At 41.7% G+C, this 837,915-nt stretch overlaps 13 protein-coding genes, 3 long non-coding RNA genes and 1 other non-coding gene across 33 annotated transcripts; 10 read left to right on the forward strand and 7 right to left on the reverse strand.

Annotated features, from left to right (window-relative positions):
• The first annotated feature begins 2,047 nt into the window (after positions 1-2,047).
• retsat (retinol saturase (all-trans-retinol 13,14-reductase)) lies at positions 2,048-9,255 on the forward strand. The gene is made up of 11 exons (XM_034711217.1): positions 2,048-2,290; positions 3,114-3,296; positions 3,443-3,684; positions 4,725-4,926; positions 5,015-5,212; positions 5,784-5,903; positions 6,844-6,982; positions 7,068-7,177; positions 7,274-7,443; positions 8,235-8,394; positions 8,607-9,255. The coding sequence occupies exons 1-11, from the start codon at positions 2,131-2,133 to the stop codon at positions 8,753-8,755; spliced, it is 1,833 nt and encodes a 610-aa protein (XP_034567108.1). The 5' UTR covers positions 2,048-2,130; the 3' UTR covers positions 8,756-9,255.
• A 323-nt stretch (positions 9,256-9,578) lies between these two features.
• cdk21 (cyclin-dependent kinase 21) lies at positions 9,579-15,679 on the forward strand. The gene is made up of 8 exons (XM_034711219.1): positions 9,579-9,760; positions 10,023-10,255; positions 12,788-12,920; positions 13,812-13,979; positions 14,128-14,237; positions 14,352-14,402; positions 14,552-14,684; positions 14,882-15,679. Exons 2-8 carry the CDS (start codon positions 10,026-10,028, stop codon positions 14,957-14,959), a joined length of 903 nt encoding a protein of 300 aa, XP_034567110.1. The 5' UTR covers positions 9,579-9,760; positions 10,023-10,025; the 3' UTR covers positions 14,960-15,679.
• A 1,964-nt stretch (positions 15,680-17,643) lies between these two features.
• svilc (supervillin c) lies at positions 17,644-39,503 on the forward strand. 2 transcript variants are annotated; one of them, XM_034711527.1, is made up of 32 exons: positions 17,644-18,051; positions 20,520-21,023; positions 21,870-22,025; positions 22,138-22,302; positions 22,707-22,741; positions 24,434-24,495; positions 26,334-26,479; positions 27,740-27,977; positions 28,128-28,642; positions 28,763-28,892; positions 30,701-30,748; positions 31,370-31,444; positions 31,549-31,663; positions 31,745-31,777; positions 31,864-32,062; positions 32,307-32,473; positions 32,568-32,684; positions 32,760-32,896; positions 33,195-33,342; positions 33,496-33,641; positions 33,734-33,909; positions 35,304-35,448; positions 35,556-35,862; positions 35,948-36,093; positions 36,213-36,315; positions 36,401-36,605; positions 36,698-36,831; positions 36,923-37,078; positions 37,367-37,510; positions 37,588-37,700; positions 38,638-38,793; positions 38,986-39,503. In XM_034711527.1, the coding sequence occupies exons 2-32, from the start codon at positions 20,746-20,748 to the stop codon at positions 39,073-39,075; spliced, it is 4,785 nt and encodes a 1,594-aa protein (XP_034567418.1). In that variant the 5' UTR covers positions 17,644-18,051; positions 20,520-20,745; the 3' UTR covers positions 39,076-39,503. The 2 variants fall into 2 exon arrangements, with proteins under 2 accessions (XP_034567418.1, XP_034567417.1); XM_034711526.1 differs by lacking the exon at positions 21,870-22,025.
• Positions 37,829-46,507, reverse strand: tmem98 (transmembrane protein 98). Its single transcript, XM_034711537.1, has 7 exons — positions 46,218-46,507; positions 44,101-44,341; positions 43,032-43,163; positions 42,465-42,498; positions 42,269-42,384; positions 42,118-42,177; positions 37,829-41,789 (listed from the first exon to the last, which is right to left on the reverse strand). The coding sequence occupies exons 2-7, from the start codon at positions 44,229-44,231 to the stop codon at positions 41,588-41,590; spliced, it is 675 nt and encodes a 224-aa protein (XP_034567428.1). The 5' UTR covers positions 44,232-44,341; positions 46,218-46,507; the 3' UTR covers positions 37,829-41,587.
• A 91,275-nt stretch (positions 46,508-137,782) lies between these two features.
• kcnj19a (potassium inwardly rectifying channel subfamily J member 19a) lies at positions 137,783-156,405 on the reverse strand. Its single transcript, XM_034711536.1, has 3 exons — positions 155,578-156,405; positions 142,050-142,266; positions 137,783-138,773 (listed from the first exon to the last, which is right to left on the reverse strand). The coding sequence occupies exons 1-3, from the start codon at positions 156,241-156,243 to the stop codon at positions 138,109-138,111; spliced, it is 1,548 nt and encodes a 515-aa protein (XP_034567427.1). The 5' UTR covers positions 156,244-156,405; the 3' UTR covers positions 137,783-138,108.
• A 10,961-nt stretch (positions 156,406-167,366) lies between these two features.
• znf281a (zinc finger protein 281a) lies at positions 167,367-180,758 on the forward strand. Of its 2 annotated transcripts, none has more exons than XM_034711534.1 (7): positions 167,367-167,515; positions 170,232-170,685; positions 173,256-173,357; positions 173,631-173,754; positions 176,400-176,483; positions 176,582-176,700; positions 176,803-180,758. In XM_034711534.1, the coding sequence occupies exons 2-7, from the start codon at positions 170,281-170,283 to the stop codon at positions 178,399-178,401; spliced, it is 2,433 nt and encodes an 810-aa protein (XP_034567425.1). In that variant the 5' UTR covers positions 167,367-167,515; positions 170,232-170,280; the 3' UTR covers positions 178,402-180,758. The 2 variants fall into 2 exon arrangements, with proteins under 2 accessions (XP_034567425.1, XP_034567426.1); XM_034711535.1 differs by lacking the exon at positions 167,367-167,515 and adding an exon at positions 167,651-167,807.
• A 10,203-nt stretch (positions 180,759-190,961) lies between these two features.
• si:ch211-198m17.1 (mucin-13) lies at positions 190,962-212,390 on the forward strand. Of its 5 annotated transcripts, XM_034711530.1 has the most exons (14): positions 190,980-191,185; positions 201,968-202,345; positions 205,479-206,537; positions 207,052-207,150; positions 207,234-207,343; positions 207,449-207,507; positions 207,601-207,737; positions 207,822-207,956; positions 208,631-208,673; positions 208,868-208,905; positions 209,008-209,095; positions 210,338-210,530; positions 211,059-211,091; positions 211,421-212,390. In XM_034711530.1, the coding sequence occupies exons 1-14, from the start codon at positions 191,134-191,136 to the stop codon at positions 211,547-211,549; spliced, it is 2,553 nt and encodes an 850-aa protein (XP_034567421.1). In that variant the 5' UTR covers positions 190,980-191,133; the 3' UTR covers positions 211,550-212,390. The 5 variants fall into 5 exon arrangements, with proteins under 5 accessions (XP_034567423.1, XP_034567422.1, XP_034567421.1 ...); XM_034711531.1 differs by lacking the exon at positions 211,059-211,091 and having other exon boundaries at positions 190,967-191,185; positions 201,968-205,272; XM_034711528.1 differs by lacking the exons at positions 190,980-191,185; positions 201,968-202,345 and adding an exon at positions 203,877-205,272.
• A 4,865-nt stretch (positions 212,391-217,255) lies between these two features.
• On the forward strand, positions 217,256-221,292 carry LOC117832477. Of its 3 annotated transcripts, none has more exons than XR_004635191.1 (3): positions 217,256-217,319; positions 220,068-220,527; positions 221,002-221,292. It is a non-coding gene; the product is annotated as an uncharacterized LOC117832477 (long non-coding RNA). The 3 variants fall into 3 exon arrangements; XR_004635192.1 differs by adding an exon at positions 218,885-218,999 and having other exon boundaries at positions 217,279-217,319; positions 220,068-221,292; XR_004635190.1 differs by having other exon boundaries at positions 220,068-221,292.
• A 1,103-nt stretch (positions 221,293-222,395) lies between these two features.
• Positions 222,396-254,246, forward strand: mpp3a (membrane protein, palmitoylated 3a (MAGUK p55 subfamily member 3)). The gene is made up of 20 exons (XM_034712168.1): positions 222,396-222,546; positions 223,187-223,709; positions 234,602-234,669; positions 234,788-234,906; positions 236,474-236,551; positions 237,033-237,113; positions 237,199-237,336; positions 237,442-237,523; positions 239,370-239,455; positions 239,838-239,912; positions 240,101-240,297; positions 242,677-242,741; positions 243,640-243,660; positions 244,614-244,655; positions 248,899-249,054; positions 249,185-249,265; positions 249,347-249,440; positions 249,526-249,634; positions 249,857-249,985; positions 251,560-254,246. Exons 3-20 carry the CDS (start codon positions 234,633-234,635, stop codon positions 251,737-251,739), a joined length of 1,770 nt encoding a protein of 589 aa, XP_034568059.1. The 5' UTR covers positions 222,396-222,546; positions 223,187-223,709; positions 234,602-234,632; the 3' UTR covers positions 251,740-254,246.
• LOC117832864 lies at positions 252,401-260,747 on the reverse strand. 6 transcript variants are annotated; one of them, XR_004635268.1, is made up of 4 exons: positions 260,639-260,747; positions 254,560-254,627; positions 254,343-254,474; positions 252,401-252,774 (listed from the first exon to the last, which is right to left on the reverse strand). It is a non-coding gene; the product is annotated as an uncharacterized LOC117832864 (long non-coding RNA). The 6 variants fall into 6 exon arrangements; XR_004635269.1 differs by having other exon boundaries at positions 254,560-254,630; XR_004635270.1 differs by lacking the exon at positions 260,639-260,747 and adding an exon at positions 260,251-260,363.
• An 18,060-nt stretch (positions 260,748-278,807) lies between these two features.
• Positions 278,808-793,915, reverse strand: asic2 (acid-sensing (proton-gated) ion channel 2). Its single transcript, XM_034712044.1, has 12 exons — positions 793,638-793,915; positions 791,772-791,826; positions 789,253-789,873; positions 317,178-317,328; positions 301,335-301,462; positions 296,233-296,383; positions 295,933-295,989; positions 287,314-287,467; positions 284,711-284,802; positions 282,815-282,894; positions 282,099-282,167; positions 278,808-280,404 (listed from the first exon to the last, which is right to left on the reverse strand). Exons 3-12 carry the CDS (start codon positions 789,826-789,828, stop codon positions 280,303-280,305), a joined length of 1,560 nt encoding a protein of 519 aa, XP_034567935.1. The 5' UTR covers positions 789,829-789,873; positions 791,772-791,826; positions 793,638-793,915; the 3' UTR covers positions 278,808-280,302.
• trnae-uuc lies at positions 682,065-682,136 on the forward strand. The gene has a single exon. It is a non-coding gene; the product is annotated as a tRNA-Glu (tRNA).
• Positions 748,773-749,878, reverse strand: LOC117832781. Its single transcript, XR_004635254.1, has 2 exons — positions 749,817-749,878; positions 748,773-749,700 (listed from the first exon to the last, which is right to left on the reverse strand). It is a non-coding gene; the product is annotated as an uncharacterized LOC117832781 (long non-coding RNA).
• A 7,433-nt stretch (positions 793,916-801,348) lies between the features above and the next one.
• On the reverse strand, positions 801,349-813,128 carry hrob (homologous recombination factor with OB-fold). The gene is made up of 10 exons (XM_034712275.1): positions 812,891-813,128; positions 812,698-812,748; positions 811,544-812,554; positions 811,247-811,330; positions 808,756-808,890; positions 807,609-807,717; positions 805,087-805,172; positions 804,854-804,976; positions 804,522-804,720; positions 801,349-802,475 (listed from the first exon to the last, which is right to left on the reverse strand). Exons 1-10 carry the CDS (start codon positions 812,891-812,893, stop codon positions 802,420-802,422), a joined length of 1,857 nt encoding a protein of 618 aa, XP_034568166.1. The 5' UTR covers positions 812,894-813,128; the 3' UTR covers positions 801,349-802,419.
• Positions 813,129-813,165: 37 nt separating this feature from the next.
• On the forward strand, positions 813,166-817,880 carry asb16 (ankyrin repeat and SOCS box containing 16). Of its 3 annotated transcripts, none has more exons than XM_034712277.1 (7): positions 813,166-813,316; positions 815,142-815,496; positions 815,570-815,837; positions 816,512-816,920; positions 817,039-817,122; positions 817,426-817,536; positions 817,635-817,820. In XM_034712277.1, the coding sequence occupies exons 2-7, from the start codon at positions 815,154-815,156 to the stop codon at positions 817,818-817,820; spliced, it is 1,401 nt and encodes a 466-aa protein (XP_034568168.1). In that variant the 5' UTR covers positions 813,166-813,316; positions 815,142-815,153. The 3 variants fall into 3 exon arrangements, with proteins under 3 accessions (XP_034568168.1, XP_034568167.1, XP_034568169.1); XM_034712276.1 differs by lacking the exon at positions 813,166-813,316 and adding an exon at positions 814,724-814,984; XM_034712278.1 differs by lacking the exon at positions 813,166-813,316 and having other exon boundaries at positions 815,154-815,496; positions 817,635-817,880.
• Positions 817,881-819,730: 1,850 nt separating this feature from the next.
• On the forward strand, positions 819,731-825,688 carry tmub2 (transmembrane and ubiquitin-like domain containing 2). Its single transcript, XM_034712279.1, has 3 exons — positions 819,731-819,861; positions 822,405-823,058; positions 824,476-825,688. Exons 2-3 carry the CDS (start codon positions 822,421-822,423, stop codon positions 824,855-824,857), a joined length of 1,020 nt encoding a protein of 339 aa, XP_034568170.1. The 5' UTR covers positions 819,731-819,861; positions 822,405-822,420; the 3' UTR covers positions 824,858-825,688.
• A 687-nt stretch (positions 825,689-826,375) lies between these two features.
• atxn7l3 (ataxin 7-like 3) lies at positions 826,376-834,564 on the reverse strand. 2 transcript variants are annotated; one of them, XM_034711940.1, is made up of 13 exons: positions 834,294-834,564; positions 832,558-832,657; positions 832,324-832,456; positions 832,070-832,241; positions 831,873-831,970; positions 831,757-831,779; positions 831,628-831,673; positions 830,338-830,375; positions 830,158-830,226; positions 830,020-830,063; positions 829,424-829,495; positions 828,784-828,920; positions 826,376-828,701 (listed from the first exon to the last, which is right to left on the reverse strand). In XM_034711940.1, exons 1-13 carry the CDS (start codon positions 834,299-834,301, stop codon positions 828,463-828,465), a joined length of 1,179 nt encoding a protein of 392 aa, XP_034567831.1. In that variant the 5' UTR covers positions 834,302-834,564; the 3' UTR covers positions 826,376-828,462. The 2 variants fall into 2 exon arrangements, with proteins under 2 accessions (XP_034567831.1, XP_034567832.1); XM_034711941.1 differs by lacking the exon at positions 829,424-829,495 and having other exon boundaries at positions 828,087-828,701; positions 834,294-834,563.
• Positions 834,565-837,915: the final 3,351 nt, after the last annotated feature.

Raw genomic sequence — 837,915 nt, forward strand, 5'->3', positions numbered from 1 at the left:
TTTAAAGCAGATCTCATTTTTCTTTGAGCCCATTTTTCTAAGGAGAGCTTAGAAAGTTTTTGGACACCCTTAAAATTTTACACAATCTCAAATATTGTTATGAAATATTTGTGGAAAATACTTTTTTTTTTCAAGCTTTCGACAGATAAACAAATAATATATATAAATATATATATATATATATATATATATATATATATTCTTTATTGTTTACAAAAAAACCCAACAAAGATAAATTCTTGACAGTTTCAGTATGTCAGTTCTCAACATTGTTGGTATCAAAGTCAAGAAATAACAGAAAAAAATGTTCAAAACTGAACAAAAAATAAATAAACCTGGCTGTGACTGTACTGAAAGAAATTGCACTTGAAGACCTAGAAGTGATTCTCAATGCAATATTTGGGGTGTACGAAAACTTTTCTCCACCATTTATCTAAATTGCAGTAAAACATTTACATTGAGGAATACTTTCTACGATTTGACAGATATTTAAACCAGCTCTCATACTTTTCCTTGGGTTTTATTATTCTTAGGAGAGCTTTGTGAAAAGTTTGTATGTGGATATTAAGCCAAGATGTGTTGACATGTAAATTAAGGGTTTAATCTTGATGTTAGTTGACAATTGTGCTCCAGTTGTATATCTGTTAGGGCAGACAATGAGCAAACAGGTATTGCAGGATTCCTGGATAGTTACATCTGCTACTATAAACTATATTATACCATGCCACATGCCTGCAGTGATTATATAGAATGTGAACAGACCTTAAGACAAAATAAGACAGACATAAACAAATAAAAATGATATTCTTTTTGTTTATTGTTCACAAGAAAAATCAACAGATTAATTCTTGACAGTTTCAATATGTCAGTTCTCAACATTGTCGGTATCAAAGTCAAGAAATAACAGAGAATGTGTTCAAAGCTGAACAAAAAATAAATAAACTTGGCTGTGACTGTACTAAAAGAAATTGCACTTGAAGACCTAGGAGTGATTCTCAATGCAATATTTGGGGTGTATGAAAACTTTTCTCCACCATTTATCTAAATTGCAGTAAAACATTTACATTGAGGAATACTTTCTACGATTTGACAGATATTTAAACCAGCTCTCATACTTTTCCTTGGGTTTTATTATTCTTAGGAGAGCTTTGTGAAAAGTTTGTATGTGGATATTAAGCCAAGACGTGTTGACATGTAAATTAAGGGTTTAATCTTGATGTTAGTTGACAATTGTGGTGAAAAAAGTTTTCAGACACCCTTAACATTTTACACAATCTCAAATATTGTCATGAAATATTTGTGGAAAAAACTTTTTTTGTGTTTCAAGCATTAGACAGACATAAACAATGTTTATTGTTTACAAGTAAAACTAATAAAGATAAATTCTTAACAGTTTCAATATGTCAGTTCTCAACATTGTCAGTATCAAAGTCAAGAAATAACATGTGTTGACATGTAAATGAGGGGTTTCATCTTCTTTTTGGTTGACAATTGTGCTCCAGTTGTATATCTGTTAGGCCAGACAATGTGCAAACAGGTATTGCAGGATTCCTGGATAGTTACCACTGCTGCTAAAAACTATACTATACCATGCCACGTGCCTGCAGTGAGTATATAAAACGTGGAGAGGCCTTAAGACAAAATAAGCCACTTTTACAAATTCAAGAAAGACAATGAAAATCTATCAAAGATATATTTGTTAGAGGGTTTTAATTCAAAAAGATAAATTCTGAAGGCTGCTGAAAACAAAAGGGGGAAAAATGATTGTATACTTTTTATACTTTTTTTATTTTGAAAGATGTTTTTCAAAGGAATCTTTTAGGTTTTTGTTTTTAAGTCAAAAGAAGACCTAAGGTCAAGCAGACCTCATTGTTTCCAATTATGTAACACAGCTGGGGCTCGACTTTCCACGTTTAGTGCTGGTTTAGTGAGAGGCGTCGCTCTCTCACTAAACTTGACGTTCATTGGTCGACTCAGTATGACGCGCGCTGTAGAGGCTCAGTGATTGGTCAGATTCATCAACTGACAAACCGTTATGCAGTACTAAGGCGAGCCTCTCGCGGAAGTGGACGCACAGTGAGCGGAGTGGTCAGCAGCAGCCTGCACTCACCTGGTCAATCTTCTACCACCATGTTGTTCAGCGTGGGGTTAGTGTGTGTCGCTCTGGTCGTGTTTATTTATAAATATGTCTTCGGCAGCTCCGGGCCCAATCCCTTTGAGACGGACACTCGTGAACCTCTGAAGAAGATGGTTCATGACATGAAGGAAAAAAATAAAGTTCTGAAGCAAGGTGGGTGGATCATGTTTTTGTGTTTATTGTTGTTGTTTTTGCAATAACTGAACTGAAATGTGTAATTTGCTTCGTCTAAAATGGAAATGTCCTTTGAAAACTGCAGTCTAAGAAACAATTGCATCGCCTGTATTCTGCACTGCAGGCCAGGTGTCTCAGAAGAATATGGCTGCAGTGGAATAACCTGTAATACCTTGTAACATTGACATTGATCTTATTCTTATAATAGACTTAAATGTTAAACATTATAAAGTGGTCAAATTCTTATTTCAATTTAAGTTTTTCACATTTTTCCATTTGAACATTGCAAAACCAATTTTATTAATAGTTATATTTAAAAATTAAACATTTATTTTTGCTAGGAAATTGTAAATGTTAAATTAACCTGTGATTTTTTTGCAGTTGTACCCAAATAGGCATACTTTCCTATACTTTAATTCTACTGATAGAAAAAAAAAGCTATTTAAGCTGATTAAGCTCTAAACTGGTTGTTGAATCAAAAAAAGAAGAGCAACTATGAATAGGAGATGTACCTGAGTTTGGGTCCCCCACTAAAATTGCAATTGTCTTGAATCATGATTATTTTCAGTGAAAAACTTGAAGCATTGACTGAATTTTCTTTTATTGTTTAGATTAACTCAGGGGGGCAAAAGCATTAATAATATGACAATTTATTTCAACTGTTTAAATGACTAAAAGTGACACTGAAACAACACAGCTTGAAAAAATATGAATCAAACATTCACAAATCTTCAAATCGGTTATGTAAAGGATATATTTTTGCCATGCTGTCATTTTAATGTTTGTTGTCTCTTTTCTTTAGGTTTCCTGGCCAGTAAAGTACCTTCAGACTTAGATGCTGTTATCATTGGCAGTGGGATTGGCGGGCTTGGACTTGCTGTTTTGCTGGCCAAAGTTGGCAAGAAAGTCCTGGTCCTGGAGCAGCATGACCGGGCTGGAGGCTGCTGCCACACGTTCACTGAGAAGGGCTTTGAGTTTGATGTTGGTGAGGATGATGAATGTGTCAAAGAAGTTGCCTTACATGTTACTGATACTGATTTGATTTAGTCGTATAAGATGGGAACAGATGGGACAAGTCTTGGTCACGTAAAACCCTGCCTTGTCAACATGCTTTTTATTTCTCCCCCTTAGGAATCCACTACATCGGGGAGCTCCTGGACCACAAGCCATTCCGCTGCATGCTAGACAGCATGACTAACGGACAGCTGCAGTGGGAGCCTCTGGCGAATCCGTTTGACCAGGTAGTGATTGGACCTCCGGAAAACCGCCGTCAATACCCGATCTACAGCGGCAGGACTCGCTTCCCTGAGGAGCTGAAGAAGTGCTTCCCTGGGGAGGAGAAGGCCATCGACGAGTACCTGAGGCTGGTCAAGGTGGGATGTTTCTGCATTACAGGGTGTTTAGATAAAGCTGTAGAGGATATGTTAAACAGAAAGAAACATAAAGAGCTGCAGAAATGTAAGTAAAATATATATATCTCAGTGATTATTGCCACTTATTAACTTTCCTGTAGTTACTGAATTTAGCAAAATGACCAAATAGTCTCTTCTCCCAGTGAACTGTTTACAAACTGCACTTTAGCACTTCAGTGTTGTCACTGATTTTCATCAACAGCTCAAGGGTTGGTAAATCAAAGTTCAGTGAAATTGGTGAGACCTCTTTTTAGATATGTTACATAATATTATCCCAGCTGAGTTGCAACAGCGGCTTAGCTCAGACATACAGATAAAGAAATGTTACTTTCTCTATCTTTGAGGAGTCTGTGCCTTTGTTCCTGAGTTATCCAGACCATTCTTGTCAGTGTGATATCTAAGGAACACCTTGAGAGAAAATCTTGACATTCAGCATAAACGTCCAATCAGAGATTAACTGATAAGTTATCAAAAGCCAAGAGTCATGGTCACTGTAACTGAACGTGCATCCTGTTATCAGCAACACCTGAGGGATTTTTTAAACACATGATTTTAATCATCCAAGACAATCACCCCTACTTTTACTGTCTTCTTATTGTGAAGTGAAATATGTATTTTAAGTGCCTAAACAAACCAAAAAAAGCCCAGCTCTGTCATCCACAAACACACATGTATGCAAACTGCAACACAGGAGGGATACAACAGCAGGGTGATCATTTGATGCACACTTTATGTGTAAAATGCTTCATTTAAGGAACTTTTAGCTGAAATAAGCATAAAGGACACAAATGTAAGTAAATAATTGCATATCATTAAAATGTTTGTTCCATGGATCTAAGGGCCTTTTTGATTGGTATAGAAGTATGCCTTAATTTTTTCTTTTTCTTAGTCTTAGCTTTTACCCAACAAAGCCACTTTGATTGTATTCACATCAAGGTGTGCGTGTGTGTGTGTGTGTGTGTCAGTGTGTAACAGCCATCCTCTGTGTGTTTCGTCTCCAGAAAGTCGGCCGGGGCATTTGGTTTGTGGCTGTCCTGAAGCTCTGCCCCGCTCCCTTGGCTAAGTTCCTAGTCTACACCGGCCTGATCAGACGTCTGTCCACCTTCTTTGAAATGGCGCCCCGCAGCCTCACCGAAGTGGTCAACGGACTGACTGAGAACCAAGACCTCAGGGCTGTTTTTGCCTACATCTTCGGCACCTATGGTACACCAAGCAGCTGTTTCCTCCACTCTGATCTGTTCATCTCTGCAGCAGTTCTCTTACAGCTTTTATCTCCTCCTCTGTTCTGCAGGCAACATGCCAAAAGAAGCCAGCTTTGCTATGCACAGCCTGCTGACCACTCACTACCTGAACGGCGCCTGGTACCCAAAAGGCGGAGCCAGTGAAATTGCCTACCACATGATCCCAATTATTGAGAGCGCCGGTGGAGCTGTTCTGGTTCGAGCCCCTGTCAACCGCATCCTGTTCAATGAGGCCAACGAAGCTTATGGTGGGTGTGAGGTCTCTGTTCCTCTGCACTCAAAGTTCAACCTTCTCAGAAAGAGGATGACTGCTTTTAATAATAATAATAATAATAATAATTGATGGGATTTGTATAGCGCTTTTCTTGGTACTCAGTCACTTTACAGAGAAAAAAAATAAAGCAAATAAATAAAACAGATGAAAGACAGAGGTGGGGAGGGAGTAGAGGTTATGTATTGTATGTTTTTTTTAAACTGGAAGGTCTTAAGGTGGTTTTTAAATAAGTGCAGAGAGTCAGAGTAGATGATGTGTAGAGGGAGAGAGTTGAGGCAGGGATGGCAAAGACTCTGTCCCCCAAGGTGCGGTGCTTGGTCTTGGTGATGGGGGACAGGAGATTGGCATCTGATGATCTGAGGCGGCGAGATGGGAAGTGGGGTTTGAGGAGGTCGGTCAGGTTTGAGGGGGCGAGGTTATTGAGGGCTTTGTAGTCGATGAGCAGGATCTTGGAGTGGATTCAGTGCTGTGTGGGGAGCCAGTGAAGGTGCTGAAGGATGGGTGTGATGTGAGCTGTGTTTTTGTTTTTCTTGTGATGGTTTCAGGTGTCAGCGTCATGAAAGGTCAGGAGGAAGTTCACATCCGGGCCCCCATGGTCATCTCTAACGCCGGCATCTTCAACACCTACCAGAAACTGCTGCCCAAAGAGCTGCAGGCCAAGCCAGGTAACAGATTCATGTTTTCACTTTCATCAACATACTTTAATTTGAATTCATCGGGTATAAATAAAAGTGAAAATGCCACAGTGACGTCGCCGTCTTGCTTTTTTTTTTAGACAATGAACATGATTTTGAATTTATGGGCGACACAAAAGTGAGAGAGGCAACTAAAGGGTCTGTCACAAGAGCTATTTTAAAGTTAGTGATAGATTTCACCCTGACTGTGAGCGCAGAGTGTATAAAAATGATGGATGACATGATAGCATGACATGGACAACATGTAGAGCTCCCCCCTACAGACAGGCTGCAGTATAAGCCATAAAACCTGCCTCCTCTATGTTGACAGATGGGACATGGGTCAAACTTAAAACTCAAAATACACAACAAACATATTTTCTCAAACACGGTTCCAGTCATCAGAGTTAGTCCTCCTCATGCTGATGTATGTCCAGATGTTCACATGTTTAAGATATTAAAGGATATGATGTATTATGTCATTACTGATAGCTGTGTTGACAGATGCAGCTCCTGTGGCACTGTGTGCCCAGGATTGGCAGAGTGCAGGAGAGACAGGGAGAGAAGGCGTACAGACACAAGAGTCATTGACATTCAAACCAACAAAAGGAGCCGTTATGTCGTGGACTGTGCTAACTGAAGCTGCCATGTACTGCAGACTCTTTAAATGCCACCATCACAATGTGTCTGTGTCTGCTGCATGAGTTAGTTTGGCATCCCTTTTTGCAAAACAAGAGGGATTTATAAACAGTGGTGCATCCATAAATAAATTAACCCCTTCACTGAACACAGCAGTTTATAAATTGTAATAAATATTGCTCAAGTCTCTTTTACTGTACATGAATTCAAAGATGCTGTGAGGTCCTTGTGTGGCTTTTTGTCTGTGAGATGTTGGTGAAGTTGCTCTGATGATGTTACTGTCACCCTGCAGCCATCCAGAAGCAGCTGAGCATGATGAAGAACGGGGAAGGCGGCCTGAGTGTTTTCGTGGGTCTGAATGGAACCAAAGAAGAGCTGGGCCTGGAAGCAGACAACTACTGGATCTTTACTGAGAACAACTTTGACGAGATGTAGGTCGTCTGGCGTTAAAGGAATATATCTTTATGTGAAAAACAAGAATGCAAATTCACCTGATGTCCGGGTTTTCTTTGACAGAGTGGAGGAATACTTGAAGGGAACGAGAGAAGAATCTGCTAAAAAGATCCCTCTGCTGTTCGTCGCCTCTCCTTCAGCGAAAGACCCAACCTGGGAGGAGAAGTCACCAGGTACAGACTTCTTGAGTGAAGCTAGGTTAACACACACGTCGCAGCGACTTTCTTTATGTTGCTTTTAAAAAACCACAACTTTTTTCTTCACATTAGGAAAGTCCACCCTGAGTCTGGTCAGTTTTGCCAACTATTCGTGGTTTGAAGAATGGAAGGACGCAAAAGTGACAAACAGAGCGGAGGACTACAAAGAGCTGAAACAAACTTTCATCGACACGGCCGTGGATGTTGTCTTGGATATCTTCCCCAAGATAACAAGAGACAAGGTAAAAATTCAATAGATTAAAAAGGTGTAATATCGCTCAATGTGTCAGCCAAAACACAAACATCTATCCTCATGCAGAATATCCTCTACAAACATAATGTGGAGTGATATTTTCACTCTCCCTACCTTAGCTTCTTAGCTGCTTTTCAATACAAGCAAAGAAAGAGACTTGAGCAACAACCTGAGATCAACTCTGGTTTGTCAAGCCAACAGCTATGTAACCGGACACGTCAAATGACAACGCTGCAGGCTTTAGAAAAAATAGCTTTTGCAGCTGTGCTGAGCTGCTCTCTGGCCCCCAGACGCACAAGACTCGAGCAAACACTGCAGGCTGTTTTCATACTTCATACACAGAGGGATAGATATCAGGTGGAAACCAGCTCCCTTGTGATCTCCAGGACTCCCCAGTCTCATAGACAGTCTCAAACTCATTATTTGATCTCTTTAAAAAGAGATGATGTGCTGCTAAAACTGGCTTTGAGGTTCTGCAACAAATCTATGACCATTTGCTCCTTATATTTAATTTTAAAACTCTGCAGCTGCAGAGGTTTGATTTTTATTTTGAAAATCTGATTTTGTGATCCAGTTAATAATGGTTTCAATCTTATGATGGCTCATTTAGACTGTTCGTAGGATGATGTCATAAACATGTGCTAAATCAAATTTTCAAAATCACCATTTTTCTTTCTGATTTTGTAAATAATTTGATTCTGTCTGAGACATTGTGTTGTTTGCATCTCAAATAACTTCTTCATGTTCACACTCCTTTTTTTTTTACGTGTGTTTGTGTAGATCGAGTACATTGACGCTGGAACCCCCATCACTAACACGTACTACATCGGCGCACCCAAAGGTGAAATCTACGGGGCGGATCACGGCATCGGCCGCTTTGACCCTGAACTCTGCATGTCATTAAGACCCCAGACTCCCCTGAAGAACCTCTACCTCACAGGTGAGTCCATTTGTGCAGCAAGTATTATCATGAGATCACCTTTTTATAGGGAGTTATCTTTATTAATGTATTTAATGTTGTGTGTGTTTGTGTGTGTTTGTGTGTGTTTGTGTGTGTGTGTGTGTGTGTGTGTGTGTGTGTGTGTGTGTGTGTGTGTGTGTGTGTGTGTGTGTTTGTGTGTGTTTGTGTGTGTGTGTGTGTGTGTATCGCAGGTCAGGATGTGTTTTTGTGTGGCTTTGCCGGAGCTCTTGCCGGAGCTCTCACCTGCGGCTCTGTCATCCTGAACCGCAACCTTCACCTGGATGCCATCGCCTTGGCAAAGAAAATCAGATTCATCAATGCCAAACTGAAGGAACAGTAAATACCTGACCGCACTTTGCAGAGTGACCATGTACTGTAATTTATCCGTAAACAAGCTTTCATCTAACAAAAAATCCTGTGTGCAAAGACTTCCAGATTTCACTTAACAGAAGTATTGTCGCTAAAAACAAGCAATAATTTGTTTTCTAAACCAACTCATCCGCTGCACTGAAGGGACACTTTGAAAATATGGATATGTACAAACGTTTCTGTTTAAACACTAAGGATTTGAAACAGTTGTTAAAGTAAGACATAGCACTTCACATGACTGAGTCAGAAGCTTTCAGCTTCAGCAGTTCCTCTCATCAAAGCTACTTTACCTCTACTGTTGATGCAGATGGGTTTTTTAAACCATTGATGATGTGGTAGTTTATGCAAACTATTATTTTATTTTATTCTAAGATGCCTTTGGAATTCAGTGCCTGTGGTATACTTGATTTGCAGTTTGTAACGCATTTACAAAGGGAGCTCCCTTTAATATTAAAGGGATATAAACAATGAGCTGGCTACTGTTTTGTGTCCAATGCATAGTTTATTTAATTTATGAATGAGTTATATTATATTTTTCCTCCATTTTTTTTTTTTACTACAACTGATTGCGCTTTGCTGCAACTCAGGCTACATCATGTTATCTTGAGGAGTAATGATCATTTATTTATTCTCAAAATATCCTGTCTTAATGTACTATATATACTTTATATCCTGTCTGTTCTTTGATCTCACAACACTCCTCAAACAACTCACTTTTATGTGCATTTGTTTATTTATATTGTTTATGTTTGCAGACATCACTGAAAATCAGACACTTGAACGCATCATGAGTGCACAGTGTCACTGCTGGCAGCAAGGGAGCACGTGTACGAGGAGTGGGTTAAACCATATGCACATTTTGAGCTTTCTGATTAGTTGCTGAATAAAGGGGGAGTGATTTATGAAGTTTTTTACTGCTGGTTGAAGTGATGCAGCGACATTTTCCTGCAGGGGACAGAGAGCTCAGCAGATTGAGGTAAAGTAAAGTCAACATAAACTGTACTACAATGCATAAAACTCTGCACTTGTTAAAACCAATGTTATAATATTGAGTCAGTGACAGGTGGTAATTACCTGCTAGCTAACATGCACACTTAATTTAATCAGGACCTGTTAGCTCGCTTCATTCTGCTTCTAAAATGTGTCTAAAGATGGATGACGACATATTTAATAATTTGCACCTTTAAAAACATTTGATTGAAAAGTTCTGTTTAATTTATTTCTGATTTTATTGTAAGACCATGGACGTGTGCACCAAGCCTTTGTGCTACGAGCTGCTGGCAGAGGTGGGAGAGGGTACTTATGGTACAGTGTATAAGGCCAGAGAGGTGGGAGGGACACAGCGCCTCCTGGCGGTGAAGAAGTTCAACTTCCATGGAGACACAACAGAGAGCGGGATCCCTGCCTTCATGATCCGAGAGGTGGCGCTGCTGCGCAAAATGAATAAGTTCGACCATCCCAACATTATCAAGTAAGTTCACCAAGTCCTTAAATCCACGTTTCCACTTTCTTTGGTGCCAAAAATCGACGCAGTGTAACAGAGGAGCTGGTATTATGGTGCGTAAATGGAACTGTCCAATGCGTAAATGTTGAATTTATGTTGAAAGTACTTCTACACCAGGGGTGTCCAAACTTTTTTCAAAGAGGGCCACATATGATGTTGTCAGAATACCTCAGGGCCAGTGGCTCCTACTGAGACTTTAGAATCCTAAAAGTTATATATGAAAATTTCCAGGTTTTCCAGTTTTTCCAGGATGCGTGGGAACCCTGACAATAAATATATAAACCTAAAAACTAACCTTAAAAAGTCTAAATAAAAAAAAAAAAACTATCTGTACAAATAAAGGTGTAGAACAGGCATGTCCAAAGTACGGCCCGGGGGCCAATTGCAGCCCAAGGTCAATTTCTTTATGGCCCCAGGCTTCCATCTTAAATTGTGTTATTAATAGCAAAGAAATGAATCACCTTCTGAATTATGTGTACATTTGCAGTTTCTTTCAAGCACAAAAACAAAACTAAAGTCGATCCAGAAACGTCTCAAAAAGCTTCTTATGGACTACTTGTCTAAAGCCAAAGCAATGGGAATTCTGCAAGATGGCAATAAAGAAGAAACACAAGAACTCTTAAAGCTGACAGGTTTTCAAATAAAAGTTTTTATCATGATGTGAAAATGTTCTTGATGAACACAAAAGGTCAGAAGACAAGATCAAAATTATGAAATTGTACAGAAAAGGCAAAATTTGGTGCATAAAAAATGTTCAGAACTCAGGAAAATAATTATTTTGTTCTTAAAATGTTGTCTGCTAGAAGAAGATGACGTTCAATTCAGAAATGTCTCCAAAAGCTTCATATGGACTACCTGTCTAAAAGCCAAAGCAATGGGAATTCTGCAAGATGGCAATAAAGAAGAAACACAAGAACTCTTAAAGCTGACAGGTTTTCAAATTAATGATTTGAATTTTTTTTTATATGAACACGAAAAGTTCAGAAGACACAAGACAAGATCAAAATTATGAAATTTTAAGCATGTAAGAGATTATTTCATCGATACCATAGACTGCATGTCTTCAATGTAGATTTCCACTGAGAGGAACATATTAGACTATTTAGGAACTAAATTAGGAACTAAATTTAGACTGTCATACCAGCTTGATCATCACTGAAAATGTCCCTGAAATGTCCTGGAAAATGATCTCTGGAAAAGAGTGGGAACCCTGTATTGTCCTAACTGTCTTGTTGTGTCCTTACTGTCTTGTTGTTAAGTACCAATGTTCCAGTCACGTCAAATTCCTTGTGTGTGCAGGCTCACTTGGCAATAAAGATTTCCTGATTCTTGATTCTTGTTCTTAAAGTGTTTTCAGTATGTGATTGTAACTCCTTTAAATTACTTCTTTTGTCCAACCACAGTCCCAAAACTAAATCATCCTTATTTACTGTAATTAAAGAGCCTTGGTGTTCATTTTGACAGTGCCTTCAAATTTGGAAAACAAACATCTTCTGTGGTTCAGTCCAGCTTCTTCCAGCTGAGACTCATAGCTAAGTTGAAGGCCTATCTCCCTCCCAAGGATTTAGAGAGAGTGGTACATGCCTTTATTACTTCTAGGCTTGATTATTGTAATTCTTTGTATGTGGGCTTAGACATGTCGTCTATTCGGCGCCTGCAGCTTGTTCAAAATGCGGCTGCTCGCCTCCTGACTGGCAGGAAAAAGAGGGAGCACATCGCACCTGTGCTGCGTGCTCTCCACTGGCTCCCAGTCCGTCACAGGATTGATTTTAAGATTGCGCTTCTAACGTACAAGGCCCTAAATGCATTGGCACCATCCTACTTGGCTGATCTTCTCCATGTTCACACAACCCAGCTCGAGCACTGAGGTCAACAAACCAGCTGCTCCTGGATGTGCCTAAAACAAGGCTTAAAACCTGGGGGGACTGAGCCTTTGCAGCAGCGGTCGCACAGCTCTGGAATGGCTTGCCACTCCAGTTAAAATTGGCCCCCACTGCTGAATGTTTTAAATCTTTGTTGAAGAACCATCTCTTCTCTTTGGCCTTCTCCTCGTGAAGAGGACAGTAATATCCTGTTATGTTGTTGTTTATTGTTGTCTTCATGTATTTTTACTTATTACCTTGTAAAGCACTTTGGCCAACACTGGTTGTTTTAAATGTGCTATATAAATAAAATTGACTTGACTGGACTTAAAAAAAGAAAGGCTTTATAACATAACATATACAAAGCTGGAAATATTGAACATTTTTGCTTGAAAATGAATTGACATAATTAAATATCTATATACTCAGAATCCTTAAATTATATGGATATAGTAGATAGGTAGAGCTTTAATATTTTTAGAGGGGAGGCCTTAAATATATACAAATTCAAAATCAGATAATAAAGACAAGCAGAGTACATGTAATCCCATTTATGCTGCAAATGATAGAACCCTCTAGAATATATGACGACATGTTTTCATGTATGTGTTTCTGGTCTCCTGATCTAAACCTCCAGGCTGCTGGAAGCATCGGCTGTACCCGACGGCAGGAACCTGGACCTCACTCTGGTGCTGGAATACATCGACCAGGACCTGTCCACCTACCTGTCCAAGGTTCCTGCTTCTGGACTGAGCCGTGACTGCATCAAGGTGTGGCATCTCATAGTATACCTGCACGTGTTTAAGTTCCTGTACATATCTCTAGAAATGAAGGACTTTTATTACACCATGTGCATATGTGGCCATTTAAGGCCAATACGACAGGTGATTTCTTTGGTCTGACATAAGACAGATTTGTGTGACCTTTAAGATCCCTGCCAAAGTCTTTTACTGCTTTTAAAATGACAACCTGCAAAGGATCTGTCAATGGGTTTCAATACTTTCACTGGTCTTGTCCCCGTGGTCCCTGAGGCCAGTGGTGTGTTTTAGTGTTTCTTAACTAACTTGTTAAGCTGGATTTTCCTGTTTACCAACATAATGAACTTGAACTAGTAAATAAACGTAAGTACTGTGGTGAGTAAGAATTTGAAATACAGCTGAGAGACTCACTCTCTTTGTCTTTGTCTCAGGTGAAAGTAATGACACCAAAGTGCAAATTAGCAGAAATCATATTAAATGTTTATATTTTTCACATGTACACAGAATTCCCAAGACATGGAAAAGACACAGAAACTTGTTTGCACAAATGTGTTTGAACCTTGTGATTATATCAACCGTTATAACCAATGTTTGTTTTCTTCTACTCATAAGTTCAGACATTATATCGTCCTAGCTGTACCAACATCTTGTGATGTGTTGATGTGTATACTTAATTCAGGCAGAAATGCTTATTTGTTGTTTCAACCCCCAGTTTAATGTGTTAGAGAGAATCCCCTGAATGCACCATGAAATATAAGGAAATAAAAAACACAAATCTAGGCAAATAGAGGCGCCTGTAAACCCCAAACAAATAAAACCCTACATATTTATCTTCCAAACAAAGACTTCAAGGCCCTGTGTTCCAGAGAGAAGTGCTGTCATATCTCTTCTCTGTGTGTGCAGGATGTGATGCAGCAACTACTGCAAGGTTTGGACTACCTGCACACAAACATGATCCTGCACCGAGACCTGAAACCGGACAACATCCTGGTCAGCAGCCGGGGAGAAGTCAAGATTGCAGACTTTGGCCTGGCTCGCATTTACGCCTTTAATATCGCTCTGACTCCAGGTGTAAGCGTGGTCGCGTACTGTCATGTCATAGGATAGAAGAGATATAAAAGACTGTGAAAGAGTTGTATACCAGTTTCCTATTCTCTGCCTTTTGGCGCCTGTTTTGAATCATTCTCTGCTGTGTGTCTTTGTTTCCATCTCCGTCCAGGTGGTGACGCTGTGGTACAGAGCTCCAGAGGTGCTGCTCAACTCTGTTTATATGTCCTCAGTGGACATGTGGAGCGCTGGCTGCATCTTTGCAGAGCTCTTCCTCTTGAGGTAACAGAGAGTCTAGCTGGATGAGACATACAGCTCTTTATTTAAGTTACAGAACAGTCTGTACAGCTCCCAGAATCAAGATATAGTTACATTATGATATTTGTTCTCCCACAGGCCGCTGTTAAAGGGCTACACAGAGGTGCAACAGCTGCAGAAGATCTTTGAGTGAGCTTTTTTGTTCTTTCTTTATATGTGGCATCAAGGAAATCTGCAATAACCTGCAAAGCAATCTCCTTAAATAACATAATAATGGTTATAATGGTGGATGCATCAGCTTTATTCTGTTATAATCCCTTTGCTTTACTGTGTGCCAGGATGATCGGTCTGCCCAGCGAGGAGGACTGGCCCGAGGACAGCCCCATCCCATACTCCATTAGCTGGGCACCAAAAGTCTCCAGGACCATGCTGCTGCACAACCTGGGACCAGACGAGAACAACCTGCTATCTGTGAGCCGATCTGTTTTCACATACACACAATTCACACTTCACACAGTATGGGAGTCTAAGATGTGAGAACCTCAGAGCCTGTACAGTAGCTAAATGTGATGACAAAAAAAGGATCACTGCAGCAGCACTGAGACTTCAGACATAACATATCTTCAAGCTGTTCCACTAAAGTGCAAATCTTCTCTGGGTCCCTGCAGCAATGTTTGGTATTCAGACCAAGCAGTCGCATCTCAGCCGCCAAAGCCCTGGCTCATCCTTTCTTCATGAAGCACTGAGGAGTTAACTCGAATGCTGAGGAGGAAGTAGAAAAGCTTCACCCACTTCTTCCTCCTCAGTCCCTGATGTTCCTGAGCTTACCATTCCAGGAGCTAGGAAATCCATCGAAGTCCAGGAGAGCAGCTTTTAACATCAGCTCACCAGCGTCAGGGGAAAACTGTGGTCAGGTTTGAGGGAACAACTTTTTTAACATAAACCTGCACAAACGGCACTGGTGACATGTTATCTCAAACACAAACATAAAACAGTGTAATACGGTTCAATCAATTACACTTAATTAACTAAACATGAGAAATTTGGTTTTTTTGCCAACTTTATAACCAGTATTTTATCATTTTTTTATTTTTGGTTTAAGATGTGAAAATGTTTACAAATCATAATGCTGCTTTGTTCTTGCTGCATGTTCCTCTTGCTGCATGTTACTCTTTTTTTTAAGTAAGGGATATTTTTGCTCTAAACTACTGACAGCACTATGAAGAGCACTTTTGAGTTGATGAGTTTGTTTATGTTGTTTTGAAAAGATTTTCTGTTCTTGTCCGGTAACCTGTGGAGGATATGATTAATTTTTTTGTTTTTTTTTGTGAAGACATTTATGGTGTAATCATTTGTATAGATTACATCTGTATTTATGTTTGTATTTACAGAGTATACAAAATATTTTTCTAAACAGGTTGAACTGTGATGAATCTGTTCCATAAATAATAAGTCTGTCAAACATGTCTCTGCATTTGATGACTGAAAGGTGTCCCTGCAGTTGCAAAGTATGAACAGTAGATGGCAGTGTTGCACAACACCTATTGTATCAGTGGACATTTTTGCTCCCTTTGCTTGTTTGAAACTCCCAGTTCACCCCAAGCGGCAAACAACGGTCTCAAACGAAGCCAATGCGGAAGTGATATAAACTGCAATACATCGAAAATCCGCTTGAGGCTGGCTGCAGAAACACCGGAAACCACATAGATATGAATGGGAAAAAGACGATCTTTGCAGCATTAATAAACATGTTTACAGCCTGGTTCAAAAAACGGCTTGGCCCTACAACGCTAATCTCTCTAATGGCACACACTGTACAGGGGGTGAATTTTTTTCTAACGTGACGGTTAAGAAGATATTAAGATTATGAGTTTTGCCCAAATAAGGACATGACTGACGTGACTCCCGGTCGGGAACACACAGCCATTAGCTAAGAGACTCACACTACGTCACACTCTGCCTAGTTGAGTTCCGCATTACCAATATGGCTGCTGCCGTCGATTTGCTTCAAAACAGCTCTCAGGAACAGATGGGTGACGTCACGGATACTACGTCCATATTTTATACAGTCTATGGTTCACCCCCTATAGCTCACCCCAATATAAAAGTTTGCTCTCATGTTGAGTAGTTTAAGGTCTAACAGACACCTATTTGTTTTCTTAATCTCTTTATTACATTTAAATGATGTACAAGGAGACAAAAAAGAGAAAGCAACACAGCAGTCACCTAAGTACATAGCCGTGGGAAGTGGCTTTAAGTTGGGGGTTGCTGTAGTAAGAGGTGCAATATTTTTTATTTTTGCATTTAGATTACGTCTGCAACTGATAGGCTATAGCGCACATACATTTTATTTTTATTTATCTGGGTTGAAAGCTTTCAAGAGAACTTTTCATTATAAATTCACATCAATAACAAATATAATACAGGCTACTTTAATATGTATCAAATGCCCAACTTGTAACTTCCATACCCCGTTGTACAGCAAAGAGCATACAAGCCAAACCTGGTAAAACAGACCCATAAGGCAGTGAAGCACATTGAACAGAACTTATCCAAATACGTTCAGTTTTTAAGCAGGCACACACACAGGGCCCAGGCATTGGGTTATTTTAAAGCTCCTGTGAGGAACTTTCTGTTTGCGTTGGCTTTGGCGCCCCCTGTGGACGAAGTGATACCTCTATAGTTGCTGAATTAATTATGTTTCTGACAAGAAATCTCCTCCTGCTCCAATTAGTAGTTGAATATTTCACTCATTAAGAATATTTGCTGCAGAAAAAGTACTAAAAGGGTTTTTCTTTGATGTGCTGTTGATCACCTCGTCTGACACCTACCCCCTCAGAGCTGTGTCAGGCTTTAACAATTATAAAACAGAAACTGTTAAAATATTTTCTAATGGTTTTGATTGATTTTGAGGGTCATGAAGAGGCATGGTTGTTGATTTCAGCCTGTTTCATAACCACTCAAAAACTCCTCACAGGAGCTTTAAAATGAACAATTTTTTAAAATTGCTGTAATAATTTCTCGAATCTTCCTCAGGCATTACATTTTCAGAAAATAATACAATGAAAATGATTTAAAAAAAACTTTTATTGTGTTAATTAATTTATTTATTTCAACTTATTTATGCATTCAGAAAAATTGTGTGATGCCTTTTCCAACAGGGTGTGCTGCAGCACCCTCAGCACCCCTACTTCCCACGGCCATGCCTAAGTATGACGAATGGCAACAGGTAGCATTTAAAAATCTTTTAAAATAATGTTGTTTTTCTCTTTTAAATTATAGTTTATTATTCGCATTTCACATGCATGGTCATATTAGTGTGATACAAATGTCAGATTATCATCTTTTATTCCTCCTCTGGTTTTAGTGCATCTATAAAATGCAAATTTAATGGCTTAATAATTGCTCACAGTAAGGCAGCAGTTCAGCTTTACTAGATGTCCGAGCCCCCAGAAGCAAAACCAAGTATCCCAGTCTAATAAATATCCTTAGGTGTATCTGTTTATTTCCTGTTGACTCAATTTATGACTGTGTTCAGGAGTGAACCCCGTCTGAGCATCAAGCTGCCTCCAAACTTGATTTTGAACCCAGGGCTCTTATTGTGACTCATGGGAGCACAGGTCGGGTACAGCAGCAGCGTCTCTCTGCTGCTTCCTGGACAGAGGAAGGGGCTCCCCACGGTTCGTCCATCTATTTATACTCCCCGCTTAATACGGAGCGCCGTCCACAGCTGCCACTCTGACTACATTTGGAGCGACAGCTCGCGTGGGGAGGGACCGGCGGTCTGAGGCAGGGCTGCGGAAACTTTTATGTCCACTTCACGCGGCGTGCAGTGCATGTAAGTACACATTTGACTTCTTTCTACTCTCTCTGTTTTTAAATGTACTGTAAAATGAGCTACGAAGTCGACTGTCGACTGGCACCAGGTTGTGAATATTTTATCACCGGTCACTTATTACAGGCACTCAAGAGTTGTTGGTGGTTCTGTCTGGCCTGCTGAAGTTCGGGCTTCATAATGGATATAGAGGTCATGGTGTTGGGTTACAATGTAAAGAGTTTTATGTCGTGTTGTCAAAAAAATATCCTGAACCAGTGACGATTCAGTTGTTCTGTTTTTGGATGCAACAACAGGTTTTACGCACAGTTTACGCACGAATTACGCATGGTAGAAACTGAAGAACTACAATGATAGTTGGTTTTGATACTGATTATTACGATTTATTGTATTTCATTAGTACTTTATTTCTGTTTATTATGAATACATGAAATAACTACTTTTGAATTCTACCATTTTTTGTCTTTATACACGACCCTTTCTTGGGAATGGAAGATGATTGTTATGGCTCTTCTGCATCTTTGCCCAATCCTTTGAAATAGTGGGAGTTTTTTTAATCTGTAATGTTAAAAATGTCATTTGAGTAGCTGTTAATGTGCTACATCCCCAATAAAGAGATCCTAGCGGTTGCATTACAGGTAATCTCTGTGGCCACCCACTTTTAATGTAGTTATCAGACATGCATAACTGTGTTTGCAGCTGCTAATGTTAATTCCACACATCCCTGCCTTTTTCCTAGACAGTGCATGGATGCTTAACCAGTATGCATGTGTTATATGCAGTCACATTTGCCATGTATGTCCATACACTTGACATTGAAGGAGAGGCCTCAGATAATTTGTGCAGGAATGATGGGGTTTCAAAGAGGACTACAGTGCAGGTTGGTTGACCAGTACAAGCGTTATTAGACTTACTCCTATCCTGTTTTAGGCTACAGAAATCTACAGTCCCACAGGTCTAAGGTGGTTGTTGACAGTGATATTAGAATTGTTCAGGAATTCATTGTGGAGGATTTCTGTTTATATCCTCAGCTCAGCACTAAAGGCCCCTCTGTTAAACCCTCTGAACATTTTATTTGAATTCATGAGGTTTCCCTTCCTAAGTAGGTAAAGAAAGACTCCTGTGTGCTCATCCAGCAGCTTTATTTCCGAGCAGGCGTTAACTACTTGTTGCTGGATTAGAAGCCCATGATCCACGTTGAGCCTGGATGGCACTCTCCTCCTACAGTCGACAAATCCTCCAGCTTTTCACATGATTTCTTTTGCTCTTTAAACAAGTGCGGCAGCTCTCTGGTCGTCCACGTGTTCTGCCAACAAAAACAGAAAACACTGTGGCGTCAGCGAGACTGTTGATGCTTGCTCTTTCTGGGTTTGCACAAGGAAGTGACTTTTGCTCTGAGTGGCTGAATGTTTGTATTTAAAGAAAATGCAAAAGGGTTTTGGTGTGCAAACACTGAAGCCAGTCGTTGAGCCTGTTGTCTTATGCCAGGGATCATTGAATCTGACCGTTCAGCTCACTAAAGCTCTCAAAGGCTTCAGTATCTTTTATGTACGCTTTACATGTTGCCTTTAAATGATCTAAAAAGACCTATTTACAGCATGCTTGGCTGTTTTTGGCTCACTGTACATCATCTTGTTGCCTGCAGTCTGAAGGAGCAGAAAACTTGATAAAATAAACTTTTGAAAAAGTTGCATCTGTTACTTTGTGACCTCTGTTGCCACCAGCAGCTTTCAGCCCTGCAGCAGATCTCTCTGCTGCACTAAGTCCTCGGCTCATGCCTCTTTGTTCTGCCTCCATTGTGCTTCCTGCTGCAGGAATGCTGACAACCACAGTTTTGGAAGGCACACACAGACACACGTGCAAACGCACATTTATGTTTGTAGTTATTTGTCAGCTCACAGTCGGTCATTTCTGAACGTTGTCAGTGACGGCCACCTGCTGTCCTTAAACGCATATTGTCTCATATCAGTTCTATATTTATGTGTTATTTACAGCCTTGGGTATTGTTTGTGTTGTGTTCACATCCAGGCAACCATGGAGCCAGCTGGGACTAATTTGGTTAATGTATATGAGTGCAGGTTGAAATTAGAGACTGTACTTTTCTCTATTTTTTGTCTCTAATCTGGGAGATAACTGTCATAAAGGCAGTTTGTTGGATAGTGTTTGATCAGAAAGAAAAAAACTGACTGTGGAAAAGAGCAGCAGGTTTGCAAACTGTGCCACCGAGACCTGGACCCAAAGAGGATCTGGGCTGCTGAGGTGTTGTGTTTCAGTGCAAGGGGAGATTCCTGCATGGCACCACAGGCTGGTGAGGGTCATCTTACACAGACTCTAACAGGAGGAGAGAGAGGACCTGAATGAATGATGCACTTTAATAGCAATTAGTTCATATGTACTGAAGGGAGCAGCTCATCGATGATTCTAGGCAGACTGCTGATGCTTCTTACTTGTTTGCTGTCTTCCTCTTCCAGGGCGATGTCTCATCCACCAAGGAACCAATTATTCTGCAACCCCTGAAAGGCAGACTGTCGGCAAACTGAGACTCCTGATCCAATGGATCTGAACTTCACTGAAAGAAAGTTTGGCCCACAAGTTTTGCCTTAGCTGAAAAGTGAGGAAAGAACAACACACCTGCCTTCTGGTCCTGAATGTTCTACATTCATTCGAGGAGAATTGACTGAATTCTTCTGAGGGAGCATGGACGCTACAGAGAATCCCGTTCTGGAGCCCAGATCAGAGCGGATCGCTCGCTACAAAGCCGAGAGGAGACGAGAACTAGCCGAGCGCTTCGGCAACCTGGAGGAGCTTCCTTCCAAGTGGGTGAGGAGGGATGGGAAGGAGCTGTCTGACCCAGGTACCAGAGCCCACAGAGGGACTCTGAACTCGGATGGGCTCAGTGAGAGAGTGAACGGCAGGACACGAGAGGTTACAAATGGACTGGAAGTGGACAACGCAGAGTCCAACCGCACGAGAAGGTGAGTCACGTCTGCAGTGGTGTTAACCTGTGACAGGAGAGTCATGTCAAAATCACAGGCTTCATCTAGAGCCTCATGATCCCATAATTAAGAGTAAACTCATCTCTGGTTTCTGATAGAGATAAACTGTCAGCAAAATTTGAGTGTTCAGCAACGTGAAATCTGTTTCCTATCTGTAAAAAACATTCCATAAGCCCGCTTCCAAAAAACCTGCGTGCACAACATGTCTTTGGAGCTTAATATGTCCAAACACATGTGAATCAACCTGCCCTCCACCTAACCTCCACCACACCTGTCACTTGCTGCTTCAGTCCTTTCCAACTTTATACCGACACACACTGTGGGTGATATTTTGGTAACTACTAATTAAAGAGAAGCTTCAATATCAACATCCTCACTGAGGAGTGATTGTTAAAGGGGAAAAAGTTCCTAAGCAAGATTTGTGTGACTTAATGGATGTACTTTATGTGTTATTATTGTATGGGTTGATCTGGAAAACATTTTCAGTATTTAACTGCAAAAAAATTGCAACTTTCAGTCAAACCCATTTAGGAATCCAAACATGCCAAACTAGACTTTTTGCTGGTGATCTCTCGGCACATCCTGGCATCAAGCCTCTGTGGCTTCCAGCACACTGTGAGTCGGTCTGACTCCCCTCATGCTTTTAGTGCTTTTTCCCCTGATCTGACCACCACCACCTTTACTGTCAGATAAAAACACAACCTCTCCCAGTCCGAGCTGCAAACATACTCAGCTGCTCTTTCTGGAAAGGTTCAACATTGTTTTTTCCGTTCCTCATCCCCTCGCCCCTCCGCCTCCTACATCCTCACCTCCTTCCCCCTCCAGGCAGGGTTCCCATGCCTCTGCTAGCATGCTGAGCGGGGAGGGGTGCCCCGTCCCTCTCGGACCTGATGCCCCGCAGCTCCACACTCGTGTGTCAGTGGGCCAGTTGAGGAGCTCCCTCCTGCAGCAGACAGGGAACGGAGCACAGCCTGAGAAAGTGTATGATCACCTGCATGTGTGTGATCCAGCTGTGTACCTCTCTGATGATATCTGTCCTTGCCTCAATGTCTCCTTCCCTTTCTTCTTCCTCCTCTGTCCATGTGGACACTAGTTGCCCTGATGATGGGCGCACCACCTCATCCCTGGATCTTGCTTCCGAGGGAGGCCGGAGACGCACCCGGCGATACCTCCCTGGTGGGTCGGGTGGCGGCCGCAAGACCAGCGAGCGCTTCAGGACGCAGCCAATCACAGCTAATGAGATGGAGGAGAGCAGCGGGTAAAGGCTGTGTGTTGTGGTCTCTGCACATGAGGCACCCAAAGAACACCCTGTTTGCTGTGTTTTACATTTGATGTGTCATTAACATTTCATCCTTTTGAAGTTTTCCTGCAGTCGATGCTTTCTGCTTTGTGTTTGATGTGTGTTTGAAGATAAAAATCTCACCCTCATGACTGCTGTGGTTTGCATGTGTTTACCCTCCTTCGTGATCTCAACAGTGCTGCTTTGCCCAGCATGCAAATATTCCCCAGTATCTTGATCGTTCCAAGCACAAAGACATGAACTGTGAGCTCGGAGCAGGACATGAAAGACAACACACAGGAGCCGGTGGTTTAATCTGACATCACCTCCCTGTTCGTATGTCACCGGGTGATCTCATGCTTCGCTTCTGTTCTCTTTTCTAGGATGGGGGACGCAGAGGAGGAGGAGAACCAAAAAGGTAAATACACTGAGAATGAGGGCTCAATTCTTCTGTGAGATATTAAAGGGCAGCATTAACAAAAACACTGCTTCCAAAACAAATGATTGGATCTAACTTGTAGAGCTGCGTCCACACACTCATTTAATGGCTCATGGAATTATGCAGGTTAAAATTTGAGTCTCATAATGTTTGATCTCCTCTGTGATGACAGCTTTAGGTGCGCAGTGGAGCAGTGCTAAGTTAGTGCACCTTTTAACCTCACCATAAAAAGATCACAAGCAAGTCATTGCAACGACTTTCTATGAATTTACATCGTAACTGTGCAGAAACTAATATGATAAATAGATTTTATGGCCGTTTGGACATTTCAGGCTATAAAGTTTATTCCCTTCACCCTCTGCTGACCGCTCTGCAGCTCATTAACTCCACAAGTACAGCCTACAGAGTGGTATCAGGCGAAAACTTTCAAAGCAAGCATAAGTTGAAATATGATCCTACATTTTAACAGGTTATGGTGTACCTCCTCTAGATTAAATATATCAGCTTGGTGTAGCATTAAAGGATCACTTTCAAGGCTCCTGTCAGTGCATCATGATAGAGTACTTTCTCTGTTTGTTGGTTGGCTTCAGTTCTGCTTTTATAACCTGGTGGGGTGAAGCTCAAGTGTGAACAAGATTCAAATATCCATATGTAAAGTTAGGCGATGGAAAAGGTTCCTCAGAGATGATGTGTGATGGTGTCATCAGTCTGAAGGCAGCAGTTTATCACCACGTCGTTGAGTTAAAGAAGTGTCCGAGGAAGAGAAAACTGCAACCCCAACTGAACACATGAGATCATTCATAAATGTCTGCACAGGGAGAAATACTTTACCTAGATAAAGTACCAATAATACAGTTTAGATATATCTTATAAAAATAAAATCTCCCTCCTTCATAACCCTATACCTGTGGTACACATAGTTTATTCTGATACTGCAGCGTCACTGTGTTTGCCAGCAGCGGAGAGGCTACATCATAGAAACCTTTGCCTTCAGGAGATACTTTGAACCAGAACAGAGTTAGATGGTTTTTTAAACAGCCGTTCCTTTATTTACCTCATGATTTGTGCTTATATTTTCATGAAAGGCAATAAAATGTATGGTGGCATACAAATGAGGGGGCCGGCACATGCTACTGGCCTCCTTGTGGCGTATCTTTAGCTGCATCCCCCTCCACAGATTGGTCGGTGTGCAGGGTTAAATGCTATGGCCAGTTTTTGATCTGGCTGATACCTGTGTTTGCAGCCTTCTTATCTTTAACTTCTATAAGTTTGAAAAGTAGTTTAATCCCTCTCTGGAAGGTCATAAATTCAATCTGAAGGGCTTTAAGATGATGGACCTTGATATGGGATAAAAAAAGAAGAAGAATCCTAACCTGGCTACACTTTAAACTATAATTTTCCACTCTTTCTAACTGTATTTTCTTATAATGGGATATGCTTTTATCTCTTCAAACACCTCACATCCATCTGAACACCACTAAGGAACACAAACACTGCTTTTGTATTATTGCCTCATCATAATCTCACCATGTGTCCTGTTCTTCACTGCCTTCATGATTCCCTTTCCCGTTAATATTATTGAGTCCTTCTTTCATTCAGTGATAAAGTTTGAAAGCTGTGTTGTCTCTAATCCCACTGACACGATGATTTATTTCTTTTTTTATTTCACAGCTGACGTGAAAACGGACGACCGGGCCAAAATGAGCGTGGCAGCCAAGATGTCTTTGTTTAAAGTGAGTCTATGTCTGTCTCAGCTCTGAAACAGGATCCTTATAGCTTCTCTGCTGTGTGCGGTTTGTCCTAGCGCCTGACACTAAAATCATTGTGTGTGTCGATCTTGTGGGAGTCAGTGTCATAAGGTTATTTCACACATGACGCTGAAATGACGGCCGAATGATCGGTCATGAAGCTTCAGTTATTCAGCTCAGTTTCTCCACTACAAGTTAAAGTATTCTGAAGTTACTTTGGTTGCTGTTCTGCAAAAACTACAAACATCTAAGAAGTCCACATTTCATGAGCTCAGGACAACAGAGTACCCAAAGAAGAAGACTTAAAGTAGAGTCAATCATCCTCACCTCCTTGTGTTTCTGAGTTGTTGATGTTACTGTTGCAAAGACAACAAGATTGCTTTCTGTTTTTCTCGGAGCCAGGCAACTACCAACAACAACAACAATAACAACAACAACATAACACGCTGCGATCAATCCTGATCTCATGCTATAATCAAGGCAGAGTCAAACCGCCTACTTGTATTAATGAGTCAGTGGGTTTTGTTCCTTTTATATCTGCTCCATTTTAACCTGCGGCTTCATTCTCTCTTGTTTTACCTTGTTTATTTCTCATCCTCCATGTCTGCTATCTTTGCACTGAAACTCCAGTGATTCTTCCAGTCACCATTTCTTCTATTTGGGTAAAGCTACCACTGAAATCAAAAGCACTTTCCTCTTCCTTAATTTCTTTTGAAGTTATTCACACACCTGTTAATCCAGGGAGACTGTATCCACTCAAATAAGTAAGCCACATTAATTCTACTGGAGAAAAGATTTAACATAAGAGCAACATGAAAACAGTATGTAAGTTAAAGAGCTTAAACATGGTGTGGGACTAAAATGAATGCTTATAAAATACCAGGCAGCCCATAAAATGCATGTTGAAGTAAAGGCTTTGAAGATTTCAGTCTAAACATCAGCGGTGTCATCGTTCAGTAGACCTCACATCTATCAACTTACTTTATTAAGAGAAGCAAAGTCAAAAGACTAGTCTAGACTAAGCTAGAGAATAATAAGTAATAAAGTAATAATAATAAAGATTAAAATCTGACATTGTGGACTGTTAATTAGTTTTTGGGATGTTATAACACCAAAGAAAAAGCTCTGTCACCTCAGCTGCTCACCTTTCAGTCTGAGTCTCATAATGAACCCGTGCTGAGCCTGCAGAACACAAACCTGCTCATGTTGAGGGATATGACTGGTCAAACAGGTGCTGTCCCTGATCCTTGCTACACTGTGTCTGTTATTAAAAGAGAGACTACATTTATAAAGCTGTGAACACGTTTGAATCAGCCTCATGCTTGTTATTGTGCTTCTATAAAAGAGATAAAAGCACATTGTGGATTTTCTCTTCAACAGTTACGTTCCTGCGTTTCGCCTCATGCTCAGTTTGAGTTCTGGAGCATCAGGTGAAAACGTGGCTGAAACTGTATAACCATTAGCAACCACAGCAGCAGTGTTATAATTAGCCTGCTGCTGCATGGAGGCAGGCGGAGGTAACTGAAGCCTGCAGAGCTCTGGTTTCACTCTGACCTGTTGGGCTGCCATTTCTATCTGCTTTATTCACCAGCCATCTGACCTGCCTCCCCTCCCTCTCCTCCCTCCATCTGTCCATACAAATAGAACAGGAGACATCAGGAGAGGGACTTTTCACTGCCATGTCTGTGGTCCCCTTTATGACTTATTTAGGCCGCTGACTGAGGCTGCTGTGTGACCTGAATGTTGGAGTCTCACCTGTATATAAAAGACCAGCGTCACATGTCCTGTGTTGGTATTAACATGATGTTCGTCTCCTCTGATAGGAGCTGGAAAAGGCTGCTGCCCCCGAGGCCTCGGCCTTTCTGAAGCCCCGGCAGGGAAGTGTGGGTCATGAGCGCAGGGTGCGCCGCGGTAACGACCATCGCTTTCTCACTCAGCCAATCACCTGTGAGGAAATCGTGGCAATCAGGTGGGGAAGCTTTATGCCAAGTGGAGAGCCATTTAGAAAGCCTCAGTGCAAACTTATATTAGCATATTTTGAGGATAAACTTCTCATGTTTTAGGCTACTACTAAAAAGTAATATGATATCACAGCTATGCTATGTGATGTAGGTTCACTTTGTAAAGAGTATTGTTAGGTAATCAAGCTAACCTGCATTGAAATTACTGCTTTTTAAAGTTTGAGAATCCACTTTAATCCAGGGTGCAGTTCTGGGTCCAACACTATTTTCTGTTCTGTTCTTCCTCTTGGAAATATGATATGAACATATAATATTAATTTCCATTTTTAATGCTGACGACACGCAACTTTATCTCCCCATGAGAGCTGGTGACCGGTCAAATATTGCAATCCTTCACAAATGTCTTGAATAAATAAAATCATGGATGGCAGACAACTTCCTTCAACTCAATGACAATAAATCAGAAGTTATTTTAATTGGCCCAGCAGCAAAAAGAACCCTCATCATGCCCAACCTAGATAATTTAGTTATACACGTAAAAACTTCAGCAGGGAATCTTGGAGTCATTTTTGACCAGGACTTGAGTTGCAACATGCAGCAGCCTGGCTTTTAACTAGAACAAAAACATTTTCCCACATCACCCCAACTTTAGCATCCCTACATTGGCTCCCTGTTGTTTTTAGGATCGATTTTAAGATACTTTTAAGCACAACATGGACTCACCCCTCAATACATTTCTGAGCTTTTATCCCCCCATAAACCAGGAGGCAGTCTGAGATCCTCTGGCAGTGCTCTGCTTGCTGTTCCACGGTCTAGACTAAAAACTAAAGGCGACAGGGCCTTTGCTGTCATAGCCCCCCGACTGTGGAACAGCCTGCCAGAGGAAATCAGACTTGCAGAGTCAGTCCCTAATTTCATTTCACTACTCAAGACACACTTTTATTGTAAAGCTTTTATTTTGTGAATCTATTTTAATCTTTAATGTTTTATCTCTCTGCTTTTACTGTCAGTTTGCTTTTATTGCTTCTCTGCTTTTACTGTGTTGTTATTGTTTTTGTGAAGCACTTTGTTACTTGTATTGAAAAGTGCTAGACAAATAAAAGTATTATTATTATTATTATAATACTCTTGATGGAGTCCAATTTTGTTGCTCCTAATGAGTAGCTTTGACAGCAGGTCGGTCTATGTGGCATATGTCTGTCATTCTCTTTCGTCAATAAGTCATAGAATAAACAGAGTAATCTACATGTTCTCATGTTTTCCTGCAGTGCCCCAAAACCAGCTCCACCAGTGGAGCCCCAGTCTGTGCAGGCTGTGGAGGCTGAGCCGGTGGAGGACGATGATGAGAGCTGTAAGATGAGCATGAGTGAAAAGCTCGCCCTCTTCAACAAACTATCCCTGCCAGGGAAGGAAGGGGGTGGCCCTGCTGAGGGACCTCCAGAGAGACGGAGGCAGAAGGGGGCTCGGTACCGCACCCAGCCCATCACTGTGGAGGAGGTCAACCTGGTGAGAAGATGAAGCCAAAACTTAATACTGATTTCACATGTTTCATACACTGAACCTCAGGGTGCTTGATGGAAAGCTGTATCAGACTTGAAGATGATAAGTCTGAGATAACAATATGACATTATAACCTTGTGACTTTTCTTCATCCAGCTCCAGAAAGGCCCCGTTCAGCTTCCCGTCTTCAGTTTGTCCACTCACCTGCACGACAGACAGCAGGCCTCATCTGTCAACCTAAAACCCAGTGAGCTCCGCCTCTCTCAGCCAAGACTGGATGCTGGTCGTATGCCGTCAGAGCTCAGTGGCATCACTCAGCAGGGCCTGCAGCGCTACGACTCGGAGCCCGGTTTGAGAGGCATCTTGAAGAAGAGCTGCAGGACGGAGGGTGGGCGAACAGATGCAGCGCCCAGACATGTGCAGAACGGTGGAGGCTGTGAAGAGCCTGAGACACGAGGGAGGGTGGAGTGTACAGACCTGCAGGAAATCCCGAAACCGCCGCCAAGAGAGAGACGGGCGGCTTCAGGTGTGGAGCCTGCTGCTCCTTGGAGGCAGAGAGCTCGAAACAGGAGGGAAACCATCACCTGCACACCGATCAGAGGGCTGTCAGAGCAGGACGGCCTCCAGGACGAGCAGCTGGGAAACAACTCAGAGATAAACGGCAGGGCTCAGTAAGTATCTAGAACTCAGTTTTTACATCAGTGGTGATATTTTTGAGGATTTAGCTTCTTCTGCTACATTAAGCTTAATACAGTTTATTTATTTGCTGTCTTATTTTAATACTTTAACAGAAGGCATCAAAATGAGGAGGAGAGCACTGAGAAGACAAATGAAGAAACCGCAGCTACTGGACACGTTCAGGTGACCCCAGTGGACAACAGCATGAAACTGCAGGAGACGACAGACAACAGCAGATGTGAGGTAAGAGACGGGTTGATACGTCGCTCTGTAAGGTAACCACAGGTTCAGAATAAGCAGCTGCTCTTGTCTGTAAAGGGACAGCTCTTTGTAACTGCTGCAGCTTTCTGTAATCCAGTTTGGAGTCAGTGAGAATCAAACTCTCAGCAGAGAGCGATAAAGTTGAACTTTCAGTGGAGGGTTGGCGGTGCAGCAGTCGAGAATACAAATGATCTTCTACACACAAGTTGTTATGTTGTGCACACAAGATATTTATTGTATGGAAACCAGTTATCTTGTACACACTCTTATTATCTTGAGTGCACAAGTTAACCTATTCATACAGAATAATGATCTTCTTCACACGTTACTGTCATGTGCACACAAGATAAGGTGATCAGATATAAATTTCATCTCTCTGCGTATAAGTTTGAGGTATATGTTTTTGCATTAACACAGAAATCCTTATTATTTTTCACTTCACTGTGGTCAGAAACTTGAAGTTGACACATACCAATTATCAGGGGCATGTCCAGAACTTTTTGACCGGGGTGACACAACTGAGGCTCTCACATAGGCAGGGGTGGCCAGTGCAGTGGCGGTTCTAGACCAATTTTGCCGGGGGGGCCAGGCTGGGGCCAAGGGTGTTGTCAGAGGGACACATTCGACCCTGACAAAAGAGACTGAGAAGGGCGAGGACCGGCTGAGAACAAACTGGCAAAACATCAGTGCATCCCTTTATACTAGATATATATACTACTGTGTACTAGATCAAAATGCAGACTGACAGCAGCTGTTTGGCTGTTTAACTCAACATGAGTCCCTTAGCGCTCTTAAGGGACTGGAACCAAGTGCCACGAACATGTGTTCCGCCTGTAACATCGCTGCGATACTGAAGCTTTTTTTATTGTATAATATTATTTTGATGTGGAGGGGGCCACAGGGGGGTCCAGGATCAGTTTTACAGGGGCACTGGCCCCTGTTGGCCCCTCCCCAGAACCGCCACTTGGCCAGTGCATTTACAAATAAATAACATTACCCTTTCTGTCCTTACAACCTACTTTCATTAAAGTATTAAACAGTTGTTATTCCTTTTGACTTAAAAAAAACCAAAACATGACAAAGTGGCAGAAATCTTCTAAGCTTAATTCTTTAAGGACAAGATGATTTTTCAAAGTCACATTTGACTTTGAAATTTGGTGGCAAATTGGATTTCAAGGGGTGCCAGTGCCACCCTTGGCCACCCCTCTGGACACGCCACTGCCAATTATTGCTTCTTCTCTGGGTTTATTTAAATTAATATGTCCAATAATTACTTACAAGCAAACTCTCTGTCACTTCATTCATTGTAAAATCATGGACTACAATCATGCCATGTTATAAAGTTAAAGGTAACATATAGTCAGACATGCATATACAGAAAACTTCAGTGTTGTGGTCCAGGAATAAGACTTCATAGACAGTATGAAGGTTTCTGGGTTCACTCTGCTGCCTTCTTTTAATCCAGACGGAGAGGAGTGAGGTTGGGGAGTGATCAGTGTATTTGTTATTCCAGTGAAACCAGAGATCCAGCATCTCTTAGCAACAGAGCTCTGGATTGTTGGGTGCTAAATGTTTTGAGATCAGACTTGAGTTACTGGGGAATACGTTATCAGTTTTTATTTACTGAGATGGCTTTGACTGTGTCAGAACAACATGAGGAATGTAAACAGACATAATATTTAGGGGGTTGAGTGTTTATCTTGTGACCTTTGACCTCAGCTGTTCATACTTTTTCAAGCATTTCAATTTCTCTTTCTTCCTCCCTGTTCCCCTCACACCACCCTCTAAAGGAAGAGACAGATCACACTCATGTGGAGAATGTCAATCCTCAGTGCTGGGTAAGTCTCTCACTCACGCTTTCAAACGCATTCATCTCCATTATTTATCTCCATTACTAATTCTACAACCGCTTTAGCCTTCTTCTCTCTCTCTTCTAACTCCTCTTCTCTCGCAGGAGCCCGTCTTTGCCTCTGTCTTTTCTAGCAGTACGCCCCAATATATCATGTGTTTCAACCAGGTAATAGTCCGATCCACTGCATGGCAGGTTTAACTGCTTCTTTTTGGTTGCAGTGTTGTGTATGCAGTGGAAAGTTTCACAGCTCACATGTGAATATTCACTAACAAGACCTTTTTTTTTAAGAAGTGATCATCACATCGCACAGTCTACATGCTGTTTGTTCAATTTATGTTTCTAAATCTTGCCAGTTGTCGGATTTCACTTTTTGAATGACTGTTTTGAGAGTTTTGAGAGAACTTCATCCTCCCTTTAAAACCTCTGCCTCCCTGAAGATATGCAAACTACAGTGAGGCTGAAATAATCATCTTAAAAGGACGCACACAAACTTTAGTTTTGCATTGTGTTTCTTTCCTTGTTTTGCACGCCTGCTTTCACTCTCCCAAACCGAACTCCTCACCCGTTACCTTATCATCCATGTTACTCTCTTTTCGCTTCGCCTCAGTCGAACCTCTCCTTCGAGGCACAGGAAGTCGCCTCTCCCACCAAGAACCTGACACAGCCACAGTGGAGACAGAAGGTGACGCAGGCTGGTATTACTTTTAAGTCTTTTAATGGTTTTGATATTTAAATCTACAGAAGAGCTCATCTTTATCTCGTGTTAACACATCTGCCTCTGTGCAGGCTAAGGGACCCGAGGATGATCTCCAGATGGACGAGGTCAAAGACGTGAACGAGCAGCAGGCCGGGCAATTTGTCAACATGAACTCCACAGTCACTGCTACGTGCACGGATGAAGGTTAGAGCAGCACTTTCAGCAGCAGGATGAAATGTTTTCTTTACGCTCCTCTCTGAACTGTTTGTTGTGTTTGCTTTGCAGAAATCTCTGTGCAGTCTCTGATGCAGTCTGAAGGTAAAGGCATGAAACGATTCATTGATATAAGGCGTTTAAGTCTGCAGCGTTTTGAGTTTATGACACCTGTTCTGTCTTCTCAGCAGCTCAGGAGACTTCACCAATCTCAGCGTCTCCACCCGGAGTGAAGGAGGAGATGCCTGTTGAGGAATCGAATGCTTTTGATGGAGGTTTTTACAGAGATCAGTCACCTCCATCTGCCTGCACCCTGCCACCAAGTGAAGATGCTGCAACAGCAGAGGGCGAGCAGGACCTGGATGTTCTCTGCCAGAACAACACGCCTATGTGAGCCTGCTTTTAGCACAGATTTTAGCATCAGCAGCTTGTGACATCATGTTATTATAAACATCTCAAGGGAAATCTGTACCCATCTGTTCTCTGGTTTCTTTAAAGATTTTTATACTCTTATTTAAGTTTCATTTTCAGTGCAGGACTTCTCCTTGAATCATACATTTCAAAGTGGGGTTTGAGTACCTTTGCCTAAGTAGAAGAGTCCTCATCACTGCTGTCTGTGTGTGTGTGTTTTCAGGCTGACCTCAGCTGTAGCAGAGCACCGGCGGTCTGTGCGACCGTCACGTCGGACTCAGGGCTCCAGAAACCCTCTAAGGGCTCTGGCAGCAAGGGAGGACGTCAGGCAGGACTACATGGGAGAGAGAGCCAACACAGCACCTGAGGAGAGGATGCAAGCAGAGAACAGTTAGTGGGAATATTTAACAAGTCTTTTATTTATTTCGTTTTTACTTTTACATCTGCGTTCAGCTTCCTCAGCGTATACTCTCTCTCTGCACAGAGTCCAAGAACTCAGATTCACATTGTGTCCCATCAGAAGACGTCACCTCTTCCTCAGACTCTGCGAATACTAAATCCTATCCCCCCTTCAGCACCCTGATGCTCATTCACATCAAAGGTCAGAAAAGATTTGATTTATTTCAGGGTTTTTTTGTGTTCAGGTTTTTGTATTAACTGCTCCCTATGTGGACAGGAAGGCGGCATATCCAGGTGCGTCTGGTGGAGCCCTCAGCACGCTCTCTGAACAGTGGAGACTGCTTCCTGCTGGTCAATCCGGAGCACTGCATCCTGTGGAGCGGAGAGTTTGCCAATGAACAAGAAAAAGCCAAGGTACTGTGGACAACCCAACAAAAATAAGAAGTTGTTAGAAAAAGAATGTGAAGATATCATGCAAAGAAAAGGAAGCAGCAAGGCACAGTCACCATTTATGGTTCAACGACCAAAATGGCATGATGTCATTTTGATCTGCTGTTTGATTTAAGTATGATAGAAATCTAATGTCACAGAATCTAATCCCCATCAGAGTTGCTTTGCTTACAACCAGGGATCATAACGTCCTTTTAAGAACACTGTTTCATTTATTTTGTTGAATCCAATTCCAGATGTCTGTTTGTCTCCTTAACTCCAGGCTTCTGAGCTGGCATCATTCATCCACAGTCACACAGATCTTGGCTGTCAGGCCTCTCAGATCGTCCACCTGGAGGAGGGGCTGAACTGTGACAGCAGTCTGGCCGCAGACTTCTGGAGCCTTCTAGGCGGACGGACACAATACAGAGGTGAGAAGACTTCATGTTTCAGAACCACTTCTATATTCAGTCACATCTTTATACAAAAGAACTGAAGTGGAGACCAGTTTGTACACATTGAAGATTTAGTGTTTTGAAAGTCTTATTCAGGCTGACTGTACAGCATTTCTCTACTCTCCACAGGAGCCGGTGCAGAAGAGGAGGATGAGCTCTTTGAACGAGGCGTTTCTGAGTCAAACTGTGTTTACAGGCTGGTGGAGAACAGACTGGTGCCTCATGAACAAGCCTGGGCCTGCATCCCCAGCGTGTCCCTGCTGGGCTCCGATGAGGTCTGACAACAGCTCTGGTTTTTCCTGTGGGTTATTTATTGTTAATCTTTTGTTTCAGGTCAGTTTTAGTAACGCTCTGTCTGTCTGTCCAGGCCTTGGTGTTTGATTTCGGCAGTGAGGTGTACCTGTGGACCGGGCAGGATGTTTCTCTCAGCAGGTTGCACATTGCTCTCCAGCTGAGTCACCAAGTGTGGGCTGGAGCTTACGACTACAGCAACTGTCGAGTCAATCCACTGGATCCCACACAGAATAACCCTGGCATGCCGCTGTGAGTTCACACAGCAGAGTAAAGCTTTTAGTCCATACTTCACAAAGAAAAATAACAGCACATCGATATCAGAGCTCATTACAGGAAGAACAAACAGAACATTCTGGTGCAGCAAATAAAAGCTAGAGGTTTAATTCCCCTCCAAAGACACAAAAAACAAAGCATTAAACCTACAAAGCATGAATTATCATAGAAATCTGCAGGCATCTCTTTATTGCACATAATAAAACCATTGTGCATTGCAGACAAACCCAGCATACGGCATTGTGCCCACAAGACATGTGGTGAAATTCAATCTCCACAAGCTCTCAGGCTGCAGCTGGTGTTAGACAGCTGTGTGAGCTTTCAAACAAGTGGACCCACACCCCGTGTTTTTGATGCACACAGTCTAATCATAAAGTAGATCATACTGTCTACAGTGTGTCTACTGTGCACTCTGCAAAACCACGGGTATTAATCCACTCTGCTGGGGAAGGCCTTTTCCCAGATGTTTGAACTGTGCTGCAGGAATGTGCTCTCACGCAGGAGCATAACAAATCATGTGTGGTGATAAGGTCTGGCTTGCAGTAAATAACATGCAGAATACATTTTATTTTATTTTTTGTGATCAAATTTTTACTTTATTGATATTTGTATGCAGGTTGTTACTATCAGCGCAAGCAGCAACATCATGCTTGTGCAAAAAGATAACCTTATACAAATGAGGAAGGAGAAAAAACAAAACAAAACATCATAATAATAATAAAACAATATTAATAAACAACAATTATAAAGAAATTAAACCCCAAACTTCACCTACCCCCCATTCCAGGCCACCATATATCAACATAATCAATGTAGAAGGCTTTTGAGTTTTGCAGAAGTCAGTTGCCAAATCTCTATAGTTGCCTCTTTCACCACATGAACTCTGGCTGTTGAGAATTCAAGGTGCATGATATCTAAGTACGTTAAGACCCATCCTCAAAGGGAAAGTGCCTGCTGGGGTTTCCAATGCATTGCACTAAGCTCTTTCACAGCTCCAAGACCAGCTGGTATCACCCTGTTCTTATTAATTGTTAAGCCTGTATTAGCAAGATCATTTAAATAAAAGTGTAGCAGGCGAAAGAGGTAAATTGATCTCAAACATCTCAGATAGATTGGAGGCAAACATCCCCTCAAAAACTGGCCCCCGGAGGGCCAATATTAATGTGCAAAATTAAAGGAGAAAATTAATTGGAGCACAAGTGTGGAATATTGATGGGTTTTCATAAAGAAAGAGGCGCTGAGACACAAAACAGAGATTATTTACACTCTACATCAAACTTTTGAAGACTATATTCTCTGCATTGTACTGTACTATAATTATCTCTAAAGATATTGAATGCACTAAATGATAGGTTTCACTCTGTCCTCAGGAGGGGTGAGGGACGTCCCACCTGGGCGTTGTTCGGCTGCGTCTCAGAGCACAACGAGACGGCTTTGTTCAGGAGAAAGTTCCTGGACTGGACGTTCAAGAGCGCAGGCACAGAGGAGGCGGCTTCTGTGAACAAGGATGTGCAGGTTAATGCCACAGATGAGCTTTAATCTTCTGTTACAGCTCAAAAAACACCGTCAGGTAAAATAATAAAGATTTCTGGTGTGTCATGTTTACAATAATCTCTTCACAGCCCGTCTCAGTTACGCCTCCCCCGTCATCAGACCTCCTGAGCGCCTGCGACGCTAAAGCCCTCGTGTCGGGTGAGTCAGCAAAAGGAGATGGCTTGGTCCACAACGTGTTGGCAGGGGTTGACGTGCAGAGGGGGCACGGAGTCATCACGCTGGAGGAAGGAGGTCAGATGGAGCTGAGCACGGTTGCGGTGGACACCTGGCACGTCCAGGAGTTTGATGACAGTGAAACTCCAGTAGAGAGCACGGGACAGCTTCACGAAGGAGACTCTTACGTCATTCGCTGGACTTACAGCATCAACACTGTCGGTCAGTCAAGTTGACGAGAGCATCAGCTGTAAATATGTCAAAGATGTCAAATTCTTCTTCTTGACTGATGTGTTCTCTGCCTCAGATAAGATGAACGGCTCTGATGAGAGCAGCACAGAACACAAAGAACACACCGCCTTGTTCTTGTGGAGGGGCTGTCACTCAAGTGTCAGCGGGCGGGACACGGCTGCTTTTCTATCCATTGGGATGAATAACCAGGAAGAGTCACAGGTATGACCTTCAAAATAGATCAGCACTTGTTGTAGGGGAGGAAAGTATTCAATCAGTCGGTCAGATATTCAAAAAGTGTTCTTGTTTAAAGCCTTTGTGCTTAATGTTTATTTCTAAAGATGGTGGTGCCTCAGGGGAAGGAGCCCCCCTGTTTCCTGCAGCTTTTCCAGGGAGGCCTGGTCATTCACAAAGGCAAGAGAGAGGAGGCGTCCACTCAAACAGGTAAAGTGTGGCTAGTTCTCTCTGTTTGAATCTGTTTTTGTTTTTCAAAGTGTTAAAAAGTATGTTTTTGTGTCTGCTCAAACAGAGTGGCGTCTGTTCTGCGTGCGAGGAGAGCTCCCAGAGGAGGGCTCTCTGTTAGAAGTGGGCTGCTGCTGTGCTGGTCTGAGGTCCAGAGGCTCTGTTGTGCTGCTCAACAGCCAGGAGGGGGTGCTGTACCTCTGGACTGGATGTAAAGCTCATGTCAGCATCAGAGAAGTTGGCAAGCGTGCAGTGGAGCGCCTCACTCAGATGTAAGCTGCAAACAACAGGAACAGGGAATTGTGTTTTCAATACATAATGATGAAGGATTTCTTAGTTTGTAAATGTTCTGTTTTTTTATCAGGTGTCCACCGGAGCTGGGTCTGAGTAAAAGCAACCAAGTGAAGGTGCAGGTGGTGGAGGAGGGTTCAGAGCCTGCAGACTTCTGGACAGCACTTGGACAGATGGACAGGAAGGCGTATGACTGCATGCTCCAAGGTAGAGAGCAGCTTTGACTTTTGTTCTCTCTGTGCTAGACGTTTCTTTAAAAATCAGAGTTAAACAGGTAGCATCCCTGCTCTTGTTTCAGATCCAGGAAAGTATAACTTCACACCTCGCCTTTTCCACCTGAGCACAACTTCGGGGAGTTTCCAGGCTGAGGAGCTGCAGAGTCCAACACGGCTGCCTGGGCTTGTGATGGCAATGCCCTTCACCCAGGAGAGCCTGTACTCTGTTCCACAGCCAGGTGAGAGCACCAGCAGTAAGGGCACAAAAGCTCCTTCACAATTCATCAAAAGTTTTACTACTAAAGATTGAAGAAAAGATAAGAGAGCAATTTAATTTGAACTCTTAAGGCTGGTTTATATATGACTCCAGTGTCCTTTCGGAGACATGAGGTCATAAACACACTTTAATTAAAGTGTAGATATTTTACTCCAGTGGTTCTAAAGCTCTAACTCTTGCCATAAAAACCCAGACTTATAAAAGCTACCTGCTAATTTTTCCCCATCTGTCTTTCTTATCTGTGCACCAGCCTTGTTCCTTCTGGACAACCGTCTGGAGGTCTACCTCTGGCAGAGGGGTCAGCCTGAGCAGACGGAGAGCTCGGCTTCAGCATGGAGCTGCTGGCACAACGAGAGAAGGTGCGCCATGCAGACGGCCCTGCAGTACTGCAAAGGTAAGAGGACAGTGTTGAAAGGGAATGGGTTCAGTTTTGTTGGTTGTTTGTTTATGATTTTTCTCCTGTTATTCCAGAAATGAACCCAAGACGCCCACCGCAGGCTTACCTCATCTTTGAGGGGTCAGAGCCTCTTACCTTCACTAATGTGTTCCCTCGCTGGGAGAGGAGCAGCGGAGCCCACACGCAGGTACAAACACAACCGGTCTGAGGATCAGTGTCTCATTAAAAATCAGGACCAGATCAAAGGAGTCCTGCAGAGGTGACATGTAGGTCTTTCCTGTGGTAGATTAAATCTGAAACAACAGGCTTCACAGAGATGGTTTGACATTTATTTGTCTTTCATTACACATTTCATAACAAAAGAAGGGCTTAACATAGACATAGGAGAAGAGAAATAGGGTCTCTTAATATCAAGTATTATGGGTAACATGTTTGGCACATACCATACATCTTGCCAGCTCTCTCAGAACTTTACATATTGATCATGTTGTAGTCTGTTTTGTCCTTATTTAAGAGTTTTGCGGCAGCTGTGATTATGTGTTTGCTCTTTTCCCGTCAGCTTAGAGCTTTTTAAAAAGGTATTCATCCTGAATCATAATTTATCTGAGGCTGTGCCCTTTTACAAAGTGAAAAGCAATCATTCGCTATTCTAAAACCTCTCATTCTTTCTTTTGCAATCTCTTGAAAATATCAAAACAGTATCAAAGGGCAAGCACAAAAAAATGCAGAAGTAATGGAACCTTATTTTGGTTCAAAGCCTCCAGTGTTTATTCTGTCCCTGATTGCTCCAATGAATGAGTCTCAAATGTAGTCACAGAAAACTGAATCTTGTTCTCGAACGGAGCTGTCCCTCTTAAGTACCCCATGACTTGGAAGCCTTGACCTGTTCTTTTTAATTATAATCCAGATAAATGGAGGCATGATTGCAGTGTAGTTTTTTTGTTTTCTACCCTTTAAAAGTTTGGAATTGGCTGCCACAGTAGCTGTTCTGTATATAAGTGCAATCAATACATTTTTGGATGCCGTAATTAAAGACTTGTAGAGATACCGTACTCTCCACTCATAAACTCATTCTTATCTATATCTCTGTGTCTGTCCCTGGGTGTGTTTGATTTGTGTTCCAGGGCGACACAGGGCCGGTGAAGCTGACCTTGGTGCAGGACGCCCTGGCCCAGCTTATGAAGACCCAGTACCCTCTGGAGGAGCTGCTGCGGAGCCCCTTACCTGAAGGAGTGGACCCCCAGCACCTTGAAGTCTACCTGTCTGATCAGGACTTCCAGGTAACCAGATTGAGCAGCCTGCAGTGACGGCTTTCAACCAGCAGCCTGCAGTGTTCACCATGTTTTACTAGATATTAAAACACTCATGTTTATAATTAAATCCTGAGATAAGGTTCAGTTTAACTTTAGAACTCATTTTTTTGATTTTTACATCATTCCCTTCATAAATGTATCCCTAAATTTACATTTCAGACTATTTTGGAAATGAAGAGAGATGAATACGCCTCCCTGCCAAGCTGGAAACAAATTGATCTGAAGAAAAGCAAAGGGCTGCTTTGTTAGACAAGCGGAGGCTGACTGACGCTCCTGCAGCAGGGGCTTACTCCTCCTCCTCCTCCACCCAGAAAAGGACGATGGCAGGGGGGTATTAGCACCATGCTGCTGCACAAAGGACTGCTCACGTCATGCAAAGAGGAAAGGAATTCACTTTTTATTTATGTCAATTAGTGTGTGAACTTTTTATCAGACGTGGATTTCTCCGTAGCTATTGTTCAGAGCAAAAACAAAACGCATTTTCCTATGAAACTTCATTTTATCTGTACAAATCAATGAGAGATACAAAGAGAAAGGTGTGTGGGAGTGAGGAAAGGACATCAGTAACAAACTGTGGGGAAAGGATGAGAAAACAAAGCAGTGCTTGCAAAAAAGATCAATGCTATAATAAACAATGTAAACAAAGAAAAAAAAATAAAGGCTTACCACTTTCTAAATGTTTTCTCCTCAATCAATATCCTTCATCAGAGATCTTCAAACTCTCTGTCTTAAAACATGTTTGACTCACTTGTATTTTACACCTATCTGTCTGTCAATGCCTCTATGAGTTAATTTACCAGCCTTGTGTGCACAGAGCTTTGTAGTCTAAGTCCATGTGTTTACTGTGGCTGTGGGTAATGCCTTTCTAAGACCCCTCTGGGATCCACTATTAGCTATGCATGGAAGAGTAGGTAGGCGTGCTTTGATAGCATCCCTCTGGCCCAAAACAACATGCTAATTCTGCATCACCTCAATCAACATGCTGTTCAAGGCATCCTCACAACACAGTGGTACACACCAACACACCGACTCCCCATAGTGTGTAAACGCTCAATTTTCCAGACAGAATAATCAATGTTTTTAACAGTAACGCTTTGACAGTCAGTGGTGACTCACTTTGAATGTCTTCAGTCTCAAGTATTATTACTCGAGTCCTGGTGCAGAGACACAGCTGCTGCACTTGAATATCTCAACACATTTGAGTCTTTTTGTGTCAGGATAAAAGAACAAAAGTTTCTTGCATCACTCTGTTAGAGTGACTTTAAAAAAATGCACACATTTAGGCAAACATTTAAGTGGCTCTGTGTTGATGAATCTGCATGTTCACCAAGACCTCAAGAAGCCAACTTAGCTTACAAGCAAATGGCTACTTTAGGATGTATTACTTCTAAGTGACACACTTAGATAGCTCTTTACATCATTGTTGTCCTTAAATGTGTAATGTTCAGCCACATTCAGAGTTTTTTTCCTGGCAAAGTTAATGTGCAGGTTTTTTAGCCAGTGGCTGTTCTAAAGGAAATGCAATGAGGAAGCTATCTAGAAGATCTGAGTAATTTTATTGTTTTTTTTATTGCTTTATGTGCCACTGAGCAGCTTTCATAGGAACAAATGGAGCAACCCCTTAGAGGCTGTATCATGTTGTCCTTAATATGTATGTTGCTAGCAGTGACGGTTCTAACATGCTGATGTTCAGTAGCAACAAAGTTCAGCATCTTTTTTTGGTATGTTAGCATGCCATCACATGCTATTAGTGAGATTAGCAGAAGGAATTGTTGAACTTGCTGAAATAACTGGAATGATTCAGCCTGTGGTGTTCTTGAGTTTCAGTGGCAAAAGTTCTTGAGACTCTAAAATCACCAACGTGAGCCTGCTTTTAATGCTAATAGAAAGGTCAGGGGATCACTGAAAAGTGCTAAGACTCATCCGTTGGGAACAATGAGTGGACCGACAGAAAGATATTAACTTTCCAAAGGTGGAGATATCAAGCTTAATTAAACATGATAACATGCAGCAATGGCACAACAGGGCTTTACTCAACTGGAAAAAAAAGTTTACAAGGCTGCTGATGTGGCTAAAAACGATTACTATCAGTCCTTGAAAACTCCCAGACTGGTGATATCTAACTGTGAGTATCTGCAGGATGTTTTTGAACCTCCACAGGTCATGCTGATAACACAGATTGTTAATACGTCAGGTTGGTCTTCTATTAGTCCGCTGTGTTGGAGCCCCTTTGGGTTCACTGGCTAACTGGGTGTTATTTTCCTCAGAATGGATTAGCTGACTAAGCCTCCATGTGACGGCGAGATTGGATTTAGGCCCACCGCTGGGCGATGGCGCACTCTGGAAGAAATTTTCAAAAGCCTTTCACTTGCAGGCAGCTTACACCTTCAGCAGACCAACGCTTTAAAGATCTGCTGTATGGTTACACACCAAAATCCCATCTGTTTTTGAATGTGATATTAACTTTGCAGAAATGCGGCTGTGTGAAAGCCAGGAACATTTTCTCCTGAAGATATGATGTAAAAATGAAATTCTCTTTCAAAGTCAGATATCAAAATAAGAGCCTCTGCATCAATCATCACAGCCTATTTGCCTGGTGATGAGTTTTGAAAGCATGCTTTTTGAACACCTTTTGCAGAACATATACCTGTTCACTATCATTTGAGTACAGAGTTGTGACTAGATGCAGCTCAAGGATAAATTGAACATATTTTTGTGCCCTCTTGCTGCTTCTCTGTGTTTGTGATTGTCTGTGTTTGCATTAGATGGCCTGCTCTTTCTGTGCGTCAGCTCCAGGTATGCATCGTTCTGGTTCAGAGGCCAGCGCCGCCTCACGCAAAACCACCATGTGATCCTCTGCCGCATGGAGCGACTGATCAATCCAGTCCATACTGCCGGACATGTGACAGGCGTTGCGGGTGACCAGCACCAGGTGGCTGACTGAAAGGAGGAGAGCAGTGGCCCTGTGGAGGAAGACAAGGACAAGTTGATTTATTTACACAGATTTTTGCAGAATGAAAAGCTCTTAGTTTTAAACAGGAGGCTCTTTTAAACTAAGAAAAACACATCACAGGAATTTGACTTGTTTTTACTTCAATCTCAATTTGATTCATGAGGAAAAACAAACAGTTTTGAGATATGATGTTGTCTTGGAAGCACCATTTCGCTGCCAAATTTAAAACATTTGTTTTTATGTCTTTATACATATAAAGGCCTTTTTAACCAAACTAGTTGGGGCATTAATAAATCATAGTCATGCTAAAAAGACTAATGTAACATAAATGTGATTACCTAGCATCCAGGAGGATTGGATCCAAAGGCGGGTACATGGATCTGACCACATCGTCCACCCTGGGAAACAGTGAGGGTGTGATATAGCACGTTAGCTAGAGTCAGAAATGTGCTAACGTTGAGTTTTGGTGAATCAAACATGCTGTACTACCTCGGGCTGATGCGTTTGGCGACACTGATGATGTCACTTAGGCTGGCTGGTGCTTTGACCTTTGCCCCTGAGCCCATTGTCATTGCAACCAGCTTTTCTGTTAAGGTGTGGCAGATCTGTAGGTGGGAGAAATGGGTTAGCAGCACTAATTGGTGCAAATAAAAGTAGACTTCAAATGATAATCAAATGAACTTACCTTTAAGATAGAAATGCAGTGAGAGACCAACCCACTGTTGGAAGACAAATCAGAGTTAGTTTTGATCTGTGACTTTGACAAGGTGCAGAACTGTTCACTTTCATGTGATGACACATTAACAGGGGTGGATCCAGAAAGGTGGCTTGGGGTGGCAACAGCTCCCTTTGAAATCTGATTGTCCCCCCTGGGTGCCAACCAAAGCGCTAAACTATGATTGGCTATTTGTCTTGTCAGATGTGGGGCTTTAAATTAACTGTCTGGACTCATTGAAGCACATTTAATTTTGTTAGTTCTTCAAATTGTGACTGTATATCTTATTTTTGAGTCCTTCAAGAATCAAAGCCAAAAGATTTATGTTGCCACTCTGTTGTGCTACTTTTTCCAAGTCATAAATATATACACAGGAATATAACATCCGTATGAGACTTTAATGTTAGATGTTAGTTAATGATGTCAAAATGCCTGCATGTCCACATATACTTCATGTCCCCCTTGCATAAGCAGTCGGGCCACCCCTGTCAAAAAAGTCTGGATCCGCCCCTGCACAATTAAGCCAATCAGACATACGAGGCGTCCTCTATCCAGTCCTCATTCTCCAAGATGGCTTCGATGTGGGGGTTGGTGATGACCACATCGTCCAGCTCCAGCTCTGACTGCTCACTCTGAGTTTCCATGGCTCCAATCAGATCCTGCGTGGGCCTGAAAAAAAGACTAAACAGGATTACTAACTAAAACTTACAAGGCCCGTAGACTCAGTTTTATTGCTTTGCTTGTGGTGAAGTGATAATTTAGTTTGAGTTGAGTTTTACTTGATAAAGGGGCCCTTATGTTTCTGAGTACTTAAGTTAAGGTAGACTGGCGATATCGTGTGTACGCTGCTGTACTCAGAGGAGGCAACTGTAGATGTGATAGATCAGCTAGAGTTAGGAGAAAGCATCCCACAGGGTAAACACACAGTGCACAAGTGGATGGGAGGTAGGTGCATCAATCACAGGCCAAAAGCAAATAACTGCAGGAGGGATGAAAGCTAAATGAAGAGTTTTCATGTCTATTTTTAAAGGATAGCTGATGCTAAACATCTCCAGGCCGTGGAGAACAACATTTAAGTAGATTTACAACCTTTTATGTTGCTACCTTTAATTTAATTAAGCACAATGGAGACAGCAGTCTGTTATAGCCAAACATAAAGTGAGTCATCAAAGTGGTCACTGCATCAATAGGGTGGAGATCCACTAAATACAAAAACATCTTAATAGCTGAGGTGAATTAAGTCCACCGAGGTTGAGAGGCACATAAATTGAGTGCCAGTGTGGCTTAGGGATTAAGATGCTAACCATGAAGCGTAACATCCCGGATCTGAGGGCCTTTGTTGCAACTCTTTCTCCCTTGTTTCTCTACTGTAGTTAAAACAAGACACTGAAAACTCCCAGTCTTCTCAAAAAGTGACTGAATAGTTGCAGTTTTCTAAAGCAAGGTGTGTTCATGCAGGATGACACAACCTGTAGCTCATATGACGGGTGATATAACACAATATTTTCTTCACAACAGTCCCTTTAATGTCTTAAATGTTAATAAAAGTTGTAGGATTTAAAAACAGAATCACCCAGATTAACAGGCTGTGTGCTGTTTCACTGACTTGGAGTCGAAGGGGTGCAGCAGGTCGTGAGGGTGGCAGTAGCGGTGTCTGCACACCACCACCAGGGCGACGAAGGAGGCCAGGAAAATGGTGGCCAAAACCCCGATGGCCACAATCACCACCGTCTCCATGGCAACTCCAGCTTCCACAGCGGCTGCAGGCAGCAACTTGTTTGGAAGGGGGGAAACAGTCCAATCAGGGTCGGCCGATTGTCCGAGCTGGATTATGGATGGGTGCTCATCTGTTGAGGGGGAAATAATTGGCAGTTTTAGTCTGATTGAGGGACATCAAACCGGAGAAAAGTGACATTATCGTCACACTCGAGGATAATTCTGCATGAAATTTCCCTGATTTCCCTTTTTCGCTGGACCACAATGCCTCTCTCTGAGCCGTGAAGAGGAGAACACAATCAGCAGTGTTTGGTCTGTTTCTAAATGTGGCACACCTACGACACACACATAAAACTGACCTTTATCTGAGCACATAAAAAGCTGAAGTGCTCTTGCCCTTTGTTTGAGCTTCTTACAGCGTGACGAGAAACGATTTTTCACTGTAAACAGACTTTTTTACTAAACTAGAGACACCACAACAAACAACAGAGCTATATTTAGTCCATTGAAGTTTCACAATGACCTACAAAAGCAACTTCAAGCACAAGAAGTCCTGTTTGGACTGCTACATAGATCTAAACCTTCAGATGAATCCACAACACAACTCAGAACAGAACTCTCATGACCTTTGACCTCCTACCTCCAGGTGTTTTCAGCCCCGGCTGAAGTATTTTTGGATTATCTGCAGTTTGATTTAGGTGCCATGCTCCCACATTTAGCCGCTCTCTGGGAGTGTAAAAGCATACCTGCCCTTCAGCCCGGTCTGGTCACTCATTAACCCGTCCTGCCCCACCTGATCTCTGCTGTGGATGAGTGTAATCACTCTGGGGAAAAGCTGTCATTGGCTCTTTAGCTGCAGTGTGATTGATTTGTAATAAGAATTGACATTTATAAAGTAGAGATACAAGCAGTAACAAGCACAAATGACCTCAGCAGCAGCTGAACTTTCAACATTACAACATTGTAAACCTGCATTTTTGCCTGGATGATTGCGCGAGATTCTGCAGTGGAATGCTGTAATTCTTTAATCTGATTAATTTGTGTTACACTCGCTGTATCATACGGGGCTTTCTCCTGTCCCTCTCTCTCCTGCCACAAAGCTTCTCTGACTCCTTTTTCCTTCACAGGCCGGTGTATCTGTAAGGCATGAAAAGCCTTCAGCTATGATAAAACACAGAAATATTAATTGAGGGATTGCTGACAGTTAATTGAAAGGAAAAATCACTTAAACTTTATTTCCCACATTCCTTAGAGCCATCATGGATTAGCAAGCACACAAACAGAACAATCTTGTCCTTTAAGTCAGTTTTGCTCTTAAGCATTTAAGCTCAGCTTTTACCCCACTTTTTGAAAGTCTGTATCAACAGTATGCATATGTTTTTTCCATAGGAAAACAACCTTTACATTTAGGTTTAACTTACTTAGTTATTTATTGTAAACTGAGAACAAACTTGTTCTTTTATTTGAGTAAAACAAAGGCCTTTACTTACTGACTGTTTGAAACTACAATTTTAAGGTACATATTTCCTGTTAATACTTGTACTCCACAACATCACAAAGGGACATAGTGGATTTTTGCCTCAAACAAGAGTGTGCTTTTTAATTTAAAGTACAACACTTAAACTTTGAGGGGTGTCCCACACACAAAGGCCCCTCAAAGGGAAGTCTGAGTCTCGGTTTCAGGTCCATGGATAACATGTTCAGTCTGAATATTCACACATTTCCCAGGAAGACAACAAAAAATAACAACAATTTAACATTTAACAACAAATCCCCATGTTTATAGTTTTACCTCAGTTATTGGGACATTAAAAGGCGCGCGCTCACAGTTACGCACAAACACTGGAGTTTTTCCATTTTGCTCTTTAACGATAACAGTCATTATTGTGCCTTAGGAGGTTTCAACTCCTCTCATGTTCAAAGAGGAGTTCCAAAATAAAGTTTATATAATCAATTATATGAATTTCAATGAGGCATATCAAATAACTTTCATTTCCAGTGACTTACCTCCACATTTTGTCCGTTTTCCTGGATTCCTTTTAGGACTCAAAAAACTTTTCCCCCCTGCAACAGGCGCGCGGAGACGGCACCGACATCTCCAAATCTGAGGCGTGAACGCGCACCAAAGCAGCCCACGGGTGACGTGAACGTGAGCAGAGGCTGCCGGTGAGTGATTGATGAACTTTCCTGTGCGCGCGCCCTGCAGCTATTACAGGGTAAGTTTGGTCGCGCGCCTCCTCAGGTGTGTTGAAGCGGTGTGTATGCGCACTGTGTGTGTGCGCACTGCCATGGTGAAATGTTTGGAGAGTACAGTGCTGCTTACATCAAATACAAGGCGGTACAGTCAACGCTAGGGGGCGTACACGAACCGCTGGACTGTTTTCATTACACACGAGGAAAGGTAGAGTCAATAAGCTACTTTAGTGTTTCTTTATTTCACCTTACATACTCACGTGCTCAGGTACGTCTGATGTCAAACTAGCAAATGAGTGCTAATTTTAAATATGCAATGTCTAAATCTTTTTTCATTTCCAACGTTTTTAGCTTTAGTGTATTTTTGAGCCCTTAATTTAAAAGTACCAAGCAAAGGGTTGAAGAAGAACACAACCCTTCATGTTTCAGTTTGTATTTATAGATATTTATTTTTAAAGGCACTATGAGGAGTTTTTCACCAGCTGAGAAACAGACTCAAACCAACACTGATGCCTCTTTATGACCTTCAAAAGCAAACAAAACCATGAACAACAACACTGATACCTTCTCTGTTGTCATTTTTAAAGCCTTAAACCACTCAGAGGGGGTAGGTGTCAGACCACATGATTGACATTTGGTTTAAGAAACATCACCTTTCGTCTGTTTTCATGGCAAATAATCACATTGAGAGATACATCTGGCTGTTAAGAGACAGCAGGGTGAGGTTTTTGTTAAAAACACAACTTTTGCATGTAGAGAACAAGAGATAAGAGGTATCACTTTGTCCGCTACGGGGCGCCAAAATTGATATAAATCAAAAGATCCTCACAGCAGCTTTAACCTAACTCACTTTGCAATTTGTTACACTTGTTTCTGTACTTTGCTGAAACAACCTTTTTTTTAGAATATATATGAATTGCTTTTATAAACATAGAATATACAGACTTAACAAAAACAGCTGAATTAAAAATAAAAGCCTCCAAAAAAAAGAAAAGAAAAGAAAAGAAATTAAAATAACAAAACAAAGAGCATGTCTATTGCAATAGCAGCCTTTAAAAAAAAAAATATATATATATATATACATATATATATATTATATATATGTTTTATTTTTTTGTAACAGAATAAAAACAAACAATAAACAGAAATAGAAAACCATAGCCCGCCCCGCCTCCCTCAAACCAGTTCAAGCCCACCACCCTCCCACCCTAATCTCAGTAAATGGAAGACTAAAAAGATATTAAACCGAAGGGAGAGTCAGCCACTCAGCATATCATCCAACATTTGTAAACAAACAGATTTCATCTGCCCGTAAACCAGGAAGGCAAAACCAAGAGTTGTATTAAAATAAACAGATGAGAGACAGAGAGTGACATTTTTCAGACAAAAATCAAGACACTTTCAATTGCAGCCTTGATCACATTAAAACCTTAAATTAAGCAGTTCTTATTAGGAAAAAAACAACAAAAAACATGAAAAAACAAAGGCACATACTCGCAGCAGGATGGTGCAGTTAAGAAACAGGTTACAAATCTTTGCCATCTTTGCCCCCCCCCCCGTCTTTGTTTTGGAATCTCAGTCTCTCAAGTTGCAGAGTGTTTGCCATTTCTCCCAGCCACAGATCAAAAGTGGGCACAGAGTCCATCTTCCACACTCTTAGTATTAGTTTTTTTGAAACCACCTTTCCAAACAAAACAGCTTTCTTTTCATACGTATCTGTCAAAGAGAAGGAGCTTGCAGCTCAAAGGATGGCCACCAGTGGGTCAGGTTTCCAACATTTTCCGAAATGCTGAAACAACTTAACTTGTGTCCAAAATTTCAGATTCTTTTTCAGGATACAAATGTTTTGACATTTTTCCTATAGTTGCATTAATGAATCAATAACGTTTCCATGTTCTCTGGTCTTTGGAAATAGAGCTCTACTTTAAGTCTATTCTGAAGCTGCTGAAAGTTTTGTGACAGTTCTGAAAGCTCTTGAGAAGTTACAAAATTGACCTAGAGATGATGTCACTGTACAATTTTTGAGGCAAGTAAAAGTTATCTTTTACATATCACCAGCGGATTATAGTCCCATACAAACGCTGAGTAAATGCATTGAACAAATCAATGACTGGACGAGCCAGAACTTTCTTCAGTTAAACAAAGAAAAAACTGAAATGATTGTTTTTGGAGCCAAGGAAGAAAGGTTAAAGGTTACTGCTCAGCTACAATCTGCAATGATGAAATGTTCAAACCAAGCCAGAAACCTTGGTGTAGTCATAGACTCAGACCTTAATTTCAGCAGCCACATTAAGACAATTACAAAGTCAGCCTATTATCACCTTAAGAATATATCAAGGATTAAAGGACTCATGTCTCAGCAGGATGCAGAAAAACTCGTCCATGCATTTATCTTTAGCAGACTAGACTACTGTAACGGGGTCTTTACAGGACTCCCTAAAAAGTCCATCAGACGGCTGCAGCTCATACAGAATGCTGCTGCTCGAGTCCTAACAAGGACCAAAATAGTAGACCACATTACTCCAGTTCTTAGATCCCTACACTGGCTTCCTGTCTGTCAGAGAATAGACTTTAAAATCCTGCTGATGGTTTATAAAGCACTGAATGGTTTAGGCCCAAAATACATTGCTGATCTGCTACTACTTTATGAACCACCTCGACCTCTGAGGTCATCAGGTACTGGTCTGCTTTCAGTTCCTAGAGTCAGAAGGAAACATGGTGAAGCAGTGTTTAGTCATTATGCACCATATATCTGGAACACACTCCCTGAAAGTTGTAGGTCTGCTCCAACTCTCACCTCTTTTAAATCAAAGACTAAGACTTTTTTATTTACCTCTGCCTTCCTATCTTAGATTATTTTAACCCACTTTAAATTAAAATTTTAATGTAATTTTTAATATATTTCTAATTTTCCTTTTCTTTTCTGTTTTATCATATTTGTCATTTTAATTGTGTTCTTTTATGCCTGTCTGAATGTCTCCAATGCTTTTAATGTTTTAATGTAAAGCACATTGTGTTGCCCTCGTGTATGAAATGCGCTATACAAATAAAGCTGCCTTGCCTTGCCTTGCCTAAAATGCTTTGAGACAAATCTAGATAATCTTTGAAATTCCACTAGAATAACAAATGTGCTGATAATATGTCTAAAAGCTCCAAAACTTAATGGACCTGAAGGGAAGAGTGTTCAAGCCGAGTATATTCTTCTAAGACAAAGAAAAAATTGAGGGTATTCTTTTAATAATTTAAATGTTGAAAAGGCAATCCCTAACAAACATCGTGTTACAAGCATGTAGAAAGGGATTGATGTGAATGATGAGATGTGGCTGGTGTTTCAACATGTCCTATTAGCCTCCCGCTGACATGATGCGTCCTCCTCTTTACAGAGTCCACAGGAGGATGAGGTGCTCATGGCTGCTTCCCTTCAAAATGTGCAGGAAAAAGGACTTTAAAGAGGTATGACCGTCTTCTTTTTCGTTCCGCAGTACGTCAACTCCTTCAATACTGAACCATTTCAGAGCGTAAAGTTGCAGCATCCCCTTTGTTGTCACACTTAATCCTTCTCTATTGCACCTCAGCTTGGATGCGTTTTCCCCATAAATTAAAGCACTTCATCCACTTTTCCCCACATGTTCCACTTTGCTTCAAGCAGATCCACGCCACCAGCCGAGATAATTATCCCCTCTTCAGCTGAATCCAGAATCCGGCATGAAAGCAGAGTACCTCAGCACAGAGCCGGCAGAAGCTGGTTAATGTTTGAGCCAGCCTTTCAATCACAAAGATGCATCATTAGGTGTGTCTGTGCAGCATTGTGGTACAGGCGCATTTCTTTTAAGTTTTACCCGACTCAAGAAGGGGAAAGCAGATGTTTCTTGATTCAAGAGCACCACCCGGGATTGAGTGCAGAAATATAGACTCTTGTAGTCTGATGTAACAAAAATCATTTACCTTTTCATTCCCTGAGAGCGCTCCAGCATATATTTTATATGTTAAAGGGAGCTTTTTATTGCTTCCCCTGCTGGACCCCTGCTGTAGTTCTTAATGTTCAGTTGTTCATTATTGGCCATAGCTTTGCAGTAGCACCACTTAAAAAGAAGGTGAGAGTTATCCAGTAGGTGTATTGAGCAGAAGCAGAGCTAATCAGCTGGTAACAGTTGATTCCCCCTGAGATTGAACCTGCCAGGCTGTAATTGAACTATAAACTCTCTGATGCTGCTGAGTTGGCTGTCAGGAGTCCGGGGCAAGAGCGGGAAGGTCTTACATTGAGTTTACAGGGGGAAAAAAAATCTTATATTTACAGTGAGCTGATTAAACTGCTGAGAAATTTAATGATTTTAAGCTTTTTTTCTGTCTGTACTTGGAATGTTGTAGATGTAGGAGATAGAAACCTATAATATTTGCTCCATGAGGGCTGGTAGGTTCACATAAAGCGTTAATTGTGGAGGTCACAGATCAGTATCAGGATGGAAATGCAAGGTGGATTTGGCACAAACATTTGAATAATATCTGTGAATCCTGCAGTGAAAACAGCGTGCATGACGGGTGTAATGAAACGATTGTATCACACTCATTTGGCAGAGACAACAAGGCAGTTTTAAAGGAGAGTGTCTTGAGTCCTGCCTGTTGCAATGGCACAAGGATGGGTATGACGGCATGTCAAGCCTCCTTGATTAATCCCAATGGGCAGTGCAGTACCTCAATCAGAAGCTGTTGCAGCTTTTATATTTGAGCATGACATTTCTGCATGGAATCTGTAAAATATGCCACATAGCTTTCTAAGTGTGGAGTTACTTTAGTAAGAAAGTTCCAGTGCTGCAAGAACCATTTATTCATATGAAAGATAGCCAAGAGATAACTGTCCAGGATACGTGAGAAGTTTTCTAAAGGTAAATGTGAAATGTTTTCATATGAAGCGGATGTTCTCTTTTCGTTTACAGAAGCAGTCATTTATTGTGTTGGCAGGTTTGCCCACCATCCATAATTAAAGCCAATAGACTGTATCGTAAGAGAAATCTCCACCCGTTTCCTCTCCAACGTGTAGAAGACAAACTGTTGTGCCAGCTGCAGTCGAAAGGAGGGAGTGAATGATGCTTTTCCTTCAGTTCCCTCTATAGTTCATTTCTCATTAAACCGAGCATGCACACCACAGCACTGATGCTTTCATAAAGGAGACAGACTGACTTGTAAGATGTATCTTTTGGTTTTATGTTTCTCTAAACTGAATGCAAGCGTCCATCACTCAGAATTGATGATTTTACAAGTCAGCAGAGTAGAGGCTCACTGATCACGCCCTGCTTTGGACTGTCAGTCCAAAGTCTGTCTGCGATCTGTCTGATCGCTGTGTCTGTGTTCCCCGTGGTCTTTCATGACATCTGTAGCCCGTGGTAGCTCTGCAGGAACAGGAGGGGCATGGGGTGACTGTCTGTGTGAAGAGGGGGGTCCTCCTTTAACAGATGGCCTTTGAGAAGCTGCAGAACTGGAGCAGCACTTGATGATTTATCTATTGCTTTCACTCTCTTAATCAGAAACAGTGGGTAACAGTCTTCACTGTCAGAGCTTGACAACAGTCTTTGTGTTTGTGGCGTGTTGTTGACAGAGTGGCAGGCGACTCAAATATATTTCCCTCACACTCCCTGGAAGATGCGGGCATTTAAGCGGAAAATTCATCCACTCCAGGGATTCCTAACTGATGCCTAGGATTTCGATTAAACGCAACGCTTTCATAGACAGCTATATATTAAACTTCATATTTTCAGCACGTAGGTGTTATCAAGGTTTTCCCATTTTCTCTACCTGCCCTCACCCACGTATTCCTGCACCAGCTACTCTATCACGGACTGAAAAATCTGTTTGTGCAAGGAAAGATGAAGAAAGTATCTCCATCCGTTTATTCAAAGTGTTACCGGGCAGTCAGTAGGGAGAAGAGTTGTTGAAGCGCATATACCCCCTGTTGTATTCTCAGTGCCCATCCTATGTGTTTTTGTGTTTGGCGGGGGCGGTTATGCTTCCCACATTAAAAAAATAAAATAAAGAGATGTTTTGTTTTCTCTGTTTTACCAGCTCTTTGAAGCTGGAGGCAAATCAGAACAACATCATCTGCACCACAGATGTAGGAGAAGTACAGAGACAGCTCATGAATGTTGGTGGAAAGGCTTTACTCTAAAAGACGTGGTCCAGGGCGAATTTCAGATAAAAGGACAAAACTCAGTATACAGAAATAATGAAACACAACCGATCTACTTTGTGCATGTGACAGAGCGGTTAGCTGGTGGCTTGTAGCATGAGATTGATTATCAGTGCATGAGGAGCATCTCCTGAGCTTTGTCATTCTTATAGTTTTGTACATTGAGGTTGATTTTCTGCAGTTTTAATGAGCACAAATGGAAAAACACTCAGCATGGTCACCACACATGGTTTAACTATATCTGTTTTTCCATCATGAATCTGCTTATTGATAATCTGATAAGACTGAAGCGTAGTGGGAGTTGAGGGATGCACAGCGTCTGTATCAATATCCATGTTGGTATGTTTTGGTCGATTATTTTCTCTGTGAGAAAGGTTGATGAAACAATATTCAAGCGAGTCATATTTGGCTTCAGGAAACATCAAGCAGCATTTAAACAGCATCTGTCAGGCTGCAAAACCGGACTGGCACAAGATTGTTTCAGATGGAGACACGACCAAGTGTTCAGGAAGCTGGCTGAAGTGGTGGAGGGAAGAAGAGTTGAGGCTAACAGAGAGAGCCTTACTAGGGGCCACCAGAGGATGACTTTCCTCAGGCAGGGGGAGCCTGCAACTGCTACCAACAGGACACTGATACCCAAGCTTCTAGCACCAGGGTTGGAGTGGAGGGTTGAGGTGGACCTGGGCAGACAGCTACACTTCCCAGGAGAAATCTGCAGCACCACACTTCCGCCAGACCTGGTCTTATGGTCCTCGGCAGGACGATCTGCCCTCCTTGTGGAGCTCACAGTGCCATGGGAGGAGGGGTTGGAAGCTGCCCAAGAGAGAAAGAGGGCAAAATATGCAGATTTGGTGGCACAGTGAAATGTAGGAATACGGCAATGTGGCTATTCATCTTAATTTCTGATCAGTTCAGTGACATTATTGACTTAATTTAGGTACAAATCTGAGTACAACCCTCAACAATCGTCCAAAAGTTCATTAGGTCTGATGTAGTATTCTTGTAACTAGTCCTTCTTTTTTACCTTGACATGTTTCGGCTACAAACTTCCTGCAGTGTTCCTCAGAAGAGTCATGTGATGACATCGATAGATAAGAAATGGTTACAGCTGCTACCATGAACTTACTAAAAAACAGTGTGGGAGCACTTTTTTATTATGGACATTATCCTGGGAGGAGATATTTCAACTTTGATTCATGTAAGCATCAGATAGCAGATATTGAGTTAAGAGAAGTTCACAATACCTGCTTGTTCTTTGACAAGAAGAATAAACTACTTAAAGTATTTGGCTAGTCCAAACCATTAAAGACCCAGATATGTAAAATCTCCTGTTTTTGAACATGTATTTTTGGAGCAAGCTATTCCAAAACAGAAGTTAGTGTATTGCATACAAATCCACAAATTTGCATCAATGATTCCAACTCTGTCTGATATAATCTCCAGTCCATAGCTGATTTTGCAGGCTCTCCTGGCTTTGGGTTTAAAGACCCAAAACGTCATCCAACATGACATTTGGGAGCCTTTGGTCTTAAGAAAATAACATAACCTTCAAATTCTTTAACCATTTCAGATATGACAGCTTTAGAGAGACTCATGTTCTTGATTGCAGCATAAGGGAGTTGCAGTTTTCAATACAAATCTGACTTTTGACACTAACAGGATTGCCAGTAAAGAGAAACTCTATCATAGAAACACATAATAAAGGAGGAAAGTCTGTTTACAATATGAAGATCCATCCAAGGACTATTCATCTGCTAAAACAATACTTCCTCTGGGTGCAAAGGGTTACGTGTCAAGACGTCACTCATTAGAAAGTCTTTGTATCTGAATACATTATATTTCTGGTGGCCATGGTTGAAAGGGTTTCTTATGTGGAGCACATAAATAGTCGCTTCATTGTTAGTTTCCTGCATGTGGCATCAAGAAAGCGGGCGCAACTGTTCAGTCTGATAATTTTTATACAAAGGTTTTTTTTTCAAAGCTTGTGACGTAAACTGACTCTATAGAATGAATCATATTTATAAATGGATGTGTCTGAATGGATCAGCAGATAGAGCCCCTCTATAAACTCAGAACATTTCCTTTTCAAAGAGCCTCTCATGATATAGTTTACTTTTAAAGACCCTGTTTTATAAAACCTGCTCCGCTCACAAAGTTCTCCGGCCTTTCAACTTTTTGAAAAGACAATTTTCTGTGAAGAGCGACTTAAAAATCTCTTGACTTTCAAAACAGGGCACCGAAAAAAACAGTCCAAAAGCCAAACGAGAGAGTTTCTCTCAATGTTCTCAGCTTTTACCCCAGGGATCTCCAATCCCCGCGGCTCCAGAGGCTTACACAGCTCTCTGTTTTATAAGCAGCTGAGTTGGAGAAGCAGGAAGCTCTCTGCGACTGAGAGGGATACAATGGGGCTGGGTGGGCTGGGCTCTGATAAAGGCAGGGGGACTCAGCAGAGTATAGGACGGAGGAATGTCCTTGAGATTCAAAGAATCCAGCAGGCTTTTAGCCAAACGGCTCCGCTTCTTTATTTTCCTCTTCCTAGTCCCCTCAGTGAAATCTCTTTCTTGGCAGATGAAGAGAGAAAACAGCAAACAGTTTTTCTTTTGTTGCGTTTTCTGTGGATTACAGGCTGTTGAAAGCTACAGCGTCCAAATGTGTGTGCTTGTCCATATGGATTTTAAGCATTTCTAATTTAGAAATGCAATCATCTGAGTTTATCTTGAGACATCCTTAACATTGTCACAATATGGAAAGTCACTTGTCTTTTAAATCTCATATTTAATGAGAGTGATTCTTCATTTGTGCAATTTTATCAACCCCTTCTCTTTCATTCTTATGTTGTCTGAATATGTATTTAAAACAGATTGTGATGTCTATGGGTTGTAGACATCACAATCACATGTAGTTGTAGCTTTTTGAAACATGAGCTGAAACTATTTAAAGCTTATTTTGCTCCCCTTTCCCTTGCTCCACAGCTTGCTTATCATTTTTTATGATTTGATGTACTTGTTGGTCTCTTTTCTGTGTGTGTAAATGCCAACATAACAGAAACTGTCTTAAGTCCTTCTCCAGATTGTCAGGCTGTGTTTTTTGAACACCCTGTTTACATTGTGAAACATGAAAGAAGCCCCATTTCTAAGGCTGGTCCTGCAGCCCTCAAAGGACCCAGCCTTTGTAGCCCATGTAGAGCGGTGAGGTCGAACTGAATTGAGACATTCTGGTCTACGTAGGAATCTTTGTTTACATCCCCAACTGTTCTCACCTTTAAGCTGGCGCCACATAGCTTGCTTGGTCGCCTATAGCAAAGTGTAGCTAGCTGGCTAACTTGCAATCATAGCATCACGTAACTGAACTATCATCACAAACATTTCAAAGATAATTTCAAGTTTCAATGTATTTGTCTTCTATAACATTAGTACAGCTCGCTATGTAGTCCAAACCAAATGTATTACTCAGCCATTTGAGAGTCCGTCATCTTGTTTGAAATGGCTTGCAAAGAATCATGGGATATGTTGGGCTGTGAAGGATGCACCTGATGCAGGATTGATTTGTTGGCTGCATTTGGAGGAGCCTGCAGTGATGCATTTGGTCTACAGATGCGGCCTCTGAAGGCTCCAGCCCCTGAACAAGTCAGTCTAGCGTTAAAAGCAGATTCTGGTGTAGTTAAAATAGTTGCATGATTTACTAACGTCAGCATTGAGTAACCCTCTCATTGTCTTTCAGTAGTTGACAGCCGTACTCATAAAGTCCCATTAATCAAGCTGGAAGCTTTCTGCTTTAGCTGCTTATTTTTCTACAACAGTTAGTTGGATTTTTTTACTTTTTGTCAAACTTGTTTTTTGACCTCTCCTGATGCTCGGATGATAATTACGTAGTTAGAGGCACAGATGCATTTTCGAATCAGTGTGAATGCAGTCCTCTGCTCTCCAGTGGGAAACTGAGCATGTGAAATAAACTATTTTACCTTAATAACTCGACGACCCAAAGACAGCATTAACAAAATAGCACCTTTAGTTTAGCAGCATAATCCTGCACCATGTTCATTATGGTCACGATTGTTTCCAGAAGCCACAGAAGTGACAGCAGACGGTGCAGTAACAGCTGAGAGACACACTTTGTAATAATGAGCTGAAACTCCATCACAATCTGTAGAGCTAAGGAGAGCTGCAGCTTCTCTTAACTGGACTCAGAACAACCTATTCAGATTATGTGATACAACATTTGAAATTAAGATCTAACCACTTTAGGGAAAGTGTGCTTTCAAATCAAATCCCCCATCCTACTTTTACCTCACTGTGTCCAGCCTTCTGACAGCAACTCTGACATCCTCATGGAAAAATAGAGAAACAATAAGAGAGAGAACAGGTGGAATAAAATATTGTAGTCAATCCATGTATTGTTCAGCCCTGAACCACACCTATCATTATGGGCCACATAGTAAATCCCAAATCTCATGACCTCTCATGTTTGGATGGTAAAAGTCTGCCTGTGAGTTACTATCTCAAAACATGCACTTGTTGACTTATCATGATTTAGGAAGGTGTGTCTCAATCACATACAGGGGTAAACCTGGTTTGTTAAAGTCACCTTTTTTTGCTTATATAACCTACTTTGTAATCACTTTAACATTATTGTAACATCTGAGCCACGGGCAGGTCAGTTAAGATCTGTTCTTGACAGCAGCGTCCAGACGAAGAGACCAAAGCACTTTTTATTTTTTTGCTAAAGTCAGACAAATGATGAAGTGAAGTCACCCTGAAAATGATCTTTTGTTCAGTGTCACACAGAGCCGCTGGCAGTGTGGAGCTGTCCATGTGCTCCACCCCTGTACTTTGTTCCTGCTCACTTCACATGAGCATGCTGGCCTGCGGGCAGAAGGGTTTTTTTTTTTTCAAACAGACAGGGCATCCTTCGTATTCTCTCTCTTGTTGGTGTACTCTTTTTATTGGTTCTTTGATCATTTCTGATGTTTCAATTCCTCACAACATGTCCCTTTCTCTTATTTAAACAGTGACTCTCACCTCAAAGCTGACACAGATGACCACTGCACATTCTTCACTTTCTTTAACTCTTCCTGCATTTCCCTTTTGCTTCTATCTGTATTTCTAAATCCAACCATAGCTGATCTTATTGCCTCTATTTTGTATTCCTCCCAACATTTCTAACTCGTTGTAATTGAATCAAATTAGATTCAAGGATTCCGTCCTCTCTTGATTTCTTATCTCTCCAGCATTGACCTGAGAAATTGCTTCCTCCTGAGATTCGGCGTTTAATCTTTAGGCAATTTCTTGCTTCCTAAAAGCCAAATGAAGAGTGAGATGATGAGGAATTTTATCTTCGTCACCTGTAAACTGTTGCTTCACTGCTGCTGTTAAAATATTATACAGGCGGCTGGATCGGATCGACCTTTTACACGGATTGCTGAGTTAAAGTGAGGCTTCATCCACACATCACATCTAAAAATTATGAAACTCTTGACTATGAAAATTGTATTGACACTGTTTCAGTTTTTAAAAACATTGAGGATTGTAATGGTGCAGTTTTTCTCAGTTTGTTCTGCAGGGGACCTAAGACACACTTATCTAAGACACCAGCTCACCCTGAATTCTTGCAAAACCATTTTTATCAGGAGGCTGGCAGGAAAAAGTTTGGGTAAAGTGGTGGTAAATAATTTGGCTATTTGCATTCATACACACATCCAAACCCTGAGACATTTCAAACATTTTCAGAAGTGTAGTGCATACACGAACACAGCTTTAGGATGTTCTGTAAACTTTGTAAAACTGACATTTCTTCTGATGTCTGCTGTTTAACTGCTTCCTTAAAAGTTCTCTTTCAATGACAAACTGAAACAATCAGCCAGCCGCCAAGAAAAGCCGAAATGATTCTGAAAATGTGTCCATCTTCTGGTGGCTTAGTCCTAGTTTGCTATGTGTAACCAGATCTGGCTTGGGGCTTTGTAGCATGGCAACTTCCCCCTCTCTCCCTTCTTTATCTTTGCACCATCACTGTTTGTATAAAGACAGAGATGTGTTTGTGTTTATATATCTTCCCTTGTTCTCCCTTAAAGTACTGGGCATTACAGCACTGTGAGACAGCAGTGGCCTGTGATCCTGATGAGGATTAACCTCAGTGTTGTGGAAAACGATTCAATCATTGATGGACCATGATCACTGCGGTGATGCTCTGATTGACCGGCTATCAGACGTCCTAATCAACCATGCAGGGTCAGTCTGTCCTGTGTAGAGGACATTCTGCCATCATAAACCCTCTCTAATCTCTTTAATCACACTCATTTTCTAACCGGACAGACCTGCCTTGATTGTATTACTCTCTTCCTGGCAGTTTGCTTTAAAACATTGTGGAGCTTTGTAGAAGTGAATAGCTTCTTGACAAGACGTCCGTTTGGCAGCGATGTGTGTACGAAAACCTCGCTCTGGAGCGCTGATGAAATCCACTCTGTGGTCTATTGATCTGGCCTGTGGTTTGATTGATGCCGTCTTTAAAAATTCATTAGATTGAGGCATGGAGGAGCTGCGGGGCTGCAGGCTCTCCTGTAGGGCACATTTGTCGATGTTTACAGAAGCTGGAGCATTCAGTCAGCTACAAGAAAAGAGGCCTGACAGGCCACCCAGGGTTCAGTGAGTCACACTGTCACTACTCACCACGCACACAAACACAGTCCCAAGAGATGACACCAGGAGCTCATGTTTTGCACATTCATATGCGCCTACATCTACTGTATCTGAAGTTATTATTGATCGCCTGGTGTGAGCAACCTCATTCTTTCCCATGTGTTTTATTGCAAACTGTTACAAGGCCTCTTGTACTGAGTCACAAATCCTTCATCTTATCACATCTTTACTCACACTTCATGTAGAGGTTGTGCTTGTTCAATTATCCCCCTGACTCCCAGGTGATAAATCAGCTGTAGGGGGATTTTATGGTATGCTGTTAATAACGCAATGCTGTGAAAATGTTACTTTAGAATATATAATGTTTATGCTCTTAATTATCTGAGGGCGTTTTAGAAAAGGTGCAAATCAAACACATCAGAGCAAAAAAAAAAAAGGAATTTAATTGCTGTCTTTTATTAAACTTTGCTGTAGCAAAACTCCCCCCGGTATGCCCTGGGAATCGACAACAACGCTCACAGGCTGCAAAGCACAAACGCTTTCTTCAGCCTACATCTTTTCAGACATGTTAATGAGGCACAAAAAGCAACAACTAGAAGCAGCCAATAAAGCAGGGTGTATAAAAGCTCTGCCAGCTCATACTGCTCTTCATATGTTCCTGCATAGTTCTTCTGCCTTCACTCTCTAAGATCAGAAAACAATGACACTGCACATCCTCAATTTGCAGAACGAAGAGAAAATCAACATGAACCTGAAAAACGAAAAAGCTTCCCCTGGGTTTAAACACTTTAAAAAAAAACATGGGATAATTTGAGCAATTAAGTGTGTGAAAGCGAGCTGCACGGTGGTGGAGTGGGTATTGCTGTTTCCTCACAGCTAGAAGGTTCCTGGTTCAAATCCCCGTCCGGGGCAGGTGCCTTTCTGTGTGCATGCTTGGGTTCGCTCTGGGTTCTCCGGCTTCCTCCCACAGTCCAAAAACGTGCCTACCAGGTTAATTGGTCACTCTAAATTGCGTGTATGTGTGAGTGTGTGTGCATGAATGGTTGTCTCTCTATCTGTGTTAGCCCTGTGATGGGTTGGCGACCTGTCCAGGGTGTACCCTGCCTTCCGCCAGAAGCCAGCTGGGATCGTCTCCAGCTCCCCTGTGACCCCTAACGGGATAAGCAGTCAAGATAATGGATGAGTGGAAGTGTGTGAAAGCTGATGCATTTGAAAAATAGAGTAAAATATACTGTACTATGTACACATTATTCTCTGACTGTATGTTATTGTATCATGAGAACGCAGGGTATCGATCCTCTGCGTTCTTTCTGACACCACAGCTCATTACAGTGATCATAAATCATGGAGCTCCTACAGGGGACTTACCAGAATCAATGTATACCTAAGTGTGTGTTTGTGTATGTGTGTGTGTGTGTGAGAGAGAAAGAGAGAGAGAGGGTGGGGTTGACAGTGATGGTGAAACAGTAAATAATGAGTTAACTGGAGAACATCTCACGCTGCGGGAAATACCGTGACTTGATAAGCGGGGTCATTAAGACATGTCCATTAAGACTGGATGTTAATTACAGCTGTATTCTTCAATTAGTGCTGATTGGAGGCAGGTCCACGCCTAGCTCCGTGTGAACAGTGGGTCAACAGGGCACGGCTCATGTTGAGATGAAGAGGGAGGTGAGGAAGGAAGAAATTAATGCCAGCAGAGAGGGGGAGAAGAAAGAAAGCCTTTGTTCGCCTAATCATGCTGCTCTAATTGTAATCCTAGAGCGAGTGGTATTACATTGAAACCCTACACCCACTCAGCTCCTGACACAGACAAATGCCCACCTTGCTCACACTTCTACATAAAAGCAGGGCCTCAACAGAAGGCGATCCCTGCAGTCGGTGCTGGCGACTCACCCACAGTGGATTCTGGGTCAGGCCGTGTTCACCAGCAGGTCAGAGGGAAAGCCTCGGCTGCCAGCACATGAAACAAACAGAGCTGCCGGCTTTTTGAAGCAGGGAAATGAGAATTTTGCCTCCGCCTGAGCTTGCATCACCCATGCTCCTCGCCCACTCCGACGATGGAGTGGGGGAGAAAGTTCAGACGCGCTGTTCTGCTCGGGCTTCGTCAGCACAGACCAGAGCCCACGCTTTGTTTTCCATTTGTGTGTGGATGTATCAGCACTAGAAGAAGTCATTACATGGACAATGTGCAGTTTATTTATTTGTATGTTGCTCTGTTGACATACTTTATTATATTATTACACTGCAGTATACATGCTTGTGTAAGTGATGAATAAACCTGCCTGTACATGCATGTGAGAGTGAGAAGCAGCCATAGGCAAATGTCACCATGCACGATCCTCTTTTTATGCAATGACTCAGATGAATAAAATAACACCTCTGGCTTCAACTTGTTACACAAGAGGTGTGTGTGAGAACAGAGGACAGTAATGACTTCTCTCTTCTGCAAATAGAAACATGCACATTGCACTCTCAAAGGTAACAGCTATCCTCAGGGGAGAAAATTGTGATTACTGTACATGAACATCACTGATTAGCGATGTGTGGCGGTGACATCTCACATCCGCCTGTGTGGGAATAATGAGATCTGACCCTTACAGAGGCTCCATTCTTTTCCTTAATGCATGAAACCTTTCCTTCCTCACTCTCTGTGGGCACTCTCTGTTTGGATTCCCTGAAAATTCCTTTAAGTACACTGTTGTTATGGTGTGTGCAAAAAGACAGGACGCTGGTTTCATTTTGCCCTACCTTCACTCATCGATTCGACGATTCCTGCAGAAACTGATGAAAGCTGGAGCATGAGCCTGATAAGAGCAAAAGGAAATCCTGAGATGCTGTGAGCAGAGATGCATGAAAGGACTTTAATCTCTCTGTACTTTATTTGCATATTCATTCTTCCTGCGTTCAAACACCTTCTACTTATTTAGTACACTAGGTAGATATTTGAACACCGCACAGTCTGTCTTTAACTCAACCTTTGTTTACTTTTCAGAGGTTGAACACATAAAGTTAATGATCTCCTCCTGATCCCCTGGTGATCCAGACTGGCTCCTCAGAATTAAATACTCTCTGAAGCGAGCAGTAGAAGTCTTTTGGGGTCAGATTGAAAAGATGATATGTAAACAGTGCATGGTTATTATCTTTAACTTTAACAGATCTTTAACTTTAGTAGCAGCAGGGTTGCCACTGGTAATAATGCTTACATAATGTTTAGAAGTCTGTGTATCAGTTAGAATAATATGATAGATGCATTTAACATCCGACCCCGGATAAGAGGAAGAAAATGGATGGATGGATGGAAATCATATTACTGCAAACCAATGCAGTCTGGAAACAACTGTTTTTGCAATTAAAATAAGTGCAGTGCTTCAGCATGTACCTATCATAGCTGTTCATTTTGCATCCAGACATGCTTTTGTACAGTATGTACACAATCACCCACCTCATACATGTGAAATTACCTCTTACAATAATAAAACAGTATTTATTCCAGCACCTTTAGATGCCTCAAAGGTGCTGTTACTGTTGTTCTGAATTCATGCAGCTTTGTTGTCTTTGTTCAGCATTGATGTTTCTGTTTAATGACATACTTGCTGTGACTCAGTGGGTAGAGTCGGTCGTCTATCAATCAGAAGGTTGGCGGTTCGATCCCAGCTCCATCAGTCACATGCCCAAGTGTCCTTGAGCAAGACACTGAACCCCAAATTGCTCCCTCTGTTGTTCAGAGGTGTGTGAATGTGAATGAATGAGATTAGCTAACACTGATGGTCCCTCACTACATAGCAGTCGCTACCATCAGTGAGTGAATGGGTATGAATGGGTGAATGTGATAAGTAGTGTAAAAGCGCTTTGAGTGGTCAAACAGACTAGAAAAGCGCTATATAAGTACAAGTCCATTTACCATTTACCATACTTGCACATTGACAGCAACTGAAATATAGAGTGAACTTGAAGCAATTGTGATTCTGAGCTTCTAATTTGATCACATTTTTTTTTTACATGTAACCTTACGATAAAATAAATGTAGTGAAGTAATGCTAGGATTAGAAAGCAGCACTCACTCCCTCACCAGTCGGGTAAAAACTCTCTCAGTCATCATTCATTTGTGGTCATGTGATGTAAGTTTATCATCTGTTGTAGGATCCACTTTAGCGGAATAATGTGCATCATTTGTTCTTTTTAATTAATCTTCTCTCTGAGGAAAACATCCAAATTGAGGATGATTGTCTCATTAACATGCGTACTTGAACTCCTCTTGCCCCACCAGGTGTTGGCAAAGTGGACTCAACCAAGTGGCACTTGAGGCGGGGGTGGATGGATGTTTTTCTTTCTTTGTATTTAGTTTCAAACAGCTGTAGAAACATAAACTCAAGCTTGATGATTATGTTGTAGAGTGTTTGTTCATTTAAATAACTGAATGGAAAGATTTATGTAGAATATACTTCATCACTTCAGAACTCTGCTGAACTTTACCCTCGCTTGTAACATCACGACTTAACCAGGAAGTATTTAAAGCTCTTGTTAGAGCCTTGATCCTTTTTGTTTGTCATTGGGTGCCCCCTTTTTTGAGTTTCCTTTGAAAATTATTGGTGTAATATTTTGGGATGTATGATGAATACTCAGCTATGATGAGTAGAGCAGAGTTTTGGAACAACTCCCTAAACTTCTGTGGTAAGTTTGGTCCTCCAAGCCTCCCCAAAACTGCCGGTTTACACATTGAAGTGTTTCAAATCTGTCCCCCAATAAGTAAAAACTACCAAGTTTTCTCTTTGTTGCATTTGAATACAGCACTTGAGTAAATCTACTTGGATATTGCTCTCATGCTTTACGTATAATCGTATCTAATGTGGACAAATGACTGTTACACAATTATTCATGCAGGCTCCATTAGTCACTTGTTTCCACTAAGTGAAATGGAGGGAATGTGAAATTCACACATCTGGAACTAAGAGTTGTTGAATTAGAACTTTATATTTCACTATGTTGCATCAAATCAGCACATTATATCTCACATGAAGATCATTTTTGGTGTCAAAAGTTGTCGTTAATAGTTTTTTAATCTTATAAAATCTTACTGCGTGTTCTTGTTGTCCTGTATATGTCCTACAGGTGCAGCTAGCTCAGACAGAGGTTTACCTGAAGCAGGACAGAGCTTGATGAACTTCTGGGGAGACGTGCTCCGATATATCACACCTGTTCTGGAGACGTGAGCCTGATGCTTGAACCGACGCCTGATGCTTGAACCGACGCCAGACCTAAGGTGAGGGAAAAGAGTGTGAAAGAAGAAGCAGATAACTAGGACTCCCAGCTCCTGTTCCTCTCCCCTCTCTGTCTCTGTGTATTTACAGTTTTCTTTAAAGTTAGGAAGCCACTGAAGCCGCCTCTAAGGTGTCTAAATGCAGGTTATAAGCTGAGGTGCACAGATGGAGGATTATATAACCGCTGTTCTAATGTTGACAATAAGCCAGATGTGAGTGTACAACAAGGAAACCTAAAGGCCCCTCAGAGATCCTGCGTGTGTGTTTTCCTCCTTTTTCAGCCTGTAATCAGCACCTCAGAAACAGACAAGGTGTGAACTCTTTGTGACTCAAATATATGCATTAAACACCTCAACAAGACAGCTAAGACAGGCACACCTTGTGGTTAAATCTCACACCTGTTTAATATCATCTGTGGAGGAGACACAAGGGGGTTTCGAGGCATGTTGTGGTAATCCCATCCTCTCTGTCGCCACCCCGGATGAAGCAGTGTAACAGCCTCATCTTAATTACAATACTGCAGGGCTCCCTGGGCCAGAACGCCTCAATTATACCGGAATAACCCGCCTGTGGTGTCACATTAATTGTGAAGTAAACACTTGTCACTATAAAAGATAATTTAAAGACATAATCTTTGTGAAGAAAGAGATCGGGAGTGGGGGACCGTGGATGCTACAGGGGGATCTGTGTGCCAGAGGTTTGTGCAAACCCATGAGAGTTAAATGTGCCTGAACTGTCTAATGGTGCTGTCGTGCAGAGATTTCGTATCAGGCTGCTGCCTAAGAGCTAGATGGTTTTTACTTACAGGTGAGCCTCTCTGCCTCCAGCTTTGTTTAGTTTCTTTTATTCAGTTGTATGCAGAGACTAATGGATGATTAACATCATTGCTAATGTGCCTGCAGTTTTCAGCTGGCACAGAGAGGCAACTGAAAAACAGGACAGACACACAGCAGTTAAAAACTTAGAGAGGCAAGTACTGTAAGTTGAAGTGTATGAGATGCACTTTTAATACCTTTCTAGAATCTACAAAGTGAGTTGCATCCTTTGCAGCAGTACGACCAATACACCTGTATAAAATGCAGTGAGGTATTCTATTCTGTTTCAGTATTTCATGCTGAAGATGGTGCTCAAAGAAGCGAGCGACCACTTTAATGTGCAAAGCATTCTGGATGCATAGTGAGGCAGACCAGTCTTTGCAGAACTTTTCTCCCTCATGAGGTTACAGTCATGCATTTTAAGAAAACAGTGACTGTTATCTGAGTACATAAACCTTGTGGAGTGCTGGTTTGATTGAAAAGACTCCTCAATTTAAGACCAGTAGAGGGGGAGAGGGGGATGGAGCTAGCAGTGGGTCCAACAGTACTTCATGGCTATTAACGCTGCTAGAAAGAGCTACACATCTTCACATAAATGGTTGCTAAATGCAGTGTAAGTCTTCATGCAGGAACACAGTTTTAACCAAGCGGCCAACTCTGGTCTCAAAGGCTGGCTGCAGAAACACAGGAAACCACATACACACCCATTCAAAGAAGACAATCTTTGCAGCATTAATAAACATGTTTACAGCCTGGTTCAAAAAACAGCTTGGGTCTCCGTAGCTAATTTCTCTATCGGCACACACTGTTTGGGGGGTGAATTTTTTTGTAACACAACGGTTCAGAAGATATTAAGATTACGAGTTTTGCCCAAATAATGACATGACTGACTTGACTGACAGGTGGGAACACGCTCAAACCCCGGCTCTTTACCTCTTTACCTAATGCTAAGTTATATTGTGTTCAGCATTTCCAATATGGCTCCCACCATCGATTGGCTTCAAAACAGCGCTCAGAAACAGATGGGTGTCGTCACGGACACTATGTCCATTATTTATACAGTCTATGCTATTAACGCTGTCATGGGCTGTGCACAAATATTGCATCAGATAGTAGCTGCTATATAGAGCCGCACAGCTTCATAGAAATGACGTGTTGCTAAATGCAGTGGAAGTCTTCATGCAGGAAGTTTTTACACTTTTACCTCTGGGAGCCTGCAGACTGCATCTTTATGTACTGGCCAATCTTATAATTCAGATTTTATGGTAATTAATGCTGCAAAAATGTTTTTCTTAGAATAAAAAAACAAGCTATTTTCTCAAGTAGTCAATAATCAGCTGTTACTGCTACATTAAGAAAGCTTCACGTCGCCAAGGAGGCCAAAAGGTGCAATGTCCACTGTTATCATAAACAGGTTTACGTGTTATGTTGTTTGATGGTTGCTTTGGTTATTGTTGCACAGTAAAGCTGCTTTGTTAGGTTTAGAAGAAATATGCAGTTTTAGTAAAAGTTTGTACTTCAACTCTGATAAAAGAAGGCATTAAAGTCAGATTAAAGCTTTACTGTGAGAACTTTTTAACAAGTCATGCCAAAATTTCAGTTTATTACTCTGACTCTATGCCTAGTTACTTTTTTATTCCTTTGGGTAGTTTTTCTGGTTGCCTGTCTCCACTGTCAGAGGGGAGGAAGGGCCTTTATTAACATTTTACATCCATCCAAACCTCCCTCTGAGGCTGACTCCCACCAACGCTTTGCTTTCATTTAAATTGCCACAGCCACATGCGTCACCTTCATGTTTGGGATGGGTTGTTCCCAATTACCAATGGAGGGTAATGAGTGAGGTAGAGGAGGGCCCTGGTGTCTCATATCTGTGCTCCCAATCAAAAGTGATTACAGCCATTAAATGAAGTGATACCTCCTGAATTGACTGCACTTTTCTAAAGCTCAAAGTAACGTTCTTGAAGCGTCAGTTGTTGTTCAACCAACCGTGTAAAACCTAACTAGTACTCAGTCTGCAAAGCTATAAAGGTTTAAGGGTTAAATTTGTGATATGCTCTCTTTAAATGCTGCATCGCCAAAAAAAAAAAAGGACAGAACATCATATAAGCAGGTTGTCCAGACATTTAGGCAGCTACCATAATGTGTGCAAGGTTGAGTGATGTTTCCTTCTCAGTGACTGTGCAGTGCTGCTGTTTGTGCTGCGCGCTCAGCCATGATAATTAAAAGACTCCCTCCCCTCGTCCCCCAGAGTGTTCAGTGTTTCCTACACAACTGAGAGAAGCAAGTCTCCGCATTACCAAACACCCAGAGTCAGACACAGAGGAGACGAACACTGGAAAGTCCTGTTACAAAGCAGAGAAGTAATGTCTAATTAAAAACTGAATCGCTGTTATTGTCACTGTACACCCACGGCTGCTGCGGCGACGCTCCTCTGGTTGCTGAGTGTCTGATAATTTCACCTCAGTGATTATCTACAGAACTTATAATCAGGAAGAACAGGGCTGACTTTAAGTAGAAGGAACATCAGAACAAAATGTGTTAAACTGCTTCATTCAAAGTGTATCAGTAACAAAGACACATTTATAGCATGGCATGAAGTTTATAAGACTCTCCCCTAAAAGTTATTGCTAAACTGGCTTGAAAAATAATGGTAACAGTGAATACTTGAGTTAAGTTTGTTGGATTTAAATGAAGGATGTTCTCCCTCAGCAGCTCATACTTTCCCTCTGTTTGGTTGCATAATGACTATCTGAAGCTCTGCATTTTTACTTTGCAATTATAACTTTTACAGAGAAAGCATCCTTTTATTCCAGCCAGACAATTATTGGTTTTCACTTTTTTATGTTGAAGTCTAAGTGACTGACTCAATTTGAATAACAGAAGATGATGCAAGTGTCATTTCTTCCTCTCCACGTAAGTCACTCTGCATCACCGATGATGTCTGAACTGACAAAAGAAGAAACTGTACTTTCAGTTTGTTCTGACATTTTGCAGCAGAGCACAGGATGTCATGTTGTTCTCTGGAAATGTGTTTCTCCTGTGTATTCATCTGGACACAAACTGATGTCCTAGTTGTTGTCTGAAACATCTGGGGTCTCGACTGGCTTATTTTGCAAATACAAATTCATATATTCGTCTTTCCTGGAAACACAGCTGACGCTGGACGAAACCTGACCTCTCGCTGAGACTGAATAATGTTAATGACACAGAATAAATGATTATGATTTATACATTGCACTGCGTTAATTTGAGAGATATATGGCTTAAATTCAGTATGTTTATTTCCTGCCAGAAATATGGCCCCTGCTCAGCTAATGTAAACACATAATGCCTTTGGGGGATTCAAACCTTATGCAATTTATATTTCCTGCCCCAGAAGTAAACAGGAAATGCAGGGAGATGTTTGTGAGTGAGTTCAGGACAGACAGTGAAGGTAACAGTGAGTGACAGACACGTCAGGGTGCAGGGTTTCCACTGAGAGAGAGCACTAATTTGTGTGTTTATCTCTGTCTGATATCATTTAGATGTACACACTTTCTCTTGTCAATTATCAGACCTCTGACAGCACTGTGCACATGTCGACTGTAATTTATATCTGCTGCTCAGCCGGAGGTGTTCACTGAAACAATGCTCTGCACATAAAAACAGACACATGGTTATTATATTTAAATGAACCCCAAGTTAGTTTGTTACACCGTCTATTTTTATCTGCCCTTGCAGTTTCCTGTCAGTTTCAAATACTAACCTGTAAGCACACCTCCTTCCACACCTCCTCACTTCTACTAAACAAGCAAGCAAGAAAGTTCCTGGTTTAAATCACCAGTTAAGCCTTCACCAAGTTCCCATGTTCATCTTGTGCATGCATGGGTTGACCCTTATTTACCTGGAGGGTGTGAATGCTCCAGCCCATTACATCCTGAACACTACTTCTACCCTCTGTCTTTCGTGGACCAACCAAATTGACATGCTTCAGTTTCATACCAGCTGACATGCAGTCTTCTTCTTCTCCACTGCCTCTGTTATTTCATTTCTACATCAATATATTTCTTTACTTCCAACAACTATTGAGGACAGGACTGTTAAGTGTGCCACTTTCTTTCTTCTTGCATCCTTGTGTGCAGCAAAATTCAACCATCAGTCATCATTTATTTGTGGTCATGTGATGTGAGTTTATCAGCTGATGTAAGGATCCGCTTAAGCGGAATAACGTGCATCATTTGTTCTTTTTAATTAATCTTCTCTCTGAGGAAAACATCCGAAATGAGGATGATTCTCTCATGAACACGCGTACCTGAACACCTCTTGCCCCTACTCATCTTTTAAAAACATTGCTGGAAAGCAGGACTAGTTTTCAGAAACTCCACACAGCACCTCTCAACTTTGAACTATATATTATTTATCAGTCTTCACAAAGGTCAAGGATCCACCTGAATAAAATATGACCTTTTGTCTGTTGAAGTAAATCTGAAAAAGTGGAATTGTCTCATATTCAGTGTCTAGAAATGCTAATATTTGTTCACAACATTGGACAAGGATGCTTATCTTTGAAGTGAGTGTACCTCTTATAACTGAGGGCAGCGATAACCCTCAACTTTGAGTGCCAGAGGGATAAAAGATGGATAGACACGGTGATTGGCCATGCCTGAAAAGAAGGTTATTCAACAACTGAGGTGCAGCTATGACGCTGATTTTAAGATAACAGTTTAAATGCAGCAGAGAGACACAATATAAAAACAGAACTCTTGAGCAGCCAAGAAAATATGCTGTCACTGAGTTTAATGTCTGAAGATGTCCAAACAGATGAAATATAACCTGTTGTCTGTGTGTTCTGTGTTCTTGCAGGTCTCAGGGTTAGCTGACCTGAAGAAGCAAACACACAAACTGATGCATACTAAAAGATTTTTCTCGTAGCAACATTTCCACTTTATTCCTCCCCGATGAGTCAGGTCTGCAAAAAAATCAATGTACACCATCAGTCTGCTTCTATCCATATTACGTTCATTTACCTTTGCAAAACACATCCACACATACATAATAGACAAACACACGGAGCAGCACTTATTCCCACAGTGATTTGAGCCATTCACGGTGACTCATGCCCGCCGCAGTAATGAGAGGGATGCTACATAAATAGGTAGAGAAATCATGGTGGCTTCTCATTCTGCTCAGCATGGATAGTTTAGACCTCAGATTTAATATATTTGTCGGTAGGAGCTAAGTGGCTGTGACACACACCTAAAGATACAAACTAGCCGTCATAATGTCAGGACATGAGGGGAAAGGTTTTACTGCTGTGCTGCATCGTATCTGTCCTGATCTCATCCCTCTGATCTCTGCTTGTTCAGCTTGTATGTTGCTTGTGTGACTGTAATGCACGGTCAAGAGGAGGCCTGTAGGAGAGCAGCGGGTTTCCTGTCTGCGTCTCGGATGAAAAACGGCATGACAGGGCCTCATGTGTTGTTGTCCATAGGCGGGCAGTGTTATAGAGAGGTAATAAAAAGGAGATCAGACGTACTTCCACCCTTAGAGGGATGAGCGTTTTGATTCTGCTGTGGCCTTTTTCGTGTAAGATCCCTCTCTCCACTGAAGCATCCAGGCGAGAGGCCACAGGCTCAGGTGCACATCAGCGCTCAGTGAAGCAGACAGCAGCTCTCCCTGTGTGTCACTTTGACAGGAGCTTTGCCTCTCTCCCTGTGTGTTTTGAGTGTATCTGTGCCTACATGTGTGTAGTTGGAGCTGGGTTTTCCCCATGCTGTGATGTTTACTGCAAAGTATCAAGTCTGTAACACACGTATCTGAAGCTTTAACTGTCAGTCAGAGGAGTCTTTTTGGTTATGGTGCATTTAAAGGCTCATACATGTTCACCTGGGAGATGCATACTTCACTCAAGAGGAAACAGCAGTGCCTTAGATGTTTCCCAGGGGATTGCTGCTTTAGCAAGCTGGGGCCAGAGACTCATGGGATATGGAGAGAAAGCATCCCAAGGGTCTGACTCAGAGTTGAGGACAGATCATAAAAGATGGAATCATAAAGAAAGGTACTGAGTGTAAAGAATTGGATGACTATATACTCCCCAGTTACTTTGCTTGATTGGCCGTAAGTTTTGAGAAATGTTTTTGTCACTAATGACACAAAGAAATCATTTAAAACAAAAACTACTTGCGTTCATCTTCCTATTTTGCAAAATGCAAACTTTAATTTTGACCTACTACTTCATCTATGTCATCACCTGGATCTTTTTTGCACTTATTTTTCATATTAAACATAATAAAACTCTTAATAAAGTTAGTTTCATGCTCTAACTGTGCTTCTGATAATTTTCTGACCTATATCAATTAGCTATTCTCAGCAAACGTCTGAGTGTCTGGAAATCAGGTGGCATGTGAAGTGACCTGATTTCATGCAAAGGAGGTTATAATGGCACATATTGTCTTTTTGGCTCATACAGGGGAAACATAATCTTGCAGGGCATAAATCACAGCTAAGCAGCCTTTGTACACATTTCCTCCTTGCTGCTGGGTCATGAGCGGTTATCATCGCTTTGTTGGCTCAGTCTTTAAACTGACACACTGACACTCGTCTGTGCAGTCCAGAGTGTCCTAACATTGCTCAAAGCTCTGAGTCAAATCCTCCGATGTGTGATGAATAAATCCTGTGATGATCAGCTGTGCCAGGCCTGTCACTCTGTTTAAACATGGAAGCTGTTTATGAGGGGCAGAACCTCAGCCCACTGCGGGACTAATTAGATTTGGACATGTTTGCCTACTTTGACGCCTGTTGCACTATAAATACTACAATGGGGTTGAATCCAGTTACCACTGTTTGTTGCTTGACTCCTCAAGCCTGAAGGGGAGGAAGAGCGCTATCCGTCCAACTGTGTCACAAATGACTCTCTGTGGGACGCTGCTGCTGCTGCCGTTAGTCGAGATGAGATTCACAAATGTTTCAGAGCAGATTCCTGTCACAATCACAGATCGCTAACTGAGCTGGCAACACAGCTCGCTGTCTCAATTTTCACAGTGATTATCCCATATTTTTCCAAGAGGCTGAGCCAGATTCTTACACCACTGACTCTTCACAGACAGATGATACACTTGTGTCTGTATAAACACACAAACGGCTCAATGATATGCTTACATACGGACGTTTAAGCTGCACACACAAATGACCAGTCAGGTTCTTTTTCCATACATTCATTTTTCTCTCGTGGCTCATGGAGATTTAAAGGTTCAATCATTTTAAAACATGAAGCCTCAAGTGTGCAGATAATATATCACACTTACATGACTCAGTTTTGCTTCATCTCATTAAGAGTCAATGACTGTCTTCCTCCCAAACAACATCGGACAGAATTCATCATCATGTAAAACCAACCACCAAACCTCATCCCCTTGAAGTTCAGACTGCACTACATTTCCATGAAAATTCTTCTTACTCCCCACTTTTGCTCTGAAACCAGCTGATTCACTATCTGTCTTTTCTGTGTTTGTGTAGTTCTATGTTTGGTTTGTCTAAGTGGTGTTGCCATACGTGTGCATTGCATGTGTCCAAGGTTGAATGTAGAACAAAAGGTGGAGCACACATCACTTAGATCAGGCAGTTCATTCAGTGGTGTTAATAATGGCTACGGCACAGAAGGATGACAATTCTCCACCGGAGCATCCATGAACCTATCTTAAGCCCATGTTCACAGTTTTATCAGACTCCCTATTGGCTGGCAGCTATGTTACCAACAGTCCCAGTAACAGCGTCTCACTTCTCTGGGTGCAACCTGGACAGATGTCAGCTAGATATTGAGCTTGTCCTCTTGTCTTCTCCTTGATAGTTATTCTACATATCACACATATTGCCTTGCTTTTGATGTTTCTACTGTATAATCTTCAGAAGCAAAGCTCCCGATTCGTGGCACCTCTTAAGGCGTCCTTGCAGGAATTGTTGCTGAACAAGTCGGCACATGAACGGGCATGCAGGTAAACACGTGCTGGAAACTGAATAAATTATTAGGACCTTAATATTAAAACAAAAACAATAAAACAGTCTTCATCAATCCAATAACTCCACTTGAAGATCAATAAAATCCTTCCTTCACTGGTTCCAATAAACTGATTCACCTTAAATGTGATTATTTCCCCTGCACACTCTCTCCCTTCTAAATTATTATTAATCTTTGCAACAATTTTGCAGCAGAATTGCCCTTCCTCCACCTTATCTCTGTGATTTGAATGGATTTGTTTATCTCGTCACTGATTGATGACAATGGCGCCTCTTGTTGATGTAATATTGGAAAGGCCGTTATATTTTCTTTAGAGTTGTTCTAAAAAGAAAGAGATCTGTCCTCAGAGTTTCCTGCTGCGGCTGCCTGGAGACGGTGCTCTCTCTCAGAGGATGTCACAGTGTGACAGGCCTGAATGTGTCCTCTGAGATGAACTGTGGCTTTGCTTTCTGCTGAGATGGAGAAGAATGGAGGCAGCTGGTTTATGTGGCAGATGCCGCACTGTGCCATAGTCTCACATGGGACTTAACACATTTAGGACCCCGCGGGACTCATCAAACAAACAACACCTTCTCCATAAGCTCATCCCTCAGCTTCCCATTGGGCGGTGATTTTATTCTCAGTGTTTTGTATTTGGGATATTTTAAGACAGATTCCTGTCGTGCCCTTCCTTTGCCTACCCAAGGCTGATTGTTCACCGCCGAGCTCTTCCTGCTGGCTCTCTGGACACAGTAAGCCTGCAGGGGCCTGTGAGCAGTGCCTGTTCCGGTCTTTTCCATCCCCTCTCCACGGTGAAGCTGCCCCGACCAGCTGGTGGAGCTGGCTAGCTTCAGGCTGCCTTGGACCCCGATCAAGTATTGATGTCTAGCTCTCTGTGCTGGCTGAGTCACCAAAGGAAGAGCTCTGTGAGGCAGAGAGAGAGGGAGGATAGTGGATTCAAAGGATGCTTCCTTAAAAATTGAAGAGCTAATTGCACCGTGTTGAGCCAAGATTTCTTACATGCATTTTTAAAGAGACTCTTTCTTAACCTAATTCAAATCCCAGTTTCTGTTCATTGCTTTACGTGTACACTCTGCTTATGTATCTAAAAAACAATCCATTCTGTCTGGTTGTGGGGGATTGACAAAGAGACAGAAACAGCAGGGTGTAATGCTCCTCTGTGCAGACTGTTCATCCTCATCAGCGGCAGGTGCTTCAGCAAGTCGGTGTGAGAAACTAATCATAGTTGCTGACCTTTCCTGGTGCCATCATGCTGTGCATGGATTATCTCCTTGCAGGCTGTCAGTATGCATGGGTCAGATGGAGCACTCAATGGTCCAGAACTCTCTGTGCTGGAGTTTGGTCAGTTCAGCCCAGATCTCAGTCTGCAGGTTTGTCTTCTGCTGTCCACTGAAGTGGAGTAGATCTTCTGGTTTCTGTTCTCAAGTCTACTGCCCGCCCTAACTCAACATGCTTCGCCAGTCCTGCGGAATAATCAGTCAGTGCTCACGGATTTGTACGGTTGGCTGACCACACAATGCACAATCTGCTACCTAATTATGTGAATTCATTGCATGTAGCCATGAAGCAAATGGCCTTTTGCTTGCATATGTGTTGTAATTGACCTTTTCTTTCAAGGCAAGAAACCAACACCAGTGTGGTTCCTTCACATTAGAGCAGCTCATGCCTTGTTTTTTTGTCTTTTGTAAAGAAAACATTTTTGCCTCCAGTTCCTTGCACCTTTAATCTAGTAAATATATCTTAAAATCAGATAAGTAGGGGCTTAACACAGTGCAATAAGAGGGGAGCATATTTATGAAGGGCTTCAAGCTGACACATGAGCTCTACTGATGGATGGCACTGGCCCTTTAAGAGGCTACTGCCATGCTAAATCTGCGTTCATCATCCAAGTTTAAGAATTCAGCTGCTATTATTCTTGTACTTCTGTTATTGTCAAAATCATTATATATGTATATATCAGTATACTTTGCACAGTATAACCAGCTTCTCTGGCTTGTGCATGAGAGATGTTGTCTACACATTCATCCTCCTCCTCACTGTTTTACTTTAATCTTGATTTGTTTTTTATTTACTCCAGAGTCAAACAACTTCCCATACTTCATTTAGACATGTTTTGACACTTTTCCTTATTTTCATCCTGTTTAGCATCTTATACGTTGTATCTTTGCACCTACTGTGTTTTTAAGTTTCATTTCTTCTCATCCCCATTCAGTCAGTTTTTATTTACAACAAATATCCTCTTGTCTGTGATCATCTGCTGCAGCCATGGCTCAGTTTTCTCAAGGGAAATCATTACATTTTCATTTAAGTGTGCCATATAAGAAAATCAATTTCCCCAGAATGTATCTCAAGGCTTTATATGTTCTCATCTAATCTTTGAAATCAAACTGAATCTGCTGATTATTTATGTTTCATTCTTTGCCTTTAATACAAAACCCCCTCAAAATAAACACAGTCCAATTTATCAGACTTGACTACAAATGTTATCTGTTGATGATGGGCGGACATGGCCGGTTATTGATGTGCCTCAGTTCTTTAAGTTCAGTGTTGCCGTCAGATAAGACCCAACCTGTAGTTGTGTCTGATGTTGACTGTCGGTTATTTTGTCCAGCGTCCCTGTCTGTCGTCAAATGCATGCTGGGAAATACTCCCACCTCTATCTTGCATTGATTTCTCAATAACTGACTTCATCAAGTTTCCAATCAAACACTAAAACTGTTTTCTAAGGCCACTCATATGACTTTACCCGGGAATCATATGAGACAAAAATAAAGGGTTGATAATAGTGCTGTTATGAAATTTTCAAATTGAAAGTAAAGAGCAGCCTGTAACAGAGCTGACTCAGAAAGGTGGAAAAATATGAACACCAAAGAGAGCAGAGAGGGAATTAGATAAACAACAAAAAGAGAGGGAGAGAGAGGAGAGAGAGGAATAGAGATGATTCGTGCCAGGAATAAATGATTTGATCATGTTCTCAGCAAAGAGCCGATGTTGACAAATGAAGACATGGCTTAAAAGCTCAACCGCAGCTTCATTGTGCTCAGCTCCATTCAGATCACTGCATAAATTAGATGCTCTTCTTTTCAGTAGCCAGAGTTTGTGTGTGTGTGTGTGTGTGTGTGTGTGTGTGTGTGTGTGTGTGTGTGTGTGTGTGTGTGTGTGTGTGTGTGTGTGTGTGTGTGTGTGTGTGTGTGTGTGTGTGTGTGTGTGTGTGTGTGTGTGTGTGTGTGTGAGTATGTAAATGTGTGTGTATGACTGAGGTGATGAAACACAGCTCTTGAATTCTTGAGGTGATAGGACACTGGCACTAAAAGCCATGATTACCTGGAGTTAATATATGCATAACCACCATTTAGCCTCAGTGCACCCTTCACCTCCTCTGAGGTGCTATATATCTTGAACTAACAACTTGCTGAGTGTCCAATAGCGGTGTTTTTGGCGCTGGTAGCACCAAGCTTTATTACTCACTGTTGAGTCTGTTTTGAGTTGCTCAGTATGCTTTAAATTTGATTTTTATTAAAGTAAACTTCACAAAGAAGACTTAAAAACAACAAGGAGGAGTAGCTCTTGGCTGGAAAATTGTACGCTCCAATTAATTAGTTGATATCAGAAGTCCTGCGTCTCATTTTGGTTCCTGTTAGGTCAACTGTTGGGCCAAATTGAAAGTCATCACTATCCCAAGAAACTAAAAATGATCGATCATAAGGAGAGGGGCAGACATGTACATTAAGAACAAAGGACACCCTAGTATCTACCCTGGCGTCGTGCAACATTTAATTGCAGCAATGACTGAGGGGCAGTTTCCTGATTGGATGGAGAGGGACGAAATTTCACAGTTCTGTTACTTTTTGCATTTTTGATCTGTGGTTGCGGGTGTTTACTTGCAACAAAAACAAAAACTTCCTGCATGTTTTCTCTTCAAATTAAGTCTTTCAGTGGTTAAGAGGCTTTTATTGGGAAAGGTTTTTCTCCAGCAGTTAACTCGCGACTACATCAGTTAGTGAGAATGGAACAAGGCTAGCTTTCCCCCCACCTTTAAACTTGCTAATCTAAGCTAACATGCTACTGGATGAGGTTAAATATGAACCCTACAGGTATGTAAGCAGTATCAGCCCTCTCCTTTGAACTCTATTTACATTGTCCAGTGTTGCTGGACGCACACTATCAGTAGCAGATTCAAAACTGTGTTCTTCCTTTGTGAAAAACCCAGAAATAAGCTATAATTTTCTCTAGATACCTCCTCACTTCACATCCACTGTGAATATCAAACACCCTCAGAGATGCTGGTCGCGTTTTCTCAGATGGGCTGAATACCATCTCATTGAAATCTACAGATGAAACATTTATACCTGGTGATGTTTATGCTAATGGAGGAGTAGCTGTGAATATACCGAGAGCGGAGTGTCTTGAATCTTAAAGTCAATGTTAGTCTCTTTCATGTGGCCAGGTGGCAGAGGGGTGGATGTGCTTTAATGGTTTTCACACGTGGTGTATTCTCTGCTGCTGTAGATTTCACGTGTACGAACCCTGTTTAATGCTTCACATGATAACAGCTGAGTGAGGTAGGCTGATGTTCAACACGCCACAGAGGAAACTTAACTTTCTCTCTATACTCCCGGTGGTGAGTCACACTCTTCACAGTGCTCCGAGAAGTTCCTTAAATCTCCTCCAGCACAGAGACAAACACTTTTACATCAGACTGATTTAGGGAAGCTCTCTGTGAGGGTGTAATCCTCTTTCCCCCTGCTGAGTGTACATTTTTCTGCTAACACACAAATAACTCTCAGGGCTGCAAGATTTAAACCAGCAGGAGAGAGAGAGGGATATCCATTCACTGTGGATGAATGTTACAGGTTCATGGTGACGTCATGGTGAATCGAAAATTGACTGTATTTTTACATGAAGATAATGAATATCAATCATTTTCATGCAATGCGTACTCTTTTGTGTGCAAAGGGCAGCTTGTTATACTGCCACATGCAACTTTCAGATTGCACCTGCACTTGCAATTGCTACCTGTATGTTCTTTGTGTTACTTTTGAACTGAATCACACCACATGTATTAGAAGATTTTATTTTGGTTTCCTCAAAGAACAGAAAACTTTAACAACCACACAATAGCACATTCTGCAAATTAAATGTAAACTTGCTTAAATGCATAAAAAAATAAAAATGAATGGACTCTTGATCACGTGAGAGCAGCACAACAAACTGCACAGTAACATCAGGATCTTAAGTATCAAAAAAATCAATCAATCAATCAATCAATCAATCAATCAATCAATCAATCAATCAATCAATCAATCAATCAATCAATCAATCAATCAATCAATCAATCTTTATTTGTATAGCACCAAATCACAACAAACATTATCTCAAGACGCTTTTACAAACAGAGCAGGTCTAGACCCCTCAGTCAAATTATGAACAGAGACCCAACACCAAGACAGGGTAAGACTCAGTCTTACCCCACCTTAATCCACCATGAGCATTGCACCTTGCAGTATTTAGCTAGTTACAGTGGCGAGGAAAAACTTCCTTTTAACAGGCAGAAACCTTGAGCAGAACCAGACTCATGTTAGACACACATCTGCCTTGACCGAGTTGGGTCTGGAAAGAGGGATAGAGGAGAATAAGAGAGAGAGGGAGCAGTGATAGTGATGAGACGAGTAGTAGTAGCTGTTGCCGTCCGTATCAGCTGGAGTCTGGAACGTCCACAGCAGGAGGATGACTACGGCAGCTCAGAGGAACCTACGAGACAAGGGAGCTAAGGAAAACTTTCTTGTGGTGCAATACCATTAACCTGTTGAAAAAATCTGGAAATACAGAGCATGCATGTTGATTTTAGTTTGTGTTTTTATAACAAGTTTCTTATATTTTGCTCAACATGCTTGTAGTAAAGTCTGCCTTATGATACCTTTGTTTTTGTTTTCAAGCACCCAAAGAACTCAGTCAGATACAGACAGAGACACAGATTATAAACATTCAAATCTTGTCGCTGGAATCACAAAAAAAAAAAAAAAAAAAATCAAACCCCCCTTACTTTTCTTAAAAAGAAAATAACCTGAAGCCCAATAATCTGCAAAATGTATGAAAAGCAGTGCAGTGTCACTACAGGTGCTCTCCATGGTGCTGAATCAGTAACTCCCTGCTCCAATACAATCTGGAAAGTCTCTCTCACACACCTCCTCGTACGTCTGTACTCATGAGGACCTTTGTTGATATTAGGATGTACAGCACTGGGGAATGCATCGACTTAAAGCATTCCCCAGTGTTCTATCCTCACCCTTAACTTCACAACTAGATCCCCAACCAATCTAATGAGACGTTTACAGACTGTTAGACTTTCAGAATGATGGAGATAATGGGCTGTTGGACAAATGGGCTTTTGGTCCACAGGGACAGGCCTTCTTTTTGCACCATTGGGATTTTGAATAATGGGCTGAAAATTGGGCCGCTATTCCACCCATCGCTACTTGCTAGATTGTAGATGAAGGTTATGCTCAATTTACTACAAGAAAACAAGAATATATGGGATCAAATAAGCCAGAATTTTTTATGTAAGATGGATATTTTTGACACTAGACAAAACTAAAAGGAAAAAAACACTTTTATTGAACCCTGTTTTTGTTTCCTACCAGCTACTGAAGGACATGTTTGGCTCTTTAGCTGCTATACTGTGGCTAGCTTTGTTTGCTGATGCTGCTTAGGACACATTAAGTGAATAAATCAGTGGTTTAAAACTAAAAATCAGCTGCATGTATCAGAAACAGTGGTTAAAAAAGCATCGGATGAAATATTGCCTTCAAATAAGTAGTCCTGCTTGAGTTTTCTTCTCTGTCAAATACAAATTAGCCTTCCAGTGCACTGGGACATTATGTAAAGGAATAATACTTGTATCATTTTCCCCTCATTCTTCATTCTTTGCATGGCTTACAAAACACCCAATTTCTCCCATTTCCTCAGAAGTTTTCAAAGCTCTTGAAAAGACGTCCCCTTCCTGTCAAACAGAACACAAAGCACATGTCTTGTGGTTCTTAAGAAGAAGTTGAACTTTGAATGTAACCCGCCACAGCTGAACTCCGCTGATGAGTGCTGCTCTGATATCGCTAAGCTCTGCTCCAGCTTCACTGTGTGAGCGTCTTGTGGGAGTTTTTCTGTTCCCCCTGATTATCAGCCCACAGATGATCCTGCAGGCTTTGTGTGTTTATATGTGTGTGTTCACTTGTGTGTGTATTACTGTTACCATAAATACATGTTTCACGTTCAGGCTTCAATTTGTCACAGGTTGTAGCAGATATAGAAGCTGTTCAGTCTAACACACACTTATGTGCTGAGCTTTCATTGGTTGGTTTTTATTGACATTTTGAGCAAACAGCTGAGTGAATATTTTAAAGGTCTCTTATACTAATTCACTCCTTTTTTTCATTTTCTCCCACTTGTTTTTGATTAGCCTGATAATTGGTTGAATTGCCTTTTTGTTCCACTTTATGCAGTTTGACCTTTAGTTTATGATATTTGGGAAAGGGGGGTTGCTATGCCTATGCATTTTTCAACACTGCTCAAGAAATCTGCTCTTTGCAGAGTCTTTTTTTCAGAGGAATGAGCCACGTCTATGTGGACAACATCTATGCATGCTGTACCACATTAATTTTTATGCTTTTCTTTGTTTGCACCAACCAAAACAATGCATCTGAATTCACTGACAATGCTGTGTTTGGCTTTGGTGTCTCTCAGCACTCATCACTGACCTGTCTGCAGATATGACTTTAATATGCAGCTACTTTGACAACCCTTTGTAAAGGACTGTAAACATGTTTAATGTTGCAGTGAAAGAGGGCATTAGTAGGGATTAGAGTCAGAGAAAGAAGAGAACATGAGGTGCAGCGGTTTTTGCATTACTGCATTGGCTTTGTTTTTTAACACTGCTTGTTGTAGCTTGGTTAGAAGACATACCTGCTTCTCAAGTGAAAGGATGATGTTTAAGAACAATATTCTTTTATTTTTTAATCTTACCTGCCATAAAAGAATAGGTACAACCATTAAGTGGTTAAAAAAAATGAAGTTATGATAAATCAATCTAGCTTTCTTTATATAGCACCTTTTATACAAGTCAAATGCAACCCAAAGTGCTTTACAGCGATTTAAAACAACAAAGAAGCAGAACAAAAATAATGGTAAGACATTAAAAAATAAAAATGGACTTTAAAATAGAAACTAATGCACACCAACAATAAAATATGTTTAATTTAAATAAGTTAAAGCATCAAATTAATATTAAGAATATAAATAGTTAAAATAAATAAATCAAAAAGGGTAAGGATAAGAGTTGAAAATAAAATTAAGCCTAAAAATATCAATAAAACTGAGTAGATAAATTAAAAAAATGAAAATAAACAGTTAAAATTAATAAAATAGTAAAAAAGAACCTTAAAATCAATATAATAGTAAACAGTAAGTAATACAATTGTTAAACCCTACATAAAAGCCAGACTGAATACATACGTTTTTTGTTTACGTTTTGAAGTCTCAATATCAATATATAGTCATATTCTGCTTAAAGTGCCTGTTTATTATTTGATCATCCACATAATATATTTCTTCTGTGGATGTTGTTTTCACCGGCACAGATGGTAGACAAAAAGAAAGATATGTAAAGGCATCTATAACTTGCAGAAATGTTGATTTGTCTTATTGTGTGAGTTCATGAAACAGCCAGAGGTGTGTGTCGCCCTCTCGTCATATCAATGTGAAGAGCTGTACCTGCCCCATCCTGCACAAGGAAACCAAACATGCCCGACATATATCATCTATGGCAGACAGTCACCATAAATAACTTCTGTGTTCCTCTACAGAAAACCCTCTCTACTTCCTCTCTCAAACATGAACTAGCAGCACATTTATAGTCATATCTTGCGTTTTCAGCAGTTTCCCTCAAACCAGGCTTCTCTGGAGTGACTGACAAGACTTCAGATTTCAGGTTGCAACCTTGTAAAACAGAAAAGACAGAAAAGACAGACAGGGTAAAAGGCTTTAATTGCTCAGCCTTAAGTCATAACTCTATAAAGTGCACACACTCAGACATACGCCTGACACACACACACACTGTACTGCAGCTTCTGAGAGTATTCTGATGACAGTGCTGCAGAATCAGCCGCTGACTGCGCTGTAATGACTTTCTGTGATTCGTAGAAGTCAGAGTGGTCCGACGGGGAGGTGACTAAGCTTTCCAGCTAAATCAAGGCCTCCATTAACCTGCTAGCCTGCGTCTTCATGTCTCCTTGTCGTCCCATCATCGGTGGCCTGACGTGCTCTGCGACTCAAGGCCCAGTGGGAAGCCTGGTGAGTACAAATACCCCGACATACAACTCCCTCTTTTTCTTACCCCCCTGGATCCTTATCCAGCTGCAGAATCACGGAGAAGCAGCAGCTGATGGAAGCTGACAGCTCGTCTGACTGACTGCCTGTGGACATGCTAAACGTACTGACTTTCACATAATAATGTCAGGTCAGGGGTCACATGATGGCACGTAACACGTGACAGCTGGAGTGAGCAGAGCAGGGAAAGAGTCGGTGCAAGGGTGCGTGCATATATTCTGCATCTTTATGTCGCTTTCATGACTCAGCCATGCAAACATCAGGAGTGAGCTTCTTTTGGACAACTCTGTGGAGCAAATTTTACATTTGATCCCTACCAATGGAAAGTAACCATCTTTGTCCAGCACGCTGTAAGGGGACATTTCACTCAAATTCATCCAGCTCAGAATACTTCTCACCTTTTATATCAAGAAAAAAATCCACTTTTAAGGACCTTTACTTCCCTGGATCAACTTTTCCTCTTATTTTCTACCTCCTCTTGTGCATTGTGTGCAGCCTCTTGCGTGCTGATCTCTCCTTGAAACGGCCATACACTGAGTGACGCTGGTGTGCTGTCATTTTGAGTCAGATTCAGGCCCACAGCAACCAAATGTCACATTACTCCCAAACCTAAGTCACAAACCAAATTTGAAACACAGATGTTTTTATCCTCCCTTTTGTCAAAGCAGTGAGGAACAGGGAGATGCTCATGAGATGTAATCGAGCAGAAATCTGTAATAAAAACTCTGAAAGCAATAAAAAAAACACCAAACTTTAACACAAAGCTCTCTCTCTGCATGAGGGAGAGTTACGGAGATAACCTCAAAGACGAGGCTTTGACAGTGAGCGAGTGAGTCAGTTGCTGTTTAAATGCCAGCAGCATGTATTTTTCTCTTGTTGGTCACGAACAGGTAATGCTGGTTCAAAAGTTCAAAACAAGGCTTTTGAGATAAGTTGATCACAGTTTCTTATTTCCTTGATTGTTTTCCACCAAGCCAAGGTTGGTTTATGACAAAAATGACTTCTTTTCAAGCCTGAATCCAAAAGTAGGAGCTCAATATTCATTTTCAGAAATGTAGATTAGGATGATTTGTGAGGCTGATGAGTTTGCATCCTGTCTACAGTTTGTTTTTAAAATGAGATTGCTTCTGCATGCACAAGCTTTTAACATTTACAAACACAAACCTGACTTTTAACACAGTTTTGCAGAGTTTTTGCAGGTATTATGTATAACAAACTTGTTATCCCAAACGAGCTGGAGCCTGAGAGAGGAAACACTGCAGGAATGGTCGGGGCAGAAACAGAATCAGGTTTTGTGGTCAAACAGGGAGAGAGCGAGAGGTTTCATGTGGAGAAGAGAATCTGAAACGTGATGCGGAGTGACAAGTATCTTTTATGTGATAGTGTTGCAGTGGCAGTACCCATGGCTGAGCACGGCACCCTGCTAAACATCAGACACCTTTAAGGATGTGAAATGAATCGGGCTGGCGTGGGATGGGCTCGTCAAACAACACTTTTTCCTGTAATGTTCTGTTGTCTTAATTTGTATGTTTATGCCTCTTGCTTTTTTAATACGCTCTTTTCTATCATGTGGTTCATTTAGTTGTATCAAAACGTTAAATAAATCCAAGTTAGGGATTTCACATTTAACTACAAGTTGTCACAGATGCTTTTGTTGTTGAAGCTGAGTATATATAAACCTGTATGAGTTGAAAAAGGAAGGAAAAGGAAAGGTACTTTATTGATCCCCAGGGGGGAAATTCAATTTTTTTCACTCATGCTATTTTGGACATGCTACACATAGTTTTTTTGGTATATACATACAAATGCACACACATGCAGTGAACATGCTTAGGGAGAGATGTCAGAGTGAGGATACTGCCGTCAACCAGCGCACCCAGAGCAGTTGGGGGTTCAGTGCCTTGCTCAAGGACACCTCGGCAGTGCCCAGGCAAGTGAACCAGCACCTCTCCAGCCACCAGTCCATTTGCCCAACTTCGTCTGTCAGGTTCAAGAATCGTCACAGCAGAGTCAAGGAACACACGGACAACTTATTCAGCTTTTAGCTTGCTTTGCAAAGGGAAGACTGATCCAATGTTCACCACAAAGTGTGGTGGATCATCTTCAAAGTCTCCTCTGTTGCTCAGCTTTTTTATTGAAAGCATAGGCGTGATCGTATTACAAAGGGCGTGATAATATTTCATTGGTTTGCACAACAGTCAGTCACAAGTTGCTGGGCAGAATCACCTTGAAGATGTTTCTCTCAATGTGCTGCTACCTCCTATCATATCCTGAAAGAACACAAGCTGCTGGCAGATGATAAGAAGTTTGCACAGTTCTCACATCGTCCATACTGGGACTCGAACCGGCAACCCTTCGGTTCCCAAGCTAATTCCTATGGACTGAGCTACTGCCACCTCAAAAGAGAAGAGTATTTAGAGTACAGAGGCTCTGTTGAACACAGAGTGCCATCCTTGGCTTTATCAGAAGACTATTTGTAGTGAATTAAAGTTATCTTCAGTCAGGCAGTCTGTTTTTCTGCGTCTGATTGCTCTGAGTCAGTTGTGTTTTTTGACCATTTTCTCCACAGTGATATTTATTGGCAGCACACTGTGTGGAAAAGTCTGAATGAGCTCCTCACAAATCCTTTTCATGCTCCGGTTTGTTTTGTTTTGATGACGACATTAAGAGATGATAGCCGGTTTCTGTTGCGATCTAAATTGCATCCAAAAGCTGTTGATCTCTGAATGTCAGCAGAAATTGGCAGCGGCTCCCCTAAATGCTCCTGCTGTCAATGTGACGCGGACGGGAAATGTTAAATGTGAAATCTAAATGTCTCTGGCGGATCGTCTGTCACATGTCAGGAACATGTGCAGCTGAAGGTCAGAGTTTCAGTTTAGTTTGTGATCCGTCTTCAGTGGCTTCTGTCCTTTTTAGTCGAGTGCTCCTCCTGTTTCTTTCTCTTTTCCTTCGCTAAGAGGATCTCCGGCTGTGGCTTCAAAGCAAATCAATGTCACAAACATTTCTGAGTCTAGAGCAGCCAGAGAAACAAAAAGACTAATCCTCTTCCGTCTTTCTGAACAGAAATATTGATGTACAAATTGATGGCATGACTTCTCTTTCTAACCTTTAAAGTCCCTCTCTCCTCTGCACATGTAGAAACATCCAGATATAGACTCATTTGTGTTATCGCATGTATGAGAACAGATGCTCACTTTCTCCAGCGTGTCCACTGACTAGAAAAATCACCTGTCAGACTCACTTATCTCGCTGCCTTGTAGCCCAACGGCTTGCTGTTGTCATGCATGTTTTAAAAATGACACCTGGTGCAGGTTCTACTCATGCCACTGGTCTTGATGGTTGCTCGTCTGCTGTCTGTGGTCGAATACAGAGACGCATTAAAAGCAGGTTGAGATACTCATTTGCATCGACCTTAGTGTCGCTTTCAGTGGCCACAGGATTTCCACATGACTGAAAATCCTATCGAGCCCACTGATTCTTTTTTAAACAGCTAACCAAGAACCAGCTCTATCATTCACTTGTGTCCAAACTTGAGCTGACAGACTGCAAATGGCCCTCAGACATCCAGAAAGGGTTCTGCGCTTAATTATCTGAGGGTGAGTCGGGGAATCGATGAATGAAACGTGTCAGTACTGCCGTGGAGATGAGATCTGACCTCTGCAGTAATGGTATAGGTGACCGCCTGGATCAAAGTATTGCTGATTCTGAAGTGCTGGTGGAGAGCAGATTGATGGCTCAGCTGCAGGATCTGAGTGTAATGAACAAAATGTGGGAACCGTATGAGTGATGGGTTACATGCTTCTGTGTGGGATGTATGAAGCTGAACTGACAGCATGGGAAGGGAAAGCAGGGTCCCAAATGCAGCTCAGCCTTTTACTATTTTTAAAACGGCAAAATCCAGAAATAAATGAGTGAATTTCAAAGTAATTTACTCACTGAGAGTGAATCAATGTGGGCAGATTTGTGCTGAATGATCAGTTGAAATTCCATTCAGTTCAATCAACGCCATTAATCCCTCAAGGGGCTATTAGCTTGGACCAGCTTGTACATAAAAGACATAGATAAATACGGAGAAGAAGACTAAATGATGCACGAGATAAAATGTGAAGTGAAAATTAGAATGATCACTGACATTAAGCATCCTGCATCAGCCTTGGTTAAAATATAAGATGTCTGAAGAAGAGCGTGAAGTATGGACGCTGAGAAGGTTTGGCATGGTGTGTTTGCTCACCAGTACCAGACCTGGATTGTGCACTTCTAGTAAAACTGCATCCCAACAAACTACAAAGACAGGAGTTTATGTAAGCATCCAGATCATGCCATGAATAAAAACACTTTACTCCTCTGCCAATTGGGAACAATCCTGGGTACATTCAATCCCCGGAGTCAGTTTAAAGAGCCTGTTCATCACATTGAGACTGTTTATATTTATATAACTCCACTGTGTCATTTTCTGCCAGCATCCAACCTGCCGCCCCGAGAGGAGCCAGGACACAAAAACTTTGAGAGGCTCTGTAGCTACAGAGAAAAACTGATTGATCTGAACTTACTCCATTTTCCCTTTGACACTTTTTCATTATCCATGAGATTAAAAATTGAAGGATTTTCTGCAAGTTTTTATGAGTTTCGTTGTGACTCTCAGCTTCTTTAATAACACTGTATCTGCTGATGTGAGACAAGCCTACAGTCACATCTCTTCCTGTCTCTGTTTTGAAGAATGATAGTGAAGTATCGATTCGCCAGAAACGTCGTCGACACCGCAGGCAACTCGATAGAGAGTGTTACTTTTTATGAGTTATGGGAAACTTGGTGTTGGTTGCTTGAGTTGTTTTGAATCCTCTGGAGTCTGAAGGTGAATTTAATGGGATTTTGCTGATGTGGCAGTGTGCCCATTACACTTCTCCAGCACGTACCTTTTCCAGCACATTGTTCTGTTTTTGTGTCGCTCTCCGCTGCTCTTACTGGTTGCCAGGAAACAGTATCAGATGAACGCTGGGTCTTATCTTGTCACACTCCTAATTTCCTGTGGACCGGCTCTCCCCTGTGGCTGCTGTTCCCGTGACGATGGAGATGATGAAGAAGAAGGAGGGGGGGGGTTGTTGTAATGACAGTGTGACCCCCAGCTGAGACAACAGTGTAGTCACACAGCGTGGAGAGGCCTGTAATGACTGGGTAAACAAATGTGGAACATATGGAGCTTTCCATTGCCAGGGACAACACCTCCTTGACTAATATAACTCACGTTTCACACGGCGATACGGGCAGGACAAAGGGTTTCTTTTTCTGCAGGACAAAGGATTTGTTTGGATGTTTGCATTTAAAAAGCCTGAGCAGAAAATTCAGGTTTCACAGACGGTGCCTTGCACAGCACTGAATAATCCCACTCCCCTCATCAGTGCAGCTAAACACAGCAGGTGTCTGGTTATTGTCAGGGAGTTTTACAAAGAGCTGGTCGGAGCTGTTTTATTCTGTCTCACTGGAGCTGTGCCGTGAATATTATTTACACCGCAGAATAAGAAAGATAACCCAGGCAATTTTGAATCCAGCTGGAGATGCATGAATGGATAGCAGAGGCTGAAGTGAGCCAGGAGTTTGTGATAAAAGCAGAGTAATGGTGTCCCTGCTGCCGGGCCTCCCCTGAATCAGCAGCAGGGTGTGCAGGATTGAAAGAAATCCATCTGCTCGATTAGATATTCTCCCATTTCCTGATAAAATGAAAATCTCAACACGCTTTAGACACTGGTAGTACATTTATTCAAAGACTCATCATCACAGGATGATGTGACTGTTCTTGCTCAATACCTCAGTATTTTCCTTTTCTGCTTCTCTTTATAAGATAAGATACTCCTTTATTCGTCCCACAATTATGTTCACCAGATAACTTATTGAATGATGCATTTTAAATGCAAGTTATTTTTTGTTGGAGTGAGGTTGTATTGAGATTCTTGTCAATAGTAAGTGTGTTACTCGCAGGGGAGTCCGGTCAGCTGAGCACTGAGAAACCAGCTGGAGTAACGGCACAGAGGCTAGACTATCAACCATTTAAGACGGGGTCAATATTACCACCTGATTTAGCCAGTCTTAGAAACTCTGTCCTAAAAACTAATCAGCATCAGAGTGTGCTATGTGTTGTAGTGCTTTACTTTGCAGTCAAGAAGCCACTTTGTTTCAACCTCAGATGGGGCAGATACACTTGTAATTGTATTTAAAGCTGCTGTTGGTAGGATTGGTGTAAAAAATCTGTATTTTTTTCTGCTGGGTTTGGAGAAAAGGTCATAATGCCAATCGGTACTCATCTGTAAGTAAAGTGATTTGAGATCATGATGAAATATCTGTGTTTTCCAATGCCTTTGTATCAAGCAATGTTATTATTCCCCTTGTTCCCGTTATCACCGACCAATCAGAGCTACTCCCCAACCCTCTGTCCTGATTGGTCGAGTGGCGTCCACACTACGTCGCCCTGATTGGCTGGGAAGCAACTACTTCCTCATAGAACTTGCACAACAATCTTTTGTGGGCTGGGTTAAGGCAGCAGAGAGGGAAGGGGTATTGTTGACATTCGAAATCTCTCTCAGAACTGTATATATCACTACTACCAACAGCAGCTTTAAAGCCTTGTTTTTTTTAAAATACCTTCATATCTTCAGTAAAGAGTTTGCAAACAAAACTTTAATTTCTGGATTGAAGCTCCTGTCAGGAACCCTCAGTTTATGTTGAATTTAGCGCCCCCTGTGGCTAATGACGTACCTCTTATTTCTTTGCTGATCTTGTCTTGTACACGTGCAAGTAGTGTTGTCTGACACCAATCTCATCCTGCTTCATTTCAACCATTGATTGTCTCGCTCATTGGGACTCTCTGCTGTGGAAAATATCAATAAGGGTGGTTTTGGCAGGGTGCTGTTAATTGCCCCATCTGACACCTATCCTTGGCAGGAGTGACACACTCATATTAAAACACTGTGTAGAAACAATGAATCCTCTCTTTGACGGTCTGAAAACTCCTCACAGGTGTTTTAATCTTTTCAGTAATGGAAAATAATGAGTGTGACCATGATTGAAGAAGATTTATGTGATTCTTATCACAAATATTCCCTCCACAGTTCTACATATCATATAATCCTGCAAATCCACATACTTCAATAATCACGAAGCCCTCCCTTTAATGAGATTGCGCATTCATTTAATATGTATATACACGAAATACTCTAACATAGATGCACATACACTCTCAAGTATTAGCCCTTACCATGGCTCTCCTTGAGGCCTGTTAGCATGCTCTTTGGTTGGATGCAAATGATATTCTTCTTTAGCGTTCTGAAGTATCAGACAAACACTTACCTCTTGTTATTTTCCTTCATTATGGAGGACCTGAATAACCACTCCAACACTTATGGGCAGATCGAGATTGCAAATAAGCTGGAAACAAGAAATCTTGAAATCTATAAGGGTGGCATTATTTATTGCATCTCCTTTTACAGACTAAATGGGCGCAGCAGTCCAGTGCATTGGTTGGTAATCTTTCTTCCAGCGATCAGATGTCAGGCCTCGAGATGCATGAGCCTGCAGACTGTGTGCCGACACTCTCACCTGATTAAGATCTGTTACAGCACACAACACAGCAATTCAATTAGTCAAGCCCTATTCCCATGTTAAGCAGCGAACTGTACATGAAAGCGAGCCAGCCCATACACCACAAAGAACAATGAAACTGCAATCAATCTCTCTTTCACAAAGATTAATGAATAGTATTTTCTCTTCCTCTGTCCGCATGCAAATTTATGAAAATTGCAACATGAATGGAAATTAGAAAAATGAGGCTTCATTCCGCGTGTTAATGTCCATGTGCCATTTATTAATTTGTGTTTGCATGTCTCTGTTTGCAGAAGCATGCTAATGTAAACAGCTCCTGAGTTATTTCCCTCATCCTCTTGTATTTTCAGTGCTGATGGAACAACTTCTTAATGAGGGTCCTGTATGATTCACGAAGCAGCAGCTTCCATCACTAAACACGTTTCTTCAATCATGGCAGAGCCTGTTGGAGATCCCACCGTCGTTATGCATTCAGCTCACTGGCCCCAGCTTTCAGTGCATGCTGACATAGCTGCCAGTTTATGAGCGTGTGTTTATGTGTTGCCCCTCTCACAACCCCAATTGGCTTTTCGCCTTATGGCTCCCATTGGGATCTACACACCACGTCTTCATGGTTGTGTGTGTGGAAGGAGAGATCTGCCCTGGGAGTGTTGTGTTAAGTTAAAAGGGCAAGAAAAACAACTCATCTCATAATGAGAAAACTGATCTATATGCAGAGCTTCACTTTACTTCATCTTTGATTTCAGGTGAAGTTCAGACTCTAATGCATTATGTATGGGTTAGGGATGTAATTATGGAGGACTAAGGTTAATTTCCCCTGAATATAATTACACTTTAATAATCTAATCGTCCACCTGGATTAAGACATTTATTGTTTTTCAAATATTACACCCAAAAAGAGTAAACAGGGAAAATGTAGATCAGGGGTGTCCAAACTTTTTTCAAAGAGGGCCACATATGATGTTGTCAGAATACCTCAGGGCCAGTGGCTCCTACTGAGACTTTGGAATCCTAAAAGTTGTATATGACATCTCTATTTAATAACAATTATTTTAATTTTTCTCTCAATAAAACAGTAACTAGGAAGTCCTCTGTTCTCCACAAGCCATGTAAACATTAGCAAACATTATCTTCTTCTAGCAGACATTTTAAGAACAAAATAATTATTTTCCTGAGTTCTGAACATTTTTTATGCACCAAATTTTGCCTTTTCTGAACAATTTCATAATTTTGATCTTGTCTTGTGTTCTCTTTTGTGTGTTCTGAACTTTAAGTGTTCATCAAGAACATTTTCACATCATGATCAAGACATTAATGATTTAGACAAGTAGTCCATAAGAAGCTTTTTGAGACGTTTCTGGATCGACTTTAGTTTTGTTTTTGTGCTTGAAAGAAACTGCAAATGTACACATAATTCAGAAGGTGATTCATTTCTTTGCTATTAATAACACAATTTAAGATGGAAGCTTGGGGCCATAAATAAGTGGACCTTGGGCCACGATTGGCCCCCGGGCCGTACTTTGGACATGCCTGATGTAGATCATATGCACATTATCTCTGCAGTATTAAGTTGCTTTGAAAATCTAAAAATCTGCCTCAGGTCTGATGACATTTTATTTTCCTCTGCATGTAAACATTCGTCACATTAGATCAAGCCATTGGAGCAGTCCACACATGAACAAATTCACACCATATTGCCAGCAAGTTCATGCCCTAGCTAGCTGACAGCTTAGCCTCAGATTAATTGGTGTCAGTTTGGTGAGGCTTGTAATGTAAGCGATCTGGATGACTGAGGAAGAACTGATAGAGCATATTGTCTGTAACGATGTGTGTGAGGAATGTTTGTTCTCTCCCTACTTTCCTGGAAGGCTTAGTGTTTCAAATGTAACCTGTGTTGGGTTTTCTTTCTCATATCACAGCACTTTGTTAACAGGACTGAACTTTGCTGATAGTCGCAGTCACAGTACATCCATTTTTATCCCAGCCTTATATGGAGAAGTGTGATTCCACACACATCCTCTCCCTCCTCTTCCTGCAGTCTTTATGACATGCCTTTCAATCGTCTCATTCCGATAAGATGTCATCGCAGGTCACCGCACACTGACACCTGCTAATCACCAGTCCGGTGTCTGTTCACACATCCGCCTGTCCGGCGTGAGGATCTGATTGCCTCTTGGTGCCCTCTGCCCAGGCCCTGATCCATTCTCACCTACTGTCTGTGTCTGTCTTTCTCATTCTCGCCCCCTTTTCTCACTCATGTTCTTCTCTGGTGGCACTCACACACATGTCCGCCTTTTTCAATTTCAGTCTATCAACATCACTTATTATCTTTGCCCCACATTTGCAGTTTGCTGTGCTTTTGAACACACCTTGCTCTGTCTTCTGTCTGTCTCTGATGTGATCGTTTAGTTTGAGTCTGAGTTGTGTCTCCTTTGGCTCACATTAAAGCTCCATAAAGGACTACTGTGGTTATAAATTGGTATTTATTTCTGTAGTTCTAACCCCCATATTTGTCTGTTATTGCTGAGAGAACAACAAACAGACAGAAAGATTGTATACAAGTCTGCAACTTTGCCAGAATACTAAGCTATTTATTTTAGCTGTAAAAGTCTGTACGGCTGTAATAACCTGTCATTTCAACAGAAGCTTGTGTACAGAATTTATAAAGGTGCTTCTATATCAACTTGTTTATAGCTTTTGTTGGTAGCTGGGAAATTAGTGGTACAATGCACAGTGAGCTGGTGCTTGTGCAACAAGGGTGAGACAAGAACCCTCAACCTCACATCAGGTCCTGGTCACCCTGATGGGGTTCTAATTTGCATAACCACCTCATTACATTATTCCTTATGTGCATATGTATTTTCTACCTTTTAAAGCAACACAACATTTGATTTCTGCAAGGACGCAAAAGTTGTATGTCCTAAAGTCACATTTTAAAGTATTAAGAATAGAAAATATGCCATGTTAAAAATGCAAAGAAAGCTACAAGCCCTGCTTCTGAGAAGGTGAATGGCCAATTGTAGTTTAGGAACTGGGGTGGCCTTTTGGGCTCAAAGGGGACCCTTGCCATCCCCTTTGGATCCGCCCCTGCTCCACATTGTTTTTATTGAAACCAGTCAAATAATTAATAATAATAATAATAATAATAAAAACTGATATTTATATAGCGCCTTTCAAGAAACCCAAGGTCACTTCACAGGGTCAGGTAGGAGGTCTGGGGGGTAGGTGGGGATATCTAATGGGGAAAGGCCTTGAGGAAAAGGTGCGTTTTGATTGCTTTCTTAAAACTGTCCAGGGTTGGGGTGCTGCAGATGTCGGGAGGGAGAGAGTTCCACAGAGTAGGGGCTGCCACACTGACACAGGAGACCCAGGTCCAAAGACCTTAGGTTCCGGGATGGAGTGTGTTGGTGAAGGAGGTCAGCCAGGTATTGGGGGGCGAGGGCATGCAGGGATTTATAGGTGAGGAGGAGAAGCTTACAGGTGATGCAGTACTTTACAGGGAGCCAGTGGAGGTGAATGAGAGTGGGGGTGATGTGCAGCCAGGACTTGGTGTGCGTGAGAACCCTGGCAGCTGAGTTTTTCACATATTGGAGCCTGTCTAGGGCATTGCAGGACTGTTCTGGTCTCTGCCTCTTGAGCTTTCTATTATCACTTATTTTGTACATCAGAATTGTAAAGTAATGGCTTTTATAGGATACATCATCAGCTGTGACGTGTTTAAATTGCGTTTCGTCTGTTTTTTCCCTCTGGACATGACTTTAATGAGGGTGCTTTTGATGGAAACTTCACTGTTCTAACATAATCAAGAGATGAATGAGATACTCTGACTGTTAAAATATGAAGTAACTGTGAGCAGTGATGATTTGTTAAAAAATAAAAGGTAAGAGATGAAATCTTCGGACAGAAATGTTTTTTCTTCTTTGCTCTCTCTCAAATAGTATATCAACACATTTCCCCAAGATTGTCGACCTCATGATCACACTTTGCATCATTTTTTTCTTTGGCTCTTGCAATGAAAACTGGAATTATGACATCCTTCAAACTTCTGATATAAAGAGCAGGTTTGAAGCAGAGCTTTTCTGATATGTTGTGTATCAGAAATCGCCTGTCACTGTTTGACATATTTGTTTGTGTGAGTCCTGAACTCTGCAGAGATTGTACTGATGTTTCCATCCATTTAAACTGCCTTCATTACTTTTTCTGGTACTTTTTTACTCCCACTCAGAGAACTTTTTATCCAAGCTTTGTGTTCATGTGATGGAAGTGTGTAATGTTTTGTGCAAACTGGCTGTGGATGAATAGGATAAGGAAGAAAACAGGATGTGGTGGTGCTTGTTGCATACATACATACACTTTTCATCTCAACAGAGTCTGTATTTATATATGTGCATGCTTTTCAAGAGTGTATGCTTGCATGCTGTGTGCAGTGACACATGTATGTATGAAGTGTAAAGGCGAGTAAATGGATACTATGATAGTCAGGCTGTGGTTAATAGTGCTGAGCCCAGCAGAAAGATAAAAGGAGTGTCTTTACTTCATAGCACTGGTGAGACTCAGTGGTTGGAAAACATCACACTCAAGGCTCATTGGACAGAGAGTTGCACTGCTCTTTCCTCAGAGATGCCCTCCTCTCCTCCTCGCCTCTCCCATATGGCATTACAGCAGAACAGAACAGATTTATTATTTATTTGACTTGTGTGTCTTCCAGTATGTGTGCACGACCCAAATGAGGTCAAACGATTGGATCAGCAAAGCATGAGAGACCACAACTGTGCATTTCATGCTGTAGAAGCAGCTCATAGCTCACATTTTCCCATGAATACAAAGAAGGTGAGTTTGCACTGAGGCGCGGTCAGACTGGTATATTTTCTTCAGGGTCAGGGACGCTGAATGCTTTCTCTCTCTCTTCAGATCGCTAATCTTCACTGAGCTGTTTCCCCTCACCTCTATTTACTGGTGAGGACTATTCTTTTCCATCCACTGACATATCTGGTGATAAATTGCTCCATCCACAAAGGCTTGTTCTGCACAAATCACCTCTACTGTACCCTAATGTGGCTCTGAAAAGACAGGACGGAGCATGCAACAGAGTGGTTTTGGCCCTTCTAGAAATCAAGCTCATGGATCCTTTGTCATAGGTAATGGTTACACTTATAGCTGACATTTTAACCATAAGTTAATTATGCAGTTATGCAGATTTCAATTTTGGCTAGTCCTTTCAGAAACAGAAGTCCAAAATATTTCCCTTTCTTGGTGGTGTCACTGCCTTCTCCTTGGCATTGGTTGTCTTTATCCCCATCATCCACAGGAGCTCAAGTGCCCAGCAGAATGAGTTGTCAGTGAAACCTCTGCATCCACCCTTCATACTGACCCCTTAAACCCCAGCTTTGGTCCTTCCTCTGCTAACCCCTTGTACTTGGATATCTTCCTCCTCCACTTGGTTCCCCCAATAAGCAGTGCTCTGCAACAGGACCACTTTCTAGAATTCAGTGCTAGTGCCCTTCTTCAGCTGCTATCATTCCAATGTGCATGTTTCACAGGTGACTCTTGAGGAAGACAGCTGTAATATACATCCATCCATCCATCCATCCATCCATCCATCCATCCATCCATCCATCCATCCATCCATCCATCCATCCATCCATCCATCCATCCATCCATCCATCCATCCATCCATCCATCCATCCATCCATCCATCCATCCATCCATCCATCCATCCATCCATCCATCCATCCATCCATCCATCCATCCATCCATCCATCCATCCATCCATCCATTTTCTTCCGCTTATCTGGGGTCGGGTCGCGGGGGTAGCAGTCCAAGCAAATTGACCCAGACATCCCTCTCCCCAGCAACACTTTCCAGCTCCTCCTGGGAAATCCTGAGGCAATCCCAGACTAGGAGGGAGATATAATCCCTCCACCGCGTTCTAGGTCTACCCCGGGGCCTTCTCCCAGTTGGACGTGCCCAGAACACCTGTAATAATCCAGAATAAATGACCTGAGCACGCCTGGATCATGGTGTCAGTTTGCTGGTATTGTCCTCAGCTGCTCATGTCTTGCTCTGTTGCTTTAGGTTGTGCTGAGATACTTCTCCACCTTGACTGAGGCACAAGCAAGTTGTCCCCTTTGTTTTTGCTCAAGGATTTTCTTGGTGAATCTGAATGGATGTGACTTCAAGCTGCATACCTCCTTAGCTTTCTCCCTGACCTCTCTTTCTGTGCCACTCATTTTCAACTACAGCTATAAGTAAGCCTTCAGTTCACACATCTCTTGTGACTGCTCTTCCTTTCATACCCGCATAGTTTTCTTAAACTGTGAGCTTTTAGCTTCCTTTCTCTCGTTACTGTTGGTTGACAGCTGATGTTTTATTCATCATTCCCCTGATTAGCTGCTACGCCGCCCAGGCTCTCAACTAATCACAATCATCCCGCTGGAAAGAGTCTTCCCCATTATTAGCTTCACCTGTGTCTGGGCTCTCCTCGGCTCCAGATGCTAATACAGCAGTGATGAGGTGCCGAGCGTGCGTCAGTAAATGTATGTTGAACATAAACACAATATCACGTCAGCTCTTGCTGGAGTGCGGAAGCATCAGGAGTCCCTAATTGCCAATCAGAGATAACTATGGAGTGCTGTGGTGAGAAACAGGTCGATGTAGGGACTAGAAAAACAAAGTGGAACCTGGTCCAGATATATTTCAGAAATCTGGCTTCTGGGAGGAGAATGACGTCACCGAAATGTGTTTTTGTTCTCTGTTTTACTTTGTACGGCTGCACAGTGTCCCTTTGAAGCACACCGTGTACACTGAGATCCTGACAGGGCCGGTGAAGTTTCTCCCTTTAGCCATCACACTACATTAGATTTCTTTATGTGCAGCAGACTCTGAAACATCTTTAACGTGACGCAATCATCCCCAACAGATTGTATTTTTCATGCTTCAATCATGTCTGTATGTTGCATCATAACAGACCTGAGAGGAAACACTTTTTAAAGGTAGAATGAGTCAATTTTTACTCTCAGACAATGTACAGACAAAACTATAACTATTGTTTGGCTGTGTCGCCAGTAGTTGTGCAGCCTCTCTAGAAAACGCACAAAATATTGCTTTGAAAATTATTTTCTTAAATTATAAGTTTGTTTTATTCTATAGAAAAGAACACAGGTCTTATTGTATAGTTCCATCTTTGTTGATAGCATCTGTGAACTCTGAACTTCCATAACTTGCTCCCTTTCTGTCGTAATGCAAGTCAAATTGAAAGTTTTCATTCATAGTGAAGTGAACAAATTGAACTGCCCTGCAGCACCTGATTTTGGTTCCACCCTCACACACATCAGATAGGGTTACTTGTCAGTGATGTTGGATGAGGCCAGCAAAGGGGACATTTTCTTTTCTCTCCAGTCTTTAGACGGGGCCACAGACTCCCTTTCTGTTGGTGTTGCCTTCATGTCTGTGTCCGTCAATATTGTTGATTTCTCTGGCTTGCAGCTCTTTGTGTCTTATAAACTTGTCTTGTTTTTTCAGTGGTCACAGACTGGGCAGACTTCTCTCTGCTGTATGAAATGATTGGACCTGATCCTGAGGTCAGAGTGGATCAAAACTGCTCCTACTGCCAAGTTCTTTTTTTGTTGTGTCAGTTTTTGCATCTTTTGTCCTCTGTTGCTTTTCCTTCTTTAGTCTGCAGGAAACAGGTCCCTCAAAACAGATCTGGCTCCTCTTTGCATATTGGCATGATTGCATTTATTTCTCCAGATTCTGTGAGATCCTTCGCAGTTGTCAGTTTTTTATTGTAAAGGTCTGCTAAAGTAACATACCTTGAAATTGGCCAATGAGAATAAAGTATTTAACACAGCTGTGTGATTTAAACAGAAATGCATGCAATGAATAAATCAACAACCTTCAGAAAACATGGAGCAACCAGCTGCCTTTAACTTTTTCACAAACTGCAACTGACAGATCTTGTCTTGATTTTATTATGGAGACTTGTTTTCATAGTCTTCTTGATTTTTTCTGTTGGTCAGGCTCACACAGATTTAGGGGGACAACAAGCTGAGACCGGCTCTTCTCCTCTGAGTCTTTGTCATAGTTTGTTTTCACGGACGCTCTGAGTGCTCTTATTAGTCTGTGGCGGCCAACATGACCTCCTGACTGCTGGCTGTACATCCACGATTATCACTGGCATCAAGCTTTGTTTGTGTCCTCTTTCCATCAGGTGTCACTCTTGTTTTCTTCTCGACTTGTTTTATTTTGACAAGCAACCATGCTACAAACACGTCTGGTGTGCCAAGCGCCCACAAGAGCCCGGATAATGGCAGGTTGTTAACAAATTCACACTTCGCTCTTATTTTGTAAACCAAATTATTTGGAATTAGGGTTGGCTGTGTTCCTGGAGCTCTTAGTTAAGTTGGCGAGTGAAATATGTAATTAACAGGAATTATGCAAAACCCACTAAAATGACTCATGTGGAATAAAGACTGAATTTGTCTTAATAAAGAAACAACTTCTTTATGTCCTGGTTTTTGCCGCACAGTTAGATCTTATCTGGTTAAATCTTGTGATGTGTTTGACTTTGTTGCACTAAGGTTGAAGGTCCTTTAAAACAGATAAAACTCAATGTATTTATTCTTTTAAAGAAGCTTAGTTCTTCCCTAAAATATATGGCTACTGTTTTGCATCAGTTGCTAAAACTCAAGTAAGAAGCGTTTCCTTTTGTTAAGGGACTATTTTCAGCGGCGGATTGCAACACAAGTTACTCCTCAGAAATTAAGAGATGACAAATTATGGTGTCTATGTATTGATTCATATGTTTAGATTATGTTCATTCAGCATAAGGAAAGAAAACATCTTCCAGTTTGTCTCAATGTTATGTTCCTGATTATTTTTGATGAGAAATTACATATTTAGGTTGTGAATACTCAGACTTTTGTCAAGCATTGATCCTGAGAGTTGTTCATAGATGTAAAAGAAACAACAACAAATAAAACAAGACTCTAGAGATGAGGAAGCAAAAACCAGAATCTACCTCACTAACAACTCCCACTCTAAGCTTACTCCACAGCGCATACTGTTGTCAGCGGGTGTAAAGGAACCGGCTCCAAACACGCTCCACAACAGAAATTAATGAGCTCTTTGCTTCAAACTTCTCCAACTTCAACTTTCTCTGGACACTCACTCGCCCACTCTGTGTGGAGAGTTTGGTGGTTTCAACCTCGTCTCTGTGAGTGTTTGGTATACAGTGAGAGAAACACCCACTGATGAGGTTTCATGTCCCTGGGGAGCTTCTGTAGTTGGAAAACCCTGATGTTTTGGTGTATTTTTATGAACCAGATCATACGAAAATAAAGGTGATAGCAGCTGCAGTGCAATGCATCCTGATTCATATAGATCCTTAAGCTTGAGGAGCAGCTTAATCGTCTATTACAGCACACACTGGGGAATGCTGATATTGAATAATATGAATATTGGTAAAGTATCATATCACCTGGTGAAGGTGTGAAAAGGTATCTTATTCTGAAACAAAGCAAAGGAAGGGGCTTCAGCAGAGTGTATTATTCACTCTGACTCCTCTCTGTTAATCACTTCATGTTCCCCTCCTGACACTCCAGCTGATAAAGCTAATATCAGAGAGGGATTAATATCCAGGTCTCCTATCAAACAGGAAATGATGCTGCTGGTGGCGAGTGGGTGGACGGACATCGTGGAATAGCTGCCATGTTGATGGTTAACTGTGTTTAGTCTTATAGGGCACAGGGGTTGTGGGGATTATGGGTATTCACGTACTGCCTGGAGATCTTATTTAGCACTTATTATCCATTCTATTACGCCGAGAGATGCACAAAGAGCTCATTCCTCTTCATCTTTCACTTAAAAACACAAAAGCACTCAAAAGCATTTTTAATGGTTTTTTAAATGATGCTTTTAGAGATCAATCATTTGTTAAACTACATCAGATAAGTTATTTTTTCTTTTTTTATTATACAAAATGTGTGTTCACTATTTATCTAACAAAGCGGCTGATTTTATCATTCAGAAAAATGATTTTACATTTGATTATTACATTTTTTGAATATCAGAATCATAATAAGAAATACTTAAGTTATCCCAGAGGGGACTTCAGTTAATAATAATAATAATAATAATAATAATAATAATAATAATAATAATAATAATAATAATAATACAAATTAATTATTGTTATGATTATTAAAAATGTATTATTGATGCTAATAATAATAATGATTATTATTATTAATAATAATGATAATAGAAATAATAATAGTAGTAATAATAGTCATAGTAATAATAATAATACAAGTAATAGTAATAGTAATAACAAAAGCCCTAATAATAATAGTAATAGTAATAATATTGTAGCGATAATAATAATAGTGACAATAGTCATTACAATAGTCATAATATTAGTTATTATTGAAATACTATTACTACTGCTACTACTACTTCTACTACTACTTCTACTTCTACTTCAACTTCTACTACTACTACTTCTACTACTACTTCAACTTCTACTACTACTTCTACTACTACTTCTACTTTAACTTCTACTACTACTACTTCTACTACTACTTCTACTTTAACTTCTACTACTACTTCTACTTATACTTCAACTTCTACTACTACTTCTACTTCTACTTCTTCTACTACTTCTACTACTACTACTTCTACTACTACTAAAGTTCTACTACTACTTCTACTTGTACTTCTTCTACTACTTCTACTACTACTACTTCTACTACTACTACTACTACTACTACTTCTACTACTAATACTTCTACTTCTACTTCTTCTACTACTACTACTTCTACTACTACTAAACTTCTACTACTACTTCTACTTCTTCTTCTACTACTACTACTACTACTTCTACTACTACTACTACTACTACTACTTCTACTACTACTACTACTTCTACTACTAATACTTCTACTTCTACTTCTACTTCTTCTACTACTACTACTGCTACTAATACTTCTACTTCTACTTCTTCTTCTACTTCTACTACTTCTACTACTTCTACTTCTACTTCTACTTCCACTTCTACTACTACTAATAATGATAATGCTCCTGTCTGTTTTCCACTATATGATTGTTTTCTGCACTCCTTACGTCATCTGCTCTGACAGCCTCTCACGATGTGTAATGTCATTGTTTTGCATGGTGCGCAGAGCTAGGTTAAAGGCATTGATCAGAGAAGCGTTGATCAGAAAGGCAAATGATGTTGATGGCTAAAACTAGTTGGAACCAATTCTGGATTTTCATCCCTAGTTGGGATTGTGTATAGGCTTCCTTCAGTAGCTTTAAGTTCTTGTTTGTGCTTCTAGTATCTCTCTGTTCTGCTGTGAAACAGTCAAATCTATTCCTCAATAGGGAACAAGGACTGTCTGATATTCAGCTTTCTCTCAAAGAGTAATACTGGACCAATTTGACAACACACTGATCCCTCTTGCTCTACTATTTGTGATCTTTGGATTCATTATTCTTTGTGATTTAACTCTTTGGGATTGATTACTAACTGCGAGCTCTCAAAGTTTATTTCTCTCCCAATTAATTGAATTGATTACACTCAGGAGTGTCCGTATCAACACAAAAATGTAATGGTAATTGAACACAACAGAGCTGCGGTGCTTCACACATCAAAGGCTTTCATAGATTGTCTGTCAGTGTGCTGACAGCCGGCAGCTGAGAGCTACTTCAGCCCGTCTGTGACAGCGTTTATGACACCCAGGAAACGCAGTCTTTGGCAGGATTTCACACAAATCAACCAAAAATAAGCTTTGCTGAAAAGCTGTTGAATTAATGCATGTCCGTGTGTGTTTTTTGAACTATGAATTACAAGCAGAAAGCATGCGGTGACGCCAGCAAACTGAAGTTATACAGCTGTGACATCCATACAACACTCTGCTATTATTTCAAGGACCAATACATTAGGAGGCTCCGGTCAATGTACTGCTGTTAATTAAGGCCTATAACATAACAGGCGGCTGTAATGAAGTTAATTACCGCTGCTAGCTTGACTGTTCACATGCCTCCCACGCAGAGAGGGGTTGAGAGGTCGCACACCTACACGGATGTCATGGAGGTCTCCCTGGAGAGGGCTGCTTAGACGTCAGAGGAGATCAATTCGGCTCAATGTATTGAACACCTTGTTTGGTTTCAGATGAAAGAGTCCTTGAGGATGGGAATAAACCCGCTGGTTTCTTATTTATCACAAGCTGAAGTGTGAACCAGAGCAAATGTCGGACCCTTGTTGAAATAATAGCTAAGAATATTGAATATCTATGCTGAATGTGATTTCTGCATTGTACCATAAACAAACAGAAGCAATAAGAGTTAAACTCTACTTTCTCATTCTTTGCAAATTTTGGCTCAAAGCCTTACTTTCCCTCTTCCTCCCCTCCCTCCATTCCTCCCTTTTTTCTCTCCTGTCCTCACTCGGGACTCACAGAGCTTCAGGATTAGATTAGCTATCATTTATAGCAGGCCTGGGAGGCTGTGAAGAGCAGACTCCATCAGATGGAGAGATAATGGTGCTTTATGATAGATCCTGGCTAATGAAATGCCACTGTCTGTAATGAGATCAGTGAAAAGTGAGCTTTTGACCTCCTGAAAAGGGCAGGCAGCATGTCGAGAATATCCACCGAGGATGTTCTTGACGTCTGAGATCTCTTCCCTCTTGTTCACAACACTTTCGGTCTGGATTTCTGACAGAAAGGGTTATTTTGGGAAAGGATAAAAAAAAAAAAAAAGTCTCACAGTGGGATGATAATGCAGAGCCTCTTTGCAGAACACTCGAGCTGAATCACAACTTGAATCAGAGATGTAAAAAAGCACAAACAGTGCAAATGCCAAAATGCTAATGGCAACATTTACCAGAGGCTGAAAGGTGGGGCTGCTCAAACAGTGCGGACTGTGTAAGGTCAAGAAGGGGATTATATATTCTCAGTGTGCCCCCGAGGTCCACACATGTGCAAAGATACACACTATCATCCCCGACAGCAGCAAGAAGAGCGTGAAAGGTTGAGCTTGTTAGGACTTATAACAAGACAATCCTTAAAATCAAGGCCAAACAGCTGGTTAAAGAGGATTTTCTTTGATTATTAAGGCTGAACACCTCACCCCTAAAAACATGGTGGAATAAAAAACAGCTGCTCGATATTTCTAACACATAATTTGGTCATGTATCACAGTTGGCAGCACTCTGGTCTCTTGTGTAAAGGTGCATCTTTGACTTTTCAGAGACTGCTCTGATCCACATCACACCCTGGACTGTTATTTATCTATTTCTATTTGTACTTATTTTAATTTTACTTATTCTGATTTTACTTATTTAAACCATAGACTGTATAAAATATGGATGTAGTATCCGTGACATCACCCATCTGTTTCTGAAGCGCTGTTTTGAGGCCAATCGTCGGCGGCAGCCATATTGCTGCTGTTGAGCGATTGTGACGTAAAGAGGCGGGGTTTGAGCCTCCTCGCCAACAGCTACAGTGTTCCCACCTGTCAATCAAGTCAGCTGTGCCTCTCATTGGAAGACTCATAATCTCAATATCTTCAAAATTGCCACGTTAGAAAAAAATTCATACAGTGTGTGCCGATCTAGAAATGAGCTATCCAGACTACACTTGTTTCTTGATGCAGGCTGTAAACATGTTTATTTCTGCTGTAAAGATCGGCTTTTTTGAATTGGTGTGTATGTGGTACTTCCATCGCCAGCCTCAAGCAGATCCTCAATGAACTGCAGTTTTTAGCACTTCTGCATTGGACTCATATTTTTAGACAGGAGTTTGCTGCTTGATTTAAACGTATTCTTGATTGTACTTATGTTTGGGTTGCTGCAACAACCTAATTTCCCCACGGGGATCAATAAAGTAATATCTTATCTTATCAAACTCACAACAGATATATTTTTACAAAAAGGCAAGAAAATCCACACCCCAAAACAGAATACATTTGAAAAGTATATATATTGATTTCTGTCAAAATCTTCTACCAACACAAACGGCAACAGATACATTGGAGATTTGATTGTTATGCTAGTGGCTAATGAAGCCTGAGCTGCTAGTCTAGAGCAGAATTAAAATTGTGGATTTTCGTGTGGTCTTCCAACTTCTTTATTCATGTTATACTTGTATTTGTAGGTGTATTAGATTTTTTGTTGGAAGTGGAACTGAATTTGGGACTGCAAGGTGGTGCAGTAGTTAGCACTGTTGCCTCACAACAAGACGGTTACTGGTTCAAATCCCCGGTCAGGCAGGTGCTTTTCTGTGTGGAGTGAGCATGTTCTCCCTGTGCATGTGTGGGTTCTGTCCAGGTACTCCGGCCTCCTCCCATAGTCCAAAAACATGGGCTGTTTTCAAAAGGCCTGCTACATACTATACTGCATTTGAATTTAGTATGTAGTATGACTGCTCTGTTGGATCTGTGTTGCAGTACGCTGAGCCAGACGTCACTGAATTTTCCAGTTTTGGAATATGAAAGTAAACAACGGCCAAGCTGATAGAGAAACTGCTTCTTTACCATCCACTTATGATTTAAAAAAGTTAGGAAGTGGTTTATATGGTATTCAATAATTTTCAGAGCACCTAAAAACTGAGTTCCCCCTGTCAGAAAAGAAAAAGTGTAACGAGCGCTGTGCATTATGGGAAACGGTACAGGATGCAGACTGGTCCGATGCATACTGTGACATTTTCCTGAATCAGTAGACATCCGGGGAGTTTTGGCATACTGCAGATTTTCCTCTTGTTCACTTACTACATACTGAATTTTGACCAAATCAGTACGTACTGCTAGTACAGTAGGCGGTTTTGAAAACAGCTATGCTCTCCAGGTTAATTGGTTACACTTAATTGCCCATAGGTGTGAGTGTGTGCGTGAATGGTTGTCTGTCTTTCAATGTTTGCCCTGTGATTGGTTGGCGACCTGTCCATGGTGTACCCTGCCTTCTGCCCGAAGTCATCTGGGAGAGGCTCCAGCCCCCCGTGACCCCTAATGGGATATGAGGTCAAGTTAATGGATGGATGGAACTGAATTTGTTGCAGCCACGACGTTGTCTTTTCTAGAATGGGGATGTGCACATTATCCAACTTAAAGATCAAACATCTTCACCCTTGCACCAGCATTACTAATCGCTTTAATAAATTATGAATCTACTTTTCTTGGCCTGTTAATTATCAGAGTTACTTTTTAAATGAACTGTTCTTCTTGCATTAAACATTACAAGAATCTCCTTCTTGTATTGGCTCAGTGAGATTTTGTCTCTTTGCATCATGAAGCCATGATTAGAAAACGAGCTCTTAATTAGCTACATTCTTAATTGCCCTCCCCCTCCTCTCATTACTTCATAATACATTCGTCCTCTTCGCTTCTTTTTTTCTGTATACCTCCGGGGTCATCAACCTCTCTTGTCCCCTCCCATTTCTCTCCATCTTCCTGCCCTCTCCTCCTAAGCCCTGGAGTTGTGTGACAGCGAAAACACATCTGCGAGCTGTCATTTCCCCCCCTCTCATCATCCCGCAGAGCTCAGCTTCATGTTTCCTCATGAGTCCCTGAAGAGGGGTCAGGGGTCACGCAAAGTCATCTTTAGCTTGAGGAGGATTCAGAGGGGGGCTTCTACGCGTCTGACAAGTTTTCATTTACACCTTCTGTGCTCGCCTCACTCTGCCTTATTTCTCATCTCTGCTGTCACTCCCGGGGGAACGGCACGCACTCGCCTCCCCTTGAAAGTATGTGTTTTGCATCTCAGAAGGAGAACGGCTCACGAATAATGTGTTCTTTCTATTTTCCCTCCTACATTTTGTCTATTAAAGCGAGAAACTTTTCCATTATATATACTCTGCCTGTAGCTATTTAATTAAACCTTTTACTGCGGTTATGTGGCAGACAGATATTTACATTCCACCTGACTGTTAAGGGAAAATCTCATTAAATAAAATAGCAGGTTGATTCTGTAACCACAGAGTGAATTATTTCAAACATCTTTTCAACTCTACAGACTGTCAGTCAGGAACACAAAGCTCTCCTACAGCAGGGGAATAAAGACCAAAATGTCTTGGGTCGTCCTCCCCGCTCTTCTTTTACATAACATTTCTATTATTGTCAAGACGTTATTTCCAAGGCTAATCTCCTTTCCAAAAGGGTCGAGGGGAGTCACAGAGAGTTATATGCGTTTTCAGACTTTTCTTTAATTGAGGAGTCACTGCAGGATTAAATTTTATTTGGTCCAAGGGAGCAGCCGGTGCCGCTGAGGCGACAAAGGAAATTGATTTTGTGCCCCTCATCCTTCCCTGCAGCTCCTGGCTCGCGTTGTGATGGCGCGGCACTGTGCCATGTTAGGGCGGGCTGAGAGGCAATATAGTTTCATACACTTCTTTATCTCTGAGTGTGGGAGGCGGCCTGACCGTCATGCATTTGAGAGGATTCAAAAATAGAATAAGAGCAGGAGAGAATAGAGGGTGGAAAAAGACATTTCAGTTTTAATGGTTTAATTGAATGTGGGAACAGTCTGTAGGCAAATCCGATGTCTGTGTTAGGTCAGAGCACAGGGGAAGCAAAAAACAATGCATGAAGAAGATAAAAACAGATTCTCACTCAGTCCAAGAAGTGCATTTAAATATCAAAGCAGACAAATTTTATTTTCAGCTGAATTTTTCCCCATCTTAAAGTTCTTGTGATGAGTCTCTGGTTATAAAACAGACTAAAATGTATATTTATGTCTCTATGTTCTGCAGAAGCAAAGACTGATGATTTTAGAACAGTTTTTCATGCTTGAAACTGATGCTGTGGGGTAGAAGTCAGATGAAGTGACATACAGCACACTGCAGAACAAATCTCCCTGTTGTGATTGCTTTGTGTGATATTCTGAGATTTAAATTTAGGCTACATTCATTTCATTAAAGATCAATGTGAAAATGTAAGAATTTGAATGATGAATAGTTGAAAAAGATAGAGAGACAAAGCAGCTTGCAGTTTGCTTTTCATCCCTATAGAGCACATGTAGACAGAGGATGGTATTTAGAAATCTTTGTCACGCTTAATATGCTTTACAACAAAGCTCCATCACCACCTCAGCCAGACGGATTTTCAGATGGCCGTCGGGCTGAATTCTAACCATGCCTGGACCTTTGAGGAAACCCTTTTAGACCCACTGAGCCTGAGGGCACACTGGCCTGTGTGGAAGCCTCTCAGAAACTTGGCATGCTCTTAATATCATGACCAGCGATCACTCGGGCTTTGCTGACAGGCTAAAATGTGCTAAGCTGACCTTGTGCCTCTTATTAATTTGTGTTTTGCGTTGCCAGATGTGGAAAAGCAGACTATTTTCAGTCTTTGGAGATTGGCTGATGTCCTGTAGTTCCTGTTTCTGCGCTTCCTCTCTCTCACTTTTAGCTGTCACCTCCTTCACACCACTACTTTACAAACCTGTGAGTCCTGACACCCCGCTGAGTGCTACATGGACGGCTATCCGGATGGAACGTTAAGAGTCCCAAAGACATTGATCCAACATGTCCTTGAACACTGAGAGGAGTGGAAAACTGTACACACCAAATGCACAAACACACGTACACGATCACATAAGCACATGTTGGCACTTTGGGACCACAGAAGAGATGCCAGGCTTGTTTTTCTATTTGCTTTTCTTCATATCACAAGGAGCTGTGAATTAAAAACATCTCTCGATAGAGGCCCCCTGTGTCTCTTTGGAACGGACTGTGGGCTCACTTTATTCCTCTCTTCTGATGATTTTCTAAGACTCTGCGAAGCAGGTACTAGGGAGAGTACACAATTCAAGCTACTCCAGCAGCTTGTTCCAGTTTCTTTCCTACTATAAGACAGTTAAAAGTCTATTTGGACAGAAGATCGTCTGTCACATGTTTAATGTCTTGTCCTGATGGGCGGACAACAAGCAGCTTGTATTTGGAACACAAAAAACATGTTACCACTTATTGCAGTGGGGATTAACATCTGTTAAGTCTGCAATAAAAATGAGAAAAACACTTAAAAGAATGTTATTTTATGCATCAAAACTGATGTCTAGTACTTTGGATAAGAGTTTGAGAGCAACACAGAATTAAAAAATAATAGTTCTTCTTTTAAACCTGCAAAACTCACCTTCCCACAAGCGCTAGCTAGAAGACATTTTGAGCCACCTCAGGATGGAGCAACTAAGATACATGACCCAGGGCTCACTCAATAAGTTTACAAGGATATGGCAGCCATTTCTGCACTATATAGGAAGAACCCCTGTCAATTGACTTCCACTTATTTATTTCAAATTTGTGTATGATTTCAGTTTAACCCAAATATTACTCTCTCCATTATTATGGTTTCTATTCTTTCTTTTTCCCCCTCTCAGTGATGTATTTCAAGCTACTCAGGTGTATGCAAGTGTGTAAGGCCATTATGTATTGTGTTTAGTATGTTTAATATTGTGTGTCTTATGTGTTGAAAAATGTGATAAGAATATTCAAATATAAACCTGCAAAACTCAATTGGAAAACACACGCTCTCTGATTTGCAAATGAGGGTTGCAATACAATAGTATGGGTATCAGTGTCAAATACTCCCTGAAATTTATTTATTTTTTATTTAACCTTTATTTAACCAGGTGAGTTAATTGAGAACCAATTCTCATTTGCAATAACAACCTGGGCGAGGAGGCAACACAGGTGGCATGACAATAAATAAAAGACAAAACAAGAAACAGAGAGGACACACATAGAAACCTAGAGACAGAACAATACAATACAAAAATATGACAGCAGTGAACGACTTAAAAGCAATTTAAAAGCAAGTGCAGTGATGTTGAGTTATGGGGTGTATTAGTTTTTTGAAAGTGGCGAGTGGAATGAGAGAGGTCAGCTTTAGGGATTGTTGAAGGTGATTCCAGTCATTTGCAGCGGAAAACTGGAAGGAGGTGCGACCAAAGGAGGTCCGGGCTTTGGGTGGGATGAGTTTGATAAAGCTACTTGAGCGCAGGCTACGGTTTGTGCTGTGAAGTTTGATTAGTGACTGTAGATATAACGGGGTTTTACCAGTGAGGGATTTGTAAATGAATAGAAACCAGTGTGTTTGTCTGCGAGAGTGGAGTGAAGGCCAGTTCAGCTGAGAGTACAGGTGACAGTGGTGAGTGGTGAAAGGGGCTCCAGTGACAAAACGGATAGCAGCGTGGTAAATGACATCCAGTTTATGAAGGAGAGTGTTGGAAGCGGACCTGTAGACTATGTCACCGTAATCAAGAATAGGGAGGACTGTCATATGAACCAGAAGCTGTTTAGCAGAGTGTGTGAAGGAGGATTTGTTGCGATAAAGAAAACCAATACGAGATTTGACCTTAGTGAGTAGTGTGTTGATGTGTGCTTCGAAAGAAAGTTTGCAGTCAAACCAGATCCCTAGGTATTTAAATGTGATATGGACTATCAGAAAGTATGCCAATCTCAGGACCCATCAGCTATTGTCTGAAAACCATGTGCCTCTTGGAGCGATGGTCCACTCTCAGGCCTCTCGGTTTAACCAGCAGTGAGCGATACGGTGCTTCCTGCCGCGGCTTCTGTTTCTGTGTGTTACCTTTGTTTACAGTTCTGGAGATTGGAGCTGGTGTTGAGATATCACACCTAGCAGGAGATTATTAACAGCACTTTTTTTTTTCATAATATCTCTGTAAGACACTAATTAAAGCCAAATTGTTTTTTAGCTGACTGCCAACAAGATCTGGGACTGCAGTAGAAAGTGTTCCACACCTGCTCGCCCTCCACACAGTCACTGCCAGTGGAAACCCACTGTTGTGTCAGCAGAGAGTGCGATGCTATCAACATATCAACAATCAGGGTTCCTCCACCTATATGGTGTTTATTATCTTAATTGCATTTGCATGATAGGGGTGTATACTCGCTATCAGAATCTGTTTCTGGAAGGAAAAAATTTAATTGGAGCATCGTTCTAGCAAATAAAATGTTTGCAGCAGAGTCATTGAAGTGATTAAGCCGTGCAGCTGTGTGTGCATGTGCATGCGTGTGTGTAGAGTGATTAATAAAACAGTCTTATCGTCCTTTAATCACGGTTGCAGGACAGAGACAGCACTGACCAGAGCTGTGCTGATAGAGAAACAAGCTCATCCCTCTGAAGGTGGTTGTGCTTATTGTTGGCTGTCGCAGGCGTCAAGGGGGACAGATTGCTCTGAAGAGTCCTCACATGCATCACAAAGCAGTTTGTGGTGGAGGTGTTGACAGCTGTGTGGGAGTGTGATGCTCAGAGAAGCAGAGGATACTAAGATAAGAGCTGTCAGGGAGGTTAAGGGTGGTTGGACTTTTCCACCACACTGGTATACTTATTTGTGTGTCTGTCCTCCTCCAGAGACCTCTGAGAGGGACAATCTGCCAAGACTACACTTGGCAGTAATGTGTTTTTGGATGGACTATACGTCACAAATACCCCTCCCTGCAAAGCATCTCAAATTCAGGCATTAAATCACAAACAAGAGCAAAAGATCATCCGTCATGTCCAGAGGAGTGAAAGACGATATCTGACTGGTTTAATGAACACCTTTGAATGCATGAGGTTGAAACGTCATGTCAACTATATGCATGAAGACATACACAATCATTGTGCCAATCAACTAGAAAACACAAGTTGTCATTTTCCTTGATATCTGCATTCGTTCATCCTGTCTGTTTCCATCCAATCACTCAACATCACCTCCGCTTCACCCGCAGTTTGCAGAGTTTAGAAAGGTGGCAGCATTTCTGTTATTATTAGCAGTCAGGTCAGTCCTTGTCAGTTTGTGGCAGACTGGAAGAGTGTGTTTCAGGTTGTCTGCAGGCTCAAGAGTGTGACAAGGAGAGCCAAGCAGACAGTAAGCAGAGGACTAGGCATCACCGACTCCCACACAGACACATCAAGGATAACTGGCTGCATTTACTCTGTCCATTAGTGTCTGTCCCTCCAAGACAGGAAATGACTGATTGGTGCAGATTTGTGGGATTTATTTATACCCCGGCTTATTGAGCTGCTTTGTTTGCTGCTTGCTTGTCGGGCATTGTTTGAAATACTGTCAAGGGATCTTCTGTATGACAGGCAGGGACAAACAGGAGTTTGTGTGTGTTTATTCTGCATGTGATTAGCATGTGAGTGAGCCGGTTATGGTTTGAGCTCCAGGAAGGTCAGCAGAGAAATGTATTTCCCATTGTTTTTCTGCATTAATTATCGACTAAGAGTAAAGCCATTATGACACAAACGGATAAAATGTAAAGAACAATAAGAAAAAGAGGAAAGCCTGCCAGTGTCAGCTGAAAAAATACCTTCAAAAATACCTCAGTTAGTGCTGAGAAGACAGACCAAAAGCTGTCAAACCAGTCAATTATAGGCTCTTTGTTTAGACTTTAACTGCACCATAGCTCAATAACATCCCATTACAGCTAGAGTTAGTCCTATCGTAACACTGGCAGGGAAAAGATAATATAAAACACAAACCCCAAAAAAACAATTGGAGCCTTCTTTCCTAAAAAATGATGCATGAAGGTGTGTAGATTCTGACAATGAGAGGAGTTTAAATACAACCAGTTGCTAAGGGCTGAGAATTAGAGGGCGTCCTTTTTTAAGGAAGTCAGGAAATGACCCTTTGAGGAACCTTTAATTGGAATCTGAAGCGTCATGAAACTTAAAAAGACGAAGCCCTGCAGCTCGTGCTTTTAGGGGAAAAAATTCAGTATTCAGGACAGAGCCCTGGGGCTTCTTTGAAGATCGGTGGTGGCTCATAAGACATTGGCTGACTCCGTGTGTGTGTGTGTGTGTGTGTGTGTGTGTGTTTGTGTGTGAATGTGTGATGCTTCCCAGTTGCTCTGCTCCAGTTTAGGATTTGGCCATATGAAAGGATTTGGCTTCTCCTGGGTGAGAACAACACCAGCAAACCAGAACCAATCAGGTCAGAGCCAGCTCTGCCTCCCAATGATCCAAATTCTTTGACATCTGTCACCCCTGGAGTTTGCCATGATGAGTTTCTGATTGTTAATATGCAAAGATGAGCTTTGAGCTATAACAGAGAGAAAAATATTGTTTCATCATGAACGCATGACTGAACAGAGGAAGTGTTTATCTGAGGTGAACTGATGCTCACATATCTGATGATATGCTGATGAGTCACTCTTTTCATCACATGGTGACAACTTCAAAATAGATAATATTAATGTCTGATAAGATGGTCACTGATGGCCAGTTTAAAGGTGACATATCATGCTTTTTTCATCAATATATATTGGTCTAAGAGGTCCCCAAAACATGTCTTTAAAGTTTATGCTCAAAAAAACACTTTGAAATCAGATTTTGGCATGCCTGAAAAGCCCTCTTCTTCAGTCCTCCTCAGAACACTCTGTTTTCTCTCTGACCACGCCCCCTCAGGAAGTGGATGTGCCTCGGCTCTCCAGCACGTTGATCTAATGTTTACATGTTGGCTGAATATACACGGCTGCTCAGAGATCACATTACTTCAACCCTCTGAATCTGATCCTGACGGAGAGGCGCCTGTAGCAGGACCTTTCTGAAGGATTGGTCACAGATTTAGTGTTTCTTGTTGTTTTATTTATCAGTATGTCGACTCGTGTCTTGGTACACAGCTACAGCTATGAACATGTAGCTATGTAGCTATGCTAATTTGCGCTAGCACTTATCCATGACAAATAAAAATCATCCACTAGATCTTCAAATCTGCAGACGTGGGGAGTAAAACCGACCTTTGTGTTTATTAAGACAGCCTACAACTAGCATGCCTCCCTCCTAAGCTCCTTGTTACCACACATGTGTGCAGGTAATGAAAAACGGAGGGGGGATTCAGTATTATTTTATACAGTCTATGGGCTGAACAAGCTCCGAGCTCTGACTCCGTGACAGACCGGATATTGTTGTTACGTAACAAAAAAACGGAAGTCTGAAACGGCTCGTTTCACACACATTTACAGAAATGTGGAGAAATCAAAACAGGGGCAGAATGGATTTTTTTCATTCTCGGGGGGTTTGTAGACATGCCAGGGAAACATATTTCAGGTAGAGAACCATTAAAAAGTCCATTTTGCATGATATGTCACCTTTAATGCATTATAGAGTAAAAGATACTCTTTATGACCAGCCTAAGACACAAGACATCCATCCTTATCTGTCATTGATTTCCTTTATTGCAAACCTGAGTCATGAGATGCTGAGGGTTTAACATCTGGGAACAAGAATGCAGACAGAGACTGTATCCAAAGCGATGTGCATGATACTCTTTGAATTCAAAAGACAGTCAATCGACAAGACTATGATGGCTCCATCCAACAGCAACAGGGAGAATACTCTGTTCTCCTATTGGTCAGTGTAATTGCTATAGTTGAACACTGAACACCCTTCATTTAGCATCTTATTGTTGACAAGCCTGTTTAGATTAGATTTTGTATTTCACATGAATTTCCAGCCGGCTGTTCTGCTATTTGATATATAAATCACAATTCACAGTCTGGATCTGTTCCTGATGTCACATTAAAGACTTCATGCCAAGAGGAAGAATCTGTGCAAACATGACAAGTGTTACAAATATATAACAAGTTTCCTCTAGGGGCCTCTCACTCTGTTTCTTTTCCTTCCTCTGTGAAGCCTTCAGTGACAACCAACATGTGATGATCTGACGTCTTGTTTAGTTTTGTGCTCTAACTTGGCACATGAAGAGGAGATGTATGTTTGAGAGATGCCACCTCTTTTCCTGATTTCTTGAGCTCATGCAGCAGACTTTAAGCTCAGTGTGTGTGACTGCACAGTGCACAGCTCTGAATTATCGGTCTTTGCTTTGGTAAATAAGGTCAGCTGTGCTGGTTAGAGATGGTGACCTACTTCTGCTGGCACACCAGAGCAACACTCACACATGGAGAAGTTTGAAAGAAGATAATTTAACATGAGTCGGTATGACTCAGTCTTTGCAGGCTGGATCAAACTTGTGGAACTGTTGTCATAATAAGAAGGTTTATTGACAGTTACATTGACTCATTTTCAGAATCAAATGTCTCTTGAATTAATGATTAAAGAGTTTTGGTCATTGAAGTATTTATGTATAAGATAATGCAGGATATTGTAAAATCACTTTAATCTGTTGCTATGATCACTTTAAGAAGTATAACATGGACTAATGATGAGAGAACAAAGACTAAGTTAACCAAACTAAGGTTTTTGAAGATATTATGAGCAAACCCAGAGGAAACTTTTACTGCTCAACGCTTTCTCTTCTAAGTCTGGGGAGACAAAATTGAGATTCTCACTTCAGCCTCAATCAAGTTTCAAATAGTTCTCATTGGTTTCTCGTTAGTTTCTCCTAAAATTCACTAGGAGAAATAGTTAAGAGCATGACATGAGTCTTATTTGAGACTTAAATGAGAGATCTCATTAATGGCTAATTTTCTTTGCTTTTTTTGAAATATATTTTTTGCCTTTTTGCCTTTATTTGACAGGACAGCTGAAGAGAGACAGGAAATGGGAGGAGTAGTGAGCGGGGGAAGACATGCAGGAAATGCTCGACTGGCTGGGAATCGAACCAGCAACCCCTGCAACGAGGACTGTAGCCTCTGTATGTGGGGCTCTTAGACCGCTAGGCCACCAGTGCTCAACAGAATGCTCCCCTTTAATTGTAATAATCTTGCTAAATCTGGTCAGCCCTTTTGCGGCCCATATTTTAAATAAATGGTCTGTCATACCTGGTATGAAATCTCTATCTTTTGTAATTTCTCTCAAATCCACTAAATCTTTGTGAAGTTATTTTGTTCTAAACAGACTTGTAAAGGAATGACCAGACTGTGAAGTCAAAGAAGAGATCATTTGACATCCAAATAGCTGATCTTGCAAGTGGTTCAAATGTTTTAATGAGAATTGTAAGTTTGTGGACAAGTACATTGAAATCTTAATTTTGCAGGGGACTATAAATGTTCATGAAAAGATGAGCTCAGGCTCTTTCTTTGCTCCATCTGAGCTCAACTTGAGACACAAAAACTGAGTCTGACAAAAACAAATGGATGAGGTTAGATTGAGACAACTGAAAGAGCTCCCTGATTTCTCCACCTGAGCTCAAAAGGAGTCACAACACTTGAGAAATACCTGAGAATTATTTCAGATTTTGATGAGATCTCCTTTTGAACTGAAAGGGAGACTAAGCTGAGACTTTCTGCAACTTTTTTCTGAAGGCAAGAATGAAAAACAGGAGACATAAGCTATAGTCTCATTTTGCTTTCAAACAGATCTCATTGTTGTCTAGGAGACATAAATGAAACACTTTTGAGATCTCCTCTCTAAATTAATTTCCTATGGGAACAGACACAAAGAAGTCAGAATGTTTCATTAAATTGAACAAAAATTGAAGGTTTGAGTTGCTGAGAAATTGCAAATTTCAACAAGTTGAAGAAAAGTTGCTTCCTTGGAGAGATTTTCTCAAACTCCTTCCAGTAATGCACCAATTTCAGCCACAATCTCATCTAACTTGTCATATCTATAATTTAATGGGAAATTGAATAAACACTGTGAAGCACACTGCAGATACAAACTGGTTGTATTCAGAGTATTTAATAATGGTGACAAAATAAACATGCTGCAACAGCTGATAAGATTTGCCATTTGGTTTAGCAGGGCACCGCTTCAGAAACAATGCAAATCAAAGATAAATCCAAAATAAATACAAGAATGGAAACTGTGCTGCAGAAAGCCTTAACAAATGCATAACAGCTCTTTCACGCAGTCTGTCCGAGCAGAGGGTGACGATTGGCTCTCGTTAGTGTAAAATCTCAATCGAAAATCAAATAACAACAACATCCATGATATAAATGGAGTGGATTGAAAAGTAAAACCTTCCATTTTGGATTATTAACAAAATGTCATGTAGTAGAGTTCAGTCTGTTTTGATTTTATAAAAGCAATGGATCCTACAGCTTCAGCTTAGTGGAGTGCATTTTGGACTGCAACAACCCTAACCCTGCACTCTCCCCTAGCAGCTACACCTGTGTCCTAAATCCTGAGATGAAAACACATCCTGCCTTTTCCTCCATCTCCAAAAGTGTGTTGTGATTGGAGCATAGTTAACTTTTATCTTGTTGGAGCGATTCTGTTTTTTGAAAAAAGTGGGGAAGCACAAATATCCTTTGAAAATTGAGTCTGTAATAGTCTTTTATTACTGACAGTTTTTTGCCAATCTGTTTTTCCCTCTCCTTGGATGTAAACAAGGTGTCCAATCACTAGTTCAAGTTTTATGTAGCTATATTTGTTCTTGTAGCCAAATGAGTCAGATAGAAAAAGAGAAACAAATATACTTTAATCTAATAAGAGACAAGCTGTTGGGGATTTTTTTAAAGCTAAAAGCAGCATCTTTATCCCTCTGCCTCCTGCACCACCACCCACACACACAGACTCATGCCTATACTTTAAGCTCTTTACTTCTAACCCAAGTTTAAATTGTGAAAGTTACTTGAATTCTCAAACTCCCTCATTTGTATCCATCAAATTATAATTAATGTTTAGGCCACAAATGTTGAATGTCTCTGAGAATAAGCTCATGCATACTGAACGATGTAAAAGTTGAAAACGAGAGCATCCCTAAGTTCTCTGGTGAGTAGAAGGGTGCAAGACAATTGAATCTACATAACGATGAACTCTGGAGGAAATTAAATTAAATAACTTTTTGAGACAGCTTAAAAAAAACAAAAACATAATTGGTCTTTACATAGTTGTCTCCCAGCAGCTTCCACTTCTAAAGCAATAAACAAATAAGAGCTGAAGCAGTTAGCACCAGGGGAAGGTGTCTGCATGCAGAGCACTAACTGCATTTGACAGGGCTAAACACAGTAGACCTGTGGTTTAGCCTCTCTTCACACAGACCTGACAGGATCATTTGGCAGCCAACTCTGCTCTGCAGCGAGACGCCTTGTCAGCAACTCACACGCTGCATTTGGCTTGCGCTCCCACAGGAAGCCTTCTGCCAAATTACATTCCTCGAAAAGCAGCGATAAATGAAGAGTTTGTTTACTTTAATCAGGCTCCAGCTTGTACAGTGAATAAAGGGACGCAAATGGGGGCAGTGCTTGTTATCTGAGACAAAGTCTGAGTCTCACTTTTGCTAAATAGATTCACTAAAAGTTGCCCTTGTTCTGATAATTAAAGAAATTGGAAGAGTGAATATTTTCCTCCCTTGGGAGACAAATCAATCATTGAAAATATGATGGGAAAAAGGCTATTCACTAATGAGTCTGAGATATTCACAGTGGTGCCTCCCTGTGATAGACCCTTCTGCCTTGAGTCCGAACCCTTAGACCCCTGGAAACATGCTCTCCAATCAGCTCAGACTTTTCCCCAGCGTGTGCTCACCAGACCATGCAAAAAGTAACACACAGAGTGTCTGAAGACCTGCTTCTGGACCTGAAACATTTCTCTCTCTTTCCTTTTTTTTTTCCATCAAGCTGCCCTTAACCATCAGTCTTTAAACTTGGCAGCAATATAAGCATAATATCTTGTTTACAGCTGTCAAAAATACATCAGACAGAGTGGAAAAAACAGAGTATGGAACTGTCTTGGACTTTTTTTTGTCCCACATTTGAAAAATGAAATTATAAGCTGATCATTGATTTTGCAATTCCTGTGTGATCTTGTCTTTATGTATGTTCCTGTGATTCAAACCCAGTTGTGCTTAAGACACTCCTCCTGTGGGTCATGGCAAGCAAAGACCTGGCGTTGTAGGTAGGGATGGGAATTGAAAACCAGATCTGACTTAGAACCGGTTCCAATTGATCAATTGCATCGGAAATGTACACCTCAAATGTTATCGATTCTTCTTAACGATTCATTCCCTAGCACGACGTCACGTCATGTCACGTCTCGTCGCGGTACTTTGCATTACGTCACACACTCTGCGACACAGAACTCCTTCAACCACGAGGAAACATCAAAGTATTTTCCTCCAGGCTCCAGGGGCCACGTCCGGACTTACACGGCCGAAAATGAGGCACCAAGGGCGGGTAAAATACGTCCGCGATGACCCCTGGAGGAAAAGCGTTTTTCCTCTCCAAATTCAAAGTCTTTTCATCCAGGCTCGAGGAACCACGTCCGGACTCACAGGGCCGAGAATGAGGTCAACCTATTGCTCAGTATGATCAAATTGAATATGTTCATGTTCAGTCTTGTGCAGACATAATTTTGGAAAAAATAAAATGGTTCCTTTTGGTGCGGAAGACTGTAGAACAGGGGTGTCCAAACTTTTTTCAAAGAGGGCCACATATGATGTTGAATACCTCAGGGCCAGTGGCTCCTCCTACTGAGACTTTGGAATCCTAAAAGTTATATATGAAATCTCTATTTAATAAAAATTATTTTTATTTTTTTTCTCAATAAAACAGTAACTAGGAAATCCTCAGTTCTCCACAAGCCATGTAAACATTAGCAAACGTTATCTTCTTCTAGCAGACAACATTTTAAGAACAAAATAATTATTTTCCTGAGTTCTGAACATTTTTTCTGCACCAAATTTTGCCTTTTCTGAACAATTTCATAATTTTGATCTTGTCTTTTGTCCTCTTTTGTGTGTTCTGAACTTTAAGTGTCTATCAAGAACATTTTCACATCATGATAAAAACTTAAATTTGAAAACCTGTCAGCTTTAAGTGTTCTTGTGTTTCTTCTGTATTGCCGTCTTGCAGAATTCCCAGTGCTTTGGCTTTAGACAAGTAGTTCATATGAAGCTTTTTGAGACATTTCTGGATTGACTTTTGTTTTGTTTTTGCACTTGAAAGAAACTGCAAATGTACACATAATTCAGAAGGTGATTCATTTCTTTGCTATTAATAACACAATTTAAGATGGAAGCTTGGGGCCACAAATAAGTGGACCTTGGGCCACGATTGGCCCCCGGGCCGTACTTTGGACATACCTGGTGTAGAAGGAGGATTGATAAGGAATTGGATTGAAAAGCAGAATCGAAAATGGCATTGACATTGATAAAATCTTATCAATTCCCACCCCTAATTGTAGGTGATGATGTTCCAAGCATTTGTCCTCGTAGTTACATATTTTACACGGACACACTTTCAGGAGAGATTTTAATTTGATTAATAAAACTCTTGTTTTCATTACCTGGGCCGAGGTGACTTACATCTGTTATAAACAAAGGGAGGACCTTGTCATTCAGCTGACCTGACAGAATCTTTACTGACTTTAAATGCAAAACTGAAACGCTCATGTTTTTTTTCAGTTATACAGTCAGTGTGCCTCTGATGTTCAAGGCCAGTAAGGCTAACTGTTCCCTTTTATTAGTGTCAGTTTGCATTTTCTGCTCAGCGGTGCTAAAACTGCAGCTCACACCAACACCAGCAACAATTAACCTCTGCAAACGCGAGCTGACAGCAGTCATATTTATTCTGTATTAATTACTGATTATGAATTAGTCTGTCAACTCATCCAAGGCAAAGATTAACGCTAATATGCCTAAATTCATTCAGAAGGCTCTCGAGCCTGGACAGAGCAGCACATTAATACTGATGAGACAATCTTTGCCCACAGTGTCCCATGCACAGGATAAACGTGGTTACTCAATGATTTAATGAGCATGGCCGTCAAACACAGCTCATGTCACAACTGTCTTCATCGCTGAGTGGACACAGAGAAACTTAATTAGACGGCTACAACAGAGCGCATCACACATTTAGTGTCACATCACTCTCTGAGGCACGTCCGCTCTTTCAGCAGGAACACTCTGTGGTGAGAGTACATCAAAAAAGTGGAGTATCACATTTCTCACTACATACTGACGCTTCTCATCTGCCACAAATGAAGCAGCTCTCTGACGATATTATCTCTGTAATGCAACAAAAGCGTCAAAGTGAAACTAGCTGTGTTTCGTTTCCAAACACTCGGAATATCTATTCTTCCAGGGGCTCATTAGAAATCAGGAAAGGTGTTTTGTGTGAGTGTGTGCTGCTGGTGTCCCTGCTGATAAACGTCAACCGTGTCTGGCAGAGAAAGATGAGTCGTCTGGAGAGCCATCTGTTTGTCTGTCAGACAGCAAATGTTTTCTTGTCTGTGTCAAACACCAAAAATAATCACAAGACCACTTTTCTTGGGTCCACTGAGCACAAACCCCATCACTATGTTCCTCTGGTTTTCACAGGAAGTAAAGAAACATCTTTTTTACCACTAAAAGTTAAGAAAATGGTTCCAGACAGATAAAAGCTGTTTCACATGGCATTTGTCTTCTTATTTAACTTGATGAAAAGAAACTGTGAATGTCAGAGTGTTTGTTTGATTTAGAGGAACATACTTTAACAACCAAAAGTCTGAAGTGGTGGTGTTTGCAGAGAACAAGAGCTGAGGTGAGCTGCAGCAGAGTCTGCCTGGGGTGATGGCTGGGAATACTAAAGCTGCTTTTCCACCAAGCAGTCCGATTCGACAATTCAGTTCAGTACGGTACGCAATTGCTGAAATTTCTGCTATCAAAAGTTAAGAAAGGTATTAAAATAACCGATCGGGCCTATCCTACTTTTTGGCACCCTTCTGTTGAGCTACCAAGTGTACTGATCCGACCCTGAGAGAGAGAGGAGAGGATAGGAGAGATCGTACTGGATTATATCTTTCCTTTCGATCTGTAAAATAATATGAATTATGACTCTGTTTTATGTGCATATGCTATATTTTTCATGCTTTTAACACAAGTGTAACTGATATAAACTCAATGCAGACTGCAATGTATAATTTTCTGTCTTCTGGCCACATGTGTCTCTTGCAGCATGTGGGAAAAATCACCTTCTACTCTAGATTTTCGGCACGAGACGCACGTGAGGCTGAAGGTGCCGATTGTGAAAGTATCTCTAAGTGGTGTTAATTTCTGATGTCATCCATGACAAACGAGTGAAAGGGTTTATTTCTAAAAGTGTCAAACTTTGTGGTTTTCTAAATGATCACCATGCAGGATGAGGAAGAGATTTTGGATGCAATGAAAAGCGTGTATGTAACAGAGGTTGGTTCCTATAACTGATAAAGCTGGGTCCTTTTTAATGTTTCATTTCATATCATCATATTTCAAGCATTAAGCTACTATTTTTCCTGTTGGAGTCTGTTCTCTGCCCCCAGGGGCACAGATATAAAACATGCACGTGTAGAGAGAACAATAGGAGGTATGATGTGCTGTATTTCTATAGTTTTTTATGATACACTGCAACGTCGGTGACAGAAAGCCACGCTGTGTGAGAGGAGGATAATTAGAGAGTATCTGACATCCTGCAGTGTGTCACCAACCGCGCTGACATATTTCACTGACATGTTTTGTCATGGGTGTCAGACCTGCTGTAACGTGTCTGAGAGTAAAGATTTCAATGCAGAGGAGCAGGTTGTACCTCCGTGTTAGTCGTGTTGTTTTAAAGGTGGAAGAGCATCGGAGGTGTTTGAAGAAATATTAGCATTGTAAACTGAATACTACTCAGTAATTAACGCTTTCGCGACAGTAGAGGTGCTATGATTGTATAAATAAAATTCAAGACACAGTTCCTAGAGAAAAAAAATAAAACAATTGATTTTATTTCAGTGCCTGCTGAACAGTGTTTTAAAAGCATCTTCAGATTCTGCACAGAGCAGCGATGTTGGCAGAACACTTTAGAGTTTGGGTGTTATAGCCTGGAGAGCTCTGTCACCACAAGTCCTGAGGTGTGTACAGAGAACAGATATTAAATGTTAAGTATTTGTCCGAAGGGGACCTTGTTAGAAATTTGGCCACAGCATTCTGTACTGACTTAAAGTTTGTCTTGACTAAAGTCTCTCCAACACAGAAGTTTTCCGACTAGATACAATTTTCTTTAAGATTCTAGAAACAAGAAAGGGACTTTTGATATTGGACTGTAGTTCATGGGTAATGCATGGTTGTTTTATTTTTTTAACAAAGGCTAGATTGCATGTCAATCAATCTTTATTTATGAATCGCCAAATCACAACAAACATTATCTGAAGACTCTTTACCAACAAAGCAGGTCTAGACCGTACTCTATGTTCTATTATTAACAAAGACCCAACATCAAGACAGGATAAGATCCAGTCCCATCTTACAGACAGGACTCAGTCTGATCTCATCTTAATCCACCATGAGCAGAGCACTTTGCAGCATTTAGCAAGTTACAGTGGCAAGGATAAACTTCCTTTAACAGGCAGAAACCTCCAGCAGGACCAGACTCATGTTAGACACACATCTGCTGAGACCGTGTTGGGGTGAGAGAGAGAGAGAGAGAGAGAGAGAGAGAGAGAGAGAGAGAGAGAGAGAGAGAGAGAGAGAGAGAGAGAGAGAGAGAGAGAGAGAGAGAGAGAGAGAGAGAGAGAGAGAGAGAGAGAGAGAGAGAGAGAGAGAGAGAGAGAGAGAGAGAGAGAGAGAGAGAGAGAGAGAGAGAGAGAGAGAGAGAGAGAGAGAGAGATGTGAGACGGATGTTTGAAGTGGGAAGGTTAACATCCTTTAGACAAAGAGGATAAAACTGCAGGGGTGATAGTAGGCCAAACTTTTAAAACCAGAGAGGATGGTGAGACATCCAGGGGCAAGAGGACAGCTTTGTTTTCTTAATCAGATCCTCTACTCTGATAGGACGGAAGGAGTCCAGGATGATAGGAGTTCTAGAGGGGGTTGCATTAGGGGTGGTCAGGGTTATGCTGCAAATTTGACCTAGTGTTTATCACCCTGTTAATAAAGACGTAAAGATTTATTGCAGTCATGGACAATAAAATGTAGAGAGATGTTAGAAATAAGACAGGAAAAGAAGAGTACCCTTACCTCCTCATTAACATGAGGGAAGAAAGGAGGGAGGAGAGAGAGAAAGATGGAGATTATGTCTGTTTTGGCCCCCAAGAGACATTATTCCTCCTCATCCACCGGCTTATTGACCTGTCACCTTTTAAAACCAGGGAATTATAATCATTTTAGATAAAACTAGCCTGGAACCGTTCTCATTAGCTCTGAGACAAGTTCATGATGTTCTTCACATTGTCATGCATCCACATCCTCCTCTGCTATACAGCTGTCAGATTGAGAGGTGACAGCAGTCATTGAACTCATCCTTGCAGGGCAAACAACCAGTGTTCTCCTGGTCTGTCATACAGTTCTGCTTATCATGATATTTTCATCACATAAATCCAGCCCACCACTCTTTTCTTCTCACCCATGGTGCTCCTACATGTTCCTCTACCAAAAATAAAAAGCCAGCGAGGACACAAGGCCGTATTTTTTATTTATTTGTTTATTTATTTCATATTTTTGAAACTCGACTCGGTTTTCCAGTTTTATTTTAGATACTTTGAGGTCCGTATCCAAAGACTGCAGCATATGGCCTGCATCCTGCGAAAGCCTCTCCGAGTCCAAACCACATTGTTTGGTTTGTTGATTCAGAGGAGACTCACACATTTGTAGTTGGCAGGCGCGATGTGCAACACGGAGTCGGGCTGTGAAAAGAAACAGATATTCCTCCAGTGGAAATTATCACCAACCTTATTAGTCTGAGTCAAGTCTGAAGTCAGAGGGAGACGTTGTTATCTGAAGCTAAGTTTGTTTTGTGGCTGTTATGGTTTGTAAAGTTCAGTTCACATCAGTGTACCGGCACACTGAAAGAAATCAGACAGTGTTCAGAAGAAAATAAACAACTCCTTTGCATCTGAATCATCTTCCACAGTGAGGAATGTTAGGGTTGAATTATAACAAGCTGCACCTTATGTTATGAGCTTGTGTTTTGTACACCAAAACACAAATGCTTCATTCACCGGGCTGACAGACTAATAAACTCTCCTCCAGACTAATAAACTCTCCTCCACTCACTCCAAATGAGGCTGGGCACCAACTCGTCAAAACCATGCAGCAGCACTTAGTTTTATAGAGACAATAATTCAAACACATCTGCTGCCATGTTATTATTGATTGCACTATTGTCTTATATTACTGTTTTCATGTGTGTGTATGCCCGGCGTGTGTGTGTGTGTGTTTTACATTGTCATCTCTGTCTTGTTACATTTTTTCTGCTTTGTTGTCTGTTATCTTAAGTCTGGGAAAACGGCATTAGAGTCCTCTTTATGTGGTACATATGGCAGAATTGATGACAAATTTATATAATATTAATCCCAATGAAGTTCATGTACAGTAGAAAAGATATACACATTGTTTAGAGATTTTAATTTGTCTTAAAGGTGACATATGCATAATTGACTTTTTAATGGTTCTCTACCTGAAATATGTTTCCCTGGCATGTCTACAAACCCCCTGAGAATGAAAAAAATCCATTCTGCCCCTGTTCTGATTTCTCCACATTTCTGTAAATGTGTGTGAAACGAGCCGTTTCAGACTTCCGTGTTTTTGTTACGTAACAACAATATCCGGTCTGTCAAGGAGTCAGAGCTCGGAGCTTGTTCAGCCCATAGACTGTATAAAATAATACTGAATCCCCCCTCCGTTTTTCATTACCTGCACAAATGTGTGCTAACAAGGAGCTTAGGAGGGAGGCATGCTAGTTGTAGGCTGTCTTAATAAACACAAAGGTCGGTTTTACTCCCCACGTCTGCAGATTTGAAGATCTAGTGGATGATTTTTATTTATCATGGATAAGTGCTAGCGCTAGTTAGCATAGCTACATAGCTACATGTCGTAGCTGTAGCTGTGTACCAAGACACACGTCGACATACTGACAAATAAAACTACAAGAAACACAGAATCTGTGACCAATGGTACAGAAAGGTCCAGCTGCCTTTCTGGCAGAGGTCGGTTTTACCCCCCACGTCTGCAGATTTGAAGATCTAGTGGATGATTTTTATTTGTCATGGATAAGTGCTAGCGCTAATTAGCATAGCCACATAGCTACATGTTCATAGATGTAGCTGTAGTTGTGTACCAAGACACACGTCGACATACTGACAAATAAAACAACAAGAAACACTAAATCTGTGACCAATCCTTCAGAAAGGTCCCGCTGCCTTTCTGGTAGAGGTCGGTTTTACTCCCCACGTCTGCAAATTTGAAGATCTAGTGGATGATTTTTATTTGTCATGGATAAGTGCTAGCGCTTGTTAGCATAGCCACATAGCTACATGTTCGTAGCTGTGTACCAAGACACACGTCGACATACTGATAAATAAAACAACAAGAAACACTAAATCTGTGACCAATCCTTCAGAAAGGTCCTGCTACAGGCGCCTCTCCGTCAGGATCAGATTCTGGATCAGATTCAGAGGGTTGAAGTTACGTGATCTCTGAGCAGCCATGTATATTCAGCCAACATGTAAGCATTAGATCAACGTGTTGGACAGCCGAGGCACATCTACTTCCTGAGGGGGCGTGGTCAGAGAGAAAACAGAGTGTTCTGAGGAGGACTGAAGAAGAGGGCTTTTCAGGCAGACCAAAATCTGATTTCAAAGTGTTTTTTTGAGCACAAACTTCAAAGACATGTTTTGGGGACCTCTTAGACCAATATATATTGATGAAAAAAACAAAAACAAAGGACATTTTTGATTTAATCAAGAAATGGATGTTGATTTGCAGCTTGGATAAGCATGGTTTTTCAAAAGTTGATGTCCTATCTTAACAGCCCGTGATGTGCAGATGCAGAATGAACCTCGTGTCACTGGCCAGCTTGAATAGTAATTAGATTTATTACAATCAAACAGCATCAGCATCAGTAACAAACATCACGACTGCTTGGAGAACGACCGGGCCAGATGAAGTCGCCTCTCTTCTGTCTCCATGTTCTGACTTAAATACTATGAAGGTGCACTCAAATTAGAATGAGGGTGTCCTCCAAACATACACATATATGGACTCTTCAATATGAGTTTAACGTTAGCTGCTCTTTGACTCCATTTCTGAAAACCTTGTTCTGAATATGTCAGAGATGTCAGCTGTCTCTGTCAATCATATTATTGCCTTGGTCAAAGGTGATCTTTTTTAGGCCCTCCCTAGAGACTTCTGGGGCCATTCTACAATAACTCATTCTTGTGGGCCATATCGAGTAAGCATGAGATACTTCATTGAACTATTTTCAAGTGAGATCAAAGTGAGTGCAGCGACTAAAGGAGTTTTGTGTTTAGGACACTTGGTGCTGAAAATGCTGATCTACACTGAAGTAAAGAAAAAAGGCAGTGCCAGCATGAAAAAAAGTCTTTAATGGACACAGACCCTCAGTTTTAAAGAGCTATAGCTGTTATTTTATTGTCAGACCTTGTCCAAAGTCAGGCCTTAATCTGTTTTCTGAATGGCAAACTCAAGGACTGCTGATTCACTGAATGGTGCAAATAGGGGTAATGATTCTGGCACAATGTGAACCCTAATATTTCTATCACAGAGTGGATTTCAGTCACACACTTTATTTTACTTCCCTTTGTTGTTTTGTTTAAGCAAAAACACAATCATGTGCTTAACATCTTTCTGAATCTGTGTGTTTACCAAATCAGCAAGCGCGCAACCTTTAGCGAGGCTTAAGTGTAATTAATCTGCTGGAATGTCTGAAAATGCGAGCGACTCCTTTAACAGGCGAGCTGGCAGCCTGACAGACGGGCAGATGTTCAAACTGTGTGTGCGTTCTCCTTTTGTGAAGAGGGGGTCGTTTTTAAAGCTGACACGGTGTGATGAGATTAGGGGCAGGCTGTGCGGCCGGTGTTCAGTGGGTCGGTCGGCCCAGCAGACAGGGGACAGATGTTAGATTTCAAAGCCAAAAGACAGAGGAGGAAAAGTGAACATCAGGTGTGGGGATGGAGACTCCATACGCAATGACATCAGGGCATCAGTGAGTGTGTGGAGCAGCGCTTAGAGCAGACTCAGTAAACATGAGAGGAGGGGAATTGTAGGGAAGTTTTGAGGGCAATGGAGGGGAGTTGGAGGGGAAGAAGAGGTTAGCTTTTTGCGAATTAGATGAAAGGTTTCTAACTCTTCTGTGTACATTTTGTTTTCATGTGTTTATCTCCTTCTTTTTTAATACTGAAGGATTGTTTTCTGCTTATTCTCTAATTAAATAAATAGTGTTTACATTTATTTCTAATTTCTTTGTAAGGTTAGGTTTTCTTGAGAATGAATTATTTAACCTGGGTTGCACAACATTTTGGAAGTTAAGACGACCCACAGATTTTAAGTACTTCTATATGGTCCTATCTGTTAAGGTTGAAATCTATCTTGTTTGTAAGCCATGATAGAGAAATATTTTGAATTGGTGTGTATGTGGTTTCTGGTGTTTCTGCAGCCAGCCTCAAGCAGATACTCAATAAATTGCATTTTATAACATTTCAGCATGGGCTTCATATTTTAAGGCCAGAGGTTGCCACTTGTTCCAGGGCTACATTTGCGCATCTGCTCTTTGCACACATGAACCTGGATCACCGAAAGCCTATACCTTTTTGAGTTACCTGGCAGTCTAAGGGTTTAAAATGTTGCTTTTTTGACTCTGACCATTAAATCGGTGTCATGCCCTGAATTTATGTGAATTGTGAGACACTGTTGCCGCCTCTGCTAGCTTAACTAAAGCTATGGCTGTCCTCAGTGACACATCTGTTGTTAGTTTCATCGAGTCCTGTGTGAGGTGTGTTCAGCCCCTGCTGTAACGACCCTGACAGCAGGGTCTTTGCAGGTTTAAAAATACCTGGACCATGAAGACTTCATAATGAGACCGCTCAGGGGCGGATCTACAGGGGTGGCATAGGGTGGCAAGTGCCACCCTAAAACACAGCCTTGCCACCCCTGTTGCCACCCCTGTTGCCACCCCAGTTGGAAGGATCTAATTCAAAGAAAAGTTATGCCTCATTGGACACTTAAGTGAATTACCGACTGCAGTGAATTAGTGATGGGAAGTTCGGCTCTTTTCAGAGAGCCGGCTCTATCGACTCTCGAACGGCTCTTAATTTAGGATCTTTTGTAGCCGTATATTTGACCTTAACTATGCAAGAACTAATGGTTTGTGTTGAAAACCCTTTTATGTACACTGTTTTTGGGTTAGGGTTAGGGTTATGATTAGGGTTAGGTTTCTGGTTAGGGTTAGGGTTACGTTTGGGGTTAGGGTTTGGTTTGGGGTTAGAGTTAGGGTTAGGATTAGGGTTAGGGTTCTGGTTAGGGTTAGGTTTGGGGTTAGGGTTAGGGTTAGGGTTAGGGTTAGGGTTAGGGTTAGGTTTGGGGTTAGGGTTAGGGTTAGGGTTAGGGTTAGGTTTGGGGTTAGGGTTAGGGTTAGGGTTAGGGTTAGGTTTGGGGTTAGGGTTAGGGTTAGGGTTAGGTTTGGGGTTAGGGTTATGATTAGGGTTAGGGTTATGATTAGGGTTAGGGTTATGATTAGGGTTGAGGTTAGGGTTATGATTAGGGTTAGGGTTAGGATTAGGGTTAGGATTAGGATTAGGGTTAGGGTTAGGGTTATGATTAGGGTTAGGGTTAGGATTAGGGTTAGGATTAGGATTAGGGTTAGGGTTAGGGTTAGGATTAGGGTTAGGGTTAGGATTAGGATTAGGGTTAGGGTAAGGATTAGGGTTAGGGTTAGGGTTAGGGTTAGGGTTAGGATTAGGGTTAGGATTAGGGTTAGGGTTAGGGTTAGGGTTAGGATTAGGGTTAGGATTAGGGTTAGGATTAGGGTTAGGGTTAGGGTTAGGTTAAGGGTTAGGGTTAGGGTTACGATTAGGGTTAGGGTTATGATTAGGAATAGGGTTAGGGTTAGGGTTACGATTAGGGTTAGATTTAGGATTAGGGTTAGGGTTAGGATTAGGGTTAGGGTTAGGGTTACGATTAGGGTTAGGGTTACGATTAGGGTTAGATTTAGGATTAGGGTTAGGGTTAGGGTTAGGGTTAGGGTTACGATTAGGGTTAGGGTTAGGGTTAGGGGTTAGGGTTAGGATTAGGGTTAGGGTTAGGGTTAGGGTTAGGTTTAGGATTACGATTAGGGTTAGGGTTAGGGGTTAGGGTTAGGGTTAGGGTTAGGGTTAGGATTAGGGTTAGGTTTAGGATTACGATTAGGGTTAGGGTTAGGGGTTAGGGTTACGATTAGGGTTAGGGTTAGGGGTTAGGATTAGGATTAGGATTAGGGTTAGGATTAGGGTTAGGGTTAGGGTTAGGATTAGGGTTAGGATTAGGGTTAGGTTTAGGATTACGATTAGGGTTAGGGTTAGGATTAGGGCTAGGGTTAGGGTTAGGGTTACGATTAGGGTTAGGGTTACGATAAGGGTTAGGATTAGGATTAGGGTTAGGGTTAGGGTTAGGGTTAGAACCAGAACTAAACTAAACTTAAGCAAACAGAACCAGAACCAAACTCAAGCAAACAGAACCAGAACCAATCTCAAGCAAACCGAACCAGAACCAAACCAAATCCGAACCAGAACCAAACCGAACCAGAACCGAACCAAATCAGAACCAAACCAGAACCAAACCTGAACCAAACCGAACCAGAACCAAACTAAACCAGAACCGAACCGAACCAGAACCAAACTGAACCAGAACCAAACCGAACCAGAACCGAACCAAAACCGGACCAGAACCGAACCCAAGTAAACAGAACCAGAACCAATCTCAAGCAAATAGAACCAGAACCAACTCAAGCAAACAGAACCAGAACCAAACCGAACCAGAACCAAACTGAACCAGAACCAAACCAGAACCAGTACCAAACCAGAACCAAACCGAACCAGAACCAAACTGAACCAGAACCAAACTGAACCAGAACCGAACCGAACCAGAACCAAACCAGAACCAAACTGAACCAGAACCAAACCAGAACTAAACTGAACCAGAACCAAACCAGAACCAAAACAGAACCAAACCAGAACCAAACTGAACCAGAACCAAACCGAACCAGAACCGAACCAAAACCGAACCAAAACCGAACCAGAACCGGACCAGAACTGAACTCAAGTAAACAGAACCAGAACCAAACTCAAGCAAACAGAACCAGAACCAAACAGAACCAGAACCAAACTCAAGCAAACAGAACCAGAACCAAACTCAAGCAAACAGAACCAGAACCAACTCAATCAGACAGAACCAGATCCAAACTCAACCAAACTAGATCCGCCCCTGACAACACTCATTAAGAAGCTGTCCTGTTCTCAAATCTTCCACTGATAATCTAAATATTAGCTCCAAACAGTCAGTGATCATTTCTAAATGACAAAGAACATCAGTTGTGTCTCTATAAACAGATGAGTACATCTATCTCTTCCTTCCTGTCAGATGATTGGTCTGCGATGTTTTAATTTACAGCTGTTCCTCTTCTTCGCACTGTGTTGCACCAACTGTGAGCGAATGACTAATGAGGCCACTTGTGGTGTCTAAAAGGGAAACGTGCTTGACTGAACAACCTTTCTGAGACACACACACACACGCACACACGAACGCACATGCACACACAACAACAGATGCAGCTGTCAATCAAAAACAAGCCACCTCTTACAACCCCTGTCACTATGGCAACAGGGGAACCTCTGTGCCCTGTAGTGGTGAAGACTCGGATACACCTTAAGCGTAAATAGCAGATATTAAACATTTCATCCCCTCCTTTGGGATTTTTTTTCTCCTTATCCACACAGAGGAAGCCCCTGGGTATCAGGAAGAAAGCAAATATCATCAGCGCTCATCTTTCTGTGGAGCATTGTAATACAAACATGTCAGCTATACAGGGGAGACAGCCACTGTTGACATGCTTGGAGAATAATGAATGGCTGACTGCATTGATTTTTTTTCCGAGCATGCATTTCCATAATATTCGCCCGTGGGATGTATGTGAGGAACGCGTAAATATTGGTTCATTAAAGCTAGAGCCCGTGCCGAGGCTGGAGTGCTGGGATGAAAGGTTCATCTCAAAAGAAGAAGAAGAATCGAGCTTCCTCTGGGGACGTCCCTCTTGTTGCTCCGCTAAACTAAGGATCGAAACACAGATCAATACCTGCCACATCGCCATGGCAAGACCTGTGATCTGTAACGCAACCTGATGCTCAGAGGCCAGTTAATCACTGGGTTCTGCGAGGACAGGTGGTGTGGGACATGGAGGTCCATCTACTGCTCAGACAGAAGTTCACAGCAATCTGACCTCATGCACCCTCAACAAAAATCAATATGTGTGAGCTGTGTTCATCACAGAGACACAAACAAGAGACCCTTAGATGCACAGGAATGCAGCGTTTCCTCTCTGCAGATTGGCTGTGGACATATTTTTGTTACTCCAGTGCTTTTTGTGAAGGCTCAGTCTTCCTGTGAGAGATGATCAAAGGAAAGGAAGCAAATGTTGAGGTATCATGGATGAAAATGGGAAACATTCAGCTTGTTTGTATTCAGTTGCACACTTTTGAGCTTCAGAGGCTTTGGTGCCTCTTGTGTTGGCACTGCTCCTTGTTCAAATGTTATGGGACAAAGAGCTGGGACAAAAAGCTGAAATCAATATCATATTATCAGTGGGAATATTTCTGCAATATTCATTTTGATCCAAAAATGGAAAAGTTATGCAAACTATGCATATCCAAAGTCGGCACTATGGATATCACAGTTATGAAGCACAAGTCAAAAGGAGTAGACGTGAATCTTCAGCACAAATTAAAGCTGGGGTTGGTAATCAGATTTAGATTCACTTTTTGTTACACTGGTTAAAATGATCTTTATGTCCCTATGGTAATCAATACATAATGTGTTCTTAAAAAAAGAGTGAAAACAAGCTGCTATCTACAGCCCGAGTAAACCTGGGAAAACACCAACCAACCCCCATTTTTGGGTCCCAAAATTTTAAACCAATGAAATCCCGCCCTGCCTTTCTGCCCGCCTCCTGCCTCTGCTTCCCCTGACTCTATTAACTGCCCTCTCGCTCGACTTTGGGCCTGTCCCCTCTGACCAGATGAGGAGCTTTGCTCAGGACTGTAGTCCGGATCAGAGTCTAAAAAGCTCTCACCACGGGGGCTCTGACAAGCAGAAGAATTAATGACGTTCAGTAAGTCCTACAGAAATGTATATGTGCTGTAGTATCCGTCCAGACGCTGTAGGGATGACGAGCCGATTCGTGAACACGTTGAGTTTTAATAACCGGTCACTGTCGGCCGTGATCACGCAAACCAACAAAGCAACAATCAATGTTTGAATGAATAAAGAACTTCTCTTGTCTCTCCTCTCTCCCGCTCGCACACTCTACACCTCTCCTGATGCCTTCACTGACTGTCAACACTGTAGGAATTAAGAACATCTACACTGAACATGTTTAACAAACAGTAGAGCTGTTACAGTTTTATATGTATAGTAGCTTTTCTCCTGATATCGTGTCACCGGTACAACTGGATAATGCTAACATGATAGTTGTGAGTACTAACAGCAGCCATGTTTGTTTGTGTTTTTAACTTTCACTATGATAATGTTTTGGTGAGGACCGGTTTTGAATCAGTCACCATCATATGGTCATGAATCAGCGGCGCTCATGCATGTGAGCGGGGGGGCGTCGTTTTGGAGGAGCTCCGAGGGGAAGGGGGGAGGGGTTAGACGGACTCCTGAAGACATGCTACATTCAAATTCATGCTAGTTTTCCAAGATTACCAACCCCAGCTTTAAGGCGAAGACACATCAGTGGAAATGTTTTACCTCTTTTTTTTTTTCACTCAATGACAAAGATGAATGATCCCACAGAGTGAAGAAAGGGATGAAGGTCTGGGAGGGAAGTAACTGAATGTTCAGAGTAATTTAACCTTACCTCTCTATGAAATATTCATGCCTTCACATTTAACTTCTGCACCAGTCCTCGGTCTGTGTTAGATTTGGTTCCAAAGCAGACGTCTGTGATTAATAGAAGTCTGTGCCACTAAATGAGAAAAACATGAACTGCTTGACAACAAACACTGAGCATGTTTATTGCTGCAGATCCAGTTTGAGTCCATTTGTTTTAGCATCAAATAGACTCTTTTCTGTGACGCACTGCTGCACCTTCACGCTTCCCTGAACATTTCCTCGTCTCTCTGACACCCATAAATAAAATCCTGGACGCTGCAACCTGTTAACATGAGTAATGGTTTCTCTCTCTGCTCCATTTATCTATTTACTCCCTTTTCCATCCTTATCTATTTATTTCTTTTCGTCCCTTTCTGCTCTTTTACTGCCGCGCTCTCCTCGACACATTGTGCTCGATCAGCATTTTCCATGGGCTGACAAATCGTTTGTCTGAAGCTACTTCTTCTGTGAAATTGTACTTGTCACATATAGGCGCGCATTTTGGCGAAATATGATCGAAGAAATTTCAAACAAGTTTCAGCATCAGACCCCCCCACCACCACCACCACCCCCACCACCACCACTCCCCCATTTGTTTCCTACTTTTCTCTTCTTCACTTTGCAGCCTTGAGAAAAAAAGGGGAACTCTTTCTCAGACATTATTTGAAATCCATCTTCAGCCACTGAGGAGTCTTTTACTTTTTAATCACACTCTTTCAAAAGACTTTTAATCAAACTCTTCCTCCAGTGCACTGCATTGTGCTCTGTGTGTGTGTGTGTGTGTGTGTGTAAGAGAAGAGTAGTGTGACATTGATGTGGACAGTGAGTGAAAGCCAAGCGAATAAAAAGAGACCCCATCATTACACGCAGCTGTCCTGTCGTTCCATTAGGAAGAACAAAATGACCCTTATCACCCTGTCTTCCCTGCAGAGACATAATTAGGTTTTCAGGGGAAAATTTCTCAGGACCTAAATTGCATTTGTTCTGTCTCCTCCCCTCTGCTGCCCTGCTCAGCCTTGCCCCTGCAGCGAGAAGTCCGCCAGGGCTCCACAGGAAATAATAATTCCCCTTGTCACACACTAATGGTCATTGCTGCGTAACTGCATCGCCGCATGGAGAATAATAACATTAATTCAGTGGCGATGGGTGTCAACGACTTATATATGAGGCCAATTTCTGTCTTTGCAAGTGGGATGAGGTTGTGAAATTAATACAAGCATTATTAAAGCACTTGATTGGTCATTTAGAATGTTCTCTGGTAATACTTGACCTACAGGTATGGTTAATCACCTCAGATACAAATTATAAATGGATATTGCGTCCAGCCAGAGAGGTAATTGTTCAAACTGCTGAAGGGCCCTGGGAAAAAACTATATTTTAGACCGCTTTTGTATGAGGTTTGAGGTAAAGATATTGTTTTAGATGTTTGACATTTTCAGTAAATTTGAATTGTACATTATCTGCATGATAAAAGGAAAAATTAGGAATGTCTATTTTAAGTTGATCAAGCAAAAGCCTGTCTGCAGGACAACATCATTTCCTGATCTGCTCTGTTTTAAAGGTTTGGTTCGGTTTAGGCACGTTTCCCCACAAAGGTTCATGGTTTTGTTTAAATACTAACTTCACACTTAATCAAAATGTATGTTAGCTAAATCTCTATTTATAGATTCTCAGTGAAGGTGTAGAGTCTGTATGGGATCTGGATTTACTGCATGGGGACTGTTACGATACGATACGATGTACTTTATTGTCCCTGTAGGGAAATTTGTCTTTGACATCAGTGCTGCACATGTTACCTGCTCCTACAAAAATCACCACAATGACACAAGAACACATAAATGAATAATATAAAATACAATAAATAGTACACATTCATACAACACACAAAATACTCTTAAAGAGAGAGCACCATAACACTGGCCCAACCCTAACAGGCTATTTAATATTTAAAATTCTAATAGAGGTTGGCACAAAGGAGTTTTTAAAACGATTCAATTTACACTTGGGGACTCTGTACCTTCTTCCAGATGGTTCTGGTTTCCATTTGTAGTCTAGGTAGTATTGGCCAATCTCACATCAGCAGGCTTTGCTGTGTTTATTTAACTATTGTACCAGGTAAAAAATGTTTGAGAACCAGTTCTCATTTACAAACATGACCTGGCCAAGAGGCGCCAACAGGAACACGTCCACACACATAGAGATATCTACATAAAATAGAACAAAAGTGAACAAGTAACAAGCAATGTGCAGGAGGTGTAAAAAAGTATGTGTATATGCATGTAAGTAAAGTCTGAAGTGATCAGCAGGAGCAACAGTCAACTACAATCTGTTGAAGTTTAAGCTTGAAGGTTGTGAGTGGAGTCAAAGTTGAAAGTTTGAGGGTGTTTGCAGTAGAGACGGTCTGTATGGAGAGCAAAAGCAGGCAGAACACTATCCCTCCTTGAGACAACCTGACATCCTTCAGCAGTAATCTGACAATAATGTATTTATCTCTGTAAACAGATATCTACATGCAAGATGGATCAAAAATGTCATAATCAGTAGCAACATTTTCTGACTTCTTGGAATGCATCAGAACAGATTGATCAGCCTCCATTCAACAAACATGAATTTCAAAATTTGTTCTCCTCTCCCCTCGAGGATAAACTGAAGAGGACTTTCATTTTTACAGCTAACATTCTGGCAAACTTAAGACCCATTAGTTGCAACAAACACAGACAATAACCGGGTTCTTTTGGGACTCATCATGGTGCTGCAGTAAGCCGGTTTTAAGCCTCTGTGTAATTTACGATCTACCATTGAATTGAGACTTACAGTACCAGAAACAGATGAACGGGCACTACTCCTGGGATGTAATGGACCAAGAAATGACAGCACTTACTTCAGATGTAATCGTAGCATGGAAGAAGAAGTCTTAGCTGGAAGGCGTTTAACGATAACGACTGGCTTTAGTGGGAATACCGGGAATTTAGCATCCTTTCCTGGAGGCAGACAACAATAGACCGTGATTGCTGATTGGTTCTGAGATTAGGAGTTAGCGAATACCCTGTCATTAATTATGCAGCATATCGATCCTCGGCCCACTTTGAAGTGTTAGGGCCAGAGGTTATTTTTATTTTCTAAGACACAACGCAGGTATTGTGTTTGTGGAAAATCCACTCCGTAACTTTCCTGCATGTCATGCTTGCCTGAAATTAAATGCAGTTCTACAATTTCTACAGATTACAAGTAAAGTTTGAAAGAAAAGGACCACCAATTGACTGTAGTGGAAGCAAAAGAATATAACTTCTTCATAGATGCATATTTATATTGTACGGCAGCAGTAGATCTACACAGTACAAACAATTATGCAAAAATGAGCTATCACTGTATCCAGTTTTGGCAAGCACAGTTTGCTGCCATATGTACGCATATATTCAGCTAATAAAGAGGAAACCTTCTCAGATTCATCAACTACATTTCTTAATCTAATGCTCCCTGCTTTTTAATGACCCTATTTCTATAAACGATCGTGTCATTTTGCATGTTGTACTCAATAGTTTAACTATAACTCATGTGTGTGGTGTGTAAGTGTAAAAACACACACACTACACAAAGCTAAATGAGAAGAAAAGAGTTCACAGAACAATCCGGGCTGTGTGTAATCCATACAGTCAGTGGTGTAAACTCAGGGGGTGGTCGAGCTGCAGATTCCTAATGAGAGGGGTTCTTTTCAAGTGTGCAGCTGAAGCAGGAAAACTCTCCTCCTTCCATTGATTCTCCTGCCTCAGTGCTGCTGCAGCGGTGGAATGAGGGCTTAGATGTTGTAAGTACCTCAGATATGCTGACTCCTTGATGGTGAAGAAGCTTCTTCTGGACTTTCATCTATGCAGTTTGGTGGGTGGAGACGGGTACATGGTGCTTTAAGTAAACTCCAATACCTCTGGCTATTGATACTGAAGCTGACTAAATATGGCTTTGTGTAAAATATGATCCACCTGCACCTGCATGTATTGATAAAACTTGTTAATAGCAAAGACTGCAGTTGTGTGCTACTCCATACATGCAGACTCTTTCAGTTATCAGATCTCTCTTCCTCTTTTCCTCCCAATCCCTGGAAACTTTGAATATACTGTCCTTTGTTATTCCTAGGGACCAAATTTGTGCAAAAAGATAAGAGTGTATGTAGTCAGAGCTCATATGAATATTAAAATGACCACCCTGAGGAGATCAGGGTGTAAGACACTGTTTTGTCTTTTAAATCACTTTTAAAATCCACTTTATAAAAACCTTTATTTCTGTTTTTATTCACGTGTTGTGACACTTTAGGTTGTTTTCATCTCTTGTGCTTTATGATGCGTTTACTTTTTATAGTTGTTAGCCTGTTTTATTCATGCTGAGTTTAAAACGTGCCCAGCTTTTACGATGAGGCACTTTGTAGCTGTGTTTTAAGGGTGCTATATACTTACTATTTTGTTTGGATGTTTTTCAGACATGGAGCCTGGGTGACTCCTTTTCAGAAACCATCCTCCAACTGTTTCTTCCGCCTCTGCATATTTCTCTCTGCAACAGACTAGCTCATTAACTTCCTTCTCTTAAATCCACTGAGAAAGAGTTGCTTGCCAAGGGGACAAAATTAGGGCATAAACTACATCCTGGTAAAAATGGATTGCTCTGCTCTGTTGGATTACTTATCGACATCCTGCACAACTGTTGCGCTGATAATGATGAGTCCATAAACTAAACGTTTGCTTCTTTTTGTGCAACAAAAATGAAAACACAAGGAAGAGAAAGATCAAACAGCTTTTATTATCATTATTTAATATAATTTATATTTCAATAAAACTAAGGTTGACTATTAATTTCAGTGGTGCATACATTAAACAATGGATTAAGTGTGTGCGTGCAATCATGAACTCTTGCAGAATGATCAAGTCTTGATGGTTAAGCGTGATGTTCGTGTTTTCTTGTTACATGTGTAACATATTCTGCATGAATGCATGTGCTGTGAAACACAATAATCACAGTAATCCCAGGAAAGATTGTGTCTGGAAATAAAACCAATATCATGTTCTCCCATCTCAAATCCTCCAAAGGCAACGTACATGTTTAAGTCTGTTTCCATGCGAGTCTCCTTCTGTTTGTTTTTGTCAAGAGGTCAGTTAGTTTGTTGTTTTGTGATTCAACGATCAGCGTTCATCTTCCGCAACTTTGCTGGCAAGTTGTCCTCTGGCCTTCCACTTGAAAGAAGCGGGCTGTGCATTGGGACCGGAGCAGGGGACAGTGTTGGCGCTAGACTGTGCTGATACAGATCTCCTGTAGACTGCGTCATGGGTTCGAATCCCACCTTTAGCGACTTGAGCTGCAGCCGGTTCTCCGCCTCAGGTCCTACGGTTGATGAACTGAGACGTTGGAGCTTTAGTGGCAGGTCTCCTGTGCTGCAGGCCTTTTCTGAGTGCTGGGAGCTCAGCAGAAGCACCTTCCTCTGCAGGTCCTCCTTCCCTGATGAACTCATCCTCTGCAGTTTGCTCGGCAGGCGACCCCCGCTCATTCCCTGACGGCCCCTCTCCTCTGATGTGTTGATGCAATCCACAGAAAACACGCGGTCACGCCGGGCGCCATAGCTTTCAGTGAGTGCGGGGGTGGGAGTGGATAAGGGCGAGGGCAATGAGTTCTTCTCTTCGTGTTCCTTGACACTGTACGGTGGTGTCGGTACCTCAAATGTGCTGTGGAATTGAGAGTAATCTACCCTGAAAAAGCCCTCCTCCAGGGACATCACCGGCAGGAAGCGATGACCCCATAAAACCTCATCTTCAGTGTAGGAAGTCCTGGCCTGGCATGTCATACCTGTGAGAGAGGGACAGCACAGTGATAAAACATGAATAAATGGGCTATAGGTCCAAAAAAGGATTACTGGTTGGTGAGCTGGAAAAGAAAGGGCAACATTCTTTCTGATTATCTCTTTTCCTGCTCTCCTTTTTCCTAATGCTTTCAGAATCTCTGCTTCATGCTTCTTCCTGAGTAATCTACCATGTAGCCCCTTTCAGTCACGTACTGCTGAACATAATGCCGTTTCAGCAGTAAATCCACACAGAATACCATTTCTCGATGCTAAACGACCACTACGACAGAGTGTGGTAATTTGTCTTAAGATACTCTAAGCATGTTGGCTCTGGTGTACTGACATAGAATAACAATAATGTGACATTGTGTGTACATACATGAATGCACTATTGGTAGCGTCTTTAAATCTTCCTTCCTGAGGTTACAGCATCGCTCTGAATTTGGTGCAATCAATTTGCACTTGTTGTGTTGTGGTAATTCGGGTGAAAGGTGAGTGGTGCTTGTTATCTGTGTGCCTTGTTTTGTGATAATTGCCAGATTGAATCTGATAAACGTCATTAGCAGTCACCCAGCACCATCCCGACATCAATACATCAATGGCAAAAGCCACGGGTCCTTTCTTGACGTGTCTTCATTGTAGCTTGTGTGTTGTTTGTGAATTCTGCAAGCCTGAATGTCAGCTCATTTCAAGACAATCATTCCACTGACAAACTATTGGCTTGCTGTGTTTGTAGTTGTGCATTTGTATCCATGCAAAGACACAAAGATTTAATATAATGTTGGCTCCTGTTTGTCTGTGGAGTATTGTCCATTTGACCTCCTGTAAACTCCTTTTTTAACATTTGGATGCTTGTCCGGAGGTCTCTTTGAAATCGATAGGCACTCATCCATGTATTTGTTCTGATCCAGAGGCCCAGCTTCAACTTGAGCTTTTCAGTTAAACACTTCACTTAGCAGGAGAGTAGGAGTCTGATCCCGTCCCTCAGAGGGATTATATGTGCAGTGTTATGTCATAGCCTGATGCTATTCCAGGCTCAGTACTCATCTTCATCCAGAGAAAACCTTCAACAGTCTTCCATCTGCACAAAGGTCATTTCTCCTCTTAATGAGCCAGTGGCTTTGCTTTAATTATGTGGGTGAGACCAGGGTAGTTTTCAGGCTTGTTTTTGTGTCATACCTGGGGAGTTAATGTATTTCTGCTGAATACAGATTTATAACTGAAGCCTATGGGTTGAAATTCTGACATGCATGCCGGTTTTGCCTCCCAATGCAGGCATCATGTGGTTATTCAACCAAATGGTTAGCGTTTACTGCATGGAAATGAGTATGAAGGCCCTCAGCAGAGTATGCAAACACTTGTCCCTGAAGAAGACTTTATGTAAAACTCCTGGCAGTAGCTGTCAGTGCTGCTTTTTACTGAGCTCATAATGATGCCTTACTTTTTTGTGAGGCTGTATTTTGAATCTGACCCCTGTACACACACACACACATGCGGAGAGGAGTGTGTCTTCTGCATATAAGTGAAGGTGCCACCTACAAATGAAGCTAATCAGTTCCTTTCCCAGTTCATTAAACAACAACTCTTACATGAATGCAGCATTTTACCAGTTTACTAGTTAACATGTTAGAAACAGGCAGAACATGCACACCAGAGGCTCTTGTTTAGCTCAGTTGGTAGAGCAGGCGCCCCATGTACAGAGGCTAGTACTGGTCTCATTGGTCGTACGATCAAACCCAATCTGGACATGATTTGGTGCATGACCTCCTTTATCTCCCCATACTTCCTGTCTCTCTCAAGCTGTCCTAACAAAGGCAAAAAGCCCCCAAACTACAGCATCTATGACAGTGTCATCTGTTCAGCTGTATTTAGGGGTCGTCTCAGCTGCTGGAAACTGGGTTCAAATGGTTTTCAGTCCAGTTGGGTCCAGATAGGCATCTGTTTCTGAGTGGTAACACATCACATAGTGGATCTGAACAGACTTCCAACCAGTTCTGATAAATTATTATGTCTTAAATAAACAAGAGACTCTTTTTGAAGACAAGACTGAAATATTGAGCTGTGAACTTTTGGCTCCTGCTGCTTGTGATTTAGTGAATCATGCCAGTGTTGGCATTCTCTAACTATGTTTCTCTGTTTGTGTTGATCAAATTTGGAACTAAGAATAATTCAGATCTGTTTTGGACCAAAGCAAACCTTTTCAGATGAAGTTTGCTGTCTGTTTAAATCCAATAAGGTACGTTGGGGTGTGTTATTTTTTACACGGCTCCTTTACTATCAGGTAAGAACCGTCTGTTTTGGGATGAAAGAGCATAAATTTCATGATTTCCTGAATTGCACAGAATATGATGATTGGTGTGACTTGGAGAGACAGTCATCTACCTTAACAGCTGTGCGTACAGCAGCTGGATTTGAGGGATAACGCTTAATGTGTCTCTGGTAATGGGTTCTTTGTTTGTTAGAGGATGACAGGATATAATGGAGTATTTAAGGTGACAGTCCCTGGGCTTCCCTCCTCAACGTCTCGGCTCTGAGAGCCTCAGCACTGCGACACTAAACTTGTGTCTGTGCCCTGATATAATGGTTTTATCAACAGAGCACAGACCGTGTTGCCTGCTTGCTCTTTCCTTCCCTGCTGATCCCTCCCCTCCTGCTCTAAGCCTATTCAGCTTTGTGGTTTCCCTCCACAGCCACGGCAAACTGAGGGTTATGGGGGATGGATAGAGGCAGAGCTAAAAAAGAAAAGAGGAAGATGGATTATTTGTGTTGGACTTTAGGGAGGAATAATCCTTTTAAAATGCAACAGGGGAAACCGTGTTGTATAAAACACTGTCTTGCAGGTTCAGAGCTACCTCCTCTCTCTGCTGTCATCTGAAAAATGGAGTGGAGTTTAAAACGCTAGCTCATTCATCAAAGTGACATACGCATCTATGACCACAAGCTTTTATTATGCAAAGGATGCGCATTAACCAATTCTGTGGTAATAAAATATCCTTCGTAATTCAATCACGTCGCCTTTCTCATGTATGATTCTCCGTCTTGGTTTTTTACAGCTTCCGCATCCTTTAAGTGTGCAAAACTGGGCAGGTTGGGTAATGAGATTTCAGAGTTTAGATTACGAGAATCTATTAGACAGGAATGCATGTGGGTTGATATTAATAAGGGAATTTACATTTAGATTGAGAGCGAGGGGAGGGAAGGAAAGAAGCAGTGAGAGAGGGAGTGGTTACACAAAGGTCAAAAAAGTGATGGGATGTTAAATTCAGCAGGATGTCCCTCACCAGTGGTCTCCACGATGCCCTCCAGGATAACAACAATCTCAAACTGTTCATTCATGAGAGAGCGCTGGGATAGGTCAAAGAAGGGGCTCTTGGGATTGATTTCGTGGCAAATGGTGAGAGGCGACACCAGGAAGAGCTGGTCTGCACCCGTCCCAAAGCCCACATCCAGCTCACACTGGTCCAGAGGCAGGAACTCGCCCTCGGGTGTCTGACGAGACTGAGAGATAGAAGATGAAAGAAAGAGGGAGAGAGAAGGAGAAACAAACAGGACACAGTGGATTAGATGAATGTCACAACAAAACAGAGGAAAAATTGTTCTTTCATCTGGCACCATTTGTCTTCCTCTTATCTCAAGGCAGAGGACACAAATCTTCAGTTTCAGCATGTCAAAAGTTCTGCTTTATAAATTTAATGTTAAGTAAAAAGATTGAAGAAGTCACAACAAAAGATTACTAAACAGTAGCCTGGGGACCTCTAAAAATTTGTAATAACTGAGGATGTCTGTGAAAAAAATCCAGGGCAAATAACCCACCATATCTTGGGACACAGAGGTCCTCTACCTTCAGTCTAAAGGTGAGATGGAGGTGCAGGGCAGGCTAAACAAATATGTAACCATCACTGAAAGAGGATTGAGGGTGTTTTCTCTCTTCATCTATCTCCTCCTTTACAAACACCCATCTGTGCCGTGTTTGCTGTGACCACAGATCTAGCACTCGACATTGATTTGTGGAAGAACCTGCAGGCGGACGTATGAGACAGCCGTGTTTGGACAGGACTTGCCCATAGAGTGTTAACTGGTGCAGAAGCATTTAATTGCACAGATGACTATAGAGCCCAACACCAGAGTCCTGCATGTGTCTGTTCTTTCCTGTCTCATACTGTCGGATCATTCTGCTGCACCTCTGTTTGCTCCCTTCACCTTAGGCTTCAGCTCTTAAAAGCATGTTGTTCTTGATGATGTAAAATATTTGGGTATAGATTCATCAAGGAACCCTGATATAAACAGGCTTATGTTTCCAGAGTTGCTCGAAGGTAATTGCATATTCATGCACATGCAGGTCAACAACAGATTTCTTCCTTTTTTCATGCAAGAAGTAAAGTGTTTCCTATTCTGTTATATTCTAATTTCTAAGAGATTTTCTCTCCCATTCAAGACATTTGACATCGTGAGCAGCAGGTTAGATTCCCTTCATAGTAAAGATGAGACTTCACTTTGTGCTTTCAATTTACAGCATCTTTATTTTTTCACTCATGAAATCACAAAATTAAAAAAAAGACTTTATTTTAAGAGTCAAAATTAAATTCACAATTACCAAAAATCTGTCAAGTTTTCTCTTAAAGAATTTATAGTGGAAGCATATTTTTACACTTCTCTCTTCCTCTTCATTGCTAAACCTCCAGTCAGTAATTGGGATGTGTCAGCCTCCAGCCACCCACCCACAGACACACACACACACACACACACACACACACACACACACACACACACACACACACACACACACACACACACACACACACACACACACACACACACACACACACACACACAGGCAAACACACACACACACACATACATGCACACACGCTATCCCGCCTCCACCACGCAGAGCTTCATAATGATCTCCCACACAGATTCCAACCCCCTTCTCCACAACCCTCTCTGCCATTTCTGGCTCTTTTGTTTGAAATCTTAAAATAATCGACACATTATTCCCACACAGCTAGTTTCCTTATTCAGCCTTTACTGTGTCAGTTTTATCTACTGATAATAAAGGTGAACAAATAACTTCACAGTTTTTGTTTTAATGCATTTCAAGCTTCATTGTGCCCTCGACCTGACATTTAACATTCACAGAATAACAAATATATCATCAGAGTTACCTTTGGAAGTCTTTTTCTTTTTAAACAGTGAAACCATGGGAGGTTGAGATATAAAAGAAAGACAGGAAGACAAAAGCATGCTGCGCATTTGAAGTCACAGACTGCCGTCTTTTGAGGATGACATGTTGACTGTTGCTTGGGGGGAGTCTGTAGCTAGCTAATTAAGCTAATATTAGATGCAGGAGTTGGTCGACAACTCAGTCTCTGCAGAATTTGAATGTTTCAAGCAGGCCCAGTTTGTTAGTGGTCCTCAGTCTAGCCTTGATCAGTGAGTAGCTCTTGAAAAATTACAGGCTTGACATAATTTCATCACTGCACTTTATCATATTATTTTAGCCTGTACATATTAGTCATGCCTATTTGTTGTTCTTTTGTATTTACAGCTGATGTTATTGTTATTACTTTTATTTTTATTTTTTTATTTGTATGTCTTATTCTTATGCCTTGTACAAAGAGAGCACAGTTTACCTAAGTCAAATTCCTTGTGTGTTCAAGCATACCTGGCCAATAAAGCTGATTCTGATTCTGATTCTGATTCTGATCAACACCAAATAGACTCTCATGTTTTGGTGAATTCCATGCACCTTAATAATATTACTATTGTTGACAATGTGCTTTATCACTCAGGGATTTGAACACATAGCAACCTTTAAAAAACTTTGTGAGGAAAGCTACTCAGTTTGCAAAACGCAGTATGCAGCTAACTTGCCTTTTGACTATTAATCCAACATCCTTGGTCCCCTGACCCCTCAGTTTGGATAAGGTGAATATCACATTAAAGGTACTGAAGTGCTGACTATGTACTAACAAGTTTGGATCATAGACTGTATAAATAATGGATGTAGTATCCATCACGTCATCCATCTGTTCCTGAGCGCTGTTTTGAAGTCAATCATTGGCGGGAGCCATATTGGAAATGCTGAACTCAACCAAAAGAGGCGGGGTTTGAGCCTCTCAGCCAACAGCTACAGTGTTCCCGCCTGTCAGTCAAGTCAGTCTTGTCCTTACATGGGCAAAACTCCTAATCTTAATATCTTCAAAACTGCTGGATAGAGAAATTAGCTACTTAGACCCAAGCTGTTTTTTGAACCAGGCTGTAAACATGTTTATTAATGCTGCAAAGATCGTCTTCTTTGAATTGGTATGTATGTGGTTTCCTGTATTTCTGCAGCCAGCCTCAAGCGGATACTTGTGAATTGCAGTTTATAACACTTCCACATAGGCTTCATATTTTGAGACCGGAGGTTGCTGCTTTGTTTGGATTTTGGATCCTACACATGACCAAGCTCCCCGCCCCCCCCCCCCAGATTTTAAGTTATAAGTGTATTCCTAGTGCAGAGGGGCACACTGCAGCTCTTCATCAAACCAGATGTGGCATTTTCTAGGATGCGACTGTATCTATTCACACAACGTCATGCCTCTTTTGTCATGTAACCTTGGATGTAACCTGTATACCTGTTAAATCCTTTAGGTGGAAAGCTGTGAATATAGTTCACATGCTGACATTTTCAGCCTGAGTCCCAGTAGACAAATACACAATTGAATCCATTCAGTATGGTTTACCTGTCATGGTCTGAGGTCTGTAAAGGTCAAATAAATGTACATCCTCATGTATTATTACACAGCTTCAGCATGAGGATTAAACACACTGAAGGTATGGAAGTGAGTGTAAAGAAAGTGACAGAGACAGTTCGTAAGTTTGGTGAGCACTTAATTTTCATTCACAAATAAGTAAGATGTCATTGGGTTTACTCATACGGTCTTTTTTCACCCCTCTCTCTTTCACCCAGCCAGACAACTACCGTACTGCAGCTATACTGTACGCGCAAACCATCCTGACCTCCCACTGACTTTGCCGGTAGATTAATCCCTCCGAAACGCAAACTGTGAATGAAGTGTGAGTAAACAGGCTTTGCATTGCCAGAAAACATGGCAGTCTATTTCTAACTCTTGTGCATATCAATGAAATGTTCTCCTGGGTTTATGCTGGAGAATGAGCTTTCATGTCAGGGGGGGAGGGGGGGGGGCATTGTTAATTTGTAAGGTGCTCACAGGCTGTTTGGCATTGCTTCTCTATGTGGATTATCTAATGCTTCTGAGGGAAACTGTCTTTGTCGCTTAAGATTAAAAGATGGATGACTGTATGTAAAAATTGAAAGGCAAAGCTTCTTACAAGGGCCCTCTGGCACTCTCCTCTCCTACGCTTCTTCTTGCGGTAAGATCCTGAGATAGCCGAGCTTGTCTCCTTTTTTTTCATATTTGACACTCCAAGAAATAAACAGATTTTTCTTCCCTGAGCTCTGCATCTCTACAAGCTCCTTCTTCTGTACTTTACTACTCTGCTCTTTGGTGGAGTAGAAACACTCTGCACATCTTGTCTGCAGACTCTCGAACCGAGCCAGCCTGTTAGGCGCTCATTATCATGAAAGAGGCAGCGTGGTTTTGTTTGACACTCACTAAAAGAGCATTTCAGGGCTGTGAATGATGCTCATGTATGAAGACAGGTGATAAATAGCATTGTTTAGAGCCAGCCAAAGTGGCTTGATCTCTCTACTCAACTGCACTCATTTCTCTGCCAGGCCGTCATCAATCACTAGCCTGAGAAAAAAGGGGTTTGTGGGCAATCAGGTCAACTGACAATCAAGCTGAAACACGCAGCGTTTCTTACTGTCTGAAAGGTTGAGCCAGTAACATTTCACCCAGTCCTGCAGAGACTAACTGGAGAGACTGGTCAGATGAACTGGGCAATGAAACGTGGGATTATCTCCTCAGTCAAACATGCATGTGTCAAGGATTTCATTCTATTGCTATTTTATATCTCACCTCAAAGAAATACAGCAGTCTAATATGACTGACCTGCAAATGATGCTACTGCTATGAAGCTGATATTGTTTGGGCTTTGTTTTAAAGGAGCATTAACACAACTTTCTGAACATTTTGGAGTATGTTTTTTGAATTTAGGGTGAGCTGCATACAAAGAGATGATAATGACAGGGGTGAAAGTGAAATAAAAAGCAATATATATCTAGTGTTACTTTATGATAACAATAAATATGATAGGCTGGAGGATCAACTGGTAGAGCTTGTGTCCAACACTGTTTGACCGAGTCCTTATTGTTCCAAAAATCATTAAAAAGTAATAAGTATGAAGATAAAAGTTGATAATTAACTGGCAACCAGAGTGCATGCAAAGCAGTTTGCAACAAGCAGTGTTTCCATCAGCTGAGAGTAAAGGATAAACAGTTAAAGTGTCAAAATGAAAAGCATTCACTTTCACTTTCTTTCCCGCGTTGATTTGGAAAAAACAAGAAAGACCTTCCTCTGCTTTTGGTGGGAAGAAACCCGTCGTGAGTCTCAGTCAACATCTGGTAACAAATGTGAAATACACAGCTTGTTTACTCCGTCACAGCCCGTTAAACCTCAGCTGTGCTCCTCTGTTTTGCTTCATAATCGCCCACACAGTGTTTAATGCTGCAAATTCATGATTAAGTTGAAGCAATCAAAATGTTTCTTGTTCTGTTGTCATAGATTAGGTATCAGAAAACAGTTCATAAAAGCCGCCTGTTGAACCAGATGTGCATCAATTCATGTGCTGCTACAATTTTTACTATTCATGACGTGATAAAATCAACACCTCTGGCTCCAGATAATTAAAATGAGTGGTCTCAAAGAGGCTGTAAAATGAGTTGCCCCCTTAGATTTATCTGAGCAGACCAATTCCAATGAATGACCAGGGCCAGCATTTACCAATTTGTCTAGTCAGCATATTTTAAGAAGCTTTTTTTTATTGGTTAAAAAATGCCATCAAAGAAAGAGGGGGGTAGAAGTTGAACACTTGCAGCTTGCTTTATTTCAGGCACCAAACTACTTTGTTAGGCCGAGGAAAATGTTGCAGTTTGTATCAAAATTATTAATGTAGGGGCGCTGGTGGCCTAGTGGTCTAAGCGCCCCACATACAGAGGCTACAGTCCTCGTTGCAGGGGTCGCCGGTTCGATTCCCGACCAGTCGACCATTTCCTGCATGTCTTCCCCCACTCTCTACTCCCCATATTTCCTGTCTCTCTTCAGCTGTCCTATGGAATAAAGGCAAAAAGGCCCAAAAATATAACTTAGAATAAAAAAAAAAGACTAATATAGTACATCCAGCTAACTTACATGCATACGTTAAAACTTATCATTGACTTATGGTCTCAAATGGGACACCAAAACCTGTGTCTGCTGTGAAAGTTTGACACCAACAAACATGATCACTGAACCTGGCTCCTCTCTATGCTGACGATACCCTAATCAGCCCCAAAAATGGCTACAGCTCAGTCTAATAACAAGAACTAGCCTGAAAGGTTTCTAAGTACAAGTTTCTGTGCCCTGTTTTCCAAGTAGCTAGAGACCCAGCTCAGTGACCTCCTCTTTGTCTGTTGCTAGATTGACCGAAAGTCAGAATTTCTAATATGGCGACTGTGAGCACTTGACTTCAAAATGCCTCTCCAGGAACTAATGAGTGATGTCTCTGAAACTACATCCATGTTTTATTCAGTGTATTGTTTTTAATGCAAGCAATAGCCTTGAATTTATAATCTGCTTTTTGGTTTGGCTTTATATTATCAAGTATTAAACTCCTGTGGATCAAGGTTGCATAATATTAAGAGTCAAATATGATGCAAGTTAAACCAAACTGTATTGAATTTTCCACTGAAATACCACAAGGCCACATCAGCCACTCTGAGTCTTAAGACGCCTCCATAATGCTCTTTCTTACTGTATTTGTCAGAGGTGTCACAGGTGTATTTCTGGAAGGACGTTTGAATAATACATGCAGCATAACAATATGTGGACGACTGCAGAATTGTAACAAGATGTTTTCATGTTTTTTAGATTCTCATTATCAAAATGCTTTATCACGACTGAAAAGCTGCCACGTCCGTCTTGACTGTGAATTTAATGAAGAGTCCTCCAAAGTCGTACTGATTAGGTGACTCAAGATGCTTAAGCTGCGCTCATATTACAACTTACAGGCTCGTTCAGTTATCAGGTGAGTGAAACCAGGATAAAACTGACGCTAGGCTTCTGCCGGAAATCTTCTTTTATGCGTCTTACGCTCTGTTTCTTCTTGTGTTAATCCTCAGTTTGACACTCAGCAACTTAGGCAGAAATCGTGTCACAGTGTTCTTGGCACAGGACACATTTGACGCCATTGATTTCTGCATGGGTGTGAAAACACTTCAACAAGGCTATACATTAAAACTGTACGGAGCCTGAAGATAAAAGTTTCAAAGCCCTTCACACACCTCAGATGGAAGCTTATAGGAACCCTGGAAGAACATTTGATTCTGTATGTCGTTGCTTGTGTATTTTCCAGCATGCTTTCTATTACAGCCATCCTAAATCATCTGTACAGACTGGAGTGTGTGCAGTCCAGAGTCTTAAGGCTTCTCTCTCTCTGGCTTGCAAATTACTTCAGGGTTTTATGCTCTTCTCCAGCCCTCCACAACCTGATAGTATAATTGCATCACTATTCTTATCAGAAAAGAAATGGAAATCAATTCCAGCTCCAGTGACTGGTATATGCAGCAATCCTCTGAGGGGATATACAGCCCAGGGGATTTCACTCCCTTGTAAGTCTCTGAAATAGAAGAGTAGAAATAGAAGCCACGGCTCATACAATGAAAATATTTTTTCAAAATCTGTTGGTAATTCTTTTTAAGTCCCCCCTCTCCTCTCCTGCAAGTTTCTCTCGCTTTCACCACTTTCCATCACTTTCGATCAATTTCTCCCTTCTCCTGCCATCCATCCGCCCACCCTCCCAGTAAGACCAGAGTCATATTTTCAGCTCGGATGTTCCACCAGGATGCCCTCTGAGGCTGTCATGGACGCCCTGCAAAGCTGCATTTCATCTCCTTCTGGTTTGGACTCTTTCTGACAGCTCCCATTGGTCTGTCTCTCCCTTCTTTCTGCCATCTGCTGTCAACCAGTGATCATCCGTGGCAGTTCTGCTGTGCTCTGGCACACCAGCATACTGGTTCAAACACAGCTGGCCAACAAGTTGTTCCAGTATAACCCGCTCTATTATCTGCTGTTACAGTGCTCTGTACAGTCATGGCCAAAAGTTTTGAGAATGACACAACTATTAATTTTCACAAAGTCTGCTGTTTCAGTTTTTATAATGGCAATTTGCATATACTCCAGAATGTTATGAGGAGTGATCAGCTCAACTGCAATTAATTGCAAAGTCCCTCTTTGCCTTGAAAATGAACTTTATCACCAAAAACACATTTCCACTGCATTTCAGCCCTGCCACAAAAGGATCAGCTAACATAATTTCAATGACACACAGGTGTCACACACATTAACACAGGTGTGAGTGTTGATGAGGACAATGCTGGCGATCAATCTGTCATCATTGAGTGACAGGGAACTTTAAAAGGAAGATGGTGCATGACACCATTGTTCCTCATCTGTTAGCCATGGTTACCTGCAAGGAAACACGTGCAGCCATCATTGCATTGCACAAAAAGGGCCTAACAGGGAAGTTTATAGCAGCGAGTAAGATTGCACCTCAGTCAACCGTCTATCGAATTATCAAGAACTTCAAGGAGAGAGGTTCAATTGTTGCCAAACAGGCTCCAGGGCACCCAAGAAAGTCCAGCAAGCGCCAGGACCGTCTCCTGAAGGTGTTGCAGCTGCGGGATCGGGCCACCACCAGTGCAGAGCTTGCTCAGGAATGGCAGCAGGCAGGTGTGAGTGCATCTGCACGCACAGTGAGGCGAAGACTTTTGGAGGAAGGCCTGTGTCAAGGAGGGCAGCAAAGAAGCCACTTCTCTCCAGTAAAAACATCAGGGACAGACTGATATTCTGCAGAAGGTACAGGGACTGGACTGCTGAGGACTGGGGTAAAGTCATTTTCTCTGATGAATCCCCTTTCCGATTGTTTGGGGCATCTGGAGGAAGGCTTGTTCGGAGAAGACGAGGTGAGCGCTACCATCAGTCCTGTCTCTTGCCAACAGTGAAGCATCCTGAGACCATTCATGTGTGGGGTTGCTTTTCGGTCAAGGGAGTGGGCTCTCTCACAATCGTGCCTAAAAACACAGCCATGAATAAAGAATGGTACCAGAACGTCCTCCGAGAGCAACTCCTCCCAACCATCCAAGGGCAGTTTGGTGATGAAGAATGCCTTTTCCAGCATGATGGAGCACCTTGCCATAAAGCAAAAGTCATAACAAAATGGCTCGAGGAACAAAACATTAAGATTTTGGGCCCTTGGCCAGGAAACTCCCCGGATCTTAATCCCATTGAGAACTTGTGGTCAATCCTCAAAAGGCGGGTGGACAATCAAAAACCCACAAATTCTGACAAACTCCAAGCATTGATTATGCAAGAATGGACTGCCATCAATCAGGATTTGGTCCAGAAGTTGATTGACAGCATGCCAGGGAGAATTGCAGAGGTCTTGAAAAAGAAGGGTCAACACTGCAAATATTGACTTATTGCATGAATTCTGTGTAATTCTCAATAAAAGATTTTGATACTTATGAAATGCTTCTAATTGTATTTCATTATACCATAGAAACATCTGACAAAAACACCTAAAAACCCTGAAGCAGCAGACTTTGTGAAAATGTAATATTTTTGTCATTCTCAAAACTTTTGGCCATGACTGTATATTCAAGCTCCTCGGGCACTATCGTCTGTTTTATCTGAAGTAAACGGGGTGAGTCAACAAAGACTCTGAGTTTTGATTTTGGCTGACACTGTAAAGCATTTGGAAAAGGGCAGCTTGTGTAGTCTCTCTGCCCTCCAGTTGAGGGCAAAACCTGTACGAAACAGTGAGAGGTTACATAATGTAACCTTTGTGCTACAAAAACAGGAGAAGCCAACAATCAATCCTCGCCACCTTTACACAAACTGTAAAGTTAAATCCTGCTGTGCAACTGCTTGACTTGCTGACTTCAGTTCAGTATGCGCTGCGATGTGTTCACTGTCATCAGTGAAGTTTGACAGGGAGCAAAACTGCATGCAAACATGAGTCAGGCCTTAAAACGTTCTTATTAAATGTCTTTCAATTTGAAAGGAAGGATTTTTTTTTATGGTTGTCAGGAGAGCAAGTGGAGTCCCCATCAGACTCTCTAAAGCCCTTTTCTGTGATGATTGCACTAGCCTAACAAACTATCCTAACATCATCTAGATAGGCTGCAGGTGAGAATGCAATTCTCCTGATGGGCTAACTGAACTTGTGAACTTTTTCCTGCAGACCCTTTCATTTCATGATTACATCCTTCCCGTTGAGCAGAGCTTTACAGGTGTTTGCATGGATTTTGTTTTTTATTGTTGTGTTTCTATTGCTGAAACATGATGTAGTGATATTAACACAGACACCATAGTGAAAAATCCTCTCCTGTAAGACAATGAGTCAGATAATCTTCTGCTGTGGGGGACATTTGTTAAAGGGCAAGTCTGGGAAATGTCAGGACCTGAAAGTCTGGAAATTGTCAGGAGTTCATGTGTGAAAGGAGAGAGGTCTTCAGAAAGTCTGGAAATTACAGGTTTGATAGTGAAGTATCTGACATGAAATAAGTAACTGACATAAAACAAGTCAAGGAGAAACCAATGTCGTCTCAGACTCTCAGTGACATTTAGATTGAGACCCCCTTCCTGTTTTGTGACTTGCAGGGATAAGTTTTGTGACCCTTAGGCCAGCAGAGCCAAGGAGAGTACAATAAAAGACTAGATGTTAAGATAAGTTTGGGCTTTGTAGTAGGCTATGTCACTGGCTCACAGACCTATAAGAGGTGCTGGTAAACTACAAACAGCAAGACACAGATTGACACGCTGTCTTCCAGGCATTCCGCGGTGCTTGTCCGATACTGGTATTGTTTTCTTGTAATAAATGCATTGCTAAACAAGCAAGCCAGTGTCATGAAGAGTCACAAATGAGAAACAAATAAGGTCATTTGAGTTTGGGGAGTAGTGACCAATCACCAAATTTGTAGTACTTGTTTTCGTGTTTAACCACAGAGTACTTTAACTGAAGTAGAGTTTAAGAGGAACGCTTCTAAATTCACCATGATATTAATGTAGTGAGTTCATAAAGAACAAAAAGGAACTACATTGAAAAAAATAATCATCCAGTCATAACTGAGTGTGTAAATCAAGTTCTAAATGCTCAGCATGCCCTCAAGATGCAGGCTCTATGAGGCAACAAAGCCTTTTACTTCAACTCCATGAGTGAATGGTGCAAACTGTAGCTCAGTGGATATATGAAGGCTGGTTTAGGCCACACTTCATGAGCACAGACCTCATAAGGTCATTTTAATGTGTCTTTATGTTTACAATTAAAGCACCTGTATTCACATTAGCAGGGCTGAGTGCTCTTCAGAGTCCTTTATCAGGCTTTAGAATGTATTCATAAAACTAGAGATACACTACTCTACTTTACAGAAGATATGAAGTGTTAAAAAACCTGCCACAGTTTTAAGGGGAGACATAAAATAGTGTTTTCTAGAAGGAGGGCCTTAGTGAAGAGTTTTGTTTTGATATGTAAAATAGTTTGAGTGCGTCTGGTTAGATTTGATGTCAGCGCTGTTCATTCGCTCTCCTGCAGATGCAGAAAAACCTTTACACAAACTCTAAATCATCTGCCGGTGCTGTCTGACTATTTTAAATATTGAGGCATGACTCGAAGAGGGTTGCAGTTCAACAGCACCACCAACATTTCTGCGAAGGCACTGCATGAGAACATTTCAGATTAAAATAGGGCTTGTTGAGGGATTGAAGCAATGTGTGTAATATTTCAAGTTTTGTTCATGGCTAAGTGATGGCTTTCTTCATACACAGTAACTTTCTTGTTTTGATTCTTCCTGTGTCTGCTTGTGTTTTGTGCGGTGGCAGAGCTGCTGCAAAAATTCAGTCTCAGTAAGGAGTCTTTGAAGCAAAAGAATAAGGTTAGACCAAAAAGCCCTGAAGCAAAAAGGGAAAAAAAAAACAAGGAGCTCACAGTGGATGCTGCATTTATTGTATTTCACAGAGAGAGGTGGTGTAAAAACGATAGGGGGTTGGCAGAGAGGTCTTGCAGGCTATACTGATTATATTTTCAAGAAGTAAAGGCAGGAGGAGAATGACCCTACAGGGTAAAGATTCTTGGAGCTTCATTTATTTTGCACTGTGATGGAAGTAGCGTAATGCCAGTTTATTTTTTTCCTCTAGTTCTTGGTGCCATTGCTTTGAAAAATCCTGTCTATAAGCTTTAACACATTTCAAATATTTATCACAATGAGATCCAGTCGTGCTTGTAAGCTGAAATTCACACCAGAGAGGTGTGATTGTACTTAATGGTGCTGCTCACTCCCTCCATGCTTGTAGTCGTGGAATAGCTCCCTGCTTCCTCTCCTCTCCTCTTCCACTGGCTGCATGCATCATTAAGCTGACCGACGCTGTGCTGCACAGAGGAGAACACAGACATAAACAAGCTCCCTGCACTAATGCAGTTTGTCTTCTTTATGGGCCATTTTGCACATTGAACATGGATGTGGCTGAACGCAGATCTATTGTGATAATTAAAACAGGAGCCGGTGGGGCGTGCTGCTGTTTGTGGTCATTTTCTGGGGCGTTGGTTGTTTTCAGAGAATGAGGTTCATTAGCTTTTTCCACCAAAATGTGCTCAGTTCTTCATTAGTGGTGAACGGGAATCAAACCCAGGACATAACTGCTACAAATGTGGACTTGTTTTAACATTTTCTCACTGAGTTAAAGTTGTGTCGAACTGTTGTGATGATAAAAAATATCCACTGAGTAGAGAGGGAACAAAATAATGAACTTCTTTATGGAAGCTATTTGTCTCCAGGTCTGTCTCCCTGAATCCACTGATCAGTGGGTGTCTAACTCACTGACACTCTTCTTCAGGGCCCTTTTATCTCTGTCACATCCATTTACTGGCACACACCTGTCCGTCCAGGTGTCTCCAGCTGAAGAGGAATCAACACCAGAAACACTGTTAACCATCCTGGCTGCAGCCTTTATTCTCTTATCTGTGTTTTGAGATGCACCTGGCTTCCCCTCATCCTGCAGCTGCAGGATTATGGTAATGCTACCTTAAGCCGGTTTTGTTTAACAAGGCATATATTGCGTAGTTCAGCCTGCTGTTGCTCAGCTTTCAGGTTGAAAAAAAAAAGGTTAATCAAATGCTGGTGTATAATATGCAGCTGTTAGTTTCCCTTGAAAGTTTAAATGAGAGGAAAGTAAAGACTCTCCTGAGATATCAGCTGTCATACAGTCAGGAGAACAGACACTGTTTAACTTCTTTGAGGTTCCTCTGTTTGTGAAGAACTACAGGTTGATTTTAAAAGAGTTGAAATGAAGATAGTGCTTTGAGCAGGAGTGGAAGCACCACTTTCTTGGCCCATCTGGTCACAGCTGATGGCTGTCCATCAATGAGTCTGGTTCTGCTCCAGGTTCCTGCCTATAGGAAGGTTTTCCTTACCAGTCTTGCATAGCTTGAAAATATGTGGGGCATTTTAAGAACGTACCAAGTATCTTTGGGAAACTTTTTTTGTATTAATGTATGGGTCACTTCATATTTATGTCAAGTAACATGTATTGCCTTAGTTTTAAAAGCAGCTTGTTATTGTTAGTTTTCAGGGAGGTTGAATCTTACCTTTATGAGTTTGCACCGGATCTGAGCTGACACCATGTGGCTGTTCCGCAGGTTCCCCACGCGGAACATGAGGCACAGTTTCCCGTCTCTCTGAGAAATCACTGCGTCCTGACTGAACATGAGCGTCTCTGCACGCTTCTTCGGCTGGGACATTTTAATGAACATGCAGCCGATGAGGAAAGCGTCCACTATGGAGCCCAGCAGAGACTGGAACAAGAAGAGGATGATCCCCTCTGGGCACTTCTCTGTAATGTACCGGTAACCGTAGCCAATCGTGGCCTCAGTCTCGATGAAGAACAGAAAAGCTGAGGGGAAGTTGTAAACATTTGCCACGCAGGGAGTGTAGGACGAATCGTGGCCGTGATTTAGATCTCCTCTTATATACGCGATGATCCACCACATTGATGCCATGACCAGCCACGCGATTGTGTAAGTTAGGATGAAAATAAGCAGGTTCCATCTCCACTTCAGGTCTACCAAAGTGGTGAAGAGGTCAGAGAGGTACCTGCTGGTCTCTCCTCCAAGGTTTCCGTGCTGCACGTTGCATCTACCGTTCTTGTCCACAAAACGCTGGCGCTTCTTCTTCACCGGAGCAGAAAAAGTAGTAGCCCGATTTGTGTTAACCACCTGGTAGTCTTCTCCAAATTTCCTGCGAAGTGCCGCCATTTGAGCTCTTCTGGAGTAGGGGGGAATAAGTTGATATTTTAATCCATGTTTTTGATTGTTTGAGCCTCCAGATTGATGGTTACCTGCAGTGCGTAAAATGAGCCATGGCCACTTTGCGCGCAAAGTAAATCCTCGACAAAACAAAGATATAAATCACATGTGTGTCAGTGATTCTCGATCAGTGTTTTTTTATGATGATGTGAGAAATATAAAGTATAGTTTCAGTTATTTCTCATAGAGGAGCAGGTCTTTTGACTGTAGCTGTGCGCTCTGCTCAGTCCCCACGCTGACTGGCGTGGTGCTCACCAGCGGAGCGAAATACGAGGAGCTGACTACCATTCACAGCTTCTGGAGAAGTGTGTGTGTGTGTATGTGTTGGTGTGGAGAGGGAGGGGAGGCGGCAGGGAAAGAGGAGGGGGAGTTACACAAGACTGGATGTGTGGGTAAAGAGAGAGAGAGAATGAAGGGGATGGACGGTTGGACCTCTGTGCGTAATTTGGTTGATGACATCAGCTGGAGACTTAATTTATATGTGAATTAGTTATTGGATAATTGATTATTTCATTCGTTATAAGTGCTTACATTTTCTTTACATTGTAGATGACTGTCTGTCTGTAGGCTTAACAACTTGAAGAGGCTCTCAGGCACCCAAGTCATGAGGTTGCATGATTCCTGTGCTTTCAAGTTAAACTGCGCCATCTACTGGAAAGACTGCCTGTGTGCAGATTTGATCTGATACTATGAGTAGAATCAGAGACAGAAACTGTTGAATTCTTTATAAACTTAGGCAACAGTGATTGTTTGAGCTCATATAAACCTGTTCCCGGTGGCTAGAGTTATTTGATTCAGATCATTACACCCAGTAGACTGAAAAATGTACAGTGCATAGGTGCAATTTGACTCTTTTCCCTGGCCATTCAAATCTTCTGCACTTCTTGCCTTCAATCAATCCCATTTTAAAACTCACTGTCAAAAGACCTGTCCAAATTTAGCCCTGACGTTAAATCTCATGGTCTCCCCTTTCCTGCAGAGCCGTCGTATTGATTTAGACATTGGATGGTGACTCCATTTGAGGATTTCCTGGACTGCTGTACTCCCAGAGGACGCTCCTAAAAAGGGATGCTTTGCCCTTGCATCCTACTGCCCTTGTTTTAATCAGGCAGACCAATAGATGTCTGCTCTGCATGTAAGTAAGTACTGCTACTATTATTTTATGTGTTATTTCCAGCACACAGGTAGAATAAAAATGCCTCTTAATGACCCTCATTTCAAGTAGGCTTGTTGAGACTTTTAATTAGTGCTAGAACTGAGGAGGATTTTCATATTAAAAGAAGTCCACAGTAAGAAACAACATAAAGAATCAGCTAATCACATCCTTCATTGATGACGGCCTCTCAAGATTCTCTTTCAAAGTATTTTCAACACCTCATTAATATCTGATGTAATGAACTGGTTTTTGATCTGTAGATTCAAGGGTGTTGTTTTTTTGAGCAGCTTTCTTAGTTGCTACATGGATAGGAAACACTAAATAAATGTAATAATAATAAACTCCTGATTATAATTTTGGGCTCAATTCTAAAAATGAGATCTTTGGAGGAATCAAAGGCTGAAACAAACAGCTCCAATAATGCAGATTCTAGGCAGTCTTGAGTCCTGAATTCAGACTTCCATTGAATATTAATGAGAGTTTATACATTTTGTATGAACACCCTCTGAACTAAAAGCACCTTATTGCTTTTAATGAAGCAACAACTATTGCATACCCTGAGCTGCCTGCTAACATGCCCAGTTGACATTAATGCAGTCTAATGCAGCAGTCCTACAAAAAATCCTACATGTACAAAGACGTTACTTTTTTGTGAGATGTTTACGGCCCAATGTTGTTGGTTCCTGTGCCATTGATACAAGATGGTAGAAAATAATTGAAACACCTTTCATGACCTTACACCCTGTAAAAATGAAAAGCTCAAGGGGAGCTGGTGAATTGTAATAACATTAGGGTTGTCTTAAAACCAGTCGTAAAGCAGTTCAAATGCATTGAGTGACTTGAATAAGAATCTCCCTTTGCAGGATTTCTAGGCTGTAAATGAAAGAGGAGATTTCTCCCCAGAGAGACAACAGCTTTACACGGGCAGGATGAGAAAGTGGAGCAGTTATCGATGGACCTCGAGGCATTTCCCTAACATTTGTAAGATAAGATTTATCCAGGGATCGTATGCTGTTTTAGTGCATCACTTTTTTATGTTAAAGGCTTCTGAAAGACTGAGCTGTTATTTCACCATCTAAGCTGCAGGTGAAAAAAACAGATCTAGAAATAGATGTTTTCTTTTTTTTTAATACTTTATTGTGTCAATGTTATATATACATGATATACATTTCTTACAGGTTCGAACACTTTTTTTTTTTTTTTGACATTGTGATCCTCCACCCATACAAAATTGGAAAGTAAATTATATAGAAATGAAAAATAAATAATAAGGGTTATCTAAAGATAATCAAAACACAAAAATTGAAAATACATAAATTCATATATAAATAACCCAGTAGAATAAAATAAATATACATATATATATATACATATACACACATACATACATAGACATACACATACATATGCATATACATACATATATGTACATACACATACAAACGCACATACATACATACATATAAGGGGCATAAGCTTCAACATTTTCTTTTTTACAGGCACATAACTTTATATTCATTGATATCCTGTCCTTGCTTTGAAAGGTAGCCATCTTTTTTCAAGTAACTTTTCATTTTTATTTATTCTATAGGTTACTTTTTCCATTGAGTAAAAGTTCTCTACTGTTCCTAACCACTTGAATGCACTTGGAGATTTCTTTTTTTTCCAGTTTCTTGTGATTTGCTTGAGCGCAGTTTTTCTCAATACACAGAAGAGGTATAACTCGTTTTTTAGTCCTTTAGGACGTGTTCCCAGGAGTATATTTTGTTTTCCAACGCTGCTCTTTTTGCCTAGCATCTGTTCAATTTCGCTTATTACTTCTGACCAATAACTTTGAATTTTTCTGCATGTCAAAAATATATGTGTGTGGTCTGCATTATTTTCCCCACATTCTCTCCAGCAACTGCCACTGTTTTGTGCATATTTTGATATAATGGATGGTGTTGTAAAATACCTTACATTTATTTTCCATGCATATTCCTGCCAATAGGGTGATCTTATATAATGATAAAAGTCCTCAAAACTCTGGTTCCACTCTTCTTCAGGTACAATCCTGTCCAGCTCCTTTTCCCATTTCTCTTTAATATGGTTTAAGTTTTCAAAGCTTCTTTCCTGGAGAATTTTGTAAACTTGTCTGATTACATATTTGTAGTTGTAGCTTTGATGTGTCTTTACCATGCATACCAGAAGGGGATGTAGATCTCCCAGAAATAGATGTTTTCATGTGTAACTAAAATGTAGTGTGAAAGGCAAATAGAAATCTGTATTGAAGCATTAATCTGAGAGTAACACTTGCTTTACAGAGGAATCAGTGTTTGGAAAAATATTCTTCATGCACATTGGTTATTCAACATGAAAACACAAAAACAAGGCACCGTAAAACAATTTATTATTCAAACATTCTTCTAAGAAGGTAAAATTAAAAGACTCCGATTCCAGCTTCATTTGGCTTCTGCTGTTGTTTACGCTGGTGAGATGAGCTGCATGGTGGTGATTACAGGCTCTGAGACAGCCTGCTCCTGATCTACTGTACATCTAGAGTATCTGTGGATGGTAAGTTATTGTTGTGTAATCTTATGTATAGAGTTTTTTGTCTTAATCTTGTTATTGTCTGAGGTAAATGTTGATTTTCGTAGCATGAAGCGTATTGCATTCACTTGAAAAAAAAAAACGTCCTCTGTTTTACTGAGTTAATGACATACTTGGCCCTTGTTACACTATTTGGGTAGCAATGTAGTATCTTAAGCATTTGCCCAATTGTCTCTTAATTCACCATGTAGCCAGCTTGAATAGATTTCAGATGCACCACCATTTATCCTACAAAGCATGCCTTTACAGCTCAGCTGATCTAGGAGAAACACTGCAGCGTTCAGCTGATAAGACTGCAAAAATTGACTGCAAAAATTGACCTACTCATACTAAAGACAAACATACTTAAGTATTTCCCAATGCTCCAAATCCAAACCAAAATAAACATGTGTTAAACTAAACTGCTGTGGATTTTTTTTGCATCCTTTAGTAGAGTCTAGGTAATTCAGATAGGGCAAGTTCTTCTATTAGCTTGTTATTTCAGAAAAACAGAGTACATTTTTTTAAGTTAGTGTAATATGCATCTTTATTTTCCTGTATTTGCATCTACTGCACAATTGAACCTGTTTGCTAGCTTGCTAAATTGTTAACTATACACTAGAGGCAAAGCTAAATTCAGTGTCCTTGTTGTTGTTCTAGCATTATTGTTCTCTGTGTTAAACTTCAAATATATTGTATGCAACACTAACCATATCTTACTGCTTACCACAAGCTATCCAGCTACATTTAAGGGCAGCATTAGCTAGAGCAAGACACTGGTTAGTTAAGTTATATTAAAAAACATGGGAAAAAAAGCTAGCCTGGCTCTGAACAGTTAAAAAAATAAATCCTAACTGGCTCTCATAAAGCGTGTTTGTTAAATATGTGTGAAGACTTGATTGTGGAAAAAATGACGTTGTGGCTTTTACAGGTTATGTGCTACAATGTTATGGATGCAGCTACTTCCTGGAGCTTCCCCTGGTTGCATTTATACAGTCTATGGTTGCATGGCCATCTTGGGCCGACTGTTTCAAGATGTGAAGGTAAGCTGAAAATCTTGAAAAGTAGTAGTTTTTCTTTTCTATTGGAGGGTGTAATGTTGTAACTTTTCATGAATCCAAGTCAGGTTAGGTGTTCATTTTTGATTTATAGCATAAGCAACTAAATATCCTCTCTCAATGCACCCATAATCATCCAGATATGATCTTATTCCCGCCTAAACACAAGTCTCACCCCGCCACAGGTTTTTAATAACTTACAAGGGTCTCTTTTGTCAGAGGAGGCTGTGATCCTCCTTACAATTGAGGATTAGAGTGTCGACGGTCAGGACTGCCATCTGTTGTGTGTAGGTAACGGGCTTTCCCAGCAAGAGAAATGCAAATCAGCGCAACACAGGAAATCAGTGAACCTTGGGCTGTGAAGAATTTTCTTGTGTCCTTTTATTTGCTGACCGATGATATTTAACATTCACATCCAAACGATCTGTGTGTATGGTTGAGATGGACTCATGGGAGGAGGGAGAGAGAACAAAGACATGCTGCACAGGCTGAATTATTGATGAGGAGTTCGGATTGATAACCTTCAGTGTCATATGATACACAGATTGCCACAGATTGCAGACATGAGAATATTAGTGGTTTTTTTTTCGTGTTCATTATTCTTCATAGCTGCAAATTGAGTGCCAGTACCTGCAGATTTGCTTATCTGTCACTGTCACAAGTGTAGGGTGGATTCCACCATTCAAAATGAAGTCAGTGGGGTCGAACTGAAAGTGCAGGAGTTGTAATGTCTCTGACCTTTGCATTCTTAAACAGTCCAATATTAAGGGCTGGTGGAAAGTTGAGACATACACTGACATTTCCTAACCTTTGCTGGGATTGTCGGATAAGACTCAGAACATGACATTGAAATAACACTTACAGGATGTGCTCTCTTTGGGATGGATTTTATTACAGGTCTGATCGGACTAGACACATGCCTAACACTTAGATTGATGAGAGGAAAGCAATGATGATGTACTATTGTGACTTATATTTCTACTGGTCTCACATAAGCCGGACCCATCTCCACATTGTTCAGTACTTGCATCAATTCCATCGTAATTCCACACGAGAGGTAGAAATAGGATTTCTGGAAATCTATTGCAATCCTAGGCAGTGCTTAGCCAATGATGCAGGAAACTCATTGTGTTGGAATATTAGAAGATGTTGAGGAAAGGCCTCAATTAAATAATACTGCTAAACCAACGATAGAAGACATAGTCCTGCCTGAGTAGGATACAATTCTGCAAACTCAGCCTTTTCAGGATGTAGACTGTCAAAGGTGAGGCTAAAATTACAGCATTAAACAAGACACCCATTTATAATTCAAACAGATTTGATAATGCTAACTCCTTTTAAGCATGTGATGTACATCAGTAATGCAAAAATCTCTAGAATGAGCTTCATTGGCCTGACAGGTCCAAGCATAAATCTTGTTTCAAGATATTTGAAGCCAAATTTTGCTTGTTACGTTCCCTGAAACAAGTATTACATCTTGTTTTAATAAACTTATTAAAACAATTTAATAAACTTATTAAAACAATGTGGTTTGCTTCACTGTCAGTTGAACAGAATCTTTTAACACATCACCTCTCTGCTCATAAACCTGCAAAACAACTTCAATTTTTTTCCGCCACTGGAAACCTGCATTTAACTTGTTAATCAAGTGAACATTGTTCTTGTATTATACTCGATGAAAGATGCAATCTAAAAGTATCTTGATTAATATGTCTTTTGGTTGCATTCAAACTGGAATGAACTTTATTAACCTCAAACCATGTTCTCAATTTCTAATTACTGATTTTCATCTCAGTTCATCAGGCACCCATCATCGCACCATCATACATATTTAAGCACTCCCAGATGAGAGCCGTTTCAAAGATCTCTCTGTCCGCAGTCTGGGCTGTCATCTGGGATATATAAAAGGAGCAGGGACATCAAAAATGCACCCAATGACCTTTTTTTGCATTACTCTACTGTCCGCATTACAATTAAGCTCGGCTTTCTGAATTAATTGGTTCATTAGCCGAGGCAATTAGGAGACAGGGTGCGGGTTCTGACTCTGATGTGTCTTTAGATGTATACATAGTCATTCATCCAGCAGATCTGAAAGCCTCAGTGCTAAATACATCTCATCATCATCCGAATGGCTGCTTTGAGACTTTTGTTCTGGTGGTTTTAGCCATCAACCACAGCCTTTTCATTAAGACTCTTAGTCACTACAACCAGTCAGAGTGAGATATTTCCCCCTCTTTTCTTAATGACTGGAACGAAACAATAATATCAGTGAATGAGAAGAAACAATGGCCATGAAGGGAGCTAAGTTAACTTGACAAATAGTGTTAAACTCAACTTGAACCAAACATTAACTCTGACAAAACAACCGAGAGTTGATAAATGTGGCAGTACTTCTCAAGCATGAATTAAAAACATTGTACACTGGACATGACCCTCACAGGAAATGATGCTGAGTTACTGTACTCAAGATACTGAAGATATTTTTGACATTTCAGGGGTAAGTATGGTCCCCCTTTGTGCTTCTCCTTTTTATTATACTTTGAAAAAAACAATCTGTATTTGTTATTATCACACAAACCTTTTAACCACTATGGTTTATAAAGTACTGAGTTAACTTGTCCAAACAATTTCATGCACCAGAATGGTTCTTCTACTTTAATACAGCTCTTAAAAGAATTCAGTGACGCCATGAACCATTTCACTCCTCTGATAGGAGTCATTTTGAGTAAAGATAGGCTACTTTTATGTTTGATAAGTTGACATAATTTTGCTTTTCTCTCTATACTACCACTTTATATCTTTACTTACTTTTACTACTAACATTTAGAATGTTTTCTATAGTATTGAGACAGGAGTAGGCCAAATTAAGTAATCTTTTTGCGTATGATTATTGAATTAATTTTCATTTCAACACTCTTCTTTCTTCTTTGCACTGTATAAATTAGGTGTTTTTGCCCATGCCACTTATTATTTAACGACAGAACCTGTGAACGATGTTAATTAAAATCAGATTTCACTCAGATTTACTTGAATTGCTGCTTGTTGAGAATGAAATGTTTTAGGATTTTGTTTTCATGTTTCTGAGTGAAACATTTAAAGATTGCCTTGTTATAATATAATATAATTACTAGCACAATGTTGCCTAGGTTGTATAAGTGATGTAAAATTGTAGGCAGGATAAGCCTTGGCTTAAGCCTACACCTTTTTTTGTTCAGCATGTGATTGACTAAAATATATGTGGATGTGTACATGAAGTAATCTCTTTGCATATGATTATTTACATCATTTTATTCTCAACACTCATATTTCTTCTTTGCACTGAATACATTTCGATGTTGTGACCCTTGCACAACTTGCAAACCTGTGAACTAAAGCTAATTGGATTACAATGAAATCAACAAATATGTTGACATTTTTTTCTATACTACACTATATATTTACTTACTTTTACTACTAACATTTAGACAGGAGTAGGCCGAATGAAGTCATCTTTATGCACATAATTATTGACTTAATTTTCATTTCAACGCTCTTCTTTCTTCTTTGTACTGTATACATTTCAATGCTGTGGCCCTTGCACAACTTATTATTTCAACATTAAAGACAAAACCTGTGAACGATGGCCAATTGAATTACTATGAAATAAACAAATATGTTAATATTTATAAAGTTCTAAATTATTTTCTATGCTACCACTTTATTTATTTACTTACTTGTACTACTAACATTTAGATTGTAGTTGACTGGTGCTCCTGCTGATCACTTCAGACTTTACTTACATGCATACTTATATATACACACATACATTTTTACACCTCGCACACATTGCTTGTTACTTCTTCACTTTTGTTCCATTTTATGTTTATATGTGGATGTGTTCCTGTTGGCGCCTCTTGGTCAGGTCATATTTGTAAATGAGAACTGGTTCTCAAACATTTTTTACCTGGTAAAATAAGTGTCAAATGAAAAGAAAAGAATGTTTTCTATAGTATCAAGACAGGAGTAGGCCAAATTAAGTAATCTATTTGCATATATCCATCCATTCATCCATTATCTTGACCGCTTATCCCGTTAGGGGTCACGGGGGGCTGGAGCCCATCCCAGCTGGCTTTGGGCGGAAGGCAGGGTGCACCCTGGAGAGGTCGCCAACCTATCACAGGGCTATTTGCATATAATAATTTGCAAAATTTTCATTTCAACACTCTTCTTTCTTCTTTGCACTGTATACTTTTCGATGTTGTGGCCCTTGCACAACTCATTATTTCAACATTAAAGACAAAACCTATGAACAATGGCCAATTGAAATGAAAAAAATATATATTGATATTTATAATAAAGATTATTCCCTATCCTACAACTTTATTTATTGACTTACTTGTACTACTAACATTAAGAATGTGTTATAGTATAAAGACAGGGGTTGACCAAATGGTGTAATCTCTTTGCATTTGGTTATTGACATAATTTTAGTTTCAACACTCTTCTTTCCTCTTTGCACTGTATACATTTCGATGTTGAGGCCCTCGCACAACTTGCAAAACCAGTGAACAAGCACCGTCCAGAGAGCTTTCTGTTTTTACACCCCTATGCTATGGAACTCTCTGCCTCTGGACATTAAATAGGCGAGACAAACCTTTTTAATCTAGCTTTTAATTTGGAGTAAGTTATTTTTAATGATAATCTAGACTGCATTATTATTTTTATTATCTTACTAATCTTTATTATTTGAATCATTGCTTTAACATTCATTTATCTTATTTAATTATTTATTTATCTATTTATTTCTTGTATCCATCTGATCTTGTTAACGCTACCTTATTTTTTAACTTTTCTTTCTGCTATTACTTATTTTATTAATTTTACTGTATTGATTTTATCTTATTTTATCATGTCTTTTATGTATGAAAGGTGCAATATAAATACAGTTGAGTTGAGTTGAGTTGAGTTGAGAACTAAAGCCAATGGGATTACAATGAAATAAACAAATATGTTAATATTTCTAAAGTTCTAAATTATTTCCTATGCTACCGCTTTATTTATTCACTTACTTGTGCTACTAACATTAAGAATGTGTTATAGTATCAAGACATGGGTAGGCCAATTGAAGTAATCTTTATGCATATGATTATTGACTTAAGTTTCATTTCAACACTCTTCTTTCCTCTTTGCACTGTATACATTTCGATGTTGAGGCCCTCGCACAACTTGCAAAACCTGTGAACAAGCACCGGCCAGAGAGCTTTCTGTTTTCATGGACTGCATTATTATTTTTATTATTTTACTAATCTTTATTATTTGAATCATTGCTTTAACATTCATTTCTCTTATTTAATTATTTATTTATCTATTTATTTCTTGTATCCATCTGATCTTGTTAACGCTTCCTTATTTTTTAACTTTTCTTTCTGCTATTACTTATTTTATTAATTTTACTGTATTTATTTTTTTGTCCTATTTTATCATGTTTTTTATGTATGAAAGGTGCTATATAAATACAGATGAGTTGAGTTGAGAACTAAAGCCAATAGGATTACAATGGAATAAACAAATATGTTAATATTTCTAAAGTTCTAAATTATTTCCTATGCTACCACTTTATTTATTCACTTACTTGTGCTACTAACATTAAGAATGTGTTATAGTATCAAGACAGGGGTAGGCCAATTGAAGTAATCTTTATGCATATGATTATTGACTTAAGTTTCATTTCAACACTCTTCTTTCCTCTTTGCACTGTATACATTTCGATGTTGAGGCCCTTGCACAACTTGCAAAACCTGTGAACAAGCACCGGCCAGAGAGCTTTCTGTTTTCATAGACTGCATTATTATTTTTATTATTTTACTAATCTTTATTATTTGAATCATTGCTTTAACATTCATTTCTCTTATTTAATTATTTATTTATCTATTTATTTCTTGTATCTATCTGATCTTGTTAACGTTACCTTATTTTTTAACTTTTCGTTCCACTATTACTTATTTTATTAATTTTACTGTATTGATTTTATCTTATTTTATCATGTTTTTTATGTATGAAAGGTGCAATATAAATACAGACGAGTTGAGTAGAGAACTAAAGCCAATAGGATTACAATGGAATAAACAAATATGTGGATATTTATAAAGTTCAAAATAAAATAAATTTTTTTTTTTAAGAATGCTCATTTTTTAAAATCATGTAAATATAAAAGGAATAACAAATTAGTTTCAAAAGAGCATCCCATCCTGCAGCATTAAAAAAAACCGAGTCTGGTTTTAATTATTGATCCTCTTCTCTGGACGCGTCCGCCTGCGGGACCCAGAATCCCCTGCGCCGAGGCAAGATGGAAGAACCCAGCAGCTGCGGAGGGAGAACAATGTTTTGGCTCTAAATATTGAAACGGTCGGCTGAGGGTGAACTGTGCGAGCCAAAAACAGCAGGTCATGGTCCTACACCGGTAAGGGAAATCCATTCAAATCCACCTTTGTGTCCTGAGCCGATTTGAGGAGCCTTTAAAGTCTCCTTACAGACAACAAAGCGCTGCTCTCTCTAACGTTACTTAGCCGAGGTAAGCTAGCTGTCTGGAGGCTAGCCGGACGAGCATCATTGTTCCCCCGGAGTTGTGTGGGCCGTTTGTTATGGGGGTCATGCTTCTGTTGTCGCTCCATCATTTACAGTCGGTTCTCCATGCAGGAAAAGAAACCAACTACTTGAAGAAAACACTCGAGGATAAGATAAGAACACAGGATGTAAGATGGTTTCTTTGCTTCTTTTATTCACTTCAACTAGCATTCGTCCTTCATTACATCTCCAGCTCGATGATTCCTCTGTCGTGTGTTGCCTTTACGCTCCTGTGCCACGTTATTTACCACTAAATCACCATTCTTTGATTCAACCTGAATCAACTCCAACACTCTCTTTATTCACATATTCTCTAACTGAAAGGCTTTCCTTATGCTTTAGCTGGTTTTCGTCTTTAAACGTGCTCGGTGTGGTTCTTCCATGAGCGCAGATCTGCTGCTGTTATTGCATGGCCCATATTAATTATTGCCCTGATCCTGCATCACAAAGAAGAAGAAGAAGGGCCCTGCAAGAGTAGTTAGCCAAATGCTCAGCTAGGTAGCTAATTGAAGAGCTAACAAGCTTTGTAGTTTTCCTAAATGTGCGTAGACCCATGAGGTTCCCTTCACCCTTTGTTTGTGCGCTTTTACGCATTTTGAGAGAGATGCATCCAGTGCGGAGAGGTTGAAGTTGTTTGGGGGTGTTTTTTTTAACCTTAAAAGTTGGCATTGTGTTCGCAGAGAAGGTTATTGTTGCTAACGCATCACCAGAGCTGAAGGTATTTGGCTGCATTCAGAGAGCACACATTACATACTTGTGCAATCCTTGATTTCCAGTGCAATATATCAGCAACCACGTGCAATACTGTAGTTTATTTATTCTATAACATAATTTATTATTATATTCATCCACTAAAAATGCACTCTGGCTTAGGCCAATTCATTTATTTATACCTTAAAAGTACCTCTACAGCTTTATTTGCACAGATAGTATTTTTATTTAGACTTTTTAAGGTTAGTTTCTACATTTAATGTCCTTACAGTCTTAAGAACCAGTGTTCCAGTGTTTGCAAGCTCACTTGGCAATCTTAAATTATCTTGATTAGGTCGATGGAGTGTTCACTTGTTAGCCAAATATCATCATAGAGGTCTGAAATACACATTAATGCAACTTATATGCAAAATAATATATATTTACCACAGTATCTTTACTTTTTATTCACTGAAATTAGCATTACACCTTAGTTACCATCTCTTTCAAATATCTGCATTAAACGCCACAGCCTTTAAAAACATGCACTGATCTGTTTATGCAAAAAGCCACATAATTACGCCAACAGTCCTTTGCACTCTGGCTTAGGCTAATTCATTTATTTATATCTTAAAAGTACTTCTATACCTTTCTTTGCACAGATAGTGTTTTTATTTAGACTTTTTAAGGTTAGTTTCTATATTTAATGTCCTTACTGTCTTAAGAACCAGTGTTCCAGTGTGTGCAAGCTCACCAGGCAATCTTAATTGATCTTGATTAGGTCAATGGAGTGTTCGCTTGTTAGCCAAATATCATCATAGAGGGCTGAAATACACATTAATGCAACTTATATGCAAAATAATATATATTTACCACAGTATCTTGCACTTCAATTAGTATTACACCTTATTGCAATCACACCTCATCAGTTTCAAATATCTGCATTAAACGCCACAGCCTTTAAAAACATGCACTCGATCTGTTTATGCAAAAGCCACATAATTATTAGACTTTTAAAGGTTAGTTTCTATATTTAATGTCCTTACTGTCTTAAGTACCAGTGTTCCATTCACCACCTCAAATTCCTTGTGTGTGTGCAAGCTCACTTGGCAATCTTGATTAGGTCGATGGAGTGTTCACTTGTTAGCTAAATATCATCATAGAGATATGAAACACACATTAATGCAACTTATATGCAAAACAATATATATTTACCACAGTATCTTGCACTTAAATTAGCATCACACCTTATTGCAATCACACCATCTCTTTCAAATACCTGCATTAAACGTCACAGCCTTTAAAAACATGCACTAGATCTGTTTATGCAAAAAGCCACATAATTACGCCAACAGTCCTCCTAATGCAGTCTATGTGCACTCTCATTGGCAGATAAGCTCATGCAAATAGGATGACTGGGTCAGACAGGCCCATCAAACAGATTAACACACAACTTCAATCCTCTCGTTCCTCATCTCATGTTGTGTCTGGCGTTGCAGCCATTGGGACCTTTTTGCCCTGTAAAATGCTTAACATGCTCGCTGTGATCAAGCAGACAGAATAGGGTACTTTCGTGGTCTCAGTGTTTTTTTTGTTTTGCTTGATTCCTGTTTGTCATTGTGCCAGACTGTAGGCCCTTTGTTGACCCACAAATCGTCAGTTTTAATCCGACTAAGCACACAGTTGTGAGATCAGAGGCCGTGACACTGATTCCTAAAGACTGAGCTGGCGACATGATTGTTTTTCGGTTCGCTGTTATTTATACGTCTATAACTTGTAATCAATAACCAAGGATCACACAGTAATTGCTAGTTATGGTGATTGATAAAGTGTTAACTCAGTCTGATGCTGGTTCTTCACAGGATGACACTGATTGACACCCTATAGTCTTCAATCCTGCCGGGATCCACCATGAGCATCATTCAGGACAAACTAGGCAATGAATACCTGCACTCCAACGGGGCAATGGACTCCAATTTCGGCCCGGGCATGATTATGTTCAGCCACCTCCCCCCGGTGACCAGCTTCACCCGGCTGGCCGCCCACTCCGTCATGCAGGACCTTCCGCCGCATGAAATGATCTTGAAGAAGGAGCGCGACTCGCCCGACTGCAGCATGGGCACCCAGGGTGGCCGCATGGGGTGCGCAGGGGCTGGAGACTATGTTCATGCCATGGGCATCAAGCAGGAGAAGCTGACGGAGCATGATTACCGCCTGCCAGTTTACCCGGGAGGGCTCGGAAAGAGCACAGAGCTGCTGGAGGTGACTGTCAGCAACAACCATAGCCTGCTGGGACACGACCTCAACATGGGCAACGTAAGTACCAGTGATGGGAAATCAAATCAACACCTCAATGGAGGAAAGGTTAACTCAGAACAAATTATATCTCCCCATTAGATTATGCTTAAGGCTAAAGTAGTTTCTCTATGAACTTGCTATTTAATCAACATTATAATGTGATTAGTATTTTTAACAGTTAATACATCATTTCAGCTCATAGTCGTTCAAGAACACCAGATAGCTCAGGACAAAACTCACCCAGTGTGAGAATTAGCTGCTTCCCTTTGTTTAGACTTTTGCTTGGGGACATAAAAAACAAGTTTAACCCTCCTGTTATGTTGTGGGTCAAATTGACCCCTTTTTAAAGTCTATTTTAGGCAATATATGCCTTCCAAACCAGCTACATGCAGCATCAAAATCTATGTCATGTAAAAACAAAAGAGGTGTTGTGTTAATTTATCAACATCACTTCATAAAAACATAAAATAAACAGAAATGTATGTCATGTAAAACTATTGGCTTTCCAATGTACATAAAAAAAGTTTTAACATACATTTGAATGGAAAACGAGTGAGTTATCCTCATTGAACCATGATCTGTGAGAATTAAAGAACACCAATGCACTAAATCTTGATTTAAATGGTTAGTAATGGAGCTAAAAATTAGATTAAAGAAAATGTGTATTGATAATTGAATGTGCACCGGGTCAAATTGACCCAGGAACATTATTGCTGCTCCAGAGAAACGAACATAACAGGAGGGTTAAACACTAATATGTACAGGTTTGTATCCCTAAACACTGTTTTGTTGCTTAAAAAAATAATCAATCACTTGATCCAATCATGCATTTCTATTGACATCCTATTTTGAGGGGGTTTATAATCTCTCATTAGGACATCTGCTTCTAAACTCACAACCACATGAACATTATTTATTTGCAAAATGCCCAGTTTTTATAATTAGGCCTTTTCACCCTGATTACACATTTTAAACATCAATCAAAATTCTTTAACCTAGAATAAAAGTAGTACTTTAACACTGACATTTACCTTTAAAGTGTTAATGAAGCGAAAACTAAGAGTCTCAGCCCGATCAGATATGAGGACCCAGAACTCCTGTGTGAAGTTCCTCCAAAAGCCAGGATTCTGCTGCCTCATGAACTCTGTCTCCCAGGCCTCCAGCACGTCCTGATTTAGCTCATTTATATGAGGCACAGATAACTGCACTGTCAACATATCTATATACGCAGCACAGCATCTCTAGAGTTGCAGATGTATTTTCATCCAAGTTTGTGCTTTATGATGTAATATGTAGAGGAAAATAAGGTGTTTGAAAGCTTTCCCATCACTTTTTATTGTTAAATCAAACAGTTTTAATCCATTTGTTCACATGAAGAATCAAAAGATGAGCAAAAAAAGATCCAAGTCAGTCAAGCACATGTCAGACTGTTTTATTATCTTGTGTGATTCAGGCTAGTTTGCACCCAAAAGCAGCCTCACTGTGTTGTTAAGCAGCTCTTACTTAAAAACCCAGAGTGGGAGGAGCCTGGGAGAGGACGGGTGCAAAGGAGGAGCTTGTGTATTTATGGTGACATAAATCCTCCGACGGCTCGAGATGCAAAATATAAAACAAAGTCCCTCTCCCCTCCCTCCCCTCCCCTTCCCTTCCCTCCCCTCCTTCCCCTTTCTTTCTCTTTCTGTGCTGAATGGTGATGTCATCCAGCCTCAGCATGAATGAAACGTCACAAGGACACAGCTGTCTTGTTTAAGCTTGCACCTCATTTCAGACATCTTTTGTTCATTCAAACAGAAATACACACAACCACACTCTCCTAACAATAGCCAGGAATCCAAGGTCGCCGCGGCTGGAGAATGAATTATTGTTTCCACTGTGCCAGAATATTTCTATATTGTCTACCCAAGGACAGTTTGGAATGGAGGATTTTAATTTACCACAACACAAGAAGCCCTCAGGAAATGCACATTTCTATTTTTGAATAAAGTGTTTTTAAATGACGAAACTCCTTTTGAGGTTTGGAGAACATTTTTATCCAGGGAAGTCAAATGTTGAATTTTAAAGTCATTATTTGGGCTGGATTTTCTCCTGATTTAAATCTAAAAACTCACAGCTTTTAAGAAGAGCAGGTGCACCCTGTCAGCCTCCATATGGCGCTGGAGTCCAATATGATAACTAGGAAAGAAGCTGAGTAACCAGGAACACATCTTGTTTTGTCTTGAAGTACTACAGACAGATTATTTTGCACTAAAGTTATATGCAGAGATAATTTCAGTGATTAGTCCGGTGTGTGTGTGTGTCTTTGTGTAGATGTGCAGCGTATGTAAATGACCCAGAGAGTTACAGCTGCTTGTGCAAAGCAGGCCATAAATTTCAAGCATTGTTTTTTCCCCCCATTAGAACCACATCTTGAACAATGACTTCTCCAGAGACAATCAGCTGACAATGCCCAAGTGTTCTGTTTTGCAGCAAACATGAACTTGTTTGTGTGATAGCTTTTTCGACTGAGGGCTCTCAACCTTCAGTCAAGTGATTTCCTTGTGGTGGCTCGCTCTCACGGCTCACTCCCTCTCCCTTTGTCATCCTCACAGCTGCCGAGTCAGTTAGGAAAAGAGCCCACTGGGAGGAAGGGTCGGAGGTCAAATGGTGATGGACATGAGGGTAAACCAAGGAAAAAGAGAAGCGAGGCAAAGGTTTGTCATATGAATGTTTTGTCATATTATATGTTCTTAACAAAACCGCTTTCATGCTTGTGAGTGAAGACTCATCTTTACAAAGAAAGATGTATCAAAGCAAATCCTAAATAACAATACAAAGCAGTTTATTTAGTCTCAAATGAAAGTGAAAGTAAAGAGCCCTGAGACTGTAAGGAGTAATTCTTGTATTAAAACTATAAAAAAGGGACAAGTATAACATGTATCGTCTTTTGAAATGACACCATGTGTTTCTCTATTGTTGTTCTGCAGCAATCAATGATGATGGAAGATGGGGGCAGCTTGTCACCGGGAACCAAGCCTCACATCTGTGAGTTCTGTGCTGCATCCTTCAGAAGCTCCTATCACCTACGCAGACACGTCCTCATACACACAGGTAATGTAGTGTGCACATTTCCACTTCAAGGCGCTTCTTTTATCCTTCTTTTACAAAATCGGCATCAAAAGAAAATGTTGATGTCATTATAACGCCAGCTGAAGAAGTTTAGCCAGATCTCTGTGCTCTATGAAACGCCTTATTCAAACAGTCTTTATGTAATACGTAGGATGTTTCAAACGACCTGTAAGGCTGTCCTAACATTTCAAATCTAAACAGGTAGGCTTTTCTAAGATCAATAATGATCATTTGTATCAGTTATAGTGGTTTTAGGACTCCCACAAATATTGACTGGAGTCATGATTTCATAGGCCATTGAGTTGACTCACAGCTTTCAGTATCACTTCTGTTGCTGCATCATTGTGCTCTCACAACACTGTGGAAAAAAAGAGAAGTTATCATGTTTGGTGAACATATAACAAAAATATGCACAGATAAATGGAGGAACTGCACTCACTCTTGATTCACGGTCCTAGCCAGGTGCTGATCTTTAGACATACTGTCAGTTTGGGCTACTTAGTTTCAAGAAGGATAAAATACCTGAGTCCTGAATACTAGGGATGGGCATTTCAAGCCAAAATACAAATCGCTAATCATTGGCATCTATTTGACGATCAATCGAACAATCACCCCCCACAGTGGCATAACCAGCAGCATGACCAGGTGCTGCTAGTAACAGACACTGACAGGATCTTTATGTCAGTGTTTCTGTGACGCAGCAGCGTGGCGTGTGTTTACATTTTACAGCCACGCTCAGTCTCTGGAAATACGTGTGTAGTGGTGTCAGATTCAGAAACCGAGGCTGTTTTCGAAACCGCCTGCTACATACTATTTACTAATGTAGCAGGCAGTAGGTATTGCCTACTAGGGCTGTCAAAATTGCTCCAAAATGACATTTGAATATTCGCTCTAAAAAAAAAACCAGAGGTTCGAACCATTCGAATATCTATATTTGCGCATTATGTCAATAACAGGTGGACAAACTAATACAAGGAGACATAACTACTTGTAACGGTATTTTTATTTAAGATATAACATGCCTAAAACATACCTACACATACAAAACAAGTAAATGAGCTAATGGTCTATACGTAACACTTTTAAGACCGGAGACCTCTCGCTCGCCCCCTTCTCTGTGCGTAATGCGCTGAGTGAGTGCTGAACAAGACTTGTGCGAACAATTAAAGGTCCCGACTCTTGTCCCTAAAACAGGCAGGCTTCATTCAGTGATTCAAGCAAATATTATTGACATTAATTGAAGTTAAAAACGAAAAAGTAGTCCACTTACATTCTTGGCGCTTGTATAAAAAAAGAGAGGAGAAACTGCATTTTATCCCAGTGTCACTGATTGTCAGGCTCTTTTAGTCCACTGTCAATGTAGGGTCTTAGGCCTGACAGGTTATTTGCCAAAAACACAAGACAGTCCACATGTGAAGAGGCCAGATCTCTTTTTATTCACTGTATTCCCAGCGGAGGAAAAGACGCGTTCAGAGCGCACTGAGGATCCGGGGATGGAAGGATTTCTCTCTGCAGTCTGCTTCACGCTGTGCATGTGTGACTCCTGTGACCTGTCCCTGACCCGTCATGCAGTGCGCCCACTCGCAAAGCAGCCGCCGATGTGTTTTTTTCCACAGTCGAATAATAATTTTCACAATCGAATCTCCGTTTCTTTTAAATATTCGAATATATATTCAAATTTAGAATATTCGTTGACAGCCCTATCGCCTACTACATACTGCGTTTGAATTTAGTCTGTAGTATGACTGTTCTGTTGGATCTGTGTTGCAGTACGCTGAGCCAGACGTCACTAGATTTCCGGTTTCGGAAAGCGGAAGTAAACAACAGCGAATGTAATTCAATAACCTTCACAGCACCCAAAAACGGATTTCCTCCCGTCAAAAAAGAAAGAGAAAGAAAAAGCGGAATAAGTGCTGTGCATTGTGGGAAACAGTACGTGAGGCAGACTGGTCTGATGCATACTGTGAAATTTTCCCGTATCAATAGTTTTGGCACACCGCAGATATTGCTCTTGTTCACATACTACATACTGAATTCTGGCCAAATCAGTACGTACTGCTAGTGTAGTAGGCGGTTTCGAAGACAGACAGAGAATGCTTGGGTTTTCTTCTTTTGCTATTTAATGCAGTCAGCATTCTTCTTCTGTTTGCTAATGCGGTTAGAAAACAGCTTTAAAACACTCTGTCGCCGCCGTCTGGCGGGAATACCGTATTACAACCAGGTACCTGTGAAAATTGTGAAAATTGTACTTTGTAAAAATCAGTTACTTCCAAAAAGAGTTGCTTCCAATATTTTCTCCTTTTAAAAGTGAACGAATATTCAAAAAACATTGCCCATCCCTACTGAATACCAACACTATGAATATTGCCTCTAATACTCTAATATAAAGCTTTGTTATAATAAATCACAGAGTGCTTTTGATAAAGGTTGAGTTAAATATGTGATTCATTTTAAAGATGTATGTTAGGTTGTGGAACATGAACTACTTACCACAGATCATCTGGGCTTCAGACTGATGAAGCATCTCCTGTTCAATCCATTTCCACCTATGATTTTTTCACATTATGACACTTTATAAAAATCATCTGATTTTAACATAACTTTATGAATCTCTCATTTACTCTCAGGTGAAAGACCCTTCAGATGCAATCAGTGCAACATGAGTTTCATTCAGAAGTATCTCCTCCAGAGACACGAGAAAATCCACAGTGGTGAGTGATCTGCACGAGAACGACAACCTTTCATATACCTCCAACTCCAACCAGCCTGCTGAACTGAGCCTAAACTTCCCTCTGTCTCTGTTTGTCAGGAGAGAAGCCATTCAGCTGCGACCAGTGCAACATGCGTTTCATTCAGAAGTATCACATGGAGAGACACAAGAGGACACACAGCGGAGAGAAGCCGTACAGATGTGAGACCTGCCAACAGGTCAGTGATCTGAGTCCCTCAGTGAGCCTTTAAATGCTGATTTGTTGTGTATGTTAAAAACGTGTTTCTGTAACTTTAAATAATCTGGTGTTTTCTCTTTAGTATTTCTCTCGGACAGACCGTCTGCTTAAGCACAAGCGAACCTGTGGAGAGGCCATAAAGAAGGGGCTGGATCCCGGGATGATGGACATGGGTTGTGTGGACATGGGACATGGCAGCTATGGAATCACTCAGGGAAATGGTGGGAACACTGGGAGGAAGAGAGGGAAGTCCAAAAACTCTGGAGAGGGAGGGGAGCGCAAGAAGAAGAAGCAGCAGCAGCAGGGGGATGGAGAGTGTGTAAGGGTACCACACGTTCAGGGGTTGGTGTCTGTGGGCTACAACATCCATGAATTCTCCGTGGACAACCAAACGGTGTCTTCCTCTAACAAACCAGGGCCCAGCATGCAGCAGCAGGGCCACCACGGCCGAGCCCCAAAGATGGCGTTCAAGAAGGCCAATCATAAAAGCCTGGACAAGGTAGGAATGGATCAGGCCAAAGTAGGCTCAATGGAGCAGAGTGGGGGCATGGACGGTCTAGGTCTCATGCAGGGTAATGGGGTTAAAGTGGGACACACCAGCAGCAACTACGATGACGCCATGCAGTTCATAAAGAAGAGACGCTACCTTCACGCCGCAAATAACGTCAACTCATCTGCACACGTGGGAGTCGGTGGATCCAGCAATGAGTTCGACGTCAACATTGGTCACATGTCTTCCCAGCAGTCGGTCAATCAGGGTGTTGTTTCTGGTGTGATGGACAATGACCCTCCTCTGAGTCTTGATAAATCAGGGATCCCGGATGAGGTGCTCCAGAGCCTCCTTGACCACTACTCCCAGAAACCCGACGGTTCGCACCACGATGTTCACTTTGACATCGGTGACCAGCACGTGGAGTTGAACCCCGTCTCCGCTGATGGCACAGATATCGGCCACCATGCAGACACCCCCAGCCCGTCCGGAGACAAGACCGGCATGATGCACGAGTACTCCCGATTCTTGCTGCAAGCTTTGGAGCGCACCAGCCACAGTGCCAGCTTCCCCATGGGCCCCGTGACCTCCGTCTCAGGTTCTTTCAACAGTTCCCACCAGGGGAATCCTCTGTACGCTGACAAGAACATCTACGCTACGTCCCCGCTGGAGTGTGGGTTCGGCCAGTCAGTGGCCTCGCCTTCGCTGCCCTCCACTGTGCCAAAGTCTCACTTTGCGATGCTGACCAGCTCCTCACCACAGCACGGCTTCCACTTGAGCAGCCTAGAGGCCTCCACACACCAGCAGCTCACCCCCTCTCAGGAGCTCACCGAGCAGATGGAGAAGCAGCACTCCTCCACGCCCCCTTCCTCCTACCAGATCAGCCCATCAGACCTGAGCAGCCAGAAAGAGCAGGTCAAAAACGGCTCGGCGGTGTACCCTCTGGCCCCCTCGGATCTGGCTTCTCTAGACTCCTCTAAGCCTTCCTATCAGATTGAAAACTTTGCTCAGGCCTTTGGCTCCCAGTTCAAGTCAGACAGCCGTGGTTTGTCTTATGGCACTGACTCTGGCAGGGAGGTTGATCACAGGACGCCTGTGTCTGAATTCTCAGGGTATACTAGTTTGTTATCTGATGTCAATGAGCCAGTATGTACAGGTTCCAAAACTACAACAAGCCAAAGCTACAGATGAGAGCCTGAGAGGGAGAGAATACTCAGTGTTTGTAGCTGGTGTTCTTATTTTGATTTTTTTTTAGCGCTCCTATTTTATTACTATTATTATAATTATTATAATTATTGTTATTATTTTTTTAAGTGACATCTTTCTGTTTAGTTTCCTGAAGCTCTGTTGTTGTGCCCACTCCTCTCCCCCACAATGAGCCTGCAAGGCTTTCTGCAAATGCAAAACCTTTTTCAAGTATCTGTTATTTTTTAACTTAAGTATGTATGTACTGTTTCGTTCTCGTCATTATAGGGACTCTAGGTCATTAATCATGAGCTGAAAGTATGTTTTTAACTGAGCATAGAGTAGCACCGGAGGTATTTCTTTTCCAAGGAGCTGAAGTGTTTGAGCAATCAACTTGACAGTTGTGAAATAATACTGACAATAACCACGATGGCAGGGAGTAGCCCAGAATCAAAATAGCAAAAAAAAAAAAAAAAAGTTGTCTGTTACAAGGTTGAAAGAATTACTCAGGAAAAAGTGGAGAAGCCTACAGAGCGAGTTGAGCGCTCTTTTTCAGGAGTTTTGCGACTTCAAAGAGGATTTTTCTTCTGTTTTATTACTTGTTGAATGAGTGTGACATAAACAGACTGCTGCCAGCTCACTTGAGCACTGAAACACTTTCTACTTGGCTATATAGAGATTACGGTACTTTCGTGTCAATGTGAAACTCATGTTTTCTTCAATAAGGGCCATATATATCTATATATATATTTATAAGAATATATATTAATGTAAAGAAACAGATTTAATCAGTTGAAGTAGAGGAAGAACGAGGGCTGGTGGGGGTAAAATGTTGTCCTTGGTATATTTTTGGAGAACAAAAGTGATGTTAGGGCTGTTCATTGGCCAATAGAGGTAGCTGTTGGACAGCGATAGAATGGCCTTCCCCTTCTCCCGCCCTCCTCTTCTTCCTCCGTTCTCTTATTTCTTTAAAAGAATCCAATTAGCACTTTGAGCCGTTTTCTTACATTGAGTCAAAGACCCCGTCTGATCGACAGAGCTCTAGCATCAGCAGTGGAGTGAGTTGTTGTTTGGGCATACGCAGATGGGGTGTCTGGGTGGAAAAATATTCTGGGTGTATGATCGGGGATGCCCTTCGTTTGGGGTCGTACGGGATGGCGGGAGGCGGGTGGGCGGGCGGGGTTGATATGTGAAAATGGGATTTTTAATTAACATTTTCTCTCTCATCTTTAGGAAGGGTTTTTTTCGTGGGTGGGAGGGGGGTCTTTTAAAGTAACATTTAATCGGGTTATTGTAAATGTAATTCAAACCCCTAGTTTTAGTTTGACTTGTTACCCAACTTAGTAGCTTTGCCTTTTTATTAAATTTGATGACAAATGTGTTAGTGATCAAGTATTTCTTCAGCTGTTTCCCAGGCAGCCACACACATTTTGAGGGAAAAAGATGGCTGACCCCAAAATTTGTCTGCAGTCACATCCTTCACTTGTGCTGGCAGTACTAAGCATTATATTTGTCCCCATGGAAATTGGGTGCCTATTTCTGAAAAAGCACGGGTTCAAGATATTGTCTAGTAAATGTGAAGTGTAATTTCTTGCTGGTTTTTAATGTATTTATGCTGTACGTTCTCTTTTTTAGTAAAGACAACAATAATTGCGCTGTCTTCCATAGCTACAGCTGGCCTTGAGCGCTGGATTTGATATCACTCTGCTGAATGAGTCTTTAAACCCCTTTACGCCCCGATGGCCTGTTGTTGTAAGCAATCATTAAACATGGCACAGTGAATGCAATGCTGTTATATCTTAAATAATATGTTGCCATGTTGAACGGTTTGATCGTAAACAAGAATTTGCCTCACATATACCTCATATCACAGTAAAGCAGGGACAAAGGAGTGGAGGTTTGCTGTATGTAGCAGAGATGCTGTTGTGTGTGAAAAACTGTCATGTTTCAGTGGGACTATTTTTACACATTTGTGTTCATGACATTTCTGTGACCCATCGAGACGTCGTTGCTGGAGGGTTTCTGTAAATGTGTCATGCCATCCAGTGTTCATTTTCCTCGGTTTGACCTCTTCTCTCTCTACACGTCTGATTCCCCAGATTGTTTCAAGATGCTTTTTGTTTACAAGAGAAATGTACAAAACACTACATCTTACTTTCATGAATTCTAAGCCCATGTATAAATTTTATTTTAGTATATACCTTTTCCCTTTCTTTATCACCGCCAAATTTTTTTGTAGCAAATGATATCTCCCATTTTTATGTTCTCTCTGGATCTTGTGACATGAGTCACACAAGACTGTGCTTGTCCAATGAATTTAAAACTGATTAGGGAGAAAACAATAAAAAAAATTCTGTTATCAAGGACTGTCGCTGTCATTTTTATCAGTGGAGTTTAAACTTTATGTTCAGACAAATATAAAAAGAGGTTGTTAGAGGCCAAGTATGCTTGAACACACAAGGAATTTGACTTTAGTAAACTAAAAATCACATAAAACAAGTAATTCAGGTGTCTGTCAGCTCATCTCCCATTGGCTAGAGAGTTATGAAGCCTAATGTCTGCAGGGATGAATGATTTTCTGTATATCTCTCAGTCCTGCTGCACAGTTAGATGAGCCGTCCACTGCTGCTGTTTCTCTGGTCCACAAAGAAGTTGTGAAGTGGATGATCTGTGTAATTTAGAATGGCCTCAAGCTTCTGTGTGCATCTCTCCACCACAGCCCCCAGTGAATCCAACCTGGTTCCAATCACACTGCCAGCTCTTTTCACTAGTTTGTCCAGTCGCCTCGCATCCTTGTGTTTTATACTGCTTCCCCAGCAGACTGCAGCATAGAGTAACACACTTTCCACCACAGACTGATAAAACATCTGCAGCATCTTTCTGCAGATGTCTAAGGATCTGAGCCTCCTTAAGAAAAAGAGGCGGCTCTGCCCCTTCCTGTATGATGGCATGCTGTTTATTATTGTTATCCAGTGTCTTTGTGGGCAGTATCAGCTTCAATCAGCAAATTAATGTTACAGGGTTCCCACTCTTTTCCAGAGATCATTTTCCAGGACATTTCAAGGACACTTTCAGTGATGATCAAGCTGGTATGACAGTCTAAATTTAGTTCCTAATTTAGTTCCTAAATAGTCTAATATGTTCCTCTCAGTGGAAGTCTACATTGAAGACATGCAGTCTATGACTATCCATGAAATCATCTCTTACATGCTTAAAAATGATGGCAAATTTATTATAGAATAATGCAACCACAGATGTACAGCACTTCACTTTATTAGTGCAACCAAGCAACAATGATGGGCAACTCTCATCTCAGCTTTCTCTTTTCTCAAAAAATATAAAATGAGCTAAGTAAAAAACAAAAGAGCAAGCAAAGGACTCTGGAAGCTGCCTTACTGAAATAAATAAATGCTAATAATAATCAGAGGATCAGTGCTTAAATTGACCTAAATAGAACTGAATGGCAAAAATGGCCACAAATGTTGAATGGGGATGTTTTTTTTTAACCTTGTTAGATCGCACATAGCCATGTTGGAATAATTTTCCAGGACAATCTGTGATTTTCCAGGACATTTTACTTTTACTCCCATTTTCCAGTTTTTCCAGGACGCGTGGGAACCCTGATGTTAGCTGCACTCAGAGGCTCACTGAAGATAAATGGAGCTGTGTTTATTTCTACCACAGGGTGGCGATGTTCTTTTAAAAGACCTTTTAGTTGAGGCCTCTACCTCACTTCAGATATTCTCAAGAGCATACTTAAGAGTCATGTTTGTGGCCTTTCTTTTGTCTATTAATACAAATGTTCTGATTTTCTCCACAATGCATGAACTTTTTCTCTACTTGACATTGAGAGACTGATTGACTAAGTCTGTCAAATTGCAGATTAATTGGATAGTTCCAAGAAAACCACAACACTCCCCGGTACACAACCCACATTTTTCCTGTAATTATTTCCTCAAAGATTAACAGTTGTGGAAAGAAAAGTTTTATGAGCAAACCACTGGAAGAAATGAGTGAAAGTATTCATCGTCAGCTTGTGGCACATGTAAATTCATTAGTGTGACACAGTATGTTTTCCAGTGATTGCATTGATTGGATATGCAACTCCCGAACCAGACTGGAGGAGACCCCTTCAGTCTCTTCCAGACACTAAAGTTTAGTGTCATACACATTTAAAGTTAAATAAAACATACACACTCTCCTTTTCCCTCTTTTCTTTCGCCTTAGTTGAAAGAGCTGATGTAACTGATATTGAAGCCGACTCATTGACATCTTCACCACATTACCAGAGTGACATTGAATTCACCCAAAACAGACAAAATCAAATATAATAAGATATTCATACTGAGGATGTCGTGCTGTGTTTATACATTCGCTTTATGTTTCGAGGTCAGCAAATTAAGTCGCACCCTCTTACATTTAACCTTTAGCTTCGATTATATTCTGTTCTTTCTTTTCATTATCGGTATGAGGAAATGAATTAGTTCCTTAAATCATAAAGAGAACTATGTTTTTTTCCAGTCACGACATAAGATCTACTTTTGGTGGTACACACCTTAAACCTTTGTGATTCAATGCCAATCCCCTCTTGTTGGGTTAATCACTGACTGATTTTTCTTTGCAATGTTGCAATAAATACATCTCCACCATTGGGTTTTCGTTTGACTCTTCATGCATCATCATGAGTCAGTTTGGATAAGTGCTTTGTACTTACCACTGACCGGAAAAATGAGAAATGCAGTCGTAAAAATTAAAGCTACAATACGTGACAACCGAGGAATTAGACATGACGTTTTGAAGCAATGAAATAGTTGAGTTGATTGATAGTAAAGCTTCAGTCTCAGTATCCATGGTGTGCTAAACCAAGACATCAATATTGAGTTTGTTTTGTAGTCTCCTGTTGACTTCCAGAGGCCACAGGTGACTCTGGTAGAGTATCGTTCATGATGTTCTTATCTTCTAAGCTGAGAAGAGGCGGCATATTGGGTTGTGTACACAGAGAGATAGTGAACGAGGAACAACAGTGATAAAAAAAGGAGGGAGTGTGAATGATGCAGTAATGAGTCATTGATTATATTAAACAAATACAGTATGCAAATGTCTTTTAAGTATTGTTCTTCTGTACCTCTTGAGATGTCACTGCTGTAGTGTTTAGCAGATTGTGTACAGGTGAGACTGAGGAACCGTTGTTCGATGAACTGCCTAAAGTTAGCCTTGGTGCCACCCCCATGGTCACATATGTGGTTCTGAGTGAAATGTTTGAATGTGTGAGTGGAGTGCCAGGAAAGTTAATGTGTCTATGAAGGTTCTCAGTCATCCAGGTCATGGCAATCCAAAGCTTGATCCGTAAGGAAACTGGACTGGTAGAAATTCTTGAAGATGTTTTACCTCTCCTCCGAAAGGCTTCAGTTCTGACCAGAACTGATCCTGGATCAAGCTAACAGCTAAATATGGGCAAAGCTCATTTCCATCAGTGTCAGCAGTGGGCTGCTTGAAATATTGCATCACAATTTAATGAAGTTGGAGTGCCAGCATACCAAACTAAGATTGTGAACATGGTTCTGCCTGCTTAACAATAGCAATTCAAGATTAGCCTTAATAAGTGTGTTAGCTTGCTGCTGCTATACTTTAGCTAGAAGCCCTACAGTGATGTAAACATGGCTCACAATTCGAATTACAATTTTTACTCTTGCAAAACTAAAAGTGTATTCCTGTCATCCTCAGCTTTAGTGTACTTTGTGTCATTAATTATTAGCTAACTTGCCAAAAAACAGGTAATGAGCACTGTGAACTAGCTGACGGAAGCATTTTTGCTATAAGTGTTAATGTTTGAAGTAGAAACAGCCTAATGGATCATTTAGTATAGCTATAAACACTTCACCAGACACCCATGTAATGAATAATATGCTGTACTGCTTTTTATTGCAGCTTTAACCTGATTTTATTTCAGATTAGCAGAAGTTGGCATAACTAAAATGTGATAAACATTGTACCTTTTCATTATTAGTGTGCTAGCATCACCATTTCGAGCATGTTTGCCTGTTTGTGTTAGCATTTGCTGAAAGAACCACTGTGCTTTGGAATAACTTCATGGTTATACACTTTTTTATTTAGGCTAGGCAAGGCAAGGCAGCTTTATTTGTATAGAGCATTTCACACAGGAGGGCAACTCAATGTGCTTTACATTAAAACATTAAAAGCATTGGAGACATTCAGGCAGGCATAAAATAACATAATTAAAATGACAAATATAATAAAAAAGAAAAGAAAAGGAAAATTAGAAATATATTAAAAATTACATTCACATTTTAATATGAAGTGGGTTAAAATAATCTAGGAAGGCAGTGCCAAATAAAAAAGTCTTAATCTTTGATGTAAAAGAGGTGAGAGTTGGAGCGGACCTGCAGCTTTCAGGGAGTGTGTTCCAGATATGTTTAGTCTAATACTTCATTTTATGAATAATATACATACAGTAATAGTTCTGATCCATTTTTATACAGAATTAATTGACTTTCCATCAGCCTCAGGTTGAATCCACTTTGTTAATTCTCAAGCAGAAAAAGTCACTTTTTAGACTTTAAACCATTCGCTTGGAACAATTTTCAAAACTTGAAAAAGCTCTGTAACACTTGTCTTGTCCTTTGGTCCAAAAAAGCATTGTTTCCTTAAACTAATCTTCTAATCCATCATCACCAGAAAATAAAAATTGAGCTGTAAAACGACCTTGCAGGAGAGTCCAGCCCTGATATGAGACAAGTGGAGAGCTATTCTGGAATTAATTCTCCTGCCAAGCAGGAAATCAACGTAAGGTATTGAAATATGTTGCAATGTTCCCTGAATATTTGCATGAGATAACAGTGAGGTCAGAAAGGTGTATTTGTTTATATACATACCGGACATTTGTCATGAGTCTGTTATGAAGGAGTGTCTCAGAGCCATAAAAGCTGTGCTATGGCAACGTGCTGACTATAAAAAAAATATTTGTTTAATTTGCCTTCATGAAAATATGGGTTGATACAGAAGTTTCAGTGAGAAATTAGTTATTAGCGTTAATGTGTTCCAATAAAATCAATACCTTAGTTAAACAGTTACACCATATGTGACTCAAACAGCATAGGGTTGAATAGTTCCTTGATCATTCATCAGTATCTTTAATTAAAATATATGCAACCTAAACACATATGTCAGATTATTTAGGTTTGAATATAAAAGCAAAGTAATCAGCCAATAAAACAAAAGACTTTATTATAATAAAGATAAATAAAGTTTAATTCTAGTGTTGACAAGAAAACTAATCATTTAGGCAGCTCCTGACATTGCTGTTGTTAGTTACATGTATACAGTTGGTGAAAAGTGTGTGGCAATAATTCACGCTCACTGATCCGCTTATTGAAGCAGTAAATCATCCACACATCTGAGCCCCAACAGAGAATAAACAAAAGTCCTTTTTTTTATGTCGGCTGACCTCGTTTACAGATGTCCTTTGGGCCGTGACTGTTATGTTTCAGAAATCTGAATTCCACAGAGTTTCTGCTTTTATTTGAATATTTGATACGTATCTTATCTCTATGTCACCCACAATTAACTGAATGGGTCAATCGCAAACAGTGCAGTTTTCCAGAGAGGAGAGACTTTATGAACAAGGAAGCCGCAAATAGGTGATTATGGGCTGTGGTGAAAAGAAGGAAGAGAACCACACGCATACCGTAAAACAATGTCAATGGTGCCTTTTATGACCTTTGTATTGATGCGTTGATAACCAGTTTTAGTTCTGTTTTTTTTCTGTTATGAGCATGTGAAAAACAGAGAGTGGAAAAGGTATGTTTTAGGGCCAGACTCAAGTCTTTGACCTCTATCTTTAAATTTTACTGTTAGTAAAGATGCAGGTTTGGAATACAGTTGATGATTTTACTGATCCCTCTATCCGGGCAGGTGGATCATCATCATTCAGTCACACTCTGATCCACTTTCTGTGTGACTCCACGCTGAACTTTAATCATTTACAGAGACATGAACTATCCAAAGATGTATCATCTCCTATTGGCCATACTATCTTGATATTGGCGCTACATTCTTCTTTTTAAAGTCTTCCAAGTACCTGGATCAAGTTATTTAGGTTGATCAGCCTCTGTTAAAAGGAATGTTTTCGATACAGCAGCCTCATAATTATTGAAAAATGAAAGCCAATTCCCCTGGTGCAGACTCACGTCAACTTTGTATTGTATTTTTTTGCCCCAAGGACCAGAACATGAGTGCCCAGAGGCGAAGTAGACAATGACTCATGAACTCAAGACTCCTAACTAGTTTTTCATTTTTTATTTTTAGGGCTTTTTGCCTTTTTATTGACAGGACAGCTGAAGAGAGACAGGAAATGTGGGGAGTAGAGAGTGGGGGAAGACATGCAGTAAATGATCGACCAGCGGCTTCTGCGACAAGGACTATAGCCTCTATACCTGGGGCGCTTAGACCGCTAGGCCACCAGCGCCCCTAGACTCCTAAATAGTTGATCATGAAGCTGATACTTGATGAGGCGATGCTCGGAAAAGTTGAAATAATCCTTTAATGCTGCTGATTTTTCATATTTTCTCTATCATAGTCATGGTTTTTACACAGATATACATGACGGATGGGTTATCCTTCTTACTATGGGCATGAGCCAAGGTGTCCATCCAAAAGGGGCACGGCTTTGCGTGGAATTTTAAAAGAATAAGCATGCAAATGTATGTTTCCATTCACTGTTGTTATCAGTATAGCATCATAATAAACACCTGGCTGAGCTAAGAATCCAGCCAGGCGTCATTAAATAATTACAAAGAAGAGGGCGCAACCAGAGGATGTATTTAAAGGTGACATATCATGCAAAATGGACTTTTTAATGGTTCTCTACCTGAAATATGTGTCCCTGGCATGTCTACAAACCCCCCGAGAATGAAAAAAAATCCATTCTGCCCCTGTTCTGATTTCTCCACCTTTCTGTAAATGTGTGTGAAACGAGCTGTTTCAGACTTCCGTGTTTTTGTTACGTAACAACAATATCCGGTCTGTCACGGAGTCAGAGCTCAGAGCTTGTTCAGCCCATAGACTGTATAAAATAATACTGAATCCCTCCTCCGTTTTTCATTACCTGCACAAATGTGTGCTAACAAGGAGCTTAGGAGGGAGGCATGCTAGTTGCAGGCTGTCTTAATAAACACAAAGGTCGGTTTTACTCCCCACGTCTGCAGATTTGAAGATCTAGTGGATGATTTTTATTTATCATGGATAAGTGCTAGCGCTAGTTAGCATAGCTACATAGCTACATGTCGTAGCTGTAGCTGTGTACCAAGACATACGTCTACATACTGACAAATAAAACAACAAGAAACACAGAATCTGTGACCAATCCTTCAGAAAGGTCCTGCTGCCTTTCTGGCAGAGGTCGTTTTTACTCCCCACGTCTGCAGATTTGAAGATCTAGTGGATGATTTTTATTTATCATGGATAAGTGCTAGCGCTAGTTAGCATAGCCACATAGCTACATGTTTGTAGCTGTGTACCAAGACACACATCTACATACTGATAAATAAAACAACAAGAAACACTAAATCTGTTACCAATCGTTCAGAAAGGTCCTGCTACAGGCGCCTCTCCGTCAGGATCAGATTCTGGATCAGATTCAGAGGGTTGAAGTAACGTGATCTCTGAGCAGCCGTGTATATTCAGCCAACATGTAAACATTACATCAACGTGTTGGACAGCTGAGGCACATCCACTTCCTGAGGGGGCGTGGTCAGAGGGAAAACAGAGTGTTCTGAGGAGGACTGAAGAAGAGGGTTTTTCAGGCATGCCAAAATCTGATTTCAAAGTGTTTTTTTGAGCATAAACTTCAAAGACATGTTTTGGGGACCTCTTAGAACAATATATATTGATGAAAAAAGTGTGATATGTCACCTTTAAAGAAGCAAAGGTCAGAGCTCAGTGGTGGAAGAAGAATGTAGAAACCTTTTTCACGTTTTGTCTTTATCGTATTCAGAGCCGGCCCTAACCGTCTTGGTGCCCTAGGCAAGATTTCGAATGGTGCCCCTTGTATTGTAACTAACTCCACCAACAATCACATCACATATACACTTAAGGAAAACTGACATACAGCTTCATGTTTTACACGTTTCCTTTGTTTTAAAATAAAATTACTTCTAAAAGAACATTAATAAAATTGTAAGAACGGTAAAAAACGTATTAGATATATATTATTTTTAAGCCTAGCCTACATTTTCTATCTAATTAAGCTAACAACTACCAAAGTGTAAATAAACAAAACAAAACAAAACAAAGACAGAAAATCATGAACACTTATAACCTTCAAAAACTGCTCCGCCAACCAATTTTTAAAAAATCAATGGTGAATCACACAACTTTAAATGTATACTGGCATCACTCCACAATTTGACCCCAAATTATATGAAATGAAACAAGATTATTTTACATTTTTTCCTGTTGGCTTCAAATTTTCTTCCTCACTCATTTAGGGTGCAAGTGGCGCCCCCTTTGGAAGGACGGCACCCCTAGCATTTGCCTATTCTGCCTATGCCATAGGCCAGCCCTGAATATATTTTTATTAGCTGTGTTGGTTGACCCGCTTGAGGTTAGATGCTGGCCAATTTTAGTTTTCCAACTTCAGTTAAAAAAACAAAACAAAATCAAACTTCTTTTCATTCAGATAAATGGATGCCATTAACAGGAGACATGTCCTTGGGTAGCAGAACTTTCAATAATCCAAACTGAGTGGAGGTAACAACAAGGTCAGCAAGCAATCAGAGGTCACATCACTACTGAAAATACAGCAGCAAGGTTTTAATGAGATGTTCTTTTATTTCCCAACAAAGTCTATTCAACCTGAAATGATTAAGTCCATTTAGAGGTCCACAATAACAACATGAAAAGCAGGATAAGATTGTAAAGGGTTTATTATGCTTTCAGGCTGAATGAGTTTGAATTGTTCTTGTCTCGTACTTGTACAACAAGAGTTTATCACAACATCTGACTCAAGGGTAAACTGACAATGACATACTTTCAAACGGAACTAAAATAAGCTCATTTTGTAGTTTTTATCTAAAACTTTGTCTACATAATAAGTTTATATAAGACAGTGTGTTCACAACTAAACGCATTGGACTTGATAAAATATAATTAGCTTGTTCTGCATCTTGGCATTGTTGAGTAAGTACTTGCATCCTCAAATTAGGAAGTCTAGGTCTAAGGCAGAAAAACTAATGAAATGTACTTATTTACAGGGCTTTGTTTAAAGGTGACATATCATGCAAAATTGACTTTTTAATGGTTCTCTACCTGAAATATGTGTCCCTGGCATGTCTACAAACCCCCCGAAAATGAAAAAAATCCATTCTGCCCCTGTTCTGATTTCTCCACCTTTCTGTAAATGTGTGCTGAAACGAGCCGTTTCAGTTTTCAGTGTTTTTGTTACGTAACAACGACATCCGGTCTGTAACAGGAAGTCAGAGCTGGGAGCTTGTTCAGCCCATAGACTGTATAAAATACAACTCAACCCCTCCTCCGATTTTCATTCCCTGCACAAATGTGTGCTAACAAGGAGCTTAGGAGGGAGGCATGCTAGTTGTAGGCTGTCTTAATAAACACAAAGGTCGGTTTTACTCCCCACGTCTGCAGATTTGAAGATCTAGTGGATGATTTTTATTTTTCATGGAAAAGTGCTAGCGCTAGTTAGCATAGCCACATAGCTACATGTTGGTAGCTGTGTACCAAGACACACGTTCGACATACTGACAAATAAAACAACAAGAAACACTAAATCTGTGACCAATGGTTCAGAAAGGTCCTGCTGCAGGCGCCTCTCCGTCAGGATCAGATTCTGGATCAAATTCAGAGGGTTGAAGTAACACAGGTCTGTGAGCAGCCGTGTCTATTCATGTAACATGTAAACATTAGATGAACGTGCTGGAGAGCCGAGGGCACATCCACTTCCTGAGGGGGCGTGGTCAGAGAGAAAACAGCCTGTTCTGAGCAGGGCTGAAAAAGAGGGGTTTACAGGCAGACCAAAATCTGATTTCAAAGTGTTTTTTTGAGCATAAACTTTAAAGACATGTTTTGGGGACCTCTTAGACCCATATATATTTTAATGAAAAAAGAGCAGAATATGTCACCTTTAAAATGTAACTACTATTGTTGTCAATATTTATACAATAATGGGTAAAATAAGCCCATTTAGATTACTTGAAGACATCACTCGACCCTCCATTGGTGTCCCGCGACTCCTCAGGGGTCCCGACCCACACTTTGGAAACCCCTGCTCTTGAGTTTGTTGCTCATGCACGGTGACTAAGACTTTTCTTACTGTCTCTTACTCACTCTCTGTGTAATCTCCTACATTTAGACTTTTACTGCATGCACCTGTAGTTTCCCACTGCCTCAATGCCAGGTTAAGTGTTAAACACTGGTGAAGTGGTGGAGGCAGGCCAATGCAGCTACAGTACAGTAATGATGAGTGACAGGGCAGCCGGCCAATAGGAGGAGGGACTTAAAGCTTTTAATGTTGTCAGAGTCTGAGCTCAGTCTGAGCCACCTGTAGCCGGCACCGAGAGTACACCCCGGAGGAAACAGCATCTGTTCAGTCCCGTTATACTCCCCCTGTTCACCGTTACACCGGCAGCACACGGGACTCCATCACCGGCTGGTCCTCAGGGGACAAACCTTTAGTATAAAGTCGCACCGGAGAGGGGAAGCATGTTTCTGTGTTATCTGCAGGTCGTGATTCTGCTGGGTGCTGCCGTCCATGGTGAGTGAAGTTTAATGTTGTTAGAGTCAAACTGTGCAACTGTGAGTGAACCTCTAAACCGAGGCTGCTTCATATTTAATTCATCTGAGATTTTAATAGAACTCTGGAAATTAATTATGTTTCTTTTTAGATCTTTCACATTAATTAGGACAGATTTATTTGAATACAGAGCATTAATACACAGTGACCACAGCAATGCTGTTACAACACTTCACATCAATGAGACCTTTCATCAGAAGTTGAAAGTAATGCATTGTTCAATTCAAAAAGGGTCACTATATTTGCACAAATATACACCAGCAATACTAAAGTCATAGTATACTACTTATATATATATATACATATATATATATATATATATATATATATATATATATATATATATATATATATATATATATATACTTATACTACTACAGTCTAAGTCCCATTATTTCATGTTTTACACCCATCCTTCATCCTTCATGTGAATGAAATGCATGAATATGTGGACTTCAATAATTTATATTCTGGCAATGTACTGTAAAAAACATAGGAAAATAACTGATTGAGACATTTGTGGTTCAATTATCTATTTTTAAATCAAACACATTGTCTGAATATAGGAAAACAAATATCAGAACTATTAATAATGCCTTGATTCAACAACCTGTACTGAGATGAAGAGGAGAAGAACCAAGGGTTTAACAGTGAAATGAATCAAACACACAGTTGTTCAGTCTTTATTTATTCAACAGACTGGTTATCCTAACATGTTAGAAAATGCAAATCCTTAAATACTAAAAACAAAATCTTGAATATGTATTTAGAAACCTAGAACATGCATCTTTTATTCTTCTTTCAAAGATTTCAAAGATTCAAGATTCAAAGGTTTTTTATTGTCAATTTTCACTGTATATATGAGACATACAGGAAAAACGAGATGCTGTTTCTCTCTTCCAGCTTTTAAATATGTACAATTTAAATGTAAAATACAATAACATATAATAAAATACAGTTTTATAAAAACAGCCTATGTACACAGTGCAGGTAGTGCAGTGACAGTTTAAAAATGGACAATGGAAAAGAAAATAGATAACAATAGATAACAATAATTTCTCCTTATCCTGCATGTATGGGGGATTCCCCCAAAATACTTTCAAACTGTGACTCTCTCACTCTTCCAGTGTGACTCAACACTCTGAGATGCCACACTCCACACACACCATTGACTCCCTGTGAGCATATGGACCCCCTCCACAGTGCGGTGAAGCTGCACTGAGGAATTTTGATGAGCTCTTCTCTGTACAAGCTTGTGAAGTTTAGTTGCAGCTCCTTCCATCGGTCACTGTTTGCATTATTTGATAACTCTGAGGTTCACATAGTCAGTTTTTGTCTGGTACTGGAGCATCTCTGCAGGCCTGCAGGCTGTTTACCTCTCGGTGTGCCTAATTTATAGAAAAAGAGAGCTGAAGGAAGACTTGACGAGAGAGAGAGAATTGCTGTGTGTGTCAGGAGTAGCAGTAAAGAGGTCCAGATGAAAAGACCTCCTGAGGGTCATGATCCTCCTCCCTCGAGTCTGGCGCCACATTTTCTTACAGGACATCTCAGAGTGAGAGGAGCGTGTTAAAAATGTCTTCCTCCACTCTCCCTGCCACTCCTGCTTTCCTCAGACCTCATGTAGTTTAGCATGTTTCCTTAACATCTGTCATGTTCTGCTGCCTAGTCATTGCTGTGTCATTACTAGAGCATGCAAGCGCTACACGGAGTTCATGCACAGTTGTGGGGTCATAAAATGACTCAGACATAGTGAGGCTGCAAATAATAATCACTTTTATTATCAATGATCTAACTATGATTTTTTAAAGGAATGATTCATTGCTCTTTGAGTTCTACATATAAAAAAGGTCAGTGCTGACTGTGGTGTATTTTCCTGTGAATAATTGTTTTACACGAATGACATCTGGTGATACTAAGTTATGTTTTAACAGAGTTATTTGGTTTATTCATTTAAATCATTGAAGAAGACACAACACTGCCTCAATTTGCCTCTTCTGTCTGACCCACACTCTTAACTCTGACTTTACTGCTTCCCCTTCATTCTCAGACGCAATCAGCTAATGTCAGACAGAAATATAGCTTCTGGGTGTGACGGCAGACTTTTTGGTGCTTCTGATGCTGCCAGCAGTTTGCAATAAGCGACTGCTTGTTGATACTTCTCTTTCATTGTGTGTCTTTGATTACTACCTGACTTGCAACTTAGGAAGACAGAATGGAGTTGAGAGAGACAAAAAGTGTATATTTGAGCCCTACTTGCATAAAAGTATCTATAATAGTTGGGCTGCACCAATCCAATTTTTTTAAGACCATGCATGGCTTTGGGTGTTACTGATACCAATAAATGGCGACACTCACACTCTGCTGTGACATGAAACCTTCTCTGAAGATGAGCTGGTTGTATTTGAAAGCAGCCTGAACTTGAATTTGTGTCTTTAGCATGATGCTTGATTATATACGTTTTGTTATATTTTTAGATGCTACCACCACCTCCCCTCGAAACATTAACTTAGTTTGCACTAGGGATGTTCATTTTAAGTATTTTCCGTGATCGATTTTTGGAAATGTTAACATCAATTATCGATTAATTGATAAAAAAAACCAACTTTATTATTCTTACGTCAAAAACAATGCCAAATAGGTTGTTTTCCCCCTAAATTTTATTTTTTACAGCAACAAAATGCAAATAACTGACAGGATTGAATACGGGCACACGTTTGACACGCAGAATATCAACGATCAGGCTCATTAAAATATTCTCCGCGGACATAATCTTATAAAGTGAAGGCTCATAACACTAACAGAAAAGTACTTCAGACTCACAGTGTCCAGTTTTCTGCTTACTCATTCTTATTGAGAAAAATAAACATGCATATTCGGTCAGGTGTCAGCCGGGAGCACAACCGGGTCATAATCAGTCCAGCTGCAGGAAAGCTCAGACGGCTCTGATGTTGCTGGTCTGTAAACGTAGCGTACCAGAATTTCCCACCTGTCTGTTGCCTTTGTATCCAAAGGTGGAAATACCCTGTTTAAAGCTGTCAACCTTTGTGTCCGTGTCGTTGTTGGCAGCAGTTTTGTATTGATCCTCTTTTAAAAAGCGCACGTGGAGACCTGACGCACAGCCGCAGCCGCCAGCTGAAGGCTGATTTATACTTCTGCGTCTCCCCTGTGCGCAACACCGTTAACAGCTGATTCACATCGAAACATACTTTAAACTTCAAACACCTCCCTGATAGATGAGTGTAATATGAGACCACATGATGTTTGTTCCACGTGACGGAAAATTCGAAACAAAAATGTGTGTTTTGAGTAATTTCTTAACAATCAGTTAATCGATAATCGATTAATTGTGGTCATCCCTAGTTTGCACGTATTGCAAAAAGTTGTTGGTGTAAGAAGTGTGAAATACGTTCAAACTGCTTAGCCTTTGTTGTCATGCTGTTGGCTCCACCTAGCAAAGTGCACAGGCCTACCTAAAGACTAATGACTCATCATAGTGCATGCATGTGATTGCCTTTAACACAGAATAGCACTAGGTTGAATACATAGACTCTATGATTCATTATACTGTTGGCCATACCTGATCTAGCTGTTTGGGTCTGTATCAAACCAGTATCCATTATCAGGATCTGATTGGTGCACACCTATGTTGTTTATAAAGATAATGGATAGCAAATGTGTTCTCAGGTGTATGCTGATAAGATCCAGAATTACATTAAGGTTGATTTGATATTTTCCAATGCTTTCCATATAAATAGTTTCTTGCATACAATAAAGCCTGCTAAACTTTAGGGGAAAATTCTATTTGGCCTACAAACAGAAACCAGACACTAACAATCATGTCACCTGCCTCAGATTCCTTATTTATGATGCAGAATATGTACACTATATTACAATACATGTCATTAAAAACTGAAACTGTGAATATTAAATGCTGCAAAGGCCGAAATATGAAACCAGTTGTTAGAAAAGCTGGTTTATGAAATGTGTTGCTGCAGCAGCTATAGAATTCTGCACTTGCATGTTATCACCTCTTTCCATCCGGTTTATTCTCCTATCAGTGTGAGGACTTCTTAAAGAGCTCAGTTTCAGCTTGTTTGTCTCCGTTTAATGTTGATAATTGATCCGATTCTCCTCATCTGATGCACTCTCACCTGCTGCCACGAATCATTTATTTCATCCACACTTGTTGCTGTTCTCTCAGTTGTCCTTCCTCCCTCTGTTCTTTTCTGTTGGATTAGACCTGCTGCAGGCCACTAAATCTCACTCTGTAATTGGAAAGCATGTGCTGGCGGAGCTTTAATTGGATATGATATGTGCTCAGGCCTACGAGTGAGCCCTGCACCGGGGGGCCATCTGTTACCTCCGACTTACAGAGTAAGAGCTCTCTTTCTGTCTGGCTGCTGAGGATGACTCAACCTGTCCTTGTGCAGAAGTGACTGTGAAATAAGTGCAGGAGATGTGTCTGTGTGTTGGACTGCACATGTGTGTTATGCAGCAAGTCTTTGTCATCTGGAGTGAAGTCCTAGAAAGATGAGGTTTTTGTCTGGACAGGGTTCAAAGTCACCTTTATCATTCATGAGTTAATGAAACACACCATGCATGTTAATAGATCAGGTCATCTCACCCACTGTTGGCTGACAATGTCATGTAATTCATATTATGCAGCGACATATTCAAAATAGTACTGTTATTAGTATCATATTCATTATTATTATTTTTTTTTCTGTTAGAAAATACTCAGCAGTTTAACTACAGACTGTAAAAATCATAGACTAGTCTCAGTTGCATCATTCATTGTTTTCTGGAGAGGCATTTTGAAGACCAACGATTGCGGTCACCATATTGGAAATGCTGACTCACCTAACTTTCATTCAACCCAAGAGCACAGGCCTGTTTGTGAACCTGGCTGTGCCTCTAATTTTGCAAATGTATGCATAACTCCTAACCTTTATTTAATCTTAACTGATGTGTTATAAAAAAAATCATCCCCTGTACTATGCTTGCAAATAAAGAGATGAGTTGCATAAACCAAAACAGTTTTTTTAATCAGGCTGTTTGTGTTTGCTGTAAAGTTGAGCTAGTCTCAAGTGGACCCTGAGGAACTGCAGCTTTTTGCACTTCCACATTGGCCTCTTTTTTCTAAACATCAAAGGTCACCACTAAAGTCCAGCAGGTCTAACACTTTAACTTTCCAATACTGAGAGAAAAATGCATCAATGTTGACAGGAGCATTAATGTAGCTCTGCTGAAAAACTGCCCAACAACTGAGGCTAAGTGTCACAAAATTAACTTACATAACATATTTTTGTCTCTATGGTCTTGAGGAATACAACCAAAAATCTTTTCAAGCAAATCCCAAAAAAACAACAAACATGCAACTGTGCACATAAAAACTCAACAAAGAAAGTTGGAGAATCTCAGAAATCAGTCAAATAAAGTTCAAAGAACAACATCTGGCTTTGGTTAGACCTCCCCTCATTTCTTATCTTTTCTACCCTCTTGCTTCAACTACAATTTCTAATTTATTCATCATTTGAAGTATTCAGAAAATAACATTCATCATGAATGTGTTAAATTTTCTGTCACATAAGACCAACACAAGACAATTATCCTACTAACCCCAACAAGTGATCAATAGTAAATATAACTGGGATATTGACTTTGGTCACATTCACCTTTTAAGTTGACTTTTTGGAGCCTTCAAGCCCTCTAATTATGACTTTTGACACTGAGCTCTCAGCAGGACAGACTCTGGGTCAATAAAAAATGAAAGCTTTCCTCCAGTCATGTGTGGTCGCTCCTGGTGACCCAGCATCTGCTGTGAGCTTTGATGTGGCAGCCCTCAGGCCTGCTTCCTCTGCTGCAGTCATGAGTGCTGAAAGAAACTGGCCTGTGTGTATCTGTGAGTTTATCATTAGGCTCTGTCACACAGAGGGATGGCACCTTTAAACACCCAGAGTCATATACCAGTGTTAGAAATGTTGACTCTTATTATCTGGAGAAAGGACCCACGAGTTATGAGCTCAGAGCTGTGGTCCATGATGCATCCAGGACTTCTTTCAATAATCAGTTTGTTTCAGATGTCATGCAATGTTATTTTTGGAAAACAGACACTACACAAACGCACACACACATATAGGTCAGCTCTCCACATGACTTTGCTGTCTCATAATGAGTTGCTGCCTTAAGGCCTCTGGCTCTTCCTGCCTTCCTCTTCTTCAGGTCATCGGTTTGTACTTCTAGTGCTGCAAGAATTGATTTAGAAAATAATTTTTGCTTATCTGAAAAAATAAAACAGAATATTTCAAGGAAAACAAAGCAAGTGTTTCTCTGCAGCTCTCTGGATCATCAATACAGACAAGGATTTCTTTACATGGAGTGGCACTGGGGACGGGAAGTTGAGGATGTGCGTTGAGGGAACTGGATCTGACAGTCAGTTCATGTGCAAGTTCTTCACAGGACTGCTATTGTGTCTCATGAATAGAAATCCCCTGAAGTGAAACCGAACGCTGAAGTGTGTCTTTGTTTCTGTTACTGTTAGTGATTTGAAGTGATGCAAAGCCTCAACAGCTGGTGGCAGACGTCTCCGCAGCAACACATCGCGCTTGTTTGACTTCCATGTGGAGAAAGAAGGGAAGAGATAGAGGTGCAGAGGTGTGGCAGATTTTAAGTCAATGCTAGTTTTGCTGAACAGGTGTCTGTGCTAGAGTTGGAGCAAAGGCCTCAGTGGGTAAACCAGGACCCTCTGATCCACATCCTCCTGAGCGTGCACTGCAGGCTGACCTTAGACCCACTTGCCACCCTGCCTGACCTGGTCATCCCTTTTGTGTCTGCTGGGGATTATCTGGCTGTAGGTTTAATCCTCAGAGACAAGGCTCTGTGTTGGACATGCAAGGCAGAGTGGGCTCTTAATTACCCCACTGTTTTAAATGTATTACACTAATTAAGTGTCCTGGTTGGGTGTTGGGGTGCTAACATGAAGTCAGAGATGCTGTGGTCTGTGGTGATGTCGGAGAAGTTTAGTCATACATTGTTGTCTCTGGAAAAGTGTCACAAAGTCCTCCAGCTGACGCAATGATGATTTCCATGTTGGTGTAACGCAGCTCACAGTGGAAGAAGAAGCACTGTTTGTTTTTCGTAAGCTATGCACAATGACATTATTGTCTGTTAGTTTCCCTTTAGTCCATCACTTCCCCTTTTTATGGTGAGAGTATCACGTTCCTGTGGTATCTGTGTTTGGTCTATTTACGACTCGTAGGTAGAAACCTGGAATACCTCTGCATGCTGAGAAACATTTTCATCCTCAGCATCTTTCCATAATCAGATTACAATCTCTGACTCTAAAGGACATATGGATGAAAACAAAGCCTAGACAGTGTCGCTTCAGAAACATTTGCATTAGGGAAGTTATGAAACACTGTTTGTTCTGTATAATGCTCTCAGCTGTAATGTGGCAGGATTACTGTACTGTACTTTAAGGATATGGACCTTTGATGTGGTCCCAAAAAATGTCATGGACTTCATAACTCATCACTGATTCCAAGGCATTTATCTCAGACAACATCAAGTTTGATGAATAATATCTCCTCTAAAAAGTTTTTAGGGGGCGCTGGTGGCCTGGCGGTCTGGATGCCCCACATACAGAGGCTTTAGTCCTCGTCGCAGAGGTCGCGGGTTCGATTCCGGCCTCGACCATTTGCTGCATGTCCTCCCCCTCTCTCTGCTCCCCACATTTCCTGTCTCTCTTCAGCTGTCCTATCCATAGAGGCAAAAATGCCCCAAAAATATAACTTTAAAAAAAAAAGTCTTTAGATTTAAAGTCACAGATGTGTTATAAATTGGTAAGGCTGATCACTGTCCTGATTTAACATTAGAGACAAATGTACTTTGTATCCAGCATCATTGAAGTGGCCGCTTGCTTCTTCGAGGAGCATCCTCTGGGTAAAATGTTTTCCCATAATGGACCCCCTCTGCATTTTATAGTGGTACATCGGTTGCACTGATGTAAACGACACAGCTGACTTTGTATATGACATAAAAGATATCTCTACGCCAAATTTCAGGGTAATTAAATCCTTCCTTATAAGCTTTAATGCATGAAAAGTCAAGACACACAATGATTCACTTTCTGCTTGGAAAGGGATTGATAAGAAAGAAGTTTTCACAGAGCACACACAGAACTGATAAGGCTATTTGCCAAAGTTGAATGTATCCACACACTGCTCTTATCACAGTGAATGTTATTCTTTTACATCTTTGCAGCTGGTTGACCGTATTCAGATCACAGTGTGTGTTAAAAAACTGTGCTTTTTAAATTTCTGTCAGTACAAGTTCACAAGTTCTGGCTCTGATTCTGGCATGGCACAAAGCTGCTACAATGCAGATAGTCACACACACCTGACTTATTGTTTCAAGTGAAACTGATTTCCCAGTTTCTGTAAAGCAAAAGGCATTCAAACCATGACTAATATGTGATGGATTTTCATACCAGCAGATAAATCTCTGGCCTTTGAGATTGTAATGTGTAAACTATGCAAGAATGAGGTGCACAATGAAAAGCTTAACCTTCAGCACAGTCACTTCTTGGAAACAAACAATGTCCTTGCAACTGATGGCGTACTGAAAAGTAACTAACAGAGAACGTAAGAAGGCTGATCAAGCCACAGGATCTAATTTAGGAGGTTTTCCATTAATCTCGGTCTCTGGTAATCAAGTCAGATTAATCCATTGCCTCTAAATCTTGGTCTAGATGAGCCAGTAACACATTGATGTGTGTGTTTAACCACAATGACCTCAGTCTTTATTACTGGACATATCCAGCCCTGCCACTCCTTCACTTTATGAGCAGTAAACACACCTCCCGACAGTGTAAATGTCTTTCCCACCTTTTGTCACATCCTTGTTTATAATAATGAATGACTGAATGTTTTCTTTCCCTCTCCTAATACACTCTTAATGTGTGCGTGAACAGCTAGTCCATCATATCTATAAAGTCTGTTGTCACAGGGTGTTTACAGTCAGCTGATTTTCATTTCTAAATGAGTCTTGGTTACCAAGTGATAAAGACATTAGGTGACACAGGGCCTGTTACGCACAAGATAATCAAATTTCATTCAGGATCTGATATTAGTCTTTGTTTTCTTACCGCTTCTTTGGTTTTTTTTAAGCAACTTCCAGGAAAAATCTGATTGAACAAAGTAACCACCCATCTGGCTCTTGGTAGTATGTTTGCTCCCTGGTTGCTGAAAGGTTGCTTTGAATGTAATCATTCAATGCATAAAGATGAGGAGCTGAGGTAAACAGGCTCAGTCATTATCAAAGACCTCCTACTGTTGGTACTGCTCCTCAAGCTGCCCTCTGGCTTTCTCTTCTACCCTGTAAAACACGAAGTGGAGGATAGAAACAGGCTAATAAAAAACAGGCGTCACGACGGCACACCGAACAAACAGAGGGCAGTGCTTCTTTGAAAAGGTCAGATGAAGTTGGCAGCAGTAGTGGCCAACATGTCTTAGTGTTGTGAACAGTTCACACTCACCAGTGTTTCTTGTAGTCACAGCTTTGGTCCATTTTGTTTTACACACTCAAAGATGATGTTTATTTTTATATTAATATCACAGAACCATTTACTCATACTTCAACAGTTAAAATGTTCCTCTAGTCAAATGGTAGTCTTTTTGTTATGTTTGATAACAAGCTGCCTGTTCACAATGTTATTTCAGTCCTGGTCTTGATGATATCATAGTATGGATAATATTTGTCATGATGAATCATTTTACACAGCTGATATGATGAAGTTGCAGCTTTAAATAGGGTATACTGTTGACATATAGCACCACATTTTGACATAATTCTCAAAGTTTTGTGGTTGTATTGATACATATGAAGCGGTCATCTTGCAGAGCTGCACATCAAAGGCTGGATTAATGGACTTGGTGGAGGTCTGCACTAAGTGCCGCTCTTGCTCTGCTTATATTAGTAGAGTAATTTAATCAGCAGGCTCCTTCATTAATTCTCAATAAACCAATGTCTGTAAAGCTGTTTAGAATTAAAATGTAACTGCTGCTAGATCTTTATTTATAGACAAAATAAATGTGGCTTTTTTCTAATTTCCTGTTATTGTGTTGGACATTGTGTACTATCATATTTTTTATGTCTTCATCCATCCTTTCTTGACACATTTAGCTAAATTACACTTAATACAAGTACTTAAACATGGAAATATAATCTAATTCATGTATTATTTTCTGTCTGCAATTAGATTGCATATTAAGCTGATAAACTACGAGGTGAACATAATTGGGAATAATTGAAATGCTGTGATTGAAATGATTGCTGTTGTTGCTGCTTGATGTGCAAATCGGCACACATGCACTACATGTTCTACATATGGTTATATTATACAAATAGAGTATGTTTTAATTACACTGCCCAGAAGGGTCCAAAAAATTTATTTAATTCAGATCTGGAGCAACAGAAATTTAACCATGTAGCCTGATGCTGTTATTTATAGTTGGTTGAAAAAAAGGCACTCTATGAGAATTGTGTAGTGTCATGCTGCTTTCAGCATTTTTAAAATGTGTTCGGTTCACTCGATCTACTTTAGTTTGTAAAACATCTTTCAATCCTACATGAAGCTTCTTTTATTGTGGCTTCATTACCGATTAGAACATTTTTGTTACATTCAGAGACTAGAGGAAAGAATTTGATGAGGTCATTCATTTTTGCGTTTTGTTTTAACATCAGGAATGGCATCAACAGATCCCACCACTCAAAGCGTCACCAGCGGTGGGTCAATGCACAATGAAACATCCACAACTCTTGCAGTTTCTTTCTCCACTGCAAGCTCAGATCCAAGCAGTGATCCCACAACCAGCAGTTTTCCAAGTTTACCAACCACCGCCACCACCCCAGATGATTCAGTTAGAACTACAGAAAAGGTCACAACTGCAAGAGATGCCACTCAGCCAAGCACCGAGTCCGGGACAACCATAGAGGAAGTCCAGAGCCCTGTCACTGAAGCCAGTCACTCCACCAGCAGCTCAACTGAGTCTCCATCGGCTGAAACCAGTGATTCAACACAACCCACAACAAGTCCAGAGACGGACCAACCAACCAACACCAGTGAGACCCAGAGTACAACCACCACACCAACTTTAGATCACACACAAACCAGCAATAACACAACTACAGTGACCACAACCATGCACACCAGCAATGACACGACAACAAATGCACCAACAAACAACAACATGACTACAATGACAACAAACACACCAATAAGCAACAACATGACTACAATGGCACCAACAAGCAACAACATGACTACAATGACAACAAACACACCAACAAGCAACAACATGACTACAATGACAACAAACACACCAACAAGCAACAACATGACTACAATGACAACAATGGCTCCAACAAGTAAAAACATGACAACAATGACAACAATGGCACCAACAAGCAACAACATGACTACAATGACCACAATGGGACCAACAAGCAGCAACATGACTACAATGACAACAATGGCACCAACAAGCAACAACATGACTACAATGACAACAATGGCACCAAAAAGCAACAACATGACTACAATGACAACAATGGCACCAACAAGCAGCAACATGACTACAATGACAACAATGGCACCAACAAGCAGCAACATGACTACAATGACAACAATGGCACCAACAAGCAACAACATGACTACAATGACAACAATGGCACCAACAAGCAGCACATGACTACAATGACAACAATGGCACCAACAAGCAGCAACATGACTACAATGACAACAATGGCACCAACAAGCAACAACATGACTACAATGACAACAATGGCACCAACAAGCAGCAACATGACTACAATGACAACAAGCAACAACATGACTACAATGACAACAATGGCACCAACAAGTAACAACACAACAACAATGACAACAATGGCACCAACAAGCAACAACATGACTACAATGACAACAAACACACCAACAAGCAGCAACATGACTACAATGACAACAATGGCACCAACAAGCAGCAACATGACTACAATGACAACAATGGCACCAACAAGCAACAACATGACTACAATGACAACAATGGCACCAACAAGCAGCAACATGACTACAATGACAACAAGCAACAACATGACTACAATGACAACAAGTAACAACATGACTACAATGACAACAATGGCACCAACAAGTAACAACATGAAAACAATGACAACAATGGCACCAACAAGCAGCAACATGACTACAATGACAACAAGCAACAACATGACTACAATGACAACAATGGCACCAACAAGTAACAACACAACAACAATGACAACAATGGCACCAACAAGCAACAACATGACTACAATGACAACAATGGCACCAACAAGCAACAACATGACTACAATGACAACATTGGCACCAACAAGCAGCAACATGACTACAATGACAACAAACACACCAACAAGCAACAACATGACTACAATGACAACAAACACACCAACAAGCAACAACATGCAGCAACATGACTACAATGACAACAAACACACCAACAAGCAACAACATGACTACAATGACAACAACGGCAACAAGTAACATGACTACAATGACAACAATGGGACAACAAGCAACAACATGACTACAATGACAACAAACACACCAACAAGCACAACATGACTACATGACAACAATGGACCAACAATTAGCAACATGACTGCAATGACAACAAAACCTCCAATAAGCAACAACATGACAACACTGGCACCGACAAGCAACAACATGACTACAATGACAACAATGGGACCAACAAGCAGCAACATGACTACAATTACAACAAACCCACCAATAAGCAACAACATGACTACAATGACAACAAACACACCAACAAGCAGCAACATGACTACAATGACAACAAACCCACCAATAAGCAACAACATGACTACAATGACAACAAACCCACCAATAAGCAACAACATGACTACAATGACAACAAACCCACCAATAAGCAACAACATGACTACAATGACAACAAACACACCAATAAGCAACAACATGACTACAATTGCACCAACAAGCAGCAACATGACTACAATGACAACAAACACACCAATAAGCAACAACATGACTACAATGGCCCCGACAAGCAACAACATGACTACAATGGCACCGACAAGCAACAACATGACTACAATGGCACCAACAAGCAACAACATGACTACAATGGCACCGACAAGCAACAACATGACTACAATGGCACCAACAAGCAACAACATGACTACAATGACAACAAACACACCAACAAGCAACAACATGACTACAATGGCACCGACAAGCAACAACATGACTACAATGGCACCAACAAGCAACAACATGACTACAATGGCACCGACAAGCAACAACATGACTACAATGGCACCAACAATCAACAACATGACTACAATGGCACCGACAAGCAACAACATGACTACAATGGCACCGACAAGCAACAACATGACTACAATGACAACAAACACACCAACAAGCAACAACATGACTACAATGACAACAATGGGACCAACAAGCACACCGACAAGCAACAACATGACTACAATGGCACCAACAAGCAACAACATGACTACAATGGCACCAACAAGCAACAACATGACTACAATGACAACAATCACACACACTGGCAATAGCTCATCTACAATGACACAAACCCCAACTAACACAACTACAATCACATCGACGGCACAGTCCACCACACAGATGACACCAACTCTGATTCCAACCACTACACAAACCAGCAATGGCACAACAATTACAAGTACAGTAACTCCTGATATCTCAACAACAACAACACTAACAAACTCTGTTAACACCTCCCCTGAGACTCCTGCATCTACCACCGTACCCTCATCCTCCACTGTAACTGGACCCTCACCTTCTTCACCTACTTCCATCTCAAACTCCAGCTCTCTCCCTCCAAACACCTCCCCAGGCAGTAGCACCGCTCCCCCCACTGGAAATACCACCACCCTTAGTCCCTCAGCAACCACCCCAGGAGGTAGGATCCAAAGCTTAAATGAGTGGTGGTGTGTGTTTTCTTACAAAATAATGTACTCTAACATACAGGTGAGAAGGAACCTCAATAAGTTAAAGGTGCACTAAGGGATTTTAAATGCTATGCTGTATGCCAGTTGTCTTAGTAAGGCTTTAAGTCCTTTCTTGGTTGTGTCCGTGGATTTATCTAACGTATCATTTCTTTTACAGTGACTGGAAACACTGCAGAAACATCCAGTGCCACTGCACCATTGGAAACAGCCTCCCTTACCCCCACCCCTCTAACTTCCACCACCACTCCAACCCTCACTGCTACTCAAATCACCACAACCACTCCAAACTCCACCACCACAACTCCCATCACAACAACTCCAATCTCCACCCTTCCTCCAACCTCCAACACCACTCCCATTGCTCCCACCACTCCAATCTCCACCATTCCTCCAACCTCCAACACCACTCCCATTTCTCCCACCACTCCAATCGCCACCATTCCTCCAACCTCCAACACCACTCCCATTGCTCCCACCACTCCAATCGCCACCACCCCTCCAGCCTCCACGACTATCACTCCCATCACTACCACCTCTCCAATCCTCACTAACCCTCCAACATCCATGACCACTCCCATTGCCAACACCACTCCAGTGGCCACCACCCCTCCAACCTCCACGACTATCACTCCCATCGCTACCACCTCTCCAATCCTCACTAACCCTCCAACATCCATGACCACTCCCATTGCCAACACCACACCAGTGGCCACCACCCCTCCAACCTCCATTCCCATCACTCCCATTGCTACCACCACTCCAATCCTCACTAACCCTCCAACATCCATGACCACTCCCATTGCCAACACCACTCTAGTGGCCACCACCCCTCCAACTTCCCCTACCACAATCATTGCTACCACGCCTCCAACCTCCACTTCATCCTCCATGACCAATCAAGCCTCTACCACCAATCCAACTGCCACCACAACTCCAACCACCACCACCAATTCAACCTCGAATACCACTCCTGGAACCACTGAAACTCCAACCAACACCACCACCACCACCACCCCTCCAACCTCTACCAACACTCCAGCAGCCACTACCACTCCCATCACCACCACCACTTCAGATGCCACAACCACTCCAGCCGCCACCACCATCAAGAGTACTGGTGTTACCATCCCTATCACCACCCCGAGACCAACAGGAACCACCATTACCAAACCAACTACAGTAACAACACCCGCTCCTACCCTGGCCCCAGTCATAGGTTGGTGCCTTTCTTTAATGAGTTAATTACATTTTTTGTTTTGTGGCAGAATAGAATGATATTTAAGTTGTAATTAAATTGTGCATTTACAAGGACTCACAGTGCTGTAGAGGAAATGTTATGCTAATATGGTTCCTAATGAGAGTAGAGACAGTTTAGTTGCTTTGCAAGTTAAAGCTGAATGTAGGCTTGTTTTGGTTAAACTGTTTTGCTTTGTAGGATGCAAATTTAATGTCTAAGATCAGTAATTGCTATCACACTACCAGTATTGTGCACAGCAGGCAAAAGCTGTAATATCAACTTACAGTCACCAGGACTACACAAACACAAAATGTTTCTCCCTATCTGCTGTTTGTTTATGAGTTTCTTTAATGCAGCTTACCACATGAACTTCACAGATGAGGATATGTCAGAGTTATGTTTTCAACTTATCTCTGCTGCCTTTAATTTGCAAAATTAGTTATTGCAGATTTCACCTGTTCATATATTTATTATTAGCATATTCTCTCCACAGAATGTCCCTTTGTCCCATGTCCTTTTGGCAGCACCTGTCTTAACGGCACTTGCCAGTGTTTCTCTGGTAGCTTCCTGCTGAATGGACGCTGTGAACCCGGTAGGAAAATCACATTATTTCATATCTGAGTAGTGGCAGTGAGTCTCTGGACCTTATTTTATCTTATCCATCTTTTCACCCAGCCCAAGTGTTCCCAGGCCAGCTTCATCTCACCTCCTTACAATTTCAAAATGAAATGAGCAACAGGTCTTCGCTTATATTCCAGAAGACGGCGGCTGAGATCTCAGCAGCGGTATGTTTGGAGCTCCAGAAGGATGTCAAATAGTATATAATATGCACACTTTTAATAGCATTTAATCAATCAATCATGCTACACCCTTTTTATTCCCTTCCACAGCTCAGAGATGCCCTCAAAAATGAACGAGGTTATATACGATCTGACATTGTGCGACTTGAGTGAGTATTTTCTCTCTCTCCAGTTGCAGAAAGACAATATGCAATGTTAGAAAACAGTGTAACAGTTTTCTGTGCTTTTCTATAACCCTCCAGACGAGGAAGTGTGCAAGCAACTGTAAACAACGTTTTTGAAAACACTGACGCCACTGAAGAGACAGTTGATAAGTCCATTAAGAAAGCCATAGCCAGCTCAACAAGCTCGGACATTTTGGCAACAGCTACATTTAGAGGTCAGTATAATTCCTACATCACCCCTATGATTATTTCAAGACAAGGCTTTTTCATGGACTTGTTTCTTATATTGTCTGTTTTAGGAACCAACTTATGTGAGCAGGAGCCATTGCCTTGTGAAGCCACAACTACAACGTGCACGAACACAAGTGGACGGGCTGTTTGTTCCTGTAAAGAGGGCTACATCGCCATCATATACTCAAACAGCAGCTGCAGAGGTAACAGCTACAGAACATACTGAAGTTTCTTTTCTTGTCTTTTAAAATGATCCCATGTTCTCCTACCTCATAGATTATTAAAGCTTCAAATATAGATTATGTAGATGACCCACAGCGCCTGAGACCAGCTCCAGGGAAGTTTTCCCAGCTGACTTACAGTGAAGAGAACTGTAACAAAAAAAGTCCTCTGTGGCATTCTTGTGTGTGAGAATGAAGGGGGAGAAACAACAGGGAGCGAAAGTCAGAAACAAGGTCAAGAGCTGTAGCCTTTTCTCCAAGCCAACCCCTGGCCCTTACCTCATTTATCTCTCAAATATATTTCTTTTTAACAGGGTTGTCTCCACAGAAACGCAGAAGAATCACAGAGGGTTGAGACCAAAGACGTTAGCTATATTAAGACTTTCATACAATTTTTTATCATACAGTTCCTCTCCCTGGAAACATGCACAGAGACACATAATGTACTCTTGTGGGCTTGTTTGTAATGGTCATCATGTGGCCTCTATAAGAAGAGACTCTCATTGCGCTCATGTTTGTATTGCCTGTGCAGCCAGGCGTACTGAACGTCCTCATCTACTGTGACTGAGGCTGAAACTGTAGCTTGTTGTGTTCTTGTTTGAGTCTCTCTGTAAAACATTTTGTGCTTGCTTAAATAATTGTGTGTCTGTCTTTAGCTTGTCCAAGTGGGCAGATGGCAGTGGGAAACAAATGCCAACCGTGAGTACACATTTTAAATTTTGTTGCAAAGGTGAGTTTATATTCTTGTGTGTGCAGCATTTGTGGTGTATCTTGATGTTAAGGTGGCTCCCCCATGTGGATTAATGGTATACAATGAATCTGCACAGGGGTTGCTTGAGTTCAGCCATCTTGACGGACACTGTGTGGTGTAACTGTTTTGTTTTATCTCTAAGGTGTGCTTTCGGATATGCTGGCTTCAACTGCAACGATTGTGAGTAACACTTGCTTTAAAGGGTGAAATGATGCAGCAGTAATAATGTAGGGATGTGCTGAGCTATAAAAACCATCATTTGTCTTTATGTGTTTGTTATAGCTGCTCTGCTGGCGGTGGTCGTCATCTCTTGTGTCCTGGGTGGAATTCTTCTCATCCTGGTGCTGACTTGGCTTGTATTTTTCTGCTGGTGAGAATATTTTTTTAAGAAATCCAATCCTAAAAACACTAAGAGCCCTAGCATTTAATTGAACTTAATTTGAGTTTATTTGATTAGGACAGTGCACATTAATCAACATTTCAACAGTATGCCTCAATGTAAATATGCTGGAGTTAGTACAATAGCTAAATTTCATCTGTAGTCCTAAGGCAGGTACTCACATAAAACATAAAACAACAAGTTTTTCAAACTACAGGATGTCACAAAACAGTTAACAGGACACTACACAAAATGACTTAGAAACAGATTTTACATACAAAAGGTTTGTGGCATTATAAAAACAGGATGGAAGGTGAGGCCAAAGCCCCCAGGAACTGGCATCAAGTAAGGAAACAGATTATTAATGAGTACATGACTAGTTTATTTTTAACCAATGTTTAACTGTTTGTTTAAAGGTACCATAGTTCTCAAGCTCTTGAATGTGCACATTGATTTTGTTTTGCTTATGCAGCTTATAATCCATTAGTAAAGTAGGTAAATGAAAGAAATATATGTACACTGATTTAATAGATATAAACACAGGCTTGGTTATATATTTGTCCAAATTGGTGCAACATTGGTTTAATTGTTGTTGAAGATTTCTCTTTTTACTTGTCTTATGATGCCAATGTTTCAATGTTGAGTTTTGCTCTACTTTTAGTATTTAAAACTTAATGATTGGAGCTTCTCTTCCTTGAATAACAGTGACTAAGCAACATGCATAAACAAAGATGAAGTTTACAGCTTTCAGTTTAACTCTCATTGTCCTAAAATGAGAAAAACTAAAAGCTTTAATTCTACACTTTTAATACTTTCCTACACTGTGAGGGTACTTTGCCCATTTAAGAACACCAATCTTGGAAAAAGCATCAAAATTTCAGCTTGAATTTTGAACAGGATTTGAAAAGGATCAGACGTTTCATTTTATAGCTGGGCATTGTAGTATTTGGCAAACATCACTACAACGGGAGTAAATAATTCCTTTGTTTTGCACTACATAAGCTGGGAATTACAGCTGTATATGTTGTACATTTGGTTCTCTTTTTGAGTATTTAGGGCAGCATTTATTAAAATTAGAGATTTTAGACAGCAATTGAGCAACAGAGGATTAAGATTTGTCTGGCTTTGGATGAACAGGCAACATTTGTTAGTTGGATTGATTCATTGTGAATGGAAAAAAAAAGTTATTATAGAAAAGTATGCACCTTTTCCCCTCTCTGTACTTTATAATAGCAGGGGGTATTCAAAGAGAAAGCCAGGCCACAACAGTCCATATCCATCTGACAACTTAAACCAGCCCTGGCCCACTGGAGTCACCCCCATCCCAAGAGCCTCTTCCAACTGGGATGCAGCTCCTCCCATAGAGCTGGCAGAAGGGGGTGGTGCTCAAATCCTGGGGGGCAAAAAGCATCAAAGTAATGGATTGGTAAGTCATCAAATGTCATTCAGCTGTCTGTGCTGTCGGAGTATTTTAACACTAATCCCTTAGAAGTGTTTTTCCACTAAATCAGCCGTGTGATTGGTCGATGTTTCCCCACCATCTTGCACCCAGATTTCATTTGCTTTATTAACCTCTAACTAACACATGTGGCATGGATTTGGTGACTTGCAGGTGAAATATAAACAAGTCTGTCTAGATTGGAAAGGTGTATCTACCTCAGTGACTGCGGTGTCATTGCCTATGCTTTAATGTATATTTGGTAGTGATAGTCTACCAATTATATCTTAGTTGAAGCCACAACACGTTGACTTTACTTGACCTGCAAATTGCCAAATTCATGCTCACTTGACACAGGATCATTGTTTCATTTAACACGAACACAGGATGCTTTGATTATATATTTTCAGTCCTAAGCACACCATAATATTTAACCCAATGTATATTTATATGATGCTAGCATGTAGCTCCCTCCCATGCTCCCTGCTTTGCCTGACTCCCAGTGTGTTACTTTAGGGGTTTCAGCTGAAGCAGGACAGATGGAGAAAGGTAAGGCCTGGCTTTGCTTTGAGATTCTAATTTACCTTGATGCCTCCTGCTGATGATTGAAACACCACTGTGAGATTCGCAGTGGAAAGGGGTTTCTGGGTGATGGGAAGCTCACCGATAGATCCCTGGTTATAGTGAAAAGCTGTGTGCTATCATCTTCAAGCTAAATCTAGTGATTGATTGTTCAAAGACGCTCGGCTGCTGTTGGTTGGGGGTAGTCGTGAGTAGATTGGTGATTTGTCTGTGTTTGCATGGCTTGAAGTGTGCAAACATGCGAAACCCCTACACTTGAAAGACTAATATTTTCTTTGCTTCCTCAAATATTTCAGACGGGATCATACGATCTCAACCCCGAGGGTATGAAGACCTTCAAAGGTAAAAATCCATCACGATACTCCTATCTGGTTCAAGGCCATGAAAACCCCTACTTCTTACCAGGAGACGAGAACAAAAACTGAAACCATGACGCCATCATGCAATCCATAATTGCTGATTTGAAGCTCTGAGTCCGCAGGCATATATCCTGAGCAGGACCAGTTTTATTTTTTTAATAACATTTTGAACTCACTTGGATTTATGACAAATCACAAAGGACATTTCTTAACTGGGAGAAAGGCACCAAAGAGATTCATTCATTTAAGCAGCAAAGACTGTTTTGACCATTTTCTCATCAGCTCTTTAGAAGGAGCTCAGTGGTGCAGATTCCAACCAGTGGATGTCACTGTTGCTCAGTTTAATTCTTCTGCTGTTTTTTTAAAGGTACATTTCATTTTTTTATTCTTCAAAGAAATCATTCTATATTCTTTTAAGATAAAGCTTCTTATGTTGCTTATTGCACTACACGTGTAAAAGGTTTACCACTAGTTTTCCTCTAAAATCAAAGGAAAATTGAATGTGAGCTTTGTGGGGCTACTAGAACTTTTCTATAGGTATGATTCTTTTTTAAATATGTGATCATAAATGGCTGAAGGGGCTGGATCCCCGTTTCCGGGTATTTTTTTAAAGGGATTATTGATGTAGCAGAGTGCAAACTCTATTTGTTGAAGCTGTACTTCAACCCCTTTGTGCCTGTTTTCATTGTCTGTGTGACAAATAGGAAACATGCAACGCTGGTGATGAAGCCTCTCTCTCAGATGTGCCAATAACTACTTACATACGTTTCTTTTACAAACTGATATATATATATATATTTATCCTTGTGTGTATGAGTCAGTGCACTATTTTATAAGATCTTTGGAGAAAATGAAGATCTCTTGCAGGGAATGTGTGTATGCAATGGAAATAAATTAATACAATAAACTTGTGTGTACCATTATTGGTGAATGTAGTTGGTATAGCTGCCTTGCACAACATCTGAAAATTCATATAAAGCTTCATATCTATTATTCAAATAGTGCTTTTTTGGACTTAAGGCGCATTCAACAGCAGGAACCAACCAATGGGACTAAGTGCACGTTTAACTCATCCATTGGGTCAAAATGAAGTTCTTGATACATGATTTCGCCCCCAGAAGGTTCCTTCTTAGGGTAGTTCTATCGTTTTGTGGTCTGGGCTTAAGGCGCTGGACTCTCATGGCTGGTCCTCAAAGCCTTGCAGACAACATTCTTACAAAACTGCAGCTACAAACCAGTATTTTAGTTTACTGTTCATTGTGCTTCTATTAGTTCCATAAATCAGTGGAGTTTAAAGGAAAGACTTGACAGATGGAGGTATAAGAAAATAAACTATTTCATTTCTGTAATTATTATTATTTTATTTCTTAAGGTGTGACAGGATGTTTGACTTCCTTTGTGTCTGATATATAAAACATGCCAAATTTTCCAGAACTGGAATCCCAGTTTCTGTCAATGCCAGGGATTATCTATTCCAATATCTTGCTACATATTGTGCTTTTATTAGGTCAGAATGAAAAATCAAAATATATGAAATGTTTACAAAACTGGTGAAACAAGCACTTTTAATGGTTTACTTCACACAAACATGAGTGGTTTGTTTTGGACCCCAAACAGCAAAGAAAAAAATATATGTACCATAGCAAATAGTTGTATGCAACCACATGTACAGTCATGGCCAAAAGTTTTGAGAATGACACAACTATTAATTTTCACAAAGTCTGCTGTTTCAGTTTTTATAATGGCAATTTGCATATACTCCAGAATGTTATGAGGAGTGACTAGCTCAACTGCAATTAATTGCAAAGTCCCTCTTTGCCTTGAAAATGAACTTTATCACCAAAAACACATTTCCACTACATTTCAGCCCTGCCACAAAAGGACCAGCTAACATCATTTCAATGACACACAGGTGTCACACACATTAACACAGGTGTGGGTGTTGATGAGGACAAGGCTGGCGATCAATCTGTCATGATTGAGTGACTGGACACTTTAAAAGGAAGATGGTGCATGACACCATTGTTCCTCATCTGTTAGGCATGGTTACCTGCAAGGAAACACGTGCAGCCATCATTGCATTGCACAAAAAGGGCCTGACAGGGAAGTTTATAACAGCGAGTAAGATTGCACCTCAGTCAACCGTCTATCGAATTATCAATAACTTCAAGGAGAGAGGTTCAATTGTTGCCAAACAGAATCCAGGGCGCCCAAGAAAGTCCAGCAAGCGCCAGGACCGTCTCCTGAAGGTGTTACAGCTGCGGGATCGGGCCACCACCAGTGCAGAGCTTGCTCAGGAATGGCAGCAGGCAGGTGTGAGTCCATCCGACGCACAGTGAGGCGAAGACTTTTGGAGGAAGGCCTGGTGTCAAGGAGGGCAGCAAAGAAGCCACTTCTCTCCAGTAAAAACATCAGGGACAGACTTATATTCTGCAGAAGGTACAGGGATTGGACTGCTGAGGACTGGGGTAAAGTCATTTTCTCTGATGAATCCCCTTTCCGATTGTTTGGGGCATCTGGAGGAAGGCTTGTTCGGAGAAGACGAGGTGAGCGCTACCATCAGTCCTGTCTCTTGCCAACAGTGAAGCATCCTGAGACCATTCATGTGTGGGGTTGCTTTTCAGTCAAGGGAGTGGGCTCTCTCACAATCTTGCCTAAAAACACAGCCATGAATAAAGAATGGTACCAGAACGTCCTCCGAGAGCAACTTCTCCCAACCATCCAAGGGCAGTTTGGTGATGAAGAATGCCTTTTCCAGCATGATGGAGCACCTTGCCATAAAGCAAAAGTCATAACAAAATGGCTCAGGGAACAAAACATTAAGATTTTGGGCCCTTGGCCAGGAAACTCCCCAGATCTTAATCCCATTGAGAACTTGTGGTCAATCCTCAAGAGGCGGGTGGACAATCAAAAACCCACAAATTCTGACAAACTCCAAGCATTCATTATGCAAGAATGGACTGCCATCAGTCAGGATTTGGTCCAGAAGTTGATTGACAGCATGCCAGGGAGAATTGCAGAGGTCTTGAAAAGAAGGGTCAACACTGCAAATATTGACTTATTGCATGAATTCTGTGTAATTCTCAATAAAAGCTTTTGATACTTATGAAATGCTTCTAATTGTATTTCATTATACCATAGAAACATCTGACAAAAACCCTGAAGCAGCAGACTTTGTGAAAATGTAATATTTGTGTCATTCTCAAAACTTTTGGCCATGACTGTACTGGTATACAGGATAAAATTAGATAAAATTGGTCAACAAAGGTTTAAAAAAGGTAAAAAAGGGGCAGAAAGTATATCAATTGGAATTTTCTTGTGACATAATTGTGTCTTTATGCATCATTTCTGTAATTTTCCAAAGTATAATACGACCTTGGCTGTTCTCCAGTAGAATATGTTGACAAATCTGCACATGCCGAGTTCAACATTCAATTTTCAGAATTGCTTTTGCAAACATCACTCTCATTTAAATGTCATGATTTATACATATTGCTGCAGCTCATTATGCAGAGGGCTTGTGGGTCTACATGAACAGCCTCATGAATCACGGTGTTAATATGATTATTCTTGAGTAGGGTTGGTGTTGGCTGTGCATTATTTACCCCAAAACATTGTACCTCCCTGGCTGTGTGCAGCACTTCATCACCATAAGTGACAAAATATTTAAAGGCTTTACGTTGGTGTGTGGGTAAACTTGGCCGGTGGTTGCGTTGCTGTGGCATTACAGTCCAGGAGTCCTCACAGCCTCTTAAAATCTGGGATTTGGTTTGTTGGGAGGCTAAATCTGGCTTTGCTGGGCTTTAATCTTGGGCACTGGGTCACTGGAACACACTGTGATTGGCACACGGGGTACAAATCAGATGCACATGTGGTGTGTTGATTTCTATTTGCATGTGTTTACCGTGTAGCATCCTGATCCTCTCGTTTAATGTCAATGCCAGCTGCAGGGATGAATTTTAACACTCATGTGTGTCTTAGCTGAATCATACAACACACACTCACAGATCTTTACATTGATGTATTGAGGAAATCTGGCTAAAGCTGCAGTAGCTGTGAAAAGGGCTGCATCAATCACACAGGTTTAGCTTATAACAGCAGTTTCCTTTAAGTTAGCACTGATGTTATTCACCTGCACATGAAAAATGTAGATGTGTTATTATTTGAAATGATATATACTCACATATAACCCATAAAAATGTTTAATAATTAATAATTCAGATGAAGAATATTTCTTCTGGATCTTTCATGAAAAGTCTTTGAACACCTCGACTCAGTCATTCAGTGGCTGCACGTGTTAGTGATTAAGTAGCTTGATAACCTTTGAGTCGTTTTACTCTGCAGAGGTTTGAAGTGAACTTTTTATTAAGCTCTATGGCTTTGGTAAAATATTGCTTATACGTCTTCTCATAAGAAGATAAGAGCATAATCTGAAGGCTCTTATCTTTTTCAGATACAGGCAAATATAGTCCCAGGATTTCTGGAATTTCTCAGTGGTTAATTCCAACCCTTAACCCAATAGAGACAGGCCTTTAAAATAGAGATGCATAAATTTGAGTGAATAATACTGTACAGTTGATTTTCTGCCTTCCCTGTGATGAAGTTCTCTTTCGTTTTCAGCCAAGGCTCTGTCTCTAATCTGTGCAGGAATGTATTTTGTACCCATTACCACTCTTCCAGCTCTTGGCTCTGCTGCAGCACATCCCATCAGCCCACCGGCTCAGCTGACCTGATCGATAGACCACTTAGCGGCTGTGAGCTACACATCCCACCAGTCATTTGACCTGCTGAAGCTGTGGGAATGGCTATGCAATCCAATAAGCATCGAGCCACTGAGACAAGAGAGCCGGGCCCCCAGCTCGAGGAACTTCCTCCTCTTCGGAGAGGCAGGTACTGTTAATCTGGAGATCAGGCCTGTTTCTATACGATCACGAAGACAGTTAAGATGAGCTACTGACTCTGTGACTGCTGAATTTAAAATGAAAAAGCATGCATCTTCCATCTCCTTTAAAATATCCACAAATATTGGTGTCATCATTAGAATAACATGTTTTACTGGGACACCACAAACTAAGATCAGACAGACTGCAGGGGTCAGGAGTGAAGAGTAGAGCAGCAGATGGAGATGAGTTTGGACTTTTCAAACACTGAAGGTTACAATCCACAACAACCAACAAAACAATCTCATAAATTATCACCAGAAGGCCCACAAAGGAAGCCAAAGCCACCTGCTTCACTCTTTTACTGCTGCTGCTCATTCCCATTCCCCTCCTCAGCTTCCTCCTCCTCCTCCTCCTCCTCCTCTCCTCTGTCTTGATGAAGTCATGCAGACAGCAGTAATTCACTTTCACTAATGCCTCCCTGCAGCAGCCAGTAGAGAAACATAAAATTATGAAACACTTACAAGAAACCTGATAGATCTCAACTAAAACCTGCCAAAAATAAAATCAAAAAAACTCCACAGGCCTCGTTGACTTAGCGCCTCCTTCATGGAGCGACCACATGAGGTGGAGGGTAACTGTCATGCTTTGATCTGTCTCTTTTCCTTTAGTGGTTTTTGGTTATTCTGGTCCCTGTTCAAGTGGATTTCACTTGTTGATTTCACTTGTGGTCTCCTTTTTTGTGTACTCTATGTTTTGTCTTGTGCTTCTTGTTGTAGAATCTCCCATGTGTGTTAAGTTTTACTTCCTGGGTTTTCCCTCCTCTTGATTGTCTTCACCTGTGCCTTGTTGGTCTCACCTGTGTCTCATTACTCGTTACCCAGTGTGTGTATATAGTCTCTGTGTTTGTGATGAGTGTCCTGAGATTCCTGTGTTCCCAGTGGTTTTTGTTCAAAGTAAGTTTTTGTTTTATTTCAATTTTAGTTTATTAAATACTTTTTATTTTATTAAAATCTGAACTTTGGTCCTCCACCTCGTTACTCTGAACTGTGACAGTAACGCCATTAAAACTGAGCTCACTGATCATCTTTATATGCTTCAGCAACTTAACATACTCATCATTCAAATTAATATTTTCACTATAAAAGCAGAAGGACTAAGTGATACTGAAATAACAATATAATTGTGTCATAATTATTTATATATTTTCATATTTCATAGCTCAAGACTGGTGATAGTTTAAACTCAACACCGGACAGGAAAAACAACATGTTACACCGTCTTTGGTTGAAGCATGTTTCATGGAGTCTTCATTGACTGTCTTTTTTTTTTTTTTTTTAATCTTTTTCAAGGATTCAAGGTTTTTTATTGTCATACCAACCAACACAAGCTGTTGCATGATACAGAACGAAATTTTGTTTCTCAGGTCCCGTATAAAGCCACAAAGAACACACAATTAAAGGAAGACAGCATTAATAAATATAAAAATAAAAATATAAATACAAATATAAATACTGTGCATGGACTGATTGAGTTCAGATTTAGATTTTTACCCCAAAATTGTCCACTAGTTACACCCCTCCATACACTTTCTCTTTGCCCTTTCTTTAAAGCCCACTGTGTCAGACTGGAACATATTCATAGAGAAAGTAAAAATGTAATAACAGTAACAATAACAGAAAGCACATAACTTATAACCTCTGTAATAATATGGTGCCAAAAAAACACAACAGACCAAATAATAACAATATGACATGATGTTTTTATGTATGTGTGTCTTCTTAGTAGTTCTTGTGTCTTTGAAACTTTTTTGATTTCTCATTGTTGTTGTTTTGTAAAATTTTAAAAATTCTGTCTTTTTTTGTTTTCGTCTCTTTTTGGATGTCTTTGTTCTTCTCTTTTTGTATTAGGTTTGTCTTTTGCTCTGTAATGTGTGTTTTTGTAGCTGTTTCTCCATCTCTTTGTTGTTGTTTTTTGTTCCTTTCACGATTTTTGTGTCTCTTTGCAATCGCTTATGAAAACCTTTTTGATTTTGTAGTTACAATTCTCGTCTTTTTTGGATCACTTTATTGTTTTTGTTTGTCTTTATGGTTGGTAATGTGGCTCTTTGTAGTTGTTTCATCTCTGGTTGTTATTGGCCTGGTAGTGATTTCTTTCATTTTTTGTATCTTGGATATTTGTGGTTGTTTGTGTTTCAATGTGTTTCTTTTTATGTCTCTTTGGAGTGCCTTTTACTTTTCACTTTTACCTCTTTTACTTCTTGAGATTCTTTTCACCTCTTTCAGTTTAACAACTCTTTGTTTGGTTGGTTTTGCAATAACAAATATTAACAAACACATCACACAGCTGTCAAAGGTCAACACCTGATCACCTTCACATAAGGTAAACAGGAAGATACTGTCATCCAAATGACATCAGAAACCAATGAAACCATTCCAGAAATATGGTCTCAAAGTGGTTCTGTAACTGAATTGGCTTCAACCTGATTTGTTATCCTCCATCTCCCTTGTCATTATCTCAGAGGGTGGAGAGGAGAGAGCAGCCAGAGGCCTTGGAGGAGCCTGAGTGCCAGCAGATAATGCAGCAAGGCCAGACAGACGGTCATATTGTTGGTTCTTGCAGGCAGAGAGAGAATGGTGAGAAAGTTGTGGCGCCAGGCCGACGTTAGACTAAAAGGACATTAGGCTTCCTACTTCCAGACAAAGAGCAGCGATCTGATGAAAGGGAGAACAGTAAATATGATTGCAGTTAAAACGCAGACAGGTGATACCTTCCTCTTCCTTGGCTAATCCCTCCTTCACATACAGGATGAGCTAACCCCAAGAAATGTAAATGGAGGATTCTGCTGGAGAAAATTAGCCGAAGGACCTTAAAAATGAAATGTCTTTTAATATTGTGCCTGCATTTATTTGTCGCTCTTACTTTTAGTTCCTTAAATTTAATTTCCAAGATAAAGATATATCCTTCCTCCACTTGTCAACTACAGGCCCTCAGACTTTAATCACCTGTCCCAGTTGCCTTGCTCACCTGTAAACCATTCTCACAAGCTTCCACATCTTCACAGATTGGTTGCTGCCTGCTTCGTTGTCTGCATTAGGCTCCTTTTCCCTTTACTGTCTTGACTTCATGCACTTTGAGAATACAGGGTGATTCTCATTAGTTATTATTATCCCTGTAGTACAGCACTGTAGCAAGATACCTCCTTCAATGCAGCTTAATTATGAAGCAAATTGAAATGCAGAGAACACAAGAGAGGTCGCGCAGGGATTTTGGTCTTGTAAGATGTGAGGTTGCTGATGCATAAATTGACTGGGATGTTGTTGTTTTTAAGTCCTAATACACTAAAGTGTCTAAAAACACCTGCATCTTTGACCCACCAATTCAGTTTTGTTTTGGCATCTTTTTTTCCTTGTACATTTTGTCCACAGACTAAAGTGCTTCATGCTTTATTTAAAGAGCAGAGAGTTCAGTTTTTACATGAGGACTTGCACACAGAGTCTCAAGCATTGCAGATGGATGATTCATCGCATTTCCCCGGTGTTTAAAGTGTTTTCTGTTATAAGTTTTGTCCATTTTTTGAACAAACATGTTTTTCCACAGACTGATGCAAACATTAAAAAAACAAGTGCCCTGAAAGGAAATGTTTTTTGCTGCACGAATTCACTGCTTTTTATTCAATTTTTGCTTTGTCATTGTGCTTACAGCCAGAACAAGGGAGGAAGATGCAAGATGGACAAAAACAAAGTCAATCTGGCAGACGTCTTTCACCATAGGCTATGTCTGGAATCGTCTGCACCTTTAGCAGTGAGGAAATACTTCATCATATTGTGAAACAAATATTATGTCATCTGCACCCAGCAGAGAGTAACAGCCCAAAGAATGTTTCCCATGATGTGATATTCAGTCTCTCCATGTGGTGCCTATGGAGCTAACCAAACACAGATCCTGCCAGCGTGGGGTCAGAAGACCGCCCGGACCTCCTGCCCCCCACCATTATGGACAACAGACCTCTCGTGCTCCCCAGAGGATGAAGCCAGCAGATGTCTCTGAATCATTTTGGCCAAAGACCCAGAACGAACGCTGGTGTAATTAATGAGGATGTTTGGAATTTGAATCTGGGCTTTGTCCAGCCGACACACAGGGAGCGTCATTGTTTGGGAACAGGTCAGAACTCCAACCCTTTCTAGATGTGTCCTGTTATGAGTTTATTTTGAAAGCATCAATACATTTGCAAGTAAAGTCCAGATGTTGCCTGAAGAACCACAGATACATGAGAAGATGATGAATTAATAATACATAAAATAAGTTAAATTACAGGAGAGAAAACAATATAAATGTTTTCTAACAATGTCTGTATGCAGCTCTGTGTGCACTGCTTTATGTAAGCAGGGTCTAGCCAGTCCAGACACTACAGAGAGAAGGGGCACCTAGGGACAAAGACAGGCTGGAAACACCCTCAATTATCATGAGAAGTAAAGGCTGGGGTGAAGGGGTGTGTGTGTGTGTGTGAGAGGGGGGTCAACCCATCATTAAGATGCTGTGTGTCCACTGCATGAGCTACATGCATGCAGACAAAGAGCCAGCAGCCCCGCTGGAGTTGGAGTTGGACTGCCATAACCTCTGCTTCGTTTCTGCCAGGCTCAGGAAGGAGGGGGAGGGGAACACTCCATCAGAGGCAGCCTATCAGATCCAATTAGACACCACAACATTACAGAGTGGAACCAAGCCAAAGTGAAAGGGGAGAAGATGTGGCTGTCGCTTGGGAACCGTCTTTTCATGCCTCTATTATCGTCACAGTTGAGTTAAAGAGCTGACACTTTTTTGGTAAAAGGTGAATTTCTGCACATCTCTTAAAAAACAACTAATCAGAAGGGATGTTTTAAACTTTAGAATTATAAAAAATCTGCAAAATGAAGACTTTGAACCCTTCTTGATAGTTGCTGCTTTATTCAATAACGCCAAAAAAACAGTAAACCAAAGGTTTCCTGTTCATATTGTTTTTGCAAAAACTTTAAAATAATCATTCTGTCATTTGTAGTTAGCATTTTATTAAAGCAACATTACTGCCCAATGGTAGCCAGGAATAGCTCCAGCCCCCTGTGACCCTGAAATGAATAACAGTGAACACTGTATCAGAAGAGTCTGCAGGTAAACAATGTCAAATTTGCCATTTGTGGCTAACATTAGCAGAGCTAGCACCACCATCTCTCGATCATCCTTGTAGGCTAGGTCCAAATACCTTTGCTGGTTATTCATTGCTCTGGTTGTGTGCCAATTAAAGCAGACACAGCCTACATCTAACTTTATCTCCCTTTTCTAGATGAAAATACTGAAAAACAAGCTGCCGTGTGTCATCTGTGCTTGTTTACACCCAGGTAGTATCATTATCATCATCCCTAATGTTAGCAGCTAAATTCAGATAACACTTGTTTTACTTGCTAACTAACTAGCTAACTTTCTTCTTCATTGTCACTGACTTCATCGTTTGTTAAAGCTGTTGGAACAGTTTCTGCTGAAATATGGAAAGCTAATCAGTTAGCTTAGAGATGCTAATGCCAATTTAAATACTAAGAGAAAGGAAGAAACTCTGAAGTGACCCCATTTGTTCATCACACATGGTTCCATTACTCCTACAAAGCCTTGATGAGAATGTCATATTCCATCAAATTTAGTTGCAAGCTGATCAGGTGCACCTAGCTTAGCATAATACAGTCTAATGTAGGGTTGCCAACTGTCCCGTATTAGCCGGGACATCCCGTATATTGGGCTAAATTGGTTCGTTTCATACGGGACCTCACTTGTCCCGTATATTGACTATTAACTCTTGTAAATACAGCAGACTGCACTCTACAGATCCTACATCAGATAAAACGGCAGTGGTAGATCATGTTCCAATCACACCGCCTGTCATCCAATCACAGACCCCCTCACGCGCATCAGTTGTATACAGCGCAAATGCGCCAAGTCCTGCAAAAAAAGTGTGGAGAGGATTTTCTCTCTGATGGCCATTAAATGGTCAGACTCAAGAAACAGATGCCGCACAGAGCTGATCAAAAATGAACTTCAAATATCTGTAAACTGTGACTTGTCATGTCAGGACTTCTCTCTGGCTGTGCAAAAGGACGAAAGACAGCTTGAGTCAATCGACAGCTGCAAAAAGTATCCATGGAAAAAGTACATTTGGTGAGTCATACTCCTCTTTTGCATAAAATTTTTCTATTGCCTGTTTTTTGATGTAAAGAGTCAAATTTTTTGTGTTTTTTTAAGTTTATTCATATGAGGTTACATAATGATACAGTAAGGATTAAAGGGAATATACACATTTCACCATTCCAGTTGAATCAGAATATTAATATACGTTGAATTCACACATCATGCTCACACCACTATGGCACCGTGCACCTGTCCCTTATTTAGTAGTGAGAAAGTTGGCAACACTAGTTTGATGTGACATAAATACAATAAATAATCTCTTGATGAAGGTTGTTAATGTTGTTAAAGTGTTTTCTTCAAAGATTTAATCCTTTTGAAGAAGATTTATGTGATACTGTTGAACCATTCTTCACATATGTGATATGTAGCCTAGTTAATCCTCAATAATTAAACCCAATACATATCCAGTACGGTCCCATATTTGAATACACCCTTCTTTCAATTCAATTCAAACATACAATGCAAAAAATAACCTTTATAAAGGAGGGATTGGTGGGCAGCTGTAATAGTTTCAGCTAAATGCAGTTTTTTTAAATTCTGTGTACAGTTTATTCTTCTTTGTCTTCTATTTCTTCTTACATAATGATTGTCTCATATTCTCTCGTTTTAGGACATAAAGCCAGAAGAAGACTTTGATCTTAGAATAACTCAGAACTACTGTAAGTAGTGTCATATATCCCTTTAGGTTTCCAATAGATTGCACAAGACTTGCATTGCAGTAAAACAGATGCATAGCTCTGTGACTTGAATTTAAAGATAACATGAGATGCTCAAACTAGGGCAAAATAAAAACCTCAGTATTCCTGTAGCATTCTTCCACCACTGATGCTGAGCCCAGAGAGAGAGAGAGAGAGAGAGAGAGAGAGAGAGAAAGCACCAGAGATGGAGAGGGAAGTGGAGGGTGGTTAGGGGAGGGGCTGTGAGAGGCAGAGAGAGAGAGAGAAAAGGGAAGAAGAGGCGGACACTCGGCGGCAGCAGGTTTGTGAGAGCAGCAGCCCAGAGGAGGAGGAGGAAGAAAGACGAAGGAGGAGGAGGAAGAGGGAGGAATCAGAGCGAGAGAAACCGTGTGGCTGCAGTCAGGAGGGACACAAACACAGAGCGAGAGGAAGAGGAGGAGAAACGGAGAAGAGAAGGTGAGAAAACGCATCATTCTCCCCACATTTCAGCCTCTTTAAGCCCTAAATTGAGGTATCAGGATGCTCTGCTTTCCAGTGTATGTGTGTTTTCTTATTCTGCCCCCGCCTGCCAGCTGCCAGCTCGCTGTATGAAGAGAGAGTGGAGCATCCTAGCACTGCAGAGTGATGCAGAGAGATGGAGGAGGGAGAGAGAAGAAGAAGGAGGGTGGGAGGGGAGGGATGGGGGGCCAGCGTTATGCTGTACAGACATGAGGAAGTAAGAATAGAGAGAGGCAGAGGAGAAGAAACAGAAGAGGAAAAACATCTGCCTGTGTTTTGTTGTGTGGCAGTGACAGCATTTGTGTGGTGCTGTGTGTGTGTGTGTGTATATGCTTGTGTGTGTGTAGCATCTCAGTGACAGTGTGTTGGAGTGTCTCAGCTGTCACCCTCAGTAGTTTCCCTCCATGTTGGACATGATAGAAGTTTCTGTTTGACCACACCCTCTAGATTACACGATGGGCTCTTTGTGGTCCTGTTTGTGTGGAGGGTGTGAGTCTGGGAAATGTGTGTGTGCGTGTGAAAGGCACATTGGATGCTAGCCAAACATGCTTAGCGTTGCCTCCCATTACTGTCACTGGGCACTGGATTAGCTGGTGTGTGTGTGTGTGTGTGTGAGCGCTGTTCATTCTCAGGGAGCCGAGCCAAGATGCTCGATCATGTTCTGACCAAGATGTTGTCAGCCTCAGCTGTGAGTGTGAGGACACTTGCGTAGATAAACCATCCACCAGAGTGTGTTTATTTACCTGTGTTGTGTCAGTACATACACTACACATGATGCTGTCGTACAACAAGCCTGCAGTGCTCGACACTCAACCAGCCATCTGCTTTTTGCGTTGCTCCATGCCTCACATTTCTGACAGAGAAGTGGAACTCTCCACCATATTTGTGGAATCACACAGCTCCGAATGATTCTGTTTCTCTGCTCCAGCCTGTTTACAACAGCTTTCCCCAGCATTTGTTGTTTTATAATCTCCCAGCCAAGGCGTTTTCACAGCATCGTGGACAATACATTTTCATTCACAGCTGTTATGTTTGATGATCTCTTTACCCTCACATGCAACACCATATCTGCTCCAGATGGCAAACATATTTGGAAATATAGAGGACGAGCTCACACACACACACACACAATCAGGACGCCAGGAAAATGACACCATCAGGGATTTTGGCATACATGAACCAAAAACATGTAAGAGATCATGAACAGAGAGCAGGTTGTTATCGCTGATTGGGACCACAGCCGGTCTAGTCTCACTCTGAAGGGGGATCCTCCACTCTAACCACCTGCTCATGATACATTATCATAATTATTACACAGCTGAAAACAAATACTGATTACTAGATGATTTAATTGATTTAAAAACAATAATTTGTCTTCTGTTTAAAACAGTCTGTGACACTCGCAGTGTGAGCTGTAGCCTTCCTGAAATGAGCTAACTGAGATGTTGCAGTGAAACAAGGTGAACAGGACCAGACCTGGTGTGTCTGTGACATTTTCTTTTCCCTTTCCACTTCTTAAACATCTTAAACATCATCATATCCAATACCCTGTTCTGTTTACCTCATCAGTAGATTAGCCAGAGCGTAATCATCACCCTGCCCTCATCACATTTTACTTATTGTAACCATCATCCCTGATCCTGTGTATAAATGCAGAACCTGTAAGTGCTGGACTGGATTTTGGTATTGGAAGTGGTCTGATTTTTGTTTGTAGTCAGAGCAGAATCGTCCACACAGGTAATTGGAAACAGTCCACAAAAGAGGCCGCCATGTGATGACGCTTCGGCTGAGATCACTACCCTCAAACAGACAACTGCGTGAAAGTGCAACTAACAATCTTCTCTGAGACCTTCTGTCTAAAGATGATTCTTTGACTATACTCAAAAGCAGTGGTGAACAGTAACAAAGTAAATGTACTTGAGTTCTGTACTTAAGTACATTTTTTGAGTTTCTGTAATTTACTTAAGTCTTATTTTTGGGGGGAGCTTATCACTTTTACTCCACTACATTTGAAAGACAAATATCACACTTTTGACTCCACTACATTTCTATCAATGCTCTAGTTACTCACTACCTCTGCTTTGAAGTCAGCTGATGAAATTTCTTTTCTGAAATCAGATCCCAAAGGCTGTAAACTGTTGGTGTCCTTGTGTTTGGTTTGTCTCAGTGGTGTAGCCGTACCTCGGTTGAGTGTAGATCAAATGCAGAGCAAACATTACTCTGATCAGTCTATTCATTTAGTCGTGGTGATGATGGCTATGACTGAGAAGGATGATGATTCTCTACCTGAGCACCACGGCCATATTTTAAACCGTGTTGGAGGTTTTGAAATAAAGAATGATACGTATTGTTGTAAATCTTGGATCACAGCCTACAAAACATCAGCATCTAACCTGAGAAAGCATGTGGAGGTCTGTAGCTAACACACTGGTTTAATTCCAGATGAACATTTGAAACTTGTCTGTGCTTGTAGTAACTTAGTTTATATTTTATGGTAGACTTTTTAGATATGAAATTATGTTCTCTAGATAAACATAATGTAGCACAATGTTCACCCATGCATTCCTGACTGCACTCATGCTTAGTAAAAATACATTGAGATATTTTAAAAACTACTTTGAATACTTCAATATTTTTAAAAGCAAGTACTCCAGGACTTTAACTCAAGTCATAATTTGACGGAACAACATTCACTTGTATTGGAGTAATGTTTGACCGGGAGGATCTATACTTTGACTTTAGTAATGAAGCTTGGTACTTTGTCCACCACTGCTCAAAAACAATGCATGGAAAAGAAAGTCTGTACTGGAATTTCTTTGTCAATAACCAGCAGTTTTACTGGAAAACCAGTAAAATTGTTTGGCCCATCCAAATGGCCAAACTGTGGTCAGACACTGTAGCTGATGACTTTGTGACCTCTAAAAGAAAAGAAGTAATTTGAAACCTGACCATGGTTCAACCAAAATATGTCTATTGTGTCCAATCCTAACTAAACCTCATAAGAGCTGTTGTTTTACTGATAAAGGGGTACAACCAGAAAAAACCTTGGTGGTAAAATTTAAATTGCTCACGTTCAAAAAAAGGAAAGAATGCATGATTGATTTATCTTCAGGGCAAAAAGGCTTTAATAACCCTGCTCAGTTCCAGCATGCCGTTCCTCTGTAGTATCTTAACTCATGCATCCCAGCTCTTTCTGCATGAGGCATCAAAATGACTCTTAGACCTGGTGGCACTCTGTGAGTGTGATGATCCCTGTGAGGACCAATCACTGCCTTGCAAAACCTGCTGACGTAACAACACCTCCAGGGCTGGTTTTCTAAAAGCTTGGCAAAGAGAAAGGTAATGTGAAAAAGGAGGGAAACAGAGGGGAGGAAAAAAAGAGAGGTTTTGAAGTTGTTTGTGGAGGTATGGTAGGATGTCTGAGTTTGTTGCTCCATGCTCGTGTGATGGAGTTCTGTGAGCATTAACAAACACATCTGTTTATGAATGAGCATCTTAAGAGTGGATGAGCAGCACTTGGTGTCACATTTAGTGTTATTTTGGTTAGCAGGTCTTTAATTTAACACAGGATTATGTCTTAATGCAGGAACTGCTCCCTAGCAGCAGCTGATCTGTCTGCGTTTTAGATAAATGTGTCTGGATGAATGTTATGTGACGGAGGCTGTTATGTGATCAGCTGACTTCTGACCTCACTGGAGCTCCAGCATGTTTGTGTGATCTGCAGCTAAGCTCTTAACTAGATTTGAGCTGAAATATCATATTTGCCGGGATGAAATGCACAAAGTGTGATGTCTGAGTCTATTTCTGGATCAGTGACGTGTGCTGATGTGATGTTCATACCGTAGTACTGTTTGCAGTGAGGTTCTAAAGTGCTAAGCTGCTGCTTTCTGCTGGCACACAATTGAACTTGGACTTTCTTCTGCAGGTTTTCTCACAGCTGTAGAAGCAGGCGTCATGAGCTGATAAGAGTACTGATAAGAGTACTGATAATGTGGATCAGTAAACTCTCCTCTTATTATATAGATGGCTGCTCTGACTGGGTTGCTAGCTTGTCTGCATCAGCTTTTTAGACCCCAGTCCAAATTTGATCTTTTACTATCTGTCTATATTTGCCTGGATAAAGGAGCTGCACACCATTTTTGTTGTTGTCTACAAAAATAACTAAAGTAAACAAAGAACTACAAGACGTTTTCATCTTATTCCATTAAACTAGCATCGTAAATCTCACATATCATTTTGTTTTACATGCTCTGCTGTATGAGACCCACAAAACTGATGTGCTTGCAACACTGCACGCTTAAACTTGAAAGTGGCTTAATAAATCTGTGTGCAGTGAGGCTCAGCAATGACATGGGACAAACATCAGAGCTACAAATGTCTGTTGTTAAGCTTGCAGCAGTCACATTATGATTTAAATCAACCTGCATGTAAGGCAGTATCTGACATGTAGAGCCAAGGCTCTCTTGAGGGTATTCATCCTTCATTTTAAAGTCCAGAGTTCGTTGCTTTGGCACTGCAGCCTTTCCTCCATTGCTTTTGTGATTGCACCATGTACGGTTACATGTTTAGTTTTAAGATGTGGTATCTAAATGTACAATCTTCTATGCCAACAAATTTTAATGTAACCCCATAGTGCAATCAGCTTTTTAGAGGGAACTAGCTCTTCTCTGCTGTTGCTGTGAGCAGAATCTGACAACTGGCCTGTGTGAGCTCTTCACTGGAACATTAAAATCTGTTGCATTCATTTAGCTAATGCTTCAAAATGATCAATTAGTGCATCAATCACTGGGATACTACTGGAGCCTTGCATTTGATTTACTGTTTTTCTGTGATAATGAGTCATTTTGCTGTAGTGTAAGTGAGATCTCAGCTTATTTATAGTTTTATATCAAGATAATGATGCTGTTTTTCTGAACATAGAGTGCATGTCAGGTGTTTTCTCAAGATCTCAACTTATTTTTCGGGTTATCTGGACATCACAGAGTAAATAAAATGTATTGATGCATATCTGCATCAATGGGGCGGCAGTAGCTCAGTCCAGAGGGGCTTGGCTTGGCAACTGGAGGGTTGCCGGTTCAAGTGGACTGGTGGCTGGAGAGGTGCTGGTTTACTTGCCGAGGTGCCCTTGAGCAAGGCACTGAACCCCCAACTGCTCGGGCTGCGCTGGTTGATGGCAGCATCCTCACTCTGACATCTCTCCCTAAGTGCATGTCCACTGCATGTTTGTGCATAAAATTGTATGTGTATACACCAAACTTCTGCCACCCAATCATTGGCTAAATTCAAGCTGGTTCATCTGGTGGTGACTGTGGTGTTGATATTCAGTGGGATGAGTTGTTTCATTTACTGCGAACAGGAAACAGTTGCTGATGTAGCTTCATCTTCATGTCAGTATTCACCCACTGATGAACGTTTCATCAGAGTCAGTTTGCATATTATCTGTACTTTGAAGTGTGCACATGATCTATGATGACCAATAGCAAACCAACCACTCTAAGGGTGTTAAATATGCTAGTAGCAGCTAATGATGCCTCTGGAAGCTGGCCTCAAACTGAGCAGTGTAGCAGAAGTCTGGTAGGCGTATGTCTTTGTCACTTCTAACTTGTAGTCTTCAGCTCCAACCAGCATTTATCAGCCTTTGCTCTGCTCCCTCCGGAGCCACAAAAGGCTTTGTACAGCTTTTTTAACATATGCAGTATAACTCCCAAGACATGTCAGGGACTTTGATGTGAGAAACGGTCTCTTTCTGCTCTAAAAATAACTTCATTTCAGGAGAAGTAGATTAATCAGCATATTCCCTCATAAAGCTTTGGAGATTTTTTGGAGTTACTCTATCTTTGGAGAGCTTTGGCACATAAATTATTGTTTAATGTATTTTATTTCAACTGTTTTGACAGTGTTGAGTCTTATTTTTGAACAAAGTGTCCAAAATAAAGGAGAATAACAGTCCTTTTGCTTTCCTGGACCACCACAGAGCTTATTCTTATAAAGCTAAATGTCATAATCATAGCTTTATAAAAATGATCACACTCTGCATGTATCCCTTTTTTTCCACCTGAGCCTAATCCCCCATGGTGCCACTTAGAGGAGCTTCCACCACACATCACTTTGATGACCTCACCTAATTGACATTAAACATCAGTTTGCAGGTTAGATAGCTAATTAGCTGCTTAGCTGCAGTTCATAACAGCCTTTAATTGACCTGCAAATGTCACTGTGGTACAGTTATATGCCAGCGTGCTCCTTATTCTTCTATGCTACTAAAACACTGACTTTTAAAGAGTTTTTCATGCGGTTTACAGACTCAAAGTACAGAACGAAGCATTAAATCAAGGAGGCTTTGTATTGATGATCATGATTTTTTACTTTTTGTCTTTAAGTGAAATATATTGAGAGGTTAGAGAGAAGAATCAATTCTGATCCGACACACTGGAGAAAGAAGAGGCCGCCTCTTGTGTTGATTCTCCAGACAGAACAAAGAAAGAAGTGCTTCCTTGCTTCTCCTACTTCCCTCCTCTTCATCCTCCCCTCATCCTTCTCTCTCTCTGTCTTTGTCATATCCGTATTGTTCATTATTATTCATGAGCTCATTGCTCTGTCTGTTTGTCTCTGTCTGTGTCTCTGCCGAGGTCAATCACATTCTGAGTATGCACCATCAAAGTGCAAGGACACCTTTTAAAAAATGCCTTAAGAGGAGTGAAAAATAATTGCAAAATGCCACTGCAGAGACATCAAAGTCAAGTGGCTGATGCACTCTTGGTTTTCTCATAAATAAGTGACTTTAATAAAGTAAATATTGCAGCTAACACACTGTCCTTATGTGTGTAGACATTCCTGCACTGTTAACATAATTCCCCTTTCATTCTGCATGTCCATAAAACAGTTGGACACTTAAGAGCTCAGCATAGAGTGGTCATGTAACAGTCGTGATTGCATGGCTTTGTTAGATACTTGATTGTGATTGGTCAGTTGGAAGTTATTGGTTGGCTATTTGTACAATAAAGACATGCTGCCTGTTCATAATGTGTATAATAGATTCACGTGGTTGGTGTTGTATTAAAGGACTAGAGCGCCAGAAACATTCATACTTTGTTACTACATGCATGTCGAAGTACATGTATATCAAATGCAGTATTATAAAAGTACCAGGATGGACTTTTGGACCAGAGTGCATGCAATATTTTTATGATCTGCATTCAAATTTGAGCTGGGAATTGTAAAGGATGCAGAAGCAAATGAAAATTCAGAACTTACTACTATTTACTGTAAACACTGTCAAGCAAACAAACACATACAATGAATAAAGCATGCTTTACAGCCTCTTGATCAGCTCTATAAGGCATTTGAACATGCTCATATAATAAAAGTAAGCATGTTTATGTCACATGGTATTATTTTACCATGACCACCCAGCTAATTTAGTGTATTAGCATGCTAACTGTTGCTAATCATGACAAGATGTTATTCATTTTGCAGGCAGTCATTAACTCATCAATCACACTAAGACCTTATTCATAAAGCGCTTTTTGTACAATGACATTGTAACACAAAGTGCTGTATATAAAAATAGAATAAAGAAAAGAAAGATATATATGTAAAAATAAAATAAAAAGAACCCCCTATCCTTATCCCAACCCAAGCCCCAAATCCAAACCTACCCCACAATCCTAAGGTTAAGAACACAATATATGCAACAATAATAATAACAATGAAAATAAAATAAATAAATGAATAATAAATAACAAGTTGCTGAACAAACTGAGGAAACTCTCTCATGATATCTTAATGAGGAAACACTGGAGGTAAAATAAGATGTTAAAACTCAACACAGGAAATTAAACTCACCAAAATAAAATACATTTTAAAGTAATAATAAAACACTAAAATAATAAACCATTAAAAGAAAATAAGATGCTATGATTAAAATAAATAAATAAATGAATAAATAAATAGATAAATAAAGTAAGGTGAAATAAAACTGTTATAAGAATAAAACTCATTTAAAAGCTACTAAGCAAACTAAGCTACAGTTTTGACTAGGAGAGGTTTGGGGATCACTTCAGTATCAGTTCATCCAGTTGTTGCAGGAACTCCTCAAATCAAACTCTGCAACTGAGGACAAGGACAACCAGCAGTTTCAACCAACCACACATAGCACCCTCTGGAACACGTGAATGTAATTGCACAGCAGTCTCTCTGCAAGGTAATAAAACAGAATTAGATGCATCACCGAGGCAGGCCTCAATAAGGTGTTAGACACAGTGACATGAACAGCCCTGCACTGAATACAGTGCCAATAAAGCTTATGTTTGCTTACACATATGAAGCAGAAACGCCTAACACTGTGAGGCGGGTTGAGCAAATGTTTGTCTGCTTCTTTTTTTCTATAACTGTCAGATTAGTCAGTGTGGCAGTAGATAACAAAGGAGGTAAATACAGGCTTGTTTTTCATTAGACACATCTTTGTTTGTTCCATATCTTCTGCTCCTCTCCGTCCTCTAAACGTTGATGTTTGACCTGACTGTATCATGACCATTCATCATTTTAGCCTCATGTTTATTGCTTTTGTAGCATTTCCCTCTCTTCTGTATCAGACCATTGTGCGATACGATGCGATCTGGTGGTTTTATGTTATTGACTTGTGTTTCCACAGGGAGGATGCATGGAGGGTATTGAGTGAAGTGACAGAGATATTGATCGGTGGGGGCTGCACTAATCCAGCTGTCTATGCAGCATTTTAGAAGACTGTGACTGTGAATCATTTGTACAGATTTCTGCGTCTCATATGAAGATAAAAAGTAGCAGAAAGTATCAACATGTCTGCTGGTCTGATCGATTGTCCAGTTCCTTTGAACACATGTCTGCTGAACTGATGATGTCCCCATGATGCTCAGCTGTGCTATAATGTTGATGTGTGGACATATTAGGAAGTGTTAGCATGGAAACTTGCTTTGCAGAGACACTGGCTCTGGAGGTATTCTGCCATTGAATGTATGACGCCTCTAGATTTTAAAAGTGGAGCCAATGCAAAAGTTAGTCAATCCTGCATCTTTTGCAATGGAGCCCTTTTGTTTCACACCAGATGTGAAAATAATCATTCAGCTCTTCTGCTATGCTACCAGGAAACATTTCCTGATTAGCTCATGGCGTCATTTGCAATCTTCTTTAATGGAGTGTGATGATAACTTTGTTACTTTTGATCCCATTTAAAGTGAAAGCGACAATCAATCTTGTGATTTTGGAAGTTTGCAACCTGTGGTGGACACGTTGTCATTACTGCAACATATCAAGGGTATAGATGTTACAGTGCATGTCAGTGCTTTCATCCAGGTATGGTTGCTTCTGGTTCCAACAAGAGATAACATTAGCCAAAATGACGCTAGGTTTTGCAGCAGGATTCCTGTTGGTGTCCACCTCTTGTACACAGTCTATATGGTCAGTGTGTAAGATCTTGTACAGGGCAGTGCTCTCATCACTATCACTGCTCCCTCTGTCTCTTATTCTCCTCTATCCCTCTTTCTAGACCCAACTCGGTCAAGGCAGATGTCTGTCTAACATGAGTCTGGTTCTGCTCGAGGTTTCTGCCTGTTAAAAGGAAGTTTTTCCTCGCCGCTGCAACTTGCTAAATACTGTGAGGTGCAATGCTCATGGTGGATTAAGGTGGTGTAAGAGTCTTATCCTGTCTTGGTGTTGGGTCTCTGTTTATAATTTGACATAGAGTGGTCTAGACCTGCTCTGTTTGTAAAAGCCTCTTGAGATAACATTTGTTGTGATTTGGCGCTATACAAATAAAGATTGATTGATTGATAATATCATACAAGGATGTATACACATAACTGTTGATTTGGAAAAAACATCTAATGCATCCCATAGCACACTGTTTATAGTAAACATGTCAGTCAATCGGGAAGCTTGTGCACAATTATCAACATCATACCTGCTTTGTATTGACAATTAGCAATGTCATGATGATGTTAGCATGCTGATCCTCATCTTTAACTTAACTTTGTGTTTTAGTAATCTCACAGTACTGCTAACATCACCTTAGACACTAATGTTCTTAATTTGGATCTCTTTGTCCTGTCATGACACAAAATACTTCCACTAGTGTTGAACTGCTGAACAAGAGAACCCAGAAATCTTTGGAAACACTAAAAATCTTTCAATCTATTTGCTCTTTTTTAGTTCAAAATTAAACTAATACATTAGAAATTTGCTGAAATGTATCTTTACATTTTTTATTTCACTCAAACACAGAGAGTGTATAGATCAAAGTTTATTGGGTAGAACAGGTAAGACAAATGTTAGATTTCATACAGTATAGTTGCAGGGAGGATGATGTTCATGCTGCAGATTAACGATCCATCAGGAACATAAAAATCCTCCCTCACTCAGAGCGGTATGAGACAGTGCCTTAGTCATTACGCACAGGTTTATACCCCGTTATCTCCCTCTCCTGCTCTCTTACACAGCAACACACAGCTCGGTGGGCGTGGTGAGAGTCGGTGTGATTAATACGACCAGCAGTGAATGCTTATCTTACAACTACATCTCCATAAAGCCAGCAGGCGTACGCAGACTCAGCTACACTCTCACAGATGAGGCAACTGCTCTGTAAAATAAGAAATGCAGTCTGGATTTACAGAATGAAGCTTACAGAGAGATGATCTATCACCGTGATTACTGCACATGGGTGTCAGGATGCCTTTACATCAGTGGCATGCACTCACACAAACACAAAAACACTATAACCATTTCTTTTTTTGGAACTGGACATCTTTTCTACCTCTATTCAGAAAGCAACAGCCAGTGTGTGAATGGAATTGCTGATTAAATTCCTCTCCTTCCAGGTTTCCTCCAACCCCCTCACCTGACTGACCCATGAAAGAAGCCATGCCAGTCCTCACAGCAGGCGCAGGTGAGATGACTTTACACAGAAGCTCATCACATACTGTCCATATGCAGCCTGTAGCTCGCTGTGCTCCATCTGTTCGTGTTAAATTCAAACGATAAGTTTTCTTCTACCTCCTGTTCAGGCCTGCACGAGACGCTGGCCCTGCTGACCTCTCAGCTGCGGCCCGATGCCAATCACAAAGAGGACATGGTCTTCCTCAAAGACGTGTTCAGTGAGAGGAGTCTGGGGTACCTCATGAAGGTGAGGTTGTTACTGCAGAGTCTGACATCATTAGGCAAGGCAAGGCGAGGCAAGGCGAGGCAAGGCGAGGCAAGGCGAGGCAAGGCGAGGCAAGGCGAGGCAAGGCGAGGCAAGGCAAGGCAAGGCAAGGCAAGGCAAGGCAAGGCAAGGCAAGGCAAGGCAAGGCAAGGCAAGGCAAGGCAAGGCAAGGCAGCTTTATTTGTATAGCGCATTTCATACACGAGGGCAACTCAATGTGCTTTACATTAAAGATTAAAAGCATTGGAGACATTCAGACAAGCATAAAAGAACATAATTAAAATGACAAATATAATAAAACAGAAAAGAAAAGGAAAATTAGAAATACATTAAAAATTACATTCAAATTTTAATTTATAGGGAGTTAAAATAATCTAAGATAGGAAGGCAGTGGCAAATAAAAAAGTCTTAGTCTTTGATTTAAAAGAGGTGAGAGTTGGAGCAGACCTGCAGCTTTCAGGGAGTGTGTTCCAGATATGTGGTGCATAATGACTAAACGCTGCTTCACCATGTTTCGTTCTGACTCTAGGGACTGAACGCAGACCAGTACCTGAGGACCTCAGAGGTCGAGGTGGTTCATAAAGTAGTAGCAGATCAGCAATGTATTTTGGGCCTAAACCATTCAGTGCTTTATAAACCATAAGCAGGATTTTAAAGTCTATTCTCTGACAGACAGGAAGCCAGTGTAGGGATCTAAGAACTGGAGTGATGTGGACTACTTTGTTGGTCCTTGTTAGGACTCTAGCAGCAGCATTCTGTATGAGCTGCAGCCGTCTGATGGACTTTTTAGGGAGTCCTGCAGAGACCCCATTACAGTAGTCTAGTCTGCTAAAGATAAATGCATGGACCAGTTTTTCTGCATCCTGTGAGACATAAGTCCTTTAATCCTTGATATATTATTATGGTGATATTAGGCTGACTGTGTAATTGTCTTAATGTGGCTGCTGAAATTAAGGTCTGAGTCTATGATTACATCAAGGTTTCTGGCTTGGTTTGAACATTTCATCTGTGCAGATTACATGTGATTCTATTAGCAGAAAAGATTACATGTAGAGAGAGTGAGTGACAGGTGCTGAAAACTATTTGTTGCTGTTATTTGGTCTAGGACTCTCTCTCTTGGACTAACCCGGCTGAATTAAAGTTAAATAAATATATCAAAGTTTATATGTTTCTCTATTTTGCTTGTCACAAAGAGGTGCATGCATTTAGACCCATACAGTGCATACCTCTTCTTGTTGTTTTATGCTTTTCCTAAAATCAATAGATGTTGGTAATGCACCTACACACATCCTAAGGCTCAAACAAAAGCAGGGAAGAAGAAAAGGACAGTCAGTATGAGAGAATGGAAAAACTATGCAGGATTTAAAACAGTTTTCTGAAAATTAAATCTGCAAGTGTTTGATAAGAGGAAGAGAATTTGCAGGTTTGATGTGACCTCAGAGATTTTACACAATGCATTTCAGAGAAGTGTAAACATAAAATTTGTTACCTTCCAAGAAGACCCTGAGGGCAGATTTAACCTCAAACTTTTGTTTTGTTTGTGCTTCAGATCCACGAGAAGTTGAGACAGTATGAAAGACAGAGTCCAACGCCCGTCCTTCACAGTGCCTCTTCTCTGGCAGACGATGTAAGTTCATCACACACACACACACACACACACACACACACACACACACACACACACACACACACACACACACACACACACACACACACACACACACACACACACACACACACACACACGTACACAGTCCTCCCACACACGCAGGTCCTAAATTACTTTTCCACTCGGGCCCAGCAGTCAGTCACGATGAGTTAGCTCCGACAGAGAAGCGATGCAGGTATCAAAAGTGAATTTTAATGTTGTCAAAGTGCTGACTCATCCTGATTCCCATCTAATGAAACTCCATCTCCTCACCAGTAAGCAGCGGTGAGGAGGAAACTGCTGACCTCAGCTGCTTGCCACTTACCTTCCCCCCGTGTTCACGTCTGTGTATCCGTCTGTGTTTATTCTACAGTAAACTACTGTGAGCATTACTGGCATATACATGCACAAGTTCACTTCAGGTCAGAGCTCACGGATCAGGTGTGATTTTGGTCCTCAGGTGGCGGAGGAGCTGCAGAGCGGACCAATGAGCACTGAAGAGAAAGAGCTCCTCCTCCTGCTGACTTCACCACATCTGAAGGTAAACTCACTCCTGCATTAGATTGCATGCAGTAGCACGTCCAATCTCTGTGCATGTCCTGATATTACCTCTTTTCTCCCATCAGGCTGTTCTCTCTGTGCATGACACCGTGGCTCAGAAGAACTTTGACCCCGTTCTGCCGCCGCTGCCGGATGATCTGGAGGACGAGCTGGAGGAGGAATCGGTCAAGATTGTGCGGCTAGTGAAGAACAAGGAGCCTCTGGTGAGCTGTGAAAGGATTAGAGTGGAGAACAGTACAGGCTGCAGGAGACGGAGAAGAGATGAGATAATTGTTCTCCTCTCTTAATGATCTCTTGCTGTTATCCAGGGAGCCACTATTAGACGGGATGAAACCACCGGGGCTGTGACCGTGGCTCGGATCATGAGAGGAGGTGCGGCTGACCGGAGTGGTAAGTTCTTCTAATCTTTTCTCTGTAGACTTAAAAAATCTTCTCACATCACTTCACTGTCGGTACTTGTATTTTTAAATCAGGGGCGAGGTGGAAGAATCAAAGGGTAGGGAGAGCAAGAGTAGGGAATGGGATGAGTCTAAAACTTTGAAATACTCTGCTTTTAAATGCTTGGAAGGAATAGCTATGTCTCTTTATGACCTACAAAAGTAACAGGACTCTTAGCAGCATGGCTGAACATTCTTATATAGTCATTTTAATGCTTGGAGGTGCTGTTAGGGGATAGGTGTCAGATGAGTTGATGTAATATCAACAATGGAGATTTAATTGACTGTTTATCAAAAGCAGGAGGAGATTTTTGTTGTCATGGAACGCTGTTGTGGCTCAGTTAGCTGAGGTACAGAGCAGTGGCGGTTCTGGGGAGGGGCCAACAGGGGCCAACTCCTAAGGGACTCATGTTGAGTGTAAACAGCCAAACAGCTGCTGTCAGTCTGCATTCTGATCTAGTACACAGTAGTATATATGTCTAGTATATAGGGATGCACTGATGTTTTGCCAGTTTGGTCTCAGCCGGTCCTCATCAGGGTTGAATGTGTCCCTCTGACAACACCCTTGGCCCCAGCCTGGCCCCCCCAGTAAAAATTGGTCTAGAACCGCCACTGGTACAGAAGCTAAGTCATTGTCACACTGGTCAAAGGATCGATTCCCAGTCGCAACATGATGTGGAGCATATCTTCCCCCATTCTCCTCCCATGTTTCCTGTCTGTGTAACTTTTTAAAATCACTATTAGAGAATTGTTGCTGTGGAATATGTTTAACAGAAGGTTGTACCTGCAGAAGAGCTGATCCCTTTATCTCAAGCACTGGTTTCTGACATCAAAAAAGACAATATGGAAGTAGTCAATCTTTGTGCTGATGATCTTTACTGCTTTCATACATCATAAATATGCATTGACAGTCATTTCAGTCTGTTTCATCACAGTTCAAGAACTCCTCACTCCTTTAAGTTTTTGCTACATAGTTTTAGACTTTAGGATTACTTGTGAAAAAAAGCTCCCTGCAGTGTATCATAGTTTCGTCTGAGCACCAAGTGTACCTCAGGAAGCTGCTGTGTTTGTCTTACTCAAACTATGCATATAAGTACGTTTGCATAGGATACAAAATAAATCCAGAGATGGATGCTGACAGAGAGATGAAAGCCACAGTGAGAGAGAGAATGAGAGTGAGAGAGATAGATGCAGAAGCAGGAGGAGGAGGAGAAATATGAGAGCAATACTGCGGTTGTTGTTGAAACTCAAAGCATGATTCTCTAGAGAGTCCATCACATGTGATACAAACTGCAGAGACTCCTTCATGAGTGTTACCACATCCATGCACAGGAGTGTATGTGTGTGACTTGGCATTAGGAGCATACATGCTGGGAGAGTAAACCAATCAGTGTCCACTCCCATTAATCATTCATGTCTCCTCTCCCTCCATTTTCTTGCTGCGTCATGTGATGGAAAAATTTGAGATAGAAGCTGCAGAGAGATTACAGTCTCAGCCTCAGGCCCCTCAGTGTGTGTGTGTGTGTGCTAATTGCATGCATTAAACTGTATGTGTTTGATTGCACAATAGTGTATCTACTGTGTGCTTTACTGTCCTGAGGGAGTGTGTATTGATCTGACTTCCTCGCAGGCTTTGATTGCATTGTTGTGGCTGCAGCTAAACAGATCACAGCGGAGGATATCTGCAGATCTGACACGATACTGATGCTACGATAGATAATCCCAAAGAACGCAGGAAATGCTGTCAATACTTCAGTAGCCTCAGTCCGGGCTTCATACTGTCTCTCCTGCTCTTATAGGTTTGGTGCATGTTGGAGATGAACTCAGGGAGGTCAACGGAGTCTCTGTGATCCACAAGAGACCGGATGAGATCAGCCAGCTGCTGGTAAGACAGAGAATGAGTTAACTGAACTCCTTTCTGCTGTAAACTGTAATTAAATGTAAAACTAAAAGAAATTGAAAAGCACAAGAGCATTTCATATCAGCACTTTTCTACCCCAAAGAGAAGTGATTGTATAAAGAGATGGATAAACTCTGAACCTTAAAGGGACTGGTGACCGTTTTCATTGTGATTCTAGCTTTTTCTGTCATTTCCCAGAGTCGATTTATTTAAAAGAGGTCACACTGATAGTCCATTAAAAGTTGAGTCCACCTAAACTGCACAGCAGGGTGCTGTAAAGCTGCAAGTATATTAAGGGTTGGTATTTAATTTGAGCCTGTGCTCACAATCTCCTCTCCTCTTCTTTCCCTGCCTGCATGTGATCTAGTCCCAGTCCCAGGGCTCCATCACTCTAAAGATAATCCCTGCCATTAAAGAAGAGGACCGCCTGAAGGAGAGCAAGGTGAGATGAGGTCTCAGTGTCAGAGCATGCTGAGGTCGCTGAGTGTTTGAGAAGAAGAAATGGATTCATTGTAGGAGAGATTAAAAGTCATTTTTTCTTTTGCATTCGACGTTATCATCTCAAAGATTTAAACCTCAGTTTCTATATTTACAATAACAATAGATGACTCTCTTTGTTGGTCTTTCCAGGTGTATGTGCGAGCCTTGTTCGACTACATTCCATTGGAAGATAAGGCGACACCTTGCCAAGAAGCAGGACTTCCGTTCAAGCGGGGAGACATCCTTCAGGTGGTGACCCAAGATGACGGCACATGGTGGCAGGCAAAGAGAGTCGGAGACAGCAACCTGCGAGCCGGACTCATCCCCTCCAAACAATTCCAGGAGAGGTGAGAGCACGTATCACATCATGTCATCGTTTTACAACCAGGATTTTACGCTTCACACACACACAGCCCTGATATTGATTTTATTCACCCATTTGTAATCTTCTAAATCCGCATTCATGTGTTCCACTTTGAGGGGTCAAATATGATTGGATGGAGCATCAAAGCAGCATGAAAAATAAATCTAAACACAGCCTTGAATCGGCCAGGGCTGATACTGTTAGTGTCATAATCCATCAGTAAGATGATCTCAGCAGGCTGGGGGATCCCTGCCAAACACTGCAGCGTCTGTTGGATTAATAACCACAGCTTAAACACAGAGAGATTCACAGATCAGAGAGCCGACCAAGCTCTGTGATGTCTAAAAGATGTGATTTCTAGGTTAGATGCATGTTAAATATTATATATTGATGACTGCAAAGAGACCTTAAAAATATGAAGTATTTAACCTCAGAGAAGCGGTGTAGGAGACTGAAAGGAAGGGTGCAAAAAAGACATAATAGTGGCAGAACAGGTACAACATGATGACAAAGAAATACAAAGTCACTGCCTATGCTTGCAAAAAATCCATAACTTAAAGGTGACATATCACGCTTTTTTCATTAATATATATTGGTCTAAGAGGTCCCCAAAACATGTCTTTAAAGTTTATGCTCAAAAAAACACTTTGAAATCAGATTTTGACATGCCTGAAAAACCCTCTTCTTCAGTCCTCCTCAGAACACTCTGTTTTCTCTCTGACCACGCCCCCTCAGGAAGTGGATGTGCCTCGGCTGTCCAGCACGTTGATCTAATGTTTACATGTTGGCTGAATATACACGGCTGCTCAGAGATCACGTTACTTCAACCCTCTGAATCTGATCCAGAATCTGATCCTGATGGAGAGGCGCCTGTAGCAGGACCTTTCTCAAGGATTGGTCACAGATTTAGTGTTTCTTGTTGTTTTATTTGTCAGTATGTCGACGTGTGTCTTGGTACACAGCTACCAACATGTAGCTATGTGGCTATGCTAACTAGCGCTAGCACTTTTCCATGAAAAATAAAAATAATTTACTAGATCTTCAAATCTGCAGGCCTGAGGAGTAAAACCGACCTCTGTCAGAAAGGCAGCAGGACCTTTTCTGAAGGATTGGTCACAGATTTAGTGTTTCTTGTTGTTTTATTTATCAGTATGTAGACGTGTGTCTTGGTACACAGCTAGAGCTACAGCTATGAACATGTAGCTATGTGGCTATGCTAATTAGCGCTAGCACTTATCCATGACAAATAAAAATCATCCACTAGATCTTCAAATCTGCAGACTCGGGGAGTAAAACCGACCTTTGTGTTTATTAAGACAGCCTACAACTAGCATGCCTCCCTCCTAAGCTCCTTGTTAGCACACATGTGTGAAGGGAATGAAAAACAGAGAAGGGGTTGAGTTGTATTTTATACAGTCTATGGGCTGAACAAGCTCCGAGCTCTGACTTCCTGTTACAGACCGGATGTTGTTGTTACGTAACAAAAACACGGAAGTCTGAAACGGCTCGTTTCACACACATTTACAGAAAGGTGGAGAAATCAGAACAGGGGCAGAATGGATTTTTTTCATTTTCGGGGGGTTTGGAGACATGCCAGGGACACATATTTCAGGTAGAGAACCATTAAAAAGTCCATTTTGCATGATATGTCACCTTTAAAAAAAGAATTGCATTAAGAGCTGTATAATGATTATGAAGAGACATAAAACAATCAGAGTATGCAAAAATGACATGACTATCAAATAGAAACACTAAAACATCAAATAACAGATAGACTTACAAGAGGAGAAAGATAGATTATACCATCGTTTTAGAGACACGTAGCTGCTGCAAAGAGATGCATAAAAGGCCACATGTAGATGCAGAACAAGCACTACAAGAAACAAAAAATCTATACAGATGTATGCAAAAATATGGTCCAATCAAAAAAGAGAAAAGTGACATTCACACAGAGATGGACCAAACACCCGAAGAGATTAGAAAACAGACAGATGATGGCAACCAAGGGACAGATCAAGATCAAAAAGAGACATAAAGACTCATGGAAGGATGGATACAGACCATAAAGAAATGCATCAGCATTGAAAACGTATGAAAATAAATCAGTTCAAAAGAGACACAAAACCACCACAAAATCCACTGCACGGACACAAAATCTGCACATTGGGAGAGTGCTGCTCTCCTGTTCTCTACAATTCAGATGTGGTATACGTTCTTCTGCTGTCTTCAATGTTTGCATCTGTTATTCCACCTCCTCCTCCTCAACCTTTGGCTTTCTGTGCACTCCTGACCTGATGATTCTGCCCTTCTCCTCCATCATCTTTTGCTCTTCTTCTTCTTCCTCTGCGGCACATTCCTCCAGGCGACTGGCTTACAGGATGAAAATGGGCACGCTCCCGAATCCTAAATCGCCTAAAAAGCCTGTCTGTAAGTTTCTGCTTCCCAGGATTCCTCTGCATCATCAGCATTATCTCATAATTACAACCTGCAGCATCTCTCACAATCAGCTCTCCCTTTTTTTCCCACTCACCCACTCGGTCACTGTCATTAGAAGACAATAATATCTCTGCTGGATAAATGCTGCCATGTTTTTATTGACATTTATTGACCTTTTTTTTTCTCCTGGTAATTGGCATTCTCAGAGGCATTAGTATTCATCCTTCGTCCTCCGCATGCTGCTGTGTAGACATGCTTTTAAAGGGATGAGAGGGAGATGGAGGGGCGTTGAGAGGGAGGGAGGGAGGGTGGAAGGGAGGGAGGGAGGGAGGGATAACAGTTATGAATAAATCTCTTTCATGTTTTGGTCCATCTGGCTAGCTAGCCTGGCTTAAGCAGAACCAGAGAGCACTACCACAAAGCCTCAACAATACATCCTCATGGTCATTTTCTCCCTCCATGCTGTAGAGGCGACAGCGTGTAAACAGACAGGTGAAGCTGGTAATGTGAGTGGCGGCTCTTCTTGGCGCTTAAGCTGCGGGCGATCTGATTAAGCCCTAGCCACGGGGAGACAACAAAAGCTTAGCAATATGGCAGCTAGCCGTGTTATACTAGAAGCCACAGGAGCAGCAGCTAGCCTGCCTGTGGGGGACTCCTCTCTCAGCCTCTCCCAATTTTCCTCCAACTCTCTGATTAATTCCCCTTGAATCCCAGCAGGGGCACTTTGAATGTGGATCGACCACACCCCTTTTAAATGTAAAATCTACAATCTTCCTTCCATTCATTTCCTCACATTATTCTATCATTGTTTTCATTTATAGCATAAAACACCCTGCTATGTTCTCTAATGATTTAACACTCTGTTTTCCCTTGTTGCAAACTATATCAGATGACCAAGGATGTGATAAAGGTGGGTACATGTGCAGCAGCAGACACTATTTGTCTGATACTCACAGATATCTTCTCGCACACACACACATAAAATAAATATGTATAGAGGCCTTAGAGTGTGTGTGATGGTGTGTTTGGGTGTGTATCTTTCAATATTTACTCCCTCCAGCTTAATTCCTCCCCTCCTGCAGTTAGTGAACCAGACCAGAATAGAGATTTCTCTGCCTCTTTGTTCGTCTTTGTGTGTGTATGTGTGTGTGTGTGTGTGTTGCACCAGGTGATGTGCAGGCAGAACAGCATCCCCGGAGACTTAGGCCCAACCAAGCAGGGGTTGTTAAAGATAACAATAGCTCTACGATTCCTCTGCTTTATCCTCACTCCCTGTTATCTTCTGCTCCGTTTCTCTTCCTCATCCTGCTGCAGTTTTGCCGTTGTTATCTTTACTCATTGTGCCCTAAAAGATTTATTCCTCTGTTCTACTTGTCGTTTTTCAAAATCAGAAACCATGGCAGTAGATTAAATGTGATAGAGAGGGCAGAATTATGATGACATGTTCTTTAGAGTTTGCGGGTGTCTGTAAGTGAAGTCTTTAAAGAAGCTGGGTATGCATGTGTGTATGTATGTGTGTGAGTGGATAACAGAGACTTCTCAGAGCTGCCTCCTTCCTCAGATGAACAAAAGCAACCTTTCTCCTCTCTTATTGTCTACTCTCCTCCTCTTACTCTCTGTTAAATCTTTCGTTAGTGGCTGTTGCCTCCGACAGCGCTCTTTCATTATCTCTTGGCTGAACTCTCGCCTCCTGCCGTCTGCTTGCCTGCTGCCTGTTGTCCGCCCCGCCTGCCCTCTCCAGCGCCAGTTGCCCATCCCCTTTACCCCCTTCTTTAACTCTTCCAGCTCCTCGACTCCTCCTTAACTCTTCCAGGTGTCTTACCCTGTGCTTACCCCATCTTTTCCCTGCTTGCCTCCCTACAGAGGACTGTGACTGTGAGGGCTATTTCAATGGACAGTACATAGGTGAGAGCGTGCACATCTTTCTCCACCTCCTTCTCCCTCTCTGCTCTTTGCCTGCTGCAGTCTGCTGGCTGTGCGCTGGTTCCCCCGGCTGCTTCTTAGGGGGCTGGGGGTCAAATCGACCGCTTGCAGGGTCGACCTGTCTGGGGCTCGGGGTTGAGGGATAAAAGAAAGGTTACCAGGGGTCAAGATACAGGGTCAAAGACAATGTCAGAGGAGGCAGATGGATGATGGTTCATTTGTTGCTCTGACAAAAAGGAGGGAGGTGCAGATGTAAAAATCAAAACCAATGTAGGTTTTTTTTATCAAACAAGAAAGGAACATTATGGAAAAATATCCAGGAAGTGTCGTCTCACACCTCTCCAGGAGCTTGTAACAGATCTGCCTCATCTGATTCCACTGCATAATTCAAGTCACATGTTGGATGTTATAGATCAAAACACACTCTCACTTTAAAATATCAAATAAAATCATAATTTATCTGTAAAATGATATTGATAATTTCATAATTAATTCTCTGGATTTCTTTAAGTTCAACTTATAGTGCACAATATGTATTAAAATTGTTAAGCATGAAATTAATAGGTTTGCACAGCAATTTTATATCTGCAAACAATAAAACAGATAAATTCTTAAAGCTGTGCAAACCAAGCAAACTGTAAATTATGTTAATTGAATATTTCAAACAAGATGACAGTTTGTTCATTCGAAAAGTTAAATATCTTATCTTTGCACTATTTTCAATAGAATAAATGTTGAAATGTGACAAGCAAACATCTCATTTGATTGTTTATATAAATAAGAAGCTGTTATTTAAAAGAATGATCCAACTTTAAAACCTTAACAAATTCCTACAGAGCTGCTGAAGTTCTGTAACCAAGCTCTGTTTTTTTTTCTTGTGTGCATGAGATATAATCTCGATCAGGGGTTCCCAAAGTGTGGGTCAGGACCCCCTGGGGGGTCGCAAGACACAAATGGGGGGTCGTGAGATGTCTTCCAGAATGTTTTTTTTTTGTAAGTTATCTAAAAACTGTACATTTTACCCACTATAGGCAAGGCAAGGCAGCTTTAGTTGTATAGCGCATTTCATACACGAGGGCAACTCAATATGCTTTACATTAAACATTAAAAGCATTGGAGACATTCAGACAGGCATAAAAGAACACAATTAAAATGACAAATATGATAAAACAGAAAAGAAAAGGAAAATTAGAAATATATTAAAAATTACATTAAAATTTTAATTTAAAAAGTTAAAATAATCTAAGATAGGAAGGCAGTGGCAAATAAAAAAGTCTTAGTCTCTGATTTAAAAGAGGTGAGAGTTGGAGCAGACCTGCAGCTTTCAGGGAGTGTGTTCCAGATATGTGGTGCATGACTAAACGCTGCTTCTCCATGTTTCGTTCTGACTCTTGGGACTGAAAGCAGACCAGTACCTGATGACCTCAGAGGTCGAGGTGGTTCATAAAGTAGTAGCAGATCAGCAATGTATTTTGGGCCTAAACCATTCAGGTCTTTATAAACCATGAGCAGGATTTTAAAGTCTATTCTCTGACAGACAGGAAGCCAGTGTAGAGATCTAAGAACTGGAGTGATGTGGTCTACTTTGTTGGTCCTTGTTAGGACTCGAGCAGCAGCATTTTGTATGAGCTGCAGCCGTCTGATGGACTTTTTAAGGAGTCCTGTAAAGACCCTGTTACAGTAGTCTAGTCTGCTAAAGATAAATGCATGGACGAGTTTTTCTGCATCCTGCTCAGACATAAGTCCTTTAATCCTTGATATATTATTAAGGTGATAGTAGGCGGACTTTGTAATTGTCTTAATGTGGCTGCTGAAATTAAGGTCCGAGTCTAAGATTACACCAAGGTTTCTGGCTTGGTTTGAACATTTCATCGTTGCAGATTGGAGCTGAGCAGTAACCTTTAACCTTTCTTCCTCCAAAAACAATCATTTCAGTTTTTTCTTTGTTTAACTGAAGAAAGTTCTGGCTCGTCCAGTCATTGATTTGTTCGATGCATTTACTGAGTGTTTGTATGGGACTATAATCCCCTGGTGATATGGTGATGTAAATGTGTGTGTCATCTGCATAGCTATGGTATTTTATTTTGTTGTTTCTTATTATCTGACCTAAGGGGAGCATGTAGATGTTGAATAGCAGAGGCCCCAAAATGGATCCCTGAGGTACTCCATAGTAAAATATATTGTCAAAAATAGTATAAACTTGAAATAAAACCTTGAAAATAAAAAATGTGATGAGTTTTCTGCCTTTCTTTCTGTCAGATGACTCCTAAGTTTAGGGTTAGTGTTAGCAGTTAATTATCAAAAGCATCAGTAGCAGTAGGTGAATTCATAACAGCACAGGAAACAAAGCCTAGTACACAGGTACTAGGCTAAATTTCTGCAGAACAGCTAAATGAAGCCACATTAAATCACTTTGAGGGACAGTGAGGGTCGCGAGTCTTTGGTACCAATATTTTTGGGTCATGGTCTGAAAAGTTTGGGAACCCCTGATCTAGGTCTGCACTGGTTATTATCTTGTTCGCATAATGTAATTATTTTTCAGATAAATCATTTGTACTTACATTTTGTGCACAAGACAATTATTTTGTGCTTACATGTTGATACCTTGGCACAAGATAAAATCTTATCACTGGATTGGACTTCAGAGGCTCCATACACTTCTTTCTTGGCTAATTAAAATAAATAGAAATGTCCAACATGTTACATTAAAGATAACCAAATATTACCTCAGCATTGATCAGTAATAGAAATGTTATATTTTCTGTAGTAAAAATGATGTAGGTTTTCTGCTATGGAGATTCAAATCCTCAAGCCCTTAATCTACAACATAGAAAACCATCAAATGAGAATAAGACACCACATTAAACAGAATTAAAGTCTCTCTAATTTAATCCCAAATAATTATGAACAGCTTTATTTTCAAATGATATTTAAAAGTCTGAATCAGCGAGGTAACCTTCACAGCTGTAGAAGTCATTGCACTCATTATAGGCTGGAGTTTAATGGTGCAGTAACAGGCTTTAATGAATTCTGACCCAGGTGGAGAGAGTATATTAGCCCCCTTTAACCTCAACCCCTCTCCAGCGCTCACCTAACCTCCCCTCCCTCACCCCTCTGCAGCCCAACCTGACCCCGTTTCCCTCCCCCACATCCTGCGAGCTGCTGGAGTGATGCTCGGCACCACCTCACTGCAACACACAGTACAAAAAAATAGAAAGGATTTTTGTGCTTCCTGCCATGCTCTCTGCTTGGAGCTGTGAGCCCTCCACACCCTTCCCTCTGGATCCTCCCTCCCTCCCTTCCTTCCTCCTGCCTTGCATCTAACTAAGTGCCCCTGCTGCTGTGCTGTGGTCAGTGCACTGCTTCCCCTTTTACCCCAAACACCCTCCTCGCTCCCCTCCCACACACCCTGCCCCCTCGATGAGGGCCCTGTTGCGTTGGACGCATTGCACACTCAACCAGGCACGTTTGCTGCTTGTTTCACCCTGTGTGGAGGTGTGAGGCTTGGGTTGTGTGATGCTCTAACGCCAGTTATAGTCTCTCCTAAGTGTAAAGCAGTGGCGCCCTCCTGTGGCCAGGTGTTTTCCTGGGAATTTTACTCAGGTACAGTTTCCCTGCTCATTCCCTCAGGTACACACCACTGACGGGGGACACGGGCAGTCCTGGCCGTGGGATAACCCCGACCTGCAGCGTCTGTGTGCTGCTGATGTGGTGTTTCTCAGGGCCAGGCTGTCCTGTGTGTCCTGCCTCAGCACTGTAGCTTCGTTCAGAGCTGCATGCATTGTGTGGACCATGATGTTGGACAATGATGTCTAGTTTCAGTCACTTTAACCTATTTTAAACGGCTGAAAAAAAAAACAGTAAAAGAAAAAATGTTTTGAAGTCTGTTTCATTCTCAGGCTTTAAGGTTTTGTCGTGCTGCATGTTTAAAAACTTGTCGTTGAAGCATGACGTCTGATTGGCTCACATATCAAGATGTTCACTTCAGATTAGACTCAGTTGTTTTCATTGACATGCACTATTTACAAAGGTTTTTAATGCATGATCATCATCTGAATAACAACTGCACTTCTTGCTTTCCTTAATGCAACATGATTATATCTGCATCTGTGTAGTGAAGTATTTCTATCTTGTTTGAGTATCTTGTTTTAAAAATTGAAGTAACATTGACCCAAAATCTCTCTTTTTCTGTTTCTCTCCCCTCCTGGTTCTGGCCTTGCTGCAGCTGGTTTACGAAGAAGTTTCCGGCTGAGTCGGAAGGACAGACAAGGATCCTCCGGTGAGGGCTCTGATCCTGGAGACCCCGACTTCCTGACGTATGAAGAGGTGACGCGCTACCAGCAGAGACCCAATGAGAGGCCACGTCTGGTGGTTCTGATCGGTGAGACTGAGCCACTCAAAGGCTTACACTTTCTCCTGTGGTGATAGTGACACCTAGTGGATGAAAGCATGCATTGCAACATAAATGTGACCCACTTCATGTTCAATTTATTTTGTTCTGGCTTGCAAAGGTTCTCTTGGAGCACGAATCAATGAGCTCAAACAGCGCGTGATCGCTGAAAACCCACATCGTTTTGCAGTGGCTGTACCGCGTGAGTTTCCCAACATTTACTCACTTTGACATCAACTAATATGAACCTACATTTACGAGTTCCTTTTTTATTTCCCCATAGATACCACAAGGCCCAAGAAGCCTCATGAGAAGGAAGGTGTAGAGTACCATTTTGTTACCAAGCAGCAGTTTGATGCAGATGCTTTAAACAACAAGTATGTTCACTCTGATATCATGTTGCTTTGTTTTAGGAATGTACTTTCCTTAAAAGTTAAAGTTCTGTTTTTTCTCTCTGCCCAGATTCATTGAGCACGGGGAATACAAGGAGAACCAGTACGGCACAAGCATAGAGGCTATCCGGTCGGTGCAGGCCAAGAACAAGATGTGTGTAGTAGACGTGCAGCCTGAGGTACGGCTCGTGTTACATGTGTAATGTTTAATTTGCATTCAAATCCATCACAACATGTCAGGAGTTACAGATCCTGCAGGCAGCAGCAGTTTTGACTGAGTTAATGAGGAATGACAAGTCTCATCAGATCTGCATCACTGTTGGCTTTCTGCCCTATTGTCTATCAGATTTCTGAACTCTGTTTTTTCTCTGCTGTATGTAAATTCTCTGTCATCACTGCAGGCCCTGAAGAGGCTGCGGACAGCAGAATTCAAACCCTACGTCATCTTTGTCAAACCTCGGGTTCCTGAGAGTAGACGTCGGCGCAGTGCAGCCACCTCGCCAGGAGGGGGCGATCATGGCCGCATTACAGTAAGTCCTGGGTTTCTCTGCAATGACAGTGTTTCAATTCAGAGGCTTTGAAAGTCTTTACAAGAGGAAATACCATAATGTGACATTTATCAGTGAGTGTTTTTATCCTTTTTAATCTACATTTATTGCAGATAACAATTATTTGCAGCTTGAATAACCGAGCTACTAACTGAGCTACTTACCCATAAACACACAGGAATGCAGTAGATCTTGCACCTGCATGAATCTTAATTGAATGTAATAGTGTTTTATAAAACATGATTCTATTTTCAACCTCCAGGCCTTTATATCTGAGAGTTTAATAATGCACAGGTTGTTTTAACATGCAGTATTTCTAGTGGCCAGCAGAGGGCGACTACATTGATTACAAATGACTATCATTTTCTAAAAGCCAACAGAAAATGAGTTTATGGTCTTGACTTGCAGCTCACGTGTTCTTCAGTACAGTATGATGTTTATTTGGTATAAAGTGGTGCCATTTAGAAGAAAAACATACATTAAAATAGGGTATGCATTAGGCATGACTACCTTCTAGCTCCACCCTCTTATCCAAATATGGTAACGCCTGGCTCCTTAGGAACAAAATGCAATCGTCCAATGCAGTGATTTCCAACCACTGTGCCATGGAACACTAGTGTGCCATGACAGATTGTCAGGTGTGCCGTGGGACATTTTCCAATTTCACTTAATTAGTCCAACAAATATTAATCTTCATATACTGCAAATAATTTTCCATGTAGTGCGTCTGTGCCTGCAGTGTAGTGACTGGAAGAGTAATTCAGTACTTGTCATACTGACCTGTGTTAGCCACGCACTGGGAGGCAATAAAGCGCACTAATGACCTTGTTAATTTATGAAAATAGAATTAATGATGCCTGTGAGAGGTGTATGTGATAAGACGTCGGCTTACAACAGCGATGGATAAATATTAAAAAAGGAAAAATGAAAACTCCAAACTGGGCCCTGGATAAAATTCTAACCCGGATGAAAAGCGTGATATGGGTGATGGAAAAGGCAACATTTTTCTTTTTTTTTTTTTTAAGTTATATTTTTGGCCTTTTTGCCTTTATTTGATAGGACAGTGAAGAGAGACAGGAAATGTGGGGTATAGAGAGCAGGGGAAGACATGCAGGAAATGGTTGACCAGCCGGGAATCGAGCTGGCGACCCCTGCGATGAGGACTAAAGCCTCTGTATGTGGGGCACTTAGACCGCTAGGCCACCAGCGCGCCCGGAAAAGGCAACTTTTATGAGAAAAACTACAACGGTGTCTGCAAAAGCTTTTAAAGCTACCTACTTAGTATCTGAACTCGTAGCCAAATCAAAAAAGCCACACACTGTGGCAGAAACATTAATACCACTTGCAAACGCCATTGTAAATGAGATGCTTCGCCCTGACACAGTTAAAGAAGTAGCCAAAGCCCCTCTCTCAGAGAGAAAGAAATGTGCCTTGGCTCAAAAAAGGTTGAAAAACACTGGTCAAAATCCCCTCCTAAAACCATGAATCCCACAAAGCCAGGGTAAACAATGCGTCTCCCTTCTGTATACACTCATTCATTTTTCTTCCTGCAACAGGATGAAGATCTGCAGGAGATGCGACAGTCTGCCATTCAGATCGACCAGCAATACGGACACCTGGTAGACCACATCCTGATCAAAGAGGACTCAGCCAGCGCCTGTGCAGAGCTGCGGGGGATCCTGGAGAGGTTGGAGCGAGAGTCCTTCTGGGTGCCTGTCTGCTGGGTGCGGACCTAAACCTACAACCCCCCCCCCCCCCCCTCTTTAAGAACTTCACAGCCAACCCCGACCCGATCCTGCACCAGTTCAGAGTTCCCCTACACCCTCCCCCCCAAAATAATCTGCTGGTGCAGCCTGAGAGTCTGCAGAGCTCCCTGTCTGTGACTCTGTGACTGATGCAGGGCTGCACAGACGGCCATTAAGAGGCACTAAAGGGAGAGAATGATGTCAGAGGAGGACGCCATCGTCTGGGGTGTTGCAGCGGAACGATCACAGCCAAAAGACAGCCAAAAATCACAGCTGTACTGTCACTTCCCTGAGTCCTAACCACTCAGGGTTTGGTTTTAATTTATTTGTTGACTTCAAAGACGAGAGACTGAGTGTGTCAGGTTTTTAGAGGCGAGTCTCAGTCAGTCGGTCAGCTTTATTGTGACTCTTGTTGGAGTACCTTCAGTAGCATGTTTTTAATTTGATTTAACTTAATGCCAATCTCAGAATGCTTCCTGTTCCTGCTCATGCATCCTGTACAGCAACCATCAAACACTCTACAGAACAGGACTACTTCATGTAAACAGTTAAGTGAATGCATTTGAAACTATTCTCTTTTCAGTAAACATCGATATAAGTCCCACACAGACAGAAACAACACAGAATGTGAGAACTTGATTTTCTACAGGACTGTTTGTTTTTAGAGATGCATGTTTATTAACCTCAGATGTAAATATTGTAAATGTTTACTCCTTGTGTGCCAACGAATGATCTCGTAGCACTTCAATGCAACCTGTTTACCGTAAATCCCCGGGAACCCACATCTGTTTGCGCGTATAAAGAAAAAAAAAAACTTTGCACAGAGAGTGTGTGGATGGATGTCACTCTGTATGTTTACATACGCCAACCTGAGAGTCTCCTTTTACAGACAGGAATGGGTTTTGTACAGTGTCCTTGCACATATCTGTATTTTTGACAGCAGAAGAAGAACGAGGGTACCGAGTGTTAGCTCTGTTTGATAATCAGGGTTTGTCTTTGTTGATGTCTTGTCAGACTGGAAACACACTGTGGAGGTGAGACAAGTAATAACAGGTTTCAAACAGAGACTTAGGTTCAGACTTTTTCATTTTATTACTTCATGTTTAACGAAAAGCCAAAAATTATTTGACAATAGCTGCTCATGTGGGATGATCTTTTATCTGTGTTTGTCTGATACGATGTTAAATTGAAAGTTTAAAAACAAAAGAAGAGATTTACAAGATTTTAAATGCAATGCTTTACTTTTTCTGACTTTTTTATAAATAAATAATTTACTGCAACCTTCATTTTAAAGGCCCGACACTGAGATGGTAATATTTGGTGTTATCCTGGTAGTAGCAGAGGTTACACACTTCAGATTTTACCTCCTATAGAGAAAACAATTTCTGAAAACACCACATGTTAACACTGACACATTCATTGGTCACTGTATCTGTCTCTCCTCTATACTGGCTGTAAAATGTTCTCCATAACACAACTGAACTCCAGGTCATTGGGGACAAAGTGCTCATTTCTAACTTTGTGCACAACATGCATTAAAAAAAAGTTAAGCTCCAGCTACAGTTAGCAAAGTGTTCCAAATGCCTCACAGTCTCTCTCTGTGACTCTCCCTCTGTTACATCTCAGTAATGGCCACATTTGTGCAGACTTTACTGAGCTCTTTACATGGTTAATGGTAATGATTATTCCACTTTTAATGCCCATGCAGTCATGCATTCTCTGGTTATTCCAACAAGCACAATGTAAGCCAGTTGGTTTGTTTATAACACACAGAGTGGAGTGTGAACAGGAGGAGGCTGTGGGCTGCAGAGTGTTATTGGATCCCTTGTGAGACATTTCTACATTTGATGAATATAATTTGAAAGCTAATAGCCAACATGTATACGCCTGAGAATGCTACTTTCCCAGCAGTATGCACATTTACATGACCTGTAAATGTAGAATATTTCCCCCCTTTTTTTAAAGATAAATCTGCATGTTAGTGTTTTAAGTGTGTCCTGTCTGATGGAATAAAAGGAGGGACATTTGTTTTAAAAGGACACCTAATTTGGTTGTTTCAGCTAAGCTTATTTATACAAAGAACAGAGAGATTTTGTCCCCTATCCATCAAACTGAAGTCTTGTTAGAAATTGATATTTTTCCAGCCAGTAAGCAGAGGAGACATTTACAGCAACCAAGAGCTCCAAATATCCGTGGATGTCAGAAATCTGATCAGAAAAACAACTAAAGGACAAACAGGCTTGTGTCATGGGTAATTATAAAAACAGTTACCAATATGGCTTAAAAAACCTTTGGATAACCTCTCATCTCTGTTCTAGCATGTTCTAGAGAGAGAGAGAGAGTTAAGCACAGTAAAATAAAGTCCTCTTTTGTTTCTTCTTTGAACATGCAATGTGTTTTTTTGGTCTCTTCATGTGTCGTATGAACCAGGAAACCCTGAATGTTGAGTTTGTAACGTGACTTGTACAAAGTGCCATAATAAAGCTAGCTGAATCGAATGATTGCTGATTCATCAGAATGATTCTCTCCATGTTTATTCCTCCCCCAGTTTGCACTAAAGTCCTAATGTCAAAATGTTGAATGTGTGTGTTTACCTCCCAGCTGTTCCGGGCTTCAATGAATCCATTTAATGCATCTAGAAGTCTGGGGACTCCTCGGTTTGTGTCCACAGCAGCACACATCCTCACGTCTCTGTTCTATCAGCGTTGTTGTGAAGGCGGCGGGCTCTGGGGACGGATTATTGTCAAAGTGATAGATAAGTTAAAAACAAATCGAAGGTCTGGGAAGAATTTAGATGCACTTCAGAGGTACCTGAAAGCCGTGAGTTCAAGCTATTTCATTTCTTCACTAAGGCGACGGTGGAAACCTGTTATCAGCAGCTGCTGGGAAGACAAATGTTTTGAATAAGATATTTCAGACTGGTTAGAAACTTATGTTTGAAAGTGACTGAATTTTAGGGATAACTTTTGTTTACAGACAAACTTTTGAAGACTCATGACGTGGAGAAACAAGAGACGATGTTAGATTTTCATATCAACTATGATATGATACATACATGCATACATACATACATAAATACATACAGATACAAATGCATACATACAGATAAACATGGGTGCATACATGCACACATACAAACAAGCATTCACACATATGGATAAACATGCATACATACAGATATAAATACATACATACATTCATACATACATTCATACATACACCTACACATATACACATAAAAATGCATACACACATACATATAAACATGCATACATACATACATACATACATACATACATACATACATACATACATACACACATACATACATACATACAAACAAACATACACACATACACACACACATAAACAAACATACACATACTCACATACATACATACACACAGATAAACATGCATATATGCATACATACTGTACATACAGAAAAACATGCATACATACATACATACATACATACATACATACATACATACATACATACATATGGATAAACATGCATACATAAATACAAATATATACACAGATATACATACATACTTACATACACACAAACATACATACATACGCACATAAACATGCATACATACATACATACAGATAAACATACATACATACATACATAGAGATAAACATGCATACATACATACATTCATACATACATACAAATGGATAAACATGCATACATAAATACAAATATATACACAGATATACATACATACTTACTTACATACACACAAACATACATACATACATACAGATAAACATACATACATACATGCATACATACAAACAGATAAACATGCATACATACATACACACACATACATACATACACACACACACACACACACACACACACACACACACACACACACAGACACACACATACATATGAACAGACATAGATATATACATATACAAATACAGACATACATACACACACATACTGTAAAAAAACAAATGCAGAAAAGTGCGGTACATTTACCTCATGACTTTCAACCATTATAATTTAGATTAAGAAGGGCTTTCCATAAATCTTTGGAGAAAATGAACTCATATTTTAGACACAATAATAACAGAAGTTTGCCATAAAGATCTATTAAAACCTCTTCTGTGTTTCATTGTTTTGCTGGCGTTTTAGAGAGACATAGATGATAAATTAGTTTTAAATTTAACTTTTTGATCACAGATTGCCTTTGAGATAAATCATGCAAAGAAGATTTAATATCAAAAATGCTAAAAAAAAAAAACCCTGCTCCTTGTAGTCATGATTAAAACTGTTCCCTGTGGAGTCTAAAAACTTAGTTACTTCTTGTAGTAAACACCTTTATGCACTAATTCCTCATTACCGTCCCCATTCAGTATCTGTAATTGAAAAAAGATAGGGAGCCCATTATACTGACTGTGTGGCGCAGCTTTTTCTGTAAGTTTTGTTGGGGTTCATCATCAGCTCTCTGTCTCTCTCGCTCATATGCAATTACCTCTGCGAGAGCTTTCCGACTCCTGAGACTGCCGCTGACAGAGCCAATTAAACTGGCTAACAATCATTGTAATTAGTGAAGCTGCTCCTCTGAGAAAATGAAACTATGTTAGTGTAAAGGTGTGCTGAGGCTGCACACAGTTCCACTGACATTCATTATGGACAAACACAATATGCTTTCATTCTGCAGCTCGGCCACAGACTCCCCAGACCTGCCAAGTAGAAACCATGACATCTGTTTTATCAAGAAGTGTCTGCCAAAATGATGAAAGAAGCTGCGAGAAGCTTGAACCTATTCAAGAAAATATAATAAATTGCATGCTCACTCAAAGATCTTTGGCTTCTTCACTTAATACTACTCTACTGTTTTTGGTTCGAGCATAGAACTGGAGTTGGAAAGCTTAGCTTAGCATCAAGAAACAACACAAGAGTAGACAACAAGCAAACCTCTATTGTAACCGGACAAGTAAAGGCCTCTGGAGTGACTATTAAACATTTTGAAAAAGTCCTGCAAAGTCCTGTAACAACGCTAAGAGTCTGCACTCATGCTAGTTAGCATCTCTGTGTAGCTCTGCTTATTATGCAATACACGGAATGGAGTCAATAAGTCTGCATTTCTGACTTACTCGAGAATCTACTGTGATCTTTTTACAAATAAGCATGAATTTAAAGCCACCTGAGTCAAGTTTGGTACCCATGCAAGCAGCAACTTCATAGCTGTTGCAGCACATTTAGCAACACATAGCCTGCACACCATTAATATAATTGAGAAGGCACTGCTTTGGATTGATTTGACCAGAGTTCATAGATCTGAAATGTGTCTTGGGGTGACGCTCCACTGATCTGCTTTCGGTAGGAGGTTCGGAAATGTTCACGCTTTAGGTCGCCTTGATCACTGCAAGACATTTTAATGCTAACACACTCAGATTAACATGCTAGCATTCTGGTGTTTCGCAGGTGTCAGTGTAGGATGGTGAATTAGCATCCTAACATACACGACACGTAGCAGATATTTCAATGCCAATATGTTAAATGTGATAGTCTAAGCCAAATGGCTGGATTGATGCTGCAGGAGGAGGTTTGGGGTGTTATGCACTGCAACTATGTCTTGATGAACATGCAAGTGCAGAGAATTTATCAAGTTTGAACAATGCCTCCCAGAGTCCAAACTAGCACGATGGATAAGACATGGTTCTTAACTTCCTCATACAGATTCACCTGATGTTACTTAAACGATGGCATTATTTGCCTGTAGTTTTGCAACTAGCTAGCTGTTCTAGCCAAGTGGCAACCTCCGGTCTCAAACGATGAAGCCCATGCAAAAGTGTTATAAACTGTAATTCATCGAGAATCCACTTGAGGCTGGCTGCAGAATTACAGGAAACCACATACACAACCATTCAAAAAAGACGATCTTTGCAGCATTAATAAACATGTTTACAGCCTGGTTCAAAAAACAGCTTAGCCATACGAAGCTAATCTCTCTATGGGCACACACTGTACGGGGGGTGAATTTTTTTCTAACGCGACGGTTCAGAAGATGTTAAGATTACGAGTTTTTGCCCAAATAAGGACATGACTGACTTGGCTCCCGGACGGGAACACATAGCTGTTGGCTAGCAGGCTCAAACTCCGCCCCTTAACGTCACACTATACCTGGTTGTGTTCAGCATTTCCAATATGGCTGCCACCGTCAATTGGCTTCAAAACAGCACTCAGGAGCAGATGGGTGATGTCACCATAGACTGTAAATAAAAATGGACAGCGTTGCTCCGCCTCTTCCCGTTGTACAGTTCTGAAGCCAAAAAATCCCTCTCCTGGGCACAGCCATTGTGCAGCCAGAGCCTGTGAAGCCTTTGTAATAAGCTCCGCCCTACAGCGTAATGTCACAAGACGCTGTGTGCCCTTTGAAGTTTCGTTCTACGGCGGCTGTGAATCAAAGGAAACCTGGAAGTAAAACCCCGTTTTTTAAACTCTAATAACTAATGAAAAAGAAACTTTTCAGAAAAAAGAGGCCTTGGACACAAAACAGTCAAATACTAACTACATATAACCACAGCATACGGATGTGAGAAACATTCATACGACGTGTATTTCTTTTTTAAAGTTTGATTTGAATGGGGGAGACGGATTTTTTGACCTATACTGCAGCCAGCCACCAGGGGGCAGTCACACTGCTGAAAGCCTCACCACCAGGGCCGTATCCGGCACGCTTGGATGTCACGGATACTACATCCATTATTTATACAGTCTATGGTTCTAGCAGAGTCTCCAGTCTTTGCACTAAGCTAACCTAAACATGCAATTACACAACACATCATTAGACCTTCTAATCACACATCACAAAGAAAACAAACAAGCACAACTCTTTAAAATATTGACCTTTATCTTTAAAAATTCAGTAGCCCATGCTCAGGTTGTAAGCATGATTTACTACTTAATCACCTTCCAGTCTGTTTTGCTTGATGTAACTAAAGCAGCAATAAAAAAGATGTTAAGGTTCATTATGTTTTATGTGAGTCCTGATATAAGTCCATATCCACAGTTTTATTTAAGTGTGCTTTAAAAAAAAATCGGGTTCCTGCAGAATGATTATACGTCAACTGAAAACTACTTAACCAAGATATTGGATGATTCATATTGTTAGCTAATCAGTGCTTGCTGTCCTTGTGTGCACTCAGAAAATCTATGAAGTTAAATGAAGCGGTGCAAATAGTTTGATGTACTTTTCTCAAGGACAAAGCAAAACAAGACGAGTGAGGACAAACACAGAGTGGGGAATGGTAGAGAGCAGAATCATGCAGAGAAAGGTAATCAGTGGAGCGTTTTAGTTTCACTTAATGATTTATGATGTTTTTTTAATGGTTAGATAAGGTTTGGATTGCTTATAATAGTTTCTTTTTAGATAGTTTTTTAACATATCCAACCTAATTAACTGAGAGATGAAGATTACTTTTTGGAAATATTTTTAGATTTCAAAAATGTAGCATGAAAAGACTAAAGTAGAAATGAGAGCATTGTTAGGCATGAAGAGAAGTAAAATAATGAAAAAGTGGAACATGAAGCATGTCCAAGGAGAGCCTTTAGCTCATTTGGGCCTCAGTGTCTGCGGTAATGATGATGATATATTGAGACATTATAGAATCTCAATTCAATTACAGGTATACGGTGTTTGGCACAGCAGCACCTCTGTATGAGCCAGGCTGGATGTAATTCAGGTTTAGGGCCCGGCTGAAGGTAAAGTGGAGTCTAGAGAATGGCTCCCATCTCAGGACGTTTTTCTGGAGATGGATGTGATGACCTTCAGATTAAAGCAGGTGAACAGCTCACTTGTTTTCCTGTTTGACATAAGGGGTCTGGATGCAAATCATTCACAAACTGTTTGATGAATTAAACATAAGGTTTCCAGGAGGTTATTAGGAGAGGGGGCACTTTAGGGGAAGCTCGGTTAAATATACGTCAACAGTGACATGCTGTCTGCTGCATTTAAAAGGTTTGAAATTTAAACATTTTAAAAGTCTTCTCTTACGTTTTGTTTCCTTTGAGTTGGAGTTGTGCATAATTTGATATCGATCGAGCCATTATCCATCAACATCTTTTGTGTGTGTGCGACCTGTGTGACCAGATGATGACAGGTGTTAGCAATGAGCTGATTAGTCAGACTCAATATTGTGTAGAAAGATGTGTCATAATATTAACCTATCTCTTTTCCCCCTCAATATTAATTGGAAGTCTTAGTCTTAAAGGGCAAAATGATTAATAACAATACAGCATGTGCATCCTAATTAGCTTTTGAAAGCCTTTATTTTAGCAAATGTGTCAATTTAATATTTTGTGGAGAGAAGTCTCTGCGTATTTGAAGCCCCGTGAACAGCACTGTTTTTTGCATATCAACACTGAGGCCAGAAATATGTCAACAAAAGCGATACTTGTCATGCATTATGCACTGTGCTAACAAAGCTGTCCCAAAAAGTGTTTAAGATTTAATTTCCATATATTACCTTGACATACAAGCCCACTCTTTACCTAGGATTTCCATCCATCCTTCCATTATCTTGACCGCTTATCCCGTTAGGGGTCACGGGGGCACTGGAGGAGCCTATCCCAGCTGACTTTGGGCGGAAGGCAGGGTACACCCTGGACAGGTCGCCAACCTATCACAGGGGTACACAGAGAGACAGACAACCATTCATGCACACACTCACACCTATGAGCAATTTAGAGTGATCAATCAACCTGAGCATGTTTTTAGATTGTGGGAGGAAGCCGGAGTACCCGGAGAGAACCCACGCATGCACGGAGAGAACATGCAAACTCCACACAGAAAGGCACCTGCCTGGCCGGGGATTCAAACCAGGAACCTTCTAGCTGTGAGGCAACAGCACTTACCTAGGATTTCAGATTAGTTAATGCCATTTCTTTAGCTGCTGCAGGATAACCAGAAGTATAACAAAGAATGCACATCTATGAGCGGTTTTGAACTTAAGTCCCACCTCTTGCTGGGTAGATAGCTAATCATAGTTTATGGAGTGGCACCTGGGACTTAAGGGCAGGGCCATACCACCCAAGGCCACCCCCTGCTGAGGGGAGGTGCATGTTGAAACTCAGTCATGTGTGCTGTAATGGTTTTAAAAGGGCTTGAGAGAATGTTATATTTTCACAATACAAAATGTATATATCTAAAAACCATTACTTGAAATCTCTAGGAGCTATACCATAGAATAAAAACAGAAACTAAGTTACTCCAAGCACAGACAGCTTAGTTTGAAATGTTCACCTGGAATCAAACAAATGTTACGTAGCTCAACACGCTTTCTCAGGTTGGACTGTGAATTTGGGCAGAGCTGGAAACAGGGAGAATATTTCCAACAATATGTATCATTCTTCATTTTAAAAACCTCTAACACGGGCTGAAGATATGACCATGGGTGCTTAGGTGGAGAATTATAGCCATCATTACCACCTCTAAATGAACTGCCTGATCTGAGTGAAATTTGCTCTGTGTTTGCTCCACGTTCAACCGTGGAGACGCACGATATACAGATATAACTAAACCCCTGAGACAAACAGAACCACACAAACACATTTTACTGTCTTAGGGAGCACATTTCAGAAAAGAAAAGGAAATTAATGAGCTGACTTTAAAGCAGAAGTAGTGAGTAACTAATGTAGTGGAGTAAAAGTAATATGTTTCCTCAAAAAAGTAATACTCAAGTAAAGTACAGATACTCAATAAATGTACTTAAGTATTGTACTCAAGTAAATTTACTCTGTTATTGTCCAACACTGTCCATTCCTCACAACTGGCAATGCAGCAGTCGTCCATGAGTCCAGAATCAATTACAAACACAACACCAAAGATAACATTATGACATGTTGGGGCAGGGAAGCTACAAAGAGTTGATTTTTTAAGGTGATATTGTCTCTTCATGGCATCACCAGAAGCAAAGAAGAGACAGTAGAGCACCACAGAGGTCATATCAATGATCGATCTACCCACTAGATGGCACAAGCAGAGCACACGGCAGCCCGCAGTGAGACAGATTATATTTTTAGCTTTTTCAAGATGTTTTCCCCTCAAAACTGTTTTGTTGTGATAATGTTAACATCCTCATTCAAGCTGCCTTCAGGCTCTGAGAGCTCTGTCACACTCTACTTTGTTTACTCACCTGCTCTGCGAGATATGAGGAGAAATAAAAAGCTGGTAAATACTTCTTTCTCAGGAGTGCTAGTGATAAAGACCTGTTGTTGTTGATTCAGAGCTGAACATCTCAACATGATAATGCACAGCAGCGGTCTGCTTCTCCTCTATTAGGCTATTTAATCTAATCTGAGCTGCCTCCTAGACACTGTGCTGCACCAAGGCCATACGCTAATCCCCCCCAGATGACTTTGTTCAAAATGTAACTTTTCTTTCAATGGTCTTTTTATTGAACAACAACACTCATGACAAAACACAAAAGCACATGACAATTGACATACAGAAAGAAATAGCCACAGAATAGTTACAAACGATAAGGTAATGATCAGTTAGTCAAATAGACCAACAAAAAAACAAAAAACAAACAAACAAACAAACAAACAAACAAAAAAACAAAAAAACAAAACAAAAAAACAACAGGACACAAACAAACAATCAGTTGTACAGTTCAGTTTTTATAAAAAAGAAAAAAGGCCAGGCTGCGTTTAGCACGCCATCACAATTGAACAGTGATTAATGTATAGTAGTAACACACCCCCCCCTCCCATCAAATAAACAAAGCTGACGAAAAAACAATTAGAAGGCAGAGAATGCACTGATTTAAATAAATAAATAAATACAATTATTAATAATAATAATAATATATTAAATTAAATTAAATACAAACAAAACAAAAACAAAAACAAAAAAACAGTACTGGAGGCTACTCAGAAACAGCTGTTGTGGGTTTCTCAAAGTATATCAGGAAAGGGCGCCAAACTCTGTAAAATTTATTTTCTGTTCCTCGTGTGGTGAAACAGATTTTCTCCAGATTTAAATAACTCATCATATCTCTGATCCAGTGTGAAAGAGAGGGAGGAGTGGAATCTCTCCATCTAAGTAAAATTACCCAGCGAACCAGCAAAGAAGAAAAGGCCAAAACTTCAAGTTTTGTTTTTGGTAAATCATCGTCTGGTGATATACCAAAGATAGCAGTCAAAGGGTTTGGAACCGATTGGTACCCAGAGGAAAACTTTACTGCTCAAGGCTTTCTCTTCTAAGTCTCTGGAGACAAAATTGAGATTCTCACTTCAGCCTCATTCAAGTTTCAAATTGTTCTCATTGGTTTCTCGTTAGTTTCTCCTAAATTCACTAGGAGAAATAGTTGAGACCATGACATGAGTCTTATTTGAGACTTAAATGAGAGATCTCATTAATGGCTAATTTTCTTCTCTTTTTTTAAAAATATATTTTTGCCTTTATTTGACAGGACAGCTGAAGAGAGACAGGAAATGTGGGGAGTAATGAGCAGGGGAAGACATGCAGGAAATGGTCAACCGGCCAGGAATCGAACCGGCGACCCCTGTGACGAGGACTGTATCCTCTGTATGTGGGGCTCTTAGACCGCTAAGCCACCAATATAATGGTGGCCCAAAATAATCCACCCCTTTAATTGTAATAATCTGGCTAAATCTGGTCAGCCCTTTTGCGGCCCATATTTTAAATAAATGGTCTGTCATACCTGGTATGAAATCTCTATCTTTTGCAATTTCTCTCAAATCCACTAAATCTTTGTGAAGTTGTTTTGTTCCAAACAGACTTGTAAAGGAAGGACCATATTGTGAAGTCAAAGAAGAGATCACTTGACATCTAAATAGCTGATCTTTCAAGTGGTTCAAATGTTTTAATGAGAATTGTAAGTTTGTGGACAATTACATTGAAATGTTAATTTTGCAGGGCACTATAAATGTTCATGAAAAGATGAGCTCAGGCTCTTTCTTTGCTCCATCTGAGCTCAACTTGAGACACAAAAACTGAGTCTGACAAAAACAAATGGATGAGGTTAGATTGAGACAGTTGAGAGAGCTCCCTGATTTCTCCAACTGAGCTCAAAAGGAGTCACAACACTTGAGAAATACCTGAGAATCATTTCAGATTTTGATGAGATCTCCTTTTGAACTGAAAGGGAGACTAAGCTGAGACTGTCTGCAACTTTTTTTCTGGAGGCAAGAATGAGAAACAGGAGACATAAGCTATAGTCTCATTCTGCTTTCAAACAGATCTCATTGTTGTCTAGGAGGCATAAATGAAACACTTTTGAGATCTCCTCTCTAAATTTATTTTCATATGGGTAGTTAAGGATTTCTGAGATGGTTTGAAAATAAGAAGTCCAAAATGTAGTCAAGGTGGGACATGACCAGTACATGTGCAAAAGTGAGCCAGGGGCGACTTTACATTTATCACAAGTGGGGTCAACATCAGGGTAAATACGAGCTAATTTGGTTTTAGAAATATGAATTCGATGAACTACTTTAAATTGTAAAAGAGCATGTCTGGCACATATAGAAGAGGAGTGTATGCGTTTCAGAGCTGACTCCCATGTCTTGTCTGTAAAAGTGAAATTTAGATCCTGCTCCCATGCAGCTCTAATAACAGCCACAGGGGGGCAGTTCAACTTAGAAATGAGGTTATAGATCTTGGACATAATACCTTTAGATGTTGGATTGCTAGAGAGAAGTTCATCAATTGGGTAAGTTGGAGGTTCATGAGGAAAGTTTGGAATTAATCTCTGGACATAATGCCTGACCTGTAGAAACCTGAAGAAATGTGTGTTAGGGATACTGAAGGTTTGGCTCAGTTGAGAAAAAGAAGCAAAATTATGGTCCAAAAACAGATTAGCGAAACAATTAAGATTTTTGTTGTGCCAAATTTTGAATGCACTATCGGCTAATGAAGGAGCAAAGAGATGATTAGAGGCAATAGGACTTCTAAGTGAGACATTTTGCAATCCAAAATGCTTTCTGAATTGAGTCCAGATACACAAGGATTGTTTTACCACTGGGTTACTGCTGGGGCTAATAGAGGATAGTGGAAGTGCAGCACCCACCAGAAAAAAATGCAACTTTTACCAGTAGATTCCTCAGTGATGGATGAGCTGCTGAACTCATGATTGCAATAGAAGCTCTACTCTGAAGGCCTTTGTCTCATTGCTTTGGCCCAGAGCTCCCCCTGCAGGCTGTGTTATTTATCACTGCTTGGCACAGTACTGAAGAAAGAGGACACACACACACACACACACACACACACACAAACACACAATAACACACTGACAGACGTGAACAAACCATGCATGCTCACTCCTCTCCTCTCCAATCCACCTTTATATAACTGTGATTGCTTTGGGATTTCAGGTGTCTTTCATTATTCATTTTTCAATTTTCATTTAAATGAAAATTTAAATTTCAGGTGCTGTTTGTTTGTTTGCACAAGCAAGATGGAGATTATGTCCTGGAGAGAGTTGGCAGTTTTATATAATGTGTCAAAGATCTACAACCTGTGGTTATGATTTTAAGCAGCTATGGGGTCACAGAGATCTGGACCTCTGTGATTTTCAAAACAAGACAGCAAAATTGGTACCAAGTGATGTCTGAAGCATGAGATGGCTTTTATTTTGAAAAGACTCAGCAATTGGTAATGGCCTGCACTACACTACCTCATATACTTTAACTCTGCCTGTCCCATTGAAAGTTACTAACCATAGACCTTTCTGGAGTCCCTGAGCTCCATTGTCTCGTAGGTTCCTCTGAGCTGCTGTAGGCATCCTCCTGCTGCAGACGTTCTGGACTCCAGCAGCAACAGCCTCTACTACTCGTCTCATCACTATCATCTCTCTCTCTCTCTCTTACTCCCCTTTATCCCTCTTTCCAGATCCAACTCAGTCGAGGCATGATGGCTGTCTAACATGAGTCTGGTTCTGCTCGAGGTTTCTGCCTGTTAAAAGGAAGTTTTTCCTCGCCACTGTACCTAGCTAAATACTGCGATGTGCAATGCTCATTATGGATTAAGGTGGGGTCAGACTGAATCTTATCCTGTCTTGGTGTTGGGTCTCTGTTCATAATTTGACATAGAGTGGTCTAGACCTCCTATGTTTGTAAAAGCGTCTTGAGATAACGTTTGTTGTGATTTGGCGCTATACAAATAAAGGTTGATTGATTGATTGATATTTGGTTGGGTTTAAGGGGTCAAGACTTGTAAGAAATGATGATTGGTTAGGGCAGGTCATAAGGCGGGACGTTGACAATGGCCACCTCTTTCTGCATCAACCAGCATCAACAGTTGACTCAGGTTATCTTGATCCAGACTTCCAGAGCAGAGAGGCCAACATACCACTGAGGTCTGCCTGGTGAGAATGCCTGTAGAGCAGACACCCCTGCCTGTCTTTTTCACTCTGAACTTGTGCTCTCTTAATAAATTAAGAGTAGCATTGAAAATATCCTCCATGCTGTCTACAGACGCTGTCACACTATCAACAGGAGGAGGTGAAACCATAAAGAGTACATTCAATGTGCTGTAACTCTTTGGCAGATTGATTTGACATGTGTTTTATCAGGTTGCTCCAAGCGTCACCTTTGCTGTTTAGAATTAATAACCAATGTCAAGGGGTTGAATTGAAAGAAAGCTGAGTATTAATCAGAGATAACAGCATGGCGCTGGACTCTTAGTCATGGAAAAAATGAATGTTAATTAACCTCATTCAGACTATTATTTTATGACAGTAGGAGAGAGTGTAACTACTTTTTTTGTTACGTTGCCTGGGTTTAATCACATCTTAAAATAATCTGCAGACTCAGTATGTGTAAGCATAATAACATAATTTGTTCTTCAGAGGTCCAACTTTTTAAATTAGTCATGCCTTTTCTCAACTAGCCTCAATTTGCTGCAGCTGAAGTTGATTGTTAGTCACAAAAATAACACTTCATTCAACTTTGACTTATGTTTACAAAAGTACAAAAAAAGCAATTCCCTTATCTGACTTTCTTAAAATGTAATTGACTTCTATCCTTCATTATTTTTCATACTTTGACTTCAGAACAGTTCAGAGGTTCTTCTAAGTTGATTTCTCAATGCAATCTTCAATTGTAAGCTTAAAAAATGGTCGAATGAAATGTAACAAACACTAGAAATGGTTGTTGCATTTCATTCATCCATTTTTCAGCGGTTCCACCGAGGATATATTCCCCCTTGAAACTTCTCAGGGTTTTTTTTGTACAACTACACAAGGTCCTGAGAAAAAGGAAATGATTAGAGTCCAATGTCCCAAAGAATAAAACCTCATTTGTGTTGCAGACCTTCATACTTATCTATATGGTACCCTCTGAATAATCTCATGACTCCAGACCAGTGGCCTTGACTGCCTGAACTGCATATCAAGTATTCAGAAATCACTCTATTTCAACTGGCTTCAACCACACACTGAACAAAGAAACTATAAAAACTATATTTAGATAACAGAGGCTGAAATGAACGCATTTTAGTTTTTGGCTTTTGGTCAGCGTTTTTGTTTTTGGGAACACTGACAAAAGCCTTGGACTGAAACACATCCTCTTCTATGAGCTTCTATGAGTCTCTGTTATTGAAAGTTATGGACTATGGATCAGCACTGAGTGTTTTTTAGTATTTCTCTGATTACCTTTAAATTCTGAACATAACTATGAACATCAGTTTCATCATCCTTGAATTTATCTGTAGCAAAAGCAACACATTCCGCATTTTTTAACTTCCCATTGACTTGATGGTACAGCCTTGGTTATGTACATTTCACTTCAATGCTGTCCCGGTTGTATTGAATCTCACAAATGAAAAATCATGATGTCTGGAGTTGTGGTTCAGCCTTGGTGGAAAAAAAAATTGGTCCAAGGCTTTGTGCAGGCAGCTGCATGTATGCCTAAAGGCTGATTTATACTTCTGCGTTGAATCAACGGCGTACCCTACGCCGGGGGTCCACGTAGCTCCCGTACCTACGCCGAGGCCTACGCACGTAGCTGATGTGCACCTCCTCCAAAATGTAACTCCCCGTAGAGCCGACGCGGACATCAAGCCCTGTGATTGGTCCGCTCGGCGGCTTTGTATTTCCCGCATTTACAACACTTCCGGGATCCCGGACATCGGCCGCACATCGGCCGTGTATTTCATCTCCTCCTCTCTATTCTTCATGTAATCATGTCTGTATGATAAACAGCAACATGTATCAGCTGTAGATTAACATAACATGCTCTGAATCTCTGTGGAAAAGGAAACAGAGATCGTAGCCGGGCCGGAAGCAGGCGGCCGGCTATCAGAGAGACCACACTGCCCTCAAGCGTTTCGGCGGAGAATTGCTGCGCAACACAGACACACCGACGCACAAGTATGTGGGGCTCATGTCCGCGTCAGCCCCTGCTGCGTAGGGGAGACGCAGAAGTATAAATCAGCCTTAAGGGGGTCAATGCACAGGTGCACCAGGGAACTGTGTTGTAGCGTTGATGCATGTAATAAAAGTAGTCAAAAGACTTAACTAATGCTGTTTAATTCAACATACTTATTTTAACTCCAACATTTAGCTTCAAACTGAACAGCAGCAGTCAACATCTTGAATCCTTTCTCTAATCTGTGCACCATAGGGTTCTTAAAAAGTACAGCTTTACAGAAGAGCCCCCTAGTGGTGTGAAGTAGCAACTACATATAACTGAACACAACATGTGTAGAGCCTGATTTATACTTCTGCGTCAAATTGACGGCGTAGCCAATGCCAGAGGTCTGCGTAGCTCCCGTACATATGCAGAGGCCTACGCACGTAGCCGACGTGCACCTCCTCCAAAATGTAACTACGCCTTGAATAGACGTGGACCACAAGCCCTGTGATTGGTCCGCTCTGCGGCATTGTATTTCCCCCATGTACAGCACTTCTGGGATCCTCTCTCATCAGCCACACATCGGTCGTGTGTTTCATCTCCTCCTATCCATTCTTCCCTGTAATCATGTCTGTATGATAAACAGCAACATGTATCAGCTGTAGATTAACAGAACACGCTCTGAATCGCTGTAAAAAAGTAAACAGAGATCATATGGGGGCCAGAAACAGGTGACCCAACTATCAGAGATACCACACTGCACTCAACCGTTTTGGCGGAGTATTGCTGTGAGATACAGACACGTCAACGCACAAGTATGTAGTGCTTATGTCCAGGTCCGCCTCAGACCCTGCTGAGGGGTGAAGAAGAAGTATTAACCAGCATTAACAGGTAAGTTAAAAATAAAAGCTCATCTTGAAGATGACAATGTGGATCGATATTTGGACAGTCTGTCAATTTGTTCAACGAATCAATGGATTGATCCTGATCTATGGATAGTTACAACCCAGGCATTTTGGCTTCATTTTTTTGGAAAGAGGTGGAGACGTGTTGTCTATTTTTTCAGTTGATTCTTTTATCCTTGGAACTTTGAGTAAAATAAAAAGATAATCAACAGTTTGTATTTCTGATTTAATCCACCAGATTTCCATACATGCAATCCCTTTTAAGTAGATTTTTGAAGGTATACACATCCTTTGTTACTTCAGTTCAAAGTCTTCTATCAATCTCTTTAAGGGATATCAGTCAGAGACTTTAGCTCATCATGCGGTTATGATTTGAGAGACACGTGGGACTCTGCAGCCTTGTTTTAGTCATCATTATGGAGCGCACCAACTGTGAAACAGTCCTGAAGGATCTCAGGATGTTGACACACAACAGATGGGCAGCTGGATGCATGTGGCGTTTCATTAGCCGAACGGATTATTAGCCAAGTTAACTATAGCGAATGCCTCTGATTTCCCATGGGCCTGTTAGGAGCACAACCAAAGAGCCCTGATGAGTCAGAGGGTTGTGATTAAATTAGTAATCAACTAAAGCAATAAACAGTCAACAGGTAATTAAACATGATTTAGCCCCGGGTAATAGCCTGTGAGTCTATATGTAAAATAATGACGCTGCTTTGTTTATTTTAAGAACACTTGTTGTTCGGGAAGAAAATAATAATACTGAAGAGGCTTTTAAGATAAAGCAGGCTCTCAGCATTAACATGGACATACTCAGAGATGAAGTCTAAAGCTCTCTACTTCTGCAGACAATCCCTTCATGTTGCTGTGTTTACTTTTCAGACATCATATTTTCTCTACCATTAATAATAGATCTCAAGGTTAACTGAAGTTTCTAGGAGTCCGTCTGGAAATATCCACCTTGGGACCGTTCTGTACTGGATGGATAATCTGTCGGAGCAAGAACTAACTGTTCCCACTCCGTCATTTGCTGTCAGGCCCCGGCTAAAAAGAGAAAATGAAGCCCCGGTTTCTCTCTTTCCCCCTGATACGCTCTGTACTTTCTCAACCCAGCTCTCTGGAGGGGGTCCGACTGTCAATTCAACGACTGTCTGTTTGTTCAAGCTCTAATTATCTTCAATTTTCTCTCTAATCTCCTCACTGTGCACAAACGGCCTCACTCCCTCTGACATGAATGAAGAGTGTGAGCGTGTGATGCCTGATTAACTGCGAGTGACGAGAAGATTAAATCAAACGGTTTGAATCCACGCTGATGTTTTGTTCTTCAGCTGATGAGCGTCTGCGTCTGTGGTCATGAATCATTCAGATATTCTAACGCTGAAGAGATTTAGGTCAGAGCTTTTCTGGAGGATCTCTGAATGTACAAGCTGTGGGTTTATACCATGAACAAAATGCATTCAAATATGCACAATGCAGATGATGACACGCTTCAGTCCACCTTTTGACCTTTCAGTTCATCGTCTGGTCCAAGAGTGTTGATGTTCCTGGAGTGAAAAATTCCTTCAAAGAACTGGATTCTGATGGGACTACCCAGGAAAGCAGCATGCCTTAAAGACTTGTTTGGATGTGGATGGTAGTCTACGTTCTTGTAGCTAACAGGGCCTACTATATCAAGTCTGAACAGTCAGATCATTCAGATTAAGTCTACAGTGACACCTTTGCTGCCAGCAACTGTTGCATCAGTCTCTCCTCCTTTTTAAAACATTCTCACTGAAAAATCCTAACATCTTGGTCTTTTCTCGCTCTCTCGGTTTCCAGTGCAGCAGTCGGAGCATGAACCTGTGCAAGCTTCACTCCTCTGAACACTGACAGTCTGCTGATTGAAACTAACTGGCTGGCTGCTGGGACATCTGTGCTGTACCTTCAGAGCAAAAGAGTCTTTTGACTTTGCCAAATTCAACAGTAAGCTTCAGGGTTGAGTGTTTTTAATGTGTCACACAAAACTTCCTCAGAAACATCCGAAAAAAACAAAAGAAAAGGAAGGACAAGAGAAGCTTTTAAACATCCCTACTTTCAAAGGCTCTGCTGTAAAATGTGTTGTTTTTCATCCCTCCAGAGGAGCTACTTGACAAACACTTTTAACACAGTCTGTGACGCCAAACAGAGCAGGTATGCTATTTTTAAAGAGGTGTTTGGTAAAGTGCCTCTTTAATGCTGACGGCTACATAAAGACAGATTCTTGAGCTGCGAAAAGTTACACCTCGGGTAGCTTTCAACAACAGCTCTATGAGGGGCACTTGTGGAGCGCAGACCTTGCCCGAGGAAACACAGTGTTCCATAAAATACAGATCTGCAAACCCAACCACTTTACACTTCTGAATCAATTTCCAGAACTATAAAACCAAGCTGAGAACGAGAAATTATGTCAATTTGGAAGTGCCAAAACTGCAGGGCTAATGTCTCCAAACAGAGACAAAGTTAAATCAACATATTTACAACTTTGCACAAAATTATTGTGGTCTTAAAGGCTTGATGAGGAACTTTCATGTTGTGTTGATTCTGCACATAATATGTTGTGTTTCTCTCAGGGGATGAGAGATGTTTCTAGCAAGCGATATTGTAGTATAATATTATTCAAACAAAGCCGCTTGTTTGCAGTCAGCGTTTCATATGCAAATATTTATTTGTGTTGTCCAGTGCAATGTGGTCAGGATTGTTCTTAGCATCTTCAGCCTAGAGGAAGATCTGAAGTGATTAAAGAACTTTTACTTTAAGTTATACACTGTCCCTGTTCTCACATGCCCTTTGCTTTACCCACAGAGATTAGTGCGAGTTGTTTTTCTGTTTCACACATCGCTCGCCCTTTCTTGTTTGAGAGATAATCAACAGTCAGCGACCACCACAAACAGAATCTCACTCTGTGGCAAACAGATCAGTTTACTTACTCATTAGTCAGCTAATGATTCAACCCGCAGACCCGGACTGAACAGCTTTGATAACTTTCTGTTGGCAAAACTTCAGCTGTTCTCTAGCCAGAGGCGGTTCTGGAGAGGGGCTAACAGGGGCCAGGGGTCAGTGTAAAACTGAACCTGGACCCCCTGTGGCCGCCCCTCCACACCAAAATAATATTATACAATAAAAAAAGCTTCGGTATCGTGCTGATGTTACAGGCGGAACACATGCGTGTGGCACTTGGTTCCAGTCCCTTAAAGTGCTAATAATAACAATAATACATTTTATTTATAAAGCGCTTTTCTGAAAACTCAAAGATGCTGCACAAAGGATAAAAACATCATATAAAACAACAGAATAATAAAAACATGAATAAAATACATTTAAAAGCAATCATACGTTAAAAGCAATTCTAAACAGGTGAGTTTTGGTGAGTGATTTGAAGGTGGACAGGTTGGGGCAGTTTCGAATGTTAAGTGGTAAGGCGTTCTAGAGGGTGGGGGCGGCGACAGAGAAAGCTCTGTCCCCCAAGGTTCGGTGCTTGGTGTCAGGCGGTAGGGAGAGGGGGTGGGCGTTGGAGGATCGGAGGAGGGGGTGTGGTGGTGGAGCAGGTCGGTGAGGTAAGAGGGGGCCTGGTTATGGAGGGCTTTGTAGGTGAGAAGGAGGATTTTGAAATGTATGTGCTGTTTGATAGGGAGCCAGTGAAGGTTTTGGAGGACAGTGGGGATATGGTCACGGGAGCGGGTGTGGGTGAGCAGGCGGGCGGCAGAGTTCTGGATGTATTGTAGTTTGTTGAGTTGTTTTGAAGGAAGGCCATAGAAGATGCTGTTACAGTAGTCGAATCTGGAAGTGATAAAGGCGTGGATCAGGGTTTCAGCGGTGGAAAAGGAGAGAGATGGACGGAGACGGGCGATATTTTTAAGGTGGAAGAAGGCGGTTTTGGTGATGTGCTTGATGTGCTGTTCCAGAGTGAGATGGGAGTCCAAAATGATACCGAGGTTGTGAAAATGTGAGGACGGAGTGAGGGAAGCATTGTCGATGGGGAGGTTGAAGTTGTTGGTGGTTGTGGTGAGGGATTTGGGGCCGATGATTATGAGGTCAGATTTTTCACAGTTGAGTTGGAGGTAGTTTTTTTGCATCCAGGATTTAATTTCAGTCAGGCAGTTGGTCAGGGTGGAGAGGGTTGGAGCAGTTATGGAATTGGTGGAGATGTAAAGTTGGATGTCGTCAGCGTAGCAGTGGAAGCGGAGACCGTGACGACAGATGATTTGACCGATTGGGAGGAGGCTAAGGGACTCATGTTGAGTTTAAACAGCCAAACAGATGCTGTCAGTCTGCATTCTAAAATAATACACAGAAGTATATACTGTATGTTTAGTATAAAGGGATGCACTGATGTTTTGCCAGTTTGTTCTCAGCCGGTCCTCGCCCTTCTCAGTCTCTTTTGTCAGGGTTGAATGTGTCCCTCTGACAACACCCTTGGCCCCAGCCAGCCCACCCCAATAAAATTGGTCTAGAACCACCACTGTCTCTAGCGCCGTCCTATTGGCCAAATATGGTTCAAGACACAACAAGACAGCAGCAGCTAAAAAAAACAACTCAAGGCTTCCCAAAGGTTGTTGATGAAATAACAGTTGAGGCCACAGTGGCTGTCCTATATTTATAGAGTATAAAAGGAACTCAATAGCACCACATTTTCATTGTTTGTCTCTGAAATGCTCTGAATAAAATGTGTTTTCTTTGGCCGTGCTACATAACCACAGACTTTTACTGTTTCTGCAACCTTGCTGCAAAACATCAACAACAAAACCTCTTTTGTGGATGTAATAAAAGCAATGCTTATAAAGAGTAACCTTAAAGAACTATTCGAACCGAAGTGAAGAAAAGCCAGAATATTTTAACGTTTTACTGTAGGTTGAAAACAAAAAATGGGAACAAATAAAAGAATAATAAGAAAATAGTGCCCTGAAAGATCGTGCAGCTAAAACTCTTTGATGCGCTCCCTTCTTTCTCCCTTGTTCTCCACATGGTTTTACTCTCCCTGCGTTTGCACATGAAATTGATTCATGAAACACTTACACACCCTGAAGAAGTGGATCCATTGTTTCCACGGTGCTCTTGTAAGTACAGTATTAAGTGCTGGGTGTGAATTCTCAATCCAACAAGCGATCCGGTATGTTTGGAATGAGTTGCTGCTGTACTGTGGCTGACCTGCAGGCAATTTCTGCTCCTAAATGTCTGCCTAATGAACTGAGACTGAACTGAGGCTGAACCCCGGCCGGCAGCAGCTTCTGATAAGAGTCTCAGGCAATGTGTTGAATATTGATACAAGTCAACCAAAACCTGGGATGATTTTCCACAAAAGTGAACTTTAAGATGTTACTGCTGCTGTCCTTTGAGGATAAAGTTAACTAAAAGTCCACAAGACATCCATTAAGTGGTGTAATCAGGCATTATGAGGCTGAATTGAGTTGATAAATGTGTTTACAGAGAGGCGGGACGGATAAAGCACTATGATTTTCTGCTCGCTGCCTCTGCTGCTGGATTGTCTTAGGAGTAAGAATGCTTAATAAAACCTGACCGCCAAACTGAATCAGTTTCGAGCAGATTCTTCCACTGCTGTGCCGTGACTCCTCCGCTGTCCGAGCTGCTGTGTTCCTTCGAGGCTGAACCGCGCAAATACTTCAGCCAATATTAAGAGCATGTATCACGAATGTCAGAGGGGAAATCGCACCTTGCCAAGCTACAGTACATTTGATTCAGCCTGGCTTGCTATCTTCCAGTTCTCTCTGCAGGAGTTGTCAGGCGGTTTGTGCAGACTCATTCTCTGTCTTCTTTCTAACTCCCACATATAAAAGTTGAGATCGCCCCTGAGTCAGTTTGTAGGTTGTTGTCAAAAACCTTCCAAGAAATGACACATTCACTGAAGAAGACTGCAAGGCTTTACAGGGAACAACTTGAGGTCAGCTCCGACTCTGCTCTCATATAGAGGCTAAAAACTACTCTAGGTCTTTCATTACGAAGGGGAACCTTTTCATTTTACCTTTCAATGTCTTCTGAGCCACTTCAGAAGCACAGCTATAGAAAGGGCAGAGATAGTCAACGAGTCTCATCTGTATTTGAATATCTTGACGACGATTGGATGGGTTCTCACAAATACAGACATTCAAGGTCCCTGGAGGATTAGAAGTTCTGAAGAAGACGGTTATCTGAATATTCCTCCGACGCCTCAGATCAAATACTTCAGGTTTTCTATGACTTCAGTTTGGGATCTAACAAAAGTATCCACAAGCATTACAGTTTACCTCATTTGCATTTAAATTCAATGCCAATAAGCAAATATAAGCATGCTCACACAATACACCTAGATGATGAAGTTGGTGAACAAGCCACCTGCTACACATCAGCAATCAGCATGTTAGCATCAAGCTGGAAAAACAAACAAACTAAAAAGCAGTTCCCCATACAGCCACTAGGGGGAGGTTCCAATTAGACTCACTGCGCATAGAGTCCTGTTTTCAAATGCCAAACAACACAGTAGTCTTTAACCCTCCTGTTATGTTGCGAGTCAAATTTACCCATTTTAAAGTTCCAATATCTGAAAAAAAAAAGTTAGAAGTATGTTTTTGCTATGAAACTTCTTCTGCTTGGCTTAATTATCGTAAATAACATATACAATGAAAATTCCTTGCCCAAGGACACTTTGACTGCAGGAGCTGGGATTGAAGAGAGACAAGTTGGCAGCCCTTAGAACAGTGAGGGACAAGTGGGTAAAGCAACTTCAACTGCTCTATAACCCAGGCCCTAATGTCACAGTGGATGAAAGGCTAGTGGCATTCAGAGGTTCCTTCCATTTCAGGAAATGTATGCCTTCCAAACCAGCGAAATACAGCATACAGCATGTGAAAGAAAAGGTGTCTAGTGTTAATTTATCAACATCACTTCCGACCACAAATGACTCAAATTTTAAAATACAATAAACAAAAATCTAAGTTAAAGCTGGGGTTGGTAACCAGATTTAGATACTCTTTTTGTCATACTGGTTAAAATGATCTTTATGTCCTGATGGTAATCAATACATGATGTGTTCCTAAAAAAAGAGTGAAAAAAAGCTGCTATCTACAGCCGGAGTAAACCTGGGAAAACACCAACCAATCAGCGTTTTTTGGCTCCCCAAATTTTAAACCAATCAAATCCGGTCCAGCCGTTCTGCCCGCCTCCTGCGCGTACATTTCCCCGGCGTGCACTCCTCTGAGTCCCCGTCTCCTGCCTCTACTTCCCCTGACTCTATTTACTGCCCCTCTCGCTCGTCCTCGGGCCTGTCCCCTCTGACCTGATGAGGTGCTTTGCTCAGGACTGTAGTCCGGATCAGAGTCTAAAAAGCTCTCACCAACAAGCAGAATAATTAATGACGTTCAGTAAGTCCTACAGAAAATGTAGATGTACTGTAGCGTCCGTCCGGACGCTGTAGTGATGACGAGCCGATTCGTAAACACGTTGAGTTTTAATAACCGGTCACTGTCGGCCGTGATCATGCCAACCAACAAAACAACAATCAATTTTTGAATGAATGAAAAACTTCTCCTTTTGTCTCTCCTCTCTCCCACTCTCACACTCTACACCTCTCCTGATGCCTTCACTGACGGTCAACACTGTAGGAATTAAGAACATCTACACTGAACATGTTTAACAAACAGTAGAGCTGTTACAGTATTATATGTGTTATAACTTTTCTCCTGATATCGTGTCACCGGTACAACTGGATAATGCTAGCATGATAGTTGTGAGTGCTAACAGCAGCCATGTTTGTTTGTGTTTTTAACTTTCACTATGATAATGTTTTGGTGAGGACCGGTTTTGAATCAGTCATGATCATATGGTCGAGAATCAGCGGCGTGTATGTGAGCGGGGGGGCGTCGTTCTGGAGGAGCTCCGAGGGGAGGAGGGGAGGGGTTAGACGGAGTCATGAGGAAAAGCTACATTCAAATTCATGCTGGTTTACAGAGACTGCCAACCCTAGCTTTAAGTAAAACTATTGCATTAAATTTTGGTCTTTCCAATGTACATTAAAAAAAGTTTTAACATGAATTTCCATGAAAAGAGAAAAGAAAAGTTATCCTCATTGAACAATTAAAGAACACCATTGCACTAAATCTTGATTTAAATGGTTAGTAATGAGGTTAAAAATGAGAGTTAAAAAATGTTTATTGTTTTTTTTTTTGGGTTCTGACACTTCTGGATAATTAAACATGCCCCGGGTCAAGTTGACCCAGGAACATTTATGCTGTCAGAAACGAACATAACAGGAGGGTTAGCATGGTTACACACTGATTGAATAACTGTTAGTGTCCCATTAGCTAATTTTTCTATCACTTATGACTTTACTCTATTGGATTAAACTTGTATTCTACTCACCTCAGGACAAATTGAGTACAAATTTACAGAATATTTGGGGCATGGTTGCTTTGAGTGACAGATTGATGCTGCTAGCTGTCTGCAAAGTGCTGCCTCAGTTGATTCAATCAATACATCAATCAATCAATCTTTATTAATATAGAACCAAATCACAACAGATGTTATCATAAGACGCTTTACAGATAGAGAAGGTCCAGACCATGCTCTATGGTGATTTTATGAACCAAGACCCAAAAGTTGATCAATTTGTCAGCCTTCTTTGTATCGGTGATCCCTTTTGGTATTTTTTTTCTTGCAATTATTAGACAAATAACACATTTTAATCTGCAACAAATCATATCAATTGGTCATTTATGAAGTCCATGCTTCACCTTTTTTATTTTGAGTGAAATTATGGTATAAATTAAGTTATGTTTTGGCAAAACTAGCAGGTATTAAGGTCTGTAATCACCATAGTCAGACTTTTTTGCATACAATGATGAATCTGTAGCGGCCCGTGCATGTAGGAGTCAGGGTTTTGCTGGCTGCAGGGAGGACAGGGTGCCACAGTGATATGTGGACTCTAGTTCTTTTATTGTTTGCTTCTCCACCCAACGTGTGTGAGCAACGGTGAAATATCTACATTGGCTACGATCCACAATTTGTCCTAGCATTATTGCTCTGATATCTCTATGGCCCACTCCAGGCTTTAAAACTGCGGCCCACAAACCGATGTGTGATATCACAGTTGCTTCTTCCACTTCATGTAGTCTTTGTTTAAAACGCTGACATCTTTATTTGACTGTAATCTGAAGATTGTGTTTCTTTCATATCATGTCTGATTTAAAACACTCTGAACTCCCTTCTTGTCTTGAAGGCACAGCACAAACAGACACGCTCAGCATTGTCACAACAGAACACCACGACTGCAAAACAACTTTTTAATTTCATTGTTTCACATTAAAAACACACACTGTATGCTGCATCACAAAATGAGAAAAACGCTGTCCTGCGGTATAACAATTGAAGCCAAAGTTGAGAGAGGGTAAACAGCCAGTGTTGTTGCCACCAAGAGAAGCGAGACAGGTCTGTCTCACACCCCGGCAGGCCGGCTGAGGATCTTGTTGGTCTTGAAGCCACAACATGAGATAGTACACAGAGACAGCAGGTAGAGCCACAGATGGGAAATCATAATTCAGACAAAGCACTTGAATTCATTCCTACCTGTGATGTACGTTACCATGTTGACAGAGACCATGCTAGGATGATCATGGACTAGAACCAGAAAACTTTGATGCACATCTCTTCCACGTGGTCTCACACAAGCTTTTGGTGTATAGCCATATATATGTATGTTATATATATGTTACTGCTGCTTCATCGGACACTGAGAGTTCAGCCCAGCCTGTATTGAAGAGGACGCTTGGTGCTACTTCTGTAGTAAAGTGTGTCCTTCATTTTTTTTTTTTTTTAGCATGACATTCATCTAACCTCGATATGCTACTGCATGTTACACAACATTCTCACCTACTGAGAGCTGCAGATTGAGTCATATCACAGAAATGTGATAAATTTGTAGATGCTTCTGGCCCTGGAGTGCTTGTTTCACTGCAGTTCTATTAAATAAGCTCTGCCTCAGGCATGTCTGTGTGGTACCCGTTTTTTTATGAGGAAAAAAAAACACAGATATTTACACCATAACACAGCAGACCCTGTATCCTTGAAATAAACACTGCCTGAACCTTCAGTGGGAGCTTTTGTAATCATCCTAATGATCTTGAAACTTGTTCAAATTGTCAAGGCTGGGGATTTTTTGTTGCAGGACAAAATGATTCCATCCTCGATGGAATGGCTGTCTGAAATATCACCCTGACATTCTTATAATGTAATGAAGCAATGGTTTAACAACACCAGGGGCATATTCATTTGCTGCAGCGCTTTGTACACGGCTTACTGTTTGGCAGGCAAATAAAATGAGCTTCTACCTCGCTGGGTGCTGTGTTTGAGGTGTGGCATCCAGAATCCAGTCATGTATTTACAGTTAGAGTGAGACATCCCTTTTAAAGATGTCTCTGGAGAATAGCTTGGCAAACCCAGGAGACATGTAGCACCACATGCCTTTCAATAAAACGATTCAACTGCATCTGACAGGTGAAAAAATATGCAAAAAGAGGGACTGTAAAATGTTCATATTTGGCTCAATTTTCAGTAAACAAAGCAAAAATGTTCTAGTGTTTTTTTTCCCCCCTCTGTGATGCTCATCCATCACTGACCTCCTCCCTTTGAAGATATGTACTGTAACTATGAAATGATAAATCCCTCACTGGAGGAGTTGTTTAAAAATTGGGCATCGTGAACAATGATTTTAAACAACCATTTGTACAATCTGTACATTCAAAGTTCAATATCTCACCTGGGCCTGTGTCACAGGCCTGTCTTGCAGGTAGACAGACAAATGGCACACATGTACAGTAAAGCAACACTGCAGTTCAGCGTATGCATCGGCAAATAGAGCAAGATAGATTGACACATGCAGTTTGGAGTTCAGAAGCAGTTTTGTACAGTTCATTTGGCAGTGACCGAAATAAGAATGTGTTTGTTACATAGGAATTTTGCGCAAGGGCGAGCCCCACCCAGTCTCTGGTTTTTCTTTCTGCGAGGCAGACCTCACTGCAGGTCTGGCACAGCGGAGGCCACCCTTCCACTACAGTACAGTGCAGGGTGACAGAGAGGGCCGATAAGTCTGGCCGACAGCTCCTTAATCCCCATTAGTGCCTCGAACAGGGCGGTGTGACAGAGCGCAGCGCTGTCTTTAGACCAGCCCTAGTTCTTGTCCTTGTCTCCTCCTCTCCTCTGTTAAGGTCCTGCAGGAGGCCCTAACAGAGGATGTAGCGCCACCCAGTGGAGGACGCCTCTGGACGTTCGTGGCTTTGATGGGAACAGGGGAGGGGCTCAGCAGGCAATCTCCTCCAGGGTGCCCAGTGTTGTCTGCAGGGGGACTGTCACAGTGTGGCTGATGGTCTCCGAGTGGTTTGCCACTGGGTCACAGGAACTCTGAGGGAGAAAAAAAAGTCTTAGCACAAAAAAAACTGCTTATCCATTCTTGTAAGATAAGAATTTCTGGTTGCTAATTGTGGAGCAGAATGCTAAGCTACTTTAGACAGAGTCTTCAAACAGGTTTTGAAGACTCTTGAAGGACAAGAGCTGCAATGCAACCCAGAACCCATGAGCAATCATTAGTGTTGTGGTACTCGAGACCGGTCTTGGTCTCGTCTCGGCCTCGAAAGCATTTTTACTCGGTCTTGTCTCGGTCTCTGACTGGGCGAACTCAGTATTTTATATCAAGACTAGTCGAGACCACCACTGATGCACTCTGTCCCTGTCATCACTGGGATAAGAGAGAGCCTAACCCCCCCCACCCCCAAAAAAACAGAAGTGTTTTATTTTGTTAACTCTCACAATGATTTTTCATAGATATATATTGTCTTGGTCTTGTCTCGGTCTTGGTCTTGACTCGGTCTCGATCCCTAAATGTCTTGGTCTTGACTCGGTCTTGCCCTGCCTTGGTCTTGGTCTTGACTCGGTCTTGATCCCTAAATGTCTTGGTCTTATCTCGGTCTTGCCCTGCCTTAGTCTTGGTCTTGACTCAGTCTCGGTCCCTAAATGTCTTGCCCTGCCTTGGTCTTAGTCTTGACTCGGTCTCGATCCCTAAATGTCTTGGTCTAGTGTCTGTCTTGCCCTGCCATGGTCTTGGTTCGGTCTCGATCCCTAAATGTCTTGGTCTTGACTCGGTCTCGATCCCTTAATGTCTTGGTCTTGCCTTGGTCTTGCCCTGCCTTGGTCTTGGTCTTGACTCAGTCTGGATCCCTAAATGTCTTGGTCTTGTCTCGGTCTTGCCCTGTCTTGGTCTTTGTCTTGACTTGGTCTTGATCCCTAAATGTCTTGGTCTTGACTCGGTCTTGATCCCTAAATGTCTTGGTCTTGTCTTGGTCTTGGTACACTCTGGTCTCGGACATGTCTTGGTCTCGGTTAATGTGGTCTTGACTACAACACTAGCAATCATATAAGGATGATTTAACTTATTATTAAAATCTTATTTTTGTCTCACCCTGAAAAGATTGCAGCTGTTTCCAGAAGCTACGACATCATCAATTGGTTCTGACACTGCTAACATGCTAACTAGCTGGCAACATGCTAGCTCAACTCAGTAGCTCAGTTGTTTACAAGCTACATTCAAGGAATGTGTACGAATCACTGATGTCCTTACACCACCAGGTTGTTTTATTTAGACCAACAGTTAATTTGGCCCTAAAGAAGAAGAAGAAGAAGAAGAAGGAGAGCAAAGTGTGGTGGCTTTTTCTCTGCTGCTTTTCTCAGCTAATAATTAATTCATTCTGTCAGTTGAGAAAAAGTGAAAACACCTCGACCTGATCAGTCTGAGCTTGGTTACTTTGTGATGCTAACAGCGTGTAAAGCTTCAGTTCGGCGCCCTTCTCCCGCTGCCGTAGCTTTTGTGATTACCGATAACTAATATTTGATGTTCATGCACGTGCTCGTTACGCGGGATTAGCTGCTCCCGGCGGAGTTCCTACTCGCTGCTTGGATTCTTTGAGAGCTCCCTCAAAGAGCAGAGCATTCCTTGCCAAATTGGCATGCGGCTGTCAGTCTGAGCACAGTCAAAGATTTGTCGGGTGCTCTTTCTCTCTCTACATGCTCATGTGGAGGGGTAGAGAGAGTGCAGCTCTTACCACGTCCTCTCCATGACTCTCATCCTCATCCTCTCTGCTCAGTAAATCCAGTAGTCTGTCTTTCACCACCTGCAGGTTTGAGAAATAAAACACTGATTCAAACTTCATTCTATCTGTAATAAAAGGTCTCTACGAGCTCTTCATGTAATTACTGAGGGTAGAGAAACATTTGACTGCAGAGCGTGGAGTAATTAGGTGGCAAATGTGGCAACCTGACACAGTACAATTAGTTCAGCATGAAACCTTGGCTTTAGAGCTGCGTATGTCAGAGACATGAAGGGTTCTTATCTGCATTACTCCATGAAGGCTATTGAAATGTAAAAAAAAAGACTTTTCCTGTGTATTCCCATAGCCCTTTGGGAGGTGAAGACTATTATGTGTTTGTCAGACCCTGTGCAGCTGAGAGCAGCATGAGGAGCTCTAAAGAGGGGCACACAGCAGAGCCAAAGGTAATGGAAAAGTACCATCACACAGTCTTTCATCTGAGTCAGCTCTGAAGTATATCTAGCTCTTATCTGCTTTTTGTATCAGTGACATTGCTTCTGCTGCCAGCTTTCATGGTCAGAGCTGTAGCTTTTCACTGAGACACAAAAACAAGGGCTGTTTACGTTTATTTCACCAACAGAAACAGTGGAAGCCTTCAGAGAGGTGATGTGTGGGTGTAATTAAGTACCTCAGCGGGGATAAAAGTGTGGAAATAACATAATGGGACTGACCTCGTAAGCATAGTCAAACAGCTCCAGGATGGTGAGGATGCTGGCTCCAATGAACAGGCCCATCTGACCCCCAATATCACCTGCAGAAGTCACACAAATTGAATTAGACTAAAACAAAGGAGGACAACATTTAGAACATTACGCCAAGACCAAAAATCATACTTCATTGTGATTAGCTGGTGAGAGTCTGTTATAGTTTTATAACAGCATGACTGTCAAGTCAGTGTTCTTTAATAAGGCTTGAGATAGATCAACCCATCTGGTGGTGCAAAAATTGTGACAAACAGCAGCAAAGGTGGTATTTTCTTAAATTTCCTGACAACCATTAACCTGATGGGATTATACATCATCTTGCCATACTCTGACGTCATGTCTTTAAAGCTCCTGTGAGGACTTTTTACCTGGTTATGCAACAGACTGAAATTAAAACTGATGCCTTTGCATGAAGCAAGAAGACTGATTATTTCTATGTATATGGTTATGTTCATGCCTTATCTTGCTGCAGGATAGCTGTCAGAAGAATGATCCATGAGTGATAGATTTGACTGATAACGTTAGCAAGATATTGCTGTTATGTAATAGTTTATTGATATTCATTCAGGGGAGCGTGTACATTACATCTATTATGTGTATTCTTTGAAATTGTTGTGGTATTTTCTGTCTTTTCTGTTTGTCTATTTCATTTTGTAGAATTTCCAGTTTTTCTTTTTATGTTTGTAGCATTTCCAGTTTTTCTTTTTATGTTTGTAGCATTTTTCAGTTTTTTTTTTTTTTTTTTTTTTTTTTTTTTTTTTTTTTTTTTTTTTTATATTTTTTTGGCCTTTTTGCCTTTATTTGATAGGAAAGTGAAGAGAGACAGGAAATGTGGGGAGTAGAGAGCGGGGGAAGACATGCAGGAAATGGTCAACCAGCCGGGAATCGAACCGGCAACCCCTGCGACGAGGACTATAGCCTCTATATGTGGGGCGCTTAGACCGCTAGGCCACCAGCACACCCCATTTTTCAGTTTTTGTATTTCCTGTATATTTTGTATGTTATGTTTGTTTTATGTGGAAGAGTAGCTGCTGCGTTAGTGGCAGCTACTAGGGATCTGAATAAAGGAATAAAGGAATAAAGATATATTTATATTTGTTGTAAGATATCCCTGCTTTAAATCAGAAAAGAGATAAGAAGTCATGCTTTGTCCACTGGGGGGCGCCAATATTCACACAAACCAAAAATTCCTCACAGGAGCTTTAAAGAATAAACCCAGGATCTGTTTCAAGAATAAGCTGTATGATACATGGATGCAACATCAGAAAGGAGGTATATATAAATATATATATGTACCAAAAATAAAAAGTGGAACTCCTCAGCCTCAAGTTGGCAAACTAGATGATGGCTTATAAAAAGTAGAGCAGCTTTTTTAAAGTGGGCCTAAAGCAAAACCTCACCTTGTAGATATTAATAGTTATGTGAGGTGGTGTGTACTGAAGTTCAGAAGTGCTGCATTGAATATATAAGTAAATATATAGATGCTACTGTGCAAAATGTTCAAGTAACTGATTATTAAATATTAACAGGCTATTACTCTGCTCTGCTTTGTTTTTGAACCTCACCTGTTTGACCCAACAGGCTTCAATAATGCATCTCAATTTGTTTTATTCAAGCACAATAAAAACCTTCATTTCATATCTTATTCAGTGTGTTTGGGTTCATTTTTAACTGTTATTTAAAGTTGAAAAAATATACATCATAACATGCCCAGAATATCACAGTTTGTTTAAACAAATTGGTCAAACACAAAAGATATGAGAGTGAAATAAACAGTGCGAAGTGAAATTGTGTTTGCTGCCAGTATTCTCGCACAGAGGAGTGTGGCTGCTGCTAATGAGATTCACACAGAGAAAAACGTACCCAGCAGTCCTGCCACCTCGTACGCTTTCTTCTGCTCGATGGTCTCGTAGTTCAAAGCCTCAAAAAAGACGTCCAGCACTAAGATGTTGTCTCTGCAGACGACAGAAATAAGACACGGTCTTAATGAAGCCCACATCAGTCACAGAACACTTGGCAGGCAACACAATCAGAAGCTGTCCATCCATTTCACACTGAGCTGAGCATTATGGGAAAACAACCACTGTGTGGGAGGAGAACACACTTGTGGCACAGCCAGACAGAGACTCCAGCGCTATAAAAGTGTCATTTAAAGGACTGTGGGAAACAATGTGGGCAGCAAAGAGGCACTGTAGTTACTGTTATTGTGAAGATTACATAGTGATCATACAGAAATCACCCCTCATGTTTTCACCCCTCAACATGTGCTTTCTGTGGGATGCTCAGCTTTTATCTGGAGCAGGTAACTTAAAGAGACTCTAAACTACAGATTAGTGCAAATGCAAATGTTTGTGCATTAATAGAAATATGCAAAAAGTGATAACCTGGTTAGGACATGTGCTCTGATTGGTTGTAAAATCAATAGAACTAATAAAGAAATCACTACAAGAAAAAAAAAAAAATCAAATACATCACCAATTAGGGGAGAAAGGGGTTGGTTGGCACACTCGTTATACCTCGCCACCAGAGGGCGCTGTCTCTCAAAATGGGGTATGGACATTTACAGAATTAGGATCAGAGCTCACCTACATAGTCTTCTCTGGAGTAAGACAGCTGAACTTGAGGTGAGAGGACTTTTTGTGTTTTTCATGTCAATTTGTAAATATTCAGCTCCTCAGTATTTTTCTTCTAGGCTTCTTCTTCTGCATGTAGCCTAGTTGAGTAGACCATTATTGTTAGGCCTATTTGTTTTGTTCTGTATGTTGTTTTATAGGCTGGCCTAAAGATGTGTTTCCTGTTCATGTTCCTTGCTTATTTTATGTTAAAATGCATTAAGTTATGTAGGCCTATCACCTGTCAGTGCAATTAAACTTTCAAATTTAGTTCTGCCTTCTTGCCTTTTTAAAAAGATTTTTCCCATTAAAATAACATTGTGACAACCAACCCCATAGTGTGTGACAACCAACCCCATCGTGTGTGACAACCAACCCCATAGTGTATGACAACCAACCCCATAGTGTGTGACAACCAACCCCATAGTGTGTGACAACCAACCCCATAGTGTGTGACAACCAACCCCATTGTGTGTGACAACCAACCCCATAGTGTGTGATAACCAACCCCATAGTATGTGACAACCAACCCCATAGTGTATGACAACCAACCCCATAGTGTGTGACAACCAACCCCATAGTGTGTGACAACCAACCCCATAGTGTGTGACAACCAACCCCATTGTGTGTGACAACCAACCCCATAGTGTGTGATAACCAACCCCATAGTGTGTGACAGCCAACCCCATAGTGTGTGACAACCAACCCCATAGTGTGTGACAACCAACCCCATAGTGTGTGACAACCAACCCCATAGTGTGTGACAACCAACCCCATAGTGTGTGACATAGTGTGTGGCAACCAACCCCATAGTGTGTGACAACCAACCCCATAGTGTGTGACAACCCCATAGTGTGACAACCAACCCCATAGTGTGTGACAACCAACCCCATCGTGTGTGACAACCAACCCCATAGTGTGTGACAACCAACCCCATCGTGTGTGACAACCAACCCCATAGTGTGTGACAACCAACCCCATAGTGTGTGACAACCAACCCCATAGTGTGTGACAACCAACCCCATAGTGTGACAACCATCCCTGTGATTTGGTTGGTTGTCACAATGTGTCAGAGTGTCTTTGATAGTTAATTGCTTCTTTTTTACAATGAGTTGGAAAATGAGAGGGATACACATTTCAAGCCAACACCTTAAGCTTCAATTTAATATAGGAATGACTATTAAAAAGATGTTTTGATGATGAGCAATCATCCAAACAGTAAAAAGTGTGACAACCAACCCTGTTCTCCCCTACTAGCAGCTTTTCTTGGTATTCTATGACCTTGAACACATCACAGACCACAGTAAGGTGCAGCTAATGAGCTAACTGTTTCCTCAAATGCCTCTAACAGAAAAGTGTCCTTGTGTATCAGGAAGGTGTGAGTGCTTTTTATTGTACAGCTTAACTATCCCAAAGTCCTTCACCTGAGCTGGGATGAAACTGACTTTGTGTTGTTTGTTTGCTTGAGCAGTATAACTTTGACAGTTTATTTTTACAGCACAATATTTATAGTATAATGCCAGAAATGCAGATCTTAGAGATGTCAGGGATGCACATAAACACTCTGCTGTCCTCTGCTAACTCACAGACAATACAGATGTTTACTTGTTGTTCTTGATAGATATTTAAAGGTGCATTCATGGTCCCAAAACATGTTATTGTGGTTCATATCTGTTATGGATACACGTATTAGAAGGTAACACTTCATGGCTCTAAGATGCACCAGAGCAAAATGTTGCTGTCAAGATCTTTGCAATAGAGATAAATGTATCAGATTTATTGTTACTCTTTTTTACTTCCTGCTGCTGATGAAGCAAAGTGAAAACAGCACAGTGTTCAGCTCTGTCCACTTACGTGATGTATTTCTCCGACTTGTTGAACTTCTTCTGCAGGTAGCGGGCCGAGGTCTTGCTCGGGATCTTGACCATGGACAGCTCTTTGTTGTAGCGGGTCATGTTGCACGGCGTCCTGCACATGCAGTTGCTGCTCTCCACAGCAGACAGTTTAGCTTCATGGAGGAGGGGTAATGGAGAGGGCCGTGAGGTGATGTCAGGGGTTAAAATGGAGCGAGATGAGGGAGGATGAAATCGGGGAAAATGACCGAGAGAAAATATTTACATTAGAAGCAAGACTTTTAATAGTTCCTGATGTGGTTTTGAAAACTCGGCGGACAATGTGAAGTTATATTCAACTAGTAAACCAAAGTCTTCCTACATGTTTGGAGAAATTATACCCAGACTTGACTTGGTAATAAGAAAAGCAATAAAAAGTCAGAGACAAGAATCACCTGCACAGAGCAAACAATCCCTTTATTATTATGCATACCAATGAGACACCTTATGAGAAACCTGCAGGTGTGTGTGTGTGTGTGTGTGTGTGTTTAAAAGTAAACTTAAGACTTACCTTTTCAATCTAGCTTTTAATTTGGAGTAGTTTATTTTAGCCCTGGACTGCATTATTATTATTTTTATTTGTATTATTATTTGTATTATTATTATCTAAACCTTTGTTTTAACATGTATTTATTTAACTTATTTATAAAAAATATTTATTTATTTATCTATGTATTTCTTGTGTCCATCTGATCTTGTTAACTCTACCTTATTTTTAACTTTTCTTTCCACTCTTACTTATTTTATTAATTTTACTGTGTTGATTTTCTTTCATTTTTAAGTTTTTTTTTTTTTTTTTTTTTAATCATGCCTTTTATAACTTTACCATTGCTGTTGTTTTCTGACTGTCTGTTATTCTATGAAGCACTTTGGGCTGCATGTTTTTTATGTATGAAAGGTGCTATATAAATAAAGTTGAGTTGAGTTGAGTTGAGTTGAGTTGAGTTGAGTGTGTGTGTGTGTGTGTGTGTGTGTGTGTGTGTGTGTGTGTGTGTGTGTGTGTGTGTGTGTGTGTGTGTGTGTGTGTGTACAAATAGAATAGAATAATTGCACACGTGTTGAAGTTGAGGTCACTCTAAGCCTTTCATTTATAACATATATTAAAGACAATTGGATATGTAAATGATTACTGGTTCCAGCTTTTCAAATATGAAAATGAATGTTATTTTTAGACTCCTATTTTGACAAAACACAAACTGATTATTCCTCTCTGTTTCCTTACAATTTCTCAAGAACACATGGAAGCTGCGTATTTATCTGAGAAACAGAGAGGTCAAAAGGTTTAGCACACAAATGCGTTCAAGATGATTTTTCAAAGTAAACTTTCCTGAGAACTTTTCTCACCTTTTGAAAGTCATGACCAGATAAATCAGACAACAGATCTGGATTTATTTTTGCACTTGTCTCTCCGGGGTTCTGCAACTCATTATTCAAATTATCACATTAATAATAATAAAATCGATCACTTTGACTGAGCTGAAAAAAATATACGCCAGAGCTTCTGATTAAAAGATGCCAGCTGTTCATCTGTCTTCTCTCACTTCAGATAAATTTAGCTTAATGGGTGAGAACTCAACCTCAGGCCTGCAGCTTCTGTGACCTTGTGCTCAAAGCGTCAGTCATATATCTCCTGGGAGCCACATCTAGCCTCAAATACAGTGTACCTATACACACAGGAACACAACTGCACTCTTGGTCCTCTTCCGAGTGCGTCCTAACATAAGTTGGAGAGACTGTCAAAGTCACAGGGGGGAGCGTGTACAGCCCCAAACACAAACATGCCCTGAAGCAGCCTCTGTGAAACAGCCTTTACCCTGACAGACAAAATCCTGATGCAGAACTGCCGGGCTCTGTTCACCGCTCTGCTTTGGCAGTTTGACTCAGAGAGATAAAAAAAAAAAGTTACATGCACTGGATGATTTCGTGTTAAGCCCACAGCCTCCAACATAACACCAACTCTCTCACAGTGACGGTAATGTTAAGCGACACAAGCTTTTCAAATATAGCTCCGTCAAGAGCTTCTCAGGCACCGAGGCTGCTCGCACTCCTCACAGATCACTCTCTCAAGCTGAAGTCTGGATTTAGGAAGTTTAAACACGGCTCTTTTTATTCCTACAAAGATCACCAACTTCCTTTTTTTTTCTAACTTCTGCAAACTTCTACGTGTGGATTCAGAAGTCTTAAAATTCCAAGACCTGCGCGTCTTATTCTCCGAATGGAAGAAGGATACATTTAACAGCATTAGGCTTATTTCACAGTGAGACAGCTCTATGGTGGCAGGCCTGCAGATCACAGAGCACGAGGAAGCTATCCCCCGCGGTGCACTAATAACCGGCGAGGCCACACAGTCACGTAACTGCCGAGGAAAATTCAATATGGCTTCTCAGCGCTCTCTTATTTTTATTCAAATGAGACTTTATTGGATGCACAGGAGCAAGGCCTCGTGCATTCAAATGATTGATTTCTGTCTCTGAACCTCTCACATTTGTCCATCGACCTCACTCTTCACACATTATAATCTAAAAGGCCAAATTAGCATAAGGCACTTTTTCCTGATAACTTGTGTGGATCTCTAAATGTTAAAGCACAAGCAGCAGTTATAACCAAGTGATCAAGGTGTAAACATATATGTTTCTGAAAGGTGGATCGCTAAAAAGCATATTCAGGATGAATAAACAAGATGAATACATCGCTCTCTACTTCAGCCAAATGAATATTTCAAATAATTATTCTCCATCTGGGTGTTTAATTATGAGTTAGCAAGTTGTTCTCAGCCAACAGATACAGCTGCTTCATTTCAATAAATATTTCTACCTCTTGAAAACTTGAATGACACAGTTAAAGAGAGAGAAAAGCCAATCAAAACTTTGCTCTGTGAAATCTTCTCTGGTGGCTAAAGCAAATTGGCAATGGTTTTAAAATGAGAATTCATTTGCATTCAATGATCCAAGCCGTGTGTGTGTGTGTTTGCCAATGTGTGTGTGTTAGATTGTGAAAGCCTTACTGTTCCAAGAATGAAGCCAATTACACCAAAGCGAGAGCTGTCTGGAATAAAAGCCTGGAAATAAAGTCTCACACAACATAGCTCGCGTTTTTTCTGTGAATGTTGATGACATATTGCTGAGTTACACTCGATGCTCTTCAGCATCAGAGAGCCTGTAGTCCTGCTGCTAATTGCCTGAAAGTTTGGTTACCCTTGGCTACCTGTTTCTTTTTTTCTTTTTCTTTTGTACCTGTCAGGCATTTCAGAAATAAATGTGCGCTCCAGGCAAGGGCTGAGCGAAGTGAGAGACGGGTGTGGGAGGAAAAGATGTTTTCTGATGTTGCTCTAACGACCACCAGACAACAGCCGGGGCGGATGAGGTCATACCTGACCTAACATGTGTCTGAATCATCACAGGTTAATTTATTGTTAATGTTTTCACTGTGTTTGGGCTTCATTGTGTTAAAATGTCATTTTGAGAATTAGTGGACAACAGTGACTTAACTCAATTGTAATGAGGATGCCAACGCTTTATAATTCATCATATTCACACAGCAGCCATTTTTTATGCCACCACACTGAGGGTGGGAGGTTTGATTTCAGTCACGATGCTCTACTGTCACCATTTAAAATAAAGGAGATGACAAATTTTTCACTTTGTCACTTCAGCAAGAAAATGGGTCAGAAGTAATCAAAAATTATTAGTAATATAGTAAGTAATATATAAAAAGTCACGAGTGACCAACTGCTGCATCTTTAGGGACATGTGTTGCAGATTAGCATTCACTACAAACACTATTAAACTTGCATGGGGATGGCTGTTCTCAGTATGTCTATGTATATCAGTGGGTAGATCCTAGCTCCTGTAGTCACATGCCAAAGTGACCTTAGGTGAGACCTCAAAGTGCTCCTGCTGTGTGTGAATGAAAATAGCTAATACTGATGGTCCCTTTCTACAGCAGCCTCTACCAAAATAGATATATAAGTACAAATCCATTTACCATTTACTTCACAAATAAACAGAGTGAATAAATAAATAAATAAAGTAAAAATTAATGTACAGCCAACAGTGGCTTTTAACAAATAGCAATACAAATTATATTTATAAAGCACATTTAATTACATGTAAGCTCAATGTGCTTTACATGGAGAATTAAAAACATAAAAACGTATATTAAAAAAACAATAAAAACATAGTAAAACAATAGATACACCCAACATACATCAAACTCAGCATACAGCAATCAAACAAACACAAAGTGTTGCTGCACATGCAGCCAGTCACAACAGCCATTATATCATTCATATGCTTCAGAAAATAAATGTGTTTTGAGTCTTTTTTTAAAAGTGGAGACAGTTGTGATGGACCTGAGGTCAGCAGGCAGTTTGTTCCAAAGAGAAGGACCACAGTAGCTTAAGGCCCCTTCCCCAGACTTTGATTTGACTCTGGGTATGGTTAAAAGTCTTCCTGCTGACCTAAGGATCCGGGTCGGGTTATACACTGTGAGCAAGTCAGATATGTACAGGGGAGCTGAACCATTGAGTGCTTTATGGACCAGTAATGTGATTTTGAAAGTGATTCTGTATTGAATTGAATCAAATAAGTGTTTTGAGAACTGAGGTGATATGATCAAATTTTCTTGTGTGTGTCAACAAAACTGTTCGCCATGAATTTACACCTTTATAAGAGTAACCTGTAACAGGTTTGCATTTGCAAAACCTGGTGCACAAAGATCAACATTATACCAGCATTAGAGCTTCTATATGGACAATGCAAGAGTGTAAGTGAAGGGTAAAGCTCCTAAAGGACCGGAGTAACTTCATGCAATCAGGCCAAACTGATAGTTTTGAACATATGCTCACGTTTTAAGGTGCTCTCTCTTCAGGATTGCTGATATCACCATGGAAACACTAATTGGATGTGTCCAATGGTCAGGCTGGTGGGTGCTTGTACTTTATCTCTGACAGTTACTGCTTTCTCGTTGTGATTGAGGTTGACTGTGTGCTGCACATACTGACAGGACCAGAGTTGAATCCAGGTATCATTAGCTCACCTGGTTCCATTACTGAATATGAGGCTACCGCTGTGCCAGTGCTGTTTTTATGTCCAGTTAATCATGTTTCATAGAAGTCCTGCAGTGTGTAGTGGCTGCATTAGACGTCTAAAGCTGATAAAGAGGAGAGTACTGAGAGTCATTTTTAAACTGCTTTATTGTTTTCTTAACTCCAACCTCGGCTCTAACTCCATGAGTGACCAACGGCTGCATCTTTAGGGACATGTGTTGCAGATTAGCATTCACTACAAACACTATTAAACTTGCATGGGGATGGCTGTTCTCAGTATGTCTATTTATACTGTATCTGAGGCTCAGTGGGTAGATCCTAGCTCCTGTAGTCACATGCCAAAGTGACCTTGGGTTAGACCCCAAAATGCTCCTGCTGTGTGTGAATGAAAATAGCTAATACTGATGGTCCCTTACTACAGCAGCCTCTACCAAAATAGATATATAGGTACAAATCCATTTACCAGATCAACATTATAACAACATTTGAGCTTCTGTATGGACAATGCAAGAGTGTAAGTGAAGGGTAAAGCTCTTAAAGGACCGGAGTAACTTCATGCAATCAGGCCAAACAGACAGTTTTGAACATATGCTCACGTTTTAAGGTGCTCTCTCTTCAGGATTGCTGATATCACCATGGAAACACTAATTGGATGTGTCCAATGGTCAGGCTGGTGGGTGCTTGTACTTTATCTCTGACAGTTACTGCCTTCTCGTTGTGATTGAGGTTGACTGTGTGCTGCACATACTGACAGGACCAGAGTTGATTCCAGGTAACATTAGCTCGCCCGGTTCCATTACTGAATATGAGGCTACCGCTGTGCCAGTGCTGTTTTTATGTCCAGTTAATCGTGTTTCACAGAAGTCCTGCAGTGTGTAGTGGCTGCATTAGACGTCTAAAGCTGATAAAGAGGAGACTACTGAGAGTCATTTTTAAACTGCTTTATCGTTTTCTTAACTTCAACCTCGGCTCTAACTCCGACAAAGAGAACAGACAAGCTGACTAAATCTTTCTCCTTCCTGACATTTCTGAAAAGGAACACCTCAGCTACAGCATCGCCGATGGCATAACCTCAGGGACTCAATACATCAACCACCAACACACTGTTCTAAAGGCAAATGTTTGGAAGAGGCCCAAGAGCGCCAAGTGTGGCTAAGACTGCCACAGAGGAGGTTTGTTTCAGTGGATGTGGAGCACGGTTCATGCTCCACATACTTGCAATATGAAGCTGCAGTGGTCACAACCGATAACCTCTTCCCACAGCCTCCTTCTCCAAGTGTGTGCAGAGATTTTTTAGTTGGTGACTCAGGTTTGAAAGCCCTGAGTCCAACTTTTTAATAGTTCATAAATAACATGTTTTCTAGGAAAGAAGAACTAGAATTTAAAAACATCCAATGAGTGAGTCACTGTTGATTCAGCCGTGCAGAGCTAAGGTTGGCCCATTTCAGTCCATCTGTATCTGTTTTTCACTTCCACCTTTGTCAATCAGAAGATCATCATTTCATCAGTTGGCTATTTGGCACAGTATTTAGCATTGCCAGCTGTTGGACAAAGATGTACATATTTTTTAAAACTTTTTAACAAGTAGAGAGACTTTAAGAGGGTCAAACATATTCAGTAATGTGAATTAAAACATCTTATTTCCCCTGAGGTTACAAGGTGTGTTGTTACCATATTTAATATTCCTTGTCTTAGAGGTCTGACAGAAGAAATGCTCATGTTTGGCTTCTTGCATCAGTTCATTTTTATATTTATCCCTTCTTAGAATAACTTGGTCAAGGCAGATGTGTGTCTAACATGAGTCTGGTCCTGCTTGAGGTTTCTGCCTGTTAAAGGAGGTTTGTCCTTGCCACTGTAACTTGCTAAATGCTGCAAAGTGCTCTGCTCATGGTGGATTAAGATGAGATCAGACTGAGTCTTATCCTGTCTTGATGTTGGGTCTTAAGAAGAAGAAGAACGTACTTTATTAATCCCCAGGAAATTCAATTGTTTCACTCGTGTTATTTTTTGGTCATGCTACATGCACAGTTTTTTGTACAATGCACACACATGCAGTGGACATGCACTTAGGGAGAGATGTCAGAGTGAGGATGCTGCCATCAACCAGCACCCCAAGCAGTTGGGGGTTCAGTGCCTTGCTCAAGGGCACATCGGCAGTGCCCAGGCAAGTGAACGAGCACCTCTCCAGCCACCAATCTTCTTGCCAAACTTCGTCCATGCTGGGACTCGAACCGGCGACCCTTCGGTTCCCAAGTCAAGTCCCTATGGACTGAGCTACTGCCGCCCCCCTTTGTTACTGATATAACATAGAGTACGGTCTAAACCTGCTGCTAGCAAAAGCGTCTTGAGATAACGTTTCTAATGATTTGGTGCTTTATAAATAAAGATTGATTGAATCAAATATCACTAAATAGGAAAAATGAAAGCTACTCTAAAGGACTCAAAAATGGCCCCCTGTGAAGCCGGCTCTTGGCATGTCAGCTCTGCTACTAAAGAAAGAGGCTGGTGCAAAAAGGAGATCACATTGAAGATAAAAAAACACACAGTAGTTTCTGTCAGGTGATAACACACTGATTTAAACATGCAGGTAAATATCATATTCAGTTTCCTTCCTTCGATCTTAGAATATTCCGCACTGGTCCTTTAACAGGATCATAGACAACAGATGAACTAAAAGAATGTCTTTTGGCTCCTCTCCTTCAGGAGGCTAAAGACTTCTCAACACTTTGTTTGGATAAAATCTCCAAGAGGCTTTCCCCTTTGAGGGTTCATCGGATTTTCTTTCTGATTCTGCTTTTGCTGAAACTGAACTATTACACACGGGCACTCAGGCGAATGAAAACCAAAACAAAGAAAATCAGATCAATATCTCACAGCTGGAGGAGCCAACTTTAAAATCAATTCATCTTTTTTTTTTAAAATCATGTCACATTTTGATCTAAAAAAAAGAGAAGTCTCACATTTAAAGTGTGGATAAAACCCACCCCCATCAGCGTTTACCTGTCTGTGTTATTCACCTCAAATCAGGAAATGTGACCCATTATCAACGTGAGCAGCCATTCGTTAAATTGAACTCTATCACTGCAGTCCCTGTCTGCTCTGACGCCGCCACACACATGATGAGTCCTTCACGCACGAGAGGAAATATTAAGATGAATCCTGTTCTCTTGATAAATCAAAAAGTTAAGTAGTGGCACATTCACTTTCCACTTTAAATCAAATACTCCATAAGTGCTGCACCATAATGGAAGACTACTTATCAGCCTACAGAGTGAACATGCTGAGTTCCTCCTTGACTTCCTATAAAATGAGATCAAGTGACAGACAAGAGGATGTACATACGACTGTAGAATCACCAGTTTAGAACGGCAGGATATTTCACTGAGCTGTCTGCAGCTCTAACTCCCTCACGCTCATCATTACAGCTCTGTTTACAGAGAGGAATCCAACCTAATCCGTACACAGGCCGTTAATGAAACATAAACCACAGAATACAACGTGTGTGTGTGTGAGTGTGTGTGTGTGCAGACTTACCAAGGGCAGGCTCAGCACAGTCTTTATACTGCTCAGGTGTGCAGTAAGAAGCATCACCTGGGGAGAGTTTGAGAGGAACACATTCAGTCAATCGATGTTAAAACATCAAGTTCTGTAGTGATAAACAAACAGTTGATTCAACAAAACAATACCTGAGCTGCGCCACCTTTTTCCTGCCAGACATATAGTCTCATGGCCTTTCTATGTGCCAGCTCTGTATCCAGTATTGACTTGTCATATCAATACAAGGCCTTCATTTCTGTGTTCTTGTGCTGAAGTCAGAACAGCAGCATTGCTTACCGGGCATGTGCACCATCCTGCAGTTGCAGTTCTCCACGATGTAACGAGTTTCACAGTCGATCCTGCAGGCGGTTACACTGTAGACCTGGAAAAACCCCGACTCCAGAGCCCTCCACTCACACTCCCCCCACGGAGGAGGCAGGTAGGTCAGCTGCAGGTGAGAGAGGAGGTGTAGGGCTAGGTCAGAGAAGTCAAACATGCTTAGGGGGGTGTTTTAAGTGTGCAAACAGAGAGAAATCTGCGAAAGAAGCACATTATCCTCCACTTTGATACCTTTTTCAGAGTCATACTTGTGAGAAAAGTCACAAAAAAACAACAGACACACAAGGGCTCACATAAATTTATTGACAATATCTTATTCAGCGTTTCCACTCAGTTCAGGCTGTGAATCATAAACATCCTTTTGAAGCCTCTTATTCAGCATTTCGTTCTTTTGGAGGCAGAAGTGATCAGATTTGGACAACAGGGTGGAAACACGTTGTTATGTCTCCAGTGACACAACAAAGTGCATCGTAAGCCTCACCTTGAAGCAAATCCTGCTTTAATCATAATTTTTTCCACGAGACAGGAGCGCATTTTACAAAAGGAAGTGGTTCTGTATCAAAGAAGACTGATTATTGTCCTCTGGTTTCAGACCATAACACTTCTTTTAGAAACCATAGATGCTAGAATAGATGGATGTGGTCTCATTGATGCACCTTGCTGGTTTCCAAAGAGGCCTAAAAGTACAAAAGACGATGGAAATGCTGACCCCAGCTAACTTCTAGTCGGTGTAGAAGCAGGCAAAGAGGTGGATTTGAGGAGGAATCTTGCTTAAGTGTCAGTTCAATCAGCCACAATCATGCACCAAACTAAAAGCCTTCACATACCAAACTCACAGCCTTCACATACTCAAAAGGGGGAGTTATAAAACAAAGTACTGCCTGTGATTATTTCTAAACAAAGAAATATGCCATAAAGGCAGAAACTCCAAATTCAACCCTACCTTGAAAGCTCCAGTGAAAGTATTCCCTTAAAAAGTGTGTTTAAGTTGTAAATATGATTTTAAAAATGTGAAAATATTCTTGAAATCATTTTTAAAAAGGAGTTATGAAACCAGATGCTGGGCTCACCCACACACAGTCCATGGCAGCTGCAAGAAAATCAAGAAAGTGCATTTTTTAAACCCTTTTAAAGGCTTTTCTAGGACGGGTATTCAGAACTTTCATTTTTCACTTGCAGATGTCTTGCCCACACACAAGCAAGCTGAAACCATAGATGCTACAATAGATGGATGTGGTCCCATTGAGGCCTAAAAGTCCAAACACAATGGAAATGCTGACCCCAGCTAACTTCTAGTCGGTCTAGAAACAGGCAAAGAAGGTGAAGTTGAGGATGAAGTCTTGCTTAAGTGTCAGTCCAATCAGCCACACCCTCAATCATGCACCAAACTCAAAGCCTCCACATACTCAAAAAGGGGGAACTATAAAACAAACTACTGCCTGTGTATATTTCTAAACAAAGAAATGAGCCATAAAGACCGAAACACGAAATTCAATACTACCTTAAAAGCCCCAGTGAAAGTATTCCCTTAAAGAGTGTGCTCAAGTTGTAGATATGATTTAAAAGAAATATTCTTGAAATCATTTTTAAAAAGGAGTTATGAAACCAGATGCTAGGCTCACCCACACACAGTCCATGGCAGCTGCAAGAAAATCAAGAAATTGCATTTTTTAAACCCTTTTAAAGGCTTTTCTGGGACGTGTATTCAGAACTTTCATTTTTCACTTGCAGATGTCTTGCCCACACACAAGCAAGCTGAAAAAAATCCATGTACTGAGTCCAAAACGTGGACAGATCCTGACAGCAGCTCTCACGAACGCACTCCTTATTCCCTGACACCCGTCCAATACACCAAAGAGCTTCCCATCAAACCAGGCCGTGCAGAAAACAATTCAACAGATAGCCAGACTCTGTCAGAGAAATCCCACAACGCACGGCAACACGAGCGCAAAAGACTCCAAATGCTCTCCCCCTCATGCTCCTGCCGCTCTGAGGACTGGGACAGCAGATGAGGAACGAGGGACACCGGGCAGAGCTGTGTGGAGGCCCATCTGCTCCACAACACAGGCAGCAAGCTCTGGCTGCACTCGCGTTTTCCATCACCCACCACTCCTCTGTTCCGCTGTCCCCCTCATTGTCATCACAAGGCTGTTTCCTCTGCCAAAAGAGCAGTTTCTTATGGGGGGAGCAAACACAGCAACCTGCCAGGTGCAATGTGGCTACAGTTTGCTTGTTAGTGCTGACAACATTTCCGGCAGAGTTGTTTCTCTGCTTCCAGGGAGATGCTTTGAGTTAGCAGGCACAATCACTCCACTGACACTTAAGACGATGAACTCAAACCTGTTCCAAACAGCAACTCAAACTTCTGCTGTTCTAGTTTGGGATGGCTTTAGGAATGGACTGTGTAAAATAAATGGATGTAGCTTTTGATTCCAAAGTATAACCAATGTGGCTGAGCCTTAAACTTGCATATCTCTAGCGGCCAGCAGGGGGAGGGAGTCCATCAGCTGCAAACACTGTTCCAAAAATAGTCTCACTTCTGGGTCCAGAAAAAACAAGATGATGATGTTCACAAACCAACGGGTGATTCATGGTGGCTCTACATCCCCCTTTCATATAGTTCTGGCTTTGGGCCATTTCTAGACATGCCTGTGATGTCTTCATTGGTAATTAAACACGCCCTCCCTGATGCCGGCAACACACACTTGTAATGAATACCGACATGCAGGCGCTATTCATTTATTTAAGGGTCTTATGAGACAAATCCTTAACCTTTACAATCACCTTCAAACCTCAGCTAATCTTCACTTCGGGCCTAATTAGAGTCAGCCGAGGCTGATTCCAGATCTGATTATTTTCTTTGTAATCAGATAATCCGAGGTGCTCAATATCACTTTCCACTGAGTTGAGACCTGCTGACCTGATTATGGTCTATCTAATAAGAGCTGACGCCTATGCCCCCTCTCAGTGCACTATTAATCAATGTACCATTCCCTTGTCAGACCGGGGCTATGCTTTAATCAAGCTTTACAACTTGGTCAGCAGGAGACATTGTTGAAAAAAAGTTGGATTGAGAACTGGATGGTTTATAATAAGGTCATCGTATTAGTGCTACTTGGGTGAACTAAAGAGGACCTCTTCATCAAATTGCTTCAGAAAAAGAAAGCCACACATTGTCTAAAAGTTCAGCCTGCCATGTTTTTTTTTCTCGTCTTTTTGGCAGCAGAGAGCCTGAGCAAAATGCAAAGACCCTGAGCTTGCAGCACGAAGCAGAAATGAGAAGAATACTTTTTTTTCCCCTCCAAAGAGATGATTCTCTCCAGCACCCTGGGCCACCCTGACCTTTTAGCTTCAGTCAGATTCAAAGAAGGGGAATTTCTTTGTCAGGAGAGCTTCAATTTAAAATTGCCTTTCCCTGTCCCCACTCATTGAGCTCTAAGTACAGATGCTGTCTACTCTGTGCCGTAGCTCCCTCATGTGATCTGTGTCCCATGCTATCAGCCAGATTGAGCTCACCTTTGTTAAATCCACACTCACAGGCAGAATGATTTGGCAACCATTAGGAAGATCGCTAAATCAACAGTTTTTTTTAGCATGTTAAAGATAGGCGCTCTCCTCTGCTCTAGATTCCCTACCCAATCATTCACTGCAGCGAATACTATTGGACACATCTGAAAGTACACTCCGGCTTTGTTCAAAGGAAGAAGAGGCAGGTGGGAACATCTCACAGCAGGAGGGCTCTTCCCTGAAACAAAGTGTAGCATTGCATTCATTTGCTGGATCTAAATCTGCATCCTAGTGAAGAGGGTCAGTGTTTCTGCAGCCGGCCTGTCTTCCCCCAGCCAGTCACCAAAATGGGCTGAGTGATGTGCAGAGACAGAAACCCTGAAGGCTCATTACCCAGGGGGCCTCAGCACCTCTGGATAGATCTCCTCCTCTGCCTCCTGTCTGCTGCTGAGGTGACTCATTGTGTCGCAGCACCACACTCAGCTGAGATGAAGAGAGACAAGCTTTCAAATGAAATGAACTCTTTTCTGTTGACGATATGTTCCTAAAATTTGTATTGCGCTCTTACTTTAGAACCCGTAGTTTCAGTCACTGTCAGTGCATTTGCATGTGCTGCAGAAAATCACTGCAGCTAAAGAAACTGAGGGTGTGCCGAGATAGACGTCACACCTGGTCACAGCTCCTCCTCTCCAAGTGATGTTTTTAAGCATTGCATTGAGCACATTTTTAAAAACTCATGTAGTGTTGGACTTTTTCAGACTTTTAGATGCTTCAGAATTAAGTTATGCAACGTTAGAAGTGTGCAAACAATCCCTGACAGCAGACGGTTGCAAAGGGAAAAAACAGATATGCCAGCAAGTTTATTTCACCAGAAATCCAATGGCTCGACTCCAACTGTTGAGTAAGACGCTACAGTTTGTGTAACTTGAGAGCAGGAATAGAGATAGATGTTACAAGAGGAAAAAATAAAACACAGAAGCTGAGAAAAACACAGTGAAAACTCAACTCATGACCTTGGTTTAACTGACATAAAGACATCCTCACAGAACACTGCTTGGCTGAAGCCAAAGGGAAGGAAAACTGAGAAAAAGGAGAAAATGTAATGAAGCAGGAGTCTCTGAGGACACGGTAAAGGCCATTTACATGAAATGCTTTGGGATGTTAACACCTGTGAGACCTGCAGGCTTTAATATCAGCCTTGATGGAACAAAGCTTCAGTATGATTGAGTGTGAGTAGAGAACCTCTGTGCAGCAAGGTCAGAGCCACCGACAGAGGGGGGGCGTTATCAATTCTGAGTCAACATTCACCAGGAGACAAAAGGAGCCAACCCAAGGCCCAGAGGGGGACGTAGGACACACTCACAACCACATAACTCACACACATGCACACACGTGATCCCATCATGTCTGTCATCGTTATTTATCATGGAGGGTTTTTATCTCTGAGCGATAACTGAGCATGTGGGTAAGAAGTGAAAAAGCAGCAAATGGGAGAGACATGATGAAAAACTATTAACTGTAAATCAGTGGGAGTCAAGGGAAAGGACACTCACCCTCTGCTCTTGTGTGGCCACAAAAGTCTGGAAGCCGGGGGCCACGCCGAAGCCCAGCTCGTGAACAAAGGGGGGTTCCGCCTGGCTGTGAATCTGCACCCGAATGCCTGCCTCGAAGGCCGTGTCCTCTGTAAAAGAAGAGACATGAAAACACCCAGTTAGTTGTGGAAAAAAGACAAACGTGCAAAAAGAGGGGAAGTGTCGATGATCCTGGGGTCAAGTTCAGATGAAGTCCTAAGGTATCGGGAGAGTGGCCAAACTTTCTGTTTCAAACAACCTCAGAGGGAATTAACTTTGGGCTTTTTGCTGAAAGCCACTGACTGATAGTCGTTATTACAGCCATCCCATTTGTCTGGACATCAAACACAGGTAGTGAAGGCGTCTTCGTGCCAACTCCAGGGATGAAAGGACCTTCACGGTTTGCACACACGCACACACTCATGGAGCAAGGGCGAAGAGAGCCATAACATTTACGGGGGAAAGGAGAGAGCCCAGTCTTTGAAGAGATCGATAGAGTTCTCTCTCCATGTCCTCCCATTCAGAGCTTTCCTTCCAGGACATTCAATCAAGGCTTTCACTCTCACAGCCGATCAGCCAGACACCTCGAGGTGCTCTGCAACCAAGACATCGCAGCCTTTGGGGATGGCTGGCCTCACAAATCAGCTTGGGTGCATCCACACGGAGGGATGGATCAAGGGCTGAAACTTGCTATATTTGGCTGAGTGAAAGTGAAGAGTATGAAAGAAACACTGGCTGTCTGAACGAGAGAATCAAAAAACAACAGAGCTTGTGTCTGTGTGTGAGCATAAAAAGCGTGACATATATCTCAGTGTGTGCAGGGAGAGCTGCAGGGAGTTGTATAATTTTTGTGTCCTGGCCTGTCCACGGTGTAAATATAGCATCATGTCCCGTGTAATAAAGGTCTTGTACTTGCATGCAGCTTCATGTCTCATCCTGCCCTGTTTGGCTCTCTGACATGTCTTTTTAATGTGTTTGCTGCAAACAAAGTGACACATGGGGAAAGTCAACCGTCGCACAACATTTGTGATTTCTTAACATGTCACTCCATTAACATGCCACTTTGCTACAACGTCCACTTTGCTGTTTTTTTGGGCATTTCACCAAAATGTGCTCAAATGAAGCACAGAGAACACACAAGCTTTAAACTGATGGTGTCCATAAAAGTACTAACATTTTTTAGGCTGGATATTAGTCTTTAAAAAATGACTGCCAAAATGAACTGTGCACACACTGAACCTATTTGTGTAGTGTATGAATGTCAAGTGTCTGACAGTTTGACAGCTTTGTTTCCTATTTGAAATGTATCAGAACATCATTGAAGCAAGCAGTAAGCCATTTTCACTCCTTAAAAAATTCAATCAACTCTCAGAATCCTTTAGTGTCAATTAAAGGTGACATATTACGCTCTTTTTCATCAAAATGTATTGGTCTAAGAGGTCCCCAAAACATGTCTTTAAAGATTATGCTCAAAAAAACACTTTGAAATCAGATTTTGGTCTGCCTGTAAACCCCTCTTTTTCAGCCCTGCTCAGAACAGGCTGTTTTCTGTGTCTGTGCCTTTAAATGAGAATGAGCTCTCTGACCACGCCCCCTCAGGAAGTGGATGTGCCCTCGGCTGTCCAGCACATTGATCTAATGTTTACATGTTGGCTGAATACAGACCCGCGTTACTTCAACCCTCTGAATTTGATCCAGAATCTGATCCTGACGGAGAGGCGCCTGCAGCAGGACCTTTCTGAACGATTGGTCACAGATTTAGTGTTTCTTGTTGTTTTATTTATCAGTATGTCGACGTGTGTCTTGGTACACAGCTACCAACATGTAGCTATGTGGCTATGCTAACTAGCGCTAGCACTTTTCCATGAAAAATACAAATCATCCACTAGATCTTCCAATCTGCAGACGTGGGGAGTAAAACCGACCTTTGTGTTTATTAAGACAGCCTACAACTAGCATGCCTCCCTCCTAAGCTCCTTGTTAGCACACATGTGTGCAGGGAATGAAAATCGGAGGAGGGGTTGAGTTGTATTTTATACAGTCTATCGGCTGAACAAGCTCCGAGCTCTGACTTCCTGACTTCTGACTTCCTGTTACAGACCGGATGTCGTTGTGACGTATGAAAAACACTGAAAACTGAAACGGCTTGTTTCACACACATTTACAGAAAGGTGGAGAAATCAGAACAGGGGCAGAATGGATTCTTTTCATTTTCGGGGAGTTTGTAGACATGCCAGGGACACATATTTCAGGTAGAGAACCATTAAAAAGTCGATTTTGCATGATATGTCACCTTTAAAGCTACTGTACAGAATTTTATCTTAGAGCAAATCGTAGTGCCCCCTTGTGGACAGAACAGAATGTCTTATTTCTTTGCTGATCTGGTCCTGGACATGCAGAAGTAGGACCAATCTCAATGTCCACAACCTCAAACACTCACTAACTTTGAGGTGTGTTACTGCTAAGGTCATGAGGGTTAGGAGCTATCCCACTGTCAAATCATCATGTGCATGAGGGATCTCTCACAGACTTTTTGAGACCTCTATGCCCCATTTCTGTAAGTGGGGATTTTAGCAGACTTAGCATAAGGGAATTACCCATAGTTCATAGCATTGTGACGTCAAACATGGTATTCCCTGGGGAAGCCCACAAGCATGGAAGAGTAGATGAACGCCAAAAAATGAAATAGAAAAAGAAAGATGGTAAACAAGAAGCATGAATGGTACAACTAATGTTGCGCTTCAAAAAAGTTTGCCTGTAAGTATAAATGTAGAAAACAGCATTAATCAGCCAAAATATATTTATATTCACACTTGTATAAAAAGTAGAATTAATATATTTAAACTTGTATATTTTTATATTTTAAATATTGTGGTTAAGCAGTCGGTGGTAAGAGCCTGGATCACATAGCAATCAGTCAGTCAGTCCCTTAAGCTCCTTGAATAATAGGAAAGTAAATTATGTGCAGTAAAAATTCCTAATGCTGCTATGGTGAGCTACATGATGTCATGCAGGAGAAGATTTAAAGTGCTGTCCCATTCCAGTTCTACAATTTTGAACCCTTACAGCCTCCTGCCCTCAATCACTTTCCAGCTGACGTCAATTAAGTGAAGATGGGTTCAGGGTTCAGGGCTAAGGGAGGACATTGAGATTGGGCTGTAGACTTTTCTGACCAGGTATCTCACCCGGCTTTCTTTCTGAATCTTCAAAAAATGTCAACAAAGGATATTTGTGAGCATGCATTTTATCACCTAACTGACACCTACCCTGCAGCGGTGGTTCCAGGCCCTAAAAATAACTAAACATTTAATAAATAATCCTGTTTCTGATGGTCTCATTTGGTTTTTAAAAGTCTTTCAGAGGCATCAGTGGTCTGTTTCTCCTCACAGGAGCTTTAAGTTTTGTTTAAATAAATATGAACATGTGGTAACTGTTGCCTAGTTACACTCACCACTGAGACTGAGAGGTGTCCATCATTTCTTCTCAACTTTCTGACATCTTGCTGCACTTTGCTGTAATTGTTGCTGTGAATGCACTTACGCACTTAAATAGCAATCTCACTGAAGGAGAGATCCAAATTGATTCACAGCCCAGGTCTTAACAAAGCTAAACTAGACCAATTGGGTTTAATCACACTTAAAGATGAAGTTGTTTCTTTGTGGAGCTTAATGGTGCTTTGTGCACAGGGCTCTCTTTAGACAGGAAAGGAGCTTTCCTTAAACCGTTTCCACCAATCTGAGACCGTATTATCGTCTAAGAGGTCTTCATATAGAAAGCAGCGTTTTATTTTTTCATAATTACAAGAACACATCTTGAAAAGTTTGAAGAAGCGCCCAGAGACCCAACTTTTAAAGATCATAATCTGTGTTAGTTGTTAGTGGTAATGTTGCATGTACAGTGAAAGAGAAAACATAATGTTTTACTCTGTCTTTACAGTACTGGCGATGTTGCACTAATGCTCCTATAGAAGCCATATAGCGGCACTAAATCGTTCATAATTAGCCGCTGTTGCCAACGAAAACAATCAAAAACACATAAAAAAGGCAAAATGCAGCACTGAGTGACATAATCCTTCACACTACATGACAACTGCATCCCCCAACATGCACACTGATGTGATTACAACATGAAAATGCAGACATTAAGTACTTAGCTTTTGATTATAATAAAGGGTTATATTTCTTTTTAGATCTAAGGGCATTGGAAAAAAATAGTCCCTGTAATCACTGTGATTAATGGCTTCATAATTTTCCTCTGTGGTAGAAAAGGATGTAAGAATAGAATACATCCTTTTCTGCAGCCCTGGAGTGTTCAAGCAAAGAGGTCTAAGCCATGTGACTGTCGAAGGTTCTCTTTATTTGATATTTCATTGTGCTGCCATCAGTGGTTCTCTTTTCAGTGATCCTTGTCTCTGTTTGAGACAAAGGACAAGCAAGAATTAACCAAGCTGAAGCCTTTAAATGTCTTTTTTGGTCTGACAAAACGTCCAAGGACGAGACTGATATGTGTTTTTTTACAACAAAAGAAGAGAGCAGAAAATCTTTACAGATACAAAGCTCTAATTATGAATGCTTAAACTTTACGACTCCTTTGTGTCAAATTCTAATTACAGTCTTGTCTAAATTTACTGGATTAGACTGGATAATAATCTCCATGACATGACCAAACAGAAGCAGACACTTTGAGTCTACATAGTTAGCAGTGATGAAACAAACATGGAGGACGATGAAGAAGAGAATCAGAATCAGAATCAGAATCAGCTTTATTCGCCAAGTATGCTTGAACACACAAGGAATTTGACTTTGGTAAACTGTGCTCTCTTTGTACAAGGCATAAGAATAGGAATAAGAATAAGAACTACAATAAAAAATAAAATGAAAATATAATAACAATAACCTTAGCTATAAATACAAAGAAACAACAAATAGCTTGACTAATATGTACAGGCTAAAATAATATGATAAAGTGCAGTGGTGAGTTGCAGAGGTAGTTTTACATTATAAAATAGAAGTTAAATAATACAAAAAATAGAAATATGGAATTCTGCTTGAGAATTGTTGCATTGTATATCTACATGTATATTTACAGAGAGTATTTATCTGACAGGTATGACACTGTTATGGTTTAGTGTTCATCAGAGTGACAGCCTGGGGGAAGAAACTGTTCTTATGGCGGGTTGTTTTGGCGCACAGTGATCTGTAGCGCCTGCTGGAGGGGAGGAGTTTGAAGAATTTGTGTCCAGGGTGTGAGGGGTCAGCGGTAATGCTCCCTGCCCGTTTCCTGGCCCGGGACCGGTACAAGTCCTGGATGGGGGGCAGGTCGACACCGATGATTTTCTCTGCAGTCCTTATAGTCCGCTGCAGTCTGTGTTTGTCTAGTTTGGTTGCAGAGCCAAACCAGACAGTGATGGAGGTACACAGAACAGACTGGATGATGGAGGTGTAGAACATGATCAGTGAAAAGGTGAATCTAGAGTAGGGGAGAACGGGGTTGGTTGTCACACAGGTTGGTTGGCACACTCGTTATATTTCACCACCAGAGGGCGCTGTCTCTCAAATTGGGGTATGGACATTTCCAGAATTAGGATCAGAGCTCACCTACATAGTCTTCTCTGGAGTAAGACAGCTGAACTTGAGGTGAGAAGACTTTTTGTGTTTTTCATGTCAAATTGTAAATATTCAGCTCCTCAGTATTTTTCTTCTAGGCTTTTAAACGATGGGTTTATAACAAAACAAGTGTTAACCTTACAAAGTGTGAGGGGAAAGCTATAGTTTAGATTTGTATTAGCTAGCTAACTACTTGTTACATGGTTGTTAGCCTTGATCCTAGCAAAAAATTCCAGTTGGGGTTGGTCGTCACATTCTCTTTGGGGTTGGTTGTCACATGTAACGCCTAGTTGAGTAGGTCATTATTATTAGTCCTATTTGTTTTGTTCTTTATGTTGTTTTATAGGCTGGCCTAAAGATGTGTATCCTGTTCGTGTTCCTTGCTCATTTTATGTTAAAATGCATTAAGTTATGTAGGCCTATCACTTGTCAGTGCAATTAAACTTTCAAATTTAGTTCTGCCTTCTTGCCTTTTTTAAAAGATTTTTCCCATTGAAATACCATTGACAACCAACCCCATAGTGTGTGACAACCAACCCCATAGTGTGTGACAACCAACCCCATAGTGTGTGACAACCAACCCCATATGCAATGCAATTGCATGCAATGCAATTAAACTTTCAAATTTAGTTCTGCCTTCTTGCCTTTTTTAAAAGATTTTTCCCATTGAAATACCATTGACAACCAACCCCATAGTGTGTGACAACCAACCCCATAGTGTGTGACAACCAACCCCATAGTGTGTGACAACCATCCCCATAGTGTGTGACAACCAACCCCATAGTGTGTGACAACCAACCCCATAGTGTGACAACCAACCCCATAGTGTGTGACAACCATCCCCATAGTGTGTGACAACCAACCCCATAGTGTGTGACAACCATCCCCATAGTATGTGACAACCAACCCCATAGTGTGTGACAACCAACCCCATAGTGTGTGACAACCATCCCCATAGTGTGTGACAACCAACCCCATAGTGTGTGACAACCAACCCCACAGTGTGTGACAACCATCCCCATAGTGTGTGACAACCAACCCCATAGTGTGTGACAACCAACCCCATAGTGTGTGACAACCAACCCCATAGTGTGACAACCAACCCCATAGTGTGTGACAACCATCCCCATAGTGTGTGACAACCAACCCCATAGTGTGTGACAACCATCCCCATAGTATGTGACAACCAACCCCATAGTGTGTGACAACCAACCCCATAGTGTGTGACAACCATCCCCATAGTGTGTGACAACCAACCCCATAGTGTGTGACAACCAACCCCACAGTGTGTGACAACCATCCCCATAGTGTGTGACAACCAACCCCATAGTGTGTGACAACCAACCCCATAGTGTGTGACAACCAACCCCATAGTGTGTGACAACCAACCCAATAGTGTGTGACAACCAACCCCATATTGTGTGACAACCAACCTCATAGTGTGTGACAACCAACCCAATAGTGTGTGACAACCAACAACCAACCCCATAGTGTGTGACAACCAACCCCATATTGTGTGACAACCAACCCCATAGTGTGTGACAACCAACAACCAACCCCATATTGTGTGACAACCAACCCCATAGTGTGTGACAACCAACCCCATAGTGTGTGACAACCAACAACCAACCCCATAGTGTGTGACAACCAACCCCATAGTGTGTGACAACCAACAACCATAGTGTGTGACAACCATCCCCATAGTGTGTGACAACCAACAACCATAGTGTGTGACAACCAACCCCATAGTGTGTGACAACCAACCCCATAGTGTGTGACAACCAACCCCATAGTGTGTGACAACCATCCCCATAGTGTGTGACAACCAACAACCATAGTGTGTGACAACCAACCCCATAGTGTGTGACAACCATCCCCATAGTGTGTGACAACCAACCCCGTAGTGTGTGACAACTCTCCCCAGAGTGTGTGACAACCAACCCAGTGTTGGGGTTGGTTGTCACAATGTGTCAGAGTGTCTTTGATAGTTAATTGCCTCTTTGTTACAATGAGTTGGAAAATGAGAGGGATACACATTTCAAGCCAACACCTTAAGCTTCAATTTAATGTAGGAATGACTATTGAAAGATGTTTTGATGATGAGCAATCATCAAAACAGTAAAAAGTGTGACAACCAACCCGTTCTCCCCTCATCCATTGCTAAGACTGGAGAATACATATTAGTCTTTTTTTCACTGCTTCTGTCTGTTTCAGGATGCAGTGAGAGCATGTGTGCATGTGTGTGTGAGAGTGTTTGAGTGCAGATCAGAGCACAGGCTTACTCTGGTTGCTTTTACCCCAGTCGACTCGGCTCTCCATATCTGATGATGATCAAGTGGATCACGGATAACGATGTTTGCCGTATCTGAATCCCTGATTTAAAGTTACTTTATGTTTCATCATCACTATCACACTCATTTAACTGCGAATGACTCAACAAAGTGAGAGAGGCGGATATATTATGATGTTATCTGCTGCTACAATCATAACTCAGACCTTGCTGCTTTGTATGACAGCAGATAAATTCAGGTGGTGTTTTGATTTCACCTCCCTCTCCGCCTACATTACAAGTGATTCTCTCTGAAAACATGACAGAGGAAGGATCATCTGAGGTAAATCAGGATCCATTCTGGCATGAGTGTAAATCTGAAATGATAAATGCAGCTAGCAATACTTCCTGGTTGTTGCGGGGTGAGTTAATGAACAGGGTTGTTTATGAAGACCTCTCACCACCCTCAACTCTCAATGTCCAGCTCCAATTTTTTCCAATATCCATCAAATTTAGAAGCAGACATGTCAGGTTTGGTCTACACTGGGTGTTCAAAGTGACTGATGTAGCTGATTCTCTGACTTCTCCTCCACTTCCTTCACAAGTTTTATATAGTAGAAGCCAAAAGTATTAGCCCCCTTGTGAAATCTGCTTCAATTCTTGATTTCTCTCTGAAAATGACCATTAACAACAAGTGTTTATAGTTTATTTGTTTCCAAAATAACCAAGTCAAAATGTTCACTATGTCTGATAAGGATATTATATTGATGCACTTAAGTGAAACAAGAAAAGGTAAAAATGACACGTCCAAAATTATTAGCCCCCTGGTCATTAGTAGTCAATGGTGCCCTCTTTCTGAGCCACACCTGACAATAACCTCTTCAAGTAGTTCTTTACAAGGTTGGCACATGCCTCTTGAGGGATTTTGTCCCATTCCGCCAATGCAAATTGTGCACCAGCCACAGATTCTCCATAGGATTTAGATCTGGGGTCTGTGCAGACCACTCAAGGACCTTGGTTTAGGTGTCCTTTAAGAACTGTTGGGCCAATTTTGACATATTATGCTTTTGGTCATTGTCTTGTTGGAAGATTAAGTGCCAACCTAAGCCTAGACTAACGTCCAAATCCAACAAGATCCGTGTCTGGTCTGTCTCCAATCCGTCATGGCACCGGATCTGATAGGGTTCTATTCTAGTCAATCTGTTAACCCCCACTGGATCCACTCCGTTGCATTCAGGCTGCATCTCTGATCCGGCAGGTCGGAACACAACGGATCAGCCTGGAGTCAACAGGTCAGAGGTTTTCAGAGGACCAGAAAGACAACATGGATTAGGAGAGGAGGAGGAGAATCCTTAATTCAGTGATTGCCACGGAAAAACCCTGGTCACATGACTCCAGCTGTCCCGCGGTCCTGCTCCGCACTGCATTCCAAAAACGCAACTGGTGGGTGTTGACGGACGAGAGAGCACGAAGCCGGATCAGAGAAGGACCTGACACGGTTCTGGTGCAAGTCCCGTTTGAGAGCAGAGTTCTTCATATTATCCATCAAAATGTCAACATCATTTTCTTTTTTCATGATGCCATGCACCCAAACATTGGGCAGAATTTAAGGAGCATTTTCCAGAATTCCTGGGGGATAATCATTTTTTTCCTCAACTCTATTTTTTAGATTTAGTGAAACACCCATCAACTCAAAGAGAAGGTTAGAAACCTTTGATGGATAGTGTTTTGGTGCAGATATGCATGGTAGCTAAAGATGAGCAATATAAGCTTTAGTGATGTTTATATCCAACACTATCTATTCATAAACAGGTTAATTTTAACTTGTTTGCATGTTGATGTTAATGATTTGAGCGCAAAGTGTTTGTTAGGAAGGCCGAGAGTCAATCTCAGCCTGCAGTAAATCAACTGATCTTAACGCCCGCCCACATCAGCTGACAGCTCAGCCGATAACCTTCTAAACATTCAATTAGCAAATGTATAAATGGGCGTCCTCTTTTTACTGCTGTAGCCCGCCTGTTTACCAGCAAGACCTTTTCATGAGCGTACTTTTACTTTAAACAGGCAGGCTGTCTCCAACAGAACTGGTAAGATGATGTTCTCAAACATGAATCCGATTTATGTCAGAGTACTTCAACTTAAACTGAGTCCAAACACTGAGACTGCAACAGAGAAACAGTCACATAATTCAAAGCAAAGATGTCGTATTTGCACCCTTTCCACAAAATGTTATCATAGTAAATTTACAATTGAGTGCAAATTTACTTTGTGCAGCCATCGAGTAAAATCTGAATTTATGGCTGAGAATGACACAGAGCCTTCCTCTAAACAGCAGAGGAGAGTTGCATCCAGAGGAAGCTTGTGTCAGTTGTGATGCTACAGCCAGAGTTCACTCACATCAGCATGAATTAAAGATATAACGTCTGGATCCAGCCTACATCTTTACCAGCTAATTCATGCTGCTGTTTGTTTTCAGAGAGCGTGTGGTGCTCTTCAAGCGTTGAGTTTCTATGAAGCGAGAGCATGAGATCGCAGCCCACATAAGCGAACATCAAACCAATAGAAGGATAAAAGGATCAAGGTCTTTCCACTTCCACTTGGCACTCGGTTTAACCTGTTGTCGAACAAACATTCCTTCTGCTCTTTTCAGACTCCTCTCAGAGAGCTTTTAACCATCGCTTTGCTTTGATTTAATAACAGCAGACACAAAGAGCGCAGATGCAAGGCGAGATTTTAGCACTGCACTCAAATGCTTGTCAAGCTTTACTTGCCAGTTTGCCACATAAAATTGAAGCTTAGATCTGACATGATAGATGGCACACTGGTTGAGACACAGAATAAAAAGGAGCCGTAAGATGAGGTACAAGCAAAGTGAGCAAAAGGAAGAGATTAAAAGCTACTGTGTAACATTCTTCTCCCTGCTATTCTGAGAGATTTCTTAGTTCAACAACTCAATAAGTCGTTGCAGAGCTCCTACATTCTGCATCACTCCTTTAGTGGTTCGGTTTAAAATAGACACGGTGGGTGAGCATAATGCTACTGGTTGCCTGGGAACTCTGAATGTCAGGATTCAAAGTTTACTTTCCATGCACGAGTGCCGGCGCGATCTAAAATAAAACTCTTTGATGTGCCTCATTTTAAGAAAAAGGGATGTTTCTGCGTGTGTGATATAAGAATAAATGAAACTGGAATGCCATCACACGTCTACAGGCTATGATGTCTTTGAAGGGGCTCTGCTCCGCACTGCAAACATTTTGTAGCTCTGCTGATGAAGGGGAAACAGGCGGTGGATGCTGACTGTGTGCGCAGACAACTTTGATCAAGACCTCCTGATGAGTGTTACACCACGGAGGCTAAAAAACTTCACATGACTTTTCAAAAGCAGGTCACTGAGTAGCAGGAGCTGAACTGATTTCAAACCCACCAAGAATGGAAGTTGGTTTCACAGATGCAGCATACGTGTCCTTAAAGCTGCAGGCAGGAGAACATTTAAAGAACTGTCTGTGTGATTGATGGGAGGGGGTTTTTCTGGCAGGATTTGGGTCAACTGGTTCTTTCAGTGGTAGAGGGTGCTTAAAACAGGAAAGAGTTGTTGGATTGGTGATTGTTTTAATCAATAACTTACTCATCTTTCACCTGAGATTGGTCTCTCTTGGATAACAATGCCCCAATTCAACAGTCCTGACAGCTCACTGTGTTTTCTAATTTCTATATTTTTTTAAATTATGTTTTGGGGCATTTTTGTTTTTATTGGATATGAAATGTGGGGATCAGAGAGTGGGGGATGACATGCAGCAAATGGTAGAGGCTGGGAATCGAATCTGCGACCGCTGGGACTATAGCCTCTGTATATGGGGCACGCTTAGACCGTGAAGTATCTGATATTTAACCACATAAGATTAAGCTTATGTTGTTAGTCTGTTCTCCTGGTGGAGTCACAAGGTGGACAATGCGTACTGGCTGTGGACGTTCCAGGGCCGTCTTATGCAGAAGAACAAGCTGCTCTGGAGACCCAGACCTACAACCCTGCTCAGCATGGACTAGATCAAGTTGATCAAGAAGGATCTCAAGAAGTACTCAAAGATCTTTGAGCAGAAGGATCGTCTGAGCCAGTCCAAGGCTTCCAAGGAGCTGGTGGACAAGCGCAGGTCCATGATGGAGGACTACCGTCGCTACAGGGAGGCGGTGCAGCAGACCCATCTGGAGCAGAAGAGCCTCCGCCTGGAGCTTAGAGGAGGAGTGGAATCTGATGAACTGGACTGCAACGTGGAAGACTGGGAGGAGGAGACCATTGAGTTTTTTTTATCAACGAAGAAATCATTCCCCTTGGAGATCTAAAATAACTTCAGGAGGTTTCAAGAATTTGTAGAATGGCTCCAGGAGGCTTCAGGAATATCTAAGAAAAGAGCATCTCGCCATAATTGTTATTGACTATGACAGTTGGCATCTTTGACCAATGGTCACTTGACTGTTGTCATTTTAAGGTCTTCAGAGTTGGAGTCCAAAATAACATTGTTGTACTGTTGTTATTGAGATGTCTATATATGGGTGTTTTGTGACAACACCTACACCCTTTATAAGACGGCCTTTGGAGACAGAGGACAGGCGACTTCATCTGGCCCAGTCGTCCTCCAAGCAGCCGCGATGCTTGTTACTGATGCTGATGCTGTTTGTTGTAATTAAACATATTATGATACGAGCAAGCCAGTGTCACGAAGTTCATTCTGCATCTGCACATCACAGACTGTTAAGACACGACAACCAATAGGCCAATGGCGCCCTAACGATCTGGTCTGATGAGAATTGAATTAATCTGCCTACTGCCTTTACATTCACCAGCTCTTCAAGATCTTCATTTGTTACATGACACTCTCACAGACCCATCAAAACCCCGTACCTAGAACCTGGTCTGCAACATAAAGCAGACTGCAGCAGGTCAGGTTAAAACAACAACCAATAACTGACTAAAGGTTAAAAATGAAATAAAAACAGATATCAATTTACTGGTGACCCAGCCTCTCACCCAATGACAGTTGGTATAAGTTCCAGCTCCCCCTGTGACCCAGAGCTGTGGCAACCTCTTGGTCCATCAGGGCTAGGGTTCATTATCTGGACCTGGGAAGACCTCTACTGTCACTACTGTCACAGGAACACTAAATAAGGGAACATCTGTATGTCTTTCTCCAGAGTCCAGTGACTTTTTGAGACAAAGTTAAAGTACACTCTGGATATTCTGGCCTCATGTGGCGTCAAAATCCATATGAAGACTCTTCATATTGTTGTTTCCTTTAACAGAACCCCTCCTCCCTCAGTTTATTTGAATAGATATTAGTTGTTACATCAAGCATGACTACAATTAGTATCATCAAGGAACAGAAGCAGGCATTTGGGTATCGGTTACTACAGTTACTTCTACGACTCAGCAAGCATCCAATAACTGAGTTTGTGTACTGAGCTAGTGGTGCTATTCAGACTCTTTATCACTTGAATAAACTCCCTGCTAGTCTATGTGTACAAACTCAAAGTTAGGCTGAGAAAAGAATGACAGCCAGAATGCCACAGTAAGAATGGAGATGACTGACAGACCCACAAGTCCATCCATTATTCCCATCACTGAGCAGTTCGGTCAGCCACACAGTGAGAGGAGAGCTGTGTATCCAGGCAACCGACAATCTGTTTTTCTCTCACCACTCAAACTTAGATCCGTCTTGTTCATTTCTCACACCATGAAGCATGCTGCTTTTTTAATGTTTGTCCATCATGATAAAGTGAGGAGGAGAATCATGACTGCACTGCCCTGCAGCTGCCTGGACGGAGCACAGTGCTAATGGAACCCCAGAGAGCAATGGCTGGCCTCTGGATGATGCACAATGAGAGGAGAGAAGAGAGAAGAGAATAGAAAAGATAGATGGAAAAAGAAGATAATTGGTGGGAGGAGAAGGGGGAAAAGTCCCTGTGCGGTGTGTACACATCATGTCTGCATGGCATAAGGACCTGGCTCAGTGGAGGAGACACTGGGCGCCCCGCTGAGGCTGACTCAGCTCATCTGGGCTAATTAAACCACACAGGGATAAACAAGGGCAGTGAAAAGCAGAGCCCGCTGGGAGATGAAGCTTCACACGCTGGAGTACAGCCTGTTCAGACGGAAATAAAAACAAGAGTATCTCAGGACTGAACAGCAGCTGAGGGACCTTCTGTCCATAGACCGACATGAGGAGGATTGATAGGACTCGGACGTTTTGATGATGGATCTTCTTTAAGTTTGAGCCGAGAGTAAATAATGCCCATCTGCCGGGCTGCTCCAAGCTTGGCTGGCTTCTTTGAGAGCTCCCCTGTCTGCCTTTCCAAACTGGTTCAGACGTGAGCCGGCCACTCAATGAGCTCCACCGTGGAAGCACTCAGGCAGCAAGCCTTAAAATACTAAATCTGAACGGCTAACAAGGTCTCTAACATGGACATGAGTACGGAGGATAAACTTACGCTGCACTACTTTATAATACAGATTATCAAGGAGGCTCTGGTGCTTGACTTAAAGGGGGTTTTAATTTGCATCTCGATCACTGAGAGCTCTAAGTTTTCTGAAGAAAAATATGATCACAGCTGGTCAGGACGGGACGTGCTGTGACTGACAATCTGCTTTGAGTTTGTCCAACACAGAATGAAGACAAAAGCAGAATCATTTTGACATCCTGAGTTATCAAGGTGCCAGTACTGCTAAATAAAACTTTAGGTAACAAGAGGTCTTATCTTGAGTATGGATTCATTTCCTTTTACCTTTAAATTCAGACTTATAATGAAATGCTGAACGCTATCATGTTGAACTTCTGTGTTCCAGGATACAAGTCTCATGAATTGCAGGCATCTTACAAGGTTACAAGTCAGGCATAGTATGATACATACCCAAGATTTCATACCTATCAAAACGCATCCAATGGTATCGTACCATGATGCATCATATCAGTCAGTTTACTGGTTTTACCTTGATATATGGTCATATCTCACCCCAGATTTACCACAAGCATTTGACCTTGAGGAATGTACTGAATCTGGCTCACACAGTAAACACTGAAAACAGCTTTGAAACAGCTGCATCTCTCTAAGTTTTCACCTCACATACATTCACAAAGTTCAAGAAGATACTCACAGCTGTTTAAAGCTGATAAAAACCATCGCACACACTTCTGGATCTTTATTTGATTTGAATTTAATTGGACTTTCTGGTTGTGAAACTGTCCCCTGGGTGATTCCATCAGGAGGACATTAAATAATTTCTGTATTAATTACAGCTAAATTAAATAAAGTAAGAGAAAAAAATACGTGTGACCTGAAGGCTTACCATGGGACACATTTGGGGAAATAGAGTTTTAAATACTTAATTTGATTTCCATCATCTCGAATTCACTTTGAGGCGATGAAAATCATGCACTGATTAAGCTCGGGTTCATTTCTATCAAATGCTAATCAAGCAAAGATGAAAAAGAATGACAGAAACAAACAGTAACAGCTGTAAAAAAAAAAAAAAAAAAAAAGGTGTTCCAGTCTGTGTGAAAATGTCTCGTATATGACATGAGACAAATATTCAGAATGACAGTGTTTGCTCAGTGGAGGAAAAACACAATGCTAATCTGGATGGAAACAAGTTGTTCATGACAGGAAGGACTGACTCATACATGGAAAACTCTGACACGCAGCTCTGCAAGTGTCCGCTCGATGTACTGGATACAATGTGAGGACATGTGGAGCTCAGGTAAAAGGCACTCAGTCAAACTAAATATTACTGAAGGAGGAATTACGTAGTCAAAAGTCATTTTCAATCCAAAAATTCACCAATTGTTCTTATTCTTGCATTTGTGAAGTATTTTTGAACGGGGTAAGGTAAGCTCCTTTTTAAATGTGAATGATCTCATAATTCAAACCACATGCTAAGATCAAAGTCTCAGTTGTTCCTACCTGTGTCCCCCCACACCGGCAGGTACTCGTCTTGTTGGATATCCAGCATGATCTCCAGACCGTTCCCTGTCCCTCCCTTCATGGTGGTGCGGAGCGTCTTCCCTTCCTCTGCAGCGTTGAACATGTAGCACTTCCCGTACCTGGTGAACACCTGAGAGGAGACACACAGCAATAGAATAGACTTATCAGTGATGACTCATAACACACACACACACACACACACACACACAATGCAGTAGACACAGCTGCTAATAGCACATTGATAGAGCCAGTTTAAGGGATCTTTTGTAGCCGAGTGTTCATTCAGAAATAAATGTGATTGCAGGATGATGAGCTTTAAAAGAGGTTCTCATATTATCAGATGTAAAGAGTTTCATGTTATAATTACACACTTAGCTGCACTCCAACAGACAGATATCAACCAGCTTCTTAATTTCTATTGAGCCTCAGTAACTTGTGGCAGTTTTTACTTCTTCTTCAGTGGTTTTATTTAAATGTGCAGTCATGAACGAGACAAGGACACACACACACACACACTCGCAACCCTGACTGCAACAGGTGGCTGTGGTATTGTTCTTGCTTGAAGACAGAAGAAGCTCTGACACCACATTTCTATGATCGTCCTCAGCTGTATGTGCACAGGGCTCATCAAGGACAGGCCATGTTAGAGCTCACAGGAACAAAACACAGCGCCCACTGAAACATTTAACAGCAGAGCCCCTGACATAACTTCTCTATTCGGTTCAATGTGTGTGCTAAACTGAATGTGGATAACATCTCACGCCCCTGCAGCACCACCACTACCACCACCACCACCACCAAACTGCTATAAGGCATTCATGAATAAAACATGACCTGAAACTGCAGAGTGCAGCTTTTTTTTCTCTTTGTGCAATTATACATACATACATATAGAATGTGTGAAGCACAGGCAAGCATGTAAATGAGATTGTAGTAGTGAGGTCTCCACTCATGAATAGTTATCACAAGAACAACCATGGAAGTTACTGGAAACAGGATAATACACCAGGAACAGCGATGCCCTCTGGACCTCTCTCTGCTGCATTGAAATTTAAACACCGGTTTGATGTTCTGACTTGACTTATGATTCAAATCTGTGACACTGTACGTTCTGAATATCTATCAGTGCTGCTCACTGCGCCTCTGTTCCTCACTTTGAGTTCGCTTCATTCAGTGGTGTGTAGGTAGACCTGGCTAATCTCATGTACACTGTGGGAATCCACTGACTCCCACTGAAGAGGGAAACAAGTCAATGATGGAAGGAGAGGGAGATGATTCAATGAAATAATCAAAGCTTTTTACAAAGTTACGCAATTGTTATATGCAGCGTGTTGGTCTTTTAATGATCTTAATCTTTTCATCAACCATTTATTGTTTTTCCTTCCAGTTTGGCCTTGATTGAATCTTATTTAATCATCAGCACAAATCAAAATATTGTTAAACCTTATTAGTCAAGCTTTAATTAAGTTTTACTTATTTCTCTGTCTTTGTTTAACTAGATTTAACTTTTTATTAAATCCTGTTATTGTTACAGTGTGCATTCAAAACAAAGTCATTCATCCCTCCTGTGTGTGAGGGGAGCAGAGACTGTATGAAACATGTGAAGCCAGAAAGTTTAGAGCTCCCCCTGGTGGCTGTCTGCAGTATAGGTCTTAGAGCCTGTTTCCTTTATTAAAACCATAGACTGTATAAATAATGGACGTAGTATCCATGACTTCACCCATCTGTTCCTGAGCACTGTTTTGAAGTGGATCAACGGCGGGAGCCATATTGGAAATGCTGAACTCATCTAAAATAGTGTGACGTAAAGAGGTGGGGTTTGAGCCTCCTAGCCAACAGCTATGTGTTCCCACCGGTCAATCAAGTCAGTCATGTCCTTATTTGGGCAAAAACTTGTAATCTTATTATCTTCTGAACCATCTCGTTAGAAAAAAATTCATCCTCTGTACAGTGTGTGCCGATAGAGAGATTAGCTACGTAGGCCGAAGCTGTTTTTTGAACCAGGCTGTGTACATGTTTATTAATGCTGCAAAGATCGTCTCCTTTGAATGGGTGTGTATGTGGTTTCCTGTCTTTCTGCAGCCAGCCTCAAGCGGATTCTTGATGAATTGCAGTTTATAACATTTCTGCATGGGCTTCATATTTTGAGACCGAAGGTTGCCGCTTCATTAAAACAGATGGAACGTGGTTCAATCTTTCCAATTAGAATACATAAATATTGCCTCAACATGGCTCCTATGACGGAGGTTAGTTCTTATGCTGTTTGATGTGCTCTGTTGACAAATGCAGGCAAGGAGCAAGGAGGCATAGTGTCCATTTAATATACAGCCTATGGTAGGAAGGGTGTAAATGTGCAGTGTGAAGCACTTTGGGTTACTTGGTTTTTTTTTAACTTATATTTTTTGGCCATTTTGCCTTTATTTTATAGGACAGCTGAAGACAGACAGGACATGTGGGGAGTAGTGAGTGGGGGAAGACATGCAGGAAATGGTCGACTGCCCAGGAATCAAACCTGTGACCCCTGCGACGAGGACTGTAGCCTCTGTACGTGGGGCGCTTAGACCACTAGGCCACCAGCGCCCCTGGGTTACTCGTTTTAAAAGTATCATACAAACTAAGTGTAATTGGTTTATATTTGGGTAATGTTTATCAATAGCTCAACTTCTTTTATTTACCCCATAGCAAGAATTGATCCTAAGTCTAGGATAATCTATCCTAAATCTACACTAACTGAGTATTGTATCCTGAATAAAATCAGTTTCATAAAGTTCAACCTTGCAATATTGGATTTTTTCTACACCTTCTGCAAAAAAAAAACTAACGCTGGAGGTGTAATGTCTTATTTTTTGGTGTGTGAGGGAGAAACTCGCCCTGTGTTGCCTGTTAGGAAGCAGAGTTATAATTTAAGTTGACTCTATTTACCGCTGCTATTTTATGAGGGCATCTTATCAGATTTAGAAAAACTGCAAATGCAAATGTGGAAGTGTAAATGTTTGCAGAATGCATTAAAAAACGGATACGATTCTGTGATTGGACCCGACTCACATTCTAATCAGACATGAGCCCGAGCGTGACAGACTTAAAACTCTGGAGGAAGAAATCTGCCAGTGAGTTATCAGGTCGCCAAACCACGACGGCACAACATGCAAAGGCTTCTCATACTATGTGTATATACTAAATCATTCAGATGACAAAAGTTACTGCCTGGAATGACTTTCAACAACCTCTGAAGACTCGGGCCCCCTTTATGTCATCAGCAGTATAAATGAAGCGTACATTTTTGAGTTCTGTTTGTACCAATAAGACAATACCGAGACACATAAGCTATTTTTCTTAATGCTGTGACATATCCAGCTCAACATTTAAGCAGTGAGTGCAAAGACATGTCTGCATATCAAGGTAATTAAATGCAAATTGAATCAATGGAGTCCCTTCTCTTGTTATTTCCTTGAAAGCTACTCTAGTAGCAAAAAGAGATAAGATAAGATAAGATAAGATATTACTTCATTGATCCCCCGGGGGGAAATTCAGTTGTTACAGCAACCCAGACATAAGTACAATCAAGAAAGAAGTTTCAATAAGTACAAAATAAGTAAAAAATAAAATAAAATAAAATAAAATAAAATAAAATAAAAATAAAATAAAATAAAATAAAATAAAATAAAATAAAATAAAATAAAATAAAATAAAAATAAGTAAAATAAAATAGATAAATAAAGCTAGAATACAATTTAGATATTTACAATGTTACAAATGGAATTTAAATTAAATAGAAGTAATTACAGGCAGTATTAAAAAATGTTTCAGTAGTGACAGGTTGACATGGTGTGATTAAGGTTGGTAATGACAAATTAAGCAATAAATATAAATAATATTTGTATGTAACATGACCATGGGTTGTAGTTAGAATAGTAATGTAATATAACATAATATAATATGGCAACGTTAAGTATAATACAGTATATCATGCATTATAATGCCAGCATTATAATCAAGCAACCCTGTTTGGCCAATAATGAGAAAACCCTAAAGATTGAATCGAAGAGCTGTTTCCCTCCATCCCACATTTCTACCACAGCAGCAGCAGCAGACTGGTGAAGGCAGCTGTTGGTCTGCTGTGTAGATGGAACAAGAAAGGTTGATTGTGATGATTGTAATTATGTGTTAACGTGGATCAAGAGGCACTCAGCCAGCAAGATAGGAATTGTTCCTCCAAAATTACTGTAATTTTTTTCACTGGAGTTTGATCTATCGAGCCTCCCGTCTTCAAATATTCTGTCTCAGAGTAACAACATCTTTCTCTTCAAGTCGTGAAAAGCCAAACTGATTATTACTGATGTTGGTGCTAAAAGGACAAGAAAGTAAGAGGCAAAGAGCTCCAACAATATCTGCTTTTTCCATGATAGATAGGATGGATTTTTCATTTCATGCTCCTCCTCCTTTATCGACGCTTTCCTCTATAGTTGAGACATGATTGATCGACTGGCTAATGCCACGCTACAAGAGGTGGTGCGGATCAGACGAATATGAAGTACCGCATTACAGGTTCATTCACCTATGCTAAACAAGAGGTACTCCCGACTGATATGAATCTGTGCAAAATAAATGACACACCAGAAATTGCCAAAGCGTGTACTGAAGAGGACAGAGGATAAATATTCATGGTGCTATCACTCCTCTTTTGCAGGTGCAGGAAGTGGCCTGATTTTGTTTTTATTCAACACATGCACATAAAAAGATGCTGCTGTGGTCCTATACATGGCTTCCAATTCAACTACAACTACACAGCACAAAGCCCAGTGTCATTAAACAGTGTTGACATGGATCACACAACCCTGACTGCACCCAAATGAAAGCTAATGATGCCGTATATTAAATTCATTTGTGTAATTTTCCGAGCGCTCCAGAGATGAAATGTTCCATGTAACCCTCACTGGTTAATTGGTTAGAAGCTATTTAACCAACATTAATTAACAGATATTTGCCCTTCTGTTCTACAGTGAGGCAAAAAAAATTTAGTCAGCCACTGATTTTGCAAGTTCTCCTACTTAGAAACATGAGAGAGGTCTGTAATTTTCATCAGAGGTACACTTCAACTATGAGAGACAAAATGAGAAAAAAAAATCCAGGAAATCATATTGTAGGATTTTTAAAGAATTTATTTGTAAATTATGGTGGAAAATAAGTATTTGGTCTATAACAAACAAGCAAGATTTCTGGCTCTCACAGACCTGTAACTTCTTCTTTAAGAAGCTCTTCTGTCCTCCACTCGTTATCTGTATTAATGGCACCTGTTTGAACTCGTTATCTGTATTAAAGACACCTGTCCACAGCCTCAAACAGTCACACTCCAAACTCAACCATGGTCAAGACCAAAGAGCTGTCGAAGGACACCAGGAAGAAAATTGTGGACCTGCACCAGACTGGGAAGAGTGAATCTACAATAGGCAAGCAGGTTGGTGTGAATAAATCAACTGTGGGAGCAATTGTAAGAAAATGGAAGACATACAAGACCATTGATAATCTCCCTCGATCTGGGGCCCCACGCAACATCTCATCCCGTGGGGTCAAAATGATCATGAGAACGGTGAGCAAAAATCCCAGATCTACACGGAGAGACCCGATGAATGACCTGCAGAGAGCTGGGACCAAAGTAACAAAGGCTACCATCAGTAACACACAACGTCGAGAGGGACTCAAATCCTGCAGCACCAGGCGTGTCCCCCCTGCTTAAACCAGTACATGTCCAGGCCCGTCTGAGGTTTGCCAGAGAGCATATGGATGATCCAGAAGAGGATTGGGAGAATATCATGGGGTCAGATGAAACCAAAATAGAACTTTTTGGTAAAAACTCAACTTGTCGTGTTTGGAGGAATAAGAATGCTGAGTTGCATCCCAAGAACACCATACCTACTGTGAAGCATGGGGGTGGAAACCTCATGCTTTGGGGCGTTTTTTCTGCAAAGGGGACAGGACGACTGATCCGTGTTAAGGGGAGAATGAACGGGGCCATGTATCATGAGATTTTAAGCCAAAACCTCCTTCCATCAGTGAGAGTATTGAAGATGGAACGTGGCTGGGTCTTCCAGCATGGCAATGATCCCAAACACACCGCTCGGGCAATGAAGGAGTGGCTCTGTAAAAAGCATTTCAAGGTCCTGAAGTGGCTTAGCCAGTCTCCAGACCTCAACCTCAAAGAAAATTTGTGGAGGAAGTTGAAAGTCCGTGTTAGCCAGCGACAGCCCCAAAACATCACTGCTCTAGAGATCTGCATGGAGGAATGGGCCAAAATACCAGCTACAGTGTGTGCAAACCTGGTGAAGACTTACAGGAAACGTTTGACCTCTGTCATTGCCAACAAAGATTATGTTACAAAGTATTGAGTTGAACTTTTGTTATTGATCAAATACTTATTTTCCACCATAATTTACAAATAAATTCTTTAAAAATCCTACAATGTGGTTTCCTGGATTTTTTTTCTCATTTTGTCTCTCATAGTTGAAGTGTACCTCTGATGAAAATTACAGACTTTCTAAGTGGGAGAACTTGCAAAGTCAGTGGCTGACTAAATACTTTTTTGCCCCACTGTATATGTTTTGTGTGTGAAGCTCTGAATGGCCTGAATGTTCCTCCCCTGACAGCATTTTTTCCTGTCTTCTCTAAGAAATTGGCTCCCACGGGTCTACTGTCAACATCTCTCTCGCACTTTGCTTTCTTGTGAGGAAAAATAGCTTTCAGGGGGGACATGCTCACCCTCTCTTTCACTGCCTTTGTCAAGACTGATGATGTTTGACAGACAGGACGGGGTGCTGGGTCAACATCCCATTAGACCTCACCCTGACACAAAGGCCGCACTGCTCCTCGGACAGTGGATGACATAGACGACCTCGACAGCGGGGTTCTGTTATTCTGACTGACCTGGTCTCTGTCTCTCTCTCTCTCTTTCTCACTTCCTGTCCTGATCTGCCACCTCCAGTCGAGCTGTCAGATGGGAGGCGTTAATGAGTTCTCAAACCTGTCCAGACATGTAGAGTAGCTCAGACAGATACTGCTCAGACTGAAAACATATATAGGTAGAAAGACATCAATTCTAATTTAACAGGTAAATTGCTCCAGGTGAAGGCAAATAGATTACATTGACAGTGACTGCCGGTTTCTTAGACTTGTTGCTTTTGTCATTAACGAAGTTGCCTCTTGAGAACGAGGTCATGATTCTGTTTTGATTATTTGGCATCAGCACAACCTTGAACAATATGAACGTTGTGAAGCGACTCGTTTCTGAGTTGTCTAAATGGAAATTTAAGTTCCAACTCCCTGACTAGCCTGAAGGTTAGAGATGCTTTTAGAAAAGAGTCAAAAGTATAAACACTTTTATTACCAGACTCCAAAGAGTGCTGGCTCAGGAAATGTCATGTGACATACTAACAAACGATGTGCTACTATCTGTTTCACCACTTTGTTCATTAGCACTGCTCGCTCTCTCCACCTCTATTTGGACCAACGCGAACCGGGTTGTATTTCAGGGCTGGTGCTCCCGCTGGTTCGGAGCTGGTTGAACAAACACGGCACCCATTTTCCACCCGCTCAAGCCCTCGGCCGACCACTGCTTTGCCTTAGAATCCATTAGTCCTTTTTTGGACGAGTTAACCCAGCACCAGAGGAAATACTGGCAGAGTAGCATCATGCTAACACCGGACACGGACGCCACATTGGAAGGATTTCACCTGCTGTGGTTGGACAGAATACAGGAGAGCAAGACTGAACTACTCTGGGAATCTGTGTTCAGCTCTTGAGTGACCCAGCACTTGGTACTTTGGTCATTATTGTGGTGATGTTAATTGTTGATGATGATAATGGAAGGTCTTAAATTGTTTGGTTGCTTCATTGTAGATGTTCCTTATTTTGAAAAAAACAAACAAAAAACCCTTATTTACTTATGTGCATTGCCTTTACACTGCTTGGCAGTACCTGCACCCAAATTGACTTGAAGCACTTTGTTACTCTTACTGATCTTGTTTACAGGCCCCCGCCTTTGGCCGCCGCCCAATCCACATCGCACCGGACCCCTGTGAGTCCCCCTGCGGGTGGTGAGTCCACGGGAGGACGGATCCATGTAACCCATTCGAGCTGAGCCCGACCAGGCCCCATGGTTGAAGGCCCGGCCACCAGGCGCTAGCCTGCGGGCCCCAACCCCAGGCCTGGCTCCAGGGTGAGGCTCCGGTGGCCCTCTGGACAGGGTACACTTAGTCCTGCTCTTTTTCTTCATCAGGTGTCTTTGGGCCGCACTTTGTCTGTCCCCTCACCTAGGACCTGTTTGCCTTGGGAGACCCTACCAGGGGCAATTGCCCCCGACAACATAGCTCCTAGGATCATTAAGGCACTCAAACCCCTCCACCACGTTAAGGTGGCGACCCACGTTTCCTCTTGTCTAGATCTTTGCTTGTGTTGTTCTTGTTCTCGTATGTACGTCGCTTTGGATAAAAGCATCTGCTAAATGACATTGTAACATTGTAAACTAACTGGTGAAGAAGGCCAGCTCAGTCCTGGACCCTGTGGAGGTGGTGGCTGACAGGAGAATTATGGCCAAGCTGTCGTCTCTGATGAACATTTCTTTTACTATATATATTCTTGATGAAATTCTTGTACTGAACATCTTTTTGTTTGCTGCTGTAAATCCATGAATTTCCCCGTTGTGGGATGAACAAAGGATTATCTTATCTTATCTTATCTTATTTTTTCCCTGGATTGTGTTTTTGATCACGGCTACCCCGCCCCTCACCCCTGACATAAACAGTTCGCGGTTCTAGACCAGCAAAGAGTTGGAGCCGCTCTGGAGTTGGTTTTCTCTGCTGGGAGCCAGTTCACTCACAGTCGAAACAAGAAAAAGGTTCTCAATAGAGCGGCCCTGGAACGGCCTCAGTCGAAAAGGGGTATATGCAACTCTACCACCTCTCTCACAGCAGCTTTGAGCTGAAAATAAGTCTGTAAATCTGTCTCTTACACAAGTTTTGGTACTTTCTGATATTATTTCACTTAAAAATGCTGATTGTATATTTTCAAAGAACATTCAAAAGTAGAGAAGTATTGAAAATCCTGACAACCTTTGTCCTGAGTGTGGTATATGCTGTGAAAAACATCTTACGTTATGCACCTTTCTCAATCTAGTTCCCAGCAGCAGCAGCAGAGGGGCCGTTCTCTGTGACGAATCAATAAAGAGTCTCAGTACATTTCCTGCATGGCAGAAGTAGGAAACTTGCAGCTGAATCAAAGAGTGTGTTTAGAAGGTTAAAGGGAGATTTCATCATTTTTCAAATGTTATTTCTCTGTATCAAAGTTAGTCGTTTACTGTGTAAAACACCTGCAGTCCTTGGTGCAGCTGCAGAGTCTGCAGTTCTTCTGACACCAGGGCTATGATTTGAGGTCATGAAAAACTTTGAGTGTCCTTGTTGTCTGAAATGTGCTATATAGATAAACTTGCATTGCCTTGCCTTACATGCTCATAAGAACTAGGCTGGTTTTGTAGTCTCTGCCTTCACTTGAAATGCAAACCACAGAAAGCTATGCCATGAAAAGCCAAAATGGCATCTCAAGAAATGATTGCAGAGAATGAAATGAATCAGGGTGCATATTGCAGTGCAGACATTTGCCATCACGGTGGACACTAAGCTGAAATTGAGCCTTCTTAGCTTTCTCCAGAAGGATAGCACAAACTGATGGATTTATTGCGAAATCTATCAAAAGAGAGAGGGCATAAACTAAAAGGGCAAAAATTTCAAAAAGTTGTTGCTGGATCCCAAAATGGAGTTATTGGAGAGTGAATTCAGAATTAGCATTTTTATCTCCAAATAAATGCTAATGTGGCTCCATGTTTGTGCACATTCACATCATCTGTAACGCGGTTCATATTCAGTCTTGTGTTTCCAGCCCTTTCATTGCCTACCCAAAATAAAAAAAAGGAAGCTATAAAGCTGCTTTAACATTTCACACCCTAAGAAGCAAAAACGTTCAACACATGTTTAGACCGCTTCGTCCTCTGCTTGTCTCTTCCTGTTGTTGCTCTTAACCGTTGAACGCTGAACTGTGTAAATGTCAGAGAAGGCAAATGCATTCGCTGCAAATATCACATCGGTTTCCCCTCTCCAAACCAGAGGTGGAGAGCCGACCTGCAAGCCAGAGACGGCCGCAGCATCTATACTGCCAATTAAAACATCTTTTGACCAACACATCACGTCTTATTAGCATTCACAGATGCGAGAGTGTAAATGTCTGGAAGCGAGGAGCTGCAAACACAGCATGACCTCGACTGCCCGCCCGTGTAGAGCCTCCCACGGAGTAGAAGTCAGAAATGATATGGCCATTAGCGTATATTCCTGTCATGATGAAAGGTCACTTGTTAGTATCAAGTATATATAACTTGCCTTAGGGTAATGCAAGGAGCCTAAAATATATTGAAAGGAGCAAAACAGCTTAGAAAGTTCAAGAGTTTTAACAGCTTTATCTCAATACATCTGACTTTGTCTGGAGTAGTTATTTGTGTTGCCTCTCAGAAAACCCCCGACCATTCTGAATTCATCTGGCTTTCTTGCAAACAATCCTTTTCTGTTATCACTGCTTTGCAAATGGCTGGCTGACACGACGCCAAAGAAAACTGGCAGCTTATAGCCGCAGAAAGAGGATGCTATCTATCTTTTCTTTACTTTGAGCTGCCATTCCCACTGGCCACTTTATTATCTCCTTCTGCCATTGTAGCATCAAAGCCATCAAAATACCCTGAAGTGCGACATACACCATATTTTTAAAACCCACTGTGAACATTCCTGACACAGCAAAGCGGTATCTATGCTTTCCCATGTTAAAGCTCCACCATAAGAGTCCCCTTTTCAGGAGTGGATTGTTGCTGGTGGAGGTTTTTCTGTTAAAACCAAAAGAGCTGAAGATGAGTACATTGCATTTTAATATAACGTCCTGTCTGGGAATGCAGGTAATGTCTTTGGGGAGGCTGTTTTTAAGCTGCTGCTTGCTGACTTTGCTATTACTTTGTGCATTGGGTTGTCCAGGCACCATTACAAAAATGCATTCGGTTCGCATTCCAACTCCCTTAGATCAGTATTCATATTTCTCTGGCTGACATTTCACCGTCACCCTCTTGTGTTTTTCCATTACAGAATAAGCAGGTAATAAGACACTTCTATTGCTCATCCCATTTACTCTGCTGGCAGGCAGGACGTCAAGTGAAAAGCACCGGAGAGTAAATTGAAATGTTTAACACAACAGTCAGCCAACCAGTTCTATCAGTTGTCATGAAGCACAGCCAAGTCTCAAGGTTACACTTTCACATCAGCTGCCTGTTGTGATCTGCTGTTGTTGTTGTTGTTTGACAAATCAATATCCATTATGGGAGAATTTAGCTGGCCTTTTATAATCAAAATAAAGCAGATAGTGAGCCGGATGGGCCGAGGTGGAAACGGGAAAGGAGAGGACTTTCATCCTGAAGGCTTAGAGTAGTAAAGTTTATGAAAAAGGTCTTTGAGTTGCAAGGTGTGCACTTTCTCCGCTGCCTAGAAGTGGTTGTACTGCTGTGGGGATAAATAATGCAGAGGGCTGCTGCATTAGCGACAGGGTTGGCACTGACTATGGGAAATGAGGCGTTAGAGCATGCACACACACACATATATATACACACACACGCACGCAGCAGACTCACTCATCATTAAGGCTTTAACACACCACTCTACCATCTGCACAGCAAGCGACCACCCCATCCGACCTAAACATCCTCACTTCCTGAACATATTTCACGTCGCATTAAACAAATTCTGCCATTTATGTGACGTGTTGGGAGGTTTATGGAACCTATTTATCATTGCACCCTAATGTAAGTTTACTGTGCCAGTGTAATATTTTATTTTACAAGACAACACACGCAGCAGTAGGACACAAAGGACTGGAGTCAGTGCTGCCAGAATGGTATTTATGCTCTAGGAGAGGAGGGCAAGAGACGAGGATAAAAACTATAAAGAGAGGCAGGGAGATAAAAAATGAGAGGAGGGAAATGGAGAAAGTCAGAAACTTATCTGGAATCAAAAGACAAAACACCCCTTTGAGTGAATTAAATCCCTGCTGAACTCTGACCAAGATTGTTGCCTCCAATTTGGCTAGTGTTTTGAAGAATTCGTGGGCTTAATGAAATATACTAGAAGATGGTCTAAAAGGAGGCAGACACTTTTATCTCTCCTTTGAGGGCCTGATCGATTGCATCGTGCTTTTTCCTCCTCGTCATCCTTTCATCCTTTGCCTTTTGAGTAACCTTTTTAACAAATGCAGCTTATACTGATTATCCTCCAAGGTTCCCTTCTTTTGAGGATCATTTCCTCGTGTTTCAGGCACCATTAGGATGGAGCAGGGGATTCTTTAACCAAGGGAGCACGCAGCAGAAGCCGGGACGATCAGGATCTGACCACAGTTCTGCAGAGTAATCCATCATTATATACAGTGGCTGCTGGCGAGCCATTATGCAAAAGCTGTGCTATCAGGTTCACCTTTTTTTTTTCTTCCTTTTTTACAAAAGTGACGAGAACAGTGATAAAAATCTGAAGTCAATGCAGAGCTGGAGTCAGGAGGATGTTTCTCTGGGTGAGTATAAACACTGAAGGAAAAAAACTTCTGCAAGTTCTGCATGCTGAGTACCAACTCTGTTTCCTGCACATTTAAAATCTGTTTTAATAACTCCCTCATGAGTCATTAGGATCATTGTTATGCCGGTCATCACTAGGCTCAGGGTTTTTGTGCTACAGGCAACTCACTGGGGGGGCAGTTGTGAAGAAATTGATGTTACCAGTAGCAGAGACACTGAACTGAGAGAGAGAGAGAGAGAGTAGCAATTCTGAGTTTCTCCACACTGAAATTACCTCAGATTGGTAAATTGGTGGCCTTTCTTTTTTCTCCAAAAAGCACTGGATGACTCAGACCTCTCCACCCAGACCAGTGACAGTCATGAGGGACAAACTGGAACACCCTACAAGACTTGTTTAACCACCATGCGGTCCAGAGCCTTCAGCCGGTCTGCCCCCCGCCTCTGGAACTCCCTCCCACCAGACACCCGTAACATCGACTCTCTTTCCATTTTCAAATCACGTCAGGACACATCTTTTTAAACGGTCATATTCACTCTGATTACACATCTTCACTGCACTGTATCTGATGCTGTTAATTTTATTTGTATTTTAATTGCACTGTATCATACCTTGTTGATTTTATCAGCTTAATTTTGATATTGTTTTTTAACCTCTGCCCTGTACGGTGACCTTGAGTGATAAGAAAGGCACCTTTATAAATAAAATACATTATTGTTTAGCCAACAAAATACACCAATTTTCTAATTTACAGAAGAGTTAATGCTACATTTATTTCTCTCCAAACAACAACCAAGCATTTCTGAAGATTTTTAAAACCTTATTTATCATTTCTGGAATAATCTTTTGTTTTGATTGTGTTTGCAAGCCAACATCTTGATCGCAAAAGATTTCCCAAGACTCCTTCATATCACCAACGTAGGATAAATCAAGGCTGTGACTCCAGTCGGTCTGTGGGTGTGGCTTTGTCACTCACAGACATCATGAAAAAACCTCCTGAAAAAGGTGCATGGTTTGAATGAATGAATTTGAATCTACAGTGCTCCTGTTACAGATATGTAACAAAATTAACAATTCCCCCTTAGCTAATTCAGCCTGTTAGAGGAAAGCACTGCCGATGTTTTGATGGACAGATTCGACACACAATGGGGGAAAGTTTCAAGGATTTTTAATGTCTGATGGCCCACCACCAACATTTATACTTGTCTCATCTCATAGAAAACAAAACTGAATGTTTGTCAGAGTTTTCATAATCAATGATGTATTTTTAACTCCTCATTATATGGTCTTTGTAGTGGAATGAAAGGTTGTCCCTGAACATTTATCATAAGTGTCATCAACATAATTAACTGAATCCTACCTGCTACCAATTCAGTGAAAGTATGGATCCAGACAATCGGACAACTTGTTTTTATTAAGCCTCAGTTTGATACTTATTTTCTATCCTTCACTCACTCCTGAAATGTATAACCTTTCACTGAACTAGCTCCCTTAGCCTCCCATGCAGTTTATATTCAAACAGAAAAGGTGCATTACACCTATTGATCTCTCACCTCTGCGCCCTGTGCTACTATATGACTTTCTTTATTCCCCGTGTACTCCTCGGTGTCCTCAGGTTCAGACGGCGCCTCAGAGAGACATCAAATTGAAATGAAGTTTCTCGGGGTTGAACATCGTGTACTCCCTGAATAATAATTGCATTCCTCTTTTCCCCTTCACCCGCCATATCTTCTTGCAGTATCTGAAAAATTTAAATATTAAAATGACATGTTCTCTGTCACTCTCCGACTCGCTCTGCATGTCATTCGTGTCAGCGTGCAGACATAGCCGTGCGGTAGGAGCTGTCACCCCAGACTCATCAATCACAGAAGACGCAACCATTAGTATTAATAAGTCACCTCCCGCTGATGGCCGGTGGGGCTCAGGATCACCTGTCACAGTCTGGCTGTCTCTGTCGGCACTGATGCAAAGCTGAATAATGGGTCTGGGGTGGAGGACCTATGGCAGCTCTTAAAACACGCAGGAAACTGACTCATCTGACTCATCTGACTGAATGACAAGTCTCGACACCCTCACAAAGGGATCTCCAGACGATGTCACCTCTGTGTGGCTGCTGAGAAGTCCTAATGCAGTGCTAATTATAGCCAGCGTCAGCACAGGCCCTCCATCCAGCAGTGTCACACCCTTTGACTAGCAGCTACATCCAGAGGAACAATGAAGGAGGAGATCACCTGCTTTATGCAACTTTCCTTCACATCAGCCGTTACCTTCGACCAACAACATCAATATATAAGAGCTGGCAACACAATGGAGCTTCCTCAGATGCTGGTGTGATCGATACCAGCAGCAAAGGCTCATTATTCCTTAATATCCAATGATGCTTGCAGTTTAGTTCCCAAATGGAGACCAGAAGATCGAAAACAACAGACTCATTAACTCGTTAATGTGGAGGGAACAGCAGCTCCGCTCACGTGTGATCTGCAATCCAACGAAGACACTTTGTTCGACCAAAACCTAATTTATGTCAAGTGCCAACACTCAGAGTCAATGCAGGAAGTCTGGAGTGTGTCCTGAAGACAAAACAGGTGTGTTAATCAGAGTGCTGGATGGGTTTGTGGCTTTCATACTAAGTTTGGTTTTCAGTCCAGACCTGCTGTTTGCAAACGAGAGGAGTAGAGAGCAAGGGATGACGTGTAGTGTAAGGGTCATGGCCAGGAGTTGAACCAGCAACCGCTGCAATGAGGACTGTAGCCTCTGTACATGGGGTGCACACTATAACTGTTAGGCCAACTGGTGCCACAGCTGGTTTCTCTGAAGATAACAATAGCTACGTTTACATGAGACTTTTAATTCTTCTTTAATTCAGAATTAAAATTAAATCCTCTTTAAAAAGATTAAAAATGACCATGTAAACACCTAATTCAGAATGAAAGTCAATCCGAATTAAACTTAAATCCAAAGTAAGTGTCTGCTTTATTCTGATTTTAAATCTGAATTGAATAATTCCTCGATCAAATATTTGTTCATTCCACTTTAAATTAATTCTGGTTGTTCTGAGCATGCTCGTTCCCTTGTCCTGTCGCCATGACGCACATATTCCAGGCTGAGGTAGAGCAGCCGTTGCACTAACCGGCTTTGATTCGCCAAAGTACGGTCTTCCGCCTCCCTTCTCCGGTCCTCTATCTCTCTTCTCCTCCTCAGCTGATGAAAGTGAAGCAGTATGTTTGGAAAAAAGGAACAGCTACATAGTGCCTGCCTGTCAGTCAATTCAGCCATGTCCTTATTTATGCAAAATTCATAATAACCCTCCGTACAGTGTGCAGAAAGATCGTCTTCTTTGAATGGCTGTGCATGTGGTTTCCAGTGTTTCTGCAGCCAGCCTCGAGTGGACGCTCAATGAACTGCAGTTTTTAGCACTTCTGCATTGGATTCATATTTTAAAACCGGAGGTTGCTGCTTGGTTCTAAAGTGTGCTTTTAAAAAATCACAAATTGTTGGACTGATATGAAATTGGATGGAGACATTAGTGTGTCTTCAAAGAGAAACTGCAAATAGTTCTCTGATGATCTCCTGAAAGCTGATGAACCGCCTCTCTGCCTCGTTTGTAAATCTGAACGTTATTGATCTGTTAAGTTTCAGTTAATCCATCCAAGCCGCCTGCTGTGTTAGAAAAAGCAGTTTTATATCTTGTTTAAAAACCATTTGGAGAGTCAAAGATTTTTAGAAGAAACCTTATAAAATTTTGTGAGGCTACTTTTTTTCTATCTTGTTGAAGTCATCAACCCTTAAAAACACTCAAGATTGTGAGCTTCCTCTTCCGGAGAATGAGGAAGAGTGACCAAGCGATGTAATAAACTGACCTGACAGCAGCTTGCAGCCAAACTGGAGCTGTTTCCTATCTGCTGTGAACCAGAACCACAGGTCCGTGGAACAAGACAGACTGCAGTGCACCGATTACTGAGGCTGCTAATGACTTTAGAGTTTCAACTTTAAAGATTTGCAAGTCTCTGACGGTAAACAAATGAGAAATTACCAAGTTGGTGTTTGGAACGCACTACGTACGGCAAATAAGGCAAGGAAGGGACGTTGATCAGGGCAGCACTTACTCCAATAAACACAAGCAGGAGGGTAAAATGTTTGTAAGAGTGAGCTGCGTCAGGCGTTGCTCAACTCCTTTTTTCTTATGAATTAAATTACCACAACATGAGCTCAATTAATGATCCCCTGCATTGACAACTTACTCTCTCAGCGAGTAAGTTGTGAAGTTGAAGCTGTCTGGAGTCAGGAGGGACGGTTACACAAACAAAGATGAAATAGGTTTCCACTGTCAGATCACACCCTTTCAGAGTCCTTGGTCATGTTCTGCAGAATCAATCAGAACTCTGTGATAAATACTAACTGTGGGCTCTCTGACAGACACGAAGCAACATGATGGTGCTGCTATAAGGACTTTGGGAGAGGGCTGAGGCAAAGGTTATGTTTTGGTAAAGAAAGTATGAATAATTTCTCAGACGTGGAGAACTGGATTATCAAAGGACTGGTATGAGAAGTTTCCGACAAGCTGACACATCCTGTTTTTTTTTATTATGTTTCCCTATCTTGTTCAGACCTCTGAATGACCCCTCCACCATCGCCCTAAGATATCTGCTGGAATTCTTGGGATTTAACCGACCACACTTAGATAACTCTGTTGCATTTTATCGATTCAATATTGATTTCTACATCATTTATCTTTTATAGGTTTCAGGTATAAGTTTGCAAAACTAACTTTATGCTTCATCTTTTGAAATAAACATGCATGTCTATTAGGATTACTAGGGTGAGCTGGAGGGAAGAATAAAGAATCACCTTCAGTTAACTTTTCCACTTATTGAAAATCACTTTCAGCACTCTCCTTCTTCTCCTGTATAATCTATATGATCTAACCTTGCAGTTTGAAACATGCACACTGTGTCAGGATTGGTCTTGTTTAGCTCAGTTCTGACTCTTGTTGTACTTTGGTGTCAGTGAGAATAAAATCCTGGAACCCGTCAGCTGTTTTCTGACAATGCAACATCCGCTGGGAGTGATGAGCAACCTTTCAGGGCTGGATGTAGCCGGCACCAAGCAATAAAGAACACACCTGTGCATGACCTGCTTTACTGAGCAGTGCCAGGTCTACCAACAGCTTGATTAGGAATTGAATAAGAGAAGCTAGAGTGGAGAGTCAACACCTTAAAGTGGATGTTGTTCTGCTTCTTTGGTTCTCCAAATTGACTATTTTCCTGTGCAGAATCAAACCTGATGAAATGCCCTAAAATCATGTAATTTTCCTGCAGAGTCTGTATGAAATCAGCACCAAAGAGTGGACTGGTGGGCTGATATAAGAATATCAGACCCCAACAACAGTTTCCCATTTGACTGCCCTTGTTAGACTGGCTAATCATGGCGTCCAATGGCTGTGTATGTTCTTTCCATGGCTCATGAGTCACAGAAGCTATATGAAAACCAATCCAACGCAATGTAAAAGGAAGGTAGAGTCTGTGGTTTGTCTCCAACTTTTAAAGGTTCACTTTAAATAAATAAAGGAGGGGGAGTAACTCTCTCCTGGGTAAGCTCTAAATGATGACATGCCATATCCGGCTGTCACTGTCAGCTGCCTGTTATTCATATTCAGTTTAAAGAAGGGCACTCAAAGCTAAAGCATAAGTATCTGGGAGGTTCTTACTCTTAATAATCCCTCATAAAAGTCAGGATTTGTGCATGTGCAGCATAAAGCAGTCAGCGTAGTCAGGGCAAGAGGAGCTTATGATTTGCATAGCAGTGAAACCCAATAACAATATGGCAACGAGTCCGCTCTGCTGCGCAGATACTATTACAGCAGCAGGGAGATGACAAGTGACATGGACAGCTAAATGTAATTGGGAAGCCATCTGCAGAAATGAATATAGCTGATCCTGCATTTCCAATACATCAAAACTGTGCCATGTCCCCCTCTATTATGATCCATCACACAGTGGAAACCTCGGCTCCCTGTGAGATCACGGACAGAGCAGCGGCAAAAATCAGATAATGTCTGCATTGTCTCAGTCGGCTGCATGAAATTGGATAAAATGATGGGAAATAGATGAACAGTAACGTTGGGAGCGACTGGGAACAGATATGCTGGATATATAAAAAGACATTTCCCTCAGTTTGTCATAGTCAAACACAGGGACAGACAGGGGAGCGAGACAGTGATGTGAAATCAGATTAAATTACTAGCAGCTGTCTCAGAGTGCAGTATGTGTAGATGTATGAGTTTCTGGGTTTTTTTGCACTGTGTTGCAGTAAATACATCCTAAAAACATCTCATCGGTCCTGTTGTCCAACACTGTTATAAATGCATTTGTGTGCAGGAACTCTTTTGTGCTCTCTGTGCATGTTTGCCTATTGGCAGCAACTCGGAAAATGCTTTCAAAGGCATCCACTGAGTTGATTAAGATTGATCTTGTTCCAACTTACAAGTGAACAAAAGCGCCTCAAGATCCTTTTAACTGCTGAAGGGATAGAAGCCTGATACTCTGACTCAGACTGCATGGCTACTTCCCTACCACTCTATTATTCAGCCTGACATTGACCTCTTGTTAGCCATTTGGCAGTGGTGTTGTGCTACCTAAAATACATCCATTGTGTAAAGGAACATGTGCCATCACCCACTGCTTTCTTCACAAGTGAACCTACCCGCAGAATCATGACCCGGGTCAGCCGCACAGTACATTCTTCTCTTCTTTAAAGGTAGAAATGTGTCAGAGCTCCTGAAAAGCAGCAATAATATCATGTTCTTGCTTTCCTCTCCTCTGTACTTGTTTTTGTAACTTTGATTCCCTCTGTGTTTCTTGCCTGTGTGATCATCCGCCCAGCCCTGATTGGTTCTACCAGAGCCTCATTAGCCTCAGCTCCCCCAGCTGATTCAATTTGTGTGTGCTTCTTTTGCAAAGAACAAATTAGATATGTGGCTTGTGAATATTTGAATGATGTGTTCTTTTGCAGAATGCTTACAAACACTTGTAAAATATTTATTTCATGAGTAGATAATAATTAAATGCAATTTCATAGAGACATGATGTTCTGCAGACTCAGTTATTGAACCAATTGATTCGTACACTCAGTGAAGAAAGTTATAAAGACTCAAAACCAATTTATACAAACAACTCTGCATCAAAAACATGCATTCTGCTTTGGAACAACTGTACTTCTACTTCTTCTTTGCTGTTTTCTTCGACTTAGTTTGAAACTGATAACAATTACAGACTGCATACATAATGGACGTAGCCACCTTTACATCACCCATTGTTTTGCTGACTCCTTATGTGCAGCCTTTGGTCTATGGACCAACTACCAAAGCCTGAGTCCAGACATTCTGAACACCCAGTGGGCGCCATATCTACACAGAGAGCCTTTGGATATTGCCAATAGCTAAGTAGACTACCCGCAAGATTGATCTGACACTCAAAGCAACCACTTTCTAAAACTTAAGGGCTTTAATTGATTAAAAGTTGTGAGTTATGTACGAATTTAGACCCTGTGCAGTTGTCATGATTACAGAAATGAAACACAGATATCAGAAAAGTAAGGGAATTTAATTGGGGTCTTCCAGGGAATTGTTGGTTTGTGGAGCCAACCTCAAGTGGACACTTGAGGAACTGCAGTTCTTCACCCTTATTTTGCAACACTGGGTATTGCTGCTCTGTAACAACATGTTGAAGCTACCTTGTGTTTTACCAAATGTAGTTTTTTTTTCGATTTATCTCAAAGAATTGCACACATTTCCCAAATGCTTCTCATAAAGATAACTATTTAAGTCTTTAAAGAGTGACCAGACAAATCAAAAGCCCTTCATGCAACCACCTGTTTTTGATTTTTATAACCATCTGCACCAGTCCTCCAAAGATGTTAATCATTAAGTCAACATCTGAAGGACTGACACCAGCCTGAACTCCCCCCCAAAGCAATAGAGAGAAATCCTGCAAGAGAAATCCAGCGCTATAATAAACCACTGCATTGTGAAGCTGTTGCATCTGGCCCAATCTGTTCATGCCAGTATGAAACTCATTGGCTCAGTCCACTCTGCTGTGATTTATGAGTCTCTGCTGCAGCTGTAATGGCTTCAAACATGTTCAAACAACTGTTAAAACCACATAGATTATCATAGCTGTCTGTGTGTTTTCACAGCTTTACCCTTGAATAATGTTTGGTCTGTAAAGCCTTTGGTGACGCTGATCTGTCATGCAGTTTCATCGGGAATACATCAATATATCAACGCCTGTCCCATGACATTATCAACTGTTGGACAGGAAAGGACAAGCTTGTGCATTTCCTGTTTTGTGGAAAAAACATAAAAAATCCTATCAGTCCCAGAAAATGTTAACAACAGGCCAAGTACTCCCTTGGCTTTCACCTCCTACACAGCAAAAACTGACAAATGTCAAGCTTTCAATCATCAGCCCCTGGCCTTTTCCAAAAGTGGTGCAGGCAGAAACACGAGTTTCACCTCCGAAAAGAGAAAGCCAACATGGAAATGGAGAGAATAACACAACATGTGACCTTCACTACATCACCTTGAATAAATGAAGCAGTCATCACGCAACATAACCTCACCCGAATCAAGGACAAACACTGAATTTGAATTAAATCTCCCAATACACACTCCGAAACACAAAGGCATCGATTCTGTTTTCCTTTTTTCCATTAAGGTTGAAGTTGAGTCGGCGGCTGGTTTCATGCCACAGCAGCAGAGTCATAAGGCTTCTCCCTGAAAGACATGTGAGCACTCAGAGGTGGAGAGAAAGTCCATCTGTTCACGTACACGTCCATCTGTTCCACACATTCATCCTTTCCATGCACATTACCGTCTACACCGGCCTCTCCCTGTGACTGGGTATGTGGGTTTTCTAACAGGCACAATAACTGAGGTCTGATTAACAAACTGAAGCAGTCTGCCGGCAAATTTGAATCAGTGTAAACCTCGAAGGATAATTTCTCACTGATTTAAACCTTAAAAAAACACTGTTAGATTCCAAATCCACTCAGCACCTCTGCTTCTTTATACATATATGTTTAAGAGAGTAGATTATTTGAGTCTTGGCATCACACTCCGCATTAGAAAGTAATACTTGGAGTCCTACCAGCAGACACTTTCGGCTGCTGCTGATGCTTCACATTGACCTTCACTGGCAGAGTGAAACCTGGAACACTGAGAGTGTGTGAACTGATAAATGCAAGGTCTGCATGCATCTGGAGATTTAACGAGATAAGAGCTTTTTCATTCTATATGATCCCATTAAATATGATCAAGTTGTTAACGCTGCAGGCAGAGAAAAGTTATACAATGTATACCGCCAAATAAGACTCTAACTAGAGTTTGTGCTGAAAATAATGAGACAACTTGATAGAACTTTTAGGCCTTATAAAGGAAGTATTGCTTTAACAAAAAAACATCAGACTTAAGTTAAATTATCAATAATAATAATATTGATGTTCTTTTTCAAAATTAAGATTCAAAAACTCAAATAGATTCTGTGAATATTGAAATAAAATGAAGAAAAAACTGAAAAGCTCCAGATTCCTAGCAAATATTCGGTCTCTTCTTCTGTTACTTATATATGGAAGAGGATTAGGGCCACTGGGAAAAAGATAAAAAATTAAGGTCAAATCTTTTTTTAATTATTATTATTCTGAGAAAAATGTCAGAAATCTGGGATAGTCTGACTTTTTTCTCAGAGTTCTGACTTTAATCTCATAATAATAATAATAATAATAATAATAATAATAATAATAATAATAATAATAATAATAATAATAATAATAATAATAATAAATGTCCCCTCCATGGGTCGCCACCTTAATGTGGTGGAGGGGTTTGAGTGCCTTAATGATCCTAGGAGCTATGTTGTCGGGGGCAATTGCCCCTGGTAAACAGGTCCTAGTTGAGGGGACAGACAAAGTGCAGCCCGAGACACCTGATGAAGAAAAACATCAAGAATGAATGTACCCTGTCCGGAGGGCCATCGGAGCCTCACCCTGGAGCCAGGCCTGGGGTTGGGGCCCGCAGGCGAGCGCCTGGTGGCTGGGCCTTCAACCATGGGGCCCAGTCGGGCCCAGCTCGAGTGGGTTACATGGATTCGTCCTCCCGTGGACTCACCACCTGCAGGGGGACTCACAAGGGTCCAGTGCAATGTGGATTGGGCGGCAGCCAAAAGCGGCCCTGCTGAGGCTGCTACCCCCGCGGAACCGGATAAGCGGAAGAAGATGGATGGATGGATGGATGGATGGATGGATGGAATAAAAAATGTTGACCTTAATTTTTTTCTATGTCTCTGGTGGCCCTTAATTTATTTAAGTTTGCATTTTTTATTGTTTGGGTTATGAGCACAAACTCTCACTAAGTCTTAACAATGTCCAAATCTATGTTTGGAAAGCTACTCCATGCAGAAACAGACATCCTTTCAGGTTCTGTATACTGTCAGGAGTTCTTATCTCTGCAGCTTTGGCTAAAGGTTTATACCTCACAGAGTAGCTCTCTCTATAGGTTTGGGATTGGCTCTGCTCACATTTTCTTCACATTGCTGAATATTGTTCATGTTTTCCAAACTTTCATTCTGCTGTTTTTTTTGTCTCATATTGAACGTGTGGTAGAAAATCTGGAAATGACAGTTGGAGTTTGAAGGGATTGAAATCCCCTTGGATGAAAATAGCTGCTGATGCACAGAGTCAGTGACTAACAGCTGCTGCTGGACTCTGCACATTACTTTTTGTATTTCTTACTCAAATTGCTCCTCAGTACTTTCTGTTATCTTTTTTTTCTTTATGAACATAATTTGATTTCTGTTCCTTATTTCTTACTTTTCTCTGCCAACACTAAGTCCTCTGTCCTTGTTCTGCTGCAACAATGGATTTCCACCTCAGGGATCAATAAAGTCTTATCTTATCTCATCTTAATTCTGAAAGTAAAAGAATTAATCTACTGAAAGCGGACAATCTAGCGCCTCAGATGAGTGTAGATAAACAACACAAAACCACAGTGTGGTTATCAACAAAAGATAAGACTTTATGAGAAAGGACATCAAGTCCATAAAAAAAAAAATCCCATTATGTCTGTTGGAACTGTGGGCGAGTCATTAGTCCTGGATATCTACAGCAGTGACATCTTTAAAGACCGCATCAGGAGTAAATATTGAGGCTCTGGGTTTCCTCATGTTTCTTATATACTGTAGGTTGTGAATTGTCCAGAGCAGCATTTGTCATTGCATCGGGGGTAACACTCAGTGTATCTGCCCTCCAGTGGGCCTTTATCATCATCAGCAGGTGTTCCAGCGGGATTCCTTGCAGTGAGCATTCATTACGTCTCTGCAAAGGAAGAAAAATGTCTGCCCATAGCCAATAAAAGGATGCTTTCCCACAGGGGGAAATAATGTAAATAAAAAAATAAATAACCTGACAGCTGCTGGATGATATTGACATATATATTGTTGCTCATGCATGTGGGCAGGGCGATGCCTCGCCGTGATGAATACTGATGGTTATTGGATGTGAGAATGATTAATGAGCTTCCCACTACTGACACCATTGTGTTTGTCTGCTTACATTTATTGTGAAATCTAAACGCTACATGCTGCTGTGTGGGTTGGGTATGGTGCATAAATATTTAGCATTTTGTGTCTGTGCATTAGTGTGTATGGATGCAACAAGTCCAGCCAATGTGGCATTAGTCTGAGATTACAAATGGCAAACAAGCGTCCGTGCTGTCTGAGTGAAAAATGAAATGCGGTAGAAAACAAGATTTTGGGGCAGACATTGCAGCCGCTCATTTGTAACAAATAAACTTCCATAAGTCGGAAACAATCGCACAAACAGTCTCATGGGTGAATAGAGTTTAAATTGTTCATTTGGCACAGCGATGTGAGTCACGTCTACCACAGGTTACAGAGATAATGTCAGCTCATTATTCTGCTGTGTCTGTATTGAATTTATTTATGTGTGTTTGTCGCACAGTGATATCATTACTCATTAAAATGGCCCTCATTTAAAGAGCAAAACACACACACACACATGCACACACACATGCACACACACATCCACACACAGCCGTCCAATTGACTAATCATTTGATGTCTTAGATGCCGGCTCATAACCAACACCAATTACCTGATTGTACGAGAGAGGAAGCAGGGGTGGGTGTTGTAGATGTTGTCGGATACGAGATGCTGACAGACAGCCGTGGGGAAAAATGTCAACCCTCCTCTAATTAAATGGCAACTGTTTACTACAATGAAACGCTTCTAGACATTTTAGAGGCCAAATTCTTAAATTTGGAACAAGAATCTTGGAGAGCTGACATAAACCTCCATAAAGATCCCATCGCAAACTTAAAATCTAAGGGTGACTGAGGATTTGCTGTCCAGGATCCACGACTGACCTGCCCGAGGACTCAGGAGAGCTGCATCATATCTTCTTTTAAATCACAGCTGAAAACATTTTTTATTATCAAAAAGCCTTCTTGTAATACTTTTTTATCCATGATGCTATATTTATTTTTAATTGACTTTTATTAATGTTTTTCTTTTATTAGTTTTACTGATTTTAAATGTTGTATTGTTTTAATTGACTTTAGGAGTTATTCTTTTATTCTTTTATTCAGCTGTTCCTCTTAAATTGTCTTGCTAGCTCTATATGTCTCTCCCGCCCCCATGCTTTGTTGATTATTGTGGGTTTTTATGATGTAAAGCACTTTGTCAGGTCTGATTTCATAAGTGCTTTATAAATAAACTGTTTTATTATTATTATTATTATTATTATTATTATTATTATTATTATTATTATTATTATTATTATTATTATTATTGTTATTAACCTTGAGGAAGAGGAACTGGAAGATGTAATACATGAGCCATGGTAAAAATAAATAAATAATAAAAATGGAAAAATGGTACATATATAGCGCTTTTCTAGTCTTTCTGACCACTCAAAGCGCTTTTACACTACTTGTCACATTCACCCATTCATACCCATTCACTCACTGATGGTAGAGACTGCTACAGTAAGGGACCATCAGTATTAGTTGATCTCATTCGTTCACATTCACACATCTCTGAACAACAGAGGGAGCAAGTCGGCTGTCCTTTTGCAGGTTTAAAAAACATGTATTCCTCAGGCACAGTGCAGCACATTGTCATATTTACTCTGACATTTAAAATGAATTTAAATTCAGCAAGATCTGAGCACACACCCTCATTATTCAGGTGTTATGGAAGATTTAAGTGAATGGCCTGAGTATGACCAGTCTTTGTCTCTTGGGGTTCCTCCTGCATTGAGACAAATGTCTGCAGCGCACCTTGCTCAAGGACACTTCGGCACGTGACTGCTGGAGCTGGGATCCAACCGCCAACCTTCCGTTTGATAGACCGACTCTACCCACTGAGCCACAGCCGCCCAATGGATGAAAGGTAGAGCATGATTTGTTATGCAAAAGAAATGACTGAGCGAAAGGCTAGTGGCTAGTAGTGTCACTGAGCATGTTTGTTTTTGCTAATTGTAGTCCTGTTTTATTCCTTGTAGTTCGTATTCACTGGTTTTGAATTATTTATGCAATCTGTGCTTTGTTGCTTTTTTACATATGCGCCAGACTCTTCAATAAATGTCAAGAATAGTTTCTCCTTGTTCTCAATCAGAACCATATTTGCACAGCAAGTTCGTATGTTTTATCATTTTTAAAGCAAATGACTGCTGCACATGTGGGAACACTGTACGGAGCTGTACTCAAGGCAGAGTTTATTTGGGCTGAGGTCTTCAAGAATAGAACTTTGGATCTCTATTATCAACCTGATGACCTAAAGTTTAAAAGATGTTCAAACAGCCACAATAAGATTAATAATACACGTTTTGATAACATCAGCATGATGTCCCTCTCCTCAGGACAGCTTGTTCCAGCAGCCCTCAGCCTCCTGCATTTTGCAGAGAAAAAGTCAGGTGGAGATAATTGCCTCCCTCTATGTCCTCATCCTTGGCTCTCAGTCACTCTCACTCTCCGCTGTAATTGCCCAAAGAACGGGTGCTTGATGAGGCGTTTCAGCAGGAGAACCAGAATGTCCTGCTGTGCAGAGTCAGGATGTGAGGTATACTGGAAGCCTTTTCACATCCCTCACTGAAGGTTTGTTCTGCATAAGGAAAGTACTCCTGGCTGGATGGTCATACTTTCTGATGTTTTTTGAATGCGGAGCTGTGGAGAGTCGTGCCAAAGTGAAATAGTGAAGTGAGAAGAACCTTGGATGCACTTCTCACTTCCCGTGCTTGTAACCTATTAGGAAGAGTCCTTCAATTTGTCCATGGGGAGGTACACTAACAGCCTGCATTCATCCACTGAGAGTGGAAAGAAAGAAGCTCTTAAAGTCAGTTTAGTTGTTTGGTGTTAGTGGAACACAGAGGTCTTTTTAATTTAACCCTTTGGAGACAAACAGAAGGCCAGGACAAGAATGCCTGAAGACTGAAGGAGAGTTACACAATTAATAACAAAATCAGCAGAAAAAGAATAAAAATCGATGTCTTGTATGTGATTTCGTTACCCTAAAATCAGCAAACAAACAAAAGTAGAAGAATCAGACCAAAGGAATGAGCTGTCCCCCAGAAATGTCTCACAGCACTAAGGCACAAAGCAGACTTTAGCGTTGTGCTGCAGCTGCCATCAACATACATTATGAACACAATCACCAATTTCCATCATTTTATGTTGCACATATGGAGCCGCTTCATATTTCCACCCTGTCAAATCTCATGAGACAGTTTTTCAATACGGGATTTGCATAATGCTCATTCTATCATTCATCCTTGGAAAGAAAATTGAAAGTCAGCACAGTGGAAGGCTTTCTTTTTTCACACCCACAGCAATGCACGATGCCGCGGGCACTGAAGCAATCACTGCGCATTAATAACCGCACATCATTTCAGTGATTTCAGGTATTGCAACAAATACAATCAGTCTTGTTTTAGTTCTGCCGTGTTTGTTTGTGCTTGTGTTGGAGGTCAAACTGGGACTTGTGCATGGTTATACAATGAGTGCTGATTGAGGCCAGTCTGTAAAGAAGAAAATGTATTCAAAGACACAGTAAAGAATTTTAAAATGTAGATCTTTTCTCCTTTCAATGGAGGCAAGATTCCTTAATTGACCTTTGTGCATCTTAGTGAAGAGACTCAATTAGCTTCATATTGTTTAGAAAAACTTGAACCACACTGTGCAGACCTCCTAAATTGCCTTCTGAGTGATTTTCTAAAAGATGCGCTCAACACATGTGTATTCAAATCAAATAACAAAATAACTCTCATATTCTTGAGATAATCACAGCAGCATGAAAGTTCATTAATTACTGGATGTCTAAATCACCATCTCTTGGTGAGTGGTGATACTCAGACTCTGCCTCTCTGACACCTGAAATGCTTTGGTGAATGAAAGCAGCAACAGGTGGTACATCCAATAGTTGATTGGGTAATGTGACAGCCTCATTTCAACATAGCAGGCACATAGCTTTTCCTTAATGAAAGCTGGAATAGCTGTGTGAGGCGATGAGAATATTTAACTATCACAGTCTGGCTGCTGAGTACTGAATCACTCCGTCCCAATTACTGGAGGACGGTCACATTAGTTTCCTTTTTCCCCCAAAGATGAGAATTCGGTGACACCACTGCATGGTCACTTTTCTCACACCGAGGTGCCCGAGACAAACTTTAAACTAAAGTCTTAAGACCTTCCCAGAGTGCAAGAATATAAACACACATTGACAAACATTCCAGCATATGGTCTAATGTAAATATGCCATAAATAGCACAACAGTCAACTTTTATATGTAGTCCTAAAGCAGGCAATGAAACAGAAAACATATTTTCCAATAACAAGTTTTATGAGACAACACACAGTAAGGACACATTATTGACCTGATTCACAGAGGGTTTGCACATGCTAAACCTGTGCAAATGAGACAAATATAGACTTTCTATTTTTGCAAGCATGTGCAATGGGTTAAATGCTCCCCTAACTGCATAGTAAACAGCATCACTGTGCAGGGAGGCTGTTTGCACGTATTCAAATGAGCCATAATGAATGAATATGGGGCAGAATCAGCGTCCCTCTTTGCAAAAGAACCTCACTGCAAAAAACATCCTTCTCACAAACACCAGCGCTAACAGCCACATGCAGTTAAAGTGAAATGTTATCATCTGGAGAGAGTTTTGTTCTGTTTTTGAGAGAGATGTCAAACATTTATGTGTGAATGAGACTTTGAGTGCAAATCCTATCAATTATTATTATTATCAAGTCAACAGCCCCACCTCTAGATTGTCTAAAAATGAGATATCTGCACTTAAAAGCTGTTAATTTAACTCTGAAATCACTAACATTCTTTTAATAAGGGGGTGAAATTATAATGGGAACACTGTCCACATGTTTGGAGATGGTTTGGAGCTGTTTCCGCTGACATGTGTTGTCATCTTAAAGAGCTGCTCTTGCTGATTTAAGGGACAAAGCTTCGTTATAAACAGAACAATTTGTACCTTTCTGTCATGAATCCACTTAAGAATAACCTGATAAGAATTGTCCACTCTTCGTTTAGCTTGTTACATGTGTGTGGACAGATGAGAGTGCACAGCGCAGCTCTGAACAGCTTAGAGTGGAGACGCCGACAGCTCATTTCCACAATAAGAAAACAAACAACAGCAAACTTCACCGAGCCACAAAACTTTATGAGCCTTCTTTGGCTTGAACATCATGAGTCCAATATGCTTTGTGAATTGGACCAAGCAGACGGAGCAGATAGCAGGGACAAATGATTTGCAATTCTCAATGCTTGCAGCAGCTGCAGTCCATTCTCAGTGATTTCCCTGGAGTACGTTTACCTGCACATAAGTGTCCCAGTTTGGAGTCTTTTCCTGATTTTCATCTTTTTCAGAGCACAATATTTTCAGAGGAAATTGGAAACTTGTCTTCTCATTTCTGAGGTCTCATGATTGTAACACTGTTAAGGTTTAAAACGTCTGAGGGAGGTTGAGTCTTCATTTAATTCAGCAACACTTAGCTTCTCTGTACAAGTGTTTGGCTGAGATTATTATCTTGATGACAAATTGTCTTTCGCTGAATCATAATTACACCTGAACTCTACTTTGGCATCATATAAGGTCTCCAATAACATCCGGGTAGCTGGCTTCTTTTATGAAATCTTGTCCAGGAACCTGGGCTTTGTTTTTGACAGCCAGGTTTATTTACTGTCGGCTTATTTAACTGGAAGTCTACATTGTGGAACATCGTCTAATTGATAGTCAAGTCAGAACTCCTTCTTAAGTGCGTCTCACATCAAGCTGGAGATCAGTTTTTCTAAGGTTTGTCTTCTGAGTCATGCACACTATTTTGTTTTGTGATACCTTTAACTGTGTTTGTATGTCTCCTGTCTGTATCTCCATGAAGGGCACTTTGAGATAATAGTGTTTCCTGTCTGTGCATGTCCAGGTCTCTTAACCCTCCTGTTGTGTTGCGGGTCAAATTGACCCTTTTTAAACTCTATTTTAGGCAATAAATGCGTTCCAAACCAGCTTAATGCAGCATAACAATCTGGGCAGCATGTAACAGAAAAAGTGTGGTGTTAATTAATCATCATCACTTCATAAAAAAATCAAAAAATATAAATATAAAATAAAACAAACAAAAATCTAAGTCATGTAAAACTATTATATTTATATTTAGGGCTTTTCAATGTTCATTAAAACATATTTTACCTTGAATTTGAAATAAAATATGTATTGGGATTTTTTGGGGGTTTTGACACTTTTGGATAACTGAATATACCCCGGGTCAAATTGACCCAGGTTCATTATTGCTGTTCCAGGGAAACAAACATAACAGGAGTGGACTTTTTAAAATCCTGAGACAAATTGAGGATACTCCAACAAACCCTGATCATCACCGGGATACTAGCGTGTATCTCAATTATATTCTACATTTCAATCTATGTAAACACAAATGAGAAGCCCATTAACTAAAAAGATTAACAATACCCGTGAAATGAGAAAGACATGTCAGCTCTGGCATTTTAGAATTAAATATATGCAGTGAAATATGCAAAGATAAGACTTCCAGTGCTCAACAACCTTTATAATGGACAGCTCGTTCCTCTCAGATTCACCAGCTATTAAGTGACTACTTGTGTTTATCTGGTAACATTTTATATTAACTCATCTGTAAAGCATTGTTCATACATTAATACTCATGTATATATCATGTACAAACACAGTTATAAATGTTTTATTATTCATGAACACGACTCTCTATAATGTGTTAACTAACTCTGTGTTTATACTTTATAAATGATGGATTCACCAAATACAAATGAGCTATTATGGTCATTATAAACCAGTTATAAGCACATTTACAGGATATGATTCTAACATTTAGTAAGGGTTAGTGAACACCTTATTACATAGCAAATTATGATTAATTAAGGTAGTCACAAAGGACTTATAAGCTGCTTGTTCATGGTTTTGTGAGCTGATCTAAAGTGAGGACTTTATATGCTTTGCAAAGAATTCATTAATGAGATTGAAGACCAGCAGCACCTTAAAACACAGAAGTCACAGATATTGATTCAACAGAATAAGGAAACAGACACAACACATGTACTTAAACTTGTATTCATTAAAAGGAAACAACCTCAGTATAAAACCGCGTTTATCAAAATAACTCTTCATATGAACTTAAAATACTCTGCAACTGAAAAAGAAAATCTCTCAAACTTAAAGTGCTCACAGTGGAAAAACTCAAATAAAATATGACATATCAAATATATAAAAAGACACAGTAACATTTAAACTCTGTCTGTATAAAACCATTTGTAAACACAAGTTAAAATGCAGCTGAAAAACTGAACAATAACTTGGATTCTGTGTTTTAAGGTGCTGCTGGTCTTAAATCTCATTAATGAATGAACATGAACAAGCAGCTTATAAGTCCTTTGTGACTACCTTAATTAATCACAATTTGCTATGTAATAAGGTGTTCACTAAAACGTACTAAATGTTAGAATCATATTCATGAATAATAAAACATTTATAACTGTGTTTGTACATGATATATAAATGAGTATTAATGTATGAACAATGCTTTACAGATGATGAGTTAAGTATTAATTAATGCTTAATTAATGCTTAAAAGTGTGTAGTTAATATAAAGTGTTACCTTATTTCTTTCTCACTGACTCTATACAGCATGTGCTCCAAATGGAGCTGCAGCTCTTGTAAATCTGTTGAATCCTCCACTTGTTTTTTTTTATCTTTTTCAGGCAATATTTGCTTTCTGAAGTCTCAATTGTATTTGTATTTTTTCCTAAACTTCTCAAACAAGCTGTTTTATTCCCAGGAGTGTGTTCTTAATGACTCTCTTTTGTGTTGGTTAGCACTAGCCAGAGAGCAGTAACTAATTATAGGGAAGCTTCTTAGCAGACAGGGAATTTTTGGGAGGTTTTTCTGCAGTTCTTTGTTTTATTTTTGTTTGTTTGTTTTGAGAAAACTACCATTATTTTCCCATTCTTGTGACTCTGTAGCTTCTAATCTGATTGCTTTGGGAAGATTAATGTTGGAAGCACATGAACAACCTCATATTTCACTGGCACCAACTCGCAGAGTAAAGAGAAAAAAGGCCGTCAGACTTTTACGTTTCTGACCTGCTGCAGGATTTAACAACTCTCTCTGAATCACGGCCAATAATGACCTACACTGAGAAATAAATGGCGGCATCAAGTAGCATTTAGTGGTAGATGGTGGCAAAAGGTTGTGATGAAGTGATGTATATTTGTCCTGCAATTTCAAAAGCTCCCAAGCCACTAAGCCCAAGCGGGGGGCCATTCAGTCGATCAATCCAACATTGATTTCTTCCTCTATAGAGGAGGTTCTCGTGTTCTTGAAACTGAGGAGAAAAACAGCTTTGGGAGTAATTTACCGATCGCATTTGAAGAAATGAAAGGAAGTCAAATGTATCGCCTTACTTAGAGGACATTACTCACTGAAATGACCATGTGGAGAGCTCCAGATTAGATTTCCTCCCCCGTGTGTTTCAGCTGTTATTATGGTCGGGGTGTTTAACATATAGAGTAATGAGACGCACGTGGACACAGATGCAGACAGGTGGACAGGCAGTAGGAGCAAACAGTAAATGGAGGAAGAAGGACAGTGTCACGGTAAGTAATGGGCTTGGGGAGCTTTTCCTTTCCCTGATCCTTCTCCTGTTTATAGAGGTCGCTCACCCTCTGGGCTGCAGGCTAATTGACTTTTAATTAGCATTTGATCGAAAGTCACATGCCAACACACACACACAAACAAACACAACAAGCTCCATGCTGGCACGGGTTAATGAGAGGTTATCACTAAAGTCCTTCAGCATCACGTACATGTAACGGATTGTGCTGTGTTCTTATTGTAATTAACTCTGTGATACATCTGGTGAGGTTTTCACTCAAGCATTACACTTCAGCTGCACCCACATGATGAGTTCATCCACACTTAATCCACTGTCGGTACTTACATCATAGTGGTGGCGGCCATATTGAGTTTTTGACCTAATGAGACAAGTTATGTGTCATTGATAATCTTGCACACAACACTCATTATGATGCTGTCTGCAGCTCAATTCATTGAGGTGCATTCCAATACAACATGCAAGATTGAATATTCAATATTTGGAGCAACTTTAAAGAACAAACCACAGTATGCATAAACTAAATAAAATAATAACTGTGCACATCACACATTTGAACACGCCTTTATATGAAGCTTAATTTGCATTTCTGCTCCGGCAATCCTCAACCCTCCACAGCAGATACACAGGACATCTATTTTTGCTGGATGCTGGATCTATGTGCATCATTCAGCACAGGGCTGATCGAGAAGGACAGGAAGTCAGGCACCAAAACAACAATAAAACATCAGGTTGATTTTCAGAATAAAACAATCCACGTTGACACCAGATTGTGTTTCAATCAATGACAACAACAAACCATCATTATGAGCTGAGACAGGCCAGGAGTCAACATGTCAGAGGTTTTCAGAGGCCATTGATGACAACATGGATGAGGAGAAGCTCATCATGGAGGTAGAAAACCACTGATTCATCAATCACCAAAGGAAATTCTCAGTCTGTGCTGCGCTCTGAAAATGGAGCTGGTGATGGACGACAAGGCCTGATACAGATCTGGTGGAAGTCCGGTGGAAGTTTTATCTTATAGGAAGATCTCACTTCAGTCTTTTGTAAACCTGAGAGCAGAAGGTCGCAGCCAGCTAGTCTTCTAACAAATAAATCTATTCATCGCCCTCACTAGAGAGCCTGCTAAGACTCTATGGCTGAACAGACTCTCTTTCCTCAGAGAACGAGGTCAAACATAGATATGCTAAGCATCCCCTCACAGTCTGAACTTGTGTGACCTGACGAGACACTATAGTTCCTTGGTCTATAAACAAGTTTCAATAGAATCCAAACACATATTCTGCCTGGGGAAGAATAACCTTATTTGGACTTGTAGCGCAGCTCGCCAAAGGCAGTAACCTTCCAAAATTGGTCTGCAGTACACATGCACATCTGTTCATCTTGATTCTCCTCATACAACCTTTAATGGCTGCTTCTTCACAAGACCTCTGGGTCTCCTGAAACTTCTTCAAAAACAGCCCCAGATTTCCATCTCAAAGTACTTTTCCAAAAGTCTTTCATAAATGTATCAGCACACTTGAGAAATGGGATTGGAGTGGATATTACCTTTAAAAGAGAACTGACCTCTGCAATTATATTTCCTTTTTTAAGCTTTTTCAAAGTGTGCCGGTGAAATACTTACATTTTTGAAAAGTTGTCTACCGGCATTGAATAGCTCTTCGAACACCATTGAAATTCGTCTTTTGGGAGTGCTGGGGGTCAAGGGTACATCTTTTCTCCTTCTCGCAGTCTCATTTTCTGTTTTTGTGGTTTACATGGAAATGCTTTATGCCCAACAGGAAGCCAAAGTGGTCTGTCAATCCAAATATGGTTCTATTCATGTGTTCAACAAACTTGCTGTCTGATAAAGATTGAGGACTGGGATTGTCAGTAGAAGAGCCGTGCAGTCAAACGTCATTATATCAGACTCTGTGCTCAGACAACACAGAGGATCAGAAAGGGAGGATGTTTAATCCAGTTTGTTGCTCACTCATTGTTCCAGAGAACATCTTTTATTCATTATCTTAATAACAAGTCATTATGTTCTTTTGGAGGAAAGAGGTCCCAAATATTAAATAATTATTATTTCCACCTTAAAATGAATGAACCACTACCTCATCTATAGTAACCATGGTGATGCCAAAAAAAAACAAAACAACAACAGCAGTGACTTGAAACAGTTTTGGAAGAAACTAGCAAATGATGCTGCTGATAAGAGTCTCAGATACAATCACAATTATACATTCTGTCCTTTAATCTGGAAGATATTTTGAAATGTCCTTATTATCGTTCCACAAAGAATCCTCTCTGATCAAATCAACTCTCAGCTCTCTGCTCTGGTTTCTTCCTGAGGTAGTGTGAAGTAGTGTGAGGTAGGTCTGAGTCTCTGACAACATGAAATGTAAGGCTTGTCATGGCTCGTCTAATGCAGTGGAAAATCTATCTGTACGTATACGTTCACAAGAGGATAACCAGAACCTGCAGTCTGAGCTCAGTGTCCTCTCACGCCTGACCGGACAGAGGACAGGACTCTCTCTCTCTCTCTCTCTTTTTCTCTCCTGACAGTCAAGAGACAGAGAGATGGAACAGAGAGAAAAAACAGGGGAGTATCTTAGGGATAGCCAGGGGTGGCTTTGGCCCCAGTTATCTGTTCTACCACCCCAGGCATAACCCAATAATCCCACACTTTGATTGGATATCTGCCATTGCAAGTTGTCTGACATTGACGCAACTGGTTGGGAGTAGCATTTTCAGTCCTTAAAGAACCAAGCATGGGAAATGTATATTTTATCCCTCTCTTATGTTTGTTTTCTCTCTAAGATACCCGTCATGGTTCATGCTAACTCTCCACAAGTTCTAAGGTGAGCTCAGGCAGGACAGAAACCTCTGGTGGAGCAGAAGGGGAAAAGCTTGCTTGATCTTCTTAAAGTGATGTTTTTGGGCATTTTCACCTTTAATGGACAGGACAGCTGAAGAGAGACAGGACATGTGGGGAGTAGAGAGTGAGGGAGGACACGCAGTAAATGGTCGAGGCTGGAATCGAGCCTGCGACCTCTGTGGCAAGGGCTATAGCCTCTGCATATGGGGCGTGCGCTTAGACCGCTAGGCCAATGGTGCCCCAGCTTGCTCAATCTTGATTTTCAGAATGAACGCAGACCATGAAAGTGGGGCCTCACGTTCCCTCTGACTTTTTGGGCTTTAAGCAGGAGGTGTCAGAAAAGTTACCACAGGGATAACTGGTTTCTAGTGGCCAAGCATTCATAGTAACATTGCTTTTCTGATCCTTCGATGTCCGCTCTTCCTATCATTGTGAAGCACATTTCACCAAGCGCTGGATTGTTCACCTTCTAGTTCCAACGTTTGGCCACCCCAGTCCAAAATGTCCGGACACGCCCCCGAGAAACAAGACAGTGAAATATAAGAGAAGAGATATCCATCTTTAAAATGAGGGATACAACCCTCCCTGAAGAAGACAGAACACGGGTCGCACTAAAACCAGCCGCGTGTAAAAAGACTCCAATCTCAGAGCAGGACTTTAAAGGCAATAAGAGAGGACTTAAAGCTCCCGTCTGTGACTGCTGCAGAACAGAATGAGGGCTCAGTGGTTTACACAGGGGGGAATGATATCATCAGTTGTCTGTCACTGGCAGGTTTGTGAGTGGGAGGAGAGGAATGGTTTGAGTCTGATCCGGTCTGATTGTGCTCTCCTATGAGCTGAATGTCAATAGGCATAGTGATCTCTCTGCACCTTGGCCCGCGGTGTCATTGACATTTAACTCTGACAGGGATAAAAACCCCCTCAGTGAGCGGATTGATTATGAAGGCCAGCAGGTGATGACTCAGCCGTGCTCTCTGTCTCTGCGCAATAAGTGGGGAGAAATCAGGACTGTGTGCTCCCCGATTGGGCTCATTGTGCAGCGGGCACATTCAGAGACAGGACAGTGAGGAGGAGCACGTCGTGATAACCTTTCCTGATTTAATGTGCAGGAGATAGGCTGCAGATTCACAGACCTGTTGTGTCTATAAGCAGTGTGAATATCCTTTAACATGAAAAAACAACTCCCCTACTAGATGACATCAGGGAAGGTTAACATCAAATACATCCATTTTTCACTCAAGCAGAGGTCATTAAAGGCAGAGTTTCCGCACTAGACATCTGTCCTCATGTTCCGTGTGCTGACAGCAAAAGGGTTCAATATTGGAGTGGTTTGTTTTTGGTGTATACACAGCCAAAGTCCTGTTTCGTGCTCTGCATTAAGTATGTGAGGTGATTGACAGCCGGAGCAATTTCCTTCAATTCTGAATATTTCAGTCAGAAAAACATGAACAACTGAAGTAAAATATCCGGCTGCTTCTTAAATTGTAAAAACTCAAAACAGAATCCACCTGAAAAATGAAGAATGGGGACCTTTAAATGTCCTTGTGTTGATTTGACTTGAAGTTGGTTGCTTTAAGTGGAAGCTCATGACGGCCTAAAGCTTGTAGGAAGCGCATAAAACATCCAGCATTATGTGTCAGTTCACTTTTGAAATCTGGGTAGATTATGTATTCATTTGGTAGCTCTGATGCAATGTTTTGGTGCAAAATGCAACAATGAACTTGATGTATTTACCCAAACTCTACTTTATGCCTCTAACTAAATTCTTCCTACTGCAATGAGATGATGCTAAAACTGGTAAACACTTTTTTTTGTCCCAGAAGCAGAACTGAAATGAGGAGAAATGGGGGTCATATAACATCTACAGAGTCGATTGTTAAATTATCCAGGAGGCTCTTAAGTTTTTAGGATGAGTGGAAAAACTTTCTGAATTGTAGATACTGGAGGGGATCTATTCATATGCTGTATATTTGCCCTGAATGTTGCCTTTGAGGATACATTTTGCCAAAACGTTCCAGGTTTGGAGCTTGATTGAAGGACTTGAAGTCCACTGATCCTCCTCTGTATGTTCTTCTATTAATCCTCTATCCTACTAAATAGTATTGATGATTTATATCTGAAAGGTTACATTATGATTTAAATGTTCATTAAGATTAAAGTCTGGCTTCTTGTGTAACAGATACAGCTTGTTTTTCCCCAAAACGCTTTTTAATTACTTCCAAAAGTTGTACAAAACTTGACTATTATCAGAAAGTGCATACTTTGCAGACCTGCACCGTTACCCCACAGTAATTGCAGAAACAGCAGAGAAACACACACCTTTCCTCAGTTGTACCATGCAGGTGCTAAAGCAATTTTCTGCTACTGGATAACTGGGGATTGAGATGAAGGACGGGGTGAACTCTGAGAGAGGAAGTGAGACAGCTTTTTCTCTCTACGAGGAGGAGAGGTGTCTGATTGTGAGGTCTTTCTGAGGAGGCAGTAAAATCCTCCTGAGAACTTGTCTAAAATGTGCAACAAAAGCTTCTGTTAAGCTACTGGATATATATAGTATTCAACATGCAACATGACAAGGCGTTACGAGGAGCAAATGCAGGGTAAACACAGGTACAACCCAGTGTGAAAAAGCCCCTCTGAATCCCAGCCAGCTCTAAAATGGCAGCCTCATATCTTCCTGATAGCCGCCATGGCTCCCAGCGGAGTGAATCCTTTGAATGGCCCATTAAATCATTAAAACAACCTCCCGTTCAGAGGCCCCTGCTGCATAAGTTATTAACTACACACACTCACACACAACACAAAAGCTCTCTCACAGGACCACTACAAAGCCATAACCAAAAAAAAAGTAAAAGATAAAAGCGGGAGAACTCCAGAGCTACCAAACACAGTGGAAATTTAACATAAAATTCACATGAAATCATATTGCCTCTATCTTGCACAATTCCTTTGAACAACTGATAATGGAGACGGTTTTTGAAGTGGGAGTCAAGGTGCAGACAGCTCTGACAGCCAAGGTAATGGGATAAATTTCATTTTTATAACTGTTGATTTTCAGTTTGAGGTCATATAAACTAAAAAAAAAAAAAACACTAAAATGAAGACTGAAACCTGCTTACATTTCAAGATAAATCTTCATATTGAAAAAACAGTTGGCTTTGGATAGACAACAGCTAACATAAGAATTCAGACACATAGGAGAAAATATTAACCTAATATTTTACTAGGAAGCTGCTGAAAGATCAAACAACATGCTGGGAAATAAATTAGATGAAAGTTAATGGTGGCACTAGTGATGTGTCGGTCGAGAACGATCCGGCTCTAAGAGCCGGCTCTTTGAAGTGAACGACGGGAGCCGGCTCCTGACTGGAGACGGTTTTTTTTCTGTTAAAGCTGGAGTTGGTAATCAGATTTAGATCCACTTTTTGTCATACTGGTTAAAATGATCTTTATGTCCTGATGGCAATCAATACATGATGTGTTCTTAAAAAAGAGTGAAAAAAAGCTGCTATCTACAGCCGGAGTAAACCTGGGAAAACACCAACCAATCACTGTTTTTTGGGTCCCCAAATTTTAAACCAATCAAATCCCGTCCAGCCGTTCTGCCCTCCTCCTACGCGTACATTTCCCCAGCGTGCACTCCTCCGAGTCCCCGTCTCCTGCCTCTACTTCCCCTGACTCTATTTACTGCCCCTCTCGCTCGTCCTTGGGCCTGTCCCCTCTGACCTGATGAGGTGCTTTGCTCAGGACTGTAGTCCGGATCAGAGTCTAAAAAGCTCTCACCAACAAGCAGAATAATTAATGACATCTAGTAAGTCCTACAGAAAATATATATGTACTGTAGCGTCCGTCCGGACGCTGTAGTGATGGCGAGCCGATTGGTGAACACGTTGAGTTTTAATAACGCTGTAGTGATGACGAGCCGATTGGTGAACACGTTGAGTTTTAATAACCGGTCACTGTCGGCCGTGATCACGACAACCAACAAAGCAACAATCAATGTTTGAATGAATGAAAAACTTCTCTTCTCCTCTCTCCCACTCACACACTCTACACCTCTCCTGATGCCTTCACTGACCGTCAACACTGTAGGAATTAAGAACATCTACACTGAACACGTTTAACAAACAGTAGAGCTGTTACAGTTTTATATGTGTTATAACTTTTCTCCTGATATCGTGTCACTGGTACAACTGGATAATGCTAGCATGATAGTTGTGAGTACGAACAGCAGCCATGTTTGTTTGTGTTTTTAACTTTCACTATGATAATGTTTTGGTGAGGACCGGTTTTGAATCAGTCACGATCATATGGTCATGAATCAGCGGCGCTCGTGCATGTGAGCGGGGGGGCGTCGTTTTGGAGGAGCTCCGAGGGAGGAGGGGAGGGGTTAGACGGAGTCATGAGGAAAAGCTACATTCAAATTCATGCTGGTTTTCCGAGACTACCAACCCTAGCTTTAAAGCCTCACGTGTCTACATTGAGCAGAGCGGGGAGCGGAGGGGTTACAGAAACACAGCACAGTGAGAACACCAACAGGAGGGAGATGAGAGGGAGAACGTGCGCGACAGAGAGAACGCACTGGAAAGGTGAGAAAACGAATGACTGCAGGAAACACAGTGAACTGTAGACACATTGAAACAGCATAGACTATTCAAAGGCAGAGTGTAGACTCTGTAAGGTGAAAGTGTCATCAATCAGGGTCCACAAAGAACCTGCAAAGGCACATTAGAAGTGTCTGTGAAGGATCTCAGTCATCCAGGTCATGGACATTAGAGCTGTTTATCCATCAGTGCAATAAGTGAAGAATAAAGACAGTGAAGGGAACCTGCTGTTAATGAAGGTGTTTCAAAGTTTATAAATAATATACATGCAATCAGAGATTGGACCTTTTTGTCTAATTGAGTCTTGTTTTTGTACTTTATAATACATTTTTGTAGCACTGTGCTCCATGTGGAGTATATAAATAAAGCCTCATAAATAATACACATGTGATATAATGTATGTTTTTTTTTTACATTAGTTACTCATTTTACATATAATTTAACATTTTTTAAGGTAATACATTAATTTCAACAAGAAAAAAATCTGAGGAGCCACTTGGGAGCCAAAAGAGCCAGCTCTTTGCAGTGAGCCGATCCAAAAGAACCGGCTCTCTAAAAAGAGCAGGAATTCCCATCACTAGGTGGCACTCAGTATTTAAGTAGAAATTATCACTGTTAGCTAGGAAGTGATCAAAAGATAAGTATATATATTAGGGATGCACGATATTGGATTTTTTGCCAATATGCCGATATTTTACAACTCATTTAGCCGATTATCGATACCGATATTTTTTCTGCACATCTAATTGCAGAGATCATCAATTCTCTTCTGTATTGGAATTAGCGTACAGTATTATGTTGACACTCTTATCACATTTGTTATATAATATTCATTTCTTGTGCAAAATAAGAAAAGTACTTCATACTTAAAACTGCATATTTATGTATGACAATTGCTTTCAAACAAAATTCAAACAAAAAAAATACATCCTACTTAAAACTTGGATGATGCTCTCCCTTAGACAATCATAACAATTCCCCACAACCAGGGCAAATTTGGCCAATTTCACATTCGACATAGTAAGTGAACATAACCTCTGTTCACAGGGAACATGTGAAAAGTGCAACTGTACAGCAATTAAACCTAAATTAAATTAAATGTTTACTCTTTGACAGTAAATGTGCCTAAATTAGTCAGCTACATGTACCTCACAGACTGCTGCTTAAATTAAAATTTAACTTAAAACATGAGCCCAACATGTGTGCAGCAGCCTATTATCTGATCGGTTGATTATATCAGTGGATATCGGCATGTTGGCAAATAATTATGTATAATATTATTAGAATTATAATAATAATCATAATCATAATAACCACAACAATACTAATGAATTGCATCCTCACTAATATGACTTGTGTCCACATATACGAAAAGGAGTGGGAGGAAGTAAAACTTATTTAATCCCACCCCTTCTCCATTATTAATTAATCAATAAGGGTAAATTAAATCAATTATGGTAAATTGAATTGAATATGGTTTAGTAGTTTTACACAAAGCAATAGATGTGGTTTATATTCAAAGCTAACATGATCACAGCTGGAAACAAATGACTGGTAAACATATTGCAAGTGACTGAAATTAAGTGTGATTTAGAAAGTTCTTGAAGTAGCTGTCGAAATGTAACAAAGGGGTTAACACACATGGTTCTTCTTTGATATACGTCCAGATTCCCCTCTCATTTATAAAGAGGGGTTGAGATGTTAACAAGAACCAGGTACCTTTCATTTATATAACTTACAACTTAAGATACAACACCGTAAAACAATGTTAGAAGCCGCTGTGTTTATATATTGAAAGATGGCACTGTTTCCTGGCACCCTGTAAGCTGAGGCTTGTCCCATTCATTCCTTCTCTAAGCAGAGCTGCACTCAACTATCGAGTTCATTTTGTAGTCGTACTTTGTCCTCCAGCCTCACATCTGTTCATTTTATCCCTCAGCTTATTGCATTTCTGTAAAGATTGAGTGCTCACCCTTAACAGTGGCAGTGGGGATGGTATATACTTTTTGTTATCACTACACTTGCCTCAATAAATGCGGTAATTGCCGTATATGGTCCAAGGAGGACTCAGAAACTGCATCGTGTACTTTCAGTAGTGAAGTGCTGCAACACTGTAAACTTGTGGTTTTATGAAGTTTGATCTTTTGCAAGTCATGAGATGTTATTTGTATATTCAGGAACAGAGAAATGTAACTTATTGCCTGATTTGCATCCTCCATGTTGCTTTAATGTGTTTGGCTCGTGCTTCTCCTCTGCATGCGCTCCCCTTTTCACGCTTCTGTCACTTCCCCTGTGTATAACCACATAAAAAATTAAATCTATACAAAACACATCCTTTCTCTCTTTCATTGTCTCTTTGTGTGTGTGTGTGCTTATTTCTCCAGTGTCTGGGTCTATTCTGTACCTACAATTCAGCCTGCCTCATTGCATGGTCATGCAGTCGCAAATTGTTCCACAAATTGTGGGCGACAGCAGACTGTTGGCTGCAGGCAACTGGCAACAGTGTGCAGTAAGCTTGAGTCTAACATCCCCCAAACATTAAGATACATGAGGGCCAAAAATGGACTGGGCACTGAAAGAGAGCTAAATCATTCAGAGGATTTAAATTTGGATATGGGATATATAAAAAAAAATTAAGCTTGCATGGAGTCTTGAAATACTTTTTTTTTTTTAGCCCCACAAAGTCAGAGACAGAAGCTGAAAACAGGATAAAAAGTGTTTGTTTCATTTTTTTTTTTCACACATAAGAACTTGAATTTGACAACCGAGAAGTAATCCAATTAAATCAAAAAACACTCCAAATTAAAAACTTTATTTATTATGTATAAATTCTCATTTGGCTTCCTCTAAAATGGATCAATAAAGTCTGCCATGTTTTTTTAAAGCATGAACATTAAAAGTTAGTGGAATGATAACTCAGGCACATCCGCAGTGATGACTATGCCACACCAAAATGTGATCAAAACTCTGACTTCCATCCTCAAAGTAATCTGTAAAATTTATTATTCCACATGTTCCTGCACTAAACCCTGAGGCTTTGACTGACAACTTGAACCACCGCAGTGAGGACACAGTGTCAGGCAGCTCAGTCCTTCTTGTAACGACAAAACCCTTAGTTTGATACTCCTACTGCTCAGGGCTACTGTCAATGCTGTCATCCAGTCCCCCACTGTCCTCTCACTACCTGCTGCGTCTCTGCTCTCTCTTTCTTTTGAAGGATTTAAATAAGAGGGTTATTTGAGAGGAGGGGGTTTGGAGTTAGAGTCGACATACGAGGAATGAAAATGAGGCTGGATCAGAAAAACCAGGACAGAAAAAAAGCTCTACTCAGCCAATATGCATGCACGGCTGCCACATGCATTCTTAATCCAGTGCTTTATGTATGGAAGTTTGGTGAGGTGGCTGATGGAGTGTAATTCAAAATCGCATAATCGTCAGCATAAAAAAAACACACAAGTGTTTCAAGGAAGTCAACAAAAAGTTTTAGGGCACACTTAAAATGTTGAGCACAGTACAGGAGTTAAGGCTGATTTATACTTCTGCGTCTCCCCTACGCAGCAGGGGCTGACGCTGACATGAGCCCCACATACTTGTGCGTCGATGTGTCCGTGTCGCGCAGCAATTCTCCGCCGAAACGCCTGAGGGCAGTGTGGTCTCTCTGATAGCCGGCCGCCTGCTTCCGGTCCCGCTACGATCTCTGTTTACTTTTCCACAGAGATTCAGAGCGTGTTATGTTAATCAACAGCTGATACATGTTGCTGTTTATCATACAGACATGATTACATGAACAATAGAGAGGAGGAGATGAAATACACGGCCGATGTGCGGCCGATGTCCGGGATCCCGGAAGTGCTGTAAATGCGGGAAAGACAAAGCCGCCGAGCGGGCCAATCACAGAGCTTGCGGTCCGCGTCGGCTCTACGGGGAGTTACATTTTGGAGGAGGTGCACGTCAGCTACGCGGACCCCTGGCGTAGGTACGGGAGCGACGCGGACCCCTGGCGTAGGGTACGCCGTTGATTCAACGCAGAAGTATAAATCAGCCTTTACTCCAGGTCAGAAAAAAAGAGAGTTATATCAGACAAGATGAAATTATGGGATGGAAGTTGAAATGATTGGCCTGTCCAAGGTTTCAGTGCAGCACATAGAGACCATGAAAGAAATTCAATAACTCTGAAGGATTTCTAAAAGCCGGTATGTGCCACAGAAAAATATAAGCACCAATGTCAAAGGGCCATCATGGTTGAAGATGTTACCTAATGTCATTACTGAAACTTCAGTTCCTCTTGGCTCTTTTTCAGCTGGTAGGCTGCAACTTTTTTTGTTTTGCTTCACTCTTAGTTAGAGTAAAGCGTTCTTGTTTTTTCAGCAATAAAAGCTTACCTACAACCTGCTCACAGCACCAAAAAGCAGACAAATGCACTGACAGGATAGCTGAGTTTACTCAGAAGGTGGTGGAGACCAAAACAACGCTAAAAGTGAAAAAGCATACCTCTTGTTTCAGCAATATATGACTGAGCTCCATCAGTTTCATGTGAATTCAAAGCTGTTTTGTAATTTTCATTCCCTTGAGCGGCAGATATATAAGTGGTCCTTTCCACTTCTGAGCTTACTCACCTCTGTGAAAATGCTGAAAGAACTCACTAAGCTTAAGATCCAGGGGAAAAAAATACTCAAAGAATCTTTCAGGAATCTCTGAGGAACGCCCTGTTAGAGTGCATTTCTGTCAGTAGCCATTAGTCATGAAGTTGAATGCACTTCTGTAACAGTTTTTCCTCCTTCAGGTACCCTTAGTGCTTTCTACAATGCTGCTCACAGCTGCCAACAGACTCCTCAAAGCAAATGATGGCTTTTAGCTCTTAGATCAGATAGAGAAAGTGGTTGATTGGCCAGGTTCTCTGCTGGAAAGGACAAACTTCTTTCCAGTGACAAAGTTTGTCAGCGGGGGATTGATTTATTATTTCATTTAGAAGTGTGTTTCATTTGGAATTTGGTGGTTGGTAAGAATTGGCATGAACTTTTCTGAGTTGAGCATTTCTGTTTTTTTGCTTGGCAGTTTCTTGGGGGAAAAAAATTGGGAGAATTCTGAAGTGAGGGACTCTCTTTCAGCCTTCACAGTGACAACATGTCAGTTGGACAAGGTAAGACACGGCATAAAAAATGATTGAATTCTCCCCGTCTTGCTGGTAGCACTGCTGTTGTGTCAAACAATCAGCACAGCAGTCTTGCACCTTGTTCATGTCGAGTAAAACTTCACCTTCCCTCACTTTCATGTTGATTTTGTTCTTTGTGTTATCTGTTTTCACGCTCCATGCTCCCCTCAGACTCCTTTTTGCCTTATCTTATCCTTGTTTCATTCCCCTTATCATCGGTTTGTGCCGACGTCCCTCCGTCTCATCTCAATATTTGCTCTGACAACTGGAAAACACTTTCAGTATGAGGCGTGACATGACATGTAGATACAAGTTGGTGTCACTTAAATGAAAAGGGAAGAAGTGGATGACAAGCGAGTGATGATGTCTCGTGGTAAGGGAATGATGCATGAAGACTGGGATGATGGAAAAGTTCTAGAAAAGTCACATTAATACCTGAGTGAATTCTAAATGAGACACCATGGCAGGAAGATGAAGGGGTGTGGAGCTAAACTAGCCTCAAAGATGAGAGAAATCCTGTCCAATTAAAAGGAAGAGTAAGAAGGAGGACACAGTGAGGGAGATAAAGAAAAAGAAGGGCAAGTGAATAAATAAAAGTGTGAAGCACTACTTAGGCCATTTAATCCAATTCTCATTAAGTACACAATTGATTTTCCTCAAAGCAAAAAGTCATGGGCTGACCCGTCCGTTTACTCCACAGAAGCTCTTTAAACGGAGTAATTTAAGTTGAGCTTTAACGGTAAAGGTGACGGACAGTCAACTGTCTGTTGTCTGAGTACACAGTGAGGCTCCAGATACAGTGACAGCTCCATAACAGCTCTGTTTCCCTCCTCATTCAGCCCCGAGGTGTAGCAGAACAAACTAAAGAAGTGTAGCTGTCACCGCACTCCCAAACGTCTCACGGTCCCCCTCGTCTTCGGGTGACAGCTGATGAAAGTAAAGACACACAGAATTGGAAGAGGAGAGAAGTGAAACTTTTCTTTGGCCACTTGTCTCTGAAAGCTGCTTTGTTTTGTTTTTTCCTTTCATTAAAAATGTTCTTCCATACTTAGTGCAGGCCAACAGAGTGCATAACGTTTCCTGCAACAGCCGTGTTTCTCCTGAAAGTCTGACACTAATCAGCATTAGCAGCTTTACAAGAACTCTGCCAATTAAAATACACTCCAGGGCAAGATTGCACTATAAATTTGGGCATGGATTGCTGGGCATGTGACAACAATCTGGCCATGTTTTCAATTACTTGTTTAGTCTGCGAAAGGCCAGGAATCAGGAAAGTCTCAACGCCCAAGGTGGCATTACTAATTGAAGAAGAGTTTTTTAACTATGACAGAGGAGGATGTAGCTGAGTGGTTTGACAAGTAAGGCCAACACAGAAGTGTTATAAAGCTACATTTGAAAAATGGCTAAGAGTGGGCCACTCCATTTCTGCAAAAACAGGTCTGATAATTCAAAGCATCAACCCCAAAGACTCACCGACAACAGAGGGCTCTAGAAAGAAACTAGGTGAACAGTTTTGATGACTCCAACCACTCACCTATGACAGAGAGTGTAAACAACTCCAAGAGAAACAAGGTCCACAACCCTGGTTGTGACAACCACAACAATTCACCTATGACAGAGGATGTCAACAACTCATTGAGAAAATTGGTCTTCAGGCCTTGTGATGACAACCCCAACATTTCACCTTTGAAAGAGGATGTCAATGACACGGCTAGGAACTTGGTCAGCAGCCCTTCAGACAACTATGTGCATTAGTATACTCATGACACACAGAGGCTAGTATTTCTGCCTCGTTCCACCTGTTACGCACTTTCTAAAGTTATAGTTTTTGGGCATTTTTGCCTTTGTTGGATTGGACAGCTGAAAAGAGACAGGAAGTGTGGGGAGTAGAGGGTGGGGGAAGACATGCAAGACATGGTTGAGGCCTGGAGTCGAATCAGCAACCTCTGCAACAAGGGCTATAGCCTCTCAATCAATCAATCAATCAATCTTTATTTGTATAGCGCCAAATCACAACAAACCTTATCTCATGACGCTTTTACAAACATAGCAGGTCTAGACCACTCTATGTCAAATTATGAACAGAGACCCAACACCAAGGCAGGGTAAGACTTAGCCTTACTCCACCTTAATCCACCATGAGCATTGTACCACACAGTATTTAGCTAGTCACAGCGGCAAGGAAAAACTTCATTTAACAGGCAGAAACCCTCGAGCTGAACCAGACTCATGTTAGACAGTCATCTGCCTCAACCGAGTTGGGTCTGGAAAGAGGGATAGACGAGAATAAGAGATAGAAGGAGCGGTGATAATGATGAGACGAGTAGTAGTAGCTGTTGCCACTGGAGTCCAGCACATCCGTAAGCTCCGAGGAACCTACGAGACAAGGGAGCTCAGGGACTCCAGAAAGGTCTATGGTTAGTAACTTTAATGGGACAGAGAGAGTTAAAATAAGTGATGAGGGGGTTGGGGGGAACGGGGCGAGATAGGATCCCAGTGTGTCAGTGCGCCAGTTCCCCAGGCAGTCTCTGTAGACCACTTGGCCAACAACGCCCCAGTTTAGTCACTTTCAAACTGAACAAGCCTTAAACCCAAGAACAGAAACATCTTTGGCTTCCACAAACTGAAGTCTTGTATGGTGGTTGATGAGAAATTGTCCCACCAGCCGATGTATTATTTCAGTGAACACGTCTAGCTTGGGCGCAGCTTCTTTTGGATCCACATTTCCCTATCACAATGACCTGTCAATCAAGATGAAAGGGTTGGGCGAATGCATGTCCACCCTCTTGTCTGAATCTAAATGTACAATAGGCGCTGTACGTGCTTTTCATCATTGGAGATATTCTGTATAGATTATCTAAGCAGCAGCACTCTCCTCACAGTAACTCTGATTGACAGCACGACGTACTGTAAATAACAAACAGCTTGAGGCTTATTTGGAAACAAAGAAAAGCACAGATTGCTACTTAGTTCATTCAATGGGGGAGTCTGACATCTTATGACTTTACAGTTATGTCTAAATCAACCACTTTAGGATCTGAACATTACACCAGACACCTTTGCTTCTTCAGTTTCATCGGCATACAGCTTTGTCTCATGCTTTTAGTACCAAAGTATTACACCGTTTATGATCATTTGCAAACTGTCTTTCATTCATCATTTACCAGTTGTAGGAATCATTTAGTATTTTAGTTTCAGACAGACAATACTAGGGTTGTATCAAAGAAAAACTGCATTCTTCTCTTCTGTTGAAAAAAACGTGTTGCGCTTTGAAATCACATTTTTTTTCAATTCTAAAAAGGGAAGTAGTTTTAGTCATTTTCAATCAGGCATTTGTCTCTCAAGTGTCCTTCTCTTAGCTTCTCCTCCAATATGAAACAGCAGCCGCATTCAAACAGTCCAACCTGTTTCTCTCCCTGCCTTTAATCTTCCCTTTATCTGTCCATTTTAATTAGAGCCCTGCTGTCTCTCATGCTCCTTCCGGCCTCGCCTCTTTCATCTCGTGTCCAGCACAGATCAATTCTTCATGGCACACATCCCCCTGACCCTGTTGATGCTGTCAGCTTTAAGAAGCACAAAGGGACCAAAGGAGCCCCGCAAAGTTCACAGCAGCACAAGACCATGTAGAGACCCAAGTGATCGATCGCTCGCCTGGGCATTTCATGTATTTTGACTCTCTTGAGTTTGAAGCTTTCACGCTGTTTGAGTCCAGGTACACCTCGGGCGGGGGCGGGGGGAGGAAACAAAACACAAAGTTCTCAGAGTGGCCATGTTGCCTGTGGCATGTTCAGTGATGAATAATTTCTGAATCAGATGGAAACGGTCTCTGCAGAGGGAGTGTAAAGCTCTAATCCTCAGGAAGAGAGGTGGAGGATTAGTTTGAAGGTGAGGGATCAGTATGGCTGGTTTACACTCAAAAAAAAAAGACCTGAAAGAGACATTCAGAGGAAAAATGACAAGCTGGAGATTAATGGAAAGACAGGAAGGCAAACCTGTAATGCGAAATGTGAGAGGATCTTCTCTTATACTGTTCCAACCTTCAAAGCTAATTGAATATTAAGTGAAATTTGGATTGGTATGACGCATGCCTCGTGGAATCCCACAGGTGATTAACAGCTCTTTCAGGTCAGGGTGAGAAGGTGTCTGTTTAAACCATTAGATGCTTAATTAATCAGGGCACATTCATGTTATCTCCTGCAGTCTACATTACAGCTAAGGGTCCAACAACCCAGCCTCCAGGGGAACCATAGTATAATTGCAACTCCTTGCATTGTTTCCCTGCATTGCTGGAATTTAATTCAATGCAAACTGCTGTGTTTCGTCACACTGTATTCCCAGGACATCTACATGCAGAGAAGTAGAAAGCTTTGCACATGCAGTGTTTGCAAGTTAGGGTGCAATTAAAAGCTTCCTTCCCCGTGTGAGAGATACATTATAAACAGCCCGCTCTGTTCTGTCCGGCACCCGCAGTGAGAGAGGAAAGAAAAGTTAAGCAAAGCAAAGCAAAGCAATGTGTGCTTATCTATCCATCCATTGTCTTTGTTTGTGCTGCAGCTGGAGGAGGTGTTGCTAAGGCTTAGCAGCAGAAGGAGCAGAAAGCACAGGCAGCAGGAGTTGCAACCAAAAGGAAAAAAGAGAGCCTGAGAATCATGTGTAAGCAGACCGTATGGATACGTGTGTCTGGCTGCCATTAGTCCTGCTGGATTAAAATCTGACACCCAGCAGCTTCAGATCCTCTGTCAAAAAAAATAGGAGGCCTCAAGCTGAAGCAGAAATGGCCGTGACATAAGGTCCAGCCGTCATCCACATCAACACACACACACACACACACACACACACACACACACACACACACATACACAGAGGAATGGAAAGAGATGACAAGGCAACCCAAGGCCCCAAAGGGCACCACCCTCTACTCTGTGACAGCACTGTGTGTGTCAGTGTGTTTGTGTTTGTGTGTTGCTGTGTGTGTGTGCAGAGTTGAGGTGTGTGCTTTTGTCAGCCACAGAGGAGAGCTCAGCTGCCCAGAATGAAAATCTAATGATGTCTCAAACAGACTATAAGCCCTAATCCCCGATGACATTTCAGAGAGGAATTGTTTTTGTAGTCCAGCTTTAAAAAAGAGTAGAAAGGGAGGATCTTTTTTTTTTTTTTTGTATCAGGCAGGGTCCAATTACAACTGCAAGGATTCAAGAAACCAACCAAACACAAAGGTCAGAGCTTTATCTGAGACAATGTGAAGGTTCACTGTATAATTATGACTTAAGCTAAGGTTCAGTTAGAGACACTTCACAGCTAATCTCCCTTTTCAACCAATCACAGAGCAGCTTCCAGTGAGGAAAAAATGTTTTCAATGGTTCAAACAATAAAAAATATATATACAATCACTACAGCCACGTAATGACTTCAGGGGAGAATCAATACCTCCATGACACATTTGATACAAGCAAACAAACATGATAGGCTGCATTGGTTCCAATAGAGTATGACTGTCTTGTTGTACCAAGACAGTCAAGGGGTAGACATGAACCCATGACTGGGTTTTGTGCTGGTCTTCTGTCTTTACAAAAATAATGCAGTTTAGCGTTTTCAGTGCTCAGCGTCATAAACACAAAAACACAGTGATGTGTTTTGTCACTACACTTACAGCACTGAACACCACTGTGCCAATTAATACCGACCAATCAGAATAATAATAATACATTTTGTTTATAAAGTGCTTTTCTAAAAACTCAAAGACGCTGCACAAAGGTTAAGTGGTAAGGCGTTCCAGAGGGTGGGGGCGGCGACAGAGAAAGCTCTGTCCCCCCCAGGTTTGGTGCTTGGTGTCAGGTGGTAGGGAGAGGAGGTGGGGCATTGGAGGATCGGAGGTTACGGGAGGGGGTGTGGTGGTGGAGCAGTACGGTGAGGTAAGAGGGGTCCTGGTTATGGAGGACTTTGTGAGTGAGAAGGAGGATTTTAAAATGTATGCGCTGTTTGATAGGGAGACAGAATGAAGAAGAGGAGGGACTTCTTATATCATCTTTGTCAACTCCATTGGTAACTACAACACATGCTTTCTTTGTTGGTCGAGAGCAGCTGGAAATGTTAGAACATGACTTCAACCAATTGTTCTTTTGGTTTCTTTGTAAGGAGTTGCTCAATAAAAGTGAGAATGAAGCATACAGAGGGTTTAAAAGAGACATAACAGTCACTACTAAGGGAAACTAAAGTACTGCATGCTGCATGATAACTTTTGCTTGGTAGGAAGTGCCCTGAAATTAAGGTACAACTACGCTGCCAATGGAGACAGGCCCTGAAAGTTGTAATCACCAAATAAACAATGTTCTGAATATTTATTTTGTTAAGCTGCTTTTCAAAACGGTTAAACATGGTGGTGATTCTGTCTGTATCTGCTGTAAGGTGGTGATGAAGGGTATTCTGCTCTCTCTTTATTGGAGCTCTTGTCCATAGCTTCAGGTTCAAACAGTAAAATAACATTAAATGAAACTCGGGTTTGAACATTTCTTCTGTTTAAACTGTTTAAACCAAGAAATGCCCCCCTCACATTTAGGATACTGTGTTTTTTTGGCTCTAGGGTTTAATAAAAAGCTTTAACTGTAGATTGAGTTGAACAAAGTAAAGGTTGATATCTTCACTGAAACCAACGCCTGACTTTTAAAACTTTGGACACCTTTCATACATTGTTATGTTGCCTTTCTCCCGCTGAATGCAGTCAGTGATCACGAATGCAGCAACATCAAGAATGGATCAGACTTCATCTGAAGTACAGAAAGTGAAAGTCTGATATAATCCCTTATTGCTCAAGAAAACGAGTGCAAAAGGTCAAAGATGAACCCGGAGTCAGTCTGCACTCTGCTGGAGGTTAACAGGGGAGATCATTTTTTGATACGTCTTCATTCTTATATTCCAAATAAGTCAGCTAAATCCTGGTGCACACAAGAAGATTCTTAGTTCTTAACTTATTATGAGAGTGGGCGAGGCAGCCGGTTTTGAAACAGCTCAATCGGATTTTTAATAATTCAGATCGCAGAACTGCAAACATCGGATGGCTCAGGGAAGACATGAGATCACACTTGGCATTTCTACTTTCAGAGAGGTCATTAGAGGAATTTGCTATCTAGGTTGCACGTTTGGTATGTGCTGCAAGAAAAGTAAAAGATAAAACACAGTATTAAATTGGGCAGCCTCCTTTGAGAAGAGCAAAGCAGACTAAAAATCAACACAGTGTTATTCTTGTATTAATCAGTCCCTCCAGGATTTCGCAGGATTTTTTTGTGATTGTTGCGGCCCCAAAAAGCCTGAATTTGCGACAGTTTTTGGAAAAAATTGCGGTGAAAGTTGCGGTTTTTTTTTTTTGCTTTTTTCCCCCAATAACATCTCAGGGGCAAGTAAATATGCTAAATTACAGTTGTTTTTAGAAAACATTCTTGATGTGGCCACTGACTATATTTTGATTCTCTTGATTCGAATAAAAAAGCCATTAAAGGGCTGTGTTTCACATTTACGACGGTCCCTGAATGCACCTCGCTGCGACTGATGCACAGTCAGGTCATGGCACTCTGAAATTAATCTGCATCTTTGATGACAAGGAGTTGATCAAAACTTACTGAATGTGTCTGATGTTTCACCAAACTGGATTAAATCAAGCTGTAGATGCAGAGCTTTTTACGGTAACCACGGCAACAACGTCAAACATCAAATAGTAAACAGACGTCCCCCGGGTGTGTCTTTGTCACTAACGCACACTGGGGGTAAAAATCATCAATGAAGATGAGACAGATGCATGGAGGTGAGGAGAGCTGGTTCATAAAGCACACCTGCTGCAGGTAGAGACCAAGCTAACACTGAGCCCCTCAATCTATAAATAATAACGTTGTCACGGTCACTTGTCCCGCCTGCTGTCCCTTCTTTTCACCCGTTCTCCGTGCGTGTTTTATTGTTGAAAAGTGCAGATCAAGTGAGGACTTACGTTTATGTTCCAAGGAAGTCAAATTGATGACAAAACCGATGACGTGCAGGGGCTGAGATTGAGGTAATTGGTCAAATTTGCGGGAAAGTTGCGGTGATTGTAAAAAATTGCAAGCCCGCGAAAAAAATCGCGCTGATTGGTTGAATTTGCGTTGATAGTTGCGATCGCGAAATCGCAACTTCCTGGAGGGACTCATTAATGATAGAAAGGATTGTCAAAGTGTCTCCTTTCACATGTTTGAACCCACAGCAAGCAGCTTTAACGTGACTGAGACGTTTCTGCAGGTAATATATTGCAGTCAATGTCATCACTGACTGACAGCATTAGGTCCGTACAGGGGCAACCTGGAGGAGATAATGTTACATGACACATGATGACAGTCATAAGCTGCAGTACGTTCTCACGGCAGCTCGGTTCTAAATGAACAACTCAAGCGTTTGAAAGAAATAACATCGACTTTGATAAAACAACTGCTGGCATAGAAGTGAGGAACATTTTGGGATGCTAATGAATTCTTCAGACCTTTTCACACCAAACAAAATGCCTCTGAGAAGAAAACCATCTGTGTTTTTAAATATTGATTGGTGAATTTCAAAAGGCCAGATTTTGTTCCCGCCTGCTTATGAGGACATTTGAACTGAGACACGCTGCAGCTTCAAACCAACTAAATCTCCTTTGAACCTCTGAGAGTACACACAGTGGCTTCTAGGCAGGTTTCATTTCTTCTCCCTCAACTTCACTCACATAAAGTTACTACTGGACTTCTTTTCTATGCATGACAACCCCGAGAACCATCAGGCATGAGTACACTTACAGCTCAATCCAACACATGCTGACCCTCATTTCAACCAGGAGACTGACTGCTAATTCAAAACAGAAAATAATAAATGAACTTTTGTGCACGGCAGACAAAAGCAAAAAACCCTGGCAAGGCCAATCATACAAAAAATGTAATGCACTCATTCAACAGTAATGAGAGCGCAGGAGATATAGACAAAAGCATGTCTAAAAGGGTTTAACATCTATTAATGCATAAACTTCTGGCTGTGTTTTTTTTCCACTTCTAGTTGTGAATAAAACAAGAGCATAACAAACTTGAATAGAGAGAAAAATATGTTATTATTAAAGTGCTGTGAGAAATAAGAGAAGGAAGAGGGTCATAAGCACACACACAGTCCAACAATGTGACTCTCACACTGTTTCTCTTGCATGCTAATGATTACTGCCCTTAGACATATTTGGTTTCTGAATTGTTTTTGTCTTTTGTGTCGCTTTTACCACCAAGCGAGCTGAAATATCAAAAAGGAACCAAGTCATTTTCCTCTCTGTTTCTCAGGTTTCCAACTTGAAAGGAAATGAGGGGAAGAGCTGTAAAACCAGAACACTCTGACAGGTGCCTGCTGGTGTCTGGAACAAACAAGACGAAGGTTTTTGTAGATTGAGGAAGGGCTGCACGATGAAGGCTAAAATGAAAATAACAATTACTTTGATCCATATTGAGACCACGGTTATTAAACTAAATTGTTCATTCATTCTGGAGACTTTGTTTTATTGTTTATTGTTTATTTTTTTGTCTTTACTGGATAAGACAGCTGAAGAAAGACAGGAAATAAGGGGAGTAGAGAGTGGGGGTAGACATGTTGCAAATGGTAGAAGCCGGGAGTCGAACCTGTGACCAGGACTATAGCCTCTAGTCAGGAGGTCCACGCTTAAACTGCCAGGCCAACAGCGCATTGTTTGTTTATAAGGGATGGGGGGGAAAAATCGATTCAGCATAGCCTCCATTCACCACATCACACCCATCCTGCAACAGCTCCACTGGCTCCCCATCACAGACCGGATCAACTACAAAATACTTCTCCTCACCTTCAAATCCATACACAACCTCGCCCCCATATCTCTCTGACCTCCTCCATACTGACACACCCGTCCGCACCCTAGGATCCTCCTCCTCCTCCTCCATCCACCTCATTGTCCTCCCTGCTCACCTTGTTACCATTAGCAGAGCCTCCAGCCGCTCTGCTTCCAACTCTGGAAATCTCCCCTACCTGAACTCCGTAATACTGACTCACTCCCACATCTTAAATCCAAACTCAAAACCCATCTGTTTAAAGTGGCTTACTCCATTTGACCACAACTCCTCTGTCCTTTCACTTAAAACTTTTTAAATTGTGTTTTATTTACTGTTTGTTATTTAAACTCTGTTTGTTTTTAATGTTGTAAGGTGACCTTGAGCGCCAAAAAAGGCGCCTATAAATAAAAAACGATATGATATTGATTCAAGGCGGCCAAATATCGATATTATATTAGCCTATATTGCACGTAGTCTATGCTACTTTCGAATAAAAAACAATTCCTCTATTCATCCACTGGGTGGTGCTGCTGCGGATTTTGTCGAGTGTCATTGTGCAGATGAAGTACACTTAAGGTGGCGGCTCAGGAGAGGGAATTATGGAACGCACCATCTGTGTTTAACATAATGACTTACTTTGGATTTTTCAACAAGGAGGGGCAGAAAGAGATGGACTTGACCCAGAGTATTTGCAAGGAATGCCGTATGAAAATAAAATACTGCTGGAATACGACGAACATGCAGGCTCACCTCATCTGCCACCACCCAGAGATAGCAAATGTGGAGGATGGCAAAGGTAATGCTAAGTTATATCCACCAAAAAAACAGCCAACGCCTGCCGCTGTAAGCTTATCTAAGCTGCACCCCAGTTCAGAGTGAGCAACAAAAATAACAGTCTATCAAATACTTCATGTGCAAAGGCTTGAGGCCATACAACGTCGTGGAAAACGAGGGCTTTCGCTACATGCTAAAGACACTGTTTACTCTAGGATCGAATCAAGAGTTGGTCAGTCTTTGATTTCCTTTAATTAAAATAAACTGAAGTGAAGTGAATAAATTGAGAATATTGCGTTATAAAATAAGGCACATATTGATCAAGCCTTCCTTTGGTAACATCATTTCCTGTTGAAAAGTGATAAAGTGATCGTATTGCAATACTGGCATATCACAAAATCGCAATAATATCGTATCGTGGGGTCACTGGTGATTCCAATCCCTATTGTTAATTCTAAAAACACATATCTTGTGTCTCACCTCATGCCAGGACTGGATTGCATGAAATCTGCCCGGGCAATTTTGACCCACACTGTTTAAATAAAGCATCAAGCATCTTCAAGTAGCATCAACAATTTACAAAACCCTGTCTTGATTTTGATGCTAACACAGTGGAACACAGGACTTATGGATGTAACCTACCGTACAGTCTTTTGGCCTCCATCTTTAAAGTGAAGGCTTTTAGGTGAATCACTTTGGATTTGTATTTTATAACGACAGGGAGCGTCAGGTCGCTCTCCGTTAAGCCATGCAGTCATTAGCTCATTAATGCTCGTTAACACGGCTGCTTTGTTCTCCGTGCTCAATCTGTCCCCCTGCTAACACACCTGATCCTCCTGCTCTCTCTCAGACGGCTTATTGTGATACTCTGCACTCTCTATTTACGATCGTCAAGATACAGAAGCCTGAATAACACGCGGATCACCTGGTTTGATGACGGCATCAGGAGTGAAAAATGTGAGTTTTGTTATTTGGCTGACTGCTGATGAATATTGTCAACAGAGGGGGGCGAGGCGGGGGGTCCTTCTGAGTGAGAGGCTCAGGCTGATCTAAAAACATCAAAGTTACTTGACTTGCATTACTACCACACTTTTTTTTATAACCAATCGAAACCCTTTCAACATTTGAAGTAGTTCTCTAGTTGTCTATAAAAGCCACATGTTATCGTTGTGCATGGCTGTCTGCATGTTCGACACACTCATCTGGAAGAAAAGATTTGATTGAATGAAAGCATGCTGCGTGCCACAGGTCAGGGCCATACGAAGGAATCAATACGTTGCACTGGAGAGAAGAACGAATCAACCCCTGTGGGTGTAATTTGTTCAAGGATGTGATTTTGTTGTTTACTCCCCAAGACCTAGGAAGGGAGATTTTGCATTAAATTGGCATTTTGTGTCACTTGAAGTTAAATGTTTGTTAATTTCACACCAATGTATGGTGCTTTTTTTCAGCATTGGTGTCTCCAGACTTTGGGGCAAGTTGCTCATGAAAATTCAAAGTGTGACACATTCGGCTGGGTAACACTTTACAATAAGGGTCCCTTAATAAACGTTAGTTAATGCAATATTAAGCATTAATTAACAGTTTAATAATGTTTTAATAATCATTATAATGCATTGCCTAACATTAATTAACATAATAGTTAATGCATTGATAAGCAGTTAATTAATGTATACTGCTCAGAGTTAATTAATACATTATTAAGCATTAATACAATGTACATAATGGTATTAGTTAACCATTAGTAAATGCTTTTTGGACCCTTATTGTAAAGTGTAACACATGTATCCCTTGAGTAACACATACGCTGAACCACTATTAGATGAAAGGTAGTTGAAGCAACACATATAAAGAATTTTACACGTTTTATTTAAAACAATAAAACAGATAATCACAGATAAAATCTCAACTCACACAGAGGAGAGCTTTGAACAACAATAAGGGTCCAGAAAGCATTTACTAATGCTTAACTAATTACATTATGTAACTTTTATTAATGTTTAAAGGCCCTGTGAGGAGTTTTGAAATGGCTGAGAAACAGACTGAAAATGATACTGATGCCTCTTTATAACCTTCAATAGCAAACAAGTCCATCAGCAGCAACACTGGCACCTTCTCTGTTGTAATTTTTAATGCCTGAAACTGCCCTGGGAGGGTAGGTGTCAGACCAGATGATGGACATGTCGCTTCAGAAACAGCCTTTATTTGACTGTTTTCATGGAAAATAATCACATTGCCTGATAAAGTTGACAGTTGAACACAATAGGATAAGGCTTTTGTTGAAAACACTCCTTTTGCATGTATAGGACAAGAGATAAGAGGTATCACTTTGTCCACAAGGGGGGTGCCAGAATCGATTCAAAACAAAAGTTCCTCACAGCAGCTTTAATAATGTATTAATTAACTCTGAGCAGTAGATATTAATTAACTGCTTATTGATGCATTAACTAATATGTTAATTAATCTTAGGTAAAGCATTATAATGATTATTAAAACATTATTAAACTGTTAATTAATGCTTAATAATGCATTAACTAACGTTTATTAAGGGACCCTTATTGTAAAGTGTTACCCCAGGCGGTAAACAGGACATAAAACCTTGTTGTTTCCTTGCCTTCTCAGCCAACAGAAAATTGAGATATCTGTGTAATCCTTGAATCATTAGGAACTTTTGAAACAGATGAAAGCGTCAGAAAGCTGAATTGACCCTGAGAGTAGTTTCAGTTTAGTCAAATAACTTTCACATTTTCAGATTTTTTGTAGTTCCACCTCAAAGTATTAAAGCCTTTTCAAACCAAGGCTGAAATTTTCACACAACAAAAATGAAAGAAAATAACTGAAAAAAGTGTCATCCTCCAACACTGCATTTCATTTTGTGTTGCAAATTTTGCCCATATTTTCATGTCTCCTGTCTGAGCTGCTGTTTTTTAATATTCAAGCAAAGTAGCTGAATAATAACAGAAAAGCTCTCAAAATGGCATTAAATCACCAACATCAAGGTGATGTGAAAAGAGGTTATGTACATAATATAGGACTACCTTGAAGTACAACCTAGGCCACAAAAATATCACCCCTATCTTTGCAGCGGGGGAGGTTATAAAAGACTGCAGAGAAACCTCTGAGATATACATCAGAAGAAGAAGAAAGCGACATGATTCTCGCTGGCAGGCGGACGGAAAGAGAAGAAGACTGAAGCACATGAAGGCGGAGATGCTGCCTCATTCTCAGCGCGCAGGAGGAGGTCTGTTCACAGGTTTCTCATCTCTCGGCAATAATTCTTCCCTGAATAAATTCACAGTGGACTGGGAAGCATGAGAAAATGCTTAAATTCGATCATTTCCAAACTCATTATTGATTTCAGCCAGAGCAGCAAGGTAATACCGGGCTGAGGCGTGTGAATGCAAGAACACTACCTGCAATAAAATCATATCTTTTAATAGAAAGAACGCCTGTTGAGAAGTTTCTCTATTGTCTCTGTGAAATGAAGTCCTAAGAGAGGCAAACACAAGAGTCTGACCTCCTTCATGCTGAAGTTTGACAGAGCAAGTCTGCACCAACTCAAACTTTGTTGCTGTTTAGTCATGCACTCTTTTTTTATTTGTCTTCCACTTAAGCCTCCAGATTTTAAAGTTGTCAATAGTTTAGTTCTCATCGTGAATCGTTTGTCAAACACCGCGATTACTGAAGGGCGGAGACAAATTAAGAGATGCTCAGACGCCGAGAGACCAAACAAAACAAGCCGATCATTGCTTGGATTCACATATTTCTCTTTCAAACTCCCTTGGGACCATCGTTTAGAAATCTTTCTCTGTTTCCTTCATTCAGTTTACAGTCATCAGCTTGAACTCTGCCAAAACTAATCAGAACTTCCAGGATGGTTGGAGGCTGTTAACTTTCTAAAACAGAAAACTATCTCTGGTATTTTGCAAACACATGGGTTTAAAAGTGGATGGACAACATGCAGCAACCACCTGTCAATAAAATGTGCTACAGTTCTGCAGCACTGCAAACTCCAGCCTCCAAAATGACCTTTGACATCTGGTTGAAACCTCTCTGAAATGAATCAACTACCCCTCATGAAGTGGATTTATTGGACTGTTGAATCTGGCTGCATTAGTTTATAGTTTATCCTGATAAACCAGCAAACAAGTGTGTTCTTATCTTCCCCCTCGTGCTTTCATACATCACTAACTAGGGCTGGGTATCACCAGGTCCCTCGCAATACGATACTATCATGTTATTTTGCCCACGATAACGATACTATTACGATACAGCAATTCTGTGATAATCGACGTATTGCAAGAAATATCATCCACGATACATCACTGTATCTGTGTCACTGAAGAAAATCAGAATTTATTGACTGCACTGAATCCGTTTCACAGGAAATACAAAACATTGTGAATCAATTTCACATGAACGACAGCCAAGTAAAAACAAAGTATCTACTGCACATATGGTCTAAGAAGAGGCGCTCAAGAGGCGCTCAAGAGGCGCTCAAGAGGCGCTCAAGAGGCGCTCAACAGGCGCTCAACAGGCGCTCAAGAGGCACTCAATATGTGCTCAACAGGCGCTCAACAGGCGCTCAAGAGGCGCTCAAGAGGCGCTTAACAGGCGCTCAATAGGCACTCAATATGTGCTCAACAGGCGCTCAACAGGCGCTCAACAGGCGCTCAAGAGGCGCTCAAGAGGTGCTCAATAGGCAACAATAGGCGCTCAATAGGCGCTCAACAGGCGCTCAACAGGCGCTTAACAGGTGCTCAACAGGCGCTCAAGAGGCGCTCAATAGGCACTCAATAGTCGCTCAAGAGGCGCTCAACAGGCGCTCAAGAGGCGCTCAATAGGCGCTCAATAGGCGCTCAACAGGCGCTCAAGAGGCACTCAATAGGCGCCCAATATGCGCTCAACAGGCGCTCAATAGGTGCTCAATAGGCGCTCAATAGGTGCTCAATAGGCGCTCAATAGGCGCTCAACAGGCGCGCAACAGGTGCTCAAGAGGCTCTCAAGAGGCGCTCAATAGGCGCTCAATAGACGCTCAACAGGCGCTCAATAGGCGCTCAACAGGCGCTCAAGAGGCGCTCAATAGGCGCTCAATAGGCACTCAATAGGCGCTCAATAGGCGCTCAATAAGCGCTCAACAGGCGCTCAATAGGCGCTCAACAGGCGCTCAAGAGGCGCGCAACAGGCGCTCAAGAGGCGCTCAAGAGGCGCTCAAGAGGTGCTCAAGAGGCGCTCAACAGGTGCTCAACAGGCGCTCAATAGGCGCTCAGTAGGCGCACCCGGGCCGCCCGCTGGCCGCCTATTTGTGGCCCCCGAACTGTTATTCTTTCACTCTGTGTTTTGGTCGGGTCAGCACATGTATACCACGACTTGTCTCCATACCAACGATACCCAGACAGCATGTTACTATGACTGGGTCACAATTTTTAACTTTCACTTTCGTTTTTGGAGCAGTTTGCAAATTTGCACTTTGCCAACTGTAGGACCCTAGAATGCACGAAAATGGCGTGTTTTAAGTTTGCTGCTGAAAGGATTTGTCTGATTTCTTATACAGCAACATTCAGTCTCTTAACTTAAAAAGACAAAAATCTATACTATTACAATGACTGCACTATAATCCGATCTAACAGAACTACAGTAATAGATCAATCTACAAATCAAGCTCAGATACTGGGCACCAAAGGGACCCTTCAAGCCTTCATCAGCTGTGAAGTAGGATGTCTTAACCCTGAGGTCAGCCTCTCAGACAAGACAGCTTCTTCTTCTAAGAAGAAGAGGAAGAAGAAGAGTCCACCTCAGCTGAACCTTCATGACTTAGAAATTAGGGTTTGTCTGGTGAAGCTGCTGCAGGCAGTGCGAAGCCTCAGAGTAGCAGCCGCCTGAGAGGTTTGGTTCAACTCTCCGACCCGGACCCCGAACCTTCTGCCTTCGTCTTGTGAAATTCATTGTTTCCGTCTGCAGCGAGACGGCCAGATCCATCTTTTGATCTCTTAACAGTTTTTCTTTGTTTGTTGTTCACAAGCCATTCGGGAAATATGCCGGTTAACATTTGCTGCAGCAACTTTCAACTTGACCTTCTTGAGGCTTGACAGAAAAACAAACTCATCTCACAGATTCCCTCGCTGTGCAAAATCAACGGCAGCATCTTTTCCTGCTGCACATATTCATGTTTGTATATTTTTCAAACAGAATCAATATCCTGTAATGTCTTCTTTCCCCTCGTTGAAAACATCACATTTCAAAATCTAATTTCGGTCTGTACCATTTCCTTTATGACCAGTGCAAAATCTCAAATCAATAATATTGTTATGGAGCTCGTTTTCAACATTAAAATGGATTTGAAGCCGTCCTTATATGAGAATCATTTAGCATCGAATATCTGTGTGCTTGTGCTTGGATCTGCAACCAGAGAGACCTTGGATTTAATATTCCTGATACGAGAAGAAGAAATGGCTGACAGGAGCAGTCTGAATATAACTTGCCAGAGGCGTGCCATGGAATTGGGATGTAGAGGTGTGGAGGTGTGGAAAGGAGGAGCTGAGGAGAATCTCCTGAAATGGATGAGACCGTGTGAAATCTGTAAAGCCTTGATTGGGGGGATTGTCTCATCCTCTAAGTAGAGATTAACGTCAGGTGGTTTTCTAAAAATGGCACCAAAAAAAGGCAGGAATACGGTGAGAATAAGGGGAAGTGAAGTACAGTGTGATAAATAGGAGTGTGTGAGGCTCAGGCAGGAATAGGAGAAGAGAAAGTGCTGGGTTGAAGGAATAAGTCGAGCAGCAGGGGATGGATTCTGACTGGAGCTGGAACAGTGCGGCACACTTTAGTAATCTGTACTTTCACAAAATGCTGCACTCCTGCTCACCTCAGCACACTGTGTTCAGGTACAGAAGAGCTGCAGGAGAGGAAATTATAAAGTCTAATAAATTCCAGAGGCTAAATTTAACACTTCTACGAAACATCTCAGAATATATATAGTTTGAGATGAGAACCAAATGAAGTGCTGACCTTTGCACACTCAATTAAATCAAAAGAAAAAAATCAACTGAATCAAAGAAGAAGTTAAAAAAGAATTGTCTAACACCTCAAATGATGATATCATAATTACATAACTTAAAGGCCCAGTATGAAATTCCTGGTACTGAGAGACTCACTATGTTGAAATCATGGGGGTTATTATCCTCATTATTCGAAAACACCACCAGCAATCTGATGTGCCTCGGACACAAATCATATCTATGAACAACATAATGTATAATGTTTTATTCATATCTATACTTCCTCGAAAAGCTAGAACTGATGCTAGCTAACTAGACAGATAGCCAACGCCTTCCCTCACTCTGATGAATTATCTGGTCTTTCTCCTGAAGACAGGCGACAAATCTAAAGATATCTAATACACACAGATTTGTTTTACAGATGATACAAAGATTTCTCTGTATAAAAGATGGACAGCATGACAGCTACAAAAAAGTGAAACCAAAACATTATGAGCCTGCAGTACAGGTCACAAAGCCCGCCCCCTCCATGTTCATAAATGGGACATAGGTCATACAATTAAAGACTTATCAAATACATTTTTGTCAGACATGTCATGTCAGTTGGTTTTTACCATGCTGATTAAAGCTAGGGTTGGTAGTCTCGGAAAACCAGCATGAATTTGAATGCAGCTTTTCCTCATGACTCTGTCTAACCCCTCCCCTCCTCCCTCGGAGCTCCTCTAAAACGACGCCCCCTTGCTCACATGCACGAGCGCCGCTGATTCTCGACCATATGATGGTGAAAACCGGTCCTCGTCCAAAACATTATCATAGTGAAAGTTAAAAACACAAACAAACATGGCTGCTGTTAGTACTTACAACTGTCATGCTAGCATTATCCAGTTGTACCGGTGACACGATAACACATATATAATACTGTAACAGCTCTACTGTTTGTTAAACGTGTTCAGTGTAGATGTTCTTAATTCCTACACTGTTGACGGTCAGTGAAGGCATCAGGAGAGGTGTAGAGTGTGCGAGTGGGAGAGAGGAGAGACAAGAGGAGAAGTTTTTCATTCATTCAAACATTGATTGTTGCTTTGTTGGTTGGCGTGATCACGGCCGACAGTGACCGGTTATTAAAGATCAACGTGTTCACCAATCGGCTCGTCATCACTACAGCGTCCGGACGGACGCTACAATAAATATATATTTTCTGTAGGACTTACTGAACGTCATTAATTATTCTGCTTGTTGGTGAGAGCTTTTTAGACTCTGATCCAGACTACAGTCCTGAGCAAAGCACCTCATCAGGTCAGAGGGGACAGGCCCGAGGACGAGCGAGAGGGGCAGTAAATAGAGTCAGGGGAAGTAGAGGCAGGAGACGGGGACTCGGAGGAGTGCACGCCGGGGAAATGTACGCGCAGGAGGAGGGCAGAACGGCTGGACGGGATTTGATTGGTTTAAAATTTGGGGACCCAAAAAACAGTGATTGGTTGGTGTTTTCCCAGGTTTACTCCGGCTATAGATAGCAGTTTTTTTTCACTCTTTTTTAGGAACACATCATGTAATGATTACCATCAGGACATAAAGATCATTTTAACCAGTATGACAAAAAGTGGATCTAAATCTGATTACCAACCCCAGCTTTAATGTCCAAGTGTTCTATTATTTAGTTACTACATCCTAAAAATTGGCTATAATGCAATGATTGACAGCTCTGTTGACAAATACGGCTCCTGCAGTCAGTTTGGACCAGAGCACTAACACAAGAGCTGACTGGGAGAAGGCCCCAGGGAAGACCCAGAACTCAGTGGAGGGATTATATATCCGACCGGAGGAACTTTACCCCGGGACTAGGGACTTTACCCCTGAACTATGTGCGTTTCGACTGGTGGAACAAGGGTCTAAATTTAGTTCAGGGGTAGATAATCCTGATTTGCAGAGTCTACCCGGGGCTTCGGCTCCGCGGTTGAAACGCAGACAACAATGGTGGGCACAGAACCTTTTAGTTCAGGGTAAAGTAGTTCTGGGGGCTGAAAGACCCCGGAACTCTTGCTCGAAATGCACCTCTGGTCTGGGATCGCCTTTGGAGCTTGGACTCCTACCTCCCCGACCCGACCCAGGATAAGTGGAAGAAAATGGATGGATGGATGGATGGATGGATGGATGGACTAACACGAGAGCTGTTTAACTTAATATAACCTTGGCTGTTAAACTGTTGACTGTGCCTAACTGGTCGCTTTCATTTTCAGTCATCACTGTTCATTTCAGTCTGTTTATAACCTTTAAAAACCTCCTCACTGGAGCTTTAACTTGTTATCACTGTGACTGGAGACACAAGCAGGAGACTAGTAAAGCTGTACATCCACTCTTTTTATTCCCCCTTTGGTGAACTGCTTATCCATCTGAAGACAAATGGTTTGACATGTTTTTATGTGAACTGTAATTATGTTACAATGCATTTCTGTAAAATGATTATGGGGCTGGTAAAGTTCATTGTGCCGCAGATGCACTGCGTGGGCGGACTGTAGGAAGGTGACACGAAGTGAGCCACCGCTGAGCGTTAGCTTGTAGCTCTTAATGAAGACATCGCACTCCGAGAGAAGTTCAGTGACTTGTGACTGATGTGAGAACCACGTCAATCTTTAATGCAATTATCTCATGCAGCTTTTAGCATGTAGGATCTTTCAGGGTGATTGCTTTATTTCTGCCGTCTTCTGCAGACGGTTGAGTTGAGAAGCGAGTTTAACTTTGCATGAGTAAAAAAAAAACAGCAGTGAAAGAAAGAGGGTCTGTTTGTACAGAGTTCACTAAGTTTTTAAATAGAAGATGTTATGTGATGTGTCAGAATTTTATTATACCGAGAACTTTTAGATTTCTTTTAGTTTGTCTTCAGTGTTTTACATCTTTTGTCTACACGAACAAGAGAAGCATGCAAAAACAAAGGCTTGTAGTTTCCCTCATTGAATAGAATTCAGAACAACTGTTCAAAGACAATCGCTGCATTTATTCATCTAAAAAGGTTTTAGTAATAAAGTCAAGGCTTTATCTTGTTATTTTAGTTTTACTGATCCAGCAGCCTCAAGCAAAAGCAAATGTTTCACTGAAAGTCTTTTACATTACATGCTAAAGTTGAGTAATGTTATCATAATTGGGAATTTGATGTCCTACAATAAGCTGAAATATGTCTTTAAATTTTTGCTTCCTTTAAATAAAACAGGCACGTGTTAACTTAACGACTACATAACCTTGATGTTGTATCATTTATATTTGATACAGAATAAAATCCAACCTCTCATATAAAATATAATATTTAATTATATCTTTTCATGGGACAACACTGAAGAAATGACACTTTAATATAATGTAAAGAAGTCAGTGTACAGCTTGTATAGCAGTGTAAATTTACTTTCCCCTCAAAATAACTCAACACACAGCCATTAATGTCTAAACCACCGGCAACAAAAGTGAGTACACCCCTAAGTGAAAATGTCTAAATTGGGCCCAAAGTGTCAATATTTTGTGTGGCCACCATTGTTTTCCAGCGCTGCCTTAACCCTCTTAGGCATGGAGTTCACCAGAGCTTCACAGGTTGCCGCTGGAATCCTCTTCTACTCCTCCATGACGACATCACAGAGCTGGTGGATGTTAGAGACCTTGCGCTCCTCCACCTTCCGTCTGAGGAGGCCCCACAGATGCTCAAGAGGGTTTAGGTCTGGAGACATGCTTGGCCACTCCATCACCTTCACCCTCAGCTTCTTTAGCAAGGCAGGGGCCGTCTTGGAGGTGTGTTTGGGGTCGTTATCATGTTGGAATACTGCCCTGCGGCCCAGTTTCCAAAGGGAGGGGATCATGCTCTGCTTCAGTATGTCACAGTACATGTTGGCATTCATGGTTCCCTCATTTAACGATAGCTCCCTGGGGCAGCACTCATGTAGCCCCAGACCATGACACTCCCACCACCATGCTTGACTGTAGGCAAGACACACTTGTCTTTGTACTCCTCACCTGGTTACTGCCACACACGCTTGACACCATCTGAACCAAATACGTTTATCTTGGTCTCATCAGACCACAAGACATGGTTCCAGTAATCCATGTCCTTAGTCTGCTTGTCTTTAGCAAATTGTTTGCAGACTTTCTTGTGCATCATCTTTAGAAGAAATGTGAGGGGTGTACTCACTTTTGTGAGATACTGTAATTCTTAAATTTACAGGAATAAATACTCAAACATGATCCCACTGTCTGTACAGGAAGCTACATATGTCATAAAAATTCATGATCTCCTTCTCTGGAGAAAGACTCAAATGTTAAGAGGAGAGCATCACCAGGAAAGGCTGAGGCAAAGCTGAGGAGCATGAAGCAGACTTTCTGAAAATGTAGTACTTTTGGGAATGTTGGATATTGTAGTTAGCCTCCACACTGCACACATGCAAATGTCAAATACCATGTGTAGAAATACAGTAAATCCTTAAAAACTCCAGGTCCGTTTGATGCCTCACCTGAGTCTCTACTTTGCATAATCCTCACCTGGAGTGTGAGGGTGATAAGCTTTAAGGTGGAGGTTTGGAGGCTTGGAGGATGGAGGTATAGTCAGCAGTTTTGCCCTGGAGGCATGGCAGTGGTGTTCTGAGGGCAAGCATAAAAGCTCAAACAGGACTGATAATGGCCTGACCAGCCTGCAGGGGGGGGAACGGTCTTTTGCACACAAGCTCTTTTGAACAAGAAATGCAGAAAAACAGCAACGACAATCGGAGTCAAAGTGAATAAAAAGTCAAGATTACCCCGACTGCTGATTCGCCAGTCAGGGAGTGTTCAAGCTTATCAGCCCTGCCTTTCACTCCGCACAAACATCCCCCCTGAAAAAGAGGCAAGCTTTAAACTTTAAGAAGATGAGATTGTAAAGCTAATAGCCTCTAGCAGACGGTTGGACTCAAAAGCGGGCTAGTTTCTTGAGAAAATTTCTCTATCAACTATCAGCACGTCTCTAAATCTCTCTTCTTTCTTTTTCCTCTGGCTGCTGAACTGTGATTGCAGTTTCTCTCCCTCTGGTCCCAGGATGACTTCAGCCAGTTTATCCTCCTCTGGCCCATCCAGCAGCAGCAGCAGCCCCTGACCTCTGCTGTCAACCGAATGTTGCACTGCCAACCGAGGGGGGTGGTAATAAAGTAGACAGAGGGCAGAGGCTCCCACACATGCTGGGACACTGTGGGAATGTTCGATGAACAATCTCAAGCCGGGACAAAAACTTAAGATAACAAACGAGGAGGACATGCAGGATGTTTTTTACTTGCATGATCTGTTTTGCACTTCATGTTGTTTAAAGTCAGAATACCCAAGAAACTAATTTCACCTTCACGTTGAGTAAGCTAATGGACATTAAAAGCATCTCTTTGACAGAACACTGCCAGAAATGTGGACAGAACATCAATTATTATACTGAAGGTCCTCTGTATGGATGGATTTTGATGCTTCACTACATTCAAAAACTAAATGGAAACCCCTGGTAGACGTATCCAAACAGGTACATAGAAGAGCTAGCATTAGAATATATCATACCAAAGAGAACAGTCTCTCTGGATAGTTCATTTCCAAGCTCATTTGTCCAATATCTTCCCCTTTTCACAGATTTTTAACTGCAGGAGTTGTTATTGTGATGTGGAAATACCTGCAAGCATCAACAACTGCTGAGCCACGATGCGGTGGAATGGGATTGCCGAGTCCTGAAGCAAACAGAGTGCAAAAATAATTTGTCCTTGGTTGCAACGCTTGCCACCAAGTTCCAAACAGCCTCAAGTAGCTTCATCAGCACAAAAACTGCTCCTCCCCAGGAGCTTCAAGACACGGGTTTCCATGACCACGCAGCAGCCCGACAGGTCTAACACCACCAGCGGCAATACCAAGTGTTTCAATTGGACTCTGGAGCAGGGAAAAACATGCTCTCAAAATTCTGTGTCTCAATTTCTGATGAACAAATCTGAGTTCAGCAGATGTCAGGAGAACACTAATAAAGAGCTGTGGCTGTTTTTCATGCGTTGGATGTAACCCAAATGCTCAAAAAGAAATGTCCATGAGGAAATGATGTACCCAGTTTGGTGTGGAAGACTTTAATGGCGTCTGCTGAGCTCTGATCTCGATTGTCTGATCTCAACCGCAAGGCCGACTCATGAATGCTCTTGTGGCTGAAAGGGAGAAAAGCCCTGCAGCTCCAGATATCATGTGGAAAGCCTTTTTGAGAAATGTGGATGCTGATATAGCAGGAGAAAAATGCCTCTGGCTTTAGAATGAAATATTCAACAATCACATATAGGGGTGAAATGTACAGGTGTTCTGATACTTTTAGCCACATGTGAGTTTGCTATATTGTGATCAATGCTAGGACGACTATAATGGGAGTATAATGGGATTCAGATGACAAAAATAGGACAAAAATTAAAGCAAATAGGCTGAAAACTGTTGACATGGAAACATTGTGTAATTCTAAGCAGTGAATGGGATTATTGTCAGAAAAGATGGAGGGTGCCTTGATGTGGTTGCAGACAGGGCAGTCTCAGGCTAGTTGTGTATGTGCATTTATTACAAGCTGAATCAAATTTCAACAAGAGAACCAATCAGATAACAATGACAGAGTAAAGCCTACACTGCACAATGGGTGCAACTTGCTGCATTGGCATCTCTTTGTCAGCCTTTGTAACCTGATTATGTTGCAGTGGTAATGTCCAATTGTCCAAACCAATGCGCTCAATGAAGCCAAGAGACAACTTCAGACTGTACAGACTTATGCTAAAAGGAACAATGTGGTTTTGATTTATTTTTCGCTGCTTACTTATTGGTTGTTTGTTTTAGCTGTTCTTTTTTGCACATTATTGCTATTATAGAGGCAGCTGAATGTGGTAAGCAGGTGAGACTGCAACAAAGTGTTTGATATTGCATCCAATCCTATCCTATCTGACATTTTAAAGAAAGAACGGTACTTTATTGATCCCAGGGGGGAAATTCAATTTTTTCCACTCATGCTATTTTTGGACATGCTACACACACAGTTGTTTTGGTATATACATACAAATGCACACACATGCAGTGAACATGCTTAGGGAGAGATGTCAGAGTGAGGATACTGCCGTCAACCAGCGCACCCCAGGCAGTTGTGGGTTCGGTGCCTTGCTCAAGGGCACCTCGGTAGTGCCCAGGCAAGTGAACCAGTGCCTCTCCAGCCACCAGTCCACTTGCCAAGCTTCGTCCATGCTGACCCTTCGGTTCCCAAGCCAAGTCCCTATGGACTGAGCTACTGCCGCCCCCATTTTGGATCATATCGTATCATAATATATCATATCATTAAATAGTATCCTATGGTATCATATTGTTGTAACCAAGTGGCAACCTCCAGTCTCAAAATACGAAGCCCGTGCGGAAGAGTTATAAACTGCAATTCATCAAGCGTCCACTTGAGGCAGGCTGCAGAAGTACTGGAAACCACATAGACACCAATTCAAAAAAGGCGAACTTTGCAGCATTAATAAAAGATTGGTTGATGGTTAAAAAAACGTCTTTGGTCTACATTGCTAATTTCTCTATCAGCACACACTGTACGGGGGGTGATTTTTTTCTTCTGTGATGGTTCAGAAGATATTAGGATTGCAAGTTTTGCCCAATAAGGACATGACTGACTTGATTGACAGGTGGGAACACATAGCTGTTGGCTAGGAGGCTCAAACCCTGCCTCTGCTCCTCACACTAAGTTTGGTTGAGTTCAGCATTTCCAATCCAATCGTCCATTATTTATACAGTCTATGATCCTAGCCTATTATACTGTGTCATATCATTAAATGGTATCCAATGGTATCATATTGTTGTAACACAGCTCTCTGCATGACATTGTAACATGTAAATGGCATCATATTATATCTAAATGATTAGATTGTATCATGTTTAGTCATATGGTATGGTGCCATACTATACTGTATTTTATTGGATGCTCATTCAAACATTATTTTTTTTGGTTTAACTCTATACTAATTACATTTTCCCTCAGTAATTGTAGCAGATGTTGATTTTGTAGAATAATTAACGCCTTTATATGGTCATAGTCTCTCCCCAACATCGATGGAAGCATCAGCAATAACTGAGTATAACTACACAATAGCTCCATCTATGTATTATGTCATTAAGCAGTAAACTACAGCCCTGGAGAGTTTTTCCTTCACAAACATGCTGCACAGGATGGGGGGAAAGAAAAATGAGTTCCTCCTGACATGGAAAAAAAAAAGAGATAAGAAAGGCTTCAGAGAAAATGAATGGTGGGAAGTACACAGAGAGGCAGGTCTATTAATATGAAGGGAGTTATTTTTTTTTCTTTTGATGCCGTGTCCCCACCTAACATGCATTATCTATCTGACACAGCCAGTCGAGTTCAGACACAAACACACACACACATAGACAAAACATGGAAGCCTCCCTGAGAGATAAGCAGTTACCACGCTGCTGTTTGGAGGCGTGTCTGGTCATAAACATGCAGCATGTCATTGTATGAAGCTCGGACAGGCTTTAATGCCGCTGCTGCTGCTGCAGTGGTGCTCAATGTGACCTCAATCTTCATTCTTTATTGTAACTGAGAGGAATACTGGAAGTCTCATTATCCCCCCTGTGTCCTCCTTTCTTTCCGAAAACAACTCACTCAACCTAAGTGCAAAAGTTCAACAATGTATGCACCTTGCTATCGCATGCATACAGATGTAGACTTGAGAAGCACCCGGGGAGTCTTCAAAGTAAGCCATGACTCAGCGTTTAGCCAGGAGATGTTTTTCTTTCATTATATATTTTTTCACATCAAAAGCTTTCAATCGCATGACAAGCAGAGTCGTGGCACTCCCAACTTTGGTGACTATCATCTCTTGTAGTCTTTATCTCAGTCTTTTTTTTTCTTTACTTTGTAATATAGTACCCACTCTGAAACCATGACAGCTGCAAAAAAAAAAAGAGAGTAAAAAATATTCCCTTCCTCTCACAGTTTCACAAAGCTACAGCGCTCATGATAAGGTGAGCCGGCCTGTGATTTATTCCATATTTGCATCTGCCATCGCCGTCATTGTCATGCACATCCTTCTTTCCCCGGCTTTAATACACAGAAAAGTCAAGTCGAACTGAAACAGATGCACACCCCGCACATGCTCAGGCTGCCTGCTGCACCCGCTGAAAGATTGACTGATCTTTTTTCTTCTTTTTCTTTACAAACATCTGCTTCGATCTGCCTGAATAATAAAAGGCTGAACAGAAAAAAAAAAAAAAAAGATGTACCGAGAGGGGGAGGATGAATAAATAAAATGTCATGAAAATGGAGGACGAAGAGAAAAAAAAAGGCAAAGTGAGTGAAGGGGATGGAGGAAGGGGACAGAAGGCGAGGGGGTGGGGGTGGGGGGAGCAGCTTAGAGAGGCAGTGAGGGAGGAGATGATAATGATGAGCCCTGAGAAGGCCGACTATTTTAAGACTCCCTAAAAGTGAAACGACAGCTTCAATAGACCGGAATATGATTGGATTAACATGAGCTCTGACAGAGTTCATTCATTGGTGTGCTGAACAATGGACTACGGCTGCATGTAGGACATTTATGGACTGGAAATTGAAATTAAATCATAATAATAATTTTTAAAAAGTCAGACACTTTAAAAAAACATTACATTATAACAATGAGAACAGGATACGTTAGAATAAACTACACATTAAAACAAAGGTGAGAAGCAGCACACATCAGGGAGTGGAAGTCGGTCTGAAAAGGGGATTCTAAGCAGTGACATGAATCCTGCAGGTCAGTCTCAGATGTGTTAAAGGAGAGGGTTCCAGAGCGACAGGAAGGCTCTATCGACCCATGCTCAGAGCAACCGGAGCTGAAAAGGTGTGTTCAGACAATTATACAATATTTTCATGCGTCACTGTGAGTCAAAAATCGACTGCAATCTGGGTTATGGACCTAGAATAAAACCATTCTTCTGTTTTAGGTTCAAGCATGGGAAAAGGACTTGATCTTGACGGTGTTATAAAATCAAAAATGTCTGATCCATCCACAAGAGGGCAAAGAAACGACTTTTAAAATGCATTGAAACCGACTGAAGGTCAAATCAATGACTTTAGTGGCACCCTCAGTATGTCTGAAGAATCTCAGTGCTTTATTGCATCAGTTTCTACGTTGGGTGAACCATTTTCGACATGATTGTGTGTCTTTTGGCGCATGTTTCTTGTTTCCTTGTGGACACCAAAGCAGCCCACGATTAGCAGCTTTACATCTTTGTGTCATTTGCAAATGTGTTGCACAAATTTTTGATCCATTTGTGGTGTGAAGACAACTGAAGTCATTCAATCTGTGAAGCTGGAAGCTCCATCCTTCGTGGCATTTCATGGCATTTTGATAATTGATAGAATATCAATATTCATTCATCAGATAGACCTGTCAGTCTAATGTGATTCCAGTACAGCAGCACTGGCATACACTCTGCTACCAACAATATAATAATGACACAGCAGGAGAAGAATTCACTTAGTCTTTTTCATTACCAATCTAAGAAAATATTGGTATTTCCAATTTTGCTGTTTCATGAATAAACTAGGTTGGGTTGGATGGTTGTGGTGTTGAATTGGATGCCATCACTGTACTTTGAAAGGTGTTCCAACGTTTGCCCAAGAGAGGGTGGTAACACTGGAACCAATGTTCAACATACTGGACTCCGTACAACACAGCCTCAGTGAAGACATGAATTATTACCTTTCTGATTAGAGCTTGGGATGACAAAGTGCCGCTGCACTGACACTTGTGTGTAGCAGATGATTAATTTTGTTTACCCACTGATTAATAGAAACATTTAATCACCATATAGTGAAGGCGCATCAGTTTATTAGTTGCTTTTTCATCATAGAACTTCAACTCAAACCAAGACATATGCTACATCAAGTAGTTTGAAGACACCCTGATACGTGTACCATCTGAGATTGCATTAATCTGCTGCTTCATCAGTCTCCTCTCTCCCCCTTTTTCCAGATTTTGAGAACATGATGGCACTTAGTTGTGGCTATAAAGAGCGCTAATGAGGTCAGCCTCTGATGAGTGGTGAGGTCTGGCCTTCAGGCCACGGTGCAGTTCCTCCCAAAGGTGTTGAATAGGGTTGAGGTTAGAGTTCTGTGTACGCCGGCCAAGCTTAAAAAAAAATCCTCCATTTTATGCATGCAGCTGTGAAATAAGGAGAGGTCCATCCTAAAATCAATGAGAGCTCCCTTTAAAGAGCTGGACCTTGGAAAATCCTTAAACAGACATTAGGAAACATTTGGTCACATGGTGCTGATATGGATGATTAATAGTTCATTAATTCAATTTGTTCAAGTTGGCTTACTTGTCTCATAAAGGCAAGCTCTACACTTCTAAAATCTTTGGCCTTGTTTCTCCAGTGGACGTCACACTTTATGTAATATGTCCTGACAGGAGCATCACACCCGCTGGACTCACACACTATCCACCACTTTGATGCACACCAAGCTCCCAATATACACATAAACAAACGTGCACACACACACACACTGTTCCACAACCAGCAGCAGATCCGACGACCAGAACATTGCAGCCCCAATTGGGGAGTTCAAGCTGTGAGTGACTACAGACTGAGAATGACAAACAGGCTGGAAAACAGCATCGTCCAAAATGAAATGAAAGGATCTGTGAGAGGAGCTTCTGTGGCAAATTTCACTCAAGCTGTTGAATTGAAAGCTGCTAACGGAGCGCAGGGATTCTGCGGTGATGCTAAATGTTCGGGCGGGATGTGTGGTCGAGAAGCCTCGGTCCACTTCGGTTAAGGCCAGAAACTAACACAATGTGACTTTGCTGTTCGCTTAGTCACAGCTCTCCTAGCAGGAGAAGTGTGCAAATGACAAAGCATGCAATAACTGCGGCACAGACAGAGGAAAGGAGAGGCTTAGGGCCTGCCTGCTCTTTGTCCCTATTTATTTCTAAGTAGTGTTTAGAGGAGGCTGTCTTTGTTACTTGGGGATGCAGAGCAGACTGAGGCCCTGCTTGACCTGCTTCAAAGCCCCACAAAGTGAAACCACTCTTGATGTCTGGAGAAAATAGCGAGCTCATCAGAGCGAAAGCTACTTTTAAGAGACTCCAGGAGAGGTGATGTTTAGAAAGAATTAGCCCTGTGAGTCATGGTTCCATCATCTCATGCGCTGTATGACACAAACAGAATATTAATACCTGTACTTCAAGATGCAGCATGAAAATGCTCTGTAAGTAAAGAAAAAAAAAGAGAGGAGACATTCAATTCAAGGGGCTTAGATTTTGTCAAGGTGCCGTGAAGAGAAAAACTATTATGATTCTACGGCTGTTGTGCAAAGATTTTTAAAGTCTGAAGTAGTCACATTTAACAGTTTTTGGCCTTTAGTGGGAAGTTTTCTTCTGTGGTTTGTTGGAGAAGCAGCATCCTCATGTTCAGCATACCAATGTTCATATTAGTGGATTTTAATAGCCTTCACCGTTTAATCTATAGCTGTTTAAACCACTTGGTCTTTATACATTATTCAGCATTTGGAAAGATCAAACCTGCAATAAGCCTAGCTTGGAGATGTTAGCACCTCCCCTTTTCATATTGGGAGTCTGCAGCAGCCCTGTTTTATACTTTTATACTGATCTTACAACAGCGCAATATTGGTGTCCCAGTGTGATTTCACATTAAGAACTTACTCTAACACATTTTTTGGTTTCGATTTTCTATCACGTGGAACAAACAGCATGTGGTCTCATATTTTGTTCAGCTATCAGGGAGGTGTTTGAAGCTTAAAGCATGTTTGGATGTGAACTGAAGGTGTTGTGCACAGCGGAGACGCTCAGCTGGGGGCTGATGCTGAGTGATAGGTCTCCACGAGCGCTTTTTTTCTCTGCCGCCAGACCGATTATGACCCGGTTGCTCTCCCTGCTGACACCTGACCACGTTCTGTGGCGGAAATCTGGAAATGATAGACTCAAACAACAACGGTTTGTCTTTGTGAGCTTTATTCCGGCCTTCAGTAAGCTTTGCAAAGCGGTCAAATGGCAGAGTGATCTAACAACCGAGACAAGGTCTTCTCAACTGACCCAGAGTGAAGATACAACACGTTACTTATCCTCTTCAGAGAATAATATTAACACATCATTGAGTATCTTCAAAGAACTGTAAGACAAACAAGAGAGTTTCTTATCACCTCTTGCTTCCTGGTCAACTTCCTGACTTCTCACCTTATGGTCTGCTCCTCAACCATGGGAACAGATAACAATATGCAAATCACAGAAGGTTTGGTATGTGTGAATGCTTCTAGCTTCTGATCAAAGCAAGAACAACATACTATCATGTCTGTATTTTTCCCACCACAATTCACATGCTTCTTTTTCTCAATAAGAACGAGTAGACAGAAAACGGGACACTGTGGGCCTGATCTACTAAGATCCCAAATAACGAGCGCTAATTTGCATGTGCAAATAATAATTTAGCACGTGCCATTTCTGGGCGTGTTGCGGGTGATCTACTATGACTGCGTGCGCAAATGATAACAAGAGCAAAAGTGATGCGGACCGCCCTTTAATGAGGATTTTGCGTGTGCTATCGGCTGTCACCATGGAGAGTTTGAGAGAGCAGAGTGGTCTTAGGCAATAAATGAAGTTTGAAGTCATGGAGTTGGAGGTCTTTGTGGAGGAGGGAAATAAACACATCGGTGAACTCCAGCAAAGGTGAATGCTGTGAGAAAAAAACAGAAGATCTGCCGGTGAAATAAACGCATCTACTCTACTCCAAAACGCAATCAGTGTTTTGATGGAGTTTAGAGAGCAATTTGATGAGGCCTGTCCCTGCTTTTATTTTTTACTCTTCCCGTCAACGTTACACCTTCTGAGCGCTCATTCTCCAAGTTAAAACTAACAAAAAAACCCTTGAGGAGCACGGTGGGACAGAGTGGACTGAGTGGACATGTCATGTTATCTATTGAGAATGACCGAGCAAAGAAAGTGGACATACAGTGCATCGTGGACAAGTCCGCGGAGCTTAAGGCTCCTTCAAACAGTGGTGAGTAGGCCGAGTACTTCATGTTGATTTTTTGTTTATATGTGAAGATGTGGGCCGCTGTGCCAATTTTACTAAACTTTATATCTGTTGATACAGCGACCTACTGTGCTCTCATTAGTTGAAAAAGTTAAAGTGGGTGTCAGAATGATGCGGTCGCTATCCGTGGTGCTGAACTGCTTTGAATTTGTGTTGTTCTATTTATTTATTTGTGTTGTTCTCTTGGTTTGTTAGACTTCATGTCCATTTGATTGACTTAAAAATGACATAAACTGTGTGTAAAAACTGTAGTAATGCTTGTAAGCCCCGCTGTTGTGGGCATGTTGTAAAGTTATGATGAGCTTTGCAGTGACCGCAGCCATGTGTGCGTAACGCTGTGCCAGTTTGCACCTGCCATTCAAACGTGCTAAATATAGACGCAAAAATACCGCTCGCTATCTGCTTCAGGGGTTGATAAATCACATTGCGTGTGCTAAATGATTACATTTGCATCTCCTCCTCCCAGTATTTTGCACGTTCTGATGATCTACATGTATTCTGCATATTCATGAAGGCAAACACGCTAAATGATTTGCGAGTGCTATTTTGCTCATTTGACAGTCGCAATCCTCGGTGCTCCCGGTTAGTAAATCTGCTTTGCGCGCGCTGTCAAGTTTGCACGTGTTTTTATGCACGCAAACCTTTAGTAGATTGGGCCCTGTGAGTCTGAAATATGATTCTGTTCAGTTCCCTTGTTGAAGTCTGAGCCTTCACTTTTATGACTGTATGTCAGCAGAGATTATGAGCCTGCTCCACATGTTGATATTCAGCGTGTTTGAACTTTTGAACACCTCAATACGATCCATAGCTATTCAATACTGTCAGTTATATACACTGAGTCGTGAAGGAACATTTGATTCAGGGGACAAAACGCATTTGGCATTATTTTTGACATGGAAAACGTTTCCTTTTTTTTAATGATTAATCTATAATTGATTGTAAACATTTCCAAACATCGATCACGGAAAATACTTGAAATTTACATCCCTAGTAAACACATAACTGAAGCTTCCCATGCACACACACACACACGAACATACACACACATCAGTGTTTCACTCTGCCTGCTCTAGCAGCTCACAATGATCCTGTCTCACCCCTATAATGTCTTTATTACGACCTCTTACGCTGATAACACTGGGATGACTTTGACCCAACATCACACCTGTGTGACATTTATATTGAAGGCGAGACATCACAGGGGTGTTAACATCATGCCTTGAAGAGACAATGTGCAAATGGCTACTGATTCTTACTCAACCATACTCTCTGGCAACCTAGAAGCTCACTTACACTCAGTTTGACGTGTGTGCTGAATTTCACCAATAAGGGAAGCTAGCTTGCAGTAGACATCGTAATATGAAAAAAGCTAAGACTTTGCAGGAACAAGCCGGGCTGCTAATTATCCCATCCAAGCTGGTTTAGCATCCAGCATGTGTTCGAGTTGAAGTTACATGACAAACTTTTGTAGGCCCCCACTGAAGCAGATATTGCACCAATCAGATTATCAGCTCCCAGCGAAGCACTAATAACGTTTGGGTTGGCGCCTCTGCAGAGAAATAGATGACATTTTAGCGTTCTCTGTTTGATAGTAAATATTTTGACCAAATTATAATGTGCTTGAAAAAGAAATGAGACATGATTAACGATATGATATTGCAGAGAAAATTAGTCATTTTGTTTCTTAATGTCAGCGGGCATTAAGATGCACGATGAGTAAGGGAATTAAACCCGTAAACACAAAACCCAATAGGTTAACACAATCCATACAGGAGGGAAATGTGTCTGATTTTAAGGTCACATAAACAAAGTAACCCCCCCCCTCTGTTGGAGCAGCCAGGTGCAGAAAGAAACTCATATGAAACCTGTCTGTGCAGCTTTTTGGGGCTGTTGGGTTAAATATGGATAAATCTCTGATATGGCACCATGAGTAATAAACTCCTCAGCAACTGCTTCCTATTTACAGTGGATGGGGGTCTCATTTCCATCCCATGATTAAAATTTTCAAAGTCTGTGTGAGTGTGTGTGGGGCTCTGGCTGCTCGGTCTCAGTAAACATTTACAGCCTAGTTGAGTGCAAAGGTCTGCTTATGGCAAACAGCATGCTTTTATTCTCAAATTAAGGGTAACGGAGCTGACAGAGGGTAATGCAAGTCCACATGAATCAGCACGACAACATGCAAGAGATTTATGTGGTTCTCTCTTCACCATACAATGTTCATCTTAAAGTCTGACTGTTTGTGGATTGCAGGGAAGGCTCAGTTGGATGTCTCTTCTACTTTGTGATTGTGCCCAAAATAAGAAAGCAGTGGAGATATTTGAGTCACAGGGGGGTTGGTGAGCTTTGGCCCATGCCTTGCACAGCAGCCAGACATCCTGGTTTTGAAACCTTCAGGGACTGGGACTTGCCAGGGTTCTGCACACTGCAAAAAATTTGGCTCTAACACCAGAGCTCGATCCCCTTGGTGGAAGTTAGTGACAGCTGAAGCTTTCCTATGACTCCAAACAAGAATTAACCTTTTTTTTCAGAGCTAGTTTGCTCTTGTGGTTGTTTCCAAAGCGCACAAACTTGCACAAAGAGAAGTAAACATGCCTTGAAGTGGCTGAAATGAATTGTGGGCATGTTAAGAGATGGTAGTGACTGAAAGCTGATTCAAGCATCCAAGGAGGGACTGCAAAGTTGTCCCACCGCGGGGGAAATCATGTCAGAGACGGTTTCTGGAATGGACTTTTCGCTGTGGGCCGTGGACTATAACACAGTCAGGCAATTTCTAAGTTGCAACCAACATTTGGCAGCAGTGCTGGGACCAGAGCTGTGCCATCGTGAGTTCAGCTGACGAGAGCTGCATTCACAAGTCTCTCCCTTGTTTTTGCTCTACTGACTTCACCTCTTCCATAGTTTACCCAGCGACTTGTTTTCTCTCATTCTCTTTCAGGCTCTTTTTTTTTTGCTACATTTTCTTGTTTTTGACGATTTCCTGACCTTTTGTTCCAATTTTTGAAAATGCAGCAGTTGGTACACCATCTTTGATGTCGAGATGTATTCATGAATAATTTATTACAACAAGGACATTAACCTTAAGCGACATTTAAGATGCTACAAGCAGGGCTATTCTTCTTATTAAGTTGTTTTTAAAATGCAAGAGCTATTCAAGATGATTTGAAAAAAAAAGAGCAAGCAAAGGGAACAAGTGAGGAGACGTGCAACATGGTTTTTAGAGGGCTGAAAAATGTAAAGCTACGCCTGGATGGCTCCGTCTTTCCTCTTGGATGGAACAGAACACGACAAGCTGAGCTGTGATGAAGACAAGGGTCAGAGCTCTGCAGGTCAGGACGGGGAGGACGGACAGGAGGAAGGGGTACTGCTTTCTCACCACAACATTTCACCCAGTCACCTGAAGCTACTGCTGCTGCAGGTTTATCACACACCAAAACAACCCAAATATGAAAGAGTATTAGCTTTGACTGACTTCATACAGCACACAAGTGAAAAGGTCTTGGGGGTTTCCAAGATAATCCAGGAAAATCCAAGAATAATCAACAAGTCTGATGACGTAAACAAAACAAAAAACGGCGTGGTTTGAAGCAGTAAAAATAACAGCAGCATTAGAGCGATAAAAATGCTCGGAAGTCTTTTAAATTGGATTTGGATGTATAAAAAGAAAGCTCAGATATGAAGGGGAAAACTTCTGAAGCATTTTTAAATCTCAGAGGCAAAAAGGAAAATCCTTCTTTGTACCTTCCCCCTCGAGAATCTGCCCTCAAGGAAGGAGCCTTACTGTCATTATAATGATCACATCAGCTAAATGTATGACAGATGGTCTGATTAACACCTCGGCAGCTTAGGATGTGTCATAAACTCACAAACAGCTTAATGGGACACAAGGAAAAAATAAATCCAGCTTGATTAGCACCGCTGTACTCGTTTGTTTGAAAATGATTGTGAACGGCGCCCCTTTGTTAATGAGGACTGCTCAGTAGGGTCTACATTAAATACAGCTTAATGAATATTTCCTCATTCAATGAACGTGTTGTTTCATTTCATCACTGCAGTTAGTCAGAGAAGATTTGCTGCAGCCCTGACAGTTCGATCATCGTATACGGATGCAAGTCATGACCATGACTGGGAAACGAGGGAGGTAACTAATCATTGTGACAGTGACTGATGTGAGAAAGAATCAACATGTGACCATGCATGGTAAGAACACATGTGATGCTCCCATGTGTTGCGGCTCAGTGTTAATGCTGTTGTTTATTTGCTCATAAAGCCAGAGACCATACATTCTGCAAATTACCAGACGACCCCCTGATAAATCCTGAAGATAGGATTACTCAGGACACGTTGCATGCATTACAATGACTGCTGCTGTATGGGCAGAGTCTGTTGACTCAACCTTGAAGCAGCTTGAGAGCTTTCTGTGAATAAGGATTGGGGAATGTTTGCCCATGGAATTGCAGCAACAACAAAAAACGGTTTGCATGTTTATCTGCAGACCAATATGAGTTCTCTGCTTGTGCTTCCCTCCCTGGATTGTCAGTGATGATACACAGCTGACATATTAAGGTGATTATGAAAGCAAGAAGAAGCTCTTGTCAACAAACACTGTGTTGTGTAGTTAAGGATGGTTTTAATCTCTGGGAGATTTGTGCATCTTATTTTTAAGCTTTAAAAAGAAGATTTGTGCTCCCTGCTGTGCTAACGTAGGGATAATTAAGATGTGTGTTTGGGGAAAGGCAGGTGTTTGAATAGAAAGTCTGCAGCGGCGTGTCTCTCCACCTCCCAGGACGGCACACCGGGAGTGGATCATGAAGGGGAAACATAATGGCTGCTATTTCCCCAGCTGAACAAAACGAGTTATCTGGGCCATTCAGTTTCATTCGGCGTCCTTAGCACAGCTCTGTTGAACAGATGAGTTAGAGCCCCACATCTGCAGCGAGGGATATAAGTTACAGCAGTAATCAACACTGAGGGGGGTTGTTTACGGTGATGAACGTCTAAAAACATGCCACAGAGTCGGCATGGCTTCCATGTGTCTTGTTAATGAGGGGTGAGAGACAGGGAGGCAGGCCTTCGCTTAGATTCATGAAGATGGATTCCCCAGCTCATCTACATAAATGGTTATAAGGAAAGATGACTCTGCTGCGCATGTCTCTGTGGAGAGCCAACGCTGCTAGAGCGAATTATTTTGAGTTCAATCAACATTTATGTCTTCTCGAACTCTTTACCGATTCATTTTTTTCTAAACTGTTCCTGCCAACAAAAAACATGGGTGCAGCTGTGTGAGAGCAATGACTCACGCTTCACTTTCTGCGCCTGTCTGCTGCTAAAAAAAAGTGCATCATGACTTTAGATTCATCAGTATGTGAAGGGGGCAAATGCATACGAGGTTCCATCAACTGCCTGGTGTGTGACTGGCTGTGACAGACTGACACAGACACAGTGAGTGTATGTGCACACAACAGGGAGTACACACACTCACACTGGGGCAGTGCATTCATCATATTAAAATTACAGGCTTGTTCTTCACACTGATCTTAATTAAGAAAACTTCCCTGATTAATGTGCATTTGCATAAAGTCACCTCCTTGCATAAAGTCAGTTCCTTGTTACTCCCAATCACTTGTTATATTGTGGCATTTAAATGCAGAGCTATGGCAACAAGGAGACAAGATATCAGAAGTGATAATGTGATGTTAGATGACCCAGCATGCAGCAGCTCGGCTTCTTACTGGTTTAACATCTTTTACTGCTTTTAAAATCTGCCGGTTTCATCAGTTTTATTTTATTTTATTTGCACTTTTTCTCTTTGATCTTAATGTTTGCATGTTGATCTTGAATTTTGCAGAATTTTCTAGCCCACTCTTTGATTTGCCTGACTGCTGTTTGTTCTATTATCCTAAGTTCCTGCCTTTTGCTTTGTCTAATGTGGCACTAAGTGAATGTACTGAAAAGGTTGTTATAAAAACTGTCACCAAATGTTGGACTGTTGCCAGAATATGTTTTGCTAGCAACAAAAAACTACAACAATGGCGGATACTGCAACAACATATATGAGTGGTTTCTGATGTAACACTTGTCAGGATGCTTTCTAAAGCTGTTTTCTAACCTTAAACATGGTTATAGGTTAACTGGGGGGCTTTCTTTACCTCTAATGGTGCTATGGAAATGTTCTAATGGAGTTAGCTTCCTGTCTTGTTTATCTATACACAGTCTTACATGGGGTCAAAGCATCCGTAATCAACAGACAGCTATAGAATATAAACCTATGCTGTAATGAATTGAGGGAAAAGAAAGGTTCCAAGCAAGTTAACAAGGATCCTACATTGTAGCATTAAAAATACAGTATCAATCGAAGTGTTCGCCAAGTGACTGCAAATTTCCATCCAATCCATCCAATCTAAGCCAATCCAATCTAAGCCAATCCAATCTAAGCCAATCCAAATCCGTGGTGGTGTGGACATCATGTATTGATTTTTGGTGCACTGTTTGTGTTTTCCCCGATGCTGGTTGTGTGATTCCTCCCCCCCCTGTGTTTTCAGAGGCTTGGCGTGGCTTCCTGGGGGCTCACACCTACTCCTCATATCACCCTCATCAGTAATCACAACCCAATCCAACCCAATCCCTTCTAATCCAATCCAAACCATAAAGAAAATCCTCAAGCTAAGCCAAAACCCAAGAAATATAGAGCATGTGTTTGGTTACAAACAGGCAGTATAGGGGACAGCCAAACATTTGGAGGCAAAGTGTTCCAGAGCAACTGAAATTTCAACCCAGACCTTGGACAGCCTAAAGAAACTAGTCAGTAGATCTGAGTGTCCTTGCTAAAGATGGGGTTTTCAAAGGTCTAAGAAATGGGTAGGATCTAGCTCATTTAACAACTTATATGGGCATAGGGAGCCAGAAAGGTAGCCGTCCAAGCTTTGATGGCATTGAGACATTAGTGGGCTTAAAGCTGTTTTTGGCTGTCTTTTTCAAGGGCAAGTACAGTTCTGTGTCATCATCACATAGTCGAAAGAGAAGTCAAACTTTAAGAATAAACCCAAGGGGAAGTATTTACAGAGAGAATAATAGAGGATCTAGATTGTCGCCTTGAGGGACTCCACATGGGAAATGAATGTGTTCCAATTTAGCAAGAAGCCTAGCAAGGACTTGTTGTTGTAAATACTGCTGACTGTTAACACAATCAATCACAAACAAGAGAAGCCTTGAAGATGCCTCTTGGTGTAGTGCTATTTTGATTTTTAGAGTTTGGAAATAACTTGCAAAAAAAATAAAATGAAGTAACCGTTCACTTCTGAGGTTTCCTCAAATAAAACTACATAAAAGTACGGTGTGGTTTTAAAAGACTTCCTCACTCGGGTTAGACAACCCACTTCATATTGGGTACAATAATAACTACCTGGCTATATATTCTGATGTTCTCTGAGCCCTCCTTCCGACCCAGTTCCCTTTGTCTGCCCACTTTGTGTCTTCATTAAAGAGTCACAGCTCCCTCCTTTGCTCTCATAGGACATGAGTCATAATTCCTCCTGCAGCTGGACGGCTTTGTCACTAAATATCTCACTTACAGTTATTCTTTCTGCGAGAGTCACTCTGGCACTCCAGACGTGTTAACAAGCACTGCGAACAATCAATTCAGTTTTGTCAGCTACATTTCTGAATGAATGGATTTCTGAATTAAGTTTATAATATGAGCGCACATCTGTATGTCTCTTGTTTTGTACGTTTTGCTATAGCTAAAGCTCAGTTTGGATGGGGTGTCATTGGGTGGAATTACAAAGGCAGCTGGGAAATACAACATTTGACCTTGTTCTGTGTAATTAAAATCATCCTTCTGGATGGCATTTTAACTGCAGGCACATTGCAGGAGTTCTGTACACAAGGACGATACAAGGACCAGCATAACCAGTGACCTTATCATAGTTCCATGTACTATATTGTCCCTAATAATAGTATTATTTAATTATGTAAAAATATATATGAGGGTCATGACAAAAAACAGGAACATTAATTACCTTTGGGATTTTGTTCATTATTTTTTTCTTTGTGGCAATAGTTGATGAATAATTGTGCAGCACTAACTCTATGTGCTGTTTTCTTTCTCATGTAGGAAAGTTTCCCTTTCCCATTTGCAGCAGAGTCTGATTCATCCCAATCTGAATTATTTACCACAGCAGTCTTCCAGCCACATCACAAAGCATATCAGATAAATGGGCTAGGTCCTCAGGCATTTATACTCAGCTCAACCACTGTAAGTATTAAAGAGCACAGCACCTTGTCACCACTGACAAATTCATGACGATGACTAAATGAAGAAGAGAAACATATTTAAAAATTCACTTCAAAATTCTCTTTCATAACAATATTCAAAGTACTGAGAAAAAAAAATTGAGATGCCCTTGAGTTTAAAAAACTGGAGTAGAGCAGTATCATTGAGTTTTGACCTAAAAAACATCAGATCCAGTGATATTATGCAGTTCAAGACGAGGGCAGCTGATGATGCCAGGAGAAGAAAAAGGACAAACAACAACAACAAAAAAAAACACTCTGAAGACTAATTTGTCTGCAATGAAGCAAAACGAAGAGTGCAACCATGACTGGAGTTTACAGCCGCCCCATGAGACTGTATTACTCATTCAGAACCAGAAGCACAGATTGCCTGAGAGATGAAATATGGAGAGAAGGCATTATCTTTATATTTATACCAGGAGCAAACATTATCAACATCTGCCTGAGGGTGGAGTCAAAAAGCTGTGCTGTACACTGGACTGAGTTCACAAATAATTCTGTTTGCATGATGGCCAACGTAAGACTCCTGCACTGAGCGGGTTCAGCTTTATCAGTTGTGAAGCACATCTGCCTCTCCTTGATGTCTCTTAATGCCTGTTCTTCTTCAAAGTTCAGCCGTCAGATGAGATTTAACTTTGATCTGCCGGTTGTGAAGATCAATACATGAGATAAAATGTTATTATAATGGGTATGAGGACTATTCAAGTAATTGTACTGAATTACAGACATCCCTTCATGACTCATCTTTACAGGAAGCCTCACCATCCATGTTTGGGGGTGACCAGATTTCAATTTTGTTATGACACATGCTGCGTTGGAGTAGAAATGAAAAAATCTGTAATTAAAACTGTATCATGAGCTGCAGTCAACATTGAATCTCTGGCACTTTGGTAACATGCCATTTAGCATGATATTGTACAATGCTAACATTGCAGCAGTCATTTTAAAACAGCTATGTTGCAGTGCCAATAAGTTAATTCTAGTGTTTGCAGTATTTCTGAATGCATTAGCTGGATATGTGCATGTTTAAAGCACTAATTGAATACCCTTGCTAGTTGGCACCAGAATGACAGTCCGGTTAAACAAATTATTTATATTTTCCTTTTTTGTAGGATCAAAATGCCTGTCATATTCATATGCTGTATAAATAATGGACGTAGTATCCGTGACGTCACCTATCTGTCTCTGAAGCGCTGTTTTGAAACCAATCATCAGCGGGAACCATATTGGATATGCTGAAGTCAACCTGACTTCTGTCGCAGTAAAGAGGTGGGCTTTGAGCCTCCTAGCCAACAGCTGCAGTGTCACCCCTTGTCAATCAAGTCAGCTGTGCCTCTCATTCACCCCCTGTACAGTGTGTGCCTATCCAGAAATGAGCTATCCAGATTAGACTCGTCTTTTGTACCAGGCTGTTGACATGTTTATTTCTGCTCTAAATATCGTCTTTTTGGAATTGGTGTGTATGTGGTTTACGGTACTTCCAGAGCCAGCCTCAAGTGGACACTCGATGAACTGCAGTTTTTAACACTTTTGCATTGGCTTCAATTCTTGCAGCCGGAGGTTGCCGCTTGATTGTGAGCTGCAGAGTCGGCTGTGTCAACTGTGACAGAACATGTCAGCATTGAATCTTGAGCACTTTGGTAACATGCCATCTAGAATGTTATTGTACAATGCAAACATTTTAGCAGTCATTTTAAGTCAGCTATGTTGCAGTGCCAAGGAGTTAATTCTAGTGTTTGCAGTATTTCAGAATGCATTAGCTGGATATGTGCATGTTTAAAGCACTAAATGATTACCCTTGCTAGTTGGCACCAGAATGACAGTCAGGTTAAACAAATCATAAATATTTTCAACCAAAATGCCTGTCATATGTTGAGACTACGTAGAAACATAGCACCTGTTACTGGCTACTGCTATAAAGGTAACTTGCTCTACTACCTGGATGTAAACAAGCACAGATAACAAAAGGTACCTGGCAAAGTTTGGTAGTACTTTGATGTATAGAATTTGAGAATAACTGACAGTCTTTTTTTTTATTGCAATAACTGGAGATATAGCGGATCTCGTTAATTAGCTAGCTTTTTCTCTGTTCACAGTCTTTGTGCTAAGCTTAGCTATGTTGCTGCTGTCTGTAGAACAAAAGACAGATATAAAAGTTGAAAGGTATTCTTGTCTTACTCTATAGATAAAAGCAGTGTGCATGATTCCCAAATCTTCACCCCTTCATTTAAGCCAACTGATCGCAGCTTTGGTGAAACGTTTAATGCAGGTTAGTGTTCGGAGCTGAACTCTTGTCTCCTGCATAAATACCAGACATGCTTCACATCTACCAAGCTGACCTCGACACCTTCACTTTCTATCTCGCTACATAAGGGTGAAATATTTAAAAGCATTGGTGCTGAACATTGGCAAAGGGCGTAAATTACAGGGTGCAGAATCAGTGAGTATGGGCGTATTACTTAGGAATAGCGAGAACTGTCCACAAAAGCAGACAAATACATCCACCCACACACATATACAGTACCTTATCCTCCTCCTTCCCACTCCCACACTAGCTTTATCAGCAGGGAGGGACAGAGGTTTGACAGCAGAGTTTCCTCTCTGATTGCTCTGATGTGGTCCTGAGAGGCTCCGTTGAGGACAATGGCTTACTGCCCGCTATTACAGCATCACACTCCTGCAGGGAGGAGGAGGAGATGGAGGTGGTCTTCCCAACAGCCCCGCAGGCATGATGGGAAGACTGGTGGGGGTGTTTGGACATGACTGGCAAAATACCACATGTCACACTGTTCACAGCGAACAAGAAGAGGAGGAAGAAAGCGTGCAGCTACCTGCCTGTTCATGGAAAAAGTTTTTCTGTTTCCTAAAAGGAGCAACTTTCAAAAAAATATGACAGCGAAGCCATGACACCTTCAATTACAGCTCTTCTTTTGATGGCACCATTATGAGGAGGGAAGTGATTTATAGTTGGCACCGCTTTCTGACACCTCCTTTAATTGTTCTCTTGTTGAAGACATTCTTCATTTGCTCTATTAGCTGGAAACAAGTGTAATTTATTCTCTGCCAATTATCAGGCAGAGAAAGTAATCTTTAACACAACCATGTCGCAATTAGCACAATGAAAACATAAATTAAACCAGTGTATGATTTATGTGCTGCTGATTGATACATGTAACAAAATAAAGCTCAGTGTTGGAGTGTTGTCAGAAGAAATAAACAAGTGGATGGAAAATTCCAGCAGGACTAAATATAATTATGATGCATACTTTTATTCATAAGTACAATTTTGTTCTTGCTGTTCTTTGAGTAATTTCCATCTGATATTTTCACAGAAGATGTGCCAAACTCATCAAATCACCAGCTCTCCCATTCAGAATGAAACTGAGCACACATATTTCTAAAATATGAAAGCCAGGATTAATTTATATATGAGTGGAAAATTATAGAAGACCAAAGACATTTGAAGAAAAACTTGGTAACTTGGTAAGCATTAATTAAGCGTTAATTAATACTTAACTCATCATCTGTAAAGCATTGTTCATACATTAATACTCATTTATATATCATGTACAAACACAGTTATAAATGTTTTTTATTCATGAATATGACTCTCTATAATGTGTTAACTAACTCTTTGTTCATACTTTATAAATGATGGATTCACCAATTACAAATGAGCTATTATGGTCATTATAAACCAGTTATAAACACATTTACAGGCTATTATTATAACATTTAGTAAGGGTTAGTGAACACCTTATTACATAGCAAATTATGATTAATCAAGGTAGTCACAAAGGACTTATAAGCTGCTTGTTCATGGTTTTGTGAGCTAAACTAAAGTGAGGACTTTTTATGCTTTACAAAGCATTCATTAATGAGATTTAAGACCAGCAGCACCTTAAAACACAGAAGTCACAGATATTGATTCAACAGAATAAGGAAACAGACACAACACATGTACTTAAACTTGTATTCATTAAAAGGAAACAACCTCTGTATAAAACCGCGTTTATCAAAATAACTCTTCATATGAACTTAAAATACTCTGCAACTGAAAAAGAAAATCTCTCAAACTTTAAGTGCTCACAGTGGAAAAACTCAAATAAAATATGACATATCAAATATATAAAAAGACACAGTAACATTTAAACGCTGGCTGTATGAAACCATTTGTAAACACAAGTTAAAATGCAGCTGAAAAACTGAACAATAACTTGGATTCTGTGTTTAAAGGTGCTGCTGGTCTTAAATCTCATTAATGAATTCTTTGTAAAGCATAAAAAGTCCTCACTTTAGATCAGCTCACAAAACCATGAACAAGCAGCTTATAAGTCCTTTGTGACTACCTTGATTAATCATAATTTGCTATGTAATAAGGTGTTCACTAACCCTTACTAAATGTTAGAATCATAACCTGTAAATGTGTTTATAACTGGTTTATAAGGACCATAATAGCTCATTCGTATTTGGTGAATCCATCATTTATAAAGTATGAACAAAGAGTTAGTTAACACATTATAGAGAGTCATATTCATGAATAATAAAACATTTATAACTGTGTTTGTACATGATATATAAATGAGTATTAATGTATGAACAATGCTTTACAGATGATAAGTTAAGTATTAATTAATGCTTAATTAATGCTTAAAAGTGTGTAGTTAATATAAAGTGTTACCAAAAACTTTTCTCCATTTTTCAGCAAAGAAACAAGTGAGACAAAAGACAGGACTTCTACTCCTGATACCATTATTGAAACATCATATGCACAGTCTTTTGTTAAATTATCCTCTCTGATAGAGTCAGACTATATCAGCTCTCGCTGCACAAATATAATCAGTGTAAAGTGCAATTGCGACCTCGGCAAATGATGAGACGTCAAAGCCGCTTGCAGCTGTCGTCTGCTAAAGGAGCTGTGAAATCAAGCTAATGTGTAATCAGTCCGTGTTTTATTAGCTCTGGTTTGGAATTTATGCAGATGATGCTTTTAATCCTTTGACCGGGGGGATTTATCGCAAAGTCGGAGGAACAGGATGTGATATTGAATTGGATTCAGCAGCCTTTCATCGCATGTATTAAAGAACATGTCTCATCATTGGGCATTTAGAACATGCTGATTCAAGTAGCCTCAAACCATCAGAAACAACAGGAACCAATAAAGCCTTCACTTTTTGGCATCCTGCAGACGACTTGCAGCTAGAGGTAGGCGATATGACCTAAAATTGATATCACATTGGGCTTTTTTGCTCTTTGTGGGTGATGATAATATATTGTGGTATTATAAATGAAGATGTTCACCCCCCTTCCTCAAACAAGCCTATGTTGAAATACTCAACTCATGTCTGTACCTGAGACAGACAAGGAGAAGGCAGTGACCTTTGGTCTGAGGGAGACTGAAATCCAATCTGCGCTCTGATATCAGTCACAAATCACTCTGTTAAACTTCTTATTTTACCCACCACCAAGGCTGCATCCCTGTTAGGGGGAGTAAATCTGTGTCATGTGTGCTATAAAACCAAAACATGTGTGATCAAAAATCAAACTGCATGATAAAGCTGGTGATTACCGTCGAGCAAAATCCACATCATGTCTGATCTGATTCTGACACCAGTGACAGTGCTGAAACTGGTACACCGCCCACTCCTACCTTCATTTTAAGAGCGTGGCTGTTGTCAGGAGGAAAGCACTCACACATGAGCGACTCTACCAATCATGAGCACGCTGCATGACCAGCCCCACGACGAGCCCCACGACTGTGAGTCTCCACAGGCAATGTCACACAGTACGGCAAAGCGGAGCAGACAAAACAGGAATCCAGGGAGGTTTTAGCGTTCTTATCCGTAGGTTATATGGAGAAGAAGGGGGGGGGGGGATTTTGGTTTTGCATGCATGACTTTGAAAAGTTAAGTCTTCCCCTTGGGTTGTGGATGATAATAGTGTAACTTGTGATGTGTTTGGGTTAAGCCGGTAGAGGCTTCGGTCAGACCTGTACGCTCCCTGCTGGCTCAGCTCAATGCAGTCAATCAGCCTGTCTCACTTCTGCTCCAGGCCTTCCCACTCCTGAGGTCTCCTGGTCAAAGTGTTTAAAAGTTGTCATCAGCAGTGAGGATGACTCCAGCGTGTCCTCTTCTTGTCCTCTATCTAAGGAAATCCCTAAGGACCCCATGCACCTGTCCTTCAGTGAACCGTCAGGTCTCTGCTTAACGCTGCTGTCAGGGACTGCCCTTCTATCTGCAAATCACAGAGTCTCAGGGGAAGCCAGGAGGTGACGAGGACCAAGGATTGAAATGCCAGATGAAGGAAGGAAGGGTGCACACCCTTCTTGTGCTCCAGGAGCTGAGGCGTGCTTGTGATTACTAATAACTGAACCAGGGTTTACACAGATCTCTGAAGAGTGACTCACACCGGAGAAAATAGTCGATTTTTTTTATATCATTTGATACAGCGGGTGAGCATTTGTGATATTTTGTGGTAAATACCAACCCGCAGCAAAAATCCCATCCAGTAATTTATCAGCAAAAACTTGAAGTTCAATATGTTCCTGTTCTGTAGATGCAGTGTTTGTGAGCAGCTCTCAGGGAGAACCTTCTCTCTCTCATGTTGGTAACTTAAATAAACTTGAGCAAAGCCCATTTTTAAGAACACAAAAATGTAGTTTCAAATCTTAAATGTTGCATTTAAAGCTTCTGTATATATTCTTGTAGAAACAATGTAAAAACAAACGAGTCACTGGTTTTGCTGTGGGGTGGATCTCATGGCCTAAAGCTCCAGCTTTCCTCTGTTTTGCAGAGCTTTATGCAGAGTTTAGCTCAATTTTACTGTTTGGTTCACTCGCTGGCTGTAACAGGGCTGCTCCCAGACACAGCAGGTGGCCGGTTTCAGAGCAAAAGCCCTGAAATCCGACTGTACACTCCCTGCTAAGCAGCAGCAGCAGCAGTCACACACAGCATTGTGTAATTAGCTGGTGAACTGAGTGGAGCATTTAGTGGCTTTAGAGTCACATATTTCTCTTATTGAGAGGGTGAGAGGAAAACAGAGCAAAAATGAAGTATTTGACATCTGTGTTGGTTGAGGCGCGGTGGTCGAGTCGGTTGTCGATCTGTAATGGAGTGCCGCCTGCAAGCTAGTTCAGGCAGACAACTCGAGCTGCGCTCAGTCATACTGACATGTCATCATCCTCCCTATCAGCTGATCTCAACATCCTCATTTGGCGGTCTATTTAAGCTGCATGTCTCCCCGTCTCTGTCTCTGCCTCTGCTTTGCAAGTGCTCCTGCTGCTCAGTGCTGTGTACAAACTTTGTACCCACCTCCTCCCCGGCATCCACCTGCGGGCTCCGAGGGGGGTTAGTCCTATCTCATTGCTCCTAAATGTATGCATTTAAATAATGTATGCTGAGTAATGAGGTTCGGAGCCCATACGCCAAACACAATACTGTATGCTGCAATAAACTTTATCTTAAGTGAACGTGAGTTGTCGTACTGAAATAAGGTTATTGGTGTGATCAGCTCCTGAAGGTTGCACGCCGATGTGTTCAAGGGCAAGACACTGAACTCCTGAATTGCTTGCGGTGGTATATCCACTGAGGAGTGTGAATTTGTGTGAGTGGGATTAGTTAGCACTGATGGGCACTTAACATAGCAGCCTCAGCCATTGATGTGTGAACGGGTGAATGTGACAAGTAGTGTAAAAGCACTTTGAGTGGTCTCATAACTAGACAAGCGATATACAAGTGCAAGTCCATTTACTATCTACCAACTTAACCAGAAGCATGGTTATTATTCCAAGGAGCTTTTAGCCATATCAACTCAGACTCTATTTGTGTTTTGGCTTTTACTTGCAGCCAAAATTGTCTAAAAATGCAGGAAGTCTGATGTTAAATTTCATTAATAAATGCAGAACAACCTAAGTAGTATTTGGAGAAATTGTTTTGTATTACTCAGGAAAAACCTGAGTCTGAATCTAAACTAATGTGTGTGGTTTTTGCTCAGCTTTAATTGTCATTGGACTGAACCAGACTGAACTTTGATTCAAGAGTTGCGCCCTCAGCTTGTCTCAACCAACAAACCTCGAAACACATAAAATAGTACAAGACAAATATATTCTGCAACACCACCAAACAGAGGATGTGTTTTTAGGTTCTCAGAGGCAAACCTGACACAACATGCTTTTGTCATCATAGCCTGTTGATTGCTCCCAAGCCCTCAAAGACAGCTTTGTGGTTAAGGGCTTTATAAATAAAGCTCACTTGTCTTGACTTTAGCCTTTGTTGTGGGTATTGGATTTGCCAATCCAGTGAGCATGTTTGACATGATGGATTTTTTTCTATAGCTCCGGTACATGTAAACACCGGGTATCATGACGCATCCATGGCAAACAAACCCATAATGACACGTCAATACACTACAAGGTGATTCAAAGGAAACCATGGGGATGGCTTTAGATATGCCTCACACAAAGCTCTGCTGATCTTTAATCTGCGGTTAATTGAGGGTTGCCATTGGCGCCTTAAACAGAACCTTTGTCCGCCTCTTACATACTTGACCTTTATCCATTCTTTTTAATTGGATGGGCTTAATTGAGTCACTGTGTATAGATTGCACACATTTGAAAACAAAAAATGATATCTATGCAGCTCCACGTAAGAGGAGGAAGAGGAACATTCCAAATTCCAGGCTTTTGTGCTGAAGTGAACGTTTCAACCAGCCCTGGATTTCCAGTAAAGACATGTTGCTCTGTGTAACCAGATGACTCCGGAAGCATGTTTTGATCCTGCTGTTGATGAAGATGAAATGCTTTTCAAAGCTAGAAAAAATACTGCTGAAAATACTAATGATACCAGAACTGTGGCACGTAGCACGGCTTTAAGTGCTGCTTATATAAGGAACGTATAGCATAGAGCAGGGGTTCATGTTTACAGCCTGACAAGATGGAGACCTTGACATGAATGTCACCAAGCCTCTGCCTGAGAATGTGTTACATGCTCTCCCTCTATCTCTGGGTTTAAAATAATGTGCATTCACTGCATGGATTCCACAGTTATATTGTGCTTAGCCTGCGTGAATGCATTCACATGTAACTATGGGCCTGACTGAACACTGTAAGTGTGTGCAGAAGCATGACAGAGAGTGAGAAGTACACAAACACTTCCGTGTCGCCAAGTCTGACACTGATCTCTGCCAGTCTAGCGCTCCCTCTCTCTCTCTCCCTCTCTCTCTCTCCCTCTCTCTCTCTCCCTCTCTCTCTCTCCTTGCCTCATTTCTCTGCAGAGTCTCTGCTGTTCAGCTTCTTTGTGAATCTCGCACACTGTATTCATCAATAGAGACACAGTCTGCATAAATCTCTCTCAGAGTTGTGTGTGAGGCCAGGTTTTATTTATTTAGCCTGAGTTACTGTTATTATTTTTAATGAGAGGAGATATGGATTCATGCATTCTGATGGGAAATCTAAAATTAATTTATTCTCTAAAATAGTCTGGTAATATTTCTGGCTGTTTTTTTCTTCTTTTCGCAGCAGCAGCCTCCCACTCATGTCCTGACCCACACACATACTGCATGGTGCAGCAGAGGGTGTGCTTATATGAGTCCATGTCTCCCCTTGCCTGTGGAAAAGAGACCACAGGGGTTCGGGTAATGAGCCAGTGCCACCTGTGCCCACGATGCCACAGAGACATGGATGATGATGCTGATGAGCTACTGAGGGACAATGTGCCTCCTCACGTCTTCATACATTGAGGGATTGTTCTCCCATTTCACCCGTTTGAATCAGAAGCTTTTTTTTTTTGACATGTGAGAGAAAATCTTGTAAAAGAGAGTCCTATAGTCCTGTAGAGGAGGAACATTTACAGTACTGCAATGCTGAAGTAGGCTTCCTCATAAAGTCTGTATTTCTTCTGCTGTGAAACTATATATTTCAGAGAGGGGAATAAGAAGGCATTCTAATTGCTGAGCCAAAGAAGTGGCAGCTAACTTGCAGAGACTGCAGCACCTGGAAGATTTAACCTTTGTCTACAAACCACTGAATGCAACAAAGTTCTATCCACTCAGATGCATATCTGTGAAGAAAGTACTGCATTCATAGCCATACAAGAATATAACCAAGATTTCTAGCATCAGGTGAAAACATTTTCTACATTATGAGTCTCATTTTTGTCCTTGGCATATAAACTCTGTACTGCAGCAGCCGTGTGTAAACTCTGTTTTTGAACACAAAGCTGAATTGATTGATAATCGTGATGTCATGTCAAAGCCCAATTTCTTAAAGTTACCAAATCCCATAAAAAGCTCAACACCAACAACCAATAATTTTATTTTGCCAACAAGGATAGTTTGTGTCGCCAAAGCCTGGTTCAGCTTATAACCCTGTGCCACAAAGCTCCATTGTTGACCATTAAAAGCACATCAGTGAGCTGCACCATTGCAGTGACTCAATCCCACACACACCGTCTTGTCGCCAGAAAAACCCACTAGAGCACCAAATGAGGATTAATCCACTGCTGAAAATAGTCCTCAACAAGGCTCCATGTTCTCCAGTCAGATGAGGTATGCTGGAAAAGAGGGCTCAGCTGCATCAGAAGCCTTCAAATACCTAGAATTACCATTTTGCAGTGGTGTGACTCCACCATACAGTCAAGTCGGTGTCACATCCATCAGCGTGTCCTGCAGAATGACAGCGTAAGTGTAGCCGCAGTCATTTATAGGAGGGGATATAAAAGCAGAATGTCCACCTATCTCTGTGTGTCTCTGCAGAGTATGTTTTTATAACTCCCTTCTGTGATAACTGCACAGAAAGGTACACTGGAAGTAGAGCAAGGAGAGGTTGTTCACAAATCAAGGTGGACATTGCAATTCTATTGGATGCAAAAATAAAAAAAAAGACTACATATAGTGCAGAATAGATGTGAGGTAATCAGTCCGTCCTTGAATTTCGAATATATATTCCCTCAGGTGTTCCTCAACGGACCAGAAACATTCTGCATGAATTATGAGGGAACATATCGAAACCTTTGATTTTACAGCTGTTTTCAAGGCTTGACATCCTCAGTCGGTGCGAATGGGCTGAAGGTGCCATGGACAGAGTGATAATCAGAGAGTATTCACAAGCAGACAGACATGTTTGGTGTTTTTTTTTAGAGTTTCATTAACAATGACGAACTTTCCAAATCCCTGAGCCTCATTCTGGCTCCGACTACGACTCTTAATGCAATAATGGTAAAAAATATCAAAGATCTAGTGATAACTTGAGCTGATTTTGATTGTTCTAGGTTTCTTTTTTTAGATTGGCTGCAGCGCTGTTATTTTCAAACCCTGTGGACAGAGGCGCACAGCTTGTTTGGCTGGTTGTGGTGCTGGCTTCTCCAAACAGGAGCCATGCTGACCTCCATCTGGTGGACAATAAACTCACCATTCACAAGAACCCCAAATAACCCCACTTCAAACACCACAAAGGCACCACTTTGGGCTTTGTCCCATGATTCCCCTTTTGAATTTTAAGGTTTTACTAATGTTTGTATGACCTGTCTTAATGTGTACTGTTTATGTATGCTGTAAAAGACTCTGATTTTAGAAGTCAAACTATGGAAGTATCCACTGCTTGAGTTTTACTCAGCTCAACATACATTTGTTGCCACCTATACCAGTACTGATTTCCATACACTGACTGCATTAAGATAATACTAAGACACAGTGTGTTATTAATATCCCTCAGAGATGGAGACCAAACAGAATCATAAAGAATACTCTCTCAGAAATTGGACGAGGAGTAAAAGGCAGTTTCTCCATAATTGAGTCTGTTTGACATTTTAAAGAAATCTACTGAATATGCGGCCACCCACTCTAGATGTAAACAATGAGAATTATTCCCATGTTTATATATTTATATACCGCAGCATGTGGCTGAGGAGGTAAAGCTAGATTAAAGTGTGCTGTCAAGTCGAGAGGATGAATTGCTGCGAATTGCTCCTGCCATCTCCATTATTCATAAAGGTATTCACGTCTGAAGGAGAGGCACAAACAAGGCAAGCGAGAGACATTCAGCTTGTTACATTATTGACGGATCCTCAGCTTCTCACAAAGCTCTCTCCCTTTGATACAGCACAGGTTAAATCCGGCGAGCTGCTCTGTTCTTTACCTCTTGATGCCCACTTCCTCTCCTGGTTGTTTACCTTTTTGATTTACAAAACCACCTTCGCCTACTTTCCCCCCAAAACAAGACGGACTCCCTTCAGTCTGCCTGGGGGGGATGAAATATTTAAGGGGTGCTGAAACACTGAGATGCTTTAAGCAAAAAAGGGGTTTGAGTGACTCTTATCTAATGTGTGTTAACGTGATTAAATTCACTCTCACAGCTATCTTCACCTCACAACACCTTATGTATTATATCCTTCATTTCTCAAACTGGCAAGGCTAAGAATCCTATTCTGAGCTACTGACACAAGGAAAAGCTATAAAATATGGATTAAGCCAGCCTTCAACGGCATCCTTTCCAACACAACAGGTCAGGGAGCCTCATCGGGAATTCACCGCGAGCTCTCAAGTCAGAACAAGGTTTAAGGTTTACGTGGGAAATGTGGATGTGAGCAGATGGGTGTATTGGTATCAAGTGAAAGCAGCATGCCCGTAAAACCGACTGTCAGTAGAACATTCAGTCGATTTCACCTTCAGACTGCTGTAAAGGTTCAAGCAAGTACAAACTTACCTTCGGTTTTGTTCTCTTTTAAGTCGTGTTTCTTCACTCCCAATTCATTTGCATGGAAGAAGACATCTGATGTACTATGACAATTGCAGGCAGAAGGGAGCTGCACACACAGTCTCTCTCACAAACCTGAGAACCATCCAACAGCCAACAGGAGTGGGGATTAAGTGCTTGCTGAAAGGCACAGAGGCAACTATAATTGAAGTGGGAAAAGCAGGTTATGGCTTGACTCTCACTTTGAGACTTCTAAACTCCAGATTTGGCGTCGGAAAAGAAAACTAATAGAAGGTAAAGGGAATCTGTTTTCGACAGATAGCACCAGAAGCCGTACAAATTCTGCCAACAGGCATATTTCCTGGGTGACATCGGAGCAGCGTTGCATGCAAGAATCTGATAACAGCAGAAAAAAATGAGATGAAATGGCTGCTCAGTTTTGCAGCACAGAGCTGAGGTAGCTGACACCAGCTCCATTAAGATCCACAAGTCTTTGATCAAATCAGGAGCTGTTGTAATGCGTGTCAGTGATGCATATTAGGGATCAGCTAGGATAAGAGGTTTCGGCTAGGTGAGATTCAAACAGCATGCTTAATGTATATAACACGGCTGAATCTGCAGTTTTTTGCTCAAGGTCTGGGTTCTTGTGCCTCCGGAGGCCCAGCTGTGGTTTGACTTATCACCCTCAGAGCTCCTCAAATCCTGGTGGACTTAAACCCGCGCTCTTCACAGGGTCGGAAAGGAAGAGGACTCGGAAAAGGTTGAAAGCAGACTAAAACGGTCTAACACCATACGAGCTCTGATATCTGCAGGCAGCTGAAATACCTTGACAATCTTGAATCCAGAGAGTGGAAACAGAAGTCTGGAAAGTGTGTGGGATGTAATGAATTGGAAAGATGTTCTTGGCATGTTTCCAATGTGTTAGAAAATGGAATCTAACTCTTGCCAATGCCAAATGAAATTCTGTGTGCGTGACTCTCGCTGCTTTTGCAATTCATCTTTCATAGGAGGGCTCAAAGTCTGATCGCCATCGACGCTCCGGTAAGTAAGAGACAATCTGCTGCAGAGTGTAGCCACACCATTGTCTTTGCAATCTCCTTCCATGTGTGTGTGGGTGTGTGAGTGAGTGTGTGTAAAGCTGTGAGCTGATTGCTTCCTTGTCACATGATAAGGGACACCCATGGGGAAAGTCAGACAGGGCCAGAATCACATGCTGGTAGGACCACATTAGTGTCAGTGCCACGTCTGCTGCTGATTGATCTGCCAAACTAGTCCTGTGGTCACAGTTGGCTCTGTTCAATGTCTCTGCACTTTAGTTCAAGCACTAACAGGTTGTATATGTGGAGGTGCTGGGATTCTCACACACAGGCCATCCAAGTACTATTTCAACCGGGCTTTGCAGAAGCATCACTTCAGGAAAAGGGTTCAACTCCTTTGAGGATGATTCACATCGCCAGGGTAGAGTTCAAGTAGACACCACTGTCAAAGCCTGTCAATGTGAACTGAATGACAGCGCTGATGATGGCTCTTGTCAAGGCTCAAATGAGATGCAGTGCAAGTTATTTTTTATCATTATTGAAACATAGAGGAAGATTCACCAGCATATAAAAGACTTTCTGCCTTTAAGGTAATTTAAAAGTCACCAACTCATTCAGATTTTAATATTAGAATTAGAGATGTGAACAAATCTGGCCAACAGGTTTTAATTAAAGTGAGGGTGCTAGTTTGGCTTACTTTTCTTTGCTTTTATTTTTACCTGCTCATACCACTTTCAAGTTGATTGTCAGGGCATGACATAGCACCATTTTTAATCTTTAAGTAATAGGAGAACTGAAGAGAAACAGGAAATGCGGGGAGCAGAGAGTGGGGGAAGACATGCAGCCACTGCGATAGGGACTATAGCCTCTGTTTATGGGGCACATGCTTAGACCGCTAGGCCAATGGCACCCCAACATAGCACAATTTTAATCACAAGTCACTGACTTGTGAAAAGGCATTCAGGTAATCTCGCTTGTACAACTGGGAAACTTTGATGTAATGCAATGCAGCATTTTCTGCAGCACCCTTCTGAGGTGTTACTAGTCTGCAGTGGTACAATCATGCAGCCAAGGCTCAATGATGATTGTGAGGAGTCAAGACTAGCCGTTCCAACATAAGAGCTACTGGAGGAGCTCAAACTGCTGGAAAAAGTTGGTTCTGGTTCTCATAGAAGAGCGTCAGAACGCGTAGTATGTGGCAGTTTCTTGTGTAGCCACAGGCCGGTCAAGGTGCCCATGCTGACCTCTGTCCTCTGCCAAAAGCGCCTGCAAGCACAACTGAACCGAGGAGTCATGGAGGAAGGAACACAACCTCGAGTTCAAGATGTTAACTTGGCCTCCAAATGCCTCAAGATCTAAATCCAATTGAGCATCTCTGGGATGTGCTGACAAACAAGTCTGATCCAAACAAACAACCGTCAGGACTTGAAGGATCTGCTGCCAACATCTTGTTGCCAGATACCATAGACCGAAGTGGTCTTTTAGCTTTAGCTTAAGAGCAGGGGGGGCTCCACAATATTCAGCAGGTGGTCATAAAGTAAGATGTGTGTGCAACTAGTCTTTAAATGAGAATCTTTCTTTCTTCATAATGCACAGAGAGAGCTGTGCTGATAACATTACATCTTATTCCATGAGCTAAGTAAAGAGTCAGCTGTGTATGTAATAAAGTCACAATTGTAATAAACTCATGACAATATGTTTTAAATTGAATTAGCAGAGTTAATTAAAGGTATGAATTGTTCTATGACACGTCTGACTACCTTTTGTTTCCATGGAGAAAAATGTCGTCTGCACCAGGGTGAACAGTGCTGCAACACACTGCAATCAGATACATCGACTCTGCAATGCATCTTAACTTTTGTGAAGCTTAAGACGTAAAGATAAGGTTGACTTTGTGTCAAAAAGTCCTTGATGCAATTGCAGGGTAACCTTAAAGATTGTTTCCATGGTGTTGTGTGTTTGCTGTACTTTAATAAAAGCAGCTTCTTATACTGTGTATATTAACATTTACATACTTGCCCCCTTCTCACCTACACATACATACAACGCAGAGACAGTGCTGTGGGTGGGTGTTTTCCACCCTTGAGGTCTGAGAGAGAATATAGATTTGAATCGTGGGCGAAAGGAAGATGCATATCTTATGGACAAAAAACATGCGTACGTGTTTGTGTGTGTGTGTGTGTGTGTGTGTGTTTTGATGTGTTTGTGTGTGCATGAGGGAGATGAGGAGAAAGGGAATGCAGTGAATGATGAGGCGTAAGGTCGAGCGAGCCATACGTACTATTTTTTCAAATGCAGCAATCATCGCCCCTGTCATCTGTCATCACGTTTCTCCTCCATAAAGTACACACAACAATTTATTCCTCAGAGTAGGACTCACACACACACACACACGCACACACACACACACAGAGGGAACATATGAAGATTAGAACTGCTTTAATTTATGCATGCGCCTCATGATGTGTGTGGAAACAGCTCCTGCTAATATTATTCACAGAGGAGAATGGCATCTATTAGCTTTCTATTTCAAACACTAACCTTTTACAAGTCTTGTGTTTTATGCAGCCGCGTGACCTTATGAATACTAACCATTTTTAATCTTTCATCTGTATTCAAGGCTTGCATTACACACAGAGATTATGGTGACTCTTCGCTTTGGCCTATGGCTCCTACTCAAATAGCAATTGGATGCTGGCTGCATCCAGAGGCTGTTGCACATCAATGACCAGCACCATGGCCATTTATATTGAGAAACGGCTCTGTTATGGTTTCTAAAACAGGCTGGAAGTTGGAGCTCATGAAAGCACTCGAGCCATTTGTTCTGAGGAGGGAAATTGGATTATGGGTGCAGAGCACGGTACGCACAGGGCCACCTGTGTTAATGAGATTTCTGCAGCTTACACCTGACTCCCACTTTTGTTTATTTCACACCAGATCAATAGCTTATGGTCTTGCTGTACAGAATCCCACTGAAAAGGTCAATGACAAACGAGAGGAGAAGAGACCCGCATTAATACCAGGATGTGCTTAAAACTCACTCAGCTGCCCCTCAAGGCTCAGTGGTGATTGACCAGGCTTTGTAGAGGGGCTTCGCTTTAATAGGCCTCTGTCTTTCTCTTAATTGCATTTATATGGTTGATGTGGAACATAAGAGAGAGGGTGTCAACAGGTGGTGCAGTCTTTTCAGTTTTCCCAAGGCACTGACAATAAAACTGCGAGTAATTAGCCCTGCAGGACAGAAATAAAAGGTATAGCTAAGAAGAAGTTAATGAGATGGGTACCTTTGCTCGCTGAACAATGCAGAAATATATATTTATATATGCTTTGAATATATTCCATAAACACGTCCTATAGAGCCTAGTGTGGCCACTTTTAATCATCCAACCTTTGTAGATTGAATTACAGAGCTCCTCTCTTCTATAGCAGCCTTTTCTGCAAAAGGCCACCTGTCAAGGTAAAATGATGTGAGATAGAGCGACACCACAGAGCAGTTAAAGCCAACATCCAGGCTGATGATAACCCACAGTGTCAACAGAGGGCTGTTTAATTTGCCATGTGCAGGAGAGAAGATAAAACACAAGGAAAAGAGAAATTAAAAAATGAAGCTTAAGCTGCGCTGACACATTTGCACAAAGAATTCAAGATCTCAGAACATTTCTTTTCTAAATTCAACACGTATTAAAGTTTGCATTCATCAAACTTTTTTAGTTAAATGTCAAACTATTAAGAAAACCCAAAACCTGCACAGAATAATATATTTAAACCTGCATAAAGAGATTTTCTGGCAACTTGCAGGCAGCAGAAACAGGCTGCAGACACAGCAGGAATATTTTACCGCCTCATAAGTTGATGTGACAAGCACCTCCAGTTGCATATTTATGCATCCAGTAAGCACAGAGCAGTAAAACGCTTTCATTTGGAGTCATGGCTCTGGCCACTATATGAATATTAGTCCAGTATTTACTCCTGTTTTCAGTCCTGAGGGAAGCATGTGTCTCTTAAGCTACCTTGTTCACAGACACACACTACCTGTATTTGCTTTTACTGCTTTCAGAAGTTCACTGTCGGGGAAGGAGAATCAGAACAGTTGCATAAAAGCAAAACAAGAAGCTGAAAGACTTCAGACAGCTGCTTTTTCACCCTAATTCCACCTCCTTCAAGAGACTTCCCCGTGTGATAAATTGGTGCTATAGAAAGAGATTACAGCAGCTTTAATAAAACTGAAAAAATCATTAATAACACTAAATCTGACAAGAAGGATTGCCCCAAATAATTCATAATTCTGAAACATATATGAGCTGAGTGCAGCGTTACTGTAGCTCTGCTTTTATGAGATTTCTCTTGAGATGAGGTTGATACATTACAGTGGCCAAGCAAAGAGGGTCACCCTTTTTTTTTCGCCCTGCCTGGAGTGTGATTAGGCGATGCTCTCCAACTCCAAGCATGGTTTAATTTGTCATCCGAGGCACAGCTATCTAGTCCTCCATGTGGCTTGGGGATGATAGAGATGTGTATCCACTGAGAGAGGCTTAGCTAGCTGGGGTTTGATAAGGTATCACTTACATTTTATTGTGGCTGGTTGAAACGCTTTGCTTGGCCTTTAGCGCATTACTCCAGCTCTGTAATACCCCGTTGCTAAATTTGGCCTAGCCGTGGGGAAGCTAAGAGTGTATCAGGATCTGAGATGTTGGAGCAAAATAGACCACCATAAACTACAGCAAGAAGCTAATAGATTTATTGATTAGCCCGCCTTCTACTAGTTCCCATTCAACGTGATACATTAGATGCAAGACATGAAATCCTGCTGCTGTGAGAGGTTGGCTGGAGTTATGGGACACATTCGTATTCCCACCCAGAGGCTTTTTTTTCATACCGTCTCTCACTCCTCTCCTCTAGCTATACCGTTCTGCTCCTTCCCTGACAAACCACCTGCTGCTCCACAGTTCAAAGCGTCCTCTGTACTCTTAAGCCTGTAATACCCATCCTCCATCACTATTGGATTTGGCACTCATTCTGCAAGACAATTGTGCGTGCAGGTACACAAATCTGTGCAGGAGCAGCAGAGGGGATACAGTGTTCGTCTACTCGCAAGTTTTAAGTGCATGTGATCCCCATTCCCAGGTTTAATGTGGTTGCTGCATCCTTTTTGGTCTCAGAATGACAGTGCTCTAAATGCAGTGATAATGAATAGGCCTCAGGGAGTCTTTGCTGACTTGCAGCAGCAGGCTAATGAGATTAGCAAACTCACTGAGGGGCCGTTAACGGCATCAGACCCCCTTTGAGGTAGAGCGAGATGAGGAAGGAGCAGGACTGGGGAATGTTTGTGGCTATCTGTAAAGTGAAACAGTGATTATATCCAACACATTGTGCATGGACTTATTTCAGGTAGAGGAATACAATGGAGTCACAGGCTGTGAACTTAATCATCAAATGAATAATGTTTGGAATGGGATCCAAATCAAACACAGAGGTGTAACCCTTCCAAAACAAACTGGATGATAACATTTGTTTAAACAACTAAATTAGACTGTTTTACATTGAAGTCTTTCTTTGACCTCTCCTTTCATTGGATACAGACAGAATACAAAACAGACATGCAGAATAAAGAGTTCTCACAAGGACTGGCTGTCAACTTGACAGATCCAATGTACGTGGATCTTTGAGGAGAAACGTAAGACTCATAACTTTAGGAGTATCTGTGCTGCTGAACTGGAAAAAGTGGGAACAAATGTTGAAGCTTCATATTGAAAGACTAATTCAAAATCACAGTCAGGTCTGGTCGTGCACCGTTGCTGTTCTTAGAGGCATACTTCTTACCACACTTGAATAAATTCCCATTACAAGCTGAACAATGCCACTCCCAACCCCTTAACGCATTACCTTTACAAAGCAGCAAACATGAAGGTAGAAAAACAGGCACATTAACAAACCTACAAAACCCTCGCCACGTTTGTTTTGACATCTAAATTCATCTGAAAATCTCTCAGACTATTCATGCATGCTGTTGCTTCGAAACACTGTTAATGGGTACTGACGTGAGTGACTGGCTCTGATTAAGCTCTTCATTTGCATGGCAGGAGGTTAATGCACCTTGTCTCGTTTCTGACAGAGGGCAAAGACACAAAACAATGAGGACGAAAACATCAGTACCAACTACCACAGCAAGAAAAACTAATGAATATCAACCAATGTGATTAAATCAAGGGGGCACAGAAAGACCTCGGGCCCTGAAAAATAATAAAACCACTTGATACAGTGGATTTGAGTGAGAGGAAGGGACCACTCGTAGGGTGGTTTCAGTTGCTTTTTTGTCAGCATTGTAATCAACTCCAAGTGGCAATCAAGAGATTGTTCTTTCAGCTTTGGAGAAGTCACTTATTAATGTCCCTGACATTTAAGAGCTCGTTAGGAAATTTCCATTTGACTGAAGAAAAAAAACCGAAACTAATGGAATTCATCTTTGCCCTGCCCAACATTATTAAACACTAAATTATTTTTATTTTGTGCACTTTAATGCCATGAGCAGCAGAAAAGAACACTTCAGATAACACAGTATTTTAATGTTTCTAATGACAAATCCTTGAAACTTGACTTTCTTTATTATTAAGAAGAATAACTATGGGTCATTAGAATAGATCGCCTTCTGACTATGCCTCACACCTCCCACCAGAATTATTGAAATCACTGCATTTTATTCAAAAGTATTTTAACTTTTTGGTATACTTGTTTTGCCTTTATTGACAGGACAGCTGAAGATAAACAGGAAATGTGGGGAGCAGAGAGTGGGGGAAGACATGCAGCAAATGGTCAAGGCTGGGAGTCCTCTGTGACGAGGACTATATCCTCTATTCGTGGGGCGCTTAGACCGCTAGGCCACCAGCGCCCCAGATATTTAAAAAAAATAATTCTAATTAAACAAGATCCAAAGTTCTGCTTAAATGTCACAAGGAACATATTCACCACAGGGAGCAGCTAACTAGCCCTGAGCTGCTTTACCATCTGAAGGGCGACAAAAGAAGAACTCAGCTGCAGTTCCTCAACTGTCCACTTGGGGTTGCCTCCAAAAGCCGATTAATCACTATTAACACCCATGTTACAATGCCCATTTTTTACTACAGAGTTAAACATGTCTGAACAACCATTGATAAGGAGAGCTCATTGCTTTATCTATACACTGTTAATTAGGGTGACATTTTTAATAACTCATCTGTTTTATGATATTAAGGCTGAGAGTTTGCATGAACTTCAATAATTAGGAGTGTGGCTGAGTCGGCGACAGGTGGGTGTGTTGTAGGTGTATGCCAGGAGGCTTCAGGCCCACCTCTCTGCCTGGTTCTAGACTAGTTGGAAACTTCAAAGGCTTCAAACACCTCTTAAGGAACCCGTGGGTGAAGTTACTGAGACTATATAGAGGGTTTCATACAGTCTATGATACCACCTCACAGCTAATCCAAAACTGTTTATGAAATTGTGACAAATTGAGAGAGAGAGAAGGATCAGAAGACAGTTTAAAATGTTGTCAAAGCAAACATGTAAAAATGATCAACTCCTGTACCCTGCATGAAAAGGGAGTTGTAGCATTGTAAGCATAGACTGCATAAATAATAGACGTAGTGTCCAGGACGTCACCCATCTGTTCCTGAGCGCTGTTTTGAAGCTAATCAGCGGTGGCAGCCATATTGGAAATGCTGAACTCGACCAAACTTAGTGTGAGGTAAAGAGGCGGGGTTTGAGCCTCCTAGCCAACAGCTATGTGTTCCCGCTTCTCAATCAAGTCAGTCATGTCCTTATTTGGGGAAAAACTCAAAATCTTAAAACATTCTGAACTGTCCTGTACAGTGTGTGCCGATGGAGAAATTAGCTCTTCAAACCGAAGCCATTTTTTTAACCAGGCTGTAAACATGTTTATTTCTAGTGTAAAGATTGTCTTTTTTGAATTGGTGTCTATGTGGTTTTCGGTGGGCTTCATATTTTGAGACCAGAGGTTTCTGCTTGGTTGTAACGAGAGTACCTCATGCAGAACCTGTTGCCTACTTCACCCACAATGCAACTGCACCACAGTGTCTTCTGTCAAAGATTTGGGTGTGTTATGCTAGTAGCGCCAAATGTAGCTTTGACATGTTAGCCTTAAGCAGACATCAAGAGTGGGCCACAGAGGTTGGGTGAGCTCATGTCTTTCTGCTTTCTACTACATGCACTGTCGGTGAATGTTAACTAGATGTGAGCAGTTTCATCCACAGAGCGTTCTTTTTGATGATTGATCACACACCCAGGCAGGTTTACAACTGATGTCTGCATGTGCAGTTTTGTTACCTGTCAACAGCCAACAAAGCTAATTCATCCATCCATCCATCCATTTTCTTCTGCTTATCCGGGGTCGGGTCGCGGGGGTAGCAGTCCAAGCAAATTGACCCAGACATCCCTCTCCCCGGCGACACTTTCCAGCTCCTCCTGGGGAGTCCCGAGGCGTTCCCAGACATGGCGGGAAATATAATCCCTCCACCGCGTTCTGGGTCTACCCCGGGGCCTTCTCCCAGTTGGACGTGCCCGGAACAACTCTTAAGGGAGGCGTCCGGGAGGCATCCTTATCAGATGACCGAACCACCTCAGCTGACTCCTTTTGACGCGGAGGAGCAGCGGCTCTACTCCGAGCTCCCTCCGGATGTCCGAGCTCCTGACCCTATCTCTAAGGCCGAGCCCAGACACCCTTCGCAGAAAACTCATTTCAGCCGCTTGTATCCGCGATCTTATCCTTTCGGTCGTGACCCACAGCTCATGACCATAGGTTAGGGTCATTATATGCAATACATGGGAAAAAAATTTGACTTTGAAAAGTTTCAAAAGCAAATAACTTTCAAGCATGATTAGAGAGGTTGGCAAAATGTACAGTAGCAAATCATCCAGATCAAAGGAGTGAAATACCATCCAACCCACACAACCTTCAGAACACAGGTATTCATCTGCCATTTCTCATTCCTTTTTCAGTCAGTCTCCGACTCTAAGGCCACAGAAGGAACTTCAAAAAGAACAGAAGTGAAATGACAAAAAAAAAAAAAAGATAAAAAAAACAGTTTGAACATTACCGCAGAGAAAACATCTGCCACGGTTCAAGCGAGCCGAGGGAGCGTACAAGAAGAGTGGGCACACAAATCCCCACTCCCGCACCCACCCACACAGAACGGAAGAGACACACATGTGAGTGATCAGACACAGAGGCAGTAAACTTCTCTGAGGGGTGCACAGTGATGTGAAAAGAACTTTTTGATATGGAGCTTTCGTAGCTTTGCCTCGCCACCAGCTCATACATAACCCATTTCAACCACGTTATTGCACGAACGCTGCTGCCACTAATGGAATTCTCCATGTCGTGTTTTCACTCTGCAAACCCCTTAATGCATTTCATTGACCCAGCATTAATTTTTTTGTACAATGCATTTCTTGTAAAAGCATTCAATTAACACAAGCTCTGGCGCCGATTTAATTATCTTGTGCAGCAACCCATTTGTTGTACCAGGCGACCATGTAACAGGAAGTCACAGCAGCTAGTTCACTATGTGTTGGAACATTTTTACAGCTTCTGAACTTACGTAGAAATAAAAGACAACCAATCAAGCAATATGATGTTTGAGCATTGTGCAAGGCAACATTCACAGTGTGGTTGAAGTTAAGATTAGCATAACAGACACGTCCTAAGAAACAGAGCTCAGACAAAGCTTCTAGAAAACATCACAGAAGTTGGACTTACAGAAGAGAAGTTGTGAGCCCCGCATGGTTCTCCTCTGTACTTGCACGAGAGCAGCATGTCATCCAGCTGGTGGCTCAGTCTATCCATAAACTCCAGGCTGGTTCCCTCAAAGTTTCTGGGTGGCAGAAAGAGTCTGAAGTCCGTCAACTTCCTGAACCAGGCCTGACGGTCCTCTTGCAGCAAGTCCAAAACCAGGGGCGTCACTGTCCGGTTGGCCAGCAGCAGGCCCAGCCAGTGGCCAGCAAAATACAGATCGCTCTTAGTGAGCTTGTAAAGGCGGATAGGATTGTTGTTGCAGATTGTGACTGCGGGGAAAGCGAGTTCTTTGGCCCACTCAGTGTGGACTCGTGTGTATGTGGGGAAGGAAAGCCAGTGGAGTAAGCGGTTTGAGGACCAGGATAAAAGCAGCCCCAGGGAGGTGCAGAGGGCCAGTAGCCAGAAGGCCCTGCGGCCCACAGAGCCACCAGGGACGCACACATGCCTCAGGCCATGCAGGCGTGTCCTTGACAGAAGAGTGGAAGTGACCCGAGCCAGAGTTTGCTTAGCAGCACGCCGCTGACGACCCCTTCTGATCATTGCCGGGGATCCCCGCCGGAGACAGCGCCCCTCCAGGGCCATAGCTGCCCACAGCGCTCCTACAGCCGCGGGAAAGGCTTCATTTCCCAGCCAGGCCTCAGGGGCTGGGGCCCACATGTAGCTCCAGGATAAATCCACTACTGTAATCCACACCTGGATATGTGTTGGGCCTTACAAATATTGACTACCCATGCAGTCCTGGCTGTAAGCACGCTGCATGCACAAGTTCAAAATACCCTCAAGCACATCTGTTGTGAAGTTGTCTTTTCCTGTTGGCAGCTCTTCTGATGAACTCAGCAGCAGCAGCTACTTGTTGGTCATCTCTTCCTGGTCTCTTGACCTGAGAGGTGTCCAATCATCCAACTCAGCACGGGGGTTGAAAAAAAGGAAAAATAGAAATCAGCTAGGCAAATGTGCTCCAAGCAAGGTGGCTTCTACATGAGTGACTCCAGCATCGACTGCAGTTAGTGTGACAGTGAACAAGACAGGATGAGACAGAGAGAAGCGAAGGCAAAAGGAGGAGGGAGGGGCAGAGAGAAGGAGAGAGGAGGATGGAATACAAAATACCAAGGGCTAAGCAGAGAGAACAAAAAAAGAACACAAATGAAGGAGGAGAAGGTAATTAAAATAATGAGACGACAGCAGAGGGAATTGGTTGGTGTGGTGCGGTTGGTTGCCTTGTTCCAGCATTGTGGTTTCTCGTCTTCTGAGTTACGTGTGTGTGTGTTTTCTTGGCTTCGCCGGCTTGCAGAGGCATTCGGCAGCCAGAGGCAGCAATCAGTTTCTTGTCACTATTAAGTACAAGCTTTAATTGAATTTACAAAAAGTCCCCCATGCTCATTTGTTTTCTGTCCTACTTTGCGGTTGCACTTTTGATGCTTTTACTTTCTCGTGATGTCACTGCTCTCGTCCGTGTCTCTCTCTCTTTCTCTCTCTCTCTCCACACTTGGCTTTCATCAGTGTTGTCAAGTCCTGCGGGTAACCACGGGGTAGCTTCGTGTTGTAGCGGACCTGCTTCTCAGCGCCACAGCCACAGCGAGAAACATGCTACAGCGCACTTTCACATGGAGAAGGAGGCACTCATGCAAAGTCAGGGACGCACACTCACAGCGGTTTCCTGTGGGGAAACCAAACCACAGATAATCTTTTCTGTCACACTCTGGTCTCAACATCGCTCCCTCCTTACTCCTTCTCCTGTTTTCATCTCTTCGGTGGCTTTTTCCTCCCTAGTTTTTCTCTCCCCCACTCAAAGGAGATGGCATCTCTAATCTCTATATTCCCCTCATGTCCCTGCTCCTCCTTCTAAAAATACTCTCCCCAAATCAAATCCATCAACTTGCCCTCATGCTCCTCCTCCTCCTCTTCGCTCTTGTGTCAGTCAAGCCCCCATAAGCTCGACCTCCTGTCAGGCTGCCTCTCCTCCTCCTTTTCTTCTTCTTTTCCACTTTATGCACGCACTCCCTCACTTCGCTCCCCCGTCAGGGAAGGCTTCTTTTTCGCGCTCTCTTCCCTCTGTGTCCTTGTCAGCTGCATCCAGTTTGCTCCCTCTCTCTCTCTCTCTCTTCTCCGAATGACTTCTCTCCCCTAAGTGATCTCTTGCCGCTTTTCTCCCCCTCCTTCCCACTCTCGCAGTCTCTCGCGTTTGGCTCCTCTGTTTTGCTCCGTTTTTTGTCAAGCGGCTTGTCCTCCCCGTTGCACCTCCTATCCTGCTCCTCCTCCTCCTCCTCCTGCGCCACAGCTCTGTCCGCGCAGCCGGTGAGCCCGTCACTGATGAGAGCGCCTGTCTCTCTCTGTGCTAACTCGTGCTGTCCTTCGCCCCCCTCTGTTCGTCTGCCGCCGCTGCTGAGCCGCGCGGCTTCAGTGCAATGAGAGACTGCTGCGCGCACCAATGTGAGGGGTTTGTGTGGAGCTGAGAACAGGCAGACAAGGCTCACTCTCCTCTTCACTCTCAGCTGTGGACTGTTATATTCTCTGAGTGGCAATTTTGCAACACGTTCTCTGTGCATCTATGTGGATGTTTGATAAACACTCAAACAATATTTATGAGTATGTAGATTTAAGACCATCCCCAAAGCTCCCTTTAAATTCTCTTCTTTGTTTTTAAAGGCAAGCACCATAAATACTGCCTGTTTCAATTCTGGTCTTAGTCCTGTGAAGTAGCACTACTTTCACTCAATATTTAGCTTCTTTTTTTCTTTGTCTTTGTTTCTTACTTCATACATCTGACCTTTTTATTTGCTTTGCATCTCTCTCTCTGTACTTACAGTTATTCATGCCAGTTGTTAAAAAGCACTCAGAGGCTTGTTCTCATCTTCAAAGTATCACTTTTTCATTGGCAAAAGGAAAAGGGACAGAACATTTTATCACTTATCATTCCACTGACTAATGTCACTAATGTTTCAAAGATTTTTCTACTTCTCATTTTGAGCCTAAATTAAAAAGAAACCATTAATATAGCTCGCCAGTTTGAGAGACAGTGCTGCCATCACAAAGTCAGCTGATTGATTGGACTTAAGGCTGAGTGGTGTTCTTAAGTTCTGTCTTTTTAAGTATTTGCTTCATGATTGATCACGATTGATATCCAAAACATCTGGTTTGTTAATAGGACTCTTTAAAAGAGAATCTTGCTGATGAAAGATGTCTGAAGAAGCCAAATGGGGTATTGGTTGATCTTCTTAGTATAGTTTGTCCAACACACAGGTTGTCTCACACATTTTTGAGGCTATATTCAGTTCAATCAGGAGAGGTCTCTATGGGGATAATGTTGTGAGCGTAGGATGCATGAATTTGGCAGCTGAAGATATCCCCCCTAGAGTCCAGACACTGGTGGTAGTGGTTGATGATCCTAGGAATTGAAGACTTGCAGAGACCAGGTGGAGATGGGGAGGTGGAGGGGTGCGCACCATCAATGCAAGAGGAACTAGCTGGAGAGAGAGAGACGCATTTAAAAAGACAGCAGAAAGTTGATAGGCTGACGATAAGGGCGTGCCACTGAGCTATTGGATGACGCAGCTGCTGATTAACCAATGACAGCTCCGGAGCGTGTAGCTGGAAGCGGGTGAGCTACTGAATGAGGGAGAGGAGAGTTAAACAACTGCTGTGATTGCTTTATAGTCTTCCTGTCTGAACTTTCGCTAGAGCTCCATTAATTTTGATGGTTTCTCAAACGCTCTCAAGGCCATAAAGTGGGGCTGCCTAATGAGCTAACCAACTCACTGTATATCACAATGGATGGCGTGCCTCAGTCTCTACCCATTGAAAGAAGTGAAGCCAAAATATCACCTTTATTGGTCTGACATAAATATAGAGCTGATGAAGTAATCTAGAGAAGAAGGGCTGGTGGAGCCGCAGGACGGACATCACAACCCTTCATCCTTTCAACAAAATGAACAAAACTTTTTCACAATCTTAAATAAGCAACATTTAACCCTCAACCTTAATATTGCTAAATTTTTCTAAGTATCTTTAAGAAGCTATAGGGACAGTTCATCAAAGTCAAAAACAAATGGTGCGGCGCCATGCATCATCTCACAATCACCTGACAAATTATCCCCGCCATCAGGTGCTCTAATTAAGCTGCAGGATTATCACACAGGACTTCCACCAGATCCATGTCCGGTCCGTCTCTGATCCTCTGCAGTCCGGCTCTGTGCTCTCTCGTCCGTCAACACCCACCTAGCAGGACCGCTGGACAGCTGGAGTCATGTGACCGAGGCTTTCCCACGGTAATCACTGAATCAAGGATTCTCCTCCTCCTCCTCTCCTCATCCATGTTGTTTTCATGGTCCTCTGAAAACCTCTGACCTGTTGACTCCAGGCCTGGCTCCGCTCATCGTGACGGTTTGTTGTTGTAGTTAAGTGAAATACGATCTGGTGATAACACAGAGTGTTTTATTCTGAAAATGAACCAGATGTTTTCATTTTGTTTTGGTGCCTGACTTCCTGTCCTGCTCGTCGTGCTCCGGCATGCGGCAAAAATAGAAGTCTTGCGTATCTGATCTGGAAGGCTCCCACCTGCCAGATCAGAGACAGAGCTGGAACACAACGGAGCAGATCCAGTGGAAGTTAACACATTGACTAGAATAGAAACCTGTCAGATCTGGTGCTGTGACAGATTGGAAACGGATCTGGTGGAATTTGGCCATCAGTCGCTGCCTCTGCTTTGCCAAAACCACTGCTGCCCAGCACCCTTCACCCCCACCACCTCCCAGCATGCACCTGCAGGCTCCAACTACAGGGGAGTTTCAGATGTTCTCTCATCACTCATTCATTTCTGCATGTAAAGCTAATCTGCAAGGAGTGATGAGGTTTGGAGCCTAAATACAAAAACATAATGCTGCTGCTGAAATAAAGTTTTGATCAATACAACGTGAGCTGACTGACTGTGATAGAAAAAACAGAACAAGTACAGGAAGGACAGAAGACAAATAAATACCAACATCAACCTGAATGCACTTATTTTATCTTCCATTAAACTGAAAGCAGAGCTGTTTTTCAATCTTGCAGCGAGTCCTTAATAGTTCTGTATGACATTGAACACCCACACAGCATCCGCCCTTGAGTGCTCTGAGGATGATATTCTTATTAAGTTTTTTAATGTGAACGTGATGTTTGTATGACTTTATCTCATTGTTGTTTAAACTGTGAATTTTTATGGCATAATTACTGCCCAAAATATATCAACAAACTCACAAAGGTTCAGCACAGTGGAGTTAAATAAGCTCCATCAATACAAGTACAAAGAAGCTTCTGAGTCAACTTTGAGTAATTGCTTTTGATCACTCAATGCATACTTTTCTAAAAATCAAGGTTTCACTCATTAGCATTCACCGGGGCTTTTATTCCAATTACAGGGGAGAGCAGATTTCTCCCTGTGTGAGCGTATTTTTAATTTTACATTTTTTAATTGAACTCCCTCAATGCTGCTCTCGGTTTCTGCAGGTAATGGTGGAGTAAAGCAGGGAATATAATTTAAACTCAGAGTATAGCTCTGAATCATTATCACAACATCTGCTAATTTTTCCGGTTACATAACCAGAGTCACTAAGGCTAACAAACTTATTATAAAACAGTTTTGTAACAACACAGGATGAGGCAAACATCTAATTTGCTGCAAGATCAGCCAAGAGAGAGAGCTTGACGTTTCTTTGACTTAGACACACGTTGTTATTTCTCTTTGCTCTTTGACAGATCTGCTCATCGACTCCCTGTGATCTCATCTCCGAGGCCATGAGAGGAGACATATTTGTACTCAGCAGATCTAAAACCGATACATGAACCTTAAGAAACCTTTCACGCTGTCAAGAGGACTTAGCATAACGGCATACGCACACACACACAGCACCAAATTACACTGCGTGCACAATTATTAGGTAAGTTGCATTTTTGTGAATGTTTTATAAAAACTATGATAATAGTTGGTTTCAAATTTGTTAGGAAGTCAGATAGTGAATATATTTCTTCAACTGTGTGGTTAAAATTATGCTTCCCAGCTGTATTTGTAAATAAATGCAGAATCTGCAGAAATGAGCGTGCCAATTTATTATGCAAGTTGGTGATAAGAGCAAAAACTAGGCACCATTTTAAAAGTTCTGTTGATTGAAAACAATAATATTTACAGCTGTTTTCAAACTTCAACAAAAAAAACAGTTTTCTTAACATTTGTATACAAAATAAAACTGTTAATGTCTTTAAAACATTTCAAATCTAAAGTGTTTCTCAAATGTCCAATATAACCTCCTTCTCTTTCAGTGAGGGTCAGAGATCAAACTGGTAAACTGATTTAGTGAGGTTTCTGATGACTTCTCTGCTGACACTGTGAGCGGTACCTTGTATGGCTTTCCAAAGAGGCTCTTTTGAGCTGTATTTCTTGCCATCACTGTAAATTATCTCCTTTATTATTGACCACAAGTTCTCAGTCGGGTTGAAAACAGGTGAGCAGGCAGGCCAGTTCATGAGGCGATCCTCTTTAAAGCCCTGAGATGCCATCCTGTCCTGGGAATAACGTGAGGCATGTGACGGTGCATTGTGCTCATGCATGAACACTAGCATCTTTTTCACTTTAGCTGAATGTCATTTCCTCCATGGAGGAAAATACAAAAAATGAGGATCGCCTCATGAACTGGCCTACCTGCTCACCTGATCTCAACCCGACTGAGAACTTGTGGTCAATACTGAATAAGATAATTTACAGTAATGGCAAGAAATACAGCTCAAAAGAGCCTCTTTGGAAAGCCATACAATGTGCAGCTCACAGTGTCAGCAGAGAAGTCATCAGAAACCTCACTGAATCAGTTTACCAGTTTGACCTCTGACCCTCACTGAAAGAAAAGGAGGTTATATTGGACATTTGAGAAACACTTCAGATTTGAAATGTTTTAAAGACATTAACAGTTTTATTTTGTATACAAATGTAAAGAAAACTGTTGTTTTTGTTGAAGTTTGAAAACAGTTGTAGGAAATATTATTATTTTCAATCAACAGAACCTTTAAAATGGTGCCTAGTTTTTAATTTTCACAAGTTATATGCTCTTATCACCAACTTGCATAATAATTTGGCACGCTCATTTCTGCAGATTCTGCATTTATTTAAAAATACAGCCAACGTAATTTGAAAAGCATCATTTTAACCACACAGTTGAAGAAATATATTCACTATCTGACTTCTTAACAAATTTGAAAACGACTGTTGATATAGTTTTTAAAATATTCACAAAAATGCAACTTACCTAATAATTGTGCACGCAGTGTACAGGCGCACACACAATAGAAGACGACCTTCACTAAACAGAGGAAACAATCCTGTGAAAATGTTGAAAGAGTAAAACACATGCATGTACAAAGCACAACCAGTCGAACACAAAGAACAGGAAGGCCTTATTAAAATGTCAAAAGCATGCTTGTTCACTTATGTTCCGTTACACCTACTGTATGCTGCATCTGAACACACACACACACACACACAGGAACACAGCCTGCAGCTAGAGTCGGAGGCAGCCTTCCAGAGCCTGAATCCACAAGCTGAATAATTAGCTCGGAGCCATAAAGAGGGCTTCTCAGTCCGGCTATGCAGTCAGTGTAAAGAACAGCTCAAAGGCTCAACATATCCAATTTGCAATTCTAAAACATAAGGGAAATCACTGATTAATTAGGGATACAGCAAACCCTAGCTTCAGATACAATTACACAGCACCTATTAGCTGTGCTGCCTTGGCATGTGTTCCCTGATAAAATATTCCTTGTTCGCTCTCATCCACAGCATTGTCTCCGATCAAAGGACACACAGTATTAAACTGGTTGTGAGAGAGGGGTGTGCAAATACATTCATAGCTTCATATCAATGAGGGCGGGAAGGTTCAAAAACAATAGATCCAGGAGGAAAACGGCTCATTAGCACAACTCTGCAAATTTGGAGTCCGGGCTTGAGGATGAAAGGCGACAGCTGGAGATGATTCATCAGGATACGAGCTTAGTGCCGGCCTTGTCTGTGAGAGCACAGGTGAGGCCACGGCACTCGGTGAAGATGAAAGACGAGGGAGGTGAATGGGAGCGGTGTCGGCCATCTTGTGGCAGGCCGTCATTCTTCAAAACCCCGGCATGATTTAAAGTGACAGTGATGGCAGGCAAAGCAATCAATGGCTTTTCTGTGCTTTACGAGTATTCTATTCGGGTCGCAGTAACTCCTGTCAGTCTTAAATCGGGAGGTTGCAACACCGCCCGCTTCCTCAGCTAACCTATTGAAATTTAAATGGACAGAAAGGATAAATCCAGCGGGGGTAGCCTCATATGAAGTCTAAAGATTGATAGTTTTGTGGAAGCCTCTTATTTAAACATCACTGCATCCAGTCGTAGTTGTCACGGTTCATAGAAAAATGTAGAAAAGGCTTCCTTTGTGAAGACGAAGTGCACGTCTGTGAGATGCTGTCACCAATGATTATATGTTGCACTATGGTTCTTAACTACTGCAGCTGTGGGTTTATCAAAGCTCACTCCATACAGACACAAGAGGCAGAGCTGAATGATGTCGAGATGATCAGTACTGTTTCATTTCTCTGCTAAAGATTTTTACCTCAAACCAACTGCTGGCTCTGCCTCAACATCAAGAACCTCTTTGATGCATTACAAACCTGTCCTGGTCTATTTTCTCCTGGAGAGGAAAGTGTTTGGAGTCTGATTGAAGTGAATAGTTAAAGATGTCCGGGATGTTCTTTCAGACAATTTGCAGACATTTTAACAGACGATGTCAATTTCACTTACCGTCTCATGACTGAAAAAAGCACTCAAGTCCCTTTTACACATAAATCATTGGTTATTTTACCAAGTAGGATAATCACACATCTCCATTTGATTCTCAAATTACCTCACTAACGATCTCAAGTTTCAAACCTGTTGAACAAACTCAAAAACAAAGCTCAAGAGCTATGTCAAACAAACCTCCATTGTAAAGGATGGAGGTGTCATTGGGCGAGAGGCAGGGTTCACCAATTGGTAGGCTTAACATAATAATTAATATCTTAAATTTTACCTTTAATTCATTTGAGTTACACAAAACTTTAGATTGGTAGTTAACGGCTGATGAGTCACCACCAAAGAAAAGGAAAATAGAGGATGAAAACCAAACAGAAACCAGCAAGGGAGGTAAAAACAGACGAGTAGCTGAGGTAAAGAGAGACATCACTCCCATCCTATTCTCCTTACACTGGTTACCAATCAAATTCAGACTACAAGATCCTCACATTAACATACAAAGCAATACATCATCAAGCACCCTCTTATATATCCGACCTGATCCACCCTTACATCCCCAGTAGACCCCTCAGATCTTCAGACCAGGGTCTGTTTGCTGTGCCTCATGTCAGGCGTAAAACTGAGGGTGACCGTGCCTTTGAGCATGTGGCTCCATCTCTCTGGAACAGTCTTCCACCCCAGGTGTGCTTTGCTGATTCAATTGAGACTTTGAAAAAACAGCTTAAAGCTGGGGTTGGTAATCAGATTTCGATACACTTTTTGTCATACTGGTTAAAATGATCTTTATGTCCTGATGGTAATCAATACATGATGTGTTTCTAAAAAAGAGTGAAAAAAAACGCGTTTTGGAGGAGCTCCGAGGGAGGAGGGGAGGGGTTAGACGGAGTCATGAGGAAAAGCTACATTCAAATTCATGCTGGTTTACCGAGACTACCAACCCTAGCTTTAAGACACATTTGTTTGTCATGACTTTCTGTTTCAATATGTTTATTAAGGAAAAACAGGATCTCCACAAAGCATCCACATCGACATTCAATTTTTCATGCAACAGTGTAAATCAAAAGCCTGGCCTTACAGACATTACATCATCACTAATTCGGATTATTCATTCCTTATTATCAGGCAAAGCTGTCTTCCTCATAGAGTAGTAAAACTATAACTATAACTATCCCACCCTCCTCCCTCCCTCAACCCTCCCAATGAGTGCTACCTGACAGTGTACACAAAGTTGATCATTTCAATGTCATGGCTTGTTGACATTTATTCTCTGTAAAGCACTTTGTGAATATGTCTGTGCAAGGTGCTGTACTCAATAAAGTTTACTTCCTTACTACTTACATCAAACTAATTGAAGAAAACAGACAGGAAGTAACCAGCAGAGCCCCTGGCAGAGCTACAGGACTGTTTGGGTGAGGAGAGTTATGGGAAGGACCTTATACAGGAGCTGCTGTTATTTAATGCACTACAGCTTACAAAAGGCAGAAAAAAAACAGCACCTATTCACTCACAAGGAGTTCCAGTGCAAAGCAAGTATCACAGAAGTTGCCCTTTTGTACCAGTCTGAGAACTTGTTTTGATTGTAGTGTGAAGTTTTTAATACTCAAACACAGTGGAGTTCATTCTACCTGTAGACGGCAGCGCTGTCAGCTCTGTCAGGGCAGGAGGTGACAGGACTCAGAGGAAATTACAAAAAGGACTTCTGCGGGTACAACGGAACATTTAACAGTGATGGGGACGCTGGGGTGGACTGTAATTCAGCTTTAGGCAGGAAAGAAACAATATCCCTCTCTGAGGTAAGAAGTAAAAGGGAAGGGAGGCTTGGTTGTGGTTGAAGAAACACTTTGATTCACAATTTACATTCATGATAGCACAATGAATGAAAAGTCTAAAAGTCTAAAAGTCTGCTCTGGAGCTGACCACAGCAGCTTTCCATACACTGCTCCACTTGTAGGGTGTGGAGAAAAATTTAGAGTGAATCACATTAAATTACACTCAGCTTTAATGACCCCCATGGGGAATAAGAAGGGGGGATTTATTTTACAAACAACTTTCACATACATGCAACCCCATAGTTTATTTATATGAAAAAATCTGGTAACACTTTATATTAACTACACACTTTTAAGCATTAGTTAAGCATTAATTAAGCATTGATTAATACTTACCTCATCATCTGTAAAGCATTATTCATACATTAATACTCATTTCTATATCATGTACAAACAGTTATAAATGTTTTATTATTCATGAATATGACTCTCTATAATGTGTTAACTAACTCTCTGTTCCTACTTTATAAATGATGGATTCACCAAATATAAATGAGCTATTATGGTCACTATAAACCAGTTATAAGCACATTTACAGGTTATGATTCTAACATTTAGTAAGGGTTAGTGAACACCTTATTACATAGCAAATTATAATTAATCAAGGTAGTCACAAAGGACTTATAAGCTGCTTGTTCATGGTTTTGTGAGCTGATCTAAAGTGAGGACTTTTTATGCTTTACAAAGCATTCATTAATGAGATTGAAGACCAGCAACACCTTAAAACACAGAAGTCACAGATATTGATTCAACAGAATAAGGAAACAGACACAAAACATGTACTTAAACTTGTATTCATTAAAAGGAAACAACCTCTGTATAAAACCGCGTTTATCAAAATAACTCTTCATATGAACTTTAAATACTCTGCAACTGAAAAAGAAAATCTCTCAAACTTAAAGTGCTCACAGTGGAAAAACTCAAATATCAAATATATAAAAAGACACAGTAACATTTAAAAGCTGGCTGTATGAAACCATTTGTAAACACAAGTTAAAATGCAGCTGAAAAACTGAACAATAACTTGGATTCTGTGTTTTAAGGTGCTGCTGGTCTTAAATCTCATTAATGAATTATTTGTAAAGCATAAAAAGTCCTCACTTTAGATCAGCTCACAAAACCATGAACAAGCAGCTTATAAGTCCTTTGTGACTACCTTGATTAATCATAATTGTGTAATAAGGTGTTCACTAACCCTTACTAAATGTTAGAATCATAACCTGTAAATGTGTTTATAACTGGTTTATAATGACCATAATAGCTCATTTGTATTTGGTGAATCCATCATTTATAAAGTATGAACAAAGAGTTAGTTAACACATTATAGAGAGTCATATTCATGAATAATAAAACATTTATAACTGTGTTTGTACATGATATATAAATGAGTATTAATGTATGAACAATGCTTTACAGATGATGAGTTAAGTATTAATTAATGCTTAATTAATGCTCAAAAGTGTGTAGTTAATATAAAGTGTTACCAAGAATCTCCATAAAACCGCCTTAAAACAAACAAGACATGTCTTTTCTCCTTTAGAAGCCCAACATAATTATCCTTCTCTCCAACAATTAGAGTAAAATAATTGAGGATTAGCAGCTGAATTGCAGGTTCACTTCATTTTCAGCACAATCAATGGAGGTCGAAGTGACTGCGGCTCCACTGGATGGAGGGCTCCTCAAGCTGCACGTTGCTGATACAGCAGTGTTACCACAACATGTCAAATCTGATATTGACATGTTTCTTTTAATTATTATGGAAAGACAAAATCCATATTTTGTGGTTTAAAACAGAGAAAAAAAAAAGCACAGCTAAATTAAAGCTGGCTCACTGATGCTGAGAAATGTGGACAGGCAGATTAAGTATGGAAACAGTCACATCATACATCAGCTGCTGCAGCATCATTTCTTTTTGTTTTAATTAACTCTCCCTGCAGCATTTAGCAGAATGTTTTCATACAGATCACATTGTTTTTTAACCAGGGAAGGGATGTTTGTCACTTTAAATATACTGAACGAAATGAAACTCAAAATTGAATAGTTTAAATCCAATCCACGTACAATAGAGGTTTGAGACGAATCTTTCTTTTTTTCTTGGAGGGAAAACATCTAGATTGATGCAGCAGCAACAGAAATTTCATCTTTCTTATTCTACCCATTCCTCTTGTCTCCTTCCTTCCTGCAACTTGATCCCAGACAGTTTGGTCAGAGACTTCAGCTCTGCTGCTCGCCTCGGGCGGTGATGTGCAGCGGCCTGCAGAGGTCTGCTAAGCTTACTCTCCTCAAATTTCACACCAACATTTTTTTAATGAAAGTTGTAGTCTTCAATCCTGACAGATGTTGAGACAAGTTATGTTTACTTTCCCCTTCTAGGACCTAATATGTTTCCAGTAACAGAATACCTTAGTGACATGGATACACAATCCTAACAGAGGATAGTTGCTTGAGGTTGCAGAGAAATAGATCTGAGTATCATGTGCATAACAAGATAGGCTGAACAAATTATCCATCAGAGATATGTGTGGAGGGAACAGAATGGTTCATGAATCAAACCATGAAGAACTCCACACAGCAGAGAAGCAGAAGAGGATACATGAGTGTTAATGTAGGCATTACTTTGAATACTTATACTACAGCCAGATTTCTGGTGTTTTTACACCCTACGTATGACTAAAGGCTGATTTATACTTCTGTGTTGAATCAACGGCGTACCCTACGCCGGGGGTCCGCGTCGCTCCCGTACCTACGCCGAGGCCTACGCACGTAGCTGACGTGCACCTCCTCCAAAATGTAACTCCACGTAGAGCCAACGCGGACCGCAAGCTCTGTGATTGGTCCGTTCGGCGGCTTTGTCTTTCCCGCATTTACAACACTTCCGGGATCCCGGACATCGGTCGCACATCGGCCGTGTATTTCATCTCCTCCTCTCTATTCTTCATGTAATCATGTCTGTATGATAAACAGCAACATGTATCAGCTGTAGATTAACATAACACGCTCTGAAACTCTGTGGAAAAGTAAACAGAGATCGTAGCGGGACCGGAAGCAGACGGCCGGCTATCAGAGAGACCGCACTGCCCTCAGGCGTTTTGGCGGAGAATTGCTGCGCAACACAGACACACCTACGCACAAGTATGTGGGGCTCATGTCCGCGTCAGCCCCTGCTGCGTAGGGGAGACGCAGAAGTATAAATCAGCCTTAAGGTGGTTTTACAGATTCCAGTTTGACTGGAACAGATTGTCTGCCCACATGACCCTGTAGTTTGAAGATGTTTCAGTCATAAGCTGAATGATAACAGCTGGATTCACTCTCCCCAGTTTTGAAACCCAAATATCAAACACTTCTGATATTAAATGCTTGAAATCCTGTTGTGTGAGGAGAGAAGAGATGGAACAGTGAGCTCAAACGTACAACAGCCAATGAGAGTGAGCTCACAGGGAAGCACCAGCTATTGGATGTTGCATACATATTTCAAGCTCACCTCCAGCTTAAGATGTCATATTTATAAACCATTTTGATGTATGCTTCTGGGCGATGACTTAAACTAAATATTTTCTCTCCTCTCGGTGCTTGATGTACCTCAAACGTGCAACTGCAGACCAAGAGTCTCCCTCCATGTTTGTTTTTCTTTAGTATCAGTTTCTGGACGTTCCCAAGCAACTCAAATCACCATTCTCTTGCACGGATGCCAAATGTGCAATTCTATGTGTTGACTAAAATTTCCTCAGTGTATTTCTCAGATTAAAATGTTAAAATCTGACAGTTTGGCAGCATCCCAGCTGCACTCTGCAGACACCCTCCTGCCCTTTCCATCTCCCCCTGGCCTTTCAGTCATCCTTAAAAACCCAGCTCACGATTCAGTCTGCAGACCAGCCTTTAAAAACCCTGAGTAACTATAAGCTACAGTTTACATGAAAAGCAGGAACACCAGATCTGATACTGTTAAAGCTTTTTATTATAGCAGCAATGAAAAAGCAATGATGCGTTGCGCAAGGAGCAGGGAGCTGTAGCCTATCTGAATTGATCATAAGAATGAGGCAACGGTTGTGGAAGTGTAATGTCTGCTGGCTTAATAAGCAGTAAAACTGTTTTAATGGCACCATTTGTGCAAAATCAATATACATTCAGCTTTATCTTTAATTCAAGTGCAGACGTATTGATCTTAAAGCTCATATTATTCCTGAAAAAGTCATAGTTTGAAGGATTCGTTCTTCGCTGTTATGAATCAACGCGAAAAAAAAGGAAGAATGGAGCAAACCAAGCGGCAAACAGAGATGACAACAGCTCTTTATGTGTACAACTTAACTGGATTAGCAATCACTACTCATTCTGTCATGTTCCAACACGCTCATCCATCAGTCACGCATAAGTGGTTGTCTAACTCATCTGTGTCTTCCATAGAGCTTTAAAGCTTTGGATGGATTCCTCTGCAATTTACAAAAAAACAAATCTGTCATTGCTCTGTTTTAAGCCATCAAGACAAATCCAACCAAGAATAAAATATTGAATCATTTCTGACAGCTGAGGCAAAGGACAAATCAGTGGAACACAGACTTTATAACATCAATTAATCAAGTTGTTAATGATCAGATGTTAGATAATTGAATCTTCATTAGTGTAATTTGGTCAATTCTGGAGTTACTGAATCTTAGATACTGAAATGTAGAAGTGGTTTTACTTCCCTATCTTCCCTAAATGTTTCAGACAACACATTAATAATGTTACCATATTTTAATATTGCTTGGGTCAATGATATTAAGGCAGCTTCTTATACTCTTTTGGGTTGTGGGCCAGCAGGGTTAAGGATCTGATGCCTGGGGAACTATTTTAAACTTTCCTTCAGTTATATTTCTTATCATGCAAAAACTTTCAAAGGACAACTATAAAGAGATCTTATCACTACTATCCCTTTGTCAAAGAACAAAGAATTACCATACAATTTGGTATAGAGGATGCACTTTAAAATAGATATTTTTTTAATCTTAAAAGAGAGCTGTGTCCTGTTCACTGATGCAAACGATATAAAATATTGAGAGGTATTTGTTGTGTGAGCACATTTAACCCTGAATCAGAATCAGAATCAGAAACAGTTTATTTATCCAGGGGGAAAATTCAGTTGTTACAGAATGCTTTTATACACGGTATGAAAAAAGTCAAATATTATTAGAAAGAAGGAATAAAATAAGATAAATTGGATTAATAATAAGTATATACAGAAACGCTCAATAGTTACAGTTCGTTATGTACAAAAGCACTGTGAATGAAGGTATTATATAGGATGTTGTAGCAGGGATATTGCACAGTGTATTGCACGTTATTGCACAGAGTACAGAATATAGTTCAGTCATCAGAGGGAGGAGTTGTACAGTCTGATGGCCACAGGCAGGAATGACTTCCTGTGGCGCTCTGTGTTGCATTTAGGGATGATCAGAAGGTGCTATACTATCTAAGGCTTCATTATGGACATCCACCACCAAAGTCACCCGCTGCACGTGACCTCATGCGACTGAGAATTTGCCCCAACTCTTTGTGTATTGCAAATATTCTCTATGCAAAGCATTTTGGGATAGGTAACAGCTTATCTCTCTTGTTAGTTGTGAATCATGCATTTGAAGAAAACAGTGGTGTACTATTAAAGGTGCAGTGTTTAGGATTTAGCCGCATTTAGCTGAACAGACTTGGTAGAAATGGGATATAATGTTTAAATTAGTGTATAATCACTTGAATAAAAAGATCCTTTTGTTTTTGCTACCTTAGCATGAGTCTTTTAAATCTACATAGGAGCGGGTCCCCTTCCACAGTGGCACAGAACAGACAAACTAGTAGCACACGTTTTTGTATTCCGTGTGTGACCTTGTGAAATGCACTGATGCTTTTGTTCTTTAAAGTGCAGCTGAATGAATCTTTGAGCTCACGGCTGCAGCATGTGGACTGTAAGAAGAATCACAAGTCCAACCATGTGCGCAGCTTCTTGTGAGTGTGTTCGACTGTGACTCGGCACTTATCACTTAATTCTTGTCGTACAACTTTAACAGTTGGTAAGGGGCAGCGTGTCGTGTCTGTCGGCTCGAACGGTTGACTGCTCATGTAGGACATCACTCTGCTGCTGACTACGATGGACAGATTCGGTCCGTCTTGCATCTGGAGACTGTCATGGAGACCTCGAATTTTAAGCGACTTCATCCCTTAGTGGCACAGAGAGTCATGACACGGTTGTGCAGGACTTTTAGTTGATGGATACACAGCTTGCACTACATCGTAATGAGCTGTTGTCACACTGATGCACACCTAATTGCAGTTTTTCTGAAAATAAGCTTTTTATAGTTAAACAATCAGCATCCAGGTGCTAATGTGTCACCGCCTCTCTAATTATGCTTTACAGCTCTTCTGGCAGTTGTGTTTGGCATCTATCTGTTGTCATTTCTCTTAATAAAGCTCTTGTCCCAAGGTTTCCAAGGTAACGGCAGCTCCAGCTGGACTGATATAAACTGGTCTGGCAACACTTGGACTGATGAGAAAGCTTCACTCTTCTATGATTTACTTTGTCTTCAGTGAAAATCAAAAGCAATTAAATTTAAAATGAACCTGTCCCGTCGCACGCTCTAAATTATAAAAGGAAGGCTAAAGAAAATCACAGCGGGGGAATTGAAAGCTTAGAGCCCAGACTGCTACAACAGTTCCAGCTAATGATGCTATTAGTGCTTGGTAGCAGCACAATCAATCAGAGAAGTGATTAGCATGAGCATGTACAGAGAGCTGGGCCATTAGTCAGATGTGCTGTGTATAACCTTCAAGACTCCACTCAAACACCGGGCTCATGCCTGCACACTGAAAAAACTCTGTATATGGAGTAAAAAATACCAATGTCTTTATAAGAAATGCAAAAAAAACATCATTGCACTGTGTGTGGTTTTATATTCATGGCACAAGAGAGGAAATATCTTCATTCAGTCAAACAGAGGACAGAACTGTTGCAAGAACGTGGCCCTGAACTAAATATGTGTTCATTGCACTGGCAGCAGAGGTCCCATTCACTTTTTCCACTTGCCTCTGTCTAACAGACTTAATGAGAGTCTCACATTCACTTTACGCTGCATAATAAGACCACTTAAGAATGGTTGAGTCGGAGGATATCACAAAGACACAGCATTACGCTGAGCTGACACACAGCCAGACCGGACAAAGGTGCTGTGGGCAGTTTGAATCTGTAGCTAAAACACAGTTACTAAAACTCTTCTGCAATTTCCAACACAATATGCAACTCTCGGGCCACAAAAGTAATATGTTTCACGAGGAGCTGTAACCTTCCTGAGAATGTAAAAATGAAAGGCTCCAAAGGGAGCATTGTCCGGCAGATGTTCCCAAAGTGTCTGACATTTTGAAATCTGAGGTTCAATGTCAGTGAGGAGACTTAATTTTGCTCAAATGGGAATATAATACATTTCAGGATATGCAAAGGGATTATTAAACATTGATTTTTCTCATTATTGATGCAGCTTTAATAATGTGGGAATTATGAGACTCAGAGTAATTGAATATGCCAAAGTCATTCTGCCATTTGATGAATTCATTTGGATCCAAAGTTAATCCATTTCCGCAATTCCCTTGTCTAGCTGCAGTCGACAGCTAGAGCCACAGGTGTATCATCTACCTAACTTCAGGCAGAGAATAAGAAACTGGCAAAATATTTATTTCCATTTTAACAGGAGAACATAGAAGACTGGAAGCAAGTGTCAGAATACTCATCCAAGCCTTAATCCTTGGTCCTATCCATGAACACTTTAGGGGGCGCTCATCTACAGGTGTTTCTTAGTTTACGACTGGCCTGTCGTTGTTTGCTATCATTTAAACTTTGATCAATGTATAAGATAAGAAAAGATAAGATAGATTCCATTGATCCCCCAATCAGGAGAATTGTTTATGTTGCAGCAGTTTTCAGCAAGAAAGAAACGTACTTTATTAATTCAATTTTTTCACTCGTGTTGTTTTCAATCATGCACACACACGTGCATGATCCACACATGCAGTGGCCATGCACTTTGGGAGAGGTGTCAGAGTGACGATACTGCCATCAACTAGCACAACCCAAGCAGTTTGGGGTTCGGTGTCTTGCTCAAGGGCACCTCGGCAGTGCCCAGACAAGTGAACCAGGGCCTCTCCAGCCACCAGTCCACTTGCCAAGCTTCGTCCATGCTGGGACTACGAACTGGCAACCCTTCGGTTCCCATGCCAAGTCCCTATGGACTGAGCTACTGCCTCCCCCAGAGGACAAGAGACAATATAGTTACAGAGTTAAAATAAAATAATTAAAGGAAAAAAATAAGAATTAAATTAAATTAAATTAGATTAAATTAAATTAAATTAAATAAATACTTACATATATACACTAGACACTATATGGACACTTTCTACTTGTGCATAGTTTAGTTATTGCAAAGGGAAAATGACACCAGGTTGCTAAACACGCACAGTATGTACCACAAACATGCAAAGTGAATGATGCATTTAGCATAGCCCAAGAAAAAACAACTAACTGTGACTCTTAAATCAACTTGCACTGAGTGTTATGACTGAAATCCCTTGTAATGATTGAATTAGTTCCCTCACCCTTCATCTGACTAAGGAATAGCTTTTAATGTCACTAAGTGAGGATTAGGGATGCACATTTAAAGTGCTTCCTTTAATTGATCTGTGGAAATGTTAAAATGTTGCTTCATTTTCTACAGTAACACATCATCCAGTCGAGTAGTTATATGTCAGTTTAAGCAGACACAGCCTTCATGCAACTTTGTCTCCATTTTCTACATCAGAATACTGACAAACTGCCGGGCTGTGACATGACACAATGCTCTCCCAGTAGTGGAGCATTATAGCATTGTGGCAGTAGCCATTAACTGGAGTGACAGCCTCAGCTGCTGGCAGCAGGCTCCTCCACAGCTACAGCTTGGACACAACATATGCCCAACATTTCAGGCTTTACAATAAAAAAAGTTTGCCTGGCAAACTAGTAAGTCTAGTGCCGACATGCAAGGTGTCTTCAGCATTAGTATTAAGTTTAAATCTGCATTTGTGTAGTTCTCATCCCTACTATAAAAAAAAAAGTTATGAGCTTAGTGCTACAAATACTTCTACACTTATTTCCCTGCAGATTTCTATCCCATTCAGTGACTCAAGGACATATTTCATGATTAGAGGATAACAATAATAATGGCACACTTAAAAAAGAAAAAAAATGCACAAAGCAAGGTTCTTGTGAAATTACAGTTTCTGTTAAAGCGAGGATTATCATGAAACTTTGGCATTTACCACGATTTAGTTTCCTTAATTCAGCACTCTCCCATGGGTGTCTTTCACAAGATTAAAGCAAGTAAAAACGCCTGCAGCTAAAATAAATCACTGAGCGTTTCAAGCTACGGCAACAAAAATATTCTTCCCATGCAATTTGGGGATCTAAGCTCCACATGTTGAGTCTTGTGAATTTTCTGTAAAAGTTTCAATTTTCAGCAAAGAGAAACTTTATTTATTTTTTTTTTTCTTTTGAAGCCCCAACTCTCAAATCAGCAAGAAATTGCCACAGAGTTCGGTTTTTGAGTTTGAGTTAGAAGTAACACTGCAGCTGGAGTTTGGAGTTTGTGCTTTGCGCTGTCAGCACCATCAACCACACTGCCCTCAGCAAGCCTCAGCTTTGATCTGAAACTGGAAATTAATTTTGAAATGTATGAATCAGTCACGATGGCCTGATGGTGAAGCCAGACACACAGGAAAGTCACTCATTTCCTTTCCAGGCTGAGTCATAACTGAAACTGAATGTCTCCTCCAACTTGCCTGGACTTGTCTTTAGAATTTAAATGTACAGTTTAGTATAACTAAAATACCCCGACAGTACATCTCTCTGTTTAACCTCACTTCAAAAGAAGAACAGTAGAGCCTCCTAATCTCTAGACCGAGCATCAGTGAAAGTACACACCATTAAATCTCCTCACACTCCTCATGAGTGGGTGCTTCTGAGGAAAGAGAAGGGGGGGGGGATCATGATGAGACAAAGAGGAGAAACTGTTAAAGTCATTCACTGGGAGGCCTGAGTCCAGCTGTTCCCCTGAGTAAATGTTGACCCTTCTGGGAATCAGCTCTTAGCGGGGTGCAGGCAGAAGATTGCAGAGGAACAGCACTGTAAGTGCTTCTATAAATAAAAGATGAGTTCATGTATTCTTCTGGCTTGAACTCTCTGCAACAGATTATCAATTAGCATTTTATTTGAAAGCCCAGAACATCATGTGTTTTCAATTGTACACACTTGACATGTACAGTATGTAGTCATGTTCAAGAACACTAAAGACTTACATTTCAGAGCAGAGAGTGGACTGGTCCTCTTTCCCAAACAGGTTTACTGCTCCTGTTACGGGCAGGTTTCACTGATGAGATTTTTTAAAGTGCAGGGTGACAATCGTACAAAGTAGATTACAAATCTGATGAAACAAATGGAAGAATGACAATCGGCTTCCCAACCTAGAAAAATAAGGATACTCAGTGAAAGAGGGATGAGCGGTCGCTTGAAGACAGTGATATTTGTTGAAACCACAATTGGTTTTGAGAAAGTGTTTTCTGACCAACAGACAGAGTACCATGACAACCTAAGGCAACCTCACTCTACCACCAGTGTCGTTGCAGAAAAACCCATTATTATGAATCCCCCGAGGATAGAACTTTCCTCCCTACGACTGCTCTGTCTTGTTGAAACTGATTTGTGTGAGAGAGTTGAAAGAAGGTGTTGCTTCTCTCAGTGTCACAAGTGTTGGGAACACTTCCGTTTGAACAGGGGAGCTGTTTGAAGTCAAATGTTCACACTTTTCAAGGCTCCCTTCTTCTTTGCCTCCTGCAGACTTCCCTCTTTAAAAGGAAGATGAGTGTCAGTGTATGTTTTGACTGTAGATACAGTGGAACAGGCACGAGGGCGGTAAATGGAAAGTGAGCTGAAAAGGAAGATGAATGTGAAAATAAAAATTACAGCTGAAATACTGTGAGTGACATGTTTTAATCCTGGTATCGGATATCGGCTAGATCAGACTCAAGGTCGGTGACGAGGGGCTTATATATAGTGCCAATCCATATGGCAGATCTATTCATCTCAGTTCTATGCTTTTCTGTGTTTACAACAGCCATGTGCGTCTCCTATGTCATCAGCGCCGGCCAGTCTGTGCATTTTTTGCCCAGTGGAGCATGATGGAGGAATAACTACAGAGGCGCTGCAGTTTAGCTGCATGTCATGCTTCTTTTGCTAACAACTCCGCTGGAAATTTGCAACATGTGCAGCAGTAATGTTTCGACGGATGGCAGTCACGCTGAAAAATACAATGGAAGCCCAAAGGAAGAAGATTACGTGAGCTGTAGCCCACTGCAATTAGGGTTAGGGTTAGGGTTAGGGGGTTAGGGTTTTAGGGGGTTAGGGTTAGGGTTAGGGTTAGGGGGTTGGGGTTAGGGTTAGGGTTAGGGTTAGGGTTAGGGTTAGGGGGTTAGGGTTAGGGGGTTAGGGTTAGGGTTAGGGTTAGGGTTAGGGGGTTGGGGTTAGGGTTAGGGGTTAGGGTTAGGGTTAGGGTTAGGGTCCATTAATGGATTCAAAGTGTGAAAAAACGGACAGGTTATGTGATTTAATTGTTACGGATCCTTGAAATTAAGGGATTCCAGCCTCTGGTTTAGCACTTGGAACCCAGGTACAGTTCACCATGAAGTCAGAAAAGCCTGAAGTTGCCAAAACATGCATGTCATGCTTCTTTTGCTAACAACTCCGCCGGAAACTTGCAACATGTGCAGCGCTAATATTTTCACCATTGGCAGTCACGCTGAAAAATACAATCGAAGCCCAAAGGAAGAAGATTACGTGAGCTGTAGCCCACTGCAATTAGGGTTAGGGTTAGGGGGTTAGGGTTTTAGGGGGTTAGGGTTAGGGTTAGGGTTAGGGTCAGGGTCAGGGTCAGGGTCAGGGTTAGGGTCAGGGTTAGGGGTTAGGGTTAGGGTTAGGGTTAGGGTCCATTAATGGATTCAAAGTGTGAAAAAACGGACAGGTTATGGGATTTAATTGTTACGGATCCTTGAAATTAAGGGATTCCAGCCTCTGGTTTAGCACTTGGAACCCAGGTACAGTTCACCATGAAGTCAAAAAAGCCTGAAGTTGCCAAAACATGATTTTATCCTCACATTGAGGAATAGAGATTGTTAAATCAATACCAGGATCTGATCGGCTAGTATCGGTATCGGCAGATACCAAAGCCCAGGTATCGATATCGGGACCTAAAAAGTAGGATCGGTGCATCCCTAGTTTTAATCCAAGTCCAGATGATCCATGCTTGTTTCTATCTGAACAAGCAGAAGAAGATCCCCTCACATACCTAAGAGCCAAACCAGCAAACCTCAGTCTAATAAAAAGTAAAAGGTTATCCTGATCCAGATCAAATTAAACCATGGCTTGGTTCAGATCTTGTCAGTGTAGCTGTAATGGACCGATCAACCAGCAGTATGACATTACCATCCCCAGGGGCTTCAACCAGTGGGAGGCACAGAGGATGATAACACAAACACATCAATAGCACAACAGATCTGTGTGCTCACTTCAATAGTTTTCCAGACGGATCAGCTCCGGTGTTTTTTAAAGGATTGTCAGATAACGCTCTCCTGTTTTAGCTTTCAGTGAGTATCCTTGAAACAGCACATTACCCAGGTGCTACCTCGACCCTCACAGTGTGCTCTAAAGAGTGAATGTGAAAAATACTACCCTCACCTAGAACCTGTCTTTTACACCTAAAGAAACATCAAGAGTTCTTTCAGGTTCAGGACTGCCTAGCTGGACACTTTTTTATCTTCACCCAACAAGGGAAAAGGGAGTAAAACCTGAAAGCAAGCAATGGCAGTGCACTGCATGTAGAGCCTCAGCAGCTTCTTTGTTATTCTGACAGCAGAGGCACCTTGCAAACCTATGAGCTGGCGAGCTTTCCACACACTCCATTTGGATCAGGAGTGGTGAGAGTCTTGTTGCCAGAGCTAAGAAAAGCAGCTTGTTCCAGTGTAACCAATTATGAATGCCCACTTAGGATAGGTCTCAGTTTTACCATTAAGTGTAAAAGGCATTAGATCCTACACAGCTGCTGCCAATGAGGTCATTTGGCTTGCTATAATGGTAGTAGCATGCATTGGAATTTCCAAGTTTGGTTGGTCCAAATTCTGCTTACAAGCATTATCGCATTGATCAAGAGATTAAGTCTTTATACACACTTGATTTCACACAGTATTTTCCTCTGCCGCCTTACTAATCAGAGTTATCAAAATCCCTTAAATCTTTTAGCAACAAGGTCATGCTTGGACTCATAATTAGGAATCAGAATTTACACTGAGCAGACACAAGCAGGCAGACAAATATGCAAAGCACCAAAAACCATCTCTAATGTGTGATTTTGGGCTGAGTGGCAGTAAAAAAACACTGGTCATTATCTCCACAGAGCGTAACAAGAGATAGAACAAACAGACGATGGAAACAACAACACCAAAAACTGTCACTGAAGTATCACATCCATGAATCTTCTCAGACTAGGTGCTCAGAGAAGTCTCAGAACATAAAACATGTTCTCTGTGTGTAATTCCCTTTTCTTGTATCGGCCCCACCAGCCTGTTCCTCCTTCGTTTCTTATGTTTCCTGTTATTAGGCATACAGTAGAGGGAGTCAAAATTGTAAAGGTCAGAGTTGTTGGCACAGGGCAAAGCAGTAATGAGATTTGTTGAAGGTTACCTGCATTAAATCTACACCAGCTCATGACCTTTCTAAATTGAAAATAGAAACAGTAAAACTGTTGCAGTAGAAGAACAAATGTGAACTTTCTGTTGTTTACCCTCCCATACCAGAGACATTTTTCTAAAGTGATTTGTGATCTGCAGTATTTCATTACATCAAGCCTTGGAAAAATAAATTGTTAGCATTTTGGAGGAAGATGGATTAATCACAAACATCACTGAGACACTAAAGTAACTCAAAGTCCAGGTGTTGGATGTACATTTGGAAGTAAAAAATAGTATTCTTACCAACTTCTTTGAAACAGTACATTTGACCTTACATTTTTAGTTTTGCTTCTAGCCATGTTCAATCCTGATTCAGTGCTCTAGGATCTGGGATTAGTCAGTGCTCTAAGATATGGGCTTTGTCAGTGCTCTGGGCTCTGGGCTTGGTCAGTGCTCTAGGATCCAGGCTTTGTCAGCGCTCTGGGCTTTCCCCGTGCTTTGGGCTTGTCCATGCTATAGGCTTTGTCAGTGCTCTGGCCTCTAGACTTTCTCAGTGCTCTAGGATCTGGGCTTTGTCCGTGCATTAGGCTCTGGGTTTGTCAGTGCTCTAGGATCTGGGCTTGGTCAGTGCTCTAGGCTCTGGGCCTGGTCAGTGCTCTAGGATCTGGGCTTTGTTCGTGCTCCAGGCTCTAGACTTTCTCAGTGCTCTAGGATCTGGGCTTTGTTCGTGCTCCAGGCTCTAGACTTTCTCAGTGCTCTAGGATCTGGGCTTTGTTCGTGCTCTAGGCTCCAGGCTTTGTCAGTGCTCTGGGCTTTCTCCATGCTCTGGGCTTGTCCATGCTTTAGGCTCTGGGTTCGTCAGTGCTCTAGGATCTGGGCTTCGTCAGTGCTCTAGGCTCTGGGCTTGGTCAGTGCTCTAATCTCTGGGCTTGGTCAGTGCTCTAGGATCTGGGCTTGGTCTGTGCTCTAGGCTCCAGGCTTTCTCATCGCTCTGGGCTTTCCCCATGCTCTAGGCTTGGTCAGTGCTCTGGCCTCTAGACATTCTCGGTGCTCTAGGATCTGGGCTTTGTTCGTGCTCTAGGCTCCAGGCTTTGTCAGCGCTCTCGGGTTTCTCAGTGCTCTGGGCTTGTCTGTGCTTTAGGTTCTGGGTTGGTCAGTGCTCTAGGTTTTGGGCTTAATCAGTGCTCTAGGCCTTGGCCTTTTCACTGCTTTAGGCTCTGGGTCGGTCAGTGCTCTAGGATTTGGGCTTAATCATTGCTCTAGGCCTTGGCCTTTTCACTTCTTTAGGCTCTGGGTCGGTCAGTGCTCTAGGATTTGGGCTTAATCAGTGCTCTAGGCCTTGGCATTTTCACTTCTTTGGGCTCTGGGTCGGTCAGTGCTCTAGGATTTGGGCTTAATCATTGCTCTAGGCCTTGGCCTTTTCACTTCTTTAGGCTCTGGGTCGGTCAGTGCTCTAGGATTTGGGCTTTATCAGTGCTCTAGGCCTTGGCCTTTTCACTGCTTTGGGCTCTGGGCTTTGTTATTGCTCTTTGCTTCAGGCTTTCTCAGTGCCCTAGGCTTAGCTGTTACTTCACTGATTCCTGTAAAGGTTTCATTCCTTTTCCTTGTTTCGACACATATTTTCTGAAGTTTAGCCAGCAACAATCCCAGGCCATGGGCTTTTAAAATATTTACTGAAAACTGAAAACTGAAATATGAAACTTTCAAAAAGTAAAGTCTCCACTAAACTTATTAAACAACACATTGTTTGAAAGGGCTCTAGTCAAAAGCTGGAGCAGCAGTTATTAGTTAGGATGTGTCAGTAGACATCTGAGTCTGACTTTGAAATAAAAACTTGAAAGAAGTTCAGTGTTCATCTCTACCGGTCTGTGAAATGTTTCTGTGGAAACAAACACAAAGAGTTTGTACAAGGAACATAATTTGTTTCACTTTGTTTCACTTTTTAAAAACACAATTTCTTCTCCCTCCTTCAACTCTTTATAGTGGCATCTTACAGGTGAGTTAAATGCTATAATCAGGAAACATCACTGTGACATGATGTGCTCTCATAAAACAAATATATTTAATTAGCTTCCTACAAAAGAAATCAGGCATGTGGTTTAGAGGAAGCTGTTTCCTCTGCTGTTAGTTAATGGCAGGGTGTGAATGAAAGCCTGATTTCTGAACGAGTGAAGTGGTCATGTTGTATTCTTTGCAGCTGAACACTGATGCATTTGTGGTAATTTCTTGTCTTGCGAAGACTTTTCATATTTATATATGTGTTTGTATTATTTGTATGTGCTTCCCTGTTAAGATGTAGATTGATTGTCTTTATTTATTATTATTATTATGGAGGCAGCAACTGTTTGGTATTGTATGGTATTTTATGGTATTGTATTTTGTGACATATCGTATTGTACCGTAAATGATAAGCCATTATGAGCTTACTTTATTGTTCCAAAACTGCTCTTAATGTGAAAAACAGATGCATTTTAAACCATTAGCCTGTTTTAATATACAGTAAATAAACATCCCCAAGTCCATTAGGCTTTGGAAAAATGAATATAATTTGGCAAGTTGTTGTAATTGTCTGCCGTCAGCTAATGTTGTCGATTTGTCATTTTTGTGAGTTGAGTGAATACACAGTACACGAGCCATACCATAATTTGTAATAGAAATGATTAAAATGTGATATTTATATACACAGGCAGACAGCTGAATCAGATATCTGGTGGCGCTTTTAAAACCAAAAAATATAATCAAACTTTCCATTATTTTTTTTTATTGTATTGATTTTTTCCTTCTGGTCTTTACTCTGTTCCTTCCAGGGAATAACTTTATTGTCCATGCCCGCCCTAAAAAGCTTTGCAGATACCTCCAAGATACTACAATGGATGGCTGTAATAATTAAATCGACACTTATTGTTTGCAGTGGAGTGGCTGCCAGGCTTGGCTGCAGTTGATGCTGACTTAACAGTAAGCAACTTCATCAATCAATGACCTTGATGCTGGATCCATTGTAAAAATGTACTCTTTGGACTATAAACTCTAAAGATAGCAATGAGAGGATGAGAAGAGAGGCTGAAGTTAGTGGAAACCCTTTCCTTCTATGAGAGGCATGAAACAAAGTGACGAGAGAATTTGAAGCTCCACTCTGGCACTTTCATCACCGTCCAACAGACCTCCAAAAGAACATCCTTTCCAAGTCAATCTAAGAACATGTGGTGGGATTTGAGGAATTTAAGAATGAAAGCAGACAAAGAAGGATTTTCTTTTTTTTTTGTGCAACTTTAGCCTCAGTGTATTCTTCAGGCTGGTGTTGTAATTACAGACCCAAACATAATTATGAGCCAAAGAGAAAACACAACGCCTGGATGATATAGTGTTTGTGAAACCACACACCGTGTAAATGAACACAGGCTTTAAGTTAATCAGTCTCACTCATGCGCTCTTTGGCAGCATGCTTGCAGAGCTGAAGTGTGGGTGTGTTTGTGTGCACCCTGAAGGGTAGCCACCAAACACATTGACACACTCAGAGGAAAAAAACATTGCTCTAAATCTGCAGCTACAGTGATCAAAGCAAAGCAAGCAAACACAAAAACACTTTCTGCTTTTACTACTTCATAAATTCTTTGTTTTGGTCTTTCTCTGTTCTGTAGATTGGAACGCACTGACCCTAAGATTGGCCGCCCTTTACTGGGTTCACTTTAATAAATTATGTACCAACAAACCAGAAGGACATGGAGTTCAAACCAACACATCAATTTAGAAAGGAAATATTTCTGAAGTCTCATATTTCTGAAAACCCAGTTTTAGGAATTCAGACCAAAAAAAGCTTTTAACATAAGCTTGCCACTTTAATTAACCTAAAAGCTAAAATCCTCAAATTCAAGTGCACCTCTTCTGCTCAGATAAGTGATAAAGATCACAAAATGGGTCAGTTGGACTGTGAGACGAACTGCAAGTGAACCGATGCATCATCTAAAAATCTTGGAATCCTATTCCCTGTGTTTAGGCTGATTGATGTTGCCAGTTTCCACCCACAATGATTTATTATTTATACCAAGGCTCTGCTGCAGCTAAAGCGTTTCACACCTATAACACGCAGCAGAGATGTGCCGAGATGTCGACTTCAATAAATGTCACGCTGTTCTGGAGAGATGGAGGCTAATAATTGCATTTTTCAGATCATATCATCCATCATGTCTATGTTGCTTACATTTTTGAGCCGATGTAAAGTTTCCTATAAATCAAAAGTAGGTTGACTTATACATCCAACAAAAAAAGTTTACACATGTTGCTTTAGAGAGCACTAGATTCCATGTGTTCCTCAGACAGAGACAGACTAGAAGGAACATTGGCAAAGCAAGCCCAGCAATAAAATGGAATCAAATCAACAATGATAAATAAATGCTCTTTCCACTTCAAAAGATCGTACTCCTTTAAAGCACTAACCTCACATGCCCTGATTTTATTTGAAATTTGTGGAGACATGATCATCGTCTTTATGATGATGATAATCAACTCTCGGGCCGACTCTATGCTTTTAAAGAAACGGCAGAGAGTCTGACAAGCAATTGAAAGCCAAATATGACAAAGGTAATTTGCATTTAAAAGAAGTGCAGTCACGGCCAAGCCGCACAAAACTGAAATTCTGAGTTCTACCATTAACTAAATGTGAATAGAGAGGAGAAGCTTGCAGTAATGCAATACTCTTTATTCTTAATCTATTCTCTATTTAAGCAGCACGGACCTGCCAAGACTGAGGTCTCTTTTTCAGGGTGGTCCTCAAGAAATACAAGTAAAAACCTCACAAAACACATATAAACTGTCTAAAACAACATATATCAAATAAGAAAACACATTCATACTTGTATGTGGCGGAACAAACCTGCGATCTCTGTGGAACCATCAATGCCTCCCTCAAGCACATTCTGTCAGGCTGCAAAACTGCACTGGCACAAGGTCGTTTCAGATGGAGACACGACCAAGTGCTCAGGAAGCTGGCTGAAGTAGTGGAGGGAAGACGAGTTGAGGCTAACAGAGAGAACCCTACTATGGGCCACCAGAGGATGACTTTCCTCAGGCAGGGGGAGCCTGCAACTGCTAACAACAGGACACTGATACCCAAGCTTCTAGCACCAGGGTTGGAGTGGAGGATTGAGGTGGACCTGGGCAGACAGCTCCACCCTTCGGCCAGACCTGGTCCTATGGTCCTCGGCAGGAAAATCTGCCCTCCTTGTGGAGCTCACAGTGCCATGGGAGGAGGGGTTGGAGACTGCCCTCGAGAGAAAGAGGGCAAAATATGCAGATTTGGTGGCAGAGTGCAGGGAAGGAGGATGGAGCGTAAAGCTCTACCCAGCAGAGGTGGGGGCTAGAGGCTTTGTGGGAGCTTCAACAACACAGCTACTCAAAGACTTGGGGTGTTGGGGAGCTAGGCTGCACAAGGCAACCAGGGAGTTCTCAGAGGAGGCCGAAAAGGCAAGCTTCTGGCTATGGCTGTGAAGAAGGAACAAAATATGGGGAGCAAGAAGCTCCTGAAGAAGGTTAGCTGCAGGGAGTGTCAGGGAAGCGTCCTTGTTCACTGCCCCGCCACAAAACAATCTCTCTCTCTCTCTCTCTCTCTCTCTCTCTCTCTCTCTCTCTCTCTCTCTCTCTCTCTCTCTCTCTCTCTCTCTCTCTCTCTCTCTCTCTCTCTCTCTCTCTCTCTCTCTCTCTCTCTCTCTCTCTCTCTCTCTCTCTCTCTCTCTCTCTCTCTCTCTCTCTCTCTCTCACACTCTCTCTTTCCCTCTTTCCAACCCCAACTCTCAATACTTCAAGGTGCGATTTTCATGGTGGATTAAGATGAGATAAGACTGAGTCTTATCCTGTCTTGGTGTTGGGTCTCTAAAAATTTAACATATAGTACAGTCTAGACCTGCTATGTTTGTAAAAGTGTCTTGAGATAACATTTGTTGTGATTTGGTGCTATACAAATAAAGATTGATTGATTGATTTATTGATATTTTGAGGGTGCAAAGAGATATAATAGTGTGCAATCTCCATAAAGATGACATAACCATCTGCAGAGCAACGTATACTCTCTTCTTTTCCACTCCACCCACTTACTCCTAATGATCTTTAAAGGCCATGAAATCACACTCAGATGATCTGACTTCCTTGACCTTTTCTAATCGCCACAAAGTATTACAAAACGCTTTAAATATCCCCTCTATTGTGGGTTTTAGAAAATCCCGCCAGGATGGGGAAGGTAATGTTCTGCTGTGATCTTCTGTGAGCCGTTTCCTCCGACAGTCCTGTCGCTGTCTGACTTTCTTTTGAAGAGAACACGTCCACTTTAGACAGCATGTTGTTGCCTCTGAGACTTTCCGTCCTCTGTTTTTTCTCCTCAGATGACGCAGATTGGAATGACTTTGGTGTGCTTCTAACAGAGGGAAACACCTGCTAATGTGCAGCTGACCCGTGGCTAAAGGATCTCCTCATGCGAAAGACACAAGCCCTCATTAACTCTGCTTTTGTTAGCCTCTGCTTCTCATTAGCACCTTTCATTACCATGGAGCGGTCTTGGGGCAAATCCAGTGTTTGATGCAGTGACCTTCTAAGCATACAGCCTTGGATACTTTCATATAAAACAGCTGATTCAGCTGCAATCTGGAGTAAAGTAGAAGACGTGACCGCTGAGTACAGGCTCATTTCATTTTGCTTGTCCTCAGACAGGTCTACATTATGAATGCTAAGCAGTGACAGTTTGAGAGCAGTGAGAGTCGAGTGATCTCCTACAGAGGCTGGACAATGAAAGGACGGCATACCATTTAATTTCAATGCTTACAACAAGATACGATCCACCTGCTGCCATGGTATTCACAAGGGTGTCTGCGTTTCATATGGTAATCCGAGCTCGTTTCTGAGGTTTCAAAAGGACGCTTCTATTCTGATGACATCCGCAGGATAAAAGTAACACAGGATGTTAGACTGGCAGAGGAAAGTTTTGTTCCCACAGAGGTGTAGATCAAGGCCAGCATTGACAATGATATGTGAGGTGCCTGGTTGGGGATTTTTTTTCATATACAAAATTCACCAAACACATTCAGTATAGCTGAAAACTTTGGAAACATGTTGAATGCATCTTCAGTTTTCATTATTACGCAGTTTTCTGAAACCAGTTTGTAAAATGAGGTGATGTGACACTGTTACAGAAGGTGGTTCAAGTGTATGGGGGTCAAAAAGTCACCAAGCTTTAAGGTCCGGTGTGTAAAGAGGGGAACGAATGGCCCAGTTAGTGGCTGAAATAGAGTGTTGGCAACGTCTAGCTGAGTTTCAGGAGAACCAATCACTTGATACGCTCTGCCTATCACACCAACACAATCCTCCTGAAATTTATGATGCAACATATATTACGTCTATTCTGGTCGATGTGATTTATAGCCCCGAGATCATATCAGTGTCCTTCACAGTGCAGAATGAACAGTGTGTCTTATACAGCGTCATCTATTCAAATGTAAATGTGGTGTCACACCTCGTAATGAGCTCTGGGAAGGTGTGCTGCACTGATATCCATTGGTGTCTATGTTACTTAACATATTAAAGGGGCAGGCGTTGGATGTTCAGCTCCCATTATAAAGAGGAGATATGGTCCTCTAATAAAAACACAATGTGGAGGTTCAGACATGCAGTAGCAGTGTCAAAGCTAATCATTGCTCTACTTAAAGCTCCTCAGAGCATTCTAATCCCTTAAGTCCTGGGAGGATTTTCATGTCTGTTTGCAGTATCAGAGCTTCGACGATAACAGAGAACAAAAACAACAAAGAGGTTTTTCTTTCAGAGCCAAAGTTATAACTTCATTTCGTAAAAGCAAAGCCAATGTGGGGAAGGGTTGTTCAAAAAGTACCAGAGCCAACCTGGAATGACTCCAGGTCTGACCTGGCCGTGCAAACCCAAGAGGTTTCTCTTCCACAGCAGGGGCTCCTTAAGAGTTTAGAGTGGAAAGTGATGTAAGGTGAAGAAATACAGATGCCTGTTAAGTGCTCTGAAAAACATATTTTATCAACACGCGTCATAGAGCTGGAAACAAGGTCCTCAGAAGCAGGGAGTCGATCGGTAGGAAAGTGCTGCAGAAGAAAAAAGAATACAGCACGTCCCTGTATTTCTGACAGTACTAACAATGAGCTGAAAGAGCTTATGTTGCCGTTCCTGCATTTCTACTCCCAATACTGAGATTAATAGCAGGAGAGAAATGGTTTAGTCATTTAAGCAAGGTGTCCTCGTTCTCTGAAAGAGCGGTGCACAGAATGCCGATCACTTGCCAGCTGCTTTGATCTCATCGTAACAGGCAGAAGAATGGAGACTCTGCATTTAATCATCTTTTTTTTAATGAAAGTAGAGGGAACCTTGTCAGAGTGTGCCAGTCACCCCCAAGGGGGACTTATAATTGACTGAGAGTGTGTAATCCCTAGTTACCTTTACAAGTGTGAAAGGAGAGCATCACAGCGTTGGTGGCAGGGTGCACGCTCGCTTGTTTTTGATCTACTTTCAGAGAAGGACATATGGCAGAATCATGTCACATTCAAAACATGTTTGAGGTAAGTGTGAGGATATAAAAGATGCCGTTATAGTGCTGTGTTTGCAAAGACGAGTCTCTATGATGGGTTATGTGCGCTGACTTGCTGTATTCCCAACACAAACTCAAAAGAACTAGATTAAAAAGGTTGATTATTTATTTAAGAGGACTAATGTTAGCTCGGAGGGCTCAGCAATTAAACTGGAAATATGCAAAGAGGAACCCAAAAGGCATGTTTAATTGATACTTCATAGAGACTGATTGACTGGAGGTTGAGCAAAGAGCTTCTGTGTGACGTTAATTAACATATTCAAAACAAAAACATTCAAAACTTTTGTACTATTCTATAGCGCAGTGCATCAGTATACGCACCATGTTTACAAAATCAGATCAAACTGTCAAACTATGCTTGCAAATGAAGCAAGGTCCTTCCCCTGCACTGCCTGGTAAACTTATTTTAGTGCTGCAGCCTTGATGGAAAGAGAAAGATTAGCTAAAACAAATAACGTCTCCAACCAATAATCCTGAAATGCCTGACTACCAGGATGTAAACAAGCACAGATGACAAATCAGTATTTTGATCAAGAAAACTGAGATAAAGTTGTACTTACATTGGGTCTGGTTAAACTTGCACATAACTACACGACTGGAGCAACCAGTGTAACCATCATAGGCATGTTGACATTAACCTGCAAGTAGGACCAAAGGCTGTTGGTGCTATCTCTGCTAATGTTAGCCACACACAGCAAAGCAAAGTGATTACTCACAGACTCTTGGATCCTGTGTTTAGCCTTGTTGAATAAATTGTGCTCAACTTTGTCAGGATTTGAATTACTGCTTACAGACTTGAGAATTTGACGCTTTTGGACTTCCCTAAAGCTGCTGTTGGTAGTCACAGAGTATGCATCTGTTCAGAGAGAGGGACTTCAAATGTCAACACTATCCCTCACAACCAGATTTCCTCTTAGCCCCCCAACACAGATCGGCGTGTGCAGTCATGATAGTGCCGGACTCATAACCAATCAGAGGACGTAGTAGGGGCCGCCACTTAACCAATCAGAACAGAGGATTGGAGATTAGCTATGATTGGTCCGTCATAACGGGAACGAGGGGAATAATAACATTGCTTGATACAAAGGCATTGGAAAACGCAGAGATTTTGCAATAGTCTCAAATGACTCCACTTACAGATGAGTACTGATGGGTATTATGACCTTTTTTCCAAACCCAGCAGGAAAAAGAAACGTTTTTTACACCATTCCTACAAACAGCAGCTTTAACTATTAAACATCAATTCTATTTGTTTATTCCATGCCTAATATTCCTCACAGATCCATGGCCATGTCCTAATAGAGCATACATTTTGAAGGCATTGTCTTCGTCTGCAAAGTAATAGGTATAATATATCTGTCAAGTAACTGTGGTGGAGTCCAGTATTATGGTTGCCAATTGGATCAGGTTCAGGTTCAGGTTCAGGTTACCTTATTTGAACCCGTAGGTAAACTTGTTTTGCAGCCAGTGAGATGTTGGGTGATTACAGAATTACAAGACAGAACAAACTACTTCATGTGCTAAACATACTCAAATATCCTGAAACTAATGCAACAATAAAAATGATCAAATCAATAGACATGATAAAATGATAAAAGTGCTAAAGGTTCCATTTAAAAGGCATATCAGAAAACAATAAACAAAAAAAAGCCTATTAAAGCTGGGGTTGGTAGTCTCGGAAAACCAGCATGAATTTGAATGTAGCTTTTCCTCATGACTCCGTCTAACCCCTCCCCTCCTCCCTCAGAGCTCCTCCAAAACGACGCCCCCCGCTCACATGCACGAGCGCCGCTGATTCTCGACCATATGATCGTGACTGATTCAAAACCGGTCCTCACCAAAACATTCTCATAGTGAAAGTTAAAAACACAAACAAACATGGCTGCTGTTAGCACTCACAACTATCATGCTAGCATTATCCAGTTGTACCGGTGACATGATATCAGGAGAAAAGTTATAACACATATATAATACTGTAACAGCTCTACTGTTTGTTAAACATGCTCAGTGTAGATGTTCTTAATTCCTACAGTGTTGACGGTCAGTGAAGGCATCAGGAGAGGTGTAGAGTGTGTGAGCTGGAGAGAGGAGAGGAGAAGTTCTTCATTCATTCAAACATTGATTGTTGCTTTGTTGGTTGGCGTGATCACGGCCGACAGTGACCGGTTATTAAAGCTCAACGTGTTCACGAATCGGCTCGTCATCACTACAGCGTCCGGACGGACGCTACAATAAATATATATTTTCTGTAGGACTTACTGAACGTCATTAATTACTCTGCTTGTTGGTGAGAGCTTTTTAGACTCTGATCCGGACTACAGTCCTGAGCAAAGCACCTCATCAGGTCAGAGGGGACAGGCCCGAGGACGAGCGAGAGGGGCAGTAAATAGAGTCAGGGGAAGTAGAGGCAGGAGACAGGGACTCGGAGGAGTGCACGCCGGGGAAATGTACGCGCAGGAGGCGGGCAGAACGGCAGGACGGGATTTGATTGGTTTAAAATTTGGGGAGCCAAAAAACGTTGATTGGTTGGTGCTTTCCCAGGTTTACTCCGGCTGTAGATAGCAGGTTTTTTTTCACTCTTTTTTAAGAACACATCATGTATTGATTGCCATCAGGACATGAAGATCATTTTAACCAGTATGACAAAAAGTGTATCTAAATCTCATTACCAACCCCAGCTTTAAATCACATGAATAAATAAGAAAATCTGATGAGAAGGGAAATCCTGTGGCTTGTTCAGCTCAGTAATAGCAGCAGAAACACAGCTTTTCTTGTACCGCTGTGTCCCGTGGATTTGCATTAGAAGGAAAGAAGTATACAGAACCACAAAATGGAAATATTCAACTAATATTCAAACATAATCTAAAATATGTATAACTGAGTAAACAATCTTTGATACTTTACCCCGCTGCCTCAGTCAGACCTCCAGATAAAGAGAAGCAAACTGTCCTGTGTATTGGACTCATCTACGTTTGAATCCATCACAGCTTTTCCTCACATTTAAGTGTGAGACATCAATATGTGGAGCTAGTTTAAAAGTTTCAGATTTGCCTTCATGCAGCTTGCACTGTTCAACCAGTGCAGCCTTAACTTAAGCATCAGCACAGCGCTAAACCATATGCTACTGCAATCTGTTATTGGCCTGCAGTAAGCAGCATATCAGGTTCGGTAACACCTGCTACCCTGCAAACTTTTTTTTATGGGAAACCTAATTATAATGTTTAAAGCTGTGAAATACACAAGCAGATACTGTTATTGTTCACAGTTTGATGGAGCTCTCCTCAGTTTTGTGTCCAAGTCCAATTTGAGTGAAGCAATCAGAAGCAAAACAGATGTCATCTTAGGATATGAGTGAACAAAGGTACACAGTTGTCTTGGATTTAAGAAAATGGATCCCAAAAATCGATGAACTGCTGCAATAACAAGTATGAAACATTACCTCGGTTTGGGCCTTGAATACAAGACACTTATTCTGGGCTTACTTGAGAAGTTCCAAGTCTTGTATTCATGTGTAAAAGCTGATGAACGGCTGACAAAGAGAGAGAAACGAGAGCAAGAGAATGAATCGAGCACAAATCCCACTCCTCTTAAATATTTAGACCCTACTCTTCCTGATGTTCTCCTAAACACTAATCAATACAAAGCAAAATCTTCTCCTTTTGTTTGAGATGTGAAGGTTTGCAGGTTCCCACAACAAGACAGTAATTACATAAATAAAACAGTGTAAACCCTGCCCTCCAAATGCATCCAAATGTCAGTTTTCAGCTCCACACTGAACACATAGATTTTCTGGTATGTCAGTGTGTTGCTGTGGGTGTCTCTTCGATTGATTACATAAGAAATGCACTGCGTTCTTGAACTCTCAGACTTTACCCTGAAGTATTTTGGGGGAAAGTATATAAACTTCTGAGGTATTACATTGTTTCATAACCTTTGCAGCGAAGCTTTTTAAAATGTGGAATAAAAAAAAGAGTCAATACACCATCCAAAGAAAAATGGCAGACATCATTTCAAAGAATTCACATTAGATGCTGCTTGAAGGAGATTGCCTGGCTTGAACCCGTTTGCAAATCTGAAGAGCAGCTTGTACAAGACGTATTATGTAGTCCTAGCATTCCGATCACATTAAACATTTCTTTTACACTTCTTCTCCTCAAATGTCTCTCCTCAATGTGAACCACAACTTCACAGATATATCACCAAATACAGCAAGTCACACATAAGTCTTTTGGTTTTAAGAGTTCATTGTGAGCAAAGGGACTTTATATGCTGGAAAAGCACTTTAGTGGGTGTGGAATTCAGAAAGTGTCTCAAGCAGAAATGAACAAGGAAGGTCTCAGAGAGATTGTCTGCGAATAACTGGAAAGTAAAAAGCCAGCTGGCCCACAGCCAGGAGGGGGCTCCTGCTGGGACAGGCAAAGTGCTCACCAAGACTTTATTCCAAATCAATCAATTCAAGGGAAAAAGGCAGAAAAGCAAGGTTCATTTTTCAACTGTGGATGGTGTGATATTTTAATAGGCTGAAAGTTGAATTATCTGGTGTTTCCCTGGAGATACGTTAGCATAGTCATGAGCGCGACAAGGTACTTTTTCAGCTGGACTGATAGATTATCAAGTATTCATGTCCCCTCCGGTACTGCTTGCAGAATTAGGTGTTGTGACCTTGCATGAGTTTGTAAGATAATTGGATGTAGAGTTCCTTTGATGGGACAGGAAAGATGATAAAACAATGCACCCATACAGAAATGTGTTTCATTATACTGTAAACTTTCTGCTTTATTTTTCAGATAAATACTGCAGAGCCTCTGATGCTGAAAATACTCCCAGACAAATATACTAATCCTGTTTGAGCAACCTTTGGAAACCCTACAAGCTGGCTGTTTTTGGAAACAGACGAGGAGTCTTTAAAAAAAAAAAGATTGACACTTCTGTTTTTCTTTTGGCAGATCGGGTCCTACCTGAGAAAATTAAAGGTGACATATCACGCTTTTTTCATCAATATATATTGGTCAGTATGTTGACGTGTGTCTTGGTACACAGCTACAGCTACAGCTATGACATGTAGCTATGTAGCTATGCTCACTAGCGCTAGCACTTATCCATGGTGAATAAAAATCATCTACTAGATCTTCAAATTTGCAGATGTGGGGAGTAAAACCGACCTCTACCAGAAAGGCAGCGGGACCTTTCTGAAGGATTGGTCACAGATTTAGTGTTTCTTGTTGTTTTATTTGTCAGTATGTTGACGTGTGTCTTGGTACACAGCTACAGCTACAGCTACGACATGTAGCTATGTAGCTATGCTAACTAGCGCTAGCACTTATCCATGGTAAATAAAAATCATCCACTAGATCTTCAAATCTGCAGACGTGGGGAGTAAAACCGACCTTTGTGTTTATTAAGACAGCCTACAACTAGCATGCCTCCCTCCTAAGCTCCTTGTTAGCACACATTTGTGCAGGTAATGAAAAACGGAGGAGGGATTCAGTATTATTTTATACAGTCTATGGGCTGAACAAGCTCTGAGCTCTGACTCCGTGACAGACCGGATATTGTTGTTACGTAACAAACACACGGAAGTCTGAAACGGCTCGTTTCACACACATTTACAGAAAGGTGGAGAAATCAAAACAGGGGCAGAATGGATTGTTTTCATTCTCGGGGGGTTTGTAGACATGCCAGGGACACATATTTCAGGTAGAGAACCATTAAAAAGTCCATTTTGCATGATATGTCACCTTTAATATATCCAATGCAAATATGGTCCCCAAATAAGGGCGTAGGTTTTATTTTGACATTGGTGAGGACATAGCTGCCCCCCCAATGAGAAAGAGGAGTCAGTATCCCAAACACCTGAGAAGTGGAGCCGAGAAGGAGTGTTGTGTAATGTACATCTTTGTTAAGCACATGAATAAAAAAGAAAAACCTTCTCCCAGCATCCGCTTGTGTATACCGCTGCAACAGAATACTGGCGAAACCTGCAAGCAAAACAGCCTACAGGGAGCTAAGCCAATCAAAAAACAGACAGGTCTCAAAGACGTATTTGGGAGGCTTTATTTAACCCCTTGTGTGCCGCATGAAGCACATTTCCCCCCCCTACTACCTTAATATTGGTGGGGACATTTCAGCCATCGGTTGAGATTGTTAGGGACACATCCATACAGTCCATACACAATTCTACGCCATTTTCTCCAAATATACTCTAACTGCAATAAACATACCTGGGTGTGATGTTCAGGTAAAGTCTATGTGTGGCAAACACTGGATTTTCAGTACATTAGTAGAATCTCTCACATTGAAACCAGCCTGGAAGCCTCTTGCAACCTCTTGCTCATACATGATGAGGCCCTACGAGCTGTGAATGTTCTGCGTATATGGATATGGATGGGCGGCGCAGCTGATACAGAGGCCGCTATCTGTATCAGTCTGTGTCAGTCTCCCTTAAAGGTTGCATCAGGTGTCCGTGAGTACACTAGTTAATGCACTGCTTGGAAACCTACAGATACAGATGGAGGCTCTGCCAATGCTCTATGCACATTTCGTCTGTACGGACCAACAAGAGTGCCAACAAGAGCCCCTGAGAAATCAGCTTGTTATACATACATGTTGAGTTATTACAAACTAAAATGGTTTGTTACAAACAGGAAGTGTTATGTTTTTTATAACAGTAGAATAAAAGGGGTCATGGGTACCAAAGAATGCTGTAGCGAAGGTAATGCAATAAATATAAGGAAAGGAAAAATAAACTGGAGTTGCCTTATCCTCTAGGATGTTGCCATTCAATAACGTTGGGCTCTATTGTCCACTCATAGTGTAAGTTTAAGGCCTGGAGGGACACCAAGGAGAAAGAAGGGCAAGAAAAGGAATAAGATACAGCGATGAGTCTCTGAGGTCTTAATTTTCCATGGATCGTTATCCACTCTCTTATATTAATGAAGAAAGCAGCAGCCCACAGGGGAGCAGTCCCTCCCACTGCTTGGACTCACCACCAACGCATGAATCTATGAAGTCTGATTACGTTCATGAGCACCGACACCCACGCCCCTCCTTCTCCTCCCAAGACGTTTTCTCCATTAGAGGCCAAGAATTGTATGAGTAACCAACTGAAGCGAGATGAGGATCACGTTACACTCACAGCTCAAGGCTGGCTTGGCCGTGTGGCGAGAGGCACGCTGGGAGGCTTTGGAAGACAAATAACAGCGAGACGCTTGGGTTGCTCTGCTCCCACACGGTCAGCTCTGCATGTGTGTGGCCAGGCTCCTATAGTGGCAACAGATGGCGAGGTCAGAGCAGGCTGGCACATTTCTCCAGATTACAGACTTTCTCTTGCTCATGGAGCTTTAGCATTGCTGTCTTTATTTTCTTTGTTAGGGCTGATCACTTAGAGAGAATACAAGCCTTACGTAATACGAAAAACAGCATAAACAATCATCTGTGCTGCAGAAATAAAATCCATTTATACCTAACCAGAGAGCTCTTTAGAAAGACTTTTAGAAAACATATGGCAGGGGCTAAAGTAACCTGCAAATGGAACACATAACGAAGTGGTGATGTCAGGGTCTTAAATTCAGACAAATGAATCCCATATTGATTCCATCAGCATTACCCTGTTTTCAGGCCATTCGCCCCCATTAAGCTGTTTTACAACCCAACGTGCATGATGCAAACCGTGAGATGCTTTTCTTCCCCCTGGAACTGAAACTCCTCTGCTATAGAAGTGTAATCTTCTGGGTCTGATGTAAGAGCATTACTGCGGATAATTGCTTGTTGCTTGCGTGGTGGTGGTTTGCATTATTTTTCCCTTTTATTACAGACAAATACAAGCCCTTGGTTTCATCATGCATTTTCTGCACCTGAGTGATTTAGAGGCCTGGAGGGGGAGGTCTTAGACAATGCATAGCAGTAAACAGGAGAAGAGCTAAAGAGCTAATTACTGTAACAACTGCTGGGACTGCCAGTCAGAGTGGCACTTTTCTGCTCAGTTGGATCCATTTTCAAGTGAGGAGCTCAGATCGCGAGGCTAAGGAAGCCCACACGAGCAGTGCCTGGGGATTGTACGGCGACATACTGTTTGTGTACATGTAGAAAGTGTTAGAGGAAGCAGCCGGTGAGAGCTACACTACAGCGACAGTGCTGATTTTCAAGACAGGCACAGCAATAATCCCTCCACAATTACGGTAATTTACACTGACTAAGTAGCTGCACAGGTGAGATTTTGCATTTCTCATGCAGTCTGCCATTATCCATGTTGAAATAAGAAAACCTCAGAAGAAGAAAGAAGCCATCAATTTAAGGATATTACAGCATAAATCAGAGTCAACAAGGCACTGCAAAATCTCTACTTTCTACTCTATTTAATTTAATGACTACATTTCAGTGATTTAAAGCGAAGCTGCTTTATTTGAGATTTAATATCATCAGGGCTCAAAGTGACAGGTAGGTCTTTTCCTGCCGGAGCAAGTGAGGTAGTGTACATTTCAAATGTTCCTGAGGCACAAAGGAAAACTGCAGAGGTATCATGAGTGACTGATTTAAATGAGCAGAGCAGGAGAACTAAAGAGACAGGTGGAAACCTGAGGAATAACTGTCATTTGAAGATTTTGGTGTTTTAATTTGCTTCCTGTCAGTCTGGGGAGGGACGTTGATACCACTCCCATGTATGTCTCTTACACATGAAACAGCCCCAGCAGCTGTTTGGTTTGGCTTCAGCTCTAGCTTAGCATGAATGTTGGAAGTGGGGTCTTGCTCTGTTTAGAGGTAACACAATTTCCCTCCCAGTACCAAAGACTGCAGCCATCTGCACTCCGTGTGCAGAGATGAGATCAAGATTGTTCTTGATGCTAGGCTGTAAACATCAGGGGCCCTTAAACACTGGACCTGGTGGGGGTTTGTTGGCTTTAGAAGCCAGCCTCAAGCTGACACTCATGGAACTGAATTTATTGGCACTACAGCTTTGTTAGATTTTTTAACAGCAGAGGATGACAGCCAATATTTCTGCAACATTTGATTGTTGTTTTAAATGGTTTAATGGTAAGAGAAAGAAGGGGAAGAGAGCCTCAACACACATGCTCATACAAACACAAGTGTACAAATGCATTGCACCACTGAGCCCTGCACATTCAGATTAACACTTCCTCTAAAATATGATCCAGCTGGCAGAGATGTCCCTGTTTGCCCCCCAGGAGTGCTTTGTTCCCGCTCTGCAGAGATGTGACGCTGTCTGCGGCTGATGGATGAGTCTCTGTGTTCTCTTCATTAAGAGGCTTGCCTCCTCCAGCGGCTGCTTAAATCACCGGGTTCACCCCGCTTCAGCGTTTCTCTGCTAACAGCTCTGAGGTGGAAATTACACTTTTATCATTTTGATACGTCTGCTGCAGCTTGTTTCTGTCAATGTTGTCTTTTGCTATGTTTGACCGGGACCAGCATGCCTTGAGGCTACATTAGTTTGAGGCTTGTTGGTTCTAAAATGTACATTTCCAGAGTTTATTATTCCAGAGTACTGTTTTGATTATTTCAGTCTTGGGTCTGTAATGTACCCTGAACCAGGATCAAAGCTGTCCTGTGAAACTCTCTCTATCAGATAATGAGATGCCACTTTTCACTTTGTTTTAGGATTAAGATGCAGAGCGTATCCTCTGTCTAGATTAACCTGCTGGTGTTCATTTTGTTGCAGAAGTTCCTAGTCATGCCATATAACCTTTGACCTGCAAGAAGACCCGAGTGCAATGCCTGACCTGTGCTACTTCCAAAGTAAGGGGCCATTTGGGAATCTAAACATTACAATTCCTCCAATGTCTTAAAGTGATTGAAATTCACTGCAACAGCAAATCAGTGGCAATGGTTAATCTCAAGAAGATCTGAACATGTAGGAATTTATTATGAATTGGCACATGTTCAATAATTGCAGTTCCAGAAACCAAATAAAACAATACAAAGTCTTTCATAGAGCTAACACAGCTCTCATGGGACTCACATTGCACTGCCAACACTCTGGCCAAACAACCGATGATTCATTACATCCCCTCCGGCTCTGTAAACTGGTTCAGTGGTCAGGGGTCCTGAGCCGGATATCCACAATCTTTCACCGCTGCATCCATGTGTCCAATCATCAAACTTGTGAACTTCATATCACCCAACAGCATGAGGCCTTTCATGGCTGTGGCTGAGAAGATGTTGAAATGGTAAACAGGATAAAATGATAGAGGCTCCAAATGTAATGTTTGTATCAACAAGTCACCGAGGGGGGGATTTTGGACTAATTTGGACACCTATCTTTACGAAGCCATAAAAACCATGTCCAATCAGCACCATACACATACCATTGGATATAACTACCCATGATCAGGATTCAAATAATGCATGCAAACAATGATCCATTCATTCAAATACAAAGAAACACCGAGCTGATCCACTCAAACCAAACTCAGTGTTTCAAACACCAACACGGTTGAAAACTTGTTTGCTTCCTTCACACGGACAATCACCTGGAGCCGTGGCGTCACGCTCACTAAAGGCCAAAGCTGCACCAGGTGTCCAGTGTCAGAATCGTCAATGAGATGTGGAGTTTGGTGAGTGCAGTATGTGAATGCCAAACTCTTACCATGGTAGGGATAGCAATGCATTTTGTAATTCACAATTCAGGGATGTATAATTTTGGGGTTCTGAATCAGACTACTCAAACATGCTCTTCAGGGCTGCACTAGCAAATGCATATTTGTTGTTTCCAACACATCATGGCAGATGTCGATTAAAACATCTCCCATGCATACACCATCATAAGAAAATGTCTCTACAGCAGAGTGAGCTGTTTTTGATCTACGCTCTCATTTGATGTTTAACTTCACCTCTCTCTTTTTGAATGTTGTCTGACACTTTACCAACATGCATGACATTTTTCTATTTTAAGTCAAATTTCTTGAGGCTTTGACTTCATCTGGAGTGAGGTGTTGTTATGGGAAAGAGACAAACTGTTTTTGACTTTAAACTGGGAGAATTGTGTGGATGAATTGCTTTTAACTTGGTGTTAAAACTTCAATAAGCAGCTAGTAGCTCTCACTAAGGGTTGTAATTAGTCTTCCTCTCTAAATGTCACCTTCTTTTGGTTTTCTCGTTCTTTTAAAACTCACTGGAGACCTTGTAGGCAGATCTTCTGAATGTAAGCTGGTTGTATCCCAAGCATCACTACATGTCGACACAGCTTTCAGCTAAGGTTCAATAATTTAATTCCTGCCTTTGGTAACATATATGACAAAAAAGTGTGCATAGACACCAGGTTGAGGACTAAGTACCAATACGCTGTGTGCTTCTGAGTTGTGATGTGATGTTGTGTGTGCATTATGAACCCTGGGGATCGGGTCTTGCCACAGATAAGCTTATTGACTGTCACTGTGCTGATGTGGAGGACAGATAACACTCGCTAACCCCTGAGATTGCTGCTGCCACTGAGATGAAGGCGGGAGCCCTCTGCCTCCTCGGCTATCAATCTAATCTGCTCTGTCCAACTGCGTGTGTCAGGTGTGTGTCTGAGAGCTCCGACACCCACCCGACTCGTCTGTCTTTGCTCTGGCACCCTGAGAACCCACAGACGGGGAACAACGACATAAATTAACATTTTGGCTCCCAGTGGCCCGGGGGAAGTACTCTGAAACCCAAACACCTGTCAGGAAAGAAAGATTTTCATGTACAAATATGAAATATTTGTCATAGAAAATGTATTTTACCAAAGGGCTTTTAAAAGCCATTTTCTGTACAAGATCAAATACTTTCAAAAATGAAACAACAGCTCAGATCAATTCACAAAAACAAGTGATGAATCATGGAGTTCTTTTTGAAATGGGACTGACATTTAATTTAGACCAAACATTGATTCACACAGTGGCTGAATAAAATGAGAAAATGTTTACACTCTGCTTGTTTCCATGCACCACCCTTAATGTGCAAATCCTCACACAACAAAGACATCCAAGCTGTTACCTGTCACCAAGACACCAGTCAGCCTGACAGGCATCTCCATTGATTCCCTCTGCCTCTCTGGTATTGGAGTTTCATTTCAGACCCCTTTCATCACCAATCCCAATCTAGACATGAGGATCAATACAAAGTGGGTTCCCTATTCTCACCATGTGTTATAAATGCTTAATTTCCATTTGCATTTACAGAGGTATGATAATGATACACGCTACAGAGAGGATATAAAAAATCAACCGCAATCAAGACTCGGCATGATTTTTATGTATTTGTTGGCTGAGCTTCCAGTGTCTGATTCAAAGGAATAAATTGGTGGCATTTTGGTCTTTGATACAGCTTCGTATTAAGCAGTGACCTTGACTACTGATTGATCATTTGCATACCTCAATTTGCAATGTGGAGGCAATTTTGTCCCCAGGGTTTTCCTTTAGGTCAGTCTGATAGCACTCCCATGAATCCACTTGTGTAACCTGCTCTCTTCTTCTTGGTGGACTATGGGGTTGGACTTTTGTGAGCTTTAGTTCCACTTTTGTTATAATTTATGAAGATGTGCTCTGTTATAGTCTCACTGTTTGTCATCAGTGTGTTAATACTTGATCCTCTTGGTCAAAATTACATCAAAGCAGCCATTTTTTTTCTGAATATCAAGAGCGATGCCACGTCAAACCAAATCAGTCCTCAGAAAAAAAAAACGTTCCACCACATTTCATCTCTTCCCGTTGACACTGAAGCAAAAATGCTAGTTTCTGTCAGCGTTGGAAATCAGCAAACATTGTAGTAAAATCAGGAGGAGGAAAGGAGGAAGATGGCACATAAACTAAATTGGTAAAGGAAATGTTGACATCGCTCAATCACTGCTGAGGTACCTCAGAAATATGTTGGTTGGATATGAAGATGATTCGCCATCCAACCCAGGGGCTCCCAAACTTTTCAGCTCGCGACCCAAAAAGTAAAGGTCCCAGAGACTGGCGAACCCCACTGTTCCTTCAGGTGGTTTAAGATCGCATCCAACATCCATAAATGGACATTAGAACAACACGAATGAACACAACAGCCAAAGGACCATAATATTATTTCATAGTATCTACAAAAGGGAATGCAGAGTGCAAACTCTCATGTTTAGACCATAGACTGTATAAAATATGGTTGAGTATCCGTGACGTCACCCATCTGTTTCTGAAGCGCTGTTTTGAGGCCAATCATAGTCGGCAGCCATATTGCTGCTGTCAGGCCAGTGCTACGTAAAGAGGCGGGCTTTGAGCCTCTGAGCCAACAGCTACAGTGTTCCCGCCTGTCAATCAAGTCAGCTGTGCCTCTTATTGGAAGACTTGTAATCTCAATATCTTCAAAATTGCCGCGTTAGAAAAAAATTAACCCCCTCACAGTGAGAGCACATCGTGAAATGGAGCGCCGCCTGCAAGCTAGTTCAGGCAGACAACTCGGGCTGCGCTCAGTCATACTGACACGTCATCATCCTCCCTATCAGCTGATCTCAACATCCTCATTTGGCGGTCTATTTAAGCTGCATGTCTCCCCGTCTGTCTCTGCCTCTGCTTTGCAAGTACTCCTGCTGTCCTGCTCAGTGCTGTGTGCAAACTTTGTACCCACCTCCTCCCCGGCATCCACCTGCGGGCTCCGAGGGGGGTTAGTCCTATCTCATTGCTCCTAAATGTCTGCATTTAAATACTATATGCTGAGGTTCGGAGCCCATACGCCAAACACAATACTGTATGCTGCAATAAACTTTATCTTAAGTAAACGTGAGTTGTTGTACTGAAATGAGCTATCCAGACGACACTCATCTTTTGTACCAGGCTGTAAAGATCCACTTCTTTGAATTGGTGTGTATGTGGTTTCCGGTACTTCCGGAGCCAGCCTCAAGTGGATCTTTGATGAACTGCAGTTTTTAGTACTTCCACATTGGACTCATATTTTTAGACTGGGGATTGCTACTTGGTTTAGACTAGCATTAGCAGTAGCAGTTGCAGTTGCAGTTGCAAACAGGTGGTGTCATTGTGTGTCTGCATGCATCATACTGGGTGAAAGCCTAAGCTTAAACTTAATTTAGCTTGTCTGCAGAAAATTTGCCAACCTATGTGTGCATGGCTCTGCTGCGAATTGACCTGCAGAACCTGGAGGGTCCTGAACCCCCACTTTGGGAACGTTTGGTCTAATTGACTACAGCAGCCTGCACAGAGAAAGTAATGCCGGCAAAAGCCAGATTGGAGGCAATCTGACATGGACCCAGAGACTGAGGCAAACTACCAAAGCATTCAGTGAATGATTTGGTACAGGATGAAAAATGAGTCCTTTGTTTCATCGTACATTTTTCAAAAGAAGTCTGGTTCAGGACTAACTTTTCTGGGGCTGTGATTAGTTTAATAGAAATGGAGGAAATAATTAATACCCCTAGTTACGCTATCATCATTTAAAAGTCTCTCTTTTCTCTCAGACATAAAAATAGTTTTTATCTAAAGCCAAGGTAACTATTAATCGTGCATGCCACTAACTCATTTGGCCTTCCCACATTATTTGCCTGAGTTGAACGATAATCACATCATTTCATTCGACCCTGCAATCTTTGCTGTGTATTCTCAGCCTCACAGAGGACCTGGGTGCTGTGTAATTTAGTTTTTCACACTGTAGATAAAATCTCGGTTTTTAATCACAGACCAAAGTGAGACATTAAGCAGTCAGAGAAAGGCGACGGGCGATAAAACTACACATTCACCGCACGGCAAACGGTCACAGTCAAACCCAATTAATTTCCTGAATGTGCTGTATACTTTTGGTTACTGCTCATTTATTGGTTAGGGAGCAGCCCAGACGACTGAGGCAGACGGTAATATAGTCTTCACAAGTGATTTTGTTAAATGAGGGTGGTGTGATGTCTGTGACACAGAGAGCTCCAGTACACATCAAGGAAGACAGCTAATAAATGTGGAGATAAGAGAGCAATTAATAATCACAAAGTATAAACCTACTTCTAAAACAAACACGTTGAACTTCAACAATAGCAATAAACTGTGAGGTTATCAACAGAGTATACAAACTAAATGAATGCTACACAAGAGGAGAGGACACACTTGGAGTGATTCATCAAATAATTAGTTTTTCTGAAGTTTTTCTGGATAACAAAGCACTTTAAAAACTGTCATTCCAGGAGAACAACACACGGAAAAACTTTCAATAGATATCACACCATAGATAATGTACAATAAGGATCTACAGGATGTGTCTGTATGAGTAAACAGATCAATAACAACACAAAACACTGTCAGACAATGATTCAAGCTCCATATATTCTTCCTCGGTAAATTGTACATGAAAGGTCTTTTTGTGGATCAGACAGGCAAAGCTGTGACAGCTTATAAAAACAGAGGCAGAACAGAATAAAGATCATGGAAGAAACCTAGGAAGAAACAAAGGAAAGAATGCCGTCCAAGGTGTTGAACCATGCATAAAGAAGGTTGTAAAAAGCATCCAGGAGAGTCTTTGGAACTCAGTATGAAATGATCAATATAAAGGTGTTCAGGCAGTCTGTGAGAAGATATTTTGTACAAGTGTAATTCTTGAGGGAAGAAAAGTCTGCTTCTGCTTTCTCTGTCATTGTTTTCACCATCTTTTAAATCATTCTGCCATAAAACTCGGCTTTATTTGAAGCCGTACAAAGCTGGAGCAACAGCCTGCAGGGTGCTGTCCAGGGTACTGATTCTGAAGTCACTTGTTGTAGTACTCACTAGTTGAATCCTTGTACAAATATGGTTGTTGGTCATGGAGCTGTCCATGGTGCTGATCCTTACATAAAAAGCACTGTTGGTGTTGCAGCAGTAGAAAGGAAACAGATTGACTCACTCGTACCTGAAGCTTTGCAACATGAGCAAAGTTTTGAGTTCTTATCAACTTTTCTTATTAATCATAAAATAAAATACAACTTGTTTCATAATTTTCAGGTATTGAAGTAAGGACATTTTTTAATCATTATGAAAAACCTTCCCAGCGGGATCTTCCTATTATTCATAATTATATTTAGAATTAAATTGGCATGACCTTTTCCTGACTAAGTGGCAGACGGCAGAAACTAATTGATTCATTTTTTTGGCTGGAACAGTGACAAGCCTTTTATGAAACAAAGCTGTAGGAGTCATCAGTAGAAACAGTGTGTGCGACAGGTCTGGTATGCTGGCTGAAACTGCAAAAAATGTCTTCTGATAGTCCAAAATCAGAGAGAAATATTCACAACACTACAACTACTGCTTCAAGTCAACAATGGGGATGATAAAAGGACACTTACACTTACTTACTTACACCCTTTTTGATGCCACAACATTCAGTGTTTGTACAAAGACCTGTAGAAAACTTGGTACAAGAATCAACATGAACAAAAGGCCAATTTCTTGTCTTGAAAACAGTGTTGACCATGACAGCACTTCAGAGCATAATCAGGAAGTAAAGTGCTTTTTCAATAATCTCTTAATTATGAGAGTGAGGCATCCTTGAAGCTGTTGTGCAGACTGAGCTGGCTTCAACACGATAAGCCTTGTGCACCTTGGACAAAAAGGCATACAGTGATTTGTTTTACTGATGGTTGTTAGAAATGGATATTGCACATTTTTGACTGAATATCTGGACAGTCCTTTCAAGAATATGTGGAAAATCATCACTCTTCTGTGATATTATCCAAAAGGAGACAGCTTTGGGAACTGATGGAGACCTATTTTCTTGATGCTAAAAATGCCTCTATGTACGCCAAGTACCTGGTTTGACGCAGACAGAGCTGTCAGTCAATAGTTCATTCAAGCCCTGTTGTGTAACTGATAGTTTTTTATCTGCTGTGTTAGTTTTAAAACTCTGGCACAAAGAGAGAAAAAACAAAATTTTAGTTAAGTCTCTCCTCTCTCTTTTCTATGAGTTCAAAACACACTTTTTGCTCCTGGCCTTCACTTTCAGCAGTAGAGTCCTCTATTCCACAGAGAGATAAATAAAGAACAAAAAGTCACTCTGAGTGGGAATTTGTTTCTATCAAAGCTTATTTTCAATCAAACACCAAACCAACTGGCAAGTAGCACCCCTCAGAATTTGAATAAATACAGGCTTAAACTTGTTATGTAATGAGGAGGCTGTAGTATATTTAGGTTTAAGGTTTAATGCTACAGGCAAGACTTCATCAAAAAGCCTAAAAATATCACATTTGAAGTCTTTCAGATGTTGTGGCAGATGAAGCCTGCAGTGAATGTTCAACAGTCTGGAGACTAAAGTGAAGCAGGTCCACTGGGAAAACATGAGCTATAATTACTTAACAGCATTCAGAGAACCAAACTCATTTCTTTGGAACACATTTTGTTGTTTGTTCTGATACAGGTGATGCAACCTTTTGTTAGTCAGTTAAATCATAACACAGGATCAGGTTTTAGAGATGTTTCTGATAAGGAGTGAACTGGTCATGTAGACCCTTTGTGCACGGCCGGTTTGAGCAGGAAATGTTGTTCCCTGAAATGTTGCAGAAATTAAAAGCGTCTTTTTTAAAATGTGTATACACTGAAGGGTCAGATAGAAGATGATTGACACAAATAAGCTAAAATATTCTTTAAAAAAGTATCCAGAAGAAAATAAGACATAGGAGGAGGAGAGAGTGGAGATGCTGACAGCTCAACTCCACAATCAGACACAAAACAAGAGCAGACTGCACAGACCTGTCACACTTTATAGGCGTGTTTGCATTTAATTATAATTAAACCGGTCTGCTTTGTGACTTGGACCTTGACACAGAGCAAATAGCAGGAGCAAATAATGTGCAATTTTGGGATATATTAGTAACCACATGTTATTCTTAGTGATTTACCGCATTAGTGTTTCATGAAAGCCAGCACCAGTCGAGTCCCGGTGTCCTGTATGAATGTCTAAACAAGGCAATCTAAAAAAAGCATTTTTCATGTCATCATTGTTGGTGACAAAGACAGCCTCTTGACTGACGATGGCTCTCCATGACGCGATTAGCTCAAGTGTTTTGATCGAGTGGACATGCCAAAGTTAGCCCCACAGCTGTTAGGAAGCCAGCAGGCTGAGGAGAGAATCGAATGCTGTGTCAGATGCTGTGTTTTGAACCACAATCACACTATGCTGGTGATTAGGAGATGAAGAGAGTAAAGAAATGTGGGACACTGAAAGAGATAGGGAAAGTCTTTGTTATATAGTGTTTTCATTCCAGCCATAGTCCATGAATATTTAACACAAAACTTGAGGTCTTTGAAAACTTGACGGAAAAAGAGAACACTGCTCTGATTTCTATTTTCTCCATCAGAGTCTTTCAGTTGATACGCCTTTCTTTTTCGGGTGAACCGTCTGTGATTTGAGATTTGTCATGATCGCAGCTGTCATCTGTACTTGTCAGGAACTAGATGTTTACATCCCGTCTGGGAGATGTCAAGGTGATGTCAAAACTCATGCTACCGCACTGTCAAAATATGTGTGGATAGAAGAATGAATGGCCCTGGATTTATTTTCCCAGCATCTTGTGTACATTAACTCACCTCTTGACACATTTAAGGCTTGCACCTCAAATCTTCTCCACTGTTGTTTGTTTGGATGCCTTGGGCCGACTCAGAAGCACCTTAACGGTTATTTGAAGCTGTATTAGGAGAGGTTTACACCAAAAGCCAAGGACAGACTGAGCTGAAAGCTTCCCTCACCTTTGCAGTCTGAAGTGCACTGTTAGTAGGGGTGGGAATCACTGGATCACTCATTTGATAAATAACCAGCTTGTGTATGTAAACCTGTTAACATTTAAGTGCAAACTTTAAAACATAAACTTGTTTTTTTGTTAGCCTGTATGACTGGAAACACCATATGGTTTTTATTTATTTAAATTATTTTCAACACTCTAGATTAATACTGAAGACATCAAAACTCTGAAAGAACATATTTGGAATTATTTAATTAACAAAAAGTGTTAATCAAACAAAAATATGTTTTATATTTTAGATTCTGTAAAGTAGCCCCCTTTTTCCTTCATGACAGCTTTGCACACTCTTGGTATTCTCTCAGTCTGCTTCATGAAGTGGTCTCCTGGAATGGTTTCTAATGAACATGAGCCTTGTCAAGAGTTCATTTGTAGAATGACTTGCCTTCTTAATGTGTTTGAGACCATCAGTTGTGTTGTTCAGAGGTAGGGTTAGCACACAATGTATAGCCCTATTTGACTACTGTTGTAATCCAGATTATGCTAAAACCACATTATTTCAGAGTTTTGATGCCTTTATCATGCAATTCTTCCCTGAACTGCCTCCAAGTGGTCCAAAATGCTGTTGCTAAGCTGTTGACCAAATCATCCAGGAGATCTCATGTTACACCGATCCCCATATCTTTGCACTGGCTTCCTGTTAAATGTAGGATCCAGTTTAAAATTCTTGTTATTGTGTGCAGAGCGCTCAACGGCCAGGCTCCAGTCTATATCATGGGGCTGCTGAAGCCTTTTAACTCCAGCAGGACTCTGAGGTCCTCTGATCAGGATTTATTGGTTGTGCCTCGTACCAGGTTAAAACCTAAAGTGGACTGTGCTTTCCAGGTTGTTATCATGCAATTCTTCCCTGAACTGCCTCCAAGTGGCCCAAAATGCTGTTGCTAAGCTGTTGACCAAATCATCCAGGAGATCTCATGTTACACCGATCCCCATATCTTTGCACTGGCTTCCTGTTAAATGTAGGATCCAGTTTAAAATTCTTGTTATTATGTGCAGAGCGCTCAACGGCCAGGCTCCAGTCTATATCAGGGAGCTGCTGAAGCCTTATAACTCCAGCAGGACTCTGAGGTCCTCTGATCAGGATTTAATGGTTGTGCCTCGTACCAGGTTAAAAACTAAAGGGGACTGTGCTTTCCAGGTTGTTGGTCCTAAACCCTGGAACAGTCTCCCTACTGGAACTGAGGACTGTGGACACTGTTGACAGGTTCAAAAAGCAGTTGAAGACATATCTGTTTAGGCTTGCCTTTGTTTAATCTGTCTGTTTTCATGTCATGTTTTTGTGTATTTGCAATCTCTGTTTTGCCTTTTAATGTTTTTTGTTTGTTATTGTTGTAAAGCACCTTGTGACCTCTGTTCTTGAGAGGTGCTCTATCAATAAATCTTGCTTACTTACTTCAGTATTAAACTACAATGTTGAAAATAATTAAAATAAATGAAACCCAACGGATGAGAAGGTGTGTCCAAACTTTTGACTGGTAGTGTATAATAGATACAGTTGTATTCATCATAAAGTCAGTAACTACAGTTGGGTCTTTATCAGTCAGTGTCAGGTCATCCATAGTCTTCAGTAAAACTTCTACCACTTGTGCACCGCTGTACGTCTTGTGCATGTTTATGGCACATATGCATGCATTTATCCCTCTTTTTCTGTGACCAAGCAATACCTATCACATGGGACTCACCAACCTATCGTAGGTGAATGAAACTTACAAGGCAAACTTGAGTACATCCTCCATCTTTCCTCTCGTCTCAGCATCAAGAGCTGCATCAGCTTTGTCTCTTTCTTTTGTTTTAAGAGCAGCTCTTGCATCTCTTAGCTTATTTTCACTGCTACCTTCTTCTGGTATTAAGCCACCATCGACTTCTTTTCCGGTCAATACACTGCAGTTCCCGTTCCCCTCATTCATGTCATTGGTGCCACCGGCTTGAGTCATTAAGTAGTGATGTGGTGAGTCAAGTTACTGGTTAAAGCTATTTACAGCACCTTGTTTATTCAGTTTAAATGTCAATATTGAGCCCAGTGTATCGATAATTGTATCACACAGGTAAGAACGACAATATATTGGCGTACACGTCACGACAGCGATGGCTGCCTCACCTCTCTGCTTCCTGATCCCTGGGGTCGTCTGCATGCGTGCCTCAGTGAGTACACGCGTGCCAAGCAGACTGACAGCCAGTCGATTGGATTTAATTACTTCTTCCTGCCACCATTTTTCAATATCTGCCAACAATCTGCTGCACTTCATGATGCTTTATACATTTTAATTGACTTTTCATCAACACAGGCACCGTGCCTTTTACAAGCCATGCTCCCTGTGTGTATAATCCTCTACTTCTTCACCCCTATAAAGGCATGACGCTCTGACTGCTTGCAGAGCACATCTCATCTTTGCCTTATATTCCCACAGATGTCATTACAGCACAGCAGGCAGCAGCAAGGATCTGGCGGTACAGCTCCAGCCTCTATTGACTTCATTCAGTCCATAAAAGACAGGGCCAAGACAGGGCACGGCAACCGCAGAACCAGGCCAGATTTCATTTCACACATCGCTGACCAATTCACAGGGATACTGAACAAAAGATAACACGACAAACGCAGGGGTTGGAAAGGGGTCAAATTCTCAGCTCATGGCTCTAAAATATAGAACCACTTGTGAAAACAGAATCGGTATTACATCCACAACAGAAGGGGCGAGGGAGAGACAGAGATGGATGTCTGCGTCTTGGATCAGTGAGAGCATGAAATGTTCACCAAAGCATCCAAAATGTAACTCATTAAGGATATAAATGTTACGTAATCGCCAAAAATACCCGCTGAGTGTGTGTTTAGCTGTGTTTGTTATGTATATGTGCCGAGCTGTGATGCAGAGCGGCTTCTTCCTTTAAATATTTAAGCTCCTGTTTCTATTACGCTCAATTCAAAAGGCTCCAGTTTAAGGAAGTCAGAAATACCCATGAATGAAGGGACGGCAGGCTCTCATTTCCATCTAAATATAATATATGTATATCCTGTTGGGTCCATGAAAATTTCATCAAATGTTTTACATGTTTTAGTAATTCAGCGGTTTTCAAGTAGAAAGGAATGACACACTTACTGGAGAATGTGTAATATTCTTGAAGAGGTTTAAATACTCCTTTCCACTGCTGGATATATCTCCAGACACCAGGAACCTTTGAAGCAACTCAGTGTGTTTCCACAGCAGGGAGCGGGGTCGAGTATGGTTCACTGGACTTTTGAATCTTCTACCAAAAAGCCCTTTCACTCATTGGAGGGTTATTTTTGTGAAAACAGCTGCTGCTGCCATGATTAGTACGTATATATGCAAATAAAAACATTTATGGACTCTTCTTTGGTGTTTCCCAAGCGGCAGCCTCTGGCCGTGAGAATTAAAGCTGGCTCCAGAAGTACCAGAAACCACATACACACCAATTCAAAAGCTGATCTTTACAGGAGAAATAAACATGTTTACAGCCTGGTACAAAAAAAAGAGTGTAGTCTGGATAGCTCATTTCACGATTGGTGCAAATAAACAACACCGTGTCATTCCTTGTAGCATTTTCTTCCAATCAGGTTAGAGAAACTTTTGTCTCTTGAACAAAATGAAGGAATCTCCACCTAATGATCCAATCCTTATCAATAAGATAAGTGAACTGATGTGCCGGAGAGAAGGAAAGCTGAAAAGAAGGCTGTTGAGGTGTGTTTGTATAACACCTTCACTCAAGTGGATAAAGCATTGCAGCTTCTACCCACTGCTGAGATCATCATAGCTTGATGTGTAGGCCCAGGAACAATTGACACACTTTTTAACTGTATTTTAGATATTAAGTCATGGATGGCAGAGAACTTTTTACAGCTCAACCAGGACAAGACTCAGGTTTTAGTCATTGGTACTGGACCTCAGAGAGAGAAACTGAACACCAAACTCCAAGCACTGGCTCTAAAACCATGTGAGCAGGTAAAGATCCTGGGTGTGATCTTTGACTCACACCTCAGTTTTGAGCCACACATTAGAGAAATAACAAAAAAGGCTTTTTATCACCTAAAAAACATTTCCAAAGTGCGTCAGTTTCTCTCTCAAGCCAATGCAGAGACACTAGTTCATGCTTTTATAACCTGTAGAATTGATTATTGTAATGCTCTTCTTTCTGGTCTCCCCAAAAAGAACATCTCTCAGCTTCAGCTGCTCCAGAACTCGGCAGCTAGAATGCTGACGAAGACCAGAAAGAGAGCCCACATCACACCAATTTTAAAGTCTCTGCATTGGCTTCCAGTATCTTTTAGAATAGATTTTAAGATTATTTTATTGGTTTTTAAATCTCTTAATGGTCTTGGCCCTTCTTATTTATCAGATTTGCTTTTATCATATGAGCCAGTGAGAGCCCTCAGGTCTTCAGGTAGTGGACTTTTAATGTTACCAAAAGTAAAAACTAAGACCCACGGTGAGGCAGCTTTTTATTATTACGGCCCACGTCTGTGGAACACCCTGCCTGAGGATCTGAGGGCTGCCCAGAGCATAAATATTTTTAAAGGCAAACTCAAGACCTACCTTTTTAGTCTAGCTTTTAACTAAGTTTTATTTTTATTCTTAACAGTTTTATCTATTTATTTATTTATTATCTATTTCAAATTTAGTCACTTTTATTCTACTTATTTATTTATTTTAAGTCTCACATCTGATTTTCTTTTAATGGTTTAATATTTTAGTCTTTTATTATCTTAGAAATGTATTTTACTTTGGTGATTTTAATTTCCTGTTTTGAGTTTTAACATCTTATTTTACCTCCAGTGTTTCCTCATTAAGATGACATGAGAGCGTTTCCTCAGTTCGTTCAGCAAATTTTTATTTTTATTTTTATTTTTATTTATTTATTTGTTTTTTATTTTATTTATTTTAGTGTTTTTATTACTATTGTTGCATATTGTGTTGTTAGCCTTAGGATTATGGGGTGGGTTCGGGGTCGGGGCTGGGGCTGGGATCTTAATTTATTCTATTTTAAGCAGTTTTTCTTGTACAGCACTTTGTGTTACAATGTCATTGTATGAAAAGCGCTTTATAAATAAAGTCTGATTGATTGATTGATTGATGCTGAATGATAAAGCCCTCCAATGAATGCCTGATCACACTGTACAGCTAGCTCTGAGACGTCAGACTGAGTCTGGATGAGAACTGCTGAGGACTGTTAAACAGAAGTTGGTCTGAATCAAAATTATTCTATAAGATAAGATATGATGGGAGAAGATGTGATATATAAGCAATTAGGATTGACATGGTACAATAGGATAGGATTGGATACAGTGTGCTATATGATACCATAAACAAAATGATAGGATATGAACAGAGATACGATTTGATGCAATTTGATGTGATTTACAATATGATATGATACAATGCAATATTTGAGTGTATGATTTAATTTGATATGATATGACACACTTAATGGTGCTCAGAGAAATGTGTCTTGACTTCAGTGCTTCATATATCTAGATAGGTCTGCAGTAGAGTATGCCAGTCAAGGTTGCAAGCGTGCCATCACTTCTGAATGTGTTGATTTTAAAATAATGTTTCTATTATGATCCTATTAATTTGCAAAATAAACCAAAGTCAGCTGATTTAATATTTTTCCAGATGATTTCCTTCTTCATTCTGGTCAACAAGAACCAGATTTGAGTGGTCACAAACACAGGTGTACAAACTTTATCAACACACAAACACACCAAGGATGTGAGCAGGGACATAAGCGATAGAAATGGAGGGCTGTAAGGTGTCCATTAAAACACAGCGCTCCCGGAGCACTTAACACAACCTTTCAGCGGTCTCTAAAGGAGAAAAATGCATTCCTGTGGTGTTAGCTGCAAACTGGCTCCTACACGTTTAAGTGACATCTTTTGGGAATGAATACGAGGCAGTTAGTAACATGAGCACCCTTTACGAGATGCTCTCCTCCATCTTCGGACTAACAAGCAGTCACAACTGATCTGCTTGACACCAGCTAAGAAACCTCACTGGATCCCAGTTTAATCCTCAAAGCACTTCAAAGCTGAGCATGGGCAAGTGGTTTCTCTTCCCTTTTCCCTCCTCTCTTTGAGGACTAAATCTCTGTTTTATATACGTTTTGAAGAACAAAACACCCTGGTTTAACATTTGTCTCATGAGGTTTGGTTTCACAAAGCTGTTGCTTTGCTTTGATGTTTTCTTAACTGGAAAAAAGAAAAAGCTAAAGAAGTGATGTAATTCTGTTGTACTCAAAACACAGAGATCCACTTGAACCAAAGACGGCATATTTTCATGTTTTATTAAAAGAATGTGTATTCCTGGAAATACATGTTTAAATATGGTGTAGGGGTATATATATATATATATATAAGAACAGAGTGCATGAATATTAATGACAGCAGATAATTTGAGGAGGCTGTATTGGATCATGTGTTGGAGAGGAGCTTGGTAGTTCAAAGGCTGTGGAAACCAGAGCAACTGTCAATCAGGCTTCTAAATGAAGCCCATCTACATAATTAAAGTGCCAACACTACAACCAGGGGTGTTTTCTTTATTACTAACCTTTTACCATAATAATAATAATAATAATAATACATTTTATTTATATAGCACTTTTCTAAACAGTTACAAAGTGCTTCACATAAAGTAAATAATAGTAATAATAAATATAACCCCAACCCTTTTTTATACGCATATACACATATATATATATGTATAAACATACACATATATATACATATATACAAACACACATACATACATACAAACACACATACATACATACATACATGCGTACGTACATACATACATACATGCATACATACATGCATACATACATACATACATACATACATACATACATACATACATACATACGTACGTACGTACGTACGTACGTACATACATACATACATGCATACATACATACATACATACATGCATGCATACATACATACATACATACATACATACATACATACATACATACATACATACATACATACATACATACATACATACATACATACATACACATGTATACATACATACGTACGTACATACATACATACATGCATACATACATGCATACATGCATACATGCATACATGCATACATGCATACATACATACATACATACATACATACATACATACATACAGAACATACAACAAGACGTCCAGGGTATAATAACATGTTACAAAGTTATGAAGGCCTTTTTGAAAAAAAAAGTTTTAAGAAGTGATTTTAAATTAAAAACAGAAGTAGATCGCCTTATTTCAGCTGGTAGGTCGTTCCATAGTTTTGGAGCCCAGACTGAAAAAGCCTGAAAGCCCTTGGACTTTAAACGGGCACTAGGAACAACCAATAAGCCCATGTTGGCTGATCTGAGAGGACGGGCAGGCTTATACCAACTGAGAAGGTCTGTGATGTAGAGCTTTGAAAGTCAGTGGTAGTATTTTGAAATCAATTCGGAATTGAATAGGAAGCCAGAATTGGAGTTATGTGATCTGATTTTCGTGAACCAGTGATTAATCGGGCAGCTGTATTTTGAGTTAATTGAAGGCAATGAACAGAAGTATGAGATAAACCGGACTAAAGGGCATTTCATTGAATATTTTCGAAACATTTAAAACTCTCTGAAACTGATCTTTAAGGTTAAATCTGGTGATTTCTGCACTTTGTGAGAGCCATAAAAGGATAACACACCTAGCATTTTGTACCGGCCCTTCATATATCTCACCCCAGCACGATGCTGATGTACGTGTGTTGCACAACAGTTACACTAAGCTCCAGGCTAGTGACTTTTTATCCCTCCATCAACACTTTTTCAGCCCCAAAGTGCCCGCTAAGCCCCGGGGTAGAATCTGGACTTCGTGTTACTCATACTGAGGTTTTCTGTTTCTCACATTCTATACGTTCTATCTTTTCTAAACTATCTTCTGCTGACAGCTTCACTGCAGAGAAACTCAGACTCTAAGCTGAGAGATGCAGAGGAGAGAGAAGTCACATGAAAGCATGGTGAGCCTAAAAAGACCTTCTTGCGAGCTTAACAGAGAAAGGAATTTTTGCGCTTCAGAATTGAGAAGCTTTGACAGGAGAGCAAAGTGCAAAACAGTCTGAAGAGCTGTATCTATACATGCACAAAGTTCCTAAAAACTTAGCAGAATTTTGGGGTGCTGCAAGAGTGAATGCAAACACTGCATCTGGAGTTTTTCCTGCCTAACCCCTGGGTGACATTTCTACAAAAAGTTGGGGTGAGTCGATGTGAGAAGCAGGGAGAATTCAGCAGAATGCAACTGAAGCAGGTCAGAGGGTGATGATGTTTACATCAGGGGACCTGGGAGGGTGACATGTAGCAAGATGAATACAAACATCCAAGGAGGGAGAAGGATAATTATTTTGAAGACGAGAACTGCTCAACCGTCCATTTTCTATTATAAACAGGACAAAGGCAGCTTGTTTCTCATCTTCAATTCTCATCGTCTTGATGCATTTGTGTTTGCAAATCTCACTGGAGTGTAAACGGGTAAATAAAAGGTTAAATCTCTTCAAAGATTTATAATCAAGCCATTTGTCTTAACATTTAGAGTGGAGCATTTTATTCTGCCAACCATGTTTTCCTCAGAGTACCTGTTACCTTCACAAACATCCAACTGGAACAACACTGCCGCTGCGTTTGTCACAATAACATGTCATTCACTAATCCTCGCTTTTGTGTTGATTTCAAAGAAATAATGAGGCGACTGCAGCCGACATATTGTCTGGAGTAAAACCAGGCATACCACAGGGTATGTAGCAAACATGTCTGTGTTTAAGTCCTCAGTAAGTCCTCTTCATATCTTCTTTTTTACAGATGGAATAATCTAAAGTTTGTGCAGAACTTCTCTTTGCAATCTACTTTTCATTTTAATAAGCAGTCATTTTCCAAATTACACATTGCCATCTGTTGCCCGGATCAAACACATGCTTTGTGATCAGCCATTCAGCTCACGCAGACTTTTGTAGATACAAAACTAACAGATCTAACTTTTAACTAAAAACCTGAGGAACAATCAAGGCAGCTGAACTGATCATTCATGCAAGTTCAGTTAAACCTTTGGAGCCTACACTGTGCTGTGTTTTTGTTTGAAACTGGCACACAAAAACCCACTTTCCTAGTGTGTTACCAGAAAAACAAACTATCCACTTGGCAGGCCTCCAGAATTCTCCCACAGAAATGTAGGGTGGGCAAATTGGGAGCAAAAATGAGGAAGCCGGACAGAAAAGATTGAGCTTTCCGCTCTGGTTGTGCGTTATTGAATCAACAAAACAGCCCTGAATTATGAATAAATTACTGAAATGGAATGGGATTATTTCTGAATATACTTCCCCTGCATTTTTGTTTTAGAGTTCATTCTCTGTGCATCATGTTCAGATTACTGCATCATATGATTGATACACACCCTGCAGAGGTAAATGAACCCATTGGAAGTAAGATCCACGTCCCAGCATGGCATACATGGGCGCAGTGCAGCAGCTCTGACATCTGGCAAGACAAAATCAGGCTAACGCAACACGGTGCCACGGCTCGGGTTATTCATTCCAGCTAACATGACGGCCAGTGACCTGACAGAGGATGAAAGCCTTGGGGCGGCAGTCAAGCAAACACCCGTGCTCGCCCTCATTATGTAGAGCTGTCAGCGGGAGCCTCGGCTCGCTAATACAGTGCTGCTGAGGAAACAGGAAGTCGGCTATTTGTCCTCAGACCTGACCCGAGAAAGACTAATGAGGAACAACATTCAATCTTTCAGGCTCCTCATCTTCTCCTCATCGTGTCCTCAGACAGTTTAATTAACTCAGAGTTAAGAATTAATTAAAAATTCACCCATCTGTGAAGGAAAGAGTTACTTACTACTCTGGCGATGTTGAAATGAAAGCTTTCAGCAGAGGGTCAACCCCTGCTCTGCAAGGACTCGTGTTCTGCTTTTGAAAGATTCAAAGGATTCAGGATTTGATGCTGATTTGGATGAGGGAGTTAATAATTATTTGACAAAACTATAAGATTTCAATGGATTCACTGAAATCAAATACATCAACAGATTCTGCACACATCCAGTCTCCAAGATAATTACATCCAGCATCCATTCAAACACCCCAAGGGTACTTTGATGCAGCAAACCCCCTGATGATTCTCGATTGTGTTAAATACTCCATTCTGATTGGTCGAAACCCCTTGACAAAGGTTATTAACTCTGCATAACGAGGGCTATCACAGACAACCTTCAAAGTGAGATGGCGTCTTCGTCTTCTTCCACCCCGTCGGGATTCTGATTTACATAAGTACTCACTCACCATGCATTATCCCTATACAGTGTATGATGCTGTACTGTATATGGAGCCATCATACTCAATGACTGTCAGAACATATGTGTAGGCGTAACCTTTCATGTGCCATCAAGAGACATGATGCGAAACATACTTCACTTTCAGTTCCTGCAGTGTCCATTTCTCATGCTTTTACTAAAATGTGAGCACTTTTTTTTTTACATTGCACTTAGACGAGTGGGATTACAACAGGGTTTCTTTTCTTTGTTGTTAGTGCATGTATCTTATCATGGCCGTCTGTGTTTTTTCAGAGATCCCACCTTCCTGCCCTTCCATCTACAACATAATAGAGGATAATTTCATAAGCAGAAATTGAGCTCCAGCAAGCATAGAGATCCTCTTATCATTCAGCCACAGTTCCATTTAGCTAAAGTTTAATGTCATGTTCTGTGAATCACCACTTTCTCATTCTTACCTCGTGAACTTTCCGTGCATTATAATTGTGGCGATTGGTATTCAGATTGGGAGCTGGAACATAAACTGTGGTGACTGTGGATCGGTCCATCGATTCACGTTAATAGAACTTGGATAAGGGCAGATCTACAGAACGGTTTAAAACTTGTCTTCTTTAAGAGTATATCATGAGGTGTGCTAATCTGCAGCAGGGGTTGAACTGTGACTTAAACTGTCACAGTGCCAAACATGCAGAGTAGTCAATGGTATGGTCTTGGCCTTAAACCACAGCTGTTACAGCCTGTGCACGTTTTCCCGATGTCTGGAGGTTCAACGTTTCCTTTTGCAGCTTCACTTCGATTTCAGCATTACAAGAAGCTTCCTGTTCACTGTGTACTATTATGTTTATCAAACAGGACTTTCATCTTTGAAATTAGCCTCAATGCACCTTTTCATTCTCTAATATCACTTTCTTGATTTCATCTCTGGGTTAGTTTCATCCAACCTTTTGAAGTCAGTTTCCTCTGAGCCAAATCAGCAGGGGCATTAAAGGGACACACACGCCATGTGTAAGCATGTTGGGACCATAGACTGTATATGAAAAAGACGTCATCTTGCTCGGCTCGAAGTGAGGCTGCCACAAAAACTGCTCCCCCTAGTGGCAGGCTGCAGTATAGGTAAAAACTCTGTCTTCCGCATTCATTTGAATGGGGCTGCTGTCAAACTTTTAAAAATAAATACACGCCGTACGAATGTTTCTCATATCCATATGCTGTGGTGATATATAGTTATTATTTGACTGTTTTGTGTTCAAGGCTTCTTTCTGCTGAAAAGTTTAATTTTCATTTGTTATTAGAGGTTAAAAACAGGGTTTTACATCAGGTGTTACTTTGATTGACAGCTGCCGTAGAGAGAGACTCTGTAATTGGGCGGAGCTCCTTTCCTTGGAAACACACAAATTCCCTACTGCGCAGACTCTGGCTGCAGAAAATGTACAAGATGGCAGCGTTCTGGAACAAGATATTTTGGCTTCAAAACCGTACAATGGGAAAAGGCATAGTGAAGCTGTCCATTATACATACAGTCTATGGTTGGGACATCAGGATAGTCTTCAAAAGCTGCAGCATTGAATGTAAGGGTTTGAGTTGTGCAAAGGTTTGGGTTTCATTTCTACAGAACAGGTTGTGTAAGCTCTAGACAGGACTTTTAATTTCCTACAAACGGCACAGTCAGGACGAGAAAGGTGTTGTGGTTCAACCTTTATTCAGTTATCTTAATCTGCAAACAAAGAAACACACACTGTTTTCCAGAAGGAGCCTTTTCCCATGCTATTTAGGACTTCAGTTCACAGAGGCTTTGAATTTAGAACCAGCTAAGATAAAAGAGAACCTCTGACTCAGGTTAGTGGTTGAGATTAAGGCAACAGGTCTTCCAAATAGGTCAATAAAATACACTGCTTTAGTCTGCTCTCTGCTCTTTGGCCAGGACATTGTGCTTCCATTTAGAAATATATCCTGATAAAGTAAAAGGTAAAAAATCGAATAAGAATTCATGAAGAGGGCAATTCGAAAATGATCGGGTGGATAAGTGTGTTGTAAAGCATCAAACATGTCGGTTGATCAGCTAATCTGGCCTGCAGGAGTTACTGAGTAGTTCCCATCTGATTCCACACCATAAACTTCTGCTTCCCTCCTTCACATTTTATTCTGTCTTCCACGCAATGCATTCAGGGACGAGCACCAGTCCTCCCCTGAACCTGAGTAAAAATAAGTAGGTCTTAAATATTTATGTTCATTGGAGTCAACTTTTTCCATTTACGGCGCAAACTCCTTCAGTGCATCCTTGTGCTACGTCTGTGTGACAGATTTACTCGCTTACATCCCACAGGTACTTAGTGTTCACGGGATTACATGTTGTAAACACAAAATAAGCTCAGGAGTTATTTATAGAGGCTTTTATCCTAACTCCAGATAAATTGGGGCATTGGGATTCATCAGTAAAATGATGTATTTGACATTCAGATAGTGGGGAGCTTAACAGCCTCACATGCGAGGCGGAGTTCGCCCTCAGAAGTGTCCTTAATGTAAAGCACTGTGGGTTGTGACTCTTACATTAAATGTCTTATGAAATTAGCAAATGATTTGGAAGAGGGATTATTTTAAGAGCATATTCAGCCTCCATGAACTCACATTAACTGGAGCAACATGAAGAAAACCTCCGAGGCCTCAGATCATGTGCACATGACAGCGTCACCCTTGAAGGGTAAAGCTTTGCTACTCACAACAATTAATATTTTACAGCGGATCAGCCTCCAGCTGCAAAGACATTAGCATTTGGGATCAATTCATCTGTACTTTAATTATTTTGAGAGGATGTGTTGACATTTAGAAAAGCAGAGAAGCTCTGCTGTCAGCCTTGAGCAATGAAACCGAGTGAAACATCAACTTTATCTCTCAGAACACAGAACTAATCAATTCTAATGGAGGTTCAGACCATGATGAGCTCCCTGTGATCTACAGGAGGAGGATGGTTTAAACCTGGTAAACAGTATTTTAATTCCAAGACTGGTTTTGTTTTTATTTTATCATTATCATTAGTGTTAGCTGCAGAACTTGTGGAGTAGTTGCCTTTGCAGAGTCAATCTCAGTGGCATTGCTGTTGTTGTCATGTTATGCTAACACTGTTATTATGTCCTTTACTCAGCCGCCCCTGTGAGCGATCAATAAAGTTGACCTTGTCCTACAAAGTCAAGGTTTCATGTTGTCCTTTCCTGTATCTGCTTTTTAAAGCTCCTATAGGGAATTTACAGCTTGTTATAAAAGAGACTGAAACAAACACTAATGTCTCTTCATGACCTACAACAGCAAACAAGACGGTCAGTGAGAGGATTTAAAGCTGACATACACTTCTGCATAGCCCCTACACAGCAGGGGCTGACGTGGACATGACCACCACATACTTGTTTGTCGATGTGTCTGTGTCATGCAGCAATTCTCCGCCAAATTGCTTGAGGGCAGTGTGGTCTCTCTCTCATAGCTGGTCGCCTGCTTCCAGCCCTGCTACGACCACTGTTTACTTTTCCACAGCGATTCAGAGCGTGTTATGTTAATCTACAGCTGATACATGTTGCTGTTTATCATACAGACATGATTACATGAAGAATGGAGAGGAGGAGATGAAATACAATGCCGCCGAGCGGACCAATCACGGGGCTTGCGGTCTGCGTCGATTCTATGGGTAGTAGCAGAAGTATAAATCAGCCTTTCTAATTTCTGTATAGATATCTTTAAAGGTGACATATCATGCAAAATTGACTTTTTAATGGTTCTCTACCTGAAATATGTTTCCCTGGCATGTCTACAAACCCCCCGAGAATTAAAAAAATCCATTCTGCCCCTGTTCTGATTTCTCCACCTTTCTGTAAATTAGTGTGAAACGAGCCGTTTCAGACTTCCGTGTTTTTGTTACGTAACAACAATATCCGGTCTGTCACGGAGTCAGAGCTCGGAGCTTGTTCAGCCCATAGACTGTATAAAATAATACTGAATCCCCTCCTCTGTTTTTCATTACCTGCACAAATGTGTGCTAACAAGGAGCTTAGGAGGGAGGCATGCTAGTTGTAGGCTGTCTTAATAAACACAAAGGTCGGTTTTACTCCCCACGTCTGCAGATTTGAAGATCTAGTGGATGATTTTTATTTGTCATGGATAAGTGCTAGCGCTAGTTAGCATAGCTACATAGCTACATGTCGTAGCTGTAGCTGTGTACCAAGATACACGTCTACATACTGACAAATAAAACAACAAGAAACACAGAATCTGTGACCAATCCTTCAGAAAGGTCCCGCTGCCTTTCTGGTAGAGGTCGGTTTTACTCCCCACGTCTGCAGATTTGAAGATCTAGTGGATGATTTTTATTTGTCATGGATAAGTGCTAGCGCTAGTTAGCATAGCCACATAGCTACATGTTCGTAGCTGTGTACCAAGACACACGTCGACATACTGATAAATAAAACAACAAGAAACACTAAATCTGTGACCAATCCTTCAGAAAGGTCCTGCTACAGGCGCCTCTCCGTCAGGATCAGATTCTTGATCAGATTCAGAGGGTTGAAGTAACGTGATCTGTAAGCAGCAGTGTATATTCAGCCAACATGTAAACATTAGATCAACGTGCTGGACAGCCAAGGCACATCCACTTCCTGAGGGGGCGTGGTCAGAGAGAAAACAGAGTGTTCTGAGGAGGACTGAAGAAGGGGGCTTTTCAGACAGATCAAAATCTGATTTCAAAGTGTTTTTTTGAGCATAAACTTTAAAGACATGTTTTGGGGACCTCTTAGACCAATATATATTGATGAAAAAAGCATGATATGTCACCTTTAAGAGAGCAGGAACAGGAGAATTAGAGACTTGAGGTTGAGGAGTAATGAGACCCAGTGGAGAACGGCGATGAGTGAGCGGAGTTAGCCAACCATATCTAATAGTATGTTCACATCACAGGTTGTTAGTTTTCAATAACGCAGTGAAGATACAGATGATTTATAGAGGAGATGAGCAGATATATCATGGATCTGTGTGTGTAGCTGTCATTGTCATGCTTTGTATCTTACTCAGTAAGGTAAGCTCTCCTGGATTTCCACATACAGCCCATTTAAAGCTGCTGTTGGTAGTCCTGAAATAAACATCAGTTCAGGGAGAGATTTTGAATGTCTACACTACCCCTCCACACCAGATTTCCCCTCTCCCCCCTCTATGCTCCTGTAAGCCCCGCCCACAAACAGATCGTACTGCACGCTCAATCAGGACAATGTAGGAGGACCAATCAGGAGAGTGGCCCTGATTGGTCAGAGCTGACGGGATCGATTGGAATTGCTGGATAGAGAGGCAGAGGAAAACACAGAGATCTAACCATAATCTCAAAATACCTCATTTATTGATGGCTGCTGATGAGTGTTATGACTTTTTTGCCAAACAGCACAAAATAAGTACAGTTTCTTTTAACCCCAATCCTATCAACTGCAGTTTTAATGATTAAATACATGATCTGTCTCCATATGCTTTAACTGATACGATCATATGAGGAAACCTGCAAGCGGTTCACTTTCCCAGCATCTATTTTTAGAAAAAGTTACACATTAATGTTTAAAAAATGGAACCTGCAAGTGTCCCTTTTAAGGTCACATTTCAAAGTTTACATCAGTGGTCCCCAAACTACGGCCCGCGGGCCAGATACGGCCCGCCTCCATATTTGGCCCGGCCCCCTGAACAATAGCCTACCTAAGAGAAAAGTTGATTCAGAATGCAGGGTATTTAACCCGCAGTGGTCAAACAATTATTTTTTTGTTCAATGCAAAGAAAAGGCTGTTTGTCTCATCTGTCAAGAGGCGGTGGCGGTATTCAAAGAATACAATCTACGCCGACACTATGAATCCCGTCACAAAGACAAGTATGATAGCTTGCAAGGCCAAATGCGAGCAAACAAACTCTCAATGCTAAAAAGTGGACTGTCAGCTCAGCAGAATACATTTGTACGCCAAGCTCAGCTGAACCAGTCATCCGTTCGGGCCAGCTTTCGGGTTGCTCAACTAATAGCAAGCAGCGGTAAACCTTTCACTGATGGAGAGTTTGTCAAGAAATGTTTGAATGCTCTCGCGGAGGAGGTGTGTCCCAAGAAGAAAGATGTCTTTAATGCCGTGAGTCTGTCGGCGAGTACAATCACCAGGCGCATTGAAGAAATCGGGGGTAATGTATATGCCCAGCTGCAGCAGAAGACGAAAGAATTTGATTTTTTTTCATTAGCACTGGATGAGAGTACGGACGTGCAGGACACAGTGCAGCTGCTCATTTTTATTCGTGGAGTTAGCGCAAACTTTGAGATGTGCGAGGAGCTGGCATGCCTCCAAAGTCTCAAAGGGGCTACGACGGGGGAGGATATTTTCAGCAAAGTATGCCAAACCATGGAAGAGTTGGACCTGGACTGGTCAAAGCTGGCCGGCATCACGACTGACGGGGCTCCTAGTATGGTGGGTGCGTCTCGGGGTCTAATGGGACGCATGAACCGGGAGATGGAAGAACGGGGTCTCACCGCCCCGCCCACTGTCCACTGCCTAATTCACCAGCAAGCACTGTGCTGCAAAGTGTTGAAGTGGGATTCTGTCATGAAGGTTGTGGTGTCATGCATAAACTTCATCAGAGCAAAGGGACAGTTCCAACAATTCCTGTCTGAACTGGAGTCTGCGCACAGCGATGTACTGTACTACACGTACTGCGATCGTCGATTTCTGTTACAAACTGACCCCGGCCCCCATCAGAGAAGGGAAAAGTTATGTGGCCCTCACAGGAAAAAGTTTGGGGACCCCTGGTTTACATGATGTGGAAATTAAAAATGAAATTGTGATTTATGAAATAAGAAAAATCCTGAAAAATCCTGATGCCTGATTATGGACAGTGGAAAGTAAAAGACAAAGCAGATAGAGTACAGTATGTACTGGACCCCCACTCTGTTACCATGGCAAACAGTGTACCAATCACCAATCACAGAGGCTTGCAGATGCATTCAAGCCCAATTCTAGTTATGTCTTTATTTATTCATGTATTTTCCATGAGTAACACAAAAGAGCAGAAATGATTACTGAGGATCATCCATTATAACCCTGAGGACATAATGGACTGATGCCCTCAAATGGACAACATGTTAATGTTGCATACATACAGTCCATCCTCAGGCCTTCATGCATTACACTGAGTATGTGAGCGTGACAGCGTGTGTGTTGCATGTGATATTTAGTGTGACCATATTTCAATTGGGCGGCTAATAGAACGGCCTTTCATGACACAGTCATCACTTCTGGACTTCACAGGCGCCAGAGCACAAAGCGTTCTGGACATTCTGAGGCGAAAACAAACAAGGGGGGGAATAAACCCTCCGAAATAGCACACAAACACACAATGAGTAACAACATTTTCAAAGAGGCATCAAACCTGATCAGCGTCAGACTCATGCAGAACCGGCCTCCCCCTACTGGTGTTATGGAGCTCCTGGTGTAAAAAGGCTAACAGTGAGTGACAACTCCCTCTGATTATTTCATCACTGAGGAAGGTGTGCTGAATAAAGGGGCCGATTTCAAAAGCAGCAGCCTTTTACCAATCAGCAGGGTGGTCCCTAGATGGTGGGTAAAAAAAAAACTCTCTTTAATTCTCTGAGATCAAATGTTTAGAAACAAAGAAAAGTACCAACAGTGTCTCTGTTTGGGTTAGCTTAGCCTCCGCACTGCCACACAGTGAAAAATGGGTCAACCAAACCGAAAGACAAAAAAGCAACACAACGTATTAATAATTTGTTTCACTGCTGAATAAACAAAGTGAAATTACCATGCACCAACCATCAAGCCGCGCTGGTGTCTGCAGAGCTGCTCATTCGTTTTAATGAATAAACGAGCCAAGAAAGAAGATGTTCCGCTCAGACAGCACAAAAGTGACTCATGTATAATTGATGAGTGACTCAGTGTTGGGAGCTTGATGTTTCGGGATGGGTGGGTGTTATCCGTTGGAACACCAAAGCAAATAAACAGTGGGCAAAGACACGCACAGGGGACTGCGAGAGGATTCAGGGGATTGTGGGTACTCGGGCTTGTGTTTTCTTATAATATCACTCCATGGCATTTGAAAGGAAAGTGCAGCGATGTACAATTGCTTCTGCAGTCCCTGTCCTCCCTTTTGCCCGACAAACCGTCACACATTGTCAACTGTAGCTTAACTGCTACTCCAAGGTGTAAAAATCTATATGAAGTAATGAAAGAGCAGCAGTCACCTTTAGAAAGAAGTAAGAGGTATCAGGTAAACCTATCACTGCACTGTTTTCACAGGCTTTGAAATGTCTTTTTACATCACGTAATGCACATCGCTGGAATAGAAATGCCTTAAAGTGCTCACATTCCTTCTGTGCACACCATACTCTGACACTGAATTAGCGTACCTTCACACGTCTTTTTCTTTTGCACATTCCAGCACTCATTCTGAGACAGTGTGCATACTTCATCATGTTATCTCAGTTTTTGTAATTTTTTACACTTTTCTTCTGATATTTCTCTCAAATGTGCCTCATACTTCTCTCTTTGTGTGTGTTGTTATGCTTCAAAACACAAAACATATATCTTGCATGTTTAGCATTGAACCTTCAAACTACAAGTGCTATGATTTGTAATAGCCTGCTTTTTTTTGGCTACTCATGAAGTCATGATATCCTTGTATCTGTGAAGGTTCTCAGTCATCCAGGTCATGATAATTCAAAGCTTGACCCATAAGGCGACTGGACTGATAGAAATTCTTGACGACTTTTCGCCTCTCCTCTGAAAGGCTTCTTCAGTTCTGACCAGGCTGGAGACAAGCTAGAAAATATAAGCCTTGCACAGTCGTGGGTGTGCCCAGGTAGTCACAAAGGGTCCTCCTCAGGCCAGGACTCAGCTGTACATCTACACCTCAAGGACAAGGGACACTCGTTTGAGGACAGCAAGGTTCAGATCCTGGACAGAGAAGAGTGTTGGTATGAAAGAAGGGCCAAGGAAGCCATCTATGTTAAGCTTGAACACCCTTCTCTTAACAGATGTGGTGGCCTAAGACACCATTTGTCTCCAACATATAACGCTGTCTTGAATTCTCTCTTAAAACAAGTAACCACACTCACACCAGAGATCATGTGACTCTAACAACCCACAGCTGATCCATCACCCTAACGAATGTCAGGAACTAGGCTAACGACTGCCAGGATTTACGGTATCAACTTCCAGGAACTAGGCTATAGACCCTACTTAGGACCCTTTTGTGACTACCTGGGCACACCCACGACTGTGGGAGCAAACACCCGTCTGAACCACCTCAAAGCCCTCTGCGGAAAGCATGGCGCATCACCCGCCACAATAACCAAGGTTTACCTTGCATACATACGTCCACTATTTGAATACTCCGTCCCAGCCTGGATCACCCTCTCAGACCACCAACTTCACCATTTACAATTAACACAGAACAAAGCACTCAAACTAGCACACAGACTCCCACCCTTCATCAGCAACCACTACATCCATTCCATATCAGGCATCCAGACCATCAAACAACGACACCAAGCAATAGCCCTGAGATTCCTTCCCTGCCATCAACAACCCCTCCCTCCGGAAAACCATCAAGGAAGCACACACCACAGTCAACATCAATGATAACCTCCATTTTCTGCATGTGCTAAACTAAATGACTAAAATCTCCACTCTGATGGATGAAAGGAAATAAATAAATAAATGTGAAGGATATGATAATTAGATATTTAGAGATGTCAGTCCTTCCTTCCCTGTCAGTTAAGAAAAGAGATCTGCACATACCCTAATTTCCTCAAACAGTGCCTCTAGCCTTTTATTAACCTTAACTGCGTAAGGTACCAGGTTTCTATTTGAAGAGGGATTAAATGAGAGGAAGGCTTTTATTTCTAAATCCCTCTGTTTGATGAGTATAATTGCTCCTATTTTTGTCAGACGCCCTGTTTTGATCCACTGCCTCTGCCGAGGTAACGTTCATGCACTCTACTCAATTCTTCCTGCACCCATTTCAAATCTCGAGTCCTCTCAGACACAGAACAGAGCGTCTCGATTTCACAACAAGATTTGATTACAAACATACACAGGGAACATCTTCTGGAAAATGATGTGATGGGCACTGTTCCTTCACGTCACTTGACATGTAGCTTGTGCCGTGTTACACCGTGTCCTGACACAAAATCCTGTAGCAACATCCACGCTACGTCTGTCAAATACACAGCTCAGTGACGCCATGTTGACACTCCTCAGCAATCAGCTGTGTGCAGGAGGAGACCAGTTTAAGATGTCAGAGATGAAAGAGTATTTTTAACTTCCTGTTTGCTCTTTATGAACAGGAAAGCAGGACAGCTCCCGGCATCAACACAAGTCACAACACTTCAATCACAGATTTGGGTATGATTAATGCCGCACTATCTCATCTTCAAGAGGCTAAAAAGCTCTAAAATCTACATCAAGTTCTCACTGAACTCTCCAAGTGACTTTATAATCTCTAACCAGCAGGTTGACACTTTATTTAGGCGTCTGTGGTGAAATAAGGAAGTCTACATGCAACTGCACACCTGAGTATCATGAATTAACCATTCCTCATCCATGTCTGTGCCAGCGTCAGGAATGAAAACAGACACAGGGTGCTGCAGTCAAAACATTGCATTACATCAGGGTTCATCAATGAAGACCAGTGAGGACCTCCCAGCTGGGAGGCCCACATTGATAACCTGTGTTCCCGCATACAGCAAAGATTGTACTTTTTACGTCGGCTCAGGGTGTTTGGTGTGAATCAGCAGGCTATGTTTTTGTTTTATCAGGCTGTACTGGAGAGTATCATTAGGTATGGGATGACAGCATGGTACGGTAACCTCTCTGTTCAGCTCAAAACCAAACTCTCTCACCTGGTGCAGACTGCCATGAAGGTCATAGGGAAGAACCCTTCCCTACAGGCCATTTATGAGCAGTGTGTTCTTGGGCAGGCCCAGAGAATACTTGGAGACCCGTTGCACATCCTTTACTCTCAATATGAACTTTTACCATCTGGAAGAAGGTACAGAGTCCCCAAGTGTAAATTGAATCGTTTTAAAAACTCCTTTGTGCCAACCTCTATCAGAGTTTTAAATAGTAAATAGCCTGTTAGGGTGGGGACAGTGTTATGGTGCTCTCTCTTTAAGAGTATTTTGTGTGTTGTATGAATGTGTATTATTTATTGTACTTTTCTTATTTATTTATGTGTTCTTGTGTCATTGTGGTGATTTTTGTAGGAGCAGGTAACATGCAGCACTGATGTCAAAGACAAATTTCCCTACAGGGACAATAAAGTACATCGTATCATATCGTAGATATGAGGTGATGTAATCACGCTGTTGGGAGGCTGCGTTTTGTCCCTTGTAGCTAAATTACTACTCATTCACACAGATACAAGAACTGAGAGAGATTGAAGACAGTTAGGGTTATTTAATAAAAGCAACTTGCCTAAACTTTGTGCCATTTGGTGTCTGCACAACTACGAAGCAACCAGGACTTAGACAGCTGATAAGGTAAGTATGCCTGGAGGAAATTAACTCTTATCAGCTCTGTTTGATTTCACTAACAACGCTGCATGGTGCAGAGAAAATGGACAAACAGCAGCAACAACACAAGTGCTGTAGCGGGCAAATTCCACCAGCTCTGTGTCTAGTCCGTCTCCGATCTGTCACAGCACCAGATCTGATAGGTTTCTATTCTAGTCAATGTGTTAACTTCCATGGGATCCGCTCTGTTGCGTTCCGGCTGCACCTCTGATACGGCAGATCAGAGCCCTCAGATACACAACTACTATTTTTTCAGGACGCCGGAGCACGAAGCATCAATCTCAACAAAGCAGATGGAGCGGGACAGGAAGTCAGGCACCATGCAAAATGAAAACATCCGGTTAATTTTCAGAATAAAACACTCCAATAGAGAAACAAGCTACTTAGACCAAAGCCGTTCTCTGAACCAGGCTGTAAACATGTTTATTTCTGCTGCAAAGATCGTCTTTTTTGCATTGTTGTGTATGTGTTTTCCGCTGTTTCTGCAGCCAGCTTCAAGAGGACCTTCAATGAATTGCAGTTTATAACACTTCTGCATAGGCTTCATATTTTGAGACTGGAGGTTGCCGCTTGGTACATATGTCCAATGTAAGTCCGTATGCAAAACGCCTAAGCACTGCAATTCCAGTAATCAAGTTTCAAATATTTATTGATGCAGCCTCTTTCTTGACTTTGTCCTCCTTCCAATAAAACAGTACATTTGAAGCTGCTAACTAACTGCACTTTCTTTCTGCCTCCTCATTCTGACAACAAAGACATGCTGTTATTATGAATTCTCATTTAGGCGCAAAGTAGCGTTTTAATTAACTCTGCATTCCAGTTTCATTTCACCAATTCACCAGATAAGTTGTTTTTTTCTCTCTCTGGATGCTGAGCTGACTTATTATTTTAATTTAGTCACACAAGCAGCCAGTTGTTCAAATAGAAAAAAAAAAGATCTGGCCTCTGAAAGTGAGAGATGTCTGCCAACATGGTAACTGCCTCCAGGCTGGTTCAGGCTCCTGTTCACTCTGCAGCCAGACCCATACTTAATTCACTTCAGATCACTTGTTACTGCTGCATAACTCCATAATGTGCAGGATAATTTCATGCAGGTGTCTTCATCATGCCTTCGGTCATCAGACTACAATCAATAAGCATGATTTTGTTATAGATTGAGTTGATGCAGGTGCTGGTTTTAGTGACATGGAAGCACAGGTGTCTCCTGTAAGTCAGAGTCAACACTGCAGCAGTGCTGTAGGTGACAGAGCAGCAGAAGCTAACAGGCATAACTTTAACTGTCAATACTGTACAGCTTAAACTGCACCACGGGGAAATTTCACTGTCAGGGATGACTGGGTGTTGCGCTTCACTGTGCACTGATGTTCCCCACTGTTATAATGTCTTTAGCTGAAGCAGATGGTAGCACTAAGTTAGACTGATTCCTCCAAAGTATGTTATGTTTGTTTCACTTTGATTACACGTTCTGTTTGTGAGAATATTTTAATGCACATAAGAAGAAGTTCCTGTGATTAAGGAAACAATGACAGATTGAATTTATGCCATCCAAAGATGTTTTAACCTGAATCTTTCTTCCTTTTAATGCTGAGTGACAATCAGGCGTGCAGCTGATTAAATCTGCAAAAACAGGTAAAAGCAGACAAACATCTGCAGCATGTAATTTGACAGATGTGCTGCTGATTTGAAAAGAGCTTCATGATTATTATACATCGTGATTGACAAAGATGTAACAGTGTGCTGACAGTGACAGGCTGTAGTACAAACCTATGTTGTGCTTTAGTGACTAAAATGCAGCTAATTGAAGGAACAGGAAGTGTTTTTAATGTGCAGAGCAAAACTTCTCCTTATATCACATCTGAATCCAAACACAGTACATTACTGGGAAAACAAAAAACTTCATGCATTGTTAATTGAAGCAGGAACAATAAAGTTGTCATTGCAACTGGAGAAAGAGCAGAGCACAACCAGGAACAAAACACCATTTCTAATTCATGGGATCTATTTTTTTGTGCGTCACACTAATATGCACGAAGGACATTTTCAAAAGAAGTTAAAAAAAAAGAAGTCAGGTGACAAAAACACTAACAGAGCTACCTCGGGATTTACTTATTTGCATCCTGGCAGGATTGCTTCTGGGGACAGCTTTTAATTTTTCACAGGGAAACAGTTTTAAAAACACTTTGTAAATATTTGATGCGTTTCTCGTTAAAGTCCCACAGCTTGCATTTAGTCAGGAGCTGGAGAGAAGAAGCAGAGTCTTTATGACTACCCACAGCACTGTAAACTGTTAATGTGAAAGGCCTCGTTTTCAGAGTGCGTCCTCACAGAGCTGTAGCCTTATGATAATGACGTTTTAATACATGCATTATGAAACTGCATCGCCCATTTCGGAGGTGAAATAAAGCTCTTAATCATTCCTGTTTGCTTCTAATCTGAACATAGAGGTGATACAGAGAAACATAACTCCACTCCTACTTAAAGCTATTTGTGTTTAATTGATTTTCTTTTTGCTTCTTGTTTATTCTGAGGTCGTGGTTATTAAAAAGTAAGGTACAGACTTCTTTCTAAGACTGTTTTGTGGTCAGGTATGTGAATGTAACATCAATTAATCTCGAAGTCTTCTTACAGAATGTGCCGGGTAAAGAAGAATGAGCCGTTTTCTCCACCTCGTTTTTTGAATTAGTTTTAATTGCAAAAGCCTGCTGTCAGTCCATTCTGCAGCGGGTTTAATGGGGAGTTAATGGCTTTGTTGACTCCACCATAATAATGCTGAGAAGATCGTCATATTTAACAGAACACTGAGCAGCTATTGGAGCATGAACCCCTGTGTACACATCCTGCAGAGAGGACCCGCACCCGCACCATGCAACTTGAAGGAAATCTGCTTATGAGTACACAAAAAACATAGTTTAATCAAGAAAAAAGCTTATTAATGATTTCTTACAGAGCGGTAATCAGTGTTAAGCTCAGGGCATAAGGAAAAAGTGATTTTGAGGGCTTGTAAAAGACCAAAGTGGAAAATCTAGATTAATAGCATATAGCACTTTCATTAAGGAGTAATTTCACCTTTGCCTTGACCTTTTTATAACAGAAATTACAATTTAAAGAAATCCATAGTTGGCTGGATGTCTTGCAAGGCTCATTTCACACTGAAAAACAAACATTTTGAGAGGAACTTCATGAGAATGTTTATCCTTGCTGTTTTCTTAAAGCCCCTGAACTGCCTCTGTGTTTGTCTTGTGCTTTACAAATGATGCCTTGCCTTTTCTTACCACTAGTGGGCATCAATGTAAGTTTGGATTAGTTCTGGACCAAAGAAGCCATACTGGTGCTTACATTGAAACATGTGACTTTCAGTACAATGGCTATTTAAGCAAGTGTCCCACCCTGCTGAGCTCGACACTTACAACAATTACAAGTAAGGCCTTTGGGATACAGCTGATCACAGTGTTCCAGATAACAAGAAGACACATCTTCTTAAATAAGAATCTCTACATGCAAACATCCAACAACAAGAGGAGCAGAACATCCCCAAACAAAATGATAGACTGTCGGAGAGAAAACCAAGACTCATAAAAGCTGTGATAGAAATTTGTGTTATTCCATCAAATGTTGATGTATGAACTCTTCTTCCCCTAAAAAAATATCAGTATGTTGTTAAATCATGGATATGAACTTGTCTTTTCTCTGCTTTATTCGCCGTCTGAAAAACACTGCAACTATATGTGAGTCTATCTTAACCAGTCGTCACTTTCTGTAAAGCAAAGACCTGAAAGAGAGTTATATGAAATGCTGGAAGTTTGGAAGTCAGGAGAAATGTTGTAAACCAACATGATAAGAAACTTTAATATAGTTTTTTTCAGTGGTCTCTAACTTTTCTACAGAGCTGTACATTCTATCCAGATATATAATGTTTGTGAAATAAGGTTGTGATTGGCACATTGGGCCATAAGCAGGAACCGTATTTGAGCCACTATGCAATAAGCTGAATTGGCTGTATGGAACAGATAAAAGAGGTAAATGAGAACAAGCACATAATGACTTTGGTCATATTAAAACAATGTACTGTGGACTAGGATGTAGCAAGCATGTGGGCTCTTTATTAATTTTTTATCATCATGAATTTTGCATTTCCAGTTTCCCCTTATGTAGAAATAAATGAGTGTGTGTGCACCAGGGCTCATCAACATGTCATTCATGAGTTTTCCCTTACTTTTATTTTGCTATTTTTTCCACTTATTTAGCAGCTTCCTCTCTTTTTCCAGTCCATATGCCAAGCCAAGCTAACCAGCCTCTCACCTCAGAAAGTATAGGTATCAGAGTAGAACATATCGTCGTATCTAGCTTTCAACAATCAATCTTAAACTAATTATTTTCCCAGTTTTAAAACTATTTCTTTATATCTAAACTGATGCTGATGGGAATTTAGTCAGTAATTCTAAAGGGCTTCTTCTCTTTATACATGTCCTGATGGTGGCACCCAATGAAAACAGAGGATCGATAAAGTCATTAGGTTTGATCTTCTTGGGAGGATAAAGATCTGTGCTGGAATATCAGAGTGTTTGACCTGCAGACAGACACACTGATCAACACTGCCATCCCTTGGAGCACGGCTAAAATGTCAAAGTTACACAGTCAGGCTCATTAACTTGCAACAAGATAGAAAAGAAGAACAGAATAATGAATAAAAAATATGAGACACCATTTAAATATCAACATGATGAGTGTAGAGTGAAGGCTGTGAGAGGCTGCTTCTTTAAAATGATGTGTTTTTTAACCTCAGTGCTTTTGTGTCTCTAGAAGCGTGACAATAAAGTCACTTAAAAATGTTTTTGTCACCGCAGTGATTGACAACATTTTGTTATCACGTACGAGAGGTTTATAATCCAGCTTTATTTTATCTTTAGCGGTGTTTGTTTGATCACATAACCACAATATTTCAGAGCTGATCGAAAGGATTATTCACGAGTTACAGAAAACCAACACATCAAATTTATGTTGGCTGACAAAACAATTTAGATTTAATGTCTGCCGAGCTGCAGTGGAGCCCTGTAAGTGGGGTGGAAAAGTACAGCTCTGTGGAACATTTTGATGAAAATTAAGCTCTGAATCAACCGACGGGATACAGCCACGCTGATGTTTGAAATGACTCATTTCTAGTTGTGGTGTTGACTCTCTAAATCATGTCTAAATATGTTTTTCTGCAGCACTCCACTGAAAAATAACTGGAAAAATCGCTAAATTACAGTGTGAATCCCTTTCTATTGGAAAATGCACTGCACTGCCTGGAATACTAACACAGCTATGAAACCACCTTCATTCTGTCATAGATGTTAACATAGCCACAATATAAAATACACATTCTCTCAGCCAACATATGTAACAACTTCTACTGAAGAAGACATCTACAAGCTCTTCCTGCATGCAGTACATGTGTTGACATGGAAAGATGAGGCTAATGATGTCAGCTACCATTTTAATTTCTCCCCTCATTAAGTTGAATGCTGCCCTGTGCAATAAACTGAGACCGTCCACTGCAGGCTCCACAAGATCATAAAAGTGATACCAACAAGGCTCTGTGTGCGCCATCTGCCAATCAGCTGAGAGCAATTCACTTAAAAGTGGCTTTCATCCAACCTTATAAATCACATCTGTAGCAGATTGGATATAGGGATGTACACTTTCTGTAATAGCCTTTGTTCTTGCAATTCTCAAATATGAGATCTCTATTAGGAAGGGGATTAAGGGCCTGTGTCCACTGAATGCTTTTTGTGCAAGCAGCTCCTTTTTCTATGTAGTTCAGTGTTGAGTCTTTGCTCTAAACGCATTCAGCATTGCTGCACTCACAGCAAGCTCAGCTTAATATAGTTCAAGTTTTGGAACACTGCTATTTCCTCTCCTCCTCCCTCACCGACCAATCAAAATCAAGAAGGTCTGGCAATTGTTGTGTTTCCAGGTCTAGCAATGAACTTAAAAGTGTCTTTCATCCAACCTTATTAATCCCATCTATAGCAGAGTGAATATAGGGATGTACACTTTCTGTAATAGCCTTTGTTCTTGCAATTCTCAAATATGAGATCTCTATTAGGAAGGGGATTAAGGGCCTGTGTCCACTGAATGCTTTTGTGCAAGCAGCTCCTTTTTCTATGTAGTTCAGTGTTGAGTCTTTGCACTAAACGCATTCAGCATTGCTGCACTCACAGCAAGCTCAGCTTAATATAGTTCAAGTTTTGGAACACTGCTATTTCCTCTCCTCCTCCCTCACCGACCAATCAAAATCAAGAAGGTCTGGCAATTGTAATGTTTCCAGGTCTAGCAATTAACTTAAAAGTGTCTTTCATCCAACCTTATTAATCCCATCTATAGCAGAGCGGATATAGGGATGTACACTTTCTGTAATAGCCTTTGTTCTTACAATTCTCAAATATGAGATCTCTATTAGGAAGGGGATTAAGGGCCTGTGTCCACTGAATGCTTTTTGTGCAAGCAGCTCCTTTTTCTATGTAGTTCAGTGTTGAGTCTTTGCACTAAATGCATTCAGCATTGCTGCACTCACAGCAAGCTCAGCTTAAAATAGTTCAAGTTTTGGAAAACTGCTATTTCCTCTCCTCCTCCCTCACCGACCAATCAAAATCAAGAAGGTCTGGCAATTGTTGTGTTTCCAGGTCTAGCAGTTAACTTAAAAGTGTCTTTCATCAAACCTTATTAATCCCATCTATAGCAGATTGGATATAGGGATGTACACTTTCTGTAATAGCCTTTGTGCTTACAATTATCAAATATGAGATCTCTATTAGGAAGGGGATTAAGGGCCTGTGTCAAAGCAGCTCCTTTTTTTATGCAGTGCAGTGTTTTCAGTCCTTGCCCCAAACACCCTTAACATTGCTACAATCACTGCACTCTCAACTTAAGAGTTTAAGTTTTGGAACACTGCTATGCTTGCCTCCTCCCTCACCGACCAATCAAAATCAGGATGGTGCTGGACTTCTGCTTTCAGCTTTGTCAACAACAGTGGCAGATTACTGTAACACACTACTCATCGGGATCCCTGACAAAAGCCTTCAAAGGCTGCAGTACATACAGAACTGTGCAGCCAGGATCCTGATGAGAGTGTGTGCAAACATGAACACATAACACCCGTCCTGCAATCACTCCACTGGCTCCTAGTTTCACTCAGGATCGAATTCAAAATCTCTCTGTTGACACATCAGTGCATCCATGGAAACGCCCCCACCCTACCTGAAAGAACTATTACACCCACACACTACTGCAGGAACCCTCCGCTCCACCAACACCAACCGCCTCCACTGCCCTCAAACCAGACGCTGCCCCGCGACTGTGGCATGCCCTCCCCGACCACCTGAGAGCACCCCAAATCACAGACTCCTTCAAAAAAGAACTAGAAAACTCTCTATCGAAGGGCATTTCCCTAGTTTTTATCTGCCCTCCCATGCTGCTTTTATCTCTTTTAAGTTATGGGTAGGGTAGTATTTCTAGGTCTAGCACTACTGCTAATGCTTCAGCACAATCTCTATTGTGCTGTAGCTCAGTTCATAGGGACTTGGCTTGGGAACCGAAGGGTTGCCGGTTCGAGTCCCAGTATGGACGAAATTTGGCAAGTGGACTGGTGGCTGGAGAGGTGCACTGGGCACTGCTGAGGTGCCCTTGAGCAAGGCACTGGACCCCCAACTGCTCGGGGTTCGCTGGTTGATGGCAGCAATCCTCACTCTGACATCTCTCCCTAAGCATGTTAACTGCATGTGTGTGCATGATTGTATGTATATACTGTGTGTGTAGCATATCCAAAAAATAGCACAAGTGAACAAAATTGAATTTGGATTAATAAAGTACCTTTCTTCTATCAAATGTTCTTACTATTTCTTTGAAAGACTCCATACAATCTAAGCACATACTATGCATGCAGAGCATTTTAAAGCAGGTTAAAGGGTCACTACTAAGATAAGTGGAAGTGCATCGGGACAACCTTTGTAACTTAAAGCAGTAAGAGCCGGTTAGAAGCGCTCTGAAATTGAGGTTGTGGGAGGTTTCAACGCAAAAACGCTGTTAGTGGACACAGGCCCTTAATGTTGCTACTATTCTGTTTATCAGAACCAGAATTAAAAGTTAGGCATAGTAGTTAATTGTTGACTAGTTTATGCAAAACATTGGTTCAAATGCCAGAGGAAAAGTAATCAGACTTTCAGAGTTTGTTGTTGGTTTTGTTGTTTGGTTGCGCAGTAGGCGAGACATGATGTGAGAAATATGCTGCAGATTAGTTTGAAGTGCATGAGAGATTTCAGCTCATTAAAAATGCAGGTTTTTGACTTGACGTCAATACTACATGTCTCTAATGAGCAGAAAATCATTGCCGTCTTCATATAAGTAACTTTTACTTCAACCTCTGAGTCATACAGTTTTGCACCAGGGAAATGTCTTTGTGATGTCCAGTCTAACTGAGTCAGACATTTAAATACCTTCTCAGGAAATGTATGCAGGGCATGCATTGAAAGACTGTGAAATTCATTGAAAATGTGTCAGTGTTTTTCAGGGTTACAGGGAGAAGAATCATGTTGAGAAAGCATTCACAGTCTTTTTACTGTTAGAAAATATTATGTATGCTTTCAAGGCCGAGAAAATTATAGGTTTCCAAACCAGAAGCGCACATCAAAGACAAGCAGGCTTCTGACATTGTAAAATCCAGAGTTAAAACCAGGCAGGCAGATAAAACAGAGGATGTGAGGAGAGGTCAGGCAGGGATAAGTCGATGGTCAGGCAGGAGATCAAGCAGGCAAAGTCAGGCAGGCAGAACAAAAGGCTGGGAGGCAAGGACATAAGCAAATCAGACAATCTGGCAGAGCATGAGTGGAGATGGTTCAGCGTTTATACTGCAAGGCTAATGAGGGGAAAGGGACACAGGTAAGCAGGTGGACAGGAGGGGTCAGCTGATGGGGATGATGTGGAACGAGACTTTTTAGAGTTCTGACGACAAAGTGAAAACTGAAGTTGGAACCAAACAGCAAAGTTTACTTTTGAATGATTTCATTATTACATACGAGTTGTCTTTGGCTCACTGTTTGCTCTCTATCTGGAGGACAATCATGATCGATAGGTCGGATATAACCTTAAACAAAGCTGTAGGGAAGATATATACTGTGGCCTCAGAGTCAGTTAGCTTAAGGCCTGCGTTTTAGAGGCTATGTTTGTTTATACTGAGACATGATCAGCCACTAGAAGTTTCTGTATGAGATATACACTGATGTTCAGAAAGTTGTGTTTAGTTAAGTCAAAGAAGGTTGCATTTTATGGATTAGACTTATAATGCACTTCCCCAGACATCTGAACACTCAGAAGGAGACTTTTACCACACACTGATGGAGGATGATGCTTTGCTAAGTGTCCATCAGTATTAACTCATTAACATATATTCACACAGCACTGGCTAAGACATCAGGGAGAACTTCAGCACTGTGTCAGGCCCAAGGACTCTGCAGGACCTGGGATCTAAACGTCAACCTTCTGATTTCTAATTCTGGTGTTTTTTTAATGAGTGTTGTGTTAAAACTTGTGTAAAAGAAGACAGTTAAATGTATTTTTTTTTTTTTGTTATATTTTTGGGGGCTTGTACACCTTTATCTTGTATAGAGGAGAGGACAGTGGATAGTGTTGGAAACTGGGGGAGGGTGGGGGAGTGACATGTGGGAGGGAGGCTGCATGCTGGATTCGAACCCAAGCCACCTGCTACATGGGTGCGCAATTCAACCATTAGGCCAAGTCTGCAACCATTAAATGCCCTTTTTAAATCTTCACACCTGCTTTAAATATCTATCCATGCCACTGTCATGTAGTGGGTGTGAATACCCACACAGAGTTAGTCATGAACCTTTAAAAAACATGTGACAGGAAGTCATGCACAAGAAAAGGGGTGAGCAGTTTATTCTTCACTTGGCTTTTTCACATTCTTATTTTTGTTTGTTTGTTTTTGTTATATTAGAAAATATTGATTTCACTAACTTCAGGTGAGTCACAGTATCCTCTATATTTTAGACGAATAGAGGATGTTTTTAACTTCAATAATGCATGCACGAAGGGCAGTAAGGATAATTAGCCAAAGATGAAGCCAGTGAAATGTTCAAGGAGTTTGAAAGGAAAAGATGAATTCCTCCACTTCTGCACAAATTGCTTCAATAACACTTCCTCCAGGGATCAAGAGGCACAGGGCTACAGATCTGTCGTTGACATGGGTAATGTGGTTCAGCAAATACTGGGGGATGTTATAAATATTTTAAGACAGGTAACTTCTACATCCAACACACACAAAAAAGAAATGTTAGGGACATTTTGCTGAAAAATGTACATTTGGATTTGGATTTGGAAAATCTTTATTGACCCCAAGGGGTAATTTGGTTTGCAGCAGTAGTCCCACACACATCAGATTCACACAAGCAATACACATATTAAACGCAAGTTCACACATTTAATTTAAATACACATCTACTTAACTCTCATTGATGACATAATTTTTTTCTGCATATGAGACCAAAGGTACCACAATCATATGTGAAGTGGCAACGCCCTACAGTTTGTTTAAAAACCCAACAGCTGAGGGCAAAAATGATCTAAGACATCTGTTAGATCTGGCCCTCCTAGAACAATTGAACCTCCTCCCTGTTGGTAAAAGTCTAAACTCTAAGTAGATGCATAAAACCTGGAAAGATCATACACCTGGAGAAGTACATATATTATCATAGAACCTCAAAAACAAAGCATTTTATAGGAAAACAAATGGATAATTATGTGTCCTATTTAGTTTCTCTCAAAATAAAATCAAAATTTGAATCCCAAAACAATCATTTGTTGAATCTTGTTGAATCTTGTCGCCACATGGGACTCTTTCACACGGCACACCAGCAATTTTATGTTGTTGTCCATATCTCTGTAACTTGAGCTGCAAGCTATAACTATCTTCTGTGGAAATTGCTGAAGAGGAAAGGTGCATTATAAGGTGCATCTTGCTGCTACTGGTACGAAGTGAAAATATCTTTGGACAAACTTGTCTCATTCAAGGAAAAATAATTGGAACGGTACCAAAAAAGTGGAAGTGAAACACCTGATCAAAAGGAGAGTACATGGAGCAGTCCAAAGCAGGATAGATCGATATTTCAGGGGAAAGAGGCCTGGCAAAAGAACAAAAAAAAATTGGCAAAGCTCAGTCACATAAGAAACGTATGCACGACATTATTTTGACAATGAAAATATGCTGGTTTTATAATGTGCAGTCTAAATTTTGGAGCATTGCCACTTTGATAGAGATGCCCGCCAAAGCTGTGTCAGAATTCCAATGTGAAAGACATTGAGTTTGCTCCATCAGAAAGGCAATGGAGCAGACTTATTGGGATTGGCACTGCGATGCTCCTATAACCTGATGACAATTATGAGCAGTCGGCACAGAAAGGAAAGAGACAGGAGGAGGAAACAGGGCAGAAGAAAGGGACCGAAGCGTTTGATTTATCTGCTCTGAGCTGTCTGATAAGAGAGAGCTAATGGCATCACAGCTCCATCTTCATACCGACTCAACAGACAAATGCAGAGGCTGATGAACAAACACTGACAGGCAAGAGAGCCATGCGTCATAACTGCCTTGTAACACAACAAATAACGGTTATTAGAGGCTGGGAAGGAATGTGGATCTGGAGAGTGTTGGGCGTAATTGTTTGGTTTGACTCGACAGCCTCCATCCTGTGGCTCAGAAAACACAAACATATCAACTGCTCAACATGCTAATATTATCAGGGAAACAGCACGCTCTGCAGTGTATAATTTCTGACAGCTGTATGATTCACGCTCCCATAATGGTCTTAACAAGCCCATTCAAACACATTTGTATCACTTTGTTTTAAAATGAGCGCCATTTATTCCCTGAGGCGGCAACACTTAGATCACGGTAGTAAAAATGTAATAATTAGGAAATGGGGAAAAAAAAAATCCAATTAATTGCACAAACAGAGAGATGAATTATACTTTAAAGACTTTGGGTCCATTTATTTATGAAAAATCACTCAGAAATATGTAATTTAGAGGATGCAGTCCTCGTCCCAGAGGTCGCCGGTTGGACTCCCGGTCGGTCGACCATTCACTACATGTCTTCCCCCACTCTCTACTCCCCACATTTCCTGTCTCTCTTCAGCTGTCCTAGGCAAAAAAGCCCAAAAATACAACTTTGAAAAAATATATATCTATAAAAAAATGTATATATATGTAAATAATGCAAAATTACAGCCACAAAACACACCAATTATCAGTAGAAAAGTAATATAATTTAGGGTAGTACACTAGGCTAGGACAGGAGAGGATAAAATAGGAGAAGATAGGATAGGATAGGATATTCAGTCCCTCCAGGATTTCGCAGGATTTTTTTGTGATTGTTGCAGCCCAAAAGGCCGGATTTTGCGACAGCTTTTTGAAAAAAAATTGCAGTGAAAGTTGCAATTTTTTTGTTGCTTTTTTCCCCCAATAACATCTCAGGGGCAAGTAAATACGCTAAATCCCAGTCGTTTTTAGAAAACATTCTCTGTGACCACTGTGACTGTATTTTGATTCTCTTGATTCACAGAAAAATGCCATGAAACGGTTGTATTGCACATTTACGATGGTCCTTGAATGTACCTGCAGTGACAGGCGCACTGGGCAGACAGTCAGTTCACGGCACTCTGAAATGCATCTGCATCTTTCAACAAGGAGTTGATCCAAACTTACTAAACGTGTCTGATGTATCACCAGACTGGGTTAAATCAAGCTGAAGACGAGAGCTTTTTATGGTAATGGCGGCAAAAACGTCAAACATCAAATATTAAACAGGCGTCCTCTGGTTGTGTCTTTGTCACTAACACACACCGGGGGTAAAAATCCTCAATGAAGATGAGACAGATGCATGGAGGTGAGAAGAGCTGGTTCATAAAGCACACCTGCTGCAGGTAGAGACCAAGCTAACACTGCACCCCTCAGATAATAACTCTCGTATCTATAAATAACAACGTTGTCATCGTCACTTGTCCTGCCTGCTGTCCTCACTCTTCACCCGTTCTCTGTGCGTGTCTTGCTGTTGAAAAGTGCCGATCAAGTGAGGACTTACTGGCTGCAGGAACACATCAATAACTTCCAAGGAAGTGAAATTGATGGCTGAGGTTAAGGTAATTGGTCAAATTTGTGGGAAAGTTGACCAATTACCATTTTCAGAAAGTTGAAAGTTGGTGATTGTATAAAATTGCATGAAAACAGCATGAATATGAACACATCTTTTTATTTTCCTGATGATAATGACTCATATTTTTCATTTTTAAATCTATGTTAAATGTTTCAGCTCCTGTTTGAAAGATACATGTTGATAGGGAGGATAGGTGAAGGTAAAAGTCTAAAGGTATCTAATAAGAAGTAAGATTTTGAATCTCTGCCAAAACATGACCCTATCTTCACCTGAAATCGTGTTCTGTCTTCAAAAGAAAATGCCTCCAGGTCTTTGGGTGTTCTCCCAAAGTGGAACTCAACTTCCCATAACAAGGAGACTGATTTTTTACACCTTGGCTTAATCTTGGTGTTCATAAACAACCCCCCAAATTTGTTTACCGGCGTGTCACTTGGTATCGTCATCTTTGAATGTGGGAACATCAAACCGAAGCAGTGTTTGTACCTGAGGTGCAATTCTTTCTGTCTGTAAAATGAATGTTACATCAGCATGCAGAGCAGGCATCAGATATAATGACGAGACTCTGCATGCTATTATCGTCCCACCACCTTGTTAAATTTTGTAGTTTCAGACTTTCCTTTAGATGATAATAAAATAAAAGAAGGACGACTCGTTTTAACATTTCACCTCTTATTGATAATGAGTATTGATTTTGTGCCCCTAATTTCAGATGAAGTGTTTTATGTGTTGCTTTTAAACAGGAGGTTTTCTAAATGTCAGCCCGGCCATTATCCCACCATTAAGGAGCGAACAGCACAGAGTTTTTATTGTGATTGTTTCAGACGGTAGATGTTGGCAGATGGCTATTAGTGGGGATTATATATCTTGGTGTTTAGAAATCCTCAACTCATCATTAATGATGCAGTTTGTCTGTCACTTATGTTTTAAGGACTTATGCAGCTGCCTCCCTGTAGAAACATCACGTTATTGATGTGTTCCTGCAGCCAGTACGAACACAATCTTGGTTACTCCATAGATTTGGCCTCATGGGAACTTATTCGCAAGCTCTATTTCCCCAGGCATGAAACATCTCTTTGAGGCAGCACTTTGATGTGGAAGCTCTTTGAATTGAATGTCATTATTTCCTGTACGGATCAGGAATCAAAGCGTTTCAATCATTGGGACAGTTTGATCTGGTGATGACGTGATGGGAATGAGACATGTCCCAGTACCAGTCAATGCACCAATACCAATACCAACTAACAACTTTAGTATGCAAGTGTAGGAGGGGAACTTGGTATCAACCAAAACTCACAATTTAGTCTCAGAAATGGTATCAAGAAGGAAAATTCACAAATCAGTCATAATATTATGACGACTGACAGGTGGCATGAATAACTGATTAATCTTGGTACAGTGACACCTGTCAGTGGGTGGGATATAACAGGCAGCAGGTGAACACTTAGCTTTCAATGCTGATGTGTTGGAAGCAGAAAAAAGGAGCACATGTGAGGATGTTAGCGGCTTTAACAAGGGCCAAACTGTGGCGTGCAGATGTCTGGGTCAGAGACTCTCCAATACTGCAGCTCTTGAGGGGTTGTTCCTGGCCTGCAGTGGTAAGTGCCTCTCAGTGATCCTGTGACAAGGTCATTGGCATCCAAGGCTATTTGGGGATGCAAAGGCTGGTCTGTGTGGTCCAATCCAAAAGAGCTACAAGTTGTGAGTACTATATCTGAAGCACAGAGCAAGGAAAGAAGCTAGTCTGGAGGGACACAACCACAACTTCAAGGTGTTGTATGGTCCCCAAGTTGCCCAGATCTTAATCCAATCAAGCCTCTGGGAAATGTACTGAATAACAAAGTTTGATCGATGGAGGCCCCGCCTTGCAACACACAAGACTTAAAAGTGATCCTGTGACAAGGTCATTGGTATCCAAGGCTATTTGGGGTTTAAAGGCTGGTCTGTGTGGTCCAATCCAAAAGAGCTACAAGTTGTGAGTACTATATCTGAAGCACAGAGCAAGGAAAGAAGCTAGTCTGGAGGGACACAACCACAACTTCAAGGTGTTGTATGGTCCCCAAGTTGCCCAGATCTTAATCCAATCAAGCCTCTGGGAAATGTACTGAATAACAAAGTTTGATCGATGGAGGCCCCGCCTTGCAACACACAAGACTTAAAAGTGATCCTGTGACAAGGTCATTGGTATCCAAGGCTATTTGGGGATCCAAAGGCTGGTCTGTGTGGTCCAATCCAAAAGAGCTACAAGTTGTGAGTACCATATATGAAGCACAGAGCAAGGAAAGAAGGTAGTCTGGAGGGACACAACCACAACTTCAAGGTGTTGTAGGGTCCCCAAGTTGCCCAGATCTTAATCCAATCAAGCCTCTGTGAGATGTACTGAATAACAAAGATTGATCAATGGAGGCCCCATCGCGCAACATACAAGATTTAAAAGCTGCGCCTAGAGCAGAGGGTGCATCCCTCATGGCCCAACATATCCTGAGATTCTGTGCATGCCATCCAAACAAGATGGTGGACTTTCAAGCAGATAAGTGATAGGCTGTTAAAAGAAGGTATTTAGTTTTGACTGACACCTTGAAACTTCAAATAATCCTTAAAATGTTGTTGATGGTGGTTAAGTTACATGACCTTAGCTATGTTAGCCAGCTAGCTACATGAGCGATCCGTGCAAGCTAGGGAAGGCTGGGTCCTTCAAAGGTGTGGAGAAATTTAATTCAATGGGGGATAAAATGGACATCTTGGTGGCATCAGAAATGAAATCAGGGAATCACTGAAGACACAAGGATATATAATCTGGGCACCTTGAATTAACATAGTGTCATTGCAAACAGACCAATACAGCCATGTCTGGAAAGTCCTAGTTTGACCTAAAAAATGCAGACACATACGGCTGATTATTGTGATTTAATCATTCAAAAGTTGGGTATTTATCCATGCACAGAGCCATTTGCGCTCTGTTTCAGTCTATCTGTGAGGCGTCTCTCCTGATATTAATATTTATAACTTTTCAAAGAGTGACTACAGTCATTACAAATGCATCAAGGGGAACCCAACAAACCAAGCTTTTGTTCCCTTCAGCCTTTCCAATTTGACATCTCCTCTCTGAGGGAGAGCTAAACCAGGTCAGCTCACAGCAACTGCCTGAAAATACATAGCACCACTGGGATCCAGACAAACACCCTCCTACAAACGAGGGAACGGCGCTTTTACCAGCCTCCAAACTCCATAACTCATCAAACAGGCCAGGTGAAAACCAGTTTACAAAGCAACACATATGATGGCCTGACTCACTTCTGAACAAAGGGATTGTTTTGGAGCTCAGGGAGGAGTGCTTTCTATTTTTAAAACCATTAAAAGTGGAGATAGACTGATTCATTGGTAAAATAAGATGTTGAACTCAACACAAGAATTTAGAATCACCAAAATAAAATAAGTTCCTAAGATAATAAAACACTAAAATATTAAACCATTAAAATGAAATAAAATGCTATACTAAAAATAAATAAATAGATAAATAAATAAGTAAATAAGTACATAAATAAATAAAGTAGAACAAAAGTGACTAAAATTTGAACTAGATAATACATCAACAAATAAATAAATAAATAATAATAGAATAAACCTCAGTTAAAGCTGCTGTGAGGAACTTTTGTTTTGTATCGATTCTGGCGCCCCCCTTGTGGACAAAGTGATACCTCTTATCTCTTGTCCTATACATGCAAAAGTGTTTTCAACAAAAGCCTTTTCCTGTTGTGTTCAACAGTCAACTTTATCAGGCAATGTGATTATTTTCCATGAAAACAGTCAAATAAAGGCTGTTTCTGAAGCAAGATGTCCATCATCTGGTCTGACACCTACCCTCCCAGGGCAGTTTCAGGCATTAAAAATTACAACAGAGAAGGTGCCAGTGTTGCTGCTGATGGACTTGTTTGCTTTTGAAGGTTATAAAGAGGCATCAGTATCATTTTCAGTCTGTTTCTCAGCCATTTCAAAACTCCTCACAGGGCCTTTAAAAGCGAGACCAAAAAGGTAGGTCTTGAGTTTGCTTTTAAAAATATTGGTCAGGCAATATTTTCATCAGCATTCAGCTACACATTTCCTCAGTTGCCATCATCCTATCTAAATGACAACATACCACATCTAAAACAGTTACTATTGTTCTCTGTAAAATCTAACTCTGTTGAATATCCCATTGCATTTTTCTATTTCATTAATTAGTTATAGATCCATCTACAACATGTTGCAGGCTGAAAGGATGCATATTATTGTAAGGTGTGTGGAATAATGGATGTTTTTATCACATTTTTATTTTGATCAAATGCAAAAAAACAACATGATACCAGCATTAAATGTCCGCCATCAGTCGACCTGCTCTCTAATTATCTACATTGACAAAGATCATTGTAAAGAGATATCAGTCGACCACTGATAAAGTGTAAAATATGATACTGTGTTGTACAGTGCAGTACATGTTATATAATAAAAAAATAAATCTGTCCTCCCCTGCTGCTCAAGATTTTTTAAACTAACAAGCAAACAAAGTCAGAAACTCCTACTCATCCTTTTGTGTGGATTTTTTTTTTTTTTGTGTGTTAAGAGGAAAATCCAAGACATCAATCTGCGCCAGTCTGCTGAGAAGCCTGCTGGTATTTTACCCTTAAAACAAGGATGCTGCACATAAACTAAAACTATTCAATTATTCTCAATTATCATTTCAGTGACTCAATCGAGTATAATCATTATAGAGTTCACCATTTATCCACATGCTTATTCTCAAAATCTAAAAGTCACTAAATGGAAATCCCTGGGAGCACTGTGGTAATAATTAAAGGCTGATTAGTGATTTATTCAGTTTAATGTTGTGACTCATTTTAACTGCACATGTTAGATCATGTCAGGAACCATGTGTTATTTGTTAAGAACAAGCTTTCAATAACAAACACAGTCAGTGAGCTCAGGTGGGTTTACAAAGTGCTGAATGTCTCAACATGTGGCTCAAGATTCACTGAGCCCCCATTTAAAGGGAGGACATCCATTGATATTTCAAAGAAAAACAGCATGTGTCTGGTACAGTGGCTGCCTTACGGGCACAGAAGAAGAAGAACACACAGTGCCAAAGCCATGGGTGACTGTAAGTTATTATGATGTGGTAAACATAAAGAGCTACAACCATTTATGTACCTCAGCGGTGGAAAAAGCAGACCTTAAAATAGGACTGGTTACCTAATTCCATGTAATGTCCATTAAAAACAGCAAAAGCCCCGTGAGATAATTCATGTTCCTCTACACCTTGTTAAACTATGACGGAAGTAATCTCCATGCACAGCTCTCTGCATATGAATGCATTATTGTTCATTGGCATGTCAGCAGGTTGTTGAAGAAAAACATTCAATAAGAGCTAAACTAAAAAATGTTGATTTTTGCCAGGAGTCGGCTTCTTTCACATCAATCAGGAGAAAACTGGACAATAGAGTCGTATTTAATGGGAATGTGAAAATCAGTGCTGTGGAGCTGCATGGATAATATATTACATTTACAATATGAGTTCTTTTTCTAGACCAGGGCTAATATCATCCTCCGCCAGTGTTCCTTTTTTAACCTGGCCTTTTCTTGTCCGTGCCCTCAGCTTTAATGCCAGCTCGTTTTTTTTTTCAACAAGAATTTGCATAATGCCTCTACCCTCGAGTCATGACAAGTCATAAGTCAGTCTGGAACACATAAAAAAATGGAATGATAAAGGAAACAGCTTGGATCATTCCCTGAAACAGAACATGAATAATTGGAATGTGTTTTTCTACTACTGATAACATTCTGCATGGCTGTGTTTGTTCATTGAAAAACAGGATTATTTCCAGCACTCACAATCCATACAGGCATCATAACTTTAATGGACTTGGTGCACGATTGTTAAAAGTTGGGCTTCCAAAATTGTGGATGCAATTTCTGAAAAGTTTAAACTACTTTTTAGGAAGAGCTGCATGCACTTCAATGATTCCGCTCTGAGGATTCACCATCAAGTCTGTTTTGATTTTCAAAGTGGAACTTGACCTTCCCTGACCTCAGCCCACTCCCATGAAAATGCAGCAATTGTGCGACATCTTAAAACCACAATTTTCAAAAACACAGACAATCACAATTCTCAGAGTTTTTCTGACTTTTGGAATTTGCAGAAATTGCGCAGAAACCCTCTAATAAAGGATCACACAGAAAGGCTTCCTGTCGAGTTCTGTCAGACAGCTTTAACAGATACACTTTCTAATTTCACAAATGTTCGCTTACAAAGTTTGAAGTCTGAGCATGGACATCTCAGGGAACACGGAAAAAAAGACTTTTCCAGACAGATATATTGAAGGCAATAAGCTCAATCAGTCAAGTTTCGCTGGAGACATGTGAGGAATAATTCATGGTTCAGACACAAGTGCGCAGGCAGCGCTGCTGGTGTCAGAATAAAGTTAGATTGAAGTTTTCAAATTTTCAATAGTTTGCTTACTGGCTTTGACAGCAGCAGATCCTGTCAGCAGATGGTTTTGCTTACTTTACGGGAGTCTGCTCCACAAAAACATTCTGTGACTGGAAACCACCTGGGACCCAACAGTTAAACTACAGCCCTCATAGCGTCTACCTTACTTTGTCAAGGTTTGACTTAACATTATAAATAACACTGCTTTGCTGTTGATGCTGCAAGATGCACAGAATATTCAGACTGTTGTAGGAGAGACAGCAAACTCTTGTGTTCAGCAACTTATTTTACTCCATAACTTTCATCAATAAAGCTCATAAATCATGCAAAGCAAAGGGACTATTGGCTTACTCTTTCATCTAACCTAATTTATGCTTATTAAAGTCAACTCTAAACTTTTGTTCCTTGGTGCTCTTTCTCTCTACTAATTAAATCAACTATTTCCAAGCAGAGAGCCTGTCATGACACCAAACTGGCTACGTTTGCAGTGCTGTTTTTACTCTTTTTGTTCCTGTGTGTGTCCAGAGATCCTGTGTAACCATGGTTGCATTATTTACATACGAGATCAGCTGTTAGCATCCAGTGGCATGTCGATGCTAAACAATGCTAGGCCTGATGTTCCCAGCAAGCTGAGGAGAAGGAGGCAAGGATGACGTGCTGGTATTGAGGTGCAAGCTAAAAAAGACGACATGGACCTGTCCTTCCACCCACCGTTATGGGGAATGTGAGATCTATCTACGATAAGGTGGACGAGCTAACACAGCACCAGAGGGAATACTGGCAGAGTAGCATCATGCTAACAGAGCTAACACTGGACATGAACGCCACATTGGAAGGATTTCACCTGCTGTGGGCGGACAGGATGCAGGAGAGCAAGACTGAACTAACTGGTGAAGAAGGCCAGCTCAGACCTGGACCCTGTGGAGGTGGTGGCTGACAGGAGAATTATGGCCAAGCTGTCATCTGTGATGGACATTTTTTTTCTATATATATCCTTGTTAAATTCTTGTACTGTACACCTTCTTGTTTGCTGCTGTAACTCCATGAATTTCCCAGTTGTGGGACGAATAAAGGAGTATCTTATCTTATCTTACATGTCTGCCTTGTTCAAATGGAATCTATGTTGCTCACAGAATTTTCATGAAATTATTTTTATATACATACATGCCGTGGATATTTCATATTCATTCCTAATGCTCTTTGTTTTGGTCCCATTGGGAATAAGTAAAAAATGCCCCCCCCCCCTCCAAAGCCAAAGGAAGAACAAACATACAGACACAACACTCCACTTTCATTACTTTTTTGGCATTTCTAAGAACAATATCTGATGCTTTTGTTAAATTAAAGGTTTGCAGACTTTAGGTTAGATCACAATAAACACTTACGGAAAGAAGGTTTAAAATTGCTGCCCTAAATATGGAAAAAAGTGGGGAAAATTATACATAGGGGGATCATGAACATCTGTATGTAACTTCATGGCATACATCAAATTGTAGCACATGCTTACCACTTACCTTTATTCCTCCATACCCCTCTGTTTTTTATACCAATGATGCCTTTATTCACGTCTGTATGGAAATATTGTGTTAAAGCGAACTTAAATGTTCTAGGAAGTACTAATGGCAAATACACAAACACAAAAAGTGCAATGATATAAATGCTGCATAGGCTTTAGTGTGATCCTGTATGGATGTAGTATGTCTGATGGGAAATATGATGCCTAAATCACAACTATTGAATGTATATTTGACAATGCATAACCAACTACATGCTGGTTATGCATCGCTATGGATGAGAGGTAACATACCAGTTTAAACAGACACAGCAACAATATCTCCAATTACAAAAACAAGCAACAAACACTTCAGTCAAAGCTAATAAATAATTTCCTTCTGACAATAATGTGTATTTTCCCGATGTCCCTGGATGGGTACTTAGCTCAGAAAGTTTTAAATCTAGTCATCACCCAGTCATTAGTAAGCTTGTTTGTAAGTAAATAGCAACAAATCAGTCCTAACCTGAGTTTCTGTGTTATTATGTCTGATGGAGATGCATAAACATGTCCAAAAAATTAGAGTGATATTTGGAAAGCACTCAGATGTTTACAAGGTAGAATTGGGCAAATAATGCGGGTACTACAGTGATTTCCACATAATGACAGATGCCAGCCGATGGCCCATCACTCGTGGAAATTGCCTCCTGCTCCCAGTGTGCAGCGAGCTCATGAAACACTCCAGCCTGTGATGAGTTCTCACCTTCTTTTCCCACTCCATCCTCTCTGTCTATTCTTTCTCTCTCACACAAAACACGAACAAAATGCCACAAATGGCTCCAGAGAGGGAGGCTTGGAAGGCGACAACCCAAACACTAATGAAAAACAAATCCCCACCGAATCCCACCTGAAAGGAATTCCAGCCAAAAATCCATCATTTATACCCAGCTGCAAATCTGCTCTTGGCATTCCCCCATCCCATTGTTTTCAGCCATACCTGTGCATGTTTTTTCCCTTTTCCTTCAAAAGCACTCCAAAAACCCTCCTGTAGAGCATAAACAAGAGCATGATGTACAATCAACAGTGTGAGCATAGATATCTAAATATCACCAAACCAATTGAATATATTTTTAGAACATGATCAAGACTTTATTCTAAAAATATGACTTTATGTTTGGTTTCACCATCAGATAAAGTTCAACTTAATCTCTTCAGAGTCAGTTCATAAGCAGACCTTTAGATAGCTCCTTTAATATTGTGCTCCCTGCCCTGCAGTCACTGGGGGCGAGGGCTTAGCACACACTGGGAATGTGACTGTCATACTGAGCAGCAGGTAAAAAGCCGCAAGGCCGAGCAGATGCAGCTATTGGACGCATGCATCATCGTAACAGAGTCACTGTGTTCCTGAAGAGCAATAACAATCACGCTATCCAAAGAGACAAAATCAGTGAGGATGGGTGTGAATCACAGGGATTAGCAGGTCAAGTGATTGGAGCACTTGAGAACAATCCTGGCCTGAGAATCTAAAAACAGAGACTGGGAGTCTGAATTAAGATAAGGGGGAGAATATGAAGACTAACAAGTAAGTGCACAGTTATATGTATTGCTGTATTTTGTTAAATGTGTTTCCTGTTTTTAAGCTGGATTTTTCAGGGATTCAGATCTGATGATCTTGCTTTCTTACCATGGACTTTATTACAACCCTAAGTTTTTATTTCACCTTCATTTTGCTGCAAAGCCTTCCTCTAGTCTGGATCTGGCTCCTTTCTTTGTTATAACTTACTTAAACTTTAATGGTCCCTTATAATGAAAAACACATTTTCTCATGCCTGTCCACTCCAGCCTCTGCATATTGGAAAACATATTCTACAAGGCTGCTGTGGTGACATATTGACAGTAACTGATTGCATGGACCTGCATGCAAAACCACTCCCACTACCACTCCTCAAGCAATCCTTCTCCCTCCTACACCATGGTGGTTTTGCTCCAGTACTGCAGATATGTCAAGATGTCAAAGGTTAGAGCCAGGGTCATATTCTGGATCATAAGTGATGTGTATTTTTGTTTTTTATTTGGAGAGCTGGCCATGTTCAATTTGGTGTTTTTCTACCTCTGCATCCTCAAATGACATTCAGGCAGCCAATCAGAGAAGCACCTCATTGTTAAAGTATCTCTGTCTGCTTAGATTACTGCATGGATAATGAGGTTAGAAACTGAGAAGTAGTCAGTGCTTCGAGAGTCAGAATGTGTTACTTTCCTGTTGTTGCAAACAGTTATTTTAATTTTTTATTGCAAGTTGGACAGTGTGCAGGATTCTTGCGACTCTAATTTTGTGAGGTTCTTCTAACTCCTCTCCTACGCACCTGTCCTATGAAGAAGATGTGGGAAGCCTTTCTTCACTTTTAAGCAGCAAAGTATCATCATTAAGGACTTTGAAACTTAACTTAATAAAACACCATTTGTTACTTGGACTTTTAGACCTGGAGCAATAAAACAATGTCCAAATCAACTGATTTAATACAATATATATCACAGTTTTTCTCATCCAGTTTAATAACCTCAAGGTTTAGGGTTTGGGGTTAAAGATACACATGCAATTTTCAAATGTTTTACTGACCAAACACTAAAAAGAGAAAAAGGAATAAGTAAGAACAATAGAAAAAGAGTAGCAAAAAACGTGATGTGCAGATGTAGAATGAACCTCCTGACACTGGCCAGCTTGAATAGTAATTCGATTTATTACAATCAAACAGCATCAGCATCAGTAACAAACATCGCGACTGCTTGGAGGACGACCGGGCCAGATGAAGTCGCTTCTCTTCTGGCTTAAAGCTAGGGTTGGTAGTCTCGGAAAACCAGCATGAATTTGAATGTAGCTTTTCCTCAGGACTCCGTCTAACCCCCCCCCTCCTCCCTCGGAGCTCCTCCAAAACGACCCCCCCCCCCCCCCGCTCACATGCACGAGCGCTGCTGATTCTCGACCATATGATCGTGACTGATTCAAAACCGGTCCTCACCAAAACATTATCATAGTGAAAGTTAAAAACACAAACAAACATGGCTGCTGTTAGCACTCACAACTATCATGCTAGCATTATCCAGTTGTACCGGTGACACGATATCAGGAGAAAAGTTATAACACATATAAAACTGTAACAGCTCTACTGTTTGTTAAACGTGTTCAGTGTAGATGTTCTTAATTCCTACAGTGTTGACGGTCAGTGAAGGCATCAGGAGAGGTGTAGCGTGTGCGAGTGGGAGAGAGGAGAGGAGAAGTTTTTCATTCATTCAAACATTGATTGTTGCTTTGTTGGTTGGCGTGATCACGGCCGACAGTGACCGGTTATGAAAGATCAACGTGTTCACGAATCGGCTCGTCATCACTACAGCGTCCGGACGGACGCTACAATAAATATATATTTTCTGTAGGACTTACTGAACGTCATTAATTATTCTGCTTGTTGGTGAGAGATTTTTAGACTCTGATCCGGACTACAGTCCTGAGCAAAGCACCTCATCAGGTCAGAGGGGACAGGCCCGAGGACGAGCGAGAGGGGCAGTAAATAGAGTCAGGGGAAGTAGAGGCAGGAGACGGGGACTCGGAGGAGTGCACGCCGGGGGAATGTACGTGCAGGAGGAGGGCAGAACGGCTGGACGGGATTTGATTGGTTTAAAATTTGGGGAGCCAAAAAACAGTGATTGGTTAGTGTTTTCTCAGGTTTACTCCGGCTGTAGATAGCAGAACACATCATGTATTGATTACCATCAGGACATAAAGATCATTTTAACCAGTATGACAAAAAGTGTATCTAAATCTGATTACCAACCCCAGCTTTAAATACTATGAGGGTGCACTCAAATTAGAATGAGGGTGTCCTTCAAACATACACATATATGGACTCTTCAACACAAGTTTCAAGTTAACTGCTATTTGACTCCATTTATGGACGCCTTGTTCTAAGTATTGACAAAGACGTCAACTGTCACTGTCAATTATAGATTTGCCTATGTCAAAGGTGATCTTTTTTAGGCCCTTCCTAGAGACTTCTGGAGCCTACTATTGTAACTCATTCTTGTGGGTCCCCTTGACTTATTTTAAACAACACAGACTAGCAACATATACTTAATCTTATGTGGTTGAATATCAGATACTTCATCACAACTCTGACAGGAATAGAGCTGTGAATGTGCTGTGTACAATAATTGGTATAAACCATGTGTCTACCCATCATTGTCCTTTATTTACTGGCCCTGTTTCTGCTTGTGCAGAGGATAGCTCAGCTCACAAGTGAATCCAGCGATTCAGCATTCTCGTGGATGAACACGCTGTGGAAAATTCAATCGTGTTATATTTGATGGTTCACTGTCAACACATACCTAGCTGAGATTTAATGTGCAAAGTCAACACTTCTGTAGACGGCAACAAATTCCTGAGTGCAGCGGCTGTCGAATTACAAACCTCTGCCACAGAGAATGTTCTTGGAACTATACGGGTTCACACTGGTGATTTTTGCGCATGCAGTTCCATGAAATATTAAAAGATGGCATTAAGACACAGAATAGAATAACATGAACTTAGCTGCTCAGCAGTGTGATTTGGGGATGCACATTATAGAGGAGTAAATAGCGACAATCAGCTCATTATCCCATCGCCTCTAGCTCTGTCTCTGCTCCCCACCAGGATTGTTCAAACACACCCCTCTCTTTGAAAAGCGTGTTTCTGTGTCTCTATTTGAAGCAGATGAACACATTCCAGCACAGAGTGTTCGGTGGAAGAAGGTTTGTTTCATGTTGTGCAAGTTGGGCTTCTTTCCTTGTTGGACTGATCGTGCAACTTTCCACCTATTTCACAGAAAAAACAAAGGAAAGGTTTGTTCTTTTTTCAGCCTGGACGTTAAATGAGATAGTTTGTTGGATGTTTATCTGGCAGTTTCTACATGTGTACATGCTAGGTGGATTCCACGGCTAATGGGGGGCAGATGTAGGCGTCAAACACATACAAACTGTACGCTCATTTATTGTTCTTTTGTGGCTTCTGTTTTTATTTATAGTGTAGATACAACAAAATTACAAAATAGAGCATATACACTGCCAGTCAAAAGTTTGGAAACACCTTCTTATTCAAGGGTTTGTATTCATTTCAGTTATTTGAAACACTCTAGATTAATACTGAAGACATCAAAACTATGAAAGAACATATAAGGAATTAATTAATGAACAAAAAGTGTTAAACAAAGTAGAATATGTTTTATATTTTAGATTCTGTAAAGTAGCCCCATTTTTCCTTCATGACAGCTTCATGAAGTGGTCTCCTGGAATGGTTTCTAATTAACATGAGCCTTGTCAAGAGTTCATTTGTAGAATGACTTGCCTTCTTAATGTGTTTGAGACCATCAGTTGTGCTGTTCAGAGGTAGGGTTAGTACACAATGGATAGCCCTATTTGACTACTGTTGTAATCCAGATTTCATAGTTTTGATGTCTTCAGTTTTATTCTATTATGTTGAAAATAGTGAAAATGAATAAAAACCATTGAATGAGAAGGTGTGTCCAAACCTTTGACTGGTAGTGTACCTTGGTTGGTATTGATAAGTATCAATAAAAACTGTCTGCACACCCTTATTTTGAAGGAGAGAGGGTGGGAGGTAGTCTTTTTTATCATGCCCGACAAGAAGGCACTGTGTGGCTGTGACTTTGTTTCCCTGTAAAACTTGAGGAAACTAATCCTGTGAACACAATTACCTCTGTAATTCATGTGGGATCCCCGAGGAGAGCAAATATTTATCTCTCCTAGAAAGGCCTCAGCGACAACTTGGAAAATAAGACAAACTCTCCTTCCACGCTGCTGTCTCCCTCTCTAATTATCAGGGTGAGGTAAAATCTAGTTTCCTGCAGCGTTGTATATGATTGTGTGAGTTTAATGCCACAGGGTCAGTGAATATTGGACTTTATTAGGAAAAACAAAACTATATGCGAGGAAACTTTCTTACCAACTTTTGATGAAGCAAAAAAAATAACAAAATTATTCATACCCTAACCTCACCCACACATTATTTCTATATTTGCATAACAGAATATTACCCATGCCAGTAAACAAAGCCAACAATCTTTCTCCAACACATCACAGGCACGGATGTTTCCTGTCAAGGCACAGACGTGAGTGGCTTCATTGCATCTTGGCAAGTCAAGTGCACAAACACTGGAGCAGCGTGTAAAGTCATTCAGCATCATAAACAGAGCACTCCAAGACTGTGTGATGATGGGCTCAGTGTTATGTGCTGAGTAAAGGGAAGTCAGAGGAACATGAAAATCATGTTGTTTGAATGCAGCACACTGCTCCACATCAGACGTACGTACTACAGACGTAAGAGCTCACATCTGCTGCTTTGTTTTCTAAATCTGAACACACACAAGGGATGATATACGATGAGCTGTATTTCTTATACTGTATAACAGTGGTGTCAAGCATGCGGCCTTTGCAAAATGAAAGGGTTACATAGAAGACATTAAGACTGCAATTTTTCAATAAAAGTAACTGCGATTTCAGATTTGTCCTCTAGGGGTCGCATTAAATTATATTGTTGACGGAGCGCACCTGGAAGGCGCTTTTTTTCTTGGGACTTTTTTCTTAAAGTGAGGAAATAGATTAGGCTACTTGCTGTTTGCATAATCCGGTTGAGATTCATAAAGACTTTTTAGAGCACTATAAGATGATCCACTAAATAGTCAACTTAACCTTCTTCGTTATTATAATCTATCTTTTCTTTTGCAGTAAACATTACATTCGGTGTCAGGTGAATGGGTAACCTGTGTGTTTGGTGTGTTCGCAGCAGGTTTCAGGGCTTAAAGAGTAAAATATTCGGCCCACTATGAGACTCATCATGGCAGAAAATATAAGAGTTTTTGTAGAAAGATTGTTCATTAAATGTGAACATTTTCAGAATGTGCTTGTACTTTTTTGCACTAAAACAAAGGGAAAATTTAGAGTTGTCATTCTTTATAGGTTGTTATGTTGTGATTTTACTGGTCCGGCCCACTTTAGATCAACTTGGGCCGTATGTGGCCCCTGAACTGAAATGAGTTTGACACCCCTGCTGTATAATGTATAGTGAGCAGGTTGTTAGAGCTCTGACAGGGTCTTCTGTGTGCATGCAGCCTGTTAGAGTCGCTCCCTTTCGTTCATTCTTCTTTCTGATTTCTTCTCTTTCTTCCTCATACTTTGTCAGATTTTTCTCTGGCAGTTTGTTGAAGTTGTGATCTCTTTTGGCCTTCCTTTGGGGAGAGTTGTGGACTTTTTTTTTTTTACGATGGAATCACCAACTTTAACTTTTACTTGCATTACTGTTGTGTTTTGTTTTTACTCATGCTCAGCTGGTTGAGCTGAAGCCAGCCAGATCGTCAGCTCAGGCTGCTGGATGTTCCTGCAGAACTCTGGAGATTTAGGACGCATAGAGGCAGAGGAGGCATAGATCTACGAGGGAGGAGAGCTGGTGTAAGAAGATGGAGGTTTATGGAGAGGAGATAGAAGCCGTCAGTGTTGCCAACTCCCAAGTGACGAAAGTAGCTATTGGCTGTTCTAAAAGTGGCTAGAAGTGGCTAAAAAACGGCATCCTTTAATTTGCATGCTTGAAATTGTAATGGACGCTGTAGGAGAGACGTGTAACATTGAGGGAGAGACAAAAAGAGGTTAAAAAACACACTAAATATGTTTATAACTACACTTAGGAGCCCACAACAAATCAAAGTAAAACATTACATTTTTCAACCTTAACATTTTCAAGATGTTTATTGTGTAAAATCTACATGAATTATCTAAATGGACCAAAAAGAGACGGGATCAGTCAGCGGTGTCTTCGTACATGCGTGATACATTTGCATTCTGGATGCTGAGGGGTGAACGCCTCCTGCTCTGAATGCATCTAGGTGGGACTCACAGCAGCATCCACTGCTTGTTGAGTAGAGTTAGAACGATGCATGCTTTCACGTCAGTCTCCAAATGTCTCCATTTAGTGTAGGGTGGTAGGATAATTCGGATTGCTGTGGAGAGTCCAGTAAGAACTCTGGCTTTGCTTTATCAGAGGTACTTCCAATGACCAGGCCGAGTTTCAGGGAAAGTGTCCTTTATTCATTGAATCGTGAGTGAGTGTGGTTTCTGCAAACATAATCAATACATGTCAAACCTACTATTCTACAAGCGTGAAACAGAAATGTACGAAGACAATACTTTAACCTCAGATAATTAGGACAATCAAAACAACTTACTTTCAATGGATGCACAAAGCTGAAATAAGGAACACTCTCAACTATCAAATCTCATCAACTGAGAACAACTGAATAACCTCTGTCTTCCATGCAGCAGGCAGGCTTGTGTGTTTGAAATGTCTGTGCAGCTCCCTCTGCTGCCAACCGATTGGCTGATGGCTTTCCACCCTCTTAAAGTGACAGGCAGCAGGCAGCCCTTTTCACACTAGTTGCTTATTTGAAAAAGAGTTGCTAGAGGGGTCTGAAACTCACTAAATATAGCCACAAAGTTGCTAAGTTGGCAACACTGGAAGCCGTGTCTCTCCTCTCTCATCATGGCCAATGTGAGATCTCTGGGTAATAAGATGGACGAGCTAACAGGACTAGCCAGGAGTCAGACGGAGTTTCAGGAGTGTAGCATGGTGTGCTTTAGGGAAACGTTGCTGCATCAGGATATTCCCGATCACAACGTCTCCATTGGTGGCTTCCAGACTGTCCAGGCAGACCGGGATAGCACTGAGAGTGCTGTTGGCCTCCGACCCTGTTATCTGTCAGGGAGATCTCACATGTCATACTGGTAGCTGTTTACATCCCCCCTCTGCCAACCAGACTATGGAGTCCAACATTCTCAACACTGCCATAGCCAGACTCCAGACAGACCACCACAGTGCCCTCTTCCTGAACTTGGGGACTTCTACCAAGTATTTATTTTCTACATACTGTAGCTTATTATTGTATTTAACTTATTGTGTATAGAGCAACTGTAATGACTGAATCTCCCTCCCTGGGATAAATAAAGTATTTCTGATTCTGATTCTGAAAAGTTTACCTGCAGCCTTCTTAAAGTGAGCTAGCTTAGCCGTTACCACTCACATTGACTGTACACCCTCCATGGTGGTGCAGTAATAAGGTGATGAATCAGCTCCACACCTGCTTGAGTTTGAGCAGGATCACACAAATCACAGTGGAACCTAATTGAGGTTTGATATATCACACACTTGATACATTAAGCTTTGAAGACAGCAGAGATGTGAATCAAGCAAAGAGTACACTTGTTGTCTTTTGGTCCTCTCCACAGAAGACTGGTGTTTTTGACCCCGTCTGACGTGCATGTGCCGACACACGCCCACACAAGGACAAGTTGACAAGTGATTGCCACCAAATGAGAGCGTCTCTGCCAATCAGAGAGCAATTTTCTTGTCTGTGTTTCTGTCTTCAATCAAACCCTGAGGAATTTGGCCTTGACTGAGGAGCTGTAAAAATAACAAGAGTAGCTCTTGAGGACTAGTTGAGGAAAGTGCTCTCAAAAGGGTCAAACATTTCAGCTGTAATCTATTTCTAAATTGTAACAGTGACGCTACCATTCTGCCGAAGCTTGGCTCCATTTTACCAAAACAAAAGATAAGAGCGAAGTGAAACGCAATTCATGTTGCAAAATCATTTCTTGCAAGGGGGGACACAACCTCCATGGCACACCAGCCTTGTGCATCACGTTAAACCAAAATGCTGAACCAGACCGTCTTTAAGTTGGAAACACTTGGAAACTAGTTTTGTTCCTGTGTGTGTCCGGAGAGCCTGTGTGCAACCAACGATGCTAGGCCTGATGTTCCCAACGAGCTGAGGAGAAGGAGGCAAGGATGGCGTGCTGGTATTGAGGTGCAAGCTAAAAAAGACGACATGGACCTGTCCTTCCATCCACCGTTATGGGGAATGTAAGATCTATCTACGATAAGGTGGACAAGCTAACCCAGCACCAGAGAGAATACTGGCAGAGTAGCATCATGCTAACAGAGCTAACACCAGACACAATAAGATAAGTTGCAGGTCCCGGGAGTCAGAACTGAACTGGGCAAAAAGGCTTTTAAATTTTCAGCCCCGTTTACCTGGAATGATGTCCAGAAGGACTTGAAACTGACACATCTTGTAACTCTGGGGGAATTCAAGTCACTCATAAAAGACAGAGAAACAAGCTCCATTGGATCCTGTGATTGCACTGTGTAATCATGTAACCATGTGAAACTGTGACCGTATTCTATTTGTGTTGTTTTGTGTGCTTGTATGTTGTAACCTATTTTGTGCTGCCATCTTGGCCAGGTCACTCTTGAAAAAGAGGTTTTAAATCTCAATGAGTCTCTTACCTGGTTAAAGAAAGAAAGAAGGAAAGAAGAAAATAAGATAAGATAAGATAAGATAAGATATACTTTATTTGTCCCCCGTTGGAGGAAATTTCTATTGTTGCAGCAGCTTACAACACGGGACAGGGGAATACAACAATGTACTAACATAGTTAAAAAGTATAATAACAATAATAATAGCAATGACAAGGGTAAAATAAAATAAAATATGGCAACTATTACAGATATATACACACTACGTACACTTCTATCTGATAAATAGATAAGGGAAGTTATTGCATGATAAAAATTGCACCAGGTTATTTAAAAACAAACATACACAGTATGAAGAACAGTGCGATTCAGATGGATACAGTAGTTATTTGTGAATGTGCCAAGTCACATAGTAACTTCCATGTAGTGTAATGAAAGATGAGAACAGATGATTAACGGGACACAGCAGTGCTGGTGTTAAACAGTCTGATTGCAGATAGGATGAAGGATAGTGGTAGCGCTCCGTCCTGCAGGGTGGGAGTCTCAGTCTGCTGCTGAAGGAGCTGCTCAGGGACCTCACAGTCTCATGCAGGGGGTGAGAGGGATTGTCCATGATGGATGTCAGCTTGGCTAACATCCTCCTCTCACCCACCTCCTCTATGGAGTCCATAGAGGACAACCCAGGACAGAACTGGCCCTCCTGACCAGTCTGTTAAGTCTTTTCCTGTCCCTGTCTGTGCTCCATGCTCCCCAGCAGACCACTGCATAGAAGAAAGCAGACGCTACCACAGTGTCATAAAATGTCCGTAACAGAGTCCTGCACACTCCAAAGGACCTCAGTCTTCTCAGCAGGTGCTTGTACAGGACGTTGGTGTTGTGTGACCAGTCCAGTTTATTGTTGAGGTGAACACCCAGGTATTTGTAGGTCTCCACCCTCTCGATGTCCAATCCCAGGATGTTCACCGGTGCAGTCTGGGGAACGAACACCACATTGGAAGGATTTCACCTGCTGTAGGCAGACAGGATACAGGACTGGATACAGGGACTGGACTGCTGAGGACTGGGGTAAAGTCATTTTCTCTGATGAATCCCCTTTCCGATTGTTTGGGGCATCTGGAGGAAGGCTTGTTCGGAGAAGACGAGGTGAGCGCTACCATCAGTCCTGTCTCTTGCCAACAGTGAAGCATCCTGAGACCATTCATGTGTGGGGTTGCTTTTCGGTCAAGGGAGTGGGCTCTCTCACAATCGTGCCTAAAAACACAGCCATGAATAAAGAATGGTACCAGAACGTCCTCCGAGAGCAACTTCTCTCAACCATCCAAGGGCAGTTTGGTGATGAAGAATGCCTTTTCCAGCATGATGGAGCACCTTGCCATAAAGCAAAAGTCATAACAAAATGGCTCGGGGAACAAAACATTAAGATTTTGGGCCCTTGGCCAGGAAACTCCCCAGATCTTAATCCCATTGAGAACTTGTGGTCAATCCTCAAGAGGCGGGTGGACAATCAGGGAGAATTGCAGAGGTCTTGAAAGGAAGGGTCAACACTGCAAATATTGACTTATTGCATGAATTCTGTGTAATTCTCAATAAAAGCTTTTGATATTTATGAAATGCTTCTAATTGTATTTCATTATACCATAGAAACATCTGACAAAAACACCTAAAAACCCTGAAGCAGCAGACTTTGTGAAAATGTAATATTTGTGTCATTCTCAAAACTTTTGGCCATGACTGTACACCTTCTTGTTTGCTGCTGTAACTCCATGAATTTCCCCGTTGTGGGACGTATAAAGGAGTATCTTATATTATCCTATCATGATGTATTCAAGGGTGGGTCAGTAATATGACGACAAGGCAAAGGTAAATACAACTCCATCAATAAAAGCAAAACCAGCTGTGCTAAAAATATATGTGTCTCTCTTTCTAAATAATAGAGGAGGATAGTTTGTCAAAGTGATAAAGACTTGGATCGTTAAGGAGGCTTGATAACGGCATCAATATCAATAAAGATTAACAATCCCTGTCCCGTGGTTGTGTTGCAAGTTTGCTGCCAGCGATTTGGGGAAAGAGCTGATGGTGTTAGTTCTTCAACGGGGAACAGCGGAGGCAGACCTCTTCCTGCCCTCTTTCCCTCTCCAAACCTGACTGTGGTGTTTTAAGTTAGAAGCTGACAGTGTCAGAAAAGTTCCAGAAATACTTGTTAATGTTGTACAATACTGTGAATTTAAAAAAGCAGTCCTGGCAGAGACAGCAGGGGAAGAGACGCCTTTAACTTTCATTCTTCCTTCTCTCATGTCTCCCTTTGGGGAGCCTGGTGAGATCACTGTTAACTTTTCTCTCTTAGACTGAGGTAAGAGAGTTTGGTTGATGGGTAAGATGGTTTGTTTTTGTGTTGGTATTACTCTCCCTGATGTTTGTTTACTGTGTGGTGTTTGTGAAATAAATCAAAGGCTCGTCTGCAGATTTGGTGTGCTGGTTTTCCCTGAAATCTGGTCACAAACACGTTCTTCTCAGGGGGATATTTGACGTTTGATGGTGTGGGTTTTCTATGGTTCTGAACTAACTGATTGAAACAGTCTAACATCAGTTGGAATAAACAAGACTTACTTAATTTAAAGGTGACATATCATGCAAAATGGACTTTTTAATGGTTCTCTACCTGAAATATGTGTCCCTGGCATGTCTACAAACCCCCCGAGAATGAAAAAAATCCATTCTGCCCCTGTTTTGATTTCTCCACCTTTCTGTAAATGTGTGTGAAACGAGCCGTTTCAGACTTCCGTGTTTTTGTTACGTAACAACAATATCCGGTCTGTCACGGAGTCAGAGCTCGGAGCTTGTTCAGCCCATAGACTGTATAAAATACAACTCAACCCCTCCTCCGTTTTTCATTACCTGCACACACGTGTGCTAACAAGGAGCTTAGGAGGGAGGCATGCTAGTTGTAGGCTGTCTTAATAAACACAAAGGTCGGTTTTACTCCCCACGTCTGCAGATTTGAAGATCTAGTGGATGATTTTTATTTATCATGGATAAGTGCTAGCGCTAGTTAGCATAGCCACATAGCTACATGTTCATAGCTGTAGCTGTGTACCAAGACACACGTCGACATACTGACAAATAAAACAACAAGAAACACTAAATCTGTGACCAATCCTTCAGAAAGGTCCCGCTGCCTTTCTGGCAGAGGTCGGTTTCACTCCCCCACGTCTGCAGATTTGAAGATCTAGTGGATGATTTTTATTTATCATGGATAAGTGCTAGCGCTAGTTAGCATAGCCACATAGCTACATGCTCGTAGCTGTGTACCAAGACACACGTCAACATACTGATAAATAAAACAACAAGAAACACTAAATCTGTGACCAATGGTTCAGAAAGGTCCTGCTACAGGCGCCTCTCCGTCAGGATCAGATTCTGGATCAGATTCAGAGGGTTGAAGTAACGCGATCTGTGAGCAGCCGTGTATATTCAGCCAACATGTAAACATTAGATCAACGTGCTGGAGAGCCGAGGCACATCCACTTCCTGAGGGGGCGTGGTCAGAGAGAAAACAGAGTGTTCTGAGGAGGACTGAAGAAGAGGGATTTAAAGGCATGCCAAAATCTGATTTCAAAGTGTTTTTTTGAGCATAAACTTTAAAGACATGTTTTGGGGACCTCTTAGAACAATATATATTGATGAAAAAAGCGTGATATGTCACCTTTAAATATGGTTTAAGGCTGCTGTTTTTACCCTCATTGGTCTACAGTCTGCTAACTGGTACCATTAGAAAATGTTAAATTGTTAAATTAGCATGTCAAGCATGAAGACTGTGACTCACAATGAAATGCAGCTCTATTCCCCAGGAGTAAATCACACTGAATGACATCTATATGAGTTTAACATCCATGTTCAGGATTTATGAGTTGTGACTTTACTCAAATTCCCCTCACACACTATCTGTACTTAATGTCTCTCTCTGCAGCTGCCTTTCACTTCTACCACAGTCCCCCCAGGGAGGCTGACGGCTTTCTCTTTTGGCTTTGTCCCGCCCATTTCTATTATAAACTGGATCCTGTAATTTTCCACAGGAAAAGCATCACCCAGAACGATAAGGTAAATAAAAACTCATTATGATAAATACATTTTCAGAATGTCTACCATTACTCATCCCCCAACCTGTTTTCCTCCCCTGGCTGCACGGTGATTCCTCTTTTACAGTTGTTCAAAGCAGCCTTGAAAATAAAGCCATGCATCAGTCACAGGTGGCCTGCAGCGAACTAAATTCACCGGACTCGCACTGCCGCTGCAGAAGCGGAAAGTTTTCTCTTACAAATCCCCCCACATTTCAGTCACACTCTGAAGAAGTCGACGCTCTCAGCGTGATAGCTCCTTCACATGATGGCTTATCCTCTTTATCTCTGTTTGCATTGGAATTTTTTATGTATGAATCATTAAACTAGCTTTACCAGCTGTGTGAATTCTGAGTGTAATTTAATGGAAAATACAAACGCAGTGCATTTGAAACAAACCAGCTTTGGAAACTGTGGCTGGTGTTTTGAGAGGCGTATGTTTGCAGAGTCAAAAACAAAGAGAAGAGACCGAATCTATTCTTTTTCTTTTTTTTTTTTTTGTCTCGGCAGCCAACAGAGCAGATTTTCAGAGAACAAAGAACAAAGAAATCCTGCTGTGCATAAGCACACAATAATAAGCCAGCGAGGGATTATTTAGCTGCTTTTGTTACTGAAAGAATTCCCCAGTTTGATTGTGCTTTTCATGTTTGATTGTCACTTCCTCGTCAGAAACGATGGCCATGGATTAAGACAGCATTGCCTGTCAGCTGCCAAACATGATCGAGCAGACTGCGGCCCCCTCTGGTCCTCAGCAGTGGTAAACACTCGCTGTCTGGGCACAGAGGACGAGTCAAATACAAATGAAAATGTGCATGTGATTTAACACACGAGTGCAGACACTTGTCACTGCTGCACTTTGTTTTCAACCGCTTACTTAACCTCTCATTTCTTTCTTGTGTTAACTCAGCACCAGACATTTTGCTTCCTCCGTTACCTCGCCTTCTTACCGACAGTGACGTGTGTTAGACAGACAGCATAATGGAAGCTCTGCTAATGACAGGCTTCCCCTCCAGACTGTTTATACAGATGTAGGTGATGCATTGTCTTCGTCTGCCTACATGCAGATTCCTCTTGTTTATCGAAATCATCCAAAGGTTTTAAAGTGATAAGACAATGCATCAGTGTGGTGGATTATGTATGCAAACACTGTGCTGAATTTGGATTCCAACATGTCTCTGAATTAATAAGGCATTGTTCTCAAGCAGCAGGTGACAAAAACTCCCAACAGCTCTGTTTGCCGTTTAATTTTTGTGGGTATTGTCAGTGAAACATTCAGTAAACTCCTGAACAAGAATAAAACTATTTATTTGAACACTCTGATAACACTTCATTATGTTCTGTTTTTTAATACAAATAGAAAAATCGGTGTCTGCCCAGCTTTTTTTACAGTTAATCATATTGGCTGGCAGTCTGAAAGTATAACTCAGGTTACAAAATAAACATCCATTACACTGGAGGCCATTTTCACAACTCAAATATCATTTTTGTGATTTGATTCTTAAAAGGAAATGTCTATGAACACAGTTTCCTAAACTGAGAGTAAATTACCTCAATTAAAATGAACCTGCTTGATTAAAATGACTTTGCATTATCATCTACTGAATGATGTTACACAAGAATGACATCAGCAGACTTTTAAAATGTATCAGTGAAATCAATATTTAAACACTACTTTGTGTAATCAGTGCTAGCTGTGTTGATTAAATATCCAGAAACAAGGACATCTGAGTGAAGAATGTGATATTTAATTAATCTTAAAGCTTTAGAGAAGAGTTTCTCTCATGCAGCTGTTCTTTGTTGTGTTCTTTTATTGTTTATGTAGCTATTTTTGCTGTCTCATGCGTTGGTTGCTTTATCTCCTGTTTGATTTAATGTGCTTTTATTTTGAAAGGTCAAAAACCAAACTCTTGCTTTACAGTAGAATGATAAAACCTTGAAGTCCAGCTTCAAAGCCCTGCCAGCTGATTCTCTCAACAAGGCCAAAGTTATTTGCATTCACTGTCAATGTGAACTGAGTTAGCACCAGAGTACGCCAAGTCTCAAATACCACCTGCAGAGAGCCCTCCTCCTCCTCCTCCCTTAATTTGTCCAGGCAACCTTATTGTAAACTAACCAGTGTGGCCTTATTTTCCCCCATGTGAGGGTGAGACACAATTACACTGAGTGATATTAGTTGCTTTAAGTGTGAAGAATCCACCGTGCGAGTGAGGGGAAGAGGGAGCGGGGGATTGACAGACGGATCGGAGCGGGAGATTGACAGATGGATTGGGGCGGCGTCTGCAGTGATGCGGACGCTGTACTGTGGTGAAGAGGGAGCTGAGCCAGAAGGCGAAGCTCTCAATTTACCGGTCAATCTACGTTCCAGCCCTCACCTATGGTCACGAGCTGTGGGTCATGACCGAAAGAATGAGATCGCGGATACAAGTGGCCGAAATGAGCATTCTCCACAGGGTGGCTGGGCTCAGCCTTAGAGAGAGGGTCAGGAGCTCAGACATCCGGGAGAGGCTCAAAGTAGAGCCGCTGCTCCTCCGGATCGAGAGGAGCCAGATGAGGTGGTTTGGGCATCTGGTCAGGATGAATCCCCTGCGTCTCCCTGGGGAGTTGTTTCGGGCATGTCCGTCTAGGAGGAGGCCACGGCGAAGGCCAAGGACACTCAGATTATAGATTATATCTCTCAGCTGGCCTGGGAGCACCTCGGTATCCTCCCAGAAGAGCTGGTGGAAGTGGCCGGGGAGAGGAGTGTTTGGGCTTCCCTGCTGAGGCTGCTGCCCCCGCGACCCAGACCCGGATAAGCGGAGGATGGATGGATGGATGGATGGATGGATGGATGGATGGATGGATGGATGGATGGATGGATGGATGGATGGATGGATATGGATGGATGGATGGATGGATGGATGGATGGATGAATGGATATGGATGGATGGATGGATGGATGGATGGATGGATGGATGGATGGATATGGATGGATGGATATGGATGGATGGATATGGATGGATGGATGGATGGATGGATGGATGGATGGATGGATGGATGGATGGATGGATGGATGGATGGATATGGATGGATGGATGGATGGATGGATGGATGGATGGATGGATGGATGGATATGGATGGATGGATGGATGGATGGATGGATGGATGGATGGATATGGATGGATGGATGGATATGTATGGATGGATGGATGGATGGATGGATGGATGGATGGATGGATGGATGGATGGATATGGATGGATGGAAAGATGGATGGATGGATGGATGGATATGGATGGATGGAAAGATGGATGGATGGATGGATGGATATGGATGGATGGATGGATGGATGGATGGATGGATCTGGATGGGTGGATAGATGGATATGGATGGGTGGATGGATGGAAAATCGAACTTACAATGTATGTGTTGAACCATGTGTCCGTTGTGATGCATGAGGTCCATCGTTTTGTGTTGAGCTGCTTATAAAACAGGAGATGTTTAGTTAACCTGTATAAGAGTATAGTTGGACACTACACTGTGTTAGTATAACAAAGTGATGTTACATTAAGGTCAATATGCCCATCTGTTGTTGCTTCTTGGCCTTGAATTTGAAATGTTATGCTTCTGGATTATTTCCTCAACAGTATTTGTCATTATTATGGATTGTCATAATAAAGCAAACACACTCCCATGCTGATAAGAGAATTAAAAACTTGAAAATATCCCTTTAAGGCTCATTATACTTTCAAATTGTCCCTGCAGTCACTCAGCGGTCTAAAGTAGTTCAGGATGCAAACATTATTATTGGTCAAATTCACACTCAATTATCAACCAGACGTTAAATATGCAGAGAGCATTCAATTTAAAATGAATGCAACCTTAATAAATAACATTTTTAACAATGAATTAAAATAATACTGATAATGCAATGCCACCACATAGCATTGCTGCTCCTGTAAATGGTAAAAAAGGATAAACAGAATACTGTCTAGTCTTCATCCCTCTTGTTCTATTACCAAACACGGATGCTGAAGCCTATCGGAGAAGACTTGACGAACAACTTTTTGACCCCTGTGCTAATGTGCATTCCACATGAGATTAATACAGAGGAACAAGAAGCGGCCTTTCATAACCAAGAGTGAACAAGTACATGCATTTTATTTTAATATCAAAGCTCTCTCTTTCCTCTGTGGCGGCTCCTAAGGAGATAAGTGGTCATATTCGGGTATTTTTTGATATTCCACTGAGTTAACTTCCAAGAACTCGAGCAGTGTTTCCTGTTTGACGTCAGCCAGCTGTCAGTCACACCGTCGAGTGTTAAAGTAACCCTGTTCTCTTCGCAGGGACGTAAAGACTTGCACAGCTGGCGAGGTCCGGAACATAAAGTACGACACGTCACTTCACTCCAGACCAATTTTGAAGAGTGAGGCTGTTGCGTAAGCGCCCCTGAACCTCTTTGGTGGATCATTGATGGCATATTAATACAGACAGCACGCCTTGATCTCCTCCTACTGTGAGAAGTGAGGCCACAATAACACTTTGATGAGCACTGATATATCATAAAGGTGGAGCCTGAGCATGCATAGAAGCCCAGGTACTTAGTGATACAACTACAAAGATCCCTCAGGTCGGTGCAGACTCCAGCAGAACAGAATCTTGTGTTAATTTGAAGCAGACACTCACTGTTACAGAAAGTTCAATGACTCTTGTGTAAGTGGTCATTATATTTTCTGATGCCATTCCTACTCGATCTTGCAAAGAAAGCTGCAGGATCCTCATTGATCAGGAGACCTGACCAACATGACCTCTTTTAAACAAGTAACTAATTCAAACTAAACTTATTAGAAAACACTTCATATATCAGCAGACTAACTGCTTTGACAGAAGAGTAATTTATTTGGCATGTTTTATAACTTTCTAGATTGACCCATGTTCCATCTGCTATAATGGAGGAGGCAGGCTTTAAGACCTATACTGCAGCCAGACACCAGGGGAACTCTGAACTCTGAATATTATGAGGAGCATTTCCACCAAGAGTTCCAGGGTCTTTTAGCCCCCATAACTAAAAGGTCCCTGTGTTGCCATTGTCGTCTGCGTTTCGACCATGGCCTGAAGTCCCAGGTAGATTGTGCAAATCAGGCCAGTGTCAAAAAAATTGTCACAGTAACAAAGTAGACAGTGCAAAATATATATATATATATATATATATATATATATATATATAGCAAACAAGAGCCTATGAAGTAATAATTATTAAAAAGTTATTAGCAATTAAAATTAAATTTAAAGAGGAAAAAAATAAGCATATCTACAACATATATATATATTATTGGTTATAGAGTCTGACCACTGCAGGAAGAAAAGACCTGCAATATCTTTCCGTGAGACACCGCGCGTGAAGAAGTCTGGTGTTTTGGTTTAAACAGCGACCCTGTCAACTGGAGACTCTCAGCCGGATGCATCCCTCATAAACGTCTTTAGACGATCTTTAAATATCAGATGAGGATATTTTGACAATTTAATTAAAAAACGAACTAGTTTGCATTCCCAGGAACACCCTCTGTGTTTCATCAGCTGTGTAAACTCCACAAACACTGACACGTTCAGCTGAAGGTCTCCAGTTTACAGGGTCACTTTTAAAACCGGAACACCGGGAGAGACGCATTCACGTTGGGCTGAGAGAAAACTACTGTTACAAGCTGCTAAATCAAGAGAATCACAGCTTCTTCTTTTGAAAAGTACACACACATACAAAAAAGATAGAACAAAGAAAAACTAATGAAAGAAAGAGAAATCAAGTGAATCACAGATGTGTGTGATGACATTGTGGACGGCGGGCGGAATAAAAACACTGAGGTTAATCTACCAATCAGACCCGGTCAGCATTGCAGGCCCTGCTCCCCGAAAGTCCAGGGACCTTTGAAAAGTACTATCCCCTCTAGCAGGGTCTTTTTAGGGGGGAGATTATCCCTAAACTAAATTTAGACCCTGGGTCCACTGGTCGAAACGCAGGTGGTTCAGGGGTAAAGTTCCTTCCGTCCAAAAAACGCCTATAGATATAGATTCAAATACAGGTTGTTGTGCCGTCTATGATTCCACACAGTGTTTTTTGGTGGACTGCTGAGTAATGGAAAATGCCTCCTTGACTGCGCCCTGCAGAGCCGGATAAGTCTTTTGTTTGACAACAAATTCAAGTGCTCCGTTCTATGTACGTCCAACGTAAGCTAACTGAAGCTGACATCAGATCTCACCTGTGTGGAACTGTTTTAAAAACTGCTCCAAGGGTTAACATCCTCTGGTTTTGGAAGCCTGCACAACAAGATTACTGCTTGTTATATCCGATTTACTGCTCGTGCTGTTAAACAAGATGAAGTAAACCAATAAACGTGTAAAATGGTCTTTTTGCAGATATACTCTTAGGACCCGAGGTACCATAGAACATTATTGCTCATATTCCCTCCCCATTCACACAGCCAGAACAAATAACTTAATATTACACTCATATAACCAGGACACATATGCCCTCAGACGTGGAACACAGTGAACTCATGCTGTGCTTTACACATCCATGCAGAAGGTAATATCACCTTGGGTCCAATGTACCAACAAGCCTGGAAACAACAATAACAACTCATACGACAGCTTGGGAATTATATCCTGTGGATGAATGTATGTCATGTCTGTTCCCCATCACTGAAGTCTCCCCTGCGCTGTCTCCTGCCTGCCGAGACAACACCCAGGAGGCAGAGAGGAGGTCTGCATGGAGAAATATATTCAGATATTAGATTTTGAACACAATGTAAATCATCACACACACACACAGTTACAAAAAGGTTTTGGCAGAAACTGTAGAACAGGTGCTTTGCCCAGGGGCAGCACTTCCTTCTACAGCCCTCAGTGTGATCGGTGTGCTTCTGCTGCCAAAGTATCAACCTGGGTTAACCTGGAAAAACTAAAGTTTACATTTGTACTTGCTGCTCAGTTTAGAGACTTGAGCTCATGCTGGACTCAAACAAAAAACATAAAGAGAATAATACAAGCTGTTTCTACAGAGACTGGTAAGCTGATGCCATAAAGTAGCTGCTTTTCTGCCCTTATAAATGAAGCTTTTTTTTATGTCACAGTCCAAGTCAGGATGCTAGTAATCTACAAAACATTATATGATGCTCAAATAAATGTCTTTATCTTGTTTCTTATTAGTGTTGAGGCATAATGTGGAGCTGTTATGAATGCAAATGGATGTCTTAAAAATCTGTATTTATTCTACTTTATACTGTAATAATAAAAACTGCAAACTGAAGCCAAGTTAAAGCTCCTGTGATGAACTTTGAGGTTGTGTTGATGTTGGCGCCCCCTGTGGCCAAAGCAGGAACTTTTATTTCATTGCTAATCCTGTCCTTGTCTTGTGTATGTACTTTTTTGACCTATAAAATAAAGATAAAGTTGTATGTAGGTCGTGTCTGGTTAACTCCACATAGTCTACGATGCGTAACCAGCACAGGCATGAGGCTGTTAACCTGCAGGGCGGACAGAAGGCTGGTGGAGTTAGCTCTGCCAACATTAGGCACACTCAGCAAACAAATTTGGCCTGGCTCTGTGATCCTTTTTTTTTAGCTGTGTTAAAGAAATGATGCTTAAATTTGACTTTTTCAGAGTGTTATATTACCTTAAGACTTTTCTATGAGGCAGAATTCAAATTTCTGTTAGAACCATAAAGAAATGAGTCACTTTGGAGCATGCCTGATCAAAACATAAGTAACACAATGTGCACTAATAGATGAGTTTATCAAAACCTCACTGTCATTTGGCTTCTTTAACTCCCATGTGGATATTTCAAGCCCCTGGAGCTAGTACTGAAACAAGAGAGCTCCTGATTTTAGATCACAATTTAGACAATTTCCCAATGGACTTTAAAGTTAAAAAGACAAACCCAAAACTCTAAGGATGACAAGATATGCAACCTGTATGGAGGTGCACAAACCAGTTTCAAAAGTTAGTTTTCCTTACATTGCATGCATTTTTTGTTAACATCTGTATACATTATTAATACATATAAACAATGCATGTCATAAAAGAGAAGTTTGGGTGTATTTCAATGAAGTAAAGAACACTCTTGTGGCAAACATGAACACCCACAGTATATAGATGCTGGTTCTGGATTCTGTTCTGCAACAACTGCCCACAGCGTTGGTAAATACAGCTTTTGTAAATGCATTATCTTTAATAAACACCATGAACATTAGGATCTAAGCGACCCCCCTCCAGCCTCTTCAAATCTGTCTTCCCTACAGACATCAACAAACACGGAAACATTTCTTTTCCCCCAGCTTCTCATCTATCCTTTCTAATGATGTCATCAGTGTGGGACGCAGCCCCGCAGGGCCTCAGTCACTCACTGCTATTCCTTCCCATCAGCCTCAATCATCACCCTCTCTGCAGGGTGCCACTACGAGCCACACTTCACCAAACAACTTGTCCCAAATGGCACGTTGGCACCCACAGGCGGAGCTGTGATGCTTATAGTGGAGAGTGGAAAAACGCATAAAGCCTGTGGGCTCGAGTGGGCCCGGCTTCTTCTTGGAGCACAGGACCAATCTAATCACGCCATTTAGTTCAAATGCCGACTCGCACGCTCTGTGGAGAGGCAGGAGGGCGACGGCTGGAGTATTAGATGCATTTGTTCTCCTCTTCCGTCGTTCCATGCCGTCCTCTGTGGCTTTCTTAATGTGCTGGAGAAAACACATGTGAGTGTTGGAGCCTCCACACCTCAGCATGGACGAGAGAGAGAGAGTGGATATTGGAAATTAAAGAGTGGGAGGACAGGAGAGAGAGGAAACCTCATATTGGGTCACAGCGGGATTGTGTATTGAATGGCTGCTCTCCCAACGTGCATCTCTTCATTAAAGAGCTGATAGCTTTTGGAAGCGCAGCCACAACTGGGTACCTGGTGGTCCAGGAGGGGCTGGATTTCTTATGATCCTTTGAACTGTTTTTGACTTTTCCCAGGATGCACAGCCCTAATAACGCCCTCCCTCTGTGTGGTCTGAATGCTCTCCTAAAATACATCACTATCATGTAAATAACAGTCGAGGGAGCAGTCATCCCAGCACACTAATACAGATATAATTCCCTGCATCTAAAAAAAGAAAATGTGCGATATGAGAGAATACATTTAACCCTGCGGGCCAAACTATTGGTTTCTTTACTTTCACTCCGCCGCCTCTCTGATGATTTCTTGCTTTTATTTGGTGTAACACCGCAGGGAACAGGGAACAATGGACTGGAAGTTTATTTTAGAGCAGCAATCTATTGATTTCTCCGCCAGGTTGCAAAGCGTTGTGATATCTGCTTATTTGAATGGAACAAAATAAAGACAGTCTGGTTTGTGTGCATGGTTAGGTGTCTGTATGATGCTTTTTTGCAACTGAATAACTACACAACAAATGCTCTGATCCCTCATCGCTGCTAGAACCATTTCAGAATGCCTCACATGACCTACATGACGCCCCTTCCCAGACTCCTCTCTGTTTTGGAGGTAAAGAGTTTTTTTTAAGCAGAGAATCAACACAGAACCTTCTTCGGCGCGTTGGTCACAGCAGATAAGTGCTGGTTTCTGGAGGCATGAGGATGTTTCATCAGTTTCAGGAAGAATACAGTCAAAGCACTAATTACATGAACCATTAATCTCATTAAGCCGATTTCATTCCTCCGCTAACTGTAACATACCAGCAGATTGCTCATGCCAGAGATAGATTGTTCTGGCAGAGGAAACGGATTTCCTGTGCAAAAAAGGAATCTGAATTTGCATCCTCCCCGTCACTCAGCGTTGAAGCATTATTTAAGCGGAAGAGGAACATAATAACCGAGTCGCAAACAAGTCTTAAATTGCTTATAACAAGCTCATTTGCTTCAGCAAGGAGCTGGTGTAACCACAGTCCTACCTGATGCAAGGGAAACACACTGACAGACTGAAATAAGAGATCTGAGGGAGTTTAATCTAAAATGATTCAAACACTCTGACAGAGAGTAACTGGAAACAATGTGTGTGTTTCTTACTGATTAAATGGAACAAAGCTACAAGACTACTGCCATGCTAATGCTCTGGAAGGTCAAATGTTGATGCTGACACGCTAGCAATAATATTGCAATCATGTTGATGCTGCAAATTAAATTTTACACTAGTTTACCATCATATTGCGTTAGCATGCTAAAATAAGCTCATTAACAGTATGAATGAGGTGTTTAGGGGGTGCAGGTTTTTAAGTCATGACCAGGCGGTGCAGTCAGGTGGGGAGGCATAGGATCACTTTAGCTCTACTGACTGAAACACGGGTCAGGAAGGTCAGGAAAATTAATGAAATCTTTAAATAGAACACCTTGAGAATTTAAAATAGCCCATGCTTGGTGGATCCAGAGTCAGCAGGATCCATCCCGAATAAAATTTTTTGTGTAATCAAAAAACTGATACAAGAGTCTGGATAATGGCCAAATTCGATCAGATGTGTTACCTGTCCGTCTCTGATCCTGGGTCACGGCACCAGATCTGATAGGCTTCTAGTCCAGTCAATGTGTTAACTTCCACTGGATCTGCTTCGTTGCGCTCCAGCTGCGTCTCTGATCCAGCATTTAGGAGCCCTCTGGATCAGATACGCAAGACTTCTATTTTTGCTGAAAGCCGGAGCAGGATGCAGCAATCTCAACAGAGCAGATGGAGCAGGACAGGAAGTCAGACACCAAAAACAAAATGAAAACAACCGGTTAATTTTCAGAAAAAAACACTGTGTTATCACCAGATCGTATTTCACTTAACTACAACAACAAACCGTCATGATGAGCGGAGCCAGGCCTGGAGTCAACAGGTCAGAGGTTTTCAGAGGACCAGAAAGACAACATGGATGAGGAGAGGAGGAGGAGAATCCTGACTCCAGCTGTCCGGCGGTCCTGCTCCGTGGTGCATTCCGAAAACGCAACCGATAGGTGTTGATGGACGGATGATAGAGCACAGAGCCGGACCACCACGGATCAGAGACGGACCAGACACAGATCTAGTGGAAGTCTCGGGTAAAGATGAGAGACTAAGCAACACACTGTCACTGTCACCTCTGAGCAACATCGCTTGCATGTCCAAAAAGCAATGCAACACTGAAATGTGAAGCTGCAGTATTTAATAACCTGAGATATACTGACTGACATTAAGAGAGTGATCACATGCATCATTTGAGACCGTAAAGGGTGATACTGATACCTGTATCCACCACTGTCATTAACTTTTCAGGTATGTGGTCAAAGTAACTCTCAGTTCCCATCGAGTGATTCTAATTTAACTCAGTCAGAGGAGTGAAGAGGCTGAAATTGCCATCCCAAACCCATTCCAGGTACAAGTAGTGTTCAGCGTTTGTTCATAGCTCTTAATCGTCAAACGAGTTCACTCTCTGCAGCAGGAGGATTCTTTTTTCTACCTGCTGAACGCTGAACATCTGGTGCTCTATTTCACTCTGTATAATAAGCCTGGAATCTGATTTTTCTCCATTTCACCACTTTAATTCACCATGTCATTGGTTATGTGAAAAGAGTCTCTGGATACGCCACAGCGACATACTTTTTCAGCCCTGTGTGAATCACGGCGCCAGAGAAAGAGAAATGAAGCAAAAACGCACAAAACACTCCTCTGTTTATCTTTCCTTATCTCCAGCTCCCAGAAAAAAACAATATAGAAAAATGAGGCCGCTTTTATGACACTGCAGATTTCAAGCACTGCCTTAGCAGATAGTCTGCGAGGCGTGAGAAGACATACTGATAAAGATTAGAGAAATCTCGTCCACAGCAAAGTTACTCTTCATTTTTTTGTCCTCACCTGCTAACATGACCGCACATCTTCTCAGGTAAACACACAAAGTGAATAATGTATACACAAAGAAAGAGAGCAGACGAGAAGCAAAGGCAGGAGAAAAAAAAATCACTGCACCAAAAATATGAGACACCACAAGTGCTGCGGTGTATTCGTCAATAACAAATTTCAGCTTGATGCCTGTGGACTTGAACTCGAACAGTTTTAACAATCTGGGACAGGTAAGAGAACAGCTCAGAGGACTGTCACATCATCTGTTTTGTAGATCACTGCGGGGATCATCACTCCTCGTCTCTATTCTCGTCTCTGCAACAATAAAAACCCTCGCACTGATGAGCGCCTGCAGAAGGGAAGACTAATTCGTGCCACCAGAAATGACTCGGTTTGAATAGATGTGCTGAAAGATGCTTACCTTGAAGACTATTTAAATGTTCGCATTTCAAATGTCTGTCTCATCGAGCGCAGTGTAGCCTGAAACAAATCAAAGGGAAATCGCAGCTGTGGAGAATGGAGGCCAGAAGTGGCTTCAGTCTGCTTTAGAAAATGAGAATAACACAAACATTGCAGAGAGCAGGCCTCGCTGTGTGCTCACGGAGACCTGGGGAGTCAGAATCTGTTTACCTTCAAAACATGTCCATAAAGAAGGACGGTTATTAAACAGGACTCTCAGCTTGACCGGTGTACTGACTCATACAGACCTCCATTTATTTTATGTTGTCTCTTCATTTTCTTTTATTGTCTTTAACTTTTTATTTTCATCTTCCTCTCATTCTTCTTCCTGCTTTTATTTCATTCCTTCTTTTATTTATTTTTCATATCTTTCCTTTTTATTACCTCCTGTTAATTATCTTCTTTTACTGCTCTTTATTGCTTTTCCTCTGCCTCCCCTCGGATTTATTCTTATGTTTTTTACATCATCTGTCCTCTTCTATCCCTTCATATTGACTCTACCTTTTGTACTGTGTTGTTCTTTCTGCTGCCCACTTAGTTTTGTAATTTGCCTCTTTGTCAAAGCCCTTTACAAACTCCTGCTCTGAAAAGGTGCTTGATGAATAAAGTTATCAGTGTTATTGATATTCACCACTTCTGTTGCTGAGAGCTGCCTTTGTAACTTGGAGTTACAAACTGATGCAGGGAGGCTGGATGTTGTTAGGGCCATGAGGCACATGTCAGGCGTTCTGACCTGGTGGCAGTGCAATGAGAGGAGTGTGAAAAACAAGGTCCGAGGAGGGCTGCAGAGACACATTGGGAGCAACTATGACCTCTAGCTGAAGTATATTATCTTAGGGGCGCTCTTTCTCTGCTTTATCCATCCCTCTTTCTCTCTCCTGCGTTCTCTCTTTTTGCTGTTTCTCTATTTCCTCGGAGCCGTCTCTCCACTCAGTTACATCATCAGTATGTACAGGGACTGACCTCCACAGGGCAGCCGACGTGGATATTTCTTTAAGACACAACACTACAGTACTCTGCTGCCTGCATGTTGCTGTCAGCACATCCTTTGGGGAACAAGTGCTGAGCATCCCTTCGCTATAGACGAGGCCACAGGGTGGTGTCTAATTTCCCAGTCAGATGTCTTGGTGGTGATCAAGCCATTTGAGCGTGGCTTCTCCCTTTCAGGCCCAACCTTGGCATCTGGTGAGGTTGCCCATACTTAGACTGTGTCTTAAACCTAAATAATGTGTGAGTGTTAAGTTACATCGGGCCCTATCACTACTAGAAAGGGTTGTATGTAACAAACATCGTTTATTAGCTTTTGGTTTGGGGCTCATGCATACTTAAAGCTGCTGTTGGTAGGAATAGTGTAAAAACTATATTTTTTTCTGCTGGGTTTGGAGAAAAGGTCATAATACCAATCGGTACTCATCTGTAAGTGAAGTAATTTGAGATTATGGCGGAATATCTGTGTTTTCCAATGCCTTTGTATCAAGCAATGTTATTATTCCCCTCGCTCCCGTTATCACGGACCAATCAGAGCTACTCCCCAATCCTCTGTCCTGATTGGTCGAGTGGTGAGCCCACTACATCACCCTGGGAAGCCACTACTCCCTCATAGAATGCGCACAATAATCTTTTGTGGGCGGGGTTATGACAGCAGAGAGGGGAGGGGTAGTGTTCACATTTAAAATCTCTCTCAGAGCTGATGTTGATATCATGACTACCAACAGCAGCTTTAAGCCGAGTTAAGCATTTTGGTGGTCAAGTCAAGTCAAACTTGATTTATAGAGCACATTTAAAACAACCTCAGTTGACCAAAGTGCTGTACAGATATTAAAATACAATGCAATCATACATAATGTAACAATAAATATAAATAATAAAAGAAAAGTAAGAGCTAAATTTAGGAAATAAAAAAGAGTAAAAAGGTAAAAAAAAGCCAAGGATTCTTGTTTAGCTGGGACTGAACGCCAAGGAGCAAAGATGGATTTTTAGGAGTGTTTTAAAGTGCTCAACAGACTGTGCAGCTCTAACCTGGAAAGATAGGCTGTTCCTCAGCTTTGGGGCCGCCACTGAGAAGGCTCTGTCCCCACGAGTAGAGAGTCTGGACCGAGGTACTGCCAGGAGCAGCTGGTTTGACAACTTAAGTGCTCTGGAAGTACTGTGAGGCTGTACAAGGTCTGATAAATAAGACGGTGCCAGACCATTTAAACACTTTAAAACAATTAATGACACCTTGAACTGGATCCTAAAGTTAACAGGAGACCAGTGCAAAGACTCAAAGACAGGACTGATGTGATCACGCCGTTTCTTTCCAGTCAGCAGGCGGGCGGCTGCATTTTGGACGACTTGTAGACGCCGCAATGCTGACTGTGGTGGTGACGTCAAAGCCTTGCAGTTCCTTGGGGCTGCTTGGAGGAGCCACGTCTCCTTGTTGTGTTGCTGGTCTTAAATCTCATTAATGAATGCTTTGTAAAGCATACAAAATCCTCACTTTAGATCAGCTCACAAAACCATGAACAAGCAGCTTATAAGTCCTTTGTGACTACCTTGATTAATCATAATTTGCTGTGTAATAAGGTGTTCACTAACCCTTACTAAATGTTAGAATCATAACCTGTAAATGTGCTTATAACTGGTTTATAATGACCATAATAGCTCATTTGTAATTGGTGAATCCATAATTTATGAAGTATGAACAAAGAGTTAGTTAGCAGATTATAGAGAGTCATATTCATGAATAATAAAACATTTATAACTGTGTTTGTACATGATATATAAATGAGTATTAATGTATGAACAATGCTTTACAGATGATGAGTTAAGTAGTAATTCATGCTTAACTAATGCTTAACTAATGCTTAAACGTGTATAGTTAATATAAAGTGTTACCAAGTAATGTCTTTGCTAAGAGAATCAAGGTTACAGTCTTAAATAGGGATGTACACTAAGTATTTTCCATGATCGATTTTTAGAAATGTTAACAATCAATTATCGATAAATCCATGAAAAAATGTTGAGTTTTCTTCAAGCGGCAACCTCCAGTCTAAAAATATTAGTCCAATGTGGAAGTGCTAAAAACTGCAGTTCATCGAGGATCCGCTTGAGGCTGACTCCAGAAGTACCAGAAACCACATACACACCAATTCAAAGAAGACGATCTTTACAGCAGAAATAAACATGTTTACAGTCTGGTTCAAAAGATGAGTGTAGTCTGGAGAGCTCATTTCTCAATCGGCACACACTGTACGGGGGGTGAATTCTTTTCTGACGCGGCAATTTTGAAGATATTTAGATTACGAGTCTTCCAATGAGAGGCACAGCTGACTTGATTGACAGGTGGGAACGCTATAGCTGTTGGCGACGAGGCTCTTGCCGCCATTGGCCTCAAAACAGCGCTTCAGAAACAGATGGGTGACGTCACGGATACTACGTCCATATTTTATACAGTCTGTGGTTTTCTTATGTCAAAAACAATGCCTTGTTTTTCCCCTAAATTATATTTTCAACAGCAACAAAGTGCATATGACTGACAGGTACAACATGTTTAACAGGCTGAATATCAACGATCAGGCTCATAAAAATAATCTCTGAGGACATAACTACTAACAGAAAATTACTTGAGACTCACAATGTCTAGGTTTCTGCCTACTTGTTCGTATTGAGAAAAGTAAGCATGTGTACGTGGTCAGGTGTCAGCCGGGAGCCCAACCCGGTCATAATCCAGCAGCAGAGAAGACCAGACGGCTCTGACGTTGCTGGTCTGCAAACATGGCGTACTAGCAATCCCCACCAGTCTGTTGGCTTGTATCCACAGGTAGGGAAATGTCCTGTTTAATGTTGTCAGCTTTTGTGTGCGTGGTGTTGTTGGCAGGAGTCGCGTATTGATCTTCTTTAAAAAGGGCACATGGAGACCTGACGCACAGCTGCAGCCACCAGCTGAGGTTCTCCAATATGCGCAACACCTTTAACAGCTGATTCACATTGAAACATGCTTTAAACTTCAAACACCTCCCTGATAGCTGAGTGTAATATGAGACCATGTGATGTTTGCTCCACCTGACAGAAAATTGAAAACAAAAATGCGTGTTTGGAGTAATTTCTTGATGAATTGATTACATCCCTAGTCTTAAATGAACATTGTATTTAGTCGATTGAGCGAACAAGGGGTGCAGTGGAACCTGGGGTTGATTTCATTGAAATGTTTTAACCCTTAATAAGCACTCTGCAGCCAGCAATCTCCACAACAGTGCTTCTTCTTCTTCTTGTAACTTCTTCACTCTTTCTTGATCAAAGCCTGTTATTACAAACACAAAAGGATGAACCGAGTGACATGCACTTCTTTTTTTCCTCTCCTTTTCTTCACATGACCCATCTCTGCTGGAATAGATCAATTCACCATATTCACATGGCCGTGTTGGAAAAGCTTCAGAAGGCCTTCTGGGTTTTTTTTTCTTCTCTAAAATTGGAGGAGGAGAAGGAAAAACAGAACCAAGGGCCAGGCTGGTCGTTCTTGAGGGGGCAAAACAACAGAAATAAATTGTGTTTGCACAGGAAAACGGCCAGTTTGAGGCCAGCACATTGTTACCTCCATTCCCCACTGCTGGCAAAGGCCAAATTTAATTTTTATACAGCTTCATAAAAGACCCGCTCGAGCACCATCAATGTCACAATACCACTGGATAAATTGTTTTGAAGACTTGTCCATATGGCTGCATGTGTCTGGTTTTGTAGACATCACGTGTTCTTTCTCTTGCAAAGGTTAACCCATTTGAGGCCGTTGTTAAAGTTAGACCTAGTAGGAATTAAAAATGGAGACCACTGGGCCCACCAACACAAACCGGTTGTCCCATTCACTTCAAGTGCTTTTGAGATGTAACAGGAAACATGGCTGTGTACACCTCCGTCTGTTTTAACAGCTATGTATTTGTCAACATGTTGGTGAAGCAGCATCAAAACATTACGCAGAATAAGCTATTAGCACTTTCTTTCCCAATGTACCAATGGATGTCAGTCCTGCAGCATCTTTCATAATGATTAATTGCAGACTATGAGCCATGAATGGCTTCATGAAGATTGCTTAATGATTGCTAAATTAGAGCAAGCTATGTTTTAAAGTGTCTTTATTGACAGCATTAGCCTTGTGTCACACTGCTTCAACTGCTAACCATGCTGATAAGCTGCCAAATCACAATAACATACCACATGTTGTTTCTATCCCTCTGCTCCTCCCTAAAGTCAATCTATACCTGCCAGGGGGGGGCACACCTCTCAGCTGGAAAGCCTCCTTATCTCTCCCCACAGAGGAAAAACAAGGACATATAGTTCAATCATTTGCTTGTAACAAAGCAGGGCGTATTCCTCACAAGTGTTGTTCTGTTAGTTAGTTGCTTTACTTCTCTCACCCTCCACCCCGAAGAGGAGGAGGAATAAACTTTGTTTTATTTTCTCAACATAGCTACATGAGGTTTCAGAATGACGTCAATCATCCCTCCTTATTTTCATCTGTCCACTGTTTTCATCTTTTTCCTGCTAAATGTTCGGCGTTCAGGCGCTCTGTGGGTAAAGTTCAGTTTGGGGTTATTTTGCCATCAGAACTCTATCTCGGCTTGTCAATTTAAACATCCATTTATATTCTATATATTCATGGTGAACTCAGATTCTGAAATTTACCATGTGAATCAAAACATTTAAATGTAAAATAGTTTCTTGAGTTGACTTTTTTTTCTTGCTGGGAATAAAAACAAACTATTTTTTAAAAAGCTCAAAGAGCAGCCTCAGTTCTCGAATGCATCAGAGTTGCCTCTTGACACAAAATAAACTATCCAAAAAACATCACTGATGCCAACTTAATATGCACTTTGTAACCAGAATGTGTTCGCACTACCCCGCTCTGACTATTTCCTGGACTGAAGTGCTCACAGCAGTGACCATATCTCCTCAAACTCCCACAGAACCTCACACAGGAAGCCTCCAGGCAAACAGTATGTGGGACTTTTCCAAATCCACAAATCTGATGAAGAGAGGATTAGCAGAACTAGGCCAGAACAAAGTGAAGAAAGTATGCAAAGGAAGATTTCCATTTTGGAAATTGTGAAGGCTTAGTGATCGCAACTTTTGAAAAAGTTCAATACTTAACTTACCTCAAAGAACATACGCAGCAAATTAAAACTAAAACACCATGTGTCTTTGCATTTGTATCCCTGTCTGTGTGTGGGGGACTATGAAACACCATTCCAACCTTTATGTTAAAGGGATATTTCAGTTTTTTTGAAGTGGGGTCGTATGAGTTTCAGTACACTATTGCTCCTGCAAGCCACAACGAGTGCCGGTGAGCTCTTCCCCTTTAATGAGAAAATTCCCAGAGGACCTGCAGGTAAGCTAGGCTATTTTCTCTGCTGATGGGGTCGCCTATTTAGCGTAATTTCACTAAAGTTGAGAAAATATGGTCCATACACTCATCACGGTGCAAATGCATGCACCAGTAGAAAAAATTGGAGCTATTCAGTTTGCCTCTTAGAAACCCCCTTTTTTTTGGCACTATTTTCGGACACACCTCGCAGACCAGTGTTCTTCCGCTGCATGAGCATGCATACACGCCGATCAGCTGTGTGGATCAACAAGCACGTAGCAGGATCAAGTAGCGGTCTCGGTCTTTAGAGTGAATTAAACTTACTTTTCTGCACATTTAAAAGATGGTACGTACTTGTCTTTATCCCAGCTGTTCAAACAAGCAAACCTCCAGGGAAAGTGTAAATTTAATATTTAACTAAATAAATCATGTTAAATAGGAATAATTCAAAATACTAAGCCTTGATTTACATTCAGAAGGGCACTGATGAAATGGAGAGACTCATAACTTCAGTATTTCTAAAATTCAGCTCCAATGAAAGTAAAAAATGTTCAAGTTCAGGTATAATTCACACTTCTAAAACATTCCGATTAAATGCCTCCAGATCAGAGCATGTTTTCTGCATGTACTGGGCCAGGAAGTGATGCTAATGTGAGCGCTAAACAAGCTCCAAAAAATACAGTTATTAATTTAAAGCCCAAAAAATAAGCAAAGCAGTTCCTCAAACACCTCAGAGAAGCATGCAGCTCAAGGTGTTGTATGTTACATGAGACACTCATTGGGTGTGTTGTTGTGAAAATACATAGAAACAATGATTTCTGAGATATATTTCATAATTTATAATGATTCTGAAATTTTTATAAACCCCTCTGCAATCAGAATCCTCTCATGAAAGCGTGACAGAGCTTTGAGAAGCGATGAGCAGTCGAGGCTTCATTAAGAAGGAGAAAGTGAAACCTCATCCAAACTTAAAATCTACAGAGCATTGTTAAAAAAAAAAAGAAGACTACTAACTGAACTGCAGATTTGACATTACGCTGTTTAATGAATAAAACTACATGGACTCATTTGAATTTTGTCTCCTGTTTAGCTGCAGGCGTCTCTGCTCTCCAGTGGTGGGATCCATTACAGTAAATGACCTTTATCAGGTCATGAGAAGCACTGGTACAAGTGCTCATTGTTATCATAATTATCTCTGACTCTGCCTGTGAACATGAACACTGATTAGCCCGAACACGCAGCCTTGAACTTGGTTTAGGGTTTTGTGCAAATTAGCAGCCTCAAAAAACCTCTCATTACGTGCCGGGAACATGTCGGATGCTGCTGCTGCGAGAGAGAGAGAAAGAGAGAGCGTATTTTTATTCAAAACTGGTCTCTGGTACTTTAAAAAAAAAAGTTTTCCTGCAGCAAATTTGAAGCTCCTGTCAGACTTCTTTTCTCTCCCTTTTTTGGACTTCCTACAAGCTCACCTTGCTCGCACTGAATGGACTCAACACATATGTTTCTAAACCCACCAAATAGACGTCAACAGCAGGTCAACTCTTAAGGCAAACTGAACCACTTAAGGAGTTTGGTAGGTGGGATATAGCACTTCAAACATTCCTGTCTCCTTCCTTCCTGCCCTGATGATACCCGCCGTCACGTAGAAGCAGCTGCCAAACTCACATCCTGATCTTGATACCTGTTGGCTGCCAGAATACAATTGATTCAACCGCCTGGCGGTGAATAAACAAGCAGCATTGATTTAATGTACCTGCTTTCCAACTCCAACACCTACTTATCCCTGCATGGTCTCCAACTGCAACTTTCTCAATTATTTTTTCTCTTCATTTAACCTGTCAAGGCTCCGTCAGGTGCTGTTACCTCAGTGCTGTGCGCCAAAACACATCTCATGATCCTTTTACCTGAAAATCACTGTCAGTGCTGGTTCCAGGAGTGCAACCTCAGTGCAGTTAGTGTCAAGACACACAAGGGGGGGGGGCACAGAGGCCTGTGACAGGTGTTAACAAGTGGATATCTGCTATGACAGGTCCACACACACATCGAAAGAATGCATTCACACTTGAACAAAACTGCTACATCTCCCTTAATCGCACGTGCACCACAGTCGGCTTTGAACAAACTTTGCCCCTAAGCTCCCACGATGAGAAGGATCACAGGGGAGGATTGACAAAATGTTTACTCTCCATCTTTGGAATAAAGAGCTGTTTAATCTGATGAAACCCTAAAACAAACACACATACACACACACACATATACAAACACACACACACACACAGAAAACCTCTCTCCTCTCCTCCAGCAGATCCTGTTTCACTCTTGACTCTGCTCCACCATCTAGTGGAGCACTCTGGTAGAGCACAGAGAGGAGCAGGGAAGCAGCTCAGGATGAAACCCAAATATCGATCAGACAGAATCCCCTTATTAACATCAAACTGTGATTGTGTATCTCTGTAAACAGCTTCTTTCTCAGAGGAGGGGGGGGAGGATGGGAAGGAAAAGCCAGGGGGAGGACGCTTGAGTGTGTACCCACCACTGCGATCACAACAGAGTCCAATAACGAGCTGCAAGAAATTCTCTGCGGGGGTTCGGCTGAGATGAGATATTTTTGTGTGAAAATGACATTTAGCAAGAGGAGTAAACACAATGTGTTAACGTGCCTGAACACTGTGTTAACATCAGGGCCTGTGCAGAAAGACACAGTGAGACTGTCTGTCAGGACACACTGCAAACACCAGCAGAGGGAGCAGTGATCAGGTGTGACACGCTGGTCCTCCTGTCAGTAAGTTCAAGAGGAGGGTAAGGCTGAGCTGCACTGATTATTCATCCAGTATATACGTGGTGAAGAATGAGTGTGCAGCTTTTGCAGAGTATAAAAGATATGTAAGGAGTCAGAGAGCAGAACTGCAGAGTCATGCTGCACTGAAATCATTTTATCACACAATCCTGCAAACTCACTTTTGTTGTGTCACTGTGTCGGAGGTGTGCAGTGCATGGTCACTTACCTCAGGTGTGACAGCTGATTCTTATGCAAACATGTTTGTAACAGAAGATACGAAAGGTTTCTAAATCACAGATACGGACACCTCGCAGGAGTACTACTCTCAAAAGAGAAACCCAAACTAAGTTTGCGAAGTCATCCAAAACTTGAAATTGTAAGAACATCAGTCTCCTTTTCAGATACTGTCAGTCTGCAGGAATATCTCTCCTTACCTGGTTTCATCTTTCATTTTTCATTTTCTATCTCAATGGAAAGATAAGAAGTCTCACACAGGATACAGATTCCCAAAGCTGTACCTGGCTGGTTCAGCACGTAAGCTTCAAAATAAAAACCCTTGTTTGTGAGGTCGTGTCAGGATTATCAGGCTTTCAATTTCCCTGCTTCCTGTCTTTCACAGGAGATGGCATGATTAGGCCCTGTTGTCGTGGTAGATTACATGTTTTTTTGTCGTGAAAGAAATGCAAAAACATGGAAACTCATGCACATCCCTAACTGAATCGTGACTTTGTAGCTCTAACACGGCTACAAAGCTCTGCCGGTCAGGTCAGTGTGTCTCTACAAGCTTGTTACACCAAATGAGTTTGGAGGCCTTAAACTGCTGCAGGCGAACAGTTTAGTTCAGTCCCAACCAGTCTGGTCTGGGCCTGACCTCCATTAAAAAAAAGGGAACGGTGCTGCTGGGAGAGAATCCCACACAACTCTACAGACAGGGCTGTGAGTAATACTTTGAAATAGAGCACTTACCTGAAACAGCAGGATGAATAAGCCGGAGGTGAGGTGGAGGAGCGCGGTGGAGAGCCGGAATAAGGTGATGGAGAAGGTGACCCAGCAGGAGGAAGGGCGTTCAAGGTAGTTCAGCAAACATGGAAAAGAGAGAGAGATGGAAAGAGATATATTTAGAATGTGAAACATAAAAACATGATGGAGTTTTATGTATCGCTTTTATGAAATATTCAGTGGAAAAAGCTGCAAAAAAAGACACAAACAGGGACTACAACCTTTTACTGTGATCGTCAAACAACAAAAACACTGATATCAAAGACATTTCACACAATTCATTAGATTTAAAGGATTCAGCACTTTGTCTTCCAGGTGTGTGAAATACTGTTACTGAAGTTCACAGAGGAGAGTTGTGAGGATTAGGGACGCGCTATCATCCGCATTATATCAATATCTGCAGATATAAAAAATAGCAAATCCCACACACCAAAAATGAGCTTCAACGTTCAACAAGACTTTAGACTTTTATGTCGCCCTGGGGAAACTATTTTCCACAGACATAGACACCACATAACAGAACATGACATACACTACAAGACCAGCAAACCAAAACAACATCAATAATCAAACAAACAAAGTCTGCACTCTGGCCAGAGAGCGGTCTGTGCTGTTGCAGATGTGCAGGCGCCATATCCCAGGAAGCTCTGGCATCAACGCAGAAATATCAATGTATGCTGAGAACACTTTTATTCAAGTCCTGCAGGCCACCAACATGCAACACAAGAAACTCATTTAAAGAGTTTGTTTTTAAAGAAACAGTACTTTTGCTTCGATTTGATTTGTAGTTTAAAACTTGTTTTCTATCTATCCATCCATTATCTTGACCGCTTATGCCGTTCAGGGTTGCAGGGCCTGGAGCCTATCCCAGCTGACTTCAGGCGGAAGGCAGGGTACACCCTAGACAAGTCGCCAACCTATCACAGGCCAAACCATTCACGCACACACTCACACCTACAGGCAATTAAGTGTAACTAATTAACCTGGTGAGAATAGTTTTGGACTGTGGGAGGAAGCCGGAGTACCCGGAGAGAACCCACGCATGCACAGAGAGAACATGCAAACTCCACCTGCCCGACCGGGGATTCGAACCGGTCTTGCTATTAGGCAACAGCACTACCCACTGCACCACCATGCAGCCCCTAAAGCTTGTTTTTTAAAATACTATTTAAGTAAACAGTAAAAAACAGTGATATAATAGAAGTAAATGCACTTAATTACACATTAGAGAGACTTTACTGTATCATCTCAAAGGGAAAGGTGTGTTGCTATGGATCCTGACGTCAAAGTGAAGTGCTGAAAATGTTCTAAAATAGAACAAACACTTAAACAAAGACTTTATTAGACTTCTAAATAATGTTTCTTCCAGCTCTCTGTGTATGGTAATAAATAGCTTAATATCTGTGATGCTACTGAAGTATCTGATAGGAAATAAGTAACTGACGTAAAACAAGTCAAAGAGAAACCTATGTTGCCCCAGACATTCAAGGAATTTGTTTGAGACCCCCTTCCAATTTAGTGACATGCATGGACAAGGTTTGTAATCCTTAGGCTAGCAGAGCCCAGGAGGGTAAAGTAGATAACTAGAGATCAAGATAAGTTTGGGCTTCGTAGTAGGCTATGTCATTGGTTCGCAGACCTATAAAAGGTGCTGGTCAACAGCATTCTGGGAGTCAGCAGATTTGCAGAGCTGTCTTCCAGGCATTCCGCGGTGCTTGTCCGATACTGGTATTGTTTTCTTGTAATAAATGTATTACTAAACAAGCAAGCCAGTGTCACGAAGATTCCTTCTGCATCTACACATCATGGGCGGTCCAGATACGACACTACTCCAGCTTCTCCATGCAGGTTTTGTGCTGAATGTGATCTACTGTGTGTACTACACTTACTACCTCATTCAAACTTCACTTCAAAGAACCATCCCCTTAACCTTTCACCTTGTCTCTATCTGCCATGATGTCCACAGACACAACAACACTGAGTTAAACCATCAACAGGATGAGTCTTCCACCTCCAGCACTGAGTGAGTCGTTATTGTGTCCTCGTCACGCCTGGTTTTCCTTCACATTCATCTCTTGTGCAGGAGAAATACTACTGTAGTGTTTGTTACCTCACAAGTCCACATACAGTACCTGAGCTCTCTCTCTCTCTCTGATATATATTATGAGTGCTTCCATAATGGATTCTTACATTGTTGTAATTCTGAAAACAATACAGGCTGAGGATGGAGAATCATTCATAGAGCAGTAGTTAATGGGAAAAGACCAAGGGTTTAAAAGTCAGTGCTCTCAATTTATGTGAGGCAGGAAGAGTTTTATGTAGAAGAACAAAGAGACAAAACAGAAAAGGAGAAGAGAGAGGGAGGAGAAGTGAAGTGTTAGAGTGTGGCTTTAAATCTCAGGGACTAAATCATCCTAATGTTTTTAGTTGGTATAATGTTAACAGGGTTCTCCACAGTCAGAGTTGCACCAGCTGAGGGCTGTCATGTCAGTTTTGCTGCTGTAGGATTAGTGAGTTTTATATGAAGTTATTCCTTCACTGCAAACCTCACCAACTCAACACCTCCTCCTTCACAGTGTCTTCACAGTTTCTTCAAACGAGCCTTGCCAAAGGGGAAATGAGAAACAGACACCGAGCCCTCATGTGCTTCATACCTATTATTCTCCTCTGGTACGTTTATTAGCTCACACTGCTTCAAAAGAGAACAGGCTGGAGGGACTAATATGAGACATTGTCATTTCATTTGTTTTGTTTGTTTTTGTTTTCAAGAAAAATGCACCTTGGCCGTAAAATTCAAGGAGACAGAAATGTGTGAAATTAATCCTGAAATAAGAATAGAATTTACACTGCATGTGTTTTTACACTACAATGTTTTCAATTTTAACATCCTTTACCCACCCTGTAACATCCCAAGGCACCAATTAAGGGTATCGTGTCATTTCGTTTTGTGTCATGTCCTGTCCTGACCTGACCTGACCTGTCACGTGCCGTGTTGTGTCGTGTCTTGCCGGGTTTTGTCCTGTCATGTCCTGTCCTGTCCTGTTCTGTCCAGTCACTTGTCTTGTCCTGTCCTGTCCTGTCCTGTCTTGTCTTGTCTTGTTCTGTCCTGTCCTGTCCTGTGTCCTGTCCAGTCACTTGTCCTGTGTCCTGTCCTGTCCAGTCACTTGTCCTGTCCTGTCCTGTCCAGTCACTTGTCCTGTCCTGTCCCGTGTCCTGTCCTGTCACTTGTCCTGTCCTGTTCTGTCCTGTCCTGTGTCCTGTTGTGTCCTGTCCTGTCACTTGTCCTGTCCTGTCCTGTCCAGTCACTTGTCCTGTCCTGTCCAGTCACTTGTCCTGTCCTGTCCCGTGTCGTGTCCTGTCCTGTCCTGTTCTGTCCTGTCACTTGTCCTGTCCTGTCATGTCCTGTTCTGTCCTGTCCAGTCACTTGTCCTGTGTCCTGTCCTGTCCAGTCACTTGTCCTGTCCTGTCCCGTGTCGTGTCCTGTCACTTGTCCTGTCCTGTTCTGTCCTGTCACTTGTCCTGTCCTGTCCTGTCCTATTCTGTCCTGTCCTGTCGTGTGTCGTGTCCTGTCCTGTCACTTGCCCTGTGTCGTGTTGTGTTGTGTCCTGTCCTGTCCAGTCACTTGTCCTGTCCTGTCCTGTCCTGTCCCGTGTCCTGTCCTGTCACTTGTCCTCTCCTGTCCTGTCCTCTCCTGTCCTCTCCTGTAACTTATCCTGTCCTGTCACTTATCCTGTCCTGTCACTTGTCCTGTCCAGTTCTGTCGTGTCCTGTCCTGTCACTTGTCCTGTCCTGTCCTCTCCTGTCCTCTCCTTTAACTTATCCTGTCCTGTCACTTATCCTGTCCTGTCACTTGTCCTGTCACTTGTCCTGTCCTGTCCTGTCCTGTCCTTTCCTGTCACTTGTCCTGTCCTGTCCTGTCCTGTCACTTGTCCTGTCACTTGTCCTGTCCTGTCACTTGTCCTGTCACTTGTCCTGTCCTGTCCTGTCACTTGTCCTGTCCTGTCACTTGTCCTGTCCTGTCCTGTCCTGTCCTGTCCTGTCCTGTCCTGTCCTGTCCTGTCCCGTCCTGTCACTTGTCCTGTCCTGTCCTGTCACTTGTCCTGTCCTGTCCTGTCACTTGTCCTGTCCTGTCCTGTCCTGTCACTTGTCCTGTCCTGTCCTGTCCTGTCCTGTCCTGTCGTGTCGGGTCCTTTCCTGTGTCGTGTTATGTCCTATCGGGTCCTGTTCTGTCCTGTGTCGGGGCTTTTTGTGTCGTTTCGTTTAGTGTTGTGTTTTATCATGACATGTCGTTTCATGTCCTGTCCTGTCGTGTCTTGTTGTTTAGAAAACTACAGCAAGGCTTTAATTTGGCTCATTTCATGTTTATGAAACATAGAACTGACTGTCTCGTGATGTACTAGTAATGAATTGGTCTCAAGTTTGCTGAGAAAATTAACATCACAATGAAGATTCGTGATGCTAGAATGTGTTCTGTGTCATCTCTGATCTAAAGAGGAGAAGAAAACTACTTTGAATCATTTCTGATGTCTAAATGCTGATTGGCTTTAGTGATACAGCATCAATCAGACTTTTGATCTAGAGCACAGTGTTAGCTTCACTTGCATGCAGATAACTGTAATCCACCGCTGGAAGCTGGGATGTAATTATCTTGGACTGTTCTCTACCCCTTGTTCTCAATACAGGCTGTTTTTCCTCCAAAGCCAATACATGATTGGTCACTGCTACAAACATACTACAAAGAGAATCCCCAACACTTCCCACGCTGAAAATCCAGACCCCCGAGTACAGAGTGTGTTTTTGTAGACTCAGTAAACAGAGACTGTACTCAAAGTGAACTGCCTCTGTTGTGATATACTGCAGGAGATGCAGTCCAAGTCCAGATCATGGTCTGAAATCCATTTCTAGTGTTGGGGAACTGTTTGCTTCAAGTGACTGTGTGTGCTCTGAAGAGGTAAAAATCCAGGAGAAGGCGCCTCAGCACCTTGTGGCTCCAGTGACACGATTGACCACTTTAGGGACTGGAAAATGGGAACTAATTTTAACTCTGAGCTCAGAGCCAGTGGAGTATAATTTAACAACACCATTATTAGGTTGTGTTGTTCCCAAGGTAACAGTCCCCACTTTCCCTCCTGTGTGCCACCATTTGTTAGAGCAGACTTGGCCAAGGGGTACAGGAAGGAAGGAAGAAAGAGGGAGAGAGAAAGCACCGAAGAGAAATACTTGTCCAAGCAAGACAGAGTAGCAGCGGGTGCAGGTAATCCCTTAAGTGGGAGCAGGACTTTGCGGGGCATCTGACTTAAACTTTCACTCACTTCTTTGCCAGTGCTGGAAAAAAAACAGAGGAGCTGAGAGTAGAAGAGTGGGGGAAGAGACATTTGAGAGAGTGCAGATCAAAAAGTGATTAATATCAAAATGACTTGAAACTGAAATCAAAACAGACGACAAAACTCTCTGTGAATATAAAACTGAAAGTGTACTTCACTCACACCGCCTGGCAGAGCCGGCGTGGAGAGAGAGAGTGATTACACATGAGAAGGATTGGCTCTCATTGTCTCTTTTTTAATTGCCTTCCCCACTTTAATAGGAACCATCCATCACTCCCTGCAGCCAAGTGGCAGCGTGTGGGAACTCTCACACCTCTGAAGGGAAGAGAGGATTAAAACACTTCTCAAAGCACAACATCCACTGGTGAAATCCCCCCATCCTTCAACCACACACACACACACACACACACATGTCTAACCTGACACCTGTCACACACTCAGAGGATCACGCCCTCCTCCTGCATTTAAAGCGTTTCCTGCCCGACAGATGAGCTGAAACTTTTAAGAGTCAGCGTCTTCACTCGTCCAGAGGTCGTTGAGATTCGTTCGAACAGCCAGCATCACGCTGCAACCAATCTATCACACACACCACACCCAGTTTCTGTGGTGCAATAAACAGTTTTATCACATACACTAAATGTGTACCAGGCTGTAAACAAGGTCCGCAGTTCAATAAACAGAACACATCTGATGTAGGACTAAAAAACAGCTGCTTGTGTTTTTCCTTCCTTGTTTTTTCAAACACCAGACTGTTAATAAGATGGCCTCGAAAACACTATTTACAAACTCCATTTGTACAGTATGACAACACTTTGGCTTTGACAAACTCTTTAAAGGGTTTTAAATTCAGTGGCTGAAGCAGAGTTTTTCCAGAGTTCTTTAAAGCTCCTGTGAGCAATTTTAGCTGGTTAGAAAACAGACATGGGGAGCTGGTGGCTTAGCGGTCTAAGCACCCCAAATTCAGAGGCTACCTTCCACGTTGCAGAGGTTGCTGGTTCGACTCCCTGCCGTGGCCATTTGATGCATGTCTTCCCCAACTCTCTACTCCACACCTGTCTCTCTACAGCTATCCTATTAATAAAGGCAAAAATGACCAAAACTAATTAAAAATTTTAAAATTTTAAAACTACAACAGACTCACGTTAATAAGGACGTCTCTTTATGGGCTACGAAATCTATGAGGTTGGTTCTTTCTACGTTATAACCATAGACTGTAAATAAAAATGGACAGCGTTGCTCCGCCTCTTCCCGTTGTACAGTTCTGAAGCCAAAAAATCCCTCTCCTGGGCGCAGCCATTGTGCAGCCAGAGCCTGTGAAGCCTTTGTAATAAGCTCCGCCCTACAGCGTAACGTCACAAGACGCTGTGTGCCCTTTGAAGTTTCGTTCTACGGCGGCTGTGAATCAAAGGAAACAGGAAGTAAAACCCCGTTTTTCAGAATCAGAATCAGAATCAGAATCAGCTTTATTCGCCAAGTATGCTTGAACACACAAGGAATTTGACTTTGGTAAACTGTGCTCTCTTTGTACAAGGCATAAGAATAGGAATAAGAATAAGAACTACAATAAAAAATAAAATGAAATATAATAACAATAACCTTAGCTATAAATACAAAGAAACAACAAATAGCTTGACTAATATGTACAGGCTAAAATAATATGATAAAGTGCAGTGGTGAGTTGCAGAGGTAGTTTTACATTATAAAATAGAAGTTAAATAATACAAAAAATAGAAATATGGAATTCTGCTTGAGAATTGTTGCATTGTATATCTACATGTATATTTACAGAGAGTATTTATCTGACAGGTATGACACTGTTATGGTTTAGTGTTCATCAGAGTGACAGCCTGGGGGAAGAAACTGTTCTTATGGCGGGTTGTTTTGGCGCACAGTGATCTGTAGCGCCTGCCGGAGGGGAGGAGTTTGAAGAATTTGTGTCCAGGGTGTGAGGGGTCAGCGGTAATGCTCCCTGCCCGTTTCCTGGCCCGGGACCGGTACAAGTCCTGGATGGGGGGCAGGTCGACACCGATGATTTTCTCTGCAGTCCTTATAGTCCGCTGCAGTCTGTGTTTGTCTAGTTTGGTTGCAGAGCCAAACCAGACAGTGATGGAGGTACACAGAACAGACTGGATGATGGAGGTGTAGAACATGATCAGCAGCTCCTGAGGCAGGTTGAACTTCCTGAGCTGACGCAGGAAGTACATCCTCTGCTGGGCCTTTTTTCTGATTGTGTCTATGTGGGAGGTCCACCTCAGGTCCCGGGAAATAGTGGATCCCAGGAACCTGAAAGAGTCCACAGTAGACACAGTGCTGTTCAGGATGGTGAGGGGGGGGAGTGGGGGGGGGCTTCTCCTGAAGTCCACTGTCATCTCTACCGTCTTTAGCGGGTTCAGCTCCAGATGGTTCTGACTACACCAGAGGGCCAGCTGTTCCACCTCCTGTCTGTAAGCAGACTCGTCTCCGTCCTGGATGAGACCGATGACGGTGGTGTCGTCTGCAAACTTCAGGAGTTTCACCGAGGGGTCTCCTGAGGTGCAGTCATTGGTGTAGAGGGAGAAGAGCAGTGGGGAGAGAACACATCCCTGTGGGGCGCCAGTGCTGATGGTCCGGGTGCTGGATTTGATGCTCCCCAGCCTCACCTGCTGTCTCCTGTCCGTCAGGAAGTTGGTGATCCACTGACAGATGGAGGCCGGCACTGTGAGCTGGGTGAGTTTCTGGTGCAGGATGTCTGGTATGATGGTATTGAACGCAGAGCTGAAGTCCACAAACAGGATCCTAGCGTAGGTCCTGGGGGAGTCCAGGTGATGCAGGATGTAGTTCAGACCCATATTGACTGCATCCTCCACCGACCTGTTTGCCCGATAGGCAAACTGCAGGGGGTCCAGCAGGGGGCCTGTGATGTCTTTCAGGTGGCTCAACACTAGTCTCTCGAAGGACTTCATGACCACAGACGTCAGGGCGACGGGCCTGTAGTCATTGAGTCCTGTGATGGTGGGTTTCTTTGGGACTGGGATGATGGTGGAGCTTTTGAAGCATGAGGGCACTTCACACAGCTCCAGCGATGTGTTGAAGATCTTTGTGAAGATGGGGGCCAGCTGCTCAGCACAGACTCTCAGGCAGGAGGGGGACACGCCGTCTGGTCCTGGAGCCTTCTTGGTCTTTTGTCTCTGGAAGAGCTGGATTACCTCATCTTCACAGATCGTCAGCGCAGGTGGGGGGTCAGAGGGGGGTGGGGAGGGGCTTGTGGGGGGGCCAGGTAAATCAGAGTGTTCGGGTGTGGGGTGTGAAAACCTGCAGTAGAAGCTGTTCAGGTCGTCAGCTAGTCTTTTGTTACCTTCAGGGTGGGGGGAGGGTCTCCTGTAGCTTGTAACTTCACGCAGGCCTCTCCAAACTTCTGAGGGGTCGTTGGCAGAGAAGCTCTGTTTTAACTTCTCAGTGTAGCTCCTCTTAGCTACCTTGATCCCCCTCGTCAGTTTGTTTCTGGCCTGCTTGAACAGGTCCCGGTCCCCACTCCTGTAGGCCTCTTCTTTGGCCTGACGCAGCTTCCTCAGTTGAGGTGTGAACCAGGGCTTATTGTTGTTGTATGTGCAGAAGGTCCTGGTCTGCACACACATGTCCTCACAGAAGTTGATGTATGAAGTCACAGTGTCAGTGAGTTCATTGAGGTTTCCTGATGCAGCTTCAAAAACACTCCAATCAGTGCAATCAAAGCAGGCTTGTAACTCCTGCTTTGACTCCTCCGTCCACTTCTTCACAGTCCTAACTACAGGCTTAGCCGTTTTTAACTTCTGCCTGTAGGTTGGGATGAGATGAATCAGACAGTGATCAGATAGTCCTAAAGCTGCACGGGGGACAGAGCGATATGAGTCCTTTATTACTGTGTAGCAGTGGTCCAGAGTGTTAGACTCCCTGGTGGGACACTTAATATGCTGTCTGTATTTAGGTAGTTCGTGGGTTAAATTTGCTCTGTTAAAATCCCCGAGAATGATGAGCAGAGAGTCAGGATGTTTTTTCTCCACGTCTGTAATCTGGTCAGCCAGGTGCTGTAACGCCTCCGTTACGCAGGCCTGAGGTGGGATGTAGACACCGACCAGAATAAAGGAGGAGAACTCCCGCGGCGAATAGAAGGGTTTGCAGTTTATGAAAAGAGTCTCCAGATTTGGACTGCATGACTTCTTCAACACTGTGGTATCTGTACACCAACCTTCGTTTATGTAGAAACAGATTCCGCCTCCTCTCGCCTTCCCAGAGAGTTCCTTTACGCGGTCCGCTCTGTGGAGCTGAAAGTCCGGTAAGTGCAGCGAGCTGTCTGGGATGTGTTCACTGAGCCAGGTTTCAGTGAAACACAGGGCGGCGGATCTGCAAAAGTCCGTGTTTCTTGAGTTGAGGAGCAGCAGTTCATCCATCTTGTTTGCCAGGGAGCGGACATTCGCCAGGTGAATGGACGGGAGCGCACTGCGTAACCCCCGCTGTCTCAGTCTGACGAGCACGCCTGCTCGCTTGCCCCGGCGCCGGCGTCTCCGGCAAAGACCATAGAGAGCTGCGGCTCCACCAGCAAGAATCTCTGTGTAACTTAAAGGTTCAATGAAAACCGGTGTAAAAAGTTCGTCAGAGGACTGTCCAATGTTAACAAGTTCTTCTCTGGTAAAAGAAACCAGAGAAGCGGAGCATAAAGATACAAGAAAAGAGAAAAACGCAACAAGTACGAGAGAGCGCAGTACCAGGGCGACCGTCCGTGGCGCCATCTTGGATCTTAATTCTTAATAATTTTAAACTCTAATAACTAAAGAAAAAGAAACTTTTCAGAAAAAAGAGGCCTTGGACACAAAACACTCAAATACTAATTACATATAACCACAGCATACGGATGTGAGAAACAGTCGTACGACGTGTATTTATTTTTTAAAGTTTGACTGCTCCCCCATTCAAATGAATGGGGGAGACGGATTTTTTGACCTATACTGCAGCCAGCCACCAGGGGGCAGTCACACTGCTGAAAGCCTCACCACCAGGGCCGTATCCGGCACGCTTGGTTATAACACATGCTAACTCAACACCAGAGGGAATACTGGCAGAGTAGCATCATGCTAACAGAGCTAACACCGGACATGAACGCCGTATTGGAAGGATTTCGTATGATGTGGGCGGACAGGTCGCAGGAGAGCGGGACTGGATGGGCTGGTGAAGAGGGCCGGGTCAGTCCTGGATCCTGCGGAGGTGGTGGCTGACGGGAGAGTTGTTGCGAAGCTGTCGTCTCTGATGGACATTTTTTTTCTATATATATTCTTGTTGAAATTCTTGTACTGTACACCTTCTTGTTTGCTGCTGTAACTCCATGAATTTCCCCATTGTGGGATGAATAAAGGAGTATCTTATCTTATCTTATGTACAGAGCAAAATCAGCAAATCAATTAGTTACTGCTTTGGCCACAGGGGGCGCCAAAATCAACACAACCTCACTTGGGCTTTAAAAAAACTGTAATGAGTCAGAGCCACATAAGTTTATGTGCCAAAACCAAACGACTGAAGAGCCCATATTAGTATCAAAATAACCCAAGTGAACAGATATTCAAAGTGCTGTTTTGTTTCAGTGATACTGTGGAAGCATGTTTTATTTATGCTTCATTTTAATACACTAGCCAAAAGTCTTATTGCCCTTTAAAGCTGAAAATGGACTGTCATATTTGCTTGCTAATGCTTCAGTTTTTGCCTATTACTGTCTCTTAAGTCGTCACAAAGAACTTAAAGTAAATACACTGTGCAATAACAATGTATGAAATGACAACAAGAAAGGACTCCTCACTTCTTTTTGGCTTAACACAGCTTTGCAATGCTTTCAGCTCAGCAGACAGTCACATGAACAGACAGCAGGTGGACACTTTAGGCTGACAGGATTAAGATATTTCCTTTAGGGAGGAGGTGGAGACCAAAACAGGAGGCAATAGAAACTAAACGTTGGGCGCATCATCAAACACACCTCCACATGAATTGTAGTTTTCTGTGACTGGTGGACTGTTGCTCTGTTCCATGGCTGCAATTTTTTTACACACTTTTTTTTTCTACTTTCAAGACAAAGCAATTTCCGAAGCACTTGCCACTTTCACCTGAAGGTGGTGAGATGTCAATATTGTGATTGCAGCTTGTTTCAACCTCAAGTGGCAAAACAATCGCCTACAGACTGGACACACCAGAATTACTGAGGAGTTGGGATCTGTACCGAGAGTTCTATTTCCTCATCAGACAATGACGGATGATGCCCGACGAAGGGTTCTGAGATCACTTTGAAGGAAATGAATACTTCCTTTGATTATGTCAGCAGGAACACATTTTGAAAGTTGCACTTGAAGCTGTAAGGCTGCTCATGTCTGAAGCTTTCACAGATCCTAGGTAGGTGACGTCATACACTCCATATCCTGCCTTTAATCTCAATCCTGCTTTAAGGAGGATGTATGAAACCTTCTCACAGTACACAGTTCCATTAAAGATACACATCTACTTTGAAGATTCACGATGTTTTAAAGTAAAATCCCCCCCGTGCAATATCAGCCTCATCACCCCCATTGTGTCTGAACCATCATGTGTCAGACGGCATGAATTATGAAAAACCCTGTGCCTGTATGCGTCTCATTAATAATAAAACAGCTTGTTCAGCTAATGAGCAAACACATCTAATGTTTACCTGACGGGTGAAGCTGGTGTGTGGTGTCAGGTCTCAGTTGGAGCATAATTCCCCGTGTGTGTTTGTGACTGCTCTCTACATTGATCCTGAGGGCGAACGGATCTAAAGTCACGCCGCATTGTCACCAGAGGGTGTTAATACCTATTTACCTCCGCTTGTGTGGAACAAATCCCCGTGTACGTTCCCAAACCATTAAGGTGAACCACAGAACAACATCAGCTTGTCACAACAGGCTGAGCAATGAGGCCCAAACAGGCTATCAAAGACAGAACAAGGAAACAAGACACAGGGCCGTAAAACCTCGATTCATTAAACAGGAGGCTGCACGACTCAGGAACATCTACACAGAGGAAGTCTGAGAGTAATTTAAAGGACATTAAAACTTGCTGTTATTTCTTATCATTTTTATAATAGGTTACACACAGATAACCTGGATGCTTGTCTTCTACCAACTCCATGAAATACACAAAGGAATTCTTTTCACTGTCTTGGGACCAAGTTTTGTTTTCATTATGCAGGAGACTATGTATGGAAATAATGAAGGTAAGATACTGAATGTTCTCTTTATGCACTTACTGATTATACGAGCATTATAAATGTACAGAAATTTGATGTTAACTGGTCAAGGGATTAAATATAAGTATTAAAATCATTCCCAGAAATCCCACAAAAAAACACCAGCATCTTTTCTTCCTTAAAACAACTTCATTTATTCCAAATAACTTCCAACAAACAGCTTACTCTAATAATCTTTATAACGAGTTAAAGATACTATAAGGAGTTTTAACTAATTCTGAAATAGTCTCACTCTTACGTGGGACTTCCACCAGATCCGTGTCCGGTCCGTCTCTGTGCTCTCTCGTCCGTCAACACCCGCTGGTTGTGTTTTCAGAACGTGGCACTAAAGGCTGATTTATACTTCTGCGTTGAATCAACGGCGTACCCTACGCCGGGGGTCTGCGTAGCTCCCGTACCTACGCCGAGGCCTACGCTCGTAGCTGACGTGCACCTCCTCCAAAATGTAACTCCCCGTAGAGCCGACGCGGACCGCAAGCTCTGTGATTGGTCTGCTCGGCGGCTTTGTCTTTCCCACATTTACAACACTTCCGGGATCCCGGACATCGGCCGCACATCGGCCGTGTATTTCATCTCCTCCTCTCTATTCTTCATGTAATCATGTCTGTATGATAAACAGCAACATGTATCAGCTGTAGATTAACATAACACGCTCTGAAACTCTGTGGAAAAGTAAACAGAGATCGTAGTGGGACCGGAAGCAGGCGGCCGGCTATCAGAGAGACCACACTGCCCTCAGGCGTTTCAGCGGAGAATTGCTGCGCAACACGGACACACCGATGCACAAGTATGTGGTGCTCATGTCTGCGTCAGCCCCTGCTGCGTAGGGGAGACACAGAAGTATAAATCAGCCTTAAGTAGGACCACCGGACAGCTGGAGACATGTGACCAAGGTTTTCCTGCAGTAATTACTGAATTAAGTATTCTCCTCCTCCTCTCCTCATCCATGTTGTCTCTCTGGTCCTCTGAAAACCTCTGACCTGTTGACTCCAGGCCTGGCTCCGCTCATCACGACGGTTTGTTGTTGTAGTTAAGTGAAATACGATCTGGTGATAACACAGAGTGTTTTATTCTGAAAATTAACCGGATGTTTTCATTTTGCTTTGGTGAAACCTGACTTCCTGTCCCGCTCCATCTGCTCTGTTGAGATTGATGCATCATGCTCCTGCATCTGGCAAAAAAAGAAGTCTTGTGTATCTGATCTGGAGGGCTCCAACCTGCCGGATCAGAGATGTAGCTGGAACGCAACAGAGCAGATCCAGTGGAAGTTAACACATTGACTAGAATAGAACCCTATCAGATCCGGTGCTGTGACAGATCAGAGACGGACCGGACACGGATCTGTTGGAATTTGGCTGTTATACTCATGCCTCTTCATGACCTACATAGTAAAATAAGATTATCAGCAGCAAGACTGGCTGACTCTCAGATAAAGTGTCTGTGTTTGTGTCATATTAAAAGCTGTGTTGGTATGCAGCACTGATCCAGAAGAGGAAGAAAGACGTACGTTTCATATTGAAGTGATGTTTCAAATGGAAAAATTCTCCAGCCAAGGTTTTGCTAAGAGTCAAATAGATATGAACAGAATGTAATGTTTGGTGTGTAAGAGCTGTGGGCATATCTAACATCAGACATTAATTGGGACAACAGAGCACACATCATGACTCAAGGGCTGGGACCTGAAACATATGCTCACCTTTTGTAAGCTAAATGGAGCGCCGCCTGCAAGCTAGTTCAGGCAGACAACTCGAGCTGCGCTCAGTCATACTGACACGTCATCATCCTCCCTATCAGCTGATCTCAACATCCTCATTTGGCGGTCTATTTAAGCTGCATGTCTCCCCGTCTCTGTCTCTGCCTCTGCTTTGCCACTGCTCCTGCTGTCCTGCTCAGTGCTGTGTGCAAACTTTGTACCCACCTCCTCCCCGGCATCCACCTGCGGGCTCCGAGGGGGGTTAGTCCTCTCTCATTGCTCCTAAATGTCTGCATTTAAATAATCTAAGAGGAGTAATGAGGTTTGGAGCCCATACGCCAAACACAATACTGTATGCTGCAATAAACTTGATCTTAAGTAAACGTGAGTTGTCGTACTGAACTAACCTTAATGAATCAGAGTTCACAAAGTTTGGTTGTTGTTATGTTACAATTAGTAATTTGACGCAGCTACAAATCAATACATGACATCTCTTGCATCCTGATAAAAGTTGTCTTGAAGAAACTCAAGTTGTACTAAAAAGATCTGTATTCCTTCGTTTGCTTCCACAACTGTTGCACGCTCACCTTTACGACAGTGGGTCATGGTGCTCATGGGAAATGCAGTCTTCATCTGAAAACGACACTACTGCTTTAATCACAAATGAGTCAGCAGAATCATCATAACATGAAAATTACTCTCATCACCTAAGATATAGTTACTGCTGTCTTTTAGGACGTTAATACCTTTATATGTATTTAGTCTTCAGTTTCCAACATTTATCAGACTCTATAAAGAGAGTCTGTTTGGTGATTTCTAAATGATTACTTAATTCTGAAAACTCATTTTCATATTTAATTCCCTGATTGCTGTGCTCTTTAATTCCACAACAAGTGTGTTTGCCATGCTATTGAGTTAAAACATATTTAATCATCAAGTAGTTGGTCTTTAGCTCCTACCTTTCATCTTTAACCCTCTTCACTGTCTCACATGAGTCAAATCCTTCATGAGCCGTACAGTTTGTTAACTACAGTTGATTTTTAAACAATACTTTAAAAGTCTAAAGTGTTTCAGAGCATAGAGTGGAAGTTGAAAAACACTTTTTAAGAGCATAGAGATTTAAAGGTTGGTTATGCAGATGAGCTTCCTACTCTGTAAAACAGAGGTCGTTATGCTAAACGTTGTTTTTATTCTCAGTTTTGACCCGAGGCCTTTCCTGAATGCGAACACTGAAATGGAAAAATAAAGCCTTCTGGTATTAATGAGAGGCAGGCAGCCTGGTATTTACTCTGCGAGAGGTAATCTGCAGTTCTTAATCCTCCCTCGGATACAAACAACACTTTGTTTATGTTACAAAACAAACCTGCTGCACGTGACGTGACGCTGAAAGATGCCGCTGCAGGCTTTAATGCTCCTCTGAACGACAACCCGTATCAATCTTCCTCACATCAATGTCAAGCAGAGCGTCCACAAACCCAGAGAACGCCCACCTCACCCTCCGCCTGCAAAATACATGCAGTCACAAATCCCATTTCCCTCTGCACAAATGGCCTGGACGTTAACCACGGCCCAAAGAGGAAATAAAGCCTGATGGAGGCGCAGAGCCGTAATGACAATGACCAGACATCTTAAATCGCCCTGCGGACGAAGTGATTGTAGAAATCAACGTCTGGAGGGACAAAAGGAAACCGCCCAGGGTGACAGAAATGTCAAAGAGACAAGAAATGGAGCTTTAATCTGTGCTTTGATCATATCATTAACTAAGCATTCTGCAGAGGGGCACTTAAGGTGACATTCAGTATAATTACTGAGGAGACGCTTCAGAGCATTATATCACAAATGACAGTTTATCACCAACACATGCATTCAAGTGACCATTAGGAACGTCTTTAAGGAGAGGCAGCTACAAAGAAAGCATATTTAACCTCCCACACAGCCTCTAAGATTTAAAAACAGATACTGAGAACACTTAAACACCGTGGACTCAGCTTCAGACACTAAACCATAAATGTGGGCAAAGAGGAGTAAGTCAATATCTTCTCCAAATTTGATTGCCTGAAAGTAGACAAAAATGTTGCAATCACAAATAGACAAGAAGTCTCTCCCTCATAACTCTTCTGAACAACGCAAACCAGGTTGTATTTCTGGGCTGGTTCTCGCGCTGGTTGGAGCTGGCTGAACTCGCGAACCAACACGGCACCCGTTTGTTTTTCCACCCGCTCGAGCCCCGTGGAAGAGATTTGTGTGACTGCTTTTCCCAGAAGTGCTAGCACAAACTTTCCTTCACAACAACGATGGCGGACAACGGCAGCTTGTCTCCTTGGCCGACCACTGCTAAGCCTTGGAATCCATTAGTCTCTTTATTTTTTTTGCTGCAGGTCAATGGCAGAAACACGTTTAGTTTGTATTTTTGGTTACGGCAACCCCGCCCCTGACATAAGCGGTTCGCGGTTCAAGACCACCAAAGAGTTGGAGCCGGGACGCTGGTGGCCTAGCGGTCTAAGCGCCCCACATACAGAGGCTACAGTCCTCGTCGCAGGGGTCGCCGGTTCGATTCCCGGCCGAGACCATTTCCTACATGTCTTCCCCAACTCTCTGCTCCCCACATTTCCTGTCTCTCTTCAGCTGTCCTAACAAATAAACACAAACAGCCCAAATATATATAAAAATAAATAAATAAAGAGTTGAAGCCACTCTGGAACTTGTTTTCCCAGCGGGGAACCGGTTCACTCACAGTCAAAACATGAAAAAGCGGTTCTCAATTGAGCGCAGGCTCCAAACCTACCCTGAAACTGCCTCGGTCGAAAAGGGGCATTAGTGTCAAACAAAGCAAAGACAAGGTTCTGCACACATTGACGTGTTCAAAGAGATGATACAGCTCAGTGTTTTCTTCAAACTGATCAATCACAACAAAAAGAAAAGATAAGAAAGGACGAAGAAAAGTCCTGCCACACCGACAACATTTCACCCGAGGAATAATTAGTAGCCTTCCCTACCCTGACAACATCTTCAACATCTCTAAGCTAGCTACCCAACCAGCTTGTGGTGTAAAAATTGTCTCCCTGGGTCGGCCGTACCCATTCAAACTCTGACAGTGTCGCCCAGTCAGGATTGTACCTAGTATATTGTTTTTTTCGTGCTGGTGGCTTGCATGTATTTGCTCCATCTCCTTCCTCCTCAGTCGTCTGTCCTCCCATTTCAAATGGAGACGCCAAAAGTTGGTGAAAAGAAGACCTCAGCTCAGAGTACGTCGAACATATGGGAGAACTGAGCGGAGGCAAGAGGGAGGACTGGATACTGCAGAGACTATTAAGGATGAGCAGCATCTGAATGTTGATGAAAGAAAGGGGTATAATTCGGGATACACCTCAAAACTTGGAACAGTCCCTCCTCTGATATGTAGAGAGAGGGACAGGAGGAGTTATTACTCTTCTGCAGAAAAATCAAAGCACAAACCCCTTGGAAGTAAACAACTGCGCAGACAGAGCTCATTGACTCTCTTCGGTCAAGTTGCCCTCCCTGCTTGAAGCTCTAGGGCGCGTGCGTGACATATGCATAGACAGGAAGAAAACAGACAATTTTAAATAACTGCAGAAGCACCGAGGACCTTTCTAGACTACACGAAGGAAATCAAATGAGGTTTTGTATTTTCCCCAAAAAACTGGACGAATTGTGTCTCAGGAGAGATTTGTATTTTCCTGGGAACTTCAGTAAATGCATCAATAGCAGCAACTCTGTCCTAGAGTTTCTTTCTACATTTAGCTGGTTGGGTAGCTAGCTCAGCAGCTAGTGAGATCGACACAGGTGATGTTTCCTTTAATGATTTAGTTAAAGGAATCATTACCTGCCAAATGACCTTAATCATTGTGCAGGTTAAGGTAAGAGGAAAGCCCTTTCAACAGGTGAACACAGATTTGTGCAACAACAGGAACAAATCTAACTCAGGTTTATCCAGAGCATGTTCTTAACTTCTGTTCCACTTTTAGCACACACCACCCACGTGATTCAACTTTTCTAGACATGTTTTTGTTTCTCTTTGCAGAGTTTTCGTGCAACCACTCCTCGAGCATCTCTTAGCTCTCTTTCCCCAACACCTCAAAGGTCACTCTAAAATGACTCACACGAGGCTTTCTGAAGTGCCACCTCTATAATTAAGCTCCTGTCAAGTTTAGGGAATAAAAGCTATTTTGTTGAAGGTCAGGAGAGAGGTGTGGTTTTGTAAGGTCAGCCAAAGATCACATTTATGTTTCAGAAGACCAACATTTAGTGTTCGACTGTGCAAACACAGATCCACGCTCTCACGGTCCAACACCGACTGTGAGCATACAGAGGGCCAATTTAAGCTGTTAGAACAAATGATCACGGCTGTCATTTGTTATGTCATGGGAGGACAGTGTGCTGTCTTTATTACTGATACGTGATGACAGAGCCAATTACAACAAAGAGGAAAAAAGGAAGGAAAGAACTCCCCTTGAGATCCTTCAGTAAGTGAACCCTGATGATGACGCTGACTCTCCCCCGCAGCAGTAGATCAGTGTGTGCCTGTGGGGAGGATGTTAAGAGGATCTTTTCACCTCTGGATAGACACACACACACACACACACACACAGAAACACACACACACACTGCAGCAGAGTGTAGCAAGTTGTGAGCCTCTTTAATCTGCTACTGCATCCTCTCTGGAGCACTCTGTCAGCACAGGAGGTGGAGAAGAGCAGGATTATGAGTCAGAGCCTCTCAATTTATTAGAGCCCTGCTGACTCCTGATACTCCACTCTGGCTTTCCAGTTTCGCCCCGTCGCAAATCAGCTCCCAGCGAGACAAAACGGTGGGATGCAAGGCCGGTGATGTGAGGCACTCAAAATGCAATAAAGATAATATGAGAAGATTGTAATGCAGAGGGGGCTGACTCAAGAGGGAAGTCAAATATAAGAGAGGAGAAGACATAAGAGGTGAACAAACAGGTTTGGGCTGCAAAATATTCAATTCCAGTAAGTCTGATTCCTGTTGTTTGGGGAAACCTTCCACAAATGTAAAGATTAAAATACCCTGCATGACGCACAGCAACACGTTTGATAAAACCGGTGTAGTGAAGGATTAATGTCATAAGGGCGGCCACAAGAAAATACTAAAGTAGAGACACTGTGATTCAACAGGAATGTAAAATCTGTTTAGAGAGCCTCATTCTTTTATATTAAAGTCAGTATTTGGTGCCAGCAAATTAATAATTATAGGGATAGAGTCAGCCTTAAAATAAGATAAATTGCCATATCCATATTTTAAATCCATCCTTAATTTGCATCGTGTACGGAAGACTGGATGGAAGCTCTGCATCAGCATTAGCTACTGCATTGTAAATCACATGCTCACCAGCAAGCTCCCCCTGTCACACTTGTGTTCTGCTGATGAACAACTGTAACCAACTCTAGTGCATCTGCAACCTTCATACAAACATTTCCCAACAGAAAGTATTAAACATTAGTTGGGTTAGGTCAAAACCATAGACTATATAAATAATGGATGTAGTAATAATAATAATAATAATAATACCTAAGTTTTATATAGCGCTTTTCAAGAACTCAAAGACGCTTTACAAGAGAGACAATAAATAAATAAAATAAAGACATATAAGACAAGCAGACGACAAGGGAAGAGGTGGAATAATTAATGTGTGGGGAATGCCTGTTTGAAAAGGTAAGTTTTTAACTGTTTCTTAAATGAATGAAGTGAGTCAGAAGCACGGATGTGTGGGGGGAGAGAGTTCCAGAAGGTGGGGGCGGCTATGGCAAGTACTGGAGAAGGTCAGTGAGGTATGGGGGGGCCAGGTTATTGAGGGATTTGTACGTGGTGAGCAGGATCTTGAAATGGATGCGCTGTTTTACGGGGAGCCAGTGGAGCTGTTGAAGGACAGGGGTCATGTGGTCTCTGGAGCGGGAGTGGGTGAGTAGCCGGGCAGCAGAGTTCTGTACGTATTGTAGTTTTTGTAGATGGGAGGAGGGAAGACCATACAGGAGGCTATTACAGTAGTCGAGTCGTGAGGATATAAAAGCATGAATTAGGGTTTCAGCAGCGGATTTGGAGAGAGTGGGACGGAGGCGGGCGATGTTGCGGAGGTGAAAGAAGGCAGTTTTGGTGATGTGACGGATGTGGGGTTGGAAGGAGAGAGTCTGATCGAAGATGACGCCAAGGTTTTTGATCTGAGGGGTAGTATCCGTGGCATCACCCATCTGTTTCTGAAGCGCTGTTTTCAGGGCAATAGTTGCCAGGAGCCATATTGGAAATGCTGAACTTCACCTAACTTCTGTCCAACTAGTGTGAGGTAAAGAGGCAGGCTTTGAGCCTCCTCTTCAACAGCTACATTGTTCCCGCCTGTCAATCAAGTCAGCTGTGCCTCTTATAACAGAAAACCCATAATCTTAATATTGTTGAAATTGCTGTGTTATGTGCTGATTGTGAAATTATCTATCCAGACTACACTTGTTTCTTGAACCAGGCTGTAAACATGTTTATTCCTGCAGTAAATTCCAGCTTTCTTGAATGGGTGTGTATGTGGTCTCAGGTACTTCCGGAGCCAGCCTCAAGTGGACAATCCATGAACTGCAGTTTTTAACGCTCCCGCATCTTCAATTCTCACAGGTTGCCTCTTGGTCAAAACAGAAACAAGACAACTCAATAATGTTGAGTGATCAGGGATGTTCATACCCAGCACAGATGTGTTGTATTTTACTCACAGTTTGAAAGATTACCACTATTTGTCACTATCTTTTCCGTCTCAGCAGCTCAGAGCTAAAGCGAACATTGTCTAATATGATGTGCAAACTTACTCTAACATACACATTCCTGCATGAGCTTGCAGGCCATAATGTTAAATCAAACTTGCAAGGTGTTTGAACCAGTAGTAGCTATTACCATCTTCCTATACACACGCTAAGTGGGTTTGATTTCTTGTTCCAAATGTGCCAAATTTGTTGAATGGCTACTCCAGATGTTGGTTGCATTGTGACATACACTACCATTCAAAAGTTTGGACACACCTTCTCATTCAATGGTTTTTATTTGTTTCAATTATTCTCAACATTGTAGATTAATACTGAAGACATCCAAACTATGAAAGAACACATATGGAATTATTGAATTAACAAAAAAGTGTTAAAAAAAGCAGAATATGTTTTAGATTCTGTAAAGTAGCCCCCTTTGGCCTTCATGACAGCTTTGCACACTCTTGGTATTCTCTCAGTCTGCTTCATGAAGTGGTCTCCTGGAATGGTTTTGAATGAACAGGGGAGCCTTGTCAAGAGTTCATTTGTAGAATGACTTGCCTTCTTAATGTGTTTGAGAGCATCAGTTGTGTTGTTCAGAGGTAGGGTTAGTACACAATGGATAGCCCTATTTGACTACTGTTGTAATCCAGATTATGGCAAAACCAGATTATTTCTGAGTTTTGATGTCTTCAGTATTAATCTACAATGTTGAAAATAATTAAAATAGATACAAACCATTGAATGAGAAGGTGTGTCCAAACTTGTGACTGGTAGTGTACATAATACTTAATAAAGGTATGTGAGAGGATAAGGTAAAGCATGAATCATACTCCTAAAACTAATGATGATAATTATGCCAAAGCAGTAAAAAGGAAAGTATCATGGTGATTGTAAACAAAGGAACTCCTGGTATTTTTCATAATGATTATAGAGATGCATCAGCATTTACTCCAGTCAGTTTCACAACCCTCCTCGCTGTGAGAGGACGTGTATCTTCATTACCTCAGCGACACCTTCTTCCCCTTTAAGTTTCAAACTCCCCCGCTAAGTTAAATATACAAGAAGGGGAGGGGGGAATTCTCTACCCCATTTGAAAAACTAATTCAAAGCCCTGAGAGGATTGGCCGCCCAGACAGGTTAGTTTATATTTCTTTGTTATTGAGACATTTCTGCAGTTGTTAGCAGACAGTGCTTTATCATGTCTAGAAGGGCCATTAAGGCTGGGATGATTTTCAGGCACTTCTGATGTCACGGCGCTGCTTTATGGCTCACATTGCAGCTGCTTCCTGCTTAAGTTATTTCTCTTCCTGCTCACTCCCTCAGATCAGAAAAAAAACACACCCTGAATCGGTCATCTGAGTTATGGTGTTTGAAAAGCAGACTGGGATCCATCAGCATAAATGAAGGGGTGCACTATCCGTCCACAGTGAAGTCAACCTGTGAAATTACATTGAAGTGAGAACTAATAGTGTCCTCATCAGCGCATTTAAAATCCTATCAGTGAGAGAAAGAGATGTACAGAGAGCAGGGCGCTGTGTTTGCACCAGGAACAAAACAAGAGCAGAATGTAATCATCATTGTGGTTTTGTTTTCCAATATCTACCGTCCCACCTGAGTCTGCTCCTCTGCATTGGACTGCAGATTGTAAGTCAATAAACACCAACAATCCTCGTAGCAGTAAACAAATTTCAATGCTAGGAAACAGCCTCGGTGAGTTGTTTATATCACCCTGGGAACATCTGCACAACCTGAAAGTTCAATGTTTTCAATACAAATCCTCCACATTTAAATGAATCCTGCACAAGGCGACCTTCTGGTCTGAGTCTGCTTCTCAAGCAGCACTCAAAAGTGAACACTTAGAAATAACACTATCAATACAGACCTTCAAGGTAACCTGATCAAGCCAAGTCTCAGCAAACTGTTTCCAAACGTGCTCGAGGATCTCATAGCCATCACTAAGCTTGCATCTGAACACGTGCATGTTATTGACAATATAAGGAGGACTACTGGGCTGGGGAGAAAACAAAACCCAATATATTGTAACAAATTCAATTAGGGGGGACTAGAAACTGCTGTTGGTAGGAATGGTGTAAAATACTGAACTTTTTTTCTGCTGGGTTTGGAGAAAAGGTCATAATACCCATCAGTACTCATCTGTCAGTGAAGTGAAATCTCTGTGTTTTCCAGAGCCTTTGTATCAAGCAATGTTATTATTCCCCTCGTTCCCGTTAACACCGACCAATCAGAGCTACTTCCCAACCCTCCATCCTGATTGGTCGAGTGGAGGCCCCACTACGTCGCCCTGATTGGCTTGTAAGCCACTACTTCCTCATAGAACGTGCACAACAATCTTCTGTGGGCGGGGTTACGACAGCAGAGAGGGGAGGGGTTGTGTTGACATTCAAAATCTCTCAGAACTGATGTTTATATCACGACTACCAACAGCAGCTTTAATCTAAATTCTAATTTTGCAGCCTACGTTCTGGATTTAGATCTAAACACTACTTTACTGGCGAAAGCTAAACCTGCAGATCACAAACGAAAGCAGCTTCACAACTTGTTTGTCCGCGGTTTGCAGACAAGCTCTATGCACCCGCAGAGGATTGAGAGAGTCTACATTTGTCAGGCACTACCTCCTAACAGTGTTTTTGAGGATGAGGGCATTAAGAAGATGGTGCACACACTGGAACCAGGTTACATCATACTGACACCAAAACACACGACAGATGATGCTGCTCCAAAGTGATACGCAGAGAGGAAGGAAGCATTCGTTGAGTCATTCAAGTCAGCAGAGAAGGTGGCACTTACTGCGATGGTTGAACTCCCAAAATGTCAAATGGTGACATGTCATCAGGTTGTCCCTGGTGCTGCTTCTGCTATTAAAAGTTAATAACCATAGTCCTGGGATTTTGACCAATCAAAGTGTTTCACAGCCATGTCATACACACATTTAACAGCATACAAGCTCAAGGATTTGTCATCAGTAAGACTTCAATTTAAACTCATAATACACTTCCTTGGAAAGAATTCAAGCGCTTCTTCGACACTCTTCCTTCTTTGCTATAACCATCTTGAAACTAAATCCTTTTGATTTCATGTTTTTTTCACAATAATTAGAGCTGATGTAAAAACTCAATATGTAGGTTACAGTTATCGTATGTTTCACAACGTGAGAGTGTTGAAAGAATGCAACGAGAGGCTGTTCTATAAAGAATCAAGGCCATTTCTAAGTGGGTATTGACGTCAGCAAAGACAGGACGCTCCAGATCTGAACGCCTTGCTGACACAAACCTGCAGCCTTGAAACACTACATGGAACTGAAAAATAAAGGAGTTGCTCGACAGCAGGAACGTACCGATGAGTGCTCTTGATGAGTTGGTTATGTCAGCCTGCAGAAGAGGAGAGGCAGTTAGATACACGAGTGCTCTGATTGACACACTAAATGTTTGCCGTATAATCAAATCTGATGTTCTATCTCAACCCTGATGGGGGAATCAACAATACTCCGACTTAATCCAGAATCAGCTCATTAAAGGTGACATATCACGCTTTTTTCATCAATATATATTGGTCTAAGAGGTCCTCAAAACATGTCTTTAAAGTTTATGCTCAAAAAAACACTTTGAAATCAGATTTTGGTCTGCCTGAAAAGCCCTCTTCTTCAGTCCTCCTCAGAACACTCTGTTTTCTCTCTGACCACGCCCCCTCAGGAAGTGGATGTGCCTCGGCTGTCCAGCACGTTGATGTAATGTTTCCATGTTGGCTGAATATACACGGCTGCTCACAGATAGCGTTACTTCAACCCTCTGAATCTGATCCAGAATCTGATCCTGACAGAGAGGCGCCTGTAGCAGGACCTTTCTGAAGGATTGGTCACAGATTTAGTGTTTCTTGTTGTTTTATTTATCAGTATGTCGACGTGTGTCTTGGTACACAGCTACGAACATGTAGCTATGTGGCTATGCTAACTAGCACTAGCACTTATCCATGATAAATAAAAATCATCCACTAGATCTTCAAATCTGCAGACGTGGGGAGTAAAACCGACCTCTGCCAGAAAGGCAGCAGGACCTTTCTGAAGGATTGGTCACAGATTCTGTGTTTCTTGTTGTTTTATTTGTCAGTATGTAGACGTGTGTCTTGCTACACAGCTACAGCTACGACTTGTAGCTATGTAGCTATGCTAACTAGCGCTAGCACTTATCCATGATAAATAAAAATCAACCACTAGATCTTCAAATCTGTAGACATGGGGAGTAAAACCGACCTTTGTGTTTATTAAGACAGCCTACAACTAGCATGCCTCCCTCCTAAGCTCCTTGTTACCACACATTTGTGCAGGTAATGAAAAATGGAGGAGGGGATTCAGTATTATTTTATACAGTCTATGGGCTGAACAAGCTCCGAGCTCTGACTCTGTGACAGACCGGATATTGTTGTTACGTAACAAAAACACGGAAGTCTGAAACGGCTCGTTTCACACACATTTACAGAAAGGTGGAGAAATCAAAACAGGGGCAGAATGGATTTTTTTCATTCTCGGGGGGTTTGTAGACAGGGACACATTTCAGGTACAGAACCATTAAAAAGTCCATTTTGCATGATATGTCACCTTTAATAGAATAAAGAGAAACAGAAATAACAGCATCAGTTTAAAAAATCTCCTCACAGACTCAAGAAGAACGTCTGCAGTGCTGACCGAGCAAACACTCCTCTTGTCTCTGGTAGAATAAAAAACTAAAAGGTACATTAATAGAAAAGAATTAACCACAAATGGCTCCACTTTACGCGATGCCTCAAAGGCAGTTTGAATTAAATTTAAACTGCTTTTAAATTACCAATTTACCCCAGCAGCCTCCACTGAATTGGCAAATAGTTTGAACAATGTGAGTCCAAAAATAATCTGCTCACACTGTAACCCAGGGTGGACCCCCTGCCGTTTGAAGAACTGCTACTCTCAGGCAATGTCCTGAGTGCTCTTTAGTATCAGAGCACCACAGAGGAGAGCCGAAGGACGGGTTTAGGTTAAGGCACTACTGTCAGGAGGAAATTAAAGGAGCACTCCAACAATTTATACAGCTGATTTGTCATAGAGAGCGCTCAGTGGTGATTTGAGAGTCCCCCCATGGGATCCCACTTGGCAGAGGCTACATCACATAACAACATTGGGTTATTTACTGCTCATGTTAATGGCTCAATTATCAACATTCATCCCAGGTGTTTAACTTTGGCTGCCAGCAATGACACTGGAGTTTAATCTAGACCACAGATAACCACAGAACTTATATGGGACTCCTGTGGAGAGGTTTCCAACAAAGACGCCATTACAAATCACACACGTTCTTTTGTGTTTCTAATGGGCATGTGCTGCCGACTCTTTGATGGCTACATTCCAGAGAGTTTTCTATGAAGAAAGTTTTGTCCGCCCTCTTGGTGCTCGAACAGCCTCGGGCCAGAAACAGCTGCTCGCTCTTCCTGTTCAAAGGTCGAGGGGGAACTGTCAAAACTCTGATGAAATGATGAAGGTTATCACTGCTGGGGCTCTGAGACATCAGCACTGAGAGACATGGGTATCTACTGCGCAGGAGATTTCAGCTTTCACCAATCTAGCAGCGTGATGCGACGGTTGCTGATGTTGATTGGCCGATAAACCACTTTGGAAATATCTTGACAATGATTTTGTGAATTAGCATGAACCTATACATGAATATTAAGCATCTTCAGAGGATAACACCCGATGACTTTGTTAACTCTCTCAACATTCTTCAAAAGCTAGATCCAGAGGTTGAGGATGGCAGAATATTGTGACATCAATTCTACATATTGAGATCAACTTTGTTGGAGGTAGATAATAATAGTCACCTAATGAAGATGAGATGCTTCCACCATGTGTTATAAGATGTTTACTAGGAATATACAATATTTACCAATACAAGTGTATTTCATTTACTTATTACTCCAGTTCTTAGATCTCCACACTGGCTTCCTGTCTGTCAGAGAATAGACTTTAATTAAAATCCTGCTGATGGTTTCTAAAGCACTGAATGGTTTAGGCCCAGAATACATTGCTGATCTGCTGCTACTTTATGAACCATCTGGACCTCTGAGGTCATCAGGTACTGGTTTGCTTTCAGTCCTGAGAGTCAGAAGGAAACATGGTGAAGCAGCGTTTAGTCATTATGCACCACATATCTGGAACACACTCCCTGAAAGCTGCAGTTCCGCTCCAACTCTCACCTCTTTTAAATCAAAGACTAAGACCTTTTTATTTGACACTGCCTTCCTATCTTAGCTTAATTTAACTCACTTTAAATGCAAATTTTAATGTAATTTTTAATATATTTCTAATATTCCTTTTCTTTCCTGTTTTATTAGGGCCCGAGCACCGATGGTGGCGAAGGCCCTGTTGTAACCCTAAGGATTGTTCTTTCTTCCGCCACTTAAAATGCATTTTTGGACCCCTGAACGTGAATGAAAGTGTGGATATTTTTGCACACTCATCAGGCCTGGTGAAAATTGCAAGTTATTATGGGTCTCGCAAAAAAAATCTCAGTAGCGCCCCCTAGAGGTAAAAAAACCACCCTACGCATAGAATTTTTTTGAGCTACATGCATGAAAAGTTCTACGCATATTCATGGCATCAGGACGCACAAAAAAGTCTCTAGCACCCATATTTGAAACTCAACAGGAAGAGCGCCACCTAGCTTTGAACATGAAAAATGGGGCCAAAATTAGTCCGTGCAAGGGTGCATACTTTTGCTAATTTCTCCTAGAGCTTTTCTCCGATTCAGTCCAAACTAGGCACATTCTATAGTAAACCCATTGACGATTAATACAAAGTAAAGGCATTCCCTTCAGACGAAAATTGTGGGCGTGTCAGACTTTGGGGCGGGGCATAAAAAAAAATGTTGAAAATTGATTTTTGTGACTTCAAAATACACGTAATCTCACCTCATCCAACACACTCGTCAGTCCTGGGGAAAATTGCGACATTTTATGGGTATCTCAAAAAAAGTTGAAAAAATGTGCTCACTAGGGCCCCCTACAGTTTTCCAAAAACCCTTCCCCATAGGGGTTATTTTGAGCTATTAAATTATTGTTAAAGGAATTCTGTTCAAACTAAAATTGTGGGCGTGGCACACTGTCAAGAGGTTTTCTTGGCAATCTGCCAAAAACTTGGAACATTTGCGACACCTGAGCCAGTATATACTCTCAGATCTTGCTTTCGCATCGTGTGGTGGCAAATATCAGGCGGCGGTTCGCGTAGGCGGGGGCTGCGGGTGTGCGAGGGCCCGTTCATCGCCGCTTGCGGCTTTAATTATATTTGTGTTTTTAATTGTGTTCTTTTGTGCTTCTATGAATGTTACCAATGCGTTTAATATTTTAATGTAAAGCACATTGAGTTCCCATAGTGTATGAAATGCCCTATACAAATAAAGCTGCCTTGCCTTGTCTTATTAATAAGCTTACACGTGCTGATCAGTAAGTGGCGGTGCGCAAGCCGCCATCACAAACTGAGAAAAAGGCCAAGCGCAGTCACGGTAAGTTTACAAGAGAGAAGTGGTGTCACAAGTAGGAAGCAGAAGAAGCCGCAGCTAGCAACAAAATAATGGCAAATGCAAAAGTGATGATTCATCCAAGAAGTTTCAACAGACACAACCCAGAAGCTGGAGCAATTAATGACAAAATCAATGAATATAAGACACTTGATGACACATCCATATCAAAACGTAGATGACCGAAGATTCTGGCGGCCAATGGAGACAATGGATGGATGTTTGGTAACAGTATCCTGACTTGCCGCTACTTTGCAGACGTCGCCCTTCCTTCCCTTTATGATGTGATCTCCTCACTCGGTATGTCAACAATTAATTGTATCGATTAATTGATTGTTAAGAACATACTCAAAGACATTTTTGGATTTGATGTTATATCACGTGGAACAAACATCACGTGGTCTCATATTTTGTTCAGCTATCAGGGAGGTGTTTTAAGTTTAAAGCATGTCTGGATGTGAATCAGTTGACTGAAGGTGTGACGCTCAGCTGGCGGCTACAGCTGAGTGACAGGTCTCCACGAGTGCTTTTTTTCTCCACCGCCGGACTGATTATGACCGGGTTTAGCTCCTGGCTGACACCTGACCACCTACACATGGTTATTTTTCTCAATAAGAATGAGTAGACAGAAAACTGGACATTGTGAGTCTGAAATATGTTTCTGTTCAGTTCCCTTGTTGAAGTCTGAGCCTTCACTTATATGACTGTGTATCCCCTGAGATTATGAGCCTGATCCACACGTTGATATTCAGCATGTTTAACATTTTAAACACCCCAATAGGATCCATAACTATTCAATGCCATCAGTTATATACATTGTGTCATGAAGGAAATTTTGATTCAGGGGAAAAAACACATTTTTTTAATGATTAATCGATAATTAATCGTTAACATTTCCAAAGATCTATTACAGAAAATACTTGAACTTTACATCCCTACTCTTCACACATTTTGTCTGATTGACAACAACGCATGTGACATAAGTTACCAAAGACACATGGACTGAGTATGCTTAGATTGACGGCCCAGTGTCCAGATGAAGACATGCTCCTGGTGGATAAAGTTGTGTCTCTCTGAAGAATGTTACAAGATCATGTGGTATCTATTCTGTGATTGTGCTATCTAAGTAGAAAGTGAGCGACTGAGTGGAAATAAAGTCTGACATTCAGAGAAAAAAAAATTCTGACCTTGGAAATCATCTGTTCATCTCCTTCTACACAACGCTTTTCCCCCCACGGTTACAAGAATAATCTATGTATCCCTGTAAATAGAAAAAAGGCTGATGGGATCTTTGTCACCAGGGTGCAGCTCACAGTTTATGGTTCTCAGGCTGTGTGTGAGCTGGTGGACACTCTAAACAGCAGGGTCAGTGATAGACAGCAGAGAGGTTGTTGAACAGTAGCAAATTGCTAAAAGCTGCTCTGTTATTTGACAGAAACACACATTCTGTCTGCACAATAAAACAGCCTCCTACGGACCGGTGGATCAGAGAAAAGGCCGGTCCTCTCCAGCTCTCTCATCACGGGTCAGAGAGTCAGCCATCTCTACAAGGAGGCCTGGAACCAGCCCAGGTACCCAGGAGGGCTTGGAGAGCTGCCGTCACTGCAGGACAGCAGAACCTGGCAGGACTACACACACTCCTTCCACCCACAGAGCTCCTTCTAGGCGGAGCGACGGCACGCTGGGATGTGCTTGCAATCTGTTGACTGGTTGGCAGGGATCAGTGGAAAACCTGATCACTCTCTGCTATCCCATCATGCATCAGTAACTGTCAATGGGGAAAATTGGGATGCACACAACCAGTTTAGTGCTGTACAGATATTTTTTTAAATTCTCTTGGCATCAAATAAACACTTTTCTTTCTTTTTAATCAAGAACTGAAATACTGAAACAAAAACGTAACTGGCCTTAAAACAAGATTTAAATCACACTTCTCTATGGTGGTATTGGAAAGTCATTACATAACCTTTTGTGCAATGAAGAATAAACTACCAATTATTTATGAAATATTCATTATTCAAGCAGAACTTATCACCGGCTTTAGCGTCTATTTCCTCGCACACATCATGTGTGAACATATTTATAAAAATAGAAAGCGTGCAGGAAAAGCTGCTTTCAAATGCATTACTCCATGTATATTGCATCTGCAGAAAAACAGCGTTTGCAATTGTTTTATTCTCACCCTGGTTTAAAATAGCTTAATAGAACGGCTCGGCTTGCAATGCCCCCATTAAGTGAACTCCGCATTCTGGAGTAAGACTACAGCTGAGTATTCAGAGTCAGTCAGAAAGCACTACAGCACAGATTCACCTAAAATATGTTCCTCTCATGAAGCAAAGGAAGAGAACATTCCCTCCAAAGATGTCTGACACAAATAGTCAGAATGCTTCATCCGTTTAAACCTTTTAGTCGCTCCTTCAGTGCCGTGCTGGACTTATTTGCACACATTGCATGTGGGATACACTCATTTGCATAATGTTGGATTTGCAGAATGATGCATGTATCACTGCGAATTTCAATTCCTAATGCAGGCTGTAACATATGTGCTCAGACACAGAAGAACAGATAAACACATTCACACAGAGCTCATGCCCAAAGCAAAGCTGCTCCATCTGCTTCAGATTCTGTTCATCTTTCACTTTTCCTTGAAAGTCACAAGTGTCCCTGAACACGTCAGGCCATTTAACCTCTCTGAGTCTCTAACAGGAAGGAAGAAGATGGGGACACAGTTAAGGAATGTCACACAATTTCTGCTTGAGTTGGACGAATGACATGAGATGCACTCTTAGTGCTGATTCCATCCTCTGAAGAGGCAGGTACAGATGGATAGTATGAAGTGAAATGAGCGATAAGGTAAATGAAGTAGAGAGCAGAGAGGTCCACTTTTTAATGAAATCTTCAGAGTAACTTTTAAGGATTCTACTGAAAGAGTTGGTCAAACTGTATCACACTTATCTCTTAATCTCTTTCTATGACATGTGGCGATCACGGCAATCGATGTGGTCCTAATAAGAAAGTTGACAGAAAAACTGAGCAAACTTTGTCTATCATTAGAAATCCTCACATATATTGATCAAATTAAATGTTGCAGTGTTCAGTACAACTGCAGTTCCTTGAATGGCCACTTGAGGGTTAAATTCTACTGATATTTTCATTAATACACTCACAAAAAAACAGCCAAATTGGTGTGTGCTCACCATGTCTGGATCTGTAGTTTTCTTGTTTTTTATGTTGCATTGATGTGTAAGTAGAATATGAGAGAAAGAGCTTTTAGGTGCATTTCAACCAAGAGTTCCGGGGTCTTTTAGCCCCCAGAACTACTTTACCCTGAACTAAAAAGTTCCTGTGCCCCCATTGTTGTCTGGTAGATTGTGCAAATCAGGCCAGTGACTTATGGAGAAAAAATAAATGTAAATGCACTACACCACCAGACCAGTAGAGGGCAGTAAAACAAAGACGAATGCCATTCATCACAGATGACACCATAGAAGCAGACACAACACAACAGTTAGCCTGTTAGCATGAAGAGACTCAGCTGGAGCTGTTTTAGATGGTGCTATATTTCATCATAGATGGATTCACTGAATCAACACGTGAGAGGAGATAAGCGTGAGTAGCAAAGACGTTTCAACACGGCTTTAAAATCCTTTTGAACTCAAAAAGCCGTGGCAGAGGTTGACCGGTGTTTTGGTTTAAACAGCGACCCTGTTAACTGGAGACTCTCAGCCGGATGCGTCCCTCATAAACGTCTTTAGACGATCATTAAATATCTGATGAGGATATTTTGACATTCTAATAAAAGCTAAACTAGTTTGCATTCCCAGGAACTCCCTCTGTGTTTCAACAGCTGTGTAAACTCCACAAACACTGACACGTTCAGCTGAAGGTCTCCAGTTTACAGGGTCACTTTTAAAACCGGAACACCGGGAGGAGAGACGCATTCACGGTGGGTTGAGAGAAGACTACTGTTACAAGCTGCTAAATCAAGAGAATCACAGCTTCTTCTTTTGAAAAGTACACACACATACAAAAAAGATAGAACAAATAAAAACTAATGAAAGAAAGAGAAATCAAGTGAATCACAGATGTGTGTGATGTTATTGTGGACGGAGGGCAGAATAAAAACACTGCGGTTAATTTACCAATCAGACACGTTCAGCATTGCAGGCCCTGCCCCCCGAAAGCCTCAGAGCTTTGAAAAGTACTACCCCGCTAGCAGGGTCTTTTTAGGGGGTAGATCAACTACCCCTGAACTAAATTTAGACCCTGGGTCCACCGGTTGAAAAACGCCTTTGTTCACTCTCTCTCAGCTTACAACACAGACAGAATCTCATTCTTCTGGAAACATTGTTGACAACGATTTGATTAGCATTTTAATAAGTTAGCTTATCTCGAGCTCCAACCTCACGACTAATTGTTGTAACTTCCAGCTCTGGAAGAAAAGCCATGATTAAGAACTTCAAACCGGACAATCATGTGTACATAAACAATACAACACCATTATGGAGGCTACATCCACATCTTTATGTTCTAAGAAAACAACAGTAATCAGACAAGACAGAGCAGGTTGTTAATGGAGAAAGAAGGGAGGGGTAAAAAAAAAATCAGAATATGTTACAAACACTTCACGTGAAGAGAAATGAGGCCACCTATGAGATGATACTAAGTGTGCAAACAGATCAGTTACGGTCCTGTGCAGGATTAGCGGGAGATTAAAGGAGAAAATGTAGAACTTCAACAGGAAGCAACAAATCAGACAGGCAGAGAATTAGGAGCGAATGATGACTTTCAATGAAGGAAGAAAAGGGGGATGAGGACACTCAGGCAAATCGAGATATACGGATGTCATAAAAAGGCATGTGTCTTATATCACAATGAGACAACTACTTCATCTGCCCTTTATTTCTCATTTCCTGCTCAATTCTGGACTCAATTGCTTCTCGAGTCTCTTTCTGACCTTGTGTTACGTGCTGCTCATGGTTACACTGTGAGGATGCATTCACTGTGTCCATACAAATATGATGAGGTGGAGGAGAATGTAAAGATTGAGTTCATCAGATGGGGACCAAAATCCTATTTAATAATAATACAAAAAAAATCCCTTAAGAGGACAACACTTGTGATTGTTTCCAGACATGTTGTTTTTAAAAATCTGAACATAATGTTTTTCTTAAAAGAAGTATGAAAATCAAGAGTTGTAAAAATGATAAACATTTTACTGCATAGACATGATGACAATCATCCTCTTAGAGTAACATAAGCACAGACTCTCTTTGTGCACAGCAGGCAGAGCTCTCCATGGTCCTGAAAGGTCAGACTGCTGCTTAATTGAATTACCTAAATATAGCCTATTTCTTAGTCCGACCCAAAAAGGCTGCAAAAGCCCGAGGTTCACTGTGTGTCAATTGCTTCATGGTAATATGATCACTTGGAAGTTTGTTTGGGAATATTCACAGGTCAAGTGCAATATCTGCATCATTAATCTTATTTAATCTTCAGACTCCGCCTTGGGTCTGGTGTCCGCTCAAGTTCTGACAAGATTATTATTCGAGTGCAACCCGGCTCCCAGAGCGCTTTTTCTTCAATAAAAGAGCCATTTAACAAATTCCCACAAACTAAGTGACAAATGGAAAAAACTCTGCTGCACACAAGGGGAGTTAGTCAGAGTCTAGTGGTCACAGTTGTGGGATAGAACACCAAGTTCTGTTATTATAGTGTGCACTGTAGTAAACAAGAACTTGGATTTGCAAAGAGGGACCATTCACGCTACGAGTACTGACGATAAGCTTTGGGAAATCATCAGTTGAGAAGTCTCAGAGTCGACACACATGTTGCCAGTCAAACCAAAGAGGATTCATGCAAGAGGAACAGCATAGAGGGCTGTCAGATCACAGACTGGGACACAAACATAACTGTAATGGAAGCAGAGGACCCCAGTCTTATGTCTGTGAAGGTTCTCAGTCATCCAGGTCATGGTAATCCAAAACTTGATCCGTAAGGCAACTGGACTGGTAGAAATTCTTGAAGACGTTTCACCTCTCATCCGAAAGGCTTCTTCAGTTCTGACCAGACTTGGTAGTGGCTTATATCTTCAAGCTCTTCCCTAGTCTGGTCAGAACTGAAGAAGCCTTTCAGAGGAGAGGTGAAACGTCTTCAAGAATTTCTACCAGTCCAGTTGCCTGACGGATCAAGCTTTGGACCCCAGTCTTAATTCTTTTTCCACCGAGGGCCTGTTTGGAGCCAGTGCTTAATTGAGAACCAGTTTTTTGGCTTTCGACCATGAGAGAACCGGCTACCGGCCAGGAAAACAGGTTCCAGAGCAGCACCAACTCTTTGCCGGTCTAGTGGTGCAAACCGCTTACGTCAGGGGCGAGGGGTGAATTCGCCGTCCATGTAAAGCACAACAAGTAGCACAGAAGTGTCGGTAAAGTTGGATAAGTTCTCTTCAGGACCTTATGTGATTACGAATGAAAAGCCAGGAGCAACACCAGCAAGCATGCTAAGTTGTCCGCCATCGTTGTTGTGTGAGGGAAAGTTTGCAGCCATGTAGAAGTGACGTCGTGAGGTGGCTCTTCCATGGGCTTGAGCGGGTGGAAAAACAAACTGATGCCAAGTTGATTCGCATGTTAAACCAGCTCTGAACCAGCGAGAGCTCCAGCCCAGAACTAGAACCAGGTCAAAGAGGGGTATCTATTGGCTGTTCTGGCCATTCTCTGTGCCGGGGATGGCAGTCACCAAAGTCAGCTAAACCAGTTTCAAACAACACATTGGGAAACCTCCTCTACAATCAACAGTGATTGACTTTACAACAGACAAAACTCTTGGTAGTCAAAGTCAGGGAGTACCCATACAGCTGGCTAAACATTACAGGAACTTCAAAAAGAGAATAATGTAACATGACCATTTTTATTGTCAAAGTCCTGAAGCTTATGAAAATGTGACCCCAAAGGCGTCCAATTTGCTCCTCAGGATTTTGGTGCATTTACAGCATGTATGCAGAGCTTTCCTTAACCTTAATGTGAAACCTGTAATCAATTGTGACAGTAACTGTAGTCAAAGCGACTGAGCAGCAATTTAGTCTCCTTAAGAATTCACATGACAGGTCCCCTGAGATGAAACCTTTCAAAAGCAGCGCTACTGTTGTAACACAAAAGCAAAATGTCCTTGCCAATGTTATTACCATTCAGGATAAAGATATTCATACATTTTACATTACGAGGGGAAAAAGAGCTTTCCTTGAACTGATTAGAAAATTAATTCAAGGTGAGAGGATCTGCGAATCAAAGGAAACACACCAGCACCTGAGACTTGTGGAAAAACATTAGCAGTGAGGAATACTTGTGCTTCATGGAGACCGCACAAAGGACCAGCTCCACGAAGAAAACCAACATATGGAATATTATTTGCATTAAAGTCTTGTCTCATCTACATTTCCAAAGATAATTCTTTCTGTTTGGCATACTATTTTGCTATAATCTGCTCCTGTTAGGACACAGGATGGAAGAATATCTTTGAATGGAACAAAAAAGAAGAAGAAAAAGGTGAAGATAGTGATGTTACTTGGTTCAAATATTTATTTTACAGTGTGTGAATGTCTTGTACTGTGTATCTCCTCAGTTGCCTGGCAGCTTTGCGTCCACATTAACACCCATGGGTGTGTTGGACATGAAACTGGTGTGATCAGACGCACATGTGGCACGTTGCTATCTTGATAAAGCATAATATGTCTGCACCTTAGACCAACAAAAACCTGGTCTAAGATCTGAAGTCAGTGGCGCACTACTTTCCTCTTATGTGAAGGGCACATTAGTGAGATAGTGAGTTTTAAATAATAAAGGAATTAAGTAATGCTGTTGTGTCTTGTGAGTAAATGTACTCGTGTCTTTTATCATTTCAGCTGTTCCTAGGGACTGTTTCAGTGGATTTAACATCAACTCATGTATCAGCATGGATTGATGTTAAGCAGTACAGACACATACAGTGACCTGTGTGTGTTTTCTGTGTTTTTAGGGGCACAATGAAGGCAGAGAAGTGAAACACACTGGCTTGAGCTTTGTGTATTTCAGTCAAGGAGGTTGTAATCTGTTGTGTAAACAGGATCTACCCCCGGGTGCACTTGGCTCTTTGATTGGTCTTATTCATGTTACACCCAAAACAATGAATGATGAAGGCACGTTATCTAAAAATAGTAAATTTTTACACATTATCGTAGCTACACTTGAAATAAAACCTTGAAAATAGAAAATGTAATGAGTTTTCTGCCTTTCTTTTTGTCTGATGACTCCTAAGTTTAGAGTTAGTGAACAGTTAATTATAAAAAGCATCAGTAGCAGTAGGTTAATTCATAACGGCACAGGAAACACAGACACATGCTCATATAGGTAGGGTCATGTTCTGCAGACTCGCTAAATGAAGCCACATTAAATCACTTTGAGGGACAGTGGGGGTCGCTAGTCTTTGGCACCAATATTTTGGGGGTTGCGGGCTGAAAAGTTAGGGAACCCCTGCTTTAGACCATGTCTTTTTGATTGTTGATACGGGGCTCTATGCCTGGCACAGTTGGCGCTGTCCATGGTCCTGAACTATTTTACTTCCACATCTCACACAACTTCTACTTCTCTGGCTGCAGCAATGTAAATATTCATTTTGTTGTATATGATTTTTTATGATGGTTCTATCCTCATAGACGACACTTGTGTGAAGACTGCACATTTATGTAAACAAATAGAATACACAAATATTCTAATTTCACTATTTTTTATTCTTTGTTTGGCAACTGAAAGAAAAAGACATTCAGATTTTGCCTCAGAACCACATATCTGATACGTCATATACCACTATCACATACTGTTCTTCTTCCTCCTCCTCCACTGTGTTTTCTTTAGCAGAAAAAGAAACGGTAAATGATAGATAGAATGCACTCATACAGCACTTTTCTATTCTTCTGACCTCTCAGAGCACTTTTACAATACATGCCACTTTCACATTCCCACACTGATAGCGGTGGATGCTATGTCGATGTCCATCAGTAATCACCAATCCGAGCATCTCGCCCAAGGACACTCCTGAGTGAGAGACGACTGATTCAACCACAGAGCCACACCGCCCTGTCAGAGAAAAGTGTCTCTGTTGGAAAGCATGAATATTCTTCTATGTTTTAACAACCATCGTAAATGTGTTTATTATTATTATTATTATTACTATGCAGCTGCAGTTTCACGGTTAGCTGTGCACCATCAGGATCAATACTCTGATCATTATATCAGAGTGTCATGTCACATTGGGATTAGCTCTGCGGCGCGGCTTATTAACTGTGTCACTCATAAACAACCGTCTGATCCTCTCTATCGGGCTTTTTCATCTGAAATTAAAGCAGGTATCAGTTCATGTCTGGAGGAGCAAAATGTCAACAAAATGCCAAGCGTTCTTTTTACGGGGGCACACGAATATTCAGCAGCTTTGTTTCTCACTGAACACAGAATGTGATAGGGTGTTAAAAACAGAAGAAAGAAGAAGAAGAAGAAGAAGAAGAAGAAGAAGAAGAAGAAGAAGAAGAAGAAGAAGAAGAAGAAGAAGAAGAAGAAGAAGAAGAAGAAGAAGAAGAAGAAGAAGAAGAAGAAGAAGAAGAAGAAGAAGAAGAAGAAGAAGAAGAAGAAGAAGAAGAAGAAGAAGAAGAAGAAGAAGAAGAAGAAGAAGAAGAAGAAGAAGAAGAAGAAGAAGAAGAAGAAGAAGAAGAAGAAGAAGAAGAAGAAGACATGTTTAATTGTAGAGCACTTTTCAGAAACCAAGTTACAAAGTGCTTCACATGGGCGAGATAAAGAAATAAAACATTTTAAAAGACATAAAATTCCTTTAAAAGAACTCTAAAGGAATAAAATTATTTTACAATATATTGCTTAAGACAGTTAAATTAGAATACAATTGAATTTAATTAAATTCAGGTAAAAACAGGACAGGTTCTACGATGAAGTATTTTTTTAGAAGAGATTAAAAAGAGCTCACTGACTCAGCAGACCTGATCTCCTCGGGCAGATTATTCAGAAATGCTGGACCCCTCATTGCGAACGCCCTGTCCCCTTTTGTTTTCACTTTTGTATCTGGAATGCACAATAAACCTCGTAGAGCTTTACAAGTAATCAGTAAATTCTAAAACATACAGGGAGTCAGTGCAAAGGAAGCTAAAACTGGAGAGATATGGTCATACTAAAAACATAATGTTTGTGTCATAAATTGGTAGATAACAACAGTAGGATAACATGAATTTGGAACTAATGTGCAATGTGTGTGAATGTCAAGCTAAATGGGTCTGTTTCCAGCTCACATAAGCTGATACTGATGCATAAGGTTCAGTATGTATAGATGAAGTAGACTCACTCACACACAGAGAGGTGCGAGGAGATCTATTTTGGTTGACAAGCTTAATGCTGTCATCACATAAGAAAGTCAGTCACAATGTTTGCAAAGATCTATTAATTCCAAGAGAGGAAATTCATTTTTCAATCTGTTACTGAACACACTAAATGCAGAAGTTAGAAACATACAAACAGGGTCCTTTGTGCATGCACTAATGGAAAGAAGTCAGCTAAGGGTGCACAGTCCAGATCCCTGAGAAGTTTGGGGTTTGGCGCCTTGCTAAGAAAGTTCCTCAGAAAGACACTTGCTCAGCAACCGGTCCAAATTACAGTACGTTCATCCTTAAAGGGACTTGAACCACCCCTTACTCTGCCAGGGAGAACATGTGGATGGTCTTGTGGTTGCAAATTCTGGTGAGACATAAATCAGCAAAATCCAAACTAAATCACTTTGTGAACTTTACACAGCAGCTGTCCGTTTGGCACACACTATCGAAACTCAAACCTCAGAAAGTGAAATATATTTGATAAGTTTCTTGAAATGAGAATTACAACTTATTCTCCCAAACGAGTCAATTGAAATCAGATTTATTTCCGGCGAATGTGACTCATTAAGAGTAAGGAGATATTTGGACTGGAGCTCAGTCAAACACGCTTTCTAAGACTTGAATGTTTGCAGTGTGCTTTCAGTCGGTTTCTGAGTGTTAACAGTCCAAAAGTGATGACTGGAAAAAAAGTGAAGACTCTTTTTGGGAGTAATTTGTACTTGAGGAAAGGAGGCTTAGTTGGAGGAGGCCTGAGCTCTCTCTCGTGTGTGGGTAATTACTTTAGATGAAGGCTAAAGGATGGTAAGATGGAGTGAAAGTACAAAAAGAGACTGCACTCTCTACTTCCAAAAAGGCTTGTTGTCAGTTCGACAACAGAGGTTCACATAACAAAGAACATCAGAGTTTAACTGCAGACAAAACATCCAGACAGACCTCCAAGTGAATCCAGCTTCTCTGGAGAAGAGTGTTGATTTTCATGAAGAGCTTACGGTTTGTGGGGTGCTCTTCGCCTAGCATTCTATGGTCCTTGTTGCAGCAGGTCATTGGTTTGACTCCAGGCCTCAACTATTTAGAAAGGTACTTTATTGATCCCCAGGGGGGAAATTCAATTTTTTCACTCATGCTATTTTGGACATGCTACACATACAGTTTTTTTTTTTTTGGTATATACATACAAATGCACACACATGCAGTGAAAATGCTTAGGGAGAGATATACTGCCGTCAACCAGTGCAACCAGAGCAGTTGGGGGTTCGGTGCTTTGCTCAAGGGCTACCCGGCAGTGCCCAAGCAAGTGAACCAGCACCTCTCCAGCCACCAGTCCACTTGCCAAGCTTCGTCCATGCTGGGACTCGAACCGGCGACCCTTCGGTTCCCAAGCCAAGTCCCTATGGTCTGAGCTACTGCCGCTCCCCATTTGCTGCATGTCTTCCCCTGCTCTCTGCTTCCCACATATCCTGTCTTTTTCAGCTGTCCTATCCATAAAAGGTGGAAATTCCCCTAAAATGTAGCTTTATAAAGAGTTTACAGTTTGTATTGTTGTGTGATTGGATATTGTGAGAGGAAAACCTTGCTTGTGCCTCCAAATTCCACCATAAATGGTCCATACAGAGCCATTCAGGTACAAATGAATGATATCAGGATATTACTGATAGTATTTCAGCACATTAGCAAACTCCAAACACTGTTAGTAATTTCAGCTCTGAATGGGTAAGTGCACAGATTTAATAAAAGCATTTAATCTTCCTCTTCAAAGTACGAATAAACGCCACAAAAGGGTTTTTCAATATTAATATTTCAGTGTGGCATTCTTGCAGAGCTAACTACGCTTACTTGTTGCATAAAAACCTGACAAACAAAAGTCTGTTTGTTGAGGATGAGAGCGCTTCCTGTCTACCTTGGATCAATACTTTCCAGTGTCACCCCTAATGCCACCTCCGTGAAGTCCCATCCACCTCATCTAAAGTGTTTTTTTGCGTCTGCCTTCTTGGAATGCCTCCTACCAATCCCAACGTCCTCAGCGGGGCCTGTGTCTCTGTGGCTCTGCTGGATCACATCAACATCACACTCATCGGAGCTGACAGGGCAGCAGAGCCAACAGAAAACCAGCAGAGAGTGGAGGGATTTTATAAAGTGCGAGAAACCTGACGCACCTTCAGTCCCAGGGTGGACACGTAGAAAGAAGCATCCAGCAGTGCTGACATTCTCTACCAGCACTTACACGTCTTCAGCCTCCACTGCCATTTGGTCTAGATCTGCTCAGAAGTAAAAAAAAATGCCTGCTGTGCTTCTTTGAGGTTTAGCGTTCCTGTTGTGAGGTCTGTCAGCCTGTCAGTGACCAAAAATACCAGCAAGCACTTTAAAAGTCCACTGTGATCCCCTTTCTGGTCTCTAAGTGATGTGCTTAGGGGTCTGGGTTCTGCAGCAGAGTCACAGCAGAGAAGAGGAAGGTGTGTGGGGATGTGAAGACTCAACGCAGAATGCAAATAATGTTTATTTTCTTTAATGAAGATCAGAACAATAGGGTGCCATTAGTTAACTTATTGTCATTATAATAGATTTACAAAGACTAATTGGTTTCCAGTGAATGGCACACCAGATGGTGTGGGAGTATCTGCATAATCAGTTAGTGTTTACAGGACTGTTATTAGGAAAGTAAGGCTCTGACATGTTTTGATTTAATTTTAACTTGGCTTGTTTGTTAACTTTTAATCATTAGTCATCACCTGAACAGACACCAACAAGGTACTTATTACAAAATCAACATCACAAACATAGTCTCTTTGGTATTCAACTCTCAGCTTTTAAAGAGCTTTATTTTGTGGTTTCAGATTATTTAAGAGGTGCTTTAAAGGTGACATATCACGCTTTTTTCATCAATATATATTGGTCTAAGAGGTCCCCAAAACATGTCTTTAAAGTTTGTGCTCAAAAAAACACTTTGAAATCAGATTTTGGCATGTCTGAAAAGCCCTCTTCGTCAGTCCTCCTCAGAACACTCTGTTTTCTCTCTGACCACGCCCCCTCAGGAAGTGGATGTGCCTCGACTGTCCAGCACGTTGATCTAATGTTTACATGTTGGCTGAATATACACGGCTGCTCACAGACCCGCGTTACTTCAACCCTCTGAATCTGATCCAGAATCTGATCCTGACGGAGAGGCGCCTGTAGCAGGACCTTTCTGAAGGATTGGTCACAGATTTAGTGTTTCTTGTTGTTTTATTTATCAGTATGTCGACGTGTGTCTTGGTACACAGCTACGAACATGTAGCTATGTGGCTATGCTAACTAGCACTAGCACTTATCCATGATAAATAAAAATCATCCACTAGATCTTCAAATCTGCAGACGTGGGGAGTAAAACCGACCTTTGCCAGAAAGGCAGCAGGACCTTTCTGAAGGATTGGTCACAGATTTAGTGTTTCTTGTTGTTTTATTTATCAGTATGTCGACGTGTGTCTTGGTACACAGCTACGAACATGTAGCTATGTGGCTATGCTAACTAGCACTAGCACTTATCCATGATAAATAAAAATCATCCACTAGATCTTCAAATCTGCAGACGTGGGGAGTAAAACCGACCTTTGCCAGAAAGGCAGCAGGACCTTTCTGAAGGATTGGTCACAGATTTAGTGTTTCTTGTTGTTTTATTTGTCAGTATGTAGACATGTGTCTTGGTACACAGCTACAGCTACGACATGTAGCTATGTAGCTATGCTAATTAGCGCTAGCACTTATCCATGACAAATAAAAATCATCCACTAGATTATTAAGACAGCCTACAACTAGCATGCCTCCCTCCTAAGCTCCTTGTTAGCACACATGTGTGCAGGTAATGAAAAACGGAGGAGAGGTTGAGTTATATTTTATACAGTCTATGGGCTGAACAAGCTCCGAGCTCTGAGCTCTGTGACAGACCGGATATTGTTGTTACGTAACAAAAACACGGAAGTCTGAAACAGCTCGTTTCAGCACACATTCACAGAAAGGTGGAGAAATCAGAACAGGGGCAGAATAGATTTTTTTCATTCTCGGGGGGTTTGTAGACATGCCAGGGACACATATTTCAGGTAGAGAACCATTAAAAAGTCAATTTTGCATGATATGTCACCTTTAAAATACCCATCTGAGGCCATTTGTGTATCTTACAGTACATTGTTTATAAAAGTAAACAAATGAAGAAAAGTCAGAATGACATCCATGTTGATTACTTTCCAATATTTCACAGAGAAACATAATACATGTGAAATATATAAAGTTACTATCTAATAAACATATTTCAGGCTTGCTTTGCTTGTCTTTTCAAACTTTATTGAATTCTACTTCTATTTACAAACATTTGTTTACATTTATTGAGGGGTCAACAATCACGTTCTGTACGTCACCAAGTTTCCAGTGAACTCTGGGTCCAACAGTGAAGTCTGCAAAACTGCAAACTCATAGAAAGTGCGTAACATGGAACTTCCACCAGATCCACTGCAGACCAGCTATGTACCTCTCTCCTCTGTTCGACACGCAGCATGCAGCAGGACCGCCGGACAGCTGGAGTCATGTGGCCGAGGTTTTCCAGTTTTAATTACTAAATCAAGGATTCTTCTCCACTTCTTTTCATCCATGTTGTCTTTCTGGTCCTCTGAAAACCTCTGACCTGTTGACTCCAGGCCTGGCTCCGCTCATCATGACAGTTTGTTGTTGTACTTAAGTGAAATACGATCTGGTGATAACACAGAGATTGGAGCAAGACGATCAATCTCAACAGAGCAGATGGAGCGGGACAGGAAGTCAGGCACCAAAACAAAATGAAAGCATCTGGTTGATTTTCAAAATAAAACACTCTGTGTTATCACCAGATCGTTTTTAACTTAACTACAACAACAAACCGTCATTGTGAGCGGAGCCAGGCCTGGAGTCAACAGGTCAGAGGTTTTCAGAGGACCATAAGGACAACATGGATGAGGAGAGGAGGAGGAGAATCCCTGAGTCTGTGATTACCATGGGAAAACTTCAGTCACATGACTCAAGCTGTCCGGCGGTCCTGCTCTTCACCTGTTGACAGACGAAAGAGCACTGAGTTGGACCACAGCGGATCAGAAACAGACCGGACACGGATCTGGTGGAAGTCCCGTGTTAGAGGATGGCTGCTTTTACAGTCTCAAATATGTCTCCTTGCCTCTTCTCTTCTCTGATTTGCTTGCAGACTGCTGAAGTAGCTTGAGGTCAAATATTGTTGCTGATAAGGTGACATGTGTGCCAACAGTAAATAAGGATTTAGCCATATTGAAGACGTCGTTATTAAAATGAGCTGAGACTCCGTGTAAGATGTGACAACCTCCCCCAGCCACAGAAAGTGTTTCTTCACTTCGTAAACAAACACAGAGAAGACGGAGGAGAAGTTATTAGTTGCTCTTAACAGAGATTTGGAACACAGTTTACAAGATTGTAACTTAGGAGTACATTTTGCAGCCCCGCAGCGTCTTTCAAAAACAGCAAAATGACTCTCGACACAAATAAAAAAAAGTGGCACAAAGTGAAAAACAGCTCTGAAGCCATGAACTCTCTTTACAGCAGGAAGTCTGCTGTGTCTGACATTTGCAAATACATTTTACCGCTCGGAGAAAAAAAGCTACCCTGACAGCGGCACAGAGGGAAGATTCGGCTCCTGCACACACTCTCAAAAAATGATTTGATATTCCCTTTTCTTCCCCCAGAATATCAACAAGAATTTATGTAGACATGTTGGGATAAGATGTGACTAAGTTTCTCCTCTCTGGGCCCTGATTTCATGAATCAAGACACTGAACTCATGGTGCAGTCAAGAGTGCACAGTGTACTGACTGACAGTGTTTCCTGTGACTGTAGGCGCGTGGCACAGTCACAGCTTACAGTGAGAGATAAGGAGGAATGATAGTCCAGAATGATAAGAGACACAAGAACACAGGTTTCAACGGCAGAAACATGAACAGTCAATCATTTCTGCGGTCTTTACATCTACATTTGAGTTAGTCATCCAGAACAAGTCTTTATGAACACCTGACATTGTCCTGTAGTATAAACATGGCTGACAGCCACTGTGGCAGCTTGAATACCATCTAAGTACAGCCATACTGCACAGACAGTGCCAGTGTGAGTGTTTCAGGCTGTTCCACTTACACATAAGTCCACTTAGTCAAGTGCATGAGCTTTCTGATGCAGACTTTAGGATGCCAAATTACAGCCAAATTCCACAGGTTTCTATTCTAGTCAATGTGTTAACTTCCACTGGATCCTCTCTGTTGCTTTCTGGCTGCGTCTCTGATCCAGCAGGTCGGAGCCCTCCGGATCAGATACACAAGACTTCTGTTTTTTCCGGATGCTGGACAAAAATAGAAGTCTTGTGTATCTGATCCGTTGCGTTCTGGACTCCAGCTGATATGGGCGTACTGGACTTCAGCGGCAACAGCTTCTACTACTCGTCTCATCACTATCACCTCTCTCTCTTACTCCCCTCTATCCCTCTTTCCAGACCCAACTTGGTCGAGGCATGATGGCTGTCTAACATGAGTCTGGTTCTGCCTGAGGTTTCTGCCTGTTAAAAGGAAGTTTTTCCTCGCCACTGTTAGTAGCTAAATACTGCAGGGTTCAATGCTCATGATGGATTAAGGTGGGGTCAGACTGAGTCTTACCCTGTCTTGAAGTTGGGTCTCTGTTCATAATTTGACATAGAGTGGTCTAGACCTGCTATGTTTGTAAAAGCGTCTTGAGATAACGTTTGTTGTGATTTGATTGATTGATTGATTGATTGACTGATGATTGCGTTCCAACCTGCTGGATCAGAGACACAGCTGGAATGCAACGGAGCGGATCCAGTGGAAGTTAACACATTGACTAGAATAGAAACCTATCAGATCCAATGCAGGGACGGATCGGAGATGGACCGGACATGGATCTGGTGGAATTTGCAGTCAGAAAGAGTGCATGTTTTGAAACCTGAATCAGCCTCTTATTGAGCTCTGTCACTTTAAACAAGAAGGATGCCAATTATTCTCTATTAAATCAACTGCTGCAAGTGCATGCGTGCCTTTGCAGCCGACTGCGATTTAGAGGTACAAAGGATTCAAACAAGGAGCCACATTTAGATCAATTAAGAGTGAATGACATTGGTGTAAAGATTTGAGTGAGCCTTGCATTAAAGGAATCCCACTGTGTTGCCTGAATATGATTTCAATAGCAGAACTACATCAAGATCACTCACATGTCTGTTGATGCCTCATTAAAAGCATTCCCTCTTATCTGCTCGACAGGTTTGATGTTGCTCTGTAATCCCGTTGAATGCTCCGCACCACGTCTTTGCTTGAATTTGTATAGATTTGTCGCTTGTATAGATGCGTATCACTTTATTCTGCCTGTCTGCAGCTAAATTGGTTTACAAGAAATTTGTGGTGTGCGAAGTAGACTGACACCCTCTGTAAATACCAGATAAGCAATGCAGAGTCTGAGAAAATGACCGTGGAGTAATGAATCTGGCCAGAAGACTCTGAGCATCCAGACAGCCCTTTTCAAAGGGACTTTTTTCTTCATTTCTCTGTCGCCCGGCCAGATAAATGGAGGGGAAAGTGACAGGAGGAAACAAGGCAGAGAGATGTAGACAGATGCATCCAGAGACTGTAATGACTGTTGTTAATTGTGTGCCAAAGTGGCCGCCCAGAGGGATTTCACTGGCCCTCCTTTTTAGGCTACAAGATAATTAGTTTCAGCTTGAAGCGCAGCTCCAGACCTTATCATGTTTAGGATTAGCTTGGAAATCTTTTCTTCTTCTTTTCTTAAATGACAAATGTCTCTCTGCACAATCCATTCAGATGTTCAGGTTGTACGATCAATTTGTTCTCTGACAAAATAGGGAATGAAAAGCTCTCATTTCTGTTTCTCTTGAGTACACCCTGACACCTGCTCCTCTCTTCTATTAGGAGCACTGCGTCCTGACCCTCTTCCTACAGCTTCTTTAAACCTAAATACACTTCCACTGATGCCCAAATAATATATCTCACTTGATGTACACAGGAGGTACAGAGCAAGGAGAGGTCATTCACTTACTGATCAAAGACAGCGAATGAGTAAAAGCAGTCAGTGCATTTTGCCAAGTGTTGTCTATGTAGGGGAAACACTGCACTGCTGCAGCTGAAGGTGATGTGCTCATCATGTTGCCATCTGTGGAGTGTGGCCACTCGCACACCAGCTGCAGAAGGTTATGCATGATGGAAGGCAAAGACATCCAGCTCGTAGTGGTGATGCGTCCAAATCTGAGGTCCATGTTTTCGACACGGCACAGAGCAGGACAGCCGGACAGCTGAAGTCATGTGACTGAGATTTTACTGCGGTAGACACTGAATCAAGGATTCTCCTCCTCCTCCTCTCCTCATCCATGTTGTCTTTCTGGTCCTCTGAAAACCTCTGACCTGATGACTCAAATCCTGGCTCGGATTGAAATGACATTTTGTTGTGAGTGAAATACGATCTGGTGATAACACAGAGTGTTTTATTCTGAAAATGAAGGTGCCTGACTTCCTGTCCCACTCCATTTGCTCTGTTGAGATTGATGCGTCTTGCTCCAGCGTGCGGCAAAAATAGAAGTCTTGTGTATCTGCTCCAGAGGGCTCCAACCTGCCGGATCAGATACACAAGACTTCCAGAGGAAGTTAACACATTGACTAGACCAGAAACCTATCAGATCTGGTGCCGTAACGGATCGGAGATGGACCGGACATGGATCTTGTGGAATCTGGCCGTAATGTGTGACTTGAGTCCAAGTCTCAATCTCAAATGTTAGATCCAGGCATGTTTGTGAGAGTTGTACACGTGGCATCAGACCACAGCTTATATTAAATCATCAAAGTTTGGGAAGTATGAGAAGTCAAGGTCTCAGCCTGCATGCATCCCAGCACTCTGACAGAGAACAGCTGCTAACATGATTCAAATAGAGTTATCTAAATAAGGCAGGACCTAGAATACTACAGCGTGGGTGGTTCAGAGGCCCCAGAGAGACAGAGAGAGGAAGACGAGTGAGGTTGCACGCTTGACACAGACACAAGGTTGCAGCAGCAGAAGCAGAGGTGAATTTATATCAGAAAGAGTCCATCAACCAGAAGAAGGAAGAGAGAAAAAAAAATCAGACAGAAGCCAGCACATCAATCAAGAGCTGTTAAATGGAAATAATTCTTGACTTTGAAATAAGCTGTCTTATCAGATCTCCATCCTGAAAGAAGTGAAGCTCTGGATCACTCAGAGCTTCATCTTTTCTCTGAATGTTTGCCCCTAACAAAACACCAAATGCTGCTGCTGCATGCCAGGGTGAGCCGGCAGAGTTGCACAAAAGGAATAAAAATAAATAGCGGCATACTCTGAGCATTACTGTTTTCTATTGCTCATCGGAGTTGTGACTGTTGCCAGCCTGAGCTTTCTTCTTCGCTGTTACCTGACAACAAACTGCAAAATCCTCCCACACAGCAGCCCTGTCAGAGGGAAAATGATTGTTGGCGAGCTTTTTTTCCCACCGCATTCAGGGCCCAAAGAGTTGGATTTACGGTCGGGCATTAGGCGCACAGACACCTTGATAGGCTGGAGGCGCCCGATAGGGAAGGGAGGGAGGGTGCCGCTGATTCCACCGTGTGACTGATGCCCTGCAGCCGCTCAGATACACCCCAAATCCCCCCCAAGAGGCTCATCTTAAACACGCTCTACCTGCTGAGAACAAATGTAGCAAGGGGGCTCTTCATGGAGGCAGCGCTTACAGAGGGGTGTGTTTAAGCTCTGACAGGGTTTCAGTCCACACAGGGGGGGGGGGACTGGATTTCCACAGACTAAACTAAAATGCTGTGTTTGCGAATGTAACATAGGGGGGACAAAATTGTGGGTAAAGATATCGGTGTGTCTTATACTCTGCAGCAGAGACACAGGGAGAGAGGAGAGAGAGAGAGAGCGTGCAACTGCAAGACATTTAGAACATTTAGAGACATCGACTGAATAAAATGGACGTGGTCTTGGTGTCGTCATGCAATGGTTTCTGAAGAGGAGCGAAAAATGGCCAAAAAATGACAGTCACCTTATTGGAAATGTTGAAAATGCTGAATTAAAGCTAGGGTTGGTAGTCTCGGAAAACCAGCATGAATTTGAATGTAGCTTTTCCTCATGACTCCGTCTAACCCCTCCCCTCCTCCCTGGGAGCTCCTCCAAAACGACGCCCCCCCCGCTCACATGCACGAGCGCCACTGATTCTCGACCATATGATCGTGACTGATTCAAAACCGGTCCTCACCAAAAAATTATCATAGTGAAAGTTAAAAACACAAACAAACATGGCTGCTGTTAGTACTCACAACTATCATGCTAGCATTATCCAGATGTACCGGTGACACGATATCAGGAGAAAAGTTATAACACATATATAATACTGTAACAGCTCTACTGTTTGTTAAACATGTTCAGTGTAGATGTTCTTAATTCCTACAGTGTTGACGGTCAGTGAAGGCATCAGGAGAGGTGTAGAGTGTGCGAGTGGGAGAGAGGAGAGGAGAAGTTCTTCATTCATTCAAACTTTGATTGTTGCTTTGTTGGTTGGCGTGATCACGGCCGACAGTGACCGGTTATTAAAGATCAACGTGTTCACGAATCGGCTCGTCATCACTACATCGTCCGGACGGACGTTACAATAAATATATATTTTCTGTAGGACTTACTGAACGTCATTAATTATTCTGCTGGTTGGTGAGAGCTTTTTAGACTCTGATCCGGACTACAGTCCTGAGCAAAGCACCTCATCAGGTCAGAGGGGACAGGCCCGAGGACGAGCGAGAGGGGCAGTAAATAGAGTCAGGGGAAGTAGAGGCAGGAGACGGGGACTCAGAGGAGTGAACGCTGGGGAAATGTACGCGCAGGAGGAGGGCAGAACGGCTGGATGGAATTTGATTGGTTTAAAATTTGGGGAGCCAAAAAACGGTGATTGGTTGGTGTTTTCCCAGGTTTACTCCGGCTGTAGATAGCATTTTTTTTTCACTCTTTTTTAGGAACACATCATGTATTGATTGCCATCAGGACATGAAGATCATTTTAACCAGTATGACAAAAAGTGTATCTAAATCTGATTACCAACCCCAGCTTTAAGCCAAACAAAAAGCTATTACTACACTGTGTTCCAAATTATTATGCAGGTAACCTTTTCTTGAGAATCTGGAAGACTGATGTTCAGAAAAAAATTGGGTTTTATTATGATGTATTTTAAGGCCTTGTGCTTTAAGAAAGCCATTTCTGTTTGAATCTACAGAGCTTTCTAATATTCTTTATCACAGATCACGTGTTTATAGGTGTGCCACATTATCATGTAAGTCCAATCCAACTTTGACCATGGGCAAGAAAAGTGACCTGACTAAAGAGGAGAAGAGTCAAACTGTCAAGAGTCTGAGCAAGAGGGAATCTACCAATGATATAGCCAAGAAATTAGTGTGACCACCGAACCATAAAGAGATACGTTCAAAATAGTCAGGAAGGGAGAAAACACAGATTAAAAAAAGCTTGTTGAACATTATCAAGCTGAGAACCGTCAGGAATCATACAAGAGGTTGCTAAAAGACCCATGGCTGCCAGTCAGGCTATTTTTGAAGCTGTGGGGTTTGATGATGTATACAGGTCTACTCCATGTAGGACGCTAAATCGAGTGACAAACGTCCAAAAGTTAAAGGAAAGACCTCCACTGAAGAAAAGACATTATGAAAAACAACTGGAATGGGCTCAACAATACATGAAGGCCGACTTCTGAGTGCATCCAGGGCAACCCTAGATGGACCAGATGGGTGGGCATCTGGTTGGATTTCAAGTGGCCATGCTGCTCCATCTCGACTACGACGTCTACAAGGCGGTGGTGGTGTTATGTTCTGGGCTGTTATTGTTGATAATGAACTTGTTGGTCCTTTCTGGGTTCAGGATGATGTAAAAGTGTCCTTCCATGGAGGAAAGACATCAGCTTAAGTGAAGAAAGACACTAATGTTCATGCAGGACAATGCACTGTCACATGCCTCACGTTATTCTCAGGACAGGATGGCGTCTCAGGGCTTTAAAGATTATCTCCTAATGAACTGGCCTTCCTGCTGACCCGATCTTAACCCTGATTGAGAAATTGTGGTCAATAATAAAGAAGATAATTAACAGTGATGGCAAGCAATACAGCTCAAAGGAGCAGCTTTGGAAAGCCATACAAGGTGCAGCACACAGTGTCAGTGTCAAAATGCTAAATTAAATCAAACGAAAAGCTATTACTAAACTGTAATAACAAAAGAAACATGCAGAGCTGCAGACTCATACAGGAAAAGCTGAGAAGTTCCCATGATGTGATTCAAGACTCACTAGGTAAAACCTGACAGCTGAAATCCAGCAGACAGCTTTAAAGGTGTTTTCCTAAATGTTCTTGATCTCATTACCGTTCAATTAAAGGGATTTAAATAATGAATCATGTATCACAATCCAAATCCAGAAACCTCCTTTGAATAAAGATAAATCCCCCTTCATCTGACAAAGGAGGACGACTGGAGAGAGTCAGGAGGAAATGTACGAACACAAACACAACATGTTTTAAAGAGAACTTCTCTAACTGCAGTGAAATCTGGTCAACAGTCACGTTTGCACTTACATTGTACTCCAACCACATCACTGTGTCAAACCCCGGTAGGTGTACTTGCACGAAACAAACAGGCTGTGAGAGAGGTACAAAGCAGAGAGAACGCTTAACCCCGGGGTCAGCAGCAGAGCTCGGGAAAGCACAATAACTCAAATTCAGTGTGGGTTCACAAACATCTGATGAGGAGCCAAAGAAAGAGCTGTGGAGGTCTGCTGCGTTCTCATTGGCTGCTGAGTGAGAGGTTGAATCAGGAGGTTGATTCTTCATGGAGTGCAGGACAGAGAAATTCAACATCAAAGTGTAGATTCTGATTCAACACTGGGTGTGTAGTAAACCTACACTGACAGATCAACAAGGCCGACCGGATCCCCCACAGTGTTTCAAAAATACTGTGAAACAAGAGAGCATGTGCAGGTTGGAACGTGGAAAGACTTGAGGCCTGACTTTGGAATATAGTATAGTATAGCATAGAATAGCATAGCATAGCATAGCATAGCATAGAATAGCATAGCATAGCATAGAATAGCATGGCATGGCTCGAAACAGAAACACAGATGGTAGTTTATCATGTACTCCTGATTAAACTTAACGCAACTTTTTGCTAAAATTTCACCTTCAGGAAGGTTAAAGGTTACACTACGTAAAGGAAAATGTATGGTGAGCTGGTGGTAATGGTAAACAGAATCCTGACAGAGTGAGACACGAAGGGTTATTTTGAAATGAATGAGGCAAATGTCATGACTTTGAACGCTGCTGCTATCACCACCCCGGCTGATGATTTAAGTTTCTTTGTTGCAATCGGTAACTCAAAGTTGCACTGACCTTCTTTGATCATTGCTAGGATTGCTCAACAGGATCCAATCATAGACTATATAAGTAATGGACATACTATCCGTGACGCTGTTTTGAAGCCAATCGGCGGCGGCGGCGGCCTTATTGGTCATGCAGAACTCAACCAGTCAAAGTGTGATGTAACGAGGCAGGGTTTGAGCCTCCTAGCCAACAGCTATGTGTTCCCGCCGGTCAGTCAAGTCAGTCATGTCCTTAATTGGGGAAAAACTCGTAATATTAATATCTTCTGAACCTTCGTATTAGAAAAAAAATCACCCCCCCCTACAGTGTGTGCCGATATAGAAATTAGCTATCCAGACTACACTCGTCTTTTGAACCAGGCTGTAAACATGTTTATTTCTGCTGTAAAGATCGGCTTTTTTGAATGGGTGTATATGTGGTTTCCGGTACGTCCGGAGCCAGCCTCAAGTGGATCCTCAATGAACTGCAGTTTTTAGCACTTCCGCATTAGACTCACATTGTTAGACCGAAGGTTGCAACTTGGTAAATATCCATGTTCTTTAGCCGGCCACATTAGCATGCTAACCTAAACTGACGTTTTAACCACATTGTTTTGATGCGAACAGAAATGGTTTTACCTCACCATCATCAAGGGGTTTTGACCAATCAGAATCATGCATTGTACACAGCCAATAGATCCGTAAAAGGCCAGGTAATAATGTGACATAACATAGTGTTTCCCACAGAATGAAGGTATACTTGTGGTGGTGGATGCTGGCTAGGGGGGTCAATATTCAAGAAATACATAAATGCAATAAACTGCACAGAAACATGTTCCTATAATCTGAATTTATTCTAAATACGTCTTTGTTTTTAGCAAACTCAAGACACGACTGGTACTCAAGGTTCGGTGTCTCAAACTGAAATTCTGAAGAGCAGCATTGGGGCTCTCTGAAAGTGTTTGGGGTATTACACGCATCATTGAACCTCATAAAACAGATCAAACTGTGAAATTATGATTTTGATTACAATCTGTTTTTGCCAGGTGAACTTTAGAAGCTGGAAACTGAGTGATTAAAGACATCAGCCGTGTCCCCAGATTACAAATGACACATTATTTTGAAAGAAAAAAATATTCACCTGACTGTCAGCAGACAGATAAGAGGGAACCACAATCAAAGACATGGTTTACATGTTTCTTATCATTGAGCTTGATGTTATTTTGAAGCTGAGAGTCTGTTCACACGTGGTTCTATGTGAGATAATGTATGTAAGAAGCTGGGAGTGTCTGTGGATTCATAAAGGGGGAAAATATTCACATAATTAAACACCCATAAAAGTAAAGTCGACTCATGCTGACAAAGAAAAAGAAGAAAAGAGTGATTTTCATAATGCAGACGTGGCCTTTGAAGCCATCAATAAGACAGGCCGGAGAACTCCTAATGACCATGACAGCGAGTGCAATTATCCACAGATTAATTACCTATTAAACTTACCACGGCTCCGTTTGCATGCATATGCATGCATGCATGTAGTAATGAGAGATCATGGCTCTCCTAACTGCTGCATTATTAATCATCATTAGACAGAGATGGGTAGTCGCAGCATGCAGAGGAGGATAGCTGGGCTTCATAATGATCAGTCACAGGGATGACATGGGCTCTCAGTAATAGATGTAGCCACCAGCCAGGGTTCACAAGAATCTGGCAGCAGCAGCCGGCAAGCCTGCTGCCTGCTCCCTCTTCAATCTCCCATTTACTGGAGTTGTGTAACCATTTGATGCAATAATCTTCTCTGTTCTGATCTGAGTCATACACACTGTCAGAACTTGAAACAGCCTTCAAAGGAGCTGTCGGCAGTCACTTTCCTACCGCGATTAGGGACCTGCGGGTGCTGGGAAAGGTCTCCTTGTGCAACAGAAGACGGAGGCTTTTTTACATCAGCTGTTGTTTTCACAATGAATTCAGATTGCTTCAAAAACAAAAACAAAACATTATTTCCTTGTAAAGCAGATGTGAAGTAATTATCGGGTCTGTTAAACAGTGAAGTCCTTCAGTACTCATAAATGTTCTCATACACTGCAACCATCAACAGTGTGCTCTTATTTCTTACTTCAAATGAGTAGTTAAAGCTAATTATGTCCTCAATCACTGACTTTAAGTCCAGGCAGGTGCATGGGTATTTATATACTCTGATGTACATGTGCTTCTTTATGCTTCTTCACTAAAATCAAATTAGCACAATGGCTAAATGAGAAGTCTGAATAAAAGCCATGTAAACCTGATCTTTCTTGATTTGAAGAAAACAAGAGCCATCAAACAACGTCAAACTGACAGCACGGCAGATGAAAGGAACCATGGGAACCATTTCAAGTTAGCATGTCAACACAGCAACAAACACTTGTGGCAGCTTTTTCAGGTCTGGCTGCGAGCAGTGCTGTGTGCACACCTTGTCAGACACGGCACAAAGGGAACACAAACAACATAGGGTGAACCAACTGAACCAAAACAAAACTATATTTCAGGAGAGTAAAAGTAGCAGCCAGCTTCTGATAAAAAAAGAGTGAAACTCCCGAGAGTGCCAAGAAGAGCAAGAAGACCGCAAATCAAATGAATGAAAAAAGATCAGAAACGTAACAAGAGACTGCAGGGTAATGTCATCCACCTCATGCAGGGACTGAGTCACTGTCTGGATGGCGTTGAGAAGGACTCCACGCTGTATAATGGCTAAGAGTGTTACTACTCTCCGTCTGATTCATCATTGGGGGATTTTTCTACTCATTAAAAATTAACTTCTCTGTACATACTGGGATTTAATTTAATTTCAACCCAAACAGCAGAGAGATTCTTGGCATTACAAAGTCAGCTGCTTCAAAAAACGATTGGTGGTAAGAAGAGTGAAGACTGAAATTCTTGGATTGCAGAGGAGGAATCTCAAAAAACTCTGACGGTCCCCTGACTGTTTCTCCAGCTCGGCTTTGAGGTTTAAATTTGAGTTTTAACTTTAAAAAGTTCTATTAAATTTTCAGTGGATTGATTGCCATGAAATGTGGTCCACATTTTGAGGTCCTCATAGGATACATCCCTTATGATCAGAATGATTTCAAGTTTTTAAGGATGAGAATCTAGTAATATGAAAGTTAGATGGACTGGCATAGTTGATAGAGGCATTTGATTTCTCAAGAGGATGAATACAAACCACTCAGATTCTTCAAATTATAGTAACATGACCAAATATGTTAATTGTCCAAAGAAATTAGATTCTTCAAAACCAGCACCAGGATTAAGCAAAGTTAATCTCTCATAACTGATTCTCTTTGATCCAGATTCTGTAGTATTATTGTTCACTAGCATTTCAGCAAGCACAGGAAAACACTCAGAACCTAATCCACTTTAATGCAATCCTGGAAGCTAAAGTCATCTAAGGATTATTTAGTGTATACATACACTATATTACCAAAAGTATTCGCTCACCCATCCAAATGATCAGAATCAGCTGTCCTAATCACTTGGCCTGGCCACAGGTGTATAAAATGAAGCACCTAGGCATGCAGACTGTTTTTACAAACATTTGTGAAAGAATGGGCCGCTCTCAGGAGCTCAGTGAATTCCAGCGTGGAACTGTCATAGGATGCCACCTGTGCAACAAATCCAGTAGTGAAATGTCCTCGCTCCTAAATATTCCACAGTCAACTGTCAGCTTTATTATAAGAAAATGGAAGAGTTTGGGAACAACAGCAACACAGCCACAAAGTGGTAGGCCATGTAAACTGACGGAGAGGGGTCAGCGGATGCTGAGGCGCATAGTGCAAAGAGGTCGCCGACTTTCTGCTAGGTCAATTGCTACAGAGCTCCAAACTTCATGTGGCCTTCAGATTAGCCCAAGTACAGTACACAGAGAGCTTCATGGAATGGGTTTCCATGGCCGAGCAGCTGCATCCAAGCCATACATCACCAAGTGCAATGCAAAGCATCAGATGCAGTGGTGTAAAGCACGCCGCCACTGGACCATAGAGCAGTGGAGACGCGTTCTCTGGAGTGATGAATCACGCTTTTCCATCTGGCAATCTGATGGACGAGTCTGGGTTTGGAGGTTGCCAGGAGAACGGTACATTTCGGACTGCCAAGTGTGAAATTTGGTGGAGGAGGAATTATGGTGTGGGGTTGTTTTTCAGGAGCTGGGCTTGGCCCCTTAGTTCCAGTGAAAGGAACTTTCAATGCCTCAGGATACCAAACCATTTTGGACAATTCCATGCTCCCAACCTTGTGGGAACAGTTTGGAGCGGGCCCCTTCCTCGTCCAACATGACTGTGCACCAGTGCACACAGCAAGGTCCATAAAGACATGGATGACAGAGTCTGGTGTGGATTAACTTGACTGGCCTGCACAGAGTCCTGACCTGAACCAGATAGAACACCTTTGGGATGAATTAGAGCGGAGACTGAGAGCCAGGCCTTCTCGACCAACATCAGTGTGTGACCTCACCAATGCGCTTTTGGAAGAATGGTCAAAAATTGGAATGGGATGGCACTTAAGTTCATATGTGAGTCAAGGCAGGTGAGCGAATACTTTTGGTAATATGTATCTTTACACACAGATATCAGCATGGAAGATCAACTGACAATCCACTCTTCAAAGTTACCTTTCAACTGCAGCTGTATTCTATCTTCTCACATTATCAGTCAGGGTGTGAACAGGCAACACATGGAACAGGGAGTCTTGAGCACCAATCCTCTATCTCAAACCCCTGAAAGGTCACTCCTGGAGGCTGCACCAGCATCAGAAAACAGCTGATGGTTATTAACTTGGTAGGTTGTATTCTGCGATCCCCAAAATAACAGTGCCAGAGACCCCCACTGTCCTGATGTGGATAAATGTTGCTCACACAAGTAGTCGGCCAATCCAAAAACCTACAGATATCTTTGTAATTTAAAGAAGGCTACAGCAGGATCATTTCCTTCGGGGTCATGTGGCAACAAAGTAAAGAAGAAACATTGAAGACGTTTTATATTTACATTGTTGTATCTAAAATGTAGCTACAAATTGTGTATATGTTTTTTACAACAAATGGATAAAAGAGGCAATTTTAGATCATTCTAAGATCTATATTGGGATATCAGTGACTCCCGACCCCCACTTTGGGAACCACTGGGTTAACACACCAGGATTAGGCTCTGGTGTTTTGATGTAAACAATGAACAAGGCCCCCGCCCTGGATACTTTAAAATCACGTCTTAAAACTCATTTTTACTCCCTGGCTTTAATACAGCATGAGAGTTTGTGTTGGCCTCTGTTTGTCCCTTAATGTACTGTATTTTAAATGTTACTACCGGAGGAACTTGAGGCCCCCAGCCCCAGTCCTTATCCAGGGGGAGGAAGTGGAGAGGGTGGACTCATACAAGTATCTTGGGGTCCAAATAAACAATAAACTGGACTGGTCCACCAACACTGATCCCATCCACAGGAAGGGATAGAGCAGACTGTTCTTCCTGAGGAGACTCAGGTCCTTCAGTGTCTGCAGCAGGCTTCTGAAGTCCTTCTATCAGTCTGTGGTGGCCAGTGCTCTCTTCTTTGCTGTGGCGTGCTGGGGTGGAGGTATCAAGACGGGTGAGGCCAGCAAGCTCAACAAGCTGGTGAAGAAGGCCCGCTCTGTGGTTGGCCTAGAACTGGACAGTCTGGAGTCAGTGGCTGAGAGGAGGATGATGGACAAACTGCGAGCCATCCTGGATAACCCCTCTCACCCTCTCCATGATGAGCTGTGGCTGATGGGGAGCTCGTTCAGTCAGTGCATCATTCCACGGTGCAAGACTGAACGCTTCAGGCGCTCCTGTGTGCCCACCGCCATCAGACTGTTGAACAGTAATGGAGGCCACAGACTGCACCATGCTGACCACTGACCTTATTGACTGACCTTACTGACTTATTTTATTTTATTTTATTATATTTTATCTCACTTACTGAAACTTCTTCTTGATTGTACTTATGTCTCGGTTGCTGTAACAACTGAATTTCCCCCCCGGGGGATCAATAAAGTGATATCTTATCTTATTTTACTATTATTTATTTCTACTGTTGGTATTTGTTATGTAGCACTTTGTTAACCTTGTTGTTTTTAAAATGTGCTACATACATAAAATGGATTGGATTGGATTGGAATGAGCATGGGCATGGTCATGGGCACGACCCGGAGTGGGCAAGCCACCCTTTTCCAACTGAGCAGCATGGCCTCAGACTTGGAGGTAAGACTAAGTGAAAGACTATTCAAATATTCAAAAATCATTGCACATCCCTACTACACATGTTTTTATGCTGTGAGCATTGTTTTTCAGGGCTGAGTTGCTGGGATGTGAGCCATCTTCCTTCCTTCCTCACTACCTCTGTTAAGAGTTGCACATGCAAAACACCATCCAGGAAGCAACATCACCTGCAACGCAACAGCTTCCTAAAACTACTCTGGGAGCATTTTGCCTCAAGGCTGCAAAGAAAAGGAAGGCCTCCACATTTATCATGAGACTCCTTTTCTTAAGATACATGAACTTAATCAAATTAAATAAACATTGAATTAGAAAAGAGAACAAAATGTACAATATGTTTATTGCAGCTGTAGTCGCTTTTATAATAGCATGGTAAATCTTCACGCAGTAACAATAACACTGATATAGTTATCTCTTGATACAGTGCTGCTGGTAACACCATGAACTCTTTTGAAATAGATTACCAATAACTTCTAATCCCAAGCCAACCTTGTTTCAACATCTCCAGCACAACCGCAGAGGTTTAATAAGAGTATGTGACTTTATGTTGTTTACTTTTAGAGAGGATTACAGCCTCACTGAGACACCAGCATGGACCAAAGACTTAGTCTACTTTTATGTGCAGTCAAAAACACCTTGCACAAAATAATCTCTCAAAGTATACCTCTCACTTTCAGTTGAATAAAAGAGCACATTTTTCATAATTCTGGTGATCCTCTTGTTGGATTCTGGGTTCAGCACTCCACCGATTATCTCAGCAGCAGCTTGTGAATGTCTTGCCAGTGTCACAACATTTTTCTAGTTAGCATCCTATGAGCTAGGGAAAGGTATCTGCATGTCTTTGAACATCACACAGACTCATCAACACGTCTGCTGGTGCAAACCTGTCAGTGAACGCTCCTCGGGTGACATCAAACACGCACATTCTGCTGAAGGGTAATGCTTCCATGAAAGCACTGACCTTTGAGCATCACGCAACCCACACCTACACGCACACACACAGTCCTTGACATTCACACACACACCACAAGCATGGAAACACACATGATGCTGCATGTGTGAGAAGAGAAATCATGGAGGTAATTATCTCCCTCCGACATGGCTGAAGAAAAGGCAATTAAAGCTTAAGGGTGAGGGAGAGTAGTGTGAGATGTTCATGCGCTGCACCCCAATAGAGGAGACACTGCAGGAGGAGCGTGTCGTCACAGCAGGAGGCAGACAAGTGGAGGAGAGTCGACTTTCTTAAGTGGAAAAAGACGGAAAAGAGTATCTAATTATCCTCCATAGCTCAATATCCAGCAAAGATGTTTGGGGCAAACGCCACAGTTGGGATTTCTATTCAACTCACTCTCAAACCCTCTCTTGAATTCAATGCACATTCGACGGACTGCCAGGCAGCAGCAGGAGGCAAAACACAGCACTTCACACACACACACACACACACACACACACACACACAGACATGGAGAGGGAGGTGCAGCATCTCTCACAAAACTTTCCTCACACTTCTTTTTTGTTATTGTGTCAGCAATCACTTTCCCCAAACTCAACCCCTCTGCTTCTTCATTTGATTTCCTGAGAGCCTACAAGGATTCCCCTCTCTTCCCTGTTCAGGAGAGATGTCTCGGCTTACTGTAACATTCATAGAGAGTTTTCAGAGTGCGCTGATGTGGCAGACACTGAAGTCAGAGAAGAAGAAGAAAGTACAGAGAGGGAGCACAGGGGGCATCGAGCGAGGTGGGGGGGTAGAGAGAAGAAAGGCTGGAGAAGAAGAAGAAGCAGTTTTTGAGCCGTATCGAACAATAACAAACTCAACGCAAATACAAGAGTCACTCAACTTTTCCTCACTGACACGAGACATCCAACAGATCTGCTGTGGTCCGGCTCCATGCTCTCTCCTGCATCAACACCCATCAACTGCGTTTTCATACGAGAGAGCAAGGACAGCTGGAGTCAGAGTTTTACTGTGGCAAACACTGAATCAAGGATTCTCCTCCTCCTCTCCTCATCCATGTTGTCTGTCCGGTCCTCTGAAAACCTCTGACCTGTTGACTCCAGGCCTGGCTCCGCTCATCATGACGGTTTGTTGTTGTAGTTAAGTGAAATACGATCTGGTGATAACACAGAGTGTTTTATTCTGAAAATTGACCGGATGTTTTCATTTTGTTTTTGGTGCCTGACTTCCTGTCCTGCTCCATCTGCTCTGTTGAGATTGATGCATCCGGCAAAAAAACAGGGCTTGTGTATCTGATCCGGAGAGCTCCGACCTGCTGGATCAGAGACGAAGCTGGAACGCTACTGAATGGATCCAGTGGAAGTTAACACATTGACTAGAATAGAAACCTACCAGATCCGGTGCTGTGACGGATTGGAGACGGACTGGACACAGATCTGGTGGAATTGGCCATAAGAGTCTACTTCACACCAGGACAAGAATCTGAGGGATCTTTGATGTTGTATCCCTGCAAGTTAATGCAGGTTTTGGTTAGCGTTGAAGGTGTGATGTCAGTGCTGAAACACTATCAGCACACCTTAGCTGCACCAGAGCAATATATCAGTATCCATGGAGGCAGTCCTTTGACCTCATATCTAACAATGGCACAGACTGAAGTGTGGTGATCCATTCTTCAATGTGATGGCCAAGACCTTGCAGAGCTAAGCTGTATTTCTGCACACGTATCACACTGTGACAGTATTCTGAACCTTATAAAGCAGACCTGCAGCCTATGGTTATTCTAAACTGATGTTAGCCTTGCTGGGATTGTTATTGTGCATCTTACTTTTGCACACTTCAACACTTTTAAAGCAAAGTATCTAAAGCATCACCACAGAGCAGTTATTTTGCATCATACACACGAGGTGACATTGCACCAAGTGGCAACCTCTGGCCACGAGAGTTGAAGCCAATTCGAGTGTCAAAAACTGCAGTTCATTGAGTGTCCACTTGAGGCTGGCTGCAGACATATCTGAAACCACATCCATACAAATTCAAAAAAGCCAATCTTTACAGTAGAAATAAACATGTTTACAGACTGGTTCTAAAGACAAGTGTAGTCTGGATAGCTCATTTCTGGATCAGCACACACTGTACGGGGGGTGAATTTTTTCACAACACTGCAATTTCAAAGATTAAGATTAAGATCACAAGTTTTTCATAACGAGAGGCACAGCTGACTTGATTGACAGGCGGGAACACTGTAGCTGTTGGCTAGGAAGTTGAAAGTCCGCCTCTTTACACCACACTCGCTCAACAGCAGTGATGTTGAGTGAAAAAAGTTCATGCTACTCAAGGTGTTAATGCTGCACTCAATTATTCCTGAGAGCTATATGTAGCTTGCTTAAGTGCAGGTGAGTAATGCAGTTAATTGCACTCCTGTATGATAACAGCAGCTCTGTGTCACCTCCTGGATTGATTGATTGATTGATTGATTGATTGATTGATTGATTGATTGATTGATTGATTGATTGATTGATTGATTGATTGATTGATTGATTGATTGATTGATTGATTGATTGATTGATTGATTGAACGTTCTTTAATAATAGTTTGGCGAAGAATGCTGTCAGAGAAGTCTGAAGTCGACGATAATGAAAGTTAGCCACTGGACTTTTAGACGTTTGTGCGTGGTGGAGTCAACACATCAGACTGAAATAGAAGTGACACATTCACAGGAGTGGATGTTAACAGCATTATTCAGGATGTAATTGCTGCCGATTTATGAACCGTGAAACGCAAACAATTACGTGGTGTAATTGCTCTTAAACTGCAGAGCAAGTTACAGCTCTTTATGTTAATATCAGCTTCACATATGCACCACATTACTGCAGAAACCTGATCAGTCTCAGGCCTTGAGTTTGATTGGCAGCCCCAACAATAATCAGTGATTCCCTCTCATCCTTTGGCCCTGGTTCATCCTTTAGGGGCACTGCGGATGAAGAAAGCTCTCATCTGGATTCAGCTCACAAGCGAAAAGACTCAGCCTCAAGGAAGAAAATTCTTAAGAGGTGACTAAAATAAAAACCAGTGATGGCATTTCTATGAAGACAGCATGCAGCATCAGCGAGCATGTTTAATATTTCATTGCTCAGTGCTTGATTGAGCCAAGTCTAATCTGTACTTGTAGTGTCTTAGCAACAGAGCCACTTAAAAAGACTGCGGCAACAGTTTGAATTGATGTTGATGGAAAACACAGAGAAGGATGTTTGTTTTTCTGATTTAATTTTCATCTGCTACACTGAATCACTGCGAGAGGCCAGATTAATTATTTGGAGAGATGAAACATTTGAGGAGTCACATGACTTTTATCAGGACTCAGAAAGTCTGCAATTAAATGTCACTTTTTCTGCTTCTTCCTTTATTAACTGGTACAAAAAAAGACCAGATTTTATATTAAAGGCGCATGAGCACACAGATGCCTAATGATTAAGTCTTCAAGCTTATGCAGTTAAAATCACAACATGACTTTTTTCCATCTGAACAAAAACGCTTCTATGAAACAAAACTGAGAAGAACACAGCTCTCTGTTTTCAGCCCTGAGTCACATCACACATATTGTTCACTCTCTAAGTGGACACATCATTTAAAAAATCTAACACGTGCAGCCTTGGCATTTTGAAACAACCCTTTTAATATTTTTTTAAAAAAGAGGAGAAGTTTTCTTTTCAGATTCTTCAGCGGGGTTGAATGCTCTCTTGTGGGTTGGAATATTCTGTTTGTTTGGATTCATTAAATACGTCTGAGTCCACTATATGAAGATTTTAACTACGGTTTCAAAGCTGCTGATAAAAGGCCCATTGGTGTGTGACTGTATGTAATAAATGAATCATTTTTTCATTAAAGCTGGGGTTGGTAATCAGATTTCGATACACTTTTTGTTATACTGGTTAAAATTATCTTTATGTCCTGATGGCAATCAATACATAATGTGTTCTTAAAAAAGAGCAAGAAAAGCTGCTATCTACAGCCGGAGTAAACCTGGGAAAACACCAACCAATCACCGTTTTTCAGGACCCAAAATTTAAACCATTCAAATCCCTTCCTGCCGTTCTGCCCGCCTCCTGCACGTACATTTCCCCGGCGTGCACTCCGAGTCTCCGTGTCCTGCCTCTGCTTCCCCTGACTCTACTGACTGCCCCTCCACCTCGGGCCTGTCCCCTCTGACCCGATGAGGGGCTTTGCTCAGGACTGTAGTCCGGATCAGAGTCTAAAAAGCTCTCACCATGGGGGCTCTGACAAGCAGAAGACTGAATGACATTTAGTAAATCCTACAGAAAATGTAGATGTACTGTAGCGTCTGTCCGGACGCTGTAGGGATGACGAGCCGATTGGTGAACACGTTGATCTTTAATAACCGGTCACTGTCGGCCGTGATCACGACAACCAACAAAACAACAATCAATGTTTGAATGAATGAAGAACTTCTCCTCTTCTCTCTCCTCTCTCCAGCTCACCCACTCTACACCTCTCCTGATGCCTTCACTGACTGTCAACACTGTAGGAATTAAGAGCATCTACACTGAACAGGTTTAACAAACAGAAGAGCTGTTACAGTATTATATATGTGTTATAACTTTTCTCCTGACATCGTGTCACCAGTACAACTGGATAATGCTAGCATGATAGTTTTGGAGGATCTCCGAGGGAGGAGGGGAGGGGTTAGACGGAGTCCTGAGGAAATGCTACATTCAAATTCATGCTAGTTTTCCGAGACTGCCAACCCCAGCTTTAAGAGGAGGGACTTCTGCTCGTGAAAAGACGACCCAATTGCAGTACTTGTTGGGGTGCTTTAGGGGAGAGGTTCCCATACTTTTCAGCCCAGGACCCCCAAAATATAGGTGCCAAGGACCTGTGTCTCTCACTGTCCCTCAAAGTGGCTGAATGTTGCCTATTTTTTCCATTCAGCTGGTCAGCATAAATTTACCCCCCTACATGCACATGTGGTGTTTCCTGTGCTGCTGTGAATTAACCTGCTGCGTCAGATGCTTTGGTTAATTAACTGTTAAATAAACGTAACCTGGGTGCAAACTTAGCCAACTGGTTAATTTGCGCGCCCATGTAGCGGGCGGCCCGGGTTTGAATCCAGCCTGCGTGCCTCCTTTCCCACATGTCATTCCCCCACTCTCTCCCAGTTTCCTACACTATCCACTGTCCTCTCCCTCTATCAATAAAGGCGTAAAAAGCCCAAAAATGTAACTTAAAAAAAAAAAAGAACCCTAACCTCAGGAGTCATCTGGCAACAAGGAAAGGCAGAAACTAATCAAAAAAATGTGTTTGCAAGGGTTTATTTCAAATGTAACTACTCATCTTGACTGTATTTTTACAGTTATGGGCAGGTTATCCAATTTCAAATTACTTCTTACCACGTTGGGAACCCCTGCTTGACTACCAACTTCAATATTTCACTTTTTTATCGTCTTTTTTTTCTAAAAGTGCACTCAATACAGATATATCACATAATAAAACCACACAGCTTGTGCTGTATAATAAAAATCACAGCCCTAAAGAGGAGAGACTTAGATTTTAAAGCTCTGTTGAGAAACTTTCAGTTTGTGTCAACTTTTGCACCCCCTGTGGAAAAACTGGTTCCTCTTTTCTCTGCTTATTAAGTCACGCACATGCATAGTGTTGTCCTCTGAAATGTCCCATTCTACTGTATTTCAACAGCCAAATGTATCCCTCACTGTTAACCCTTTAAAATGTAAATCAAGGCAGTTCCTGCATGCACTGAAATGTACTATAAAGCAGAAGTCATCTCGTTGGTGGTCTTGTTTGCTTCTGTAGGTCACATATAGACATCAGAATTAGTTTCAATCTGTTTAAAAACTGGTTGAAAACTTCTAGAAGGAGCTTTAAAACGGCAAAAAAAATGTTAGAGTTAAGGATCAGGTATGAGATAAGACCGGTAGTTTTTTTAAAAATAGATCTGAAGTGTTTTTATGTACAATTCAACTTCATACCTGATTTTCAAACAATTTCAAACAAAGCAAAACATTAACAAATCTTCATCCTGTCTTATTTTGACTTCACTCATGAAATTTACACTTAACCTTGGAAATGCAAAGAAAACACATCATCTTCCTCCTCTGTTTCTTTTTGCTTTTTGCTAATGTTCCTCAAGACTGATATTACTTGAGAAGGGTAAATCATTTTCTACCCATACATCAAAAACAAAGTGCAACCAGTCCTGTTGTGAAGTGAATAAACATGCTTGTGCACTGTTAAGGCTGATTTATACTTCTGCGTTGAATCGACGGCGTACCCTACGCCGGGGGTCCGCGTAGCTCCCGTACCTACGCCGAGGCCTACGCACGTAGCTGACGTGCACCTCCTCCAAAATGTAACTCCCCGTAGAGCCGACACGGACCGCAAGCTCTGTGATTGGTCCACTCGGCAGCTTTGTCTTTCCCGCATTCATATCACTTCCGGGATCCAGGACATCGGCCGCACATCGGCCGTGTATTTCATCTCCTCCTCTCTATTCTTCATGTAATCATGTCTGTATGATAAACAGCAACATGTATCAGCTGTAGATTAACATAACACGCTCTGAATCTCTGTGGAAAAGTAAACAGAGATCGTAGCGGGACCGGAAGCAGGCGACCGGCTATCAGAGAGACCGCACTGCCCTCTAGTGTTTCGGCGGAGAATTGCTGCGCGACACGGACACATCGACGCACAAGTATGTGGGGCTTATGTCAGCGTCCGCACCTGCTGCGTAGGGGAGACGCAGAAGTATAAATCAGCCTTTACTGTACTTACAGCATCAAAAGTAATATCATGCTCTCAGTGGTTAGAGGTGTTTCTGAAGCTATTTGGCAGGAGAACTATGAAAGGTGACTTCCATACATTACAGGTAATGTAGGTTTCTATTCATTAGAGAGGCAGAGGAATAAGTCCTTTATTCTTCTAGCAGCATGCACTGATGAAGTGGCACATCCAGCTGAGTTACACATGAATTCATCACCCTTTAGAAGGAAAACCTAATGTTATGACTCACAAAGGTGGAGGAGGTTTTCTTCCCTGACACTGAGAGAATAATTCCAGGTGGAGTCTGCACAGTATGTTATCAGTCAGAACATTAATCTAATAAATGAGCTAGAATTAGCATTTGAATTAGCCAAGAAGTAATGAGTGATGGAGGAGAAAGGAGCAGATGGAGAGGGAGGAGACGGAGGGAACAGATAGGACAGTAGAAAAAAAGAGAGGAAAAAAAGCAGTGAGGATGAGAGAATGATACAGATAAAAGCTCCTGCCCCTGAGTTATTTTATAAAGTCTAAACAGACATTTATATTTCAAACTTTCAGATTCTTAGTTCAGCTTCTGTTTCTCTCTCTCCGCGACTTTGCACTCCTCACCCCTCTAACTCAGAGAAAAAGTTTCATCCCTTGTTTTTTTTTCATAGTCAGCAGTTGTCCACGAGAAAAGTTCAGTGGACTTTCATCTATTATCAATCTGTCCATCTCTGCGGCACCCCATCCAACCATCAACGGACTCCATCTCCCTCTGTCAGCCTGTGAGGGTTAAAAGAAAGAACTTCACAGTGCTGCTGTTCCTGTGCAGTCTCTGCTGGGCCTCATCTGAAGGACTGTGAAAACAAAGCATCAAGGAAGACTTTCTGTATCAAACACGTCAAATGTGCTGTAATTGGCTCTCCTAATTTACAACAACGAGACTGAAGGAAAGCTTCCTCGGCCTGTCCTCTCCGTTTCACCCCTCGTTCAGCTGTTTTGTTACATTACAGTCGTTTAAACCTCAGACTTTGACTGTCAAGGTAATCTTTATCATCCTTGAGGGGTAATTTATTTCACAGCAGCAGTAATACGGCTGTCACCTCAATCAGCACCCAAACAATTCACACAATAATAAACCAAATAATGAGATAACATTGTTCTGGGGACCAGCAGCAGCAGCAGCAGCAGAAGAGAGCGATGAGTTGTGTATTCTCTTGGCTCTGCATCTCTACAGATTCATTGTGCTTGGGAACTACTTTTCCTGTATTTATTCAATCAGGAGGATGCAGCTCTTTACCGTGACTTATGTTCAGTCCACAGACTCAGACACGAAAGAAAGAGGAAGTTTATTTCCTTTACTAACACAAGAAAATCCATCACGTGCTTCATCTAATCTTTAAAGGACCCCTTTAGTTTGTAACAGTCTTCTGGAATATAACATAAAGTTGTGGCATGATTGTTAAAGGTGACATATTCTGCTCTTTTTCATCAAAATATATTGGTCTAAGAGGTCCCCAAAACATGTCTTTAAAGTTTATTGCTCATAAAAAACACTATGAAATCAGATTTTGGTCTGCCTGTAAACCCTTCTTTTTCAGCCCTGCTCAGAACAGTCTGCTTTCTGTGTCTGTGCCTTTAAATGGGAATGAGCTCTCTGACCACGCCCCCTCAGGAAGTGGATGTGGCCTCGGCTGTCCAGCACGTTGATCTAATGTTTACATGTTGGCTGAATATACACGGCTGCTCACAGACCAGAGTTACTTCAACCCTCTGAATTTGATCCAGAATCTGATCCTGATGGAGAGGCGCCTGCAGCAGGACCTTTCTGAACCATTGGTCACAGATTTAGTGTTTCTTGTTGTTTTATTTGTCAGCATGTCGACGTGTGTCTTGGTACACAGCTACGAACATGTAGCTATGTGGCTATGCTAACTAGTGCTAGCACTTTTCCATGAAAAATAAAAATCATCCACTAGATCTTCAAATCTGCAGACGTGGAGAGTAAAACCAACCTTTGTGTTTATTAAGACAGCCTACAACTAGCATGCCTCCCTCCTAAGCTCCTTGATAGCACACGTGTGCAGGGAATGAAAAACTGAGGAGGGGTTGAGTTGTATTTTATACAGTCTTTGGGCTGAACAAGCTCCGAGCTCTGACTTCCTGTTACAGACCGGATGTCGTTGTGACGTATGAAAAACACTGAAAACTGAAACGGCTCGTTTCAGCACACATTTACAGAAAGGTGGAGAAATCAGAACAGGGGCAGGATGGATTTTTTTCATTTTTGTGGGGTTTGTAGACATGCCAGGGACACATATTTCAGATAGAGAACCATTAAAAAGTTGATTTTGCATGATATGTCACCTTTAAGACAGTCTTATTAAACACCTCTGAATGTGAAGTAGTATGTTCTTGTTTCTGGGGCATGTGACGATGACATAATGTGAACAGCAGAGGAGAAATACAGCCTCATATAGAGGTAGTAAACATCCACTGTTGCATCATTTACACTGATCTCAGTTGATGAATACTTCATGTGTTCCCTCATGAGATTGTTAACATCTATTGAAATATCATAAAGATGATTTAATGTCCTGTGAATTCAACCCGTACTGACTTTATGTCTGTATTAGAATCTTGTGGCACTCGTATAGACGCCTAAATAAGCATTAATGCATTTATTTCCTCATTCCACAAAAACATTATTTGGGTCAATATGAAAATGTATTGATTTGGTGTGCTTTGTAATGCTAAATGCATAATTATAAAGATGCTGCCTGTTTGTTTCCTGTTTGTTTTGCACTGTCTGTCGAATTAGAGTTCAATTCGTTCATTTTTCATGGCGAGTTATTTTTCTTACAATTAATAAGGATATCTGTGTTTGTTCTCCCATAAAACCTAAAGGCAAGGTAACTTCCCATTATCACGCTTGCTTTGCTTTCTTATCAAGTCTTATATAATAATATATTAAAGCTACAGAGCCAGATAGATTAAAATAACTTGTCAGGTGCTTTGTCGACAGGAAGTGCTTGCAGCTCCTGTGAGGAACTTTCTATTCAGTTTTATGGACAAAGTGGTCTCTGCTGATTTTGTCTGGTACATGTGTATTTAGTGTTTTGTGGCACCTGCTCTCTTTTAAAGTTGAATATTTGGGGCTTTTTTGCCTTTATTTGATAGGACAGCTAAAGAGACACAGGGAATATGGGGAGCAGAGAGAGGGGGATTATATATCCCGCCTAGGGATTATATATCCCGCCCAGTCTGGGATTGCCTCGGGATTCCCCAGGAGGAGCTGGAAAGTGTTGCTGGGGAGAGGGATGTCTGGGTCAATTTGCTTGGACTGCTACCTCTGCAACCCGACCCCGGAGAAGTGGAAGACAATGGATGGATGGCTGGATGGATGGCTGGATGGATGGCTGGCTGGCTGGCTGGCTGGCTGGCTGGCTGGCTGGATGGCTGGCTGGCTGGCTGGCTGGCTGGATGGATGGATGGATGGATGGATGGATGGATGGATGGCTGGCTGGCTGGCTGGCTGGATGGATGGCTGGCTGGATGGATGGATGGCTGGCTGGATGGATGCTTGGATGGATGGCTGGCTGGCTGGCTGGATGGATGGATGGCTGGCTGGATGGATGGATGGCTGGCTGGCTGGCTGGATGGATGGATGGAGGGATTGCTGGCTGGCTGGCTGGCTGGCTGGCTTGCTGGCTGGCTGGCTGGCTGGCTGGCTGGCTGGCTGGCTGGCTGGCTGGATGGATGGATGGATGGATGGATGGATGGATGGATGGATGGATGGATGGATGGCTGGCTGGCTGGCTGGCTGGCTGGCTGGCTGGCTGGATGGATGGATGGATGGATGGATGGATGGATGGATGGATGGATGGATGGATGGATGGATGGATGGATGGATGGAGAGCAGGGGAAAACATGCAGCACATGGTTAAGGACGGGAGTCGAACCCAGGACCCCCGTGACAAGCCTCTGGGGCGCTTGCTTAAATCTCTAGACCAATCGCGCCCCCATCTGCTCTCTTTAAACAGCCAAATCTATCAGCCATCCTGATTCTTTGCTGTGGAACATGAAAAAGGCTGTACCATGAGCATCAGGTTTATTGCTTGGTGTGACACCTACCCCCTACCTGTGGTTCCAGACATTGAAAATAACAATGTAAGGGTTAATGTATGGTTAGCGGGTGGTTATGTGAAATAGAATCCTGACAGGGTGAGATAAGAGTCTTGCCCACCCTGAACCAGCCACACAGGAGCTTTAACTTAAGCTTCATTTCTTCCCCATTAACAAAATGCTTTAAATCTAAATTTCATGTTGAACTCCTAAATAGTTTTTCATGCCTTGTAAGAACACAAGCTTGAAAATGTACGTATAAGATTGAGCAAGAGTGAGATAAAACAGACTTTGTTTATTATTTTTGATACAATGACTGGGTGGAGTTTGACGCCTTATTTGGAGTCTGAACCACATAAAAAGTATGATAAAACAAGATGCACACAGTTGTACTTCCTGCCTGTTTATTTTGTAGAGTCTGAAAGAGTAACTTTTACAGCTATAAAGCAGAAAATAATTAGAATGCCTCACATCGTACCTAAAGCGGGTTGTTAAGATTTTCAATCAATACCGATGACTCAACAGTTTCTTTACCAAGCACATTTCAAAACTCATTTTCTGACCCATATCCTGTTTGGGAACAAAGTACCTCTCTGCTGCAGCAGCGAGCGGCTCGATGTGAGGGGAACAGAGCTACAAGCGACCGGCTTTAAAGGACATTGTGTTCTGAAGCCAGCAAAGAAAGTCATGGGCCAAGGCGCTGCTGCAAGAACGGCGGCTTTAATTTTCTTGGTTTCCAGAGTCCCAGCGTTATCTGGTAAAGAGACTGATTAAAAGGTCCAGAGGCCAAAAAAAGAATCTTTGTTGCTGCTTCTGGGAATTTAAAGAGAACAGAAAGAGTCACTCTGAGAGATACAGAGAGAGATGATAAGTACAGTGTGAAGGCTGGAGGAGAGATAACAAGAAAAAACACTGCTTTTTAGTACGGGCAGTACATCTGCTATTTAGAACTTCACTTGCTAAGTTTTCTAAATATATAAAGGTAATTTAAAGGTAAGAAAGGCAGCACAGTTAAGTGCTGACTGAATATGTGTGCACTGCTAGAGAAGCCAGGTCCGGGGACTCTTCTATTGCTACCCGATGACTGAGCTGAACTGTCAAGGTATGAAATTGTCAGCCCTCATACTTCACTGAGAACTTCCAACAGAGGGTGTCTGACTTTAAGTGAAAGAAAGTTTCACACAGCCTCTGTGACTTTTTCTACAGGACGGTTCACGAGGGAGAAAGAGGGGTAGTGCTTCATTTAGCATGGTCCAGGGCCTGAATCAAGCAGGGGTGTTGTATGAAGTCCACTAAACGTACAACAGTTGTGACTGAAGGCAGTGCAACTTGATTTAAAGACAATTTCACAGCATTAAGTGTTGTTTGCTGATCTGCTTAGATAAAAAATTCACCCCCGTACAGTGTGCGCCGATCAAGTTTATAACACTTCCTCATGGGCTTCATATTTTGAGACCAGGGGTTGCCGCTTGGGTCAAAGTGAGGGCAACCTTTGACCTTTTGAGTAAGAAATACCATCATCCATTCATACTACTACTACTACTACTACAACTAATAATAATAATAATAATAATAATAATAATAATAATAATAATAATAATAATAATAATAATAATAATAATAACTGGGATTTATATAGCGCCTTTCAAGAAACCCAAGGTTGCTTCACAGGGTCAGGTAGGGGGTACTATGAGACACATGTGTGAAACTGTGTCATAATTAGTGCATCAAGTCATGAGTAGTGGCTTCAAGCATTTTTGAAAGGCCACAGTGACCTTTACCTTTGACCACCATAACCATATCAGATCATCCCTGAGCCCAAGTGGACCTTTGTGCCAGGTTGGAAGATATTCCCTGCAGGCGTCCATGAGACATCATGTTGGGCTGGATGTGTGAAGGATTGTTCTATAATGTGTTTCCAGAGGAGGATTCTAATTAATTAATAATGATTTTACAGATTATGATGACATTAAAAGGCTTGTAATACATGTTTAATTGTAAGCTGAGAATACCTCGCTTATTAAGTGTCAAGTTGCTTTAATTGAGAGCACAGGGTGAATGAAAGGTAGGGATGCACTGATCATATCCTGGTATTGGGTATCAGTCAGATACTGACTCAAAAAGCTAGATTAGGGGCGCTAGCGGTCTAAGCGCCCCACATAAAGAGGGTGTAGTCCTCGTTGCAGAGGTCACCGTCTCGACTCCGGACCGCAACCATGCACTGCATGTCTTCCCCCACTCTGTACTCCCCACATTTCCTGTCTTTCTTCAGCTGTCCTACAAAGAAAGGAAAAAAGGCCCAAAAATATAACTTTAAATTTAAAAAAAAGCTGGATTGGTAGTGGTGACTAAGGGGCCGCTCATTCAACTTAGTTCTATGCTATTCTGTACAACAACCATGTGCGCATACTACGTCATCAGTGCTTCGATAGGTGTAGTTTCTTAGATGGAGGGCTAACACAGCACGGAAGAAGCTGACTAAACAGGCTCTGAGTTTGGAGATGCTTCACACTTGGTACGACATGTTTTGAGGGATGAACATTTGGAGCCCAGGTTCATTTCATCATCACTAAAATAGGGGGTGGGCTGTCAATACAGCGGCTCCAATGGCCTTAATTGTGCAATATGTCAGTGCCCATCATGGGCGGTATTTTGGCCTCACTTTGTTACAGTGGAAGGAGGTGTAAACGAGTCATTTATCTTTATTTACAGTCTGATTTAGAAAGGGGAGTACTGTTGGGAAGACTGTGGTTACTTGAACTTTAATCCATCAGCTGCTATTCTGTACAACAACCATGTGCGCATACTACGTCATCAGTGCTTCGATAGGTGTAGTTTCTTAGATGGAGGGCTAACACAGCACGGACGGAGCTGACTACACAGGCTCTGAGTTTGGAGATGCTTCACACTTGGTACGACATGTTTTGAGGGATGAACATTTGGAGCCCAGGTTCATTTCATCATCACTAAAATAGGGGGTGGGCTGTCGATACAGCGGCTCCAACGGCCTTAATTGTGCAATATGTCAGTGCCCATCATGGGCGGTATTTTGGCCTCACTTTGTTACAGTGGAAGGAGGTGTAAACGAGTCATTTATCTTTATTTACAGTCTGATTTAGAAAGGGGAGTACCGTTGGGAAGACTGTGGTTACTTGAACTTTAATCCATCAGCTCTGTTTCCATCTTCAGACAGCTGCACCACCCAGTCTGGCCCACAGTGGGGTTTGTTTTCTCATTTTATAACAAAAATGAAGAACCTGTGCTGACTGATGTTAGTACACAGGGTGACTGCTGGTTCATCATTAAGCAAAGAGGGAGTGCCTCTCATTTCATACATAGTTAAAGAGCATGCAGCTGGCTGATGTAATTTAGAACACGTACGGGATCCTTTCTCAGACCTGATGTGAGGTGTGTTGTTTTTGTTTTCGTGAGGGCTTCACATTTTTTCTCCACCCATCAACCCGTTTAAAATTCATGTTCCACAGTGATGGAGCAGAAAACTGTGACGTTAATGCTGTAATAAGCCATGTATGGCAGCATGGCTGTAACCTGTAGTGAAATGTGACATTTTATGATATGCTCAGCTGCAACCTCAGCCCCGGGGAAAAGTGCAAACGCCAGAAAAAAGCAGATAAGGAGATAGGAGCAGGCGGTGCAGGAGATAAAGTAAACCTCCAGAACTTCTTATTTTCCATTATACACACATCCACACACACGCACGCACACACACACACACAAATCAAAAGAGGTATCTTTATTGAGTCCGAGTGGCCACCTCTTTGCGACACAGTTATCTGCCATGGCTGCTGATGACGCTGCAGTCCCACGGTCACATTAAAATGTGTCTAATGCAGTCACAAAAATAAAGGTGGAGCAAATTAATGAGTCTGGGTTTGATCTCTGTTCTTCACTGCTTCCCTTTAAACCTCTCCGCCTGATAAGAGCTCACTGCAGGCAGCCTGTGAACCTAACACATTTCCATTTCAGGGGGGAGGAAATGCAGGAGCATAAACTGCAAGAGAGGGATGATGAGCTAACAAGCCTGTCTTAAAATACATATTGGCTGTTGCTATAAATATGGCTCGCTCATTTGGGTAACAAAGGCAGCCATGAGAATAGAAGAAGAGATTACAAAGAAAACATACAGCAGGTTGTCACAATCACAGAGATGCGTTCTGCAAAAGGACGAGCAATCAAGAGTATTAGCATGCAGGGCTGTGAGTAATATCTGTGTTTCCAGGCCGAGAATAACTGCCGAGTCATCACCGCTGGACAGTCTGTGTTGTTCATTCAGATCGCTTCCTCTCTGTCTCATCCAGTGTGGATTTCTCAGTGACTACAGAAGAATCAGTAATCAAAGGATGTTGACGCTGCCCCAAACACTAAACTCTGAGATAAATCTTGCAGGATTAAACTCAACAATCCACATCACAATGAAAACACAGCAGCCCAACAGCTTTAATCTCAACAAACATTCGTGGAACTCACTCTGCTCGCCCTCTCCAGCAGGAACTGAGCTGTTGTTTTCAGATCAGAGGAGTTATGTGGGCTCCCTTCACTCCTGGAAAAATTGACTTCCTGTCATTCATTCTTACGACAAAAAACTCTGATTGTGTGAGCTGAGGGTCTTTATACCCACCAAGGCTATTACAGATCTGACACATCACTGAAGAGTGCTGCAATTCTTACTCCAATGTCATCTTGACCAAAAAGATGAGATATGTTCGCTGTGTGTTAATACCAAACACAGCGGGTAATAGGTAAGAGGTAATGCATAATGAGCGGGTTGTTGAAGCACATTATAACCCTGATAGGTAAGAGATGTAGGCCCAATCTCAATGTCCTCTCTGAGCCCTGAGCCCTTCTTGACTTAATTGATGACACCTTGAAAGTCATTGATGGCAGGAGGCTGTAAGGGCTCAAACTGTAGAACTGGGAATGGGACAACACTTTGTGACTTCTCCTGTTACCTGCATGACGTCATGTAGCTCACCTTACGGGTATTAGGAATTTTTACTTTCCTCAAATTCAAGGTGCTTAAGGGATTGCAATGTGATCCAGACTCTACCGTACTGCCTGCTTAACCACAAATTTAAAAATATATAAATACATAATATCAATATATAAATTATGCTGCATATATGTCTGAAGATAAATAGATTGTTGCTGTTTAAAGACTGTTTTCTACATTTATACTTTCAAGCAAACATTTTTGTAACTCCAACATTTGTTGCATCTTCCTGTTTCTCTCTTTTTTTATTTCATGTTATGGAGTTCGTTTACCCTTCCATGCTCCCGGGCTTCCCCTGGGAATCCTGGGTTTCACGTCACAATGCTATGAATTATGGGTAATTCCCTTACACTAAAGGCTGATTTATACTTCTGCGTTGAATCAACGGCGTACCCTACACCGGGGGTCCGCGTAGCTCCTGTACCTACGCCGAGGCCTACGCACGTAGCTGACGTGCACCTCCTCCAAAATGTAACTCCCCGAAGAGCCGACGCGGACCGCAAGCTCTGTGATTGGTCCGCTCGGCGGCTTTGTCTTTCCCGCATTTACAACACTTCCGGGATCCCGGACATCGGCCGCACATCGGCCGTGTATTTCATCTCCTCCTCTCTATTCTCCATGTAATCATGTCTGTATGATAAACAGCAACATGTATCAGCTGTAGATTAACATAACACGCTCTGAATCCCTGTGGAAAAGTAAACAGAGATCGTAGCGGGACCGGAAGCAGGCGGCCGGCTATCAGAGAGACCGCACTGCCCTCAGGCGTTTCGGCGGAGAATTGCTGCACGACACAGACACACCGACGCACAAGTATGTGGGGCTCATGTCCGCGTCAGCCCCTGCTGCGTAGGGGAGACGCAGAAGTATAAATCAGCCTTAAGTCTGCAAAAATGCCCACTTACAGAAAAGGTGCATAAAGGGCTCAGAAAGTCTGTGAGAGATCCCTTACACACTTGAAGATTTGACAGTGGGACAGCCCTAAGGCCTCACAGACTTAGCGGGGATGCGCCTCAAAGTCAGTGAGTGTGGACATTGAGATTGGACCAATCTATAATTAGCGGGTTGTTGAGGCACATTAGAACCATGACAGGGTGAGCAAGGCCTTGACACAGAGAGCACTTCTCACCCTAAAGGGATTTAGAGGCTATAACAACGTGTTCACTAATTAATATAGAAAGTTGACCAGGTTACTGATTTCAAACTTCTATTATTAATTTGAAAAATTATTATTATTATACCTCTTTTGCAAAAAACAGTCTTTTGGACTCATATAGAAACATGCACAGTGTATCTCTGCAGCCTTCTTCAAAAGAGACAACCCAACTTTTAACACTCACTTTAAATGAAAAGTATTCGCTGATGTAATGGGACACGAGGTGAGCAGGTTCGCACATTGTATTGTGATATTTTTCTTTCAATTTATCCGTCCTCTGTCCCACATTGACTGCAAAAACATGGACATAGCTTCTGTGATGTCACCCATTGGTTCCTGGAGAGCTGTATTGAAGCCTGATGATGGTGGTTGCCAAGTTGACCAACTTTATCAGGTGTGAAGAAAGTCAAGGTTGGTGCATATCAGAGTGTAGATGAAGTATATTCATTTAATGCATGTTTGACTTCACATATGTAAAAATAAATTCAATCCAAACCAAGTACGAGGAATTGTCTGCGTTTAAAATCAACTAAAGGTGATGTAAAAACAGGAACTGACAACCTCAAGAGCAGAGGTTCGTACGGCTGCAAAGGGACTGCATTAAGGGACAGTATCGTCAGCATATAAGTGATATAATGCATTGTATAAGTTGTCCCAAACATCATCTTAATGCAGTCATTCCAGAAGGTTAATGTTGTCCCTGTATGTTACTCACAACTTGGAGAGCCGCCTACCTACAGCTGTAAATGAAATACCTCCACTGGGTTATCACCCTGTGTTAGTGTAGCAGTGTGTGTGTGTGTGTGTCTGTGCAGCTTAGCGAGAGCATGCACTCATCCCATTATGTTATCCTTCAGTGCCGCTAATGAGCTCCAGATCGCACTAACTCTATCCTCCCCAGTCCCCCCGGACACACATCTCAAAGAGTAAACACACAGAGGAGTGATGGAACAACAGAGGAGAGGTTTTAGTAGTTTGTGAGGGAGAACGCTCAGATTTTTTCAGACACTGCAGATAAATAAAGGGATCTGATTCAAGGTTATCAGGAGTATGCTGGTAGTGTCAGAGTGATGCACAAAGAGATGCAGCAGACCATCCACACAAATAGAAACATCCAAAAAAAACACAGCTACAGGCAGTTTGTGGAGCGTCACAGCTACCTGACAAGAAACATAGACATAAAGAAATTCTATTTAAAGCTGACGTGAAGCTGCAGCTCTGTATGTGCCTCACTCCGCCTGTGCACTGGTTTTACATCACATCTCATGCATTCCTTTTAACCAGATACACATGTCTTTATGTGACAGTACCTCTGTACTGAACTTAAGATTTCAGGTTTTGCAAGCACCATCCGTAAGTCACCGTATTGTATCTACATTTCCTCAGACTCTATCTGTCACAGATGGCTATCCCTATTATTCACTTAGAAGCTATTTCTTCAGATGAATGAAAACTGACAGGTATGTAATATCTTGAATTATCCTGAAAGACCAGAATGTGGGAGTAAGGAGGATCTATCAACATAACTGAATAAAATACATTCACAAGTTTGCATATGTTAGTATGATATTCCAGCTGTGACGTGACAGACTCCGGCTGCTACAATCTCTCTTCATCTCCCTCTATCCCTCTTTTAAACCCGAACTCGGTCTCAGCAGATGTGTGTCTAACATGAGTCTGGTCCTGCTGGAGGTTTCTGCCTGTTAAAGGAAGTTTGTCCTTGTCACTGTAACTTGCTAAATGCTGCAAAGTGCTCTGCTCATGGTGGATTAAGATGAAATCAGACTGAGTCATGTCTGTAAGATGGGACTGGATCTTGTCCTGTCTTGAAGTTGGGTCTTTGTGAATAATATAACATAGAGGACAGTCTAGATTTGGCGCTATATGAATGAAGATGTGTTGATTGATTAATAGAATATTTCTAGGGATGCATGATAAATAAGTTTGGACCAATGCAATGTGAGTTTTATGACTGAACTAGTGTTTAGGAACAAAGATGGAGTTTTGTTTTCTCATATCAGCAGGTAACGTTTTGATTGCACATCCTTATGGCCAAATTCCACTAGATCCATGTCAAGTCAGTCTCTGATCTGTCACAGCACCCCGGATCTGATAGGTTTCTGTTCTAGTCAGTGTGTTAACTTCCACTGGATCCGCTCCGTTGTGTTACGGCTGTGTCTCTGATTTGGCAGATCAGAGCCTTCTATTTTTGCCGGATGCCAGGGCACGACGCATCAATCTCAACAGAGCAGATGGAGCGGGACAGGAAGTCAGGCACCAAAACAAAATGAAAACATTCGGTTAATTTTCAAAATAAAACACTCTGTGTTATCACCAGATCGTATTTCACTTAACTACAATAACAAACCGTCATGATGAGCGGAGCCAGGCCTGGAGTCAACAGGTCAGAGGTTTTCAGAGGACCAGAAAGACAACATGGATGAGGAGAGGAGGAGGAGGATCCTTGATTCAAAGCTTGATCTGTAAGGCATCTAGTCTGGCTCTTCCCCAGTCTGGTTAGAACTGAAGAAGCGTTTCGGAGGAGAGGTGAAACGTCTTCAAGATTTTCTACCAGTCCAGTTGCCTTATGGATCAAGCTTTGGAATACCATGACCTGGATGACTGAGAACCTTCACAGACAGATATTCATTAATGCAGTAATTACCGCGGGAAAACCTCGGTCACATGACTCCAGCTGTTCGGCGTACCTGCTCCGTGGTGGAAGTCCTGAGTTCGTCACATCTTTAACAAGGATGTCATGTTTTTTCACGCATAAAGCATTTTTACAACTTCACACAAATAGTAAAATCTAACAGCATCACCTGCCATGTTTCATTTAAACCTCCAGTTAAAGTGTCACAAAGTGGAGTTGGGTTGTTTGTAACTTTTCTTTGTGCATATGAAAAGTTTCCCTGCAGTGTTTTAACAAACTCACAGAGCAAGAACTATTTCTGCAGTTGAAAGAAGACAAACTCTAAAGATATCTCCAGGCTGCCTTCGATTCAGGTTGTATGAGAGCAGTGTTGAGGAGACGTTTGTATCTCTGCTCGGATTGCTCTCCATTTGATTTCAGCGTGTCGATACAAAATGGTTTGTTTAGACAGATCCCCCTGTTTTTCATTCGCTGGCACTGACATCAAAACTTGACATTTACTGTTCATGTTTTTCCGATCAATAAAAAGCGCTGTGCTGCATTTTAAACGCAGGAAACATACCGAAGTGGAGCAGTGTCTATATTTGGCCTATTGTATACAACAATAATAACATAACATAGACCTAGAAATGTCAGGTACATCTCTATTACCTGCTTTTCATGGCAGGGTTTAGAGGTTTGGAGGTTTCACAGGGTGGATGTTTCTATTCCTGCAGCTTTAATATCTCCATAAACAGGTTTGCAGTTATAGCAGTAACTATGTGTAAAGCTTTACTACTGCAAAATAAATATCTTCAACAAAAACTTGGAAAATTACCATCCACTTTTCGCAATGTCTCATTTTTCCCCCTGTCTCTGAAAATGTGCTGCCTCTCCTCTGATCCATATCAAGGACACAAAGGAGGTAAGAGTCCAGAACTGTTCTCTTAAACCATCTATTACAAGCTCTAATGCCTTGATCCCTAACACGCAAACCCAAACTCACACACATGCACACACAAAGAGGAGGACAGAGTTGCTAACCTCCGGTCCACTCATTGTACCTCTGCACAACGCAGATGAACAACAGGCCAGAGGGATAAAACAAGAGCAGCAGAGAGGCTGAGCTGCAAAATATAAGAAAATGAAAATCTATCACACTTGAGGGAGCGAACAAACCTGCTTTCTCAAAGAGAAAATGAAATCTAACAAAAAAGCCCTCATTGCAGTCTCACTGAGTCCTTGTCCACGGGCTACAGGGGCAGCATGAATACTCAGTTTAAACGGAGCAGATATATAATGTCTGATTTATGCCTGAAAAGGTGGCTTGAGAGTCATCCAGTTTGACAGTTGCTAAATTTGTCCTCTGAGTCATATCATCCTGGAGAACATGAGCGAGTGCTGTGGTAATGACTGCTCAATTAAATCACTTTGATGGATATAATACATGTCCCGAAGCCTCAAAGGTGATCATAATAATTAAGCTTTTCATTGGACAAAGAGGGTTTCTGTTATTCTTGTTTCCAATATTTCAAAGTCAGAGAAAAACAAGCAGAGCAGTGTTTCGAAATGGCAGGAAAATGTCTTTAATGATGAAAAATATGAAACCAGTATGCTTGATAATGTGTGAGGGGAACAAAAACTGCAAGAAAATCCAAAGTGTAATCAAAGTTTAAAGCTCCCCTGAGGAACTTTAGGTTTGTGTTGATTTTGGCGCCCCCTGTGGACACAACAGTATCTATTCACTCTGCTGATTTTGTCCTGTACATGAGTAACAACAGACTTCCACCAAATCCATGTCCGGAGCTCTCTTGTCCATCAAATCCCACCGGTTGCGTTTTCGGCTGGAGTCATGTGACCAAGGTTTTTCTCACAGTAATCACTGAATCAAGGATTCTCCTCCTCCTCCTCTCCTCATCCATGTTGTCTTTCTGGTCCCCTGAAAACCTCTGACCTGTTGACTCCAGGCCTGGCTCTGCTCTTCATGATGGTCTGTAGTTAAGTGAAATACGATCTGGTGATAACACAGAGTGTTTTATTCTGAAAATTAACCGGATGTTTTCATTTGTTTGTTGTTTTGGTGAAACCTGACTTCCTGTCCCGCTCCATCTGCTCTGTTGAGATTGATGCGTCGTGCTCCGGCATCCGGCAAAAATAGAAGTCTTGTGTATCTGATCCAGAGGGCTCCGACCTGCTGGATCAGAGACGCAGCCAGAACCCAACAGAGAGGATCCAGTGGAAGTTAACACATTAACTAGAATAGAAACCTATCAGATCCGGGATGCTGTGACGGATCAGAGACGCAGCCAGAACGCAACAGAGAGGACCCAGTGGAAGTTAACACATTAACTAGAATAGAAACCCATCAGAACCTATGGATCAGAGACGGACCTCACACGGATCCAGTGGAATTTGCACGTAAGTGGTGTTTTTAACAGGTTTTTAACACCAATTATGGAAAGTCTCACCAAGCTGCATTTTGGCAGTTGAACTGATCATTCATCAAGAGTTTTTGAAGTGGAAAACCTAAAAGGATTATAAAGGCAGCATCATATCACTCACCCCAACTCCTGATGGTTATGAAGAGGCATAAACATCATTTTCAGTCTGTTTTGTAACCTGACAAAATTCCTCACAGGAGCTTTAAACCACCTCGGGGGTGTACTAGGGAGGAGGATTTGCAGTTATAGGTAACTTCAGGGTTAACTCCTGGTTTTAAGCATTACAAAGGTGGTTCACTATAAGGCAGATCACAATGGTAACTTATGCTGAACATAAGAGATCGGTTTGAGCTCATCCTGGAGGAGGGCGAGAGACCAACATTTTTAAATTTTTACTTTTGAAGTTTATCAAAGAAAGTTATTAATCGTGTTTTATTGTTATCATCATACAACAGAGACACTGATCAAAGCACTGAGCATTGTGATTATTGTACTCATGAGATGTTGCATTAAGTATGCCTACTCGTCGCTTTCTGTTTTACTTTCATTTTAATTTTGAACAATTCCATAATGCTGCCTTTGAAGCCATCAGGACTGCAGATAAAATGTTACTTCAAAGACACACACAGGCCACAGGAATACATCTGAATTCATGTAAGGGAATAAACAGGAGTGATTATAGTTGTTCATTCTTTGGATAGTGTGTGTCTAACTTCACTGATTTGTCATCACAGTTTGTTCTTCATCAAGTATAACATTATTGTCCTTGTTAACAGAGGCTGTGAGTGTTTTTACAGAAGCTACAATCAGCACCAGGCTGAGATGGTCTCTGATAAAGGACTTCCTGGTTTTTGATTCACTCCTATAAAGACATTTAATAAAGAGAACCAAATCTTCATGCCAAAACTATAAATTGTAAAACCCTCTCTCAGCAGTACTTTAAATAATTTAACTTACACTATAACTCGGTAATCCATCACAGTACTAATAACCTGTCTAATATATTAGCCTTAATTAAAATTGCTGCAGGAATAAGTCTTCTACTGCATCTTGTGACTTATTGGATGACTTAACCTCTCAAGGGGACTGAATTTTAATTTCACTCCTCCGCCAAAACTTCACACAGAAACGAGCGCATGTTTGCAGAAACTTAACATCAGATTAGGAACTGATTTTAGATGTTGTTTGAAGCGATCCAGCCCCAAAGACAGAGACAGAAGTAAAACTCAAAGTAAATGATGATGTGATCTGAATGCAGAGTCTCTCTGAGTGCATTTTAACTGCTGATGACAAGCTGCCTGACAGATACACATGCAACGTCTGCTCTGCTCTCCTAAACATAAGGCCTGTTAATGTAGCAGACAGGGCATATCATTACTTCCTCTTCTCTCTCCCACAACACAGACTGCCACCCCCGCCCTCCCCCCACCCAAGACTGTCACCAACCCCACTCAGCCCCCGCAACCTCCCATCTGCTCACCAGTTCACTTGGGGATGAACAGACAGAGGAGCAACCCGGGAGAAGGTTCAAACACCCGGTAAATATGCTCTGCATACACAGCAACAGAAGCTTAACTGCTCCCAGACTAAACGCTGCATTTATACGACCTGATAGAGCCACATGCTTTCACCTTAATGCGCCCGTCACACAGACGCAGCACGTCAGCTAATCAGACAGGATTGAAATGTCAAGGCTTCAAATCTTTTATACCAAATGTTGTCCTGATGGCCCGAATGTTCTCTCTATGCAGAGGAGCAAAACTCTTTATCCAACTGCTTTGTTTTAAAGTTATATTTTTGTGCTATTTCTCCTTTATTAGATAGAACAGCTTGAAGAGAGACAGGAAATGTGGGGAGTAGAGAGTGGGGGATGAGATGCAGTGGATGGTCCACCGGCCGGGAGTCGAACCGGCGACCTCTGCGATGAGGACTATAGCCACTATAAGTGGGGCACTTAGACCGCTAGGCCATCAGCGCCCCACACTGCTTTGTTTTAAACTTATGGAGCCACAAATACGGTGGCTCTGATGGCCAGTAGTAATAAATATTTCAAGAGCGCAAAATATATTTCACAGAACACAAATAAATTTGACAGAACAAAATTAATTTGACAGAACAAAAATAGCTGTCCAATCACAAAATACATGGTACTTGTTTGTGATTGGCTAAACCCAAGTCTGTCCGCCATCAGTCATTTATCATTTCCTGTTTACACAGCACGAACTTTCAAGTGTTTACCAGGATGGAAGAAGAGCTTGAGTTGATAGCGTGCAATACTTCAACAAGGGACATACATATAGTCTGATTCTTGAAATGCTCTCCTCCTATCATGAAATACACATATCAATTGGAAACCTTAAAGGTGACATATCATGCAAAATTGACTTTTTAATGGTTCTCTACCTGAAATATGTGTCCCTGTCTACAAACCCCCCGAAAATGAAAAGAATCCATTCTGCCCCTGTTCTGATTTCTCCACCTTTCTGTAAATGTGTGCTGAAACGAGCCGTTTCCGTTTTCAGTGTTTTTCATACGTCACAACGCCATCCGGTCTGTAACAGGAAGTCAGAGCTCGGAGCTTGTTCAGCCCATAGACTGTATAAAATACAACTCAACCCCTCCTCCGTTTTTCATTCCCTGCACACATGTGTGCTAACAAGGAGCTTAGGAGGGAGGCATGCTAGTTGTAGGCTGTCTTAATAAACACAAAGGTCAGTTTTACTCCCCACGTCTGCAGATTTGAAGATCTAGTGGATGATTTTTATTTGTCATGGAAAAGTGCTAGCGCTAGTTAGCATAGCCACATAGCTACATGTTGGTAGCTGTGTACCAAGACACATGTTCGACATACTGACAAATAAAACAACAAGAAACACTAAATCTGTGACCAATGGTTCAGAAAGGTCCTGCTGCAGGCGCCTCTCCGTCAGGATCAGATTCTGGATCAGATTCAGAGGGTTGAAGTAACGCAATCTGTGAGCAGCTGTGTATATTCAGCCAACATGTAAACATTAGATCAAAGTGCTGGACAGCCGAGGCCACATCCACTTCCTGAGGGGGCGTGGTCAGAGAGCTCATTCTCATTTAAAGGCACAGACACAGAAAACAGCCTGTTCTGAGCAGGGCTGAAAAAGAGGGGTTTACAGGCAGGCCAAAATCTGATTTCAAAGTGTTTTTTTTAACATAAACTTTAAAGACATGTTTTGGGGACCTCTTAGACCAGTATATTTTGATGAAAAAGAGCAGAATATGTCACCTTTAAATCACGTTTAAAAGACCTCGGACTGCAGAGAAGGGCGGATATTCTTCATTAAATGTCGTTAGGGGGGCAATATTGTAACGTCCGATGGACGCTGTAAGGATGACGAGCCGATTCGTGAACACAAGAGCCTATTAACCGTTCACTATTGGTCGTGACCACGCCAACAAACAAACATCCAAGAATCTTTGAATGAATGAATGACTTCTCCTGCGATGTCTCTCTTCTCTCTCACTCGCACACCTCCACCCCTCCCTCTTGCTGCACTCTGTGCCGCTCACAGCCATAGACAAATAAAGAGTAGACGCTGCATCGGCCGCTACTACCTATTGGCGCTGACGAGTGGTCAGCAATTAAGTTAGTTATGATTGATTGATTGAATGCAATTAAGTGTCAGTGCATTCAATCAATCATAACTCACTGAATACTAAACTGATTTTCATGCAGGGTTTTATTTTCTGCAAACGTCATACATGTGGGTATGATACAGGACACATGGTTCGGCGTATTTTAATATTGATAGTGGGCTTAACAGTGATAGAATATTCTGATATGTGATGTATGTGATGTATGATGGGTATTTTGCCTCACAGTGCTCTGGCATCTTGAAGTCTCTGCTGCTTCAGTTTACATTTGCAGGTAGGATCATGGATAGGATGACCGGACCAAGATGGCGGCCGTATTTCTTGCGCCTCAGCAGCCAATGCGGCGTCTACTCTTTATATCTCTATGCTCGCAGCCTTCCTGATGCCTTCACTGACTGTCAACACTGTAGGAATTATGAACACCTGCACTGAACACCTTTAACAAACAGTAGAGCTGTTCCAATATCATCAGAGCTGCTGGGAACTGCACAACTGTTTGGATCACACAAGGATAGAAGAGGAGCTCGAGTTGATAGCGCAATACTTCAACAAGGGACATAAATATAGTGTGATCCAAACAGTGGTCCAGGTCCCGGCAGCTCTCAAGCTCCTCTTCCATCCTGGTAAACACTTGAAATTTTGCTGCTTCAGTTTACATTTGCAGGTAGGATCATGGGTAGGATGACCGGACCAAGATGGCGGCCGTATTTCTTGCACCCCAGCAGCCAATGCGGCGTCTACTCTTCATATCTCTATGCTCACAGCCTTCCTGATGCTTTCACTGACTGTCAACACTGTAGGAATTATGAACACCGGCAGTGAACACATTTAACAAATAGTAGAGCCGTTACAATATCATCAGAGCTGCTGGGAACTGCACAACTGTTTGGATCACACTAGGATAGAAGAGGAGCTTGAGTTGATAGCACAATACTTCAACAAGGGACATAAATATAGTGTGATCCAAACAGTGGTCCAGGTCCCGGCAGCTCTCAAGCTCCTCTTCCATCCTGGTAAACACTTGAAATTTTGCTGCTTCAGTTTACATTTGCAGGTAGGATCATGGGTAGGATGACCGGACCAAGATGGCGGCCGTATTTCTTGCACCCCAGCAGCCAATGCGGCGTCTACTCTTTATATCTCTATGCTCACAGCCTTCCTGATGCTTTCACTGACTGTCAACACTGTAGGAATTATGAACACCTGCACTGAACACCTTTCACAAATAATAGAGCTGTTACAATATCATCAGAGCTGCTGGGAACTGGACAACTGTTTGGATCACACTAGGATGGAAGAGGAGCTTGAGTTGATAGTGCAATACTTCAACAAGGGACATAAATATAGTGTGATCCAAACAGTGGTCCAGGTCCCGGCAGCTCTCAAGCTCCTCTTCCATCCTGGTAAACACTTGAAATTTCATGCTGGCTCTGCTATTGCGGTATCCAGTGTAAACAGGAAATGATAAATGACTGAGTCTGGCAAGACTTGGGTTTAACCAATCACAAACAAGTACCAGGGTACTACCCTTTCTGGTTTTGTGAAATGTATTTTGTGATCTGTGAAACTTAATTTTGTTCTGTAAACTATATTTTGCGCTTTTGTAATATTTATTTTTGGCCTTTAGGGCCACCGTACACAGCAATACATGCATGGTTAAACCAGAATACCAAACATCCATCGTGGGTTAAACATTTATTTTTGTTCGTCTGTGTTGCTCTAACTTATTTTTGGTCTTTCACTTTCTGTCTCCCCCAAACTTCTTTTCAAAGTTGTCACGCTGCAAGTAAATAGAAGTGTCACTCCTCACTGGAGAGTTCAATCCCTGAGCATTCACACAAACCTCACGTCAGAAGTAAAAGGACAGCGCGCTCTGTGCAGCTGCTCTCGCTGTCAGAAAGACTCAGGTTTCTTGTGTTTGGATATTGATTTATTGTGATATGAAACATTTTCTGGGAGTGTAATCGTGAATAAATTGAAGAAGAAGAAAAAAAAGAGATTGTGTGTTTTTCTACCTGACATAAAAACAAGCCAAGCTATGCAAGCAAAGATCTTGGGATGTCTTGATTCATTTTTTAAGCTCTGATTTCAATCTGAGACTTTAAATAATTGAAACATTTTAAGCCAAGTCACCTCAAACACAAACACATCTTTTTTCTGTCTGTTTACCTTTACAGCCTGTGCTTTCATCATCCAGACTTCCTACATTGTCATGTAAATGCTGGTCTCCTCTCTATTCACATGTTTGTTTGTTTTGTGCATGCCAGTTGCACAAATAGCAAAAACCTCAACTGTGTTCAAATTGCAAAGTGCTCCTGCAGAATGATTTTAAAAGAAAAGGAGAGGAGAGACATGGAGGCTAGGAGGAGGGGGAGGGGCATTGAGAGGTTGTGTTTATGCAACTGATGCTAAAAGTGCAGGCAGGGTGACACTGAGTGTGCACCACTGAGTGTGCAGAGGAGGTGGAATCTGCAAACACTGACAGGTAAAGCCTGCAGACACACCAGACTGTCAATAAATGGGCAACAGTTGTCATAAAGCAAAGCGACGGGGGGTGAAAGTCAGGAGACCTGTGCAGAGCAACATACTGTAACATATGTGATTTGAAACTACAGTCTGCAGGTTATCAAATATTCAAGAGAGCTATCATGGTTTGCGCTCTGCAGGCTGACTTTCTGGTAATTTCTCCAGCTGACATTTACATGGTTCCTGCCTACTTTTTAATTACATTCCATTTCAACAGTTTCCAAGCCCTCGCTGGTAGCTGCTAAGAGGTGTACCTGCCCACTGAAATGGAGTGAGCTGAGTAATTCAACTCAAGAGACCGAGAGTTAAAAAGTTCCCTTCACATCGAGAAAGGAGTTCTGTTCTTCCAAAAAACTCAAATCCAACATCAAAAGGAGAGAAAAAGAGCAGGTTCAGTGAGAAGTCAGCTCATGGCAGGACCACGAGCTGCGCCTTGTTTCTATAAACTGATACCAGACAACATCTTGAGGACGCCTGGTGGAAAAAAGGCTCTGTGACTTAATTTAGCAAATTAACACAACTTCTCATCATAATGCATGAGCGATGGTTAATACCATGCTTGACCCAAAAAAGGGGTAAAAGCAATTTCAGTTCTGGTACAACCGCCTGCGAAAGCTGGCAGGTCCAGAGCTCCCAGTGGAAGAGTTAGACTGGAATTGTGCATTACTGCTGATTATCAACAGCTGAGAGGACATGCTGCCAGCGAGAGCGTCCATCATCGGCAGCTTGTGCGAGAAGCTGCCGGCCTTATGTTCTGGACGCTGCTCTTTACTAACCGAGAGAGGACACATAACAGACTTATAAGAGTAGAAACACAGCAAACTAACGTGTTCTGCCAAGCTCTGTTTAAAGCAGAGCATGTATGAGAACTTGGACGATATCACTCATCCCTGAAGTGCCTGGCAGCAATATAGATCATAAAGCTTGCCGCCTCCTCCATGTTAACAGATGGGAAACGGGCCAGGAAAGGAAAAGTAAAATACATATCAAATATAGTCTTTCCATGAGATGGTTTCAGTTTCAGTTTGGGTTCAGTTCAGTTGTTCTTCTCTAAGTGTGGTTACAATAATAGGGAGGTTAACATCCTGATTGAGTGCGATTACATGGGTTTGAGTATCCCAATTATGATCAGGTTCTTAAACTATCTCACGTTTGTGTTTGTTCACATAAACAGAATACCAAGGAACCAGGATTAACCCTTGTCCTGCTTTTCAGAAACCAGATTTTGCTACATGGAGAACTCCCAAATAAATAGGATACTGTGCTTCTGACAGCTGGCCACAGCAGCTCAGTCCATAGGGACTTGGGACAGGAGGGTCGCAAGTTCAAGTCCCAGTATGGACAAAGTTTTGCAAGTGGCTGGAGAGGTGCTGATCCATTTGCCTGGGCTGAGTGCCCTTGAGCAAGGCTGCAAACTCTCAACGCTGGTTGACGGCAGCCTCCTCACTCTGACATACTGCATATCTTAAGTGCATGTCCACAGCATGTTTGTGCATGATTGTATGCAGGTCAAACTAGAGCTGGGTGATATTGAGAAAGATGTCATCAAGATACATTTTTTCATATCAGTCGATATCGCTAATTATCACGATATCAAATCATTATCTCATTATTTCATCTGAGTATATTTAATTTAGGGAGTTCAGTTAATAGTCTAACGCTGAAGTTAACATGGTGTCAGACTAACGACTCTGCTTTCAGCTGGTAGGTTTTGAGTTTTCTTCAGTGTCTCTGTTGCTCGTTTCAGCTGTGTTTGCATTCTGCTCCAAACGTCTTTATGACATTATTGGCTGCTCAATGCTGTCTCCTTCTTCTGTCTTATGTTGGGTGGCAACTTGCATTTAAGGCACATTAGCGCCCCATCCATTTCTAGTGGTTGGGGGGTGTATTTACAGGTTTAAATATAACTAATTTGTATCAAACATTTGATATATTTACATTGAGAAAAATGATATCACGGTAATTATTGTTATTGATTTATCGCCCAGCTCTATGTCAAACTATACGTGTAGCATGATCAAAACAGACTTCCCCCACGTTTACCTTTACCATACCTGTGCAGGAAACACACATCACAGCGTCTCGCTTCTGAAGCAACAAAGGAACGGATTTTGTCTTTCAGTAATGAAAGAGTTAAATATGCTTGCACATTTGAGCAAGTCGAACAAGAGGCTTCGATCCAGCAACTTCCAAATGTTGCTTGGACTAGATTGCTTGGTCATCGTTCGCTGGCTACCACAGCAGAGGGTTGATGTCTCTCAGCTGCAGCTACCATTTTCTTCCAAGCAGATTAAAGGGAGTGACATCACTGCTAAAACACACCACAGGGAAATCTGAGTTTTTATCAGAAGGGAGCCCAAAATCTGAGTGTTTACTCTGCTCAAGGTGAGGTATTGAAAGTTATGACGTACAGAGAAAGCGAACTATGACCCAGCAGTTATAATAATGTTAAAGTTAGCGTAGTCTAAGCTTTATAGAAGAAAGCTTGACCTATCCTCTGTTTCTCTGCAGGACTAAAGTTCTCTTTGAATCTAAAGGAAGGAGGAACTTTTCAAATAAACCTGTCAAAGAAAGGCTGCACGAGGAAGTGAGCGTATAGAGATGGATGATTGCTACGTCTTTCTTTACACCCCGTGGACTTAACTTGCAAAACTGTGCTAAAATAATTTTTCACATTCACACGTTTTAATTTGGTTTGGATATGCCCTGCAAGCCGCTGTGAAAGCAGTCTTTATAGAGAGCGGAGCTGCTACAAAAGCAGGAGGAGGTGGAAAAATTCTACCCCTTATGATTTAAACGTCACACAATGCCTTTTGTGCTGCGGGTGCTTTGTCAGCAGTCTAACGTGGGACGAAAACTCACAGAACTTTTCCCCCTTGAAATCTCTGCACTCAGGAAATACATTAAGAACGCCGCGCTACCCTTTGCATGAATTGAACGCAGTAAAGACCAAAGTTCTGCCACAGAGGGCAAAGTGGCAGAGAGAATCCCCTGAAAGGTTGAACGAGTGGTATGAAGATCAGGAGGAGGATGAAGAGACAGCAAAGGCTTAAGTGATGTCAAAAGAGAAAAAAGATGGAGGACACTTTTATGGATAAAGAGAAAAAGAGGCGCGCAGAGAGAGAGAGAGAGAGGAACACTTTGGGGAGGAAGAGTGAGAGCTGGAGAAGAGGAGGTTGAGGGTGTTGCCGTGCCAGCTGATGATGGATTTGCACACACTCTAGTCTGTCGGTAACGGGAGCATGTGAGCTGTTGGAGCATGACTCAGTGCTAGAGGGTCACACTGAGGCCAGGCATGAACAAGATAGCACCTGGAGCCAAAGGACCGAACCTGGAGCCGTCACTTGATGTGCGACGTGGATGACACGACAATAAAGGATTAGACAAACCGACAAATTGGCAGAGGTTTCGTTTCAGAGAGACAAACCTGACTCTTCCCTTTTAACCGTGGCGCTTGCTAGGTCAGTTAAAAATAGTACATGTCTCTACTATGAGGCTAATCTTTGCAGATGGGATGTGTGCAGCGCGGCGGTGGTAGCAGCAGGGATGAATGTAGTCTCAGGCCACTGCAACAGAGCGTGTAACACCCCACACACACACACCACACACACACACACACACACACACACACACACACACACACACATACACACACAGAAACAGTGCCCAGAAATGTCAACCTCAAACTGTTTCCTTTGTATTACCCAGTCTTGCTTTCTCAGTCAGTCACTTTGCACTTTGAATCATATCTCTGCATGTTCATTCAGGGGGAAATGGAGTTGCTCAGAAAACTTCCCTCCACACAGCCACTTTACCGCCTCAGTCTACCCCATCCATAAATGTACCCTCTTTGTGTATCCCCTTTCACCGCCCTCCAGCCACACACACCATGCACATGGTATTTGACACAGAATGGCGACTTCATTCAGCATTTCTTACTGATGGATTCAGGGAAATGACACCATGGTACTTTAGCTCTAAAACGCAGCAGTTAGCTTGTACAAACACACAGGAATCAACAGCTTTGAAGCTATCTGCTTGTATCTAGGTGTGCTCTAGAGTTATAATGTACTGAATACTGCACTGATGGAAATGCAGCATGTGCAGAGAAAAAAAAAGGTGTTTTCTTAAACTCATATCCACCCAAGTGCCTGAGCTGAATGCATCAAGTCCTCCAAATTAAACTAAAGGAACAAGGAGGGCTGCACGATCATGGCCATAATGGTGAATATTGAAAAGCCATTTTGGATGGCATAGGAAACATTAAGACCAACAGCATAGCAGAATGGCAAAGTTATTATCTCTGTATTATTGCTGCATTTTTCTGCATGCAAAAGAGCAAAATAAAATCCAGTTGTGGATTCTGTTGAACCAAAAGGAATATTAAAATACTTAGACTTTTTACAAGACCCCCTATTGTCAAAGCTCGATTCCATAGCAAGCCTGTGTGCTGCGTTCTGAGATATCCATTGACCCAAGTTGAAGCCCAACTTTTTAATTTCTGTTTTCATGCATCATGCAAAAATCGGTGATTAAAGGTATGGTGGTACATGATCTAGTACAAAACCTTGTGGGGTGCTGGTTTGTTTAAGAAGATTCCTTAATTCAAGACAAGTGAAGCAGCCAAGGTGGTGAGGATGGCGTGCTTCACAGAAGGATGTTTTCGAAACCACCTACATTACAAGAAGTATGTACAGATTTGGCCAGAAGTCAGTATGTAGTATGTGAACAAGAGCAAAATCTGCAGAATGCCAAAGCGACCCGGATGTCTACTGATTCGGGAAGTTTCTCAGTATGCAGTGGACCAGTCTCCCTCATGTACTGTTTCCCACAATGCACAGCGCTAATGTCCTCCTTTTTTTTCCCCGTATATGACAGGGGCACTCTGTTTTAGGTGTTGGGAAAATGACTAAATTCTAGATAAACCACTTCTTAACTTTTTAAATCATAGGTGATGCTAAAAAAGCAGTTTCGCTATCAAAACTGGAAATCCAGCAACGCCTGACCCGGCATCCTGCAAAACAGATCCAACAGAACAGTCATACCACAGGCTACCTTCAAACACAGTATGCAGCACCTACTGCATACTGCATTTATGGGTAGTATGTAGCAGGTGGTTTCGAAAACAGCCAGAGTATTTGACGCTGGTTTGCAGGAGAGAGAGAAACACAACTGGAGGTGAAATTTGCTCAAAGTGATCCTAAAGGTCCTTCAAAAATATGTTGCTGTCTTTTGTCTCTGTCTTTTCTGGGTAAACTGTAATCACAGAATCCCTCCCAGTCTGTGAGTTGTTCAATCCTTTGTTAAACACATTATAGTTACACTAAACTCATAATTACCTGTAGTGATTGCATCGTTTTGAAAAATGTCTAAGACACCACTCAAAAGTTGACCCCTTGTATTGAAACCAACAGCTTTTCAGTTACACTTGGATAACTGTTTATAAACCATCACCACACGATCCCCCAGAACTCCTCCGGATCACTCACTCTCCTGCGTTCCAGAGTTTCCCTCTCTCGATATAAAGAACAACAGTGCTGCTACAATCTCTGAGCGGTGGCCGTCCTCTGGGAGCCTATGAAAATGAAATCTCCTGCATCCTTCGATGGAAAGAATAAATCTTTTATGTCATGCTATAGAGCCAATCACACGCCCCGTGAGCTCCTGGAGACTCCTGTAAATCCATCTCCTCACAGAAGCCTCTGAGAGGTCCACGTGGAGGACTTGACCTCTGCATACTTAAAGAGTGTTAATGATGTATACGATTCAGCTGCAGAAAAATGCGAGGGATGCTCTCCTGTGTGAGTATGTGGCAGTAATTATGATCCAGTGGCAGGTATGTCAGAGACTCAAACTGACGACGAGGCTCCCCCAGGGGGCTGCACACTACAATGTTCCAGCTAATTTCTAATTAGCAACCTCAACTGACTGCAAAATAACAGCCGATTTGGCCTCTTGTCCTCGTAATGAATTCAATTACCAACGAACGTGGAATAGAATTAAAATTGCATACAGTCAGCCCTCTGTGCTGCAGCTGTGTCCCAGAGGAAGGTGGAGCTGCACGATTACGGCATTAAAGAAGGATTAGTTGTACACAATACTTGCATATCCATACTCAAACTTGCATTTGAAATACATTAATTATCTCAGAGTGATGACATTGTTGATGGTGTTTGTCATTACCTCCTACATTGTTAGTTGGTTGTCTCTCATCTTTGTCATTTACTTGATTGGCGTAATTAGCATGTCTCTCTTGGGAAGAACTCTGTGATCATAACATTTAGATTTAGATCTGTTAATGTGCCTCTTTGTTGTGTCTGTTTGTACACTGGAAGTTAGATGATCCAAGACCAGTTCCCAGATTTTCAAAAGAAAGTTTGCTGAAGTGGTTAATGAAAGCAAACAGAGAGAAAAGTTTCTCACAGTGTCAGGAGGAATGGAAGAGTCTTGGTCTTAAAGTGCTCAGCAAAGAAAAAAAGAAAACTGTTCTCTGAAGACCTTACACAATAGAAAAACTACTTCTACCTCTTCTTTTTATCAAAGGAGGTAAGAAGACCCTGACTCAGCTGTTTCTTTGAATCCAAAAAAATATGGTCACTATGGGAGGAACCAGAAGTACCATGGAAAACTTTTATAAACTGGTAACAGTTAGCACAAGTTAGAAGCACTCTGCACTCACAGCCCGCCATAAAACACTGTTAGTGGACACATGTACCCAGGTTTTTAGGTCACAGTCTTCAGTTCAGTTTGGTTCTGATGACCCAAGTGTCAGAGGTTTTTTTTTGGAACACCATTCTTGGGCAATTTAGGCAAATTTCAACAACAGCTAGGGGAGAATAAAGCAATCGTTTGATTCCAAAACTACCTCTAGAACTTATTTAAAGCCGATAAAAACGTTGCTGCTAATGCATAATCCTGGTGTGTTATAAATGAAGGAAGAAATGCTATAAATAAATGATTGTATATCAAGATAATATCTGTGGTTACTGGTAATGACATGTTTGGCCTCCCCTATCAAATGAGAGCTTGTATAACTTTCAAACAGAGTCCTGGTTTGGAGCACAGCACTCATCCTTTCCACATCCAGCACTTAGTGAACCGTCACAGTGAGGAAACTCTCTGATGCTCATGAGGTGTCTATAGTGAGAGCAAGGCTCTGTGCTTGAGCCAATTTATTTTCAATTTCTCTGTGTGTTGTTTCAGAGAGGTCAGGGGTTGGGGCGCTGGTGGCCTAGCGGTCTAGGCACCCCATGTACAAGGGCTGTAGTCCTCGTCGCAGAGGTCGTCGATTCGACTCTCAGCTGCAACAGTTTTCTGCATGTTTTCCCTCACTCTCTGCTCCCCATGTTTCCTGTCTTTCTTCAGCTGTCTTACCTAATAAAGGAACTCAAATATAACTTCACAAATAAATAAATAAATAAACAGAGGTCTGGGGTTGGGGCGCTGGTGGCTTGGCTGTCTAGGCACCCCACATACGTGGGCTGTAGTCCTCGTCGCAGAGGTCGTTGGTTCGACTCTCAGCTGCAACAGTTTTCTGCATGTTTTCCCTCACTCTCTGCTCCCCATGTTTCCTGTCTCCCTTCAGCAGTCCTATCTAATAAAAGGCACACAAATATAACTTCATAATCAAATAAATACATAAAAAAAGAGAGGTCTGGGCGCTGGTGGCCTAGCGGTCTAGGCACCCCACGTACGGGGGCTGTAGTCCTCATCGCAGAGGTCGTTGGTTCGACTCTCAGCTGCAACAGTTTTCTGCATGTTTTCCCTTACTCTCTGCTCCCCATGTTTCCTGTCTCTCTTCAGCTGTCCTATCTAATAAAGGAACTCAAATATAACTTCATAAATAAATAAATACATAAATAAAAAAAGAGAGGTCTGGGGTTGGGGTGCTGGTGGCAAAGCGGTTTAGGCGCTCCACATACGGGTGCTGTAGTCCTCGTTGCAGAGGTCGCCGGTTCGACTCCCGGCCGTGACTGTTTTCTGCATGTCTTCTCTCACTCTCTGCTCCCCATGTTTCCTGTCTCTCTTCAGCTGTTCTATCTAATAAAGGCACGCAAATATAACTTCATAAATAAATAAATACATAAAAAAAGAGAGGTCAGGGGTTGGGGCGCTGGTGGCCTAGCGGTCTAGGCACCCCACGTACGGGGGCTGTAGTCCTCATCGCAGAGGTCGTTGGTTCGACTCTCAGCTGCAACAGTTTTCTGCATGTTTTCCCTTACTCTCTGCTCCCCATGTTTCCTGTCTCTCTTCAGCTGTCCTATCTAATAAAGGAACTCAAATATAACTTCATAAATAAATAAATACATAAATAAAAAAAGAGGAGGTCTGGGGTTGGGGTGCTGGTGGCAAAGCGGTTTAGGCGCTCCACATACGGGTGCTGTAGTCCTCGTTGCAGAGGTCGCCGGTTCGACTCCCGGCCGTGACTGTTTTCTGCATGTCTTCTCTCACTCTCTGCTCCCCATGTTTCCTGTCTCTCTTCAGCTGTTCTATCTAATAAAGGCACGCAAATATAACTTCATAAATAAATAAATACATAAAAAAAGAGAGGTCAGGGGTTGGGGCGCTGGTGGCCTAGCGGTCTAGGCACCCCACGTACGGGGGCTGTAGTCCTCGTTGCAGAGGTCGCAGGTTTGACTCTCAACTGCAACAGTTTTCTGCATGTTTTCCCTCACTCTCTGCTCCCCATGTTTCCTGTCGCTCTTCAGCTGTCTTATCTAATAAAGGCACGCAAATATAACTTCATAAATAAATAAATACATAAAAAAAGAGAGGTCTGGGGTTGGGGCGCTGGTGGCTTGGCGGTCTAGGCACCCCACGTACGGAGGCTGTAGTCCTCGTTGCAGAGGTCACAGGTTCGACTCCCGGCCATGACTGTTTTCTGTATGTTTCCCCTCACTCTCTGCTCCCCATGTTTCCTGTCTCCCTTCAGCTGTCTTATCTAATAAAGGCACACAAATATAACTTAATGAATAAATAAATAAATAAAAAAGAGAGGTCAGGGGTTCCCTCGGGCAGAGAATTTGGCATTGAACACCCCACAGATTTCTGCAGCCTCTGTCAGTTTACCTGCAATTTAACACGGCTGATTATAACTGTGCATGATAATGATATCCCTTCACCAGCAGGTCAGAGGTCAAAACAGGCTGAACATGAACTCAGATACACAGAATGACCTCAGGCCAACTGGTAAAATTTGAAGTAATGATATTTTGAATTCTTAAAGCTGTATGAATAAAACATAAAACTGCAGGTCAGAGAGTCAGAGGGCAAACTGAGGCCATCTCTGAATACATGAAAAAACATGTTCTGAGGAACATGATAAGCATGTTTATAGATGGTACACTGTGATCACACAAAGAAATGATGTTCCTTCAGAGGGCATTCCTTCACTCTTCTCAGTTTTATGCTAATCTTTGCACTATATAAACGCTTTCCAGCCTGCCTGCCTGCCTGCCTGCCTGAGAAAAACAGCAATCATTGCTCCATGCCCTGTGGACACGTGTGTAATGAGAACAGATCTACAGCAATAACACAAAAAGCTGTGCCTGAGAACACACAGAGAGCTATTCGTGCAGGTTTCCGGCAGCATTTTTGGTGTGTTTGTGTGCGCCTTCTATTTCTCTCCGTGCCAAATGAGGCCATGCAACGTGTGCAGGGTGTGGGGGGGAGAGGAGGCGGGAGGGGTGGGGTGGGGAAGAAGGGACATGGAAGAGGCAGGAGGATGCTGGGAGGAATTATGGTTTGTCCTTCTAGACAGTTACGATCCGGCGTTCAGGTCAAACAAACTCCCTCAACCTGGTTTAAATCCCTCATTCTGTTTCTGTTTGCTCAGTGCCTTTCAGCTAAGCAAACAGAGAGCTGCATCATGGGAACAGTAGTAGTCTGAGCTGCAGGAACTGGGACAACAGGAAAGGAGAGTGTAAAAAATGTTGGTGGAGAAAATTGTGTTCCACAACATCACTGTGAGGAGCCCACAGTACGGTGGCCTGGGAGAGGAGAGTGAGATTGAGAAAACGCCCCCCTGTGCCACCTACCGCTGCTTCAGGCTGAGATAAATTGAGGAAGGAGGAGACGGAGGAGGAGGGTGATGATGAAGGTTGGAGGGAGATGAAAGATGAAAGCCAGGGTTCACACCTCAGAGGACGCTGTGCTATGAGATCAGAGGGGAAGTTAGTTACACCTCTGAACAGTGTGCAGATAGGAGATGATGGATGACTGATGGGGCTGCACATCGACGGTACAAGCCCTGCGTTTGGCTCTGTGTTTGGTGTGTTGGAGCAAAAAGTGGCCACAGCTATGCATCTAATGTTAGCAGCAGAGCATGTCCTGAGCCAGAGCAGCTTGAATTCAAGCCCGGGGCGCCGCAGCTCCACTGACTTCTCCGTCCAACCTGCTCACTGACTGCACTCCAGCTCTGAATCACCCCACCACAGAGAGTAAAGAGGAGGAGAACAACCGGGACTGCGGAGCTCGAGGCGAAGACTGGAGGCGAAAAGACCCTATCTTACGAGGACAACAGTCTCCTGTGCACACTCTTGAAGCAGCTTTGGTCAGATCTCAGCAGGCCACAGGCTGACACTCCTCACAAAAGAGACTGGGATGAATTGAAGGTGGTAATCTGAAAAAACGACACAGCTCACCGGCAGCAAGAAACAGCACATGTCAGTCAAAACTCTGCTGACAAAAAAAGAAGAGTTTTTTTTTGCTGTGCAGGTCTTTGGTGACAAAAGCAGCCTCGACTGTTTGTGCCTTCAGAGTGATGATAAGCTCCACAAAGCTCCTGGGATAAACAAGGTGAAACTGCAGACACATTCAACAAGCGCTGGTGGGGATTTCATGAGTAAACCCCTGTTGAGTGACTGCACTATTTGAGGCTCGTGGATGATTCTTGTAATGAATGCATTCAAAGTGTTTCTCGGTTTGTAAACCCAGGGGGTGACATACAGGTGTGATGTTGTTTTTTTTTTGATGTGACAAAAATCGACAGCGCCAAGAGAGGAGACACAAATACTCCGCCCGCGTGTGCTGCAAAGAGCTTCATCATCGTAAACAACACTAAAGAGCCTCCAACATAAACAACTTAACAGGTTATCACTGAGTCCCCAAATGAGCCATGTGAGATTTCTCCACGCTAAAAGTTTACACCGTTTGTCAGCTTCTCCTAAAATACACAGAACTTTCTTTTTTCTGCTTTTTCATACTCGGGTAAGGTTAAGGAAAGGTGATGGGTATGATAAAAAAAAAAATAGAGTTTGCAGCAACCACAGGGAGCAAGATGATGATTAATGGTCTCAAAAATAACACAAAATAAGATTTTTAAGGAACACTTTGGGTCATTCTGCCTCGCCTCTGCTCTGTTCTGGTGAGGGTCATCTCTGTATTTGTATTTGGAGCCTGTCAGGACTTTTAATGACTCATTTGTTGGCCGTGGACACCAAACTGGCTACGTTTGCAGTGGTGGTTTTACTCTTTTTGTTCCTGTGTGTGTCCGGAGATTCTGTGTGTAACCATGGTTGCATCGTTTACGTACGAGATCAGCTGTTAGCAGCCCGTAGCATGTCGATGCTAAACTATGGTAGGCCTGATGTTCCCTGCAGGCTGAGGGGAAGGAGGCAAGGACGACATGCTGGTACTGAGGTGCAAGCTAAAAAAGACGACATCGACCTGTCCTTCCACCCACCGTTATGGGGAATGTAAGATCTATCTACGCTAAGGTGGACAGGCTAACCCAGCACCAGAGTAGCATCATGCTAACAGAGCTAACACCGGATATGAACGCCACATTGGAAGGATTTCACCTGCTGTGAAAGACTGAACTAACTGGGGAAGAAGGCCAGCTCAGTCCTGGACCCTGTGGAGGTGGTGGCTGACAGGAGAATTATGGCCAAGCTGTCGTCTCTGATGGACATTTTTTTTCTATATATATTCTTGTACTGTACATCTTCTTGTTTGCTGCTGTAACTCCATGAATTTTCCCGTTGTGGGATGAATAAAGGAGTATCTTATCTTAGTGTCTTAGTATCTTATCTCTGAGGAGTCAAGGAATGTCTGAAGACTATTTTTTGTTATCAAAGGTGTAGTAGTACAATAATAAACAAATCTAACCTGGACAAATTTCAGAGCTCACTTTATCTATAGAGTATTACACTCTCATAACCAAGCCTATTGTGCGCCCTCTCTCTGCTCGGCTCATGTTAGAAGAATTTATCTTTACTGTCATTGTACATTGTGCACCGAAACTGAAGTGCAACCCATTTATCTTTGCAAAAGATGCATTAAAGGAGAGGTTGTAAAAAGTAGAGCTGGGCGATATTGACAAAGATGTTATCACGATAACATGTTTCATATCAGTTGATGTCATTAATTATCACAATGAATACAAATCATTATTTCATGTAGATTTAAAGGCAGATTTTTGCGATCCTGAGTGAAAGTTGTTAGCTTGTATCTGGATTTAGTTCTCTGATGAGCCTCTTGAATCCCTCATCCCACATTCCGGATTCCTGCTGATACGGACGTGCTGGACTTCTACTACTCATCTCATCACTATCACCTCTCTCTCTTATTCTCCTCTATCCCTCTTTCCAACCCCAACTCGGTCGAGGCATGATGGCTGTCTAACATGAGTCTGGTTCTGCCTGAGGTTTCTGCCTGTTAAAAGGAAGTTTTTCCTCTCCGCTGTAACTAGCTAAATACTGCGATGTGCAATGCTCATGATGGATTAAGGTGGGGTCAGACTGAGTCTTACCCTGTCTTGGTGTTGGGTCTCTGTTCATAATTTGACATAGAGTGGTCTAGACCTCCTCTAGTTCTAAAAGCGTCTTGAGATAACGTTTGTTGTGATTTGGCGCTATACAAATAAAGATTGATTGATTGATTGATTTTTGACTGTGTTAACAGGAAGCAGGTCTTTTTTTGTGAGATGAGATTTTCACGATGGTCGCAGAGGTCATTGGATGTGTTGGAAATGCACAGCAGAAGTTGTCTCTGTGCTCTTCCTTTACCCATATCTTGAAAGTGTATTCACTGAAGTGTATTAAGTTATTGCACTTCTGGGTGTGTTTGGTCCCTGAGGATGTTTTTGAGGCACTATGAGACTTAAAGTTCATCCAGGGAGGGAGAGGGCAGCTGATGATTTTCTTCAGCAGATGGTAAAACTAACTTTATGAATACAAAGATTACAGCACACAGTGGATAATTATATGGTGGTTTTGCAAACATGCACCTAAAGGGCAAGACAACGTTTACTCATACACTGAACTGAATTTAAATGCATATTAATTCTCTCCTGTAATTCTTCTGTGTGCATTCTTTTTAAATGACTGTATTTATTAGTTAAAGTCTGAGCGGTTCAGTCAGTGTCTATCATTCTAATGTATGACATTAAGTATAGTTTAATTTATTGTAGTAGTGATGCATAGTGAGGCTGTTTTCTTCTATTGTCTTCATGCAAATTGTGTGGAGTCTGGGAAGAATGGCCTCTGCTAAGCTGAGCTAATGGGGATCTTATTGAAAGGTTCTTATCAATGGGCAACCTCCAGTCTCAAAATATGAAGCCTATGTTGAAGTGTTATAAACTGCAGTTCATTGAGCGTCCACTTGAGGCTGGCTGCAGAAAGACCAGAAACCACAAACACACCCATTCAAGAAATAAACATGTTTACAGTCTGGTTAAAAAAAAAGCTTCAGTCTGAAGAGCTCATTTCTCTATCAGCTCTAACTTTTTTATAACGCAACAGTTCAGAAGATATTAAGATTACGAGTTTTTCCCATTGAAGGACATGACTGACTTGACTGACAGGTGATGAGGCTCAAACCCCGCCTCTTTACCTCACACTAACTTGACAGAAGTTCAGTTCATCATTTCCAATATGGCTCCCACCAACGATAGGCTTTAAAACAGCGCTCAGGAACAGATGGGTGACATCACGGATACCACGTCCATTAATTATACAGTCTATGGTTCTTATTCAAAGTTTGTTCCAAGACTTTTTGACCTCAGACCGCTTCCTTTATGTTCCTCCTCCACGGTTCATTTCAGAGCTCAGAGGTCCGCTGCACATTTCTCCAAAGCTGATGACATGACTTGTCAATCACTTCACAGTCCCCCTGTCTCTGATCGCATTTCCAGTTTTCACATTAAACTGCAAATTAAGTCCGTCAACTGATGGCTCCATTAAAACCAATTTCTGTCAATCAAAACTGTCACACTGGAATCTCAAAGTGTGCAGAAATCAAACCACATATTTCACACGAGGAGTCGGTTCACATCCAACCGGGCTTTAAAGGAGAAAAGGACATTACAAATAAACAAACTGCAATTATCTAAAAATATTACACAAGCTGCATCACGACTTACATAAACAGAGAACCAGTCCAAAGAACAAAACTCAGACTCCACTGGCTTGTTCAGCAGAACACCAGGTCCTGGAGGGCTCCTGACTGAATACATTTCACACATTAATTTGCAGGATTATTGATTCAATCAGGATCATAAAGTTACATTCAGTCACCAGGCAACACCGCAGATACTTGCTGAATAAACCTCAGCTCATTCCTGCAGAAAAAATCCATCACAGAGGAAGACGTGTGCGCTGCGTCCTCCTGATCTAATTACTTTACAAAGTTGTACTGCTGTCCAAACACGGCTGCCTTCTCAAAGAGAGTAACACGTCAGTTTGTTATCGGCGCAGAATGACACCCAAATCATCCATACGTTACAATCTGAATGAATTAGCTCATTAGTTCTCTTTCATTGGCTGCCGGGTACACATAGTTCAGGAAAGATGACAGAAAACAATCTCCGACTGTGACTGAGAAGCTTTACATCTTGGCAGTCTCACACATAATGGTGTCCTGCAGAGAGAGTCTCAAATAAATGAGAGTGGGAGTGACAGTAATTGTAGCCGGAAAAAAATTAAAGAGGGAGACAGAGAAAGAAAGATTTGACAGCAGTGCCAGGCCTCATAATTCTAGCAGAGGAGGAGTCATTACTCATAACTAATTTTAAAAGTTATGTTATCACTTTTCTTATTACCTCCTCGGAGCTACCATTCGTCACACTACACGTGGAATTACTTTCGTTTAAAATCCAGAACAGGGCACTTGTGTTCCCTCTCTAGTTTCACTCCTGAATCATCAAACCAGGCAAACAGGAAACACATACTGCTGTTAGTTCTGATTGTATAACATGTCAACATCTGTTCTCTTTTACTGTAGATTGAAACACAGATATCTAAAGGATCAGCTGGCAAAGGTTGGATGTGTTTCTTAGTACTTATGGGTCAATGCACACACTAATGAGAGGCAGGCCTGCAGGAGGGGATCTGGATTTCAGCTTCTGTGTTAGCAAAAAAGAAAACAAAAGGCTTTATTCTCTCTCCATCTCCACCCACCTACGTCCACAGTGCAAGGGGTTAAAAACTGCAATTCTATCAGCAGCAGCAGGAGCAGGAGCAGGATCCCCGGGGTGCCCGACACCCACAGTCAGCAGCAAGCAACTGTTATTAGGGCTCCAGCAAATCAACTTTATGGTAAGAACGCAGAGCGCTTATTGCTTATTGATATATCACACCTGCAGAGAGCACCTCATCTTTATTTATGGATACACAGATCAATCCGGTCAATGACAGAAGGGGAGATAAGTGCGAGTGTGTGTGTAGGCTGTGTTTATTATCACTAAGAGAGGACTGCACGTCTGTGATTGAGTGTACGGCGTGGTCTGCGTTACAGAATTGAATGTTTTTCTCAAGGGACAACCTCTGAGGCTGTTAAATGAAGCTAACCTGCACGGCAACGTGAGACCGGCAACAAAGTAAAAATTAATTTACTCTAAGACTCATTTTAAAAATGCACAACTTCACAGTAAAGTTTGAAACATGTTCTGGTCTTTAAAGCTGCTGTGAGGAACTTTTGATTTATATCAATTTTGGCTCCCCATTGTGGACAAAGTGTTACCTCTCATCTCTTGTTCTGTACATGCAAACGTAGTGTTTTCAACAAAAACCTCACCCTGCTGTCTTTTAACAGTCAGATTTATCACTCAATGTGATTATTTGCCATGAAAACAGCTGAAAAAAGATGTTTCTAAAGTCAAATGTCAATCATGTGGTCTGACACCTACCCCCTCTGAGTGGTTTAAAGGTGACATATCATGCAAAATGGACTTTTTAATGGTTCTCTACCTGAAATATGTTTCCCTGGCATGTCAACAAACCCCCCGAGAATGAAAAAAATCCATTCTGCCCCTGTTTTGATTTCTCCACCTTTCTGTAAATGTGTGTGAAACGAGCCGTTTCAGACTTCAGTGTTTTTGTTACGTAACAACAATATCCGGTCTGTCACGGAGTCAGAGCTCAGAGCTTGTTCAGCCCATAGACTGTATAAAATAATACTGAATCCCTCCTCCGTTTTTCATTACCTGCACAAATGTGTGCTAACAAGGAGCTTAGGAGGGAGGCATGCTAGTTGTAGGCTGTCTTAATAAACACAAAGGTCAGTTTTACTCCCCACGTCTGCAGATTTGAGGATCTAGTGGATGATTTTTATTTGTCATGGATAAGTGCTAGCGCTAGTTAGCATAGCTACATAGCTACATGTCGTAGCTGTAGCTGTGTACCAAGACACACGTCGACATACTGACAAATAAAACAACAAGAAACACAGAATCTGTGACCAATCCTTCAGAAAAGGTCCCGCTGCCTTTCTGGCAGAGGTCGGTTTTACTCCCCACGTCTGCAGATTTGAAGATCTAGTGGATGATTTTTATTTATCATGGATACGTGCTAGCGCTAGTTGGCATGGCCACATAGCTACATGTTCGTAGCTGTGTACCAAGACACACGTTGACATGCTGATAAATAAAACAACAAGAAACACTAAATCTATGACCAATCCTTCAGAAAGGTCCTGCTGCAGGCGCCTCTCCGTCAGGATCAGATTCTGGATCAGGTTTAGAGTGTTGAAGTAACGCGATCTATGAGCAGCCGTGTATATTCAGCCAACATGTAAACATTAGATCAACGTGCTGGAGAGCCGAGGCACATCCACTTCCTGAGGGGGCGTGGTCAGAGAGAAAACAGAGTGTTCTGAGGAGGACTGAAGAAGAGGGCTTTTCAGGCAGACCAAAATCTGATTTCAAAGTGTTTTTTTGAGCATAAACTTTAAAGACATGTTTTGGGGACCTCTTAGACCAATATATATTGATGAAAAAAGCGTGATATGTCACCTTTAAGGCATTAAAAATGACAACAGAGAAGGTATCAGTGTTGTTGTTTATGGTTTTTTTTTTGCTTCGAAAGGTCATAAAAAGGCATCAGTGTTGGTGTCAGTCTGCTTCTCAGCTGGTGAAAAACTCATCATAGTGCCTTTAAGCTTTATTTTGAAAGAATGACACCTAGAGGAGGTGACTATATGTGTATAACCCGACTACTTAAATCTGTGATGGGTTATGGTCATGTTGTTGATGCCTTCTGGACATTTTCAATGTAAATATAAGACAACTTCTATGTCTTGACTTGGGACTCATTGGGCAATCTCTGCTACATTTTTTGGTGACTCAGTCTGTAGCATTATTTCATGACTGAGGAGACACAGATGGCAGATTTATGCACATAGGCAAAAAGAATGGGTCCATGCATACTTGGCTTTTTAGCATGCTCAGTGTTCGTCATGCACTGGTTTCTTTGTTTTTTGGCATTATAATAAAATTGAACACCATGTTTTAGGCCAACCATATCCACTCACAAGTAGGGGTGCAACGGATCAAAAAACTCACGGTTCGGATCGGATCATGGTTTTGAGTCACGGATCGGATCACTGAAACTTTGTCCCTCCATTTATTTTGTAAAACACTTTGCCCATTAAATAAAAACAACATTCAACTCAAAATGTACTGCATGTGCAAAGCACCCTCTCTGTGGGCCCAGTCCTGCCTCATTCACTGCATTTCATGGCATGGCAAGTGAAGGAGCAGAGGAACTTCAAAAGTTTCACTCTATTCTTCTTTCAATCGCTGATTTTCACCGTCCACTTTTCTTTGAGCTGCAAACTTGGAACACACCGTTTCATTCTAGGGTCCTACAGCTGGCAAAGTGCCAACATGGAACCGCTCCATAAACGAAAGTGAAAGTTAAAAATTGCACTCGCAGCAGTGGACTCTAAGTGACCCAGTAACAGCCTGTCTGCGTATCGTTGGCATGGAGACAAGTCCCGGTAAACAAGGGGTGACCCAACCAAAACAGAGTGAAGGAATAACAGTTCGGGGACCACAAATAGACGGCCGGGTGTCTAGTGGGTGCGCAACGGAATTTCATAAGTTTTAATAACAATTTCACAGGGAAACCCAAAATGCTCCCATACATGTGACAGAACAGATGCAGGAGGTTTTTACAAGTTCCTCTGCTCCTTCACTTGCCATGACTACCGCTGCGCTTCACGAGTGAGTGTGGATTGAACATGCGGTCATCACCTGAACACGCGCAACTTTTTTCATCAACCGATCCGCGGACCACGTCCGTGCCGAAACCGTGGAGAGGCTTCCGTTGTAATATGGTATTGCCACCAAACGGTGGCTATAGAGTATCTTAAAGGTGACATATCATGCAAAATTGACTTTTTAATGGTTCTCTACCTGAAATATGTTTCCCTGGCATGTATACAAACCCCCCGAGAATGAAAAAAATCCATTCTGCCCCTGTTTTGTTTCTACACCTTTCTGTAAATGTGTGTGAAACGAGCAGTTTCAGACTTTCGTGTTTTTGTTACGTAACAACAATATCCGGTCTGTCACGGAGTCAGAGCTCGGAGCTTGTTCAGCCCATAGACTGTATAAAATAATACTGAATCCCTCCTCCATTTTTCATTACCTGCACAAATGTGTGGTAACAAGGAGCTTAGGAGGGAGGCATGCTAGTTGTAGGCTGTCTTAATAAACACAAAGGTTGGTTTTACTCCCCACGTCTGCAGATTTGAAGATCTAGTGGATGATTTTTATTTATCATGGATAAGTGCTAGCGCTAGTTAGCATAGCTACATAGCTACATGTCGTAGCTGTAGCTGTGTACCAAGACACACGTCTACATACTGACAAATAAAACAACAAGAAACACTAAATCTGTGACCAATCCTTCAGAAAAGGTCCCGCTGCCTTTCTGGCAGAGGTCGGTTTTACTCCCCACGTCTGCAGATTTGAAGATCTAGTGGATGATTTTTATTTATCATGCTAGCGCTAGTTAGCATAGCCACATAGCTACATGTTGGTAGCTGTGTACCAAGACACACGTCGACATACCGACAAATAAAACAACAAGAAACACTAAATCTGTGACCAATCCTTCAGAAAGGTCCTGCTGCAGGCGCCTCTCCGTCAGGATCAGATTCTGGATCAGATTCAGAGGGTTGAAGTAACGTGATCTCTGAGCAGCCGTGTATATTCAGCCAACATGTAAACATTAGATCAACGTGCTGGACAGCCGAGGCCCATCCACTTCCTGAGGGGGCGTGGTCAGAGAGAAAACAGAGTGTTCTGAGGAGGACTGAAGAAGAGGGCTTTTCAGGCATGCCAAAATCTGATTTCAAAGTGTTTTTTTGAGCATAAACTTTAAAGACATGTTTTGGGGACCTCTTAGACCAATATATATTGATGAAAAAAGCGTGATATGTCACCTTTAAAGCTGTTTGCTAACTGCATTAAACAGCAAAAGAAGAAGAAAACATTAGCGACAGTCGCAGTGATTTTCTCCATTTCTGAATCTAACACTACTACACATGTATTTCCAGAGATTGAGCATGGCTGTAAAATGTAAAAATACACGCCAAGCCGTATCACAGAAGCATCAACTTAAAGATCCAGACAGGCGATGTCAGTGCCTGCTACTAGCAGCACCTCGTTCTGCTGCTGGTTAACATAACAAACGGGCTGTTAATGGAAGGTGTGTGTGGGTGTGTGTGTGTGAGTGGAGGAGGGGTCAATCAAATAATCGCTGAATAGATGCCAATGATTATCGAATAGTATTTTGGCTTGAAATCCCCATCCCTACCACTCACCAGCCACTTCATTGGTTATGTTATCACACAGCATCTCCATGCAATAAGGAATAGTCAGGACAATCTACTGAAGTCCAGACAAAGCATCAGGATTTGGAAGAAAGGTGTTTCATCCATCTTTGAAGGTGGCATGGTTGTTTGTGCCAAAGGGTTTGTGTGGGAAACTTTACTGATCAATTCTAACACAAGCTCAACCATTTCTCAGCATAATAGAGGATAAAAAAGAGAAGCTTTGAGTTAGTGTCACCCCTCTGTGTAAAAATGTTTGTTAAATGAGGAGCCAGAGATTAATGGCCAGACTATCAGCAAAACCAACTCCACTTTTTCAACTGTGGTATGCAAAACAGTGTCTCTGAGTGTCAACCTTTGAAGCCGAGGTGCTAAAACACAGCAGAGTTCTGCCAAAAAACCTTTAATGTAATTTGAACTTGCTACAGAAATTGGCAAACATCAGATTGGAGAAATGTTGCAGGGTCTGCTGAATCCTGATATCTGCTGCACCATGAGACGGCGTCCCAAGAGGCATTTAGAAGACTGAAGAGAGAGTTGGAGAAGCTGACTCAAGCTAACTTTTGGTCAATGTAGAAAAAAAGCAGAGAGGTGGAGTCGAGACAGGTCAACCATGCCCCTAAATATGTGAATTATGCATAACTCTTTGCCTTTATACTATCTTCAGAATAAAGAAATGAGCTACATGGACCAGAACCCTTCCTAATATGTTCAGAGCTGCTGTAAACCTTGACACCCTCTTGGGGATTCCTTTGCTTTTGCAGTCAGCCTCAATCGGACACTCAGGGAACTGCACATTTCCACATTTCCACATCAGTTTCATTTTTCAGCACCAGAGGTTGTCGCTTGGTCAGAATTTGGTTTCATGCGATAATTAAGGCATCTCTGAACCTCGCTCTGAACTTTTGATGTGGATGCAGTCCAACATCTCTGTCCCTAACGGTTAAATTGTCATCAGTCACACTGGGTTCCAGATGGCTCCCTTAACCGAGTAAAATGAGCTCTTTGCAGAAATATCATCGCAAATCAAACCCAGGATGGAGCCACAGGAGTACATAACGTGAAGAAGATATGAAGGCAGAAGGGAGGAGGAGAAAGCTGGAAAAGGAATAGATGAAAGGTGAGTAGGCGGCAGATTGAGAGGAAACATTTGAAACAAAATGAGGAGCAGAGCAGTTAAATAACTTGTGAGGATGATTTGAAGAGGCAGTGTGAAGAATCGCTGAGACGGCTGAGGCTGAGATGAGCATATACGTCAGAGAAAACCACAATCAGTATCGACCCGGTGGATGAAAATGAGAAGCAGCGAGTCTGACTGCAGAGTGTGATCTGCTGAGAGTGATTGGACCTCAGAGCTGTCTCAGTCTTATGACGGCGCACATGGTTCACAAGACTTTCTAATGAAAAATCATGTCACAACATGTCATCATGACAACACAAATTCAAATATAAATATACAGTCTGAATGCACAAGCACTCATCTATTACAGGCCGAGCAGCCTGTCTGCTGCCTGGCTCTCACATTCATGCTGTTTTTTTTTCTTATTAAATTTCTTGTGTCAGCTCATTTCCTCCATTGATACCCAACACTCCAGGAAATACTCTGTGCCAACTTTAATCCGTACTTTCTGCCACACTCACAGGAAGTTCATTTATCCTGAAGCGGGAGAGGACGACAGAAAGTGTGATAAGACCCTGGCACTGAGAAACAGCACAGGGGTGTTTTGGAGGAGAAAAAAGAGGAGGCAAAGAAAGCTCTTGAGAATCTGTCGTCATGGAGACAACACATCTTGGACGTGCTGGGATGCAGCCGTTCCTCCTAAAGAAGCAATAAAAAACAAAAGCCCACTTACAGAGAAGCACACAAACCATTAACATCCCGCTCTGAATTAGGCACAGTGAAGGAGAAGAGGTGTCACCGAAGCAGCGCGCAGAGCCACGCTGAGATGACAGCTGTGAAATAAAAACGTCATCCACTTCTCCATCTCCAAAAATAATGCTGTAAACAGCCGCTGGTCCGGGGAGACACCTAATCTCTGCAGAGCAAACTGAAAAACACGGCACACACCTGGGCGGCTGTGCTGTCCTGGCCTCCGCTTGGCTCGGCTCACCTCAGTATTCATCAGGAGTGAGGAAGGAAGTGTGCAGCCAGTCAGGCTGAGCATGGATCAACAGAGCCGAGGCCGGGGGGCACACAGGAGTGTGTTTATGTTTTCAGCACAGCTGTAAATAGAGCGCTGCTGCACAAAGCTCAGCATGCACATGTCTATGTTTGGGTCTCTGAAAAAACAAGGAAGTGTCAAGGAAAAAGCAGGACAGCGGCTGAAAATGTTATGAACTGGTGCTCAAGTTTTACTTCCTCCAACTCTTTCTTAATATGCATGATGTGGGAAATACAGCGCTGTAGAGGGGTAGAAATGTTGATCACAGACTTTTATTTTACCAACTCATTGATTAATTCTGGATCAAAAAAGTAAAGAAGACAAATCCATTGACCACTTGCTGTGATCGTGTATTATTGAGTGAGACCAAGTGGTAACCTCGGACCGTGAGAATTGAAGCCAATGCAGAAGTATTAAAAACTGCAGTTCCTCAAGTGTCCACTAGAGGCCGGCTCCAGAATTATCGGAAACCACATACACACCAATTCAAAAGAGACGATCTTTGCAGCAGAAATAAACATGTTTACAACCTGTTTCAAAAAATGACTGTAGTCTGGATAGCTCATTCCTCGATCGGCACACACTGTACAGGGAGTGAAGTTTTTCATAACACTGCAATTTCAGAAGATATTAAGATTACGAGTCTTCCAATGAGAGGCACAGCTGACTTGATTGACAGGCGGGAACACTGAAGCTGTTAGCTAGGAGGCTCAAAGCCCACCTCTCAGCAGTTATGTTGAGTTCAACATTTCCAATATGGCAGCCGCCGATGATTGACCTCAAAACAGCGCTTCAGAAACAAATGGATGACGTCACGGATACTACGTCCATTATTCATACAGTCTATGAGTGAGACATGACAAGACAGGAGTTGTGTTGAGTCTTCATGACGCACATTTGAAGGATTTTTCTAAAGATCAGAAAAAGAAGTAGTGGGAAAGGGTGGGAGGCGGGGGAGGACAGGCTGATGTTCGTGTTTATGTGTGTGTGTGTGTGTGTGTGTGTGTGTGTGTGTGTGTGTGTGTGTGTGTGTGTGTGTGTGTGTGAATAATACAACAGAAGGGAAGCAAGGTGTGCAAAAAATGTTGAGTCAAAAAGCAGAAAAAACACATGAAGTATCCTCACTTTCATTTCTAACAACAGAATGGGATATTGTGTTTTAATGCTTTAATACACTCGTTCCCAAAGTGCGGGTTGGGACCCCCCGGGGGGTCACAAGACACAAATTGGGGTTCATGAGATGTCTAAAAAATAGTACATTTAACCCATTATAGTAAAAAATATCAACAAAAATAGTGGCTTAACTTGAAATAAAGCCTCGAAATTAGAAAATGTAATGAGTTTTCTGCCTTCCTTTTTGTCAGATGACTCCTAAGTTTAGGGTTAGTGAACAGTTAATTAGAAAAAGCATCAGTAGCAGTAGGTTAATTCATAACGGCACAGGAAACACAGACACATGCTCATATAGGTAGGGTCATTTTCTGCAGAACAGCTAAATGAAGCCACATTTAATCACTTTAAGGGACAGTGAGGGTTGCGCGTCTTTGGCGTCTGTGGGAAACCCTGCTCTCTTCATCTGAGTCTGTATTAGATTTGTTGGTCTTTAAATAAGAACTACATACCCGCCTTTAAGCTCTGATTTATTTCAGGGGGATTTTAAAGCCATTGTAGGTTGTAGGTAGTCATTACCTATCGACATAACTCAATGAGGCAGGTTGAGAGGCAGTGATGAACGAATGCTCTGCCATCATAAAAGCTTCTTAAGCACACAAATGTTCTTCACTGACAGCTCTCATTTGCGTTTCCTCATTGATTTTATGTCTCTCAGCTTTCCAGGAAAAAATGGACTTTGTGACCTCTGTCATTCTGAGTTCTTGAAAGTCTGATACATAATTGACACATGCTGTAATGCTGCCAGTCCACACTGACGGATGGAGAGAAATTAAACCACAGAATCTGCTTTCGTACATTAGCACCGTCATATTAGAGCCTCAGATGTGTAAGTTATCGCTCTCCTCAAAGTTTCTGAGAATGTAAAGCGTTCGACTTTACAAAGTCTTCTCTGTCTATACTTCCAAACCACAGATCTGCACATAAAACCATGCAGCCTGTTGGCTTCCTTCATGCTCAGCGTTGTGAATGATTTAACATGTGCCCTGTCGTGTCCCGCAGCAGCGAAAAAGAAAGAGGAAAATGCAAGTTTCATTACGTTTGTGCCGAGCTGTAGGCAAGTAATTACACTGCAGTAACGGCACATTTTGACTTTACACCGGCCCCACACCTGCTCAGCAAAAAAGGTCCCCCTGTGAAAGGGCCGAAGGTGCTACTATAGTTAAGTCTATGACTGAAGGAATAATTTAAATCTGTATTGAAAAGTTAACACCAGTCACCTCCGCATAATAGCAGAAAAAGAGGCAGAGAAAGAGGACTTCTGTCTGAGGAGAGATAGTGAGTTGTCTCTTTGCTCTCATACGAGCTCAACGTGAGGTCCGACCTCTCTTCAAGGTACATCAGAACATGTTTCTTCCCATGGGACGCAATACTAACAGGCAGACTGTGGCTGGCTGTGCTGAGCAGTGCTGAAAGGTTCAAGGTTACCGCTCTAACGTGCAGGTCAGGCACACCATGCAGGTCCAAAAATAACGTAATGGAAGAGATATGACACAAAAAAGAGAAGACTGTTGTTGCTTACATCATTTTGAAAATATTGATTCGTCACTCTTCTATCCAGACGCTTATTGAAAATCCCCCAAGGTTAGGATTAGGGTTTGGGTTGAATTAGTGTTAGGATTAGGATTAGGGTTAGGGTTAAGGTTAGGATTAGGGTTTGAGTTGAATAAGGGTTAGGGTTAGTATTAGGGTTAGGGTTAGGATTAGGATTAGGGTTAGGGTTGTGATTAGGGTTAAGGTTAGGGTTAAGGTTAGGATTAGGGTTAGGGTTTGGGTTAGGTTTAGGGTTAGGGTTAGGGTTAAGGATTAGGATTAGGGTTAGGGTTAGGATTAGGGTTAGGGTTGTGATTAGGGTTAGGGTTAAGGTTAGGATTAGGGTTAGGGTTGTGATTAGGGTTAGGGTTAAGGTTAGGATTAGGGTTAGGGTTATGATTAGGGTTAGGGTTGTGATTAGGGTTAGGGTTTGGGTTGTGATTAGGATTAGGGTTAGGATTAGGGTTAGGGTTAGGATTAGGGTTAGAGTTGTGATTAGGATTAGGGTTAGGGTTATGATTAAGGTTGGGGTTAGGGTTGTGATTAGGGTTAGGGTTGTGATTAGGATTAGGATTAGGGTTAGGATTAGGGTTAGGGTTAGGGTTGTGATTAGGATTAGGGTTAGGGTTAGGATAAGGGTTAGGGTTAGGGTTAGGGTTAGGGTTATGATTAGGATTAGGCTTAGGGTTAGGGTTAGGGTTATGATTAAGGTTAGGGTTAGAACCAGAACTAAACTTAAGCAAACAGAACCTGAATCAAACTCATGCAAACAGAACCAGAACCAAACTCATGCAAACAGAACCAGAACCAAACTCAAGCAAACAGAACCAGAACAGAACCAGAACAGAACCGAACCAGAACCGAACCGAACTCAAGCAAACCGAACCAGAACTGAACCAGAACTGAACCAGAACCGAACCAGAACCGAACCAAACCCAAGCAAACAGAACCGAACAAGAACCGAACCAGAACCAGAACCGAACCAAACCCAAGCAAACAGAACCAAACTCAAGCAAACCGAACCAGAACCGAGCCAAACCAAACCCAAGCAAACAGAACCAGAACCAGAACCAAACTCAAGCAAACAGAACCAGAACCAAACTCAAACAAACAGAACCAGAACCAAACTCAAGCAAACAGAACCAAACTGGAGCAAACATTATTAATGTCATCAGGTTGGCATTGAGAAAAATCTGATGCCTCAGCTTGGATGGGCTGATCAGATTTCTCCTCTCAGTGAGTATTTGCCTGGTTTTGGAGAAGAACCCTAACCCTCTCAGAAGGAATAGATGTAGCCACGATACACAGCCTCCCCTCCATCACCTGTATCCTATATTCTCACATGTGATTGGTCGCATGGCCGCCATGCTGACCAATCAAAACAAGGTTCTGCTGTGAGCAGAGCTGGGGCTGACCACTGTGAGAGCTAAGCAGCAAAAGGAAAAAACTGGGAGCTAGCTCTTCTGATTCACTATAATTACGAATAATTTCCGAATATATACCGGGGATTAACGTATAGTATTTTGGCTTGAAATGCCCATCCTTACTTTGAACCTAGCGTGAATCTCTCTGTGTCTTCTGCAGCGTGCTTTTGATGTCCTGTCCTGCCTCTCAAGACTCATCCTCCATCCTTCCACCCGACCCTCGTCCAACAGGGATTATGTGAACAAGGAGAGTTGAAAAATTTGGGGGACATATTTTGTGAGCAAAAACAACTATGAGAGCAAATTCTTCCAAAGATCAAACTGTGAAAGTAAATTCAGACAAACTGCTTATGCTGCAACTTTTGCAAGGTACATCTTATTTTTCAATAAAACCCACTTGGGGCTAGCCTGAAGAACATACTCGGAGTGTAAATCTGGTCAGTGAATTTAAGTTAACCTCAGACTTTAAGCCCATTTGGTGAAGGGGATCAGTGTCCAAGAGAGCTCAGATCAATGAAATGTTTGACAAGCTCCACGGTCACCAAACTCACCATCACAACGGGCATTTTAGCCACAGACAAATCACAGCAGGCCAGTGACAGCTGGACGGGGAGAGGAGAGAAACTTGATCCATGTCACCGGTGGCTGCAGATCATGAAGATGAGATAGGAGGAAGCATTTTCATTTTAAATAAAGAAAATCTTTCTTTTACTCAAATCTCAGTTTCATACTTGCAGAGATGTGCCATTTGTTGTATCATGTTTTACTTAAAGGACTAATTTTCATGCCATTGTTCCTCCCCTGTGTTGTAAAACGATCAGACATCCAGTCAGAGAAATGTAAAGGGTGCATTCAGGTCCTAATCCAGTATCAAAACTCTACCACCCCACAGAGAATCTCTTCCACCATCACTGCGACTTGATGCTCAAAAGTCAAGCACACCAGACGTCGGTGAAGGCTGTCGTCCCGGGGTCTGTATCAAAGTTACACTTCTCTTTCACCACTTCATGTTGATTCGGCGCTCAATCCTTCTGAGACAGTCCTGCAAAGTTCAGAGTCTGGCCTGCTGTTGCCCCTGCAATGTCTAAATCTGGGTCAACTCCACTGATGACTCAAATCATCAGCTTTTAAGGCAGCAGTCCTAACTGGATGTTAATGTTACTGAGCAACGTGTTACTGTAAAACAGTCAGTGCTGTTTAGTCCTTTTTACAAGACAGTGAAAAACAGTGGAGGTCACCCTTTGATGAAGTTGTGTTTCTCAGAAACTGGGTCAGCTGTAGACTGAAAACTTTCTTTGGATTGATTTATGATTTCACCGCACGATTACATCCAACAGGATAGATCTGATCAACTGAAAGTCACACCGATAATAAGGAGTGGTTAGAGAATAATTTATCCCCTAGAGTATTCACATCCTTTTGTTATTTTGTATCTACGAGTGAATGTTTCAACTTTTACCGCAGCACAGTGTTAAGAAAACAAACACGCATTGAATCCAATGTGTCGACGCTCACTTGGGAATTGCGATGCACTCGTGTATATCGACAGGACTGAATTCCAGACTACAAAGACTGGATGGAAAGACTGACGACAAAGATTTGAAGCAACCACCAATGGGTAAGAAGTAACATTAAAGGGCATAAGCTCCGCCTCCTCCATGTTAACAGATGGGACATGAGTCAAACTTCAAATTGAAATATAAATCCCCCTTCAAAAAACGTAAACACACTTCCTGTCATTTTAGTCACTCATTATTAGGGATGTCACGATCAGCTTTTCTGGCCCCCGATCCCAATCCGATTTATTTATATTGAATATTTGCAGATACAGTCCCGATCCAATATTTGTGTTGCACAAGAGATCAGAGTTGGGCTGCCAATTTTTTTTTCTTCTAACAAAAATATGTCTTGTGTATATTCCATTCAACTTAATCCAGCTAGCATTGTTGTAAAACTCCTAATCTGTTTTACAAGCTCTGCTATATGAGACCCACCAAACTGCTGTGCATGCATTACAGCACACTTAAAACCGAGCCTGCACTGAACGCAACTCTTACGAGACAATGTATGATTCATCATAGACAGCATCAGGCTGCGAGACAGAGAACACAATTTTAGGAGTGACAGTGAGATTGAAACACGCCCTGTTGCATACCACTAGCTACTAAGGGCATGTCGGTTTAGAGAATGGCAGCTGGGGCGCGGACTTGGCCTACTGGTGAAGTTGCATGCCCATGTATCAATCAATCAATCAATCAATCTTTATTTGTATAGCGCCAAATCACAACAAATGTTATCTCAAGATGCTTTTACAAACATAGGAGGTCTAGACCACACTATGTCAAATTATGAACAGAGACCCAACTTCAAGACAGGGTAAGACTCAGTCTGACCCCACCTTAATCCATCATGAGCATTGCACATCGCAGTATTTAGCTAGTTACAGTGGTGAGGACAAACTTCCTTTTAACAGGCAGAAACCTCAGGCAGAACCAGACTCATGTTAGACAGCCATCATGCCTCGACTGAGTTGGGTCTGGAAAGACAGATAGAGGGGAGTAAGAGAGAGAGGTGATAGTGATGAGACGAGTCGTAGAAGCTGTTGCCGCTGGAGTCCAGCACGTCCGTATCAGCTGGAGTCCAGAACGTCCGCAGCAGGAGGACGTCTACGGCAGCTCAGAGGAATCTACGAGACAATGCAGCTCAGGGACTCCAGAAAGGTCTATGGTTAGTAACTTTAATGGGACAGGCAGAGTTAAAGTAAGTGATGAGGGGGTTGGGGGGAAGGGGGTGAGCTAGGATCCCAGTGTGTCAGTGCGCCAGTTCCCCCGGCAGTCTAGGCCTATAGCAGCATGACAAAAGCTGGTCCAAGCCTGATCCAGCTCTAACTATAAGCTTTATCAAAAAGGAAAGTTTTAAGTCTACTCTTAAAAGTGGAGAGGGTGTCTGCCTCCCAGACCCTGACTGGTAGATGATTCCGAAGGAGAGGGGCCTGATAACTGAAGGTTCTACCTCCCATACTACTTTTAGAGATTTTAGGTACAACTAGCAAGCCTGCATGTTGGGAGCGTAGAGTTCTAGAGGGGTAATAGGGTACTATGAGCTCCATGTAGCGGGCAGCCTGGGTTTGAATCCAGCCTGTGGCTCAGTCCCCCACTCTGTCCAAGTTCCCTACACTATCCACTGTCCTCTCCCTCTATCAATAAAGGTGTGAACCGTATCCATATGTCCCTGGAGAGTTATGGGTGCGTAGAGCATATGCTTTCTTCTGGTAATGTGTCTAGCGGTGCACATGTGAGTTCTACATCAATGTCCCATTTATTATTTTCTCTTTATGTATACACAGTTAAGCGAACTCAGAACACTCAATTACACTCGTGTGTTAGCCTTCAGCTGCAAATTGGGTCAGCGGACGGAAATATCGGATGAGATGATCGGCTCAAATGCCGATCACTGATCAAATAAAAAATGCCCAGATCGGCTCTGATCCGATAGTTCAGATCGGGGTTGGGACATCCCTACTTGATATCATGATAAGCTATGTTGATGTGGTTATTTTGCCTAAAAGTCAAGTTTGTATTAGTTACTTTTTAAAAAGAGCCTAGTCATTCTTGGTCCACACATCTCTCAGCTCCCACCTCAAGGCAGAGATCAGATGTCTTACAGTGCCTTGGTCCTGCAGAGAAGTCAGGCAATGAAACATGAGGATGTTAAAGAAAACTGAATTGAATGGAAGTTAGAGGTGTCGATAATTGTTTTCTAAATTAACATCCACATTAAAGTTAATTGAAAAAGTAACACTGATTTTTAACACTTAACTGATTAACATTTTGCCTTCACTTTTGTGGAAAGACATGGAGACAAGTTGTCCATCTCACATCCCTGCTAATGAGGATAAGTTCCTCATAATGAGCTCCTGATGGATGAGGAGGATTTGTGGGCCTGTGAAAAGCCCGAGCAGAACAATCAGCAGTGTGATTAACATCTGCTCTGAGGCAAGAAATATTTAGAATGAGAAAAAAAAACAAGAATTAAGTTTAATATTCAGGTATTATTTTTTGATTTGCAAGCCTGACTGTGACACACAGAGAATAAATTTCCATGTCTGAGGTGAGCACAGAGGTGTAGGCAGTCACATTGGAGGTATGCAGATGTAGAGAGCAGAGGTCAGAAGACTGCTGAGAGACTAATTATGGCAAAGTGATTTGGACTAATAGGATCTGAGCCTGTGCACTGAGGTCAGCTCCTCTGAGGACAGAATGATGATCAGTTCAGAGACCAGACAATACATCTGCCTGCAGTCAAACCCCAGCCTCTCATAATACCATTACGCAAATGTTTCTCATTTTGAATCCCTCAGTCATCCTTCACTTTTGCTACTTCTCTTGTTCTGCTTCTCCAAAGCCTCGTCCTTCTCTTCTGTCTTTCCCTCTCATTACTCCTCTCCCTCGTTCTCCTCTTTGTGTTGCCTCTCACGCCACTGGCTGTTGAATTATTGATGGGATGTTGAGCTGGTGAGATTCCTCCTGCTGCGGACTTGTTTGTTGGTCTGGGCTCTGTGTTGCTTTCTCTTTCTGTTGTCACGCTGCGTCTGTGTGCGACTGTAAGTATGCATTTTGTGTTTGGCTAATCAGATCTGCTGGTGCATCACAGGAAGACGTTTTAATTTGTAAGTGCTTGTTTAGATCGCTACTGCATTTAAAAGGAAGAGAGACGTATGCAAAGATGAACACAAATGAACTCTAGCAATCATGTTCACACGTTTCTTGAAGTTAGTCATGCAAGTCACAAAGGAGGGATAAACAGAGTGGATATGAGATCTTTGTTTTACTGAATTATATCAGTGATAAGAGCTGGAGCACATCAGGGTGGCAGTAAAACATCCTGAGCATCAAATATCCGGGCTCCACAGCCTCCCTGCACCAAACTCAGCTCCATAAAGTCAAAGCACAAATGAGAGTTTTTACTCACACACTACGTCAACATCCGTTTTTTTAATGGTAAACAAAATGAAAGTGCAGGATTAAATTTTCAGTGCACTATACTGCACTGTTGGATCTTTTATAGTTACATTTTCCCAAGTTAGTTAAAAGCCTGGCCTAAACTGGTTTAAAGGTGACATATCACGCTTTTTTCATCAATATATATTGGTCTAAGAGGTCCCCAAAACATGTCTTTAAAGTTTATGCTCAAAAAAACACTTTGAAATCAGATTTTGGTCTGCCTGAAAAACCCTCTTCTTCAGTCCTCCTCAGAACACTCTGTTTTCTCTCTGACCACGCCCCCTCCGGAAGTGGATGTGGCCTCGGCTCTCCGGCACGTTGATCTAATGTTTACATGTTGGCTGAATATACACGGCTGCACAGAGATCACGTTACTTCAACCCTCTGAATCTGATCCAGAATCTGATCCTGACGGAGAGGCGCCTGTAGCAGGACCTTTCTGAAGGATTGGTCATAGATTTAGTGTTTCTTGTTGTTTTATTTATCAGTATGTAGACGTGTGTCTTGGTACACAGCTACGAACATGTAGCTATGTGGCTATGCTAACTAGCGCTAGCACTTATCCATGATAAATAAAAATCATCCACTAGATCTTCAAATCTGCAGACGTGGGGAGTAAAACCGACCTCTGCCAGAAAGGCAGCAGGACCTTTCTGAAGGATTGGTCACAGATTTAGTGTTTCTTGTTGTTTTATTTGTCAGTATGTCGACGTGTGTTTTGGTACACAGCTACAGCTACAGCTACGAACATGTAGCTATGTGGCTATGCTAATTAGCGCTAGCACTTATCCATGACAAATAAAAATCATCCACTAGATCTTCAAATCTGCAGACGTGGGAGTAAAACCGACCTTTGTGTTTATTAAGACAGCCTGCAACTAGCATGCCTCCCTCCTAAGCTCCTTGTTAGCACACATTTGTGCAGGTAATGAAAAACGGAGGGGGGATTCAGTATTATTTTATACAGTCTATGGGCTGAACAAGCTCCGAGCTCTGACTCCGTGACAGACCGGATATTGTTGTTACGTAACAAAAACACGGAAGTCTGAAACGGCTCGTTTCAGCACACATTTACAGAAAGGTGGAGAAATCAGAACAGGGGCAGAATGGATTTTTTTCATTCTCGGGGGGTTTGCAGACATGCCAGAGACACATATTTCAGGTAAAGAACCATTATAAAGTCAATTTTGCATGATATGTCACCTTTAAGATGGGTTTTGGCTCAAAACACATTGAGCTCTCTCTGAGTAGTATGAACACTGATTGATTGACATTTAAACACCCTTGTTACTAATATGGTTTAGTACTTCATCCAATGACTCATCATGTAGTTTGATCATCAAAGTACTCAGTGTCTGTTAGTGTTTATATTGCATTGCATTAGGTGAGCAACGATCCGTTGAGGTAGACAACAAAAGTCAGCGATAAAATTAGTCGACAACGAATTTAACAGAGGATGGTTTGTTGGTGACATCATTGCGTGTTGTCATGCTGTGTGCAGACACAAGATTGAAGTTAGCTTAGAGTTTATTTTTACCACTGCTCATAAGTCAGTTCAAACAAGTGATATGATTGCATGCATGACAATAATAAAATCAAAACTTCAAAACTTCAAACTGTAAAGGAAGTCTTTTTATAATATATTGTTGTGTGACTTCTGCAGCCTTGCACACAGAAAAGCACTGCAGTGTTCATATTTAATCAAGTATCAAACACTGCTTCAGTTTTCCTTCTCTCACTCTCATCACGCCTGTGTTTCTCACACAGGTACCAGCAGGCGGTGGTGTGTGTGGCATCAATTAGTAGCTTAATGTTGGTGACATTATCCCACAGCCTGCTGTAGGCTGTAGCTGTAGACTTTACCATATCACACAAAGATTATATACAGCCCTGCGTTCAGTCCAGAAACAAGAGACCTAGTCCCTAAACACACACTCGCTCTGTTTGATGTTTCTTTCTATACTCACACAACCCACGCTGCAGGGGGAGCAAGTGCAAAGAGACACATGCATCCAATAAATAAATGTATGTGTGTTTACTGCGATCAACAGAGTCAAAGCTTAGGGAAGCACCTGTTATTGTGGGTTCAAGATGGATTTGTGTTTGTGATACTGATGTGTTTAGTTTGGGGTAAAAACACTGTTATTGAATCGTGATCCACCATCTTCAAAATCTGACGAGCGCAGTATTTAAATCTTATATCTCTAACACCACGAAATCTTTTGAAACATATAAAAAGTGCTGCTGTTATTTGATATCATGTGATGCTGCTGGGTGTTTATATTGTTGTGTTTGTTGTCACATTTGGAAGAAGCAGAAGCCTCCTTGAAAAGTGTTCCTGAGCTGACTGGACCCCCTCCCATTCCCTCTTGGCTCAAGCACTCGCCTATAATTTACAGAACTGCGTGAAAGTCCTTGCAGGGTTTACTAATCCCAGGGGTCACACCGGCCGACTTCGTAAAAAGTCCCAGAGAAACACTATATTTAACGAGGCCGTGAAAATCCACCCTAATGTTGTTTCCACGCTAGCTTTACATCACGCTACATTTCCCTCCCTTCAAAAACTGTAAACTCCCTCTGCGATTAGATAATGCCTCTCCCTGGACGATTAGAACACCACACGGTGCAGAAAATAGCTGTGTCCTGTCATCAAAGCGCTTTGAGGGTTTAATGACAAGTTTATTCCCAAAGTGTAATTTTGTACTCAAAGAACATCCCACAGAAACAACAAGAAACAAAAAGAGAGAGATAATGTATTCAGAGTTAGCAGAGAGTGTCACACTGGAGAGTTTCCTCCAGCATCTCTTCTCAACCAATCAGCCGATCCACCTCCATTGTCAGACAAAAATCCAGAGCTGAACCAAGGCTCTGCTTGTTTTTACAACCAAGGCACTGGACATGAATATGCATCAAGTTTTGGTTGAAAGCTGGAAACCCAAAGAAGATTTTCTGTTTTTATTTTTTTCAAATATGCTAAACTGAATTTGAGCTTAAAGGAGACCCTGAAGAAGCTCCAGGGGACTTCTTTTTCTCTTCAGCAGCCACCAACAAATTAATTACCCCACACTCTTCTAATGAAGAGTAACTCAGAGGCTGCAGCAGCTGAGAGACGTTGGGTCTTATCTTTGGCTGCTGAGAACAGTCATTAGAGCGGAGTCTGAGAAGACGTCACGCTGAGCCGCTTGAAAGCATGTGCTTACTTGCTTCCCCTCAAACCACTTTTAGCAAAAGAGCAAACAAATATGCTGCTGGCTTGTGTGTGTGTTATATGATGCAAACAGGTGTCCTAGCATGCAGACTTGAAACAAACCTTACTCCTGCAGGATGCTACACTGAGACAAGAAGTAGAAATATTAAGAAGTGTTGCCCTGAACTGATTTACCTTTAATATTTCATGGTGTGCTGTGCTGTTTTTCAATATCTATCAAGGGCAAAGTGCCACTGTGGAGTTGCTGTGAGAGAAAAGATTGGATTGGAGCAGAATCAGACCAATAAATCACCTGTCATCCACTAATAACAGACACATCTGTGCACTTTTTAACTTACAGCAAACAAGATATGTTAGTTTGTGTTCATTTAGGGATGGTAACTATCACATTGTTCCACAGATTAGCACAGAAACATTGACTGCTAGTGCCAGGGTCATGGCAAATTTTTTTAAAATAAATGTAAATATGTAAAAGAATAGGGGCGCTGGTGGCCTAGTGGTCTAAGCGCCACACGTATAGAGTCGCAGAGGTCGCCGGTTCGACTCCTGGCTGGTTGACCATTGACTGCATGTCTTCCCCCGTTCTCTACTCCCCACATTTCCTGTCTCTCTTCAGCTGTCCTGTCAATAAAGGCCGAAAAACGCAAAAAATATAACTTAAAGGGGACATATCACGCTTTTTTCATCAATATATATTGGTCTAAGAGGTCCCCAAAACATGTCTTTAAAGTTTATGCTCAAAAAAACACTTTGAAATCAGATTTTGGCATGCCTGAAAAGTCCTTTTCTTCAGTCCTCTTCATAACACTCTGTTTTCCCTCTGACCACGCCCCCTCCGGAAGTGGATGTGCCTCGGCTCTCCAGCACGTTGATCTAATGTTTACATGTTGGCTGAATATACACGGCTGCTCAGAGATCGCGTTACTTCAACCCTCTGAATCTGATCCTGACGGAGAGGCGCCTGTAGCAGGACCTTTCTGAACGATTGGTCACAGATTTAGTGTTTCTTGTTGTTTTATTTATCAGTATGTAGACGTGTGTCTTGGTACACAGCTACGAACATGTAGCTATGTGGCTATGCTAACTAGCGCTAGCACTTATCCATGATAAATAAAAATCATCCACTAGATCTTCAAATCTGCAGACGTGGGGAGTAAAACCGACCTCTGCCAGAAAGGCAGCAGGACCTTTTATGAAGGATTGGTCACAGATTTAGTGTTTCTTGTTGTTTTATTTGTCAGTATGTCGACGTGTGTCTTGTTACACAGCTACAGCTACAGCTACAGCTATGAACATATAGCTATGTGGCTATGCTAACTAGCGCTAGCACTTATCCATGACAAATAAAAATCATCCACTAGATCTTCAAATCTGCAGACGTGGGGAGTAAAACCGACCTTTGTGTTTATTAAGACAGCCTACAACTAGCATGCCTCCCTCCTAAGATCCTTGTTAGCACACATTTGTGCAGGTAATGAAAAACAGGGGAGGGATTCAGTATTATTTTATACAGTCTATGGGCTGAACAAGCTCCGAGCTCTGACTCCGTGACAGACCGGATATTGTTGTTACGTAACAAAAACACGGAAGTCTGAAACGGCTCGTTTCACACACATTTACAGAAAGGTGGAGAAATCAGAACAGGGGCAGAATGGATTTTTTTCATTCTCGGGGGGTTTGTAGACATGCCAGGGACACATATTTCAGGTAAAGAACCATTAAAAAGTCCATTTTGCATGATATGTCACCTTTAAAAAAAAGAATTGTAAAAGAAGACTGTCTAGGTGGCTATAGGGTTAAGAGGACAGACTGGCAGTCCAGAGGTTGAAGGTTCAATTCTTCCCATATGGTCTAGCTGTTAGGATTCCTGGTTTTCACCAAGGCGGCCCGGGTTCAACTCCCGGTATGGGAACAATCTTTGGGGGCGGCAGTAGCTCAGTCCATAGGGACTTGGTTTGGGAACCGAAAGGTTGCCGGTTCGAGTCCCAGTATGGACGTGGACTGGTGGGTTGAGAGGTGCTGGTTCACCTACACTGCCGAGGTGCCCTTGAGCAAGGCAGCGAACCCCCAATTGCTTGGGGTGCGCTGGTTGATGGCAGCGCACATCCTTCTACATCTCTCCCTAAGCATGTTCATTGCATGTGTGGGCATGATTGTATGTATATACCAAAAAAACTGTATGTGTAGCATGTCCAAAAATAGCATGAGTGAAAAAATTAAATTCCCCCCCTGGGGATCAATAAAGTACCTTTCTGAAGAAACACACTTGTATTATTCAAGGCTTGACATTGACTGTTTCACTCACCACCTACTGTGGCTAACATGGGACTTCAGCCTCCGGGACTCCGTGCTCTCTCATACATCAGCACCCACAGGTTGCGTTTTCAGAACGCAGCACGGAGCAGGACCAACGAACAGCTGCAGTCATGAGACCGAGGTGTTCCTGTCATAATCACGGAATCAAGGATTCTCCTCCTCTTCTCCTCATCCATGTTGTCTTTCTGGTCCTCTGAAAACCTCTGACCTGTTGACTCCAGGCCTGGCTCCGCTCATCATGACGGTTTGTTGTTGTAGTTAAGTGAAACACGATCTGGTGATAACACAGAGTGTTTTATTCTGAAAATGAACCGGATGTTTTCATTTTGTTTTGGTGAAACCTGACTTCCTGTCCCGCTCCATCTGCTCTATTGAGATTGATGCGTCGTGCTCCGGCATCCGGCAAAAATAGAAGTCTTGTGTATCTGATCTGGAGGGACCTGCCAGATCAGAGACGAAGCTGGAATGCAACAGAGTGGATCCAGTGGAAGTTAACACATTGACTAGAATAGAAACAGATCCGGTGCTGTGACGGTTCGGAGATGTGAAAGGTTCCTACTTCAAAACTTTGTCTAGTTCCAGCTACAGATGGATATTTTTCACAACATAAAAACAGTTAAAATATCATCAGTTAAATCTTATCTTTGGTGATTCTGGGACTAAGATGCATCTGAGCTGCTGAGAGCTCAAGCACACACATCAGAGGGAGATGGGTTAGAGAGCACACCCGATGATTAGACACGGATCCGGTGGAATTTGGCCGTAATGGTTTCCACTAGCTGCAGTGTCAAGGTGTCACATTGCAAATAGTTTATCATTTTAGTTGCTTTTGAAGAGGACTATGAATAAAAATAAATACATTAACATCAACCTGACAAAGTGGCTATAGTGGGAGTAACTGTGTTACACGCCATTGCTGAAATCCACCCGCAATTGGTGTGTTGGTGGGTGTTGATGTCAAGCCCTGCTTATATTCACCCTCAGCATGAACACCAAAGTTCAAAGGCAGATTACAACCCACAGTAACCCTCTACAGACGTGTATAATATGTCAGAATTTAAAAACTCATGTATGTTTCAAAGCTCTGCTCCATACCCTGTGATTTGTAGTAACGCCCATTCAAACTGCGCTGTGTTTAGAAGAGTTAAACTCGATCTATATGGAGTGGAATGAGATTGATCGAATACATTTGACTGCAGGTTGTTGTGGCTCTTCATGTGCACACAGAGCTTAAGGGAAGAAGAAGCTCAAGAAACAAATAAAGCATGGGAACAGACGTACAGAGAAACATATCTCAATGTAAAACATCTGGAGGAAGTCAGAGAGAGAGAGATGCTGATATGAATATGATAATGAACTGAGGCGAGGTGCTTCAAATAGAGCAGGTAGGTGAATCTGAGAGTTCGCATAGCATGTGTGGAAATGTGTTTGACAGGGCTATTTACCCAGATACACCAGGGTGTGATTAACAATGAGATGATGTAATACAGCTGAGGTTCAGGGTGTTGCACAGAGGATTTACTCCTGACAGGAAGATGCCGATGTGTTCAATGTTCTCTGTTCTTTTTTATTTCCTCGTGGAAAAAAGTGATTAGAATGCAATCAAAGTCCTGATCATGGATTAGACTGCTGTATTGTTTGATCAATAAACCAAACAGTGAGCCAGGTTTAAGACGTCTCTTCTCTTTTCTTTTTTTTTGCAAATCAGAAGGAATGCATGAACCTGCGTACTGAAGTCAACATCGGCTTTAAGAGAATGCAGCAAAGAAACCTGTTTTCAAACGTGAGATAAACGCTCCTCTCTCAAGTGATGGAAGGCGCTAATGGGAGAGAAGAGTCAACAGCAGAGCGGGGCAGAGAGAGAGAGAGAGGGGGAGGGAGGGAGGGGTTAACACAAGATTCCCATCAGGTAATTTGAATGGGTGGCACTAAACTGTCATTAGCAGCATTATAGAGGCTTTTATCATCTGTTGGCTTGCATTGGTTTTACCATTAAGCTGATTACACGTAAGGCTTTTGGAGACACGTTTCTTTAATGCCAATAAGGCTGTTTGGATTAGGCAGGAATCCAAATCATCTGCTCGTCTCCTCTTTCAGGAACACAGACAGATAAAACATTAAAGTCAGTGCTCCTCTCACTCTGGTGTTCTCTGCAAACACATCGAACTCCATCTACCGGACTCCACTTTATATTAAGACAGATTGAGTTGCAGGATGGTGCTGTATCCCTTCTTCTTCAAATGAGTGCATGATTATCATAATGTGATGCCTTCACTGACCCTGCAGGAGAGCTGCTTTAGGTGTTTTTGACGGGAGGAACTTATCCCGGAAGTAGGGACTTTACCCCGGAACTACGTGCATTTCGACCGGTGGACCCAGGGTCTAAATTTAGTTCAGGGGTAGATAATGGGGGGGCAGTACTTTTTGAAGGTCCCGGGACCATGGGGGGCAGGTCCTGTAAGCTGCACGTTTCTGATTGGTCCAGCATTTGTAGCGTTTTCATTGGACCCACCATGTTTTAAACACTGCAATTGCACGCTGCAGTGTTTACTTTTTCATTTTACAACCATTGATAATAATACATTTTATTTGGAGGCGCCTTTCAAGTCATCCAAGGTCACCTTACAGAGAGTAAAAGCATTCATCATTAAAACAGAAGATCAACATAAAAACAAGTGAAGTGCAGAGTATCCAGTTAGAGGAATATGCCAATTTGAACAGGTGAGTTTTTAGTTGGGAGTTTGTGTGTCTTATGTGTTAGGGGGGAGGGAGTTCCAGAGTCTGGGTGCTGAGCAGCTGAAGGCTCGGGCACCCATGGTACTGAGGCGTGACTATGGGATGGTAAGTAGTCCAGGAGAGGTGGAGTGGAGGGAGCGGAGGGAGCAGGAGGGAGTGTATTCATGAAGGAGGTCGCAGAGGTAGGTGGGGGCCAGGTTGAGGAGAGCTTTATAGGTGAGGAGAAGGTTTTTGTAGTGGATGCGGTATTGTACAGGGAGCCAGTGAAGTTGGGTTAGAACAGGAGTGATGTGGTCAGATGATTTGGTGTGGGTGATGATCCGGGCGGCTGAGTTCTGAATGATTTGCAGTCTGTTGATGAGTTTGGTGGGGAGTCCAGTGAGGAGGGCGTTGCAGTAGTCAATGAGTGAACCAGGATTGTACGCAAAATGTCTGCAAGACTCGGCGAGATGGACACAAGGCATCCTGGGAAGCAGGTCCGAGAGAAGCTTAAAAAAACTGCGGCAAGGTTACAAGAAGATAAAGGACCACAACAGCGGTAACAGGTCTGACCGGCAAGTGGTTCGACTACCTGGACGTTTGCCTTCTGCCCAAAACTGGCCTGGCGATGTATTACAATTACTTGTTTTTTTTCCTAATACGTCATAAACCCGATTTGCATAACCTTCCTGGGACTGCACAGGAACCTTTTAGTTCAGGGTAAAGTAGTTCTTTGGGCTAGAAGACCAAAATGCACCTTTTGTGGACTTCCTTTCGGCTACAAAAAGGTCAGAGTAAGCTCAAACACTGTGAGGGATGTTTGGACTCACTATTAAACTTCAAAGTTGAGTAGATATTTGACCTCAGATTTTTGGATTTTATTTTGCTGAATGATTTATGTTTCTCAGAAAAAATAGTTCCTCAACAAAATGATGCGTGACGAAAATCACAGAGTCATGATTTTCAGCCCAAGTCTGCAAAGTGAGCATGAGAAAGCCACAGTGGTCCAGCCAATTAGAGAGAGAGAGAGAGAGAGAGAGAGAGAGAGAGAGAGAGAGAGAGAGAGAGAGAGAGAGAGAGAGAGAGAGAGGGAGGGAGAGTAAAGAGAGGGAGCAGCAACAACCACCCTGAATAAAATATCCAAGGAATGAAAAGTTACTTACTGATTGTATCGAGCTCTACAGCACAAATAAGCACCCACACACCAGTGCACATCTCTGCACATCACAGCAGGATTTGTAGAAAGCAGTCAAAGTGAACGAAGCCTTTTATACGACCATGAAACAGCAGACAGTTCTCATTCCCCCTGACGACAGCAGCAGCGCACCCCCGTGTTGTTATGATCACGATCCAGGCAATGGTGCATTTCTTTTTGAAGACAATAAAAGAAAGACATAACTTAACATTTACGAGTTTATAAGCGAATAACCGCTGTGAGACAATCAGAAACTAACTTCTCATTTTTCACTTTTGCTGCTTTGTTTGCTTTACCGGCACACTCTCTCTCTCTCTTAACCTTATCCATGAGTCGATAGACCGCTGCTCGCTCGCTCGCACTCTCTTTCATTTGCTTGCGGCAGCTTCTGTTGAAAATGTGATTTTGCTTTTCATCAGCTTCTGTGCTTCTTGGCACCATCGAATGAAGATATAACAGATAATTTTTCATTTAAAGCATGTCAGGGGTATTTAAAGCCTCTGGAAATATACACGGAATATTTAAAATTCATATAGAATATCAAAATGTAATGTGTAATCAAGCCTCAAAAAAACAACGAGTGAAAATAAACATCCACAACACTGGAAAAAACTGTTCAAAAACAGCTTCTTTTACAGTTCAGAGCATTTCTCAGGACTGTGTGGGCGTGGCCTAACTCTTTGATTGACAGGTCAAGAGAGAGTTCACAGCCTGCATGTTTGAGCCGTCTGACTCTGAATCTAAAGACATCAAAACTCCAGAATCTGAAAATTGTTCATTTCAAATGGTCTCTGAGTGCTGAGTCACAAAATACTTCAGAATCAGGACTTATATAGTTTTATCACTTCGTCTGCTCCGGGGCATTAGGACCATGGGACGCCCAGAGCAGCGGAGGCTGAAGTGTAGTATGTGCACGCAGAGGAGCTCGGCTCCTGGTGTCAAGACGGAGCTGTTTGGGGAATGTTAGTGAACCGGTAATGGGGAAAGTTAGTGAACTGGTCCTGGGGATAGTTAGTGAACCGGTCCTGGGGAAAGTTAGTGAACTGGTCCTGGGGAAAGTTAGTGAACCTGTCCTGGGGAAAGTTAGTGAACCGGTCCTGGGGAGAGTTAGTGAACCGGTCCTGGGGAAAGTTAGTGAACTGGTCCTGGGGAAAGTTAGTGAACTGGTCCTGGGGAAAGTTAGTGAACCGGTCCTGGGGAAAGTTAGTGAACCGGTCCTGGGGAAAATTAGTGAACCGGTCCTGGGGAAAGTTAGTGAACCGGTCCTGGGGATAGTTAGTGAGCCGGTCCTGGGGAAAGTTAGTGAACCGGTCCTGGGGAAAGTTAGTGCACCAGTCCTGGGGAAAGTTAGTGCACCAGTCCTGGGGAAAGTTAGTGAACCGGTCCTGGGGAAAGTTAGTGAACCGGTCCTGGGGAAAGTTAGTGAACCGGTCCTGGGGAAAGTTAGTGAACCGGTCCTGGGGAAAGTTAGTGAACCGGTCCTGGGGAAAGTTAGTGAACCGGTCCTGGGGAAAGTTAGTGAAGCGGTCCTGGGGATAGTTAGTGAACCGGTCCTGGGGAAAGTTAGTGAACCGGTCCTGGGGAAGTTAGTGAACCGGCCCTGGGGAAAGTTAGTGAACCGGTTCTGGGGAAAGTTAGTGAACCGGTCCCGGGGAAATGTTAGTGAACCGGTCCTGGGGAATGTTAGTGAACCGGTCCTGGGGAAAGTTAGTGAACCGGTCCTGGGGAATGTTATGCATATGCAAGACTGCTTTAGCGACTCGGCCGCTGCTCAACTAAACCGCTTCCCAAAGTTTCCCAAAATCACCACAGTTAGAAAATAGAAGAATGTCAACAAGCTGTCATCTTCACCGGTGGATGTGCAGACAGGGACACACAAGCACAGCAATGCAAATAGCAGAGAGACAGATATACAGACCGAATACAGGCAGTAAAAACTGAACTGATAATACTTCAAAAATGGATTAAAGTTAATTTCTAACATTTTAAATATATATAATATTATATGAATGTGACTATAAATATCATAGGTAGAATGTCTTTGTTGATTTAGCTTTAAATGTGTTTGAGTATCATAAGTGGAACAATCTTAGAAGATGGATGGTTCTGGAAAGAGACACCCAGCTGCAGCTTATACTGTGGATTTTACAGTCGTACTGCTGCTGATGGTTTTCTAACAACAACAACCCTAATATCCCCGATGTTACTTCTTCACAATGAGAATTGAATGGAAAGATAGCTCGGTAGCAAGACCAACATGAATGCTGCATTATAGAAAGTCCACTGTGACCACAACAGACCGATGAAGCCGTGTCTCACAATATCTTACATGAATAAATCATGACATACTCCAGATAAGAGATCAATAAGGCTCAGTTTCCCCAAAAAAATCCCTCCCCTTTCTTTTCCAACATGCGAACATAACCAAACTGTTTTGGTTTGTGTGTCATAAATAGCATCGTCAGCATCCGACCTCACAGCAGCAGCGGGGCAAATGTTCACAAACTGCAGAGAAACTAATTTCCTCTCAGCAGGCAGAAGAGCATCGCAGCCTCGGGGCATGTGTTTAGAAAGTTCTGGTATCAGAATCAACTTTCAAACTACAGGACGTGTCAACGAACATCAGCTGTTTGTTTTGGCTCTGACATGAAAGAACTGCAGTATAGATTAAAGGTGCAAAGACAACCTACAACTCTGTTACATCTAACGTGACCCGTTCTGAGAAAACACAGGAGGAAGGGGTACGTAAGCGGTGCTTTTCTTGAAAACTGCGGTCGCATTTAGAAAAGAGAAATGCTGAGAAGTGGCATGTTGTTGCATCACTGCCGCTGCCTGAGAGAGCTCTTGAAACCTATTATTCCTCCTTCCAGGAAAGATGTATTCACTCACTCTCTTTGGATATTTCCTTTCTGTCATTCTGTAAAAGTCTTACTCAGAAAATCTCCTCTTCAGAACAGGCAGTGACTCACAAAACACCTCGAGGTATTTGTAAACACACAAACAGTACTAAAATTACTCCATTTTCTGCTCAGAATCACGGTCAGCGTTCAGGCTAATCATTTGGTGTGCTCTCTAACCCATTTGTGTTTCATGTGCAATCTCAGAGTGAGACCTGTTTGCCTGCTCCAGTTCTCAGCAGCTCAGGTGCATCTTAATCCAAGAATCACCAAAGATAAGATTTAACTGATGATATGTTAACTGTTTCTCTGGATTAACAACATTAATATGGTTGGATATTAGGAGTAATCTTTCTATTTGATTAAAGTGTGATAAAGGAAGTCTAACTCTTTTCATGAAAACATGTTTTTTTTATATTTAAATGCATAAAAAATGAACAAAAATCTATGTTTATGAAAAAAATATCCAACTCTAGCAGGAACTAAACCATGTTTTGAAGTAGGAAGCTTTCATATGCACAAACCTGACAGTTCATACAGCACTGTGTATGTTGTAATGACTCAAACTGACACATCTCAGTGTAGGATTTGCTGCTTTTCTTTGCCATTGTTATTAAAAAAAAGTATAAATTCTTTATGGATTCATTTAAATTGTCAAAGACATATATTGATGAGTAGAGGTACCGGGTCCAAGGCCCATCTTTGCATTTTTAGAACCCATATTGTCTCAGTAAATCCAAGAATCTAGTCCTATCACATATACTGCCATATTCCACCGGACCCATGTCCTGTCAGTCTCCAATCCATCACAGCACCTGATCTGATAGGTTTCTATTCTAGTCAATGTGTTAGCTTCCACTGGATCCACTCCGTTGCATTCTAGCTGCGTCTCTGATCCGGAATGTCGGAGCCCTCAGGATCAGATACACAAGACTTATATTTCTGCTGGATGCCGGACTGCCAGCAGCAACACTGGCACCTTCTCTGTTGTCATTTTGAGTGCCTGAAATCGCCCTGAGGGGGTAGGTGTCAGACCAGATGATGGACATCTCGCTTCAGAAACTTTATTTGACTGTTTTCATGGAAAATAATCACATTGCCTGATAAAGTTGACTGTCAAAAGACAACAGGATGAGGTTTTTGTTGACAACACTAATTTTGCATGTTTAGGACAAGAGATAAGAGGTATCACTTTGTCCTAAAAGGGGGCGCCAGACTAGATACAAAACAAAAGTTCCTCCCAGCAGCTTTAACTACAACAACAAACCGTCATGATGAGCGGAGCCAGGCCTGGAGTCAACAGGTCAGGGGTTTTCAGAGGACCAGAAAGACAACATGGATGAGGAGAGGAGGAGGAGGAGAATCCTTGATTCAGTGAGTACTGCAGGAAAACCTTGGTCACATGGCTACAGCTGTCCACAGCAGATCGGAGACCTGGAAGTCCTGAGTTAGCCTGTATATCATGAACAAGGTCCAAGGGCTCTACAACAACAACAGCAGCAGACCTGTGAGGCTCCAGTTAGACATACTGATAGTTTGAGCTTTAGTACTATCATGCAAAAATGCTGTAATGCTGTTATTTTGATGCTAGCTGGGTATAATTTTAACAAAGACAAGCATTGTATTTTTAAAATTAGGTCAAGGAGCTGGTAGAGATGCCATAGCACATGTTTTCATGCTGTAAGGACATAAGAACGTTTGAGGAGTGAGACATCTTGCAGTCTTTACTATCTCTGCTGAGAGTGTTGCATGTGACACAGCGACCGGGAAGCACCAGGTAAACCAAACAGAGCAGAACAAATGAGTGACGAGTGAGACATCTCACATCCTTACTATCTCTGCTGAGTGCAGCACGTCACTGGAGTCTATATTTCACCCACAGATCGTGTAAACTGCTGCAGTAACTCTGTCACATGTTGAAAAATATCCGCTTCTTGAATACTACACTCTAACCCTCGCTCTGACTCGGTTACTCACACAGTCTCTCAATCAACAAAGGTCAAGCAATAAGACCCTCGTAGACTTAATCTGTCCTCCATGATTAAACTAAAAAACTAATTTCCCCTCTCTCACACACACACACACACATACACACATAGACCACACAGTGCCGGCTGGTGATGGCCCATAGCCCTGAGATATGACAGTAATTAGAGGAATAGATAGACTAAGGCTAGATTCAGGATATAATGAGAGCCAGGATAAAGTTTAAAAAACCCTTAAAACTAACAAACAGAAGCACACAAGCGATTCGGTCTGTGACTGCAGGAGCCGGGATCGGACTGCCAACCTTCCTATTAGGAACGACTTACTGAAAAAGTGGTCATTATTCTGTCTCTGTAACAATCTCTACTTTATGAGAAAGTTTTCTGGAAGACTTAAAGTGGAGGTTAACTCTCTGTGCACGCCAGTCAAGTCCTGCCAGACTGAGAGAGTGAGAAACCTGATCTGTAGCCTCGGTATGTGCACAGGTGTATCACCATGTCTGACACAAAGCTTAAGGAGGACACTTTTCTTTTAGGTTTATAAAACAAGAACGCCAAAGACCCAGTGTTGCCAACTCCTCAGTGAGGAAAGTAGCTCATTTAATTTGCATAATTGGAATTATAATGGACGCTGTAGGAGAGATGTGTAACGTTGAGGGAGAGACAAAAAGAAGTTAAAAAAACACTCTAAATATGTTTATAACTACACTTAAGGCTGGTTTATACACTATATTACCAAAAGTATTTGATCACCTGCCTTGACTCACATATGAACTTAAGTGCCATCCCATTCCTAACCCATAGGGTTCAATATGATGTCGGTCCACCTTTTGCAGCTATTACAGCTTCAACTCTTCTGGGAAGGCTGTCCACGAGGTTGAGGAGTGTGTTTATAGGAATTTTTGACCATTCTTCCAAAAGCGCATTGGTGAGGTCACACACTGATGTTGGTCGAGAAGGCCTGGCTCTCAGTCTCCGCTCTAATTCATCCCAAAGGTGTTCTATCGGGTTCAGGTCAGGACTCTGTGCAGGCCAGTCAAGTTCATCCACACCGGACTCTGTCATCCATGTCTTTATGGACCTTGCTGTGTGCACTGGTGCACAGTCATGTTGGAAGAGGAAGGGGCCCGCTCCAAACTGTTCCCACAAGGTTGGGAGCATGGAATTGTCCAAAATGGTTTGGTAACCTGAGGCATTGAAAGTTCCTTTCACTGGAACTAAGGGGCCAAGCCCAGCTCCTGAAAAACAACCCCACACCATAATTCCTCCTCAACCAAATTTCACACTTGGCACAATGCAGTCCGAAATGTACCGTTTTCCTGGCAACCTCCAAACCCAGACTCGTCCATCAGATTGCCAGATGGAAAAGCGTGATTCATCACTCCAGAGAACGCGTCTCCACTGCTCTATGGTCCAGTGGCGGCGTGCTTTACACCACTGCATCCGATGCTTTGCATTGCACTTGATGATGTATGGCTTGGATGCAGCTGCTCGGCCATGGAAACCCATTCCATGAAGCTCTCTGCGTACTGTACTTGGGCTAATCTGAAGGCCACATGAAGTTTGGAGCTCTGTAGCAACTGACTGTGCAGAAAGTCGGCGACCTCTTTGCACTATGCGCCTCAGCATCCGCTGACCCCTCTCCGTCAGTTTACATGGCCTACCACTTCGTGGCTGAGTTGCTGTTGTTCCCAAACTCTTCCATTTTCTTATAATAAAGCTGACAGTTGACTGTGGAATATTTCGGAGCGAGGAAATTTCACGACTGGATTTGTTGCACAGGTGGCATCCTATGACAGGTCCACGCTGGAATTCACTGAGCTCCTGAGAGCGGCCCATTCTTTCACAAATGTTTGTAAAAACAGTCTGCATGCCTAGGTGCTTGATTTTATACACCTGTGGCCAGGCCAAGTGATTAGGACACCTGATTCTGATCATTTGGATGGGTGAGCGAATACTTTTGGTAATAGAGCAGTGTGGTCCCTCTGATAGCCGGTCGCCTGCTTCTGGCCCCGTTACGATCTCTTATTCGCAGAGAATCAGAACGTGTTATGTTAATCTACAGCTGATACATGTTGCTGTTTATTATACAGACACGATTACATGAAGAATAGAGAGGAGGAGATGAAATACACGGCCGATGTGCGGCCCATGAGTGGGGATCCCGGAAGTGGTGTAAATGCAGGAAATACAATGCCACAGAGTGGACCAATCACAGGGCTTGCGGTCCCTGTCAATTCTACAGGTAGTTACATTTTGGAGGGGGTGCACATCAGCTACGTGCGTAGGCCTCTGCGTAGGTACAGGAGGACTTGGTTGCACTAATAAAGTGAAGTGCTGTACATCTGTGGTTGCATTATTCTATAACTAATTTGCCATAATTTTTAAGCATGTAAGAGATGATTTCATGGATAGCTATAGACTGCACGTCTTTCAATGAACATATTAGACTATTTAGGAACTAAATTAGGAACTACATTTAGACTGTCATACCAGCTTGATCATCACTGAAAATGTCCTGGAAAATGATCTCTGGAAAAGAGTGGGAACCCTCCTAGCCAATAGCTACAGTGTTCCCGCAGGCAGCTGTGCCTTTCATTGGAAGACTGGAATCTCGATATCTCTGAAATTGCAGCGTTAGAAAAAAATTCACCCCCCCCTACAGTGTGTGCCGATTGAGAAATGAGCTATCCAGACTACACTCGTCTTTTGTACCAGGCTGTAAACATGTTTATTTCTGCTGTAAAGATCGGCTTTTTTTAATTGGTGTGTATGTGGTTTCTGGTACTTCCCGGGGCCAGCCTCAAGCGGATCCTCGATGAACTGCAGTTTTTAGCACTTGCGCATTGGACTCCTATGGTTAGACCGGAGGTTGCCGCTTTGTCATACAGCAGCATCCACTGCTTAGTGAGAAGAGTAAGAACAATACATGCTTTCACGTCAGTCTCCAAAAGTCTCCTTATTCACACCAGAAAAAGTTGCTAGATTTGTCTCTTTTTTGAAAAAGAATCACTAGAGGGGTCTGAAAACTCGCTAAATATAGCCACAAAGTCGGCAAGTTGGCAACACTGCCTGAAGTACACACACAAGCAGGGAGAGAAGTCCACTTAGTTAAGACTAATATTATATATAAAATGAGTAGTCGCACAAATAAGAATTGATTGATGACTAAAGATTTCTCAGAGTGTACCTATTAAAGTCCTTAATCCTTTAAAATTCAAACAAAACACACTTTATCTTCCTCCACTTCACGGCCACCCCTCCCTCTTTATTTTACCACTTTCTTCCTCTTATAACTTACACATGCATTCTCACTGTCTCTCTCCCTCTCTCTCTCACATGCTCACATACACACACTGTAGAAGCTGTCTCCTCCTGTCCTCATTAGTAGGCAAGGCCTCCGCTCTTGTTTGCACACTCCACTGTTCTGACTAAATGAGAAAATTAATGAGCTGGGGTGAGCTAGAGGGAACGCCACAACCTTCAGTGCTCCCTCCACCCCCCCATCCCCATCCACCCATCCACCTCACCCCCAGTCCACACCTGTTTCACCCTCTCACCTCGCCGCTCCGTCTCCCCCCGCTCTCGCCGCCTACATCTGTGTTTAATTTCATGCCGCTGCCGCAGCTCGTACCTGACTTTGGTAAACAAGGAAGGTGCTGTAAGGCTTGACCCCTGTCTCGTCCGTCGTTCTCATCACTCCGCACTCGATAAAGACGAGGGAGAAGGAATACCAATGATCACAGAGAGGGAGCTGTGCATCTGCAGGACTGGTGTTTAATACTTAAGTGCTTTTAATAAAATAGTTAAAGTTGCCTGCAGGCAAGACATGCACACAAAGAAAGTTAAGTCCTGAAAAATTTAATTCCTGGAATGCAACTTTTTTTTTTTTTTTTACAAGGCCTTTTTTATATGAAATACTCCAACACAACGTAGACGCTGAATCATCCAAACACCTACACACTGTTTACACTCTTATGAATAAAAGAAATAAAGGATATAAAAAACATCCACCTAGCTGGCAGATTGGATTAATAATGGATCTGTCTTGTTTAAGTGGGTGCTTTGAAAACACACAGACGAGAGAGCACAAACGCACAGACAGACGGTGGCACAAACATTTGTAAGCAAGCTCGAGGGAAGTGGGTGACTGATAGAGTGGATAAAGTCCTACTTGTACTGTCTGCTGCCTCAGCTGAAATAGATACTTGATTCATTACCTGCCCAAAAGTGTGGCAGAGAGAAACACTGTGCATCTTTCAAAGTACAAACTTTTATATTCTTCTGTGCGTCTGCGTCTCTGTGGAATACAGAGAGCAAAGTGCTACAGTGAAATCACCTTACCTAAGATTGTTTGAGCAATCTCCTTTTACTTTCTTTCGCCGAGTCAGCCAAACTTTAAATTCCTGCGAAGCTTGTTTCAAGACTCACCGCTAAAAATTGATCTTCATTTTAAAACAAAAACTCAGAATTGATGTCTGACTGAAGAAAAATGCCAACTTCTTACTTTAAAGGTGACATATCACACTTTTTTCATCAATATATATTGGTCTAAGAGGTCCCCAAAACATGTCTGTAAAGTTTATGCTCAAAAAAACACTTTGAAATCAGATTTTGGTCTGCCTGAAAAGCCCTCTTTTTCAGTCCTCCTCAGAACACTCTGTTTTCTCTCTGACCACGCCCCCTCAGGAAGTGGATGTGCCTCGGCTCTCCAGCACGTTGATCTAATGTTTACATGTTGGCTGAATATACACGGCTGCTCAGAGATCACGTTACTTCAACCCTCTGAATCTGATCCAGAATCTGATCCTGACGGAGAGGCGCCTGCAGCAGGACCTTTCTGAAGGATTGGTCACAGATTTAGTGTTTCTTGTTGTTTTATTTATCGGTATGACGACGTGTGTCTTGGTACACAGCTACGAACATGTAGCTATGTGGCTATGCTAACTAGCGCTAGCACTTATCCATGATAAATAAAAATCATCCACTAGATCTTCAAATCTGCAGACGTGGGGAGTAAAACCGACCTCTACCAGAAAGGCAGCAGGACCTTTCTCGGGGGGTTTGTAGACATGCCAGGGACACATATTTCAGGTAGAGAACCATTAAAAAGTCCATTTTGCATGATATGTCACCTTTAACTCTGCAGAAATGTTGCAAAAGCTCCTCTGTCTATAACCGTGTCCGAAAAGTAAAAATGTAATGGAGGGCTCGCAGACTGCACACAGCTGCAGAGGGATGGTTTCCAAATACGAGACAGCTGTCACCTTTTGTCTCCGTTCACAGACTCCAGGCTGCAGTGGATTTCATACACTGTTAAACCTGATGGTTTTACACAGCAACACCTGATTTAGCGATTCAATATCCCGTTTCTGTTTCATGTCGACACTTTTGTTCATATTCAAAAAGCTGACAGTCAGTCAGTCTGTCTCTGCTGCACCGTCAGAGCGTAATGTTTCCAACAGCAATAAAGAAGAAAAGGTGAATCCTCCTGTTATGTTAAAATCTGGATGATTCATGGATGAGAGGACTGCTGAGGAAAGTCGTTTTTGTGAAAGATGAATCTTTAGATTATGGCCCGACAGTACAGTTAGCCCATCGTTCAATACGTACCTTTATTTTGTGGTCATGGTATTCAGTTAGCGTTTGTTGTGACGGCCGCTGGAGTGTGTGTTTTGTTTCTTTTGGTAGCCAATTTCAGGCATTTTGGGCAATTTTACAGGAACAGTATGAAGAGAAGAACAGCTGGGTTTCTTTTGCTATCCAAAACTTCTTCTATTTTTACTCTTAGGTGAAAAACTTTGAAATTTCAACACACTTCCTGGTGTCTTGTATGATAGAAATCAAATAAATAAATTAACAAACAAATGTGTTTATTTATTTACTTCCTTATTTATTTATGTATTTATTTATCAACTTCTTTATTATTTTGTATACTTCCTTCCTTACTTACTTATTTATCCATTATTTATTTATTTATTTACTTCCATACTTATTCATTTATTTATTTATTTTAGGGATTTGTGCCTTCATTAGATAGGACAGCTGAAGAGAGAAATGTGGAGAGCAGAAAGGCTGGGAGTCAAACTTGCAACAGCTGCAACAAGGACTGTGGCCTCTGTTTATGGGGAGCGCACTTAAACCACTGTAGCAGGGGTGTCACACTAATTTCAGTTCAGGGGCCACATACAGCCCAATTTGATCTCAAGTGGGCTGGACCAGTAAAATCATAACACAATAACCTATAAAGAAGGACAACTCTGAATTTTTCCCTTTGTTTTAGTGCAAAAGGTACAAGTAAATTCTGAAAATGATCACATTTAATGAACTATATTTTTTACTAAAACAGCTGTTGTATTTTTCTCCATAATGAGTCTCATAGTGGGGCCAAATATTATATTCTTCAAGCACTGAAACCAAGCACACAGGTTTCCCACTCACGCTCCATCAGAACAATGATTGTATGCAACCCCCAGAGAACAAATCAGATTTATTAGTTACTTTCATTGAAAAATTGCAGTTAATATCTTCTCTGTAATTTTTTTTTTTTTTTTTTTTTTCTTTATATTTTTCTTTATTTTTTCATTTTTTTTTCTTTTTTTTTTCTTTTTTTTTCTTCTTCTTTTTCTTTTTTGTTTCTTTTTTTTTCTTCTTTTTTTTCTTTTTTTTTTCTTTTTTTTTCTTCTTCTTTTTCTTTTTTGTTTCTTTTTTTTTCTTCTTCTTTTTCTTTTTTTTCTTTTCTTTTTTTTTATATGTAGAATCTGGCAAGTGTGTGTTGGTTGTTGGAGGACTTCTGGTTTCAGAAGCAGGGGGCTTTGGTTGTATGCAGGAAAACAGTGGAAAGCAAAAGAGGTGCAATCCCAGTGCCTATGAGCTTTCATCTGTCAGCTGTTAATCTTAGACATCTACATGCAAGTGCACTGAACAATCCACGCTTAGGTGTTCTCTAACAGCTACAGTATCTTCTCACTTCTCAAGTCACTAGTCAGACTGCAAAGAAAACAAAAGGAAATTCTTTCATTTTGGGAAGTCATCCACGGGCCGGATTAGAACCTCTGGTGGGCCTGTTTTGGCCTGCGGGCCATATGTTTGACACCCCTGCACTATAGGCTAATGGCACCCCACAAACAAAAGTATAATCTGTAGTTACTGGGAGTGACTTGTCTGGCCAATGGTCAGCCAAATGAGCACGTGTATGACTTTTACACTGGGGATGGTTTTGGAGCACTACACCCTTTATTTCCCAATCCAACACATCCTGATTCATCACAGTGAGGTAACTCTCTCTCTTGACCACAAAGCAGTGAGAACAAGACTCTGTGCTTTAGCCAATTTGTTTTCATAACCTCTGTGTGTTGTTTCAGAGGTTGGGAGTTACCTCAGTGCACAGAAAGTGCAAGAGGGTTCTTTGTAACGCAGATTGAGCGTTTTCATACTGTGATGAAAGCCGACATCTACAACCAATGAAATGGCTGCAAATCTTTGACAGTGAATCTCCACCTGCCATCGTTATGTGTTATGTGTCTCTGAACCAGTGGGATGTGTATGACAGAGGGACTGTTGCTTTTCGGATGACGGTGTTACCTACTCGACTATCCTGCCTCCAGACACTGATACTGCTGAGTGATGGCGCCGCACATGAGCAGTCATGTTACAAAGCTTTCATTTTGAGGTTTCCGAAGCGTGGAAAACAATGTTTGCAGACATTTCTTTTTTGTTTACCGCAGATTTGAGAGATGGTGGTGTTTCCTCATATTGCTGCCTCTCTTCACCTCTCGCCGTGTTAAAGTAAAGTGTGAAATCTGACACCAGCCATGACAGCTCCCCCAACTTCAGTTTATACTGTAGTGAGTGGATATTTACTCCCGGGGAGGACTCACACGTCCTCACAAACAGAGAGAAATATGCCAGGAAGTGAAATCTGACATTTATGCAGGACACTTAAGACTTAAATAACACAAGTGTCCCTTTAAGACAATGTCACGACACACTGGTCCTTAGAAAGTGAAGAGTGCAGCCCCGTGCAGGAGAAAGGCTTGTGTGTGTGTTGTGCAAAGTTACTGTAGTGAAAGTTTGTCACAATCATTACAGCAGCTGAAAGTTGTTTACTTCTTCAGACAGCTTGCTTTCAAAAGCGCAGATGTTGTGTGAAGACGCTAACACAGTCACGGCAGCTGGTCAACTTCTGGTAATTTGTTGGATTTGTCCTCTTCAGCTTATGAAAAGGTAGAAAAAATATACAAAAACCTGCATTCATGCACAGTTTAGTTTTATATTATGAAGTCTGAATGATTCATAGAAATGAAAACAGTTACCTTGAGTAATAAAGCTTTAAAAACTACCTACACTCAAATAGAGAGAGAGCAGAGCATACACTGATTCAGAGATGAGCTGTATGAGGGCAGAAGAACCCTAATGAGCATGTGCAGTTGTTTACACACCACACAAGCATACAATGACTATTTGCTCATGAACAAGCCAAGTGATTTTTATTCAAATAAATGTGGAGCTCACTATCAATTCTGATAAGACTTCCATGATGAGAGAAAGCTCCAGCTTGGCAGGCCTGCCGTTCCTAGCTAAGCTGCTAACCGCAGTAATTCTGCTCAAACACAAACCAACAACAGAGGAAGACGCTCTCTGAGTCCCTCCCGTCTCACACACTTAAACACTCCAGTCCGGCTTCTTGTTTGTTGTGTTTTTTATACTTCACAGTCTTTGAACCCTTTGCTGCTCTGTGGTTACCCTTATATGAGATTGTATAAATAAGCTGGAAGGGGGAAAAAAGCCAGAGGCAGCACCATTAGAGAACTCCTGTGGTCTGTTTTTATGTCGGTTCTAATAGCCGAATGCGTCCAGGGGGAGGCTTTGCACCGACACCAGCGAGCACACCCAGGATTTTAATCAGCCTTTAAAATAAATAAACCATGATTGCATCCCTTGCTGTGTCTTTCCATTCAACTCAAATTGCCCATAGGAATCAGATGAAGTGATATATTAGCTGAGATAAGATCCTAATACATTTTAAATTCAGGAGGAAGATAGTAGAGAGAGAGGAGGGAGGAGGAGGGGGGAGGGGGGAGGAGGAGGGAGGAAATTTATTAGCGAAGAGATGGAAGAGGAAAACAAACTAACTGCAATAGAGGGGCAGTGGGGCAGAACACGGCGCCAAGCAAACACAAATAAAGTACATGAGATCCAGCAGAGGCCTCAAATGATAATTCCTCTGCTCTGCAGCAGTAACTCATTAACAGCAGAACCCGAATCCGGATTCTTGCTCTGTGTTACAACACGGCCTGCGGGAGGGGACTTGAAGACACTCAATGTCTGTAAATAATAGATGCAGTTTGGGGAGTTCGAGACTGACACACACACACACACACACACACACACTCTGAGAGGCTGTGTCAGGAAGTGAGAGGAGGTAAAATGAAGAGGTGGTCTTATAAATCATGAAGGGCTCATTGAAGTATTCGGGGGGGCGGTTTCAGACTCTTACTGGATTTCTTTATTTTCATTTCAGAAACTAAACACAGAAAGGAATTCTCACGCTTGATTATCTCGACCCGCTCATGAGCAGCAGCATTCGAAAAACAGAGGGGATGGAATTATTGGACAGCACGTCCAATACCGGATCAAAGCGTGCACACTGGTCTCCGAAATCACTCCCCGGGAGACGGGGGATGAAGAGATCTCAAAGTCCTTTATTCTTCTGGATTGATCACGAACAATTATTCCCGTTGTTAATCTCTGCCAACAAGAGTAATTGATTTAAAACAGAGAGAAAGACGCTGCCTTTGAAGAGCTCATCACAGCTGAACCATTGTTTGTTGACGTGGCTGCACGCTACAGCGCTGAAGCATCAACTTGGCAAAGTGAGAACGTGTGATGTCATATCATGCTGCTTCTTTTTGGGAAAGTTGAATGGATTCGCTTTTGCATGACTAATCTACCATAAAAGTCTGGAATTGCATTAGCGCGGCCTTTCACCAAAGCAGACTATAAAGTGGCCTGCATGCAAGTATCACTTTCCTGCACACATGAGTGTGATCTGACTACATCACCTGGATGCTGGGGGCAGGTGTCAGGTACGTAGGGTGGCTTTTGATTGTGCTGTATCTTCATTAGGGGCAGCCCTTCTTCACAGAGTGGGTATGTCATTGATGTTGCAGCACATATAAACTACCAGTCAAATGGACACACCTTCTCATTCAATGGTTTTTATTCATTTGAATGATTTCTGACATTGTAGATTAATACTGAAGACATCAAAACTATAAAATAATCTGGTTTTGCCATAATCTGGATTAGAACAGTAGTCAAATAGGGCTATCCATTGTGTGCTAACCCTACCTCTGAACAACACAACTGATGGTCTCAAACACATTAAGAAGGCAAGTCATTCTACAAATGAACTCGTATCAAGGCTCATGTTAATTAGAAACTATTCCAGGAGACCACTTCATGAAGCAGACTGAGAGAATACCAAGAGTGTGCAAAGCTGTCATGAAGGAAAAAGGGGGCTACTTTACAGAATCTTAAATATAAAACATATTCTGCTTTGTTTATCCCTCCTGTTATTTTTGTTTCTCAGGAACAGCCATATTGTTCCAGGGTCAATTTGACACGGGCGTATTTAATTATCAGAAAGTGTCAGAAGCCCCAAAAAATCACAATAAACGTTTATCTAATCACATTATTAACTCCATTACTAACCATTTAAATCAATATTTAGTGCAATAGTGTTCTTTAATCCTCACAGATCATGGTCTAATGAGGATATCTCACTTGTTTTTTAATGAAAATGAATGTTAAAATCAGAATCAGAAATACTTTATTTATCCCTGGAGGGAATTCAGTAAAATAAAATGCGGAGCTCTGACTCCGTGACAGACCGGATATTGTTGTTACGTAACAAAAACACGGAAGTCTGAAACGGCTCGTTTCACACACATTTACAGAAAGGTGGAGAAATCAGAACAGGGGCAGAATGGATTATTTTCATTCTCGGGGGGTTTGTAGACATGCCAGGGAAACATATTTCAGGTAGAGAACCATTAAAAAGTCCATTTTGCATGATATGTCACCTTTAAGCCAAGCAGAAGAAGTTTCATACTGAAAAATACTTAACATTTTTTATTTATTTATAACTCTAAAAAGGGTCAATTTGACCCGCAACATAACAGGAGGGTTAACACTGTTTTGTTCATTAAATAGTTCCATATATGTTCTTTCATATTTCTGATGCCTTCAGTATTAATCTACAGTGTTTCAAATAATTAGAATAAATAAAAACCATTAAGTGAGGAGGTGTTTCCAAACTTTTGACTGGTAGTGTACAGCTTGTAAGTGCATCAAGACATTTCTCCAAACATATCCATCCCTGTGTCAGAGAGTAGCTGGAATAGTAGAGGACCAAGCCTTGATAAAAGAAGGAGAGTGAAGCCTCTTAACCTTTCACTGCCTGATTCACACTTCACATTAATTTACTTTTCACAGTTGAATGCATGCATCTTTCACTCCTGCTTTTTGCCCATGTCTACATTATTCAGGCTTCCAAGACTGAGTGACCTGCCAACTTTCAGATGTCATCATGTCTTCATCTTTAAAATTTTACTGTATGTCCTGTAGCTTGTAGTTTCAGTAGAGCGTGGTTTTAGGGGGGGAGCAGAAGTGCATTTCAGGCACAAGAGAGCAACTATGAATTCTTAAAACAGGTTTTATCTTAAAGTTACAACGGTTTCTGCAGAAACAAGGCAAAGTGACAGGAAAAACCTGTGAGGCATAAGTCACATCTATGTGACAGGGTGATACTCAGGACAGAGGGGTTTAATGCTCGACCCTCCTGTTTGGTGCAGTCAGCCTGCAGTCACATTGATTCTTAGAGAGGAGCAAAACGAAGAGGAAAGCTAAATGGGGGAGCCATCCAGTCGGGCCGTATATCCATCAGTCCATCAATACCATTTGTCACCTGTCATGGCCTTGCCTCTCACCTACCCTCCGTCTTGTCCTGAACCTGTTATTCAGTCTGGCGTTTCAGTACTGGCACACAAACCGGGCTGCAGCATCTGCTTCTCAACCTTGAGACAAATTACCTGAAAGAGTCTCCCTGACGGATGTTTCCTGAAAGCGGCGCAGAGCAGGATCCCTCAAACCTCCACGAGGCCTCAGCTTCAATTCATCATAATCAGCTTAAATATTAACAGGCAGCTTGTTGAGGAAAAAAATGTGATAAAAGGCAACAAGGACACGGCTATGTCAGTATGTATTCATCCTGAAGCCTGAGAATATGTCTTCATTATGCTGTGCCCACACTCAACACTTTGCAGTCCAGCACTGCGTGACCTGCGTCTGATTAAAAGCGACAGAGCTTTTTAAAAAGTGAGGAATAGTCCGCTCTGGGTGAACGTAGTCGTATAGTCGAACTCAGTTAAAACAGCATTTTGCATTCATCTGGTTTAAGTGAGTGCATAGTTTACGTGCTGGGTAATGTTCACATTTTTTAAACATTAAGGGCTGTACAGGCAGTCAGCCTGAAATCCAGCGTTTCAAAGATGTATTCAGACATTGTATGTGAGACACTGAGGGCCTGAGATGATTATAATGGCAGGGAAGAGGTGAGTGGCATGGAAGCTCTGATGAGAAATGGGCAGAGTAATGAAACAGATGTGAAAGGAGGTATTGTTGCAGCGGCGATGAAAGAAGGGAGAGAATATGAAGAATTCTACCGGTACAAATGCTTCAGACACTTCAGCTGCACGGGTCTCATTTCAGCTGGACCGGTGCTGAACTGGAGATGTCAGGAAACAATCGTCTTTATGGATTGAGGTGTTTTCTTACACTTTGGTGCGTCTCCATTTAGCAGAGTAGAACATGTCCCTCTAGCATCATCCTTCAACCTGTCTTTAATCAACCAATCACAGCCTTTTGACGTCACCGGTTTGCAGCTTTAGTGATTTTTCAAAACGTCTTTTTTTAGAGGTCAGTTGAGTTTTGGAACAAGACCATTGTGGGTTTTTTTGCAAGAATTCAGTGCTCCTGTCAATCCAGTACCATCACAGCCAGGTTAACTTTTCTGATTTGGTGTTTATGTTAATCTAACCACACACTTTGCAAGACCTAGGTTATATATGTGAAAGCAGCCATCTGTCCAAGATCTATCTGCACAGCTCAACCTCAGGGTGGAGGGTGGAGTTGAAGCTGAGCTGATGTCCATCCCTAAGGTTCACCTTACCCGTCCGTCTCCGGTCCGTCACGGCATCGGATCTGGTAGGTTTCTAGTCTAGTCAATGTGTTAACTTCCACTGGATCCACTCCGTTGCGGAGGAATTTTGTCAGCTTACAAAACAGACTAAAATTAATATTGATGCCATTTTCTGACCATCAAGATGAAGATTGTCTGTTATATGGCAACTTTTAATGTCTTAAAAACAAGGCAGGGGTAGGTGCCAGTTGTAGTAACATGATGCTGCCTTAACAGCCCTTTAGTTTATGTTTTCCACGTTAAAACTCTTGATGAATGATCAGTTTGACTGCCAGATTTTTCAAATTCCACTGATTCCTCTGATCCATATGTTCTGATAGGTTTCTATTCTAGTCAATGTGTTGACTTCCACTGGATCCGCTCTGTTGCGTATCTGATCCAGCAGGTCGGAGCCCTCCAGATCAGATACGCAAGACTTCTATTTTTGCCGAATGCTAGAGCACAACGCATCAAGCTCGACGGAGCAGATGGAGTGGGACAGGAAGTCAGGCACCCAAACAAAATGAAAACATCCGGTTAATTTTCAGAATAAAACACTGTGTTATCACCAGATCGTATTTCACTTAACTACAACAACAAACCGTCATGCTGAGCGGAGCCAAGCCTGGAGTCAACAGGTCAGAGGTTTTCAGAGGACCAGAAAGACAACATGGATGAGGAGAGGAGGAGAAGGAGAATCCTTGATTCAGTGATTACCGCGGGGAAACCTCAGTCACATGACTCCAGCTGGGTTACGAAAATGCAACCAGTGGGTGACGGAAACAGACCGTGTTTTAGCATCAACTGCATGCTCTGTAAATTATCCTATATGTGTCTGTTTGAGCAATCAGATCTTGTATTCCTATGAACATTGCGGCTGAGTGTGGGAGTGAGATACGAGAAGAGACGAGTGAGACGTGAGACGAGAGTTGGACATATTCCTGAGATGAAGAAAAGTACTTTCACATGAAGTGCAGAGAGAGAAGTTAACAGCTCAAACTGAGCTGTTAATCAAGCACTGACGTGTCCAGTCTACCCATGGGCCTTGCATCGACTCACTGTCTGTAGAAATGCACACTAAATTATGTCAGGCACTAATAAAAGCTTGTAATTACCTTTATATGGACTGTACTTATGGAGCAATTTTCCAGTCTTCAGATCTCTCTAAGTGCTTAACATTAAATGTCAGCATGCACACTGGAGACAGAAGTTTCTTTGCAAAGCGCCAAGTTTATCACATTCAGGCAAATTCAGAGGCTGACGGCTACGCCTTTGGGATTGCTTGGGTTCAGTGTATCGCCTGAAGACACTTCCAAATGTTTACTGCAGGAGCCGGGATCAAACCACAACAAGCAAACAGAAGCCTTCCCAGATTTCTATAAAAGAGTTGAAGACTCAAAAAGACGCACACAAGTCTGACCTGTTTTGTATCGTCTGACAAACGATGATGTTCACTTATTCTTGTTATAGCTCAGCGTTTTCATAAGCGATCTGTTATCGGGGTGTCTTAAATGTCACTCCATGTCCTTCTCTTCAGGAGTGTGTTAAATGACTCAGTGAATGACTTTAGAACATGATAATCTCTCTTAAGACAGATCTGCCAGTCCTGCTCCTGAAGTTGTCCATCAGCCTCTATTCCCCTCACAGGAAGTACCAATTGGGGCATACTCGTCACTGATCACTCTTGGTAAATCAGAGACTGGATTCAAACAAACTGTGAGCAACAAAAGTCTAGAGCAACTTTACTGCACGGTCCTGAACCTCTGCAAAGGTTTATGATTGGGTAAAGGTGGAGTCATTGTCGCATTTCTATCAGTTAGAACGACACACATGGCATAAATCTTTAAATGAAACAATCATTTTGTGCAACCTTTTATAATTCCAGTCAACACAGATCAGACCTGAGATACTTAATCATCCTGAGGGGATATCTGCCTGAGGCTGGCCTCACACTGGACCATTTCAGGCCAGATCCAGGGCCTGATTCACCACCTCCAAAGATCAGAGGGGCGTGGCCTGATTCATAGACTGTATAAATAATGGACTAAGTATCTGTGACATCACCCGTCTGTTCCTGAGCACTGTTGTGAAGCCAATTGTCGGCGGGAGCCATATTGGAAATGTTGAACTCAACCAAACTTAGTGTGAGGTAAAGAGGCGGGGTTTGAGCCTCCTAGCCAACAGCTATGTGTTCCCGCCTGTCAGTCAAGTCAGTCATGTCCTTATTTGGGCAAAACTCATCATCTTAATATCTTCTGAACTGTTGCGTTATAAAAAAATTCACCCCCTGTACAGTGTGTGCCGATAGAGAAATGAGCTCTTCAGACCAAAGCCATTTTTTGAACCAGGCTGTAAACATGTTTATTTTTGCTGTAAAGATAGTCTTTTTTGAATTGGGTGTGTATGTGGTTACTGGTGTTTCTGCAGCCAGCCTCAAGTGGACGCTCTATGAACTGCAGTTTATAACACTTCAGCATGGGCTTCATATTCTGAGACCGCAGGTTGCTGTTTGCTTGTAACTGATTATTGGTCCAAATAATCCTCAAGTGTTCGATGTCAATACGACTATTTTACTGCTTCCAACCTTATCAGGGTGCCTCTGATAGAATAGTTGCAATAACCAATGAGAGGAGCAGACTGGGAGGCGTCATCAGCCCGATGTTGCATACTTTTACAGCTCCTTCTGAAGTCACATTTGATCCCACAAGTTTCTGTGAGATCTTGTGTCTTTGGAATCGTTACCACAAACATTAAGGGTGTGGTCAAGCGCTCTTATAGAATCGTCTAGTGTGTGTTTGTGCAGATGATTGTGATGTTAAAAGTCACGAAAGAGGGGCGCTGGTGGCCTAGCGGTCTAAGCACCCAACGTATAGAGGCTATAGTCCTCGTCGCAGAGGTTGCCTGTTCGACTACCACCCGGTCCACCATTCACTGCATCCCACTCTTCCCCCACTCTCCACTCCCTACATTTCCGGTCTCTGTTCAGCTGTCCTGTCAATAAAGGTGCGAAAGCCCAAAATATAACAAAAAAAAAAAGGTCAGTAAGAAATGTCTCCAAGTTTTTATTTTAATTGGTTAAGATCTAAAAGTCGTCTAGCGTGTTCAAGATTCTCATTGTTGTCATTTCCTTTTGTATTTTCATACATATTGAAACGAAATACTGTTTCTCAGTAGCTTGACAGTGCATAATAAAAAGACACTAAAGACAGGCTAAAACCTTTAAGGACACATAAATAAACACATAAAACACAGGATTAGCAGCATGATCCTTGTTGATGCTAAACGATGCTAGGCCTGATGTTCCCTGCCAGCTGAGGAGAAGGAGGCAAGGCCGACGTGCTGGTATTGAGGTGCAAGCTAAGAAAAGAAGACATCGACCTGTCCTTCCACCCACCGTTATGGGAATGTAAGATCTATCTACAATAAGGTGGACGAGCTAACCCAGCACCAGAGGGAATACTGGCAGAGTAGCATCATGCTAACAGAGCTAACACCGGACAAGAACGCCACATTGGAAGGATTTCACCTGCTGTGGTCGGTCAGGATACAGGAGAGCAAGACTGAACTAACTGGGGAAGAAGGCCAGCTCAGTCCTGGACCCTGTGGAGGTGGTGGCTGACAGGAGAATTATGGCCAAGCTGTCGTCTCTGATGAACATTTCTTTCCTATATATATTCTTGTTAAATTCTTGTTCTGTACACCTTCTTGTTTGCTGCTGTAACTCCATGAACCTACCCGTTGTGGGACGAATAAAGGAGTATCTTATCTTGTCTTATAAGACCAAAAAGAAGAAAGTGCATCAGTTGATTCTTTTTTTTCCTAGGAGAGGCCGCCGCCAACACTGGTTGCGCCACCATGTGTGAACAGCATTACGTAATAGTGCAAAGGAAGCATACAGTTCAGTCCAACTTGATGTAACGCAAAACAAAAGAGACACACAAAGCATGCTTCTGCCAGCTTATATATCTGAGCTCTGTGGTGCTGGAGTTGACAACAGATTGAAAGTTGAATATCATAAAATTGTTGATTTGGTTTGGTCAGTTGAAGCTTTTCAAACACATTTTGGTTTATGAAAAAAAACATGATTAGATTTGATTTGAGGACAGAAGACATGATGAGGGGATGATATAACCAGGATGTGATCAGGAAGTGTTGCAGGATCTTTTGTCTCATCTTGACTTTTAAGAGTTATAGTGCAACATCATATTAATCTAATTATGATGCTTGAAATCGTTTTCAAAAGACCTTTAGTCGATTCAATCAAAAGGGCTGAAGAGCAGATCCATTCATGTATTTCTTTATATAAGTCCTTGAAGCAGTTCTCTTTAATAGATTACAGTGTAACATTGTAGCCCTGACCACACAGACGCACAACACCCCAAACCAAACACAGTATTATAGATGCACAGCCCACACACTCTCTCCATCGCCCTCTCAGTATCCTGTTTTGTGCTCGCTGTGTCTCGCTGTTTCAGGCCTCCAGCCCACCAGAGATGAGTGATTGGATCAGACATCAGCATGCCTCCTTCTCACAGCACAGACGCAGCAAACACAAAGAGGCAAAAACGCACGGACAATCACGCACACAGCGCCGCAGATAAACAAGCTCCAGAGAACGTGAGCCCATCACACATAAACACACACTGCTGCATAATGAAGGAGGCAGAAATATCCAGTGGATTTAGGAGGCTCTTTAGCAGCTCGGTATGACCCCAGGGTGAATCAGCATTTCAGATTTAAAGGGGAGTAAAGCCCACTTTAAGTATTCCCCTCTTTTTTGGCATCCACAGATAGCCGAGTCAGAGAGCGTGAGCATCAAAGCCCCGAACTGGAGTCAGTATAAAATCCCCAGAGGTGCTTATTTATCACTGAATTAGAGACGGACTCGGTTTGTCATCTTATGTCTGAGTGTTCACCAACATGTCAGTCATCACAGAGATACAGTTGGACCACTGGTCCTGGTTTGGTGCTTCACAAACTAAATTATTAGCATAAATACGACCGAAGCCAAACTCCAGTCCTCACTGCCAGAGAGACTTGACCTGAATATTTAAGTGCAGTAACAAAGGTTTGAGCTGTGTCTTCCAGTAAACATGATGTGTTAATGTTTTCAACCTGAACTGGATGTGAAATCAACAAGACGGAATGATAAACAGCAGCTTTCTCAAAATCCTCAAGTTTCACCTTCTTCAATGAGTTTCAGGGTTTCATGCTTTCAGCAACATGTCACTAAACTCTTTGGAATAACAAACCTTGAGATCTACAAGACAGTCAAATACTTTAGTCATTTCTAACATTTTAGAATCCAAACATTAATGACGAAGCTTTAAATCAATCTGCCATGAAATCTTCCTGGATTCTTGTGTATCCTTGATTCTGTAACAGCATGCCAGTCCGAGCAATTAAGTCAGTCATTTGTCAGAATGTCCACTTCACTGCTTTGTTTTTACAATCAGATTTTTCTTTCCTTTTAACTGCTGCTCAAAATATCTCTACTCTGTCAGATCAATGTTCCAGCGCTCCTTGAGCCCTCGAACTTCCTGAAATGAATGTGTTCCACTTCTTTAGAAAGCTAAAAGCGACCTTGTGCAAATTTTTTGCTGCTGCTGTTTGGTGAATATTGAAGCTCTGCTGGGCAACATTCTGCAAGTAAGATGTAAGTACAGCAGGGTGGATGGTGGCACTGGATATGATGTCCATAAATATAATCACTGTCATTTAAAAACATATAAAATCCATTTGCTTGATTATCACACGTTATTCTCTATTTTTTACTTTCTCATGTATGTGTTTATCTTTTATTTTAAATTGTATTTAGTAATTTAATTTAGTATTATTGGCTGTTCTTTAAATGTTTTTTTATTAATGGTTTAATGTTTTTATATGTTAGAATGTATAGAAAAAAACTGATCAGAGACTTGATCTTTTTCTTTGCACCATCAACTTGGGGTTCTAACTTTTTGTTATCAAATTACAAAACCATCAACAAACTTTCATCTTTCAGGTCTGTCCAGAGTTTGAGGAAGGTTAGAGAGATTTACTTCGAGGAGTTTGTAAAAGTACAAGCCACGAAATAACCAAAACCACTACAATACTTCAGTATAAGATCGAATTGGCACAAACCCTCTAAGCCCAAAGAGACTTTTTAAAACCTTGTGATGTTAAATGTGTCCACCATGTTTTGTACATCTTGGTGAAACACACTCAGAGGGCTATGGAGTTATTTTGTATCCAAATTATGAAGCACCTTCAGCCTCCACCTATAATCTTCCTTTAGGTAAAGAAGCCGAGCAGTCGAGCCTCAGCTCTGTTTTAGATGCTGAGGTCCTAAATATGACTGTAATAACGGTGGATTGCTCTCTCTTGGTGGGGAGCGAGTCTTTGTCCCAAGTGAAGGAGTTCAGGTATCTCAGGGTCTAGTTCGCGAGTGAGGTCAAAATGGAGCGTGAGATTGACAGCCGGACGCTGTACTGGACCGTCGTGGTGAAGAGGGAGCTGAGCCGGAAGGCAAAGCTTTCTATTTACCAGTCGGTCTACGTTCCAACCCTCACCTGTGGTCATGAGCTGTGGGGTCTTGACCGAAAGAATAAGGTCTCGGATACAAGCGGCTAAAGTGAGTTTCCTCTGAAGGGTGGCTGGGTTCAACATCAGAGATCGGGTCAGGAGCTCAGACATCTGGAGGGAGCTCGAAGTAGAGCCGCTGCTCCTTTGCGTCGAAAGGAGTCAGCTGAGGTGGTTCGGGTATCTGATCAGCATGCCTCTCAAACGCCTCCCGTTAGAGGTGTTCCGGGCACGTCCAACTGGGAGAAGGCCTTGGGGAAGACCCAGAACTTGGTGGAGGGATTGTATATCCTGCCTGGTCTGGGATCGCATCAGGATTCCCCATGAGGAGCTGGAAAGTGTTGCTGGGGAGAGGGATGTCTGGGTTAATTTGCTTGGACTGCTACCTCCGAAACCCGACCCCGGATAAGTGAAAGAAAAAGGAAGGATGGATGGATGGATGGATGGATGGATGGATGGATGGATGGATGGATGGATGGATGGATGGATGGATGGATGGTCCTACTTATATTTATACAACATGGATTGAGTGTTGAGCCACCTATGAAGGAGGAAATGCTTCATAAGCCCTTAAATGTCCGATGCCTTTCTGTATGTTGTTGTTGTCGTAGCTGTTCTGCTGATGCCCTGTGAAGTCTGGATCTGCAGCAGACTCTCTCAAAGTCTGCAGAAAGAGCCTTTGAGGCCTCTAAAGACTTGATGAGTTGTGAGTTTCGGACGGCCCACAGCACTCCAGACGTCTGCGAGAGGAGGTTTAGATATTCAGATCCACTCAGGGAGTGATGTGGACAGTTTTTTCTCGTGCTACAGTAGAAGTGAGTTTTACATTGGATTGAGATTAAAGGAAAGAGATTTTTAACTTTTCAGGATGTTTCTTTTTGGCTGCTCTCCCTTAAGGTATTTGAAATCCTTCTGCAATCTTCTTATCACACGTTTCATCTCCTGAAAAACACATCCTGCCTTCACCTCAGCGAGAGAACAGAGATAAAGCACAGGAGCTGGAGCTCATAAAGATGAATGTAATGGATGCATTTGCAAAAAAAAAAAAAGAAGAGCAGTTGCAACTTCTGAACATTTATCACACAGACGTCAGCACGAGACAAATACAGAGGCTGTGGAAATGTAAGATATGTCAGTCACTTCCTTTTGGGTCTGTGTGTGCTGATGTTTTCATCATTTGTTACAGCGTATCTTAACACACATTTCCTATCGAGGCGTTTTCACCCCGCTGCCTCCAGTTGTGATAACCACTCTGATAGAACTGAACATTGAAAAATATGGAAATGTGTGTTTTATGAAAGTTTTGCAGACAGTGCACAAGCTTTCTAGCAATATATCATCTAATCTGCCTCTTGTTTTCTTGGGCTTTGTTTCACTGATGTGTGAAAAAGAAAAAGAGATAAACTCTCCTTTCTGTTGCAGAACAGAGCAGAAGATGTTTAATGCAGAGTTTTTCAGCAGGATGGCAGGACAATAAAACAGTGTTGGCTATATTTCAGAACCATGTGAGTCTGACGAGTCATTGGACACCTGGATCTTAATTGAACACAGAAGGAGCAGAGCTTATTTAACCACAGATCAGTTCACAGCTCCTTCTGACCTCCAGCGTCCGCAAAGCAACATTGATTCTGAGTGTGAAATGTTGTCCTGTCTTCATAAGTTTACTTTGAGACGGTTACAGACTTTGAATCCCTACTTGAAGGAGAAGGGACATTTGTGCGAGATGTGATAACCTTCCATCAAAACTACCCGAAACATTGCAATCGCAGGAGCAGAACAGAGGTGAGAGAACATCGATAAGCTCATCTTTTAATTTCTACAACGTGGTTTTTGGAGTCTGGGAGGAATTAAATCCCCCAAGGTCACAAGATACTAAGGATATGCAATGATTTTCAAATATTCAAGTATTCGTTATGATTATTTTCGCTTGAAATGCCCATCCCTACTTCATAACTTTACTTTGAGACGGTTACAGACCTCACATTCTGAATTCATACTTGAAGGAGAGAGGACATTTGTGCCAGATGTTTCAATTACAGCTACCTGAAATATTGCTAATGCAAGAGCAGAACAGATGTAAGAGAACATCGATCAGTTCATCTTTTAATTTCTACATGGTTTTTTTGAGACTGTGAGAAATGAAATACCCCAAGGCCACAGGACACTCCATTGATTACACAATACAGACCGGTAGATGGGCTCTATACTTAGGGACTGACTTCAGTCAATCAATTTATCAATATTTAATGCACCAAACCATTACCAAGGTTATCTCAGGACACTACATACAGAGAGAGAAGTTTGAGACTCTTGTCTTTGTTTAATCATTTACAGACTAACATCAGGGTTCCCACGCGTCCTGGAAAATAGTTGACCAGTTTTCCAGTCCTGGAAAACACCTGGAAAATGGGAGAAAAAGTAAATTGTCCTGGAAAATTATTCCACCAAGACTGCATGCGACCTGACAAAACATCCCCATTCAACATTTTTGTCATTCAGTACTATTTAGGTCAATCAATGCACTGATCCTCTGATTAATAGTATTTATTTATTTCAGTAAGGCAGCTTCCAGAGTCCTTTGCTGGCTCTTTTGTTTTTTACTTAGCTCATTTTATATTTTTTGAGAAAAGAGAAAGCTGAGATGAGAGTTGGCCATCATTGTTACTTGGTTGCACTAATAAAGTGAAGTGCTGTACATCTGTGGTTGCATTATTCTATAATTAATTTGCCATGATTTTTAAGCATGTAAGAGCTGATTTCATGGATAGCCATAGACTGCACGTCTTTCAATGCAGACTTCCACTGAGAGGAACATATTAGACTATTTAGGAAATAAATTAGGAACTAAATTTAGACTGTCATACCAGCTTGATCATCATTGAAAATGTCCTGGAAATGTCCTGGAAAATGATCTCTGGAAAAGAGTGGGAACCCTGTAACTTTAATCCTCCATCAGCAAGACTCTTGGCACCATTGGGCAACAATGGCAAAGAAAAATGTCCTTTTACAGGAGGAAACCTTTAGCAGAACCAGACTCATGTTGATCAGCCATTTGCCTTGCATGTATTGGTGGGAAAGGGAGACAGACGGAAAGACAGAGAGATTAACAACAGCAGATAATAAGGAATAATAATAATAATAATAATAAATTTTATTTAAAGGCGCCTTTCTCTGCACTCAAGGACACCGCACAGATATAATATATACATACACGAATTTACATTAAAGGAAACAAAATCAGAGTCAAACAGAGAAAACAATATAAACTAACAAGGGGTAAGAGAAAACAGAAACAATAACAAAATGACAGAGCAATTGGAGTCAGACGGAGTAGGCGGTTTGGAACAGATATGTTTTGAGTTGTGATTTGAAATGGGGGAAAGAATCAGTGTTTCTGAGTTGAGGTGGCAATGAGTTCCAGAGACGGGGAGCAGAGCGGCTGAATGCTCGGCTCCCCATAGTGGTGAGACGGGCGGAGGGGACAGACAGGTGTATGGAGGAAGAGGATCTGAGGGAGCGGGAGGGAGTGGGAACATGGAGGAGGTCGGACAGATATGGGGGGGCGAGGTTGTGGATGGTCTTGAATGTCAACAGAAGGACTTTGAATTGAATACGGAACTGAACAGGGAGCCAGTGGAGCTGTTGGAGGACAGGAGTGATGTGGTGGATGGAGGGGGTTCGGGCAATGATACGGGCAGCTGAATTCTGGACCAGTTGGAGTTTATGGAGGGATTTGTGAGGGAGGCCGAAGAGGAGAGAGTTGCAGTAGTCCAGACGGGAAGTGACAAGGCTGTGGACAAGGATGGCGGCAGTGTGGGGGGTGAGGGAGGGGCGAAGATGATTGATGTTACGAAGATGGAAGTAGGCAGTCCGGGTGATGTTATTGATGTGTGATTGAAAGGTAATGTGCTGTCAAGGATGACACCCAGACTCTTAACCTGGGGGGAGGGTGAGACGGAGGAGTTATCAATGGTGAGTGAGAAACTATTGGATTTGGATAGAGTGGATTTGGTGCCAATGAGGAGAACCTCGTTTTTGAGATGGCTAAAATGCTGAAAACAATTCTGAAAGTCTGATTTAGTAAGATGTGCTGATGATAATAAATGTAGAAGTCTCAAAACAAAAGGGATTGTAAGTGACCCCCTGAAGAGATCACTGAGGATGAAACCCACCTCATCACAGACCAAAAGGCACAACAGCACCTTCATTTCATCCTGAAGCTAAGGAGAGCAAAGACCCCCTCACCCATACCGTGCTCTTTCATCTGAGGCACCACTAAAAGCATCACAACCAACAGCATCCCGATGTGGTCTGGGAGCAGTCAGCCACCGAACAGAAGACTCTGCAGCACATAGTAAAGACACCCAGCAAGATCTCTGGAGCCTCGCTCCCCACTCTCACAGACATTTATAAAAAACCCACCTCACCCACAAAGCATCCAGCGCTGTGAGCGATTGCACTCACCCCTCTGAGCCAGCTCCTCAGCCTCCTGCCATCTGGGAAGAGATACCGGAGCCTACAAGCCCGCACTACCAGATTAAGAAACAGCTTCATTGACCGAGCTGTCAGACGACTGAACTCTCTAACTAAACCCCCAAAAAGTCTGAAAACTGCTCTCTAAAAAACATGCACACAACGCACACGCACTTTCCCTTAAAGAAGCATTCAGTACAACATTTGATCCTCTGAATGTCCTGTACATACAACAGAAGTGACAAAACAGTTACATCATCGTCATCTTAATGAGCACTATGATAATGACTCTTTATATTAAAGCTGGGGTTGGTAATCAGATTTAGATCCACTTTTTGTTATACTGGTGAAAATGATCTTTATGTCCAGATGGTAATCAATACATAATGTGTTCTTAAAAAAGAGTGGAAAAAAAAGCTGCTATCTACAGCCGGAGTAAACCTGGGAAAACACCACCCAATCCCCTGCCTCTGCTTCCCCTGACTATTTACTGCCCCTCTCGCTCAACCTCGGGCCTGTCCCCTCTGACCCAATGAGGTGCTTTGCTCAGGTCTGTAAGGCAAGGCAAGGCAAGGCAAGGCAGCTTTATTTGTATAGCGCATTTCATACACATTCAGACAAGCATAAAAGAACATAATTAAAATGACAAATATAATAAAACGAAAAGGAAAATTAGAAATATATTAAAAATTACATTAAAATTTGCATTTAAAGTGAGTTAAAATGAGCTAAGATAGGAAGGCAGTGGCAAAAAGAAAAGTCTTAATCTTTAATCTAAAAGAGGTGAGAGTTGGAGCAGACCTGCAGCTTTCAGGGAGTGTGTTCCAGATATGTGGTGCATAATGACTAAACGCTGCTTCACCATGTTTCTTTCTGACTCTAGGGACTGAAAGCAGACCAGTACCTGATGACCTCAGAGGTCGAGGTGATTCATAAAGTAGTAGCAGATCAGCAATGTATTTTGGTTCCTAAACCATTCAGTGCTTTATAAACCATCAGTTTAGTTTCAGGTCTACTTTGTTGGTCCTTGTTAGGACTCGAGCAGCAGCATTCTGTATGAGCTGCAGCCGTCTGATGGACTTTTTAGGGAGTCCTGTAAAGACCCCGTTACAGTAGTCTAGTCTGCTAAAGATAAATGCATGGATGAGTTTTCCTGCATCCTGCTGAGACATGAGTCCTTAAATCCTTGATATATTATTAAGGTGATAGTAGGCTGACTTTGTAATTGTCTTAATGTGGCTGCTGAAATTAAGGTCTGAGTCTATGATTACATCAAGGTTTCTGGCTGTAGTTCGGATCAGAGTTTAAAAAGCTCTCACCACCTGTAGGGATGACGAGCCAATTCATGAACAGGTTGAGGTTTACTAACCGGTCACTGTCGGCCATGACGCCAATCAACAAAACAACAATCAATGTTTGAATGAATGAAGAACTTCTCCTCGTCTCTCCTCTCTCCCGCTCGCTGTGAGTTGTGAGTACTAACAGCAGCCATGTTTGTTTGTGTTTTTAACTTTCACGAGGACTGGTTTTGAATCAGTCACGATCATATGGTATGGATGAATCAGCTCGATCATGCATGTGACCGGGGGCACCGTATTGGAGGAGCTCTGAGCAGATCTGACGGGAGGGGGGAGGAGTTAGACGAGTCCTAAGGAAATGCTACATTCAAATTCATGCTAGTTTTCCGTGACTACCAAGCCTAGCTTTAACTATAGCTGTAAGATTATCATTAATAATTACTAGCAGCAAGTCCCCGCCCCCATGTGGCTCCCACTTTCTCCTGTCCTGATATTGCATACACTATAAACACTATCCTTAGTTTATATGCACAACACAATATGTTTCATCGAACGAATGGCTGCAAAAGCACACTCAGGGGAGAAAGGAACCATTCTTTATTTCAGGGACCTTATATCCAGAGCTTAGTTGCTTAACAAGAAACTCCTTAATACGCAAAGTTGTGGAGGTTGTCTCTCTTTTTATAAAAGTTCTTTTTTAATTCACTTCGTTTGAACATTTCCACATTCAGTCAGAGCAAATTAACTATTTCAAAACAAAGCTGCCAAAACCTTGTTCCCACCCGTCACTTTCCTCTTAAGTGGCCTCTCTTTTAGACATTTTTCATCCATAAAATTAAGATTTAATTTGATGGGAGTTTCAATGATTTATATTTTGATGTTTTCTTCTCCCCCCCTCTCTGCCTCTTTGTCCCGCTAAAATAAGAATCCGCCATTGTACTCCCATTTTGCATCCAAACCGCCTGCCGGGTGTTGCAGAAGTATAATGACTGGAGTAGCATCACTGATTAAAAGTTATGGTTGGATGCTTGCACACACCTCCAAGTCACCATTTAGTCGTGTGATTAATTTAACTCCGATGAGCAGATTTTCAATTCCATGACCAGGAGACATAAAGAGTAAACAGGGAGGTGCAGCCGAGGAGCGGAGGTGAATAGAAAAGGAAAATAAAGAGAGTCATAAAAGCAAATGGGACGTGCATATTGCTTATTGCTCATCCTAACACCCAGCTGGAGCCTGATAGAGAAGCCTTTGGTGTATCTCTAAAGTCTGCTCATTATTATCCTGCTGCTGACTGTCTATCTGTATTATTTATCTGTCTCAGGCCCTGGGTGGGTGCTGTGCCGCGGGTGCTAATTGGCAAATGGTCTGATCCTAATCCTGCCTCTGATTCGCATTTTCCACCACTGAGTCTGTGTTGCTTCCCAGACCTGATGAGATAACCGCTTGAGCGACTCGTGCATCCAGGATCGATCTAGCGCTCACATCGCTGTCAGTCTCAACCGCTCGACTAACGTTTATTCACATTTCCGCTGATTTTCACGGATGAGGCGGTGTTGGGATCAGATGGGTACGGTAAGCTGAGGCGCCTGCTGTGTGCTGGATGGCTCACACAGGGAGAGGATTGTGACTGTTTAAACACATCTGCAGAAATGAACCAGACCTCTGGAAGACATCACATAGATTCCATTAAGAAAACATTGGATCCCACACTACAAAGCAGCAGAGATAAACACTATTTAAAGCATAAGACTGGTAGTGTTCTATATTTCTCTTATTGCCGGCAAAGCCCATGAGAGGAGATTCTGAATTCTCCACTCTGACTGTTGCACTCAGCCCCAAGCCTTTTGCTTCTTATTGAAAATGTAAATCTTTTAAAAGCAGGTCAAGGCAGGCAGGAGCAGTTGCCAGGTTTCCACTGGCAACCATTTCAAGGAACTTGAATATTTTGGGGCTTTTTTGAACACTATGTAAACTGTTGATCAGAGCAGATTTCAACCTTATACATAAATAAAAATAGAGCAAAGAAAACACATCAAATGTCTATTAAAATGATATGCTTTGTACAAATGTAATGCCAGCAACACCCGTCAGAAAAGTAGGGACAGGGACAATGAATCAGTAAAAAAGTTTGATAGTGCTAAATAATATTAATAGTAATTAGAAAAAGAAATTAAAGCAGTGACGGGGCCCTCGCACATCTGTCGTGACTGCCTGATGTGCAGCAGGATCTGCCTGTGCAACAGATATTGCTATATATATATAGTGCTAGAAAAAACCTCCATGTGGAGGGTTTTTGAAAACTTTAACGGGGGCGTTATGGAGAACATGTCTGGCAAATTTTTCAAGAGGCCAACAAACTCACATTTTTCACTAGGCCTGATGCAAATGTGAAGTTTTGTGAGTTTTGGTGCTGAAGGCTTCAAATATGCGATCTCGTAGGCGGATGAAAAACAATAATAACCCCTCAGGTTTCAGTAGGGACTCACCGCCACTGTGTGTCAGTGCTCGGGCTCTAAAAAGATTAGAGGTTAGGTTAAGGAACATAACTGGGTACCAGAAATTGCATTAAAGATAGTTTGAGTCTCTCAGAGGTAATGATGGGAAGGGGTTTATCACTTATAACATTTCACAGTAATGTTCCTCTTTGAAAGAATTTGGGGATTTCATCATCAACAGTACATAACATCCCTAAAATAGTCCTAGAATGGGGCGCAGGTGGCCTAGTGGTCTAAGCGCCCCACATATAGAGGCTACAGCCCTCGTCGCAGAGGTCGCCGGCTCGACTCTCAGCTGGTCGACCATTTGCTGCATGTATTCCCCCGCTCTCTACTCCCCACATGTCCTGTCTCTCTTCAGCTGTCCTGTCATTAAAGGCAAAAATGCCTAAAAAACATAACTTCTGATCTGGTCTTTTTGGAAACCATGTTCCCTGCATCCTCAGCTCCAAAGAGGAGTGGATACACCTGGCTTGTTATCAGGGCACAGCTCAAAAGACATCTTCCATGACAGCATGGGGATGCATAAGTGTCCAAGGCTAGGAGCTTACACATCTGGGAAGGCTCCATTAACGCTGAATGGTTTATGCAGGTTTTGGAGCAACATATGTTGCCAGCAAGGCAACGGCAAACAACACTGTGCAGGTATTACAACAGCATGGCTCCACAGCAGAACTCCTGACTTGTCACCCCTTGTCTTACTTTTTGTTTCCAGTGTTTTCAAAGGAGACCCCATGCTGTGGAGCAGCTGAAACCCTCTATCAGGCAAGAAAGGGACAACACTTCACTTTAAACTCCAGAAACTGGTCTCCTCAGTTACCGAACATTTACAGAGGGCTGTTAAAGGAAGAGGTGATGTAACACAATGGTGAATTTGACTCTGTCCCAACATGTTTCTGGCATCAAATTTAAAATTAGCACAATTTTGTATTTTTAAATGAGCTGTAAACCACCAAAATCCTTTTTATCAACATAGTACACAGTGTCCCAGCTGTGGGGAACTGAGGTTATACGAGGGATACTGAGTGGGCAAGATGAGATGATGAGGAGATTTCATTGTCTAATTAAAACAGCAAACAGTGTGTAAACACCGACCCTGAAGCAGCTTTTGAATTTTAAAATAAAGTCAGATCAAAGACAAGAATCACGCTTTCATTATGCATCTATTATTTCAGATTGTTAACGACTCATTAAATAGATCAACCAAAATCAGAGCATATTCACAGCAACAATAGTGTGCTGATGACTCCAAATATGAGGTCAGAAGGTTCACTTTGTTTCCTGTTTGGCGGCTGATTTTACCACCAAGTGTTGAGCCCTGCAGAGGACAAACGCAGAGCAGGAAATGTGGAAGTAGAGGTGGATGACATTCCATAACTGTGCATGGTTTGATGTCTGACAGGAGCATTAACATTTCTTAGAGCGCATTAGAGCACTAGGTCATTGTGACAACCTGATTGTTTCTATTAAGAAACCCTTGCAGACAAAAGTGGCATATGACGCACACCAAGATACCCACATTCAACAATTCTATAAAAGCCTGCATTATGTAAGTCTCATGTAAGTTCTTTATCTTATTCTTCAATCCTGATTCTCCAGAATATCATGGATTTTATATTTGCTTCCCTTATTGGCACATTAGAATACTGTCCTTTTCAGTGTAACACACACTGTGTGTGCTGCAGGCATCATACGATCTGACACTTCCAGCCTCAGTGTGTGTTGCACTCAGGTCATATCCTCAACCAGTAGGCCACTGCTGTTTTAAGCAACATTACTCAACCAGGGATGAATAATGCATTTGTAAGAGGCTATTTTCAGCCCCAGAGTTTGTGCCTGGGTGAGTATTTACAGCTGGTAGTCAGTGTATTTGGTGTGTACTCCACAGAAACCACAGTTCCTGTACTTATGAAGTAAGATGACATGAAGTATGATTATGATGCTCACTGGATTATTCCTTAGAAAACAATGAGGTTTTATTGTTCAGTGAAATACACTTCGTTAATAATTCAGTGGTGTTTTTGGTCTTTCTTAATGATAGCAATAGAGAGAGAGAGATGTAGAATATCTACTACAAAGAATTATTATCGTGCATCACATAATTTACCAGCAGCTGTATTATCAAAGTCTTCATCAAATGACTCTCAAATTTCAGAATCACTTCAACAAGACAGAAAAGTGGATCTTTGCAAAAACATTGTAACAGTTCACTCCACCAGTAGTTGTGCAAACCGCACGTGACTTAAATGTTCCCTAAATTGTGCCTCAAGATAAACATTAATCTTCAGTGCCAGAATAAGTGACTCATCTAAAGCCTGGTTTATACTTCTGTAGCAAATCAACGTTGTATCCTACACGCATAGGTCTCCTCACCTAAGAGGCCTATAGACATAGCCGACGCACACCTCGAAACAACACGTCCAATCGATGGATCGCAAGCCCTGTGATTGGTCCGCTCAATGGTATTGTATTTCCTGCATTTACAGCACCTCCGGGATTGCCGCACATTGGCCATGTATGACATCTCGGCAACCAGACTATCGGAGAGACCACAGTGCCACACATAGGAAGAGAGAGCACATCTCTCCAATGTAAGCTTCTCTACACTGGCTCCCAATAAAATATATAATAGAATTTAAAATCCTTCTTTTAACCTACGAAGCTCCTAAAAATCAGGCACCCTTGTATCTTAAAGAGCTCATAGTGCCCTATTACCCCTCTAGAACTCTACGCTCCCAACATGCAGGCTTGCTAGTTGTACCTAAAATCTCTAAAAGTAGTATGGGAGGTAGAACCTTCAGTTATCAGGCCCCTCTCCTTTGGAATCATCTACCAGTCAAGGTCCGGGAGGCAGACACCCTCTCTACTTTTAAGAGTAGGCTTAAAACTTTCCTTTTTGATAAAGCTTATAGTTAGAGCTGGATCAGGCTTGGACCAGCTTTTGTTATGCTGCCATAGGCCTAGACTGCCGGGGGAACTGGCGCACTGACACACTGGGATCCTAGCTCACCCCCTTCCCCCCAACCCCTTCATCACTTGCTTTAACTCTGCCTGTTCCATTAAAGTTACTAACCATAGACCTTTCTGGAGTCCCTGAGCTGCATTGTCTTGTAGGTTCCTCTGAGCTGCTGTAGACGTCCTCCTGCTGCGGACGTTCTGGACTCCAGCTGATACGGACGTACTGGACTTCAGCGGCAACAGCTTCTACTACTCCTCTCATCACTATCACCTCTGTCTCTTACTCCCCTCTATCTGTCTTTCCAGACCCAACTCAGTCGAGGCATGATGGCTGTCTAACATGAGTCTGGTTCTGCCTGAGGTTTCTGCCTGTTAAAAGGACGTTTTTCCTCACCACTGTACCTAGCTAAATCCTGCGATGTGCAATGCTCATGAAGTTGAAGTTGAAGTTGGGTCTCTGTTCATAATTTGACATAGAGTGGTCTAGACCTCCTATGTTTGTAAAAGCGTCCTGAGATCACGTTTGTTGTGATTTGGCGCTATACAAATAAAGATTGATTGATTGATTGATTGACTGCCCTCAAGTGTTTCAACGGAGTATTGCTGCGCCACAGACACATCGACACACAAGTATTGTTGTGGAATTCTCATAGTCTCATATATATGTATGTAAGAATGTTTAACTCTTGTATATTTCCAGTCTAAGTGTCAGGAGCAGAGTAACTTCCTTCACATGTCATATGAAGCTACTGGGTGATAGGCGAGACAGGGTCACTGTAGTAATCAAGGTCTTCCTCTGCTCCTGTCTTTATCTGTATGTTGTGATCCACTTAGTGTCTCCAGACTAGAGCACCGCTCTTCTTCCCAATTGTTTTGTTTCTTATTGTCCTAACACGGTTATCTAACTTTAATATCGTCTTTGGGGGATAAAATACCCCACCTGAGGGATTGTCTGGCAGAATTGACTTGGCATTGCACTGCACCCCCCCTGCCTGTGTATTGTATGTTATTTCTCAAGTTCTACATAAACTATTTTCAACGTAAGCCATCAGAGTCTCCTGAGTCATCTGTGTCCAGTTTATTGATGAATTCCACCACAAGTATGTAGTGCTCACGTCTGCTTCCACCACTGCTGTGTAAGGTGGATCTTTAAAATGAAGATAAATGTGAGAAAATAAGAAATAAGACAAGTAAATATTGAAAACAAACACTCGTTGCTACTTCGATATTTGAAGTGCCAGGTTTTAACTTTCCTCACTCTGTAGTAGGGATACACGATATCTTTGGAGGTCCTCCCCCAGAGCACACTTTTAGTATCCTGGTGTATTTTAAGCACCAATTTGTCATGAAACTGTCTTTTGCAGACCGGGACTTATTTCATTTGGATGATAAATGTCTGGTGCCTCCTGGGGAAATGTCAAATTTCATCCCATACCATTCCCATGTCTGGAAAACAATCATTGATATGTGAAGCTGTTTACATGACCTGATTGTACTATCAGACCGTCACAAACTCTTGTCTCTCTGCCTCAGTGAGTATTTGTGGTAATAGATTTTACTTTATTTTTAACCTTATATCATCTACTGTATATGTGTCTCTTAAAACTTGTGCAGGTGAGGCTTTTTGATAAAAGGCTACAACCAAGACGTGAGGGCAACAAGTATTTATTAATGTATCACACTCAAACAGTGCATGAGAGAGAGAGAGAATGCAACAGACAGACAGACAGACAGTGAATGAAAATGTGGACATCAGCGTATGAAATAATCTGTATTCTTGTGTCTGGAAAATTCGGCACACTTTTAAATGCAAGAAAAACCCTGCACAGGTGTCACTTTATTTTGCGTTTGCAGCTTGTGCATATACAGACTCCTTTTTGAGAGTGACAACAGAAACACTCGACGCAGCTGAGCCTTTAAGATTAATTAACCGAGACGTTTTAAAAGCAGGGTTGATAGTGAAAGCGGTTAATCCCTGCATTCCTACTCTGCAGTTATTTGACATTTTGCTGAGAGGCATTCTGTGCTGTAGAGAGAGAGGGTGAGAGACACTGTTATTAGACGAATAGAGCGATCTTGAGAGGGAAAAAAAAAAGGACTAATTGCCATCAACTTTTTGGACACTTTTGTTGCAGATTTCCAGAAATAGGCCTGCACTATGCTCTCAAAGATCAGGACAGAGTTATTAAACTTTTAAAAGAGGAGACAAGAGGGACAGACTGCTTTTGGTAATAGGCCATCATCACTTGTCACGTACTTTTCCCTCGAAGATTGCTTTGGGGAAGGCGAGTTATTTTTCGACATTACATCAGTGACCTAGATAAACACCTCAAGGATCCTTCACTGCACTAAAGCATGGACAACTCTGTGTTTACTTGTAAGACAGAGATGTTGACTTGTAAGGGGGGCGTTCACAAGCAACATAAGGAGGGATGTCTATAGGAACAGCAGGGCTTCATATGTTGAAGTGGAGTTCAGAAGGCTGTGGCAGAGTCCATGTGTTACCTCCGAGCCTATTACTGTGTCTCTGTCAGTCCTATATGTATTACTTGGGTATACACTGAGACAGGAGGTCAAGACACATTACCAAGAGCATCAAACACATGACCTGGCTGATGCAAGCAACCTGAAAATGGAGCTCTACCCTGACTTGACCTCTTTTCTCTACTCTGCACTGTCTAACGATCAAATTCCACTGGATGCATGTCCAATCCATCACAGCACTGGATCTGATAGGTTTCTATTCTAGTCAATGTGTTAACTTCGTCTTCGATCAGGCAGGTCGAAGCCCTCTGGATCAGATACGCAAGACTTCTATTTTTGCCAAATGCCGGAGCACGATGCATCAATCTCAACAGAGCAGATGGAGCGGGACAGGAAGTCAGGTTTCACCAAAACAAAATTAAAACATCCTGTTAATTTTCAGAATAAAACACTCTGTGTTATCACCAGATTGTATTTCACTTAACTACAACAACAAACCGTCATGATGAGCGGAGCCAGGCCTGGAGTCAACAGGTCAGAGGTTTTCAGAGGACCAGAAAGACATCATGGATGAGGAGAGGAGGAGGAGGAGAATCCTTGATTCAGTGATTACAATGGGAAAACCTCGGTCACATGACTCTAGCTGTCGGGCGGTCCTGCACTGTGCTGCATTCTGAAAACCCAACTGGTGGGTGTTGACGGACGAGAGATATATCAATCTACAGACATTTCAAACATTAAGGCACTGGGGCGCCATTGGTCTAGCGGTTTAAGCGTGTGCCCCATATACAGAGGCTATAGCCTCCGTCGCAGAGGCTGCAGGTTCGATTCCAGCCTCGAGCATTTACTGCAAGTCCTCCCCAACTCTCTACTCCCCACATTTCCTGTATCTCTTCAGCTGTCCTATCAAATAAAGGCAACAATGCCCCCCCAAAAATATAACTTTAAATATTAAGGCACTGTTTTAGGACTTACTGCATGCTCTGTAAATTATCACATATGTTGCTGTTAAAGCATCAGATCTCTGCATTCCTATTAACAAATAGAGAAAACCTCGGTCACATGACTCCAGCTGGTGGGAGTCCAATGTAAGTCTAATACTGCATCTCTGTCAGTCCTATATGACCAACAGAGACTGTATGTATCACCTGGATAAGCACTGAGACAGAAGGTCAAGACACATTACCAAGAGCATCAAACACATGACCTGGCTGATGCAAGCAACCTGAAAAAGGAGCTCTACCCTGCACTTGACCCCTTTTCTCCACTCTGCACTGTCTGAGACTGAAGCCTTGTAACATATACGTTGGTGCAATGATCCGTCTTCCAGGAGCTGCACTCAGACACCAGAACACTGAACACAATGCATCGGTGAGTGGATTGAGCTGTTTACTGTTTAGCACTTTCTCTGGGAGCTGATTTTATCTCTAATGCGTGCGACGTTAGCAAGTGATTGTGATGATTGTGCTGAGTGTCACTTACAATAAACCACTCTTAGCATTGTAATCTTAACCCATGGTTTCAGTGCTAGTTGTTATTGCAGATTTATTATGAATCCATTCTTTCACAGCAGCTTGAGAGACCTTGACAAGTGAAGGTAAGGACAGCGTGATCAGCTCAGTGAAGCGACTACTCAACAGCACAAAGAAGTCTCGATAAGATGGATATATAAATTCAGACATACTTGTGCAATCACTACAAAATGTCATTTTTCAGGCACATATATGGTGTAAGCTTTGATATATCTTCAAGCTCAGTCCCAAGGGGAATCTGTCTCTACACTTGGAGACATGAGAGGCTTTTTCATTGGCTATCTCTCACAATATTTAAGCCTGGAGGGGACAGAGTCTGTCAGGAGCCTTAACCGGACTCATAGATTATAGACTTTTAGAGGACAACCGAAATTACTCATTACTGCTGCGTTTGTGGTTTCCTCTGAAATCTGAAATGTCCATCTGCATCCTGTGTTTTGTTTAGTCTCCGCACGTGTCTCCAGAGTGAAATATAGTCTGATAAAAATACATTATCTCTGTGATGGACAAGCTCTTTCATGGGAACACAAGAATAATTCATCACATATTCTCTCTGCTGTCACTGAAGAATACCCATTGATCTTTCATGGGCATTGATCCGTGTGAAAATATACACAGACAAACAGAGAGAGAGAGAGAATGGTTAAAGTAATTCTTATAAGGCCACAACAGGGCAGCTTTCATTTCAGATGTTGCGATACTTCAGACACAGTCATGTACAAACACTCAGAACTGGAGGTGAAAGGAGAAGAAAGCCTGTTGATTCAAGCGATGACAACATCCGCCTCCTTTGTTTCTCGTCTGTTCACGTGGGATGGACACTGATACGATGAGTTGTTTGGGCCGGTTCATGACCTTGCTCATTTATTCACAAACACAGACACGCTGCATGCTAATTATCTGTTTTATTTGTTAGTGGCGGTGTCAGAGGGCTCATCCCCAAACAGTGAGGCATGAGGTAATATGTGCTGTTAATACCAGGCTGTGTTAAAAACATCAGGGATACAGTCTTACAGGCTGGGAACCCAAATCAACAAAAACTTTCTACCTATGATATTTCAGAGCATATGTAAATACTAAAAACTAAGTACTTTCCCCAGGACTGGTTCACTAACTTTCCCCAGGACTGGTTCACTAACCTTACCCAGGACCGCTTCACAAACTTTCCCCAGGACCGCTTCACTAACTTTCCCCAGGACCGGTCCACTAACTTTCCCCAGGACCAGTCCACTAACTTTCCCCAGGAGCGGTCCACTAACTTTCCCCAGGACCGGTCCACTAACTTTCCCCAGGACCAGTCCACTAACTTTCCCCAGGACCGGTCCACTAACTTTCCCCAGGACCAGTCCACTAACTTTCCCCAGGACCGGTCCACTAACTTACCCCAGGACCAGTTCACTAACTTTCCCCAGGACCGGTTCACTAACTTTCCCCAGGACCAGTTCACTAACTTTCCCCAGGACTGGTTCACTAACATTCCCGAGGACCGGTCCACTAACTTTCCCCAGGACCAGTTCACTAACTTTCCCCAGGACAGGTTCACTAACTTTCCCTCAGGACCAGTTCACTAACGTTCCACAGGACCGGTTCACTAACGTTCCACAGGACCGGTTCACTAACGTTCCACAGGACCAGTCCACTAACTTTCCCCAGGACAGGTCCACTCACTTTCCCCAGGACCGGTCCACTAACTTTCCCCAGGACCAGTCCACTAACTTTCCCCAGGACCGGTCCACTAACTTTCCCCAGGACCGGTCCACTAACTTTCCCCAGGACCGGTCCACTAACTTTCCACAGGACCGGTCCACTAACTTTCCCCAGGACTGGTTCACTAACTTTCCCCAGGACCGGTCCACTAACTTTCCCCAGGACCAGTCCACTAACTTTCCCGAGGACCGGTTCACTAACTTCCCCCAGGACCGCTTCACTAACTTTCCCCAGGACCGGTTCGCTAACTTTCCCCAGGACCGGTCCACTAACTTTCCCCAGGACCGCTTCACTAACTTTCCCCAGGACCGGTCCACTAACTTTCCCCAGGACCGCTTCACTAACTTTCCCCAGGACCGCTTCACTAACTTTCCCCAAACAGCTCCGTCTGACACCCGGAGCCGAGCTCCTCTGCATGCACATACTACACTTCAGCCTCTGCTGCTCTGGGCGTCCCATGGTCCTGTTGCCCCGGAGACTACGGAGTGATAAAACTAATACATGATACAAGTCCTGATATTGAAGTATTTTGTGACTCAGCACTCAGAGACCATTTGAAATGAACAATTTTCAGATTCCTGAGTTTTGATGTCTTTAGATTCAGAGTCAGACGGCTCAAACATGCAGGCTGTGAACTCTCTCTTGACCTGTCAATCAAAGAGTTAGGCCACGCCCACACAGTCCTGAGAAATGCTCTGACCTGTAAAATAAGCTGTTTTTGAATAGAGTTTTTTCATAGTTGTGGATGTTTATTTTCACTCAGACTTTTGTTGAAGCTTGATTACACATTTAATTTTGATATTCTGTATGAATTTTAAATATTCCATTTACAGGGCCTTCAACAGCAGAAGTGACACCAGGAAAACTTGATCACGCACATCATATCAAATCAATCCGCACAGACAAGGAGTCTGGCACATCGCCACTCTGCTGGTTGTCACAGTGGCACAAACATTAGTTTTCGTCTTGGGCTGGTCTTAAGAGAGAGGGGAGATAATGACAGGTACCGGGCACAGGGAGAGAAGTGAGAGCAGCCTGAGGAGCTACTGAACCCCTACCATCTCTGACAAGATGAAAAGTGGAGCATGATCCTGTCCTGTGATCCAGGCAACGGCTGCAGAGCTGGTGAGAGCGTCTCTTAGACTCCAAATTAATCATATGTGGTGTTGATGATGGAGACAAGGTTAAAAGTTAGGACATCAAATACAAAGCCCTGAGAGGAAGGAGGGCTGAATGAGGAGAAGAAAAGCAGGCTAATGTTTAAACTTGAGCATGAGATGTTCAGTTTAATGCTGGGTAAACAACCTAATGTTTCCATGGAAGCATTACCGACTGAACTATATAAATAAATCATTTTCAAATCAATAAAATCAACTTTAGATCTTTATTTTATGTCTACAGTTGGTATCCAGGTAAAAGGAATAATGTAAACAAGTCGATGATTACACAAATTAGATTCCTTCAGGGTGAGACATTGATCTTTTAACTTCAACATAAAGCATTTTCATAGAATCCATACTTTTTTATGTCCTCAGTTTGCATGAGCAACACTGTGTTATTGGTGTGTGTGTGTGTGTGTGTGTGTGTGTGTGTGTGTGTGTGTGTGTGTGTGTGTGTGTGTGTGTGTGTGTGTGTGTGTGTGTGTGTGTGTGTGTGTGTGTGTGTGAGCACAGGCTCTGAAGTGAAGTAAACACACGTCCATTAAAAGCTGAAAGTGGCAGATGGCCTTTAAAGTTTTTTTTCTTTTTAAGTGTGAAACCTTAAAAACAGTCGAATGACAAGAAGACGAGGATTAACTGCAGGGGAGAAAAAGAGAAAGATTGCATTGAGTGTCTTTTTGTTAATCTGGTGCACTTGTGATTCCACAAAGGTGGAAATCAGGGTTAGTTTTAGCTGTAATAGTCGCTGGAGTTTCTTTTGATTTTATTTATTTATTATTATGACTTTTTACTATATTTGCTACACTGGTAACATAGTAAAATTATGTTAGTCGAACTGGCTAAAATACATGGCAGGATGTAAATAACCACTATGTCCTGGGCATAATTGTATTTGTGTACATAAAAAGGTACGATCACTTTATTTTGATTTAAAGTAAAAGACTGAGGAAGTCTATGAGTTTCCTGTTTCCTGTCTCAGTCATTGTGTACCAACTGTATGTAGAGTACAGTCATGGCCAAAAGTTTTGAGAATGGCACAACTATTAATTTTCACAAAGTCTGCTGTTTCAGTTTTTATAATGGCAATTTGCATATACTCCAGAATGTTATGAGGAGTGATCAGCTCAAGTCCCTCTTTGCCTTGAAAATGAACTTTATCACCAAAAACACATTTCCACTGCATTTCAGCCCTGCCACAAAAGGACCAGCTAACATCATTTCAATGACACACAGGTGTCACACACATTAACACAGGTGTGGGTGTTGATGAGGACAAGGCTGGCGATCAATCCGTCATGATTGAGTGACTGGACACTTTAAAAGGAAGATGGTGCATGACACCATTGTTCCTCATCTGTTAGCCATGGTTACCTGCAAGGAAACACGTGCAGCCATCATTGCATTGCACAAAAAGGGCCTAACAGGGAAGTTTATAGCAGCGAGTAAGATTGCACCTCAGTCAACCGTCTATCCAATTATCAAGAACTTCAAGGAGAGAGGTTCAATTGTTGCCAAACAGGCTCCAGGGCGCCCAAGGAAGTCCAGCAAGCGCCAGGACCATCTCCTGAAGGTGTTACAGCTGCGGGATCGGGCCACCACCAGTGCAGAGCTTGCTCAGGAATGGCAGCAGGCAGGTGTGAGTGCATCTGCACGCACAGTGAGGTGAAGACTTTTGGAGGAAGGCCTGGTGTCAAGGAGGGCAGCAAAGAAGCCACTTCTCTCCAGTAAAAACATCAGGGACAGACTGATATTCTGCAGAAGGTACAGGGACTGGACTGCTGAGGACTGGGGTAAAGTCATTTTCTCTGATGAATCCCCTTTCCGATTGTTTGGGGGCATCTGGAGGAAGGCTTGTTCGGAGAAGACGAGGTGAGCGCTACCATCAGTCCTGTCTCTTGCCAACAGTGAAGCATCCTGAGACCATTCATGTGTGGGGTTGCTTTTCGGTCAAGGGAGTGGGCTCTCTCACAATCTTGCCTAAAAACACAGCCATGAATAAAGAATGGTACCAGAACGTCCTCCGAGAGCAACTTCTCCAACCATCCAAGGGCAGTTTGGTGATGAAGAATGTCTTTTCCAGCATGATGGAGCACCTTGCCATTAAGCAAAAGTCATAACAAAATGGCTCGGGGAACAAAACATTAAGATTTTGGGCCCTTGGCCAGGAAACTCCCCAGAATCCCATTGAGAACTTGTGGTCAATCCTCAAGAGGCGGGTGGACAATCAAAAACCCACAAATTCTGACAAACTCCAAGCACTGATTATGCCATCAGTCAGGATTTGGTCCAGACGTTGATTGACAGCATGCCAGGGAGAATTGCAGAGGTCTTGAAAAAGAAGGGTCAACACTGCAAATATTGACTTATTGCATGAATTCTGTGTAATTCTCAATAAAAGCTTTTGATACTTATGAAATGCTTCTAATTGTATTTCATTATACCATAGAAACATCTGACAAAAACACCTAAAAACCCTGAAGCAGCAGACTTTGTGAAAATGTAATATTTGTGTCATTCTCAAAACTTTTGGCCATGACTGTATATGGTATAATGTTCAATAAAAATAAAAGTAATAGTCGCTGGAAACGAACTCCTGCGTGTGTTTAAATGTCACAGATCAAGAAGCAGACTTTCTTGTGTTTCTCTAAATCTCTGAAAACATGATTCTTTAGTCACTGGCATCCAATCAGCAATTATTCGTAATCAAGCCCCCCCTAGTAGCGGACACTGGCAGCGTCGGTCTTGACCTTTATGTCTGTGTTTCTGTGACGCAGCAGCGTTGCATGTGTTAACATTTTACAGCCATGCTTGGTCTCTACACTTTATATCATTTCTGAATCTCACACCACTACGTATTCCCAGCAACCATCACTACTGTATTCCTGCTGTTTAATGTAGGTAGCATCCTTCTTCTTCTGTAACTTAGGGCCTGATCTACTAAGATCCCAAATAACGAGCGCTAATTTGCGTGTGCAAATAATAATTTTGCACGTGTTATTTCTGGGCGTGTTGCGGGTGATCTACAAAGATTGCGTGCGTAAATGATAACGAGTGCAAAAGTGGTGTGGACCGCCCTATTTTAATGAGGATTTTGTGTGTGCTATCGGCTGTCACCATGTAGAGTTTGAGAGAACAGAGTGGTCTTAAGCGATAAATGAAGTTTGAGGACATGGAGTTGGAGGTTTTAGTGGAGGAGGGAAATAAACACATCGGTGAACTGCAGCAGAGACATCTCAGCGTTAGAAACGCGATTTGGGAGGCCATCTGTGAAAAGGTGAATGATGTGAGAAAAAACAGAAGATCTGCAGATGAAATAAACGCATCTACTCTACTCCAAAACGCAATCAGTGTTTTGATGGAGTTTAGAGAGCGATTTGATGAGGCTTAGTCTGCCACTCTTGCTCTAGAAAAGTTAGGCGTCACTTGGATGAAGACAGTCGCCCCACTGTCCCAGGGAGCAACTTTCAGGTGAACGTTTTCAATGCCTGATATCATCATCCAGCAACTGTCCCAAAGATTCACCAGCTTAAATGGAACTGGGAACATGTTTGAGTCAATTCGCCCCAACACACTGCTGCAAGCACGAGATGAGGAGTTACGCAGAGCTGCCTTGCGCAGCTCAGTGAGCGCTCATTCTCCAAGTTAAAACTAACTAAAAACCCCTTGATGAGCACGATGGGACAGAATGGACTGAGTGGACATGTCATGTTATTTATTGAGAATGACAGATCAAAGAAAATGGACATACAGTGCATCGTGGACAAGTCCGCAGAGCTTAAGGCTCGTCCAAACAGTGGGGAGTAGGCCGAGTACTTCATATTGTTTTTTTGTTTGTATGTGAAGATGTGGGCCGCTGTGCCAATTTTACTAAACTTTATATCTGTTGATACAGTGACCTACTGTGCTCTCATTAGTTGAAAAAGGTAAAGTGGGTGTCAGAATGATGCGGTCGCTATCCGTGGTGCTGAACTGCTTTGAATTTGTGTTGTTTTATTATTATTATTTTGTTCTCTTGGTTTGATTGACTAAAACATTTAGTAATGCTTGTAAGCCCAGCTTTTGCGGGCATGTTGTAAAGCGATGTTATGATGAGCTTTACAGTGACCGCAGCCATGTGTGCGTAACGCTGTGCCAGTTTGCACCTGCCTTTCAAACGTGCTAAATATAGACGCAAATACAGCGTGCGCTATCTGCTTCAGGTTTGATAGATCACATTGCGTGTGCTAAATGATTACATTTGCATCTCCTCCCAGTATTTTGCACGTTCTGATGATCTACATGTATCCTGCATATTCATGAAGGCAAACACGCTAAATGTTTTGCGAGTGCTATTTTGCTCATTTGACAGACGCAATCCTCGGTGCTCCCGGTTAGTATCAAGTTTGCACGTGTTTTTATACACGCAAACCTTTAGTAGATCGGGCCCTTAATGCGGTTAACAGATTTAAAACACTTTATAGCCCCTGTGTGGCGGGAATACTGTAGCACAACCAAGGACCGGTAAAAAAGATGTCTATGCTAAAAACTTTACATTTAAACAAGATAATATTCTCTTCAATTTTTGCATTGGAACATCATGACCCATCCCTACTTCTTACTTATTATAACCAGGATACCTATGCACATGTGCATGTACTAACAGACTCCAGCAGACACGTTTTTTCCTTCCTCCAATCATCATCTGCTCTCATGTCTCCCAGTAAATACAGACACCACTTACTGCAGCAGGAGAAAACTACTGGTGGTGCAACATGTGTATCTTTCTGAACACTAAGCCACAAAAGAAAATGGGCGAGCAAGAGGAGAGAGTGTGTGATAAAAGCCTGGGTCAAACAAGAGTGAACCTGGGATGAGCTTTCAGTCGATGGCGAAACCTCCCGAGGTTCTAAACCAACACTGAGTCGGGGTTCTTTCTCCTGGATCAGAAACAAGAAACGCCAGAGAGTCAGAAAACACAGGGGAACCTCCCAAATATGCATAATGTCTATGAAATGTGACAGGATGGGTTTACCTCCATGGTCCATCACCACAGTGTCATCATTGTTCAGTGTTAGGCAACACTTTTTTTCAAATCGGACTCTCCTGGTCGTAATTTGATTTACATTATTGAAACATTCTTTCATCATCTATATAAAAATGCACGTTTTGGACTGTGAGTTCAAAGTCATTCGCAGGTTTTGGTTTCAATAGCACTCAAGTCGCCGTGACTGCAACAAATACAACATAATATAATCTGTAAAGCTAAGTGGAGGCCTGCACATGAAAGAAAACAAGCTTCTTTTGGGGTTACAAATTCTTACAAACACAGGAGACACAGAAATTACAAAGCTCTTTCTCTGCAGACGTTAAAGTCTCGGCTCATCCTCCTCGCCACTTAATTTGATTTAATAAAATTTCATTTTTTCCCCCCAGAGGGACGAGCAGTTAAAAGCATTCCTGTGTATGTGTCCTTGAAGGCAACTATGTCATCATGGCTTTTACTCCGGATGCCCTCACCACATTTCTGCTGCTGCACTGCGTGGCCTCAGCCCTCAGTAGTCCTGCAGGACAACCCACTACCACTACAACCCAGACGCTGACCTGGATATACTGACTGATAACACACTTTACTAACCGCGCTCACTAGGTTGATGGAGACTGCTTAATGCAACAACCCCCCACACACTTTGTTCTGGTCTGGTGGACCCCAAGCTGCTGCATTTTGAAAGGGTACATCAGTTCTTGTGGATTTTTAGGTAATGTTTTAACCCTCCTGTTATCCTCAAACTTCCTAACATCCTTTATCCTTGGGGTCAATTTCAAGTTTTCGTGGGAAAGACATCTTCCTCCTCCGCCATGTTGAGTGAACTATCAGTGGTTCTCACAGTACTACAGGTGTGGTTATGTTAAATTAGGCCCCTAAAGCAGAGGGAGGATTTGTAGATTATAAAATTGTATGTTATAGTGACCTCAATATCATCCAAAACAACCACAGAAATATATGTAAAAATGTTGAAATTAGGGATGCACCGAAAAATCGGCCACCGAAAATGTTTCAGTTTTTCGGCCAAAAGACTTATCACCAAAACAACACGGCCAAAACTGAATTTTGTGATGATGACGCAAGCAAAAACTGAGGCCAGTACGCACTTGCCTGGATAAGGGCCAACATGTCTGCATCCGTTGTCTGATATGTTCAATGAGATCCTTGATTTTAGTGAGGTTAGTAGACAGTCAGAGCCATAAAGACATATAGACATTTCTGTCTATAACTTTAAGCTCTTTTAACCCAGTGTGTTCAAACTGCTATACAAACTAGCTGCAACTCAACTGAGCATGTGCAGAGTGAATCAGGTGATACCTAACTTGTTCCTGATTGGAGCAAGTGCAAGATTTACAACTGACCCATGTTACAACTGTCCCCGGTCTCCTTACTAATAATTGGCATAATAATTTATTTCGGTGTTTCAGTTTTCGGCCTTGGTTTCCTCATTTTCAGTTTTCAGTTTCGGCCAAGAATTTTCATTTCAGTGCATCCCTAGTTGAAATGTTGTATTTATACAGCTGAAACTGTCTGGGGTCAAATTGACCCCAAGGAACAATGATGCGTACAATTTTCTTACAGGATATCTGAACATTTCATCATGTTGATTTCATGTTTACCTTGTTATCCCCATTAAATTAGCAAAAGTCATGAAATGTGAAGCCAATAAAATGATGGCATTCATTAATTTAACATTAAATGGGGTCAAATTGACCCCAAGGTTAACAGGAGGGTTAAAAGATAAACTCATTTTAAAATACTGTTAGAATACAGACAACAGTACGAGGAAATGTCTCTGATACCGCCAAACATTTTGGATGAGGCATCGGGCAAGAGAATTATCTGCTGTCATTCATTCACAACCACAGAGGGTTAGAAGAACACCTTAGTTATTGTTAAATGATGCACTCGTATCGATATCAGTATTCAGGAAAAAGGGACCGTACATCTTTACTAAGAAACCAAACATTCAACCTTTTTTAAAGTTATATTTTTGGCCTTTTTGCCTTTATTTGATAGTACAGCTGAAGAGAGACAGGAAATGTGGGGAGTAGAGAGTGGGGGAAGACATGCAGGAAATGGTCGACCGGCCGGGAATTGAACCGGCGACCCCTGCGACAAGGACCGCACCCTCTGTACTTGGGGCGCTTAAACCGCTATGCCACCAGTGCCCCAACATTTGCGCTTTTAATGGTGATACAAATCGAAGGTAAACACAATAAATGGGTTTCTTCAAGGCCCCCTGCTAAAGTTTGCCCTCGTCACCTCAAACTACCTGTATCTAAGTATCCAAAGCTTTGTCCCCAGTGTGCCAACGAAGTGACTTATGTAGTTTGAGATATTGCACTAGCATCCCTAAAGTAATTTTAAATATTATCACCTTTAGCCATCTTGTGATGTCCTTGGCTTCCCTCCATGTACACTGGACGTTGGACGGCATCCATAAAGGCCAGGGAGGGAAACTGCAATCACACCACCTATTTGCAGAGTTTCCTCCAAGACATGACTTAATCATGCTTTCATAAGCACCCATAAAGAGTGCCCTTAACTATCTAAAATCAATTATCATTCAAAGTGCTGAGAAGTCTACAGATATACCATAAAAGTGCATTAAAGAACATTGCCTCATAAAGATCTCCATGCATCTCTGCATTAAATCATTCAGTGCAACTTGGGCTCATGCTGTATCACAGAGGCACAGAGCCCCACCTGAAATACACACTTCTTCTGTTTCTGTTGTAGTAATTATTTCACTTAATTGAATTAAGCTTCACAAAAAATAAGCAAACCCCTGCAAAGGCCACACAGTCAGTGAGTGAGGCAATTATTTTAAGCGTCATCGAGAAACTCAATTTACCAGAAGATGAAATACATCAGGATTTCACTGATTAGACCCAGCAGGTGATTGATCACGTCCTATGTTTACAGTAATTAATACGAGCAGCATATTGCAATGTAGGGGGGGAGAGAAAGAGGAGGAAAACAGCCGGATAAAGCTCAATCCTTTTAAGTCTTGCGATAGAGTATGGGTGTGATTTCAGAAACACTGGGCACAGTACCTATTTTGCAACTCCAGTTATGTCCAAGAGGCAACCTGAAGAATCAAAGCCCATGTGTAAGTGTTAAAAACTGCAGTTCAGGGGCGCCTTTGGCCTAGCGGTCTAAGCTCCATATACAGATCCTAAAGCCCACGTCGCAGAGGTCGCAGGTTCAATTCCAGTATTTACTGCATGACCTCCCCAACTCTCTGCTCTCCACATTTCCTGTCTCTCTTCAGCTATCCTGTCCCTTAGAGGCAAAAATGCCCAAAAATATAACTTAAAAAAAAATAATTAAAACTGCAGTTCCTCGAGTGTCCACTTGAGGCTGGCTCCAGAAGTACCGGACACCACATACACACCAATTGAAAAAAAAGCTGATCTTAACAGCAGAAATAAACATGTTTACAGCATGGTACAAAAAATGTTTCAAGTCTGGATAGCTCATTTCTATATCGGCACACACTGTTCGGGGGTGAATCTTTTCATAATGTGGCATTTTCAAGATCTTAAAATTACAAGTTTCCATAATAAGAGGCACATCTGACTTGATTGACAGGCGGGAACACTGTAGCTGTTGTCGAGGAGGCTCGAAGCCCGCCTCTTTACCTCGCACTAGCTTGACCATAGACTGTATAAATAATGGACGTAGTATCAGTGACGTCACCCATCTGTTTCTGAAGCGCTGTTGTGAAGCCATTCGTTGGCGGGAGCCATATGTTGAAATGTTGAAATCAACATATCTCAGATCAGAGGCAGGCTTTGAGCCTCCTCGCCAACAGCTACAGTGTTCCCGCCTGTCAATCAAGTCAGCTGTGCCTCTTGTAATCTTAATATCTTTGAAATGGCTGAAAAAATTCACCCCCGTACAGTGTGTGCCGATCAAGACATGGGCTATCCAGACTACACTCTTTTTTTTGTACCAGGCTGTAAACATGTTTATTTCTGCTGTAAAGATCGTCTATACTGAATTGGTGTGTATGTGGTGTCCAGTACTTACAGAACCAGCCTCAAGTGGACACTCAATGAACTGCAGTTTTTAACACTTCCACATTGGCTGCTGGAGGTTGCCCTTGAGCTCTACAGAGGTTAGGATGAGTTCTGTATTTTTAAAGTGGCACCCACCGACGATGGCTTCAACACAGAGCTCCAGAAACATAAACTCAACAGAAAAGTTCACCGACTGGTCCACTCAAGGCTTAGGCAAAGTACCAGTCAACTTACAAATCTTGAGTAGGGTGCAACCCTACTAAATGCTGCCTTTTAGTTGCAGATCTGAAAGTCTCAAGCCGCTCAAATCCTAGTTACAACACCAAAGTTTTTTCCTCAGTCCTGGCAAAGCTCCTCCAGAAGCGCAGTCTGAGTCACACCTCCGATCACAAGTAATCTGATTTGAATGTGTAAACTCGGTGCAGCTCCTTAAAAAAAAAGTATATTAACAACATGAAATGAAGACATGCTTTACACCAAAAGTGCTCTTAGCGTAAACAAGCATTGCTGAAATGTATCAGCATATTGCTGGTAGCAGATGTTAACTTTTTCAGCTGTCTGCTCCACATGACGCCACGGGACAGATTCCCTTTTTTTTTTCACAGCATCTAAACACTTTGGAAGCGAGGCTGTCCTTTGCATTACAAATCCTCCATCACACCCTGTTTTACCAATCCTCTTACTCCCTGAGCTCGTAACCACCTTGTCTGTTTTCTCAGCTCATAACCACCTATTGTGCTTATCCACAGTGCCCGCTGCAGTCTTAGATTAAGATAAATGCCGGTGCCTGTGTGCTACGCCAGCATACATGCAAAGTAAAGCACACACGCAAACAAGCATTTACAAGGTGTTGAGGGAAATTAATTTGCATGCACACGCTCAGAAGGAATTTGTCTGCATCAAATTTATGTCTTTTCCGGCTCACAGATAGAAACCCTCACTCAGAGTTACTCCTGTGTGTGTTTGAGGTGAAAATAAGTTCTCACCTTCAGCTGAGGGAAGAGTAAGAGAAGTGTATTTTGTGCAACCTGATGTGATAATTGTCTGTCATCATTGTGCCTCTAAAGTGAGCATGATGTGTGCATTGGCAGAGATGGAGAGGTAAAAGCAGCAGTGACAGGTTTATCACCGGTGCCTGAGTCACTCAGAGAAAGCCCCTCGAGCCACCGCGGGGAGATTTGAGAGACTTTTTTCCTCGTCCCCTCGAGCCTCATCTCACTCACCTTGGATTTGCTCACTTGTGTATTGTAACAGCCTCTCTCTCTCTCTCTCTCGCCCTCCGCTCCCCCTCCTCCACCCCTCCACCTCTCCACGCCTCGTCCCATGTTCTCAGCCATCTATCTGCCACAGCTATTCCCTCCCTGTTGATGGCCCTGCTGTAATGTCACCCTATCTCACTCTCCATCTCTCCTCTCACAGTCTGGGTGCCAAAGTCACACTGTTGTCTTCTCTCGTTTTTCAGCTGGTTTTGACAGCCCAGACACATAAAGAGCAGACGTGGACACCGTGGAGAAACATATGTATAATCAGCTCTAATTGGCTGAATGTAAATAACTCTATTGTACATCCTGTTGCCTGAAGGTGGTTCATTCTTCGACTGATTTGAATCTATGTGGTGAGAGAGAGAGAGAGAGAGAGAGAAAGAAAGCAAGCACTTTGGGAATAATTATCATCACTATTTGCATGAGAAACCACAGGCCTCAGTATTCCCCTCACATACGGCGGTCAAAGACAAGATTAATTTGAGGTTTCTGTTCTATTGATTGTGTCTGATAATGACAAACCATCCAAAGAAAGGGTATCAGTCAGCCATATTCCCAGCTGTCTCTTGGGTCTGTCTGATTCACAACAAAGAAATAAACAAAAACACACAGCCTCCTCTTCAATAAGGAGGGTTCTTCCTCGTTTAAGTGATTGTTCATGTCAGATTCAATCTAATAAAGAAGGAACAATACAGATCAGGGGATGAAACGATGAACTCCAATCGGTGACAGAGTCGCCAATCGGCTGTGTTTCCACTAAGGTAATGAATTCTGTATAAGTCCAGAAAGTAGAGCTGGGCGATATAAAAAAATATGTTATCGCAATAAAATGTTTTCATATCAGTTGATACCGATATTTATCATGATAAATATCAAATCATTATTCCATTTTAAAATTCAAAGTCAGATTTGTGCTCCTGAGTTAAAGTTGAAGATGGTTTGTTAGCTGTTATCTATATTTAGTTTTCTATTATTGTTTGAGTAGTGAACTCCCCTGTAAGATTACTAAGGGTTACAGACGGAGTGATGTTGTTTCCCATTGCACAGTGAACGCATCACGGTCTTTCGGTGTTCACTTGTACTACGGTTGCGTTGGACATTAGACGTGTTCAAAATGCACAGCAGAAATTGTCTCTGTGTTCTTCTTTTACCCACATCCTGAAAGTTTATTTATTGAAGTGTGTTAAATAAATAGTTAACTCCTAGGTTTTGAGTGTTCTTTTGTGTCGCTGTCACTCTTTTCAGCTGTGTTAACACTTGCACCAAACGTCTTTAAGCCCCGCCTACTTCTCACCCTGCAACATGATTGGCTGTTCAATGATGTCTTCTTCTGTTTAATGTTGGGCGGCAACCAAGCGGCAACCTCCGGTCTAAAAATGTGAATCCAATGCGGAAGTGTTCAAAACTGCAGTTCCTCGAGTGTCCACTAGAGGCTGGCTCCTGAAGTACAGGAAACCACATACACACCAATTCAAAAAAGCTGATCTTTACAGCAGAAATAAACATGTTTACAGCCTGGTACAAAAACGAGTGTAGTCTGGATAGCTCATTTCTTGATCAGCACACACTGTAGGGGGGCGAATTTTTTCAGGCACAGGTGACTTGATTGACAGGTGGGAACACTGCAGCTGTTGGCTAGGAGGCTCAAAGCCCACCTCTTTATGTCAAACTGGCTCGACAGCAGCAATATGGCTGCCACCGACGATTGGCCTCAAAACAACGCTTCAGAAACAGATGGGTGACATCACGGATACTACGTCCATTATTTATACAGTCTATGGCGGCAACTAGCGTTTAAGGCCCATTAGCGTCCCTTCCTTTTCCAGTGGTTGGGGGGTGTAATTACAGGTTTAAATATATAGAATATTTTTGAACATTTGTTCAATTTTATAGAGAAAAACTATATCATGATAATTATCATTATCGAATTATCACCCAGCTCTACCAGAGAGTGCTGCAGACATGAGCAGAAAAACCTACCATAAGAAACATTCAAGTGACACCTTATCCTGCTAATATTGATTTTGTTTCTTTTGAATAACTATTTCTTCTTCTCTACTTGTATGCTTTTTTTTTCTTTTTTTTTCTATTTTTACTTTTACATGTTCGAAATAAAGACATCAAATCAAATCTTCTGTACTATGCATCCTTTACTGCATCATTGTTTTGCACATGGCTTTGTTTCTGTCCAAACTCAGTTCATGCAAAAAGACAATAAAAGGTGAAGACAAGCATTTTATGCAACACAAGCGATGACTAATGTTTAGGAGAAGCTGCAGAGGGGACTCATAGGTACGAAAGACAGAAAGCCACATGTAGTCATGGATAGAAATGTCATCATGCCATAAACGGACAAGTTGACAGCTTGTATAGTAGTCATGTAATTTTGCCATGGCCTCATCTCAGCGTTTTTCCTTCTTCTAATTGAATTAACGTTAAAAATCATCAAAGTGTTTTGTTCATTTCTGGCAGCACTTTTGAGTTTCCTGCAGAACACTGTGTTTTTTACTAAAGAGCTTATTTTCTGCAGAAATCTAAAATCAATTGGCTGTTAGTCGAGGAAACACAGGCGATGCTATGGTTGACCTACAACACTACATCAGGTGGACTTCTTTACAGCAGAGCTTCTTTACTGCAGGGGTTATGCATCAGTTTGACGGCTCGCCTTGTTTCTTAAAAAACACAATTTAATAGAAGCTGGTGTTGCCTGAAATATAAACTCACTCTGCTTAAATCAAAAGAAGTTCAAGGATTCTGAAACAACAGTAACTTTCGGATCAAATAAGAAGAGGCACTTAGGTATTTCACACCATAATCTAAAATTACATCAACAGTCACAGGGGTTTTTCCATGTTGCCTGGTTACTGATAAGACGGGCTGTGAGTAACTTTCCTTAATGTAGACAAATTTAATATTCTATTTTCTGCATGCTTTAAATCAGAGGTTCCCAAAGTGTGGGTTGGGACCCCGTTGTGGGTCACGAGACACAAATGGGGGGTCGTGAGATGTCTTCCAGAATGTTTTTTTTTTTTTAAGTTATCTAAAAATAGTACATTTTACCCATCATAGTAAACATATTGACAAAAATAGAAGCTATGCTTGAAATAAGACCTAGAAAACAGAAAATGTAATGAGTTTTCTGCCTTTCTTTGTTGTCAGATGACTCCTAAGTTTAGGGTTAGTGAACAGTTAATCATCAAAAGCATCAGTAGCAGCAGGTTAATTCATTACAGCACAGGAAACACAGACATATAAGTAGGCTTATTTTCTGCAGACCAGCTATGAAGCCACATTAAATCACTTTAAGGGACAGTGGGGGTCGCAAGTCTTTATTTTGGGGGTCACAGGCTGAAAAGTTTGGGAGCCCCTGCTTTAAAAGATATGTCAAGAGAAGTGATTATGAAGCAGCCGTGGACACAGACTCACACAGACATGTTCTTCTCCGTGCAAACACAAAACTGCAACTTACTAGTTTTCCCTCAGCTGGCCTGCAGCTCCGTATCTGTAGTGGTATCAAATATTCATTTATATTTACGCACGCAGCGCAGGGTTTGGGGCCCTTTGTAAATGAGCACATTTGATTATGTTTAAAGTATTAATGGCCCGGAACCAGAGTGGAGCAACAGAGGAGAGAGAACAAAAAAACCCCGTATCTGACAGGGGGCGAAGAGTCGTGGGTACGACAGTGTAAATACAAAAGCAGATAAGCGCTCCAGTTTTATCAATGTTTCCAACCCAGAGGGGGGACGGCGATGATACGTCTGCTGCACCGTGACCCCCTGACTTAATGCGACGCAGTGACGGTGCAACCGCTTCAAAGCTCGGAGTTGGAGTTACAATGAAAAGCAAGCAAGTGAGAAAATAAACAGTTTGTGGAAAAAAAGGAGGGGTTAAGATCTGTGTGAGATGAGAGTTAAAAAGAGCAAAAGGATTAAGGTGTTAAGAAGGAGGAAGAAAGAATAAGAAGAGGATGAGCAAACTGAGAGAAGAGAGAAAGTGGAGATTAAGGGAGAATAAGAAGTTTTCAATCTGGAGCCAATTTGCACACAATACTTTAAGTGTGATATGCAACACAGTTTTGTAATATGTTCTCTGGAATCACAAACATGTAGTGATCTATCTGGAAGATTTTGATTCTTGCATTATTTAAGCATCATTTTTTATCCCCCTGGCCTGCAAGTAGTCTGACACAGGACTTCCACCAGATCCATGTCCGGTCTGTCTCCGATCTGGTGGACAGCTGGAGTCATGTGACCGAGGTTTCCCCGCGGTAATCACTGAATCAAGGATTCTCCTCCTCCTCTCCTCATCCATGTTCTCTTTCTGGTCCTCTGAAAACCTCTGACCTGTTGACTCCAGGCCTGGCTCCGCTCATCATAACGGTTTGTTGTTGTAGTTAAGTGAAATACGATCTGGTGATAACACAGAGTGTTTTATTCTGAAAATGAATCAGATGTTTTCATTTTGTTTTGGTGAAACCTGACTTCCTGTCCCGCTCCATCTGCTCTGTTGAGATTGATGCATCGTGCTCGGGCATCTGGCAAAAATAGAAGTCTTGCGGATCTGATATGAAGGGCTCAGACCTGCCGGAACAGAGACGCAGCCGGAACGTGAGTGGATCCAGTGGAAGTTAACACAGTGAGGAGAATAGAAACCAGATCTGATGCCCTGTCGGTTAAGAGACGCACCGGACAAAACACGGATCTGGTGGAATTTGGCAAAATGACTTTGGTTTGTTGTTGTAGTTAAGTGAAATACGATCTGGTGATAACACAGAGTGTTTTATTCTGAAAATTAACAGGATGTTTTAATTTTGTTTTGGTGAAACCTGACTTCCTGTCCCGCTCCATCTGCTCTGTTGAGATTGATGCATCGTGCTCCAGCACCCGGCAAAAATAGAAGTCTTGCGGATCTGATATGAAGGGCTCTGACCTGCCTGATCAGAGACGCAGCCGGAACGTGAGTGGATCCAGTGGAAGTTAACACAGTGAGGAGAATAGAAACCAGATCTGATGCCCTGTCGGTTAAGAGACGCACCGGACAAAACACGGATCTGGTGGAATTTGGCAAAATAGGGACCCAACGGAGCGGATCCAGTGGAAGTTAACACATTGACTTGAATGGAAACCTATCAGATCCTGTGCCGTGACTGATCAGAGACAGACCGGACACGCATCTGGTGGAATTTGGCCGTTATTTTCCCTTTTTTGGTCTTCAAATTCAGATCTCTTTTCCAAATTGCTCCCTGTGAAAGCTTTAGTTAATCACAAGCTATTTTATGGCACCAAAATCGAATACAATCCTTCAAAATTGCGAAACATTCTCTCATTCAAGCATCCTATATGTGACGACTTACTGCTTTTCTTTGACACTTGAAACCCAAGTTGAGTGCTTTACATGTTGGTCTGACAGAGCAAACATTTGCATCACAAGCTCTGACAATTTCTGCTGCACACTATGTTCTGACAATAAAGGAAATGATTTGAGGATCACCAACAACAAAATAGTAAATTGAAGCCCACGTCCTCAGTGTATGTATGTATGGAGACAAAGCAATAACATGATGGATCACAACATCTTCATCCAAGGATTATGCAAGGGAAATTACACAATGTGTTTTATGACTTGACTGACAGTGATTTCTTTGAGAGATGCAGCACAAAAATATCCCAGCAGTGACAGCCAGGCAGAGCCATCAGATTTATGAAGTACACACAGCAATAATGTGCCGGGATTTCTTATTCACACTCCCAGGGCAGAGATGAGAAAGGAATCTGAAAGCAGTTTGTTAAGTCTACATGACACTCAGATGAGCTGGTTATTAGTTTTTGCTTTCATCAGTTTATTTTTTATTTGGCGGCTTCGTTATTTTTACAATATTTATCAATTTATAGGCCTACGTGTCTGAAATTCACAATCACTGTTTTAGATTTATTCTCAGAGAAAAAAGGTCTCATCCAGAGAACTGAGTCTCTTATTCTACCTCTTTGTTTCAGTGTTCAAACACAGACTCAGGAAGTGAAGTGATGGAAATCATGCAATGCAAACAAAGCTTCCTACGCTTCCAACTAAGGATGTTAACAATTCATCGAGTATGGATTAATTGATTGTTAAGAACTTACTCAAACACTTTTTTTTGTTTTCAGTTTGTATCACGTGGAACAAACATCATGTGGTCTCTTATTTCGTTCAGCTATCAGGGAGGTGTTTTATGTTTAAAGCATGTTTGCATGTGCCTTCTACCACCTCAGAAATATCTCCAAACTCCGCCCCTCACTCTCTCTCCCTGATGCAGAAAAACTGGTCCATGCCTTTGCCTCCTCCAGGCTAGATTACTGTAATGCACTACTCATCATGATGCCTGGCAAAAGCCTTCAAATGCTGCAGTACATACCGAGCTGCACAGCCAGGATCCTGATGAGGGTGCACAAACATGACCATATCACACCCATCCTGCAATCACTCAACTGGCTCCTGGTTTCACTCAACACAGGATCGAATTCAAAATCTCTCTGTTGACACATCAGTGCATCCATGGAAAGGCACCCACCCTACCTGACAGAACTATACTATAAGATATATAGTATATTCATGGAGTTACAGCAGCAAACAAAAAGGTGTACAGTACAAGAATATATATAGAAAAGAAATGTCCATCCGAGACGACAGATTGGCCTTAATTCTCCTGTCAGCCACCACCTCCACATGGTCCAGGACTGAGCTGGCCTTCTTCATCAGTTAGTTTAGTTTCGTTCTCCTGTATCCTGTCCGCCCACAGCCGGTGAAATTCTTCCAATGTGGCCATCGCGTCCGATGTTAGTTAGTTAGTTATTACACCCACAGACCACCACAGGAACCTTTCGCTCCACCAACACCAACCGCCTCTACTGCCCTTGAACTAGACGCTGCCCTGCAACTGTGGAATACCCTCCCCGACCACCTGAGAGCACCCCAAATCACAGACTCCTTCAAAAAGGAACTCAAAACCTCTCTTTCGAAGGGTATTCCACTAGTTTTTATCTGCCCTCCCCTGCTTCTTTTATCTGTTTTATTTAACTGCACTGTTTTTAACAAGTGTCTGCAATTTATTGTCTGTTTTTCACCCTGTTTTTACTTTTGCTTGTTTCATTAATGTGTCATGTAGCACTTTGGGATTTGTTTCTCAGTGTAAAGTGGGTAACAAATAAAATGTATTTTTTATTATATTATTATATCCAAAGATTGATCAAGGTGAAAACTTAAAATGTGCATCCCTACTTCCAACATCTCGTGCATTAAATACATCGTCTCTTATTTCTGCAGCACGTTGATTCTTGATAAGATAAGAAATATTTCATTTGTCATGTGTCGTGTCTTTTTGAGTCAAAGGTCTGTTTTTATTATTTTATTTTTTTGTGGTTTTTTTTGTTTGTTTGTTTTGTTTTTTTCTGTGATTGGGGGAAGGGGTGACAGTACAGTCATGGCCAAAAGATTTGAGAATGACACAAATATTACATTTTCACAAAGTCTGCTGCTTCAGGGTTTTTAGGTGTTTTTGTCAGATGTTTCTATGGTATAATGAAATACAATTAGAAGCATTTCATAAATATCAAAAGCTTTTATTGAGAATTACACAGAATTCATGCAATAAGTCAATATTTGCAGTGTTGACCCTTCTTTTTCAAGACCTCTGCAATTCTCCCTGGCATGCTGTCAATCAACTTCTGGACCAAATCCCGACTGATGGCAGTCCATTCTTGCATAATCAATGCTTGGAGTTTGTCAGAATTTGTGGGTTTTTGATTGTCCACCCGCCTCTTGAGGATTGACCACAAGTTCTCAATGGGATTAAGATCTGGGGAGTTTCCTGGCCAAGGGCCCAAAATCTTAATGTTTTGTTCCCTGAGCCATTTTGTTATGACTTTTGCTTTATGGCAAGGTGCTCCATCATGCTGGAAAAGGCATTCTTCATCACCAAACTGCCCTTGGATGGTTGGGAGAAGTTGCTCTAGGAGGACGTTCTGGTACCATTCTTTATTCATGGCTGTGTTTTTAGGCAAGATTGTGAGAGAGCCCACTCCCTTGACCGAAAAGCAACCCCACACATGAATGGTCTCAGGATGCTTCACTGTTGGCAAGAGACAGGACTGATGGTAGCGCTCACCTCGTCTTCTCCGAACAAGCCTTCCTCCAGATGCCCCAAACAATCGGAAAGGGGATTCATCAGAGAAAATGACTTTACCCCAGTCCTCAGCAGTCCAGTCCCTGTACCTTCTGCAGAATATCAGTCTGTCCCTGATGTTTTTACTGGAGAGAAGTGGCTTCTTTGCTGCCCTCCTTGACACCAGGCCTCCCTCCAAAAGTCTTCGCCTCACTGTGTGTGCAGATGCACTCACACCTGCCTGCTGCCATTCCTGAGCAAGCTCTGCACTGGTGGTGGCCCGATCCCGCAGCTGTAACACCTTCAGAAGACGGTCCTTGGCAACAATTGAACCTCTCTCCTTGAAGTTCTTGATAATTCGATAGACGGTTGACTGAGGTGCAATCTTACTCGCTGCTATAAACTTCCCTGTTAGGCCCTTTTTGTGCAATGCAATGATGGCTGCACGTGTTTCCTTGCAGGTAACCATGCCTAACAGATGAGGAACAATGGTGTCATGCACCATCTTCCTTTTAAAGTGTCCAGTCACTCAATCATGACAGATTGATCGCCAGCCTTGTCCTCATCAACACTCACACCTGTGTTAATGTGTGTGACACCTGTGTGTCATTGAAATGATGTTAGCTGGTCCTTTTGTGGCAGGGCTGAAATGCAGTGGAAATGTGTTTTTGGTGATAAAGTTCATTTTCAAGGCAAAGAGGGACTTTGCAATTAATTACAGTTGAGCTGATCACTCCTCATAACATTCTGGAGTATATGCAAATTGCCATTATAAAAACTGAAACAGCAGACTTTGTGAAAATTAATAGTTGTGTCATTCTCAAAACTTTTGGCCATGACTGTACATACCTATCTGCTTTGTACTAAAAATGAGCCTTGAATTTTGCTGTTTTGTTCTGAAAATGATAAAATAATAAAAACACATTGAAAAAATAAAAAAGGAAAATGTCATATGCTAGCTAAGTATTTGTGATGATAGCAAAAAGGTGTTGGTATGAAAGCTAGCTCATGAAAACCAAGGTGAGATACACACATGCTAATGTTAAGCGTACAAACTGTGCAGTCGTTATTAGTCACATTATGAACAGAGAAATCCTGCAGTCATATTTTATTTTCAGAAGAGAAGCCTTAGCATGCTCTCTTCTTCTTGAATCACATGCATATCTTTCAGGCATTGTCAACACGTGCTATTTGTTTATGAAAGACCCGGCTGATTGGGAGATTACACAGTAGGTCAGTAGATCAACAAAGACAATGCTGTGACTGAGCAGAGAAGTCCTTCACTGTTGATCTTGTGGAGAGTCCACATGAGAGCTGAGCCAGCATCTCAAGCGTTTATTACCTCCAATGTGAAGGACCCGCTATTCATTCAGGACACCAACGCACAGTTAATATGAAGGCCACTCCAATGGTAAGCTTTTTACATGGGGTCAATGTGAAGAGCTGTAAACTGCAGATTCTGTCAACGTTTTCATTGAGTGTAAATGTTTAGAGAGCAGAGGACAATCAATACAGACGCTGAGAGATTCACACACACACACACATGCTCACACCATCAGGCACACACATTTCAATATTTACTTTTGAATTAAAATGAAATGTTGAATGCATTATTTCCTTGTAATTAATCTGTACTTATCATCCATCATGTTCAGCGCCCGTTTGTCATTTCTGTTTCAGGGAATGAAAGGCTTATTTTCAGCACCGGGGCGGATCTTTTGTTTCTCATTTCTGCAAAACAGTAAATAATTAGCTTGCATCAAAAGCACAATGTGATGTGTAAATAATAACAGTGCAGGAGAAGCCTGAGTGCTTGACCCTGGAGGATCTGTTTTACTGTGGGAGTATTTTGCCGGCATGGTTTAGGTCATCTGTTCTCCCTGGAGGGAAGGGTCACTGTGATCGCTGCTTCCTGTGATGAAACACTTCTATCATGATGGGATTGGTGTCTCAAGGGGGAGAATTCTTCAATCCACATGACACAAGGGCTCGCTGAATGGTCTGGAGAGCACAAAATGATGTGTATTAAAGACAATGGCCTTCTCAGTCACCAAATGTTAACCCAATGAGACAGGGTTGGAAAAACGTAGCTATATTTTTGTGGAACAACACCTTACTGTGTAGATTTTTCTTTGAGAGCCATGACATGATGAAAGATGTCCTACAAATATTATTCCAGTTGAAGCTGTGAAATTGAATATCTGATTGATCAAAGAAATGCTTCAAAGTGGAAATAAAATGAACATGCTAGCCTGAAAATTATAATCCAGTTTGCAAGTTTAAATCAATCTTGAACATTTCAGTTTATCATTTAGGAACAAGCATTATCATAGGAGCACATGAGGCCACGATACACCTTGATTTTGATACTGATCATGTCCTACACAGACTTTACTTCCCCAGCTGTTCTTTATGGAATGAATCAGAATTCATTACATTGTTTGAAGGATCCTGCAACCAAAAAAACAACCCTTATTCACCATGATCACGCTTCCCACACACCCTCCTCTCTGCACACAGCTGTTTTCCTCGCCCCCCTTCTCCTTCCTCATCAGCAGGATGTTTCATAAGTTACAAAAAGTTGAGATATCCGCTCACACCAATCAGATTTCACAGCTTGTGAGCCGAGTGGAGAGAAGGGTTATTGTTAAATCAATGATGTAGCATTTAAAAACAAGCGATAGAACGTGGTCCTGAATGACATCAGGACTTTTTACTGACTTGAAGCAGCAACAGGAGTACGTTTACGGGAAAGAGGGCAACTCAATCGATGTGTGTAAACTTTGGATGTTATGTGAGTGTGTGTTTTTAAGTAGAGTGTGTGTTAGACCTTCCTCAAGTCAGGTACAGGAGGAGTAGAGATGAAGGGACAACATACAGTTAAATGGATTATGGATGGTTGTTGTTCTCTCAGATGAATAATTAATTAAATGATTTTGCTTTACATCTGAATACAACTATCTGCTTCATCATCCTTTAGTGTGAAAACATGAACTGGCATGAGTCCACCTGAGTCCAAGCCATGCATGGACCCACAACACCTCAGACATCGTCTTCAACCTCATCCACAAATGTGACCCGACAGTAGTCCCGCCTGCTTGATTGCCGTAGGCATCCTCCTGCTGTGGACGTTCCAGACTCCAGCTGATCTATCTCTTATTCTCCTCTATCTATCCCTCTTTCCAGACCCAACTTGGTGGAGGCAGATGTGTGTCTAACATGAGTCTGGTCCTGCTTGAGGTTTCTGCCTGTTAAAAGGAAGTTTGTCCTCGCCGCTGTAACTAGCTAAATACTGCGAGGTGCAATACTCATGGTGGATTTGGGTCTCTGTTCATAATTTGATATAGAGTGGTCTAGACCTGCTGGATGGATGGATGGATGGATGGATGGATGGATGGATGGATGGATGGATGGATGGATGGATGGATGGATGGATGGATGGATGGATGGATGGATGGATGGATGGATGGATGGATGGATGGATGGATGGATGGATGGATGGATGGATGGATCAATCAATCAATCAATCAAATCAATCTTTATTTGTATAGCGCCAAATCACAACAAACATTATCTCAAGACGCTTTCACAAACATAGGTCTACCACTCTATGTCAATATATATCTAATCTATCACAATATGGATGGATGGAGGGATGGAGGGATGGATGGATGGATGGATGGATGGATGGATGGATGGATGGATGGATGGATGGATGGATGGATGGATGGATGGATGGATGGATGGATGGATGGATGGATGGATGGATGGATGGATGGATTGATTGATTGATTGATTGATTGATTGATTGATTGATTGATTGATTGATAAACAGATCTTGGGAGTCAGTGGCCTAGCGGTCTAAGCATGCACCACATATAGAGGCTATAGTCCCCGTCGCAGAGGTCGCAGGTTCGATTCCAGCCTTGACCATTTGCTGCATGTCCTCCCCCACTCTCTACTCCCCACATTTCCTGTCTCTCTTCAGCTGTCTTATCCAATAAAGGCAAAAATGCCCCAAAAATATAACTTAAAAAAAAAAACATCTCAGTGGGTACAAAGCCATTTCTGTTGTATTCATGCACTTCTTTCATAACTATCTAAATCACCAATTTTCACTATTTATCTCCTCACCTGTGTTCCTTGAGTCAGCTTGAATGCCGTCTCTGAAATCCATCTATTCCATCCTCCACACATCCATCCTCCTCATTAGAACCCTGAACGATGTTTAGTCTGATTTAAGCTAGAGGTTAAACCCTTCACCCTCACTACAGAGCAATCTCCAAGCTCCATGGCGCTGCTTTTAAAAGAACTACTTTAAATTAATCTGGTTTGCCAAGTCTTGGCTGAACACTGCTGTAAACTTTGTAAAGTGTCCCCGAGCCAGAACGAAGATATCAGAAAAAAGGGATAAAAGCAGAGGGGCGGGTTGGTAAGGCGGTAAAGAAGCCTGGTTGTTAAATCTTTTTATGTCCTTGTTATTATGGAGCCGAGCACGAGTTTGTTTACGAACGACTATGACTGTGATCATGCAGATAAGAGAAAACAGGGGCAGCAGTTAATATCAGGCTCGCAGGCAGACTTCTTGGCAGCTGTTGGAGTAAGGGTATTTAAATGTGTAGATGTTTTATTCAGCATGAATGCGAATGTGTCTCTTAGTGACAGGGATGTAAGGATAAAGAAAAGATAATCAGTTTTTTCTTGCCAAAAGGGTTTTGCCGTTGTCTAGTGCCAGGTGGCACAGATGCTGCAGGTGTGCAAATTGGATACTGTGTGAATCTCATTATCAACATCTTATACTTGGTGAACTTCCTGAATAGACTTACCCTCTGAAGCATACATTTCAGGACAGGTGTTCTAATCAGAGTGAAATATTCTGTTAAGATTTGCGAAGCTTGGTCTAAATTGTTTTGTTTATTGAGGAGAGAGGTTATGTTGGGGGGTTGTGATTGAAACAGTGAAAAATAATAACTTTGCAGAATCATACCTGGCCAATTAAGGTGACGAAGAGTATACTGTGGCGGTTTTTGTTTTCATCTTGTATCACCGAAACACCGAGGGGCTGTGAATGATGTGTGCATCTGATTTGTCTCGAGGTGAATCTGTGTTTTTGCTGCATCACGTACAAGAAGGATGTGAAAGAGGACAGATATGGAAGGATCTGGTTGATATTTGTCCTTCAGAGAGTGGTGGTTATAATGAAACTAGGGATGTCAACAATTAATCGACTATCGGTTAAAGCTGGGGTTGGTAATCAGATTTAGATACACTTTTTGTCATACTGGTTAAAATGATCTTTATGTCCTGATGGTAATCAATACATGATGTGTTCCTAGAAAAGAGTGAAAAAAACCTGCTATCTACAGCCGGAGTAAACCTGGGAAAACACCAACCAATCACCGTTTTTTGGGTCCCCAAATTTTAAACCAATCAAATCCCGTCCAGCCGTTCTGCCCTCCTCCTGCTCGTACATTTCCCCGGCGTGCACTCCTCCGAGTCCCCGTCTCCTGCCTCTACTTCCCCTGACTCTATTTACTGCCCCTCTCGCTCGTCCTCGGGCCTGTCCCCTCTGACCTGATGAGGTGCTTTGCTCAGGACTGTAGTCCGGATCAGAGTCTAAAAAGCTCTCACCAACAAGCAGAATAATTAATGACGTTCAGTAAGTCCTACAGAAAATATATATTTATTGTAGCGTCCATCCGGACGCTGTAGTGATGACGAGCCGATTCGTGAACACTTTGAGTTTTAATAACCGGTCACTGTCGGCCGTGATCACGCCAACCAACAAAACAACAATCAATGTTTGAATGAATGAAAAACTTCTCTTGTCTCTCCTCTCTCCCGCTCACACACTCTACACCTCTCCTGATGCCTTCACTGACTGTCAACACTGTAGGAATTAAGAACATCTACACTGAACATGTTTAACAAACAGTAGAGCTGTTACAGTTTTACATGTGTTATAACTTTTCTCCTGATATCGTGTCACCATGACAACTGGATAATGCTAGCATGATAGTTGTGAGTACTAACAGCAGCCATGTTTGTTTGTGTTTTTAACTTTCACTATGATAATGTTTTGGTGAGGACCGGTTTTGAATCAGTCACTATCATATGGTCGAGAATCAGCGGCGCTCGTGCATGTGAGCGGGGGGGCGTCGTTTTGGAGGAGCTCCGAGGGAGGAGGGGAGGGGTTAGACAGAGTCATGAGGAAAAGCTACATTCAAATTCATGCTGGTTTTCCGAGACTACCAACCCTAGCTTTAATTGATTGTTTAAAACTTACTCAAACACATTTTTTTGTTTTAATTTTCTGTCACATGGAACGAACATGATGTGGTCTTATATTTGGTTCAGCTATCAGGGAGGTGTTTTAAGTTTAAAGCATGTTTCAATGTGAATCAGAAAGAAAGAAAGAAAGAAAGAAAGAAAGAAAGAAAGAAAGAAAGAAAGAAAGAAATAAATAATGAAAGACAGAAGTAAAGATAGAAAGAAAGAAAGAAAGAAAGAATGAAAGAAAGAATGAAAGAAAGAAATAAAGAAAGAAAGAAAGAAAGAAAGAAAGAAAGAAAGAAAGAAAGAAAGAAAGAAAGAAAGAAAGAAAGAAAGAAAGAAACCTACTTGAAATAAAATTAAATTTTTTCATTCGTGGACATGCTACACACAGTTTTTGGTATATACATACAATCATGCACACATGCAGTGAACATGCTTAGGGAGAGATGTCAGAGTGAGGATGCTGCTATCAACCAGCACACCCCAAGCAGTTGGGGGTTTGGTGCCTTGCTCAAGGGCACCTTGGCAGTGCCCAGGCAAGTGAACTAGCACCTCTCCAGTTACCAGTCCACTTGCCAAACTTCGTCCATACTGGGACTCGAACCGGCAACCCTTCGGTTCCCAAGCCAAGTCCCTATGGACTGAGCTACTGCTGCCCAAAAACTGACTAAAGGTGTTGCGCACAGCGGAGACACTCAAGTGCGGGCTGCATCTGAGTGACAGGTCTCCATGAGCGCTTTTTTTCTCCGTCGCCAGACTGATTATGACTCGGTTCCACTCCCTACTAACACCTGACCACATGCACATGCTTATTTTTCTAAATAAGAACAAGTAGACAGAAAACTGGACGCTGAGAGTCTGAAATATGTTTCTGTTCAGTTCTCTTTGGGGGCAGCAGTCGCTCAGTCCATAGGGACTTGGCTTGGGAACCGAAGGGTTGCTGGTTCGAGTCCAAGTATGGACGAAGTTTGGCAAGTGGACCGGTGGCTGGAGAGGTGCTGGTTCACTTGCCTGGGCACTGCCGAGGTGCCCTTGAGCAAGGCACCGAACCCCCAACTGCTCGGGGTGCGCTGGTTGACAGCAGTATCCTCACTCTGACATCTCTCCCTAAGCATGTTCACTGCATGTGTGTGCATTTGTATGTATATACCAAAAAACTGTATGTGTAGCACGTCCAAAAATAGCATGAGTGAAAAAATTGAATTTCCCCCCTGGGGATCAATAAAGTACCTTTCTTTCTTTCTTGTTGAAGTCTGAGCCTTCACTTTATGTGACTATGTGTACACAGAGATTATTTTTATAAGCCTGCTCCACATGTTGATATTCAGCATGTTTAACATTTTGAACACCTCAATATGATCCTTAGCTATTCAATACCGTCAGTTATATGCATTGTGGCATGAAGGAAAATTGGATTGAGGGGGAAAATACGCATTTGGCATTATTTCTTTTAATGATTATAATAATAATAATAATAATAATACATGTTATTTATTAAAACGCTTTAGAAGTTTCTTTAAGACACAATAAATTATACAATAGAAAAGTAAAGGAAAACAGTGTAAAAAAGCGAAGGAAAGCAAAATCAGCAAAACAAAATAAAACAAAACAAACAAAAATCAATCAATTATAGGTTAAAAGCCTTTGATTAATCGACAACTGATCATTAAAATGTCCAAAGATCAATCATGGAAAAATACTAATTTACATCCCTAGTTATAAACAGAGAGTCCAGGCTCTTTCTGTCACTCCCTTAACTTTCAACACTTCCTGGTAAAATAACTGTAAGTTGCCAGATCCAGTTCATTATGAAGCTAATCCATTTTTTCACTCTTGTTTTTGTAAGTATGAGTAAATACCCTATGACACTGCAGTGTGGTTTTAATGAGCTCCACTAACATGTGACTCAAGACTCTTGTTTACCAAAGACATCAGGGACCTCATGTAAATGTAGCCTCAAGGTGCATCTGATGTGCAGAGTGTGCTTTCTGTAATATGAAGTATTAGCACAGACAGATGCAGCAGAGAAAAGAACAGAGGATATTGCACAGGACGGAGGAAAGAGTGAAAGCGTGGAGGTTTTTTGCATCATTGGAGTGCTGGGAGATCGGCTTGATTTTTCTAAATATCCTCTTGTCAGTTCGGATCAGGGAATGTCATGCAGGCCAAATACTGGGGGGCACAATGAAACCTGGGTGAGGAGTCCTTCCTCTGAAAGAAATGTAAATGATGATGTAATTTTCAGAAATTTGACGTGTGTATAAATAAAAGATTTTGAGTGTCAACCTCAATAGATCTTTTTTTTTGTAGTGCAGTCATTTCCCACTTTTCACTTCAGCATAAACGACGCTTCTATTCTGAGATTTTTATGGAAATTTAATTGAAGTGATATTTTACTGCCTTTTCTCTCACTTCAGCTCAAGCATCCACACCGCTGCCACTTTTCTTGAAAACAGTTAAATCCTCCACTCTAAATCTAAAGGGCAGAGTACAAGAGATGTAAGGATTCTGCCAACATGCTAAAAGCAGCAAGAGTCCAGATCAGACTGTGCAGACATCACATCACATTTACTCCTTTGTTATTAAAAGCTCAGACTAAGCAGTAAACTCCTTCCTGCACTTTTAACCTCATAACTCGGGACAGGGCCAGGCTTTCTGTCTCCCTGATTTTCCTCGCCAACCTAGACCTGGAGATTTATCATGCAGGAGTTAGTGCCTCAGACCTCACAGACTCTTTCACAGACTGTAATAAGGATGTGAACTTCAGCTGGTGCAAGTCAAAACTCTTAAAATACAACTGTGCCTTTATTTTTGAAATGTAAACAAGTGTTTATAACTGATTGCATTCCTAATTTCACACATTTATATTTGTAATTGATGCATTAACAATTCTGGCAGCACTTCATTAAATTGCAGGGAAGGTTAAGACGGGTGAAAGCGAATTCAGGATTATTTCCCCGTCTTGGTGTAACATGGAGTTTCAGTCTGACTGAAGCAAGTGTGAGACGTTTTTTTCACCAAAGTAAATATTCAATCCTTTCCACATGCCAAATACCTTCAAGGCTTAAATAGCAATTTTCAGAAAAACAAATCAGGAGAAAATGAAGTCAGTTTGAGTTCTGCCTCCGTCTCATATATTCCATGCTTGGAGAATCTTGCAAGATCTGGCAACGCTGATATCACACAGATCTGTGTTTTCTCTCTATTGGTGTGTCAGAGTAAAGATGCACATGAAACAAATCAAGCTTCAATAAAACATGCATTTTTTTTCACTATTATACAAATTAAGACAAGTGTTTATCTCCTCATACCAAGCATGCAATGTCTAATCTTTTGTTCAATGCTTTGCAAAACTGAAGCACATCAGAGTGATAGGTTCTGAGCTACTGAAGTGATGTCATCTTCAGCTTTTAGTGGAAAACACAGATGTAGTACTGGTCAAATTCCACCAGATCCGTGTCCGTCTCCGATCCAGCAAAGCACCAGATCAGTTTCTATTCTAGTCATTGTGTTAACTTCCACTGGATCCGCTCCGTTGCGTTCCGACTATATCTCTGATCCAGCAGGTCACAGCCTTCCGGATCAGATACGCAAGACTTCTACTTTTGCCGGATGCTGGAGCACAACTGTTGTGGAAGTTTTCCACTACTGGTGAATAATGAAATAGAGACTTCTGACGGATGACAAGGTTTTTTATTTTCTTTGCAAAGAAAAGATCAATCAACATACGAGAGGTCAGAATGAAGAAAGAGACCTAAACATTTATATCTGAGGAACGCCCCCTGAGTTATGCCTCACACCCTTTGTCTGCTGCAGGTATTGGCACCAGGACAGGGTTTTGTATCCAGGCAGGAGGTTTTAGAGGTCTAGACATCACAATTTAAAACACAAAAGGACCTGGTATCTTGGTGAGAAAGCAGGAGGTGGGGCGTCTCAAGCAGTCAAACACAAAGGAGACGAAATTGCCATTACACGACTCATCAATCTCAACAGAGCAGATGGAGCGGGACAGGAAGTCAGGCACCAAAACCAAATGAAAACATCCGGTTTAATTATCAGAATAAAACACTCTGTGTTATCACCAGATTGTATTTCACTTAACTACAACAACAAACCAAAGTCATGATGAGCGGAGCCAGGCCTGGAGTCAACAGGTCAGAGGTTTTCAGAGGACCAGAAAGACAACATGGATGAGGAGAGGAGGAAGAGGAGAATCCTTGATTCAGTGATTATTGTGGGAAAACCTCGGTCACATGACTCCAGCTGTCCGGCGGTCCGGCTCCATGCTGTATTCTGAAAATGCAACCAGTGGGTGTTGACGGACTAGAGAGCACGGAGCCAGACCGGACACGGATCTGGTGGAAGTCCCATGTAAGAGGTGTTGGACTTTTTTTTTTAAGTTATATTTTTGGGGCTTTTACACTTTTATTGACAGATGGAGAGGACAGTGGATAGTGTAGGAAACTGGGAGAGAGTGGGGGAATGACATGCAGGAGGGGAGCTGCAGGCTGGATTCGAACCTGGGTCGTCCGCCTCATGGGCGTGCAACTTCACCATTAGGCCAAGTCAACGCCCGGTGTTGGACTTTTTAAGGTACGTTATATCAATACCTAACGAGACATGTGGTTCATAAAATGATCATAACTATGTGTTGTGAAAAATGAGACTGATATGATCTAAATAGAAAACAGACATTCAGGGTTGATGGGGCATGAAGTGTGTGAGCAACAGAGGTGCTGTGAATGCTTGATATTATAGTTTCATTGACTATACACTCTCTGGACAGAAAAGAGAAGCAACAACAGTGTTTCATTTTGCAGAGAAAAATTCATCACCATCAGAACTCTGCTCAGGGTATTAAGCTTCAATGAGCTTCATTATCTGCTTTAAATTAAAATGTGTGCAGGTTTAATTCTGAGAGTGACAGGTTGAAGCCTCAGGTGGGTTTAGCCGGTAGAGGCTGTTAAAAGTCATCACATAGCCTGATAACTATTTAAATTCTGAGAGGCAGAACTTCTGACTGGTGAGTAAAAACAACACTCTATGTTCTATTATGTTCATCATCAGTCTATCATAAGTTAATAAAGTGATGCATGTCATTCTTTCAGAGTTGAGAGTTTTCTCTGCAGCAGCTCTTAAAGTTGCAGACACTCCTCCAAAGAACCCAGGGTGTCGAGGCTTTGGGTGTCAAATGTGGTAAATATTGCTTTGCATTGCATTTGTTGTTTTTTATGTCTTCCGAGCCGTTTTCATCTCGTCTCTGTTGGGATAAAATATGTTTTCCTGTTAAGAAGTCAGATCGCTTTCAAAACATCTCAGATGTGCAGCCACTGTGGTTTGTGTTGAAAGGCAGAGTGAGGATAGAGAAAAAGTCACAGAAATAGGATGTGAGATCGAAAAAAAACTACACACTCCAAAAGCAACACTTTGCTCTGTCTTGTTCTTTCTCATCACACACTCTCTCTCTCTTTCTCTCTCTGCGGAGATCTCTCGGGTGGTTTGACAGAGAATTGGTGCAAATGAGTGTCTCATTAAACCTGATGAGCTTTGCTGAGACTTAGCTTATGACCCATGAGAAAGAGGAGGGGGGGGAGGTTTTGACACACACTGTACTAAAACTGGAGATCTGTCTTCTGACAGGAGTACAAAGGATCCTGTTCAAGGAAAACACCTTTTTGAAGACAGCCTTTGTGTTTGTATTTTGGGAACGAGTGCAGCAGGGGTGTTCGTTTCTCTCTGAGTATTTCAGGTAAATATATGAACAGGAAGAAGTCACGGTGCATATTTATCCAACAAAGATCTCTTCGACTTGATTATTAGGATTGATTCTTCTGGATGTTTTGTATCATTAAAAGCCTTTGTTTGTTTTTCCTGGGCATGACTACTACAATAATGATGATAATAATAACAATAAACTCCCATGAAGCTGAGGTAGTGAGAGTGTTGTTGCAGATTGAGTGAAAAGATGGAATTTAACAGTTTAGCAACTTCAGTAATTAATGCAGGACACTGAAACCCTGCCAGATGCCCAAACCTTCACCCTCAGACTTTATGAATACTTCAGTGTAGAAAACTTATTTAAACAAAGTATAAAGAGGAGGGAAAAAAAATGCAGTTTTCAAAGCCTTTTGCACATCATCATTCTGGTGGAGGAGTACCGGAGCGCTAATATGCATTGACTCCTCTTTTGGGCGCCCTGAGGTTGGCGAATTTGAATGTAGTACGCCCAAGAAAAGTGTATCCAGCATGCTAAATACCTGCAGGAGTTAACCATGGACACACAGAAGAAACCAACAGCCTCAGTGTTCTCTTCAGGCATCGTTGGAACATCTCTAACCATGTGTTTTTGCAACTTACAGTTATTTACAGACATGTGATTCAAGTGGCAACCTCCGGTCCCAAAGTATGAAGCCCATGCAGAAGTGTTATAAACTGCAATTCATTAAGCATCCACTTGAGGCTGGCTGCAGAAACACAGGAAACCACATACACACCCATTCAAAGAGACTATCTTTGCAGCATTTATAAACATGTTTACAGCCTGGTTCAAAAAACAGCTTGGCTCTACGTAGCTAATTTCTCTATCGGCACACACTGTACATGGGGTGAATTTTTTTATAGCACGACGATTCAGGAGATAATAAGATTTCAGCCGCCCTTATCATCACACGCACCGCCTCCATCCACCACATCACACCCATCCTGCAGCAGCTCCACTGGCTCCCCATCACAGACCGGATCAACTACAAAATACTTCTCCTCACCTTCAAATCCATACACAACCTCGCCCCTCCATATCTCTCTGACCTCCTCCATACTGCCACACCCGTACGCACCCTCAGATCCTCCTCCTCCTCCATCCACCTTACTGTCCCCCCTGCTCGCCTTGTTACCATGGGGAGCAGAGCCTTCAGCCGCTCTGCTCCCCAGCTCTGGAACTCTCTCCCACCTGACCTCAGTAATACTGACCCACTCCTACATTTTAAATCCAAACTCAAAACCCATCTGTTTAAACTGGCTTACTCCATCTGACCATAACTCCTCTGTCCATTCACTTCAAACTTTTTAAATTGTGTTTTATTTACTGTTTGTTATTTAAACTCTGTTTGTTTTTAATGTTGTAAGGTGACCTTGAGTGTCAAGAAAAACGCTTATAAATAAAATGCATTATTATTATTATTATTATTACAAGTTTTGCCCAAATAAGGACTTGACTGACTTGCAGGAACACATAGCTGTTGGCTAGGAGGCTCAAACCCCGCCTCTTTACCTCACACTGAAGCCTGATTTATACTTCTGCGTTGAATCGACTGCGTAGCCTACACCGGGGGTCCGGGTAGCTTCCGTACCTACGCAGAGGCCTAAGCATGTAGCTGATCTGCACCTCCTCCAAAATGTAACTACTCCTAGAATCAACACGGACCGCAAGCCCTGTGATTGGTCCATTCGGCAGCATTGTGTTTCCTGCATTTACAGCACTTCCAGGATCCCGGACATCGGTCGTGTATTTCATCTCCTCCTCTCTATTCTTCATGTAATCATGTCTGTATGATAAACAGCAACATGTATCAGCTGTAGATTAACAGAACACGCTCTGATTCGCTGTGGAAAAGTAAGCGGAGATCGTAGCGGGGCCAGAAGCAGGCCACCGGCTATCAGAGAGACCACTGCCCTCAAACGTTTCGGCGGAGAATTGCTGCGCGACACGGACACATGGACGCACAAGTATGTGGCGCTCATGTCAGCGTCAGCCTCTGCTGCGTAGGGGCAATGCAGAAGTACAAATCAGCCTTTAGCTTAGTTGAGTTCAGCATTTCCAATATTGGCTTCAAAGCAGCGCTCAGGAACATGATGGGTGACGTCACGGACACTACGTCCATTATTCATACAGTCTATGGTCTGATCACTGCAGATCCTCTTTGAATTTCATGCTGTGAACTTAAGCACACTCCCTTGGTAATATCTTGCACCTTTCTGCAGAATCAGTACAAAATGTTCCATGCTTCTCAAAATGGACACATTGTTGAAAACAAGCCAGACACTGTGAAGTTTTGAGCCTTTAAATGAAAGATCTGTTGCTTTTTTAAAACTTCATAAGAAGGCGACGACAACATTTTGAGGTTTTGGATGGATAAAACAAGTTCTTGTATTTTGAACTGGACTTCCTCACTCTCACAGTTTGTCACACAAACAGCAACATCTCCACTTTCTCCATCCCAATGAGGCTGTCACTATGCTGTAGTCTGTCAGGCATAAGACGACACCACTTTGGGTGTCAGTGGCCTCCCACAGCCGGCTGTAACACTAACGCACACGTCCAGGCTGAGCTCACTGTTCTCTGCACCCCCCAGATCCTGCATGCCCGCCCGCTCGCCCACCCTGCCTGACAATCTGCCTGACAGTCTGCCACTTGTCCTCACGCCGAGTTAACGTCCATTCTGATCCAGGATAAAACACCGCCTCTGCTGCCTGCCTGCTGTCAGTACAGATTCATTACAAGTCATATGCTGCAATCAGCCGACCTCCCTGCATCACGGCTGATGTTGACAATGTGCTGCCACGTTCGCTTCACGGGGGGATGAACTGCCCTCGTCAGGAACACCAGCCGGTATCACTGCCGGCGGTGCGGGGAGTGTTGTTGTAGCATGACATGATAGAGACAGCTACTAATGGTGCTAGTTACCCTACAGTGCTGCATGTGGTATCTCAGGATGGAGTTTGGATGCAGTTCCGTGGACATCCAAGCAACCTCTCCTTGAATAATGAATGAGGAGGGAAAGTGAGGCGGCAACAGCCAAAGCAGAGCGGAGTCTGAATGCTGAGGAGAAGGTAAAAAAAAGAGTGAGAGAGAGAGAAACTAAGCAGAGTGGTATTAGACCGAGAAGACAATTACATGATGTAAAGAAAGAAAGCATGAGGTAGGTGAGATAAACACATTAACAAGTGTTTTTTTTTTCTACTGCTGCTCTGCTGCTTGTTTATGTGTACTTTGTAGAGACATGTATTTTTATGTAACTGCTTCACTGAAGCTACAGACTTAAATGTTTTATTTAAAATACAAGCCTCTCCACTTGGGAGAAAAATTAGTGCGTTTCAGACGTCAGAGAAGAGATTAGACTCAGAGAAATGAGCTCTCAGATGGATCCTCCAAGGGATCGTGGATCAATTAAAGCACGCCATGATAGAGAAGGTCAAAGGTTGTGATGTATGTGACGCAGCAAATCCATCAACATCACATGAGCCTCTTTATTCACCTGGAACTCAATGCAATCACTGCCCAGACCATTCTCCTCCTAAGTAAGGAAATGGGGCCAAACTGTCTGCTGCCTGTGCTTTCAAATTGTGTTTTCATTCTGCTGTGTTATCTCCGGTGTCCCCATGGTAACATCGTTTAAGGACTGTTCACCTGCAGGCTGGGATTGGGGGGGGGAGTGTGCCTCAGAGAGGAGGACTGAGGAGACAGATGATAGAATAATAAAAGACACATTCGTTCAGCAGATTCTAATTATGAATGCAAACATAACGGCGCTAATGTTGGAGCAGCCTCGGTTTTTATTTCCTTCACAGCGCAGCTGACAAACCAGAGAGGGGAGAAGTAAAAACAGCTGGAAGACAGACATCACTCGGTCTCAGCAGAACAGGATTTTAATATTTAAAACAGCAGTAAACATGAAGTTTTGGGGTCAGGCGCTCACAACTCTCTCACTTAAGAGTGAGAGGCGGAGGAAAGAGCGGATACCAAAACCTGGATTATATCCGAGAGGCTGACCAGGAAGCCTCACAGCCCGCAGACACGTGATCTAAACAGGACCCTCACATCAACATGGAGGTTTCTTAGTTTTAATGATATGATTTAGAACTTCAGCTCAAAAGTTAATGAAACCATCATAAAGTTTCACCCACTTTCATCATTAGACCTCGCTGTACTGTCACTGCCATGCAAAGTACATCAAAAGGAAATTGCCACAAACTGCATCCTGGATTAAAAAGGTAAAAACCCTCTGGATTTCTCAACACTTCAAAGTGGATTCAGGATTATGAAATGCCCTCAGCCAGGGTAAAGTCCGGGTTAAAACTTACCAGAGGAAGTCATCCTGGAACCAACAGGAAGCAGAGTTCTCACTAAAATGTTAAAGTTCTGTTTTGGGTGTTCTCTCTGATGGCTGTCACTCCTGTTTGCTCGTGCTCATGTTTGATTTTTAAGGTTAAATATATGACATCAGTATGTGTTCATCACATGGACACCATTTCTGCAACTCAAATAATAGGGCTGCATATCCCAAAGTGTTTATGCAAATGTTAGTAGCTCTTCACAATTCACAAGTAGCATTAATATGTATTTGGATATGTGCTTATGACAACTACCATGCCATCCCTTAACTCAATGTTTCACAGCTGCTCCAAAGATATTGGGCTTAAAATGTGTTGGTGACTAATCCAAAACAATGAGCTTAAAGGTCCTAAAATGTACCAAAGGGCTAATGAGTCTGGTGATAATTGGTGATAAATTGGAATTAAAATATGTCATCAGCTGAGTTTTCTTTCTCCTCCTATTTTCTGTAATAATTGTAATTTTGTATTTTGGTAATCCAGTTTCTGAACACACATTGGAGGGGTTGTCGAGGTGTTTCTTGTATTTCTATTTTTTAAGTATTTTTTGTGTATTTTTATTTAATTTAATTTTGATTTTAGTTTTTTGTATTTTGTATGTATTTTTTATTTTGTTTTAATTTTAGTTTTTCTGTATTTTGTGTGTATATATATATATATATATCATTTAAATTTTTTTTTGTTTTTTGTTTTGGTGTATTTTTAATTTTTGTATTTTTATTATTTTTCATTTATTTCAAATAGTTTTCTTTCTATTATTTTCTGTGATTGTTGTTTTTGAGTCACCTGGTGACAGTTGTGATAAATTGGACATGCCCACTCAGTTGGTGAGACTCTGAAGAAAGCCTCAGGCTGAAACTCGTTCCTTTGTTTTCTTTTTGCTGCTGTCAGATTATCGTCATTAAAAGTTTGTCAACTTAATTGCGTGTGCTGACATATTTCAATTAAATTCTAACATTTAACAGTACAGCACAAAACTCTGATTGGCTCATTCTGAAAGAATCTCAAGTTAATACTGAACTGGGTTGATCAGCATTTTCCACTGATGCCCCATTGATGCCTCTCTGAAATAAAAACATGGATGCATACCAACCTCCTATCACTAAACTACGACAAATCCGACCTCATAATCACTGGCCCCAAGTCCCTCACAAATCCCATTCCAAATTTCACTGTCACTTTAAATAACTCTACTCTATCTCCTGCACCTCACATCCGTAACCTTGGAATCATTTTTGACAGCAACCTTTCTTTTCAACACCACGACACCCAGCTCACTAAAACGGCCTTCTTCCACCTCCGAAACATCGCCCGCCTCCGTCCATTCCTCTCTTTCTCTGCCGCAGAAACCCTTATCCACGCATTCATCACATCCCGTTTAGATTACTGTAATAGCATCCTGTACGGCACATCATCCAAAGTCCTCCATAAACTGCAATACATTCAAAACTCTGCTGCACGCCTCCTCACCTGCACCCGCTCTTTGACCACATCACCCCCGTCCTCCAACATCTTCATTGGCTCCCCGTCCCCTACCGCATACAGTTTAAAATCCTCCTCCTCACCCACAAAGCCCTCCACCACCAGGCCCCTTCCTACCTCACTGACCTCCTCCACCATCACACTCCTTCCCGTAACCTGCGCTCCTCACACGCCAACCTCCTGTCCCCACCTCACAGAACCAAGCACCGAACCTGGGGGGACAGAGCCTTCTCAGTAGCCACCCCCCACCCTCTGGAACTCACTCCCCTCCCATATACAAAACTGCTCTGACCCTTCACCTTTCAAATCTCTTTTAAAAACTCACCTTTTTAAGTTAGCTTTTCATTTGTGATTGTACTGTTGTGTTGTTTTGTTTGATCTGTGTTATTTGTTATTTGTTTATTTTGCTTGTATTGATTTTAACAATTGTACAGTGTCTTTGAGTTTTTGAAAAGCGCTATATAAATAAAATGTATTATTATTATTATTATTATTATAAATCATGGAATACCCTCCAACAGACTTTAAAGTTGATATCCATTCCCTCTTTTCCAGAATAAGACTTTGATCTCAGAGCACTGTGTCTCAAACTATATCTGTTTTAATGAATCTATTATTTTGTGAATGATTGTGTGTTTGTTCGTTGTTTCTAATGAGTCTGTGAACTTGACGACATTGGAAATATGGGAAACCTCAATGTCTTTTCAAGAATAAATAAAGGTTTTGAATTGAATTGAACTCATATAATAAATCTATATACTGTTATAATAATATATGAACTCAATTCTATAAGAATTAAATACATGTGTGCTCACACCGTTTATGTTTTTCGCGCTCTAGTGACGGCTGTAGGTCATCACACAGTCAGAAGAAAAACTGTGTCTGTCTCTGCCTTTACTTTCTTGACCAATCGATTTGACTTTGGTCTTGTGGGGCAAATGTCTGTGACTTGAAGTCGTGCTGTCCGTCACATCACGTCATTTTGACAAAAAGAGCACACATCGTCCTGACACTGATGTCGGGTCCTTTCCAGCTTGACATAGGTCGTACCTGGAGACAGGCAGGAACGCCAGGCGCTGGCAGGTGAAAGTGTTGAAGTGATATCTTGACGTTTGAAGTAATGGGGCAATATCAAATCTCTCTCTCTCTCTGATGCAGTGTCCAAAGTGCAAGGACAGGTGCATTTAGGGCACATACAACTTTTGCTGTTAGGAGACAGCTGGCTGGTGGAACACACAGTGTAGGTGGAAAGTGAGATTGTACTGAGACACTAAATGAGTGTTTTAGACACACAAGTCAAACCAGTTAGATTTTCATCTCTCATTCCCTTTAAAGGTGACATATCACGCTTTTTTCATCAATATATATTGGTCTAAGAGGTCCCCAAAACATGTCTTTAAAGTTTATGCTCAAAAAAACACTTTGAAATCAGATTTTGGTCTGCCTGAAAAGCCCTCTTCTTCAGTCCTCCTCAAAACACTCTGTTTTCTCTCTGACCACGCCCCCTCAGGAAGTGGATGTGCCTCGGCTCTCCAGCACGTTGATCTAATGTTTACATGTTGGCTGAATATACACGGCTGCTCAGAGATCGCGTTACTGCAACCCTCTGAATCTGATCCAGAATCTGATCCTGACGGAGAGGCGCCTGTAGCAGGACCTTTCTGAAGGATTGGTCACAGATTTAGTGTTTCTTGTTGTTTTATTTGTCAGTATGTCGACGTGTGTCTTGGTACACAGCTACAGCTACAGCTATGAACATGTAGCTATGTGGCTATGCTAATTAGCGCTAGCACTTATCCATGACAAATAAAAATCATCCACTAGATCTTCAAATCTGCAGACGTGGGGAGTAAAACTGACCTCTGCCAGAAAGGCAGCGGGACCTTTCTGAAGGATTGGTCACAGATTTAGTGTTTCTTGTTGTTTTATTTGTCAGTATGTAGACGTGTGTCTTGCTACACAGCTACAGCTACGACATGTAGCTATGTAGCTATGCTAACTAGCGCTAGCACTTATCCATGACAAATAAAAATCATCCACTAGATCTTCAAATCTGCAGACGTGGGGAGTAAAACCGACCTTTGTGTTTATTAAGACAGTCTACAATTAGCATGCCTCCCTCCTAAGCTCCTTGTTAGCACACATTTGTGCAGGTAATGAAAAAAGGGGGAGGGATTCAGTATTATTTTATACAGTCTATGGGCTGAACAAGCTCCGAGCTCTGACTCCGTGACAGACCGGATATTGTTGTTACGTAACAAAAACACGGAGGTCTGAAACGGCTCGTTTCACACACATTTACAGAAAGGTGGAGAAATCAGAACAGGGGCAGAATGGATTTTTTTCATTCTCGGGGGGTTTGTAGACAGGGAAACATATTTCAGGTAGAGAACCATTAAAAAGTCAATTTTGCATGATATGTCACCTTTAAGATTCAGCAACTGCAAGCTCCTCGCTGCTTACATTCTTTTTAAATAGACCCAAACAAGAGATACTTGAACTCAGCATGTCAATGTGTCTGTATAAGCAGGGTTCACTTTCCATCAAACCACCTAAATCTCTTTATCTCCTCTTTAACAGGCGGTGAGACCCAGAGCACAGCGCTCTCAGGAAGAGTCTGAACGCTCAAAAGAGCTCTTGGACAGCTCACATGGATTAGACAGGACAGGAGGGCTGAGATGGACTCTAACAGACTTTATCAGCCTGTTTAAAGACGGCATGGGACTTTTCAACACCCGCCAGCCAGGTTTGAGCATCTAACACTCAGTGGTAAAATTGGAGAAGGGAGAACTGAGACATGAAAGGTAACAGAAAAACCAAACAGGCCACGGAGAGCGCAGGAGGTGCAGCTTCTCTGCAGATGGTATGAAATCTAATGTGAAACCGCTGTGTGGAGAAAATCCACAGAGCAGAGGAGCTATCTTTGTGGTCATCTGTACTTACGCAGCAGAAAAGCTGATTGTCAACCACATGTCGTGCAACTGGTATCTTTCTTTTTCATGTTTTCCTTGCATCACCCTCAATCACACCCTGCTATGATCAGTCCTGCACACCTGCACCCTGAGAAACAAGAGGACTCAGAAACACTGAGATTGCTTTTAATGTCCACACACACAATAAATGAGAATAACTGTCACCACCTGGTGAGTCTATCCTGTTCAGTCTTCTGTTTCCGCTTGATTCAGCTCTTTTTCCACTCTTTTTCCACTCGTCTAGGAATCAGCTCGACGTCCTCCACTTCAGGTTTCACATTTGTAACTCGCCTCAGGACAGAAACTTTTACACTTATAGCCATCACCCGGACAGGTGTCATTGTGGAAAGCATACACACACGCCGAAAACACGCTTTTCTGTGCTGAACGCCTCCAGCGTTCTGTCAACATTATTGTCACTCGCCTACTTTTTGCTATTTCCGTCTGTGAAATTCAATCCCCATCTCAGATACGTGATATACCCTGATGTAAGCTGATACTATGACACTAGAAAGCAAAGCTGGCTGCAATTATTTACAGATTTCTCAGCCCAAAACATCTGAACTTTGCTGGAGCTTCATTAAACTAAAGGAGAGGAGATCATTAGGATTTAATAGTATATAGCTTTAATGAAATAGGAAGTAGAGCCCTTTTAATCTTGGGTTAATCGAGTCTGAGTTAAACATTTAGGCGGAAAACATGAGACCAATCTGTTTCAACTTTGGCTAACCCCTTATCAGCTGGAACTGCAGCACCCTGCTACCAAGACAGATAGCAGAGTACTACATTAAGCAGCTTGTGACACTGTTGGCAGCTGGTAAAACAACCAAATCAGAAGAATTCAACATATCAAACCTCCTTTGCTTCCATCTATTTTTCCCAGGGTTGAAAGCTATCTTTACAATATTCAAAAGTTTCAACAGGAAGCCTGAGAAACTGGCGTCACCTCAGGTGATTGCTGACAAAACTTCATGTTCGGAAAGAACATGTTGACAGCTGATCGAGGAGCCTGACATCGCCACAAGCTGCTAACACTTCGGAGCAGAGAGAAGCGTCAAAATGTGACGGCAATCTCAAACAGTTACTCTCCAAATACCAAACTACATCTCTGACAGCAAAGGAAACACTTTGTGGCTTTCGAGGGGAAATGTTACTTTTGGCGTCTATTTTAGATTTAGTCTTAGTCTTTAGATGAAAATGCCTGTTTGTCTTAGTCACATTTTAGTCTTCTCAGCCCTTTATAGTTTTAGTCGGCAGTAACTTAAAACATTTTAGTCTTTGATTTTCGCCAAAACATCTCCACTTTTTTTTTTTTTTTAAGTTATATTTTTGGGCTTTTTATGCCTTTATTTGACAACTGAAGAGAGACAGGAAATGGGAGTAGAGAGTGGGTTCAGGTTCAGGTTCAGGTTACTTTATTTGTACCCGTAGGTAAACTTGTTTTGCAGCCAGTGAGATGTTAGGTCGATACAAAATTACAAGATAGACTTCAGACAGAACAATCTACTTAATGTGCAAAACATACAAAAAATATCCTAAAAACTAATCTAACACTAAAAATGGTAAAATGAATAGACATGATAAAATGATAAAATGATAAAAGTGCTAAAGGTTCCATTTTAAAAAGCATATCAGAAAACAGTCAACCAATAAAAACAATGGAATCACATGAATAAATAAGACAATCTGGGCTCAAGTCATAAGATTGGAGGCTGACTGTGTGGGAAAATAAAAGCTATTGCTTGTTCAGCTCAGTAACAGCAGCAGGAACAAAGCTTTTCTTGTGACGCTGTGTCCTGCACCTTGGGACTAAAAACCGTCGTCCAGAGTGAAGAAGCTGGAAATCACTGTGCAGAGGGTGTGAGGCATTATTTAAAATAGAGGTGGCTATCCGCTGTAACTGGTTAGTGTACAGGTGAAGACATGCAGTGAATGCTCAACCGGCCGGGAGTCAAACCAGCGACCTCTGCGACGAGGACTGTAGCCTCTGTACGTGGGCCGCTCAGACCACTAGGTCACCAGCGCCCCCCACATCTTCACTCTTTAAATAATTAATGTAGTTGATCAGATATTGGTATCAGGGTTGTACCAAGCATTAAAATCGTCAACATTTCACTCCTTTAACACTTTTGCTTGAGTAATATCTTAAGGTAAATAATTCAACCTGTTCCTGTGACTGTATTTTGATTCTCTTGAATCACAAAAATGCCATGAAAGGACTGTATTGCACTTTTAAGATGGTCCTTGAATGCACCTGCAGTGACAGGCGCACTTGACAGTCAGATCACGGCACTCTGAAATGCATCTGCATCTTTGAGGACAAGGAGTTGATGAAAACTTACTCAATGTGTATGATGTTTCACCAAACTGGATTAAATCAAGCTGAAGACGAGAGCTTTTTATGGTAATGGCAGCAAAATGGCAAATATTAAACAGACGTCCCCTGGTTTGGATCTTTGTCACTAAGGAAACATCGAGGGGTAAAAATCCTCGATGAAGATGAGACGGATGCATGGAGGCGGGAGAGCTGGTTCACACAGCACTCCTTCTGCAGGAAGAGACCAAGCTAACACTGCTAACCCTCAAATAATAACTCATCCTGTCACTGGAATGCATCGCTCTTATTTCTCAAGATTAGACGCACAGTGGGGGGAAACATGGATTTTGAATGTCAGGCAGTCGGCCATTAATGCTTTACTCTTGTCATTGTCTCATTAACAAAAACAAAACATACGTTAGTCAGAATTTTTATTATCAGTGATGCACTTTAGCTCGTCATAGTCTCGTTTTCGTCACATTTATCGTCATAATTCTCGTTAACGAAATGAACACTGCTTCCACACACGAGTAAGAGCAGTTCCAGTGTTCCCACAGAACATGTGTAACTCTCATGAAGAGACTGCTCTCATTATGCAAGTTCTCAAGTTAATTGGCCTCTCAGTAAGTCACTTTAATCTCATTTAGATCCAGGTAGCTGCTCAGAGTCTGGCTTTAAAGTCTGCAGACATATGTAAGCATTGAGAGGATTTCCTGGGCAGATCAATAAAGCATAACAACATCGTTATCATGCAAGACACAACATCCGTGGAAGCGGACTTCTGGTGCAAGCAGCTCACATTTTTTTATTCATTCAAGAAGATCAAAAGAATTCAAGTTAACTATCATGTTGACCTTTGATTCTACAGCCATTAGTCAATATCTGCTGAAAGCAACTAAGAGCTAATGCATCAAGCTGCTGCAACAACCACGAAGTCTGGCACATGCAGAATAAAGCAAAGCTGAGTGCATGAAAACATATTAACATAGAAACAGACTCGGCTGTATGTTCAAACACATGAACACACACACACTCCATCCTCCTCCTCCTCCTCCATGATGAAATAGGTGTCCTGACAGGCTGCTGAGGTAAAAAGCTGTTCCCCTCTCCTCTATGTCAGCTCCAGCATCCTCACACAAACCAAGACTATGTTCCCACTTGTCCCCCCTCCTCAGAGCGGCTCAGCTCTCTGCGTCGGCCATAAACGCCTCATTGTCTGTCTCGTTAAAGAGAGCATTAGGTGATGAACAAGGCCAGCAAATTAAATCAACACTCCTGATGTAGTACATCACACAACATGGATTTCTTGGATTGAGTATATGGAGCCTGATTCTCGCCGCGCTCTGTTAACGGCACAATGAAGTAAGCATACAAAATAATTCAAAGCTTTGGAGCAGACGGGTTGTTTTATGTCTATTTCTGCAACACCTCAAGGACGACCACATCTCCTCGGTGTTGCTGTTAAAGCCTCATTTGACCATCGGTATTTTCTTATATTATTAATATTACAAAGAGGCTGTCTTATCTAAAGCTGGAACAGATTATACAAATTAGAAAACAGGATGTTTATGTCGTCTGATGTCTGATTTGAATGCAGGTTCTCTTTGAGTTAAGTATACACTGCATACCGGGCTGACTCAGGTCTGGACAAAGGCTGAGGATGAAACTTTTTCTGAGAGTGAAGGATGAAGGGTCATGGACCAAGATACTGAAATATGCCTGAAAATAAAATGCAATAAAAATATATTGCTTTATTATCACTAGAACAAAATACTGAGCATGCAACATTTCTATTAGATCAATCGTTAATCAGAGAATCGCAGACATAGACTGATAGATATTTAAGTCCTACATGCACATCCTCAGCAAAACAAAAATTAAGACGAGCAGGATGCCGTCTCACCAAAGCCATCATGTTTAATGCAACGTTCAGACTGGCATAGTCTCTTAAAGATGATGACTCTTGTGGCTCATTGTTTTCTGTTTTCTTGGGGAACTCAGCTCAGGGCGAAATAAAAACCTCTTCTGTATTGTGAGCCCAACACTGAGTTAAGCATGCAGGACCATTGCTGGAGCAGCCCCATCCTTCCATATCAGGGAGGCTTGGGTTGAGGACATGGGTTTTGATATCTCAAGAGGGGGTTGTGGGAGAGAGGACTGGCTGGGATTAGGTCAAGCTCCATCAATGCTAGGCTCAGTTCATAGGTCATTCATCAATTGCACTACTCCAAAACTAAGTTAAACAGAATCTTTCCCTCCATCTCTGCCACATGTGAGAGGTGTAAATCTGGGTATGGGACTCTTGGTCATCTTTTCAGGTCATGTCCTAAACTTAAAACCTTTTTGGGTTAATATTTTCCAGCTGTATAGCAACATATATAAAAATAATTTGTCCCCTGATGGCCTCTCTGTAATATTAGGCTGCTCTCGCTATGTCCTGACTCTCCCCTCTGCGACACAGCAGGCCCTGAGGTTTGGTTTGGTTGTAGCGAAAATAATGATTCTAAGAGAGTGGAAATCAGCCTCTCCTCCCTGCTATAAAAAGTGGCTAAATTATATTATTTCATGTTTGTATCTTGAAGAAATCTGATACTCAATGTCAAACACCAATTATAATTTTCTTAAGATTTGGGGACTCTTTGTGGAGTTTATCAAGAAGGAGAAAGATCAGTCTGGGAACTAACTGTGACAGTGTACTGTACATGTATATGCACAGCATTGCAATTTGGTTGCACCCCGAATGATATTGTGTTGTGATGTTATCTGTAGGGTTGCAAAATTCCAGGAATTCAAAGTTGGAAACTTTCCATGGGAATTAACAGGAAGAAACAAGGAATTTATTAAATTGAAGGTTGGCTCTTAATAGGGAATTTAAATATAGTTGGGGAAAATATATTTTAGCATAATCCTGACTAAAACAACCAGATTTCATGCAAGTACAGTTGAATATCCATGCTATTCCTCAGTCACATGCACATAGCACACTGCTTACTGCAGGGCTACTGAGACCACGCCCCCTACATGCACTTTTTATTTGCATGTTGAATGGGACTTTGTTGGAATTTCATTTTTGTTAATGTTTGAATGTGTTGGGTCAGGGGGATGAGTAATATTTAACTCAACATCCATGTTTTTGTTCTTCAATGAAAGAATTGATTGTTCAATAAAATATTAAACACTTACTTAATAAAGTTCTACTTACAAATCAATCTGTTTTAATTGTATTATTTTGGATGGATGTCTGCTTATAACAAAACAAATATTGGGGCGCATTTCCTGCATGTCTTCCCCCGCTCTCTACTCCCCACATGTCCTGTCTCTCTTCAGCTGTCCTTTAAAATAAAAGCAAAAAGGCCAAAAATATAACTTCAGTAACTAATAATATTATTTATGCTTTCCATTTAATCACCCTCAATTCCCATTTAATTCCCATGAAAAGTTTCCAATTTGGAATATTTCCAAAATTCCCCAGCTTAACTTCCCATGGAAATTTACTGGAAACTTTCCAGAAATGTACCTGAATTTTTCCACCCCTTTGCAACCCTAATTATCTGATTCCTGCTCTTTTTGCCTCACAGTGGACTCCTCGTAACATTACAAGGACTTTCTGTGGACTCTACTTCTAGTCATTTATCTATTTGTGGACAATACATCAATGTATGGACCGACACGGTTGCACATCTTATTTTTTTCTGGCAGTGTTTCTATTTTGTTGTGTTGTGTTTATCTTTTTTAGTGCGTATAAGACTTTTTTTTGCACTTTTCTTTTCTTTCTTTTTTTATTTAACTATTTATTTGCTTTATTCCAATATTGACAAACATAAAGCACAACAAATTATACACAAACAAACATGAATATAGTCATGGGCTCCTTCTCAATATCTATATTGCTGTTTTATGAAGTCTTTTCCACACAGCAGGTATCACCACCTGTCTTTTTATTCTAGTATTCAGTCCATTTATTCCAGCGTTGATCATGGATCCATGCTTTAGTCTGCAGGTAATGTGTCAGTTTTTCCATGGAATATATTTCTACCACTATGGCCAACCACTGTGCTGGACTTGGGTATCACATTTGAACCAGTTTCTAGTGACGGACTTTTTACGGGCAAGAATCAAGATTTTAAAAAGGTAGATATCCTCTTTAGTGATCAAGTCATTAGGGATCATGCCCAGATACACAGTCCGGAGTTCTCTGGGGATCTTGGCGTGTATGTCTTTTACATGTATGTTGTTATCAATATATCAAAATGTACAAGACAGATACATGTTTCCATATGATGCTACTACAGGCAACAGACAGCATACCTCTGCTACAACATGCCAACAGCATTATTCAGTTCATTAAGCTTTTAGCACGGTCTAAAAGGAGTATCAGATATTAGAGGGTGAGAAAAACCCTCCAGGGAACATCACCTGCTCCTTTAAGCCTCACCACGACACACACTATATCATCAGACTACTATAATCCACCACTGCAGACAGCTGCAGTGTCTACCACACAAGCACTATCCACACTGAGCTGTCTGTGGCTCCACTCCAGCTTCCCCTCCAAGCTGGTTATAAAGAACAGGTTGCGTCTGCCTCTCAGAGGTGTTCTGAAGAGACAGGCTGGTGGGCGGTGGTGGCGGCGGCGGGCGGGCGGCGGTGCTTTCCATGCCCTTTCAGACGCTCACACATCGTGCCTTCTGGGAATGGAAAATGTCATGGTAATGCCATATTAGTGATTAATACACTAGTCCAGTAAAACTTATTATGATTCACTGGGCCTTCAAATGTTGAAGAATTAATCTAGAAGTGATAAAAAATGTGGTTAGAAGGATGGAAGCAGCCGGAGGATGAGGGGGACGGGAGATTAGAGCGCATAAAACGCTCTGTGATTGGTGATGGACAGACAAAACATCCTCCTGTGCTGCTCTGCTGGAGAGAGAGAGAGACGGAGAGAGGGAGAGAGTAAGAGATAGAGAGAGAGAGACGGACAATAATCAGCCAGTGGAGTGCTAAGGCCACAGGTTGTGTGTAATGGCTAATTGCTGTAGCTGTAAACAGCCAGCACCATTACGTTTACAGTGCTGTTCGTACAAGGCTCTGGTCAGAGCAAAAGAAGAGTGGCTAATTAGTGTCTGTGTGATACAGAGCTCAGGGTCTGGCTGCTATCAGGTTTCACATTAAGGCTGAGACAGTGATAGGGTCCTCTCCCTGGCCCGCAGTGCTCCAGGGGGGTTTATATATATAACTGAAGCATGCAGAGAGAGCGGGGCTGAGCTCAGTGAGCTGATTCACTCTGGCAGACACTGATGTGGGTAGTCAGTGTGATCAATCAGTATTTAATCAGGGTCGTAATCACACACGGCAAAACAAAAACAGGCAGAGCAAGGTCCAGGGATTCATGCATATAAGGCACGTGATCAGACCTCTAAAAGGCTGGAACATCAGCACAGGGTTACCACAGAGATGTATGTTACTGAAGTGACACGGCACACGTATCCTGACACATCTCATCCCATGATAATCTACTGAACAGATGATGACAGATGACTACTTTAAGGAAAAGTCAGGCTCTTTTGATGTATGCCTTTTAGCCTTTGCTCTTCCAAAGTGTATTAATTTTCTATGATGTAAGAAGAGGTGGTCATATTTCAGGGCGAGTTGGCATTCATCCAAACCCTATAAAACACTAGTGGCAAAAAAAAAACCCTGAAAGGAGGATTTTTTATTTCTCTAAATGTATATCACATAATGATGTGAATGCAGAGCGGGGAGGGGAATTATTTGTACTGACCAGAATGCTGCAGAATCACAGAGTAGGGTAAGCTGTTGTGTTGTAAAAGCTGGCACTGAAAGCAGATCATTTGAGGAGTTTGGCTTCCTCTCTTTAAAGTTAAGTAAAACCCTTTCATGGATTTGGATGGAGCAGATACTCGATCGTTTATTGATGATAAACTTACATTTAAGCATCAGGTGGATGCTGTTTGCAAAAAGGCTCATCACCGTAAGCTCAGGGGCTTTAATGTCGACAAGACTTTAATACAGATGTTTTATTGAATCGCTTTTAACTTTTTCAATGGTTTGCTGATACGGGTCGACAAGTCTGAAAAATAAAAAGAGACTTCAGGCTATTGTGAAGATATGCAGCAGGGTTGCGGGCACATCCCTGCCTGATATGTCGAGCTGTTATCAAGCCAGGACCCTCGGCTAAGCCTGGTCCATCGTGGCTGACCCGTGCCATCCTCTCTTTAGTGAGTATCACCGGCTTCCCTCAGGCCGCAGATACACACTGCCAAAAAGCAGGACGAATAGGAAGAGAAACTAACTAACTGTCCTGATTAATGATGCCACATAACACAGTTGTCTTTATGTTGTTACTGTTTTAACCCTCCTGTTATGTTCAATCAATCAATCTTTATTTGTATAGCGCCAAATCACAACAAACGTTATCTCAAGACGCTTTTACAAACATAGGAGGTCTAGACCACTCTATGTCAAATTATGAACAGAGACCCAACTTCAAGACAGGGTAAGACTCAGTCTGACCCCACCTTAATCCATCATGAGCATTGCACATCACAGGATTTAGCTTTAACTTCCTTTTAACAGGCAGAAACCTCGAGCAGAACCAGACTCATGTTAGACAGCCATCATGCCTCGACTGAATTGGGTCTGGAAAGACAGATAGAGGGGAGTAAGAGAGAGAGGTGATAGTGATGAGACGAGTCGTAGAAGCTGTTGCCGCTGGAGTCCAGCACGTCCGTATCAGCTGGAGTCCAGAACGTCCGCAGCAGGAGGACGTCTACGGCAGCTCAGAGGAATCTACGAGACAAGGGAGCTCAGGGACTCCAGAAAGGTCTATGGTTAGTAACTTTAATGGGACAGGCAGAGTTAAAGTAAGTGATGAAGGGGTTGGGGGGAAGGGGGTGAGCTAGGATCCCAGTGTGTCAGTGTGCCAGTTCCCCCGACAGTCTAGGCCTATAGCAGCATGACAAAAGCTGGTCCAAGCCTGATCCAGCTCTAACTATAAGCTTTATCAAAAAGGAAAGTTTTAAGCCTACTCTTAAAAGTGGAGAGGGTGTCTGCCTCCCGGACCCTGACTGGTAGATGATTCCAAAGGAGAGGGGCCTGGTAACTAAGGGTTCTACCTCCCATACTACTTTTAGAGATTTTAGGTACAACTAGCAAGCCTGCATGTTGGGAGCGTAGAGTTCTAGAGGGGTCATAGGGCACTATGAGCTCTTTAAGATACAAGGGTGTCTGATTTTTAGGAGCTTTGTAGGTTAAAAGAAGGATTTTAAATTCTATTCTACATTTTATTGGGAGCCAGTGTAGAGAAGCTAGCACTGGAGTTGCAGGTCAAATTGACCCATTTTAAAGTTAAAAAATGGAAATGAAAAATGTTAAATGTATGAAAGTTCTTCTGCTTGGCTTAATTAGCGTGAACAACATGTTAAATGAAAATGGTATATTTCACCCATTTGCAACCCCCCCCCGGATGTTTATATTACATAGATACTGTCTGCGGGTCAATTTGACCTGGCAGTCAAAGGGGAGGCTAAAAGGGGTCAGAAGTGTCAAATACTAAATGTTTCTTTGCAACTGTGTGACATATTTCACCCCAACCACTATCCAATGTACATAAAAAAGTTTGAACATGAATTTTCATAAAAAGCGAGTGAATCATCCTCAAGTATGATCTGTGAGAATTAAAGAACACCAATGCACTAAATATTGATTTAAATGGTTATTAATATTAATGGAGTTAATAATGAGATTTAAAAAATTTAAATTGGAATTTTTTTGGGGTTCTGACACTATTGAACCATTAAAGCTGGGGTTGGTAATCAGATTTAGATCCACGTTTTGTTATACTGGTTAAAATGATCTTTATGTCCTGATGGTAATCATTACATGATGTGTTCTTAAAAAAGAGTGAAAAAAAAACTGCTATCTACAGCCGGAGTAAACCTGGGAAAACACCAACCAATCAGCCTTTTTTGGGTCCCCAAATTTTAAACCAATCAAATCCTGCCCTGCCGTTCTGCCCTCCTCCTGAGCGTACATTTCCCCGGCCTGCACTCCTCTGAGTCCCCGTCTCCTGCCTCTGCTTCCCCTGACTCTATTTACTGCCCCTCTCGCTCGTCCTCGGGCCTGTCCCCTCTGACCTGATGAGGTGCTTTGCTCAGGACTGTAGTCCTGATCAGAGTCTAAAAAGCTCTCACCAACAAGCAGAATAATTAATGACGTTCAGTAAGTCCTACAGAAAATGTATATGTATTGTAGCGTCCGTCCGGACGCTGTAGTGATGACGAGTCGATTCGTGAACACATTGAGTTTTAATAACCGGTCACTGTCGGCCGTGATCACGCCAACCAACAAAACAACAATCAATGTTTGAATGAATGAAAAACTTCTCTCCTCTCTCCAGCTCACACACTCTACACCTCTCCTGATGCCTTCACTGACCGTCAACACTGTAGGAATTAAGAAAATCTACACTGAACACATTTAACAAACAGTAGAGTTGTTACAGTATTATTAGTTATAACTTTTCTCCTGATATCGTGTCACTGGTACTGGTGTCAACTGGATAATGTTAGCATGGTGAGGACCGGTTTTGAATCAGTCACGATCATATGGTCGCAAGTCAGCGGCGCTCGTGCATGTGAGCGGGGGGGCGTCGTTTTGGAGGAGCTCCGAGGGAGGAGGGGAGGGGTTAGACGGAGTCATGAGGAAAAGCTACATTCAAATTCATGCTGGTTTTCCGAGACTACCAACCCTAGCTTTAAATATGCTCCGGGTCAAGTTGAACCAGGAAGATTATTGCTGTCCCTAAGACAAGAACATAAGAGGAGGGTTAAATGTTTTAATGTTGTGGTGTGACTTGTTGTTTTGTTTCGTTTATCTGTCACCGCTGACTGAAAAACAAATTGCCCCCCCAGGGATAATAAAGAAACCTTGAACCTTGATACTGGACTCAGATTTAAAACATTTCAATCAACACACATTCATCAGAAAACTATTAAGAATGTCATCTTAAATCTTTTCAGCTCCATAAAAGTCTGCTGAGTCACTACCTCTTTTTCATTTATGGTACACTGATGGAATCCAAACTGTGAGGAAATGAGGAAAATGGTGACAAATTCAACATTTAGAAGAAGAAGATAAGTCAAAAAGGTTTAGACAACAAACTTTGGATTTCCTGTTGAAATGAAGTCCAAAAACACGCCTGCAGAGACTCCTCATCATCATAAGTTCATGCATTATGAACAGACCAGAGATCTTAGCACTTTAAGATTGTGAAACTACATCTATATCTGCATCGTCGGTGCATATGTTGCTTTTCTGTCAAGCCGCCAGTTTGCTTTTTCATTTACTGACTTTCAGCCAGTTTTAGGAACATTTTTAAGCTTCTCTTTTCAGATTCTGTTTACTTTAAACCTCATCTTTTCCTCGGCAAAGGAGTCTAATCACCAGCTTTCTGGATCGTAAGTTATCAGAAGAACAAACTGGGAACACAATCAAGAATGAGCTCCACTCACTTCAGCAGCTCGCTGTCTGAGCTGTCTGTCTCAGTGAGAAAATAACAGCCAAGAATCTCCAATCTCTACAGAATCCAGGAGGCAGAGAAGCACCTAAACCTAGTCCTCTGGTCCAGCGTCAGCCACTGTCAGTGCTAACTAGATGGATGACTCGTCCCCCTTCACAGCGTCCACACCTCGTGCCCCGGTGCGTTCCACTCCATCCCATACAGAGCCCTCGACCACAGAAGAAAGACCGGGAGCACCTCTGAGATTCGTGTCATCCATCTGCAGAACAGGTATGGCATTTTCAACTTAAATGACTCCCCTCTGCTGGTTCCTAACTCGCGGCCATCTCTCCGGTCACCTTCCACCGGATTAGGTGAGCATAGCGTGTCTCCACTCTCCTCTGCTGCTGCCTCCTCTCAAAATGTACCTGGACAGAAAACACGCCACACATCCAGCAGCCACTCTCTCACCTTCCTCCATCACTTGCTCCCTCCTCACGAGCAAAGCCAGCTTCCTCCCTACTCACTCGTGTAATCAGGGATTCTATAGTGGGATATAACGGGGGGGATATCAGTGAGGACATACTGTCCAAGTGGCATCACAGAGAGGACACCAAGCCTGCTGGTTAAACACCCCCGCACTCAGAGTATCATCATAAATGTCGGCTCCTACAGCATCTCTGACCAGACCTCAGAGATTTAAAAACAGGATTTAAAGCTAGTTCCTTCCTGGAGCTTGAAACAGTGGCAGGCGTATTTTTATCTCTGGACCTGTTCCTCCACTCCAGGCTGCAGGGCCTGTCATTTCAGCCAGTGTCTTAGCCCCTCTCTCTGTGTGTGCACAGCTCACTGTATGGCTCTTATTGACAGTTTTAACCTTTGTGACAACATGAGGACAGCAAAGAGAATCTGCCCGAGAGCTGGGCGAAAATGGAGGAAAAGAAAACTGCAAGTTGACTTTGAGAACTGCAAAAAAAACCTGTACTGTTAAAACAAGAGAAAGGAATCTGCTAGTTTTTGAAATACAGCAAGCAAGTCGGTTCACATCCTGAACTGATGCAGAGAAATGAGTCCATGCATTCATGTCAACAAGCTTAGAGTGCTGCACCTCCCTGCATTGAGGACTATCTAAACAATCTGTAATTTGAATATACCACTCCAGTTCTCAAAACACTTCAGCGTCTCATTGTTCAATACAGAATCACTTTCAGAATCCTATTATTCGTCCTTTTTACCCGGCTTTCTTACTGATCTTCCAGTTGTGTAAGAAGCTTCATTCTGATTAGTCAAAACCCCTCGACAACCCCTTGACAGCAGTGATTAACTTTCACTAACATGAGCGACACCAGAGGCGAACTGATCACACGTCATGTCAAATCAATCCGCAGAGAAGAGTTCTGTTCACGTTTGTAATCTCCCTTTCCGTTTGATTGCTGTACGCTGCGTCTGATGGACCCTGTCTGCTTTTTGTGATTTGATTCTGTAAGCAACTGTTGTTTTCATCCTCAATGTAAAGCACATTGAGCTCACCTAGAATGAAATGTGCTTTATAAATAAAATTGCTATCGCTGGATAGATTCAGACTAGTCCTTACAATCCCCTGATTTTATCATCAATGAACTGCAAAGCTTCATTTTCAGTTTAGACAATAAAGCTGTCAGTGTTGTTATGTTCACAATCTATTGACTGATGTCACTGTTATCCACTTCAAACATATCGTTGGCAGTCCTGTAGTGCATTCTTTGTACATTGACAATAAAACAATTAATAACCAGATCTCTTTGTGTTTTTATTTTGCAGCTGCTGCGTCAGACTGTTTCTTACAATTGGTTTAAGTCCTTTATGACAGAAAACTGAGGATTGTTTTGTTGGAGATGGAAAAAAACACGAAGAAGTCACCTCTTACTTTGGGAAACACTGATTTCCCATCATTCAGACGCTTAAAGAACAAACAAACTTAATGAAGAAAATAATCATCAGCTTTAACAACAAATGATTAATCTTTAGTTAGAAGAATGAAAGGATGTTTGATTTTTACATTCATCATAAAAGCTTTCATGCCTTACTATTTGGGAAGAGAGCAACTCAGACACTCAGTATCCTTGTTGTATTTAAAGGCCCTGGAAACGTACATGGAATATTTAAAATTCACATAGAGTATCAAAATTAAATGTGTAATCAAGCTTCAACAAAAATCTTAGTGGAAATAAACATCCACAACTATGAAAAAAACTGTTCAAAAACAGCTTATTTTACAAGTCAGAGCATTTCTCAGGACTGTGTGGGCGTGGCCTAACTCTTTGATTGACAGGTCAAGAGAGAGTTCACAGCCTGCATGTTTGAGCCGTCTGACTCTGAATCTAAAGACATCAAAACTCCAGAGTCTGAAAATTATTCATTTCAAATGGTCTCTGAGTGCTGAGTCACAAAATACTTCAGAATCAGGACTTTTATCATTAATCACTCTGTAGTCTCCGGGGCATCAGGACCATGGGACGCCCAGAGCAGTAGAGGCTGAAGTGTAGTATGTTCACGCAGAGGAGCTCGGCTCCGGGTGTCAGACGGAGCTGTTTGGGGAATGTTAGTGAACCGGTCGTGGGGAAAGTTAGTGAATTGGTCCTGGGGAAAGTTAGTGAAGCGGTCCTGGGGAAAGTTAGTGAAGCGGTCCTGGGGAAAGTTAGTGAATTGGTCCTGGGGAAAGTTAGTGAAGCGGTCCTGGGGAAAGTTAGAGAACCGGTCCTGGGAAAAGCTAGTGAACTGGTTCTGGGGAAAGTTAGTGAATCAGTCCTGGGGAAAGCTAGTGAACCGGTCCTGTGGAAAGCTAGTGAACTGGTTCTGGGGAAAGTTAGTGAACCAGTCCTGGGGAAAGTTAGTGAATTGGTCCTGGGGAAAGTTAGTGAAGCGGTCCTGGGGAAAGTTAGTGAACCAGTCCTGGGGAAAGTTAGTGAATTGGTCCTGGGGAAAGTTAGTGAAGCGGTCCTGGGGAAAGTTAGTGAACCGGTCCTGGGGAAAGTTAGAGAACCGGTCCTGGGAAAAGCTAGTGAACTGGTTCTGGGGAAAGTTAGTGAATCAGTCCTGGGGAAAGCTAGTGAACCGGTCCTGTGGAAAGCTAGTGAACTGGTTCTGGGGAAAGTTAGTGAACCAGTCCTGGGGAAAGTTAGTGAATTGGTCCTGGGGAAAGTAAGTGAAGCGGTCCTGGGGAAAGTTAGTGAACTGGTCCTGGGGAAAGTTAGTGAACCAGTCCTGGGGAAAGTTAGTGAACTGGTTCTGGGGAAAGTTAGTGAACCAGTCCTGGGGAAAGCTAGTGAACCGGTCCTGGGGAAAGCTAGTGAACTGGTTCTGGGGAAAGTTAGTGAACCAGTCCTGGGGAAAGCTAGTGAACCGGTCCTGGGGAAAGCTAGTGAACTGGTTCTGGGGAAAGTTAGTGAACCGGTCCTGGGGAAAGTTAGTGAAGCAGTCCTGGGGAAAGTTAGTGAACCGGTCCTGGGGAAAGCTAGTGAACTGGTTCTGGGGAGAGTTAGTGGACCAGTCTTGGGGAATTTTAGTGAACCGGTCCTGGGGAAAGTTAGTGAACCGGTCCTGGGGAAAGCTAGTGAACTGGTTCTGGGGAGAGTTAGTGGACCAGTCTTGGGGAATTTTAGTGAACCGGTCCTGGGGAAAGTTAGTGAAGCGGTCCTGTGGGAAATGAGTCGAGCATGTGCAGGACTGCTTTAGCCACTCGGCCGCAGCTCTACTCAACTGTGTCCCAACATTTCCCCAAATCCACTGCAGTTAGGGAAAAAAAGAATGACAACAAGCTGCCATCTTCACTTGTGGATGTGCAGACAGGGACACACGGGCACAGCGGTGCAAAGAGCAGAGAGACAGCTATACAGACAGATTACAGACAGTACGTGATTAGCAAACAAGCTAACAGGGAAGACAACACTGAGGGGAGCTGGGTGAGACGTCAGGAGACGGTCTGAGCAGGAGAGGAGTAGTTTTGTTGAACATGTGTGCACATGACTCAGTGTTTCATTTCTGATTAGTTGGATATTTATTACGTAATAAAAATCCGGTTAAACCAGCCCCCTTAAAACCCAGTGTGAAAATGTGTTAGAAAAGGTAACTGAAGTTGAGTTCTAATATTTTTACATAGTTTTTAGTATTTACATATGGTCTGAAATATCATAGGTAGGACGTTTTTGTTGATTTGGGTTCCCAGGGCCTTTAAAGCATCTCTATAAGAAAAAAAAAACAGCTTCTGGATCATTCACCTGCTCAGCTTGGACGGAAGGATTCAGCATTTGGCTCAAAGTTTGTCCTCCTTTCTTGGCATCCTTGAAGAAACAGGAGTGCCAGGGTGATTATTTAGTGGGAATCTTGTCAAGTGGGCTGCAGATGTGCTCACACATGAAATAAATCAACAAGATAACGCTTCTAAACATTCATAAAAACAATGTGAGGTGACACAGAATACATGCACATAGGTGGAAATGTGCACACCGAGGCTGTTTCCCTTTTTGTGCGGCGCGCTGCTCCAGTTCCATCAGTCACATCACACTGACTTCAGAGTCCCCACAATCCTCCCTACGGTCATTCATCACAATGTCAGTCAAACGCTGACTCTGGTCCCTGGAGTGCCGTGCTAATGCTATCCCTCTGTGCATGTCTACCCATTCATGTATGTGTATAATTCTGTGTGTCTGTTTTTTTACTGCATGCATGTGTCTGTGCACATTCATGCATGCTGGGGGTTTTTTCTTCTATTTTTGGGGGGGGGACCAGCGTTTTTTTTTTTCTTTTCCTGTCTCTCTTCCCAGAGGGCACCGGAGAGATGAAGGTGTGTCGCTGCAGTGACGGAGAGAGAAGAGACAGAGCGAAACGACAGAGAGGAGTCAGGAGAAGTCAGGAGGAGCTCTGCAGCAGCAACAGGCAGAGGGCAAAGAGGATGACAGTGCCTTCTAGTAGGCTCTCTGTCAGCATGATTATCTCTGAACCCGACATGAGGTCAAAGATGTGTTGCACAACATGTAAGACGGTCGTGGAGGAGAGTTAAACAGAGACTCATCGGGCTGCTTGGGAAGACAGCGGCGAAGCTAAGCTTGCTTTACATGAACTCTCTGAAGAATCCACAGAATGAAATTACTAAGTCACATGTTCTCCTGGCAGGCACGAGCACGAACAGCTCTCTTGTAACTCTGCTGGGTCTATGAATCAAAGCAGCGGGGAGGAACATCCATCTGAAGGCACGAGGAGGAAAATCACTACGTCCTGAGTGATCCACATCTGTTGTTTTTCTAATAAGCACCACTGCATTGAGTATCTCTCAGCGTGGAGCATCAAGACATGAATCCACAGAAGCTTGGATTTCTTCGACTACCCCAGATGAGGAGTCGTCCGTTAATGAAAGCAGAATCTACTTTCTGGAAAAAAGATGAGCTCATCGCAGCAGATCAGATCCCAGAGGCAGCTTCGTGGCGCTGTTTGCGTTTGCATTTGCAGAACTCAGGCCAACAACTACAAAGAATATCACATCACAACAGATCTGGATCAGCTGGACTCTGTGTTCAAGCTTTAAATAGGAAGTGATGCTGCTGGTTAAGGAGCTGCTCATTATGTACCTTGTGTCACAGTGCATGCTGTGTTAGAAGACTGTTTTTCAGCCTGCTTTCCAATCATGTCTTTTCAATCTTAGGAATCTATCTGCAGAATCTTTAAACTTGTGTTGGTGCAGGTTCTATTTGGGATCCAGCGCCCGCTCTGCATTCACCGAGCTCTGACACTGGAGCTTAAACGAGAAGTCAAATGACAGTTCAGTCCACTGACAGAAAATGACGGTTCTGACCATGAGCTGTTCTCACACATTCCAGTCTCCAGCTTTGGAGGATTCACTGCCGCGCTCTGTCATGTACAAAACTTAATTGAATTCTTTTATTCAACAAGAGAGGGCTCACGGTCGGCCCCTCTTTGCTATAATTTGACATTTAATTCGCAGACACTCCATCAAGTTATTTTTTAATTGAAAGGAAAATCAGTAAGGTGATTAATAAAGAGGAAAAAGACCTTTTTGACACAAACAAATCTCTTATAATTGTGTATATCCCACCAAACTTCTCCCTCTAAATGGCAAAGACTTCAGCAGACACTGGTTGAGGTTTACATCCGCTGCAGCTTATTAAATCCTTTACACTGCAGGAGGAGAATAAAACACCTTTAGCAGCAGCTCTTAAGCTGATGTCTCTCTGCTCAAGCACAGTCAGACCCGAGGGGCAACCTCAGGAAGAAATCCCATGGGGAGGTGTTATAAACTGGCTGCAGAAACACCGGAAACCACATACACACCCATTCATTCAAGACAATCTTTGCAGCAGAAATAAACATGTTTACAGCCTGGTTCAAAAAACGGCTTCTAACGCGACACTTCAGAAAATATTTAGATCACCAGTTTTGCCCATTTAAGGACATGACTGACTTGATTGACAGGCGGGAACACATAGCTGTTGGCGAGGAGGCTCAAAGCCCGCCTCTTTACCTCACACTAGCTCAACAGACGTCAGGTTGAGCTCAGCATTTCCAATATGGCTGCCGCCGACGATTGGCTTCAAGGAACAGATGGGTGACGTCATGGATACTACATCCATTAATTACACAGTCTATGGTCGGACCATAAGACAGGAATAAAGATCTGTCCCACTGTTGGTCCAGATCCATCAGTTGAGATCATCTATCTAGGACGTTCTGATACAAGAGATTAACTCAATTTGGTAAATGGACTTGTACATATATAGCGCTTTCCTAGTCTGTCTGACCACCCAAAGCACTTCCACACACTACTTGCCACATTCACCCATTCACTCACTGATGGTAGAGGCTGTCAATGTAAGGGACCATCAGTATTAGATGATCTCATTCGTACACATTCACACACCAGCAAAAACTGCGGGAGCAATGTGGGGTTCAGTGTCTTGCTTAAGGACACTTCTGCATGTGACTGCCGGAGCTGGGATTGAACCGCCAACCTTCCAATTGAAAGACGACCAACTCTACCCACAGAGCCACAGGCGCCCCACATGAATATAGGTACTGAAAACTACACAGACAGAATGAAGCAATCAAAAACACTACAATATGCATCCCTACAATCTAACAACACTGCTCCCTCAAAACTAACTTTGTGACACAACTTCCAGAGAAGAAGTCTTCTAGGTAGAGTTTTAATGAAGCCATAAGGATGTCTGTAGATTACCAGCTTGACTAAATGTTGGTTTGAAGTATTCAAATCAATGACGCTCAAAAAACGAGGTGTTAAAGTAAGTATCCAGCATCTGTTAATCCATTGAGTGAGCAGGGATCATTTCAGTCTCAGGCTGAGAAAGTGCAGCATGTCTGTTTTCTCAGTGGTTGAAAGGTGTTCATTACATGTGTGTGAGTTGGGGTATTTATAAAGTTGGAGCTTGTAAATGTTGAAAGCTTAAGTCGTTAAGATTCAATAAAGTATTTGTCACAATCTGCACTCAATAAAACGCCATCAAATCCAAGCTCCAGTCACATTTACCTTCACTTTTAGAGGTCATGCAGCGCCGTCGAAATTAAACCTGCACTCCAACTGCATTACTAAGAAATAAAACAAATACAGGCTAATGCAACAAGAAAGCCTGCCAACTATGTTTTGACATTAGAGCAGCTGAATAAATACATCTGAAACTCTGAAAGTATAACAAACATTTCAAAGTGCAGGGTTAAGAACACAGCAAATCAAAATCCTTCAAAGTATGTCTACAAGATCTGAAAAAGTCCTGTTACATCCTGTTTGTCATTGAAGGAAAAGATGACAGGGTCACTTTTCTCCATCAGTTTGTTCTCTGAAAGCTTTCATGTTCCTTTCTTCCCACTATTCACATACTGTGTGCAATGTGCTCTTCAGCCGCTCGCTGACAAACCTAATTAACAAACAGTCTGAGCAAGGCTGAGGATGCAACAAGTGGGTGTTCAGAATCGCGTTGTAGTGTCAAAATCAACTTGTGCCAGGAAATTGCTTGCTTTCATCAGCCAAAATAAAAAAAGTGGATGATTTGCAGAAACATAAAAAAGCCTTAATAATTCACATTTTGAGTTGCATCATTACAACATAGCAGACTACATCTCAGCAACATGATAACAACTGGCTCGGGTCTCATCCTCCAGATTTACAAGCACAGAACAACAACAGTACAACATGCTGCTACACACAGAAGCAAGCCAGATTTAAAAAGGGGAAATTAACACCAGCGACCATCCGAGAAATTGGAAATTCTGGCAGCGTTTTCCTTCTCTATCTACACCAACAGGTACACAAACATCCCTTCAATTTCAGGATATTTAGTAAGAAAGTACAAACTCACTAGCTGGAGAAATAAAGAAACTGTCAAGAGGATTTCAGGGGATTTCCTTCTCACTTAAGTACTCAAGACTACAATAACTTACCTTCAGTGACTGAAATAATGTAGACCTGTTGCAGTAATGTACCTGCCAATTAGCACAATGTTATTATTCAAAGGCTGGAGACAATAACAAGACGACAGCTGAGAATATATTAGCAGAACAAAAGCATGAGACTCGACCTGTGCTGCCAAACAGGAGAGATCCAAGGAGCTAACCAGCAGGAAACTCTCAGAGCAGCAGCGTGGGAGGGAAAGAGCAGCTATCAGCATACATCAAGTCATTTTACCCGCAGAGGGAAGAAAAAAAAATAATCATCCATCTCTGGAAACCTCGCAGGACTAAGAACACGCAACCCTGAACACCTCACAGGCGAACTCCTCTGAGAGCTTTGAGGCTGCAGAAAAAAAAAGGCTTTGACCCCGACTGATCCAAGAGCAGAGCTGACATTTAAAAGAAGACATGAGTGGACTCACGGTTTTGAAGTCGCTGTGGCTGCACTCCTGGCCTTGGTAGCGGCAGTAGAGCATCATCTCTTGGAGGTCGTGGCCAACTCTCTCCATGAACTCCTTCATGCTGAACGCCTTGGGCTTGTATGCGGTGAAGTTGGATTTTTCCTCCAGGAAAGCGAGCACGTCAGGCTCGGCCAGGTGTGGCTGAGGGATATTAAGGTGCACATCCAGGAGGGCCAGCAGCTCTCCAGCGTGGTACAAGTCATTGCGTGTGAGGCGGCTGAAGCGGTAAGTGTTGAGGTTACATATGGTTACAGCGGGGAACACGAGGCTGCTGGAAACCACGGCATCCAAACTGGTCACGTGAGGGTAGGAGAGGAAGTAGGCCAGACGCTCGGCACTCTCCAGAGCTAGCAGTCCCATGCAGGCCAGCAGAGCCAGAGCCCAGAGCAAGCGGCGTGCACCGAACTGACCATAGGGGAAGATGAAGCGCAGGCCGTGCAGCGTGCTGGTGTGAGCGAAGGCCTGCCAGGAGGTTGGGTGCAGGCTGGAGCTCTCTTGGCTCCCCTGACTGCCACAGCTCTCTTTTAGATCCATCATCAGCTCTCCAGCCCCTCAGCCAGGGAGCCCCCGGTGCACTCACACCTGCAGAGACAGTGAGGGCATGTCAGTACAGGACTTACACTCAGAGCCATATTTACAAAGCAGAAGATGAGCTGGTGAGGAGGAGCAAAGAAATATAAAACATTCAGAATGAAAAGGGCTTAAAATAAGAAACACAGGTAGAAAAAAAGACACAAAAAACAACAAATATAAAGACTAGAAACATATGAAAAAGAAGAGGAAGAGGACATGGGGAGGCAAAGAACTCCACAAGCCAAATAATTACAACAGAGAGTTGGAGACAGGAGGAGAAAGATGTTCCCTCGGGGCATCCCTTTCCTCTCCACCTCCACTCTCAACGACTCCCTCGAGCAGAGAGTGGATGCTGCTACCAGTCTGCCTGTAGCTCCTGTTACACCATCAACAAACACACTCTCCCAAAAAAACCCAAACTGCACCCCCACCTCCATCCCACTCTCTCTTCTCCGTCACCCTCTGTGACTGCTCGATTTCACTGATAGAAACCCCTGGGGGCAAGTCCTCTGTGACACCCACTGAGAGAGGTGAGAGTCACTTAAACCGCGAGCTAATTAAAGCTGCCTCTGTGTGTTTAATGTTTCGACTCATCTCCATTCAAAAAGACACACAAACACACACACACACACTTCCACGCAGCGTCCCTTTCATGCATGAGAGTGCATGCACAAACACATAAGCACATGCACGAACGGGCTTCTCAGGATTTCCCCGTGCACACACAACTAATGACAAGCCTATAAGCACCTCTCTCGATCACCCTAGCGAGAAGACATCCAGCCAGCGACTGTGTGTGAGTCTCAGAGCGCACGTGTGTGTTTGTGTGTGTGTGTGTGAGAGAGAGAGAGAGAGAGAGAGAGAGAGAGAGGGGGAGAGAAACAGAGAGAAGGAGAGTCGCTGATGATCAGAGCCGCTGGTTAGTCTCGCATGCTGATCCAAACTCCTCCCGTTTTCCTCTGGCCAGATACATCCGCTTTCCCTCCTCTTCCCAGCTCATCTGTGGCGGCGGCGAACAACAGCGAAGCCGGGAGAGACGAGAAGCGCACACACCAACACACATGCTCGCACAGAGGGAGAGAGAGAGAGAGAGAGATAGAGAAAGGGGAGAGAAAGGGAGGGAGTGGGGAGAAAGAGAGGAGGGAAAACGACGCTCTCCTTGCCTGCTCTCTCCCCACAGCAAAGTCTCTTATTGAATATGTTTCCTCCCCTCCTCCTCCTCCGCTCCCTCCTCCTCCTCCTCCTCCTCCTCTAACACCGCCACCTTCGCTCTCATTTGTCTGTCAGTGCTTTCATATTTCCACCTCTCATCAACACGAGCAGAGTGATGGATAGACGCAAACCGGGAGGCTGTCTCAGAGACATATAGGAAAGGAGAGAAACAGTAGTGGTGGCTTGGTTGGGGATGGGGGGGGATGCATGTCATGGGAAGTGAAGCAGAAGTGGAGATGGAGGAGTAAAAGGCGGAGGGAGATGTAGGTTGAGGGGACAGACGAGGACAAAAAAAACCAAGATAGGAAAAGTACAAAAAAATAAAGGAGTGAGCAAGGAAGTGTGGTCACACAGGGCAGAGCAAAGTCGCACAAAGGATAGTAATTCAGACACATTAACGTCACACACGCAGGAGAGGAGCATAGATGTAAAGGGAATAATAAGTACACTGTGTGCGTTTGTCATGCCAGATGAAACACTGAAACTGTGAACCTATATCTGTGATTCTAGGCATTCTTTTTTTTTTTTCTTCTTCCTTCGCGACTAACAGTGTGCGCCTTTCAATGAAGTGAGAGAAAAGTGCCAGTATGTGAAGAGACAGGAGGAGACAGGAGGAGGAAGGCAGTGAGAGGGAAATAAACGCAGGGTGTGAGAGTGTTAAAGGTGGTAAAAAAGAGAGGATTAAACAGCTTCACCGTCGAGATGGACTGGAGGGAGAGATAAATGGAGGGCTGTCACCGGGATCCTGGTCTGAAAAGAAATACAACTCGTCACTCAAAACAATACTGAATGATTTTGACTGATGGCTACATTTGTATTTAACCGGTCAATTTGACCCCAGCAATTTAAACCTCCAGAAACTGATTGCTACCCAGGTTTGTGTGACAGGTACTCTTTGTTGACTACCTAAACAGCCCTTTAAATAAAATACATTTCAAGCATAAACACAATTTAAAGCATTCAGAAGGACTTGATTTGTAAAACAGAACATCAAACTGCTGCAGCTTTGTCATGCTCTCGTCAGCCCTGCCTTGTTTCTATGTTATCAAAACGTATGACCCAGGACTCATCATTGAATATCTTCAGAGACATGGAGGCTGGAAATATTATATCTCAATCTAAAGGTTGGTGGTTCGATCCCAGCTCCTGCAGTCACATGTGGAAGTGTCCTTAGTTATAGTGACCTTAATATCATCCAAAACAACCAAAACAAATGTGTAAAATGTTGATATTTCTTTTTTTATATACAGCTAAAACAGCCTTGGGTCAAATTGACCCCAAGGAACACTGATGCGTAATTTTTTTTTACAGGAAATTAAAAGATATCAACATTGTCTGTCACACTCCATCATCTCATCGAACTGACTCTCATGACTGCTGCTGGCATTATAATGCATAATATATTATATTATATAATTATCTTGCTATATTATATTATCTTATATTACATTATTATTGGTTACTACACCTCATGGTCATATTACATACCCATATTTATTTTTATTTATTGCTTAATTTGTCATTACCAACCATAATCACATCATGTCAACCTGTCACTACTGAACCATTTTTAATACTGCCTGTAATTACTGCTATTTAATCTATATTCCATTTGTAACATTGTGTATATCTAAATTATATTTTATCTTTATTTATCAATTTTTATTTTTTACTTATTTTATTTTTACTTATTGAAACTTCTTCTTGATTGTACTTATGTCTGGGTTGCTGTAACAACTGAATATCCCCCCGGGGATCAATAAAGTAATATCTTATCTTATTTTAATTGTACATTTCCCAGTTGTCCCCATTTAATTAGGAAAAGTCATGAAATAGGAAGCCATAAAAAATGATGTTAGTCATTAATTTAGAGACGTTAAACATTGAATGGGGTCTAATTGACCCCAAGGATAATAGGAGGGTTAACTGCAAACAATTACTTTCTGATGGGATTTTTTTAAACATAATTCAAATGAAAAAAATTATATTGAATTTTGTAACTAAAGGATTAAAACAAGCAAAAGATTAGCTGAAAAAAACTGACAAAACATAAAACCTACAGTTCAAATGTGAGACATCTAGACGCTGTTTATTGGAATTAATACTCTAAACAGCGACAAAACATCAATAGGCTGATCACCTACATCCTACATCAGTGCACCAGTCATTAAGAAAAATCATCTGTCATAAAAATATTTGATACATGCTTTTAAAAAGTGCACATTTTAATCAAGACATGATGCATTATTGGCTACTTGTCCATGATATCATGGAAACTAGCTTAAAATAATAATTATCTTATTACTTTATAGATTTAATCCAATATTTGGACATTTTTAAGTGCATTCACTTGAGCTAGAATGTACTTTAACTTTATAATTGTACTCCACTAGTTAACTTAGGCTAATTTAATTTTATTTACCAACACATTAATAGTTAAAAATAAATACTCTTCTTTCAGAATTGTAGATAAAAATATATATATGTTAATTAAAATGCGTCACTACAGTCCAAACACCAAAGCTAGCTCAGCTGTCTGCTTAATTGGTAAATTAGCTCACCTGTTACCTGTGACTCTTGGTGTCATATTCAGCCGCTTACATCCGCACAGGACTCATTAATGTGACCCTCTCTCAAATGTTTCCACATACCTTACCCCTCAAACCATAAACCTTCGTGTGTTTTCATTCTGTGGTGGAAACACAGCTCAGAAAGGCTCTGAATGATGAACACACCACATGTTGGGGAACTTCAGGAATAAGCTGACTGACCACCAGCTGCGTTGACCCAATCAAAGATGGCGACTGTAATTATGAACAGCTTCCTGGTGCGTTTGAACAGGTCCGTAAATTGGAAACAGATGATGAGTACACCTGTAACTTAGCTTTCCCAAAGTGGGGGTCGACACTGATAGAGGGGTCACAAGATGCCTTCCAAAAAAACAAAGATAAACCCAGATGATTTAAAACTGCTTATTTTATTCATTGCTGTAAAATATATACAAACAAAGTAGTTTAATTTTATTATTACTAATTAAAAAGTGATATCACTGCTACAGCCTCAACATAAGTAATGCTTTTATTCTACATAGCTTTAAAAATCTATATTTAAAATAATATCATGGTTGTTTGGCTGTTGTGTTTATTTTGTGTTGTTCTGTTTGTTATTGGATACACCTGTTGTTTCTTGCACATGGTTGTGACCAATGTTAAACTTGGGGTCACCAGTCTTTGGCACCATTATTTTAAGGGTCATGGGCTGAAAAGTTTGGTAATCCCTGATTTAACTGATAATTTTAATAAAAATATGTTGAATTGAAAACAGCCTATGTCCCAGCTGTTCGTAGTTGAAGATTTTCTGCATTCTTTTGTAAAATATTCATAATTTTAATAGCAAAAAATTTTAAGGATTTGATTATTGATCAGATAAAACAAACTAGAATCAGCTCATGGATACTGTGATTGAATTTCTTACAATTTAACTACCAATAATCAAATGCTGCACTCCTATAATATAGAATAAAAAGATAACTTTGAAAAGCTGCCTTTACATGAATGCATAACAACATACATAAATAGTAATGGTATCGAAAGTCATTAGGGAGGTTATGTTATGTTTGGCATGGAGGGTAATTCCTATCAGGGTTCCCACACGTCCTGGAAAAACTGGAAAACCTGGAAAACAGTTGACCAGTTTTCCAGTCCTGGAAAACACCTGGAAAATGGGAGAAAAAGTAAAATGTCCAGGAAAATTATTCCAACATGACTATGTGCGATCTAACAAGGTTAAAAAAACACATCCCCATTCAACATTTGTGGCCATTTTTGTCATTCCGATCTATTTAGGTCAATTTAAGCACTGATCCTCTGATTATTATTAGTATTTATTTATTTCAGTAATGCAGCTTCCAGAGTCCTTTGTTGGCTCTTTTGTTTTTCACTTTGCTCATTTTATATTTTTTGAGAAAAGAGAAAGATGAGATGAGAGTTGCCCATCATTGTTGCTTGGTTGCACTAATAAAGTGAAGTGCTGTACATCTGTGGTTGCATTATTCTATAATTAATTTGCCATCATTTTTAAGCATGTAAGAGATTATTAATGGATATCCATAGACTGCATGTCTTCAATGTAGACTTCCACTGAGAGGAACATATTAAACTATTTAGGAACTAAATTAGGAACTAAATTTAGACTGTCATACCAGCTTGATCATCACTGGAAATGTCCTTGAAATGTCCTGGAAAATGATCTCTGGAAAAGAGTGGGAACCCTGTCCTATACTTGCATTCCTTTGCTCTACTAATGTCTTCACTGCATTGACTTTAAAAGAGTATTCCTACAGTGTTATGAACACATCTTTACCTGAGTGCAGCATCAGAATACTTCCTTCACCACCTCAGGGATGGTTATGGGTATTTTGAGTTTCATCAGGAAGCACTTTCACAACTTCCCCAATAAAAACAAACATTTTTGTTGACAAGAATATCACAACTGAACCAAATGTGCTTCCAAAATGAGCATAAAAACACATAAACCTAATTTGATGTATATTATTTTAGTAATCTGTATTCCTATTATGTCTCTTCTAATGTCAGTATGCTTGTACAAAGTATTACAGGCTGTTTTCAATATTCAGCGAGCCCGGAGTGTTTCAATTTTCTGTCAAGCACACGCTCATTTACACACAATACAGGCCTCCACCCACACACACCGTCAGCCGAATACACAGTCTTTCTCCCAAATGAAATTTGCTGTGGTCTCAGACAGCTGCAGGGCTCGCTGGTTTCTTAACAACTTAATTAAGCAAATCTCCCCTTTTTCCACTGAGGTAATGAGCGTAGTTTTACACGGATTAAACAGTCTCCAGAGTTGAAAATAAGGCTCCGTGCTCAAGCAATCTTATCTGTCTTAATCCATCCAGCCAATTTTTCCACCCTCAGGATTATTGTTAACCTTAAACATATACCTCCCCTTTGAATTTGCAAGGTATTAATGCTAAAGCTTTTAATGCAACACAGGAAAATATGAGTGTTGGCATTCATATACCTTTTTGAGTTGAATCAACATTGACAGTGTGTAATAAGTCCCACAGTTATGAGGTGTCAAAGTGAATGTATCCATGCAAATGAGCAACAAATGTAAGGAAGACACAGAAGAGACAAAAACCTCCACGGGCCTCAGTCTTGGTATTGATCCTCTAGGTCTACTGGTGGCAAGAACACCACTCTTGGATGAAGTCTGGAGGCAATTTGGGAGTGAATTAGGGTGAATGATAACCCCCTTGTTATCAAACTGATGCAAGAAGCTTCCTCCCTCACCATTGCCTAACACCAGAGAAAGTTCAGTGTGTGCCTGACTCAGTTTTTCTTTTTAGAACTGAACTTTGTCCAAGTTACAATCTTTGGTATCCAGTTCAAGAGATACTGTAAATCCATGGAGCTGTCCATGGTGCTGAACCAGCAGATGGTTTCACAACTGTGCCCTTAACCCTCAGTCTGATCCTCTTTTAACTTCCCCTGTGATCCAAATGTCAAAATGTCAGGTGAAAAGTGAAGATGCAAGAGGGCAGCCAGGAAAGAGGAGTTCGATTTTTGTTCTTTTTAGTTTGGGAGAGCAAAAGACCATCAGGAGAATCAAAGGAGATCCAGAGGGGTTTGACACACGGCTGACGGCCTCAGTCGTTGGAATCAAACCAAGGTTCCTAGGGTTTAAGGTCAGCCTTGGCACCTTGGGCACACATCCGCAGAGTTTTTCTTCAAAAACAAAGAACCCACTCTGACATGTATAAATCATAAAGCACCTCATGTTTAGTTTAAACACAGCCAAAACACGAGGCATGTACTTTGACGGTATGATTTATAGATTAAAATGTGCCTTGCGCTTCCTCCAGGCCAAATGAAAGATCTTCCAAACCCTGAGTGGAGGGAGCAAGGAGACATGTTTGGGTTATGAGAAGCAACTCAGCTGACCGTACTTACTAAGAAAAGGGAGTGGTTGTGTTGCAGACGGTTTAGATGATGTGGGAAACTGATCAGCTTATGGACTTCAGATCAATTAAGACTAGTCAGAGTAGATACACATTTTGATCTCCTAGCAGAGTAAGAAACATTTGAATGGTCAGGGGGAACGTTTTATAAGTTTATTCTAAAGTTAAAACACTTTTTATAATGAGAAAATGAGTTTAATATGATAAGAAGTTTCAGATTTGCTGCTAAAACAAAATAAAAAACAAGAAGTTGGATCATTTTTATTACCCTATGTTTTTCCTGATCATGTTTGAGAGCCAAGGTAAGATATTATTCTTATATTTTGAATAGAAAACCACATTTAAATGCTGAAAATTCTGATTTCTGTCGGGCAAAGATCATGTGATATGATCAAAAACTCAACCTAAGCTCCTAAATTGACCAAATAATGAGCCGGGTTGTTTTGTATTCTTTTATCTTTCTCATTTGAAACATCTCTCAGATATTTTGTGATACTTTCCAACATAAAAACAATATCAGATCAGTGTTTTAAGGGGGAAGAACTCTGCATTTTGTTTCTCTGCTCATCTTCAACCATTTTTGCAGAGTGTTACACAGACGTTGGATTCACTACACCCGAGGCTGACCATGATAAAAAGATGGTTGTTGGATATTCGAGGCGTCTTTTTCCAAATCTCAGGGTGTAAGCTGTGCTTAACATCAGAGATGAGAAACTTCTGTTCCTCATGAGACTCTAAACCCGGAGTAAACCACAGATTAGAATCCCTTTAAAATGGTTCTTTCTCCTCTTTTTTGGGCGGTGGAGGGAGATTTGTCGGCCTCCTTTACATGCATGACAACACTGCGAGTGTATTTACGCTTTAAAGTTCCTTAATAGATTATGAAATGTTATAAGCACTTACTGGGAGATAATTAGGATGTGTAAGTAGAGCCGCAGACACTGGACCCAGCTGATTGCTACCTCTGGAGGAGGCGATTGACGTTGAAGAGCAAATTACTGCAGAGTGATGTGTGCTTCCTTGAACCGAGCCTCTTTTTTTTGTGGTTTTAATTGGTAGATTTGCAGATAAAGAAAAAGAGGATAGCCTTCTGCACTCACACATAAAGATAAAGAGTTTCAAAGAGCCGTTTCTGGTCAAATTAACTTTCCCTCCAATTAGTGGTTTTATCATCAGGTCTCTTAAAGGGGGGGGGGGTGGATGTCTCAGTGCTCTGATAAACTCATGAACTTGACTGATGATGTCCTCTTAATGCCAGCACAGGAGTTAAATGTCACCCCCTGCTGGCAGAGAGGACAGGGTTAAATGAAGGCAAGGCAAGGCAAGGCAAGGCAGCTTTATTTGTATAGCACATTTCATACACGAGGGCAACTCAATGTGCTTTACATTAAAACATTAAAAGCATTGGAAACATTCAGACAAGCATAAAAGAACACAATTAAAATGACAAATATAATAAAACAGAAAAGAAAAGGAAACTTAGAAATATATTAAAAATTACATTAAAATTTTAATTTAAAGTGGGTTAAAATAATCTAAGATAGGAAGGCAGTGGCAAATAAAAAAAGTCTTAATCTTTGATTTAAAAGAGGTGAGAGTTGGAGCAGACCTGCAACTTTCAGGGAGTGTGTTCCAGATATGTGGTGCATAATGACTAAACGCTGCTTCACCATGTTTCCTTCTGACTCTAGGAACTGAAAGCAGACCAGTACCTGATGACCTCAGAGGTCAAGGTGGTTCATAAAGTAGTAGCAGATCAGCAATGTATTTTGGGCCTAAACCATTCAGTGCTGCAATGAACATGCATGTACTGACACACTGCAGTGCTTCCAAACTCTCTGTTAAACTGGATGTGTTTGCGTGTAACCCTTCATCAAAGGTAATGACCTGACTGTGGATTAAAGTGTTTGCAGTTTAATTAAAGAGAGACGTGTTGTCTCAGTGTTTCTGGAGATAGATGTTCCAGAAAGAAAAAGTGCAACATAAATTACAACTATTTAATTAAATGAAGTGTTGGGAAATACTAAAAAGAAAACAATCTTACATGATTTCTTCCCTTCTTCACTTTTAACTTGTAAACTCCTGCATACTTTACCTCTTGGTCTCTAAGCAGAGTATGATGAAGGGTTACACGAAGTTTCAATGCCAGAAAAATACTTTGCAGAACCAAACACAGCTGTGTCAAAAGTTTGCTGTTTGAAAGCCAGCGTGCCTCTTTGCTCCTCTGACCCACAATCCTTTGCACAGCAGAAACTACATCACACTGACTGAACAAGCTGAGCTCTGAATTACCTTTTTTTTTTTATTTCCAAGGCATCTATTTTTTTCAAACCCATCAAAATGTTGTGCTGTGGCCTGCAACGCATGGATAAGAGGGTAATGGTTTACTATACAATATACTGGACTATACTATACTGTATGTTTTAAAGCATGAGTGTGAGAGCTTGTGGCATCTTGAGTTTCCAAAATTTCACTCCAACACACAACTCTCTCCTTCTTCATCTGCCCTTTCCAAGTAGATATACATCCACACGTATACAGATATTTCTAAAACTGATTTTTTGTCTTGCTGTCCACACCAGAGGCCGTTTTGAATATTTATCTGACTGCACGACAAAGCAGATATGATGGATTTATTCGCCCTTGCGCCGCAGTACAATGCTGATTCATTCTAAGATATCAAAAATAAGATTTTAGCTTCTTATCTTGGTTGAAGACGAGTGTAGAAATACTTAGTTTCACATTATTTCTGCCCATAGACCTACTCTTGGCTGAAAATGTTTGGCACCACTGATGTAGTGACACCATATTTAACTTCAGACCCCTGGAACAATTTTCAAGTGTTCAGCTAGTGACATATTTAGTGTTTTTTGGCTGATTTACCAGTCAAAAGTTTGGAAACACCTTCTCAATCAAGGGTTTGTATTTATTTTAATTATTTGAAACACTGTAGATTAATACCAAAGACATAAAAACTATGAAAGAACACATATGGAATTTTTTAATGAACAAAAAAAATGTTAAACAAAGCAGAATATGTTTTATATTTTAGATTCTGTAAAGTAGCCCCCTTTTTCCTTCATGGACAGCTTTGCACACTCTTGGTATTCTCTCAGTCTGCTTCATGAAGTGGTCTCCTGGAATGGTTTTTAATGAACATGAGCCTTGTCAAGAGTTCATTTGAATGACTTTCCTTCTTAATGTGTTTGAGACCATCAGTTGTGTTGTTCAGAGGTAGGGTTAGTACACAATGGATAGCCCTATTTGACTACTGTTGTAATCCATATTATGGCAAAACCAGATTATTTCATAGTTTGGATGTCTTCAGTATTAATCTACAATGTTGAAAATACTTAAAATAAATGAAACCCATTAAATGAGAGGGTGTGTCCAAACTTTTGCCTGGTACTGTAGATCAGGGGTTCCCAAACTTTTCAGCCTGACACCCCCACTGTCCCTCAAAGTGATTTAATGTGGCTTCATTTAGCTGGTCTGCAGAAAATGAGCCTACCTATATGAGCATGTGTCTGTGTTTCCTGTGCTGTTATGAATTAACCTGCTGCTACTGATGCTTTTGATAACTAACTGTTCACTAACCCTAAACTTAGGAGTCATCTGGGAAAAAGAAAGGCAGAAAACTCATTACATTTTCTATTTTCAAGGTTTTATTTCAAGTTTAGCTACTATTTTTGTTGATATTTTTTTTACTATAATGGGTAAATGTACAAATTTTAAATAACTTGAAAAAAAAACATTCTTGAAGACATCTCAAGCCCTGCATTTGTGTCTCGCAGCCCCCCAGGGGGTCCCAACCCACACATTGGGAACCCCTGCTGTGGACGTACAAACACTGATCTGTCTAACCAACACAAAGACAAGTCTATTAGCACTTTGTTTTACTGTTACGATCGAGCATGTGAGGTTTTCATGTGAGCTTTCTGCCACCGATCAAATACAACCGAGGATTGAGCTGCTTTTAACATTTTTAAAAATGACACTTTAAAAAATTCAACAGAAACATCTCTTTCTAGAAACACTGTCCCAGTTACGCTGGGTAATCCAGCGAACATGCTGACAACAGTTTTCACTTATCTTCTCAACAAAGTGGCTTCAGAGGGAAACACTGTTCACAGTGAGGGGTGTGGATTATTTACAGACACCCAGCTATGGTGTGTTTTTACATAACAAGTGCTGAGGAAGCTGTTTTTTTATTATTCCTCTATTGTTCTAAATGTCAAAAAATGAAGAGGCTGTCCCTTTAAGAGTTTTAAAAGGAATAAAGCAGAAACTTTTACCAGTTTTATAAAGATACCAACACTTTTTTAACATAAACAAAGAATGCACACAACTTTAATCCTGGGGTCAGCACTTTACCCACAGAGTCACTGCACAGTAGTGTTTAAGATCCACTGTGCAGGAGTACAGAGCCAAAACAACACATGCTGTTTAAATATTTACAGACTGTAATTTAAACGCTTCTTTTTTCCAGTCGAACAACAAAGAACAGAAAAGCATTTTCAGTGATAAAACAACATTATCCCCATATTGTGTCTGTGCAACATAAAACAGGCAATTTAAGCAGCAGCATTAAACAGAAAACACAAAAAGACTTAGAGGATTACCCTGAATGTCCCTGAATCTGTGAGGCAGAGGTGGTGGAGGAGTCTGCATGTAGGTCTCAGATCCTGTTGGGAAATTCTCCATACGGTAAAGAGCCTGTTAGACACACCACCACTGCACTATGATGGCTCCGGCTCTCTGCAGACAGGGCTGGGTAAACAGTTTTTCGGTCAGTGAATCCACATGGGACCGCTGCCCAGCAATCCCCCGCCTGAAAACCTCTGATACACCTCTTAATGCATGGCAAACAGGCCGGGGTTACAGTTTATCCACTGCAGTCAGAGGACCGGGGGACTGGAGGCAGAGGACGAGGAAGACGCACCCACTTCACCTCTCTTTCATTTTGCATAATTAGCTAATCAATGCTGTTTAGATGAGTCCTAGATTTCAAAGTCACTGAAGAAAAGTGCAACAATGGATCAGAATGTAAAGAAGAGAAGAGGACTGAATCATAAATGCATCACACAAACACAATCTGAAGCTAATTATGCTTCTGAGAGCTCGTTTTTGGAGTTATGTATTTAGAAAATGAGCAAAAAGTGGCTTTGCTGTACATCACTGATGATGGATACACAACAGGAAGCAGCCGCTCAATGACACAGCACACACACATAAATTATTCTCAGTGGTGTTTATGAACTGGACGTCAGAAGCATCTTTACAACATATACAAAAGGACAAAGTGATGTGTGTGACTGGAGCAGAGTCTGTGCAGGAGGTGAGTCTTTAAAGTGACATCAAACACTGTAGGTGTCCTCAGGTAAGTCTCCCAGCAGATCATCCAGGTCATCGTCTGCACAGAACACACAGAGACACGGATAAGAACATGAAACGTGCTTCACACGTCTGTCAGCTGTGTTTGTTTACATCCTGGTATTTGAGCATTAAAGCATCATGGAAGTACATTAAAAATTAAATTACCCCTCTAGAACTCTACGCTCCCAACATGCAGGCTTGCTAGTTGTACCTAAAGTCTCTAAAAGTAGTATGGGAGGTAGAACCTTCAGTTATCAGGCCCCTCTCCTTTGGAATCATCTACCAGTCAGGCTCAGGGAGGCAGACACCCTCTCCACTTTTAAGAGTAGGCTTAAAACTTTCCTTTTTGATTAAGCTTATAGTTAAAGCTGGCTCAGGCTTGGACCAGCTTTTGTTATGCTGCTATAGGCCTAGACTGCCGGGGGAACTGGCGCACTGACACACTGGGATCCTCGCTCACCCCCTTCCCCCCAACCCCCTCATCACTTACTTTAACTCTGCCTGTCCCATTAAAGTTACTAACCATAATAATAATAATAATAATAATAATAATAATAATAATAATAATAATAATAATACATTTTATTTATAAAAGTGCTTTAAAAGATTCTCCAAGCGCTTTACAGGAAAATAAGATAAAATTATACAATAGAAAAGCAAAGGAAAACAGTGCAAAAAAAAGCAAAGAAGAGCAAGGCAGCAAAATAAAACAAAACAAGACAAAAATCAATCAATTCTAGTTTAAAAGCCTTTGTAAAAAGGTGTGTTTTGAGTCCGGATTTGAATTTGGTGAGTGAGGGAGAGAATCTGAGGTGATGGGGGAGAGAGTTCCAGAGGGTGGGGGCAGCGACAGAGAAGGCCCTGTCCCCCCAGGTTCGGTGCTTGGGTTTGGTGAGAGGGGTGAGGAGGTTGGCGTTGGTGGAGCGGAGGTTGCGGGAGAGATTAAATGGCTGCAGAAGGTCGGTGAGGTAGGAGGGAGCTAGATTGTGGAGGGATTTGTAGGTGATGAGGAGAATCTTGTACTGAATTCTTGAGGGGATGGGAAGCCAATGGAGGTTCTGGAGGACTGGGGTGATGTGGTCTCTGGAGCGGGAGTGAGTGAGGAGGCGTGCAGCTGAGTTTTGTATGTATTGTAATTTGTTGAGGAGGGTGTTGGGTGTACCGTAGAGGATGCTATTGCAATAATGGAGTCTTGAGGTGATGAAGGCCTGGATGAGAGTTTCAGCTGCAGTGAAGGAAAGGGAGGGGCGGAGACGGGCGATGTTTTTGAGGTGGAAGAAAGCATTTTTTGAGATATTGTTAATGTGTTGTTGAAAGTTGAGCGACCGATCAAAAATGATACCAAGGTTACGGATGTGGGTGGATGCTGAAACAGTGGAACCATAGACCTTTCTGGAGTCCCTGAGCTGCATTGTCTCGTAGGTTCCTCTGAGCTGCCGTAGACGTCCTCCTGCTGCGGACGATCTGGACTCCAGCTGATACGGACGTGCTGGACTCCAGCAGCAACAGCTTCTACTACTCGTCTCATCACTATCACCTCTCTCTCTTACTCCCCTCTATCTGTCTTTCCAGACCCAACTCGGTCAAGGCATGATGGCTGTCTAACATGAGTCTGGTTCTGCCTGAGGTTTCTGCCTGTTAAAAGGAAGTTTGTCCTCGCCACTGTAACTAGCTAAATACTGCGATGTGCAATGCTCCTAATGGATTAAGGTGGGGTCAGACTGAGTCTTACCCTGTCTTGAAGTTGGGTCTCTGTTCATAATTTGACATAGAGCGGTCTAGACCTCCTATGTTTGTAAAAGCGTCTTGAGATAATGATTGTTGTGATTTGGTGCTATACAAATAAAGATTGATTGATTGATTGATTGATTGATTGATTGATTGATTGATTGATTGATTGATTGATTGATTGATTGATTGATTGATTGATTGATTGATTGATTGACTGATTGATTGATTGATTGATTGATTGATTGATTGATTGAAGTAGAACTGATCCAGAGCTGAAGCTGCAGATACATCTCTTCTAGTTAGTCTGAATAAATTCATTTTAAAGATCTGTGTGACAAAAACTACTCCCCACCTGCATCCCAGCCCGAGTCCTGTGCTGATAACTTCCCAGTAGCCTCTTGGGGGCCTCTGCTGGAGCCAGCTCCAGTGTCCATGGGGACTTCAGGGTCTTCGCCTCCCTCATCGTCCTCCTCGTCAAACATCAGCTGCATCCGAGACACCGGCTCCCGGCTGACGCCACGAGAGCGAGCGTCTGACGGCAACATGGGCTCCTGGACAGAGACAGAAAATAAGACGGGGGACAGCTGACAGCTCGGCGGAGGATTTTTCCGAATGTCAGATTTAATATTTGGTGGATTTAAGCGCTTCTATTCTTGTTTCCAGCTGACAGACGTGGCTACTCACCAGGACGATTGGGGGGAGCTGAGTGGAGGACAGGCCGACGCCATCGGGGGCGTAGATCCTCAGGAGGTTGTTGGACGTCACGTTCAGGTAATGGTTGCGGTGGGAGGGGGAGAACACACCCACCTGTCCGCAGACACAGAGGACAAACATCATGAACTGATCTGCATTTAAAGTGTTTAACTGAAGTCACCATCAGAGGTTAATTAAAGTTTAAGAAGCACAGTCAGTCATACTTGTTTGAGCAGCAGCACAGCTCCGACCTTCAGCTCCTCCACCCGGTCCTCTAGGAGGCGTCGATGCACCGTCCCCTGAATCTCCCCTTCAAACAAAAAGTATTAAAACAATGAGAGTCAATTGAGGAACGTCTTTATAAAATTCATTATCCAGGCTTATGATAAAGAAACCACAAAACACAGGATATGTTACAGAGAAATGGGATAAAGAGGGTCATTTGTTGATACCAATTCTCCTGTTTGGCGTGAATTTGGATGGAAGTGTTTGATTTGTGTCTTCGTCACACCAAAACAGAAAGCTCATCTTACAGGAGGGGATTCAAAGTGTGGAGGTTTTGTGGATTTCAAGAAGCAGACCACTGGCATATATTCTGGGAATGTCCAGTGTTGAGACCCTTCTGGATATCAGATATCAGATATATCAGAAATACTTGATTTATCCCTGGGGGGAAATTCAGTCATTAAAGTTGCTCCTATACACAATAATTAAGAATATCAAATAATATTGATAGAATAAGTAATTAATAAGATATAAATACAAATACAATGAAAATAAAGATAATAAAAGTATGTACAGAAGACAGAACAAGCTATGTAGAAAATAAATGCTTGAAGTCCCTGGAGATCAGGAAGAGGGCACTCTGGTGGTCTATAGAGTTCAATAGAATATTTAAAACGTATATTTAATATTGACCCGTCCCTACAATTTACTGCATTGTTCTTAAGAGATGTAGATTTTCAGGCTAGGTTCATTGATGAATACCTTTTTGACATTTTGGGTTGTGCTTGTAAAAAAGCCATTTCAAGGAGCTGGTTGTCTTCTGAACCTCCCACAGTACACGAGTGGATTAATACAGTAAATTATATTTATGTCATGGAAAGGATTACTTCCTGTTTGTGACTTCAGAAAGATGTATTTAATAAACTCTGGACCAAATGGACTAACTATGTAAAACCCCTACAGACAGATTTTGTGGATGATGCCATTCAAGGGCCTGGTGGTGCTGTCTTGTCTTGTCTTAGCTAATTACATGTTTGTTTGTTTTTTAGTGAGTGATTTTCTGACACTTATCTCTCCCTGAAACCCTCCTGGCTCACTCTAATGTATACATTTAGGTTAAAAACTAAAGGGGACTGTGCTTTCCAGATTGTTGGTCCTAAACTCTGGAACAGTCTCCCTCTGGAACTGAGAACTGTGGACACTGTTGACATGTTTAAAAAGCAGTTGAAGACCTATCTGTTTAGACTTGCCTTTCTTTAATCCATCTGTTTTTATGTATTTGCAATCTCTGTTTTGCCTTTAAATGTGTTTCTATTGTTGTTGTAAAGCACCTTGTGACCTCTGTTCTTGAGAGGTGCTCTATAAATAAATCTTACTTACTTACTTACATATCCTCTCCCCCAGGTTGTATTGAGTTCTAATAATCTTTAAAAGTGGAGGACTGCAGAGGAAATGAACATTATCATCTCTTTTATATGTCAGTGCTCTGCATAGTAACAAACTGCTGTCCAATAACAAAAATAAAGAATAAAAAAAAACAAACATTAATTATCCGGCTGTGATGTATACTCGATTCTGATTGGTCGAAACCTCAAAACAAGGGTTACTTAATGTCAAAAGGAAGCTATGGGCATGAATCAACGCAGCAGAACCAGACGTGTGTTTGTGTGATTCAGAAACATCAGAAATAGATGAAAGCATCATTATTAACTTAATCGCCACCCAATGTGACGTCTTCAAAATGCTTATTTAGTCGAACCCTCCAAAAAGGGATAAAAGCATCAAATTGATACTTTAAAGAAGCAGAGAGCAGAACATGTTTTTTATTTCTGGCTAAAGGAAGGTTCAAGCTGGCGTTTTAGATATTAAACCCTGGTGTAGATGTAGATTTCGGCGCCTGCTGACTCTGCTGGAGGAAAAGCTGCAGCCCCTCCTGCAGGTGGGAGGCACATGTCTGACAGAGCGCTCCCTCATGGACTCAGAAGCACTTAATACCCACCCACTGCTGATGCCAATCTACTGCAATTGAATCGCTAATGAGTGCTTAAGTCCGGTGTTGAGTACAACATCCACTCCTGAGTGTTAATAATCAGTAGACCTCCTGTGGCGGCTCTCTGGGGGCCATGGCAACCGGCTCAGCTCAGAGGTGGATCAGAGAGAGAGAGGGAGAGCGGTTGGCAGCTGAAGACGCAGGAGCAGGAGGAGAAAATAGAGGCTGGAGGATGAAGTGTATAAGAGTGCCTACTGTATATCTGTGTGTTATGGAGGGTGTAATCAAGCATGTTGCAGAGGCTGAACTCTGCTCCTGTACCATACGGAGCTCAATAAGGCGAGTTCTTCGTGGGCAAATGTCAAATGTGGAACAAACAGCTTTAAGCTCTCCCTCCATCCCTCCCTCCCTCTCTCTCTTTCTCTCTTCTTTTTTTCTTTTTCCACCACACAGTTTCTTTACAGCTCGGAGCGTCAGGATCATATTGCGTGTGTTTGAGTGTGTAGGAGTGTGTGTGTGTGTGTGTGTTACCTGTAGGGTCTTTAAACACAGCCTTGGCGTCAGCGTGTGTGTGGACAATGCTCTTCAGGAGGACGGCCATGTTGGGCACTTTGTTTCTCGCCAGCTGTTTCAGCACGGCCTGAGAGAGGGAGACAACAAACAAACATCACGTGTGAATTATGTTATGATATCACATCTCTGTACTTTCTCGAGCTGCGAGGAGAGACGTATGGGTTCATAAATCTATAAAGTGATCTTGAGAAAATTGACCGGAGAGCATTTTGATAATCCATCACATCAGATCCAATCAGACGATCGATCTCTGGAGGGGATATTCAGTCAGTCGGTGCAGCGACACAAGGACAGAAAGTGCAGGAGCAACACATACAAAACTTTATCTTCTGAAACATTCTAGAAATAATCATCAATTTAAAACTATAATTATAGATTTAACCTACAGTTTACATCCTGAAGTGTTTGGATCCGTCCGTTTACTGTCACATGGGAATAAGAGACAGTTGGATGTTCTCCTGTTGGGATGGCTCAGGGTGAAACGTTGAATTAAAATCAATCGTAGCGGTTACAGCAGGGGTGTCAAACATGCGGCCCGCGGGCCAAAACCGGCCCGCCAAAGGTTCAAATCCGGCCCGCTGAACCACTTAGCAAAGTGAAGAAATTACAGAGAACAGTTATTATTCTTATTATTATTTTAATATCAAAGTCCAACACAGAGCCCACTGTGAACACTTGTTGTGTCATAAGAGAACAGTAACCTGAGTGAGCCCGTCCAGCGCCCTGCTTCTGACCCTGTGTGTCTTTAAAGCTTCATCGTTAGCGTTATGGTGAACGACATTTTAAAGAGACGAGAACTAAAAGCTTCTAAATGACCCCACAGAGAGAGCAGAACAACAGCCGAGTCTCCATTAGAGTGATTGATGAGTGATCGTACTGTTTATAATTACAGAACACCTCTGCTACAGCTCCACCATTTGTCCTGATTATACCAATAGACCTCCTGGGGTGACACAAAGTCTGTTATGATGGAGGAGAAATAAAGATAGAAGGAGCTCGACCTACATAAAACGCCGCCACGCCTGAACCACACCGACACGAGGCGAGCGTTTCCTTAATGTTTATAGTCCTAATTAAAAGATTGAGGATGTGAGTGAGGGATCACCTTTCGGAGAACCATGACGACGCTGTACGAGTGCAGGAAGCAGGAGGGGTTCCTCTCGTCCAATCCCATCTCGGACTTCATCGCAGCCCAGGCGCCGCCGCAGAAGTCTTCCTCCTCGGTCTGCGAGCTGGAGCCCTGTGAGGAAAAACCAAACCGTTTAGACAATATCTTAAGGTGCATTTCCACCAAAAGTTCTGGGGTCTTTTAGCCCCCAGAACTACTTTCCCCGGAACTAAAAGGTGTCTGCGTTTCGACCACAGGCTGAAGTCCCGGGTAGATTGCGCAAATCAGGACAGTGATGTATGGAGAAAAAAAAAGTAAATGCACTACACCACCAGACCAGTAGAGGGCAGTAAAACAAAGAGGAATGCCATTCATCACAGATGACACCATAGAAGCAGACGGACAGGCAGGTATCATTATGAGCAACACAACAGTTAGCCTGTCAGCATGAAGAGACTCAGCTGGAGCTGTTTTAGATGGTGCTATATTTCATCACAGATGGATTCACTGAATCAACACGTGAGAGGAGATAAGTGCGAGTAGCAAAGACGTTTCAACACGGTTTTAAAATCCTTTTGAACTCAAAAAGCCGTGGCAGAGATCGACCAGTGTTTTGGTTTAAACAGCGACCCTGTTAACTGGAGACTTTCACCCAGATGCATCCCTCATAAACGTCTTTAGACCATCATTAAATACCTGATGAGGATATTTTTTAAATCTTAATAAAAACTAAACTAGTTTGCATTCCCAGGAACTCCCTCTGTGTTTCAACAGCTGTGTAAACTCCACAAACACTGACAAGTTCAGCTGAAGGTCTCCAGTTTACAGGGTCACTTTTAAAACTGGAACACCGGGAGAGACGCATTCACGGTGGGTTGAGAGAAGACTACTGTTACAAGCTGCTAAATCAAGAGAATCACAGCTTCTTCTTTTGAAAAGTGCACACACATACAAAAAAGATAGAACAAATAAAAACTAATGAAAGAAAGAGAAATCAAGAGAATCACAGATGTGTGTGATGTTATTGTGGACGGAGGGCGGAATAAAAACACTGTGGTTAATCTACCAATCAGACACGTTCAGCATTGCAGGCCACGCCCCCTGAAAGCCCTGGGGCTTTTTGAAAAGTACTACCCCCCTAGCAGGGGCTTTAAGGGGGGAGATTAACTACCTCTGAACTAAATTTAGACCCTGGGTCCACCGGTCGAAACGCACGTAGTTCTGGGGTAGAGTCCCTCCGGTTGAAAAACGCCTTTAGAGCAGCGTTGAATCATGGGAGATGTAGTCTTTACTTTGAATTTTGCAGCTCTAGAAGTTGCTGCAAACATTTCAGATACTTAGGGAACTCAAATCAGCTAAATATGTGCCAGAGGTTTATTTCTATGCATATTTTAATGCAGAAGCTACATATTAAACTGCCCACTGTGCACACTACATCTTCAAATATGAGTTCTGTTCCTGTTTTACATGTTCCCTATCTTTAGTGCTCGCATGTTTCATCGTTTCTCAGCTGAAAATGAATTCCCCGCTGCACCGGATTGCTGCATGTTTTGTTTTATAGGTAACGAAGCCGTTTAATCCGTCATGTCAGAACCGTTTTAACATGCTGGAAATACTAAACAGCTCTTGTGGGCGAACCTAAACTGAAGTCCTCTCGGCCGCAGAGAGAGAAATTATGACTTATTTCTCCTCCGATTCACGTACAAAAAACAAGGAAACGCGTCTGTGCTGCAAGTTCGGTCATTTATGGATTCTCTTGTCATAATAACTCCAGAAAAACATCCATTCAGTGAACGCACATCGATCCAGCTTCCTGTGCTCTTTTATCCTCTTTAGCATCCAGAGAGCGGACCGTATCCCAGCATGCACTGGGTGAGGGCTAAGAGGATGAGATCATGCTGCTCTTACTCCTCTGTTCTTCATGGGAACTTGTTCACATTGATAATAAATGTTCCTCTTGTTTCTGAGGGGGAAAAAAATATACTTTGAATCTTGAAAGGGGGAATTTCCCAGGAGGACTTGAAAGCAACACTAAGTGTTCGGTGTGGAGCTGACAGCAGCAGCTTTTAGTGGGAGATATTTCTGTTCCCTGGGCGCTACAGAGCTGCTGGATGTGTCACGTAACAAGATAAATCAATTAACTGATCGGTTAATTGGCAGATAATTCATCTGTAATGCTTTTTGAACTATTGAACTACGGATCATGTCATTTTGAAGTAAAACAAGTCGATGGCTGCAGCTTCACATCCGCTGGTTGTCTTGACCTTTCAGTTTTTGGACTATCCTGCTGACAAATCAAAACGAAACGCCATTTTCACCGTTTTCTCAAATTTGATGCAGCATTCAATTTGTGCACATATCACAACTCCTCAGATAAATCTGTGCAGCTTTAGATGATATCATGTTTTCAGTTCATCTCTTCACAGCAGATGATGAAACATGCTTTCATATTGTTTTGTGCAGCTCTCCATCTCCATGATTTCATTACCTGGCTGGGTAACCGGGCAGCAGCACCGTGAGCAGGAGCCACAGGAACAGAAACCACGATCTCATCCAGGCTCGGGCCCTGGGGCTTAAAGAGAAGAATACAATTATTACACTGCACCACGGAGGGGGAAAACAAGCTCATAACTGATAAGATTTCTTTGACAGTCATTTCATTAGAGCTTTGGCGACAAAACCGCAGAGAGCTGCAGCAGCGTTATAAAGCGAGGGAGAGATTACATGAAAAAAAAAATATCAACACACTGCAACCAGACACATGGAGAGTCTGGATGAAGCTAACCTGCTGTGGCAGGAGTCCAGCGGGGCCAGGGAAGCGCCGGGTCCTGGGTCTGTGAGGCTCAGAGCGAGGCCTCTTCTTTGGAAGCTTATTTGATGCTGATACCAGCTGGACCAGACGGTTGGTGAGGACTGGCGTGTGGAGGGGAAAGGGGTGCAGAGTGGAAGGGGGAGAGGGAGAGGGAGCTGGGGAGACAGTTTCAAAGAGGCCACGTGCCTGAGGAGAGGGTCCTGGAGTTCTCCATTGTCTCTGTGGCTGCTGGGGCCTGATAAGTGTCCTGGAAATGTGGCTGGGGACCGGAGGAGTCCTACTAAAGCCAGGTGAAACACCTGAAGTCTGTGGACGTGCTGACATAATCGGAGGGCGTGGATTTGGGGGGTGCAGAAATGGAGTGGAGGGACGCTGAGGCGGTAAGATGTGACTAGATGAGAAAGGGGTCTGGTGTGTGGTGCTGAGTCCTCTCAGGCTCACAGTGGGTCCAGTTTGAATCCCCTGACAAGCTGGGGGTCGCAGTGTTTTGGCTGATGATGCAGAATCAGCTGCTGGCACATGTTTTGCTGAAGCACCGGGCTGGCTGTCAAACTCATCCAGGTCTGCCAGGTCGACATCCCAATCATCAAAGTCATCCTGACCCACGCTGGGCTTCAGCGGCCGCTCAATATTACCATGACTGTGTTGTGTGGCCAGATTAGGCACGGTGTTATTGATCGATGAGGAACGAGGAGGCTGAGGAGGAGGGAGTGACTGGGGCTGAGCAGAGGAAGACGGGGAGGAGAGCTGTCTCAAACCTACAGCGACAGTTTTTTCAGCAGCAGCGGTGGTGGCGTGTGTGCTGCTCCTCAATGCTAAACTGTCACGCAGAGCAGCTGATCTCTCTCCACTCTGCTGATGGCCATTTCTCTCCGCCTCTCTGTGAGGCACAGAGGCGGCCCGCAGAGTGCAGGATGACACAGCAGCTGCCACATCGGCTGGTCCAGACGCAGAGGGGACAGCCCAGTCTGCCCCCAGCAGATCCTGACACACACAAACACACACACACAGAAACACATTAACAGTGTTAGAGGAGGGAACAGAAGATGGATCATGATGGGGCAGAGTGTTTGCAGCCTGACATTAGAGTAAAGATTGGATTCAGGTGTGCAGATGCTGGAGATCACCTCATCATCAAAGTCTTCCCCAATACTGAAGAGGCCACTTAACTTGCAGGACTGAAACAGAGGTGACACAGTGTCATTACAGCAGGCACATAAACAAACACACAGATGCTAGTTCACAGATAAAGGTAATAAAGGAAGGGGGTGTAAACACATGAGAGTTGTTAGCTCAGTTAGCTTGTTTTGGGTCACTTACCATCGCAGAGAGAGGATATCTCTATGACAGCAGTGTTTGATCGGTTTGTTCAGAAACAACAGACGTCATCATACATTAAATATTTCCTTCAGTAACCGCATTCAGTCATAACACACAGTTTTTACACTCTTTAACACGCTAATACGAACCAGCGAGCTCAGAGGAAAACTTTGGCTTCACTGAGACGCTGCCGCCACGTTCAAACTCTACGTGATGACGTAGGCTGTGTTCCTCGAAGATGATTGGTGCAGAGCGAGACCGTTCCTTCCAAAGCACTTCCGGCTCCGAAGAAGACTGTTTACTGTTTATTAGACGAATTAAACTTTGAAAGAAAGGCAGATTAGAGGAGACAGACAGCTGCTGTATGGATGTGAAGGATAATACACACTGTAGGTGCAAAATACTCTTCAAATATCAACAACATAGGTAAAATACTCCACACATACACGTTATAGGAGCATCAAAAGTCAGGTAACTAGTGTTGAGGCAGCTGCACAACAAGAAACAAACAATAACTAACACATAATATGACATTATTATATAATAGAATTATTTTAAATAAAAACAATAGGAAAATTAAAATTAAATGGGAACGAATACAATCCCAAAAATGGTAAATTTGCTTATATGTAAATATTGGTAATAGGCAATGGTAAAAAAGATAGCTTGCTGCTGTTGGTCTTTTTGAAAGTATTTTAACCTATGGAAAAAGTTCTGGCAGAATAATAATGATGATAAAAAAAAAAAAAAAATTATAATAATAATAATAATAATAATAATAATAATAATAATAATAATAATAATACATTTATTCATATAGGGCCTTTCAAAACACAGTTACAAAGTGCTTCACACCAAGGGTACAAATAGACAGGGAGATTAAAATAGCATTAAAAGCAAGGAAAAACATGTTTAAAATGCGTGGAAAAAATACAGTGAGGTTGTGCTGAAATTACAGTGAATAAAACAGTTAAACTGGATACAGAATAAAACAATTATAAACTAATCAAAAACAAAACAAACATTAAAATCAGCTAATTTATTCTAAAAATGCCTCTCTATAAAAGTAAGTTTTTAAGTGTGACTTAGAAGCAGGTCCTGTTTGAGCCGACCTCACTTCCTCAGGTAAGGCGTTCTATAGTTTTTGGGCCCTGACCTAAAACACCCTGTCACCTTTGGTGACAAGGCGAGCTGGTGGAACTGAAAGGAGAGATCTACCTGAAGAACGTTCGAGCAGGGTTTGTAGGGTGTTAGTGGATTTGTAATGTATGATGGGGCGAGTCTATGTAGAGCTTTGAAAGTGATGAGTCGAAGATTAAAATCAATAATATGTCTAACTGGTAGCCAGTGAATGGATGCGAGAGTGGGGATGATATGGTCTTGTCTTTTGGTGTTGGTTAGTAGTCTGGCTGCTGAGTTTTGGATGAGCTGTGTAGGCAAGAAATGGATTTTTGACTGAGACCGGAAACAGGGAGTTGCAATAGTCCAGACGTGATGAAATGAAGGCGTGAATTACTTTTTGGAGGTCTGAGTGAGAGAGGAAGTGTTTGAGTTTTGCAATATTTCTTATTTGGAGATAGCAGGACTGACTGACTGACTGACTTTGGTTATGTGAGTGTTGAGTACCTATCTGTATGAGCTTTTGCAGTCCTACATTACACAATTTATAATTCTAACTAAGGGTTAATGTCATTCTTAATCTGAGATATTCTCAAACTAAAGTCATTGTAAATAACTCCTTCCAAAACAAATTTTTCAAGAGATCTCATTTGAACCACTCTGGGTTGTAGTCCATCTTGACCCGTCTATGATCTTTGTTTTTCAGGGCTGTCTTCTTTTGAACACAAACACTGGATCAATACTGCCGTTTGGTGGCCGTTTGGAGTAATACAAGTATCAGCTTGCAGTCTGATCTATTTATAACTTTTGAGTGTTGAAGTTAGAGCAACAATCTTGTGACTGCGACCACATATGAAGGGCGTTTAATTTGGTGTTCTGCTTCTGATATTCGACTTAGAAGGACTGTAAGGCTGATTTGAAATGATGGGAATTATTACTTGAACTCTGCGTGGACCCCTCTGAGTCCAGTGAGGGGTGAGTAGAGATTGCTGACTGACCTTTCTTTAAGCAGAACAGTGCAGTGTTTCAGAGAAAAGTCCACAGTGCTCTAGGGAGTTCACTGCATGAACTTTCAGCTCAGACCACATAGAAAAAATGTCAGATTAAAAACTGTATGATGATTTATTCACAGATTAAAGGCACCATGTCAAAGGAAACATTTCCCTTCTCTTCTACCTCACTGCGGCATATGAGGCTGGAGAAAGAGTTCCAGGAGTGGGAAGATGCTCGGCAAGAGTTGGCTCACAGGAGAGCCATGACCAGGGCCCCTCTTCCCCGGGCTCCCAGACCTCCTCCAAAACAGCAGGGGCAGCGCCTCCAGGAGGTACGGGCCCCTCCACCTCAGGTCCGGTGCAGAGACACAGCCATTCACAACACCTTCATGTGTGGGGATATGAAGGGAGTGTATGCAGTGCTGCGGGACCCTGGGATGGTGAACGCTCTGATGGAAACTGTGCACGAGGAGATGGTGTGGGCTCCAGAACTGGGTATGATTCCAGAAGATCTCTCTTATTATCTCGCATGAATCTGACACTTGACAGCTTTTCTGTTTCGTGCCAGGCATGTGGACTCTCAGCTCCAAGGTCAAGCAAACGTCAGCGCTCCGCCTGGCTGCCAGCAGAGGACACACAGGGTGCGTGGAGGAGCTGCTGTTCAGGGATGCCGAGGTGAACGCAGACCCCGGGGGAAGCACGGCCCTCCATGATGCCTGCATAGGAGGCCATACGGTCTGTGTCCAGCTGCTGCTGTCTCATGGAGCAGATCCTGAGGTGCTGTCAGCAGATGGCAGCGCTCCACTACACCTCAGCACCACTGCCCAGTCATTCCAGTGAGTAATGCAACAGCTTCTACAATTTATATTGAAATTAATAAGCTGCTCTGTCATGCATAGTGTAATGCTAATCATCTATTACAGTGAAAATATATTCCACCTTTAAAAGATACCAGTCCCATTGTTTTATTGAAAGTCTTAGTAGAGATTATTTTTATGAAGAGGCGAATGGAGCTTAATAAAAATGCAAATCATCTTCTTACAAAAGAATCCTAATTCAAATTGATGTTAGGGAGGAAAAACTAACACAAATATATAATTTTATTACACTAAAAATGTTAAAACAATAAAGTTCACAGGAAAGAAAACTAACTGAAGTTAAGCAATATTCAAAAATGTACCACGTTCATTGACCGGTCAATGCACTGACCTATCAGGAGGCTAGAATTGTCCTGTGTTACAGAAACATATAGGAGGTTGTTGGGTGGTCTTGCGGGCGCTTATTTATCTCAGCTTATGGAAGAGCTGCCCCATGTACAGGGGCTGTAGTCTAAGCAAACTGGTCATAGGATCAAATCCCAGTTCCTGCAGGATTTGATGTGTCAGCCCTTATTTCTCCTCAAATAAAGGCAAAAAGATAACCTAAATGAAACGATGTTCCTTCATGAATCACATCCATGTTGATACTGATGCTGGTACACCGTGTGAACACATCATGTCCCTTTCTCCAGGTGTGCTGAGCTGCTGTTACAGAAAGGTGCAGAGATCAACGTGAGGTCGAGGGAGTCCAGACTCACACCGCTGCACCTCGCTGCTCGGCGAGGCCTGGAGGAGCACGTGGAGCTCTTCCTCAACCACGGAGCCGACGTGTTGGCCACGAATCAGGAGGGAGAGACCCCCCTGAATGCTGCTTGCTCTGGCGCTGAGAGGCCCTCTGAGGCGGGCCAGTATTTACGTGTGATTCAAAACCTGCTGGGTGCAGGAGCTGACCCCAGGACTGCGGGGAAGAAGAAGCACACGCCCCTGCACAATGCTTGTGCAAATTGCTGCCCACGGGTTGCAGAGATCCTGCTGCAGCATGGAGCCTGGGCAGATGTGTCCAACAGTGCAGGATACACACCAATGGACTGTTTGTTGCAGGTAGCTCAGATAGGTTAGGAAGATTGGGGTTAACTAGAGCTTTATCAATCAGGAACTTTTAGAATAAAATAAAAAGAGCTCAGGCAGTGGGATGATTTTTTCATTTTTGTTATTTCAGGTGGTTGAAGATTACCCGGACCAGCAACCAGAAGCAATAGCACAGTCACTTCTTAATCATGGAGCAAAGCCAGTTTCACCAACGGTATAATGAAACAAACAAAATGTGTTTGATTTATTGTTTTATAACACACATGAAGGACAGCTGATCAATCTGTTTCTATGTTTCTCTCTTTAACTTAACCAAACCCCAAACTAGTTCCTTACCCTGACCACCCTGGTGCATCATAACATGATATAATCCAACAAAAGCCCTTTCCACATCCTGACAAATGCATTCAAATTAAAATCCATAAACTTTGGCCCAGCTGTGTTTTGAACTCCTCTTCACACAAGCCATGTTTTAGGAAGAGCTGCACAGATGTGACTTTCCTCTGTCCTCTTTCAGATGCTAAAACAGTGCGTCCTCTCTCCTGCCACTCTGGAGGTGATGTTGAACTCGTACACATCCATCCCTCCCTGTGAGTGGATGGATTCTCTGTGCACCGAGATATATGAGGTGAGCTGTCTGCTGTGTTAAATTTAGTCCTCCTCTCTCTCTCTCTCTTTGTTTACAATAAGGTGCTCTGTTGTTTGTTTGTCCTTCCTCTGCCTCAGGAGCATCGCTCGTTCTTCGACTTGGTGCGCCAGCAGAGCGGTCAGCCACGCTCTCTGCAGCATCTCTGTCGTTGTGTACTGCGTCTGAACTTTGGAGCACGGTGTCACTCAGTGATCAGTAAACTGGACATTCCCAGCTCAGTGAGGGGTTACCTCCTGCTGTGTAGCGACGGGACGCTCCAGTGACCTCACATATTTATCTGTAGTCCCTCTTTGAAATTAAATCAATTTTAAATTAAGATTAAATGTTTCTACTGCTACTTTTTTTGAACCCACATTTGTTTGCAGCATAAATGTCTCATGAAAGTACCATCAAAATGATTTGTCATAGTCATCTGTGTATACCTTTTGGATTGCTGGGTGAGCACTAATAATCAGATCGACAAATCAGATATCATCTGCCCCAAATCCCTCACCAAAACCACCCAAAACTTCTCCCTCACATTTAATAACACCACTCTGACTCCATCACCCCATATTCGAAACCACATCACCAAAACCGCCTTCTTTCACCTGAAAAACATCACCCAACTCCGCCCACCACTCTCCTTCCCTACAGCTGAAACCCTGATCCATGCTTTCATCACCTCCAGAATCGACTACTGTAACAGCATCCTATACGGTTTATCATCCAAAGTCCTCAATGAACTCCTGTACATCCAGAACTCAGCTGCCTGTCTACTCACTCACTCCCATTCCCGTGATCACATCACCCCTGTCCTCCAAAACCTCCACTGGCTTCCTGTCCCCCAACACATTCACTTCAAACTCCTCCTCCTCCTGACCTACAAAGCCCTCCATCACCTGGCTCCCTCCTATCTCACTAACCTGCTTCACCCTCACAACCCCTCCCGTGGTCTCCGCTCCTCCAATGAAAACCTCCTCTCCCCATCCTGAAGGACCAAGCACCAAACCTGGGGCGACAGGGCTTACTCCATTGCTGCCCCTGCTCTCTAGAACTCCCTCCCCAAACACATACGCAACTCCACTGACCTACAAACTTTGAAATCCAAGCTCAAAACTGACCTCTTCAGAACTGCTTTTAACTGTTCTGTTTTGTTTCTTTTATTCTGTATTTTAATGTGTGTTATTTGTGAAGTGTCTGAGTTTTTTGAAAAGCGTTATATAAATAAAACGTATTCTTCTTCTTCTTCTTCTTCTTCTTCTTCTTCTTCTTCATCTTCTTCTTCTTCTTCTTCTTCTTCTTATTATTATTATTCTTTTTCTTCTTCTTCTTCTTCTTCTTATTATTCTTTTTCTTCTTCTTCTTCTTCTTCTTCTTCTTATTATTATTATTTTTCTTCTTCTTCATCTTCTTCTTCTTCTACTTCTTCTTCTTCTTATTATTATTATTCTTTTTCTTCTTCTTCTTCTTCTCCTTCTTCTTCTTCTTCTTATTTTTCCTTCTTCTTATTGTTATTATTTTTCTTCTTCTTCTTCTTCTCCTCCTCCTGCTCCTTCTTCTTCTTCTTCTTCCTCTTCTTATCATTCTTTTTCTTCTTCTTCTACTTATTATTATTCTTTTTCTTCTTATTATTCTTTTTCTTCTTCTTCTTCTTCCTTTTCTTCTTCTTCTTCTTCTTCTTCTTCTTCTTCTTCTTCGTCTTCTTCTTCTTCTTCTTCTTCTTCTAATAAATCGCCACATGACAAAAACATTATTCTATTTTCTCCTTATAACAACATTGAAGTTAATATCAGGTTGAATTTTATACTGAAATATACGGAAGAGGATTAGGGCCACTGAAAAAAAAAAAAAAAAAGGGTCAAAATTTTTTTTTAAATTATTATTCTGAGAAAAAAGTCAGAATTCTGACTTTAATCTCACTTTAAAGTCAGAATTCTGACTTTTTTCTCAGAATAATAATAAAAAAAATTTGACCCTTTTTTTTTTTTTTTTTTCAGTGGCCCTAATCCTCTTCCGTAGAAACACATTATAAGTTCATTTTAAATTATTTAAAAGTAATAAAATATTGTTTGATGTATCAAAACACGAACATACTGTAAAATAAGAGGACCAGTGATCCCACATACAAACCTGCTGAAGTTTCAAAGTGTTAAAGTCAGAGCAACACGTGACCCTCCACCAAAACAAGCGCCCCGACTTGGTGCGTCATGACGTCACATCCCCTCGGCGTCGCTGTGTTTTTATCATGTTAAGAAGAAGCAGCTGCTAACTAGCCAGCACTGAGCCTCGTCCTCAAACATGCTCTGATTTCGCAGCTGGCAGGTAAGATCATTTGATATTTGTGTCCTAAAGACATGCACACGTTCCCCCTCGACCCCTGACTTCATTTTATAAACTAAAGAAGTGAAAACAAGTCGAGCAGTCCGAGTTTTAAAACGCCGAAGGTCGTTATTCGGTGAGCAAAGTATGCTAGCTTCTCAAGCTAACAGCTCTTTAGAAACTGCAGCTTAAGAAGTGTTCAGGACAAAGATCTGCATGTGTGACAGATAGTTGATGTCTTAAAGCTCAAACACTCATCTATAACTCTGAACATGGCAGCAGGAGAGTGTTGACACTCCTTTGAACAGCTGACTGCATAAACACAGATTTAACATCTATAATAAACAGCTCTAACAAATCCTGAGCTGCTCATCCTGCACAACTGTATCCCTTATATACAGTTAAACTCTGTGGTAATATGACTTTATTCCACAAGTGATCCAAAAATGTCACCATGTATGGATTATTGTTCTAATATAGGATCATATGCATGCATAGGTGCAGATGTGAGGAAACCAAAGGGTTGTGTAAACTCCAATCAATGTCTTGTGTAAGGTAGGTCTGACCGGAGGGCTCAGTGAACTATCTGAATGCAACCTTTGTCATGCTGCACAGTCAGAGGTTTTTTTTTTTGAACATAATGTTTTCTGAACACTTTCAATCAGGCATGAAACAAACAGGACACAGTCCTCTGCTGAGAGAGAGAGAGACAGGCTGGATGTTTGGATACATTCTTCTTTTTAAGTGACCCAGATAATGGACAGAGAAGAAGTCTTTGATATTTTATTTATGAGGATTATTTATTTTTCAGCGTCTCAATCTGAACATTTTGTGCATTTTTAACATCTTTTGGAGTGTTGCTTTGAGAAACAGGTAAACAGATCTATATATACTGTATTAGTGAAGTGACAGGTTAGACAGTATTGAATAGATCATAAGTTGTAAGTAGATGATATGCTGATTACTGATACCAACATTTTTTCTGCACACCTAATTGCAGAGATCATCAATTATCTTCTGTATTTGAATTAGTTTACAGTATTATGATGACACTCTTATCACATTTATTATGTAATATTCATTTCTTGTGCAAAATAAGAAAAATACTTCATAGTTAAAACTGCATATTTATTTATGACAATTGCTTTCAAACAAAATTCATACAAACAGATACATCCTACTTAAAACTTGGATGATGCTCTCCCTTAGACAATCATAACAAAACCCACAAACAGTGGGCCAATTTCACATTTGACATAGTAAGTAAACCTAACCTCTGTTCACAGGGAACATCTGCAAAGTGCAACTGTACAGCAATTAAACCCAAATTAAATAAAATGTTTACTCTTTAACAGTAAGTGTGCCTAAATTAGTCAGCTACATGCACCTCACAGACTGCTGCTTAAATTAAAATTGAACTGAAAACATGAACCCAACATGTACCCAACATGTGTGCAGCAGACCATTGTCTTATTGGCTAATAATATCGGCGTGTTGGCTGATGTCCGATAGTTCATTTTTAAGCCAATATCAGCCGATAACGTGCCGATAATATCATGCATCCCTAGTTGTAACCATGATATAATACAGGACATTTCATCAGTAATCAAGTAATAAGCAAATTAACCCTCCTCCTTAATCCTGGGGGTCAATTAAGATAAGAGATAAGATAAGATAGTCCTTTACTCGTCCCACAACAGGGACATTCAAGTGTCACAGTAACAGAGTAGACAGAAAGAAATATATAAAGCAAACAAGAGCCTATAATGTAACAATTATTAAAAGGTTATTAGCAATTAAAATTAAATTAAAGAGGTAAAAAATAAGCATGTCTTACACACATATATATTATTGCTTATAGAGTCTGACCACTGCAGGAAGAAAAGACCTGCGGTATCTCAATTAGACCCCATTCACTGTTTAATGTCTCTAAATTAATGACCAACATAATTTATTTGGCTTCATATTTCATGAATTTTCCTAATTTAATTAGGACAACTGGGAAAATGTAAAATTAAAATGTTGATATGTTCCAATTTCCTGTAAAAAAAAATGTACGCATCAGTGTCAATTTGACCCCAAATATCAACATTTTACACATTTGATTTGGTTGTTTTGGATGATATTGAGGTCACTATAACCAAGGACACTTCAGCATGTGACTGCAGGAGCTGGGATCGAACCGCCAACCTTTAGATTGAGATTGAGATATAATATTTCCAGCCTCCATGTCTCTGAAGACATTCAGTGATGAGTCCTGTGTCATAAATCTTGATAACATAGAAACAAAGCAGGGCCGACAAGAGCATGATAAAGTTGCAGCAGTTTGATGTTCTGTTTTACAAATCAAGTCCTTCTGAATGCTTTTAATTGTGTTTATTCTTGAAATATATTTTATTTAAAGGGCTGTTTAGGTAGTCAACAAGGAAACATAAAGTACCTGACACATAAACCTGGGGAACAATCAGTTTCTGGAGGTTTAAATTGTAAAAAAAATGACGACCGATGGTGTTAATCCTTCTGTGTTTTGTGATCTGTGTCTGCAGGTTTTGGAGGACAGAGATGGCGGTGTGTGCACTGACCATGTTGGACGGTATGGATGGTGAGGTGACGGCAGCAGGAGGCATGTTGCTTCTGATCCTGGCCCTCGTCCTGGCTTGGATCTCGACCCACGTGGCCGACAGAGGGGACCACATACTCGGCACCATCCTCACTGTGGGCACTCACGCCTCTCTGATCGGGCTGGGCGGCCCGGACAGCTACAGCGGAGGACCCTCCAGCTCTGATACCTCTGAACAGCAGGCCCCCCCGCAATCCCAGGAGAACAAGCCGGACGACGGCGAGCCGGGGACGGAGAGAGGGGAGGGCGAGGGGACCGGGGAGGGAGCTGGAGGGGTCAGGACGGATCTGCTGTTGGACATACAGAGCAAGCAACCACAGACGAGAAGACTGCAGGCTTCAGATGAGGAGGAGGAGGAGGAGGAGGAGGATGTAGAGGACGAGGAGGAGGAAGAAGAAGAGGAGGATGAAGAGCTGGAGGAGGAGGAGGAGGAGAAAAAGATTTTATTGCATATCCCGGTGTTATCCCACTCCATCACACCGACCACAACAACTTCCATCTCTGTCCGCCTGAAGTTCTTGAATGACACGGAGGAGGTGGCCGTCGTAGAGCCGCAGGATACCGTAGGAGTACTGAAGAGGTGGGTGAAACAATCATGCATGTATCTTCAGCATTAAGGGAAACATGCCTCTTTACCGTTCTTTAGAGAGTGGGATGCAATGAGAGGAAACACTCCTGTCTATTGGTACTGCTGATTTCCTTTATTGGCATTCTTTATGCTAATCTAAGCTAACACTCAGTAGCCTCATATTTATCCTACAGAAATAAGAGTGATGTTGGACTCCTCATGTTAAAGAGACATTTCAGTTTTTTTGAAGTGGGGTCGTAAGAGTTACATTACACTATTGCTCCTGTTAGCCACAATGAGTGCCGGTGAGCTCTTCTCCCCTAATGAGAACATTCCCAGATGACCGGCAGGTAAGCTAGGCTACAATTCTCTGCAGACGGGGACACCTATTTTGCGGAATTTCGCCAAAGTTGAGAAAATTTGGTCCAGGCACGCATCACGGTGCAAATGCATGCACCAGTAGAAAAAATTGCAGCTCTTGACTTTGCTGCCAGAAACTCCCTTTGTATTGGCACTATTTTCAGACGCACCCCGTAGACCTGTGTTCTTCCACTGCATGAGCATGGATACACGCCGATCAGCTGTTTGGATCAACAAGCACGTAGCAGGATCAAGTAGCGGTATCGGTCTTTAGAGTGAGTTAAACTCACTTTTCTGCACATTTAAAAGATGGTACATACCTGTCTTTATCCCGGCTGTTCAAACAAGCAAACCTCCTGTAAGGCAGGGAACTCTGGATGATGAGTGATGCAGACTGGAGCCGTATGTGAGCCGCTGGTATCCTCTGATTCAGAGAGGTCCTGAAGTATTGTTGTCACTAAGTCCCTCTCTTCTTCGTTGGTACGTTGGGTCTGCATCTGGAGTTCTTCCTCTGTAAACTCTGGTTCATAGAGACATCCTCTTGTGTCCACAGTAAACGGCATGTCATCGTCGCTGTCTGAATCACTCATTTTTGCAGTTTGTAGTTTTTGTTCCTAAAAGTGCAGACAGATCCAAACAGCTGATCGGCGTGTATCCGTGCTCATGCAGCGGAAGAACACCGGTCTGCAAGGTGCGTCCGAAAATAGTGCCAAAACAAAGGGGGTTTCTGGCTGCAAAGTCAAGAGCTGCAATGTTTTCTAGTAGTGCATGCATTTGCACCGTGATGCGTGCCTGGACCATATTTTCTCAACTTTGGCAAAATTACGCAAAATAGGTGTCCCCGTCTGCAGAGAATTGTAGCCTAGCTTGCCTGCTGGTCATCTGGGAATATTCCCATTAGGGGAGAAGAGCTCACTGTCACTCATTGTGGCTAACAGGAGCAATAGTGTAATGTAACTCATATGACCCCACTTCAAAAAAACTGAAATATCCCTTTAAACTATACATGAAGCAATAACCGCATTTGATCTCTTTTAATGTCTACTTCTCTCTTTCTTCTTCTCTCCAGTAAATACTTCTCAGGTCGGGAGCACCAAATTAAACTCATCTACAGAGGCCAGCTTCTGCAAGACCCCAAGAAGACTCTGTTATCCCTGAACATCGCACACAACAGCGTGATCCACTGCCACATCTCCCAGACCCTGAACGAGCCCGCTCCAGAGGAAGGCGCTCAGTCGGGAGCTGGTTCTGGAGTCTCCGGAGGATTCAGGGCTGCCGGAGTGGCGATCAGCACCGGCAGCCTGGTGGTGCCCGTGTTCGTGGTGATACTCGCCGTGGTGTGGTACTTCCGCATCAACTACAGGCAGTTCTTCACCGCGCCCGCGACCATCTCCCTCGTGGGAGTCACTGTGTTCTTCAGCTTTCTGATATTCGGGATGCACAGCCGCTGAAACGGGCAAGAGACAAGGGCGCGCGCTTTGCAGCTGAATGTTGTGAGGTAATGTAAAAACAACTACAGCAGTGGGTGGCGTCTGGAGGAGGGGGGGAGGACATATTTAGAGGTGCTCAGAGAGGATGCAAGAGTTGACTGGACCCTACAGTGTGTGTGCGTGTGTGTGTGGGTGGCTAGGTGAGCCTGATTGTGCATGTTCCAAGATAACACAAATCAACAATTGTAAAATACATGAGAAGAATAATCTGCTAAAGCCGACCATGACTTAGCCGCTCTACAGACACATCTCTGCTGTCCACTCCATGCTCGAACACCGTCTCTCGTTTGCTTTTACTGTTGCTGAAGATCTTGAAGCTCTCCCGTGTCATCGGTTTTATACGCCACTGTTTCTGTGTTTAAAAATTTAAAGTTAACCTGCTTAGACGTAAGGATTGAAATCAGTTTGGAACCACTCACTCATGTGCTGTGTGTGCCAGTTCTTCTTAATTTCCATACTTTGTGTTTTTTGAATGAGTCTATGTAAAGCCAACGTGGATGTAAAGCTGCCAGAGTGCTAGCCTGGGGGAAAAAAAAAAAAAAGTCAGATGTTTTATTTTTCAGAAACTCTCGCTCTGTAGAGATAGGCTAATTTAAATAATCACCAGTCAGGACAGTTTTTGAGAAGATATTGTAAATATGTTGTGTATTTTCTGTAAATAAAAATGATAGAAAGAAACAAATGAACCTGCATCTGGCACTTAAAGATTTGGAGTGGGACATTGACCTTCTCCTGATCATGCTGGACTGCTCTGGCTTCAGTGACGTCTCATATTAAAGCATTTCAAATCCAGCTGGTTTCAGTTTCTGTTTGGAGTCCGGACACTTTGTTTATTCCTATCCTGAAGATGTTGAGTTTAAGTATCTCAGGGTCTAGAGTGGGGGTAAAGTGGAGCGGGAGATCGACAGGTGGATTGATGCAGCGTCAGGTGAAGAGGGAGCTGAGCCGGAAGGCAAAGCTTTCAATTTACCAGTCGGTTTACGTTCCAACCCTCACCTATGGTCATGAGCTGTGGGTCTTGACCGAAAGAAGATCTTGGATGCAAGTGGCTGAAATGAGCTTCCTCCGAAGGGTAGCTGGGCTCAACCTCAGAGAGAGGGTCAGGAGCTCAGACATCCTGAGGAAGCTCGGAGTAGAGCCGCTGCTCCTTCGCGGCCAAAGGGGTCAGCTGAGCCTCCTGGACGCCTCTCTTTAGAGGTTTTCCAGGCACGTCCAACTTGGAGAAGGCCCGGGGGAAGACCCAGAACTCGGTTGGGGGTTATATCTACCACCTGGTTTGGGATCGCCTCAGGATTCCCCAGGAGGAGCTGGAAAGTTTTGCTGGGGAGAGGGATGTCTGGGTCAATTTGCTTGGACCGCTACCTCCCCATCCGACCCCAGATAAGCTGAAATGGATGGATGGATGGATGGATGGATGGATGGATGGATGGATGTTGTGTAAGTCATTCACGCTGCATACAGATACACAAGGAGCCACAAGAGAACATCATCTGTTTACTTCATCCAAGAAAAAGTCGAGTAATTTCTATCAAAGAAAGTGGAGAACAGTTTGTTTCTTTATCACACATCACAAGACCGCACTGGAGAGGATCAAAAGGACAAAGTACAGACCTCAACACGAATGTGTGTCAGCGTAAAACCATACTGGGAATTAAATTAGGCACCGTCAATCATTTCATGATATTTGACAGCTACAACTCAAAGCAACAGACTTCAGGGTCTGAAAATCATCAGCCGATACTGGAACATTAAATACTAGAAGCACAACATGAAAATCAAGAAGGCAATGTAACAAGCTGGGATGTATTAAGGAGGGAAACCTCCAGATGGACTGATCGAATGGAACAGTCATCCTTATAAATAAGAAGAAGAAGTGCAGCACTGATCACATGTACGCTGTGATCTGTAAGTAGAAACTACGCAAGTCAAGGGTTATTCTGAGGAGAAGATTATCTCACATGTCGTATATACACAAGAGCTGTACATGTGCCCCAAAGCCAAAAACTGTTTACAAACCATGTACACACACTTTCTCTTAAATATATAAGTTGGTGTAAACAAAAAAATGGTGACGATTTAAAATGGCACTCATACTTTTACAACAAAGTCACATTCTTTGATGCATAGTCTTATGAAAATATATAGGAATAATTTAGACACAGTCCACTCGTGCATACACACACACACACACACACACACACACACACACACACACACACACACACACACACACTGAACTAAAAAAAAGTGACAATCTCAGTAAAATGCAAGTCAGCATAAAGAGGCACTCAGACACAAAAGTGCAGCACAAGGCTAGAATTGAGGAGCAAGAGTCATGAGTACTGTGGTTAATAAGTGTTGACGGTTGAATTAAGAGCCGTTTAAATTCACATTGGTAACAAAGAGAGTGTGAAAGATTAAAGTCACAGGATCTAAGTGTGAGGGCTTGAAACTATCTAAATTTGGCATGAGACAAATTTACTTGGATATCCAGGCTAATCAAGCTGCACTCATGACCCGAGTCATGCTTGGCTTGGAATCAAAAGTGATGATTTATTATCTATCTAGTCCAATTTGTGTGCTTCTTTACAAGCAGTTTCTTTCTCTATAAGTTACTTTTTTATGACCTTTTCTCAATTTTGTCAAAATCTCAATTCTGCAAACTTTTCCTTCAAAGAGCCGCACTTCAATCTCATCTAATAAGTTAAGGCTAAATTCCACCAGATCCGTCTCAGATCCGTCTCAGATCCGTCTCAGATCCGTCTCAGATCCGTCTCAGATCCGTCTCAGATCCGTCTCAGATCCGTCTCAGATCCGTCACGGCACAGGATCTGATAGGTTTCTATTCTAATCAATCTGTTAACTTCCACTGGATCCACTCCATTGCGTTCCAGCTGCAATCCAGCAGGTTGGAACGCAGCGGATCAGATACACAAGACTTCTATTTTTGCCGGATGCTGGAGCATGATTCATTAATCTCAACAGAGCAGATGGAGCAGGACAGGAAGTCAGGCACCAAAACAAAATGAAAACATCCCGTTAATTTTCAAAATAAAACACTGTGTCATCACCAGATCGTTTTTTAACTTAACTATGACAACAAAATGTCATTTCGCACGGAGCCAGGCCTGGAGTCAACAAGTCAGAGGTTTTCAGAGGACCAGAAAGACAACATGGATGAGGAGAGGAGGAGGAGAATCCTTGATTCGGTTATTACCTGTCCGGCAGTCCTGCTCCATGCTGCAGAGCCAGGTCCGACCGGACACGGATCTGGTGGAAGTCCTGTGTTAGAAATGGCTGCCTGTGTTGCTTGAACTGTGCAAAATACTTGGGTAAATAGAAGGTGAAGTCTGCTTAGTGATATGACTTACACTACAGGCTCATATAGATACTCTGCCTGGACTCTGTGACTCTTAAACACAAAGAGGATCCCTCATCGACTTGCTTACCTTGTCAAACTTAAGTAAATAAGAACAGTTCAGTCTCATCCGCTCTACGTCAGGCCTGCTAATGTGCTCATGAGAGGAGAGGTTTAAAAGAAGTCGGTCTAACAAAGAGGGCTTATTCTAGTTTAAGTCGTCGTAGATGCTGGAGATTGAAGGTGCTTGGAGTTTGGGCCTCTTCTTTTTGGTCGATAAGCTGATATTACTCTGAGAGCTGCTGCTGCTGCCTCCTGTTAGACTCCCTCCTCCTCCTCCTCCTCCTCCTCCCACTCCTCCTCCTCCTCCGCTGCCTCCCACAGAGTTCAAACTAAGAGGTGTCTTCTTCTTTTTCTTAGGCATCCTTGAATCTGAATGGTTGGTGCCTGTGAGAGGGAAACAAAATGATCAATCTACTCTACTTGAACGTTTCATCCATTAATGTGTCACGCTCTACTTCTCCCTTACTGGCTTTCGAGGAGGCAGAGTCGGCAGGCGAGATATCAGGGGAGTCTTCCCACTGCAGGCGGCTCATCACGCTCTGTCTGTCTGGAATGTCGAAGCTGTCGCTCTCCACCACGGCGTCCGCATCAGGCAGGGACGGCCTGAAACATGATCACAGACACAGGGATGTTCAGTTTCTCCTCAACGAATGTGCTCATTTAAAAACCCTCCTATAATGAAGAGATGTATTGTTATAGTGCCTTTTTGTCTCACGCTTCAGACACTACTGAAGTCAAGTTATTTATTTATATAGCTTCTTTAAAACCAAAGTGCAAAATTAACAATGAAGGCACATTAAAGCAAAGTGTTGCAGCGTAATAAAGAGATGTCAAGTTCAGCTGGAATTGAAAGCACCCTTGTGGATGTCACAAAATTGAAGATCAATGCCAGAACAAGCAGAGTGTTGTGAAATGTGTCTCACAAGATGAGTGGCACTAAAAAGAAAGCACTATTCCAGGAGAAACACTGATGGTAGGGGACTTTCCTCCTGCTCACACACAGGAGTCGATTAAAACACACCTGCACACTCATTCAATCATGGTTATAGTTAAGTACACTTGTAGGTGAGGGAGGGGAGGTAAGGAAGGGGGCGGGGCACACTCACGCGGACGGCCCCAGGAGGAACACCCTGACGGCCCTCCTCTGTTCGTCCGTGTGCTGGGGACACCGCTGAGACCTGGTGGGACACAAGGTGGCATTTTACATCTGACGCCGCCCTCAAACGTCACACAGCTTCAACATCGCCCTGACACAGCCAGGGAGGGAGGCGGGACGGACGCTATCAGTGACCAATCAGGGATGAGGGGTTAGAGGTTGTGAAATGTTACAGGTTGGTCACTGATAGGATCCTTTGATTGTTTCTACTGAATTTGGTGTTTTAAAAAAAAAGTCAATCACTGGTCCAGAAATGTTTTTTTGACCCATGAGTTGCCACTTGTGTACCCCGGAGTTAGTCCCAACACACTGCACATGATCAGTTTCACAAACACATGAATGAAACTGATCATGTGTCCAGATTTCACATGCAGCAATGATTCTCAGACTGAAGCACATGAAACCATCAGAATGAGGCGACACCATCAGAGAGTGAGGTGTTCAATGCCTTCAAGTGCATTATCCCAGAAATACAAGCACCACACAGACAGGGGAGACATTTCATCAGCTGTGGATGTGTGTGCTGGAGGATTTGACAGTAATTACCTGGTGCACATTTTCTTGGTGTGCTCAGAGATCACCCCACATTGCTGAGGAATAAAACATAAATAATCAACATATAATCAAAACATGGAAGTAAAGTAAAAGCTCTACATGCTTGGACATGTCGTGCAGGATGCTTACTGTTGTCAGAAGCGATCTGACTTCATCAGGGCCCAACGTTTCATAACTGATGCCAGTGTTGTAGTTGTACTGAAATGAAAGACACACCAGGAACCGTTATCAACACACTGCACTGTGCATACAATATAACTATAACAAGCTGTGTGCTCTTGAATGCAACACAGAAGGTATGTTGTTTACCTTGTAGGTCTCTGAAGGGATGCTGCCTCCAAGGTCACCTGGAAATAAAACACAGGAGTTCATCCCTGGAAAACAGACCCCTCTTGTTCTCTCTCAGTAAGGTGTAAGTGAAATTACTCTGTTATATACTTGAAGATCAAACGTCACACACCTGGTTTCATGAAAATCCAGAAGTTTGGCTTTAAGCCTGCACAACTTTTAGTCTGAGTATTGCATTGTGATATGAAATTCAGCTCCCTTGCTTAACACTACATGGTGGTTTGCTTTGTAGAGCAGATATCAGTATTCTACTTTATGAGACTGCGTGCATTGAAGTCCTCTGACACACCTACCCATTCAAGCTGGATTAAGAGCTTTATTTTCTCAAACTCTCAAACTTGAAAAGATTAGGCTGACCCCAGGTGGTAAAGTTCATGTCTTTCAAAACATCTGGGATCCTTTTCTATCTAATGACAACCGCTCACCTTGCTGTGTATCTTTAGATTGAGCATCACCATGGTGTGTCTTACTATGTTTAGATTATTGTTTTCATGTTCATGGGCTGCATGGTGGTGCAGTGGGTAGCGCTGGTGCCTCACAGCTATAAGGTTCCTGGTTTGAATCCCTGGCCGGGCGGGTGCCTTTCTGTGTGGAGTTTGCATGTTCTCCCCGTGCATGCGTGGGTTCTCTCCGGGTACTCCGGCTTCCTCCCACAATCCAAAAACATGCTCAGGTTGATTGATCACTCTAAATTGCCCGTAGGTGTGAGTGTGTGCATGAATGGTTGTCTGTCTCTCTGTGTTAGCCCTGTGATAGGTTGGCGACCTGTCCAGGGTGTACCCTGCCTTCCGCCCGAAGCCAGCTGGGATAGGCTCCAGCCCCCTGTGACCCCCAATGGGATAAGCAGTCAAGATAATGGATGTTTATTTTAAATATATTAACTTCTTGTCTTATATTCTCCACTTTTGGAGTTCTATGTAGTTAATCTGGAGGGAGTATGTGTCAGGGTGGGGGGTTGTTTGATGTTTTGTATTTTGTATGTTGTCTGTGTTTCTTTGCTCCTGGAAAAAAAAATGGAAAATGTACCAACTTCTAATTTTAGAAATGATTGTTTTTCTATGTGAAAATCAATAAACAAAGTTTGAGAATGAGACTGTGTGCATAAAACATTCAATTATACTACACAATGTTCAGGCTTCAAGATGTAACTGAGAGGAAACATTCAGCTGCCCTGGGAAATCTTTCCACTAACATGCACGGACCAAAGTTATTCAACACAGCACACATCAAACACCTGACTGACAGACTCACCATTTTTATGTTTTAAAGATTTGGATCTTCTTGGGGAATTTTGATTCTGCAGAAAACAAAAGAATCAGATCGTCTTTGAACAAATACAATTTAATACCGTCTGCAAAAGGGAAATCTAATGCAAAGTACCTTTTCTGACTTTCTCTTCTTGGCTGTAACAGTAAAAAAAAAGTTTATTATGTGTAAGAAACTTGTGTGGAGTTTTTATAATGACAGTCTTTATCAATAAAAAAAACAAACCTTACCTTTTTTCTCTGCTCCATACGACCAGTCATTATCATTGAGGTCATCATTGTCCTCCTGGTCGCTCTCTGATTTGCTCATGTTATTATTGCTGGCAAGCCTGTTCAAAATCAGAACACAGTTAAATAATCTGATCAGATGTTTATACTCAGTTTAGATTAATTCAGGGATGAGTCCTGAATCATCTTTCTTGACTGACCTGCGGTTAGCAATGCGACTGCTGTTTCGTCCCATCCCGAGACATTTCTCTAAGTGTGGGGCGAAGCGTGAAGCTGCTATCAATCTCTTGCAGTTGGGGCATTCACACTCTTTGTTCTTCCACTGATTGTACACTTGGCCAAATATGTCCACTCCTGGCTGATCCACGATTTCTGGAAGAGAAGTGAAAGCAATACATCAAAGACAAATGAAAAGATAGGTGGATATGAACTGACTGGAGGCTAAAACACTTACCAAACTCTTTCAAGCTCTCTTGGTCCGTGTCATCTAAGAAGAAATAGCCCTGCTTCACAGCACGATGAACCTCGAAACACAGGCCCAAACAGGCATCTTCCACCAGCTCAGAGTAGATGTCATGGACCAAGGCCTATAACATGGACACATAGATACATTAAAAACAAATATACACTGCATACCAATTAAAGAAAGAAAAAGGAAGAGAGATACTATATTCATATATTTACTCGCCTCCAGCTTGGTGTTGTCTGGGCCTGACAGGGGCATATCCTCCATTTTCATTTGAAAGTCTGTATGGGAAATCTTGATGGCAGAGTAATGAGAGTCTGACCTGAGGATTTTAACAGAGAGACACATTTAAAATCTTTAAAGGAAGCAGATCTAAGATTACAACAATTAAAATACCTTTAAAATAGCTATCACATGAAAGCCCTAAGCAGATATTCATCCAGACATTTCATTTAAAAATATATATATATTTTGTTTTTCTATCAGCTTCACATCAGATAATCTAAACTTGTGTGTCCATGGAGTTAATAATCCTTTTTTTTTATTATTAATAATTTAATTTGTAGAGCACAAGTCAAAAGGTGCTTTTTTTGCTTTTATTTATTGTGGCTTTTTCTTGTATTATCTATTGTGTTCTTAAAATCTATTCTTTTTTTTATCATTTGTTTTTACTGATTGTGTTTCTAAGCTTGTACGACACTTTGGCCAACTGCGGTTGTTTTTTAAATGTGCTATACAAATAAAGTTTGACTTCACTACACATGGGCAGCAAAATAAAACAGGCAGATCGTGAAATCACAAGTCAAAATTAAGAAACAAAACATATTTTAAAAGGCAAAAATTCCCCTAAAAGAACTCTAAATGAACGCAATCATTTTAAAATATATTTCTTAAACTCAATTAAAATAAAATAAAATTCAGATAAAATCTGGAAAGCCTCTGCTCAATAAAAGTAGAGATTTAAATGAATCAGTTTTGTTGCAAAAGCACAAAACAAACATAGAAATAGGCATGGAAATGGCATGTCTCATTATTATTATTATTTTATTTTTATTTTTTCATATTTTGAGATACTCAAAAAATTGGTCTAGGTCTTCAGAAGACAGCTTACATTAACTTGCTAAAAATATTCAAGTAAATTTGGTGTTTAAAATGTGGTAAACAAAATACAGAATGCGTGGCTAATTTGAGTTTCTGAAATCACACATTAAAACTTATTTTAAAGACATAAAATGACCCTAAAAGAACTCTAAGAGAATACAATTATCTTAAAATATATTTCTTAAACTCAAATCAAATAAAATAAAATTAAGATAAAATCAGGAAAGGCTCTGCAATAAAATTGTGTTTTCAGAAGAGATTTAAAAGAGATCAAAAGCACAAAACAAACATAGAAATGGGCATAGAAATTGCTTTATGGCATGTCCAAGTCTGGTCTATCACATTTACCAGACAATTATTTAGTTTTCTGGATCACTAGAAAATTAATATTTCATCTTGAGATACTCAGAAAATTGGTCATGGTCTATGAGAAGACAGCTGACTAAAAATGTGAAGGGAAAATTGGTTGTTAAAATGTGGTAAACAAAATGCAGAATGCATGGCTGCTTGGGGCTTCCGTACAATCGACACCTTCATTAATAATATAAAGGTGATGTCATGTGTCAGATGTTGGTCATTAGGCTGATATTTTCGTTTACAATCCTATGAACCTTGTTTATAGTAAATAACCACATCAGGTGACAGTAAGAGATCAGTTTAAATCAGCCTGAAGAGAGCAGGTAGTGACAGTAGTTAGCAAACTCGACACTGTTTAACATCAGCTAACATTAGCTTACTTTACAGAGTTAGCATCATGAAGCTACCTGGCTAACCTGAGCACGTTCAGGTTCAAACAACACACACGTTAAACTGTAATGACGTCATTTTAATTTCACCCACAGACCATTTCCTCTTACCAGGTCATACCGAGAACTCAGCCTGAACCAGGCACTCTCTCTGAGGGAGGCACCATCCCCGTGTCAGCCCACATGGAACTAAACAAACACGGTGTCCGGGTCTCAGCACCAACCGGCTTTACAGTCCGTTAAACAGAGAGTGTGGTGACCTGTTTAAACCATGTAAATATCATGTAAACATAGCAGGTGTCGGGTGAACCATAGACGTTACAAACCCACACTGACGAGGAGGCCAACGGTACAAACGTACAAACACAGAGTGACGCAACCGACTTCCGGTTTTAACCTTCAAAATAAAAGCAGTGGATCTTACGCATGTGTTAAAAGAAGCTTCAAAGGTGTAACAATTTTACTCATCTTAATCATGTTGTTGGAGCTATTTGTTTATTTTTTGTATTTATTTGTTTATTTAGTTTGGAATTAATAAGTAGTATTAGTTGTTAGATTTATATAAACTTTTCTTTTTATAACTCATTTAAGTTTTTGATAGTCATTTGTTTAGTACATTTCGATTTTTTGTATATTTAGTATTTCTTTTGTTTGTTTGGTAATCAGGAACTGTGGGCACCTGAGGTTATTTAGGTAGGTAGGTGGCAGAAGGCCGGCATGCACCTGGGTGGGCCTATGGTCTTTTACCAGCACAAGAGAGGCAGCAGGAGCTGTGGTTTTCTTAGTTCCCTTTGTTTGCTTGCTTGCCATCAGAATAAACCATTGAAACCGCTGAACTTTTGCATGGACATTAGACTTCTTTGGCCTGCGTACATCACATCCCCACGGTGCATCAGTGACCCTTTGATTAAGTTTAGTTTAGTTGAGTTTGATACTTTAATTATTCTTTGAGTTTTTTATGACAAATGGCCACCACACATGTTCAAGTATCAGCTTTAATTCAAGCTAATAATATACTTGCAAGTCACTCTTAGCTACCAGTGTCCTAAAATAAATATTTTACTGATATACTAATGCTAATATTAAAGCTGCTGTTCGTAGTCACAGAGTAAACATCTGACAAGGGTATGTAAACTTATGAGCATAACTGTATATTATCATAGGGCCCAGATTATGTAGGAAGACTAGCTTTAAGAAGCTGTGGTTGCAAGAGTATATGTGTGACGCAGGTAGTGCAATATTAGGATTTTATTTTGAAAGTTCAGTGAACCAGGCCAGTGACGGGCATGAAACCTGCGCGCGTCTCTGCAGCTCAGGTTCACCAGCTTCAAACATCAGATGGAAAGCCTTGACTAAAGAGAGGATGTTGCTTGAGCTACTTTGAAATGCACAGACCTATGTTCAATAATCTTACATGGATTAAATGTTTAGATGTCCAAATAATTTATGGCCCTATAATAATGCACATCATTGGTACTAATGACCTCATTCACCCTCCCAGACAGAACCAAGTGATCACAGATGTTGGAAGATAACCTCCTAGTAATTAACAAGTTCATGAGGGATGAGCAATTTCAGGAGGAATAATCATGTTATTCAAACATATTACATCTGTGTGTTTTTCATAAGGTTATCAAGCAATACAGTTAAATCTGAAGCTCCTTTGTGTTCAAGCAAAATTCCCTTTAGTTAAAATATTGATCTAAATAAATCCTCAGTCATTTGATCGAAACGTTTCAATATCTCTAAGCTGTTGTTTGAAATATCTTTGTGTGTAACATTATGATTTCCCTTTATCCACCAAAAATAGACCCTAAGGGTAGAGCACTCTCCACAAATCCCTGCACTCATGCATTCTCCTTCTGCTCGTCTGAGGCGAATAAAACACACATTTAAAGATCATTTTTTTATTTGCCCAAAGACTTGAACTACAAGGACATAAGAACACCCTCAGCTATAGAAAACATCAAATCTTGTCAAATGATCAGCAGTACAAACTTTGTAAAGCTTTGCAGTCTTAGATATCTCTATAAACCAACAGAACAGAGAGAAGAAACAATGAAAACAGGTGAACTGAACCAAAAAACTCACCCCATGTGAGTGAAAAACTCACTTCTGACCTTCTGAAGTCACAGATGAGGGTTTGCCAACTTAAAGCACTAACAAAAAAACAACAAGCACTCATTACAAAAACAGTATTTACAGAAAAATTACAAGTTTTTTCAACCCCAATTCTTGTAATTCAACTCCTGAGTCCCTTTAATGAGCTCCCATCAATCAATTACAGCATTCAGTTTCCTTTGACCCTCCCCAAAAATATTTAAATAGTCCACGCTGGTTTTGTTTCCATGACAAGAACTCTGAAGGTCAAAATAAGTCCGTTAACACCAGCGTATTGATCGTTGTCATTTGTCTGTGGACCCAAAATGACAGTCGTGAAGTCTTGTCATCAGACCCTTTTTGGGTGACCAATGACATGACAGCGCAGAGCAGAACAAAATACTTAAGACCTTTGGAAGAAAAAGAAAATGAAACAATATCTACATTCATGGTGTTGGTAAGATGTCCCCAAACAGGCACATACATGCACGCTGCAATCACATCATGGTATGCAACAACAAAACAGTAAAAACAGCACACGTTAAAGCAAAGAAACACACACTCACACCCTCATATATACACAGTTATGTGCATGCATGCACCCAAACTCACACAGAGGGACAGTTTAACAATAAGTGCACACTTTTTTGGGATAAGCATCAGACTGCAGCCCATTGAGATCACAGCCAATACCATTACAATTTCAAAAACAAACTTTGATGAGAACCATTCAGTTCATTCAAACATCCATAAAAACGACTCCAGATGGATGAGAGCACGACAATTAAAAACAAAAGCTCAAATAAAATGGAAATGAACGAACAGCTGAGAGGAGAAACGGACACTGACTGTTTGAAATATTCTTTAAAAAGAGTGAGCATCAAATGTGGGAAATCAAATGTTAACCCCTTTGAAGAGAAGATGATCCGGTCTCGCAATAAACTCTGACGTCTACTGCCAGACCAGAAGTCATGAAGAATTGTTGCAGACGTACGGGGATCTGTTTACTACAGGACATGTTAGTTAGTTAGTTAGACTAACAGGTGTATCCAGAGTTCCTATTAAAAGTATTCACCACCCATTGCACCTTTATTTTGAAATGCAACGCTGAAGCATAGTGGACCTAACACTCACCAAAGACTTCTGAATGAAACAAAATAATAAATCAAAAACTATTCGCATGAGCATGGACTGAGGGAGGGAGTTTGTTTTCATAACTGAGGATGCAAAAGGAAGGATATGGGAACATTTTGAAAAGGCACAGAACGGCCTGAAGACTACAGTAAGGTCAATCTGAAAAAACAATAAAAAGGGACAAATCAAAGAGTGCAGAGGAACACCTGCTGGGCGAGCTGTGTCGGTGCAAGAAGAGCACAATGTAGATCAGACTTTCAGCTTCACTGTGAAATGAAAGGAGGGGGAAGCGACGCCTCAAAGCTAACAGACGCACACAAAAGGCTGCTGCTGCTGCCAAAGCTGCGTACACTGAATATTTAAGAGGGTGAAAATCCATTTGAAGTTGCTCTGTTATGATACAAGTGTTTTTCTTCTGCAGATTTAGTCTGTTTTCGTCTTATCCTGTCTACAGAAAAATAATCAATTTTTACCTTCATGTTTTAGAATTCCTCTTAAA

This window comes from Notolabrus celidotus, chromosome 20, assembly GCF_009762535.1.
Source record: "Notolabrus celidotus isolate fNotCel1 chromosome 20, fNotCel1.pri, whole genome shotgun sequence".
NCBI classification, from domain to species: domain Eukaryota; kingdom Metazoa; phylum Chordata; class Actinopteri; order Labriformes; family Labridae; genus Notolabrus; species Notolabrus celidotus.

Bases quoted from the DNA above. Each gene is read 5' to 3' on its own strand.
- retsat (XM_034711217.1), top strand. From the start codon at position 2,131: ATGTTGTTCAGCGTGGGGTTAGTGTGTGTCGCTCTGGTCGTGTTTATT. The intron at 2,291-3,113 runs GTGGGTGGATCA...TCTTTTCTTTAG, and splicing joins AAATAAAGTTCTGAAGCAAG to GTTTCCTGGCCAGTAAAGTA. The intron at 7,178-7,273 runs GTACAGACTTCT...TCTTCACATTAG, and splicing joins CTGGGAGGAGAAGTCACCAG to GAAAGTCCACCCTGAGTCTG.
- cdk21 (XM_034711219.1), top strand. From the start codon at position 10,026: ATGGACGTGTGCACCAAGCCTTTGTGCTACGAGCTGCTGGCAGAGGTG. The intron at 12,921-13,811 runs GTGTGGCATCTC...CTGTGTGTGCAG, and splicing joins TGAGCCGTGACTGCATCAAG to GATGTGATGCAGCAACTACT. The intron at 13,980-14,127 runs GTAAGCGTGGTC...ATCTCCGTCCAG, and splicing joins ATATCGCTCTGACTCCAGGT to GTGGTGACGCTGTGGTACAG.
- svilc (XM_034711527.1), top strand. From the start codon at position 20,746: ATGGACGCTACAGAGAATCCCGTTCTGGAGCCCAGATCAGAGCGGATC. The intron at 22,026-22,137 runs GTATGATCACCT...TGTGGACACTAG, and splicing joins GGAGCACAGCCTGAGAAAGT to TTGCCCTGATGATGGGCGCA. The intron at 37,079-37,366 runs GTGAGAGCACCA...TCTGTGCACCAG, and splicing joins GTACTCTGTTCCACAGCCAG to CCTTGTTCCTTCTGGACAAC.
- tmem98 (XM_034711537.1), bottom strand. From the start codon at position 44,231: ATGGAGACGGTGGTGATTGTGGCCATCGGGGTTTTGGCCACCATTTTC. The intron at 42,385-42,464 runs GTAAGTTCATTT...TCCCACCTACAG, and splicing joins ACTGCATTTCTATCTTAAAG to ATCTGCCACACCTTAACAGA. The intron at 42,178-42,268 runs GTAGTACAGCAT...ACTGTTTCCCAG, and splicing joins GCCAAACGCATCAGCCCGAG to GGTGGACGATGTGGTCAGAT.
- kcnj19a (XM_034711536.1), bottom strand. From the start codon at position 156,243: ATGGCGGCACTTCGCAGGAAATTTGGAGAAGACTACCAGGTGGTTAAC. The intron at 142,267-155,577 runs GTAAGATTCAAC...TCTATCTCTCAG, and splicing joins TCCGGTGCAAACTCATAAAG to TCTCGTCAGACACCCGAGGG. The intron at 138,774-142,049 runs GTGAGGGACATC...CCTCTCTCACAG, and splicing joins GGGCATCGTGGAGACCACTG to GTATGACATGCCAGGCCAGG.
- znf281a (XM_034711534.1), top strand. From the start codon at position 170,281: ATGAGCATCATTCAGGACAAACTAGGCAATGAATACCTGCACTCCAAC. The intron at 173,358-173,630 runs GTTTGTCATATG...GTTGTTCTGCAG, and splicing joins AAAAGAGAAGCGAGGCAAAG to CAATCAATGATGATGGAAGA. The intron at 173,755-176,399 runs GTAATGTAGTGT...ATTTACTCTCAG, and splicing joins ACACGTCCTCATACACACAG to GTGAAAGACCCTTCAGATGC.
- si:ch211-198m17.1 (XM_034711528.1), top strand. From the start codon at position 203,937: ATGACTGCAATGACAACAAAACCTCCAATAAGCAACAACATGACAACA. The intron at 207,344-207,448 runs GTATGTTTGGAG...TCCCTTCCACAG, and splicing joins CGGCTGAGATCTCAGCAGCG to CTCAGAGATGCCCTCAAAAA. The intron at 209,096-210,337 runs GTGAGAATATTT...ACTTTATAATAG, and splicing joins TGGCTTGTATTTTTCTGCTG to CAGGGGGTATTCAAAGAGAA.
- mpp3a (XM_034712168.1), top strand. From the start codon at position 234,633: ATGAAAGAAGCCATGCCAGTCCTCACAGCAGGCGCAG. The intron at 234,670-234,787 runs GTGAGATGACTT...CCTCCTGTTCAG, and splicing joins AGTCCTCACAGCAGGCGCAG to GCCTGCACGAGACGCTGGCC. The intron at 249,635-249,856 runs GTACGGCTCGTG...TCATCACTGCAG, and splicing joins TAGTAGACGTGCAGCCTGAG to GCCCTGAAGAGGCTGCGGAC.
- asic2 (XM_034712044.1), bottom strand. From the start codon at position 789,828: ATGATGGATCTAAAAGAGAGCTGTGGCAGTCAGGGGAGCCAAGAGAGC. The intron at 317,329-789,252 runs GTGAGTCCACTC...GTCTCCTCTCAG, and splicing joins GCCACAGCGACTTCAAAACC to GTGTTCACCAGGTACGGGAA. The intron at 296,384-301,334 runs GTGAGTGTCCTT...TCTCACCTGCAG, and splicing joins TGGCCACACAAGAGCAGAGG to CTGACCTACCTGCCTCCTCC.
- hrob (XM_034712275.1), bottom strand. The intron at 805,173-807,608 runs GTAACACACACA...TTTTGTTTGAAG, and splicing joins TGTGTTTAAAGACCCTACAG to GGGAGATTCAGGGGACGGTG. The intron at 804,721-804,853 runs GTGAGTAGCCAC...GTCTCTGTCCAG, and splicing joins AGCTCCCCCCAATCGTCCTG to GAGCCCATGTTGCCGTCAGA.
- asb16 (XM_034712277.1), top strand. From the start codon at position 815,154: ATGTCAAAGGAAACATTTCCCTTCTCTTCTACCTCACTGCGGCATATG. The intron at 815,838-816,511 runs GTGAGTAATGCA...CCCTTTCTCCAG, and splicing joins ACCACTGCCCAGTCATTCCA to GTGTGCTGAGCTGCTGTTAC. The intron at 817,123-817,425 runs GTATAATGAAAC...GTCCTCTTTCAG, and splicing joins CAAAGCCAGTTTCACCAACG to ATGCTAAAACAGTGCGTCCT.
- tmub2 (XM_034712279.1), top strand. From the start codon at position 822,421: ATGGCGGTGTGTGCACTGACCATGTTGGACGGTATGGATGGTGAGGTG. The intron at 823,059-824,475 runs GTGGGTGAAACA...TCTTCTCTCCAG, and splicing joins ACCGTAGGAGTACTGAAGAG to TAAATACTTCTCAGGTCGGG.
- atxn7l3 (XM_034711940.1), bottom strand. The intron at 830,064-830,157 runs GTAAGCATCCTG...TTTATTCCTCAG, and splicing joins TCAGATCGCTTCTGACAACA to CAATGTGGGGTGATCTCTGA. The intron at 828,921-829,423 runs GTGAGTGTGCCC...ATCATGTTTCAG, and splicing joins TTCCTCCTGGGGCCGTCCGC to GCCGTCCCTGCCTGATGCGG.